The sequence below is a fragment of the Triturus cristatus genome, chromosome 7 (assembly GCF_964204655.1).
Source record: "Triturus cristatus chromosome 7, aTriCri1.1, whole genome shotgun sequence".
Classification (NCBI taxonomy): Eukaryota; Metazoa; Chordata; class Amphibia; order Caudata; family Salamandridae; genus Triturus; species Triturus cristatus.
This window is the reverse complement of record NC_140590.1, coordinates 306389701-307414522: the sequence shown is the minus strand read 5'-3', so window position 1 is coordinate 307414522 and position 1024822 is coordinate 306389701. Positions and strand designations below refer to the sequence as shown.

General features: G+C 45.1%; 1 protein-coding gene across 3 annotated transcripts; it reads right to left on the bottom strand.

Moving 5' to 3' along the window:
* Window positions 1-96263: 96263 nt before the first annotated feature.
* On the bottom strand, window positions 96264-924437 carry LOC146809527 (immunoglobulin superfamily member 1-like). Of its 3 annotated transcripts, none has more exons than XM_085616355.1 (8): window positions 924286-924437; window positions 690559-690597; window positions 447275-447556; window positions 446662-446943; window positions 405006-405287; window positions 404071-404352; window positions 238304-238594; window positions 96264-96528 (listed from the first exon to the last, which is right to left on the bottom strand). In XM_085616355.1, exons 1-8 carry the CDS (start codon window positions 924320-924322, stop codon window positions 96389-96391), a joined length of 1635 nt encoding a protein of 544 aa, XP_085472481.1. In that variant the 5' UTR covers window positions 924323-924437; the 3' UTR covers window positions 96264-96388. The 3 variants fall into 3 exon arrangements, with proteins under 3 accessions (XP_085472481.1, XP_085472483.1, XP_085472482.1); XM_085616356.1 differs by lacking the exons at window positions 96264-96528; window positions 238304-238594 and adding exons at window positions 276404-276895; window positions 294505-294571; XM_085616357.1 differs by lacking the exons at window positions 446662-446943; window positions 447275-447556.
* Window positions 924438-1024822: the final 100385 nt, after the last annotated feature.

The following is a 1024822-nucleotide window of genomic DNA, read 5'->3' as shown; positions in this document are numbered from 1 at the left end:
AATTGCACCTGTTTCGAAATCAAATCGCACTCGACACAATTCCTGTGGGTTTGGGTTTGCACCCTTATCCTCCAATTCCTCACAGAGGAATTCACACATTTTATCAAAGACATACCTCTGTTTTGGGGCATCCCATTGGTGAAAAACGTTAACAACCTGTTCCACATCATAGAGTGAAGGGAAACCAATCCACCTACGCGCCAAATGATTTAACACCTCTTTCTCTTCGGGACCAGGTAGCTGACTACGCAATTGCTTACGCTGTAAACCAGGAGTCGCACTAGATGACCCAAAGAGAGGCGACATTAGACTAGTAACTACATTAGCTAGTCGTTGTCGTGCTGAAGGAGAAGTTGAGGCGAAAATGGGGGGATAGACAGAGGGAAGAAAAACAGATTCAGATACAGGTACCGGGGTAGTGTAAGAAGGAGCGCCAGGGGAAGCCGCTGGCGTGCTAGGCAAAGTCGCAGGAAGTGCGGGGGTAACAGGTAACAAAACTGGCGGCCCTTAAGAGGGCTGCACTGCAGGGATAGGAACCAGCTGAAGAGGAGCTGGCGGCTGTGGGAAGGCTTGCGGCATATTTACTGGAGGTTGCGCATTTACAAGCTGTGGAGGTGCGGTGGCATTTTGCGCATATGGGGGTGGCGAACTTAACAAATGGGACATTAGGGAATCTTTTTCTTTCTCTTTTGTCTCATCTTGCACAAGGGGTGACAAAACAGGGTAACATTTATCAATCCCTAGTTTGCGCTGTCTGTGTAACTGTTCCTTCATTTGTTCCTCCTCATTATCTTTAAATTGCACAGCTGCTTGCATCACTGACATACCTCTTTCTCTCTTATCCCTTTTCGCTAGCTTTATTTCCTTCTGTTTGGCTTCCTTTCGCCATAGGCGGAAAGAATCAAACATCGCCGGCCGGGCTTTCTTTTTAAACAATTTAACTTCCAAATTATCTAAGATATCTGTATCGAAACTACCATTTTGGGGCCATTTTAAAACACCGTCCTTTCTGGTGTACCGGATCCATATTTCATTATATGCAATGGGGCCCACGCCATGTTTTACATAAAGCTCATAAGTAGGAGTTCCAATTGGAGGAACCGGACATGAATCCTCTAACTGGAAATCCCTTCCACAACCCAAACAAAACAATCTACAAAATACACTAGAACCAGGCATCTTCTCTCACTAGTCTAGTTTCAAAACGTCAAAGGATTATCGAATACCATAGTCTCGTGAATACACAAGTCCTCTGGCTTTGGGACTTGCAAGCACCAAATCAAAATGATCCCGAAGGATACCAAATTCAAACTGGGAGACGCTCCACTTATACTTAACTGAATATTGATGATCGATGGCGTCACCAGAAGACTCTCTCGATTGTTTCGCTCTACCAAAATCGTCAAGGGTCCAAAACAGGGCGATTAATCAGGGCAGCAGTCCTTCGTAGCCGTCGGGACGCGGAGAACCTCGCAGAAAAGACTTTCGGACCACGTCGACATGCAGGGGTCGATGAAGTGGCGGCCTTCCTCCAGAATTTCCACACGAAGCTCCTCACGAACCTCTGGCTTGGACCGGTACCGCTGAAATCGCGCCGAGTTGGGCGCCAACTGAAGTACTGGGTATTTTAAGCCCAGCGGTGCAGGGGAACACACCCTATGACTTCGGGGTTCTTCCTGTTTCAGACCTACAGAAACACAGAGTCTTCTGGGTGAAGTCAAAGATCAATTTATTGGCTGCAGACCAATTACAGGCGTCCTAGAAGTACAACAGCGTGTATGTTCTCAGGAGACTGCTGAAAATCACAGAAACGGGCTTCTCCTTAAATACAGAATTTCCTGCCTCAGGCATACATTCCTAAGTTTACGATATGGCTATTACACGTATACATTACAAAACGAAAAGGCAGAGTCATGATGACCATCCCACATTCCAGTTAAGCCAGCCCGCAATTATTTACACAGCAAAGCTCAGATCCCACATCAGATATCGATAGGCCCCAATAAACATGAGCATCTCCTGTTTTGGGAAACAAGCCATAAAGCAGGAACAGTCAGGTGTGAAAGAGATTAGCTGGAGGCTTGTGTAGGATGAAAAGACTTTATGGTGTGTCAAGCCCTGATGCTAATCACAGGTGGCCAGAGGAAGGGGAACTCGTGAGACCAGTTTGACCTGGGGCAGCGGAGCCAAGCTGCCCAGGTCACAGAAAAGTCAAGGAAAGGCACATGTGCTCTAAAAGGCCCGTTTTAGCTTCATGCTATATAGCCTATGTGAGGGCAACCATAAGATGGTCACTGCTACAAAATGGAACCCACGCAGTGATGTGAAATAGCGTATACACAGTGCATTTATAGCTAAAACGTTACAGAAAGCACTCGTACATACCGCATTAACCATTCGCGGTTCACCATTACCGAGATAGACAGGGGTAGGGCCCTGCCTCCTACGCGGTCCCAAATTCTAAAGTACGACAATTCATTTTTCAAACCAGCCTTCTTCCTTACCTCTACAAATTAGTGGCCGATTATGATCTCGCTAGGAAAGCCCTCAGTACAACTCTGTTCCGGAGGGCTTTTCAAGCAATTCGTGCTCCTGGAGTACGAAGGAGCGAGTACGATGCATCCGTATGCTTACGGACTCGGATCGCTCGGACTCCCATTGAACTCTATGGGAGCCTGTTTACTGGATGAGTACACAGGCTCCCATAGCAACAAGCATTTGCAATGCAATAGGTCTCGCATTTACGCAAGTTTAGATATTGGAATTGTAAATGACAATGCCTATTATTTTAGTTTTTTAAAAAGTAAATAAAAGGCATTGTCATTTAAAATGCCAATACCATAAACTCGCTTAAATGCGAGACCTATTGCATTGTAAATACTTGTTTAAGTTTAAAACGGAGTGAGGCGCCGCTTCAAGGACTCCGCACTCAGTGTTAAAGTTAAAAAAAAAAAAAGGAAACCGAGCACTCGGTTTCCTTTTCTTTTTTTAACTTTAACACTGAGCGCGGTGTCCTTGAAGCAGGCGCCGCACTCAGTTTTACTGTTAAAAAACCAACAAAGAGAACGCATTGTCCCTGAAGCGCAAAGCACCTACCATAAACGTTAAAAAACAACTTTTTTAAAGAGAAAATGGTGTCCCAGAACATGGTGCATCTGATCGATGGTGGGGGGACCCAAACTCCAGCGGTTCTCATTTCTGTCCTAGCATTCGTTGCTCGAAATGTTGCTAGAGGAATGGTGTGTCGCACGAGAAGTGGTTGAGCCATGTTCTGATGGTCAGTAATCTTCTCTGATGTTGGAAAACACCTTCTTTTTCTCAAACCACTTAATATCCTTCTGCAGCTTTGATAACTTCTGCTGCATAAAGTAGTCTTTGTGCTCTTTTATCAGGGTGTTGATATCCGAAAGCCGTGACTTGAACATGGTGATGCCGATCCTAGCCTTCAATGCATTTTATGCAAGATTGATTTTGATGTTATGTGCATTGGATAGGCGTTTGACCATGTTGATGATGAGAATAAACCAATCACACTTGCACTTCCACGCGATTTGGGACCACGTCTGAACACAATGTCCTCCTAAAACAAGCGTGGTGCTGTAGTTACTAGCAGCCCGAGGTATTCTCTCATATTGGCCCGTGCATGGCTACTGTGACCTGTAATTTTTTAAGTTCAGTGATGGAGCTCCAATCGTCTTGGTTACTAGGCGTTGGTGTGCTTCCATCTGTTTCTAATAAGGACAGTGTCGTCAAGATCTCTGTGACCATTTCCTCGCCAAAGCTCAGACCCTGGTTATCATCCATGATAAAGTAGAGGTGTTTCTGTATTGTACTGGTTTGATTCTTCTGTAAGATTGCTTTAAGAAATGACTCCAATGGTAGTCAAGCGCATGCTGTGATACGGTGCTTCATCAGTTGCCACAAATATGTAAAACATGGAAAATAGTGGCAGAACACATAAACACAAAACAGACAGGTGGACATGCGTGGTACACATAACATAACATCCAAATAGTTTTGGTGTCACATCCTGGGCCATAAGTGGCTGCTAATTTTAGGTGTGAATGAAAGGTCTTACCCTTATGATAGATTAAATGCATCCCATAGGTCGGAGACAAAGGCCAGCGGCAGTTGCTGACTGTAAAAAGAAGTTAATGACAGTCAAAGTGACTAGCAGAGCTAATGCAGCTGCACAGTGGAAAACAGGTTTGGATCTTGTAAATTGAACCATACTCACAAGGCTTCTGCGCAAAGTGTACAAATTACCTACCCTCCACTGCTTGCCTGGATCAAGACTGAGCAGAGGAATGACAGTTTCATCCTCCTTTCACTTGTATATACACTATCACTCCACCCCACACATCTAGGACACCCTCATACTCTCATTACTCATCATACGGTAAAATAAAAAAAGATCTCCGCCAAAGTGACCCTTCATAGGGCCCGTTGGGCATTGCAGCGTTGGCCCTATGAAGAGCACACCAGTTGATGAAGCATGACATCCCTAGGCATGTGTGAGGGCACCAATAAATAATCCGTAGGATTCCCACTTCTTGTCTAGTCCTTAGTCCTACCTTCTTTCCTTCCTGATAGGAACAGTACCCCCCTATTTGTTGTACCTCTCTGTTATATAACCTTCACTCGGTCTTTCTTTCCATTTCAAGTATTGCTCAGGTATTGTGCTAAATTGCAGTATTTAAGTTATATACATGTATGCACAGATAGACATGGCCCTCCATCCATCCTGAGAGTCTCTCTGGGAGCATTCTGTCTTTGATCGCAGCCCAGATTTGTAAGCCTTTGCTTTGTCCGTGCATCGTACAGAGTATTGCAAGGACATCACAAAGGTTTCAGTAACACTTTCAAACCCACGCGAGAGGCTATTTGCACCGCTGTGTGTGGCTTTGTAAAGAAACAAACTCAACGCTGCGGCTTGCACTGCATCGCATGAATTAATTGTAAATATGCCCCTCGGTGTTTAGCTTCTCTGCAGAGACTGTAGGGTTACCACCCAGCCATTTCTTTACCAGCATGATCATGATTTTAATGGCCGGGCAAGTACAAAAATTAGGAGAATCAGCTAAAGCACGTCATTTTCTCCCTTTTCACTACAAACTTCAAAGAGCAAATATAAAAAGAAAGCACTTTAAAACATGTTTTAGAGCTGCTTTATGATCACTTAAGTAGAGTAAACAAAAACACAAACATGTTAGAAAAGAATACAGATGATTATATATTAAGTTCTATTTAAGTGTCACTTGCGGGTCTTTGCAGACTCTTATAACATGAACAAATGACCAGTAGTTTTCTTTTGGGAAGGTGGCATCCCTGGCAGATAATGTAGACAAAGATGCAGAGAAAGGAGGACTGAGATTTTTAAACATGGGGAACTGTCACAAGGGAAAAGGCTTCAGAAAAAAAGAGTTCCTCAAACATGAAGTGTTGAAAGGCATATTGTTTTTATTAAACAAAGCAAAACCGATGATTAATCATAATCCGCTGACTCGTGACACCCCATGTCACCACTCCTTTCCTCAGAGCGGAAGTGCAAGCAGTGTTTGCGGAAAGTGAAAGTAATATGGGAGGATGAATGTTTCTGTTGGGCAACAGTCAGTCTGGGGTTAGAAAGGACATAGCTGACTTTAGGTGGGTGAGATGTGTGTGCCTTTTGTGCCAACCCTGAGGCACTATGTGGTCTTCCAGGTGGTTTGTCTGATCTGCCAGATTGTCAGTACCGACACCCAGCAGTCTCTGTCTGTAGAAGATTGGCTCATGCCCCCACGTCTTCATGAAACAGAAAAAGGTAAGCATTGGCAAAGCCATCGGGTCTGAATCATAACTGAAAGAGAAAGAGTGTGTGTGTGTGTGCATGCATGTGTATGTGTGTGTGTGTGTGTGTCTGTGTGTATGTAGTGTCCAGCATTTTGTGGAGTCAGTGTGTTTTTCTGACTATTAATTAGGGGTGGGTGAAATATTCAGTTCTGTCAGTGGTTTGCATTATTTTCAGAAGGCTGCAATTTGAGTAGATTTGTTGCTGCTCAAGCTACAGGCGCTAAATTGCTGCACCGGCTGCATATCTTCTGCCCATTGACAGACTTCCACAGACTCTCGTGGAGTTTTTTTGTAACTCCACCGAATTCCACAGAGTGAAACTCAGCGAGTTCCGTCCATCCCAACTATTAATCATTTTATTCCACTTTAAAAAGCCATTAGTTATTTGTGCATGTGACTGATTGTAGCAGTCTGTACTACACAGTTGTTGTTTTTAATTAGTTTTAATATATTTATGACTCTCATAGGGACCCCATGGGCTCTGAAGGGACACCAGGTACCTTAAGATTAATGTATTTGATTTTTGCCTGCCTCCCAGAAGGGCCCCATGGCCCCTGGCGGAATACCAGAGAATTTTCATATTAATGTATTCTATTCATGCTTAGGATCCCCATGGGCATTGAAGAGACATCAGTAATTTAATTGATTTTTATAATATTGTTATGATTTGATGATGACATGCATTGCTTTGAGAATATTTGACAAGTCTCACTCTTACTTATTTTTATTCCCTGCATGTACTGACTGAGATGGAGATAAGCCGGTTAATCTGCTGATACCTGAGTTCAGAAACCTCTCTGCTAAGTACTTTGGCTAGTGCTTCTGCTGACCAACAGTAGAAGGAGCAAAGAAAGATAGCAGGCTCCTGCTGAGAAAGCGATCAGTGAGGAGAAGAAGTCTGTTGCTACCACTGGCATCAAGTCCTCAACCTTATTTAGGCAATTTGACATACCTGCTGCACCCTTATCTATGCTGGAAGACACTGGTAGGAGGATCACCCCTGAATCAGCAACAGTACCACTATCACCAAAACCAAAGCAGATGTCTCTCAACAGTGCAGTGACTACAGTCATGGCTGAGAGCAGTGACTCTGAATTCAAATTGTCCCTGCAGCAAATCAAATGTTCGAAAAAAACACAACTGCAAATAGTGTCTGCAACACCTGATCTTCCAGAGCTAGCAGCAGAGCAGGAAGGCCAGCTTACTTCAGAAGAACTGGATGTAGCTCTTCCATTGGACACATCATCTTCATAATCTTCTCAGAGGAAAAGATGAGCCCTCCTTTATCTTCTTCACTCCCTATCCCACTCCCAGATGATCGTGACATGGGTTGGAGCTCTGACACCTGCTTTGGAAGACAAGGAAAAAGGAAGGATGCTGATTGCTGAAAGCCTTGAAAGTAAGATGAACCAGTGACTGTTCCTATGTAGAGTGACAGACAGGAACTTCAGATCACGTATATTCATCTTTCTCTGATTCATTCCAGCCAATGATCATTGGTATGAAGAGTGGCACTGAGGAGGTACAGATCACCTCTAGTCACCCTGCTCAGAGACATGTGGTTCCAGCAACACCGTCAGCTCCCACATTTGCAAGACCCCATAAACCTGCATCCCACACCACCCATACAATAGCCGCAGCACACACAACTACTAACTTTACCTTTAGTTCTTCAAGCTCTAGTACAATAAGAAAGCTCTCCTTCCCAGTATATGAATTCTTTATGCTTAACCTGCATGAAGATAATATTGCAATATGCTCCGTTTGCCACACGTTTTATCGAGGTAAGCCAGGTGAGCACTACAGTACTGTAGGCCAACTGTCCCATTTGAAAAAGCAAACACAATATTGTGAGAAGAGCACCTTAAAAGCATAGCTGGTGATGGTGGGAGAGAACCAGCAGCTGAAGTGATGGAAGAAGGCGGTCAGGAGGAGGAAAAAAAGATGCCAGCAGCAGCTGCACATATACCACTCCGCTGTATGCTACTCCACTATCTGCTATTCCACTCTACACCACTCCAATGTACACCACTCCATTCTACGCAACTCCTCTGTATGCCACTCCGCTTTACGACAGTGCAGTGTATGATATTCCACTCTAAGCCACTCCATTCTTTTAAACTTCATCGAACGCTATTCCACTGTACGGTATTTGATTGTACACAATTCCACTGCATGCTGCTCCACGGTATCGTACTCCACTGCATGCAGAGTAGAGTGGCATAGAGCGGAGTGGCATACACTTTAGTGGTGTAGAGTGGAGTAGTTTACAGTGTAGTGGCATACAATGGAATATCATATAGTGGGGTGTTGTATAGTGGAGTGGCATACAGTAAAGTATTGTACAGTGGAGTGGAATAGCATATCGTAGAGTAGCATTGAGTGCAGAGGCAAACAGTATAGTGCTGTAGCCTTGAGTGGCATATATTGTAGTGGGGCAGAGTGGAAAAGTACAGAGTGGAGTATCGTAGACTGGAGTGGTGTCCAATGGAATAGCATAGAATTGAGTGGTGTGCACTGGAGTGGTGTAGAGTAGAGTAGCATACACTGAAGTGAAATACAGTGGAGTGGAGTAGACTGCACTGGGGTACAGAGAAGTGGCATACAGTGGACTGGCACAGACTGAAGCGGCACACAGTAGAGTAGGGCAGAGTGGAATAGCATACAGTGAAGTGGCGCTGAGTGGAATGGTGTCTAATGCAATTGCGTACAATGGAGTGGCGTAGAGTGGAGTATCATACACTGCAGTGGCGTGCAGTGGAGGAGCAACCAGTGGAGTGACACGCAGTGAAATGGCACAGAGTGGACTGTACTACAGTAGAGTGGTATACAGTGGAATATTATAGATTGGATTGGCGTAAAGTGGAATCACGTAATAGCGTACAGTGGAGTGTCGTACAGTGGAGTGGTGTACAGTGGAGTGGCATGGATTGGAGTGATATATAGTGGAGTGGGGTAGAGTGGAGTACCATAGATTGAGGGTGGCACAGACTAGAGTGATGTTGCATAGAGTGGAGATGTGTAGAGTAGAGTAGTGTACACTGTATTGGTGAATAGTTGAATGCCATAGAGTGGAGTGGTGTATAGTGGATTGGCGTACACTGGAGTGGCATACACAGAAGTGGAGAAGAGTGTCATGTGATACAATGTAGTGGCATAGAGAGGAGTGACAGAGTGGTGTGGCATAGAGTGGAGTGGCATACATTATAGTGGCGTTGAGTGGAATGGCGTATATTGTAGGGGAGTAGTGTGTAGTGTCAGAGAGTGTAGTAGTATAAAATGCACTGGAGTGGCTTACAGTGGAATAGCGTAGAGCAGAGTAGCGTAGAATAGAATGGCATATGGATGTAGATGAAATTAGGAAGACATTTAGAATATAGTGGAAAAAGTAACTCAAGAAAGATTTGCACTGCCTTGTGTTCTGCACCCCAAAGAGATTCTCAACTGCAGACTTAACAACTTTTGTGAATATTCAAGAAGACATCGCCTGCCTCTACTACCTCAGGCTCCCCAGTTGACCCCCGACCTCCGAGGGTATGGAAGGAGTTGAGGAATGATCTTACTCTTCCTACAGTTATGTAAGCAATCCCTGGAGACCATAAAAGTCTCCTGTCAAGACTTCTGTCTATTGGTATTGGGCACACAGCTCTGAAATGGATGAAGTCCTACCTCTCGAACGGGTTTCAGGCTGTCTCTTTACATCCCCACCCTTCAGAATTTAAACATCTAAGACAGGGAGTACTGCAGAGCTATGCACTCAGTCCCATTCTGTTTCATATATATATGAAGCCATTCATTACCCCGATTATGGAGCACAGCATCAAGCTGAATAATTATGCCGATGATACCTAGCTAATTCTGTCCTTCTACAAAGGTCAAGAAGCGGGGGGATTTCATGCTAAAATGATTGACAAATTATTATACTATATAGCAGGATCACTGGGTCCGATTTTGGCTCATTTCCGACTCGGGTGGAATTAGGGTAACATCAATTTTTCAGGGTACCGATATTACATATACTAAATAAGCTCATGTTAATTTGCAGGCAATTGCACTCATTGAGTATTGACCATTTCTCTGTAATAACAGTCTACATCTAGAAACTTATTGGGGTTATTCTAACCCCTTCGGGGGAGTAAAGTGGACACACTGCTATGGCACTAGTCCGCAGGATATCGAATAAGACTAACTCTCTATTGTAAACTAGAATCTGAATTATGCACTTGCTTTTCAAATTTACAATATAGGTTTTACTTTAGACATGTTGCTTTAGAACACAGAGATATGTAACAGAGGTGCAATTTGACCTCTTCCAAGATGGCCGCCACCGTAACATTATGTACTGTTGTATTTTTGAATGCCTCTTCTATGTTTAATGTTTATTTATGCGCTGTCTTGCGGAACTGAATTATCGTGTGATCAAGACACATTGTGGTGTCGAATCGTGTAGCGGTTAACAAGATTAAAAACTTATGGTGAAACAACTTGACCTCCGAGAGTGCGTCCGCTACTTTGACGAAAATTTGGATTATTCAATTCCGGCTTAGGGCTTCGCCGGCAGACGCATCACCTGACTCGGGACCGGTCCCAGGAAAACCCATACTGACTGCATTTATATATATATATAAATACTCAAGAAATCGCTGATGTCGAAGGTCTTAATTTAGCGGCTCCTGGGAACAGTCCGTTCAGAGCACCTTCCACCTTTGTTCCCATCATGCCTCGTGACGCGCTAGATATCTTCCATGATCGCATCACTGACGAACTAAAAAAACTTTATGTGAAAACCAAGAAAACAAAATCGAAAGTCTATTCCAAAAAAAACCAAAGTTATTTCCAATTTATGGAAAAATTAAAATCTAATTCGTCGGTGGTTATCAACAATGCAGACAAAGGAGGCAATATCGTCCTGTGGGGCAAACAACAATATAGAGAAGAGGCATACAGACACATCAACGATTTGGAGTGCTATGAACGTTCCAATGCAGCCATTTTTAGAAAAATCATTAAAGACTATAAAGAAGATCTAAGTAGTTGGAAAAGAGAAGGTCTAATCTCAAAGGATGAAACGAACTTTCTGAATAAAGAGTTTCCGGTTTTACCTACCTTCTACCTAATACCGAAAATACACAAGCAGGTGGATCCCGTGCCAGGCCGGCCTATCATTTCAGCCAAAGACAGTATCTTTGAGAACACTTCTCGCTATGTGGATTTTTATCTTCAAGAACATGTTGCTGGTTTGCCCACATATCTCAGAGATACTAAGGACTTTTTATCCAAACTTTATTCCATTCAATGGTCGGGGAATTATTTGTTGATGACCTTAGACATCTCATCTCTCTACACTAGCATCAGGCATCATGATGGACTGTTTGCTGTAGATTATTTCTTGAAGAAACGCAATATTTCCATGTATAGACACAATGAAATCCTTCTAAAAATGATACATTGGTGTTTACATAATAACATGTTCATGTTTGATGGGCTTATATTCAGACAAAAACAAGGAGTGGCTATGGGGGCATGCTTCTCTCCCAGCTACGCATGTTTACATGTAGGCTGGTGGGAGGAGCATGTCCTCATGGGTGAACACAGGAATTTATGTGTTCAACATATCATCACAATGTGGAGATATATAGATGATATATTTATCATTTGGGATGGCACAAGACAACAAGCTGAAGAGTTTGTAAGAGTTATCAATTGCAACAAGTTAAACCTTAACTTTACCTCCCATATTGATTCTACATCTATTAATTTTTTGGATGTGTCTGTTTACATTCAAAACAACACCATTCAGACTTGCCTATACAGGAAGCCCACAGCAGGCAACACCCTACTTCACGCTAGTAGCTTTCACCCGCAGCACACTATATCCAGTCTCCCCTACGGGGAGTTTTTGAGAATACGTAGAGCCTGCAGTAATGAAGAACAACTTTGCATAGCTCAGGAAGCAGCAAAAATCAGGTTTCTACAGAGAGGGTACCAAGCCAACAAACTTAAAATAGCGCTGAACAAAGCTAACAGTAAAGACAGACAAACTCTACTAGTTACCACACCTAGACACAATACCATCATCTCGGATCCCCCTATTGACAATTGCAACTACAACAGCAATGCCAATCAAGACAAAACAGTCTGTCGTTTTATTTCTACATATAGTAGACAGGCCAATACTATTCGCTCCATCATAAAAACCCAATGGCCTATTGTCTTAACTGACATGGTGCTTTCTCAATTTCTGCCCACACAGCCTAATTTCACCTACCGCAGGGCACATTCTATGAGAAGTGATCTGGTTAAAACTAGTCCGGAACTAGATCGTAAGAGCATTTGGCTATCCCCCAAAAAGGTTTTTTTTAAATGCAGCACATGTAGGGCATGCAAGTTTGGGATTAACACCAAATCCTATTGCACTCCGTTTTCGGATGAATCCATTAACATCAGAGGACACTTTACATGCCGGACAGATCATGCGGTATACATTCTGCAATGTGTTTGCGGCCTCCGCTATGTCGGCAGCACAAAGTTACAGGTCTATGTGCGCATCTTGCAGCACTTATGGGCCATAGTTAACTCCGACCCTTCCTACCCGGTTGCCCGTCATATTAAAGCAGAACATGGTAACAATCTCAATGTCTTGCAATATTTTGTGATAGACAATGTCCCATTAAACAAACGGGGGGGCAACCGTGAAAAACAACTCAGACAATTGGAAACTAAATATATAATGGAACTAGATTCCAAGGCTCCAAGAGGGTTGAATTTATGTGAAGATCTGTTTTACTATCTTTAACTGTTTTTCCATAATTGAAATCGTTGACTGTTAATATTCCCGATTTTGGGATGTAGTTTGTCTGAGGGTAATGAACTGTATTTTTCAGCGAGTCTTATGTTTATTTGTTTTTGTGGTTAGTTTGAGAATCTGGGTCCACACAAGGTATTCGTTGTTCCTTCCTTATTGTATTTATTCCAATAACCTCAAACAACGTGATTGTATGTTTAGGGTTGTTTCTGCTATTAATTCATCAACTCACTTTGTCTCATTTAATACCTATACACGGGTCGCATTACCAAGATAGGGGATTGGCATAAATACACGCCCCACTTTCGATTTAGGATTTTTCTTTAACACTTTGCACTTTATAAGGTCAGTTATATTTAAAAACCTTTTTTTTTGTTTAGTATCCTCACGTATTTCACAGCATAGACTAGACCTGCTATTTTAAAACGTATATTTTGTTGTGGTGGGCTATCAGTGAGCTACCTATGATATACATGAATTTTTCAAAGGCGTTGGATTATTACCTGTTGCCTCCCAGTATTTGTACCTGTTATAAAACGAAATAATTGGCTCCACAATGCCTTTTTTCAGTTACGGCACTTTTTTTGTTCTTCTGACTTTAAAAATCACAAGAAACTGATTATTCATGAATTTCATTGAGGTTACATTTTGGTTAACACATTTATTTATATTGTGGTTAACATTTTGGTTCCTGCACTAAGCCTATGACTACCTCTTGATTTTTGTAACATTTATGCATATTTCTTCTATGTCTATGATTGTGTAGCGGGTAGTCAACCAATAGCAAGGAAAGCTATGTCACCTCCCCCTTCTTACTGTTAAATATAAAAATGTTACCTATTTGCAACGCAATCATGTGAGCAAGGCCACACAGTTGGCCGAAACGCGTCGTTCCGTTTCATTGCACTGATTTATGATTTGAATAAAGTCGATACTGCGGCTGCAGTTTTCTACGAAGAAGAAGGTGTCCGTCTCTCTGTTCATGGTGCCGAGAAGCGCTTTGGAGTGGTAGTTGGATATATATATATATATATATGTGTTCTCCAGGTTGGTTCAGCTTTGTCGGGTCATGACAGTGCTCCTCGTGGGTGCGTAACCCCGCGGCAGAACCACGCCGCTCCAAATCCTCTCACAATCCTTTCCCAGCAGGAATGGAAACACAGGTCGCACTCCCGTAGGTTTTTGCAATTTCAGATTTATTTTCTCCTTTACATCAAAAGACAGGAACGCAGGCAACAAGACCTATGCGTTTCGGTATTACACAATACGGACAAGGTATTGTGTAATACTGAAACGCGTAGGTCTTGTTGCCTGTGTTCCCGTCTTTTGATGTGAAGGAGAAAATAAATCGGAAATTGCAAAAACCTACGGGAGGATATATATATATATATATGTGATCAGGGCCTTTCTGAGGCCAAAACGCGTCATGGCGGTGCTTGGTGCTTTAATGGAACAATAAAGACTTTTGCACGCAGCAGTTAGGGTCCGTTTACGTCTTTCCTGGCAATTGGGATTCGTAAGACGGAGTTCTTTGTGTATATATATATATATATCTTACCAACTGGCAGTCACCATTGGGTAGTTATATTCAGGTCAGCAGTTCCATAGGAAAAGTGCTTTTTGTGTAGCTAATAACTTTGACACCATGTGGTAAATCTCCAATAAACCTTTTAAAAATGTGCTCTTTTTGACTAGTTTATGCATGTAAAGTTTCAGGGTGATCCATCAAACGGGGGGCGAGAAAAAAGGGGGTCCCAAAACACAAAGGGGCACATGCATCAACATAAGGAAATGTGATTTTCCATTCCTTAATGGTGATTCTTAAGGAATCGCTATTAAGGAATCGCAATTACTTATACATGTAGGAATCGCAAAAAAATTTGCGATTCCTACACATTTTTTAAAAGCGAATCGCAAATTGCGATTCGCTATTAAGGAATGCCTTACCCGTTCATTCTTATCGGCCTTGAGGCCCATAGGAATGAATGGGACAGCATTCACAATTTGCGATTACCAAATGGGTAATTGCAAATTGCGCATGCAATTTCAAGGGTGTAAGGGGGCCAAAAGGCCACCCTGATGCACCCCCAAAAAAGATAAGTATGCACATGTGGTGCACACACATGCCCTAATGGGCATGTGTATGCACCACAATGCAGTTCGAAAAAAGCATTTTTTTGCATTTTTCGAATCAATTGCAAATTACCATCAAATTGAAGTTGATGGTAATTGCATTTTTCGAATCAATTGCAAATTACCATCAAATTGAAGTTGATGGTAATTTGCGATTCCAAATTGTGTAAACGCAATTTGCGAATGCATAATGCATCGCATTTAAGGAATTGCAATTTCAGATTCCCTGACTGCATTCACAAAATAGGTAATCGCAAAAAATTGCGATTACCTGTTTTGCGAATGCCTTTGGGCTTGATGCATCCCAGATGGCTATTTACCGGTTGCAAAGGGGCTGATTCTATGAATTGGCCCATTTGCGACCGGTAAATAGCTTGATGCATGTGCCCCAAATCCCCATGGATTTTTCATAGACTTCTTTAGACAAGGCTACTGCAAAAACAGCTGAAAGGAATTATACCAAATTTGCCAGGAACCTACATGTGAGTACGCAGATTGTGGTTGTTGTGATTTGGTGTAAATCCATTAAGTAGTTTTTGAGATATTAAGGTCAAAAAAATATATAGATATCTGAATGTTTGGGTTTGAGGGACTTTTGCGAGAGTGGTATGAACCCAATTTTGAACAATGGGGTGTTCCGATTGGCCAGGGAGTTTTTTTCCCTCGGGCCAATTTGTTCCACCGGGAGTCAGACTCCTGTGAGAAACAGCACTCTGCTTGGCTCCCAGCAACATGAGAGAAATCCTACTGGCAGCCATACAGGACTCAGGGACTTAGTCCCCTGTCCTGAATATGTTTAAAAAAATATATAAGAGGGCACGGTATTTATATCCTGACCCCTTAGGCCACATGGGGGAACCAAGAGGGCAATATATTAGGCTGCGGAGGCTTTTTTCTATGAGGGGCGAGACTTGTGGACGGTACGGGTGGAAACAAAGGTGATCTGACCATACACAACCTGCTCACCCTAGTTTGAGGAGGCTAAGCAGCACCCACCCTCCCGTTGTCAGGAAAATGTGCTTACTACTTAATTGCACTTGACCTACCCTCTGTAACTAGTAACCTCTAATGGGGTTGGTCTACGTGTAGCAAAAACAACAATTCCTCCTTTTGAGAGCTTACCTGAGTAGAAAAAGTGATGTCTGCTACCTCTCCTATAATCAGTTCATACCTTTTGCAAACAGATTTCTTAATGCTAGTGGTGATGGACCAACGGCACTAACACGGTAGACATGACAGTGTTTGCAGGACACCGTAATGAACTTCGTGATGAGGTGAACTTTAGCTATTTATTACAGGAAACAATGGTCCCTGAAAACAAAGGGATAAGTAAAACAATGAATATAGCCAAAATTGCTTCTATATTTCAGCCAGTGTCCAGCCGGACAGAGGCACCTTTAATAAGTTGAAATGATTAACAATGAATCAGAAAATGTTAGTATGATCTCAGTGGGATACAAGCCTGTATCCTGGGACTTACATATCGTAAGGACAACATGTGAAAGACGTTCAGGCAATTTCAAGGATGTTTCAATCTGAAAAATATATAGAATAGCGAAACATCTGATACATTTACTGTCACCTTCACATTACGTTATGTACAAAGAATACAATGTGTAAGGTAGACAACTGTGTCGACGGCGTTTCGATCCATATCAGGAGGATATCGGATCATCATCAGGACTAATCAATTAAATTGCCCATGTTCAAAAGCCTCAATGTACGAGACTGGAAAGTTGGGGAGGCTTCAAGGACGGCTGAGAAGTCCAGATAAAAACCTAAAGGACGCAAGTCTGGTTTCAAGAGAAGTAGGGCGGTGCCTACGGCTTGAGGGTTCCAGGATTACAGGTCACGGTATAAATTCTGTGATCGCAATTGCGCTGCCCGAGCGAGTCGTTTTTTGGTGTGGCCACGGAATCCAATCCTCTCACCATCTTGAGACAATCACACAATTTATACCGTGACCTGTAATCCTGAAACCCTCAAGCCGTAGGCACCGCCCTACTTCTCTTGAAACCAGACTTGCGTCCTTTAGGTTTTTATCTGGACTTCTCACCCGTCCATGAAGCCTCCCCAACTTTCCAGTCTCGTACATTGAGGCTTTTGAACATGGGCAATTTAATTGATTAGTCCTGATGATGATCCGATATCCTCCTGATATGGATCGAAACACCGTCGACACAGTTGTCTACCTTACACATTGTATTCTTTGTACATAACGTAATGTGAAGGTGACAGTAAATGTATCAGATGTTTCGCTATTCTATATATTTTTCAGATTGAAACATCCTTGAAATTGCCTGAACGTCTTTCACATGTTGTCCTTACAATATGTAAGTCCCAGGATACAGGCTTGTATCCCACTGAGATCATACTTACATTTTCTGATTCATTGTTAATCAGTTCAACTTATTAAAGGTGCCTCTGTCCGGCTGGACACTGGCTGAAATATAGAACCAATTTTGGCTATATTCATTGTTTTACTTATCCCTTTGTTTTCAGGGACCATTGTTTCCTGTAATATATAACCTCCCAAGGTCCCTGTCTAAGTCCTTTGGGTGCCCTTGTGTTTTTTCATATATGAGGTGAACTTTAGCATCATAGCCCCAAATGAAAATAAAAGAAACAGGATGAGTGGAAAATTCAATACTGAGAATACCATGATAAAACAACAATTAGCAACTTTGGGCCCTATTCACAAAGGTAAACGTAGACCTGACGTCTAAGTTTAGACCAGAAGTCTAGGTTTAAACCTGAAGTCTAAGTTTAGACCTAAAGACTAACTTTAGACCTGAAGTCTAACTTTAGACCTAAAGTCTAACTTTACACCTAAAGTCTAACTTTTCAACTAAAGTCCAACTTTAGAATTGAAGTCTAAGTTTAGACCTGAAGTCTAATCTTAGACTGCAGGTATAAAGTTACACTTCATGTCTACAATTAGACTTCAGGTATAAAGTTAGACGTCAGGTCTAAAATAAGACTTTAGATCTAAACATAAATTTTACTTTTAAACTTAGACTTTAGGTCTAAACTTCGACTTTAGTCTAAACTTAGACTTCAGGTCTAAGTTTACCTTTGTGAATCGACCCCATAGTGTTGAGTTACTTACTAAAGTAAGCATAATGAACCCTCAAGTCTCAGGAGGAGTCAGGAGGACTCAGTAGAAGGTTACTTCAGTAGAACACAAATATATTGGGCATTGATTGTGGAAAAGTGCACACCACTGATCCTTGGTCATACATTGCTGAAACTAAGGGCCTTTTTATGAGTTTGGCATTGCGAGAGCAGGACTGCCCCGCTCCCACACCTCCAAACCTGTGTGAGCACCACCTGCCTGTCAGATGTTGACGTATTTCATCACTGGCCAGTGGTTCTTTAGTGGTCCCACAGCAGTGCCTATAAAAAAGGCACTGTAAAGGGAACGCCAAAGCAAGTTCCTGCAGGCCGTTTCAATTAAGTATAACACTAAGAGGTTTGACTTGACTTGGCAGTAGTGGTAGCACCTTCCTGAGACTACGCAAAAGTGAAAAACATGTGCCCAGTGTTTTTGTGACATGGTTCTCCAAAAATAGCTTTTTATCAAAGGGTATCCCCAGATTAAGGACTGATTCTGACTGCACCAACTCATCCTCAGACAGTAGGGGACAAAAGTTAGGAGGGCTCATTTCCCACTCGGGTGGAATTAGGGTAACATCAATTTTTCAGGGTACCGATATTACATATACCAAATAAGCTCATGTTAATTTGCGGGCAATTGCACTCATTGAGTATTGACCATTTCTCTGTAATAACAGTATACATCTAGAAACTTATTGGGGTTATTCTGACCCCTTCGGGGGAGTAAAGTGGACACACTGCTATGGCACTAGTCTGCAGGATATCGAATAAGACTAACTCTCTATTGTAAACTAGAATCTGAATTATGCACTTGCTTTTCAAATTTACAATATAGGTTTTACTTTAGACATGTTGCTTTAGAACACAGAGATATGTAACAGAGGTGCAATTTGACCTCTTCCAAGATGGCCGCCACCGTAACATTATGTACTGTTGTATTTTTTAATGCCTCTTCTATGTTTAATGTTTATTTATGCACTGTCTCGCTGAACTGAATTATCGTGTGATCAAGACACATTGTGGTGTCGAAACGCGTAGCGGTTAACAAGATTAAAAACTTATGGTGAAACAACTTGACCTCCGAGAGTGCGTTCGATACTTTGACGAAAATTTGGATTATTCAATTCCGGCTTAGGGCTTCGCCGGCAGACGCATCACCTGACTCGGGACCGGCCCCAGGAAAACCCACCCTGACTGCATTTATATTATGGAGGGACTATATGCCAGCCACATGGGAGCAGAGGAGAACTGATCAGCTTATTTCTTTTGTTGGAGGACGCGAGCCCAAAACACCGAGGTGAGCTTGGCCCTGGGTGTCGCTTTGGGAGAGGGGGGGACGTACGTGCACGGTGTGTTCGGGTGGGCTCCCTCTCGGAGTTGATACCGGGGGTCGGGTTTTACTTTGCGGTGCATGGGCACAAGCGGAGTGACGGATACGTAAGCAGCAAAGCTGGGAAAAACTTCAGTCTTACTTATGGGACGATAGTATCCGCATGCACTCCTCAAAGGATTATTGAACATTCAGTGGCATCAGGAAGTGCCTACATCAAGGCGGGGAGGTCAAGAGTTCACATAAGCATAGAAGAGGAAAAGCGGGAGATATTATTACCGCATTTTTATTTTCCTCGTGTTTCAATGGAAAGTGCATGCTTGTAAGCGCACATTACACAGGACTACCATAACACAGTTATATCATCATGGCGGATGAAAGTGAGAGACGGAAAGAAGCGCAGGTTCTTTTTGCTCGTGCACCAGGGAAAGGCGCAGCTGTAGTACCAACCACAGAGAAACCCAAAGACAATGTCCTGAACATCATACTTAGAAGATACGAAAAATTAAAAAAATAAGAATCATCCAAATTTTGGGGGGGCCATCTCCCTCCAGGACTACATAGATAAAGACATGGTGCCGCAAGGTCTAAGAATCTATGTAACTCCATCACATGAATCCCCCAATCCACAGATGCTTGATGAATGGGCGGCTAACTCAGCATCCAGCTCCAAAAATATGCTATGGATATTGATTAAGTATGCATGGGAGGATAGAGAGAGAATGATTAAAGAATTAGAGGGGATTGAGGATGATTTCAAAAAAAGTACGGAGCAGGACAGTATCAAGAAATTTAAAGAGGAATTGAAAGGAAGACTCAAGAAGTATGAGCATGACATAAAATTTCGCAAACAGAGAAAATTACACAGGGACTGTATAGATTATGAGACTGGTCGTATTCTTACATATAGTCCAAAATATGATCATCTGTATAATCAGCAAACTGTCCTAGGAACCAGATCAGAGGATGTTGTAAACACAAGCGAGTTGCCAGATACTATATTAGCCAGCGATTCGGACACTGACATTTCGGTTCAAACAGCCAGTACTTCCTCTGATGTAGAAATAATAACGAAACCAGCAACTTTTTTAGACTAGTTTCAGGTGCTTCGAACACGACGACAACCAGAGAAATCATCGACAGCATCAGTAACGCCTCAGAGAGGTCGCGGCCAGAGACGTGGACGAGGAAGATGAAGAGGCAGGGACGCTCCAAACAAAGGCGACTTAAATACAAGCAAAGGAGGAACAAGCAGGGAGCCTGTGGGAACCAGACAAGGTGGCTACAGAAACACAAAGTAATCATGGATAGTACAATGGTAAACAAAACTATCATTAACTTATCATTAAGATCATTAACTGAAACGGAAAAAACAACTTTATGTTAAGGACTAACATTTTGCCCCACAGAATTATTCAACTATGCCAACACAAGAGTTGACATCTTCAAGTTTGTACGTAAATTAGACTTACAGAAATGGCACACTCTGATGAGTAACAGACCCCCAGAAATTACAAATGTGGATGCAGAATGTGGAACACAACCAGCTTTTACTGTGAGAGATGCCAACCTATTACAGACTGTGTATACACTAGGGGGAGTGGCATCAATCAATCAACAGGAGCGACCCCCTGTACCTCACAGGCGGTCGCTCCCGTTCCACTGCTGCTACCTGACGCCTGCCTGCCTGCTGTCACCCCTGACGCCACTTACCTCATCCGCCGCCGCCGACCTCTGCCCTGCCACTTGCAGGTACTGCCCTCCGCTCGCTGCCTGCTCTGCTGCCCATTCTCGCGCCAGCTCACCACCGCCGCTGCCCCGGTCACTCGCCTTCCTTTCCCGCGTCCCAGTTCCGGTTTCCCGCCGCTGACCCCGCAGTCCCGCCTCCCCTTCCTTCCCATTGGCCACCTAGCCTCCCGCCTCCCAGCTGACCCTCCCTCCCGGCTCACTACTTAAGGGGTCCACTCCGCGCTGGTCACTGTGACCCCCTGTACCTCACAGGCGGTCGCTTCCGTTCCACTGCTGCTACCTGACGCCTGCCTGCCTGCCTGCTGTCACCCCTGACGCCACTTACCTCATCCGCCGCCGCCGACCTCTGCCCTGCCACTTGCAGGTACTGCCCTCCGCTCGCTGCCTGCTCTGCTGCCCATTCTCGCGCCAGCTCACCACCGCCGCTGCCCCGGTCACTCGCCTTCCTTTCCCGCGTCCCAGTTCCGGTTTCCCGCCGCTGACCCCGCAGTCCCGCCTCCCCTTCCTTCCCATTGGCCACCCAGCCTCCCGCCTCCCAGCTGACCCTCCCTCCCGGCTCACTACTTATGACGCCCCCTCAGCGACCGCGCAGCGGACGCGGCCAGCGGGAGCGCCGACTGAGCGCCGAAGGTGCGCCAAAGGTAAGCCCGTCTGTGCCCGTCCGCGCCTGGCCTGCGCCCAGCGCCAGACCCCCTGGACCCCACGTCCGCCACCCCCCCCGCAGGACCTACGATGCCGCCACACTCATCGCACTCAACACCGCCCGAACCCCCGGGTGCTACCAAGCATCCCCGCGACACACCCATGGACCCTTCGCCTGCCGATCCTGAAATTTCTCCTGCCTCCGTACCGGCACCGCACCCATCAAGACGGACAACAGCAACCACCTGAAGTGCATCCTGCTCAACACCCGCTCCGTCCACAGACACGCCGTGGAACTCTGGAACCTCCTCGACACCGCTTCTCCAGATGTCGCCTTCCTCACGGAAACCTGGATGAACGCCTCCTCAGCCCCCGACATCGCCATAGCCATCCCGGACGGCTACAAGATCATCAGGAAAGATCGCGTCAACCAGACCGGAGGAGGCATCGCCATCGTCCACAAAAGCACCATTCGCATCTCGACTGACTCAATCGACACATTCAACGCCGCCGAATACCTGCACTTCCAGATCCACACCGACCCCAAGACTACCCTCAGAGGCACCCTCGTCTACAGACCCCCGGGACCACGCGCACAGTTCTGCGAAGACATCACGGACTTCATCAGCCCTCACGCCCTCCCCTCCGCTGACTACATCCTCCTAGGGGACCTCAACTTCCACCTGGAGAACAACAACGACCGCAACACCACCACCCTGCTGGACAACCTGGCCAACCTCGGGCTGAAGCAACTGGTCAACACCCCCACCCACTACGCCGGCCACACGCTCGACCCCGTCTTCTCATCCAGCAAGCACGTCACCTTCAGCCACTCCACCGGACTTCACTGGACTGACCACAGCTGCGTCCACTTCAGCTTCAAAAAGAACACGGTCCACCACCACCCGAAACAGGTTCCCCACAGGAACTGGAGCAAGATCACCGCCGACCAGCTCGCCACCTCCCTCAGCCAGAACCCACCTGTCAGGACAACGGACCCCAACACAGCAGCCCACAACCTCGCTCAGTGGCTGACCTCCTGTGCCGACGACCTCGCCCCACTGAAGAACCCACTCACCAGGCACAGAAGCAAGAAGGCCCCCTGGTTCACCGACGAACTCAAGAACTCCAAGAAGGCCTGCCGCACCCTCGAGAAGGCCTGGCTCCTCGACAAGACCGCCGACAACATGACCGCCCTCAAACTCGCTACCCGCAGACACCACCAGCTCATCCGCACCACCAAGAAGAAATCTCTGAAGGAACGACTGGACAAGAACGCCCATGACAGCAAGGAGCTCTTCAACATCGTCAAGGAGTTCTCTAACCCCAGCACCGGCAACAACAACATCACTCCCTCACAGGACCTCTGCGACTCCCTCGCCTCGTACTTCCACAGCAAGATCACCAACATCCACAACAGCTTCGGCGTTTCACCCCCGCACCCATCGGTCGAACCTACGCACCCCGCCGCCATCCTCCAGACATGGACCAAGGTGACCCCCGAAGACACAAAACGCATGATGAACACCATCCACTCCGGATCGCCGACAGACCCGTGCCCCCACCATGTCTTCAACAAGGACACCCCTACCATCGCACCCCACCTCCGAGACATCATCAACACCTCCTTCGACACAGCCACCTTCCCGGAAAGCTGGAAGCACGCCGAGCTCAGCGCACTGCTGAAGAAACCAACAGCGGACCCGACCGACCTCAAGAACTTCCGCCCCATCTCGCTCCTTCCCTTCGCTGCCAAAGTCATCGAGAAGATCGTCAACAAGCAACTGGCCGCCTTCCTCGAGACGAACGGATCCCTCGACCCATCGCAGTCCGGATTCAGAGCCAACCACAGCACAGAGACCGCCCTCATCGCAGCCACCGACGACATCCGAGCCCTGCTCGACAACGGTGAAACAGCGGCACTCATCCTCCTAGACCCCTCCGCAGCATTTGACACTGTCTGCCACCGCACCCTAGTCCAACGCCTCAACGACACCGGCATCCAAGGGACGGCCCTGGAATGGATCATCTCATACCTCTCCGGCAGAACTCAGAGAGTACGCCTCCCCCCTTTCCTCTCTGAGGCCACCGGAGTCATCTGCGGCTTCCTGCAAGAATCATCGCTCAGCCCCACTCTCTTCAACATCTACATGAAACCCCTCGCTGCCATCACACGCCAACACAACCTCAACATCATCTCCTACGCCGATGACACCCAGCTGATTCTCTCCCTCACCAGAGACCCCGACACCGCCAAAACCAGCATACACGAAGGGATGAAAGACGTCGCCAAATGGATGGACATCAGCCACCTGAAATTGAACACGGACAAGACAGAAGTCCTCATCCTGGGACCGTCGCCCTCCGCATGGGACGACTCCTGGTGGCCCCCGGCCATAGGCACCGCACCCAAGCCTACGGACCACGCACGCAACTTGGGCGTCATCCTGGACTCCTCCCTATCTATGACCAGACAAGTCAACGCCGTATCCTCAGCCTGCTTCCACAACCTTCGCATGCTCCGTAAGATCTTCCGCTGGATCCCGACCGAGACCAGGAAGACGGTCACCCAGGCCCTCGTCACCAGCAGACTAGACTACGGAAACACCCTCTACGCCGGTACAACAGCCAAGCTTCAGAAAAGACTTCAACGTATCCAGAACGCCTCCGCCCGACTCATCCTGGACGTCCCCCGACGCAGCCACATCTCGAGCCATCTGAGAGACCTGCACTGGCTCCCCGTCAACAAGAGGATCACGTTCAGACTCCTCACCCACGCACACAAATCCCTCCACGACCTTGGCCCAAGATACCTCAACGACCGCCTGACCTTCTACACGCCCACCCGCCAGCTACGATCCGCAAACCTCGCCCTCGCCGTCGTCCCTCGCATCCAAAGAACCACCGCCGGAGGAAGATCCTTCTCCTACCTGGCGGCTAAGACATGGAACTCCCTGCCCGTCCACCTGCCACTGACCCCGGACCACCTCGCCTTCAGGAGACAGCTCAAGACCTGGCTGTTCGAGCAGTAGCAGACCCCCTCCCTCATGCGCCTTGAGACCCTTCCGGGTGAGTAGTGCGCAATACAAATTTCATGATTGATTGATTGCATCAAAGGATGAAGGTATTGTATTTAGGGCGAATCAAGTTGATATCCCCACGGATAGGGCAGCATGTACTCAATTTAAACCCAAATCTATCTTCTATCCTCTCCTTCCTCATGATTCAATAGACACTTTTCATGAATTAGTGACCAAGGAGTTGACGAAATATAAGCATAGAATATCAAGGAATAATAAAGTACAGTTTAATCTATCTAAAAAACAAAGGCAATTTATTGTGTCATTGGCCGAGGATGATAGTATTATAATGCGGCCTTCAGATAAAGGTGGTAACATCGTTTTGTGGGGTAGAGAACTGTACATTGAGGAAGCTACCAAACAATTGAGCGATGATGAGTCCTACTGTAAAAGCAATACCATAGAGTATAATCAGAGTATAACTACAACTTGGGAAGAACTATCTGTCTGGCAGGGGGCAGGGCTTATTACGTGGCAGGAATACTGTTTCCTTAAAAGAGATTATCCGAAATTGCCCATACTTTACTTGCTTCCTAAAGTACAAAAAAAACAAAGAATCCTCCGGGTAGACCCATTGTGTCATTTATAGGGAATGTAAATAAGAACCTTTCTAAATACGTTGACCACTTTCTCAGAGAATACGTAATCCGTTTACCATCTTATATTCAGGATACAAAAGATTTCCTTAATAGGATTGATAAGATCAAGTGGGATAACAGCTTTATCATGATTACATTAGACGTGAGCTCATTATATACCATCATTGACCACGAACAAGGGATTGCAGCTTGTCTGCACTTCCTTGAAGAGAGAGACATAAGTTTTTTGGAACATACACATATGCTGTTGGAGATGGTAAGGATTTGCCTTTCCAATAACATCTTTATGTTCAATGGTGACCTCTTCAAACAAGTATGAGGTGCCGCGATGGGTTCGTGCTTTGCGCCGAGCTTCGCGAACCTCTTCCTGGGCAAATGGGAGGAGGAAATTCAAAAGGATGCATTGCTACAATTAGATCTTGTGCATGTAAAAGTTTGGTACATTGACGACTTGTTTCTAGTGTGGGGTGGCACTGAAAGTGAAGCAATTGATTTTATTGGTAAACTTAACAGTAACCCGTACAATATCAGGCTGACCTACAACATGAGTAAGATTGAAACAGAATTTCTTGATACTCATTACTGTACATGAAAATACCCTGATAACGAGCCTGCATCGTAAAGAAACTGCAGGCAACAGTCTTCTTCACGCCCTCAGTGCTCATCCAGAAGCATTGAAATGGAGTATTCCATATGGGGAATTACTGAGAGCGCAAATAAATTGTTGTACAGATGAAATCTATAACCTGGAACAGGGGAAGATACTTACCAGATTCAGAGAACGGAGTTATCCTGAATGGGTGCTCACTAAAGCTCTGGATAAGATTAAAGAAATCACGAGGTCCAAGAGTCTAGAATATACTGAGAAAGAGAACAAAGATGAGGCTAGCTCAAGAATAATAACTACCTTTACACAGGATTCAAATAAGATCCACAAAGTTCTAGTGGATAATTGAAAGATTCTCAAATCAGATAACACCATAGGTCAAACTATAAGTGACAGACCCCTTATCACGTACAGGAGAGGAAGAAACTTGAGGGATATCCTTGTGAAGGGTGACATCACAGTCAATCGGAACAAAAATCTGCATAATTTAAAAGGATTTTATCCTTGTGGGCATTGCAGAGCATGTAGATCCAGCCACATGGTCAAAGAATTTGAGGTACCCGGGTGTACAAAAAGAACCATTTCACAGTTCCTCACATGCAGCTCTAACTATGTTGTATATGCCCTAGAGTGTCCGTGTAAACTCAAATACATTGGGAGTACCATTTGTATGGTAAAAAAAACGCATCCAGGAGCACTTAAGAGCAATCACAAATGTAGATCTACACTATCCCATTGCACGACACTTTCAAGAGAAACACCAATCCAACAATTTACTCTTAAGATTTTTTGCAATTGAGCAAATTAAACTAGGAAGACGTGGAGGCAATAGGGAACTAGAGCTCAGGAAAAAAGAATCCAAATGGATTATGGAACTCGAGACTAGAGTCCTGGGAGGACATAACCTGGATGAGGAACTGGCCACACATTTGCATGATGATTAACATGTTTTTCATTTATTTTTCACTTGATTTTATAACTGTGTTGATATACTGCTTGGAACTGTATCTATAATTAAGTATATCTGATATATGATTTAATTTTAATCTATTCTCTTATCTCATTTTCCTCACAGGAGAAAAGGAAGGGACCCAACACGTTTCAGGACATTGCACAGGTTCCCCACCCTTTTCTTCATAAGGATTTTGTGCACGCTTTTTGAGATAAGAGATAATTTTATTGCACTGAAGTATTGTATGCTAATATTGGGTAGTTTTTGTGGTATAACACTATGTTTGATATTGAATATGGAGGCAACATTCTTAAGGCCAATTGAGAATAATTTTTGAATCAGTTCCCTTTCTTCTGTTGAGTTACCAATGGCATAAGATTTTTTGTATAGGCACTAGTCCGCTGCACAATATGTCATGCAGGAAACGTAATGATATCTGCTCAGTTTATATAATTTTGTATAAGCGGGGGACTCCATGCTAAAATGATTGACACATTATTATACTATATAGCAGGATCACTGGGTCCGATTTTGGCTCATTTACCACTCGGGTGGAATTAGGGTAACATCAATTTTTCAGGGTACCGATATTACAAATACCAAATAAGCTCATGTTAATTTGCGGGCAATTGCACTCATTGAGTATTGACCATTTCTCTGTAATAACAGTCTACATCTAGAAACTTATTGGGGTTATTCTGACCCCTTCGGGGGAGTAAAGTGGACACACTGCTATGGCACTAGTCCGCAGGATATCGAATAAGACTAAGGGCCATATGTAGGTAATTTCTATTTACCGATTCCTAAATACCGAATTTTACCGATTCGGTATTTAAGAATCGGTAAATAGAATGTAGGTAAAAAATCTGTAAATTTTACCGAATCGGTAATATTCGTTATTACCGATTCGGTATTTACCGAATCGATAATAAGGAATACCTTCCTAGTCATTCCTATGGGCCTGGAGGCCCATAGGAATGAATGGGAAGCCATTCACTATTACCGATTTGGTAAATACCGATTCGGTAATAGGGGAAGCATATTCAAGGGTGGCAGGGTGTCACATTGACACCCTGTCGCACCCCTGAATCATGCATGTGTGCACATGTGGCGCACATACATGCCCTAAGGGCATGTATGTCTGCCACATGGCATTTCTAGAAAAGCACACAATTGCTTTTTAAAAGGTTTTCGGTATTTACCACCAACCTGTAGTTGGTGGTAAATAACGAATCCTTAAAACAAAAATGCACTCGCTTGAGTGCTCCCTACATAGGATTTAAGGATTCAGTAATTTACCGATTCGGTATTTTACCGATTCCTTAAAATAACGAATCGGTAAATTACCGAATCCTTATATCCAGCCTCCTACATCTCAATTGCCTAAATACCGGTCGGTAACGGGAAATTTACCGATTTTCGGCCGTTACCGACCGGTATTTAGGTACCTACATATGGCCCTAAATCTCTATTGTAAACTAGAATCTGAATTATGCACTTGCTTTTCAAATTTACAATATAGGTTTTACTTTAGACATGTTGCTTTAGAACACAGAGATATGTAACAGAGGTGCAATTTGACCTCTTCCAAGATGGCCGCCACCATCACATTATGTACTGTTGTATTTTTGAATGCCTCTTCTATGTTTAATGTTTATTTATGCACTGTCTTGCAGAACTGAATTATCGTGTGATCAAGACACATTGTGGTGTCGAAACGCGTAGCGGTTAACAAGATTAAAAACTTATGGTGAAACAACTTGACCTTCGAGAGTGCGTCCGATACTTTGACGAAAATTTGGAATATATATATATATATATATATATATATATATATATATATATATATATATATATATATATATATATATATATTATATATTAGGTAGATATAGTTAGGACCTATTTTCCATAGGAAATCCGCAACATTCTATTTGGAATAACTTTGGCGCCAATTGACGAATCTTCGCATAATTTTCCAAACTTTCGGCCAGCTCCGTTCCGCTCCTATTCTGAAAGTTTCACGGTGATTCGACAAGCGGGGGCTGAGAAAAAAGGGTGGTCCCAAAACACGTTTTCCCCATGCCTTTTCCCATAGGACCTTTAGACGCAGCTACAGCCCGAACTGCTGAACGGAATTACACCAAATTTGGCAAATAGGTAGTCCTCAGTTCAGACTCGCGCCTTTTGCTTAAATGGTGTAAATCCGTTCAGTAGTTCCTGAGAAAATTAGAGTTAAATGTACATATATATCTATGGCCTCGGAGGATCCGCGCACCCTCCCGATCACGAGCTGAATTTTAATTGGCTGCCAACACTCTGAATCAGGAAGTGTTGGCAGCCACGAGGCACAAAAAATCCCCCCAAAAAAGGCGCAAAATGCGAAAAGGGGGCAGGGTAGAAACACCTTAACCCCCTTGGCCTGCTCAGGGAGTCCCACAAGCACCCCCAAGGTCCCCAAATTTTTTTTGTTTTTTTTAAAAAAAACAGGAGGATGCGCGCTGGATGCATGCATCCTGCCGATACAAAAAAAAAATCAGCGCGGGCTGATGTCATCAGTGATGTCATTTGAGATGTCATCAGTGATTTCACTGACCATGTCATGAATGATGTAATATGTGACATCATCAGCAGTGGATTGCGGGCGCGCGAGATGTAGTTAGTACAACTAACTATATCGGAGGAATTTCAATGGTTTTGTTCGAGTGAAATGTCCAGCTAACTATAACACCCCTAAAACCGATTGTTTTTTCAGTGAATTTCTAAGGTTTTTTAAATGTCAATTCCTAACTATATCAGGCCTGAAACGTATGGTTTTTTCAGTGAATATATATATATATATATGTATGTATATATATATATATATACACAGAGAGAGAGAGAGAGAGAGAGAGAGAGAGAGAGAGAGAGAGTTCAGAAATAGAATTTGAATAACCTTAGTAATTCACTGAAAAAAACAAATGTTACAGGGGCGTTAAAGTTATCTTCAGATTTCACGTGTACATAACCATAGAAATTTGACTGAGCTAACTATAGCTTACGCCCCTGCAATGCACTGCTTATGACCTCACATATTACATCACTCATGACATGGTCAGTGACATCACTGCTGACATCACTGATGACGTCTCAAATTACATCACTGATGGCATCATCCACAGAACCACTCACACCCCATACAACCTCTCATACATCCACTCACACACCCACACAACCACTCACATACTCATTTACAAACCATTTTAACAACTCACACACACCCACTGACTCGCTCATACAGCCATTAATAAAGCCAAATTACGCCAATCACGTATTATGTCCCAAATGCATTTTCCATAGTCATTTTAATCACGTATAGCGACCAAACACCCAGTCGGATTTACATTAAATTTGGCAGGATTATACATATAGGTGTGCACATGATCCTTTTGGGCACTACAGGTAAGTAAAGTAAGTCATTCTTAAGTTATAAGGCATTTGAACTCATTGATATCTATTATCGCTGTATTTTTTGCAAACTTTTGAAGAACTCACAGCATTTCGCAATACTACAGTGGTACATAGCGATAACAAGGTATTATGCATTTGGCTACAGTCTACCTTTACCAATTTAAAGGCAGCCATGTTGTTTTAGGTACATTTTAGCTGTGTTCTGCATTACGCTTTTAGATGTAGGTAAGTATTGTGTTTAAAACTTTTCCCTGCCTATTAGCACTTTACTAAAGTGTTAATAAGTGGGGGAAATATTTAATAGGCTTCTATATTTAGGGAGTATCACAATACTTCTTAGGAAGCACCGCAATACTCAAAAGATTCTTTAAAAAATAATAATATTTGACAAATAATTTAGGAAAAACATGGTTATCCATCAAATGCTGTTGAACTATATAAAAATATAAATACATTTCTCTAACTATTACCTCTTTAAAAAAGTGATAATAGATAGGGGACAATAATAAAACCTACAATTTACCTGTATTTAAGGCCCTAACCCAGAACACGGTGAAAGTGTGCTGAAAACTACAAACCTGCCTTTTACATTTTGTAAAGGCAGCCATTAGCTAGTCACATACTACCTTCTCATCGGGATGTACTGTGGTATACCATGAAGTTATTGGAGTATACCACAACACAATATAATACTTAGTATTTAAACCATTATAACTTTAATGCTACTCACACTATTTACACCTACTACCAAAAGTTACACAATGTAATCTACATTCCTGCCACATAACATCTACATCCATCCACTTACTTTCACAGTACGTCTGTTTTAAGCATCACATTGCCCTCTATGCCACTCCACTCTACTTCACTTGACTATATGCCACTCCCCTCTATGCTAATCCACTGTACTCCACTCCACTGTACCCCACTCCACTCTACACCACTCCATTCTACACCACCCCACTGTATTCTATTACACTCTACACCACTCCATTCTATGACACTCGTCTACGCCACTACACTGTACCCCTCCACTCTATGCTACTCCACTCTATAGTATTTCACTGTACACAACTCCACTCTACGACACTGCAGTGTTTGCTATTACACTCTATGCCACTCCAGTGAACACCTCTACACTGTACGCTAATCCACTCCATTCTACACCACCCCACTGTATTCTATTACACTCTACACCACTCCATTCTATGACACTCCAGTCTACGCCACTCCACTGTACTCCTCCGCTCTACGCTACTCCACTCTATCCTATTTCACTCTACACAACGCCACTTTATGACACTACACTGTATGCTATCACACTCTATGCCACTCCAGTGAACACCTCTACACTGTACGCTAATACACTGTATGCCACTCCACTGAACGCCATTTCACTCTACACCACTACACTAAACATCACTCTACGATACTCCATTGTCCACCATTATACTGTACACCACCACACTCTACGCCACGTCACTCTTGTTATGAGCACCTTGTAGGCCACTGTCTGGCTACACTCTTCAATGAAACCCACCATTAATGGCCACTCATAGTGCGAGGTTATATTTCTGTACATGCTGTCTTCAGTTCGTCCTCTAATTGAAACCTCATGTCATGTGAGCCATGTACTGTGTTCAGTTTATTCCCTAATTAAAACTTCGTGTTAACTGCTATGGTTCCTAAAATTATTTGCAAGTGTGCTTGATTGTATTATTGATGTGCCATCTGCATAAGCTTGTGCTAGTGTTGTAACAGACCAAAGGATTTTGGACAATTATGATAATGACTTCAAGGGCTGAACAATTATGATAATAACAGCCTTTTGTAGTCAACATCGCTCTGACTCCTTACATCATGCAGCCATCGTTTGTCGGCCTCCTCAGAGAGAGTCAAGTCCCGGGGCTTCTCATCCAGCTCCTGCTGCACTCTCCACATGCCCTGTAATTCCGGTAATAAAAGAGCAGCACCAAAGAGAAAAAAGTGGTCTACTACTGTACGCTATTCCACAATGCTACACTACTGTACGCCACTCCACAATACTCTGTACTCTGTTCCAATGCATGCCACTCCACTCTATCACACTATGCTCTATGCCACTGCCCTCCATAACACTCCACTGTATGCTATTCCACTCTATGCCATTCCACTCTACACCATTTCACTCTATGCCACTACACCCTACGTCTCACCACTCAATGCTATTCCGCTGAACGCAACTCCATTGTAAGCTACTCGATTCTATGCCATTCCACTATACTCCACTCTACTCTATGTCAATATAATTTACCCAACTCCACTCTATACTACTCCACTCTACACCACTTTGGTCTATGCTACTCCACTCTACACTACACCACTCTAACCTATTACACTGTACACAATTCCACACATCTCTACTCTATGCCACTCCACCATATGCTATTCCACTCTATGCCACTCCACTCTACACCACTCCACTGTTAGCTATTCAACTTTATGCCACTACACTCTACCTCACTCCACTCTATGCCACTCCACTGTACCCTACTCCACTTTATGCCACTCCAATATATGGCCCAATTCACAAGGTAAACTGAGATGAAAGTCTAACTTTACGACTTTCGGTATTCATAAAGGGCATTTACAAGAAGTAAAGTTAGACTTTTGTCTCAGTTTAACTTAAGTTTTGGTCTTAAGTCTAACTGAGACCAAAACCTAAGTTAAACTGACGCAAAAGCCTAACTTTATTTCTTGTAAATGCCCGTTGTGAATACCAAAAGTCGGAAAGTTAGACTTCCGTCTCAGTTTACCTTTATGAATCAGATCCTATATTTGTGAAATATAGTGTAGTACAGTGTTTTTTCAAGTTTTTTTTAAACATATTTATTCATTTTTTATTTGTTTAAAGTGCTGTGGTACTTCCTAGGTACTACCATGTTGCTCTGTACATTTTATTTTTAAACTAAATAGAAACTCATAATTATTTTTCCCTACCAATTACCACTTTTCTAAAGTGGCACTAGGAAGAGAAATTATATAAAACCTAATATTTACCTATATCTAAATCTCCAACCGAGAACCCAGACAAAATGTGATTAAAACAACATGGCTGTCTTTAAGTTTTGTAAAGGTAGTCATTAGCCAATCACATAATGACTTGTCATCGTCATGTACTCTGCAGTAGCTTCATGAAATTTCACTAAATTACAGCTGCATAAAAAATTCTTAACCGACTTACCCATAATACCAAAATGGTTCCTTTGCACACCATAATTTACAATGCTGCCATATTTCATGGAAATCCCGCAGTGCGTGTGGCGGCCACGTGTGAGTCCAAAGTCTATGGAAAAATGGATTAGTGCCAAAATGTATTTTGGGATCCCACTTTTATCTTTGCATCCCCTTGACCAATCACTGCAAAACATTGCATCATCCCCCAATGCAGAAAAAAAGAAATTCTCTGCAAAGTTTTGTGGAATTGATCAAATGGGTGAAAAGTTATTAATGGTCAAAAAACTTAGGAATTCATATCTCTGGCACCCCTAACTATAACTAGAGTGGCTATCTTCAGTTTAATCTGTTATGTAAAGATTGCCTCTTGGCTGCGGGAGACCCCGATGTCTCAGCACATGCTGCACCAACTCTCCCCAGTGCATGGTATGATCTGCCAGGCTGTACCCCTTTCCGGGCCTGCCACCGGCCGTCTCCATGAGGGGGAGCAGGAGGTGGAGTTATGCCGAAAACACAATTTCAACCACATCCTCCTCCAATAAATTGTTGCTAGCCATGCCCTCATAGTGGCATTGGAGGTTTGTGCTGCCTCTTGTGGCCCAATGTCTTCCTCTACCCTAAATGGGGTGGCAGGGGAAGACAAGAAAGCAAAACAGATAGGTGCAAACTCTCTGAATTCTTTAGGCTGAGAGCAAGAATAATGTACCTATGACAAAGACAAACCTATACGCCCATGGGACCCTGGTAAGTATATCTATCAATCTGAAGAAAATGTCTGTGGAACTCATTCAAGCCTAAAGTGCTCATTCATAGGTATGGAGGCTCTTTAAGCTGCTTAACCTCAATTAATTCCAACTTGATTCTTTGGAAATATTTTTTTAAGAAAATACTTTGCTGAACAAAGTAAACATTTCTGTCATACATGTATTGTATTCATACATATACAAATAATGTGTGCAACATTGAATATATAGTGCACATGATGCAGTGCTCTCATGGAGATGATATTTACAACATTTAACACACAAAGACAATTTACAATCCTCAATAGCTGTGTAATCTTCTAAGTAAATATAGGGAAGTTCCAGTGAATTCACAATCACTTCTAGTTAATTGTAGATGTCAACCAATTGCTGGGTTTTATGGAACTTTCACCTAAAAGTTTTTGAGAGGTCTCCTCGGGACTCCATCATTCAACTACCACACCACCATGGTGTAGGTAGGATAGTGTCAACAATCTGTCCACCATTCATTACACCCAAGAGTCTCGAGGTACAGTAAATTACTACGTGGTCACATCTGTCTAACCGTTTTATGAGTGAATGTACAATATTTAATTGTAGTTGTATTTATATAGCGCTTACTACCCCTGACCAGGTGTCAAAGTGCTTTTTGTGAGTAGCACACTATTCCAGGACCCAAAAAGGATTAGTAGTGAATTAGTGTAGTGAAATATGAGTTCGTATGAGCGGTGGACATGTGAGTCTGCTAGTTAGATTGAAAAGGCTAATGGAGGGATAGAAGATAGAAGGGCATAGAAAGTGTTCATTTGGAGATCATAGTAGTAGGATGAAGCTTGGGATTAGTAAAGAAGAGATGGAGGGGGAAGAGTCTCCAGAAGTGGATTGGGGAAAAAAGATGTACTGGATGAGTCTAAGAAGGGATACATGCTGGAAGGGCTTAGAAAGGGTTGTTTGGGAGATCTGAATAGTAAAGTGAGGTTTGAGGTGGTGCAAGGAGGGATAAAGGAGGGAGGAATCTAGAAAGGGTTATTTTGGAGATCATAGTAGTAGAGTGACATTTGGGATGAGTCAAAGAGTGGAGGTAGAGGATATATTGAGAGAGGTATGGGGTGAGATATAGGGTAGTGCATTTAAGAGCCTCATTTATTTAATTTTTTACAGTACAGTATTAAATATAAAGATAACTAAGTATATGGAAGGTATTAGAGAGGTAATATCTCAGGATTTAAGTTGTATTTATTAAGCTCAGACTTTCAAGTGTTGTTGTTCTTGAATCTAAATGTTTTTTGCTTCTTTTTATTATCTTTCAATAGTTCACTGTTGAAGCAATTGTAGATACATGGTTATGGTAAGATTTACACATTCTGATAGATAAATAAATGCAGAACCATAAGCATCTAATCAAATAACTTATATGCAAACTATGCAGTGATCTATATACATGTTAAGTATAGAATAATATAACCATAAGCAATAAGTACATTTGTTAAACAGACCTAAAGAATATCTATGTATGTATAAACATAATTATTACACACATTTATACAACAGAATACACATATTTAGATACATATATGTAATCAAAATAAATGCTTACATACACAGGGATATGCTGTACATTTATGTTTGAGCATGGTGGTTAAGTGTGGAAGAGCCAACTCTTGAGTAGTCTTCTGAAGATAAGATAGTAACCTGTGGATCTTCTGTTTGGGGGTAATGAGTTCCATAGTTTGGCTGCCTGAACAAAGAAGGATGTGCCAGATATGGTTTTTGTTGTTGTATGGTTGGATTTTGAGGTGGGGGTGCCAATCCGGAGCAGAGGTTCCTTTATTGAATATATTTGGTGATTTTACTCCTGATGAAGTGTTGTCCTGTTCCATGTATTGTTTTTTGGTGATAAAAAGCAACTTGAATGTGGAACTTCTGGCAACCAAAGTAGGGCCCTAAAGGCAGGGAGAAGATGTGCACTTGTGGTTTACATGTAGAAGTAGTCTGGCAGTAGAGTTCTGAATCCGTTGTAGTCTTTTCATATTTGATAAAGATGATCCGTGGTAGGAGCATTGGGGTTATCAATTTTAGACAGCACAAGAGAGATAGCAGCCTAGACTTTGTACGGAAATCTCAAGTGGGGGAAGATGCGTCAAAGAGTTTTCATAGTACTGAAGCTTGATCTTGCTAATTTGTCCACTTGGGCATTTTTTTGATTGATTGGAGTCCATGGTAATTCCAAGGTTTCTTGCTCCCTTGAATACTTTCGGACGTGTTCCCACATCGTCTGGCCAGGCGGCTAGTGGGTCATAATTTTTCCAATCACCACATGTGAATATTTTTGTTTTGGAAGTATTCAATTTGAGATGGCTCCATGTCATTCACTGGTCAACGGCTATGAGGCAACTGAAAATCTACTAATGTCTTTGGATAGTTATAGCATTTGAGATGAAATTCATTCATCATTGCCAGTAATTACTTCATGGAGATGTTGAAAAGCATCGGGGAGATGATAGAGCATTGTGGTGTCCCTGCTTTAGTGGAATACAGTTTGGATGAGAAAGGGATAGAATGAATGACATTTGTTCTGTTTAAAAGTTAGAATGCGATCCAGTTGCGAACAGTTCCCCTCTGTGCCAGCTTCATTGAGTTTTTGTATTGGAGTTTCATGGTCAACTGTGTTAAAGGCAGCTGAGAGGTCCTGGAGAAGTAGTGCAGCAACCCCGTTCCGTGTACTCTGTTTTTAAGGTCATCCCAGATGGCAATCAGGGCAGATTCTGTACCTCTTCTTGGACAGAATCCTGTTTGGTAGTCTTAAAGTATGGAGTTATCTTCAATGAATTATGACATCTGGGCGAATGCAGCTCTTTCTATCAGTTTAGGAAAGGTCCATTTGTGATTGGTCTGTAGTTGTCAGGTCAGAGTGGATCCAGGGAAGTTTTCTTTGATAATGGGCGTATGTATGTCTCTTTTAGGTCATCTGGAAAGGTTCCCGTAGTTAAGGAATAATTGATGATTCTTCTACCTGGTGTGGTAGCTGAGTTAGATAAAAGAATGTTCTTGAAGGTTTGTGATGGACACAGGTCAGAAGGAGTGCTGGCAGACATGCATCGTTAGACCAGATCAATAAATTCACTTTGTGGTATTTGGAGGCCTGGGTGGTGTTCACAGAGTTCCGCTATATGGAACTCCGCAAAGTGACCAAAAAACTCTGGCACGCTATGCGGAGTTCCGCAAGCGGCAAAGTCTGATACATCACACTGTTCACACTAATTTACTACTGTACGCTATTCCACACTGCTCATCTACTGTACTCCACTCCACAATACCCTGTACTCTGTTCCAATGCATGCCACTCCACTCTATCACACTATGCTCTATGCCACTGCCCTCCATAACACTCCACTGTATGCTAGTCCACTCTATGCCATTCCACTCTACACCATTTCACTCTATGCCACTACACCCTACGTCTCACCACTCAATGCTATTCCGCTGAACCCAACTCCATTGTAAGCTACTCGATTCTATGCCATTCCACTATACTCCACTCTACTCTATGCCACTATAATTTACCCAACTCCACTCTATACTACTCCACTCTACACCACTTTGGTCTATGCTATTCCACTCTACACTACACCACTCTAACCTATTACACTGTACACAATTCCACACATCACTACTCTATGCCACTCCACCATATGCTATTCCACTCTACGCCACTCCACTCTACGCCACTCCACTGTTAGCTATTCAACTTTATGCCACTACACTCTACCTCACTCCACTCTATGCCACTCCACTGTACCCTACTCCTCTTTATGCCACTCCAATATATGGCCCAATTCACAAGGTAAACTGAGATGAAAGTCTAACTTTACGACTTTCGGTATTCATAAAGTGCATTTACAAGAAGTAAAGTTAGACTTTTGTCTCAGTTTAACTTAAGTTTTGGTCTTAAGTCTAACTGAGACCAAAACCTAAGTTAAACTGACGCAAAAGCCTAACTTTATTACTTGTAAATGCCCGTTGTGAATACCAAAAGTCGGAAAGTTAGACTTTCGTCTCAGTTCACCTTTATGAATCAGGTCCTATATTTGTGAAATATAGTGTAGTACAGTGTTTTTTCAAGTTTTTTTAAACATATTTATTCATTTTGTATTTGTTTAAAGTGCTGTGGTACTTCCTAGGTACTACCATGTTGCTCTGTACATTTTATTTTTAAACTAAATAGAAACTCATAATTATTTTTCCCAGCCCAATTACCACTTTTCTAAAGTGGCACTAGGAAGAGAAATTATATAAAACCTAATATTTACCTATATCTAAATCTCCAACCGAGAACCCAGACAAAATGTGATTAAAACAACATGGCTGTCTTTAAGTTTTGTAAAGGTAGTCATTAGCCAATCACATAATGACTTGTCATCGTCATGTACTCTGCAGTAGCTTCATGAAATTTCACTAAATTACAGCTGCATAAAAAATTCTTAACCGACTTACCCGTAATTCCAAAATGGTTCCTCTGCACACCATAATTTACAATGCTGCCATATTTCATGGAAATCCCGCAGTGCGTGTGGCGGCCACGTGTGAGTACAAAGTCTATGGAAAAATGGATTAGTGCCAAAATGTATTTTGGGATCCCACTTTTATCTTTGCATCCCCTTGACCAATCACTGCAAAACATTGCATCATCCCCCAATGCAGAAAAAAAGAAATTCTCTGCAAAGTTTTGTGGAATTGATCAAATGGGTGAAAAGTTATTAATGGTCAAAAAACTTAGGAATTCATATCTCTGGCACCCCTAACTATAACTAGAGTGGCTATCTTCAGTTTAATCTGTTATGTAAAGATTGCCTCTTGGCTGCGGGAGACCCAGATGTCTCAGCACATGCTGCACCAACTCTCCCCAGTGCATGGTATGATCTGCCAGGCTGTACCCCTTTCCGGGCCTGCCACCGGCTGTCTACATGAGGGGGAGCAGGAGGTGGAGTTATGCCGAAAACACAATTTCAACCACATCCTCCTCCAATAAATTGTTGCTAGCCATGCCCTCATAGTGGCATTGGAGGTTTGTGCTGCCTCCTGTGGCCCAATGTCTTCCTCTACCCTAAATGGGGTGGCAGGGGAAGACAAGAAAGCAAAACAGATAGGTGCAAACTCTCTGAATTCTTTAGGCTGAGAGCAAGAATTATGTACCTATGACAAAGACAACCCTATACGCCCATGGGACCCTGGTAAGTATATCTATCAATCTGAAGAAAATGTCTGTGGAACTCATTCAAGCCTAAAGTGCTCATTCATAGGTATGGAAGCTCTTTAAGCTGTTTAACCTCAATTAATTCCAACTTGATTCTTTGGAAATATTTTTTTAAGAAAATACTTTGCTGAACAAAGTAAACATTTCTGTCATACATGTATTGTATTCATACATATACAAATAATGTGTGCAACATTGAATATATAGTGCACATGATGCAGTGCTCTCATGGAGATAATATTTACAACATTTAACACACAAAGACAATGTACAATCCTCAATAGCTGTGTAATCTTCTAAGTAAAGGGAAGTTCCAGTGAATTCACAATCACTTCTAGTTAATTGTAGATGTCAACCAATTGCTGGGTTTTATGGAACTTTCACCTAAAAGTTTTTGAGAGGTCTCCTCGGGACTCCGTCATTCAACTACCACACCACCATGGTGTAGGTAGGATATTGTCAACAATCTGTCCACCATTCATTACACCCAAGAGTCTCGAGGTACAGTCAATTACTACGTGGTCACATCTGTCTAACCGTTTTATGAGTGAATGTACAATATTTAATTGTAGTTGTATTTATATAGCGCTTACTACCCCTGACCAGGTGTCAAAGTGCTTTTTGTGAGTAGCACACTATTCCAGGACCCAAAAAGGATTAGTAGTGAATTAGTGTAGTGAAATATGAGTTCGTATGAGCGGTGGACATGTGAGTCTGCTAGTTAGATTGAAAAGGCTAATGGAGGGATAGAAGATAAAAGGGCATAGAAAGTGTTCATTTGGAGATCATAGTAGTAGGATGAAGCTTGGGATTAGTAAAGAAGAGATGGAGGGGGAAGAGTCTCCAGAAGTGGATTGGGGAAAAAAGATGTACTGGATGAGTCTAAGAAGGGATACATGCTGGAAGGGCTTAGAAAGGGTTGTTTGGGAGATCTGAATAGTAAAGTGAGGTTTGAGGTGGTGCAAGGAGGGATAAAGGAGGGAGGAATCTAGAAAGGGTTATTTTGGAGATCATAGTAGTAGAGTGACATTTGGGATGAGTCAAAGAGTGGAGGTAGAGGATATATTGAGAGAGGTATGGGGTGAGATATGGGTAGTGCATTTAAGAGCCTCGTTTATTTAATTTTTTACAGTACAGTACTAAATATAAAGATACCTAAGTATATGGAAGGTATTAGAGAGGTAATATCTCAGGATTTAAGTTGTATTTATTAAGCTCAGACTTTCAAGTGTTGTTGTTCTTGAATCTAAATGTTTTTTGCTTCTTTTTATTATCTTTCAATAGTTCACTGTTGAAGCAATTGTAGATACATGGTTATGGTAAGATTTACACATTCTGATAGATAAATAAATGCAGAACCATAAGCATCTAATCAAATAACTTATATGCAAACTATGCAGTGATCTATATACATGTTAAGTATAGAATAATATAACCATAAGCAATATGTACATTTGTTAAACAGACCTAAAGAATATCTATGTATTTATAAACATAATTATTGCACACATTTATACAACAGAATACACATATTTAGATACATATATGTAATCAAAATAAATGCTTACGTACACAGGGATATGCTGTACATTTATGTTTGAGCATGGTGGTTATGTGTGGAAGAGCCAACTCTTGAGTAGTCTTCTGAAGATAAGATAGTAACCTGTGGATCTTCTGTTTGGGGGTAATGAGTTCCATAGTTTGGCTGCCTGAACAAAGAAGGATGTGCCAGATATGGTTTTTGTTGTTGTATGGTTGGATTTTGAGGTGGGGGTGCCAATCCGGAGCAGAGGTTCCTTTATTGAATATATTTGGTGATTTTACTCCTGATGAAGAGTTGTCCTGTTCCATGTATTGTTTTTTGGTGATAAAAAGCAACTTGAACTTCTGGCAACCAAAGTAGGGCCCTCAAGGCAGGGAGAAGATGTGCACTTGTGGTTTACATGTAGAAGTAGTCTGGCAGTAGAGTTCTGAATCCTTTGTAGTCTTTTCATATTTGATAAAGATGATCCGTGGTAGGAGCATTGGGTTATCAATTTTAGACAGCACAAGAGAGATAGCAGCCTAGACTTTGTGCAGAAATCCCAAGTGGGGGAAGATGTGTCAAAGAGTTTTCATAGTACTGAAGCTTGATCTTGCTAATTTGTCCGCTTGGGCATTTTTTTGATTGATTGGAGTCCATGGTAATTCCAAATTTCTTGCTCCCTTGAATACTTTCGGACGTGTTCCCACATCGTCTGGCCAGGTGTGTGGTACTCTGAAAATTCGGTACCCCGTTTTAGACATAGCCCAACCATGTCGCTTCCTTTACCAGTGAACCGCGTACTATAAATGCGGTACGCTTAAGTATTCACAACATGTAGAGGCAATATTTACACTGTAGGCATGAATTTAATGTCGAACCCCCGACTTCCATTTTGTACAATGGCTGTTTTTGTTGCCCTCACATAGGCAATACATGAAGCCCATGCATAGGCCTGAAAAGACACGTACACCTTCAAGTGACTTCTTCGTGACCCGTGCAAACTGACCCGGGCCCGAGGTCGGGCTTGTCCGGCCAGTTGCTCATTCCCGCGGCCAAATGCGATTATCATCAGGGTCTGACACATCCTAAAGTACTTCATTCCGCACGAGCCCTGCCTAAATCTCTTTCACACCTGTTTCTGCTTCCTACTTTATGGCTTGTTTACGAGGAGGAGGTGCCCGGTTTTATTAGGGTCTGCTGATATCTGATGAGGGATCTGAGCATTGCTGGGTAAATAATGATGGGTTTGACAAACTGAAATGTGGGATTGTAATCATGACTCTGCTTGTCCTTTGAAGTAAGATATGTGAATGACCAACTGCAAGAGAAGGGCGGTGTTGCCCAGAGCGTAATATTTTGTATATAAGAGAAGATGGGTTTCTGGCTAAGCAGCAGTCTCCTGAGAACAAACATAGTGGCTGTACTTCTCTGATACCTGTGATTGGTCTGCAGCCAATAAAAGCGATCTTTGACTTCACCAAGAAGACTCTGTGTTTCTGTGGGTCTGAAACAGGAAGAACCCGAAGTCTTAGGGTGTGTTCCCCTGCACCACTGGGTCATATAAAAACCCGGTACTTCAGTTGGCGCCCAACTCGGGGCGATCGTCAGTGGTATCGATCCAAGCCAGAAGTTCGTGAGGAGCGTCGTGTGGAAATTCTGGAGGGTGGCCGCCACCTCATCGACCCCTGCATGTCGACGTGGTCCAAAAGTCTTTGCTGCGAGGTTCTCCGCGTCCCAACGGCTACGAAGGACTGCTGCCCTGATGATCGCCCTGTTTTGGACCCTTTCTTAGAATTTGGTAGAGCAAAACAATCGAGAGAGTCTTCTGGTGACGCCATCGATCATCGATAACTCCCAGTTTGGTTTTTTGGTTTGGTATCTCTTTGACGGGATAGCTTTGATTTGGAACTTGCAAGTACCAAAGCCGAAGGACTCGTGTATTCACGAGACTATCGTAGTTGATAATCCTTCGACGTTTGAAACTATGCTAGTGAGCAAAGATGCCTAGTGCTGGTATATTTGGAAATTTGTTTTGTTTGGGTTGCAACAAAGATTCCCGACTGGAGGACTCGTGTCCGGTCCCTCCAGTCGGGACTCCAACTTACGAGCTCTATGTAAAGCATGGTGTGGGTCCCATTACCTATAATGAAACATGGGTCAGGTACACTAGGAAAGATGGTGTTTTGAAATGGCCCCAAAATGGTAGCTTCGACACGGATATTCTAGATAACTTAGAGGTAAAATTGTTCGCAAAGAAAGCCCGGCCGGCGATGTTTGACTCTTTCCGCTTATGGCGAAAGGAGGCCAAACAAATGGAAATCAAATTAGCAAAAAAGAATAAGAAGGGTATGTCGATGATGCAAGCAGATTTGCAATTTAAAGAAAATGAGGAAGAACGCATGAATGAGCAGTTGCATAGGCAATGTAAACTAGCAATGGATAAATGCTACCCAGTCCTATCGCCACTTCAGCAAGATGCGTCGAAGGAAAACGAAAAAGATTCCCTAATGTCACAATTGTTAAATTCGCCATCACCATATGCGCAGAGCGCTGCGGCACCCCCGCAACATCTAAACATGCAGCCTCCAGTGAATTTGGCACAAGCTCCCCCACAGCTGCCAGCGACTCCTCCGCCGGCTCCTATGCCTGCAACGCAGCCCCCTCTAGGGCCGCCGACCTTGCTATCTGCTTCTTCTACAGCTCCTGCAACTATACCTAACACATCGGCCACTTCGATTGGCCTTCCCCCTGGTAGTACCGCAGTGCCTGTATCCGCACCCGTTTTTCTTCCTTCTACTTTTCCCCCTGTTCTCGCATCAACTTCTCCTTCTACCAGACAGCGACTAGCTACTGCTATCACTAGTATTTTGTCACCACTTTTCGGGTCACCTAATGTGACCCCTGGTTTAGAGCGTAAGCAGCTACGTAGTCAGCTGCCTAATCCTCACGAAAGGGAAGTACTAGACAACATGGCACGTAATTGGATTATTCTCCCCTCACGATATGATGAGGATTCTGTTATAGACGTTTTCCGTCAGTGGGAAGCACCGAAGCAAAGATATGTGTTTGATAAAATGTGCGATTTTCTCTGCGAGGAATTAGAAGATAATGGCTTAGACCCAAATCCACAGGAGTTGCGCCATGTGCGATTCGATTTTGGGAAAGGTACGATCGTGGGCCCTGATGTTGATAAAGCTGTTAAAAAGTTGTTCATTCAGAAATAGAGAGTTTACTAAGTCATTGTTTGAACAGGATTCCCCTGTAAAGAAAAAGGTAAAAGCGCGCCAATACCCGATGAGGGAAGTCCCCCCGGTATGGAAGGAAGCAGTCGCGGCTGATGCCGCTCGCGGTATTGCTGCTGTACCAGCGCATTTTCAACGCGTTTGGGTACATGTTCCATGGAAGCGATCTGAAGTCATCGCGCTCAAGCAAACACTGCCCGACCCCTGAAAGAATCCTGCAGGGTACTATAAGGAGTTGTCACAAACCACAGAATCATGCGTCATGAATTTGGCAGACATCGATATGTTGTTCGGGAATGTCGTTCCGGAGCCTTTGTGGGGATTGATCCGTAATACGGATCATGCTGGTGAATTGGGTGATACGTGGGCTAATATCAGTGCTGCAGATGGTAGGCAAGTTGGTGGTGCAAAACCCGAGCAAGTAGTAGCAGAACTCCCGGGTAGGATAATAACTTATATGAAAACTTTGATGCCCGCAATGCGCGTAAATTGGGACAAACTATCTGCGTGCAAGCAGAAGAAAGATGAAACAGTGTCCGATTTCTTCACTAGGTTTGAAGAAACGTTTCTCGACCAAAGCGGACAAGATATGAGTACAGAAGGTGGTCAACGGTTGTTTGTCGATAAATTCGTACATAATTTGCTTCCTGAGTTATGCAAGAAGCTTAAGGACTCTGAGAGTTCTTGGGCGGTGTCTTCTTCAGCGCAAATACTGGCCACTGCGCAGTATTACGAAAATAGAGATAAGGATGAAAAAGAAAGAGCAGACAAGAAAACGAAAGAGTTAAAAACCAAGGTTCTATTGCAACAGGTTTACCAGCCATGTGGAAGTCAGAATAATTATCAGCAAGGCCAGGGTACCTATCAACAGCACCACCAGTTTCAGAATAACTCGCAAAGACTTGGGTATCCACAACGTGTTCCTGTAGGCCCGAATCAATGCTCGTATTGCAAACAAGAGGGTCATTATAAATATAGTTGCCCTATTCTGTCGCAGCGTACACATAATGCATATGGCGCGAGAGGTAGAGGTGGTCAACAAGCTCCCAGAGGAAGAGGACGTGGGAATGGCCCCCAGAGTGCGCGTCCCCTTCCACCTCAGAATACGATGAATGCCTTTGATCAGCAAGGCAATGAGACTGGCAAGACAGCACAGTACTATAATAACGACTATTACGCCGAAGATGGCAATACAGAGGAGAATGAATACTAGGGCTGCCACAGACAAAGAGAGGGAGTTGTTCCAGTACCAGTAGACCAAAGTGGACCCTATGTCAAAGTAACTACAGGGTGTGTCAGAACCCTTTCTATTGGACACTGGCGCTGCAAAGAGTTCAATTATGCATTCGAAACTCCCTGGCGCACCTTTGTCTGGCGAAATGAACGTTTCTGTAGGTTTTTTCTGGCGCCCCGGTTAGGAACCCGATTTCTGATCCTATTGCCCTATCTGTTGGACCTTGTGAGCTGAAAGCACCTCTTATCTTGACGACAGGTTGTAATGAAAATCTGTTAGGATTGGATCTATTGAAGAGATTACATGCAACATTATATTGCTCCCCCTCAGGGGTGCAACTTACACTGGGCAGAGAGGTGATTTCTCCAATGTTTTTAGCAAAGGATAAATTGCCAGCTGAATTGTCGTCTCTTCCTAAAGGCCTCTGGGCCACCGGCCCTAACGATGTGGGTCTCTTGAGAATACCGCCATATGTGGTCACCTTGAAAGCTAATGTTGCAATGCCACGCATTCCCCAGTACAAGATCTCTAATGAGGGCGAGAAAGCGTTATTAGCAATTGTCCATGATTTAATTGAAAAAGATGTAATTGAGGAGACAAGAGGAAACGTGTGTAATAGTCCTATCCTTCCTGTGTGGAAACGTACTGACCCTTCTCAACCACCTGTCTACAGATTTGTGATCGATCTTAGAGAGGTCAATAAGATCGTTGTACCACAGTTTCCAGTTGTCCCTGATATAACTGCCCTGTTAACGATGATTCCAGCTTCCGCTGCTTGGTTCTCGGTGATCGATTTTAAGAATGCCTTCTTTAGCATTCCAATCGCCGAGGAAAGCAGGGATATTTTTGGCTTTTGTTTAGGTGGCCGAAGTTTCCGTTTTAAACGCGCTCCCCAGGGCTACTGTGAGAGTCCGTCAATATACAGTCAGGCTTTGAAAGCACAACTTGACGCAATTGTTTTACCTAATGGCACAACGCTTGTGCAGTACGTTGATGATTTACTAATAACTGAAGATACTGAGGAGAATTGTAAAGAAGCAACATTGACATAGTTGTGTCATTTGTCTTCCCTTCATCATAAAGTATCTCTCTCCAAACTGCAATATTGTCGACAAGAGGTGACCTACCTAGGTCATCTCTTATCGAAGGAGGGAAGGAAACTGACCCCAGAGAGAATTCAAGCCATTGCAAAATTAAATGTGCCTAGAACGCAAAGAGAAGTGCGTGCTTTCCTGGGTATAACCTCGTACTGTAGGCACTGGATCCCGAATTTCTCCTTGCTAGCAAAACCCTTGATAGCCTTAACGTGTAAGGGCACACCGAATCCTGTCCCATGGTCGGACGAATGTCAGAATAGTTTTTTGGAATTGCGCAGGGCTTTATGTTCAGCCCCTGTGTTGGGTACCCCTGACTACAGTAAGCCTTTTACATTATACGTGCATGAAAGGGACGGTTGCGCATTGTCCGTGTTAACACAGCCTTTCGGTGACAGACCGCGTCCATGCGCATATTTTTCCTCGACTCTGGATCGGGTAGCGAGGGCATTGCCAAGTTGTTTAAGAGCAACAGCGGCAGCAGCTGCCTCTATCCGGCAGTCTGCCGGGTTAGTAATGAATAACACATTGACTGTAATGGTCCCGCACGCAGTAGAAACACTATTAAACAGGACCAAGACACAGCACTTAACTAGTGCTCGATTGTCAGGATATGAACTCACATTGCTAGCCAACCATGTACACGTAAAAAGATGCAACACATTGAATCCAGCTACGTTATTGCCGACTACGACAGAAACGGATGAGACAGAACAGCATGATTGCGTGTTCAGAACGGAAGAGGAAACGAAAGGAAGGGTGGATCTTAAAGACACCCCTCTGATTGAATGTGATGGTACCTTATGGGTGGATGGTTCGTGTTTCAAGCTTCCGAATGGTGACACAACTGCTGCGTATGCTATCACGACTTTGCACACGATTGTTGAAACTGCACGAATACCGCATGGCTCAGCCCAAGCGGCAGAATTAATTGCACTTACAAGAGCATGCGTGTTGTCAAAGGGAATGAAAGTAAACATATACACTGACAGCAAATACGTCTTTGGCGTGGCCCACAGTTTTGGGCGCTTGTGGAAAGAACGTGGGTTCTTGACTTCTCATGGAACTAAAATTCTGAATGGCCAATTGGTAAATGACCTCCTAGAGTCATTAACATTACCATTGCAAGTTGCGATTATGAAATGTAACGCACACAAGAAAGTGACGGATGATGTTGGTCGTGGTAATGCGTTTGCCGATGAAACAGCGAAAGAGACAGCGAAAGATGTGAAAAATCGAATGTATGTTGCAGGTCCTGCAAGATGGGCAGGTGATGTAGGTGTGTGCGAAGACACAATAGAAAGTGTGAAATCTATCCAAGCCGAAGCTACAGAGAGTGAGTTGAGTGTGTGGAGAGAAAGCAAGGGTAAGTTGGATGAAAATGGTTGTTGGATTGATCTGACAGAACACCGGCGATAGTTGCTACCTGATGCGTATGTACTTGCAGTGGTGACCATGGCCCATGGAATGGCGCATATAAGTGTAAAAGGAATTTGTAAATTGTTGGCTCCAGTATGGCAAAATGTGGGAATTCCCAAGTGTGCAAGAAACGTAGTCAAGAATTGCATGGTATGTCTAAAACACAATCCTGGTAGAGGAACGCCAACTCCAGCTGGTCATTTCGCGCCTCCAACGTATCCGTTTGAGGTTTTGCAGCTAGATTTCATCCATATGGAAAGGTGCAACAATCTAAAATATGTACTTGTTGTTGTTTGCGCCTTCTCTAGATGGATAGAAGCCTATCCCTTGAAAGACAATACCGCCTTATCCACAGCTAAGGTCCTTGTAATAGAGTTTTTCCCTAGGTTTGGAATGCCGAGAATGGTCTGGAGTGATAATGGGAGTGAGTTTGTTGGTCGCGTGATGAAGAATGTGTGTGAAGGATTAGGTATTAGGCAAATGTTCCACGCTGCAAATCACCCCCAATCGGCTGGACTAGTGGAGTGCTACAATGGCACCCTCAAGCTTAAGTTGGCTAAAATACAAGCAAGCTCTGGTCTTAAATGGCCAGACGCTTTGCCCCTAGCACTCCTATCCACAAGAATGACTGTCCATTCAAGAGTGGGACTTAGTCCCTATGAAATCATCTTTGGCCACCCGGCCAATATTTGGGGCGTGCCAAGACCAACTAAATTTAGCGAAATTGAACACCCGGTACTGCTGGACTATCTGTATGAATTGACGGCTAAATTGCGTGTCTTACACCAACAGGTTCACGGTACTCTGCCTCAGGTCTCTGAGACACCAGGACACCCTATCAATCCTGGCTCCTGGGTGCTGGTGAAAAATTTCCAGCGGAAAAGTAACGATGAGCCCCGCTGGACCGGTCCCCATCTCGTCCTTCTCTCGACAAGATCAGCGGTTCGAGTGAAGGGGAAAAAGAATTGGGTACACGGAGCCCACTGCAAACGGATTCCTTTGCCTTTACCTTACGACCAGTGGGTCCAGGAGGGGATCGCTGACTCAGAAACAGAGACTGTACCTCGTTTTATTCCTTTTAGCGATGCTCGCGTAAAGGGGACGACGTCTGAACAAGACAGCGATGACATTTCGCAAGAGACTGTGCCTCCGTCAATTCGACTAGACACTTCCGAACCTGAACTTTTATTTCAGGACCAGACAGTACCTGGGAAAAATAAATACAACTTGAGGTCAAGATCTATGGACAAATAAAAACCTTCCTTCCTTTGCTAATTTTGATACTGCAGCTCTCCCATTTGAAGAACTTTTTTTTTTTTTGATTTTTGTTTTCCGAACCACCATCCGGGTTCAGCTGTAGGGTCGCGGTGCCAAGACTTTGGGATACAAGCCGGAGACGCTAGGTCAACGGTTCTGGTTGGTCTAGGGCGTTCCTCTGGACCATCAGGCGTATTCCTTAGCAGAAGACACCCAACCGCCGCGAACAGCACGATTAGAGGATGGAGTTTTTCAATGCGGGGAGACTTGCTGAGGAAGTGACTTTTAAGATCAGAATGTGCAGAGTGGTAAAAAGTAAACGTTTTATAGTGTTATGTTTATTTACCTTGTTTAGTTTGATAATATGTTCCGCAGGATCCATATTACTATCTTTCCAAGTACTGCCTACACCCACTATGCAACCCATACCTCCTCCTACTGTTTCTTTACACTCTTTTCACCCCTTGCCCGAACATGAACAAGCTAGACGTTCAGAGTTTGTAAACAACTCGTTCATCCAACTCCTGCATCAACACCAATTAGTTATAAATAAGACGAATTACTGGGTGTGCGGCTTAATGCCACATAACGTTGACAAGGGCATCCCATATTTGGTGCTGCCATTTAGCTACAATGGGTCATCATGGGCGTTCCAGACTATGTTCCTCTATGCCCTCGAAACTTATTCCCCGAGAGCACCACGTTCCACTAAACCTAGCTCAAACAACAAAGCCTTGATAAGAGGGGTTGCAGATATGAGTAGGGATATTGATGCTTACACATCCATTCCTAAGGACGAATTGCGAGCATATGTGGGCTGGAATGCATCGGGATACAGGATTAGTCTGGGCGAAAAACAACATGCAAATCCATCTCCAATTTGGGTAGTACCCCACATGGGTCGGTTTTGCTTACAAGGCAATGGTCTGAATCCAAGAGCGCAACTAGGGAAGAGTGACTGTGCCGAAACATACGCTTTCCCATCACAGTCTTCCCCTGCATTTTTGGCTGCCCAAGGTACATACTTCGTCTGTCACGATCGAGCATACACATGGTTGCCCCCGGATTTCTCGGGCGTATGTTATGTTGCGAACTTGTTGCCGCCAACATTTACCGCCGCCTCGGATTACCACAAAACAAGAGTTGTAAGAGGCGTGGTAAGTCAGGAAGATACTGCTGGTCAGGAAGCAGGAGACTTCTTTTTGGGTTTCCTGCCGTTTTGGGGACCAATGGTCAATAGTAGAAACCTAAGACAACTGGTCCGCGTGGTTGAGTCCACCATTAATGTGATGGCTGGTGCCCTTGGTAATTTGACAGCTGAGCTTCAAGCGGACCGCCTTATGACGCTGCAGAACCGTATGGTTTTAGATGTCATACTTGCCGACCGTGGTGGAGTATGCAGAGTGATCCAATCAAGTTGTTGTATTTTCATACCAGATAACGCTCCGACAGTCTTCCAGGCCATTTCAAAACTACACAGGATCTCCGAGTCCATCCATGTGGATAAAGGAGATTGGTCATTGATGGGATGGCTCTGGGGACTGGTATCCGCCTGGGGTTGGAAAATTCTAGTAGTTATTGGAACGGTCTTAGCAGTTCTGTTCTTGCTCTGTCTGTGTATGCAATGCGCACCTGCGCTGTGTAGCCTCTGTGTCACATCGTGTATGAGGAGACATGTATCAAGAGACGAGCTGAGCAATAAGATGATGCTACAGCAACATCTCCATGACTTCGTGAATATAGACCTGGATTCGGATTAACAGGAGAATGGTTATTGCCCATGTAAGGGCAAAAGGAGGGTCTGTGGTACTCTGAAAATTCGGTACCCCGTTTTTGACATAGCCCAACCATGTCGCTTCCTTTACCAGTGAACCGCGTACTATAAATGCGGTACGCTTAAGTATTCACAACATGTAGAGGCAATATTTACACTGTAGGCATGACTTTAATGTCGAACCCCCGACTTCCATTTTGTACAATGGCTGTTTTTGTTGCCCTCACATAGGCAATACATGAAGCCCATGCATAGGCCTGAAAAGACACGTACACCTTCAAGTGACTTCTTCGTGACCCGTGCAAACTGACCCGGCTGCCCGAGGTCGGGCTTGTCCGGCCAGTTGCTCATTCCCGCGGCCAAATGCGATTATCATCAGGGTCTGACACATCATAAAGTACTTCATTCCGCACGAGCCCTGCCTAAATCTCTTTCACACCTGTTTCTGCTTCCTACTTTATGGCTTGTTTACGAGGAGGAGGTGCCCGGTTTTATTAGGGTCTGCTGATATCTGATGAGGGATCTGAGCATTGCTGGGTAAATAATGATGGGTTTGACAAACTGAAATGTGGGATTGTAATCATGACTCTGCTTGTCCTTTAAAGTAAGATATGTGAATGACCAACTGCAAGAGAAGGGCGGTGTTGCCCAGAGCGTAATATTTTGTATATAAGAGAAGATGGGTTTCTGGCTAAGCAGCAGTCTCCTGAGAACATACATAGTGACTGTACTTCTCGGATACCTGTGATTGGTCTGCAGCCAATAACAGCGATCTTTGACTTCACCAAGAAGACTCTGTGTTTCTGTGGGTCTGAAACAGGAAGAACCCGAAGTCTTAGGGTGTGTTCCCCTGCACCGCTGGGTCATATAAAAACCCGGTACTTCAGGTGGCTAGTGGGTCATAATTTTTCCAATCACCACATGTGAATTTTTCTGTTTTGGAAGTGTTCAATTTGAGATGGCTCCATGTCATTCACTGGTCAACGGCTATGAGGCAACTGAAAATCTACTAATGTCCAATGTCTTTGGATAGTGATAGCATTTGACATGACATTCATTCATCATTAATACAACAAGGAATCTGTCAGTCTGAAAAAATGGGCACAGTCGCCAAAAGGGTAGGAATAAGCGAAGAGTTTGAAAAAGGAACCTCAGAGTGCTGTAGGATTTATTAGGATTTCCATCAAAAACCAGTGATTGGTGAATATCATCATCTGGATATCCGCACCTTCCCACCACTGTGATTCACTCCATCTTGGAGTTTCATTCGTGGTTAGTTAATAACCGGAGCACCTTTTCGAGGCCCGTAGAGGGGGAAGGAGAGAAGACAGCCAAGCCGCTATTAAGGGCAGGATGTGTGATATATACCAAAATAATATATAAGTGGTGCAGTGCAGTAAGGTGAAATACTAAAAAAGGATAAGGAGGAAAAAGAAAGTTTATTAAGAAATAATCCTGCCAATCCTTATCTAAAAATGGTGCAGAAACAGCTTCTAACAAATAGGCTGTTTGACAATAGGGTCGACATGTTTCAGCCTGCTTGCCCGGAGGGTCAAATGGCTTTCGTCAGGACCTTCATTATATTATCGCTACTGCAGCAAAAGTGAAAAAATTATAAAGTGTGAAACAATGTTAAAAAATACAACCTTATTATGGTGTATAGCTTCTTCGTACTGTCAGTGTGTATATGAACATCTGCAGAAATACGAAAGAGAACCAAAGGCAACAAAGTGAGTGAAAACATAAAACAAACTCTCGCTCGGAACGCTGTGCCTTAATCTCAAGTGCTTACCTGATCAGCACGAGAAGTGAGCCTCACCTCACCCGGTAATGACTCAGGTTTGAAGGAGGCCCCGCCCTACAAAATTAAATAAAATGCGGGGAATGAGCAAACAATGAACCATGAGATTCGAGGTGCAAGGTTTAAAATTTGAGACATTCGTCTGAATGTCCTTTGCATGCTCTGCTTTGAACGCTGAAGTGACCTCACCCAAAGTAACAAGACAACACCCAAGTTTACAAACTCTGCAGTCGCGCAAATGTTCCGACATATGTGGAACACGCAGTGCATAATTGCGCCAGGAATGTTAAAAAGTTCCAAGATTTTTAAAGTTTTTGAAGTTTTTAAAGTTTTGACAGTCGAGAAACCGCTTACCTCTCCGTCGGTACCTCGATGTAGAATCTGAGCCGTTTGGGAGGTAACCGGCATCTCAGGTGAGTGGTGTTAAAAGCATATGCTTTGATTAAGCAGCAACCTGATTCGTCAACACGGAACCAATGGGTTTCAGTGTTTGGTATGTGATGGCCTCTGATAGGGCCCTGGAAAGCCCGAAGTCACGCGGGACTTCAAGAATGACTACAGAATGGCGTCAGCGTGTCAGGACGGTGTAGTTCCGTATATGTATACATACGTAGTGATGAAACTTTATCAGTCAGCCTGACGCGGACATACTGCCATATGATGGATAGGTTAGATTAATCTAGCGAATAGCTCAAGTCGTAGACCTAAATGAGGTTATTATTAATCACCATAACATGGGTTTCTACAGTCCACATTTATCAATTCAGCCCATGAATGTAGATCGCTAGCATGAAGTAAGCGGTTAGGCTATAAATGTACAAAGTACTTTTTCTAGAAGAGGGGAGATATTGTAAAACTTAATCGCTATCTCAGGATGAACAATGACCAGTGGAGAATTATAATGAGATCCACGGGATGTCATCGTTCAATCCTTTTTGAAAAGTACCAATTTTAAACACCCAGCGTTGTTCTTTTAAAAACAAAAAGCGAGATGTATCACTTGCATGTGATGGGATGAAGGGTTTCTCTAAGACTGTCCACCGAAAATCGTTGGCTTGGTGCTTTACCTCATAGAAGTGTCGTGTAAGTCTCGTGTTAGTCTTATTACAGCGAAAGGTGCTTTTGTGTTCTAGCATTCGCAGTCTGACTTTGCGGGTAGTCATCCCTATATACCGAAGTTTACAGGGACATTCTATCATATAGATTAGATTGTCACTGTTGCAGTTGGTAAAAGATCTTTGTTCCCATGGTGTGTTCGTGCCTATGTCTAGTGTTGTGGAATGGCTAGTCTGTGGGCATATTGAACACGTCCCGCATGGGTGGTGTCCTTGTACTGCAGGTAGGTCCCATAAGGTGCCAATGGAACGTGGTCTTTCTTCACGGGGTCGTGTATGAACCAATTTGTCTCTAAGGTTACTTCCTCGTTTGAGAGAGAACAAAGGCAGTGGTATTTTCTCTTTGCATGAGTTCAAGAGGCGCCAATGCTTTTTCACACTCTTCTGAATTCCATTAGTGAGAGTGCTAAAGGTATGGACGAAGGTGAGCCGCTCTAGTGGTGGTTTTACAATAGGTGGCTCAATTAATGCTTCTCTGTTGTTGTTAGAAGCGCGTTTAAACGCTTTCTTGATCAGAGATCTCGGGTATTGTTTAACAATAAGTTGTTCACTGAGATTCTTTGCATGCACCTGGTATTTGTCAGATGTGGAACAGTTGCGTCTTACAGGTGCGGATATCCAGATGATGATATTCACCAATCACTGGTTTTTGATGGAAATCCTAATAAATCCTACAGCACTCTGAGGTTCCTTTTTCAAACTCTTCGCTTATTCCTACCCTTTTGGCGACTGTGCCCATTTTTTCAGACTGACAGATTCCTTGTTGTATTAGTAATTGGATGGGGGATTGAGTCTGTCTTAGTCTTTAAATTTTCCCTCGGACCCTCCCCCCCTCTTTTGTTGTGATTATAGTGCAGCTGATGGCTGCGGGTCCTGTTTTAACCCATACTTGATGGTATGTTGAACTGGCCTTTGACAGTTCATTACCATACAAGTACTTGCACTGTTTGTTCTGCTGGTGACTTCCTCTTCTTAAAAAGACATATACCTTACTCTCTGCACCATGGCAGAATTCAGTGGTTTGGCCTATGATGACTCTACTCTCCAATCTATATTGGACAGTACACCCAGCATATTGGACACTACATTTACCCTACCTGGCACCAATATTGATGATTGGAGTAAGATAATTACATTAAAGAAATCACACACACGGACAACAATACACGGTGCGAGCATGGCTGAATACTTAAGGGGGAACTGTGCCCCTACAGGCCTAATAGTTACCAACGCCCCTCGCCTTTTTTTACAAGATAAAAGATTTCTAAAAGATTGGTCCCTTATAGCGTGGCGCTGCACGCGAGATTGGCTCATTTTAATCATTAGCACATCTAAACGCATTGCAGACACTATCCTCCTAGAGATACAGGCTTTAGAAGCCCAAATCAAAGTCACCGTCACTGCCACAATTTTCAAAAAGAATCAGGATGAAGCCAATAAAAGCAATAAAGAATTGAAAGACGCAATATTGGTCACCAAAATAGAAAAGTTTAAAAAAGACCTCGCTAAATTTAAACACGAGGTGATATATCCTTATACCAGCGATTCCTACGTAGCACCTGAGTTCAACAACAAAGGACGCCGGTATGGGTCCAATTACTCAGGAAGCAGTTCGGATGATGACAACAACGAAAATGACAATGGGGGTCCACAATCCAACAGACCACAATACAGGGGTCGAGGGAATAGAAGGAACTGGAGGGGTCAATATACACCTAATTTCCAACAATGGTGGCCTCCGACACCGTGGGGATATCCCCCACCACCCCAGGCTTTCCAGCCCTTCCAACCGAACCAATTTTCAGTACACCAGCAGGACCCCAGTTTCCAGCCTTTTTTAGGATTGGCCCGAGAGAGGTCCAGGGCAAAAAGAAGAGGGCAGCAACCACAGGTTCATTGGAACCTGGCTCCATCAATGCCCCAACAAATGAACACACGCAGCCAAACCAAGAGGGGACAACCACAACCAGGAACGAGTACCGAGACGATCTAGTACTGAACCTGAGTAATAAGATCTTGACACCAGATGAGACATCGATACTCAACAAAGGTCTTGGTTTTGTGACCACCAATCATGGAGATGATTTTGAAGTAAGATGTGATCTGGCGAAATTTTTCCGCAAAATAAGGCTACACTATTTCTTTAAGAACAAAGAGACGACCCAAGTTACATCGAGTGAACTTAACACCGGCCTGAAAAATAAATCCACCTTCAATCCACCTTTACATGAGGTACCACCTCAGGTGTTAACCTTTGAACAAGCGGTAACCGAAGAGATCACCACCTTATGTAAGAACAAAACAAGATCAGACCACTTTTGTAATCTACCAAAGAAAGAACGCTTGGCCTTGAAAGGCCTTATGGAAGACCGAACTATCGTAATAAAGCCAGCTGACAAAGGCGGAGCAGTGGTCATTCAAGATACTGAAATATATCGCCAAGAGTGCCTTAGACAACTGGCGGATAGAAGATTTTACAAACCTCTCCAACAAGATCCCACCAAGAGGATTCAGAAAACTATCACTGAAGCAGTAGACGAAGCTTCATCTAATGGATGGATCACTTCGCAGGAAGCATCATTTCTCAACACCCCCCATCCTGTGATGCCTTACTTTTACACTCTTCCTAAAGTTCTCAAAACCCAACGGCCCCCACCAGGGAGACCTATCATATCAGGACAAGGGTCACTACTAGAACCTCTATCCACCTTTGTTGATCACTTCTTGAGACCTCTAGTCAAGGAGATGCCAACTTACCTGCAGGACACGAAAGATATTCTACGTCTACTGCCCACAGTCGATTTCGATCCTGATAGAGACATTCTAGTATCATTTGATGTAGAATCATTATACACCTCTATCCCTCAGGACGAGAACCTTGAAACCATCTTCTCCATCCTGAACAATACACACCTGGATACCATTACTCCCGTTCATTTTATCATGACCCTTGCACATTTGGCTATGAAAGAAAAAATTTTCAAATTTGAAGACACCATATACCTGCAGGTCTCCGGGACCAGCATGGGGAGTATTTTTGCTCCAAGCTTAGCCAATCTCTATGTACATTCATTCGAACAAACACATGTGCTCAATGATGACAACCCCTTCAGTGACTCAATCCGACTATGGAAGCGCTATATTGATGACATCCTGGTAATCTGGCGTGGTGATTTGCCGTCAGTTTCACCTTTCTTAGACTGGTTGAACACTAGAAACAACTTCCTGAGGTTCACAGTGGTAGCTCATAAAGAGAGATTAGCCTTTCTAGATCTCTCCATCTTCAGCACTCCAACCGGCCTTGAGAGTGAACTGTACAAGAAACCAATGTCTCGTAACTCTCTCCTGAGATATGATAGTCAACATCCAAAATCATTGAGAGACAATCTTCCCTACGGACAGTTTTTGCGTGTAAGACGCAACTGTTCCACATCTGACAAATACCAGGTGCATGCAAAGAATCTCAGTGAACAACTTATTGTTAAACAATACCCGAGATCTCTGATCAAGAAAGCGTTTAAACGCGCTTCTAACAACAACAGAGAAGCATTAATTGAGCCACCTATTGTAAAACCACCACTAGAGCGGCTCACCTTCGTCCATACCTTTAGCACTCTCACTAATGGAATTCAGAAGAGTGTGAAAAAGCATTGGCGCCTCTTGAACTCATGCAAAGAGAAAATACCACTGCCTTTGTTCTCTCTCAAACGAGGAAGTAACCTTAGAGACAAATTGGTTCATACACGACCCCGTGAAGAAAGACCACGTTCCATTGGCACCTTATGGGACCTACCTGCAGTACAAGGACACCACCCATGCGGGACGTGTTCAATATGCCCACAGACTAGCCATTCCACAACACTAGACATAGGCACGAACACACCATGGGAACAAAGATCTTTTACCAACTGCAACAGTGACAATCTAATCTATATGATAGAATGTCCCTGTAAACTTCGGTATATAGGGATGACTACCCGCAAAGTCAGACTGCGAATGCTAGAACACAAAAGCACCTTTCGCTGTAATAAGACTAACACGAGACTTACACGACACTTCTATGAGGTAAAGCACCAAGCCAACGATTTTCGGTGGACAGTCTTAGAGAAACCCTTCATCCCATCACATGCAAGTGATACATCTCGCTTTTTGTTTTTAAAAGAACAACGCTGGGTGTTTAAAATTGGTACTTTTCAAAAAGGATTGAACGATGACATCCCGTGGATCTCATTATAATTCTCCACTGGTCATTGTTCATCCTGAGATAGCGATTAAGTTTTACAATATCTCCCCTCTTCTAGAAAAAGTACTTTGTATATTTATAGCCTAACCGCTTACTTCATGCTAGCGATCTACATTCATGGGCTGAATTGATAAATGTGGACTGTAGAAACCCATGTTATGGTGATTAATAATAACCTCATTTAGGTCTACGACTTGAGCTATTCGCTAGATTAATCTAACCTATCCATCATATGGCAGTATGTCCGCGTCAGGCTGACTGATAAAGTTTCATCACTACGTATGTATACATATACGGAACTACACCGTCCTGACACGCTGACGCCATTCTGTAGTCATTCTTGAAGTCCCGCGTGACTTCGGGCTTTCCAGGGCCCTATCAGAGGCCATCACATACCAAACACTGAAACCCATTGGTTCCGTGTTGACGAATCAGGTTGCTGCTTAATCAAAGCATATGCTTTTAACACCACTCACCTGAGATGCCGGTTACCTCCCAAACGGCTCAGACTCTACATCGAGGTACCGACGGAGAGGTAAGCGGTTTCTCGACTGTCAAAACTTTAAAAACTTCAAAAACTTTAAAAATCTTGGAACTTTTTAACATTCCTGGCGCAATTATGCACTGCGTGTTCCACATATGTCGGAACATTTGCGCGACTGCAGAGTTTGTAAACTTGGGTGTTGTCTTGTTACTTTGGGTGAGGTCACTTCAGCGTTCAAAGCAGAGCATGCAAAGGACATTCAGACGAATGTCTCAAATTTTAAACCTTGAACCTCGAATCTCATGGTTCATTGTTTGCTCATTCCCCGCATTTTATTTAATTTTGTAGGGCGGGGCCTCCTTCAAACCTGAGTCATTACCGGGTGAGGTGAGGCTCACTTCTCGTGCTGATCAGGTAAGCACTTGAGATTAAGGCACAGCGTTCCGAGCGAGAGTTTGTTTTATGTTTTCACTCACTTTGTTGCCTTTGGTTCTCTTTCGTATTTCTGCAGATGTTCATATACACACTGACAGTACGAAGAAGCTATACACCATAATAAGGTTGTATTTTTTAACATTGTTTCACACTTTATAATTTTTTCACTTTTGCTGCAGTAGCGATAATATAATGAAGGTCCTGACGAAAGCCATTTGACCCTCCGGGCAAGCAGGCTGAAACATGTCGACCCTATTGTCAAACAGCCTATTTGTTAGAAGCTGTTTCTGCACCATTTTTAGATAAGGATTGGCAGGATTATTTCTTAATAAACTTTCTTTTTCCTCCTTATCCTTTTTTAGTATTTCACCTTACTGCACTGCACCACTTATATATTATTTTGGTATATATCACACATCCTGCCCTTAATAGCGGCTTGGCTGTCTTCTCTCCTTCCCCCTCTACGGGCCTCGAAAAGGTGCTCCGGTTATTAACTAACCACGAATGAAACTCCAAGATGGAGTGAATCACAGTGGTGGGAAGGTGCGGATATCCAGATGATGATATTCACCAATCACTGGTTTTTGATGGAAATCCTAATAAATCCTACAGCACTCTGAGGTTCCTTTTTCAAACTCTTCGCTTATTCCTACCCTTTTGGCGACTGTGCCCATTTTTTCAGACTGACAGATTCCTTGTTGTATTAGTAATTGGATGGGGGATTGAGTCTGTCTTAGTCTTTAAATTTTCCCTCGGACCCTCCCCCCCTCTTTTGTTGTGATTCATTCATCATTGCCAGTAATTACTTCATGGAGATGTTGAAAAGCATCGGGGAGATGATAGAGCCTTGTGGTATCCCTGCTTTAGTGAAATACGGTTTGGATGAGAAAGGGATAGAATGAATGACATTTGTTCTGTTTAAAAGTTAGGATGCGATCCAGTTGCGAACAGTTCCCCTCTGTGCCAGCTTCATTGAGTTTTTGTATTGGAGTTTCATGGTCAACTGTGTCAAAGGCAGCTGAGAGGTCCTGGAGAAGTAGTGCAGCAAGCCCGTTCCGGTCTACTCTGTTTTTAAGGTCATCCCATATGGCAATCAGGGCAGATTCTGTACCTCTTCTTGGACAGAATCCTGTTTGGTAGTCTTAAAGTATGGAGTTATCTTCAATGAATTATGACATCTGGGCGAATCCAGCTCTTTCTAACAGTTTAGGAAAGGTCCATTTGTGATTGGTCTGTAGTTGTCAGGTCAGAGTGGGTCCAGGGTAGTTTTCTTTGATAATGGGCATATGTATGCCTCTTTTAGGTCATCTGGAAAGGTTCCCGTAGTTAAGGAGTAATTGATGATTCTTCTACCTGGTGTGGTAGCTGAGTTAGATAAAAGAATGTTCTTGAAGGTTTTTGATGGACACAGGTCAGAAGGAGTGCTGGCAGACCTGCATCGTTAGACCAGATCAATAAATTCACTTTGTGGTATTTGGAGGCCTGGGTGGTGTTCACAGAGTTCCGCTATATGGAACTCCGCAAAGTGACCAAAAAACTCTGGCACGCTATGCGGAGTTCCGCAAGCGGCAGAGTCTGATACATCACCCTGTTCACACTAATTTTTAACGCTAAGTGTTTCTCCAATGGTGTAAAATGAGTGTGAATGGCACCACCCGTAGCACAAGAGGGCACTGTTTCTTTCTGACACTCGAGTAGATGTTCTACTCGAGCGTCAGCTTCCTCAATGCGAGCAGAAGGTTTCTCAATGCGCTCTGTAATGACCAGCAGCGACAGTACGCATTGCGAAATGTCACCGTGAGGTGGTCTGGAGTAAGATTTTCCTTGCTGTCCAACTTAACATTGGTGAGTCGCGGTAAAGAAAATCTCTGCTCTGCACTGCTATGTGGAGTTTTTCAGAACTTTGCACGGAGTGGGAAAAGCTCAACAAACTCAGCAAGTGGAGCAGAATTTCATGCCCAGGCCTAGATGTTTGTTTGAAGGAGTGCAGAGGCTGGGTTAGCCTACTCTTGGAGGTGTTTTTGGAGTCATTGCTGGTGGTTTTCATTTGTTTTAAATAGGAGTCCAACGTATCTGCTTTGGCTGTGTAATGATTTGGAAGTTTGTCTGTGAATTGTTGAGTGGTGGTATGAGTTCCTTCTATGCATTTTGGTTTAAGAGATTAGGGGCCTCATGTAGGTAGCCAAATACCGGTCGGTAACGGCCGATTTTCGGTAATTATACCGTTACCGACCGGTATTTTGGCTTTTGGTATGTAGGGGGACAATTTCTGGATTCGGAATTTACCGAATCGGTAAAATTACCGAATCGGTAATTTTACCGATTCGGTAAATTCCGAATCCAGAAATGAGATGTAGGGGGAGTGTGTGGGTGTTGTTATGAGTCGGTATTTACCACCAACTAATAGTTGGTGGTAAATGAAGAATGGATGTGTAAATGCATTTCAAAGCGCCTACAAGTGTGCAATGTGGCAGACATACATGCCCTTAGAGCATGTATGTGTGACACATGTGCACACATGGCCGCTTCAGGGGTGCAACAGGGTGTCAATGTGACACCCTGCCACCCTTGCATGTGTTCCCCCCATTACCGAATCGGTATTTACCGATTCGGTAATGAGGCATACCTTCCCATCAATGGGAAGGTATGCCTCATTACCGAATCGGTAAATACCGATTCGGTAATTACCGAATTTTACCGATTCGGTAATATTTCCCGAATGATTACCTACATACGAGTTACCACTTCTTAAATACCGATTCGGTAACGTTCGGTATTTAAGAAGTGGTAACTTGTATGCTACCTACATGAGGCCCTAGGTGAGAATTTTATAAAAAATTTATTTGCACACTTAGCATTTTGAATTCTGATTAGTACCTGTTTTTAGCTTTTTTAATTGATGACTTGTCTAATCTGTTAAGTTTCTGTAGGTGAAGTTTGTCTTAATTGTTGTTTTTTTAAGCCAAGTGTGCTGCAGCTTTCTTATTTGCTATTTAATCTCTTTTAGTTCTGTATTGCTCCAAGGTGCCTGTTCTTTTGTCCTGCTTGTTTTTCTGAGTGTAATTAGGATATTAAAAGCTTCCTGTAGCCACTCTTACAGTTAGTTTTTGAACAGAATTCATTGTGTTTAGATCTGTGTTGGATGTTAGTTGTGTTTCTAAGAGTACAAAATTGAGTTTGTTCCATGGTTGATAGGTGGATGCATGTAAGGTGGTTTTTGGTGTATTGGTTTGTGGTGTTTTATGTTGGAAAGCTAGCAAATTGTGGACTGACCATGTAACTGGCATAAATGTTTGAAGGTTAACTAGTTCTGGATTTGCAAAAATTACATCTAGGATGTGTCCAGCGATGTGTATGGGTTTGTGGACAATCTGATGTAGGTTCAGTGTGCCTAAGCTAGTGATGATAGTTTTTGGATAGGGCATTTTGGGTTTGTCAAACCAAATTTCTAGGTCACCATGAATGCATAGGTTGGAGTGTAGTGTTATCGGGTTTTAAATTGCATGTAGAAATGGGCCTGCAAATGCTGCATTGCTAGGTGATGGTCTATAAAGGAGTAGGAAGTCACAGGATGAAGATGGTGTAGGGTTGCATCTGGTGAAGAATGCCTCACAACCTTGTATGGAGATGTCGTCAGCTTTAGTGATATTTATTGTTTGCTTGAATATAACAGCTAGGCCTCATCCTCTTTTGCCTATATGATTTTGTGTGATAGTTTGATAGAGGAATGGATTCATGTAACCCCGAAGCCATGTCACCTCCCAACCAAGATTTAGTTATGAAGAGTAAGTCAGGTTGTTTGTCAGTGAGTAGGTCATAGATGTGATGCTTGGTCTTAGAGAGTGCTTGAACATTTATTAGTAGGCAGTTAAGAGATTATAATTTGGTGGAGGTGTGGCTTTGTTTTGTAGAAGAGTGAGCAGTATTTGTTGAACTTGTAGCAAGTGTGTTATTGGTAGTGGTATTAGCTGTATGAGGATTGCAATAGTGTTGCTTTTCTATACAGAGTTCCTCGTCCAGCAGCCTTAGAAGGCATTTTGATGGGTCTGCGTGTTTAGGTAGAGGAGATGGTGGTAGAGAGTGTGTTAGAAGCTGTGTTGTTTTTATAGCATAGCCTTGTTGTGTAATAGTCATGGAATATCAAAGTTATGAAGAGTGACATGTTGGTTATTTTGTCTGCATCTGTTTAGGGTGGAAAGTGTATGAGTTGGGGTGGTGGTGCAGAATGTGGGTCATGTTGTAAGGCTCTGAATTGTCCAATGGATGAGAGTCGGTTGAATGAGAGTTGTTGTGTTGGTGTATTTGTGTTAGGTGTAGGGGAAGAGAGAAAGCTTGGCAGTAAAGATGGTTTAGGATGTGTATTATTTGTGTAGTCAGGAGGGTGGGAGTGAATATATATTTCTGTCTGGAATGTATTGTGAAATTGTGTGTGTGTGTGCATGTGTGTGTGAAATTTTGATGTGCTTGTGTGTGTGTGTGCTATGTTTTGTTTTTGGGGAGTAGTGAAAGGAGATGATGATGTAGTGGTTTTCTTAGAAGGATTTGTATGTAAAGTCTTGTTTGTTGGAAGCTGAATGGTAAAGGGAGTCATGGTGTGTTTCGCAAAAGAGTGTATGTGGCGTATGATAGGGGATGGGCAAGAGTTATGAGTGTGTTAGGTTTTATAGCTGGAAGAGGCAATATGTGTGGTGGAGTGGAGTGTAAGAGAAGCCTGTATTTGTTTTGTAAAAAGAGGAGGAGGGTGTTGGTGAATGAAATGATGAAGGTATGAGCATATGTTTGGTGGTGACAAAAAGGGCTCTGAGTAGCTTTGTGTTGTGTTGCTGATGTGTGGATGTGTTAGTGGTATAGGACAGGGTGGTGTTTTGTGTGGAAGTGATGTCATTGTGTGGTATTTGGAACAGAAGGGTGTAGATGTGTGGTATGTGGAGCTTGGGGGCATTGTAGGGATACTGAAATGTTTTTAGGGTTTATTTGTAGTAAATTAGTAGAGTGCATTGGCTGTGAGCGTGTTAATATGTTTGTGGATGTGGGTGGGTTAAGGTGGGTGCTGGCGAATAGAAAAATGGGCAGCATGCCTAGCCTTAGGCCCAACCAGTCCAGACCAGTGCAGAACAGACCCAAACAGGCAACTACCCATGTCCTCTCTGCCCTTAGCCTCAATGCCCTAAGCACTGAGCTTAAATAGCCCTAGTTGTCAGGTGACACCTTCAGTCAATGGGCACATTAACCCTAACACTAACTAATCAGAACACTAGCTCTAAGCCCTAGAACCAATAGGAGACCAGGCTCTTACAGACAATCACAGCCCTAGTCCTAGCAGCCAATCAGAGACCTAACCCTAAACCTTAAGTCCAATACAAACCCTAGTCCCAGGGACCAATCAGAACACCAGACCTATCAAACACAAGATGATGGACAGAGTTTTTAAAATTTTTCAAACACTCAACCCCAATCAAGAGATATAGGTTAAATCCATTGATCATGTGCTCACCGTGCCACTCCAGTTTGGACCTAGACATATGCATATCAGTCTTGACCCTGCTCCCCATGGGAACAGTGCAGCCTGAACTGCCAGGCCAGGTTCTCCCTGGACTAGAAACAAGTATTCTTGGACCGGTTTCAGGGTATCACCCGTCATTAGCCAGGCTAGCTTGAATCGAGTGGCACAGCAAGCAAGGGACTCCCATCTGGACATACCCTTTGCCAATTAGCTCAAACATGTAAAACACAACAAGATGATAGATGGAGTGTTGAAACTTTTCATACACTCAACCCCAGTTAAGAGATCTGGGTTAAATCAATAGTTCTTTTGCTCGCCATGCCACCTCAGTTTGGATCCAGCCATGTGGAAATCATCTTGACCATGCCCCCCTTGGAAACAGCCCAGCCCATACTGCCTGGCCAGGCCAGGAGCTCCCTGAACCAGAAACAAGCATTCTGAGACCCAGATCTCTTGACTGGGTGTACGTGTTAGCAAAGTTTCAGCAATCTGTCAATCAACTTGTTATTATTGCACCAGACCTAACAGTCAATCAGAAACCTAACCCAAAGCCCTAAGTGCAATAGAAACCCTAGCCCCAGGAACCCAATCAGAACACCGACCTATCAGTCAATAAGAAAGCTACTCCTAAGGTCAATAGAAACACCAGATACAGGAACCAATCAGAGAACAGATATAACATCCAATGGCTAACTTATGTAAGGAGATGTGTGACCTCAAACATAGGTTGATAGGCAGGGGGGCTGAGAGCTGCTCCTCAAGTCAGAATATCCTTGGAGACAAACAGGCTCTCTCCACACTCTGGAGTTCCTGTGCAAATCTCTGTAGGTAAGTGCCAAATCTAAGCCACTAACATTACTGCTTTTTGCATACTTAAACAACTCACTCTCCTAGCCAAAAACGAGTGCTATATACACTATTCAAACACAGTTTAAACCCTAAGAGCAGGGTTGAACAGTCTCAAAGGACACTCTGCTTAGTCTCTGAGGTGTATTATGTATTAAGGCTGGAGGCCTCTGTGCTCCTGGCTACAACTTCCTCCTCGCTCCACTGATGCAGAGAACTAGGGACTAAACAAGTCCTGGGTTGCATCTGTTACGCTTCAGGAGGGATCTGGCTTGGCAGTTAGGGCTGTACTCTTCTTATTGAAGCAGGGTCATAACTGATTTGCATATAGCTGGGTTCATACTGAGGTGGCATGTTGTGTAAAATTGCTGCAGGTGAGATTAATTCAAGCATTCAACGCATCATTGTTTTGTATGCATATTGTGCTGCCCTAAGTGAGACGGGTATGCCCAGATGTGGGCCCGTGCACACTGTATCACTGGAACCAAGCTGTACCTGGCTTAAAAGCCCATAACTAGGATGAAACCAGTCCTGGGTTGCTTGTGTTCCGGTTCATGGAGGATCTGGCTTGGCACTTCGGGCTGGACAGTTCCTATTGGAGCAGAGTCAAGACTGATTTGTGTATAGCTGGGACCAAACTGAGGTAGCAATGTGTGCAAACTAATGATCGATTTGGATGTACCCTGAGTGATTAGCAGCAGCTATGTTAATTCAAGCATTCATCGCATCACTGTTTTGTATACATATTGTGCTGCCCTAAGGGAGATAGTTATGCCTATCAAGCATTCTATTCATCACTGTTTTTTATACTTATTGTGTCTCCTTAAGTGGGACAGATATGCCCAGATGTGGGTCCCATGCACTCTTTGTCACAGGGACCAAGCTGTACATGGCTGATGAACCCATAACTTCGACGAAGCCTGTCCTGGGTTGCTTGTGTTCTGGTTCAGGGAGGACCTGGCTTAGCAGTTCGGGCTGGACTGTTCCTATGGGTGCAGGATCAAAAATTATTTGCATATAGCTGGGTTCAAACTGATGCGGTACAGCGCAAAGAAAACAGTGGATTGGGATGTGACCGCAATTGATTACCATCGGCTGAGATTAATTCAAACATTCTATCCATCTCTGTTTTGTGTTTCTATTGCGCTGCCCTAAATGGGATGAGTACGCCCAGACATGGATCCCATGCACACATTGGTACTGGAGCCAAGCTTTACATGGCTGCAAAGCCCATAACTAGAGTGAAACCGGTTCTGGGTTGCTTGTATTCCGGTTCAGAGAGGACCTGGCTTGACAGTTCAGGCTGGACTGCTTCTATTGGAGCAGGGTCTGGAATGTTTCACATTTAGCTTGGTCCAAACAGAGATGGCATGGTGTGCAAAAAATGATTGATTGGGATGCGGCCCAAGTGATTACCAGTGGCTGAGTTTAATTCAATCATTCCATCCATCACTGTTTTTTATACCTATTCTATTGTCTTTAGTGGTACAGGTGTGCCCAATTGTGGGTCCCGTGCACACTGTGTCATTGGAACCAAGCATTACCCAGCAGAGGAGCCCATAACTAAGGCAAAACTGGTCCTGGGTTGCTTGTGTTGCAGTTTAGGGAAGACCAGGCTTGGCAGTTTAGGCTGGACGGTTCCTATTGGAGCAGAGTCAACACTGATTTAAATATAGCTGAGTCCAAACTGAGGTAGCATGGTGTACAAAACTATGATGGATTGGGATGCGGCCCGAGTGATAAGCAGTGACTGAGATTAATTCAAGCGTTCCATCTATCACTGTTTTGTATACTTATTGTGTCAACCTAAGTGGGATGGATATGCCCAGACGTGGGTCCTGTGCACACTGGGTCATTGGAACCAAGCTTTACCTGGCTGATGAGCCCTTAACTATGGTGACATCGGTCGTGGGTTGCTTGTGTTCCAATTCAGAGAAGCATTGGCCGAACAGTTTGGACTGGACTCTTCCTACTGGAGCAGATTCAAGATTGATTTGCATTTTGCTGGGTACAAAGGTGGCATGGTGTGCAAAATAACGATGGATTGAGATGCAGCCCGAGAGATTATCAGTGGCTGAGATGAATTCAAGCATTCTATTCATCACTGTTTTTTATACTTATTGTGTCTCTCTAAGTGGGACAGGTATGCCCAGACGTGGGTCCATGCACACTGTGTCACGGGAACAAAGCTGTATGCGCTGATAAGCCCATAAATTTGGCGAAGCTGGTCCTGGGTTGCTTATGTTCCTTTTCAGGGAGGTCCTGGCTTGGCAGTTCAGGCTGGACTGTTCCTATGGGTGCAGGATCAAAAATGATTTGCATATAGCTGGGTCCAAACTGAGATGGCATGATGGGGAAAATAATGATGGATTGAGATGCGGCCCGAGTGATTACCATGGCTGAGATTATTTGAAGAATTCAATCCATCACCATTTTGCATACTCCTTGAGAAAGTGAAGGATGCTGTCAATCAAATGGTCTTGGCTGACACCAAACCTAAATTAAACAATCAGTTTATGGTGTTGACTGACAGCCTCTTGTGTTTGATAATGCTTTTTTGTGAATCTCTATTGCAAATAGATAGAGACAATTGCCAGACAGATAAATAGAGAGCCTTGCAAAGATAGATAGCGATGGTTGTATAGCCAGATAGATTGACAGTTGCACAGAAAGAGATGCTTGCATAGATAGATCACTAAATAAACAGGGTTGCATACATAGAGAAGTTTGCACGGATAGATAGATAGATGATAGATAGATGATAGATAGATAGATAGATAGATAGATAGATAGATAGATAGATAGATAGATAGATAGATAGATAGATAGATAGATAGATAGATAGATAGATAGATAGATAGATAGATAGATAGATAGATAGATAGATAGATAGATTTGAAAAGAGTGATAACTAGAGTTGCAAAGATAGATAGACAGACATACGTGTATATATACAGACAGCCAGGTTGATAGATAGATTGATAGAATGATAGACAGGTAGGCAGACAGATAGGTAGATGGATCAAAAGACAGGTAGGTAGATGGGCAAGTACATAAATAGACAGACTGGTAGATAAACAGATAGGTACTTAGGCAGATAAATAGAACTGCAACTGTTGATTGATAGAAAGCCAGACAGACAGACAGACAGACAGACAGACAGACAGACAGACAGACAGACAGACAGACAGACAGATAGACAGATAGACAGATAGAGAGATAGATAGATAGATAGATAGATAGATAGATAGATAGATAGACAGACAGACAGACAGACAGACAGACAGACAGACAGACAGATAGATAGATAGATAGATAGATAGATAGATAGATAGATAGATAGATAGATAGATAGATAGATAGATAGATAGATAGATAGATAGATAATTGTAATAAACAGCACAGCTTCAATTAGTAATAGAACAGTTAACTGGCTGTATAAGCAAGGCAAACAAGACCTCTGAAAGCAAACTGGAAAGGCATACAAGCAGAACATACAGACGTAATTGGTTCAAAAGTATAACTGTAGTCATCAACTTAAAAAAACTGCTTAAATTGGACGCAATCTGAAATGCTGTGAAGACGCAGCAGTCAGATACAAAAGGACCACTCCAGAAGGAATTTACAACAGCTTTAGCAGGAGGCAGCAACCGATGAAGCTGGAATGTGCCCTGTGCTCCCATAAAAAAGCATCCTGCTCTCACACCGAGGACTAATCACAAAGGAAATACTAAAGTAATAATAAAGTAAAAACAAAAACACTGTCACTGAAGGAAAATAACTTATGTGCTGATGTGCTTCTTGCAAAATAGCAAATTCATCCCTCAAAATGAAGTTTGCCAGTGGCTGAAGTAGGGTGGTCCACTGCCCCATGCTGTATGCTGTTGTGGGGGGAAGCAAAATGTAAATGACTCAACAGACCAATGGAGAAAAAGATCTGGCTGAAAGCCCCTTTAAGTAAGTATAATATACATATCATTTTAGTGAAATCTGGTGGTGCCACAGTTATGCCTGGCATGAGCATGTGGATGTAAATGACCCCTGGGTACACCCTACCCAATGGGGTAAAGGTTCCTGGTGCTAACCCTAGCCACTTTGGCCATTTTCAAGATGAATGACGTCTTTGGCTATAGTAAATGTGGGCTTTGAGGGCTTGGGGTGTGTGTAGGAGTGTGCTATGATAACACTAGTATCCTATCACATTTAACAAAAATGTCAGTTTGAAGCAATGTCTATACCCACAGCAACCTCAGAGACAGATGTCTGGTAGAACAAAACAGAGTTTTTAGCAACCAGACATGGGATACACAAAAACTGCTTTGGTATACTGCTTTCTCCCTTTAAAGTGCACCCCAAATGTTATTTATAAATACAGCATACCCGTCAAACAGGCAATGACACTGTAATGTTAGAAAGAGGCCTACTGTGATTGGGGCCTGGCTGGCTAGAGGGACTAAAAGAAGACCTTTTCCAGATGTCAGCTAATATTTGCTTTTAACAGAGGAGGTCTCATTGAAGTAGGTCCCAAGTATCATATGAAAAGCCCCAGCAGACCTATCAAGCAGGATGTGACATTCAAGCAGGACATGACACTTTAATGTAAAAAAGGATCCTCCTGCCCCCAACTGCATATTCTGTCATATTCTCTGCCCATTCAGATCAGCCTATTGTTTGCTCATGAGAGCAAGTTCATAATTCACTCACACCTATTCAAATGCTAATTATTGGCTGGTCAAAGTGGAAGAGTAAAATTAAGATGTAGCTTTCAGGTACTTTAGGCCGGATAAAGGCAATATTTTAGAAAAACAAATGTCATCGCAATTGAACTGGATTTTTAATAGCATTAGAAATAATTATGTAATTATTTCAGTAGCTAGCCCCATTAGTGAGATACAGTATTAGTATTAAATATTGCATCCCTGTGTTTTCCTACGGAACAGCCAGCCTTGTTTTTTTTTGTTTTTAAATCTCTTTATTGGAGTTTACAACACTAGAACACATTAAAACAGTTCAGGGGGATAGCACATAACCTGCACAGAGCTCTTTATAAAAATGTGCTCAGTACATTTGTGTGGTGTTGCCAGGGACTCCGAGTCTTACATCTCTGTGACCACCTACTATGCATGCTTTATGGTGCCATCCACGATAACGTGTAAAGGGGCATGCTGTCTATAGGTAAGAGATCAGGAAATGATCGGGAGAAGAGGGGAATCATCCAGCTCATCCAGCTTCCAATGGGGGACAGGCCTCAGTTGATCTAAGCCCCCAATACAAAGGTATATGAAGGAAAGAAATGCAGAGTGAGGGCGTGTACAGTACCCAGACAGGAGCCCTAGCCCACAGGTGGAACCCCAGTGTCATATCCCTATGGTGGTCTCTTATCATCCTTGGCCTCCAAAATCAGTATGTATGTGTCCCAAAACTTGAACTATGTGTCACCCCCCACCACCCCCATCGGTGGAGGTTTGATAATACCTTCACCTCTGCTTTTGCCCACTTCACTAGGTCTTGCAACCAGTGTCCCAAACCTGGTGCCACACTAGCCTTCCATGCCATTGCTATCTGTCTCATGAAGAGAACTGTTCTTTCCGTGACCTCCATGCTCAGTGATTCCGTAACCACATTCGATGCCTATTTGTAGCGTGGGGGAAACCCATACCATGTGGTGAAAGTCGAGGGGCTGTGCATGGCAGTTGAGGCATTCTGGAGAAGCCCCAGGAAACATCCTGTGTATTCTCTGTGGTTTCAATTAGGTCTGGTGTAAGTAGTTGAACTGTGGAGACCCCCTTCACATGTAAAATGGCCGGCATCCATTGTTTGTCAGTAAGATCAGTGCCCATGACCGCCGACCAATTGGCCCATGCCGGCAACACCACCCTGCACTTCTGAGTGTGTATCATGCAATAGATCACCGTGTTCATACCATGGACATCCCCATGTGTGACAAGGACTTGCAGTGAGAAAGATGTCCCCGGCTTTGTCCCCCCCCCATAGCACATCCACCGCTCGTCGAATGGCGTTCTAATCTAGTAAATGCCTCAACGGTAACCCGCATTCATCCAGGATGACTTGAAAGGACTTTAGAAGCCATTCCTGATATATATATCTTCTACCTGTAGCACCTCTGCGGCACGGATCTGGCAGTTGCTGTGGGTGGAGACTTCAGGTCTGCCCTGCTTTTCTTTGTATATCGGTCTCACATTGCGCGACTCGGTGATTGAGGGCAGTATTTATTGGAGGTTGCTGGGCACTTCCTTTGTTGTGGTGATTTCCTGTTTGGTTGCTTCTGGGTTTTCTCACTATGAGTGAAGGCGCTTCTTCACCTGTGCCTGCTAAGGCTGTTTCCAAGCAGCATAATGTTCAGGATCTGCAGGAGGACAATGTCGTGCAGATTTCTAGGGCTGGTTTGCAGGACTTAATTAATTCTGCGGTCTAGTTTGCGCTGCTGGAGCCTGCGGCAAAGCGGGCTAAGGATGATGAGGAGGACTTGGACAATTCCCCTAAGGAAAAGTATGTCCAGGGCAAGGTGTTTTCTGATATGCTGGTCCATATTCGGGAGGTGCTGGGGTTTTACCCTAAGTCCCTGGCTGATGAGGGGTTTTACGCACAGTACAGTTCCTCTGTGGTAGATGACCTTCCCTTCCATGATGTCCTGAAGGATATCCCGACTAAAGAATGGGTTAAAGTGGATAAGCAGGGTATTCTGTGGTTTCTGGGTAAGTGGTATCGCCTGGCGGACTTTGACTCTCAGTTCCCTGCAGTTCCTAAAGTTAATTCTCTTTTGTCCTCTATGGCTTCCGCCTCTTCTTCCTCTTTGTCATCAGAGGAGGCTTCCCTGACTGATCCAGTGGAGCGTGAGGTGGAGTCTGCTCTCAAGCGTTCTTACACCGCTTCTCACTTTGGGGTGCGTGCTAGTACTTATGCAGCCTTTGCCTCGCAGGTCTTGCTGAAGGATTTTGAGAGGCTGTTTGACTGTCTTCAGGATCAGGGGGACCCTACTCCGGTGATGGCTCAGATGGAGGTCTTGGCACAGTTCCTCTCGGATGTCACTTTCGAATCCTTGTGGGCCTTCTCCTCGGCTGCTGGGGCTGCGGTGGCTGGTAGGCGATCTTTGTGGACTAAGCCATGGCGTCCTGCGCAGAAGGCCTTGGTCCATAAACCGCCTTTTGAGGGCCCCCATCTCTTTGGGGATGCTTTGAATTCGATGGTGTAGCGCTTTGCGGAGGAGAAGAAGTTATTGAAGCCTTTTCAGCCTGCGCCTAAGAAGAAGTCTTTTTTCCAGAAGAAGGGGTTTCAGGGGGTTTTGTCCTGTCAGCTCTTTCGTGGCCGGGCCCGTGGTCAGGGGACGCGTTCCATTATAAGTCCCCGCCTCAGCAGCAGCAGCAGCAGCAGCAGAATGCCTCTGATGCGGGACAGAAGTGACGATGCCGTTGTGGGGGTCGCCTCCGTTTCTTCCTGGATCGTTGGGCAGCTCTGATTTCCGATCAGTGGGTCTTCTCTGTCATCTGGTGGGGTTACCAGATTTGTTCCAGGGCCCTCCCCCTCTGGATTGTTTTCTGGTTACCCTGTTGTCAAGAGACCCCATGCGGCGGTCTGCCATGTTGACCGGCATCGCCTTGTTGCAGAAAGGGGCGATTGTTCCGGTTCTGGTGGTAGAAGGGGGCCTGGGGTTCTATTCCCATCTCTTTCTGGTGCCCAAGCCCTATGGTTCCTTCCGCCCCATATTGAATCTCCGTTCCCTGAACGCGTTGGTGCAGTTAGATCATTTTCATTGCAGTCCGTCATTCCCCTCATCCAGGAGGGCAATTTTGGGGCTTCTCTGGACTTAGAAGACTCCTATTTTCACGTTTCAGTCCATTCTGCCAGTCAGCGGTTCCTGAGATTTGCGGTCCACGGGATGCATTTCCAGTTTCAAGTTCTGCCGTTTGGCCTCTACACTGCTCCCAGGACTTTTACAAAGGTATTGGCTCCTGCTGTGGGGGTTTTGCAACATCGGAGTTTCTATATTGATGATTGTTTGGTCTCTGATTCCTCCTTTCCTAAGGCTCTTCTGGCGGTGGAGGCTACGTTGGCCCTGTTCCAGGAGCTGGGGTTCATGGCGAATCTGGCCAAGTCTCATCTGGATCCTGTTCAGAGACTTCAGTTCATCAGGGATCTGTTTGACACTTCTCTGGGGGCGGTCTTTCTCCCTCCTGTTCGGATCCTTTCCTTGCAGACTCTGTTGCGGGATCTGTTGAGCCGTCCCTCTGCCCCGGCTCATTTTTGGTTGCGGGTCCAGGGCTTGATGGCTGCGACCACTGCTGTGGTTCCATGGGCTCGCCTTCATCTCAAGCCCTTGGTGACTAATCTGTCAGCTCAGTGGGACTCCTCCAGGGCAGATTACGAGACTCTCTCTACGGATCTGGTTCTGGACTTGGACTGGTGGCTTTACACTCCCAATCTAGAGAAGGGGGTGCGGTTTTGTCTTCCGCCTCCCCTACTGTTGACTACGGATGCCAGTCTTTGGGGTTGGGGGGCCACCTTGGGGTCCTTGGAGGCGAAGGGTCGGTGGTCTTGGAGGGACAGCGCCCGTTCCTTGAACTGGCGGGAGTTTGCGGCCATCTGAGAGGCGGTGCGGTTCTTTCAGGTTCAGCACCACGGGTCAAAATTGTTTGTTCGTACGGACAATCAGTTGGCTCGTTGTTACTTGAACCATCAGGGGGGGACAAGATGCGCGTCTCTGAACCTGTTGGCCTCCTCGATTTGTGCTTGGGCGGAATCTCATCTGTTGGCCTTGAGGGCGTTGTACATTCTGGGGCGGTTGAATTTTCATACGGACGCCTTGAGCCGCAACCTTCCATCCTCTGTTCTGTACCATCTCTCTCGTCCTCTGTTCCTGTCCCTTTGTCTTCGGTTCGAGACTCCCTGGATTGATCTCTTTGCCTCTCCTCACAACTCTCTTCTCCCTCGGTTTTGTTCGGACGTGTTGTGCCCTCAGGCATGGGCAGTGGATGCTCTGTCGATTCCCTGGCCTTCGGGCCTTCTGTATGAATTCCCTCCGATTCCCCTCCTCCCGAGGGTGCTGCAGAAAATTCAGGGGGAGAAGGTTCCGTCCTGCTGATTGCTCCTTTCTGGCCTCGCCACATTTGGTTTCCTCTCCTATGGAGGCTGGTGGGTTTGTCCGGCTTCCTTTGTGCCCGGCCCCTCTTCAGTTTCCGCTCCTGCCTTGCCTTCGTCATTTGCAGCTGACGGCTTGGTTCTTGAGCGGTTGACGTTGGAGTCTTTGGGCTGTTCCTCTGTGGTGGCTCGTGACATTCAGTTGTCGCGCCACCCTTCGACCCTTAAGTGCTATGGTCGGCATTGGGGTTCTTTTGTCTCTTGGTGTTCTTCCCATAGGGTGGATCCTGTGCTGGGGGATCCTGCTTCTGTGTTGGATTTTCTCAGGGATGGGTTTTTGTTGGGTCTTTTCCCTTCTACTTTGTCTGCTCAGTGGGCGGCGGTTCATGCTTCTAGGGGTCCTGAGGCCTCCTTGGAGGTTCTTGCCCCTTTGGTCAGTCAGCTTCTTCGGAGCTTTTGTCTTTGTAGGCCGGTCTCTCCTGTTCTCGTTCCTTCTTGGGATTTGCCTACTGTGTTATGGGGTCTGTAGTTGCCCCCTTTTGAGCCTTTGCTGGAGGCGGATTTGTTGGGGCAGTCCGCTAAGGTGCCTTTTTTGCTGGCCATCACCTCTGCTCGCAGGTTGGGTGAGTTGGGTGCCTTGCTCGTTTCCTTTCCTTATTTGCAGTTCCTGCAGGATTGGGTCATTTGCGACTTGATCCGGCTTTCCTGCCTAAGGTTTCTTCGAAATTTAATTTGCAACAGGAGGTGATTCTTCCTGATTTGCCTACTGAGAGGGATTCCATTGTTCCCCCTTCCTTGGATGTTCGCAGGGCTCTACAAGTTTACCTGTAATGTTCCCAGGAATTTCAGGTTTCTCCTGCCCTGTCTGTCTCCTGTGGGGGTGTGGCTAAAGGGAAGAAGGTTTCCACTTCCACACTCAGTCGATCGGTACGTTTGGCGGTCTGTCAATCTTATAAGTCTGTGGATCTGCCTCCTTCGTCTCAGGTGCAGGCCCGTTCGACGCGTTCTGTGTCTGCTTTCTGGGCTTAGGCGGCAGGGGTCTCTATCCAGGAGATTTGTAGGGCAGCCACCTGGCAGTCCCATCACACTTTTGTGCGACATTATCGGCTTGATGTTTTGCATGCCTCTGCTGACAGTTTTTCTGTTGGTGTCTTGAACGCTGCTGTTCATGGATCATTTCTCGATTAAAGTTTTGGACTTTGCATGGATCTCTGGTGGCGTTTTTATTGTTGGTTCTCTGCTTGTGAGTTCCCCACATAGTAAGGACTGGGATGGGGAGGACCTATGAGGGGGTAATGTCATGTTACTTACCGGTAATCTTCATGACCCCGATTAGGGTCCTCCCCGTCCCAGTCCTCTTCCCTCCCTCCCTCCTGCTGTGTTTGTGCCAGAGTCTTGTTGATAACAGGCATGGCGGTAGGTGGGCGGGCTTATGTAGTATGGAAATACTGGTAATGTGATTGGCTGGGTGGAGGCAGGACTGCCTCACGTAGTAAGGACTGGGATGGGGAGGACCCTAATCGGGGTAATGAAGATTATCGGTAAGTAACAAGACATTCGATGCCTTAAAGAAGTATCCCGGCACAAGCAAGGGCAGCACCGAAAACAGGTACTGTAGCCTGGGTAGAACTAACATCTTCGAGCTAGCCACACGACCCACCGAGGACATAGGGAGCACTGCCAGAAGGGGAGGAAGCCGCAAGCCAACGCCACTGCCCTCTCCAGATTCCCGCATATTAGATGTGCGTCAAAGTTGTATATATGTACCGCTAGATATATGACCATATCAAACTGCCAACCGGGACGTGGACATCAGCGTATCGCGTACTTGATCCACCATTTGTGCAAATGGAAACAAAAAGGATTTGGACCAGTGAATGTGCAGCCCTGATATTTCCCTGAATTTGTCCAGCATGGACATGAGAAGCTCCAAAGCTAGTCTGGCATCACACAAGTAAATAAGGGCAATGTCCACATATAGGGACACAATGTGCCATTCTTTGGCTTTGCACACTCCCCAGGACTCTGCTTGAGTGTGGAGCCAGGCTGCTAAAGGCTCCATAGCAGGTGCAAATATGAGTGCCAACAATATGCATCCATGCCTTGTGTTCCAACGTATATCGACGCTGTTTGATATGTGGGTGCTGGTTTTGACTAGTGCCACCTGATTACTATTCAGTGATGGTATTCATCTCAAAAAGCCCAGCCCATTCCCTGTCGCTCCAGCACCCCATGCAGGTATCTCCAGCCCAGGGTGTAAAACGCCTTCTCTATATTGAGGGGCCCTGCTACGCTCTCAGGACTAATACCCTCAGGTGACCCCATCAGATTCAGTTAGCGTGGACGAATGTGCCAATCACTGGTAGCAGTTGGTTCGCCAAGATCCTCCCCAATATTTTGTAGGCGAGATTCAGCAGGGAAAGCAGTCGGTAAGATCGCACATCCCGAGGATCTCTCCTGGTTTTGAGGAGCACTACTATTAAGGCCTCCCCAAGGGAGGGTGGGAGTGTCTCCTTGTCCGCCATTTCCTTGTACATGTTCAGTAGGTGGAGGGCAAGTGTGGCAGCAAAACTTCACATAATACTCCAACAGTAGGCAGTCTGTTCCCGGCATTTTATTATGTGCCATCTGCGAGGTTTCCTCTCTGATCTCGTCTGTTTGTGAGGGTGCATCCAGCTCCTTGCCCTGGAGGGGGTCTAGGTAGGGGAGGAGAATCCCTGCAAGAAATTTGGAATCTGCTCCAAAGTGGCCACATCATGTTCTGTAAACAGGGCACTATAGTGGGCCACAAAAGTAGCATTAATATTGGTGTGGAAGTGGCTTAATCTGTCTCCATCGGACCGAATAGTCCCAGTGGGAGGCCGAGGGGTCTCACACTGCAAAAACTATGCCAGCATCCTGCCAGCTCTGTCTCCATCGGCATGTAGGCAGGCAAAACATGACTTGTAATTGAAATTTGCCAGTCTGGCCCCAATCTCTCGGTGCTGTCGCCACCTCTTTCTAAGTGATTGCAGTTTGTGCGCATGTCTCAGGGTCTCCCATTCACGGTCCTGAAGTTCCCGTTCCATGGCTAACAGTTGTCTCTGCAGAGTCCCTTTAATCCCTCACATTGTGGCTATACATTGGCCTCTCAAGACCATTTTTTTGTGCCTCCCACTCCAAAGTACAGGTTGATGCAGTACCGTGTTCTGTTCAAAGTATTGGGCAATGCTCACTGAAATAGCGTCACGGAGCGGTGGGTCCACTAAAGCCTCCACCGTTAGGTTTCATGCGGGGATCACCGCCATTTCCTTTCCTCATCGCAACTCTAACAGCAGCGATCAGAATCAATGCGGGCTCAATAAGCAGTAATTACTGCCTGGTCACATAAGGCATCGCTGCAAAGAAAAATGTCCAGAGGTGTACATCATGTACATCGTGTACTGGGGAATAAAATGAATACTCCTCGGGCAGCAGGTGCTGCAATCGCCATATGTCATGCAGTTGCATGTGGGCCAAACACACCTGGAAGTGGTGTATAGCCTGAGGGCACACGCCTCCCTCCGCCGGCCATGCAAAAAGATCATGCTCCACATCTAGAATGCAATTGTAATCACCTGCCTAAACACAGAGTGCCCTAGGTAGCCAAGAGGGCAGGGTGCTATATAACTTAAATGTAGGACATGTACCTTTAAGTTTTACATGCCCTAATAGTGAGAAACTTCCAAATTCGTTTTTCACTACTGTGTGGCCTACCACTCCCCTAGGTTAGCATTGGGGATTCCTTGTTACAGCGAATATGTTGTAATTCCCAATTGGGAAGAGGTAGCTGTCATGTTTAGTACATATGGAATTGTAATGATAAATCCTCTTTAATGGTAAAATCGAATTTATCATTACAATTTTCTAAATGCCACATTTAGAAATCGGGCATTTTTCTGTTTTTGTTAATGTGTGCCTGCAGCCTGTCTCCAATACATGCCTCGGGGTGTGGGAGGGGGGTAACAGCTGTGCTTTGTGCATTCCCTCTCGACAGTCACACACAAAAAGTACTTTGGTGGGAGTGGGACTTGATGGTCTATTCACATCCTGATGGGACATTTTGGGCAGGATGGGAGGGAGGAGCTGGGCACAACCTCACACTTACACGTTAATAGGCTGTGCCCTGTCCCCACACAAAGGACCGCTGAACCCCCTGTAGTGAGTCAGGAGCCAGAGCAGGAAGGGAGGACTTCTTTGCACTTCAAAGTTCTTCTTTGAAGTCTCCCCCACTTTAAAGGCACCACTGGATGTAAGAACTGGACTGCTGATCTTACCACTTCAGTACATTTCTAAACCTGTGCATACTGCCAGGAAGGAGGACTACTGTGCTGCTGAAGCATCACCACTCTGCTTCACTGCTGCTGTGGAAGAAATGTTTTGTTGCTGTACTGACCTGCTGCCCTCCATGCCTGGGTGAGAAGGACTGGACCCACATCGCTGAACCTAGAACCAGAGTGACTCTAAGGGCTTGCTGTCTTGTCTCCTGATTGAAGTCTCAGGGACATCAAAGAGTTCCAACTCACCTGCCTCAGCACTCGGACTCTGCCATCCGTGAGTCTGCCCTGGAATTGGTGTGCCACGCTGTCGTTGATGCATCAGAGTCGATCCTCGCAACTCGCAATAGATGAGATGCCCTTGTTCCGGGTATTTACAGGGTGGTAGCAGGAGGCTTTTAAAACAGCACCCCACAGAGGGAAAAGGCACTGTAAAGGTGGGGGTATGCTGCCTTCAGCACACCACTGCCTGTGGCCATTGGGGAAGGGAGAGCACTTTCAGCACAGAGCCTCCTGGAGCAGATACTAGAGGGAGAGGACAGGGCGCTTTCAGCACACCATCTCTTGTGGCCGGTACAACAGGGAGGGGGTAGGCTAAGTGCATACAACACCTTCTGTAGCCAGTAAAATAGGGAAGGAGTATGGCGATTTCAGTATAGCACCGCCTGTGGCATTCACAGCAGGGGGAGACTACATGACCACACTACATCATGCCGCTGGTCAAATAGAGAGGGGAAGGAAGGATGTGTGAAAACAACATGCACAAGAAACAGTACTGCAGAAAGGCAGCAGGATGCTTTCACCACAGCACTTCATAGAGAGTATTACGCTGTACAGATGGGTAGACCGCCATTACAACAGCACCTCCTGGGGTTGACTTGATACAATAGGGAGGGGGTAGGCTGCGTCAGCACAACCCTCCTTGGAGACTGTGCAACAGGGAGGGGGAAGATCCCTTCCAACACAGTTCCCCATGTGGGCGGTAAAATATGGAGAGGGCAGAGACCTTTTATCACAGCATCCCTTGGAGGGGGTACTACAGGGTGGGGGAGAGGCAGGATCATGAGCATCGCCTGTGGCGGTAAAATAAGGTAGGGCCATTTGCAGTACCATGCAGTTTGTCATTTTCCCAGAATCACGGGATGTTGTGACGAGGCTAGCTCCTGCACCTGGGATACATCTCCTCCACTGACTTCGAGGAAACCCCTGTAATCAACACACTTGTTTTACAATGATACTTCTGGTGGGCACACAGCACAAGGACATATGGAGCAGTCTGGCAACAAGAAAGTACTGCAAAAGATAAAGCAGCCAGCACATACCCAGCAAGCACCACTCTGTAGTAAATTCTTTAGTGGCAGCCCATGTCCTCAAGACCACCTCATCTTCCATTGAATTTGTATCCAGCAGACGTGTTACTCTGGGGACCTGATCACTGAACCCCACTCACCCAGACATAGGTAGACAGCATAAACAGTGCAACCAGAAGTGATTGAACATCACTATGGCTGTCTGCTGGCAGAAGCATGTGTAGTGAAATAGGAAGTGATAGGCGATCGCCTCTCTATAACCGGAAGTTACTGAACACCACTTGTTGAGACATGCGCAGGCCATACCTCCAGCATGCACAAAAAAGTAGGGATGATGAGCACGCCGGCAAACTCTGCTCCACCTGTGGTCGCTGGTGTTGTGTGCTGGGAGAGTGGAGTTCACCGCCCAGCCCAGTGAAAACTGACCCTGTTTTAGCAATGTGGATAGCTGTTGATTGTGGGCCCTAGCTCAGCCTGCACCAAGGGAAAACCTAACAAACCTGCCCATTTTCCTAATTAGACACCTGGAGTAATCCAGGGTGGGGGTGATATGTGTGAATCTCATCAGGTTTTCTTACCCAAAGGCCCTTGCAAATGTCAAACTTTGACTAAAAAACATATTATTCTCACACTTCTATGATGAAATGTTCTGAAATCTGAGGGGAGCACATATTCCCTACCACCTAGCATTTCCCAAAGTCTCTCAATAAAAATGATACCTCACCTCTGTGGATAGGCCTAGTGTCCGCGACAGGAAAGGCCCCAAAACACAATGTGGAGACATCAACATTTCCTGTCACAAACATTACCTGATTTGGCAATTGTGTAGCTGTGGTCTTTGGTCCAGGGCTCAGCAGCCACCCAGGGAAACCTACCAAACCCAGACATTTCTTAAAACTAGACAACCAGGATGTGTTGCCCACAATGTCCTGCAAACCTCAGACTTTCTATAAAATTGTGCATTTTTCTTGCATTTATTTGACAAAAACTTCTACAATATGCAGTGATCCACATAATTCTGACCACTCAGTGTTCCCCCTTTTGTCCCAATGAAAACGTTACCCCACTTGTGTGCCTGGGCCTAGTGGCTGCGACAGAGCGATTCATTCATGAGCAAGGAGGTGGCCAAAGTCCACTCTATGTATATTAGAAACATCAGGTCTGATCAACAGACAGCTAATGGTGTCTCTAGGCTAGACCTATAAACTAGGGGTATGCATAAATTGTTTTTGCGTGAATCAATATGCAAAATGTTAACAAAATCATGGGAAATATATGCCTCTTTATGATCAATGAATTTCCTCCCTATTCATTTTCTTTGTCTCGCCCAGGAGCATTTTGGTCTCACGGTGTTTTGATTAGTTGACTCGTACCCTTCCACTGCTGACAGAACTTAGGGGCAGATTTACTATAACTGGCGCATCCCTGCACATCAGCAGGGATGCGCCAGTTATTGTGCGTCACGGCTCCGCCACCATGGATGCGCCGCATTTAAAATGCGGCGCACCATGGGGCAAAAATGGACAGATGCGTGACGCATCTGTGCCGTAAAGGCAGTGCATTGCTGGAGTTGCGTCGCAAGCGCGACACAGCTCCAGCAAGGCTCCGGGGTGCCCTATCTTTGAAATGCTGCGTCAATCCTTACGCCTGCTTCAAGCAGGCACAGGGTTTTGACGCAGCATGGGCTTAAAAGTGACTGAGTGAAATCTTGTAGATTTCACTCAGCCACTTTTAGGAGGCGTTCCTGCGCCAGAACGCCCACCCCTGCGCCGGAACGCCTACTTCTGGCACAGGGCTTTACAACGTGACGCATCTCCCAGATGCGTCACTTTGTAAATACCCCGCAGCATGGCGCTGGTTTTGCACCGCTGCTGCGTCACAAAAGTGACGCAACGGCGGCGTAAAAGAGGCGCAAGGGGCTTGTAAATCTGCCCCTTAGTTTTTAAGCACTCCAGGGGAATGTATGTCTTTTCTTGATTTCTTCTCCATGTCTTTTTCACTCTCTGCACCCTCATTATGTTGCTTTGCGTATTCCCGCAGCTGGTCCTTTGCTTCTCCCATCCATCCCCATCCTGCTCATTTTATTTATTATCACTCCCTACTTCTGCTTTTCTGGTGTATCCCCATCACCCCGACTTTGCCGCCCAAATCCATCCCCACTTAATTATTTTTTTTTGGCGCCTGCTGAACTGTTGAAAGGAGCTTATTTTAAAATGTTTTTGGACCTTTTCAAGATGGCTACCAGTGAATTTCCTTTGCCCAAATGTGTGGTGGGCCCCTCAGAATGGGTTTGCATTGTCTGAACAAACCTATTCAAAGATAGCCATTATGGATGCATGACAACACACCTAGGTAATCTTTGAACTGGATTAAATAAAACATTACAAATGCATTGAAATATGGCTGCCGTGGTTCCATGTGCAACCGTTGAAGCCATTATTGAATGCACTGTACTATTTTAATAAATCATATTCCGATGTAGCCACCGCAAATTTATGTGCATTCGCTACGAATGCCTAGCCTCAAAAAACAGTGGCAAAGTCAATAAGTTTTACTGCTGAGACATATTGACAATGTTTGTTTTAAGAAAAAAAGTAATTTTAAAAGCCTCTTTTTTAATTACGCAGGAGTTATGAGGTAGGAATTAAGCCTCTTTTCAAGACTGCACTCACGTAAAAAGAATAAAGAAAAAGGTGCGTTTGCCTCTATAGTAGACAAGGCAACGCTAAGCTCCTAAATGAAGATAGCGGGAGAGGCCTGAACTCATAATTCGCAGTTGAACGGCTGTCAGCGCTAATATTTAGATCATTTTGATATCAATAATTCACTATAAATTGATGAAACGACCCACTTAGATAATTGAAACGATGTGACATCTAATGAGTCAAGTCCTTAGTCACAGCAGATTTTAAAGCATAGGTAAAGTACTGCTCATTATCAAAGGAACAATGACAGTCTTCCATAAATGGCTCTGTTTGAATATCCAATAATGGCAGTCAGAATATCGAAGTTGGAATAGGGTTTGTTGTCTAGCTCAGTTTCCTTCTCTTGATTCAATGGCTTTCCTCCTTATTACTGTGTACCCCACCCCGTGGCATTTCAGTCTCACAGTGTTCTGAGTAGTTGATGTGTGCACTTTGATTGTTGACATTGCTTGCATTCTGTACTCTGTGAACTGCTTTTTAGGTCGAGCCTGGACAGCGCATACACTGCTGATAGGCATGCACTATTGGAGTATGGCTTTGAAGCCCCGCCCACTCTCCACCCACAATTTTAATTGGCCAATGTCACTGTCCTTCATAAACACTGGCTTCTGAGTCTTTATTAGGCTTCTTAGTCCCTCACTGGCTTCCGAGTCTTTATTAGGCTTCTTAGTCCCTCCTTGTCTGCATTTGTTACCTCGCATAACGACTGGACCTTTTACTTGTCTTGTTACACGGTCTGCTTTATCTTGGCTGTGAGCACTATTTTGTTTAATAATTTGCCCCTATTCCATCCACTACGTTGCAGCACACCGACCACTTTTATTTTATTTACTAATGGCGGTCCACTTTAACTATAGCGAGCGCATTTCTTTCTTTCTTTATTTGAGCATTGTGATCTGCTTTACGTATTGCACCAGCTCTTTTATTTTATTTACTAATGGCAGTCAGCTTTAATTATAGCGGCCACGCTTAATTATTATTTTATGTAATTTTTTGGTTTACTAGCGGGCCATGCGGCGCTTTCACATTCATAGAGGCCGCGCCCCTTTCTTCAGAAAAGCTGCGTCTAAAGAAAGGTGCGCGGCCGCTATTAAAGTGAAAACGCGGCATGGGCGCTTTTACAAAAAGAACATGTTTGTCAACATGAGAAGCAGATGCTTTTTTTGTCAAAACGCCCCATGAGGTGGGTTCACTTTAATTTCGGTCACGCCCCTTTCTTTAGACATGGCTTGTCTAAAGAAAGGGGCGCGGCCTCCATGAATGTGAACGTGCCGCATGGGTGCTATTAAACAAACAAATATTTGCAATGCAATAGGTCACACATTTGCGACAGTTTAAGCTTTTGCATTGCCAATCCTATAGCTCTTTATGTTACTTCCTTCCTCTCCAAAGCTCATCCATTGCTCCCCCATCCTTCCCCATCCTGCTCAAGTCTTTTAATACTGTTTACCTGCCTTCCCCTTTTCATTCCCTTGTCCTGCTCTCACTTCGTTTTAGCTTTTGCTCATTTTCGCACTTGCCACACTATTGCTGCACGTCCATCTTAAAGTATTTTTCTTAACGTTTCAAAATGGTCACCAGCAACTGATTATGTACACACATGTACTGTGCATAGCATCTAGCTATTGGTTTGTATTATTTGATCAAACCCATTCAATGATGCATGACACAGATACCACATGCATGTACAGCAGTTATCTTTGAATGGCATTTGTTAAAACATTAAAAATGCATTCAGAGATGGATGCTGTGAATACCCGTGTATCCACGATGGTCATCTTTTCATGTATTTGTACTATTTTAATCATGCACTTATATCATCTCCAGAATAGTCACAACCAACATATCATCAAAGTAAGTAGGATTGGAATCAGAAAAGTTAATGTACACTTGACGATGGGTGTCTACTTTGATAATATTTTGGTAGTCAATATTGTGTTGTCAACAAATTCTGCAGGTTGACATTATTGACATCAATAATGTGACTTTCACGCTCATTGATAACTCTTGGCTCTGAGGACAGCAAGGATTTATGTAGAAACATGACAAGACACACTGAGAAATCACCTGAAGTTAAACAAAGTTATCACAGGGTCATCTTCACTTTCTGGTCTCCTTACCAGCAAAGGACAAAAACTACATGACAGGTTCAACATTGGTTGCACTGTAATCAGTCAATGGTGTTACTAAATATTTGTTGTGCAGGAGAATCAGAGAGCATCCTTCCATTTTTAACCTAAGAGAAATTATTTTAAGGAATTCAATTAGACTGGCACTCCCTTGTTGCCTTTAAGATATCATGGTGCACTGGGGAATCAGGCAAGCACTTTCATTTGAGCTGGTATAGAAGGTGAAATCAACACAAACTAGCAAAGGACGAATTGTTGAGTAGATAATCTCATCCAGGGCTAACTCTAGTTAATTACTGATAAACTATCACTGTCCATTTCACCACTGAGATATATAAAACCTCTAACCAACATTGCCTTCAATATAAATATGTACTATATTCATTGTTAGTACCTGCTGTGCTACATTCAGCGGTCAGCGATTCAACTGACAACCTAATAAACTAGACAGCCAGAATGGCAACCTTTAGGAACACTTATCCCAAGAACGCAGAACCCTTCAAAGTAGAGGAATGTAAACGCTCAGGTGTCTTATAAGTGAACAGTGTCATGGAGAGTTAAAAGAGTAACCCATTCACGTTCTCTCATTTTTGTTGATAGGTCTTTTCTCTTCAAAGTTTAGATGGTTCTAGGCCTTGGGCATATCAGTAGGTCATTTAAGGATAATACCATCGTACATTGCATATCCATTTGTTGTACCTCCTATTTAACACTGCATAAGTCTGGAAATAAAAGCAGAAGTAAGATTTTTGTTGATATACCTTCTACTTCTACAACAACTACCACTAACTTTTCTTTGGAAACTCTGACCCTGAAACACAAAAGCACTGCAGGGGTACTCTTTTACACACCTTAACATGCCTGATAAATTGTTTCATTGCCGTCCAACACCTTATTTTTAAAAGTAAAAAGTCTACATAGTCCTTTCTGTTTTTTAGGTCGAGCGTAAGCGTACAGCCTCTTGTATACTTTAGTATACATCTCTGTAGGACTAAAGCCATTCCCAGGCTTCTCATTTGTTTGTTACAGTGTCCTTTAAAAATCCTTGCTTGCTAGTAGCTAGTCCTGCCTCTTTGTCCCTCCTTTTTCCTCCAAGGAGCAGGGACTTAGTACAATATCATTACACTTTGTCCTGTTGATCTTCTCGTGGGGGGACTATTTTATTATGTTTTCAACCTCGTGTTACACTGTGGGTGCTCAGACCTCTACCTGCTTAAATTTTATTGCAGCACTTGTCCCTTCCAGTTCCTGCAATGTGGCTGACATTATTTTGTTTTCTTTCCGAAGGCATCTCCCAGGCTGGCTTGTTTACAGTTTGCTGGTAAACTTTGGAGTTAATGGGGCAGCCTATTTTCTTCTGTGGATGCTCAGCGATTCCTTTTCATGTAGAAGCACATTTATTTTTTACATGTGCAGCTTATAGAGGCAGTTCTGCTTTCACAGAGGCAGTTCTGCTTTCACAGTGTTGCACGCGCTTCTTCAGAAGCACAAACTTGTTTTTAGTGCATTTTGGTGCAGGGCGATGGGAATCGCACTCCCTAAACGAGATAGTGATCAAGAAGGTTTAGTGGCTATGAATGTGGCTACGAGCACCACCTCTCCCAGAGAGAGCTTTTGTCATCAGTTCTCCTGTCTACGGTATCTGCGCCATGTCACCTCCCATCCTCCGAGGCCGAGGCAAGGTGAGCTGCGAGTGTCCAGCTGTGGTGCAGATCTGTGCTGGCATCCTCTGAAAGCTGACACCACGTGACCCCTTGTCCACGACGAAGCTATGATCCCTTGCAGCTGTCATGCTTTCTTCCACCGGCCCCTATCGCTGATGGGGATGGCTGAGAGCTGCATGCTTGGCTGGCTGCTCGCCCCTGGAAGCCGTGGCGCACTTGTCTGCAGTTAGCGCGGCGGGGGACGGGGCTCTGTTGTTTGAATGAGTGGGGCTCAACAGGTTGGAGACCTTTGGCAGCGGCAGGCCGCTCACTGCGGCCCCAGTCGTTTCTTTTACTATTGCCTATCTTATGCGCGCCCTTAGCTCACCGAGTGTGTGTTTTCTCTAAAAAATACGTGTCAAGCTTCATCTTAACTAGGATTTCTTAGCTAGGCATTAAAACTCCACTCCCATAGTTATGTTAATTGTACCCTTTGAACTAGTTTATCCCGGTGCATCACGAGGTGGCTTTACTGGTGAGCAGAGGACAGGGCTACCTGTGGTGCTATTGAGCAGGAGCATAGTGCCAATATCGGCAACAGTTGTCACAAAACACATAAGTACATAAATAAACCACACGACACTATTGTAAGTGGAGAAATATTGCTGCAGGTTTATTAGCATAAACAATATGCAAACATGGTGGGTTATCTTACGGGCGATCCCAGGGCATGCCAGCCCCTATGCCGCCTGCCCGTCTGATAAGCCTAGAGTCACCATGGCAACGCCAGATGGTGTATACCAAGTAATGGGAGGGGCCACCCCTCCCATCCATGTACCCCCAGTCCACTTGCTTCACACGCCCCCTGCCCCATGAGGGGTGGGCGGAGCATACATGGCAGCCCCCGGTTGCTCAGACCCACAACCGCCTGTCGGCTAACGGGGCGCCGTCGTTCTTCCAGGGGACAACGCTAAAACATCCCTGGGTATCCTGGCTTAGCACCCCGCGGTGCTGCTGCATGATGTACCCCTTGGTATGTGCAGACCCTGGATCGCCCTGTAACTCCTCCTGCAACACAAAGTAACATTGTTAGAAGACCTAACCCCCCCTTTGTACCTCCGGACGCTGGGTAAGCGGAGGGGCGGGCAAGGCGAACGAGAGGACAAGAGGGCGAGGAGGGGGCGGAGACAGTATAAATACCCCTGTCTCCTCCCCGCCCCCGCCGGAAGCAGCCATCTGCTGGGGTCTCCCCTGGTGCGACCCAGGGACTAGACCTCCCACCCCTGTGCCTTCCTGTGGCACTAAGGCGGCCGCCCTCTTAGGGGGGGGCCGCTGCGCAACCCCCCCCCCTCCGCCCCCGGGCAGCCTTACAGGACCCAGGGTCATATGAGTGAACTATTTCAAATCAGTCGTTTTCTGATCGAAGTCCGTTTGCACTCTTCAAATCCTAGGTGTGTTTCACGCTATACAGTATGCCGTTGTCTGGGCGTGTTTGTGGTAAGTTTGTACTACTTGCCTCATTTTATGTTTTTTCCAATTTAACGAAAGAGGATTGCGCTGCTGGGATCTGAGTGTAGTTTGCCACTGTGGAAGCCCTTGCTGTAATTGATTACTTGCGTATGCCATGTATGATGTTTGAATCTTTAGATGCATCGCCTGTGCATGGCTTCTGCTTCCTTCAAGGAATCTGCACTCGGGTCCTCTCGAGTCCAGTGCACGACTCGTGTGCAAACTTTTTTATTGCTTATAACAAATATAACAGAAGGATCTATATTTGCCCAAATTGAAAAATAAAAGTCTATTAGGAGTAAAGCAAATAATTTAAAGATAATAAATAAGGTTAGAATCCCCTTGTTGGTTACAGAAATGTCAAGAAAGTTTCTTAAGTTCTGAGAATACCCCTGCCGGCAGCATTGAGCCAGGGGTATAAAAAGCATAGAATAACTACATGGGCCTTGGAAAGTGAAGTAGTTAAAATATTATTTTACATAACTAAGCCAAAACACCTGAATGTAGCAATTTATTAAAATACAAGTAACTAAAAAAAATGATTAGCAGTTGAAGTCAAACTGCAAAGATTTTCCCTTTTAATTAATTTCTCCCTACGTGAACAGATCTCTCTTGTTTAAATTCAGTGGTTCTCCGGCTGAGGAGGCAGGAAAGGCAAAGCGATACTTACAAATCTGGTCTTTCCCATGGAGAAACACATAGGGAAAAAGAGCATGATAATCCAAGGTGAGCCCTTTGTTACAGACTCTCTTCAGAAAACAAAACATTTTCAAATGTGACGCATCAAGATTAGCTTGACAGTCGTTGAAATCATGCACCAATCACAGTGCCTAGAGGTTATTCTTCTTTACCTCCTGTGTGCCGCAGTCGCTCATTGCCTGGAGCAAAGAAACTGCTTATAGGATAGGATAGGATAGGATAAGATCATCACTTGTAAAGCGCGAACAAATGCCGAGGTGTCTTGGCGCTGGTCCATAAGAAAGAAACTACTCCATCTACCTCCGGGTAACATCAAAAAGCCGTGTTTTTATCAGTTTTCTGAAAACTTGGTGACTTTCGGTACGTTTAACAGAACTCGGGAGTTCATTCCACCGACTAGCCGCATGGAACGAAAAAGCTCTGCCGCCCCATCTGGCTTTTTTAACACGGTTCAGTTTCAGCAGGTTTTGGGTAGATGACCTTAGTGTCCGACCCGGGAGGTAAGGGCTGAAGAGCTTCTGGACTTCCTTAGCTCCCCCCCCATATACTGCCTTATGGACTAGGCATAACGCCTTGAACTCTATTCGCTGCTGAACTGGGAGCCAGTGCAATGTCCTCATTCCCTCGGCGACAGATTGTTCCAGCAGGAGTCTAGCTGCCGCATTTTGCAGAACCTGCAGTCTCTTCAGCAAGGTCTTATTCAATCCTAGCAGTACTGCATTACAATAATCCATTTTGGACAGAACTAGAGCTACCACCACATTCCTGCGGAGATCAGGGTTGATAAAGGGGAAAATCTTCCGCAGTATCCTGATTACATAAAAGCAGGAAGAGGCAAGATTGCTGACATGAGCCGAAAAATTAAGTTGGTTGTCAAAGACCACTCCCAAATTTCTGACCTTGGGCACAGGACAGGGACATTCACCCGCCGCAGCCGGCCACCAGGCGTTATTCCAAATTGGACTACCTGGGCCAAATTCCATTATCTCCGTTTTCTCGGTATTAATCTTAAGGAAGTTTTCTCGCATCCATCTCATAAATTCTGACATGCAGTTATGAAACTTCCTCGCCGTGTCATTAGCTTCTTTACCAGCCGATACTATAAGCTGGGAGTCATCAGCATAGGAGATTACAGTAAAGCCCTGAGCCCTAATAAGCTCGGCTAAAGGGGCTACGTAAATGTTAAACAACGTGGGGGATAAGGAGGAGCCCTGTGGCACTCCACATGGTAGATGGAAAGGGTCCGATTGAAGACCATCCCATAACAGGCTATGGTCTCTGTCCTCCAGAAAAGAAGCAAGTAGGGCCAATGCCCTTTCCTGTACTCCAAACTCCTGAAGCCTTCGAAGCAACACCTTGTGGTTGACGGTGTCGAAGGCAGCCGAGAGGTCTAACATCACCAATACTGCCCGACTACCACCGTCTACTATAGTCCGTATGTTTTCTGCTGCAGTCAGCAATGCTGACTCTGTAGAGTGCATTGCCCTAAAACCATGCTGGGAAGCGTCCAGCAAATCGTGGGCCGTCAGATATGCCGACAGGGCACGATTTAGTTCTTTCTCCAGAATCTTAGCCCCCATGGGCAGGGCAGCAATTGGACGATAGTTTTTTAAGACGAGGGGGTCTAGTGTAGCTTTTTTTAGTAAAGGTTTGATTATTGCCCTCTTCCAACACGGCGGATAGCGCCCCGATTGTATTGCTAAGTTAATTACCTGGGACAGCTCCTCCGCTATCACCTCTGCGGCCAAGTGAAAGACTGATGGAGGACAAGGATCTAAGGGCGATCCTGAGTTTGTCAAAATAATCAGCCTCTGAGTTTCCTCAACCGTAATTGAGGCAAATTCACTAAGTCCCATGTTGTTCCTGGGGACCAATTCCGGCCCTGCCTCTCCCCCCTCTCGGCCCGGACCCCTGCTGTTAAACTCATTGTAGATGACCTGTACCTTCTCTTGGAAGAATGCTGCCAACTTTTGGCACGTTTCTTGGTCCGGTTGGTAGTTGTTATCCTGCGGTGGTTTGGCCAGAACTGTTATAGTCCTGAACAGCTCCTTGGCCGAGTTTCCGGCCTCCCTGATTTTGGCTGAGAAATAAGCACTCTTGGCTGCCACTATCGCATTCTTGTAAGCTGCGAGGGTGCAGTTGTAGTGTGATTTACCCTCTGCACTGTAATCCTTTCTCCACAGCCGCTCTGCCCTTCTACATGTGGCCTTCAGGGTCTTAAGTTCAGTGTTGTACCAAGATGCGCTTGGTTTGGTTCTCCTGGATCCGAGCAGCTTCTGAGGGACTACCCTTTCCACCGCCGCCTCCAACCAATCCTTAAAATGCATTGACGCCACGGAGATGTCATTAGTATAAACGGGGCGTGAACTGGCCAGTATAGGGAGTAATTTCTCGGCCGTAACCTGAGACCAAGGTCTGATCAAACGTTTCTCTGCTCTGTGACCTGAGGAAGTGACTGATATCCCGGTCATAACGGTGAAATTCACTGCCCTATGATCAGACCAGGGAAGTGCCACCGTGTTAACCCCTTTCAAAACCATGTTATTGATAAATATACCATCTAGGGTATGTCCTCCACTGTGCGTGGGGCTGGTAACTATTTGGTTAAAATCCAGCGCTGCTAAACTATCAATTAACGTGGCCACCTCAGGCTGATTAGGGAGTTCTAAATGATAATTAAAGTCGCCCAGGATCATAAAAGGGTGATAATCCACTCGGGACTCTAAAAAATGCGTGAGCCCATCAGGAAAGGTGGACTTAGTACCTGGTGGGCGATAAACTAAAATTCCGCGGAAGTTATACATATTAGCCACATAAATGTTAAAAAACATTGCTTCCGCGGCAAGGTCCAAGTGTGTTTCCACACGAAGTTTCAGCTGTGATAAATGAACCACAGCTATTCCCCCCCCTTTCTTGCCATGTCTGTCCTGGAAAGAGACCACATACCCACTCGGTAAGGCAATATTCCAGTCTGGGCCAGACGCCTCGTCCGTCCAAGTTTCAGTTAAAAAAACTAAGTCGTATACCCCACTTTCTATCAGTTCGTGAATTTGGTAGCTATGCTTATGAAGCGACCGAACATTCACCAGGACACAACTAAGTGACTTAAATGGGTGGCCTTTCATGGAGGGATGGGGTGCTGCTCTACTCTCAGTCGTGGACTCTTCGGCTGTCTTCCTGTTCGATGGGGACCTGCCATCCTCCCCCCTAATGTTGTTCCAAACCTGGCCCTCACACTTGGGGCAGGATCTTGTCCATGAGACCTTCTGATTTGGATCCCAGTCATGGGGCTTGCATATAGAGATGTCCAAATCTACCAACTCCTTTCTACTATAGACATACGAGTGGCAAGTGGCAGGGGTCCTGGCGCTGGGCGCGGCTTGGGCGCGGACGGGCGCAGACGGGCTTGCCTTTGGCGCGCCGCTGGCGCGCCCGCTGCGCGCGCCCGCTGCGCAGCCGTCCCAGCGCCGTTTTTGTATGCCAAGAGTCACGCCCCCTGTCTGACACGTCGAACCCAGGTGCAGTGCGGACCCGCCTACAGCCGGGTCCGCTTGGGTCGATTGTCGATAACTTGACAGGGAGGAGTGTGCAAGAGGAGCGTTCCCGGTAAGATCGTTCTTGTGCAAAATAGGCAATGTGCAAAGCTGTTCCCAGCAATATTTAAACCTGAGTGATACTTTTTGTTGTTAAAAAGCGAGCATAGCAATTGTCGTTTAAAAGCAGCGCAGCGAATACCCCCCACTCAAATTCTGCAATGCAGTAGATATTTAGTTAAAAAATGAAAGCAGTCACAGCACAGTACGACGAAGTTGACCCAGAGGCCAAACAGAGGTCCACTCTACAGACCGCTGCGCGGCCGTCCCAGCGCCGTTTTTGTATGCCAAGAGTCACGCCCCCTGTCTGACACGTCGAATTGGTCCTCGCGCCTCAGAGCAGAAACAAGATTCCCGGGCAATGTCTCCAGCCAAAGAAAACGGAGGTCGCTTGTAGACTTCCCCTTGGGTTGGAAAAAGTACAGCTCTTCCTGGGAAAAATGATTCTTTGGGCAAACGCTCGACTGAGTAAGGGGGAGGAAGGAGGTGGAGGTTCCATTTCCATAACCCGAGTGGTATTACCAGCCAGTACACCACCCAAGGCCAAACAGCTGTGCACGGCATCGCCATGCCACTCCTCCTCTCGGCACGCCTGCAATAAGTTACCATCTCTGCTGCACTAAACCCCACCTCCTGGAGTTGAACAGGATGCTATTTTTAGGGCTGGATTTTGACCATTCAGTTGTCAAATTGACCTATTGCCTAATGCCTACAATATAGAGAGTGGGCTTTGGGTCTAGCCCCTTCTGCCATTGGCTTTCTTTGACCAGTCTCTTTTAGCCATTAAATTGAGCCTTTGTTAGTCAACTTTTGGCTCAGCCCAGTGGAATATTCATTTCTCACCTAATTCTATTTGCGGTTTCGGGGTTTTTTCTGTAGCCACTCAAGTGCGAGAACTACTTTAGAATTATAGGTCCCCAGGAAAGGATCTTGTTTGGCTCTCCTGATTGGTGACCCTCCTGCCTCAAAGATCTGTCATCTGCTGTTGAGAAAGCTAAGGCCGAGGCTTCTGGACTGACAGAACTCAAGATGGCCACTTAGATTAATTCTGTAATGGTGGCTCCTTATTGTCAAATGAAAATATTGAAGAAAATCCTTCTTTATTCATTGCATTTCAAAACTTGTGTCGTCAATCCTAACATTCTTACTAGGCTTCATAAAACTAAGGTTTGTTGCCTAATTCTTCCAGATGGTGTTATTTGTAAGCTTAAAGCAGTATAAAATATGGCAGTTTGACTTGCTTTGAAATTTAGGAAGTTTGACAGTGTCTCTCTCCAAAGCAGGCGGGAAGCTGCCTTACTCCCGGTGAGCCTTTTAGAACACTGGGGCCAAGGCGCTGCAATCCTTGCTCTCAAGATATTCTCTTAAGGGCTCCCTTCCTTCGGATTCTTCCCTTCCCTTCCCTTTTCAGTTTACCACCTTAAAAAAATCTAGGAATCTGGTTAGGGCCTCGCTTTTATGGAATACTCTTTCTCTAGTACTGTGTAAAATTTACAATCAGTAAAGGTTAAGAAGGTCCCTCAGAACACATCTGTTCTGCTGAGTCATTTCCCCCCTCTAGTCTCAGCTCCAAGGTTATTGTGCCTGAATGTTTGCACTTTTGAAGTATCAGTTCAACTCAACAAGACCCCTCTTTCCGCTCTTGCAGGTTCAATCCTGTGTGTGTGCATCTCTCTCTTTCTAATCTGCAAACACAGCATTCATCAACACATTAAACCGCGACCTTATTGGTCTGCAGAGCGTCTCTTTAGGTCGAGCCTCGCGGCAGCGCGCATGTGTTACTCGCTCTGTGAGGCATGCTGTTTTGGCGTATACACTGGAAGCCCCGCCTATATTTTTTTCATTGGCTTGTGTCATAGTCCTCCATCAATGCTGGCTTCTGATTGCTTAATAGGCCTGTTAGTCTCTCCTTGGTACCACATTGTCTTCATTTGTAACCTCCCATGGCGACTGGCTCTTTTACTTCTGTTGTGACAAGGTATGGCTTATTTAGTCGGCAAGCACTGTTTTGTTTAATGCGTTTCTCCTACTGCAGGCATGACGTACTTTTCTTACATTCAGCGTGCCATGCGCGCTTTCACTTTCAAGCAGCCCCGGACAATGGGGGTCGCTTGTTTGAAGTTTAATTGGTCTTGCATTTACAAGAGTTTGACATATTGCCATTGTAAATAACAATAGCTTAAACTCTCGTAAAATGCGAGACCTGTAGATGTGCCTATATTTTTTGAGGTAAACGCTTGCATTTCAAGAGTGCGAACACCGCACATTGACTGTACAGAGGAGTCGGAGGAAGTGCAGAGTGTTGCACAGAAAGGCAGATACTTTTACGAAGATCACGTGTCATTTCGGCCTGTTGCTGGAATGTTTTTACGGAGAAGTGGTGGCCTGGTACCTAAGTTGCTGGTTGTGGAACAGAGAGCCATGGTTGTCCGGCTTCCATTTTGGACAGATTGAGCAGTACTGCGCAGGTCACTTGGTTTACCTATGGCTGGTTCTCTCAGCATGTCTGCCACACTTTGGAGCAAAATAGGCAGAACATAGACAGTGTGCGCTTTATTAAAACACTGGACTTTTTATTTAATTAACGTGTGTGACATCCTCCGTGGGTAGCTCTAAGATCAGTCAGTGGAGCTCACTCAAGCTCTGAGCCTGAGAGAGAGATAGCACTGCTGTCTCCAGAGTGAGCCTGTGAGCCCTGGCAGCTCCTGGCAGCTGCTCATCCTCTCTGGGTATCTCTAACATCAGTCACTGGCACACACACGAGCCCTGAGCCCTTATTTTACAAAAACAAATCTGTCAACTTGACATACAGATGCTTTTTTTTGTCAAATCGCTGCATGCCGTGGTTTCACTTTAATGTCGGCCACGCCCCTTTCTTTAGCCGTGGATTTTACATCGGTGCTAGTAAACACAAAAATAATTGCAATGCACTGGGTCTCGCATTTGAAAGAGTTTAGGCTGTTGTATTGCCAATAGCTCAAACTCTCGTAAATGCGAGACCTATTGCATTGCAAATGCTTGTTCTACCTGTATATAAATAGCCTCTGAATATTCCCATTTGAAATGTTTTAGTGTTAATTCATAAAGGCATTTAAAAGTAGGTAAAAGGGTGCTACAGAAATACTACTTTCCATACTTTAACAAGCCTTTGTGAGTAAGCCTCTATATCTCTGTAGAGACAGAACTGTAGCTGATGCCCTTCTATCCCTTGCAGGAAAACTGAACACTGGGGCAACCGGGCATGCCTACAATATCCAAACAAAGGTTTCTTTTGAGTCATTCGGAGTCATTTATTGATAGTTTTAACAACATTTGCATGTTACAGGGTTTCACATATTTGGTCTAATTATTATTCTTTTTTCTCTTTCCTTTTAGTTGTGAATCACTTATTATTCATTGGGAGAAGGTAAGAACTCCAGCGTTCACCCCTGGGGTGAAAGAAAGGATTCCTGCTCCTTCCTCCATGCCACAATTGTTCCAATTTTTTATTAATATTATTATCATTCCAGGTTGCTCGCACAATTCATTTTTTTTCTGGTAAAATCCCTTTTTTAAGTCACAAAATAGGGGCTAAACACTTGCTATAATATCATTGATTATGGTGCGGTATATTCCTATAAATAATTTATAGTGGACGCGCATACTCACCGAAAGTTCTTACAAGTATCTATGAATGACTGCTGTCCCATGCAGTAATGGATGTAAAGGTTTACATTAAATGTTTGTGATAATATATTGTTATTTGCATATGTTGTACTTTTGATCTCCATCGAATCACTAATAAATACAACCTAAAAAATAAACATGCTTTAATTCTGTTTTATTTTTTCTAAAACAAGCACAGGGTTATTTAGTGAACAAAAAGACACCTATTAAGGCGTTATGGTCTGCCACATAAGCTGAGAGGTCATTTAATATTCTTTTGCCATCAGTCGTTTTGATAATGTTTAGTCCTGGATCGCTTTCCATCCCTCTTGCTGCTGTAGCAGTGCTCAGCGATGATGACCGTAAGGATGATAAGGACCACTCCAGCCAGCACAATTTGGACAATGTTTCCTTGGGTGAAATCTGTTAGACAAAATACAACAAGAATTAATGTTTCATAACTTTAAGCTTCCCATACAGAGATATGAAAGTTCTGTGGTTATCCTCATGATATAACATGTTGCCAACGGAGATAGTAGATGCCTGTGTCTCTATAATATTAATAAAGTATGGGTGTGATAACACAGGTTGTTAATGAATACACCCCAGCTATATATTCTATGGTATATATTTGTTCATCTGAGCTACTGTATGTTCTGAGCTGCACGTGCTGCATCCCTGATACGAATGAGGAGTTCTACTGTGTGGCCGTTTAAATTGTTGTGTGAATGACTGAGTATTCCTTTCCATTTAAAACATTAATCTATCCATTACTTACTTGTTATGGCCTAAGATATTACTTGTTTATCTTATGCTTGGTACACTGTGTATGTATTTAGAGCCTGTGGATTCCTGGGGGTTCTATGCTCTGGCGGGTGGACTGCGAGCTGAAGCCTGGCTTGGAGCCATTGGTGGTGTTGGAGAAGATTCATAATAAACCTTCATATTTATCTACAGCTCTTGTTGTGAGGCATCCTCTTTACACTGTTCCTTTCTGCTGGTGGTTCCGCTCTATTTTCCAATTTGGGAAATATTTAGGGGTTTCGGATTTATAAGGTTCCCCCAAATCACAGATCAATTGCTTTCTATGGACGCGCTTGGAAAGCACTGAGACTTACACAAGCCCAAAACAGTCTCCCAATTCTGCAGTGTCAGGTGATGGGCCACTCTGCATCCTTTGGTCAAGGTCCAGTCTGGGGACCGCATTATCTATGTTTTGGGGTTCTTCAGGTTCACCCAGGTGTAATATTACTAGCCTCTATATGTATATTAATCCCCATGACAATAAATGTTGATGACTCACAACATCAATGGGAATTGATTTTACAATAATGATCATGGATGTCAGAATGAGTGTGAATTGATGAATGATCATGGCTATTATTGGTGAACCTGTTGTTAGTATGGATAACCACAAACATCTTGGTGATGAGTGCAAAATGGAGGATTGCTGCTGGCCAGAAGGTAACAACAAAGCCAGCTCTTTCCGGGCTTCCTCTGTTATCTCATCTCTCTTTATCACAGGATCCTAACTGAGGGGACTACCCATGATCTTGCATCAGAACGGGTACCTGGAGATTGTACCAGTAAGGAGTAGTCTAGGCACCAATCCCAGTAGTGTATTCTGGCAGCATGGCAATGCCTGCTCTTCTCCTAAATCCCACTGAGGAGGGAATCTCTTCCCCAGTGTGGGTGGTTGGTGTTTCATATCGAATTATAAACAGGTAACAGTGAATTACGAGGATGTTTTTCACCAAGGGGTTTCTTAGTGACATCGAATGAACAACCAGAGCAAACCCGAGTTGTTTATGATGTCACTCAGAACCCCGAGGTGAAAAACATCTCTGTAATTTACTTTTGACCCATCTATAATTATCTGTTCAGTATGGCTCCCAAAGTCATCTGCCCTTGCTTTCAACTGCTGCTCAGTGGCAGTGGAGTAATGAGGGAGCCAGACATAACGTGGGTTCAGTTATGTATACCTGCTCCAAAGGTTAAAAGAAAGTGTAACTGCCATACTTCACCAACCTCCACCACCTTCCCTTACTTCCTTCCCCCTGCTACCGCTGTGCTTTCTGCCTCAAAGCAGACAAGCAGTGCTGTGCTGACAGGCTCTCAGTCAGGGCTGTCAGCTTGACCTACCTGGAAGACCTTTATGATATCACAACGGTGGGTAACCAGTTTTGTTATCAACAGTTGCTGTATCATAGCAGTGAGTTATCAGATTCAGAAAATGAAATAAATGATAAAAGCTCTCTATGAGAGCCATACATAACAAAGCGTTAGCTGTGCACTGACACTGATTCGCAGTGGATAATGTCAAACAGTGGATGTAAGCAAGAGTTCCATCCCGGCTTATTGAAGACCACAATATTCACCGCTCTGTGTAAAACCAACTGTGGTCATTCCAGAACATGGAAATGTGTGGTGCCCATTTCCTCAATAATTGAACTACACCCAAAACCCTACTTAAGCTTGGCTGACCTACCTTGCTACTGCGTGCCTTTCCTGTCTGGAATCCACCAGACAGCCTGAGGTGTCCAGAGACATGGACAAAGTGTTAAACACAAACACCTGGGTCTAAACTGTAAAGAAAAAGAGCTGTTCGATATATAGCATAGCTCGAGTGGAGTATTCCTTTTAAAGGATGATTTCCCTCACCCACCATAGGTGGCATGCTTCATCATCAAGAACCTCCTCTCACCATAATGCCTAGTCACGGTGCAGGCAACAACCCCATCACTAGAGGGAGGAGCACAGCTGATGTGTTTTAGAAGTATAGCACATAGCTCTATTTGTGTGTCTCAGGGTCAGGATTAAAATAAGCAAAACACCGCAGGATATATTGAACCTGTTGAGGTGTATCATCAAGGTAGGTCAATATGTTTCAGCCTGTCACCCTTCACAGAGGTGTCTTGGTATTCGTCAGAACCTATGGAAGTGGTGCTTCTGCTCAGAAAAAACTCAAACACTATGTACAAGGTGAAATAATACAAAACCATCCAGTTGTCCTATATAAATCCAAGGAAGGGATGCACTGGCAGTCACCCTTCTCATGGCGCGGAGCTCAGGTACACTCTATGCTAAGAGTCCTGAGATTCAGCCACTTCCATCGCCGACCTCTACAAAAACATCCGCTGTGCTCCTCCCTCTAGTGAAGGGGTTGTAGCCTGCACAGTGACTAGGCATCATGGTGCAAGGGGGTTCCGAATGAAGAAGCATGCTACCTATGGTGGGTGAGAGAAATTGTCCTTTAAAAGGACAATGGGGGCCCTGCTAGGGGCCCCCAAAGCATCTGTCTGACACGCTTTCCATGTCAGAAAGTCCAGCATGGAAAGCCTGTCGGAAACTGACATCGTTATTCTGACAGCGAACACGCCGTCATATAGGGATTGCGTGCTGGTTCCGACAGGCCCGCGTGCCCGTCGGAAGCCAGCCTGAGTGACCAGCTGGTTTAAATTCTGACTGCCTAGATTGCAATTAGCAGAAAGCCACGACCAACATCAAATCAGGCCCTAAGTGTATTCTTGATTTAAAATATTTACGAAAAAACGTAAAATGCAGCAGTGTTCGTAGAGAATATTATCATTAGGACAAGGGGGCCAATGGCTCAACAAACGCCCGCCGTCCCTTTGGAAATGATAGTGTACAGTGCTTGTAGTCAAGTGAGTTACAAAAAACCTGCCCATTAATTTGAAACCAAGCATGCATAAGACTCCATGGTTCCAGATGACTTCAATTAAACAAAATACCTAACAAAGTGCTTAGATAAATCCATAAAATCCCTCTGGGGGTGTCTCATCTCATAAAAAACATTCTTGGCCCAAAGTCTATATTTTTTAACAATCAATTCTGTTTTGGCAAATAAACCAGATAGAGGAGAGATCATGTGACCAATTAGGCAGCACGAGCAAGGGAGGGATTTGTGTGGGAAAAACCGGGTGGTTTGCATTTAGGAGGCAACATCTTTTTGAAATGAAACGCGAAGACGGAGGTTTTAAGAAATTCTTTGGCAGGTACGTGTAAATGTCGTGGTGTTAGCAGTTGGGAATGAGGAGACTGATTAAGTATGAAAGCGGTGTAAATGCGGGAATGAATGCCGGTTATGTGATTCGGTTTGGAGTGAAAGGGGATGTTTTGCAGCGCATGTTTGCAGAGTGATTGGGTGGTCACAGGACTGTGTGTGTGCCTGGGATTACGTTTATAAAGATGAGTGGTGAGTCGTGGATAGGTGAAGTGAAAGAAGAACATGGAGCACTTTTAGAGGGTGACAGGAGTGAGATAGAATGAGTGGTAAAAGAGTGAATGATTGAATTGATGACAATGAAGGTCCCGAGTGAGGACAGTGTGGACAGCTTGTTAATAGCGTGTTGCAGTTAGGCAAGTGGAGGTGATTGCGTAGTGGGATAGATGAGGAGATGATCTGTCAGAGTAAACCAAAGGAAGGATGGGGGGCGATATCGGGTTCCATTAGGATATTGAGGTGATTACGGGGGATAACACAATGATATGTGTTTTTTTGTGTGTGTCTTTTTTATATTGACATTCAAATGGATAAATACAATAACTTTCTTGATATTGTTTGATACATATAATAATTGATAGTTTTGATCTCTATATGCATATTAGTGAATAATGGTGCAGTGGTGAATGTTTTTATTGTCATTTGTAGTGACCCCTGAAGAAGGGCTTGTGAAAGCCCGAAATGCATTGGGTTTTTAAATAAACACTGCTTCTGGACGAATCATGCGTCTGTTCGTGTTCTTGACTAGAGGTCCGGATGGGCACATCTCGAGCATGAGAAACGTTGAAAAATAGCATGACACCCCAATTTGTGGAGTTACTGCGATTAAAGTTAAAATTTGGATAACATGATGGAGTACATGGATTCAAAAGGAGTTAAATAGATTACAAGCATGGAGCAATGTGGAAACCTTTGACTTAAAGCTGTGCGACTGGGCATGGGGCAGAAATGCTGCCCCTACAATATAAAATAAACAAGACTACCAAGTGCAATAAACAAGGATTTAATGTAACTTAGAACTCAAATTTAAAGAAAGGCATCCACCCTTAAACAATCTTTAATAATATCTCTAATAATTTCTCTATTAAAATGGGTAGTTGGTTTAAAGCAGGTTAAAGGCTAAATCAGGCGGGGAGTTAATTTAATAACATGTGTTAAGTAGGGCAGGCTTGGGCCCTCATTTGTATGTTGATGGAGAGGGAACTCCGTCAGGTTATCTTCCAGTCAAGCAACTCAAAGTGAGTGATAGATGCAGAGGCTTTCCACATTGCTTTTTCAAGAATATTTAGCCCAGGCGTTGCAATGCCTCACCTGTGATTTGGTCAGAAGTAGAGGCATGGAAATGGTGGGACAACTCAGAGCCATGCGAATGCGAATGAGGACTGTCAGAGAAAAGCCTCCTTGGGATGAACAGAATTGCATCACACAAAGTGCTCTCTCTCAACTGTTCGTGTCCTGCGTTTGCGCCATGGATGCATGTATAAATAAAAGACGCACTGCTAGAGGAAATCTTCATCTCCTGAGTGTTATTTACATGCTTTGGTCACTGCACTAGTGCACTCAAAGCAGCTCTCAGCCCATGAGTGGATCTCTGGCCTCCATTGCTCTTCCCTTTGTTAAGTATTGGCGTAACACATAGTTTTATGCTATGTGGCCCTTGGAAGAAGAAACACCTGAAACAAGGCAGTCATTTACTTCTAATGCGCAGCCTGCTGCGTCTCCTGCTCATGTTACAGTGGATTCGCAGTTCCTGCGCCCCCCCGCTGATCATCAACCTGTCTGAGGTCAATCATTTGAGGCCCCAAGTGGCTTCACAGGAAAGACGTATTTTACATATTTTGGGAGTGCATTTAGCATTGAAAGTAATACGTATAGGCTCAGCTTACTTATGCACTGTGTAGACCCCGACACTAGAGACATAAGCCCAGATTTACCAAGTCCTTGTGTTGCCCATGCACCATGCAAGGCCACACTGGGCAACGCAAGGGCTTAGGCAAAGCAGGAGTCACTTTTAGGAGCTTGTGTGGTACAAGTGCTGTGCCGTGTCAGCCTGTGTAACACAGGAATTAATGTACGCAAGGTAGGTTTTCCCACACAAAATCCAACAGAACGTAAAGGCAGTGGGATTGACTAACATATCACTGCATGAGACATCATCAAGCAGTGTAACACAACGATGTAAATGCGTCAGAATGCTACACATGGCCAATACAGGCACGCGCAACGATGCAAGGCCATCAGTATAAGAAGATCTCTAACCCAAAACTCTCTGGCAAGCACATCTACTCTTTGAAGGAGGTTATTTTGTGACTGGAAGTTGGTGCAAGACAACAACAGTGACAGCAAAGGAGGAAGGAGTGCATATTCAGACGAATGATCTCCCTTATTGATCTCAGGGAGGAGGGGGGGACCCAGCAATACAGACTATAGAAGAAGAGCATCCTGAAGCTGCTGGATAAGATTTCTTCAAGTCTTCAACCAGCATTAGGAATGATCAATGCCATCCCACCAAATGTGAAACTGAGGGCAGTACTGCACATTATTGTTCTCCACAATGTTGGCTGGAGTGTCACAGAGTGCCTTTCCCACATTTGTGCCATCTGTGTTGGATGCCATCATCAAGCTCACGCCACAGTACCTGCTGTTACCCAAAACCAGCCATCAACAACTAGACACCAAGGAAGGATTTTATGACATAGTAGGATTTCCTCATGTTGTTGGTGCAATTGATTGCACCCCTGTGCAGTTGGTGCCACCTGCAGCGACTACACATATTTTCTGCATTTGGCAATGTGCAGGCAATTCTGGACCATATAGTTTAAAATGAAAAATATTGAATATTTTAATATATAACATTATTATAAAGTGAATTGAATATATTTAAGTAACATGTAATGCTATATATTTAAATATATACTTATTCACTGAAAAAACCATAGGTTTCACACATGTTATAGTTAGCGGAAATTTTACTGATAAAAAACCAATGAAATTCCCCCGTTATAGTTAGTGCAGGAAACTATAACTCACGCGACCGCCCATGTTACGCTAGATGGGCCATGTACGCACGATGCGCTTCGCGCACCGTGCGCACATGGAGGACATATGATGCGCTTCGTTGTGAAAGGCTATATTTTATTTTTTTTAAACTTTGATAATCCATGCACAAATGGTGCCCTTCGGGCACCATTTGCACACGGGGTGGGGAGGGTGTGGATAATTTTTTTTTTTCAATAATTTTTTACCGTAAGCGTAATCGGCGAAATTAGCGAAAAAATTAAAATTCCGTTTTTGGCCTTGGGGGATCTTTGGGGACTCCCTCAACATGGCTAGGTGCTTTGGAGCTGGCTAAACAGCTCCTTTACATGTTTTTGTCCTTTGTTTTTTAATCCACACTCTGAGTGCGAGAGAGAAAATGGCGGCCGCCGCTTCCTGGTTTCGACCGATTCGAATGTTTACTAAGATCTAACAGCCAATCAGAATCGCGCTCGCGCACGTCACCGTACGCGTACGGTAAGCGCACCGTAAGCGCACCGTAAGCTGGCTCAGATATATATATATTGATTTAAAGGCTATTTTCTCAGAATCTACTGAACAGATTTACACCAAACCTACAAAAGGCACTTCCTTGACCTGAGGACTACCTCTCTGCCAAATTTCAAGTAATTCTGTTCAGCCGTTCGGGCTGTAGCTGTGTCTAAAGGTCCTATGGAAAAATGCATGGGAAAAACGCGTTTTGGGACCCCCCTTTTATCTCAGCCCCCGCTTGACGAATCCCCCCGAGACTTTCAGGGTAGGAGCGGAGCGTAGCGCCCCACCTATTTTGAAAAATTCGCAAGGATTCGTCGACCGGCGCAAAAGTTATTCAAAATAGAATGTTGCGGATTTCCTATGGAAACGTGGTCCTAACTATAACTACCTACTGGCGACCGCCAGTAGGTAATATAAACATACACACAGAACTATATGTAAGTGCATATTTATATAAACATATATATAATATAACACTTTTATAAAAATGTATTATAGCCTTATAGCCTGCCATAGCAGGCTATACTGGCTTTGAAAGTCCCGTTGCAGCGTTAAAGGCCCGAGCCGAAGGCAAGGGACTTTAACAAGGCAGTGGGACTTTAATAGCCGTTAGAGCCCTGCTACGAAGGGCTATAAGGCTATTAGAACATTCTGCCACTAGAGGGCAGAATGTTCTAACAAATAAAACAAAGGCCTCTCGAATCTCGAGGGGATTTAAATCCTAAATTGAGACGCCTTTGTAAAACATTGGAATGTTGCTCTGCGGGCCTTTACCTGCCCGCAGAAGCAGGGAGCACTCCATTGTCTTCAATGGAGCTCCCAACATCCCAATGTTCTAATTTACATTATATTCATTTTTTTATTTTCTACTAAAAAAGCACGTATATAAATGTATATCGATATTCATATGGATATATTTGTAAAAACAGCAAACCATTCCTTTCAAGGAACCGATTAGGGAACACAGCAGGTCTGCAGGATTTATTTTTTTCAGAACAGCATGGCGCGTTTCGGCAAAAGTGTCTTTATCAAATGCAAATGCGCCTGGGGCTCACATGTGGGTTGATATACACGTTGCTTCGCTCTCATTGAAGAAAAAACAAAAATGTTGCAAATAAATGTATATATACAAATATTATAAAATAAACTAATAATAATATTATATATATTTAAACTCTGTGCAACAGTAGGGAAAGCGCTGGATGTCAGAGGAGTAATATTTTCACTTCCCACTTCAGTCTTTACAACAGTCAGACCCCCCCAGGATATTGCGGCATAGATTTCCAAATTTAGCGGCACAAAAATGGAAATTTAGCGGCACAAAAATGAAAATTTTGTGGCATTATTGCAGCACTTTATTTTACTCGTAATCATTCATTTTCAGCCCTAAGTCAATGGAACCTGTTTTAGCAGAGAATTCCACTTTGAAATAGGCATGTTTAAACTTTCTGCAGCTCTACCGAAGCACAGCTCCAATTTACTAACCGCGTGGGAGGGGGCCATATTTCTCCCTGGGATGTTCTAGCGCCCATGTAAGCACCCCTGCCGGGGCACCACTTTCACTACTCCCTGGTTTCAGTCACACAGCTCCCTTCACTCTGTGGTTTAATTCATGCAGCCCCTTTCTCTCTCTGGTTTCAGTCACGCAGCACCCTTCACTTTCTGGTTTAAGACACGCAGCCCCTTTCTCTCTCTGGTTTCAGTCACGCAGCTCCCTTCACTCTCTGGTTTCCATCACACAGCCCCCCTTAGCTCCCTGGGTGCATAGATACAGCCCCCCTTCGCTCCCTGGGTGCATAGATACATCCTCCTCTTGTGTCGCGTGCACTGACTCCCTTATATAGGTAGTGCTGATAGGACAGACATCTTGAAATAATCATCCTTCAGAACCGGGCTCCCCAGTTCCAAATTCAGCAGCTCTGACCATGGGGTTGCATCCTCTCCCACAACAACCACCATACTGCCCCACAAAGAGAAACTTGCACTGCCTTCAACTACAACCCAATTGTGCCACGTTATAAACACCTGGATGCGGCTCAATTTAAATTACACAGTAGACAAGAGCAATATGCTGCCTACAAAAAAAAAGTACAAAGTGTAATATCTTATCTGTAGCATGTCCTTGGATATGCAGTGCCATGGTCTGTGCTACTGGTCTGCAGCCTGTCCTCATATGTGCATCGCCATGAACAGTGCTGTTTGTCTGCAGCCTGCCCGCAATTGTGCTGTGCCACGGGCTGTACTATTGGTCTGCAGCCTGTCCTCGTATGTGCAGTACCATGGAGTGAGCTATTTTCCTGCTGCCTGCCAGTGTCGGGGGCTGTGCTGTTGGTCTGCAGCCTGCCCTCGTATGCGCTGTGCCATTTTCTTTGCTACTGGTCTGCAGCCTGTATGTGCAGTGCCATAAAGTGTGCTGTTTGCCTGCTGCCTGTCCTCTTCCATGCAGTGCCTAAGGCTATGTTGTTGGTCTGCTGTCTGTACTCGTGCATGCGTGCAGTGCCATGGAGTGCGCACTGTTGTGTTAGCCATGTCCTGTCCGCCTCTTATAGCACATCGTTCCTTGATTTTCCAGCTATGTCTGAGCACAGCCACGTTCTCCTTTCGTGCTGTCAAACAATCCTAAGTATTGCGCAGGCACTCAGTAATTGGTCCCGACAAAGAACAATCCCAACTTTCACCAGTATGTTAGTATTTCAGCCTCCTGCCCTTTAGACGCTTTATGCTCACAGCCTCTGAACAATCTGATGAGCAAACAACTTCCCTTTGTGCCTTAAAAAAATGGATACTTGTATAGCGCACTACTCACCCGCAAGGGTCTCAAGGCGCTTGTACGAATACCGCTGTGGAACCCACCGTGGCTTTCCCTGTGAGGCGTCCACTCCTGGGCACCCCCCAAGGTGGAGTCCAGGCATCCTTAGCGTTGTGGGGGCCGTTGTGGAGATTAAGCAAGCTATTGCCCAGAGTTGCAGAGTGGGACTCCATGATTGGAATGGCACCGTGTCAAGAATTATCAGGTCCGTGGAATATTTTAGCCCAAGACCCGCGGAGGTGGGGAATTGAACCCTGGTCCCGGGCTAGACCTCTGCATCAGGGTCTGCCGCTCTAATCATTGAGCCACACTTCTCCAAAGCTGGACGGCTTCATCTTGTTTTTTAATGTAATATTGCTTTTGAAACTCTGATAACAGTTTTACATGAATAACACAATATACACATTGTCAAATCAGAGCTCGGATCGCTTGGTTTATTTGGGTTAATAGTCAAACTACAATAGCTCTATAGTTAAGTACATCTTTATCCAATGTGAGGACACTCTGACCTCCTCAGGAAGTTGCAGCTCAGTTGCATGTTAGAAAGGGTCACAAGAACACCTGTGTTGTCATAATCATGAATGTGCCTAGATGCTGTGTGTCTGTGGAAGGAGCGCTGCAGATATTGTGCGCACATCTATCAGTCGTAAGCGTAACATCCATCACACCTGGTTCCAGCTGCTCCTGAATTACTCTATGGAGACAAACTCTGCAGTTGAGTGTTCACGGTGAGAGTCTGGATACAAAGGAGAAGTGTGAAGCTGAATGGCGTGGTTGGTTGAGGCGCATCGCAGGGCAGATGGAGTCCAGGCCTCTGGGATCCTTGTGGCACAATCCATGATTGGGAGTTCTGTGCTTCTCACCTCGTTTGGTTTCTGCTGAACAATATTATCCCCTTTATAAGTGTGTGGTGCAGCTACAAGATGTGGGCTGTAATTGAACTGGGTTGGCAGCTGCCGGTAGGGGCGTTTAATTAATATCTCGTGTTTATGTTCAATCGCAAAGACAGACATGGCTGTATGGTATGCTTCTTTGATCAATAGGAATGGCTTGCGTAACTCACAACATGATATGGTAGTTCTTGTTTGGCGCCACCTCCTTTAAGGAAGGATTAAAAATGCTCAATGGCGCCGATGGCACAAATCAAGTCAGCTACTAATGCCCCTTTTTTGTAATTCAGATATAGGCGCTCTCCTGTTTCCAGCTATTACGGCTGTACCGCGCAGTTCACGTCGTGATGTATGCGCGTACAGCCAATTAAATGGCATCATTTTTTTATGCCTGCCGGGAGACCTGTTTTTGCGGCCGAAATAGTAAATATCGCGGCTATCGCGCTTTTCAGCCGATTTCGCGATTATTTCGTGAATCGTAAAATCGCGAAAAGCTGGAGGGTCTGAACAGTAGAGAAAGCGTTGGATGTTAGAGGTGTAACATTTACTATTCCTAATCAAGCCTTTGCAACGGTAGGGACAGCGTTGGATTCCTGAGTGCTAAAATGTAATATTCTTACTCCAGACTTTGCAACACTAAGGAAAGCATTGTATTTCAGAGGGGTAAAATTTACTATTCTCACTGCAGTCTGCAACAGTAGGGAAAACGTTGGACCCTGGAGAGGTAAAATGGACTATTCCTACTCCAGTCTGCCCAACGGCAGAGAAAATGTTGGACTTGGGAGAGGTAAAATTTACTATTCGCATTGTAGTCTGTGCAACAATGGGAAAAGTGTTGGACTATGGAGGAGTAAAATCTACTATTCCCACTCCATTCTTTGCAACAGTAGGCAAAGCGTTGGATTCTGGAGGGGTAACATTTACTATTCCAACTCCAGTCTGTTCAACAGTAGGGAAATCGTTGGGACTCCAGATGGGTAACAGTTACTACTCCCACTCGAGTCTGTTCAACAGTAGGAAAGTACTTTACGTCAAACACATAACATATATGAAACATAACCCTATTGTTTTTAAAGAAATATAAAACTCTTAATATGAACTTCATTAATAAATCAAAAACTATAAATAGGAAAAAAACACTCATCATGATTAGTAAACAAATTAATAATTAACTGTCAATTAAAAGAAAATTAATTTATCATTTAATTAAATGACCACACTATACCCCCAAAAGCCTACAAGCCCACACTTCTAATATAACTAAAATAAATAAATGTAACAGAATTAAAGATTAAATGTTTATTAAAAATTGAATCATGAACTACTAATTTATTATTTACTTCCCACCGTATGCCCCTGCAAACCCATCTGCCCACACCTGATATATCACTTGAAAATACAATTATTTCCCAATTTACATATTTCTTAATCAATTAAATCATTAATAATGAATTAATTAATAAAATCATTACTAAGAAACCCACCAAACCCAACAGCCCACACCCAATATATAACATTAAAATGTCATTATTACACAATTTACATATTTGTTAATCAATTAAATAATTAATAAAAACATTAATGATTATTGTTAAATAATTATAACTTAATTAACTTCCCACCCTACACCCCTACAAACCGAGCATCCCACACCTAATTTATAACTTAAATATTCAATTATTACACAATTTACATAATTAATAATCAATTAATGATCAAATATTTCATTAATAATAATATATAACTTAAAAAATACCATTATGACACAATATACATACTTGTAATTAATTATTTATATAATAAATACATTCTTAATTATTTATTAATTAATTATTACTTAATTAACTTCCCACCCTATAACCCCACATACCCAGCAACCGCACCTAATAAGTACCTTAAACTACAATTATTACACAACTTACACAATTAATAATCAGTTATATAAGTACAAATAAATGATTAGGAAATTATTAATTGATTACAATTAACTAAATTCCCAACCTACACCCCTACAAACCAAATAACCCACTACGACAATATAAATTACTGTTAGCAATAAAATCAAAAACTTTTAAATCACTTAAAATGACAAACTATATTTAAAATATTATTAACGATCATACAAACAATAACAACACATAACAATATATGAAGTAACACATAAAGATAATTAACAAAAAAATATTATTTACAACTACATTATTAAAAATATAAACATTATTGAAAACTATATTACTTATCTGAAAAAATCGATATTCTTGACAATGATAGTCCTGCATCTTAATATTGTTTCTCTGATATTTCTGCAACTCGATATTTCTAATCCAAAATTTTGTCCAAACACCGGTACCTGGCCAAGTACCCTTGAAGTGCCCTTGATGACTACATATTTAAACATTGCACGATAAATGAGCAGTTCCAGATTGGAAGGTATGGAAATAGCCTACTGACTGGCATGTCAAAGTTTATATCTAATTATTCCTCTGTAATTCAGAAATACATTTGACAACAACCATTTACTATCAATAAAGTGTTTCATTTACACACAGTGCATGTAAGAAAACCAAACAGTTAGCCAATTGGGTACAATTGGGGGGATCATATGTACTAATCCCTCATGCAACACAGCCCAGCAGACAACGTTGCTGTGCTGTCTTACGTTAAAGGGACAGAGGACACATCCGCCATCACTGCAAACATTTTGAGCATTCTTAGTCTATCCATGTACTGGCGCACCCCGTCCAGTCTACCAACAACCCAGGCACCCTTGCACCAAAGAGCAAGGGAGTCTGTGCTATGGGTGACAAACTGTTTATTGCCAGGAAAGTGTTAGACCTGCCAGCCTTAGGGTGGTCTTCCGCCAAATTCTATGCCTATTTACCTCCAATTTTTTGCTGAAATTCGTTTTTGTTGGCTTTAGGACTCTGTGCACTTTACCACTGCTAAGAAATGCTAAAGTGCTTGTGTCCACTCCCCTATACATGGGTTGATTGGCATACACCTAATTGGCGTCTTTAATTTGCATATAAGTCCCTTGCAACCTATAACCAGGGCCTGTAAATTGAGGGCTACCAGTGGGCCTGCAGCGCTTATTTTGTAACCTACTTAAGTAGCACTTTAAAACACGTCTCAGGCCTGTCATAGCAGCCTCAATGTAGTTTTAAACTGACAAGTCAACTTGCTATTTAAACCCCCTTGTCAAGCCTTAAACTCCCTTTTTATTACATATAAGCCATCCCTAAGGTTGGCCCTAGGTAGCCCATAGGGCAGGGCGCTGTGTTATTAAAAGGTTGGACAATTACTTATATGTTTTACTTGTCCCAGTAGGGAAGCCTCCTAATTTCTTTTTTCACTAAAGAGAGGCCTACCACTCCCATAGGATAACACTGGGGATTCCTTATTATATTTAATAAGCTATAATTCCTAATTGGGAGCAGGTAGATATGTCATGTTTGATACCTATGAAACTGTAATGATAAACCTTCTTTAAAGGTAAAGTTGGATTTTTGATTTAAATTTTGAAAATACTACTTTTAGAAAGTTGCCATTTTCCTGTCTTTAACCCTTCTGTGCCTGCAGCCTGTCTTGGGTCACATGACTGAGTGTAACTGACAGTAAAGACTTTGTGAATTCCTCCCAGACAGTCACAGAATAGAGGAATTAGGTGTGCTTCAATGGGCTATTTGCTGTCAGGACGGGGGTGGAGCTGAGCATAGCCTCACTTATACCTAAATAGCTTGTGCTCTGCCTTCACACAAAGGGCCTAACAACCCTGTACTGTCACTGCAGCCACCTTGGAACCAGGGCAGGGGAGTCAGGAAATTCCATGCACTTCAAAGAACCTTTCCAGACGCTTCATCCACTGTCCAGAAGGACCTCAAGATATAAAAATAGGACCTTCAGAGCCACTCTTCAGTTGACTACTGGACCTGCGGAAGGACTCTCAGCGGACTGCCTGCTACTGTGACCTGCTGTGTACTCTACCAGACTGCTGCTGTACCTAGGAGGACTGCTTTGCTGTCTGGAGCCTACTTTGAAACCTCAGAGGCCAGCCCTACATCTTCACCTGCACCCAGGACTACCAGAAGTGACTCCACAGCTAGGTTGCTGGCCTCCTGCTCAGAGCAACAGGGAAATAAAAGTCTCCCACCCTCTTGAACCCACATCTGGACCCAGCATGAGTGGTTCATGTACCCCTAAGATGTGGCCTACCAGTCCTGGACCCTTGGTTGTGGTGCTAAAGGTGCACAGATGACCAATTCCCAAAACTGAGGACTTTGAAAAATTTTGCCCTAGTGCTGCTGTGAGAACCAGGAGGAGACTGCAACCAACTTGCTTGCCTATTTGCCCGAGGTGCTTCACTGGTCAGATTGACTTTGCGGCTTCTCCTGCGATATTCTTCTCTGCAGCAGCAAATCCTTTTCAGTAGTCCTTCACCAAAGGAGTCTCGGACCTCATGGAATTGTCTTCGGGTACAGCCCTCTGCCTCGTCCTTCTGTAGATTTTCAACTAAGTCCGAATGTACAAATCTTCACCAAGGCTTTGACCCAAGGCCTTCTGATGACGCTCCCTCCTTGGACACCTCCTGCATCCTCGATCCCACTGAACTTTATCTTCTCTGAACATTTTTTTCAAGAACTTTTCTGAGTCCAGAGGTAAGCGCTGACCGGGCCCTCGCAACTTCTTGTATGCAAACCATGCTCTATTGCAGTCGGACGTTACCTTTGCCTTTGGTCTGGTCTCATGTGACTAGATCTTGGTGGTTGTTATTTTTGTCTTTCAGCTGCCAATTTTTTACTAAAAACTTAAAAAATTCATAACTCTGGTTCTACTGATTGTATTCTTGTTGTCGTGGTGTAAAACAATGTATCACAATTTACTCTATTTTTCTAAATCGGTTTGCAATTGTTCTTGTGATGTGTTTTCATTTTATTACCATTTGTGTGCTACATAAATACTTTGCACATTGTTCCTAAGTTAAGTCTGACTGTTTTTTGAGCCAGGCTACCCAGGGTTAAGCACAAGTTAATTCAGTGATTTTCTGTGGTTTACCCTGCAAGGGACTGTGGCTTTTGCTTGTTCAGGGTTCACAGCCCAGTCAACCAACAGCCCAATTTCTCACAGAAGGGCTAAAATCTTAACGAAAATCAAGTCTCTTTCCATGTGTGCTGCAGACTGTTGTACATGTTGAGAGAGGAAGGTAAGTAACTAGGAGTACAAACCATGTGTCACAATGCAATGTCTGGGATCCACACTATTGACATGCATTTATAGAGTTAGGAGCTGCATTTGATCTGACAATACATGAAGAACATTGAGTTCATGCATGTGAATGTCCATGATCCACCCATGGAAGACCTTATACCCTGAAATGTCATGTAAGTCCATAGACGGATACTACAGTGCATGAAAGTTATGTACAAACTTACGCGAGACCACTCAAAAGTGGTCTGGTCTGGTAAATAACACCGAACTCTTAGATTTTTCCTGCTGTCACCTTGACAGACACAAGGGCAAAGCGATAGCTTCCTTTCCAACCAGTTGTGGCATTGTAATAATAACTCACACATCCTTGTAACAATATAACATTTCCTGTGTGTAATGCCAAACCATGCTTAAACTCAATTAAGAAATGTTTACAAACATTCACATAAAAATAGTTATGGGCACATATCTGTATATGACTATACATCAACCATCAATTTTTCAAAGAACCTATGGCTTACATTGGTTTACTCATGTTCTCAATATTATATATGTAACTTCAAAAATATAGCATGCATATCAAAAGTATGCAGTTTGAACAAAGTTAGTCTAAGGAATATGCAGCATGGATAATAATGGTCGACCGTTCAAACATGGTAATAGAGTGTTTACATATATGTGTAGATGACCTACAATAACTTTAATATCTGTGAATGTATGTATTGGACTGTATTTAATCTAATGCAGTGTTGGTTTGACTCAGACTGCCTCCGTCACAGTTACCAAAAAACATAATACTATATGTCATTTATGTCACAAATACATGATACAACACCAAGTCAAATGTGTGTCAATGCCTGTATTATTATGTCATCAATTGTTTGGGATGGTCACCATATTCTAGGTGATCAAGGCTATGGGATATAGCCATTTGCAACAACTCAGACTGAGGGACAGAAGAAATGTAATGCCTCATTGAGCAAAACCTGCAATATAGTGTAGCCAACTTTCAGAGTCTTCATATCATTCAGTCTGGTGGGAGGCACCTCTACACAGTGGTGTGCAAAATCATTTTTGTATGTGCAATTCTGCACAATATATGTGTAAAAACATGCCTCCAATGAGACTCAGAATGTCCAATCACATATGAGGAGGAAGAGGATAAAGAAACTATTTTTAGAAATTGTGCACTCAATAGCAGGCTACAACAGAAGAGATAAGTTGGTTTTGAATTTCTTTTACATAATTCAATAAAATGGCAAAGATAATCTTGACCTAACAGTGTATGTGTTCAGTCAAAAAATATGTCTATCACTAGAAATGCAAAGTCATGTTGTTGTATTTGTGTCAATTAAAACTAAGAAATGTGCTAAGTATGTACTAGAGCCCTTAAAGTTAGCAGTATATCACAAAATGTAATAATTGGTGTTGTAAAAGTGTGAAGAGGGGTTCCTTTGCAATGGCAGGTATCTGAGGCATGGCATAGATTTGTGATCTGTGGATGTATGATGATAACTGAGTACTGTCATCTAAGATGAATCAACATGGGTATATATAGACTACATCACAGTACTATTGCTGATTTTGTATCATAGGCGGTCTGTGAAACTGGTCCAGACTCCATGATTTATGCAGAATTTGTAGAACACAAACAAAGGAGAAGAGGTGATGTGTGTTGGTGTATATTAGGGGTGGGCGGAATTTTTAATTCAGCAGGCGGAATTGCTCATTAATTCCACTGTTACGCCGGCGAAATTTAATCAGCACTGTAATGTTACTTAAGCAGGGCTGAGATGGAGCAGTCTTGTTTAGTAGTAAGCCTACTTATGTAAGGGCACTGAGAGGTATGCACTACACTACAGCACACTGCATACCCTTCAGTGCCCTTACATAAGTATGATGGGGCACTGAGGGGTATGCACTGGAGCAGATACCCCTTAGTGCCCTTACATGCTTATGTAAGGGCATTAAGGGGTATGCACTGAACATTGTGGTGCCCACTCTGCCCCTTGGCTGAACTCCACAGAATTTTATTTTAATTATGCAGAATGAAACTCCGTTAATTCTGCCCATCCCTAGTGTATGTATGGAGTATCGATAAAACTTCCCAACACACATCCGGAGTTTAAGAGAGTGTGATAGGCACACCAAATCTACTTACTCTGAATAACTAAATAAAACATTTAAGGTATGTAGATCAGGCATGGGCTCAGAGGGGCAGATAAACATGTCATTATTACTATAGTAGCTGAGGTGCGTAAGTGTATTAATTCTCATTTTACATAAATGTTGATATGCATTAAGCCCTGCTAACCAATTATGTGTGACTAAGTGTGTGCTGTCTCTCAAAATAAATGTGGGTCAATGCATATTAATTCAGTGGGCAATTGTGTACTGTGAAGGACCTCTTTAGAAGGGTTATGGGTGCATCTATGCATACCCAGATCTATTTGTGCAGATCTGAACTGTAAAAAACTATAGCATCCTAAAGCAGGTCTGCTGTGGTTGAGGAGCTTTTTTTTGATAAATACAATTTTTTTATTGATCTGACAAAAGATACTAGCAATTCATCATGACACCATGAAATCACAGGAGTGTAACCAGCGTTCTGAGTGACCCATTTTACCGAGACAGATGGACACCAGGCAATATATCTTTGAACTTTCCCAGCGAAACTAAACCATTCCCCCCAACCATTTCCCCAAGACCCTCCGATATTTTTTAGGACAACCGCGTGCCTCATACATAGTTTTCTCTTGCGTAGCACACCAGTCGACGCCAGTCCGCCAGCGTCCAATGCTTGGTGGGTCAGGGCACTTCCAGGAGGCCGCTATGTCTCTTTTAGCCACCACCATTGCCATAGTAAAAAATAATTTTTCATTCCTAGACCCATCCAGCCCATCAGTGATGCCCAGAATTGTGTATTTTGGATCCTGCGGGACTTCCCACCCCAGTATTTCGGTAAGTTCCTCTTCAATGTTGCCCCAGAACTGCGTCAAGTCTGGACAGGCCCATACCATATGGAAGAAGTCGGCTGGCTCGTGGCCGCACCTAGTGCATGCGGGGGTAGGGCTAAATCCTGCTCAGTGAAGGCACACAGGGGTCAGGTAGGCTGCGTGTAAATAGTAAAGCTGTACCATATACAGCTTGGCGGAAACGGTGTGAACGTCCTGGGGGTCATAAGGGAATCACGCCAGTCCTCCTCCAGAGTGCCAACCCATTCCTACCACTGATTACGCAGCCGGTCTAGGGATGTCGGGGTGTTATTGATCAGTGTACGGTAGATGCGGGAGATGCCACCTTTCCCCAGGTCCCCAAGCATAATCTGCGCCTCCGGCAGGCTATGGTCAGGAAGCCGTGTGCCGGTCGTGAGGTGTGTGTGTGAAGAGCATGTTGCAATTGCAAGTATTTATAAAACTGTGACTGGTGCAGGGAGTGTCTGGTTCGAAGATCCTCGAAGGAACGCATGTAATCACCCATCCACACGTCTCCCAATTGAGAAATACCAATAAGGTCCCAAGATCGGAAACCCTGCAGCCCATTAACTTCCCTGATTCAATTACCCTGCCACAGGGGCGTGCACTAAGTCAGTTTACGTGTCCACTTAGTGTGTCGTAGCGGGGCCCACCAAGCCAGCAGCGCAGATCGTGTCATTTCTGGTAGTCAGGATGGAATAGGGTCCCCATGCAGCATAGACTGGACCCTGGCCAGACCCAGCTCACCTTACTCCAGCCTGTATGCCGGATCGGACCAGCCTCCATTGAACCAGTCGTGTATAGATAGTAGGCCTATGTCTAGATAGTACAAGTATAAGTGGGTCATCCCCAGGCCCCCATCAAAGGAAGGAATCCTACAGACGTTAAGAGCCAGGCAGACCCTCCCTTTCCCCCAGAGGAACTTAGAGGCCATGCTATCCAACTCTCGAAACCAGGCCCTCGGGAAGAAGAGGTGAGTGTTCTGAAGAACGTAAAGGAACCTGGGGAGAATCATCATTTTAAACAGGGCGACTCTCCCCATGGTGTTCAGGGGCAGTGTTTACCACTTCTGGAGGTCCGCCTTGGCCTTCTTCACTAGGGGAGTAACATTGAGGACCCAGCTGAGCTCGGGGAGTAGAGTCACCCATATCCCCAGGTATTTGAACGATTGGCGGCGGAGAGGTATATTGGACTGCCAATCAAAGCATTCTCTAGACAAGTGGAGAGGGACCAGGACCGACTTGACGGGGTTCACCCAGCGGCCAGAGTTCTGTTCAAAGGAATGTAGGATGTGGAGACAATGTGGGCCTGATCGGGCAGGATCCGCTAAGTAAATGATCACATCGTCTGCATAAAGGGCAATCGTGTCAGTATCTGTGCTTGGCCAGTCCCAACCCTGCACGTGCTTGCTCGATCATATCAGGACCGCCAAGGGCTCCATCACCAGAGCAAAGAGCAGGGGGGAAAGGGGACATCCCTGCCTTGTTCCCCTACAGACCGAGAAGGACTCCGACAGGACCCCACTCACCAGGGCAAGTGCCCTAGGACGGGCGTACAGAACACGGACCAGACCCCGAAAGCAGGGACCAAAGCCCATCGCGTCAAGAACCGCCTCTAGGAACCCCCAGTCTCAAAGTCTATAAGGAGGATCGCTAGGTTGCGGGTATGCAAGTGAAGGTGAGCCAGGGCTAGTTGTAGTGGCCGGAGACAGTGCCGGGTACCGCGTGAGGGCATGAACCCACATTGGTCGGGGTGAACCAACACAGACATGTGGGGTTTGAGCCGCTGGGCGAGGACCCTGGCAAACAATTTTAGTTCCGTGTTGAGAAGGGAGCTGGGACGGTAATCTGTACACCGTGGCGAGGGTGGCTAGGACTTAGGGAGAACCACTATGGTGGCCAAATCCGTCTTGGGAGGGAAGGAGCCCTTTTCAGCCGCCTCCCTGAATAAATGTGCCAGGTGAGGAATGAGAGTGTCGCAATATAGAGCATAATATTCTTGATCGGGGCCCGGCGTCTTGCCAGAAGAGATAAGTGGGATCGCCTCCCCAATTTCTTCTAGGGTTATAGGGCGGTCTAGGTCCTCCTGAACAATGGAAGTCAGGCGAGGAAGGCAGTCGTTCCCAATCCCCAATAAGCCAGAGAGGGAGAGAGTTGGAGTTTTAGCTGCATAGAGTTGGTGATAGTAGGAGGCAAAGGCGCGGATCATCTCCGTTGGGGAGCGGCACACCAAACCATCCTGAGCTATGATTTCAGGGATTATGCGATTCGCCCTGGGGTAGGCGGCTCGCCAATGAACAACTGAGCCATTTTTGTCGCCCCAACCGTACACCCTGGCAACGGATGAGCGCCAGAGGAGCTTAGCCGCACTCAGTGAAAGCTGCCGAAGCTCCGTACGAATATGGGCAAAAAGCCTCACTTCGGAGGCATCCGAGGTCTGAGCGGAGGATCGTTCAAGGCGTAACGTCTGTGCCTCTCGTGAGGTAATGTGCTCTAGTTGCACCTGCCACTGGTGCTTGAGTTGGCTCTTGGTGACCCCTCTAAGTTGAGGAGCTTTTAATATGTGTAACCAGAGTGTCAACAAAGGAACTTACACAAAACAGTGTGTCATTATTGTAGGTCATGACATCTACAGTTTAGAAAACATGATTGTGCTATAGGATCTAAATTTACACAAACAGTTCACATTCTACTTCCACTTAAACAAATCCCACAACATACGTGACCAATTGTATGTGCCACATACTGTTATGTTCCGCCCACACTATGGATATCTCCATTCACGACACTCTGCTAAGGCACATAGGTCTAGATTTGAAACAAAGTAATGCAAGACAACATTGCGATTGAACTTGCTGTAATGCATAGCATAACAGCGAGAGTGCAGGTGGGCCCCAAATATTAGAACATATGAGGCATTACTTACCTCTCAGTGCACTGCAACAATTAGTGCATTCTAGTGCCAACCTAGGCACGTTTGCATCATGGTGCAGGCGTGCCTGCGTTACAGCCAGGATATATTTTGTGCAGGAAGGGATGCCTTTCTACTAAAAAAAAAGTCCTCTAGGAATTTTCCTCTTTTGATGTGTAATACAGAATGCAGCACGCATCGACTGTGGAAGTAAGTAGCAGAAATATACATCGTTGTCAGTGTTATGCCTCACTTGGAAAGGGATCTGATTTGGACCCATTCCCAGGTTTATTTGTGTAAGTAAATTTATGATTGCACCAATTAATGTGGGTCAATGTGTTGGATCAACCATGCCCCACCCACATAACACAATCCCAGTGCAGAATAAGGCAAGGCGCTGACTTGCACAGCCTTGCATGAATCCAGATTTGCCATGCGACAGAGAGCAATGCAAGGAGGCTTTGTGGGGCATATTAAATCTGACTTAAGGGACGGTGTTGCCTTGTGTCGCATTGTAAATAAATGTAGAACAAGCCACCTGCTTGTGCTGCGTCACTTTACATTACAATTTTTTTCTGTGATGGGTGTAGCGTGGATGTTGCCATACATACACAAATGTATTGTGATGTATTCCCAGCTTTGCAAATACTTGTAATTGTGGGACTCTGCACAAATACCACACCTTCACAAGTGTTGTGTAATGTGCGTAGAAATGTTATGGTCTCAGCTCTTTGTATGTTGTCTGCATAAGGCAACACACATAGAAAGAGGAAACTTATTTAATGGAAATAATGTTGGGCTGTAAGGTGTCCCTTTATGCTAACCATCAAATCTACCTCTAACACAGCTATACTAGAATTATGATGAAAGGTTCCCTGTATTGCAGCTAAGCAACACATAGTGCAACACCACTATGAGGAAGCAGATGTAGCATATCTTTGTAAATATGGTGTTTTTCTGCTGTGCCCTTGTCACGTAACTCAGTGCAGCAAGGTGCATTGCTGTGATGCGTAGCAACAGTTCTGATTTTTTGTTGGCCAAAGTGTGCGTGCTGCCGTACTTTGCATTAGAAGTAACTTGACACAGTAGTACAGAGCTCAAACTTGCCTTGTGTGGTAAATTACGAGGCTGATTAGTGCAAACATGTCTTACGTGGCACTTGTGTACTACAATAGGACCCTGCATATCTCAAACATGACTTGCCTGGATCTTGCATAGTAAAATAGGACTCTACATAGCTCAAACATGTCTTTAGTGAGCCTTGTGTAGTACAAATGGATGCTGCATAGCTCAAACATGTATTGCATAGCACTTGTGTGTTAACATAGGATGCTTCTTAGTGCAAGCATGCATTATGTGGCCTTGCGTGATAACACATGATGCTGCTTAGTTCAAAAATGTCTTGCATGGCCCTTGTGTAGTACAATAGGATGTTGCATAGCAGAAACATGTCTTGAGTGGCCCCTGGGTGCTAACATTGGTCACTGCTTAGTGCAAACATGTCTTGCCTGGCCCTTGCATGGTAAAATAGGAAGAAGAATAGCTCAAATATGTCTTGCGTGGTAAAAAACGACACAACCCTATGCAAATTTGGTGGAAACACCCAGGAAATGATGCAATGGGTATGGCTACCTACCAGGAAGAGTCTGAAAGATTAGTTCACTTTCTGTTTGTAGGTTGGTGCTTGGTGAAGGTTATGAGATTTGCTTTGTGGTTCAGAGAGTATTGTGGATTGTCTGGTGTGTTGCATTGGTGTTGTTTGGCATACGTATTGTCTGTTGGTTGTTCCTGTGAGTCACTTGTGTGTTGTAAAGTGTTTTGTCTTGTTAAACATTTGTTTGTCTGTCTGTTTGGGGAAGGTTAGGGGTATAATTGCTATGGGGCTCGAAAGGGTGTTTTTTTTCTAAATAGTAATAGTGTGTTCTGATGTCTGATAAGGGGAGAGTAACCAGTTTTGATGAGAGGGAGGTAGGAGCCTTAATCTGACTAATAGTACACTCCCTCCCTCAATTGCTTGGTTATGGGTGAGCCAGGGCTATGGACTTGCAGCTGAGATAGCAATCCAACAGGACTATCTTCAGGAAACAGGTTAAGACCTGGCTGTTTCCTAAGTTCTCTTAAATAGGCAAGTATCTGGATCAGTATGAACTCACCTCAGAGCCAAGACACCTCGGCAATCGAGCGCTCTATAAATGCATCAGTCAGTCAGTCAGAGATGTGTAAGGTGGGACTGGATACCTAGGCACCTGAACCGTCTGTCATAAGTGGAGTGGAGCATCTCCCAGCTGCAGCATAGATGGGCTGAAGATGTTGCCAGAGAGGCAGACCTGCTGGACCTCCTCGGACTGAAAATTGCTGGGCCTGTTGGTATGTATGTATTGCCTCACAATATAACAGTAATAGCACTGTAATCATGTTTTTGGTATACAAAAATGACGTGCATATACATTGCCCATTACAGTTCAAGGATTGCACTGAAATGATTTACATAATCACTCCAGTATGTCTCCTAATTAAACAAGCATTGGAAATGCAATTGGTCTCACATTTGTTTGAGTTGGAGCTATTGGCATTGTAAATGGCAATGTATTCTTCTTATGTGTTATGGAGTGTATGTATGTGGTGCATAGTGGAACTATATGGGTTGGATTGGATTAGTTAGTTGTGGAATTGTGTGGTGTGGAGTGGATTTGTGTAATGGTATTACGTGGCATGGTGTGCTGTTGAAATATATGGTTAGCAATGATGTGGCATTCAGTGTAGTGGCATTATGTGGAGTGGGGTTGTGTGTGGTGGAGTGGTGGAGTGGTAAGTAGTTCAGTTTAGTTATGTTTTGTGCTGTTGAATTTTATGGCACGATGTGGAATTGTGTGATGTGGATTGGATGTATGAGGTGTGTTGTGTAATTGTGTTGCTGAGTTGTGTTATGTGATTAGGTGTTAAATTGTGTGGTGTGAACTGGAAATGTGTGGAGCTGAATTGTGTGGCATGGAACTGAGGTGGTGCTGAGTGATGCTGAGGTTGTGCTGAGTGATGCAGAGGTGGTGCTGATTGATGCAGAGTTGGCGCTGAGTGACGCTGTGGAGCTGAGGTATGCTGAGGTGGTGGTGCTGAGCTGTGCTGAAGTGATGCTGAGTTTGTGCTTTGTTTAGGTGATGCTCTGCTGATGCTGAGGTGGTGCTGCATTGGTGGTGGTGCACTGATGCAGAAATGTTGGTGTGCTAATGTTTATGTTGTGCTGTATTGGTGCTGCACTGATGCGGAGTTGGTGGTGAACTGATGAGAAGGTGATGATGAGGTGGTGCTGAGTGATGCTGAGGCGCTGGTTCGTGCTAAGGTGGTGGTGCTGCACTGGTGCTCAGGTGGTGCTGAGTCATGCTGAGGTGGACCTGAGTCATGCTGAGCTGGTGCTGCTGCACTGGTACTCAGGTGGTGTAGCACTGATCAGTTAGTGCTGTGCTGATGCTGAGATGGGGCTGTGCTGATGCTGAGGTGGTGGTGTTCATGTGTTGCTGCACTAATGTGCAGATGGTTCTGCACTGATGCTGAGGTGGCGCTGAACTGATGCTGAGTTGGTGCTGCACTGGTGGAGGTTCACTGATGTGGTGCTGTGCTGATGCTGAGGTGGTGCTGAGTGATGCTGTGGTGATGCTGTGTGATGCTGAGGTGGTGGTGGTGCACTGGTTCTGAGGTGGTGCTGAGTTGGTGCTCAGCTGGTGCTGAGTGATGTTGAGTTGGTGCTGTGGTGGTGGTGCGCTGATGCTGAAGTGGTGCTGCGTTGGTGCTGAGTTGCTGCTGAGGTTGTTATGTTTCATATAGGTACCCTAATATAGACCAAGAAGGGCTCCAACATTCTCACACTTCAGGTAATGGGGTTCAATTAAAATCCTAGAGGAATTCTTGGTTTACACCTACTCAAAGGTACACTTATGTACATCTAGATGGGCATCGTAGGAGTATGCGCACTTTTACCATGCATTTTATATTCATTTATTTATTCATGCTTATTGCAAGATGGGAGAACTGTACTATCCTTTTATATTCATGATACTGCTAATCATATATCTCTGCTACTGTCTAATGGTTGTTGCAGCTCATATTTTACACGAAAATAACAACTGTTCAATAAACTCTTATTGAAACACCCAGACTGTTTATTCTGTGTATCTATGAGATAAACTAAAGGAGCACGAGTGACTGAGCGAAAAGTAGTACATTGTTTCCACGATCTTGAGGGATCAGGATTGTCATGTTCTAAGGTTGCCAGAAACTTATCTCTCCCCGATAAGAGGAGACACTAGTGGCACTGTGAGCTAGCTTAAATGCAAATAGCTTAACATTTCTCGGTGGGGGTGTACGGAACCAATCTGCCCCTAATCCCACACTTTGTTATCCAAACGCGCAGATCCTGCATGGGTACTATAGGAACTACATGACATGGCGCCACCAACGTTGGTATGGCACTTATTTAACAGTAGAATCTGAGGAGTTCAGTCGTGCTTATTCTCGGAGACCCCTACTCACAAAACGCCAAAGACGTCTGGAGTGGGTGAGCACAAACTCCGCCACAGCTGAGTAGGCAAAATATCCCATTTATTGGCTGCTGGTTAATCAAGCTTGAAGGACATAGTGTTCCTAAATTGTGCATAACACCTTATCTTAGTTCCCTTGAATAAACTCCTTTGTTTAAAAAATTACTGAGACTGGGGCTGAAAATAAAGAAGTAGTGGATCTGCACCTCTCAGGAGAAGAAGAGGTTGATGGAATTGTCATTCCACCTAAATTCAGACGTACTATCACCCTGAAACTACTAGAACATGGTTTACCGTCTAGGGGTGGCTTAGTAGCCTTTGTGATGGAGGCACACAAATCAAACAAAACAGAGGTATTCTATTTGTGGGTTACATTCCCAGAAGCAGATGCTAGAACACACACATTTCACTCGTACACAGAGGGAGATACACCAACGGAATATGATGCTTGCGAGGACACAGAAGTTCAACTCACATACCAGGAACAATTTCATTGGTTTAAAGGCGCCCTACCCCACTTATGAAACAGAGTAAGATTAGGCCAGCTCGGAGCAGACTGGGCAACATGGCCTGTATTAGAAGGCTACACACCACATCCTGACATTGGTACAATGCCACAACCAGACTTACTCATACAACACAAAGATTTAATTAGAATCTACAGAAACTTGATGCAGTACATCATGAGGACTTTTACAGTCCAGTCAACAACAGTTGCAACAAGTGGTACTCAATCCCTGGATACAGCAACTAAAATAACTCCACAAACATTGCACGTGGTAATGGACAAGATGCACACGAAACGCGAACAAATACCATTCTGGGTAGCTCATAACTCATATCGAGGCTGTATTCCCAAATACTACCACATTTGAAAAACACAGAATGTTAACAATCTGCTTGGCCATGGGGATAACACCACAGTTAGAGTATTGTACCACTTGGGGTACAGTCTTTACTGCCAGATATACCAGAACTCATGGTATTCCTTCATTAGTGGTGATACCGAATGTATTGAGACAAATACAAAACGTGTACGGAGCAGAGCCTGCCCTGAACTTAGGGATGAAGTTATTAAATAACTCTGACCAGGTATCAGCCATAATACTAGCTAATGTTAAAGGGGAAGCAGCGTCAGTGGCAATCCGCCACGCCTAATGGAGTTCGATCCATTGGATCACAAACACGAACTACCCAAAATAATTGAAACTGCATGTGCAGAATTAGGCAGAGACAGTTTGGGTGGGAAAGCTTTAAAACCAAAACTGATGGGCAGTCCTGAAAAGGACACTTCTAAGCAGATACCTTCTTCTTGTTCTTCTAAAAAGAAGTGAGATAATAAAAAAAAAACATAATTCTACAGAAAAAAGATCTCAATCCCGAGGTAGATCTCCTCCACAGGAGCACTCTGAAAAGAGGTATAATCTCAGGAATAAGGATAATATTAAGAAATCTGACAGGCATCAGGATACTGATACACGTTCCTCCTGTTCCTTTGAGGGCTCGACAAAAACTTCAGAGAGAGCAGGACGGTCAGAACACGAAGAAGAGTGTACAAAGTCCAGAGACTAGCAGCTCGCTCAAGACTATAATTCCAAAAAAGAAAATAAGCCAAAATCAAAACCTCAATTTAAGAAAAAGAAAGTTGCAGGCCTGATGATCAGACATGCCCAGAATTCTGAGGACGCAGCTTCTGAACGGGGAATGGGCTCTGATGATGCTAGACAGTGCAGCAAAAGTAACAATAGCTCGCCAGAACCTGAAGGAATTTGTGGAGGCAGCGGACTTGAATGATTACATCATAGTGGAAACAACAGACACAAGGGTGAGCATCCCACATAAGATACACGAGATAACACTCCAAATGGAGGGGGACTATCCCAGGAAAGTTAAGGGTCTCTTTTGGGAAAGTCTGACATCTGTGTATGACATCCAATAAGCAGAATAAGATTGTCCGCCAGCATTCATTATGGAGTGCCCTAGGGGGGAAAATGTAGGCGCATATCAACAAGGCTGCGAAAAAAAAAATTATCGCCGCTTTTGCGTCCATTTTCGGATGAAAAGTGGCAATTTTATCGCTTTGTCAGCAAGGTCACGCTAGCGCGTGAATCCTTGACTTAGCACCCTTTCCCGTAACGCCCACCTTTGCATCTCTAATAAGATGCAAAGTGGGCGTTCCGTCTCAAAATAACTGGAGAAATGTCGCTAATCGACATTTCTCCAATTTTCAATGGGCCCGCTAACAAGCACAGCGATAAGAAAAGTAGCACTAACCTTGGTTATCGCTACTTTCCTTACGCCTGCTTTTCCTTTGACTAAACAATGTTAGTCAATAGGTGGTGGATTATAGGGCTGAGACCACCCAGCCCTATCAACGAGGATATCGCCGTTTTCCATTGAACATCACTGGAAAAACCAGCGATGTTCCATGGAAAACATCGCTATCACAGGAATAATTATCGCCATTGCGCTATGCGTTGGTAATACAGTGCTAGCATGGCGATAATTATCTGCGATAGCCGGCGATAAAATTCCTCACGCTAAGGGCGGCCAGCGATAATTATCTCTGCCGCTTGTTGATATGCCCTGTAATTTTTCCAGCATTCTCCGACCTCGTTCCCATACATATTAAACAAGCGTATGCACGGGAGTGGGCAGTAGCCCTAGCTCCAGCATTGTATAAAAATCATGCAGGGTGGGATGAGGAGTCAACCCACCATGGGATCCCGTTAAAGGTTTCACCAAATGGTCAGAGGCAATACCCTATAAAGCAAGAAGCTAAAAAACAGGTCAGGGAGATATTAGATCAACTTGACTACCAAGGGGCCATTGAAACATGCACCTCACCAATGAACAATCCTTTATTTCACGTATCAAAACCAGACAATTCATATCATCTAGTTTTAGATTACAAGCATTTAAACACTTGCACAAAGACATTTGGTGTCCAAAACGCATTCAGTGCCGCATTAATGAATAACATTGTGCGGAAAAAATACAAAACTACACTAGATATAGCGCGTGAAAGCAGGTATTTGACCGCATTCTCGGTGTTAGGGTCACAGCAACAATTTTGTCATTTCCCCCAGGGGTATAAGAACAGTCCGGGGGTATTCTCAGCAAAAGTAAATGAGTTACTCCAACATTTTGATGAGGAAGCAGTGTCCTATGTGGAAGATATTTATCTGACGGATGATGACTTAATGAGGCACTTGACCAGGGTGAACACCATTATTATGGGATTTGCCATTGAGGGCCACAAATTTTACTTTAAAAAATCAAAAATAGCCCACCTCAGTGTCCTATTTCTAGGATACGAGCTTTCAAGTGAAGGGAAAAGCCTGGTAGCTAACTTTTTAGAAAAATGTGCGCTGCTCCAACCTCCAAAAACATTTAAAAAACTTACAATCAATACTGGGATTCCTAAATTTCAGCAGAACATACATTTTGGATTACGCAGAAAGACTAAAACCTTTCTACGACTTAATAAAACCTGACTTTTCAGTTAGACATTGGACACAGGAACATTTCAATATCCTACGTTTATTACAAGAAGACATGATTGCTTCCAAACACTTACAGACATGCGTAAATGTACGCAACTTGGTGATCCGTGTAATAGCAGGTCAATGTGGGTACACTTACTTAACATTTAATGAAGACGAAACAGTACCAATCGCATACAAATCACACCTGTACACAAACACAGAAATGCATTTCACTTCAACAGAAAAGATTCTGACAGCAGTTCAGACCTCTGTAGCAAGAGAAAGAGCACTGATAATTGTTGTAACCCCGGTACCGGCTTTAGAAGCTGTTACAAAGGCTAGCATTCTGAATGCAAAAGCCTTACATCCGAGATGGATACAATGGACTAATTCTCTTACTGCAACAAACGATGAATACAGATTTGATCCAAGTGTAAAAACACAAGCATTTCTGCAATACGAACAAGAATATCCTCTACCAAATGAACTCTTGCCTCTAGATCAGTGTGAATATATTATTTACAATGACAGATCTGCTCAATCGGCCATAGGGAGTAAGCAATAATACAGCGGGGCATGTGCTATCGTTTAAGGTAGCATGCAGGATGGAAAGTTCCAGCCAAGTTGCACTGAAACGCAATCTCTAGGAGATTGCACGGCTCAGTTGGCAGAACTAAAAGCACTGATACTGGCACTCATAAATACGGATCACAAAATCCCCACACTAATTGTGTGCGATTCCTTTTACTATGTACAGTTGTACAATGAGTACTTACATCATTGGGAACTAAACGGGTTTAAAGATGCCAAAGGTGGCACAATTAAGCATAAAATGCTATGGGAACAGGTAGTAGAGTTGAAAAACGAACTACCACAGGCTCACGTGATACACACATTGAGTCATCAGCGTGATGGCGTTCACGTTGAAGGGAATTCATTGGCTGAGGAAGCCACAAACGGGGCTGTATGCACGGCTTCCATAGCTGCAATCAGTCGCTCTAAAACGAGAATAGATGGTGATATTATGGTGGCTGCCTTGCTTCTCGCAAAGGCAGCTCAGCAGTACCTAAAACATTTCCACTCAAGTACTCCTACAAGGTAGATGCACACAACATTCCATATGCTCAGATTCCTGGAGTGGGGGATAGAGTAATACCAAATATGGATCGTAGGCAAGGTTTAATATTAGCAGCACATGAGGGTTTGGGCTCTGCGCACACAGGCATTACAGCGACTATTTCTTTATTGAAACAGCGCTATTGGTGGCCAGGTCTAACAAAACAAACTAAGGACTATGTCTTAAAATGTGACATCTGTCAGCAGATGAAGGGATCCACTATAACAAGCCCGGCACAGACCCTTCTATTAAAATCAAACAAACCTCTTGCATGTGTGTATTTAGATCACTGCGGCCCCTTACAATCTGACGGGGCTAAAATATATATCATGGTTGCAGTGGATTCATGCTCCAGATTACTATGGGTTTGGCCTCAGCGCGCGGCTGACGCTCGAACTGTTATAAAAGATTTGCTAGTCTTTATAGGGACATAAACAGTTGGCCCGTTACATTCTGACCGTGGCCCGGCGTTTAGCTCTCGGGCATACAAAGAGGTCATGGAAAGTATGGGCGTAGCATTGCGATACTCCACTCCGTACCATCCTGAGGGAATTCGGTTGTGGAGAGGAAAAACCGGGCCTTAAAGCAATCTTTAACAGCTAGGGAATTAGGCAAGGGCGGTAGTTGGGTCAATCACTTATATGGGGTACAGAGAGCCCCTAACAACCAGCCAAGAAATTCTCTAGGTGGTGTCACTCCATATGAGGTCCTATTTGGGAAGAGAATGTTGGTACCTGATCTTGATTGTGAAGGCACAGTGGCGGATGAGAAACCATTTGATATCCATGATTGTTTGGCTGTATTACTGGATCTAAATGAATCCAGGGAAAGACAAAGTAACGTCCTTTCAAAACAGACCGCCACTGGGGAAGTCAAGGCATAACGGCAAGACCTGTCTGGATCTCAAAAGTTGGGGATCTGGTCGGAGAAAAAATAGCGGACAAAAAAGAATTGGACCATCATACAGAACAGCTGTACCTGTCCTAGCAGTACAAGGAACAAGAATTGTACTTTTGCGGCCTCTTGCCAGGAAAAAGGAGAAAAGATTTGTCTCAATTGACTTAATCAAACCACACTATGTGGCCAATACTAAACAGTAGGCCTCATGGACTCCACAGTAGCAGACGCCCTCCTCTCGCTACAATCCAAGAAGTTCAAACAGAAAGACTTATCACGTTTGAAGAGCCTCCTGTACGGAATGATGGACTAAGCAACAATGCTATGGAACTCGTTCCCCTTGAACCCAAACTTGAAAATCAAACTCAAAGCAACATCCAAGTTGCAATTAAACCAAACACAGATGTCTACATCAACATGCCTCGACGAGAGCAAAATCCCGATGCAATTTCAACAATTGATCGGACTGTTTCTGGCTACTTCATGAACTTTGATATGTTTTCTGGAACTGGAACTGGAAACGACACCAGCCCAAAAATCACTGAAGCAACAAATCAAGAATTTTCTTCACTTTCTTGAATCCCTTTCATTTGTCTGCTGTTCATAGGTTACAATATGTGCATTTCTATAGCACATTTTCACCATTTAAATGTTACTGAATTGATGTCTGAATCTCAGCAACTTGCACAGTTTTGGGATTCTTGTTGACCAGAGAGTGAGTGAGTGAGTGAGTGTGTGTATGTGTGTATGTTTTTGTTTGACATTGATTCAATGCAAGTCATATCGGATAATGTACAACAAGCTCGAAGAATAAGAATGTGCTGTTTGTGCATGTATTATATTTGACTGTGGAAGGCTATATCCTATTATCAAGGTGTGTGGGACATTATGGGCGTGGATGTGTGCAGAAGGATAGTGCAGTTTATTATGTTTCAAGGCAACTTTGCCCATTAAGTTTTTCTGGGCCCATTCTGTGTGTATATGGTTAGCTGAGGTTAACTTCTTCAGGATGCTTGATATGTACACTGGAGTGATGACATAAATATTTCAGAATAACTTCAATGGAGTTACCGCAGAGGTTGCAAAGAGCCGTGCAAATGTCTTCTGCCCACCAGAATGGTGTATAGAGTTTTATCTCAGATCTTGCTGTAGGAAGATGAGTGAGAGAGGCTGGTCTCAATGTGCTGTTTAGGCTCAAACGCTGAGCTAATTATTGTATTGTATTGTAATTGCATTTATATAGCGCTTACTACCCCTGATGAGGCATCAAAGTGCTTTTCCGCCGAGTAGCACTCTACTCCGGAACCCTTAAAGGATTAGTGGTGAATTAGTATAGTGAAATATGAAAATAATTTGAGCGGTGGATATGTTAGTCTGTAATTTGGAGTGAGAAGAATATTGGAGGGATGAATGCGGGAAAGGTTTGCATTTATATAGTGCTTTCTACCCCTGATGAGGTGTGGAAGCGCTTTTTGGCAATGGCTTAAAGTGGTGCTGTGTGAATAACGTTGCACTTTATGACTATTTTACTGTATCCTGCTCAATAGAAGGCACATTTATTGCACCACCTTTGTGCATTGTTAGTGGACAGGCCTGAAGAGCTGAGAGGCTGCTCACAAAGGGATTATTTGGGAAATCCTGGACCCCCCACTCCAAGATAGGGCCAAGATGAACAACAAGCACATGGAGGGAGCCATTCGTACAGCATGCACAAAAGGAATATCGTGAAAAAAAGCTCAGGATTATTCAGTGATCCTGAAGTTGCGGTTCAAATGAGTAAGTGCATTTATTATTGTATTCTATTTTGTTAATGTTGATTTCTAAAACGCAAATAAAGTGCTGAAAGGGGTCTGAGAGCTGCACTTAACAGTATATAATGTTAAAGCGGAGCACAGCACACATTTTGAGCAGTGGGAGTTTTTACCAAAAGTCACAAAGTACATCATCAATATTAATATTCATCCATCTTCAGCCAACAGCAAAGAACTAACAGCAAACTTCAAAACTGTGACTTCTCAGTTTAGTAGTTCAGGTGTGTTAAGACCCACGCACTTGGTGTTCTTGCTGCTATTTCCTCCCCTTTGAAGCTCGAATCTTTATTTACTCATTTTAACACGTTATCACTAGTCTTACAAGTGCATCCTGCACTTTTCGCTGCGTTTGACTCTTGCCTGGCGTTGGCCCTTTCCTGTTTACGGTTAAATTACTGCAGAATGTTTGGAACTCAAGACCCACGTGTGCTACTGCCCGACCACAAGTATGGACAGACACTCTTCTTGGGTCTGATGGCCTCCAGCCTCTACCATGTGTCCTCTGGGGGACGTGACGGAGCATCATCAGCATCTCTTGCACTAATGCTGTCTCTTTCGTGTCGCAGCTTGTGATGACATTTTGTGAGATTTGCCCAGTGTGCAGGATTTATGATGATAATTTTCAGCATTTTTTGGTGGTGGCTGCAGTCCCTGCTCGGGAGTCTGATGTACCATTAATCATCTAAGCTCTAAAGAGCTGTGGCCTTAATGTGTTTGTGGACAAGAGATACATAACGGTGATGTTTTATCTCAAGTGTTGGATGAAGCTACCAAAGATTTGTATAGCCTAGCATTAGTATAGCCGTGCATCACTGCCACCTTCTGATACCTTCAAGCCCAGCTCTGACAGAGCTGGCTTATCAGTGGTGTGGATACGATTATTAGTTTGTGTATATTTTTGGTAGCAGTATGGTTTGATTATTGCAGCTGGAGATCTTTACTAATTCCAGTTAGACAAGTAGCAAAGCATCCAGATTTTAAATAAATAATTTGGCTTTTGGTCTCAGGGTGAGTTCCGGCTTGCCTTTAGCATAGCTGCCATGGTTTCAGATTGCTTATGTATGACATTTTCATAATTTCAGTGTAATTATGAGTGACATTCATCTGCTTTGAGTGACACTTTCTTGTGAATAGCATATTGTCACCCACACTTAGTAGTTGCACGGCACAGCCCACAGCCTAGGTCAGACACCTGTTGTGAGCAAGCGGAAGAGAAACAATATGTTAAACAGATATTCCCTGCCTTAGCCAGGCTGTGCCACCCTGGCTGGCAAGCAATACAAGTAATGGCATGATCAAATCATGATCAATTGACAGAGTCTGTCCAGGCTCTCTGCCACGTGGGACCCAAGGCCGACTACAGGATGTGAGAGGGTCCCCAGAGGCAATCTTCTCTCTGCAGGGCCGGCTGGTGCGACAATCTTTTCTGCCCACCCACCACACAATATGACCACCTCCTCAGATTTCTTCACTACCTCCCAGGCAAAAGTGCCCCTCATCTCCCCCATACTCCTCTCTCAAATACATTCTATCTGTTTTAAAGCGCTGGTAAAAGCTGACTTTACTAATCCACTCGGCTTTCCACATAAATTGCAGATCTGTTTTTCCAGCATGCATATCAACCCTCTGCTACTTTATAGCGAGATAAAACTGCTTCTAAAAAAAACTCTATCTCTCTCTCTCTAACAGGAACATTAATCACAAGACTTATCGTGACATTTTTATTGCTGCCTGAAAGATGAATGCACAAGGAACTCTTCAGCAGGTGCTTGCAGATTGTACGTTATCGCTAAACACAGCACCTCCCCTGAGGTCAGTGCCCCCTTCCAGATTAGTGTCCACCACCCTGTCTTGCCGTACAGTTCTCCAATAAGGCCCCTCATTTACTGCAGTTTAGCACTATTTTCTTTATTGAGTTTTCCCTATTCCAGGCACGACGACGTCCTTTGCTTACATTCCGCTTTCACTTTAGAAGCCATGACAATGGCGGCTGCTTGTTTGCAATGCCATAAGTCTCGCATTTAAATGTGAGACCTACGGCATTGCAAATATTTTTCAATTAATGTGGTCGGGTGCCACGCTGCGTAGCACAGCGCCTGGTTTCATGTTTATTTTTATGTATAATAATGGCGCCCGCTTCATAGGCCGCCTTACACATAAGTTAAATTGCACGGCGCCTGCTTTCATAATTCTTTTTAAATTAATTTTATGTTTTTTTCAATGTTTTGGTAACCTCGGACTCTCTCGCAGCCTTAGATCTCCCGGGAAACCACATAACACACGCTGCACTTCTGCAAGCCCCCTCTCCGGATGGCGAGCTGCAGATGAGCAGGTGGGGTCTTTTTTCCCCTCGAAGAAACTCTCTCCCCTCCTGAGTGCGGTGATTTATTTATTCATGCAAAGCGGTCGTGCTTTTGATTGCCTCGCCCTTTTCTCGAACACACAGTTCCCAAAGCACCTCTTATCTGCTTCCAGTGCTTAATTTGTAAAATATGAAGTGCAGGTGCTGAAATGTTTGTCGGAGGCCACACCCACTTTTCTCTGGCTCCACCCACTTCCTCCACAGGCTCCACCCACTTACTATATTAGCTCGCCTCTACCCACATCTTCAACTTGCACTGCTAAAAGTCAGGTGTAATATATACCTGATCTGAATTTCAGCAAGGGAGCCTTCCTGATAGTAAGGTTTTGACTCGAGGATCCCCTGCCCGGTGAACATTTTGAAAAAGATTAAAACAAAAGTGCATTTAAAGCACAATTGTGGAATGAATTAGCTAAAATTACTAATGCATTGAAAAGGGACAATTTCAGTGCTGTATGTGCTGATTTGGGGAAAGGACAATACTGGAGTAGGGTATGCCATTTTTAACAGAGTCTATAAGTTCAAAGATACAACTTTTACATAGCTTATGAGGCAAAATAAACCAAAATGTTGTGAAAACACTCTAAACAGATAAACTGAATAAAATTATGCAATACACTTGAATGAGTCAGTCACTGTCACTTCCAGTGGCCGCAGGGGTATGGGGTTATTCAGTATAGTATATTAGAGAGAGTATTCCGTTAGAGAAACAATTGAAAAAAGAGGATTACCAATTGGGCTTGTTACTATCACTTAGTCCCCTGGAGCTATGTGTGCATTTATTAGACATTCAGAATAGTAAAAAAAAAAAAACCATGGCACTATGTAGTTCTGTATCACACAGACAAGAGTTTATATGACGTCTTGCGCCGCTTGGGTCTCTTGATTTCCCCCGAACAGGCACTATGGGTCAAAGGGACAACAATGCCCACTATTTCAGAGACACAGAGTACCACCATTTGATTTCTCAGCCTTTATAGACCTCTACACAATGGCAAGCAAGATGTAAGAAGGTGGCCCGTCCTCCCCGCAGCGTGGACAACATGCCCCTTTACTCGGGTCAGTGCCATTGGTCCTGGCAGGTGTCATGTATGTACGGTGCGTGTAGATAGTTAAAATGGATTCGTTTGAACAGATTATTGAAAGACACCTGTTTTACTAGATTACATACATGATTCCAATCTGCATCTTCCAGAGGCCCTCCTAATTCTGTCTCCCATGCGGCTCTCACCTTATGATCTCAATTTGTTTGGTCCTCACAGAGTGCCTTGTAGACGAGGGAAATTAGATGTCTGCCTTCTCCCCATCCGACTAATCCCCCAAGTGTGTGTGAAGGTGGTGGGACTGCTGGGTATGTACTCCAGAGCTCCTTCACCATATTGTCCAATTTAGCAAATTGTAGGAATTGTCCCTGCCCCCTTCGCATGCCTCCTGGAACGTAATGAATGTTTACCCTGGGTATGGATCTCCCACCAAACGGCAGCCGCCCATCCCTCCATCTGTCCACAGGTATATCCCGGTCAATAGAGTTTAAGGGCTTGAAGTCCCAGTGGGTAACTCCCTATCAGAGGGGGCTCTATATAGTGTCTTTTACTGCGGTTTCTCACAGCCCTGCTGTGTGTCAGATTAAGTAGGGTGTGGGTCCTTCTGCTCGGCCCCCACATCAAAAGATGTGACAGCGTCTTCCCTTCCCGTCTTCTAGGCAGGGGATGGCAGGCCGTGGACATTCATACTGCCCTGGGGGCGTCGGTGTCATTTCAGCTGAAACCCAATTTAAATATGCTAGGTTCTCTCTTTGATAGTGGCACTTTTCTTTTACACTGACCAGAAGTGGACATTCTCCCCTTACAATTCATGTCGATCATAGACTTTACTTTGCAGCTAAAGCCTGCTTTCCAATCATTCCTGCAGAGCCTGCTGAGATTACCACATACATACAGCACCGCAGTATATAGGGCTGACCAACTTGTGGAGGCCCGACAGTGATGTGAAACAGATCTGACACACTCTTTTCAAATGCACAGCAAGAATTTCAGTTTAGGGCTGCCGTTCTGAGCTGCATGCGTCCCCAGGCTGCAGTAGGCCCTGGCAGGCAGCATCCTTTCTCCTACGGCTCGGCTTTGCTAGGCTGCTTGCTGCTCACTTAGGTTTTTTTTTTATTAAAAGAACATGAAACTCGGTCTGCATGCAAACTGTGCAAGTGAGACACCCTTTGCACATCAGTGTATAAACGTTTTTAAAAGTCTGAGGAGCGGTTGAGGGCTGAGGATTCAGGAAGGTTTGGGAGTAGGAGGAGGACACGGAGTGATGAGGCCTGCTCAGACCTGCTGGACATGAAATCACAAGTGGGCGGCGAAGTTCTATTTGTACAGGGCACAGACAGACTGCAGTAGTACAGTCAGCCACATAGCCAGGGCAACGCAGTTCGGGGGTGTCCTCCTAGAATGAAAACGCCCAGTCTGCAATGCAATCTCTACGTCCTTGTAGAATTATATAACCACAGTCAGCCATTAGGAATGACTCGAAAAACACTTTCGGAAGCTTCAGATCATAACATGCCCAAAGTTCCATCACGTCACATCCAAACACCGATTTAGTGTTATTACAGCCCCCCGAAATCGCCAGTCCGTCCCTGCAAAGAGGCCAAGAGGGGACATCATCGACACCACCAAGAAGAAACACTTTGTGTCACCGCACCTTGCTTATTTTTTTTGCCTTGCACTTCGAAGCACTATTTGGAAGATGCGCTTTCCGTGTGTTTGTGTGTTTTTCAAAGTGTTCGTGTGACGTAACGTGACTGGTAGTTCAACAACTTAGAGATTAATATCTGCTCGGCCGCCGCAGCCCGTGGTGCCTGCCCAGGCCCAGCCTCACACACTGCCTTAGGCTGCTGCGCGCAGCTTAATTATTTATTTAACTGATAATCAGGCCTACCAGGCCCTGCTCCTCACCTGGTGTTGACTGTGAATCTACTGGTGACTGGGTTAGTCGGACCGGGATGTCGGACCGAACTCGGCGGGAGTCTCCTCAAGGCTCGCTCGCCTTAACAACGTTGTCCAGCCGTGCTTGCCTGAGCCTCTCAATCAGAGCAGGTGGTGGTGAGGTCCGGCAAACGCCCTGCGGGTATGCGCTCGGGCGTGGCTGGCTCAATGCAGGGAATGCACGCGCGCGCAACTTGAAAAAATGTGAGCACGCCTGCCCAGTGCCCACGCCTGCTGCCGCGCACAGCCCCAACCCGCGCTGAAGATCAAAATCAAGCCCTGGCTGGCTGCCCTGCGCAAGTGCAACTCAGTGTCCTGCCCACTCGCCTGGCAAGCATCTTAGATTGAACTTCAAGTCTGATCAAGACGTCAGTCCATGCCATCCGTGAAATAAAGAGAACAGAAAGATCGGAGTCACGGTCAGTAAGTCAGACAGACTGACAGTTGTCACATCAACAACACAATGACATGATACGCATACGCAACAGTAACAGCAGCACTAACGTAACGGTAGAGCAGCACTGACATTGTGCGTGCCATCAATTACTATGAAATGCAATTACGTGCAGTCATTTCTTGTAGACCCGGCCCTGATAATTAAGTGCCGGTGCTAAGCACCGGAAAGCACTGGCACAAATTAAGCACTGTCTGCTTCCCTCCTTTGATGTGATCCTTGTTGGTGTTATTTAAAGGAGCAAGAAGTCGTCAACATTTGGAGCATGAGAAAGCGCTTGCAATGACAGCCCTGCCTGACGAACAGGAAAACTGCTGCTGATCGGCAAGATCAAGAGAGAAGGTCCGGGCCAGCTTGAAGTAAGTCATAACCTCTCCTGTTTTCTGTCTCTGCCTAGCTCATCGCTTGCTGAAAACCGTGACTCCCAAGAACTGTCTTTCCTCTCTTTCCTCTCCTTTGCTTCATTCATTCCCCTGTGAAATGGATCAAAAAAAGAAGTAATACTTTTGCAGGAAATTTCTTTTTCTGACATTTTTCAAAGTGCAGCCTCGGGATGGAGAGAAAAAAAAGTTCAAAATACAGAAAATAAATAACTAAATAAAGCAAGACACGGAGGTCACAAAGTGGCCAGATTGGTTGTAGTCACACTCAAACACGTTAGCGCCACTTTACAGACTTTGCCTCAACATCGTATCCTACGCCGACGACACCCAGCTCATCCACTCCCTCACCAGAGACCCCACCTCTGCCAAACTCAGCTTCCAGAAAGGAATGCAAGACGTCGCAGTCTGGATGACCAACAGCTGCCTGGAGCTCAACGCCGAGAAGACAGAAGTCCTCGACCTTAGTACCACCCCTTCTGCAAGGGACAGCACCTGATGGCCGACCACCCTCGGAAGCCCACCTACCCCCTCAGACCACCCCAAGAACCTCGTCATCGTACTCAACTCATCACTTACCATGAAACGACAGGTCAATGCCGTCACTTCCAGCTGCTTCAAAACCCTCCGCATCCTCCTCAAGACCTTCAAATGGATCCCCCCTGAGTCAAGGAAGACAGTCACCCACGCACTCATCACCAGCAGACTGGACTGTGGAAACGCACTTTACGTCGGCATCCCTACTCCACAAACTCCACGCAATACAAAACACCGCCGCCAGACTCGTCCTTGGCATCCCCCGACATGAACACATCAGCCAACACCTACAAAGTCTCCACTGGCTCCCGTGGAGAAAAGAGTCACTTTCAAAATCCTCACTCACGCCTACAAATGCCTACACAACAACGGACCCAAATACTTCAACGACAGAATCAACTTCCATGTACCCAAAAGAAACCTCCGATCTTCCAACCTCGCACTGGCCGAAACCCCGTGCATCCTCAGAGCCAGAGCAGGCGGAAGATCCTTCTCTCACATTGCAGCCAAGACCTGGAACGAGCTACCGGCAGATATCAGACACGCCTCCTCCCTGAACACTGTCAGGAAGACCCTCAAGACCTGGCTCTTCGGCTAAGCAGATTTGCGGACCCCCCCATCCCCTCAGCTCCTTTTTCTTGTCTTTGAAGAGCATTGTTTTCCTCACGGGTTGTGGGGGAAGCTCACCATTCCTGGAGGTACTGCGATATCTGTTTGAGGTGGAGTAGAAAACGTTTAATGTGGTCCTTATAAGTTGTTTTTCTTATTTTAGTTTATAGAATGTGTACTGCAGCTTTATGTTCACAAATGTGGTCTTTTTGAACCATACTGCTTATGTTTTGTAAGGATATAAGTAATGGACATTGAAACGGGTCCCTTCCAGACCCTGTAGTCATGGCCTTCAGCTTTTCAGGCAAAAACACCCATTGATTTCTGGAATAATGAGTGCACAAGCGTTAAGGTAACCATGTTGTTCCTGCTTACATTTCACATACTTTACTTAGTCTTGCATTCCATGTGAGTGTTTTCTTTTTACAGGAGGTTATTACTGTTTTTTCAGCAGAGTATTCCTCTTGTCTAGTGCATAAGTTGAATTGAGCTGCTTCCAGGCGTATATAGTAGGACACAATTGGGTTGCAGCCAAAGGCAGTGCGTGTTTCTTTCAGTGGGGGAGAGGATGTGGCACTATGACCAAAGCTGCTGAATTTGGAACTGGGGAACCAGTTTCAGCCTTCATGAGCAGTCCACCAGACCACTCTCCTGACGGAACACATTCCCATGCTACACCTTAGAAGGCCCTGATAGACCTAAGAAGCCCTGGTGTCTTAGCACCAGCAGGTGGACACTAGCTGTGTCAAGTGTGGGGTTAACCTTGAAGGCCTGTCCACCACAATCCATACTGAAGTAAGCCTCCAGTATTGGGGGCAGGCATACGAAGAAGCACACCCTAGAGCAATAGTGACTCTGTCATAGAGGTCACAGGACCCTTAGGCTAGTCTGTCTCACCCATTGGTTCCTCCATTGGCCTTGTTTCAGCAGTAGTAGTGCAACTCACCAGGGATCAGCAATGCAGGATTTGCACGCACACCAAACTAAGTTTGCAAGCTTTAGGGTCTCTCTGTTTTCACGCACAAGCACTTTTAACATGTGCTGTCTGATTTGGGGCTACTGGAATTATGCAACAATGGAGGACAAAATTACAGATATTGGCATTGTAAATGACAATGCCTTTTATTTATGTTTTAAAAACCAAGACATAAAATAAAAGGCATTGTCATTTTCAATGCCAATAGCTCATACTTGTGTAAATGCGAGACCTATTGCATTACAAATGCTTGTTACATTAATTAGGCAGGTGTGTGGTTTTGTGTTTTGGTCTTCAAATCTCTTAAATTCGTTTGGCTTACTGTGATAGCAGGATATTTCCACGTCATAATATATTGAGAAACCCATACCTCCCGTTGTACACTAGCGCCATCTTGTGGCATTTGAAAAACAGCACTTGAGCTCAGCTTTTATGCCGTCCGTCCCAGCAAAGCAAGAAACTTGAACTATCACACTTCAGGACACTATTTTTTGCGTGACAATCTCTGGCATTGCGGTAATCCAGGGAAATTACCCGAAATGCGTTATTCTAACGTGAGATGCGTGGCACTTGGCAGGGCTGCTTCAGTCACTCACCAGAAATACTATTTCTTTTCCTAACAACTACGGGGCATATTATCAAGGACGGAGTTAAAAATTATCGCCGGTTTCGTGGCAGAAAACTGCCGCTAAAGTGGGATAATGGGCTTGATAATATGCCCTTGAGAATTCTAATAGAAGCCCATGTTCTGGTGTGAACTTGGGTTTCTATTGGAATTCTCCAGGGCATATTATCAAGCCCATTATCGCCGTTTTAGCGGCAGTTTTCTGCAGCTAAACCGGCGATAATTTTAACGCCGTCCTTGATAATATGCCCCTACATTCGGTGCTACTGGTAACCAACTGGAGGAAGAGAAGGCAGTGCTCAGATCTGGGCTAGGTTGTCCATCTCCAACTCCTTCTCTTATTATTATAGCAACAGAAGTCTTATTTGTAAATAGAATACTTAACGCACAGTCAAGTAAGAGCATAGAGTGTGCCCCTGTCTCCGCCCCCTGCTCCGGCGCCACCGCAGATAAAGTTATTAGATCATAGAAGTAACACGTCAGCTGTAAATTTGACCTAAAGCATGGCAAGGGAGAGGTCCCATTTACAGTGACGGCGGAAGGCCAGGGACAAGCAATTTATCTTTCAGCCCATGTGGGAGTGCACAATGACATAACTGGCTTGCACATTAGCTCTGCCACCGTCTTACTTTCAGCAAATTACCTTTGTGGTGAAAAATGGAATACAATGGTGCTAATACTATTAAAACAGCAGGAGCATTAAAATTACATTCACAATTGTACTACTTGCCCATCTTAAACGGTATATAGACTGGGAAAAGGGCTTAGGAGCGAGCAGCAGGCAGGGGGAGTAGGAGGGCAGAAGGGATAGAATCTCAATTATGTCGGGAGTAGCGGACGGGCATAGATTAACTTTAATCAATCTGTTCTTGGTCCTTGCTCCGCAGAAATCAATGGATATGACATTTCGCCTCCAATGTCCAATTAGGGAGCCTGGAAAGATGAGTGACGCTGAAGCACACAAATAGTAAGTGTTGAAACTGGCACTTTCTGCTTGGCAGAAGGGATGCCCCCAACCAGGCAGAACATACCACTCCTGTCAAGGGCAGGTGATTACACTCCCTGAATAACCAGTGTTCACCCTTGGGAAGCTTGGCACTGAGCAGTCAGGCTTAATTCTGAAGCAATGTGCAAAGCAAAGGCACAGCACTCATTCACAATAAATACACTGAGCATCACAAAAGAGACTTCACACAGGATGTGTGTTAATAACCTTTGTACTCAACACACATTCAATCATTATAATATGAACATCAGGTCCTTTTGGGCATAAAACTCATTTGGTAATATTACTAGCAGTACTGGGCCCACTCGTATTGTTATGACATTAATCATATGCACACTGTAGGACAATGCCTAATCTAACCCTCTGCCCAGAGAGAGAGAGCACCTTTATGTGGTGCGGCACGCTGTCCACCCCAGACCCAACCTAGCAATTCTGATAATACAGTCTCACATGGTTATAGGGTACACCCTGGGATCACAAATATGTACATACATGAAATTAGAACCCTTTTTAGCAGCACCGCGGGTTGGAGCCACGCGGGTAAACCCAGGGTAAAATCAGCATATAACGCGTCGTCGCCGGCCAGTGTTGTAAATCACAGGCAGTCCGCAGGCTATCACTCCCACTCTCACGTACATTACATGGTGAGAGAGATACCAGTCCATACGGAATGCTCTTGCAAACATATGAATTCAGCACCCTAATGTCGTGCCACTGGTACCCAGCAGGCCAATGGATAACACCCTGCACATTCCGTGGCCCCAGCCTCCCTCCACCCTCTAGTTCACCCCGACTGTCCTATAACCCCCGGTTGGAAGATAACCAACCCCTCCTCCCGGATATTAGACTGCACGAGGCCGAAATCACACTTAATATGAGTCCGGTAAGTAGGTGGGGATATGTAGCGTGTTGTAATTAGGAGGTAGACATAAACAAGGGGAGTTTAGCAGCCCCTTAGGAAGTTCACCAACAGGTCTCAAAACACAATGGAGTCACGCATTCTCTTGACCTGCTTCCAAACTGTTTCAGAAGCCTTTCTTCAACCCAGTCAATCTCTCTTTGCTACTACCTGGCGCCAAGATCTCTTTGGGAATGGCCAGGTGTGGAGAGGACAGGGATGAGGGTCAAAAGGGAACAACCAATGAATGGGGATTGACATAGGGAACCCTCTCGGTAGGAAGAGTCACTCTGACCAGTACACGTTGAAAAAGGTGTGTCCAGGCAATCCGGGCACATCATCTGGTGCAAGTTGGTATGGGTCGCACCAGACACCTCAGATATCAAACACAAAGAGCTGTAAATTCTGTACCTCCCTGGAAATGAGGCACAATGACTGGTGCACATTGAATTGGGTTACATCAGGTAATACCGGTAACACACACGAAAAGACGCAAATTCCGCACCTCCCTGGAATGGAGGCACAAGGCCTGATGCAAGATGATACAGGTTTCAGCAGACCAGTCAAGTCACACACACAGGCGCAAGTTCAGTGAATCATACACCGCTCACAATGAGCATACAGATGGCGTGACGCACAAGAGAGATGTGGCACAATTGACGAAATAGACCACAAGGGGTCCCGACACTGGTGAATCCCCTCAACACCAACTATACGCTTATGAGTGTCAGGGTCCCTGCAGTACTGGAACCACACGCCGTAGATGTGGGCAAGATTTCTGCACTCTGCACTAGACAATCCTGTCTCCAGGCACAAGTCTTAGTTCCACGTTCACACCGCACTACCCGTTGGGATTCAGTAGCCAATATGGGTACTTGAGAGGGCACCACTCTCCAGATGTCCGGTAGATGGTGTAGGTCCCTCACTGGAGATCTTTGATTTTACTGAGATCTCAGGGAAAACAGGAGACCCGCTGAAGGGTTCCTGGAGAGCTCTTTTCAGGGCACTAGATCTTAGCAGTAATTCAGCCCAGGCCCGCCACTATTCATAAAGGGCATGTGGTCCCCTTCAATGGCAGTAATCCTTCATGTGCAAAGCAGAGTCTTCTCTGGCAGTGTACACTGCGCAGTCCGGGTTCTCCTGTCCCGTGTCCCTGCATCTCACCCCTTGCTGAAGGATGGCACCAGTAGGTATACTGTCATGTGTCTTTTAAGTGGGGTGGTTTAAGGGGTTTCCCTTTGAACCACAGATGTCTCCCCTAAATTGTAAGCCTGTCTGCCATGGGGCAGTGGAATGTAGATCTTGATCTTTAATGGGGCCATGACCTGGCCCCCAGTGGCCAAGTGTTAAAACCTCTCCTTCCAATCTTTCCAGCTAGGCCCACAAATTGCAGAGGTCTATTGTTCTAGTGGTATACCCATGGTTTATGACTGTCGCTGGGGAATTCACAGATGTTCTCCCCCTGACCCCTGATGTGCACTGGAGCCATGCACCACGGCACACAAGACTCTTAGAGCATAGAAATGCCCATATTCACTACGTTACATTTCTAAGCAAGTTATGCCAAGACCACCTTTACCACTGGAAAGGGTTTGGCATGGTAAATCCATTGATAGGAAAAATCATGAGGCTATTCCACTGCAATCTACTATTGCAGCCCGAAGTAGTGTCAACTACTTCCCCATGTTAAACTATGGAAAGAGCAAACCTCATAGGTAGTGAAAATACACACAGGTATTCCTCACTACCTGGGCGTATGTGGGCTAGTTTGTACACTGACCTGCAATGACAAGATGGACACATACTCATCAGCACCAGGGGTGAAAGTGCGCCCGCACAAGCCTGAAACGGCAGATGGGACACAGGTTTAACTCATACGCATGTCAGTGCTCACGTACAGGCCGGCGATGGCAGGCTGGACACGCAATCATGGGCACCATAGGTGTGTATGCGCACCGCCAGTGGCCTGCAATGTCAGGCAGCTCATGAGTGTAATCATTATAGAGGCCAGTTGGCACCCACAGGTCTGCGATGTCAGACCAGCCTGTGTTTAAGAAAATCAAGTCAGCGCCACTTCCCAACAAGAGTAGGAAGAGCGTATGTACTTTCACACTGTATTTACAGTGGAAAAGTGCCTGGCCAACATGCTTCCCTTCCAGCTGAAAGTGGGGAGGCTCTACCCAGCTTCCAGGTAGTCCTCCTCACTAAGGCGGAAAAACATGGCTAGGCCATCAGCGTAGGAGGTGTCGACCTCTGGTCGGTGCTCCACTCAAAAGTCCATACCCTGTAGGGAAATGGACCACCTCACCAGTTTTGGATTCTTGCCCCTCAACTGCATTGGCCACCTGAGGGGTCTATGGTACATTTGGACCAAGAAGTGTGTTCCAAACAAATACAGCCGTAACTTCTTCAGGGCCCAAACCACTGCGAAAGATTTTCTCTCTATTGAGCTCCACCTCTGCTCCCGGGGGAGTAGCCTCCAGGAGATGAAGGCTACTGACCTTCCTCGTTCAGCTGAGACAGTACCACCCTAATACCATGTTCGAAGCCATCCATCTGAACAATGAACTCCCGAGAGAAGTCAGGGGCCCGGAGCATAGGAGTTGTGCACATAGCCTGTTTGAGGGAGTCAAATGCCGTTTGGCAGGCCTCGTCCAGATTACATTTCTGGGCTGCTTCTTTGAAGTCAGTTCCGTCAAAGGGGTCACTATGATGCCATATCCCTTGATGAATCTCCGGTAGTATCCGGCGAGACCAAGAAAGCTCTGATGCCCGTTTGGGTTTTGGGGGCTTTCACCAAAACCTAGGGGGTTGCACCTTATCTCGGCCCACCTGGTGTCCCAAGTACACCACCCATCCTTACCCTATCTAGTACGTACTGTCCTTGATAGTCGGGCCTGCTATCTGCAGGGTCTGAATTACTTCCTGGTGGTGAAAGAGAGGATCATCCCAACGGTTACTGAAGACGGCAATGTTGTCTAGATATGCAGCTGCAAGGACTCCATCATAACAAGGACCTAGTTCACTAGCCTCTGGAAGGAGGCGGGGGCATTCTTGAGCTCAAAAGGCATGACCCTGAATTGTTAATGCCCTTCTGGAGTGGAGAAGGCAGTGTTCTCCTTGGCTCCCTCAGTAAGGTCAATCTGCCAGTCCCTGGATGTGAGGTCGAAGGTACTTAACTGCGCCCAACATATCAATCAACTCATCTGCCTGCAGGATTGGATGGGCATCTGTCCGGGTCACTGAGTTCTGCCCCTATAGTCCACACAGAATCTTAGTTCAAGGGTGGTGTCTAACCGAGCAGCCATTGGGACCAGAACCACCAGACTGGACCAAAGCTGCTAGAGGGCTCTATGACCCTCAATTCTAGCATCTTAGACACCTGTGCCATGATGCTAACTCTAACCTTATCAGACAACCTGTAAGATATACTCTTGACAGGGAGGTTTTCGCCTGTGTCCACATCATGGGTGCACAGGTGGGTCGTCCCCGGGATAAGGGAGAACAGGGAGGGGAACTGTCCCAACACTCGGTGATAGTCCCTCTGCTGGTCAGGAGTTTGAGAGGCGGATAGAATTATCCCTTCCATCAACCCATCCCTCTCCTGGGAGTTTGGGGAGAGGCTCACTTTCCTCTTCCTCCTCCCCATCCGTCACCATTAGTATGGTAACCTCAGACCTCTCAAAGTGGGGCTTGAGGCTATTGACGTGCAGTACCGGAGGGTCTGCCTTGGGGTCTTGAAATCCACCAGGTAGGTTGTTCCCCCTTTCTCTCAATCACTCATTGGTCCTGAAGGGCCGCCAGCTCTGCAGCATCCTTCACCCACACTTTCTGTCAATTCCACTGGAGTGGCGTTCTTGTCGTACCAATCCTTCATGACATCCTGGCTAGCTTCTAAGTTGTGGGAGGCTTGCTTCCACAACCGGGCCCTTTGGCACCAGAAGGCTAGCATGTAGCTGACTACATCCAAGGGAGTTCTCTTGGGAGACTGCTCCCAGCCCTCCCTGGCCAAGCTTAGAGATCCCCTGACCGGGTGCCCAAACAGGAGTTCAAAGGGGCTAAACCCCAGTCCCTTCTGAGGGACCTCCCGGTAGGCAAACAACAGGCATGGTAAGAGGACATTCCACTTTTTACTTAGAGCATCTGATAGGCCTCAGATTATTATCATTAGGAACTGCATACTCCTTCTTTGTTACTAGTATTAGGGCACGTATGCTGGACCTTTAAAAAGCCCCTTTGTCTCTCCTTGTTGTTAACAGGCCTCGGATTATGCCTTTTAGGGTCTTGTTGAATCTTTCCACAAGTCCATGAGTTTGAGGTGAAACGGGGTGGAGTACTTATATGTCGCTCCACACTCCCTCCACATAGCCTGCAGGTACGCAGACATAATGTTCGTGCCCCAGTCAGACACCACTTCCTTGGGGAAACCTATACTGTGAAAATCCCCATTTGGGTCTTCTGCACAGCCAGTGTGGTTGTGGTCCTCAGAGGGATATCCTCTGGGTACCGTGTGGCATGATCCACAAAAAAACAGGATGTACCTGTGCCTTGCGCTGTTGGTGGTTCCATATGCCCCACTATGTCGATGTCTACCCACTCAAATAGGGTGTCAACGATGGGCAAGAGATTCAGGGGTGTTTTAAGCCACTGGCCTGGCAGGTCATGCAGGTCCTGCAGAATGCACACAAAGACACCCTGAGTCTGGCCCAATAAAAGTAAGGAGCAAGCCAGGCAAAGGTCTTGTCCTGCCCCAAATTTCCTGACTTGGGATGTCATGGGCCAAATCCAATAGGAAGGGCCGCTAATACTGGGGGACTAGCAGGGCTTAGTGGGTTGCCTAGCCAGGAACCTTAGACTCAGTATACCGAAGGTCATCCTTACAGTATAGGTGATGAGTCCTCGATTCATCACCGGCTGCTTGGGCCTCAGCTTGTCGATGCAGGCCCTCAAGGGTCAGGCACTCTCTCTCTGTGACCTGCATAACTTCTCCCTGGTGGGGCTTCCTTCCACTTGCTAAATAGCAAGCTCAGGTGGGACACCAGGAAAAGTAATGCCCTCTTCTGTGGACTCCGGAGTGGCCTTGGTGAGTTCCACATTAATCTCACAGAGGTACATTCCGTGGCAGGTCTTCCCAATCCTCCTCCTCTCCCCTTCTTAGCAGTAGGGGGATGGGCCATTATTCCAGACTCCCGCCCCTTCTGGTTCCCGTCTCAGGTAGCCATGGACCGTGTGGAAGCACAGATCCAGTCGGATAACCCCAACATCTCCACATGCACTTGGAGCCCCACTTCCTTACAGATAGTGTGCTCCAGGTCATTACCCAACAGATATTTCACTGGTATGGTAGGGCTCACGGTGACCTTTAATACGCCCGTCTGAGATTTCCTACAAACTGTCCAAATATTTGGAGGTACTTTATGAACTAAACATTCAGCGGCCGATTCACAGAACTAACTTAAGACAAAATCCTAAACTTACTACTTTTGGTATTCACAGAAGTTAGGATTTTGTCTTAAGTTTGACTTAAGACAAACTTAAGACAGACTTAAGACAAACTTAAGACAGACTTAAGACAGACTTAAGTTTGTCTTAAGTCTGTCTTAAGTCTGTCTTAAGTTTGTCTTAAGTTTGTCTTAATATAAACTTAAGACAAAATCCTAACTTCTGTTAATACCAAAAGTAGTAAGTTTAGGATTTTGTCTTAAGTTAGTTCTGTGAATCGGGCCCAGCATGTGCTACGGTGTACCGTGGTGCGGAGATAATTCCCCCAGAAGGGATTTTAGACAAAATCATTAAATTAGCTCATAAAGGTCACTTGGGACGGAGCCTCACTAAAAATAAGGCGTGCTCCGAATATTGGTGGCCAGCTATGGACGCCATGGTGGAAAATATGGTGAAAGAATGTCTAGAATGCATAAAAAGTGACAAACACACCAAGTCAGGAACCTTCCTCTTTCCCCTGTTGAGGCGTGGACATAATTAGCCTTAGACATTATTGGCCCATTAAAATTTAAAACTCGAAGGCAGAGGATTATCCTGGTATTGCTTGACTATCATTTGCATTGGATCACTACAAAATGTCTACAACAAATAAAAACAGAAACCCTAATCAACTTTCTTAAAGAAGTATTTGGGGAGTAGGGTACCCCAGAAACCTTAGTAACCGACCATGGTGTACAGTTAAACTCTCACCTTATGAAAGACTTTCTAGAGGAGCTACAAATCAGTCATCACTAGACAGCCTTATATTGTCCACGGGCTACGGATTAGTGGAAAGGAGGAATAGAATGGTGAAAGAGTGTTAACAAAGGGCAGAAGCAACTTGCCTGTCAGCCAAAACTGGCCTTCAAGACACTGTGTGGGCTTGTAGTACAGTGCCTAATTGTGTCACTGGGGTTTCTCCTTTCCTGTACTTAAAGGGCAGAACCCTAGAACTAAAATGACAGCTTCATGGTTAAGGGAAAGAAGAATGGTAATGTTAATATTGAGAAAGTCGATGTCAACATGAATAATGATAAATGTATAAAAACTAAATTGTATCTTTATTAACGAATTTAACTATTATGAATTCCACGTCAACCCCAACTCAGAAATAAGTAGTTAGGCAGGCCGAGGTTACTGAATGACAGATCGCAGGTGGGGTGGCATGTAGCTTGCAGACAAATGTGCAAACAGGAAACCCCAGATCAATCCCATAGATCGGAGCAGCGACACCGCAATGGTCTAGGGAGATTGGCCTCAATAAAGCACACATGGTGCAGGGGTGTGCGCACTCCTAAAACACCATAAAATCAGATGCTACATAAAGTTAGGGACACATGGACAATCAGGACACAGCACACACAGTAAATGCAGTGATCACGCGCTCCCCATGCCAGATATCTGGCCACGTTATCCACTGGCTCCCTTTTTTATTCTGTACCCCTGCGCTTGGCTTTCTGTGCCACTTTGTTTTTTTCATTCTGTGCCCCTGTGTTTTGCTTTCTGTACCCCTGTGCTCTGTTGTCCCTCTCCCGCCGTCTTTTCCCGCCTTTTTTTTCCCTGGGTTTTCCCCCGCCACTGAGCCCCTGCGGCCCCGCCCCCTTCACTCCCATTGGCCGCCCCGCTCCCACCTCCCAGCTGCTCCTCCCTCCCTCTGCCCTCATATGGAGGCCGCGAAGCGGTGGTAGAGAGCGACCTTTGACCCTGTCACCAGGCAGGTCGCTCCCCCATCCGCCACGCAGCCCCCTGTGGGTTGAACCTCCGTTGCAGCTTTTGCCGCCTCACTGCTCGCTCCCTTTTTTATTCTGTACCCCTGAGCTTGGCCTCGCGGCCTCCATATGAGGGCAGAGGGAGGGAGGAGCAGGTGGGAGCGGGCGGCCAATGGGAATGAAGGGGGCGGGGCCGCAGGGGCTCAGCGGCGGGGGAAAACCCGGGGGAAAAAACGGCGGGAAAAGACGGCGGGAGAGGGACAACAGAGCACAGGGGTACAGAAGCAAAACACAGGGGCACAGAATGAAAAAAACAAAGTGTCACAGAAAGCCAAGGTCAGGGGTACAGAATAAAAAAGGGAGCGAGCAGTCAGGCGGCAAAAGCGGCAACGGTGGTTCAACCCACAGGGGGCTGCGTGGGGGATGGGGGGAGCGACCTGCCTGGTGACAGGGTCAAAGGTCGGTCTCTACCACCGCTTCGCGGCCTCCATATTTCGCCAGAGGGAGGGAGGAGCAGCTGGGAGGTGGGAGCGGGGCGGCCAATGGGAGTGAAGGGGGTGGGGCCGCAGGGGCTCAGCGGCGGGGGAAAACCCAGGGGAAAAAACGTCAGGAATAGACGGCAGGAGAGGGACAACAGAGCACAGGGGTACAGAAGCAAAACACAGGGGCACAGAATGAAAAAAACAAAGTGGCACAGAAAGCCAAGCTCAGGGGTACAGAATAAAAAAGGGAGCGAGCAATCAACTGTTCCTTCGAGACAGCAACCTTCCCAGAAAGCTGGAAGCACCCCGAGATCAACGCCCTTCTGAAGAAGCCCAAGGCGGACCCCAAGGACCTCAAGAACTTCCGGCCCATCTCCCTGCTCCCTTTCCCGGCAAAAGTGACTGAGAAGATTGTCAACAAACAGCTGACCCGCTACCTCGAAGTTAACAATATCCTGGACTCTTCCCAATTCGGTTTTTGCAGCAACCACAGCACTGAGACCGCCCTCGTCGCTGCCACTGACGACATCCGGACCCTGATGGACAAACGAGAAACAGCCGCCCTCATCCTCCTGGACCTATCAGCAGCCTTTAACACGGTCTGCCACCGCACCCTATCAGCACGCCTCCATGACGCCGGTATCCAAGAGAAGGCCCTGGCCTGGACCACATCCTTCCTCTCCGGCAGAACCCAGAGTGTCCGCCTCCCACCCTTCCGCTCCAAAACCACCGAGATCATCTGCGGCGTCCCACAGGGATCCTCCCTCAGCCCGACGCTGTTCAATATCTACATGGCTCCCCTCGCCCACGTCGCACGACAACACAACCTCAACATCATCTCCTACGCCGACGACACCCAGCTGGTCATATCCCTCACTGAGGATCCCCACACCGCCAAAGCTAACCTCCACAGAGGAATGAAGGCCGTAGCCGACTGGATGAAGGACAGCAGACTGAAGCTGAACTCAGACAAGACGGAGGTCCTCATTCTCGGACCCACCCCATCAGCCTGGGACGACTCTTGGTGGCCCACATCACTAGGCACAGCCCCGGAACCCACGGACCACGCACGCAACCTGGGGGTCATCCTCGACTCCACTCTCTCCATGACCAGGCAAGTCAACGCCGTCTCCGCGTCCTGCTTCAACACCCTCCGTATGCTCCGCAGGATCTTCAAATGGATCCCCCTCGACAAGAGAAAAACCGTTACCCAGGCCCTCATCACCAACAGACTCGACTACGGGAACGCCCTCTACTCAGGAACTACAAACAAGCTCCTGAGACGACTCCAACGCATCCAGAACGCCTCGGCCTGACTCATCCTCGACGTCCCCTGCCGCAGCCACATCACACTCCACCGGAGAGGCCTGCACTGGCTCCCCGTCAACAAAAGGATCACCTTCAAGCTCCTGATCCACTCACACAAAGCACTGCACAACACCGGACCCACCTACCTCAACAATCAACTCAGCTTCCACACCCCCACCCGAAGCCTCCGCTCAGCCAACCTCGCCCTCGCCACAGTCCCCCGCATCCGAAAAAACCACCGCCGGTGGCAGATCCTTCTCCTACCTCGCCGCCAAGACCTGGAACACTCTCCCCACAATCCTACGACAGACCCAGGACCTGCTGGCCTTCAGACGACTCCTCAAGACCTGGCTCTTCGACCAGTAGCACCCCCCCCTCCCCAGCGCCTTGAGACCCTCTCGGGTATGTAGCGCGCTTTACAAATGCAGTGATTGATTGATTGATTGATTGATTGAAGCTGCATTGAGGAATTAAGGAATCTTTTGCTTCTACCCAAGAGGCTGCCACACACCTCCTAGACTTACTCTGAATAGCGCCAGGGACGTTGGCTTGCATCTTAGGCTTTTGTTATGGTTTGACAAATCCATGCACCAATAGTTAATATAGATGGCTTCTTTTTTTTTTAAAGATTCTTTTTATTAATCAAAAGGAACACAAATGCTTCAGAAAATATTACAGTATACATTGTGTGAATTTGGCGTGTTTAGATACATAATATTACCACAGTTCAAATCTCCCAGTGGCTCACCCACCCAACGAATCTGACGTAGGGCACAAATATTCAACTGGATCCCTGACATGCCTGAGGCCCTTACTAGACCGGGAGCTGTCCGGTTCTGTAGCTCACCCAGGCCCCCCATATCTTTTCCCATTTGCGTAGGCATCCCCTGCTCTGGTATACTGTCTGCTCAGCCCGTTGGCACCAATCCAAATCATTTTCACCAGGATTCTACCATTGGGGCTGCACTGGCACCCCATGCTCGGGCGATATTATGCTTCGTCACCACTCCTGCCGGGGCAAGCGATGTCGTGGCCCATTTGGGCCATATTATTTCACCATCTTCTTTCTCATGGGGCCTGCTCCCCCACCACCATTGTCATCACTCGAGCCAAGCCATTCCAAAATGCCTGAATCTTGGGGCAGGACCTCAATATGTGGAAAAAAGTCCCTGTCTCGCCACAGCCCCTAGTACACTGCACTGACGCACAATAACCCATATGGTACTGTACCGTCCTCGAGGCGTATGACCTGTGTAAAATACGTAGTCGGATCAACCTAAATCTCGCTCGTACAGCTATCTCTCTGGGGCTCTGCAGAGCCTCTCTCCAGTCATCGTCTTCAAGGAGACCCACATCCGACTTCCAGGCCGCCCGCAAGCGTCCCAGACAGTCAGGTCTATTGTTTATTAGCTTTTTGTAGGTAAGGGATATCGCCCTATCTATCATTGGATCCAGTAGGAGTCTATCTTCAAGTGGTGTGTACTCCGGCATTCAGTCCCCTTCCTTCAGGTGGCAGTAAAGTGAGTGTCTCAACTGTAGGTATCTGAAGTGTTCGGTCGTATCCATTTGGAACTCTGTCTGAAGACGATCAAATGTAATCATGTTCCCCTTTTCCCAAATTTCCCCCAAAAGGTCAATGCCTATGTTACTCAACCTATGGAAACCCTTCAGACAATATAGATGGCTTCTTAACCCTCTTTGCTGTATCAAAAGTAAAAAAAAAAGAGAATTTGTTTATCTTATAGCCTTTGTTGAGTCTAGATAAACTTGTAATGCTTTCTTAACACCTAAACGCAAAAGGACAGAATCCTCACCCTCAGATTGATAAACCAGAAGAACTATTTCTTAATGTTTATGAAACTGTGATTGCATTTTGGAATGAAACTTTGGATCCAGCTTTAGGTCCACATCATGTGGAAAAAAACATATAAGGATATGAAGCTAAGAGGGCTCCCAGCTCCCCTAGACTGCATTCTGGCATTATTACCAACAACAAGACCAACTTAACTGTCAGTCAATAGGAGGAACCAATTTTAAGGCTCAAAAAGGGGGGCCTTGAATACCACTTAATTCTGCTGGTAAATCCCATGGAGGAACCACTGAATACTGAATGTACAACTTTTTTCGGAACCCTTTAATCAACCTCTTAAGTAGGCGAGAGATTTTGGACACTTCCAGAAATGAACCACAAACACCTTTAGTAGCTACTAACTGATGGGCCGACGTTGATGGTTATAAACACTTTTTTAGAAACTGCAGTATTTTAGAAGGGTCACAAGCTGTTGTTATACAGTTGTTCTTGAAATACCATTTTTGAAAACTACACCAGTGTTTTGCATATGCAGATAAAGTGGACGGTTTCCTAGATAGCTATATAGATACCACCATTTCTTGAAAAATGGAAGGCCTGCAATCCCCTCCTCTCAGTTTCCAGGCCAACAGATTTAGAGCCAAAGAGCCCTGAGGGAGAAGGGCAAAAATGATCTGCAGTTAATAGTGGAAATGGATTACCTGCTGTACTGCTGACTGAGACAGGAGCACAGCCGGACTGGGAACCAAAACCGGCTTGGCAAAGAGCTCAGCCTGCCCCAGGGCTAGTGGAAAGCTTTGTGCCACTTTTTTTGCAGGGAGGCGATATTGCAGCTATTCTGCAAAACCGGCCCTAAGTAACAAAAATGCCCCCCAGGGTGCTACTGCTGGAGCAGGGTTTTTAATATAAAACCAAATACCTGTTTCATTTTCGTATGTCATTATTAAAAATACTACTGATTAATTAGTAATTACTAAAGATTTGTCGAGGCTTGTCTAACCAACCTTATTAACAGAAGAATTACACGTGGGAATGCAATTGCATGGCTAAAATAATAAGTGAACTAAGTCGGTGAAGCGAATTGACAGTATAGATGTTGCTTATGTGATGTTATTATGTTTTGCGCTTATAATAAATATGCATTAATGGCTTTTGATGTCGCAAATGGCTAGATAAATACATACACATAAGGGTATTAGCAGGGGAATAACACTGTATAATCATTTCTATGTAGTAATTATGTTTTTGTGTTTTCTTCGCTTAAGTTGACCATTGTGGCCTGCTGTAAAATGGCCACCACCCGCAGCCTGCATTCGAGTAGATGAAAATATGAAAAGAGGCTTTGCGCTGACTGCGACCCTGTCCTCTGATTGAACTGAAGAGCCATGTACATGATGACAAATCTGGGAGTGATGCCAGATGCCCCTGAAAGTGAAGAAAATGTTGCAACTTTAAAATCTGACCTGATGAACTTATAATGGTCCCATGGATGAGATACATTTTATCCTGAGGAGACACCCGTAGAAGTAACGAATTAGCTATGGACTTCTAATTTCTATTCAGAATTTGAAACTATCAATACATGAGAAAATTTAATGGTGTAACTTAATGTACCAAGATGACATATTCTCCGCCAATCGAATGTTTTGAAAGTTATGTTTGCAACATTTGGAATGTAAAATTTGGTATAAATATTAGTAGACTAGAGAGGTCTAGCGCCACTTCTTCTTGAACCAATGATCAGAGGTCCCTACGCTGACGGAGAGGACGGTGACTCTACATGACGGCTAGAAAACTTTAACTATTTGCTGAGGACCAGTTCTAAATTAGAAAACGACTTTTAGCCAGAATAGGTAAATATGGAAAATAATGATCTTGCATTTAATTGGCTTTTCTTACAAATTGATTTAGATAAACAATATTCTGTTTGAATTACTGTGTCGGGTGGTTATTTTATTGTTAAGTTTTATTGAATATTTAGAGTGTTTAATTGTATAACCAAATCTATAGCAACTAGTTGATCTCATTGACCTCAGGGTACATGCAGATTGGTTAGGTAAAGAGAAAAGTGTTTCCCTTATACATGGCACGGATAGAGTGGTAGGATGAATGTTGGTGTTATGGGCCCCACCAGCGTGTGATGTGTATGTGTGTGTGTGGCTGTGAAATCACTCCGTCCGTGGAAGTAGAGGGGATTTGAAAGCACTGATCTGCACAAGTTTCTTGGTAGCAGAATGATGGTTAACTATTGTCTTGATCTGGTGAATTTGCGTGTATATAAGCTTATTGATTATTGATTGATATTGATATATGTACTAACACTATATGTTAAAGTCGTATTGAGTTTTATGTAGTGCGTACGGCTTCTGGGATGTAGGAAGTCGGTGACAGTTCCGTAGTAGGGCAGAGGAAAGCGCTGCTCTCGGGAAAGGCGGAATTGTTGGCCCTGTATGCATGCAGGGGAAACGTGTAACAATTGAAGTTGCGCGTCGCATTGTCTGGGTTCGATTCGGTAGCATCGCCGTGTGTTGCCATTAGAGACATATTTTCTGTGTGAAAGAAGTGTATATGATAGCGAAGGTTACCTGTGAAGTTCTGGTCTTAGGTACCAGGGATCCTTTTGGCATTCCGATAACGCTTATCACTAGGAAGGTAATAGGTATTCTCTGAGCTTGTTAGAAGGACAGGGCAGAGGTAAGCGCTGCTTTGTTAACGTGTGTTATAATTCTGTAGTAGGACAGACTGTTCGCTGTTCTCGGGAAAGACAGGATTCTGTGTGAATGTGCTACATTTTCTGGTGTGAAAGTGCGTGAATGTAAAGGCATTTTGGTTAATTGTGAAACTCTTAGGAGCATTCCGTAGAAAACAGTTAATAGATGCTTGACAGAAGGGTAGAGTAGAGGGATGTGCTACTTTATCAACGGAAGTAACGATTCCGTAGTAGGGCAGAGGTAAGCGCTGCACTTGGGAAAGGCGGAATTCTCGTGGGAAAGGTCTTTTGCTGTTCTGTGGTTAGCGAAGCAGACAATGGAGATGTTTGTAACTAACAAGACTCGTAGAAGTTGAAACAAAGTCTACCGAGTAGTTTTGTAAAGGAGGGGTGGCCGAGAGACAGGAGACGGGAGCAGAAGCTGCTGCAGCGACTGCTGACGTCAGGAAGACCGCGCTGTGATTGGACAGTGGGTTAGAACGGTGGAAGCACGGTGATTGGTGTGCTAGTGTATGCCGCGCAAGGATTAGGAGACATGCAGGGTGACGTAAACGCTCCAGGATTGGTGTGTTAGTGTGAGTCGCGCTGAGATTCGTGGACTGAGTCAGTGACGTAAATGCTCCGGATTGGTGCATTAGTGTGAGTCGCGCTGCAATTGGACAGGAGATCGTACAGTTGTAGAAAAGACTAAAGGGTTGCGGAAAACAAGAAAATGTATTACCACGCTGAGGAAAAGAAAAAGAAATCCTTGTTTAGTAAGGTTAAGACCTGGTTTGACAAGGATAAGGATATTGTGACTAGGGAAGGACAGTTACTTCCTCCGATAAGAACCCCTGCATCCTACATGGTTGCAAAACATGGGTATCATACCTGTATTTGGTTAGACAATTAGGCAAAGTACACCAAAGAAGATGGAGTTTTAGCTTTCCCGGAACATGGCTCATTTAATCTGGCCATATTGAGAAACTTACGGGAGAGGATGATGAATCTAGAGCCTCGGCCTAGGCCGACGCAGTTTGAGGCATTGACTGAATGCGAAGATGAAATGCATGAGCGAGAAAAGCAGGGGAGTGGAGGAACTTACCGGTACATGTTCGGGCGAAAGTATGATCGTGAAACTCATCATGATCGGATGAGAAGATGGCGAGATGCCAGTATGACTGAGGGATTATATCCTGTAAGAACTACAGGGGAAACAGAAGGGAAAAAGTGTACAGAGAAAGAACATAATGTAGAAACAAGGAGGTATGGGGCGAATGAGTCTGAAGATGATGTCTTAGATGACATGTTCTACAAAAGACCACCCCCGTATAGACGAGAACCAGAAGTAGGAACACCAGTTACCCCAATGAGAGACACTCTGCGGATTATAAAGGCAGAAGTTGAAAAGCAGTAGTTCTTTTGCGGAAAGAGAGAGAGAGAAAGGGAAAATGAAATTGAGGATGAAAAGACAAGAGAATTAGCAAGAACCACATTTGAATTGACAGAAAAAATCAGAGAACTGACTAAGAATCTTGAAGCAGTTACGGTACCTGTAACAATAGGTCCGGTTATGCCTATTTTTGAGAAGCAGAGGACTGGTGAAGGTGGTTTAATAGTTCCACATGTAGGTAACAGATTGGTTGTTCCTCCAGAACAGACAAAAATGAGATCGGGAGAAAATCAGTGGAGATCAGGAGAAAATCAGTGGAGACATACCATATGTGGAGGAGAGTTGAATGTGCAGACTAACTTGGATTTGAATTCCGGTTGTGTGGAAGGGAACAGAATGACTGGAGGATCGATTTTAGAACCACAAAGAGTGACAGAACCAGTGGGTGCAGGAAAATCTATGGGGATAACTGCTGAAGATTTGAATGATTGGCTGAAAGTTTTGCAGGGGAAAGAAAAGGAATCCCAGGCAATTGATGTAGCTAGACTACGTATAGAATTGGAGGAGCTAATAGCAGGAACAATTCCTACAGAAACGCTGAAAGACCATCAGGATGGGGAATTACTATTTATGTGCAAGAGCATCACATGGAGAGCAAAGAACACACATGACAGGTTGAAAGGAATAGCCAGTGAAATGGGAATTGACATGGACAAGGTAAAAGCTTTACAAAAGCCTTACCGAGTGGATTTTACAGATAAGGACATTGAGAATCTGAATAATGCAGGCCGAACAGGGCAGATTAAGGAGATGATTGCTTTGCTGCGAAAATGGGGAGACGTGGAGAAATGGAAAGATAGATGGTATAAAAAACGAGAAGATGCAGCAGATAGAACTTACTCAACATTCCCTATGAGAGAAAAAGAGAAAACAGTGGCAGCTTATCCCATGAGGGAGATTCCAGGAGGAGGGTATGTACATGTCCCATGGACCAGACAAGATATTTTGTCATTTACAAATGATTTCCCTCGACTGAGAGAGAAGCCCGTCGAGTGGTATAGACAGGTTGACAGATTTGTGAAATTGTCAAAAGTGCTGTGGATTGACCTGAATAGTCTGTTTGATATAATTGTACCAGCAGACTTGTGGGCAGAATGTAAGATAGTCATAGACTGGCCCACTAAAGAATACCCGAGGGATCCCAAGACAGGAGCTCCAGACCCGGAGGTAATGAAAAAGTATGAGCAGGTTATGGCTTTTCTGAAAAATAAGGTACCTCCCAAAGAAACAGACTGGGTTAAGATAGATCGAACACATCAAGAAGTGAAAGAATCAGTCCATGCTTACTATGAAAGACTAATACTAGCTTTCAAACAGTTCAGTGGAGATGAACATCTGGGTGACAAGGATCTGAGCCATTTTGTATATAGATTTGTGTATGGCTTGCGACCTGAAATCAGTGAAATGATAAAGCAGCATACCGTAGACTGGCAGAGCAAAAAGATTGATGAGATCCTGAGACATGCAAAATACTTCAGTGATGAGATTGAGGCAAAGCAAAGAAAACTGAAAGAAAAGGCAATGTGGGCACAGGTGAAAGTTGCAGAAAGACAGGAAGCACAGTTGGTTGAACAAGCAAATAATCCAGGAAATAAACCCAGATTTGGCCCAGGAAAAGGGAAGGGCAATATTGAGGAAGCAAAGAAAAGGTTTCCCTGCCACAACTGCGGAAAATTAGGGCACTGGAAATCCGAGTGTAAGAATCCACCGTCTGCTAACGATGACAATCCATCATTGAATTCACAGGTGCAGAGTGAGGGGTGTGGTCAGCAGCAGCAACAGCAGAAGGCTGTTAAGCAGCAGAATCAGGTGCCAAAACCGCCCTTGCCACAAAACAGAGGATCCCAGAAGTACAGCCAGGATTCGGGATTCTACAATGAAGAACAGGTAAACAAGCCAAAACGTGCAAGCGCTGTGTCACAATATTGGCTAAGGAATGAGGGAAGTGATTCTGAGGGAGACTTCTGACGGTGCCGAAGAGAGGAGGAAGAGTGCGTACTTGGCGCAACTCTAGAAATAGACCAGGCAGGACCTTTTGTAGATGGAAAAATCAATGGTGAAAGTGTTACTTTTTTAGTTGACACAGGAGCTACGAGATCGACTGTCAGGTCAGCCGATATAAAGAATCTTCCTCTCTCGGATGAAGCAATCCAAGTGGTTGGTGTGTCCAACACACAGATAAAAACTCATCTTACGGAACCAGTAAGGGTTAGAATAGAGAAATTCTCAGACATGCACCGGTTTGTGGTGTGTGACACCAGTCCTGTGAACTTGTTAGGCAGGGATTTGCTGTGCAAGATGAATTGCACTATTTTTTGTACCCCAGATGGACTAGCCTTTGAAACACCAGATGAGGATGTCCTATACAGAATGACCCTAGATAATAGGGAAAGTGAGGCTATTGGAACATATGCTGTGTTCAATCCGGACGAATTACTCCCAGAATTAAAACAGACAGTAAAAGCAGCAGTTTGGGATTTTACTGGAGAAGATGTGGGCCTGATGAGAAATGTAGATCCAGTAAAAATTACTGTAAAGGATGGAAAAGGTTACCCAAACATCCCACAATACAGACTGACACCTGAAATAATTGAAGGAATAACACCTATAATTGAGAAAATGATCCAGCAGGGGGTGTTAAGAGAGATATTGAGCAGCCCATGTAATTCACCTATAATGGGACTGAAGAAACCCAATGGGAAGTTCAGAATAGTACAGGATTTGAGAAAAATCAACAAGATTGTTGTGTCATGCTGTCCCATTGTGCCAAATCCATCAGTGATTTTGTATCAGATTCCCCATGATGCAGAATGGTACACAGTAATTGATTTGTGCCATGCTTTCTTTTCAATCCCGTTGCATCATGACAGCCAGCCGATTTTTGCATTTCAGTTTGGAGAGCGAATTTTGGCATGGTGCCGAATTCCACAGGGTTATACAGAGAGCCCTTCGATATTTAATCAATTGCTGAAGAAATCTCTGGAGAGTTTAACAATGCCTGAAAATTCAGTTTTGGTCCAGTACATTGATGACCTGCTTGTGGCAACAAAAACATGTGAAGCTTGTGAAGTAGACACCATTGCTTTACTGAATCACTTGGCAGATGGAGGATTAAAAGTAGCTCGAGACAAATTGCAATTCTGCAAGAGAGAAGTCAAGTATCTGGGACATAATATTGAGAAAGGCCTGAGGAAAGTGACCATTGACAGGATCAAAATCATCAGAGGGATGAGAGCCCCAATAACACAAAGAGAAGTAAGAATGTTTCTGGGAATGGTTGGTTATTGTCGTCAGTGGATAAGTAACTTTTCCTTAATTGCCAAGCCACTGATTAAATTGACTAAAAGTGAGGTGAAAGACCCATTGGAATGAAACCCAGAAGAAATGGCAGCATTCAAAGAATTGAAGAACAGGTTATGTGAAACTCCTGCCCTAGGAATGCCAGATTACGAAAAAGAATTTGAGCTGTACTGTAGTGAGAGGAATGGATGTGCACTCTCAGTGTTAATCCAGAAACATGGACGTCTGAGGGGGCCAATTGCGTACTTCTCATCAACACTTGACCCAGTAGCTGTGGGTTTACCAGGTTGCCTGAAAGCAGTAGCTGCTACATGCAGAAGTCTGGAACTATGGGCCCGATTCACAGAACTAACTTAAGACAAAATCCTAAACTGACTACTTTTGGTATTCACAGAAGTTAGGATTTTGTCTTAAATTTGTCCTAAGACAAACTTAAGACAAACTTAAGACAAACTTAAGACAGACTTAAGACAGACTTAAGACAGACTTAAGACAGACTTAAGACAAACTTAAGACAGACTTAAGACAGACTTAAGAAAGACTTAAGTTAGGATTTTGTCTTAAGTTTGTCTTAAGTCTGTCTTAAGTCTGTCTTAAGTGTGTCTTAAGTCTGTCTTAAGTCTGTCTTAAGTTTGTCTTAAGTTTGTCTTAAGTCTGTCTTAAGTCTGTCTTAAGTTTGTCTTAAGTCAAACTTAAGACAAAATCCTAACTTCTGTGAATACCAAAAGTAGCAAGTTTAGGATTTTGTCTTAAGTTAGTTCTGTGAATCGGGCCCAAAGTGAGGGCATTATAATGGGCTATCCTGTACGGGTATTTGTACCTCATGATGTGGCAATCCTTTTAACAAGGAGCCGGACACAGTTTATGTCTCATAGTCGGCTGACTAAATATGAGAAAGTCATTCTTGGTGCATCAAATGTGAGTTTTGAGAGATGCGTGAATGTGAATCCAGCAATGCTGTTGTCAGATGCTGAAAGTGTGGGAGTAAGAGATGAGGTTGATCATGATTGCCTGGATGTGCTTGATTACTGTACAAAACCAAGACCAGACATAAGAGATCTGCCACTGCCTGAGAGTGATCATGTGTTGTTTGTGGATGGATCTTGTCTGAGAACTGATGAAGGAATGCTGAGTGCTGCATATGCTGTGTGTACAGTTTCAGGAGTTGTGGAAGCATCACCTTTGAAAGGAGTTAAATCCGCTCAAGTGGCAGAATTGGTAGCACTAACGAAGGCTTGCAAGATTGGAAGGAATGTAAGAGTGACTGTAATGACTGACAGCCAGTATGGCTTCGGAGTTGTCCATGATTTTGGTCAGTTATGGCTACAAAGAGGTTTCCTGACCTCAAGTGGAACTCCCATAAAGAATGCTGAAGTGGTTGGAAAATTACTTGAGGCGATACAGCTGCCTAAAGAACTAGCAGTTGTAAAATGTGCTGCTCATAGTCAAGGTGATGATTTCGTCACCCTTGGGAACAAATTTGCCAATGACATAGCACAGTATTGTGCAAGGAATAATCACTCCATTAACCGGAGTAAGGAAAGGGAAATGTCTTCTTGTTCCTTAATGTTTACTAATGTGGTGGGAACATGGGAGGAAGTGAAGCAGTTGCAGGATGAGGCAGGAGATGAGGAAATGAAAGATTGGGTGAAAGCAAGTTGTGCACCAAGGGAAAAAGACCATGTGTGGGTCTATAGGGATGGAAGACCAGTCATGCCCAATAGCATGTTGTCAACAATGGCACGGATGTATCATGGCCAGGGACACCTGGGGAGGGATGCTATGATAAGGGCCTTTAAGCAAACCTGGTACAATGCAAAATTCAGGCTGATAGCAGAGAGTCTCTGTCAGAGATGCCTGATATGTCAGCAATTCAATCCTGGAAAGAAAACAGTAGTGAGCCTAGGTACAATAGGCAGAGAGGGAGGACCCTTCACCAGAATGCAGGTAGACTTCATCGAAATGCCCCAAATCAATAGATTAAGGTATGTTCTGGTGATAGTCTGTTTGTTCTCTAGGTGGGTAGAGGCATTTCCAACAAGAAGAAATGATGGGATAAAGGTGGCCAAGCTACTGTAAGAGAATTCATCCCAAGGTATGGGTTCCCAGTGACAATTGAATCATACAGAGGAGAACACTTTTATAATGAAATCATGGGTTTAATCTGTGAAGCATTAAGTATACAGCAGAAGCTACATTGTGCTTACCGACCAGAGGCTTCTGGTGTGGTTGAACAAATGAATGGTACCATCAAAAGCAGAATTGGCAAAATGTGCCTGGCCACAGGAATGAAATGGCCTGATGTCTTTCCTCTTGTCCTGATGACAATTAGGTCTACTCCAGACAGAACAACAGGTTTGAGTCCACATGAAATCATCATGGGACGTGCAATGAGACATGCGTTTGTACCAGTCAACAAGCTGATGACTATAACTGATGACATGATTTTGGATTACTGTAAAGGCCTGGCTGACGCAGTCCATTCTGTGTTTCACCAGGTTGGAGAAGACGCCACCACACATGAAAAGAAACCAGCCCATGATCTGAGCCCAGGGGACTGTGTAAGAATAAAAGTCGACAGAAGAAGAAACTGCCTGGTTCCAAGGTGGGGAAGGCCAAGACAAGTCGTTCTGACTACAACGACTGCTGTGAAGTGTGCTGGAGTGAAAAATTGGATACATGCAAGTCACACTCTGAGAGTTCCAAATCCAAGTGACGGCACTGGAAAAGAATACTTTGAGGAATCAGATTCCAGTGATGATGCAGACAGTGAAGCAGTAAAAAGAAAAAAGAATCCTGAAAGGGGGGAAAGTGAGTCAGGAAAAACTTTTGTCCCACCAGAAGGAATTTTGAAAAGAACATTGCAAACTTCAGAGACGAGTCCAGATTCTGAAGAAGTGCCTGAAGTCCCAACTAACAGTGAAGCACACAAAAAGAAAGAAAGAAAAGAAAAGAACATTCCCACAGAGGTAACAAATGAAAGATTTGGAAAAGTTCCACCTGAGATAATTCTTGAAGAGGAAGGGACAGAAAAAAAAAGAGAGGGACAGATTGCGGAAGAACCCCGAGGAGGTGTAGGGAACATCGACAACAAGCTAGGTGAAGGGACAAGTAGACAGCAAGAAGATTGCGTGTCGGAGACCCGAGGAGGGACAGAAGTAGGGAAATCTCAATCGGTGGAAAAAGAGACTGTTGGAGAAAAGAAAGTTGTTGAAAAAGGGAAAATTGTTGATGAACAAGAGGCAACTGAGACAGAATCTGATGAAAGTGAGAATGAGATACATGAAGGTCGAGTTCTGAGGAAAAGAACTTGGATTGGAGAGAGAAACAGTAAAGAGGGAAAACAAAAAAGAAATGCTAAAAGAGATCTTTGGCCCAATAAGATAAAGAGACTGACACGAGTTAACTCTTCAAAAGCTGAACAGGTGAACGAAGTGTCAAGTCAATACCAAACGAAAGGAGAGGAAACAAGGAGATCTGAAGAAACTAAAAGAATCAGAAAACCAAACCAGAAGTATAAGTCACCAGAATGGACGTATGTGGCACTGCCTGAACAAGGAGAAGAGGCAGCTAGTCAAGGAAATCCAGAGGAGACTTTGCTGAAAGTGGTTGAAGAAGAAGAAGCAGTTGGAATCCTGAGAGTTATCTTGTCCGACATTGGAGAAGAAACGGATGTTCAGGACCTAATACAGTTTGATGATGATGAGGAAAGAGTGAAGAATGATGAAAACCCAAATTGAGTAAATTCAAAGAAGTCACTTGAAGAAGAAAGTGAAGAAGTAAATTAAGAACTAATAGATTGTAATAATCTAGTGGGTACTTGCTACCCTAAAAGTTCGGTAGTGGAGTAGAAGAGGCTAAGTCAAAAGACACGGTCAAAGTAACAAGATGGCTAACACTGAGAATAATCAAAGTAGATGTACCTTCATGAAAAGATGGTGCAAGATGTGCTGCTGCTGTACAGGATTATTAATGCTACTTTGGAGCGTGCTTGCTCTACTGATCTCTTTTAGAGTTAAAATAGACACTTTAGAAGGACATACTGAGAATATGACTAACATAGGGAAGAGTTCACAGAAGGTAGTTCCAACTAGAACTAGCAATGTACATATACATAAGGATAGGACTATTAATGATTTTTCTAGCAATGCATTTTCAAAATTATTGTATGAATACGTAAAGACAATGGATGTAAGGGATTGCTATGTCTGCATGCAATTACCTGCATCTGTTTCAGAAGGAGTGACTTATCATCACCTTCCGGCTACGTATGGAATTTCATGTAGTGTGTTGATTAGTATATTTTATCAATTAGGGAAATTAGATTATAACATGTCTAATGTAGATAATATTCTTGGGCAACTGCCTATGAATAAAGAACTGAATCCTGCTAAAGAAGCTAACACTTTAGGTGAGATTTTTATTGAAAATAGAGAGTTGACATTAGAATATGTTTTTAGAAACAATTTAACCTGCAGTTTGAAGGAAGAAGAGAAAACTTTCCTAGACATGGTTGAGAGAAGAAGGTTGAACATGCACAAGAAAGCAGAAGGACATAAGATGAGTGAAACAGTGAGGGATTTTGAGAAAGAAAAGGAGTTGAAAAATGGAGCTGGTCCAACTATGGCTATAGATGCACCGCAGAAAGGCAAACTATGTATTACCAGGAAGAAATCTCAGTATGATTATTATTTCATAGGGACTAGTGAGTGCCATGATTCATACTTTATTGCAACTGGATGGGGATTTAGAGGTGGAGAAGATCCAGTTTTTCCGGGAGTGTATTATATTTGTGGGAACAAGGCTTATTACAGGTTGCCTGACCATTGGTATGGCACATGTTATGTTGGCCTGGTCTTTCCAAAGATTTTTCACATGGATAGAGTAGAAAATGTTGAACAAACTAATCCATTAACACGCTATAGAAGAGAAACATGGACAGAAATTGTAGGAGATATTTTTGGAGCTTTAATACCAGCAGTGGGAATTTCATTAAATGCATATGGCATTCGGAAGCTGTCAACAGTGGTAGATCGCTTGTCAACAAGCACCGCTGGAGGCTTTCTTTTGGTAAATACTGAAATGGTTGCTTTACGCGCTATGGCGATGCAAAATCGACTTGCCCTTGACATTCTATTGGCAAAAGAGGGTGGAGTCTGTGGAATGCTGAAAGTTCAACATTGTTGCACTTACATTCCTGACGAAAGCAAAGATCTAAAGGTCTATATCAAAAATATTACTGATTTGCATGAAGAATTAGTACCACTGGAAGCTGAAAGTATCTGGACTAAAATGGCTAATAAGATAATTGCTATTAAGAATTTTATAGCTAAAATAGGTAGTACCATATTTGGTAAGGTATTATTTCCATTAACGTGTGTAATTGTTGCATTATTAATTCTTAGATTAGGGTGTATGTGTTGTAGATACAGAAGAAATAAAAAGAAAATAACAAGAGAAAATGTTAAAAAGAGACAAAAGAAACCAGAAATAGATCCACAAGAAATAGAATTAGAAGAATTGAGGGAAAGTATGTACATAGAAACAAAAAGAGAAGATGATAAAGAAACAAGAGTTTAAAAAAATGAACAAGAAGACATTTTGAATTTCTTCTAAAAGGGGAAATTAAATTGATTTTTTGTTTTGATTTTGTGGTGATAAAATATCACCAAAGGGGGGATTGCTGGAGCAGGGTTTTTAATATAAAACCAAATACCTGTTTCATTTTCGTATGTCATTATTAAAAATACTACTGATTAATTAGTAATTACTAAAGATTTGTCGAGTCTTGTCTAACCAACCTTATTAACAGAAGAATTACACGTGGGAATGCAATTGCATGTCTAAAATAATAAGTGAACTAAGTTGGTGAAGCAAATTGACAGTATAGATGTTGCTTATGTGATGTTATTATTAGGCCTGGGCAAAAATTTCGTTCCGTTCGCGGAAATTGCGATAATTTGACATTTTTGCGTTCCGCGGAGAGCGCGAAAATGTCAAAAATTCCGGTTTCCGCAGCTTGGCGATAATTTGTTTCTTGCTCGCGCTGTAAAATGATACATTCTCGCGCGCGCGCGATCGCCTTACCTGAATCCCTGCGTTCGTCGACAAGTTTTCTTGATCCGGTCGCGTTCTCCATGAGATGTTGTATTGTTTTTAGCCATTTGCGCTGTCTCGCGACAGTTCGCGCCCGCAGTGACGTCATGCGTCGCGCGATCACGTCTTTCTTCTCGCGATCATGCACCGCGAGAACAACTCAAAACAAGATGGCCGCGCCCGCAAGCAGCCACATGGGTAAGTTGGCGACCCGCAACCATGCAGAAAATCGCGCGAACATGCCGGAAAAAAACTTCCGCATCTTCGCGATATTTCTGCTTGTTTGCGATAATTTTAAACATTCTCGCGATAATTTGCGAAGGTTAATTCCGCAAATTCCGCCCACCCCTAGTTATTATGTTTTGCGCTTATAATAAATATGCATTAATGGCTTTTGATGTCGCAAATGGCTAGATAAATACATACACATAAGGGTATTAGCAGGGGAATAACACTGTATAATCATTTCTATGTAGTAATTATGTTTTTGTGTTTTCTTCGCTTAAGTTGACCATTGTGGCCTGCTGTAAAATGGCCACCACCCGCAGCACCACCCGCAGCCTGCATTCGAGTAGATGAAAATATGAAAAGAGGCTTTGCGCTGACTGCGACCCTGTCCTCTGATTGAACTGAAAATCCATGTACATGACGACAAATCTAGGAGTGATGCCAGATGCCCCTGAAAGTGAAAAAAATGTTGCAACTTTAAAATCTGACCTGATGAACTTATAATGGTCCCATGGATGAGATACATTTTATCCTGAGGAGACATCCGTAGAAGTAACGAATTAGCTATGGACTTCTAATTTCTATTCAGAATTTGAAACTATCAATACATGAGAAAATTTAGTGGTGTAACTTAATGTACCAAGATGACATATTCTCCGCCAATCGAATGTTTTGAAAGTTATGTTTGCAACATTTGGAATGTAAAATTTGGTATAAATATTAGTAGACTAGAGAGGTCTAGCGCCACTTCTTCTTGAACCAATGATCAGAGGTCCCTACGCTGACGGAGAGGACGGTGACTCTACATGACGGCTAGAAAACTTTAACTATTTGCTGAGGACCAGTTCTGACTTAGAAAACGACTTTTAGCCAGAATAGGTAAATATGGAAAATAATGATCTTGCATTTAATTGGCTTTTCTTACAAATTGATTTAGATAAACAATATTCTGTTTGAATTACTGTGTCGGGTGGTTATTTTATTGTTAAGTTTTATTGAATATTTAGAGTGTTTAATTGTATCACCAAATCTATAGCAAATAGTTGAGATCTCATTGACCTCAGGGTACATGCAGATTGGTTAGGTAAAGAGAAAAGTGTTTCCCTTACATATGGCAAGGATAGAGTGGTAGGATGAATGTTGGTGTTATGGGCCCTAACAGCGTGTGATGTGTATGTGTCTGTGTGACTGTGAAATCACTCCGTCCGTGGAAGTAGAGGGGATTCGGAAGCACTGATCTGCACCACTACAACCGGCCCCCACCCTGGCAGCCCACCGGATAAACACCCGGGGCCCCCTACGGCCAGTCCGGCCCAAGACAGGAGTGGAAACAATATCCTTCATGGTCAAAATGTGGCTACTAAGTTACACTCTTCCCAAAACACTGACAGCACTCTGTGTTGAGAGAGAATGGGAGGAAAAGTGTGTAGTAGCCCCTTCGGCCATTAGCCCCTTGACTGTCTTTGGACTCTGTGCAGTCAGAGACGTTTTAAGGCATGGGCAAAGTGGGCTCTGGCCCAGGGCCCCAGCCTTTCAGGGGGGGCCCTGAGACAGTCTTGCCCCGATGACCTTGAATAATTCTTAAGCAGATTGTTCTAAATAGCATTTTCTATTAATTTATTTTTAATGAGGTCAATGTGTGAGTCTGTTAAGGGCATTTTCTGACAAATGTTGTAGGTATGTTTCATGCAACATCCATTAAAAAAAAGTTCCTTTTAGAACAAAACGGGACTTCACATATGAGAAATGGGAGGGTGTCACAGAGATTATTTGCCGAAATATTAGTGAGCTGCAGCTGTGTTACAATACGGAAAACAATCAATCAATCAATCAGGGAATTGTAAACACGCTACTCACCCCGAGGGTCTCAAGGAGCTGTAGATCTGTCTAGCCGAAGAGCCAGGTCTTGAGGGTCTTCCATAAGGTGTTCAGGGAGGGAGCTTGCCTGATGTCTGCTGGTAGCTCGTTCCAGGTCTTGGCATCAATTTGGGAGAAGGATCCTCTGCCTGCTCTGGCTCTGTGGATGCACGGGGTTTCAGCCAGTGCGAGGTTGGAAGATCAGAGGTTTCTTTTGGGTATGTGGAAGTTGATTCTGTTGTTGAGGTATTTGGGTCCGTCGTTGTCTAGGCGTTTGTAGGCGTGAGTGAGGATTTTGAAGGTGACTCTTTTCTCCACGGGGAGCCAGTGCTGGCTGTTGTGTTCGTGTGGGGGATGCCGAGGACGAGTCTGGCGGCGGTGTTCTGTATTGTCTGGAGTATGCGGGGTAGGGACTTGTTGATGCCGGCGTAGAGTGCGTTTCCGTAGTCCAGTCTGCTGGTGATGAGTGTGTGGGTGACCGTCTTCCTTGACTCATGATGGGATACATGTAAAGGTGTTGCGGAGGATGCTGAGGGTGTTGAAGCAGCTGGAGGTGACGGCATAGTCCTGTCAGTTCCCTGAATATTAGATGTAAATATTAGATGTAAGCACATTTAGAATTTGGACCACAGTCCCTGTGCACTGTCAGTGACCTGGCCAAAGAGGACATGAGAGATCTGAAACTGGATCATAAATTCAGAGCTGTTCTGAACAAGGGCCCCAAAAATACGTTTGGCCCAGGGCCCGCGAAATCCTTAAAACGTCCCTGTGTACAGTAATTCTGAAGATGAGCATTGCTTGGGGAGGCAAAATGGTCCAACCAAGGGTGGCCAAACATCTTCACAACCTATCTGAAGGCTTCTTCAGTTAGTCAAACTTAACTGAAGAAGGCACGTTCCTGCTTAAGGAGTTGCCTGTAAATTGTCTTTGCCTGGTATGTATATTGCTGAGAGTGGCAGAAGATTAATCTCCGCCCAAAGACAAAGCTTGTGTGCCAGACATCTGAGTGATCTTATATTAATCCCCCTTGATGAAAATATAACATTTGGTACCTTGGTTGTCTGACATGACGACATTTTTTCACGATTAGCAAAAATAGTAAGGGCCCGATTCACAGAACTAACTTAAGACAAAATCCTAAACTTACTACCATTTTCGTATTCACAGAAGGCACTTACTCATTTTGGTATTCACAGAAGACACTTACTCACTTCGGTATTCACAGAAGTTAAGAGTCCTAACTTTAGGACTTCTAAATGCCTTCTGTGAATACCGAAAGTCTTAAAATTAGGATTTTTCTCAGTTTATGAGTCCTAAAGTTAGGACTCCTAACTTTACTACTACTAAACTGATTAAAATCCTAATTTTAAGGCTTTCGGTATTCACAGAAGGCATTTAGGAGTCCTAAAGTTAGGAGTCCTAAGTTTACTACTACTAAATTGAGAAAAACCCTTATTTTAAGACTTTCGGTAGTCACAGAAGGCATTTAGGAGTCCTAAAGTTAGGAGTCCTAACTATACTACTACTAAACTGAGAAAAATCCTAATTTTAAGGCTTTCGGTATTCACAGAAGGCATTTAGGAGTCCTAAAGTTAGAACTCCTAACTTCTGTGAATACCGAAATGAGTAAGTGCCTTCTGTGAATACCAAAATGAGTAAGTGCCTTCTGTGCATACCAAAATGGTAGTAAGTTTAGGATTTTGTCTTAAGTTAGTTCTGTGAATCGGGCCCTAAATTTACACAAAAGTGTAAGTTTATCTTTGTAAATTAGGTACCGGAATTTATTGTGGCGTAGCTTAGGGGAAGATTCCATGATTTTCCAAACTTTTTTGTGGTTATACAGAACACATCATCTATCCATATTTCCATGACCTACTCCTCTCTTCCCAACACTTCTGTCCTCTGTTGTGATCTGAATTTGGGATTGATCCTTGCCCCTCATTATATAGACCACACCAGATGCTTGGCTTCCTTTCATTTAGGGGCCGATTCCGATTCCGGCCGCAAAACGAACCGCCGACACGGACCCGGACCGAATACCGAGCGACATGGACCAGCGCCGTGCGACCCGTGCAGTACGATGCAACGCGAGTGAATTACAACTGACACGTACGGAATACAAGCTGTACGACTGAGCCGTAGGGAAAATAGTGATCCGGCCGGAAAACCGACGTGATTTTCACCGACCGACACAAACCTGGGATGAACCCGACCGACCCGTACCCGCGATGTCTGACCCGCGCAGTACGATGAAATGCGTGTAAAACCATACCGACTCACACGGAGACCAAGGCGCACGACCGACACGCACAGACAACCGGGCACACAAGCAATAAAGACCGCCGCGACCGACTCGTATCAAACACAGAAGATAGGCAGCGTGAACGAGGTGGAGAAGCCCGCATGAGACAACAGCAGCGTCCGTTTCCGTCACATGAACGTCTCCATCATGCCTACAAAACCCAAAGGAAAAAAGACAAAAAAAGGACCAAACAAGCAATGACAAAGCCAATAAATACCAAATAAAAAAAAATGGGACAAAGACACACCCACAACTCCAACTATATAAAGGACTACAATCACTACCATCATCCCTTGCAAACAGGAGACACAGGCAGCAGCAAACACCATTACCCAGCAACCACAGACACACTCACAACTCACCCATCACACAACTCACACACCATCAGCACATCATACAAAAGCAAACACACATACACCCAGCAAAACCAACATCAACCCACCCTCACTTGCACCCTCACAGACACATCCCTCACCACCACCACCCATCACCATGCCCCAAAGAAGAATCCAAAGTTCACAGATAGTGAGTTAGAAGTGCTGGTAGACGAGATCATCAGAGTAGAGCCACATTTGTTTGGTACATTGGCCCAAAGGACCCCCATCTCACAGAAAACCAAGATGTGGGCGAGGATTGTGGACAAGGTGAATGCTCAAGCACCAGCAAGGCGCACAAAGAACGATATCCAGAACAGGTGGTATGACGTGCGCAGGAGGGTCAAGAAACTCATCGAAAAAGATCACGCCCTGAGTCAGTGCACTGGCGGTGGCCCTCCTGCCAAACCAGTCTACTTCAGGACCTGGGAGGAGAAGGGTCGGGACATCCTACCACCAGAGAGCTTCCATGGCCTAACAGACATACCAGAGCCTGGTGAGTACACAAACAACATACCCATGATTGTGTGGCAAGGGGACAGTGAAACCATGCACCGCAAGCAAAGCTACAGTAACCAATAGATAATCATCCCAAGATGTGTATGCCAGTCAGACAAACACAATACCTGCCAACTCAGAGTGACTGGGAACTGTGTCATGACATGCACCAAACTACAAACAAATAGAGCAAGCCAGTGGCACAAAGCTAAATAGACACTGCCAGACGGTTTCCCACCACAAACACACTACTTCACAGTGCAGCTGACTGACAGGAAGGAATTGTGGGGATGCAGGTGAAGTGAGTGTATCCAAAAGCATGATGGATCCTGTAGTCACAGATAATGCTCCCCCTCCTGATTGGCCCATCAAGACCTCTCTGAAACATGCCTACATCACAGGGAGTGGAAAATGACTGACAAGATGGCTGACACTGGGTCCTGCTGTGGGGAGCACAAGGCCCTGCTAGGGGTTGTGTGCAAATCAGAAGCAGGACACCACTGACTGACATCCTGAAAGACAACTTGCACGCCCTACAATGGAAGCACGTTTCATGATGGGAAGGAGGACTGACAGCCCTGACCATACTTACCAGCATGTGGAGACAACCCCCCCCCAACACAAACTCAACACAACTCACCGGGTAGAATGCATTGACACACACCTCAGTGAAATATCAGCAAAAGATACCCTGTACTGGGTGCTGCTGTGTGAAGCACATGGGCTCTCTTTGGACTTGTAGCCAAACAAACACCAGGATTTCACTGTCAGCCATCTTGCCATTGCTGTCACACCCCCTCACAGGGAAGCAGAGTCAAGAGGGAGGAAGTATGGGCATGCTGGGAAGGGGGGTGTAGCCAAGAGTATGATGGGAGTCGCAGTCACAGACAATCTACACCCACCCACATGGCCCAGCAAGCTCAAACTGAACCATATTCGCCTCACAGTGAGTGGGAAGGGACTGACAAGATGTTTGACACTGGGCTCTGTTGTGGGGAGCACAAGGCCATGCTGGGAAATGGCCAACAACAAACATCAGAACTTCACAGTCAGCTATCTTGCCATTGCTGTCACACCCCCTCACAGGGAAACAGAGTCAAGAGGGAGGAAGTATGTGCATGCTGGGAAGGGGGGTGTAGCCAAGAGTATGATGGGAGTCACAGTCACAGACAATCTACACCCACCCACATGGCCCAGCAAACTCAGACTGAACCATACTCGCCTCACAGGGAGTGGGAAGGGACTGACAAGATGTCTGACACTGAGCTCAGTTGTGGGGAGCACAAGGCTATGCTGGGAAATGGCCAACAACAATATTAAACTCTGTCCGGGACAAGCTGGGAAAAAGCAGTGTACAGGCAGGCATCTGTTCGAAAAGTAGAAAGTGTCATGTTTGTGAACCATCGATGCATGTAGAAACATAACTCACATTGTGTGTCTCTTCCAAACACAGGTGGTGCTGGGCACCCAGCACCAAATGATGAGGATACCCAGTCCCAGACTCTGGCGGACACTGAGCTCTGTGGTCTGACTCTCTCACTGTCCTCTTCGGATGACGACGACCAACCTGGCCCCTCCGGTGTGAGCCATCATGCAGCACCAGCAGCATCAACATCTGCACCCCCTGTACCCACAGCTCCAGCATCTGGACACCGACAGGGCACCCCCGCCAACACGGACAGACCAAGGCCAATCAACAACCACAGCACAGGGACACAGGACCCCCTGGAAGCTACAGCAAACACCACCAGCAACATCACCCAAGGGGTCACAGTGACACCTGTGCGTCCCGCAGCTTCTCCTGCCCGTGTGGATAGGGGTGCTGGAAGGGGTGGGAGGCAGAGGGCGTGCCTTGCAGAGGGATCTGGACTGCATGATGACCCCCACCTGGCATGCATCTTAGATGCGTACCAGGATAGCACCGGAGGATTTGGCCAGGTAGTGGAGATCCTCAAGGACATGCAACACGAGCAGGTCGCCCACCTTGCCCGCATGGAGGCCAAGTGGGATGCCATTACTGTGGTGCATCAGGACATACTCCAATGCCTCCGCCAGATCAACACCAACCTGTCCACACCTCCCTGTGTGGCCACAACATCTGTCACAACACCATCTGCCAGCGCCACAGGGAGGGAGGAGGACTCTGGCGGAGAGTCCCCTGCACCGCAGAGGCCTGTACCTGAGGATCCCCCCCAGAAGAAGAGGGGTCATCCGAAGAAGGACATGTGAGAGGCAGATGTCCCAGCACATCCCCCAGGGCCTCTAAACCTGTTCTGGACAATGTTCTTTGTGCGCAACCCGTTCACCTTGTCCAATCGCACACAACTCGCCCACATGACATGGAGGGTTCATGTTGGGCCAATGTAGCAGATGACTGTGGACTTTACTCTGGATATTTCATCTACCAGCACTTCCAACTCTAATGTGAACTTTGGATTCCCAAACCAATGTACAGCACCCACCATCCTGTGCATTTCCCACATACATGTTTGAAAATAAACTCACCAGTACACCATACTTGCCTCTGTTGTGATTCCAACTTGTCATGTTCAGGGAGATGTCGATCTGCTACACAAGACAGTGCATGCCAAATACTGCAACAATGTGACCAACATAAGGTGAGTCATGGTGACACATGTGAGGGAGACACACCACTGTGGCACCACAACACATACTTATGACATTGACATGCACAGACACAACACCAACCCCAGTCAGTGGTAACAAGTCCACAGGTGAGGTAAGCAGATGTCACTCGGATGTGGGAAGACAGACAACGCACATAAGAAAGCATAGCACAGGTTCATTACACATCATCAACACGTTTATTCCAAAATGGTTGCACGGTAATTCTACGTAATAGTGGACACACGCTCACAATGTGTTGGAGAATGGAAGTCCAGGGATGTGTGGTACATCAGTTGATGGGAATTGTCAACTTCCCCACTGGTGTTGGCTTCTGGGTGTTGGGGGTCAGTGTTGACCAAACAACAGGCAAAGTACCCTGGGAAGGACAGACACAAGACACAGTCAATAGCACAGAAGAACAGGAGAGAACTGCAATACACATGCACAAAACATGTTGCAAGACACCTACACAAAAACTAGTTAGCAGTACTACCCTATTGTGGAGTACACACCACCTGAATGGACACATCACTGCACGCATCCAGTCAAGTGGTACACAGACACACTCATACAGCAACAGAGCTGCCACAACACATTCCAGGCTACCTCCATACATTCACATAACAACCCTTGAAACTCACATTCAGGTGAAGAAGTTGTTGATGATCTGTGAGCGGACGTCACCCTCATCCTCATCATCACTGGCATCTTGGCCCAGGCCGGGATCCTCCACAGGTGCTGGAGGTTGGTCATTGTCATCCTGGAAGAGAGGCACCTCTTTCCGCACTGCCATGTTGTGTAGCATGCAGCATACAAGGATTATTTTGCACACCTTTGCTGGCTCATCTGGGAGGGCCCCTCCGGTCTTGTCCAGGCAGCGAAAGCGGCTTTTCAGGAGGCCAAATGTCCGCTCAATCACCCTCCTGCTCCGACCATGTGCCTCATTGTAGCATAGCTCGGCTGGTGTCACAGGGTTCCTGAGGGGTGTCAGCAACCACGGCATGTTGGGGTATCCAGAGTCACCTACACACACAAAAATGAACAAGTAGCTGAGTTTTGTAGGAGTGCGGAATACAACATTGACTAACACACAAAATGAGAAACAGTCAGTACACACCGACAAGCCAGGCATGCTGAGCTGGCATCTGTGACATCAGCGTTGCAATGCAACTACTCCTCATAATGTAGGCATTGTGCGCAGAACCAGGAAACCGTGCACACACATGTGTGATAGACATGTCAGCAAGACATAACATCCAGAGCATTGATGGAATGGTAGTGCTTCCTGTTCCGGTATGCCTGCTCATGTGCCTGTGGTGGTATCAGGGCCACATGTGTCCCATCAAGTGATCCGATGACGTTCGGCATCCTCCCCAGTGAATAGAAGGCATCCTTTATTTCAGGGAGTTCAGCTGAGCTAGGGAACTTGATATACAGGTCTAGGAAATGCAACATCCCCTCCAAGACATCGCGTAGCACCCGACTATACATCATTTGCGACATATCACCAGCAGTAGCCACAGTGTACTGGAAGGTACCAGTGGCAAAGAAGTGCAGGGCTGCCATCACCTTCACCTCTGGGGTCAGTGCTGTAGTGTATGACCGGCCAGGTAGCAGATGTGGCGCCAACTGCTCTGCCAACTCCTCAATCAGTGGCCTGATGCAGTTTTGTTCCTGCATGGTTGCAAGGTCTGGGAATGGTCGATGGACAGCTGGTGCCCTGCAGTACAGAGATGCACAAAGGAAGATTGTCAGTTCATCCACCCATGTGGCCATGACCAGGCTCAATATCACATGCTAGATCATGACATTACACAATGTACTGAGGTGTGTGCTGTTGGGCATGGACACATATGTCATCTACATGACCACCACCTTACATCTCAGTTCCACATGAGTCCCACGTAGTGCAATGGCCAATCATCTGGCTGTGTCACCCAACCTATGTACTGCTGCAATGTTCAAACCACACACCACAGTGACAAGTGAGGCCTGATGTCTCCCACGCATCACAGATCTTTGCCATGCAGAAACCCAGGGTCCCTGTATTGCCATATCGACACAGCAATGGACATAACGTAAGTGCCATAGGTAGTGGCCACTGTTGTTCCTGCCGGCCCTACATGTACGTCTCTTAGACACACACCCCATCAAGGTAGATCCATATACCACATGGATGTGGAGACTGTCACCCATTGGGCACATTTGATCAGACACATCTGAGACACAACATGCACACAGACTGTGGGTGCACATCAGTATTGTGGCTACAGGTCTCACTGTGACGTACCTGCCATCACCCCCAGGACTCAGGGTGTATGTGACATGTCCTAAACATATCCAACCTGAAACTGTGTCCGTGGCTCATGCCCATCACTGTACAATTGCACATCACAGTGGTAATGTGCACAACACACAAAGGATTCTGCCCCCATGTACATGTACACAGCCTGGGAGTGGCTGCACAAAGTGCCACCCAACAAACCATATGTGCCCCCCCCCAAACACCCAGGGAATGCAGCCTTACATGCCATGGGACACTGTGCGGCCAATGCTGTAGTGTGATAGGTGTGCACAGGTGTCCATGGCCAGTAAATGTGTGTTGCATCCGTATAATAGTCACACCAATGAGGTCTGACGCGGGTGACAATGACCTAGCTGTTCGTACGCTTTGTCATTGAATGCAATGAGGTGCGATGCGGGTGACAATGGGTATGCATTGCACGGTCCATGACCGAGCCGTTCGTACGCTTTGTCATTGAATGCAATGAGGTCCGACGCGAGTGACAATGCGTACGCATTGCACGGTCCATGACCGAGCAGTGCGTACGCTTTGTCACTGAATGCAATGAGGTCCGACGCAGGTGACTATCATGCATACGCATCGGACAGGCATGGTCTGACACAGGCGTACGCCTTGGCCATTGAATCGTATGGAGACGGGTGCATGTGTATTTTCAAAATACGCGTTGTACAGTCAGTTGAACGAGCCGGGCGCACCCATTGGCTCCGACTGTCATGGAGACAGATGCGGATTCAAAACTTGTACGAGTCATGCACTGGAAATTCAGTTGGATGCCGACAACAATGTTGCAATTTCAAGTGTTCCATGAAGGTGAAGATTTGAACAATGTGGAAGGTGTGTTCGAGTCGTACATTTAAATGGATTGGCCAGATTCATAGAAGGCAACCGTATTGGACCTATCACTTGGGACACATGGCACATATTCTGCCTCTGCAGCACAGATATGAGGCTGGCTGGCCCCCACGGAGCTCACTTGCCTGCACTACATGCTACTGGACCACATCTCTGCTACCACTGCTGCTGTCTCTGCATCCTCTGGCCCCTGCTATGGCACGTACTCTGGAGAGGGCCCCAGCCTTCACTGAGGAGGAGAACCAGGCCCTGCTGGACGGGCTCCTTCCACAGTACAGCAAGCTCTATAGGAAACCAGGGGGGCAGGTGAGTGTGCAGTCCACTGCCTTCCTAATTATGCATGTTGTCTGACTAGCAGTACTAGCAGAGTGTACACCAGTGGCAAGCATTCTCACCGACTACTTTCATCCCCCAAAGTGTGTAGGTACATGTAATGAACAGGTGTCCTGCTGCTAAAGTGCGTTAGTGCAAGCTTAAACTATCCAGGCATTGTTAACATGTCAGACATGCAGGGCATTTGTCCTTCACCATGGTTGCACTACCTGTGTAACTCATTTCCCTTTGTGATGATGACATTATCTATCCAAATGTGTGCACCACAAAAATGGGGCATGTGTGTTAATGTACTTTTCACTTTGTCATCCTCACAGGTTGATGCCCAATAGAAGCAGGAGATATGGCGGACCATCGTCCGGGCTGTTCGTTCGGTGGGGGTCTACAAGCACCGGATCATCAACTGCCAGATGAGGTGGCAGGACCTTCGGGGCTGGACCCGGAGGATAGCTAGAGTCCAGCTGAAGCTGTCACCTCCACGCAGGAGGGACGGACACCGGACCCTGACTCCCCACATGCTCCGGATACTGGCGGTGGTCTTCCCGGACCTGGATAGGCAGACAGCAGCAGGAAGGGGGTAAGTGCATGCCTAATCTGTGTACTATGTCTGACATGCTAATTGCAGTCTTTTGGCCTGGTCACACTTCCACATTACGTAGGTCTTATAGTCCAATACTCAGGTCCCTTAATTGTGTGATGCACCCTCCTCATCTGTTCCACAGGTGTGGCCCCTACAGTATGGTGCTTGTGTCACTAGGGCACTGTGTCCCTGCAGTCAGCTATGCTTCAGCTACCGGACAGCATCTGTTCCCGTAACTCTGTTGTGGGTCTCATGAGCGGGTCAATTGTTTACACAATGCCTGAGATCTGTTCCAATTGCTGGTCTGACTCGCCACATGTGGCTGGGGTATTCCAAACAAACCCTTGCAGAAGGGTACTACCATTTTGGGGCCTCAGGAGTATTTATATCAAGTATGTCACACTTGCTTAGCCACCTGCCTACTGTCCAGGGCCAAACATTGTTTCACGTAGACCTGGCCAGTCATGCCTCCTCAAGTGCATTTAGAAACACTCTGTAATCCCACTCCTGTGTATGAAATTGCAGGTTCTGCTTAGTGACATGTGCCCTCAGGTGTCTGCCTCTGTGTCATTAGGGTGTGGCTTGTTGTTACGTACAACTGGGGTGTCCATGATTCAGAGGGTCAGCATGACATCTGAGATGTGACTGTGAGAGACAAGGCCTGTGTGACATATAGGTGTGTGATCATCTGACAGCGCACAATGGTGTATGCAACTGTGTACTTCATGCAGCTGGGTTACATGCATGGCAGACTGTGATGTGTTAATGTACAGGGAGTTGTGTTTGCAGAGACTCATATGTCTGATTTGCATGATGTGGGGTCTTCTGGGTCAGGGATATGTTGTTTGCAGGGGATGGGCAAGTGCACTTGTCATCTGCAGAGTTAGCTTTACCCCTGAGCTAGGATTGTGAGTCAGTGCATATTGTTGTTGTCTGGATGTCCTGACAGTCACTGTGGCAGGAGACAGTGTTGACTGACTTTCAGGGCATCCCAGTGTCATGGCATTTAACTTGCTATGAGTGATCCTGCATTGTGTTCAAGTGTGCACCATGCACCCCATTGTGGCATTGCCCATCAGGCCATGAGAACATCATAGTGTGTGTTGCTGGCATGCATCACAAGCATGTGAAATGAGTCTCTGCCCATCCCTTCATCCGGACACCTGTACTGAGTCAGTAGCAAGAGATTGTCATGGTGCAGCGGGGACCCAGCAAAGAGTGCATACATGGATTCCGACGGCACGCGCATGCGCAGCAGAGCTGAGCGAGTCAGCGTTCTAGCTGCCCGCTCGTCCGTCCAACCCGGAAGTGCCTCACTCGCCTGGGAAGCGCTGCCGGTTGAGACCGCATTTAACCGCGGTATTCAACCAAAGCAGCTCTTCCAGTACAGAATCGGAGAGCGAGCCTTCCGCTTGCCGCCTGACCGCCGCTCCAGCCTTGAAATCCGGAGACTTGGTTTTTGCCGACGCGCCTTGCGTCACCCTTGCTTGGCCGCCTTCCTGACTCCTGCCTTTACGGCGCATGAGCGCCTCTGCCCACCTTCGCCTGGCCCCCCTTCCTGACTCCTGCCTTCCCGGCGCAGGAGCGCCTCAGCCCGCATTCCCTTGGCCCCCGTCTTGACTCCTGCCGTCCCTTGCCTCTGCATTCCCGGTGCAGGAGCACCTCTGTCCCCAGAACTCGTACAGCAACACACCGCGAGTGTGTTCACTGCTGTATCAGGGGGACGCCACGCCGGAGCGCCCAGAAGTCCCGTGACACGCACAGGGTAGCGTGTTCACGGCATCGTGTGCCCTCCGTAGACCTTAAGAAAGTCACTGCGACACACACAGGGAAGTGTGTTCGCAGTAGTGCCTTGATTTCACCGTGCCGGAGCGCTTTATGTTGAGCCATACTGCGACACGCACAGGGAAGCGTGAATCGCAGCAACTTTAATTTCACCGCGCCGGAGCGCTTTATGTTGGAGACATACTGCGACACGCACAGGGAAGCGTGAATCGCAGCACCTTTAATTTCACCGCACCGGAACGCTTTATGTTGGAGACATACTGCGACACGCACAGGGAAGCGTGAATCGCAGCAACCTTGATTTCACCGCGCCGGAGCGCTTTATGTTGTGACATATTGTGACACGCACAGGGAAGCGTGCGAGAAGCTCTACATTTCCTTTCGTCCCTCAGAAGCACCTCCTCCTTGCACGTCCGCAACGCACTCCTTGCTGGCAGAGGAAAAACCTGGACCCACTTGCCTTTCAGGTGACTATGTTCTTGAAACCTTGTGCTGGATAAATGCATGGTATGAGCAAGTAGGTTATAAGCTGGGCCCGTTTGTTAATCCATGGGTCCTTTTCTCTTATAGTTGGCGATCCTCAAACACAACCCTCAGACAACTTAGCTCCTGCCAGACGACATCATTTTCCCTGTCCTTGTCTCCTTCCCCTGGTTCCATCCTCAACTCGGTCAGTGTATCCACCTGCCGAGGTGTGGAGGGGAGCGGTGGAGGTTGTTTGTGTCGTCTCTGCGAGATAACCTCACGAGTATACCAGGTAAGCCTCGTGGGGCCTTGACAGAGATGTGCTGTGTGTATAGTGACATACACCTACATGTTCACTTGCATGTCAAACTAATGTGTGGGTGGTGCATGTTGGCACATTGGGGTGTTAGCATCCAACATGCAACAGACATATGTGGGAAAGTCAAGGTGGGATATGTGTGCCATGGTTGATGTTGAGAATGACAATTGGCTTATTCTAAACTGTGTTGGCACTTTGAGCTGTGTTCAACTGATGATGCCAGGGCTTGCCCTGTGATGTGATGTACTCACTGTGGTGTGTGCAGTCGGTGCAGGTGACTGATGTTGTTCTCTTACTTCCTATTCCTATCCAGATACATCCACGGCCACAGGAGGGGACAGCTCCACGGACCAGGAGGAGCCACAGAGCCTTACAGGGACAGAAAGAGAGAAGTCGGGGGGACCCAGTGGCACAGAGGGCGAGTGGAGCCACACCGAGGAGTCGTCGGCACCATCCCCCCCAGCTGAGGGCCACAGCAGCTCTGAGGATGACTCCCTTGTGGAGGCGGGTGTCAGCAGCCACCAAACCCCAGCTAGTGAGGCTGTCCTCGCCACCGCCGCGACCACCACCACCACCACCACCCTCCCATCGACTCCCATCCCAGAGGTCCATGTAGGCTCCCGTGTTAGCACAGCACACCCTACCCCTGTGTCCCTTGCTGCCCTGAGTGAGAGGTCTGTGGACTTACTTAGACAGATCCATGTAGGGCAGACGTCGATACTGAAGGTCCTCCATGCACACACAAGTCTGTTGACACAACTGGTGTCATTCATGGAGGGCATTTCCTCAGACATGTCTGCCCTGCAGAGGACCAATCAGTCCGTGGCCTCCTCCCTGATGGCAGCAGTGTCCCTCCTCCAACAGTCCCGCAACCCTCCTACCCCTGCACCACCCACGATTCCTAGCAGCCTACCTGTCCCGAGCACACAAACCCCCAAAACAAGGTCTAGACGTGCACACAAGCAAGCACAGGGAACTTATACCACACTCACAGGGGCAGGTTTGCAGACACACACACAGTCATCCACAACCACTCCGCAGTCCTCCGAGGCCTCTCCCTCCCAGTCCCCTTCATTTGCATCACCTGCAACCCCATCTCCCCAGAAGCTCTTCCTCTGTGACCTTGGCCTCTTCCCCACTGACCCAGCAGATCCTGATTACAAGGGGAAGAGGAAGTCCCCACACACAGGGGGAGGGCCCCTCATACCCGGGCACCCTCCCCCAGGCCCAGTCAGACTGAGACCCCCAGCCGCAAGTTGCACCGGAAGAGCAAGACTCCCCCGCCACCACGCAGCTCCAAGGCAAAGTCTCTGTCCTCCATCCCCCAGGCCACCACTCTAGAGGTTCTCCCACCACTCCCTGCCCTGGGTTCACCCACACACAGATACACCATCCCCAAAATGCTAAGGCCATCCCCCCTAGCACTTGCTTCTCCACACCTGGTCAGACGATTAGTGCCACTGATGTGGGGACCGTGCCCCCCCCATCCTGCCAACATCACCTGCCCCCCATTCCGCTCCCATGGATGTTGGCACTGCAGTGGAGTCCACGACCACCCCATCTGACTTGTGCACTGCAGTGGTGACCCAATCCACTCCATCTGACCTGCCCACTGGAGTTGTGCTGGCACCCACCCCATCTGACTTGTTCCCCACAGTTGTGACAGCACCCACCACTTCAGTCAGCTCCATGGCAGTTGCAAGTGTCTCGCCTGCATCCACCACCTCTTCACTGCCTCCTTCTGCTGCTCCCTGATCCTGTCCCTGAGGTGCTTGGCCTGCCCCCATGTATGCCCCTCCCATGGGATGACCCCGGTCCTTAGCAGTGCAGGCAAGCAAGGTGTGACAGTTGTCACTCTACTTAACTATTTGGCATTTGGACATGGACTGGCCATTGGCCTTTTGTTTGAACGGACGTTTAACTTTTAATATGCTGAATAAAGCTTTTTTCTTTATCCCTGTGAACTAGATTTAGCTGTACATTACGTTGATGATGTTTAACATGCTCTTGCATCTGTGATGCTTGCTTTCCAATGTTGAATACTGATGTGTTGCTGTGAGGTACTCCCTGTGGTCCATGAGATGTGTATCCTATTCTGGTGGGTATCCATGGCATCCTTTGCAGCTACCTGGGTGTGTCAGGATCAACTATTTGTGGACACCTCTGTGAACATTTCATTTGCATGGTCACATCTCTGGCTTGCACCCATGCACATATGATGTGCTTCCCATTGTCCGATTTGTCACTTCCACAGACTTTGTGCACATCACCACTGGACCTACAGGTGTGGGCATCATTGGTATAGGAGCAACCGGGTCCTCTGTGCAACTTGCTAGACATATGTTTTGGGTATATGCAGATGACTTGGGGGAGACTCACGTACCCAGACTGTTGTGACCAGAGCCTTCATTGTGTGGTAACTGATGGCTGACAGACCAAGTGTTCTGCAGACATGAGTGAGACGTGCGGTGAATATGTTTGGCACAGCTGGGCTTCCACAGAAGTTGTGTCCCCTCAAGTAAGTGTGTTGTCCCGTGACATAGCCTGGACCCATGGTGTGTGTTGTATGAGCATGTGTGTGTGTCTACATCCCTGTTCATACACAGTGTTCCCATGATATATTCCTGTTGTTGATGCTTGCTGAGTGGTACTGGGTTAATACCACTACTTTTCCAATGGGCTACCAGATGTGTGGGTGCATGACACACTACTGTTAATTGGTGTATCATCATTGGGATTTGTCAGTTCTGAGTGGTGATGGTGTTGTCAGACACAGATGGGACACAGTCAGGGTTCCCCAAGGCACCTGTTTATTTGCTAAATCATGAGGTTGTCCCTAGGTGGTACCTTTCAGTGATTGAGACATTTATATGTGTGTGTGACTGCTCCCACTTGTCGGGTTCATGGCTGCATTGCTGGCAGGTGTCAGCATGTGTGCCTTGTGGTTCTCCTTGGCTTCTGCATTGTCCTGGGACTGTGGCAGGGATTCTGAAGGTTACGTGAGCTTTGAGGTCATGGCCATGTACCGCATACTGTGCAGTATGTCTGTCATTCCCCAGGGTTGTTAACTGTCCTTGTATGATGTGTCTGTACACCTCCCAACATTCCTGTATTTGTCATGGGTGCATGTGCAATGTCACCTGTCCATGTGGGCTTCACAGATACACATTGTTGCAGTTCAGGGTGTGTGGTGTTGAGGGTGGACTGATGTAAATGTTTGCATGGATGGTCCCCTAACTCCCGTTTGCCCATGGATGAAGGGCCATGCTGAGTGATTTGTGTTTGTGTATGTGTGATGTACGTTTGTGGAACAGGACACATGTCTGGGTTTCCCAGTTTGTACGACTTCTGCCTTTGTCATCACAGTGGAGGTGTCATGCATGCTTGTGTCACCCCAATGTCTGGTCCCTGGGGGTAGTGCTGGTGTGTGTCAGTCTCTTGCTGTGTTAGTTGGTATTCATTCCAGCATGTGTCACATGTGTCTGTTGTGCTCCCTCTCATCTCACAATGCCTGTTTGCCCACTAAGGGTGTCCCAATGATGGTTTACTTTTGTATGGCACTGTGTCTACATTTCTGTCACCGTGGTTCAGCCCGCCTCATGTGTTGTGTAGTTGCCAGGGGATACTGTGACACACACACACACACATGGTGTGTCAGATCTGCAGTGTGGGGTTGCCTGTTTGTGTTTGTGCATCTGCACCAGTGCATTGGTATTGCTGTTGTGGGCCTTTGTCCAGATGCTGTTTCTGTGATTTGGCCTGCTGTCCCTGTGAGTCATATCACATCATTGTGCACATTCACCCTGGTTGTTAGGTGCCATTGCTGGCATGGAATGTGAGTTTGTGAGCTGACACCTACAGTCTACACATGTTGTTTTGATTAGTGTGCCTATTTGTGAGACGTGTGCATGCTTGGAGATGGTCACTTCTGCTCTTGTGTCATTGTACACTGTATGCATTGTCAGCCCCCATGTGTGGTGCTTGTCTGCATATGGCCGAGAGTGTGTTATGTTTTCACAGCACTGTTAGCCTCACCACATCTCTGTGGGAATGGGACACAACCACTGGTTTGCCACAAAAGTGTTTAATGTGTTGGGAGCAGGGATCATACATGCTGTTAGTTATTTGCAGCTTTGACCATTATGACACTTCCCTTTTGGTCACTGTGATGAGGGGTGTTTAGACCCCATCACCACAATGCTCAACATCTGCTGCAGTTTGGAACCCCACACTTAACTTCTGTTCTACACAGTGAGGGGGTGTTCTTTTTACATTGCCACAGTGCTATAGTGATGCTTGCCTTGTGTATGGCACACTCCTGTGTTGGTCACACATGTGCTGTTAGTTACATTGTATGTTCGAAGTCATAATCACTGTTGTGGGCATTTGTCACAGACTACACACTGTTGTCATGATATTAGGGGGGATGTATTTAGCTGACATACCTGATGTTGGAGTATGCTCGATGTGTGGTGCATCACCCATCCTATGGCTGGGGGTGGCAGGGGTGATGTGCAACATAGTCCCTATGGGTGGGGGTGGCAGTGTTGTAAATTGAGACAACGATGTGATTAAGCATTTACTAAAGACATTAATTCCCCTTTTATAGATTGTGTTTTCTCTGTTATGTTGACCGAAGCTTGGACTCCATTTTGTATTGTCATGCTTCCACGTGTTCCCCACGAGAAGAGTCCAACCTCTGTGTTAGTTGCTCTTGCAATCTGCCTAGTAACAGTCTATAAATAGCTCCTTTGTCCATCTGGCACATGCCCAGACTTGACCACATCTGTTATTAGTTAGCCTTGCTTGACCATGTCCTCGCGGGCTCAACGAGTGCGTTAGCTCCGCCCACATATTGATTCAGTATCGAAAATGACCATAAAAGGTAATGTTCTTCGGCCTCATGTTGTATCCACCCACTTATGAGCCCCTCTATTGTGTATAAAAGGGGACCATGTACGTAAGTTCTTTGTGCTACTCTATGCAATACTGAAGAGTGTTGTGTGGATTGTAGGACCACCCTTAAGGGTTAATAAATGCTGTCTTTGTACTTTGCAGTTTCCGTGCCAACTTCCTTATAGATTCCATTACAGGAGAGCGAACCCTTGTGTCCTGCGGGCCTAGCTGGGGCCTGTATTCATCAATTGGCGCCCGTCACGTGGGGCTCATCGGCGACTCGGATGCTCGAAGGACTGGTCGCGATGAAGGTGAGGAATTGGGCCGGGGACGTGATCACTGCCAGCGGCGTCTTAGCCCTGGCATCCCGAGGTTTTTCTTCCTTCCCTTCCGAGCTGACCGTCTGGGTGGCGCCGGTCCTCGACTGAGACCTCTTCTGTCGGTCTTGCCGTGAAAGCCGTTTGGGCGATTGTGGAGCTTGGCAGTTGGAATCTGGACTCTTGATTGGTAAGAACCGGTGTACGGTACTTGCTCCGAGTTTTTGAAGCCTGATCTGGCTATTTGAGTTTGATTTGTGATGACTAGTCATATTTTGGATTTGTCTTTGTGAATATATATGCGTTGCAACACATATAGGCAGGTAATGTGGAGAGATTTCTCCAGAGCTGTGTAACTTTGAACGGCGCAACAATTAAGTGCCATTTTTTCTATAATATTGCATATTTTGCATTATTTCTGAGCATGCCTGCTTTCAGCGCACTCCGTAAGTGGTGCTGCTGTTTCGGAAACCGGTTGAACCTCGAGGAATCTGCTCCAGCTCCCCCAGAGGGGACTCCTAATAGGGATATGTATGTGAAGCATGGTCTTTCCTCCATAATGTACAGCACAGTATGGAGGAAATATACAAAGAAGGATCCTGAGTTGCGATGGCCTTTGTATGGATCGTTTGATATACGTAAGATTGAGTATGTGGAACAGTGTATGTGTAAGCGGCGTGCTCGTCAGGATATGTTTGAGTGTGTGCGGTTGTGGGTGAAGGAGGTGCGTGAGCGAGAGAAGCGTGAGAAAGCGCTGTTTGATAAAGAACAACGGAAGAATGATCATGTGCGAGCACAGGAAGCGAAGCGTCGGGAGGACAGAGAGCAGACGGACAGGCAAGAGAAGGAGCGTAGGCTACAAGTTTCGGGTCAATACGTTGTTCGGCAGCCACTTTATCCTGTCCTTAATAATCTTGATGATGATTTTTCTTTACTAGATCGCCCTCCGCCCCCTTATGTCGGCGCATCTGCTCCGAGGCCGCAAGATTCTGTCCCGGGTACGGGTAAGGTAGATACGCGGTCCATGTTATCAGCCGACCAAATGGCTGAGCTTCGGCAAATTTCCTTCCGTGCACTTAACGGCAAGATATCTATAGAGGAATTATTTCATACTTGGGGGTCGTGGCAGGAGAGAGATAAATTGTATTTTCTGGGTCATTTCGCGGATGAAGTGATTGATGCTTTCCGGAAACGTTCTGGTGTTTTTGAGCCCGACGAAGTATCATCGGATGCTAAAGCATTGCGTAATGGTGTTTTCTCTTTTTCTAAGGCTCCAGATACGGTTCGGCGGCTGTTCGCCTTGCGGGACGAGGTGCTGGTCTATAAAGAGAAAGCGCGCCAGCGAGCAGGGAAGGAGAAGCAGTCGGATTCGTGCACATCAGAGGGCCACTCATCCACCTCCCAGTCAGATAAGGATGACATAGTGCATGTTAAACCAATGCGAGAGGCGGCGCCTTTGTATGTTCCTCCTAAAGGAGCGGGGACTAGCTCGGACATTACCTCCGCCGATGCTAAGGGATATTTCGTGTATAATTGGGTTTACACCCCATGGCATAGGGCTGATGTTATGGCTTTAAAGAATGCGCTGCCCGACCCCCGCAAGAATCCAGCGGCCTTCTATGAAGAAGTCGAGGGGGCCTTGAATTCTTGCGTTATGACTTTAGCAGATATAGATTTGTTCTTTGGGCTTATTCTACCACCAGACATGTGGCGATCTGTGCGGAAGGTAGATGATGTTGCCACTTTTAAGGCTCGATGGTCTGACTTGGAAAATGAGGATAGGGAGAGGAAGCCCGCGCAGAAACCGCCCCAGAATATTTTAGATCTCCCTGCTGCTATTGTGGCTAAGTTGAAGACAATTATCCCCCCTAAAAAGATTGACTGGAATATGTTAGCTGCATGTAAACAGAAAGTTGACGAGTCAGTTGCGGACTTCTTTACGCGCTTTGAGGAGACGTTTCATGATTTTAGTGGACAGTCGCTTACCGACGATACGGGGCGCCACCTTTTTGCGGATAAATATGTAGCTAATCTGCTGCCGGCAGTTGCGGCCCGTCTGAAAGCGAGCGAAAGTTCTTGGTCCTCCGCTACACCGACGGCCCTCCTGACTATCGCTCAGTATTATGAGCGTCAGGAGCAAGAAGCAAAGGGCCAGGAGGAAAAGAAATCGAAAGATTTGAAAACAAAGGTGATGTTGGCGCAAGTCTATGGCCCGCCTCGACGGGGTAGTAATAGAGGTAGGGGAGGATCTTATGGTCCTCCCTCGGGCCGGTCTGATTTGAATAGGAATCAATGTGCGTATTGTAAGCAATCGGGTCATTGGGCTAGGGACTGCCCGGTGTTGCATGCATCGCGCCAGGGGCATACCCACGGTGGCCCGCGAGGTAGAGGGGGTTTCTCGAACTTTCGAGGGAATTCTAACGAACAGGCTCGTTTTGAGTCTGCGGGGCAGCACCGAGATAGATCAAATGTTTTCGATCGCCAGCATCAGTGTCAAGCGTCAGGGATTGACCGGTCGGGGTACCATGACTCTCAGCATGCATAGGATTGCGTTGGATGGGGGTTAGAATCAGTTGAGGTACCGGTCGATCAGAAGGGCCCTTATGTCTCGGCTGAGGTTTTGGGCTCTACTGATCAGTTCCTAGTGGATACTGGAGCGACACGTAGTGCGCTATCTAAGCAATTGGTTCCGGGGGCTCCCCCATCCGGCTTAATGGTCACATCGGTAGGGTTTGATGGTACACTCTCCCGAAGCCCTCTTTCACAGCCCCTCATGTTTAAGGTTGATTCTTTTTCTGCACCTTGTCCGTTTCTGCTTGCCCCGTACACACCGGACAACATTATGGGTCTTGATATGTTAAAGCATTTTAGGGCTACGATCCGTTGCTCCCCTGCTGGTGTGCGGGTAATATTGAATGACAATTACCCCCGATCTGAACGGATGTGTACGATGTCAGAGGATGCGCTGTTAGCTACTCTCCCTCGTGCTTTGTGGGCAACTTCGGATACTGATGTAGGACAAATGGTGATTCCGCCTGTCCACATTAGCGTCCAGGAGGGGGCGGTGTTACCACGCCTCCCACAGTACCGTATTTCCCAGGAGGGTGAGGAGGCTCTCATACAGATAGTGCAGGATTTGATAACGGTTGGGGTAGTCGAGGAAGTCCCCTACAACATTTGTAACAGTCCGATTCTTCCCATACTGAAAAAGGATACGGATGCCAGAGTTTATCGGTTTATAATTGATTTGAGGGAAGTGAACAAGATCGTGATACCTCAATACCCAGTGGTTTCCGATATCACGACGTTGCTTACCTTGGTCCCGCCTACGGCGACCATGTTTTCAGTGATTGATTTGAAGAATGCCTTCTTTTCCATTCCCATTCACCCTGATAGCCGATATCTTTTTGGGTTTACATTGAATAATAGACCTTATCGTTTCTGTAGGATTCCCCAGGGCTATACAGAAAGCCCTAGCATTTACAGTCAGGCTTTGAAACGACAATTGGATTCCTTTGTTCTGCTCGAGGGGGTCGCCCTCATTCAATATGTAGATGACATCTTACTGGCGGCTGACACCCTGGAGTTATGTGAAAAAAGTACGTTATCCTTACTTTCCTTTCTAGCGTCCCGCAATCATAAGGTATCTAGGAAGAAATTGCAATTCTGTAGACCAAAGGTGACTTATCTGGGTCACCTTTTGTCTAAGGAGGGATGTGCACTCACACCGGATCGTATCCAAGTAATTTTGGATACACCGAGACCATCCACACAGAAGGATGTGCGTGCATTTTTGGGCCTTGTTTCTTTTTGTAGACAGTGGATATTGGGGTTTTCGCACATAGCTAAGCCATTGTTAGCCCTTTTGACAAAGGACGCGCCTATCCCAATCCCTTGGTCAGATGAGTGTGATACTGCTTTTCAGCAACTACGACAGGCCCTTTGTTCAGCACCAGTGTTAGGGACCCCTGATTATGCAAAACCCTTTTCGTTGTATGTGCATGAGAAAGATGGATGTGCATTGTCAGTTTTAGTGCAAATGCACGGTGATAAGCAGCGCCCTTGTGCATATTTTTCGGCTGTACTTGATCCTGTCGCCCGAGCATTACCAGGGTGTTTTCGCTCGGTTGCGGCGACAGCTGTGTCAATACGCCAAAGCGAGGGAATTGTGTTATCTCATAAGCTGTTGGTATTAGTCCCCCATGCTGTCGATGCCCTGCTTAATCAAACAAAGATGCAGCATTTGACCAGTGCCCGTTTAACGGGATATGAGTTGATGCTTTTGGCTCCTCATATTACGTTGAAAAGGTGCGTAACGCTAAACCCGGCAACATTGCTGCCATACCCCGAAACCCAGCCTGAGGCGCGGAAAGCGCATGATTGTATTCTCGTGACTGAGGAACAAACAAAGGGTCGTATTGATCTCCAGGATACGCCCTTTCCAGATGTAGATGGAGAACTGTGGGTGGATGGATCCTGTCTGAAGCTACCAGATGGTACGGCTTCAGCAGCATATGCAATTACCACATTACAAACGATAGTGGAGACAGCACGCATACCACAGAAATCAGCTCAAGCAGCGGAACTGATAGCATTAACACGAGCATGTGAGCTTAGTACAGGATTATGTGTGAATGTTTATACAGATAGCCGCTATGCCTTCGGAGTAGCGCATGACTTCGGCCTACTCTGGAAGGAGAGAGGGTTTTTAACGTCACATGGAGTACAGATAATGCATGGAGAGTTAGTTCATAATCTTTTAACTGCATTGACATACCCGAAGAAAATTGCCATTGTTAAGTGTAGCGCCCATAGGAAAGTGGTTGATAAAGTTGGAGAAGGGAATGCGTTAGCGGATCGAGTAGCACGGGAGACTGCGATGCAGCCCGGTACTACTGCCATGTATGTAGTGAAGTCACAGGTGGAGAGATGGCATGATGCGAAGGAGGAAGTGCGAGAAATGCAAAGGACCGCTTCTGACAAAGAGCGGGAACAATGGGCTAGCGAGGGAGAACTGGATGACGAGGGTTGCTGGAGAAATAAGCAGATGGATAGATGGAAATTACCCACGGCCTTTGTACAACCTATGGTTCAGATGGCACATGGGCTAGCACATGTTGGAGCTTCCGCAATTGTGAAATTGCTTACCCAAGTCTGGGAGCATCCAGAGATTGCTAGCACGGCAAAGAGGGTGGTGCAGACCTGTATGATCTGCCTGAGGTATAACCCAGGAAAAGGTACTCGAACTCCAGCAGGAGGATTTGTGACACCCACTGCACCCTTTGAGGTTCTGCAGATGGATTACATCCAGCTTGAGCGCTGTAATAATTTGAAGTATGTTCTAGTAGTGGTCTGCGCTTTCAGCAAATGGGTTGAAGCGTACCCTACGAAAGACAATACTGCAATGACTACTGCGAAGCTGCTGCTAAAGGAGTTTTTCCCCCGATATGGCGTTTGTAGACTTCTGTGGAGTGATAATGGCCCTCACTTTGTAGCGGATGTTATAAAGTATGTCTTGAAGGGTCTAGGCATCACTCAGAAGTTCCACGCCGTGTTTCACCCTCAGTCTGCAGGCCTAGTTGAGAAGTATAATGGTACACTGAAGCTTAAGATCGCCAAAATTCAAGCTTCGACGTCTTTGACTTGGCCAGACGCTCTGCCACTGGCGTTATTGTCAATTAGATCAGTACCGCACTCTCGAACTGGCCTTACGCCGTACGAGATTGTCTTTGGACGCCCAATGAATATTTGGGGTCCACCAAGACCTAAGGCTGTGTATGATGTACCTTGTGTAATGATGAGCGATTATCTGGCACAGTTAACGGATAACTTGGTTTCTATCCATCAACAGGTCCGAGAGGCGCTCCCTGATCGGTCTACCGGTGAAGGACATGGTCTCCGGCCTGGTGACCATGTCATGGTGAAAGTCTTCGACAGAACGAACAGCTTGGAGCCGAGATGGGTGGGTCCTGAGCAGGTCCTCCTCGCAACGAGGACGGCTGTGCGAGTCTCCAACAGAAAGAATTGGATCCACTCTCTGCACTGTAGGAAGGTGCCGCCCGGACTGGTGGAACCTGCCGTGCTGACCGATCAACGAGAAATTTTGACTGCAGAGACAGGCCGTGTTGCGGAGCCAAATGCCATTGAGGAGCTCTTTCCGGACCACGTGACTCCTGGAGGAAGGCGATATCATCTTCGACCAAGGAAGTGAGTTTTCCAGTAGCGGGACATACTGTCAGAACGGCCCTTGGGTTAGTGAAACGGAGAGCCGATGAGGCAAGGGGGGGGGATCAGCCCTGCATTAGTGTAGCGACACCCGTCTTGGCCCGCTGGTGAAGAAATCAACCGCTGCCCAAGGGGAAGAGTTCTGACAGACTTTTAGTTTCAGGAAGATATTGGGTTTTATTTTTTTTGCTTTGATATGGAGAAAAAGAAAATCCTTTGTGCATTAGGGTTCATGTTGACAGTAGCCATTGTTGGGATAACCACATGGTTTGTGGAGGATGTAACTCCCGCTCGGAAGATTCTTGTGTTGACAACTCCGGTGCCTGAGGAGCACTACTTTTATACGTTACCGTATCAAGAGTTGAAGCATCGACAATCTTACTTGAATAACACTTTCATCCAGATGCTGCATCATACCCACGTTGCTACGAATGCTACGAACTGTTGGATATGTGGGATGATGCCAGCTCATCAGAAGAAAGGAGGAACGCCATTTATACCACTTCCTTTCTCTCATAATGGCTCTTGTAGAGCATGGTATACTTTGCTTTTTGCCACTCGGAAACCGACAGTGGGACGATTGCTTTTTAGACTTAATAAAGAATGCCATCAAGACAAAAATGGGTATCCACAAGCGAATGGGACAATTTGGGAGTGGGAAGAGTACCGACCAGACAATGAATCCATTCCCTACATCTTCACGAACACAAGAGACACTGTGGGAAAAGACAAATTTGTGATCCAAGTAGCACAAGCTCAAGCGGACCTGTGTGTCCAGAGTGTGGGTTTCATCCCTGTTGGTGTTAGTGATTGCATTACTGTTTTGAATATTGATGGGTTGAACAATAGTACCTTCTTGGCCTCCCATAATACGTACTTTGTGTGTGGAAATAAAGGTTATTACCGTCTGCCGGCTGGGTGGTCTGGGGTATGCTATGTATCATTTCTATTACCTCCTGTATTCTTAGCTCCTGCATCTTATCATAAGGATTTGAAATTATTGAATAACGTGACTGTAAATAGGTATAAACGTACTTTATCAATTGATGATGTAGATCAGACTGACACCAGTCTGCAACAATATATTGATTTTAACCTAGGACTGTTTTTCTTTGTTGGAGCTGCCCTGAACAGTAGGAAGATCCGAAGATTAACAAGAGTGGTAGAAGCTGTGACAAATCAGACTGCTGCTGCTCTTGGGAATCTTACGGAGGAATTACAGATCACTAGAATTGTTGCATTGCAGAATCGTATGGTATTAGACGTTATGCTAGCTGACAGAGGAGGAGCATGTAAAATTATTGGAAGTAGCTGTTGTGTGTTTATCCCTGATCATACGCCATCAGTTTATAATGCCATCAATAAACTGCATAAAATTGCAGCTGAGATCCATACAGAAAACGGCACTTGGTCTTTTCTGGATGGTTTTGGGCGTTAATTACTGCCTGGGGATGGAAGGTTCTAACTGGTCTCTGTATTATTGTAGCGGTTCTGTTCTCATGCTGTATTTGTATTCAATGTGGTCCCTTACTCTGCTCATTATGTGTATCATTCTGTATCCCTGATAAGAAAGCTATTGCTGATGTTGCTCACCAAAAACGTTTAGCTAAAGAAGTTGAAGGAATGATGACAATTGACATATATGACGATTATCCTAACAAGCCGGATGTCTTCAGTAAATGCTGAAAGGGTCGTCTGTTGTAAATTGAGACAACGATGTGATTAAGCATTTACTAAAGACATTAATTCCTCTTTTATAGATTGTGTTTTCTCTGTTATGTTGACCGAAGCTTGGACTCCATTTTGTATTGTCATACTTCCACGTGTTCCCCACGAGAAGAGTCCAACCTCTGTGTTAGTTGCTCTTGCAATCTGCCTAGTAACAGTCTATAAATAGCTCCTTTGTCCATCTGGCACATGCCCAGACTTGACCACATCTGTTATTAGTTAGCCTTGCTTGACCATGTCCTCGCGGGCTCAACGAGTGCGTTAGCTCCGCCCACATATTGATTCAGTATCGAAAATGACCATAAAAGGTAATGTTCTTCGGCCTCATGTTGTATCCACCCACTTATGAGCCCCTCTATTGTGTATAAAAGGGGACCATGTACGTAAGTTCTTTGTGCTACTCTATGCAATACTGAAGAGTGTTGTGTGGATTGTAGGACCACCCTTAAGGGTTAATAAATGCTGTCTTTGTACTTTGCAGTTTCCGTGCCAACTTCCTTATAGATTCCATTACAGGAGAGCGAACCCTTGTGTCCTGCGGGCCTAGCTGGGGCCTGTATTCATCAGCAGTACTGATGGGCAACATAAGCCCTATGGCTGGGGGTGGCAGTAGTGCTGGGCAACATAAGCCCTATGAGTGGGGGTGGCAGTTGTGATGGGCAACAGGTCCCATATGGGTGGGGGTGGCAGTAGTGATGGGCAACAGGTCCCCTATAGGTGGGGGTGGCAGGGGTGATGGGCAACATAAGCCCTATGGCTGGGGGTGGCAGTAGTGATGGGCAACATAGTCCCTATGGCTGGGGGTGGCAGTAGTGATGGGCAACATAAGCCCTATGAGTGGGGGTGGCAGTAGTGATGGGCAACATGGTCTCTATGGGTGGGGGTGGCAGTAGTGCTGTGCAACATAAGCCCTATGAGTGGGGGTGGCAGTAGTGCTGGGCAACATAACCCTATGAGTGGGGGTGGCAGTAGTGATGGGCAACGGGTCCCATATGGGTGGGGGTGGCAGTAGTGATGGGCAACATAAGCCCTATGGCTGGGGGTGGCAGTAGTGATGGGCAACAGGTCCCATATGGGTGGGCGTGGCAGTAGTGATGGTCAACAGGTCCCCTATGGGTGGGGGTGGCAGGGGTGATGGGCAACATAAGCCCTATGGCCTGGGGTGGCAGTAGTGATGGGCAACCTAGTCCCTATGGCTGGGGGTGGCAGTAGTGATGGGCAACATAAGCCCTATGAGTGGGGGTGGCATTAGTGATGGGCAACATGGTCCCTATGGGTGGGGGTGGCAGTAGTGCTGTGCAACATAAGCCCTATAGCTGGGGGTGGCAGTAGTGCTGGGCAACATAAGCCCTATGAGTGGGCGTAGCAGTAGTGATGGGTAACAGGTCCCCTATGGGTGGGGGTGGCAGTAGTGATGGGCAACATAAGCCCTATGAGTGGGGGTGGCAGTAGTGATGGGCAACAGGTCCCCTATGGGTGGGGGTGGCAGTAGTGATGGGCAACATAGGCCCTATGGCTGGGGGTGGCAGTAGTGCTGGGCAACATAAGCCCTATGAGTTGGGATGGCAGTAGTGATGGGCAACAGGTCTCATATGGGTGGGGGTGGCAGTAGTGATGGGCAACAGGTCCCCTATGGGTGGGGGTGGCAGTAGTGATGGGCAACATAAGACCTATGGCTGGGGGTGGCAGTATTGCTGGGCAACATAGTCCCTATGGCTGGGGGTGGCAGTAGTGAGGGGCAACAGGTCCCCTATGAGTGGGGGTGGCAGTAGTGATGGGCAACAGGTCCCCTATGGGTGGGGGTGGCAGGGGTGATGGGCAACATAAGCCCTATGGCTGGGGGTGGCAGTAGTGATGGGCAACATAGTCCCTATGGCTGGGGGTGGCAGTAGTGATGGGCAACATAAACCCTATGAGTGGGGGTGACAGTAGTGATGGGCAACAGGTCCCCTATGGGTGGGGGTGTTTGTGGTGCTGGCCATGCAACCCCTATGGTGGCCTGTTGTCAGTGTCCAGGATGTGGATCCCCTGTGTGTGTGTGCCATTTTGCGGGTACGTGTCGTTTGTTTATGTGGTAGGTGTCTGACTTACCGCCTGCGCCGTCGGTTACTGAGCCGGTCATAGATGTAGAGTACTGGTATGACCTGCGCGATGGGATTTATGATGTGTTCGTGTCGTACACGCTGCTTGTTGCTCTGTCTTGTACCCGCTGCAAGCTGGTCCGTCTCGTAGCCGTGGATTGAGTTGTGGCGCAAATCGTAGCTGATATGCTTGTTTTCCGGATGCTGTGACGTCCCCTACGTGGCGACCCGTCCGGCGCGTAGGAAGTACGCATCGTACTAGTCATGCTGGAAACTGCTATGGATACTGCTTCCGGGCGACTCGGTTCGGCGTTAGGCGTTACGGCTCGGACGGAGAATGGAGCTTGAATCACAGCGTACGTGTGGGTCGTGTTTTTGGCAGTTCTGCGCTTTGTACTTCCTCTGGAGGACGGACCGGCTACGGGCACGTGTCGTTTGCACGGTAAGGCTACGGACAGCTCACGGAGAGCTGTCCGGCCCGGTATCGGAATCGGCCCCTCAATGTCTATGGGTATGAGATTCACGGATCTGTTTGCCATACGGTAATTAGAAAGCGGCGCTGAATGAAAGGGATCACAATGAAACTACAAAGCCTTTAAATGGTGATGCATGCCCTTCGTTGATATTGACTTGTACTATTACTTATTTTATTCTGCGCAACATCAATTGAGCTCTATTTTCAATGTTTTAAGGGCTTTGATACACTCAGATGGATTGAAGAGTTCAGCACCTGGGAAATACATTAGTTCCTGCCAGAGCCTTCCTCTCTTCCTCACTACCTTCTCTCCTTGCTGATGGACATGAATGGACTCAGGTGGAGTGAGATATGATCACATGGCTTACTGTTGAGAGAGCTACTGACCCCAGGGTAACTTACCTTACAAGCATATTCTGTTCTATTCTGTGAAAAAATGCAAGACCTTAAAGGTTTGTTTTTTGGCCACCTGGAGTGGCTGGCAGTGTCTTGGCATATGATTAGGTTACGGTGCCAAGAGATGAGGGAAGGTGCAGGTCTGTAAACAGTGCTTAAGCAGGCTTTGATCATAACAAGAGGCAGACAGGCAAAAAAGTGGGCAAGGAAAAGAAAGATGAGAAAACAATGGCAAGGTGAGAAAGCAGGGATGAAAACAAACCTACACAAGTGAGTTATAGGGCAAGGGAGTGTAAGATGGTGGAAACAATAAGGCTGATGTGGAATTAAAACCATACGCCAGTGGAAATCTATATGCTGCATGAAAGGGAAAGGGCAGAAATGTGAGGTATTTAAAAGAATATGGCACATTCCTGACTTTGTCCTTGTGCTGGCGCTGTTTTGACTGCCTGGCACCAAAGCAGACACCCTTGCACCATGGTACAAGCGTGCCTGTGTTGCATGCAGGATTGTTTTTGTGCAGGAAGGGGCACCTTCCTCCACAAAAACAGTCTTGAGAGGCATATTCCTCTTTCTATGTGTGCTGTAGAATGCAGCAAACATAGAAAGAGGAAATAAAAAGGAGAAATAAAGATATTTCTCCTAGTTACGCCTCCCCTGAGAAGGCTTATCTTTTTGGCACGTCCCCAGGTCTACCACTTTTGGTAAATCTGGGAATGCATCAGAAACGATGGGAGTTGCCTGGGAACACCCACGCAACACCCATGGAATGCCTTCCCAGCGCAGAGTAACGAAACGCAGTGATTTGCACTGCGCTGAGTTACTCCAGATTTATGAAGCCATTCAGAGCCATGCAAGGTGGCTTGCCTGGCTTCAAAAATCACATTTTGGGCTGGCATCACACTTGCGCCACGTTGTGTTGCATGACGAAATCCCCTTCATAAAATGCCCCTCAGTGTGTTCTATGGAGTTTTGCAGTAATAGATATATAGGTGAATCATTACTCTTATGTTTTGGTATCTCTTTTTTGATAAAGATGTGGATTGCGGTGAAGACATATCATTTGGTTAGTGTCTCATAAAGTAAATAACGGGGAGAAGAAGGGACTGAGGACATAATAATTAGATTACTTAGCTGCCACCCAGTGTCTGTCTCTCCTTCCTTTTAAGCCCATCATCTGGGAACAGAGTAAGGTTAGGTTAATGAGTGGAACTGAAGAAAGGAATGGTTAGGAAGTTGTGCTAAACTGAGAAGGTGGGACCTCTCAACTCTTGGATTAACTATTGAGATGAGGTGTAGTTGGTTTAATTTGTTAATTTTGCATAACATAATTTAATCAAAATTACAGAGATTATGCAATTATGCCACATTACGGGCCCGATTCACAGAACTAACTTAAGACAAAATCCTAAACTTACTACTTTTGGTATTCACAGAAGTTAGGATTTTGTCTTAAGTTTGTCTTAAGACAAACTTAAGACAAACTTAAGACAGACTTAAGACAGGCTTAAGACAGATTTAAGACAAACTTAAGACAGACTTAAGACAGACAAGTTAGGATTTTGTCTTAAGTTTGTCTTAAGTTTGTCTTAAGTATGTCTTAAGTCTGTCTTAAGTCTGTCTTAAGTCTGTCTTAAATTTGTCTTAAGTTTGTCTTAAGTTTGTCTTAAGTCTGTCTTAAGTTTGTCTTAAGTCAAACTTAGGACAAAATCCTAACTTCTGTGAATACCAAAAGTAGTAAGTTTAGGATTTTGTCTTAAGTTAGTTCTGTGAATCTGGCCCTACATGTCTCCAACCCCTGCAAAAGGGGGTACAGCCAAGGTTACAAATGTAAAGTTATCACTGCCAAAAGGTGGAGTATTAAGTGCAGCACTACACGTCCAACCGCTGATACTGCAATACACTTCCATGGAAAATAATGGAGGAATGGATTAAAGTAGAACGCAATAGGAAATAATGTTAAGTTAAACTATTTAACATTTAATTTAATGCTAAAAACATTGTAAAAAAATAAGATATGTTTATATTTTATATCACTATATTTTTATCACCTTTTTTAATTTTAAAATTATTGAAACATTATTTGTATCGAAATTAAGTTAAATGACTTTTAAATTATTCTATATATCACTTACAATAATTATTAACACATAAAAGAATTTCTTTATTTTTTACTTAAGATGGGAATCTTTTTCTTTAATAAAAATGTTAACAATTATTTTACTGTAATATATTTTAATGAATTAAATATTTTAACAGTGCTCTAGCATATTTTTCTTTTTTAATGCGTTTCATTTAAAATAAATACATACAATAAATTTACAGTAATATTTATCATAAAAGTATTTTTACTACTGTTTCAAGTTTAATAAACGTATCTACTTTTTCCTACACTTTAGCATATGGAGCTCTCCAACCTGACTGTGGAGTGTCCCTACGGTAAAGTACAGGGAAAATTAGGAAATAAATTTTTATTTTAAAAGTAGACCTAATTGATGAAAATGCTGTAGCATTATATACCATTGTGCAAATTCTTTTTTTTTACAGAGTTTTATATAGCGCGAATTTGACCCGAATCGGGTATCAGAGCGCTTTACATAACACCAGTTGCATTACATGAGGACACATTCATTTTAGTTAGGCAGAGGGAGATTAAGTGATTTGCCCAGAATCACAGGATGTTCTGCGTCATTGCCGAGACTCAAACCCAGTTCCCCAGATTAAAGGTCGACCGCCCTAGCCATTAGGCCAATTCCTCTCCCCAAAATGAACAATAAAGTGCCTCTGTGCTTTCATATAATCTTTAAAGCCTAGTTCCAAAAGTTGCCAGAAACAGAATCATTGAGTCAACCAGCATAAAAATTCAAAGTGACAAGTTCCTAAAACAATAACCTTCTATTATCCAATCCTATAAAATTTCCCTTTAGAAAAGGCATAAACAAATGTATTTAGACTCCAAAGGCCAGCATCTTTTTGGCAATTGTTAAAAAGTATATGATTTGACAAACAAATTGAATCAACACACCCGATAAACATAAAAAAAGTGCATGGCAAGCCGATCTTACCCTAGTTTTAAGAAATAAGGTTTTTAGGAATGCACAATGTGTTTTAAGCAATTTTGGACACACACACACGATGTGCAGTAAAGTTTCACGTGGTCACCCACACAATCTGCCTTCACTGGTTGGCCACTGTTGGATCTAAGTTGGCGTGCCCACCTTAATTTTAAAAATATATCCTTCATATGGGCCAAAAAATAGGCAGTCAAATAGGGCTGAATTCACACTGATGAGAATTAATCACTGACCAAGCATGTGTTTTTGCCACTAAAGCCTCCCTATCTACAATGATTGAATTAATTTGAATATTTTTATTTAGAATTTTTTTAAAGCTGAGCTTTGTCGTTTCGAGAAACCCTGGCTGCAGATCAAAACTCTGGAAACATGTTGAAATATGGGATCTCCAGGCGTCTGTGTAAACAAAACAAGTTATTTCACACCAGCAATTGTTTGCTAGAGAGTAGGATCCGATAAAAACAAGGAATACATACATTTAAAAAATGACACTTGCACCACCATGGACTGTCTTTGAAGACCAAACCTAAGAAGAATTTTGACTTGGCCAATTGACCTGAGGATTCCAAAGACTGATTTACAAGCCTTGATTACTAGTAGGTCCAATAGTTTGGCATATTTTGCCCTGGTGATAGGCGAGCCATATATAATTGTTGGCTATAGCTTGGCTCCCAAAACCAAAAGAAGATTTTCATATGATTGACACCTCAATTATTTACGTAAAGATTTAAAAGCATAAATTAAAGATGATGTTTTTGCCCTCAGGGTGACAAATGCAAAACAACAGTTGATGGACAGAATGCAGAACAATGTCATACATTCACCCCAGTACAGAGATCTGGGCCTAAATCCATCGTTTTTTTGCTCACCATGCCATTCCAGTTTGAACCCAGCCATATGCAAATCAGTCTTGACCCTGTGCCTCATGGGAACAGTCCAGCCCGAACTGCCAAGCCAGGTCCTCCCTGGACTGGAAACAAGCAAACTAGGACCGGTTTCGGGGTTTTACCCCTCTTCAGCCAAAATAGCTTGATTCCAGTGGCATGGAGAGCACGGGACTCACTTCTGAGCATACCCGTCCCACTCAGGGTGACAAATGCAAAACAACAGTTGATGGACAGAATGCAGAACAATGTCATACATTCACCCCAGTACAGAGATCTGGGCCTAAATCCATCGTTTATTGCTCACCATGCCATTCCAGTTTGAACTCAGCCATATGCAAATCAGTCTTGACCATGTGCCTCATGGGAACAGTCCAGCCCGAACTGCCAAGCCAGGTCCTCCCTGGACTGGAAACAAGCATCCTAAGACCGGTTTCGGGTTTTCACCCCTCTTCAGCCAGAATAGCTTGATTCCAGTGGCATGGAGAGCACGGGACTCACGTCTGAGCCCTCAGAACATTGAAATGGCTTTTAAATGTCACTTTATTGTCAAATAAAATGCCCAGGTATTTGTATGTCTTCACCAATTCAATTGGCCCACCTCTAGCTCTCCATGATCTAGTCTTAAACTTCACTGGGCCAATTTCCATGATTTTAGTTTTTTTCACATTTAACTCCAGACGATTAGCTAAAATAATACCTTCAAATGCAATAATTAATCTTTGTAACCCTATCGGATTTTGACTCATCAAAATCGTGTCATCTGCATATTGTAGATAACTAAGATGCACATCAGAAAGTTTCAGAGGATAGACATTGGCAGACTCAAAGTGCTGTGGAAGATCCAACATGAAAAGATTAAAAAGACAAGGGGCAAGTACATAGCCTTGTTTAAGGCCATTACAAGTTTTGATTTTTTAAGACAAAGTAAAACCATCACCTAACTTAATCTGCATCCAAGTATTGGTGTACAAGAGTATTATAGAGTCCAGCAACTTTTGGGGACTACCTCATCTTGCAAGTTTTTGCCATAATAATACTCATGAGAAAGACAGTGAGAAACACAATCTACCCTTGGAGGCTTGGGAATTATAAGTAGTAACAGGTAACTGTGCCTACAAGGGATTTCATTTAAAGTACTCAGTAATACTAGTTCAACTAATTACTTTATGGTTAAGCCCCAATTGGTAATTAACCTTATGAAAAATCGAAACATCAATTCACTCATTTACATCAAAGTTAATATGTAATGAACAATTTTACCACGGGTGTGTGTTTCTGAATTATTTGCAATTTTAATGTAGGTAAACAGAAAAGGGGTACAAAATGTGATAACGAAAACACAATGACAGAGGTAAACAAATCATATACAAAACAATTATGACCTTCAAATCATAGGTGTTGGCATCTGACTGACTGACTGACTGATTGTATTTATAGAGCGCACTTATGCCGAGGCGTCATGGCGCTAGGTGTGGGAGCCGGCCTCGTGGCGTGGTCCTGTTTCCCCGCGTAAGCCGCACGAGGTCCCATGCACATCGGGGCTCCTCCATCTTGGATTGCACGTCACTCCACGTGACCACCTGTATGACCCTGCTCTACCCGGCCTCGGTCCCAGCGAGGCCCGACATCGAGACGCCAACCCCTGGCCCGGGGGATACCACGTGAGCCCTTCCCACTCCCAGCGGAGGGCAGTATCGTTGGGACCCCCAACCATCATTCCACACCTAGGTGCGATCGCCCCACAGCTCTCGGGGGCCTGGCGCCTCTCCTGCTGGGCGTCTGGCCGCTCCCTCCCCGGCCTCTCCGCCCCCTCCGGGCGCACGGGTCCGGACATCAAAGGGCTCTCGTCCTATATCTGGGGCGACCCGACAACAGGGCAGTAGTTGTATCCTGGAGTCAAGAGCCCTGCTGATCGGATCGCGGCTGACCCTACGGAAGAAGACTCACCCTGAACCAACCCTTGAGCCCTGCTGACGACGTCGCGGCTCCCCCGTGCTTAAAGACCTTCACGAACCTTTGGGGCCCTGCTGACGCTGTCGCGGCCCGACCTTGTTGAACCTTACCACCAGAGCCCAGCTGACCTCGTCGCGGCTCGACCGAAGCGGAACTACCATCTGAGCCCTGCAGACGACGTCGCGGCTCTCCACGTCCGAGCCGCTCCGAGACCAGCATCCAAGGTCTGGCGCAGAGCCCTCCCGTGCCTGGCTGGCACTAAGACTGTCCCGCTACCCTATCCTCTTGAACGAACACTGAGACTCTGACCGGATCCCTCGATCCCTCTGTAAATATTGCACGTATTACTGCTGATAAAGAACCTAATCTCGCAACGGCTATTGAGTCCTGTGTGGTGGTGTTACTGGGCCTAGTACGATCATAGGAGAAAGACCTCCCCGAGGGGGCTTCTCAGCGGCGCTCGGCTATAGCTTTGCGGTAGGAAGGTGCCGGATTAGTCTCCCCGACTACCCGGTGGGCCTCCCTCCAACATTTGGTGGCCAGCGACGGGATCCGAGCAAACGCAATCGTACAAGCAAGTAACGCAACCACTACCTGACCAGACGAGAAGAGAAAAAGGGAACCATGGATGGCCAAGAAGCAACCGTGGCCGCAACCTTCCAGTTGGAGAAACTGGAGGAATACACCCACAAGGAACTCAAACAATTCTGCAAAGACAAAGGGATCCCAACCACAGGATTGGGCACCAAGGAAGAAATGCAGAAAGCCCTGAAAGCCTGGGCAGAAACCGAGACCCCTCCACCCCGAGCCGAAAGGACCTCGGCCCGGGACGGAAACCTGCCGACCACGGCCCCGACAAATGGGGAGCGAACCATCCCAGACACCGGCCTTTCCCCCGAAGAGATACGAGAACGGGAAAGGGCCCGGACACACGAAATGGACCTTGCCCGACTCCGGCTGGACGGTGAGCTCCTACTAGCGGAGAAAAAGATAGCCCTGGAGCAACTACGACTACAAGAAGAGATCGAGGAGAAGAAAAGGCATCGGGAGCTAGAGGAGAGACGGCTAACCCTCGAGCACGAGAGGAGCCTTAAAGAACTTGAACTAAAAGCTAAAACTGGGGAGACCAGCAACCCCGGAGCCCGGGACGCTCTGCCCCCGACCGAGCCAAAGGTTCACATCCCCAAGGATGTCGTCAAGGAGTACTATAAAAATGACGACATCCAGCAATGGTTCAGAGCGTACGAAGTCGCCATGACCTCTCATCGGGTACCCCGGAAGGATTGGGGCGCCGGCCTATGGGGGAGGTTCCTCAGCGAGGGACGGGATACCCTGCTGCAACTCCCCGACGCAGTGACGACCACATGAAGGAAGCCCTACTCACCCGCTACGGACTGTCGGCCGAGATGTACCGGCAACGCTTCCGGGACTGCAAGAAGATCCCCGGTACCACATGGGTCGAATACGTGGACTTCTTCAGGCGAGCATTGGAAGGATGGATCAAAGGGAGCAAGGTCACCTCCTATAACGAACTATTCGACCTCATTGTCTGGGAGCACCTCGCCAACAACTGCTTTGTGGAACTAAGGCAACACCTCCTGGACAGTAAACTGACCGAGCCCCGGAAGCTCGCCGCCGAAGCGGACCGATGGGTCCACACCCGGGTCCCCCGGAACCCCGTGGGGGACTACCAACGGAGCACCACGGGACCTCCCCGCCAGCGCGGCGGAGGAGGGGGGGTCCCACCGCAGTCGAGAATTCCCAGCTGGACCGCCCCGTAGTCCGCCACGAGGGCAAACAACCAACCCCGCTTCCCCGACCCAGGGGCGAAGAGGGACCCATATTGCCCGGTCTGGACCACGACCGACAGTAACCTGCTTCGGATGTCAGCAGACCGGCCATTATGCAAGTGACCCGGCTTGCCCCGTGAACCGACGGAACGGGACCACGGGGCCACCTCCCCGACAAATTGCCGCCGCAGCCCTAGGGGAGGAAGAGGACGAGGAGGAGAACCACGACGACGGGTCCCCCGAGTGGGAACAGGCCGCCATGTCGCTTGTATGCCTGGTCTCCCGAGAAATGGTGCCCCGCGCCACCATCCCAAGCAACACCCAGAAGTACCAACAGTGGGTCACCATCAATGGGCGACGGGCCGAGGCCCTCCGGGACACTGGGGCCAGTGTGACCGCTGTCCGCTGCCATCTGGTGACCCCCGAACAGATCCTACCACATGTCCTCTGCCCTGTCCGGACCGCCGAAAACATCGAGAGCATGTGCCGGATGGCCCGAATCCCCTTCGAGTGGGGAGGAGTGTCCGGCACCCTAAAAGTGACTGTCCGCGACGACGCCCCGGTAGACTGCCTCCTGGGGAACGACCTAGAGAGCTCCCCCTGGGCCCAGGTGGAGCGCCGAGAGCATCTGGGGATGCTAGGACTACCCGAGTGGGCCTGCGCCACCACTCGGTCCATGACCGTCCAGCCAGCTGCGGCCCCGGCCCCCGACAAGCCGGCGGGCCCCGAACAATCCACCTCCTCTGGCCCGGAGGAACCTGACGAGGAGGCCGGGCCGTCCGAACTTTCTCCCAACGAGGCCGCTCCCCTCAGCGAGATCCCCGAGCTGGCCCAGTGGCGCCACGACGGGGGCCCCACCCGCGAACAATTCCAGCAAGAACAGAAGGGCTGCCCGTCCCTCGAGGGGGGCCGACAGCAGGCGGCCGCCCAGGCTGCGGGGGACCCCTCGGGAACCCACTGGGTCTATTGGGACAATGACTTGTTGTATAGCGAGCAGAAAGTCGCCGAACTAGGGGCCAGCCGGGTGCTGGTGGTGCCCCTCCGATTTCGAGAATTCCTCTTGAACCTGGCACATGACGTACCCCTCGCCGGAAATCTCAGGCGGGACAAGACGTACAGCCGCCTCGTGACCCATTTCTATTGGCCCCGAATGAGACGAGACGTGGACCAGCACTGCCGGTCCTGCCCGACCTGCCAAGCTAGCGGGAAGACTGGGGGACGAGTGAAAGCCCCCCTACAACCATTTCCAGCCGTCCGCACCCCGTTCGAACGAGTGGGGATCGACATCGTGGGGCCCCTCGACCCCCGAACCGCCCTGGGCCACCGCTTCATCCTGGTACTGGTCGACCACGCCACTCGGTACCCCGAAGCTGTTCCCCTCCGAACTGTGACCGCTCCAGTGGTGGGCCGGGCCCTGATGGGCATCTTCTCCAGGGTGGGGTTCCCCCGAGAAGTGGTGAGCGACAGGGGGACGAACTTTATCTCGAAGTACATGAGATCCCTCTGGCAACAATGTGGGGTCACCTATAAATTCACCACCCCTTACCACCCCCAGGGGAACGGACAGGTCGAACGGTTTAACCGAACCCTGAAGGGGATGATCAAGGGCCTGGAAGAGCCCCTCAGGAGGAGATGGGATGTCCTGTTGCCCTGCCTCCTGTTCGCCAACCGGGAGGTACCACAGAAGTCCCTGGGCTTCAGCCCCTTCGAACTGTTGTATGGGCACCCCGTCCGAGGGCCCCTCAGCCTGGTCAAGGAGGGTTCGGAGGCGAACGTCCAAAGTGCCCCGCCCGACGTCTACCGGTACCTCCTGACCTTGCGGAACCAGACTCGAAAGTTCCATGCCCTGGCAGAAGCCAACCTTGAAGCCAGCCAAGAAGATATGAAACGCTGGTATGACGAGAATGCCTCAGCCGTCGAGAGTGAGCCGGGCCAGCAAGTCTGGGTCATGTCACCCGTGGACCCCTGCGCCCTGCAGGACAAGTGGACCGGGCCCTTCAAGATAGTTGAAAGGAAGAGCCCCGTCACGTACCTGGTCGACATGGAGTCCCCGAGGAACCCCCTCCGGGTCCTGCACGCCAACCGGCTCAAACCCCATTTTGCCCGAACTGAACTAAGCTTACTACTGGCTACCGACGATGGGGATGAAAGTGACTCCGAGCCCCTACCAGACCTCCTGGGGTCCTCGAGCCAAGACGGTTCCTTGGAGGGCATCCACCTCTCCGCCACCCTGACACCAGAGCAGCGCCATGATTGCCAGAAGCTACTGCAACCCTTCGCTGCCCTCTTCTCGCTCACGCCCGGGGTGACCCCCTGGTGCGTCCACGACGTGGACACGGGGGATAGCCCCCCTGTACGACACCGCGCTTATAGAGTGCCTGACCGAGTCCGGGCCTGCATAAAGACCGAGGTCGCCAAGATGCTCGCCCTCGGAGTCATCGAGCCTTCCGACAGCCCGTGGGCCAGCCCGGTAGTCTTGGTGCCAAAGGCCGCCGCCCCCGGCACGGCCCCCGAACTCAGATTCTGTGTCGACTACCGGGGCCTGAACGCAGTTACCAAGACCGATGCCTCGGAGTACGGGGTCAGGGCAGTCCTCTCCCAGCTGGACGCCAAGGGCCTCGACCGACCGGTGGCCTTTATCAGCCGCCGACTGCTGCCACGAGAACAGAGGCGGAGCACCATCGAGCGGGAGGCCTTCGCTGTGGTATGGGCTCTCAAAAAGCTCCGGCCCTACCTTTTCGGTACCCTCTTCAGGGTCCAGACTGACCACCGGCCCTTGCGGTGGCTCATGCAAATGAGGGGCGAAAACCCCAAGCTGTTACGCTGGTCCATCTCGCTGCAAGGGATGGACTTCACTGTTGAACACCGGCCCGGCAACGACCACGCCAATGCTGACGGCCTGTCCCGATTCTTCCGCCTCGGCGAGGAGAACCCCCAAGAAGATGGGGGACTCTCCCTGCCTTCAGCTGGGGGGGACGCGTGTGGGAGCCGGCCTCGTGGCGTGGTCCTGTTTCCCCGCGCTAAGCCGCGCGAGGTCCCATGCACATCGGGGCTCCTCCATCTTGGATTGCACGTCACTCCACGTGACCACCTGTATGACCCTGCTCTACCCGGCCTCGGTCCCAGCGAGGCCCGACATCGAGACGCCAACCCCTGGCCCGGGGGTACCACGTGAGCCCTTCCCACTCCCAGCGGAGGGCAGTATCGATGGGACCCCCAACCGTCCTTCCACACCTAGGTGCGATCGCCCCACAGCTCTCGGGGGCCTGGCGCCTCTCCTGCTGGGCGTCTGGCCACTCCCTCCCCGGCCTCTCCGCCCCCTCCGGGCGCACGGGTCCGGACATCAAAGGGCTCTCGTCCTATATCTGGGGCGACCCGACAACAGGGCAGTAGTTGTATCCTGGAGTCAAGAGCCCTGCTGATCGGATCGCGGCTGACCCTACGGAAGAAGACTCACCCTGAACCAACCCTTGAGCCCTGCTGACGACGTCGCGGCTCCCCCGTGCTTAAAGACCTTCACGAACCTTTGGGGCCCTGCTGACGCTGTCGCGGCCCGACCTTGTTGAACCTTACCACCAGAGCCCAGCTGACCTCGTCGCGGCTCGACCGAAGCGGAACTACCATCTGAGCCCTGCAGACGACGTCGCGGCTCTCCACGTCCGAGCCGCTCCGAGACCAGCATCCAAGGTCTGGCGCAGAGCCCTCCCGTGCCTGGCTGGCACTAAGACTGTCCCGCTACCCTATCCTCTTGAATGAACACTGAGACTCTGACCGGATCCCTCGATCCCTCTGTAAATATTGCACGTATTATTGCTGATAAAGAACCTAATCTCGCAACGGCTATTGAGTCCTGTGTGGTGGTGTTACTGGGCCTAGTACGATCATAGGAGAAAGACCTCCCCGAGGGGGCTTCTCAGTGGCGCTCGGCTATAGCTCTGCGGTAGGAAGGTGCCGGATTAGTCTCCCCGACTACACGGTGGGCCTCCCTCCAACACTAGGTAGCCGCATCTGGGAAAGCACCGACGTTAGCTTTGTAAGAAAAGCCTAGTTTTTATGGCCTTTCTAAAGATGGAGCGAGAGGGCTGAAGGTGAAGGGAGACAGGGAGGGAGTTCCATAGTTTGGCTACCAGGAATGAAAAGTGTTTACCACCCCATCTTGCCCTCTTGATTTTGGGAGGAAGGACCAGCCCGACGTCAGAAGACCGTAGACAACGTGCTGGAGTGTAGCGAGGAAATAGAGATTGAACATCTTCGGCCCATCCTCCATAGAGGGCTTTGTGTACAAGGCAGAGGGCCTTGAAGTCAATCCGGCGTCTTACCGGAAGCCAGTGAAGAGCTTTGATGCTCGCGGAGGTGGGATGGTGTTTCGGGAGGCCACATAGAACTCGGGCAGCAGCGTTTTGAAGAGATTGGAGTTTGGTCAGCTGTTTTACCCCCGAGCCCAAATAGAGTGCGTTACAATAATCTATCCTAGATAGAATGAGAGCACCCACTACAGTTTTCCTGAAGGAAGGCGGGATAAATGGGAGAATTTTGTAAAGGATTTTAAGTGTGAAGAAACAGGCGGAAACCACTTGGTTGATTTGGGGGGCACAGGTGAGCCCACCGTCGAGGGGATAACCAAGATTTCTAGCCTTGGTCACTGACGAAGGGCATATACCAGCCTCCGGGGGCCACCAATGCTGGTTCCATATGGAGGGTTTATTTCCAAACTCGAGTACCTCGGTTTTTTGGGTATTTAGCTTTAGGAAGTTAACCCTCATCCAGGACATTACGGAGGAGAGACAATCGCGAAATCGCTCAGCTGGCATAATGTCATTTTGGGTAATTGACACCAGTATTTGTATGTCGTCAGCGTAGGAAACGAGCACTAGGCCATGACTCTTGATCAGTTTGGCCAGTGGGGTTACATATATGTTAAAAAGAGTGGGCGAAAGTGCCGAGCCCTGTGGGACTCCGCCTGGGAGAGTGAACTGTTCTGATTGCATACCTTCCCAGTGGATTAGCTGTTCCCTAGTGTCGAGGAAGGAAGTGAGAAGGGATAGGGCCTTGCCACTGACCCCCACAGATTGCAGCCTAGTTAGTAATACTGTATGATTTACAGTATCAAAGGCTACCGTGAGGTCTAGTAGTATTAGGGCAGCTCTACCTCCATCATCCAACACCCTTCGAATTCCTTCGGTTGCCATGATCAAGGCAGATTCAGTAGAGTGTTGGGATCTAAACCCATGCTGAGTAGGATCTAGCAGGTTGTTACCCTCCAGGTAGGATGTCAGATCCTGACTAATGGCCTTTTCCAATAGTTTGAGGTTATAGGCAGACATGTGATGGGACGGTAGTTTTTCGCCTCCAAAGGATCAAGAGAGGTTTTTTCAATATAGGCCTAATACAGGCCAGTTTCCATCCTACTGGAAAAATCCCTGTTTCAATCACTAGATTGAGCAGCGGGGTCAATGCTCTGCCGACCTCTTCCGCAGCTAGATGTAGAATATACGGGGGCCAAGGGTCAAGCGGGGATCCTGATTTAGTTAGAGAGAGTGAATCAACCACTTGCTTCACCTCCAGATTTGAAAAGTTAATTAAGCTGCCATGGTTGGACTGTCTGTCCCACGCCTCCAGGGGTGTAGTGGTATTGACCTGGGGTAAATTCAAACTTCAAACTAATAAACATAGAAAAAGGATCTGAAATAACATAAAACAATTCCTGGCAGAGTGAAACACTGGAGAAAATAGATGAGCTTGTCGACGTAGAACAGTGAGCAAGTAACTGTTATCAAAGAGCTGCATGAAAACCGCAAGTGAAAGGCTGGCTGGACGGTTATGATTTCCCCCAGTTTTTCATTATCTTAATGTTGCAAAATAGGTTAATTTGGATAGAAATCAATTCTTATCATTAAAGAGAACCCTCCCCCCCAACCATGGCGTTAGGTTTTAAATTATATGTTTCTGCTTCTCCTGACCAAGCACGCTTAAACTATCCTGCCTACCAGTATGGATGATCTGTGATTCCTATACCTTCTTGTCCTCTGTCTTATGTAACATTTCCTATACACTGATTGATTGTCTCTGTGTAATCTGTGTGAGTGATGTAAAGGGGTCTGACACCTTACACTGGTAGGAGTGGCGCTGTTAAACTAATTAAATGCATCTGAGAGAGAGTGGTTATGGAGACTTGAGGGTCACTGTCAAAGAATTGTTATGAATGAATCTGTAGCGGAAGTGTTCACTGGGGGCGTCAACAAGCATTGTCGCACTGGGTGCCACCTGTGCTAAAGCCGACCTTGGCTTTAATAATAAAGCACTGTGGCAGCCAACACAAAAATCCAAGGTGCTTGCCTGCACTGAACTGCTTTCACAGTCATGCAAAGGCAAATATATAGCACAGTGTAGTAATCAGTGAAAGCCTTTCACTGATTACCACACCTCGCTATATATTTGCCTTTGTGTAGTAGAGTGAAAGCAGTTCAGAGTATGTGAGGATCTAGAATTATAACGTCGGCTGCCACCGCGCTTTACATCCTCATTCAATAGCACAGTGGCAGCTGAGGTTGAAAGCAGAGGGCCTCACATGCACTGAGCCGCATTTTTGTAATTAAAATGAGGTGCACTTTGAAAATGAAGGTCAGACTGAGGCCAACTAGAACAGTATTTGCACTTTCAGCATTACTGAAAGTACGTTTTTGAAAAATGAAGGTCTGTGCCTCTTTCTTTGCAAATTTCCCTTCTGCTAAACATGTGTCAACAGGCAGAACAGGGCATTGTTACCATTCAAAGAAGTCCCTTTGATGGGTTTTGTCTTGTTCTTCTCTGCGTTTTAAATCCCAGACTGCAAAATTGCTAAATTCATGCCACAGAAAGGGAGAATGTCAAAAGGGAAAATGCATTTTTACTTCCCAATCTCCTCTTTTGCAGTAAGGCACCAGCTCTCTGGAATGAGTTTATGTGGGTAGGAGACCCATCAGACATTTTATTAGAGGTGGGCGAGCCAAAAAACATAACAGGTAGAACAGATTGGTTTTTGAGATGAAGAAGACAAGTAAAATACATTCAAATATGCACTGGCGGCCCTTGACATTTTGAGCAGGTGCAGCACCATGGCTAGAATTGTACACAGAGTCACAGACAGATTGATGCACGCACAGTCCCCAAAAGCTTTTTTGAAGAGGTTGACACCTGTGTGCATTAGGGGTATGTAGCAATTGCGCACAGTGGGTAGCTGTACCGTTAGTGAATGGCTTTTGAGAAAATGAGAATGTGCTTAGTGTGGGACAGGACGATGCAGAGAGAATGCTGGCATCTGAAATCTGTGCAGTGCAGCACGAAGTGTGAGAACATAATTGAGTTAAATGAAACCTAGACTGCAAAGTAAACCCTTGTAAAGTAGACTACATTTGGATGAAATAAAAAGCAGCCAAAAGAGTGGAGTTGGATTGCTGGAAGTAGGAGGCTGGGCCGAGAGTGCAAGGCTTAGCAGACAGTGTGTTGCTGAACAGAGTGACGAACTATGCATTTTCTGAAAATGGACTTTGCAGAGTTGAAACGTGTTATAACTGAGTGAAGTGAATTATAGAAAAACTAGGGTTGTCACCTTTCCAAATCCCAGCCATTTGTTGCTGTTTTAATAGTCTGCAAAGGCCAGAGCGCGAAAGAAAATCATATTTTTTTATTTGTAACATATCTTTTCTCCCTTTGTTTATTTTATTTGATAATAAAGAAAGAGGAGGGCTTCTGTTGCAGCATTTTATCTATTCTAGTGCCTACTAATCCAATGTGTGGCACTGAAGCACTTACCTGCATGGTCAGCAAGCTATGGTATGTGTAGGGTGGGTGGTTGGAAGTGTGTAATTTGGTTTGTAATCCTATGTGGGAAGTGTTTCATGGTCTTCCCTGATGAACACCAAGGTGCGGTTATATCAGGCCCGGGTTATATCATGTTATGGGACGCAGAGACTAGCAGTGTGGTGGATGAGGTGGGAGACAGATATTCAGTTTATTTTATTATGTTATGATTTTCATTCTGCTGACAGCTTTGAACAGCTCTATAAGTCCCATTGGTATTTCAGGTGATTGTAGTAGTCTGCATAGCAGCCTTAGCTGGGTACCAAAAGGTCAGGATCACAGTTTGTTGAAGAGGGGAACCGGGATTGATCTCAGGTTTTCTGGTTTCGTGTTGTACAGTTCAGCCAATAGGTACATCCTTCTCCCTAGCAATGGCTTGGCCACCTTCAGTGCTTCACAGGGTGTGTTGTGGCCTGTAGCAGATTGATGTAGAAATCAAGAAACTACTAGAGCATGGGACTGTTCAGGACAGCAGTGCTCAGTGACCTGGCTCTTGGCAAAAGGGCCAGTCAAAGAACAAATTGGTCATCCTGATACTGAGACATTTTTAGTCCTAAGTATATATTAGGACAGGCTGTAATAAGATATATAATCAGTTTTTCCTTGCTTCAGTCAGCTGTGTGCAACATGGAGTTTGCATATGGCAGCCATAGGTCACACGTCGCCCAATGAAGAAATATTGGGTTTAAAACTCAGTTAGGTTTTGGGACAGGTCAATTACATATTTTCTTGTAACTGTGCTTTCATATGAAGTAGCAAAAAAAGAGCATGGTTGCTTGTCTTGGGTACGTTTTGACTTGTTAACTCAAAAATGCAGGTGAAGGCATGCATTTAAGAGGGTAATCCCAAGGAAATGGAGATTGAATATTCTAGTCTAGGAGTTTCGTAGGTTTGAAATGTGGATGATCCCAGTTGCCGTAGACAACAGGTCACAGGCTTTTGTCATCAAATCTGCAGCTGTCATGGAATATCATAAAACAGAGTTGTTGGACAGGCCACATGAAGGGCTTGCTCCCTCCCCGCATGACAGGGCCCACGCCCCGGCCCTCCAGGTGTTACCCACAGAAACAACCCGCACCCCGTCTCCAGACGGAACTCCTGCCCCCGGACATCTATGTATCATGGGGCCGAACCACTACCGGCTCCCCCGGCCGGACCAGCCGCCATCTTGGACACTGCACCACGAGGCCGCGTGGCCTCAGCTCGACCCTAACCATGGGCCTGGCCAGGCCCCGACATCCCGGCACCACCATCCACCCAGGAGGTGAACGGACCACTTGGCAGGTCGATGGGAGAAAGAAGTGTCGATGGCTCTCCCCCGCCAGGTGCCGATCGCCCTCCAGCTCCCCCGGGCGCTGGCTCCACCCCCCTGCTGGGTGTCTGGACTCCCTCATCCCGGACCTCCCGACCTCCAAGTGCGAGGGTCCGGACATCAAAGGGCGCCAGACCTATAACTAGGGCAGCTCCAGAGCAGGAAGGCAGTTGTATCCTGGAGTCGAGAGACACCGAGAAGAACTCATCCTTGAAGGACTACCGGCGCTGCCATAGCCCTGCCTTGTGAACTATCGTCCTGCCTGCTGGCGCTGCCGCGGCCTTCTGCATCCTCCATCCTCGTCGGGACCTGCTGGCGCTGCCGCGGACCGTTGTAACTACTACCTTTGTCGGGACCTGCTGGCGCTGCCGCGGACCGTTGTAACCACCACCTTCATCGGGACCTGCTGGCGCTGCCGCGGATCGTGTAACGACCACCTTCATCGGGACCTGCTGGTGCTGCCGCGGACCGTGTAACGACCACCTTCACTGGGACCTGCTGGCGCTGCCGCGGCCCGTCCAAGCTAGAACACCGAGCTCGAGGATTGTGAGCTATCCATCATCGCATCTACCAGATTGGTAACCAGACTGTCCCGCTACCCCCTTTCCCAAACCAAGAGACTAGAATCGAGGGGACCCCTGAGTCCAGACCTCCTTGTACCATTCCATCGTACCTTAAGAAATCGCTTATAAAGAACGTTAAACCCTATCCTTGTGTGGTGTACATCTGTGGGGGGGAAGTTACTCGTCTGTACGATCGCTGGAGACGGCTCTCCCCGGAGACCTCTCCCCTTGTCCTCGGCCGACCCTCCCGGTCCGTCTAACATTGGTGGCCAGCGGCGCGATCCGAATCAACGCGTAATCGTACAGAGAGTAGCTCACCCCACGACAAAACCACAATGTCAACCAAAGAGAGCGGATCCACCGAGAAATTCCAGATGGAGAAATTGGAAGAGTACAGCCATCGTGAATTGAAACAATTCTGCATGGAACTAGGCATTGCTACCACCGGCCTGAGTACCAAAGACGATTTCAAGCACGCCATTGAGTCGTGGGCAGAAACCGGGGTCGCCAGATCCCCAGACCGAAACATTGCAGCATCAGAGAGGAACGCCACGGCTCCCGAGGAGCGAGGAACGGGCCTCTCGCAGGAAGAGATCCAAGAAAGAGAAAAAAACAGACTACATGAGTTAGAAATGTCACGGCTCAAAATGGACGGTGAACTAAAATTAGCCGAGCAAAAACTGAACCTAGAACATCTGCGGCTCCGAGAAGAACGGGAAGAAAAACAGAGGCAGAGAGAGCTCGAAGAAAAGAGATTAGCATACGAACACGAGCGCAAACTGGCAGAAATAGACCTACGGAAGCAGAACAAAGAACCGGAGGTGCCCGAGCGACCGCGCACCCCGGGAGCGACAGAAAAGAAAGTCCACATCCCCAAGGATGTCGTTCGAGAGTATGTCCGAGAGGACGACATACAACAGTGGTTCAAGGCCTACGAGATCGCCATGACCTCCCACCGGATCGATCGAAGTGACTGGGGAGCCGGCCTATGGGGGAGGTTCGTCAACGAAGGCCGCGATGCCCTGCTACAGCTCCCAGACCATCAGATGTCATCCTATGACCACATGAAGGCTGCCCTCCTCACCCGATATGGGCTCACACCCGAAATGTACCACCAGAGGTTTCGAGACTGCACCCGGATCCCGGGTACAACTTGGGTGGAATATGTCAACTATTTCAGCCGAGCCTTCGAGGGTTGGATCAAGGGAAGCCACGTAACGACCTACGAGCAACTTTTTAATCTCATGGTGTGGGAGCACCTCTCTAACAACTGCTTCGTCGAGCTCAGGCAGCACCTCCTCGACAGTAAATTGACTGACCCACGGCAACTCGCCGCCGAAGCTGACCGGTGGGAAAGCACCCGAGTGGGCCGGAGAGGGCCACACGAACAGAACCGGAACAACCAAGGTCAGCACCGTCCCCGAGGAGGAGGAGGAGGCCAGGGGCGAGGAAGAGACACCGTCCCGGCCGCTCCCGCTGCCAGCACCCCGCCCCCGGCCAGCCGGGGCAACCCCCCGATGCGCCCGGGGTTCCGAGCCAACATCACGTGTCACCGATGCCAGCGAGTCGGCCACTACGCCAATGACCCGAACTGTCCACAGAACCAAACTCCAAAACCCCGCCAGGTAGCTGCCGCCGCCCTGGGGGAAGAACAAATCTCCGAAGAACAAGAAGAATACGAGCAGGCACAACAAGAGTGGGAACCGGCCGCCATGGTTCTAGCGTGCCTAGGGGGAAAAGACATGGTCCCGCGGGCTCCCCTACCCGCCAACACCAGAAAATATAGCCAGTGGGTGAACATTAATGGGCGCCGGGCCGAAGCACTACGTGACACGGGGGCCAGTGTGACGGCCGTCCGCTGTCACCTGGTAAAACCAGAGCAGATCCTGCCGAACATTCTCTGCCCCGTCCGTTCAGCTGACAATTCAGAGAGTCTATGTCGGATGGCCTGCGTCCCCTTCGAATGGGGAGGAGTCTCCGGCATGTTGAAGGTGACGGTCCGGGATGATGCCCCCGTGGACTGTCTCCTGGGGAATGATCTTGAGAGTTCCCCGTGAGCCGCCGTCGAAAGAAGAGAGCACCTGGGGATGTTGGGCCTCCCGGACTGGGCGTGCGTAACCACCCGGTCCATGGCCGCCCGTGCCATCCCCCGACCAGAATAACCAGAATGGCCTGCACCTCCTCCCCCGATCGCTCCAGTAGAGGACACCGACTATACCGACCCCCCAGAGCAAACCCCCGAAGGGGTCGCCCAGCCCCAGGACCTTCCCGACCTGGCTCAGTGGCGTCAAGAAGGGGGGCCCACCCAGGAACAGTTCCGTCAAGAGCAGAAGACCTGTCCCTCCCTCGAGGGACTCCGCCAGCAAGCCCTCGCCCAAAGCGCAGGGGACACCACCGGAGCCCATTGGATCTATTGGGACAACGACCTATTGTACAGTGAACAGAGAATCGCGGAGTTAGGGGCCAGTCGAGTGCTGGTGGTGCCCCTCCGTTTTAGAGACTTCCTGTTAAATTTGGCCCACGATGTCCCTCTGGCTGGACACCTGGGCCAGGACAAAACCTACAGTCGCCTGGTGACCCACTTTTTCTGGCCGAAGATGAGAAACGACGTCCTCAACCACTGCCGGTCCTGCCCCACGTGCCAGGCCAGCGGGAAGAGCGGCCGCAAACTCAAAGCACCTCTGCAACCCTTCCCAGTTGTCACCACCCCGTTCGAGAGGGTGGGAATAGACATTGTGGGGCCCCTGGACCCCCATACAGCACAAGGACATCGGTTCATCCTGGTACTGGTGGACCACGCCACCCGCTACCCCGAGGCTGTGCCCCTGCGAACTGTAACAGCCCCGGTGGTCGGCCGGGCCTTAATGGGGATCTTCTCCCGGGTGGGCTTCCCCCGAGAAGTCGTCAGCGACAGAGGCACAAACTTTATTTCGAAATATATGAAGTCCCTCTGGCAACAGTGCGGGGTCACCTACCGATTCACGACCCCCTATCACCCTCAAGGAAACGGACTAGTTGAGCGATTCAACCGCACGCTCAAGGGAATGATTGGGGGATTGGAAGAGCCCCTCCGTCGCCAGTGGGATGTACTACTTCCGTGCCTCCTCTTCGCCTATCGAGAAGTTCCCCAGAAGTCCCTCGGCTTAGCCCTTTTGAACTCTTGTACGGGCACCCTGTGCGAGGGCCCCTCAGCCTAGTCAAAGAAGGTTGGGAGATGGCCCCCCTAAAGACCCCTCCAGACGTCTTCAAGTACCTCCTGACACTACGCAATCAGACCCGGCGATTCAGGGAAATGGCAAAAGCGAATCTTGAGGCCAGTCAGGAGGACATGAAAAAATGGTACGATCAAAATGCCTCCTCCGTCGAATTCGAACCTGGTCAACAAGTGTGGGTGATGTCCCCCACCGAACCATGTGCCTTGCAGGACAAGTGGACGGGGCCCTTCAAAGTGGTCGAACGCAAGAGCCCCGTCACCTATCTCATCGATATGGAATCTCCCCGGAACCCCCTCCGGGTCCTCCACACTAACAGACTCAAGCCCCACTTTGTGCGCTCGGAGCTCAGCCTCCTGATGGCTACAGACAGTGGAGCGGAAGAAGACTCCGAGCCTCTCCCTGATCTCCTGAAGACTCGGGAGAAAGATGGTTCCGTGGACGGGGTCCGGCTCTCCGATGCCCTCACCCCAGAGCAGCGCCAAGGCTGCCGGGACCTCCTGCTGCAGTTTGCTTCCTTGTTTTCCCTCACCGCAGGGGTCACCCCCTGGTGCTTGCACGACGTGGACACTGGGGACAGTCCCCCTATCAGACACCGGGCATACCGCGTACCAGATCGGGTGCGGGCCTGCATCCAAGAAGAAGTATCCAAGATGCTCACGCTCGGGGTCATCGAGCCCTCGGATAGCCCCTGGGCCAGCCCGGTCGTGCTGGTCCCCAAAGCTGCTGCCCCCGGCACCACTCCTGAACTCCGATTCTGCGTCGACTATCGGGGCTTGAATGCTGTCACCAGGACCGACGCTCATCCCATCCCCCGAGCGGATGAATTGATCGACCGCATGGGGGCTGCCCGCTACCTCAGCATCTTCGACCTGACAGCGGGCTACTGGCAGATCGGTCTCACACCCCGGGCCCAAGAACGGTCCGCCTTTTCTACCCCCGATGGCCACTACCACTTCAAAGTCATGCCCTTCGGCATGAAGAATGCCCCAGCTACTTTTCAGCGACTAGTGAACCAGGTCTTGGCGGGGCTCGAGGAGTTCAGCGCCGCCTACCTGGACGATATCGCTGTGTACAGCCGCCACTGGTCCGACCACCTCCACCACCTCTGAGAGGTCCTGCAGGCCCTCCAGCGGGCCGGCCTCACAATCAAGGCCGGCAAGTGCCAAATTGGTCAGGGATCCGTGACCTACCTCGGACACCAGGTGGGAAGCGGTCTGGTGGCCCCTCTGCAACTCAAAATCGCTGCCATCCAGTCCTGGCAGCCCCCAGTCACGCAGACCGAGGTCCGAGCCTTCTTGGGGCTCACCGGCTACTACCGGCGGTTCGTGAGGGACTATGGCAGCATTGTGGGGCCCCTCACGGGACTCACATCCAAAAACCACCCGAAGAAGATTAACTGGACCCCAGACTGTCAAGCGGCCTTCGAGAAGCTGAAAGCCGCCCTGTGCACTGCCCCTGTGCTCCAGGCCCCCGATTACAGTCGGGAATTCATTGTGCAAACGGATGCCTCCGACCATGGCATCGGGGCGGTCCTCTCCCAGCTGAACTCCGAGGGACTTGACCAACCGGTGGCCTTCATCAGCAGACGCCTCCTGGCCCGAGAACAGCGCTGGAGCACAATCGAGAGGGAGGCCTTCGCAGTGGTGTGGGCCCTCAAAAAGCTCCGGCCCTATCTCTTCGGTACCCACTTCCGGGTGCAAACAGATCATCGACCCCTGCAGTGGCTAATGCAGATGCGGGGGGAAAACCCCAAACTATTGCGCTGGTCCATCTCCCTGCAGGGGATGGACTTCACTGTGGAACATCGACCGGGCCAAGACCACGCCAACGCAGATGGCCTGTCACGCTTTTTCCGCCTCGACGAGGAGAGTCCCCAAGAGGATGGGTGACTCTCCCCGCCTTCAGCTGGGGGGGACGCATGTTGGACAGGCCACATGAAGGGCTTGCTCCCTCCCCGCATGACAGGGCCCAAGCCCCGGCCCTCCAGGTGTTACCCACAGAAACAACCCGCACCCCGTCTCCAGACGGAACTCCTGCCCCCGGACATCTATGTATCATGGGGCCGAACCACTACCGGCTCCCCCGGCCGGACCAGCCGCCATCTTGGACACTGCACCACGAGGCCGCGTGGCCTCAGCTCGACCCTAACCCTGGGCCTGGCCAGGCCCCGACATCCCGGCACCACCATCCACCCAGGAGGTGAACGGACCACTTGGCAGGTCGATGGGAGAAAGAAGTGTCGATGGCTCTCCCCCGCCAGGTGCCGATCGCCCTCCAGCTCCCCCGGGCGCTGGCTCCACCCCCCTGCTGGGTGTCTGGACTCCCTCATCCCGGACCTCCCGACCTCCAAGTGCGAGGGTCCGGACATCAAAGGGCGCCAGACCTATAACTAGGGCAGCTCCAGAGCAGGAAGGCAGTTGTATCCTGGAGTCGAGAGACACCGAGAAGAACTCATCCTTGACGGACTACCGGCGCTGCCGTAGCCCTGCCTTGTAAACTATCGTCCTGCCTGCTGGCGCTGCCGCGGCCTTCTGCATCCTCCATCCTCGTCGGGACCTGCTGGCGCTGCCGCGGACCGTTGTAACTACTACCTTTGTCGGGACCTGCTGGCGCTGCCGCGGACCGTTGTAACCACCACCTTCATCGGGACCTGCTGGCGCTGCCGCGGACCGTGTAACGACCACCTTCATCGGGACCTGCTGGCGCTGCCGCGGACCGTGTAACGACCACCTTCACCGGGACCTGCTGGCGCTGCCGCGGCCCGTCCAAGCTAGAACACCGAGCTCGAGGATTGTGAGCTATCCATCATCGCATCTACCAGATTGGTAACCAGACTGTCCCGCTACCCCCTTTCCCAAACCAAGAGACTAGAATCGAGGGGACCCCTGAGTCCAGACCTCCTTGTACCATTCCATCGTACCTTAAGAAATCGCTTATAAAGAACGTTAAACCCTATCCTTGTGTGGTGTACATCTGTGGGGGGGAAGTTACTCGTCTGTACGATCGCTGGAGACGGCTCTCCCCGGAGACCTCTCCCCTTGTCCTCGGCCGACCCTCCCGGTCCGTCTAACAAGAGTCGTGTTTAAAACTTGTCCTAATTCAAAAGAAATCCATTGTTTGCTCAAATGTAGGAGTACATGATAAAAAATATTTGCAAAACGTTCATGGCTGCTAATCACAAATGGCCTGAAATACAACATAATTATTGTTGAGAGGCATTTTTCAACAATGCACATGCATTTTGAGAGGAAGTTCCCTAAAGGAAGTAGTCTGAGGTCACAAAAAGTAAATGAACTGAATTCTGCATTGTAGACACAGCCATCTTTTTTTTACAAAGCCATCAAAGAAAGCCACTGCGGCAACTGAAGTATCTTTCAAAGGTACTCATTACTTGATCAAGCACAAAGCAACATTTTCGGATGGAGCCATTGTGAAGGAAGCAATGCTTCTGATGGCAGAGTTCTTATTCAAAGACTTCAAAAATAGCCCTGAAACTATGTCAGCCATTTCAGATGTGCAGTTAGAGCCAAACGCTATGGCAAGAAGGGTATCTGCATTATTGGCCAACATGATAGAGCATCTAGAGGGGGTTTTAAAGACAAGTACATATTTTTCAATTCAGTTTGATGAATCCGTTGATGCAAGCAATATTGCCCAGCTTGTAATGTTCGTTAGAATGTTTTTTGAAGATTTCACTGATAAAGAGGAGTTTTTAACTTTATTTCCTCTGAAAACGGCAAACAGAGGAGCTGACATCCACAATGAGGTGAACAATTATTTTGTGAAACAAAATGTCCCATTGAAAAAGTTAGTGGCAAAAACAACTGATGGCGCACCCTCAATGATAGGGTGTCATTCTGGCTTCATTGCCAATTGCAAAGCAGATCCAGATTTCCCTCCATTATTGAACTACCATTGCATTATACATCAACAGGCAATATGTGCCGAGGTAATGGGGTTTGATCATGTGATTAAAATTATTAATCAAGAGTTCTGTGACAGATTTAGTGATTTTGAGCTATTGGAGCCCTGTGTGATGTTTACTTCAAACCCCTTCATGGAAGTGGATGTTACTGACATTTCTGAGATAATGAGTGTGCTTCTCCACCTTGACTCTGCCACCATGGAAATGGAGATTGTCGTACTTCAAAATGACATTGAATTGAACGCAAGGCAATCTGACATTATTTCTGGAGTCTTGTGGATGCTGAAAAGTATAAGAGCATCCACAGAGCTGCTATGAAACTTTTTTCCCTGTTTGGCTCTACTTATCTTTGTGAATCAGTGTTCTTTGATATGAACTTTGTCAAATCTAAGTTTCGAACACGTCTGACTGATGAACATTTGAATGACTCCATTAGAGTTGCCCTCTTAGGCTAGACCCCAGATTACAGGGGATTGGTGGACACCAGGCAGTGTCAAGTCTCTCGCTAAAATGGTTTGTATGTAGTTTCCATGAATACACATTCAATGACAGTTATTGGTGAAATCCACACCAAGAAAAACATTGCTGCAGAAAAGGATCTTCGGCATCTTAGAAACCTTTTTTTGTTGAAAAGAAACAAAGAAATGTGAACTGCAGCCCTTCTTTACTAACACCAAGAACAAGTAGCTGGATAGAAGAATCTTCAGCACCTTTCCAGATTTTTATTTTCTGCACAAGATAAGAACAAAGCAGTGCTTACTGGAGACCTGGTTTATTGAGATCAAGAAAAAAAGATAGCTATAGAGAAGAATCTTCAGCATCTTTCCAACAAAGTGTTTTATTAGTTGAACAAAAACAAAGCAATGTGTACTGCAGGCCTGGGTTTCAGACACTTTGAGCTGGAGAGAAGAATCTTCAGCATATTTACAATTTCTTTATTAGCTACAGAAGATAAGAACAAAGCAGTGTTTGCTGGAGGCCTGGTTTATTGACATCAAGTAAAAAAAGATAGCTATAGAGAAGAATCTTCAGCATCTTTCAAAAGTTCTTTTATTAGTTGAACAAAGCAATGTGTACTGCAGGCCTGATTTACTGATACCAAAAAACAGTAAAGGGAGCAATAAGAATATAATAGCCCACATGGTACCAGACAAAATCTTAAAGTCAAAACTTAAGCTTTCAAAGAATGCAGAGTAGAGGACAAATTCAGTACTTTCATTCATACTCTAGTCCTGTCCAAATAGCTGCTTAAACAAATCTGAAGTTCAGCTAATATGGACATTAAAAAACACAGCCATCTTGTCACAGCTGCAATCGATGAGTAATACCTCTTTGAATCCATCTGTATTGGTGATTCATGAGAGCTTTGCACTGGCTAACTGCCACTCACTAAGACTACTACACTACTATAATGACTTCTTCAGAAGTGGCTTCCATATTACACAGTAGTAGAGGACATCGCACAGCTCCACATTGAAGGTATGACTGAGTTTCTTGTATATTTGTTGATTGAGCTGCATTACAATGATTATTTCAGGGACAGCTATTGATTGAAAGGTCTTGGAGCGTGGTGACAATACAAATCCAAAGTCATTCCTATCAGTGTTTTGAGAGAACTCTAAGTATTTTGGTCAAACCACTGTATGGTGTCTGAAGAAATTAGGCTTAAGGTCAATGAAGCTGGGTGCGAGGGGTGTCTCGGAAAAATGCGTGAGTTGCTTGGCCTTTAGTAGCTCACAAAGGTTTTCACTGATCAGAAGTAGCTCTCATCACAGAAAAGGTTGGAGACCCCTGCCTTATCTTCTACATCAGTTAAGGTAATTATTCGATAGTTTGGGTTTGGCTGAACTTACTCCAGATCTGAACTTGTGTACATTTTCTACTGTTTTCGATCATTTATGTCAGTAGTAACCATGGGGCTGATTAAAAAGGTCCGCCATCGTAACGGGATTGGGACCACCTGCCTACAAGGCGGCAGTCCCACAGGGCTAATTATAAAGTGACCATCACCTTGGCAGTCGCATTGACCATGTTTTGTATTGCAGCGGGTGGTGTGCTATGCAGCACCCACCGCAATACAAAACAGAGACCCCACACAAATGCCTGCAGTATGTGACAGGCACCAAAGCCTTAAGCATATCCCAGACTACTGTGACAGAAGCGGAGCCTATATTATATTTCAAGAACTCATCTACCTCATATTTCAAGTGGTTCATTGCATCTGTGTCAGAGAGTATGGTGCGATCTAACGTCCATTTCTTTCCTAAGGACCTACTTTTTAGGTCCATACTCAATGTGACCACAGAGTGATCCAAGAGGTGGGCAGTCAAATAGGTAATATCTTGAATGTATTCCCTCAGGTCTAGACTAACCAGAAAATAATCAATTCTGGATCTATGTCCAAACTTTTTATTGTGATAGGAGGAACCTAGCAGACCGCCCGACCTTTCTCTCCATAAATCAATCAGTGCACTTTGCTTTATCATTGTCCTTAAGTATGTAAGTGATATAGGGTTGGCTAGTGCCTTGCTATTTTTAGATTTATCTACTTTTAAATCGATTACTTTAAAATCACCTGCCATAATCACTGGATCTGGAAAGTCTAACATGTTATAGAAGACTGCCTTTAATGGCTTCATATCATCCACATTTGAGTAGTATCCTACCAAAGTTATTAATTTCTCCTGTAATTTAGTTTTTTCAATGATCCATCTGCCGCTCTTATCCGTTACTGTATATAATATAAGAGCCTCTCCTGTTTCTTTATTAGTATTGCGACTCTTCCTATATTTGCACTCTGCTCTGTGTGTACTGCTTGCTGAACCCATGGTTGTCTGTTGAAGATCTCTATACACTCACTCTTTACCAGGTGCGTCTCTTGTAGTATTATTATCTTTGCCAGGGAGCCCCTTAAATATTGCAAAATCTTTTCCCTTCTCGATTTCATACACAAACCATTGATGTTCGTTGTTAACATCTGGATGGCCATCTCCCTTGTCCTATCACTAGACTTACTGACTGTACCCTTGTATCAATTACCGCTATGAGCTGCCATACTAAGTTGCATGAGGATATTTCTGTTTTTCTCCCCTATGCTCCCTACCCAGTGCACCCCTCTTTACCCCAATCTCCCCCCCTCCCTGTATAACCCATCCCCTCTTTCCTCTGGATTTGATGTTAGTCCGTTTCTTATATGCCTCAGTGCGTCCACCACCTCTTGCTAAAACAAAAATTGATGGACCAATGCCGCCTGGCTAATAACTCAGTGTCCCCCCACAAAACTTTTCCAAGGTGCTAGCTAGGAAGCCTCTCATACTACTGTTTTTTCCTTTTTCTAATTATAGGAGTGAGCTACCTACCCCTCCCCACTTTTTTAAGGCCTCCAATAGGTCATCCGTCTCCTGCTGACTCCTGAAGTCATACATTTTGTTGTTAAACATAACCCTTAGAGTTGCAAGAACTTTAAGCTGAGCTGAGGCGTCTAGCTTTTTTAACTCTTCTGGGCATTTACCCAGCTCCCATTGCCTGTCCAAAGTAGCTCTGGAGAGATCTAACCTGATCGCGAACGAAAAGTCCTTCACTTTTAATGAGTTCATTTTTAAAGTCTTAGTCAGGATTTTTTCCTTTAGTGCGTAGGTATGAAAGTTTAGGAGGATCACACATGGCTTAACCTTATTTGGGTTTCTTCAGAAAGGGTCTCTGTGCACCCTTTGGATATTCCTGATTAACTCCTCCTCACTTTCCTCAATCTGAACTCCTTCCTTTATTAAGGCAACCACGAAAGCCTTTATGTCTTACCCCTGCTTTCCTTCCAGGACATTCAAGCTCCTCATGTTATTGTTCATAGAATTATTTTCCAAGTGTTCCAGTTTCTCCCAAATTTCTTGGTCTTCCCGCCTTAGAGCCTGAATATCAGCTTTAGCACTGCTCAACTCTTCCTTCAGCCCCCCAACAGAATTCTCCAAATTCTGTGTTCTTTTATGGATGAGGTCTATTTTTTCTCCAGGGCTTCGCAGAAAATCCTTGTTTGTCTCCTGGTTAGCTTCTGAGACTGCAAAACCTTTTCTAATGCCCCCCGACAATGATGAAAACATACCTTTCAAAGACCTTATTGAGATCTCTGGGTTAACCTCAATTTCCTTCAGGGGTATTGGGTCTGCGGGGGGCAAGGTCGTGCCTTGGAATGAGTTCAGAGTTATGTTACCACTAGAATCTCTAGCTTCTTCCTCTACAATGAATTGTTTGGCACTTAAACTTGTCTGGACTACCTCCTGGCTAATGATAGCCCCCAGTTTTGATGTACTCCCCTCGGCAGCCATCAATACCGGACCTGCCTGACCTGTTGACTCTCTAGCCGGCTCCATAACTTGTTTTTTATTACCTACCACAGCGGGTAACTCTTAAAAAAAAGACCTGAATGAGGGTGTAATTTTTAATCTGCGAACCATACCCTCTGACTTCCTTTTACCTTCACCTTTACTTTCCCTAGCCCTTAAAGGGCGTTCCTTAGGTCTACACACTAGTGTCTAAGGCGGCTCACAAATGTCAGCATTACTGAGAGTGCGGGGGGGGGGACTTGCAATTTTAGAGGCACAACTATTACTTTGTTCTGTGTTAAGGAGCTGATACCCCCCTGTCTCGGCAGGTTTTTCAAATCCTGCTTTCCTTTCTTAGCCCCCCTACCTTTATTTGAGCCTGGGGGCTACAGGGGCTCCAAGTTCTTATCCCTTGCTCCCTGCTCTTGCTGCATCAAATGGTCCTGCAGATTCCGAGGCTCCACTGCCAAAGATTCTGTGCGGAGCACTCCAAAAACCGCCTGGGCAGAGCTTGTGCTGCCACTGCCTCCCGCGCCCCAGAGGAGACTGAGCGCTGCTGCCCTGCGGCTCCTCCTGAGCCCCAGGGCGGTCAAGTTCCAGCAGGTGTTCGTGGTTCGGGCTACCTCATATCCAGAAATGCCCTCTGTGCGATAAGGGAAGCACATCCCTAGGAGCGGATGGTAATCAAGGAGGGGTGAATGTTATACGGCTACCACGCTACTACATCGGTAGCTTCGGCGGTGGGCGCCAACAGCACACAAGCGACCTGCTTGTGCTGCTACCACCATGTTCTCCCTTAACAAAACATGTTTTTCCACTGGCAAACTTTGAATACGAAGAAGGTGCTAGGAAGTTACTGACTTGGAAGGCGAAAGCGGATAAAGATAGGAATTTTATAAAGGAAATAAAGGGTATGCAGAAAGGGGCCAAATTAACAAACGAATCAGAAATAGAGGCAGTTTTTAATGAGTACTTTAGGAAACTCTTTGCGGAAGAATGGGTTGTGTTGGACCACGAGGTTAACCATTGGCTGGGGTCAAATATAATCAAACCTTTAGACTCTAACCAGCAAATTCTTCTTAACTGGGAAATCACTCATGGCGAGTTCAGGAAAGTTATGAAGACAAGTAAAAGCGGGAAAGCTGGCGGCCCGGATGGGTGACCAATAGAGTTATATCCCATTCATGACACTGATGCTCAATGATATTTTGGGAAAGGGCCTAGAGTTGCCCAAATCCTGGGGTGAGGCAATAATCACACTGATATTGAAAACAGGAAAAATACCCGCTAGGGCGATATCTCTGCTCAACGAATACTAAAAAATCTTTCAAAGATTTTAGCGAACAGATTGAGTTAAGTCATAGGTGGGATGATACATAGTGACCAGAAGGGTTTCACCAAGGGTAGATATCGACATGAACCAACATATAGCCTGATAGGTGTGATAGACCTAGCCTCTGCTCTTTCGATTCCTCTGGCAGTAGTGAAACTAGACGCTGCCAAAGACTTCAACAGAGTAAGCTGCTCATACTTAGCGACCATCTTGAAGAGGTACAATCTGGGTGATCATTTTTGTAAGGCTATCCGGTTAATATATCAGATCCCATTGGCTAAAATACTTGTAAATGGTACTCTGACAGAACCATTTAAAATATCCAGAGGCACTACACAAGGCTGCCCCTTATCACCCCTCCTGTTAAATCTATATATAAAGCCCTTAGAACAAAAAGTAGAGCCGCAGCTAATATCCCATGTTTTGGTTATGAGGGTTTTTATTTATTTTTATTTTTGTTTATTGACATTTTCAAACAAAAATGTACAATAACATTATAACAAGCCAGCGCGAGGAGGACCAATATCAGAGCAGGAATATGCACAATCATGTCAGTACACAATGGTTAACCGCAGCATACACCTCGTGTACCCTCCACGTATATAAGAATGTACATGTAGCCAACACGTAGTCGTTCATACTAATCAGCTAATCTTAACAACAGGGCAATCTTGCATTACAAAGTCCCACGGGGAAGGCATAAATCACAGAAATACATCATACTTCACTTATATTACTGTAAGACCATCATAGGAGATTAGTGTCAAGAGGTAGATGTAGATAATGAGTGGTGTAGTCGGAGTGTCTTCTATGTTTGTCACTTCAGTCTGTGCCTGCTGCACCTGGGCCCAGGTCAAAAACGGTTCCCATATGTTACGAGGTCTGGAATAGGGGTGGGCGGAATTTGCAAAATCCACTTTCGCAAATTATCGTGAAAATGTTTAAAATTATCGCAAACACGCGGAAATATCGCGAAGATGCGGAAGTTTTTTTCCGCATGTTCGCGAGATTTTCTGCATGGTTGCGGCTCGCCAACTTACCCATGTGGTTGCTCGCGGGTGCGGCCATCTTGTTTTCAGTTGTCTCGCGGTGCATGATCGCGAGAAGAAAGACGTGATCGCGCGACGCATGACGTCACTGCGGGCACGAACTGTCGCGAGACAGCGCAAATGGCTAAAAACAATACAACATCTCATGGAGAACACGACCGGATCAAGAAAACTTGTCGGCGAACGCAGGGATCAGGTAAGGCGATCGCGCGCGCGCGAGAATGTATTATTTTACAGCGCGAGCAAGAAACAAATTATCGCCAAGCTGCGGAATGCGGAAATTTTGACATTTTCGCGCTCTCCGCGGAACGCGAAAATGTCAAATTATCGCAATTTCCGCGAACGGAACGAAATTTTCACCCAGGCCTAGTCTGGAAGAGGGTGGCATGAGTTTCCAAAATATGCTCAATTGCGTGTGTCCGTACATGACGTCTCTAACCCACTCTTTAATGGAGGGCCCCCGTCTTTTATCCCAGTGCATTGCAACCTGCCTTTTCGCAAATAATAAGAGGAGGGCATGTAATTTACGCAATTTGGGCGGTGTATCTTTGACATAGCCTCGTAGGCCAAGAACAGGTGATGGGGCCAGTGTTGCACCCAGGATGCTGTTCACAGAATGTAACACTCAAAGCCAGAATTCAGCTACTTTGGGACAGTCCCATGCAACGTGTAAAAATGTGGCTGGTGTGTGGCCACATCGCCAGCATTCATCATTGTCCCATATACCTATGCGATGGAGGCTCACTGGAGTTCTATAATATCTATGTAAATATTTAAAATGTATCAGCCTCAGTTTATAATTCGGGGAGAGTTCCGTGAGCTGCCCACAGCAATAGTTCCATTGGGCCTCAGTCAGTGGAGTATCCAGGTCATCGTTCCAGTGTCTAAAGGAGCTTGGTTTCACCAACAGGGCGGTGTTCTGCATATGAGTGAAGAGGCATGCAATGAGTTTACGGGGTGATGGGGATTTCAACAGGCTATCTAGTGCAGGAAGGGGCGGCGGTGCTTTCGGGAATTCCTCCCATAGGGCTAGGCAGGCTGCGCCTATCTTATGATAGAGAAAGAGCTCAGTGAACGGTACTGCTTGCCCCTCAGGTGCCACGGGGGGGGCCGGAACTCGTCTTCAGGGTACAGGTCAGCAAACGTCTGAAGGTTCAACTTCTTTGCCAGGAATTTACTCATATTGTCTTGTATGCAAGGCAGCATTGGGTTGTGCGATAAAGAGATGGAAGGAGTGTAGAGTAACGGGAGTCCCGCTCTTTTGCGCAATTCATCCCATGCCCAGCATAGTGTTCTGGCAGAGTATGTCGCCACGAGGGCAACGTGCTTTTTGATATAGGGCTACCTTAAGTGGAACAGGGGCCATCACGTCTGTCTCGACCGCTATATGGGGCTGGAAGGGGTCGGGTGCGTCCAATAATGCAAAAACTGTTCCTGGGCGCACAGTGCATATAATTGCATGTCTGGAGCCCCCAGTCCGCCCTGTCGCAATGGGAGAGTGAGGAGGCCCCAGGAGGCTCTGACCTGTCCGCCCGCTCATGCCAAGGTCACCAGCTGTGACTTAAGGGAGTTGAAGAAGTGCCGGGTGAGTGGGATCGGTATGTTGACAAATAAGTTGAGGAACTTTGGTAAAATAACCATTTTAGCCAGTGCCACCTTGCCGGCCAGCGACAATGGCAACTGGGACCACACCTTCACTTTGTCCTCCAGCCACATAATCGCTCGGCCATAGTTTAATCTCCACACCTCCTGTATGTCCCGACTGATCCAGACCCCCAAGTATTTGACCTCATCGGCCTCCCATCGTAAAGGGAATTCCGACAACACCTGGGGAGTGCAGTCAGTCAGTGGGAAGATCACCAATTTAGCCCAATTAATAAATATACCAGAGAGCCCACCAAAATGGATAAACTCCCTCCATAATGGGTCTAGATTTTCTTCCGGGGTGATAACATAGAGCATGACATCGTCTGCATATAAAGAAATAGGCAGACTGCGGGAGCTGAATCCAATACCCCGCGCGATGTGGTGCTGTCTGATTCGAGCAGCCAGGGGCTCCATTGCAATCACAAACAGCAAAGGGGACAATGGACAACCGTCTAGTACCACGCGAGATTGGAAAGGGATCAGAAAGTAGGCCATTCATCAGTACGCGCACTCTAGGTGGGGTATATAACAGCCGGATACGATTAATCAGGAGAGGACTAAAGCCCATGCGCTCTAGAATGGAGAAGAGATACGGCCATTCGAGCGTATCAAACGCCTTAGTGGCGTCCAAAAACACCACCGCGGCCCGCACGTCTGGATATAGATAGTGTAGCACCGAGAATATTGTTCGCAGGTTATGTGACGTTGAGCTCCCGGGAATGAATCCCAATTGATCCGGAAGAGCTATGATAGGCAGCATTGGCTGCAGTCTATTAGCAAGCATCTTCGCCAGGATCTTTACATCCACATTGATCATAGAAAGTGGCCGGTAGGAGTCCAGCTCCTCCTCCGACTTCCTGTGTTTTAGAATCGTAAGAATCGTCGCCTCCCTCATGGACTGAGGGAGCACTCCTTTCTCCAAGGCTTCCTCGTACACTGCTAAGAGCCAAAGTGCCAGTTCTTCAGCATATGTTTTATAAAATGACGTGGTCAGGCCATCCGGTCCAGGGGCTTTACTTAATGGCAGGCCCTTAATAACCTGAGCCACATCTTCCACCGTCAATGGGAGGTCCATGTATTCTCTATGATTGTTGTTGAACCAGACCAGTGCTAGTGAGTCGAGGAAGGACCGCAACTCCTTCGTGCATGTCCCTTGAGAAGTGGTATATAAACGGGAATAGAACGTGGAGAATTCATTGGAGACCTTCGCTTGGACTCTGACCATGTCACCCTGCGGGTTTCGTATCTCATGAACGAATGTGGCCAACCTGGATGGTTTAATCATTCCAGCAAAACTGTGGCCTGGCCGGTCCCCTTCGCCATACCTACGTGCCTCAGCATATTTCCCCAAGAACTTTGTTTCGCGGTGAGCCTCTTCGGCATATTCTAACAGCGTCACCTTCAATTTTTGTGCAGCTTGGGGTTCATTTGTAGAGTAGAATGTTTCTTCAATTTTTTTTATCTGGGTCTCTAGAGAGGAGAGCGTGTCCCGAATTGCCTTTAGCACTCCCGCTTGCCTAGCGATACACTGGCCCCTAATTACCACTTTAAAGGCCTCCCAAAGTGAGGCCTCAGAGGACACAGACCCCGTATTGTTGGCAAAATAGTCAGTAATGTCTTCTCTAATTTCTTCTTTAAATGCTTCTTCGAGCAGGGCATGTGGCAGGAGGATCACGCCCGGGGGAGTGATCCTGGGAGCGCCAACCTTAGTAAACATGGGGCGTGACCTGACAGCGAGCGCGGTAGGTGCAGGATCTCAGTGGTACAAACATCCACATCCCTGGACACTAACCAGAAGTCCAATCGGGACCATGCACTATGATGAACAGATATACATGTACCCTCCCGCACTAGGGGATGTCTGCTACGCCATATATCCACTAGATTCCCATCCGTGATACTAGACTGAAGGCGGGCACTTGCACCTGGGTGTAAGGAGCGGGAAGCACCCTTCCTGTTCGAGTCATCGTCTAGTATTGCATTGAAACCCCCACCCCACAGCATGGTATCAGAACCAGTCCTCCAGATTTTAGACCAAATGTCGAGGAAGAAATCCGGGGAATCGACATTTGGGCCATATACTGCTACCACCACCAGGGAAACACCTCCCAACACCCCACAGATAAGGACATACCTCCCCTCGGGATCTTTGTGTATCTCCCCCTTACGCCAATCCACCCCTCGTCTGACCAGCACTGCCACCCCTCGGGCATAGTTGGAGTAAATAGAGGAGTACACATGACTCCACCTATGATGCTTCAACCTCTGAGACGGTGTAGTGTTTAAATGTGTCTCCTGTAAAAGACAGATACCAATGTTATGCCTGGATAGGTACGTATGTACAAGCCTAGATAGTGTTGCAGCGTGGACGTATCTACATCTTGCCATACAATGTGGAGGAGGCAGCAAAGGTGCAGTAAACTCAAAGCATATGTTGTGTACCTGGACTGACAGCTCGCAATCACACTGGCCGCAAACAAATAAGCAATCCCCACCTCAAATAGACTGGCTGTAAACAATAGAACACCCACCACCCACTCCAACCCCCCAATCAGGTTGCAGATTACCCACCCCAAACTTTAAATTCAAAAAAACACAAATCAAAAAAGGGAAACTCCCCATGAGGGCGATGTGACACCGGCGTGCGTCCCTGTTTGCACAAGGTGGCTGGGAGTATTACAGAGAGACAGGCAGTTAAGAAGTTAAAACATAAGTCATATAATTACTCTCAGGCGGCGGGCCCCAAGACACCCCATATCCATGGAGGGGCTAATACAGAGGAAATATGCTTAGTTAGATAATTGTATTCAATTACAGCTCACCCCAGTGCAGCATAGCGGTACAGTGAGCAAAGGTGAGGCAATAGGTTAGTCATTGTCACTAAGGTGACCTTCTCGGGTACCCTCAGCAGCGCCATTGACTTTGACTTTTTTCCCACCGACATGTTTAACGAACTTCAAGGTGGATTTCGCATCAGTGAAGTAATAAGCAGTACCATTGTGTGAAACCTTCAACTTGGCAGGATAAAGCAGGGAGTATGGGATCTGTGCCTGCAGAAGAATACACTTGGCTGGGAGGAATCCCCGACGTGCAACCTGCACTGCTGTGGTGAAGTCGGGATAAAATGAGATGGCGTTGCCTTTATGGGAGATTTGGCCTCTGTCTCTAGCCAAACGCAAAATAAGATCTCTGTCCTGATAATTTAGCAGTTTTGCCAGGATTGGTTGAGGTGTTGCACCAACCGGGGGTTTCGGCCCTAGTGACATGTGCGCTCTCTCCACCACAAACACTGACTATAGATGAGGATCGAAGAGTTCATGGGGTAGGTCTGTCACAAAGGTCTCCATTTTGGAAATGGCGGTGGTTTCTGGAATACCCGTAATACGGAGGTTGTTCCTTCTAGACCGGGCCTCCAAATCGTCATTCTTGGCCCTGATGATGCCCAGCAGCTTATCCATGTGTAACAATTGCTCTTTAGTGTCCACCTGGAATCCATGAAACTCCATTTGCCGATTCTCAAGGACATCCAGACTTGTCTCATGTGTCGCCACTTGTGTCTTGACAGAGTCTAATTGTGCAGTTAGTGTGTCTAACTTGGTGTCTATGTTACGCAAGCTGGAACTCATTTCCAGCACGAGGTCTACAACTCTTCCCCGCGGTCTTCCATCTGTTGCTCATGCGAACCCTCCCCTTGAGCATCCGAGTCAGGCTGTTTATGCCTCGTGGAGCGTTTAGTTTCAAAGTTCAGTTTGGGCTGCTTGGCGTCTTGCTTGCCCATTTTAACAGCAGCTAAGTGCTGTTCCACGACAAAGCGCCGTATACACACGAATGGAACTTGCACAACGGCCCACAGCTGGACACGAGTTGACTAGATAGACTCCGGACACCAGGCCTCACCGGCCATCAATCCGGCACCACACTCCACAACGTCTGTCCGGATCCACCAAGAGGAGGGCAAAAGAAGCACCACCGCCGGAACCGGCTCGGGCCCAGCACCTCCGTAACCAGCAGATGTACAATGCAATAGAGGCAGCGTTGAGGGCAAGGATATAATCATCTTGGAGGCACAATTCACCTAAGGCGTCATCTCACGCCAGCGTGTCAGGACCTTCTTACCTCGCTTGCTATGCGCACTCCCACTCTGTGATATGGCAACGCTGCAGTCACCGTGGAATGAACGATAATGTTGTGTGTGCCTCGCAGGCTTAAGCAGTTTCAGGTGCTCCCAAGTCTCAGCCTCTAGTGTCGATACGCATAAAAACGGCGGGCGAGTCCAATTGTGGGGGTAGGGAGCCCACAGGTCCTCTGTACCAGCGGCGAGCACACCACGAGAGATTCACTCCCCTCCGATACACACCCTGCAGCGCTGCACTCAGCAGCCGGTCCCCAACGTCTCCTCAAATAGTGGTAGATGTAGCATGATTCAATCTCTCCGAACGTCCAGCCTCCTCACAGCTCCAGCCACTGATATCTAACCCACAAGATGGCGGATGCGGCCCAGGGGATAAGGCACCCTGGATTGCTATGAGCGCAGCCTCGCCGCCCCGAGGCGTTTCTTAGCTCACCGCCACAGTGCAGGCTCTGCCTCAGCTGCCCATCCGCTGAAAAATGGCAGAGAAGGAAACCTCCGCCACGCAGCCAGCTACGGGTCCCGGGCCTGCCCGCAGCCACAGGCTCGATTTTCAGGGTGACCCGGCTGCGGCGAGAGGGAAGGACCAGCAAGTCGTCCGCGGTGGAAGGGATTGTCACGCGACTCAGCCGGAAAGCACGACCGGTTCGCGGGAACACCAGCAACAGGGTCCAGTGCCGATCCGCCGTCTGATTAGTGGTGATAGACACCGCAGCAGCTCTCTGTTTGCAGGATTTTTCAAGGATTTTGTCCCGGCTGGCGGAGCTCACTCACAGAGTGGCCATTTCGCAGCACGGCAAGCCACGCCCCTTGGTTATGAGGGTTGGGAGAAAAATACATTGCTCTACACAGATGACCTAATGGTGTACAACTCGGACCTTTCGGCTGCCCTCACAGTTATTTCTTAGATTACTTCAGGGTTTGGCAAAGTGTCAGCATATGAAGTTAATGCGGGGAAAAACAGAGGTAATGGGTTGGAATCTTGAAGAGCATAGCCCGTTAATTAAAAAGAAAATGATATCTTTGATTGAATTTTGAAATCACAGGAGTTAACCTGGACACCATTGTAAGGGAATGTACTTGGATAATGCAGGGATAGGCACACCTCCCTTTAACAATCTTTGGGAAGGTGAATCTGGTAAAATTGGCAATTTTTCCAAAAATCACCTATTTGTTTAATACAGTTCTCTGGCACTTTGAAAAATCTCGGATTGATAGATTCCAGCAGGCTAATAACGCATTCATTTAGGCATTTAAGGGCGTAAGAATCTCATGGAACAAACTACGGTGAAAAAGGGAGAAGCAGGACTTATCCCTCCGAGACAGTCAATACTATGAATGGGCCTTTCAGCTGACATACTCTGGAATGCTGCTAAACTCCCCAGACTGTTCAGATTTGGGTGTCCTGTTTAATGTTATGCTGAAGAGAGCTGAAGTAGGTATAGACCATTTTTTATTTAAGTTTGGAGATTCGAAGTACTTCAGGAAGGTTAAACTGAAAGTAAACAAGCCTTGGCAAACATTTGGTCTAGAATTAGACGGTTGACAAGCTTAGGCTATTATTCGAACTTGCCTCCTATTTGGGACTCTCCAGAGACACTGGAATGTCTAAAAGACAAGCTAGCTACCCCTATAATAGAGGCAGGTGTCAGCCGCGGTCGGTAGTAGGAGTAGCTGCAGGGCGGTGACGTGGGGAGGGGGAGGGGTAGGGTGGGGGGTAGTAAACTATGGATTACGGAGGTTTACAGGTAAATTAACATATAAATTAATAAAACAAATTTTGTTGCGTGCACTGCATCCCCAAATGCAATGCAGTGCACGCAACGAAATTCGTTTTATTAATTTATATGTTAACTTACCTGTAAACCTCTGTAATCCATAGTTTACTACCCCCCACCCTTCCCCTCCCCCTCCCCACGTCACCGCCCTGCAGCTACTCCTACTGCCGACCGCGGCTGGCAGGTGTTTGCTGTTGGGGTGAACTAGCTCAGATTGGCGTACTCCTACCCTGGGTTGAGATGAACCAAAAGATGGGGGGGGGGTAACTGTAAAAATTTAAATACTTTCAACTGAAAAGTTGGGAGCAAAGCAAAGTCTCAGATCCCCTTTGGGCAGCGGAAATTATCTGGAGGATTTGCTGGTGGTAAAATCCCCTTGAAGCAAGGAAGTAGAATGTGGTACTGGGCACTTCAACAGGCTGCCGATGGAGAGTTCACTCTGGCTGAGGATCTCTGGGACGAGTAATTGCCCAGGGAGCAGTTGCAACACATGTGGCAAGTATAATGCACACACTATACTCAACTGTTGAGCCTGCCTGGTTAAGGAGAAACCACATTTTCTCACTCCATAGGGCCTACATAACTCCGGAAAAGCTATCTAAGATGGTGAGGGACGGTTCAGTCAAATGCATGAAATGTGAATTAGAAAAGGCATCGGACAGTCATATGTTTCAACAGTGACCAGCCATTCTCGGAGGAAATGAGTAAGACCATCTCATGCATGCTTGGTGTCCAGGTCAAGGTAAGCCTCTCATTGATTCTTTTTGGAGTGGAGGAGGCTATTACAGGCCCTGCTACACATCTTCTGTTTTATTCAATGATACTTGCGAGAAGGGAGATTTGCCGTAAGTGGGTAGGAGACATCCCTCCTCAGTATGTAAAGTGGCTGGACTCTTTGCACAATGTGTCTAAAATGGATTTAATGGAGAACACTGAAAGCAAAAAAAAGACGCTTTAGAGTTTTCTATTGAGATGGTTGAGGGACGAGTTGGGGATATAAGCTATGGTATGTCTGCTTGCCCAATGATTACACCTATGAAAATCTCTCTAAGCTGCGATGGTCTAACCTCTTCATTTCCTTTATTTGCAGCTGTCGGTTATCCGGACAAAGCTGAGAAGGGCTTATGGAGTCCTCAGACAGGCTTATCAGCCTGCTTAAGGATACCTTAGCTGATGAAGTGCAGAGACAGAAACAGTGGCTGTGAAGATTAGTTTAGCTAAACAAGGACATGGATGGGTTGAGGAACAAATCCAGAGGAACCCAGACTTATTATTCTAAAGTTAGAGTATTTCCTATTGTTTTGGTTACTTTTATAAGAACCACTATACATATTGTGTGCACTAGGATATGTTTATGATTTTTTTTAAATCATCATAGTATATTCCTAGTGTAAATTCTTCAGTTTATCTAGTCATGGTGAAAGTAGGTTTGGAGTCAACTAAAGACAACACTTCTGTGAGTCTCACAGGACCAGTTATTGCCTACTATGCACCTTCCTCATGTAATGCTCAGTGGGTTATATGGGCCACATTATACTTGGTCCTCTGTCTCCTGTTGGTACATTGACCAAATTCTTTGTTGGTAGAGGGTCTACAAAGCCCTTTATCAGGATGTATTCTGGAAACAAAATCCAGTAAACCTATCAGTATGTTGTTTATAAATGTGCTTCTATGTTCACAAACTTTACCCTGTACAGCAGTTTGCTGTATTTCAACTAGCTTTGAGCTGCAATAATACTACATACATTCTATTCAAACTACTTGGCACATTGCAAAGTCTGTTCTTTAATATGCATGCTTGTTCACTTATCCTGTGTTGTTAGTGAACATGCAAACGTGTTTACTGGAAATGCAAATGCTAACCTGAAGATTAATTATAAAAAAAGTTACTCACATCAACAACATGCCTACGTCACCCGACCAACTAATTCTTCAGCCAAACTCACATGCAAACAGAAGAAAAATATAAAGACCATAGAAACAGCTTCTTGTTGCCCAACAGATCTTAGGCTTTGTCATTTTTTTTTAGAAACCCTACTGCTCAGCTTGCTATATGCACATTTGCACACTCAGCAACCAACAAATTACAGAGTATATCTGACTGTCACCTTTGGCACAACCATCTTAGACTGACACATTGAGCACTGGCATCCATATGCCTGATCGGTGACATGATAAGCAGCAGATATGTTGAAGATTTTGTTTTGTTTGCTTAACTTTGTATTTCTAATCTTTTATTTGATTATGACAAAAGCAAATCGAGGTTTAGCATTTTAGATGCAAGAATGCATTTTACGTTAAAATATATACCACAAAAACCCAAGTGCTGCAAGCAATAGCTGCTTGCATTCTCACTATTTACATTTTGACCCAAGCACTCACAGTAAAATTTAGCTGCGAATGGTACGTAATTGTGCAACTGTGGGTGCTCCAATAATTTCAGTAATTTTGCATAACAAGAGTAATGTGAAAGTATGTGAGATTAGAACTGCTTAGGGGAAACTTTGCCTTGGTCTAGCATAGATACATATATCTACATGTTCACTCAAAAATACTTATAGTTCTTTACTCAAAAGGTAAAATATTGTCTTTTATGAAAGGCCCTAGATATGACCTTAAACATTTAGGGCCAGATTTACATCTTGGCAGAGGGAACTACTCAGTCACAAACGTGACGGATATTCATTCCACCGTAATACGATCCCATTATATCCTATGTGATTTTTTAATACAGGGACGGACGATCTGTCACATCTGTGATGGACTATTCACTGCACTGAGATCTAAATCAGCCCTTAATTTGAAAGACTCCATGATTACGATGCAAAGCCTAAAGCCTAATAAGCCTGAAAATATCCACATACGATGACGATCACAAACCATAAGCCTGCTGTCAGTGCACTGCTCACAATCTTACATGAGATGTTGCAAACAATGTCTCATGAAATTCCATTAAACATTGCAGAAAAAATGTAAATCGCTTTTGTTCTCCGGTTGATAGTTCATATGTTTTTCTGTAGTATTAAGAGTAATATTTTTGTATACATGGCAATAGTCTGCCAATGTTCACAAACTAACATATTTTTTAAACGTCATTTACTCACCTTTTTAACACTGTTACGTATGGAACATTTATCAAGCCTATCAAATTGTATCCTTGCGGTCATTGGCATAGTTACTGAAAATTGTTGGAGATTTATGACTAGAAATAAATGATTCATAAAACGTACCTGAAGTGTGCAAGTGGTTCTTGGAGAGGGAAACTTCACAGACTTCGCATAAGCCTCTTTATATGAAAAGAGTCAGACACAAATCAAGGGCCTACTAATGTAATGGCGTTTGCTTTTTTCCCCCTGTGAGTTTTCTCCGTCTTTAAACATAAAATGTTACACAGCTCACCTTTCCCGATCTGTATGGGGTCACTGAGCGGCGACTCCTCGGATTCTCCGGACTCCTGGATCTCATAGGAGCACCTGTACTCAGTGCCATCTCCAGCATTCACGCCACTGATGGGAAAAGTCACGCTCTGGCTCCCAGGAGAAGGAGAGCGATCAGTTAGACGTGCTGTCTTTCCATCTTTATACAGGAAAAATCTTCTCACTGTCTTGTCTTGGGGTGCTGAGCAAGTGATTGCGTAATCTCCTTCTACGCTCCCCGCCGGCTCATAGGAGATGGACGGCTTGGACAGATCTGAAAGAGGCAATGAGGAATATTTTGTTGAATGGCATTGTGAGACATCAGAGTTTACATTTATCAACATTTGTTACAAGCGCTGATCGCACAGGTTGCTGAATACCTAATTTTGTTTTTCAACTCGTGCCTATTTCTTTCAGCACTCTACACGTCCTTTCTCCTTATCTCACACATGCAGATTCTTGTCATTCCCTGGTCACTGTTTTCCTATGTTTCTTTTAGTCATTCTTTCTCCCGTTTCTTCCTTTCTCTCTCTTGCTTTGGCCAAAGTCCGATGAAGGCAAGTAAATCTTGTTGTCCAAAACTGAATGCCAGTGCCCACCACCGGCACACACCAGAACAAATTAAGCACGTCTTATTGCAATTGGAGATGACTTCTTTAGCACAAAGCAGGCTACGTGTAGCCACTGGAGACAGCCCTCATATGCAGGCTGCTCTCTGTGTGTTTTAAACCTAAGTGTATTAGCAGCCTCAGTAGGTCAGGTCTTATACAGATGGGCTACTGTTTATGAACAGCAAGTTCCTCACTCTAAAACTGCTTGAGTGGAATAAGAGACATTAATGTTTTGGACACATGCCCTTACCTTAGGGTGAGAAATGGCATGGCGACAAACTAGCCCTCTTTACTGGGTGAAACTGAGGAATGACTCTCACTGACTCCTATGATTTGGACCTCTGAGCAGAGGGGTTGGTATTATCCAGATTGCACGGAGTATACAAAGATTTAACAGTGTCACCTGGTAATAATGCCCTTAGTTAAAGGGGAACTGGATTTGCGGTACTGGTGCAGTATGAGATCTGAAAGTTTTGTTGAGCTTAAATTAAAACTATGGGCCCGGTTATGATGATGGCGGAAGGGGGACCACCATTGCTTTTCGGAGGTCCTCCTGCCCACTTCCTTGGTGGTCCGACTGCCTCTCCAGGATGTGATCGGGAACACGGATTCTAGACTGGCACCACCGCTGACATTTCTGCTACCGGGGCAGAGGCGGCCCATGGAGGATGCCCTGTGCAGCTCACCCCTAGCCCAATTTACGCCCTGTCTTTCCGCCGACCTGTTCCTGGCAAAGACACCACCATGCGAGAGTCGGTGAAAAAAGGCAAGTAATGAGCTGAAGTAATGACTCGAGGGCGCATGTGCCCATGTGGAATGCAGCAGGTGCTCATGTAGTACCTTTGGGTTGGGTGTGCGCAATGTTTCACTTGCACAACAGAAGGCAAAGAAACAGTGCGCACGACTGGCTGAAAGCACCGCAGTATGGCCAGCAATGGCTTCCGGCTCAATTCCAGACCTTAAGTAGGCTGCCGCCATGGCTCCACCACCCACACACTTCCAGCCCCATGGGAGACTCGTAATATGGCAGTCGGGATGCCGCCTGCTTGGTGGCGTTCTTTGGGCCTCCGCCGCGGTAAGACCACCTAAGTTGTAATCAGGCCCCATATCTGTAAACTATAGACTCCAGCTTCTCCACTTTAAAATTATGAATAGATTGTACTCCTTTCCGACATTCCTACATAAAATTGAGCCCCCTATTTGAATGGCAGTGGTGCAGGTCACTGGTGAATCACAGAGACTCAAGTGGATTCCACTCCGCAAACTTTGCTGCTGGGATATGTCAAGCCCCTCCCTACATCAGTGCATTGACTGATGACTGTGCTGACATTGCTTGGCAAGTACAGAGTCCTTCTAGCATTGATCAGAGGTCTTCCTCCCTGAGCGAAAGCCTGACTGAGAGATGATGCATATAGTGCAGAGACAGCCAAGGCGCAAGCTGGGTTGCAGGCACCCCAGACATGGCCAAATGTTATTTCGGAGTCACTTAGAAATGACCTGGATGGGATTGCTGACAGTAATGGTACAGCATGAGAGGGGTGTGAGAATGAACGCAACATTAACAAGGGTTGAATCGGATTGCTTCCTACCAGGAGCATGTTGGACATCAATAGATTTATGTAGGGGCAGGGTCTTGCAAAAACGAGCACATAATGTATATAGAATGACTAAACCTGTATCTTTTTGTTTGCTAGTGTATACATATCTGTTGTGCAATGACATGATATGCTCCTTGTATTGCACACCAACTACACATACTAACTTACCCCTGCCTGTATTTAAGTCTTTTGTTCTGTGTCAACGAAAAATAATAGAAGGATTTAAAAACAAAAACTATAAAATAACATTAAGTAGATGGATATTTGTTGCAAAAAGATATCAGAATCATTTTAATACAAGTCGAATTTAAAAGAACGCGGCAGCTCAGGATGTATAGAAACATGCAGGGAAATTGCATCTTTTCTATAAATACCCAAATCATGCAATAAGTAAACACGTTGCATAAATATCTCCTTTATGCTCATCACTGTTCACGAAGAAAAACAAAGCAGAAGAAGAAAAAATTGGTTTCTTTGCATTATTCAAGTGCAGTTTAATTGTGGTTGGTGGCCTGCCTTTCACACTGGATGCTGGCTTGAGCAGCAGACATTGTGACGTAAGAACTTAAATCTAATAAGTTATTACGTCCCGGTTGTAGGTATATATATATATATATATATATATATATATATATATATATAGATATATATATGTATATATATATATGTATATATATATATATATATATAAATCACCTACTGGCAGTCGCCAGTAGGTAGTTATAGTTAGGACCCATTATCCATAGGAAATCTGCAACATTCTATTTGGAATAACTTTGGCGCCGGTTGACGAATCTTCGCGAAATTTTCAAAACTGGTGGGGCGCTCCGGTCCGCTCCTATCCTGAAAGTCTCGGGGTAATTCGTCAAGCGGGGGCCGAGAAAAAAGAGGGGTCCCAAAACGTGTTTTCCCCATGCAATTTTCCATAGGAACCTTTAATTGCAGCGGCAGCCCGAACTGCTGAACGGAATTACTCCAAATTTGGCAAAGAGGTAGCCCTTGGGTCACACTCGTGCCTTTTGGTTAAATGGTGTAAATCCATTCAGTAGTTGCTGAGAAAATCAAAAGTAAAATCATAGATATATATATATGGATTCGGAAGATCCGCGCACCCTATGCGCACCCAGCGCGCACCCTCCCGATCACGAGCTGCATGCTAATTGGCTGTCAACTTGCTGTAAACACTCCAAACCAGGAAGTCTTGGCAGCCATTTTGTGCCTCGGCAGAAGCAAGGCTCAAGAAATCAGTGGATCAAGTGTGCAAAACGTATAAAGGGTGCATGGTAGAAATACCTTGACCCTCTAGACCTGCTTAGGGGGTCCCACAAGAACCCCCAGGGCCCAAAAAATTATTATTATTATTTTTTTTTAAACGCCAAAATGCGCACTGTGTGCGCGGATTCTGTCGTAAAAACAAAAACAAAGTGCGGACTCCCGTGCTTCTTTAATAATTAGCCCCTGGAGGGCCAAATCCCGGGGGCAAAAATATTAAATTTGATGGGGGACCCAGAGGGGCCCTCCAGCCCCGGAGACCGCCACCCCCCAGGGCTACAAAATAAATGGGTGGGGGGCTCAAAGGCCTCCCCCAGCCCCAGGGACCGCTACCCCCCCGGGGCTTTAAAAACAAATGGGTGGGGGGCTCAAAGGCCCCCCCAAGCCCCGGGGACCACCACCCTGGGGCTTTTTATATTGTGGGAGGGGGGCCACGTGGCCCCCCTCCTGGAGCAGTCCATGCCCCTGGGGACCGCCACCCCCCAAGGCCGACTCCTGCAGTGTCTCAGGGTGCCCACCCCCGAGACACTGCTGTTTGCTATGGAAGGGCGTGAGCCAAGGCTCCTGCCTGTTCATAGCAAACTTGGTTTGGATTTTGAAAGAGAGAGCAGGAAACCTGCTCTCCCTTTAAAAATGCAAACCATATTACTTTTCCACACGGGGAGCTGCATGTTAGCAGCTCCCCGTGTGGAAAAGCAATGCTGGCTCCTGAAGGACGTGGGGCGCCGTCTGGGACCATGGGGGCATTGGGGCTCCCCCCACGGTCCCCAATGTTGTATATAGGCCCCGGGGGATGGGGTCCCCGGGGAGAATAGAAATTAGTGATAGGTGCTATTTTTTTTATGGGCAAATTAGGAGTCGCACACCCAGCACGGCGCTCAGCGTGGCCCCCTGGTGTGCATGCACTGGGTGCGCGATTCATACGCGTTGCCTGCACGACTTCTAATGCGTTGGGTGCACGACTCCTCTCGCATTGGGTGCGCGACTCCAAAAATAAAATGGAAAAAAAATATATATATTATAAATATATTTAAAAAAATATGTAAATAAAAGAAACCAATATTAGAGTTTCAATATTTTTAAAAACATTTTTTTCAATTTGTATTAAAAATATGTAATGTAATTTAAAAAATAAAATATGTAAAAATAAATAGTGTAAAAAATGTAGAAAAACTATCAAAAAACTAAATATAACAATTAATATATTTAAAAATTATCATTTAAAACACCTTTGAAATTCACTGAAAAAACCATAGATTCAGGGGCGTTATAGTTAGGAATTAGCATTTAAAAAAACTTTGAAATTCACTGAAAAAACCATAGGTTTGAGGCATGTTATAGTTAGAAATTAGCATTTAAAAAACCTTAGAAATTCAATGAAAAAACCATAGGTTTTAGGGAAAGTTATAGCTAGTTAGACATTTCACTCGTACAAAACTAGTGAAATTCCCCCGTTATAGTTAGTTCAGCTAACTATAACTCGCACCCCCGCAAAGCACTGCTGATGACGTCACATATTACATCACTCATGACATGGTCAGTGGCATCACTCATGACATCACTGATGACATCTCAAATGACATCACTGATGACATCATCCATGTGATAAATTGATGCATCTTCTCACACCCTAATATAACTTTTGATACACCCACTCTAAATTACAGACAGCCATTCTCAAAACCAATGACACTCCAACACCAATAACTACATACCCACTCACTGATTCTTAGGTCCACACACACATCCACTCACTCACCCGTACAATCACTCATACTTACGGTCACTCAGTACAGGACTATCATATGCACTCATACATCTATATAGACACTCACACACCGCCACTCATCCATAGATGTACTCACACACCTAGTCCATCATGCAAATAATTAATCACACTCCCATTTACTCACCTATATAGTTATACACACACCAGATCACTTACTCATACAAATACTAGCACATTCTTACGCTCTTATACAATCACTGATACAAGCACACACTTATCCATACAGCTACTCTCATAATCGCACACTCTCACTTATAGCGATTTATATACTCAAACACACATATAAACTGCCTTTCACATATGTAGTTACTCACACATGTATTACTGAGATATGCATTCACTCACTAAGACACCCATATACACACTCACCCACCCCTACCGTCCATCACAGATGCACTCTTGAAACCATGCACCCAGTGAATCACCCACTCACACATCTATGTACAGAGTCACACACACCCCACCCACACAAACACTCAGGCACCGATACAGATAGTCAGACAACCAATCAATAACTCATATAGACACTCATGTAGCTATTCACAAACCCATGCAGCCGCTTACACACCAACAGACAGACGGATACAGACATTCACACAGTTTAGTGAGTAACCCATGCATTCAGCAAGAAACGTTTAATCACTCACTTATAGAGTCAGTCACGCACATACTAAATCAACCATTCAGACACTTAAACACCCACTCATTCTTCAATACGCCTTTCCCTATATATATTAAACATATTTCAACTTTACAGAAACACACACTCACTGGATGATGTCATCAGTGATGTCATTTGAGATGTCATTAGGCCTGGGCCAAAATTCCGTTCCGTTCGCGGAAATTGCGATATTTTGACATTTTCGCGTTCCGCGGAAAGCGCGAAAATGTCAAAATTTCCGCATTCCGCAGCTTAGCGATAATTTTTTTCTTACTCGCGCTGTAAAACAATACATTCTCGCGCGCGCGCGATCGCCTTACCTGAATCCCTGCGTTCTCCGACAAGTTTTCTTGACCCGGTCGCGAGATGTTGGATTTTGGTAGCCATTTTGCGCTGTCTCGCGAGAGTTCGCGGCCGCATTCAAGTCATTTTTCACGCGATCACGTCATTTGTCGCGCGATCACGTCTTTCTTCTCGCGATCATGCACCGCGCGAGTATGAGAAGATTGAGATCTCGAACATGTCATTCTACATCGCGAGCCAGAGAATGAGGACGCGGGCACATGAAATCGAACGCGAACAGGAGAAAGAGACCGCGAACACGTCATATCCAACGCGACAGGGACAAAGAAGAGAACGCGATCATATCGTTTTCGACACGCCGGCGGAAGTAATGGGAAGCTCGAGAACTCAACAACGTAAAATTTACAATTTGGAGAGGAATATCGGCTCTAGCAGCATGAAACCATCTGCAAATACTGATTTTGGATGAAAAGAACTCCTTACATTCACATTTGGCTTTCCTTTTTTGTGCAAGGAGTCATTTTTTTACAAGGTGGAGAGAGGGAGGAAGTGACACAGATTCTCCAACTTCCTGTTCCTGTCCAGCAGGCTCTCCCAGTGCTTTGTCCATCTCCTGCTCATTCTGCCTTTGGATTTGGAGCTGGAAAGATCACTCTTTTTGTCTGCTGCATCATTGCAATTGGATTTCAGGATTTTTGGAATAGGATATTTTACAAGTAAGTGGTTGTTGTGTTTGATTGTGGGCATTGCAGTTGTTGTGTAACTACAATTTATTTTTGATAATTAATTATCATCATTCCTTTTTTTTTTTTAATTTTGTGGGTTGTAGTAGTAGGCCCGAGCTAGCCATGGGCATGGCCTCATGGGTGTGTGTGTGCATGATGAAGCAACTGTTCCTTTTGTTTTTTGAATATATTTCATTTTCAATCACATTTAGGGCATGGATGGCATTGGATTGAGTTGGGGAAGTGTGTTTTTTGGGGTGGCCTTGCTGATGTTGTTGGGCCTGGCCATGTGGCTGGTGGCCATTTTGAGGCCTAGGCCTGCAAGCTTGCCTGGCCTTGTCTGCCAACAGGCCTGCTTTCATCCACTGCTACCAGAGCAGGTAGCCACAGCTTTAGTAATCTACTGTTTTCTGTGTGCTCTGTTGAATTTAGACATCATTTAGGGCATGGATGGCATTGGATTGAGTTGGGGAAGTGTGTTTTTTGGGGTGGCCTTGCTGATGTTGTTGGGCCTGGACATGTGGCTTGTGGAAATATGGATTTTTCTGGTCAGTTATGTCCCCTATCTTGGACCCCAACGGTTCTATGTGCATGTTACAAGTACATGTATATTCCCTCCAGTTCCAGTTATGAAGACGCAAATACATGTGCGTCCACCGTTAACATGTCCTCTGTCAGATCCGCCATGAATAGGCCGGATATTCCATTCCTAAGTACGAAAGGCCACCGGCTTTATATGGTTCACTTATGCCATTTTTACAGTCCAGGCAAGTAGGCCCTGATTCTGTCATCAAAACTCTTCTTGCCTTCTGCCTCTGAAAGCTCCAGTCTGAGCCTGCATCTGTGACCATGAACTTTGTCTCATTCTCTGCGCGGCTCACGAAGCCTGACATCAGCCTATTCTCTGCCAAGAACTGTATTTCACCTTCGAGTTATCTGCTTCCCCCTCAGCCAATGCATTCCTGCCTAGTAGTTTAAGTAAACATTCTTCCAGCTACCGAGCAAAGGGCCCGGCTTCTCTGTCTTTATGCAAGTAATTCATAGTCCTGTTACTATGGAAGATTCCTGCCCTCGCATTTAGTGTAGACACTTAGACGCTTGTACACGCACGCACAGTCAGTATAGAATAGATTCTGTCCGAGAGTCCTTCTTTTGTGGATAACATAGTTCTTTAAACATAGGATGTTAGATATGATTTGGGATTAGGTTGACTTGACCCCCCAGACTTTTCGTCTCCACATGTAGAGCTAAATGTCAAGTCCCCTTCACCCCCTAGTTGCACGTCAAATCACACGTCATGCTGCTGCGCGCGCATCTATGCCAAGTATTATCTTATAGATCCACCTATATATGACATCATAACCAATTATGTTCCTTTTTACTCCTTATTACACCCATTTTCGGTTACGCATATGAATCGTCATTTTCCTTATCAATTGTTACGCCTACTGCATTCGCTTCATTGTAATGTATGTACTATAAAAGTCATTTCTTGTCAATAAAGTATGTACTTCACTTCCTGAACCTCCGTGGTGATGGAACTTGGAGCAACCGATTATAATCGATCATTGGAATAAAGCCCATTCCGAACCTCTAATACCACGGATTCTGCCTCTCATTTTACTGAGCTATTTTATTATGTTTCTGTATCAAATTAAGTCCCGGTAAAGGAAATTATTTACCATATGAATGGCGCCCGAACAGGGACACTTTCTCATCTCACGCGCCGGCGGTGAGTTGCAGGCCCGGTCTCCTGCCACAGCTGGACGGACAATAACGCGTACCAGCAGGATTTCCTGTATCTCCCTCCGGTCAAGCGGGGGCGACTGAGGCTGCGATCAACACCCAGACGAGGCGGTGAGAAGTGCGAAGTATCCCGACCAGAGCCTAGCTGAGAGAGCAAGATCCGAGGTATACAGAGGCCCACCAGTTTCCGAAGTCCCAAGTCGAGTCCAGTTTCCGACGAGTCGAGTCGAGTCGAGTCCAGTCCGGTCCAAGTTCAGTCTCCGAGGCCTTCCGTTTCCGAAGCTACCCGGTGAGTACCATTACTGGGGAGGCATTTCTGACGTGCACATAGGTTGTGCCGGTCAAGACGGGTTTGGGTACACAAATCCGGTCTGCACTGTTTTAGCAGTGTATATGTACTGTTTAGCAGTATATCAAGTATTCCGAAGTATCTAGTTATTGTCAAAGAATTATGCTTGGTGATTAGTTATGCAGACGATCATCATTGTTGGTTATTTTAAAGGTTAAAAATGTTTAATGTTTAATGTTTAATGTGTTAAACGTATTGCATATTGTGGTATGAATGGTTGTTCATTATTGTGCTTTTGTACTAAGTGTGTTCAAGATTAAGTATCCGATCAGTTCTCAATATGCCGCTCTTTTCGAAACTAAGACAGATCACTACAAGAAAAGGGGTACTCGAAGAAGCCGTTCCTATTCCTCCTAGGGACACTCCAGGGTACTTCATGTATCATAAACATGGCTTAGACGCTATATTATTTCTTGATTTATGGGTAGACTACACCAAGGAATTACCAGAAAGTCAGAGGTGGCCCACAGCGGGAACCTGGGATGCAGAGTGCATCATGAAAGTAGAAGAAGAGTTATGGAAAAGGAAAGTCAGACAGTCACAGAAAGATGCCGTTGAGTTATGGCGTAAAGAATCTCATAGACGTACAGAAAAAGCACGTAGACAGGAAGAGAAGAGTAAAGAGAATTCCAATAAAGTTCAAGAAAATCTATTAATTGAGGAAGGGATCCGAGTGAAATCAGAACAAGTAGACAGACAAAGAAATGCCCTTATGAATGGTATGTATCCCCTTCTGGCCGAAGGATTACCTAAAGCTACTCCAGAAATACCGAAAGACTTGCCGCCCCCATTATTCCCAATAAAGGTACATCCTAAGGGGCATCCTAGAACCGCAGAAGATGTTTTTCTTTCTTCATATTTAGATGACGCAGCTCCCGAGTATGCTAATTCTGCCCCACATAGACCGCCTATCAGGGAGGTTCAACGCCAAGATCCAGTGCCCGTATCCCTACAGCAACAGATCGTGTCACAAGTTCCGGCAAGCACATCTGTTTCTACATCTGTTCCTACAGCTGCTTCTATAGCTGTGTCCACACCTATAGTTGCTGTGTCACGTTCAACGAATCCTTTCACACCCGACACCCCAGATGGGGCTACGGGAGGTGCTAGTAACATTTTTTCTACGCCACCCAGAATAAATAAACTTGCTTTTCAAGAGTCAGCACATTCACGTACCCCCAAACTCATAAATGCCCGTACGCTTAAGGAACTTCTTATAGATTGCAGACATGACCCTGTGCCCGGCAAAGAGGACGAAATGATCCTGGCATCCTTGCGTATCAGACGAGCCGCAGTGTACTTAGGGAAGTTACCAGGAATGACTGCGCATCTAGATAAAATATACCATTTTGTCCAAACAGGGCGAGATCCAGAATGTATTAACAGAGCTATGGAATACCAGAAAGTGGAGATACAGGGGGAACTGTTACGTTTCCTCATAAATTGTGTGATCAGAAATGAAGACCGACCGGGGGTAGACCCGGAAGCAATGCAAATTCTTACCAGATGGAGCCAGAATATATCAGAAGGTAGACATGATAAACAAAATTGTATAATAGCCATGTGCCGAAAGATCCGTAAAGAAATAGAACGCCTACACGAAGAAAGATTAGCGGTAGACGAGTTCGAACAAAACGAGGAGGAAGGGTCTGGACTGCCCGCAGGACAGTCAGACACCATAGCCTATGTAGGTAGAGGAAGATCTTGTAATAGTAATAAATGTCCTATTGACCCGATACGTCCGATATGTCCAGATAATAACAGGAATTTCCAAATACCTATAATTAACATCAGGTCAAACGAGCATTCGTTCCAAGCCGCCGACAAACTACTCCGAGAACGAAGGGGTTATCATTTCCTCGATTCTATGGATGAACAAGATTTAGCTAGGGCAGCTGTCCATTGGGTGGACAGTCCCGGAAAATATAGTGATGATACAGTAGCACGCACATTTTTGAATCTCACCCCAGATGAACAGCGGTTAGCTGGGATTTATATGATTCAACAACTCATTATACTATATCAGAGTCAGCATTCGGACCCTGGTCCCTTGCCTGACATATTGACTGAATTGCTCATGAATAGATGGAGAGGTTCAGGTACTAAATTAATTAAAGAAATTCTAGAATCAAGAAAGCAGTACATTCTTTTTGTATGTTCAGACCGTGTTTCATTACCCATTAAGGAAAGAACCATGTATTACATGAATAGACAGAATCCCTTACGAGAAGTGCACCCAATAAAGGGCGAGGACAATGAGTTTAAGCGCGTATTTGTATATACGCCCATATCAAAAATAGAATTGTTAGAAATGAAGAAAGTGGTACCCAGTCATGACAAAGACCCAGCGGGTTTTCACCGAGAAATTAAAGACATGTTACTCATGGGAGAGTATACCTATCCCGACATTATGACAATATTAAAGGTATTGATGCCTGCTGGCATTTATGAGAAACTCAGGGAAAAAGAGTGGGAGGTAGGAGACCAAAAGATAGAATGGTCAGTATTAGAAGCAGAAGAAAAGGCCCGAACTGCAGGAGCAGGACTCGGGGATAAAACTAAAGCACTACCAGGTTTACTAGTACAGGTACTGCCACGTTTATTAACTACGAAAAAGGAAGATTGGGGTACAATTTCAGCCTGTAAACAGAAGCAAGATGAAGACACTAGTGATTACTATGCCCGATTTGAAAAATGTTTTGGTATAAATAGTGGCATAAAAGCAAGTAGCGAATCATACCCGCATCTGTTCGTAACAAAATTAGTAGAAAATGCCCTACCCCAAGTAAAGAATAGAGTGTTAAAATTCGAGAGTACGTGGCAAGGTAACACTCCATCACAAATGTTACAAATGTTACAGTACCATCACAATAGAATTAGAGAGGAACAAGAACATGAACACAGACGCATGAAAGACACGAAAATGAAAATGCTAGTTTCTCAGACAGTTCCGGCTGAAGGACATAAGAAGGGTATGACACATTCCGGTGATTCAGCAGGACCTTTAAAAGGGACATGCAATTATTGTAAAAAGCCAGGTCATTACGTACACGATTGTCCAGTTTTGAAACATAATATCAGCATAGGTAAAACACAAGAAAGACCACGGCCACCTAGACAGGATCAGAATGAACAAGGAGCTCCGCAGCATGCACAGGCCATGCCAGCTCCACCACAGTCTATACAGTTTGTGCCGGCTGCACCAGCGCTGCCTGTGGCTGCCACACAAACCACGACACGACAACTGTACCAGACCACACAGTATGACTATCCTGATTATCAACGATACGCATGAACAAGCCTAGAGAGGGAAGTTGACTTACCCCTTATCGAGATCCCTGTAGATCAAGAAGGACCTTATGTACATAGTGAATTATTAGGCCAAGACAGAAAATTTTTACTCGATACAGGGGCAAGTCGAACAACAATAAAACGTAGTGAAGTTCCAGGGGCACCCCTCTCAGGCTCTCAGAATATTTCCCTTGGTTTTTCAGGAAAACCTATTGTTAATGAAGTGTCACAGCCTCTTCCACTTACGATAGGACCTCTGACCCGAACTACAGATTTATTGCTTACTAAATCATGTCCAGAAAATTTGTTAGGAATAAAAACACTGAAAGCTCTAGGAGCTATAATATGTTGTTCTCCGGAAGGAGTAAGATTGTTTTTACGAGATTTTAAAGGTCATTATGTGTCTAGAGACATGGATCCCCGACTACAGACTTTACCAACACGTCTATGGGCACAAGGCCCTACTGATGTTGGATGCATGAATATTACACCGTATCGAGTCACATTAAAGGCAGGAGTGGTACTACCACGAATGCGACAATACAAGTTACCGCCAGATGCTGTAGTGGCTTTACTGCAAATCATTGACGAGCTCATTGCCCAAGGAGTAGTTGTAGAAACAGACTCCAATGTATGTAATTCACCAATAATTCCGATTCTTAAACGAACAGATCCAAAGGCCCCGCCAGTATATCGATTGGTTATTGATCTGCGCGAGTTAAACAAATGCATTGTGCCACAATTTCCTGTGGTCCCAGATATCTCGTCATTATTGACAGCTATTGATTCCGAAGCAACATTCTTTACTGTAATCGATCTCAAGAATGCCTTTTTCAGCGTCCCAATAGATCCGGAAAGCCAATATTTGTTCGGATTTAGTTTAAATGGACGTAGCTTTAAATTCTCACGCGCACCTCAAGGATTTACAGAAAGCCCCAGCATCTATAGCCAAGCACTGAAACGAGAACTCGACAGTATCCACATGCCAGTTAACACTGCCTTGCTTCAATACGTCGATGATCTGCTGATCACCGCGAGAAGCGAACCGGAATGTGAAAAAGCATCACTGACAGTTTTACAATTTCTAGCCGACAAGGGGCACAAGGTGTCCCCTTCTAAGCTGCAATTCTGTGTCCAGCGAGTTGTTTATCTTGGACACTCGCTGTCCAAGGAGGGAAGGCAGCTTACACCCGACCGCATTCAGTTAATAGCTAACATGCCAATACCCAAGACACAAAAGGAGGTGCGGGCTTTCATAGGCCTCACTTCATATTGCAGGCAGTGGATCCCTCAGTACGCATTTCTAGCAAAACCACTCATTCAGTTGACAACACAGGAAGCAGCCACATCGACTGTTCTCCCTTGGACTCAGGAACATACGCAAGCTTTTGAAAGCCTAAAGAAAACTTTATGTCAAGCACCTGTTTTAGCTACGCCATGTTACAGAAAACAGTTTACACTCTTTGTTACAGAACGCGAAGGTACGGCCTTGTCAGTACTCACACAGGAACAAGCAGGAGCACACAAACCATGTGCTTATTTTTCTAGTACATTAGATCCCGTAGCTCAGGCTTTGCCTGCATGCCTAAAATCAGTGGCAGCGACAGCTTTAGCAATCAGACAAAGCGATGCCATAGTGTTAGGACATCCATTGACAGTTCAAGTACCACATGCAGTAGAGGTTCTTGTAAATAGAACGCAAACACAACACTTGACTATAGCGCGACTTACAGGATACGAGCTTACATTGTTTCAGCCACACATAGAAATCAGACGCTGTAATACATTGAATCCTGCCACACTTTTGCCAGTAACTGGAACAGACCCACTAGCCCATGACTGTATTGAAGTTATTACAATAACGACGAAACCTAGACAAGACTTAACCGATGTCCCATTGTCAGACCCAGACCTGACATTGTATGTAGATGGTTCATGTATGAGAACAAATACAGGAGAGTTGGTGGCTGCTTACGCAGTCACAACAGATACTGAAGTCATTGAAACAAATCGCATAAATACTTTGTCAGCTCAAGCCGCAGAGCTTATTGCTCTGACACAAGCCTGTATTCAAGCCACAAACAAAAAAGTCAACATATACACTGATTCACGTTATGCATTCGGAGTTGTACATGACTTCGGCGTGCTGTGGCGGGAGAGAGGTTATTTAACTTCCCACGGTGCCCACATTCAGCACGGACCCCTCATTCATGCCTTATTAGATGCAATACATCTACCCACTGCAATATCAATTATGAAATGTAAGGCTCACACGAAGGTTACTGATATCATTTCTCAAGGCAATGATCTAGCCGACAGAACAGCTAAACAGACTGCTCAAACTCAAACCTCCGACATGACAAAGACAATAGTCCCGATGCCGACACATTGTATGACAGTTAAAGATCCTACTCTTGACGTAATTGACATCCAGACACATGCTACACCAGACGAAATAAAGAAATGGACTGAATTAGGAGGGATCCAAACGGACCAAGGATGGATGATGAAGGAAAAATCTGTGTGGTTCCTTCCTGATTCAATGGTCCAAGTTATAATTAACACTATACATAGTCCAGCGCATCTAGGAGAAAAAGCTATGCTCGATAGCATTCAACACATTTGGTTTAATAAACATTTACGAGCAGCAGCCAAACAAAAGGTCCGTACCTGTATGATCTGTTGCCAGTTCAACCCAGGAAAAAGTGTTCCCGTAGAACAAGGTGGATTTCATCCTCCTAATCACCCTTTTGAAGTCCTCCAGATGGATTATATCCAGATGGAACGATGTCGAGGATTCAAATATGTTCTCGTAGTTGTCTGCGCTCTGTCCCGCTGGACGGAGGCATACCCGGTTTCAGATTACACTGCCCCGACTACTGCCAAACAGTTAGTTCGAGAATTCTTCCCACGATACGGTTTACCACGTGTTGTTCACTCAGATAACGGCCAGCCGTTCTCATCCGAATTAATGAAACATGTTTCACTTCTGTTAGGTTATCAGTGGAAATTCCACTGTGTCCGACACCCCGAAGCAGCAGGTCTCGTAGAAAGACATAATCAGATACTGAAAATCAGATTGTCCAAAATATGCAGAGAGAAAGGTGTCGACTGGGTAGTAGCGTTACCAGTTGCACTCTTCTACATGAGAATGGTAGCACACTCTCGAACAGGGCTATCCCCGTATGAGGTGATCTTCGGCAGACCACCAAATATGTGGGGGACGCCTATACCACGCAAAATAACTGATATTGACTGTAATATGCTGACAGATTACTTGGCTTCCTTGATGTCTGCACTACAATCTTGTCGTTCACAGGTAGCTGCAGCCTTTCCCGACAATACTGAGGTGAAACCCCATGACGTAATTCCGGGGGACCTCGTCCTTGTGAGGAATTTCGACCGAAAGACTCAGCTGGAGCCCAGGTGGAAGACACCCAAGTTGGTCTTGCTGACCACAAGGACAGCCGTGAAGATCGAGGGCAAGAAAGGATGGGTGCATTCAAGTCATATCAAGAAATTTCATGGACTTCCTTCAGATGTAAACAGCCCACCTCGTGTGTCCTCACCAATTGACTCAAAACTACCTTTGGCTGAAATCACCAGTAAAGAACTTTATAGACTAAAATTAAGGCCTAGGCCGTCGGACGATTTGATTGTTTAAGTCCTCTCCTAGGTGAAGCGGTTGAATCTGTCTCCGACATGTATCGCCTAGACCTGAATCATGGACAGTCGCGAAAAATGATGAAACGACAGGTGTATTGTAAATCACTGCGTAGCCATTGCATAGTGACATTATTAATCTTGTTTTTCTTGAGTCTTTTAATAATTACTGCAAGTATATTGTTGCACATATATTACCCTATTGCCAGAAACGTTTACAATGTTACTGCTGAACATTCTTTTAGTGACTTACCCCCGCATGAATTGTCTTATAGACTTGCGCTGCGCAATAACACTTTCATTAGTATGTTACATCATTCCCATCAGACTAGTAATGCAACTAATTGTTGGGTGTGTGGCCGGCTCCCTCCCTATCAGAATTATGAAGGAGTCTTGCCTTTCTTTCCACATCCGTTTACACATAATGGCTCCTGTGGAGCATGGTTTAGTTTAATGAATTCCATAGACTCAGACATAGCAGTTTATCAAGACCATTGGGTATGGGGAAATCTGAACCTAGTTTTATTCAAAGTCTGTTACCCTGACAAGGAGGGTCGCCCCAAAGGAACAGGAACTGATCTAGAAAATGAAGTATATGGATTAGGTAACTTTACACCTAATCTCATGATCCTAAATGTCGAATCCGAAGTTGAACTAGTTTTACCCACCATGTCAGTATTCCCAGCGAAAGGTGAATTGTGTGTAAGAAAAGTTGGTTCCATACATATGGGCCATAGTAAATGCACTACTACAGTAGAGTTCAGTGATCAAGGCAAATCTTCATTTAGAGCTTATCGCCACTCCTACTTTATATGTGGTCAGACTGCATATATGCGTCTACCTCTAGATTGGGATGGTACCTGCTACATTGCATTTCTTTTGCCACCTGTTTTCCTAGCTCCTCCTGATTATTATAGAAATATTCATTTAGTACAGAACAGAAAGCGGAGAGATCTCCCAATTGTCGATTATACTGAGACGGCATGGGACAAGTATGTAGATTTCAATAAAGGCATCTTTCCCTATATATGTACTGTTACTAATAGTAAGCTGATACGTAGATTAACTAGAACCCTTGAAGCGGTAGTGAATGAAACTATTTCCGCCTTAGGCAATTTAACAGAAGAGCAGTCTGCTATGCGGATTGTTGTGCTTCAAAATCGTCTTGTCCTTGACGTCATCCTGGCTGATAGGGGCGGAGCTTGTAGGGTCATCGGATCAAGCTGCTGCGTATTCATACCAGAAAATTCGCCATCTGTATATAAAGCTATAACTCGCCTTCATAAGATTGTAAGCCAGATACACCAGAACCCAGGCACCTGGACTTGGTCCGGTTGGTTTTGGAGTGTATTATCTACCTTTGGATGGAAGGTCCTATCTTTCCTAGGTATTGGCCTTCTCATACTATTCAGTTGCTGTCTATGTTTACAATGTGGACCAGCGATCTGTGGCCTGTGTGCCACATCGTGTATTCCACCACCAAGATCTCATTCGTCACGGAAGAAGAAAGAAGAACAAATGATGCTATACGAACAGATCAATGGATTAATGAAGATTGATATCTCTTGACGGGCAAGTAGGGGACAAGGAGGGAATGTGGAAATATGGATTTTTCTGGTCAGTTATGTCCCCTATCTTGGACCCCAACGGTTCTATGTGCATGTTACAAGTACATGTATATTCCCTCCAGTTCCAGTTATGAAGACGCAAATACATGTGCGTCCACCGTTAACATGTCCTCTGTCAGATCCGCCATGAATAGGCCGGATATTCCATTCCTAAGTACGAAAGGCCACCGGCTTTATATGGTTCACTTATGCCATTTTTACAGTCCAGGCAAGTAGGCCCTGATTCTGTCATCAAAACTCTTCTTGCCTTCTGCCTCTGAAAGCTCCAGTCTGAGCCTGCATCTGTGACCATGAACTTTGTCTCATTCTCTGCGCGGCTCACGAAGCCTGACATCAGCCTATTCCCTGCCAAGAACTGTATTTCACCTTCGAGTTATCTGCTTCCCCCTCAGCCAATGTATTCCTGCCTAGTAGTTTAAGTAAACATTCTTCCAGCTACCGAGCAAAGGGCCCGGCTTCTCTGTCTTTATGCAAGTAATTCATAGTCCTGTTACTATGGAAGATTCCTGCCCTCGCATTTAGTGTAGACACTTAGACGCTTGTACACGCACGCACAGTCAGTATAGAATAGATTCTGTCCGAGAGTCCTTCTTTTGTGGATAACATAGTTCTTTAAACATAGGATGTTAGATATGATTTGGGATTAGGTTGACTTGACCCCCCAGACTTTTCGTCTCCACATGTAGAGCTAAATGTCAAGTCCCCTTCACCCCCTAGTTGCACGTCAAATCACACGTCATGCTGCTGCGCGCGCATCTATGCCAAGTATTATCTTATAGATCCACCTATATATGACATCATAACCAATTATGTTCCTTTTTACTCCTTATTACACCCATTTTCGGTTACGCATATGAATCGTCATTTTCCTTATCAATTGTTACGCCTACTGCATTCGCTTCATTGTAATGTATGTACTATAAAAGTCATTTCTTGTCAATAAAGTATGTACTTCACTTCCTGAACCTCCGTGGTGATGGAACTTGGAGCAACCGATTATAATCGATCATTGGAATAAAGCCCATTCCGAACCTCTAATACCACGGATTCTGCCTCTCATTTTACTGAGCTATTTTATTATGTTTCTGTATCAAATTAAGTCCCGGTAAAGGAAATTATTTACCACAGGCTGGTGGCCATTTTGAGGCCTAGGCCTGCAAGCTTGCCTGGCCTTGTCTGCCAACAGGCCTGCTTTCATCCACTGCTACCAGAGCAGGTAGCCACAGCTATAGTAATCTACTGTTTTCTGTGTGCTCTGTTGAATTTAGACATCATTTAGGGCATGGATGGCATTGGATTGAGTTGGGGAAGTGTGTTTTTTGGGGTCGCCTTGCTGATGTTGTTGGGCCTGGACATGTGGCTGGTGGCCATTTTGAGGCCTAGGCCTGCAAGCTTGCCTGGCCTTGTCTGCCAACAGGCCTGCTTTCATCCACTGCTACCAGAGCAGGTAGCCACAGCTTTAGTAATCTACTGTTTTCTGTTTGCTCTGTTGAATTTAGACATCATTTTGGGCATGGATGGCATTGGATTGAGTTGGGGAAGTGTGTTTTTTGGGGTGGCCTTGCTGATGTAGTTGGGCCTGGCCATGTGGCTGGTGGCCATTTTGAGGCCTAGGCCTGCAAGCTTGCCTGGCCTTGTCTGCCAACAGGCCTGCTTTCAGCTACCAGAGCAGGTAGCCACAGCTTTAGTAATCTACTGTTTTCTGTGTGCTCTGTTGAATTTAGACATCATTTAGGGCATGGATGGCATTGGATTGAGTTGGGGAAGTGTGTTTTTTGGGGTGGCCTTGCTGATGTTGTTGGGCCTGGACATGTGGCTGGTGGCCATTTTGAGGCCTAGGCCTGCAAGCTTGCCTGGCCTTGTCTGCCAACAGGCCTGCTTTCATCCACTGCTACCAGAGCAGGTAGCCACAGCTTTAGTAATCTACTGTTTTCTGTTTGCTCTGTTGAATTTAGACATCATTTTGGGCATGGATGGCATTGGATTGAGTTGGGGAAGTGTGTTTTTTGGGGTGGCCTTGCTGATGTAGTTGGGCCTGGCCATGTGGCTGGTGGCTATTTTGAGGCCTAGGCCTGCAAGCTTGCCTGGCCTTGTCTGCCAACAGGCCTGCTTTCATCCACTGCTACCAGAGCAGGTAGCCACAGCTTTAGTAATCTACTGTTTTCTGTGTGCTTTGTTGAATTTAGACATCATCTAGGGCATGGATGGCATTGGATTGAGTTGGGGAAGTGTGTTTTTTGGGGTGGCCTTGCTGATGTTGTTGGGCCTGGACATGTGGCTGGTGGCCATTTTGAGACCTAGGCCTGCAAGCTTGCCTGGCCTTGTCTGCCAACAGGCCTGCTTTCATCCACTGCTACCAGAGCAGGTAGCCACAGCTTTAGTAATCTACTGTTTTCTGTTTGCTCTGTTGAATTTAGACATCATTTTGGGCATGGATGGCATTGGATTGAGTTGGGGAAGTGTGTTTTTTGGGGTGGCCTTGCTGATGTAGTTGGGCCTGGCCATGTGGCTGGTGGCCATTTTGAGGCCTAGGCCTGCAAGCTTGCCTGGCCTTGTCTGCCAACAGGCCTGCTTTCATCCACTGCTACCAGAGCAGGTAGCCACAGATTTAGTAATCTACTGTTTTCTGTGTGCTCTGTTGAATTTAGACATCATTTAGGGCATGGATGGCATTGGATTGAGTTGGGGAAGTGTGTTTTTTGGGGTGGCCTTGCTGATGTTGTTGGGCCTGGACATGTGGCTGGTGGCCATTTTGAGGCCTAGGCCTGCAAGCTTGCCTGGCCTTGTCTGCCAACAGGCCTGCTTTCATCCACTGCTACCAGAGCAGGTATCCACAGCTTTAGTAATCTACTGTTTTCTGTTTGCTCTGTTGAATTTAGACATCATTTTGGGCATGGATGGCATTGGATTGAGTTGGGGAAGTGTGTTTTTTGGGGTGGCCTTGCTGATGTAGTTGGGCCTGGCCATGTGGCTGGTGGCCATTTTGAGGCCTAGGCCTGCAAGCTTGCCTGGCCTTGTCTGCCAACAGGCCTGCTTTCATCCACTGCTACCAGAGCAGGTAGCCACAGCTTTAGTAATCTACTGTTTTCTGTGTGCTCTGTTGAATTTAGACATCATTTAGGGCATGGATGGCATTGGATTGAGTTGGGGAAGTGTGTTTTTTGGGGTGGCCTTGCTGATGTTGTTGGGCCTGGACATGTGGCTGGTGGCCATTTTGAGGCCTAGGCCTGCAAGCTTGCCTGGCCTTGTCTGCCAACAGGCCTGCTTTTTCATCCACTAGGATCAGAGCAGGTAGCCACAGCTTTATTGATCAAGTGTTTTCTATGTGATCTGTTGAATTTTTAGACATCACCTTCCTGAGAGTGTAGTGTGTGGCTGTACACAGTACTAGTAGTATAACATAGCTCTAGTTAAAAAAAAGTCATAAATGGCTAGACTATCTTTTGTTTGCACTAGTACAGTACTAAGTAACTGAACCACAAAAACAAATGCAACATTTCACTGATGTTCTTCTCCTGTCTTCTTTGCTTTTAGGTGCACAAAAGACAGAGTAGGAGGTGTCATCGGCATCACCTGGCTACCCGTTGTACTGCCAGCCAGACAGAAGTCCTGCTGCGCATCACGCCCACGTGTGACCAGAACTTGTTGTGCATCTGCCTCCTGCCTGACATCGGAAGAAGATGGCCCCAAAGAAAGGTACCAGGTCCAGTACCAAGAAAGTTGCTGGTGAGAAGAAGGAACAGAAAAAGGAAGTGCCATTAACCACGACTGGTGGTGTGCCGGCCAAGGTTTTTTTTGGCACCAAAGCGTTGTCCGGGAACCAAGCTGGGACCAGCACAGCGGTCCAGCAACCCCACCAACCTAGGCCCAAGGGCTTTACAGTCACAGAGGTAGCCAGTCTACTAACGGGCAGCGATGTTGAAGAAATGTCATTACCGCAAAGTAGTACACAATCAAGTTCAACGCAGGCGCAAACTCAGCAGATCAGTGTCAAGCCGCCGCAACAAGAACAGCAGCAGCCGCCGCAACAAGAACAGCAGCAGCAGCCGCCGCAACAAGAGCAGCAGCAGCCGCCGCAACAAGAGCAGCAGCCGCCGCAACAAGAGCAGCAGCCGCCGCAACAAGAGCAGCAGCCGCCGCAACAAGAGCAGCAGCAGCAGCCGCCGCAACAAGAGCAGCAGCAGCAGCCGCCGCAACCAGAACAGCAGCAGCCGCCGCAACCAGAACAGCAGCAGCCGCCGCAACCAGAACAGCAGCAGCCGCCGCAACCAGAACAGCAGCAGCCGCCGCAACAGCCCACCATAGTAGTTGTTGCTCCTGACGTAGGGGCATTTCAGGAAATTGAGCTTCCTGCAGACAAAGCGGAGCGAAGGCAAACCACTGTTTCAGATCATCTATTGTCTTCCAGACCACCAGCAAGGAAAAGGAGGCTTAGTCCATCATCTTCTTCTTCAAGCCCCGCTTCTGATGATCGTGATGACACTTGGGTCCCACCAGCTCGGTCTGAGAGTGAAGTACGCCACAAGACATTGCTTCTGAAAAGGAAGGTCCCAGAAAAACTTAGAGTTATGGAGGTAGATGTAGAAGAGGGGGGTGATGATGTTGATGAAGACGAGCCAGTCATCACGCACATTACTCCCGCCCCAAAGGGATTGGAGACCGACATTCTCACCCTATCCAGAAAGGCTGCTACTGAGCGGGATGTAGCACGGATCTCACCAACACAGGTTACACCACCACTACCTCCAGCTGCCATATTTTCCAAGGCCCGGCAGGGACCTACATCCAGCTCAACCATCTCAGTAGGAAGTGGTAGTAAAAGTCACAGTGTAGGTGGACAGGGTCACATATTTTCAAGCACCCCCTCAAGTTCATCTGGTGTTGAAAGTGGCACATCCAGCAGTGCCAGAAAGTTCTCCTCCCCAGTTTGGGACTTCTTTTCTGTTAGCGCCAAGGAGGAGAACGTTGCTATATGCGCAATTTGTCGGCAAGGTGTTCGGCGTGGTAAGCTTGGTACAAACTATGGTACCGGAGGACAAGCAAGTCATCTCAAAATACACCACACTATTGTGTGGGAGGATCACCTACTTAAGTTAAAAGAAAGTAGGAAAAGTAAACCCTTTGAAGTTGGTCAGGAATCAGGGAGTGATATTATTGTGGTGGCAGGTGAAGAACAGGGAGGCATTTCTAGCCCTGTCTCCAGTAATGCAGTCACTGCAGTGGTAACGCCAACATCCTCCTCGGTAACATCAGAGTGGCACCGCAGTAAGAGCCATACTCAGAGTGTGGGTGAGACACCAAGGCGACCGGCGAGTACCTCAATGAGACAATCTGTGTCGTTGAGCCTTAGTGGGTTAATGGCACCACTAAGGAAAGTAAGCCAGCCTACCATTGACAGCATGTTTAGGTTGGAGGGGCAGTTCCAACGCAACCACCCAACGGCACGATTGTACAATGCGAAGCTGGCTAAAATGTTAGCGCTGGACCTTCTTCCTTTTTCATTTGTGGAAGGGGTGGGTTTCCTTGAATTTGTGTCTGCCATCTGCCCGAAATGGAAAGTTCCCAGCCGGTCCTATTTCGCAAGAATTGCTGTTACGGCACTACATCATGATGTGCTGGAATTGGTTGGTCACGGTTTGCAGCAGAGTGCTGTGCACAATATCCACCTGACAACAGACATGTGGACCAGTTGCCAAGCCACAGATTACATGTGCATCACTGCACACTGGATCTCTTTTGTGGGGGTTAAAGATCAACTATCTGGACGAGGTGTTGTTGACACAGCTGCGATTTTTGAAGGTACTCGGAAACATGCAACTGTAGCCATGTTCGCCATGGAGAAATCTCATACGGCTGAAAACATTTTAGAAGAGTTTCGCACCAAGGTTTTGGAATGGCTGCGGCCCAGAGGGCTTGGTATTGGTTTTGTTGCCACAGACAATGGCAGTAATGTACTTAAGGCCATGGAACTTGGTTCCTATTTCAGGGTTCCGTGTTTGGCACACTGCATAAACATTATAGTGCAAGACTTTCTGAAAAAAGAACCCATAGTAAGCAATTTACTGTCCATCTGCCGAAGAATATGCACTCATTTCAGCCATTCTTTTAAAGCTCGGAAGCAGCTGAGGATCCTCCAACGTGAGCGTAGGATGCCAGTCAAGGCACTCATCCAGGAGGTGGCAACACGTTGGAACTCAACGTATTACATGCTTGATCGTCTGTGCGAACAGCAGAGGTCACTCAATGATTATGTCTGGTACAGAAGCAGTGATGCTAGTGTTAAAGGCATGACCCTTCAGAGGGAGCAATGGACCCCAATTCAATGCCTGACTGAGATGCTGTCTCCTTTTGAGGTCTTCACACGTGAAGTCAGCAAGGAGGACTGTACAATGGGCCAAGCTATACCATTGTTGCAAATGCTAGAGCATGAGCTGAATAATGTGTCTGAATCCTACAAAGGTGTAGAGGACAGAAGGCAAGCCCATGACTTGGTGGAGAGCTTATCCAGGCGCTTATCAGAAAATGTAAGGATACAAAATAAAATTTTGTCACAAGAACATTACATTTGTGCCACAATTCTGGATCCACGTGCAAAATTAGGACTATTCCTTTCTTTTTCCGACACTGATGTTGCCCGCTACAAAAGTTGTATAGCTGAAGCAGCCATCAAGTTTGAAAACGAAGGGCTGCTAATGAAAAGCCCGCCACATCAACCCACAACAAGTACTGATACTGAAGCAGGCCATGCAGAATCAAGTGCAACTTCGTCGGCTGAGGGCAGTGCGGTTGGCTCACAATCGCAACACTCACCATCACCATCGACTACAAAAACAATAACTGGATCATTCAGCCGAGTACAATCATTATCAGATTGGTATGTAAAGATGGGCCGTAAGCACAGTGCTGATGCACAGAAAAAACAGCACAAAAGCTTACCAGCAGCAACCCTGAACATTGAGCGGATGGTCCAGGCCTATCTGGACGACCCAACAGAGGTGTACGTTGATCAAAACCCAGTGCAGTATTGGTATAGGAAAAGGTCTGAATGGCCACAGCTCAGCAGGCTGGCGATAAGCTATCTGGCTTGCCCTGTCGCAAGTGTCTCTTCCGAACGTGTTTTCAGTGCTGCTGGTTCCATTGTAACCTTGAGAAGGACCAGTCTATCTCCCAAAAACGTGGAGAGGTTAACAATGATCAAAATGAATCAGCACTTCATACCACCGAATTACACAATGCATGAATCAACAGAGGAAGATGAGGACAGCGGCTCAGGTGACGGAAGTATTGTGTCAGATGATTACCTACTACTGGAAGATCCCCCAGAGTTTGAGGACGAGCTATACTTCCCTGACAATTAGGCTCGCACTTACTGTCTTCCTCCCTTTTTTCCCCCTTTGTTTGTGTCTGTTGTTCCGGTTATAAACTTGTGAATCGCAACCAATGCATTATCACCGTCTTCTAATCTTCTAATTTAAGATACAAGTTTCAGGTGTCTGCCATTTGACACTACAGTCCTCAGAATCCAGCTCCTCCGCTCGATCATACTGCATCTCCTGGTCAATTCCATTTCCCTCATGAATGATGATTGGATGATGGTAACAACAAATTCAAACTTTCCTCGTCCTTCCAAAACAAGTGGACCATGAATCTGATGACTTCTATAGCTATCCTCCTTCAGAGCCGAGAGAGACTGGCCATTAACTGAAAATAGGATGCAACAGGTAATGATTGATGCCATGCATTGGCCGCAGAATAGCAGACTGAATGATGTAGATTTTGTTGTGTGTGTTGCGCATGAATGAATTGATGTAATTGTGCACTGCCACTAATCAACATTCTACAGAACACACTAATTTTCCCCTTCTGGCAAACAAGAAATGTGTACTTCTCCTGCATCTTGGTGATACATTGCTTTTAATTCAATACAGGAAGGGGACTCACTCAATCTGCGCAATGCAAATGACTGTGACTTAACAGCACCGACCATCATGATGATGGCGAAAGAGACGGCCTGCAGCGTTAACGAGATGAGATGCAACAGGTAATAAATGATGCCATGCATTGGCCGCAGAATGGCAGACTGAATGATGTAGATTTTGTGGTGTGTGTTGCGCATGAATTGATGTAATTGTGCACTGCCACTAATCAACTTTCTACAGAACACACTAGTAATTACTAATTTTCCCCTTCTGGCAAACAAGAAATGTGTACTTCTCCTGCATCTTGGTGATACATTGCTTTTAATTCAATACAGGAAGGGGACTCACTCAATCTGCGCAATGCAAATGACTGTGACTTAACAGCACCGTCCGTCATGATGATGGCGAAAGAGACGGCCCGTTAACTTAAGATGAGAAGGAACAGGTAATAAATGATGATAATTAATGGCATGCATTGGACACCTGACTCTGAGCTATTGGTCTTTGTGTTTGCGTTGTTTGTTGTGCACAAAGTGATGTCAAAGTGTACTAGTGGTAATCTATCTTTCTGTACACAATAAAGAATGACTCAAGTCAGTAATATTTATATTTCTACTCTTGTTGTGTTATAAAAATTACACTTGTACTGCAGGCCGATCTTCAGTCAGTAGAAGTATCAGAGCTGATGATGAAGTCAGGAGGATGTTTCATGAGTGGCATAAAACGGAAAAGCCTAAAGGTAAACACGTGAACAACAACCACAGCACACCCAAATGTCTGTGTAGAAGTTGAATAGAGTGTAGCGGTGGGATGACTGCAGTGCATTGATTTTACTAACTTTAACTGTAAAATGCTATGTCTGGAATGGATAATGTGCTTTGCGTTTGTCCAACTCTTTGAGAGAAAAAAAAAGGACTCTAAAGTGTTAACGTAGGATGTGCTAATGGTAAGCACTGTGGGCCTGATCTCTCCTGTGACTGTTGAAGGTCTATGCTGGAAACAGACTACAGTAGAGATGATGCATACATGCCACCTCGGAAAGTGTTCTTGTTGCACTACACCATCACTTGTGCATTTGTTTTCACTTTCTTTCTGAATATCCCCTTTGGTTTTCAATCTAAAATTACAGGCCGGGCCTTGTCCAAAACTTTGTAAAACATTACAATGCATATTAATTACCTTACCAATCAATCACCTTTTTATTCCAGCCGGGCAGTGGCGAGTGGTGAGGCGACACACCCAAGATTGATGGACGAGAGGAGCAAGAGGAGTGCCGAGATGCAAAAAACCAGTCCACATTTTTGACCAGGATAAGACAGTAACAGTATCCACTTTTCACTTCTTTTAAATAATTTGATTAATATCTTGTATACATTCTTTACAACAGTGTGTTCTTGGAGTTGTTATTATCAATCATCATTACGTTTGCTCTGTGTTTACGATTCTTCACTACCAATATTTAAAATTTCTATTTGCTATCTGTTAAAGTATTAAGGCCGGAACAGAACAAGAAATAGAAGTGTATGTAATCCGGGTCTCATCATGCATGCATTTCCTTTTTATACCTTAACATATGGAATGGATATGGTATGGTAGTCTTCAATGATTGTCGTTTGTTTGTCTATGTATGCATACTGTTTTTCTATGTCAAACCTTTCCCAAAATCCCCCTTCCCATCCAATCAACGGACCCTAACCCTCTTCCCCCGGGCTGTGTGACTTATTGTCGAGGTGTAACTAAATTAAATGTACACCAATACTTAATCACACACTTGCTGGGGCGGATGTGGTGAAAGCAACACTACTTCAATTTCAATGCAGAGCGATGATCTTCTTCTGCTTGCCCACCCATGAGTAGGATATTTCAGAGGTTATTTTATTTAACAAAGGAACATATACCTCAGCATGAATTGCCGGCATTGATTGGATTTGTTTGTTGTCATTCCTCATATACAGCACTAACTGTTAGACTGTAGGCATAGTCAAGTCGACAAAACTATAGTTTGTAACTCTGTCTAGTAGGCTATCCTCATAATAACCAGCATTCAGTTTTTTTGTCAAATATTTGAGCATATAATTGTTGCTCTGTAAATTCTGTGATGTACTTCATTCAACTACTCCTCTAACAGTCTCTCAAAGGCGATTGACTATCTCCTTTTCTTTTTTTGGAAATGCTGCCACCCTGCCAGTGTATACTACTACTACTATACTACCACCACCACCCCAATCATGGCATGTATGAAAAAGGAAACCATCTTCACCATGCAGCCAGTGCTGTGCCACACTTGGACATAAACATCAAGCACCGGTAAGAGAGAAGTTTGGGGGAGGCAGAATCAATAATGGACATGTTGTCAATGATGTCAGTTTCAAACACCACTCCAAAGAATGCATAGTACGACCAGTCAATGAGTAAGGTGTGTCGCATCTATCTGTTTGTGTCTTATACAGTCAGCAAATTATTGAAATCAAACACACGCTATGGGCGGCCATGCACCAGCAAAGAAACAGTGTGATGTAAAACAGTTACCCCACCTACAAAACATTAACAACATTGCATGTAACATAGAAAAATATATTTAATTGACCCTAACAAATAAACTAAACCCACAAAAGCTGACCCACCCACCTCCCTAACCCCAACAACTGTCCATAGAAGTAGAGAACGCCCAAACGAGTGAAGAACGAACAGGAATTAAAAAAGGGGCAGTGACAGGGACTAACTGGTGGGGCGGGACTGGAGGAGGACACGAATCTGGTCCTCTAAATGGGCGACGCGGCGTCTAAGGCCGCGGCAGTTGCAGCCACAGTGGGGGGGGGCACCGGAGATGACACGGTGGAGGCGGGCAGCCGCCCGGCGGTGGTGCCGTACCGCTGGAGGGCGGTGGCTGGGGCCCGGGGCAATGGAGGAGCCTTCAGTAGCTGCAGCAGCCTCCTCCTCCTCCTCGGCTAGGACCACCAGCCGCCGGTATTCCTGCTGGATTGCCTCCAGCTTCCGGCGCCGTGCCTTGGCGGCCAACTCCTTACGGTTGACTTTCGGAGTTGCTGTGTATCAAAAAGAAAAAAACAAGACAATTGTAAAATATAGTCTTAATAAAACAGTAGGACAAGGTAATTATTTATACACATAGTGGCATGGTAGAGTAGCACTATAAAATAAAGCACAGTAGTACATAACATTTTAAATGTCGCCCGTCCTTCTTCCTTCCACCTGTCTTACACTTTTTAGTTGAACAGTGCACCAGGTGCTCTTCTCCATAAAACTTTCAAAGCGGAGTTGAAATCAGATAGATGAGGACATTGGTTACTCAATACTCCGGCTCCTAGTCCTATACCAATTAAAGGGAATTCTAGTCTTCTAGTTCACTCTTCAAACGTCCCCAAGAACTCATACTTACTTACGACATCGGATAGCGGGCGGACTTTGTCCGCCCGCCATCCGACTGCTAAAAAGGGTGGGGGTCCCGTGGGGACAATTAATTAGGATGATGCGCCCGGCACAGTGGCGGGCGCACCCTGTTATTTTAAATTTAAATTCTGGTTGGCTTTGCTGAAAGCAATGCTAAAATGTTGTGCTGCTTTTCCAAGCACAACATGACGGGCCTCGCACGGAGCCTGTCACGTTTTGCTTTGAAAGTCGGGGGGATACCATAGCATCGGTAGGTACCCTCCATGGGGGCCCCCAAGCATACTCTGCAATGTGTGCATGCCTTTCCGTGGCGGACGGCAATGCCGCCACGCAAAGACATTCCAAAATGCAGATTATATGGCTGCCGGTGTGGTGAGAGAGACACCACCGCCATATTGAACCCTTTTCCGCCTGGACATGTCTGAATATTTTCTACAGGGATGGCGGGAGGTTTGCCCCTGCTGTGACGGCAGTGAATTCCAGCCAGCCCGGCGGGGGCAATACGCCCACCAACCTAATGGGGCCCTAATTCACAACTGTACAGTATACATATACATACAGTACACCTTTGCAGTGAGTGTGCTGTCAAGTTCAACAATAGTTAAAGATTATGAATCTAACTTACCACCGCCTGCCACTGGTGCTGCCACTCCCCCTCCGTTGCTATCTGCAACTGCCGCATCCTCGCCCTCGGCGTCGCCTTCGCTGGCCCCAGCAATGGTGGTCGGTAGTGCGCCTAGAAAACATTACACATTTATTAGGCGACATATACACCTCCCCCCTATTGATCAGTAGCAAGGTTGAAAAATGAGTTAATACTAACATACATCACTAGTACAAATCAGGTAGTAGTAGAGTAGACACTAAGTTATATGATCATTGTAGCATTTGCTTGATTAGCCCTAGCCATGCACATGTGACGTTACCTTTACCTTGCAGCTTCTTAAGACACCTTTGAGCCCACATGACCTGCCTCACACTGCTACTGTCTAGTCTACGCGCTGCGTACAAGCGGTCAACAAACATTAACAAGCCACTTTTTTAGGAAGAACTGGTGTACTACTGTTACTGTTAGTCCATATTACTTATCCATAGATGCTACACTTTTTGGCACGGCTGAGAAATGCTTGCAAGTTGCAATATACTAACGCACACCATTTCTTTTTTCGCATTACAGACGCAAGATTCCCTTCTACGAACCAGAGCTTCTGAACGATGCACCAACTACCAGTACTAGGTTCTTCTGAGGTGAGGGGTCCCTTCACTCACATCTTCATTTATAAATGTATATAAACTAAATTGCTATGGGATGGTGGTGCTGCCTTCCACCACTTCAGTTATCATGATTTAATTCCCAACTGTATAAGTGTAACAATGTATATTGTTTTAATGTTATTGATTTGCCGGTTGGTGCTGCTAAGAAAACAGTGTACAGACCTTCTCAAATTGAAATAAAAATTTTAAACTTACATAGACTTTGTGGTATTTGGTGTGGAGTGGACTAACTTACACGAGTGAGCAAATTAAAGTAAGGGTGTGCATGTGAATTGCTTCCACGACAGAGGTTGGGTGTGTTATGTTCTGGGTTGTCTACTTGTTGGTTATCTTGGGGGGAGGGTTCCGAGACCTAATAGGTATGACAAGACAGTACTATAGTCAAGCAGTGGAATTGTGGTGGGTGCGGAATTTCTGATTGAGGTGTGCAAGGAAGGTCCAACCTACCATCACCAACATCCTATTTTCTGGTGCAAATGTATGTGCAAGATCCCTACAACAGTGGTATGTCCTATAGGGTATCATATCAAAATATTAAGAAATCTGGTAGGGCTGTTGTTGCTGTGAATTTTCAAAGCCTAAACATCAACAAGAGTAAAAAGTAGTACAAGACAACGACCCAACGGATTGTACGAGCTACTGGTGAATATGAGTTTTATATTACAACCTTTCACAAAGAGTGGCACTGGCCAACTGGGCAAGACTAGCTACTACAGTACAGACAGACAGACTGATAGTATGTAGTAGTACTCAGTCATCATAGCGGAGGCAGGGATAAGCTTTTTGAAACCGTACAGATCGAAGGATAATTGGTGGTAAAAAAATAGCATTTGGAAACACACTATAGTTCGGGAGAAATGGGGCAGTAAAAGTTATGGAATAAGAAATATTATTAAAAACAAGAAGACTTACTGGGGCCAGCAGAGGAGCCCTCAGCGGTGTCCTCCTGGTGGTGTTCCTGTCCCGCCGACTTCCCAGTCCCTGCCCGTCTGCCCCTGGATGCTGATGAACAGGAAAGATATAAGAAAGAGACAAACATTGATGGATGGTGTCAACTTAAGCAAATACAATATTTTTCAACAACGGTCAAAAAACACTTATGTAAACAATTGCAATAACTACATTGACCGATCTCATCTGGTCAACATGTAATATCGGGGGATTCGCAGTTCGACTACTTAAGTTACTATTTATCAACAGTAATCCATTCTTCCATTCTGATTCCAGAAAACTAAGTTACAAGTAAGCCTAAGTATTAGTACAACGTACCACCCAACCTAGCCCACCTATTCCAGGCATGCCAATTGTACATTAAGTATGCATTTCCACTGTATTCCTCAACAATGTGTATGATCCAATCATGGAGGACACATGAACATGACTACATTTTTTGTATACACCAAATTTTGGTTTGATTGATGCTGATCTGCTACTGCTAAGTAACTGCAAAGCCTACCTCCACTCATTGAACAAACTAGAAAGGTTCTAAAGACTGCCGTACTAGCAGCACGTCACGTAACTGAGTGAGGGGGGCATCACGCATACCACTAACCAATTAGAAGCTCATACAAAGTACCTAAACCTATGTATCAATCCGCCCCTATCTATTAGTGACAGGACAAAGTAAGGAGTGGACGTGAGTCACTGTAGCATTACGTAACTTAATTTCTCTAAAATAAACTCGTAAAGAATCACGCTAAGCAAGCGCAAACGCAAAGCTGCAAACAAGTAAGATTAGTAGTAGCGCAGAAGAGCACCTGTGTCATAATCACAGAAGACTTTTAAACGTTATTAACCTGGAATGTATTGCAAGCAGCAACATTCTAGCTGGTTGGAAGGAAAAAAAGATATTCGCAATATATAACATAGAGCAGAAGAACAGACACAAAGTTGTAATAATTAAATAGGTACTCACCAAGCCCCGGGACCTCCACTCCTAGCAGGTCCAGCAGGTCCTGCTCACGGTCCAGGATGTCGGACCACCGGTGCGTCAGCTGTGCCTGGGTGCGCCGGACCCCAGAGATGCGCGACACTGCCCGGCGCACCTTCCCCCACCGCTGCCGACGCTCCCGGAGGCCGTACCCGGACCCAGGCCTGCCACCTGCTGCCAGGGTTGAGGGGAGGTGGCGCTGCACAAAGAAAATTAGTGCAGCCAACTCCGCCTCCCCAAATAAGGCCCGTGCATGCACCCCTTGTGGGCGCCGCCTTCCGCAAGGAAGGCGGTCGCGGCTCTGGCTGCGCCGGCGAACAGCCCTGCCTTTGGACATGGTTCTGGGGACGGGGCGGGAAAGAAAAGGTAAAATAAATAAAGGAGTAAAGGAAATAAATAGCGGGCAATACAAAGAGAAAAAGTAGCTAAAAAACAAAAAAAAAATAGACAAAAACCAAAAATATAGAGGCAGGAAAATAGTTAGAGAAATAATAAGTAATAAAGATCCAAAAAAAGTGGCTATAAACAAAGGATTGAAAAGATTTAGGGAGGATTGAAAATCAGGCCCCAGAACCATGCAATAGAGTGGAAAACAAGATGGCCGCGCCCATTGCGACCACGTGCGCAAGTTCGCGCGATATTTTCTCCCTGGGCAAGCAAAAAGCAACGCGATCAAGTAAAAGCGATCGCGAACAGGAAATATCGACCGCGAACATGCATTGCGCGACCCGGAACAGGAAGTAAACAACGCCAGAGGGCGGGACAAGTGAAAACAAGATGGCCGCGCCCGTGAGCAACCGCATGGGTAAGTTGGCGACCCGCGAACACGCAAAAAATACCGCGAACAGGCGGCAAAAAAACTTCCGCGTCTTCGCGATATTTCCGGCGTGTTTGCGGAGATTTTCTACATTCTCGCGATAATTTGCGGAAGTTAATTCCGCAAATTCCGCCCACCCCTAGATGTCATCAGTGATGTCACTGACCATGTCATGAGTGATGTAATATGTGACGTCATCAGCAGTGCATTGCGGGGGCGCGAGTTATAGTTAGCTGATCTAACTATAACAGGGGAATTTCACTGTTTTTGTAACAGTGAAATGTCCAACTAACTATAACTTTCCAAAAAACCTATGTTTTTTTCAGTGAAAAAAAAAAAAAAAAATATATATATATATATATATATATATATATATATATATACTCACTGAAAAAAAACATAGGTTTCAGAGACGTTATAGTTAGAAATTAGCATTTAAAAAACCTTAGAAATTCACAGAAAAAAACATAAGTTTCAGGGGTGTTATAGTTAGCTGGCCATTTCACTCGTACAAAACCGTAGAAATTCCTCCATTATAGTTAGTTCTGCTAACTATAACTCGCGCGTCCGCAATGCACTGCTGATGATGTCACATATTGCATCATTCATGACATGGTCAGTGACATCACTGATGACATCTCAAATGACATCACTGATGACATCATCCAGTGAATGTAGTTTAGTTTGAAATTTAAATATGTATTATATATATACCAATATGTATTGAAGATTGAGTGGATACATAACTGTCTGGATGGAGGATTTAGTATCTGTCTGACTGTCTGTTTAAGTGAGTAATTAAAAGTGTCTCACTTAATACATGGATTAGTAACTAAACTATGTGAATGTGTGCATCACTGTCTCTGTTGTTGTGTAACATGCGGCATCAGTTGGTCACTAACTACATGAGTGTGTATATTAGTTATTGATTAGTTGGGTGAGTATTTGTATGGGACACTGAGTTTGTGTGTGTTTGGATGGGGTGTGTGTATCTCTATGCATAGATGTGTGAATGGTTGATTGACTAGGTGAATAGGTTTAAGAGTGCATGTGGAAACAGTTGTTTGGGTGACTGAGTGTATTTATTTGTGTGTTGGTGAGCGAATATATGTTTTAGTTGTACATCTTCAACAAAGTAAAAAAATAAAACGCATTGTATGTGAGAGTTGGTGTATAAAAATACGTATGTGTAAGAGTCAGTGATTGTGAGAGTAACTATATGAATGAGTGTATAATTGTAATGGTGATTTTTTAACATATTAACTATGAGTTACTATGTGTTTGAATAAATGAGGTGTTGTTGGATAATTGTGTAAGTGAGTAAATGTAAGTGTGATTAATTATTTTCATGAGTGAGTAGGATGACCGCCTAAACGACTAAGATGACTGCTGATGTGTCAATGTCTATAGATGTGTATAAGTGCATTTGATAGTGTTCTATTAATTAATGACTGCATGTATAAATGATTCTGTTGTTGAATGGGTAGTTGTGTGTGTAGACTTAGGAATCAGTGAGTGGGTATTTAGTAACTGGCATTGGTGTGTCAATGGTTTCAAATATGGTACTCTGTATTTTACAGTGAGTGATGAAAGGTTATACTAGTGTATGATGAGGTGTATCAGATTGTCACGTGGATGATGTCATTTGAGATGTCATCAGTGATGTCATCCGTGATGTCACTGACCATGTCATGAATGATGCAATATGTGACATCATCAGCAGTGCATTGCGGGTGCGTGAGTTATAGTTAGCAGAACTAACTATAACGGAGGAATTTCTATGGTTTTGTACGAGTGAAATGGCCAGCTAACTATAACACCCCTGAAACCTATGTTTTTTTCAGTGAATTTCTAAGGTTTTTTAAATGCTAATTTCTAACTATAACATCTCTGAAACCTATGGTTTTTTCAGTGAATTTCAAAGTTTTTTTAAATGCTAATTTCTAACTATAACGTCTCTGAAACCTTTGGGTTTTTTTCAGTGAATTTCAAAGGTTTTTTAAATGCAAATTTTTAGGTGTGATAGCAGTTATACCTATTTTTTTTACAGATTTTCTGCAGTTTTTTTAACTGTTCATTTATAAATATTTTATTCATTAAATAACATTATATATTTTTCAGAAAATTGCAACAACAAAAATTCAAACTGAAATATTGATTAATTTTTTGGTTTTCATTTTTTATTTTAATATATTCATAATATTTTCTTTAAAAAAATGTTTTTCCAATTTTTTTTCGGAGTCGTGCACTCAAAGCGTACACATCACGGTGGGTGCGCGGATTCTAGCCGCTATTTTAGAAAAGTCGTAAAGGATCCGTGTACGGTGTGCGACGGCTGCGTGTTTTTCAGTTACATCATATACATTTAATATTACGTGATGTGCGCGATTGGTATGCGACCAGTCCGAGACTCCTGCTCCCGTGCATTTGCGACACATGCGCATTACGGTACGAGATGCTTGCGCGGTGGCGGGTCTTGCGTGACGTCATATACATGCTGGGGCGCGCTCCAAAATGATATGTATGTGTCTTTAATATACATATTAGGGCAAGAGATTATCTAAGACAGTCATAAAAATAACATATTTGTACTTATAATTTTTAAATATATTTTCGCGAAGTCGGTGCGTGCATCGTGAGTGCAGAGAACCAGGTCAGCAGAGGTCCTGTAGAGTCAGAGAAACCAGGTCAGCAGAGCCGTTGTAGAGCCAGAGAATCAGGTCAGCAGAGCTGCTCTAGAGCCTAAGAAGCAGGTCAGCAGAGCTGCTCTAGAACCAGAGACCCAGGTCAGCAGAGCTGCTGTAGAGCCAGAGAAACCAGGTCAGTAGAGCTGGTTTAGAGCGAGAGAACCAGGTCAGCAGAGCTGCTTTAGAAGGAGAGAACCAGGTCAGCAGAGCGGCTTTAGAGCCAATGGACCAGGTCAGCAGAGCTGCTCTAGAGCCAGAGAACCAGGTCAGCAGAGCTGCTGCAGAGCCTAAGAACTAGGTTAGCTGAGCTGCTCTTGAGCCAGACAACCAGGTCAGCAGAGATGCTGTAGAGCCAGAGAAACCAGGTCAGCAGAGCTGCTTTAGAGGGAGAGAACCAGGTAAGCAGAGCTGCTTTAGAGCAGAGAGCCAGGCCAGCAGAGCGGCTTTAGAGCCAGAGAACCAGGCCAGCAGAGCTGCTTTAGAGCCAGAGAACCAGGCCAGCAGAGCTGCTTTAGAGCCAGAGAACCAGGTCAGCAAAGCTGCTTTAGAGCCATAGAACCAGGTCAGCAGAGCTGCTTTAGAGCCAAAGAACCAGGTCAGCAGAGCTGCTCTAGAGTCAGAGAACCAGGTCAGCAGAGCTGCTTTAGAGGGAGAGAACCAGGTCAGCAGAGCTGCTCTAGAGCCAGAGAACAATGTCAGCAGAACTGCTTTAGAGCCATAGAACCGGGTCAGCAGAGCTGCTTTAGAGCCAGAGAACCAGGTCAGCAGAGCTGTTGTAGAGCCAGAGAACCAGATCAGCAGAGCTGCTCTGTAGCCTAAGAACTAGGTCAGCAGAGCTGCTCTAGAGCCAGAGAACCAGGTCAACAGACCTGCTGTAGAGCCAGAGAAACCAGGTCAGCAGAGCTGCTTTAGAGGGAGAGAACCAGGTCAGCAGAGTTGCTTTAGAGCCAGAGAACCAGGTCAGCAGAGCTGCTCTAGCTGACACTGACTGACTGACACTGACTGACTGACACTGACAGATTGACACTGACTGACACTGATTGACTGGCACTGACACTGACTGACACTGACTGACACTGATTGACTGACACTGATTGACTGACACTGACTGACTGACACTGACTGACACTGATTGACACACTGATTGACTGACACTGACTGACACTGACACTGACTGACACTGATTGACACTGACACTAACCGACACTGATTGACTGACACTGACTGACACTGACACTGACTGACACTGACACTGATTGACACACTGATTGACTGACACTGATTGACTGACTGACACTGACTGACTGACACTGACTGACTGACACTGACTGACACTGACTGACACTGACTGACCCCCTCATTTTGTTCCTTTTTAAAGTAAGTGTTTTAAGAGTTACCACTTTATTCCAATCAAGATGTTTTCAGGTGTGCCATACGTTTGTCATAAGAAGGACTGTTAGCGCTCTAGTTGTTCTTTAGAACACTCTGGGAAGCTGCAGTAGAACACAAAGGAATCAACCGACAGTCTCTGCCCTTGTTGGATGTATGTTTTACTGAGAATGTCAGACTTCATTCTCACATGACTGAGAAAGATAATGTGAATTCACAGAAAATATGCTCTCAGTTTAGCTTATAGATCACCTTCCAAATCTCTGTGGGAAAAGCATGAGAAAATATTTTTCTCTCAAACATGATTCATGATATCCCAGCAGAAGGCTTTTTCACATGGTAAAATCACTTTAGAACACACCACAATTCCTAAAATGAGTATGGTACCATCAACAAATGATTTATAATGTAACTAAAGTCTTAAAACCTTCTATTAACTGCAATGCTTTTTAATGAGGTACTATCATGTATATTGGTCCCAAGATGGCTGCCAACACTTCTTGGATGAAGTGCTGACAGCCAATCAGATCTCACGATGAGATGTGTGGTTAGGCTCCGCCCAGATATATATGTGATTTTTGATTTTGATTTTCTCAGGAACTACTGAACAGATTTACACCATTTAAGCAAAAGGCATGACTCTGAACCAAGGTCTACCTTTCTGCCAAATTTGGTGTAATTCCGTTCAGCAGTTCGGGCTGTAGCTGCAACTAAAGGTCCTTATGGCAAATTGCATGGAGAAAACACGTTTTGGGACCCCCTTTTTTCTCAGCCCCCGCTTGACAAATCATCCTGAAACTTTCAGGATAGGGACCGGAGCGGGCCACGAGTTTTGAAAATGTTGCGAAGATTCGTCAACCGGCGCCAAAGTTATTCCAAATAGAATGTTGCGGATTTCCTATGGATAATAGGTCCTACCTATAACTACCTACTAGCGACCGCCAGTAGGATATATATATATATATATATATATTTCACAGAGGTTGATTCAAAAGCGGAAAAGAATCCACGCGAGCCCACTCGATCATCAAAAGCAGCTTTATTCTTCACAGGGCAGAAGAGGACGACGCGTTTCGACCACGTCCGTGGTCTTGGTCACATGACCATAGTCTCCATTTGCACCAGTTAAATAGGGTAAGTGCACTTTTTTAAATGTATAGACATAAAAGAAATACATAACAAATTTGAATAATTACAGATTGAACGTAATTACAATTTCAGAGAAGTGAGGAACATAATTAAATAATACAATTTCATTCATTGTATGATTGTAACAGTGACCAGGTGTATGTCATAAAGGACTAGTGCCGGTTGTTACAACTAAGTGCCCACGTGTGGTGTAGTTTCAATATCATGTGATGGGGACAAGTTCTCACAACAATATGGCGAAAAGGTGATGGAGGGTCTAGTGCCCTTTGAACATCTTATCCAAATGGTGACTTGGAGTCGGAAGAACTCCGGTGCTCGTAATTCTATCACTGGTGTGAGATACAGGTGAATTCAGAACGATGTTCCTGTATAGAATCAAAGAGACAATTTGAATTAATGCCATAGTTCAACAAAACCGTAAATTTAGGACAAAACTAAATTTCACATTCACTGGTCACAAGTAATTGCATAAATGCTGTACATTCAAAAATTGTAATCAGAAAAAACAAAAAATGCACATGTTAATAGGGAGGGGGGGGGTTTTTAAGGGGGGAGAGAGATATGGGCAGGGCATGAGTAGCCCACCAAGGTCGAACTATTTCAGTATCACATGGTGTTTCATTGTAGGTGGGAATAAAGTTCCTCGTCCTGATTCAGGCCATCCGGGAATTTGGTGCCTGCCAGGAGGATGAAACGTGATTCGAGTTTGCGTAGAGATGCAATGCGGTTCCCACCCCGAGCATTGGGTTTGACTGTATCCAATCCAAAAAATTTGGCTTTGGTCCAGTCCGCCCCATGTTCCTTCAAGAAGTGTCTAGCCGTACTGTAAGTTTGGTCGCAATTTGTGATTGCCCGCCAGTGTTCTAGGATACGTTTTTTAATCGGAAAGGTGGTTGATCCGATATACCATAGCTGGCAGGGGCATACTATTGCATATACCACGAAGTCAGTATTACATGTAATGAGTTTTGGTATTTTCCAGAGAGTTTTCGTTCTTTTTAGTGTGACTTCTGATACATTGTTGCTGTTTCTACAGGCCTTACAATTCCCACATTTCCGGAAACCTTTCATTTGCTGAAGCCAGCTAGTTTCCTTTGTTTGTAGATGGCTATGTACCAGCATGTCTCTGAGAGATGGACTTCTCATGTATGTGATGGACGGGCTAGCCCCTATTTCATTTCTCAGAATAGGGTCCTGTCTAAGGATGTCCCATCTGTTTTTGAGGATACTCCGCATCTGATTGGATTGACTGCAAAATTTCGTTATGAATCTCACTGTTTTTTTGGGAGTGTTCAGAGTGATGTCAGTCTGCTTGGTTTTGTTGAGAATTTCTTCCCTTGATTGACTGTCCACTCTTTTTTCTGCCTGTAGTATCGCTTTTCTGGGGTATCCTCTCTCCTTAAATCTCATTTTCATTTCATGCTTCGTTTTTTCATATGTCAGGTTGGTACTGCAATTGCGCTTAGCTCTAAGAAGCTCACTATAGGGAATTCCCCACCTGAAACTCGGTGGATGCGCACTGGCAGCATGCAGGATTGAGTTTCCTGCTGTTTTTTTCCTGAAAAGATTAGTGCTGATTCTGCCATTGTCATTACTGAGTTTCAGATCGAGGAAATCGACACATTCTTGGCTGTAGTGTTTGGTAAATCTAAGGTTGACATCGTTCTGGTTGAGACAATTAATAAACAGATTGAGTTCTGCCTCTGTTCCTTCCCACACAAAAAAGATGTCGTCTATGTATCTGAGCCATTTTGATAAACAGAGGGTCCAGTGTTCAGTTTGTTCGTTCCAGAGCACCTGCTTCTCCCACCAGCCTACCATCAGATTGGCATAGCTGGGAGCGAAGCAGGTGCCCATAGAAGTGCCTTGCAATTGTTTGTAGAATTCTTTTTCAAACATGAAAACGTTCTCCTTTAGACAGATGTTAATCATGTCCAAAAGCATGAGGGTGTGTTCTAGCAGTTCTATTCTGCGTTTTTTAAGAAAGAATTTACAGGCTTTTACACCATCGTCATGTCTGATGCTGGTGTATAATGCCTCTACGTCTAGACAAACCATCCAATGATTTGTTCCTAGTTTGACATCCTTGATTTTGAGTAGAAAGTCGGTGGTATCTCTAAGATAGGATGAGAGATCTTTGACAAAGGGAAAAAGGAAGTGATCTACATATGTGCTCGTGTTCTCAAGCAGACTGTTTTTTGATGAGACGATAGGTCTCCCTGGAGGTTCAATCATGTCTTTGTGTACCTTCGGAAGAAGGTAAAGTGTCGGAGTTGTGGGGGTATTATTTGTGAGGAAATTTCTCTCGTCCCATGAAAGTAGGCCTTTATCATGCCAAGTTTGTATTCTGTCATGATAGGTTCTTTTAAGGTCACTGATATATTTTCTGTCTACTTTGCAATAGCATGTGGGGTTATTCAACTGGCGCATTGCCTCTTTGGTATACATTGTTCTTGTCATATATATATATATTCCAGATGTGAAAAGCGCCTCCCAGGAGATCCGCCCGTTGATTGGTGGCACGAGTCGGTGGAGCTCAAAACCAGCAAAAATGTTCCACAGATCAGCCAATTACTGCGCGCTCTCCGATAATGCTGGAAAGCAGTGTTCTTTATTTTCTCAGAATGTATTCCATTCTATGCCCCTTGCCGCGAACGTCATCTGCGGCCAACATGAGACTGAGGTGGCATTTTTTTTTTTTTTTTAGTTTAGAAAGCTTTATTGAAGTAATACACAAAGTAAAACATCAATACAGATTATATGATGAGGAGTGACAATGCTAGAATACGATTAACAATAAGGCAAAAAATGAATCACACCTTAGTTGAAAGATCTATACAAAGTCAAATGCTTATTTAAGATTATAGGAAGGAGGAGAAAAGAAGAGAAGAGAAGAAAAAGAGAGGGGGAGGGGGAAAAGAGGAGAAAGGAGAAGAAAAGAGTCTAATTCAAGAAGAAAAACAAGATGTGTAACAGTAAATAAATACAGAAACAAAAACACAATAAAGAATGCATGTACAAGCTTAATTGTTCAACCTGGAAAAAAAGAAGTTAAAGGCAACCATAACAAATCTTTTTTGATCATCAAAGCAGTAGAGTTAGCGAAAGCACGGTCAAGTCTATGATGATGACATAGTAAATTCCACCAAGCTTGGAATTACATTTTTGAAGTGTCCTTCCAGTTGTAGTAATAATTTGGAGAGTGATAGCAAAAAATAAATCAATTAATTTACCCACAATACCATGAACATTCAGGAGAGCAACTGCCCAAAAAAACATGTGAAATCTCAAAAGGAACATTAGTCGATAAAATATCATTCAATTTTAACCAAACTTGAGACCAAAAAGATTTAACTAGAGGGCAAAGGAAAAACATATGAAGGAAATCACTATTATTGTTAGGACAAGACCAACACTTCGGGGAGTCTATTAACTTAAATTTGCACATGTCACAAGGGGTGAGAAAAAGTCTGTTATAAAAATAATATAAGGTCTGTGTAGTGCTAGCGGAACGTGAGGAAGTGCAAATTTTTTTCCACAGAGAATCCCATGTGCGTAAAGGGATTACTAGGGCTAGACCTTTTTCCCATACAAGCTATAATTTGGACTTGGTCCTGATTTTGAAAGAGTGGGATAGTATTTTATATATAGTAGAAGCTTTAAATTGAGTAGAGAAATCAATGGAGGCAGGGACAGTTTGATCAGGAATAATCATGGGAGAACCCTGAAGAGAGAGACGAGTGAGAGATTCCTTGAGTAGAGGATAGTGAAGGGCATGAGAAGAGGAAACATTGTAAGAGGTTTGGAGATCTGAAAAATCCATAAAAGATCCATCTTTCATTAAGTGTGGAGGTGTAATAATACCCTTGTCAATCCATTCTTTCCAAAATAAAGTACGTTTGTTAATCTTAATGGATTTGTGATACCAAATTGGGGTGCGTAAAAAACGGTAAGCAGAAGGTAAGTGGGAGTGAAGCAGAGAGGTAGTTATTGCTTTGGAGTGAATAAAAATAGGAGAAACGTTTCGGGGCTTAGGACAAGCAGGCAGCAGAGATAAAAGAAAAAGGCAAATACTGAGCTTGATCCGAGTTCCATGCTGTTAGAGGCGGATTTGAGGTCTCAGATAAAGAAGTCCAGATTTGCTTGAGAGTGAAAGCAGTATGGTAGCAACGAATATTAGGGAAATTGACAACACCCAATTCCTTGGACGACTGAAGGCGAGCCAATGAAATCCTGGGTTTGCGATTGTTCCAGAGAAACATGGAGAGAGAACTATTGATAACACGAAAAAAGGAACTGGGAAGAGAAATAGGAAGCATGGATGAATAAAAATTTATAATAGGAAGAAGCATCATTTTGATGGTAGCTAATCTACCGCACCATGAAAGAAATAGCGGAGACCAACCATCAATCAGAGCGGACATTTTCTTAAGGATATCCGCAAGATTAATTTTGATAGTTTCCTTGATGGTGTTAGCATAAAGGATACCAAGACATTTGATATGTTTAGAGGTCCACTCAAAACCTGTATTTGTAAACATGGAAGGAAGACAAAATGTATTAAGAGGTAGGATTTCAGACTTATCTACATTTAATTTATAGACAGAGACTGTTGAGTATTCCTGTAAAAGTGAAAAAAAAGCTGGCAAAGAAGAGGATGGGTTAAAAATGTATAAAAGAATATCGTCTGCATATGTAGTAAACTTAATATCAAGCGATTGGAATTGAAAACCCGTATAGTGAGGAGAGCGTCTGATTGTTTCTGGAAAGGGTTCCAACACAAGGATAAAAAGAAGGGGAGAAAGGGGGCATCCCTGTCTAGTCCCTCTAAGAAGAGGGAAATAACAAGACTGACAACCATTTACCCAAACAGAAGTGGTCAGGGCTGAATAAAGTAGTTGAATGTATTGAAGGATAGGAGGGCCGAAACCATGCCATTTAAGAGCACCGAAAATGAACTCCCAGTAAACCCTGTCAAACGCTTTTTCAGCATCTAATGTTATGGCGGCAAAAGGAGAATCTAATTTAGAGACCAAATGGATGATATTAAGAAAGGTGCGTGAGTTATCTGTAATGGAATGACCTTTGACAAACCCGGATTGATATATATTAACAAGGTCAGGGATAACTTTATTAATACGTATGGCAAGTAATTTTGCAAAGATTTTACAATCTGTGTTAATCAAAGCGATGGGCCTATAATTTTTACATAGGGATGGGTCTTTATCTTTTATAGGTATCAGGCAGAGCATAGCCATGCGCTGCGCCGGTAGTAAGGAAGTGATTAATTAAAGAGAGGAGGTGAGGAATCAAAAGTGATTTAAATTGGAGGAAGAATCGAACTGTAAAACCATCAGGGCTCGGCGTCTTATCTTTAGGCAAAAGGGAGATAGCATCAATGATTTCTTGTTCGGAGATGGGGATATTCAAAGAAGAAAGGTCAACCTAGTTCTCAGGAGATTTCGGAATACCATGAAAACAGGAATCAATAAGATCAATAGAGGGGGAAGATTCTGGGGTGTACAGAGAGGTTTAGTAATCAGTAAAGCAGTCGAGAATTTTGGTGTCTGAGAGATGTAAAGCTCCCGAAGGATCCTTAATAACAGCAATTTTTGATTTTTGATTTTTAATTTTAAGATAATTGGCTAGAGATCTGCCGGCTTTATTCCGTCCACCACACATGTTTGCATTGAATTTAAGAAGGTTGTTACAGGCCGAGTCCCAAGACTGTTTGTTGTATTGCATTTTTGCTTTAATAAGATTGGATAGTGTGTCAGGGCAATTAGCGGAAAAATATTGATGTCCCAACATTTTAATTTGTTTAAGGAGAGATGCAGACTTTGAGAGAGTCTTCTTCTTTTTCCAGAATACAAAGTCAATTATAAAACCTCTGACAGAGGCCTTAAAGGTGTCCCAGATTAAAGGAAATTGAGAGACAGAAGCGATATTATGGAGAAAGAATTCTTGAGCAAAGGCGAAAACTGTTCCACAAATAGAGATACCAAGAGAAGAGAGTTGTTAAAGCGCCAGCGCCGAGATGAGTGTGTAGGAGAAGGATACTCTATATCTAAAATGATGGCGGCATGGTCGGAGATAAGAATGGAGCCAATCTCAATATTATTCATGAATTGTAGGGTATGTTCAGTGAGGAAAATATAATCTATACCGGAGTGGAATCTGTGGGCAGGAGCAAAAAAGGAAAATTCTAGAACATCCGGGTGTGAGGTTCTCCATGCATCAACTAATCCTCTTGCAGTAATTGGCTTTTGGAAGGTTTTTTTGCATCTTGTTGGGTATATATATGGTTTGAGATTTTCGGTCAAGAAAGGGATCCATGAGTTGGTTGCAGTCTCCACCCACAATCAAATTGTCAGCAGCATGTGAGGAGATAAGAGTGGAACAATCAGACCAAAAGGATCAGTCAGTACCATTTGGGCCATATACATTGCAAAAAGAGTGTGGTAAATAAAATTCCTTTACCGGGACTTAATTTGATATATAAACATAATAAAATAGCTCAGTAAAATGAGAGGCAGAATCCGTGGTATTAGAGGTTCGGAATGGGCTTTATTCCAGTGATCGATTATAATCGGTTGCTCCAAGTTCCATCACCACGGAGGTTCAGGAAGTGAAGTACATACATTATTGACATGAAATGACTTTTATAGATCATACATTACAATGAAGCGAGTGCAATAGGCGTAACAATTGATAAGGAAAATGACGATTTATCTGCGTAACCGAAAATGGGTGTAATAAAGAGTAAAAAGGAACATAATTGGTTATGATGTCACATATAGGTGGATCTATAAGATAATACTTGGCATAGATGCGCGCGCAGCAGCATGACGTATGATTGACGTGCAACTAGGGGGTGAAGGGGACTTGACATTTAGCTCTACATGTGGAGACAAGAAGTCTGGGGGGTCAAGTCAACCTAATCCCAAATCATATCTAACATCCTATGTTTAAAGAACTATGTTATCCACAAAAGAAGGACTCTCGAACAGAATCTATTCTATACTGACTGTGCGTGCGTGTACAAGCGTCTAAGTGTCTACACTAAATGCGAGGGGATAGGAATCTTCCATAGTAACAGGGCTATGAATTACTTGTATAAAGACAGAGAAGCCGGGCCTTTTGCTTGGTAACTGGAAGAATGTTTACTTAAACTACTAGGCAGGAATGCATCGGCTGAGGGGGAAGCAGATAATTCGAAGGTGAAATACAGTTCTTGGCAGAGAATAGGCTGATGTCAGGCTTCGTGAGCCGCGCAGAGAATGAGACAAAGTTCATGGTCACAGATGCAGGCTCAGGCTGGAGCTTTCAGAGGCAGAAGGCAAGAAGAGTTTGATGACAGAATCAGGGCCTACTTGCCTGGACTGTAAAATGGCATAAGTGAACCATATAAAGCCGGTGGCCTTTCATATTTAGGAATGGAATATCCGGCCTATTCATGGCGGATCTGACAGAGGACATGTTGACGGTGGACGCACATGTATTTGCGTCTTCATAACTGGAACTGGAGGGAAACATACATGTACTTGTAACATGCACATAGAACCGTTGGGGTCCAAGATAGGGGACATAACTGACCAGAAAAATCCCTATTTCCACATTCCCTCCTTGTCCCCTACTTGCCCGTCAAGAGATATCAATCTTCATTAATCCATTGATCTGTTCATATAACATCATTTGTTCTTCTTTCTTCTTCCGTGACGAATGAGATCTTGGTGGTGGAATACACGATGTGGCACACAGACCACAGATCGCTGGTCCACATTGTAGACATAGACAGCAACTGAATAGTATGAGAAGGCCAATACCTAGGAAAGATAGGACTCTCCATCCCCAGGCTGATATCACACTCCAAAACCAACCGGACCACGTCCAAGTGCCTGGGTTCTGGTGTATCTGGCTTACAATCTTATGAAGGCGAGTTATGGCTTTATATACTGATGGCGAATTTTCTGGTATGAATACGCAGCAGCTTGATCCGATGACCCTACAAGCTCCGCCCCTATCAGCCAGGATGACGTCAAGGACAAGACGATTTTGAAGCACAACAATCCGCATAGCAGACTGCTCTTCTGTTAAATTGCCTAGGGCGGAAATAGTTTCATTCACTACTGCTTCAAGGGTTCTAGTTAATCTACGTATCAGTTTACTATTAGTAACAGTACCTATATAAGGAAAGATGCCTTTATTGAAATCTACATACTTGTCCCATGCCGTCTCAGTATAATCGACAATTGGGAGATCTCTCCGCTCTCTGTTGTGTACTAAATGAATATTTCTGTAATAATCAGGAGGAGCTAGGAAAACAGGTGGCAAAAGGAATGCAATGTAGCAGGTACCATCCCAATCTAGAGGTAGACGCATATATGCAGTCTGACCACATATAAAGTAGGAGTGGCGATAAGCTCTAAATGAAGATTTGCCTTGATCACTGAATTCTACTGTAGTAGTGCATTTACTATGGCCCATATGTATGGAACCGACTTTTCTTACACATAATTCACCTTTCGCTGGGAATACTGACATGGTGGGTAAGACTAGTTCAACTTCGGATACGACATTTAGAATCATGAGATTAGGTGTAAAATTACCTAATCCATATACTTCATTTTCTAGGTCAGTTCCTGTTCTTTTGGGGCGACCCTCCTTGTCAGGGTAGCAGACCTTGAGTAAAACTAGGTTCAGATTTCCCCATACCCACTGATCTTGGTAAACAGCTGTGTCTGAGTCTATGGAATTGATTAAACTAAACCATGCTCCACAGGAGCCATTATGCGTAAATGGGTGTGGAAAGAATGGCAGGACTCCTTCATAATTCTGATAGGGAGGGAGCCGACCACACACCCAACAATTGGTGGCATTACTAGTCTGATGGGAATGATGTAACATACTAATGAAAGTGTTATTGCGCAGCGCAAGTCTATAAGACAAATCATGCGGGGGTAAGTCACTAAAAGAATGTTCTGCGGTAACATTGTAAACATTTCTGGCAATAGGGTAATATATGTGCAACAATATACTTGCAGTAATTATTAAAAGACTTAAGGAAAACAAGATTATTAATGTCACTATGCAATGGCTACGCAGTGATTTACAATACGCCTGTCGTTTCAACATTTTTCGCGACTGTCCATGATTCAGGTCTAGAGGATACATGTCAGAGACAAATTCAACCGCTTCACCTTGGAGAGGACTTAAACAATCAAATTGTCTGACGTTCTAGGCCTCAATTTTACTTTATAGAGTTCGGTTTTAGTCTTTTCAACCAAAGGAAGTTTTGAATCAGTCTGTGAGGGAGTGCAGGGCACAATGTCTATATCCGAGGATAGTCCATGAAATTTCTTGATATGACTTGAATGAATCCAGCCCTTGCGGCCCTCGATCTTCACGGCTGTCCTTGTAGTGAGCAGAACCAACTTGGGTGTCTTCCACCTGGGCTCCAGCTGAGTCTTTCGGTCGAAATTTCTCACAAATACGAGATCACCCGGAACTACGTCATGGGGTTTCACCTCAGTGTTGTCGGGAAAGGCTGCAGCTACCTGTGAACGACAAGATTGTAGTGCAGACATCAAGGAAGCCAAGTAATCTGTCAGCATATTACAGTCAACATCAGTTATTTTGCGTGGTATAGGCGTCCCCCACATATTTGGTGGTCTGCCGAAGATCACCTCATACGGGGATAGCCCTGTTCGAGAGTGTGCTACCATTCTCATGTAAAAGAGTGCAACTGGTAACGCTACTATCCAGTCGACACCTTTCTCTCTGCATATTTTGGACAATCTGATTTTCAGTATCTGATTATGTCTTTCTACGAGACCTGCTGCCTCGGGGTGTCGGACACAGTGGAATTTCCACTGATATCCTAACAGAAGTGAAACATGTTTCATTAATTCGGATGAGAACGGCTGGCCGTTATCTGAGTAGACAACACGTGGTAAACCGTATCGTGGGAAGAATTCTCGAACTAACTGTTTGGCAGTAGTCGGGGCAGTGTAATCTGAAACCGGGTATGCCTCCGTCCAACGGGACAGAGCGCAGACAACTACGAGAACATATTTGAATCCTCGACATCGTTCCATCTGGATATAATCCATCTGGAGTACTTCAAAAGGGTGATTAGGAGGATGAAATCCACCTTGTTCTACGGGAACACTTTTTCCTGGGTTGAACTGACAACAGATCATACAGGTACGGACCTTTTGTTTGGCTGCTGCTCGTAAATGTTTATTGAACCAAATGTGTTGAATGCTGTCTAGCATAGCTTTTTCTCCTAGATGTGCTGGACTATGTATAGTGTTAATAATGACTTGGACCATTGAATCAGGAAGGAACCACACAGATTTTTCCTTCGTCATCCATCCTTGGTCCGTTTGGATCCCTCCTAATTCAGTCCATTTCTTTATTTCATCTGGTGTAGCATGTGTCTGTATGTCAATTACGTCAAGAGTAGGATCTTTAACTGTCATACAATGTGTCGGCGTCGGGACCATTGTCTTTGTCATGTCGGATGTTTGGGTTTGAGCAGTCTGTTTAGCTGTTCTGTCGGCTAGATCATTGCCTTGAGAAATGATATCAGTCACTTTCGTATGAGCCTTACATTTCATAATTGATATTGCAGTCGGTAGATGTATTGCATCTAATAAGGCATGAATGAGGGGTCCGTGCTGAATGTGGGCACCGTGGGAAGTTAAATAACCTCTCTCTCGCCACAGCACGCCGAAGTCATGTACAACTCCGAATGCATAACGTGAATCAGTGTATATGTTGACTTTTTTATTCGTGGCTTGAATACAGGCTTGTGTCAGAGCGATGAGCTCTGCGGCTTGAGCTGACAAAGTATTTATACGATTAGTTTCAATGACTTCAGTATCTGTTGTGACTGCGTAAGCGGCCACTAACTCTCCTGTACTTGTTCTCATACATGAACCATCTACATACAATGTCAGGTCTGGATCTGTCAATGGGACATCGGTTAAGTCTTGTCTGGGTTTTGTCGTTTATAGTAATAACTTCAATACAGTCATGAGCTAGTGGGTCTGTTCCGGTTACTGGCAAAAGTGTGGCAGGATTCAATGTGTTACAGCGTCTGATTTCTATATGTGGCTGAAACAATGTAAGTTCGTACCCTGTAAGTCGCGCTATAGTCAAGTGTTGTGTTTGCGTTCTGTTTACAAGAACCTCTACTGTGTGTGGTACTTGAACTGTCAATGGATGTCCTAACACTATGGCATCGCTTTGTCTGATTGCTAAAGCTGTCGCTGCCACTGATTTCAGGCATGCAGGCAAAGCCTGAGCTACGGGATCTAATGTACTAGAAAAATAAGCACATGGTTTGTGTGCTCCTGCTTGTTCCTGTGTGAGTACTGACAAAGCAGTACCTTCGCGTTCTGTAACAAAGAGTGTAAACTGTTTTCTGTAACATGGTGTTGCTAAAACAGGTGCTTGACATAAAGCTTTCTTTAGGCTTTCAAAAGCTTGTGTATGTTCCTGAGTCCAAGGGAGAACAGTCGATGTGGCTGCCTCCTGTGTTGTCAACTGAATGAGTGGTTTTGCTAGAAATGCGTACTGAGGGATCCACTGCCTGCAATATGAAGTGAGACCTATGAAAGCCCGCACCTCCTTTTGCGTCTTGGGTATTGGCATGTTAGCTATTAACTGAATGCGGTCGGGTGTAAGCTGCCTTCCCTCCTTGGACAGCGAGTGTCCAAGATAAATAACTCGCTGGACACAGAATTTCAGCTTAGAAGGGGACACCTTGTGCCCCTTTTCGGCTAGAAATTGTAAAACTGTCAGTGATGCTTTTTCACATTCCGGTTCACTTCTCGCGGTGATCAACAGATCATCGACGTATTGAAGCAGAGCAGTGTTAACTGGCATGTGGATACTGTCAAGTTCTCGTTTCAGTGCTTGGCTATAGATGCTGGGGCTTTCTGTAAATCCTTGAGGTGCGCGTGAGAATTTAAAGCTACGTCCATTTAAACTAAATCCGAACAAATATTGGCTTTCCGGATCTATTGGGACGCTGAAAAAGGCATTTTTGAGATCAATTACAGTAAAGAATGTTGCTTCGGAATCAATAGCTGTCAGTAATGACGAGATATCTGGGACCACAGGGAATTGTGGCACAATGCATTTGTTTAACTCGCGCAGATCAATAACCAATCGATAGACTGGCGGGGCCTTTGGATCTGTTCGTTTAAGAATCGGAATTATCGGTGAATTACATACATTGGAGTCTGTTTCTACAACTACTCCTTGGGTAATGAGCTCGTCAATGATTTGTAGTAAAGCCACTACAGCATCTGGTGGTAACTTGTATTGTCGCATTCGTGGTAGCACCACTCCTGCCTTTAATGTGACTCGATATGGTGTAATATTCATGCAACCAACATCAGTAGGGCCTTGTGCCCATAGATGCGTAGGTAAAGTCTGCAGTCGGGGATCCATGTCTCTAGACACATAGTGACCTTTAAAATCACGTAAAAACAACCTTACTCCTTCCGGAGAACAACATATTATGGCTCCTAGAGCTTTCAATGTTTTTATTCCTAGCAAGTTTTCTGGACATGATTTAGTAAGCAATAAATCTGTAGTTCGGGTCAGAGGTCCTATCGTAAGTGGGAGAGGCTGTGACACTTCATTAACAATAGGCTTTCCTGAAAAACCAAGGGAAATATTCTGTGAGCCTGAGAGGGGTGCCCCTGGAACTTCACTACGTTTTATAGTTGTTCGACTTGCCCCTGTATCGAGTAAGAATTTTCTGTCTTGGCCTAATAATTCACTATGTATATAAGGTCCTTCTTGATCTACCGGGATCTCGATAAGGGGTAAGTCAACTTCCCTCTCTAGGCTTGTTCATGCGTAACGCTGGTACTCAGGATATTCATACTGTGCGGTCTGATACATTTGTCGTGTTGTTGTCTGTGTGGCAGCAACAGGCAACGGTTGTGCAGCTGGCACAAACTGTACAGACTGTGGTGGAGCTGGCATGGACTGTGCATGCTGCGGAGCTCCTTGTTCATTCTGGTCCTGTCTAGGTGGCCGTGGTCTCTCTTGTGTTTTACCTATGCTGATATTATGTTTCAAAACTGGACAATCGTGTACGTAATGACCTGGCTTTTTACAATAATTGCATGTCCCTTTTACAGGTCCTGCTGAATCGGAATGTGTCATACCCTTTTTATGTCCTTCAGCTGGAACTGTCTGGGAAACTAGCATTTTCATTTTCGTGTCTTTCATGCGTCTGTGTTCATGTTCTTGTTCCTCTCTAATTCTATTGTGATGGTACTGTAACATTTGTAACATTTGTGATGGAGTGTTACCTTGCCAGGTACTCTCGAATTTTAATACTCTATTCTTTACTGGGGGCAGGGCATTTTCTACTAATTTTGTTACGAACAGATGTGGGTATGATTCGCTACTTGCTTTTATGCCACTATTTATACCAAAACATTTTTCAAATCGGGCATAATAATCACTAGTGTCTTCATCTTGCTTCTGTTTACAGGCTGAAATTGTACCCCAATCTTCCTTTTTCGTAGTTAATAAACGTGGCAGTACCTGTACTAGTAAACCTGGTAATGCCTTAGTTTTATCCCCAAGTCCTGCTCCTGCAGTTCGGGCCTTTTCTTCTGCTTCTAACACTGACCATTCTATCTTTTGGTCTCCTACCTCCCACTCTTTTTCCTTGAGTTTCTCATAAATACCAGCAGGCATCAATACCTTTAATATTGTCATAATGTCGGGATAGGTATACTCTCCCATGAGTAACATGTCTTTAATTTCTCGGTGAAAACCCGCTGGGTCTTTGTCATGACTGGGTACCACTTTCTTCATTTGTAACAATTCTATTTTTGATATGGGCGTATATACAAATACGCGCTTAAACTCGTTGTCCTCGCCCTTTATTGGGTGCACTTCTCGTAAGGGATTCTGTCTATCCATGTGATACGTGGTTCTTTCCTTGACGGGCAATGAGACATGGTCTGAACATACAAAAAGAATATACTGCTTTCTTGATTCTAGAATTTCTTTAATTAATTTAGTACCTGAACCTCTCCATCTATTCATAAGTAATTCAGTCAATATGTCAGGTAAGGGACCAGGATCTGAATGTTGACTCCGATATAGTATAATGAGTTGTTGAATCATATAAATCCCAGCTAACCTCTGTTCATCTGGGGTGAGATTCAAAAACGTGCGTGCTACTGTATCATCACTATATTTTCCGGGACTGTCCACCCAATGGACAGCTGCCCTGGCTAAATCTTGTTCATCCATAGAATCGAGAAAATGATAACCCCTTCGTTCTCGGAGTAGTTTGTCGGCGGTTTGGAACGAATGCTCGTTAGACCTGATGTTAATTATAGGTATTTGGAAATTTCTGTTATTATCTGGACATATCGGGCGTATCGGGTTAATAGGACATTTATTACTATTACAAGATCTTCCTCTACCTACATAGGCTATGGTGTCTGACTGTCCTGTGGGCAGTCCTGACCCTTCTTCCTCGCTTTGTTCGAACTCGTCTACCTCTAATCTCTCTTCGTGTAGGCGTTCTATTTCTTTACGGATCTTTCGGCACATGGCTATTATACAATTTTGCTTATCATGTCTACCTTCTGATATATTCTGGCTCCATCTGGTAAGAATTTGCATTGCTTCCGGGTCTACCCCCGGTCGGTCTTCATTTCTGATCACACAATTTATGAGGAAACGTAACAGTTCCCCCTGTATCTCCACTTTCTGGTATTCCATAGCTCTGTTAATACATTCTGAATCTCGCCCTGTTTGGACAAAATGGTATATTTTATCCAGATGTGCAGTCATTCCTGGTAACTTCCCTAAGTACACTGCGGCTCGTCTGATACGCAAGGATGCCAGGGTCATTTCGTCCTCTTTGCCGGGCACAGGGTCATATCTGCAATCTATAAGAAGTTCCTTCAGCGTACGGGCACTTATGAGTTTGGGTGTACGTGAATGAGCTGACTCTTGAAAAGTAAGTTTATTTATTCTGGGTGGCGTAAAAAAAAATATTGGTAGCACCTCCCGTGGCCCCATCTGGGGTGTCGGGTGTGAAAGGATTCGTCGAACGTGATACAGCAACTATAGGTGTGGACACAGCTATAGAAGCAGCTGTAGGAACGGATGTAGAGACAGATGTGCTTGCCGGAACTTGTTGCTGTAGAGATACGGGTACCGGATCTTGGCGTTGAACATCCCTGATAGGCGGTCTATGTGGGGCAGAATTAGCATACTCGGGAGCTGCGTCATCTAAATATGAGGAAAGAAAAACATCTTCTGCGGTTCTAGGATGTCCCTTAGGATGTACCTTTATTGGGAATAATGGGGGTGGCAAGTCTTTCGGTTTTTCTGGAGTAGCTTTAGGTAATCCTTCGGCCAGAAGGGGATACATACCATTCATAAGGGCATTCCTTTGTCTATCTACTTGTTCTGATTTCACTCGGATACCCTCCTCAATTAATAGATTTTCTCGGACTTTATTAGAATTCTCTTTACTCTTCTCTTCCTGTCTACGTGCTTTTTCTGTTCGTCTATGTGATTCCTTACGCCATAATTCAATGGCATCTTTCTGTGACTGTCTGACTTTCCTTTTCCATAACTCTTCTTCTACTTTCATGATGCACTCTGCATCCCAGGTTCCCGCTGTGGGCCACCTCTGACTTTCTGGTAATTCCTTGGTGTAGTCTACCCATAAATCAAGAAATAATATAGCATCTAAGCCATGTTTATGATACATGAAGTACCCTGGAGTGTCCCTAGGAGGAATAGGGACGGCTTCTTCGAGTACCCCTTTTCTTGTAGTGATCTGTCTTAGTTTCGAAAAGAGCGGCATATTGAGAACTGATCTGATACTTAATCTTGAACACACTTAGTACAAAAGCACAATAATGAACAACCATTCATACCACAATATGCAGGACGTTTAACACATTAAACATTAAACATTCTTAACCTTTAAAATAACCAACAATGATGATCGTCTGCATAACTAATCACCAAGCATAATTCTTGACACTAACTAGATACTTCGGAATACTTGATATACTGCTAAACAGTACATATACACTGCTAAAACAGTGCAGACCGGATTTGTGTACCCAAACCCGTCTTGACCGGCACAACCTATGTGCACGTCAGAAATGCCTCCCCAGTAATGGTACTTACCGGGTAGCTTCGGAAACGGAAGGCCTCGGTAACTTGAACTTGAACCGGACTGGACTCGACTCGACTCGTCGGACACTGGGCTTGACTTCGAACTGGTGGGTCTCTGTATACCTCGGATCTTGCTCTCTCAGCTAGGCTCTGGTCGGGATACTTCGCACTTCTCACCGCCTCGTCTGGGTGTTGATCGCAGCCTCAGTCGCCCCCGCTTGACCGGAGGGAGATACAGGAAATCCTGCTGGTACGCGTTATTGTCCGTCCAGCTGTGGCAGGAGACCGGGCCTGCAACTCACCGCCGGCGCGTGAGATGAGAAAGTGTCCCTATTCGGGCGCCATTCATGTGGTAAATAAAATTCCTTTACCGGGACTTAATTTGATATATAAACATAATAAAATAGCTCAGTAAAATGAGAGGCAGAATCCGTGGTATTAGAGGTTCGGAATGGGCTTTATTCCAGTGATCGATTATAATCGGTTGCTCCAAGTTCCATCACCACGGAGGTTCAGGAAGTGAAGTACATACATTATTGACATGAAATGACTTTTATAGATCATACATTACAATGAAGCGAGTGCAATAGGCGTAACAATTGATAAGGAAAATGACGATTTATCTGCGTAACCGAAAATGGGTGTAATAAAGAGTAAAAAGGAACATAATTGGTTATGATGTCACATATAGGTGGATCTATAAGATAATACTTGGCATAGATGCGCGCGCAGCAGCATGACGTATGATTGACGTGCAACTAGGGGGTGAAGGGGACTTGACATTTAGCTCTACATGTGGAGACAAGAAGTCTGGGGGGTCAAGTCAACCTAATCCCAAATCATATCTAACATCCTATGTTTAAAGAACTATGTTATCCACAAAAGAAGGACTCTCGAACAGAATCTATTCTATACTGACTGTGCGTGCGTGTACAAGCGTCTAAGTGTCTACACTAAATGCGAGGGGATAGGAATCTTCCATAGTAACAGGGCTATGAATTACTTGTATAAAGACAGAGAAGCCGGGCCTTTTGCTTGGTAACTGGAAGAATGTTTACTTAAACTACTAGGCAGGAATGCATCGGCTGAGGGGGAAGCAGATAATTCGAAGGTGAAATACAGTTCTTGGCAGAGAATAGGCTGATGTCAGGCTTCGTGAGCCGCGCAGAGAATGAGACAAAGTTCATGGTCACAGATGCAGGCTCAGACTGGAGCTTTCAGAGGCAGAAGGCAAGAAGAGTTTGATGACAGAATCAGGGCCTACTTGCCTGGACTGTAAAATGGCATAAGTGAACCATATAAAGCCGGTGGCCTTTCATATTTAGGAATGGAATATCCGGCCTATTCATGGCGGATCTGACAGAGGACATGTTGACGGTGGACGCACATGTATTTGCGTCTTCATAACTGGAACTGGAGGGAAACATACATGTACTTGTAACATGCACATAGAACCGTTGGGGTCCAAGATAGGGGACATAACTGACCAGAAAAATCCATATTTCCACAGTGTTATTAACTGTAACATCTAAGAAAAGCCATCTACCGTTAGTGTCTTTAGATTCATTTTGTAAATGAACAGTCAATGATTAATGGAACAGAATAACAACACCATTCTTATTACTGTCAGCTGGGCAGCGAACAATTTCGCCCACCCAGTGTTTACATAATGAAGGCAAATCTTGTAACCTGTGGTGTGATTCTTGTAACAAAGCAATATGACATTTCAATTTAGCAAGGTGGGACAACACTTTCTGCTTCTTAACAGGGTTATGCATACCTTTTACATTCCATGAAATGATGCGGAGACTTTTCATAGGTAAGGTTCGTAGAAAGGTAAACAACCCCTAGATATAACAGGTGCAGGAAAGATATTAATTAAACTATGAAGATTCGCTAAAAAAGAGTGTAAGAAACAAAAGAGGATACAAATATGAAAAAAGGAAGGGAATGAGAAAAAGAGAATAGCAAAAAGGAGGACGAGTATATAACATCGCTTGGAATGACAAAAGAAGTGAGCGAAAAGGTGAATATAAAAACACCGTTATGAAAGAAGGAAAAAAGAACAAAAAACTCAGTGCAGAAAAGGACCCAGGAGGAAAGAGAAGAAAAAGTAAAGAAAGATAAAGGAAAAAAAGTTGGGAGAGAAAGCATATTCGCCAATTAAGAGATAGAAAGAAAAGGATGACTAGCGAAGAGGGAAAAGAGGGAAAGAAAGAAATCAAGGGTGGGGAACATAGTCTCCCAAGAAGAGATAGGAGAAAGAAGATGACAAAAAGCCCGAAGGCTTTAGTCATAAAGAACAATGGGCCATATGTATGACAATACATTTTGCGATTCTCAAATAGCGATTTTTTGCGAATCGCTATTTGAGAATCGCAAAACGCTATGTATGTAGGATGTGCAAATAATTTTGCGAATACTACATATTCCTTAATTGCGAATTGCAAATTGCGATTCGCAATTAAGGAATACCTTCCCATTCATTCCTATGGGCCTAAAGGCCCATAGGAATGAATGGGAAGACATTCTCAATTTGCGATTCTCAATTAGAGAATCACAAATTGATAATGCAAGGGTGCTAGGGTGTCAAAAGGACGCCCTGTTGCACCCCTGAAATGTGCATGTGTGCACATGTGGCACACATACATGCCCTAAGGGCATGTATGTACGCCACATGGCACTTTCAAAAATGCAAACAAGGGAATTTTTCAGAGAAATCGCAAATTACCATCAACTTGAAGTTGGTGGTAATTTGGGATTCCTTAAGGTCAAATGGCACTTTTTCTGTGCCTCTTACATTGCATTTAAGGAATAGCAAATTCCGATACCTTAAATGCAATCGCAAAATAAGGAATCGCAAATTTAGTGATTCCTTATTTTGAAAGGCAGTATTTCTTTAATACATACCACTGAGCCAAATAGCGATCGCAAACGCTGAAATTCAGCAAATTTTGGCATTTGCGATCGGAATTTGGAATGATACATATGGCCCAATATGAAGAAGAACATTGACATGTGAGGGGGGGCGACGAGGAACAAGACAACCACGCAAATAAAGAGACACCGAGAAAAGAACAAGATTACCTTCTAAAAATAGATATAGAAAAGGGAGAAATTCCAAAGGCAAGTGGTAAACTAATGGAACAGAAGGAAGGGAACTGATGGAGCAGGAAAAACACAATTTTGTATACCTCCTTTATTTTGCATGAAATTAATTACGTAATCATTCTAAGTATTAACTCGTACTAATTAGTTTGGAGTGGAACGAGTAATCAACTTTTACACCTTGATAAACACGAGATGCATGAGGGACTAAAATGCGAACTGCATGGCAAACAATTAAATAATTAACTGTGGTACGCAAACTAACCTTAGAACGTGGTGAAATAGAGAAATGCACGATTCATGTCGCTTTTGTGATGGTTTGTGCTTCCAGTGCTGCGGAATGGTGAGTATTATTGCTTTAAATGTTGCTACAAGCTAGGGAAATACTAATATCTACAGGGATTAGCATGGGATTAAACATTAGCATCTTCATTTCTATATTCTAATTACTGTTATGTCTGTTTTTGCTTAAATTGGCATTCTGGCCTGCTAGGCCGCAGTACTTAAAATGGAGCTCCAAAGGTGCCGCCGTCATGTGAGCGCGATAGCTAGTGCGCAGAATCGGATGACTCTGGAGATCTCCAAGTGACCTCAGCCCGAACCAGTGTGTTCCTTGTCAAGGATAGGAACATGGAGGGTTGCCAAGTGATGAATGGTGTGAACTACCAAGGGGACAATAAAGGGCCTGTACGAGGAGACTTGCTTGTTGTTACTTCGGAACTTTTGCCTGTGAACCACAGAAAAAGATATACAGTTGTTCTCTGCCATGTCAGGTCTCATGCGAAAACAGGCGAACACGAGAAAACTCTGAGAACTTACAAATTGAATTGGATTAGCCAATCAGAACACTTCATAACCCTAAATTGTTGCACATTGACCTGAAGTAAGAGGGAAAAGGGTATAAAAGACCCTGATCTGCCAAAGGGGGGTGGTTCGTTGGGCTGATCGTCTATGGCGTTGGGTCTGTGTTGAACTGACCAAGATTTCACTGGTGTACCTTGGGTTTCTTTATAATTTGGGAAAGCCGCTTCATCTGATGATTGATTATTGCTGCGGGTTGGACAGTTTATGTTGGAGATTGAAGCCATGACTTTGAATATTGCATCCCTGTGATTGGAGGGTCAACAACTTTGAGATTTTTGGTAAATATAATGCAATGCAAAATCTATACTTATTCTCTTAAAATTTGATGTCACATGTTTATTCCATAGTGCCTGAATGCTAAATTAATATTAGATAAACAAAATTTGGATTAATAAAAAATGAGTTTGTGGATCTTTAATTAGGTACTGATGATTAATCAAATGTTTCCGAGGCTTTAATTGTGTTTCAGCTGGTTCTAAATCACCATCAACAGTCCAAATAATTGGTCCGTAGACCAAGTGGTGGAGTGCCTTGATGTTAAAGTCAGGAGTCTATAGGTGCAAATGTATATAATGCATATAATGTAAAGAAATGTAATCCTGATAGGTAATAAGGTACCCACATGTCCAGCGCTTTTTCTCCTGTGTACAGATTCGAGTGAGAGAAATGTGTGTTGGTGTTATGGGCCCCACCATTGAATGAATGTATGGATGAGTTAGTGTGATGACGAGTCTGTGACATAGGGAGAATATGTAAATTTGCCCTTTCGGCTGGAGCAGTTTTCTTGGTAGCAGAGTAATGGTTTTATTGTATTGGTTTGGTGATTATTGATTTATGTTAAACACTTTGGGCCCAATTCACAGAACTAACTTAAGACAAAATCCTAAACTTACTACCATTTTGGTATTCACAGAAGGCACTTACTCATTTTGGTATTCACAGAAGGCACTTACTCATTTCGGTATTCACAGAAGTTAAGAGTCCTAACTTTAGGACTCCCAAATGCCTTCTGTGAATACCGAAAGCCTTAAAATTAGGAGTTTTCTCAGTTTAGTAGTAGTATAGTTAGGACTCCTAAATGCCTTCTGTGAATACCTAAAGTCTTAAAATAAGGATTTTTCTCAATTTAGTAGTAGTACAGTTAGGACTCCTAACTCTAGGACTCCTAAATGCCTTCTGTGAATACCGAAAGCCTTAAAATTAGGATTTTTCTCAGTTTAGTAGTAAAGTTAGGAGTCCTAACTTTAGGACTCCTAAACTGAGAAAAATCCTAATTTTAAGACTTTCGGTATTCACAGAAGGCATTTAGGAGTCCTAAAGTTAGGACTCCTAACTTCTGTGAATACCGAAGTGAGTAAGTGTCTTCTGTGAATACCAAAATGAGTAAGTGCCGTCTGTGAATACGAAAATGGTAGTAAGTTTAGGATTTTGTCTTAAGTTAGTTCTGTGAATCGGGCCCTTTATGTTGAGTTGAGTTGCGTTTTATGTTGTGAAAAGTTTGAAGACTTCAGGGAAGTAGGAAGTTGGTTGACCTGTATGTAGACAGGGTAAATGCGTGGCAAGTGAAGTCGCACAGCGCATTGCCCGGTTTCAAGGTTGTAACATCGTTGTGTGTTATCGGTAGGGACATTTACTGTATGAATGTGTGTAAGTGAAATAGCAATAGGTTCTCTAGTGAAACTCTGGCCTTAATTCTCAGGAGCATTGTAGCCTCCACATGTGTTTTATCCCCAGAGAAACGGTTAGCCTTTTTGCTTGTTAGAAGGGTAAGGTAGAGGGAAGTGCTACTTTATCGGCGAAACTGAATAATTCTGTGGTAGGGTAGAGGTAAGCGCTGCCTACTGGAAATACAGAATTCTTGTGCAAATGGACAAAACTATCCCTTTGGTTTAGCGAAACAGGCAATGGAGATGTTTTATGTTGTTACTAACAGAGATTGAGTAAAGAAAACATACAAAAACATTTGCCGATAAAATTTGTAAAGGAGGGGTCAGCAGAAGCAGGAGTAGCGAGATAGGCTGGCGTCAGAAAAACCGCGCTGGGATTGGAGAATTACCGGTGCGACGTAGACGCCCATGATTGGTCCCTTAGTGTGAGTCGCGCTAGGATTGGAGAGCTTCAGGAGTGACGTAGACGCCCAGGATTGGTGCGTTAGTGTGAGTGGTGCTGGAATTGGACAGAATAAGGAGAATCCGTGAAAGAAAATCATGGTTTGGGAAACTCAAAAATATATTTAAGAAGGATAAGCCGATTGTAACTAGGGAAGGTCAGATACTTCCTCCACCGAAATCGCCTGCATCTTTTATTGTAGCGAAATATGTATACCATACATGTATCTGGTTGGAAAATTGGGCAAAGTATACCAAAGAAGATGGGGTACTAGCGTTTCCAGAAAGTGGTTCATTTAGTTTGCCTGTATTGCGCAATTTAAGAGAAAGGATGATGAGGTTAGAACCGAAACCCAGAACTACCCAATTCGAGGCTTTGACTGAATGGGAAGAAGAGATGTATGAAAGGGAAAGGCATCGGAGTGGAAGAAGGTACAATTACATGTTTGGTAGACATTGTGGTCAAGAAAGTCATGATGACAGAATGAGAAGATGGCGGAATGCGAATGACTGATGGTATGTTTCCTCTGAGGAATACTGAAGAGACAAGTGGCAGAAAATGTACAGAAAAGAGAAATAATACAGGGTCAGAAGGTTATAGATATGGTGTGAGTGAATCGGAGGATGAAGTGCTGGAGGACATGTTTTATAAAAATCCTACCCCGTGTCAACCGAATTCTACGTTACTGACGCCGAGTGCGCCGGTAAAAGTAAATAAAAGTTTTGAGCAAACGCCACCTAATTTGGGAAAGATTCATCCATTTAAAGATTACGAAATGCCACAACCCGTTAGAACTAGAAATGAAAATTCAGTCGAGTTAGCTAGAACTACACTGGAATTAACTGAGAAAATTAGAGAGTTAACTAAGAATATGGAAGCAGTGACCGTACCTGTAACTATAGGGCCGGTGATGCCTGTCTTTGATAAACAGAAAGATAGTGAGCATTGTTTAACAGTTCCCTACAATTGTGGTAGACAAATAGAGACAGAAAGAAGTGGTTCGGTAGGAAATGCATGGAACAATGTGGCAGGAACATCTGGTTTGAGTACTACTAAAAATTTGACTGTAAATCAAAGCCCAGCAAGTAAAACACTTATGACAACAGAATCAGCAACAGAAACCCCGGAGAGAAATACGGATAAAATAAGAAGCGAGACGTGCCCTGTAAGTCCCACTTCTGAAGAATTAAGTGATTGGTTAAGAAGTTTACAGAGAAAGGATACAGAACCACAACTTTTAGATGTAGCGAAATTAAAGGTAACATTAGAGGAATTAATCGTAGGAACTATTCCAACAGTCAATGATTAATGGAACAGAATAACAACACCATTCTTATTACTGTCAGCTGGGAAGCGAACAATTTTGCCCACCCAATGTTTACATAATGAAGGCAAATCTTGTAACCTGTGGTGTGATTCTTGTAACAAAGCAATATGACATTTCAATTTAGCAAGGTGGGACAACACTTTCTGCTTCTTAACAGGGTTATGCATACCTTTTACATTCCATGAAATGATGCGGAGACTTTTCATAGGTAAGGTTTGTAGAAAGGTAAACAACCCCAAAATATAACAGGTGCAGGAAAGATATTAATTAAACTATGAAGATTCGCTAAAAAAGAGTGTAAGAAACAAAAGAGGATACAAATATGAAAAAAGGAAGGGAATGAGAAAAAGAGAATAGCAAAAAGGAGGACGAGTATATAACATCGCTTGGAATGACAAAAGAAGTGAGCGAAAAGGTGAATATAAAAACACCGTTATGAAAGAAGGAAAAAAGAACAAAAAACTCAGTGCAGAAAAGGACCCAGGAGGAAAGAGAAGAAAAAGTAAAGAAAGATAAAGGAAAAAAAGTTGGGAGAGAAAGCATATTCGCCAATTAAGAGATAGAAAGAAAAGGATGACTAGCGAAGAGGGAAAAGAGGGAAAGAAAGAAATCAAGGGTGGGGAACATAGTCTCCCAAGAAGAGATAGGAGAAAGAAGATGACAAAAAGCCCGAAGGCTTTAGTCATAAAGAACAATGGGCCATATGTATGACAATACATTTTTGCGATTCTCAAATAGCGATTTTTTGCGAATCGCTATTTGAGAATCGCAAAACGCTATGTATGTAGGATGTGCAAATAATTTTGCGAATCCTACATATTCCTTAATTGCGAATTGCAAATTGCGATTCGCAATTAAGGAATACCTTCCCATTCATTCCTATGGGCCTAAAGGCCCATAGGAATGAATGGGAAGACATTCTCAATTTGCGATTCTCAATTAGAGAATCACAAATTGATAATGCAAGGGTGCTAGGGTGTCAAAAGGACGCCCTGTTGCACCCCTGAAATGTGCATGTGTGCACATGTGGCAAACATACATGCCCTAAGGGCATGTATGTGCGCCACATGGCACTTTCAAAAATGCAAACAAGGGAATTTTTCAGAGAAATCGCAAATTACCATCAACTTGAAGTTGGTAGTAATTTGGGATTCCTTAAGGCCAAATGGCACTTTTTCTGTGCTTCTTACATTGCATTTAAGGAATAGCAAATTCCGATACCTTAAATGCAATCGCAAAATAAGGAATCGCAAATTTAGTGATTCCTTATTTTGAAAGGCAGTATTTCTTTAATACATACCACTGAGCCAAATAGCGATCGCAAACGCTGAAATTCAGCAAATTTTGGCGTTTGCGATCGCAATTTGGAATGATACATATGGCCCAATATGAAGAAGAACATTGACATGTGAGGGGGGCGACGAGGAACAAGACAACCACGCAAATAAAGAGACACCGAGAAAAGAACAAGATTACCTTCTAAAAATAGATATAGAAAAGGGAGAAATTCCAAAGGCAAGTGGGAAACTAATGGAACAGAAGGAAGGGAACTGAAGAAGCAGGAAATACACAATTTTGTATACCTCCTTTATTTTGCATGAAATTAATTACGTAATCATTCTAAGTATTAACTCGTACTAATTAGTTTGGAGTGGAACGAGTAATCAACTTTTACACCTTGATAAACACGAGATGCATGAGGGACTAAAATGCGAACTGCATGGCAAACAATTAAATAATTAACTGTGGTACGCAAACTAACCTTAGAACGTGGTGAAATAGAGAAATGCACGATTCATGTCGCTTTTGTGATGGTTTGTGCTTCCAGTGCTGCAGAATGGTGAGTATTATTGCTTTAAATGTTGCTACAAGCTAGGGAAATACTAATATCTACAGGGATTAGCATGGGATTAAACATTAGAATCTTCATTTCTATATTCTAATTACTGTTATGTCTGTTTTTGCTTAAATTGGCATTCCGGCCTGCTAGGCCGCAGTACTTAAGATGGAGCTCCAAAGGTGCCGCCGTCATGTGAGCGCGATAGCTAGTGCGCAGAATCGGATGACTCTGGAGATCTCCAAGTGACCTCAGCCCCGAACCAGTGTGTTCCTTGTCAAGGATAGGAACATGGAGGGTTGCCAAGTGATGAATGGTGTGAACTACCAAGGGGACAATAAGGGGCCTGTACGAGGAGACTTGCTTGTTGTTACTTCGGAACTTTTGCCTGTGAACCACAGAAAAAGATATACAGTTGTTCTCTGCCATGTCAGGTCTCATGCGAAAACAGGCGAACACGAGAAAACTCTGAGAACTTACAAATTGAATTGGATTAGCCAATCAGAACACTTCATAACCCTAAATTGTTGCACATTGACCTGAAGTAAGAGGGAAAAGGGTATAAAAGACCCTGATCTGCCAAAGGGGGGTGGTTCGTTGGGCTGATCGTCTATGGCGTTGGGTCTGTGTTGAACTGACCAAGATTTCCCTGGTGTACCTTGGGTTTCTTTATAATTTGAGAAAGCCGTTTCATCTGATGATTGATTATTGCTGCGGGTTGGACAGTTTATGTTGGAGATTGAAGCCATGACTTTGAATATTGCATCCCTGTGATTGGAGGGTCAACAACTTTGAGATTTTTGGTAAATATAATGCAATGCAAAATCTATACTTATTCTCTTAAAATTTGATGTCACATGTTTATTCCATAGTGCCTGAATGCTAAATTAATATTAGATAAACAAAATTTGGATTAATAAAAAATGAGTTTGTGGATCTTTAATTAGGTGCTGATGATTAATCAAATGTTTCCGAGGCTTTAATTGTGTTTCAGCTGGTTCTAAATCACCATCAACAGTCCAAATAATTGGTCCGTCGACCAAGTGGTGGAGTGCCTTGATGTTAAAGTCAGGAGTCTATAGGTGCAAATGTATATAATGCATATAATGTAAAGAAATGTAATCCTGATAGGTAATAAGGTACCCACATGTCCAGCGCTTTTTCTCCTGTGTACAGATTCGAGTGAGAGAAATGTGTGTTGGTGTTATGGGCCCCACCATTGAATGAATGTATGGATGAGTTAGTGTGATGACGAGTCTGTGACATAGGGAGAATATGTAAATTTGCCCTTTCGGCTGGAGCAGTTTTCTTGGTAGCAGAGTAATGGTTTTATTGTATTGGTTTGGTGATTATTGATTTATGTTAAACACTTTGGGCCCAATTCACAGAACTAACTTAAGACAAAATCCTAAACTTACTACCATTTTGGTATTCACAGAAGGCACTTACTCATTTTGGTATTCACAGAAGGCACTTACTCATTTCGGTATTCACAGAAGTTAAGAGTCCTAACTTTAGGACTCCCAAATGCCTTCTGTGAATACCGAAAGCCTTAAAATTAGGAGTTTTCTCAGTTTAGTAGTAGTATAGTTAGGACTCCTAAATGCCTTCTGTGAATACCTAAAGTCTTAAAATAAGGATTTTTCTCAATTTAGTAGTAGTACAGTTAGGACTCCTAACTCTAGGACTCCTAAATGCCTTCTGTGAATACCGAAAGCCTTAAAATTAGGATTTTTCTCAGTTTAGTAGTAAAGTTAGGAGTCCTAACTTTAGGACTCCTAAACTGAGAAAAATCCTAATTTTAAGACTTTCGGTATTCACAGAAGGCATTTAGGAGTCCTAAAGTTAGGACTCCTAACTTCTGTGAATACCGAAGTGAGTAAGTGTCTTCTGTGAATACCAAAATGAGTAAGTGCCGTCTGTGAATACGAAAATGGTAGTAAGTTTAGGATTTTGTCTTAAGTTAGTTCTGTGAATCGGGCCCTTTATGTTGAGTTGAGTTGCGTTTTATGTTGTGAAAAGTTTGAAGACTTCCGGGAAGTAGGAATTTGGTTGACCTGTATGTAGACAGGGTAAATGCGTGGCAAGTGAAGTCGCACAGCGCATTGCCCGGTTTCAAGGTGGTAACATCGTTGTGTGTTATCGGTAGGGACATTTACTGTATGAATGTGTGTAAGTGAAATAGCAATAGGTTCTCTTGTGAAACTCTGGCCTTAATTCTCAGGAGCATTGTAGCCTCCACATGTGTTTTATCCCCAGAGAAACGGTTAGCCTTTTTGCTTGTTAGAAGGGTAAGGTAGAGGGAAGTGCTACTTTATCGGCGAAACTGAATAATTCTGTGGTAGGGTAGAGGTAAGCGCTGCCTACTGGAAATACAGAATTCTTGTGCAAATGGACAAAACTATCCCTTTGGTTTAGCGAAACAGGCAATGGAGATGTTTTATGTTGTTACTAACAGAGATTGAGTAAAGAAAACATACGAAAACATTTGCCGATAAAATTTGTAAAGGAGGGGTCAGCAGAAGCAGGAGTAGCGAGATAGGCTGGCGTCAGAAAAACCGCGCTGGGATTGGAGAATTACCGGTGCGACGTAGACGCCCATGATTGGTCCCTTAGTGTGAGTCGCGCTAGGATTGGAGAGCTTCAGGAGTGACGGAGACGGCCAGGATTGGTGCGTTAGTGTGAGTGGTGCTGGAATTGGACAGAATAAGGAGAATCCGTGAAAGAAGTGATTCGAAGAGCTTAGTTGATTTAAGAACTTAGAAAAATAAAAATGATGTACTACGATCCACCTGAGAAAGAGAAAAAATTATGGTTTGGGAAAATCAAAAATATATTTAAGAATGATAAGCCAATTGTAACTAGGGAAGGTCAGATACTTCCTCCACCGAAATCGCCTGCATCTTTTATTGTAGCGAAATATGTATACCATACATGTATCTGGTTGGAGAATTGGGCAAAGTATACCAAAGAAGATGGGGTACTAGCGTTTCCAGAAAGTGGTTCATTTAGTTTGCCTGTATTGCGAAATTTAAGAGAAAGGATGATGAGGTTAGAACCGAAACCCAGACCTACCCAATTCGAGGCTTTGACTGAATGGGAAGAAGAGATGTATGAAAGGGAAAGGCATCGGAGTGGAAGAAGGTACAATTACATGTTTGGTAGACATTGTGGTCAAGAAAGTCATGATGACAGACTGAGAAGATGGCGGAATGCGAATGACTGATGGTATGTTTCCTCTGAGGAATACTGAAGAGACAAGTGGCAGAAAATGTACAGAAAAGAGAAATAATACAGGGTCAGAAGGTTATAGATATGGTGTGAGTGAATCGGAGGATGAAGTGCTGGAGGACATGTTTTATAAAAATCCTCCCCCGTGTCAACCGAATTCTACGTTACTGACGCCGAGTGCGCCGGTAAAAGAAACCATGATAAATAAAAGTTTTGAGCAAACGCCACCTAATTTGGGAAAGATTAATCCATTTAAAGATTACGAAATGCCACAACCCGTTAGAACTAGAAATGAAAATTCAGTCGAGTTAGCTAGAACTACACTGGAATTAACTGAGAAAATTAGAGAGTTAACTAAGAATATGGAAGCAGTGACCGTACCTGTAACTATAGGGCCGGTGATGCCTGTCTTTGATAAACAGAAAGATAGTGAGCATTGTTTAACAGTTCCCTACAATTGTGGTAGACAAATAGAGACAGAAAGAAGTGGTTCGGGAGGAAATGCATGGAACAATGTGGCAGGAACATCTGGTTTGAGTACTACTAAAAATTTGACTGTAAATCAAAGCCCAGCAAGTAAGACACTTATGACAACAGAATCAGCAACAGAAACCCCGGAGAGAAATACGGATAAAATAAGAAGCGAGACGTGCCCTGTAAGTCCCACTTCTGAAGAATTAAGTGATTGGTTAAGAAGTTTACAGAGAAAGGATACAGAACCACAACTTTTAGATGTAGCGAAATTAAAGGTAACATTAGAGGAATTAATCGTAGGAACTATTCCAACTGAAAAATTAAAAGCATATTAGGATGAGGAGCTAATGTTCCTCTGCAAAAGTATAACTTGGAGAGTGAGAACTTTGCATGGAAAATTAGAAGAGACAGCAAGTGAAATGGGAATTGATTTTGAGAAAATAAGATCATTACAGAAACTGTATAGGGTAGATTTTTCTGAAAGGGATATTGAAAACTTGAATACTACAGGGAGATTGACTCAAATTAAAGAACTGCTTGCCTTGCTAAGGAAATGGGGTGATGTAGATAGGTGGAAGAGTAGATGGTTCCGAAAGAGAGAGGAAACTACGGATAAGGCTTTTTCAGCATTTCCGGTGCCAGTGGTAACCGAATGTCCCATGAGGGAAATCCCAGTAGGGGGTTATGTACATGTTCCTTGGACTAGACAAGATATTTTGTCATTTACCAATGATTTTCCGAGGTTAAGAGAAAAAACAGTTGAATGGTATAGACAGGTGGAAAGATTTGTTAAACTGTCGAAAGTGTTGTGGATAGATCTGAACGGTCTTTTTGATATAATTGTACCTGCAGATTTATGGGCAGAATGTAAGATTACAATAGATTGGCCAACGCAAGAGTATCCGAGGGATCCTAAGACGGGAGCCCCTGATCCAAAAGTAATGAAATAATATGATCAGGTAATTACTTTTTTAAAGAATATAGTACCTCCAAAGGAAACTGACTGGGTAAAAATTGACAGAACTCCCCAAGAGGCTAAAGAATCTGTTCATGCATACTATGAAAGGTTGTTGCTAGCTTTTAAACAATATAGCGGAGATGAGAAATTAAGCGAAAAGGATCTGAGTCATTTTGTGTATGGGTTTGTTTATGGTTTAAAGCCTGAGGTTAGTGAAATGATCAAACAACATACAGTAGATTGGCAGAATAAAAAGATATATGAGGTGTTACGACATGCAAAATATTTTAGTGATGAAATTGAAGCTAAACAACGTAAACTGAAAGAAAAGGCAATGTGGGCACAAGTTAAGGTAGCGGAGCGACAAGAAGCCCAGCTGATTGCGCAAGCTAATGGCATGGGCCAAGCTAAACAAAAGCCTAAGATTGGAAAAGGAAAAGGACAGGTCAACCTAGAGGAAGCTAAAAAGAAGTGGCCATGTCATAATTGCGGAAAATTAGGGCATTGGAAATCCGAGTGTAAATTGCCACAGAGAGCTAATGGTGATAATGCATCATTGAATCCACAGTTGCAGAATGAGGTGACTGTCAACTGCCGCGACAGCAGCAGGTTGTTACCAAACAGTGTCAGGTGCCAAAGCCACCTTTTCCACAGCATGTAAATCCTTAGAGATACAGTAATGAGACAGGATTCTACACCGAAGAACAGGTAACAAAGCTACCGCGCGCTAGTGTGTTTCGCAGTATTGGCTGCAACTTGATGAGAGTGAGTCAGAAGAGAGTTATTGACGGTGCCTAGGAGAGGAAGAGGAATGCGTACTTGGCACAACTCTAGAGGTAGACCAGACAGGACCCTTTGTGGATGGAAAGGTGAATGAAGAAAACACTACTTTCCTAGTCGATACTGGTGCTACTCGTTCAACTGTTGTGTCAGCTGACGTTAAAAATCTTCCTCTGTCTGGTGAAACAATCCAAGTAGTTGGAGTCTCAAACAGACAGATAAAAACTTATCCTGTAATTGACAGAATGATTGAACAAGGAATTCTGAGAAAAATAATGAGTAGTCCATGTAATTCTCCGATCATGGGTTAGAAGAAACCGAATGGGACTTTTAGCATAGTACAGGATTTGAGAAAAGTGAATAAAATCATTGTTCCATGCTGAACCATTGTACTGAACCCTTCGGAAATCCTATATCAGATTACCTATGATGCGGAATGGTACACAGTCATTGACTTGTGTCATGCTTTCTTTTCTATCCCATTGCACCCTGAGAGCCAACAAATTTTTGTGCTCCGGTTCGGTGAGCGTATTTTGGCATGGTGCCCTATCCCTCAGGGGTATACAGAAAGTCCATCGATATTTAATCAGATTCTAAAGAAGTCCCTGGAAGATTTAAAATTGCCCGAAAGTTCACTGCTCGTACAATACATCGATGACCTATTGGTGGCATCAAAGACACGAGAGGCATGTGTGGTGGACACAGTTGCACTGTTAAATCATTTGGCAGATGGAGGACTCAAAGTATCCCCATCAAAGTTACAGTTTTGTCAGAAGGAAGTACAATACTTAGGTCATAAGATTGAAAAGTGTCTGAGAAAGGTGACAATGGACAGGATTAGAATAATAAAAGGAATGAGAGCACCAATGACACAGAGAGAAGTTAGAATGTTTCTTGGGATGGTAGGATATTCTTGCCAGTGGATTAGCAACTTTTCGCTGATTAAGAAACCATTGGTACGCTTGACAACAAGTGATGTGAAAGATCCCCTTGGGTTGAATAAAGAAGAGATGAAGGCTTTTAGACAACTGACAGACAGCTTGTGGGAAGCACCAGCTCTTGGAATGCCTGATTACAAAAAGGAATTCGGGCTCTATTGCAGTGAAAGAGATGAATGTGCGCTTTCTGTGTTGGTACAAAGGCATGGAAGACTAAGATGGCCGATTGCATATTTATCGGCTGTACTGGATCCCATAGCCATAGCTTTGCCTGGTTGTTTGAAAGCTGTGGCTGCCACATGTAAAAGTTTGGAACAGAGTGTAGTAATCGTGATGGGATATCCTGTGAGAGTGTTTGTGCCCCATGATGTTGCGATCCTTTTGACAAGGAGCAGAACACAATTTATGATGCATAGTCGTCTAACAAAATATGAAAAGGTCATTCTGGGTGCCACAAATGTGTGCCTTGTAAGGTGCCTTAATGTGAACCCATCGACATTACTACCTGATGCTGTGAATGTGGAAGTGAGGGACGATGTTGATCATGAGTGTTTGGAAGTGCTTGATTTCTGCACCAAACCACGTCCGGACATAAATAGATGTGCCCCTGAAAGAGAGTGACTATGTGATGTTTGTGGATGGGTCATGTCTGTGAACTGGAGAAGGGATTTTGAGTGCTGCGTATGCTGTGTGTACTGTAGCGGCTGTGTTAGAAGCATCTTGTTTGAAAGGAGTAAGATCCACCCAAGTTGCTGAACTGTTTGCACTGATTAGGGCATGTAAGTTGGGAAAAAATCTGTGAGTCACTGTTGTGACTGACAGTCAGTATGGGTTTGGAGTGGTGCATGATTTTGGGCAAATTTGGTCCCAAAGAGGTTTCTTGACGTCGAGCGAACTCCGATCAGAAATGCTGAAATGGTTGGAAAATTACTTGAGGCGACACAGCTGCCTAAGCAAATCGCAGTTATAAAATGTGCAGCGCATTCAAAGGGAACTGACTATGTGTCAGCTGGCAATGAGTTTGCCAATGACATAGCACAATATTGTGCGTGAATCCAAAACTCATTAAATCGTAATCGGGAGAAAGAAATGGAGTCATGTCCCTTGCTTTTTACTACTGTGAGTACATGGGTGAGGTGAGGCAGTTACAGGACGAGACAGGAGAAGAGGAAAAGAAACAGTGGATAAAATCAGGATGTGCACCACGAGAGGTAGACAGAGTTTGGGTTTACCGAGATGGAAGACCAGTAATGCCTGATAGCATGATCTCTACTATGGCACGGATTTACCATGGGCAGGCTCACATGGGTAGGGAGGCCATGATTAGACTTTTCAAACAGACCTGGTATAATGCAAAGTTTCAGCTTATAGCTGAGAGCCTTTGTCAGAGATGCCTTATATGCCAACAGTATAATCCAGGAAGGAAAACAGTGGTGAGCTTGGGAACAATAGGACGGGAAGGAGGTCCTTTTACTAGAATGCAGATTGATTTAATTGAAATGCCCCCGTGTAACCGGCTAAGATATGTACTAGTGATTGTCTGCCTGTTTTCACGTTGGGTGGAAGCTTACCCGACCAGAAGGAGTGATGGAGTTACTGTAGCGAAACGTCTATTGAGAGAGTTCATTCCTAGGTTTGGTTTCCCAGTAACGATTGAATCAGATAGATGAAAGCATTTCCGAAATGAGATTATAAAATTGATTTGCGAAGCATTGAATGTACAACAAAAACTGCATTGTGCCTATCGACCAGAGGCTTCTGGAGTGGTGGAACAAATGAATGGCACCATAAAGAACAGATTGGGGAAAATGTGTTTGGCCGCAGGTCTAAAATGGCCAGATGTCTTGCCTCTTGCGCTTATGACTATTAGGTCAATTCCTGATAGGAGCACTGGTCTGAGTCCCCACAAAATTATTATGGGTAGAGCAATGAGACATGTTTTCATTCCTGTCAACAAACTGCTGCCTATATCTGATGACTTCGTCTTGGATTATTGCAAGGGGTTGGCTGATACAGTTCATTCTGTGTTTCATCAGGTTGGACCAGATGCGACCACTCTCGAAAAGAAGCCAGCTAATGACTTGAGTCCTGGAGATTGGGTACGCATCAAAGTACACATTGTCTGGTTCCACGCTGGGGGAAACCATATCAAGTGATTCTGACCACGACGACTGCTGTGAAGTGTGCCAAGGTAAAGAATTGGATTCATGCTAGTCGCACACTTCTTGTCCCTGGTCCTGCAAATCGATCTGAAGACGAGCACCGGAAAGAGTCAGATACCAGCTCTGAATCAGAATCCGAAGAAACAAGGACAAGACGAACCTCAAAAGCAGGAGAAGCGGATTTGAGCCCAGTAGTGGGGCAGGAGAATATACCGTTAAGGAGACGACTGGAAATTTCTGATACCAGCTCCGAATCAGAGACAGAACAAGTGGGAATACAAGAAAGGATAAATGAGAATACTGGAGAAACTGAACAAGAAATCTTTGATAGAGAAGCACCAAGTACAAGCACAAGAGAAATTCTGCCTGAAATCATAGAAATAGAAGTTGAGGAATTAGATACAGAGAGTGAGGGTAAGATCATTGCGGAAGAACCCCGAGGAGGTGGAGGGACGACACCCACCCAGATAGAAAAAGGGACAGTTAGTCAGCAGGAAGATTGAGTGGAAGAAACAAAAGGAGGGATACATGTAGATAGTGAACCTGAGGTCCTGAGAACAAAATCCAAAGAAAGTAAAAGCCAGACTGATACTGAATCTGAAGAGAGTGAAGAAGAAAGCAAAGGGGGAAGAACTTTAAGGAAAAGAGCTTGGAAAACGGAGCGAGAAGAGAAAGGAACGAAGTTAAAGAGGCCGTCAAAAGAAGAAATTTGGCCTAACAAACTCAAAAGATTGAGATACCGATTAATGAAAATAAAATCTTCCACTGCTGAACAAGTGAATGAAGTGTCTAGTCAAGAAAAATCAGAAGACACTGATCAGAAACACTTGCAAGGAGCAAAAAGGGTAAAGAAATCGAACCAGAAGTACAAGTCACTAGAATGGACATATGTGGCACTTCCTGATATACAAGACAAAACAGATAGCCAAGAAAGTCTAGGAGTGATTGTACAAGAAGTGGTTGAGGAAGAAGAAGATTCGGAAATCCTGAGAGTTATCTTATCTGACATCAGAGAAGAAACGGATGATCAGGAAGTTCTGAACCAAGATTGTAAACACTAAGACAAAGGCGATACATGCACGGATTGAAATAGAAATTGAAATGACACAGGAAGACTCAATGAATTAAAGCTCTGGACAAGCCACTTGACCAGAAAGAACTGAGTAGGCAATCAAAAGCCTTAGGTTTAGGCAAAGGTAAATTGTGGATGAAAAGAGGCTAAGTCAAAAGACACTGATCATTTCCGAAATGGAAAACACAGAAGGTAGACGACCCACATGTGGGTTTCTCCGAAGATGGTGTAAAATGTGTTTTTGTTGTACAGGATTACTAATGCTGGTCTGGATCATATTAGCAATAACAATTTCATTTAGAGTAACATTTGAATATATAGAAAAACACACCGAGAACAGAACTAATAAGGGAAAGATTGATGATACTCATGTTACTAAACTGGTAGATAGAACCGAATTTCACAAGGATAAGTCCATAAATGATTTTTCTAATAATGTTTTTTCAAAGTTACTGTACGAATATGTAAAGACTATGGAAGTTAGATACTGTTACGTTTGCATGCAGTTATCTGCATTCGTGTCAGAAGGTGTCACTTATCATCATCTTCCAGTGACATATGGGATAACTTGTAGTGTGTTAGCTAGTTTGTTTTATAAAACAGGGAAATTAGAATACTATTATACTGATGTAGATCATGTTTTCTCACAGATACCTGTAGTTGCTGAACTAAACAAGGTGATTACTGGAAGAACATTAGGTGAATTCTTTCTGCAAACGCGAGAATTAACTTTAGAAGAAGTGTTTAAGAATAATCTTACTTGTAGTTTGAGAAAAGAAGAAAAAACATTCCTGAATATGGTAGAGGAGAGGAGAGTTAACCCCTTCAGTGCCCGCCCCTTTCCCCGCCCTGTGCCGGCCGTTGTATTAGCGGGCGGGGTTTATGACGAGCTGGTCTCGTCATGGGCACAGCGCGACCGCGGCCCATGACGAGACCAGCTCGTCACGGGCATTGAGGAGGTTAAGATGCAAAGAAAAGTGTCTTGGGAAAAGATGGAAACAACATTTTGGGATGCTGGAAAGGAAAACCATTTTAAAGGGGAAACAAATCCTGCAATGGCTTTAGATTGGCCCCAGAGAGGGAAATTGTGCATCAGTAGAGATAACACTGTTTATGATAATTACTTTGTAGGTGCACGTGAATGCCATGACTTATATAAAATCATGGGAGGATGGGGATTTAAAGGAGGAAATGAGCCGTTATTCCCTGGAATCTATTACATCTGTGGGAACAGGGCTTATTATAGGTTACCGGACCACTGGTATGGCACATGCTACCTACACCTGGTCTTCCCAAAAATATTTCATGTAGGAAGGGAAGAGGACGGTTTGCACGAAATAGGTAGACAACTAACCCGTAGAAGGAGGGCGAGTTGGTCAGAGATTATAGGGGATATTTTTGGAGCACTGATACCAGCAGTTGGAATATCTCTGAATGTACATAAGATTAGAAAATTGTCCACAGTTGTAGATTGTTTATCAACGAGTACAGCTGGAGGGTTCTTAATGGTGAATACCGAAATGGTTGCCATGAGAGCTATGATTATGCAAAATCGACTTGCCCTTGATATTATATTGGCCAAAGAGGGAGGAGTCTGTGGAATACTGAAGGTACAACATTGCTGTACCTACATTCCTGACGAAAGTCAAAACTTAAAGAAGTACATTAAGAATATAACTGATTTGCATCAAGAAATTGTTCCACTGGAGGTTGAAAGTGTTTGGGAGAAACTTGGTAAAAGTTTTTCTACTATTAAGAATGTATTAACAAAATTAGGTAGCTCTTTTGTGGGTAAAATACTGATACCAGTGACTTGTGTGATAATATAAGTACTGATATTGAGACTAGGGTGTATGTGTATAAAAAGACGAAAATTACAAAATAAGATAAAAAGAGAAGTTAAGAAAAGAGAAGGAAATAAGAGAAAGAGAAATGGAAGATAAAGAATTAGAAGAATTGAAAGAAAATATGTACAAGAAAACAAGAGAAGATGATATAGGAAATACTAGGATGTAATCTAACAAATGCAAGGTAACTGAGTAACCATTTCTGTAGAAAAGTTTTGAATTTTAGTGATTAGTGGTGATGTTAAAAATCACCAAAGGGGGGATTGATGGAGCAGGAAAAACAAAAGTTTGTATAGCTCCTCTAATTTGCATGAAATTAATTACGCAATCATTCTAAGTATTAACTCGTACTAATTAGTTTAGAGTGGAACGACTAATCAACTTTTACACCTTGATAAACACGAGATACATGTGGGACTAAAATGCGAACTGCATGGCAAACAATTGAATAATTAACTGTGGTACGCAAACTAACCGTAGAACGTGGTGAAATAGAGAAATGCACGATTCATGTCGCTTTTGTGATGGTTTGTACTTCTAGTGCTGCAGAATGGTGAGTAATATTGCTTTAAATGTTGCTACAAGCTAGGGAAATACTAATATATACTGTGATTAGAGTGGAACTAAACATTAGAATCTTCATTTCTATATTCTAATTACTGCTATGTCTGTTTTTGCTTAAGTTGGCATTCGGGCCTGCTAGGCCGCAGTTCTTAAGATGGAGCTCCAAAGGTGCCGCCATCATGTGAGCGCGATAGCTACTGCGCATCATCGGATGGCTCTGGAGATCTCCAAGTGACCTCAACCCCGAACCAGTATGTTCCTCGTCGTCAAGGATAGGAACATGGAGGGTTGCCAAGTGATGAACGGTGTGAACTACCAAGGGGACAATAAGGGACCTGTACGAGGAGACTTGCTTGTTGTCACTTCGGAACTTTTGCCTGTGAACCACAGAAAAAGATATACAGTTGTTCTCTGCCATGCCAGGTCTCATGGGAAAACAGGCAAACACGAGAAAACTCTGAGAACGTACAAATTGAATTGGTTTAGCCAATCAGAACACTTTCTACTTCTAAATTGTTGTACATTGACCTAAAGTAAGAGGGGAAAGGGTATAAAAGACCCTGATCTGCCAAAGGGGGATGGTGTGTTGGGCTGATCGTCTATGGCGTTGGGTCTGTGTTGAACTGACCAAGATTTCCCTGGTTTACCTTGGGTTTCTTTATACTTTGGGAAAGCCGTTTCATCTGATGATTGATTATTGATGAGGGTTGGACAGTTTATGTTGGAGATTGAAGCCGTGACTTTGAATATTGCATCCCTGTGATTGGAGAGACACCAACTTTGAGATTCTGGTAAATATAATGCAATGCGAAATCTATACTTATGCTCTAAAGATTTGATGTCACATGTTTATTCTGTAGTGCCTGAATGCTAAATTAATATTAGATAAACAAAATTTGGAATAATAAGAAATTAGTTTGTGGTTCTTTAATTAGGTACTGATGATTAATCAAATGTTTCCGAGGCTTTAATTGTGTTTTAGCTGTTTCTAAATTACTATCAACCAGTCCAACTAATTGGTCCGTCGAGCAAGTGGTGGAGTGGCTTGATGTTAAAGTCAGGAGTCTATAGGTGCAAATGTATATAATGTAAAGAAATGTAATCCTGATAGGTAATAAGGTACCCACATGTCCAGCGCTTTTTCTCCTGTGTACAGATTCGAGTGAGACGAATGTGTGTTGGTGTTATGGGCCCCACCAATGAATGAATGTATGGATGAGTTAGCGTGAGGACGAGTCTGTGACATAGGGAAAATATGTAAATTTGCCCTTTTCCCTGGAGCAGAACTTACCAAACACAGGAAAAGATTGCAGCAGAAAGAGTTGCACATTACAGACAAGGGGGCAACAGAGGTGAAGAACATCAACATCAATTCCACGGAGGGGAGGCCTGAGAAATGAGGGAGATAACAAACAAAGACATAGTTAAACAATTAAGGCTTGCTCAGTTCCATAAGTTCTCCTTTATGTGTGTGAATGAACTTCCGGAGGTCAGCAGGATCTTCAAAACTCAAAGTTCTTTCTTTATAGGTTACTTTGAAGAAGCAAGGATGTATTAAACCATAGCGGACATTCATGGATCTCAAGGCAGGTTTAAGGTCAAGGAATTCCTTCCGCCGGTTAGCAGTTGGCTTGGAGACATATTCACTGAAGAAAACTATATGGCCAGACCAAAGCAGCTGCTTGTGTTGCTTAGCTGCGTTAAGAATCGCCATGAGATCTGAGTAGAGAAGAAAGTAAGCAATTATACCTCTTGGTTTAGATGAGGAGGATGCACTCTGTGGTCCCAACCGATGAGCTCTTTGGATGTTAAAGTCCATGGATTTTGGGAGACCAGCTATCTGAAGGACTTGAGTTTTCAAAAATGTAATCATATCTGATTCTTTGGATCCTTCCAGAATACCATAAATGCGTAGACTGTTACGCCTATTTAGATTTTGTAAGTCCTCTGTAGATTTTTTGAGCAAACTGACTTCTTTGGTGAGGCATTCAACTCTGGCGATAACATCTTGAGCATCACTGACTTCTTGTTCCACATCTGAAAGTCTCAAATCAAGGCCAGACCACTTCTGATCTAACCTTTGAAGAGTAGCAGCTGTGTCAGTCATGAAAGGATGAATGAGGCGTAATTCCTCCATTATGTCCTCTAATGTGAGAGGGAGCGGTGATTTAGAAGGAGAGGGGGAGGTCCTTCTTTGTGCGTTTAGCAGGACAAGTAGCTGCATGTTTTCATCCACTAGAAGAAGCCCCCTGAGGTTTATGTGGATGATGAGAATCCATAATGGTAAAAGAGAGGAAGCAGCCGTAAATTATGCAAAAAACAGCCAAAGAGACAGCGTTGTTGGTATGATGAGGAAGAGCCAAAAAGAAAATGACCAGCGAAATATCACCAAATGAGAGCGGTAAATAGCAAGCAGAGTGCAACAATAATGTAAAGTCCAAAGTTACTCAGAGAAAGGTGTGCACTCAAAACTTGTTATTAAAAAAAACAACAAAAAAAAACAGGGTGGGGCACAGCTTCACTAGATAGGTGATAGTAGTTACTGCCAAATTTATACACAATAGCTGGTCATGACTGCTATATTAAGGAAAGAGCATTCATTTTACTAATTGCCAGCTGCTCCTCACAACATCATGAGGGTCACTACATCAGACTGGTCTGTCTCTTTTTAATATTGGGCACAACATAGAAAGCCTTGAAGAAGAGATGAAGTGCTGCAGTAATTAGAGGGAGAACATTATCGTCACGGTCGGGTGGAGTGCTGCTTAAGGAGAGAGCACAAAATGGCAGCTGCTGTGAGGCGGAAATGAACGGAGCTGGTAAAAAGACAAATAGACCTTCCCAAGGTCTAGAGAATTGCCGTTATGCTCCCAGTTATCTCCTGCACAAGAAACGGCGGTTGCAGTGAAGAGGCGCTGCGTGAGAGAGGTCCCTTCGTCGGCGAGCGGAGCTCGAAGTAGCAGAGCTCTTCAAGTAGCGGCCATCTTATATCGCTGCTGCCGCACGCCTCCTGAGGTGGCATTATAAGAAAAACATTTCAGCCTCCTCCCCCTCTGGAAAAATGTTGCGTGGAGCCACACCCTCATGCCACCGTTAGGTGTTCCGATGGCCTCCTGTGGCCCAATGTCTACCTCTTCCATAATTTGGGGGCTGTGGAGGACAGAGGGGGAAACAGACAAACATGGAAAAAATGAAAAATAAAAGTAAAGGGGCAGACTAAAAGTGAAAATAAAGTTTGAAAAATTGGAGAGGTGGACAGGAAATGATAGTATGGAGATGGATGGCGTAGGGAAAATGAGAGAACACAGCGTCCAGGAGCAGACTGAAGTCTGAGTGCCACATCTTAATCAAAATGGCCACACATGCACTGCTGATCATTACATTTCACTCTTTTTTATGTAAATAATTCTTTGCGCTATTTTCTTTCTTAGAAGCAGGGAGCTTCATTTAACATAATTGCCATTTTGCAGTATATTAAGTAAATTTTTCATAATTACGCTAGAAGTAATTGAGGGAATTTCGCACCTGCCTACATATAACCCTGGGATAGAACCCAGAACAATAATCGCTTCTTCAAATGCAATTTAAAGTCTACAGCCTACAGATTTGAAACAACCCAACCAGTACACAACTTGATGGGCTGGCCTGTCTGCAACATGGGTGTTATATTGTGTTGGGTATACCTTGTGTCTTTTCATGCCAGTTTAAGCAGGGTCAAGACAGCATTGTACGTGGCTGGATCCAAACTGGGGTGGTGTGCTGAGCAAAAAAACAATGGATTAAACCCAATTCTTTGACTGGGGTGAATGTTTGATTTGTTCAGTATTCCATCCATCATTCGTCCTTTTTAGGTCTTGCTTAGCATTGCAGCGCGAATGCGCTGCCATCGCTTTGCGAGGCATGCAGTATACACTACAGTGTGGAAGCTTCGTGGTTGCTCCGCCCACTCTCCGGTCCATCTTCTTCATTGGGTTAGGTTATAAATGCTGCCTTCCGAATCGCTTTAAGCTTGTTAGTCCCTCCCCATGTCAGTCATTTGTATCCTCCCATGGCTATTGGCCCCTTTACAGCACAGACTACTTTCTTCCTGTGCCCCCCCTCCCGCAGTCCAATGCCTTCTCGACTCCACCCCCTCATGCCTCGTCGCCCGCATGCATTGCCATTTGCAATGCAATAGGTCTCGCGTAAATGCGAGTCCTATACGCATGCCCACGGAACTACACTTCCCCTTGTCCTCTGAGCCACTCCCCGCTAGGCGCGCTCACCGCATCATTTCGAGTGCGCCACTCTTGATCTGCAGCGTCCCGGCAGTGCTTTCCCTTTCGCCTGGACCTCCACATCCTGCGGAACACAGGCTGCCTCTCAGGTAAGCTGGACAGCACTCGTTGCGTTCCGCTTGCATGGCCATATGACTGGTAGATCACTTGTTTCCCGGTTTGCTATGTTTAATATCTAGTTAACGACCGGCCCCTTGATGAATACAACAATTTGCACGTTAGCTGGCCTTGTCGCCTTCATTTTTCTTCGTTTTTAACATGTGCCAAGCTCCCGGTTCAAAACTATTTCAAGAGATTGCATCACTGCAATTCTGATGACAGGAGGCCTCGGTTTCCCCTCACTGTGCAACTTGTAAACGCCTTAGAGTGCCTGCAGAGTCCAGCTCTCTTAGAGGTTCTGCGCCACTCGTGGTAGTAGGGTCTGGCAAAGTGGTGGAATGAGGCATTAGGTAGGAACAAGGCTAGGTATCCTTCCTTTTCCGCAACCGGGCATCTGGCAGCACCACTAGAGGGTTCCTAACAAAGATGCTGGCCCCCTATACTTCCTTATTTACTTTAATATTAGGAACTGGTTCAGGCACTAAGATTGCTCAGGCTCCTGGTTTGTCCCTTAACTTCCGCATGAAGCACAAAAATTGCTGTTTCACCACGACAAGGATGAGTCTGTGTCTGGAGGGAGAGCGGAAACAGCCAAAGTCTGATCAGGTAGCCTATGAGCTCATGTGAAAAGAGACACTATAGTCTGACTGTTCCTGGGCACGCGAGTGAGAGCACATTACAGACACTTGCTAAAAAAGGACAGAGATTACAGTGAAGTGAGCACTTACTCTGCATGCTTTGTCGGTTTACACTTCCTATCAAGAACGCTCTGTTAGAAAATGCAGGACTTCCTGTAAATCATGATCTAATTTTTGGCTCCAAGTAGCAAAGTATCTAGAGTACTATCCTTCATGTGTGACTCACTACCTTTATTAAACAATGTGACTGATGGAGATCCCTGAGACAACATTTCTACTGCTCTTTATACAACTCAAATGAACCAGCCATCAAAGAGAAATGCAAGATTTGCGGATGGTGGAGAGAATCTTGATGAATCATGTGACAAGCTCCCGGTTCAAAACTATTTCAAGAGATTGTATCACTGTGTTTAATACCCAGTTACCCACCGGCCCCCTAATGAATAGGACATGCTGCACGAAAGCTGGCCTTGTCGCATTCATTTCTCTTAATTTTCACCTTGTGCTAAGCTCCCGCTTCAAAAGCATTCCAAGAGATTGTATCACTGCTATACCGATGTTAGGGACACGTGCCCCTGTAGATAAGCTCTATACCATGGATGACACACTTTGCTTTCCAGCTGTATGAGCAAGCTCCCCAGGTTTATTATCTTTCTTGTTTCCTATTCTATGCTTAATCATCTTACATCACACTCCTTTCCCGTTACTTCTCTTTTGTCTCGTGCCTGCTCCATTCTCTCCTCTTGCTAGTACTGCTTCTTCAGGTTCTCTCCCATTGGGTCCCTCTTCCCAGTGTTGGAAACTTATGCATGAGACGCTTCCAGCACTTACCCATCTTTGACTCTCAGTCACAAATGGAGTTTGTAGTAGTTTTTCTTTGCGTAAATGCGGTAGTGGTGATACAGAGAAGCAGCCACTGTGTAGTGCTCGGATCTGGGTTTCTTCAGTGTGTTTGCTGTTGAATGGAATGTAAAACAAAAAAACAAACAAGCAAAACGTGTTCGTACTTGTTGCTTTCATTAGCTCAGGTACATATTTTTAATAGAGATATCTCAGGCATTGCTCTATTTGTATTTAAGACTACAGTTCTTGAAAAAAAAACATAAAATGTACTTCCGTGATTATCTCCCCTGTTTATTAAGGTGGTGAAGTTTGTTTGACTATGAAATCAGAAAGGGAATAAGGAATGCCTTGTAATGATGTTTGAATGAGATCGGTTTTCTCAGAATGTTTTTTGAAAACTTATTTTTAGAACACATTCTTAGTTGGGATGTTCCATGTGAAATATGGTGGCCTGGGAGGTGAAGTCCGTTTCCCAGAACTTAAGCATCCAGACAAGAAGCGGGGCTGGGAGTGGTGCCAAAGAACTCTTAACCCGTGGTGCTGTCTGAAGATGTTGTTGTACTGGTAGTGTACACTGGATGTTGAAGCCGGTAACAACTAAGAGCGCATCACTTCGGGGGTGAGGGGGCTACAAACCGATAGCCCACCACTACCCATATGGCATTTTAATGAATCTACTTTGATAATAATACAAAAATAGCACAAAATGCCCATAGTTTTGAATTTCAGGCAGAAATACTAATTGGACTATTGGATTAATCAGAAAATTAATTTCTTAATAAAGTCAATGTGGTTTTTCAGGTGATGACCCTAGCTATACGCCACATTAACGGTGTCAATGAATTCGGTGGTGTATTCAGGGGAGGTGCTGTTCACTGTCAAACCGGTTGACCCGAGTTCTAACCCCATCTGTCCCAGTTGGTGAAATTGTGTGATCCTGGGCAATTCTGCCTCTGTTCCCACAAGAGATGAAACCTGGGATGCTGAGATCTATATACTGTTTCCATTATAGCTTTTTATATCAAATAAAGGACATGCATGTACATGTTTGTGAGGACTTTGTTCTGGGGATTTTTCAAGTGCCTCAACAGTTTATGTGATGCTGTCAGTGGGAAAATAAAGAGAGTAATTTTAAACAACCGACCAAAGACTCTTTGGGTTATTCTCTTATTAGGAATGGAGACATAAAGCAGGTGAACATGCAATTGGATAATTGTGATGTAGGGTTGTTAGAATTGGGGGTCTCTAGTTGGCACAGGTAGGTACTTGCGACAAATAGGGGCCCTCTCCTCTAGTCAGGGTACACTCGTAAAATAACCCCTGCTCACCCCCTTGGTAGATTGGCACGAGCAGACAGGCTTATCTCAGAGGCAGTGTGTAAAGCATTTGTGAACATGTACAGTAATCAAGTGACAACACTACAAATGGACACCGCAAAGGTTGTATATTTATAAAAATAAGTATCTTTTATATAGAGTTACCACAAGACCATAAACGACAAAAAATAATCCACAATACTATTAGAGATCAGAAGTTCTTGTTAAAAAGGCTTAAATCAAAGTTCTGTGTGAGTCGGTAACCCTGTCCGGCTTTAGCGTTGCTGAAATAACACAGAGTCTAACAAATCCAGCGGACTGCATCGGTCCGGGCCCACTCAGATGTCGACAGACTCAGTCACAGCACCTCTACTTGAGGCATTTGTCGCGGTGTAGAAAAGAAAGCGTTGCAGGACACGTTATCCCTCGATGAGGTGCAGTCAAAAGCCCATTGACGGAGTCGGTGGGTCAAAGGCGTACGTTGCAGGGCGAGACGGTGCTCCGTTGCAGTGCTTCCAGCTTGCGGTGCGGCGACAGAGTCGGGTTGCGGGACCCGGTCGTCGATCAGTTCGGACAGCGGTACGAGCCGGGCGGTGCGTCGAGAAGTGCGCGAGCGGTTCCCAACTCCGATGCGTTCACAGGACTCGAAGTCAGCAACAGTGATCGTGTCGGTCAGACCAGTTCAATTTGGTGTAGCGAGGCGTTGCACGTCGTGGTGTCCACAAGTCGCGGTGCAGGCAACGACACGGTGGCGGCGTCAGGATGGAGTCGGTGAGCTCAGTGCTTGCGTTGTTCAATGCGGACGTTGTTCGATGCGGTGCCTACAGGACACCGGGTTGGTCATGAGAATCGGTCACAGCTCCCTGCCTCTGTAGCCACTGAAACAGCGTTTCCAGCAGCAATACACAAAGGCTGGTGAAGTCTAGTGGTCCTGAGACTTCGGTCAGGGGGCAAGCTCTCTTCCAAGCCCTTGGAGATCTTTGCACAAGTTGATAAGGATACACACACAGTTCTCCTCCCTCTCTTAGGCAGTAAGGCAACCACTGCAGGGCAATTCCCCAAAACAGCAACCAGGTGGGGATAGCCTCTCTTTCAGTCTTCGCGGGTTCCTTCCTCAGCAGAGGTTTCTTCTTGTCTTCCCAAAGTGATCTAAAGTTCTTGGTTTTGGGTCCCAATATTTATACCCCAAACTCCTTTGTCCTCTGAGGGCAGAGGGGCCTTTGCTCAGTCCAAACCAGTTTTGGAGCACTCTGTTACATGACTCCTTCTTTCCTTTCACAGTGCAGGGCAGAAACATCAGATGCCCCACAGGAGGTGGAGCCAGCATTGTGGAGGGAAAGCACAGCCCTGGAGCACTTTGTTGACATGATTCCTTCTCTCCTTTCATAGTGCAGGGCAGAGACATCAGATGCACCACAGGGGGTGGAGCCAGCACTGTGGGGGGCAGGCACTGTCCTATTCAGGTCCCAGGTGCAACTCCTCCCTCCCATCTAGATGCAGATCTCTCTATTCACCACTGGGCTGACTCATTCTGTCTCCTGGAATTCCCCAGCCCTGTCACTTAAACTCCAGACAAGGAATACACAACCTACCAGAGGCAGGCCTGGATAGTTAGACAAGAAAATACCTACTTTCTAAAAGTGGTATTTTCAAACCCAGAATGTTAAAACCAACTTCACTAAAAGATGTATTTTATCATTCTGAGTTCAGGCATACTAAACTCGAATTTCTACCATGTTCCCTGAGTCAGTTAGGATTATAAGATGTATTAATCAAACGTCCCATTCTGGCCTATGGAGAACAGGTAGCCTTGCAATAGTGAAAAACGAATTAGAACATGCCACACACACCAGGGCATGTCCTACATTGTAATTACAATGCACCCTGCCTTTGGGCCTACCATAGGGGTGTCTGATATGAAGAAAAGGGAAGGTTTAGGGACTGGCAAGTGGGTGCACTTGCCCTGTCAACATGTCAGTGCCAGACTGCACACAGGCTCTGCAATGGCAGGCCTTAGACACATTTTACAAGGCTGCTTCTGTGGGTGGCACAACCGGTGCTGCAAGTCCACCAGCAGCATTTGGATTTACAAGCCCTGGGCACTCCTGGTACACTGTACTAGGGTCTGACAGGTAAACCAAACCAGCCAATCATGGAATCACTAATTCGTACAATAATTTACAATAGGGAGAGCATATGCACTTTAGCACTGATCAGCAGTGGTAAAGTGCCCAGAGTCATAAAACAGTCAACAATAGGTCAGAAAAAATATAGGAGGAAGGCAAAAATTTCAGGGATGACCCTGCAAAAAGGGCGAAGTCCAACACAACCCCCTTCCAGCCAAAAAGCAGGGTAGACCAATCACTACCTTGATGGGCTTCCCTGCTTTGGGCGATAGAACCTGGACCGGGCCGGCAAATTCAGGGGCAGACTCCAGTTCTACGCCAATCTGAACCTATTGGAATCCCTCTGTCCATACTCTCAGGGCCCACCAAGCTAACCCATGGGGAACCCTTCTCCTCACCTGTGGACACCACCTGTGCAGCATCCAACCTTAACTTGCTCACATGTGTGTCACAACAGACAGACAGAAAAATGCCACATTGGCTAATGACAGTGTTCAATGATGAGACCCAGGCCTTATGCCTTTCAGGGCTCTCAAACCTCTGTGGCGTCAGAGAGCTGGGGGCAGTAGCCCCAGGTGCTTGGCACCCTCTGTCCATTCTCACTCCTGTCAGGTCAGGTATGACATCCTGGCACTGACCCACCAGCCCCAGGCCTGTACCCGGGGGCTGGATCAGAGACAAGGGTGACCTCTCCCACACCCAGTCCTCCTCCTTGGGGCTCTGTACCCTCCCACCTGGAGCGGTACACCCTTCCAGAATTGTCAGGATGTCTGTAGCAGGTGTCCTGCAAAATTGACCCATCAGTTCAGGGGTTCTATCCTGCAACTGGGCTTCCAGGTCAGGGGGGACACCCTGAACCTGGCCCTCCAACCTAGGGTCTAAACCCTCAGGCTGCATTGTGGTCAGAGGTGAGGACTCCCTCCCTCTGTACCCCTTCCAGAGCACTGCACCCTCCCAACTGGAGTGGTACCCCTAGAAGCTACCTCGGTCAAGACACTGATTACAGTTGCCCCTTCCTCCAGGTCAGACAACACCTGAACCTGGCTTCCCAACCCAAGGACCAAACCCTGTGGTTGAACACTTGCCTGGCAACCCAGGACTTCCTTGGGAGCACATATGCCCCCCCGAGTGTGACACATAACTCATGTGTAGTGTTCATGTGTAGTGTGACAGTCTGCCTGGTGCAGATCTCCCGACCCCTGTCCATCTGACAGTGCACGAAGATCCCCCAGGACAGAAGTGGTGTCACCATGGTCATTCACTGGGGACGCAGCCCTTCTGGCTGGCCCCTGACCCACTGGTTCCTCCACTGGGGACTCTTACCCCCTCTTACCCCTCAGTCTGGACTTCTGCACCCTCCACTTGGGAGCGGCACTGCCAGACACCAGAACTGATGGAGACCTGCTTACAGACACTCCCAGTTCACCAGACACTAGGGGATCCCCCTCAATGGGCGGCCCATCAGGACAGCCTAGACTCCCTACCTGGTGTTCCCTTAAAGAACCATCCAGGCCCTGAGACTGTGTTTCGGGCACCTGGGGCCATGCAGCCCCACACTCACTCCTTCTCCACTGAGACAGGACGTGAGCCCCTACACCCCTCCCACTACAACGGGACCTAGCTGGGCTACTCTGAACCACTTCCACCACTCTGGGTTGGAAGATACCTGAGCCACTCCTCTTAGGATCACCCCCAAATGCCTCTCCAGACCCTCTGGAATCCACCAAAAGGTCTGCCTCTAATGTGAGCTCCCTGTGGTCAGAGAACTCACTCTCCAACAGGTGTTGGCATAGCTCTGGAAAACAGGGACTTACAATGTGCTCACCCACAATTGGATCACACAGCCCCCCACAGGGGTTAACCAAACTATCCTTCACCTCACCACCCAGTGCCTCGCACGTGTACTCCACACCACTCTCCTGAGATTGACAAGACAGTATCTGACTGTCTCTGTCATTCAACCCACATTCTTCTGGGCGGTCTTCACACTCACATAACAGGACTTCAACCTTGGGGGAACCCCTCTCCCTGCACCTCTCATCTAGAGTCAGTAGAGTGTCCCACCCACCACTAGGACCATGAACCCCTGCGCCAGTTACCCCATTCTCCTCAGGGACATTGCGCACTACTGGACCTACCTCATGTCCTTGAACCTCCTGGTGTTTGTTAACCCCCTCCAAGTCAGGTGCCACATCTCTGGGTGTATGTACTACTCCCTCAGCACTAGAAAATTCAATTTTGCTGCCACCATCTGAGCTGGACTCCACCTCCAACTCAGCAAAGCTCACTTCCTGAGCTACCCAAATTTCTTGTTGCTGGGCTGACATACTCATGGCCTCAAGCCACTCGAGCTCCAAATCAAGCTTCCTCATTATCAAGTCATGCTCAAACTGCATTTTCTTTTCTTCCAGGGCTAATTTCCTAGTTTCTAACTCCAGTTGTCCACTCAACTCGAGCTTGGCCATCTCCATTTCATGCATCCTGTTTTCTTTCCTGTCTGCCAACTCTTCTGGGGACAGGCCTCGGGCAGAAACACTGCTACCCAATGGCCCTCAGCGCCTTTTGGAACTGCTCATTTCTGGAGAGTCCGGTCGTGGAAATTTTAAACTTTTTGCAGAAGCTCTTGAGCTGCTTGTTAGTGTAGCTTTCTATTTTTTCTTCCTCCCAATCATAGTCAACAGATGCAATGGATGCTGCCTTTTCCATGGTGGTTGAAACAGACATTACTTTGCAAAAATGGAGATTCCTGGCAAAAACAAGTATCAGAAGTACGTGGTTGCGTTGTGGTCTGCACTCACTAAGTAGTGTCCACCAATCACTGTATATGAGTCACAAATGCAAGTCCAGAATCCTCACCACTGACCACCAATGTTAGAATTGGGAGTCTCTAGTTGGCACAGGTAGGTACTTGTGACAAATGGGGGCCCACTCCTCTAGTCAGGGTAAGGGGGTACACTCCTAAAATAACCCCTGCTCACCCCCTTGGTAGCAGACAGGCTTTTCTTAGAGGCAGTGTGTAAAGCATTTGTGAACACATACAGTAATCAAGTGACAACACTACAAATGGACACCGCACACGGTCATAAGGAACACTTTGTTTGAGAAACCTGTGTAATCTGTAGGCCATTTTATGTGATTTAGCTGATAATGTAACCTGTCTCTAAGGGTGAGGACGGGAACTACTTAGAGGGGTTTCACCCTGCTGTGGCATGGTAAATGTTGATGAATTTTGAGACTAAGGCTTTTTTCTGCTCTCTCCTGGATTGTGGGGTGCAGCTAGACCCTCTGTGATGGAGCCCACAGCAAGTAAGGCCCCATATTACCTACTCAGACTTAGCTAATGCACCCGCTTTAATGTTGCTGGATTTTCTGCCTTCTAGAAGTACATATATTTTTTATTGGCTGGTGTCATTGTCCTTGGTAAATGCTGGCTTCCGATTCATTATGAGGCTTGTTAGTCCCTCCTTGTTACCGCCTTGTTGCCATTTGTTACCGCCCATAACGACTGGACCTTTTATTTGGCCATTTACACGGTCAGCTTTATCCAGGGGGTCAGCACTATTTTGTTTCTGGGCTCTTATGGGGACAATGGCGGGTGCTATTTTTTTGTATTTGTATACTGAGTGCGGCGCACGTTTCAAGGACACCACGCTCTGTTTTTGTTTTGTATTTTTACTTTAAAACTGAGTTTGGTGCACGCTTCAAGGACACTGCGCTCAGTGTTAAAGTAAAAAAAAAAACAAGAAGAAATAGAGCACCGTGTCTTTGAAGCGGCACCACAGCTCAGTTTTAAACTTAAAGAAGCATTTGCAATGCAATAGGTCTCCCATTTACGTGAGTTTAAGCTATTGGCATTGTAAATGACATTACCTTTTATTTATGTTTTAAAAAACAAAAACAAAATAGGCATTGTCATTTACAATGTAAGGAACAATATGGCGGGCTCCGCAAGCATCCAATAGCTATGCTGTGGGACACCTTGCTGGAACAATTTAAGGCACAACTGGAGAACACTTAGTGAGACCCGACATGCCGTTACTGATCTTCCTGACCTTAAATTTTAGCAGTGGTCATTCCTCTTTGTGCTGGTCGGTTGCGTTAGGCAGGTACTTCACAAACATTTGTTACGGCACAACACTTGACAGTATTGCCTTACTCTTTTTTTTTTAGGTCGGATTATCTTGGTGATAAGTTTGGTTGGGTTGTAGGGTGGGGAGAAATGTTCATCGACTTATTGTCATTCATATCAATGTACTTTATTCTGCTTATAATGTTGGATAGCGCCTGTTGTAGTGGCATCATCATTGCAATGTCACATATACTTTTTTCCTTTTTAGGTCGATGCTCCTAATACCTCACTTTCGTTTTTCGTCCATGAGCACCGCCCAACTGGTGCGCTTCTAACTTACGTGTGTGAAGTTTTAGGTCAGTGGTCACTGCATGCATCGGTGCCATCCTTGTACCAACCACACACGGCTCCCGATCAAATTTCTGCGTTTTGCCCCAGGTTTGAGCCAGGGAGCCGTTTCAGGTTTTGGACAGCTCCCAGGCGGAGCCTGTGGCTGCCCAGGGACATTTCCTGTGGGAAAGCGATATTTCCGCCACCATGCCACGGTTTAAAGACCACTTATGTCAGAAGAGTGACGGTGTGACCAAATGAGGAAGGAGATCGTGTGATGTCGACTTTATTTGCATTTTATCCCACTGCGCAAAAGAGGTAGCTACCGTAAGCAGGTTCGCGGCATCGCTTTTACTCTCACCCATGTAATGCTGAGTTACTATCTCCAGGGTAAACCTTTAAAAAAGGCACCGCAAAGGGAATGCATCACAAGGTTCATGCTAAGCATGGACTCGAAAGTTCATGCCGTGCAGGAACTGTTGTGTAAGCACACAGGGGGCACATGTTATGCCCTCCTGTGTGCATCCACACGTGTTGGAGGCACAGGGGGCCCTGTTAGGCCCCCTTTGTTTCCTCTCCTCCAGGGTTTACATGGAAGAGGAACCTCTATGTAAACCCTGGAGGAGAGGAAACTCGTAATATGCTTGGGGGGACTGCGGCAGTCCCGCCAAGCATATTGCAGCCTCCTGTCTGCCTCACCACCTCCAGGGAACAGCAGTTTCCTGTTGGCGGTACCAGGGCGGTCCAACCACCCAACTCATAATCAGGCCCTAAGAGCGGACTGCCCCCTTGGGATTTTCACTCAATATTTGCCTTGTGTGAACAGAGTCTAATTTTGTGGATGACTTGGCTTTTTGGATTATGTTAACCCAAGTTTGCTCCCTTGGTTTCCATCGCACCTCCTTGGGACGAACGTTCTCTCTGCACAATATTGTGTCAGTGATCTGTGTGAAACTGCTCATATACCAAAAACCATAAACTGCTTGCCTAACCCTTAAGCCCATAATTAGATAACTGCACCTTGGTGGTCAGTGGTCATCACGCATGACACGAAAAAACTTCGCACACAGAATCAGAACAAAGACAACACGCTTCCAAACACACATTTTTACATGGTGTAGCCCACTTCCAGTGTAGGCAAGCACCTCAGCATATCACATAGGGGTGATGAGCGCTATTCAAATCTGAAAATGCAGCACAATACCCTCCCGTCACTGCCTGACACCAATCATGTGCCGTTCGCACTTCAAGAGAGAACAGTAGTCGGTTCCTACATCAGAGTGGCATGTATAGGGGTGCAACATCCCTTGGATTGAGAGGGCTTTAGCCTCCCCCCTTTAGCCCACCTTTCAGGCTCCGTGGACTGGGTTAAACCTAGTAGCCAGGACGCCAAATACAATCACACCTACAGTGTTAATATGACCTATCCGCTAGTTGTCATTTACAGTTCATCCACCCTTCATTATCTCTTTGAATGGACCCCCATTCCCGATGCAACCTCTGGTCTTTTTGTCTAAACAAGATATCTGTATTTAAAAGAAAAACACTAAAGCAAGCTAATTGTTGTGTTTGAAATCAGCAGTTCACACCACAACAAAGAATGCACGTTTACAGCAGTATGTAGGAGTTTTACCTTCTAAATAAAATTTAACAAAACGTGTATGACATTATAATGTAATTCTGTCATTCTTAGTCATTTGTTTTATTTTATCAGTGCCAAGGGTCTGGCTTGGATATTAGAGGCTGTACATGAACCGAGCTTTGAAACTATGTGTGATGTAAATCACACAACAAACTACAAACAATAATATAAAGTTGAAAAAAAATGTATTTCCTTATGTGGATACTTTGACATTATTAGGGCGCATTGCAGCACTGGACTGAGAAGTATTTATTAAAAGTGATAGTTTTGCACCACTGGTAGTCTGAACTCATAAATCCAAAAGTGATTTCATAAACAATAATAAAAAAAAGGAGTTTTGGTGAAATAAATATTTGCCTATGATCACAGAATTTATGTAGGAAAGCCATGATTTATCCAGGTTTTCTGGTTTCACTCTGAATAAATCAGCCAGTAAATGGTATCTATTTGTCTTTCCTTACGTTAAGGCTTTGCTTTTACCTCTTAGTGCGTTCTTCTGCAGTTTGTAAAATATAGCGCTAACTCAACCCAAGGGCTTTAGAGTGCTTTTCATGACTACCAGTTACAGTACACAAGGTCACATGCATTGTTTATAGGCATGGGGAGATTAGGTGATTTGCCCAGAATCAAAATAATGTTGAGCTGATGGAGAGATTTGAATCTGGTTCCTGAGTGTCATAGTCAGCAGCTCTGGCCATATCACCACATCCCTGGTAAAAGGAGAGAGGAAGCTAAATGAAAGCTCAGCTCGTTTTGAGCTTGAGGTTACAACAGGACGTGGAGCTGAGCCAGAGCCAGGCTTCAGGTTCGAGCCTGGCTCAAGCTTTCAGTGGCTCGCCCACCTATAATGCAGAAGTGCATGTTTGTGTACATGGTGTGGGTATAATGACCAGTATTGTGCTTCTGAATCCATTCATGGACATTCCAGTCTTTCTTCCTTCTAAGATTAATTAAATGTGTTTCACTGATCTGATGGCAGTTGACTTGAAAATTACAGTGCTGTAAAACAACAAACTTTAATGTAGCAAGTGCTACCTCTCTGCTAACGGGTTATACCACTTTCCATAGATCACAAAACCATCTCTCTTAAACCCAAGAATACCTAGTCACTTCTAGCCAGTCTGTGCATCTCTTTGATCACTTTCATGATGTTACAAAGCCCTTATGAACATTATGATCTTATTTGATTATAACTAAGAAACACAAGTAAATGCATGGAACTGTTTCTCTGAATGAAGAAGCCTAAACCTTATAACCGTTATTCCACTCGACTAACCGTTAACCTTTGTTTCCAGGAATAGTGATCTATTCACTGTAAAGCACTTTAACACCTCATCAATGATGGCTAGAACTATATAAATGCACTTACAATACAAAACTGTCGGCCATATGTACAAATATTTTTTGAGGTCATAAATGACTTGATTCTGAGAATCGGGCAGTTGAGACCGCAAAAAAGCATTTTCTAATGTACAAATGCCAAATTGTGATATGGTAACTTGCTACCGAATTGCAATTTGGCTATGCAGTTTAGTATCTGAAAGGGGCGTGTTTAGGGTGTGCCTTTTAACTATCGAATCGCAGTGATATGTATTAATGTTTTATGACTGAATTCCAGTCGCGAAACGTTAATATTTTACCACCTCTTTGAAGGAGGTGGTAACTCATTCACAAATGTGCTAGGGTCCCCAAGAGACCGCTTTCCCTTTGAGAATGTAAATTAAAATATTTTTAAGAGCAGGCAGGGGTCCAATGGACCACTGCCTGCTCTTAAAAAATGAACCGTAAAAGTTAGTATTCTTTTCTCTTAAAAGCATCCTGTTTTCCTTTAAGGAAAGTGGGCTGCATTAAAAAAAAAAGATTGCATTATTTAAAAGCAATCACAGACATGGTGGTCTGCTGACCCCAGCAGGCCACCATCTCTGTGATGGCTATCATTCCTGATTAGTCACAATCTGCAACAATCCTCATTTATATTCATAAGGTAGATTGATTTGCAACCCACTAGGAATCACTATTTAATAGTCCAAAGTAAGAATTTGTGATTCTCTAATTGTGATTTGTTAAGCATCCTAATTTGCATACATCTGGCCCCTAATACTTCTTTTATCAAAAACAATGGGCCTTATTATGATGCGGCCAGAAAGGCTTCGACCGTTGGTCGGAGCCTTTCTGGGCTGCATCTCGGTTTAATTTCTGACCGCTGCATTACAATGCTGGCAGACAGAAATTAAACCAACCGGTCATTACGGCTGACTTCCGAAGGGCTCAGGGAGCCCATCGGCCAGTCGGAGGCCGGCCCATAATCCCAAATCGCGGTCTTTTCGCCCTTGGGATTGCGATACTCGGTCTCCATCAGGCTTTCCATGTCGGGGTTTCTGATATGGAAAGCCTGTTGGAGAGCAAGTATGGGGGCCCCTAGCAGGGCCCCCTTGCCTCTGCAGCCTCCGGTTGGGAGCGGAGGGGACACCTAGGGTGCCCCTCTGTTTATCCCTGCACCGTGTGGCAGGCACCCCGAGGTGCCTGCCACACGGTGCAGGGATCAACACAGATTCCCATTCCTCTATAAAGCTTGTGCTACGGCTGGTTTACCACCGTAAAACAAACTCCCCTAGAGGAATGGGAGTATGCGACCGAACAGTGTTCAGTCGCATCGCGATTAGGCAGTCGGGACCGCAGACCTGTGGTCGGTTGGTCCCGTTTTCATGTCGGTGTCAGGCGGATGTAAGTCCACCCAATATCGGAATCCCCCCCAATGTGTCAATGAAAGTTAGCATTTCATTGGGTCCAGCTACAATATAAAAAGACAAAAAAGTTTAAAACTTCTGAAACAAATCAGCTGGAGTGCTTTTCTAATACACAAAATAGCACCATGCAAATCATATCTTTTCCCAAATAATGCATGAAATCATGTCATGAGTTGTGAGTATTGGTGATTTACTTAAGAGTTTTCTGTGGACCTACAATGAGTGTTTTCACAAGCATCATTGTGATGTACTACTACCTTATTACATCTCCAGGAAGCAGGCATCAAAGAGTGCCATATCACCGTGGTGAGCTGCAAACAAGGTCCTATTGAGGCGAGGGCTGCCAAAAAATGCCCTATTCCTGTTTCATATCAGAAACCTATGCTGAAGCTGGGAGATGAAGGAGTTCAATAGTTATCCTCAGTCAAAACTTTTTTTAGCTCTGATAATTGTATTAGCTTATAAAAATTCAAACAAACAAAAGTAAAATAAAGCTTTACCGCAAGAAAGCCGTGCACTCCAGGAGATTAGGACCATGAAGAATAAGGTAGCAGATACCATATGACAATATAATTGACAGTATTATGTATATAATCATACATGGATAGGAGAAAGCATGGGAGTGTCATTTTAAAGTAGACAAATCATTATGTAAATAATACGTGAATCCACACGTTCATAATAGAAAGATCCAGGATGGAGTGTACCACAAACTAGGGGCCCGATTCACAGAACTAACTTAAGACAAAATCCTAAACTTACTACCATTTTGGTATTCACAGAAGGCACTTATTCATTTTAGTATTCACAGAAGGCACTTACCCATTTCGGTATTCACAGAAGTTAGGAGTCCTAACTTTAGGACTCCTAAATGCCTTCTGTGAATACCGAAAGTCTTAAAATTAGGATTTTTCTCAATTTAGTAGGTGTAAAGTTAGGACTTCTAACTTTAGGACTCCTAAATGCCTTCTATGAATACCCAAAGTCTTAAAATTAGGATTTTTCTCAGTTTAGTAGTAGTAAAGTTAGACTTTAGGACTCCTAAACTGAGAAAAATCCTAATTTTAAGACTTTCGGTATTCACAGAAGGCATTTAGGAGTCCTAAAGTTAGGAGTCCTAACTTTACTACTACTAAACTGAGAAAAATCCTAATTTTAAGACTTTCGGTATTCACAGAAGGCATTTAGTAGTCCTAAAGTTAGGACTCCTAACTTTACTACTCCTAAACTGAGAAAAATCCTAACTTTAAGACTTTTGGTATTCACAGAAGGCATTTAGGAGTCCTAAAGTAGTCCTAACTTTACTACTACTAAATTGAGAAAAATCCTAATTTTAAGCCTTTCGGTATTCACAGAAGGCATTTAGGAGTCCTAAAGTTAGGAGACCTAACTTTACTACTCCTGAACTGAGAAAAATCCTAACTTTAAGACTTTCGGTATTCACAGAAGACATTTAGGAGTCCTAAAGTTAGAACTCCTAACTTCTGTGAATACCGAAATGAGTAAGTGCCTTCTGTAAAAACCAAAATGGTAGTAAGTTTAGGATTTTGTCTTAAGTTAGTTCTGTGAATCGGGCCCTAGGTCCTCTAGCCCGGGAAGAAAAGAGTACTATAGAGAGAAAAGGATTGAAGAAAGGTGGGGAAAAGGGAGGAGAGATGAGAGACAGATAGATATGGCTACATGGCTACTATGGCTGAGTGGTTAGGGATGAGTCTAGGCTAAAAACATAGTATAGGATGCTTTCAAATTGAGAACATGGGGGGTGTTATGGCAGTTGACCTTCTGCAGGTACTCATCGAAAGCATCACATAGTCGTCAAGAACTCAAGTGGCCATTAACCCCTTCCCTGCGGGGGTAATTCCCCCACGGTGCGGGGGGTGGCTGGGGGGCCGCGGTGCCGCTGTGCTCGTGACGAGCTCAGCTTGTCATGACTCACAGTGGAGCTGTGCTCATGATGAGCTGAGCTCGTCACGATCCCGCCCACTGATTAATTCTCCCGCACAGGCGGGGAATTAATCGCGCATGGGGGGCCGCGGCCGTTATGACGAGCTCAGCTCGTCATGAGCACAGCTCCACTGTGACATGAGCACGCAAGGGGTTAAATTTAGAATTTTGGGTGTTATCAGCTCCTCTGACTAAGCAAAGTAGGATCCACTGTCGTGTAGTTCCTATAGTACCCTGGCAGGACCTGCGCATTTGGATAACATAAACTGTCGGATTGGTGGCAGGTTAACTCTGAGCACCCCCACGGTGTATGTTAGCCTTTTTCCATTAGCTAACTCATAGTGCCACTAGAATCTCCTCTTATCGGGGAGAGAATAGTTTCTGGGAACCTTAGAACATGACAACCCTGATCCCCAGGATCGTGGAAACAATGTACTACCTTTCGCTCAGTCACTCATGCTCACTTAGTCTCTCTCAGAGAGTTGCACAGAAGAAACAGTTGGGCGTGTTTACAATAAGTATTTATTGCACAGTTGTTCTTCTAGTGTATAATATATGTGCTGCGACAACCGTTAGACAGTAGCAGAGATATATGATCAGCAGTACAATGAATATAAAAGGATAGTACAGTTTTACCATTTTGCAATAGTCATGAACACATACATGGATATAAAATGCATGATAGAAGAAAGCGTGCCTACTCCTACGATGCCTATCTAGATGTACTTATGTGTACCTAGCATGTAAGTAGGTGTGAAGCCAAGAATCCCTCTAGGTTTAGTCTAACCCCATTGCCTGAAGCAAAAGAGTGTGGGACCCCGTCCTGGTCTCAAATTGGACATCCCGCAAGGGATGTTAAGACCACTGTCAGATGGAGCGTCTGCATGCAGGAGCCTCAGCCTCTCTGGTCAGTGTTTTTCGCCTGGAAGTCTCAGTTCCCTCTAACTAATACTAGCAAGAGGTGCTGTATTTATACAGAAAAGTATCTAGGGTTTCTTTGTCCCTTGTATTGGCCATTGTTGGGTTTAAGGATGACGTATGGAATGAACCTTGTATGCAGGGGCGGCTGGTGACATTTGAAAGTGGTGTGTGTAAAATGATTGTCATACTGCACTGCAGCGAGCGAGCGTAGCGAGTGAGCCTGAACAACCTAAGGAGGGTTTGGGTGGTTTTTCCCAAGAGAATGTTGAAAAAAGAGTGGACAAATGGTGCATTTTCAAGCAAATTTGAGGAAGCAAGAAGTTTAATAAAGCAATTGTGAAAGTGCAGTTATTACATTAATAAAGAGATGTCATATAACATAGGTAGCTGCTTATTCAGTATAACCACAGAGCTTCATAACAGACTTCAAGATACAATGCATTGCTGAGTAATATCAAAGGAAGCATTTTTTTATTAGCCACAGTGCTGTACCAAGACTCCAAGAGGCAATTTGGAAACATGAAAAACATGAAAAAGGATCAAGGTGCTGAAAAATGGCCTTGAAAATAAGCTTCCCAGCCCAGGACATGAGCTCAGCAGCACCGTCATGTTTAAAGTGCATACCTGCCTTGCCCAGGAAACTGGAAACCAAACACAGGGGAGTATTACATGTTTACCACGCCAGAAACCAGCTCCCCACCTTCAGGCTTCAGGTCACCAGTTTCAGACACTTTTGCCAAGACTCTCATCATTTACAATATTGACTCGGGTGATTTCAGTGGAGAACCTATTCATTTTGTGTGCACCCAAAGACCATAATTGGAGCCTCTTTCGTTCCCCAGCACACTGGCCTGAAAAATTGCATTGCCCTTTATTATCCACCTCATAGTAATCCAGAGTGATCAATACAGACAGACCCCATCATCCATTACAACTACGCTTAATTCATCGACATTCAACATACCTCCTTTTTCCAATGCATCATTTGAACTGGTTTTTTTTTTAGTTTTCTATATCACGAACTAGACCAGAAAGAATCAGAGGCTTTATATGAGCACCAGTTGCGTTACAGACAGATACATTCATTTTTTGTGAGGCATGGGGAGTAAGTTATTTGCCCAGAATCACAAATTAACAGCAGAAAAGGACCTAGAGTCACAAATTCCCTCAATAACTATTCAGCTCCACGGGGATACGCAAGGTCCAATTTATAATCACAACAGGCCCGGGCCGTAGCTCTGAAAGGCTGGCAGGGCCGGGACAGAATCAGTCACGTGTGTGTCACAGCCAGAAAATCTGAATTCTCGTGCAGAGTCAGATTTTATCCACTGCTAAACGTGAGCGCTGTAAAACTTTCCTCACACATAATCAAAGTGGCGTAACTTCTATCTTCTGTGGCATCAGTGTTATGTTTCAAAAGAAAACGTGCCTCCTACAAAGAAAAGCCAGCGGGCAACGTGCCCCATTCAGAAATTGCAGTCTCAGGTGCCCTGTACTGGAAATCCCTCTATTCTGGAGCCTGTTGTTCACCTTAAATTGTGTAAAATTGCAGGGCAGTCATTTTATTGAGGCAATTCACACTTTTTCTCCTCCCCTCTGCCACTACGTTTCTCTCTCTCCCTCCACACGCTCTATTCTCTCCCTTATGTTTCTCTTGTCGCTCTCTCAGCCATCCTGCATACTTCTCCCACCCCTTAATCAGTACTCAGTCGGCAACTTATCTTCTTGGACACAATACACAGCACTCTTACTCCATAAACTGAGGACCCAGCACTCTCTCAGCCTTAGGACGGACCAAAGAGACTGCCACACCGGAGCCAACAAAGTATTCACTGATACCGGCATCATTAATCAACACATTCTGCATCATCACTTCCAACGGCAGAGCTGCAGTAATGCTCCTTGGAGCATGCTGCTGGCTTTATTAAGCTCCTTCATCTATAATTTATAAAAATCCATTTAAAGTGCATAAGCTTGACCCAGCAACAGAGCCATAACCTAATGATAAATTAAGAGCTTTGTAGGCGATGTTCCTCGCCGGATAGATATACATCCTGACTCATACGGGATATAAGGTCAGATAGGTATCCAAATAAACAAAAAGCTATAAATAGATCGTTATATACAAAAAACGTTTTTAAAAAGCAGACGGATATACAGACGCTGGGCACAGAGGGACAGACCGGGCGAAGTGCAGCCAGACATCTTGCAGTCTATATGACCCGAGCGACATACTTCGGCTTCACCATAAATTACTTCACAGTTTTGTTCTGAGCCACATTCAGCTGTGTTTGATCTCTGTGAACATGCTGTAGGCGCACAGTAGTGTAATTCTTACTGATCTAAGTATTACAGAACGCACTACAAAAGTACAGCCACATGCACTCATCTGCTTCAGGTTATGGAAATCCCGCTTGGTGGAAGAGCTCACTTAACTCTAAAATGTGGTAAATGTTGGCAAACATTTAAAGGCAACCACAAACTCTTGTGCAGTTTCAAAGAGTGAGCCTGGAACATCTCATGTCCTCGTAGTGCTGTTTCATTTGGCCTTTGCAGGACTCGTATCGATCTTCCACGCATTTCTTGCCCCTTAATTTATTCCTCATAGTGAGGGTGAGGATTTTGGTCTGCTGAAAGGTGGTTTGAGGATTGTAAATATAAGGTTATTTTATAATAGCGTGGGGGAATTCTTTGTAATTGGCTTGGGGCATGGTTACTACTCGCCCGCCTGCCCATTAGGAGACCGAGGTTTAAGCCTTTGCTCAACCCTCGCTCTCCTAATGGGCATGCGCCAACCAGAGCAGACACTAGTGCGCATGACTGGGCATGGCACGAAAATTTGCTCACCTTCCCCACTCATGCGCACTTGTGCTGCTGCCTGTTGCCCCTGGTCCGTCTGACAATCATGTCAGTCAACATGACGCTGGACTGCCCACCCCCCTCAGACTCTGAAGGGGGTGGGCGGTCCGACATCATGCTGACTGACATGAATGTCAGTTCTCCCTCGGCGTCTTTGAACTTAAGTAACTGATTCAGTTTAGTTAACTTCAAAGACGCCGAGGGAGCTGCGGGCGGAGGGGCTATGCCCCAACGCCCCAATGGACTAACCGCACCTGCTTGTACGTAGATATTATGCAGATTGATGAAGCCCCAGTCTGGTTTCCAAGAACCCTTATGAATATTCATTCATACTGTGCCAGTCTAAAGATGAAGTCATAGAATGCTATTGTTCAGGAAACCCTCCTTCAGCTCCCAGGACTAGAACTAGGTAAAGGTTCAATCCTATAAGGCTCGTTGATGTGTAGGGGAGGTGATGTAGGTGAAAGGGTATGATGTTACTCAGGCCTATATTAGGGTACCTATGTGAAACATAACACCCACTCCTCTTCCGAATAGTCAACAATAATAAAATGCTAGCAAACTACTAGTTTTAATAGGTAGCAGCGCATACAATTATCAGTGAGCCACGTAAAAACATTTTTAAAACATTAAAATCTTTTAAAAAATAGTGAAAAAGGGTAAAAGAGTTTTCTGAAAATTCGTTTTTGGAATTGTTCCTTAAGTCAAAGTCCTAAACGAGTTCGGTCATACAATTCGAACCCTTACAAGCATTTAGAAGGCCATGCTTTTCTAGCGAAAGTGTCAATTTTAGGAAATGTTCCAATTTCAGTCGAGTTTGAAACGAAAAGGAAAATCCGAATTCTTTCCCAGCATAGGATGAGCCAATTATAGATTAAGTGTCCTGGCTGGAAGACACAACATCGTCGTTGCTTGCTGCCGCAGGGGACGGACCTTGTAACACCTTGCAGAGTACGTCAATGGAGCACAGATGATATTCAGCATTGCCAATAGCTGGTGTAGAGGCAGCTGGGACTGTAGTCGATACCTGTGTGCTAGTGGTGCTAGTGGTAGTGCTAGTGGAAGAGCTGATGCTCAACCCAGTTGTAGCAAAAGACACCTACGGGTTCTCGAGTAATGCAGCCATCAGTATAGGAATACACTGGGGACATTGCCGAGCATGAGACCTCAAGGGATCCAGCCTGTTATTCAAGTCCGCAGGCGTGTCCGATGCAAGTGTCAGACAGAGATCCAACACGCATTCTTTACCACAAAACAGGCATCGAAGAACTGGTAGGATGCACTCCATCAAGACTGGTCTAAACGATAGGAACCAAGAGTTGCTCAGTTCCCTTAGGCGAGGCGTGCCCAGATGTTGTACCATGCGTTCACAGTATTTCCGCTCCAGGAGAGCTTTTGCCATCTTGTTGGTGATTCGGCCGTTCACTACGTAACAGATAAATCAGAATCAGGATTCCAGCTATTGAGAGCAGGATCAGAGGTTGACCTCCAAAGATGCTTCCAAATAAGGAGTGTATAAAATTAAGAATAATTCCGAGGATTGACTGAAAGGTGCTTAGAAATCCTAATTCTATGGTCTTAAATAGGTGTACAATACCACTCGTATCAGACATGTTAAAGATACGACACACCATTTCTGCGAAATGATAGGGGCAGTTTGTACATATAAGTGTCTGTAATTCAGTCGAGGTCCTTGCGACTTGAAGATCAAAGGTCTCTCGAGCTGAGGTTAAGGGTACGGTTTGCTGTAAAAGCATGGCTTTCAGTCTGCTCAAAGTATCCAATTGTATAAAAGAAACATTCAACAAAGGCCATAACGGCACCTCCCTGACTGTACTCGTTGGGGCAAACAATACTTGCATACAGCAAGTAACCCTGGAGTTCACAGTGACCAGATAGGCAATGCCCCGAAGCATACCACAGCAACCTTGATCGTTCAGCATCAAGTAACTCCCATTCGAGAGCAACTCAAATACCGGTGTAATCACGGCAGCTGGAGTCCCTTTCATGTGGCAGGACAAATTCGCTACCGAACCATTACATGCTCCTTGCAGTGAAATGTCCTGGCACATGAGAGAACCGCTTAAAGCCTTCTTGCAGTTTGTACCACTTAGAAACACTTCTCAATCCCCACTCGGGCATCAAAATCTATATGGTAATTCCCAGGATTCCTTAATGTATTCCATACCCATTTTTTCATATTTGCCTGCCTGCCTTTGATCAAGGCGATACTGAAACTGAAAAGTAGTGACCGGTAGAGTTATGTGGCCATGGATTAGACTTTCTGTTGATGGTGACTCCGCCACTGTAAATGGTAATCTAACCAGTTTTTCAATACACAGCTTTGTATATTTAGCTCCCTTTTGTGCCATTTCTACCTGTTTATCTGCTAGATTATATTCAGAAAACAGAGATGTACTGTTGTTGAAACGTTAAGGCACATAGCCTGCCCGCAAAGATTGCAGCGTCCAGCTCAATAACATAATAGAACGTAACTGAGATTGCCCGAGTTGTAATATGGCCAAATCTTGTTCCAGTATGTCAATCGCAGAAGATACAAGGTTGCCTAAAGAATATATCCTGGAGGTCAAAGTTGTTAACCCATTATCCACTACAGCTTGAGATTTCTCTAAATTAATACGGTCTATTCCCCGTATTCTTTCTGCGGCCTCTTGTTGGGATATTTTCCAGATTTCATTGTAGGCTGCGTAAATGCCAGCATATATGAAACATTTCTGATGGTGTTTCCTGGGACCTTGTAAAAAATCCCTAAGATCCATGTTTTGTGAGAAGGATAAGTATTGTTCCACTTTGGTGAGTGTTGAGGTTTCTAGCCAATCAAGGCACAACTTCCCAACACTGTAGGATGTCACTACCCCTGGGTGTTCTCTTTGTACATAGCATAGGTCTGGCCTGTTGATACTGAACCCTTCGGTAATACCCAAGAATCGTTTATGACATCTGTTTCTGTCTAAGGGTCAAACCAACCACTCTTTCCAATTAAGGTCTGACCTATTGTACTGTAAAATGTCTTCTACTGTTGCCCCTTCCTGTGACGTTGAATTTTGCCACCCCTCCATCTGTGATGGTGTTGGAAACTGAGGTGTATTCATGTACTTATTCTTGGCTAGTCCAAGACAAGATGTCTGTTGCACAGTGTCATTTAGAAATATCATCTGCTGTGGAATGATGCATGTTCTAAATAGTGCTTCTGTTCCCTGGACTTGCCAGTCCCTAGAACCCCAGACTGATTTAAAGTCTATTGTGTACTTTCATAGGTCAAAACCCTGTTCAGACAATTGGGCAATAAAGGAAGCCGAGTAAATCTGTTTGGTGTTAGTCAGCATGACCTTCTGTGCCAATGTCGGTGTAACCTTATAATAATATGAGTTCGGGTCAGAAATGTTAAACCCTGAAAAATATGAAAATTTCTGTGCAAATGTTTGCAAACTACTTTTTGGCAGTGTAGGGCAATGTTCCCACTGATGGTATTCAAAAACATTTCTAGGTGTTATAGATTTATGAAGGAAATGATGACCATAATGTTGGTAACAGTACAATGTGTCATAGTCTAAAGTACCTTCTAACATTTTAGTGTTCGGAAATGCAGCAGTTTTCACTAAATCAGTCAACATGTTATTAGCAGTTTCAGAGTCCCAATCATCAGAAAATGTACTGGTGATAACACTTAATGAAATTTTAAATACATTAGAAATTTTTTAATGTTCGGTCAGGCCGAATATGTCAAAATCAAAATTGTCCCACACTATACCATCCGTTATAGAACATCACCAGAAAACAATCAGCCAAACCAGCAATAAGGAATCTGCACTGGCTCCCCATCTCAGAACGAATATTTTTAAAGCACTCTGTATCACACACAAGACCCTCTGGAAAACAGGCCCTAAAATCTATTCCACCCTCTTCTCCTTTCACCGCCCTCTGCGAATTCTAAGATCGGCCAGTCTGTTCCTAGCCAAGGTGCCAAAGATTCGAAGGGCACGATCGGGGGGACGCAGGTTCGCTTACAATGCCTCTATCCTGTGGAACTCACTCCCTCTACAACTTAGATCCACAACCAACCACCTCTCGTTCTGGAAACAACTTAAGACGTGGCTCTTTCTAAAATTGGAGTAAAGGAAAAAGGAAATGTGACTGACCGCAACCCGCCTAAGGGTAGCCATGCTCTATATCAAGAATGAATTAATAATAATATAGGAACTGCTGTAATATTCACTGATGACAAGTCTCTTTGTTCACGATGTGAGGATTGATGTGGCTTCAGGATTAGGATAACCTTCTGGGCTGTAGAGCTTTGTTGAAGGTATCGTCCATTAATAAGCATGCTAAAAGTTATAACTAAGCCTAGCCAGAAAAGAAAAAAACATTATGCGAGTAATTACCCAGAGTTCTACCAAGGCGTCACTAGGTAAGTTTTTTGAAGAAACTGCAGAAAGTTCTTGATTTGTTGCTTGAGTGTTTGTTGGGCTGGCGTTGTTAACGGTTCACTTGGATCCAAGGAAAACGTATCAAAGTTCATAAAATAGCCAAAAGCAGTTCGATCAATTGTTGGAATTGCATCGGGATTTGTTGAAATCGCATTTTGCTCTCGTCGAGGCATGTTGATGTAGACAACTGTATTAGGTCTAATTGCAACCTGGTTGTTGTTTTGTGTTTGGTTTTGAAGTTGAACTTCGGGTTCAAGAGGAACAAGTTCCATAGTATTGTTGCATAGTCCTTTATTCCATACTGGAGGCTCTTCAAACGTGATGAGTCTTTCTGTTTGAACTTCTTGGATTGTAGCGAGAGGAGGGCATCTGCTACTGTGGAGTCCATGAGGCCTACTGCTTAGTATTGGCCACATAGTGTGGTTACATTAAGTCAATTGAGACAAATCTTTTCTCCTTTTTCCTGGCAAGAGGCGGCAAATGTACAGCTCTTGTTCCTTGAATTGCTAGGACAGGTACAGGTTTTCTATAGGATGGTCCAAATTCTTTTTTGTCCGCTATTTTCTCTCTGACCAGATCCCCAACTTTTGGGATCCAGACAAGTCTTGCCGTGACTGCCTTGACCTCCCCAGTGGCGGTCTGTTTCAAGTTGAGGTTACTTTGTTGTGTCCTTGATTCATTTAGATCCTGTAAAACAGCCAAACGAACATGGAAATCAAATGGTTTCTCATCTGCCACTGCAACTTCACAATCAAGAACAGGTACCCACATTCGCGTCCCAAATAGGACTTCGTAAGGAGTGACACCCCCTAGAGAACTTATTGGCTGATTGTTGAGGGCTCTCTGTACCCCATATAAGTGATTGACCCAACTACCGCCCTTGCCTATTAACCTTGCTGTTAAAGATTGCTTTAAGTCCCTGTTTTTCCATTCCACGACCGAATTTCCCTCTGGATGGTATGGAGAGGAGTACGGCAATGCTACACCCATACTTTCCATGACCTCTTTGTAAGCCTGAGAGCTAAACGCCAGGCCATGGTCATAATGTAACGTACCAACTGCGTATGTCCCTGTAAAGACTCGCAAATCTTTGATAACAGTTCGAGTATCAGCCGAGCGCTGAGGCCAAACCCATAGGAATCTTGAGCATGAATCCACTGCCACCAAGATATACTTGTAAGCCCCATCAGATTGTAAGGGGCGGCAGTGGCAAGAGGTTTGTCTGAGTTTAATAATGGTGTCAGATGTCACATTTCAAGACATAGTCCTTAGTTTGTGTTGTTAGACCGGGCCACCAATAGCGCTGTTTCAATAATGAAATAGTCTCTGTAATGCCTGTGTGCGCAGAGCCCAAATCCTCGTATGCTGTAACAATTAAACCTTGTCTACGATCCATATTTGGTATTACTCTATCCCCCACTCCAGGAATCTGAGCGTATGGAATGTTGCTTGCATCTACTTTGTAGGAGTACTTGAGTGGAAATGTCTTTGGTACTGCTGAGCTGCCTTTGCACGAAGCAATGACAGCAACCATAATCTCACCGTCTATCCTCCTTTTTTAACCAGTGATTGCAGCTACGGAAGCCGTGCGTACAGCCCCCTTTGCAGCTTCATCAGCCAATGAATTCCCTGCAACGTGAATGCCAACACTTTGATAACCCAGTGTATCACGTGAGCCCTTGGTTGTTCGTTTTTCAACTCAACTACCTGTTCCCATAGCATTTTATGCTTAATTGTGCCACCTTTTGCGTCTTTGAACCCGTTTTGTTCCCAATGGTATAAGTACTCATTATACGATTGCACACAGTAAAAGGAATCACACACGATTAGAGTGGGAATTTGTGATCTGTATTTACAAGTGCCAGTTTTAGTGCTTTTAACGCTGCCAACTGAGCCGTGCAGTCTCCTAGAGATAGTGTTTTGGTGTAACTTGAATGGAACTTTCCATCCCGCATGTGACCTTTAACGATAGCACATGCTGCGCTGTATTGTTGCTTACTCCCTATGGCCGGTTGAGTATATCCGTCAGTGTAAATGATATATTCATACTGATCGAGAGGCAAGATTTCATTTGGTAGAGGATATTTTTTCCGTATTGCAGGAATGCCTGTTTTTAAACTTGGATCAAATCTGTATTCAACGTCTGTTGCAGGAAGAAAATTAGCCCATTGTATCCATCTCGGATGTAAGGCTTTTGTATTTGGAATGCTAGCCTTTGTAGCAGCTTCTAAAGCCGGTACTGGGGTTACGACAATTATGCGTTTCCCCTGAGCCAGTGCTCCTTCTCTTGCTACAGCGGTCTGAACTGCTGTCAGGATTTTCTCTGTTGAAGTGAACCACATTTCTGCGTTTGTGTACAGGTGTGATTTGTATGCGATTGGTACTGTTTCGCCTTCATTAAAGGTTAAGTAGGTGTACCCTTATTGACCCGCTATTACACGGATCACCAAGTGGTGTACATTTTCACGTGTTTGTAAGTGTTTTGAAGCTATCATGTCTTCTTGTAGAGAACGTAGGATGTTTGCGTGCTCCTGTGTCCAATGTCTAACTGAAAAGTCAGGTTTTATTAAATCGTAGAAAGGTTTTACTCTTTCTGTGTAATACAAAATGTATGTTCTTCCAAAATTTAGGAATCCCAGTATTGATTGTAAATTTCTTTTATGATTTTGGAGGTTGGAGCATCGCACACTTTTCTAAAACGTTAGTTGCCAGACTTTTCCCTTCACTTGACAGCTCATATCCCAAAACCCGGACATTGAGGTGGGCGATTTTTGAGTTTTTGAAGTTAAGTTTGTAGCCCTCAGAGGGCGGGCTTGCAGGGTTTGGATGAGACCACCGTGCTCTCTGGGCGTTGGAGCTGGGATCCACTGACCAAAAACAAACGCTACGTGAGGGAGGTCCGGATCCACGACGTTCTTTCGGCAAGCGGTGAGTGCCTCCCTCCTTCCCCCCCTGGATCTGGTGCGGGTGTGTGGGGCGGTGCTCCCACTGCGTTGATTCCCTGGAGTTGGGGATGGTGAAGACACTGAAAGGAGTGCCCTGAGTGCGCAGAGGCTGGCGTGATCTGCTGGGGGTTCCCTAGTTTGTAGCTGGATGACTATGGAGACCTGACCGCATACCAGAAGCATACTTTGGGGTGCCAGTGAGCCCTACTTCTTTGCTCCTCTTCACCCAAGAAGGCCCAAATACAGAATATCTGCAGAGAAGGGAGAGATCCTTACCGGGCCGGCTATTTTGGCTGCTTTGAAGGTTATTATCGCCTGCCTGTGACGATTAGCAGCAGAGTGCATTATCTGGGCATGCAATTAGGGGTGGCATAAATACTGTTGGGGTGTCAGCAAGGGACTGTGTAGTGAGGGTGGTTTTGGAACTTGCCTCTCCCCCCGCACCTCAAGCTGGCAGTGTTTCCCTGAGGGCCAGCTATTGAAAAGACCGGACGAGGTCTTGCAAGTCATTGGCCTCATTAAACCACAGAAGCCTGCGTCGGACTGGGCAGCTGTGCAGGATGTGGTTTTCCATTACTAAGTCCGTGTGAGGGGCCCAAATGTTGAGTCTGAACTGTGGCCGGGACCAGCCATTTTGCTGTGCGCGGCCACCAACATCATCGGGCACAGATGGGGTCTGATCAATGGTGATCTATGGATCTCTTACTGAGTAGAAGCGAACACCACCCAGTCACCCAATTCTGTGGTAATCATGGGCAGAGGAAAGCTGAGGTCGACCTACAGATCCGGGAGGGCGGGATCTCTTTCGCCGACCTCGGAGCACTCACCCAGACATTCACAGCAAGTACAGGACAGAGCGGTCTTTGACCCCCCAGTCGATAAATTAGATATGATATTGAAGGAGATAAGAGACTCGAGAATGCATTAGAAAATCAGCTGGGCATGATCTCCGTGGACCTCAACTTACTCAAGGATGACCACAGAAAGTTAGATGATAAGGTTAAAACTACAGAACAAACATTGGAAACAATAGTGCCACAAGTGAACACCCATGAGGGGGAACAACCTTTACAACGCAACTTTTACAACGCACTACCATTACAACGCATTTTTTACAACGCATAATCCATTACAACGCATGATATTACAACGCAGGACACTACAACGCATTTTTAAAAACTACCTTTACAACGCATTCCATTACAACGCATACTACCATTACAACGCATACCATTACAACGCATAATATTACATTATACTATCCAACACTTACCCTACTGATGCACCCCCTGGAGTTAGAATAGTAATTTTTACCCCTATACTATCCAACACTTACACTACTGATGCACCCCCTGGAGTTAGAATAGTAATTTTTACCCCTATACTATCCAACACTTACACTACTGATGCACCCCCTGGAGTTAGAATAGTAATTTTTACCCCTATACTATCCAACACTTACACTACTGATGCACCCCCTGGAGTTAGAATAGTAATTTTTACCCCTATACTATCCAACACTTACCCTACTGATGCACCCCCTGGAGTTAGAATAGTAATTTTTACCCCTATACTATCCAACACTTACCCTACTGATGCACCCCCTGGAGTTAGAATAGTAATTTTTACCCCTATACTATCCAACACTTACCCTACTGATGCACCCCCTGGAGTTAGAATAGTAATTTTTACCCCTATACTATCCAACACTTTCCCTACTGTTGCACCCCCTGGAGTTAGAATAGTAATTTTTACCCCTACACTATCCAACACTTACCCTACTGTTGCACCCCCTGGAGTTAGAATAGTAATTTTTACCCCTACACTATCCAACACTTACCCTACTGTTGCACCCCCTGGAGTTAGAATAGTAATTTTTACCCCTACACTCTCCAACACTTACCCTACTGTTGCACCCCCTGGAGTTAGAATAGTAATTTTTACCCCTACACTATCCAACACTTACCCTACTGTTGCACCCCCTGGAGTTAGAATAGTAATTTTTACCCCTATACTATCTAATACTTACCTTAAATGTAATTTAATATTATGCGTTGTAATGGTATGCGTTGTAAAGGTAGTATGCGTTGTAATGGTAGTGCGTTGTAAAGGTATTTTTTAAAAATGCGTTGTAGTGTCATGCGTTGTAATGTCATGCGTTGTAATGGATTATGCGTTGTAAAAAATGCGTTGTAAGTGCATGCGTTGTAATAGTGTGCGTTGTAACGTCATACATCCACCCATGAGGAACAACTAAGTCAAATGCGCCAGCAAATCGAATCCCTGCGGGCCCGTGCAGACGATGCAGGAGGTCGGGCCCGGTGAAACAACATTAGAATAGTTGGATTCCCTGGAGGGATCGGAGGGCCCCAACCCGACGACCTTCATGTAAAACTGGTTGCAAACCAGTGTGGCCCCTACGGGTTTGTCCTCGCATTTTACTGTCGAAAGTGCTTATCGAGTCCCCACACGACGGCCCGTACCTGGTGCAAATCCCTGCCCAATATTGACTAGTATTCTGAACTATAGAGGCCGTGACCATTTATTGCAGGCGGTGAGGGACCCAGCAGCGGGCCTCACATTTGCAATACTGTTTCTAGCGAAACTGAAAATCCTATATAACCAGCGTTCTGTTTTTTTCGACACACCAGACAGTGCCTGGGATTGGCTGGACAGAAATTTCCCAGACAAACTACCGGCCAGACGGTTGGACTCCGCACAGCCGAAATCACACAACGCGCTCCCCGGAGACGCAGAAGGGGTCTCCTCATGCAGAGTACAGGATTCAGACCTCTGCCCCATCAACAAGTGATGGAGGGTAGACAGGAGGCCCTCCGAACTGCCACGGCTCTCCATGTCCTTCGTCCACCTATCAGCACAAGTCTTTCCGGGGAGGATAATTCTGACTCGGACTTGGGCGGCAGTATCGCACTGTTCCCATCGGAGGTTACGCAGCTCAGCAATGATCCCTTGGGCTGACCTGGTTGTGTATCAGTTGGAATATGGTACCCAAATAGTTAAAATGTAAAATGAACATACCCCGTATAATTTGTAATGATGATTCCTAAACTTGTATTAGGCAGTATGTATGGTTCTATGTAGTATAATTATAATGTTTTCAACCATGTAAAATGGAATGATTGGTAAGCTCCCTGGCCTGGTCTGTTCTGGGCGTTCTCATTCCTAGGTCACTGTTTTTGATGGGAATGCTCTATGCAACCTCCCCCAAAAGCGACTGCAACTGTTTAAAGTGTCTTCTGTTGATGTTTCATACACAGTTTGGTCGAGCGAAGTTGGATCGTTGGACCCAGTATTGGGATGAAGTTGTATTGTTTGTATTATTGCCGCACAATCCGATGTTGGGATGGGGGGTGGTATCCGTGGCGGCGGGAGGTGGTATGGGGGGGGATCTAATTAAAATGCCCTGATGATGTGGACTGACAAATCTTATACTATTGTATACTGGAATGATCGGGGAATGGGCATGTTGCACAAGCAGCATAGAACAGCTGCGCAATTACATCGCCATAAAGCCCAAATAGTCTATCTCCAGGAGACACACCTAGTGCCCTCAGAAACTGTGAAATTGCAGAGACGGCGGAGGGGGCAACTTTACGCAACAGCCTACTCCGCCTTTTCTACAGGGACTGCAATATGGATATGGGCAGGAATCCCCTTCTCCCTTAGTGAGAGTAAGATAGATGACCAAGGAAGATATGTTTTTATACAGGGAACATTGGATGGTAGGCAGGTGGTGTTGGTTTGTATGTATGCTGCAAATGTAGACCAAGAGTCCTTTTTATCACGAGTCTCCTGGGCACTCTCGGACTGGTCGCAGTATCCATGGATATTAGGAGGGGACCTTAATGTAATGTTTGGAGTAAGACTGGATTGCATTCATCCCCCTTACTGAACACGGCGGCTCACTCACAGGCACCGCTTTAACGTGATGGGCGCAGGGATGGGAGTTACTGGATATCTGGAGTTCCCTGCATGTCAACATGTGAGAATATTCCTTTTATTCCTACCCGCACAAGTTACATACCCGACTAGACCGCTTCTTATGTACACCTGACTTGTCCCCGACCATTAAGCAATGTAATTATTTGGACAAGACCATATCGGATCATAATACCATAGAATTAGTGCTAACTTGGGGTCATTCCCCCGTACCTATCCCCACATGGTGATTGCAACCACTACATTTGGAGGATCAGGTGGTCCGAACCAAATTGGCTAAAGCCATTACCACATTTTTTGCAGAGCATGAGGGCACAGCCATGACCAGATCCTTAGAATGTGAGGCCTTTAATGTCACGATTCGGGGTGTCACCATAGGGTCTCTGGTGGGAATTAGAAGTGAGACCATTAGAGATATATCGGAACTAGAAGGTGCTCTGCAAGTGAAACAGATTGCAGCCCAAATAAGTGAGGAGGGGGCAGAGGACTTACAAGAGGCCAGGATACAGTATGCAGAATTGTTGGAACGGTTAAGGACAATTGACACACTTCGCACGCACGCAGAAGCTGATCGAGCTAGCACATCGTTGGTGCGATTGATTAAACCTCAAATAACCTTCACCCACATTCTGGCGATAACAAACGCCCAATGAACATTGGTCACCTCCCAAGCTGACATTAATCACACATTCCGAGAATACTACACTAACCTGTACACTGCTCCCCCTGTTTTTATTTGTTCTGCATTCCGTCCATCTATTGTGTGTCCTTTGCTCACTGCTCCCCCTCTAGTCATGTCAGAAGCAATCACTTGTTTTCTGGCAGAGGTCGAACTTACTACTATTTCAGACTCACAGGCTGAGGAGCTGGAGGCTCCGATCACTGCAGCAGAGATCTGAGTGGCCATAAAGACATTGGCCTGTAATAAAACTCCGGGCTCAGATGGGCTTCCCGTTGAATTCTATTCAACATTCACAGAAACATTAGTTCCCAAGTTGCTACAGCTCTATACGACCTCACTCACGGAAGGTTCCTTGCCTCCCACCACTGGGGAAGCACTGGTCACATCCTTGTTAAAGCCTGACAAAGTCCCGACCTATAAGCCCCTATCAATCCTTAACACTGAATACTAAATATTGAGTAAACTTTTGGCATCTAGACTACTCCCCCTACTTCCCAAATTAGTGTTCATAGATCAATGTGGGTTTATACCCAACCGTAGCACCTCACGAAATATTTGCCGTCTACATGCTGTGATGCATGCGGCTTCATCATCAGCACCATTCACTGGGTGTCTGTCATTAGATGTACGCCAAGCATTCGATACTTTGAGCTGGCCATATATGTTAGCCATGTTGGCTAAATTTGGCCATCCCCTGTCATACTGCAATTGGGTAAAATTGCTTTACACTAACCCTACAGCCCGAGCCAAGACAGGGCACAAAATCTCACCAATGTATTATGTTTATCGTGGTACGCGCCAAAGATGCCCCTTATCGCCCTTATTGTTTGTGCTAGCACTGGAGCCTCTAGCTCAACGTCTACGTCAAATTATGGTCCCATATGGTATACCGCTGGCTGGAACAGTCCATTCTGTGCCACTCTATGCAGATGACATGTTGTTATATTATTAAAGATTTGAACTAAAATATGCATGAAACAGCAGCAGAGTTTTCACGGTTCAGGGAAATATACCGATTATGCCTAAACGCCTTTAAATGGGTGGCATACTCCTTTTCTGATACATATAATAGACCTCACTTACAGTTTGGTCAGTTACAATTTAAGGTGGAACCCACAACTTGTAAATACCTAGGGATACACGTTTACAGGACCAGTGCGGACACCATAGACGGGAATGTGATTAGAACTATTAACTCACTCCGTTCCCAGATCTCTTTTTAGAATACCTTACTGTTAACAGTGGTGGGTCGTTTGGCCATGTCTAAAATGGTCATGTTACCTAGACTCCTATATCACTTTGTGAACCTCCCGGTGATTCTCCCGGAATAGATATTTAAAACATTGGATACCCTGTTAGTGTCCTTGCTGTGGGGAATGGGTAGACATAGGCTAGCATTGGCCAAAATGCAGTTGCCGAGTGCCGTAGGCAGTATGGGGGCTCCCGATTTTAAGGCCTACTGGATAGTGGGGCACCTACAATGGCTAGGATACTGTTTAGCGGGCCATAACTTTTTTGAGATAGGATATACCCAGGACTGTTTACAACGCAGTATCCTACAGGCGCAACTATGTCCTAGAGTCGACAAACTGAGAGATCTCCCCTTTCTCTTGCATGTTGCAATGCATTATTGGAAACAGGCACAAAAATATGCTAAAATATCTTTCCCATACGCCCCAAATATCCCGCTTTGTGACTTACCCACTAGACGTGGAATTTTGCCTAGTGCTCGATTACAGAGTTGGACTCAGAACGGTACAGGGACGGTAGGAGATTTATTCTTTGATGGCAGCCTGATGACTCATGATGAACTTGTACATACTAATGCAGTACCACACAACCCTCTTTCTCACACATGCAGCAATCACACAATTCACCCGAAAATACTGGTTGGTGGATCAGCTTTTCAATTGTTGAAGTCTATTCATATAATGGGGCATGGCCGCCACCTTGTTAGATGGCTATACCGCAGGCTCCGGGAACATTTGGGCACCCCACTACAAAAATGGGAAACGGCCCTAGTAAGAGAATTGGATGATGGAGAATGGGCCTTAATGTTAGAACACCCTCGACAGGTCTCCTGTAATTGCTGCCTTAAAACAATACAATTATTCATATTACATAGGGCTTATCCCACCCCGAGGGCAATCCAGAAAATGTTTCCTACTGCCTCTTCTGGCTGTCCAAGATGTCCTGATCCGAGTGCTGATTTTATTCACCTGTTGTGGTCCTGGGCTGTTTTGGGAGGGTTTTGATCGGAAGTTGCGCAGAGCCTTTCAATATTAATGGAGCATTCCCCTTGGAATACTGTAGACGACTGCATTCTGGGCCTAATCCCTCTCCCCAAGAAGGCAAAGCTACTGCAACACTTTGTGGAATTAGCCTTGATGCTTGCCAAAAAAATGATTACTCAGCACTGGAAATCCTGCACGGCAATGCACAAGGGTAAATGGAGGGAGGAATTTCTTAGCTGGGCCGTGGCGGCGAGAGAGGCGCTTCATCGCGAGGAATATAGAGGCCTGAGAAAATGACCAATCTCCCTGGAATGGGCGCAGCTAGTAGAACATTTCAAAGCAAACACAGGGGAGGTTTCGGAGGGTTCCCAGGACATTCTGGAGGACCTGACAGATGATCACTAATTATTAATGTTATGGCTGTTCTGGTTTTCAGGGTTGCCTCCATGCCCTCCCCTCCACCCTCTCCCCACCCCTTCTCTTCCCCTTCTCTTCCTCTTCCCTCTCTCCCTCCCTTCACCTCCCTTGCGCCTCCCTTCTCCCCGTCCTTTCCATCGATATCGGATAAGTCTCCCTCGTAGTATTATATACTAGTGTTGCGGTATATACAGCACAGCTGCAGAGTTTATTTGTTCCTAGTTAAGAAGGTTATTAGTTAGAGGGAGCTTGGGTATTATAAAATGATAAGCAACACACTGATACTGAATGTCTGTTACGTGAGTGCATTATTAACACTGCTAAATGTCAACGCAAAGTATAGAAATGTAATTATGTATTTAGCACAATTGAACGACATGTAAACTAAATCATAGGATGGTAAGAAAAATCAAAAGAGAACTCCGATACATGTAATGTACTGAATGATTTGCAAAACCTAATATAATCTGTGTTTAAAAAAAAAGCGTTGTTTTGTAGTTTTTTCCGCACAATGTTATTCATTAATGCGACACTGTGTGCATTTTGGACAGCGAATGTCTTTGTGCAAGTGTTTAAATGTCTGTAATCTAAAACTAGAAGATATGTATTGTCCAATTTTGGTGAGGTGAGGTGCATGTTTCAATGACCCCTGATATTCAAGTTGATCTAAGATCTCCCTGACCTGTTTTTTAGCTTCTTGCTTTATAGGATATTGCCTCTGAGCATTTGGTGAAACATTTAACAGGATCATTTGGTGGGTTGAATTCTCATCCCATCCGGCATGATTTCTGTATAATGCTTGAGCTAGGGCTACTGCCCACTCCCGTGCAAATGTGTATTTAAGGTGAATGGGAACGAGGTCGAAGAGAGATTGAAAATGTATATCTTCTCCCCTTGTGCACTCCATAACGAATGCTGGCGGCCAATCTTGTTCAGCTAACAGGATGTCATAACCAGATGATAGGTTCTTCGAAAAGGGACTTTTTATTTTTCTTGGCTTGTCCCCCTCCATCAATAGTGTTATTTCATGTAACCTATGAGGGACGCTCACCCTTTTACCTGGTGTTTCCACAGTTATGTAATCATTCAAGTCTGTTGTCACCAGAAATTCCTTCAGGTTCTGGCGAGCTATTGTTACTTCTGCCGCACTGTCTAGCATCGTCTGAGCCCATTTCCCATTCAGAAGTTGTGTCCTCAGAATTGTGGGCACGTCTGATTTTCAGACCTGCAACCTTCGTCTTTTTAAACTGAGGTTTTGATTTTGGCTGTTCTTCTTTTCTGGAAGTGTAGTCTTGAGTGTGCTGCTTGTCTCTGAACTTTGTAAGCTCTTCTTTGTGTTCTGACCATCCTTCTCTCACAGAGTTTTTCGTCGAGCCCTGAAAGGAATGAGAGGAACGTGTATCAGTATCCTGATCCCTCTCAGGTTTCCTAATGTTATCCCTATTCCTAAGGTTGTACCTCTTTTCAAAGTGCTCCTGTGGAGGAGATCTACCTCAGGATTGAGATCTTTTTTTCTGTAAAGTTCTGTTATTTTTTATTATCCCACTTCTTTTTAGAAGAAGCAGGCGTCTGCTTAGAAGTGTCCTTTTCAGGACTGCCCATCAGTTGAGGTTTTAAAGCTTTCCCACCCAAATTGTCTCTGCCTAATTCTGCATACGCTGTTTCAGTTATTTTGGGTAGTTCGTGTGGTTGCTCTAATGGACTGAACTCCCTTAGGCGTTGGCAGATTGCCACTGACGCTGCTTCCCCTATAATATTAGCTAATATTAAGGCTGATACCTGGTAATAGTCATTTAGTAACTTTGGGGCATATTATCAAGAACGGCGTTAAAATTATCACCGCTTTAGCGGCAGGAAACTGCTGCTAACGCGACGATAATGGGCTTGATAATATGCCACAGAGAATTCCAATAGAAGCCCATGTTCACACTCGAACATGGGCTTCTATTGGAATTCTCTGCAGCATATTATCAAGCCCGTTATCGCCGCTTTAAGTGGCAGTTTCCTGTCGCTAAAGCGGCGATAATTTTAACGCCGTCCTTGATAATATGCCCTTCATTCCTAAGTTCAGAGCAGGCTCTGCTCGGTAGTCATTCTGTATTTGTCTTAAAACATCGGGTATCACAGTTAATGAAGGAATACCAAGAGTTCTGGTATATATGGCAGCAAAGACTGCACCCCAAGTGGTACAATCCTCTAATTGTGGTGTTATCCCCATGGGCAAGCAGCTTGTTAGCATTCTGTGTTTTTCATATGGGGTAGTATTTGGGTATACTGTCTCTAGCTGTGTTATTTTCTGAGCTAACCAGAACGGCATTTGTTCGCGTTTTGTGGGCATTTTGCCCATTACTGCGTGTAACGTTTGTGGAGTGATTTTAGTTGCTGTACTCTGCGATTGAGTTCCATTTGTTGCAACTGTTGCTGGTTGGACTGTGAAAGTCCTCATGACGAATTGTGGCAAGTTTCTGTAGATTTTAATTAAATCTTTGTGATGAGTGAGTAAGTCTCCGTGTGGCATTGTTTCAATGTCAGGATGAGGTGTGTAGCCTGCTAATATCGGCCATGTTGCTCCTGGTATTCCTAACCGACCAAGTCTTATTCCTCCACTTAAGTGGAGTAGGATGCCTTTAAACCAGTATTGGTGTTCCTGGTATGTGAGTGGAATCTCTATGTCCTCGAACAGACCGTATTCCAATGGTGCATCTCCATCTGTATAGTAGTGAAATGTCTGCGTTCTTGCGTCAGCTGCTGGGAATGTAACCCACGAGTAGAATACCTCTGTTTTGTTTGATTTGTGTGCCTCAATCACGAAAGCTGCTAAACCACTTCTAGCTTGTAAACCATTGTCTAATAGTTTCATGGCGATAGTATGTCCGAATTTAGGTGCAATTTGAATTGCGCCCACATCTTCTCTTGTTCAGAGTCGTCGATCCACGACTGCATTATATTCACCCTCAGTCATTTTGAAACAAAGACGTTTGTTCAAGGGAACTAAGATAAGGTTTTAGTGCACAATTTTAGAACACAGTGTCCTGTCAAGCTTGATTAACCAGCAGCCAATAAATAGGATATTTCGCCTACTCAGCTGCGGTGGAGTTTGTGCCCACCCATTCCAGACGTATCGGTCGTTTTGTGAGAAGGGGTCTCTGAGAATAAGCACAACCTAACTACTCAGATTCTATTGTTAAATAAGTACCCAACCAACGTTGGTGGCGCCACGTCATGTAGTTCCTATAGTACCCTTGCAGGACCTGCGCATTTGGATAACATAACCCGTAGGATTGGTAGCAGACTATCTCTGAGCACCCCCACCGCGTATGTTAGCCTTTTTGCATTAGCTAGCTCACAGTGCCACTAGAATCTCCTCTTATCGGGGAGAGACTAGTTTCTGGCAACCTTGGACCAGGACAACCCTGATCCTCCAGGATTGTGGAAACAATGTACTACCTTTCGCTCAGTCACTCGTGCTCACTTAGTTTCTCTCAGAGAGTTACACAGAAGAAACAGTCGGGCATGTTTACAATAAATATTTATTGCACAGTTGTTCTTCTAGTGTATAATATATGTGCTGCGAAAACCACCAGACAGTAGCAGAGATGTATGATCAGCAGTACAGTGAATATAAAAGAATAGTACACTTCTACCCTTTTGCAATAGTCATGAACACATACATGGATATAAAATGCATGATAAAAGAAAGCCCGCGTACTCCTACGATGCCTATCTAGATGTACCTAAGTGTACCTAGCATGTGAGAAGGTGTGAAGCCAAGAATCCCTCTAGGTTTAGTTTAACCCCATTACCTGAAGCAAAAGTGTGAGACCCCGTCCTAGTTTCGAGTTGGACACCCTGCAAGGGATGTTTAGACTACTGTCAGCTGGAGCGTCTGCATGGGGAAGCCTGAGCGTCTCTGGTCAGTGTGTCGGCCTGGAAGTCTCGGTTCCCTCTAACTAATACTAGCAAGAGGTGCTGTATTTATACAGAAAAGTATCTAGGGTTCCTGTGTCCCTTGTATTAGCCATTGCTGGGTTTGAGGATGACGTATGGGGTGAACCTTGTACGTAGATATTATGAGGGTGGATGTAGCCCCTGCCTGGTTTCCAAGAGCCCTTATGAATATTCATTCATACTGTGTCAGTCTAAAGATGAAGTCATAGGACGCTATTGTTCAGGGAAACCCTCCTTCTGCACCCATGACTAGAACTAGGTAAAGGTTCAATCCTAAAATGCTTGTTGCTGTGTAGTGTAGGGGAGGAGAGGTAGGTGAAAGGGTATGATGTTACCCAGGGCTATATTAGGGTACCTATATGAAACAAAAAACCACTATTTGTCAAAGGTGGTGGGAGTGGTGGATTTCCAATCCAAGAGAACAGTCTTGGTATGCAAGGAGAGGAGATAGTCAACAAGTGAGGTGGTGTGGGGGTCAAAGTCACCCGCCAGAGGATTTGCTTGTAGACCTAGAGTTTTTTTGTTTTTATAGGTATTTTTGTGATTTGGCGCAGCAGGTCTTGGATTTTCATCCATAGGAGGAGAGTCATCTTGCAGTGGTAGAACATTTATTGGAGGTCACCGGGTTCTTTCTCAAAGTGCCAGCAAAACGCTGAGTCCCTCAGCCCCAACTTGTGAAGTCTAGATAGGGTCCAGTATGTTTTATGGATGGACTAGAATCTGGATTGTGCCAGAGCGGGGGACATTTTTACTTTGAAAGGAGAGCTCCAATGTTTTCACCAGGCTGATTCGTTAATACGGGGAATAGTCATTGAGGGGGAGTGTGATTCCCATTTCTTGTTAAATAGTTTCAGAACTTGTCCATTGTGCGTATCAAGGAGCTTCTATAAGTGAGTAGCAGCATGGCCCTTTCTTTTAAGATGACCTAATAAGGTGGGGAGGTCTGGATTGGGTGGGGGGTTTCAGTTTACTGAGCACACTCTTGAGGAATAGGAATTTGAAGAAGTGAATATTAGGTAGATTAAAGTATTCTGGTAGGGTGGAGAAGGGGATTGCATTGTCCCACGAAGCAAGACAGAATATAATGTTTATACCCCTTTGAGCCCATGTATCCCAAAATAGTGTTTTACCATCCAATTTGATAGTGATACCATGAGGAGACTAGGGTTAAGTCACATGTTTATTGTTGTAGTCTTTTGTCTAAGAGGAGTGATTTTACTGTGTTCAATATACTTTGACTGGAGTGTGCGAGAGGGAGTTTTGAGAAGTTATGGATTGTAAGAGTAGAGCTGAGGGGGAGCGGTGAGAGGATGTGGGTCATCATCAGTGAAAACATAATTGAGCCTGCTATGTTAGTAAGTGGCATGGCCAAAAGAACCAGCAATGTAAAAACTACAGGGAATGATCTTTAGTCTAGGATGCCATACCACACTAGTGTCATGCTAAGATCTGAGGAAAAGCTTTTAAAAAAAATTATTTGGGTGGAAATGTTGGAAAGGATTTCAGTTTATCAAGGCTCAAGCTATAATGCCAATTATGCTAGAGAGATGAAAGTGAGAATAGTGTTGGTGTGGCAAATTCATCACCTGTAGTTAGCAGAATGCAGGCTTGTTTTTGAACCCCTGAAATGATGAAGATGCAGTTTTTTTTTTTAGTTTTATATAGCGCAAACTAGATCCGAGGATATCAGGTATCAGAGCCCTTTACATGAGCACCAGTTTCGTTACAGATGGACACAATCATTTTTGTTAGGCACAGGGAGATTAAGTGATTTGCCCAGAATCACAGGATGTTGAGCGTCGTTGCCGAGACTCAAACCCGGTTCCCCAGTTTCGAGGTCGACCGCTCTAGCCATAAGGCTTCATCCTTCAGACATATTAGGTGATGAGAGTGGAACTGCACTACACTTACACAACAGAACAATGTAGCCGCAAGTTTGCTGATTAGGTCCACTCAAAAATTACTTTATTCGTTCAGCACTCACCACCACTAGGCGGTAAGTCCTGAATACTATTGTTGTAATATACCATGAACTATGAAGAGTAAATCATTCATTTTATGACATCATTCCCATGTATTTTTGAAATTCTTCATGATCAAAAACTTTAACAGTCATTATCACCAGTTAAGATTAACTATAATATCACAGCACCCTTAAATTCACTGTTCATGCACTGAAGGCTAAGCCTGTAACCAATGGCCCCACCGGTGATAACTGCTGGGCCTGGCTTTGCTGGATTTGACAATCCAGGCTAGGGTAATAGCCTTGAGTGGCAAGACCAGGTGTCTTGAATTTGCAGCTTTCTGTACTTGATAACACTTGAAGTTCACTCTCCACTGGTTCCCTAACAAAATATTGAAGACCTAAATATCATGATACAGAAATATTGTGACAAAAAGATATATAGTTTTACACTGAAATAAAAATATATATACAAATATTTAGGGCCAGATGTATCAACATTGAATTTTGCGAGTCCATAATAGCGAATTTTACCGATTCGCTATTATGGATTCGCAAAATGCAATGTATGTAGGTTTCGCAAACAAAATTGCGATTCATACATATTTCTTGATAGCGAATCGCAAATTGCGGTTCGCTATTAAGGAATGCCTTCCCATTCATTCCTCTAGCCTAGAGGCCCATAGGAATGAATGGGAAGACATTCGCAATTTACGATTACCAAATTGGTAATCGCAAATTGCGAATGCAATTACAAGGGTGATAGGGGGCCAAAAGGCCACCCTGATGCACCCCCAAAAAAGGTAAGTGTGCACATGTGGTGCACATACATGCCCTAAGGGCATGTGTGTGCGCCACATTGCACTTAGAAAAATGCAAAAATGTGAATTTTTCTAGGAATTTGAAAATAACCACCAACTGGAAGGTTTTTTTATAGCCAATTTTATTGATTTTATTGAATTTGAAATGTCCACAGCAGGTGCATTCATCCAGATATGCCACACATATTGTGCACAAAGTATCAGTGAAGGTACTAACTTTGTCCGAGTTGGCAGCATCAATCATATTACATTAAAAAATCATAAAAGAAACACCACTTTTCTCAAACCTTGTCATGATTGTAGGGACACCCATGGGCTGCGACTACAGGTTTCTCAAGCTGCGCGCACCAATCAAGTCAACTACGCCAACTAAAATTGAAGAGGGCGTTTGTTGCTTCCGTGCACGTGCCACATCCCTTTTAGAAACAAGGCAGGACACCCCAATAAATGTTTGCTTGACTCTAGGGGCCCCAAGCTCCTCCACCAACCGTAAAAGGGCAGAGCAAGGAGTCAAGACCTCTCAGTGCCCAGGGACTGTCAAAAGCTCTTCCGTCACCTGTCTCCAGTAGGGACGGAGTGCCGTGCAGTCCCAGACGATGTGGAAGAAGTACGCGGCACGAAATGAGCACTGTGGACATGCAGCGGTAATACTGGGCGACATGTGATGCCGACGTCGAGAAGAAAGATAGGTCGCGTTGATCCAGTGGTGTACCAGCATCAGATACTCCAATACCATATACTCACCTGGGCAAATAAACACTCATACACACTGTCTAGTAAAACCACTGGAGTCAAAGTTTAATGTTTCTGATTCAAGATTAGTTTCCTTCCATTCCTAACTAATCTTTTCACTGATCAAAAAGTTCTTTCTTCTGGTCGATGGATGAGTAGTTGAACTAGCTGATGGTGAAATGACATTAATTACTCCTCTTCGTGCAATGAAATAACCAGAATCTAGAAAATGTTTAAATCTTTATCTAAATTATTTGTATATGAACCACTTCAAAGTACATTACAGTCTCCGTCACTCATAGGAGAGAAGATTCAATTAATCAATCATCAGACACATACTTTAAACTTTTGCAATTACTTTTGCTGAGAAAGGAGAGGATAGTGAGAGAAGATCAACACATTCACAGGAAATAATAGTTACCTAGGATGGTGTGAAAACCAACCCCCTGGCCAAAGGGCTGGTAAGGGTCCCCCGGGATAGATCAGGCGACAAAGGCTTCAGGACAAGATTCAGGACAGGATAGATGACCTCTCTAACTATGACGCTTATGTAACACCCCACTCTGACACTCTCTTCCTCCTCGAGATTCTTCCATGATCTTCTTCTAAATTAAATATTGAGATAGCTGGTTCTGCATTCGATTCTTCATCAGCATCTCTCGTTACTCCGTCAGCATCCCGAGCTTTGCAGCATTCAGCAAATCTCCGTCTGACTAACTAACTAAAACTACCTCAATTATACCCTCCGATATTCATGTGCCATCCGTTAATGTTTCAATATCGTGAAAATACTAATTCTGATTGGACAGGCAAGGGGGGGGAAGATCATCACACCATGCTCATATGTCATTTTAGTCTATCTACCCATTGTTCATAGATCCAACCCCTTTATTTCTATTCCAAAACTTTATTCCCACCCGTATTCACACCTTATTAGAAACATTTGTTTTATTTTGTCGTGAACATCCATTCATCCAGAGGTCTTCAGTGCTTGTTCCCAGGGTATGTAACTTTAGTGTCCTTGGATCGCATTTAAGAGTATTATCTCTCTTCCTGCTCACTTTCAACAGGCATGCGCGGAGGTCACATGACTAACAAACTCTGGACATATACGAGAGGCCCAAATGCGCACTAATAAGAAAGTCAGAAAGACAAATAATAATTTCAAGAATAAATGGTTTCACTGTATACCACCCATCTATACTTAAATCCCATTTATTTATTAATGCTTTCCCCGCATTAGCATTAGTGAAATAGCTTGGTTTAATTTCAGCAAAGCAGATGCCATGCATGTGAGCTTTCAAACCGCCATTTTAGCACTTTCTGCTCATGCGCAAGAATTTCCCTCCAAGCGACAGCTCGTCATACTGCGTAGATGCAGTTGACGCATGCGCAATACAGATTTCCGGTTAGCAGCCATTTTAGAACTTCACTCGAGTTATTTACATTAGTAAACACATAGGCAAGCTTCTCTGACCCTTATTTGTATGCGGTGAGTATTAGTTTTCACACAATATGTAATTAATTCCATGTTAGAAAGTTAAACGAGAAGATTGCTTCTGAGCAAGTCTCTCTTCTATGAGTCCTTGCTCCATCAGCGTGGTAATAATTACATTGTATCATGCTCATATGGGAGGAGATTGCCAATTCTCAAGGGGTCAGATAGGCCTCTCTCCACTCATCCTCATCAAGGTCTCCCTCCCAAGCCAACCATTTCTGTCTGAGTAGGTCAAAGCGTGAATAACCAAAGAGTGATAAATTGCGGAGATGGCCCCCTTCCTCAGGTGGCCTAAGAATCAGAGTATCCAATGGAATGTGTGATCACAGGGTGTGCCACAGCTGAAGAAAATGAAAAAACTGAGAGTTTGCTAGAGCATAGGAGTTTTTCAGGTCCTGGAAGGACATTACGTTTTCCCCCTTATAGACGACTCCCAAGAATGAAATGCTAATTCAATCCCATTGACCGAAACCCTTGAGGGCAGATATTTGCTGAAGCCAGATTCCCCACCAAAGAGGGGTCATCCCAGTCAAACGGCATTCTCAACGGATAAGGCATAGAACTGCCCTCCAACAGAGAATGGGCACCTGTGTACAAGACAACAATAACGAAGGTAAACACGCCCCGTGGAGGAGCCCGAGAAGGCCATCAAGAACCAAGGAGTGCAGTTCCAGACGATACGTGGGACTGTCCGAACCTCCAGTGAACCCTTCCGGTGAACCACCTATTTAATTTATCCATATCAGTTGCGCTGCCAGATAATATATTTATACGTCAGATAACCCTAGACCACCGTCGATTGAAGATTTATGTGCCAAGGAAAAGGCCACCTTGTGGCGCCCACATGAACTATGCAAGTTTGGAGGACAAGGAGGTGAACCATCTATGTGGGATGAGGTGGGGAAAATTCCTCAAGACACACAGATAATGGGGGAGGGATATTATTTTGACGAGTGCAATTGAAAAACGTCCCCACTGTTTTTTCTGTGTATCTCTCCAAGACAAAGTGAGCATGAGTGACTGAGCGAAAAGTACTGTTCTGTTTCCGCGATTCCTGATGGGACAGAGTTGTCATGTGCGATAGTTGCCAGGAACTATTCTCTCCTTGGTAAGAGGAGTTTGCAGTGGTACTCTGAGCTAGCTGGTATACAGGAGAACATATCCCGTGGGGGTGTCTGGAATCAGTCTGGACACTAATCCTACAGTTTATATTGTCTAAATGCGCTGATCCTATATAGATTTATATGAATTACACGACATGGCACCCAACGTTTGTTCTTATTTAATAGCCAGATCTGGGTTGTTCAGTCGTGCTTTTCTCAGAGACCTATACTCACATTTACCCAGAGACATCTGGGGTGGGTAGGGAAGATCCACTGCAGATGAGTAGGCATATCCTATGTATTGGCTGTCGGTTTTAATCAAGCTTTCAAGGATAAATAGTTCCTATTGTGCATAAAACCTTATCTCAGTTTTCTTGAAAATATTTCAACAATGACTGAAGAAGATGACGCTGCAGCAGTATTACGTGCGAATGCAGCGAGGGAAGAACAGGAAGATGAGATTTCAGAAAATGTTAGACCTGCCCTTTCTCTAAAACTAGCAGACTACGGAGTCACATCTAGAGGTGGGACAGTAACTTTCGTAATTGAGGCACAAAAATCATACAGGACAGAGGTATTCTATTCATGGATCAAATTCTCACCAGCAGTTGCACGCACAAACACATTTCATTTTTACTCTGAAGTTATAATACCAGAGGAATATCGTCCATATAAGGACATTGAAGTTCCGCTCACCTACCAGGAGCACATAAACAGGTTTAAAGGTGCCCTCACATACACAACAGATAAAGTGAGACTCAGTCCATTCAGCAGAGACGGCACCACTTGTCTGGTTCTAGCAGCATACGCAGCAAACTTACGTCCACTACACAAAGAAATAATACAACTTTACAGAAATATGACACAGTTTGTTATGAGTACACTCACACTTCAGCCAACAAGAGCTACACCAGCAGGGCAAATTCAGGGGTCTGCAATGGAAATAACTCCCCAAACACTAAATGCAGTTATGGGTAAAATGCCCACTAAGCGTGAGCAAATGCCATTCTGGAGGTCTCAGAAAATAACAGTTAGAGACAGTGTTTCCACACATTAGCCGTAAAGAAAAACATAGAATGCTAACAATCTGCTTGCCAATTTAAAGTTTAAATGCCATTTATACCAGACCTCATGGTATCCCTTCAATAGCAGTGATACCCGACCTATTAAGACAGATACGGAATGAGTATGGAGCAGAACCTGCTCTGAACTTAGGGATGAAATTGTTAGGAAATTTTGCCCAGGTATCGACAATTATGTTAGCAAATATATAAAAGGAGAGGCAGCAGCAGTGCCAATACGCCAACGCCTGAGGAATTTCACTCCTATACAACAGGATTATAAATTACCTAAAATTATCGAAGATACTTATGCCAAATTAGGTACAGAAAATTTGGAAGCTAGAGAAGCAAAACCTAAACTCATGCGTGGTCCGGAAAAGGATAACACTAAGCAAGCCCCTGATTCTTCTAAGAAGAAATGGGATAGTAAAAAACGAAAGAATACAGAGTATGGATAACAGTCAAGGGCTGGGTCTCCTCAACAGGAGCCCTTCGAAAGGAGATGCAATCTCAGGAATGGTAATACATTAAAAAACCTGACTGGTATCAGGATCTTGATACACGGTCCTCTCGTTCCTTTCAGGGTTCATTGAAACGCTTCGAGAGGGAAGGACAGTCAGAACACAGACAAGAAGAACAAACAAAGTCAAGAGATACACATTGTACTTCAGACTATAATATCAAGAAAGAAGATAAACAAAAATCAGAACCTCAATTTAAAATGAAGGAGGTAGCTGCCTTTAAAGTTAGAAATGCCAAGGATACTGAGGACTCAACTTCTGAATAGGGGGGTGGGCTCTGACAATGCTAGACAGCACAGCATTAAAAATAGCTCACAGAACCTGATGGAATTTCTGGTGACAGCGGCATTGAATGAACATATCACGGTGGAGACACCTGATACTAGGGTAAGTGTCCCACACCTGTTATATGAAATAACACTCCAAATGGAGGGGGATAAACCTAGAACAATTAAAGGTATCTTTTGGGAGAACCTGACTAATTACAAGGAAGTCCTTTTGGCTGAAAAAGATTGGCCACCTGAGATTGCTATGGAGTGCCCAAAGGGAGAAACAGTAATTTTACTGGCCTTTTCCGACCTCGCTCCAGTATCACTAGAACATTTATACGTGCAGGAGTGGGCGGTAGCGCTTGCTCCAGCATTATATCGCAACCATGGATACTGAGTTACCACACCATGTAATCCCAGTAAAAAATACCCCGACTCCACAGGGACAGTACCCAATAAAACAAGAAGCGAAAAAACAAGTTAGGGAGATCTGAGATCAACTTGAATACCATGGTGTAATAGAGAATTGCACCTCTTCAATGAATAATCCTTTATTTCCCGTAATGAAGCCTGACAATTCATAACGTCTTGTTTTGGACTACAGGAATCCGAACACCTGCACAAAGACATTTGCAGTACAGAATGCACACAGTTCCGCATTAATGAATAACATTGTGCGGAAAAAATACAAAACAACACAAGATATCTCAAATTGATTTTTCTGCCAGAATATAGCGCCTGAAAGCAGATATTTGACAGCATTCTCAGCCCTAAGCTCCCAGCATCAATTCTGTCGACTGCTCCAAGGGTATGAGAATAGCCCCGGGTTGTTCTCAGCTAGGATTACAGAGTCACTTCAAAATTTTAATGAGGAGGCATTGTCCTATGTAGATGATATTTATCTGACGGATGATGATTTATTGGATAATTTGACCAGGGTGAGCAGCATCATTTTGGGGTTCGCCTCTGAGGGCTACAAATTCAACTTTAAAAATTCGAAAATAACCCACCTCAAAGTCCTATTTTTGGAATACGAGTTATCAAGTGAAGGAAAAAGCCTAGCAGCTAACTTTTTAGAAAAGTGTGCACTGCTCCAACCTCCAAAAATTCTGAAAAATGTACAATCTATTTTAGGATTCCTAAATTTTAGCAGAACATACATTTTGGATTACGCAGAAAAAGTTCAATCTTCTGCTCAGCCTGCCATAGGTAGTAAACAACAATACAGCGCAGCTTGTGCGATTGTAAAAGGATTTATGCAGGAAGGCAAGTTCCATCCTAGCAGTACGAAGACGCAGTCTCTTGGACACTTCACAGAACAGCTGGCAGAATTAAAAGCCCTATTACTGGCCCTAATACAAAACAGATCAGGAATTCCCCACACTTATAGTGTGTGATTCGATTTACTGTGTCCAGTCTTACAATGAATACCTCCACTACTGGGGTCAGAATGGGTTTAAAGACTCAAAAAGTTGCACAATAAAGCACAAATTGCTTTGGAAACAAGTGAAAGAGCTGAAAAAAGACATGCCAAAAGCTCACGTGATACACACACTGAGTAATCAACGTGATGGTGTACACGTTGATGGGAATTCATTGGCTGATGAAGCCGCCAAGGCGACAGTGCGAACTGCTGCCGCAGCTGCAATCACTCGTTCTAGTACGAGAATAGAAGGAAGCACCATGGTAGCTGTCATCTGTTCATGCAGAAAAAAAGCATGGCATATGCTCAAAATCCAGGAGTGGGAGATAGAGTAATATCAAACATTGAACGCAGATTAGGTTTAATTCTAGCTGCACACAAGGGTCTGTGCTCTACACTAGGGGTGGGCGGAATTTGCGAAAGCGACTTTCGCAAATTATCGCGAAAATGTTAAAAATCTCCGCAAACAAGCGGGAATATCGCGAAGATGCGGAAGTTTTTTTCCCGCCCGTCCGCGATATTTTTTGCATGGTTGCGGGTCGCTAACTTACCCCTGCGGTTGCTCGCGGGCGCGGCCATCTTGTTTTCAGTTGTCTCGCGGTGCATGATCGCGAGAAAAAGACGTGATCGCGCGACGCATGACGTCACTGCTGACGCGAACTGTCGCGAGACAGCACAAATGGCTAAAACAATACAACATCTCATGGAGAACGCGACCGGATCGGGAAAACTTGTCGGCGAACGCGGGGATTCAGGTAAGGCGATCGCGCGCGCGCGAGAATGTATTATTTTACAGCGCGAGCAAGAACCAAATTATCGCAAAGCTGCGGAATGCGGAAATTTTGACATTTCCGCGCTCTCCGCGGAACGCGGAAATGCCAAATTATCGCAAATTCCGCGAACGGAACGAAAATTTTGCCCAGGCCTACTCTACACACGCAGGGATTACCGCAACAGTTTCTCTACTGAAACAACGCTATTGGTGGCCAGGTTTAACAAAACAGACAAAAGCATTTGTCCTTAAGTGCAACATCTGTCAGCAGATGAAGGGTTCCACCGTAGCACGTCCAGCGCAAACACCCCTACTAATATCAGACAGACCTCTTGCTTGTGTCTATTTGGACCACTGTGGCACCTTACAATCTGATAGGGCTTACAAATACATCTTGGTGGCAGTGGATTCATGCTCTAGATGCCTGTGGGTTTGGCCACCGCGCATGGCTGACGCTCTAACGGTATAAAAGATTTGCGAGTCTTCATAGGGACCTACGCAGTTGGCACATTACATTCTGACCGTGGCCCCACGTTTAGCTCCAGGGCTTACAAGGAAACCATAGGAAGTTTGGGTGTTGCATTGCAGTACTTCTCTCCGTACCATCCCGAGGGAAATTGGGTAGTGGAGAGGAAAAACCGGGACTTAAAGCAATCTTTAACATCAAGGGTATTAGGTTCGGGTGGTAGTTGGATCAATCACCTATATGGGGTCCAGAGGGCACTTAATAACATGCCAAGAAGTTCCCTAGGAGGTATCACCCCTTATAAAGTCCTATTTAGGATGAGAATTTGGGTAACTAACCTTGATTGTCGCAGCACAGTGGTGGATGAAAAACCATTTGGCATCAATAAACGTTTGACTGTTTTACAGGAACTCAATGAATTACAGGCACTACAAAGCAACGTCAAAGTAAAATGCACTGCCACTGGGGAAGTAAAATCAGTCACGGCAAGACCTGCTTGGATCCCAAAAGTCGGGGATCTGGTCAGAGAAAAGATTGTGGACAACAATGAATTTGGGCCATCATGCAGAACGCCTGTACCTGTCCTGGCTGTCAAAGGAACTTCTTCCATCCCTTGCTGGCAAGAAAGAAAAGAGATTCATCTCCATTGATCTGATCAAACCGCACTCTGTGGCTGATCCTGAATAGCCGGCCACGTGGACTCCGGGGTACCAGCAACTCTCCTCTTGTTACCATGCAGGAGATTCACACATAAAGACGAATAACTTTTGAAGAGTCTCCAATACTTAGTAATGGAGTCACCAACAATTAAATGGAACTTGTTCCTATTGAAATTGAACATCAAAACACAAATGAGAAACACAAATATCAATTCGACCTAACATCCACATCTACATCAATACACCTCTACAGGAGACATCTGCAAGTTCAACAAAACCTGCTGAGCTACCAAAGATAGATTGAACTGCATCTGGCTACTTCATCAATTTCGACTCTTTTTCTCTGAATCCAAGTGAACCTGAGTCAATGCCAGCTCCAGTTTCCCACAAAAAACAACTTCAAGATTTTTATATTTTTATATTTTTCTGAAAAAGACATACCTGGTATCACTCTTCCCCTGAGCACTCCCCCACATGACTTCCCACCCTACAGGACTGTGTTCACTAGCGCCGGGATGCCTAAGGGTAGCTGTGCGCTCTACAAAACCCAAAATCAAATCAAATCAAATCAAATCACCATGGCCACAGCTCTGGATAATAACTGGAATATTGTTCCTACTATTCTGGATAGGTTTAGTAACTGTCGTTTTCTTGCTCGTGAATGGACACTATCTCCCAGAATGCTCTGCAGTATCACAGGTGAACTTGGTACTGAAACCTCATAAGTCATCTCATCGTGAACCAAGAGACCTGTCCTATGTGAACATTACAGCAGTTCCAGTTCCTGACGGAATAGTTTGGGAATGAGTTTCATAGGATGTATTTGGTCCCACTGAACTTTTAAAAATACATGTATTCAAAATTTCTTTAAATGATATCATCACCTCCAATACATACTCTGACGATTGAGATTCTGAAACTGTTAATAATATGTTGTCTGATTTAGAACTGCCTGCAGCATTTATGAACTATGAAATGTTTGATGACTCTTCTGATTTTGATACTATGTACTGTTACCAACATTATGGTCATCACTTTCTGCATAGAACTAGTGCACCATGTAATGTTTTCATTTACCACCAATGGGAACATTGCCCAACACCACTGAAAGGTAGTTCACATACGTTTTGCACAAAAGTTTGCCTATTTTTCTGGGTTTAATAAATCAGATCCGCGGTCATATTATTATAAGCTTGCACCTACATCTGCAAAGAAAAGTATGCTCACTAACAAAAAACAGATTTACTCTGCATCCTTTATCTCCCAACTATCTGAACATAGTATTGACTTCTGGAAAGACACTATATACATAAAAACAGTCTGGGGTACTAAGGAATGACAGGTTTTAGGGAACTGAGGCACTATTTAGAGCATGCCTCATACCACAACAGATGATTTTCCTGAACGACACTGTGCAGCAGGCTTCCTGTCTTGGGTAAGCCAAGATTAAGGACTTAAACCCACTGTGTATTCCTTCACTATCACACTTGGAGGGATGGCAGAACTATACAGAAAATGGTAAAGGCACACACGATGACAGCGTGCATGATGTTTCATACAATTCAACAGACCCCAATTGGAAGAGATGGTTAGTTTGGCCTATCGACACAAATATTGTTCAGTCAAGTTTCAGGGGTACCACCAAAGGGTTTAGTATCCATAGGACTGACTTAAGCTATGTACAACGAGAACATCTGAGTGTGGTGACATCATACCGTGTTGTGAAGTTATGTCTAGTTTGGCTAAGAACCTCAACACTGTCACAGGTGAAACAACACTTGTCTTTACTCTCAGAAGACATAGATCTTAGGGATTTTTTACTAGGTCCATGAAAGCCAAATCAGAAATGCTTCTTATACGCTGTTTATAATGAAATTTGGAAAATCTCTCAACAAGAAGCTGCGGAGAGATTGCATCAAATTGACAGAATTAACTTAGAAAAGGCTCTTCGAGCAGTAGCAGCAACCCCCCACCCCCCCCCCCCAGCGCCTTGAGACCCTCACGGGTAAGTAGCGCGCTTTACAAGTTCATTGATTGATTGATTGGCTGTGGTTGACAATGGCATGACTCCACTAACATCAAGAATGTATTCACTGGGCAACATTGTATCTTCTGCTATAGTTATAATGGGAACAGAATCTGTCCATCTTACAACACAGATAATCACAGTTACGTTCTATTGTGTCATTAAGCTGGACGCTACAATCTTTGCGCTCTGGTTATGGGCCCTGGTGATATATCAACAGTACATCTCTGTTTTCTGCATATAATTTGACAGAAAAGCAGACAACAATGGCACAAAGGGATGCAAAATATACAATGCTGCAGATCAAAAAATTAGACCAATTACCTTTCACTGTGGCAGAGGCACCATCCACAGAATGATTAATTCATGGCCATATAACATTGTCAGTGACAACTTTCCAGTTTCAATATTGCCTGGAACACCACAAGGTAGGCAGGTATGAAGCAATGGGTAGGGAATTCATCCATGAATCTTGGGAATTACCGTATAGATTTAGATGCAGAAATAGGGACACTGAAGTGTTTCTCAGTGGTACAGACTGCGAGAATTCTTTGAGTGGATGTCTAATTTGCAAGAATATTATGCTTCACGGGGCCTGTAATGGTTCAGTAGCTAAATTATTCTGTCATTTGAAAGGTTCCCCAGCTGCTGTGATTATTCCGGTGTTCAGGCTGCTCTCAAATGGGAGTTACGTAATGCTGAATGATCAAGGTTGTTGTGGTATGCTTCCAGGCATCGCATATCTTGTCACTGTAAGTTCCAGGGTTACTTGTTGTATGCAAGTATTGTTTCCACCAATCCAAACAGTCAGGGAGGCGCCGTTATGGCATTTTTAAAAAATGTTTCCTTTATACGATTTGATACTCTGAGCCTAATGAAAGCCATGCTCTTACTGAAGGATGTACCCTTAACCTCAGCCTGAGACACTTTTGATCTCCAGGTTGCAAGGTCCTCAGCTGAAATACAGGCACTGATACGAACAAATTGCTCTTTTCATTTTGGAGAAATAGTACAACGTATCTTTAACATGTCTGATACGAAGGGTACAGTACACCTATTTAATGCCATAGGCTCTGGACTGTTAAGCACCTTTCAGACTGTCTTTCGGAGGGATTCCAGCTTTTATACACTATGTATTTGTAAGCATTTTTGGAGGGCTTCCGCTGATCCTGCTACTGATAGTGGGTATCTTGATTTTTATTTTTCTGCTACGCAAAGGACATCCCAATCACCAAGGAAATGGAAAAAGCGCTCTTGGAGCGACGTTGCCGTGATCGCATGGTACTCCATCTTGGCACACCTCAACTTCAGGAGCTAATCGACTCTTGGTTCCTATCATTTCGACCAGTCTGGATTCACTATGTTTTGCCTGTTCTCCGCTGCTTGTTCTGCAGACAAGAATGCGTGTTAGACCTCGGTCTAACACTTCCATTGGTTGCGCCACCGGATGTGGATGCATTGCTGGACCCATTAGTGGCCCACATACTGCAGTGTCCCCAGCATATTCCATTGTTGATGTTGGCCTTCTTAGAGCCACCAAGGGAGGTTTCAGCTACTCTTGACTTGGATAATGGCTCCACTACAGGCACACAGGCTTTGGATGTTTCGAATGCTTCCCCAGCATCGGCTGTGGGAACTGAGGAAGATCATCTTTGCTCGATTAACCTGATCTGCAACGTGTTACAGGGACCGTCGTCTGTAAAAGCAAGCAGCAGTGATTTTGCATCTCCCTAACAGGACACAAACATTTGGCTCACTGTGTGCTGGGAAGAATTCGGCCTTTTTTCCAAAACAACCGAAATTGAAATTTTAAACACATTTTTTTTTCTCTTATTTACTCTTGCTGAGTACTCCGCTTTCAGACATACTGCTCAGACTATATATGTGAACATTTTTAAGGGACTTTTAGAGTTAATTTTTTTAAAGATTTTATAAACCTTTAGAAAAATTTTAAATGTCTTTTTAACAATGTTTAATGTTTGATTAAAAGGACATCTCCTTTTTTTTTAGTATATAGTCCGGTCAGATGAGAGCTGGGTGTTATGTTTCATAGGGTACCTCAATATAGACTTAAGTAGTCACCTGAACCTTCACCTACATTTACCGTACCATTGTACTACATAACAGGTTTTGGTATTGACCTTTTACCTAGTTAAGCCCTGCATAAATGTTGTGTGGTTTTCCCCAAAAACTAGCGTCATTAACTCTGCATAAGGATTCTCAGAATCACAGCAGGATTACCATCTTCTGCATAATAATTGTGTATTAGGGTCATCCCTTCCGTCATCCTCGACCAACATGACATAGAAAGGTAGAATCCCCTAATGGTACCTTTTAGGTATATATAAACACCACGTCTTTGCCGGGGTAGACAGAGGAAAAAGACTTCCATGCTGACACACTGACACGAAACGCTGAGGTTCCTGCATGCAGACACTCCAGCATGCAGTGGTGTGAAATCCCTCGTGGGGTGTCCATCTCAAGAACAGGACGGGGTCCTTCATTCTCTCACACCAGGCAATGGGGTTGGCTCTCTCCGAGGGGGATTATTGGCTGTACACTTACATACATGCTAGGGTTACTTAGGTACATCTAGTTAGGGTTGCATCGTAGGAGTACGCATTATCACTGTCATGTATTTATATGTTTGCATATATACATTGGTTTAGCACTATTGTAGAAATCTACCATCCATTTACTCTGTTGGTGCTTACAATCATTTGTATCTGCTTCTGTCATATGGTTGTTTCATCACACCTATTTTACACTGGAATGACACTGGCTCAATAAATACTTATTGAAAAACGTCCCCACCGTTTATTCTGTGTCTCTCCGAGAAAAGTGAGCACGAGTGACTGAGCAAAAAGTACGATATTGTTTCCACGATCCCTGATGGGACAGAGTTGTCGTGTTCGATAGTTGCCAGGAACTATTATCTCCTTGGTAAGAGGAGTTTACAGTGGCACTGTGAGCTAGCTGGTATACAGGCGAACATATCTGGGGGGGGGTCTGGAATTAGTCTGGACACCAGTCCCACGATTTATGTTGTCTAAACATGCAGATCATATATAAATTATAGGAACTACATGACAGTATGGTATCACTGCAGAGCAGAAGGAATCTTGGCAAACAAAGGTGGAACAGTGCACCCGTACACAAACGATACAATGAGTCTTTGGGCCCATTACAAAATTTCTCACTTTATTCACATCCAATTTTGAGATTTGTAAAATCCAAAAGGTTACAAACATTCAGCCAACGCATTTCGTTCAAACTTTCTTGAACTTCCTCACGGCTGAGAGGTCACTGCACTGGAGGTGTGTTGAGGGGGCAGGTTAGGGAAGGAAGTGGTATGTGACCTGTTTGCTCTGTGAGAAATTTCCTAATGGACCCAAAGACTCACTGTATTGTTTGTATACGGGTGCACAGTTCGACATTTGTGTTTAACAATAGTGGCACCATCTTGCTCCAGCGAGAAGGATCTCTGTTGCATCACAGCGGTGTAAAAAGAAATCAAGTGAGGAGTCAGGATGTCTCTGAAGTGCTTATAGTATTCAATAGGGTAACCATTGAGGCCTGAAGTCTTTCCAGACTGACATGCCGTAATGGCTGAGTCTATGTCTTCTACCCTTAACAGGAGATCCAACTCCACAGATAAGGAATCGGGAATAGTTAGTAGCGGAATATCATTCAAAATACGTTTTTCTCCCCTTCCAACAAAGGTGATGGACGTTGAGTGTAGAGGCTTTGGTAAAAGGTGGGGAAGGTCGGATTGATTGCAAATTATTCTTCCTGAAGGCAACCGGAAGAGTCCTGAATGGCGGAAACTAATCTGTCTGAAATGCAGCAGATTGCCAGCTAATAGAGCAATTTGCTAGACTTATTGCCTGACTCGTACACCCTCTGAGTGGAGGCCCTCCATCATTGTTTAACATCCTTAAGGGAGAGCTGTTGTAAGTACGTGCATGCGATTGCCTGGAGATGACGAGACTCCTCCGAGTCACAGCGGTGCAGGCTGATTTCCAATTGGTTTATCTTGCACTCAAGGTTGGCCACATGAGCCTGCTGGGGGTCTCACAGAGTCGCACATATCCCTTAAGATGGCCGCTCAGGGAGGGCTTACTGGATGTCCACAGCATGATAATACCGAGCCCGCGTTAAGGAAGGTCTGCAGCTCCTCTATGATGAACGTAACTCATTCAGGGACCTGCAAGTACCAGGCACTAAACCTCCAAGCAGGACAGAGGCTATATGTTTGAGTAATCCATTCCAACAGTAGGGGTGGGTAATCGGAGATGCCATGTGGGAGAATATGTACGGATTGGAGAAATAAAAGGCCCACCGCTGGCAGCCACGGTGAGTAAATCTATGATTCCATATTGTGGGCTGTGGATTGATGTGTATAAGCCCGCTCCACAGGATGCCATTAGTGCCAAGCATCGCATATGCTGATGGAGTCTGCCCAGGAGGAGAAAAAGGCCGGTTGGCCACTACGGTTGGGATAGGTAGCAGTGGAGTCATCAAGAATGGGGTCAGGACAGCCGCCTTACCTAAGGATGCCCCTCTACCTGAGGCCTCTCCGCTGGAGGACAGATTGATACTTGACCCTATGCCTAAAAAAGGCATAGACATTACATATAAAAGGCTGTTAAATAATCGCCCGGACCCCGGGCTGCACCTGCGGCAACACTGGGAGGCAGACCTAGGGGATTTAGATGAGGAGGATTGGCGCAATGCTTTGGCTTCTCCCAGAGAAGTGGCTATCCCAATGAGATTGCGCCTGGTCCAATTGAAGATCCTCCATCGTGTATACTTAGACGCAGGGATATTGGTCAACATGGGTAGGAGGACTGACCCCATGTGCCTCCGGCAATGCCACCAACCGGGAACATTTTTTCATATCCTATGGAACTGCTGAATAATGCAACAATACTGGAGTAGGGTTACAAGGAAGATGGAGAGAGAGGGTGGTAAGACTCTGAAAGCCTCCCATGAACTATGTCTCCTAAATATATGGGATGCCACTGATTTAACGCAAACAGAGAAAACGAGGGATTCACTGGGGTGGGCCATCGCAAAATGCAATATTGTGCAAAAATTGGGTGTGGGGGTGGCCCCGACCCTACGCGACTGGGCGGTTGACATGGACAGGGCAATGATCGCCGAGAAGGATGTATTCAAACACAGGGGTTTCCCCAAGAAATGGGACCACAAATGGGGGAAGTGGAATAGATACAGAGGCAATATCTGCTTATCTCATACAGGTGAATCACAACGTGAACGACATACACTATTGGACATTTCTGATATTGATACTGTGCTCTTACCCGGAACTGAATAAGGTGATCGCTCATTTAATAAGTACCACCTTGCGTACTGTTCTACTTTGCAAATCTGATCTCTTATGTGTTGGTTATTTCGTGGACATACCGGACTATGATTAAGCTAGAGGGCGTGTAGCGTGTTTTTCGAATGCCATCTGCACTGAAGTGTTTAAATATGTACTGTGGACCCAACTATTGCTTCATTATTGTTTTATGTTTTGCTTCTTTTTTCACCAATAAAAACAGTTTAAGAAAAAAAAAAGAAGGGGGTCAGGGACCGCGTTAAAGTCCCTGCCCATCACAGTAACACTGAATTGAAGAGTTAGGAGAAAAGACGTCAGCATATGAAGGGAAGCTGCAGTAATGGTGGTGGGACTTAGCATGAAATGAAATTATAGTGCCTCGCAGCCAGGCGACCCTTGACCCCCACATATTGTCTCTGGTGGTTCACATGGACCTAGGAGACCATCAGAGAGAGGGATTTGTGTGACAGGATGGCTTCCTCACAGGACTCCGTCATAAAACCACAGTGAAAGACCATGTCATAGCTAAAATGGCCAAGAAAAGGGCAGCAATTTCCCAGCAAGTGGGTGTCTTGTAAAAAGACGACTATTGGCCTGTACCTCTTGATATAGAGCAGCACCACAGACCATTTAATCCGGTCGAGCAGGCCATTGGTGTTCCAGGAGAATACTGTCAAATTAGGAGGTGACACAGTGGGGTAAGAAGGCATGCATATGGTCTGCCACGAGCTCGAGAAATCTATGTAGGATGGAAATGGCACATTCACTAGTACGTTGAAGGAGTCCTAGAAACACCTGTTGTGTAAAATCTTGAAAGATTCAAATATATGGCATGGGGGCACTTCCAGCAGATAAAATGTGGGTTGTGCATCCACCCCAGCAGGCCACAGAAGTCTGGGGCGGAGCCATCCCAGACCCCAAACCATCCACAAAGGAACATTTCCTGGTCAGTTCATGGGGCAAGGAGAGTGCAGTGCCCCTAATCAGGGAGGTGAAGGAGGGCGTGACCCAGAGCTCGATACATCGTCAAAGGGTCCAAAGATCAGGAGGGTGCCTGTTAAGGTGTCATACAGAATCAGCAAAATCCTGTGCTCCATCCCCACCGGCACCTCGCCTGGCAAGGTGGCCACTTCGCAACGCTCAACTCTTGACTTCCTGGAGCTGCCCCATCTGTTTCTATGTAGAGGAAGCACATTGGAACAGCTGACCAAGTACCCAGAGCACCGCACCCTGGGCAAGGGTTGTTGTAACAGTCATTGCTCCATAGCCCATTCCCAAGATTGTTCAGGAGTGTCAAAAAAGAGGGTTCGTGGATTGGAAAATGGCCTTTGGGCAAGTCAGAAACAGGAGCATATAACGGATGTTAAGGCCCAGAGTTTCTGCTTCACCTCCTCAAAGCAGCGGCAATGCTGCTGCACCATCCTCTTATAATGTGGGAAGAAAAGGACCTTGAAGTTGGAGTGTTGGATCTCTGGGTGGGGACGGGATTTGTGCAGGATGACATCTCAGTCCTGTTAGTTGAGCAGGCGCAACATCACAGGTGGATGTTGGGCCCCAGCGGGAGGCGGCGGGCCGAGAGACTGATGTGCCCTCTCAATGACAAACATTTTAGACAATTTGCCTATCGGGATCCAAAAGCTAAACCACTCCTCCAAGTCCTCTGCAAGGCCTGGGGCCGCCAGGTACTCATGCAGGCTCACGAGCGAAGACGGTTGCATCTTGAGTGGTTTTCAGCATCTTCTGCCCAGTCAGAGAGGGCCGCAACTGAGGTCAAAAGCTTGGAAACTTGATGTTTAAGTGTAGTAACCTCATCTTCGTTCATGGAGATCGGTGTCTCCGGCTCGGTCACTCTGTCTGCAACCTTTCGGAGGTCTTGGTGGGGAAGGGAAATTTCCGCTTGGAGACCATCAACCTTGGCTTCCACAGCCTTCATGGAGTCTTGAATGGCCTTGAGGATTGTGCCCAGATCTGCAGTTGGCTGAGGAGAGGTGGAGGCAAAGAGAGAATTCCCTGTGCCCCGACCTCGGATGGGGGGACCGTATATTGATCCATACATGTCTTATCCTGCGTGGGTGGAGGAGGTCTTCTGCGGCCCATAGCCAGTCACTGTGCCACAGTAGCAGTCGATGGAAGGCCCAGAATAGGCAGGCCTGCTCACCAACTAGTGATGCAAATAGTCATCCCCCAGCAGGTACAAGTGTTCTTCAGGCACAGTCCCCCCAAGCAAGAGCCACAGACCACTACATCTGATGGCCAGTACCTTCCAAGCAACCAGCCCCGAAGGCCTCCAGGTTGGGCTACAGCAGCGTAGGTCAATACAGAGGAGGAAGCAGGGAGGAGGCAGCAAGTTGGTTCAAGGGGCTCAGAGAAGTGCAGTGCGTCAATGTTCCAGTCCAGGAAGAAACCTGAGGAGGGCAAGGCCGTCCAACAGCAGGTGGGCCCCAGGAATCACCCGGGCACACTGGTACAATCAAGTGTCACAGGTAAGCTTGGTTTCATCCCAGCGAAAAGAAAGGCCCCAGCCTTCAGCGAAAGAGGCCCCCACACTGCAGGCAGAGGAAATGGCAATGTTGGTTCCGCCCCTGATCAGCCCCGCCTGGGGCAGTAGCAGGGAGCCCAACATGTATGCACCCAGGAGAGCATCCACTGGAGCAGGTCGGGGAACCCTGGTCCCACCCACCAACTCTGACATGTGGAGGGCAAAAGGCACAGGGACCCTACCGGTGGCCGGCCTCACCCACTGCCAGGACACATGGGCCAACACCGCCACACACCTTCAGCCCCAGTGCAAGGGGACCACGGTGTAGCCGTCATACAGAAGGCAATGCAGGGGCGTCGGGCAGTAAATCAGTTCACAGGCCACAGGCCACAGGCCCAAGGGCCGGGCCTAACTCACCAGTAGATCCAGAGTCAGGCAGGGATTGTGTCCTCGGGTAGGAAGGCGAGCTGAAGGATCACCATATGGGCACCGCCACACCAGCACAGCCTCTGCCACAGTCCAGTCTCCGGGGGCCTCCAATGGGTCCACGTCCAGTTGCCCCATCACCATGGGGGGCATATCCCTCCAACAGTGACCCACCAAAATTCAGGCAAGCAGCACCAATGCGGGCCCTAGTAGCAGCAGCGGGCCTAAATGCAGGGGGAGGGAGCAGCAAGTCCCTGGCCAGGTGATCACTGCTCCATCAGCTGGATGAGGCCTGGCCGGGGCATATCTGCTATTAGAGTTCAAGGGCACCCCGGTGGCACCAAATTGACGATTGGAAGCGACAGATGAAAGCTGTCTGCAGTCGGGAGCACTGGGGTGTGGCAGTAGGAGGTTGTCAGGAAGTATGGAGCAGGATACTTGTCAGATGACAGAAGCATTACAGAAGCTCGACCGCCATCTTGGCAGTCTTGGCCATGCCCCCGTAATATAATTTTAAACAATATTAATAAAACTATTAATATACTATTCCCACTCCAGTCTGTGCTACAGTAGGGAAAGCATTGGACTCTGAAGGGGTACAATTTACTATCCTCACTCCAGTTGGTGCAATAGTAGGGAGAGAGATGGACTCAGGAGAGGTAAAATTTACTATTTCCACTCCAGTCTGTGCAACAGTAGGGAAAGTGTTGGATTTAGGAGGCGTACAATTTACTATTCCCACTCCAGTCTGTGCAACAGTAGGGAAAGCATTGGACTCTGAAGGGGAAGAATGTACTATTCCCTCTCCAGTCGGTGCAGCAGTAGGCAAAGCATTGGCTTCAGGAAGGGTAAAATGTACTAGTCCCATTCCAGTTGGTGCAACAGTAGGGAAAGGGTTGGACTCAGGAGGGGTAACATTTACTATTCCCACTCCAGCCTGTGTAACAGTAGGGAAAGCGTTGGACTCAGTAGGGGTAACATTTACTGTTCTCACTCTAGTCGGTACAACAGTAGGGAAAGCGTTGGACTCAGGAGGGGCAACATTTACTATTTCCACTCCAGTCTGTGCAACAGTAGGGAAAATACTTTACTTCAATAACATGCCATATTTTAATGCAAGCATTAATTTAATAAAAACATAAACCTATTAACATACAATGGAATATATACATGAAAAGAAAATTTAATAATTCAAACAGTTATAGATTTTTAAAATAATTAATATACAAAAGCATAATTATTTCATTACATTATACGCAGCAGCCCAATATATCTAAAATAAAAAATTATAACCCAATTAACAAATTAAGTAATAAAAAAATAATGACTAATAAATGAATATATTCTTAGTTAGATAACTTCCCACCCTACCCTCCTAAAACACCATCCCATTTCTAAAATACTGCTTTTAGAACTATATTAACTACACAATTTACACAATTATCAATTGAGTAATTACTAATAAATCATTAAATAATTATAAATAAATGATTACTTAATTAACTTCCCACACTATACCCCTACAAACACAACAACACATCTTTAAAATATGACAAACATTATAATATTTACACAATTTATTAATAATTATTTAATTTATAATACATCAATAATTATTAATCCCTCAATTCATATTTAATTAACTTCCCACCCTGTACCCCTACAAACCTAACAACATACACCTAAAATATAACTTTAAAGAGTATTAATTATACAATTTATATAATTATCAAATAAATAATTGATATTATTTAAAAAATAAACGTTAATTAAGTATACTTATTTACCTTCCCACCCTGTACCCCCTACAAACCCCAATACCCCAAATTAAATTAAATATAAATAATTTAAAATGCAAGCTATATTTAAAGACAATAAAAACAACTATACCAACAATATAAAACATATACAATATAAATATTATTTAAACACAAATAAATTTCAAAAAACTATGTCTTACCCTAAAAAAATGATATTTTTGTCACCGATATTTTTGCGCATGATATTTCTGTGTTACGATATTAAAAACTCGATATTTCAGCAACTCAATATTTTTAACACAATATTTTGTACAAATACCCTCTGCACTATATCTGCTGAAGGCGTTTTGCACATCAAGCAGGTTTTCTGAGCACATCAAAGCCTCTGAATAGTTGAAATTAAAAGAAAGGGTATAGACAAAGCCGGGAGGAGAAATCATTTCATGATCCTTTCCAGATATGGAGCTCAGGGATAGAAAAAGGTGGAAAATACAAATTGACAAGAGCTACACAGAATGAGGAAAAGCGAATGAGAAGATTGATGACAGGGATGTTAAGGGAGGATAAACAGAGAAAGACATAAAAGAAGGGAGACTGATAAGAGCAGAAGAGAGAATGAACAGGAGGGGAAAACAAGAAAAAGGAGGCAAGAAAAAGAAGTAGAAGTCCGCAGGAGACAGGAAAGAGCAATGGAAAAAAATGACCAGGGTTGGAGATGACCCTGGATTGAGTCTTAAAGAAGGGCATTTCATGAAATTGCAAATGCCAAAAGGAGGTATCTATTGAATTGTAGTACTTGGTTCTTACTCAGAGGAGCCAGTGCTCTACCTGTGAAATTCAAATGAGGTTGGGATTAGACGTGCTGGGCCTATCTATTGTGCCTACTTTTTTGCCTGATGCAACACAATAGAACAAAATATGTCTACAACTCACTCCATTCCTTACTCTAATCACTTCTGATTGTCTAGAACCTTTTTCAATTGCATTTCTGATTAAGCCCCATCGCTCTTGTTACATACGCGCATTATATAATCTGTAAAAAAGTCTACAGACTTAAGCTGAAGACGAGTTGAAGCAATGCTACCAAATAGATTCATATAGTACATTACTAGTAAATATTCTACAGCTACCAGTGCTTCTGAGTATGTTGCTAGTTTAGATATTGATTCTATATTGTGCTGGCACTTTGGATAATCACACTTTATGCTCGGTTTTGGTCTTTCATTGGTGTCTTTCAAATGTGATATCCATATTTCATCATTCTGTTTTTTATTGAGGCTGGACATGAGGCATTCCCCCCACTGACTACAACAGAGTTAATTCATGTGCTAACTCTGTCCAGCACATTATGGGGTCTATTAGGATGGCGGTCGGAAAATCACTCCGAATGCCATGGTAGTGGGAAATCACCGCCCGCTAGGACCGCGGCATAACCACTGGTCCAATTAGTATGCTCTGCAGTCGAAATCCGACCGTGGCAGTACGATCGCGGCTTTTAACATTTCGGCGATTGCTGCTGCCAGCAGCACCGCCGCGATGTCTAAAAAAGCATGTCCAGCATATCCCTGCACTGTGTGGCAGGCACTGCACAGTGCCTGCCACCTGGTACAGGGACATGTAGGGGGTACCATGGGTACCCCTCAGTGCACCCACATCCCCCAATATATTGGGGGCGTGCAATGGGCCCCCGGAGACATTCTCCGCATGCCTTTCCATGGCGGTTACGCCGCCACGGAAAGGCTGGCTACGGCCGGCATCATAATCATGCCGGCGGAGCCTGGCCCTAAACCGGCCCCATTTTAACGGTCCAGCTCCGCCCACCAGGCAAGCGTACGGACTGCTACCGGCGGAAAACTGGCGGGTGGAAAATCTCACCACCGCAGTCATCACCGTCATGCTAATAGGACCGGCGGTTTTCTGGGATGCGATCGCGGGTGGCTGTCCACTATCCTAATAGACCCGTATGTGTTTGTATTATATACTGGTAAATACAGTATGAACAGAATAATAACTACATCATTGTGCATAACCAGTACCATTTTGCAAAGCTTAATTTAGTGGTGGGAAACCAAATATTTTGTTAGCACTGTTCTAAGACTGATTAGGTTGGGATTAATAGAAATGGAAGAGTGTGTTACAGAATGCACCTTTAGATGCTGTTTTTCCTAAAAACTGGAACCAAAAATTCTGCATCTTACCAGGTCTAATGGCTTAATATGAACTAAAACAGGGAGCATGGCTAGCCAAGCCAAGATGGTGGACGCACTCTAAGAGTGCTCCGGGACCCCTCCACCATCCGCCCGTAATCCTAGCCCACCACGAACCATCAGAACCCGTATCTCCCTCCTTACCTGGCATGCTGATCTGGCGGAGTGTCTGGGAGTGTAAATCTCCGCAACGAGACCTCTGAAGCTGTCGACCGGCCTGTCGAATATCACGGACAAAATGGCGGCTCCCGGTCCGTGACCTTTGTTCTCCTCCACTGGAAGCAGTGCCAGGCCCCAGGAGCTGAGGGGCTACTTGACAGTGACCCCCCCCCCCGGGTCCGCTGTGGCCGACGACCCGGCCTGTTGCGGGGTTTTGAATCTCGTCTCCCTCGCTGGCTCACACACGGCCGCTGGCGCCCGGCCCTCCGGCGGCACGGCTGCTTCAATACATGCGGTCCCGGGCGCCCCCGGGAGAAGGAGTCGGACACTGTTGCCTTCCAGGGTGCACCAATGCGAGCCTTGGGGGCCCAAAGCTGCGCTGTGACAGGTGGCACCAGGAGTGACCCCCGAGGCTGTTGAGCCTGCCCACGCATTGGCCCCACTTGCGGAGTATTCATAGGAGCGGCCGCGATATCGGGAGGCGGGAGCCGCGGGGGGTGGCTATGAGCCTGCTGCTGGACTTTGCGTATTGTCTCCCTCACTGGCTCACACACGGCTGCTGGCGCCCGGCCCTCCGGCGGCATGGCCGCTTCCCTACATGCGGTGCCCGGTGGCCCTGGGAGAAGGAGACGGACACTGTCGCCTTCATGATCCTTGGGGGCCCGGACCTACGCTGTGATGGGCGGCGCCGGGAGTGACGCCTGAGGCCATCGAAGCTGCCCGCGCCTTGCCCCCACTTGCGGACTGATCAGAGGAGCGGCCGCCATATCGGGTGGTGGGAGCTGCGGGGAGCGGCTGCGAGCCTTAGGGTGAGGTGAGGGGTCACTGGCTCCTGAAGATCTGGGGTGAGACGCGCGCTGAAGCGGGTGAGTCCTGGTGGCAGTGAGGTCCAGGGACAGTTGATTGGGGGCCCCCACGTGCACAGACAGCCACTGTTGGGGGGGCAGGCCCTGAGTGGTCCCCCTCGTTGCCCGGCTCGACTGACTCTCCCTCTCAGAGGGTACGCTGCTTGAATTCGAGCGGACAGGGCCCTGACATATCACCCCTGGGTGCAGGCTGGCCCAGGACTCCATATCGGCCGCAGAACTGAGCGGCAGAGAGCATGAGGCGGATCCTCTACCGCCTTGGTGGACACGGATGGACTGTTCTCGCCCTCGAGACTGTGTTGTGATGGAGGGCCCTCCCTGCCCTACTGCTACACCCTGATTTCTTTCCCCTCCCCCCACCCACCAGGCCGCATCAACAATTGAGGACCTCCTGTTGGGGCTTTCGGCCACACGCCCCGGTTGTCACCTGTTCGGCTGTTTAAGAGGGCTCGCATTTGTGGGACTGGGCAGTGGCCCTGGGTGGTGGGGGGCCCCCCCCACACCGTCCCACCCAGGATTATTGGCTCTGGAAGCGGGACGACTTGTTGCCTGAGTTGTAAGATCTTTGGCCCTGGGGCCTGGCCTCTAGTCATCTCACTGTCCCCCTCCCCCCCCCCCCAAGTCCCACTCTGTCCGGGACAGCGGAGTCGGCCACATACATTGGGCGGCGGCGATCCGGTCCTGACTATGCATCGGCGTTGATTGTTCCACCTGCTTGACTTTGGCCCACCCACAGAGGCGCGCAAGTTGCCCATTGTGGGACCCACCTGCAGGGGGCCCGGGCGCTATGGCTCTTTGAGGTGCTACCATGGGCAGGACGGACAGGTCGTCGAAGGCTCCTGCCACCCAAACCAAAATGGACCTTTCACTACCTTGGAGGCGGGTGCACCTGGGGGGGCCACGGAACAGGAGCCGCCGCCCTCAGCAGAGTTATCTACTATCCTGCAAGTCATCCATGCCTCGCAAACCTCGGTGGAGGGCAAGATCGCAGAGGTGCGCATGGACATGATCTCCGAAACGCCAACGCTCGGATCAAGGAAACCGAATCCCGTATCTCCACCGTGGAAGACGACGTCCAGCAACTCAAGGGGCAGGTGGCCCGCCTTCAATCTCGCACTCAGGAGCTGCATCGCCGGACAGAAGAAGCAGAGAATGGGTCCCGGTGCAATAATCTTCGCCTTGTGGGTTTCCTGGAGGGGCTGGAGCAAGGTCACATGGCGGAATTTCTGGAGAAATGGCTCAGATCATGGGTCCCTGAGGGCTCGCTCTCTCCCTGGTTCGCGATTGAGCGGGCCCATCGTCCCTGGCTCCTAAGCCTCTTCCGGGTGGGGCCCCCGACCTATCATAATGTGGGTCCTTAACTTCAAAGACCGGGACGCCATCCTGTCGGAAGCCTGCAAACAGCAACGGGTCTTGCACAAAAATCGCACTATCATGATTTTCCTGGACTATAACAGCGAGGTCCAAAGCCAGCGCCGCTCCTTCAACGATGTGAAACAAAAGCTGAGGACGTTCAATATCCAATACCGTCTTCTTTTCCCGGCAAGCCTGCGAGTGGTATTCGCCAACAAGACCTTGTTCTTCGACAGTCCAACTGAGGCCTGGACCTGGGCGAAGAAGGAACGACCGTTGCACACGGATGTTCCAGCCCCGCAACAGGGGGGGGGCAAGGGAGGTCCAGCTCGTCTCTTACCTCCCGCTCTCCAGCCCCAACGTAACCGCTCCCGCAGGCGCCGTGGACGGAGACGGACACGCTTGGACTCTCCACCCGGCCACCCCTTTCAACCGATACTGCTCTCTGATGAACCATCAACTGGGAGACGCTCCGGGTCATCTGACCATTTGGCTCATGGGGCGCTTTGCCCCAACCATCCTTGCAGGTTCTACCGGACACAGACCTCTCATGTAGCTCAATGCTTCTGAAAGACCATGCTTGAACTCACCTCTGCCTGCCGGGCCTGGCTCCGCAGCCGGAGGGTATGCCTAGAGCTATCATATTCCTTTCTTACCTGATGGTCTCATTTAAGCGCATCCTGAAATGAGGAGGGGTCCTCCACACTTTCCCATTCCCAAGTGTTTTAGTTTGGCTGTTCACTCTGGTTTGTTGTTAGGGCGACAGATGCTTCCGTTCCTGAAGTGTAGGGCGGGGGGTGGGACTGTTGTCCCGAGTTTTTTCCTCAGGTCTGTGTTTCTCTATGTTTCTTAGTTCGACCACACCAGCATTCATGAAGCACCTTGACGTACACCTGACAAGACAGACAGACCGGATCTCCACCTTCAGACTTATAGTCCCACTGTCAACCCAAGCACCATGTTCGACACGCCATTAATAAATGCCCCCCTGCGTATCAAGTCCTGGATCGTTAATGGCCTCCTGGACCGCTTTAAACGCATGGCTGTCCTCAAGTACGCACAGCACTCGGGCGGACATCTTACTCTCACAAGAAACCCACCTGCTGGGTAATCACTGCCCCTTCCTAACGCGATACGGCTATGACAGAGTGTGGCACTCTGGTTTACCAGGGGTTCCCGTGGGGTGGCAATCCTGGTAAGATGCTCCCTTCCTCTGGTGACTGTCCAAACGACTCTTGACGCCCAGGGCACTTTCGTGGCCATCAGTGGCACAATAAATGGCAACCCGCTTAACCTGGTGCCCCTTTATTCTCCCCCCTCGATGCTGACAACGACTTTAGCTATGTCTGTTGATCTCTTGGCGTCACTGCCCCCCGGTTGAACATTCCTTGGGGGCAACTTTAACGCGGTCTCGTCACTGGACCTCGACACAACAGGCCCGCCATCCCCAGGTAGAATTGCACAAGCCAGGCAGCTGCGGTCTTGGTCAGCCTCACTAGGTTTGTGCGATGCCTGGTGACTGTGGCATCCCCACTCTAAACACTTTACACACACCTCGGCGGCACACCATACACAGGCATGCATTGATGCCATTTTCGTTCCATCAACGGACTGTCTTCTGATTCAGGACGTCTTGCTTCTTCCGAGAGGTATCTCTGACCACTCGCCAGTGCTGATCCATGCGGGTCCCCCCGCCTCTGTCCGACAAACATGGAGGTTAAATGCCTGGACGCGGCTAAACTTCTTTGGCGCTCCTCCATGGCCAGGGTATATGGCTTGGGCGACAAGAATGGTGCACTCCTTCATCGCCTGGCTACGTACCCAAGGGCGAACCGTATAATCCCTGAAATAGCGGCACCAGACGGGTCACAGTGCTGTGCCCCAATGGAAATGGCGCAGGCCTTTGCCGCCTACTACCGCAGGCTATACGGAGCCCGGGCCTCGACCCTATCCCTTATGGACCTGCTGGACATGGAGGGTGGCTGCCTTCCGCGTGTAGATGCCGCCGTTCAAGCCGATCTGGACCGTCCCATTTCCCGTGAGGAAATTGGAGACGCAACCGCCCTTGTTTCATCTTGCAAGACACCGGGCCCAGACGGCCTTCCTCAGGAATACTACGCCCACTACCGGGATGTTCTCATCCCCCATCTAGATGCACTGTTTCGCAAAGCTGTGGAGAAGGGCTCCTTTCCTCAAGAAACGGACATAGCCACCATTGTGGTCCTTCCGAAATCCCAGCCCCCCTCGCCGCATTGTGCAGACTACCACCTCATCTCCCTCATCAACACTGAGGTCAAACTGTTCGCCACCCTCCTTGCCCAGCGACTCAAACCCCATCTGTCTACGTTGGTCCACCCCGACAAATGTGGGTTTATCCCCTCCCGCGGCACCCAACACTGTCTTTGCAGACTGCACTCCGCCTTGTCCCATCGCCACCTTCTCACCCCTTACCTTGTGCTTCTCCTGGTAGACTTTGAGAAGTCATTCGACTCAGTGGACTGGGGCTTCCTTCAAGATGTTCTTGACATGATGGGACTTGGTCCCCGCTTTCGGGCCATGGTCAAGGTTCTGTAAGCCCTCCCGAGGGCTCGTGTTCCAGTTAACGGGGTCCTGTCGGAGCCCTTCCTGGTCTGTAGGGGAACGAGGCAGGGTTGTCCCCTTTCCCCCCTGCTTTTTGCTTTAGTGATGGAGCCCTTGGCGTCCTTGATGTGGTCTTGCGATCTGATGCGGGGATGGGAATGGCCCAGCGCTGAACCGGATAAAATCGCCCTCTACGCGGACGACGGTCTCATGTACTTGGCAGATGCTGCCCGGTCTGGCCCCCATTGTCTTCGTATCTTGCAGTCCTTCGAGCAGGCCTCAGGCCTACGTTTGAATCCCAACAAATCTGTCCTGGTTCTCCTGCACCTCTCTCAGGAATGCTTTGACTGGCAGTCCGAAATACCTCTACGCCGTCAATCATTTAAATATCTGGGGATCTCGGTGACCCTGCTGCCCGAGCTCAGCTGGGCCCTCAATGTCACTCCACTGGTAAAGCGAGCCAAGGCGGATCTCCAGCGGTGGCAGTCGTTGCTCCTCAACCCACGGGGAGGGTAGCCTTCTTAAAATGATGGTGCTCTCCCGCTTCCTTTATATGCTTCAGAGTACCCCCATGTGCTTTCCCAGGGCCTGGTTCCGTGAACTTGACGGCTTAACCAGCAAGTTCTTATGGGGGAAGGGTAGGTGCAGATTAGCGCTCAGTACTTGCAGGATCCCCTCGTTCGACGGGGGTTTGGGGATGACTCACCTTTACCTATACTATTTGGCCACGCGACTCCTCTCCATACATGACTGGTTCAATGGGGGTGGTCCGATCAGACCTACAGGCTCGAGCTAGGGGAGCTGGGCCTCAACAGAATACAATCCTTTCTCTATGGGACCCCGATTCCACCCCGTCTTCCGGAGGTGATGCGCTCTGTATTACCGGCCTGGCGGGCTGCACTGCGGCACACCAACTGGACACACACACTGACTCATTGTACACCCCTGTGGCGCGGGACCTGGCTCAGGGAGGTGACCAGGCTTCGGGACTTCGAGGCTTGGGACCTTATAGGCATCACACAGCTTGGGGATGTTTGGGTGGGGGATCATATGCGCTCCTTTGAAGATCTCCAAACCAGGTACTCGCTGCATCACTCGCAATTCTTTCGCTACCTCCAGCTGCGGCATGCCCTCCACTCGGACCTTGCAACAGGCACGCGACTGCCAGATCATAGCCCACCTGAAGCACAGATTATGTTTGGGGACCTGGGGAAGGGTGGCATTTACCGCACACTGATTAACAACACCCCGACTTCCTTGGACCGACTGCGTGCGCAATGGGAGGACTGGGTGGGCCCCCTGGAAGAAGAGGACTGGCGAGATGCCCTTATGGCCCCTAGAACAGTCACCACCTCCGCTAGGCTGCGCTCAGTGCAGCTCTACTATCTACACGCCGCGTATCTTACCCCTGTACGCCTTCATCGCGCTGGGCTTAGTCCGTCCTCAGCCTGTACCAGGTGTGGCCAAGACCCCGCTGACTTCCTCCACATGGTTTGGGCCCGTCCCCTCCTGGCGGGATTCTGGAAGGGCATTGAGGAAGAACTCTGAGGTTCTGGGGTGGGGGGTTCCACACAACCCTAAGCACACGGTTCTGGGCATCACTGATGGGTTAGACGGGTCGCGCAATGAAAAACTGTTCATCACTACAGCCATGGTGGTAGCCAAAAGAGACATTGCAGCCTCCTGGAAGTGTCCTGATACCCCAACCGTGGTGCGTTGGCGGAATGGGGTGGACTGGTGCGCCACACAGGTGAAAGTTAAGTACACGGCATGTGGTTGCCCCAAGAAATATTGCAGAATTTGGGGGAAGTGTTTGGGGGGAGGGGTCTAATCATGAGGGGTTTGATTGTTTCCACCGAATTTTTGCTTTATTAATGTCAGTACACTGGGTAGCGGGATTCTGTGACTGTACTTCTCGATTATTGAAATATCGTGCGATTTGGCTGGTGCATTCCTTCCGTAAACTGAATAAAATTTGTTTATCCAAAAAAATATGTACTAAAACAAAGCAACATTTGTTTGTAATCTTTCTAAACTTTCTTGAGGGAGAGCCCTAAACCCATAGTAAGACTTATTAAATCGTGCTATGCTAAGACCAACAATACTGCTCAGTGCACTGAAAAATGTCTTAGTGGCCATGTATCATTTAGACTAGCCACCCTACATCATGAATTGTACAAGCAGAGTAAATGGAGCTCTCACAAGTAATTTTGATTCAGCATTGAACTTGGCTCCACTGCCACTGGTCTAAATGTTAGCCCCTCTCAAAGTTTGGATCTAGTTGTGCCCCTGCACATACAGTTGTGCCGCGTCCTTCTGTCTGATAATCCAAGTTCTTAATACTCAGGGCCTCATTTACCAAAACATTGGCGTAGGGTAGTGCCGCAAGGCTTCTTGATGTGCTGCCCTATGCCAAATAAAAAGGGCTGGAATGACATGATAAGGTGCATTCCTGTCCTTTCAGCCAGCATTGGCGCACAATTTTCAGCCAAGCACCAATGCATGCACCTTTGCACTATGGTGCAAGGGTGCCTGCATTGTGGGATGATAGGTTTTGTGCAGGAAGGGAAAACTTGCTGCACAAAAACAATCAATAGAGGTATTTTCCTCCTTCTAAGTGTGCTGTAGAATGCAGTGCACATAGAAAGAGGAACAAACAAAAAAAGAAAAAAAGTAATTTCTTCTCGTTACGCCTCCCCTGGGAATGTGTCAAAACCCATGAATGTTGCATGGGAAAACCCACCGCAAGGACAATGGAGTGCCTTCTTGATGTTGATTAAGGCGTGCTGCCTTGCCTTACTCCATATCTGAGGTCATTCAAAGCCACATAGGGTGGCTTTGCGTCGTCTCATACCTATGATTGAGAGACCTGCACAACCTGAGCATCAAAAAATGTGACATTCTGGTGGCGCAGACCTCTTGTAAATAACCCCATTAGTGTTTTCAGGAAACAAATTAAAACGTTTTAGAGGCCATACTTTTATTGGCGATTCATGCATATTAAGACTGAGAAGCCAGGCCTAGCAAGGGAAGAAATTAAATAACAGGGTTTCTCTGAGATTATGCTGGGCTGCAATCATCCCAATATGATCTCAGAGCCTCAATGTTAATTTCATTTAATTTTATATTGAAGAAGTTAAGTTCCAGCCAGCATATGTTAGGTATTTTTGTTAATAGCACTTGTCGCAGCATAGTTTCCACAATTCAAAGTCTAAATATCCAGCTGGTCAGAAATCTATCGAGAGTAAGATGCCCTATGTGTGTCTCATTGAGATTTGAGAGATCCGTCTCAGCTTCTACTTTGCTTTTTGAGTTTTCAAAGGCAAGTGGACATTTGGAGATAAGGGGGCAGATTTATGAGCCCCTTGCGCCACTTTTGCGTCACTTTTCCCATGTTAAAAGTGACGCAAAAGTGGCGCAATGGGCTCATAAATCTGCCCCAAGGTTTATAAGACGAAATACCTCTCTGATCTCCGAAAGGCTTGTTGACGACCCTACCAGGAACTGTGGAGCGAGAATGGTGAGAAGAGAATGCAGTAATGGAGAAACCAGTAGGAAAATCGAAGATGTACCAGGTAAAAAAGGGTGAACAGTCAAGGGGTATATGTACAACAACTGCCGCTAACTAACGCTAGTTAGCTGCAGTTTTCTTAATGCGGCCTATCACCAAAAACTATGGCCCTATTAGCGATGTATTTACAATACGTCGCTACATGGTGATGATTTCAGGTAGCCGTGAAGGCAATACAAATTTTGACGATAGCGGGTAAAAAACTGACGAAAGGCCCATTAGTGGCAAAATAACTCTAGAGCCAAAAATAACCTGTAAGTCCACCTCCAATGAAAAATAGGAAACAAAACAGATGCAATGCAGAATGGAGCAGCCAGGGCTAAGTGTAGGGGTGGGCGTAATTTGCGAAAGCGACTTTCGCAAACTATCGCGAAAATGTTTAAAATCTCCGCAAACACGCGGAAATATCGCGAAGATGCGGAAGTTTTTTTCCCGCCCGTTCGCGGTATTTTCTGCGTGTTCGCGGCTCGCCAACTTACCCATGCGGTTGCTTGCGGGCGCGGCCATCTTGTTTTCACTCTTCTCGCGGTGCATGATCGCGAGAAGAAAGACGTGATCGCGCGACGCATGATGTCACTGCGGGCGCGAACTGTCGGGAGACAACGCAAATGGCTAAAACAATACAACATCTCATGGAGAACGCGACCGGATCGGGAAAACTTGTCGGCGAACGCGGGGATTCAGGTAAGGCGATCGCGCGGGCGCGAGAATGTATTATTTTACAGCGCGAGCAAGAACCAAATTATCGCAAAGCTGCGGAATGCGGAAATTTTGACATTTCCGCGCTCTCCGCGGAACGTGGAAATGCCAAATTATCGCAAATTCCGCGAACGGAACGGAAATTTTGCCCAGGCCTAGCTAAGTGCAGAACAGATCAACAAACCCACCCCCCAAGCTCCCCAACAGCCAGGATGACCTGACAGAGTCCCAGGGAAAGAGGAAATTCAGGGCTACAATCATGAAAACAGGTGCATCGTTGGGCAAAACCAGTGATGCATCACTTATCATTGCACACTCATTGCAACACCATGGCATCCAAAACCTTGAAAGCGCGGACAGCCCCCTGGGCCCGGAGGCCTTGCTGGGCCTGCATCTGGGACCCGGACTGGGATGCAGAGGTGCTGTGAAGTTGCTGGGCCTTGGCGGTAGAAATGTTGGCATCAGTGATAGCCCTTACCTGGTGGTGAAGTCTGCCATGTCGCATGGAGACACTTTTCTGACCTGTTTGAGAAGACCACTTGGTGCCCCTTGGAGCTGTGAATGGTAGAGGCGCTCCTGCACACCAACGTAGGGAGGTCTGTATCGCATACCATGCGCCACCACTACACCGGGGTGCACAGAGGAGATTACCAATGGTGGGCCAAGCCTCTCTGCATCACAGGCCAAAGGATGTTGCACTGGCCGGACATTGTGGAGGGTGAGGCCCCCGAGCTGCGCCGAACTTGTGTGGTGGGAGCACTGCAACTTCACGCCTAAGGGGGCCCTGTTGCATCACCTGCATTGGGAAGTTCCCCAGTGAACTTGGCGGCAACTGCGGTACCCAGGCTTGTAAAATCACGCCTGGCTGAGGCTCCTGCTGGCTGAGTCACAGATTTGGAGAGAATGCAGCGGATTGTGCCAGGGTGTCAATGTCCAGGTGAGGAGAAGGTAGGACACATAGCAGAGGAGGTCTGGGGGTCGAGTCGGGCCCAGGTCTATTGCCCGGGGGTTACACACCCCCAGTGGTGGCTCATCTGCTATGGCGGAAGAGCATCGCCCTACTGCCTTCAAGCAGTGCAAGAAGAGGAAACATAACATGATGATAACTTTCTGATGTACTCATGCTATGTTTCCTTTGCCAGAGGGAGGATGGGTGGGGCTGCTCTACTGACAGAGCATGGGAGGGGAGGAGTAGTATGCCCACTCAAGTGCCCAATTACTGTTTGGTCGGCCCTCTCACGCCGCCCAAAGCAGTCATGTGCACTTCCCTGTTTGCAATGCAGGCTGCATTACAGCCTTCATGGAGTACATGCCCACCCCTCCAGCCCCTGGCTGAACGCCTTGTCACGGCGCTCAAGAACAATCATAACACCGCATTGCAGCGTTGTGATAGGCTTTGGGGAGGGAGTCTGGCTGCCTGCTTATTGTTCCTGGAAGCACACACAGGAGAGCAGGAGCACAGAAGAAGCGAAACCCGGCCTCGAGGTAACAATTATTTAAAAATATATTTACAATCCATACTCCCTCCAGTGTCCTTTCCCGTGTTTCCCACCTCCCAGCTGTCCAGACCCCCTTGCAGCACTACTAAATGGTGGCCGGCCATGCGCAGTGAGTGTATCACTGGTGCACCAAAGGCAAGCCCGTCTGCGTCCGTCCGACCCTGGAACGCACCAAGGAACTTCCTCTTGGACACTCCACTGATTTGGCATCAACACCCTTCTCGCCATCGACCCTGGACGCCACGCCGCCTGCCATCTAGTAAAACTGTAGAATTCTCTTGCACCCTGCGCCTGTTGAAACTGCAAACGCACCTTCTGCCACATAAGCACACCAGAGCATCCTGCTGCCCAGCCAAACCAACATTGCAGGCGACCGGCTCAACTCCATCCTCCTCAATGTGCAGTCCCTCCTCAAACACACAACAGAAATCTGGGACCTCCTTAATGCCACCTCTTCAAACATTGCCATCTTCACAGAAACCTGGACCAACCTCTGCTCTGGACTGGACATCGCCATCACCATCCTCGACGGCTACAAATTAACCGGCACGGACCACCCCAAGTACCCAGGAGGAGGCATTGTCATTGTCTACAAAAGCACACTCCGACTGACCACGCACTCTAATGACCCGACGGTGACCATGGAACTCCTCCACTTCCAGATCCGGACCAACCCCAACACCACCCTCCATAGCACCGTCATCTACAGACCCCCCCCGGGGCATGAACCCCCATTCACTGATGCCATTGTAAACTTCATCGCACCCCAGGCTCTCCCATCCACCAAAATGCATCCTACTCGGAGGCCTCAAGTTTCACCTGGACAACCCCAGTGACCAGAACACCACCCCCCTCCAGGGGAACCCCGCCAACATCGGACTCAAGCAGCTAGTCACAGCCTCAACCCACATATCCTGATACATGCTCAAGCCCATCTTCTACACCAGCGGGAACTTCGACACCACAGGACTCTCCTGTACCGAACATCATTGTTTACATCATGCCTTCACCACACCCACCGTACACCATTTGCCATAAAGGTCCATCCTCGCAGCTGGATCAAGGCCACAGAAAAAATTCCCGTCAATTCCCTCAGCACCACCACTCAGCCAATGCTTACAGACACCAACACCACAGCCCGCAACCTCCACCGATGGATCTCCAACAGTGCCGACACCCTGGCACCCCTCAAGAAAAGACCAGGCAAACAACACTCCAAGAAGTCCAACAGGTTCACTCCCGCCCTCCACTAGTCCAGCCCCACCTGCAGACATCTCGAGAAGAGATGGAGCCACAACATCAACCAACTCAGTAACACAGTCATCCTTGCACCATGGCGCAATGGGGCCTGCATTGGCGCAAAGCAGGCATTGTGACAGTTTCACTCCGCCGGTGTGTCATTTTCTTGCCGTACTTGCAGCATGATTCTTGCACCACGTTGCACCGTATGTGCAAAGTGACGCATCTAGGCATATGCATGACCTTGTGAAGCCCTGTGCCACATTATACCTGCATCAGGTATGATGAATGCAAGGTGGGCGTTCCCACGCAACAAAGCTTCATAGGAGTGGCACAGTGAAATCAAACAGATTTCACTGCAACAATTGTAGGAACCAGTACCAGAATAAGAGATAGGCAGAATAGAGGAAAACACAGAGCATGAAAGGTTAGAGACCCACGGTGGGATCTTATGGCAAAAGATGAAAATTGGAGCGATTACAAAGATGATCAATCACTTTTTTTGTTGAAACAAGCACTTATTTGTTGAAACACAGTTGTCACGATTTGAAGGAAATATAAGGAATGAAAAAGCTAAGCGGTCGTGGCAAACAAGAGTCGGTGTTTTCCTCTATTCTACCTATCTCTTTGAGATAGATTCCTGCTGGTCCCCCCGGGGCTCCCATTAGCTCCAAGCAGTCCCCGTTCTAGTTCTTTACCCCACGTGACCTCTGTCACATGACCGGCGCATCAGGTTCTTAATGCCGGTCGACTCGCGTCTCCGTACCCTTGGACGCTTAATTCGTATCCAGTCCACAGCGCGGAGGTTTTGCATCCTCGTGCAGCTCCTAACCCAACGCTCGCTACTTAGTGATACAGCTCCCAGATCGACTACGTCCCTCGAATACACCTTCAAGTATGTTACGGCCCCTTCTGGGTTCCTTACTTAATTTTACAATTTGTTTTCCCACGCCTAAATAGTCCTTCCTGTCACGCAGATTATCGCTCCATGGCAGGGACGTAAATACAAAACGGAGCTTTCCTGTCCTCCCCCACCCCGATTCATTCATATTAGGTCATTTTGCTCAAATTATCGTTTTTCCACACTTTCTGCCTCTGATCTACACTTGAGGCAGACATGTGCTTACATGTACATGTACATGTACTTACATGTGCATTTTCCCATGCAGTTTCACCATGCTTGCTTGACGTTGCCCCCCTCATGGCAACCCATGTTTCACCAGACCAGGATGCTTGAGTCACTCCAAGTCCATCTGAGGTATTTGCCAACCACCAGGACCCTCCCCTGTTCTCTTTGCTTTACTCTTGGGCTACTTAGTTACTTACCCTTCTCTCTCTCTCTCTCTCTCTCTCTCTCTCTCCTTCCCTCTATACAGCACTACTTTAAAATTATTGACCATTGTCCTGATGATGACCTGAAATCAATCAGGTTGAAACACCGTTGTCTACCCAGCTAAAAACATTGGTGCTGTTTTTGTCATTTTTACGCTGTTATCCTCACCCTTGTGCCACTGCACCGCTCACTATCACTAGCATGTCCAGTGCTCTCTTCATGTGTTAATGGTCACTGTATACCAATCTGTACTGTAGTGCTGTTATAACTATGTACAAGTAATAACTCCTTTTCTTTACCATCCCCGTTGTGGTCTCCCTTCCTTTATCCCCTTCCCGCTGTGATCTACAAAACGTTTTTTGTCTTTTTCCTAATTAAATGACTTCCAGTTGAGAAATTGTCGAATGTTACAAACTTTACCCGGTCTCACCTGGGTTAACGGGTTATACTCCAGTAAACTGTTTCTTTCCAACATTCCTTGCAGCACTGTCCAGCATCAAAACCTTCTGAAATGAGACCCCAAGTGTTTGCACCAGTTTTAAGACCAGCTATTTTAAGGTCTCAAAAAACTGTCTAAAACTGGAGTTAGAGGCAGTTTTTTTGGTTTGCACCATGCAAAGAATTCCTTGTAAATTTTGCAAAGTGGAGTTAGCGGCATTTTTTGCACGGGAAGTGGCGATCCTAAAAATTCACGTATACATCGGAAAACTGCAGCTAACTGCGGTTAGCAACAACTTGTAAATACGGCAATTAAAAAGAAGCAAGTGAAGAAAGAGAGGGGTGAGGTAGGACATACAGACATTGAAAGAGGGAGCGTGGCAAGCGACAAAAGAGATATAGACAGGTGAAGAAACACAGTCAAAGATAGACAAGCCACATTTAAGACAGGGAAATGAGAAGACTGTTCTATAGGAAGAGACAGGCGGGAAGAGGGAAAAAACTGAAAAATTAAGGTTATACAAGAAAATACAAAATCAGCAAAGAAAGGGGAAGTGAGACAAACAGAGCTGACAAGATAGGTAAAGGAAGACGGAATTACAGGCAGAGATAAAGTGGTGAGAACATGGGAAAAATAAAGAGAAGCCCAGAAAGAGTGGGAGAGACTGGAAGAGAGAAGGAAAGAATGAAAGAGGAAGAAGCAAAGAAAATTAGGATGAATCAAGAAATGTAAGATAGAAACAGGCGAAGAAGAGGGAAAGGACAACAGAGCGAGGAAGAGTCAATTAGAAAGAAGGAAAGCCGAGATGCGCGAGCGCGCGTAACAAGATGGCCGCCGCGTAGAGAGCTCCGGTGCTTTTTTGCCCGTTTTTCGATCTACAACAACGATTCTTGTCAGTTTTGCGGCGCAAATGAGGTCGCTTAACTTGTAGGGTCCATACCTGTGCAGTGCTGTGGTTTTCTTGGGGATTTGGATGGTGTTGGAGGCGTTTCTTGGTATCCAGCCTCTGCTTCCAGCTCTGCCTTCAGGTATTCCCAGCTTTGTCTGTCAGGGGGCGGAGCAATCCTTCAGGAAAGGGCCTGGCTTGGGCCTAGCCACTCCCATAGCCCATTATAGCTGCTGCACCAGCTCTACTAAGGATTTTCTCACTGCTGCAGTATTTTTCTTTCTTTTTCTTGCTCTTTTGCTGTTATTTTTGCAATTCCTTTATTTATTTATTTTTTATTTTATTTTTATTATTATTATTCTGCTTTTGATATCATTACAACATGGACAATAAAAAGATGCATCCTAAAAGGAGGCAGCAGGTTTCACTTAAATCAAAGGCGGTAGGGTCAGCAGAACCTTCATTATCCTTCATTTTAGAGGAAATTCAGGCGCTCCGTGTCAACACTTAGGTGCCGATCACGATCCGGTAAAAACCGGGTTCGAACCGTCGGACGGAGGCTTTTTTCCGTCCGACTCGTACCCGGTCGTAAAACATTACAAACATGCAAGTACGATTCGCACGGAAACACCATTTCCGTACGAGTCGTACAAAACACCGACCGACGAAAAGATACATACAAATGTGATCCGGGGAAAGCGCCGACGTGACATCGGGATGCTCTCAGGCAGCGTTTCACGAACCAGGAAGTACGATTCGAACCGACAGCGGTCCGGACGGCAATATTTTTACGGCACCCAAAAAGTGCCGGAAAAGCGAAGTACGCCGCGATGCGAGTGGAATTGGGGGCCCGGTACGTGCCGAACACCCCCCCCAGCCCCCGTGAGTACGCGCCGAACCCCCCCCAGCTCCCGTGAGTACGCACCGAACCCCCCCCAGCCCCCGTGAGTACGCGCCGAACCCCCGTGTATGTACGAGTCGTACCCCCGTGAATGTACGGTGCGTACCCCCATGTATGTATGGAGCGTACCCCCCATGTATGTACGAGTCGTACCCCCGTGAATGTACGGTGCATACCCCCCCGTGTATGTATGGAGCATACCCCCGTGTATGTACGAGTCGTACCCCCGTGAATGTACGGTGCGTACCCCCCCGTGTATGTATGTAGCGTACCCCCCGTGTATGTACGAGTCGTACCCCCGTGAATGTACGGTGCATACCCCCCCATGTATGTATGGAGCATACCCCCCGTGTACGTACGAGTCATACCCCCGTGAATGTACGGTGCGTACCCCCCGTGTATGTATGGAGCGTACCCCCGTGTACGTACGAGTCGTACCCCCGTGAATGTACGGTGCGTACCCCGCCGTGTATGTATGGAGCGTACCCCCGTGTACGTATGAGTCATACCCCCGTGAATGTACGGTGCGTACCCCCGTGTATGTATGGAGCGTACCCCCGTGTACGTACGAGTCGTACCCCCGTACTGGGGGTACGCACCGTACATACACGGGGGTACGACTGGTACGTACACGGGGGTACGCTCCATACATACACGGGGGGGTCGGCACGTACATACACGGGGGGGTCGGCGCGTACATACACGGGGGGGTCGGCGTGTACTCATGGGGGCTGGGGGGGTACGGCGCGTACTCACGGGGGCTGGGGGGGTACGGCGCGTACTCACGGGGGCTGGGGGGGTCGGCGCGTACTCATGGGGGCTGGAGGGGGTTGGCGCGTATGCGGGCACATGTCTCCATGGTTGCTATGGGTGTTCGGTGCGGACGGTGTTTTCTCCATACGGTTGTGGCATCGGACGCACGGGATGGATCGTACTTGCGCGGTCGGACTTCACTTTTCACGTTTGTACGGTGAATCGTCTGAGGATGTGTCGGACACATTTTCCGACCCGAGGACGTGTGGGGAATAATTCCCAATGCGATTCGTACGGACTTTTTACCATGCGAATCGTGATTGCCCGTTTGTACGGCACTTGTACGATTCGTATGGTATAAAGACCGGATACGAGTCGTACGGGCAATTTTTTTTACCGGATCGTGATCGGCACCAGATTCTATTGCCTCAGAGATTAAAAATGTTCGAAAGGAAATGGCGAGTCTGTCAATCAAAATCTCTGATAATCCTCAGGCATCATCATTTGGTTTTGATTCGAAAGGCAGCACGAGAGATTCCTTCCTTGATGGTCAATGGGAATAACATTTTTATTCATCAAGACTTTGCTAAGGAAACAGTTTCCATTCGCAAGGAATTTACTGCTCTTCGCCCTCAACTGCGAAGTCTTGGGTTCAAATATGGTCTTTTTGACCCTTCAACAATGCGTATCTGGAAGGACAATCTTTCTAAATCTTTTCAGCGTCCTGATGACTTGCGTCAGTTTTTGGATCAGCGTTCACAGCATTCCATGGATACTCATGACTCTAATACTTGATTATAGCTAATTTACGTATTTTCTGACAGGTTAATGGTTTATTACTACATTGGGCTCCAACGGCTCGGTCATGCTTGTAAAGCGTATGTGCGTTTCAACCTTGATTTTTTTGTATCGTTTGTCGTTCTCTCCTTCTTTTAATTTTTTCCTGTCCTTTTACTAGTTCTGGAGCTACTATTTTCTCTTATTATTGTTCTTTTTCTTTTCTTTATTTCCTCTTCTTGATTTTTTTATTCTTTCACTCTTCATTATGGCTAATATCCACAATATTAAAGTTGTTTCGCTAAATGTTAAAGGTTTACGTCATCCAGTTAAGCGTACAAAAATTTTAGATTATTTAGGTAGTTGTAAGGCAGATATTTGTTTTGTTCAAGAGACTCATGTAGATGATAAAATCTTAAAATATATGAAGAAGAAATGGGTAGATACTATTGTTTCATCACCTGCTATTGGAAAAAAAATGGTGTGGCTATTTTCGTTGCAAAAAAATTACATTGCCAAGTCTTAAGTAAAATTTCGGATGCGGAAGGCAGATATATTATTGCTAAAATTAAAATTCATGATTCAGTCATATTTTTACTCAATGTTTATGGTCCTACTGCAGTAGACCCTCTTTTTTGGTCTAATATTACCACTGAGGTTCTAAAGTTGGGCAAAGTTCCTTTAATTGTTGGAGGTGACTTTAATGTTATTGCTGATCCATTATTGGATAGAATATCTAGTACTAAATTTCGCCCTCCTAAGGTTTTTCATGCTTTTAAATCATTTATTCATACCACCAAGTTAGTTGACATTTGGCGTTTGCATTTTCCTACAGAAAAATGTTTTACATTTTTCTCTAATCCACATAATTCGCATTCTAGAATTGATTACTTCTTAATCTCCACACAACTAGTCCAATCTGCAAAGACTCCTAAGATTGGTAATATTGACGTCTCAGATAATGCCTTGATTTCTTTTGTTCTGAATTTAACTTCAACTTTTACAAACCAAACTAGATGGCGTATGAATACTGGAATTGTTCTTAATGAACATAATAAGCCCAAACTCTTAAATGCCATTCAAGATTATTTTTTACTCAACCCTGAAGGATCCACTTCTATGGTCAATAGATGGGACGCCTTTAAAGCTTACATTAGGGGTGTAACTATTTCTATTATGGCCTACGAAAATAAAACATTCAATGCACATATTAGAAGTTTGGAAAAGCAAATTGCAAAATTTTAAAGGCTTTTTATTTCGTCAAATGATCCCCAGTTCAAAGTCAAACTACAAAAACTTGAATATGAATTTAACTCAATCCTTAGTACAAGAGCTGTCATCCAAATTTCTAATTCTAAGGCCAAATTACGTTTTAATGCCAACAGATCTAGGAAACTTTTAGCTAATTATTTACGTATAAAAAAAGATAGAACGCAAATTACCTCAATTCATGGCCCTAATGGTAAAATTGCAATATCTCATAATGATATTGTTAAGGAATTTTTGGATTTTTACTCTACTTTATATAATAAGCCTGATATTCATGATCCTCCTTACTGGACTCTTTTTTAAATACATGTGATTTGCCCAAAATTTCACAATCGGATAGGCTTGGGCTAGATTTACCCATTACTGCAGATGAAATTTTAACTGCCATTAAATCCATTAAATCCCCTGGCCCAGATGGTATCCCAGCTGAGTTTTATAAAGAGTTCCAGTTCCAACTTTTGCCTTATTTATTTCAACTTTTTACTTTTTTTGGTTCTTCAGGAACAATCTCAGGTTCTTTTACTGATGCTTTAATTATTGTACTTCCCAAACCAGATAAAGACCCCATTCTTGTTTCAAATTATCGCCCTATTTCTTTAATTAAGCAAGACTGTAAATTGTATGCTAAAATACTTGCCTCTAGATTGTACCCTGTATTAGATTCTATTATACATCTTGATCAATCCGGTTTTATGAAGAATAGATATCCTACAAATAACACAAGAACCTTATTACACGTTATTGAACAGAGTTCCACTTTAATTTCCCCCGTAGGAATTTTGGCTTTGGATGCAGAGAAAGCTTTCGATAAAATCCATTGGCAATTTTTATTTCAAACCTTATTATCATTCAATTTTGGTACTTCGTTTATTCACATGATTTCTGCTCTGTATTATGTCCCTACTGCTCATTTATTTATCAATGGCCAAGTGTCTAGTCAGTTTTCTCTTTTTAGAGGTACAAGACAAGGATGTCCCCTCTCTCCACTTTTATATTTAATTGGAATTGAACCTTTCCTTACTCATATAAGAAAATGTGTTAATATTAAAGGCATTAAGATTAAGGATGTTTACATCAAAACCTTAGCTTATGCTGATGATGTGCTGTTATTTATTAGCGATTCTATACCCTCAATGCCTTCCTTATTAGAAATTATTGCAAAATACTCCATGGTTTCTGGTTATAAACTTAACATTAATAAAACTGAATTTTTCCCCTTAAACATCTTCTGTACTCCTGATATGCTACACATGACCGATAATATTTGGCAAAAAGATAAATTAAAATATCTTGGGATTTTATTTTCGTCCTCCATAAAAGCAACATTAAATAGTAACTTTATTCTGAATTATATCAAAGATAAAACGTCTAAATGGTCTTCACTTCACCTCTCTTGGTGGGACTCCATTAAAATGACGATTGCTCCTAAAAAACTTGCTATGATTCCTATTCAATTTCCATTACAATTCTATAAAGATATTGATAGACTTCTCTCCAAATTTCTCTGGAACAATAAATCAATTTGTATTGGTTATAAAAAATTAAAAATACCCAAGTGCAATGCTGGATTTGGATTGCCTGACTTTTTTCTCTATCACAAAGCATTTATACTGAAACAAAGTTCTATATGGTTTACTCCTTCCTCTTTAAATAACCATCCTACTTGGCTTCAAAAAGAGCAGTCTCTTGTGGATCCTTTTCCATTGACCACCTTGCTAACAATGTCTTACAGGTCACAATATTTGCAAAAATTGGTTATTATCAAATCCACTAAACTCATTTTTAATGACCTGGATTCAAATTTTGTATCCCCTATGGTCCTTACTGAAGATTTGTCATTATGGCATAGTAATGTTATTAAACTGAATAGAAATGTTAAGTTCTGGAATTCTTGGATTAAAGCTGGTATCTTTTATCCTAAAGATATTTATTTCGACAATGTTTTTAATTCTTTTGAAGCTTTGCAAATGAAATTTAGTTTACCTCAATCTGATTTTATTAAATTTGAGTCTTTATGTAATTCAATTTTAGCTTCCTTCCATCATGGTATTCCGTTTAATGTTAAAGCAGATTTAGCAATATATATTCGAACTATCTCTACGTCATCCCATACTGTTTCTATTTTATATAAAAAATTATCTAATTCTATAGAAAACAATTTAAATATAATTTCAACATTTTGGAATGCTGAGCTTTCACTTTCTTTGTCCAACGATACTTGGAAGATTATTTGGCTTAATAGTATTTCAGGCTGGCTGCCTGTTTCGCTTTACCAAACCAATTCTTATATTTTATTCAATTGTTTATGGACTCCAGTACGCTTATTTCGTGCTAAACTGCTGCAAGATGACATTTGTTGGCATTGTAAATTACTTCCTGGATCCTTACAACAAATGCTTTTGATTGTCCATTAATTTTTAAATTTTGGTCTGATGTTTGGGATATTGTACAACAAATATTTCATATCCATGATGTTATTTCTTACAAAATGTTAATATGTAAATCTGTTGCTCTTTTGCATAACTTAACTGAATTAAAAGGTAAACTGTTTAATTTCCTAATATCAGCTGCTTTAAAGTCCATTACATTTTGCTGGAAGGATATTTCGACGTTATCAGTTCATGCTTGGTGGTCATGGGTCATTTTTACAAGAAGAGGTGCTCAATTATCCCTGAACGGGATTAATCATAACTCTAATTTGTTTCGCTCTTTTTGGTTACCTATAGATGTATATTTATCTCTATAATTGTATATTTATACTTGATATACCGTTTTATTGTAATTATACTTAATTTTTATATGATGAATGCAGCTCTACTTCCTCACAGTTGACATTGTAATTATTCATGGCTCCCTCCCTTCCTTCCCTTTTCGTTTATCCTCCCCCTTTAATTGATTCTTTACACATCCTTACCTATTGTAATTTATGGTTGCTTTTGAAAATCTCTTATTTTATATAGGTATTTTTGCTTATGGCCAATGTTTTTTGTATTGTCTGTATATGTTTATTATTATGAAAATTCAATAAAACATTTTGAACTTAAAAAAAAAAAGAAAGAAGGGAAGCCATAAATATAGGAGGCGAGGCAATAAACACGAGAAAGGCAGGTACATGTAGAGAGTGTCAAAGTCATAAAGAAAGAGAAACATAAAAAGAGATAATGAGACAAGAAACACAAAATAGAGCGAGAAAACGAAAACGAGAGTGTCAGACACTACTGAATTGCCCTTTTCGCATGGTACCGGCAACCCGTCTCCCCCGCCCCATGTGTTGTGTGGGATAGAGCTCAAAATAACCCTCTGTAGGATAGCGTCTCAAGAAATTAATTTTCTGTGGATAACGCGTGGCATCCTCAATGCTTAAATGTGAATAATGTCTCCTTCCTACAAATGGTGCAGGCGTGTTTCCTGCTATTCACCTGGACTTATATAGATCATCTGCCATCACTACCCCTAGTTGGAGTGAAAAGACCGCCCGGCTATTGGCAGGTCTGTAAATGAGGGAGGAGATAAGTAGAAAAGATGTGGGATATATTCCTTCCCATTACAAACCCTCCCTCCGCTCTTTACATGTTCCAGCCTGGCACGTGCTGCCCTCCGACGCTCGCGTGAATCTGGCAAGGTGAAGGAAAAAACCTGTGTGTTCGGTGTGAGCCGTGAAGAGGCCAAGGGCGCTAGACTGGAGCAGGCCATATGAGGTTATTGTCAAAAACATACAGTTGTTTTACAGGAAAGGAGACAGATGAAGTAAAGTCACAGTATCACAGTGTTACCTTCGACTCGTATCTGGAAGGGTTCACTGTCATCAGACCACACGAGCTCTCCGGATCGGGGGTGATAACGGCAATGATAGGACCCTGCATCTGTATGTCGGACTCCGCTGAAGACAAACACGGCCTCGCTCCCTGGGGGGTCCTCTTGACGGTAAATGTCACGTCCTTTGTGTAGAAAAAATCTCATATTCGGATACTGCGATGTACACTTTATGGTCAGACTTCCTCCTCTGGCGACCAGGCTCCCGGGGCTCAACACAACCGATGGTTTCGGATAGGCTTCTGTGGTGAGAGGGAAACATAAAACATAAAGGCAAGAAACGAACCCTCTTCTTCTCCACAGTTCACCCCGCCCCAGCTTGGCCCAGCAATCGTCTCACGCGCAAGCTTTTCTCTGAAACCTCGGCTGGGTCCGCCTCTTATGGCCCCACCCAAGCAGGATCAATCGCCTTCTGAGTAGGGGTGGGCGGAATTTGCGTAATTGCGTTACGCAAATCTCCGCGAAACGGTAAAAAATCTCCGCGAACACGCAAAAATTCCGCGAACACGCGGAATTGCTTGTTCGCGATGCTTTTTTCCTGTTCGCAATTGCTGTTTGCGTGCTCGAGGAGAAATATCTCGCGAACATGCATTTTGAGAACGCGAACAAGCAAAAATTTCGCGAAATCGCGGAAAGCAGACTTTTGAGCAATTTCGCGTTCTCCGCGGAACGCGAAATTACGCAAATTCCGCAAATTCCGCGAGCGGAACGGAATTTGCCGCCCAGGCCTACTTCTGAGCCCCTAGCATTAAGATACCTGTGTGAAAATCTAACGAGCTTGAGTGTCCTTAATTACCGAGGACAAAAGCTTCACAAAAAAATAACCCTCTAAATCCAGAGACGCGCACAACACGACAGCAACGGAAGACCCAAGAGAACACCTCACAGCTCTCACCTCGGAGCGTTACCTCGACGGTGTCACTGGGGTCAGAAGTAATGCGGTTGGCTCCTTTTGAATAGTACAGGCAGTGATATCTCCCCTCGTGCCCCGAGTTTACATCAGTGAAATGGAAGACGGCCTTGGTCCCCGGAGGGTCTTCTGGAGGGACAGAGTAGCTACCTCCGTACAGAGCAAATGTCACATCTGGTACCGCGGCCGCACAGCTCAAGGTCAGGTTTCCTCTTCTCACGGTCTCGCTCCCGGAGGTAATCCGAAGGGTCGGTTTCGGGAAGGGTCCTGCAGCCACAATAAAAGGAGACAAGTTCACCACAATGTATACAAAACAAGGACAACGTGTGACTCACTCCCATTTGCCTCCTCTTCCCCTCCCGTCCCCGCTGGCATCTTTACCTCTCACCACCTGGGGATTATTACCGATCAAATGTTCAAAAGTCTCGCACTTACCTCCGGTCTCCATTCTGTGATTCTACTCACGCGGAACATGTCCTAATATTGGCCCAACGCCAGTAACTATTTAATCGTTGTGCACCCGAGAAACACTAGCTTAATGTTAGAATACTTGTACTTGTGAAATGACCGATCCTGCTACTTTCGTGTAACATAATAACAAACATTTGGACTAGATACGTGGTTTAAAAATTACACAATTGCTTACATTTTATGCATTTCGGGGTCACGATGAAGCATATATCATGTTCCCCTTCAGGAGTATCTGTGGGCTGCCTCTCTGATTCCCAATCACTTGTCTTTGGCTCTTAGCTTTGCTCTACCTCCACACTTTTTCGGGCTGTTAATCGAGTTTCCGCATCTTTAGGCTGTCTGTCAGGTTTGCACTCAATTGTGACTTTGGTCTGTCCCCCAGGCTCATATTCACACATGGCTATTGATTCTATGTCAGGACTGGACGAGGGCATCAAGTATCATTTTTCTTCATTTTATGTCTCAGCTGCTGCTGCCAATTGCACCTTTTTAACAGTAACAAGCATTAGCAGTGCCAATATGCCTGGAGTATGGATGAAAGTGCCTTTTGTGTCATTGATGGGTTTAGGTACTCAAAAACGTATCATTCATGCAGTTTGTCACTCATCTTTACTTTCATGAATCTATTCACACATCCACTGATTTATTCATGCATTTACCCTCTGTTACAAATGGGATTTTTGGTTGGCTAAGGCTTGCGCCAAAGCCAGGCAGAAACCACCACTCTAGTCAGGGTCAGGGAGTTACACACTGAAGATAACCCCTGCTCACCCCCTCGGTAGCTTGGCACGAGCCGTCAGGCTTATCCCAGAGGCAATGTGTAAAGCTTTTTCAACACACACAGCAGCAACACATAGGCACACCACAAAAGAAACTCCGCACAAGGTTATATAAACAAGCATTGGCATTGCCAATAGATCTCGCCTTTGGGACCTTATAAGTGTTTAGCCATGAAACAGTTGATGTTGTTGCACCAAGGATATTGTGCATTGCTTCCTTTTCTTTTTCACACTTTGTCTGCAGTTTAATGGTGCCCTGGGTGTGAAGAGGCCAAAATCCACCACGGACATCTCGCTCTGCAGACAGTTTGCCTTAAGGGTCAGACTATCGTTACATACATGTCTGTTTAAAGACCTTTGATAAAGCTACCTAACGAGTAAGAGAATATAATCACTATTTATATTGTTAAAAAGCTGAACCATAAAATAAAAGAACTGTAGTGCCATCCATTAAAGCCTGTGATCTGGCGCCGAATGTCAGCTCCAATTATGTGTTAATTGGGGGGAGACACAGACCAAATAAATAAATGCAGAGGCGCGGTCCCTCCAATGACAACTGTTATTCGCGGCTTTCTTTGTTTGGAGTCACGATTGAGAGATGTTCACGTCAAGTCAGTCACATCTCTGGGGTGAGATCCTTCAGTTCAAACGGTAAACTGTTGTGCTCTGATGCACACTTTAGTACTGCTGCAGACGAACTTTCTAAATATTAAAAAAAGTAAAGAAACTGCTGGCAGGGTGCGCCGAGAAAACAGAGCGCGGACTAATGCAGGACTAATCAAAGAATTTACTCTCTGAGTGGACTGCCAGACGCCAGGGATTTCACACTTTGAGGGGAAACGTATGTTCTGAATGACTGTCTGCGAGATAAGACGTCGTTATTGCTGTAGTATAACCACTGTTTAAGCATTTTATTCTTCTGGGAGATTTTAATGTTCACTTTGACAATACGGAGGCGTCAGATACTATTAAAATTTTAGATATCACTAGCCCACTGGGCCTTTCACCCTACGTCACGCTGCCCACTCATAATACAGGGCACACATTGGATCAGATTTTTTCCACCACCTCTGTGACAGTTGTGCCCCCTCTCCCGGTGTTATGGTCTGACCACCTTCTAGTGGCTTTTAATATCCAGGCACAAGCCACCAAGACTAGCAGAGGTGTGGGATGTCCAGCCCTGCGGTCGCGTCCTTTCCATCTAGTAACCGTGGAAATGATTGATCAGTATCGGCTAACCCACCCTTGCTCTCTCACGGGTGATTTGGAATCAGACCTTGCTCGTTTTCAAGAGTGGCTTGTACAGTGCCTAGTGGTTTTAGTCCCACCAAGGCAGCTGTATAAAAAATCCCCGCGTGCATCAGCCCCATGGTTCACGCCTTCGCTTAACTCTAGTAGAAGGCTCTGCAAAAAAGCAGAAAGAGCTTGGCGAGCAAATTATCCGGACCCTCTGAAGGAGGCCTACAGAAGTTGCTCCAGGGCCTATCATAAGGACATTTACCTGGCCAAAAAAGCTTACTTCGCTCAACGGATTGAGGAGGCTGCTAATACCAGCAAAGAAAACTTCGCAATTGTGAAAGAATTTACATCACCAGTGGCTATTACGCCTAGGTGCTCTTTTACGGAACCTTGGGTTCGGCAATTAGCCAGTTTTTTTGCCAATAAAATTAAAAGCATTCAGGCTACTTTTCCTGCTCTCACAAGGGGGGGAGCGCCTTGTCCTGAAACTAAGGCCGCTGTCTCGGACTCGGTAAATCCCAGTCTGTTGAGTTTTCCACCGATTGCGCCCCAATCTTCACTGGAACTTCTCGTTAAAATAAGATCCAGTTCTCCTCTGGACCCATGTCCCGCAAAGTTTCTAGCTAAAATAGCTTGTGCTATTAACCCCCTGGTTAATCCAATTCTAAACTGCTCATTGCTAACAGGGATTGTGCCATCTGCCTGGAAACAGGCAATGGTCATTCCGCTCCTGAAGAAACCGTTGTTGGATCGGGATGTCCATGCTAATTATCGACCTATCTCTCTGCTCCCTGCCTTGGCTAAAGTGGCAGAAAAGCATGTCCAGTCTGTCCTTTCACATTTTGTGGAGGCCCACGGCCTCTTGCACCACACCCAATCCGGCTTCCGTACGAATATGAGCACAGAGACTGCTTTGTTAGAGGTGGTGGAGGCCATCAAGGAAGTTCAGGATTCTGGGGGAAAGGCACTGCTGGTGTTACTAGATCTTTCTGCGGCGTTTGACACCGTTCCTCATGACCGCCTATTGACCCGCCTTGTGGAGATTGGGGTTGGAGGAACGGTGTTCAAATGGTTCAAGTCCTTTCTGACCAACCGCCAACAGACAGTCTGGGCCCCTCCGTACTCGGCGATAGTGCCGCCTTTGGAAGTGGGAGTTCCTCAAGGATCTATATTAAGTCCGATCCTTTTCAATATTTATATGTCCCCTCTGGCTGCGCTGGTCGAATCTTTTGGAGCCCAGATTGTTTCTTACGCCGATGACACCCAGCTTCTTTTCACATGCAGTAAAAATGTGGATTTCAATGGAGACCGTATTAAGAGCTGTTTGACCGCGGTCTTTACATGGTTCCAATGCAATCAGCTAAAATGCAACTCAGATAAATCGGAGGTTCTTTTCTTTGGTTGCCCTCCTGATCCTTGCTGCAGGTCTTGGTGGCCTGCTGATATGTTTCCCCCTGCTGATGTGGCCTCGGTGGCTAAAAATCTTGGCGTTAAGATGGATAACTGTCTCACCCTGAAACCTCAGATTATGAGCCTAGTTGGTCAATGCTTTGGCATTTTAAAAATGCTAAGAAAATTTCTTCCTGTTCTGTCCATCGCCCACAGGAAGATCACGGTGCAGGCCATGATAGGCTCTAGGCTTGACTATGCCAATGTCCTGTACCTGGGTCTTCCCAAGTTCCTTCTCTCACGCCTACAGGTTGTGCAAAACTTGGCGCGCGGGCTATCTTTGGCCTTAGCCACCGCTCCCATGCCACTGGATTACTGCAATCCTTGCACTGGCTCCCCATTCAGAAGCGCATTGAATTCAAGGCACTTACCATGGCTTTTAAAACTCTTCATGGTATTGGCCCTCTCCTTATGAGAAAGAGGATTGGTTTTCATCGACCTACCAGAACCTTGCGCTCTGCGTCACTGTCCCTCACCGTGGGCCCGGCAATTAGGCGCGCCCGGATCGGAGGGCGTTCCTTTAAATACCTAGCGCCACTCGCCTGGAATGCCCTCCCTCTGGCGCTAAGAAAGTGCTACAACTTGACGACCTTTAGAAAGAAGCTCAAAACTCGGCTGTTCAGCCTGTAAGTCCTCCTCCCTGCAGAAGCTTTATGGTCTTGGGTCTGTCAGCGCCGGGACACTCTGCCTGAGTAGCTGAGCGCTTAACAAAACTCTAGATAACATAACATAACATAACTGTTCAGACCAGGCGGGCAACTAGAGCCAAATTTCGGGGGGGGGGCTGAAAAAGATTTCTGGGGTGGGCTAAGTCTTCCAGCCAGTGCTTAATTTGTAAAATATTAAGTGCAGGTGCTAAAATTTTTGAAGGAGACCACACCCACTTCCACCTGCTCCACCCACTTCCTCCAGTGGCTCCACCCTCTTACTTTATTGGTTTCACCCGCATCCTTAACTGGCACTGAAAGCCACATGTAATACCCAATCTGAATTTCAGCAAAACACGTTAATAAAATCAAGGCAAACCCACGAAAGAGGCTGGGTGTCATAACTTTTGGAACCAAAGATAATGAACTTTTTCTGACCATGAAACGCCTGACTCTAAAGTAATGCGGGAATTACTATCTACCTCTGTTGTTTTTTGTGTCTCCCCAGGCTTGATTTTCAACTAACACCCTAAACTGCCCCCAACCAGGCTAATAGTAGAAGAGAGTACCACACTTTACACACTTCTAATTATTTTGCTCTGAGAATTTAGGGAATTCGCATTCCACTGATATATATGTACATCTTGTTACCAAAGAATATATGATATTATAGAGCTGAGAGGAACAAGCCCACTATGAAGGCATCTATCACATGAAGAACATATTGGACTCAGCTAGATGCACATTATGCATCTCTCTGGCATATGCATTGCCTGTTACTGATTTATACACATCATTCAGTGGTGTAATATGCCCAATATGGACATGTAAAACCTCTGATTATATGCATATATCAAAAAATGTGTGTATATCATAGGCTCATGTCAAATGTAATGTCACAGGTATGCCTATAGTATGCAATTCAGACCCATTGTATATGCACAGTATGTAATGCTGTAGTAAAGTATCTGAAAATTACACTTTTCAGATATGCAGATGACTTAAGCATTACAGTGCATATAATGGAGGTCTGAAAACCTCACATACCCAAGTCAGAAATGTCCACATGTGCAGGCTTCTGTTTGGTTGGCCTATTTTATATAGCAAATTGTGAAAGCCTATGCATATGTACATCATATGGGTAGCTGATATTTTCCCCTTTCTGCAAGCCTCTGGCATATTCATATTATATGGCCAGCTGATATTAGCCCAGTGCTTCAGACCTTTGGCAAAAGCATATTTTGTGGACAATGAGTGCCCAGTAGTGCATGCTGAAGGCATATGCACTATGTGATCAAGGAACACTCGTCAACATTTTAAATGGGTTTACATCTAATATTCAGGGATAATGACTTGCGTTTTAAATATTTAACACAGCAGCAGCGCACTGATATTGCTGCAGAAAATCTCAATGATGCCCTCCCATTTCTCATTTGAGAGGTGATGTTTTGGTCTAAAAGAAACTTTTTTATGGAAGTTACATTAACAATAATTACAGCATGTCTCTGAAAAATGTCCATAATAGACTCTCGCATATCACCCATATTAAAAGGTGAAATGGTATTTAAAACAACTTGTTTAAGAGTTAGTCAAAGTTATCAGGTCAAGACTCTCTGCAGAACAGAGCTGGCTTTATAAGGAGGCCCCCTGAAAGAACAAGAGAGAGCGAAGAAGACAGAGTCTGAAAGAGAGAGACAAACACGAAGAAAAGAAAGTAATCTTGGTAATGAAGACAGAGCGAGTGCTATGAAGGGTGGAAGCAAAAGAGAGAGATAGAGACATAAGGGAGAAAGAGGAAGAGGATCTAAAAAGAGGGAAATAGAGTACATCTGTTGAAAAAAATGGAACTTGAGGAGAGATGAGCTGGCAAAGAAAGACATATAGACAAGAGTGGATGGACAGGCAAAGTAAAGAAGGAGCGGACACACAAGAATGGAGGCGTAAAGTTATTTATTGTTTTTCCAATAACTTTTTTGGTCGTGGCAAACTAGAGTCTGTGTTTTCCTCTATTCTACCTATCTCTTTGAGATAGATTCCTGCTGGTCCCCCCGGGGCTCCCATTAGCTCCAAGCAGTCCCCGTTCTAGTTCTTTACCCCACGTGACCCCTGTCACATGACCGGCGCACCAGGTTCTTAATGCCGGTCGACTCCCGTCTCCGTACCCTTGGACGCTTAATTCGTCTCCAGTCCACAGCGCGGAGGTTTTGTATCCTCGTGTAGCCCCTAACCCAACGCTCGCTACTTAGTGATACAGCTCCCAGATCGACTACGTCCCTCGAATACACCTTCAAGTATGTTACGGCCCCTTCTGGGTTCCTTACTTAATTTTACAATTTGTTTTCCCACGCCTAAATAGTCCTTCCTGTCACGCAGATTATCGCTCCGCGGCAGGGAGGTAAATACACCACGGAGCTGTCCTGTCCTCCCCCACCCCGATTCATTCATATTAGGTTATTTTGCTCAAATTATCGTTTTTCCACACTTTCTGCCTCTGATCTACACTTCAGGCTCTGTACTTACATGTGCATTTTCCCATGCAGTTTCACCATGCTTGCTTGACGTTGCCCCCCTCATGGCAACCCTTGTTTCCCCAGACCAGGATGCTTGAGTCACTCCAAGTCCATCTGAGGTATTTGCCAACCACCAGGACCCTCCCCTGTTCTCTTTGCTTTACTCTTGGGCTACTTAGTTACTTACCCTTCTCTCTCTCTCTCTCTCTCTCTCTCTCCTTCCCTCTATACAGCACTACTTTAAAATTATTGACCATTGTCCTGATGATGACCTGAAATCAATCAGGTTGAAACACCGTTGTCTACCCAGCTAAAAACATTGGTGCTGTTTTTGTCATTTTTAGTTGTTGTGAATGCTAAATATCTACCTTGTATATAAACCCTTAGTTGCATTATTTTGACCACTGTACTATTGTCACTCTGTTCGCCGTTTACGCTGTTATCCTCACCCTTGTGTCACTGCACCGCTCACTATCACTAGCATGTCCAGTGCTCTCTTCATATGTTAATGGTCACTGTATACCAATCTGTACTGTAGTGCTGTTATAACTATGTACAAGTAATAACTCCTTTTCTTTACCATCCCCGTTGTGGTCTCCCTTCCTTTATCCCCTTCCCGCTGTGATCTACAAAACGTTTTTTGTCTTTTTCCTAATTAAATGACTTCCAGTTGAGAAATTGTCTAATGTTACAAACTTTACCCGGTCTCACCTGGGTTAACGGGTTATACTCCAGTAAACTGTTTCTTTCCAACATTCCTTGCAGAACTGTCCAGCACCAAAACCTTATGAAATGAGGCCCCAAGTGTTTGCACCAGTTTTAAGACCAGCTATTTTAAGGTCTGAAAAAACTGCCTAAAACTGGAGTTAGAGGCAGTTTTTTTGGTTTGCACCATGCAAAGAATTCCTTGTAAATTTTGCAAAGTGGAGTCAGCGGCTTTTTTTGCACGGGAAGTGGCGATCCTAACAATTCACGTATACGCCGGAAAACTGCCGCTAACTGCGGTTAGCAACAACTTGTAAATACTGCAATTAAAAAAAAAGCAAGTGAAGAAAGAGAGGGGTGAGGTAGGACATACAGACATTGAAAGAGGGAGCGTGGCAAGCGACAAAAGAGATATAGACAGGTGAAGAAACACAGTCAAAGATAGACAACCCATATTTAAGACAGGGAAATGAGAAGACTGTTCTATAGGAAGAGACAGGCGGGAAGAGGGAAAAAAACTGAAAAATTAAGGTTATACAAGAAAATACAAAATCAGCTAAGAAAGGGGAAGTGAGACAAACAGAGCTGACACGATAGGTAAAAGAAGACGGAATTACAGGCAGAGATAAAGTGGTGAGAACATGGGAAAAATAAAGAGAAGCCCAGAAAGAGTGGGAGAGACTGGAAGAGAGAAGGAAAGAATGAAAGAGGAAGAAGCAAAGAAAATTAGGATGAATCAAGAAATGTAAGATAGAAACAGGCGAAGAAGAGGGAAAGGACGACAGAGCGAGGAAGAGTCAATTAGAAAGAAGAAAAGCCGAGACGCGCGAGCGCGTGAAACAAGATGGCCGCCGCGTAGAGAGCTCCGGCGCTTTTTTGCCCGTTTTTCAATCTATAACGACGATTCCTGTCAGTTTTGCGGCGCAAATGAAGTCGCTTAACTTGTAGGGCCCATACCTGTGCAGTGCTGTGGTTTTCTTGGGGATTTGGATGGTGTTGGAGGCGTTTCTTGGTATCCAGCCTCTGCTTCCAGCTCTGCCTTCAGGTATTCCCAGCTTTGTCTGTCAGGGGCGGAGCAATCCTTCAGGAAAGGGCCTGGCTTGGGCCTAGCCACTCCCATAGCCCATTATAGCTGCTGCACCAGCTCTACTAAGGATTTTCTCACTGCTGCAGTATTTTTCTTTCTTTTTCCTGCTCTTTTGCTGTTATTTTTGCAATTCCTTTATTTATTTATTTTTTTATTATTATTATTCTGCTTTTGATATTATTACAACATGGATAATAAAAATATGCATCCTAAAAGGAAGCAGCAGGTTTCACCTCCGCCAATTAAATCAAAGGCGGTAGAGTCAGCAGAACCTTCATTATCCTTAATTTTAGAGGAAATTCAGGCGCTCCGTGTCAACACAGATTCTATTGCCTCAGAGATTAAAAATGTTCGAAAGGAAATGGCGAGTCTGTCAATGAAAATCTCTGATAATGCAATTAAAATACAAGATAATAAGGCTAAGCTTGAGACTTTCACTCCTCTTGTAGCGAAAATATCACCTTTGGCTACCCGACTTCTCGAGATGGAAAATCGTAATAGACAATACAACTTACGCATTTTTTATTTACCAGAGGATGTGGAAGGTGGTAACTGTAGATTGTATTTGGAAAATCTGATTCCTGGCCTTCTACAAATTAAATTTCCAGAAACATTTGAGATTAACAAGGCCCATAGAATTCCTTCACATCGCAATCCTCAACATACCAAACCTCGTTAAATGATTTTTAAAGTCCTCAGGCATCATCATTTGGTTTTGATTCGAAAGGCAGCACGAGAGATTCCTTCCTTGATGGTCAATGGGAATAACATTTTTATTCATCAAGACTTTGCTAAGGAAACAGTTTCCATTCGCAAGGAATTTACTGCTCTTCGCCCTCAACTGCGAAGTCTTGGGTTCAAATATGGTCTTTTTGACCCTTCAACAATGCGTATCTGGAAGGACAATCTTTCTAAATCTTTTCAGCGTCCTGATGACTTGCGTCAGTTTTTGGATCCGCGTTCACAGCATTCCATGGATACTCATGACTCTAATACTTGATTATAGCTAATTTAAGTATTTTCTGACAGGTTAATGGTTTATTACTACATTGGGCTCCAACGGCTCGGTCATGCTTGTAAAGCGTATGTGCGTTTCAACCTTGATATTTTTGTACCCTGTTTGTGGTTCTCTCCTTCTTTTAATTTTTTCCTGTCCTTTTACTAGTTCTGGAGCTACTATTTTCTCTTATTATTGTTCTTTTTCTTTTCTTTATTTCCTCTTCTTGATTTTTTTATTCTTTCAATCTTCATTATGGCTAATATCCACAATATTAAAGTTGTTTCGCTAAATGTTAAAGGTTTACGTCATCCAGTTAAGCGTACAAAAATTTTAGATTATTTAAGTAGTTGTAAGGCAGATATTTGTTTTGTTCAAGAGACTCATGTAGATGATAAAATCCTAAATTATATGAAGAAGAAATGGGTAGATACTATTGTTTCATCACCTGCTATTGGAAAAAAAAATGGTGTGGCTATTTTCGTTGCAAAAAAATTACATTGCCAAGTCTTAAGTAAAATTTCGGATGCGGAAGGCAGATATATTATTGCTAAAATTAAAATTCATGATTCAGTCATATTTTTACTCAATGTTCATGGTCCTTCTGCAGTAGACCCTCTTTTTTGGTCTAATATTACCACTGAGGTTCTAAAGTTGGGCAAAGTTCCTTTAATTGTTGGAGGTGACTTTAATGTTATTGCTGACCCATTATTGGATAGAATATCTAGTACTAAATTTCGCCCTCCTAAGGTTTTTCATGCTTTTAAATCATTTATTCATACCACCAAGTTAGTTGACATTTGGCGTTTGCATTTTCCTACAGAAAAATGTTTTACATTTTTCTCTAATCCACATAATTCGCATTCTAGAATTGATTACTTCTTAATCTCCACACAACTAGTCCAATCTGCAAAGACTCCTAAGATTGGTAATATTGACGTCTCAGATAATGCCTTGATTTCTTTTGTTCTGAATTTAACTTCAACTTTTACAAACCAAACTAGATGGCGTATGAATACTGGAATTGTTCTTAATGAACATAATAAGCCCAAAATCTTAAATGCCATTCAAGATTATTTTTTACTCAACCCTGAAGGATCCACTTCTATGGTCAATAGATGGGACGCCTTTAAAGCTTACATTAGGGGTGTAACTATTTCTATTATGGCCTACGAAAATAAAACATTCAATGCACATATTAGAAGTTTGGACAAGCAAATTGCGAAATTTTAAAGGCTTTTTATTTCGTCAAATGATCCCCAATTCAAAGTCAAACTACAAAAACTTCAATATGAATTTAACTCAATCCTTAGTACAAGAGCTGGCATCCAAATTTCTAATTCTAAGGCCAAATTACGTTTTAATGCCAACAGATCTAGGAAACTTTTAGCTAATTATTTACGTATAAAAAAAGATAGAACGCAAATTACCTCAATTCATGGCCCTAATGGTAAAATTGCAATATCTCATAATGATATTGTTAAGGAATTTTTGGATTTTTACTCTACTTTATATAATAAGCCTGATATTCATGATCCCTCCTTACTGGACCCTTTTTTAAATACATGTGATTTGCCCAAAATTTCACAATCGGATAGGCTTGGGCTAGATTTACCCATTACTGCAGATGAAATTTTAACTGCCATTAAATCCATTAAAAAAAAAAATCCCCTGGCCCAGATGGTATCCCAGCTGAGTTTTATAAAGAGTTCCTGTCCCAACTTTTGCCTTATTTATTTCAACCTTTTACTTTTTTTGGTTCTTCAGGAACGATCTCAGGTACTTTTACTGATGCTTTATTATTGTACTTCCCAAACCAGATAAAGACCTCACTCTTGTTTCAAATTATCGCCCTATTTCTTTAATTAATCAAGACTGTAAATTGTATGCTAAAATACTTGCCTCTAGATTGTCCCCTCTATTAGATTCTATTATACATATTGATCAATCCGGTTTTATGAAGAATAGATATCCTACAAATAACACAAGAACCTTATTACACGTTATTGAACAGAGTTCCACTTTAATTTCCCCCGCAGGAATTTTGGCTTTGGATGCAGAGAAAGCTTTCGATAAAATCCATTGGCAATTTTTATTTCAAACATTATTATCATTCAATTTTGGTACTTCGTTTATTCACATGATTTCTGCTCTGTATTATGCCCCTACTGCTCGTTTATTTATCAATGGCCAAGTGTCTAGTCAGTTTTCTCTTTTTAGAGGTACAAGACAAGGATGTCCCCTCTCTCCACTTTTATATTTAATTGGAATTGAACCTTTCCTTACTCCTATAAGAAAATGTGTTAATAATAAAGGTATTAAGATTAAGGATGTTTATATCAAAACCTTAGCTTATGCTGATGATGTGCTGTTATTTATTAGCGATCCTATATCCTCAATGCCTTCCTTATTAGAAATTATTGCAAAATACTACATGGTTTCTGGTTATAAACTTAACATTAATAAAACTGAATTTTTCCCCTTAAACATCTGCTGTACTCCTGATATGCTACCCATGACCGATATTATTTGGCAAAAAGATAAATTAAAATATCTTGGGATTTTATTTTCGTCCTCCATAAAAGCAACATTAACATTAAGGTGCCGATCACGATCCGGTAAAAACCGGGTACGAACCGTCGGACGGAGCATATTCTCCGTCCGACAAGTACCCGGTCGAAAAAATATACAAACATGGAATTACGATTTGCACGGAAATACCATTTCCGTACGAATCGTACAAAAGCTCCACCGACGAAAACAAACATACAAATGTGATCCGGGAAAGCGCCGACGTGACGTCGGGACGCACGCAGCCTGCCATTCACGAACCAGGAATTACGATTCGCACCGACGTCATCCCGCACGGACAATATTTTCCAGCAGCCAAAAACTGCCGGGAAATCAGGACGACGCGAACAAGGAGGACCTGTACGCGACGGACAGACATGGACCCAAACCTACGTGTCATCCCGGCCCTCATAGCAGTCGACCTCCTCTACAGGTTACGACGCAGACGCCGCAGAAGGTCAGAACAACAAAGGGAGCGGGGAAAGGGGGGGGGCAGGACCAGGGGCAGGCCACAAAACCCCCACCAAAGTCACACAGCACACATGCCCTGGACATACCTGACCCCCAGGCCCTGGTCACTATGAGGGGGTGGGGGCGTGTCCAGCAAAGCCAGCGTCCGCCACAACGCAAGTGCTTGACGACGCGAACCGGCAACACAACAATACAGGTACATCCCGTACCCACGCCTCAAGAGCGATGTGACGTAGGTGTGGGTTCCCCGCCCACACCTACGTCACACCAACAATGGCGGGACGGCTGTACCCACGTGGCAAAGGCCTGGGTACGGCCCGCACAAGCATTCCATAGCGTGGGTACGGATATGTATGGACCGTACCCTCACCCGCATACGTATGGAGCGTACCCCCCACCCCAACAGTGTAAGTATGACCCGTACCCTCACCCGCGTACGTATGGAGCGTACCCCACCCCAACAGTGTAAGTACGACCCATACCCTCACCCGCGTACGTATGGAGCGTACCCCCCACCCCAACAGTGTAAGTACGACCCGTACTCTCACCCGAGTACGTATGGAGCATACCCCCACCCCAACAGTGTAAGTACGACCCCTACCCTCACCCGCGTACGTATGGAGTGTACCCCCCACCCCAACAGTGTAAGTACGACCCGTACCCTCACCCGCGTATGTATGGAGCGTACCCCCACCCCAACAGTGTATGTACGACCCGTACCCTCACCCGCGTACGTATGGAGCGTACCCCCCACCCCAACAGTGTAAGTACGACCCGTACCCTCACCCGCGTATGCATGGAGCGTACCCCCACCCCAACCGTGTTTGTACGACCCGTACCCTCACCCGTTTACGTATGGAGCGTACCCCCCACCCCAACAGTGTATGTACGACCCGTACCCTCACCCACGTACGTATGGAGCATACCCCCCACCCCAACAGTGTAAGTACGACCCGTACCCTCACCCGCATATGTATGGAGCGTACCCCCACCCCAACAGTGTATGTACGACCGTACCCTCACCCGCGTACGTATGGAGCGTACCCCCCACCCCAACAGTGTAAGTACGACCCGTACCCTCACCCGCATACGTATGGAGCGTACCCCCCACCCCAACAGTGTAAGTACGACCCCTACCCTCACCCGCGTACGTATGGAGTGTACCCCCACCCCAACCGTGTATGTACGGACCCTACCCCCACCTCGTATGCATGGAGCGAACCCACACCTGTGTATGTTCTAAGCGTACATATCCTGAAATAGAAGGGGTGGGTGTAGAGTCCTCCCAGCAGTGCCCAGTCACAAGAGTGGTGTGTGCAGAGTCCTCCCAGCAGTGCCCAGACACAGGAGGGGTGTGTGCAGAGTCCTCCCAGCAGTGCCCAGACACAGGAGGGGTGGGTGCAGAGTCCTCCCAGCAGTGCCCAGACGCAGGAGGGGTGTGTGCAGAGTCCTCCCAGCAGTGCCCAGACACAGGAGGGGTGGGTGCAGAGTCCTCCCAGCAATGCCCAGACACAAGAGGGGTGGGTGTAGAGTCCTCCCAGCAGTGCCCAGTCACAAGAGTGGTGTGTGCAGAGTCCTCCCAGCAGTGCCCAGACGCAGGAGGGGTGTGTGCAGAGTCCTCCCAGCAGTGCCCAGACGCAGGAGGGGTGTGTGCAGAGTCCTCCCAGCTGTGCCCAGTCACAAGAGTGGTGTGTGCAGAGTCCTCCCAGCAGTGCCCAGACGCAGGAGGGGTGTGTGCAGAGTCCTCCCAGCAGTGCCCAGACACAGACAGGAGGGGTGGGTGCAGAGTCCTCCCAGCAGTGCCCAGACGCAGGAGGGGTGTGTGCAGAGTCCTCCCAGCAGTGCCCAGACACAGGAGGGGTGGGTGCAGAGTCCTCCCAGCAGTGCCCAGACGCAGGAGGGGTGTGTGCAGAGTCCTCCCAGCAGTGCCCAAACACAGGAGGGGTGGGTGCAGAGTCCTCCCAGCAGTGCCCAGACACAGGAGGGGTGAGTGCCTAACACTCACAGCAGTGCCCAGTCACAAGAGTGGTGTGTGCAGAGTCCTCCCAGCAGTGCCCAGACGCAGGAGGGGTGTGTGCAGAGTCCTCCCAGCAGTGCCCAGACGCAGGAGGGGTGTGTGCAGAGTCCTCTCAGCTGTGCCCAGTCACAAGAGTGGTGTGTGCAGAGTCCTCCCAGCAGTGCCCAGACGCAGGAGGGGTGTGTGCAGAGTCCTCCCAGCAGTGCCCAGACACAGGAGGGGTGGGTGCAGAGTCCTCCCAGCAGTGCCCAGACGCAGGAGGGGTGTGTGCAGAGTCCTCCCAGCAGTGCCCAGACACAGGAGGGGTGGGTGCAGAGCCCTCCCAGCAGTGCCCAGACGCAGGAGGGGTGTGTGCAGAGTCCTCCCAGCAGTGCCCAGACACAGGAGGGGTGGGTGCAGAGTCCTCCCAGCAGTGCCCAGACACAGGAGGGGTGGGTGCCTAACACTCACAGCAGTGCCCCTGCAAAGAAAAGGGTGGAGTACCCACAGATCCAACGCCCACAAATGTCAGTCAGGTGCACAAAGATACTGCAGTACATGTACCACATGTGTGCGAGGCTGGAAGCATACATATGCATGGCGCCCAAAAGAATACATGTACACATGAAGTCATGGCAACAGTCTACATACACAAGTACAGTGACCACCAAGGACGCCACGAATGATGCAGGTGGAGACATCGCTCAGCATGCATGGGCCAAGTCTAACGAGTCCATCACACACCCAGCCAATGTAGACACAGCTCAGCACCACATATTGGAAATACCCTGCAGGGAAGAAGTCAGGTTACACAGAGGAAGGAACACACCTTGGGACGATGTCACCATGCAGTAACTGCTTACATGAACAAAGTTATGTAGCCAACAGCTTGTGATGGCACACAGATACCAGGATCCACCCTATGACCAGCACAAGACGACAATTCCCACACACCCAACACATAATCACCACCCAAAATAATGTGGTAGGTCGACCAACAGCAATACCAGACAGACAGTAGTGTACTAAGGAAAATTAAATTGCTTTAATCAGCATCCAAAAATATGTTTGTCCCTTGACAGTTCAAAAAGTACAATGCCCATAGGGCAATCCAAAGTTCCAATCCAGGTGGGGGACACAGTGGGACGCGTGTCCCCTAGCTTGCCTGCACAGTCAGACTCCTTCGTCTTCCACAGCGGGGAGGGCATCATGTGGGGGGGAAGGACCAGGCACCGCAGGGACATGAGGGCGAAGGGTAGGCGTCGTGGGTGCAGGGATGGAGGACTCCACCACAGGGGGTGGGGCAGGGCCAAAGGCGGAGGCCAGGATTTTGCTGCACACCTTAGCAAGGTCCTCCAGAGACTCCCCTGCACCCGAAGGAACCACAGGCCCCAAGGAGGGGGGGGGCGGAGGGATGGGTCGCAGCGCCACTGGGGGAGGGTGTGGACAGGGGGGGGGACTCAACCATCCTGACCGGGGACTCCCTTGACCGCTTGCGGGGTGGTGTCACAGTGGGGCTCAGGGACAGAGCGGACATGAAGGAGTCTTTGCCGGATATGTGGCCAGGAGAGCTGAGGGGAGGGGATTTGGAGAAAGTGGATTGGGTGGAATGCGGACTTCCACTCTGGCTGCGTGACTTACGTGTGCCCCCGACCCAGTGGGTGTGCCTACTTCACCCTGTGTGTGCGTGCCAGGAGGTGTGCGTATGACCTTCCCTGCTGGTGTGGTGCCTGTGTCTGTTGTGGTGGGTGCATGCTGACGTCTGGGTGTACGTGGGACAGGCATGGGAGTGGGAAGTAGGGATGGGTCAGGGGTAGGGGGTTGGACGTAGCGCTGCAGGAGACCCACTGCTGCAGTCAGTGTCGAGTCAATGGACCTCAGCAAGTTGCGTTGGTAAGCCTGCGATGAAAAAATGCCCTCCAAGTATGCCTACATGTTGTTCAGCACTTGGCTGTGGCCATGGAGGACATTAAGCATCGCAGCCTGACCAACCTGCAACTGCCGCTGGATGTCCACAGACTCGGCATTGGCGGCAGCAGTGGAGACAGGGGCAGGGGGTGCGGTGCCTGGCAGGAAGGAGACATGTGGTGACCGGGCACGCTGGGAAGGGAGACGAGCAAGTGGGAGGCGGCTGATGGCAATGGAGGGGGCGGGGTGAGATGTTGTGCCGCTGTCGGCTGCTGGTGCAGCCTCCGCCCACTTGGAGAGATCATCCTCGGACCCGTCAGCTTCATATTCTGTCGTGCCAGTGGACAGGTCCTTGGCCTCACTCTCCTCCGCCTCAGTTCCACTCAATGTGCCAGCCACGATGTCAACGCTGGCACTGGTGCTCGGTCCCTCCGTCTGTGCTCATGTCTCCGTCGTGTCCCCCGACGATGCTGTGGGCAAGGTGAAGAGACAGCAATTAATCACACACGTGTATACATATGTCACATGAGTCCAATCTACATAGGTTACAGTGCATAGCCTGAAAAGAAAGATCAGTAACATCTACAAAACAAGGTACAGATGTAGGGCATGCAACACACAGTTGGTTGACCCACCATGCCACTGAAAATCCATGGAGAGCATGACACAATTGCAAATGACATGAAATGGAGTTTGACATAGGAGCCAGGCCCTGGGGACAATCCAGCACTGCATCTGCACCACACAGCGTTGCCGAAAATAGGGATGAGCAGGGACCATATCCATGAACTTGAGGCACATGCTGCTTAGGTAATACTGAAAACATGCCCACCATGACTGGCTCACTGCACCTTGAGTGTATGTCCAGACAAACATCACACACTGGCCAGACCTAGCAAGGAGATTTCAGGTTTTGACATGTAGGCTTTGCCCGCACCAACCACCCCCTACATGAGACAATTTGTTGAGACACAGGAAGCACTTACATCTCTTAGTCTGGGTGAAATACACAGGGGCTGCATAAATGCAAGATTGGACGCCAAATATCCAAGGTGCGCCTGTCCAAGTAATCATGTACAAATGGTCATCATCAGATGATTGTAACAAGACACACAGGCACTGGCCACCATGAGTATGAACACCCATAGTGAAAGTGAGCGTACAGGCGTGTGTACGGTCCGTACCACTATGAGTACGCATACGCGAGAACACCCATAGTGAAAGTGAGCGTACGCACGCGTGTACGGTCCGTATCACTATGGGTGTTCTCGCGTATGCGTACTCATAGTGGTACGGACCGTACACACGCCTGTACGCTCACTATCACTATGGGTGTTCTCGCGTATGGGTACTCATAGTGGTACGGACCGTACACACACCTGTACGCTCACTTTCACTATGGGTGTTCTCGCGTATGCGTACTCATAGTGGTACGGACCGTACACACGCCTGTACGCTCACTTTCACTATGGGTTTTCTCGCGTATGCGTACTCATAGTGGTACGGACCGTACACACGCCTGTACGCTCACTTTCACTATGGGTGTTCTCGCGTATGCATACTCATAGTGATACGGACCGTACACGCGTGCATACGCTCACTATCACTATGGGTACACATACGGCAGCACTTCCATAGTGATAGGGAACGTACACAGGCTCTCTGAGCGAAAGTACGGTGCCTTTCACACATCACAGTGGTGACAGGCAGCACACAGGAAGGAATAGGGCTGACATACTTGTACATGGATGGACATCAAGGCATTGTCTGGGCAGTACTACATGTGTGGGGCACAGGTGTGAAAGGCTGTGATGTGGCACATTACTCCTGAGTCGAGAAGGCACCAGATGTATGATGAGATGTGTACAGATGTTATGTGTGACGGTGCAATGTGTGCCAGGCATGCCCTTAACTCCTTTGACATGTGTGCATGTCGTACTGCACACTTGGGATGAGCGTCACTGGCATGGCACAGTCAACAACACACGCAAGTGTCCCCTGATGCCCGCTACAGGGGTTACCACACCAGATATGTCACTACCCACGGTGCACGATGTGACTATGTCATGTATGTGTGGGGGGTTCCCATTAGCTTGATGTTGGAGCTCCCTCAAAAGCATCAGCTGTTGCAGCAACCAACATGTGTCTGTGTGTAGATGGACATGGCACACTGTTCCGCACATCAGGCCACATGTGGTATCGGATGTGAGGTGCGTATGTATGCATGGGACACAGAGTAGCGTAACAAGGACATGTCTGCATCCTCTCTATGAATGTGTGGTGAGTCATTACATGTACACCTTCATGGCAAGGTGTGTGGGCTGTCCTAGTGTAATGTCATGTGACCTGTGGCTCTAGTGTTCCGCTACCAGTCTCTGCAATCGACATCCTACTTCTGCTGATGTGTTGATGTATGTCACTCCTGTGTTGCGTCTGGCTGTTCACTTACACTGGGACACAGCTAATCCCATGCAATGGCATGTGGAGGTTCACAATCTCCGTGTGTAGCTGGGTCTTGGTAGGAGTGTCACCTGGCAGCCATACGTGTCCAGGGCATGTGGCACATACCTGACTCCGTATGTCGCATATGTGTATTGACAGATTAACATGTGCTCAGCACCAAAAAATTGTTGTTGTAGTGCACTCACTCTTCCTTGTCACTTCCAAATTCCTGCAGAGCGCCGCCTCTTCCCCGACCAATTCCGGACTTGGCTGACATGAGGGAGAATGACTGTATCCGGTGCTACCGCTTCCCCCAACCGTTGATTGTGGAGTTGACGGCGAGGCTGGCACCGCAACCGCTGCACAGGTATCCTACGGCACTGACACCCAAGCTGAAGGTAATGGCAGCCCTACATTTTCTTGCCACGGATACCTTTCAAAATACCATAGCTCATGTTGGTGGCATGTCCCAGAGCATGTTCTGCCGTGTGCTGCATGATTTCTTAGAGGCCATGTTGCTTCACCTGGATGAGTTCATCCATTTCCCAACCCCTGAAATGTTGACCGGGGTCAAGCGTGGATTCTATGCCCTGGGAGGGATGCCCCATGTCATTGGGTCCATAGATGCGACACATGTGGCTTTGGTACCACCACAGGCACAGGAGGTAGCGTACAGGAATCGCAAGCACTACCACTCCATCAATGCCCTTGTGGTGTGTCTGTCCAACATGGTGATTTCACATGTCTGTGCTCGTTTTCCAGGATCAGCACACAATGCCTACATCATGAGGCGTAGCAGTGTGCCTGAAATGATGACGCAGCTGCGCAACGAACGAGCATGTGTTGTTGGTGGGTACACTCTGTCTGTCCTGCATTTTGCGTAGACTTCCAGCACGACCGCTTCTCCTGTCCTACTTATGTCCATGTGCTTTCCATGTAAGGGACGCTGGCTATCCCAACATGCCATGGCTGATCACACCTCTCCACAACCCCATCACGCCGGCCCAGCTCCGCTACAACACAGCCCAGAGGACAAGGCGAGTGATAGAGAGGACATTTGGCCTCCTGAAGAGCCGATTCAGATGCCTCCACAAGACCGGCGGCGCCCTCCCATATGCCCCGGCGAAGGTCTGCAAAATCTTCATGGTCTGCTGCATGCTGCACAACATGGCAGTTGAGAAAGCTGTGCCACTCATCCTGGATCAAGATGATCAGGACCATCCACCCGTGGAGGACCAAGGTCTTGGCAATGGGGCTAGTGATGTGGAGGATGTGGTTCCGCAAGAGGACATCCGGACTCAGCTCATACGCGACTTCTTTGCTTAGTGGTGAGTACCAGTGTCTGTGTGTGCACGCATTGGTCCCCGTGTGGCATGTGTTGCGATGTGTGTGTCCATGTTGTGGCCGGAATCCTCAGGATCGTACGTTGCTCTAAAGGGGTCCCTCTCTCGACACCACCACGGTCTGATTTAGCATTACAGACTCCATGGAGTGGTCCAGCGGGGAAAGGGAAGGATGGGGACGGCAGGGAGGGAGACCTGTGAAGACAGGAGACAGCGATCAGTAACTCCCTGCCTAACTTCCTTTCCTCCCTACCCGACTCCACCCCCTCTCTAAGAATGAGAAAGGTACCTGTAAAGAAAGAAAACTCTCAATATATTTCCGCAGGTTTGGATTATTCCACAATCAAATGACAGGCCCTGGTTAGTTGGACACACATCTGCATTACTTCATGCAACATCAATTAGGTTCCATCACAGTGCCTTCTGCCTTGTCAGAAACGGCAGATTCGAAACCCCCACGACTTCCGGGAGTTCGTGAGTGCCCTCAGGGAATATGCAAGACAAAACCACCACAGAGCCCTGCTACACAAAGTCACGAATAGTGCCTTTCTTCCCCGCACGAACTTCGTACTACGAGTTCACCAACGAGGGAAGAAAGCACCCAAGGATAAAGTTAATCTGAGGATTCCCGATACCAGCCTTGCGCTGTTCTTCGGGTGTTCACGGTGGGAGGAACCAGAGACGAATCTACGGACCCGTCACAAAGAGACTCTCGTTCCGAGTCCCCGTCAGGAATGGCCACCAGGAATCAAGCTGAGCAACAACAGCAGCGAACTTAGCGTGGTGCACCAGGCACCCTTACCAGCCTTCGCGACGTCCAGCGCAGCTCTCTGCAAAGAGTAAGCGGCGCTCTCTCGGTGCCCCGGAACCTCTTTGAGCTCGCCGTACGCGAGCGTCCTGACGTCATCGCCGTCAGGGTTTGCGCCAAGGCTCATGGGATTAGTAGTTCTTCCCCGTCCCGCGCACTCGAGCGCGATTTGGCAGGGTTCCTTGTTTTCCCGGCAAGTGGGCTTTGACAGTCCATCTGCATGTATGGCACGTGAGTCAGAGGTGTGTGTGGATGTGTCACTGGAGTGATGGTGCCAGTGATGAGTGTATTTCCCCAGTCATAATTGTGACCTAGCATGTTGTCATCCTTAAATGTGTCGAGTACATGCACATGCAAGTGGCTGTGCTTTTTGTGGCTGACTTCTTGTGTGTCTCTCATCCCCAGGTACTTGCGCATGCCGTCTGCTGGTTGCATTGTTGTGGCACTGCTATTCCTCATGGACACGTCATCGTGTGCTGACTCAGCGTTACACGCACGGACACGTTTGGAAGTCTCCTTAGGGTAAGGGATGCATCAGGGGTGTATTGGGTGTGGCAGTTGTTGACGATGTATGCACACTGCCCCTGTCGATGTTTGGTTCCTCTGCAGACATGTCTCATCACCATGGGACACATGACATGCAGCTGTGTACACCTGAATAGATGGTCAGACTTGTTGACAGTCATCAGTGATGGGATTGTGGATTGTGATGATGGCATCAATGTGTGTTACACTGCCCTCGGACACATACGGTTTGCATTGGCTTGACATGGTGTGGGACTTCCACATCAGCGGATCAATGGTGTATGGCAGTCTCTCCGTGAGCAGCAGGGGTTGATTAGCTGTTAGCCGACACTTGTGTGCCAGTTCCATGGCTATCACGCATTTGTGCTGCAGAATGGGGGTTCCAGTGTTGGACCCACATGTTACTCAACATGACCCGTTCATGTGTACTCCGAGTTGCCTCTGCAATCCCGAATACATGACTAATAAAGGTGTCCCTATGCCTCCAAGGTGCCTCTTCACAGTCAATGCTGGTGTGTTGCCACGGTGCATCCGGCATGTCTGGCATGGTTTTCCGTGATAGTGGCTATGTGTCTATGTGTAGAGTAGCAAGATGCAAGCTGTTTGTGTGGGATTAGACTGTGTATTGTGCATGATGTCCATGACTGTGTGGGTATTGTGACATGTGCCATCCCCATGCATCCAACGTTGGCCAGGCCACCATTCTCTGCATCCACCTGACTCAAGCTTGCAGGACATGGTTCTGCCACCTGTCCACACATACCTGGGTCCCCCACAGGACACTCCACATAATCCCTGACCTCTGCGCATGGCTGTCGCTGTACTCAAAATGTCTGTCGGCACGGTTGTGCGGCCACCCCCTCAGTTGGTTGGGCCCATCACGGGTGTGTATAGTGCTCCATGTCTGTCTTGCCTAATACAATGTGACCCATGTGTGTCCTGTGCCAGACTCAGGCCCCAGGGTGTGGATGGTTGAAGTCAAATGTGAACTCAGGCATGGTTAGACTTTACAAGACACATGTAAGGTAATAATGCAAAATGTAGGCATCTTTGCTTTATGGTGTAACTTTTTATTTTGGTTGGGGTACGGGGGGGGGGGTATGACATGAGGGGCTTTCCGGGTGTGTGGAATCCAAAGTTCACTAGGGGAGTTGGTGTCCTTGCCAATTGAAATCCTCAGAGTCCATGCCACAGTCTTTGTCAACATTGGTCAGACAGTGACCAGCAAGTCCATGTGGCAGAGAATGTCTTTTGCTGCTGTGCTGCTGTTGCTCCAGTGGGCCAGGTGCCAGGCCAGGTGTCCTGAGAGATGGTGCTGTTGCGCCGACCCTCACGGTCTTTTCCGTGGACGACCCGCCCTCCTGCGGGGACCCTCAGAAGCAGGCCGTGACGATGTTTGGGATGCTCCGTCGGATGTCTCCTCCTCCTCCTCCTGATCCCTCCCTGTGGGTGGTGATGTTCTACGCCTGATGGCACAGGGAGGGTTGCCCATGTTTTCGGCTATCCGACGGAGTGTACTGTGAATTCCCGTGAACACCGTCACGAGCTCAGCCTGTCTGTCCTCCATCCGCCCTTGGTGTCGCAGTAGACAGGCATGTTGCTCCGCATGTTGCTGGGCCTGCTGGGTCTTGATCTCATCGAGGGTCCCCTTCATCTCGTTGAGGGTGGACACAACCTGGGCCATGCCCGTGGTGTCCTGCCGGTATGTGTCCAGGATGTTTCAGACATGGGAATATACCGGTTCCCCAGCCAACTGGTCAGGCTCGCGCCTCCACCGTCCTCCACTCCCACCACCCCTGCCCACTTGCACCTGGCCTGCCCTTGTGGGCACATCGGGTCTCCGGGACCCCTGAGGGGTGGCATTGGTGTTGTCGCTTGCCTCCTCCTGGGTGCCCGGTACACCGTGCCCCTCCTGGCCAGCCTGGCTGCATTGTGGTGGTGGGGCAGGGATCCTGGGTGTCTCCTGGGATGTGGCAGGAGTGGGGGTGGTGGTTGGCCCAGTTGTAACTGACGCAGGTGCTGCAGGTCGTTGGACACCAGAGGGGCCAGGTTGGTCGGGGTCGGGTTCGTCCACAGAGTTGTGAGAGTCATCGCTGCCGGTGGCTCCGTCATCCCGCCGAGCCGGGTCCTGTGAGTCTTTCCCTCCACGACGTTGACCTGTGTGTGAGAGAGACAATGTTAAATTTGTTCCATGCAACATCCATGTTTCAATCGTTTCTAAGTTGGCACATTTCCTCTGGGAATTTGGATATGTCTTGCATTCCACTCACAGTGCACTTGTGCATGTGTATGTCCCTTGGCCACAGCTTTTGCGACTTTACCTATGTGTGGCACAGTCTTACTGGCTGCGTCAATTGTGACTGCAGTCAGCAGTGGAGTGGGCAGGTGTGGCGAGCCATGCATTGGCGCCTTCCGTGTTGCACTGTACGTGGGCACATGGAGTGGTTCCACACACTTAGATAATGCAGGTAGCTGTCGTTGTCCTCGTGCACAGGTTGTGACATGGCCCTGTGTTTTGCCATGGAGAAGAGGGGGGGTTCTGGCACTGGCCACCCTTGTCTACATGCACGCAGTCCACCTGCTGACGAGCAGACATTCCCACACCCCACAAGGCTGATTTGCTCTCCCTGTGTGTCCCTTTCTCGCTCCCTCTCTGTCCCCCTCTGCCTCCCTCTGTGTGTCAGCCTCCTCCCTCTGTCCGTCTCCCTGTGTCTCCCTCCCTCTCTGTCCCCCTCTCCCTCCCTCTGTGTGTCACCCTCTGTCACCTCAGCCCAGCTTCCTGGGCACACACTGTTAGCAGATCTTTGAATGGCCCTTGGATTGTTGATGTGAGTTTGTTTCTGATCTCCAGGCACCCATTGGGTGTAGTGTCTGTGTCTGCACTGCTGCTGTGGTGGTGTGTGCTGCCACTCTTTCACAGTGTTGGCTGTTCATTAGCTGCTGTCATGTGCAAGAACGTGCCGTCACCCCCATGTGTTCATGCAAGGCGTCCGCCATTTGCTGGCAAGTCTTTCCTGTGTGGGGACACACTGTTTGTCTGGCTGTGACCTAGGCCATATGGGCAGGGGGCATTGTTGTCTGCTTCTGAGTTGCACTATGTGATTTTTGGGGCCCACACTCCCGCCATCCGGCTTACCGTGTCTTGTGTTGGTGTTTTCTGTGGCCTGTGACTTGGCATTGTCCAGCTGGGTGCATGGGGCATGGTGGCGCCAGTGGCATGTGCGTGTTCATGGAGTGTGGTTGAGTCATGCGATAGCTTGGGGTGGTTGCGTGCCTGTTTGTGAGTTTGGTTGTGGATGACGTTTCCCCCATGTGAGGTGAATTGTTTGTGTACTCACCCGGGTCTTGGAGTCCTTCTAATCCATCCACTGCCACCACCGGCAGTATGGCCATCACCCTCTCCTCCCAGGGATGGTATTCTACGCGTCTGCGGGGCGGCCCTCCTCCAGTGACGTTGGCCTGGTTGTGTTAGTCGGTCATTTTGGCTCGGACCCTCCTCCGCAGATCGTACCACCTGGCTTGGCATTCATGCCTGGTCCTTCTGGTGTCCGCAACAGCATTCACAGCATCGACAATCGTCTGCCACATGGCTGTTTTTTCTGAAATGCTGGTCTGTCTGACCAATGTTCCAAAGAGGTGTGGCTCGACTCTGAGGATTTCATCGACAAGGACCTCCAACTCTCGGCTAGTGAACTTTGGATTCTTGTTAGTGGGCATGGTGAGGGGTGTGGGTGTGGATGGTGGGGGGGCGGTGTGTGTGGATGGTTGTGGGTGTGTGGGTGTGCTTGTGCAGGTGTGTGTGTGAATGTGATGAGGGGGTGTTTGTGAAGGTGGGTGTGTGAAGGTGTGCAAGTGTAAGGTGTAGTAAAGGTTCTAGTATGGTGCTGTAGGTTGTCTGTGGGGTCTGGCAGCAGTGAGTCTGTTGCAAAGGCTCATGGTTTGTGTGTGTGGGCCCTTTTTATTGGTCCATTGGGGGGTGTGGCTGTGTTTGAAGTTTGGGTGGGTGTGTTATAAGGAGTGGTTGTGTTTTGGGCCTCTGTTTGGGATTTTGGCAGTTGCAGGTCAGTGAATGTGTTGTTTTTTTGCTTGTTGGACATGTTTTGTGGCTTTGTGCCATTCGAATGGTGTATTCTTGTGTTGTTTTGATTTGTCCTGGTTGTGTACGTGCGTTTTTAGCGTGTACGGTGTGTACTTCGGCAATTTTGTTGCACAGTGCTATCCTTGTGTCTGGCTTGGTACGACTCGTACATGCGCGATGTTGTGTGAAGGTGCTGGTGTTGGGGCCTGGGGTGCGCTCCGTACTTAGAATGTTGGGGTGGGGGTACGCTCCATGCATACGCGGGTGGGGGTATGCGTCATACATACACGGTTGGGGTGGGGGGTATGCTCCATGCATAGGCGGGTGGGGGTACGCGTCGTACATACACGGTTGGGGTGGGGGGTACGCTCCATGCATACGCGGGTGAGGATATGGGTCGTACATACACGGTTGGGGTGGGGGTACGCTCCATACGTACGCGGGTGAGGGTACGGGTCGTACATGCATGGTTGGGGTGGGGGTACGGGTCGTACATACACTGTTGGGGTGGGGGGTACGCTCCATACATACGCGGGTGAGGGTACGGGTCGTACTTACACTGTTGGGGTGGGGGGTACGCTCCATACGTACGCGGGTGAGGGTACGGTCCGTACATACACGGTTGGGGTGGGGGTACGCTCCATGCATACGCGGGTGAGGGTACGGGTCGTACATACACGGTTGGGGTGGGGGTACGCTCCATATGTACGCGGGTGAGGGTACGGGTCATACATGCACGGTTGGGGTGGGGGTGCGGGTCATACATACACTGTTGGGGTGGGGGTACGCTCCATACCTACGCGGGTGAGGGTACGGTCCGTACATACACGGTTGGGGTGGGGGGTACGCTCCATACATACGCGGGTGAGGGTACGGGTCGTACTTACACTGTTGGGGTGGGGGTACGCTCCATACGTACGCGGGTGTGGGTAGGGGTCGTACTTACACTGTTGGGGTTGGGGGTATGCTCCATACGTACTCGGGTGAGGGTACGGGTCGTACATACACGGTTGGGGTGGGGGGTACACTCCATACATTCACAGGTGGGGGTACGTCTCGTACATACACGGGTGTACATACATGGGTGGGGATTTGACTCGTACATAGGAGGGCTGGGGGGGTGTTGGGCGCGTATGCGGGCACATGTCTCCATGGTTGCTATGGGAGTTCGGTGCGGACGGTGTTTTTTCCATACGGTTGTAACATCGGACGCACGGGATGGATCGTGATTCCGCGGTCGGACTTCACTTTTCACATTTGTACGGTAAATCAACCGGGGACGTGTCGGACACATTTTCCGACCCGAGGACGTGTGGGGAATATTTACCAATGCGATTCGTATGGACTTTTTACCATGCGAATCGTGATTGGCAGTTTGTATGGCACTTGTACGATTCGTACGGGAAAAAGACCGGATACGAGTCGTACGGGGAATTTTTTTACCGGATCGTAATTGGCACCTCTATAGTAACTTTATTCTGAATTATATCAAAGAGAAAACGTCTAAATGGTCTTCACTTCATCTCTCTTGGTGGGGTAGAAATAACGATTGCTCCTAAAAAAATGTATACACTTGCTATGATTCCTATTCAATTTCCATTACAATTCTATAAAGATATTGATAGACTTCTCTCCAAATTTCTCTGGAACAATAAATCAATTCGTATTGGTTATAAAAAACTTAAAAATACCCAAGTGCAATCCTGGATTTGGATTGCCTGACTTTTTTCTCTATCACAAAGCATTTATACTGAAACAAAGTTCCATATGGTTTACTCCTTCCTCTTTAAATAACCATCCTACTTGGCTTCAAAAAGAACAGTCTCTTGTGGATCCTTTTCCATTGACCACCTTGCTAACAATGTCTTACAGGTCACAATATTTGCAAAAATCGGTTATTATCAAATCCACTAAACTCATTTTTAATGACCTGGATTCAAATTTTGTATCCCCTATGGTCCTTACTGAAGACTTGTCATTATGGCATAGTAATGTTATTAAACTGAATAGAAATGTTAAGTTCTGGAATTCTTGGATTAAAGCTGGTATCTTTTATCCTAAAGATATTTATTTCGACAATGTTTTTATTTCTTTTGAAGCTTTGCAAATGAAATTTAGTTTACCTCAATCTGATTTTATTAAATTTGAGTCTTTATGTAATTCAATTTTAGATTCCTTCCCTCATGGTATTCCGTTTAATGTTAAAGCAGATTTAGCAATATATATTCGAACTATCTCTACGTCATCCCATACTGTTTCTATTTTATATAAAAAATTATCTAATTCTATAGGAAACAATTTAAATATAATTTCAACATTTTGGAATGCTGAGCTTTCACTTTCTTTGTCCAACGATACTTGGAAGATTATTTGGCTTAATAGTATTTCAGGCTGGCTGCCTGTTTCGCTTTACCAAAGCAATTCTTATATTTTATTCAATTGTTTATGGACTCCAGTACGCCTATTTCGTGCTAAACTGCTGCAAGATGACATTTGTTGGCATTGTAAATTACTTCCTGGATCATAACAACATATGCTTTTGATTGTCCATTAATTTTTAAATTTTGGTCTGATGTTTGGGATATTGTACAACAAATATTTCATATCCATGATGTTATTTCTTACAAAATGTTAATATGTAAATCTGTTGCTCTTTTGCATAACTTAACTGAATTAGAAGGTAAACTGTTTAATTTCCTAATATCAGCTGCTTTAAAGTCCATTACATTTTGCTGGAAGGATATTTCGACGTTATCAGTTCATGCTTGGTGGTCATGGGTCATTTTTACAAGAAGAGGTGCTCAATTATCCCTGAACAGGATTAATCATAACTCTAATTTGTTTCGCTCTTTTTGTTAACCTATAGATGTATATTTATCTCTATAATTGTATATTTATACTTGATATACCGTTTTATTTTCATTATACTTCATTTTTATATGATGAATGCAGCTCTACTTCCTCACAGTTGACATTGTAATTATTCATGGCTCCCTCCCTTCCTTCCTTCCCTTTTCGTTTATCCTCCCCCCTTTAATTGATTCTTTACACATCCTTACCTATTGTAATTTATGGTTGCTTTTGAAAATCTCTTATTTTATATAGGTATTTTCGCTTATGGCCAATGTTTTTTTGTCTGTATATGTTTATTATTATGAAAATTCAATAAAACATTTTGAACTTAAAAAAAAAAAGAAAGAAGGGAAGCCATAAATATAGGAGGCGAGGCAATAAACACGAGAAAGGCAGGTACATGTAGAGAGTGTCAAAGTCGTAAAGAAAGAGAAACATAAAAAGAGATAATGAGACAAGAAACACAAAATAGAGCGAGAAAACGAAAACGAGAGTGTCAGACACAACTGAATTGCCCTTTTCGCATGGTACCAGCAACCCGTCTCCCCCGCCCCATGTGTTGTGTGGGATAGAGCTCAAAATAACCCTCTGTAGGATAGCGTCTCAAGAGATTAATTTTCTGTGGATAACGCGTGGCATCCTCAATGCTTAAATGTGAATAATGTCTCCTTCCTACAAATGGTGCAGGCGTGTTTCCTGCTATTCACCTGGACTTATATAGATCATCTGCCATCACTACCCCTAGTTGGAGTGAAAAGACCGCCCGGCTATTGGCAGGTCTGTAAATGAGGGAGAAGATAAGTCGAAAAGATGTGGGATATATTCCTTCCCATTACAAACCCTCCCTCCGCTCTTTACATGTTCCAGCCTGGCACGTGCTGCCCCTCCGACGCTCGTGCAAATCTGGCTAAGTGAAGGAAAAAACCTGTGTGTTCGGTGTGAGCCGTGAAGAGGCCAAGGGCGTTAGACTGGAGCAGGCCATATGAGGTTATTGTCAAAAACACGATGAAGCATATATCATGTTCCCCTTCAGGAGTATCTGTGGGCTGCCTCTCTGATTCCCAATCACTTGTCTTTGGCTCTTAGCTTTGCTCTGCCTCCACACTTTTTCGGGCTGTTAATGGAGTTTCCGCATCTTTACGCTGTCTGTCAGGTTTGTACTCAATTGTGACTTTGGTCTGTCCCCCAGGCTCATATTCACACATGGCTATTGATTCTATGTCAGGACTGGACGAGGGCATCAAGTATAATTTTTCTTCATTTTATGTCTCAGCTGCTGCTGCCAAGTGCACCTTTTTAACAGTAACAAGCATTAGCAGTGCCAATATGCCTGGAGTATGGATGAAAGTGCCTTTTGTGTCATTGATGGGTTTAGGTACTCAAAAACGTATCATTCATGCAGTTTGTCACTCATCTTTACTTTCATGAATCTATTCACACATCCACTGATTCATTCATGCATTCACCCTCTGTTACAAATGGGATTTTTGGTTGGCTAAGGCTTGCGCCAAAGCCAGGCAGAAACCACCACTCTAGTCAGGGTCAGGGAGTTACACACTGAAGATAACCCCTGCTCACCCCCTTGGTAGCTTGGCACGAGCCGTCAGGCTTATCCCAGAGGCAATGTGTAAAGGTTTTGCAACACACACAGCAGCAACACATAGGCACACCACAAAAGAAACTCCGCACAAGGTTATATAAACAAGCATTGGCATTGCCAATAGATCTCGCCTTTGGGACCTTATAAGTGTTTAGCCATGAAACAGTTGATGTTGTTGCACCAAGGATATTGTGCATTGCTTCCTTTTCTTTTTCACACTTTGTCTGCAGTTTAATGGTGCCCTGGGTGTGAAGAGGCCAAAATCCACCACGGACATCTCGCTCTGCAGACAGTTTGCCTTAAGGGTCAGACTATCGTTACATACATGTCTGTTTAAAGACCTTTGCTAAAGCTACCTAACTAGTAAGAGAATATACTCACTATTTATATTGTTAAAAAGCTGAACCATAAAATAAAAGAACTGTAGTGCCATCCATTAAAGCCTGTGATCTGGCGCCGAATGTCAGCTCCAATTATATGTTAGTTGGGGGGAGACACAGACCAAATAAATAATTGCAGAGGCGCGGTCCCTCCAATGACAACTGTTATTCGCGGCTTTCATTGTTTGGAGTCAAGATTGAGAGATGTTCACGTCAAGTCAGTCACATCTCTGGGGTGAGACCCTTCAGTTCAAACGGTAAACTGTTGTGCTCTGATGCACACTTTAGTACTGCTGCAGACGAACTTTCTAAATATTAATAAAAGTAAAGAAACTGCTGGCAGGGTGCGCCGAGAAAACAGAGCGCGGACTAATGCAGGACTAATCAAAGAATTTACTCTCTGAGTGGACTGCCAGACGCCAGGGATTTCACACTTTGAGGGGAAACGTATGTTCTGAATGACTGTCTGCGAGATAAGACGTCGTTATTGCTGTAGTCTAACCACTGTTCAGACCAGGCGGGCAACTAGAGCCAAATTTCGGGGGGGCGGGGCTGAAAAAGATTTCGGGGGTGGGCTAAGTCTTCCAGCCAGTGCTTAATTTGTAAAATATTAAGTGCAGGTGCTAAAATTTTTGTAGGAGGCCACACCCACTTCCACCTGCTCCACCCACTTCCTCCAGTGGCTCCACCCTCTTACTTTATTGGTTCCACCCCTATCCTTAACTGGCACTGAAAGCCACATGTAATACCCAATCTGAATTTCAGCAAAACACGTTAATAAAATCAAGGCAAACCCACGGAAGAGGCTGGGTGTCATAACTTTTGGAACCAAAGATAATGAACTTTTTCTGACCATGAAACACCTGACTCTAAAGTAATGCTGGAATTACTATCTACCTCTGTTGTTTTTTGTGTCTCCCCAGGCTTGATTTTCAACTAACACCCTAAACTGCCCCCAACTAGGCTAATAGTAGAAGAGAGTACCACACTTTACACACTTCTAATTATTTTGCTCTGAGAATTCAGGGAATTCGCATTCCACTGATATATATGTACATCTTATTACCAAAGAATATATGATATTATAGAGCTGAGAGGAACAAGCCCACTATGAAGGCATCTATCACATGAAGATCATATTGGACTCAGCTAGATGCACATTATGCATCTCTCTGCCATATGCATTGCCTGTTACTGATTTATACACATCATTCAGTGGTGTAATATGCCCAATATGGACACGTAAAACCTCTGATTATATGCATATATCAAAAAATGTGTGTATATCATAGGCTCATGTCAAATGTAATGTCACAGGTATGCCTATAGTATGCAATTCAGACCCATTGTATATGCACAGTATGTAATGCTGTAGTAAAGTATCTGAAAATTAAACTTTTCAGATATGCAGATGACTTAAGCATTACAGTGCATATAATGGAGGTCTGCAAACCTCACATACCCAAGTCAGAAATGTCCACATGTGCAGGCTTCTGTTTGGTTGGCCTATTTTATATAGCAAGTTGTGAAAGCCTATGCATATGTACATCATATGGGTAGCTGATATTTTCCCACTTCTGCAACCCTCTGGCATATTCATATTATATGGCCAGCTGATATTAGCCCAGTGCTTCAGACCTTTGGCAAAAGCATATTTTGTGGACAATGAGTGCCCAGTAGTGCATGCTGAAGGCATATGCACTATGTGATCGAGGAACACTCGTCAACATTTTAAATGGGTTTACATCTAATATTCAGGGATAATGACTTGCGTTTTCAATATTTAACACAGCAGCAGCGCACTGATATTGTTGCAGATAATCTCAATGATGCCCTCCCATTTCTCATTTGAGAGGTGATGTTTTGGTCTAAAAGAAACTTTTTTATGGAAGTTACATTAACAATAATTACAGCATGTCTCTGAAAAATTTCCATAATAGACTCTCGCATATCACCCATATTAAAAGGTGAAATGGTATTTAAAACAACTTGTTTAAGAGTTAGTCAAAGTAATCCGGTCAAGACTCTCTGCAGAACAGAGCTGGCTTTATAAGGAGGCCCCCTGAAAGAACAAAAGAGAGCGAAGAAGTCAGAGTCTGAAAGAGAGAGACAAACACGAAGAAAAGAAAGTAATCTTGGTAATGAAGACCGAGCGAGTGCTATGAAGGGTGGAAGCAAAAGAGAGAGATAGAGACATAAGGGAGAAAGAGGAAGAGGATCTAACAAAGGGGGAAATAGAGTACATCTGTTGAAAAAATGGAACTTGGGGAGAGATGAGCTGGCAAAGAAAGACATATAGACAAGAGTGGATGGACAGGCAAAGTAAAGAAGGAGCGGACACACAAGAATGGAGGCGTAAAGTTATTTATTGTTTTTCCAATAACTTTTTTGGTCGTGGCAAACAAGAGTCTGTGTTTTCCTCTATTCTACCTATCTCTTTGAGATAGATTCCTGCTGGTCCCCCCGGGGCTCCCATTAGCTCCAAGCAGTCCCCGTTCTAGTTCTTTACCCCACGTGACCCCTGTCACATGACCGGCGCACCAGGTTCTTAATGCCGGTCGACTCACGTCTCCGTACCCTTGGACGCTTAATTCGTCTCCAGTCCACAGCGCGTAGGTTTTGTATCCTCGTGCAGCTCCTAACCCAACGCTCGCTACTTAGTGATACAGCTCCCAGATCGACTACGTCCCTCGAACACACCTTCAAGTATGTTACGGCCCCTTCTGGGTTCCGTACTTAATTTTACAATTTGTTTTCCCACGCCTAAATAGTCCTTCCTGTCACGCAGATTATCGCTCCACGGCAGGGACGTAAATACACCACGGAGCTTTCCTGTCCTCCCCCACCCCGATTCATTCATATTAGGTCATTTTGCTCAAACTATCGTTTTTCCACACTTTCTGCCTCTGATCTACACTTGAGGCTCTGTAATTACATGTGCATTTTCCCATGCAGTTTCACCATGCTTGCTTGACGTTACCCCCCTCATGGCAACCCTTGTTTCACCAGACCAGGATGCTTGAGAAACTCCAAGTCCATCTGAGGTATTTGCCAACCACCAGGACCCTCCCCTGTTCTCTTTGCTTTACTCTTGGGCTACTTAGTTACTTACCCTTCTCTCTCTCTCTCTCTCTCTCTCTCTCTCTCTCTCTATCTCTCTCCTTCCCTCTATACAGCACTACTTTAAAATTATTGACCATTGTCCTGATGATGACCTGAAATCAATCAGGTTGAAACACCGTTGTCTACCCAGCTAAAAACATTGGTGCTGTTTTTGTCATTTTTACTTGTTGTGAATGCTAAATATCTACCTTGTATAGAAACCCTTAGTTGCATTATTTTGACCACTGTACTATTGTCACTCTGTTCGCCATTTACGCTGTTATCCTCACCCTTGTGTCACTGCACCGCTCACTATCACTAGCATGTCCAGTGCGCTCTTCATGTGTTAATGGTCACTGTATACCAATCTGTACTGTAGTGCTGTTATAACTATGTACAAGTAATAACTCCTTTTCTTTACCATCCCCATTGTGGTCTCCCTTCCTTTATCCCCTTCCCGGTGTGATCTACAAAAGTTTTTTGTCTTTTTCCTAATTAAATGACTTCCAGTTGAGAAATTGTCGAATGTTACAAACTTTACCCGGTCTCACCTGGGTTAACGGGTTATACTCCAGTAAACTGTTTCTTTCCAACATTCCTTGCAGCACTGTCCAGCACCAAAACCTTCTGAAATGATGCCCCAAGTGTTTGCACCAGTTTTAAGACCAGCTATTTTAAGGTCTCAAAAAACTGTCTAAAACTGGAGTTAGAGGCAGTTTTTTTGGTTTGCACCATGCAAAGAATTCCTTGTAAATTTTGCAAAGTGGAATTAGCGGCATTTTTTCCACGGGAAGTGGCGATTCTAAAAATTCACGTATACGCCGGAAAACTGCCGCTAACTGCGGTTAGCAACAACTTGTAAATACGGCAATTAAAAAAAAGCAAGTGAAGAAAGAGAGGGGTGAGGTAGGACATACAGACATTGAAAGAGGGAGCGTGGCAAGCGACAAAAGAGATATAGACAGGTGAAGAAACACAGTCAAAGATAGACAAGCCACATTTAAGACAGGGAAATGAGAAGACTGTTCTATAGGAAGAGACAGGCGGGAAGAGGGAAAAAACAGAAAAATTAAGGTTATACAAGAAAATACAAAATCAGCAAAGAAAGGGGAAGTGAGACAAACAGAGCTGACAAGATAGGTAAAGGAAGACGGAATTACAGGCAGAGATAAAGTGGTGAGAACATGGGAAAAATAAAGAGAAGCCCAGAAAGAGTGGGAGAGACTGGAAGAGAGAAGGAAAGAATGAAAGAGGAAGAAGCAAAGAAAATTAGGATGAATCAAGAAATGTAAGATAGAAACAGGCGAAGAAGAGGGAAAGGACGACAGAGCGAGGAAGAGTCAATTAGAAAGAGGGAAAGCCGAGACGCGCGAGCGCGTGAAACAAGATGGCCGCCGCGTAGAGAGCTCCGGCGCTTTTTTGCCCGTTTTTCGATCTACAACGACGATTCCTGTCAGTTTTGCGGCGCAAATGAGGTCGCTTAACTCGTAGGGTCCATACCTGATCAGTGCTGTAGGTTTCTTGGGGATTTGGACGGTGTTGGAGGCGTTTCTTGGTATCCAGCCTCTGCTTCCAGCTCTGCCTTCAGGTATTCCCAGCTTTGTCTGTCAGGGTACGGAGCAATCCTTCAGGAAAGGGCCTGGCTTGGGCCTAGCCACTCCCATAGCCCATTATAGCTGCTACACCAGCTCTACTAAGGATTTTCTCACTGCTGCAGTATTTTTCTTTCTTTTTCTTGCTCTTTTGCTGTTATTTTTGCAATTCCTTTATTTATTTATTTATTTATTTTTTTATTATTATTATTCTGCTTTTGATATTATTACAACATGGATAATAAAAATATGCATCCTAAAAGGAAGCAGCAGGTTTCACCTCCGCCAATTAAATCAAAGGCGGTAGAGTCAGCAGAACCTTCATTATCCTTAATTTTAGAGGAAATTCAGGCGCTCCGCGTCAACACAGATTCTATTGCCTCAGAGATTAAAAATGTTCTAAAGGAAATGGAGAGTCTGTCAATGAAAATCTCTGATAATGCAATTAAAATACAAGATAATAAGGCTAAGCTTGAGACTTTCACTCCTCTTGTAGCGAAAATATCACCTTTGGCTACCCGACTTCTCGAGATGGAAAATCGTAATAGACAATACAACTTACGCATTTTTAATTTACCAGAGAATGTGGAAGGTGGTAACTGTAGATTCTATTTGGAAAATCTGATTCCTGGCCTTCTACAAATTAAATTTCCAGAAAAATTTGAGATTAACAAGGCCCATAGAATTCCTTCACATCGCAATCCTCAACATACCAAACCTCGTCAAAGGATTTTCAAAGTCCTCAGGCATCATCATTTGGTTTTGATTCGAAAGGCAGTACGAGAGATTCCTTCCTTGATGGTCAATGGGAATACAAGTTTTATTCATCAAGACTTTGCTAAGGAAACAGTTTCCATTCGCAAGGAATTTACTGCTCTTCGCCCTCAACTGCGAAGTCTTGGGTTCAAATATGGTCTTTTTGACCATTCAACAATGCGTATCTGGAAGGACAATCTTTCTAAATCTTTTTAGCGTCCTGACGACCTGCGTCAGTTTTTGGATCAGCGTTCACAGCATTCCATGGATACTCATGACTCTAATACTTGATTATAGCTAATTTACGTATTTTCTGACAGGTTAATGGTTTATTACTACATTGGGCTCCAACGGCTCGGTCATGCTTGTAAAGCGTATGTGCGTTTCAACCTTGATATTTTTGTACCCTGTTTGTCGTTCTTTCATTCTTTAAATTTTTTCCTGTCCTTTTACTAGTTCTGGAGCTACTATTTTCTCTTATTATTGTTCTTTTTCTTTTCTTTATTTCCTCTTCTTGATTTTTGTATTCTTTCACTCTTCATTATGGCCAATATCTACAATATTAAAGTTGTTTGGCTAAATGTTAAAGGTTTATGTCATCCAGTTAAGCATACAAAAATTTTAGATTATTTAGGTAGTTGTAAGGCAGATATTTGTTTTGTTCAAGAGACTCATGTAGATGATAAAATCTTAAATTATATGAAGAAGAAATGGGTAGACACTATTGTTTCATCACCTGCTATTGGAAAAAAAAATGGTGTGGCTATTTTCGTTGCAAAAAAATTACATTGCCAAGTCTTAAGTAAAATTTCGGATGCGGAAGGCAGATATATAATTGCTAAAATTAAAATTCATGATTCAGTCATATTTTTACTCAATGTTTATGGTCCTACTGCAGTAGACCCTCTTTTTTGATCTAATATTACCACTGAGGTTCTAAAGTTGGGCAAAGTTCCTTTAATTATAGAGGTGACTTTAATGTTATTGCTGACCCATTATTGGATAGAATATCTAGTACTAAATTTCGCCCTCCTAAGGTTTTTCATGCTTTTAAATCATTTATTCATACCACCAAGTTAGTTGACATTTGGCGTTTGTGTTTTACATTTTTCTCTAATCCACATAATTCGCATTCTAGAATTGATTTCTTCTTAATCTCCACGCAACTAGTCCAATCTGCAAAGACTCCTAAGATTGGTAATATTGACGTCTCAGATAATGCCTTTATTTCTTTTGTTCTGAATTTAACTTAAACTTTTACAAACCAAACTAGATGGCGTATGAATACTGGAATTGTTCTTAATGAACATAATAAGCCCAAACTCTTAAATGCCATTCAAGATTATTTGTTACTCAACCCTGAAGGATCCACTTCTATGGTCAATAGATGGGACGCCTTTAAAGCTTACATTAGGGGTGTAACTATTTCTATTATGGCCTACGAAAATAAAACATTCAATGCACATATTAGAAGTTTGGAAAAGCAAATTGCGAAATTTTAAAGGCTTTTTATTTCGTCAAATGATCCCCAATTCAAAGTCAAACTACAAAAACTTCAATATGAATTTAACTCAATCCTTAGTACAAGAGCTGGCATCCAAATTTCTAAATCTAAGGCCAAATTACGTTTTAATGCCAACAGATCTAGGAAAATTTTAGCTAATTATTTACGTATAAAAAAAGATAGAACGCAAATTACCTCAATTCATGGCCCTAATGGTAAAATTGCAATATCTCATAATGATATTGTTAAGGAATTTGGGGATTTTTACTCTACTTTATATAATAAACCTGATATTCATGATCCCTCCTTACTGGACTATTTTTTAAATACATGTGATTTGCCCAAAATTTCACAATCGGATAGGCTTGGGCTAGATTTACCCATTACTGCAGATGAAATTTTAACTGCTATTAAATCCATTAAAAAAAATAAATCCCCTGGCCCAGATGGTATCCCAGCTGAGTTTTATAAAGAGTTCCAGTCCCAACTTTTGCCTTATTCATTTCAACTTTTTACTTTTTTGGTTCTTCAGGAACGATCACAGGTTCTTTTACTGATGCTTTAATTATTGTACTTCCCAAACCAGATAAAGACCCCACTCTTGTTTCAAATTATCGCCCTATTTCTTTAATTAATCAAGACTGTAAATTGTATGCTAAAATACTTGCCACTAGATTGTCCCCTGTATTAGATTCTATTATACATCTTGATCAATCCGGTTTTATGAAGAATAGATATCCTACAAATAACACAAGAACCTTATTACACGTTATTGAACAGAGTTCCACTTTAATTTCCCCCGCAGGAATTTTGGCTTTGGATGCAGAGAAAGCTTTCGATAAAATCGATTGGCAATTTTTATTTCAAACCTTATTATCATTCAATTTTGGTACTTCGTTTATTCACATGATTTCTGTTCTGTATTATGCCCCTACTGCTTGTTTATTTATCAATGGCCAAGTGTCTAGTCAGTTTTCTCTTTTTAGAGGTACAAGACAAGGATGTCCCCTCTCTCCACTTTTATATTTAATTGGAATTGAACCTTTCCTTACTCATATAAGAAAATGTGTTAATATTAAAGGTATTAAGATTAAGTATGTTTATATCAAAACCTTAGCTTATGCTGATGATGTGCTGTTATTTATTAGCGATGCTATATCCTCAATGCCTTCCTTATTAGAAATTATTGCAAAATACTCCATGGTTTCTGGTTATAAACTTAACATTAATAAAACTGAATTTTTCCCCTTAAACATCTTCTGTACTCCTGATATGCTACCCATGACCGATATGATTTGGCAAAAAGATAAATTAAAATATCTTGGGATTTTATTTTCGTCCTCCATAAAAGCAACATTAACATTAAATAGTAACTTTATTCTGAATTATATCAAAGATAAAACGTATAAATGGTCTTCACTTCATCTCTCTTGGTGGGGTAGAATGGACTCCATTAAAATGACGATTGCTCCTAAAAAAATGTATACACTTGCTATGATTCCTATTCAATTTCCATTACAATTCTATAAAGATATTGATAGACTTCTCTCCAAATTCCTCTGGAACAATAAATCAATTCGTATTGGTTATAAAAAATTAAAAATACCCAAGTGCAATGCTGGATTTGGATTGCCTGACTTTTTTCTCTATCACATAGCATTTATACTGAAACAAAGTTCCATATGGTGTACTCCTTCCTCTGTAAATAACCATCCTACTTGGCTTCAAAAAGAACAGTCTCTTGTGGATCCTTTTCCATTGACCACCTTGCTAACAATGTCTTACAGGTCACAATATTTGCAAAAATTGGTTATTATCAAATCCACTAAACTCATTTTTAATGACCTGGATTCAAATTTTGTATCCCCCATGGTCCTTACTGAAGATTTGTCATTATGGCATAGTAATGTTATTAAACTGAATAGAAATGTTAAGTTCTGGAATTCTTGGATTAAAGCTGGTATCTTTTATCCTAAAGATATTTATTTCGACAATGTTTTCATTTCTTTTGAAGCTTTGCAAATGAAATTTAGTTTACCTCAATCTGATTTTATTAAATTTTAGTCTTTATGTAATTCAATTTTAGATTCCTTCCCTCATGGTATTCCGTTTAATGTTAAAGCAGATTTAGCAATATATATTCGAACTATCTCTACGTCATCCCATACTGTTTCTATTTTATATAAAAAATTATCTAATTCTATAGGAAACAATTTAAATATAATTTCAACATTTTGGAATGCTGAGCTTTCACTTTCTTTGTCCAACAATACTTGGAAGATTATTTGGCTTAATAGTATTTCAGGCTGGCTGCCTGTTTCGCTTTACCAAACCAATTCTTATATTTTATTCAATTGTTTATGGACTCCAGTACGCTTATTTCGTGCTAAACTGCTGCAAGATGACATTTGTTGGCATTGTAAATTACTTCCTGGATCATTACAACATATGCTTTTGATTGTCCATTAATTTTTACATTTTGGTCTGATGTTTGGGATATTGTACAACAAATATTTCATATCCATGATGTTATTTCTTACAAAATGTTAATATGTAACTCTGTTGCTCTTTTGCATAACTTAACTGAATTAGAAGGTAAACTGTTTAATTTCCTAATATCAGCTGCTTTAAAGTCCATTACATTTTGCTGGAAGGATATTTCGACGTTATCAGTTCATGCTTGGTGGTCATGGGTCATTTTTACAAGAAGAGGTGCTCAATTATCCCTGAACGGAATTAATCATAACTCTAATTTGTTTCGCTCTTTTTGGTTACCTATAGATGTATATTTATCTCTATAATTGTATATTTATACTTGATATACCGTTTTATTGTCATTATACTTAATTTTTATATGATGAATGCAGCTCTACTTCCTCACAGTTGACATTGTAATTATTCATGGCTCCCTCCCTTCCTTCCCTTTTCGTTTATCCTCCCCCCTTTAATTGATTCTTTACACATCCTTACCTATTGTAATTTATGGTTGCTTTTGAAAATCTCTTATTTTATATAGGTATTTTCGCTTATGGCCAATGTTTTTTGTATTGTCTGTATACGTTTATTATTATGAAAATTCAATAAAACATTTTGAACTTAAAAAAAAAAGAAAGAAGGGAAGCCATAAATATAGGAGGCGAGGCAATAAACACGAGAAAGGCAGGTACATGTAGAGAGTGTCAAAGTCATAAAGAAAGAGAAACATAAAAAGAGATAATGAGACAAGAAACACAAAATAGAGCGAGAAAACGAAAACGAGAGTGTCAGACACAACTGAATTGCCCTTTTCGCATGATACCGGCAACCCGTCTCCCCCGCCCCATGTGTTGTGTGGGATAGAGCTCAAAATAATCCTCTGTAGGATAGCGTCTCAAGAGATTAATTTTCTGTGGATAACGCGTGGCATCCTCAATGCTTAAATGTGAATAATTTCTCCTTCCTACAAATGGTGCGGGCGTGTTTCCTGCTGTTCACCTGGACTTATATAGATCATCTGCCATCACTACCCCTAGTTGGAGTGAAAAGACCGCCCGGCTATTGGCAGGTCTGTAAATGAGGGAGGAGATAAGTAGAAAAGATGTGGGATATATTCCTTCCCATTACAAACCCTCCCTCCGCTCTTTACATGTTCCAGCCTGGCACGTGCTGCCCTCCGACGCTCGTGCGAATCTGGCAAAGTGAAGGAAAAAACCTGTGTGTTCGGTGTGAGCCGTGAAGAGGCCAAGGGCGCTAGACTGGAGCAGGCCATATGAGGTTATTGTCAAAAACATACAGTTGTTTTACAGGAAAGGAGACAGATGAAGTAAAGTCACAGTATCACAGTCTTACCTGTGATTCGTATCTGGAAGGGTTCACTGTCATCAGACCACACGAGCTTTCCGGATCGGGGTTGATAACGGCAATGATAGGACCCTGCATCCGTATGTCGGACTCCGCTGAAGACAAACACGGCCTCGCTCCCTGGGGGGTCCTTTTGACGGTAAATGTCACGTCCTTTGTATAGAAAAAATCTCATATTCGGATACTCCGATGTACACTTTATGGTCAGACTTCCTCCGCTGGCGACCAGGCTCCCGGGGCTCAACACAACCGATGGTTTCGGATAGGCTTCTGTGGTGAGAGGGAAACATAAAACATAAAGGCAAGAAACTAACCCTCTTCTTCTCCACAGTACACCCCGCCCCATCTTGCCCCAGCAATCGTCTCACGCGCAAGCTTTTCTCTGAAACCTCGGCTGGGTCCGCCTCTTATGGCCCCACCCAAGCAGGATCAATCGCCTTCTGAGCCCCTAGCATTAAGATACCTGTGTGAAAATCTAACGAGCTTGAGTGTCCTTAATTACCGAGGACAAAAGCTTCACAAAAAAATAACCCTCTAAATCCAGAGACGCGCACAACACGAAAGCAACGGAAGACCCAAGAGAACACCTCACAGCTCTCACCTCGGAGCGTTACCTCGACGGTGTCACTGGGGTCAGAAGTAATGCGGTTGGCTCCTTTTGAATAGTACAGGCAGTGATATCTCCCCTCGTGCCCCGAGTTTACATCAGTGAAATGAAAGACGGCCTTGGTCCCAGGAGGGTCTTCTGGAGAGACAGAGTAGCTACCTCCGTACAGAGCAAATGTCACATCTGGTACCGCGGCCGCACAGCTCAAGGTCAGGTTTCCTCCTCTCACGGTCACGCTCCCGGAGGTGATCCGAAGGGTCGGTTTCGGGAAGGGTCCTACAGCCACAATAAAAGGAGACAAGTTCACCACAATGTATACAAAACAAGGACAACGTGTGACTCACTCCCATTTGCCTCCTCTTCCCCTCCCGTCCCCGCTGGCATCTTTACCTCTCACCACCTGGGGATTATTACCGATCAAATGTTCAAACGTCTCGCACTTACCTCAGGTCTCCATTCTGTGATTCTACTCACGCGGAACATGTCCTAATATTGGCCCAACGCCAGTAACTATTTAATCGCTGTGCACCCGAGAAACACCAGCTTAATGAATCAGAATAAGCTTTATTCGGACAGTTAATTTCTATCCATAAAAGCATATACAGTTTAACAAGTCATTTTAAACATTTTAAAACAGATAGTTTATAAAAATATATCTACAAGAGATAAAAATGAGCAATTAAAATGGTGAAACATTAGTCCCATATTTAGCATTCACTATGCTAGGGCAATGAGATTAAGTTACGGCTTTAGGACAAAAAGAAGAAACAAACGCCCCCTACTGCATTGTTATGATGCTTTGGGGGATAATCCAAAACAACGTTTGGTATCATTTGTGTAACGTTCTACTATTTGTTCTAATCACGATGAACCTAAGTCAATATTATTTCGAGATTTAATCAGGCTTTTTGAAAAGGCAGTAATATTGTAATTTACGCAATCGTTATCAAGACATTGAAGGGCCAAAAATGCTGGGCGACATTGGCGAATACCCCATATTTTGAGTATTGGTTTTATCCATTTCCTTCTCAATTCTTCATAAAATTTACAAAATAAAATGGCATGGATGGTTGATTGCACAGAAACAGAATCACATGGGCAATATGGTAATTCATTTGACCAATTATTAACAGTTGGAAATGTCACCAGCCTATGAAAAATGTTCAGTCGAAAGCGAGTGAAAAGAAATCGATCGTAACTTTTATCGGATTTTTGTAGGTACGATTGCATGCCACATGGAGTTGATATCATAAGATTGTGGGAAACGGACAGTTTTGTGGCTTCACTCGCGAATCTCAGGCTCTCCATGTGAATCAAACAATGTTTCTTAAAATCTTTCCTTGCAATAGCTAACATGGAAGAAGGATTATTAAAATATTCAGGGTTGCCAATGTCTGTCATAAAATCCTTCACGTATTTGATCCATTTTATGTCAAGGCAGTGGTCCAATTTAAGAGCATCCTGAAGGACTGCCTGGTTAAGGCAGTTTGACTCTGACTTCCAAATACGATGCCAGAGAATTGGGGGTTGTATTTTTATAACATCCGTGATGTAAGAAACTCCCAACTCAGCATGGCAGACGTAAGTGGAAGTGGAAGCAGGAACCGCCAATAGATATCTAAGAAAAGTATTTTCCACTTTTTGCAGTTCAGAGACATTCCGATGGCCCCATAACCCTGCCCCATATGTTGCTACACTCATACATTTTGCCTTCTATATTTTTATCAATTCCAGGGGTGGTCTTCTTCCTAGTTTTTGGGCAAAATTAACAAGGGCTGTTGTAGCTCTAACAAAAAGTAGTTTTCTTGATGTGATTGCTTGGGCCCATAGGCCCTTGTCATCTATGAGGATACCAAAATATGAGTAAGTGGATGTGGTAGCCAATTTGCTCCCATTCAAATAGATATCTTTGCTCTTTTTGCTACCTTTCCCACATTTCATCACAAAGGTTTTTGAGGCATTGATATTTAGGTCAATATCTTGCATGTATTTGTTGTACAATTCCAATGCCTGCTGTAGGGCTAGGGGGGTCCTGGCTAAAATAACAGCGTTGTCCGCGTATAGTAGTGCTGGTATGCGTCTAGGGGCCTGATCTTGTTGGACCTGGGGGACGTCCTGGCTTCCTTTCAATAAGGCCTTCTCGAGGCCATTAGTGTATAGTGTGAAAAGGAATGGAGCCAAGACGCAGCCCTGTCTTACCCCTATAAGAACTTTAAATGAAGAGGTGCATTCACCAGCTCTACCAAACCGGACTCGGGCTGTGGCATTACTATATAGAGCCTTCAAGAAGTCTATTAGAGAATCTTCTACTTGCATTTCTTTTAAGGTGTGCCATAGTTTCCCATGAGAAACGCAATCGAAGGCCGAAGAGAGATCGACAAACGCTAAATAAACTTTCCCTCTTTTCGCCCTCGTATATTTACCCAACAAAATAGCCAGGTTAAGCCCCTGGTCTATTGTCCCCAGTCCTTCCCTAAAGCCGAACTGTAAATCGGACAGAACGTTCTTTTCTGTGGCCCAAGTTTGTAACCTTGTGAGGAGAATCCTTCCTGCTACTTTGCCTAGTGAGTCTAGGAGTGAAATTGGTCTGTAGCAGGAAGGATCCTGTCTGCTGCCCTTTTTAAAAATAGGGACCATAATGGATTCTGACCAACTGTTAATAAGGCCCTGTGAGGAGGTTGCGTTAAGGACACGGGTCAGAATTGGGGCCCAAAGATCTATATTGTGTTTATATATGTCTACAGGGACCCCGTCAGGACCTGGTGCCTTGGAACCTTTACTTTCTTTTAATGCGTTTAAAACTTCGTCAAGTGAGAAGGATATCTCTATAGGGAAAGACATGTTATGTACATATGCAGATGGCGGTAACGAGGCAGTAATATCTATCGACTCCTGTAGTCCGAAAATTTTTGTATAATGGCTCACCCATTGTGCCTCATCTATCGCAATCTCTATAGAAGGAGAGTTATCGGCAAGAAGGAATGGAGACCTAATTACTCTCCAGAATGCCTTACTATCATTCTGGTTGCTAGCCCTATGGAGATCTTCCCACAACGAATTTTTCATTGACTTTTTCCTAGTCGCGAGGGCTTGGTTATATAATTTCCTTGCCTGTTGCACTGCTGAACCAACTCTGTCCCTATTATGTAACACTTTTTTTATTGTACGGTGGGCGTTCGTGCAATTAGTGTCAAACCATCTTGGTTTTTGAGGGACACCCTTTTTCCTCTTTACGGACAGGGAACTTTTTATTGTTTCAGTGATTTGGTTAAAGCTTTCAAGAATGAGCGAGGGAGATGAGTTCTCATTCAGAGAGGACAGGATATGCGGTAGGGCTTTAGCCACTACAGAATGTGTGACAGTATCTGGATCGACTAATTCCCATTTCAAAGAGTAGCCGTTCATCCTATCCATAGTAAGATTTGGATAGGAGTGGAGTACTTTGTTCTTTCTACACTTTTTATGAGAGATAGAATTATTCTTCGTAATTGTTAAAGTTTGTGGGAAATAATCGCTGATAGCAATCTTATGGGTGATGAAGTGCTTTACCCTGTTCCGAAGGTTATTTGATACCAGAATATAGTCTATCACTGAACCTGTCCCTTTCCCATTATAAGTCGGTGAGAAGGCAATTTGGGGAGATACTAGTTCATTTGTGAAGCTCAGGTTCAGCATAAGTATGGTCTCATTCAGGGCACTCCCAAGGATGTTGTGAGGAAAGTGAGTTAGGTTGCGATTTTCCTCATCGTTCATACCACATGTATAGTTATTATTGTCGGGGCACAGGTTAACATTGAAGTCCCCTCCCCAGATAATTTGAGTATTTCCTGGGTTAGCCAACTGAATTTTATATACCACCTGTCTAAGTTGATCGATGACTTCAAATTCATTCTCTTTAGGGATATTATTATAAAGATTCATGAGTATTAGGGTGTCATTCCTCTCCATTATAAGGGTGAGGATTTGATAATAAGGGTTTGATGCCTCAAATGTGAATTTTTTCACTGTTATCAGATTAGAGACATAAATACTTAGGCCTCCCTTAGATCTTCCATGGGTAGAAGGAGAGGCTGGTGTATGAAATGTTTGGAAGCCATTAATATTAATGACTTTTTGCGACCAGGTCTCTTGGAGACAAAGTATATCCGTATTCCTAACAAAATCAAGAAACAAATCATTTTGCATTTTGGAATGAAGGCCCCATATATTCCAATATGTAATATTTATGTCTCCTTCCCCTTCTCGTGGTATTATATATGGCTGGGAGGCTAACGCTGGAGCATCAAATTTGGATATGATGGAATTCATGTTATCCTCCCTGGTATAGAGAGGGGCAGGAGTATTCAGCTGCATTACTCCATTCTGTGTTTGACCCTGAGCACAGTTAACTCTAACTGCTGATTCGATCTCAGATCCGGGTGAGCCCCTATGAGGAGAAATGGACAAGCTGGAGTCAGAATTCCCCGCCTGTGTCCCTGTTCTTATTATTGTTATTGGGGGTAGTCAATCTGGGTCCTCTAGCGAGGTAAGTGCACTGAAGCGATTATGTGTGGGGATATTATAAATTTGGTTGGGTGTGAGCTGGTGGTGGGCTGATTTCAACAGTTCAAGAGGAGGGCGATAAAAGAAGCCCAGGGGAAGTATCTTGATTCCTGGTTCAAGGGTGTTTTTGGCCGCTAACCCCAAAATTATTTTGACTAGCCAGGGAGAGCGAAAGGTCAGTACCAAACAGTCGCCAGTAAATGCTTTCCTGGATCTTCCCATCCATCCTATTCTACGTATCATCTTGAATTCTTCAAATAATATGCGAGTATCGCCCATTCTATCCCCCAGCCAGTGTAATGCCTTGTTCTTTAATGATTCACAGGTCTCCTGGTCATTATGTCGTAAATGAGGGACATCACCCAGGATCACTGTGTAAGGAGTACAGGCTGGAGGAAGATCAAGATGTGTAGAGGATGGTACCTTTAAGGGTGTTGAGTTGATGGCAGGTCTGGAATGATTGTCAGTGGCGGAATGGGGCTCAGGGGCTGGGTTTTGTTGGATCTCTTTAATCCTAATCTGATTACTAGTTACAGTAGTAGGGGTTTCGACTGTGAGATCGGTATGGGGTTGGGATTGTAGTAGTTTCCTGTTTTTATTCAGGGTATCTCTAATAGGCTTAGGGCTAGAGGATGTAATACTCTTATCTTCGTTACAAGAAAGAAGTTTTGCCACATGTGTTTCGATCCTATCTAATCTGGATCCGATTGCCTCAACAGCTCCTCTCACAAAAGAGTCTAATCTATTTAAAGATGAGAGGATGCCGACCAAGTCGTGCCCCTTGATATGTTCTTTAGTGGTGTTTACTACTGTTAGAGGTGTAGAAGGAGTTTGTAAAGTACTGGTAACTGGGTCTTGATGTTTTTTCTTTATAGTAGTTTCCTTTCCTTTATGTGTCCTTAATTTACCTAACTCCCTTATGCTCCTTCCGGACTTCTCCAGCTGTTTCTCATCCTTTTTTGGTCCCTTTGTCCCCTTATCTGGTTGCGAAATGGTTATATCGCCCTGGTCGTGTACTATAGTGTCACTAATGTTATGTTGAACACAACCATTATTTGCTGTTCCGGACTCAGCCGTCACAGCAGGGATGGTGGTTTGAATGAGAGTAGATAGATCGCCCTCCTCTCTGTCTTCTCTAATTGTCAATGAGCCTGCTGCTAACGTTTGTTCTACTGTGGTAATTTGTTTTTCTATTGCCCCCATGGCCCCAGTCAAATATGTTAGGAGAGATTGTTTCTTGGGTTTCTTAATATCCATACCCTCCGATGGTTCACAGCTCGGTGCTTTCCTTTTGCCCATGCTCGAGAATACCTTATTGGAGCTTAACTGTCGGCGGACAATGCAGTAACTACTTCGCTTGAGATCAGTCAAAATAATTTAAATGAAAGTCAAACAGTATGCACCAAGTCCAGTGTTATCTAGTATAAGATGGATAATACCTGCAGGAATGCTATAGTCCGTTCGTTGTGATCAAAGTAGGCAAGGTGTAAGGTGGGGCCACGATGGCAGGCCCGGTCCAGTCTCACACGGGCACAGACGGGCAAGGACGGGCCCGCCCTTGGCCCGGGCTTCGCCCGGGCGCCACCCGCACGCGTCCCGCGCTGCGGTGACACCTGGCGGCCTTTGTAGTGCTCCGGCGCTGCCAGGTGTCGTCACTGCAGCGCCGCTCTCCAAGGATGCCGGGAGATAGGGTTCCATTGGGCCGTTCCCCTCACGGCGGTGGCGGTGGCGGAAACGTCCGCAAACAAAGCGAGGGAAAAACCAAATGTCCCCGCTGGAATCGCTAAAGAAGCCGTTCCCCTCACGGCAGGTAAGTGGTCAGGGCAGCAAGCAGATCGTAGGCAAACGGAGTGTTGGAATACTTGTACTTGTGAAACGACCGATCCTGCTACTTTCGTGTAACATAATAACAAACATTTGGACTAGATACGTGGTTTAAAAATTACACAATTGCATACATTTTATGCATTTCGGGGTCAGGATGAAGCATATATCATGTTCCCCTTCAGGAGTATCTGTGGGCTGCCTCTCTGATTCCTAATCACTTGTCTTTGGCTCTTAGCTTTGCTCTGCCTCCACACTTCTTTGCCAGCTCATCTCTCCCCAAGTTCCATTTTTTTCAACAGATGTACTCTATTTCCCTCTTTTTAGATCCTCTTCCTCTTTCTCCCTTATGTCTCTATCTCTCTCTTTTGCTTCCACCCTTCATAGCACTCGCTCTGTCTTCATTACCAAGATTACTTTCTTTTCTTCGTGTTTATCTCTCTCTTTCAGACTCTGTCTTCTTCGCTCGCTCTTGTTCTTTCAGGGGGCCTCCTTATAACGCCAGCTCTGTTCTGCAGAGAGTCTTGACCGGATTACTTTGACTAATTCTTAAACAAGTTGTTTTAAATACCATTTCACCTTTTAATATGGGTGATATGCGAGAGACTATTATGGACATTTTTCAGAGACATGCTGTAATTATTGTTAATGTAACTTCCATAAAAAAGTTTCTTTTAGACCAAAACATCACCTCTCAAATGAGAAATGGGAGGGCATCATTGAGATTATCTGCAGCAATATCAGTGCGCTGCTGCTGTGTTAAATATTGAAAACGCAAGTCATTATCCCTGAATATTAGATGTAAACCCATTTAAAATGTTGACGAGTGTTCCTTGATCACATAACGTGCATATGCCTTCAGCATGCACTACTGGGCACTCATTGTCCACAAAATATGCTTTTGCCAAAGGTCTGAAGCACTGGGCTAATATCAGCTGGCCATATAATATGAATATGCCAGAGGCTTGCACAAGTGGGTAAATATCAGCTACCCATATGATGTACATATGCATAGGCTTTCACAACTTGCTATATAAAAAAGGCCAACCAAACAGAAGCCTGCACATGTGGACATTTCTGACTTGGGTATGTGAGGTTTGCAGACCTCCATTATATGCACTGTAATGCTTAAGTCATCTGCATATCTGAATAGTGTAATTTTCAGATACTTTACTACAGCATTACATACTGTGCATATACAATGGGTCTGAATTGCATACTATAGGCATACCTGTGACATTACATTTGACATGAGCCTATGATATACACACATTTTTTGATATATGCATATAATTAGAGGTTTTACGTGTCCATATTGGGCATATTACACCACTGAATGATGTGTATAAATCAGTAACAGGCAATGCATATACCAGAGAGATGCATAATGTGCATCTAGCGGAGTCCAATATGTTCTTCATGTGATAGATGCCTTCATAGTGGGCTTGTTACTCTCAGCTCTATAATATCATATATTCTTTGGTAACAAGATGTACATATATATCAGTGGAATGCGAATTCCCTAAATTCTCAGAGCAAAATAATTAGAAGTGTGTAAAGTGTGGTACTCTCTTCTACTATTAGCCTGGTTGGGGGCAGTTTAGGGTGTTAGTTGAAAATCAAGCCTGGGGAGACACAAAAAACAACAGAGGTAGATAGTAATTCCAGCATTACTTTAGAGTCAGGCGTTTCATGGTCAGAAAAAGTTCATTATCTGAAGAACCAGAACATTTTGGGCCTGGCGGCGCAGGGTACGCCCAAGTCTCCGGAGTTCACCTGCTTAGCTACACAGAGACACGGGACACTCTGTTGGCGTTAGAAGATCAGATTTATTTAGCTGCAGCTAGTACAGTTATCCTAGAAGTACACAAAGTACGTTCTCAGGAGACTGCCACTTCACTCTGTGGCGCACAGGGTTATATACTATATAATGTTCATATACATTAACTAAAAGCACTCCCAGAACACACAAGAAAGAGCCAATAAGGAAAGCTGGAAAACAGGACAGAACCAATAGGAGAAATTGGAAAACAAAAGTGTCAGATGACTCGAAGAAACCTCTCCTCCAACTGTGTTTGTCACCCCTCCCTCAATCTAATTTATTAACAGACTCATAACTAACTTGCAGGTGGCGAGATACGTTTGTGTGTGTTGGAGGACAGTTGTGAAACGAGAGAATGCTAGCAGGAGACAGTGAAGGCCAGACGATAAGATAAGGTCAGGAAAGAATAGTGTGAACCAACAGATAGTTGAGACGGGAATTAAGAAAGCCAGACAGGGATTAGTGTACTCGGATAGTTCTAACACCAGCTTTGCAAATAGAGGCAGAAAGCGTATTTCGACACCAGGCTACAGAAAAAGCAGAATAGACTTTGTTCGCCGTGCTGCCTGAGTGATGGCAACACAAAATGGCGGCGGGCCACAAAATGGCGGGTCGATCCGATCTTGATCGGAAATCGAAGTTCCTCAGACCCTCCTTTTGCCAGAACTCAGGCAAGATAGACTCATGCTAATCTGAGTCAATGTCGATAGTCATGAGGTCATCGAGTTGTTGCTGTAACATCATTCTTATGTTTTCTGTTACTTGCGGTTTGGGTTTTGGGATGCACATAGTAGCACAAAGGTCACAGATAGCGGGACCACAATGCATACAAAGGCAACAGGAGAAAATAATGGTCAGAATTATACCAAGAAATGTCAATGCTTTCCAACCCCATTTAGACAGTATTCCCCAAAACCACTCCGCAAAAGACCAATCTCCTTTGTCCTGATAAATAGACTCAGAGATTATGTGCAACTTGGAGATAGCCTGGTATACTGTCGGAGCGTCATTAGGTATGAAAATACAGCAACTTGACCCGATCAATTTGCATACTCCACCACGATCCGCGAGAACAAAGTCTAAGGCAACTCGATTTTGTAATGTCATAAGACGGTCCGCCTGTAGTTCTGCCGTGATGGTACTTAAGGCACCTACAGTGATGTCTATTGTAGTCTCTACGACACGGACTAGTTGCCTTATATTTCTGCTGTTAGCCATTGGACCCCAGAAGGGAAGAAATCCTTTAAAGAAATCTCCTCCCTCTTGACCTGCTGTGTCCTTCAAGTCAATAATCCCTCTGCCATATCTGGTTCGATGATGATTTGCGGAAGCGGTGTAAGTAGGGGGAAGAAGAAAAGCTATATAACAAGTACCAGAGAAACCCGTTGGTAGCCAAGTATAAGCTCTATTATAGCAAATGAAATAGGTGCCTTGAGACGGCACTAGAGGAGGCGAGTTCTGAGAGGAAAAAACGTACGTGTAGGAGCACTTTGTATAGTGTCAAAAGAGCGATCGTTTATCTGTAAGCAGAAGTTGCCCTGATGTGGTATAGTCCAAATCGGCGAGGACTTTCCTTTTCTAACTTTACCACTAAGACTAGACATATATTGGGTAACGTTCCAGTTAGTGTACGCTTTTCTTTCGTCAATAGAGATTTTACTATTTTCCATGATTTTAGCCATAGCTACCATTCCCTTAATCAAAGAACTATGACTAAAATCCGGATCACTGACATGTGAACTAACGGATCGTCTGAATTTGCATTGATAAGCATTGGAGAAAATGACGAAGTAAGCCCAAGCAGAACCCTCATAAGAGAACGGGAGAACTAAATATGGCATTCCTTTCTCTGTGGTATGTGGCATAAGACCACACACCCAACAGTCAGTTGTATTGACCACTAACTGGTGCTGATGTAATAGTTGGACAAAGGAATTGTTATAATATTCAGTTCTTCTAATGAGCTCATGTGGAGGAAGAGTATGAAAGAGATGTGGAGAGACAGTAGAAGAGAACGAAGAGGAAGAAGGGGAGGCAACTTTTGACTGCAGAGCATAAATAATCCAACCGACAAACGCCAAAGCAATACACAATGATATAATGATACATAAAGTTATACTGAAACGACTGTACATTATTTTACAGGATGCTTTCTTCATTTAATCTTTTCTCTCTCTATTACCTAGTGTAGTTTCCATCTTTCTAATGGATGCTCACGGCAATCTTCCTCGATCGCTCAATCACGATTGTCTGCCGTCCTATGACACTTCAAGTCCTGCAGGCCTATTGCCACTACTCAGTTTGTGATCCAGACTCCTACCGTGACCCTGCAACCAGGACAGAATACTACACAAGAGAGAAATCTTTTAAGTGTTCTTTGGTCTAGGTCTCAAATCGTATCGTTCCTTCCCCGGAACACTCTGGTCTTGGAACAATGTTCGTGGATTAGTCGTATCCAAGCGACGATGTGATGGAATTGCTTCCTGCAAAACGTAGTCGTCCTCTTTCTCAGACAGTGCCCCATTCAGGTGTGCATCGCTAAAAGGCACGAATCATGGAACTTTTTCACTTTCACAGTCACCAATACCCCTGCGTACCCATTGATCGTAGGGCAAAGGCAAAGGCACTTTCTTACAATGCACACCGTGAATCCAACTTTTCTTTCCTTCGACTTTAACTGCTGTTCTCGTAGTGAGCAGAACCATTCGGGGCTCTCGCCATCTGGGTTCCAAATTCCTTGTCCTCTGGAAATTTTTAATACAGACCCAGTCCCCTGGTCGGATGGAATGACCTGGGTCTGTGGAGGCCTTCGGCAGAGCACTCTGAACCTGTTGATGGAGAACACGCAATTTAGTCGTAAGATCATGCAGATAGTCAATCAACATTGGATATGGCAAGTCTGAGTGTTTCTTAGGGCGAGGGACTCCCCATACATTAGCCGGACGTCCAAAAACCACTTTGTAAGGGCTAAGTCCCAAACAAGAGCGTACTGCAGTTCTGGTGGATAGCAAGGCTAACGGCAAAGCATCGGGCCAATTGAGTCCTGTACTCGCTTGAACCTTTGCTAATTTTAACTTCAAGGTTCCGTTGTAACATTCTACTAAACCCGCTGACTGTGGATGATTTGCCGCATGGAACTTTTGCTTGATACCAAGACCTGCACAAACTTTCTGCATGACTTGGCCAACAAATTCGCTCCCATTGTTACTCCAGACAATGCGCGGCAAACCAAACCTGGGGAAGAATTCTTTTAGAAGGATTTTAGCTGTGGATAAGGCTGTGTTATCTTTTAGGGGGTATGCTTCTATCCATCTTGAAAAGGCGCATACTACCACCAGAACATATTTGAGGTTGTTGCATCGCTCCATATGAATATAATCGATTTGCAACACCTCAAATGGATATGTCGGAGGAGCAAAGTGACCCGCTGGAGTTGGGGATCCCTTTCCCGGGTTATACATTAAACAAACAATACAGTGCTTCACTACATTGTCTGCACATTTTGGGATGCCTTCATTCTGCCACACTGGAGCCAGAAGTTTACAAATACCTTTTGCACTTAAGTGGGCTGGACCATGTGCCATAGTAACCACTGGGAGAACATAGGCATCTGGTAACAGCCAACGTTGATGTTCAGATAATTCCACCCAACAACCCATCTCATCTAACATTCCTGTACTTTCTTTCCACTTGCTTATCTCCCTCTCTGAAGCCTCTTTCTGAATCGCTTTTACACTTTCCACTGTATTCTCATACATTCCTCTCTCTCTGACCCAATTCGCAGGACCTGCCACATACATTCAACTTGTTGAATCTCTCGCTGTCTTCTTCGCTATTTCGTGTGCAAACGCATTTCCTCAACCAACATCATCTGTAAACCTTTTGTGTGCACTACACTTCACAATTGCTATTTGGGTGGGTAAGGCAAGTGATTCGAGGAGATTGGTCACTAACTGACCATGTTGTATTTTGGTGCCATGTGAAGTGAGAAAACCCCTTTCCTTCCAGAGACGCCCAAAGTTGAACGCTACACCAAAAGCATATTGGCTGTCAGTGTATACGTTCACTCTTTTCTCTTTTGACAATACACAAGCTCTCGTTAATGCTATCAATTCCGCTGCTTGCGCTGAATTATGTCGAATGCGTGCAGTTTCCACAACTGTATGTAAAGTAGTTACAGCATAGGCTGAAACTGTATCTCCATTAGGCATTTTAAAACAAGAACCGTCTACCCATAGAGTTCCATCCGAAATCTCTAGCGGTGTGTCTTTCAAGTCAATTCTTCCTTTTGTCTCTTCCTCAGTACGGAAGAAACAATCATGTTGTTCCTCAACACTTTCCTCATCTGGAAGGGGCAACAGAGTAGCAGGATTCAGGGTATTACATCGTTTGATGTGTATGTGACTAGACAAAAGCGTCAGCTCGTATCCAGTTAGACGAGCACTCGTAAGATGCTGTGTTTTTGTTCTGTGTGACAACAACACCACAGCCTTACTGGACAACCTCGCCAACCTAGGACTGAACAGCTAGTCAACACCCCCACCCACCATGCCGGACACACGCTCGACCCCATCTTCTCCTCCAGCAAACACATTTCCTTCAGCCACACCACCGAACTCACCTGGTTGGACCACAGCTGTGTCCACTTCAGTTTCAAGAAGACCACCATGCACCACCACACCCAGCAACCACCCAGAAGACACTGGAATCGAGTCACCACAGAACAGCTCGCATCGACCCTCTCCCAGAACCAACTCACCAGCACCACTAACCCCAACGAAGCCTCCAACAACCTCACGAGCTGGATCTCAGACTGCGCCAACCTCCTGGCCCCCCTGAAGACCCAAGCTAACACCAACAACCACAAGAAAAACTCCTGGTTCACCACCGACCTCAAGGACTCCAAAAAAGAATGCCGCACCCTCGAGAAGACTTGGCGCCTCAACCAGACCGAGGAGAACATGTCAGCCCTCAAGAACGCCACCCGCCAACACCACCAACGCCTCCGCGCCGCACGAAAATCAGCCTACCAGAACAGACTAGACAACAATGCCCACAACAGCAAGGAACTCTTTGGCATCGTCATAGAGCTCTCTAACCCCGACGCAGAAAACAACTCCATCCCTCCCTCACAGGACCTCTGCGACTCCCTCGCAGCCTTCTTCCACCACAAAATCACCGACATATACAACAGCTTCACCACTACCAACACGAACCCACCCCCGGAACCCGCCACCGACATCACCACCATCCTCACTTGGAACCCGACCACCACTGAGGAAACCACCCGCGTCATGAACTCGCTCCACTCTGGATCTCCAGCCGACCCCTGCCCACACCACATCTTCTACAAAGCCGACAACATCATCGCACCCCACCTCCGAGACGTCATCAACGCATCTCTGACCTCCGCCACCTTCCCAGAGAGCTGGAAACACGCAGAGCTCAACGCCCTCTTAAAGAAACCTACAGCAGACCCCACCGAACTCAAAAACTTCCAGCCCATCTCTCTCCTACCGTTCCCCGCCAAAGTGATTGAGAAAATCGTCAACGCTCAACTCACCACCGCCTTGGAAACCAACGACTCACTCGACCCCACACAGTTCGGCTTCAGAGCTAACCACAGCACCGAAACCGCCCTCATCGCAGCCACGGACGACATCAGATCCCTGACCGACAAGGGAGAAACCGTGGCCGTCATACTCCTGGACCTCTCTGCAGCCTTCGACACGGTCTGCCACCGTACCCTGATACACCGCCTCAGCAACGCCGGCATCAGAGACAAGGCCCTGGAATGGATCATCTCCTTCCTCTCCGGAAGAACTCAGAGAGTCCGTCTCCCCCCCTTCAGATCTACAGCCACGGAGATCATCTGCGGCGTCCCCCAAGGATCCTCCCTCAGCCCCACCCTCTTCAACATTTACATGACCCCCCTGGCGAACATCGCACGAAAACACGGACTCGACCTCATATCCTCCGCCGACGACACCCAGCTCATCTTATCCCTCACCAACAACCCCACCTCAGCAAGGACCAGACTACACGAAGGCATGAAGGAAGTAGCGAACTGGATGACAGACAGCAGGCTGAAACTGAACACAGAGAAGACGGAGGTTCTCATCCTCTGCCCTACACCCTCCGCCTGGGACGACTCCTGGTGGCCTCCCGCCCTAGGCAGCACTCCCCAACCCACCGACCACGCACGCAACCTCGGCTTCATCCTGGACTCATCCCTCTCCATGTCCAGACAGGTCAACTCGGTGACCTCGGCATGCTTCAACACCCTCCGCATGCTCCGCAAGATCTTCCGCTGGATCCCCACCGATACCAGAAAGACCGTCACCCACGCCCTCGTCACCAGTCGCTTGGACTACGGGAACACTCTGTATGCCGGCATCACCATCAAGCTGCAGAGGAAACTTCAACGGATCCAGAACGCTGCCGCACGACTCATCCTGAATGTACCCCGCCACCACCACATCTCCGGACACTTGAATAAACTTCACTGGCTCCCAATCAACAAGAGGATCACCTTCAGACTCCTCACCCACGCACACAAAGCCCTTCACAACCTCGGACCAAAACTCATCAACCACCGCGTCTCCTTCTACACTCCCCCGCGCACCCTACGCTCGACGGACATGCCATGGCAGCCGTACCTCGCATCCGCAAAGCCACCGCCGGAGGAAGATCCTTCTCTTTCCTGGCAGCAAAGACCTGGAACTCTCTGCCCAGCAACCTTCGCGCCATACCTGACCACCTCTCCTTCAGGAGGCAGCTCAAGACCTGGCTCTTTGAGCACTGACCCCCCCCCCCCAGCGCCTTGAGACCCTCACGGGTGAGTAGCGCGCTTTATAAATGTGATTGATTGATTGATTGATTGTTTAGCAAATTATCCACTGCATGTGGCACCATGACAATGAGAGTGTTATCCAACACCACTTCAGCAGACTGTCGAATAGAAATTGCTGCTGCTGTTGCTTTGAGACAACTGGGCAATGCTTTAGCTACGGGATCTAACGTAGCCGAAAAATAGGCACATGGCCGCTGTTTGTCTCCAAATTGCTGTGTTAAAACTGATAACGCACAACCTTCTCTCTCATGAACATAGAGCGTAAAAGGCTTAGTGTAATCTTGGGTGCCTAGTACAGGAGCAGAACACAGAGCGGTACGTAAGTCAGTGAAACTCTTTTGGCACTCATCAGTCCAAGGAAGGGGCTGAGGCGTATCTTTTAATGTGAGTACCAACAAAGGTTTGGCTATTAGAGAGAAATTAGGGATCCACTGTCTACAATAAGAAGTGATTCCCAGAAAGGCACGTACTTCCCTTTGTGTGGATGGTACAGATATTCGCGTAATCGCCTGTATTCGTTCTGGTGTCAATCGTCGTCCCTCCTTTGATAGGAGATGACCCAAGTAGGTAACTTCTCAACAAACATATTGTAGTTTGGAAGGCGAAACCTTATGATTCAGATTAAACAAATGGCGTAATAATGCAACAGTGACATCTTTGCAGATATCTTTTGAATCAGCGGCGACTAACAAGTCATCCATATACTGGATAAGAGCAGCACCAGACGGCAAATAAAAAGTATCGAGATGACATTTTAAAGCTTGGCTGTAAATGGAGGGACTTTCACAATAGCTTTGAGGTGCGTGTTTAAATCGGAAGCTTCGGCCTCCAAGAGAGAAGCCAAAAATGTCCCTACTCTCTTCTGCAATGGGAATACTAAAGAAGGCATTCTTTAGATCGATAACAGAGAACCAAGTCGCTGTGGAAGGTATCATTGTCAACAAAGCAGTGATATCTGGAACAACAGGAAATTGTGGGACAACGATTTTGTTTACCTCCCGCAAATCAATTACGAAACGATATACAGGAGGCTGAGAAGGATCAGTGCGTTTAAGAACAGGAAGAATAGGACTATTGCATGTGTTACCTCTTGTTTCTTCAACCACACCCTTCTGAATCAAGTCATGAATGATTCCCAAAAGCGCTTTCTTACCTTCAGCAGAAATTTTATACTGTGGGATGCGCGGTAATTCAACATTAGGCTTGAGGGTGACAACATAAGGTGGAATCTCAAGACAACCCACATCGTTCGGACCCGTGGCCCAAAGCGCTGCTGGAAGAGAAAGTAATTCAGGTGGAAACTGATCTTTGGACAAATACATTGGGGAGGCCAATTTCTGTCCTAAGGTAAGATGTACACCAGAAGGAGAACAATATATCGTAGCATGCATTCTTTTCAATAGGTCTAGACCCAACAGATTCTCACCGCAACCATTTGTCAACAGAAGTGGAGCTTCCAAATCATAAGGACCAACTGAAATAGGCAAAGGGCAAGAAACTGGGTTGCGAACAGGGGCGCCAGAAAATCCTACAGAGACATTCGTTAAGCCAGACAAAGGTGCCCCAGGGAGTTTAGAATGAATGATAGAACTTCTCATTGCCCCAGTATCCAGAAGAAATGGCTCTGAAACACCCATTGTAGTGACGTTAACATAAGGTCCATTTTGATCTACTGGGATTGGCACAACTCCCTTACTTTGTCCATGGCTGTCCTAGTTAGCATGAAGACTTTCAATCTCGCCTTCAATATAATGGTCTTCATTGTAATACTGAGTAGACCTCACATTTTGCTGATCAAAGTAGTTCATGGTATTGGGAGAAGGAAGGGAACGCTGTTCTTGAATCAACACACCTCGACCTCTACCTCTGTTTGCTGACTGGAGGCCAGCACGACCTCGTGGAGCAGATAATGCTCCATTGCGCTGCAATAAAACCGGACAACTATTCTTAAAATGACCTTCCTCTCTACAATAGGCACATTGATTAGGACCTTACAAAGGTCGCGGAATGTATGGCTCAGGTTTTGATACAACCTCTGAAACTGTGGAGGCTGTTGAAATTGAGGCTGAGCATAACGTGGCGGATAGGCTTGTTGCAAGAGAACCTTCGTTTTTAATTCTTTCGTCTTTTTCTCTTGCTTTTCTTTTTCTTCCTTTCCCCTATTCTCATAATATTGCGCAGTAGCCAATATCTGGGCAGAAGAAGAAACAGCCCATGAACTTTCTGAATCTTTTAATTTGGGTGACAGCTCGGGAAGCAAATTGAATACAAATTTGTCCACAAACAATCGCTGTCCACCCTCTGTAGCCATGTCTTGACCACTGTGGTCGATAAATGTCTCCTCGAAACGAGTAAAGAAATCAGAGACACTTTCATCTTTCTTTTGTTTGCATGCTGCTAGTTTATCCCAATTAACTCTCAATGCAGGCATCATAGTTTTCATTAAGGTAATAATCCTACCAGGGAGTTCCGAGATCAAAGCGTCAGGCTTTGCGCCACCCACTTGGTCTCTATCTGTAGTAGTTATAACATCCCAAGTAGCACCTAGTTCCTGCGCGTGATCCTCTCTACGAATCTTAGCCCATATTGTCTGTGGGACTACATTTCCCATTAGCATATCAATATCTGCTAAGTTCATAATGCAAGCATCAACTGTCTGTGATAATTCTTTATAATAACCTGCAGGGTTTTTACGAGGATCCGGTAGAGTCTGCTTAAGGGCCAAAACTACAGATCTTTTCCAAGGGACATGTACCCAGATACGTTGGAAATGAGTAGGAATAGGTGCATTAGCACGTACTCCCGCTACTGCCTCCTTCCATACTGGAGGAACCTCTCTCATAGGATAATTTTTCAATGTCAGTTTAACCGACGGATCAGAATCAAGGAAAACCTGAGAAAACAATAAGGATCTATAAGAAATAAGCGTCCTTACAGCTTCCTCAACCTTAGAACCCACAATAAGTCCTTTATCAAAATCAGTCTGAACATTTAACAGATCTTGTGGGATCGGACTCGAACTCACATCTTCCCATTCTTTAATGAGAGTGTCGCACATTGTATTAAAAACATATCTTTGCGTAGGCGCATTCCATTGCGAAAAGGTAGGCATAATATCAAGCACACTGTATTGTGGACCCTTCTTGATCCATCTTCATGCAAGAGAGTCCAACCTCTCTCGTTCTTCAAAATCTGGGAACTGACTACGAGATTGTCTTCGAGCAAAAGCCGGAGACACATTTAAAGCTTCAAAGAAAGGAGATAGAATACCAGTAACAGTGTCTGTGAGACGCTTACGCACAGACGGAGAATTAGACATGAGAATTGGAGACAGAGTATTAGGAGAACTGACAGGAGAAGAACTGGTAATTGCAGGAGGAGCAGAAGGCAAAGGAGATCTAAGATCAGGAGATGAGGGAAAAGAAGTCGAAGTTAACGGTAAAACCGGCAAGGGCGGTAATACTGGAGGAGGCAAATGCGGAAGAGCCGGAACAAGCGGAGGTACCACTGGCGGCTGAACAGGCTGTAACGGCTGAGGAGCATTAGCATTTTGGGCATAGGGCGGAGGCAACCTTAATAAGTGGGACATTAGGGGATCTTCTTCTATATCTTTCTTATTATCAGAAGGAGAAACAGGCAACATCAGATAGCATTTATCTATCGCCATACGATGCTGTCTTTCTGAAATTTCAGTCGCATTGTCAATTTCATTGTCTTTAAACTGTTGGGCAGCCTGTATAATTGTCATACCCTGTGCTTTTCTATCTCGTTTTGCTTGTTTAATTTCTTTCTGTTTGGCTTCCTTACGCCAAAGGCGGAAAGATTCAAACATTGCCGGCCGGGCTTTTCTTTTGAATAAAACTGCTTCCAAATTGTCTAACACATCAGGATCAAAACTACCATTTTCTGGCCATTTTAGAACACCATCTTTCTTCGTGTATCGGGTCCATGTCTCGTTAAAGGCAATGGGGCTGATACCATGTTTTGAATAGAGCTCATATGTGGGAGTTCCAACCGAAGGAATTGGACAAGAGTCCTCAAGTCGGGAATCCCTATTACAACCAAGACAACAGATTCTTCCAAACTTAGTCAGACCAGGCATCTCGAGATGTCACCAGACTGTTCACAAACTTCAAGGGAGTAAAACTCAGTTTACACAGCACAAATGCACTTACCCTCGGCTTTGTTTATTGCAATAGACAAATCTAAGTACCCAAAGTAATCAATCAAAGAACCGAAATTGTGGGCGCGACCCACGAAAATACTTAACTAAGGACGTCTTCTCCACCAACAGAGGCCCGTTTATCGTCTCGCCTTACCATACATCATCAAAGGAAGGGCCAAAGCAGGGCGGCAGTCAGGGCAGCAGTCGTCAGTAGCCGTCAGGAAGGAGTAACCGCGCTGCAAAAGACCTTCGGACCACTTTCGACATACAGGGGTCGCTTAATGTGGCTCGCGAACCCTCTGGAATTTTCTTGCGGGGTTCCTCACGACCTTCGGGCAGAACCGGTACCACTGAAGCCACCCCACGTTGGGCGCCAGTTGAAGAACCAGAACCTTTTAGGCCTGGCGGCGCAGGGTACGCCCAAGTCTCCGGAGTTCACCTGCTTAGCTACACAGAGACACGGGACACTCTGTCGGCGTTAGAAGATCAGATTTATTTAGCTGCAGCTAGTACAGTTATCCTAGAAGTACACAAAGTAGGTTCTCAGGAGACTGCCACTTCACTCTGTGGCGCACAACGTTATATACTATATAATGTTCATATACATTAACCAAAAGCACTGCCAGAACACACAAGAAAGAGCCAATAAGGAAAGCTGGAAAACAGGACAGAACCAATAGGAGAAATTGGAAAACAAAAGTGTCAGATGACTCGAAGAAACCTCTCCTCCAATTGTGTTTGTCACCCCTCCCTCAATCTAATTTATTAACAGACTCATAACTAACTTGCAGGTGGCGAGATACGTTTGTGTGTGTTGGAGGACAGTTGTGAAACGAGAGAATGCTAGCAGGAGACAGTGAAGGCCAGACGATAAGATAAGGTCAGGAAAGAATAGTGTGAACCAACAGATAGTTGAGATGGGAATTAAGAAAGCCAGACAGGGATTAGTGTACTCTGCTAGTTCTAACACCAGCTTTGCAAATAGAGGCAGAAAGCGTATTTTTCGACACCAGGCTACAGAACAAGCAGAATAGACTTTGTTCGCCGTGCTGCCTGAGTGATGGCAACACAAAATGGCGGCGGGCCACAAAATGGCGGGTCGATCCAATCGTGATCGGAAATCGAAGGTCCTCAAGCTTTGGTTCCAAAAGTTATGACATCCAGCCTCTTTCGTGCGTTTGCCTTGATTTTATTAACGTGTTTTGCTGAAATTTAGATTGGGTATTACATCTGGCTTTCAGTGCCAGTTAAGGATGCGGGTGGAACCAATAAAGTAAGAGGGTGGAGTCACTGGAGGAAGTGGGTGGAGCAGGTGGAAGTGGGTGTGGCCTCCTACAAAAATTTTAGCACCTTCACTTAATATTTTACAAATTAAGCACTGGGCCGGGCTAATAATCCATTTCAAGCAGGCATTGGTAGCGCAATAGCGCTATGATTGCTGTTGGTAGACTGAGGCAGAGACCTCGCCCAGGCAGTTTCTGGAGGTTTGTGTGCCCTCCGTGTGCCTCCGTATAAGGCGGGTGGTAACGGCATTCAAATTTACATATTTTACGCACAAATCCAGGTCACACTGAAAGCCAGGTATGGATTTACTGTGCGCTGTCAGCTCTTCACCGAGTGTGCACGTAGTGAGCTGATGGCGTGCGTAGACCCGGCCCTAAAATAAAAGTGCCGGTGCTAAGCACCGGAAAGCACTGGCACAAATTAAGCACTGCTTCCAGCCATAGGCAGAGTGGCTGTAAAAAGGGGTGAAAACACAACAAAAGCCTCATTAACGAGTAAATGGTCTTTTAAAGACCTGTGAAGTACTCGGGTCCGGCTGCAATTAAACGGACGCCAGCCCGCGAGGCTGTCTCAGCCGGGCTGACACACATGAGGGGCGGGGGTCTGAAGCCCGGTGAGCCCAATGGGTGTTGGGCACCTGGTTCAGACACTTCATTCCAGGCGTGCTGGAGCAGTGCTCATCACTAATGTTGCGCTTCTTTACTTTTATTAATATTATCTGTGACTCGCTTCCCGCAATGGCCGTGCCATCTCTGGGGAGGGTCCCCGGCCAAGGTAGCCGACCCAGCTCTGCTTCTGCAGTTCAGATACCGGCCGGCCCCAGACAGATGATGGGTTCTTTTAAGTGTTTTATAGTACCTTTCACTGAAGGCTCCTGACGAGCACAGACTTGTAAAATGTACGAACTCACGAAACACCTCTGTATAATAGGTACAAAGTGTAACATAGATGTCAAGCACTGCTGAGGAGAAGGCTGTGACATTAGTGAGATATTAACACATGCTGTCTTCCTACTGGTCTGAAATGTAAGAACTCCTGTATATCCTGAGGGACTTTGCCGAGTTAAACTTAACTGACAAAAGTGGGCCGCTGGGGGTGGCTGCCCATGGGGTGTACCCAACCCGCCCCTCCCTCCCCCGGGTTACTTCAGGTAAGTCCCACAGTCCAGGCGCTAGGGCTTTCACTGATTGGTCAGTCAGGAGCAGGGGTAAGGTCACAGTGGAAGTTAAGGGACAGCTTGTGACAAGAGCTCTAGTTTTAGGAGCCGTGGTCCTGCAGGCAAGGAATGTTTTTTCCCCCTTTCTCTCCAGCTCACACTCTTTTCTGGGATAGTTGGTGTGGTTTCCGCTGATTGGTTCGCTTTACTGGTTATGCAGGATGGAGGTGAGGCTTTAGTTGTAGCTTATGACAGGTGGAAGTGGCACACAAGCGCAGGACTCACACATGAGGCTGGAAGGGGTGTGGGCTCGCCGGGTGACGTTGGCAGCTGAAATATGGTCTGTGATGCTTGGGTGATGTGTGAAATAACACTGAATGAAATGAAAGAGGAACGGTGGTGAATGGTGAAATGCTTTGTTGGGGGTGTGCGCACATTTTTTGGGGTGTGAGAGGTTGAAGAGTGGGAGGTGAGGCTGTTTTATTATTATGTAGGATCAATTTAAAGTTGCAGATACATACTTCTCCTAATAAAGCAGCATGTTGCTCTTAACCTAGCCTGATTATTCTGTGCTTTTTCATCCAAAGGGTATATGAAGATATCATAACCATGGCCAATCGCACTGACTCATATCTCCCTTCCAATCTCTGGAAATGTAAATTTGTTACTATGAATTTGTTACATGATAAGGAACTACTAAATTTAAATTCTAAATTCCTTAATACCGTAAACATAGTCTGTAATGTAAAAGTATTTCTTATTTTAATTTATAAGTATTTAAGTATTACTTTTATTTTTTAAGTATTACTGTTAGTATTTACATATTGCTTCACTGGCCGAATGTCAAGCTACAATAAAATAAGCATGACTTGGTTCATGTAACACTTTATAAAGCACTGCGGCCGTTTCTAGGGACTGTAAGTAATGGAATGGTAATACTATCCAATGTAATCATACTATTATCCAGTTTCATGGAACAGAGCAAACCGACCTCAGAAGGATGGATGGCTGAGTTGACCTTGCCGGGATTCTAACTAATGAAATGCAGTGGGTCTGTTCCTTGTCCGCTCCATACCCAAGAATGATATTGCATCCAACATGGTCAACTGGTTTCAAAAGTCCGTAGGAATACATCGCATCTGCACAGCAACAAGAGAGTTTGAGAGTCGCCCCTACAACTATTTCAGATGAAATCACAACAACTTCCTTTCTTAGCACAATATGAAACAGTTTATAACCAGTAGAGCAATTTCTGTGTATCGATCATACAAATCGTGTACAGAGAACACACTACTTGAAGCCGTAATACATCCAGTGCGCGAATTAAAACACAATTCGAAAACCTCTGCTGTAAACAATAAAATAACATTGCACTGGAAATTGGACTAGCGCAGAAGCACAGCCAGCCAAGCCTGCAAGAAGTCTCGTGCTGAGCTGCAGGGACAGCGCACGCGCCTCCTCCGGGGCCCATGCGCCCGCGGAGCCAGCTCTGGGGAACGGAACAGAAGGTACGGCTGCTGGGGTAAAGGGAGCCATAGCTCAATGTCAGTCCCAAAGGGAAGCCTCATAATTAAAGTTCAAATAATCACTTCATTTACAATAAATCAATACAGCAAAGGACCGATCCATGAAACTTATCATTCAGTAGCAAAGAAACTAATAAATGAAATGAATCACACTCCTAAGCCTGAGCGGTCGCAGCCTAGCATGTGGGGTAGGGGGTGGGCAGATGAGAATGGGAGCAGGGGGCAAACCACAGGATTGTAATGTGCAGAGAGAACGACGTGGCGCAAAATGAAAACAGAGCGCAAACTACAGGGGCATAGTCTTAGCTATTATGATGTTAGAAATCCATCATTTCGAAAGCCTGTTTAAATGTATCTTTTTTAAGCAGGCAACAGATTCAATTCAGAATCCTCCCGCGCGATGCGTGTCATGACGTAACTTGTGCCATGCCCTCAACAGTAGAAAGTTAACCGATAATAGCAAAAAGATGGCCTTATTTGACTTACCCTTCCAATTCAGACTTCCACATCAAAAGGAAGGTAATGACCGCAGGAAAACGCGGCAAAAGTGAAAGCGTTTCCCTTGCGGCAGCGAGCAGCGCCAGGAGCGATAATTGCTAACACATGGCGCCAAAGCTCACTCCCGCAAGGGAATCACCAAACGTGCACGCATTGCCATTGAAAGCAATGCAACGTGTGCACGTTTTTAGGGACAAAAGCGGATCGATTGCAAGAGGTCACCACTAAACAGCGCATGCGCGCTGCATAGGCGAGACCTAAAAATAGCCTTTGAATTATCCAAAGCACATTAGAATCATAATCACACAATATACACTGTGCCAACTGGCACTAGCAATATTCACAGGGGATTATATACAAGACATGGCCAATCGGGCCACTGTCAGAACCTTTAGAAAGCACTAGTAGTAAAAATATCCCAACCAGTAACTACTGGTACAATATTGACCTCAGCATTATATCACTTTAGCATTAGGCATAGAACACATTATGCCCAAATCACAAGCACAAACACATTATGCAATATCTGTAGGCATGAACACCTTATGCATAAACATCCTAACATAAACACATTATGTCATAGGCATCACAGTAGGCATAGACACATTAGGAATAAACCAAATTAGGAATAAAGTATAAACACATTATTCCTAAAACATACCAGTACCACAGATAAAGTGCACACAGCACCTTAGCAGACACACTGAAATGACCCCAGGCCAACTGGCCTTCTCTGGGGCCCAAATGACCTCTGTTCCCAAATGTCAGGGCTCATAGCTTTCAATGCAGCGAAATCACTGTGCGCAATGCGCTGGGGCAGAGGCGTGTATCTCACTCCCTCATCATCAGAAAGGAAAAAAATTGCCCCCAGGTTGCTGCTGCCCGCTCTCTCTCGCGGTGCAGCTTGAAATTAGTCCTTGGCACCACTGTGGCTCCTGAGTCCCCACTGGGACTCTACAACAATTTGTGCCTAACGTGGCAGCTACCTGCTCTCTCTCACGGTGCAGCGGTGATCATGAGGCCTGGCACCACTGAGCCCTTTTGAGCCCCATTCCGGGACTCCTCAATAAAAACTGGCCTTGGTACTCCTAAATACAAACTGGCCCCCAACAAGGAATTCAGCCTCGGCACTTCAGTGCTCCGCGAGTCTCTCGCGTCTGGACTCTAGCAATCACAGTGCCCCCTTCATAGGGGCACCTCGGTTGTAGCTCATGCACCAGAAACAAAAGGCTCCCGTACAGCCCCACTCACCGGGGCTGCTTCTTCTGGTTGAATCCGCCACATACCGTCCTGTGTGGGACACCAGTCTCGCTCCTGCAGCTACTGGAGCCCGTGAGGCTCCAACTCCGTGACTCCTCACTCGTCAGGTTTCCACAATGCCTGACATCTGGGGCTCTCGTGTGGTCACCGGAGGGGTCTGGCTCTGTCTCGACTTGGCCAATTCCGCGAGGGTCTCTCCAGATCACAGGAGCCCTGCCCAGGACCAGGCTACAACGGCCTGACTCAAGCAGCACCACGTGGGGCTCTGGCGTCATCTCTCCTGCCAGCCCCGCCCACAACCAGGCAAGTTCCGCCTGACTCCCGGTTTTGCCATTCTCGGCGGCGGCTTCATTCCGGGAGACACCATGACGCAGGGTAGGCTTCCGTTTTGGTTTTGAGGCACACGAAATGCGGGGTGGGCACCCACTCCACAAATAAAAGCACCATCATGAGGGGTGGGCTCCCACTGAACAAATAAAGGCACCAGGATGCAGGGTGGGCTTCCGCTTCTCGTAACATAAAGGTGGGGTGGGCTCCTGCCTCTAAACACACACCAATGCAGGGTAGGCTCCTGCTCTTCTAAGCAGCGGCAATGCGGGTTGGGCTCCCGCTCCTTCCAGCAACATGGTGGAATCCCTACGCTCGGGATTCCCTCTGCAGCCACTTCGCAGCACAGTGCAGCACGGCCCAACATTCCGCCTTTCCTGGAATCAGGATACAGCGCTTCACAAGGTGCTAGGGGCCACAGCTCCAAAGAGTAAAGTTTCAGGGGCACAAGGCTGGGCCCAGGCAGGCCAGCTCACAGGGCCCTCCAGCAGGGAGGCAGTCCCTCATGGTGGTACCTCCTTGAGCCCAGCAGCTGCAAGTCCCCAGAAGCACAAGGCAGCACACTTTTCATGGGGTCACACCCCGATATTTATACACCACATTTGCTTTGTCTTCCTTGGCACAGGGTTTGGGGAAATCCAGACTCAACTGGTTCTGGGGGGTGTGGACCACTTTGTTTACAGGGCTCCCACCCTCCTTTATCAGGTTGGGGCTCTGTCATCAGACACACCACAGGGGGGTGGAGCAAGCATTCACCTAGGCAGGCACAGACCTATTCAGGGTCAGAGGACTACTCCTCTCGATACTCCAAAGGCTCATCTCCCATTCAGCCTAGCGCTGACTCACCCTGCCCTTCCTGGAACCACACACACCTCACCAGCCCCTGTCACTCAAAAGCCAGACATGCAATCCACATCAGGCAGGCAGACACATAGCACCCAGAAATGCCAACTTCTAGAAGTGGCATTTCTAAAATAGTGATAATAAATCTGCACACACCAAACTTGACCACGCTGCTCCTCTCATATCAGGAATAACCACTGAACACTTATCAGGGAATCCCCAATTCATTCCTAAGGGAGGGCAGCCTCACAGCAGTGAGAAACCAAAATGGCTGTTTGTCACAGCGGCAGTAAAACTGCACATACAGGCCCTGCAATGGCAGAGGCCTGAGACAGGCCTGAGACAGGTTTGAAAGGCTACTTTGGTGGGTGGCGCAATCACCGCTGCTAGCCCACCAGTAGCATTTAATTTACCGGCCCTGGGTATCTGAGATACCACTTTACAAGGGACTGACAGGTAAATTAAATGAGCCAAACAGGTGTAGACTAATCTTACCATGTTTACCACAGAGAGAACACACACTTTACACTGAACAGCAGTGTTAAAGTGCCCAGTCTTAAAACCACCAACACCATGTCAGAAAAAAGGGTAGGAGCAAAAAAGTTCAGGGATGACCCCACAAAAAGGGCCAAGTCCAACACAACCCCCTTCCTGCCAAAACGCAGGGCAGACCAATCACCACCTTGATGGGCTTCCCTGCTTTGGGCGATAGAACACGGACGCGGGCCCACAACTGCAGGGACACCTTCCGGTTCTACGCCACTCTGAACCCATGTGGTTCCCTCTATCAAAGCTCTCAGGACCAACTAAGCTACCCCACTTGTACTCCCTAGTTGTCTGCAGCCAGGACCAGGCCTTAGGCCATCCAGATATCTCCGTTCCTCGCCATTCCACGGAGTGGGGGGCAGTAACCCCTGGCACATAGTAGCCAATCTCCACTCTTCCCCTCATCAGTGCAGTTCTAAACTGCCACTGATCCTCCAACCTAGGGTCCGCACCCTCAGGCTGACCAGAAGTCATGGGTGAGGTTCTCCTCCCCCTACCTCTCCTTCCCGGGTTCCGCACTTTCCTCCTTGGAGAAGCACCCTCAGAACACAAATCTCCCAGCAGTTCAGGACCTCTCTCCACTAACTGGTCTCCCAACCTAGGGTCTAAACCCTCAGGTTGCACCGGGTTCAGAGGCAAGGACTCCCTCCCTCTGCACCCCTTCCCAGAGTTCTGCACCCTCCCACCTGGAGTGGTACCCCTAGAAGCCAAAACAGTAGGGACACTGATTACAGATGTCCTTCCGTCCAGGTCAGGCAGAACCTGAACCTGGCCTCCCAACCTATGGGCTAAACCCCACGGCGTAGCACTTGCCTGGCACGCCAGGACTTCTGGGGCCTCACACAGTATACCCCCGGTCAGGACACTGCTTACAGATGTCCGACCCTTCAGGTCAGGCAGAACCTGAACCTGGCCTCCCAACCTATGGGCTGAACCCCGTGGCTGAGCACTTGCCTGGCACACCAGGACTTCTGGGGACTCACACAGTATCCCCCGAGGGTAACACATGACTCATGTGTCATGTGACAGTCTGCCTGACGCAGATCTCCTGACCCCTGTCCATCTGACAGTGCGCGAAGATCCCCCAGGACAGAAGTGGTGTCACCATGGTCACTCCTAGGAGACTCAGCCCTTCTGGCTGGTCCCCGACCCACTAGTTTTCCCACTGGGGAACACATCCCTCTCTCACCCCTCAATCTGGACTTCTGTACCCTCTACTTAGGAGCAGCACTGCCAGATGCCAGAACCGCTGGAGCTCTGTTTACAGATGCTCCACGTTCTCCTGACACTATGAGATCCCCCTCAAATGGCCTACTAGTACAGCCTAGGCCCCCAACCTGGTGTTCCCTTAGGAACCCTCCAGGCCCTGGGACTGGGTTTCAGGCACCTTGGGACACAGCCCACACTCACTCCTTCTCCACTGAGACAGGACGTGAGCCCCTACACCACCCCCACTACACCGGGACCTAGCTGGGCTACTCTGAACCTCTCCCACCACACAGGTCTGGAAGATACCTGAGCCGCTTCTTTTAGGATCACTCCCCAATGCCTCTTCAGACCCTCCGTCACACAGCCAGAGGTCTGCCTCCCATGAAAGCTCCCTGAGATCAGAGAACTCACACTCCAACAGGTGTTGGGGTAACACTGGAAAACAATTACTGAATATGTGCTCTCTGACAACCAGATTGAACAGCCCTTTAAAATCATTTGCCATGCTACCCATCACCCAACCTTTCAGTGCATCACAACATTCATCCACAAACTCCCCCCAAGACTGGTGAGACAGTTTCCTACTGCCCCTGAACCTCAACCTATACCCTACAGGTGTGACACCCTCTTCCTGGGAACTAGGTACCGTCTTCTGGGCTCTGGGAGTGGGACTTCCTGCGCCGGACTCCATATTGATGCCACCACTGGACCCCACCCTCACTGGTGAATCCAGACAACTAAAACTGCACTCAGGAGATAATCTACCCTCCAGAGCTAGTTTCTCTCTGGCGAAGGCCCTCTCTGCCTCTGCCATCCTCTCCTGCGCTAAGACCCTCACAATGTCTAGCTTTTTCTCTTCAAGGACCAACGCCTTGACACTCAACTCCTGGGTCAACAAGGCCTTCTTCTCCTCCAAACCCAGCCACGCTATCTCCTTGGCATACTCCGACTGGAGCGTAGGGACTCAAGCAATCACAGTGCCCCCTTCACCGGGGCACCTCTGGTGTAGCTCATGCACCAGACACAAAAGGCTCACGTACAGCCCCACTCACCGGGGCTGCTTCTTCCGGCTGAATCCGCAACACACCATTCTGTGTGGGACACCAGTCTCGCTCCTGCAGCTACTGGAGCCCGCGAGGCTCCAACTCTGCAACTTTTCCCTCGATCAGGCTTCCACAATGCCTGACTTCCGGGGCTCTCATGCAGTCACCAGAGCCTGCGAGGCTCCGGTCTTCTCCCTCGGGGTCTGTCTCTGTCTCGACTTGGCCAATTCCGCGGGGCTCTCTCCAACTCATGGGAGCCCTGCCCAGGACCAGGCTACAATGGCTTGACTCAAGAAGCACCACGCGGGGTTCCAGTGTCATCTCTCGTGCCTGCCCCGCCTACAACCAGGTGAGTTCTGCCTGACTTCCAATGTTGCCATTCTCGGTGGTGGCTTCAATCCGGGAGACACCACGGCGCGGGGTAGGCTCCTGCTTTGGTTTTGGGGCGCAAGAAATGCGGGGTGGGCACCCGCTCCACAAATAACGGCACCAGCATGCGAGGTGAGCTCCCGCTAGACAAATAAAGGCATCAGCTTGCAGGGTGGGCTCCCGATTCTCTGAACATAAAGGCAGGGTGGGCTCTCGCCTCTAAACGCACACCAATGTGGGGTAGGATCCTGCTCTTCTAAGCAGCGGCAATGTGGGGTGGGCTCCCGCTCCTTCCAGCAACTCGGGGGAATCCCTACGCTCAGGATTCCCTCTGCAGGCACTTCGCAGCACAGTGCTGCACGGCTCCACGTTCCTCCTTTCCTGGAATCAGGATACAGCTCTTCACAAGGCGCTAGGGGACACAGCTCCAAAGAGCAAAGTTTCAGGGGCACAAGGCTGGACCCAGGCAGCCCAGCTCACAGGGCCCTCCAGCAGGGAGGCAGTCCCTCGTGGCGGTACTTCCTGGAGCCCAGCAGCAGCAAGTTCCCAGAAGCACAAGGAAGCACACTTTTCATGGGGTCACAGCCCCAATATTTATACACTGCTTTTGCTTTGTCTGCCCTGGCACAGGGCTTGGGCAAATCCAGCCTCAACTGGTTCTGGGGGGTGTGGAGCACTTTGTTTACAGGGCTCCCACCCTTCTTTGTCAGGTTGGGTCTCTGTCATCAGACACACCACAGGGCCGCGGGGCCAGCATTCACCTAGGCAGGCACAGACCTATTCAGTGGTCTACTCCTTCCACTACTCCAAATGCAGATCTCCCATTCAGCCTAGCGGTGACTCACCCTGCCCTCCCTGGAGCCACACACACCTCACCAGTCCCTGTCACTCCAAAGCCAGACATGCAATCTACATCAGGCATGCAGACACATAGCACCCAGAAATGCCAACTTCCTAGAAGTGGCATTTCTAAAATAGTGATAATAAATCTGTGCACACCATTGCGCAGAATTTATTCTTACTATTCCAACCATACCAAACTTGACCCCGCTGCTCCTCTCACATCAGGAATAACCACTGAAACACTTATCAGGGAATCCCCAATACATTCCTATGGGAGGGCAGCCTCACAGCAGTGAGAAACCAAAATGGCTGTTTGTCACTACTAGGACATGTCACACACTTAAGGTACATGTCCTGCAATGCGCCCTGCCCATAGAGGTAGCTGGGGCCAACTTTAGGGGTGACTGATATGCAGTGAAAGGGGGGTCACAGACATGGCACACACTTTAGGTGCCACATCACAGCTGCAGTAACACTGCGCACACATTCCCTGCAGTGGCAGAGGCCTGAGACAGGTTTGAAAGGCAACTATGGTGGGTGGCTCAATCAGCGCTGCAAGCCTACCAGCAGAGTAGTAAATGACAACAGGAGTATAGCCCATAGACCAGGTTGAGATCTGGGTAAGTAAGCAAAAATAAGCAACAATGTCTCAACCAGATTCAATGAGGAAGGCAAATACACATGTATGTACACGACATTACAGAAAGGAAAGAGGGAGACTCCTGGTAGTTTGTTCAAAGGTGCTCATGGCATGATATATTTGAAATCGCAGTTTATACAGAAAAGTTGTATTGGCACTGTGAGCATAAATTGCAAAGGCAACCCAAAAGGACTTGGTGCACGTTGTGCTCGTGACATAAAAAGTGACAGCGCAAGTGACAAGTGAAACAAACAGCGAAAGGCGCAAGGTGACAAAGTGATGAAGAATATATACAAGGATCAATGGTTCAGCAAAAATTGTTATTTACAGTGATTGAGCATGGTTTAAACTTTTTATGAACCAAAGTTGAATGTGCACAGTGAGTTGCGTTGATAAATCGGTCACTGGCGTTTCGATCCTATTGATTTAGGAACATCTTCAGGACCGGCTTGCCACTTTTTGAGGTGCTGTAGGTCAAGGGGCGCAAGTAGCAGGGGGCAGGCAGGTTTGCCCCGTGATGAGTCAAGGTACAGGCGCGAGTGATAGGAATCACTGGTATGGCGCAGCATGAGGAAGCGTCTGCGTGAATTCAGAATATAGTAGGACTTGCCTAAGGGGACAAGGTTCCGGGGTGAGTAAAGGAACCACGGGTGAGGTGCAGCGTGAATAGGCGTCTGCATGGAGACAGGTATGTTGGGATTGTCCAATTAGCCACCAGTAGAATACTGGATTGGGTGAGTAACAGGGTTGGATCCCCGATCCACTGTGTAGGTCTGGAAATAGATGCCGTAATTTTGAGAAATTCATAGAGAGTAATAAATCCGCTCACAGGAGACGTGCTGAGATCAGCGCCAGGCCGCCACGTTAGTGTGCGGTGTCCACCGATGTCTAGCCCACCAGTAGCATTTAATTTACCGGCCCTGTGTATCTGAGATACCACTTTACAAGGGACTGACAGGTAAATTAAATAAGCCAAGCAGGTGTAGACCAATCTTACCATGTTTACCACAGAGAGCACACGCACTTTACACTGAACAGCAGTGTTAAAGTGCCCAGAGTCCTAAAACCACCAACACCATGCCAGAAAAGAGGCTAGACGAAGGCAAAAAAGTTCAGGGATGACCCTGCCAAAAAAAAGGCCAAGTCCAACACCATCTGACACAAAAGTTTATGCAGAATACACTAAAAGAATACAAGTAGAAAAAAGATGCTGCTGTTTAAACACAACAGGCATACACTTACAATAAGAAAACTAAACATAGCAGTCTGTATCCGTCTTGCAAAAATTTTGTAAATAGCTGTTTTAAAGTTCAAGCATCACCATCACATTTTGAACCAATGTGTTGACCATCTTGAAATGACGAAACAATGAAACAATGCGGACAACAGCATTCCATAATAGTCTCTTTGGTTAAAGGAAGTGCCAGGTGCCAGGCAAACACAAGGATATGATGGACGGAGCACTGAAACTTTTCAAACACTCACCCCCAGATCTGGGTTAAATCCATCATCGTTCTTTAGCTCACTTCGCCACCCCAGTTCAGACCCAGCCATATGCAAATCAGTCTTGACCCTGTTCCTCATGTGAACAGCCCAGCCCTAACTGCCAAGCCATGTCTTCCCTGGATTGGAAACAAGCACCCTGAGACCGGTTTCGGGGTACCACCCCTCATCAGCCAGGCTTGCTTGAATCCAGTGGCAAAGGGAGCAAGGGACCAACGTCTGAGCATACCTTGCTCACTTAAGGGCGGACAAAGCAACCACAAAGAGATGGTTGACGGAGCGCTGAAACTTTTCAGACACTTACCCCTGTCACAGATCTTGGTTAAATCCATCATCGTTCTTTAGCTCACTTTTCCACCCCAGTTCAGAGCCAGCCATATGAAAACCAGTCTTGACCCTGCCTCACAGTACCAGTCAGGCCCAAACTGCCAAGCAAAGTCTTCCCTAGACCGGAAAAAAGCATGTATACACAAATCCCGAGGCACAAAAAAGCAGTCCATTCTGCTATAGGGCAGTGACCATATTAGTAACGCAACAAGTCCATTTCAATTTTCCTATTCTCTTAATTTTTCTGCTTTCCTTCTTCTATAAGTGGTACAAAAACACTGGCAGCCAACACGTGTTTCATCCCATGGACTTTTTCAAGGCCAATCAAAATTTGTTGATGAGAGACCAACAGTTTTGGACAAAGTTGGCCGGTGGTTACAGCAAATGGCAGACTGCTTATGCGATGAGCATTTGGGAGCTCTGTATAGCTCCCATGTGAGGCAAGGTGATACTTCGTAATCCTACTGGCGCAATCATATAGCTGACTCAAAAGACGGCACAAAGATATCATGCTCACAGGCCAACGCGCATGTGGTTAGATACTTTTCGAAACCTGATGCTTTTCAAGACCTCTACCGCACATTTGCCGTGATACTGCACGGATAGACAGCAACTACTTGCCGCTTCCCCTAGGGCCATTCTACATTTTCTATATGACTGGGAAATAAGCCTACTGTATTTATTTCCATTATTCTTGGAAGGATCTCCAGGGCACTGTTAACACACGTACAGGCCAAGGTCACACATTTTGTATATCAGGCGGAACAGGTCCACATCAGTGTTTATTTGCTGCACCGAGGGACCTCCTGGGTTTGGGTGAATGTATACAGGCATATTGGGGACAGCCTTTTTGACTGCACCTATACACCAATCTCGAGTGCATGATATCTTTATGCGGTCATTTGAGTCAGCTATATGATTGCTCCAGTATGATTACAAATTGGCCTTGACAAAAGTCCATGGGACGAAGCACGTGTCGGCTGTCAGTGTTTTTGTACTACTTATAGAAGAAGCAAAGCAGAAAATAAAGAGAAAAGGAACATTGAAATGGACTTGTTGCTTTACTAATATGGTTACTGCCCTATAAACAGTATGGACTACTTTTTGTGTGCCTCTGCATTTGTGTGTACATGTTTATCTCTATAGAGAAGTTTCTCTTCAGAGCTTGTTTCCTCCAAGGTGGCAGGAGGATCTTTGCCTGGAGAGCACCAGACTATATGATAGATTCTTTGTTATACTATTATCTGGAGTGTGGTAAATAATTTAATTACCGGGACTTAATTTGATACAGAAACATAATAAAATAGCTCAGTAAATAAGAGGCAGAATCCGTGGTATTAGAGGTTCGGAATGGGCTTTATTCCAATGGTCGATTCGAATCGGTTGCTCCAAGTTCCATCACCACGAAGGTTCAGGAAGTGAAGTACATACATTATTGATAATTAAACACTTTTATGCAATAGGCATTACAGTGAAGCAAATACAAGAGGCGTAACAATTGATAGTGTGGATAATATATTCATGCGTAGCAAAAAGTAGGCGTAACTGGGAGTGACTAGGGAACGTCATCAGGTGTGACGTCATAATAGGGTGGTTCCATGAAAGAATTTCGCAATGTCAGCAGAAATACTTGGCAGAAATGCGCGCGCAGCAGCATGACGTGTGATTGACGTGCAACTAGGGGGTGAAGGGGACTTGACATTTAGCTCTACATGTGGCGACAGAAGTCTGGAGGGTCAAGTCAACCTAATCCCAAATCATATCTAACATCCTATGTTTAAAGAACTATGTTATCCAAAAGAGAGGTCTCTTAGAGTAGAATCTTATTCTATACTGACTATACTGACTGTTAGTGCGTGTACAAGCGTCTAAGTGTCTACACTAGATGCGAGGGCGGAAATCTTCCATAGTAATAGGGCTATGAATTACTTGCATAAAGACAGAGGAGCCGGGCCTTGGCTCGGTAGCTGGAAGAATGTTTACTTAAACTACTAGACAGGAATGCATTGGGCAGGGAACGGAGCAGATAATTTCGAAGGTGAAATACAGTTTTTGGCAGGCAACAGGCTGATGTCAGGCTTCGTGAGCCGCGCAGGGAATGAGACAAGGTTCATGGTCACAGATGCAGGCTCAGACTGGAGCTTTCAGAAGCAGAAGGCAAAAAGAGTTTGATGACAGAATCAGGGCCTACTTGCCTGGACTGTAAAATGGCATAAGTGAACCATATAAAGCCGGTGGCCTTTCATACTTAGGAATGGAATATCCGGCCTATTCATGGCGGATCTGAAAGAGGACATGTTGACGGTGGACGCACATGTGTTTGCGTCTTCATAACTGGAACTGGAGGGAACATACATGTACTTGTGATTCATACATGAAACCGTTGGGGTCCAAGATAGGGGACATAACTGATCAGAAAAATCCATATTTCCACATTCCCTCCTTGTCCCCTACTTGCCCGTTAAGAGATATCAATCTTCATCAATCCATTGATCTGTTCATATAGCATCATTTGTTCTTCTTTCTTCTTCCGTGATGAATGAAATCTTGGTGGTGGAATACACGATGTGGCACACAGACCACAGATCGCTGGTCCACATTGTAGACATAGACAGCAACTGAATAGTATGAGAAGGCCAATACCTAGGAAGGATAGGACCTTCCATCCAAAGGTAGATAATACACTCCAAAACCAACCGGACCAAGTCCAGGTGCCTGGATTCTGGTGTATCTGGCTTACAATCTTATGAAGGCGAGTTATGGCTTTATATACAGATGGCAAATTTTCTGGTATGAAAATGCAACAGCTTGATCCGATGACCCTACAAGCTCCGCCCCTATCGGCCAGGATGACGTCAAGGACAAGACGATTTTGAAGCACAACAATCCGCATAGCAGACTGCTCTTCTGTTAAATTGCCTAAGGCGGAAATAGTTTCGTTCACTACTGCTTCAAGGGTTCTAGTTAATCTACGTATCAGCTTACTATTAGTAACTGTACCTATATAGGGAAAGAGACCTTTATTGAAATCTATGTATTTTTCCCATGCTGTTTCAGTGTAATCGACAATTGGGAGATCTCTCCTTTCTCTATTGTGTACTAAATGAGTATTTCTGTGATAATCAGGAGGAGCTAGGAAAACAGGTGGCAAAAGGAATCCAATGTAGCAAGTACCATCCCAATCTAGAGGCAAACGTACATAGGCCGTCTGACCACATATGAAATAGGAATGGCGGGAAGCTCTAAATGTAGACTTGCCTTGATCACTAAATTCTACTATAGTGGTGCATCTACTATGGCCCATATGTATGGAACCATTCTTTCTTACACATAATTCACCTTTTACTGGAAATATTGACATAGCGGGCAAAATTGGAGTAGCTTCGGATTCGACATTTAGGATCATAAGATTAAGCGTAAAATTACCTAATCCATACACTTCATTTTCTAGATCAGTTCCTGTTCTCTGGGGAAGTCCCTCCTTGTTACGGTAGCAGACTTTAAGTAAAACTAAGTTCAAATTTCCCCATACCCAGTTATCTTGATAAACTGCAGAATTCGAATCTAGGGAATTAATTAAACTAAACCATGCTCCACAGGAGCCGTTGTGTGTGAACGGGTATGGAAAGAGAGGTAGAATTCCTTTATAATTCTGATAGGGAGGAAGTCGGCCACATATCCAACAATTTGTAGCATTGCTAACCTGATGGGAATGATGTAACATACTAATAAACGTGTTATTGCGCAGCGCAAATCTATAAGACAACTCAAGCGGAGGTAATTCACTAAAAGAATGTTCAGCAGTAATATTATAAACATGTCTAGAAATAGGATAATATATGTGCAACAATATACTTGCAGTAATTATTAAGAGACTTAAGAAAAACAAAATTAATAACGTCACTGTGCAATGACTACGCAGTGATTTACAGTACGCATGTCGTTTCAACATTTTTCGGGTGTGTTCTCTATTCAGGTCTAAGGGATACATGTCAGAGACAATTCAACCGCTTCACCTTGGAGAGGACTTAAACAATCAAATTGCTTGACTGATTAGACCTGAGTTTTAGTTTATAAAGTTCGGAATTACTCTTTTCAACAAAAGGAAGTTTTGAGTCAATGGGTGAAGACACACGAGGTGTGGTATTCACATCCGATTGTAGTCCATGAAATTTCTTGATATGACTTGAATGTATCCAGCCTTTCCTGCCCTCGATCTTCACGGCTGTCCTTGTGGTGAGCAAGACCAGCTGCGGTGACTTCCACCTAGGTTCCAGCTGAGTCTTTCGATCAAAGTTCCTCACCAGGACCAGGTCTCCCGGAACTACGTCATGGGGTTTCACCTCAGTGTTGTCAGGAAAAGCTGCAGCTACCTGTGAACGACAAGATTGTAGTGCAGACATCAAGGAAGCCAAGTAATCTGTCAGCATATTACAGTCAATATCAGTTATTTTGCGTGGTATGGGCGTCCCCCACATATTTGGTGGTCTGCCAAAGATCACCTCATACGGGGATAGCCCTGTTCGAGAGTGTGCTACCATTCTTGTGTAAAAGAGTGCAACTGGTAACGCTACTACCCAGTCGACACCTTTCTCTCTGCATATTTTGGACAATCTAATTTTCAGGGTCTGATTATGTCTTTCTACGAGACCTGCTGCCTCGGGGTGTCGGACACAGTGGAATTTCCACTGATAGCCTAACAAAAGTGAAACGTGTTTCATTAATTCTGATGAGAACGGCTGGCCGTTATCTGAGTAGACAACACGTGGTAAACCGTATCGTGGGAAGAATTCTCGAACCAACTGTTTGGCAGTAGTCGGGGCAGTGTAATCTGAAACCGGGTATGCCTCCGTCCAACGGGAAAGAGCACAGACAACTACGAGAACATATTTGAATCCTCGACATCGTTCCATCTGGATATAATCCATCTGGAGGACTTCAAAAGGGTGATCAGGAGGCTGAAATCCACCCTGTTCTATGGGAACGCTTTTTCCTGGGTTGAACTGACAACAGATCATACAGGTACAAACTTTTTGTTTAGCTGCTGCTCGTAAATGTTTATTGAACCAAATGTGTTGAATGCTGTCTAGCATAGCTTTTTCTCCTAGATGCGCTGGACTATGTACAGTGTTAATTATAACCTGGACCATTGAATCAGGAAGGAACCACACAGACTTTTCCTTCATCATCCATCCTTGATCCGTTTGGATCCCTCCTAATTCAGTCCATTTCTTTATTTCGTCTGGTGTAGCATGTGTCTGTATATCAATTACGTCAAGAGTAGGATCTTTAATCGTCATACAATGTGTTGGCGTCGGGACTATTGTCTTTGTCATGTCGGATGTTTGAGTTTGAGCAGTCTGTTTAGCTGTTCTGTCAGCTAGATCATTGCCTTGAGAAATGATATCAGTAACTTTCGTATGAGCTTTACATTTCATAATTGATATTGCAGTGGGTAGATGTATTGCATCTAATAAAGCATGAATGAGGGGTCCGTGCTGAATGTGGGCACCGTGAGAAGTTAAATAACCTCTCTCTCGCCACAACACGCCGAAGTCATGTACAACTCCGAATGCATAACGTGAATCAGTATATATGTTGACTTTTTTATTTGTGGCTTGAATACAGGCTTGTGTCAGAGCGATGAGCTCTGCGGCTTGAGCTGACAAGGTATTTATGCAATTTGTTTCAATGATTTCAGTATCTGTTGTGACTGCGTAAGCGGCCACTAACTCTCCTGTACTTGTTCTCATACATGAACCATCTACATACAACGTCAGGTCTGGGTCTGACAATGGGACATCCGTCAAGTCTTGTCTGGGTTTCGTCGTGATTGTAATAACTTCAATACAGTCATGAGCTAGTGGGTCTGTTCCGATTACAGGTAAAAGTGTGGCAGGATTCAATGTGTTACAACGTCTGATTTTTATATGTGGCTGAAACAATGTTAATTCATACCCTGTAAGTCGCGCTATAGTCAAGTGTTGTGTTTGCGTTCGATTCACGAGAACCTCTACTGCATGTGGTACTTGAACTGTCAATGGATGTCCTAACACTATGGCATCGCTTTGTCTGATTGCTAAAGCTGTTGCTGCCACTGATTTCAGGCACGCAGGCAAAGCCTGAGCTACGGGATCTAATGTACTAGAAAAATAAGCACATGATTTATGTGATCCTGCTTGTTCCTGTGTGAGTACTGACAAGGCAGTACCTTCGCGCTCTGTAACAAAGAGTGTAAACTGTTTATTGTAACATGGCGTTGCTAAGACAGGTGCTTGACATAAAGCTTTCTTTAGGCTTTCAAAAGCTTGTGTATGTTCCTGAGTCCAAGGGAGAACAGTCGATGTGGCTGCCTCCTGTGTTGTCAATTGAATGAGTGGTTTTGCTAGAAATGCATACTGAGGGATCCACTGCCTACAATATGAAGTGAGGCCTATGAAAGCCCGCACCTCCTTTTGTGTCTTGGGTATTGGCATGTTAGCTATTAACTGAATGCGGTCGGGTGTAAGCTGCCTTCCCTCCTTGGACAGCGAGTGTCCAAGATAAACAACTCGCTGGACACAGAATTGCAGCTTAGAAGGGGACACCTTGTGCCCCTTTTCGGCTAGAAATTGTAAAACTGTCAGTGATGCTTTCTCACATTCGGGTTCGCTTCTAGCGGTGATCAGCAGATCATCGACATATTGAAGCAAGGCAGTGTTAACTGGCATGTGGATACTGTCGAGTTCTCGTTTCAGTGCTTGGCTATAGATGCTGGGGCTTTCTGTAAATCCTTGAGGTGCGCGTGAGAATTTAAAGCTGCGTCCATTTAAACTAAATCCGAACAAGTATTGGCTTTCCGGATCTATTGGGACGCTGAAAAAGGCATTCTTGAGATCAATTACAGTAAAGAATGTCGCTTCGGAATCAATAGCTGTCAGTAATGATGAGATATCTGGGACCACAGGAAATTGTGGCACAATGCATTTGTTTAATTCGCGCAGATCAATAACCAATCGATATACTGGCGGGGCCTTAGGATCTGTTCGTTTAAGAATCGGAATTATCGGGGAATTACATACATTGGAGTCTGTTTCCACAACCACTCCTTGGGCAATGAGCTCGTCAATGATTTGCAGTAAAGCCATGACAGCATCTGGTGGTAACTTGTATTGTCGCATTCGTGGTAGCACCACTCCTGCCTTTAGTGTAACTCGATATGGTGTAATATTCATGCAACCAACATCAGTAGGGCCTTGTGCCCATAGATGTGTAGGTAAAGTCTGCAGTCGAGGATCCATGTCTCTAGACACATAGTGACCTTTAAAATCACGTAAAAACAATCTTACTTCTTCCGGAGAACAACATATTATAGCTCCTAGAGCTTTCAGTGTTTTTATACCTAACAAGTTTTCTGGACATGATTTAGTAAGCAATAAATTTGTAGTTCGGGTCAAAGGTCCTATCGTAAGTGGAAGAGGCTGTGACACTTCATTAACAATAGGTTTTCCTGAAAAACCAAGGGAAATATTCTGTGAGCCTGAGAGGGGTGCCCCTGGAACTTCGCTACGTTTTATGGTTGTTCGACTTGCCCCTGTATCAAGTAAAAATTTTCTATCTTGGCCTAATAATTCACTGTGTACATAAGGTCCTTCTTGGTCTACAGGGACCTCAATAAGGGGTAAGTCAACTTCCCTCTCTAGGCTGCTTCATGCGTATCGTTGATAATCAGGATAGTCGTACTGTGCGGTCTGGTACAGTTGTCGTGTCGTAGTTTGTGTGGCGGCAACAGGCAGCGCTGGTGCAGCTGGCACAAACTGTATAGACTGTGGTGGAGCTGGCATAGACTGTGCATGCTGCGGGGCTCCTTGTTCATTCTGATCCTGTCTAGGTGGCCGTGGTCTTTCTTGTGTTTTACCTGTGGCGATATTACGCTTCAGGACTGGGCAATCGTGTATGTAATGACCTGGCTGTTTACAATAGTTGCATGTCCCTTTTACAGGACCTGCTGAATCACCGGAATGTGTTGTACCCTTTTTATGTCCTTCAGCTGGAACTGTCTGGGAGACTAGCATTTTCATTTTTGTGTCTTTCATGCGTCTTTGTTCATGTTCTTGTTCCTCTCTAATTCTATTGTGATGGTACTGCAACATTTGCAACATTTGTGATGGGGTGTTACCTTGCCAGGTACTCTCGAATTTTAATACTCTATTCTTCACTTGAGGCAAGGAATTTTCAACCAATTTTGTCACAAACAGATGTGGGTATGATTCGCTACTTGCTTTTATGCCACTATTTATACCAAAACATTTTTCAAATCGGGCATAGAAATCACTAGTGTCTTCATCTTGCTTTTGTTTACAGGCTGAAATTGTACCCCAATCTTCCTTTTTCGTAGTTAATAAACGTGGCAGTACCTGTACTAGTAAACCTGGTAGTGCTTTAGTTTTATCCCCAAGTCCTGCTCCTGCAGTTCGGGCCTTTTCTTCTGCTTCTAGTACTGACCATTCTATCTTTTGGTCTCCCACCTCCCACTCTTTTTCCTTGAGTTTTTCATAAATGCCAGCAGGCATCAATACCTTTAATATTGTCATAATGTCGGGATAGGTATACTCTCCCATGAGTAACATGTCTTTAATTTCTCGGTGGAAACCCGCTGGGTCTTTGTCATGACTGGGTACCACTTTCTTCATTTGTAACAATTCTATTTTCGATATGGGCGTATATACAAATACGCGTTTAAACTCATTGTCCTCGCCTTTTATTGGGTGTACTTCTCGTAAGGGATTCTGTCTGTCCATGTAATACGTGGTTCTTTCCTTGATGGGCAATGAGACATGTTCTGGGCATACAAAAAGAATGTACTGCTTTCTTGATTCTAGTATTTCTTTAATTAATTTAGTACCTGAACCTCTCCATCTATTTGTGAGTAATTCAGTCAATATATCAGGTAAAGGACCAGGATCTGAATGCTGACTCTGATATAGTATAAGGAGTTGTTGAATCATATAAATCCCAGCTAAACGCTGTTCATCTGGGGTGAGATTCAAAAATGTGTGTGCTACTGTATCATCACCATACTTTCCGGGACTGTCAACCCAATGAACGGCTGACCTGGCTAATTCTTGTTCATCCATAGAATCGAGAAAATGATAACCCCTTCGTTCTCGGAGTAATTTGTCAGCGGCTTGGAACGAATGCTCGGGGGACCTTATATTTATTATAGGTGTTTGGAAATTCCTGTTATTATCTGGACATATCGGACGCATCGGGTCAATAAGACATCTGGTACTATTACAAGATCTTCCTCTACCTACATAGGCTATGGTGTCTGACTGTCCTGTGGGCAGTCCTGATCCTTCCTCCTCGCTTTGTTCGAACTGGTCTACCGCTAATCTTTCTTCGTGTAGGCGTTCTATTTCTTTACGGATCTTTCGGCACATGGCTATTATACAATTTTGCTTATCATGTCTCCCTTCAGATATATTCTGGCTCCATCTGGTAAGAATTTGCATTGCTTCCGGGTCTACCCCCGGTCGGTCTTGATTTCTGATCACACAGTTTATGAGGAAACGTAACAGTTCCCCCTGTATCTCCACTTTCTGGTATTCCATAGCTCTGTTAATACATTCTGAATCTCGCCCTGTTTGGACAAAATGATATATATTATCTAGATGCGCAGTCATTCCTGGTATCTTCCCTAAATACACCGCGGCTCGTCTGATACGTAATGATGCCATGATCATTTCGTCCTCTTTGCCGGGCACAGGGTCATATCTACAATCTACAAGAAGTTCCTTAAGCGTGCGGGCATTTATGAGTTTGGGGGTACGTGAATGTGCTGATTCTTGAAAGGTAAGTTTATTTATTCTGAGTGGCGTAGAAAAAATGTTGGTAGCACCTCCCGTAGCCCCGTCTGGGGTATCGGGCGTGAAAGGATTCGTTGAACGCGATACAGCAACTATAGGTGTGGACACAGCTATAGAAGTAGCTGTAGGAACAGATGTAGAAACAGATGTGCTTGCCGGAACTTGTGTCAGGATTTGTTGCTGTAGAGATACGGATACTGGATCTTGGCGTTGAACCTCCCTGGCAGGCGGTCTATGTGGGGCGGAATTAGCATACTCTGGAGCTGCGTCATCTAAATATGAGGAAAGAAAAACATCTTCTGCGGTTCTAGGATGCCCCTTAGGATGTATTTTTATTGGAAACAATGGGGGTGGCAAGTCTTTTGGTATTTCCGGAGTAGCCTTAGGTAATCCCTCGGCCAGGAGGGGATACATACCATTCATAAGGGCATTTCTTTGTCTGTCTACTTGTTCTGATTTCACTCGTGTACCTTCTTCAATTAATAGATTTTCTCTGACTTTATTTGAATTCCCTCTATTTTTCTCTTCCTGTCGGAGTGCTTTTTCTGTACGTCTATGAGATTCTTTACGCCATAACTCAATGGCGTCTTTCTGTGACTGTCTGACTTTCCTTTTCCATAACTCTTCCTCTACTTTCATGATGCACTCTGCATCCCAGGTCCCAGCTGCGGGCCACCTCTGACTTTCTGGTAATTCCTTAGTGTAGTCTACCCATAAATCAAGAAATAATATAGCGTCTAAGCCATGTTTATGATACATGAAGTACCCTGGAGTGTCCCTAGGAGGAATAGGAACGGCTTCTTCGAGTACCCCTTTTCTTGTTGTGATCTGTCTTAATTTCTAAAAGAGCGGCATATTGAGAACTGATCTGATACTTGATCTTGAACAAACTTAATACAAATAAACACAATAATGAACAGTCATTCGTACCACAATATGCAGAACGTATTTAAAACATTTAACATTTAACATTTAATTGAACAACGATGATGATGACGATCTAAGGAAAATTTAATCGCTAAACATAATACTCGACGTTAACTGAATTAATCTGAATTTCTATACTTGATATACTAGATATACTGCTAAACAGTACAGATACACTGCTGAAACAGTGCAGACCGGATTTGTGTACCCAAACCCGTCTTGACCGGCACAACCTATGTGCACGTCAGAACGCCTCCCCAGTAATGGTACTCACCGGGTAGCTCGGAAACGGAAGGCCTCGGAAACTGAACTGAACTTAAACCGGACTGGACTCGACTCGAACACTTCGGAAACTGGACTCGACTCGGGACTTCGGAAACTGGTGGGCCTCTGTATACCTCGGATCTTGCTCTCTCAGCTAGGCTCTGGTCGGGATACTTCGCACTTCTCACCGCCTCGTCTGGGTGTTGATCGCAGCCTCAGTCGCCCCCGCTTGACCGGAGGGAGATACAGGAAATCCTGCTGGTACGCGTTGTTGTCCGTCCAGCTGTGGCAGGAGACCGGGCCTGCAACTCACCGCCGGCGCGTGAGATGAGAAAGTGTCCCTGTTCGGGCGCCATTCATGTGGTAAATAATTTAATTACCGGGACTTAATTTGATACAGAAACATAATAAAATAGCTCAGTAAATAAGAGGCAGAATCCGTGGTATTAGAGGTTCGGAATGGGCTTTATTCCAATGGTCGATTCGAATCGGTTGCTCCAAGTTCCATCACCACGAAGGTTCAGGAAGTGAAGTACATACATTATTGATAATTAAACACTTTTATACAATAGGCATTACAGTGAAGCAAATACAAGAGGCGTAACAATTGATAGTGTGGATAATATATTCATGCGTAGCAAAAAGTAGGCGTAACTGGGAGTGACTAGGGAACGTCATCAGGTGTGACGTCATAATAGGGTGGTTCCATGAAAGAATTTCGCAATGTCAGCAGAAATACTTGGCAGAAATGCGCGCGCAGCAGCATGACGTGTGATTGACGTGCAACTAGGGGGTGAAGGGGACTTGACATTTAGCTCTACATGTGGCGACAGAAGTCTGGAGGGTCAAGTCAACCTAATCCCAAATCATATCTAACATCCTATGTTTAAAGAACTATGTTATCCAAAAGAGAGGTCTCTTAGAGTAGAATCTTATTCTATACTGACTATACTGACTGTTAGTGCGTGTACAAGCGTCTAAGTGTCTACACTAGATGCGAGGGCGGAAATCTTCCATAGTAATAGGGCTATGAATTACTTGCATAAAGACAGAGGAGCCGGGCCTTGGCTCGGTAGCTGGAAGAATGTTTACTTAAACTACTAGACAGGAATGCATTGGGCAGGGAACGGAGCAGATAATTTCGAAGGTGAAATACAGTTTTTGGCAGGCAACAGGCTGATGTCAGGCTTCGTGAGCCGCGCAGGGAATGAGACAAGGTTCATGGTCACAGATGCAGGCTCAGACTGGAGCTTTCAGAAGCAGAAGGCAAAAAGAGTTTGATGACAGAATCAGGGCCTACTTGCCTGGACTGTAAAATGGCATAAGTGAACCATATAAAGCCGGTGGCCTTTCATACTTAGGAATGGAATATCCGGCCTATTCATGGCGGATCTGAAAGAGGACATGTTGACGGTGGACGCACATGTGTTTGCGTCTTCATAACTGGAACTGGAGGGAACATACATGTACTTGTGATTCATACATGAAACCGTTGGGGTCCAAGATAGGGGACATAACTGATCAGAAAAATCCATATTTCCACAGGAGGACCTTATAGATCGATGTGCATTCGCAACTAGGCATTGCCACTGTATGTGCGTATACTAATCACTGGAAAAAATAACACTGGGACCGGTTTCGGGGTAACACCCCTCATCAGCCAGGATTGCTTAAATCCAGTGGCAAAGTGAGCAAGGGAATCACATCTGAGCATACCCTGCCAACTTAGGGCAAACACAAGGAGATGATGGATGGAGCCCTGAAACATTTCAAACACTCACCCCAGTCCCAGATTTGGGTTGAATCCATCATCGTTCTTTAGCTAAATTCGCCACCCCAGTTCAGACCCAGCCATGTGCATATCAGTCTTGACCAGGTTCCTCATGGGAACAGTCCAACCCGAAATGCCAAGCCAGGTCTTCCCTAGACCGGAAACAAGCATCCTGGGACTGGTTTCTGGGTAACACCCTTCATCAGCCAGGCTAGCTTGAATCCACTGGCAAAGTGAACAAGGGGCTTTCGTCTAGGCATACCCTGTCAACTGAAGGAGAACAAAGCAAACACAAGGAGATGATGGACAGGGTGCTGAAACTTTTCAGACACTCACCCCCAGTCACAGATCTGGGTTGAATCATTCATTGTTCTTTAGCTCACTTTGCCACCCCAGTTCAGACACAGCCAACAGCAAATCGGTCTTGACCCTGTTCCTCAGGGGAACAGTCCAGCCCAAACTGCCAAACCAGGGCTTCCCTGGACCAGAAACAAGCACCCTGGGACCGTTTTTGGGGTAACACTAGCCCCGGGCGTAGCACTACGCTTCGCCCACGTAGTGTACGTAGCGCTGCCTGCTTCGCACTTTCCGAAGTAGGCGAAGCAGGGCAGCACTACGCACACGCCGAGGGCGAAGTGTAGCTGCTTGCCACCCGCCACCCACCTCCCGCCTGCCCTCCTTTTAATAATATAAGCAATGAAAAATAAATTAAAGTAAGTCGACTTACCGTAAGCGCGGCGTCTCCGGGGCTCCCTCTTTCTGTTTCTAATTTCTTCTGGCAAATGCGCATGCGCGGACACCCGCGCATGCGCATTTCTCGCGAGAAATGCGCATGCGCGGGCGTCCGCGCATGCGCATTTGTCAGAAGAAATTAGAAGCGAAGAAGAGGGAGCCCCGGAGACGCCGCGCTTACGGTAAGTCGCTTTACTTTAATTTATTTTATATTGCTGATATTATTTAAAAGAAGGGCGGGCGGGAGGTGGGTGGCACGTAGTGGGGCTACGCGAAGCGCGTAGTGTGCGTAGATTTGGGCACACTACGTGCTGCTTTACGTAGCCCCACTACGCCCACTACGCCCACCCTTAGGTAACACCCCTTATCAGCCAGGCTATCTTGAATCCAGTGGAAAAGTGAGCAAGGGACCAACATCTGGACGTACCCTGCCAACTTAGGGCGACCAAAGCAAACACAAGGAGATGATGCATAGAGCGCTAAAACATTTGAGACACACGCCCCCAGTCACAGATCTGGGTTGAATCCATCGTCGTTCTTTAGCTCACTTCGCCACCCCAGTTCAGTCCTAGCCATATGCAAATCAGTCTTGACCAGGTTCCAGAACATCCAAGCCGAGGCTTCCCTCGGACGGAAACAAGCATCCTGGGACCGGTTTCGGGGTATGGGCGTATAATAGTCACGGGAAAAAATAACACTGGGACTGGTTTTGGAGTAACACCTCTCATCAGCCAGGCTAGTTTGAATCCACTGGCAAAGTGAGCATGGGGCCCACGTCTCGGCATACCCAGCCAATTTAGGACGGACAAAGCACACACAAGGAGATGACGGACGGAGCGCCCAAACTTTTCAGACACTCACCTCCAGTGACAGATCTGGGTTGAATCATTTATCAGTCTTTAGCTCACTTCGCCACCCCAGTTCAGATGCAGCCAACTGCAAATCAGTCTCGACCCTGTTCCTCATGGGAACAGTCTATCTCGAACTGCCAAGCCAGGTCTTCCTTGCACCGGAAACAAGCATCTTGGAACCGGTTTAGAAGTAACACCCCTCATCAGCCAGGCTAGCTTGAATCCAGTGCCAAAGTGAGCAAGGGACCAATGTCTGGATGTACCCTGTGAACTTAGGGCAAACAAAGCATGCACAAGGAGATGATGGATGGAGTGCTGAAACTTTTGAGACACTAAACCCCGTCACAGACCTGGGTTGAATCCATCATCGTTCTTTAGCTCACTTCGCCACCCCAGTTCAGTCCCAGCCATATGCAAATCTGTCTTGATCCTTTTCCTCATGGGAACAGTCCATCCCTAACTGAGAAGCCAGGTCTTCCTTGGACTGGAAACAAGCATCCTGGGACGGGTTTCGGAGTAACACCCCTCATCAGCCAGGCAATCTTGAATCCAGTGGCAAAGTGATCAAGGGACCCACTTTTGGGAATACACTGCAACTTATGGTGAACAAAGTAAACACAAGTAGATGATGGACAGAGCCTTGAAACTTTTCAGACTCTCACCCCTAGTCACAGATCTGGGTTGAATCCATCATCATTCTTTAGCTCACTTCGCCACCCCTGTTCAGACCCAGCCATATGCAAATCAATCTTGATACGGTTCCTGATGGGAACAGTCCAGCCCAAACTGCCAAGCCAGGTCTTCCCTGGACTGGAAACAAGCATTCTGAGACCGGTTTCAGGGTTACAACCCTCATCAGCCAGGCTAGCTTGAATCCAGTGAGCAAGGGACCCACGTCTGGGCATTCCATGCCAACTTAGGGCGAACAAAGACAACACCAGGAGATGATGAACGGAGCACTGAAACCTTTCAGACACTCATCCCCAGTCACAGATCTGGGTTGAATCCATCATCGTTCTTAAGCTCACTTCGCCACCCCTGTTCAGACGCAGCTATATGCAAATCAGTCTTTACCCTGTTCCTCATGGGAACAGTCCAGCCCGAACTGCCAAGCCAGGTCTTCAATGGACTTGAAACAAGCATCCTGGAACCGGTATCGGGGTATCTCCCCTCATCAGTCAGCCAGGCTAACTTGAATCCAATGGCCGCTCACTGCAGATGAAATGAGCGGCAAGCAATACATTAGCGCTGACTGGAGAGCTGTACTACCATTTTAAGAAACATTAAAATAAAAAAGAGGAAAAGGAAAAAAATGAAAGAGGAACTATAAAAGGAGAAAATAAAAAGTAAAGTATTAGCCAATCATTGCTGCCACTGAAGCACTCTCATTTTCAAGTGGATGTACACACTTGATAGAAAATGCCAAGTAGTCTCAAATTTACTGCACAGAAACGTGGTTCTCCCACAGATTGCCCACTCTAGGCTACTGAGGCATCACGAACCACCGTATGGTTTTCTTAGTGTGGCAGTAGGCTTCGGACTTGCTCACGAATTTTAAAAACGGTGCTGCAACACAACTCTCCAAATAAGCCCTGGTCTCAGACGTTAAAAATAGAAATAGAATCGCGTATGCACAAAGGCAATCTGTGGTAGAACCACGTTTCTGCGCAGTAAATTTGAGACTACTTGGCTAGTGAATCAGTGGATGCACTATTATTATTACGGTTCAACTATACATGCAAGCAAAAATTTGAAGAGTGCCCTTTTGATATAATAACATATCTTTTATCCGACTACTGCTTGTGCAGATAGAGATTTTATTTTATTTTAATGGCAAGGACTCATCGATCCTCTTTTACATGTGAAATCAGAACGTGATGACATAAGGAGTGAATAACTACGGCAACCAACCAGTGCCTACAACAAGAGGGACAATATTATTGTCTTGATAAAGATGGACTATAAATAGAAACCATCGAAACGCGTCGACGCAATTACTGGACACAATCCGTACCAACGGCTTCGTCTTTGAGATAGAGTACAGTTTGATTGTTCCAAAGAGTAGCATTTCGAAATATTTAAACGGATGTGTCAAAATAATGACAAAAATCAACTGTCTGTCTTTGTCTCTCTGTGTAGTATATTAGATCACAATAGCAACAAGAATAACTTGTCAGGTTGGGTATGTAATTGTGCCACACATATAGAATTGTATGGTGTGGGGTGTAATTGTTCTCCCCGATTAGTTATTGTATACTTCATTACGAAAGTATTTTTACAGTGTTTTAAAAAATATAAGAATAAAAAATCTTTTTTAATGATTCCAGTTTAGTTGTTTGCTCAATTTGAAGGTGTACATGTTCTAACATATGGGCTTCAATTCACATGTGCTTATAGCACATGGTGTTTGTCTTAAGTTGTCTGCCTGGGAATCTTTCTTTATACTTAGTACAAGTACCCTATTTCCCCTGGCTTTGGTAAGGGGTCCCTCTCATTCTCATTTTTCAAAAATTATATTAACCAGACCCAGGACATGTGGTCTGATTAAATGTCCATGGTAATTAGGTATAATCACAGGTGATACTGACAACCTACCTGTAAATCCCCAGTATATGGTAGGGCATGTAGGGCATGTAGGTCTAGAGGCCCAGTAGATTTCATGCACTTAAGTGTGCACTACCGTGGTACATATAAGTAACCCCTAAGTTCCTCCCTAGGTGCCTCAGGGGTAGGGCGCTTTTTAAATATAAGCAGGGACATTATTACATATGTTTTATATGTGCTGTTGATGAAAAAGCTCACAATTTAATGTTTCCCAATTGTAGCACAATTGCTCTATAGGCTAACATGGGACTACTTTGTTAAAGTATAACTATTGATAGGAGTGGGCTAAAATATAGTTCAAGAACTTTAAAAAAAAGTTATTATAAATCCAACAACGTGCCACTGTTTAATTTGTTATAACTATTACAGAAAATACATTATAGAACTTTGTTTTGTGTGAGCCAAAACCAAGCATTCCAGCAGCCCTCTTCTGATTGTCCATCCTCTGCCAGGCTGAGCCAAGCTGTCTTAATGAAGTGTGAAGTTGCCTGACTAGAGACAAAGGATTTCCTGTGGGAAGAGAACTGCAAGCTGCAGAGCAAAAGGCAGAGTGGGTGTGGAGTAGCCAAACTGGCCTTCAAAGGGAGAATGACAGTTTAAGGAAGCACAAGCTCACCCCCACATCCTGCACCTCCAATCAGACTGAAGCCCCAGTAATAAGATTAGCAGAGGGGCTGGAATTGGAGTGTTAGGGATACTTAGTCACACCAGTGGGATGGCTTAGCCAGATCTTAACCTCCAGGAGAACGTTTCTACATTTTGGAAGATTAGAGCTTTCTGGGACAAGAATATGCCACACTTCGGAGGAAGTTGGTCAGGGGTGCCTCCCTGCTTGTCACTCAGGAACAATATATAAATATGGGAGAGCTGCCCAGCAACCCAACTCCCTGCCTGGAATAATCAAGAGAAGCCAGACTACCCTGCTTGAATCCCTGGTCTGCACCCCAAGAGGACTGCACTCATAAAGACTACACCTGCTGCACACTTTGGAACTGCAGCTCTCAGGACTTTGCCTTGCTTAAAAAGGATTAAAGAGGGGTTCCCCAAAAGCAACAGGTACAAATGAGCAACAAGAGTTCACTGCCTAACACTATAGAAGAAGAAGGACAGCCCTGCTGGAACCCTGGTCTGCACCCCAAAGGATTGCTCTTTGAATAACTGTACCTGCTGCACACTTGAAACTACAGCCCTAAAGGCTTTGCCTGGCTTCAAGAATTGAAGGAGTTGACTCCCTGAAAACACCAAGTTAAAAGAGCTTGTTAATATTGGTGCAGGATAGGTTACCAGAGATCATATGCATTACGCCGGTAGAGAGTGGAAAGCAGAGAGGGCGTGGCTGCGGTCGCCCTTGCTGCCATACTTGCCTACTGGGGAGCTGCAGAGAAACGTCAGTCTGGGCTCTTTCAGCAGCAACAGCTTATTGCCTGCAACCCGCTCTCCGCACTCCACATTCGGAGTTCCTCCACCCCAAGGCCCCATCAAGGATTGTTGCAGGGATTCTGCCCAAAAACAGAACTATGCGCAGGATTATAGGACCTTAGTGTATAGGGACTGAGTCGTCCTTCCACCTTAGTACCCATGAGCCCAGTACAGACTAGCTATAGTGTCTCACTTGCTCTCCTACTCACTCACAGAGAAACAAATGATTAGACAGCTCAGAACACAACACTCCCAGATCTCTCAGGAATTGCTGTAACAAGACACACCCTTTCGCTCACACTCTTGTACTTGTCCACAGTAAGATCTGACAGTGACAAAAACAGTTTAAAATACTTATTTTAAATAACGTGCCCTAACATGCAGTATACGTGCCACCACAAGCAGGAAAATGCATAGTACAAATACCAGTCAGCATAGCAGCTAGTCCATAAATCATGAAGGGGAATATCATTATGAAAAGACAATTGAGCCTAACCTCCCTCCCCTTGCTAAGAAGCAGTATTATAATATATTAGAAGATCTCTTGGCTTTGTCAGCAGACCTCATACCTTAGCATATGGATGATAGATCTACATCATAGGTGCTGTCTTGCTTTTCTTCCTGGAAAGGTCCATCTCAAAGTGTGCCCTACCTATTCGTGTATTCCAATAAAACCTAAGTACGTTGTCCAAACAACAGCTGCATCGGTATGTTTTGTCTAAGGCCTAAGAGCAAAATAACAAGGGTCATTGTTGTTAGACCTTGCTCACAATCTTCAGTCAAAATCCCACGAACGTGCAGAGAGTGAACACAGCGATGAGTTCTCATATGAAAACAACCATAGAAATTATTGCAAAAATAAAGTCGTGCAGTAACGTGCACAAAGCAGCGGGAAAGCTGCAGTGTGCTCATGCTAACTTAGAGAAGACGACAATGTCCCCATGGGCCATGTGACAGGATGGAGAGCAACGGGTGCCTCCAGTGAGCAGCAGCACCAGGAGGCCACACTCTGGACAGAAGCGACCAGCGCTAGGCTGGTGTTGCTTGTTTGACTGCGGTGCAGCCTTACCTTCTCATCGCACCAAAGTTCCACTGCTCTTGGTCCAAAGCACTGGTGAATAGTATAAGCTCACACTGGAAACATAATCCTGGACGCCAGGTCTAGTAAGTGCATAGCTTGCACTGCAAAGTTCAGAGAGAGGGTGGAGGAGTGGATTGCAACTGTATCTGTGACTTCAAACACCCGTTTTTCTGAGGCCAAAAGTAGCCAGCAAAGGAGCGACTGTGGTAACCAAAGGACCGAAAAACACACCAGCCCCCACACAACTGCAAGCAAGAGATCTGGGGCATACAATTGTGAGTGAGAGCATGAGCGCACATAGGGAAATCCGCAGAGCTGTAGAACTTCAGTAAGAGCTGAGGGGGGATGGGTCGAGGCCAGCAGCAGTCAGTTTTTCCCTGGTGTGTAGGTTGACCCCCGAGCCTGCTGAGGTGGCCTGAATTAGGCACAGGTGCAGCTTGCAAACTGGGTGAGCTCCCCCGCTCCCCCACCCCCACTGGCTCAGCCTTCCCTGTTGGAAGTCACACAGCTCCCAGCCTGCTTCCCTCCTATTGCCCCAGGGTGCCCATGCAACCTTTAAGTCTCCACCTGCCCTCCCACATACCAAGTGGGTAGGACCCTATCAATCAGATGTGTAATACCCTTTTAGGAAGCCACAACTACAAAATAAGGAGCACTGTGGAGGTCAGGCCGACTCTTCCAATCGCAGTATGATCAAAAGGAAGTCCACCATGAGATCAAAATCAGCCTCTGAGGGAAAAGCCTTTCTGATCCCTGAGGCCCCTGGAACACCCAAAGCATTTGGAATGATGCCCAGGCGATCCCAGACACAAAAAAACACCAAAAGGTTCCCAATACAGGCCGCATCACGCACTTCCTTTAAAAACAATCTTCAAACAGCAGCATTCCTCCTTCACCGACTTACCAACAGTCAGCCATATAACCTGTGTGCTTCAACATGGAAACGCAGGTCTCAATACTGAGGTTCTGGACTTTTAAGAGTCCAGAGGTGTCAGGGAAACAACACCCGAAGACCCCTGAGTTCCTCCTGTCTCGGTGCACAAAATAAACAGAGACGCGGGTTTCTCGATGGTGGCGTCAAAGACCAAGGTTTATTTACTGCAGGGACACAGAAGTCATAGGAACCACACAGAGGCAGAATCTACGAGACTGTTCAAAATGCATTAAGTGGGTTGCGTCTTAAATACACGAAATATGTCTTTAGGCAACATTGCACAAATATTTCTCATGCCCAACCCGGTATCCCAAAACAGACAATAAATATACATCAAACAATAATTAGTCGTAGGTTTTCGGTATTCGATCAGGTCTCCTTGTCAGTTCCCCATTCTTTGCTCGATCCTCCCCATCATAAAAATCGTAACCTCCCCATTGTAAAAGCCCAGAAGGAGAGGAGCAGCACCAGGTGCAAAGGATTGAAAAGTAGGATAAGAGGTGTTTATGGATCGTAAACGGGCATGGCTACCGTCTTCGGCCTCTTAATCGTGATCAGGACAATGGACACGAGAACCAGTACAGCAGGACTGGCCTCAGGCAAGGGAGGCAGCTCGATTCTGCCTAGTCATGCAGCGTAAGCCTTTCTCGGGGCTCGAGCTTACGTGTCCTTAACAAGGTGATTCTGCCGGGGTCATCGTCCGTTCATTGACTATGTGAGGGCAAGAAACAAAATGGATGCCATATCTAAAATGGATGCCATGACTTGACAACAGAATGCCCTATTTCTCAGTGTGGGCATGCTCGTTGCGTAGCGAAAATACTGTCATGTATATAATGGATCATTTGCGGTTCATTGGTACCAAAATCGTGTCAGTACTACGATACCGAATACACGGGTTCGGATCGCTACGGAACCTCAATACTGCCCAAAGAAGGTAGCGCCCTAGGAAATGACCTAACATATTTGTAGCACTCTTAAGATTCAACAAATTCCCAGGCTCCAGAAAGATGACAGCAAGTAGTCTCAGCCCAAAACCATCATCATCAGCAACTTACCCCACAGTCTTCTAACCAGCTTAGAACCCCCAAGTTACCAACCGTTAGTTCTATAAGGATGGGGCACCGAAAGTTCCTAACAAACCCTGGCAACCAAGCTGAATGTTCTCGTGATAACTTTTCATCTTGCCAACTCGGGCAAAGTATCAGCACCAGAACTCCGGACCAACAATTCAACAGCTACTGTGGCTAAGGAACAAGAGAATAAAACCTCTCCCAATGAAGAAACCTTAACAGGAGAACAGGACAAGAGAAAAAGCTCGGCTCCCGAGAATAAAATGGCTCCAGGAGAAGACAGACGCAAGCACTCAGGCCACCCCTACTGGGGTGACTGGCACAAACACTGGGGCGCAATCCACCTGGGTCCCATAAAACTGCTTGCTCCAGCTTTCTGCCTGCCCAACGTCCCACTATTCTCAGGTCTTGCCCCAAATGCTTAAACCCCAGAGGAGGGAGCAGGCCTCATCTCAACTAGCGCCCAACCGGCAGACTGAGCCCTGTCCCTGGAGCAAAGTCCCCCAAATGTGACCCACTATGTGGTGCTAACCCCTAGAGATCACATAAAGGGACATTATGACATCTTAAATAGGGGAAAAATACTCTGGCTATTTAAGCGCATACCCTCTCTGGCCCACATATGATCAGATGATTTTGTTTGGGTCAGGTTCTTGAATCTCCTCGGGGACACTCTTGGTGATTCAACTTTGGTAGGACTGCGTAACTATCATATCAGGTGGCTATGATCAACTCTCCTCGCTGAATTGGGGATAGACATCAATGGCCCTGAACTAGAGAAATATCCATCACATGCTCAATACCATCTCGCCAAAGAAGGAAGTCCACTCCATCCCAAGAGGAACAGATGGCAACCCACAGGGCAATAATTAATTAGCAACGGCCAAGACCCCCAACGCATACAGAATAATCTGCATACTTGACCAAAGGACCAGCCCTTGATAAACACAGAATCGCAGGGTTCCGTTGGACAGCTGTCTCTCACGACAGCATCATAAAAATCAACAACCAAGCGAATCTTATTAGAGGGACCGGACCCAGCTCGTATTTATCAATCATATCCTTGAACGTGGCAGGCATAAAAAACACTCACAGAGATCAACTCTGCCACTGATTATCTTTATAACAGCGACATCCTCTGTCTTCAGGAGACCTGAGCCACTAAAACAAAAACTCTCACATGTTATTATCAATTTCACATCCCTGCCATAAAACGCAATATCTTCGGGCGGCCATCCAGCGGTCTTTCCATCTTTACTAAACACGCCCGAAAGGTAGAGGCCATGGCAATACTCATCAACACACCAGAGCTGCAAGCACTACTCATCAAAGGGCTAAAGATTAATTATCAGTCCATCTGATTACTGTTAATCAACTGCTATATTAATTACTCTTTCCATCAGAAAAAACAGGTCTTAAATTTTCCTGCAGTTAAACATGAAGAACCTTTAACCAAATATGCCTCTCATCTCCCAATAATTGTTGAGGACTTTAATAACATGATGCTGGGCAAGTCCCTTAAATACCCCAGGCCTTCAACAGAGGTAGCTTCTCTGAATAGTCTTTTTGACAGCTACAGTTTAGTCTCCGTGCACTCCATCAAAGAGGTCTTTGAACCACAATGTTATGTTATGTTATGCGTTCTTGTATAGCGCAACAGCTGCCCCAGCAAAGGGGCGTCCCGGTGCTCTGACAGGCAGGAAGAGGCATACAAGGAACAGGGAGGCTAACAGAGGGAAAGAGAAGCAGGGAAGACAAATGACCTAAGCAATAACCTTAGAACCAGAGGGAAAAAGATAAGTTTTAATGGCCCTCCTAAACAAAAGCAGGTCCTCAAGGGCACGAATATGAGCAGGTAATGTGTTCCAAAGCCTAGCCGCCAAAACGCGGAAGGAACGCCCTCCCGCTCTGCAGCGTTTGAAACGTGGAACTACTGCAAGATTTTGGCCTAGTGATCTCAGACAGCGAGGAGGGACATAAGGAGTGAGAAGGTGCTCCAGAATCGGGGGGTTGTATAGCTTAAGGATCTTAAAGGAGAGACAAAGAGTCTTAAACTGAATCCTTTGAGCCATGGGCAGCCAGTGAAGTTTCAAGATAGTTTCCCTCACGGAGCAGAATCTAGGCAGACCCACCAAGGCTCTGGCCGCCGCATTCTGAACTCGCTGCAGCCGGATAACTTCCGCCTGATTGGCTCCCACCAAAAGCGAGCTCGCGTAGTCGAGCCGAGAGAGTATGGTAGCCTGGATGATCAACTGCCTAGTGGGGGAATCAAAGAACTTCAGGGTTGGCCTCATTCCCCGCAGGACCCCGAAGCAAGCAGCCGCCACTTTTTTGGTGTGACCGCAGAAGCTAAAGGCAGAGTCAAGCCAGACACCCAGGTTTTTAACCTCAGGGACCGGAATGGGGGCTGGGCCCAACTCAGGGGGCCACCACTGATCACCCCAAAGACTGCATTGTTTCCCAATGATAAGAATTTTCGTCTTTTTAGCATTAAGTTGTAGACAATTGGCCGTCAACCAGCCTGCCACTGCAGTTAAGCCCTCCCTGAATCTAGAGGCCTCAGAGTCGGAATCCCCATTTAGTGCGACCGCCAACTGCGTGTCGTCCGCATAGGAAACCATAGTCAGGCCCCACTGCTTGGCGACCGCAGCCAACGGCCGCACATACAGATTAAACAACGTGGGGCTGAGAGCCGACCCCTGAGGAACTCCCTGCTCAATGAAATAGAGTTTGGATTCAAAAGGGGGAGTGGCAACCCTAAACGACCGACCAGCTAGAAAGGAGCGAAACCAGTCAAGTGCCGGACCAGAGATACCTGCCTCACCCAGACGCTGCAGAAGTATCCCATTTGAAACCGTGTCAAACGCGGCACTGAGGTCAAGTAACACCAGTGCCGCAGTTTGACCGGAATCCAGCACGGTGCGAAGATGTTCCGTCATCGCAAGAAGAGCAGTCTCAGTACTGTGACCAGCTCGAAAGCCGTTCTGTGATGGATCTAAGATGTTAGTGGACTGGAGATGTTGAGTTAGAATTCCATTAACATGCGCCTCCGCAACCTTGGCAACCCAAGGGAGGAGAGAGATTGGACGATAGTTCTCCAATTTAAGGGGGTCCAAGGCGGGTTTTTTCAGAATAGGAGTAACATACGCTTGTTTCCACTTAGAAGGTACCATCCCTGAGCACAGTGAAAGGTTAATGAGTTGGCGCACAGGGGGGAAACAAAGGGCAGCCGACTCTCTGAACTGCACGGCTCTGAGCGGGTCTGCAGGGGACCCAGATTTAACTTTGACTGCCAACCTATTAAACTCACCCTCAGAGATTTCCGAGAGAGTGGGTAGGGCCCCATTGGGGATGGCAGGAGGTTTCAATCCTTCACCCAAAGGGGAAGTATTAGGAAAGGAGCAGTAGATGGTATGCACCTTATCCAGGAAAAAGTTGGCTAGCTTCTCACAGTGAGATGCAGAGCATACCTCAACTGCTGAAGCTCTTTTAGCCGTCAGATCTTTAAGGACTTTAAAAATCAGCTTTACAGGATTGGGGCTAAGTTTAAACTCCTGGGAGTAATAGGCCGCACGAGCTCTGCTAATGGCTCTATGGTATGATTTAATCTTTACGAGATACGCTAATTTTTTCTCGGCGTCATAAGTTTTGCGCCAATCTCTTTCTGCTTGTTTACAAGATTTTTTTAGAAGCAGTAAAGCTTCATCATACCATGGGCTGGGTTCAAGAGAGCGACATTTACTCCACGTAGCAGGGATCAGCAAGTCAAGTGCACGAGAGACCCAGTCACAAAAGAGATTATAACCCGACTCTACATCGGAAAAGGGATCAAGAGGGTGTTCCCTGAGTACCCGATGAAAGTCCTCGAGCGTCAGTTTCTTCCAAGGACGTTTGAATACGGACCTGTCTAATTTTGTGAAGAGAGGCTTTCTAATCACAAGATTCAGTTCCACCAAAAAATGGTCTGTCCAGGCTATCGGAACAGGGGGCAGAACACTAAACGCGGACAGATTCGTGAAAATGGGGTCCAAGATATGACCACCAATATGCGTAGGGAGGGTGACCATCTGACACAACTGCAACGCCTCCAGATCTGCAAGAGTATTACTAATCGCAGGGATGTGGCCAAGGTCAAAGTGGAGATTAAGATCGCCGAGGACTGTGAAATTAGCCGAGCCTATTGCGAGGGAGCTCACTACTTCTGGAAGAGCCTTTCTGAAGGCTACATCATTACCAGGAGGTCTGTAGATCAGGAGTCCAGAAAAGGTAAAATGATGATTGATCGTAACACAGAAGTGCGCACTCTCGCAACTGTCTATGGCTAGTTTCTTCCACGTACAGGGGTAGCAGGATTTGGCAACCATTGAAATGCCCCCACCCCTGGAATTGCGATTGTGAGTAAAGATAGAATATTGTTGCGGGATAGCCAGGTTCAATTCCGCCATGGCCTCGTCCTGCAGCCAAGTCACTGTCATGAAAAAGATATCGGGGCCCTCAGCTAAAATAAGGTCATGGATGTCAGAATGGTGTTTGATTAATGACCTAAGGTTGAGGTTCCAAATCTTAAGGGTCCAGGGAGTGGAAGACTCAATGGACCGGGATGACAAGAGATGGAGCTCACACAGTGCTCTAATGGGGGAAGGGGAACCGAGATCAAAATTGCCACAGGGGCAACGATAGGGACCACACAGCGGGTTATGGGGGGTGAACTCACAGAAAGTTTGGATCGGCCGGAAACTAAGTAGATCCTCTCTTGATTATGGTCTCGCAGCGAAACGATACACCACGGTGGACCTTGAGCCTTGCGCCTCCTTAGCGCTGACGGGCGCAGACGGGCAGGACTCTGGCACGACTCCGGCGCAGATACGGCGCATCCACTGATCGCGTCCGCTGCGCGGAGCCATGACCTTCCCTTTTTATGCGCTGCTAGAACACGACCCACCACTAGCCCAGCCCAATATGGCCGCCGTCTACCACTCGTCCCACGAGGCCGGTCTCTCAGCGTCAATACTCGGCTGAGAGTGACCCGGCGACGAGGGGAGGGAGAGGCCTCTGCAGGAGCCAAGGCAAGTGTCCCCCAAGTGCAGTATCACACTCGTGCACTCACACACAACACGAGTCTCAATGGCACAAGCAATGATATTTGTTTTAAAAAAGCACAGCGCTCAGAAAAGTAAAAGTAAGGTCTCCCGGCTTCCGCCTCAGGAGAGGAAAGAAACAGACTGTCTACAAACAAACAAATGTTTACCATTTCCTACATTCAGGAACACATCTACTATTGACTATATGGTTCGCTGACCCCAAACGTTTGCAATTTTGAAGTCGAGTACAGGTATGAGAGTGATCTCAGACCCCAGCTGGCTGTTTTGCAATTAGCCAGTAAATCCACGCCACAACTACAGACATGTGGGGATCCCACTGGGGAAGTCCTTCGCAGAATTTAATGGTATGTAAATCTTGCCACAAAACGTACAGACTGGATAGCAACAAAAGAGACTACCCACACATTACCAGGAACAGCCCCTCCCCTGGTGCACTTGGAGGACCTTTTCGCAGAACTTCAGTGGGCACTAGAGGTAGGACTCAGGATTCCCACGAGGCAGGAACTTCACGCTCGAACATCCCCCTCAATTATTAAATCCAGGGAGCTGCTCACAGGTTAGCAGAGACTTCGAAAGGCGCTGAAGGCAAGAGGAAGAGGAGACATAATGTCGCAAGTTCGAACAATCCCAGCACTTAGAGCAGTCCACAGAAAGAGAGTCTGGCTGCAAAGAACAAAGACGATTTAGACAGAATGGCTGAAAATTTTCACCCTTATTAAAAAGAAGAGCTACACTCAGCCCTGGAAGTACATCAGCCACCTTAGCAATTATAGCCAGAAAAAGGAGACTGGAGTGGCGGACCATGTGTGGGTCAACTATATTAAGCAGCTGTATTCTAATAACCCGGGCACAACAAACACATCCCCCATCTACTTCACCCTGTTTGGCCTTGCAAGCCACCTGTATCTCAGAAGCCTCAGTATTTGACACTATTAAAAAAATTAGGAACAATGGAGCTCTGGGACCTAGCGGGAGCCCAGCCACTGTCTTCAAATGAGCATTACTCTTCTGGGCTGGGTTGCTAACACCACTTTTTAACAATGCCTTTGCTACTGCAATGATTCCATCTTCATGGAGAAGTTAAATACTTTTTCCAATCCAAAAAAGAGGATCGTTCAAATCCAGCTAATTACTGGCTTATTGTTCTATTAGATCTTGAAGAAAAAGCTGACACCTAAACTTTATTGGGAGAGCTGGGAGCCTGGGCATCAGATAACAGCCATTCTCACATTTTTCCAATCTGGATTTAGGTGTGAAAGCTCCACCATGGACAACATCTCAGCACTGGCATACTTGTCACACCGAGCAACACAGCCAAGGCATCAATTCTTTATTTTTTTGCTTTGTAGATCACAACACAGTATTGGACCGGGTGACTGGGGAAAACTGTGGGAGAAATTTGTCACCCGGGGGGATCCCCCAACAGCTTCTCAAGGCCATAAAAGCTCTACAGCAGGGGACCTGGGTTCAGATTAAAACCAATCCCACGACAGCACAAATGCCAACAAACAACTATCTCAAGAAAGGATGCGCACTGGCTCTCCTTCTTTTTAACCTTTACACAGCCGATCTGGGCAAATCAGTGGAAGGCGCCAGCTTAATATCACCGAGGCTGGTGAAAGTGCGCCTTCAAATTTTGCAGTATGCCGAACTTATCACAATTATGGACCACTCCCAAATTGGCTAACAGAGAGCCCTCAATGCTCTACACAGGTATAACCAAGAAAATAAAGTCTTGGTGAACCAGGTAAAGACCAACATAGTCATCTTTGGGAAATACCCAGGCAAGAAATTAGCCTAATGGTAACTTGGAGATCTGCAAATAAACTCATGCACTAGTTGCAACTACTCAGTCCTGAGAGCTAAACTAATCCCACCTCTAAACTATGGTCACATATCCTTCCCCGAAGCACTGGAAAGTTACTTTATGAACTCTCAAATGACTGCTGTTAAAAAAATCTTTATTTCTCCCCAGCAGGCTGGGAGAGCAAGGCTGAGGCTGGAACTGGCTCTCATAAGCCCGGACCTTACATGATTAGGGGACCTACCAAAATTTTACATAACGACCCTGCGAGCCCAAGCGCTTTCACCCAAAGAGCACCTAAAAAAACATCTTTGAAGAGGAAGGCTCCCCATGGCATTCAAAGCTGATTGTGGCCACATGTCGTTTGGAAATTGAGACCTCGAATCTGCACAATCAGGACATTCAGTTTATAGCCTGGAAAAAAAAGGGACGTGCAGATCATGAAAGTTTCATTCAAACAAGACTCCGATAGGCTTCACCATAGAACCGCCTTCACTGCATTGGACACCTCCTATATCTGAACCAACCCGCTATGTGAACGCGGATCCAGCCAGCCTCGCTCTACATTGAGAGAAAAAGCTCCGAAAAGGTTTCTAAGTGGGAAAGTAAAACTTTTCCGAGGCCTCCCGCTTAGTGTATCCGACATGCACTCCATCGTGGTGGCCTCAAAGTTTGACTTTGTCCTGGTCAAATGCGACTAGATGTCACAAGTTGGAGCTTTGGGGTTATAAGCACTAGAAAGTGTTTATTCTTTCAAAATTCATATCTCCAGTTTCCTACTTTGGATATTTGTTGTTTTGGTGTCATTTTAAAGAAAACAATATTTCCGATTTTTATAAATTGGTGTTGGATTTTTATTGTGTGTTGTGCCCCAATTGTTAATGTATTAGTGTTTTTAAATGTTTTAAAGACCTCTTGCCTAAGTTAACCCTGCCTGCTCATTGCCAGCTACCAAATGTTGAGCAAGGGAATAATTTATTGAGACCTTGACTTAACTTTTTATTGTGGCCTTCTTACTAGTGGTAAGTTCCTACTCATCCATACTAATAATCCACTTTCCAACACTGCTGACATTAATCAGGGGTTAATGGGCCCATTAGGCCTCTTGGCCCTGGTGCCACTGCACCTGCTGTAGTGGCACAGTGCTGCAGTCCGGAGTTCTAAACAAAACATGAAAAAAAGATACAAGGGTGCTGGGTAGGGAATCCCTGGCCCTTAGGCATGGTGGTAGGGTTAAAAACATTTGCTTAGGTCAAGCCAAGACAGCGCTTGCGCTGTCTGCAAGACATGTTGTATTGTATTCAATGTGTATTAAATAATTAACTGCTTTCTATTGGCCGGTGGCTGTGCCATCAAAAATGTAGCCTTTGTTTAGGTGTTGGGTTGCAAAAGTCCCTCCCTTCTCTCCTTCTGGCGATTTCACCTAGTGAGTATTTAGTTTGGCCATTACACTGTGTAGCGTGTGATGGTCTCTGTTTACAGAGACGTGCATCTGTTAGCAATTATCCTTATCGTAACTGAAGTCTGACTTCCATTCTGACCTAAAGAAGCTCTGTGTCTTTGTTTCTGTTTCAGCGTGCATCTATTACCAATTATCTTTATCTTAACTGCAGTTTCACTTCAATTCCGATCTGTAAAAGCCCTGTGCCTTTCTTTATGTTTTAACATGCATCTGTTATAAATTATCCTGATGGTAACTGCAGTATGACTTTTATTCCAACAGTCAAACCTAAAAATGATATTAAAAAACACAGAGAATTTTATTTTACTAATATTAAACATTGCTTGTCATTAATTAAATGATAGGGTAGAGCGTTTTTAGTTTCCTTTTCTATTGAAGTTGTTGGGGTTTGTTTTCTGTTTTGCCAGCTGACATGGGCAGAGATGCTTGACCATTTTATTTTACTTATATTAAACATTGTTTGTTATTAATTAAATAATATGGTAGAGCGTTTTTAGTTTCCTTTTAAATTGAAGTTGTTGGGGTTTGTTTTGCGTTTTGCCAGTGGACATGGGCAGAGATGCTGGAGTCATGTAAGGTGTGGCTGGAAGTAAATCGCAGTGCATATGCACTTGTTTGGGCACCAGCTTTTTAGAGCTAACGATAGTGAGCATCGGCAGGACCCGGGTCAATTTAAGCTGGTGCTATTAAAAAATACTTTAGAGCCTTTTTAGTTTCTTTTTCTGTTCACGTTATCGGGGTTTGTTTTCCGTTTTGCCAGCGGACATGGGCAGAGATGCTGGAGTCATGTAAAGTGTGGCTGGAAGTAAATCGCAGTGCATATGCAATTTTTAGAGCTAACTATGGTGAGCACAAGCAGGACCCGGGCCAATTAAAGCTGGTGTTATTAAAAAAATACGTTAGAGCATTTTCAGTTTCCTTTTCTGTTCACGTTGTCGGGTTTGTTTTTCGTTTTGCCAGCGGACATGGGCAGAGATGCTGGAGTCATGTAAGGTGTGGCTGGAAGTAAATCGCAGTGCATATGCACTTTTTAGAGCTAACGATGATGAGCACCTGCAGGACCCAGGCCAATTGAAGCTGGTGGTAATAAAAAATATGGTAGAGCATTTTTAGTTTCCTTTTGTGTTGATGTTGTCGGGGTCTGTTTTCGTTTTGCCAGTGGACATGGTCAGAGATGCTAGAGTCATGTAAGGTGTGGCTGGGAGTAAATCGCAGTGCATATGGACTTGTTTCGGCACCAGCTTTTTAGAACTAACGATGGTGAGCACCGGCAGGACCTGGGCCAATTAAAGCTGGTGTTATTAAAAAATACGGTAGAGCATTTTTAGTTTCCTTTTCTGTTGACGTTGTCGGGGTCTATTTTCCGTTTTGCCGGCAGACATAGGCAGAGATGCTGGAGTCATGTAAGGTGTGGCTGGAAGTAAATCGCAGTGCATATGCACTTGTTTCAGCACCAGCTTTTTAGAGCTAACGATGGTGAGCCACCGGCAGGACCCGGGCCAATTAAAGCTGGTTCTATTTGGCTCATTAATACAACTATATCAAATAGTCAAACTTAAAAATGATGTTAAAAAACCACGAAGCATTTTATTTTAGTAATATTAAGCATTGCGTGTTATTAAAAAATACTGTAGATGTTTTTTTTCCTTTTCTGTTCAAGTTGTTGGGGTTTGTTTTCTGCTTTGCCAGCGGACATGGGCAGAGATGCCGGAGTCATGTAAGGTGTGACTGGATGTGAATCGCAGTGCATATGCAGTTGTTTCAGCACCAACTTTTTAGAGCTAACAATGGTGAGCACCTGCAGGACCCGGCCCAATTAAAGCTGTGTCTGTTGGTGTGATTAATACAACTATACCAAACAGTTAAACTTGAAAATAATATAAAAAAAACACGGATCACTTTATTTTACTAATGTTAAGCATTGCGTGTTATTAAAAAATATGGTAGATCATTTATTTTGTCCTTTTCTGTTGACTTTGTCGTGGTTTGTTTTCCGTTTTGCTACCACTGCTTTTTAATACTTTCACTGCTCGTTAACACTTTTTATGTACTAAACTCCAATATACGGTGAGACCTATTGGCACTGCCAATGCTTGTTTTAAAATTGTTCCAAATTTGCTAAGGATGTGCAAATCAGCTGCAAAATGTAAAAAGAAAAAGTGTGGTTTTCTGTGCAACAAAACAATTCCACCCCGGGTGGGCCAGAGTATGGGGCGGCAGCTCATATATAACAAGGGGAAGGGACACATACCTCCCAAACCCTCTAAGGGGCCTGGGGACCCCATGCACTGGGGCTGGCATTTAAATTAAAGGTAGGAGGGTCACACTTCCCTCCCTGGGCCTCCAACGACCGATAGACCACATCCTCTAGGGTTGGTAACTTAATGAAGGGGAGGGCACCGCGTGGCCCTCTCCCTCAGCCTCTAAGAAGCCATGGGGACCTAATCCCCAATTAACATAAACCATGAACTGGGCAGAGGTGTATGCAGCCACTATCTGAGCCATACAATGGCCCTGGGGAGACCCCATTACCTAGGGCCGGCTGAAGGACAGTGTCCCCGGGTCACCAACCCCAGAGACAATGTTTTTTCCCTGCCCAAGAATGCGGGCAAGGGAAGAGTAATGTTCTCCCACCAGGCGGGAGCAGAGAGCTCTTTTCCCTGTCTATGCTCTTGTGCAGGGAGAAAAGACTGAACTTTTCCCACCCCGCAGGAGTAAGAGAGAACTGCTCTAACAGGGTGGGTGAAATGCGGGCTTCTGAAGCAGCTTCAATGGGTGCACACGGGGAGCTGGCATGGCTGTGGGGCCTCTGAGCCTCCACCGCAGCAAGAAAGCAGCTGTGTCATGCCCCAGGTGGGCACACTGTCATGCCACTGCAAAAAATAAATGACAACCGCTCCTGCGGGTCAGGGAGCCGGTAGGGAAATGGTGGCCTTGGGGCATCCTCGCTGCCCTCATCAAAAGTAGTTGTCTGGGGTACCCTGGATGGGCACCCCTTAAATCAAATAAATGCCCGCTCCTACACAGCTTAATAGGCAGGTTGGGGCTCCCCCGTAGCCCACAAGCCAAAAAAAACCTGGGTGTCCCGTGTGGGACCGGAACACCCAGAAAAATAGAAAAAAATGGACAAATGTGAATAATAAATGAGCGGCCACAACCACACATGAATTATTTACTGCTACTTCAAGGAGTGCCCCATAATGCCCTGCAAGGGCTATTAATTTTTTTGAGGGGAATGTCCCATGAAGGGAAGGGGCACCACCTTTTCTTTTTTAATGTGGTGTGGAGGTGCAGGGTTTTCTGCAGCCCCAGGAACATTAGAGAAACAACGAAGTCTCCTGGGTCATTGAAACCATGACCCCAGGAGAATGTACCATATTTTATAAAACTTTCCTCAAGTTTGAGCTTTTGCTTTACAGCTCGGACGGCAACGTCCTCCAGGGGTTGGTACTATGGCTGTGTTTTATGTAGTCTGAAGCTGTATACAAATAAATACAATTCCTTTCTGTATTTGATTTCATGATTACTTTTTTTAGGCTGAAATATGTTAAAAGAAAGATTCAAAGATATATATATTTTAGGAAAACAAAGTGGCCCCAGCCAATGTATTTCCACATTTTCACCTACAAAAAGTAATAATAAACCTATGTAAAAAACATATTCATACAGAAATATTGTGCAACATAGTGTGTCCTGAATTTAGCTTACAAAATATCACCCTATTGGGTGTAGATTTCGTCTATTAACTCCAATGAGGCAATATTTTTGTTAATGATATTTAAGGTATATTTGTATCAGCCAATATTTTGGCTATGATATTCTAGTACCATGCTGATAATTCAGGGATTTTTTTAGGCTTGGCTCTGCCGTTTTGCAGCTGTAAGGGAAAAAGTGAGTGCCCTGTGAACATTTAAAAGTATGAATTATGCAGACAGTTCACAGACTCCCATATTTGGCAAATGTGAACCTACTGACCGTAGAGCCCTTGTGCAACGACTGGGAGCAAAACAATACCAATTAAAAGAAAATAGGAACAATACAAAAGCAGCACTGTTGGGGGAGAGGCAATGTTACATTACTCATGAATGAGGGCATAAGGGGGTAAACCTCATACCCCCTGGCCTGGACCATGGGGGGCTAAACACTCTTCTCACACCTTGCTCAATAGCCGGCAGTCCTCCCAGGTGTTTACTAAGGATGGAAAATTGGAATGGCTGCCATGCTCCCACATCTTGACCCAGGAATGTTCACCAACGCGGCTAAGGAAAGGTGTGGTTTCCATAAAAACTCCCCCTCACCTTCCATATGGGGAAGAGGTGGTAGCTTGACCCTTTCCCCCAAACTGCTAAGGGATGAGAGGGAATACAACACCTTTACCCCTCCCCTTGCTACAAAGTGAGGGGGAACTACCCTTCACTCCCAAAACAGCCTTAGTGCAGGGGATACGTTCTATATCCCCCCTCACCTTGCCCATGAGAGAGAAGGGCTTCAAAAAATAATGATGTACGAGAAGGGAGTTTCAGCACCCCTGTACCTGTTCCAAATTAAGAACAGGGCGCAGGAGCAGGATATGGCCACCTGTCCTCGGCCCCTGAACCCGGTTCCCACAGTGGGTCATGGAGGAGCGCATTGCCTCTCACCTGCTCTTTCACCTGGTTTCCAATTTGGAGTTTGAGTGCAGGGTCAGGTGAGCAGTGACCCACTCCTGCACGGTACCCTGCATTCAGGGGGCCATCGAGGAGCGGGTCACCGTACACCCACTTCTGCACTCTGTCCTAAATGTAGAACAGGGGCCAGTAACAGGTGTTAGCTGCTCCTCCAGGGCCTACAGCATTGTGCAGGTCACAGAGAAGTGCGCCCATCTGACCAACTTGTCCGTGACCTGCACAATGCTGCGGGCCACGGAGGAGCAAGTCACTCGCTCCTGTGCCCTGTTCTCAATCTGGATCAAGGCACAGGAGCAGGTGCCAGCTGACCAGCTTATTCATGGCCTACAGTATAGTGCGAGCCCCAAAAGAGGGGCCCATTGACACATGTTGTTGCTTTGCTGTGTTCCTAATTAAGAACATGGTTCACAAGCGGGTATCAGCTTGGCACCTATCGACATTTTGACTTTTAGAGGCGAGCCCTCGTCTTTGAACAAGGAAAGAGGAGCTTGGGGCACACACTACACCCTACTATTGGGTAACGCATGGGTAGTTAAGTAAAGAACATCCTGTCTGTCACTTGGGAAAGGGAGAGGGCGGTGTTTAGAGCACTAACGTCCCTCTCCTTGTGTGGTTTTAGGTAACCCCTCCCTCCACCACCATTTATTTCATCTTTGCCTCGAAAAGTTTGTGAACTTGGGAAACAGTTTTGAAAACAATGAAGCCTGAGGGCTGAGAGGTGTAACCCAAGTGCCTCACTAACGCTCATCACTCACGAAGCTCATCAACTTCGGGGGAGGGATTAAAAAAATATAAAGCTAAAAGATCTTTAAAATACAAGCACAACCCATGGGTCTTGATCGACAGTGTTACAGACTTTGGGACGCAGTGGAGCGGCAGGATGCAGGGTCAAAAAACAAAGGCAGCATCAGGGTGAAGGGAGGCACAGAGGGCCGGCAGGGGTTCGGCAGGGCAGCATAAAGACTGTAGCAGGATGGGGCCAACAAGAGAAAAGATAAAGAACATTACGAAGGATTGAAGGGTGGATGGGCATGCCTGGAGGGTTAGGGCAGGGTGGCACACAAAGTCTGTGGTGTCCTAAAACAAGCAGAGGCAATGCTGGGGTCAATGACACATAGAGGTGCACTGGGTGCCAAACAGAGGGACTGTAGGAATGGGAAGAGGTACAAAGAAGGAATGTGGAGCCATAGAGGTGTTGCTGGGGTGACGGGACACACAAAGGGGCTGCAGACAGGGGGCACGGCAATTCACAGGGTTTGCAGTGGGGCAGGGACACAGAGAGAAAGGAATGAATCCTCTCATATAGGCACATATTTCCCATCATATGTCAATACACTCACCATAATACTCCAACACATTTACTGTCACATGCCAGCAAAACCATTGTCATCCATCACCCAACATACTGCCATATGCTAACAAACCCGCCATCATACTCCAAAAGGCACATTGTCATGCGCTAACAAGGCCATTGTCATGTCATCACACATTCTGACATGCATCAACACACCCACCAACATAGCCTCATACAATCAACATCATACATGCACTCACTGACCTTATATACCCACACAACTACCATCATAGGCCATTTCATCTACCATCATAAATCTACACAACTAACATCATAAGCCAACCCACTAACTATTATAAATCCATCTATCCCAAACATACCTAATCGAATGTTAAACGAGAATATCAACCCCAGATGGAACAGAGTTATTTCCTGTGATGTGAAATTCTGTGAATACCAAATACAAATATACATTTCCAAGTGTTGGATGTCTCACAATATGTGTTCCCTTCTTCTTTGTCACACTCTTCACCCTTTACTACTATTTTTGCTACCGACATTTGCACCTACCAGTTTGATCTTTTTCTCTTACGGATTTCAATGCTTGGATCCTAGTTTGGTTCTTTTCTCCTTCCTGATGTCAGGAGAAGTTTGGTGTCTTAATGATTTCTCCAGAATGCTATCTTCTATCAAGAGGTACAAGATTTCCATAAAGGTGTTTTTGTACCCTTTGTGTGTTTTCCCACCTAAATGGGACCATCTTCAGGAGACCCTTGACAACTTTTACTTATATTTTTATATGCAAGGTGGTACCTAGGCTATTTGGAGGAGTAACACTTTCCTTGCACAATCACAGTGGCAAATCAACAAACCATCTCAGTATTCACGTCTTGACACCAACTGACCCCCCATACATGCACACTACCAACACATTCACAATCATATGTCCACATAATCAATATAATCCGCAAACATAGCCACCATCCTATGCCACTGCACACACCATCATATTACAACACTCCCACATCATACCTTAAAACACCCTACATTTTAAATATACTGCCAACATTATATCGACTCATTCACAATGGCACATCCACACATACATGATACGTCAATCCACCTATCCTGATACGTCAACACAATAGTCCTTATACACCTTTATATGTCCACACAAGCAACCCTATGGGCCTGATTTATATGTTGGCGAGGACAGAGTTCCCTCCACTCCAACATAATGGTTAACCCACCTGATTTAGAGTTAGACAGACAGTTGATGACGGTGAGGCTACTCCGTCTCTGCCTTGGTCAAACCCCTCCAAAGGCCCAGCGGAGTAAGGGCCTTCGGAGGTTTGGCTGTATGTCCACCCACCTAATTTAGGGGGGCATTATCAATGTCCATCACCACCAGCAAAAACCTGATGGTAAGGGGAATTGAAAAGTGCTCAATGCCCCCCTCATCATGGGAGGAAACTCTCTAATGAGGGGGGAGTTGTTGTTTTTTCAAAAAGAAAATCCCACTTTTGGATTTTCTTTTTGAAAATAAAAGAAAACTGTCAGTTGGATAAACGGCACTGTCATGTTGATGGAGCTTTACTGCAAACTTACAATGTAATTGCTGGAGCAGAGTTTTCTGTTGAAAATTTATTGAGTTTTAAGCTCCGGTTTTATCTATATGTTATGATTAAAATTACTGATTTATAATTACTAATTATTAGTTTTGTTTAAGGTCTTGACTAATCAACATTACTAATGAAAGAAATTACACGTGGGAATGCATTTATGTTTCTTTATTAATACGTGAACTAAGTTGGTGGGCAATTTAATTCAATAAGTGTAGCAAAAGTGCTATTTGTTTCGTGTTTACGTTTTTAAAATAACGTGCTATAATGCTTTCTTGTGTTGCAGATGGCTAGGTAAATACATACACATAAGGGTATTAGTGGGGATTAACACTGTATAATCATTATGATGTGCTGACGTTGTTTTGTGTTTCTTTTAATTAAGATGGTCCGTTTTAATTAAGATGGTCCGTTAGCGCAGGCTGCTATTTACAGCCTGCGCTCGAGTGATTGAGATGTGACGAGAGGCCTTGCTGAACATGGTTGGAAGTCACCTGACCACAGCCTCTGTCTGATTTAAAAGTTTCCGTGAGGACAGCAGCTCCGGGCATGCTCCCAATTGCCCTTGGGAAAGAATAAAGCCACAATGAACTATGATAAACCTGTGGTGGCTTCGCTATGGTACCAAGGAAGAGCATTCATAAATGTATCGCTTGCAAACTCGAGTTTCCTTCTTCCGTGTTTTTATTTTTGTGATTTTTCTGAGCGGAGGTTTTTTTAAAATGTTGCCAGACAACATCCTTTCCTGCTCGCTCAGCTCAGCGGCTCAACGGACGTTCAGAGTTTGTTTGTTACTTTTATTTCGCTAGTTTTATTATAAATAATGTTAGACTAGGGAGGGTCTAAGGCCACTTCTCCCTGAACCTATGCTCGTGAGGATCGATGCTGATCGAGAGGACGGCGACTCTGGAGACTTTACTGAGAGACCTGTCCTGACCCATTTAGCTAGAATAGGTAATTATGAGAATAATGATCTTGCTATTGATTGACTTTCATTGAACTAATTTAGATAAGAAAAATTATCTTTGTTTGAATATCAGTGTCGGGTGGTTATTTCTTTGTCATTTATTGAGTTTCAAATGTTTTTCTCCTATGTTTAAAATCATGACTCAGGACAATTTCTTTATGGTCGCATTGACCTCGTTTTAGATGCAAATTGGTTTAGGTTTCTCTCCTATATTCAGTGTGGATAGAGTTATAGTATGAATTTCAGTGTGATGGGCCCTAGCGTATGATGAGTGTATGTGCGTGCGACTGTGGATTTACCCTGTCCGTGGAAGTAGGGAGAATTTATATGCGCCGATCTGCAGCACATTGACACGATGAGCCATGACGGCAGTTCCTGCCAATGTTTGAAATGTCTGCTGGCCCAGGAGACATTTCTAAATTTGGCCAGAGGAACCTCCATCAGGGTGATGGAGTAATTTACTCCATCATCCTGGCGGAGGACCAGCCACCCACCAAATATTAAATTACGCCCTATATGTCAACACATCCAGCATCATATACCAACACTATAGGTCCACCACAACTCATTATACATCATCATACTAACTGTCATACGTCAGCATAGCCATGATTGTGCATCAACAAAAATAGCTCCATATGCCACCACAACAATTATGACATATCCACAGAACCAACATCATAAGTCCACATGCAGACATACACACATCCATACAACCAACATCATAATGTAACAGACCCACTAACTTATGGAAACACACTCACCATCATATATAACAGCTCATCCAACATTGCATATACAAACATCCACATAGCATAGCCATATTGTGCATTTTTGCTTCCAAAAGATGGGGTTGTGGACTCGAGCTTCCTGATTGGCTGCCCACAAGATAAAATGTTCTCTTGCAGCTGGCATTACATGATGTGTGGCATGATCCTGGTGCCCTAAAAAAACCCATATGAAAGCCCACAAAAGTGAGCATGGGGAGCACACATCGTGTCTCCCTGGCCATAGTGAATGAGCTGTCTAATGGCACCATAACAAATTTGTGTGCTTTTACGCAGAATTGGTAAACACTAAAAGGTGCAGACTCCTGCATAAACCATCAATAGTCCACGGTTTCATAATCTATGGAAGTGGTCTCAACACCTGTCAACGAGTTTCAAAGTCTGCAGTTCTGTCAAAGAGGCTTCATACTATGGTTGTCATTTTTAATATGTTTAATCCCTGGCCTTCATGATGAGCCTGGGAACTATGAAACTTATGAACTCTTATTTGGACCCTTTTTATTTAGAGCGTTTTATATAGCACTGGCAGAACCCGAAGGTATCAGAGCACTTTACAACATGTACACAGGTAATAAGAAAGAACAGACAGACAGAACAAAGTGGACAGCCATTTGGAAAGCAGGTAAAAAGTCAAGAGTTACTAGATAGTAACTACGGTGTATAGATTCGAAGGTTAAGGGTGTTGAGCGAGGCGGAGATCCTTTAGTGTTTTTTTAAGGGCACAAAGGAGGTGTTAATGCTGAGATCTGTTAGTAGGGAGTTCCAGATTTTGAGGGCATTGCTTGATAAGGATCAGGCCAGGGCTTTTTGTTTATGCCTCTTTGGGAAAATGAGAAGTACGTTGTTGGTGCTCCTCAGGTAGACTGGTTTATCTGTGTGAAGGACTTTGTGGGTGAGACAGGCAGTTTTTAACTGGCAGCGAGCTTCAATAGGGAGTCATTTGAGATCTTTCAAGGAGGTGGAGATATGATTGTGCCTTTTAGCTCCAGTAACCATCCTTGCTGCTGCGTTTAGAGTTGTTCTAATGATGGCTAAGTGGGATTTTGTTGTGCCTGTGAGGGTAGCGTTACCGTAGTCTAGTCTGGATAGAACAAGGGCTTGCGTTACAGTCTTGAGATCATTAGGCGGGAGGAAGGGCTTGATTTTGTGGAGTAGTTTTAATTTGTAGTGGGCACTCCTTGCGGAAGCCTTAATGTGTGTTCAGGTTGGCATCTAGTATGATTCCCAGCGACTTGGCGGAGCCGGCCGGGGTTCGGTCGAAGTTTAGGGAGTCCATAAGCTTTATCCATTCTTGAACCTGGTAGGATTGTCCGTCATTTGAGAGGAGAAGGATTTCCGCCTTGTCTTGGCTAAGTTTTAAGTGGTTGTGTGATAGCCAGTTTCTGATTTGATTTAGAGTATCGTAAGACGGCGTATGTCTTCTGGGGAGGAAACTTCCGGGTAGAGCTGGATGTCATCTGCATAGAGGTGGTAGGTGATGTTGGCTTGATTGATTATGGGAGTGCGGGGCTCCATGTAGATATTGAATAGAGCAGGTGAGAGGACTGAGCCATGTGGGACACCTCTGGTTATAGTGGAGATATCAGAAGTTGCATTGTTTATTTTGATTTGTTGAGAACGGTTGTGAAAGAAAGATATGAACCATTTCAGCACCATGCCGTCTGCTGCGATCGGTTGTTTAAGGGTGTTGAGAAGAAGTTTATAGTCCACCGTGTCAAAGGCCGCAGATAGGTCTAGGAGGAAGAGCAGGCAGCAGCAACTGGCATCCATACATTTGTGGATGTCATCTGCTATAGTTAGTAAGGCTGTTTATGTGCTGCAGCCCTTTCTGAAGCCTGATTGGTGAGAATCCAAGAGATTGTTTGTGTCGATGTGCTGGTTGAGTTGGAGTATTACACATTTCTCAAGGATTTTGGCCAGGTAGGGCAGGTTTGAGATTGGCCTGAAGTTGTTAAGGTCCTCTGGGTCTAAGCCCGTTTTTTTAGTAGTGGAGAGACTTGGCCAAGTTTTGGCAGTCTGGCGTAGGGGGTCTGCGAAGTGAGAGGAGAGTTTTGAATTCACAATTAGTTTGGAGATGTCCATTTCTGAGAGTGGGTTAAATGCTTTCCAGCAATTAAGGGTAGAGGGGATCCTGGGATTTGGTTGCCCTCATTAGTCTTGTGATGGGGAATCCCTACTCCGGAGTCAAGGGAGGGATTTTTTGTGTCCGTGGGGTGGGGGGAAATTACAGTAGGCACTTGTGTGTGGCGTTCAAGGGAGGACTCGATCATCGTGATTTTCTCATTAAAGAATGTGGCAAATTTATCAGAGCGTTCTTTGGGGCCCTGAGGGGCTTTAGAGGGTGGTTTAGAAGTCTGGGTTTTTTTTATGTTGAAAAAGCTTTTCGGACGATTTATTACATTGTCAAGGATGCTGTGGAAAAAGGCTGCTTTTTCTTTGATGATGTGATTTTTATATGTTCCTCTCTATGCTCCGAGTTGGTGGAGGTGAGTTGAGGAAGGGTTTACTCGCCAGAGTCTTTCTGCAGCTTTGAGTTGTCTTCTTTCTGTGTTGAGGTCCTTTTTAAACCGGGATCGCAAAGGGGTGTCTCTAATCCTTTTTAGTTTCAGAGGGGGCTACTTGGTAAAGGATGGCTGACATCATAGAGTTAAAGTGGGTTGTGAGTTTGATCGTTAAGAGGTTGTTAGTTTTTGGGGGAAGGCTAGAGATAATTATTTCTTCCAGATCAGCTAGGGGAACCTGTCTTATGTTTCTGGACCACTGGAGGGTTTTCTTAGTATAGATAGGATATGGCTCTTTCAGGTTTAAGTGGAACAGGATGATGCGGTGGTCCGACCAGTCGACTGGGAGGATGCTGTTGCTAGTTATCGTCTTCTCCTGGGCTATAATGGCATCAAGGGTTAGGCCTTTTTTGTGGGTTTGTTCTTTGCAGTTTTGGAAAAGGTTGTGCTCAAGTAAGAGTTCTTTTAAGGATTGGATTAGAGTGTTTTTTCATCATTCCAATGGAGATTGAAGTCGCCTAGGATTATGTTGTTGGCATCTGAGAGTGAGCAGTGTGTTACCAGGTCGGATAGGTTTTCATGGAAGGGACGAGTGTTGCCCGGGGGGTGGTAGAGGAGGTGGCAATTCGTTGTTTTATTATTTTTCATCCGTATAGTAGTGTTAAGATATTCAAAAGTGCTATAAGTGGCGGCGACAGATTCCACCATCGTGATTGTATTCTTGTGAATAATGGCTAAGCCACGGCCTTGTTGGTCCATGCTGTCTTTTTTGATGATTGAGAACCAAGAGGAACTAGTAGGTCGAGGATAAGGTAAGATGATTTATTAAGCCAAGTTTCTGTGATGAATGCAATATCGATGTCATAGTTAAGGATGGCTCTCGCCAGTTCAGTAGCATGCTTGGAGTCAGATCTACAGTTTATAAGTAGACAGTTGGTATTACTAGAGTTGCTGTTGTGTTTCCGAGAGGTGGGTGCCCTGGGGATATCCGAGAGGTGTGCTGGTGGTCTGGCCATTTTCCTGGGTGACATAGGGTTTTTCCCGATACCAGTGATCACCTGTATCTTGAAGGTGGCTTTTTTTTCTGGTTGGCGTCAAGTGATATGTTTTGGCCAGCTCTATCGCTTCACTGTGTGACATCTTAGGATTAGATTGAATCGTCCTGTGAGCTTGGTTATTTAAAGGAGTAGAGAAGTGATCCAGCTATTTGGCTGAGTTTTTGAAGGTTGAAGTGGAGGTCTGGTGTTGCCAGAGGGGGAGAGGAGTGAGCAGTGGGCATAGTCGGGGGAGGTTTTGAGGGTCATTAGGACTTTATTGATACCTAGTATCACTTTATCGAGCTGACTTTTCATAAGACTTAGTGTTTCCTTTAGATCTGGTGAGGGAATTTGGTTAGAAGAGGAGGGAACTGAGGTGTGTGGCTGCGATTTGTTGGGTTTCAAGTGTTGAAGGTATATGGGGAGCGGGTCAGAGAGTGGATGAGCAGGGGCGTGCAGGTACTTTCTCTGGTAGGGGCTGTTTCGGAGGGCGCTTTAAGTGGGCATGGCACGGAGTCAGTCCGTGGCTTGGAAGGGGGGAGAACATACATTGTGCCTGTTCTGAGTGGGGGCTGTTTCTCTAGTGATGTGGGTGGATGGAAGTATGGGGGTGTTTGGTTTAGCAGCGGGGTGTTAGGAGAGGAGCTGGGTTGAGTGGGAGGACTGACGTTGGTGTTCGGATCTGGGCTTACAGTTCTAATTGTGCGGTCAGTGTTCTGGGAGTGAGGGTTTCCGATCTGGGTGGCTGGGAAGTTTGTTTACAGCTTAGAGTGGGGAGGGGTGTTTTCAGAAACTGTGGTCATGATGAAGGTAGGGTTGGAAACTTGGGGGAGACTTGTGTGGATGTCCTCTTTCTGGATGGCTTCTCTGTGGGGAGTTGTGTTTAGGGAGGGGTTGCATATGAGGGAGAGAGCCTTGCAGAGTGTGGGGAATTTGGAGTCAAAGGAGCGTAGGTTGGCATCTGTGGCTTACTGCAGATAGTAAGGGTGGCCTTGCCTTTGAACATGGGGAGTGAGATATCATCAGTATATGGCCGTGAGGAATGTTAGAGGTTTTGCGGATGCGTAGGTAGTTTGTGAGGGTGGTATTCCATTTCATAGGTCGGGTTGTGTAGAAGATTAGATTGGTTTTCTCCTGAGCTTTGGAGGGGTTGTAATAAACTACTGTTATGAGTGTTTCATGATGTTGTTTGATCAGAAATTGTTTGAGTTTTTTTGAAGCAGTAAGTGAAAGGTTCAGGGTGTGGGAGATGTAGAAGGAGTTCGGGTCAAGTGGTTTCAAGTGGTGTGACATATGAAAGTGGGGTACTGTGGAGGCTGGCAAGTTGATTAGGACTGGTGGGATAAATAGAAGTGGGATGGATGCTGTTTTGTTCCTTTTTTTAGTCCCCCAAAACGAGGGCCCATGGTGAATTAGAGTGAAGGGAAATGACAGTAGTAAGGGGACCTTATGGTTACTTTGGATTAAAGGACATGAGTCTGAATAGACGTGCGAAAGTTGAATTGTAGATATATATATATATATATAAATATATATATATATATTACCTACTGGCGGTCGCCAGTAGGTAGTTATAGTTAGGACCCCTTTTCCATAGGAAATCTGCAACATTCTATTTTGAATAACTTTGGCGCCGGTCGACGAATCCTCGCGAATTTCTCAAAATAGGTGGGGCGCTACGCTCCGCTCCTACCCTGAAAGTCTCGGGGGGATTCGTCAAGCGGGGGCTGAGATAAAAGGGGGGTCCCAAAACGCATTTTTCCCATGCATTTTTCCATAGGACCTTTAGACAGGGCTACAGCCCGAACGGCTGAACAGAATTACTAGAAATTTGGCAGAGAGGTAGTCCTCAGGTCAAGGAAGTGCCTTTTGTAGGTTTGGTGTAAATCTGTTCAGTAGATTCTGAGAAAATAGCCTTTAAATCAATATATATATCTGAGCCAGCTTACGGTACGCTTACCGTAAGCTTACCGTACGCGTACGGTGGCGTGCGCGAGCGCGATTCTGATTGGCTGTTACATCTAAGTAAACATTCGAATCGGTCGAAACCAGGAAGCGGCGGCCGCCATTTTCTCTCTCGCACTCTGAGGGGGGGGCTGTAAATAAAGGCAAAAAACATATAAAGGGGCTGTTTAGACAGCGCCCATGCACATAGCCATGTTAGTTGAGTCCTCAAAGGCCAAAAACGGTAAATTTTTATTTTTTGAAAATTTCGCCGATTACGCTTACCGTACGCGTACGGTGCGCTTACGCTAAAAATTTTAATAAAAAAAAAAAACTCTCTGTGCATGGCATATTATTGTCATCACTTACAAATTAAATTTAACAGATTACCTATCACAAGGAAGCGCATAATATGTCCTCCATGTGCGCACGGTGCGTAACGTGGGCACGCGGTGCGCGTAGCGCACTGCGTGCCCACCTTGCGTGTACGGCACTAACTGCGTAAAGTGGGCGCGCGGTGCACAAAGCGCACCGCGTGCTCACCGTGCGCGCACGGAACGAACTGCGTCAAGTGGGCGTGCACGCCACGAATGGCGTAAAGTAACTTAGCATTTAAAAAACCGTACAAATTCACTGAAAAAACCATAGGTTTCACACACGTTATAGTTAGGAATTAGCATTTAAAAAACCTTGCAAATTCACTGAAAAAACCATAGGTTTCAGACATGTTATAGTTAGCGGAAATTTTACTGATAAAAAACCAATGAAATTCCCCCGTTATAGTTAGTGCAGGCAACTATAACTCACGCGACCGCAATCTTCTGCTGACGACATATGTGTCTTTATGAAAAAAAAATATTTCTAATATATGTATAGCTAAAAATTTATGGAAGAAGACATGGGCAAATAAGTGTCTAAATACAGTATTAGCATCAGCAGAGGATTGCGGTCGCGTGAGTTATAGTTGCCTGCACTAACTATAACGGGGGAATTTCATTGGTTTTTTATCAGTAAAATTTCCGCTAACTATAACATGTCTGAAACCTATGATTTTTTCAGTGAATTTGCAAGGTTTTTTAAATGCTAATTCCTAACTATAACGTGTGTGAAACCTATGGTTTTTTTCAGTGAATATATATATATATATATGTATTACCTACTGGCAGTCGCCAGTAGGTAGTTATAGTTAGGACCTATTTTCCATAGGAAATCCGCAACATTCTATTTGGAATAACGTTGGCGTCGATTGATGAATCTTCGCAAAATTTTCCAAACATTTGGCCAGCTCTGGTCCGCTCCTATCCTGAAAATTTCACGGTGATTCGTCAAGCGGGGGCCGAGAAAAAAGGGGGGGTCCCAAAATGCGTTTTCCCCATGCATTTTCCCATAGGACCTGTTAACGCAGCTACAGCCCGAAGTGCTGAACGGAATTACACCAAGTTTGGCAAAGAGGTAGTCCTCAGTTCAGACTCGTGCCTTTTGCTTAAATGATGTAAATCTGTTCAGTAGTTCCTGAGAAAATCAAAAGTAAAATCACATATATATCTGGGCGGAGCCTAACCACACATCTCATCGTGAGATCTGATTGGCTGTCAGCACTTCATCCAAGAAGTGTTGGCAGCCATCTTGGGACCAATATACATGATAGTGCTGGAGCGGGTTATACAAAATTTTGTATACCCACCCCATTTTGCATGTCGTTTTATTAATTAGATTAATTAATTAATTATAATCGTACTAGTGGTTTGGAGTGATATGGAAAAGACTAATCAACCTTATTAATGACCAAAATACACGTGGGATTTGCATCTGCATGGCCTAATTAATTACGTGAACTAAATTCCGTACGCATACTAATGATATATAAATAGAATGTTGCATGATATATGTAGCTTTAGTGATATAATTGTGTTTCGTGCTTTATTTTGTAAGTATAACCCGCAATGAGTGTTGCTTTTGCTAGATAATTACACACACATATGGGTATTAGCGAGGGAATAACATTTAATTAGTCATTTCTATGTATTAATTACGTTTTTGTGTCTCTTTGCTTAAGTTGTCCATTACGGCCTGGCTTGGGTGAAGTGTGCATGCGTCGCCGCTAGCAACAGTGGCCTCTACGCGACCCTAACTCAACTGTGCCCTCAAGGACGCTCTGGGCTGCCAGCCAGATGCCCGAAAGAAACAATAAAAGATACTTTTTTGACCAGGAAATTATGAACTACATCTAAAGAGACATTTAGCGCATGGGAACCCTGTTGAACAAATTTAACGGACCAATCAGAGACATTCTAAAATACTATTTTATACTTTTGGAATGTGATTTTTACTATAAATTATGGTAGAATAGAGAGGTAGAGAGATTCGAGAGAGCGTGCTTTTCGATTTCCTGAGGATATGCTGACGGAGAGGACGGTGACACTGCAGGACAGCTGTTTGCCCAACTCTCTGATGGACTGAATTAATGCCCAAATTCCTGATGAACTTAACCTGCTAAATTGATGGGCATAGATTTGCGAGACTGCCAGATTTGACATAGAGGACGGCTTTAGCCAGAATAGGTAAATATGAATGGCAACTTGATCAAAAGAATGATTTAATCTGCAATTTTAATATAAATTTGGATTTGAACATCTACAGAAATGAGTCGGGTTGTTTATTCATTGAAATGTGTTAATGAAAAGGTTAATTAGAGTATTAGTATTTCACTTAAACCGCAACTAGCAGATCCGTCCCGGTTCTGAGGGGAATTCCAAATGTGGAATTTAGGGCCTAATGAGTATAAGAAGGGTTTGTAGGTGTGTTGCTCATTAGGGTAAAGTGGTATCTTCCTCCCTCATTATTCAGCGCTTAGGAGGATAATCGCCTCTCGCACGGACTAATGGTAAGTGTATGTTGGTGTTATGTGCCCCACCAGCGAATGTATGGATAGTGTGTGTGTGTGAGATCATTTGGTCCGTGGCAGGTAGGGAGGATTTTGCACTCCGCGCTGCAACAGTTTTTCTGGTAGCAGTATGATGGTTTGTTATTGTTTGTTTTAGTGAATATTGCTTGTACATTGCTTATTGATTTTGGTTATTGATTGGTATTGATTTATGTACTAACACTCTATGTTGAGCTACGTTGAGTTTAGTGTTGTTTGCACGGCTTCTGGGATGTAGGAAGTCGGAAGTTTGTAACGGTTCCGTAGTAGAGCAGAGGTAAGCGCTGCTCTTGGGAAAGACGGAATTGTGGTTGCCCTGTAGGTACACAGGGGAAACGTGTGACAATTGAAGTTGCACGGCGCATTGTCTGGGTTCGATTCGGTGACATCGTCGTGTGTTGCCATTAGAGACAATTTTTGTGTGAGAGAAGTGTGTATGATAGCGAAGGTTACCTGTGAAGTTCTGGTCTTAGGTACCAGGGATCCAATTGGCATTCCGATAACGCTTATCACTGGAAAGGTAATAGGTACTCTCTGAGCTTGTTAGAAGGACAAAGGAGAGGTAAGCGCTGCTTTGTTAACGTATGTCATAATTCTGTAGTAGGACAGATTGTTCGCTGTTCTCAGGAAAGACAGGATTCTGTGTGAATGTACTACATTTTCTGGTGTGAACGAGTGTGAATGCAAAGGCATTTGGGTTGATTGCGAAACTCTAGGTTTATTTCTCAGGAGCATTGGGTCTCCAACTATGTGTCTTAAATGCTAGAGAAACAATTAGCTAATGCTTGTTAGAAGAGTGAAGTAGAGGGATGTGCTACTTTATCAACGGAAGTAATGATTCCGTAGTAGGGCAGAGGTAAGCGCTGCTCTCGGGAAAAACGGAATTCTCGTGAGAAAGGTCTTTTTGCTGTTCTTTGGTTAGCGAAGCGGACAATGGAGATGTTTCTATGTTGTTACTAACAGAAGTGTAGAAATTGAAACAAAAACTTACTGAGCGGATTTGTAAAGGAGGGGTAGACAGAAACAGGAGCAGGAGCTGCCGCAGCGGCTGCTGACGTCAGAACGACCGCGCTGGGATTGGACAGTCGGTCAGAACTGTGAAACGCCCCGGATTGGTGCGTCAGTGTACGCCGCGCTAGGATTGGAGAAGAAACAGGGTAATGTATACGCTCCTTATTGGTGCGTTAGTGTGAGTCGTGATAGGATTCGAGGACTGTGACGGTGACGTGGACGCTTTGAATAGGTGCGTTAGTGTGAAGTCGCGCTGTGATTGGATAGATTAGCGGTACAGTTGTAAAGAGGGAATAGCGTTGCGCGAAAGACAAGAAATGTATTACGACCCACCAGAAAAGGAGAAAAAGACCTGGTTAGGGAGAATTAAGAAGTGGTTTAAGAAAGACAAACCAGTTAAGACTAGGGAAGGACAGTTACTTTCTCCACCGAAAACCCCTGCATCTTTTATGATTGCGAAATATGGGTATCATACTTGTATTTGGTTGGATAACTGGGTGAGATACACCAAGGACGACGGAGTACTAGCTTTTCCAGAGCATGGTTCATTTAATTTGGCTGTTTTAAGAAACTTGAGGGAAAGATTGACGAATTTAGAGCCAAGACCTAGACCGACACAGTTTGAGGCTTTGACCGAATGGGAAGACGAAATGCATGAACGAGAAAGAAACAGAAGTGGTAGAGGATATAGGTACTGGTTTGGAAGACCATACGGACATGAAACGCATAGTGATCGAATGAAAAGATGGCGAGATGCGAGCATGACTGAGTGTGTGTTCCCTGTAAGAACTGTAGGAGAGAATGAAGGTCGAAAGTGTACGGAAAAGAGGCATAATTTGGAGTCGAGAGGGTATGGAGGGAATGAGTCTGAGGATGATGTTCTTGATGATATGTTTTATAAAAATCCACCACCGTATAGATCAGAACCAGAAATGTTAACTCCAAGTGCCCCAATGAGGGAAACAATGCGAATTATAAAATCGGAACCAGAATCCCTAAGCTTGAGTAAAAACAATGATACCGGGGAAGTAGAAAGGAGATCAGAAGGAAGAACAGATGGAGAAAATTCAGTAGAATTAGCAAAAACAACCTTGGAATTAACTGAAAAAATAAGAGGATTGACCAAGAATCTAGAAGCAGTAACTGTTCCAGTAACAATAGGTCCAGTAATGCCCATTTTTGAGAAACAGAAGGACAGTGAGCATTGTTTGACAGTCCCTTATAGAAATAGCAACCCTGTAGGACAATCAAGAATGAGACAGAATGAGAATCCATGGAGACAGACTATGAGTGTAATGGAACCGAATTTTACAAATAATCCATTTGTAGATCAGAATTGTGCAGAGAGACGTATGACAATGATTGAGACAGTGTCAGAAACACAAAATGACTTTGGATACGGGAGTGTAGAAAAACCAGTAGGACCATCGACAGACGAGTTAAGTGAATGGTTAAGAAGCTTGCAGAAGAAAGACAAAGAATCCCAATCAATTGATGTAGCCAAGTTACGAATGGTATTGGAAGAGTTAGTCGTAGGGACTATCCCGACAGAAAAATTTAAAACCTATCAGGATGAGGAATTGTTATTCCTATGTAAAAGTGCAACCTGGAAAGCAAAAAATTTGCATGAAAGGTTAGAAGAAGTAGCAAATGAAATGGGTATTGATATTGAAAAGGTAAAAGCCTTACAGAAACCATATCGAGTAGAATTTACTGAAAAAGATATTGAAAATATGAACACCACAGGACGAATAGGTCAAATCAAGGACATAATCATTTTGCTGAGAAAATGGGGAGATGTGGATAAATGGAAAAGCAGGTGGAATAGAAAACGCGATGATGCTTCAGATAAGACATTTAAAGCCTTTCCTGTAAGAGAAAAGGAGAAGGTAGTGACAGAGTGCCCTATGAGAGAGATTCCAGGAGGAGGATATGTACATGTTCCATGGACGAGACAGGATATTTTGTCATTTACGAATGACTTCCCTCGACTACGCGAAAAGCCCGTCGAGTGGTACAGACAGGTGGACAGATTTGTAAAATTGTCTAAAGTACTATGGATTGATTTGAATAGTCTATTTGATATAATAGTGCCAGCAGACCTATGGTCAGAGTGTAAGTTAATGATAAACTGGCCATCCAAAGAATATCCAAGGGATCCTAAAACAGGAGCACCAGACCCCGAGGTGATGAAGAAGTATGAGCAGGTCATGGTATTTCTGAAAAATAAAGTGCCCCCCAAAGAAACAGACTGGGTAAAAATTGATCGAACACACCAGGAAAGTAAAGAGTCAGTACATGCATACTATGAGAGGCTAATACAAGCTTTTAAGCAGTTTAGCGGAGACGAGAATCTGAGTGAAAAGGATTTGAGCCATTTTGTATACAGATTTGTATATGGTTTACGACCAGAAATTGGTGATATGATTAAACAGCATACGGTAGATTGGCAAAACAAAAAAATAGATGAAGTATTGAGACATGCTAAATACTTCAGTGATGAAATTGAAGCAAAACAGCGAAAGTTAAAGGAGAAGGAAATGTGGGCACAGGTAAAAGTAGCGGAGAGACAGGAAGCACAATTGGTGCAACAAGCAGGGACCAAGCCAAAATTTAATAATGGGAAGTACGAAGGGAACATTGAAGAGGCTAAAAAGAAATTTACGTGTCATAATTGGGCAGGATAGGGCATTGGAAATCCGAGTGTAAGTTTCCTCCGAGTACTAACAATGAAAATCCATCATTGAACCCACAGGTGCAGCATGAGGTGAGTGGTCAACTGCAGCAACAGCAGCAAGTTGTTCCCCCACAGAATCAGGTGCCAAAGCCGCCTTTTCCACAGAGCAGAAACTCACAGAAGTATAGTAGTGAATTGGGATTCTACAATGAAGAACAGGTAAATAAACTGCCGCGCGCTAGCGCTGTCTCACAGTATTGGCTGCAACGCGATGAGAGTGACGCAGAAGAAAGCTATTGACGGTGCTGAAGGGAGGAAGAAGAGTGTGTACTTGGCACAACTCTAGAAGTAGACCAGACAGGACCTTTTGTAGATGGGAGGGATAATGATGAAAATATTACTTTCCTAGTAGATACTGGTGCTACTCGATCAACTGTTAAATCAGCTGATGTTAAGAATCTTCCTCTCTCGGATGAAACGATCCAAGTAGTTGGTGTGTCCAACAGGCAAATTAAGACCTATCTTACAGAACCAGTGAAAGTCAGTATAGGGAAATTTTCAGAAATGCTTCGCTTTGTGGTGTGCGACACCAGTCCTGTCAATTTATTAGGAATGGACCTGTTGTGCAAAATGAATTGCACTATATTTTGTACTCTGGATGGAATAGCTTTTGAAACACCAGATGATGATGTATTGTATAAGATGACCCTAGCTAACAGAGAAAGTGAAGTTACTGAAACATATGCTGTATTCAACCCTGATGAATTCTAAAAAGAACTAAGAAACTATGTAAAAGCAGAGGTTTGGGATTTTACTGGAGAAGACGTAGGATTAATGAGGAATGTAGATCCAGTTAAAATAACTGTAAAAGAAGGAGTAACGTATCCAAATGTTCTACAGTACAGATTGACACCTGAAATAATTGAAGGTGTAACTCCTATAATAGAGAAAATGATCAGACAAGGAATCTTGAGAGAAATAATGAGTAGTCCATGTAATTCACCGATAATGGGACTGAAAAAGCCTAATGGGAAACTCAGGATAGTGCAAGATTTGAGAAAGGTGAATAAAATTGTGGTATCATGTTGTCCCATTGTACCAAATCCATCAGTGATTTTGTATCAGATTCCCCATGATGCAGAATGCTACACAGTAATTGATTTGTGTCATGTTTTCTTTTCCATCCCATTGCACCATGACAGTCAGCAAATTTTTGCATTTCGGTTTGGTGAGCGTATTTTGGCATGGTGCCGAATCCCACAGGCGTATACAGAGAGCCCCTCAATATTCAATCAGTTGTTAAAGAGATCTTTGGAGAGTCTAGAAATGCCAGAAAATTCTGTACTGGTGCAATATATTGACGACCTTTTGGTGGCGTCAAAAACACGCGAAGCTTGTGAGGTAGATACGATAGCCTTACTGAATCATTTGGCAGATGGAGGACTTAAAGTGTCACCTGCAAAACTACAGTTTTGTAAAAAGGAAGTACAGTATCTGGGACACAACATTGAGAAAGGACTAAGGAAAATAACCATAGACAGAATCAGAATAATAAAAGGAATGAGAGCTCCCATGACCCAAAGAGAAGTAAGAATGTTTTTGGGAATGGTAGGGTATTGTCGTCAGTGGATAGGGAACTTTTCCTTGATCGCAAAGCCTTTGGTGCGATTAACGAGAAGTGATGTAAAAGATCCCCTTGAATTAAGCAGAGAAGAATTGGACGCATTTAGGCAATTGAGAGATGGTTTGTGTGAAGCACCTGCATTAGGTATGCCTGACTATGAGAAAGAATTTAAGTTGTATTGCAGTGAGAGAAATGGATGTGCACTTTCTGTGTTGACCCAGAAACATGGAAAATTGAGAAGGCCAATTGCATATTTTTCATCAATGCTAGATCCAGTAGCTGTAGGTTTACCTGGATGTCTGAAAGCAGTGGCTGCAACATGTCGAAGTTTGGAGCAGAGTGAAGGAATTGTGATGGGATATCCATTGAAAGTGTTTGTACCACATGATGTAGCAATTCTGTTGACAAGGAGTCGTACTCAGTATATGACACACAGTCAGCTGACTAAGTATGAAAAGGTCATATTGGGTGCAACTAATGTGAGTCTTGCAAGATGTGTGAATGTGAATCAAGCAACATTGTTGCCTGATTATGAGATTGTGGAAGTAAGAGATGAAGTTGATCATGATTGTCTGGATGTACTTGATTTTTGTACCAAACCACGACCAGACATAAAAGATGTACCTTTGCCAGAAAGTGATTTTGTGATGTTCGTTGATGGGTCATGTCTGAGAACAAATGAAGGAATGCTAAGTGCAGCGTATGCAGTATGCACTGTTGCAGCAGTAATTGAAGCCTCATATTTGAAAGGAGTGAAATCAGCCCAGGTAGCTGAACTTGTGGCTTTGACTAGAGCATGCAAGATTGGGAAGAGTGTGAGAGTGACTGTGATATCTGACAGCCAGTATGGCTTCGGAGTCGTACACGACTTCGGCCAGCTATGGCTACAAAGAGGTTTTCTGACCTTGAGTGGAACTCCCATTAAGAATGCAGAAGTGGTTGGAAAGTTGCTTGAGGCGATACAGCTGCCTAAACAATTGGCTGTTGTAAAATGTGCTGCACATAGTCAAGGTGGTGATTATATTGCCACTGGGAACAGGTACGCCAATGACATGGCACAGTATTGTGCACGAAATCAGAATTCGGTCAATCGGGCTAAGGAAAGAGAAATGTCTTCTTGCTCATTGATGTTCACTAACATTGTGGGAACTTGGGAAGAGGTAAAACAATTGCAGGATGAGGCAGGAGATGAGGAAATGAGACAGTGGGTAAAAGCAGGATGTGCCCCAAGGGAAAAGGATCATGTGTGGGTCTATAGAGATGGAAGACCAGTTATTCCTGATAGCATGATGTCTACCATGGCACGGATGTATCATGGCCAGGGACATATTGGACGGGATGCTATGATCAGGTCATTTACACAGACCTGGTACAATGCAAAATTCAGACTTGTGGCAGAAAGTCTTTGTCAGAGATGCTTAATATGTCAGCAGTACAATCCTGGCAGGAAGACAGTAGTGAGTCTGGGAACAATAGGTCGAGAAGGAGGGCCTTTCTCCAGAATGCAGGTAGATTTCATTGAAATACCTCCCTGTAACAGATTGAGGTATGTTTTGGTAGTGGCCTGCCTATTCTCCAGGTGGGTGGATGCATTTCCAACAAGAAGAAATGATGGGTTGACAGTAGCCAAGCTACTGTTGAGAGAATTCATCCCCAGGTTCGGGTTCCCAGTGACAATTGAGTCAGACCGTGGAGGACATTTCCAGAATGAGATTGTAGGATTAATTTGTGAAGCATTGAATGTACAACAAAAACTACATTGTGCCTACCGACCAGAGGCTTCTGGTGTGGTTGAACAGATGAATGGTACTATCAAAAACAGAATAGGGAAAATGTGTTTGGCCACAGGTATGAAATGGCCTGATGTCTTGCCTCTAGTACTCATGACAATTAGGGCCATTCCAGACAGGACCACAGGATTGAGTCCTCATGAAATAATCATGGGACGAGCAATGAGACATGTGTTGATACCAGTCAACAAGCTGATGACAATTTCTGATGACATGGTTTTGGAATACTGTAAAGGCCTGGCTGATGCAGTTCATTCTGTGTTTCATCAGGTTAGAACAGATGCCACCACACTTGAAAAGAAGCAAGCCCATGATCTGAGCCCAGGTGATTGGGTAAGGATAAAAGTCCACAGAAGAAGAAACAGTCTGTTTCCAAGGTGGGGAAAGGCAAGGCATGTCATTTTGAACACGACCACAGCTGTGAAGTGTGCTGGACTGAAAAACTAGATCCATGCCAGTCATACATTGAGAATTCCAAATCCAGTGGACAGCACAGGAAAAGAATACTTTGATGAATGAGAATCAAGCACTGAATCAGATGACGAAGGGTCAAAGACACGAGGAAACTCTGAAAGGGGGGAAACAGAACAAAGATCAGCTTTAGTCCCCAGAAGTGTTGCTCTGAGAAGAAGATTGCGGATTTCCGAATCTAGTGATTCCGGAAACGAGCAAGAAGCGCAAGGTTCCAAGAAGGAACACAGGAAGAAAAAGGGAAAGAGTCCTGAAGATGCAACAAAAGAAATACATGAAAAGGAAGTACCAGATGAGAGACTGAGAGAAATTCCACCTGAAGTAACAAATCTAAGTGAACAAGGGACAGGTACAGTGAGAGAGAGACAGATTGCGGAAGACCCCCGAGGAGGCGTAGGGAACTGCAACATCCAGTTAGGTGAATGGACAAGTAGTCAGCAAGAAGATTGCGTGCCGGAGACCCGAGGAGGGACAGAAGTAGGGAAAACAAAGCAAGTGGTGGAAGAAGAAGTCGCTGAAAAGACAAAGCAAGTTGAGACAGAGTCTGAAGAGAGTGAAAATGAAATACCTGAAGGTCGAGTTCTAAGAAAGAGAGCTTGGAGGAATGAAAAGAATAACAAAGGAAGTAAAGTAAAAAGAGTTACAAGATATGATGTTTGGCCCAATAAAATAAGGAAACTGAGATACAGACTGACACGAGTAAATTCACCGAGAGCTGAACAGGTGAATGAAGTGACAAGTCAAGAGAAATCAAAAGAAGACGAATTTACTGAAGACAATGAGAGTAGAAGAACAAGGAAACCTAACCAGAAGTATAAGTTACCAGAATGGACGTACGTGGCCCTGCCTGAACAGGGAAAAGAGGCAGATAGTCAAGGAAATCCAGAGGAGACTGTACTGAAAGTGGTTGAGGATGAAATTGAATCGGAAATCCTGAGAGTTCTCTTGTCCGACATTGGAGAAGAAGAAACAGAAGTTCAGGAAAATCCATATTTGGAAAACGAGAGGAGAGTGAAGAACGATGAGATGCCAAACTGAATAAGTTAAGAAAACTATTGATGAAGAAAACAAGATATTGAATTAAAAATAGGGACTGGTAGAACCAAATAGGTGTTAGAACCTTAGGTTACAAAAACTAGTTGTGAAGTAGAAGAGGCTAAGTCAAAAGACACGGTCCATTTTAACAAGATGGCTAACATAGAAAGTAGTAAAGGTAGATGTACATTCATGAAAAGATGGTGTAAAATGTGTTGTTGTACAGGATTATTAATGCTTTTATGGAGCATCCTTGCTCTTGTCATTTCTTTTAAGGCTACTATAGACACTTTAGAAGGACATAGTGAGAATACAACTAATATAGGGAAGATTCCAAAAGTAGTTCCAACTAGAATAGATAAAAATTATTTGCATAAAGACAGGTCAATAACAGATTTTTCTAATAATGTGTTTTCAAAATTATTGTATGAATATGTGAAGCCAATGGACGTATGGGACTGCTACGTATGTATGCAGTTACCTGCATCTGTTTCTTAGGGAGTGACATATCATCACCTTCCAGCAACGTATGGAATAACATGTAGTGTAATAGCTAGTTTGTTTTATGAGACAGGGAAATTAGAATATTATTTTTCAGATGTAGATAACATTTTTGCGCAAGTGCCTTCTTATAATAAATTGAACAAAGTAAAGCCTGCTAAGGTATTAGGTGAATTCTTTTTAGAAACAAATGAACTAACATTAGAGTATATTTTTAGAAACAATCTAACATGCAGTTTGAAAAAGGAGGAAAAGACATTCCTAGACATGGTTGAGGAAAGGAGATTGAAAATGCAAAAGATGGCAGCAGATGGGAAAGTGGAGAAAACAATCTGGGATATAGAGAAAGAAAAACATTTGAAGGGAGAAGATAGTCAAACCATAGCTTTATATTGGCCTCAGAAAGGGAAATTTTGCATTCGAAGGAATCAAACGGCGTATGATAACTATTTTCTAGGTAATAGTGAGTGCCATGATACGTATTGAATCATGGGTGGATGGGGATTCAAAGGTGGAAGAGATCCAGTCTATCCTGGACTATATTTTATTTGTGGGAACAGGGCATATTATCGTTTGCCAGACCATTGGTATGGCACATGTTACGTAGGCCTGGTCTTTCCAAAAATCTTTCATATGGATAGAGGAGAAGACGGTGTACATAGCTTAAGTAATCATTTAGCTAGGACCAAGAGAGAATCTTGGGCAGAAATCGTAGGTGATATTTTTCAGGCATTGATACCAGCAGTGGGAATAACTCTGAATGCAAACAAAATTATAAAATTGTCAACAGTAGTGGATCGCTTGTCAACAAGCACCGCTGGAGGCTTTTTTTGGTTAACACTGAAATGGTTGCCATGTGTGCTATGGAAATGCAAAATCGACTTGCCCTTGATATTTTATTGGCAAAAGAGGGTGGAGTCTGTGGAATGCTGAAAGTTCAACATTGCTGTACTTACATTCCTGACGAAAGCAAAGATCTGAAAACTTATATTAAGAATATTACTGAATTGCGTGATGAACTTGCACCACTGGAGGTTGAAGGTGTTTGGGATAGAATTGGTAAGAAAATAGCTGCTATTAAGAATTTCTTAGTGAAAATATGTAGTACTCTTATAGGTAAAATATTGTTTCCATTAACATGTGTAATCTGCATAGTTTTAATGATAAGATTATGTTGTATCTGCTGTAGAAATAAGAAAAATAAGAAAAGAATAAAAAGTGAAAATACAAAAAGAAAAGATAAGAAACAAGATAGAGATTTGGAAGAGATAACATTAGAAGAATGGAAGGAGAGTATGTATAAAACAGCAAAAAGAGAAGAAATGGGTGAAACTGAATTATGATTAAGAGCAAGAAAACATTTTGAAGATTCTGTAAAGACAGAACAAAATTTTGGGTGGTGTGGTGATAAAATCACCAAAGGGGGGATTGCTGGAGCGGGTTATACAAAATTTTGTATACCCACCCCATTTTGCATGTCGTTTTATTAATTAGATTAATTAATTAATTATAATCGTACTAATGGTGTGGAGTGATACGGAAAAGACTAATCAACCTTATTAATGACCTAAATACACGTGGGAGCTGCATCTGCATGGCCTAATTAATTACGTGAACTAAATTCCGTACGCATACTAATGATATATAAATAGAATGTTGCATGATATATGTAGCTTTAGTGATGTAATTGTGTTTCGTGCTTTATTTTGTAAGTATAACCCGCAATGAGTGTTGCTTTTGCTAGATAATTACACACACATATGGGTATTAGCGAGGGAATAACATTTAATTAGTCATTTCTATGTATTAATTACGTTTTTGTGTCTCTTTGCTTAAGTTGCCCATTACGGCCTGCCTAAAGATGGCTGACTTTGGTGTCTAACCCGACTGCCAACGCTGAACAAGGCTTGGGTGAAGTGCGCATGCGTCGCCGCTAGCAACAGTGGCCTCTACGCCACCCTAACTCAACTGTGCCCCTCAAGGACGCTCTGGGCTGCCATCCAGATGCCCAAAAGAAACAATAAAAGATACTTTTTTGACCAGGAAATTATGAACTACATCTAAAGAGACATTTAGCGCATGGGAACCCTGTTGAACAAATTTAACGGACCAATCAGAGACATTCTAAAATACTATTTGATACTTTTGGAATGTGATTTTTACTATAAATTATGGTAGAATAGAGAGGTAGAGAGATTCGAGAGAGCGTGCTTTTCGATTTCCTGATGATATGCTGACGGAGAGGACGGTGACACTGCAGGACAGCTGTTTGCCCAACTCTCTGATGGACTGAATTAATGCCCAAATTCCTGATGAACTTAACCTGCTAAATTGATGGGAATAGATTTGCGAGACTGCCAGATTTGACATAGAGGACGACTTTAGCCAGAATAGGTAAATATGAATGGCAACTTGATCAAAAGAATGATTTAATCTGCAATTTTAATATAAATTTGGATTTGAACATCTACAGAAATGAGTAGGGTTGTTTATTCATTGAAATGTGTTAATGAAAAGGTTAATTAGAGTATTAGTATTTCACTTAAACCGCAACTAGCAGATCCGTCCCGGTTATGAGGGGAATACCAAACGTGGTATTTAGGGCCTAATGAGTATAAGAAGGGTTTGTAGGTGTGTTGCTCATTAGGGTAAAGTGGTATCTTCCTCCCTCATTATTCAGCGCTTAGGAGGATAATCGCCTCTCGCACGGACTAATGGTAAGTGTATGTTGGTGTTATGGGCCCCACCAGCGAATGTATGGATAGTGTGTGTGTGTGAGATCATTTGGTCCGGGGCAGGTAGTGAGGATTTCGCACTCCGCGCTGCATCAATAGCACCTCATTAAAATGCATTGTAGTTAATAGAAGGTTTTAAGACTTTAGTTACATTATAAATCATTTGTTGATGGTACCATACTCATTGTCGGAATTGTGGTGTGTTCTAAGGTGATTTTACCATGTGAAAAAGCCTTCTACTGTGATATCATGAATCATGTTTGAGAGAAAACTATTTTCTCATGCTTTTCCCCCAGAGGTTTGGAAGGTGATCTATAAGCTAAACTGAGAGCATATTTTCTGTAAATTCACATTATCTTTCTCAGTCATGTGAGAATGAAGTCTGACATTCTCAGTAAAACATGTACATCCAACAAGGGCAGAGACTGTCAGTTGATTCCTTTGTGTTCTACTGCAGCTTCCCAGAGTGTTCTAAAGAACAACTAGAGCGCTAACAATCCTACTTATGACAAACGTATGGCACACCTGAAGCCATCTTGGTTGGAATAAAGTGGTAACTCTTAAAACATTTAATTTAAAAAGGAACAAAATGAGGGGGTTCATTTTGCCATAGAAAGTATGATTAGTGCTGCAGATAGAAAAATTAGGGCACATTTTGAGTGACTTCTCAAATCCTCTTCTATTTCATTAACCTCTTCAGTGCCTCGCCCTTTCCACGCCCTGTGCCGGGCGTTTCATTAGCGGGCGAGGTTCATGACGAGATAGTCTCGTCATGGGCACAGCGCAACCGCCCTCCATGATGAGACTATCTCGTCATGGGCACTGAAGGGGTTAAACAATTCTGACATGCAGACTGAAACATGCACTTTCAGTACCAGCAGCAGACTTCCCTGGTGAGCAGTAGCTTTACTACAGTGATCTAATAAGCAACTAGAGGGCTAACATTCTGAATTTATTGCAAATGTGTGGCACATCTGAATGCCTTCTTGATGGAATCAAAGTAAAAAACTGAAAGTATTTCCTACTGAGGAGACTGTAGTAAATGAGGAAATTAGGAAACATCATAACAAGTAAGTCTCCCAAAATGGCCACCAGAGACAAAAGAGCCCAAATGTAGCCCAAATATCACCCAGATGTAGCCCAAGTATAGCCCAATGACAGAATGTCCCAGAGTGTTCTAACGAACAACTAGAGCGCTAACAGTCTTACTTATGACAAAAGTATGGCACACCTGAAGCCATCTTGATTGGAATAAAGTGGTAACACTTAAAACATTTAATTTACAAAGGAACAAAATGAGGGGGCTCATTTTGCCATAGAAATTATGATTAGTGCTGCAGAAAGAAAAACTAGGGCACATTTTGACTTCTCAAATCCTCTTCTATTTCATAAAATAATTCTGACATGCAGACTGAAACATGCACTTTGAATACCAGCAGCAGACTTCCCTGGTGAGCAGTAGCTTTACAACAGTGATCTAATGAGCAACTAGAGTGCTAACATTCAGAATTTATGGCAAATGTGTGACACATCTGAATGCCTTCTTGATGGAACCAAAGTAAAAAACGGAAAGTATTTTCTACTGAGGAGACTGCAGGAAATTAGGAAACTTCATAAAAAATAAATCTCCCAAGATGGCCACCAGAGACAAAAGAGCCAAAATGTAGCCCAAATATCACCCAGATGTAGCCCAAGTATAGCCCAATGACAGAATGTCCCAGAGTGTTCTAACGAACAACTAGAGCGCTAACAGTCTTACTTATGACAAAAGTATGGCACACCTGAATCCATCTTGGTTGGAATAAACTGGTAACACTTAAAACATTTAATTGAAAAAGGAACACAATGAGGGGGTTCATTTTGCCATAGAAAGTATGATTAGTGCTGAAGAAAGAAAAATTAGGGCACATTTTGAGTGACTTCTCAAATCCTCTTCTATTTCATTAAAAAATTCTGATATGCAAACTGAAACATGCACTTTTAATACCAGCAGCAGACTTCCGTGGTGAGCAGTAGCTTTACTACAGTGATCTAATGAGCAACTAGAGTGCTAACATTAAGAATTTATGGCAAATGTGTGACATATCTGAATACCTTCTTGATGGAATCAAAGTAAAAAACTGAAAGCATTTCCTACTGAGGAAACTGCAGTAAATGAGGAAATTAGGAAACTTCATAACAAATAAATCTCCCAATATGGCCACCAGAGACAAAAGAGCCCAAATGCAGCAAAAATATCACCCAGATGTAGCCCACATGTAGCCCAATGACAGAAGTGTGCAAAACACTTATTTTTTGTGTATTTGCAGTTTTATATAGTGCAGACTTGTCAGGTACTGGAGTGCTTTACATGAGCATTGGTTACATCACACAAGATCAAACTCCAACCTGGTTCCCCAGTTGCAAAGTCTGCAGCTCTGGAAGTAACACCACATCCTCTCCCCTAGGTGCAACATTTAATCAAGTGGTCAACTGGATAAAAACACATAAAGATTACAAATAATTTAAAAGTTCTTTGTCGCTATTTGAAAACTCAGAAAATATGTTCTCATTTTAGTTTTTTAGAGCACTAACCATACTTTTGATGCAAATAAGACCCTCTCATATATGTAATTTCTAAAGGAAATACTCTAGGTATTACAGTTTTGATTACATCAAGATGACGTCAGGCGTTCCACACTTTTGTAATAAATATAGAATGTTAGCAACCTAGTTGTTCATTGGGATACTGTTGAGAGGCAGAGGCCAGGGGCACGGACTCTGAAAATTGAAGGCAGGTAGGAGGAAACAGTGGCTGGACCAAGGCTGCGGCGGTGGGTTCTGCAGAGCTGCGGGATTGTGCCTGGCTAGCACGAGCTGCAGGAGCCTTCTCTGGAAATAAACGGTTTCTGCTGTCAGCTACGGCCCTTCTCGGAAATACCTCTGCCCAACGTTTAATGAAGAACGGGTTTCAGGTGCTGTAGTTGAACCGACCTGCAATTTGATACTCTTCAAATGGAGGTGTACCAAGAGTAGCACTATGACTGATGGGGATTATGACTATCTGATCAAACTCCTGGCCCTTGGAGATTCTGGAGTTGGAAAGACCACGTTCCTTTACAGATACACAGACAACAAATTCAACACGAAATTCATCACAACTGTTGGAATTGACTTCAGGGAAAAAAGAGTGTTGACCACTTGATTAAATGTTGCACCTTGGTGAGAGGATGTGGTGTTACTTCCATAGCTGCAAAAGCACTTACCTGACGCCGCGGACACCGGTCACCTCCTGCTGCACTCTTCCTGGGCTGGTCACGCTGTTGGTCTCTCCCGCCGCCACCGTTACCGCTGGCCGCTGTGGGGGGAGACTACAGCTCCCAGAGTTCCCGGTGCCACTTCCTGGTTACAACGAGCTGCGCGCCCGGAGGCGCATAAATTGCTGAGGCTCCCTCGGTGGAGCGGGGGTCTGGAAAAGCACTTACCTGACGCCGTGGACACCGGTCACCTCCTGCTGCACTCTTCCTGGGCTGGTCACGCTGTTGGTCTCTCCCGCCGCCACCGTTACCGCTGGCCGCTGTGGTGGGAGACTACAGCTCCCAGAGTTCCCGGTGCCACTTCCTGGTTACAACGAGCTGCGCGCCCGGAGGCGCATAAATTGCGGAGGCTCCCTCCGCGTCGCGGGACACGCGCGGGCGACGCCGGGCTGAGCCCGGGCAGAGGGCGGGCTGTCCGGGGCCGACGGAGGCCGGGCTGGGCCACGTCCCATACAACTCGAAGCTAGTACCAGGGGCTGAGCCTGCAACAGAGGTATTTTGCATCGCCCGTGTATTGTGACATTTGTAGTTTGTAAGCTGACAGTGGACACTGGTACTGGGGAGAAACTCAGGCATATATTGAACTTGTGGCTTGTTGGTCATTGAGCAACCGGCCGGACTACACGCTGACTACACGCTGACACCAAGGTAGAAGGTTTCGGTGTGCTACAGCCACAATATTTGCCTGCTTTATAGTTTAACCCTACGAATAGGGGGACTGAAGAAGATATATAAGATCGGGTTATCATGGTTAAAAATAAGATTGCTAAAACGAGGGTAGGGGGAGGAGTTAAAGGGACATTGGATGCCTTCATTACTAGAGCTGAATCAGTATTAATACATGAAATCCAATTGGCTGAGCGCAGACTGTCCCTGGACCCCCAATTAGCAACAAAAAGATCCTCGTTGGGCAATATAGCATCTTGTGTAACGCCTGGTGCTCCGGCAGATTCAAATGAGTCCACCTCGGAGCAGTATACCCAAGCTGATATTACCAATTTACCATTAATTACAGTCCATAACCCGCAGGGTGATATAATCAGTCCAGGCAGGATAGGGCCATCAAATGACAACCAAGGCGCTGCACTCAGCCCACAGGATAGAGAAAGCTTACAGTTAATTATATCACAGGGAGCGAGGAAGGGGGGAGCCCTAAGGGAGGAGCCCACCAATCACCAAGTAGAAGTTGAGACTGATCTGGAACTGAGCTTGGGGGAAGACGTAACCACACGCACTAAAACCCAAAAAATAGGAACGGGGTCCTCAGCGGGGGGTGGCTCAAAATGTTGTACGCGCTCCAACACAGCTAGCCGGAAGGGAGCTGCCAAACCATTTAAAGGCAGTATCAAAAATTTGGAGAAAATAGGGTGCCTTAGATGTTGTCATGAAAACGGACCATGTGGGACCCAACAAATTATAATAGAGCTAGAAAATAAAATGGAACTGCTCATACAGCGTTTGCTAGAGCCAGTAATGGCAAAAATAACAAATATGGAAGGGACCATAAACAAACTTGTGTCCCGAATTCAGCCACAACAGGCTAGAGACCCCGGGCAGGAGAGGGAGGAGGGTAGTACAGTGTTGAACTGTAAAAACAAGGAGCCAGCTAAAAGGGGAGGCGAACAAGCAGGGTGTAGTAAAGCAGCACAGGGAGCTAATATTGGTAACATGGGGAATAAGAACTGGAATGGGGAAACCCGGGATGACTCAGATACTCAACCTGAGACTAGAGTTATTGGCCCGAAACATAGGGAACACACGAAGCATAGCGGGATAGACCGCATAGATTGCATGCAGGCCACCCCAGGGCTTCCTATATTAGACCTACCCCCAGCCTCCAGTCCATATGCAGTGGTGCTAGTAGGAGCCCCGGGACTAAGTAAGGGAGTTGAGGAATCGACTAGCACCTTGATAAATAAAGCAGCACACTGGATTAAAAATAACATACCAGTTATTCGTTTCCAACATGACCACATCCTCATGGCCAGGAGGATAGCCTGGATTGGCCGAGGAGAGAAAAAGTTCCCCGGTGACTGTATAATTGTAAACTTAAGATCACCGGGATTAGTAAGAGAACTCCTAGATAATCGGCACGGGGAAAGTGAGAGAGGGTCGTGTGTAAGGATGCTCCCTTTGCATTACTTCTATAGGGACAGTGCCCGTGATCCTGGCCAGACCCGGCAAGGGCCAAGACCACCTATGAAAAATAGATGGGACAATATATACCTAGCCCCAAATAGATTCGCCGCCCTCACTGATTATTCCGCCCTGGATGAACAGGATTGACTGGGGAGTGTTGGAAATCCAGTAGGGGAGAGAGTATATGATGTAGTAAGAAATGAAGGGAAAAAAAAAAGTAAAATAGGACATAATAACCAGGATGCTAACATTGATATACTTTCCAGGCAGGCAAGGGTGGTGGGAGATATAGACCCGCAAGAAATAAGCCTGGAGATGAATATAACACAAAGGATGACCAGAGACGACACAGATGGTAGGGCAAGCACAACCTCTGAGTTAAGGTTGCTGTCCTGGAACACTGCGGGGCTTGCATCCAAAGTGGCAAACCAGGAATGGCAAAGTTTTATTAAGGGATATAATATTATTTTCCTACAGGAAACTTGGGAAACGGATTGCAGTGGCCTGTTCTTGGAGGGCTATAAATTGTTTTACACCCCGGCACGCAAATCACCCATGGGTCGAGCCAAGGGAGGTCTAATTCTGTATGCGGCATTGACGCTGCAAGGGAGTTGGCAAGACCTAGGATGGGATTCTGAATGCCTCCAGGGCATAAGATACACTGCAAAGGGCCTTAAGGTTATTTTTATAAACTTTTATAATGCAGGACAATCAATGTCCAACTTGGCGGAATTAGAGCAGAGAACTTCTGGACTGAATGATGCGGGAGATCCCAGCGTCAGGATAATTTTAGTGGGGGATTTTAATACTCACCCATGCCCACATTTGAAATGGGAAGGAGGTTCATGGGACGCCTGTCCTTCTATAAAAGGCTGGCATGTTGAGCACTCTAGAGAAGGCATGGCACTAAGCATGATTTTAGGTAAATTTGCATTAACGCACACAATGGACTTAGTCATGAATGGTGCATCAGTCTCAATGACGCCATCATTTAAGGGGCGGGGTTGCGATTCCATCATTGACTATATCTTTGTTTCCCATGCTTTAGCTGGCAGGGTCAGTCACTTTGGGATAGTCTCTAGCATCTTTAGCGACCATAATCCCCTTGAATTAACAATAGAGACCCTAGATCAGTGTGCCAAAATAGATAAAAGGCTTCCGGGGGGACAATATAAGGCAATGGACCAGGGCAGGAGGATTAAATGGTGTAAGATTGACGGACTGGCATTACATAGAGCGCTCCTGGTAGAGAATGACAGTTATATGTGGAAATGCCTAGATAGTAACATTGAGGGGAGCGATCTGATTACAGCATTTGAGGGCACTGCCCAACAGATTGATAGCCTCTTAAGGCGTAAGATGAATAAGCAGACAGACCCTTGCCCAAGATGGTTTGATAAAGAATGCTCGAAGGCACATAGGAATCTGAAGCAGGCGCTCAAGACAGCCCCAAGGGATAGAGGCGCAATCATGGAATGCAGGAACCAATATAAAAAGGCAATTAGTAGAAGGAAGCATTGCCTTCAATCTCAAGCTTGGGAGTCACTAAAAGAAGCAGCGGAGCATCGTGATATGACAAGCTTTTGGAAAACAATAAATGGCCCTTGTTTCCAAGATTCAAATAAGCCCCAGGAAGTATCCCATATCCTACCGGAAGAATGGGTAGCACACTTCTCTAAACTATACAATCGGGGTAATCCAGAGACGTTGCAATCTCAAACTCTGGAATTACCCGAGGGTGAGTGTATACCATTTACGGTGGAAGAAGTGAAACTTGGTATAGAAGGCCTGACGTTAAGAAAAGCGCCTGGACCTGATGGGATCCCACCAGACCTGTTCAAAAGCCAGGTGGAATTGTGGGCACCAATACTGGTTAGGGTACTAAATGCTGCCTGTCAGGAGGGCATGCCGAGATCATGGTCCACGGCAGTCATTGTCCCAATTTTTAAAAAGGGGAATAGAAATGACCCCCAATGTTATCGTCCAATATCCCTTATAGATGTCACGGCGAAAATCATGGGGAGAGTCATTCTTAATCGTATTTTGGATTGGGCCAAAGAATATAACATCATTACAGATCTCCAGTATGGGTTCAGGAGTGGGCGTTCAACATCAGACCAGTGCCTTAACCTCTACCATCTAGTGGCCAAATACACTCTGGCCAGGGAAGGCACTGTGTACTTAGCGTTTATGGACCTCTCAGCAGCCTTTGACTGCGTTAGCAGAAGGAAGCTGTGGGAGATGCTGGCTGAGATGGGCATAGATCAGGGTTTGCTACGAATACTCCAATCACTCCATTTTGAAACTACGGCACAGGTGAGATTTACAGATGAGGGCGACCTGACGGAGGAGTTCCACTGCCGGGGAGGGGTGCGGCAAGGCTGCATCCTGGCCCCTTTTTTATTCACATTATATGTAAATGGGCTAGACAAAGCACTGGGGGGGCTGGATGCAGACTGCCCTTGTATAGGAAGGAGAAGCATACCAGTCCTCCTTTATGCAGATGATGCGGTACTTTTGGCCCGCACAGGAAGGAGCCTGCAGTTGCTTATAAATGGATTTGTCAGGTTTATGGCGGACCTAGATTTAGTGCCCAATTTATCCAAGTCGTATGTTATGGAAGTAGGCAAAAAACCGGTTAAGAACTATAGCTTCTCAATAGACACCCATACATTGGAAAAAGTAAAAACTTTTAATTACTTAGGGATTGTCTTTGACCAAGAACTTAGCTTCAAACCCCTAGTAAGCCTGAAATGTAGTCAGTTTCCGAGTGCTGTAGGATCCATTATGAATTTCGCAACAAGACTTGGTCGATGGTCCCCGCACGAAATCACCCAGTTATATAGCTCTGTTTGCTGCTCAAAGATCCTCTATCGAAGCGAGGTTTGGGGCTTTCGTGATATGGGGAACATTCAAAAAGAAGAAGATAAATTCCTAAAAAGGCTTCTGCAGGTCCCTATAAGCGTCTCCTCGTATGTTGCCCATGAGGAACTGGGTATGGATCACCTCACGGATCATGCTGCCTCTAACCCTATTTCCTGTTGGGTAAAAATATGGACTAATCCAGAGGCCACCCTGAGTAGATCAATTATACAGGAATGCATGAAAGGGGATAAGTGGATTAAAATACCATGGCTAAGATATGTAAGGGATGTTCTGACCAGGCTGGGTTATGAAAAGTTCTTTAACGAGCCAAGCACACTGGCCAAAAATGATAAGGGCAGCATAAAGAAAGCCTGCAGGCAGTACCTGGCTAGGACTAGAGAAGTAAAAGAGGGGTCTAAAAGTACAGTAAGATCACACCAGCTCATTAAAACTCAGCCGGGCATGGAATTTTATTTAGCAAACATGTACAATAGACATGATAGATACTTAACCCCTTCGACGCTTATGACGGAACGGTTCCGTCATGCACGTCGGTTGGGCTGTGCTTATGACGGAACCGTTCCGTCATGGCCCCGCCCGCGCTCAGCACTGCGCGGAAATCCGCGCAGCGCTGAAGGGGTTAATGTCTAGATTTAGATTAGACTTGCTACACCATATTTTGGCTGTCCCGGCAGGTTTTGTACATGAAATAAGCACAAAAGGGTGTTGCGGCTGCGATCTTAGATCTCCGCAAGACACCCTGCATTTTGTTTTATTGTGCCCCTACTATTCTTATCCACGTTCATTGTTTTTAAAAACATTACTTAAACGTGCAAATATTGAACAGGCCAAAGTGGCCCTCCTATTTCTTAAGCTCGCTGCTGATCCTTTCACATTGTTTAGCATGGTACATTTCTTGCGCCTGGCAGTCAAGCTGAGGAAAACTAGGGGAGAGGAGTAATGGGGTCGACGGCACTATAAATGAGCAGTAATAAAGGAGCGAAAATTAAGAAAGGAGTAGAGATTAAGTGTATAGCTCTCCCGCTTAAGGATGACAGGGAATGCCTGCTTTTTAAATTGCTTGTTTTAATATGAATTATTTATTAATGTATGGAATATTGTGTTTTATAAGGCCCGATTGTATAATATGTATCTTTTATGGCTATTTTTAATAACCGAATACAGATTATTTGATTGATTGATGGTAATAAATATAGAATGTTAGCAACCTAGTTGTTCATTGGGATACTGTTGAGAGGCAGAGGCCAGGGGCACGGACTCTGAAAATTGAAGGCAGGTAGGAGAGTGCAGATGCAACAATTTGACCACACTGGGCAGGCAGGAAGGGCAGTGGCAGCACAACAGACTATGGAGGGCAGTGGAAAGGGGGTCAGAGGCAACAAACCAACAATACAGGACTGGCAAGAGAGGCTGTGGCAATATAATAGACCATTGTGGGCAGAAGGAAGAGGCAGTGGTAGTACAACCGTACATGCCAACAGACCCGTTTCAGCCAGGAAACGTCCAATGTTTTTAAGCTCAAATGGGCTTTATTTGATCTGTCGCCTGTCTACAATCTCCTCTTTTGCAATGTAACTCAAAGGGGAAAATCAATACCCCAGTTTTTTTTCAAAATCTCCCTCTTACCAAGTTCAAAATGTTCGCAAGTATGGTACATTGGATCATGGTAGGCAGGAGGAATTGGGGTAGGGACATGGACTCGGATAACAGAGGACATGAGGGACATGGAGAGGTGCACCAAACTGACCCTACAGGGCAGGCATCAGGGTTTGCAGCAGCACAATACACCACACAGCGCATGCGGGACGGGAGTGCAGCACAACAATCCATAGAAAGCAATAGGGAGGGGACAGGACCATGCACATGGACAACAGAGAACAGAGGGGAAATTGCCAAGGGTAGCTAGCTGACCATAATGGACAGACAGGAGAGAAAGCTGCAGCATAACAGACCATAAAGGGCAGGAGGGACGGATCATGGGGCATTACAATGGAACAGACAAGCCAGGAGGGAGGGAATAGGGGTCTGCACATGGAAACAGAGGGCTGGGGGCAAGGGAGTAGGGCAGGAGCAGCAAGATGACCATGGAGGTCAGGCAGGATGGGCACTAGAAACAAGACACACCATGGAGAGCAACAATGAGACTATGATGGCATACACACAGACCATGGAGGGAAGGTGGAAGGGGGTCAGGGGCAGCTAGCTGACCACACAGGGAAGGTGGGAGGGGCCGGCCATGGTTGCACAGAAGACCATGCATGGCAAGCGGGATGGTTAGTGGCAGCACAATGGCTATGATGGGCAAGAAGGAGGGTGCAGGGGCATGCACAAAGGACCATGGGGGATAGAAGGGAGGGTCAGGACCTGGGCACAGACAAGAGAGTTCAGGGGAAGGGGCCTCACAACAGACCGCGCGGGGCAGGCAGGAGGAGCAGTTGCAGCACAACAGACCAGGGAGAGCAGAAGGCTGTGGCAGTAAAATGGACCATGGGGGACAGGAGGAAGGGGATAGGGGCATGGCATGTGGACAGGCAGGGTGGTGGTGGCAGGGACAGGTTACAGTCATCTGACAATGCTAGGCAGGTGGGAGGGGAGTGGCAGCTCAACAGAACACTCAGAGTAGATAGGAGTGGCAGGTCCATGGAACATGGTGGGCAAAAAGGATGGAGCAGGGGCATGCACAAAGACATCGGAGGGCAGGGGGAAGGAGAATAGGGGCAACAAGCTAAGCACAGAGGCTAAGCAGGAGGTCAATGATGGGCCATAGAATTGGGCAATGGAGGGCAGGAGGAGTGGACTGGTACATCATGCTAAATGGAGGGCAGTGGCAGCATATCAGACCATGCATGGCAGGAGGAAGGAGGCTAGTGCATGGATTCAGACAACAGAGGAGGAGGTGGATGGGCAGCAAGCTAACTGTTCAGAGAAGGTGGGTATTAGGAACTTTATTGTTTTTAAAATGTGTGTCCGTGCGAACTACTTAAAATATGAACAAGTATGCAGCATAATCTCACTTTTATTCAGGAAGAAGAGGACGTTTGTGACTGTGTTTCCGGGCTCACTTGGCAGAAACACCCCCTGACCCTCCACCCCCCATTGCAATATGTAATGCCTGTGAAAAGGATAGGTGGACGCAGTGTTATATAGAACATAGTCCTGAGAGCACGATTGAAAATGAAAACTAGACATAGTTTATGGTATAAACTATGCACCAAAAAGTGTGATATAAGATAAACCGGGGCGTGAAATATAACATGCAATACATTGTGCGCAATGACAGATTCATTGGAGAGCGCGAGATAGCACAAGCACTAGCGCGTGCTATGCGATATGCGCCTTGGAGTGTAATATGCACAGGGCAGTGTTGTGTAACCTAACTAGTCTCTAAAGTTGTAATATAAAATATGTGCTGGGGAGTGTAACGTTGCATATGCACTGTGACAAAGATATGGATCCCAGATTGTAATATGTATGGCATAGCGCTGTGCGTTATAACATAGGCATCGAGGAAGGCACGTTAGATGGGGCAATATAACCTGTGGTTGTGTTACAGTGCACATGGGCTAGAGAGTGTCATAGCATACACACTAGCTGGTGGAATACAACACAGAGGTGTGAGGCACTCGGCGGGCACTGGTGGGTGTAACACAGCATTGGGCTCAGCCAGGAGCACGCTGTGACTCTCAAGTGAGGTTCGTCTCCTTTCCAGAGAGTAAAATAAAAAGTATTAAGCATCCGGCGGTGGATGTGTGTTTTATTAACCGGGAGGGGGGTTTCTTGTATAGTTTGGTCGAATTTTTGTCGAATCCCCTTTGAATGGCTTGGTGTGCGTGTATATTAAATGTGCCCGTCAATAGCTACCCATGTTTGTATAAATAAACGACAAGGGTGTCTACTTGGAGAGTACCCACCGGCGGGGGCGCCGGGATTAGGCACGGTAGGGCGTCAGACATGTCAGAGATTCACTAGTGGTGTAAATACATTCCATGTGGATTCATTCTATGCATAGTCGCCTTTTAATGAATATCACGCAAATCGTCATGGTGATAGGTACATACGGTTTGTCCAGCATGTCCTAGGTGTTTCTATAAATATATATATTTTTAAGATAATAAAAAACAAAGGCCGGCCCCGGGGGATGGGTTCCCCGGGGCCATAAGTGGCCTGAGGAGGGGGGCAACGCAGCCCCCTCCTAAAGCATTAAAACAAAAAAAAGGCCATGATCCGGGGGTTGGGGTCCCCGGGGCCGATTAAGGCCTTGGGAGGGCCAAATGTATTTTTTCAACAAAAAAAATTAGGGTGCAGGCCCTGGGGAATGGGGTCCCCAGGGCCAGTAAATTAGAAAAAGAAGGGGGGCCACACAGCCCTCCTTCTTAAAAAAATAAAATAAATAAAAGACCGGCATCGCGCCGGAGGCCACGCCCCCTCCTTGCAGCACTCTGCAAACGCGCCCCCTGGCCAATTGGAAGTTGGGGAATTAATTCCCCTTCAATACTGAGGGTCCCTGAGGGCCAACTAGCCCAACAGGTATCTCCAGTATGCGCCAGGGAGCTGCGTTTCAGACAGGTGTTCTGAGGCCACGCCCCTTTTTTACACCTCTATGCAACGCAGCTCTGTGGCGCTTACTGGAGGTACCTAGTGGGCTAGTTTGACCCTAGGGACCCTTGGGATTCAAGGGGACTTAATCTCTCAACTAACGGCCACAGAGCGCGTTTACACAGTGGTGAAGGGAGGGGATGGGGCCTGAGGTGACGTGTGCAATCACGCTCTGTGGCGCGTTTTAAGTTGGGAAAATAATTCCCTTTCAATCCTGAGGGACCCTGGGGGCCAACTAGCCCACCAGGTGCTTCCAGTAAGCGCCACTGCTCTGCGTTGCAGAGAGGTGGTGCAGGTCGTGCCCCTTTTTACACCTCTCTGCAATGGCGCTTACTGGACATACCTAGTGGGCTATTTTGCCCCTAGGGATCCTCAGGATTCAAGGGGACTTAATCTCCCAACTTAAAAAACGGCCACAGGGCGTGTTTACACAGTGGGGAAGGGAGGGGACGGGGCCTGAGGTGACGTGTGCAAACACGCCCTATGGCGCATTTTAAGTTGGGGAAATAATTCCCCTTCAATCCTGAGGGCCCCTGGGGGCTAACTAGCCCACCAGGTGCTTCCAGTAAGCGCCACTGAGCTGCGTTGCAGAGAGGTGGTCCAGGCTGTGCTACTTTTTACACCTCTCTGCAACGCAGCTCTGTGGCGCTTACTGGAGGTACCTAGTGAGCTAGTTGGACCCTAGAGACCCTCAGGATTCAAATGAACTTAATCTCCCAACTAAAAACGGCCACAGGGCGTGTTTACACAGTGGTGAAGGGAGGGGACGGGGCCTGAGTTAACCTGTGCAAACAAGCCCTGTGGTGCATTTTAAGTTGGGGAAATAATTCCCTTTCAATCCTGAGGGACCCTGGGGGCCAACTAGCCCACCAGGTGCTTCCAGTAAGCGCCACTGCTCTGCGTTACAGAGAGGTGGTGCAGGCCGGGCCCCTTTTTACACCTCTCTGCAATGGCGCTTACTGGACATACCTACTGGGCTATTTTGCCCCTAGGGATCCTCAGGATTCAAGGGGACTTAATCTCCCAACTTAAAAAACGGCCACAGGGCGTGTTTACACAGTGGGGAAGGGAGGGGACGGGGCCTGAGGTGACGTGTGCGAACACGCCCTATGGCGCGTTTTAAGTTGGGGAAATAATTCCCCTTCAATCCTGAGGGCCCCTGGGGGCTAACTAGCCCACCAGGTGCTTCGAGTAAGCGCCACCGAGCTGCGTTGCAGGGAGGTGGTCCAGGCTGTGCTACTTTTTACACCTCTCTGCAACGCAGCTCTGTGGCGCTTACTGGAGGTACCTAGTGAGCTAGTTGGACCCTAGAGACCCTCAGGATTCAAATGAACTTAATCTCCCAACTAAAAACGGCCACAGGGCGTGTTTACACAGTGGTGAAGGGAGGGGACGGGGCCTGAGTTAACCTGTGCAAACAAGCGCTGTGGTGCGTTTTAAGTTGGGGAAATAATTCCCCTTCAATCCTGAGGGCCCCTGGGGGCTAACTAGCCCACCAGGTGCTTCCAGTAAGCGCCACTGAGCTGCGTTGCAGAGAGGTGGTCTAGGCCGTGCCCCTTTTTACATCTCTCTGCAACGCAGCTCTGTGGCGCTTACTGGAGGTACCTAGTGGTCTAGTTGGACCCTAGGGACCCTCAGGATTCAAGGGGACTTAATTTCCCAACTTAAAACGGCCACAGGGCGGGTTTACACAGTGGGGAAGTGAGGGGACGGGGCCTGAGGTGACGTGTGCAAACACGCCCTGTGGCGCATTTTAAGAGGTAGTTTTAATCCCCTGCCCTATTATATACTAGGGGCTTACAGAGGAGGTCATGCTGATCACAGGGGGACCCCAACGCATTGTGTTCCCTAGTGTATGTAGGTGTTTTCACTGTATTCTGAGCGTCTTTTAACATAGCACTGGCTCTAGGACTTGTTAGTCAGACTCAGTTACCACCAGTATCCGTCTGAAAAAGTTGAGGTTACAGGATGATTTTGCAACAAGGCTTCTTTCTGTTCTTCTGTTTGTTCTTTCAGCACGTTATCCTTCTTCCTGCACTTTTCTTCGTCTCTGAGGACTTCTGTTGCTTCTTTCTGCATTACTTTTTTTTCTTTCTGTGCGTTTTTTCTTCTTTCTTCACATGTCCTATCTCTGTAGGCATAGTTAGAAATTAGCATTTAAAAAACCTTTGAAATTCACTGAAAAAACCATAGGTTTCAGGCACGTTATAGTTAGGAATTAGCATTTAAAAAACCTTAGAAATTCACTGAAAAAACCATAGGTTTCAGGGGCGTTATAGTTAGCTGGACTTTTCACTCGTACAAAACCTTTGAAATTCCCCCGTTATAGTTAGTTCAGCTAACTATAACTCACGCGCCCGCAATGCACTGCTGATGACGTCACATATTACATCACTCATGACATGGTCAGTGACATCACTCATGACATCAGTGAATTTCTAAGGTTTTTTAAATGCTAATTCCTAACTATAACGTGCCTGAAACCTATGGTTTTTTCAGTGAATATATATATATATATATATATACATGTACACACGCATATATATAGATATATATTCACTGAAAAAACCATAGGTTATAGTTAGTTGGACATTTCTCTTGCACAAAACCATAGAAATTCCCCTGTTATAGTTAGTTCAGCTAACTATAACTCGCGCGCCCGCAATGCACTGCTGAAGCCGTCACATATTACATTATTCATGACATGGTCAGTGACATCACTGATGGCATCACTGATGACATCTCAAATGACATCACTGATGACATTACTGATGACATCATCCAGTGACTGTGTTTTTCTTTAAAGTTTAAATATGTATTATATATATGCCAAGGTGTATTGAAGAATGAGTGGGTGTATAAGTGTCTGGATGGAGGATTTAGTAGGTGCGTGACTGACTGTTTAAGTGAGTGATTACATGTGTCTTACTGAATGCATGTGTTAGTGACTAAACTGTGTGAATGTCTGTATCAGTCTGTCTGTTGTTGTATAAGCTGTTGCATGGGTTGGTCAGTAGCTACATGAGTGTCTATATGGGTTATCGATTGGTTGCCTGAGTATTTGTATGGGTGCCTGAGTGTGTGTGTGGGTGGGTGGGAGGTGTGTGACTCTGTGCATAGATGTTTGAGTGGTTGATTCACTGTGTGTATGGGTTCAAGAGTGCATGTGAAAACAGCTGTATGGGTGGGTGAGTCTGTGTATGGGTGTGTTGGTGAGTGAATGGATGTCTCAATGGAACATGTCCAAGTAACTACATATGTAAAAGGCAGTGTATGTGAGAGTTGAAGTATATAAATGACTATACGTGAGAGTCAGTGATTGTGAGAGTGGCTGTATGGTTTGTGTACTTGTATTAGTGATTGTATAAGTGAGTAAGTATGCATTTGCTTCTGCATGAATAAGTGATGTGGTGTGTGTATAACTGTATAGGTCAGTAAATGGAAGTGTGATTGATTCTTCGCATGACTGACTATGTGTTTGAGTAACTCTGGATGAGTGGTGGTGTGTGAGTGTCTGTATAGGTGTATGAGTGCTTATGATAGTGTTGTATTGATGTGTGACTGCATGTATAAGTGATTGTATGGGTGAATGAGTGGATGTGTGTGTAGACCTAGAAATCAGTGAGTGCATATGTAGTAACTGGTATTGGTGTGTCGATGGTTTCGAAAATGGTAGTGTATATTTTACAGTGGGTGTATCAAATGTTATAGTAGAGTGTGAGGAGATGCATCAGATTTTCATGTGGATGATATAATCAGTGATGTCATCAGTGATGTCATTTGAGATGTCATCAGTGATGTCATCAGTGATGTCACTGACCATGTCATGAATGATATAATATGTGATGTTATCAGCAGTGCATTGCCGGTGCGCAAGTTATAGTTAGCTGAACTAACTATAACGGGGGAATTTCTATGGTTTTGTACGAAAGAAATGTCCAACTAACTATAACGTCCCTAAAACCTATGGTTTTTTCAGTGAATTTCTAAGGTTTTTCGAATGCTCATTTCTAACTATAACGTGCCTGAAACCTACGTTTTTTTCACTGAATTCCAATGTGTTTTTTAAATGTGAATTTCTAACTATAACATCCCTGAAACCTATGTTTTTTTCAGAGAATATATATATATATATATATAGGTCATGCTGTTTTATTTGCATTAAGAAAATTCAGCTCTGGTGGTCCGTACCTGATTTATTGCCGAGGATTTAGTAATTCGGGACTGTGGTTTTTCATATATATATATATATATATATATATATATATATATATATATATATATATATATATATATATATATATATATATATATATATATATGTATACATATATATATCTGTATAGATATATATATCTGTATAGATATATATATACATATATATATATATATACATATTCACTGAAAAAACCATAGGTTTCACACATGTTATAGTTAGCGGAAATTTTACTGATAAAAAACCAATGAAATTCCCCCGTTATAGTTACTGTAGGCAACTATAACTCACGCGACCGCAATCCTCTGCTGATGCTAATACTGTATTTAGACACTTATTTGCCCATGTCTTCTTCCATACATTTTTAGCTATACATATATTACAAATATTTTTTTTTCATAAAGACACATATGTCATCAGCAGAAGATTGCGGTCGCGTGAGTTATAGTTGCCTACAGTAACTATAACGGGGGAATTTCATTGGTTTTTTATCAGTAAAATTTCCGCTAACTATAACATGTGTGAAACCTATGGTTTTTTCAGTGAATTTGCAAGGTTTTTTAAATGCTAATTCCTAACTATAACGTGTGTGAAACCTATGGTTTTTTCAGTGAATTTGTACGGTTTTTTAAATGCTAAGTTACTTTACGCCATTCGTGGCGTGCGCGCCCACTTAACGCAGTTCGTTCCGTGCGCGCACGGTGCGCTCCGCGCACTGTGCGCGCACAGTAAGCACGCGGTGCGCTTTGCGCACCGCGCAGCCACTTTACGCAGTTAGTGCCGTGCACGCACGGTGGGCACGCGGTGCGCTACGCGCACCGCGTGCCCACGTTACGCTAGATGGGCCATGTACGCACGATGCGCTTCGCGCACCGTGCGCACATGGAGGACATATGATGCACTTCGTTTTGAAAGGTAATATTTTAATTTTTCGTAATTTTTATAAGCCATGCACAAATGGTGCCCTTCGGGCACCATTTGCACACGGGGTGGAGAGAGTGTGGATAATTTTTTTTTTATTATTTTTTTTTTAAATATTATATTTTAGCTCATCAGACATAAGCCATGCACAATTGGTGGCCTTCGGCCACCAATTGCTCACGGGGTGGGGAGAGTGTGGATAATTTTTTTTTTTAAAGAATTTTTTACCGTACACGTACGGTAAGCATAATCGGCGAAATTACCGAAAAAATAAAAATTCCGTTTTTGCCCTTGAGGGATCTTTGGGGAGTCCCTCAACATGGCTATGTGTGTGGGAGCTGTCTAAACAGCCCCTTTACATGTTTTTGTCCTTTATATTTTTAACATCACTCTCAGTGCCAGAGAGAAAATGGCGGCCGCCGCTTCCTGGTTTCGGTCGATTCGAATGTTTACTAAGATCTAAGAGCCAATCAGAATCGCGCTCGCGCACGCCACCGTACACGTACGGTAAGCGTACCGTAAGCGCACCGTAAGCTGGCTCAGATATATATATTGATTTAAAGGCTATTTTCTCAGAATCTACTGAACAGATTTACACCAAACCTACAAAAGGCACTTCCTTGACCTGAGGACTACCTCTCTGCCAAATTTCTAGTAATTCTGTTCAGCCGTTCGGGCTGTAGCCCTGTCTAAAGGTCCTATGGAAAAATGCATGGGAAAAACGCGTTTTGGGACCCCCCATTTATCTCAGCCCCCGCTTGACGAATCCCCCCGAGACTTTCAGGGTAGGAGCGGAGCGTAGCGCCCCACCTATTTTGAAAAATTCGCGAGGATTCGTCGACCGGCGCCAAAGTTATTCAAAATAGAATGTTGCAGATTTCCTATGGAAACGTGGTCCTAACTATAACTACCTACTGGCGACTGCCAGTAGGTAATATATGTATATATACATATATAGTATATATGTATAATAGTATAATATCACTAATAATACATATCAATATATATATGCATATATATGTATTCACTGTATTCACTGAAAAAACCATAGGTTTCAGGCACGTTATAGTTAGAAATTAGCATTTAAAAAACCTTTGAAGTTCACTGGAAAAACCAAAGGTTTCAGGGATGTTATAGTTAGTTGGACATTTCACTCATAGAAAACCATAGAAATTCCCCTGTTATAGTTAATTGAGCTAACTATAACTCGCGCCCCCGCAATGCACTGCTGATGACATCACATATTACATCATTCATGACATGGTCAGTGACATCACTGATGACATCACTGATAAAAACTCAAATGACATCACTGATGACTTCATCCAGTGAATGTGTGTTTCTATAAAATGTAAATATGTTTTATATATATATGCCAAGGTGTATTGCAGAATGAATGGGTCTATAAGAGTCAGGGTGGATAACTAAGTATCTGTGCCTGAAACCTATGGTTTTTTTCAGTGAATTTCAAAGGTTTTTTAAATGCTAATTTCCAATTATAATGTTCTTTAAACCTATCTTTTTTTCTTTGTTTTTTTAATTATCATCCCATTCTCAACTTGGTGAAAACTGCAAATCTCACCACTCTTCCATCGAAACCTTACGCCAACAAAATCACCACAAACGAGAGCCACAACTATCGCTAATGAAATGCGAAGTAGTCGTTCCTGTGCAAAAAAAACACGAAAACACCATTTCCCCATATTTTCAACGATCAGCCAAATCTGCAATGCGATCCAAAAAGTAGGCGATAAGCTGAGTTAGCAGTGACAAATTAACATCAACCTTTAACTGGTGTAAGGAGGTCGACTATCTACTCAGTGAATTGGACCCAACTCACAGCCACATCTAAAGATCAACACGTGATAGACCTACTGATCATGCAGCTCCGACACCCAACAAGGCCACAACACCCAGCGCCACCACCACCAGAACCTCCCCCCGCACCACCCCCCCTACTACCACAGAGGCAGCGCACAACAGGACAACGAACCTTCCCAAAATGCCATGCCCCTCAGCCACACTATAGCTGAATGTTGGGAGATGTGGCAACCAACTATATATGAAGGAGGCAAGTCACCCATCAACAATAAAGCACACAATGCCAAGTGTAACGCAGATGTGCTGCACAGACCTCACTATGCAAAGCACAAACCTCTCCATACAGAGATATACTATTGATACTTGTAGTGTAGTGCACAGTGGACGCAACCATGTTACCTCAGGGAGTGGGGAAGATCTTGGTCATGTAGCTGTGTTGTCCCCCCCGGAAGTGGAAGCGGAGTGGGCTGCTCCAACATACGCCACTCCAGCGTAGGAGTATGAATAAATAGGCAAGGCCCTAGGCGTGGTTCACTTGTGGGAAGACCAACGAGTCTGTCACAGCGGCAGCCCTCACACTGGCACGTGGCTGCCGCCATAACCACGGGCCTCCTCGACACAGGCCCCCTGCAAACCCAGCAGCACAGCCCCGCAGACTTATGTCTGTACCGACTACTGCCTTCGATCTACACTGCGGACAGCAGCTCTCACAATTCAGATGTAGTGGCGATTGCAGATGTCGCAGTCCAGTTCACAAGACACGTTGGGCCTGATTCACAGAACTAACTTAAGACAAAATCCTAAACTTACTACTATTTTGGTATTTACAGAAGGCACTTACTCATTTTGGTATTCACAGAAGGCATTTACTCATTTCGGTATTCACAGAAGTTAGGAGTCCTAACTTTAGGACTCCTATATGCCTTCTGTGAATACCGAAAGTCTTAAAGTTAGGATTTTCTCAGTTTAGGAGTAGTAAAGTTAGGACTCCTAACTTTAGGACCTCTAAATGCCTTCTGTGAATACCGAAAGTCTTAAAGTTAGGATTTTTCTAGGTTTAGGAGTAGTAATGTTAGGACTTCTAACTTTAGGACTCCTAAGTGCCTTCTGTGAATACCGAAAGTCTTAAAGTTAGGATTTTTCTCAGTTTAGGAGTAGTAAAGTTAGGAGTCCTAACTTTTCTACTCCTAAACTGAGAAAAATCGTAACTTTAAGACTTTCAGTATTCAAAGAAGGCATTTAGGAGTCCTAAAGTTAGGACTCCTAACTTCTGTGAATTACGAAATGCGTAAGTGCCTTCTGTGAATACCAAAATGAGTAAGTGCCTTCTGTGAATACCAAAATGATAGTAAGTTTAGGATTTTGTCTTAAGTTAGTTGTGTGAATCGGGCCCGTTGCTCCCAGTGCGGCCCGCACTGACCACGCATGATCGCAGGCTGTGCACACGCTGTGTGCTTCAGGTGCTACTAACTCACTGCACCATAAGTCATCGCCACGTGGCCTCATCAAGCCAGAATTCATTAGACAAAACACATTGCTCCCAGTGTGGCCCACCGTTACCACGTATCATCGCAGGGTGCGCACACGCTGAGTACTCCAGGTCCCACTAACTTTGCAGCTCAACTCAACGTCACGTGGCTGTCCGCCCATCCGGACCGCTGCCTCCGCCCTACACTGGGGTTACACGGTTCACAATTCAAGATTAGTAGCAACGCAGATTGTGTAAGACACTATAATGGGTTAAGAAGACCAAATGCTCCCAATCTGTGCAGCTCTACTCAACATCACCTGCCTGTGGGCCTTTGCTGACCGCTGCCTCCGGACTACACTGTGGAAGACCGGCGACACATGGTGCCAACTAACCCTGTTGAACACAAGCCAATCCCACATGTGTAACTGTGTCCTGAGTCCTGAATGGCAGCGACCACAGCACCAGACTCCCTTCGATCAGTGAGGGGTATTTCCATATGGAAGGCCGGCGACACGTGGTGTCACTGAACCTGCAATACGCAGGCCGGTGGGACCACCAACGTATTCACGTGGTTGTGAGGCCTTGCTCACCGCTACCTCTGGGCTACACTGTGGAAGACTGGCGACAAATGGTGCCACTGACCGTCTTCAACACAAGCCGATCCCACATGTGGAACTGTGTCCTGAGTCCTGAATGGCAGTGATCCCAACTCCGTGAGACACTCACAGCACCAAACTCCCTTCGATCAGTGACGCATATTTCCATATGCAACGGTGGCGACACATGGTGCCACTAACCCTGTTCAACACAAGCTGAACAATTCCACATGTGGAACTGTGTCCCGAGTCCTGAATGGCAGTGACCCCAACTCCGTGAGACAACCACAGCACCAGACTCCCTCTGATCAGTGAGGCATATTTCCATATGCAATGGCGGCGACACGTGTCACCAATAACTCTGTTCAACACAAGCCGAACAATCCCACATATGTAAATGTGTCCTGAGTCCTGAATAGCAATCACCCCAAGTCCATGGCAGTGAGCACAGCACCATACTCCCTCTGATTAGTAAGGCATATTTCCATATGCAAGGCCGGCGACACATGGTGCCACTAACCCTGTTCAACACAAGCCAATCCCACATGTGTAACTGTGTCCTGAGTCCTGAATAGCAGTCACCCCAAGTCCGTGCCAGTGACCACAGCACCAGACTCCCTCTGATCAGTGAGGCATATTTCCATATGCAAGGCCGGTGACACATGGTGCCACTAACCCTCTTTAACACAAGCCGATCCCACATGTGTAACTGTGTCCTGAGTCCTGAATGGCAGTCACCCCAAGTCCGTGGCAGCGACCACAGCACCATACTCCCTTTGATCAGTGAGGGCTATTTCCATATGCAAGGCCAATAGCACGTGGCACCACTAACCCTGTTCAACACAAGCTGATGCCACATGTGTAACTGTGTCCTGAGTCCTGAACGTCAGTGGCCCGAACTTCGTGACTCCGACCCCAGCACCACACTACCTTCAATTAGTGAGGGGTATTTGCATATGGAAGGCCGGCGACACCTGGTGCCACTGAACCTGCACTACGCAGGCCGGTGGGGCCACCAACGTATGCACATGACTGTGGGCCATTGCTCACTGCTACCTCTGGCTCACACTACGGTCAGCAGGGCTCACAATTCAGATAGAGTCCTGATTCCACATGACGCAGTCCAGTAGCCAAGACACATTGCTCCCAGTGCGGCCCGTCCACACCAAGCATCATCACAGGCTCATACAGTCTCAATGCTTCTGGTGCCACTAACCCTCTTTAACACAATCCGATCTCACATGTGTAACTGTGTCCTGAGTCCTGAATGGCAGTGACCCCAGGTCCGTGGCACTGACCACAGCACCACACTCCCATAGATCAGTAAGGCATATTTCGATATGTAAGGCCGGAGACACTTAGTCCAACTAACCCTCTTTGACACCATCCGATCCCACATGTGTAACTGTGTCCTGAGTCCTGAATGGCAGTGTCCCCAACTTTGTGGCAGCGACCACAGCACCAGACTCCCTTCAGTCTTATTTGTTGTTCTTTTCTTTAAATACTTTTTTATATGTAAATCTATACATGACTAAGATTCTTCTTTTTCCAACCGCAAAGGGACACTTCCAGGCCCAAGAGGGTTGTTGGGGGTATGATGGTAATGTGGGAAGAGGGTGCGTTACCTGCTGATGTGGGGAGAGGCCGCGTCAAAGGGGTATCTATCACAGAAAGATCTCCGATATGTTTTCACAAATACCTCAGACAAATGCCAGATGACGGACTGAATCACAAAATGGTTTTTCAATGCTTATGTAGTGTGAGTTATGAACAGTTCGCACCCAGACTCGCAGAGGAACAGCTGCGGCTCGTACGCTCGACTCACATATGAAGTACTACGAGCCATCTGCGTCTTTATAGCTATCCCTGCCCTGTTCTGTCGTACGCCACGCCACTCCGATTACGTTCCGACGTTGGCCCCACATAGCTACCTGACGCAGGCGTACTTGCTAATTGGTGTGCAGGTCAGTGGTCTAGTTCTCAACATCTCACGGCCACTCCCTGAGGGCAGGTTTGCACACACATCACACCCATCCGGCATATGCGTCACACGCCATGTGACCACGCAAATTTAATAGATCGACAACGTCACATCCTTTATTGTCGGTGCTGACTAGATGGCGGACGCTCCACGTGTCTCAACCATAAAGAGTCTTTGAAAAGTTGCGCAGAAGGTTAGTCGCACCCTGATCTGTATAGCCGTCAGGGGCCTACCACCCACGTGACACGGACTTGAGTTCCACAGGCTTAGAGGCCCCAAAAGCTGATGTGGTCTCTGCCATTGATGACTCAGGACTCACCGACATGTGTGAGATCTGCCGGGCCATGGAGAAGCTGATGTGGTCTCCACCATTGATGACTCAGGACTCAGCGACATGTGTGAGATCTGCCGGGCCGTGGAGAAGATGATGTGGTCTCCGCCATTCATGACTCAGGACTCAGCGACATCTGTGAGTTCCGTGGAGAAGCTGATGTGGTCTCCATCATTCATGACTCAGGACTCAGCGACATATCTGGGATGCGCGGAGTTTTGACGGGCACGTGGAGTGCCCACTGCTGCACACACCAGTGGCACCAGGTAATTATTTGCTCATGGATGCGCAGGGGCAGCAGTGTCTGTCTGTCGTCTATCTCTCTCTCTCTCTCTCTCTCTCTCTCTCTCTCTCTTCCTTTCCTTCTATCTCTCTAACTCTCTCTCTTCCTTCTCCCTTACTCACTCCCTTTCTTTCCTTCTTCTCGCTGGCTTTTTTTTCCTTCTCTGTTTCTCCGTGTCTCTCTCCTTTGATATGCCCATTTCACACGTCCTTATTTTGTGCTTTATTTTCCAGGCTCTGTCGTTGACATCCATGGTCCCCACAGGAGTGTTCCGCCTTGTTGTTTTCTATTATTTTTGTTAAATTTTGTTTATTAGTTTATCATTCATATATATATGTTAATAAAAAACGAAAGTTTGTAAATAGTTTTTCGTTTATCGTTCACATATGTATTTATAAAAAATAAAGTTTGAAAAAAAATAATAATAATGTTTTTGGTTGTTCTCTTCACTGATGTGTGACTCTTTCTTGTTCTTATTACTGTTATTTGATGGAGTCCACCATGGTGTTAAATTTTGGGGCACTTATCGCGGGAATACTGGTGATGTCTGCAGTTTGCACCAACTTCTGAATAGTGTATTAGATTTATCTCAACTTTACTTCCATTAAAGTGCTGATAATGAAATGCAGATTAGCCGTTCCCATACAAAAAGACACGAGGTGCACCTTTGCGATTTATTCTAAATACTAAAATCCTGGATTGAATTGCACTGAGGTAGTGGCAGCACTTACAGTGTACACACAAAACCGATGAAGAAATATCATTGTATTTATATTGATTGGGAATAGTGCGTCAGGTGTTGGATCTTGACGAGATACACTGCTCAGTTCGTATACTGTTCTGCACACGAAAAAAATCATATCACAACTTTCACACCAACTGCAATGCGAAACAAATTCCGGCGATAAGCCACGTTAGCACCAGGGATTTTACACCTGCTTTCAGCTGGTGTTAAGCAGGACAACTACCTGCACTATGAAACGGAACACAGCCAAGAGCCAAACCAGAACACCCACAGGTGCCATAGAGTCAATAAGCATGATACAGGGATACCCATGAGGGCCACAACACTGCAGTGACAGCATACTGTGATGTTGCAGGGCTCGAGCCTATCATGCTAAGACAATTACCACAGGGACACACTTGCTCAGATGCGGGTTTGGGGGGCGTTGGCGGTCCTGGAGTTGTTGTGACATCGCAAGGCACTGTTTTAAGTTCAAACAGTGCCTTCCAAATGCAAGTAGCAGCTGTGGTTCAGTTGAGCAAATTTTATCCTATGATATGCACTTCACGTTGAAACTGCTTTTCTTAACCAATCACAAAGATGCTTTTCCACAAAATGAATGTGCACCTAACTTTAAAAAAAGAATGCTTTTCATCTCCCAATCATGTATCGTTTTGTATGGCAAAAAAAGTACTTCCCCATCTTTAAACATATCTCTTATTCTATCAAGGAACTGCATGAGCAACAGACATCTTTCCATACCTTCAAGCCATACCTTCAAAATGCTAGTGTGGATCGTAGGACATAGCTAAATTTTCAGGTGCAAGCGGTTAAAACCACTTTGCATCTTCCATACCCTGACCTCATGATTGTGCATTGTGGTGGAAATGACCTAGGCACATTGACTGGGATAGGTTTGGAAATGCTTATGAAGGACACCTTTCGACACCTCAGCTCAGCACCATGTGACTCTGGGCAATAGCTCACTTAATAGCTCACATAATTTCTACGCTGGCATTGAGGGCCTTCAGACCCATAGGGGTGAGTAGTTTGCGCTTTACAAATACCGTATTGATTTGATACGTGCAAATTTACCTCTGCACTCCCTTTATAATACCCCCTAAGCACCATACACAAGTTACAATGTTAGAAACAAAAGTTCCTCCGAGTAGGTATAACTACATGCTGACACTACTTGACAGATGTGGCACAGCGGCCAGAGCACATGACTTCACAGCATATGACACACAGTTTGGACTCAAGCTTTCATCCCCGACTCCTGCAGCACCTCAGCTTAACACCATGAGACTCTAGACAATACCTCACATATTTTCCGTACCCCAGGACTTTCAAACCTGTAGGAGTCAGTAGCTCGTCCTAGTAGGTATAAACACATGCTGACACTACTTCCACAGGTGTGCTGCAGTGGCCAGGGCACATGACTTCACACCATAAGACACACAATTTAGGCTCACGCTTTCATCCCCGACTCCCGCAGCAGCTCATCTTAGCAGCACCAGACTACGCAATTCAATATCCGTACCCAGCTCTTTTACACCGGTAGGTATGAGTAGTTCGCTTCGCACCCCCTCTATAGCATACCCTAAACACCCCACAGAGGTTACAGTGTTCCTACCCTCCTCTTTTCTACTTTTTTCACCCTTTTTTCCCCTTACTCGCTTCGACAGAATCACAAAATGGCGGCCAACACCTCCTCGTTGCAACCGCTTGCACTGCTCGCAGCCAATAAGCAGCAAGCTCGTGCTCGTAACGCCTCAGCCAATCGGATGGCAGAATTCCCAAATATCGATATCTGTAGATTTCGATATTTCTCAAAAACTACTGAACGGATTTACACCAAATAAACAAAAGCATGCTTTCTAGACCAAGACCCTTCTCCTGCCAAATTTGGGGTAAGTCCGTTCACCCGTTCGATCTGTAGCCTTGTCTTAAGTTTCCTATGGAAATGAACATGGAGAAAACACTTCTGGGACCCCCCTTTTTCTCAACCCCCCCTTAACGAATCACCCCCAAACTTTCAACAGAGAGAGTTGATATGAACAAAGAATTAGTTCGGAAAATTTCATGAAGATTCATCAAACGACGCCAAAGTTATAAGCAAAATAAAAAATGCTCATCCTATGGAAACTTGGTCCTAACTATAACTACCTACTGGCGACCGCCAATAGGTAATATATATATGTATATACATATATATATATATATATATATATATATATATATATATATATATATATATATATATATATATATGTAAAGAAGCCTTACGCTGCTCGAGCATAAGAAAAGAGTCGCACTCAGGATTCAAATGGGCGAAAAACAAATTTTATTGACTCTGACGCGTTTCAACGACACCCGTCTTTGTCAAAGAGTCATTCAGTAACCCGGAAGTGGTCAAGGGCTTAAAAACACTTCCTCACAATTCAGTAGACATAGAAAACAGGGTGAGTTGCAAAATGAAACTGCAATCGATTCAATGAAAACAGACTACCACAGTAAATACATGTGAAATCCATACATAGAATCACGCAAATTCAAATACATATACATAATTCATCAACCTGAAGTACAGAGAGTCAACATATATGTATGAATAAAATATAATAAAAAAAATATAATAAAAATAAGGATTTATATATATAAATAATAAATGCCAAGTTCACTGAAAATACCATAGGTTTCACACATGTTATAGTTAGCTGGACATTTCACTCGTAAAAAACCATTGAAATTCCCCCGTTATAGTTAGTTCAGCTAACTATAACTCGCGCGACCGCAATCCACTGCTGATGACGTCACATATTACATCACTCATTCATGACATGGTCAGTGACATCACTCATGACATCACTGATGACATCTCAAATGACAACACTGATGACATCACTGATGACATCATCCAGTGAATATGTGTCTTTCTGAAAAATAAATATTTTTTATATATGTATATCTAAAGGTTAATGGAAGAATAAATGGGTAAATAAGTGTCTAAATGGATGGTTTTTTTTGTAAAATTAATTGTATAACTGACTTATTAACAGTATCTTAGTGAATACAGTGATGTAATATGTGACGTCATCAGCAGTGGATTGCGGTCGCGCGAGTTATAGTTAGCTGAACTACCTATAACGGGGGAAATTCAATGGTTTTTTACGAGTGAAATGTCCAGCTAACTATAACATGTGTGAAACCTATGTTTTTTTCAGTCAATTTGCAAGGTTTTTTAAATGCTAATTCCTAACTATAACGTGTGTGAAACCTATGGTTTTTTCAGTGAATTTGCAAGGTTTTTTAAATGCTAATTCCTAACTATAACGTGTGTGAAACCTATGATTTTTTCAGTGAATTTGCAAGGTTTTTTAAATGCTAATTCCTAACTATATCGTGAGTGAAACCTATGGTTTTTTAAGTGCATTTGCAAGGTTTTTTAAATGCTAATTTCTAACTATAACGTGTGTGAAACCTATGGTTTTTTTAGTGAATTTGTAAGGTTTTTTAAATGCTAATTTATGTATGTATTATTATATTTTTTATATATTTATTTTACAATAAACTACCTATGTATATAGTTATAGATTGACTGTATCCTGTAATGTGGAATGGCTCAGCTCTTTTTTTTTGAATTTGGATAAAGTTGAACAGCATAGTTAATATCTTCTATAAACTTATAAACAGTTTAAAATGTATTTTTTTTTTAAGGGTTTTTCACGGTGCGCGCACCGTGCGCGCACTGTGCGCGCACCCCGCGATTTTTTGAAAAAAAATAAAATGTTTTTTTCACCCTTCGGGGTCCTTCAGGGCCCCCCTGACAAAGGCTAAGGGGTCAGGAACTCTCTACCCTGCCCCCTTTTCACGTTCTCGACCTTTCTTTTTCACTGTCACACACAAAATGGCGTCCGACACTTCCTGATTTCGACCGATTGGAATGTTGACTGACATCTAACCACCAATCAGAATTACGCTCGCGGACATTTGGTGCGCGCACCGTGAGCGCACGGTGCGCGCATATAGATATTTATGTACATTTAACTGCAATGTTCTCAGGAACTACTGAACAGATTGACACCATATATGCAAAAGGAACATGCCTGACCTGAGGACTACCTCTTTGCCAAATTTCAAGTAATTCTGTTCAGCCGTTCGGGCTGTACCTTCGACTAAAGGTCCTATGGGAAAAGGCATAGGGAAAACGCGTTTTGGGACCCCCAATTTTTTTAAGCCCCCGCTTGATGAATCACTCCGAGACTATCAGGGTAGGAGCTGAGCGGAGCGCCCCATTAGTTTTGAAAATTTCACGAAGATAAGTCAACCGGCGCCAAAGTTATTCAAAATAGAATTTTCAGATTTCCTATGGGAACTCGGTCCTAACTATAACTATCTACTGGCGACCGCCAGTAGATAATATATATATATATATATTCACTTAAAAAACCATAGGTTTCACACATGTTATAGTTAGGTGGACATTTCACTCGTAAAAAACCAATGAAATTCCCCCGTTATAGTTAGTTCAGATAACTATAACTTCCCATGTGGTCACTGCAGATCTTGCAAATATAGTCCTTCTGTTAAAGAATTCAGTATTCCAGGTAGAACACGCAAATGGAAAATACAACAGTTCCTCACATGTAGTAGCTCCTACATAATATACATTTTGGAATGTCCCTGCAAGCTGAGGTACGTAGGGAGCACCACATGTATGATTAAAAAGAGAGTTATGGAACATCTAAGAGCAATTACCAACACTGACGCTCATTATCCAATTGCCAGACACTTCAAAAGATTTCATAATTCAAACAGTGACCTATTGCGCTTCTATGCTATTGAACAGATTGTCCTTAGCAATAGGGGGGGCAATAGAGAATTGGCTCTCCGTAAAAAAGAATCCAAATGGATACTTGAATTGGAGACTAAATTCCCTGGGGGCCACAATATTGATGATGAACTGGCAACCCATTTGTATGAAGAATAAATGCTAGTCAGTGTAACTCTATTTGATTAGATCGTAAAATGATGGATAAACTGTAATAATTTTTCGATGTTTTGCCTGTTGTTGGACAATTTGTTACGATAAAGTTCAGACTTTTTTGTATTTTAAGTTGTTGTTTTCTTTCTTGTTTTCACATTTACAGGAAGAAAGGAAGGGACCCACCGTATTAGATGGTCACTGCATGGGCACCCTACCCTTTTCTTCCACCGGGCTCGGAACTACATGTGAAACAAGATAAGAGAGCAATTGTAATCTTATTCTAAGTTTGAATATGCGTAAAAAAGTCTGATCATTTACTTGCACTTTTGTCACTTTTTTAGGGATTGGGTTATTAATTCATGATAACCTTTATTACTTTTGGACTTATATTTAGTAGGGTGTGCACTTGTCTCTTAGTCCTGCTATTGTCTAATGGATACAAATTAGGCCTTCTCTTGAAAAACAATATATGTATAGAGAGTTTAATGAAATATAGTACAGGGAATTATTCTGTCATTGAATGTATTTTATGGAGTAATTACAGTTGAAATATTAAGTTGAAGCAAAACGCCACTAGTGCGATTTGATGTATTCCTTACTAGTACAATGAATTTCCAAAGGGAATATACCCCACATAATGAAAATATAAAAATATCTTTTTTATATTTTTTCAATTTCACTTTCTCTTGTGCCACTAGAGCGAGATTGAAATATAAAATCAAATTTGTTCCTCTGTAAACACTGCATTTAGCACGATATTTATCGGATTACAAATGCCACATATGTTTATGTTTACTATTATAAGATGGCCGACACTTGTCAATGATAGGACATAGCATGAATGAATTGAAGTCCTTCCTTAGTTTTGCATATGTATTTAAACACGTCTTTATTTTGCTTTTATTTTGTGTGAACAAGACATCCATTTGTCGAAACGCGTAGCAAATAATAAATTGGCTTCCTGCTAAGCATTAAACTTCGAGAGTGCGTGTTACTTTTTGAAAAAGGATAAAGATTATTTACCAGTGAGGGCATACCGGCAAACGCACCACCTGACCTCGGGCTCAATCCCGGAATGACCCACTCGGAAGTAAAATATATATATTGACAATTCATCTTTCGCACGTCTATTCAGACATATATATATATATATATTTTAAGAAATCAAATTATTAGCGGCAGCTAATTGGGGATGGCTAATATTTACGGTTCACAGTATTGGGAGCAGTGGATGGGTGGCTGAGTAAGGTAAACACAGTGGAGAGGAGGTTTCCTGTTCCAAGATAGCCATTCTGTGGGCTTGGGTAGTCCTCTTTCTCTTTCTGTGTCAGCTGGTGTCTGAAGGAGGCGACTGAGGTTCGGAAGGGCAAGGGGTGTATTTCTTTTCAAGGCTCAATAGAGGGGCTAAGGTAGTCCTCTTTCTATGTTTATAATCCTTCCTTGCGGTGCACTGAAGAATGGTTTTCTTTCTGTTTTTAATTACAGCTGGGGAGGATGAGAGGATGGAGTCTTCAAAATGGAGGCTCAAAAAATCTCAAAATGGGTGCCTTTATTCGCCCCGGGGACCGAGCTTTCTTGTGCTGTTAAATCCTCATCCTAGGGCACCAGAACCGGTGAAAATAGGGAGCAGAACAGAGAGAAGAGATGGAAAAACAATCACAGGCGGGGGCTTAGAGGCCGCTGGGCACAGTCCATTGGCAGGCTCTGGGTAATGCAAGGGAGTAGAGGCAAATGAGGAGAACAGACACGGGCAGGGGCTCGTGGGGTCCACTCGCAATGGAGCCTGTTCGGTCTGAGGTGTCAAATGCCTGTTGACAGGATACACCAGTCTGCAGCCGAGAGTGGACTCAGAGCAGAAGAACCGCAACCGCCTCAGTCACAGGCCCCGCCTACCCCAAATCGGTAACCACCAGGGCAGCGGAGCCGCATTCAACCTGTGGGCAGCGTAGCTCTGGTCTCACCCTCATCGGAGTTGAAACAAGGAGGATTAGCAGCCTTGCCTCAGTTTTCGGACAGGAAATTGTGGGCACCTTAGCGGTCACTTCGGGGCAGAGGACAATCCCCCTGGATTCTTCTGGAGCTGCGTTGGGAGGAAGCACTCCGGGGCGATCGCAAGCCAGTAAGTCAGACTCCTTATTGGCAGCAGTGCTCGTGGTCTTGCGGATCGGTGGTCCGAGCAAAAAGTGCCGGATTTCCACAAGTGGTTATCCAGGCTCTCTGGAGCTCACATAGTCCGCTGATGCTGAGACTGTAAACTATGGATCATGAGCAAAGACAGGTCTGCGTCTGTAGAGGTTCACAATCATCTTCAAGGATGCCATTTTGAGTGTGCCCTGAAAAAATACGAAATAGTCTTTGTACTGTGACACTGTGCGGACCATTTAAAATTAAAATACTAAAGCTAACTTTATAAAATGCCTGCTTAGATGTGGACGGCTATCAAACTCAATATAACAGGCAGGGAGTTCCTAGCGAACTTAACATTTTTTTAAAAGGGCTTTTGATATCTTTCACAAGACTGTTGATTTGACATACCTAACAATCAGGACAAGACTTCCTCTATAGCCCTCAGTCATTTTAAAGCAGCCTAGTTTCAATAATTCTAAAACAGTCCAAGCAAGTTCATTTTTATCACACACCAACTGGAGAGCATTGACTGCAATCCTTAGTAATCTGAACCACAAGGTCAATAGTTTAGTTCTATTTCATTAGCTATACATGTCTGGGATACGTCTATGCAATCCACTCATCTATACAAACAGGCCTCAATGGGCAACTAGTCTGAGTAAAAGAATCCAGAATTAAATGACATGTCCTGGCTGCAGCAACATTGTAACATGATTGCCTAGCAAGGACAGTGATAAAATGTGGGTCCTTATCATTGATAGACATGCAACTTTGAGGTCCTCATCTTGGTTGCCTGATAAAAATGCAGCTGACAGTGGTAGGATTTAGTGTTTCCTGCCCTGCTACTAGGTTTTTAATACTTTTTAAATTGTATATGTGTGGCTTAATTACTCTGTGATTTTTAACAATTTCTCCAACCTAAGTGCACTTGCACTTTACTTGATTCTGCTTGCCTACACCTCCTTAGCTGCTTCGATTCGCATCTCGCTTTTCCTTCAGTCCTGGTCCGCCGCAGCAGATACGCCGATTGTGGGGAGGGCTGGGGCAACTATCGGGCTCCTCACTTCTGCCCATGCAGTTTCCACTTCCTCAGCTGCGTTAGCGATCCAGTTTGCATCATAGGCATTAGCCTATATTTTCCCGGTGCAAACGGACGATGAGTTTCTTCCACTATATCACAATAGGGAAAAACTGCTTAGCCTTAGGAGGCTACCATTATGTCAGTGTACAGTGGCTGATCCAAGCTTGGAGGTAGACTTTCAATGCAATAAGTGCAACTGGTCTCTACTCCAGCCCAGGAATCTCGCACCAAAGATCCTCCCACTCAACACTAAGTGTGAAAACAATAAGAAAACAGAGGACTTAAAGGCCACCCTTTTAAATTATTGCTCTATGCAAAAGCATGAACCACACATTTATGGCCTACTTTTAGATGAACAGCCTGATCTTTTATTTCTCACTGAGACCTGGCTGTCAGAAGCCTCCAACCCTGCTATCACCTTGGCCATTCCTACCGGTTATAAAATCCTTAGGAGGGACCGACCGAAGGGGGGCGGTGTCGCCATAATTTACAATAAAAAACTAGACTGCTCTCCCATCCCGATGGAAAACATCAAGGACACAGAGTCCTTAGGCTTCCGCTGTACCTTATCCCCCCATCATAGCATAGCTGGTTTTCTGATTTACAGACCTCCCAGTGCAATTGGAAATGTTATTACTACGCTTAATACAGCCACCACCTCCCTAGCCTTAAAATACAACAACTGCCTTATTCTGGGAGATTTCAATATACATATGGACAATTGAAAAGACCCTCAAACAATTTCCATGTTGCAGACGCTGCAGGCCTGCAACATGTTTTCATCTATTTCTTCGGCTACCCATGAGAAGGGCCATACCCTAGACCAAATCTTTCACAACTTTGACATATCAGTAAGCCTACCTCTTCCCATTAGCTGGTCTGACCACCTCCTACTAAAAGTTGTCATTCTCAACTCTGCCATAGCCCCTCAGGCTAATGCAGGGCACAGGGTCACTAATTACAGGACGTTCCATAAAATATCCATCCCGATGTTAGCAGACGCCCTCGGTCATTCCTCACCGGAGCTGTCTGGCTGCCCCAACTCGGACGCCCTCTCAAAAGATTAATGGCTCCAAACCAACATTGATGCAGCGGTACTGGTTGTTTCCTGCTCCTCAAAGAGTTCGGCCCCACCAGCTCCATGGTTTAGCGGTTCCCTCAGATTTAGCAGAAGAAGTTGTAGAAAAATGGAACGGAAATGGCGTAAATCCTATCTACCTGAGGACAGGAAGGTGTATAAAGACAACTTAAAAGCTCATTACATTCTCGTGAAGGCAGCCAAGAAAAAACTTCTTTCAAACCAAGATAGAAAATGTCCAAAATAAGAGTAAGGAAATCTTTAGCATAGTTAAATTCTTTACCGCCCTGAAAGCCGTCACAAAGGAAGGGCCATGCATGGAAGAATGGTCTAAGCAAATAGCTCAATTCTTCCACAAAAAGATCTCCGTGATCCAACAAGCCTTCACTAACTTCTCAGAGGAAGAACTGACCTTCTATCTTGGTTCAAATATCATATTTCACCTCTTGAATCCTCCATCTTTACTAGCTTTCCCTGAGTTTCAGCTTGAAGAGTCACTGACCCTTCTCCAAAGCATTAAGTCTGGATCTCCTACCGACCCATGTCCAGCGAATATCCTGAACCTATTAGCTCCCACCATAAACCCCACGGTAAACCAGCTCTTTAATGCTTCCCTCTCCTCAGGCAACATGCCGAAATTATGAAAGAATGCTAAGATTCTTCTCCTAATAAAAAGGCTAACGCCAAACCGACTGACCCTGTCAACTACAGGCCTATCTCCATTCTTCAGGCCCTCTCCAAAGTATTAGAGAAGCGTGAGAACAAGGCCCTACAAAAACACATTCATGAGTCCCAATCCGGTTTTAGGGCTAACTACAGTACGGAGTCCGCTCTGCTGAAAGTGACTGAATTTCTCAAGGGTAAGCTGGACCAGGGAGGCAAGGCTGTTTTGATATTGCTCGATCTGTTGGCGGCCATTGTTATGGTCCCACATGAGAGGCTCCTGGAGAGACTTGCTAAAATCGGCCTGGGGGGGCTGCCTTAACATAGATGTCATCCTTCTTGGCAAATAGATCTCAGGACATCTGGCTCCCCCCTTTCTCATCCCTAGTTCCGGCCATGAATGTAGGTGTCCCTCAGGGCTCCATTCTCAGTCCTACCCTTTTTATTATATATCTATCCCCTCTTGGATTTTTGGTAGAGGAAGAGGGCGCCAAAATTGTTTCCTATGCTGATTTTTATGTGTGAAAAAGGAACCGACTTTGATGGGGCAATGATTAGGTCTTGCCTCACAAAGGTTTTCAACTGGCTTAAGATCAATCAGCTGAAGTGCAATCCTGACAAAACTGAAGTTGTTTTCTTTGGTTATCCAGAAACACCTGACTGGAGCTCTTGGTGGCCAAAAGATCTGCCGCCCCCGACCGCAGAAAAGGAGAAAGTCAAAAACGTAGTATTTGTTCTAGACAAGACACTCTCTATGTGCTTTCAAATCCAAAATCTAACTGCTGCTTGCTTTGGTATGCTCCGGATGCTAAAAAAAATCCTGCCACTGTTACCGCTTGAGAGCAGAAAGACCGTGGTGCAGGCTCTGGCCACATCAAAGCTTGACTATGTCAACAGCTTGTATCTCGGTCTTCCCAAATCCCTTATCCAGCGCCTACAAGTGGTACAAAACACAGCGGACAGAGAAATCCTGAGACTTAAACCCAGATCTAGTATGACCCCAATTCTTAAGTCTCTACACTGACTCCGCATAAAAGAACGGATCGACTTCAAAGCGATGACCATCTTTTTAAAGCTTTCCCCGGCTTAGGAGCCGGCTACCTAAATAAGCGTGGTAATCGCTACACAACATCTAGACCGCTAAGATCTTCCAATGCCAGCCTGGAACATCGTGCCTAAAATATGCCGTGCCCGCACTGGAGGCAGATTCTTAGACTTTCTAGGCGCAAAATTGTGGAATAGCCTCCCTGAGTCTCTGAGACTAACCACAGACCTACTCTCTTTCAGGAAAAATGTAAAAACCTGGCTTTTTAATAACTGATGGGTCTTTTACGCACGATTTCCTCCCGCTGTAATGCGCCAGGACACTCTTGTCTGAGTAGCTGCGCGCTTTCATAAATACACTATTTCATTTTATTAGGTCCCTGACAGTGCAAAGGAACACTCATTCAAATTCTAAGGGGCTAATTTATGAGGCCTTGCTTCACTTTTACGCTGCCGGTACGTCACTTTTTGTGACGCACCAGCAGCGTAAAAAATGTGCCATGTTGCGCCCTATTTACTAATGCAAAAACAACAGTTGATGGACAGAATGCAGAACAATGTCATACATTCACCCCAGTACAGAGCTCTGGGCCTAAATCCATCGTTATTTTGCTCACCACGCCACCCCAGTTCAGACATGGCCATATGCAAATCAGTCTTGACCCTGTGCCTCATGGGAACAGTCCAACCCGAACTGCCAAGCCATGTCTTCCCTGGACCGGAATCAAGCATCCTAGGACCGGTTTCAGGGTTTCACCACTCTTCAGCCAGGATAGCTGGATTCCAGTGACATGGAGAGCACGGGACTCACGTCTGAGCATACCCGTCCCACTCGGGGTGGCAAATGCAAAAACAACAGTTGATGGACAGAATGCAGAACAATGTCATACATTCACCCCAGTACAGAGATCTGGGCCTAAATCCATCGTTATTTTGCTCACCACGCCACCCCAGTTAAGACATGGCCATATGCAAATCAGTCTTGACCCTGTGCCTCATGGGAACAGTCCAACCCGAACTGCCAAGCCATGTCTTCCCTGGACCGGAATCAAGCATCCTAGGACCGGTTTCAGGGTTTCACCCCTCTTCAGCCAGGATAGCTTGATTCCAGTGGCATGGAGAGCACGGGCCTCACGTCTGAGCATACCCGTCCCACTCGGGGTGACAAATGAAAAAACACAACAGTTGATGGACAGAATGCAGAACAAGACGTGGGTTCCGTGCTCTCCATGCCACTGGAATCAAGCTATCCTGGCTGAAAAGGGGTGAAACCCCGAAACCGGTCCTAGAATGCTTGTTTCCAGTCCAGGGAGGACCTGGCTTGGCAGTTCGGGTTGGACTGTTCCCATGAGGCACAGGGTCAAGACTGATTTGCATATGGCCATGTCTGAACTGTGGTGGCGTGGTGGACTGTTTCCATGAGGCACAGGGTCAAGACTGATTTGCATATGACTGGGTTCAAACTGGAATGGCATAGTGAGCAAAAAAACGATGGATTTAGGCCCAGATCTCTGTACTGGGGTGAATGTATGACATTGTTCTGCATTCTGTTCATCAATTGTTGTTTTTGCATTTGTCACCCCGAGTGGAAAGGGTATGCCCAGACGTGGGTCCCGTGCTCTCCATGCCACTGGAATCAAGCTATCCTGGCTGAAGAGGGGTGAAACCTCGAAACCGGTCCTAGGATGCTTGTGGAGAAGTGTGGCTCAATGGTTAGAGCGGCAGACCCTCATGCAGAGGTCTGGCCCGGGACCGGGGTTCAATTCCCTGCCTCAGCGGGTCTTGGGCTCAAAATTCCACGGACCTGACAAGTCTCGCCTCGGTGCCTATTCCAATCATGGAGTCCCACTCTCCAACTTTGGGCAATAGCTTGCTTAATCTCCACAACAGCCCCCACAACGCTAAGGATGCCTGGCCTCCACCTTGGGGGTGCCCAGGAGTGGACACCTCACAGGGAAAGCCAGGATGGGTTCCACAGCGGTATTTGTACAAGCGCCTTGAGACCCTTGCGGGTGAGTAGTGCGCTATACAAGTATCAATATACATTACATTACATTTACATTACATTACGTTTCCAGTCCAGGGAGGACCTGGCTTGGCAGTTCGGGTTGGACTGTTCCCATGAGGCACAGGGTCAAGACTGATTTGCATATGGCTGGGTTCAAACTGGAATGGCATGGTGAGCAAAAAACGTTGGATTTAGGCCCAGATCTCTGTACTGGGGTGAATGTATGACATTGTTCTGCATTCTGTCCATCAATTGTTGTTTTTGCAACTATTTACAAATGCGTCACTTTGTAAACTGCTACAACCTGTGCCAGGCATAATGTATGCAGGGGGGTGTTGCCCGTAAAAAGCCTCGTAGAAGTGGCGCATTGAAATCTATCAGAACTCAGTGCGCCACTTCTAGCACGCCATTGCGTCAATATCTTACACTTGCCTCACAGCAGGTGTAAGACTGATGCAGGCAAGCCCCATGTGAAAGGACACATTGATGGAGTTGCATCTATTTTCAGACACCCCCCAGCAATGCATCACTTTTGCGCCTACAAATACGTCAGAAATACTGACGTATCTGTAACTCCTTTCAACATGATGCGTCATACAGTAAATATGAAGCATCCATCATGTCGCAAGGAGGGAGCACTAAGTGACGCATCCCTGTTTTCACGCACCGATGCATGACTTCTCATAAATAAGGCCCTAAATGTGTTTACATCTAATATTCAGGGATAGATATGTGTGTTTTCAATATTGTAACACAGCAGCAGCTCACCAATATTACTGCAAATAATCTCTATGACGCCCTCCCATTTCCTATACGTTAGGCCTTCTTTTGATCTAAAAGAAACTTTTTTTTGTATATTGCATGAAATATAAACACAACATTTCTCTGCAAAGTGGCTGACTAGACTCTCACACATCAGGTACATAAAAAATAAATTAAAGGAAAACAGTATTTAAAACAATCTGTTTAAGCAATATTCAGGGTCATTAGGGCAAAACTCTGAAGAATAGAGCTGACTCTGTCAGGGGGCCCCCTCAAAGGCTGGGGCCCTGGGCCAGAGCCCCCTAAGCTCATGCATTAAAACGTCTCTGTATGATCCAGAATCTGTTTTCTGAACTGAAGGAGCACACCAAGTGTGTCCTCGTAGTGGACAGTTTACTACTTTCTATGCTCTGGCTGCACCACATAAAGTCGTAATGGCAGTGTGCTGCGTTTTGTGAACTAGGGCTGTGACCAGACCTTGTTCTATGTGTCCAGGAAAAGTAAGCATACTGTTGTCTCTCCTGTAAAAGTCTACCGGTTTCTGAATCCCCAGAATTCCAATCTGACATTCCATGTGCATTTTGAGTGTTTGCATTTGTAGTGAGTGTGTAGCACATATAAGGTGGTAGGACTCTGCATGTGGTTTGAGTCTGAGTACAGAGGCCAGTGGGATACATTCTGGAAGAATCTTGATTAGCATGGCCAAAGAGGGAAAGTGGACATAGCTTCCCCACAAAGTGGAAGTGTATTGCATTGATTTCTGTGGATGTAGATGCAGAGATTAAAGTGAGAAGGATGGAAATATCTACTTGAAAATTCAATGACAGCCTTGCTGGAGAAATACGATGATCATGGGGCAGGACTTCAGTTTTTGTTGTTCAAGGTGAGGAAGCTAGGCAGGGCCTACCTTTCTGTCTATCTCTGATTACTGCTTCAGAGTTTCAGGAAGAATAATGACAGGCATGTGCAGATTTCTCATATTCTGTTGTACTCTTGTTTTGGATGCTCCTGATTTGAACCAGCTACATTGCTGCCTGCTGTTATGTTATGTTATGTTAATTGCACTTATAGAGCGCACGATTACCCGTAGGTGTCCTGACGCTATGTACTGGTTGCCTGGGAATTCGAGAGTAGAAAAAAGCTACTGCGTGAAGAGCCATGTCTTGAAGCCTCTACGAAAGGACAGAAGATCCGGGGCAGACTTAAGAGAGAAGGGAAGCTCGTTCCAAGCTCGAGAAGCACAGAGAATAAAGCTCCTGCCTCCCCAGTTTGCTTTGTTTGTCTTGGGGACTAGCACTAGCTTAGCACTGGCTGAGCGTAATGCTCTACCCGGTACATACCAGTGAGGCTTTTGTTTGAGAAATTGAGGACCAATACCATTAATAGCCTTAAAAACAATACAGAGTGCCTTAAAGCGAACTCTTTGTTTTATCGGGAGCCAGTGCAATTTCCTAAGCTCTTCTTTCACAGGAGCAAATTTGGGTATTCCAGAGAGTAGTCTGGCTGCAGCGTTTTGGACTAATTGAAGCCTGCACATATGTTGTTTTTGTATGTTCAGATACAGGCTGTTACAGTAGTCCAACCGTGATGTTATCAAAGCCATGACTACTGTCTTAAGATTGCTCTCCGTCAGAAGAGTTTTAATTTTTCTAATGATTCTAAGAGTCATAAAGCAGGCGGACGTTACCAGGCTTACTTGATCACCCATAGTGAGTGTGTTATCCACTGATACCCAAAGGTTTTTTGCTTTCCTGGTGGGTACCGGGCAAGTTCCCAGGTCTTCCGGCCACCAGTCCGGTGTCCATACCAGTGGATTATTCCCAAACTTCACAACCTCAGTCTTGTTGGAATTAAGCTTTAGGCAATTGGAGGACATCCATCGAGATATCGCACTCATACATTCGTGGAAATGATTCCCAATTTCTTTCACATCTCCCTTGGTCAATGACAACACTATTTGTGTGTCGTCAGCGTACGAGGTGAGCTAGAAGCCAAATGATCTAATGACTCCCGCCAGTGGAGCCACATATATATTAAATAAGGTTGGGAAAAGAGACGAGCCCTGTGGCACCCCACAGGGGAGTACAAATGGTCTGGAAGAAAAGCCATCCATTTCCACTGTTTGAGATCTATCAGCTAGGAAAGATTGTAAGAGTTTCCACGCTGAGCCTTTGACCCCAATCTCAGACAACCGGTCCACCAATAGTTTATGATGGACCGTATCAAAGGCCGCGGACAAGTCTAACAAAATTAGTACTGCACTCCCTCCTCCATCAATGGCCTCTCTAATTTCCTCAGTGGACTTCAACAGAGCCAACTCAGTGCTGTGATCTGCCCTGAACACATATTGCGATGGGTCCAGCAAGTTATTACATTGAAGAAATGCACTGAGTTGGATGTTCATCTCCTTTTCCAAGATTTTAGCAGGAAAGGGGAGCCGCGAGATGGGCCTGTAGTTGTTAGGGTCCTCTGGATCCAGATTCTGCTTCTTCAAAAGTGGAAGAACAGAGACTTGCTTCCAGACAGAAGGAAATGTACCAGAGGAAAAGACATTGTATATCAAAGGAGTCAGGGCCATTCCGATTGCTTCAGGCACTTGTTTTATGATCCACGCAGGACAAGGATCACTGGGGGCTCCTGAACGAATCGAGGTGAGAACCTTAATGGTCTCTGATACCTCCAGAGGTAAAAATTGTACAAATTCCACAGGAAGACCACTGCTACAAACTTGATTGACATTCAACTGCGCTAAGAGGAGAATATGATATCTACTTTGTGTTTAAAAAAGTCAGCAATTTTGTCACAAAATGATAAGTTGCTATGAGTCCTGGGGGCAGATGGAATAGAAAGTTTCTTAATGATACTAAAAAGTTCCTTAGAGTTGGATTTAGCCGAATCTGATTAGAGAAATGCTTTCTTTTAGCTTCCAGTAACAATTGTTTATAAGAAGTGATGCAGTATTTATATTCCTTCTTATCTGCTTCACTGTAATTTTTTCGCCACACCCTTTCTAACAGTTTGCAGTCCAGTTTTTTTGCTCTGAGATCTTCAGAGTACCAGGGGGCCGACGGTATGGCTCGTTTAGGAGTCCACAGTTTCCTGGCAGCTAATAAGTTACAGGATGTAGAGAGCCATCGATTGTAGACTGCCGCAGCATTATCCACTCCCAAGGGAGGGGGTCGCATCGAGCTCCTAAGGGACTCACTGAACGTATTAATGCCTAATTTTCCCCAGGCTCTAGTCACGATTTCCTTGGCTGGTTTAGTATTGACTAAGTGACTTTCATAACCATTCAGTTCAAACTGAATGGCACAGTGGTCTGACCACGAGATGGGAAGGACAGAAGTACAAACTTGATCAGGGTTGTTTGAATAAATACCATCAAGGGTATGTCCTTTTTCGTGCGTGGGGGCCTTCACCAATTGATGAAGTCCTCCAGCTCCCATAATTTGCTCCAACCGGTTAATGTCAGTGTCCAAATGATTTTCTAGATAAAAATTAAAGTCACCCATGACTGTGTAGGATTCTAAACAAAGTCCCTCTTCAAGCATGGTACCTATTGACTCCAAAAATCCATTTTTAGGCTCTGGTGGACCATATAATAATAGGCCTTTAAATGTTCTGTGGTTTACCAAGTGAACATTAAAGGCTAATGCTTCGCAATCTGTATTAGTGACCGGGAGAAAATTAGGCCCCAGGAAGTCGTGGTAGATGACAGCAAGCCCCCTCCCCCCCTTTTATGTGGCCTATTCAGGGTATAACAATGAAACCCAGGGGGAGTTGCCATCACAAGGTCTGGGCCTGAAGCAGTATCAGTCCATGATTCCGTAATGAAGGCCAGCTTCACATTTAGATCTTCTAGCAATAAAGCACATTCCGTGCTATGTTTGAATAAAGATCTTGCATTGAATAAAATACAATTGAAGGTGCCTCCATTCATTACGTCCTTCTTATAACCTATCCCAACACTGGGACCGTGAGCTGGTAAATTGAGAGTGCGGGGTAGTTGTTGCCGTTACCTAAAGCAGGAGAGACTCTCCATGCCTTTATCAATATCAATTAGCAGGTTTGAGGGACAATGAGGATTACCTCTGGCTGGATTAAGTCCATGTAGCTCTTCCTTAGTGAACTTTATAACATTTGGGGCGGAATGGCCAGAAAAACTGTCTCTAAGCCCGGCCGGCGCGCAGACGGGCGCAGACGGGCTTGCCTTTGGTGAGCTGTGAGATGCATCGCCTTGTACAAAGACTGTGTCTGAGGAGCAACCTGAAAGGGATATTAAAAAAATAATCACCCCAAACTGACTGTGAAACCTTAGCCAGAGGATGAAATCCCCTGCTTGGGGAAAGTATATAAAAGTGGGATCCAAATTCCAAACCACAGCACTTTTTTCAGTACCTAACTCTTCAAGACCAAGTAAGGGAGTTCTCCACAGAGTACTTGAACTATGTGACCAGAGCTGATATCAGCATGACATGAGATAGCCTCCCACATGGGAGGTGACATCACCTCAAGTCTAAAACCTACTGGAGAGGTGAGGATCTGCTTAACATCTAGCCTGCCTGTTTGTTCAGAGAGGGAAGGCGGGAACGAGAGTGCCTGACCCCTGCAGGAAGAGAGACTGTCCAGGAGAAAAAGTCCAGTGTCTTTTCGTAGTGCAGGGCATGAGGAGGTAACTGACTCCTGCAGGGAGCAAAGCCGGTCCAGACCTGATGACGATAGGTATTCTCGATCTCCCGTTGCAGTTTCTCCCAAGAGCTGCATAAACAAGTTGTTTTCCAAATCATCATCCTACTACTCAGTGTTACCATTGCTGACCCTGAGAGCCTATTGGTGCTGCTGCCGCCACACGAGATGTCCTAAAACCAGAACCAACCTGCATTTACCTGGAGGCCGCAACTTCTGAAGGGGAGCGCCTATCTGCATCAACCCAGGAGCTGTAACTGCTGAAGATTAGCATCCACCTTCATTGCCCTCAGGGGCTTCATCTGCTGAAAATAAGCCCCTGCCATTGTGAGCCGAGAGGCACTGATCACAGACAAGCCAGTTTTGCTGCTCAATGCCTATGATTCTGCAGGGGTGAGACCATTATCCAGGACCTCCTGAACTGGGCACTGAAGACCAAGGGCCCGATTCACAGAACTAACTTAAGACAAAATCCTAAACTTACTACCATTTGGTATTCACAGAAGGCACTTACTCATTTTGGTATTCACAGAAGGCACTTACTCATTTCGGTATTCACAGAAGTTAGGAGTCCTAACTTTAGGACTCCTAAATGCCTTCTGTGAATACCGAAAGTCTTAAAGTTAGGATTTTTCTCAGTTTAGGAGTAGAAAAGTTAGGACTCCTAACTTTACTACTCCGAAACTGAGAAAAATCCTAACTTTAAGACTTTCGGTATTCACAGAAGTCATTTAGAGGTCCTAAAGTTAGGAGTCCTAACTTCTGTGAATACCGAAATGAGTAAGTGCCTTCTGTGAATACCAAAATGAGTAAGTGCCTTCTGTGAATACCAAAATAGTAGTAAGTTTAGGATTTTGTCTTAAGTTAGTTCTGTGAATCAGGCCCCCTCTGTGTGAAGTCACTGATCACATCTGCCTATGCCTTAGGCCCCAGAAGCGTTCTGATGCAGGTAATGAAGTACTATGTCTGCACAAATTGAGAACTTTGCTCAACACAAGCAGGGCCCCTCCAGGGGGCCGCCTCCGGCACTGTGCACGGGCAGCAGCCCCTTTGCCTGAGAGCTCCTGACAGGGTCCGTAGTGTGGAGGGGATCCCTCAGTGTACTTTGCAGCAGGGCCCCCATCAAATTTTGTTATGCCAATGAAGCAGGGGAGGTGACTGTTTGCTGCTAAAATGCTCATCTTTGCTTGTATGTAATTGTTGGGCCTAAAGACAATTTTGTATAGTGTAGTCCTGTACCCATATTGCTAGACCTATCAGCCTTAGGGTGGTCTTACCACAAACCTTTTGCCTTCCTCCTCCACGTTTCACTGATCTAGTTTTGGATGGCTTTAGGACTCTGCACTCTTTACCATTGATGACCAGTACTAAAGTGCATGTGCCCCCTACTAAAAACATGGAAACAATGGCTTTTAACCAACTGACATATTTAATTTACTTGTTAGCCCCTAGTAGAGTGGTACACTATGTACCCAGGGCCCTGGAATTAAATGTTACAAGTTGACCCGCGGCTTCATTACAACAGCGACTGCTGTGTACTCCCCCAACCGCACACGATCGTGGCGGTTATACGCTGATCGGAGCGTCTTCCCCCTCGCTGCATTCATTCCTCATCAAAGTGTCTCCCCATCTGCACCCAACTCATGGGTCAAAGAGGAGTCCTAGACTATAATTAACCGTATGCCACTGATGTAGATCCTCGCACACAGCATTCGTACACAGAGGCTACCAGCCCTTATCCTGCGTGTTACGGACAAGGACTTCCGACTTCCGAAGGAGCCTTGAAGATTTTAGTCACTCCACACCTCCCTCCCTACCGGATTGATTCTCTCTGCAAAGATTGAGGACACTGGACCGTGTCCTACTCAGCACCGCCAAGCTTGCAACCCGGTCCTGAAGATGATCCTGATTAAATTGGATCGAAACGTCGTCGACTCCTTAGCGCAACTGATGGCGCATTTCCTTTTGTGGTTCAATTAAATTGTTGTCATTACCCACTGAAACATTGTAAATTGTCGTTTTGAACCACTATATTCATTGTACATATATTTTTTCACATTTTCACTTTGCGCCGTTTCGCTGATTGCATATTGTCACTTGCGTCGCCGCTTTCATTTGTCACAAACACAATTTAGCACCAAGTCCAATTCAGGTTGCTTATGCATTTTATGCCTACAGTGCTGCTACAACTGTACCTTCCTAATTGTGGCCTTAATTATATGATGGGAAGAGCACATTTCAAAAATCTACTCAGAGTCTCCCGTCTTCTTTTCGTGTAATGTATTGTACATACGTGTTTACCCGACTTCCTTAAGGATACCAGTTGAGCTACTGTTGCTTCTTCTCACGTACCTGCCCAAATCTCAAAGTAGTTTATGGGATATACACCTGTTGCTATTGCAAAACAAGTTGACCTGCAGCACTGATTGTTCCACCCACTTAAGTAGCCCTTTAAACATGTCTCAGGCCTGCCATTGCAGCCTGTGTGTGTAGTTTTAAACTGCCATTTCGACCTGACAAAGCAAACAATTTGCCAGGTCAAAATCTTTCTTTCTAATACATATAAATCACCCCAAAGGTAAGCCTTGGACAGTCCAGAGCACAGGGTGCAGTGTATTTAAAAGGACAGACATGTACTATTAAGTTTTACATTTTCCAGGTAGTTAAATTCATGTTTCCCTACTGCAAGGTCTACCTCTCCCATAGGATAACACTGGATTTACCTTATTACATTCAATAAGATGCAATTTACAAATGATAGCATGTAAACAGTTAATGTTTGGTGTCTTTGGAAGAAATTCTTTTTCATGGTAAGGTCTGATTTTAAAAATTACAATTTGGAAAATGCCACTTTTAGAAAGTTGGCATTTTCCTACCTTGCTCATTTAGTGCCTATAGATTGTTCCTGGGTCACATGACTGTGTGTAGCTGACATCTGGGCTTTATATATTCCTCCTATGCAATAGATACCTTAGAGTTGCATGGATGGGACATCAATGGCAGGATGGGAGGATGGAGCTGGGCCCCGCCTCACTTACACTTGAATAGGCTGTGTCCTTTCTCCAAATAAAGGGCTGCTTACACCCTGAAATTAGTCTGGGGCCAGGACAGAGAAGGCATGATGCCAAGGGACTTCAAAGAGAAACACTGGAAGCTTCTCCCACCTCCTAGGGAAAGGGTAACAAGCATAAATATTTGACTTCAGACACCACCTCCTTAGTACACTTCTGGACCTGTGGATACTCTGCTTGGAAGTAGGACTATTGTGTGGCTAAAAGGACTGCCACTCTGCTGGACTGCCGCTCTGAAGAAACTGCTGTTCTAGTGACCAGCTGCCCTGTTGCTTGGATGAGAAGTACTGCATCTCAGAACCCAAGAGTGACTCCCATTATGTATTGTTGGCCGACGTTCTGATCTGGATCCTCATGAACACAACAGGCTTCAAACAAACTTGCAACTGGACTCTGCAATCTTTATGTGTAACCTGCCAAACAGTGACACCCCAGTCCTGGACCTTTGGAAGTAGGCCTAAGTTGCTTTGACTGTCTCTGTGGACCCAGTAGAACCAACGCATCTACTCGGCTGCTCGGTGCAACCCCAAGCAGAACTAACGAATTGATGCTGCAGCATAGATTGGACCTTTCACCAAGAGTCGTCTCAGCTTCACAGTCCGCAGCCACTTTAGAACTGCCGCTGTGTGGCACATCCTCGGTGCAAGTCCTCAAATCCCTCAACAACAGTAGTCTCGAATACGACGCAGGACTCCGCATCGCAGACTTGCAGCCCCATGGAATCGCCACATTACCCCAACTACACAATGCATCCTTGACTCAGGACTTTGCATTGCAAGTCCCCATCAACGGGATCCTTGATGATGACAACAGACCTCTCATCGCTGCCTCGTTGCATCTCGTAACCGGCTCATCTCTTCGGCTATGCAACGCGTCTTCATCATGGATCCTTGCAACACCACACAAACCACAATTGAAGGAACTCTTTACAGCAGGCCCAACTAGGCCCCTGTAGCCAGCCTGAGCTCCATCATGGTCAGCCTGAACTTGGGACTTTTTCCTAGTTTGGCGCAACTAGATATACACAGCTGGCGCTTTTTGATTTTGGCACTATTTTTACTGAAATCTTAACACCTGCCTATCTCTGGTCCTACTGATTGGATTTCTGTCTTTCTGGTCTTGTATTATTTTTTACAAAGTACTCTACTTTTCTAACTTTTTTGTGATTTGTTTTCAGTGTGTTACTGTTTGAAGTGTTGCACAAATACTTTATATTTTGCCACTGAGTTAAGATCTCACTGCTCTGTGCCAAACTCCCTGAGGGTTGAGCACATATTAATACAGGATTGGCTTGCGCCTTGCCCTTTCTTTTTCACAAAGAGAGAGCAATAGAGTAGGATTCGTATCTGCATTCTCCTTGACACAATCAAATACACATGTGGGCAACTAGGATGGATTTACAAAGGGAGTCCTGTGGGGAACCCAAAGATTTTGGAGTACACGCCTCACCAACTAAATAGTGGCATGCTTCATCATCTGTGCTAATCCAAAGCTGAGCATGGCCAAAGGCCTCAGTGGGTTGAGCACAGGTAAGTCTTGGATGTGGTACAAGATGAAAAACAACAATGGACAAAAAAGGTTATAGTTATAGTAAGGCAATTTTTAGCTTTGGTAAAAACCACCTTAATGTATGTTTAAAATGCCTCAGAAATGTTCCTATAATGCCACAGTTAAAGTGAAGTTTGTGTTAAGAAATACAACCATAAATCCAATGAACTTTGCAGGGTATGGTTCTAGGCACAATCCATAAGTACTGCAACATCCATGCAAACTATAACTTGCACACCAAATAAAATGCTTATGATCTCACAATTTTTATATCAATAAATAACAACATCTAAAAATCTAATTTAATCAAAAAAGAAAACATACTTAAACCAGTGTATGATATTACACTCATAGTCATCTCTGAATGGTATAGATATGATATATGCTCTGATCTGTGAGATGATTGGCAACATTTGCAATGGCATCTGTTTAATTAAGGGTGAGGTCATGAGAAGTGCATTTGTTGTGCAAGTTATCATTTGTATAGATGCTGCAAGATTATTTGGTCAGTGATTACTCAGTTTACACAGCAGGACTTAAAAAAATATTCAGAGTGAAGAATCCATTTGGAATGTGGAATCAATGCCTTTGTGAAATCACATGATATATGCAGTAAACTGGCTACACTCTCAGTGATATACAGTCTATCTAGATGCAATGATTTTAAATAGTACATCAACAAGTATTTTTTCTGGAGTCTAGTAGTTCTGTTTTAAAGATATTTTCCAAAGAGAATATCTTCAAATCTTATTTTATCGTATGTATTTATAGAATGCTATCTGCTACCCTCTGAATAGGGGATCTTGACGCTAGAGGCAGATATCGGTAATACAGCTGATACAAAGCAAGAGGATACATGCGGAACAGCAATGTTTTGGGAAAGAACAAGACTTTAGAGGTAAGCTGTAGGTCTGAGAGAAGGGTGTTCCAATATTTTGCTCACGGAAAAAATAATATTCACCTGTTTGTGTGTTCTAGACCTTTGATATGTGAAGGAGGAGGCCGAACACAGCAGTCTCTGAGGAGAGCAGTGTGAGAAAAGCTGCTAAAGATAGAGAGGACCCAATCCAAAAATGCTCTGTGGCATAGCCTAGGAGCCTTAAAGATGAAATGTGCAGCCTGAGGCACCAATGCACAGATTTAAGATGCAAAGAAATGGAGTTGTGATGAGCAACATCCATAACTGAGGCAGACAGCAGATTTTTAAATCACATCTGCAAGAAGGCCAAAGTAAAGGAAGTAACAGTAATCTCTAATTGGGAGAGTATTAATGATTACATCAGAGGTTTGCAGCCATCCTCAGAAAGATGCAGTAAACATTTTCGGAGAATCTGCAGATATTAAATGCAAGAGGTGACAAATTTGTTTAATAAAAAGAAAAAGTATGAATCATCAACAATAGTCCCTAATATCATGCCCCCCCCCCTTTCTAGGAAGGAGGGCAACAGACCAGAAAGTGGCTACCGGGGCCCATTTATAGTTGTTGAGGTCATTTGCCACTGGTGTCCCTGGGACCATGCTACTTTGGCCCTCAACACTGGCCCAGGTAACCATTTGTGAGCACTTAACTCTCAGAGTTGCGAGTGAGAGCAATCAAAGGCTTCTCAGCGAAGTAGTGTGGAGGGAAACAGCTTAGAACTCAACTGTCAACCAACAAGCACAATAATGTATAGTCTAGTCCAGTGCATATCTTTTGTTTAAAAAGTATGCACTTTAACCATATAGCAAAATGAAAAACTACACACAGCAGAGATAATTCAGGTACTGGTTTGCACTCTCCCCACCGCATATAATAAAATGTAGATATAATCTATAGTGTCCACTTACTTTCTCCTTTTCTCTCTATGCAACTCAAGCAAAGATATGTGTAGCATAGTGGGTTGTTGGTTGACTGAAGTGTGATCCCTGGTCAAGAAGCAACCACAATCCTTGTCAGGGTACGGCACAATCACATTCACATATGAGCAGCTAGGATGGATTTACAAAGGAGGTCCTGAGGGGAATCCAACAATTTTGTAGTACAGGCCTCACCCACTAAACAGTGGTATGCTACATCATCGGCGCCTATCCACATCCTGGTAGTATGGTATCACCAGAGCGGACTCAACAAAAATTGGGAGTTCTTATATAAATTGTTCTTGGATATAAAGCAGGGATCCAGACGAAAAGTGGTAAAAATGTTTCAAGGTATATCCAAGGAGATTTCTTTTATTATTTGGGTACCCTAGACATGAATAAAAATAAGTCATGTAGTCTGTTTGAGTATGAATGACTCAGTTACTCCTGTAAAAGCCAGCATATTTTGGCCCGCATTTGAAGCCCATTCGGGTCTGAGGCCTTTGTCAGGACTTTTAGCATCCCTACCTATCTACTCATTCATACCATGCTAGATATGACGCCTACAGCCTTCACCTTCAATAGGGATTCTAACTGTAGAAAACCTAGGAACAGTAATAGATACACCAAAAGGTTCATTTAGTGTAGAACCATTAGAATCAATTGAAACATGATCCGCTTTGTTAACAGCTAGAGCCGGTGGGTGCACCCTGTGTTAGCAGCCATTGACCAGCATCAGCCACCTAGCTCTATAAGATTCGTACACGGTTAAAAAACTTTCCCATAGGCTGTGATATTCAATAATGCTAAAAATTGAAGCACGGCAAATCACTGCAAGGTACACTGCATGTGAGCATGCACATAACTTCATTCAGAAAACCAAGATGATAGAGTCACACTTCTTACCCTAAAAACGGGAGGTTCAGGAACCATGAGCATCTGGCAGGAGGCACCCTCCTATAGACAAACATTAGTGGAAGAAGCCTAATGAAGTTAGTTGAACTGCCCTACTCTTTGGGCTACAGACTTTTTGCATTAAAGTGCTAATCAAGAGACTTGTATTTGTTAACTACCCCTGACATATTGGTTGAGATAATGACATAAAGGTTTTTTTGCATTTACATTTAACTCGCAGTGAAAACCTGTGGCATTGATTACATAGTAATCTGGTTGAGAAGGTGCTACCTCAAGATTTGAGGCAAGGCGTCACTGGAAAACTTTTCTGTCATTTGTTTGCACTTAGACGGTGTGACTGTTGATTGGAATATTGTGGTGGGTGTGGCCCGTGCTCCGGGAATGATTAGCAATCATTTGTCTTTGTCTATGGAAAGCCTACATGCCAACTGCTTGTTGGTTAAATCATTTTCTCAGGGTTATCCGCATATTAGTTGGTGGTTAAGTGAGCCATTCCCAGTGCAAGATCCCTTAATGGAATGCCTCTGGCAATACTTGGTGCTGGGAACAAAGCCCCCGTGATATGGAGCAACAATCTCCGGCCGATGTGGGACGTGTGTGCCTTTTTTCATTTTATTCACTTTGTGAAGGTAAAGTGCCTGTTTTCAATACCTGCAGCTCCCAGCTCAGACCGCTGCTGAACAGCTTGTGTTCAAGCTTGCAAGAGTTAAGAAGGGTAAGTGAGCCGGTAATTGGATGCTAGGCGTGCGATGCAATGACACATCGGTTGGAGTGACTCCAGATGCCACAATCGACTCATGGAAATTTAAGGGCCCGATTCACAGAACTAGCTTAAGACAAAATCCTAAACTTACTACCATTTTGGTATTCACAGAAGGCACTTACTAATTTTGGTATTCACAGAAGGCACTTACTCATTTCGGTATTCACAGAAGTTAGGAGTCCTAAGTTTAGGACTCCTAAATGCCTTCTGTGAATACCGAAAGTCTTAAAATTAGGATTTTTCTCAGTTTAGTAGTAGTATAGTTAGGACTCCTAACTTTAGGACTCCTAAATGCTTTCTGTGAATACCGAAAGTCTTAAAATTAGGATTTTTCTCAATTTAGTAGTAGTAAAGTTAAGACTCCTAACTTTAGGACTCCTAAATGCCTTCTGTGAATACCGAAAACCTTAAAATTAGGATTTTTCTCAATTTAGTAGTAGTAAAGTTAGGAGTCCTAACTTTAGGACTCCTAAACTGAGAAAAATCCTAATTTTAAGACTTTCGGTATTCACAGAAGGCATTTAGGAGTCCTAAAGTTAGGACTCCTAACTTCTGTGAATTCCGAAATGAGTAAGTGTCTTCTGTGAATACCAAATTGAGTGAATGCCTTCTGTGAATACGAAAATGGTAGTAAGTTTAGGATTTTGTCTTAAGTTAGTTCTGTGAATCGGGCCCTAAGTCTTTATGCATGTCAGGATGCGGCTGAGTGGATTAACTCAACTGAACAAATTGGAATTAAGAAATGCTAAGTGAAAAAGACAGGTCTGTGAGAATGCAGTGTGCTGTCAGAGTTTATTTGAATGGTACTTGGTATTTCTCTAAATGACCTTCGATTTTGCGCCCATTTGACCCAAGATAACGTATAGAAACTGTAATTGTAATTGCATTTATAGTGGGCCAGATGTGGTTAGACAAATAGTGATCGCAAATGCAGAATATCCACGTTTGCGATCGCAAAAAACCCATGTGAAATGTAGAGCCGGAAAAAACGAATCGCTAAATAAAGAATCGCTAAAAATAAAGGAGAACAGTTAGCGATTATTTATTTAGTGATTATGCCACACCGACTCACTATTTTGCGAGTCGCTAAATAATGAATCGCAAAATCAAGTCACAAAGCAATGTACCTAAAATCACAAATACCGTTTTTTTGAAAAATCGTTAATTTGGAGTTGCAAATTAAAAGGTGCACTGCATAAAAACAGCCCCAGAATGCATCTGCGTGAACACAATGGCGGCCCTCTATGTCATTGCAAGGCGGATGCGGATGCAAGCTGCAGCACTGTGGATCTGGAGACGACAGGGACGCATATACAGACTGCACATCACACTATTCCAATTCACAGAGGCAGAAATTCATGAGAGGTACAGGCTTCACCCCACCACCATCCTAGACCTGATAAGTGACCTGCACCCAATCCTGGAGCACCAGACACCAAGAGTGCACGCAATTCCACCACATGTACAGGTACTTTGTTGCCTGCACCTACTTGCATCAGGGGGTCATAGCTGTGGCTGGTGGTGTCTCACAGAGTTGCCTGTCACACTTCTTCAACACATTCCTGGATGCCATGATGCAAAAAATGCACCACTACATCCGGTTCCCCAGCACACAGACGGAACTGCATAAGACAAAGACAGATTTTTATCAGAAGGCCCAGTTCCCACATGTCATAGGGTGTATTGACGGGACACATATACCAATCTGTCCCCCCCCCCCCTCTGCTACTGAATACATATATCGGAACCGCAAATCAACACATTCAATCAACGTACAGGTCATATGTGATGCGTCTCACATCATCACCGATATTGTTGTAAAATTCCCAGGGAACACGCATGACTCCTACATCTTCAGGAACAGTGGGATCTATACACATCTTGCTGGGGGTGAATTTGGAGGATATCTGCTAGGTAAATCAATGTGACACACCCTGATGTATACCTTCAATGTATCTGTTGCTGACTGTGAATGATGTTTCTTCCTTTACCGCTTAGGTGACATCGCATATGCGGTGCGGTCCTTTATCCTGACTCCATACTTCAACCCATCTACCCCAAGTGAGAGGAGATTCAATGTGGTGCATAAATCAACGCGGAATGTGGTGAGCGTACATTTGGACGCCTGAAAAGCAGGTCCCGCTGCCTTCACAAAAGTGGAGGTGCACGGCAGTACCGCCCTCTGATCTGCTGCAAGATAATAGCAACATGTGCCATGCTACATAACCTGGCCACACAGAAGGGGACACCCATGGAACTCACTGAATCAGAGGATGATGATGAGGAATGTCCACAGCCACAGCACCTCACCCATCTCCCAAAGTCAGCTGAAGCATGGCTTAATTTCTTGCGCCCACACACCACACTGCTCCGCTCACCCTGCACACTGCCCTCGCCAGAGGACTGTGCTGCTGATGGACCATGCCTTGCACTGCGCCTCCTTGACTCTGGTATTGGTGGAGTGATGCTGCTGCGGCTTGTTACCTCCTCACTTTCACCACCATCCCCAGACCCTGTGGCACCAATGTGTGTTGTCTTGTGCTCTTCCAAAGCAGTGGTGACAGTAATCAAACCCCTAGCCACATCACGGCTTCAGTGGGCCATCTCCAACTGCACGGACACTGAGCGCCTGCTGAGGACAGAGGTGGCATTGCATAGCCTGTTCACCGCCTTTGTATACCCTTCCAGGCGCTGTTTCTCCCTGCGCCTTGCCCCACGATCCTGGTCCATTTTGCCGCACAACAACCTTACAGCATCGGCCATGTTCCGCATGCCCTCTGCAACGGTGGTATTTAGAGCATGTATGCCCTCCTTCATGTCCCTCATATGTCTGTTCATGTACACCATCTGGCGTTGCATTGGCCGGATTATTTTACCTTGCAGCCGCTGCATCTTCAACATACTTCCCTCCAGGCCTGTAAATACACTGGTACCTTCTCCCTGTGCATCGGGACTGTGTGCCCCTGGTCTGCGTCGTCGTGAACTTGTGTAGCTACGCTCCATGGGTGATTGTGTCCCTGGAGTCTGTCCTGCCTCTTCCTGCATGTCCTGTGGGGCTCACGTGGTCTCCTCCTCTGACCCCTCCATCATCCTGACGGCTACCCACTGTATGCCTCCTGCGTACCGGTGGTGCAGGTGTCAGAGCCTCATCATCCTGAGTGTTGTGTTCCCTGGGTTCCTCTTCTCTCTCCCTCTCAGCAGTCTGGGGTGCAGGTTCGCCTGTGGATACAGAATGTCAATTTACTGACTTGCCTGGCGGCACTTGTGTTCCCTTAAATTACATGTTTGCCATTGAAACTGACAGTCCCCAACTTGCTTATTTACTGATGTGGGTCAAATGCACTTGGGTTCAGTGGACTAACTGGTATGCTATGTGTTAATAAGGACTACATCTCCCAAGATGCATTGCTGGTTGTTAGCAAATCATGGACTGGAGTGGGATTCATATTTGCATATTGGGGATTTGGGAGGGGGGGCACAGCATGCTGTGCATGCCTCTTACCTTGTCTGGTGTTTCCTCTGGCTGAGCTGTCCGTGTCTCCGATGCCAACGATGCTCTCCGGCTGGAGGGTGGACTCCACCATTTCCTCTAGGGGTGTTGGTACTGGCGCGTTGGATGTTCCGCCTCCTGTCTGTTTGGCTTGCTTGAGCCTGTCAGCCACCCTCTCCTTGGCACGTTTGCGGAGGTCATACCAGCACTTCTTGAGTTCGTCAATTCAGTGGTGAGTGACCCCAATGGCATTGATTTTTGCCTGGATTACGAGCCATATCTTCTGTTTCTGTGGTTCCCGAACATGCAATAAGTTCTTGCCAAACAATTGGTTGTGGTCCTTTACCATCTCCTCAATTAGGACCTCCAACTCCTTCTCAGAGAATTTATGTTTCCTCTTATTCTCTGGCTGCTCCTTTCCCTGCTCGCGTGTCTCCATGCTTGTTTTTGGTGTCTGCTTGGGTATTACTGTGCAGCTACTGGGTCTGTGCTTCTGCTCCCTGCATCTCCCGCAGCTTCAGACTCAGTGAAATAGCATGTGTCAGGCCACTTCCCACTTGTAAGGTCATCAGGCTGCTCCCGATTAGCAGATTCGATAATTTGCGATTTTTTTAAATTGTGAATTAGCAAATACCAATTCGGTAATGGGGATTCGGTATTTTGTTTGCGATTATTACCGAATCGCTAACTTTTAGCGATTTTTTATCTACATCTGCTTTTGCAAGTTCTTAATAGCGATTCGGTAAAAATCGCTATTAAGAACTCGCAATTTGGTTTTTACCTACATATGGCCCATAGAGTTTGCTACCCCTGATGAGGCATTGAAGCACTTTTCGGCAAGTAGCACTCTACTCTGGAACCTAAAAAAGGATTGTAGGTGAATTAGTATAGGTAAATATGAGATAAATTTGAGCGGTGGACATGTGAGTCTCCTAGTTGGATTGAAAATGGCTAATTTTTGGCACTTAAAAAACTTTGTCTAGATATGCTCCTTGTGAAAGTGCAGAATGCAGTCACTCACAGTAAAGTTAGCTAATAGATTAAGTGGGGTGACCCACTGCCCCATGTTGAATGCAGCAGTGGACAAGAGAATATGTAAAAGACACAATAACAGACAAATGGATGAAGAGTTCTAGCTGAAAGCTGTACATATAATTGTAGTAAAATCAAAAGATCTAGACCTAAATAGTAGTTATTATCACACAGGACTGATCAATAGAAACCATTTTTTTTTTACCATTTCCAAGCTTTATTTCGGTCATTATAGACCATAAAAGCAGAAAATATAATACATACATCACTGGATTTGGGCGATAAAAACAATAAACATTATAAAATATAACCAGAATGCAAATGAATTAATCAAGTTCCATAACAGTTAAAAAGATGTTAAAATTTAAAAAGAAGTTAAAACACTGATTTTATGAATTAATTGTGTTAAAACAGCAGAAAATACAAAGAGGAGGTTTAACATATGCGGGGGGATTAAAAAACTTGCGGCGCCTATTCCACATAGAATTGAGGAAATGGGACACAGCAAAAACAATCGGAGGATGGGTGTCAGTTCTCAAAACTCTACATACCTCCAGACACTGCCTATAACCCAAGGTCCTGCAAAGTGGTAAGAGCCAATGCCTCCTGGCTGCATTATAGCCAGGACAGAAGAAAACATGAATGGCATTTGGAATTGTTTCTTGATTTTCATTTTACTAACAAATTTGTACAAATCTATTTTCACTTCACAAACATCACCAATACTGTTTGGGCAAAAACTCAGACCCTTTGTCAACACAGAAAGAGTATCTTCAGAAAGGCATTTGTCTGTAAGATTAACCAAATTAACATTGTTTACTTCTTCTGGTTCCAGGACCTGGTTCTCATCCCTGGACGTTCCTCTCCCTGCGCTCCCTCTCTTTCCCCTCTTTGTCTTACAGCTGGTGCGGGCTGTCTCTTCTCTCTGTTTCCCTTTTTTTATTCTCTGAACTTCCTCTAAAAAACAGTAATAGCTGTTAGGAATGCTTGACGTACACTCTCCTTTGTCTGACTCACTGCAACTGGTCTGAGCAGTGTCCAGAGAGGTCGAGCTGGAACTTATCAATTTTGGGCCGTTCTGGTTATCCTTAGGAACTAGATGATCGTATTTTTTGGCGAACGTGAAAATTCTGCCACTAGAATAGTCACTTTCATCCCTTTTCAACTTCCAAGTTTTCCGCTGTGTGATGTCTGCCACATGATGTTGTACCATGTCATTTAAAATGGCATATTTTTTTTGCCTCGGGTAAGTTTAATGTCTTGATTTCTACTTCTAATAGAACAATTTCTGTCTGGAGTTGTGATACTTTCTTTTCACATTTCTCAATAAGAATCCCCATTAGCCTATTGGAATTATCTGTGAGTTCCCTTTCCCAGGCGACTAGTAGGTCAGGTTCCAGGTCATCATACGTAGGTATGATCTGTGACCTGAGTCCTCTGGGAATTCTTTTGAGTCTGATATAATGTTTCAAGGTGGCGGCGTCCCACAATTTGGACATTTCATTTTTCCTTAATCTTTCGAGTCTAATAAATTTCTCTCTCAAGCCCTAATTTCTGGAGGTTTGTCCACCTTGTGCTTGTGAGGTCATAGCTATATTACCTGATACATTATTGAAAAGTTCTCTGCCTCTCTGTCCCTATTCATCCTTTCGGTGGATGTGGTCATTGTGCCTCCTGGGCTGCATCCTAATCACACTATGAAAGGTATAATGGTCTGTGGTATACTCTTAGGCTTGATGGCGCCACACAGGAGAGTAGCACAAGTATTTGTATAGCCTACTGATCTTTAGTGACGGTGCTGCAAGGTAAGGAGAACCACAGACCTCCCCAAAAACTAGCGGCAAAAGCCAAATAAATGCATATACATAGAAATCCTCCGCACATGTCGAGGGTGTCTCAAATGTTATTAAATTAATGCAGTGTAAGCACAAATAATATACAAGTTGGTGAATCTTTTTCTCATTTCTTTTAATCTCAGTGTCTTCAGACAGCCGACACGTGTTTCGTCGCATACATGGGAATTCGTCCAGCGACTTTATCAAGGATGCACAAAGCAAACAAGACAAGAGAATGTACCACCTTACAAAATATCAGGTGTACATATACTCAAAAATCCAAAATCAAAACAAATGTGAGCGGTAAAATGCCTTATTTTAAGACACAATACACAAACATGCACCAGGTGGAGCGAATCAGCGATAGAAATCAAGATCCCATATAAAAAGCGGATAAATTTATCCTGACTACCGAAAGTGATAATTTGTGTAATACGTGTGAGAGCTAAAACTGGGTAACAAAACTTATTTTGTTTCTAAATGGCCATGAATTTCAAATGAGAACTGTGATCGAGATAATCTCTATTGGTGTCCGTGAATATCTGAAAATAAAACTACAAATCATGAACTGATAAACTATTATTGGTCCCTATATAGCCCAAGTGGTGAGTCAAAAGAGCACGCGATAAATACCTGTATCTTCTGAGGTGTAATCTCTATAAAGTAAGTGGGGACAGACAAAGAATTTAGCATGTTTGTCAAAGTAACGATATCACCTCTATTGTTCAGCTGTGCCTATAATGATTAAAACCTACTTTATTTGTGGTGATAATTCTGACCCACAAAGGGGTTCTGTATCTTACGACGTCTAAACGCTGCTGTGTATCTATCGGGGGGATTCCAATATGTCACCACAGTCTCCAACTATAATGAAACAGAATTCAGAATGGGGATTTCTCAGTAACTAAGTTAACACAGTCATAAAAACTGCTCACAAATATACATATCTCAATCATCCTATAGTGCGTTACACACTACACATGCAATACTGAATCACTTAGCCTCATATCTTAAAACATCCTAAAATGATATACTCTAGTGGTAAACACATCTAAGTGCTACGTCAATAACATGGCACACACACTGTATACACCTATCTTAAACGCAAAATACTACTCTAACAGTAACGAGTCAATCGGTGTATTCATATTGTGAAATTATCAATGGGCATTATGGCAAGCCCTTGGGTGCACAGAAACCAGTAAATTATTGCATTATAGCTCAAGTCCATATGCAGAAAGTGGAATTGTATTAGCGTATCTCTTGTGATCACCGTAATATTAAGAATGTATCAGTATCGGTAACTATAGTTTATTTTGCCGTCAACATAGAGTTTCAATTCTAGTATCCAGTTTGTCATTAAGTGTTCCCCAGGGTAAACTCACAGGTTCATGCCAGAACGCAAACAAGACTACTCACTGGAGTAACAGGTTGTGACCGGCTCACCATCTAAATATTACTGTGATTGCAAATCCAGAAAAAGTCTCACCATCCGACCGTACTCAGCCATCGACTCGCTTGTCTCTCAATCACAATGCACTTCCTACCAAATACGGTTGACCAACTAACTCTTACCATGATTCTTAGTGCAGAATATCTCAGCGTCGTTCTCCAGTGCGCTCCGAGTGTGGGACATGATCGTACTGGTCGTAAGCGCCGCATATACGGAGGATCTACCCCACGATGCATTGACATCGAAAGAGGACCAAATACACCACTGCAAGCCGTCTGAAATCATGAGGTGGCCATTTTGAAATGTCTAAATAAGTGCCAAAATATATTCTGCACATTATTTATACGTCTCCCAGATCATACGGGGTGGGGTACAAGCATATTTCATGAGGTGAATAAAACCATCTAAAATGTTACTCAATTGGGCCTCCTTAGATTAATCCTAATAAGCACTACCACAAATCGTATTCCCATAACAATTAATGTGCACCATCTTGTAAAGAGTAGTGGACACATACGTTCTGTGAATATTAAGCCAGAAAGTAATAAAGTGAGGCACCAGAAGTTATACGTGTTCGGGCGTGGTTCACATGAATATTGTTACTCCATCTCCTTGAGGTAAAATACTAGCATAGGGAAATGCTATCATCATAGGACAATATTGTAGTGCATCGCGGAAAGTATGTATACATGAAGTCAACATAAATAACAGGAAATAAACAGTAAATGAACATAGTGGCAACCTGTATTGTGTGAGTAAGACATAAAAGCATCACAGCGGTCATTTGATACATGTGGTTTATAAATACGTTGCTCCTCATCCAGTACTATAAGGAATGCATCTAAACAGTCGGTATGCATAAATTGTGGCTGATTTTATGCATTTATCGTCCCAGAAAGTAATGTAGTTCCTGGTCTATGTTAAGCCCTGTCTCACTGCTCTGTAATCTCAATATCCAAAGTGCCTCCCGTCTCCGTAGGGCTAATTCTCTGTTTCCACCCCTAGGGTGTCGCTGAGTCTGTTCGATGCCATAGACCTCAAACTGTTTGTGACTGATCTGGGCAGGGCACTGAGCTATATGTGCTGCAATTGGATATCTTATGTCCCCTTGCTTCACTGCTCTTATGTGTTCACCCATTCTCTCACGTAACATCCATATCGTACTCACGACATATTTCCTCATGCAATTACATTCAATAATGTAGACATCAAATTTTGTCAGGTAATTGATGTTAGTCATCATACTGTAGTTTTTGTCACCAGGGCCCCTGAATTGTGTTTTCTTGTCACATGCCCATCTGCAGGCACTGCAGTGACCGCATCTGTAGAAGCCTTTCGTTTATTGTGTCAGCCAGCTCTCTACCCTATCTACCCTGGGATAGCTAGGGCTCAGTAGATTCCTCAGGAACATCCTACGTCTATAAGTTATGTTAGACCTGTCCGTGATGTGATCGCTAAGAGACTTGTCTGCCCTGAGGAGGTGCCAGTGTATATTCATGCTGCACATTAAAACAGCTGACCAGGTGTTATATCCTCTTATTAATCGTATTTTCTCGTTTTTATGGGTAGCCTTAAGTGTATCCTGTCTTGTGGTTCTGCTAATTTTCTGTTCTGCTTTCAAAAGTGTATTACTATCGTAGCCCCTGTTCTTAAAGTGGGTCAACACATTCTTTTTACATTCCTCAAACTGAGGTTCTGAGCTACAATTGCGTCTCACCCTAACCAATTTGCCATACGGAATGGACCTAATCTGATGGGCTGGGTGGGCACTGGAAGCATGCAGTAATGCGTTGCATGATGTTTTTTTGTGAAACAGTCTGCTCTCAATCTTGTTGACTCTAATATACAGTTCAACATCCAAGAATGAGATTCTACTTCTGCTGTGCTGAGAAGTGAATCTGATGCTGTATTCATTATTGTTCAGGTAGGTAAAAAACTCAGTCAGTTTGTTTAACGAGCCCGTCCATATCATTAAGCAGTCTTCAATGTACCTACCCCAATATAAAATGGAATAATTTCATTCTGATCCCATTCGACCCTAGATTCTCATCTCCTCGAACCAGCCCATGAACAGGTTCGAGTACGAAGGTGCGAATCTGGAGCCCAAGGCCACCCCTTGTTTCCGTCTATATTATTTTTCTTTGAATAAAAACACATTGTTGTCCAATAATCGCTCGATCATTTCGATCAACATCTCAGTGTGACTCATTGCGCTGGCTGACCTGCTATTAAAAGGTTTTCTGATCGCAATCAGGACAATGTCTCTCCTGATGCTGGTGTAAAGTGCAGTCACGTCAAGGGTCATCAAGATCATATTGTCATCCCAGTTTAGATCTGCCAAGATCCCTAGGACATGTTTGGTGTCACGAATATATGACACTAAGTCATTTACCATAGGTTGCAAGAAAATGTCCACATATTCTGAAATCCTTTATGTTGGGTCATCATTGCCCGAAATTATAGGTCTCCCAGGAGGGAAGGGGAGGTCTTTGTGTATCTTTGGTAGTGTATAGATACAGGGGTACCTAGGTATGTCAACTCTCAAATATGCCAGCTCATTGTCATCAAGTAACCTCTGTCCATGCCATTGTTTCAAGTGGCTATTAATATGGTCTGTCAGTTTCCAAAAGGGTTGTTCGAGAGAGGCTCATAACATTCCTGATCACTCAGTTCGGACTGGATGTCATTCTCATAGTCAGTACTGCGCATGATCACAATGTTCCCCCCATTGTCTGCTTCCCTGTTTGTAATTTCCTTATCACTCATCAGGTTCTTAAGGGCCTCACGTTCTTTATGTGTCAAGTATTCCCTCTTTGCCTTATAATGTATTTTCTTATCCATATGCCTATCTAAATCTGAGATCACTTGTTTGTGGAAAATATCTATGTTGTTACCCGTAAACAGTGTGGGAGCCCATTTAGATTTTGCTTTTAGGTTACTTGCAATACTGAAGTCATCAGTTCTGTTGAGATCACGCATAACCATGTCAGTAGTTATTACCTCGTCCTCAGAATCAGTTATTGATAACAGTAATCTTGTATCCAGTACATCTTGAATTGAGTGGTTGCTAGACATAAACACTCCATGACTTGGTTGCAAATCTTTGTTACCATAATGCATTATTTGGAAATGTTTCTTGATTTTCATTTTCTAACAAATTTGTACAAATATATTTTCACTTCACAAACATCACCAATACTGTTTGGGCAATAACTCATACCCTTTGTCAACACAGAAAGTGTATCTTCAGAGAGGCATATGTCTGTAAGATTGACGACATTAACATTGCTTACTTCTTCTGGTTGCAGGACCTGGTTCTCACCCCTGGACGTTCCTCTCCCTGCGCTCCCTCTCTTTCCCGTCCTTGTCTTACAGCTGGTACGGGGAGTCTGTTCTCTCTGTTTCCCTTTTTTATTCTCTGAGCTTCCTCTAAAAAACGGCTCTCGCTGTTGGGAATGCTTGTCGTACCCTCTCCTTTGTCTGACTCACTTCCACTGGTCTGAGCAGTGTCCAGAGAGGTCGAGCTAGAACTTATCGATTTTGGGCCTGGCTGGTTATCATTAGGAACTAGATGATCGTATTTTTGGGCAAACATGAAAATTCTGCCACTAGAATAGTCACGTTCATCCCTTTTCAACTTCCTAGTTTTCCGCTGTTTGATGTCTGCCACATGACGTTGTACTATGTCATTTAAAATGGTATAGTTCTTCTTAGTTGCCTAGGGTAAGTTTAATGTCTTGATCTCTACTTCTAATAGATCAATTTCTGTCTGGAGTTGTGATACTTTCCTTTCACAATTCTCAATGAGTATCCCCATTAGCCTTTTGGAATTATCTATGGAAGAGGTGTGGCGCCCGGGAAACCACTTCGGAGGTAGCTGTGCGCTTTACAAATTCAAGGTTATTTATTATTATTATTTATTATTATCTGTGAGTTCCCTTTCCCAGGCGACCAGTAGGTTCAGTTCCAGGTCATCATACGTAGGTATGATCTGTGATCTGAGTCCCCTGGGAATTATTTTGACTCTGATATATTGTTTCAAGGTGGCGGCGTCCCACCATTTGGACATTTCATTTTTCCTTAATCTCTCGAGTCTAATAAATTTCTCTATCAAGCCCTCATTTTTGGAGGTTTGTCCACCTTGTGCTTGTGAGGTCATAGCTATATTACCTGATACATTATTGAAAAGGTCCTCTGCCTCTCTGTCCCTATTCATCCTTTCGGTGGATGTGGTCATTGTGCCTCCTGGGCTGCCTCCTAATCACACTATGAAAGGTGGTATGGTCTGTGGTATACTTTTAGGTTTGATGGCACTACACAAGAGTAGCACAAATATTTGTATAGCCTACTTATTTTTAGTGATGGTGCTGCAAGTTAAGGAGAACCACTGACCTCCCCAAAAACTAGTGGCAAAAGCCAACTAAATGCATATACATAGAAATCCTCAGCACACGTCGAGGGTGTCTCAAATGTTATTAAGTTAATGCAGTGTAAGCACAAATAATATAAAAGCGGATACATTTATCCCAGCTACCGAAAAAAAATGGAGTGAAAGTGATCATTTGTGTAATACGTGTGAGAGCTAAAACTGTGTAACAAAACGTATTTTATTTCTAAATGCCCGTGAATTTCAAAAGCGAACTGTGATCGTGATAATCTCTATTGGTGTCCGTGAATATCTGAAAATAAAACTACAAATCATGAGCCGATAAACTATTCGTTGTCCCTATATAGCCCAAGTGGTGAGTCAAAAGAGCATGTAATAAATACCTATATCTTCTGAGATGTGATCTCTATGAAGTAAGTGGGGACAGACAAAGAATTTAGCATGTTTGTCCAAATAACGATGTCATCTCTATTGTTCAGCTGTGCGTATAATGAATAAAACCTACTTTATTTGTGGTGATAATTCTGACCCACAAAGGGGTTCTGAATCTTACGACGTCTAAACGCTGCCGTGTATCTATCGGGGGATTCCAATCTGTCCCCACAGTCTCCAACTATAATGAAACAGAATTCAGAACGGGGATTTCTCAGTAACTCAGTTGACACATAGTCATAAAAATTGTTCGCAATTTTACATATCTCAATCATCCCATAGTGCGTTACACACTACACATGCAATACTGAATCACTTAACCTCATATCTTAAAAAATCCTAAAATTATATACTCTAGTGGTAAACACCTCTAAGGGCCACGTCAATAACATGGCACACACACTGTATACACCTATCTTAAACGCAAAATCTTACTCTAACAGTAACGAGTCAATCGGTGAATTCATAATGTGAAATTATCAATGGGCATTGTGGCAAGCCCTTCGGTGCACAGAAAACAGTAAATTATTGCATTATAGCTCAAGTCCATATGCAGAAAGTGGCATTTTATTAGCGTATCTCTTGTGATCAACTTAATATTAAGAATGTGTCAGTATCGGTAACTATAGTGTATTTTGCCGTCAACATAAAGTTTCAATTCTAGTATCCAGTTTGTCATTAAGTGATCCCCAGGGTAAACTCACGGGTTCCTGCCAGAACGCAAACAAGAATATTCACTGGAGTAACAGTTCGTGACCGGCTAACCATCTAACCATTACTGCGATTGTAAATGCAGAAAAAGTCTCACCCTCCGACCGTACTCAGCCTTCGACCCACTTGTCTTTCAATCACAATGCACTTCCTTCCAAACCATCTAAAATGTTACTCAATTGGGCCTCCATAGATTAATCCTAATAAGCAGTACCACAACTCGTATTCCCAAAACAATAAATGGGTACCATCTTGTAAAGAGTAGTGGACACATACGTACTGTGTATATTAAACCAGAAAGTAATAAAGTGATGCACCAGAAGTGATACGTGTTCGGGCGTGGTTCGCATGAATATTGTTACTCCATTTCCTTGAGGTAAAATACTAGCATAGGGAAATGCTATCATCATAGGACAATATTGTAGTGCATAGCGAAAAGTATGTATACATGCAGTCAACATAAATAAAAGGAAATAAACAGTAAATGAACATAGTGGCAACCTGTATTGTGAGAGTAAGACATAAAAGCATCACAGCGGTCATTAGATACATGTGGTTCATAAATACGTTGCTCTTTATCCAGTACTATATGGAATGCATCTTAACAGTCGGTATGCATAAATTGTGGCTGATTGTATGCGTTTATCGTCCAAGAAAGTAATGTAGTTCCTTGTCTATGTTAAGCCCTGTCTCAGTGCTCCGTAACTCAATATCCAAAGTGCCTCACGTCTCCATAGGGCTAATTCTCTATTTCCACCCCTAGGGTGTCGCTGAGTCTGTTCGATGCCATAGAACTCAAACTGTTTGTGACTGGTCTGGGCAAGGCACTGAGCTAATTGTGCCGCAATTGGATATCTTATGTCCCCTTGCTTCACTGCTCTTATGTGTTCACCCATTCTCTCACGTAACGTCCTTATCATACTCCCGATAAATCACAGAGCCACTCTACCCCACATTTGCATAGAATTACAACTACAACGGTCATATTTAACCATTCAGGCCAAGGATTGGATGGTCACTTATTTTGAACATCTTTGTTCCGAATTTATACAACGAGAGAAACTCAAACTGCCTTCAGCCACAACTCAATTGTGCCCAGTTATAAACACCTGAGTGCAACTCAAATTAAGTTATGCACTAGGCAAGAGTAATTTGCTGCCTGAAAAAAACAGGGGAACTTCCTGGAAAAAACAAATGCTCATAGGCGATGAAAGATAGAGTAAAGCATGTGAAATATAAGCAGGAATTACATGGCTGCCTTAACATTTTTTACACTCATTGATCAGAATCCGTGTTTTTTTGCCTGGAAAGTTAAGGATATGAATACAGGGTCTGAAAGGGACTTGTTTCAGTGTATGTTTGTAATTACTACTGAGTCTGAGACCCAGAGCGACCAGGCACACTTAAAGCCCTGTTCGAACGGCTAGTCCTTACCAACTGCGATCATGAGCCCCCTCCAAAGGTTGGGAAAGATATGTAGCTCAGCACAGAGAGTGAAAGACGGAAACACCGAAATTGCTACACTGGCCTAGCTCCCCCATTCTAGACAAGGCACCCATAGATACCACAACAGTACCTGTTCGTTAAGCTCCTTTCTGGCTCGCCTCTGCTCCTGTGGCTACATCTACACCATGACAGATGATTAGTTCTGTGGGGACATGATCAGATCAAGCTACCTTATTTCTGTTGGGTCGCAACTGTTTTGGAATTTGTTCACACAACTGCACAGATCCTAAATGTGAGGAAGATAAAGGTCATTGGCTGTGTTTATTGCCCACTATTTAATGTGCAGCATCCTACACAGCCAAAAGACGTTGGTACACACAAAAATCCGTGACACTGCCTTGAACGAACAACTATTGGCAACATGGTTTAAGAAGAAACTAGATGAAAATAACAAAACCATCTATGAATTCAAGGAATTCCTAACTCAAAGATAACCAAGTTTCAGGAAGACCTAAAGCAGTTCTCCATTGATGGAAACATTCCCTACTTGAACCCTGACATCCAACCAAGTTTGATAGATACATCTGATAGCTCTGATTCAGACAATGAAGGGTCTGATAGGTCCTTCAACACTTCCATGAACAATGGCAACAATTACAAACAAACAGGGAGATGCCCGTGCAGAGGTATAGGGAATTTTCGACCACCCCACAGACCCAATACCCACAATCATTCTTTGGGTGAAATCCCCATTTCCAACCACCCTTCCCACCTTCACAATTTGGTTTCCCTTGGCAACAAACAACTGCCCATTTGTTAGGCAGAGGCCAAGGTAAAAGGATAGAACAGAAGGTCCAAAGGCAAACCCAACCGCTGAAGGAAAGAGATGCCAACTTCCAACCAGGAATGAGCAAAGCTCAAAGGGAATAGTCTCCAACCAACAAATCCAGGTACACAATAAAGGCTTCGGATTTGTTTGCACCCCTAAACCCTACTTTTTACAGTTGAGGAAAGAACTGGCTGATGTTTTCTACTGTATCCGCCTATCTGTCTTTTTCTCTGACCAAACCACATTAACATCAGACACTGAGAAATGAATCCCACTTCTACCCACCCACGAATGCAAGCCTCCTGAGGTTTTGGCCTTTGAAAAGGCAGTAACCAATGGCATTGATAGTCTAAGAGACAGCAATACCAATGCCCACCAGAACCTCAACAGATGAGTACAGACAGCAGTGGGTGAAATTGATAACCTAGATAACATCATTATAAAGCCAGCCGATGATCCCGAAAATGACAAATGCCTAGACAGAGAGCCTCACAAAAGATGGCATGAAGGATATACAATTCTTGGTTAACCAAGCAAAAAAACAAGCCAGGTGGCGGATTTTCTTTATGTAAAAACTCCAAAGTACTATATCTTAATGTTTTACCCAAAATACACAAAGGTACACACTTCAATCCAGGCAGGCCTATAGTATACGGCATCAGATTACTCCTTGAGCCAACTCTCCAAATTCACAGACCATTTTCTGAGAACACTAGTCACCCAGATGCCTTCATACATCAAAGACACTAAGGACATGCTTAACGTAATGCAACACATTGATTTTGATTCCAACACCAATCTATTCATAAATCATGATGTTGAGCCCTTGTACACAAGTATTCTTCAAGAAGCCTCCCTCATAGTTCTAGAAACCTTACTCAAAAAAGAACCATGTGATTCTATCACACCCATTAATTTTATAATAAAACTGCACACACATTGCCGTACCATTGACGATCGATTCTTCTTGCAGACACACTGGACATCTATGAGCAGCACTTTTGCCCCCAGCATACATAGCATGTCTCTATGTTTACGAATAAACACATTTACAAGAACACAAATCAATGCATTGCCAATATAAAAACATGGAAACGTTATATTGGCAATGTTTTGATCATCTGTAGAGGCAACGAATCAGAGACTCTGAAATTCGCTGAATGATTAAACTCTAGAGATTAATTTTGGAGATTTACAATCAAAACTTACATGGCAAATTCAGTTAATTGAATCTGAACCCAGTGGGCCACATGCGGTTTCTCTTACTCCCTATAATATACTGCACGTTAAATAGAGGGCAACAAACACAACCAATAACCTTTATCTTCCTCACTTTTAAGACCTCTGAAGGTGTGTGAACAAATTCAAAAACAGTTGTGACCCAACAGAAATAAGGTATTTTGGTCTGATGTCCCCACTGAACTAATCATTCAGCATCATGTGCCATCATTTAGACACTATACCCTATCTAGAGTCAAATGGTTGCAAAATCGAAGGCCATTTACAGAAATACCAAGTACCATTCAAATTAACTGTGACAGCACCGTGTGTTCTCACAGGCCAGTCTATTTCACTTTGCAGTTCTTAATTCCTATTTATTCATTTGAGTTAATCCACTCAGCAACATCCCGACACGCATAAGAACTCCAATTCCCAATAGCCCATTGTGGAATCTGGAGTAGCGCAAACCAACGTGTCGCTGCATCTCATGGCCTAGCATCCAATCACCAACTCGCTTCCCCTTCTTAAGACCTGCCTGTATGAGCACGAGCTGTTCAGCGGTGGTCTGAGCAGAGAGCTGCAGATATTAAAGGCAGGCACTATAGCTTGAAAGTAAATGAAAACAAAAGGTGCAAAGGCTCCGCACTGGCAAGAGACTGTTGCCCCATATCAACGTGGCTTTGTTCTCAGCACCAAGCTTCCCAATTCATTCCATTCAGAGTGCTCACTCGGTGGGGCTTACTCACTTCACAACCAACTAATATGCAGTTATCTCTGTGACAAGGATTTAACCAACAAGCAGTATAACACAGGGTGCCTACCACATGTAGGCTTTTTGCAGACAAAGGCCATTGATTCCCAGTGCATATTCCCGGAGCACAGGGCCACACCCTCCACGCTATTCTAATCAACAAACAGGCACACCATCTAAGTGCAAACAAACACCAGGAAATGTTTCCAATGACTCTTTCCCTCAAATCTAGTAGTAGCACCTTCTCAACCAGATTACTATGTTTCACTGAAAGTTAAACGTACCCACAAAAACCTTTATGGCATTACCTCAACCAATATGTCAGGTGTGTTTAACAAATACAAATCTCTTGATTAGTACTTTTATGTAAAGGGCATGTAGGCCAAAGGGTATAACAGTACAACTGTTATACCCTTTGGCCTACTTGTGGTAGAAGCATAATGTAGTTACATTATGCTTCTACCACAAGTTTTTGACTATTGGAGGGTGTCATACTTTTTTTAATGAAGTTTTGTACCTTTGCAGTGGTTTGCCGTGCTTCACTTTTATAGCATTGTTGTGTATCACAAGCTATAATAACAAAACAAACGAACTCGAAAGTCATCTAAATTTCTCCTTGTATCCAAGAGTTAAGTATTCTATTTATTTTCTTATCTTCGTTAAATGCCTTCCAATAAGGCATGCTCCTTCCCTGTGCCCAATCTGGCATCTGTCAAGTGGTAAAACGCTCCCAAATTCCGCAAGAACTCTTGGACACGAGGAGAAATTTAGATGTCTTTCGGGTTGGAATTATAACCGAATAAAAGGACCCCCTGAACTATTTGGGAGGCATTTGACAAAGATAGAGAAACCAATATGATATTTAATTCCTGCATACAAGGGGTTATTTGGATGACTTTCGGGTCAGAAGTAAAACCGAATTAGAGAATTCCCTGAGTTATTGTTTTAGCCCTGAAGAAGTTGCGGGATAATTTCCCAATAACTCGAGGAAACACATGTTGGCTAAGGAAGTAGAAGACCTATTGGAATGTAAAGAAGCCTCATTCACGGAAGAAAGAAAATATTAAAATCAGAAGATTAAAGAAGATGATTGTTGTTTTATCTTTCTGTCACTTGACTATACACTATAAGCGTGTGCAGGGGAATATTATGTACATTGTATGCAGGCTCAGACCTAAGGGGAAAGGGTGGTTTTCCCTACCTCTATGCACCGCACACAGATCTCATTGCACGTAATACCTATGCGGATCGCCTGAGAGCGCCACTTACCTACAACACACCACCAAACCTTTTATAGTGCTTGCACAGGGCGCCTCACGCCTCCGCGGCTTTAGCTATTATCAAAGCTGATGATTTTTACATTGATTCTTGCAGTCCTACACAAAGTAACTTTTTGGTGCATCCATTACTGTTCCTAGGTTTTCTCCAGTAAGAATCCCTATTGAAGGTGAGAGCTGTAGGCCTCATATCTACGCTTGGTATGAATGAGTAGATACGCAGGAATGCTAACAGCCCGGATGAAGGCCTCAGACCCGTATGGGCTTGCTATGCAGGCCAAAACAAGTTGTTTTTTATAGGGATACTGGAGTCATTGATACTCAAACAGACCCTATGACCTGGTTTTATTCATGTCTAAGGTACCCAACCATTAAAGGAAATCTCCTTTGGTATACCTAGAGAAATCTTTATCAATTTTCTTCTGGAACTCTGCTTTCTATCCAGTAACAACTTATTTAAGAACTTCCGATTTTGGTTGAGTCCGCTCTGGTGATACCATCCGACCAGGATGTGGATTGGCGCCGATGATGGAGCATGCCACTGTTTACTGGGTGAGGCATGTACTCCAAAATTGTTGGATTCCCCTCAGGACCCCCTTTGAAAATCCATCCTAGCTGCTCATATGTGAATGTGATTGTGCCTTACCCTTACAAGGATTGAGGTTGCTTCTTGACCAGAGAACACACTCCAGTCAACCAAAAACCCACTGTCTTACACATATCTTTGCTTGAGTTGCATGGAGAGAAAAGGAGAAAGTAAGTGGGCACTATAGATGATATCTACATTTCATTATATGCTGTAGGGAGAATGAAAAACGGTTCCTGAATTATCTTTGTTGTGTGTAGTATTTTTAACCAAAAATATGCACTGGACTACACTTTACGCTATTGCATTTGTTTGTTGACTTTTGAGTTCTAAGCTGTTATCCTTCACTGAAAAGACTTTGATTACTCTTGCTCTCAACTTTGATAGCTAAGTGCTCAAAAATGTGTACTTGGGACAGTTTTCCAGACCATAGTAGCATGTTGCCAGGGACAATGGTGGCAAATGACCTCGACCTCTATAAATGGGCCCCAGTAGCCACTTCTTGGCCTGTTTCCCTCCTTCCATGAAGTGGGTTACTAGGGACAATTTGTGATGACTCATACTTTTTCATTTTTATTAAAATATTTGTCACCTCTTGCATTTAATATCTGCAGGTTCTCTGAAAAATGTGCCTGCATCTTTCAGAGGATGCCTGCAAAACTCAGGCGTAATTCTTAATCCTATCCCAATTGGAGATTACTGTTACTCCCTTCACTTTGACCTTCTTGCATATGTGATTTAAAAATCTGCTGACTGCCTCAGTTATTGGTGTTGCTAATTACAGCTCCATTTCTTTGCATCTTAAATCTCTGCATTGGTGCCTCAGGCTACACATTCCTCCTTTAAGGCTCTTTGCCTATGCCACAGACCATTTTTTGAGACCGGGTCCTCTCTAGCTTTTCTCACACTGCTCTCCTCAGAGACTGCTATGTTCTTCCTCCTCCTTCACATATCAAAGGTCTAGAACACTCAAACAGGTGAATCTTCTTTTTTCCGGCTGCATAACACTGGAACTCCCTTCTCTCAGAGATACCTCAAACCACTTGTTCTTTCCCAAAACATTGCTGTTCCCCATGTATCCTGTGGCTTTGTATCAGCTGTATTTCCAATATCTGCCTCATGGGTCATGATTTGAAGATATTCTCTTTGGAAAATGTATTTAAAACAGAACTACTAGAATCCTGGAAAAGAACTTGTGGATGTACGATTTTAAATCATTCCATCTAGATAGACTGAATATCACTGAAAGTGCGGCCTGTTTACTGCAAATATCATGAGATTTCAAAAGGGCATTGATTCCACATTACAAATGGATTCTTCACTCTTGATGCTTTTTTAAGTCCTGCTGTGTAAACCGAGTAATCACTGACCAAAAATCTTGCAGCATCCATACAAATGATAACTTTCACAACAAGTGCACTTCTCATGATCTCACCCTTGATGAAACATATGCAATTACAAATGTTGTCAAACATCTTACAGATCAAAACACATATCATATCTGTACCATTCAGAGATGACTATAGTATAATATAATATATTGGTTTAAGTATGTTTTCTTTTTTAATTACATTTTGATTTTTCGGTATTGTTATTTATTGACATAAATATTGTGAGGTCATAAGCATTGCATTTGGTGTGCAAGTTATTGTTTGCTTGGCTGTTGCACTACTCATGGATTGTGCCTAAAACCATACCCTGAAAAGTTCATAGGATTTACTGTTTTCTTAACAAAAACTGCACTTTAACTGTGGTTTTATATTTGAATTTCTGAGGCATTTTAAACATACATTACGGCGTTATTACCAAAGCTAAACATTTCCTTAATATATCCTTTTTTCGCCATTCCATTTTTATTTTTCATCATGTACCACATCCAAGAATTAACTGTGCACAACCCACTGTGGCATTTGGCCATGCTCACTTGGGATTAAATAAGGGCCATGCCTCTGGGCAAGCCAGCACCCAACCCTCCGTGGGCAGTCAATCCCAAATGCACACAGCCATCAGATGTTGCCAGCAGACCACAGAGAAGGCCCTGCAATCAACCTCCTGCAGGTATCCAGGGGTTTGCAACAGTAATCAATCATCTCCAGGTGGCCAACTTACACTCTGGCTAGGATCTGTAGCCGAACATCTGTGGACAGCTATGGACAGCCACCCTAGTTCCACACAGCTGTGACTGCGCATAGATAGGTTGTTCAAAGAGACCAGCCTCAAACCTGTGCTCCAAACCCTTTGCAGGCAGCTAAATCCCACTGCTTATGGCCTTTCACTATCTGCAGTGGAGGGTAGGGGGGTTGTTTGTAAGGCCTGGCCAAAATTCATCAGAAAAATCTAATCTGCACAGCTTCACAGCATAGTTCTATCCAAAAATAAGGGCAAGGTCCGCTGTCTCATGCCTGTAAAACCTGTCAGGGCTACGGATTCTAGAATGGGTTGCTAGTGCTAGAAGGTAGGGGAAAGGGTAGGAGTGTGTTCTTGTGCTGGTATCCACAGAGGATACACAAACCATGTGAAGTATTAAGTTTTTGCCTTTTAGGGGCCATTGCAGGGCCCTAAATGTGCTAAGCGCATGGTCAAGGTGTTTCAGGTTATTCAGGACACATTATGTAATGGTGGGCCAAAAATTGTTTCCCAATGTTTTCGCTAGCCAATCAGATTGTTTCATATATGCTGGAGCGACTCCCGATCTACAAACCCAATATAGCTGACAGGAGGAAAAACTCCACTGGCAATAATATTCAAACTTTTTTGTGATTTGCAAAGGGTTGTGGATCTAGATCCACAGATCTCCATGAATTAACCGTCCAGAAATCTCTAAAATGTAACCTCTTCATGGCCAACTGAAGCACCTTTAAAAAAAAATTATGTATCCAAACTAATTGAACGGATTTACACCAAACTATGCAGACAGTTGAGTAAAGTTCTACACCCATGCCAAATTTCCTGTAACTCCGTTCAGCCATTTTGTTCTATAATGTGGAGCAAAGAATCCTATGGGAACTAAAATGGGAAAGAGCACTTTTAGACTCCCCTCTTTTCTTGCTGCGCCTCCATTTGCATGCATATCTGCAAACTCTTGTCATGAAGAACCCAAAAGTGGATGTTCTTTTTTATGTCGGTTTTGTGGAAGATCCACCAAATGCGCCAAAGTTTTTAAGAAAACAAAAAAAAGCCTTTTGGTATAGAAACAGTGACCTAACCATAACTCAGTGCTTAATTTTGGTCGGCGGCTGTCTGACTAATTTAGAGATGATCACAACAACAGTAAATGTTTGTATTCAATATGCAATAAAATGACTATTACCTGCTGCCCAAGCCATTCTTATAGCATTGTGGGCCTGAAATAGTCCGAATTGTCACACTTGTAGGAGTGTGATGGTTAGTAGTTGTGTTGTTACTCTCATTGGCAGCATAACTGGGGAAATCTGTGAGGCAAGCTGCAGTAGCTTCCTGATGAGAGCCTTGGCACTTACTTTTTGTGCAAATTAAGCACTGCCATAACTACGCTGGCATTATCACGAAAGTGCAGGTATGGTCATGAAGTAAAACAGAAAACTGCCTAAAATGCCCCAGTTATGGTTAGCGTTTATGTGTGTAAACCATAGCTCGCTTCCTTGCAATGAAAATCATAAATCAAACACCTAATGCAACGGCAATGACCTTACCCAAATGTAAAAGATGATTTCACAAATGACATAAATGTCTTCACTAGTGACGTCATAAATCCCTTAGCATTAACTTTATGAATGACAATTCCATTCATAAAGTAGGCGTGGTGGTAAATGATAATGACTGCAAACCAAAGCTCCACATGCAGTTTGTAAGTTAAAACCAATTCTGGTACATCAACTTTCACACAAAACTGTTAAATCATGTCAAAGTTCTTAACATATAAAAGCTTTTGTGAGCCTCGCTAATTTAATTGCCCCTGTCAGACGTACATGAATCCTTGGACCCCACCACTGTGTTTAATTATCCTGATATGTCCATCAGAAAACTAAACATGTACATTTATTAGGAACTTTATGAGGATTTGTCAAAAGGTGCCAATGTTATTAGCAAATTAAAATTTTTGCCCAACCCCTTTAACCATTAACTCCTTGACACATCTTCATAAAATTCAGTATATTAAAAGTCATTTAAACTTACCAAATGCATGTCAAATATCATGAAATCTACAAATGTCACTAAAGTTATTTGCAAATCAAAGATTTTTGAGACCCTGTACCAATGACACCATTCATTACAACCTGAAATACCTACACTGCACTTAACTTCATAACGGCCTACAAAACTCCTACCACATTCATTAAACTACACCAAAGTTATCAGCAAACAAAAACTTTCTTGACCCCCCCCCCCACACACACACTTTAACTGAGTCTCCACTTGAAACTCAAATATCAAGGGTAAGCTAAACATGCCAGGTGTCTATCCGGTATCATGCAGGTCCCTGAAACTACACCACAGTGATGAGCAAAGTGACGATTGTTTGATCACAGCTTGAATTTTGCCCACACCCCCTTGCTGGATATGCATGAAACTTGAGATTCCTAAACAAGGGCTTACCTTCTAAGCTGCCTCCCAAATGTCATGCCCCTTATATTGAGATAGCCCCATGTGTATATTTTTTTTAACCCATCCATCCTGCCGGCAGTTCAATAAGGGACACTCCACCCAAAGTTCCTCCTGGTTGTTCTTCTCTCTTCCAGTGCAGCCTTCCGTATTAGTTGTTATAGAAAGTTGGTTATCACATTTCACTGCGTTTCCTCATGGCAGTAGCTGTCGGGGTAAGGCACACTGGTTACACACCCTCCCCCTACGCCCCCTCCCCCCCCCCAGTCCTCCTCCATGTCCATGCTGTGCTCGGAAGGGATTATTTTTGACGGGTACCATCGGTAGAATAGAAGCCTTTGCTGGGAAAGGTGTTGTGGAGGTACCTGAGGTTATGAGATTCATGAGAGGAGTTTACGCTTCATTTAAGGGCTTGTTACTCCCACACAAATCACAGAGCTGTTGTGTGGGTTTGTCCGATTTGTTCATTTGGATGACTTTTCATTCCTGTTAGTCTTGAAGGGTCTTTAATCTCTTGATGTATGTAAAACTGTTTGTATTTATCTAAATCAAGCAGCTTTTTTTCATCACCGTGATCATCGTTTTGCGACTTTTGGAGCAACATGTTCAGGAATTTTGAGTCATCGTGTTAAATCTACGATCTCTTTGGCATATGAGGCTGCAGATAGGAATCTGACTAGGTGGTGCACAGACATTTAACAAGGAAAATGGCGGCCTATTGGATGGAGGCTCAGGGGCTCTCTGTTACTGACATTTGTTTGATAGCAACAGAAGCACTACTTACTGGACATGGGTCTCAGGGACAATTAGACTGTTGCACGGGTGTTTTGTCTGCTGTCTCGAGATCTGTGACGGAGTTGCTATTATTGAAAGTGCACTGGGCGCTGCCTTCTACTTTGGTGTTTGTGTATTTCGTTACAATTCTGAAACTTCTGAAAAAACCTTGAATATGTCCTCATGTGTAAAGGACGGGGAAAAGAAAGAAAGATTCGGAGGTAATATCTAGATTACTTCCTAGTAATCTCATAAATCCAATGCTTTCTTCCTCGTCACAACACCGTATTTTCCACCCACCTCCTGCTGGCTCTGCAGCTCCAGTGAGGATTGAGTATTAGAAACAGGTGCAACTATGGAGGGGGGGTCTCACACATTTTATCTAATACATCGTTTAGGACCCTGCCTATATTTTGTCTTTACGTATGCATCAAGTCATATAATATTTATTGTATTGTAAATGTTGATTCATTTATTTTCATTACAGTGCCACAATATATATAGGGGCTTATTTACAAGCCCCTTGCGCCACTTTTGCGTCACTTTTCCCATGTTAAAAGTTATGCAAAAGTGGCGCAAGGGGCTTGTAAATAAGCCCCATAATGTTTATTTTATAGTCTGATGGTGTGCTTCTAGTACATATATTCATATACCCATTTATACCTCAGAAAAATGTTAATGAAATTTTAAACACTACAGTAATACAAAGAAATAAATGCAAGGCAATAAAAATTTAAACATAACATAAAAGAAGGGGAGCCGCATGCTCATCTCATACATATAGTAGCATATCCTGTGAATGCAAAATTGGTCTGACAATGTGGACAGTACATGTATATAATATGGTATAGCATACTTCCCACAGGGAAAAAAAATATATATAAGCGAAGTTCCAATAATGTCCGTCCACAACGCCTTGTCAGATCTCCACACTACAGAATTGACCATCCAGGATGCTAGGCCTGCTCTTTGTGCTACGGCGACCACCTTCTACAGTGCGCTCCCTGCTCCACGCAGCCTCCTCCACTGTGAACGGGACTCTTCGCACCAGAATTTGAGAAGGTACGTTTGTCTGTAGGACTGACCAGTCTCTGTATCTGTCCCACACTCCATCATGGTCAGACTGAATTTGTGACTGGTCTAGAAGGACCAGATGACCATGAATGGCGCTTTATGCTTTAAGGCACTATACTTACCTATACTTTGAAATTTAATACCTCCGGTTCTACTCATTTTATTTGTGTCATTTTGGTCTCATTTTATGTATTGAAATTTACTCTTTTTTTCTGAAGTGGTTTGACATTTTCCTTATGTTGTGTTTTCCCTTTATTATTGTTTGTGTTCTGCGTAAATACTTTACATATTACCTCAAATTTCAACCTGACTGCTTTTGGGCCAAACTACCAGAGGGTTAAGCACAGGATAATTTAGTGACTTTTGTGGTTCATCCTGACAAGGATTGTGGCTATTGTTTGAGAAGTATTTTTACCCACCTCAATCAAAAACCAAATTTCTTTCACCCAGATAAACCGCCTCTATCAAAAACCCAATTTCTTTCACCAAGATAAACTGTGAGCAAAACTTGTGAAATGGGAAATACCACCCTTGTTGTTAACAACTTTAATTAGCCTTTATTCCAAAACATGGCTCAAGATTAAACTGACTTCCAAATGGATTGCCTCTGGTATAATTGCTACAAATAAAATCTTGAAACAGGGATGCATGTTAGCCCCTTCATTATTCAATATTTACCTGCCAGATATGACAGCGGCATTTTTTCCTGCAAGAGCCTGTCCCTTAAGATAGCTGGCTGGAGGATACATTTATTTCAATATGCAGTGGATCCCACATTACTTGATGAAACTGCAGTAGGATTACAAAGATCACTGGGTGATTCAGCTGGTTACTGTTACAGTAATTGGATCAAGACCAAGGAGATAACCAAAATGTTTACTTCTGGGCTGTAAATCGGGCTGTTAGTTGCACAAGATGGGAGATTAGCGAATTGAAAATCAAAAAAGTTTCTTCCTATGAGTACCCTGGACTGTGGTTCGCTAAAGATGCCACTCCATACCTCGGAAAAAGGCAATAGAAACTACCACCTTGTCTTTGAAATCACTTGTATGAGATGTTTCAAACAGCTAATCGGGGTAGGTTTAAGCAAATTATGCAAAGTCACTGAAAGCACATTAACACTGATATTGTTCTATGAAATGGTGGTCTTTGGACCCAATATATATATATTTCATGCTACATCACAAACTCAACTCCCTTTAGCGTTCAGTTTAACACAATGTCATCTGATGCTCCAGGCCAGACACCTTTCTTGCTGCTCTAAGCTTAAGGAAGTGCAGCCAGACACTCTAAAAAAGTATTCTTTGGACTCCATGATGAAAGGATCTCCTCCGTGGAAAACGTATCTGGCGATATCAATACGAGATTTAGGGCCACATGTATTAAGCATTTTTATCGACGGAAATGGCCGACCGCAAAAAAGCTTTTACATATGTATCAAACACAATTTGTGATTCAGTAACAACTTCCCGAATCGTAATTTGTGTTTGGGATTCGGTACTTCGAAGGGCGTGTTTAGGGCGTCCCTTTCAAATAATGGGATGTATGAATGTTTTGAGACCGAATTGCGGTTGCAAAACATTCATATTTTACACACTTCTTGCAGGAGGTGGTCGCCCATTCGCAACTGGAAAAGAGTCCCCAGTGGGCCCCTTCCCCTTTGATAATGGAAAAAAATATTCTTAAGAGCAGGCAGCGGCTCCACGGACCACTGTCTACTCTTAAAAAATTAAACTGCAAAGTTTCATTGTTTCTTTTCAAATGCAGCCTGAGTGCTTTTAAAAACAAGCATTGGAAATGCAATAGGTCTCGCATTTGTTGGAGTTGGAACTACTGCCATTGTAAATGGTAATATTTTTCACTATTGCAATAGGTTTTGTATTTGTTGGAGCTATTAGCATTGTAAATAGCAATGTTTTTTACTTATGTGTTATGAATTGTATGTATGTGGTATGCTGTGGAATTATGTAGGTTGGATTGGATTAGTTAGTTGTGTAATTGTGTGGTGTGGAATTGTGAGGTGTGGAATGGATTTGTGTACTGGAATTATGTGGATAGTAATTATGTAGTATTGAGTGTACTGGAATTATGTGGAGTGGGATTGTGTGTTTTGGAGTGTAATTATGTGGAATTGTATTTTGTATGGTGGAGTGGTATGTAGTGAAGTTTAATGATGTGCTGTTGAGGGCTGCCTTCCAAGGCACACAAACACTTATAAATAATGCTTTTAAAATTACTTAATACATGATGTAAACAGCCAAATATTAATGCACTTAGTGAGGATATGCCCTCCCCATCTCAATAAAATAAAGAACTCAGTTGTGTCCTTTTCTGTAGAACTTTGTACAGCATACACATTACTTAGCGAGTCACATAGCGCCGCTTGAAAGGAAGCTCACTGTATCAGCTCAGCACCTAAAGAATCATCAAGCCACTGAACTAAGCCATCTCGTGAGCCACTGTCACAATTACAGTACGCGTGGAGTGACAGGCTGCTGATTGTAGGTGCTTATGTTAATTGCATAGTGGCTGAATGTCGCAAAGATGTGCACTGGTATAGCACTGTGGTGTGATCCCATCACTTGGCGGAAGGTGGAGCTGCAGGCAGGGATAGAGGTGCTCTGGCAGATACTTGTGGACCTATTAGGGGGGTTTGGTCATAATAGAGGTGTATTGGTAGAGACGGTGGTCCAAGCAGGTGGCAGCAGGGAGTGTTCCGGCTAGTGTCTTGCATGGTTAAAGATCACTCAATATCTCAGGGTAAATCATTACTTACATGCTGCTCACTGCACCCAACTTTGACCACCTCCTTGCTTCTCACCTATTGACCAGATATTACAACAGACCACTCTGCTTTTATCGGCAGTGCACTTCAAAATGTGAGCGACACAGAGGTTTTAAATGGCACCATAAAGCATATAATGGAAGAAATGTGGATATTATTTCAATTTCTTGTGCAGGATATTTAATGGGCTTGCCGCTGGCAAAGAAAGGCGATGGTTGGAATAACAGACATTTCTTTGGGATGGAAAGTTTTTAATGATGTCACCAATATTTCCCAAATGACAGATATTTATGTCTGCTCAGTTGTTCAACTAGGCACACATTTTTATTACCAGCACAGGTGATGATGAAAACTGCTCATGAGTGGATTTTCAGGCGCTAAAGCATAGAGCTAACTCATGAATTTCACTTTGCCACAGATTCCAAATATGCTGTGGAAGCCAATACAATTGGGAACAAGCATTTGCAATGCAATAGGTCTCGCATTGACATGAATTTGAGCGATTGACATTGTATATGTGTTGGAAACGGCCCTTTTTGCAGGGTTATCCCCAAACTTTTTGCTTCTTCCTCCTTTATTTTTCCTGACCCGTGGTTGTTGGCAATAGGACCCTGGGCACTTTACCACTGCTAATCAGTGCTAAAGTGCATATGCTCTCTGTATAAATTGTTATATTGATTGGTTATCCATGATTGGTATATTTGTTTCACCTGTTAGCCCCTAGTAAAGTGCACTGCGTGTGCCAGGGCTGGTGATTCAAATGCTACTAGTGGGCTGCAGCACTGATTGTGCCACCCACAGGAGTAGCGCTAAAATAATGTCTTAGGCCTGCTTGCAGTGCCTATGTGCAGTCCAGGACTGCCATGTCGACCTGGCCAGTGCACCCACTGACCAGGCCTTATCCTTCCCTTTCTGTACATGTCAGGCATCCCTATGGTGGCCCTAGGTACCCCCCTGGGCTGGGTGCAGTGTACCTGAAAGGTAGGGCATGTACTGAGGTGTGTAACATGCCCTGGTAGTGAATTACAGCCATTTTCGTTTTTCACTGCTGAGAGGCTATCTTGCCCATAGGATAGAATGGGGAAGGCTGTTTACATGCCTATCTTCCCATAAGGGCAAGATAGAAAATCCAAGTTTGGTATCTCTGTGGTCAGAATTTAATTATACATCTTTTTAGCAAGATGGTTTTTAAATTCACTGTGTGAGAATAGCACTTTTTAGAAAGTAGCTATTCTCCTGTTTAACCTTCCTGTGTGCCTGTGTGCTGGTTGGCTGAAGGGTGTCATGTGATGGGCTAGGTGGCTCCAGGAGCCTGGATGAGTCAGCAGCAGGGTGAATAGGGAGATCTGCCTTAGATGGGTGGGAGGAGTAGTCCCTGGGTTTGAATAGGGCTGCCCCTGCCAACACAAAGCTGGCTCCACCCCCTGCTGGCCAGGCTGAGGACTCTGCCTCTGCTGGCACAAAGAAGGCTCCACCTCCTGCTGAGCGTCTAACGACCCTGCCCCTCACTCTGAAAGGAACCAGGTGCTCCAGAGCAGAGCACACCCAGGAACCGGTTTGAGCAGGGGAATCCCCCCACTGGAACAAAGAGAGACAAAGACTTGGAGGGGTATAAGAAGAGGACCCCAGACACCTAAACTTTAGATCACTTTGGAACTAAGAAGAAACCTCTGCCAAGGAGAAAGCTGAAAAGGACTGAAGAGGAGAAGACTGCCTGCTTGCTGTTTTGCTTTGCTGCCAAGGAGAGGGGAAGGACTTTGCTGTGTCCCCTTCTTTTGATTCTGATCTCCAAGGGCCTGAGAAGAGCTGGCTCCCTGTTAAGAAGTCCCAGGAACAAAAGGACTTCACCACCAGCTCCCCTGGAACTCTGCTGAGAGAGTTCTGACCTGCCTTGGAGTGCTTGCCCAGTCTTGGGGCCTCAGGAGGTCGTTTTGCTGTGTTTGGGAGCTGGGAAGCAGAAGCGTGAACAAGAGTGACTGGTACCCAACGCATCATCCGATTGCGTGTCGCAAGACGAGAGTGCGAGGAAAATTTCATCGCGGCACCATCGCAACACGCAGGGTCCCCGCATCGCCGAGTGCGTCGAGCATCGTCCCGGTGCGAGAAGATTCCTGACGCTGCGAGGGGCGCCGCAGAACCAGTTTGCGGGCCGCACCACTGCCGGTGCGTGAAAAGTCTCCAGCCGCTGCGTGCGTCGACGCAGAGTCCCGTTCCATGGCGCATCGAGAGTTGCGGCGCGGGAAGGCAACGCTGCGCCACGCATCGCACCACATCGAAGAGTGTCGCATCGAACCTGTGCGTGAAGCTTCCCCCCAAGAAACCTACGCAACGAAAGCCAAAGGTATCGCATCCTCCCCCTACAGATCGGAGCCGGCGCATCCACCTCTGCTGCGTGAAGCAGGGCTGCTGCAAAGCCTCCCCAGGATCTCAGGAGTATCGCGTCGCCTTTGCCATCTTCCTTGTTATAGCTTTTGGGAACCTTATCGCAACTACAGGTACTGTTGGGCACGAGAGTGTCGCATTTTGTGCATTGAGAGTCGCATTGTGCAGGACACTGATTTTGACATCCTGGAGTACTTTCTGCAAACTCTTGAACTATTTTTAAAGTAACCTTTTTAATTGTATGTTGGTTTGTCTGTAGTATTTGGTCTTGTGAAGTTTTTAGTAAAGATACCTTATTTTTCTAAAACTGGTGTGGAGTAAATCTATGGTGTTTTCACTGTGTTACTGTGAGTGTTGGTACAAATGCTTTACACATTGCCTTTGATAGCCTAGACTGCTCAGGCCAAGCTACCTAGAGGGTGAGCAGGGGTTATCTTAACAGTGTATCCCCCTTTCCCTGACTAGAAGCAAGGGTCCCTACTTGGACAGTGGTACCTACCCTGCCAACTAGAGACCCTCAGATCTAACATTGGTGGTCAGCGGTGGGATTGAACTTGTATTTGCACTTGACCCACAGTAATTGGTGTACATCACTAGGAGAGCAGACCATTACACAGCCACATACTGCTGATTGTTGATTTTTTGGTTCTATTTTTGAGGTAACTCTTGAATTATCATGGCTCCAAGTGAGAAAGCAGCCAGTCTAGAAGGAGAGCGAGAGTTCACCATTGAGGATTTGTGTTCATACAAGGTGGAGGAGCTCAAGTAGTTCTGCAAGGATTTTGGTTGTCCCATAAAAAGCAACGCCAGAAAGGAAGAGCTACAGAAGATTCTGAAAACATGGTGGGAGGCTAAAGAGGCTGAGGAAGTAGATGATGATAGTGAAGGGAATGGGTTTGGGGCAGATGATTTGCCATTGGGCAACCCCACCAGCGGGGCGGGGAGCCACCATTCCAGCAGGGGTCTTTCCCCAGCAGAGGAGTTACAAGAGAATCAAAGAATCAGAGAACATGAGCTGGAAGTAATGAAAATGAAAATGGAAATGGAAATGGCAAAGGAGGAGAAGAAGAATGCCCTTGCCTTGGAAGAATTGAAATTAACCTTGGCTCATGAGTTGAGGATGAGGGAGCTTGATTTGGAGCTCGAGAGGCTTGAGGCCATGAGTGTCTCAGCGGAGGAAGAAAAATGGGTAGCTCAAGAAGTGAGCTTTGCTGAGTTGGAGGTGGAGTCCAGCTCAGATGGTGGCAGCAAGATTGTAGTTTCTAGTGCTGAGAGAAAGGTACAAACACCCAGAGATGTGGCACCTAACTTGAAGGAGGGGGTTGACATACACCAGGGGGTTCAGGTTTATGATGTAGTTCCAGTAGAGTGCAGTGTCCCTGAAGTAGATTGGGGAACTGGCACAGGGGACCATATTCCTAGTGGTGGGAGGGACACTCTACTGACCCTAGATGAGAGGTACAGGGAGAGGGGTTCCCCCATGGTAGAAACCTTGGTCTGTGAGTGGAAGACCACCCAGAAGAGTGTGAGTTGTGTGACAGAGACAGTCAGGTACTGTCTTGCCAATCTCAGGAGAGTGGTGTGAGGTACTTGTGTGAGGCATTGGAGGGTGAGGCAAACGGTAGCTTGGTTAACAACTGTGGGGGGCTGTGTGATTCATTTGTTGGAGAGCATATTTTAAGTCCCTGTTTTCCAGAGCTATGCCAACACCCGGTGGAGTGTGAGTTCTCTGGTTCCAGAGAGCTTGCGTGGGAGGCAGACCTTTGGTTGGATGCCAAAAGGGCTGGAGAGGCATTGGGGAGTGATCCCAAAAGGAGTGGCCCAGATATCTTCCAGACCTGTGAGGTGGAAGAGGTTCAGTGTAGCTCGGTTAGGTCACAGTGTAGTGGGAGGGGTGTAGGGGCTCACGTCCTGTCTCAGTTGAGAAGGGGTGAGTGTGGGACTGTGGGTCCCAAGGTGCCCGAAACCCCGTCTCAGGGCCTGGCGGGTTCCTTAAGGGAACACCAGGTTGGGGGCCTAGACAGTGTTAGTAGGCCATTTGAGGAGGATCTCCTAGTGTCAGGAGAACCTGGAGCCTCTGTAAACAGAGCTCCAGTGGTTCTGGTGTCTGGCGGTACCGCTCCAGTTGGGAGGGTACAGAAGTCCAGATTGAGGGGTGAGAGATGGATGTGTTCCCCAGTGGGAGAACCAGTGGGTCAGGGACCGGCCAGAAGGGCTGAGTCCCCTAGGAGTGACCATGGTGACACCACTTCTGTCCTGGGGGATCTTCGCGCCCTGTCAGGTGGACAGGGGCCGGGAAATCTGCACCAGGCAGACTGTCACGAGACACATGAGTCATGTGTCACCCTCGGGGAGATACTGTGTGAGTCTCCAGAAGTCCTGGCATGCCAGGCAAGTGGGCAACCGCAGGGTTTAGTCCCTGGGTTGGGAGGCCAGGTTCAGGATCTGCCTGACCTGGGGGGAAGGACATCTGTAAGGTGTGTCCTGACCGGTTTGGCTTCCAGGGGTACCACTCCAGTGGGGAGGGTGCAGCACTCTGGAAGGGGGTGCAGAGGGAGAGAGTCCTCGCCTCTGACCCCGGTGCAACCTGAGGGTTTAGACCCTAGGTTGGGAGACCAGTTGCTGGAGAGAGGTCCTGAACTGGAGGGAGGGACATCTGTAAGCAGTGTCTCTACCAGTTTGTCTTTGAGGTGTACCGCTCTGAGTAGGAGGGTGCAGAACTCTGGAAGGGGGTGCAGAGGGAGGGAGTCCTCGCCTCTGACCCCGGTTCACCTGAAGGGTGTAGACCCTAGGTTGGAGGGCCAGGTCCGGGGTGTCCCCCCTGACCTGGGATCCCAGTTGCAGGATAGAACCCCTGAACTGATGGGTGAATGGTGCAGGACACCTGCCACAGGTGCCCTGACTATTCTAGAAGGGGGTACCGCTCCAGGTGGGAGGGTACAGAGCCCCAAGGAAGAGGAGGACTGGGTATGGAAAAGCCTACCCCAGCCTCCTGTCCAGCCACCGGATACAGGCCCGGGGCTGGTCGGTCAGTGCCAGGTCGTCAGACCCGACCTGACAGGGAAGGGAGTGGACAAAGGGTGCCAAGCACCTGGGGCTACTGCCCCCCACCCTCTGACGCCACAGGGGTTTGAGAGCCCTGAGAGGCATAAGGCCTGGGTCTCATCCCTGACCACCGTCACTGGTCACTGCGGCTTGCTGTCTGTCTGTTGGGACACACCTGTGAGCAAGTTAAGGCTAGTTGCTGCACAGGTGGTGTCCACAGGTGAAGAGAAGGGTTCCACATGGGTTGGCTTGGTGGACCCTGAGAGTATGGATGGAGAGATCCAACCGGGTTCAGGAAGGCGTAGAACAGGAATAGTGCTCTGCTGTTTGGGCCAGTTTCCGTGTTCTATCGCCCTAAGCAGGGAATCCCATCGAGGTATCGCTTGGTCTACGCTGGCTTTAGGCTGGAAGGGGGTTGTGTTGGAAACGGCCCTTTTTGCAGGGTTATCCCCAAACTTTTTGCTTCTTCCTCCTTTATTTTTTCTGACCCGTGGTTGTTGGCAATAGGACCCTGGGCACTTTACCACTGCTAATCAGTGCTAACGTGCATATGCTCTCTGTATAAATTGTTATATTGATTGGTTATCCATGATTGGTATATTTGTTTCACCTGTTAGCCCCTAGTAAAGTGCACTGCGTGTGCCAGGGCTGGTGATTCAAATGCTACTAGTGGGCTGCAGCACTGATTGTGCCACCCACAGGAGTAGCGCTAAAATAATGTCTTAGGCCTGCTTGCAGTGCCTATGTGCAGTCCAGGACTGCCATGTCGACCTGGCCAGTGCACCCACTGACCAGGCCTTATCCTTCCCTTTCTGTACATGTCAGGCATCCCTATGGTGGCCCTAGGTACCCCCCTGGGCTGGGTGCAGTGTACCTGAAAGGTAGGGCATGTACTGAGGTGTGTAACATGCCCTGGTAGTGAATTACAGCCATTTTCGTTTTTCACTGCTGAGAGGCTATCTTGCCCATAGGATAGAATGGGGAAGGCTGTTTACATGCCTATCTTCCCATAAGGGCAAGATAGAAAATCCAAGTTTGGTATCTCTGTGTTCAGAATTTAATTATACATCTTTTTAGCAAGATGGTTTTTAAATTCACTGTGTGAGAATAGCACTTTTTAGAAAGTAGCTATTCTCCTGTTTAACCTTCCTGTGTGCCTGTGTGCTGGTTGGCTGAAGGGTGTCATGTGATGGGCTAGGTGGCTCCAGGAGCCTGGATGAGTCAGTAGCAGGGTGAATAGGGAGATCTGCCTTAGCTGGGTGGGAGGAGTAGTCCCTGGGTTTGAATAGGGCTGCCCCTGCCAACACAAAGCTGGCTCCATTCCCTGCTGGCCAGGCTGAGGACTCTGCCTCTGCTGGCACAAAGAAGGCTCCACCTCCTGCTGAGCGTCTAACGACCCTGCCCCTCACTCTGAAAGGAACCAGGTGCTCCAGAGCAGAGCACACCCAGGAACCGGTTTGAGCAGGGGAATCCCCCCACTGGAACAAAGAGAGACAAAGACTTGGAGGGGTATAAGAAGAGGACCCCAGACACCTAAACTTTAGATCACTTTGGAACTAAGAAGAAACCTCTGCCAAGGAGAAAGCTGAAAAGGACTGAAGAGGAGAAGACTGCCTGCTTGCTGTTTTGCTTTGCTGCCAAGGAGAGGGGAAGGACTTTGCTGTGTCCCCTTCTTTTGATTCTGATCTCCAAGGGGCTGAGAAGAGCTGGCTCCCTGTTAAGAAGTCCCAGGAACAAAAGGACTTCACCACCAGCTCCCCTGGAACTCTGCTGAGAGAGTTCTGACCTGCCTTGGAGTGCTTGCCCAGTCTTGGGGCCTCAGGAGGTCGTTTTGCTGTGTTTGGGAGCTGGGAAGCAGAAGCGTGAACAAGAGTGACTGGTACCCAACGCATCATCCGATCGCGTGTCGCAAGACGAGAGTGCGAGGAAAATTTAATCGCGGCACCATCGCAACACGCAGGGTCCCCGCATCGCCGAGTGCGTCGAGCATCGTCCCGGTGCGAGAAGATTCCTGATGCTGCGAGGGGCATCGCAGAACCAGTTTGCGGGCCGCACCACTGCCGGTGCGTGAAAAGTCTCCAGCCGCTGCGTGCGTCGACGCAGAGTCCCGTTCCGTGGCGCATCGAGAGTTGCGGCGCCGGAAGGCAACGCTGCGCCACGCATCGCACCACATCGAAGAGTGTCGCATCGAACCTGTGCGTGAAGCTTCCCCCCAAGAAACCTACGCAACGAAAGCCAAAGGTATCGCATCCTCCCCCTACAGATCGGAGCCGGCGCATCCACCTCTGCTGCGTGAAGCAGGGCTGCTGCAAAGCCTCCCCAGGATCTCAGGAGTATCGCGTCGCCTTTGCCATCTTCCTTGTTATAGCTTTTGGGAACCTTATCGCAACTACAGGTACTGTTGGGCACGAGAGTGTCGCATTTTGTGCATTGAGAGTCGCATTGTGCAGGACACTGATTTTGACATCCTGGAGTACTTTCTGCAAACTCTTGAACTATTTTTAAAGTAACCTTTTTAATTGTATGTTGGTTTGTCTGTAGTATTTGGTCTTGTGAAGTTTTTAGTAAAGATACCTTATTTTTCTAAAACTGGTGTGGAGTAAATCTGTGGTGTTTTCACTGTGTTACTGTGAGTGTTGGTACAAATGCTTTACACATTGCCTTTGATAGCCTAGACTGCTCAGGCCAAGCTACCTAGAGGGTGAGCAGGGGTTATCTTAACAGTGTATCCCCCTTTCCCTGACTAGAAGCAAGGGTCCCTACTTGGACAGTGGTACCTACCCTGCCAACTAGAGACCCCCAGATCTAACAATATGACAATTCCTTTTATTTATGGTCTAGGTTTTAAAACATTGGTGGTATTAGTGATGGTGGTGGTGGTATTGGTGGTGGTGGTATTGGTGTTGGTATTGGTAGTGGTTATGGTATTGGTATTGGTGGAGGTATTGGTGGTGGTATTGGTATTGGTGGTGTTGGTAGTGGTATTGGTGGTGGTATTGGTATTAGTTGTGTTATTGGTGGTGGTATTAGTAGCGGTATTGTTATTGGTGGTGGTGGTATTGTTATTGGTGATCTTATTGGTATTGGTGGTAGTGATACTGGTATTGGTACTGGTGGTGGTGGTATTGGTGGTGGTGGTATTGATGGTAGTGGTGATATTGGTGGTGGGGTTGGATTTTTTGCGAGCCCCATTCCTGTTCCACACCCCGCCCGAGCCGGGGGCCCTCCGCCGAGCTTGCCGACAGTGGTGTTTAGCCTACAGTAAACAGGAAGCTACACAGCCTCGCAGATAGTCTGTGGCATGAAGGCGCTTCGTCTAACCAGCCCGTGATCTAATAATACAAGACCACCATGCGGTGCAAAAAGAAATAAAAGAAGTCTCACAGCAACCACAAGCTGGGACCACGGGTGAGGCGGGAGTGGGTTTCCATTCTGGCTCCTGGGTAGTATTGGTGCTTTATGAACTGCACCGATGTTCTGCGTAGTTTGTGTCAGTGCTTTACCATACTGAGGCATTACAAATACCAGCCTGAGGATGGCACTTTAGATAAAGAGCCTTTGCCAGACATGTTGGCTTAGCTCCTAGTCCGTGAGGGATGTGACGGTGTTTCTGGTAGTGTCTGACTGCCAGCATGTGAGGGAAGTGAAAGGATGTCACTGGTGTGAGAGTGCTTCCCACTATTAGATTGGGAGGCATGTAAGAGTGATGTCGGTGAAGGTTGTGTGAGAGTGCTTGAGTGAGTGTGAGACTGTTAGTCTATGAAGGGTGTGCAAGTATTGTAGGTAGTGTGAAGGTGTGAGAGTGTTGTTGCTACTTACAGCAGAAGGTGGGAGGAATAAGGAGGAGGGAGAAGTGCACAAGGGAGATAGATGAAAAGCAGGCATTCTCGTAAAGTGCTTTAATACAGTGAAAAAAGTAGCACCTAGAAATGATCAGCGGAAGGACACAAGTACTGCATACATACTCTAGGGGTGCAACAAACAAATAAAGGGGAATGAATCCTATGGCATGGTAGCTGACCAAAAGCAAGCAAATGAGAGTGATAACAAAGTCTAGGAGAGATGGCATTGCACATGGTGTGAGTCAGTTATGTAGCACACTTTGTGAATGCAACTGCTACAAAACTCTCAGGCTTGGTATCCTCTCTCTTCTACTGCCCATGCCAGGGCCCTACAGATGCATCTCTCACATCCTGGCTGAAGCACCTGACACTCTCCTCCTCCCATTTCTAGTCTCATGCTCTGGTGCCTACTGGAACCTTCATGACAATCTAAGATCTTTCAACATGTAAGGCAATACACCTACCGGAACTAAGAAAGTCTGCTAGCAAAATAGCTCAGTGAGTTAATGCACTTGCTGCCTCCAAGTATTTAGGTACTTAGCATACCCTGCCTCTAAAATTGTCAATGTATGACACAACTATCTCAAAGTACATGGAACCATACCTACCGGTACAGACTATGAGTTAGCAGCTCCTGAAGCTATCATTTACTTTAAGTGTGACTCCACAATGCACCAACAACAGCTGTAGAAATCTGGGAGTTGACACTGAAATAAGGAAATATTTCCTTTTCTGCCCAACATCAGTGCAAGGAATATGTCCTGGGCGTCGTGCGATTGGAATTCCACACACCTGTACAAGTAGAAGCTTTGAACACTCCTACGCCTGTTATATGGAGGGTAGGTTCATTGTCGACATTGCTAGGTTAGCATGAGCTTCGCTGCCATTAGACTGCTATTGCGCACGATACTACATGCCTTTATTTTGCAAGACTTTGTTTGTACCTTTCACATGAGAACTGCTTGCTTTTCGCGTTCTTTGCTGTTCTCTGGGGTTTAGTCTGCACACGATGTACAAGGTCGATAAACAATGCCCCTTGTTTTTCTGTTCTGGTCAGTCCCTCGCACATAGACATAACATGATACACAGCTGCACTACTGAAAGTTGTGTGCTTTAATATTGCAGCGAATCATGTTGTTCACACACTTGGATGGAGAGATTTCCAGAGAGAAGAGCTGTGCTGGTCCTGAGATGTAAACCTTTCATCTAGGCCTTGAGGTATGGGGTCTGCTGACAAAGCCCAGAGGTCTTCTTTTTTTTATAATAAACTATATCTTAACACAGTAAGGGTGGTTAGGCACTGTAGTCCTTTTCCACTGTCTTTATAAAATTATATCCCCGTTTGTATTCTATGGAATTGTAACAATGCTGACGGTATTCTGTTTATGCATTTTGCTGCTAGTAATGGCATGTGTACTGCACTGTAGAGCACGTTAGTTAAAATAAACATTTTTAACTATACCATGATTCTGATTACTCTTATTGTGGACCAGTATGAGTGAGTGAGCGAAAGAGTTGTCTTGCTCCCACGATTCTTGAGAGAGTCGGGAGTGTTGTGTTCTGGGTTGTCTAATCATTGGTAGCTTCGCTGTTAGTCCGAGAATGAGTGAGACACTATAGCTAGTCGGTTTTGGGGATTTTGGGCACTGAGGTGATAGGTTGGTACATCACTATCCACCGAGGGCCTGGTTTCCTGCACATGGTTCTGTATATGTGCAGAATCCTGCAACATGGCGCCGCCAACGTTTGGTCTTGTTCTTATCTGCGAGACGCTTGAGTAGTGCTTGTGCTTGTCCACAATCCCCTCACTTCTGTTTCCGGAGACAGTTGTGACGGTGTAACCTCCTATATTGATGTTTTATAGGTTCTTTCAAGATTGAGGTTTTAAAAGCTTTTTTCTCTTTATTCTTGACCCATTATTGCGCCGCAGCCCACTAGGTTGTTAAGCTTTGTTCCCCCGTGATGGCGGTGGATGTTCCACTTCATAGCTGCGCCGCGCTCAAGTCTTATCTGACTCCATATGGAGTGCCTGATGAGGGTGCGGAGCTTAAATTCGTGGTGCGAATCCAGCTTACCACTTTGAAGTGTTTTATTCTTGGGTCACCTTTCCGGCGATGGATGGAACAGATGGTCTGTTTCATGCATACACTGCCAAAGCCCTTCCTCACAATTATCAGCCATATAGGGCTCTTGAGGTTCTGCTTACAGCTTGGTAACACCACATTTGGTTTAATGGCGCCCTTCTTCACCCAGTATCTCCGGTCCGTTATAGGTCCTTTATTGATTGATGGGGCTACTTGGCCCATTTTAGCTGGCGACACCCCACACCCATGTTATTTAACTCTTGCAATTGGGGACCTTCGTGTCTTACATATGTCTTTAATATGCGTGCATTGAGCTGTTATACAGTACGTGATGAGCAACGTCCAAATGGGACCACCTGGCACTGCTGCTCATCCTGCGGGACCTGGTGGTGTGACTTTCAGTCCCGTTAATTTAGTTATGGGCAAGCGACCACAGAATAAGGATAAATTACCTTATTGGCTTGCTGAAAAATTTGAACAACTGGAGGCTGTTTTTCCAAATACATCTCCTGTGGAGAAATACAGGATATTGACTATTAGTTTGCCTAAAGACTTACTTCCTGAGTTAGCTGATTGTAACACCTGGGGCAAGGTATTTGCAGCGGTATATTCGAAGTGCTTCGGAACTCCCTCCATGACCGTACTCCCCTCCGTGATTAAACGTGTTCCAGATGAACACAGAGCCGAAGAGGCTGTTGAGCTGGGGATGAGACTGGTGGGGGTGTTCAACGTGGTTACTGATATTATCCTTGCAAATGTCAAGGGCGATGCAGTAAGCTTTCAAGTGGCAAACCGCTTGGAGGCTGTCCCTGATGTGGACAAGCCACACGAATTACCCAAAAATATTGCAAAAGCTTATAAGACCATTGGCCGCATTAGTTTGGGGGTAAAGACTTTTACTCAAACACAAACTGCATCACAAACTCAAAAAAAATCTCAGTCTAACAAAGACGAGCGTCCAGTTTTTCCTAAAAAGAACTGGAAGAATACGAAACAGGGACAGCAACAACAGAAGCAGGTTCACCGACACCTGAGTCTTCTGAACGTACTTATAATTTGCGTGACCGCGCAAAACTTAAGTCACCCGATTTCAAGTCCCTGAATAATGCTCTCCTCGTTCTTTACAGGACACATCAGGCTCACAACTCGGTGCTGGAGACCGACAAGGTCGTGGCAAAGGACCATCAACGCAACAGGGACGGGATCAGCCTCGGCAGTTTGACGTCAAGGCCAAGTCAGAGGAGCTGCCTCGGTTTCGTCCAACGTTTCCAAAGAAGAAAGTTGCTGCTTTGACAGCAAGATATGCCTCAGACGGTGAGAACATGCCTACTGGATTGGACTTGGGCGGTCAGTCTGCTCGACAGTGCAGCGGAAGTTACCATAGTGCGGTAGGCACTGCGTCCTTGTCTGGAAGCGATAGCAACTGAAACTTTCATTACTGTTGAGACAGCAGACACCCGAGTTGCCCCCCCGATAGACTGTATAACATAGTTTTTCAAATTGAAGGTGTCATAGAACGTGTGATCACAGGGATTTTTTGGGAGAATTTAACCTCTTCTTACAATATTTTGTTGGCGGAGGCGGATTGGCCTTCACCTTTTGTTCTGACCGCATCAAGAGGGGAGCACGTGATACTTCTGAGTTTTTCGCGTTACCTTCCCAAGTAGTATGCAGAAGCTTTTGCATCTGAGTGGGCTTTGGCCCTTGCACCGGCGGTGTACCATAATCAGGTGGGCTGGCAGAAAGATTCTCGCCACATGAGATTCCATTGCGGTCTATGCTACAGCCCCAACCCCAACCCCAACCCCAATATCCCATCCAGCAGGAAGCTAAAGGTCCGGTTTCTGATGTTCTAACTGAGTTGGAGTATCAAGGTGTGATTGAGACGTGTGTCACCGATGAATAATCCTCTTTTTACTGTCTCTAAACCTGATGGGTCTTATGGCATAGTGTTAGATTACCGGCATTTGAACTCTCATTGTCGTACCTTTGCGGTACAGAATACCCATAACTCTGCACTTGTAGACAGTCTTGTTAGTAAGAAATATAAAACAACACTTGACATTTCCAATGGCTTCTATAGTCATAACCTGTCTCCTGAATGCAGTCAATGGACAGCATTTACGGCCGGTGGAAAACAGAAAAAATGTCAGCGTTTACCTAATGGGGTATAAGAATAGCCCCAGGGTTTTCGCTGCGCGTGTTGTCTCTTTGTTGGACAGCATTGACGAAGATGCTTATTCGTACGTTGATGAAATTTATCTCACGGACAATCAACTATGGCCACATCTATGCCGTGTAGACCGCATCATACTAATGTTTGCGAAGTACAGTTACAAATTTAACTTTGCTAAATGACACATCGCTTGTTATGCGGTGCTCTTTTTGGGCTATGAGCTCAATAATGAAGGTAGGGGCTTGGCTCCCCACTCTTTGGAGAAATGTGCACGTTTGCAGTCTCTGTCTACTCTGAAGAAGCTTCAGTCTTTGCTGGGATTTTTACATTTCTGGCGGTCTTATATTCCCGATTATCCCCAGCGTAGCAAGCCTCTTTACGCCTTGATACAACCTACATTTTCAAAAGCCAGCTGGCTTCCGGAAAATTCAGCTATACGGCAATCTTTGCAGTCTGATCTACTTGAATCTAAGTACTTGTTGACACGTGATAGCCTTACAAACCTGGTGATACAAATCGTGCCAGGCACAGTGGGTTTCACTTACTTGACGCACAATGAAGGTGACACAGTACCTATTGCATACAAATTGCATTTGTACACTTTGGACGAAATGCGGTTTTCCACTGTTGAAAACGTTTTGACTGCTGTGCAGATGGCGGTCCTGAAGGAATGGTCACTGGCGCAGGGGAAACGCATTTTGGTGGTTACATCTTTCCCTGATTTAGAAGCAGTAACTAAGGCAAGTGTGCTAAACTCTACAGCATTACATCCATGTTGGATACAATGGGCTACTTCTTTGATGTCTCCTGATGTCACGTTTATCTTTGACCCCTCTCTTCAGACACAGGAGTTCTTGCAGTACGAACATGTTCATCCACCTCCTCTGTCTTTGCTTCCTTTAGAGGAGTACAAATGTATTATTTACACCGATGGTTCGGCGCAGCCAGCCACCGGCTCTAAACATGCTTACTCAGCTGCTTGTGCTATCGTGGCAGGTACAATAGTGAATGGAGACTTCCAGTCTAATATAGTGCATACACAGGCACTAGGTGACTGTACTGCCCAATTGGCTGAGCTGCACGCTCTGGTTCTTGCTCTGGAGTTTGCAGATCCAAATGTGTCTACTCTCATTGTGTGTGATTCTCATTACTGTGTTCAGTCTTTCAACAACAACGTATTCTTTTGGTCTCAAAATGATTATCGAGAGCAGTATGATTAAGCATAAACAGCTTTGGGTTCGAGTGGCAGAACTTAAAACACGTCTCCCACTCACACAGGTTATCCATACACTCTGCCATCCGCGTGTTGGAGCACATGCCGTTGGTAATTCTTTGGCTGATGAAGCAGCCAAATCTGCAGTAGCCACGTGTTCTGTAGCAGCCGTTACAAGGTCCATGACTAAGATTGATAACAGGATTTTGGGAGCAATAGCTGCTACTGCGGAGGGCACCAATTACCCACAGGGCTTCCCTTCAAAGTATTCTTATCAGTTAACTCCCGAACAAGTTCCTTTTGCAAGAATACCAGACGTTGGTGATCGGCTGATTCCCAACGCGGACCGCAGATATTCTTTGCTCGAAGCTGCACACGAAGGCATGGCTTCGGCCCATCCTGGTGTGTCTGAGACAGTTTCTATCTTGCTTCAACATTATTGGTGGCGGGGTTTATATAAACAGACCCGTAATTATGTACTTTCTTGTGACATCTGTCAACAAATCAAGCCTTCTACAGTAACACGTCCACCACAAACACAGCTATGCATTTCTAATCGGTCTTATGGTTGTGTTTTTCTTGATCACTGCTGTCCATCTTCTTCAGATACTGCATATAAATACATTTTGGTTGCAGTTGATTCATGCACTAGATTCCTTGGGTTTGGCCACAAGGCAGTGCTGACGCTTGAAATGTCATCAGGGATTTGCATGTCTTTGTAGGAATATTTGCCTGTGGCACCTTTCATTCGGACCAAGGTCCAGTGTTCGCCTCTAAGGTGTACAAGGACGCAATGAAGTCTTTGGGGGTGCTGGTGCAGTTTTCATCTCCATATAGGCCTGAGGGTAATTGAATTGTGGAGCGGATGAACTGAGACTTGAAGCAATCTTTGACAGCTAGAGTCTTAGGTCCTGGCAGGAACTGGCTGGCCCATTTGTATGGAGTTCAACGTGCACTTAACCCCTTCAGCGCGGCGCGGATTTCCGCGCGGTGCTGAAGGTTCTGAGCGCGGGCGGGGCCATGACGGAGCGGTTCCGTCATGCGCACAGCGCAACCGACGCTCATGACGGAACCGCTCCGTCATGAGCGTCGAAGGGGTTAATAATCTCCCTAGAAGACCTCTTGGGGGGGCGGACCCCATACAAGATTCTTTTTGGCACTACACGGCACCAGGAGAGGCGGAATACGTTGGAGGCGCACCACTCTTGATGAATGTGTGACTACAGAGGGTCGCTCTCTACTCCAGTGCCTGTTCGAGCAATTTACTTGATAAACTCTGTTCCTATTGTGGAAGAGTAAGTGACATCTAAGACTCCAAACTTACAGGTGGAGTATAAACCCACGATCGTGGGTAGTATGAGGGGTTGTAAAAAGGCATAGGGATCTGACTTGTCCTGAGGAATGCCGGAAATTTGATCTTGAACCGGCAGAAACATGTTGACCGCTATGCAGAATGGAGGGGTGGTGAGCACCTAAATTAACTCATTCCACCACTATCCATTTGGTGTATATATATCTCTTTATATATACCTTTTTAATCTGACTAGGGAATCCAGGAATAAAATTGTTATAGAGATATCCCTGGACCAGTTTTAACATTCATTATTTGTGCACTAAAGGATCCTGCCTTTTTTGTTTGTCTGTATCACTGTTGTATTGTTTACCCCTCCCTATTGCTCCGCCTCTAGCGTTGGTCTGCGCAGAGGCGTTAGTAGCAGCCCAATGATGAAGCATGCCACAACTTGTTGTGGGTGAGGGCAGTTTTCACAGAGTGTGTGTGCTCCCGTTGATCAACTTAGCACTTGCTGAATAAAAAGTTGGCCGTCCCCCTACCTCCTTGTTTGTGGGTTATTGAATTTTTGAGGAGGATGAGGTAGGGGTTTTACCTTCTCCCCCTTCTTCTTATTGTGAGTATTATCAAAATGTTTGTGCCAGACCTTGATGGTCTAGACGTTGCAGCGGCTGCCGCAACCTTTCATGTAGATAATCATTCTACTATGTTACAGGACCTACAGGAGACCCGTGACAGTCTTGCAACTGAACATTTGCCCTTTGCCACTGACGCTGCACTGCTGATTCCAGTGGCTGGCTGGCTTCTGAAAGTTGGTGATCTGGTCCGATAGAAGTTGGAGAACAAAAAGGATTTTTTTTCCCTCTTATTGTGCATCGGTTCCAGTCCTTTGCTTGAAGGGTACTTGTACAGTCATTTTACCACTGCTTCCTTGTCAAAAAGACAACAGATACATTTCAGTGGACAATGTCATGTTACAAAGCCTCGCCGATTCTGAATAGTGTGCGGCCTGCTGTTTCGTGCCCCACAATTTCTAGAAATCGTAGGGCTGGCGCATCTTTCAACTCAGCACACAACACTGTCATCGAGATGGACCCTATTGTCGACCATTTGCCTATCCCCCCTGCTTCCTCCTGCAACGAGCATGTCGAATATACTTATCCCACAAGAGAGTCTTTGCATGGATTGCCCAAAAGTCCAATACACAATGGCAGCTTTTCTTAGGACCCGTCCTCCACCTCCTCGATTAACCCTACTAAATTGAATATTTTTGTCTCCTGGTTTAAACAGACTTACTTAGTCCCTCCTTGAACGTACATTTAGTTGATACTCATCCTGATTTTTCTCTTCATGTCAATTGGTTTTGTGACTGTGTTTTTTCCTATTCATCAATGGTCACTACTTACCCGCACGCTCTGCTGTGAGCTTGGTTGATGGTATTTTGGCCCCCCATTCATCTTCCCACATCATGAAACGTGATCAGACTCTTGTTAACGTTTCAGCATTCCCAGTAGCAGATGCCATCATTTGGGATAAAGTGGATTTTCCGGTCCATGGACCAACGGAAATCCTCAACGTGCCATACGTGTTTCGTGTCTCCATGGGTGATGTGGTAACACAGGACATACATTCAGATGACTGGGATGTGCATGCGATAAAATCATTGTTTTCAGATTTTAAGTATTATGCTGCTTCTAATGCTGAAGATTTGTATTTAAATTCTGCCAATTATGCCGATTTGTTCTGTTATCAACATTAGGGGCATCATTTCCTGCATAAAACAAATACATTATGACCTGTTTTTTATTACACGCAGTGGGAACATTGCCCTTCACCGTTAATAGGGAGTTCGAAAACACTTAGAAATAAATCTACATACATCACAGATTTTGATAGGTCAGCACCTGGGTCCTATTATTTTAATTTAAATATTTCTTCAACTCCCAAAGTCATGTTGACCCATACAAAATTAATCTATTCCAATTCATTCCGAGATGATCTGTCCGTAAGTGGCTATGGTCACTGGAAGGCCACCATTGGTTTGAAATCTATCTGGGTTTCTAAGAACTGGCAGGTGCTAGGCACTGAAGCTTTTCATCGTGCCTGCCTCATCCCAGTGCAAATTTTGTTTTTAAAAGATACAGTGTACCAAACAACTTGCTTTGGATTGGCAACTGCAAATAAGTTGAACGCCCCTGCATTCCCTCTTTAGCTGAATATAATAATTGCCGCTCATACATACATTTTACCATTGAGGAATTACAAGTTTTATTTCAGAATAACACCATTAATGTCTCTGAAGCGGATCCTTTAGGTTGACTGGTATGGCAGACAAATTCAAATGCCTGCCAACTCCATTTTTATAACACTACTTCAAGTTATACAGGAGATAGACCCGATCCAAGATTTTCAGATACACATTCAGTAGCCACTTATTCGGTGGGCAAATTATGTCAACAGTGGTTGCAGCACTCTACACTATCGTCCGTTAAACAACACCTTTCGTTGTTATCCAGTAACATCAATTTGGCCGACTTTGTCTTGGGATCCAGGGTTCCTAGAACAAAGAGATTCATTTACGCAGCTTACAATGAAATATGGAAACTTTCACAGATTGAAGCTGCGTGATTGCGGGAAATTGACGGAGCACACTTAGAAAAAGTTCTTGCTGTTGTTGACAATAGTATTAATACACTGGGCCCGATTCACAGAACTAACTTAAGACAAAATCCTAAACTTACTACCATTTTGGTATTCACAGAAGGCACTTACTCATTTTGGTATTCACAGAAGACACTTACTCACTTCGGTATTCACAGAAGTTAGGAGTCCTAACTTTAGGACTCCTAAATGCCTTCTGTGAATACCGAAAGCCTTAAAATTAGGATTTTTCTCAGTTTAGTAGTAGTAAAGTTAGGAGTCCTAACTTTAGGACTCCTAAACTGAGAAAAATCCTAATTTTAAGACTTTCGGTATTCACAGAAGGCATTTAGGAGTCCTAAAGTTAGGACTCCTAACTTCTGTGAATACCGAAGTGAGTAAGTGTCTTCTGTGAATACCAAAATGAGTAAGTGCATTCTGTGAATACAAGAATGGTAGTAAGTTTAGGATTTTGTCTTAAGTTAGTTCTGTGAATCGGGCCCACTGTCTTCCCGCATTTATACATTGGATAATATTGTTTCTTTTGTTATTGATATTGTGCAAGAAGATGTGTCTTTGTTATACCATGGTCAAAATCAATTGCGGTCAGTGATGCAATTCGCATGGACTTTACAAACTCTGAAAATGGGAAAAGTACAATGGTATTATTTAAATGCATCTGCCTTGTTTTTGCCATTTAATTTGACTGACAAACAGCAGTTTATGTCCATGAAAGATGCTACCTACACTCTTCTACACATGGAAAAAATAGACCCTTTGCCTTTCTCTGTGGCGGAGACTGACTCTGCTGTTTGGCTTATTCATGGAGTTATACTTTTACCTTCCTCATTGTTTCAATTCATGAAACATTACCCACTAGGCCGCTTTGAACCCCTGAGTAGCACTTTTCTCCATGAATTATGGTCTTTCCCTTTCACCTACAGATGTTTACGGGATGAGAAGGAGGTATACCTTATGTGGGAGGACTGTGATTCTACAGTAGGTAATTCCCTTGTTTGTAAAAACATAAAGTTGCACGGGCTTGTAATGTGTGAGCTCCAAAACTTGCTTGTGTTTTGAAAGGTAATCCAGTTCCCACAATAACTCCCACATTCACTCTGCTTACTAACAGTAGTTATCTTATTTTAAATAACCAAGCATGCTGCAGTTTGCTAGCTGGAATCCCATACATTGTAACGGTTTCACAGCATGTGATTCGTAGTAAAAATTAGCTTTTTCCTCCCCCGTGTAGTTCCATTTAGCCTTCCATACCAACTTTGAAAACATATTTCAACAAGTTGAACAGAATAAAAGCACTTTTATTCCAACAAGAAGTACTCCTCATGCGAGAGACCTTCAACCTGCAGGTGGCTAGAACATCTAGTGAGATTCAGTCCCTTCTGAACACTAACCTCCCACAACATTTTGGGGAGCTTATACACCGCATTTTAATGCATCTGATACACACGGCCTTGCACATTTTTTTAAAGCTCTGGCAATGTGACTTCTTTTCAGACAATATTTGGTGTATTACCTGCATTCATTCATTCTATCTTTTCCAGAGTCTTTGGAGGATTCCCTTTATTACTGACATTAGCTACTGGAATCCTGCTTCTGCTGTGCCTGCTGTGCAATGGCTGCTCCTCTTGTAGTACTGCACAGACCGGGCCGGCTGCAATTGCTCCGTGACCGTATGCATGGATGCTTCGGTACATTACCACCGGCAACACTCAGTGTGACTTATGGGTTGTCCTGCTGCTTTGCGTACATCACTTGCTTGCAACCAGTCTTTTTGTGTTTACGATATCCGTTTACATGGGCGTTGGATTTATGCCTCTCCAATACGTCATGTTCAGACCCAGATTTTGACCAGTTGATGGGTCCCTTAATGGCCCATGAGCAGTACTGTTCTGGGGTTGGTCTTATGGCGCGTGCGGCTGCACTTGGAGTCTTGGCTCAATGGGATATCTGTGAAGCTGCACAGAATCTCCTACTTTAAAGTTACATCAAATATCATGCAAGTTATCCAGCGATGCTTATGGAGGCACCCAACTGTGAGTAGTACGCTTGTTCATTCAGCTTGCTGAATTGGATGGTATCCCTTTTTTCTACCAACGACAATGATGTCCTTTTGGAGTGTGTTGCATTCTTTTGCTCAAACAATCTGATGGATTAACCACAGGCATCTCGCAGGTTCTTAAGTTTCGGATGTATCCCTTCAAGTTTTTTCTTTGTCCCTACATGTCCCCCCTCTTCATTTTAGTTTTAACAATATAGTGGCACTTTTGAACTCTGCTCGCACCATTTGGCTGTGTCTTTGTCCTCTGTAAATGCTGTCTTCTGAATTACTTTGAGGCTTGTTAGTCCCTCCTTATGACAACGTCACCTCCCATAGCTATTTGCCCCTTTACTGCGAGTGTCACACAGTACGTGGACTGTGAGCACCTCTTTGTGCCCCCTACTCCCCCGCCGGCACTCCCATTAAATTAAATATATTTATAAAGCACAACATTACCTGAGGGTTTCTAGGCACTAGCATTACAGAGAACATCACAACAGTGCCAGGAACACATAGAGAAGAGAAGAACGCTTGGGACTAGGTTGAAAAAAAGTTTAAAGATGCCTATGAAAGATGAGGATGTTTTCAGCACCTGAGATGTAGGAGGGTAAGGAGTTCCAAAGTTTAGCAACAGAATGGATGAAGGAGCGGCCACCCCACCTAGCCCTGTCGATTCTCTGAACAACCACCTGTCTCCCAGATGCAGAGTGCAGCAGTCTAACAGGCTATAACATTTAAGGGTGGATTTGAAGAACCTAGGGCCATTTTTGTGTAACACCTGGTGGGCCAGTATTGTGTAACACCTTGTGGGCAATAGAAAAGACTTTGCAAACCACACTTTTCCTAATCGGGAGCCAGTGGAGGTTGGTAAGCCTTTGGAGACTGAAAGATATTTTTGAATGTCCAGCATAAGTCATGCCGCATCATTCTGAATAGGCTGAAGTTTGATAAAGTATGGCTCTTTAATATTCAGGTAAACAGTAATCTATGCGAGATGAGATCAATGCTACGAACAACGATTTGTTCAATTCTTCCAGAATGAGCGGTAATTGTTTTTTCAGAGTTCCGATAATCTGACACATTGTAAGTGAAATTGCTCTCCCCCCTTGCAGCTCCACCATCAAGTGAGGCCTTCCCCTGAACCCCTACACTCTTGAGTGCTGGTGTTCAAGGCCCTCCTCCACCGACACGTTTTACCTGCGCCTCATCTCTGGTGGTCCAGTGGACCTCTGTCTCTTTTCTCTTGCTCCGCTCTTTCTCTCCGTTTTCACTTGTTTTTCACTGATTTCAATCTCCCCCTTTTACTCTCCTTCTGTGTCTTTCCTCTGTTTTCTCTCGTTTTTTTAATAATTTCAATCTCCCCCTTTTATTCCCCCTCTGTGTCTCTCCTCTGTTTTCACTCGTTTTTTTACTGATTTCAATCTCCCCCTTTCACCCCCTCTGTGTCTTTCCTCCGTTTTCACTCGTTTTTTACTGATTTCAATCTCCCCCATTCACTCCCCCTCTGTGTCTTTCCTCCGTTTTCACTCATTTTTCACTGATTTAATCTTCCCCTCTCATTCTCCTTCTGTGTCTGTCACCCACTTTTCTTGCACCTTTCACTGCCTCATTTCCACTCTTTCCTCTCTTTTTTCCTTTTCTGCCCATTTTCCCTGCCGCTGCTGCCCCCGCGGCCCCTCCCCCCAGCACGACCAACGCGACCGGCCCAATCCAGCTCCCTTCCCCGCTCCCGCCTCCTAGCTGTCCAGCCCTCCCCGAACCCTACTTAATGGTGGCCGCTGCGGAGACAAGCGAGCAAGACCACTGACTCATTGTCAGTCAAATTGCTCTCCCCCCCTTGCAGCTCCACCATCAAGTAAGGACTTCCCCCGAGCCCCTGCACTCTTGAGTGCTGGTATTCGAGGCCCTCCTCCACCCGCAGGTTTTACCTGCGCCTCATCCCCGCTGGTCCAGTGAACCTATGTCTCCTTTCTCTTGCTCCGCTCTTTCTCTCCGTTTTAACTTGTTTTTCACTGATTTCAATCTCCCCTTTTACTCCCCTTCTGTGTCTTTCCACCATTTTCTCTCCTTTTTTTACTGATTTAAATCCCCCCCTTTCACTCCCCCTCTGTGTCTTTCCTCCGTTTTCACTCATTTTTCACTGATTTAATCTTCCCTTCTCACTCTCCTTCTGTGTCTTTCCCCCACTTTTCTTGCACCTTTCACTGCATTATTTCCACTCTTACCTCTCTTTTTGCCTTTTCTGCCTGTATTTCCCTGGCGCTGCTGCACCCGCAGCCCCTCCCCCCCAGCCCGACCAATGCAACCGGCCCAATCCAGCTCCCCTCCCCGCTCCCGACTCCCAGCTGTCCAGGCCTCGCTGGCCCCTACTTAATGGCGGCCGATGCGGAGACAGGTTGAGCAAGACCACTGACTCATTGTCAGTCAAATTGCTCTCCCCACCTCGCAGCTCCACCATCAAGTGAGGCCTTCCCCCGAGCCCCTGCACTCTCGAGTGCTGGTGTTCGAGGCCCTCCTCCACCCGCAGGTTTTACCTGCACCTCATCCCAGGTGGTCCAGTGGACCTATGTCTCCTTTCTCTCGCTCCGCTCTTTCTCTCCATTTTCACTTGCTTTTCACTGATTTCAATCTCCTCTTTTACTCTCCTTCTATGTCTTTCCTCCATTTTCTCTCGTTTTTTTACTGATTTCAATCTCCCCCTTTCACTCCCCCTCTGTGTCTCGCCTCCATTTTCACTCGTTTTTTACTGATTTCAAACTTCCCCTTTTTACTCCCCCTTCTGTATCTTTCCTACGTTTTCACTGATTTAATCTTCCCCTCTCACTCTCCTTCTGCGTCTTTCCCCCACTTTTCTTGCACCTTTCACTGCCACATTTTCACTCTTTCCTCTCTTTTTGCCTTTTCTGCCCGTTTTTTCCTGCTGCTGCTGCACCCGCGGCCCCTACTCCCCAGCACGGCCAACGCGACCGGCCCAATCCAGCTCCCCTCCCCGCTCCTGCCTCCCAGCTGTCCAGCCCTCCCCGACCCCTACTTAATGGCGGCCGCTGCGGATACATGCTAGCAAGACCACTAGCTCATTGTCAGTCAAATTGCCCCCCCCCTCGCAGCTCCACCATCAAGTGAGGCCTTCCCCGAGCCCTTGCCCTGTCCTCGAGTGCTGGTGTTCGAGGCCCTCCTCCACCCGCAGGTTTTACCTGCGTCTCATCCCCGGTGGTCCAGGGGACCTATGTCTCCTTTCTCTCGCTCCGCTCTTTCTCTCCGTTTTCACTTGTTTTTCACTGATTTCAATCTGCCCCTTTTACTCTCCTTCTGTGTCTTTCCTCCATTTTCTCTCGTTTTTTTACTGATTTCAATCTCCCCCTTTCATTCCCCCTCTGTGTCTCTCCTCCATTTTCACTCGTTTGTTTACTGATTTAAATCTCCCCCTTTCACTCCCCCTCTGTGTCTTTCCTCCGTTTTCACTCATTTTTCACTGATTTAATCTTCCCTTCTCACTCTCCTTCTGTGTCTTTCCCCCACTTTTCTTGCACCTTTCACTGCATTATTTCCACTCTTACCTCTCTTTTTGCCTTTTCTGCCTGTATTTCCCTGGCGCTGCTGCACCCGCAGCCCCTCCCCCCCAGCCCGACCAATGCAACCGGCCCAATCCAGCTCCCCTCCCCGCTCCCGACTCCCAGCTGTCCAGGCCTCGCTGGCCCCTACTTAATGGCGGCCGATGCGGAGACAGGTTGAGCAAGACCACTGACTCATTGTCAGTCAAATTGCTCTCCCCACCTCGCAGCTCCACCATCAAGTGAGGCCTTCCCCCGAGCCCCTGCACTCTCGAGTGCTGGTGTTCGAGGCCCTCCTCCACCCGCAGGTTTTACCTGCACCTCATCCCAGCTGGTCCAGTGGACCTATGTCTGCTTTCTCTCGCTCCGCTCTTTCTCTCCATTTTCACTTGCTTTTCACTGATTTCAATCTCCTCTTTTACTCTCCTTCTATGTCTTTCCTCCATTTTCTCTCGTTTTTTTACTGATTTCAATCTCCCCCTTTCACTCCCCCTCTGTGTCTCGCCTCCATTTTCACTCGTTTTTTACTGATTTCAAACTTCCCCTTTTTACTCCCCCTTCTGTATCTTTCCTACGTTTTCACTGATTTAATCTTCCCCTCTCACTCTCCTTCTGCGTCTTTCCCCCACTTTTCTTGCACCTTTCACTGCCACATTTTCACTCTTTCCTCTCTTTTTGCCTTTTCTGCCCGTTTTTTCCTGCTGCTGCTGCACCCGCGGCCCCTACTCCCCAGCACGGCCAACACGACCGGCCCAATCCAGCTCCCCTCCCCGCTCCTGCCTCCCAGCTGTCCAGCCCTCCCCGACCCCTACTTACTGGCGGCCGCTGCGGATACATGCGAGCAAGACCACTAGCTCATTGTCAGTCAAATTGCCCCCCCCCCCTCGCAGCTCCACCATCAAGTGAGGCCTTCCCCGAGCCCTTGCACTGTCCTCGAGTGCTGGTGTTCGAGGCCCTCCTCCACCCGCAGGTTTTACCTGCGTCTCATCCCCGGTGGTCCAGGGGACCTATGTCTCCTTTCTCTCGCTCCGCTCTTTCTCTCCGTTTTCACTTGTTTTTCACTGATTTCAATCTGCCCCTTTTACTCTCCTTCTGTGTCTTTCCTCCGTTTTCTCTCGTTTTTTTACTGATTTCAATCTCCCCCTTTCATTCCCCCTCTGTGTCTCTCCTCCATTTTCACTCGTTTGTTTACTGATTTAAATCTCCCCCTTTCACTCCCCCTCTGTGTCTTTCGTCCGTTTTCACTCATTTTTTACGGATTTCAATCTCCCCCTTTCACTCACTCTCTGTGTTTTTCCTCTGTTTTCACTAGTTTTTCACTGATTTAATCTTCCCCTCTCACTCTCCTTCTGTGTCTTTACCCCCCTTTTCTTGCACATTCACTGCCTCATTTCCACTCTTTCCTCTCTTTTTGCCTTTCTGCCCGTTTTTCCCTGCCATTGCTGCAACCGCGGACCCTCCCCCCCAGCACGATCAACGCGACCGGCCCAATCCAGTTCCCCTACCCGCTCCCACCTCCCAGCCCTCCCCTACCCCTACTTAATGGCAGCTGCTGTGCGGCTGCGCCGCTGGTGTGCCATAGGCGCACCAAAGGCAAGCCCATCTGCTCCCATCCAAAACCTGACCAGCGCAAGGAACCCTGGACCTCCTCAACGCCAACGCTACGACCCAACAGAACTCCACACTCTCAACCCAGGACGCAACAACAACTGCAAGCTAGCATCACCAGCCGACACCCACGGACCCTTCAGCTGTCACTGCTGTCGGCAGACCTCCAGCACCGCCAAGACCACGGACCCAGCGCAACCCGCTCACAAGACCACAACCCAACCGAAGACCCTGCAATGCATCCTCCTTAACGTCCGATCCCTCCACAAACACGCCGCCGAAATCTGGGACCTCCTTAACAGCACCACCCCGGACGTAGCGTTCTTCACCGAAACATGGACCAACACCACCTCAGGACCGGACATCACCATCGCCATTCCCCAAGGATACAAGATCTCCAGGAAGGACCGCCCGGGAGGAGGAATCACCATCGTCCACAAAGCCAACCTCTGCCTGGGACACTCCCTGACGAGCCCACAGACCTGATGGAACACCTTCTCTTCAAGATACTGGCCAGCCCTACCACCACCCTCTGAGGAACCCTCATCTACCGACCCCCTGGACCCCGTGGACTTTTTGCCAACTCCATCACGGACATCATTTCCCCGCATGCCATCGTGTCCACCAACTACACCCTACTGGGAGACCTCAACTTTCACCTCGACAACCAACTGGACCCCAGCACCACATCCCTCCTGGACAACCTCCACAACATTTGACTCTGCCAGATCATGACTGAACCCACGCACTCAGCAGGACACACCCTCGACCCCCTCTTCACAACAGGTAACTCCATCACCTTCAGCCACACCACCGAACTCCCATGGACTGACCATCAATGAGTCCACTTCACCCTCAGAACACCCACCATCCACAGACACCTGCACCTGCCCACACGAAGAAACTGGACCAGAATCACCAACGACCAGCTAACCTCATCACTCAGCAACTCCACCCCAACCATCGCGGAAAACGACGACCCCAACACCGCAGCTCAAACCCTGCACAGATGGATCTCTGACAGCGCCAACACTATAGTCCCCCTCAAGAAAAACAATAACACCCACGTCAAGAAAGCCAGATGGTTTACCACCAAACTTTGAGAGTCCAGACGCACTTGCCGCTGCCTCGAAAAGGCCTGGAGGAACACCAAATCCACAGAAGCCTACAACAACTTCAGAGCTGCCACCAACGCGCACCACCAACTCATCAGAAAAACGAGGAAAAAAGCGATTGAAGACAGAATCTCCACTCACGCGCACAACAGCAAAGAACTCTTCAACTTCATCAAGGAGTTTGCCCAACCCACCAGCGAGTTCACCGACATCCCTCCCTCACAAGACCTCTGCGACAAACTCAGTACCTTTTTCCACCACAAAATCAAGAGTATCTATGACAATTTCGACGAAGACAACCAACACACTGAACCCTCACCAACCACCCCGGACACCCTGAAGTCAGCGATTGACAACTGGACAGCCCTCACCACCGAAGACGCACTGAAGACGATGCAGTCAATCCACTCCGGGGGCCCCCACGAACCCCTGCCCCCACCACATTTTCAAAAGAGCCGCCAACACCATCGCACCAATACTCTGTCACACCATAAACCACTCCCTGGCAACCGCCACGTTCCCCGATGACTGGAAACACGCTGAGGTCAACCACCTCCTGAAGAAACCCTCGGCGGACCCCACCGACCTCAAAAACTACAGACCCATCTCCCTGCTCCCGTTCCCAGCTAAAGTCATCGAGAAAGCCATCAACAGCCAACTTGCCACATTCATCGAAGAGCACAACAGCCTCGACTCCTCCCAATCCGGCTTCAGAAAAAACCACAGTACGGAAACCGCCCTCCTCGCTGCAACAGATGACATCCGCACCCTACTGGACAAAGGAGAAACAGCAGCCATCATCCTCCTCGACCTCTCAGCGGCGTTCGACACAGTCTCTCACCGCACCCTAATAAGCAGACTCCACAACGCAGGATCCAAGCCAAGGCCCACAACTGGATCTGCTCCTTCCTCTCCGGCAGAACGCAGCGGGTCAGACTCCCCCCTTTCCTCTCTGACCCTTCACCTACCACCTGCGGAGTCCCCCAGGGGTCGTCCCTCAGCCCTATACTCTTGAACGTCTACATAGCTCCGCTCGTCCCCTTTGTCAGAACCTACGGACTCAACATTGTGTCATACGCAGATGACACCCAACTCATCCTCTCCCTATCCAACGAACCCAATACCGCCAGATACAATTTTCGAGAAGGCATGGAAGCCGTCGTCAAATGGATGGAAAACAGCTGCCTACAACTAAACACCAATAAAACAGAAGTACTCATCAAGGGCCCAAACCCCGACGCATGCACCGACACCTGGTGGCCCCCCCTCTCGGAAGCCCGTCTACCCCCACGGACCACGCACGTAACCTGGGAATCATCCTGAACTCCGAGCTCAAAATGGACCGCCAGATCAACTCCGTCTCGTCTTCCTGCTTCCACAACCTCTGCCTCCTATGTAAGACCTTCAAATGGATCCCCCTCGAACACAAAAAGATCATCACTTACGCCCTGGTCACCAGCAGACTCGACTACGGCAACGCTCTCTTCATAGGAATAAACATAGGGGTTTCCCCAGGTGCTTTAATGTTATGGTTTTACTAGCCTCACTAGTTTTTGCACCTATTCAGTCTCACTGGTTTTTACCGTTTAAGTTTATTCTTTATTGGTACTGGTTAGGGAATATCTCTCCATCATCATAGACTCTCTGAGTCTAAATGCCTTTGTGGTTGGTGTTTGGGGAGGGTGGGGTAGGGGGGAGGGGCGGGTTGAAAAAGCATAAAAATGAGCAATCTCGCACAAATAAGTTAATGTCGATCTTTTTTTATATGGAGTACATAATGTATTGTAGTAACAAGAGAGATTTAGATTATGAATCCTGTTTTGTTTTCTGTTTTCATATATTATTTTACTGTTCTCTGACGGTTAGGACTAGGATTCTTTTTTCTAGATGGGGAGACTAAAACTTCGTAGCTGGAATATCGCAGGCCTTAATGACAAACATAAAAGGGCACAATTATATCAATCATTGCGTCTAGACCCTGTTGATATACTTTGCTTACAGGAAACGCATATCGCAGATTGCGAAAAAGATTTGCTAAATATTCCGGGATTCAACGTTATCATAGCCACATCACAAACCTCAAAAACACGAGGAGTTGCTATTCTTGCAAAGCCTTTAATAGGTAACCCTACTCGTACATTGGCCGATAAACACGGAAGATGGGCTATAGCTCAACTCAATTCCGGTCTTATAATTTGCGTAATTTATGGCTCAAATATTGATGACCCCCAATTGTTTGTAGATCTTGAGTTAGAACTGGCCTCTTGGCTTGGCCCGCTAATTATATGCGGAGACTTTAATATTTCCGTAGGGAGGTGTTTTGATACTCAATCACCCTCAAACTATAAAGGACGCAAGCCAAGGGTATATACTGCCCTCTGTCATTTGATGGATAGTTACAATCTATTTGATGTTTGGACGTTGAGGAAGAGAAATGACGAGGGATTCACTTATTTTTCATACCCCCGTAATAAGTATGTTCGAATTGATTATGTTATGTCATCATTAGAGGAACAGTCTCTGCTCGATATAATTAAGTCTCCTAAAACTATCTCGGACCATAACGCACTTACCCTTACCTTTGACTTACCAAGCTATGAGAAGCCAAGAGCGCAATGGTCCTTTGATAGAAAACTTCTTGTTAACCCCCAATATATAGCCCATATAACATCATGGGCTCAGGAGTTTTTCGATTACAATCAGTTTAGCGCTCCTAGACTGATTGTATGGGACTGTTTTAAAGCAGCACTAAGGGGGGAAACTATTTCGTTTGTGGCTAGGCACAAAAAGGCGGAGGACAATATTAATGGGAATCTAATGTTTGCATTGTCTAAACTTGAGACTCATCATGCTGCACAAATTCAACTGGGACTTCCAACTCTTGACACTCTCCAAAAAATATTAGTGTTAAAAGCCGAAATTAATTGCACTTTAACCCGAAAAGCCGCTGAACTATATGAAGTTAATAAAAACAAACTATACGAATCAGGGGAGAATGTTGGTAGATATTTAGCCCTTCGTACACGCCAAAGACTAGCTCAGAATAAGATCAAGCGAATTGAATATGAGGGCCAAGAATTTTCCTCCTTACTCCACATCTTGGAGGTATTCCGATAATATTACCAGAAGACATATCATAACGATAACTTATATACTGATGACGCCATAAAAACACTTTTTAATAGCTGGCTATCGGATCAAGATTTCATTCCATCGATTGATGAGACTATCAAAGAAGATCTCGAAAGGGAAATCTCAATTATCAAGGTGGAGATTGCACTCTCTGATCTTGCAAACGGTAAAGCAGCAGGCCCTGACAAAATCCCGCTCGATTTGTATAAGGTATTAGGCAAACAAATACTCCCCTACTTATTGGATCTGTTTCTGGGGGTTCAGTATCACTCAATCCCACCTGAATCCTGGAAACATACAAATATAGCAATTTTTGCGAAAAAAGACAAACCCCTGCATCTTCCATCCTTTTATAGACCTATAAGTTTAATAAACTCCGACTCAAAACTTTATGCTAAGATCCTAGCCAATCGGCTGAGCGGGATCGTCGAACATCTTGTCTCCCCGTGGCAGCACGGGTTTATCCCCGGTAGGGGTACCACGGACCACACCCGAAGGGTTATTACCCTATTTGACATCATGGGATCCACGGGGGGGCAGATGTCGATGATCCTCCTCGATGCCGAGAAGGCATTTGATCATGTCTCTTGGAGTTTTCTCTGGAGTATTTTGGAATCTAATAACTTTGGGAATAAGTTTATAGGTGCTATAAAGGCTCTATATGTAGATCCTAAGGCAAAGATTTCCATTTGTGGTGTTGAGTCGGACTCTATTAAGATACAGAGGGTGACCCTGTTCTCCGTCATTATTTGCCCTTTATATTAATCCTTTAATTGTAAAATTGCTTTCTTCTCCCCGCATCCGATCAGTGGATATTGGAGTGTATTCAACCAAAGTTTTGGCGTATGCCGATGACTTGGCTGTTTTAACAACAAATCCTGCTGATGCAGTCCAGGAAATTGAATTAATTACCCAGTCCTTTGGCTCCTTTTCAGGCTATTCCCTTAACAGGGATAAAACTATGATTCTTTGTACAAGTAACACTGCTTGGGATAGTCCTCTTAAAGTGAAGCAAGCTACTTATCTAGGTGTCTGCCTCTCTGCTGATATAGGGCAAATTGACCATATTAATTACTCGCCCTTGATTAATAAAATAAAGACTGATCTTAGGAGAGTAGATAATTTACATCTCTCTATAATTAGTAGGGCTAACTACCTAAAAATGAATATCTTTCCAAGGATACTCTATCTGTTTCGAGCAATTCCGATCTTGCCAGGAGGTAGTTTCCTCACGATCATTGATTCCTCCATGTCTAAGTTTATGTGGAGTTTTGGAAAAATTAGAAGAGCCCTACCATTACTGGCTCTACCTCAGGAGAGGGGTGGGCTAGCTATCCCCAGTTTAACATTTTATTTATGGGCAACTCTACTACATCAGATGGGCCCTTTACTGAGCTGTAAAACAACTACTCTACTCACTACGGAATCTTATATTCCATCTATCTATGAGCTGAGCCTTGGGACTAAATGTCAAGGCCTATTTTTAAGGCAGGTCGAACCTTCATATTACAAAAAAATCAAGTTAAAGATAATTACAGATGCCTGGAAGGTTTGGAAATCAGTATCTAAACATTTAGATATTCCAAAATTCACAAAATGTACTCCCTTATGGCGCAGTGCCATTATCTCTATTTTTCTTAACGACTCCACCTCTCGGAGGTGGGAATCTTTGGGCATTAATACAGTGGATGACTTTCTTGGTCAGGAAACCACTTCGTCATTCGGATGGCTGCAGCAGAAATACTCTATTCCCAACACGGACTTTTTCAAATACTTCCAGGTTCTTACAAGTATTCGCAATTGTACCCCCAGAATTAAACTGGATAATATCAATCTTTTTTCTATTATTGGAAAACGCTCTTCTAGAATCGTTACTTTCTACCAACTGCTTATCCAAAACGCTGCCGACGATATAGAGCGGGTTGAGCAGGCCTGGGCTATAAGGTTATCTAACCCAAACATTGATATCGACCTCTGCCTGGCCCTTTCCTCTAAACTTTTTATTGCCTCGAACCTCAAAGCTCAATATTATAAAGTTCTCTATAATCTTTATTTTACCCCTGCAAAGTTATTTTTTTGGGGTTTCCGGGCTAATGACTTCTGCCCTAGATGCAGCCAACCTCAAGCGAATTTAACACACATGTTCGCGGATTGTTCTAAACTAGCTGTATTAAAGACTGCAATTATGGGATTTTGGGCTCAGGTTTTTGGACGTGACATCCAAGAATCAGTAACTCTGTACTTAATGGGTCATGATGATTCTCTTGGCCATAGTATCGAAGAACAACGGGTACTCTTCTTGGGCACTGCTATCTTCCGAATTACTCTTGCGGCTCGATGGAAGGATCCTGAACCACCTACCTTTCAGATGTGGCTTAGCCGCTTTTTAGCAATATATAAACAGGAGCTTTCAATTTATAGTTTTAGAGGTAATAAATCTAGACTTCTTGGGACCCAGATAGTGGCTCCTATCTCTCAATGGTACTTAAATCAGAGACTTAATGATTTTTCCCCCCCCTGACTTGGTTGATGTTTTTTTTTTTTCTTTCTCTTCTTTTTTTCTCTTTTCTTTTGCTGGCTGTATTGTGTACTTGATTGTATAACAAGACTTTCTTGATTGAACATGTATTCATGTATTTTCTGTGCTGAATCTTGCTCAATAAAAATTATTAAAAAAAAAAAAAAAAAAAAAAAAAGAATAAACAAAAACCTCACCCTCAAGCTACAGAACATCCAGAAAGTCGCTGCAAGACTGGTCCTCGACCTGCCAAGACACTGCCACATCTCCCAGCACCTGGGCACACTCCACTGGCTCCCCATCAAAGCTAGAGTCACCTTCAAGTTGCTCACCCACGCCCACAAGGCCCTCCATGACAGTGGACCAGCATACCTGAACAGCCGACTCAAATTTCACGCACCCCAGAGGACCCTATGATCTGCCCAGATCTCCTACGCTGTGGTCCCCCACACCAGAAAGACCAGATTGGGAGGCCGCTCCTTCTCATTCCTCGCGACGGGAGGAGGGCCCCCTGCAAAGTACAAGGGGGGCCCCCCATGCTTTGGACCCAGTTAGGAGCTCTCAGGGAGAGGCCTGCTGCCCTTGCACCGTACTGGAGGAGGCCCCCTGGAGCCTGGGGCCTCCCTGCACCCTCAGGGATGCCGACAGGGGCTATTTCTATGCCACAGCTGGCCACCAGATCGTAGACCAGATAGACTGCTTTGTTCTAAATACTAGCATCTCTTTTGTTTCTGCATTAAGTTTGAGAGAGTTGTCTCTCATCCAAGTTTTAATTCTAGACATACAATCCTTGAACCTAACTGCCACAGCAGGAACATCATCGATGAGCGATACAATAATTTGGGTATGGACTGCACAAGACAGCACTTGGAAACCAAAGAATCTAATCAGTGATGCCAAGGAAGAAATATACAGGTTGAAGAAAGTAGGGCTAAGTGAGGAGCCCCACAGCACTCCACGTGGATGACTGGAGGCTTCAGCCTGGAACTGCCGACAGCTAACCTCTTCAGCCAGAAAGTAATGCAGCAGCTTACATGTCTTGCCTGTTCTTCCCAGTTTAGAGAGGAGTCGTGTTAAAAGCACACGGGAGACAGAATCAAAGGTCAAGGATAGATCACGCAGCATGATCAAGACCATGGCTCCTCCACAATCAACCTGACCTCTGATACTGTCAGCCGCCACCACCTGTGCAAAGTCTGTGCTATGTCCACTCCCAAAACCAGCCTGGGAATGCTCAAAGAGAGCATAAGTAGCGATGAACTCCATCAGTTGCTGGTTCAGATGTTTTTCCAATATTTTGCACTTTGTACATTAAATTATATCTTTGCTTGAAGGGCATTTATTAAAATTAACAGATTTTAATCATGAACTTAGAGACATTCATGCCCCCAACCCCACTCTGACCACAATAACATCAGTGAACCAAGAGGCAAGTCATTTGTCATGTGTACCCTATGTGTGGGCTATATTCTTATTCTACACCGAACCACAGTGAAGTTCATGAAGATTTTTGTACAGGACACATCCTCATAGATTTCAAGCTTTTCTCATACGCAATGATGAAATAAAGAAGAGGCAGAATAATCTAAAATAATTGCCTAGGATCACAAACTTTCGTTAAAAGACCAAGCAGAGATTGATGACAGGTTTTCTCGTCTCACATTGTGTAATTAAGTCACTAGATTGGTACACCTTTCTGACTCCTGTCTAACTTCAAATTTTAAGGCTTTGTCTTTCATTCTTGGTGAATGAGATTACAGCGTGGGTAGTGTAATGGTTGACGGTCTAGTGATTACGTTGCTCTGACCGCACGTCATCCGCAGGCCAGGCGTGGCCGGCGCGATCCAATAAATGGAGCCGGCCCGCTATGGGGGCGAGGTCTCCGACCACAGCACTGGTGTGAGGTGTCTCTCTGTCTGCGGCTCTGCGCTGGCTGCGCGCCTAGTGCCCCGTAACCCAGGCCCTGCTCCCCCACACAACACTGGCGACAAGGGTGGGGGACAAACAGCCTCGCTTGCTCCCCCCAGCGGACCCCTGCAGCCCGAAGTCCCGGCATCGGGAACACCTCGCACGCGCACGGGCGCATCGGTGGGGCTGCGGCCTGGAACCACGTGGTTGAGACTACTACAGGCCCGTCTGTCTCTGCCTGTAGCCTGCGGAGCAGGGTGTCTCTGGTCCCCGCGGAGAGGTCGGGGAGATGAACTACGCTGTCCTTCCATCAAGCAGTTGGCAATCCAAGTAAGCGAGCACACTTCCATCAAGCATTGGTCGGTCCAAGTGGGGGGAACGCTGCTGTCACATTGGCTGCTGTCACGAGGTGCGGCTCGTTTGCGCACAGGGCGCACGGGGATCCTGCTCACTGACCCTTGAAAGCGCCCAGGGGAGAGACGCCCAACTGCCAAGTCCCTCATGCGCTCCGGCCTAGCAGGGAAGAAAAGGAGGGAAAGCAAAAGGGGACACAAGGGAGAGACGTACCACCTGCCGCACAGTTTCAATTCATTTCGTGCGAGCAGGCACAATGAGCAACGGTGGTCAGGCGGCCGCACAAGGCCCCGGAGCAGCACCCGGCCAAGCGGCTGCGCCAGCCCACGTCCGTTTTCAGCATGCGGTATCAGGGGTCCTACCCCCTTTCAGCGAGCTAGAAGACCCGGCCACCGTGGCGCCTCGGTGGAAGATATGGATAGAGCGCCTCAACAACTACTTCATTGTCACAACAGAGACAGACAATACCATAAAAAAGGTCTTTGCTGTTACACTATGCGGGGATGAGATATTCAAGTTGTTCAAGCACCTACCCAACACGGGTACTGCCGCGGACTATGACGCAGCGGTGGCCGCCCTCGATGCCCATTTCGACCCACAGCTCAACCCAGACTTCGAGCGCTTCAAGTTGCGCCAGGCCCGACAACGGGAGGGGGAGTCGATGGACGTCTTTTATGCCCGGCTGCGCGAGCTGGCGAGCACCTGCACGGAAGACGACCAGCCGAAAGAAATACACGCCCAGCTCATCCAAGGGTGCAGAGACAAGACACTCAGGGGCCTTATCCTTCGCCAGCCAAAGATCGCGCTGGAGGACATGCTGGTGCTGGCAAGATCGCACGACTTGTCGGCAGCCCGGGCCAATGAGATGGAGCAAGCCCTGGTCAAGGCCCCAGTGAAGACAGAGCCTATCAAGATGGAGCGAGCGGACGCCATTCGCGCCAGACAGCGAGGAGACTCACAAAAGACTGCACACCAAGAAGGATCGAAACAGAAGTGTGGATACTGCGGGTATGAGCCGCACGCGGCAAAGGACTGTCCCGCACAGGGAAGAACGTGCACTAACTGCGGTATCCCCAACCATTTCGCGTCAGTGTGCCGGAGACGCACCAGAGGCCGGGAGTCTCGAAGCCGGAAACCGCCGACAAAGGCTGTACGACAACTGTCCATGACCGAAAGAAGGCCGCCAATCGAGCAGACGAGAGGGAAGAGGTATCAGGACGTGAGTGAAGAGTCGTCGGGCGATGACGAGGAAGAGGTACACCTGATCTCGTTTGCGAGGGAACTCAAGCTACGCCGCCGGCCTCAACCGACGTGCGTGGTGCACGTGGCAGGGACGGAAGTGCAAGCCGTGATCGACACAGGAGCCACGGTGAATGTGATGGGCCTTCAACAGTACCGACGCCTAAAACCCCGCCCGCCGGTACAGCCATCCAAGACAAAGATCTACGCATACGGAGCTGACACTCCCCTACCTCTGAAAGGGAAAATAACAGTCCCTGTTAAGGCCGACGAATATGAAGTGATGACAACGATCCATGTCATCGACAGGGAGGCGGACACCCTCATAAGCAGTCACACGGCAGAAGACCTGGGGTTAATATCCTTCGCCAGGAGGGTGCAGACACACCAAGTGGAGGAGCTGCTTAACCAGTTCCCTGAGTTGTTTCGAGGCCTCGGGCGCATCAAGTGCGACCCGGTGAAGCTGCATATCGATAAGACAGTCGTCCCCGTCGCATTGAGGTATAGAAGGGTCCCATTCCATTTGCGACCGTTAGTGGAGAAAGAACTGGACAACCTGGAAGAACTTGGCGTTATCGAGAAAGTATCAGGCCCGACGCCGTGGGTGTCCCCAATGGTCATAACGGAGAAACCGAAGCAACCAGAAGCGATACGACTATGTATCGACATGAGACTCCCCAATAAAGCTATAAAAAGGGAGCGGCACATCACGCCGACAATGGACGACATCATAGTAGATGTAAATGGGTCTAAATGGTTCTCAAAGATGGACCTTAACGCGGGGTACCACCATCTCCCGCTGGCCAAAGAGAGCCGCTACATCACAACCTTCAGCCCTCATCTGGGGCTCCAGAGGTATAAGAGGCTTAACTTTGGGATATCCTCGGCGGCAGAAGTGTTCCAGAACACCATACAGGAGATGCTGTCGGGGCTCCCAGGGGTGTTGAACGTGAGCGACGACATTCTCATCCATTCGGCAACAGCGGCCGACCACTATAGGCACCTCTGCAACACCCTGGCCCGCCTACGGGAACATGGGGCCACACTCCATAAAGACAAGTGCCAATTCTTCCAACCGTCCCTGGAGTTCTTCGGATACATTTTCAATCAGGAAGGCATCCAGGTAGACCCTCGGAAGTCCCAGTCAATCAAAGACGCCCCCGCACCCACCTCGCCAACGGAGGTGCGCAGTTTTCTGGGCATGGCGACATACTGCGGGAGGTTTATCCCTGGACTGGCTACGCGGGCAGAACCCCTCCGAGCCCTCACCAAGTCGGACGCCCCGTGGCAGTGGGGACCGAAAGAGGAAGAGGCGTTCCAAGGCATCAACGACACCCTCCTGGGAGAAGCCACGCTGGCATACTTCGACCCCTCGAAGCGGAAGGAAGTGTTGGTCGACGCCAGCCCTGTAGGACAGGGTGCCGTGCTGGCCCAGGAACGAGAACCGGGCCAGTGGGCCTCCCTGTCTTTTGCCAGCAAGTCCCTCACACCCACTGAAACACGGTATGCTCAGATAGAGCGAGAAGCGCTCGCCATCAAGTGGGCCTGTCACCACTTCCACTTATACCTCAAAGGACAACCATTCACGATGGTAACTGATCACCAGCCACTCGTGCCGCTCTTTAAATGAACATCATCGAACCCCCCCACCTCGCATCGAGAGATGGGCAGTCCAGTTGCAACCATATGAAATGGAGGTGGTGAACCGACCCGGAGCCAAGAACCCGGCCGATTTTCTATCACGACACCCGGACAAGGCAGCCACGTCTGAGGACAAGGACGATACTGAACAATATGTGCATCTGGTGTCGGAGGCAGCCTGCCCACAGAACATGACCCTGGAGGACATAAAAGAAGCGGCCCTGACTGACGGAGTGTACACTTGAACGCTGAAGGCGGTACAAGAGGGATCATGGGCACACTACCTGAGGCAAGCCAACTCATGGAGCCCGGAGGAACAGGAGAACACGGCAAAGATGTGGCAGATCAGGCACGAACTCAGTGCCACTCCTGATGGGATCCTGCTACATGGGCCTTGGCTGGTGATACCTCAAGCGTTACGACAGAAGGCAACGCAGCTAGACCATGGAGGGCATCAAGGAGTCACGAGAATGAAATCCAGGATGAGGGAGAAGGTCTGGTTCCCAGAGCTGGAGAAGATGGTAGAGGAATATGTGAGACGGTGCCCGCTGTGCCAACTGACTGGGGGCATGGTGCGGCCCGCGCCAGTAATCACAGAAGACGCTTGCACGGTCCCGTGGTCTCGGGTCAGCATAGACTTTGGGAGTTTCCCGGGGGGAAGACACACCCTTGTCCTAGTGGATGGGTTCTCGAAATACCCCATAGTGGAGGTAGTAGCGTCCACAGCCTTCGCCCACGTGGCACCAATTCTTGAGAAGACGTTTGCCATGTTTGGATTCCCGGAAGAGATCCGCAGCGATAACGGACTGCCGTTTCAGGGAGCTGAATTCGCCACATTCCTTGCACAGAGAGGGATACGTCATCGACGCATAACACCCCAATGGCCGCAGGCCAATGGAGATGTAGAGCGTTTCATGCGCACATTGAACAAGGTGTTCCGGATTGCGGGGGTTGAACAGGCCGACCCCGAGAGGCGTCTCCACGAGTTCCTGCGGGAGTATAGAAGTTCTCCCCACTGCACCACCCAGAGGAGTCCAAGGGCACTGATGCTCCATGGCCCACGAAGAGATCTCCTCCCCACGTGTCCCGGCTGGGCGCCGCCCCTGCTGAGGGAGGAGGAGACACAAGACCGAAGGAGCCGCCGCAATGACCGCGCTAGTCACCGGCGGCGCGCCACAGAAAGGACAATCCACACAGGGGCCACCGTACTCATACGGGATCGCCGCCCCGGAGGAAAGTTCAGGACTAACTACGAACCAGGGAGCTGGACAGTCACCGCCAATCATGGGACCATGGTCACCGCCCACAGGGGAGGTGAAGAAGTGTCCCGCAACGTCTCGTGGTTCAAAGAGATACCCCAGGACCACCCTGTGACCGCCACAGAAGGACTGGCAGACACCCCACCCCCGCCACACCAGGGGGGGGCGAGAACATCACGGTCTCCACGGCCAGCCCTACCCCGGCCGGCGGACCCGTCACCAGTCCGTGCCTGTGAAGTTCATCCAGGAGATACCACCTGAGGCCCAACCCGGGGCCCAGCCAGAGACTGAGAGATTTTGCCTGCTGAGAGGTATCCAGAAGCGGCGGACGAGGGGCACGCAAGTAACTCCACCTGTATAACTGTGCAAGTTGGTTGTCACGGTGTTGTCCTGTAAAAAGGGGGGGAAATGTTTTGGTTTCAGATAAAGTTGGATAGGGATGTAATGTTTGACGGTCTAGTGATTACGTTGCTCTGACCGCACGTCATCCGCAGGCCAGGCGTGGCCTGCGCGATCCAATAAATGGAGCCGGCCCGCTCGGGGGCGAGGTCTCCGATCACAGCACTGGTGTGGGGTGTCTCTCTGTCTACAACTCCGCGCTGGCTGCGTGCCTAGTGCCCCGTAACCCAGGCCCTGCTCCCCCACACAACAGGTAGCAGGCAGATGCCACAGGAAGGCTCAGCTCATTTTGAACTCAAAAGGACCTCAAGATGAACCAGAGGCTAGCATCTGGCTCAGACCTTCAGTGGCTCATCCACCTATTTAGTTTACTCTTGGTAGTCTGGGCCTGATATAAGCTTACATGCTGTTGCCAGTGTGACACCTGTTTTGTATGTGAGGATATCTTAGATTAAACTGCTGATGGCCACCTTGTACCTGTGATGAATGTGAGAGGAACTTACACTGCTGCAAATGCTGCATATTGTGTGTGAGTGTGTGTCTGTGTGTGTGTGTGTGTGTATGTGTGTTTACATACACACACTTGGACTCCTGCTGCAGATGCTGTCTATGTTCTGTCTATATGAGGGAAGCTTTCATTATTTTTGAATAGATCGATATAGCTTCTATGGGTGTGAGGGAAGCGTGTACTCCTTGTGAGAAGTTGGCCTGGTATATGCTGTCCACTAGTTATAGTGGGCACCTTGCACCAGTCCAAACAACCCCTTATTGATGATAGGTTAAAGACAACCTTATTTTAAAGCTATCCTAGTGGTAGCTATGGAGAGCAGCCTTCAGGCTAAGTCTTAAAGGAATGTAAAGCAGCTTGTTTTACCAGTCTATAATCTCCTGAGTGGCTAAATGAAAGGAGACCACACCAGGTATAGATATAAAATATATGTATTTATTACTAAACACACCCCTCTAGTCTCTTTATGAGGCTAGAAGCAAAAGCACATAAGTTACACTTCAAATATTACAGTAAATTAGCACAATACACGTTAGGCCCTAGGGGCGGACCAAACCATATACTAAGAAAGTGGTATAATAACCACAACTTGACTAGACACAAGGCCTAGAGCCTGTAGAATAGCTGGGACCCCTAGGAACCACCCAAGGTAGTGACACAGGGGACCCACGGGGGCCGTGTGCAGTGTGAGAACACAGCTGCGAGCTCCCGTTAGCTTCTTTGGGGAAAGTCGCGGTTAGAATTTTAAAGTTTAAGGACACTTAGAGGTGGACTAGGAACGAACACTTTTGGACTTAGATGGTTCTAGGGCCAACACCCATGGGAGCACCGGAGTACTTGTGTTACCTCACCCAGGGTAGCCGGGTGCATAGGTGTCAAATGGTGTTGGGTCGTGTCGTCGTTTTCAATGGCAGCTTGCAGAAAAGTGCCGATGCCGGGAAGGGGAGAAGTTTCTGAAGAGATCCAAGCCTGGATTGAAGTTGTGAAGAACCTGAAAGCAGAGGGGACAGAGTCTGGGTCACTTGCCAGTGACCAGGGGCACGATAGACGAATACCCACCGAAGTTGGGTGCTTCAGGTGAGAAGAAGGGAAGCTTGACTCTTCAGCCACGAGGACCTGGATGCGTTGAGGACGTCCAGGAGCTGGATTCGAGCTGTCCCACGAAGGATGTCGAGTGCTGCAGCATCGGTGGCCAGATTGGACACAACAAGCCTTGGCAACAGCAACCCATGCAGGAAGAGAAGAAATGATTTGGTGCGGACCAGCAAGGTCCTGGGGACTCCTCAAGCGATGGAGAGTAGGGGCACATCTGGATCAACCAGGGAAGCCCAATTAAAGTAAGAGTTGCCTTTGTAGGGACCCACCAGTCAACGGACCAGAGATCGCAAAGGAGCCTTGAGCGAAACCACAAGGAGAGGGCTCACGGAGCAGTCATGGAGTGTAGGCCAGCAATCTTCGGTGGAAAAGGTGCCTGGGTCTGGGCTATAAGTAATCCAATGCACAGCCACAGGGGACATGGAGAAGCTGCTGCATTTGCAAATGTGCACGGTGTCCAGGGGTTCCGGTTCCACGGCACCCACAAGGGCTACGGGTCTCAGCTTTGCTGGGGACTCGGGTCAGCCTCTGGGAAGTCTGGAAACCCACCTCCTGGCCTGAAAGGTCTTCAGCGTCCGGCGGGAGCTTCAGAGATGCAGACCGGTCAGATGCATCTTTGGTGGCTGCCAAGCAAGGGAGTATCTCCTTTACTTCAAGGGAGATTCTTCAGTCATCTAGTCGTGTAGATCGTCGAAGTTCCGGGATTTCTGTAGCAGAGTTTTGTCCAGGTGTAATCTAAAGTCCTAAGGACAGGGGTTTCTTCTTTATACCCAAGGAAGGGGTTGGACTTACTCTGGGGACCCACCTATGGGAGGGTTTGGAAAGATGGAGGCTACACTCATTTCCTTGGTCCAGTTTCATGCCAGAGCAGGGGCTGGTAGCCCCTGCAACCGGTTTGAGCTGGACTATGCACAGGGACACCAAATGTGCCCCCAGTGCAGACTTCAAAGCACTCCTGGAGTGCTTCCATCCAGCCCTAATCCACTAAGGCCAGTCTGGGAGGTGGTAACACCGAATTGTGACAGGAAAACTATTGTCCAGGCCTCCCCTGCCGGAGTTTCGGTCAGCAGCAGGGGGCCAGTCCGTGTCTGTGGCTGGCAGCATCCATTTTGTGATGCCAGGGCTCTGTTAGCTGGTACCGGGTATACCGGTGCTGTCATGTCTCTCCCTCTAGAAGGGTGAGATCATACTCCCACACCAGTTACTGGTGTGGGGGTATGATTCCAAGGTGTTTGACACCAAACACGACGTGTTTCCGTGCAGCCAGTCAAATGTTAGCATTTACCGTTGGGTTATAATGCACTTAAGAGTATATGGTCAGGCTGCATCACAGACAACCCCGGAGAAGAGATTCCAAAGGCTGCAGAGGGGCTCTGCTCATGCATAGGAACCCTCTCACACAAAACCAAGTACCCTGCCTTCAGGATTGATAAAAGCAAAAACAACAGTTGATGGACAGAATGCAGAACAATGTCATACATTCACCCCAGTACAGAGATCTGGGCCTAAATCCATCTTTTTTTGCTCACCATGCCATTCCAGTTTGAACCCAGCCATATGAAAATCAGTCTTGACCCTGTGCCTCATGGGAACAGTCCAGCCCGAAATGCCAAGCCAGGTCCTCTCTGGACTGGAACCAAGCATCCTAGGACCGGTTTCGGGGTTTCTACCCTCTTCAGCCAGGATAGCTTGATTCCAGTGGCATGGAGAGCACGGCACTCACGTCTGAGCATACCCGTCCCACTCGGGGTAACAAATGCAAAAACAACAGTTGATGGACAGAATACAGAACAATGTCATACATTCACCCCAGTACAGAGATCTGGGCCTAAATCCATCGTTTTTTTGCTCACCATGCCATTCCAGTTTGAACCCAGCCATATGCAAATCAGTCTTGACCCTGTGCCTCATGGGAACAGTACAGCCTGAACTGCCAAGCCAGGTCCTCCCTGGACTGGAACCAAGCATACTAGGACCGGTTTCGAGGTGTCACCCCTCTTCAGCCAGGATAGCTTGATTCCAGTGGCATGGAGAGCATGGGACTCACGTCTAAGCATACCCGTCCCACTCGGGGTGACAAATGCAAAAACAACAGTTGATGGACAGACTGTAGAACAATACCATACATTCACCCCAGTACAGAGATCTGGGCCTAAATCCATCATTTTTTTGCTCACCATGCCATTCCAGTTTGAACCCAGCCATATGCAAATCAGTCTTGACCTTGTGCCTCATGGGAACAGTCCAGCCTGAACTGCCAAGCCAGGTCCTCCCTGGACCGGAACCAAGCCTCCTAGGACCGGTTTCGGGGTTTCACCCCTCTTCAGCCACGATAGCTTGATTCCAGTGGCATGGAGAGCACGGGACTCACGTCTGAGCATACCCGTCCCACTCGGGGTGACAAATGCAAAAACAACAGTTGATGGACAGAATGCAGAACAATGTCATACATTCACCTCAGTACAGAGATCTGGGCCTAAATCCATCGTTTTTTTGCTCACCACGCCATTCCAGTTTGAACCCAGCCACATGCAAATCAGTCTTGACCCCCTGCCTCATGGGAACAGTCCAACCCGAACTTCCAAGCCAGGTCCTCCCTGGACTGGAGCCAAGCATCCTAGGACCGGTTTCTTGGTTTCACCCCTCTTCAGCCAGAATAGCTTGATTCCAGTGGCATGGAGAGCACGGGACTCACGTCTGAGCATACCCGTCCCACTCGGGGTGACAAATGCAAAAACAACAGTTGATGGACAGAATGCAGAACAATGTCATACATTCACCCCAGTACAGAGATCTGGGCCTAAATCCATCGTTTTGTTTGCTCACCATGCCATTCCAGTTTGAACCCAGCCATATGCAAATCAGTCTTGACCCTGTGCCTCATGGGAACAGTCCAGCCTGAATTGCCAAGCCAGGTCCTCCCTGGACTGGAACCAAGCATGGTTCATGGGTGGATCAGTTCCAACCAATCTGCAGACAGCACAAGTGGATGTTACAAAGGAATTTATTGAACATTTACATATAAGAAGCAGTTGGTTTGCCAGACGAGAGACTAGTGTTCCATCTTGCAGTGTAGCATCTGTGAAGCAAGCTTGCTCTGGCCCTAAGTACCACATTTGTTTCATGTCTTTAAAGAAAGCATGCACTGACTAGCCATGCAGTAGCATACTTGTTAAATGTCTTTGAAGCAGCTTGCAAAGGCTGGCAATGCCGAACCAAACTTCTTCTATGTCTCTAAATGAAACTTGCAGGAATCCTGCAGTATTATCCTTCTTTCATGTCTTTCAGGGAAGATTGTGATGCTCTTGACCAGTGCTGTATGTCTTATGTGTAAGACCCCCTGAACTCCTGCTCCCTGTTCTCCATATATTTCTGTGTGTTTTTGATCTGACTAAAAACAGTTTTAAGCTTTCTCACCAGCCTCATGTTTTCTCGTTTCTTTTGAATGGGCTGTCACTCAACTTTCACACAATCAATAATATTCCAATCCAAGCCCAGGCCATCAATTCTTTCTGTTAGCTGTAGTTCATATTGATCAGGAAAGAATATATGCAGTGTTATGCCCACTTGAATGATACGTCTGTGTGCTAAACTATTGATTTGAATTCATTTGATGCCTATTGAAATTTGAAACATTATGTTGTGCGTTGGAACATTTTGTATGAAAGAAATGTGTTGGCTGAAGCGAGCACGTGTGGCAGATATTCTTTCCTGATCATCATGGACTATAGCCAAACGAAATAATTGATGGACTGGACTTGGATTGAAATATTATTGATTGATTGACATTTGAGTGCTATCCCATTCATAAGAAGTGCAGATTTTGTTTTTTTCTTTTTAAAAAAATGAGTGATTTTTTTTGACAGTTGAACTCCTTGGACGTAGCACCTTTTGACTCAAAATTTCAGACACTAGCTGGAGTGGTACGGTGAACATATGTGATAATTGATTTTGGATTGTAAAGATTGTATCATGTTTCCTCATAAATAGTACATAATTTTGCTTAGAGAAAATTGGCTTTGGGTAAGCCCACTTTAGTTATTTATCAGCCCTTCAGAACAGCATAGGGACAATTGGGCATTGCATCAGCCCTCTTCAACCATTGACTTTGTTGCCAATGTTTGGCTCAGCCTAGTAGACAACCAATGGGCTTTAGGCTGTCTGGTAGTCTGAGTAATAGTATTTTGCCTGCTTGCTCTATGTTAATCTGCCTCCAGAGAAGTTCAAACTCAGGAGATATTTCCTTTAGTTTATCCCTCAGCAGACTAGTGCTAATTGAGTAATGAGACTACCAGCAGTCCGCTGCCGGTGTTCCTAACCACAACTTTTATGTGCAGAATGCCAGGCATCACTGCTGCAAATTTCAGACCCCGTGCCACCATCGTGAAGCACTATTTCGCATATGGCTGGGTCAAAACTGAGATGGCATGGTGATGATGATGAATCGGATTTGTAAAGCGCACAGCTGCTCCGACGAGTGTCTCAGCACTAGTCTTATCAGGTACCATTTACAGCTGGGCAACCAGCCAAGCTTTCAGCCTCTTCTTAAAGATGTGTTCCGATCCTGAAAGGTGGAGATCCAGGGGAAGTTTATTCCATGCAGAAGGACTCAGAGAGGAAAATGAGTGACCACCTGTCCTAGAACGACTGATCCTTGAAACTAAAGACAAGGCCATCTTAGAAGACTGGAGGCTCCTATCACGATGGTAAAAATAAATTCTAGTGGCCAGACATCTAGGGCCTATCTGATGTAAGGCTCTATAAGTAAGGACTAGAGTCTTAAGCATAATACATATCCTCACAGGAAGTCAAAACTAAGCACGGAGGTGTGGGAAAACCTTGGCTCCGGGCTCTGAGAGGAAGATTGAGAGGCAGTTGTGCTGTTGCATTCTGGACTACCAGAAGCCTTTGGATTTCAAAGTCCAGCAGACCAATGTACAGGACATTAGTGTACTCCAGCCTTGATGTGATGAGGGCCTGAATTACAATTTTCCTGGCAAGTGCAAACAGAAGAAACAGAAACCTTTTTCAGCATACAGAGGAGACCAAAACAGGTCCCTACCACAGACCTAACTTGAGGCTGAAACAAGAGCTGGGTGTGAAAGTTAACCCCTAATTTCTTGAACACATCAGTTGGAGAGAGGAGTGGGGGGGCTCCCTCCGGCCAATAAGCCACCCAGTCAGGGGGCACATCCAAGCCAAATAAGAGTATTTCTGTCTTATCCACATTGCACAACAGCTGATTCTGGTGCATCTAGCAGAATAATGCAGTCAGATATGGTCTAATTAAATCTGGAGCAATATCTTCACTCTTATTAAAGGAGAAAAGCAACTGAGTTTTGCATATGAGATTATCTTGGCTCCAAAAGATTCAACCAAGTAGATAATATCAGGTGACACTATGGACCGTGTCTTTCAGGAAATTTCAACCATTAGTAGCCGCCTAACAGAAATGGACATTAAAATTTCTTCCCTTGCATTGGAAACCAAATCAAGAAGAGCAGATATTGTGCAATTTCATACTAAAACAGAAGGCTTGGATCAACGCTTGACTGCTGTTGAAAATAAATTCGACACATTACAAAGCAGAGATCAAGAATTATTATTTCTCCGTAGCAAGCTGGTGGATTTGGAAGATCGCAGCAGGAGAGATAACATGTAAAATTATTCCAAAATTGGTTGGTATTCGATTTGAACCCATGCTTGAAATTCAACGTGCACATCGTCTTGGCCCTCCGCATAAGGATCTAAATTCCCGCCCAAGACCCCTCATTGCTTGCTTTTTGCGGCATGATCAGGTTCGACAACTACTGACTGTGGCACGTACACAGAGTTCTTATAGTTATGAGGGTCATGAAATTCGTATGGCTGCTGATTTTTCCCGAGAAGCTAATGAACATGATCATGATGACATGATGCTGCTAGATATGGATATTCAACATACGTCTACACCTCAGACTTTTCAAAGTTCTCAATCTACTCATCACCTTCCAGATGATAGACGTCGTATCACAGGTGAAGCTCTCGAGAGCTTGAGAGATTGAACCGCACCCAAGAAGATAAAAACTCAGCTTTGCAGACAGTATCTAACTTTACTCAAGATCATCACAGAGACAAATCTCGCTCTCCTTTAAAGTCCGCTTCAGATGGAGAGTAGTCCTTGACAATATATCTCTTATCTTGCTGATTACAAGATTTAGTTTAAATCTCTCAGGTTTATGCTATACAGGGAGACAAGCATCCTCAACATTCCAGATGAGTATTTTCCGCCCTCTTTCTCTATTTATTTACTCATTATTGTTAATGGTTTCCAATACCTATTTGTGTATGCCTTCGATTTGAAACTTATTTAAGCTGTTTCCAATTTTTATAAAAAATTACTTTATATATATTACTCATTATTGTACCTCATAGGACATTTAGTTATATTTGTATTTATTCTAATGACAAATCTGTTTATAATCTACTTTTCTACGTACCTATTACTAATTTTAAGATGGAGTATGGTTCTTAGTAGCGTTTTTTTTTTTAGAATTAATAACTATTCTAGTTCATGACTCCCATGTTCATATTTCACAGAAAGATCCTACCTTTATATTCAGCAGATGGACATTATCTACACTATTTCTCTCTCTATTGTCCCGCTTCGTGAGCGCTTTTACCTGGTCATTCCCTGCAGGCTGCTGAGTTGTTGCCCCAGGAGGGGTTCTGCCTGTGGTGTGTTGTTGCTGCGAGTGGCATCGTTGCTCTGGGGACAAGGCACCGCACGGGACTCCGGATCCCAGGAGCCCGTGCGTCCTACCACCTGTGCTCCTCCCCGCCCACCAGCCACAGAAGCCTTGATAAACCTCGCGGAACCCGCTGGCGCGGGTCCCGCTTCGTGAGCGCTTTTACCTGGTCATTCCCTGCAGGCTGTTGAGTTGTTGCCCCAGGAGGGGTTCTGCCTGTGGTGTGTTGTTTCTGCGAGTGGCATCGTTGCTCTGGGGACAAGGCACCGCACGGGACTCCGGATCCCAGGAGCCCGTGCGTCCTACCACCTGTGCTTCTCCCCGCCCACCAGCCACAGATTTCTGACGCACTATAAAGTCGTGTCGGCATCCGCTACGCGGGACGCGAGCGGGACGCGCCGGACGAAGCCCGGGCAAAGGGCGGGCCATCAGAGGCCGAAGGAGGCCGGGCTGGACCACGTCCCTTTTCTCTCCAGCATCTGTGAGTACATACGCCCGGTGTGTGTCCCCGCTCTGTTTCCGGAAAATTATGTCTACTCGTTCTGGAAAGCTGTTAAGGAACGAAGGCGAAAAGGGGCCAAATGTGGCGAGCCCTATCATAGGAACTATGGACCGCTTCATCACCAGGGTGGCGGCGGTGATTGAAAAGGAGATTGCTATGTCTGAGCGGCGTTTATCTGAGGTTTACCTCCCCTCAAGACGCTCATCCTTGGGGGTCGACGCTCAATCGTTTATACCGGCCAGTGCCCAGGTTCAACCTGTTTCTCCATCTAGTGTGCCTGGTGTTTATACAGACCCCCCCCAGTTGGCTGGTATAGAGCAAAATATAGGTAGGCTGGAAAATTTCCCTATAGTTACAGCGGAAGACGATGGCCTTGGTAAGCTGTCCACATCATTATTAACTAATCTCCCAAGCGAAGCTATCAGTGAGCTGGAGCCCTCAATACCGCTCACTGCGCCCTTAGCTTTATCAGAAGGGGAGCTAGTTAGGTCTTCCCCGAACTCCCAAACTCCAATCACTAGACAGGAGAATAGGCCCCTAAGCAAAAAGCTACGAAAACGTAAAAAGGGTTGCCTAGTGAGACAGGCCGCTCTTTACCAAAGATTAAGAAAGCCTTCTGGATCTGGTACGAAACCCACAAGGGGTAAGCCCATATCGAATGAAATTGACATAGATGGTGATGTTCTGATCTCTTCCAAGGGGCTACACCCAGACGCAAACACTGTCAAGTTTTCAAAGCTCCCTGACTCAGCAACGGTTGAAAATATTTTTGAGAAGGTATACAGCCTCTTGAAACCGTTACTAACACAAGTCAAGGGTCTAGGGGAAAGGATAGACAAACTTGAGCAATCAACCCTTGACGGGTTTCATTCACTTAAAACAACATTTAAACAAATAATTAGAGTGACTGAAAACAAGGACTTGGGTGCAAAGGGGAACGAGCCTTTACCTCAGAGAGACCCTAAGCACCCAATATGTCTTAACAAGGTTGTTCCCAATAGTCCATTAATTCCAGCTCTCATATCTCCCCCCCGTCCCAAAACAGGGCCAAAACATAAGGGTTCAACAACTCACATAGAGCCTGACAAAAATAAGCCTAAGCCTCTTCAACAAAAGCAGCCACAGACTGTTAGTGGCAAAATGGAAGTCTCCAAAAAACCAGGGGCACGTAGCAATTTTAATGGGTTAGCGCTAGAGAAAGCCCCTAGGTCTGCATCCCAACCTACCGCCACATCTACCCTCTCACCGGCCCCCAGTAAGTCAGCTCGACGGATCCCCCCAGTAAACCTCCCACCAGACTGTCAACCTTTTGTTGCAGTCATGGTCAATGTGCCCCCTCTAAAGGAAGGCCAGTTGGAAAACCATCAATCACTCAAGAACAAGTGTATCCACTGGCTGAAGGCAAACAAACCAATCCCGCTGGGTGTGGATGGTATTATCTTAAGTGTCCGCAGAGTGGATTGGGTAGGGCAGGGGAAAAAAACGCAGGAGGGGGATTGTATAATCATAAATTTCCAAGACCCAAGAGTAGTACCATCGATCTGCACTCCTATTAAAAGTATGGGGGCTCCGGGGGTTAAAGTGGTAGATCTTTTACCCCAGGCAAATTGTTGGCTCAACTGGTGGAAGTTTAAGTCCCCCTGTTTTTGGTCAGAACTGGGCTGGGGTCTCAGGGGATATCAGGGAGAACCAATTGTGGGCACCAGGGCCTTACTGACTGGAAACTGGGAGTAGAGCAGACCCAGCTGGAGTATTACCTACCAAAATAAATCTTACAAGTGGGATAGGCGACTTTATACCCACCCCACATGATCCCTGTTCCCCTCATATTTCTCCGAGGAGGTCCATAGACAGGGGCATTCTGGCGCCCAGCGACACTTCAGCTGTGACGGACCTAGTCTTTAAGGTTTTCAGCTGGAATGTCGCAGGGATTGCAAGAAAACTGGCACTACCGGATTTTACTGCTTCGGTTGATGAGCACTCCCTGTGCCTTTTCCAAGAGACATGGAGCTGTGTACCGGTCCATAGGGTGGGCTTTTCTTCCTATTCCTCCCCTGCGCAGGTTTCGGAAACAGGGAGAGGGCGACCAGCGGGTGGCCTTCTCATCTGGGTCGCGGCTTCTCTAGACTGCAGAGTCGTGGAGTTTCCCACAGGTTCCCCTGACATACAAAACATCACCCTAATAGATCAAAGGGGAAGAATTGTCCTAAATGTTTATAATGTTTATGCCCGGGGAACCGTGGGCGGGAGAAAGTCTCCTGTAATATCTCTCCTCGAGACCTTGCTAAATAATACCCCATATAAGTCTCGTACATTGGTTGCTGGTGATATGAATTGTACGTTCGAGCCCTTGGGCTCGGACGTCTCCCTCGACCAAGACGAGGAGGATACCAGGTTGGGGATTCCGGTACTGGAAATCCCACCGATTAGAAGGTGGTCAGAAGTGGCGCTCCAGTTATACTCCCTGAGCCTTGAATTCAACTTAAGGGCAGCAAATGGGAGGACATCCTCGGATAGGTTGGGTGCCCACACGTACAATAGGCCAGGACATACCTCTAGGTTAGATTATTTTCTAATAGACGTATACCTATGGCCTTATGTAAGGGACATGCAGGTGGTCCCCTCGACTGAAAGTGACCACAACTTGCTCTCTTTAAGTATGGTCCAGTGGTGGCGCCCCTCAAGTAAGGATAACATTAACCGGGTAGCCGCACCCCCGGATGAGTCTGAAGTCTCCCCTTGTGGTAGACGAATAAAATGGGCCAAACTGGTTTTATCAGAGGCAAAGGTAGGGGAAATTCAATTCCACTTAAACCACGCGGTAACAACCCTTGGAACCTCCTTGGAAGGGGTGGGTAGTGTGAGTGGGCTTTTCGTCTCCCTGGTAGAAGCCTTAACTAACGTCTTTACATTATACCATAACAAGTCGGGTAACAAAGACTTTAAAAAACCAGTCGATGGTTGGTATACCCAAACATGCAGGGTTCATAAGGCTAAGTTAGTTGAGGCGCTCAAAGTTAAGTCCCGTAGTGTGATACAGGAAGCAAGGAAGGCCTACAATAAGTCCCTTAAACTTGCCAAGAGGGAGTGGGAAGATAAATACTGGGAAGACCTGCTCCAGGCTAGTAAAATTAGGGACTCTAGGGCCTTTTGGCATCTCATAAGCACGCGGAAAAACCCCGATGCATTTGTGAGACCCTGCAACATCCCGCCTCAAAGCTGGGTAAAACATTTTGGGACCCTATACCTCCCCCTAGATGGGGAACGCAACGTGGGGATGGACTTCACACGAGTAATCGAACCTCACGCCTATGATCTCTTCACTCCCTTAGAGATTGAGGGGGTTATAGGGTGGGTAGCCCCTCGCAAGGCAGCGGGCCCAGACGGCCTTCCGGGGGACCTTATGAGGGCATATCCAGCGGAATGGGCACGGGTCATAGCAGCTCTTCTAAATGATATCATGATGGGAGGGGCAGTGCCAGAATCCTGGAAAGGGGCGGTGGTGGTCCCGATTTATAAAAAAGGGTGCAGGGAAACACCGGGGAACTACCGCCCTATAAGTCTGATTGACTCCACCCAAAAGATAGCTGGTAAAGCTATCCTTGGAAGGATTCTCGATTGGGTGGAGGAGAAAAAAATCCTATCAGACTTTCAGGCAGGTTTTCGGGCTGGTATGGGGACAATAGAACAGGTGTTCAGGCTGGCACTACTGGGGTGGAAGGTGGTGGAACTGGGCAAGGGTAGTCTTTATTTGGCCTTTTTAGACCTGAAGACTGCCTTTGACCTAGTCCCCCGGGAAGATCTTTGGAGGGTACTTTATGAGTTGGGATTACCCCCTTACATCTTGTCCCTTCTCATTAGCCTTCATGCCCATACCTTTGCTCAGGTCCGCTGGGGTAAAAACGGAGAACTCACTGAGAAGATTCCAGTGTGCAGGGGCGTAAGACAGGGCTGTGTCTTGGCACCCACCCTATTTTCACTATATGTGAACGGGGTGGTTAAACATCTACAACAAGAACCAGCCGACGCCCCCTGTCTCGGAGGAGTCCGTATCCCCACCCTGCTTTTTGCGGATGATACGCTCCTGATCTCGAAGACCCCTCAAGGCCTCCAGAAATTACTAACGCGTTTTCAGGAGTTCTGTGCTGCAAAAGGACTAATAATAAATGTGGACAAAACAAAATATCTAGTCCTAAATCCTCCTAAGAAATTGGGCCGTCCACCCACACTTAACTCGATCCCCTTAGAGAAAGTAGCCGAATTCGATTACCTCGGTATTCGGATTACGGATAGGTTGTCTTGGGCTAATCATATTGATAAAATGGTCCTCAACCATAGGAGAGTAGGAGGTGCTCTCATGAGGGAGTTCAGGGCCTCTCCTAGGAGATCACTTACCCCAGTAATTGATATCTACAAGGCCAAAGTAGTGTCATCAGCCTTGTATGGGGCAGAACTGTGGGGCCACTGCCGATTGGACGCCCTAGAGACAGCGGAGAGCAAGCTTCTGAAATCCTTTATCTCCGTTCCACTGAGCACACCATCTGTACCAGTGCGGTTGGACACGGGCTGTAAAAACATTAAAGACCAGGCCCAGCTTCGCCCGCTCCTGCTATGGACACGAATCTGGAGGGGTGAAGAACTAAAATCCTATGCTGATGCCCTGGGGGAAATAATGAGTCTGGGGGGCTGGGCGAAGATAAAGTGGTTAAGAGAAACTAAAAAGCTTCTGGAGAAGATCGGACTAGGAGGCTGTTGGTCATCACGTTCAGCCCCTCCAAAAGAAGTTGTTAAGGCGCTTTACTGGAAATGGACTGTGGAGCGTCTAATTACAAACTCTAACCACTGCAAGTCCACTGTCGCCTTTTTACAAATTAAAGACATTGTGGCTTTTGAACCCTACCTGGACTTGATCACTCTCCCCTTTGACCGAGCCCTTTATTTTAAATATAGAGTTGGATCCCTCCCCCTGGGTGCAGTGGTATCGAGTTGGTCATCAGCGGCCCGTACTTCTCCCAACTGTGCATGTTGCCCGAGTAGGGTTGAGTCCATTGCGCATGTCTTATTTGAATGCCCGGATTATGCAAGGCCTAGGAGTTCCTGGTTGAAACCCCTCTGTCGTAATATGGGCATACGTAGCCACCTAGTAGCCTTGCGTATCCTAACCACGGACACTTCCCCCCCTATAGTATGTGGAATAGCTAAATTTTTAAAGTTGTTTTGGCTTATTCGCTGTAAGAGATTGTCAGTAGCTGTTTAATTCTTTTTTAGCTAATTTAATAACGGGCATTTTATGTCCTTTTATCTTTTTATGAATTTTTACTGGCTTCTTGTAGCATTGTTTTTTTTCTTGTACATTGTAATGATTGTATTTTTATTGTGCTTACAAGATATCTTGCATATCGAATAAAAGCTTATGACTGACTGACTGACTGACTATTATTGTTGCCAATGTTCAACATAAGATGTTTATCTTTTTCTTCTATACACTTTAAGGTCTGAATTTATATATTTTAATAATTATTATATACATATATTAATTGTTCCGCTTGGGATGAATGTTTATTACATTGGCCATTTCATTATTTATTAATGCTGGTATTTATTGAATAATACTCTCTTTACTGTTTCTTTTCTCATATTTATTCAATTGCTAGTCTAACTGTCATTTCAATTGTATTTATTTTACTGGTAATCTTTTTACAACTATGCCTGCTAAATAATATTTATAATTATGAATACAATCTATTATTTATTTGATCCTTTATGATATATCTAGAATGAAATATTCTTGTTTATATTATTGACACGTAAGTCCCTTTAGAATATTTTCTAGATCTCTTTATTATATTTCCCAGACACGCCCAGATACATGCTTTATAATGCTAGGTCCTTCCCTTCACAGATCACCATCAAGTATAATTGGGTTCTATAGATCCTAATATTTTCAATAATAATCGGTCCTGGTTTCTGCTTAGTACTCCTGGTGGGGGCCTTGCCTGGACCGGTGTTCTTGGGAACCCAGACCCGCGGTTAAAGATTTTGATCCTGTAGTACTCTGTACAACATGTTATTGTAACTTGAACGTATTTCCTATTCTTTCTACACAATACATTCTTTCTTCTTATTGACATGCAGATTTTAAAACAATTTTTATACTTGTTACTGGAAAACCTTTCCTCCATAACTCATTTTATTCTGTCTACAAAAGTTAAACAAAACTTTCAATACTCCTGCAAATATGGTTGTTTACCATGCCTTGTGTGCGACATCATGGAATGTTCATGGTTTGACGCATTATATTAAGAGGAAAAAAGTTCTCTCATATCTCCAAACCAAAAAAGTAGATGTGGCTCTTCTTCAAGAGACACATCTTGACAAACTTGAATCCAAAAAATTGTGTAGAGACTGGGTAGGAATGGTTTTCCACAGCAGTATCCATAGCGACAGTTTCTCAGACTCAGGTCCTACTCGAAAATGTGGTGTGGCAATTCTCATTCGAAAAACCCTTCCAGTTATGGTATCCAAAACATGGGTAGATCCAGACGGCCATTATGTCTTTGCTAAACTGCGTATTGGTGATACTCATATCTGTGTGGGATCAGTCTATGCCCCGACAGGTTCCAAAAAATCCTTTCTCCTACGTTTGTTGTCAGAGATTGGTGCTTCACAATACCTTATAGGGGGTGATTGGAATTTGGTGAGAGATCCGATTCTTGACAGGACAGGCCCTCTTGATAAACATAATGCTGCAGACAGGGCCCTCATGAATGATATAATTGATGATAATGGCCTTGTTGATGACTGGTGTCTTGCACACCCGAATGACACTGAGTACATCTTCAGGTCCCCCACTCATGGAACTGGAACTCTTTCTCGGTTGGACTACTTTTTAATCTCCCAAGGTATAGTCCAATCCGTTCAGGAATCCCATATTTTGGAAGCCTCAATATCTGATCACTCTCCAGTCTTATTACAGTTACAAACAGGGATGACAAGACCAGGTCGCAAATCTTAGAGGATGACTATTCAACGTCACAAAACGCCTAAGGGTAACACACAATTACAGGATCATCTTCATAATTATCTTTCCTTAAATCAAGGTTCTGTGACTTCTGGTAGGACTATGTGGGCTGCTGCTAAAGCTACCATCCGGGGGCAAGTTATGCGGGATGCAGCTCAGGCCAAAAGGAAAAATGCTACTCGACAGAAAGAATTAGAACAAGACATTGAGCACTTCACCCGTTTATATACCAAAAAACCCAATTTACCAAATCGTAAATCATTAGAACAAGCCTGTATGGCACTGAACAGTCTCTTCACTTCCAAGGCAGAATATGCTCTACAAAAAATGAAAGGGAGGCATTATGAACAGGGAGAAAAGGCGGGTAGACTCTTAGCAGCACAATTGCAACAAAGAGAAGTTGCTATGGCTATCCCAGCCTTAAAATCGCTTACAGGTAATATGCTGACTCGCCCTCAGGATATAGTTAATGAATTTGCTTCTTACTATAAATCCCTTTATACTCCGGGTACCCAAATAGACCAAGATAAATAGACGTCCTTTCTTGCAGAAATTGATTTACCTCTCCTTTCTGCAGAGGACAGAGCACTTTTAAATACAGAAATCAGTAAAGAGGAAATATCACAAGCTATAGCCAAACTTCCATATCATAAAGCCTGAGGGAGGATGGATTCCCTGCGGAATTTTATCGTTGGTCAGGCGACAATGTAGTGGATTGTTTACATGCTGCATTCCAAGAAGCTGAACACACATCTTCCCTAGGAAGTCTTTCTAATAAAGTAATAATTGCCGTCCTACCTAAACCGGGGAAAGATCCATTACTCTGTAGCAGTTATCGTCCTATATCACTTCTCAATTGTGACGTAAAAATCCTATACAACAAAAATGTATATCCCCTTGACCACACAGTATATTTAACATAAATAGAAATTACCCTATGCTTAGTGTATATATAAATGCCCCAAAGAAAATCACAAAATATTAGTTATAAAATACCAAATACAATTCTTACACGTAGATTGTAATTTATATTTTAAAAACACACCTAATTTAAAAATCACAAGCAGAGTCACAAATCTGACTCAAGACAGTTAAAATATAATTCATATAGTACAGAGGAAAATTATTCAATTTCAATTACAACACACCGTTATGACCAGCATAACAGAGACAACAACACATATTAGACAAAACACCTTGTCATTTCCTATTGCATATCATATGGAATTGTAATTACTAAAACATAGCTAGTGATACATTAATTTCATTTGTATCTACGATTCTATGTTGGTCCTTAGATTATGATTGCAGAAGCGTTGACGCGTTTCAATGGTTAAACTTATACTCCCATCTTTATCAAGACAATAATGTATGTGTTCTCTCAGAATGTCAATTTTGGTATCACTCCCCTGTATGAAATAAATATATAAAATCACTTTTTCAATCTGTAAAGTTTCTACATTTTTGTTGTTACTTGAACAATTACATAGCATTTTCTGCACATGTTTATCAACATGTTCTTGATACACTGTTAACTCCAATTATTTGAAAAAGGGCCCTGTCGGATTCCCAATTCTCTTTAATTTGAGTATAATTCCGCCATCCCTCTTTTTGGATGTAATAAGGACTTCCCCGGATCCCGCAATAAGTTCCCTGTCTCACCTTAGATTCTTTTGCACATAAACAAACTGGATTATAATCGTCCTCTTGCCTTTCCTTTGTTCTTTATTTAAAAAAACGATTTCTAATATGGTCCAAGGCTCCAATATGTATTGTACAACCAATGAGCTCTCCTCGAATCTGAAAACAAATAGTATAGCACGCTGTCACCTATAAAGATATTAAACTAATAAATCTGCTCTAAGGTACTGCTCACTGAATTGGATTATCTCTGTCCCGTGGTATTGCTATCCCACGTATTCTACTTCAATGGTTATTTAAACTCCGGTGGCCCCCTTGTTCTCTTTCGATGCTTATTAAAACTTTGGCGGGCTATCGAGGTATTAAATCCTGCTCTCTTATATAGCCTCTAATGCAAAAATGGAAAAAGCGTGCGATAAGAAACGGAAGGGATCAAACTCTACCCTTTCAATTATTCTATGCAAAATCTCTCTCCGCTATGTTCTGTGAGGTGTATGCGAAGTTCTCTGCTCGTCTCTCCCACATATCCTAGTCGGCATGGGCAGACTAGAAGATAAACCACATTTTTACTGCGGCAGTTGTTTAAAGTGGTTGCTGTAATTAGTTTCCCCGCAAATGTGATGTATTTGCCTTCTAGACATTGTGGGCACATAGAGCACGTACCACATTTGTGATTCCCTCTGGCTTTTTCGCCGCTTAAAGTCATTTGATTTTCGCAAATAGATTTGTAAGTTCTCACAAGTGAATTCCTGATCGTTTTGTTACGTCTAAAGGAGAACAGTGGTTTTTGCAACTGATTGCTTGTGCCATAATTTAAAATCTTCCAATTTCTATTCACTATGTTTTTAATTTGATTGCTCATATTAGAAAATTGTGTGACGAAAACCACTCTCCCTGTGGCTGTATTTCTTTTTTCTTTGTTAATATCTAACAAGAACTCTCGAACATAAAATCTTGCTCTTTTTAGAGTGTTTTTAATTAATTTACTAGGATAGCCTCTTGCCTTCAATTTTTTCTTTAATGACTCAACATGACAATAAAAATCTGAAATAGTCGTACAATTTCGTCGTAATCTTAAAAATCCCCAAAGGGTATATTATCTTTTTGGTAGCGAGGGTGGTTACTCCCATATTGCAGTAGGGTATTTTTATCAGTGGGTTTTGTATAAAGTTCCACATTTAATTCTTCACTAATACTTTTAATTTTTATATCTAAAAATTCTACATAGGAGTCACTGTAATGTACTGTGAATTTTAAATTGGGATCCCCCAAATTAATCCAATCTAAAAAAGACTTAGGTTCATTACTGGCACCGTTCCATATGAAAATAATATCATCTATGAAACGGTGCCAGTAAGAAATGTTCTCATAATAGGGAGCGATTTCATTTAATATGTGTCTCTGCTCAAACTCACCCACATATAGGCATGCCAGACTGGGGGCACAAGTGGCCCCCATACTGGTCCCTTTAATTTGTAAATATAATTCGTCCTGAAATAAAAACATATTATTTTCGAAAACCATCCTAATGCAAGCCATTAAAACCACTTTATTTGCCTCGTTTAGTTCTTCCTGATCTAATATTTTAGAGATTACTTCTATTGTGTCATCCTGTGGAATATTGGTATATAGAGCTTCAATATCCAGGGTGACCAAAATTTGGGTCACCTGATTGAAGGTCAGAACCTCAAAAATAGATATTGCATGTGCTGTGTCTTTTAAATACGACCTTTGTTTCTGCACTATCGGTTTAAGAAAAAAATCAACATATCTACTGATTGGCTCCAACAATGAGCCTACACTGCTAACAATAGGCTGCATGGGCGGATTCGATATATTTTTGTGGATTTTAGGTAATCCATAAATAGCAGGAAGGACTAAATGTGATTTCAATAGGAATTTATACTCATTCTCACAAATCCAGCCTTCTTCTTTGCCTGACTTTAAGAGAGACGCTACTTCCTTTTTTAATTCCCCTATAGCTGTAAACCTAATTGAATTATAATGTTCTTTTACATTGAGGAGTTCTCTCATTCTCTTTTCATAATCCAGTGAATTGAACACCACCACACCCCCGCCCTTATCGGCGGGTTTGATGGTAATAAGATCACCCTCCCGTAAAGTTGTAAGTGCTTTTCTCTGATCCATAGAGAGGTTGTATGTTGATGGTTGGAGGCTGTCTTTCTCATATTTTTAATCTCCATCTCTACCACTTTCTCAAAAATGTCAACATTGTTGTCAATTTGTCCCAGATTAGGTGTAAAATTTGATACAGGTTTAAAACCTGATACATTGGGTGGGGGTACATAAGAACTGTCTTCAAAGAATTTATGTAGTCTTATTTTTCTAAAAAAGTTCCGTAAATCACTCTCTAGTTCAAACATATTGTGTGGGGCTGTGGGTGCAAAACTAAAGCCTCTTTGTAAAACCTCATGTTCTTCCCTAGTTAACATTCTTTGGGAAAGATTTATTATAGGCAGTTCCTCTACCTCCAATATTGTTTGTTTCTGGTTGTAAGATATTCCTGTCCTACATTTTGAGGTTGATGGTTCCTCTTGGGTTCCTGCCGATTGACACTCCTGTAGCCCCTCTGCCCCCGGTTCTGGCGCCTTCCTAAAAAAGGCTCACACTCAAAAGTGGACATACTTCTATTAGATTGTTCACCCCCCTTTTCTTCCTCACTACTGGACCCTGAAGTCTCTGAAAAAGTTATACGTTTGTTACCTCCTCTTGTGTATACAGGTCTCTGAAACTGTGGTTTGTCCCACCTCTGATCCTTCCTATTTTCAAAGTAATCTTTGTTTAAATAAGGGTAAATTCTCTCCATACTATATCTCTCCACATCTTTTTTAAACTTCTTCATTTTCTTATTAGATAGATAATCCCTATAGATCTGTGTTTCTAATTCGAGCTCTTCTATCTTCTTTTTAGCTTCTTCCAATGCTGAACTTTGTCTTAATCAGCTCTTGGGCTGTCTCAATAATTAGAATGAGCCAGTCTCGGCTACACCTATTGGCTATATGCATCCACGTTTCAATGAATTTAGGATTTTCTACAAGTAGTCCCGGTTTGTTTCTCTCCTGCAACCCTATTGGAATAACTCCCGCTTTAAGATATTCTATTAAAATTTCAGCGTGTAACTCTGTCCGAATTAGTTTCTTTTTAAGATTTAATATTTTGACCAATTGTTCGTGGCTAGTGTTGTTTAACGCCTTGGTGTTGCCACTTCGTGAAGTCTGATTAATCAATCTGTTAAACTGGTCTTCAGTGAATCCGAATGTTTTTAATTTGTCCATGGTATTCACCAACCCGTTACGCCTTTATACAATTAAATGGTGGGTATATTCCCAAAAATTGTTTTATAGACAGCACGCCTCTCCAACGAACAGGTTGTAATAATAACATTTATAGAAAAGAGAGGGAACCCTTAAAAGTCAAGGGAAATGAGGTACTTTCAATACAACAAAAATGTAAATCCCCTTGACCAAATAGTATATTTAACATAAATAGAAATTACCCTATGCTTAGTGTATATATAAATGCCCCATAGAAAATCACAAATTATTAGTTATAAAATACCAAATACAATTCTTACGCGTAGATGGTTAAACTTATACTCCCATCTTCATCAAGACAATAATGGATGTGTTCTCTCAGAATGTCAATTCTGGTATCACTCCCCTGTATCAAATAAATATATAAAATCCCTTTTTCAATCTGTAAAGTTTCTACATAAGTGATTTTATATTTATTTCATACAGGGAAGTGATACCAGAATTGACATTCCGAGAGAACATATCCATTATTGTCTTGATAAAGATGGAAGTATAAGTTTAACCATCGAAACGCGTCGACGCTTCTGCAAGCATAATCTAAGGACCAACATAGAATCGTAGATACAAATGAAATTAATGTATAACTAGCTATGTTTTAGTAATTACAATTCCATACGATATGCAATAGGAAATGACAAGGTGTTTTGTCTAATATGTGTTGTTGTCTCTGTTATGCTGGTCATAACGGTGTATTGTAATTGAAGTTGAATAATTTTCCTCTGTACTGTATGAATTATATTTTAACTGTCTTGAGTCAGATTTTTGACTCTGTTTGTGATTTTTAAATTAGGCGTGTTTTTTAAAAATAAATTACAATCTACGTGTAAGAATTGTATTTAGTATTTTATAACTAATAACTTGTGATTTTCTTTGGGGCATTTATATATACACTAAGCATAGGGTAATTTCTATTTATGTTAAATATACTGTTTGATCAAGGGGATTTACATTTTTGTTGTATTGAAAGTACCTCATTTCCCTTGACTTTTAAGGGGTCCCTCTCTTTTCTATAAACATAAAAATCCTAGCCAGTATTCTTGCCTCTCGCCTTCTTAAAGGTATTCCCTCCTTAATTCATCATACCCAAGTGGGATTTATACCTGGACACTCCTCTCGAAATCATTTACGTTCTTAAACACACACCCTTCACGCTGCTAAAGTTCTTCAAGAAGATGCCACAGCATTATCGCTTGATGCCGCAAAGGCATTCAATCGAGTAGAATGGACATACCTATTTAAAATTTTAAAACAATTTGCATTAGGAGACCAGTCTATAAATAAGGTACAATTGCTATATGAACAACCCACTGCATCAGTTAACTCTGGAGGTTTCGTTTCTGATCCATTCCCAATCCGTAGAGGAACTTGCCAGGGTTGCCCCTTGTTACCTTTTTTGTTCTTATTGGCTATTGAACCTATGGCAGCTGCAATATGACAATCACCCTGGATTGTTGGTATTCCTCTTCCGTTGGGAGAATCTAAACTTTATCTCTATGCAGATGACATTCTACCTACCATTACTGACTTAACAAGATCATTACCATCACTACTTCAAATCATAGATAATTTTTCTTCTTTTTCTGGGTATAAAATTAACTGGGATAAGTGTGAAGCACTTCCTATATCTGATGGCACCTCAAAACATGTGATACAAGGTTACCCCTTCCATTGGCAGTCTACTCGTTTAAAATATTTAGGTATTCTTGTGAATAAGGGAACAGAAGCCATGGTTCCGGATGATATAAATCCCTTACTTACCCAACTGCAACGTGATTTCGATAAGTGTAAAATCTTGGGTTTATCTTTGTGGGGTAGAGTACAAGCTGTGAAAATGGTCACTCTTCCATGTTTTCTTTACACACTAGGAATGCTTCCTCTCCATATTCCGTTATCCACACTACATCTCATAGATTCTAAGATTAAATCCTTTATATGGGGCCCCATCAAACCCTGTTTAGCCATCCATAAACGTATTGCCCATCATTCCAATGTTGGTCTGAGTCTCACCTCGATTGAACACTATTCAATTGCATTACAATTACCCCAACTTACATACATGTTTCACGATAACTCTAACACGCCACAATGGGTACATACTGAAAGATTTCTCTTATCCTCTGAATCAGGTCTTTCTGCCTTATATGGGTCAGGCACCAGCCGTCTTGATCCCCGTAATCCTATGTTATCTGCAATGCGTAAAATTTGGCAAAGGTCACACCGTATTTTAGGCTTTAATCCACGTCTGCATGTAAAGGCCCCAATATGGAATAACTCTGGAATACGTATTAAAGGGAAAACTCTCTTCTGGCCTACATGGAAATCGGCGGGTATCCTGACTTTAGATCAGATTCTTTATAATGGAGACCTCAAATCCTTTTCACAATTGGTTGAGGAGTTTAATCTTCCCCTATCACAAAAGGATAACTATTTACAGCTATATAACTCTCTTCTTAAGGCTTTAGGCTCGAAACCCTGGACACTGCAAATTTCACCAATAAAATGTTATCTTCATACTTGGGGGAGGCACAAAGGGGTCATCTCTGGTCTGTACAAAACACTCACAATGCAATTATTTTCTCATCCTTTATCTCATGACCTTCGTTCCAGATGGCAATCACGCCTAGGGCTTTCCTATGAAAATCAATAATGGACAACCTTACTGGAAAACTTAGTTAAAGGTGCCCGAGAGGCTCGCTTAAAACTTTGTATATTTAAAATAATTCATGACTGGCACTGGTCTCTGGTAAAAATACATAAAGCAGGCCTATTACCGCATACTAATTATTGGAGATGTAACGCCTCTGGTTGTGACATTGTGCATATCATATGTATTGTAAATGTCCCATGGTGAAACTTTACTGGTTATATATAGGTCAATTTCTGCGTAACACAGTCCCCTCACATTTACCACTCTCGCCAGCAACAATTTTACTATATGATTTACAGGATTCCCCTACCCTTTCCAAACCACAATGTTGTCTAGTTCACACTGCTTTAGCTACTACTAAAATTTGTATACTAAGACAAAGGAAATCCTCCTCTCCGCCATCACAAGAGTCTTGGCTTACATCAATAATCCAAATTGCCTCACATGAGAGAGTCATTTATAACATTCAAGATCAAACTGAATTGTTTTTACAGGTATGGGATCCTTTCCTGCAGGTAAAAGATATATCTTTTGCTAAACTTACTTCTTAGATTATTTTGTTCATTATATTGTATTGATCTTTGGGTACTGTTGGTTCACTGACTTATGACTATGCTGCATTGTCTTCAATTAGTCATCCTTTTACTATTATATTTATACTTACTACTGGTGTGATTCTGTATTCTCTATATATTGCATTCCCTTATAATATTCCAAATGAATTCTTTTAATGAAATATGTAACTTATGTTTTACTAGCTTGACAGTCTATCATTTTCAGCTTTTATTGATTTGTTGTCAAATTAATGGTTTAATGCTTTAATATTTTATATTCACTATTTAATATTTAATTATGTTTTATTTCCTTTATTTGATATAATATGCTTTGCCCTTAATTTCCTTCTTTTTTCTGCTATTCTATGGATTTTGATACATTTGCTTTTATATTTACAATTATATTCATACTTTTTTCTCTACTATAACGTATTTTAAGATATGCAATGTTTTCATACATTTATTGTACCGTATTTATGACATGCTAATAAAAAATTATAACACAAAAAAAATTATATTGTTGTTGTTTGATATACTTTTTAAACAATAAATTCTATTTATATATTTTTAAAAAGTCAAAATAAATTAATTTATTTAAACATTATTTCCTATGGGGTGTCATTTTAAGTCCCTGCCGCCATTGTTTTCTATGGGAGCTTGTTGCATTACCAGTGACCATGTGTGGTGCTAGACATTCTCAAGTCCAAAGTTGGAGTACATTTACAACTGTGTTAGGGCCTTTTTGTCTGTAGTAGTTCCATAAAGTCAGTTTATGAATAGCTTACTCTTTTGCCGGTGGGCACATGCTGCTCCCTAAACCCCTCCCTTTTTGTAGTGGGTATTCCCTTTTTTCAAGCCACTCCCCGATCCTCCCACATTTACTGTTAAATCAGACTTAAGCGCGTCAAAATCTAAGCAATCACGGCAAACATCTCCTGACAGAAAAAATAAGACATTCCTTACATTGTTGACAGTCCTCACAACTAACACCATGTCATTGATTTAAAACATTCATTCTCAACTACTCAAGTCTGACTCACTTGAGTGACTCTACCCATGGGAACGTTTTGCTTTCTTTGCATTTGTTTGTAAAATGCCCTTTTTTGCCACAAATCAAATGTTTCATTCCTTTCTCACAGCTAGGCACCCTCCATATAAAGCCACATGAAAATAACTACCACAACAATAGCACAGCAATTTATCCTCGCTTCTTTTAATTTCATTTTGATTTTGAAATGAAAACGGCATGTATTTCACTTGGTCTTGTTTCAGGCTTATTTCCCTGACCCCCTTCATTCAAAATACTGATTTCTGTATTGCTTCAGGTGTAGGTATTATTTTCATCTAATTTGGCAACGCCCATAATCTGCAATGTTTCTTCCATTGTATTAGAGTTGGTATTAATTACGACCCGGTCACCCAACATTTCAGCAGCAGATGCCCCAACATTGCAGGTATTGGCTAATTGTCTTAAAGCCAGCCATGAGGATGTCATTAAATGTCTCACTGTGGTTTTGGACAAGTGTATAGAAATTATAGGTTTCCTATGTCACGGGTGTGGGGGGAGGGCTTAAAACCATCAAGGCAATCCATGGTAATGGTCCCAGCTATCTAGCAGATAGACTTATGCGCTATCTACCTCCCAGAACTCTACGCTCTAGCTCTACGTCACTCCTTTGGTGCCTCTTGTTAAGAAATCCCGCATTGGGAGGAATCATTTTACCATCTGGTCCCCTCCCTGTGGAATTCTCCTCCCAGCCACCTCAGGAATTGTACCGACTATCTTCGATTCTGTAAGCTCTTGAAAACCACACTCCGCTAATTTCCTTCCCCACCACTCTTAGCTCTCCCGCAGCACGCAGATACCCTTTAGGGGGTGATTCAGGCCCTATACAAGACTCTAAATAATAATAATAATAATAATAATAATAATAATAATAATAATAATAATAATAATAATAATAATAATAATAATAAAAAAGTTTTCTAACCTGCGAATGGCCTCATTAAAATCACTCAAATCATCTTCACCCTTTTGGTAATGTCTTGAATATTTCCTGGCCTTCTGAGCCTAGACAATGTAGCAATATGAAGTTTTTCTTTCAACTGGCATTTCATCTCTGCTTCTATTGCTACTAAACAACAAGGACATGCCTCTTTCGATCTTTTTCACAGGATAGGTGGAGCAGCTTAGCGCTGGGCAAATCTTTTGTAGTGGTTCACATTTCATTGTTCATAAATGCAGCATATTTTGTACCAAAACACAACAAAATAATGCCCAGCAGTAGAGGAAAATATAGAGCAATACAACACACCTAAATATTAAAGATAGCCCAAGACAATATGAGTTCACCAGGAAAGACTGATAAACACACATACATATAGCCAGGGCTGGCTTTAGCACTGGTGGCACCCTGTGCAACAATGTTTGCTGGCACCCCCACAATGAACACCTCCGCCATGGATTCCCTCACTACCACCATTTGACAGTACTCCTCAAGTCTCCATAAACACTATATCGTAGATTAATTTAGTTTTTTAGCGCTATTCCTAGCAGTTTAGGATGTTAGAACACTTTACATCACACATGCATTGCACAGTCATACGTGTGTAAATCAGTATATAGGAAATGTTACATAAGACAGCGGCCTCCAAGGAGTAGAAGTCACATTTCATCCATACTGGTAGGCAGTATAGTTTAGGAGTCCTTGGACTGGAAAAGCACAAATTCTGAATTTATAATATAACACCATTGTTAGGGGTTTTCTTTAATAATAAGAATTGATTTCTACCCAAAGGAACCCCTTTTGCAATATTAGGACAACGAAAGACTAGGCAGAAAATATAGAGCTCTAATATGTTCCTTGCAGTTTGCATGCAGCTCTATGATGGCAGATAATAGCTCACTGCTCTATATAACTTATAAACCGCAAGTAACAAAGGGATCTCTGACAACAGCAGTAACCCATTGACCTATTTATATTATATGCACTTTGTGATGTGAATGGGACACGTTCTTTGCAGCAGGCATTTTAACCCTCTGCGCTATGAGGAGTCGAAACGTTCACTAGACAAAGCTCCGGTCTCTCCAGGAAGAACATTAATCACCGGAGTTGTCATTTTTATTGATGCCTGAAAATTGCAGGGACAATGTACGCTGCATTAGGTGCTTTTAAAACGATGAACACGGTGCCCCCACCCCAAGTCAGCGCCCAGTGTGGTTGCACCGATCGCACCGCCCTAGTGCCGGCCCTGCATATAGCATTATAAAATATATATAGTAATTATGCAATAATGTATACAACATCTGATGGAAGTGTTGGAAGATGTGCAGGGTGGATTAATATCTTAATTGAGAATGAGAATCATAATGGTATTATCTATGATAAAATAGTGGGGTTCATAAACCCAGTTGTGGAAACCATTCTCAAAGAGAAAGTGTCCAGCCTGACATGCATGAGTATCCTCAACTCTTCTTGATGCTACTAGGGACAGTTGGAAAGGATGTGAATGCCTGTGGATGATATGCTATTATTATAATTTAAATTCAAGGTGTTTAATCAGATCGACGAGTCAATCTTCTGCTTCAATACGTTTATGTCAAAAAAGTCTCTCTATAAATCATCTTACAAACATATATTCACCAAAAATAGTCAATTAAATAAACACATTACTGTTAACTACCAAGGCCACGATTGCAAGTTTGGCAGTGCGGCAGAGGGATGACCGCCACACTGCCAAACCCTGGTGAGAACCGCCTGCCATATAATTACTTTTTTAGCCGGTGCTTCTTTTGGCGTTCCCACGGCAGTGCCTATAAAATAGGCACAATATGGGAATGTCAAAGAAAGATCCAGCACGGCATGGACTGAAAAATCCTTGCCATGCTGGAATGTCTGTACATGCACACAGGAGGGCACATGTTGTGCTCCCTTGGTGCATCCACAGGGAGTGAGGCACAAGGGGGCCCCATTGTTTCCTCTCCTCCGGTGTTTTCATCATGGTGGAACTGCCATGAAAACTCTGGCATAGAGAAAACTTGTAACATGCTTAGCGGGACCATGGCAGTGTCAGTGCCAGCGAAAGGTGGCTCCCTGGCTGTTTTGGCGCTGGGTGGCACGACCACTAGGGTTATAATGTGGTGGTCGTAAGACCATCACTACCACCCCACCAAAAGTCTGGCTGTCCAAGGACCGCCAGACTCGTAATTAGGACCCTAGTAGGCAAAGGACAGAATGCTAACAGATTTTACTGAATTCAATTCCACTTCCGGTCCATCCCGAGCCTGTGTTAAGGGTGCAACTTAGCTCCCTTATTTTACTCTTAAATGGGTTCCTGATCGCAGTAAATGTAAGAAATTATACAATTAGGGGAATGCATACCCTTATCAAAATACAACCACAATCCTTGTCTGGGTGAACAAGAAAAGTCACAAAATTAAGCTATGATTAGTCCTCTGGTAGCTCAGCACAAAAATAGTCAGGCTTTCCTCCGAGCCTCTGTGTTAAGTATATATGCAGCACACAAACAGTAATAAAGTACAAACCCAACAGAAGAAAAATCCCACATACATTTAGGAAAATAGAATAAAATGTAATAAATAAAATGACACAACACAAATTAAACCCAAATAGTAGAAACAGAGTTGCAAATTGTTAAAGTTTACAGTGAAAAATAGCAGCTTAAAGAACTAAGCGCACACCGCAGTAATCTGGTAGGGGGAGACCAGGAAAAATCAAACGTTAATGCGCCGTTCACTGTAGAACCACCAAAGCTGTGGTGCTGTCACCCACCAGATTAGGACTTCAATCCTGTCATGGCGGGTGGACCTGCGGCGGTCTGACAGCAGCGGTCTGTTAGGCTCATAGAAGAGCTGAACTTGCAGACCGCCGCTGTCAGAGCACCGACTGCACCTTTCTGCACAATGCGGCATACATGCCACACTGTGCAGGAAACTGGGGTGCAAATCTAGGGAGGTAGAACATGTGCCCCCCAATATGCACCACCAGGCCCAGGAGCAGCAGAGGGCCCTATTAGGGACTCCCTTAGTTGCCTCACTGCCACCCTTTTCATGGCGGGCTTACCGCCATGAAAAGGGTGGTGGTTTGGCAACTCCAAATATGCTCGGCAGTAACGCAGCAGCACCAGCAGCATATTAATATGCCTGACCGCTATGCCGCAGTATCCTAGATCCCCGTGGAGGTCCTGTGGTGGTCCAATCGCCACATTCCTATTGCGGCATTTGGTACGGCAGTGTGGCGGTGGTCAGATTGCAACCTTGAGTATGACGGTCCTGTGTCCCGTAGTACTCGTAATAAGGCCCTTAGCCAAATCTTCAAGGAAACATTCATGAGAAGGTAAAGTTCAGTGGGGCATGGAAGCAGGTGGTGTCCATGGAAGAGGTATCATTGTAGGGAAGCCGCTGAATGAAGTTGCGGCAAAGGTTTCTGAGTTGGGACTTTGTCGCTTTATTAGAAGTCAAAAATCTCCAGTGGGACAAAGCTGCTGAGTGTATCCATTGAGTACACAAGGCTTGATCCCTACTCTGGGAGGGCCTGTTGAGAAGGATTTGTTGTTGTGGAGGAGAATGTAGCTGGAGCTACTGCAAAGCCAATGAACCATGCACCTTGGGTGGATGGACTGGCAGGTAGGTATGTCTCCTATTATGTCTCCTGTCAGTTCTTAGACCACTTTTTTAGTGAAAACTTTTTAAGTACCAGGTTTTAAGGCTAGGATGGAAATGCACGTGCAGCTCCACTGCCAAGGGTCCAGAACTGGTTGTGCCCCACTTTGGTAGGGGGTGGTCAGGATTCACTCCAGGCAGAGTCCAGGTACTAGGTTCAAGGGTTCTGGAGCATATTATGTCCCTGTACCTCAAAACAGCAGGTCTGGTAACTTGCCATTGGAGTCACTCTGGTAGTTCTGGGGTAAGCAACAGGGCAGGTCTTAAGCAGAAGGGCAGTCATGTGAGGGTACATTGCAGGCTTCAAGCAGTAGGGTAGCTCTCTGGTAGCAGCAGGGTGGTACTCTGAAATACAAAGCAGTCCTTTTGAGTGTCCTCCACAGTTCAGGACGGAACTGAAGAAGTGTTCTGAGAGTCCAATATGTATACCTGTGCCGGACTTTGACATGGGGAAACAAACTTCTAGGCTTCCCCCACACTGGTTCTAGAAAGCTACTTCTCATCCCCTGCCAGGCTCCAAGAAGTCTAGGGTGACAAAAGAATGGTGTCAAGTCCATTTGTGAGTGTGCTGGAAACATCTCTTTGAAATGTAAGTGGGGCAGATATCAGCTCTGCCCCACCCATCCTGGCAGGATTGCCCATCCTGCTATCCACTAAGCCCCATTATACACAAAGGCCACCTGCCAAGCTATTCACATGTGACCCAGATGCAGGACAAGAAAATGCCTACTCTCTAGAAGGGCCATTTTTAGAATTTGGAAAATTCGACTTTACCATTAAAGAGGATTTTAAAGCATAATTATTTTGAGACGAAACATGACTTATCTACCTGTTTCGAAACAAAGATTAGCACACATTACATGCAAAAAGGTAACCCAATGTTATCCAATAGGAGAGGTAGGCCAGACGGTAGTGAAGAACAGATTTAGGAGGTTTTTTTACCACCAGGGCATGTAAAACTTGGAAGTGCATGTGCACTTTTCAAAAACACAGTTTAGGTCCTAACTCAGGGGGGACTTATATGTATTAAAAAGGAAGGTTCAGGCTTGGCAAAAGGTTTATTTTGTCAAGTAGAATTGTCATTTAAAAACTGAACACAAGCTGTACAGGCTAACCTGAGAAATGTTTTAAAGGGCTCCGTAGTGGTTAGTACAATAAGTGCTGAAGGCCTACTTGTAGCATTTAATGTACAGGTCCTTGGTACATGTAGTACCACTTTAGTAGGGACCTATAAGTAAAGTAAATGTGCAGATTGGGTGTAAGCCAATTTCACCATGTTTAGGTACAGAGTACAAGCACTTTAATACTGGTTAGCAGTTGGAAAGTGCACAGAGTCCTAAATCCCAACACAAACTGGTTCAGAAAACAGGAGAAGAGAAAGAAAAAAGTTTGGGGATGACCCAGTAGAGACAGCCAAGTCCAACAATGATGTTGTAAGTAATACTGACTGTAGAGATAAGTAAAGCATACTTCATCCCTTAGTTATGACCATTACCCTCTTTTCGTTTGCCATATTTATGTGGGTCAGATTATTTATTAATCATTAGTTAAACACTAAAATTAGATACTCACCCTGCAATGACACCAAGTTCCATCTGTCCAGAAAGAAACCTAAAAATAAAGTAGTATATCATTAATGCAATGTTTTCCATGTAGACTGTTATTGCTAAATTCTGTATTTCACGTACTTAAAGCTTAACTTTGCCATGTCGTTTTACTATTCCTCTCTCTGAACCAGAAGCCAGAAAGAATAATTTTTGCTCTATTAGAAATAGTTTTTGATAGGCTTTCCCCAGTTACCTCTATCATAACCCACCCTTCATGTATTAGAAATCCTGGTAAGAGACAGACTCATTCTTCAGCCATTATTGAGATTTAGAGTTCACATCTTCCATCAAGGTCCTTAAATCCTCTCAGAATGTTTTTGGCCTATTTGCAGAGGAAAAAAATGAATTCTATGATCCTGTGATGGGGTTTCACTGTTGAGAGGACACACTAGTAATTTGAGGCATGTACTTTGTTTCAGTAGTCAACCTTCATCCCTTCCACACAACAGTACCAAATTAATACATTAGGCAAACAAAATGTACCAATCAACTATTAGTAAAAATATCAAAGGTACTCAACATTACATCCACACAGTTGTCAAAGGGTGTCAGACTTCTCATACTTTGCTCTACCTAGTGTTTTTCAAAAATCCTATGAAGCAAGAGTTTGATATTGTTGCCTCTCATTTATTTGTTTATGCTTTACTCACATATTTAAAATAATCATCTGTCTCACAATTAATTTATCATCATTATCAATTGCCAGAAGCATACAGATTGACCAGTCATGCCTTGTTTCAACATTTGCTGTATGCCAGCTAAAATGTTTTAATAGGTTGACTGTTGGCACAAAAACAGAAAGCAGAGTTGAAAAAAAGATTACCATATCTCTCATTCAATTTAGTTATAGGCATGCTAATGATTCTATACTTATTAAACTTATTTTGCCCTCTATTGTCCTTAAGGCACTCACAGAAATATGTTGTGGATTGTATCCTTTTTTCCAGGATTACTTGGTAGCATAAGCCAAGGGCACTGTTTAGAGTCTTGGACACTGTACCTCCTGCGGGTGAGGCAGCAGTTAAGAAGACAGTCTGCTGCAAGTTGAATCAGTGACAGACCCAGTTTATATCAGCTTTTCAAGAGTCACATGCCACAAAGGTACATGAAGGTCATCCCCAAGCAACTAATAATTAATACGAGTGACCAAATTATACAGAATTGGAAAATACTGGAACTGACACAAAAGGAGTAACTTTGCTAAACACCAGTGTAGAGTCTCAGTGTGGTGTCAATCTGAAATCTTGCTGATCATTTTATCACTTTTGTCCAGCCTCAGCCAATGACTACTAGCTGTTGGAAATTTGACCTTTTTGCAGGGTCAACCAAAATGTTTTAGGGTCTTTTTGCTGAAGTCTATTTTTGCGAGCTGTGCAACTCTGTGCAATTTTCCCTTCTTAATTAGGGGTAAAGTGTTTGTTCTGCTCTTTCTTTTCAAAATTGTGAAATTGACATACCCTAATTGGCACCCAAGGTAGCTTCACTGCCCATTAAGGCATAGTGCATGATATTTAAAAGTAGGACATGTAATGTTTCATGTTAAACATGTCCTTACAGCGATTAACAACTCAAAGCAATTTTCACTGTAGAAGGGTTGGCTGTTCCTTAGAAAATAACTGGGTTACAACATTGAGTACTGAGATACTGTATCTCTGGTATGGTACTAGGTAGAAAAATTAATGAAACACCTATATCAATAGATATTAAAAATGCAATTCAATGGTAAAATCTGATTTTTCTAGATAATATGCAAAAGTAACTTTTTAAATATCACCTTTGTTTGCCTGAAGTCCCTGGACACTAAATCTGCATTTTGATATCCAGCTTCTGCCAGGCAGTAATTAGCATTTTGAGTCAATACAGTATGAACTTGCTCACAAGACAGGGACAAAAGGCTGTGGGTGTGTGGAGGTTTTCTTGTGCCCTTGACAGAATAGCCTGTGGACTCTTGATTAACTTCAAAGACGTCTACCCTGTCAGAAGCAGATGTAGCTAACACACAGCCCTGTGCCCTTCTATTGTCCCCCCGCCAGACCGGCTTTCATCACAGGGAGCCACTTGTTGACATCACAATGTCAGATTCTGCTGGATTGTCAAGAACGGCTTGACAGGTCTGCTGGGGTATTCTTAGGAAATTTGGAGGCACACTTTAAAGGATAGAAACAGAATGCCAAAACAATTTGTGTGTCTGGTTGCTGAAAGCTTGCCTTTGTAACAATGTGTGTCGGGTAGCTGAAAGCTGATCGTTGTCCTACCACAATTCTGTCCCTGAGTTTGTTGGGGGTACAGGGACTGACTATAACTGGATTTTAGTGTTAGATATAGGAGGACACTAGTATTATAATGGAACACTCCCCCATAGCCCAAGCCCTTAGAGCCCAAGTTTAGTGTGTCTGAACAGTTTGACTATCTTGAAATTGCCCAAAATGAGTATGGTTAGCCCCTGGAAACTTTAATGCATTGATTGGGGCATCCTCATGTATCATTCTAGCCCACTAGCTTGTGTCAGCCATAAATTTGGCATCTCCAGGTATCCAATTCAGAACACTCCTGGACCTGTGGAAAATCAGAAGAGGACTGAATCACAAGCTCTCATAGACTGGAGAAGGTCATAGAACATTGGACCTACTCTCCCTCTTGTACCTAGGACAAAGAAGTGGACTTCAAGGATCATAAGACTGATCTACTGTTAAAGCTACAGGGACACAGCAGGCTACAAGAGGGCTTTTCTTGCAACTGCTCAGATGACCAGTGGCAACTGGACCCCAACTGGACCCTGCTGTTTGGCCTCTGCCTGCCACTTGGTGAGTCTCTAAATACCTTCCATGGGGTTCTATGGAGGGTAGGGGTGCTTAAAAGTGTACTCCTGTGGTGGACATAGACTTAAAGGACTAAAGTCAGAAAGTAAAAGGATGAACTTGGTTAGTGTGACTGGCCCGCTCTCCATGGCAGTCAGCGTCAAATGGCGCCTAGGTACTGTTCTACCACGATCACTGACTATCATTAGCACTTTGCACTTATTGGCACTATTTCTACTCAGGACTTTAAAAAATCCTATCTCCGGTTCCCCTAATTGGATTTATGTCATTTTGGTGTAATTTTGTTTATTCAATTTCACTATACCTTTCTGATTTGTTTTTAGATTTTTATTGTTTTGCATTTCAACTTTATTACCATTTTAATACTGAATAAATAATTTACACATTGCTTCTAGTTAAGTCTGTCCACTTTGTGCCATAGCTACCAGGGGGTGATCTCAGGTTTATTTAGATATTTTAGTGGTTCACCCAACAAGGATTGTGGTTATTATTAGAGATGGGTACTCACCCCCTCACCTGGCATCTTCGTTTTTGACACTTGCCTTCTTCGCAATGCACTTACAACTTCAAGAAGATGAACCTCACTCTGTCCTTTCATTTGACCACAGTAACCGTTAAAATGATGGTACCTATTCAGTGCCTGTCAACTTTTGCAGTTGTTTTTGTTGTTGAGCAACAACTCCTAGCATAATGTGAGCAATGGACTCAGTTCTATTTCCTCCACACTAGCAGTCGGCTCAAAACAAACACTAACCCATATTTTCAAAAGTTCTCTTCTATTATTTCAGTGTCTGAAGTTTCCCTGAACTTAAAACGATCTATTTTTTTTCTGTGATGACACAGATTAAGAAGAAAACATTTTTTTTTTTGCTTTTCTCTCTCCTCAAGCATCGTTGTACAAACAGCCAAGTTGTTCTCTTGGCATCCCTGAGCAGTGCCACACCTTGAGCAGTGATTTCTTGGCATCCCTGAGCAGTACCACACTAAGGGCCTGATTTAGATCTTGGTAGACGTGTTACCCCAGCACAACAGACTGATAGCCCATCTGCCGAAGTATAAATCCCATAGGATATAATGGGATTTATATTTCGGTAGACAGGATATCCATCACCGTTGTGATGAAATAACCAATCCGCCGAGATCTAAATCATAGTCGCTGCAATCTGTGTTGCCCAGGTGATGCACTCAGAGGGAATACAGCTGATCCACATGGCACCTAGCCTGAGGTGCCGCTCTCATCTGGAGTCTCCGCTTACAGGGTGCAGACGTGAGTGGCATGGAGCATCAGCCTCCCAAGGGCAAGCACTTGTCTTTACAGAAGTGAAGCTCGGAGTCTGAGGAGGGTTCAGCTGCCGGACTCAGAGTCCCACAGCGGCGCCGGTATGGCAAAAGTCTTTGGTGACCCTGAGACTTTTAGGAAAAGGGGGCTAGCCAACAAGCTCTTGGAGAACTTGCTGCACAACAAAAAGGTAGCAGGCAGCAAGCCAGCACACAAAAGCAGGTCGCAGAGTGGCAGTTCCTCCTGCAGCTCAGCACTCAGAAAGCAGCAGGCTAACACAGCAAAACAGTTAGCAAAGTGGCAGTCCCTTCTGGCAGCACAGCAGTCCTTCTGGCAGTGTGCAGATATAGTGCCAGTCGCATCTGGTTACAAGTCCCATGTAGTGTCTGATTTTAGGGGGTCAGAACCCCAGTACTTATATCCAAAAGTGCCTTTGATGTAGGGGGTGACTTCAAAGGAGTTCTCCAAAGTGCACAAGGATCCCTTTCAACCCAGTACTGTCCTGTCAGTACCTTGTGCGTGTGCAGGGCACTACCTATTCAAGTGGGGTGTGAGCAGCACCCATCTCGCCCAGCCCAAGAAGCCCCATCAGAATGCAGATGAATGCAGATGCAGTTGAGTGACCTGTGTTGTGGCTGTCTAGAGGGAATGCACACATGTAGCTGTCACCCAGCTCAACCCAGATGTGTATTGGAGACAGGCTGTCAGGCATACAGAGAAATAAGTGCAGAGAAATGTCCACTTTTAAAAAGTGGAATTCCTAAAAGATTATGGTTAAATGAAACTGCACTATCAGGAAGGATGTATCATTACCAATCCAAAAATATAAAACATGAAGAAGCTACTCATCTCTGTGAAAAAGTCCTCATTTTTGCCCTGATCACCCATTGATTTCTGACTGATCTTGGTGGCAACTGACTCTGACTGCGTCCTGGACTCTGCTACCTAGGCCAAGGACCAGTGCTCTGATGAAATAGGTATATGGTAATTAGGTATAATTACAATTGGCAATGACAGACCATTGTAAGTCCCTAGTATATAATAAGGCAAGGGGGATTCAAATGACCTATAAGTCCCTAGTATATAATAGGGCAGAGCAGTTTAAAGCCCAGCAAATTTCCTGCATTGGAATGTGCACTACTGTGTTGCCTGCTGTCATTTTTAAAGGCAGCCCTGCTTTGCAGACTGTGTTCAAAAAGGAAATTATGTACAAATTGGACTATGGAATTAAAGGAACTTCCCAAGTGGTAATCTACTGTAAATTTACATATAAGTCACCCTAACGTCTCCCGTAGGCACCCCAGAAGTGGGGTACCATGTAATTATAAGCAGGGACATTTTAGAAGATGTTTTATGTGCCCTGGTAAGGGAAACTGCCATTTTCAATTTTCCCCATTGTAGATCTTTAGCTCCATAAGCTAACATTTGAATGTTTTATTTAGCTAACAGTATTGCTAGGAAGGAGCTACAAACATCATTCAAAGACTTAAAAGACTGATAATGATAAATCCTACAACTTGCCACTGTTGAAGTTATCATCATAACCAGTACAAAAAAGAAGTTGTAGCACTTTCTTTTCTTTGAGCCAAAATACAGCCTTCTTATAGACTCTCCTGATTGGTCTTCCTTTACAGGCTTAGCCAAGCTGCTTTGATGAGGTGATAAGCGGCCACATAGAGAAGAGGATATCTGATGGGGGACAAGAATCATGCTTTTGGGTGGCACCCTGCACCTCATTGGACAGGGGTACTACCCTGCATGCCATGCTATGTGAGGGCTGCATAGCAACTTGAAATTAATGCCTGAAACTACAAGAAGAAGGACTGCCCTGCAGGAACCCTTGTCTGCACCTCAATGGACTGCAATCTGAAGGACTGCTCCTGTTGCACACTTGGAACTACAGCCCTAAGGACTTTACCTTTGTGCAAAACGGATTAAGGAGTGGACCCCCTGAAAGCAACAGGTTGACAGAGCTTCCATGCACCATCTCCCTCAAGAAGTCTGCAGCCTTGAGTGCGTCCAGTGAACTTTCAAGGATTTGGCCAGGTGCATTGTGGAAATTGTGGTCCAAACTTGCAGGGACCCTCTTAGAGCTTCTAGACCCTTGGATTTGTGTTTTGGACATTTTGAACCCTCAAGAGAAACTCCAGGAAGAAGTTCCAGAAGTTCGAACAACCTTTGCAAAAAGGGAACTTTTGAGGGTCCCGATCGAGGCTTCTGCCTGGCTGTTAAGGGCTCCTCCAGCCGAGTTGGCAAGAATGCAGAGTGCAATCGGTGATGCACATTCAAGTCTCCAGTGGTAGTAATCATCTGATGTATTAAGTGTATATATCTTTCTGATTATTTGGATTTTTGCAGTGTTTATTTCTTGCAGTGGACGTCCAGTAAAATTATCTGCTTATATTTTATTTCATGTCTTTAACAGTTGCATTTGCTTACTTATAAGTGTGTTATTGCTACATATACATACATACATATATATATATATTATCTACTGGCGGTCGCCAGTAGATAGTTACAGTTAGGACCGTGTTTCCATAGGAAATCTCAAAATTCTATTTTGAATAACTTTGGCGCCGGTTGACGAATCTTCGCGAAATTTTCAAAACTAATGGGGCGCTCCGCTCAGCTCCTACCCTGAAAGTCTCGGGGGGATTCGTCAAGCAGGGGCCGAGAAAAAAGGGGGGTCCCAAAACACGTTTTCCCCATGCATTTTCCCATAGGACCTTTAGTCGAAGGTACAGCCCGAACGGCTGAACAGAATTACTTGAAATTTGGCAGAGAGGTAGTCCTCAGGTCAGGGATGTGCCTTTTGTATATATGGAGTCAATCTGTTCAGTAGTTCCTGAGAAATTTGCATTTAAAAGCACATACATATCTATAGCCGCGCACAGTGCGCGCAACGTGCGCGCACCGTGCGCGCACCCTAACGTGCGCGAGCGTAATTCTGATTGGTTGTTACATGTCAGTCAACGTTCGAATCGGCCAAAATCAGGAAGTGTCGGCCGCCATTTTGTTTGTTTTCAGTGCGAGAGTGGAAAAGGAAGGTGGCGAACATGAAAAGGGGGCAGGATAGAGAGTTCCTGACCCCCTAGCCTTTGTCAGGGGGTCCCTGAAGGACCCCAAAGGCAGAAAAAAACATTTAAAACATTTTTTTTAAAATTGCGGGGGTGCGCGCACCGTGCGCGCACGGTGAATAACCATAAAAAAAAATTAATACGTAGTTTATTGAAAAATAAGTATATAAACAAAATAATAATACATACATAACTTAGCATTTAAAAAACCGTACAAATTCACTGAAAAAACCATAGGTTTCACACACGTTATAGCTAGGAATTAGCATTTAAAAAAACTTGCAAATTCACTTAAAAAACCATAGGTTTCACACATGTTATAGTTAGGTGGATATTTCACTCGTAAAAATCCAATGAAATTCCACCGTTATAGTTAGTTCAGATAACTATAACTCGCGCAACTGCCACTCTATCACAAGGATGATGTCATCAGTGATGTCAAGAGTGATGCCACTGACCATGTCATGAGTGATGTAATATGTGACGTCATGAGCAGAGGATTGCGGGCGCGCGAGTTATAGTTATCTGAACTAACTATAACGGTGGAATTTCATTGGTTTTTTATGAGTTAAATATCCACCTAACTATAACATGTGTGAAACCTATGGCTTTTTAAGTGAATATATATCTATATATATATATATATATATATATATATATATATAAATATATATATATATATATATATAATATATATATATATATATATATATATATATATTATATATATATATATATATATACGAAAGCGTGTCGGACAAAGGGTACATGAAACAAACTCCGTTTATTCCAAATGTCAACCGCTCCAGCTCGCCATTACGTGCTTCGGGCACTGACGTGACCTTGATCAAATGAGGGAGCACTGCCAATGCAGAGCTTAAATTCGCAGTGTCATCATATCACATGACATGAGTCAACAATACACATGGAAAACAGACTAAGCATATAATGAATATTTTTGGTGTTGTGCTGGACGTGCAACTATTACCAACTATAATAACTCGATGCTTTTCTATATATATGTAAAGTTGTTCTAATATATTCCATAACTGCCTTCATTATGTGTAAATAGAAGTTAGCGTGTACCACAATGTGTATTACAAGTCTTTCGGTAAATAATTATATGAATAAATATACTATAAATATGCACTTCAATATAAATAAAGATCTTTGACCAACAGATATAAGGCAAATTTTGTGATGCATTACTTATATACACATATAAATAAATACATGAATCTTTAAATACATATTTCATAAAAAGCTCTTTCACATTATTTATAAATGAACTCTTTACCCTGCCTCCATGGGGACTCCTGTATTATATCTGCATAGTGCATGTTTTCAGATTCAAACCCATATGGCTTATACATCATCACTTAAATTAATTAATGTTATGGTGGCATTGTAATACATATGTGCCCTGTAATTATTCTTATGTCAGCATAAATGCTTGGCAAATACTCCTATTCATATATCTAATAATCCTTACTGTGTAAGATAAATACATATATTAAAACACATCATTATCACCCACTAATAAAGTGCTTTAGTGCTAAATGTAACTTAATGTGCTAAGTGCTTTATAATATAAAGTGCTTGTCTTAGTCTAAAACAGAACTAAAAAAACTTGTGTATCTGCAAGTTGAACAACAAATTCAAGAACTCAAAAAATACTACAGCCCTTATATTTTATGCAGAGCTACATTACTCTAATTCAAAATATTTACAACTAATGTTACTAGATTTGTGCTAACCATCATGAGACATCATAGCTCTTATGTAAAACCTTCAGGGAGGAAAACGGTATAAGCCTATACCTACTTAGATATGTGCAGATGTACATAAATACAAGAATGAAGAATTCTTAAGATCATTTATAGGAAAATTATACAACAGATTCTACATATATAGTAAATAAATATGTTACATAATAATCATAAATATCCTATAAAAAGCCTATAAATTCCTATAAAATCCTACATAAATCATGACAAGTCTCATAGTTCATATTCCGGCAGCTTTTTTCTCTCTCATATATATAGATCAATGCATAGTGATTACAGGAAACTATACATCTCATCACTGTTGTTCAAACCCTGTGAATATTTGGAGTCTAATTCTAAATTCATTCTAGACTCCAATCTCCTCAACACCCTCTCTCTATTCCCCCCTCGCCTAAGGGGGATACAGAGCCAATTACATAGTATGTGAGAGAGTCGAGGTTATTGTGATGTGTGCTTTTGAAATGCCTCGCCATTTGATTCGTCTGGTCTGAGTTGACTATCGCTTGCAGATGCTGAACGATTCGTACATGCACCTGTATCTTCCGACTACCAACGTAGCGTAAGCCACTGGTGCATGTCAGCACATAAACTGTATAGTCCGTGCGGCAGTTGTAATTCTCTTTCTGCAGGATAGGCTCTGTACTGAAAGAAGTCATGTATTCTGAGGTATTAATGCCAAATTAACAAGCTCTACACAATTTACATTTAAAAAAACCGTTCTTAGGTTTTAACCATGTAGTGACTGTTGCAATTTCCAGACTGTTTTTCATCAAGGTAGATCTCATTGAGGGTGCCCTCCTAAATGTAAGTGTGGGTTTATTAGGAAGTTCTTGTGCCATTATTGTGTCTGTTAATATGATTGGCCAGTTCCTATTTTTAATGTTCCTGACTTTATTTTCTGGCCTACTCTATGTAGTTATTAATCTGACAGTGTTCTCGTCATTGTTACTTTATGAGTTGATGGGAGGTACCAACACTGAGTTTTTACTATCTGGCACCTTATTGGTGACAACTCTTTCTACTGCTTGAGCAAGTATGTTTTGACTATAGCCTTGTTGTCTAAATCTGGCTATCATTTCATTTCGACATTTAGTTAGTTCTTCCTCAGTACTGCATATTCTTTTCAATCTTAATAATTCCCCGTAAGGTATGCTTTGTATGAGATGCCGTGGGTGGAAACTTTTTGGATAAACCGTTGAGTTCCCTGCAGTTATTTTACGGTGAAGCGTGGTTTCTAGTTTCTGTTCAGCCTCATATACAGTAACATCTAGGAAGTCCACATAAATTGCATTTATATTGGCTGTAAATTCAAGATTAAATTAATTTTTATTGATGGTTCCCACAAATTCCTTTGCACTCTCCACATGACCATGCCAAATTACAAAAATATCATCTTTGAACCTCATCCTTATATATATACATATAACATACTTAGCTCAGCTAACTATAACAGCCGATTTTCTCTGGTTTTGTACGAGTGAAATGTCTGACTAACTGTAACGTCTCTGAAACCTGTGGTTTTTTCAGAGAATTTCAAAGGTTTTTTAAATGCTAATTCCTAACTATAATGTTCCTGAAACCTGTGATTTTTTCAGTGAATTTCTAAGGTTTTTTAAATGCTAATCCCTAACTATAACATCCCTGAAGCCTCGGGATTTTTGAGTGAATTTCTAAGGTTTTTTAATGTTAATTTCTAACTATGCCTACATAGGTAGGACATGTGCAAAAAGAGGAAGAAAGTCGCAGAAAGAAGCAAGAGAAGTGCTGAAAGAGGCAGGAGTGGTGCAGAAAGAGGAAGAAAGGTGCCAAAAGAAGAAAGAGAAATGCAGAAAGAGGCAACAGAAGTCCAGAAAGAGGAAGAAAGGCAAAGAAAGAAGCAAGAGAGGTGCAGAAAAATCCAACAGAGGTGCAGAAAGAGGCCTACTTCGACTGTAACTTACAGTAGACTCATGCAAAGTAGCCTAATCATTCTCCCAAAATGTCTTAACCCTCACTTTTCTCTTGAAGGTTCACTATTCGACTGCTTAGAATGTTAGGTGTACCAAATATAAAACAGCCATCCTAAGCAGATCACTGTTGTAAGTCTGTGAAGGTATACATGCGTGTGTCTCTGCTTTTACCTAGTGACAAGTTACTTAAAAATAAACATAGAAATACTTGAATACCTGTGTTTCAAACAGCATACTCTGTAAATGTGTGTACAAAAAGGTAGAAGCAATAGAAGAGCAGGAAAAAGCAACAGAGTCGCAGAAACAGGCAAGAGAGATACAGAAAAAAGCAGGAGGAGTGCACAAAGAACCAACGGAGGTGCAGAAAGAGGCAAGAGGGATGCAGAAAGAGGCAAGGGAAGTGCAGAAGAAGCAACAGAGGTGCATAAAGAGGCAAAAGAACTTCAGAAAGAGGTAAGAGAGTAGCAGAAACAGGTAAAAGAGGTGCAGAAAGAAAGAACAGGGTGGAGACAGAGGCAAGAGTGGTAGCGAAAGAGGGAAGAGGGGTGTAGAAAGAGGCAACAGGGGTGCAGACATTTGCAAGAGAGGTGCAGAAAGAAGCACAAGCACTGCAGAAAGAGCCAACAGAGGTGGAAAGAGATGCAAGAGGGGTGCAACAAAAGTACAGAAAGAAACAAAAGAGTTAGAGAAAGAGGGAAGGGGGAGCAGAAAGAGGTAAGAGAAGTGCAGAAAGAGACAAGAGAGGTACAGAAAGAGGCAAGAGGGGTGCAGAAAGAAGCAAGAGAGGTGCAGAAAGAAGCAAGAGAGGTACAGAAAGAAGCAAGAGAAGTGCAGAATGAAGGAACAGGGATGAAGAAAGAGGCAAGAGGGTACAGAAAAAGGCAAGAGGGGTACAGAAAGAAACAACAGAGGTGCAGAAGGAGGCAAGAGATCTACAGAAAGAGGCAAGAGAGTTGCAGAAACAGGTAAAATAGGTATAGAAAGAGAGAACAGGGGTGCAGAAAGAGGCAAGAGAGGAGCAGAAAGAGGGAAGAGGGGTTTAGAAAGAGGCAAGACAGGTAGAGAGAGAAGCAAGAGCAGTGCAGAAAGAGCCAACAGAGGTGCAGAAAGAGGTAAGAAAAGTGCAGAAAGAGGCAAGAGAGGCGCAGAAAGAGGCAAGAAGGGTGCAGAAAGAGGCAATAGAGGTGCAAAAAGACACAAAAGAAGTACAGAATGAAGCAACAGGCGTGAAGAAAGAGGTAAGCGGGTGCACAAAAAGGCAAGAGTTGCAGAAAGAGGGAAGAGAGGTGTAGAAAGAGGCAAGAGAAGTGCAGAAAGAAGCAAAAGAGGTGCAGAAAGAGGCACGTGGTATGCAGAAATAGGCAACAGAGGTACAGAAGGAGGAAAGAGAACTGCAGAAAGAGGTAAGAGGGTTGTAGAAACAGGCAAAAGACCTGCAGAAAGAGGAAACAGGTACAGACAGAGGCAAGAGAAGTACAGAAAGAGGGAAGAGAGATAAAGAAATTTACCAGAGAAGTTCAGAAAGAAGCAAGAGAAGTGCACAAAGAAGCAAAAGAGGTACAGAAAGAGGGAAGCGGGTGCAGAAAGAGGCAAGAGAATTACAGAAAGAGGCAACAGAGTTGCAGAAAGAGGCAAGACAGGTGCAGGAAAAGGGAAGAATGGTACAGAAAGTAGCAAGAGTGGTACGGAAAGAGGCAAGAGAGGTGCAGAAAGAGGCAAGAGAGACGCACAAAGAGGGAAGAAGGATGCAGAAAGAGGCAAGAGAGGTACAGAAAGAAGCAAGAGAAGTGCATAATGAAGCAACAGGGGTGCAGAAAGAGGCAAGGGTGTGCAGAAAAAGTAAAGAGGGGTGAAGACAGAGGAAACAGAGGAACAGAAGGAGGCAAGATACCTGCAGAAAGAGGCAAGAGTATTGCAGAAACAGGCAAAAGAGGTGCAGAAAGAGGAACCAGGTGCAGACAGAGGCAAGAGAAGTTCAGAAAGAGGGAAGAGGGGTGCAGAAAGAGGCAAAGGGACACAGAAAGAGGCAAGAGAAGTGCAGAAAGAAGCAAAATAGGTACAGAAAGAGGGAAGAGGGTGCAGAAAGAGGCAAGAGAACTGCAGAAAGAGGGAACAGAGGTACAAAAAGAGGCAGGACAGGTGCAGGAAAAGGGAAGAAGGGTGCAGAAAGAAGCAAGAGAGGTATAGAAAGCAGCAAGAGGGGTACAGAAAGAGGCAAGAGATATACAGAAAAAAGCAAGACAAGTGCATAATGAAGGAACAGAGGTGCGGAAAGAGGCAAGAGGGGTGCGGAAAGAAGCAAGAGGAGGCAGAAAGAGGCAACAGAGGTGCAGAAGGAGACCAGAGAACTGCAAAAAGAGGTAAGGGAGTTGCAGAAACAGGCACACGACGTGCAGAAAGAGGGAACAGGTGTAGAATGAGGCAAGAGAGGAGCAGAATGAGGGAAGAGGGGTGTTGAAAGAGGCAAGAGAGGTGCAGAAAGAGGCCAGAGAAGCACAGAAAGAAGCAAAAGAGGTACAGAAAGAGGGAAGAAGGTACAGAAAGTGGCAAGAGAACTGCATAAAGAGGCAACAGAGGTGCAGAAAGAGGAAAGACAGGTGCAGGAAAAGGGAAGAAGAGTGCAGAAGCAGAAAGAAGCAAGCGAGGTGCAGAAAGAAGCAAGAGAAATGCATAAACAGGCAAAAGAGGTGCAGAAAGAGGGAAGAGGGGTGCAGACAGAGCCAAGAGAAGTGCAGAAAGAGGAAAGAGGAGTTCAGAAAGATGCAAGAGTGGCATAGGCAGAAGCAAGTGAGGTGCAGAAAGAGGCAACAGAGGTACAGAAAGAGGAAAGAGAGGTGCAGAAACAGGCAAGAGAAGTGCAGAAAGAGGGAAGAAAATTGCTGAAAGAAACAACAGAGGTGTAGATAGAAGCAAGAGAAGTGCAGAAAGGGGCAAATTAGGTGCAGAAAGAGACAAGAGAGGTACAGAAAATGGCAAGAGAACTGCAAAAAAGGGTAGAAGGGCACCGAAAGAAGCAAGAAAGGTGCAGAAAGAGACAAGAGAGGGGCAGAAAGAGGGATGACGAGTGCAGAAAGAGACAACAGGGGTGCAGAAAGAAGCAAGACAGGTGCAGAAAGAAGCAAGCGAAGTTCAGAATAAAGCAATAGAGGTGCAGAAAGAGGCAAATGAAGTGCAGAAAGAAGACACAGAGGTACAGAAGAAGGCAAAAGAACTTCAGAAAGAGGAAAGAGAGGTGCAGAAAGAGGCAAGAGAAGTGCAGAAAGAAGCAAAAGAGGTGCAGAAAGAGGCATGTGGTATGCAGAAAGAGGCAACAGAGGTACAGAAGGAGGAAAGAGAACTGCAGAAAGAGGGAAGAGAGTTGCAGAAACAGGCAAAAGACCTGCAGAAAGAGGAAACAGGTACAGACAGAGGCAAGAGAAGTACAGAAAGAGGGAAGAGAGATAAAGAAATTTACCAGAGAAGTTCAGAAAGAAGCAAGAGAAGTGCACAAAGAAGCAAAAGAGGTACAGAAAGAGGGAAGAGGATGCAGAAAGAGTGCAAGAGAATTACAGAAAGAGGCAACAGAGTTGCAGAAAGAGGCAAGACAGGTGCATGAAAAGGGAAAAATGGTGCAGAAAGTAGCAAGAGTGGTACGGAAAGAGGCAAGAGAGGTGCAGAAAGAGGCAAGAGAGATGCACAAAGAGGGAAGAAGGATGCAGAAAGAGGCAAGAGAGATACAGAAAGAAGCAAGAGAAGTGCATAATGAAGCAACAGGGGTGCAGAAAGAGGCAAGGGTGTGCAGAAAAAGTAAAGAGGGGTGAAGACAGAGGAAACAGAGGAACAGAAGGAGGCAAGATACCTGCAGAAAGAGGCAAGAGTATTGCAGAAACAGGCAAAAGAGGTGCAGAAAGAGGAACCAGGTGCAGACAGAGGCTAGAGAAGTTCAGAAAGAGGGAAGAGGGGTGCAGAAAGAGGCAAAGGGGTACAGAAAGAGGCAAGAGAAGTGCAGAAAGAAGCAAAATAGGTACAGAAAGAGGGGAAGAGGGTGCAGAAAGAGGCAAGAGAACTGCAGAAAGAGGTAACAGAGGTACAAAAAGAGGCAGGACAGGTGCAGGAAAAGGGAAGAAGGGTGCAGAAAGATGCAAGAGAGGTATAGAAAGCAGCAAGAGGGGTACAGAAAGAGGCAAGAGATATACAGAAAAAAGCAAGACAAGTGCATAATGAAGGAACAGAGGTGCGGAAAGAGGCAAGAGGGGTGCGGAAAGAAGCAAGAGAAGGCAGAAAGAGGCAACAGAGGTGCAGAAGGAGACCAGAGAACTGCAAAAAGAGGTAAGGGAATTGCAGAAACAGGCACACAGCGTGCAGAAAGAGGGAACAGGTGTAGAATGAGGCAAGAGAGGAGCAGAATGAGGGAAGAGGGGTGTTGAAAGAGGCAAGAGAGGTGCAGAAAGAGGCCAGAGAAGCACAGAAAGAAGCAAAAGAGGTACAGAAAGAGGGAAGAAGGTACAGAAAGAGGCAAGAGAACTGCATAAAGAGGCAACAGAGGTGCAGAAAGAGGAAAGACAGGTGCAGGAAAAGGGAAGAAGAGTGCAGAAGCAGAAAGAAGCAAGCGAGGTGCAGAAAGAAGCAAGAGAAGTGCATAAAGAAGCAACAGGGGTGCAGAAATAATCAAGAGGGTTGCAAAAAAGGTAAGAGGGTTGCATAAACAGGCAAAAGAGGTGCAGAAAGAGGGAAGAGGGGTGCAGACAGAGCCAAGAGAAGTGCAAAAAGAGGAAAGAGGAGTTCGGAAAGATGCAAGAGTGGCATAGGCAGAAGCAAGTGAGGTGCAGAAAGAGGCAACAGAGGTACAGAAAGAGGAAAGAGAAGTGCAGAAACAGGCAAGAGAAGTGCAGAGAGAGGGAAGAAAATTGCTGAAAGAAACAACAGAGGTGTAGATATAATCAAGAGAAGGTCAGAAAGGGGCAAATTAGGTGCAGAAAGAGACAAGAGAGGTACAGAAAATGGCAAGAGAACTGCAAAAAAGGGTTGAAGGGCACCGAAAGAAGCAAGAAAGGTGCAGAAAGAGACAAGAGAGGGGCAGAAAGAGGGATGACGAGTGCAGAAAGAGACAACAGGGGTGCAGAAAGAAGCAAGACAGGTGCAGAAAGAAGCAAGCGAAGTTCAGAATGAAGCAATAGAGGTGCAGAAAGAGGCAAATGAAGTGCAGAAAGAAGCCACAGAGGTACAGAAGAAGGCAAAAGAACTTCAGAAAGAGGGAAGAGAGTTGCAGACATAGGCAAAAGAGGTACAGAAAGAGGGAACAGGGGCGCAGACAGCTAAGAGAGGTGCAGAAATTGGAAGAGGGGTGGAGAAAGAGGCAAGAGGGGTGCAGAAATGTGCAAGAGAGGTACAGAAAGAAGCAAGAGCAGTGTAAAAGAACCAACAGAAGTGCAGAAAGTAAGCCCCACACAGTGAGATTGCTGAGAGGTGGACACAGGCCACGCCCCCTTAGTCCACCACTCTGCAAATGCACCACCTGGCGCGCTCTTGGTTGGAGGATGAAGTCCCCTTGCCTCCTGAGGGTCCCTGGGGGCAACTAGCCCGCCTGTTACCTCCAGTAAGCCCCATCCAGCTAGATTGCTGAGAGTGGTCTGAGGCTATGCCCCCTTTTTACACCACTCTGCAAACGCACCGCCTGGCACACTGCTGTTCGGGGGATGAAGTCCACTTCAGCCCTGAGATCCTCAGGACACAAGAGCACCTCATTGCACCACCAGCAGTGCGCCAATAGGCACGTTTGCAGAGTAGTGTAAAAAGGGGTGTGGCCTGGACCACCTCTCAGCAATACCACTGTGTGGGGCTTAAAGAAGGTACCTGGTGGGCTAGTTGGCCCCTTAGGACCCTTACAATTCAAGGGGACAAAATCCCCCAACCCAGAATGCGGCAGGAGCATGTTTGCATAGTGTTGCAGGGAGGGAGCGGAACTTCGGACGAGATGCCAGCTTCTCTTTCTTCTCTTCTTTGTGGAAGGGGGGCTGTGTGATTCCCGTTCCCTTAATATGTTTTGGGGCCTGGGGATCCTGTCCCCCAGGGCCTGAGCCATTTTTTTTATTACAAAAAAAACAAAAACAGGAAGGGGGCCACGCGGTCCCCCTCCCGAGGCCTTTTTGCCTCTTTTTTTTAAGTTTACAGGAGGGATGCCGCGCGGCCCCCCTTCTCTGTGCCAGTTTTGGCCCCGGACCCCATCCCCCGGGGACTGGCCAGCCTTTCTTTTTTTTAGAAAAATTTGTGGAGGGGGGCTGCGAGGCTCCCCTCCTAAGGCCAATTATGGTCCCAGGGACCCCATCCCCCAGGGTCTAGCCAGCCTTTCTTTTTTTTCTTTTTTCTTTTGGAGGGGGGCACATAGCCCCCCTCCTGAGGCCAATTATAGCCAATTATGGCCCCAGGAACCTCATCCATGGGGCGTGGCCAGCCTTTCTTTTTTTCTTTTCTATTTTTTGGAGGGGGCCGCCTCCTGAGGCCAATTATGGCTCCAGGGACCCCCCCATAGCCTGGCCTCAAGCAGGTCCCCCACCTCCTGCAGAGCCGCCATTGCATTTGGGCGCAGGTCCCCCACCTCCTGCAGGGCCGCCATTGCTTTTGGGCAAAGGAAGCTGCTACCATACAGCTCCCTTTGTCCAAGAGCAATTCTGCTTCACTTCATGGAAGTGAGAGCAGGTTTCCTGCTCTCGCTTCCATGAAGTGAAGCAGAGTTTGCAATGACAGGGCGGGAGCTGTGCTCCCACCCTGCCATTGCAAACTGCAATGTCCCGTGGGTAGGCACCCCGGGGCATTGCTAAAACCGGCCCTGGTGGATGGCAGTCGCCAGGGCCATCTTGGACCCCCCTCCAACAGGTTTAAAGCACCAGGGAGGTGGTGGTCCCCAGGGCAGTGTGGGGGGGGCTCGAGCTCCACCACACACAGTTTTAAGTAAAGTAGCACAGGGGAGGTGGCGGTCCCCAGGGCTTAGAGGGCTGCGAGGCCCCTATTTAATTTGAAGCCCTGGAGAAGTGGCGTCCCTGGGGCAGCGTGGGAGAGGAGCCCCCCACGCATTTCAATAACAAAGCCCTGGGGCGGTGGCGGTCCCCAGAACTTTGGGGGGCCCATGAGGCCCCCCTATTTAATTGGAAGCTCTGGGGAAGTGGCAGTCCTGGGGCTGTGTGGAGGGGGAAGAAGCCACCCCCACACATTTCAATAACAAAGCCCCGGGGAGATGTCACGTCTCCGGGGCTGTGGGGGGCCACATGCCCACCGCCTACTATCAGAAAAGCCACGGAGAGGTGGTAGTCCCTGGGGGTTGGGGGCCCGTGAGACCCCACATATAATGAGACAGATGCCCCAGGGAGGTGGTGGTCCCCGGGGCAGTGTGGGGGGGTAGGGGCACCCCAAGCATATGTTTTACAAGCCCTGGGGACGTGGAAGTCCCCAGGGCTGTGGGAACCCCACGGGCCCCATTTATAAATCTGCATTACCCCCGGGACTTGGCCCACCCGGGGGCTTCTAGAAAACAAAGCACAGGAGACAGCACTTCATAGTTTTTTTTATTTTCAGCTGGATCAACGAACCCACCATGAATCCCGCCAATTTGTTGGTTTTTTTAAGCTTTTGTGGGCCCTGGGAGTCCCTGGGGGACCCCCTGAGAAGGTCTAGGGGGTCAGGGTGTTTATACCCTATCCCCTTTTCTTCATCTTTAACCTTTTGTCTTGTGACTCGGTTCTAGGATGGGATATTGAGGGAGTAGGGAGGTAGAGGTACCTATTCTAGTAAAAGAGATTGCACGAGCACTCAATGTCAAATGTATAGAAGATAATGATATTGTTAATGGGGAAGCGCACATTTCTGAGCAATCTGACCTCAACTGTAATGGGACTTTGTTGGTTTCAATGACTAAATGCTTAATAATTTTTTTTTTTTAAAAATCAGACCCAAAACAGAAAAAGTAGAGTTTTCTGAAAAATATTTTTGGGAAGAAGAGTTATGCTTGTTTCTTTTTTAGATCATACTGCGATGTGTTGGTGAACCTGATGTCCCTGCCCTGTGTGTGGGTGCTTGTGTCCGAGTGGGGCCATGAGGGTGTGGGAGCCCCCAACCCCGAAGTGACCACCTGACAGCGCAGACTGACACCGTTGCTGACGTCCTTTGGCTGAATCAACCAGTTGGGTTTACCTAGCAGAGACGGTTTTGTGAATGTGTTCAAATGACAATGAAAGTGAACTGATCCTGAAAGTGTACTTTTGAATGAAGAAAATTTTTAGAAGATAATATTTTAAATATAGCAGGAGGGCTGTGTACGTTTACACAGAACTGATGGAGGATATTATTCATTGAGTCTAGCATTGCGTTTCCAGAGTGTTACAAGAGGAACTGTTCAGTTTGATTAATATTTTGAGATTCCTTTATTGTTTTACGCAAAGTATATAAGTTTGGCTGCTTCAATAGTAGAAGTTGCAGGATTAGCCATTTATAACATCTGGAGCTTCAATGAGTAAACATGTTTAATTCTATTTGTGATTCATCACACATTTATTTCTGTAGCTGGGTTATTATCAGACATATATGAGCTATTTTAGATGAAGTAATATGTTATATGCTTTTATAATACCACTATTTTGATGTGTGCTTCATTTTATATTGGAGCTTTCACTTAAAAAGTTGATTTTATCAATCAATCAATCAGGAAATTGTGAAGCACGGTACTCACCCGCAAGGGTCTCAAGGCGCTGTGGGTGCAGGCGTGCGGCTCTGAGTCAGCTGAAGAGGCAGATCTTGAGGCTCCTCCTGAAGGGGTGCAGCTTGGGGGAGCATCTAATGTTGATCAGTAGCTCATGCCAGGCCTTTGCCGCGATTTAGGACAAGGCTCTGCTACCTGCTCTGGTTCTGCAGATGAGCGGGGTTTCTGCTAGGGTCAGGTGGGCAGAACGGTGGTTTCTCTTGGGTACGTGGAAGCAGACCCTTTCGTTGAGGTATGTGGGTCCCGTGTTGTGGAGGGATTTGTAGGTGTGGGTGAGTAGCTTGAAGGATACTGTCTTCTTGACGGGGAGCCAGTGGATGTCTCTTAGGTGTTGGGTGATGTCTTCATGTCGTGGGACGCTGAGGACGAGTCTGGCCTCGGTGTTCTGCATGGTCTGGAGTTTGTGCAGCAGTGTTTTGTTGATTCCAGCGTAGAAGTCATTTCCATAGTTCAGTCTGCTTGTTAAAAGTGCGTGGGTGATGGTCTTTCTGGATTTGGGGGGTGATCCATTTGAAGGTCTTGCAAAGGATGCAGAGGTTGTTGAAGCAGGTGAAGGTGATGGCGCTGATCTAGCGCATCATGGTGAGGGAGGAGTCAAGTATGATGCAGAGGTTCCGGTGTGGTGCTTTGGGGTGGGGGTTTGCGGTGGGCCACCAGGTGTTGTTCGAAGCTGAGGGGGTGTGCCCGAGGATGAGGGCGTCAGTCTTCTCTGAGTTCAGCTTCAGACAGCTGCTGCTCATCCAGGATGCAATGCCTTTCATCCCTTCCTGGAAGCTGAGTCTGGTTGTGTCGGGTTACTTCGTGAGGGGGAGGTTGTGCTGGGTGTCCTCGGCGTAGGATACTATGCTGAGTCTGTGCTGTCTAACGATGGCGGGAAGGGGGCCTTGTAAATGTTGAACAGCGTGAAGCTGAGCGATGATCCCTGGGGTACTCCGCAGTTGATCTCAGTGGGCTCGTAGAGGAAGGGTGGGAGTCTGATCCTTTGGGTTCTGACAGCTAGGAAGGAGCTGAGCCAGTTGAGGGTGTTTCCCTGCATGCCGGCGTCGTGGAGTCCGGCTGCAAGAGTGCAGTGGGAGACGGTGTCAAAGGCTGCGGAGAGCTGTAGTAGGATGAGGGCCATGGTGTGGCCTTGGTCGAGGAGCATGTAGATGTCACCTGTGGCAGCGAGGAGGGCGGTTTTGGTGCTGTGGTTGCTGTGGAACCCAGATTGGCAGTGGTCGAGAATGGTGTTCTCTCCGATGTAGTTTGTCAGCTGGGTGATGACGATCCTCTCGGTGACTTTGGCTGTGAAGGGGAGAAGAGAGATGGGTCATAGTTTTTCGGGTCCATCGAGTCTGCCGAGGGTTTCTTGAGGAGGGGCTTGACTTCTGTGCATTTCCAGTCATCGGGGAAAGTGCCATATCCAAAGGTGGCGTTGATGGTGCATCATAGCTCGGGTACAATGGCGGCAGCATCTCTGTGGAAGATGTGTGGCGGGCAGGGGTTTGTGGGGGCTCCTGAGTGTGTGCTCTCCATGGTCGTGGTGGTATCTTCAGTGGAGACCGGGGTCCAGATGGTGATGGTTGGCAGGCTGTTGCCACTGGAAGGAGGAGTGGTTTCAGGAGTCTGCTCGCTGAAGTTGTCGTAGAGGGCCTTGATCTTCAAATGGAAGCAGGAGCCTAGCTTGTTGCAGAGGTCCTGGGAGGGAGTGACATCTGTGGCTTCGCTGGGGGGTTTAGTGAAATGCTGGATGACGCTGAATAGTTCCTTAGAGTTGCTGGTGTTAGCAAAGATTTTGTTCCGGAGGAAGGTCCTTTTGGTGGATCTGATGATTTGGTGGTATTCTGTCATGACATTCTTGTAGGTAGTCTGGTCTTCAATGTTTTGCTGTTCCTCCATAATTTTTCAAGACGTCTACAGGTGTGTCTAAATTTTTGGAGGTTTGTGGTGAACCAGGTGGCCTTTGTGGGGCGCTGTCTGTAGGGGTTTCGGAGGGGGGCAGGCTTGTCTGCGCAGTTGGTGATCCACCGGTGTAGTTCTTTGAATGCAGAGTTGGCATCAGCCGAGGGGGAGGTGGATCGTGGTTGAGGGTGGAGTTGAGGTGTTCCTCCGTGACCTTGCTCCAGTTCCTTTGCGATGGGCGAGGAGTGGGTTTGTGTGCGGTGGCCTTGTTGCAGGAGAAGTGTACACAGTGCTGGTCCATCCAGAGGAGCTGTGTAGTGTGGCTGAAGCAGATGTTGCCCCCTCCTGCGATGATGGGGTCGAGGGTGTGTCCTGCCTTGTGTGTTGGGGCAGTGATGAGCTGCATCAGTGAGATGTTGGACTGTTTTAGATATGTATGTTATGATAGTCAATGGTCATGGGGTGGAATGTAGTGCCAGAGGCACTCTCATGTATTGGGAACATGTGATGACCTTTGACTACCATTGTTTTAATTGATTTTAGGTGTTTTGATTTATTCTAGCTTGAAGTTATGAATGACATAATTTTCCCTGCATGTCCATTTTTCCTTGAAGATTTAATTTGTGTCTCCTTGGAGCTTCAAAGTGGGAGTGTTTGCTTTTTACAGCCTTGCCAGGAACAGAATGTGTGTGATGTGCATTTTAAAGCGTGAAAGAGAGAAAGGTGTGAAATGTACTTCTCTGTCTCTGAGGTAGTTTTATATGCAGTGGTGCTCAAATGTGCATTATGTTTTACATTGGGAGATGAAGTGTGTGTTTTTATAGGCAGTGGTGCACAAATGTGCGTTGTGTTGTACATTGGGAAGAATTATGACGTTCTTACTATTGGCTTTGACATGCCCTCATGCCATCTTGAATTTTGAATCTGTCTAGCTTGAGCTTTGGGCACACAAGCAGGCCCCCAGATCACTCAAGTTGTTTAGGCAATCCACGTTCAAGATTGTTTTCTGTACTTTGGAGACTTTCGTAAGCGTCACTAAGATAATGTGTGGGATGCATGCTTGGTACCTTTTAGGGTAGAGATTGTTGATGCCAGAGAAATGTGCAGAATGTACAGCTCTGTCTCGGAGTTAAAATACAATGGCCTGGCAAGCTTGTGTCTCGACCCTCACACAGACCAGTATGGTCAGCTCGGTTTTCGTAACAAAAGAAAGGTGGCGAGGTTCCCAGAAACTTCTTCTCAGGTTGAGTAAAAAGTATTAAAGGTGGGAAATATTGGTGCTCAGACGGGTTCTCGCTGTGGAGCACACGTGTTGCCACAGGGAACTTTGAGGGTCCTGATTGAGGCTTCTGCCTGGCCTTAATGGGCTCCTCCAGCCGAGTTGGCAAGAATGCAGAGAGATTGGTGACATAATCGTTGTAATTATTGGCATTGTGATGTGTGAGTGTGTCTGTGTGCACATTCAAGTCTTCAGTAGTTATAAACATCTGATGTATTTAGTTTTTCTTTCTGATTATTTGCATTTAGCAGTGTTTATTTCTCGCAGTGAACGTCCAGTATTATCTGCTTGTATTTTATTCCATGTATTTAACAGTTGCATTTGTTTACTTAAAAGTTTGTTATTATTACTTACATATATATATATATATAGATATATATATATAATTTTTTTCACTGAAAAAACTACGGGTTACAGGAACGCTATAGTTAGGCTGATATTTCACTTGTACAAAACCTGTGAAATTCAGAGTGGTGGAAAGAGAGGCCTGGCCTCCAAGCACCTCTCAGAAATCCCACTGTGTGGGGCTTACTGGAGGTCACAGGTGGTCTAGTTGGCCCCTAAGGACTCTCAAGAGCGAAGGGAACTTCATCCCTAACCTAGAGCATGCCAGGATGCGTGTTTGCAGAGAAGTGGAAAAAGGGGGCAGGCCTCCAGCGAGTTGGCTGCTTTCAATATTTTTTTGTATTTTAGAGGCTGTGTGGCCCCCTTACCTTGATGGTTTTGGGCCCTGGGGACCCATTTTTTATTTTCAAATAAAAATGAAGAGGGGCCACGTTGGCCGTGGCCCCACTTTTGAGGCCAGTTTCAGCCCCGGGGACCCCATCTTCTGGGGCATGGCCATCTTTTAAAAAAAATTCAAGGCAGAGAGGCTGTGCGACCCCCCTCCTGGGGCATTTTCGTCCCTTGGGCCAGCCCCATTTATTTGCTTTTAAAAAAAATATTTTGTTTAAGGATGGGGCCATTTTTGGCCCAGGGACCCCAACCCCCGGGCATGGCCAGCTGGTTGGGGACCACAGGGAGAGCCTGAAGGCCCCCGCGGTCCCGGACAGCTCTTGCCCTCTGCGGCATTGGTTTTTACCCCCTAGGAGCTGCTAAGATGCAGCTACCTGGAGGTAAAAAGCAAAGGGCTCACTTTTAACAAGCAAGAGGAAATTGGTCTCGCTTGTTCAAAGTGAGCACACTGTTTGCTATGGGATGGCGGGAGTAGTGCTCCCGCCACTACATAGCACACTGCAAAGTCCCGGGGGTGGGCTGCCTGGGACATTGCAGGAGCAGGCACTGGGGGGGGGGGGGTCCCTAGGCCATTTGTGGCTCCCGGCGGGGTGCTGTGCAAACCCCCCATTTGTAAATAGCCCTGGGGAGGTGGTAGTCCCCAGGGTTGTGTGGGGGTGCTTGACCCCCTCCCTAAACATTATTTTGACAAAGCCCCAGGGAGGTGGTGGTCCCCGGGGCTGCGTGTGGAGGCATGAGTCCTAATTATGTACTTATCCCCAGTGAGGTGGTAGTTGCCAGGGCTAGAGGGGGGCGCTTGGCCCCCCTCATGTTACAAACATAGCCCCGGGGAGGTGGAGGTCCCCGGGGCTGCGTGGAGGGGCAAAAGCCCCCTACGTATTGATTTTGTTAAATATAGCCCCAGGGAGGTGGTGGTTCCCTGGGGCTGGGGGGGTCTCTAAGCCCCCCACATTGGATGTATAAGTCCCAGGGAGGTGGCGATCCGCTGGGCTGCAGAGGACAACGTGGACCCCGCATCTCTGTTTTTTCATTGGCCCGGGACCAGGCCCAACCAGGGGTTTACAGAAAATGGAGTGCTGGAGCTCGTGCTTTGTTTGTAAAAACATGTCTGTCCAGATTCGCGGATGCACCGTGAGTCTCGCCAATTATTTTTTTGTGTGATTGTTTTTACCCTGGCAGGCCTAGATTGTCAGGATGTTCCTACCCTACCTCCTATTCCTGTTTTTTTATGTTTTTATACCTTTTTTCTTGAGACTAAGTTCAACAACTGAACGGATTTACACCATTCAACAAAAAGAGTGCTTTCTGAAACAAGAGCTACCCTTTGGCGAATTTTGTGTAATTCAGTTCAGCAGTTCCGGCTACAGCCGTGTCTAAAGGTTTCAATGGAAATCAACAGGGAGAAAACGTGTTTTGGGGCACCCCTTTTTCTAGGACCCCCGCTTGACGAATCACCCCAAAACTTTTGACACAGCAGCTGACCTGACCGCCCCATCAGTTTTGAAATTTTCACAAAGATTCGTCAAACGACGCCAAAGATATTGGCAAATCAAAAAATGCTTTTCCTATGGAAAGTAGGTCCTAACTATAACTTTCCGACAGTAGGTAATGTGTATATATATATATATATATATATATATATATATATATATATATATATATATATATATATATATATATATATATATATATATATATACTCTGCCCCCATGCACCGATGTAGCACATCACTCTTAGGGCGGGTGCTCTTTCGCGGCAGTGCTTCGCAAATTATTCTCGCTCCAAAGTTCCTCCCTTGTCGCGAAAGGATACCAGCACTCACGGGGATGAGTTACAGCAGTTATCGATTTATTTCTTAGCGCAGCAAGACAGACGTGTTTCTGAATCAATCCTTCGTCAGTGTTTTACGTATTGCACTGAGAGGAGGTATGTTTTTAAACATCAAAAAATTGGGCATTAAAACAAAAGAGGGATGGCGGCCAACTTGTCACGCACGCCATTTTGTAATGGTTTACATTCTTAATCATTTAATGCTGTTGTACACAAATATCATGTATTTAAATCATTAATTAAATTCTCATTTCATTATCAGTATATAACTGAATCAATCATGACTTTGTTTTAACACCAATGTCATCTAATCTCGCCGTGGATCGGCAATTAGCAACCTCCTATACGAGGTTGCTAGTATTCGGTCTAGAATTTACTTCATCCTGCCGTATATCGGCACCCAATTATCGAACCATAGTTAAAAAGAAAAAATAAATAGATAAACTTTAACATTATTATTTCTTGTTCTCACTTCATATAAAGCCCAGAGTACTGATTACATACATCCATGTACATTCTAGTTCCCCAGATGAACTGTCAACTCCTCCCCACTGTTTAGCCCATTTGGAGTTTTTGTCTGGAGGTTGATTATATATCGTGGCTCGAGTCTTCTTAATTTCAATACTCTGTCCCCCTCTATGAAATTCACTGGGACACAATCAATACAAAAAAACTCTAACAAGTCCCTGTCCCTTTTATGTTTAATAGCAAAATGCCGTGCCACTGGATAATTTAGATCCTTTTTTGCTTAACCACGCATATGTTCAAGTATTCTTATTTTTACACAATGTAATGTGCTGCCTATATATCTGAGTCCACATGGGCCACGTGTACAGTCTGGCAAGTCATGAATTTATTATTTCTTCTTCCTGATTTCAAACCTTTAACATCATAACATAACATCATAACTTAGTACCCTTTTGCTGAAAGCGCAAGCCTTGCACTTACCGCAAGGGTAAAAACCTTTCATCTCATTTAAAGTTCCCTTTCTAGATGGAACCCTGTCTGTGAACCAGGCTATCCTTCAAAGAGCGTGCTTTCTTGAAAGTAATCAATGGAGATGTTGGAATATCAGCTCAGATGATTGTGTCAGTTTTTAGCACATGCCAATTTCACTTTATAATTTTTTTCAGGGCATCAGCGCCCTCAGAAAAAGTTGTTATCATTCGGAATTTCCCTTCGTTTTGGTTTTTATGTTCTTTTTGCTTCAACAACCCTTCTCTAGGCAAATGCTCTACTTTTTTCAAGGTGCTTTCTAGAAGATCATTACTGTATCCTCTGACTTGAAATCGATTAAAACTTTCTTTTACTGCTATATCAAAGTCACATTTCCTAGAACAGTTGCGTTTTATCCTAAGGAACTCCCCGTAGGGTATGCTGTTTTTCAATCACCACCTCCCTGGGGCTATATTTAACAAAATCAATACGTAGGGGGCTTTTGCCCCCCCACGCAGCCCCGGGGACCGCCACCTCCCCGGGGCTATGTTTGTAAAATGCGGGGGGCCAAGCGTCCCCCTGTAGTCCCGGCAACTACCACCTCACTGGGGATAAGTATATAATTAGGCGTGAGGGGCTCATGCCTCCAGAAGCAGCCCTTGGGACCACCACCTCCCTGGGGCTTTGTTTAAAATAATGTTTAGGGAGGGGGTTAAGCACCCCCACTCAACCCTGGGGACTACCACCTCGCCAGGGCTATTTACAAATGGGGGGTTGCACGGCCCCCCGCCTGGAGTCACAAATGGCCTAGGGACCACTCCCCCAGTGCCAGCTCCTTCAATGTCCCGGGGCTGCCCACCCCAGGACTTTGCAGTGTGCTATGTAGTGGCGGGAGCACTACTCCCACCATCCCATAGCAAACAGGGTGCTCGCTTTGAACAAGCGAGAGCAATTTCCTCTTGCTTGTTAAAAGCGAACCCTTTGCTTTTTAACTCCAGGTAGCTGCAGCTTAGCAGCTCCCTGGGGGTAAAAACCAATGCGTCTGTTTTGCTGCGCTAAGAAATAAATTGATAACTGCTGCAACTTATCCCCGTGAGTGCTGGTATCCTTTTGTGACAATAGAGGAACTTATATATATATATATTTATATATATATATATATATATATATATATATATATTTATTTATTTATATATATACACACATTTGCATATTGTTTTCATTTGAGATCTGGGAAAACCTTTCAGTTAGAGAGTGTTGCTCAAATAAAGCTCCATACTTTATTTTGAAAACTATCTTTTGATGTGGCTCATTTTATGAGAGTGAAATCCCTTTCCAGGTGTTTTTTATTGCCTTGCTGTGTGCATGTTGGAGTGCAGCATTTTCTATTATTTGGGAGGGTGAAGCAATACAATCCCTAGGGGCAGTGTCTTCACCCACCCCACACCTATTCATCCATCACAGGCATCACCAGCCAGATACCCTGCCAATAAAAGGGGCTGGCCGAAGGTGCACTGGTCCAGTAGCACCCACCAGAACAACACATCTGTGTCGTTCATTACTTTAGTATGTGGGTCTATGGCCCCTGATTTTACATTGGCAAAGGACAGGGCTAAACTGAAACTGACACTGTCTCGCCATCTGCCCTACCCACCTGGAGAGGTGTGCCTTATGCATTACAGGTCAGCTAAGGAGGCTGTTGGGCGCTTCAGTCCTGCCCTGAGAAGGAAGTTCTGAGGCTGTATGGCAAAGCGCATCCTGTCTGGAAAGAGCTGTAGGAGAGCAAGAGAGGTCAGAAATAGCACCTCAGGCAGAACATGAGCCCCGTTTAGGTGAAGAAGAACAACTGTAATGGAACTGAGAGCAAAGCGTGTGCCCCTTCCTGACTGTTTGCACAGATTGGAGGAGACCTTGTGCCTCCTGCAGCAACCCTGCTGTATTGGCCAGCACTTCAGTTCAGAAGTGAGGTCACCACCTGCGAAGCAACCCTCACCAAATATAGGCCTGGGCGGAGATCGCGAAGTTCCACTACGCAGAACTCTGTGAAGTGGCCAAAAAACTCTGCCATGCTATGAGGAGTTTCGAGATGGGGTGCGTTAGGTCTGGCTGTTTGCGCTGATTTTTAGTGCCAGATGTTTTGTCCCATGCTGGAAAATCAGCACAAATAGCACCATGCTCAGTGCAAGACGGTGCTGCCTCTTCACTAGAGTAGATTTTCTAATTGAGCAGCAGCTTCCTCAACGCGAGTGGATGGTATCTCGATGTGAGCGGTCGCGACCATCCACGACCACCCGTGTTGAGGAATCTCGCTTAGAGATGATCTAGCGCTGGATTTTCCTTGCTCATGCTGAGGAAACAACTCTGCTCTGCAAGTATTTCAGAACTCCATGTGGTCCGTGGAGTGCAGAAAACTCCGCAAATGGAGTAGAGTTAACCGCCAAGGCCTAACCAAAAGCCGCCGAGGCTGGAAAATCATCGCCCTAGCATTCCTCTGCAAACCCTTCCTGTCTGAGAAGAAAGCGTTGGATTAGAGCTGCTGCCAACATGAACACGAAGAGCACCAGCACTGTACAAAGCTCTGCAGCATAATTAAGTCTAGCTGCAAAGGAGTGAAGCTCACTTGTGGGGGTACCAGCGTAGCTTTGGTGAGCCTCAGATACAACAAAGGAAGGGGCATTGCCATGCAGCTACAGGTGTATCAATACAAAAAGAGGGGGGTTACCACGAACCAGTTGTGGTCCAGTGCCCGTGCTCCTAACATGAAACGTATAATCAAAAAAATGGGGCCACTGTTCCAGTAGCGGGGTACAGAATGTTACCCACTCGCTACAAGGGGGAGAGAGAAGATGAGAAAGAGAAGAGAAGAGAAGAAGAATGTTGGGCCTCCTAGGTCTAGGTACCTACTGAAGAGAGGGGAGAGCTAGTCTTGCCCGTGTTGCCGTCACACACCCCGAAGGATGTCATGCTTCATCATTGGGCATTTGCTCCCCGTCGGGCCGGTGTTGCAATGCCCTACGGGTCCCACGAAGGGTCACTTTGGCGGAGATCTTTTAAGAAAACAGTGGTTTGATGCATGCGGGTGTATGGGGTGGGTCTTATTAGAGAGTGGTGTAGTGCGTGCAACGTGTATTAAAACTGCCTAAGGGTTACCAAGAAAATTATTTAATGTGGCGGTACACTAGACAGAATAAAAAACCCATAGGTTGTGTGTTACCCCAATGGGCTTAATGTGCCCTGGTAACTAGAAAAAGGTCCATGGCGCTTCTTCAGGACCGGAATAAAACAAGGTGAAGTGATGTGCACGTGAAAGGTGAAGGGGTAAATGTCAGGGCGGGCCGTAGAACTGTGTTCCCTACAGTGTGGCTACCGACTAAATAGTTTTATAAAGCCCCATGCTGATAGTTACATTACCCTCACCCCTGGGACATATAAGGCAGACTTTAGTGGTCCTAAATATGCAAAACTAGTGTAGATCCTCACTCCACCGTGCTCCTAGCATCAAAGTCGATTTTGGGAGGTATTTACTACAATGGGGAAAGTGAAATGTGCAATTTCTCTATCCCTAGGGCATATGCATTTTTTTTATAAGGGCCTTCCTCATAATCACGTGACCCCACCAACCCTGGGACTACTAGGGGAGACCCAGTGGGTACAGAAAATGCCACAATTTTGTAGTTTATCACTTTTTAAGTGCACCTCCCACCAAAGTCGAGTTTTGGAACACTTTACATTTAAAAGCATTGCTGCAACACAGGGCTGCTTTTAAAATGATCTCAGGCTCTCAGCAGTGCACATTTTCAAGTGCAGCAATGGCTGCTGGCCTCTTAACTGCCATGCCCTATTATATACTAGGCACTTCTAGGTAGTTTCAATCCCCCTGTCCTATTATCTACTAGGGGATTCTAGGATAGGTGATCACAATTATAGGTGTACCCTACTATATAGTGTACCCTAATGTATGTGTATGTTTTCACTGGGTTTTCACCATAGCAGTGGCCCTGGGCCTTGTTAGACAGAGTCCAGGCACAGTCAGAGTCAGTTACCACCTCTACCAGTCAGAACAAAATGGCACACAGGATGACTTTGCAACAACTACTGAGACAATCAACCACTGCGAGGCCTTGTTGGCCGTTCCCAATGAAGATGCATGACGCTGCACCTGGACAAAGGAGAGACTCTAGCAATGAGAAGTCTCAACTGCATCATTGGAAAGAATGGGCATGCCAAAGCACTAAGGAGAAAGAGGAGGAAAAAGTGTGAGTGTGACCTGCCAGTCCACACTGGGAAACCTTATGACCAACCAAGCCCAGGAGGAAAGATACACTCAAGAAGGCTCAACCTGCTGATGAAGTGCATCTAGACACACAAGCAACAAGCCACTAAGGTGAAACAAGGATGGGCTGGTGACAGCACAGTGGGAGAACCAGAGTATGCTGTAAGCATGAGCAAACAGAGTCTATGCCCCAAGCGTAGCGGGAGAACTGTGAGTAAGCCACAAGCCTGCGAAAAAGGAGTCACTGTCCCAAGCCCAGCGTGAGAACTGAGAGTAAGCCGCAAGCATGTGCGAACAGAGTCTCTGCCCCATGCTTCCAAGAGTAACCATCCAGACACAATAACCGGCTGCTCAGAAACTCAGTGAATCCATGCTGAAAGATACAGATGCCTCTACAACGAAAGGATTTAAGCACCTGCCCACCATCACTCCAACATTTCGACAAAGCAAGAAAGAATGCCTGTGACGATCACGGCAACTGTAAGTCAGCACCATACTGGTTCACCACACGGCCGGCAACCTCATCATGCCAGCCTCTGTCTAGTACATAATTACTACCAACCATGGAGCATCAAACAACCAGACTGGAGTCTGACCATTACTATACTTACAGACAAGAAGCACCAGTGACACTCTGAGGTATCAGTCAACCAGCGACTACCTGCTCACCCTGTCTGCATTCTGATCCCGGTGGCGAGAGCGAGTCTTGACCAGGACCCATATACGTCTGCACAAGCGACTAGGCAGTGGCTCCTTGGTGCTCTTGCAGCAGCACAGATGTGGCACACAAACAGCACCCAGCATAGCCCACAAGCGACCCTTTGGCAACCCAACTAAGTGGCCTTCGAAAGCGCAACTAATGGACTTGACAATGCCCCACTGATGGATTCCAGGAGCTAGCAAGGCCATGCAGCCGGGGTTCAAACAGGTTTCAGCATGGCAAGACTATTCATTGAGCTAAGTAACATGACCAAATTATGCTTCATGATGAAACCTTGGTGATGGACTCAGTCAATGCTCTGGACGCACCCTGTTTTGGATTGTTGACACCAACCACAAACCAACTGGAGAATCAGCAGCGTGGATCACCTCCCCACCATGGACAAGACACCAACTGGCATGCTGCCAGAAGTTTTTGAACTTATTTGAACAAGCATTTGTGTCCTGTCTCACCCAGGTAAATTATGAAGGTGAGCAAAAATTTACTATTGCAGTCGGCGTCATCAGTCCATATCTCCAATGCTGTACTGCGGAATGATTCTAGAGATGAATGGACTATTATTATGAGCCCCAATGTGCCCCAATGTACCCCAAAATAGCCTAGATAGCTGCATGACCTTTTACCTACATTTGTCCTACCTTGCTCTACATAACGGGTCTGGTGCTGAATTTTTTGCCTAGTTAGATGCCGAATAAATGTTGTGTCGTTTTCTACGAAAACTACCCTCATTTATTATGCATGAGGATTCTTAGTATCACATCAGGATTACCATCTTCTGCATAATAACTCTGTACAAAAGTCACCAATATCGTCATCCTTGGCCAACAAGCCCTTAGTACCATGACAAATCGAGGTAGAAACCCCTGTGGGTACCTTTCGGGTATGTAAGTCCCACATATTCACTGGGCAAACCAGAGGAGAACAAGCTTCCATGCTGACACGTTGACGCAAAATGCTGAAGTCCCTACCTACAGACACTCCAGCAGACAGTGGTCTGACATCCCTAGCTAGGTGTCCATTTCAAGAGCAAGACGGGGTCCTTCATTCTCTCCCATCAGGTAATGGGGTTGGCTCTTTCCTAAGGAGATTCTTGGCTATATACCTTCACACATGCTTGGTACATTTAGTTATATCTAATTAGGTTTTGCATTTTAGGAGTACTCATGATTATTGTCATGTATCTATATACCTGCATATCTTCATTGTGTTAGCACCATGGCAGAATGCTACCTTTTCTTTACTCTGTTGGTGCTTATAACTGTATACATCTGCTTTTGTCTAATGGTTGTTGCAGCACACGTATTTTATACTAGAATGACGCTGGTTCAATAAATACTTATTGAAAACGTCCCCACAGTTTATTCTGTGTATCTCTCCGAGTGAGCATGAGTGACTGAGCGAAAAGTACTGTACTGTTTCCACGATCCCTGAGGGGTCAGGGTTGTCATGTTCAATAGTTGCCAGAAACTATTCGCTCCTTGGTAAGGTTGTGAGGCTTATGGTGGCACTGTGAGCTAGCTGCTCTACAGATTAGCATATCCTTTGTGGGTGTCTAGAATCAGTCTGGACACCAATCCCTTAGTTTATGTTGTTTAAATGCCCAGATCCTATATAGATTTGTAGGAATTACATGACACTATGTGGTATCCAGTTTATTTGTTTTGTTTCTACAGGTTTGATTCATTGTCTTTTTCATTTAGATTTTGAGAGGAAAGTAGTGTCCCACTGGACATGCCATATTGCAGCCCCTACCTAGGGGCAGTGTCTACACCCACCCCACACCCATTCATCACAGGCATCACAGTGAGGTAACCTTGCCAATAAAAGGGGCCGGGTGCACGTTCCCTGGGCCAGTTGAACCCACCAGAATTATGTGTCTGTGTCATTCATTACTTTAGTATGTGGGCCTAGGGACCACAATGGATGTATGACGTTACAACGCATACTATTACAACGCAAGCCATGACAACGCATTTTTTACAACGCAAACACTGTTACAACGCATTATTTTACAACAAATACTGTTACAACGCAAAAGTGAGTAAATTACTTAAAAGTGCAAATACAACGAAAACAATTACAACGCATACCATTACAACGCCAAAATATATATATTTTTTTTAAAGTACAATCAAATCTGGCACGGGATGCAGGGAAATTTGGGGTTTTTGGGTGGGGAAGTGTATTAAAATGTGGAGCAATACTGAACGTAAATTAACTGAAATGCATTACAAAATTAATACGTGAGTATTAAAATCAATACTCGAGTATTAAAATCAATACTCGCGTATTAAAATTAATACCCGAGTATTAAAATTACTGCGCGCGTATACAAATTAATACTCTTATTACCAAAAAAAATCCGATGTAACAAATTTAAAAGTTTAACACAAATAACGAATAATTAAACAACAGTTCATATACATGCAAATCATGATTATATCACAAAATAAGTAAACGGATTAAAACACAAAACACATACACTAAGGTGCCAATTACGATCCTGTAAAAAATTCCCCCGTACGACTCGTATCCGGTCTTTTTACCGTACGAATCGTACAAGTGCCGTACAAACTGGCAATCACGATTCGCATGGTAAAAAGTCCATACGAACCGCATTGGGAATCATTGCCCACACGTCCTCGGGTCGGAAAATGTGTCCGACACGTCCTCGGACGATTTACCGTACAAATGTTAAAAGTGAAGTCCGACCGAGGAATCACGATCCAACCTGTGCGTCCGAGGTCACAACTGTATGGTAAAAACACCGTCCGCACCGAACTCCCATTGCAACCATGGAGACATGTGCCCGCATACGCGCCCAACACTCCCCCCAGCACCCATACGTTCGAGTCGTACTCCCCGTGAATGTACACCCCTGTACGTGTCGAACCCCCCGTGTATGTACACCCCTGTACGTTCGAGTCGTACCCCCACCCGTGTATGTACACCCCTGTACGTTCGAGTCGTACTCCCCGTGAATGTACACCCCTGTACGTGTTGAACCCCCGTGTATGTACACCCCTTTACGTTCGAGTCGTACCCCCACCCGTGTATGTACACCCCTGTACGTGTCGAACCCCCCGTGTATGTACAGGGGTGTACATACACGGGTGGGGGTACGACTCGAACGTACAGGGGTGTACATACACGGGGGGTTCGACACGTACAGGGGTGTACATACACGGGTGGGGGTACGACTCGAACGTACAGGGGTGTACATACACGGGGGGTTCGACACGTACAGGGGTGTACATACACGGGTGGGGGTACGACTCGAACGTACAGGGGTGTACATACACGGGGGGTTCGACACGTACAGGGGTGTACATACACGGGTGGGGGTACGACTCGAACGTACAGGGGTGTACATACACGGGTGGGGGTACGACTCGAACGTGCAGGGGTGTACATACACGGGGGGTTCGACACGTACAGGGGTGTACATACACAGGGGGTTCGACACGTACAGGGGTGTACATACACGGGGGTTCGGCGCGTACTCACGGGGGCTGGGGGGGGTACGGCGCATACTCACGGGGGCTGGGGGGGGTACGGCGCGTACTCACGGGGGCTGGGGGGGTACGGCACGTACCGGGCCCCCTATTCTGGTCGTTTTGCGGTGTACTTCGCTTTTCCGGCACTTTTTGGGTGCCGTAAAAATATTGCCGTCCGGACCGCTGTCGGTTCGAATCGTACTTCCTGGTTCGTGAAACGCTGCCTGAGAGCGTCCCGACGTCACGTCGGCGCTTTCCCCGGATCACATTTGTATGTATCTTTTCGTCGGTCGGTGTTTTGTACGACTCGTACGGAAATGGTGTTTCCGTGCGAATCGTACTTGCATGTTTGTAAAGTTTTACAACCGGGTACGAGTCGGACGGAAAAAAGCCTCCGTCTGACGGTTCGTACCCGGTTTTTACAGGATCGTAATTGGCACCATAGTCGCCATTTTAACCATCCCACTTCTAAAACTTGTCCTACAACACTTTCTATGAAAACAATAGCAAAATGCATGTTCCAAAATGGATGCCAAAACGGAGCGAATAAGTGAAAACAACACATCTTTTAATGCTTTTTTAAATTTTCATTTTCCACAGCAAATAAAAGTATACTAAAAAACACAACGAACGCTGTTTTAAAAAAAATTAATAATGACACTGACTAAAACTTATAAATACCAGCAAGACACCATTTTACAATCAGTTGATTATCAACTCCCAGAGAGACCAGACGCAAAAACCTGACCCTCTGACTCCTACACTGAGAGAACACTGCAATCCATTGGAGAAGCATTCTTTCTTTCCTACTACAAGTAAGTTACTATTATATTTAAACACCATGTTTTCTCATAATTCATGTTTCATTTCCATCCAAACAGTGCAGCAAATATATTTTAAATATTTTTTAAAATGTACTCTAAACAATATTTTTTTGTTAAGTAATTTTTATTTATACGAACTTATAAAATCTTTTTTTTTTACCTAAAACAGGAATTTGTTTTTCTATGACAACCAACATATCGTTTTCAAAAAATGTTTTTGTACACAAGCTACACGACTCACCTTTATTAATGTGAAGGTAAATTACTTAATACTTCTAATAATTTTAATTTTGTAAATAAAAACATTAACTTTACCAGTAGGAAAAGTGTTGGATGGTGTAGGGGTAATAATTACTTTTTTTACTCCAGGAAGGTGCTTCAGTAGGGAAAGTGTGGGATGGTGCAGGGGTAACAATTACTAATGTAACTCCAGGAAGGTGCAGCAGTATAGAAAGTGTGGGATGGTGTATGTGTAACAATTAGTATTCTTACTCCAGGTAGGTGCAGCAGTAGGGAAATTGTAGGATGGTGTAGGGGTAACAATTACTATTCTAACTCCAGGTAGGTGCAGCATTAGGGAAAGTGTGGGATGGTGTAGGGGTAACAATTACTATTCTAACTGCAGGAAGGTGCAGCTGTAGGGAAAGTGAGGAAGGTGTAGGGGTATCCATTACTATTCTAACTCCAGGAAGGTGCAGCAGTATGGAAAGTTTGGGATGGTTTAGGGTTAGAAATTATTAATCTAACTCAAGATAGGTGCAGCAGCAGGGAATGTGTGATATGTGATGTAGTTAGACTTAAATAAAATGTCACATTTACACAGAAGTTTTCACATTTTGCAATTTTCTCCAATGTTGTCAAAGTTGTTCATTTCTTAATTGTTTTTTCTTTCTTTTTCTCAGATAAATCTTTGCAACTTTGTCGAAAAAGTCAAAACACAGAAGACCAGACACCCAAAAACTCCAGCCAGCAGGCAAAAACCATAGCAGAAGCAAAACCAAGAAAGAAACACAAAAAACAAAAGGTATTTTAAATAAACACTCTTATAAATCCAACAATATAATAGTCAAACCTTATATTTAATAATTAAAATAAGCTGCCACAATACAGAAACTATGGGTTGTAATAGGAATAACAATTACTATTCTAACTCAAGGAAAGTGCAGCAGTAGGGAAAGTGAGGGATGGTGTAGGGGTAAAAATTACTAATTCTAACTCCTGGAAGGTGCAGCAGTAGGGAAAGTGTGGGATGGTGTAGGGGTAACAATTACTATTCTCACTCCTTGTAGGTGCAGCATTAGGGAAAGTGTGGGATGGTGTAGGGGTAACAATTACTATTCTAACTCCAGGAAGGTGCAGCAGTAGGGAAAGTGTGGGATGGTGTAGGGGCACCAATTACTATTCTAACTCCAGTTAGGTGCAGCAGCACAGAAAGTGTGTGAATGTGCTGGGGTTAACAAATATTAATGTAACTCAAGATAGGTGCAGCATCAGGGAATGTGTGATATGTGATGTAGTTAGACTTAAATAAAATGTCAAATATACACAGATGTTTTCACATTTTGCAATTTTTGCAAACATTGACAAAGTTTTCCATTTGTGAATTGTTTTTTCTTTCTGTTTCTCAGATAAATCTTTGCTACTTTATATAAAAAGTGGAAAAAAGAAGACCAGACACCCAAAAACTCCAGCCAGCAGGCAAAAACCATACCAGAAGCAAAACCAAGAAAAAAACTCAAAAAGCAAAAGGTATTTTAAATAAACACTCTTATTAATCCAACAATATTATAGACAAACCTTTTTTTTAATAATTAAAATAAGCTGCCACAATACATAAACTATGGGTTGTAGTAGGAATATCAATTACTATTCTAACTCCAAGTAGGTTCAGCAGTAAGGAAACTGTGGAATGGTGTAGGGGTAAAAATTACTATTCTAACTCCAGGAAGGTGCAACAGTTGAGAACGTGTGGGATGGTGTAGAGGTTTCAATTACTATTCTAACTCCAGGAAGGTGCAGCAGTAGGGAAAGTGTGGGATGGTGTAGGGGTAACAATTACTATTCTAACTCCAGGAAGGTGCAGCAGTAGGGAAAGTGTGGGATGGTGTAGGGGCACCAATTACTATTCTAACTCCAGGAAGGTGCAGCAGCACAGAAAGTGTGTGAATGTGCTGGAGTTAACAAATATTAATGTAACTCAAGATAGGTGCAGCATCAGGGAATGTGTGATATGTGATGTAGTTAGACTTAAATAAAATGTCAAATATACACAGATGTTTTCACATTTTGCAATTTTTGCAAACATTGACAAAGTTTTCCATTTGTGAATTGTTTTTTCTTTCTGTTTCTCAGATAAATCTTTGCTACTTTATATAAAAAGTGGAAAAAAGAAGACCAGACACCCAAAAACTCCAGCCAGCAGGCAAAAACCATACCAGAAGCAAAACCAAGAAAAAAACTCAAAAAGCAAAAGGTATTTTAAATAAACACTCTTATTAATCCAACAATATTATAGACAAACCTTTTTTTTAATAATTAAAATAAGCTGCCACAATACATAAACTATGGGTTGTAGTAGGAATATCAATTACTATTCTAACTCCAAGTAGGTTCAGCAGTAAGGAAACTGTGGAATGGTGTAGGGGTAAAAATTACTATTCTAACTCCAGGAAGGTGCAACAGTTGAGAACGTGTGGGATGGTGTAGAGGTTTCAATTACTATTCTAACTCCAGGAAGGTGCAACAGTTGAGAACGTGTGGGATGGTGTAGAGGTTTCAATTACTATTCTAACTCCAGGAAGGTGCAGCAGTAGGGAAAGTGTGGGATGGTGTAGGGGTAACAATTACTATTCTAACTCCAGGAAGGTGCAGCAGTAGGGAAAGTGTGGGATGGTGTAGGGGCACCAATTACTATTCTAACTCCAGGAAGGTGCAGCAGCACAGAAAGTGTGTGAATGTGCTGGAGTTAACAAATATTAATGTAACTCAAGATAGGTGCAGCATCAGGGAATGTGTGATATGTGATGTAGTTAGACTTAAATAAAATGTCAAATATACACAGATGTTTTCACATTTTGCAATTTTTGCAAACATTGACAAAGTTTTCCATTTGTGAATTGTTTTTTCTTTCTGTTTCTCAGATAAATCTTTGCTACTTTATATAAAAAGTCGAAAAAAAGAAGACCAGACACCAAAAAACTCCAGCCAGCAGGCAAAAACCATACCAGAAGCAAAACCAAGAAAAAAACTCAAAAAGCAAAAGGTATTTTAAATAAACACTCTTATTAATCCAACAATATTATAGACTAACCTTTTTTTTAATAATTAAAATTAGCTGCCACAATACATAAACTATGGGTTGTAGTAGGAATATCAATTACTATTCTAACTCCAAGTAGGTTCAGCAGTAGGGAAACTGTGGAATGGTGTAGGGGTAAAAATTACTATTCTAACTCCAGGAAGGTGCAACAGTTTTGAAAGTGTGGGATGGTGTAGAGGTTTCAATTACTATTCTAACTCCAGGAAGGTGCAACAGTAGGGAAAGTGTGGGATGGTGTAGGGGTAACAATTACTATTCTAACTCCAGGAAGGTGCAACAGTTGAGAAAGTGTGGGATAGTGTAGGGGTAACAATTACTATTCTAACTCCAGGAAGGTGCAGAAGTAGGGAAAGTGTGGGTTGTAGTAGGAATAACAATTACTATTCTAACTCCAGGAAGGTGCAGCAGTAGGGAAAGTGTGGGATGTTGTCGGGGTAACAATTACTATTCTAACTCCAGTGAGGTGCAGCACTAGGGAAAGTGTGGGATGGTGTAGGGTTAACAATTACTATTCTAACTCCAGGTAGGTGGAGCACTAGGGAAAGTGTGGGATGGTGTAGGGGTAACAATTACTATTCTAACTCCAGTAAGGTGCAGCAGTAGGGAAAGTGTGGGATGGTGTAGGGGTAACAATTACTATTCTAACTCCAGGAAGGTGCAACAGTAGGGAAAGTGTGGGATGGTGTAGGGGTAACAATTACTATTCTAACTCCAGGAAGGTGCAGCAGTAGGGAAAGTGTGGGATGGTGTAAGGAGTAACAATTACTATTCTAAGTCTAGGAAGGTGCAGCATTAGAGATAGTGTATTTACTTTTATAGACTAATTTATTTTTCTTCTCTTCTCTTCACAGATAATGTCTACTCTTGAAGCTGCAAAATATATTAAATCTAGGAAAGGGAAAAATTTACTGAACCATGCAGGATACATATATAGTAAAGAAAGAATAAGTTTTCCTAGAAATCATTGGAGGTGTGTGCAATACTACTCTTCCCATTGCAGTGGCAGAGCGGTTACACTTGATAATTTAGTTGTAAAAACAACAGAACATAACCACTCTGCCTCTGCAATGGAGGTAGAAATAAGAGAAACTTTAAATGAAATGAAAGCCATTGCAAGCACCTCCAATGATTCTACAGGATCCATTTTAAGAGAGGTTGCACAGCATGTCCCCAGTCATGTTTTCTGATATTAGAATTCCACATGATCTTTCTATTTCTTTTGCTGATGAACCTTTCCTTCTGCATGATAACGAAAACCCTCAAAAACGAATTCTTATTTTTAGTACCCCACGTAACCTTGCTAAGTTAGAAAATAGTGAAATTTGGATGATGGATGGGACGTTTAAAAGTACACCCCATCCTTTCACTCAAATTTACACTATACATGCAAAAATTAACACTAATGTAATACCCTTAGTATATAGTTTGCTACCTGATAAGACTTCTGCAACATACTCTGAACTTTTATAAGTTATTAAAAATAAAACTTCCAAAAGTCCTAGGAATATAAGAGTAGATTTTGAATTGAGCATGATCAATGTGATCACTAAAACGTACACGGATACCCAAATTCAGGGATGTTTTTTCCATTTTTCCCAGGCATTCTGGCGTAAGTTACAAAAAGCATCCCTAGTTGCAGAATACTGTCGAGATAGCAAACTACAGTTTGAATTAAAAAAATTAACAGCACTTTGTTTTGTTCCTCCCCATAGTGTGGACGAGTACTACACTGCTATTACAGAATCTGATTTTTTTACAAGTAATGAAGAAAAATTGGCACCCATTTTTAATTATTTCGAAGACACATGGATTGGGCACCTAAGCAGATCGGGTCGCAGGAGGAAGCCACGATTCCATGTGGAGTGGTGGAACTGTTACACGAGCTGTTTAGAGGGAGAAGCGAAAACAAATAATGCCATTGAGGGATGGCATAACTCCTTCAACCATACAATTGGCAAACCACATCCTAATTTCTACTCTTTCTTGGAAACTTTGAAGAAGGAGCAAAGTTTTCAAGAAATGAGACTTTCCCAAACACTAGCTGGTAGTCTAAACCCACGAGTAACTCTAAAAACAAAGGAAATGTCTGAGAGACTATTGGGTATTTTACAACAATTTACGTTGTGTGTGGCTCTAGACTACCTCGAAAATCTTGCTAACATTCTTTCTTTTTAAATATAGATATCTACTTACTTTCCTGCTTTGCATAAAATTTAAATAACCATTAATTACAATTGGCATACAAATTTTTCACAAACAATTTTTCCAAATTACTAGTCGGGTCTAATTATTTTTTACTTTTTCTTTTTTAATCTCCTTTTTTCCAAACAACCAAAGTATCAAAAACTAATTCCCTAGAATATGTTTCCCATTTTCCAATTATCAAATTCAAGATATTAATTACTGGTAAATATCCTTAATTACTACCACCAAAAAAGCCAAAATGTCTCTACCTCTTCAAATATCCCTATGTCAAACCATGAAACGAAATGCTCAATGAAGCATATTCAACAGTAAAAATACATTCATTTTTTCACAAATGCCGAAAAGGCAAAACGTTTTTTTTTCTAAACAAAGTTTAAAATCTTTTCAATTTCAACCGAAGTGATTTAATGAACATTTTTTTACAAACTTTAATTAATGTAACACTGAAACAAGACTTTTTTTTTTACAATTAACTTTCATCGACCCGACATAGGCATACACTAATGACATGAACGTGGACATGCTTATTTACATTTAATACATCAATTAGTTATTACGCAACCTCTCCTTATTCTTTATTTACTATATATGTATCCATTTTTAACTTTATATCTATAAATAAATGTAAAAAAGTTTCCTACCTGGACGCAGATCAGCTTCCTGCTGCTTCCTCCTCCGATGCTCTCCAAAATGGCGCATTACGTTTACGTTCACGTCATGACGTCATCGCGTGCTGCAATGATAAAAAGGGACTATTTAATTTATTTTTTCATTAAATATATGTTTTAAATTATTAATAAATAATGTGATATTTTTTAAAAATATGTACATTATGTTATAAAAAAGAATAAAACCTTAATGTTATTCCTATGTTTTTTTCAATAAAGAATTATTTTTTACACCTTCTTTGTTTATGTGTATTTATTATTAATTTGTTATTTAAACATGTGTTATATATATTATAATTTCTAAATTTACTAAATTTCATCCTTACCTCGACTCTACTTCCTTTTTTCTTCCAAACTTTACTTTTCGTCTTTTTTCACTCCTTCCTTTCTTGTTCCGTGGGTTGTATCTTCTTAAGCTGCCAAAATAAATGAAGGACAATTATTCCCATAGACTTCAATACAAAAGCGTGGGAATTTTTTGCAAGTATGTTCTATTTTCCCTATTTTTTTATTATTAAAAGTAATCTTTTTTTTTTATTACTCAAATAATAATATTTAAATTATTTCTTATTTTAAATCATTATTATTTTTTTTTTTTATATTTCAATATATTTATTTTTTAACATAATCTTTTTAATATTAATATCTTGTATCAATACTACTTTATTTTTTTTATTTTTTTATTTATTTAACCTACTTATATATATTTTGTTTATATTTTTTATTAGTACAGTAAAACTAAAAAATGTTTTGTTATATTTGATATACACCTAACATAATACATATAATAAATATGTATTTAATAAATACTGTTTTAATATTAAATTTATTGTAATTATTTTTTTGTTGCTAATACTTAAGTATTTAACATAATCTTTATTATTTTTTAATACTCAAAAATTAGTCAATCATATTTTTAAATTATTAATATTATTACTTACATTTTAAATAAATACTTTATAAATACTCAATTATTAATCATTATTTATTTTAAAAATTCTTTAATTATTTTTTTTTTAATTAATATACTTGCGTTGTAAAGGTCTATGCGTTGTAAAAGTACTTACCATATAAAAGCATGCGTTGTAAATGCATGCGTTGTAAAAGCTTTTGCATTGTAAAAAATGCGTTGTAATAGCATTGCGTTGTAAAAGTTGCGTTGTAAAGGTTGTTTACTGACCACAACTTTACAGTACACTCAGATTACAGGAACCGACACATGTGGAAGGAAGATAGGTTACACCAAAGATACAAGACCATTGTCTCAGACAGCAGTACTCCTATTGCCATACAAATGTTCTTCAGTATAGATGAGCAAATGACTCTACAGAAGTCATGAGGTGAGAGCCATAGTGAAAAGTGGCCTCTTGCACCTAAGATACATTAGCAATGAATGTCTGGAGCGCAGGATGAATTATCATTCAAAACTAGCTTCAAATATACCTATATCTTAATGAAACCGCTAAATATCAACCCTGGTTGCAAGCACCTTACAACAAGAGCCTTCCCTTCCATCCTACTACATTCATCCTTATTTCCTTTAACACGCTCACGGTGAATGACAAACCTCCGACCGTACCTAGCATCCTATGCAGCCACGTGAAGCACAACACTTACCTTCTCGCTCACACAGAGTCTAGTGCAACTTTCCTCACTGACTCTATTCTCCCAACCAGAAACTAGACGTATTGCCACCCCTATGTAAATGTCCAACTCGTCTCTCGTTCTTGAACTCTAATGTATTAAAATGCATGTACTCACCTCCCTTGCTTTGTAGTTGGATGCATGCTATAGTTAGGTTCACACTCTACAAGTCTCATGCATTCTTAACATTTGGGTGCCGATCACGATCCTGCAAAAACCGGGTACGAACCGTCGGACGGTGCACATTCTCCATCCGACGCGTACCCGGTCGACAAAATATACAAACATGGAATTACGAATCGCACGGAAACGCAATTTCAGTACGAATCGTATCACCCCCGACCGACGAAAAGAAACATACAAATGCGATCCGGGAAAGCGCCGACGTGACGTCGGGACGCACGCAGCCTGCCATTCACGAACCAGGAATTACGATTCGCACCGACGTCATCCCGCACGGACAATATTTTCCGGCTGCCAAAAACTGTCGGGAAATCAGGACGACGTGAACAAGGAGGACCTGTACACGACGGACAGACATGGACCCGAACCTACGTGTCATCCCGGCCCTCATAGCAGTCGACCTCCTCTACAGGTTCCGACACAGACGCTGCAGAAGGTCAGAACAACTAAGGGAGGGAGGGGAAAGGGAGGGGGGGAAAGGGTGGGGGGGGCAAGACCAGGGGCAGGCCACAAAACCACCACCAAAGTCACACAGCACACATGCCCTGGACATACCTGACCCCCATGCCCTGGTCACCACGAGGGGGTGGGGGCGTGTCCAGCAAAGCCAGCGTCCGCCACAACGGAAGTGCCTGACGACGCGAACCGGCAACACAACTATACAGGTACGTCCCGTACCCACGCCTTAAGAGCGTGGCTACGAGTCGTACCACGCCCACACCTATGTCACCCCAACAATGGCGGGACGGCTCGTACCCACGTGGCAAAGGCCTGGGTACGGCCCGCACAAGCATTCCACAGCATGGGTATGGATATGTACGGACCGTACCCCCACCCGCGTATGCATGGAGCGTACCCCCCATGCCAACAGTGTACGTACGGACCGTAACCCCACCCGCGTATGCATGGAGCGTACCCCCCATGCCAACAGTGTACGTACGGACCGTACCCTCACCCCCGTACGTATGGAGCGTACCCCCCACCCCAACCGTGTATGTACGGACCGTACCCCCACCCCAACAGTGTAAGTACGACCCGTACCCTCACCCGGGGAATGCATGGAGCGTACCCCCCATGCCAACAGTGTACGTACGGACCGTAATCCCACCCGCGTATGCATGGAGCGTACCCCCACCCCAACAGTGTAAGTACGACCCGTACCCTCACCCGCGTACGTATACGTCCCACCCCAACAGTGTAAGTACGACCCGTACCCTCACCCGCGTATGCATGGAGCGTACCCCAACAGTGTAAGTACGACCCGTACCCCCATCTTGTATGCATGGAGCGTACCCCAACCCCAACAGTGTATGTACGTACCGTACCCCCACCCCAACAGTGTAAGTACGACCCGTACCCCACCCGCGTACGTATGGAGCCTACTCCCACCCCAACAGTGTAAGTACAAACCGTACCCCCATGGAGCGAACCCACACACGTGCATGTGCTAAGCGTACATATTGTTAAATAGGAGGGGTGTGTGCCTATCACTCCCAGCAGTGCCCAGACATAAGAGGGGTGGGTGCCTAGCACACCCAGCAGTGCCCAGTCACAGGAGGGGTGGGTGCAGAGTCCTCCCAGCAGTGCCCAGACACAGGAGGGGTGGGTGCAGAGTCCTCCCAGTAGTGCCCAGACGCAGGAGGGGTGGGTGCCTATCACTCCCAGCAGTGCCCAGAGTCAGGAGGGGTGGGTGCAGAGTCCTCCCAGCAGTGCCCAGACACAGGAGGGGTGGGTGCAGAGTCCTCCCAGCAGTGCCCAGACACAGGAGGGGTGGGTGCCTAACACTCCCAGCAGTGCCCAGAGTCAGGAGGGGTGGGTGCAGAGTCCTCCCAGCAGTGGCCAGAGTCAGGAGGGGTGGGTGCAGGGTCCTCCCAGCAGTGCCCAGACGCAGGAGGGGTGGGTGCAGAGTCCTCCCAGCAGTGCCCAGACGCAGGAGGGGTGGGTGCCTATCACTCCCAGCAGTGCCCAGAGTCAGGAGGGGTGGGTGCAGAGTCCTCCCAGCAGTGCCCAGACACAGGAGGGGTGGGTGAAGAGTCCTCCCAGCAGTGCCCAGACACAGGAGGGGTGGGTGCCTAACACTCCCAGCAGTGCCCAGAGTCAGGAGGGGTGGGCGCAGAGTCCTCCCAGCAGTGGCCAGAGTCAGGAGGGGTGGGTGCAGAGTCCTCCCAGCAGTGCCCAGACGCAGGAGGGGTGGGTGCCTATCACTCCCAGCAGTGCCCAGAGTCAGGAGGGGTGGGTGCAGAGTCCTCCCAGCAGTGCCCAGACACAGGAGGGGTGGGTGCAGAGTCCTCCCAGCAGTGCCCAGACACAGGAGGGGTGGGTGCCTAACACACCCAGCAGTGCCCAGAGTCAGGAGGGGTGGGTGCAGAGTCCTCCCAGCAGTGGCCAGAGTCAGGAGGGGTGGGTGCAGAGTCCTCCCAGCAGTGCCCAGACGCAGGAGGGGTGGGTGCCTATCACTCCCAGCAGTGCCCAGACGCAGGAGGGGTGGGTGCCTATCACTCCCAGCAGTGCCCAGAGTCAGGAGGGGTGGGTGCAGAGTCCTCCCAGCAGTGCCCAGACACAAGAGGGGTGGGTGCAGAGTCCTCCCAGCAGTGCCCAGACACAGGAGGTGTGGGTGCCTAACACTCCCAGCAGTGCCCAAAGTCAGGAGGGGTGGGTGCAGAGTCCTCCCAGCAGTGGCCAGAGTCAGGAGGGGTGGGTGCAGAGTCCTCCCAGCAGTGCCCAGAGTCAGGAGGGGTGGGTGCAGAGTCCTCCCAGCAGTGCCCAGACACAGGAGGGGTGTGTGCAGAGTCCTCCCAGCAGTGACCAGTCACAGGAGGGGTGGGTGCAGAGTCCTCCCAGCAGTGCCCAGAGTCAGGAGGGGTGGGTGCAGAGTCCTCCCAGCAGTGCCCAGAGTCAGGAGGGGTGGGTGCAGAGTCCTCCCAGCAGTGGCCAGAGTCAGGAGGGGTGGGTGCAGAGTCCTCCCAGCAGTGCCCAGAGTCAGGAGGGGTGGGTGCAGAGTCCTCCCAGCAGTGCCCAGACACAGGAGGGGTGGGTGCCTAACACTCCCAGCAGTGCCCAGAGTCAGGAGGGGTGGGTGCAGAGTCCTCCCAGCAGTGGCCAGAGTCAGGAGGGGTGGGTGCAGAGTCCTCCCAGCAGTGCCCAGAGTCAGGAGGGGTGGGTGCAGAGTCCTCCCAGCAGTGCCCAGTCACAGGAGGGGTGGGTGCAGAGTCCTCCCAGCAGTGCCCAGTCACAAGAGGGGTGTGTGCCTAACACTCACAGCAGTGCCCATGGAATGCAAAGGGTGGAGTAGCCACAGATACCATGCCCACAAATTTCAGTCAGGTGCACAAAGACCCTGCAGTACATGTACCACATGTGTGCGAGGCTGGGACTATACGCATGCATAGCGCAGAAAAGAAAACATGTCCACATGAAGTCATGTCAATAGTCCACATACACAAGTACAATGACTACCAAGAATGCCACGAATGATGCAGGTGGAGACATCGCTCAGCATGCATGTGCAAAGTAGAAGGAGTCCGTCACACACCCAGCTAATGTACACACAGCTCAGCGCTAAATATTGGGAACACCCTGCAGGGAAGATGTCAGGGTACACAGATGAAGGAATACACCTTTGGACAATTTCACCATGCAGCAACTGCTTACATGAACACAGAAACCTAGCTAACACCGTGTGATGGCACACAGATCCCAGGGTCCCCCCTATGACCAGCACACTACTACATTTCCCACACACCCAACACATGAACACCACCCAAAACCATGTAGCAGCCCCACCAACAGCAATACCAGCAAAGCAGAATTGTTCCAAGGGGAAAAAAATAAATTGCTTTATTCAGCATGAACCAAAAAATCTTGTTTGTAGGAAGTTCAATATTTACAAAGCCCATAGGGCAGTCCAGAAGTCACAGCTGGATGGGGGACACAGTGGGATGCGTGTCCCCTAGCTTGCCTGCACAGTTACATTCCGTCGTCTTCCACAGGGGTGAGGGCATCATGTGGGGGGGAAGAACCAGGCACCACAGGGACAGGAGGGTGAAGGGTAGGCGTCGTGGGTGCAGGGATGGAGGACTCCACCACAGGGGATGGGGCAGGGCCAAAGGCGGAGGCCAGGATCTCGCTGCACACCTTAGCAAGGTCCTCCAGGGAATCCTCTGCACCCGAAGGAACCACAGGCCCCAAGGAGGGGGGGGTCAGAGGGATGGGTCGCAGCGCCACTGGGGGAGGGTGTAGACAGGGGGGGGAATCAACCACCCTGACCGGGGACTTCCTTGACCGCTTGCGTTGTGGTGTCACTGTGGGGCTCAGGGACAGAGCGGCCATGAAGGAGTCTTTGGGGGAAATGTGGCCAGGAGAGCTGAGGGGAGGGGATTTGGAGGGAGTGGATTGGGTGGAATGCGGACTCCCACTCTGGCTGCGTGTCACACGTTTGCCCCCCGACCCAGTGGGTGTGCCTACTTCACCCTGTGTGTGCGAGTCAGGAGGTGTGCGGTGGACCTTCCCTGCTGGTGTGGTGCCTGTGTGTGTTGTGATGGGTGCATGCTGACGTCTGGGTGTACGTGGGACAGGCATGGGAGTGGGAAGTGTGGATGGGGTAGGGGGTGGGACGTAGCGCTGCAGGAGACCCACTGCTGCAGTCAGTGTCGAGTCTATCGACCTCAGCAAGCTGCGTTGGTCAGCCTGCGATGAATGAATGCCCTCCAAGTATGCCTCCATGTTGTTTAGGACCTGGCTGTGGCCATGGAGGACATTAAGGATCGCAGCCTGACCAATCTGCAACTGCCGCTGGATGTCCACAGACTCGGCATTGGCGGCAGCAGTGGAGACAGGGGTAAGGGGTAAGGGGTGCGGTGCCTGGCAGGAAGGAGACATGTGGTGACCGGGCACGTTGGGAAGGGACACGAGCAAGTGGGAGGCGGCTGATGGCAATGGAGGGGGCGGGGCGAGATGTAGTGCCGCTGTCAGCTGCTGGTGCAGCCGCCGCCCACTCGGAGAGATCATCCTCGGACCCGTCAGCTTCATACTCTGTTGTGCCAGTCGACAGGTCCCCGGCTTCACTCTCCTCCGCCTCAGTCCCACTTGATGTGCCAGCCCCGATGTCACCGCTGGCACTGGTGCTCGGTCCCTCTGCCCCGTCTGTGCCCATGTGTCCCTCCGTGTCCCCCGACGATGCTGTGGGCAGGGTGAAGAGACAGAAATTAATCATACACCTGTATACATATGTCACATGAGTCCAATCTACATAGGTCACAGTGCATAGCCTGAAACAAAGGAAGAGTTACATCTACAAAACAAGGTACATATGTAGGGCAGGCAAGACACAGTTGTTTGACCCACCATGCCACTGAAAAACTATGGAGAGCATTACACAATAGCAAATGAGATGGAATGGAATTTTGACTGAGGAGCAAGGCCCTGGGGACAATCCAGCACTGCATCTGCACCACACAGCGTAGCAGGAAATAGGGATGAGCAGGGACCATATCCAGGAACAAGAGGCACATGCAGCATAGATTATACTGAAAACATGCCCACCATGACTAGCCCACTGCACCTTGAGTGCATGTCCAGACATACATCACACACTGGCCAGTCCTAGCAAGGAGATATCAGGTTGTGACATGAAGGCCATGCCCGCACCACCCACCCCCTACATGAGACAATTATTTGGAGACACAGGAAGCACTTACATCCCTTAGTCTGGGTGAAATACACATGGGATGCAACAATTCAAGATTGCACACAAAATACCCAAGGTGCGCCTGTCCAAATAATCATGTACAAATGGGAATCATCAGATGATTGTAACAAGACACACAGGCAATATCCACCGTGAGTATGAATAAGGAAAATCAGGTCAGGCTGTACAGTGGACACTTGTACTACATTTCACGTCAATATACATTTGGCCAGGGGACAATTGCACAGAGCACAACCTATGCTGTAGACACAGAGATTGTCGACATATTCGGATTACACACATGATACCTAGGAAAATATGCCCCTGGGGACAGTAGTGGCCACACAACTCCATGCTCCTGAATGGGAATGACTGCAACACACGCTACCATCCCCGCACTATGCGTACCGCACACTCATGCACATCATGTCACAGGCCACCACATAGGACATGTGTGCTGTAAGGCCTCACACTTGAGAGACTAACTCCCATGTCTGGACTCAGCATTAGTGCCAACTGACATGGAACCCACAAGACCAGAACTGGACAGGGCACAAGCAAGGTCCCAAAACCTGTTACACACCACCCCCACACATGATGCTGCAGGCATTGTACATGTGGAGAAGGTGCCAGGCTACATAACCTTGTGACGGAGTGACTTCACACAGACCGGGGAACACATTGCAAGGAGGGGAAGGGAGGCAGGAGAGCACTGCAATACTGTGGGTAACAGGATCTGCACAGCACCATTAAACCCTGGCAGTGTATCCATGGAACAGTGCACTTACAAATGCTGGTGAAACACAACAAACACACATGTACCTACCCCCTTCCTGCTGCTGCATCTCCTGTAAGCGCCTGTCCAAGTCTGGAAATACCACCGCCAGCACACGCTTGTGGATGTGGGAGAGACGGCGGCACCCGCGGTTCTTATGGCTCTCAGGTGAGTCCCCCAGCAGGACCCGTGCGATCCTCCGCGTCCAGCACCGGATATCCTGCCAGCGTTTCCTCAGCTGGGACAGGCGCCGCTTGCAACCATCCGCACTCCTCACGGCACTGACGGCGGTCAGCAAGATCTGCTCCTTGGCAGAGGCGCCTACCTGTGAGGATGAACAAGTGACACTACATCAATACACCTGCAACATGTCACAGAGACACATATGAGAACAAATTAGCTGCTTACAACAAGGCATGTCATGCAGCCAACGCATTGCACCTTTGCCATAGGGACATACTCATCTGGGGAAGGGCAAAAGCAGTACGTGCCAGTGAAAGTGCACAGGTGGAATGAGGGCAAAGACACAACCAATTATCAAGGCTCACACTGTGCATCACACCCACCCCTCCTGCGTCTGGGCACTGCTGGGAGGACTCTGCACCCACCCCTCCTGTCTCTGGGCACTGCTGGGAGGACTCTGCACCCACCCCTCCTGCATCTGGGCACTGCTGGGAGGACTCTGCACCCACCCCTCCTGACTCTGGGCACTGCTGGGGGGACTCTGCACCCACCCCTCCTGTGTCTGGGCACTGCTGGGAGGACTCTGCACCCACCCCTCCTGTCTCTGGGCACTGCTGGGAGGACTCTGCACCCACCCCTCCTGCGTCTGGGCACTGCTGGGAGGACTCTGCACCCACCCCTCCTGACTCTGGGCACTGCTGGGGGGACTCTGCACCCACCCCTCCTGCGTCTGTGCACTGCTGGGAGGACTCTGCACCCACCCCTCCTGACTCTGGGCACTGCTGGGGGGACTCTGCACCCACCCCTCCTGTCTCTGGGCACTGCTGGGAGGACTCTGCACCCACCCCTCCTGTCTCTGGGCACTGCTGGGAGGACTTTGCACCCACCCCTCCTGTCTCTGGGCACTGCTGGGAGGACTCTGCACCCACCCCTCCTGTCTCTGGGCACTGCTGGGAGGACTCTGCACCCACCCCTCCTGTCTCTGGGCACTGGCTGGGAGACATCAGGCATTCCCCCCCCTGGAACCCCTCCTACAGTACATAGCATGTGTGTCACACCTGGACACAATGGCAGAAGTCACAGTCACAAAAAAGGGACACAGTCTGTGCTAGTAGCCTCTGCACTCACCTGATACCCTGGTCGCCCATACAGCAGGGGGTACTGTGGAAGGATCACATCCAGCAATGCCAGGTTCTCCTCCAGGGTGAATGGCTGTGACCTCTACACAGACCTTGACATGGTTCCAGGGAATCAGGAGCAGCAGCAGTGTGGTGGAATCGAAATATGTGCAGGCAAGTGATCCCTCATGGGACCTGGCTGCCTTATATCTGCCTTGCTGTCCTGTTTCATGCACAGGAGTACAGAGTGATTGGTCACTCACATTTGCATCCTATGTTTCCTCCAATCCCTTCAAACCTAGCACAGTCAGTGGGTTCTTATTGTGTTTTTTTCTTCAGCATGATGTCAACCCCACAAACACATTGCAACAAAGTAGATTCATTCCAACTGACTTCTGCTGTGCACCTTCCAGAACAAATTCAAACTTAAAACTTGGTCTCCATGACAACCAGGATGCATGTAGGCCTTAATACTTGTCCCTCATGTGTCCCCTATGTGAATTTGAGCTTCACACACACGTACGATGCGTTCCGGGGCCCTAGGGCACCCCAAATGCATAGCAACGGCCCGTACAGGCGTGTGTACGGGCCTTACCACTATGAGTATGCATACGCAAGAACACCCATAGTGGTATGGCCCGTACACGCGTGCGTACGTTCACTATCACTATGGGTGTCCTCGCGTATGCGTACTGGCAGTGGTACGGCCCGTACACACGCCTGTACGTTCACCATCACCATGGGTGTCCTCGCGTATGCGTACTCGCAGTGGTACGGACCGTACACACGCCTGTACGTTCACTATCACCATGGGTGTCCTCGCGTATGCGTACTCGCAGTGGTACGGCCCGTACACACGCCTATAGTGATAGTGAACGTACAGGCATGTGTACGGTCAGTAAGTACGCATACGCGAGGACACCCATAGTGATAGTGAACGTACGCACACGTGTACGGGCCGTACCACTATGGGTGTTCTTGCGTATGCGTACTTACTGACCGTACACATGCCTGTACGCTCACCATCACTATGGGTACACATACGGCAGTACTCCCATAGTGATATGGGAACGTACACAGGCCCTCTTAGCAGCAGTACGGTGGTTTTCACACATCACAGTGGTGACAGGCAGCACACAGGAAGGAATAGGGCTGACATACTTGTCCATGGATGGACATCAAGGCATTGTCTGGGCAGTACTACATGTGTGGGGCACAGGTGTGAAAGGCTGTGATGTGGCACATGACTCCTGAGTCGAGAAGGCACCAGATGTATGATGAGATGTGTACACATGTAATGTGTGACGGTGCGATGTGTGCCAGGCATGCCCTTGACTCCTTTGACATGTGTGCATGTCGTACTGCACACTTGTGATGAGCGTCACTGGCATGGCATGGACACCAACATACGGAAGTGTCCCCTGAGGCCCGGTACAGGGGTTACCACACCTGACATGTCACTACCCACGGTGCACGATGTGACTATGTCATGTATGTGTGGGGGTTCAAATTAGGTTGATGTTGGAGCTCCCTCAAAAGCTGCAGCTGTTGCAGCAACCAACATGTGTCTGTGTGTAGATTGACATTGCACACTGTTCCGCACACCATGCCACATGTGGTATCGGATGTGAGGTGCGTATGTATGCATGGGACACGGAGTAGCGTAACAAGGACATGTCTGCATCCTCTCTATGAATGTGTGGTGAGTCATCACATGTACACCTTCATGGCAAGGTGTGTGGGCTGTCCTAGTGTAATGTCATGTGACCTGTGGCTCTAGTGTTCCGCTACCAGTCTCTGCAATCTACATCCTACTTCTGCTGATGTGTGGATGTATGTCACTCCTGTCTTGCGTCTGGCTGTTCACTTGCACTGGGACACAGCTAATCCCATGCCATGGCATGTGGAGGTTCACAATCTCCGTGTGTAGCTGGGTCTTGGTAGGAGTATCACCTGGCAGCCATACGTGTCCAGGGCATGTGGCACATACCTGACTCCGTATGTAGCATATGTGTATAGACAGATTAACATGTGCTCAGTACTAATTAATTGTTGTTGTGGTGCACTCACTCTTCCTTGTCACTTCCAAATTACTGCACAGCTCCGCCTCTTCCCCGACCAATTCCGGACTTGGCTGCCATGCGGGAGAATGACTGTATCCGGTGCTACCGCTTCCCCCAACGGTTGATTCTGGATTTGACGGCGAGACTGGCACCATACCTGCAACCGCTGCACAGGTATCCTACGGCACTGACACCCAAGCTGAAGGTAATGGCAGCCCTACATTTTCTAGCCACGGGTACCTTTCAAAATACCATAGCTCATGTTGGTGGCATGTCCCAGAGCATGTTCAGCCGTGTGCTGCATGATTTCTTAGAGGCCATGTTGATTCACCTGGATGACTTCATCCATTTACCTACCCTTGAAATGTTGACTGGGGTCAAGCGTGGGTTCTATGCCCTGGGAGGGATGCCCCATGTCATTGGGTCCATAGATGGGACACATGTGGCTTTGGTACCACCACAGGCACAGGAGGTAGCATACCGGAATCGCAAGCACTACCACTCCATCAATGCCCTTGTGGTGTGTCTGTCCAACATGGTGATTTCACATGTCTGTGCTCGTTTTCCAGGATCAGCACACGATGCCTACATCATGAGGCGTTGCAGGGTGCCTGAAATGATGACGCAGCTGCGCAACGAACGAGCATGTGTTGTTCGTGGGTACAGTCTGTCTGTCCTGTATTTTGCGTAGACTTCCAGCACGACCGCTTCTCCTATCCTGCTTATGTCCATGTGCTTTCCATGTAGGGGACGCTGGCTATCCCAACATGCCATGGCTGATCACACCTCTCCGCAACCCCATCACGCCGGCCCAGCTCCGCTACAACACCGCCCATGGCCGGACAAGGCGAGTGATAGAGAGGACGTTTGGCCTCCTGAAGAGCCGATTCCGATGCCTCCACAAGACCGGTGGCGCTCTCCCATATGCCCCGGCGAAGGTCTGCAAAATCTTCATGGTCTGCTGCATGCTGCACAACATGGCAGTTGAGAAAGCTGTGCCACTCATCCTGGATCAAGATGACCAGGACCATCCACCCGTGGAGGACAAAGGGCTTGGCAATGGGGCTAGTGATGTGGAGGATGTGGAGCCGCAAGAGGACATCCGGACTCGGCTCATACGCGACTTCTTTGCTTAGTGGTGAGTACCAGTGTCTGAGTGTGCACGCATTGGTCCCCGTGTGGCATGTGTTGCGATATGTGTCTCCACCTGCATGTATGGCACGTGAGTCAGAGGTGTGTGTGGGTGTGTCACTGGAGTGATGGTGCCAGTGATGGTTGTATTTCCCCAGTCATAATTGTGACCTAGCATGTTGTCATCCATACATGTGTCGAGTACATGCACATGCAAGTGGCTGTGCTTTTTGTGGCTGACTTCTTGTGTGTCTCTCTTCCCCAGGTACTTGCGCATGCCGTCTGCTGGTTGCATTGTTGTGGCACTGCTATTCCTCATGGACACGTCATCGTGTGCTGACTCAGCGTTACAGGCACAGACACGTTTGGAAGTCACCTTAGGGTAAGGGATGCATCACGGGTGTATTGGGTGTGACAGTTGTTCACGATGTATGCACACTTCCCCTGTCGATGTTTGGTTCCTCTGCAGACATGTAGCATCACCATGGTACACATTACATGCAGCTGGGTACACCTGAATAGATGGTCAGACTTGTTGATAGTCATCAGTGATGGGATTGTGGAATGTGATGATGGCATCAATGTGTGTAACACTGCCCTCGGACACATACGGTTTGCATTGGCTTGACAGGCTGTGGGACTTCCACATCAGTGGATCAATGGTGTATGGCAGGCTCTCCGTGAGCAGCTGGGGGTGTTTAGCTGTTAGCCGACACTTGTGTGCCAGTTCCATGGCTATCACGCATTTGTGGTGCAGAAGGGGGGTGCCAGTGTTGGAGCCACATGTTACTCCACATGAACTGTTCATGTGTACTTCGAGTTGCCTCTGCAATCCCGAATACATGACTAATAAAGGTGTCCCTATGCCTCCAAGGTGCCTCTTCTCAGTCAATGCTGGTGTGTTGCCACGGTGCATCCGGCATGTCTGGCATGGTTTTCCGTGATAGTGGCTATGTGTCTATGTGTAGAGTAGCAAGATGCAAGCTGTTTGTGTGGGATTAGACTGTGTATTGTGCATGATGTCCATGACTGTGTGGGTATTGTGACATGTGCCATCCCCATGCATCCAACGTTGGCCAGTCCACCATTCTCTCCATCCACCGGACTCAAGCTTGCAGGACATGGTTCTGCCACCAGTCTACACATACCTGGGTGCCCCCCAGGACACTCCACATGATCCCTGACCTCTGCGCATGACTGTTGCTGTACTCAATATGTCTGTCGGCACGGTTGTGCGGCCACCCCCTCAGCTGGTTGGCCACATCACGGGTGTGTATGGTGCTCCATGTCTGTCTTGCCTAATACACTGTGACCCATGTGTGTCCTGTGCCAGACTCAGGCCCCAGGGTGTGGATGGTTGAAGTCAAAAGAGAACTCAGGTATGGTTAGACTTTACAAGACACATGTAAGGTAATAATGCAACCAGCAGGCATCTTCTCTTCATGGTGTGACTTTTTATTTTAGTGGGGGGGCCGGGGGGGTTTGACATGAGGGGCTCTCCGGGTGTGTGGAATCCAAAGTTCACTAGGGGAGTTGGTGTCCTTGCCATTTGAAATCCTCAGAGTCCATGCCACAGTCTTTGTCAACATTGGTCAGACAGTGACCAGCAAGGCCATGTGGCAGAGAATGTCTTTTGATGCTGTGATGCTGTTGCTCCAGTGGGCCAGGTGCCAGGCCAGGTGTCCTGGGAGATGGTGCTGTAGCGCCGACCCTCACGGTTGTTTCCGTGGACGACCCGGCCTCCTGCGGGGACCCTCAGAAGCAGGCCGTGACGATGTTTGGGATGCTCCATCGGATGTTTCCTCCTCCTCCTCCTGATCCCTCCCTGTGGGTGGTGATGTTCTACGCCTTCTGGCACAGGGAGGGTTGGCCATGTTGTCGGCCATCCGACGGAGTGTAGTGTGAATTCCAGTGAACACCGTCACGAGCTCAGCCTGTCTGTCCTCCATCCTCCGTTGGTGTTGCAGTAGACAGGCATGTAGCTCCGCATGTTTCTGGGCCTGCTGGGTCTTGATCCCCTTGAGGACGGTCACAACCTGGGCCATGCCCGTGGTGTCCTGCCGGTATGTGTCCAGGATGTTTCGGACATGGGCATATACCGGCTCCCCAGCCAACTGGTCAGGCTGGCGCCTCCGCAGTCCTCCACTCCCACCACCACTGCCCACTTGCGCCTGGCCTGCCGTTGTGGGCACATCGGGTCTCCGGGACCCCTGAGGGATGGCATTTGCGGTGTTGCCTGCCTCCTCCTGGGTGCCCGGAGAACCTTGTCCCTCCTGGACAGACTGGTTGCTTTGTGGTGGTGGGGCAGGGATCCTGGGTGTCTCCTAGGATGTGGCAGGAGTGGGGGTGGTGGTTGGCCCCGTTGTACCTGACGCAGGTGCTGCAGGTCGTTGGACACCAGAGGGGCCAGGTTGGTCGGGGTCGTCCACAGAGTGGTGAGAGTCGTCGCTGCCGGTGGGATCGGCCTCCCGCAGAGCCGGGTCCTGTGAGTCTTCCCCCCCAGTGTTGGGGGGTGAACCACGACGTTGACCTGTGTGTGAGACAGACAATGTTAATTTTGTTCCATGCAACATCCATATTTCATTAGTTTCAAAGTTGGAACATTTCCTCTGGGAATTTGGATCTGTCTAGCATTCCACTCACAGTGCACTTGTGCATGGGTATGTCCCTTGGGCACAGCTTTGGAGACTTTAACTATGTGTGGCACAGTCTTACTTGCTGCGTCAAGTGTGACTGCAGTCAGCAGTGGAGTGGGCAGGTGTGGCGAGCCGTGCATTGGCGCCTTCCATGTTGCACTGTACGTGGGCACATAAAGTTGTTCCACACACTTCAGTGATGCAGGTAGCTGTTGTTGTGCTCGTGCACAGGTTGTGACATGGCCCTGTGTTTTTCCATGGAGGATAGGGGGGGTGCTGGCACTGGCCACCCTTGTCTACATGCACGCAGTCCACCTGCTGACGAGCAGACATTCCCACACACCACAAGGCTGATTTGCTCTCCCTGTGTCTCCCTCCCTCTCTGTCCCCCTCTCCCTCCCTCTGTGTGTCGGCCTCCTCCCTCTGTCCGTCTCCCTGTGTCTCCCTCCATCTCTGTCCCCCTCTCCCTCCCTCTGTGTGTCGGCCTCCTCCCTCTGTCTGTCTCCCTCTGTCTCACTCCCTCTCTGTCCCCCTCTCCCTCCCTCTGTGTGTCGGCCTCCTCCCTCTGTCCGTCTCCCTGTGTCTCCCTCCCTCTCTGTCCCCCTCTCCCTCCCTCTGTGTGTCAGCCTCCTCCCTCTGTCCGTCTCCCTGTGTCTCCCTCCCTCTCTGTCCCCCTCTCCCTCCCTCTGTGTGTCGGCCTCCTCCCTCTGTCCGTCTCCCTGTTTCTCCCTCCCTCTCTGTCCCCCTCTCCCTCCCTCTGTGTGTCGGCCTCCTCCCTCTGTCCGTCTCCCTGTGTCTCCCTCCCTCTCTGTCCCCCTCTCCCTCCCTCTGTGTGTCGGCCTCCTCCCTCTGTCCGTCTCCCTGTGTCTCACTCCCTCTCTGTCCCCCTCTCCCTCCCTCTGTGTGTCACCCTCTGTCACCTCAGCCCAGCTTCCTGGGCACACACTGTTAGCAGTTCTTTGAATGGCCCTTGGATTGTTGCTGTGAGTTTGTTTCTGATCTCCAGGCACCCATTGGGTGTAGTGTCTGTGTCTGCGCTGCTGCTGTGGTGGTGTGTGCTACCACTCTTTCACAGTGTTGGCTGTTCATTAGCTGCTGTCATGTGCAAAAAAGTGCCTTCACCCCCATGTGTTAATGCAAGGCGTCCGCCATTTGCTGGCAAGTCTTTCCTGTGTGGGGACACACTGTTTGTCTGGCTGTGACCTAGGCCATATGGGCAGAGGGCATTGTTTTCTGCTTCTGAGTTGCACTATGTGATTTTCGGGGCCCACCCTCCCGCCATCCGGGTTACCGTGTCATGTGTTGGTGTCTTCTGTGGCCTGTGACTTTGCATTGTCCAGCTGGGTGCATGGGGCATGGTGGCGCCAGTGGCATGTGCGTGTTCATGGAGTGTGGTTGAGTCATGCGATAGCTTGGGGTGGTTGCGTGCCTGTTTGTGAGTTTGGTTGTGGATGACGTTCCCCCCATGTGAGGTGCGTTGTTTGTGTACTCACGCGGGTCTCGGAGTCCTCCTAATCCCTCCACTGTCTCCACCGGCAGTATGGCCATCACCCTCTCCTCCCAGGGATGGTAGTGTACGGGTCTGCGGGACGGCCCTCCTCCAGTGACGTTGGCCTGGTTGTGTTCATCCGTCATCTTGGCTCGGACCCTCCTCCGCAGATCGTACCACCTGGCTTGGCATTCCTGCTTGTTCCTTCTGGTGTCCGCAACAGCATTCACAGCATCGACGATGGTCTGCCACATGGCTGTTTTTGCTGATATGCTGGTCTGTCTGACCAATGTTCCAAAGAGGTGTGGCTCGACTCTGAGGATTTCATCGACAAGGACCTCCAACTCTCGGCTAGTGAACTTTGGATTCTTGTTAGTGGGCATGGTGAGGGGTGTGGGTGTGGATGGTGGGGGGGTGTGGATGGTTGTGGGTGTGTGGGTGTGGTTGTGCAGGTGTGTGTGTGAATGTGATGAGGGGGTGTTTGTGAAGGTGTGTGTGTGAAGGTGTGCAAGTGTAAGGTGTGGCGAAGCTTCTAATATGGTGCTGTAGGTTGTCTGTGGGGTCTGGCAGCAGTGAGTCTGTTGCAAAGGCTCATGGTTTGTGTGTGTTGGCCCTTTTCATTGGTCCATTGGTGGGTGTGGCTGTGTTTGAACTTTGGGTGGGTGTGTTATAAGGAGTGGTGGTGTTTTGGGCCTCTGTTTGTTTTTGGCAGTTGCAGGTCAGTGAATGTGTTGTTTTAGTGGTTGTTGGACATGTTTAGTGGCTTTGTGCCATTCGAATGGTGTATTCTTGTGTCGTTTTGGTTTGTCCTGGTTGTGTACGTGCGATTTTAGCGTGTGTACGGTGTGTACATGGGCCATTTTGTTGTACAGTGCTGTCCTTGTGTATGGCTTGGTACGACTCGTACATGCGGTTGTGATGTTGAGGCCTGGGGTGCGCTCCGTACTTAGAATGTTGTGGTGGGGGTACACTCCATGCATACGCGGGTGGGGGTACGACTCTAACGTACACGGGTGTAGATACACGGGGGTATGACACAAACGTAGAGGGGGGGTAGGACACGTACAGGGGTGTACATACACGGGGGGTACGACACGTACACGGGTGTACATACACGGGGGTACGACACGTACAGGGGTGTACATACACGGGGGTACGACACGTACACGGGTGAACATACATGGGGTACGACACATACAGGGGTGTACATACACGGGGGGGTACGACACGTAAACGGGTGTACATACATGGGGGTACGACATGTACAGGGGTGTACATACAGGGGGGGTACGACACGTACAGGGGTGTACATACACGGGGGTACGACACGTACACGGGTGAACATACACGGGGGTACGACACGTACAGGGGTGTACATACACGGGGGGTACGACACGTACACGGGTGTACATACACGGGGGGTACGACACGTACAGGGGTGTACATACACGGGGGGTACGACATGTACACGGCTGTCCATACCTGGGGGGACGACACGAACGTACACGGGTGTAAATACGGGGGAGGTATGACACGAACATACACGGGGGGGACGACACGTACACGGGTGTACATACACGGGTGGGGGTGTACATACACGGGGGTACGACTCTAACGTACGGGGGCTGGGGGGAGTGTTGGGCGCGTATGCGGGCACATGTCTCCATGGTTGCTATGGGAGTTCGGTGCAGACGGTGTTTTTTCCATACGGTTGTAACATCGGACGCAAGGGATGGATCGTGATTCCGCGGTCGGACTTCACTTTTCACATTTGTACGGCAAATCGTCCGAGGACGTGTCGGACACATTTTCCGACCCGAGGACGTGTGGGGAATAATTCCCAATGCGATTCGTATGGTCTTTTTCCCATGCGAATCGTAATTGGCAGTTTGTACAGCACTTGTACGATTCGTACGGTAAAAAGACCGGATACGAGTCGTACGGGCTATTTTTTTACCGGATCGTGATCGGCACCTTGGTCTTTAAAATTGTGAATGTCGCTTTTATCAAACACGCACATGTCCTACTGCCATTTACCTGGGAATGCATGTAAAAACTCGATCTTACAGCCTTGTGTATTACCATAAAGTGCCAGGTATGCACATCCCATGTCAACAATTATTACCATCAAACCAGGGCCAGCATTACACTACGACTAGGCACAATGATACCAGGTTTAGTGTTGTCACAGGACTGAACCTCATTGTACCATAGAAACCCAATACATACAAAGAGTTAACAGCATTATGCCAACGGTAGCATTACACCATGGTCCATAGATGACAATAATTTTGCCCATTATTCTTGGGCGATCAATGTCCTGGGATAACTTGCATGCCTAACAGTGTGACCAGGAGATCGGCCAGCCCCCTAATATTAGAGGATATCCCAACTATTGCATGGCTGATGGTTAGCACAGATATTTGCAGCCTACCTGATGGAAGGTACCTCCTTGTGGCAGTTCACAATGACACCTAATACTTTGAGGCTGTTGGAGATATTAGTAAGCTAGAAAACTATGTATCCACACATGGATCTTTAGTGGGTTACAATATCACAATGATCCTTTGTTAGACCTGTCAGCCGAAGGGTCCCCCAAATCTTTTGCCTTCTTTCCCCATTTTTTGCTGATCTCGTTTTTGGTAGCCATAGGACTGTACTGCTGCTAATTAGTGCTAAAGTGCGTGCGCATGTGTTCACTCCTTAAAACATGGTAACATTGGCATATCCCCAATTGACATATTTCATTTACTTATAAGTCCCTAGTAAAGTGGTACTACATGTACCCAGGGCCTGCAATTAAATTCTACAAGTGGGCTTTCAGCACTTATTGTGCCACTCACTTACGTAGCCCTTTAAACATGTGTCAGGAATGCCATTGAATGCAAAAACAACAGTTGATGGACAGAATGCAGAACAATGTCATACATTCACCCCAGTACAGAGATCTGGGCCTAAATCCATTGTTTTTTTGCTCACCATGCCATTCCAGTTTGAACCCAGCCATATGCAAATCGGTCTTGACCCTGTGCCTCATGGGAACAGTCCAGCCCAAACTGCCAAGCCAGGTCCTCCCTGGACTGGAAACTAGCATCCTAGGACCGGTTTCGAGGTTTCACCCCTCTTCAGCCAGGATAGCTTGCTTCCAGTGGCATGGAGAGCACGGAACCCATATCTGGGCATACCCGTCCCACTCGGGGTGACAAATGCAAAAACAACAGTTGATGGACAGAATGCAGAACAATGTCATATTTTCACCTCAGTACAGAGATCTGGGCCTAAATATATCGTTTTTTTGCTCACCACGCCATTCCAGTTTGAACCCAGCTATATGCAAATCAGTCTTGACCCTGTGCCTCATGGGAACAGTCCAGCCTGAACTGCGAAGCCAGGTCCTCCCTGGACTGGAAACAAGCATCCTAGAACCGGTTTCAGGGTTTCACCCCTCTTCAGCCAGGATAACTTACTTCCAGTGGCATGGAGAGCACAGGACCCACGTCTGGGCATACCCGTTGCCATTGAAGCCTGTGTGTGCAGTTTTTAATTTTGATCTTCCAAAATCAACCTTTTGCCAGGCCCAAACCACTCCTTGTTATACAGATAAGTCACCCCTAGGGTAGACGTGGACAGCTCAGAGGGCAGGGTGCAATGCATTTGAAAAGTTGGACATGTACTTTCAAGTTTTACTTGTCCTGGTACTGCAAGGCCTACCTCTCCCATGGACTCACATAGGAGTTTCCTTATTACATTTGATAGACTGTAATTTCCAAATAGGAACAGGTAACCAGTTAATGTTTGATGTCTTTGGAATTGTAATGAAAATCCTAATTTATAGTGAAGTAAATTTTAAATTACAATTTTGAAAATGCCACTGTTAAAGACCATAAGACGCTGACTCTGCGAGCAAGCGTATACTTTAACGCGATCTTCAACTATTGTTTTCAAACAGACACCGACTGCAAGCGAGCGTGCCCTTAGGTGCAATTTGTTTAGAAGGATTTCAGGAGCCATAAGTATCATCGTTTAAAGCATTTACAAAATTCGTTAAAACTCGAAATTTGGATCCAATCTGCTTTGGATATCTGCTAATCTCACTCTATATCTGAAGGTTATAGTTACATCGATATTCACACTGACTTTCGAGGGTCAACCATTTTAACTTGTACAGTCCTGAAGGTGGTCTAATAGACGAAAGCCCAAAGACCAAAACGTCGACAATTGCACTTATTTTCTGTATAATGCTATTATATGCAATACTCTTCTTTGATTAACACATTGATTTGCCTTATTTTGATCAGAAAAAAGTGTACACAATTGTATCTGTGAAGTACACAAAAAACCAACTGTATCAACATACATCTTCCTGTTTCATTGTGTGTTTTATGATTTAGTACCCTTTTTCAAAACTCTCTATTAAGATAAAATTCTCTGTTATATACACCCGTATTGTTTGGATATTTTCTGATAAATGTTGATAAAATCCAATGTTTTCATATTTCATTAGAAAATGAAAACTGTATATAAGCTATTTGTACATGAACAATTTAAAAAGAAATTACTTTGTAAGCAATATATATAAGCTTAAGCTAAATAAAAAGTAAAGAATCAGTTTAAATATATCATATAAACAACTCCCTTGTTGGCACATCTACCTGTTCATACTATATTGCCCAAGCCGCCAAGGGTTTATTGGGTTCGCCATTGTACTTAATATATATACTGTTAAAAAGATGGCATTTTCCTGACTTAGCCCTTTAGTGCCTGTAGCCTGTCTCTGGCTCACATGACTGGGAGTAGCTGACATTTGGGCTTTGTGTTTTCCTCCTAGACAGCCATACACAATAGACAGCTTGGGTGTGCCTATATGGGCCATTACCGACAGGATGGGAGGGTGGAGCTGAGTACAGCCCTACTTACACTTGATTAGGCTGTGTCCAGCCTTCACCCAAAGGGCTGTGTACCTCCTATAGTTTGGCTTGTGCCAGGAAAGGCAGGATGCCGGAGACTTCACAGGAAAACCTCTAGAATCTTCTCCCCCACTTCAAAGGCACAACTGGGTATAGATACTGAACCTCAGACACCAACTCTTCAGTACACTTCTGTACCTTTGGATACTCTGCCGGGAAGAAGGACTGCTGTACTGTTGAAGAACTGGCACTCTGCTGGACTGCTGCCCTGCTGGACAGCTGTTTTGCTCTACTGACCTGCAGCACTCTGCCCTCTTGCCTGGGTGAGAACCTGCATCTGTTCAACCCAGAACCCTGGAGTGACTCCTAGGTCTAGGTGGCTGGCCTCCTGACTAGAGCCTGAGGGGCAGAAGGCTCCATAAACCTTGAACCCAGCACCTGGTCTGCCATCAGTGAATCTACCTTGCCAGGTGGTGCCACCCCAGTGCTGAACCCTTGGAAGTGGGCCTAAGGTACTCTGCCAGCCTCTGTGGATCCAGCAGAACCGATGCATCTCCTCTGCAGCACAGCACAACCTCCAGCAGTACTGACGCATCGCCGTTGCTGTGTACATCGGAATTGTTGCAAAGACCCCCATTGCATTGCAGCCCATTGCCTCATCAGAACCGCCACTGCACAATGCATCTTCAGCACACGCCCTCACATCTCATGTTGATGGCATCCTCAACGAGGACTGCAGACCCTGCAACACAGCTTCGCAGTTTCTCGGAACTGATACACTGTCCTGATTGCACGACGCATTATCGATGTGGGACTTTGCTATGCAACCCCTCGTAGAGGGCATTCTTGACAAAGACACAAGACTTCGCACCACAGCCACGTCACATCTCGGAACTGACTCATCGCTTCGGCTGCGTGACACATCTTAAATGTGGACACTTGCAACGTTTTGCTAACCTGAATTTAAGGTACTTTGTTTAGCGGGCCTAAGTAGGTCACTGTAGCCAGCTCCTGCTCCCTCGCGGTTGGCCTGAACTTTTGAGTGTGTCTCGGTCTGGCGCGACCAGATATCCACAGTTGGCACTTTGTGCTTTTAGGCACTGTTTTTGCTAAAATCTCTAAACCTGCATATCTTCTGGTTCTACTGACTGAATTTTTGTCATTTTGGTCTTGTTTTATTCTTTCGAAATTATTCTGCTTTTCGAAACTGGTGTAGGATTCTTTTGTAGTGTGTTTTCACTGTGTTATTTTTTAAAGTGTTGAACAAATACTTTATATGTCGCCTCTGAGTGAAGCCTGTCTGCTATGTGCCAAGCTACTTGAGGGTTGAGCACAGGTCAATTTAGGGTTTGCCAGTGACTTCACCCTGAGAAGAATAGTGGTTGCTGAATAAGAAGGATTTCAATGGACCATGTAGCCACCAAAAGAGTATGCTGCCTCAGAAGGAACAATCACTGAGGTTTACGCAATACTCAAGGGGACAGGGGCCTTCAGACCCCCACAAAAAAATAAACAAGTCAGTATTGCATCTGTGTTCATGGAATGTACGAGGCTTAAGCTTCCTTCTAAAAGACACCTTAGCTCTTAAGGAAATATGCTTCAAAGATATAATTTGCCTACAAGAGACCTGGCAATTAGCACACAAGTCATGGCCTGAACACAACGAATACTGCCATTGGCCTCCCCCTCTACATCAGGGGGGCGTGCCTCAGGAGATGTCTCAGTCCTGCTCCACAAAGCACTTGAGATGGAGGGGTCAATCATAGCATGTATTGCAGAAGCTTGCATTTTTCTCAAACTTGCAGCTTCATCATCCATTGACCAAAAAAGGAGTCCATTGGTAATCTTTGGAAACATATATATAAATCCAAAGCAACGTAAAAAAAAATTGATTATGCTAAAGATTTTAAATTTGAATAAGGCCCTATGCACACAAAATCCAAACAAATTATGGATCTTGGAAGGATATTTTAATATGTTTCTATTTGGGATATCCAACATGTCCCCGAAGCAGCAAGAAGAGGACAACCAATGGAATATTCCAGAGATTGTGCCAGGCCTCAAGAAGCGAGATAAACCCAGCCAGAAATTTGCCTCTGTCTTAAACGCCTTGTATCTACGAACCTTAAACGGAAGGGGAAGCAAGGATCAACCAGCCTTTCATACTCCCACAACTAGTTTTTTGACCTTGCAAATTGATTATATTTTGGTTTCTTCCCAGTATTTCATCCGGATTAGCAACTTCTAAGTCTGCCACTTTCCAATTAGCTACCACGCTTCCCTTCTATGTTCCATTCACAGAGAGACTTTGAAATTACAACAACTACATGTAGTTGGCACAGAAGAGGGCACTTGCGGGATAAAAAGAATAAAATGATCTGAAAATCCGGCCCCAGAAGTTTTGGCAGAACTTGGGAAAGAACTGCAAAGTAAAACATCGATAAGATTAACTTCCTTGCTGAGGGGGCAAACTCTACTGATTAAACTACTAGCAAAACTGGCACACAAGCCACAAACAGCAGGTAGAGCTCACTACGAAAATGAAATGAACAATCCTGTATTGAGGCCTTTACAAGGTGATCTAAAAAAACTCTGGAGGCGGGTCCATAGAGGTTTTGTGACAGGGAGCGTGATAATGGAGGTCCGGAAGGCCTGAAGATGTACAGACAAAAAGTCTGGTAAATTGCTATAACCAGAGAAGATCAAGCGTGGGTAAAATTGTATGAGGCCAATAACATTTTGGTCTCTCCTTAAGAGAAAAGTAAATCAAAACAATTGGAAGAAGTTCCCAGCTGTATCCATCGAGCAGTGGAACCATTACATCCATAATCTATTCAACCCTGATAAATTACTGCGCAGCCTGGAGACTGCTTTTGAAGAATTCCTGGAGGACATCGACACACTTCAAAGTACATCACAGTGGTCCCGTGCTACATTCACTACGGATCACGTGCACCTTAGTTTCTTTCAGCCCCTGGCCCAAACAGCATCCCCACAAAGATCTTCAAAGATGCTTCAGCATCTTGGACTGATCTTCTCGAGCCACTCTTTAAAAACTGTAATGGAAAACAAATTCTAGGACTTGCGGGACACTCTATGTAAGTGTTCCAGATCATGCATCATTTTTAAAGGACACTGCTGTATATCTTGCCAGCAGTCTAGTGGCCATCTTCTCTGACAATATAAAGCCATTCCAATAGCCTGTCCCCTGTTTGTTCTGTGATTCTTGTGGGTATCTGGAAAGGTCCTGAGGAAGGTGGCCGTACTACTCCCTTCATGCCACCGAAACGCGCGTCGACCTAATATTCAGATCTTGTTGAACATACGCGTCACACTTGGTCGTGGAGACTTTGCAATCTATAGTCTCCCCTTTTTCCAGATGTATATTTTTTAGTGAATGTTGTATGAGTTCGTATGAGTCTGGATGATTTTGTGTATTTTTTGTTTCTGGTATGTCTAAATGTCTTTTTTCCGGGGGTCATTTGTTCAACAGTATATTGTATGTGTTTCTGAATTCCATGTGTATATACTGTTGACTTTTATGTACAAAAAGTTTAAAAAAAGGAAAAAAAGAAAGAAAATTAATTACTTGTGATTCAGATATCTTAAATATAAAAAGAAGTTAAATAAACAACGATGATAAAATACATTTTATTAGTCCTGTTGATATGACCACATTGTTGTTGAGCCCATGTTGAATTCAATTTTATTGTGACAAAAGAAATATAGGTCTTGAGGGAGCCCTTTATTGTATATTTGGTCTTTCCCCTCTTCTCCCTGACCTTAAATTATATTCCTTTAGAGGGGGGTCCCCACTTTTGCATTAACACCAGAGATCCTGACCTCGACTCCATCAGTGGCTGACCTCTCCCGGACCCCACAAAGACGCCTGCAGCATCAACACGAAGGGTCCCCCTGACTGCAACCAGCTCCAGTAAAGAAAATCTAACACCTAAAGGCACCCCTGCATCCTCACCTCCATTGGGCGCCCGACGCTGATTTGCACCTTGCAACCGGCCGCCCCTGTGCCGCTGGTGGTGTATGGTTGGTGCTGTCTTGTGGCCCCAATTGTGCTTGTTTTAACCCCCAAATCCTGTGCCCTGAAACCATGGGCACTTACCTGCAACTAGCACCTCTTGTTGTGGCCTCAGTCTCCATTGACTAACATTGGACCCAGTGACCTCTGACCTGACCGTCCCAGTGCCGCTGGTGGTATAATACCTACCTTGATATGACCCTTGCCCAGTATTGGTCTAAACCCCCAAAGACCAGATGTGTAGCCAGACTTCGGACATTTGTCTTGCCTTTTTCTCCGCCAATGTCTCCTTCCAATGGACTCCCAGTTCCCCCTGTTCTTTTTGAATCTTGAAACTCATCCGGCAGAACCCGAACCGCATGGCCGATTCCCAGTGGAGCTGCACCGACAGCTATAGGGGAGATTGGCCCTGGCACACCGCTTTGGCCGTCACCTACCCAGCCGGTATTCGGACATATGTCTCACCTTTCTCTCCGCCGCTGTCTCCTTCCAATGGACTCCCAGCTCCCCCTGTTCTTTTTTGAATCCTGAAATTCGTCCTGCCAATAACTCCTGTATTGAATTTGTAATTTTTCTGTAATTAATGTGAATTTTTCCGTAACTGGTAACACGCTGTTTGCTTTTGTAAAGCGCTCTGATACCTCCGGGTCTAGCTAGCGCTATATAAAACTCTCTAAATAAAAAATGTGTAAGTTGATACTTACCTGTAAAGGCACATAACTGTTTTTCTTCCATAGGAGTGCATTGCATTTCTAACTGCTGCACTAAATGTCTATCTGTTACAGTTGCTAAGTTCTACTACTGTTGATTGACATCACAAAGTATTTTCACTGCTATTGCAAACACAATTTACTGTACCAAAAAGTATTGTTAATTGAAAACTGTACTTACCTGCAACTGAGTTTCTCTTAGTCCTAGAAATAAAAGTAGCAAAGTAATATTTTTATACAAAACAATTGGTCTTGGATTCAGTCTTTGAGTGTGTGTAACCATTTCTTGCCTGAGTGTGTACAACAAATTCTTAACTCAGCCCTCTGCAAAAGCCTGACTACTCAACCACACTACCACAAAAGAGAGTAGGGTATTATGTACTTTGGCCTCTATAAAGACTTTGGGGATCCACTGGAACCTGTGCATACTATACCTTACTGTGGTATTGTTGCAGGGATTCTCCACATACACAAAACTATGCGCAGGAAACCAGGACCTCGGTGTGTAGTGGTGTATCGGAAAACCCACCTTGGTGCCCGGACCCCAATCCAACGAGCTATAGTGTCTCATTCTTTCTCCGTACTACAGCGAAGCTACCAATGATTAGACATCCTAGAACATGTCACTCCGACCCTCTCAGGAATCGCAGGAAGAAGAACACTCAGTAAACAGAGACACGGTATAGTTTAAAATGTTTATTTTAACTGACGTGCTCTATAAGGCAGTACACAAGCCAATACTAGCAGCAATATGCATAAGAACAATATAGTCAGCATTGTTACAATTCCATATAGCACAAAAGGAGAAACTATATTATAATGACAGTGGAAACAGGACTACAGCGTCTTACCATCCTCCCGTGCTCTGAACTAGTTTATTATAATTATAGAAGACCTCTGGGCTTTGTCAGGGGGACCCCGTACCTCCAAGTGTAGATGCAAGGATTTACAGTGCAGGACAAGCACAGCTCTTCTTCGTTGGAATGATTTTCTCAAAGTGCCTTTTCATGCATGTAATGCCATATCAAAAGCACCCGAGTTTCAGTAGTGCAGCTGTGTTCTATGTTATGTCTATGGGCGTGGCACTGACCAAAGTGAATCAACAGCATACATTGTTTTTCGACCTTGAACAAGCTGTGCAGACGAGGAGCACAGTGTACAGCTAGATGTGTGAAGGGTAGACAGTTGTCATGTGAAAAAGCGCAAGCAGAATATTTACGAGAACATAGCCATGTAGGAACGCGTGCCACAAGCGGCAAAATGGCAGCCAAACACATACTAACTTACGCTAACTTAGCAATGTCCGCAGTTAATTCCATATCCTCACTACAGTATAGTATATACAGAGCCAGCCTCCTATGATGAACATGAGTGGCATTGTGACTGATTCTACTTCTCATTCCCCATCCTGGACATACAAATCTGTGCATTCAGAGAAGATATATTGCTTGAGGTACAAGAACAAAGAGCAGACATTTTGTAATTGGAACTTCCTTCAGGCACATCTTGCAGCTGGGGACTTTGCCCTAGTGCGTGATCATCACCATGGAAACTCCAAATGCCATTCAAATGAATGCCCTTGGTTATCATGGTAAGACAGAGGACACTGGCTACCGTCCAGAGAAAAAGGGAAGAGATATTGCACAATGTCACAGTCTTTAAAATAATACAAATCTAACCTTGAAAGTCCCCAAAACCATCGATATGTTCCACCCATCTGACAGACGACGGTAAAACTAATAGCATTTTAGAATGTACCCATGGAGGCAGGCCACCAATCAGGGTTCCAAAAATTAAGATCGCTCCCAAACAGCATTATTTCAGTTTTACCTCAATTAAGTTTTAGGCAGTTGTCTGTAATGCCATTATAATGAAGGCTTTACAATCAAACAGTCTTTACAGTTTTTTTAATGAAATTTTTTCCCATGAGAATGCCTATACTTCTACAACAAATTTTGTTGTAAGGGCATTAATGGTAAAGATATAAGCGTGGTAAAATATGTGCATGTAAATGTAAGTATTTTGCAGGTAGGCATTAAGTGTTTTGCATTTTCAAGCAAGTGCTCAGCTCAGCCTGACGCGTTTCGACTGCCCACGGCAGTCTTGATCATAAAGCTATATATATATATATATATTTTATTACCCACTGGCGGTCGCCAGTAGGTAGTTATAGTTAGGACCTTGTTTCTATTCAAAAACAGTTTTTTCCTTTTGCCAATACCTTTGGCGCAGTTTGACGAATCTTCGCGAAATTTTTCAAAACGAATAGTTCGCTCAGGTCAGCTCCTGTCCTTAAAGCTTTGGGTCGATTTGTCAGCAGGGGCTGGGAAAAAAGGGGGGTCCCAACTAGCGTTTTCTCCATGTTAATTTCCATAGGAATTTTGGAGCAGGCTACAGCTTGAACTTCTGAACGGAATTACACCAAATTTGGCAAAAAGGCAGCTCTTGGTTCAGAAAGCGACCTTTTTATTAAGTGGTGTAAATCAGTTCAGTAGTTCCTGAGAAATTAAAAAAATAAAATATCAATATCTGAGCACCGAGGAGGAGTCAGGACTCCTCCTGAGCTTGAGCTGACTTCTGATTGGCTGCCAACACTCCAAACCAGAATGTGTTGACAGCAATCTTGTGACTCGGTAACCGAGTCACAAGAAAACAGTACAAAAAGGTGAAAAAACAAGAAAAGGGGGCACGGTAGAAACACCCTTACCCCTAGGCCTGCTGAGGGGGTCCCACATGGACCCCCAGGGCCAAAAAAAGCATCCCAAAAAAAAAAAAAAAGATCGGATGAATTCATGCTAGTTGCACTAATACGGCTGAGAAAATAAAAAAAACCCGAAGAGCGGGCTCCCGCGCTTCATTTTCTATAAGCCCCTGGGTGGGCCAGGTCCTGGGGGCAATGAGTAAATATATAGCGGTGACCCGTGGGGCACCTGCAGTCCCAGGTACTGCCACCTCCCTTTAGTGAATTTCAAAGGTTTTTAAAATGCTAATTTCTAACTTCCCGGAAACCTGTGGTTTTTTTCAGTGAATTTCTAAGGTTTTTTAAATGCTAATTTCTCACTATAACGTCCCTGAAACTAGTGAATTTCAAAGGTTTTTTAAATGTTAATTTCGAACTATAACGTCTCTAAAACATATGTTTTTTCCAGTGAATTTCTATGTTTTTTTAAATGCTAATTTCTTAACTATGCCTACAGAGGTAGGACATGTGCAGAAAGAGGAAGAAAGGCGCAGAAAGAAGCAAGAGAAATGCAGAAAGAACCAACAGAGGGGCAGAAAGAGGCGTTTTTGCAAAATCATCCTGTGCCCCGAACTTTTTGCTGACGGGTACTGGTGGTAAGTGACTAACTAACTAGGCCTAGAGCCAGTGCTCTGCTAAACGACACTTAGAATACTGTGAAAACTCCTACATATACTAGGGTACACTATGGGTTGGGGTACCCCCGTGATTGGCATGACCTCCCCTGTAAGGCCCTAGTATATAACAGGGCAGGGGGATTAAAACTACCTCTAAGTCAGAGGTGCAGAAACATGCATCTTTAACTAGTAGTCACGCTTGCAGAGTGGTAGAGAAAGGGTGCTGGGCCTCCGACCAGCGCTCAGGAATTCTGCTGCGTAGGACTTACAAGAAGTACCAGGAGGGCTTCTTGGCCCCTAAAGTCCCTCAGGAGTAAAGTGGACTTCATCCCCCATCCCATAGTCTGCCAGGATGCGCGTTTGCAGAGTGGTGGAGAAAGGGGGCGTAGCCTCCAAAGATGACTTAGCAATCCTACTGTGTGGGACTCACTGGAGGTAACAAGAGGGGTACTTGGCCCCCTAGGACATCATTGGGGGCCTACTACCCCTCCTATTACCTCCAGCAAATACCACACAGCAGGATGGCTAAGTTCATATAACAGGCCACGCCCCCATTGCCCACCACTCTGCAAACACGCTCCCTGGCACGCTCTTCGATGAAGATTGAAGTGCCCTTCACTGCTGGGGGTCCTTAGGGGCCAACTAGCCTACCTCTTACCTCCAGTAAGCCCCACAGAGTGGAATTACTGAGAGGTGGTCACAGACCATGCCCCCTTTCTCCACCACTCTGCAAACGCACCTCCTGGTGCGCTCTTGGTTGGGGATGAAGTCCCCTCGCCTCATGAGGATCCCTGGGATCAGGTCCTTTTGTGCCCTGGGGTCCTCAGAACACAAGAGGACCTCATTGCCCCACCAGCAGTGCACCAAGAGGCGTGTTTGCAGTGGTATAAAAAGGGTGTGTGGCCTCAGGCCACCTCTCAGCAATCCAGCTGTGTGGTGCTTACTCGAGATACCTGGTGGGCTAGTTGGCCCCCAGGGACCTTCAGTATTCAAGGAGACTTAATTCCCCAACTTAGAACACGCCAGGGGGAATGTTTGCAGAGTGGTGCAAGGAGGGGGTGGGACCTCTGGCGAGATACCGGCTTTTAAAAAAACAATTGTTAGAAAGGGGGCTGTGTGGCCCCCCTTCTTTCAATCATTTTTTGGGCCCTGGGGACCCCATCCCCCAGGGCCTGCCACATTTCTTTATTTAAAAAAAACAAAAACAGGATGGGGGCTGCAAGGCCCCCCTCCCGAGGCCGATTCTGGCCCCGGGGACCCCATCCCCCAGGACCATGGCCTTCTTTTAAAAAATGTTAGTTATAGGGGATGGGGGCTGCATGGCACCCCTTTCCTGGCCACTTTTGGCCCTGGGGACCCCATCCCCTGGGGCCTGGCCTTCCGTTTATTTTTTAATTAAAAAGGAGGGGGGTGAGTGGCTCCCTCCTGCTCCACTTCTGGCCCTGGGGACCCCATCAAATTGGAGACTGTGGGGGGAGCCCCAATGCTCCCACGGTCCCTGCCGGTTCCTTGCCTCCTGCAGTAGTCGGCATTGGTTTTGGGCAAGGGGAGCTGCTTACATCCTGCGCCCCTTGCCCAAAACGAATCTGCTTTGCCTTTTGGAAGCAGGTTTCCTGCTCTTGCGTCCAAAAAGCGAAGCACAGTTTGCTATGACGGGGGGGGGAGCCACACAGCTCCTGCCCTGTCATAGCAAACAGCAATGTCCCTGGGGGTGGGAACCCCGGGACATTGCAGGAGACGGCCCTGGGGGGTGTCGGTCCCCAGGGCCATCCAGTGCTACAAAGCCCCGGGGAGGTGGTGGTCCCCAGGGCTTGGGTGGGCTGCGAGCCCCCCTCATTATTTAAAGAAGCCCCGGGGAGGTGGTGGTCCCTGGGGCTCGGGGGGGCCCTTGAGGCCACCCTCATTATTTAAAGCCGCCCCGGGGAGGTGGTGGTCCCCAGTGCTTGGCAGGATGTGAGGTAAAGAAACCCTTGGGAGGTGGGTGGTCCCTGGGGCTGTGGGGGGGCTGTGTGCCCCGCATATAAATAAGTAAGCCCCGGGGAAGTGGCGGTCCCCGGGGCTACGGGGGCCCCCGTGGGCCCCTGCATACATTATAAATATTGCCCCCAGGACTTGGCCCACCTGTGGGCTTGAGTGAAGCGCAGGAGCCCGCAATAATACTTTTTTTTTTCACGGCCGGATTCATGCTCCCAGCACGAATAAGGCCAATATTTTTTGGAAAAAATGCAAAAATGCTTTTTTGGGCACTTGGGGTCCTTGTGGGACACCCCGAGCAGGCCTGGGGGGTCAGGGTGTTTCTACCCTGCCCCCTTTTCTTGTTGTTCATCTTTTTTTTTGCTTTCTTGTGACTCGGTTACTGAGTCACAGGATAGCTGCCAACACTTCCTGGTTTGGAGTGTTGACAGTCAATCAGAGTGAAGCTCGTGCCCAGTAGGAGTCGCGAGTCCTCGGGCTCAGATATCGATATTTTTATTTCTTGAATTTCTCTGTAACTACAGAACGGATTAACATCATTTTAAAAAAAGGTCACTTTCTGAAAAAAGAGGTACCTTTTTGCCAAATTTGGTGTAATTCCATATAGCAGTTCGGGCTGCAGCCTGTTCCAAAATTCCCCATAGAAATTGACATGGAAAAAACGTGTTTTGGGACCCCACTTTTTTTTGGCCCCTGCTTAACAAATCACCCCCAAACATTCAAGACAGGAGCTCCCCTGAGCAGGCCCTTAGTTTTGAAAATTGTGCGAAGATTCATCAAATGGCACCAAAGACATTGGCAAATCAAAAAATGCTTTTCCTATGGAAACTAGGTCCTAACTATAACTACCTACTGGTGACTGCCAGTAGGTAAATCATATATATATATATATATATATATATATATATATATATATATATATATATATATATATATATATATATATATATTACCTACTGGCGGTCGCCAGTAGGTAGTTATAGTTAGGACCACGTTTCCATAGGAAATCCGCAACATTCTATTTTGAATAACTTTGGTGCCGGTCAACGAATCCTCGCGAATTTTTTAAAACAGGTGGGGCGCTACGCTCCGCTCCTACCCTGAAAGTCTCGGGGGGATTCGTCAAGCGGGGGCTGAGATAAAAGGGGGGTCCCAAAACGCGTTTTTCCCATGCATTTTTCCATAGGACCTTTAGACAGGGCTACAGCCCGAACGGCTGAACAGAATTACTAGAAATTTGGCAGAGAGTTAGTCCTCATAATAAATTATAAGATAAACTAAAATATTTAAAAAAAAATATTACAAAAAAAAATTATCCACACTCTCTCCACCCCGTGTGCAAATGGTGCCCGAAGGCCACCATTTGTGCATGGCTTATAACTTATAAGAAAAATTTAAATATTACCTTTCAAAACGAAGTGCATCATATGTCCTCCATGTGCGCACGGTGCGCGAAGCGCATTGTGCGTATATGGCCCATCTAGCGTAACGTGGGCACGCGGTGCGCGTAGCGCACCGCGTGCCCACCGTGCGTGCACGGCACTAACTGCGTAAAGTGGGCGCGCGGTGCGCGAAGCGCACCGTGCGCGCACGGAACGAACTGCGTTAAGTGGGCGCGCACGCCACGAATGGCGTAAAGTAACTTAGCATTTAAAAAACCGTACAAATTCACTGAAAAAACCATAGGTTTCACACACGTTATAGTTAAGAATTAGCAATTAAAAAAACCTTGCAAATTCACTGAAAAAACCATAGGTTTCACACATGTTATAGTTAGCGGAAATTTTACTGATAAAAAACCAATGAAATTCCCCGTTATAGTTAGTGCAGGCAACTATAACTCACGCGACCGCAATCTTCTGCTGATGACATATGTGTCTTTATGAAAAAAAAATATTTGTAATATATGTATAGCTAAAAATGTATGGAAGAAGACATGGGCAAATAAGTGTCTAAATACAGTATTAGCATCAGCAGAGGATTGCGGTCGCGTGAGTTATAGTTGCCTGCACTAACTATAACGGGGAATTTCATTGGTTTTTTTATCAGTAAAATTTCCGCTAACTATAACATGTGTGAAACCTATGGTTTTTTCAGTGAATATATATATATATATATATATATATATATATATATATATATATATATATAGATATAGATATAGATATAGATATAGATATAGATATATATAGATATGTATAAATATATATAGATATATATATATCTATATATATATTATCTACTGGCGGTCGCCAGTAGATAGTTATAGTTAGGACCGTGTTTCCATAGGATATCTGAAAATTCTATTTTGAATAACTTTGGCGCCGGTTGACGAATCCTCGCGAAATTTTCAAAACTAATGGGGTGCTCCGCTCAGCTCCTACTCTGAAAGTCTCGGGGCGATTCGTCAAGTGGGGGCCGAGAAAAAAGGGGGGTCCCAAAACGCGTTTTCCCCATGCATTTTCCCATAGGACCTTTAGTTGAAGGTACAGCCCGAACGGCTGAACAGAATTACTTGAAATTTGGCAGAGAGGTAGTCCTCAGGTCAGGGAAGTGCCTTTTGCAGGTCTGGTGTCAATCTGTTCAGTAGTTCCTGAGAAAATAGCATTTAAAAGCATATAAATATCTATAAGCGCGTACCGTGCGCGCACCGTGTGCGCACCGTGCGAGCACCTTGCGAGCACCCTAACGTGCGCAAGCGTAATTCTGATTGGTGGTTACATGTTAGTCAACGTTCGAATCGGTCGAAATCAGGAAGTGTCTGCCGCCATTTTGTTTGTTTTCAGTGCGAGAGTGAAAAAGGAAGATGGCGAACGTGAAAAGGGGGCAGGGTAGAGAGTTGACACCCTAGCCTTTGTCAGGGGGTCGCTGAAGGACCCCTAAGGCAGAATTTTTTTTTTTTTTTTTTTGTAAAAAAAATTCGCGGGGGTGCGCGCACCGTGCTTGCACGGTGAAAAACCCCAAAAAATAAAATACATTTTAATACGTAGTTTATTGTAAAATAAATATATAAAAAAAATAATATTACATACATAACTTAGCATTTAAAAAACCGTACAAATTCACTGAAAAAAACATAGGTTTCATACACGTTATAGTTAGGAATTAGCATTTAAAAAACCTTGCAAATTCACTTAAAAAACCATAGGTTTCACACATGTTATAGTTAGGTGGATATTTCACTCGTAAAAAACCAATGAAATTCCCCCGTTATAGTTAGTTCAGATAACTATAACTCGCGCGACCGCCACTCTATCAGAAGGATGATGTCATCAGTGATGTCATGAGTGATGTCACTGACCATGTCATGAGTGATGTAATATGTGACGTCATCAGCAGTGCATTGCGGGCGCGCGAGTTATAGTTATCTGAACTAACTATAACGGGGGAATTTCATTGGTTTTTTACGAGTGAAATATCCACCTAACTATAACATGTGTGAAACCTATGATTTTTTAAGTGAATATATATATCGCCAAGAACTCCTCCAAAAGAAGGAGCAGAGGCCACGCATGGAAACCATGAAAGCATCTTTTATTCACTTGTTCAGCGAATGCATTTCAGCCTTTTCCGGCCTTTATCAGCGCCAAGATGTTTCAGGAGGCTTTGCGCTCTGTGTTTAAATGTATCTTGCCTCACTGCGATTGGTGAAAGTCCGCTCCACCCCTCCAATGATATGCTCACCATTCACAGTTCACAAACTTCCAATGGACTGTAATTCCCAGGATGCATCATTTTACTCCCAGGTAAGTGGTGCATGGAGTTCACTCGATAATGTCAGAGTGCTTGAGCGGAAGGCAGGGTACACCGCATTGCGTTAAAAACCAATCTCCTGTTAATTAAAAATCAAAGTGCCTTCTCAGGTTCCCAAAACCGCTTCAACCCGAGGTTAATAACCTCGTTGTACCGCCACATCTTCTCCCAAACTCGAAGTTGGGCCCGGACCCTTCAATACCTTGAAGAACGAAATTGATGCCGAAGCAAGGCCAGTGACATCTGTAACTACTGAATGTATTTACACCATTTTAAAAAAAAAGGTCACTTTCTGAACAAAGAGGTACCTTTTTGCCAAATTTGGTGTAAATCCATTCAGCAGTTCGGGCTGTAGCCTGTTCCAAAATTTCCTATAGAAATTAACATGGAAAAAACGTGTTTTGGGACCCCCTTTTTTCTCGGCCCCCGCTTGACAAATCACCCCCAAACTTTCAAGACAGGAGCTCCCCTGAGCAGGCCCTTAGTTATGAACATTTTGCAAAGATTCATAAAACGGCAGCAAAGATTTTGGCAAACCAAAAAACGCTTTACCCATGGAAACCAGGTCCTAACTATAACTACCTACTGGCGATTGTAGGTAATACATATATATATTTATCAAAAAAACAATCCTGGTCCCGTTTGCTTGTACAGAACAGGTACGGACTCATAAATTGCGGCTGCCAAAAACTTGAGTTTATTTCATCACAGAGTTCTGTCCATCAGGACGCATTTCAGGCACGACTGTGGCCTTGCTCACATGCTCATGCTACGATTTGTACAGATATTCATAGGTAACTTGTCTACCTTGTGATAAACTACCTCATTGTAGCCACGGAAAACAGACTAAAACAAATATGCAGAAAGGCATTATAAGGTTCGTAAATTGCATTTACCAAGAACATATTGGGTAAATATATATATATAAGTACATTTAAAAACTACATAAATGCTGGTGTATAAATAGGCATGATATTTTAAAACCATGTATATATACTATATATATATGTGGCTCTATACAATATGGTATAGGCAAAAGCTAAAACCAATATAAAATGCAAAATTTATAAATATATATTTATCAATATAATTATTTTATATACAAATACATTTATACAAAATAAGTGCAAATCAAATTGGTCATCTTTATCTTGTTGTATAAATTATTAGATTCGCTTGATATTACAGTACTATAATATTGATACGACCATAGGTATGTTTGAGTAACTGAAGTGCATTGTGTTGGAAACACTATATTAAGCACTTGTGCTAAACTGTTCTACAGGCTAAAAAGCTATGTGCAATCGAATAGAACGTAATCGATTTTCAATCTAAATAACATGCTAAAATGATAATTATTAAATATAAAGAGCATTTTTTCATCCACAATCAATAGGTGCGCAATACTGATTTTACAATGGTTACAGATAGCGTCTTGAATTAAAAACCACTGATGCGTGATGTATCGTTGCCCATGTGGGCACAACTCAGCAATGCTCTATATGTGTGGTGGTTCAACAATCAAGTATGCAATTCTGCACTGGGGCAGAATTGCATTTTTGATGGTATCATGCTGATACTGACCCACAGTTAATTATATTCCAACAGATTAGCGCAGAAGCTTATGGCAAATGTGATATTGTATACGGAGCTCATGCTTGGATTAATGTTCGGTATGGCATTAATACTTGATTGTTGAAACACCACACGGCGTTGCTGAGTGGATGAAAAAAGGCCCTTGTCTATTAGGACTGCACATTGAGTCCAAGCCCACTGAGGCAAGATTGCGCGCTTTTGAACGCAACAGTGCTTCCATTGTAATTCTCAAAGTGCATTTATTTGTAATGACAACGTCGTGATCGTTGGACACTGTTAAATCACACAGCAAGGTGGTGTTGTCTTTTGAGCAGAATTTGCGAAAGGCAATCATTAACTGTTATATTTTATTATTGTTTAGCAAAATTGTACAGTGAATCAATTTATAATTCATGTGACTTGTAAAACACACTGTTATTGAATGTGGGTCGATTTAGAGTGAGTTAAACTCAGAATTGTGAAGTCTGTTTTCACTGTTTATTGAAGTTTAGCTACTGCCAGGAGGAAAATGGAGGGGATTTCTAGGGTGAGAACGTTGGTAACAACCAAGAGGTCAAGTTCAAAGGAAAAACTGGTATTCATATCAACCTTTAGCAATGAAAAGAGTCAGATTTACAAGATTTTGAATAAGAATTGGGATTTGCTTAAAGAAGTGCCAGGTTTAGTAGGGGTGATCTCGGAGAAACCGATGATTTCATATAGAAACTGCCAGAACATAGGTAGCATGATTACCAGGAAATAAGCTCGGGATTGAATAGTGATCATGAGCTACATTATTTTTTAATTTGAGGGAGTAAAAACCTGTTTTTATGAGTAAAAGTTGAACTGCTGGAATTTTGGTTGGAAGAAGGTGGCATGGTTGAATTGTGCATGGGATAATACATGAGATGCTTATATTAGTGGATTGATCTAGGAAAGTTGATAGCTCAATAGGAACAGTGAGAATAGAAACAAGATCAAGGGTGAAGGTAGTGAGTTCGAGTCTTGAGGACGCCGAATAGAATTTTTAATCTGGAATCATCCAGGAAAACTGGTTTAATAATTAAGAACCACAAAAACCCCCTCCGTTTTTCAGAGATTAAATATTTTTCGAAAGGTTGTAGAATTGTTTTTTGTATAGGCAAGGATTTTGGTTGAGGATTCTTTGGCACGTTTGCTTGGGTTTTAAGAGAGGATGGTTTATAGCGTAATATAAAGGATGATGACATAATGAATTGGCAGGGTGGTGAGTTCGATCCTTGAGGAGGGCTAAACCGAACTGGATTGGAAAAAGGGTAATAGTTCTGATTAGAACAATCAGCAAAGAATAAACATTAGAGTTATAATTTTTCTAATTGGATTGGAGCGATCTCGCATATTAGCTTTTTATTCAGGGATATGCAATGTTATGCAGTATTCGGTTGACGGACCAGAGAGGGAACTGATTTATGCTAATTAGGGTTTAGAATGGAGTGATTCCATTGGTTAAAAATCGCTTTTCAACACTAGCGTTGTTTGTTCAATGGTGGTGAATGGACCAGAGAGGGAACTGATTTATGATTACCAGGGTATAGAATGGAGTAATTGCATTGGTTAAAAATCGTTTTCCAACACCAGCGTTGATTGGTTAATGGAGGCTTTTTAAGACAGTACTTCGGGCATGAACTGCACCGACGGGATTTATTGAGCCCCGGGCAGAAGAGAAGGTCTTTGAGATATAACGCTCTTGGAGAGTTGCGTGAAAGGACGTTATTGTTGTCATAAGGGATATTGGGCAGACGTTAGAGGATATTATATGGCATTATATGAAAGCCTAATATGTGGCGTTTATTTATTATTTTAGCTACGATTATATTCGGAAGTTGTTGGCATTTTGGATGAATTGTGCCTTTTATTAGAGGCATTTAACTTACGCTGAGAAAGGTACGTTGTTCTTAATTCATGATGACTGTCTTGTGTTTTTAAAAAAAAAAGAAATTGAAGAAAGTTAAAAATAGGTGGAGAATGATTGATATTTTTGTTTTCTATAGATTGGTTATAATTTCTGAGACAAGGACTTTTTTTCACATATAGTATCGATATCCATGATAGTTTTGGTGAGTATAGATCACCTAAGGCTATGGTTGCATGGGGAAGTCATGGAGAGAGAGAAGTTCAACATACAAATTTTGCTGTCTAACTTGTATATAGATAACACTGGTGGGAAGATGGATCCAATAGTTGAAGAAACGTGGATGCAACAAGAAAAAGCTGGGGGTAATAATTTCAGGACTCATATGGTCCAAGAATTGTCTGTAAAATTGGCATATATGCGTCCTCTTGTACTCTGAATCAGTAAATCTGAGGTTTGATATTAAAAATTGTTTGAGGTTGAAAAGCTTCAAGTGAATTAGGAAGTAGAAGATGTATAGTCGATAGGTGTTGCCTAGTGCAATATAAATTATGGGTTCAACAAACGTTGTTGTGATATAGTAAAATCAAGTGAGAATAGAGTGAATTCATGTATTTGAAAAAGAAAAATTGTTTTTGTATTGTTCAGATTATTTTGTAAAAACTTGTTTTTCTGTTTCTTTTGTACTCTTTACAGCCCTGAGGAAGTCCTAAGGGTAGGACGAAACACGTTGGCTTAACAAGGGCTAAGAGGTTGATAAAGCTTTGTGAAATGTATTTGGAAGACCAATATTTTGTGAATTATTGAATCATCATCAATTGAAGATACCACGTTTGTGATAAATAAAGAAATTTAGAAGACAGAAGACTAGAGTTTATGGACTTTTTTTATGGTGTTCCTTCCTCACAATATTTGATGTTAAGAAATCACCATTATAATTATACACGCATTCATATAGTTACTCTCACGAATACCGACTCTTACACATACTTATTTATATACACCAACTGTCACATACAATGCCTTTTATTTTTTTACTTTGTTTAAGATGTACAACTAAAACATATATTCGCTCACCAACACACTAATAAATACACTCAGTCACCCAAACAACTGTTTCCACATGCAAACTCAGTGGCCCATACAAATACTCACCCAACTAATCAATAACTAATATACACACTCATGTAGTTAGTGACCAACTGATGCAGCATGTTATACAACAACAGAGACAGTGATGCACATATTCACATAGTTTAGTTCCTAATCCATGTGTTAAGTGAGACACTTTTAATTACTCACTTAAACAGACAGTCAGACCGCTACTAAATCCTTTATCCAGACAGTTATATATCCACTCAATCTTCAATACAGATTGGTATATATATAATACATATTTAAATTTCAAACTAAACCACATTCACTGGAGGATGTCATCAGTGATGTCATCAGTAATGTCATTTGAGATGTCACTGACCATGTCATGAATGATGCAATATGTGACATCATCAGCAGTGCATTGCGGGCGCGCGAGTTATAGTGAGCAGAACTAACTATAACAGAGGAATTTCTATGGTTTTGTACGAGTGAAATGGCCAGCTAACTATAACACCCCGGAAACCTATGTTTTTTTCTGTGAATTCTAAGGTTTTTTAATTGCTAACTTCTAACTATAACGTCTCTGAAACCTATGGTTTTTTCAGTGAATATATATATATATAGATATATGTATATATATCTATATATATATATATATTCACTGAAAAAACCATATATATATTCACTGAAAAAACCATAGGTTTCAGGTATGTTATAGTTAGGAATTAGCATTTAAAAAACTTTTGAAGTTCACTGAAAAAACCATAGGTTTCAAGCACGTTATAATTAGGAATTAGCATTTAAAAAACTTTAGAAATTCACTGAAAAAACCGTAGGTTTCAGGGGCGTTATAGTTAGCTGGACATTTCCCTCGTACAAAACCATTGAAATTCCCCCGTTATAGTTATTTCAGCTAACTATAGCTCACGCCCCTTCAATGCACTGCTGATGACGTCACATATTACTTCACTCATGACATGGTCAGTGACATCACTGATGACATCACTGATGACATCTCAAATGACATCACTGATTACATCACTGATGACGTCATCCATGTGATAATTTGATGCATCTTCTCACAACCTAAAATAACCTTAAATACATCCACTCTAAATTAAATACTGCCATTCTCAAAACCATAGACACTCCAACACCAATAAGTACATACACCATGGTCCCAGCCGGCTCCCCGTGTCCTTCGGGACCCGGCATTGCTTTTCCACATGGGGAGCTGCTGACATGTGGAAAAGCAATATGGTTTGGATTTTGAAAGAGAGAGCAGGTTTCCCTGCTCTCTCTTGCAAAATCCAAACGAAGTTTGCAATGGGAGGGCGGGAGACTCCCGCCCTCTCATAGCAAACAACAGTGTCCTGGGGCGGGCACCCCAGGACACTGCAGGAGCAGGCCCTGGGGGGTGGCGGTCCCCAGGGCCCTAGAGGGCTCTAGGAGGGGGGCCACGCTAATTATTAAGGAAGGCCGGAAACACGCGCTTCTTTTTTTTTTTTTTATGGTCAGATCCGCACACCCAGCGCGCATTTTACCATTAAAAAAAAGGGGGTCCTGGGAGTCCTTCTAGGACCCCCTAAGCAGGTCTAGAGGGTCAGAGTATTTCTACCCTGCCCCCTTTATATGTTTTACACACTTATTCCCCTTAGTTCGTCAGCCTCGCTTCTACCGAGGCACAAAATGGCTGAACACAGTTCCTGGTTTTGAATGTTGACAACCACTTGACAGCCAATTAGCATTCAGGGCGTGATCGGGAGGGTGCGCGCATGGTTCGCAGAAGGTGCGTTCAGGGTGCACATAGGGTGCGCGGATCCTCCGAGGCCATAGATATATATGTACATTTAACTGTAATTTTCTCAGGAACTACTCAACAGATTAACACCATTGAAGCAAAAGGCACAAGTTTGAACTGAGGACTACCTCTTTGCCAAATTTGGTGTTATTCCGTTCAGCAGTTCGGACTGTAGCTGCGGCTAAACGTCCTATGGGAAAATGCATGGGGAAAATGTGTTTTGGGACCCCCCTTTTTTCTCGGGCCCCGCTTGATGAATCACCCCGTGACTTTCAGGATAGGAGCGGACCAGAGCTGGCCAAAAGTTTGGAAAATTTCGCAAAGATTCGTCAACCGGCGCTAGACTTATTTAGAATAGAATGTTGCGGATTTCCTATGGAAAATAGGTCCTAACTATTACTACCTACTGGCGACAGCCAGTAGGTTATATATATAAATATATATATGTATATATATATATATATATATATATATATATATTGCAAATGAAACATATATATGTATATATGGCCTAGCAGCAATGTGATATTGACATGTGAAGCTCATTGATAATTATAGAGATCTTCACTAAGGTTCAAACCAGCCGGGGCCTTAGTATCTAGGATACATTTGGACTCAATTTTCCTAAGCAGTTTCTCTCTGTTAACTCCTCTTTTGTTAATGTATACGGCATCAATAACAAAATATCTGAGCCAATTCAAATTGTTGTTGTGATGGTTTTTGAAGTGCCTAGCTACGGGGTTTGCTGGGTCAGAATTAACAATGACCCGGAGATGCTGTAAGATTCTGACGTGGACTTGCAACTATATAGCGTAGGCCACAGCTGCATTGCAGTACGTAAACCCAAGGTAAGTTCTACATGTATAATGACCCTGTAGCTCAATGTTGGCAGTAGAAAAAGCAGTGTGGTAGGAGGTAGTGTTGGTTCCAAATTTGTATGCACAACATGTGCTGAATTTGAAGACATCCCGCTGCGGTACCAACCAACTAATTTTGTTGTCATCTCAGGACTGGTTTTCACTAAATTGTTTCACAATTAATAAGCTTGGCGAAATGTGAGTATAGGTTTGGTAGGTAGTATTTGTTTCATAGTATCATCAGTTAATATAATTGTCCATTGTTTATTTATTATGGTCCTAATGCTATTTGACTTCGTACTGTATGTAGTGATAAGTCTAGTATGTGCTATTTCAGAGGTGTCAACTATGGAGGTATCAAATGTATTGACTTCTGGCATCATATTTCTTAATGGATTGAGCAACCAGTTCCTGTCCTTACTGTTGGCTTTTTTCATAGCAGTGTCTAGCTTTTTAGGATCAAATCCTCTCTCTATGACTCTTGCGTTGGCCTCTTGCTGATATTTCATCTGGTTCCTTTCTTAGCTACATACCCTATGTATATAATTAAATTCTCCGTAAGGTATACTGGCAATAGTATGTTTGGGATGAAAGCTTTTTGCATGCAAAATTGCATTGCCAGCAGTAGATTTCCTAAATAGGCATGTTTCCATTTTACCATCCTCAATGCTGACCTTAATGTCAAGAAAATCAGTTGTATATGCATCTATATATGCAGTAAATTGCAAATTCAAGTCATTAACATTGATGTTATTGACAAAATCTCATGCCTGTTGTGGTGTACCCCTCCATATCACAAATACATTGTCAATGTACCGCCACGATTGCACTATATGATTAGCCCAATCCTCATGATGTTTTGTTTTGAGGACATGCTCCTCCCACCAGCCTACATGTAAACATGCATAGCTGGGGGAGAAGCATGCCCCCATTGCTACTCCACGTAATTGTTGAAAGATGATGTTGTCAAACATAAATACATTATTGTTCAAACACCAATGTATCATCTTAAGTAGTATCTGGTTATGGCTGTACATGTCTATGGCCGTTGGCCCAAGTAATACTCTACAGCTTTAAATCCGTTGCTGTGCACAATACTTGTATAAAGGGCAGAAATGTCCATAGTTGAAAAGATAAAATCACTGGACCAATGTTGTTCTCTTAGTTTGTGCAAAAAAACTGTGGTGTCACGTTTGTAAGTGGGGAGGGTAATCACAAAATCTTGTAAATAATAGTCCACATATCTAGATGTGCTTTCAGATAGGCTTTTCTTATCAGAGATAATCGGTCTTACAGGCACTGGTGTCTCTTTTTTGTGCACTTTAGGTACAAAATATATGGTAGGCATAATGGGAAATTCATTATTAAGTAAGCGTGGGCAGAGAGTTCTGCTCCGCCCAAGGAGTGAGCGGAGTGTTGCCTACTCCGTGCTTCGCGAATAGGTGGAGTAGGCGACACCCCACACACTCCACAGTGGAGCGGAGTTGACACCAGCCTCTGCCTCCGACCCGCCCTATTAACAATAGTTATAGAAGCTTAAAAAAACAATATAATCTATTAAAAACGCCTTACCTGAGCTGCAGCGTCCTCAGGTTGCCCTCTTCCTCCATTGCGACTTCTTGATGACAACTGCACATGTGCGGGTGCTCGCACATGCGCATTTCTCGTGAGAAGAGGGCAGCCCTGGGATTGTTTTTTTAAGCTTCTATAACTATTGTTAATAGGGCAGGTGGGAGGCGGGTGGCGCGTAGCGGAGCTACGCGGAGTGTGCGGAGATTGTTTTAACCTCCGTGGCACTCCACATAGCCCCGCTACAGCCACTACGCCCAGGGTTATTATTAAGAAATGCAAACCTTCTCTAGTTATGAGCCCATCTCTTTTCCACATGGTCAGTTCATCCTTATAGTTTTTGCCAATATTTTTAACTTGTGCCATGTTAGTTGTTTTTTAGCATTCTGTTGCGTTAAGATGCCTGTATGATTCTCTTTTGTAGTCGCTCCTGTTCCATATGACCACATTTCCCCCTTTTTCCGACTTGTTGATGACTCTTGCTGAATTGTTTTAAAATGTTTTCATAAGTTTGAAATACTCGCTGGTATGTAGTAGTAGTATATTTATTGTGCAGTTAATTAAAACCATTACAAAAAATGTTGGCCTCTTATAAACAATAAAACATCAATTTAAAAGGCTGGTAGCCACTTTTCCAAACACACATTAAAATTGCGGAAAAGATCCCCACCCCCGGCCTTAATGGCCCATAGTCCTGTTTCCTTATTTTTGTTTGCAGAGATTAGCAGCAGTTCGTGAGATAAAAATTACCCCCCTTGTCAGAGTCTTAACTACAAAGTGAGGGCAGGCAAATAGGTGCAAGTTTAAAGTGCATAGTGCCGCATCAACATCCGTTAATTTGTGCAAAGACATCCTATGGTTAGCCGATTGATGCTTTTCCTTGAGGCTTGCATATGCAAAAACGCTTGAAATTATGTGCTTGAAGCGCTGTTCCAGTTATTATGCAAAGGGATAAAAGGACGTCTCCAGCTCAGTTCTAATCAACTTCTTTGATGATTCGGCGGTAACTGTTTTAAGCGGAGATCAGCTGCAGTTAAAATTCTTACCAGGCAGCAGCTTAGTTGAATGTCTTTACCAGAGAAGCTTGCAAGCACCACTTGTCTGCACGACCGTATTTGGTTCTTGTTAAAAATAGGTCTGAGTAGTACCCGGCGCTCCCGCATCTGTTCACTGCAAATGGTTATGATATGAACTATGTCCTCCTCTCCTTCCCCGCAGAGGCGGCACATTGCAGGCTTCAGAGGGCGCAGCCACGGAGGCAGATGGTATGCAGATGGTAATAAGCCAAACCTGAATTTCAAAAACTTCTCTTTGGTGGTTCTGGAGAAGTTAGAGAGGAGGTAAGCTTGAGGAGTCACTTTACTGTAAGATTGTATAGTGAGCCAGCCATGTGAGCGTTCTGTCAAGGCCACTTTGTCTTGTAAGATAGATTCTTTTTTGATAATATTATTTACAATTTTTTTGAAGCTTGCCATGGTCCCCGACATTGCCCAGAGTTGCTGTAACCCCAACTGGTCCAGTGCAGTGTCCAAAAAGTGTCTAGCTGGGCAGGTTTCCGAAGTTTCTACTTCTCTCCACAAATAGAAGTTTAACGTTTCTGGCTGCCCTTTTTTGATCTTAAACCAGGTTTTGACAAAGGCTCCTTTTCAGGCCAGGTCTTGTCTTTGTATCCCGAATTCAAGCCTCATTTGTGCCGGAGATGTGTATCCAGGCAGCCCGTATATTATTCTCAGTGCTCTTGCGATGGTGCCATTCAATGTTTCCGCGTCCCTCCCTCTCATGGCTTCACTTCCATAGGTGATTGATGGAATCAGTTTAGCCTGTATCACCTTGGTCAGAGGGAGAAAGCTTGGTCCAGCTGTCATATTTTTCACGTTTCTTAATGCTACAGCTGTTGTTAAACCCCTCTTTTTTATTGCTTCACATTGTGCTTTGTAATTGCCTTTATTGTCAATCGTGGCCCCCAGATATTTGTAGTCTTGTACGACTTCAAGCTTGACTTTTGCCAAGTACCAGTTGTATTTTATTTTTATTTTCCGGTGATTTACACACATAACTTTTGTTTTATCTTGATTAATGCTTAGTTTGTTGGTCTCTGAGTATTGAGATGTAATGTCCATCAGGCGTTGTATTCCAATGGGTGTCCGACTGATGAGTACTAAGTCGTCTGCATACAGGAGGTTAGATAGCTGACAGCCTCCTAGCTTCGGGGAATGAGAATTGCTTCCATTAAGTTGAACTGAAAGCTCGGCCATAAATAGATTAAAAAGTGTTGGGGCAAGTACACACCCTTGTTTAAATCCTGAAGTTGTGTTCATCTTTTTCGTTAAATGGTCTCCTGCCCCCAGTTTTACTTGTACCCAGGTGTTACTATGCAGAAGGATTAGTTGTTTTAGGAGCAGCGATGGTATGCCTAGCGTTTTTAGTTTTTGCCACAGGATACTTCTGTATATATGATCAAACGCTGAACTGTAATCAATGAAGCAGATGTACAGGGGCTGTTTGATTACAAGAGCAGCGTCCATCATTAATGAGAGGGCGGAGATGTTAGTGGCAGTGCCCATATCTCTACAGAAACTGGTTTGATTGTAGGGTATTGCTTTAATTTCTGTAGCCCATGTTGTTAGTTCTTGGAGGAGTACCCCGGCATAATATTTGGCTTTGTTGTCCAAAAGTGCCACCAACCGATAGCTCTTTGGATCACTCCTGTTGTTTTTTTTATAGATGGGAGAGATTATTGAGGTACTGTTGATGTCTGCAGGATTCTGTCAAAGATCGGTTTTAAGACAGTAGCCCAAAATTCTGGATCTTGTTTGAATAGTATGGGCGGAATCCCGTTTGGACCTGGAGCTCCTTCGCGTCTGCCTTTCAAGATTCTTTTGCGGACTTGGGTATTTGTTATTGTGAAATTCTGTCCATGTTCTACATTACAGTTTGGCTGGAATGGTTGAATTTCCATTCTTGATGAAAGATTATTTAAGCCAATTTGGGGAGTCTGTTCTTTATTGAAGTGTGGTTTGAGGTAAGTTATCCATGCTTCTTCTGTGACATTGGAGCTGATGCACTGACTTTGCGAGTTAGATAGGGCATTAATCTTCTTCCAAAATTGTGCACTATTATGGTTTTTGATGTCGTACAGAAGTCTAACCCAAAGAAATTCTTCTGCTTCCTTTTTATTTTGCCAAATACGTTTTTTACGGGTGGCTTTTAACTGCCTCAGTTCTTGTAATGCCGAGGGGTCTTTCTTCAACCTCCGTGCTTTTAGCTGTTTTAATTTGGCATTATTCCATAGGTTGGAGCCTGGCCGTGGGCTTTGATGGCACGTTATTCTCCTGTTTCGAGAATGTCCCTTTATATCTCCGTGGCTGTTTCGTAGGGCTATTGTAAATGCCTCCCAGTCTCCAATTATATCGGGGTTAGCTGCTTCCCCTTCTTCCCAGAGTTGTTTCGCAAAGGAGAGGAGGCCTTTGGTGCTGCATTTTACTCTTCTCTCATTGTTGGTATATTGTGTACAGAGTGTTTTTGCTGGGGCAGTTTGTATGTTGATGGCTCTTCTACTGTGATTTCCTGGGGTAAATGATTGCTAAAATCTATGCTCCCTATGCGATAGTTTACTTTTATAAACATGCAGCGAGAGCAGAATGTATAATCAATTGTGGACCTTGTTACTGCGTTGTTAAATGTTGCTGTTTGTGGGTGGTCTCCAGGAAATCTGCCATTTAATGCACGTGAGCCCAGTTGCTCTAAGAACGATAATTCTTCCGTCTGTGTTGATATCTTGGGACATTTCCTCCCAAGCAAATGGATCCTCCTCTGAATGGATGTCATCAGCTCTTTTCCTGAGCATGTTTAGGTTGAAGTCCCCTGTGATTATCCAGTTATTTGTTTTCTCTTCTGTTATTATTTTCACCCGTTCCTCCTTTAGTTGTTGGCTCCCTTTGTTTTTTTCGCGTGGGTGCAGATAGAGGTTTACAAGTATAATATGTTCTTTACTTTTCTTCCCCTGTAAGGTAATTCGAGTTACTTGCATTTCATTTGGTAGCGTTAAGTTGTATGGTAAATGTTCTACTGCATAAATGCTACTTATAGAGCTGTATGTAGCTAGACCTCCCTTATTATGGCCGAATTTAGCGCTTCTTGTTGCCAGTAGATAGAGCATATTAAAGCCGTGCAATGCCGTTGGTACTTCACTCTATGTTTCTTGGAGCGAAATTATATCAAATTTCTGCAGATAGGATAGCAGTTCCAGATACGTGGTCTTGTCTCCCAGCCCATTGATGTTCCAGGAACAGATTTTCAGAGAGTTTTTATATGAGGGTGCATTATGCATGGAGTGTCACGGTCTTTCAATTTTGTTGTTTATTGTCCTGGAAACCCTGCTCCACTCCAATGTGAGTTTGCTTCTGTCCGAATATGCCCTTGGTGCGTTATGTTCTCTGTTTCTCCTGTACTCTATGTTGTTACTGCGTGCCCCTCGCAGTACTGAGAATGATCGTGGGCTTGGTTGTCCAGAACTAGGGTATTCTTCTTGGTACTTTGATTCGGCCAGTAAGGGATCAGGATACCTTGGTTTTGCAAGTGGCCGAAGTTTGATGCCCCATTCATTAAATCTAGTTTGTTCCTTTAGAACTCTCTTGGCTGGCTCTGATGTAACCCAGACTGTTTTCGTTAGCTCTATTCCTGGACAGTCAGGTGATTCTTTAAACTCGACTGACTCCAGGTCGGTGGTTTTTATGTTCTTTAAGGTGTTAATGGACCTAAGTAAACGCAGGATGTTGCCACTGTTTAGTGTGTCAACCCGTCCCTTTGATATAAACTCTGGCTAAAACATGACTGTTGTTGTTGCGCCTGAGTGCCCTGTTTGTTGGTCCGGGATATTCTCTGCCACTGTTAAGACCTCTGTTAACGGTAATGGCCCCCGTGATGGTATGGTCGGGCCGAGTAGCTCGCTGTTGCTTGCTGAAGCTATCTCTGTGCTTGAAGCTGGCATTGTAATTATCTCCCCCTCCTTGCAGATGCTGCTCTGCTATGAAAATTGGGGGGTTTTGTATAAGCATTAGTCTTGCGGTAAAGTTTTTGGAGTTCTTCTATTATGCGAACATGGAAAATGTTGATCGCATTTCAAGGCATGGTTGGTACAAATGTAGATGATGCCTTAAACAGACTATGACCTGGTTTGGTAAGATTGATACACTCTGCATTTGCAAGTGCTTGTGTGTTAGAGGTATCTGAGTTGCTAGTTTGATTTGCATCCGTAGTGGGACATCCCATGATTGCAACCCAGTGGGCCTACTTTCATGGTTGGATTGTATTTCATTGGCCGTGTCCGTGCTATGTTTTTTAAATGTGTAGTACTTGTTCAGCTTCAATTTTCTAATGTATTTATAAATGTCCACTCTGGTATGGTGATAAATGAAATTACTTCCTGGGCAATATGAAAGGCCTAAGGCCAATAGTTGTAATTCTGCTTGACTGAGCTGAGTGTCAGAAAGGTTGATGACGGTTTTGTCTAAATGGGCTAGCGGTCGGAGGGACTGTTTTCTCTGCCTTCTTAAAACATCCAATTCCTCTGCCAGAGTCAAACGGCCTAGGTCTATTTGTTGCGATCCAATTGAGTCCCCTTCACCCGATTCTGTTTCACTGGGGAAAGAGCTGGCTTCAGATGTGGATGGGTGTGCTTCACTGTCAGTTACATTAGTATCTTTAAATCCTCCTGATACCTCATTAGCTCACTTTTGTGTGCGTAGATTGTTGTACTTGCGCGCAAATGTAAATATTTGGCCCTGTTCGTAATCGTCTTATCACGAACATACTTGAATGCTTTTGAATTTTATATATATATATATATATATATATATATATATATATATATATATATATATATATATATATATATATATATATATATGAACGAATGAGCCCGACATATGCTAGGGCAATACCAGGATTTATTCCACAATTCACGGAGGCACAAAACATGCAAAAATCCAAAGGGTTCAGGAAACGCCAGGCAGACGCGTTTCAGCATTACTGCTTTCCTCAGTGCCGGTTTCAGTTTCCACACAGAGTCTCTTACTTGGGGGTTGTTATTAGTCCTGTGACGCTCTCATTGGCTCTGTATTTCACTCCGCCCCCTTCTTTCAGCTGTAGTGCATCCTGCATTCCAGATTGGGGCCAGAGGCCTGCTGGTCAATGGAGTCCAAGCGGCAACCCGTAAAGTGAAGGGCTGTCGAACACCAAGTGGTGTGTCTCGTAGACCTTTAATTCTCCGGTCCCAACTGCGCCGATGTAATAACAGGAACCCAGTGTTGCCCCTGCAGTAAAATATTGCATCCTCTCTCCCCTATGCGGCACGTTGAAGCGAATGCTTTTGAGGCCACTTGGGGGGGTGACACGCTGTATTTTCGTACAACGTCCAAAAGTGCTGGCTTGCGTGTCACACCAGACCGAGAGGGCATGCCGGTAGCCGGTGCCAAACGGCAAATTATAAAGTCCACTGCCCACTCAAAAGAACGAATGAGCCCGACATATGCTAGGGCAATACCAGGATTTATTCCACAATTCACGGAGGCACAAAACATACAAAAATCCAAAGGGTTCAGGAAACGCCAGGCAGACGCGTTTCAGCATTACTGCTTTCTGTATTTGTACGAAAATACAGCGTGTCACCCCCCCAAGTGGCCTCAAAAGCATTCGCTTCAACGTGCCGCATAGGGGAGAGAGGATGCAGTATTTTACTGCAGGGGCAACACTGGGTTCCTGTTATTACATCGGCGCAGTTGGGACCGGAGAATTAAAGGTCTACGAGACACACCACTTGGTGTTCGACAGCCCTTCACTTTACGGGTTGCCGCTTGGACTCCATTGACCAGCAGGCCTCTGGCCCCAATCTGGAATGCAGGATGCACTACAGCTGAAAGAAGGGGGCGGAGTGAAATACAGAGCCAATGAGAGCGTCACAGGACTAATAACAACCCCCAAGTAAGAGACTCTGTGTGGAAACTGAAACCGGCACTGAGGAAAGCAGTAATGCTGAAACGCGTCTGCCTGGCGTTTCCTGAACCCTTTGGATTTTTGCATGTTTTGTGCCTCCGTGAATTGTGGAATAAATCCTGGTATTGCCCTAGCATATGTCGGGCTCATTCGTTCTTTTGAGTGGGCAGTGGACTTTATAATTTGCCGTTTGGCACCGGCTACCGGCATGCCCTCTCGGTCTGGTGTGACACGCAAGCCAGCACTTTTGGATGTTGTACGAAAATACAGCGTGTCACCCCCCCAAGTGGCCTCAAAAGCATTCGCTTCAACGTGCCGCATAGGGGAGAGAGGATGCAGTATTTTACTGCAGGGGCAACACTGGGTTCCTGTTATTACATCGGCGCAGTTGGGACCGGAGAATTAAAGGTCTACGAGACACACCACTTGGTGTTCGACAGCCCTTCACTTTACGGGTTGCCGCTTGGACTCCATTGACCAGCAGGCCTCTGGCCCCAATCTGGAATGCAGGATGCACTACAGCTGAAAGAAGGGGGCGGAGTGAAATACAGAGCCAATGAGAGCGTCACAGGACTAATAACAACCCCCAAGTAAGAGACTCTGTGTGGAAACTGAAACCGGCACTGAGGAAAGCAGTAATGCTGAAACGCGTCTGCCTGGCGTTTCCTGAACCCTTTGGATTTTTGCATGTTTTGTGCCTCCGTGAATTGTGGAATAAATCCTGGTATTGCCCTAGCATATGTCGGGCTCATTCGTTCTTTTGAGTGGGCAGTGGACTTTATAATTTGCCGTTTGGCACCGGCTACCGGCATGCCCTCTCGGTCTGGTGTGACACGCAAGCCAGCACTTTTGGACGTTGTACGAAAATACAGCGTGTCACCCCCCCAAGTGGCCTCAAAAGCATTCGCTTCAACGTGCCGCATAGGGGAGAGAGGATGCAGTATTTTACTGCAGGGCAACACTGGGTTCCTGTTATTACATCGGCGCAGTTGGGACCGGAGAATTAAAGGTCTACGAGACACACCACTTGGTGTTCAACAGCCCTTCACTTTACGGGTTGCCGCTTGGACTCCATTGACCAGCAGGCCTCTGGCCCCAATCTGGAATGCAGGATGCACTACAGCTGAAAGAAGGGGGCGAAGTGAAATACAGAGCCAATGAGAGCGTCACAGGACTAATAACAACCCCCAAGTAAGAGACTCTGTGTGGAAACTGAAACCGGCACTGAGGAAAGCAGTAATGCTGAAACGCGTCTGCCTGGCGTTTCCTGAACCCTTTGGATTTTTGCATGTTTTGTGCCTCCGTGAATTGTGGAATAAATCCTGGTATTGCCCTAGCATATGTCGGGCTCATTCGTTCTTTTGAGTGGGCAGTGGACTTTATAATTTGCCGTTTGGCACCGGCTACCGGCATGCCCTCTCGGTCTGGTGTGACACGCAAGCCAGCACTTTTGGACGTTGTACGAAAATACAGCGTGTCACCCCCCCAAGTGGCCTCAAAAGCATTCGCTTCAACGTGCCGCATAGGGGAGAGAGGATGCAGTATTTTACTGCAGGGGCAACACTGGGTTCCTGTTATTACATCGGCGCAGTTGGGACCGGAGAATTAAAGGTCTACGAGACACACCACTTGGTGTTCGACAGCCCTTCACTTTACGGGTTGCCGCTTGGACTCCATTGACCAGCAGGCCTCTGGCCCCAATCTGGAATGCAGGATGCACTACAGCTGAAAGAAGGGGGCGGAGTGAAATACAGAGCCAATGAGAGCGTCACAGGACTAATAACAACCCCCAAGTAAGAGACTCTGTGTGGAAACTGAAACCGGCACTGAGGAAAGCAGTAATGCTGAAACGCGTCTGCCTGGCGTTTCCTGAACCCTTTGGATTTTTGCATGGTTTGTGCCTCCGTGAATTGTGGAATAAATCCTGGTATTGCCCTAGCATATGTCGGGCTCATTCGTTCTTTTGAGTGGGCAGTGGACTTTATAATTTGCCGTTTGGCACCGGCTACCGGCATGCCCTCTCGGTCTGGTGTGACACGCAAGCCAGCACTTTTGGACGTTGTACGAAAATACAGCGTGTCACCCCCCCAAGTGGCCTCAAAAGCATTCGCTTCAACGTGCCGCATAGGGGAGAGAGGATGCAGTATTTTACTGCAGGGGCAACACTGGGTTCCTGTTATTACATCGGCGCAGTTGGGACCGGAGAATTAAAGGTCTACGAGACACACCACTTGGTGTTCGACAGCCCTTCACTTTACGGGTTGCCGCTTGGACTCCATTGACCAGCAGGCCTCTGGCCCCAATCTGGAATGCAGGATGCACTACAGCTGAAAGAAGGGGGCGGAGTGAAATACAGAGCCAATGAGAGCGTCACAGGACTAATAACAACCCCCAAGTAAGAGACTCTGTGTGGAAACTGAAACCGGCACTGAGGAAAGCAGTAATGCTGAAACGCGTCTGCCTGGCGTTTCCTGAACCCTTTGGATTTTTGCATGTTTTGTGCCTCCGTGAATTGTGGAATAAATCCTGGTATTGCCCTAGCATATGTCGGGCTCATTCGTTCTTTTGAGTGGGCAGTGGACTTTATAATTTGCCGTTTGGCACCGGCTACCGGCATGCCCTCTCGGTCTGGTGTGACACGCAAGCCAGCACTTTTGGACGTTGTACGAAAATACAGCGTGTCACCCCCCCAAGTGGCCTCAAAAGCATTCGCTTCAACGTGCCGCATAGGGGAGAGAGGATGCAGTATTTTACTGCAGGGGCAACACTGGGTTCCTGTTATTACATCGGCGCAGTTGGGACCGGAGAATTAAAGGTCTACGAGACACACCACTTGGTGTTCGACAGCCCTTCACTTTACGGGTTGCCGCTTGGACTCCATTGACCAGCAGGCCTCTGGCCCCAATCTGGAATGCAGGATGCACTACAGCTGAAAGAAGGGGGCGGAGTGAAATACAGAGCCAATGAGAGCGTCACAGGACTAATAACAACCCCCAAGTAAGAGACTCTGTGTGGAAACTGAAACCGGCACTGAGGAAAGCAGTAATGCTGAAACGCGTCTGCCTGGCGTTTCCTGAACCCTTTGGATTTTTGCATGTTTTGTGCCTCCGTGAATTGTGGAATAAATCCTGGTATTGCCCTAGCATATGTCGGGCTCATTCGTTCTTTTGAGTGGGCAGTGGACTTTATATATATATATATATATATATATATATATATATATATATATATATATATTACCTACTGGCGGTCGCCAGTAGGTAGTTATAGTTAGGACCACGTTTCCATAGGAAAACCTCAACATTCTATTTTGAATAACTTTGGCGCCGGTCGACGAATCCTCGCGAATTTCTCAAAATTAGTGGGGCGCTACGCTCCGCTCCTACCCTGAAAGTCTCGGGGGGATTCGTCAAGCGGGGGCTGAGATAAAAGGGGGGTCCCAAAACGCGTTTTTCCCATGCATTTTTCCATAGGACCTTTAGAACGAGCTACAGCCCGAACGGCTGAACAGAATTACTAGAAATTTGGCAGAGAGGTAGTCCCTAGGTCAAGGAAGTGCCTTTTGTAGGTTTGGTGTAAATCTGTTCAGTAGATTCTGAGAAAATAGCCTTTAAATCAATATATATATCTGAGCCCGCTTACGGTACGCTTACCGTACGCTTACCGTACGCTTACCGTAAGCTTACGGTGGCGTGCGCGAGCGCGATTCTGATTGGCTCTTAGATCTTAGTAAACATTCGAATCGGCCGAAACCAGGAAGCGGCGTCCGCCATTTTGTCTCTCGCACTGAGTGTTGTTTATCAAACATGATGGGCAAAAACATGTTACGGGGCTGTTTTGACAACTCCCTCCCACATAGTCATGTTGAGGGAGTCCCCAAACATCCCCCAAGAGCAAAAACGGTTTTATTTTTTTTTCGGCAATTTCGCGGGGTACGCTTACCGTACGCTTACCGTACGCTTACCGTAAGCTTACCGTACGCTTACGGTAAAAAAATAAAAATTAAAAAAACACTATCCACACTTACCCTACCCCCTGTGCTTTTGGTGGCCGCAGGCCACCAAATGTGCAGGGCTTATTAATAGAGAAAAAAAACGTAATTTTGGCAACATGAAATTATAAAATCGAAATAAAAAAAACACTATCCACATTGACCTCACCCCCTGTGCTTTTGGTGGCCGAAGGCCACCAAATGTACAGGGCTTATTAAAGTTGATAAAAACCGTGCACGGAACGAACTGCGTTAAGTGGGCGCGCACGCCACAAATGGCGTAAAGTAACTTAGCATTTAAAAAACCGTACAAATTCACTGAAAAAACCATAGGTTTCACACACGTTATAGTTAGGAAATAGCATTTAAAAAACCTTGCTAATTCACTGAAAAAACCATAGGTTTCACACATGTTATAGTTAGCTGGACATTTTACTGATAAAAAACCAATGAAATTCCCCCGTTATAGTTACTGTAGGCAACTATAACTCACGCGACCGTAATCCTCTGCTGATGACATATGTGTCTTTATGAAAAAAAAATATTTGTAATATATGTATAGCTAAAATTTAATGGAAGAAGATATGGGCAAATAAGTGTCTAAATACAGTATTAGCATCAGCAGAGGATTACGGTCGCGTGAGTTATAGTTGCCTACAGTAACTATAACGGGGGAATTTCATTGGTTTTTTATCAGTAAAATGTCCAGCTAACTATAACATGTGTGAAACCTATGGTTTTTTCAGTGAATATATATATATTCACTTAAAAAACCATAGGTTTCACACATGTTATAGTTAGCTGGACATTTCACTCGTAAAAAACCAATGAAATTCCCCCGTTATAGTTAGTGCAGGCAACTATAACTCACGCGACCGCAATCCTCTGCTGATGACGTCAGATATTACATCACTGTATTCAGACACTTATTTACCCATGTCTTCTTCCATTAATCTTTAGCTATACATATATTACAAATATTTATTTTTCATAAAGACACATATGTCATCAGTGATGTAATATCTGACGTCATCAGCAGAGGATTGCGGTCGCGTGAGTTATAGTTGCCTGCACTAACTATAACGGGGGTATTTCATTGTTTTTTTACGAGTGAAATGTCCAGCTAACTATAACATGTGTGAAACCTATGGTTTTTTAAGTGAATATATATATATACATATATATATTAGCAATAATAACACTTGGCAAATGCAACTGTTAAATGCATGGATAATAATAAACACAAGAATAGGCAAGTTATACTAGATGTCCTGCAAGAAATCAGAAAGATATATACACTAAATACATCAGATGATTACTTTGGATGTGCACTCTGACTCACTCACACATCACAAAGTCAATACCCAAAAACAAATCACCTCACTGGTCACAGCTGGGGTTAAGAGTCGCAGTAAACTGGGTTCTGTTGTACCCATCCCATCCCCATTCGGATTCCAAATCCCGGTCTCTAAGTCAACAAACCTTAGCTTTATAGTTTCAAAACACACTAGAAGGTTCAAGAGACCTTCCCTCTGCGCCAAAGAAATGTACTGGAATTGGCCACCATCCTTGCAAGCATTCCAAAGGCAAAAGGAGTTCCCTCATTCCCTCTGCATTCTCACATATTCCAGCCTTTATAGTAACGAAGCTTACAAAAGTCTCAGAGGGTACATTCAACAATCTGCTCTCCAAAAACAAAGCAACCTTGAACGTGAATAACCCAAACAACTTGAGCACTCTGGGGGCCTGCCTGTGCACGCAGAAAACTCTAGCAAGACAGAGTCAGAATTCAAGATGCCATGAGGGCATGCAAAACCAATAGTAAGAAATTCATAATACTTCCCAATGTATGACGCAATGCACATTTGTGCACCACTGCCTATAGCATCACATTTGTCATCACTCAATGTACAACACAATGCACATTTGAGCACCACTGCTCATAACACTGCACTTCGGGACCAAAAAGTAAATTTCACACCTCTCTCTCTAATGCTTTCAAATGCACATCCCATACATTCTGTTCTTGACAAGCTGTTCTACTCTGTGGCAGCTTCCACTTTAAAACTACGAGATTAGACAAGAGAAATCTTCAAGAGAAACAAGGCATATGCAGGACGTACCTTCATGCTAGGGTAAAATGAAACACCTCAGTCAATTAAAATGATGGTAGTCAAAGGTCCTCATGTGGTGTCAAACCAAAGGAGTGCCTCTAGCACTACACTTACCTCCTCTATTTATTAAATGCCCCCAGGACCTGGCCCACCTGGGGGTTACTTAAAAGGAAGCGTAGGAGCCTGCGATCGCTTTTTTTATAAAAGAATTGCTGAAAATTTGTGAATCCCGGGGGACCCCACGACCATGGTTTGGGGGTCAGGGTATTCCTACCTTGCCCTCCATTCTTTATTTTCACCTGGTTGAAGTGTTGGCAGCCAATCAGAGCAGTTCATTTCCCTGCACAAGCTCGTCTTTGTTCGTGAAGGCTTCTTGACCAGAGATCTCACTATAATGTTCAGATTACATTTCTCAAAAACTACTAAACATATTTACACCAAATAGGTAAAAGGCACTTCCTTTAAACAACATCTACCTCCCTGCCAAATTTGGTGTTAGTCCGTTCAGCAGTTCGGGCTATAGCTGTGGCTAAAGATTCCTATGAGAATTAACATTACAAATGCACCCTTTTTTTGCACCTCAGATTCTCAGTCCTCACTGCACAGATCATCCCCAAACTTTCAATGACAACCAGGACCTACCTTGAAACTTCTTTTGAGAAAATTTGATGAAAATTGGTCAAGTGATGCCAAAGTTATAGGCAAGTCAAAAAATACTTTTCTATGGAAACTGGGTCCTAACTATGAGTACCTACTGGCGACTGCCTGTAGGTAATACACACACACATACACACACACACATATATATATATTCACTGAAAAAAACAAAGGTCACAGGGATATTATAGTTACAGTGATATTTCATTTGTACAAAACCAGAGAACTTCAGCAGATAGCTAACTATAACTCGTGCCCCCACAATGCACTGCTTATTACCTCACATATTACATCACTCATGACATGGTCAGTGACATAACTGATAACATCACTGATAGCTCTATAAAAACATTTATCAATAGCTCTATAACAATGCATACTAATGATTCATTGATAGATTTTTTACATATTTTCACCAATATTCGTGATAACGTTAATAGCCATGATGTCCCTGTGATGGTACACGGAGGCCGTGCTGGAGGCCACGGCATCAGTGTGAATATCGCACGAGATTTTTAAAAAACAATTTTGGACATATAACTTCTGTCACTAACACCTCCATTTCTCAAATTTGGGGTCAGAGTATCTCCACCCTGACCCCTTATGTGGGCTTTCACACAATATTTCAGCCCCGGGAATCATTCCCGATAGATGAAATGGCGGCCGCAACTTTCTATCCAAGTTGTATCCAGCTAATCAGAGCATTTCCTATGGAAACTAGGTCCTAACGAGAACTACCTACTGACAACCACCAGTAGGTAACATACAGATATATTTAGATATATTTGTATATATATGTATATATATATATATTCACTGAAAAAACCATAGGTTTCACACATGTTATAGTTAGCGGAAATTTTACTGATAAAAAACCAATGAAATTCCCCCGTTATAGTTAGTGCAGGCAACTATAACTCACGCGACCGCAATCCTCTGCTGATGCTAATACTGTATTTAGACACTTATTTGCCCATGTCTTCTTCCATACATTTTTAGCTATACATATATTACAAATATTTTTTTTTCATAAAGACACATATGTCATCAGCAGAAGATTGCGGTCGCGTGAGTTATAGTTGCCTGCACTAACTATAACGGGGGAATTTCATTGGTTTTTTATCAGTAAAATTTCCGCTAACTATAACATGTGTGAAACCTATGGTTTTTTCAGTGAATTTGCAAGGTTTTTTAAATGCTAATTCCTAACTATAACGTGTGTGAAACCTATGGTTTTTTCAGTGAATTTGTACGGTTTTTTAAATGCTAAGTTACTTTACGCCATTCGTGGCGTGCGCGCCCACTTAACGCAGTTCGTTCCGTGCGCGCACGGTGCACTTCGCGCACCGTGCGCGCCACTTTACGCAGTTAGTGCCGTGCACGCACGGTGGGCACGCGGTGCGATGACAAAGCAAGAAAGCACGTCAACAAATCTGTTTCTGCTTTCCTCCGTGACTATGGTATGGGTGCCATTTACCACAACAACTTGCGTTATGACATGCAAGACATTTATAGAGGAGATGGTGTGCACTTCAATGATGAAGGGAACAGAGTCTTCCTCTTGAACCTTAGACTCTGCATCGGTACTTACTTGTAGGTACCACTAAAAAATCATTTCATAAACACAACGGCTCTTTTTAGAGCCCCCTAATATCTAAACACTTAAATCTGATTTTCATTTTTTTTTTTTTTTTTTTCCTACCGTACGCTTACCGTAAGCTTACCGTATGCGTACCCCGTGATTTTTTTTAAAATCAATAAATGTTTTCTTTGTACTTTTCGGTCCTTCTTTGACCCCCTTACAAATGTTAGGGGGTCTGTAACTCTCCTCATTGCCCCCTTTCCTTGTTTTCACTCTTTTTTTTCAGAGTGAAATACACAAAATGGCGGCCGCCGCTTCCTGGTTTCGGCCAATTCGAATGTTTACTAAGATCTAAGAGCCAATCAGAATCGCGCTCGCGCACGCCACCGTACGCTTACCGTAAGCGTACGGTAAGCGTACCGTAAGCGGGCTCAGATATATATATTGATTTAAAGGCTATTTTCTCAGAATCTACTGAACAGATTTACACCAAACCTACAAAAGGCACTTCCTTGACCTAGGGACTACCTCTCTGCCAAATTTTGAGTAATTCTGTTCAGCCGTTCGGGCTGTAGCTCGTTCTAAAGGTCCTATGGAAAAATGCATGGGAAAAACGCGTTTTGGGACCCCCCTTTTATCTCAGCCCCCGCTTGACGGATCCCCCCGAGACTTTCAGGGTAGGAGCGGAGCGTAGCGCCCCACCTATTTTGAGAAATTCGCGAGGATTCGTCGACCGGCGCCAAAGTTATTCAAAATAGAATGTTGAGGTTTTCCTATGGAAACGTGGTCCTAACTATAACTACCTACTGGCGACCGCCAGTAGGTAATATATCTATATATATACATATATATTTTGGCGGCCCCAAGAGTACACCCAGGGAAGAGGAATATGGTGGCGTGATTCGTGGAGGAAGAGGTGATATCGGCGCAGGGAAATCCTTGGATTTTCAGTGTGGAATACGCATCCTGTCAAAACAGACCGACGACCCCACTCAGAAGTCCTGGGGTAATCTGGTGACTGGGCACTGTAGGAGTATACACTCCAAACGGTGAGGTGGGTGGACAGCCATCCATATTTTTGGAGCGGATGGGCCTCTTTGAACTTTGCATAATACAGCTAATAATCATACTGTCAGTGTAGCTCCTGACCCTGAATTAACTCGCCAGATTCATGCTGGTAATTGTAGTTTGGACCAGCAAAGATCAACTGGCTATATGCCTAACATTTCCATCACAGGATTTTCCGGTATGGTGGTTGAATTCAGATACCAGCGAAGTTACTGGGTAGCATTATGAGCCACTGAAAATGATACAGATAGCATGTATGAGCTGTTGTTGCTTGCTATGTTTTTAATGAGAAATCATGTGTACACAGACATTCAAATGAGCAAATGGTTCATAACAATTAGGCCCAGGTTGCTACAATTAATCAGATCGGACCTAGACTGAATAAGTACTTTCAATGCCAAAGATAGAAGCTTTGCTGTATGGTTTATTGAGGTCATGTGACATTTATGAACTGCATTGAACTTGTGTGCTTTAATTTTGCAGATTGTGACTAATTTTGTATGCTTTTTTAGAACGTTTGAATACACTCTACTAAGTGAGGAATCTTTTGTATTTTAAATGGGGCGATTTCACTGCTCTTTGAAATGTAGTATTTTATTCTGTGTTTAGTTTCATTTAGTATTTAAGTGCATTCTAACATGGCGTCCCTTAGATTGACAAAGGCAGCTTCCTGCCGAAACGCGTCTCTCGTCTGTGTAGAGTCAAGAAGACCTATGGCAATAAAGATATGCTGCAGGTTTTTACCTACGTGCCCTTCTTCTTGTTCTGGCATCAAGTTGGATGTGTGTAATATGTATATGTATGTATGTATGTATGTATGTATATATATATATATTCACTGAAAAAACCATAGGTTTCACACATGTTATAGTTAGCTGGACATTTTATTGATGAAAAACCAATGAAATTCCCCCGTTATAGCTAGTGCAGGCAACTATAACTCACGCGACCGCAATCCTCTGCTGATGCTAATACTGTATTTAGACACTTATTTGCCCATGTCTTCTTCCATTAAATTTTAGCTATACATATATTACAAATATTTTTTTTTCATAAAGACACATATGTCATCAGCAGAAGATTGCAGTCGCGTGAGTTATAGTTGCCTGCACTAACTATAACGGGGGAATTTCATTGGTTTTTTATCAATAAAATGTCCAGCTAACTATAACATGTGTGAAACCTATGGTTTTTTCAGTGAATTTGCAAGGTTTTTTAAATGCTTATTCCTAACTATAACGTGTGTGAAACCTATGGTTTTTTCAGTGAATTTGTACGGTTTTTTAAATGCTAAGTTACTTTACGCCATTCGTGGCGTGCGCGCCCAGTTAACGCAGTTCGTTCCGTGCGCGCACGGTGCGCTTCGCGCGCCGTGCGCGCACAGTGAGCACGCGGTGCGCTTCGCGCACCGCGCGCCCACTTTACGCAGTTAGTGCCGTGCACGCACGGTGGTCACGCAGTGCGCTGCGCGCACCGCGTGCCCACGTTATGCGGGATGGGCCATGTACGCACGATGCGCTTCGCGCACCGTGTGCACATGGGGGACATATTATGCGCATCTTTGTGAAATTTATTCTTTGTTTATTTCTTACCTCTAATAAGCCATGCACAAATGGTGCCCTTCGGGCACCATTTGCACACGGGGTGGGGAGGGTGTGGATAATTTTTTTTTTTAATTTTTTTTACCGTACGGTAAGCGTAATCGGCGATTTTCCGGAAAAAAAAAATTTTTTTTTTTGGGCTTGGGGGTTGTTTGGGGACCCCTATATCAATGCTGGGTGGTTAGGATCTCAAGAAACTGCATCTTTATACATTTTTTGTCATCGTTTTTGCTGCCCAACTCAGAGAGCGAGAGAGAAAATGGCGGCCGCCGCTTCCTGGTTTCGACCGATTGGAATGTTTACTAAGATCTAACAGCCAATCAAAATCGCGCTCGCGCACGCCACCGTACGCGTACGGTAAGCGCACCGTAAGCGCACCGTAATCTGGCTCAGATATATATATTGATTTAAAGGCTATTTTCTCTGAATCTACTGAACAGATTTACACCAAACCTACAAAAGGCACTTCCTTGACCTGAGGACTACCTCTCTGCCAAATTTCAAGTAATTCTGTTCAGCCGTTCGGGCTGTAGCTGTGTCTAAAGGTCCTATGGAAAAATGCATGGGAAAAATGCGTTTTGGGACCCCCCTTTTATCTCAGCCCCCGCTTGACGAATCCCCCCGAGACTTTCAGGGTAGGAGCGGAGCGTAGCGCCCCACCTATTTTGAAAAATTCGCGAGGATTCGTCGACCGGCGCCAAAGTTATTCAAAATAGAATGTTGCGGATTTCCTATGGAAACGTGGTCCTAACTATAACTACCTACTGGCGACCGCCAGTAGGTAATATATATATATATATATATATATATATATATATATATATATATGGGTTTTTGGGTGGTAATTTTAGTATTTACGGGGTGTATGGGTTTTGGGGTGGCAATGGTATTTTTAGGGTTTTGGGGTTGCAAGTGTAACTTTAGGAGTTGGAGTGGGAATGGGTTTTAGGATGGGAAGGGTATTTTTAGTTTTTTTAATTTATTTTATTTATTTTGAGAGTTTTATATAGCGTTGGTTAGACCCGGAGGTATCAGAGCGCTTTACATAAGGTTCCACAGAAATTACAAAATTACATCAGTTACACCAGTTCTACGTTACATCAGTTACTAGAAGTTACTAGAAGCGCTGGCTAGACCCGTGAGCATCACAGCGCTTTACATTAGGAATCACATTATTACACAGTTAAAAACAGTTACAGGTTACATCGGTTATACGAAACACATTTAAATAGAATGGAGGAAGGATAAATAGGGCAGATAGGGGGAAGGGTGTAGGTGGAAGGAGGGAGATAACAGCAGGAGAGACGAAGGAAGGTCTGCCCAATGTCCGGCTCGGTAGGCGACGGCCGAGGAGGGAATTCAGAGCCCATCACCCCTATAGCTATCAGGTAGCTCCACCGAGCATCGGTCAGGTAGCAAGGTCTCAGCGGTCGAGGGAAAGTTCACAGGGTAAATGTCCTGAAGGGTGTGCAGGATCCAGGTAGGATAGGGGTAAGAGGGAAGGGTGTAGGGGGAAGGGGGAAGATAACGGCAGTAGAGACAAAGGAAGGTCTGCCCAATGTCCGGCTGGGTAGGTGACGGCCAAGGAGGGAATCCACAGTCCATATCCCCTATAGCTTCACCGGGCATCGGTCAGGTAGCAAGGTCTCAGCGGTCAAGGGAAAGTTCACAGGGTAAATGTCCTAAAAGGGTGTGCGGGATACAGGTCGGTTGAGGGCTAAGATCAAGGTCTGGTCGATGACCAGTTGTTTGATTGTCCAGGAGTCTAATTAAATCGTGGTGAGGTCAACAGTGGCGGCCATCTTGTGGTCAGGTAAGGAGGATAGGTCTTTGCTGTTTCAATACTATTAGGTTATAACTTAGACCCCCAGTGATGATCGGCGGGAGGTGCCAATTTGAAGTCAGGCACTGCCCCCGCTCACCTTTGCGTTTGTCCAGGTGAGTCACCGCCATGTCACGTGGTCATCACCGTCGCCGGCCCCCATGGGGGCGAGAGGGGCAAAAACTGCGAGTCTTTGCGATGAGGGCAGGGTCGAGGGCACCCCCCCACTCTCTTACCGCAGGTTGGCTGATGTTCTCCAGACCGAGCGTGGTGGGCCCGTCGATGGCCGACCGGAACCCCGCAGGTAGAGGCCCAGCTTGTCTCCATGAAGGTCTTCCGTTATGCCGGGATCAACGCGCTAGTGTTGCTGGTGCCGGTCCCGTCGCGCGGAGGTCAGCGACCACAGGCTGCGGTCTCGCAGCTCTTCAGGCGCCATCTTGGCATAGTGACTGGCCGGGTCTTCGGGGCTCAGATTTCCAGGATGCATGGTCGGAGGCCGGCGATTTCAGGCTTCATGTGATCGGCCTGCATTCCGGTCTCGAAAACACTGTTCTGGATGGGGCAACAGCGCATCGGATCACCGCTCCGGAAGCTGGGAAGAGGGTTCATCTCAGAGCATCAGCTCCGAGCGACCATCTTGGGTGGCAAGGTTATTTTAAGAGTTTAGAGTGGGTATTGGTTTATGGTTGGTGTCATGATACCTGATAGCGATTTCCTCAGGAGAGGATGATTAGTCCTCAGTCCCCACCACTACTACACATGACAAATTATAAATATCTGCCTCAGGCACCAGTTGGGGGGAAACGGGAAGGGGATAACAGAGAGACTTCTAAATGTCAGGTGCTTCTACTTTGCAACAGTACAACCACTTCTCATTTGGTTGTTTTTTGAAGAGATACCTACGGTAAATTATAGTATTTGTTACTAGGGACACACAGGGCCCGATTCACAGAACTAACTTAAGACAAAATCTTAAACTTACTACCATTTTGGAATTCACAGAAGACACTTACTCATTTTGGTATTCACAGAAGGCACTTACTCATTTTGGTATTCACAGAAGTTAGGAGTCCTAACTGTAGGACTCCTAAATGCCATCTGTGAATTCCGAAAGTGTTAAAGTTAGGATTTTTCTCAGTTTAGGAGTAGTAAAGTTAGGACTCCTAACCTTAGGACTCCTAAATGCCTTCTGTGAATACCAAAAGTCTTAAAGTTAGGAGTTTTCTCAGTTTAGGAGTAGTAAATTTAGGACTCCTAACTTTACTACTGCTAAACTGAGAAAAATCCTAACTTTAAGACTTTCGGTATTCACAGAAGGCATTTAGGAGTCCTAAAGTTAGGACTCCTAACTTCTGTAAATACCAAAATGAGTAAGTGCCTTCTGTGAATACCAAAATGAGTAAGTTCCTTCTGTGAATATCAAAATGGTAAAAAGTTTAGGATTTTGTCTTAAGTTAGTTCTGTAAATCGGGCCCACACTGTCTATTCAGCCTCTAAGTACACATTATGGCAGTTACAATTATAGGGATTTAATACAATTCCCCTTGCTCGTTCCCTGAACTCTTTTGAGGGTTTGCTTCTCTCTTTATTATTCAATATATTCCTTCATGGTAGATATGATGCTGAGTTTTTCTGATCTAATTCCTGTTAATCAATTTTTACAGCAGAGGAACAGTTGATTATCACTTGTTTGAGGAAGTGGAATATGGAATGAATATTTTAGTCTCTTAATATTGATATATATTAGGATAGTCCTTCTGAAGCTTTTGTTCTCCTGGTACTCAGTCTTAAATATTTTCTTTTGCTATTATAGAATAGTTTGTATTTTATCTTGAAGAAGTAAATTATTTTTTTTATTAATTTCTTTATTTATTGAGAGGTTTTATATAGCACTCAGCTACCCCATTGGAGTTTCCCGGTGCTGAAATATCAAGTCAGCTCTGTACCCATCACATCACTTCAAAACAGCCATGTCTTCAGTTGTCTTTGAAAGATCGTCAGTGAAGAACAATTTCTCAAGGATTCTGGGGGAGAGTTGGTCAGCTTAGGGCCCTGAAACCATATGAGTGTGTTTATCTAAAACAACTATGCACAAGGAAAGCTCACTGGAGCGAAGTGTGTTGTGGACCTACCCCTGCTCTTGCTTTGTGCATGTAGCACAACATTTTACAGTGGATTCTTTTCTCCACTTCGAGCCAATGGAGTTTCCGTAAAAGCCAAGATGCCGAGGTACTTTTTGGGACTCTATAGATCATCCTAGTAGCTGAGTTCTGGACCACCTGCAACTTTTTAATAGCTGCTCTATCTGCTCTTATATAAAGCACATTCTGTAATCCAGTCTTGCTATTATTAGTGCCTGAACCACCATCCTTTGATCTGCAAATGGTCAAATGATTTTCCACTGCCATTTCAAGCCGGCGAAGCACGTGGCTTCCACCTATGTTACCTAGTGTTTCATCGATAACTTGTCTGTCCATCACAATGGTTCTTCACTTTGGGCACAGGCAGATGAAGCGAACCAAAGCTTTCTGGCAAGTGTCAGTGACCCCAGTGGAATGGATTCTGACTCAGCACCAGTACCTCGGTCTTATCTCTGTTGAGCTTGAGTGACTGAATATTCATCCACTCTGCATTCAAGCCTAAGCAGGAGTTCAAGGACTCCGAGTTGTGTGTCTGCGCGAATGACAACAAAAAAATGATTTGTGTGTCATTTGCATATGAAAATAAGATGAGCCCACAACTTTCCACCAAGTCCACCAATGGGGCACATGGTTGTTAAATGGTGCTAGACTTTACAACGATCCATGAGGAACTCCTGACGTCAGGGCATGCCGCTCGGAGGTGGCAGTGGCTGACAACAGTTGAAAAGACCAGTCCCCTAGGAAGAATGTCATTCAAGTAAGGGCCGTATCCTGTAGTCCCAACTCGGCCAACGTCTCTAAAAGAGTCCCATCTGACACAGTGTCAAAGGCTGTGCTGAGATCAAGTAAGATCAGTGCCGCCGTCTTGCTCCATCCAAGAGTCATCTGAGATGTTGTGTGACTCCTAGCAGGGCAGACTCAGTACTGTGTCCCCTCCTAAACCCCGATTGAGGAGGGTGCAGGCAATCTCGGAGTGTTGTCCAGTGGCAGCAGCTACCTAGAAGGAGCAGTGGGGCGGGGGGATCGGGTTGAAAAAAAATCACTTACCTCACTGCCGCCTCTCCTGCGTCCTTTACTTGGCTTCTTGGGGGAAACAGAAAGCAGGAACCACCAGGGCTACCATGCTCCTCGCAGCCAATCACAACGCTGCAAAGCAGTGTTGTGATTGGTCTGAATGCTGTGCCACAGTGCTCATCCTGGGGCTGGAGGGGTGGGAATGTTCTACATGCAGGCTGTAATGCAGCCTGCATGAAGAACATGCTATGTGCGCATGACTGTTTGGCCAGCCTGAGAGGGCCAGCCAATCACTCAAGCTCACATAGGGAGTGAAAAACACTCCTCCCCCTGCTCTGAGAGCATCCCTGCCCCACATTGACACCACAATGTGAAAACATAAAATGATAATAACCTCAAGTTATTATAATTTAATTTTTCATTTTTTACACTGCATTGAGAAGTGGGGTGATGCCCCCACTGGTGTTGTCTGTTGACATGTTACTGGTCTATAGTTAGTACAATATTGGGGTCTAGATTACGGTTCTCCAAAAGGGGCCAAACCATGGCATGTTTCCGTGCCTGTGGGAACTGTCTCTGCTTTAAAGATAAATTGAGGACCTTCACCAGGGGCTGCAGATTGTCCCGGTCTAGGACACTAATCTTGGCTGCTGTAGTGACAGAAACCCATTACGATCCTGTGTGTCTCATACAGTCAATTTCTTTCCCCCTCCTATAGAGGCTGGTTCAATCAGGTCCTTCGTAGCCAACTTCCCTGATGAACTACTTGGCAAGGGCCCTCCTTCCCTCCTATTTTTAGAACAAGCTGAATATCTACCATCTTTTTAACAACAAAAAATGCCAGTTCCTCACAGTGAAGTTGCGGCAGTACTGCCACTGGTAGCATCCTATTAGGATCAGAGCGTTCCTTCACCACCTTGAACAGAATTCTTGCACAATTGCTAGCTGCAGTAATTTGGTCCACGTAATATGCAGCACAGGCTGCTCTACATAGCGAGTGATAGTTTTTCAAAGCTGCTTTGTATCTAAGCTTGCTGTTTTCATCATATCCATTCCTAAAGGATCTCTGTAGGCCCTTACATCTTGACTTCTCTATCTGTAATGTTTCTGTGAACCAGGGGGCTGGTGGATGAGATCTGGATGGGAGACTATTTTCTCTGGTAGTACTATATCTAGAGCTTCCTGCAACCAGTCATCAATCCTAGGTTGTTCCAGCTCAACCTCTTGAGTTAGTCTAGGCAGAGTGTTCCTTAATTGAATATTAAGACCTGAGGAGTCTATTTGCGACCAAGGTCTCTATTTTGTCTGCATTTCATCGCCCACTCTAACCAGTTCATTACCTATTCGGACTGTGAAAGGTACTGCGTAATGATCTGACCACACTAATAGCATAGTTTGACTCTCCTCTAACGATTTCATGTTTGCAAAAATCGGGTCTAGAAAGTGTCCTGCTTTATGCGTAGGTGCAGCATTCTTGAGCTACAGGCTCAAGACTCTGAGCTCCTCCACAATTGTCTGATCAATGCTGCATGTGCTATCCTGCAGATGAATGTTCAGATCTCCCAATAAAATTAAATTTGCTGATCTGAGTATCTGTGGTGCCAGTAGATCTGGGAGTAGTGTGCACCGATTTACGGCATGCCCGATTATACTGTAAAATTTTGAGTATGTTCCAGTGAGAAAGACATTGCTTCACATGCTGTAATTGGTGAGTCATAGGTAATGCATTTGTAACTGATGTTAAAAACAATGGCTACCCCACCTCCTGGTTTGCCACTTCCATCCCTCCTCACTATGAAATAATTTGGGGGCAGAGCCATGATTGATGTTTATATAATGGGTTTATACTTACCAGTAAAATACTTACATTTTCGTGGTAAAGGCATTCATGGTAAAAGCACACTTGTGGTATTAAAAAGTAGCTGTAGAGACTTTTGTTGTAAAGATGCTGTTATGTATCCAGCGTTGTTGTAAAGGCAGTCGTGATAAATGTCCTTGTTGTTCCGTCATACATCCTACCTATGGCCGCTCACCATTTTGTTCCACAGACCTCTAACAGAGAAGCTACTGTTCAATTCATGTCTATTTAGGAAGTGAGATGATATTCTTGACCTATTTGGCTACCATGCTGTCACTATCTTCTGTTGTACTGTACCCCCTACCTCTTTACGTTCAGGACCAAATGGTGGCCCACTGATGACATCAGCAGTTTAATAATTTGTCCTAAAGTCTTTTTTAGGTCCACCCTAGCAGCGCACAAGCGTAGCTCTGTGAGGCATGCTGTATCTGCGCGAGGTGCTTAGAGCACACCCACTGCTTTCAATTTTTTGGTATTATTGGTAAAACTCTGCTCTTTGGTGTGTTTTTCGCTTTGTGGTGGTTGCCCCTGTTACATGTTCCCTTACTCCTTGATGTATTTATCCATTGTTTGGCTAAGTCTTTCATTCACTGAATTGGTCCCATGCCGTCAACACAGCTTCAACATGGCCATGCTTTGGTGGACTTGAAGATAAGCATGATTTGGAGAAAAAGGATAACGACTATTAAAAAGAGGCGTATAGAAGTGATGACTGCATCTTTCATTCACCCCTACCCCCCACCAACCACTAAAGGAGCTTCAATCAGTCCTAGAAGGAAAGATGGTGCTCTTAGATGCTGCAGAAGGTCCAATTCCAATCTGATGTATGAACCCTCCACCATACAATTATCCAGAATAACGCTATGTCTTCCGCTACAGCCCCACCATAGAGTCAACCACTTTAAACCGTTTGAAGTGAGCTTTGATGCCCTAAGAAAATATCAGTCAATCTGCCAAGGAATCTGTCAATCAGTTTAACACTGACTCTGCACCAATCATTTAATTGTGATGTCCTCATCATTTTGCAATAGAATAAATGTACATTATTGTTGTCACCGTATACATGCCCAAAATATCCTGATACCTAGGACTGACACCTTTCTCAAAGATACATATGCGGTATTTGCTCATGTTTTGCTACTAATAAACATACTGTGAGATTATCTCTAATGTTATGTTATTGAGATTCTATAGAGTGCATTATCACTTTGTGCTTCTCTTGGCTCTATGACCTACAGAAGGAAACTTGAAAAGTAGAGAACAGCTATTCGAAGTGATACTGCCTAAAATGTAAGGATTTCTATTCCTTTCTGAGGCAGAAATGGGATGGGATGAATCTAAGATGCAGCTGCAGGAGGTTCCAAAGAGTGGGGTTGAAAACAGAGAAGGGATGGCCAACCAAAAAGACTATTATAAAATCAGGAGGAGGAAAAGGAAACAATCATTGCATTTGAACTTTAGAGATATTAAACAATGATGTTGTGGTTCATGAAAGCTTAAGTAATTTTCTTTCAGAATGGGTATCTATATTTTTTCTTCTTCAGTACTTCCGCTTTGGTCCTGTTCACACTATTTACAAAATTGCATAATTCAGGAGGAAAGCCATGTTTTTCAGGTTTCGTCTCTTTCATGGAAGTTGCATTGTTCAGGATGACAGACAACATCTGTTTCACTCTGGCTAGCATGGCCGTGACTTTTTCAAGGCTTGATATTGTCGCATAAATCTTCTCGTCTTGGATGCACCAAGAGACACAGTATCGTGTAGTCAGAGTTGGGTGCGGTCTGTAGGGGCGGTCTTTAGTGGGGGAGTGTTTTTTAAAGACACTCGCCCGCCGCAGCTGTCTGGGGTGGTTAGCATTTCCTGCCTGCTCGCTGAGCCGTCGTCTGACTTCCTACTGTGAGAAGTTGGCCTGGCATATGCTGTCTCCTAGTTATAGGGGACACCTTGCACCAGTCCAATTCGACTCTTATTTATGATAGGTTTAAGACAACCTTTAAAGACAGCTATCCTAGTGGTAGCTGTGGAGAGCAGCCTTCAGGCTAAGTCTTGAAGGAGTGTTCAGCTTATTGTTTTACCATAGATAACCTCTTGAATGACCAAATGAAAGAGTAGCCCACACAGGTATATATAGAAAATATATGTATTTATTCTAAAAAGAATCCCACAAGTCTCTTTATGAGGCTGAGGCAAAGTTACAATTCAAACAAGCATTGATAGATACAATAAATAGCACTGGAATCATAGGGCCCCAGGGGGGGACCAAACGATATATTAAAAAAGTTGTATAAGAACCACGACAATTCTACAGACAATGCCTAGGGCATTTAGGATCGCTGGCCCCTTAAGAATCCACCCCAGGTTATGAGGAAGGGGACCCACGGGAGGCGTGTGCAGTGGAAATAGCTGCTATCGGGATCTCCATTAAAGCCTATGGAGAATGTCGCGGTTTGATTTAAACAGGTTAAAGTCACTTCTAGCAGGAGTACAAAGTTAAAACTTGAGAGTTAAGCTTTTGAGGAGCCCACTACCACGAGAGTACCGAGGTACTACTGTTACCTGCCCCAGGGAAGCCGGGTGCATAGGTCGTTTTCGATGTCGGGTCGCGGGCTGATTTTCAATGGGAAAATGTTCAAAACTGCTGCTGGCCAAAAGCGTCGATGATGCCGTTAAGATTGAAGTTGTAGATCTTGTAGAGAAGAACCTGAAAGCAGAGGGGACAGAGTCTGGGTCACGGCACAGTGACCAGGTGATGAATACAGGCCCCAGCTAGGCCCGCAAGACACAAGGGTTCGCTCTCCTGTAACGGAATCTATAAGGAAGTTGGCACGGAAACTGCAAAGTACAAAAACAACGTTTATTAACCCTTAAGGGTGGTCCTACAATCCACACAACACTCTTCAGTATTGCATGGAGTAGCACAAAGAACATTCGTACACAGTCCCCTTTTATACACAACAGAGGGGCTCATAAGTGGGTGGATACAACATGAGGCCGAAGAACATTACCATTTATGGTCATTCTCGATACTGAATCAATACATGGGCGGAGCTAACACACTCCTTGAGCCCGCGAAAGGACATGGTCAAACAAAGCTAATTATAACAGATGTGGTCAAGTCTGGGCATGCGCCAGACGGACAAGAGGGAGCTATTTATACACTGTTGCTAGGCAGATTACAAGAGCAACTAACACAGAGGTCGGACTCTCCTCGTGGTGAACACATGGCAGCATGTCAATACAAAATGGAGTCCGGACTTCGGTCAACATAACGAAGAAAACATGATCTAAAGGGAAAGCATTAATGTTTTCAGTAAATGCTTAATCACATTCTGCCTTAATTTACAACAGACGACCCTTTCAGCATTTACTGAAGACATCCGGCTTCCAAGAATAATCATCATATATGTCAATTATCATCATTCCTTTAACCTCTTTAGCTAGACCCTTTTGGTGAGCAACATCAGCAACAGCTTTCTTATCTGGAATGCAGAATGAAATGCATACAGAACAGCATAATGGTCCACATTGAACACACATACAGAAAAGGAACAGAACTGCTATAATAATGCAAAGACCAGTTAAGACCTTCCATCCCCAGGCAGTAACCAACGCCCAAAACCATCCGGAAAAGGACCAAGTGCCGTTTTCTGTGTGGATTTCAGCTGCTATTTTATGCAGCTTGTTAATGGCGTTATAGACGGATGGCGTATGATCAGGGATGAACACACAGCAGCTACTTCCAATAATTTTACAGGCTCCACCTCGATCAGCTAGCATTACATCTAATACCATACGATTCTGCAATGCAACAATCCTAGTTATTTGTAACTCTTCCGTAAGATTCCCAAGAGCAGCAGCAGTCTGATTTGTCACAGCTTCTACCACTCTTGTCAATCTTCGGATCTTCCTACTATTCAAAGCAGCTCCAACAAAGAAAAACAGTCCTAAGTTAAAATCAATATACTGTTGCAAGCTAGTATCGGTCTGATCCACATCATCAATTGATAGAGTACGTTTATATCTATTTACAGTCACATTATTCAACAGTTTCAAATCCTTATGATATGATGCGGGTGCTAGGAACACAGGAGGTAATAGGAATGATACATAGCATACCCCAGACCACCCAGCGGGCAAACGGTAATAACCTTTATTTCCACATACAAAATAGGTATTATGGGACGCTAGGAAGGTACTGTTGTTCAGCCCGTCGATGTTCAGTACAGTTATACAATCACTGACACCAACAGGGATAAAACCCACACTCTGGACACACAGGTCCGCTTGAGCTTGTGCTACATGGATTACGAACTTGTCCTTCCCCACAGTGTCTCTTGTGTTCGTGAAGATATAGGGAATGGATTCATTGTCCGGTCGGTACTCTTCCCATTCCCAAATTGTCCCATTTGCTTGTGGATATCCATTTTTATCTTGATGACATTCTTTATTGAGTCTGAAAAGCAATCGTCCCACTGTTGGTTTCCGAGTGGCAAACAGCAAAGTGTACCATGCTCTACAAGAGCCATTATGAGAGAAAGGAAGAGGTATGAATGGCGTTCCTCCTTTCTTCTGATGGGCTGGCATCATCCCACATATCCAACAGTTTGTAGCGTTCGTAGCAACGTGGGTGTGATGCAGCATCTGAATGAAAGTGTTATTCAAATAGGACTGTCGATGCTTCAACTCTTGATATGGCAGTGTATAAAAGTAGTGCTCCGCAGGCACTGGAGTCGTCAACACAAGTGTCTTTCGAGCAGGAGTTACCTCCTCCACGAACCATGTGGTTATCCCAACAATAGCTACTGTTAGCATGAACCCCAACGCACAAAGGATTTTCTTCTTCTCCATGTCAAAAGAAACAATACCCTGATATCTTCCTGAAACTAAAAGTCTGTCAGAACTCTTCCCCTTGGGCAGCGGTTGATTTCTTCACCAGCGGGCCAAGACGGGTGTCGCTACACTAATGCAGGGCTGATCCCCCCCCCTTGCCTCATCGGCTCTCCGTTTCACTAACCCAAGGGCCGTTCTGACAGTATGTCCCGGCACTGGAAACCTTACTTCCTTGGTCGAAGATGATATCGCCTTCCTCCAGACGTCGTGTGGTCCGGAAAGAGCTCCTCAGTGTCATTCGGCTTCGCAGCACGGTCTGTCTCTGCTGCTAGGATTTCTCGTTGATCGGTCAGCACGGCAGACTCCACCAATCCGGGCGGTACCTTTCGACAGTGCAAGGAATGGATCCAATTCTTCCTGTTCGAGACTCGCACTGCCGTCCTCGTTGCAAGGAGGACTTGTTCAGGTCCTACCCATCTCGGCTCCAAACTGTTCGTTCTGTCGAAAACCTTCACCATAACATGATCCCCAGGCCGGAGACCATGTCCTTCACCGGTAGACCGATCAGGGAGCGCCTCTCGGACCTGTTGATGAATAGAAACCAAATTATCCGTTAACTGTGCCAGATAATCGCTCATCATTACACAAGGTACATCATACACAGCCTTAGGCCTTGGTGGACCCCAAATATTCATTGGGCGTCCAAATACAACTTCATATGGCGTAAGGCCAGTTCGAGAGTGTGGCACCGACCTAATTGACAATAACGCCAGTGGCAGGGCGTCTGGCCAAGTCAAAGATGTTGAAGCTTGGATTTTGGCGATCTTAAGCTTCAGTGTACCATTATACTTCTCGACTAGTCCTGCAGACTGGGGGTGGAATACGGCGTGGAACTTCTGGGTGATGCCTAGGCCCTTCAAGACATATTTTATAACATCCGCTACAAAGTGAGGCCCATTATCACTCCACAGAAGTCTACAGACGCCGTATCGAGGGAAAAACTCTTTCAGCAATAGTTTCGCTGTAGTCATTGCAGTATTGTCTTTCGTAGGGTACGCCTCAACCCATTTACTGAAGGCGCAGACCACTACTAGAACATACTTCAAATTGTTACAGCGCTCAAGCTGGATGTAGTCCATCTGCAGAACCTCAAAGGGTGCAGTGGGCGTCGCAAATCCTCCTGCTGGAGTTCGAGTGCCTTTCCCTGGGTTATACTTCAGGCAGATCATACAGGTCTGCACCACCCTCTTTGCTGTGCTAGCAATCTCTGGATGCTCCCAGACTTGGGTAAGCAATTTCACAATTGCGGAAGCTCCAACATGTGCTAGCCCATGTGCCATCTGAACCATAGGTTGTACAAAGGCCGTGGGTAATTTCCATCTATCCATCTGCTTATTTCTCCAGCAACCCTCGTCATCCAGCTCTCCTTCGCTAGCCTATTGTTCCCGCTCTTTGTCAGAAGCGGTCCTTTGCATTTCTCGCACTTCCTCCTTCGCATCACGCCATCTTTCCACCTGTGACTTTACTACATACATGGCAGTAGCGCCGGGCTGCATCGCAGTCTCCCGTGCTACTCGGTCTGCTAACGCATTCCCTTCTCCAACTTTATCAACTACTTTCCTATGGGCACAACACTTAACAATGGCAATTTTCTTCGGGTATGTCAATGCGGTTAAGAGATTGTGGACTAACTCCCCATGCATTATCTGTACCCCATGTGACGTTAAGAACCCTCTCTCCTTCCAGAGTAGGCCGAAATCGTGCGCTACTCCGAAGGCATAGCGGCTATCTGTGTAAACATTCACGCACAATCCTGTACTGAGCTCACATGCTCGTGTTAATGCTATCAGTTCCGCTGCTTGAGCTGATTTCGGTGGTATGCGTGCTGTCTCCACTATCATGTGTAATGTGGTAATTGCATACGCTGCTGAAGTCGTACCATCTGGTAGCTTCAGGCATGATCCGTCTACCCACAACTCTCCATCTACATCTGAAAAGGGCGTATCCTGGAGATCAATACGACCCTTTGTTTGTTCCTCAGTCACAAGAATACAATCATGCGCTTTCTGCGCCTCAGGCTGGGTCTCGGGGTATGGCAACAATGTGGCCGGGTTTAATGTCACGCACCTTTTCAACGTAATATGAGGAGCCAAAAGCGTCAGCTCATATCCCGTTAAACGGGCACTGGTCAAATGCTGCGTCTTTGTTTGATTAAGCAGGGCATCCACAGCATGGGGAACTAACACCAACAATTTATGGGACAACACAATTCCTTCACTTTGGCGTATTGACACAGCTGTCGCCGCTACCGAGCGAAAACACCCTGGTAATGCTCGGGCGACAGGATCAAGCACAGCCGAAAAGTATGCACAAGGGCGCTGCTTGTCGCCGTGCATCTGTACTAAGACTGACAATGCACACCCATCTTTCTCATGCACATACAACGAAAAGGGTTTTGTATAATCAGGGGTCCCTAACACTGGTGCTGAACAAAGGGCCTGTCGTAGTTGCTGAAAAGCAACATCACACTCATCTGACCAAGGGATTGGGATAGGCGTGTCTTTTGTCAAAAGAGCTAGTAATGGCTTAGCTATGTGTGAAAACCCCAATATCCACTGTCTACAAAAAGAAACAAGACCCAAAAATGCACGCACATCCTTCTGCGTGGATGGTCTCGGTGTGTCCAAAATTACTTGGATACGATCTGGTGTGAGTGCACGTCCCTCCTTAGACAAAAGGTGACCCAAATAAGTCACCTTTGGTCTACAGAATTGCAATTTCTTCCTAGACACTTTATGATTGTGCGACGCTAAAAAGGAAAGGAGGGATAACGTGCTCTTTTCACACAACTCCAGGGTGTCAGCCGCCAACAAGATGTCGTCGACATATTGAATGAGGGCGACCCCCTCGAGTAAAACAAAGGAATCCAACTGTCGTTTCAAAGCCTGACTGTAAATACTAGGGCTTTCTGTATAGCCTTGGGGAATTCTACAAAAACGATAAGATCTATTGTTTAATGTGAACCCAAAAAGAAATCGGCTATCAGGGTGAATGGGAATGGAAAAGAAGGCATTTTTCAAATCAATCACTGAGAACATGGTCGCCGTAGGCGGGACCAAGGTAAGCAACGTCGTGATATCAGAAACCACCGGGTACTGAGGTATCACGATCTTGTTTACCTCCCTCAAATCAATTATGAACCGATAGACCTTTGCATCCGTGTCCTTTTTCAAAATTGGGAGAATCGGACTGTTACAGACATTATAGGGAACTTCTTCCACTACCCCTACTGCTATCAAGTCTTGCACAATCTGTATGAGAGCCTCCTCGCCCTCCTGGGAAATACGATACTGCGGGAGGCGTGGTAGCACCGCCCCCTCCTGGACACTAATGTGGACCGGAGGAATCACCATTCGTCCCACATCTGTGTCCGAAGTCGCCCATAAAGCTCGGGGGAGGGTAGCCAACAACGCATCCTCTGATATCGTGCACATCCGCCCAGACCTGGGATAGTTGTCATTTAAGATCACCCTCACACCTTCAGGGGAGCAGCGGATTGTAGCCCTAAAGTACTTTAACATATCAAGGCCCATAATGTTATCCGGTGTATACGGAGCAAGCAGAAACGGACAGGGCGCAGAAAAACAATCAACTTTAAATGCAAGGGGCTGTGAAAGAGGGCTTCGGGAGAGTGTACCGTCAAACCCTACCGATGTAACTATTGAGCCGGATGGGGGAGCCCCCGGAACCAAGTACCTAGACAATGCACTACGTGTCGCTCCTGTATCCACTAGGAACTGATCAGTAGAACCTAAAACCTCAGCCGATACATAAGGACCCGTCTGATCGACCGGTACCTCAACTGATTCGGACCCCCATCCAACGCATTCCTATGCATGCTGAGAATCATGATATCCCGATTGATCGATGTCCGATACATGATACTGGTGCTGGCGATCAAAAACATTTGAGCCATCTCGGTGCCGTCCGGCAGTATCGAAACGGACATTATCGTTAGTATTCCCTCTAAAGTTCGAGAAGCCCCCTCTACCTCTCGGGCCACCCGGAGTGTGCCCCTGACGCGAAGCACGCAACGCTGGGCAATCCCTAGCCCAATGGCCCAACTGCTTGCAATACGCACACTGGTTCCTATTCAAATCAGATCGGCCCGGAGGGGGACCATAAGATCCGCCCCTTCCTCTATTATTATTACCCCGTCGGGGCGGGCCATATACTTGTGCTAACATCACCTTGGTTTTGAGATCTTTCGATTTCTTCTCCTCCTGGCCCTTCGCCTCGTGCTCCTGACGCTCATAATACTGAGCGATAGTCAGAAGGGCCGTCGGTGTCGCGGAGGACCAAGAACTTTCACTCGCTTTTAACCGGGCCGCAACTGCCGGTAGCAGATTAGCCACATATTTGTCCGCGAAAAGGTGGCGGCCCGTGTCGTCAGTAAGCGACTGGCCACTAAAATCGTGAAACGTCTCCTCAAAGCGCGTAAAGAAGTCCGCCACTGACTCATCAGCTTTCTGTTTACATGCAGCTAACATATTCCAGTCAATCTTTTTAGGGGGGATAATCGTCTTCAACTTAGTCACAATAGCAGCAGGGAGATCTAAAATATTCTGGGGCGGTTTCTGTGCGGGCTTCCGTTCCCTATCCTCATCCTCAAGGTCAGACCACCGGGCCTTAAAGGCAACCGCATCATCTACCTTTCGGACAGAGCGCCACGTATCCGGCGGTAGGATAAGGCCAAAGAACAGATCTATATCCGCTAAAGTCATAATACAAGAATTCAAGGCCCCCTCGACTTCTTCATAAAAGGCCGCTGGATTCTTGCGGGGGTCAGGCAACGCATTCTTTAGTGCCATAACATCGGCCCTATGCCATGGAGTATAAACCCAGTTATATACAAAATATCCCCTTGCATCGGCGGAGTTAATATCCGAGCTAGTCCCTGCTCCCTTAGGAGGAACATACAAAGGCGCCGCCTCTCGCATTGGTTTAGCATGCACTATGTCATCCTTATCTGACTGGGAGGCGGATGGGTGGCCCCCTGCTGCAGACGAATCCGACTGCTTCTCCTCCTCCGTTTGTTGACGTGCTCTCTCTCTAAGGGCCAGCACCTCGTCCCGCAAAGCGAACAGCCGCCGAGCCGCCTCAGGAGCCTTAGGGGGAGAAAAAACACCATTACGTAATGCTCCGGCATCCGAAGACACTTCGTCAGGCTCAAGGACACTAGAATATTTTCGGAAAGCAGCAATTACTTCATCCGCGAAATGAGACAGAAAATACACCCTCTCTCTATCTTGCCACGACCCCCAAGTATGGAACAAGTCCTCCTTAGATATCTTGCCCTTAAGGGCACGGAGGGAAAGTTTCCGAAGCTCAGCCATATGCTCGGCCGATAACATGGACCGTGTGTCTACCTTACCCGGAGCTGGGCCAGAATCTTGCGGCCGCGGAGCAGATGCGCCAACATAAGGGGGCGGAGAACGATCTAGTAAATAAAAATCATCGTCAGGATTATTAAGGACAGGATAAAGTGGCTGACGAACAACATATTGACCCGAGACCTGTAGCCTACGCTCTTTCTCTTGTCTGTCCGTTTGCTCTTTGTCCTCCCGACGCTTCGCTTCCTGCGCTCGCACATGGTCATTCTTCCGTTGCTCTTTATCAAACAGCGCTTTCTCACGTTTCTCTCGCTCACGCACTTCCTTCACCCATAATCGCACACACTCAAACATATCCTGACGAGCACGTCGCTTACACATACACTGTTCCACATACTCAATCTTACGTATATCAAACGATCCATACAAAGGCCATCGCAACTCAGGATCCTTCCTCGTGTATTTCCTCCATAGCGTGCTGTACATTATGGAAGAAAGACCATGCTTCACATACATATCCCTATTAGGAGTCCCCTCTGGGGGAGCTGGAGCAGATTCCTCGAGGTTCAACCGGTTTCCAAAACAGCAGCACCACTTACGGAGTGCGCTAAAAGCAGGCATGCTAGGAATAATGCAAAATATGCAATATTATAAAGAAAATGGCACTTAATCGTTGCGCCGTTCAGAGTTTACACAGCTCCTGGAGAAATTTCTCCACATTACCTGCCTATATGTGTTGCAACGCATATATTTTCACAAAGACAAATTCAAAATATGACTAGTCATCATCAATCAAACTCAAATAGCCAACCCAGGCTTCAAAAACTCGGAGCAAGTACCGTACAACGGTTCTTACCAATCAAGAGTCCAGGTTCCAACTGCCAAGCTCCACAATCGCCCAAACGGCTCTCACGGCAGGACCGACAGAAGAGGTCTCAGTCGATGACCGGCGCCACCCAGACGGTCAGCTCGGAAGGGAAGGAAGAGAAACCTCGGGATGCCAGGGCTAAGACGCCGCTGGCAGTGATCACGTCCCCGGCCAAACTCCTCACCTTCGTCGCGACCAGTCCTTCGAGCATCCGAGTCGCCGATGAGCCCCACGTGACGGGCGCCAATTGATGAATACAGGCCCCAGCTAGGCCCGCAAGACACAAGGGTTCGCTCTCCTGTAACGGAATCTATAAGGAAGTTGGCACGGAAACTGCAAAGTACAAAAACAACGTTTATTAACCCTTAAGGGTGGTCCTACAATCCACACAACACTCTTCAGTATTGCATGGAGTAGCACAAAGAACATTCGTACACAGTCCCCTTTTATACACAACAGAGGGGCTCATAAGTGGGTGGATACAACATGAGGCCGAAGAACATTACCATTTATGGTCATTCTCGATACTGAATCAATACATGGGCGGAGCTAACACACTCCTTGAGCCCGCGAAAGGACATGGTCAAACAAAGCTAATTATAACAGATGTGGTCAAGTCTGGGCATGCGCCAGACGGACAAGAGGGAGCTATTTATAAACTGTTGCTAGGCAGATTACAAGAGCAACTAACACAGAGGTCGGACTCTCCTCGTGGTGAACACATGGCAGCATGTCAATACAAAATGGAGTCCGGACTTCGGTCAACATAACGAAGAAAACATGATCTAAAGGGAAAGCATTAATGTTTTCAGTAAATGCTTAATCACATTCTGCCTTAATTTACAACACAGGGAACTCACAGGAAAGAGCCCTTCAATGTCGGGTGCTTCAAGTGGAAAGAGGTGTAGCTTGGATCTGCAGCCACGGGCTCCGGGAGGCTTCAAGGAAGGCCAGCTTTGGGAGAGCAACTGTCCCACGTTGGATGAGGGTCACTGCAGTGTTAGTGTCCAGATTGGATCTACTAAGCCTTGGCAACCGCAACCCATGCAAGATGAACAAATCAGCTACTGGTGCAGACCCACGAGGTCTGTGAGAGGTCTCATTTGGAGAGACTGTAGAGCAGGCCTGGAGTAACCAGTCGAATCTCTTAAATGTCGAGATTGTCTTCCGCTCGGGCTCACAAGTCGAGAGACAAGGGACTGCAGAAGGCAGCAAAATGAAGTGCGTAAAAGGGAGCCCACGGGCCACCGGAGGGGGCTAAGGCGCTGATCTTTGGCACAATTGCTGCTTGGTGATTGGCTCACAAATGAGCCAAAGCACAACTTCCACACTGGTCAGGGTCGTGTGCAATGCAAGAGGTGGCTGGTGTCCTGGGGTATTGGGAATCTCGGCACCCACGCGGTCCACAGTGCTCAGGTTTGCTGTGCACGCTCACTGGCCTCTGGGATGCTTAGGAAACCCACCTCGAGGTTGCTGGAAGTCGACGAAGTTCGTAAGAGCAGCGAAGTTCCAACCGGGTCACTTGCAGTGTTTCAGGTGCCTGCCAAGCAGGGGGGTAACTCCTTTACCCCAAGGGAGATTTCTTCAGTCAGCTGGGCAGCAGCTCGTCGAAGGTCAAGTCTGTGAAGTCCAAGATTAGTCTGAGGCTCTGGGGCCACGTTATTCACCTTTATCCCCAAGATTAGGGGAGTGTCCAGAGTAGTGTCCACCAATGAGAGGTGAGGCGGGAAAGGGTGGCTACACCCTCTCCCCTTTGTGTGTTTCCCGGCGATGGGCAGGATGCCCCTGAACTGGTTCCAGGCGGTGTATGCAGAATGTAGGCGCTGTAGCTGCCTACGTGCAACTCTGAAAGGCAACATATGGTGCACCCACCCTGTTCCAATCCACATATCCTGTCTGGGGAGATGCTAGCACCTCCCTGCCACAGGAGCCCTATTGTCCAGCTGGCGAGGCTGGGATTTTCCACAGCAACAGCCAGCCAGAGTTGTGTGGGTGGCGGGTAGTAGCCATTTTGTACTACGTGTGCAGTTTTAAGTTGGTGTCTGAATTCTGCCGCTTTTCCCATATCGCCCCTCTAGCAGGGGGGAATCATGCCCTCATGCCCATGGCTGGACTGGGGGTAGGATTCCTATATGTTTCACACCAAGAACGATATGGTTCTGTGTAGCCATTCTCAAGTTATCACGCTATCGCAATAGACTTATAATGCGGTTAAGAGAATATGGTATGGCTACACTACAAACAACCCAGCAATGATTTTACGAAGGTTGCAGAGAGGCCCTACTCAGGTAGGGGTCCCCCCTCACACACACCTCACCACCCTGCCTTGTAGGATTAGCAAGGCCTGCTATAGGGGTGACCTATGAGAGTATATGTGTTGTAATGGGGTGGGATATAGGGTACCTATATCCCTGTAACGGGTGCTAGCACCACCTTACCCAGACTACAGTAGTGGTCTGGTGGTGTCAGTTTGTATGGCTGTCCCAAGGTGGCGCAATAAGTGCTGCAGCCCTGGTAGGCCTACTGAGGGACCCATGCCCTGGGTATCTAGGGTACCATCTACAAGGGACTGTCAGGGCATCCTCAGCATCCAATTGGTTTGTACCTAGGGTACTCACATCAGTTTTAAGGAGAAAGCAGATAGGCTGGGGTCCTGGATAGCAGGATCCCAGCCAGACTAGTCAAAAACCACTTAAATACCAGGCAAAAAGTTGGGGACAACCATTAGTCAGATTCCACCTTCCTACATAACCCCCCCCGCCCCCAAACGAAAGGAGATAAGGCTAACCTTGTCCAGATAAGCCTTTATTTCCTGAGTGGCCATATAAGGAAGAACCTGCACTAGCATGGTTGCTCCCTGTCTCATGGTCCACTTGGGAAATCCTACCCCAAGGGGTTCTAGAGTTTCTCCAAAGTCTAGGGGGATTACATGTATTGGTTTTTGGTACAGAGGTGGGCTGGTAGGGTGTCTGAGTCTGGAAGTGAGGCCCTATTTGGGGTGGTCTCAACCTCCTCAGGTCACTGGTCACCATGGAAGCCTTTCTGCCCATGACTGTGTCATATCTGGCCCTAAGGGTCAACCTCTGGCTGCCTACAGCTGGGGGTTGGGTCCTTCTGGTTGGAATAGTTGAGGGCACTGGAATGTTTGGGGCAACTATGCCCCAGGTTTCCCTGTGCCCACCAAAGTCCATCTGTGGGGTGCCTGTACCTAGGGGTAAGGGGGATCCCTCAGTTTGTAGAGGAAAATTCACCTGGCTAGAACTACTCTGCTGGGTGTCCCTAATCTGCTGATGAGGGGGTTCCTCTGGACAGGGGCCCATTAAGGGTCCACTGACCTCCCTGACCTCTGCAGCCCTGGGCTGACTGAGACAGGGTAGAGAGGGGCAGGATACCTGCTCCAGACTGGGTGCCATCTTGGAAGAAGCCCCTGCCATCAGAGCTGTGGTCAGGCCAGGCCTGTCCACTTCTGGGGCAGTTACTTCACAAGGGGCAGGCTCAGTTCCCTTAGAATCTTGACCCTCACCTTTGGTCTGGTGGGGGAAGGACTGTTCCTCTCCCCCTATGCTCTCTGTTTGGGTGGAGTGATCCATAGTTTCAGGCTTCACTCCTTTTACTTTCTCCAGGGGTGGAGGTAAGGCCTTTAAGGTCTCATCCACTCTCTCAGGGATGCCTACCATTTTCAAATGGGCCTTGTGGTCTACCTCAGCCCAGGCTGCGATTTCCAGATCATTCCCCAGTAGACAATCTACAGGCAAGGTTAAGGACACTGCCACTCTCTTTGGGCCAGTGACCCCTCCCCAGCTGAGATTTACCACTGCCATGGGATGGTCTGTCCTAATTCCATCTATATTGGTCACCTGGTAGCTAAACCCAGGTAAAAGCTGTTCTAGGGGCACTAGTCTCTGGGTCACCATGGTGACACTAGCCCCTGTGTCCTTATAGGCCACAGCCTTCTGACCATTGATCATGGGCTCTTGTCTGTACCTGCCCAAGATATTGGGACTCATGGTAAAGTTGGCAAACCCCATGCCACCATCACAGACTAGAGTTGCTTGTGTAGGGGACCTGGTTAGGCCAGAGTCCACCTGAGTTCCCCAAGAAAGCCCAACTAAATTTTTGGGTGCACTCCCACCACCTGGGGGATTACTACTAGTAGTAACAGGAGGTGTTGGAGCTGCAATGGGAGGAACATTTTCTTTATTGCCATTCTTTGGACAGCTGGAGTCAGTTTTCCAGTGGCCAGGTTGCTTACACACATGGCAATATGGTTTCTTGTTAGAAGAGGAAGGATTTTGGGACCCACCCCCAGCACTGGGTTTTTGGGGCCCTTCAGAGTACTTTTCTGTTTTATTATCCCCACCTTTCTCTTTGGGCTTGGTAGAATCTTTCTTCTGGTCACCACCTTGGTTCTTGGGCCTGATCCTGGTTCTGACCCATTTGTCTGCCTTCTTTCCCAATTCTTGGGGAGAGGTCAGATCAGAGTCCACCAGGTGCTCGTGGAAGAGTTGGTTCTGACAATTATTAAGAATCTGCTCCCTCATAATGAGATTGTACAATCCTTGATAATCTTTTACTTTACTGCCATTTAACCAACCTTCCAATGCCTTGGTAGCACAATCCACAAAGTCTACCCAAACTTGATCCTGTGCTTTTTGGGTGTCTCTGAACTTAAGTCTGTACTGATCAGTGGTTAAGCCAAACCCATCAATTAAAGCATCTCTCGAGATATAGTAATCATCTGCATCCTCTTCTCTTACAGTGAGGAGCTTGTCTCTTCCTTTGTCTGAAAAGGAGAGCCACAGGATTGCTGCCAACTGCTCTACTGGGACCCTTTGTACTTTACAGGCCCTCTCAAGAGCAGAGATCCATTTGTGGATGTCATCCCCTGTATGATAGGGGGCACAATCTTGTGGAGGTTCCTATTGTCAGGGACTTTCTCTCTAACTCTAGGGGTTTCATTACTGCCACCAGGGGTCTCTAGACCCCACTTTCTTGAAGCTTTCTGAAGCTCCAGGGATTCCCTGTCCAATGCTAACTGTTCTCTCCTGAGCTGTAGTTTAGCCTGCTCAAACTGGATCAGTCTGCATTTCCTCGCTTGGGAGGATTCGCTTCTCTGAGAAGAGGCAGAGGTCCCCTTGGATCTCTCAGAATGGTTGGACCCCTCTGAGGGGGATCTGTTCCTTCTGTTTGGATCCACCATTCTCCCTTTAGGGATGGAAAGAGTGCCTTTTGAGCCATCACCTCCATGTTGTGAATGGTCTTGTTCATCCAGGTTAAGTTCATCTTCCTCTTCCTGGTCCTCATCAGAGTCCACCCCAGGGGTGTCCTCTTCTGGGGGATGCCCACCCAACCTGTCTACCCCATCAGACATTAAAGTCAGCTTAAAGTCTGCTATGAGCAGGATTTCCCTGAGACGTTGGGTATTGGCACATTTGTTTGTCTTAAGTTGCCTAGTGGTACACATCTCCCTCAGCTCAGCAAAGGAGAGATGATCATATCTGTCGACTGGGACCCTCTGGGGTCCTTCCAGAGCCTTATGGGCACCTGTACTTAAAGACATTTCTAGTGTAGTGGTACTGGTGTATCTACCTACACTAGGTGTGGCCTACTGAACCCTTTCTTGAGTTGTAGTCAAGGTGTGCTAAACCCTCGACACACAACTCCTAAGTTCAGTAGAACTTATTGTATTCTAAGCTTGAATTTATATGTACCTTTGGTACCAAGTGGCTTTCACTTTAGAAATTCAATTTGTTATCTGGTAAAACAATGGCAAGCTTCAATCCAACCGCTGCACACCAATGTGAGAAGTTGGCCTGGCATATGCTGTCTCCTAGTTATAGGGGACACCTTGCACCAGTCCAATTCGACTCTTATTGATGATAGGTTTAAGGCAACCTTTAAAGAAAGCTATCCTAGTGGTAGCTGTGGAGAGCAGCCTTCAGGCTAAGTCTTGAAGGAGTGTTAAGCTTATTGTTTTACCATAGATAACCTCTTGAATGACCAAATGAAAAAGTAGCCCACACAGGTATATATAGAAAATATATGTATTTATTCTAAACAGAATCCCACAAGTCTCTTTATGAGGCTGAGGCAAAGTTACAATTCAAACAAGCATTGATAGATACAATAAATAGCACTGGAATCATAGGGCCCCAGGGGGGGACCAAACCATATATTAAAAAAGTGGTATAAGAACCACGACAATTCTACAGACAATGCCTAGGGCATTTAGGATCGCTGGCCCCTTAAGAATCCACCCCAGGTTATGAGGAAGGGGACCCACGGGAGGCGCGTGCAGTGGAAATAGCTGCTATCGGGATCTCCATTAAAGCCTATGGAGAATGTCGCGGTTTGATTTAAACAGATTAAAGTCACTTCTAGCAGGAGTACAAAGTTAAAACTTGAGAGTTAAGCTTTTGAGGAGCCCACTACCACGAGAATACTGAGGTACCACTATTACCTGCCCCAGGGAAGCCGGGTGCCTAGGTCGTTTTCGATGTCGGGTCGCGGGCTGATTTTCAATGGGAAAATGTTCAAAACTGCTGCTAGCCAAAAGCGTTGATGATGCCGTGAAGATTGAAGTTGTAGATCTTGTAGAGAACAACCTGAAAGCAGAGGGGACATAGTCTGGGTCACGGCACAGTGACCAGGGAGCTCAAAGGAAAGAGCCCTTCAATGTCGGGTGCTTCAAGTGGAAAGAGGTGTAGCTAGGATCTGCAGCCACGGGCTCCGGGAGGCTTCAAGGAAGGCCAGCTTTGGCAGGGCAACTGTCCCACGTTGGATGAGGGTTGCTGCGGTGTTAGTGTCCGGTTTGGATCCACTAAACCTTGGCAACTGCAACCCATGCAAGATGACCAAATCGGCTACTGGTGCAGACCCACGAGGTCTGTGAGAGGTCTCCTTTGGAGAGACTGTAGAGCAGGCCTGGAGCAACCAGAGGAATTCTTAAATGTTGAGATTGTCTTCCGCTCGGGCCCACAAGTCGAGAGACAAGGGACTGCGGAAGGCAGCAAAATGGAGTGCGTTAAAGGGAGCCCACGGGCCACTGAAGGGGGCTAGGGCACTGATCTTTGGCACAATTGCTGCTTGGTGGTTGGCTCACAAATGGGCCAAAGCACAACTTCCCCACTGGTCAGGGTCATGTGCTATACAAGAGGTGTCCGGTGTCCTGGGGTATTGGGAATCTCGGTACCCACGCGGTCCACGGTGCTCAGGTTTCTGTGCACGCTCACTGGCCTCTGGGATGCTTAGGACACCCACTTTGAGGTTGCTGGAAGTCGACGTAGTTCGTAAGAGCAGCGAAGTTCCAACCGGGTCACTTGTAGTGTTTCAGGTGCCTGCCAAGCAGGGGGGTAACTCCTTTACCCCAAGGGAGATTTCTTCAGTCAGCTGGGCAGCAGCTCGTCAAAGGTCAAGTTGGTGAAGTCCAAGATTAGTCTGAGGCTCTGGGGCCACGTTATTCACCTTTTTCCCCAAGATTAGGGGAGTGTCCAGAGTAGTGTCCACCAATGAGAGGTGAGGCGGGAAAGGGTGGCTACACCATCTCCCCTTTGTGTGTTTCCCGCCTGGGCGATGGGCAGGATGCCCCTGAACCGGTTCCAGGCGGTGTATGCAGAATGTAGGCGCTGTAGCTGCCTACGTGCAACTCTGAAAGGCAACATATGGTGCACCCACCCTGTTCCAATCCACATATCCTGTCTGGGGAGATGCTAGCACCTCCCTGCCACAGGAGCCCTATTGTCCAGCTGGCGAGGCTGGGATTTTCCCCAGCAACAGCCAGCCAGAGTCGTGTGGGTGGCGGGTAGTAGCCATTTTGTACTACGTGTGCACTTTTAAATTGGTGTCTGAATTCTGCCGCTTTTCCCATATCGCCCCTCTAGCAGGGGGAAATCGTGCCCTCATGCCCATGGCTGAACTGGGGGTAGGATTCCTACATGTTTGACACCAAACACGATATGGTTCTGTGTAGCCATTCTCAAGTTATCACGCTATCGCGACAGACTTATAATGCGGTTAAGAGTATATGGAATGGCTACACTACAAACAACCCAGCAATGATTTTACGAAGGTTGCAGAGAGGCCCTACTCAGGTAGGGGTCCCCCCTCACACACACCTCAGCACCCTGCTTGTAGGATTAGCAAGGCCAGCTATAGGGGTGACCTATGAGAGTATATGTGTTGTAATGGGGTGGGATATAGGGTACCTATATCCCTGTAAGGGGTGCTAGCACCACCTTACCCAGACTACAGTAGTGGTCTGGTGGTGTCAGTTTGTATGGCTGTCCCAGGGTGGCGCAATAAGTGCTGCAGCCCTGGTAGGCCTGCTGAGGGACTCATGCCCTGGGTACCTAGGGTACCATCTACAAGGGACTGTCAGGGCATCCTCAGAATCCAATTGGTTTGTACCTAGGGCACTCACATCAGTTTTAAGGAGAAAGCAGATAGGCCGGGGTCCTGGATAGCAGGATCCCAGCCAGACTAGTCAAAAACCACTCAAATACCAGGCAAAGATTTGGGGGCAACCATTAGTCAGTTTCCACCTTCCTACACCAACCCAGTGCAACAAGTTGTCCCCTAGCTGAGTAGTAAAAAAACAACTGCAATTTAGGTGCAATAGACCCATCACACTATGTGATCCACTGACACTTGGATCTCCATCTGATGCACTTGTATTTGATACACCCCGTGGAGTGGACATCAAAAAGCTTTACCATATGTCAGCACTGCAAAGATATGGGGCACCACATTCTGTACAGTGAAAGGTGCATCTGTGAATCCCGGGACTTGGGTTACTATAGGTTACGACACAAGAGTCCAATTCTTTACAACAGCCGTATCCCACTCAATGGCTCAGTTCCACTTTATCCCACTTCTGGCAGCAGTCAGGATGAAAGGTCACCAGCATAATATGTATCCCAATGGCGTGAGGCCAAGCAGGGTGGGAGGTGCAGAGCTTAACAGTAGGCAAGCTGCAAGGGGAAGGAGAAAATAGGCTGCAGAGGCAGCAGAATGCGTTCTGTAAGAGCTAAAGGGAACTGGCTGCATGAACTAGCAGGGCAGGATGCACGGGAAAGCAGGAAACAGACTGCAGATGCAGAAGGATGCATGCTGCCAGCCCAAGAGTAAACTGGCTGCAGGAACTAGAGAGGCTGGCTGCAAAGGAAAGGAGGAAACATACTGCAGAGGCAGAAGGATGCATGCTGCCAGCCCTAGAGTGAACTGGCTGAAGGAACTAGAGAGGCAGGCTGCAAAAGAAAGAAGGAAACAGAATGCAGGGGCAAAATGATGCATGCTGCAAGAGCTAGAGTGAACAGGCTGCAGGAACTAGAGAGGAACTAGTGAGGCAGGCTGCATGGGAAAGGAGGAAACAGACTGCAAGGGCAGAAGGATGAATGTTGCAAGAGCTACAGGGAATAGGCTGCAGGAACTAGAGAGGAAGACTGCAAGGGCAAGAAGGAAACAGACTGCAGAGGCAGAATAATGCATGCTGCTAGAGCTAGCGTGGGCAGGCTGCAAGCACTAGAGAGGCAAGCTTATGGGAAAGGAGGAAACAGACTGCAGAGGCAGAAGTATGCATGGTGCAAGAGCTAAAGTGAACAGGTTGCAGGATCTAGAAAGACGGGCTGTAAAGGAAAGGAGGAAATGGAGTGTAGAGGCAGAAGGATACATGCTGCAAGTGCTAGAGTGCATACGCTGCAGGAACTAGAGAGGCAGGCTGCAGGAAACACTGCTGAGGCAGAAGGATGCAATGCTGCAAGAGCTAGAGTGAACAGGCTGCAGGAACTAGAGAGACAGGATGCAAGGGGAAGGAGGAAACAGACTGCGGAGGTGGAAGTATGCATGCTGCAGGAGCTAGAGTGAACAGGCTGAAGGAACTAGAGATGCAGGCTTCATGGGAAAGGAGGAAACAGACTGCAGAGGTGGAAGGATGCATGCTGCAAGAGCTAGAGTGAACAGGCTGAAGGAACTAGAGATGCAGGCTTCATGGGAAAGGAGGAAACAGACAGCAGAGGTGGAAGGATGCATGTTGCAAGAGCTACAGGGAACAGGCTGCAGGAACTAGAGAGGAAGACTGCAAGGGCAAGGAGGGAACAGACTACAGAGGCAGAATAATTCATGCTGCTAGAGCTAGAGTGGGCAGGCTGCAGGCACTAGAGAGGCAAGCTGCATGGGAAATTTGATACAATCCACACCACCCTCAGAATGGTCACGGGACTTCGAGACCTCTACACATGGGAAGCTAGCGCCCTTTGTATCTGTAAGCACCACAAACATATGAAAGTAGAAATGTGCTTTGCCTCCTTAGTGCTCCTCCTGGCCAAACGATGCATCTGTATGCACTGGAAGGCACCGGAAGGCCCTCCCCTGGCAGCTGTCAAAAAATGGGGCGCAGCGGAAGAGGGAATACTTCGAGTAGAGGAAGTCCAGGGAACCCGCAAACATCCAATCTCCATGCCCTGGGCCATGTTACTCCACTCCTTTACACAAGAAACACTAACACTGACAGGAACACGGATGGTCGGTTCTCCCAGAGCTCCTATAGCCCCTGCGGCTGCCTGGGTGGGCGTACAAAGAGCCCAGACACCCGACAGGCCACAACTAATGGCCACCAACAAACAATCACCACACCCTCATACAGACAGCTTCCAGCAATCCCCCTCCCCGCACCTGCGCAACCCCAACACAACACCCCGCAATAGTGCAACACTCAGGCGATCAACTACACACGATCACAACATAAGACACAGTGCATCCCAGTTCTATACCCCAAGTTTGTTCAAGGATAGAATATGGCTGACACCCCGTGTTAGACCCGGCCCTCGTAACATAGCCAGACCCGACCCCTGCACCTCACACCAGCCCCCGAGCCCACGGCCTAGCCGATCCTTCCCACCCGAACACACACACCCGACCCGGCCTTCCCCGTCCGTGGCCTTCCTCCTTTCGGCCACACCGGGCCGCGTGCCCACTTCATGCACCAAAATGGCCGCCCGGCCCCAGCGCAACCCTGGCCAAGAGGCGCCACTCCGGCTGGAGGACATCGCGCTCCCCTTGGGATAAGAAAGGGAGGAGCAGTTTCCATCACACCTCTGCGCTTCCCTGGGAAGGTGGGTTTCGATCGACCCGCCGGCCTCCCCGAGGGCTGGCTCCACGCCTGCTGGGTGTCTGGGACTCCTCCCGACCCGGCCCTGAAAGGATCAAAGGACAATGGCAGGAAACCCCAACAAGCGACCCCCAGGTGACAAGACCCCTGCCTGCACAGACTCCAGACATCAAAGAGGAGTCGCCCTATAACAAGGGGTGCTCTGGGACTGTCCGGCAGATTCGCCTTGGAAACACCTGAGCCCTGCTGAGTGACTCGCGGCTCCCTGAAGATCGTAAGACCTCCGAACTTGTGCTTGAGCCCTGCTGAGTGACTCGCGGCTCCCTGAAGATCGTAAGACCTCCGAACTTGTACCTGAGCCCTGCTGAGTGACTTGCGGCTCCCACAGACTCTCTTGGTCCCGCCGGACCCCACGACGACAAACGTATCCCCCAGCTTGAGGATTGTGAGCTGTGCGCCGGGTACGCTCCTGCATCTGATCCATATCCCCAAAGACTGTCCCGCTACCTCCTACCCCCCTCCAAGACTTTGTGAGCCCGCGCTCCACTTGTATATATTTGCCTTGCTGATCATAACGATCCTACAACTCCGATCTGATAAAGATTTATTCTTAAGAACTCTCGGTGTGGTGTCTCTTTGTCGTGTGGTGCCGAGTGTACGATCCTAGATACGAGGTTTCTCCCCTGAGGAGCCTCCCGCCAGTGCCCGGCTACGATACCTCGAGGGTGGGTCTCAGGACAGTCAGGGCCCCCTCCGGGCCCCTCTGAGGTCGCCTTCTAACATTGGTGGCAAGCGACGGGATTCGGGCCCATAATCTAGAGATCGTACCGTGAACGGCTGACGCACTACCGACAAAGATGGCAGAAGGAAACGCCGTGGTTCTCACAGAAAACGACACCAGTACCGTGTTCCAGGTGGAACAGCTGGAAGCGTACACACACAAAGAACTGAAGCAATTCTGTAAGGAACTCAAAATCGCTACCACTGGTCTCAACACCAAAGAAGATATGCAAAAGGCACTGAAAGCTTGGGTGGATTCTGGAGCCTCCCGCCCAGAAGGAGCGGGGGAGCCCCACGACGAAGCAGGACCCTCCCAAGGAGAACGCAGCAGCAACCAGGTGCGAGGCTTCGTACCAGACGGGGGCCTATCCCCGAAGGAACTCGCAGACAGAGAAAGAAGTCGCCATCACAAACTCGAATTAGCCAAACTCAAAATTGAGGGCGAGTTGAAATTAGCTGAGAAAAAGCTAGCGGTGGAACAGCTGCGAGTGCAGGGAGAACTAGAAGAGAAGAAACTCCAACGGGAACACGAAGGAAGGAGACTTCAACTGGAACATGAATGCAGCTTGAAGGAAATGGAGCTGAAAGCAAAAAGCGAAGAAGCGCGGCCCCCGGGGAACCGAGAGGCGGCCTCCCCGGCGGAGCAGAAAGTCCACATCCCCAAGGATGTGGTCAAAGAATATTACAAAAACGATGACATTCAACAGTGGTTCCGGGCCTACGAGGTCGCCATGACCTCCCATCGGGTCCCGCAGAAGGATTGGGGGGCCGGGTTGTGGGGACGATTCCTGAGCGAAGGGAGAGACACCCTGCTCGACCTACCAACCTCCATGCAGACCTCCTATGACCACATGAAAGCGGCCCTCCTCACAAGGTACGGCCTCACCCCGGAGATGTACCGACAGCGGTTCCGGGACTGCAGGAAGATCCCGGGTACCACCTGGGTGGAGTATGTGAATTTCTTCAGCTGCGCCTTCGATGGGTGGATCAAGGGCAGCAAGGTAACCACCCTGGAAGAACTAACAGACCTTATGTTGTGGGAACACCTGGCTGCGAACTGCTTTGTGGAACTGCGCCAGCATCTGCTCGACAGCAAGCTCACGGATCCGAGAAAGCTGGCCGTCGAGGCGGATCGCTGGACCAACACCCGGGTCTCCCGGGGTCCTGTAGGAGAGTACCCCCGAGCCAGTCAGGGACCACCCCGCCAGAGAGGGGGGGGAAACCAGGGAGGGCAGAGAGAGTCCCAGTCTAGTCCCCCGAAGTCCCAACCTCTGCCTTTCCCGGCACCCCCACCAGCTGTATCCGGCCCCCCCCTGAGACGGGGGCACCGGGTGACCATCACTTGTTTCCGTTGCCAGAAGCCCGGGCATTACGCCAACGACCCTGAATGCCCCATGGCCCCACACACCACCCAGGCAGCACCCCCCGCTAGACAGATAGCTAATGTAGCACTGGGGTAGGAGGTTGAGGAGACCGAAGAGTGGGAACCCGCAGCCATGGCCTTAGTATCCTTAGGAGATAGAGAAATGGTCCCTGGAAGCCTCCTGCCCTCCAACACGAAGAAATATGGGCAGCTCGTAATGATCAATGGCCACCAAGTAGAAGCCCTCCGTGACACCGGGGCCAGCATCACCGGTGTCCTCAGTCATTTAGTCCACGAAGACCAGGTCCTCCCCAACGTCTTTTGCCCGGTCATTTCCGCCGACAACACGGAAAGCCTATGTAAGGTAGCCCTGGTGCCTTTTGAGTGGGGAGGGGTGGTCGGTAAACTGAAAGTCGCAGTGAGAACCTCCCAGCCAGTCGACTGTCTCCTGGGGAACGACCTGGAAAGTTCCCCCTGGAAACAAGTCGAGCGCAAGACCCACCTAGGGATGATGGGCCTCCCTGAGTGGGTGTGCGCCACCACTCGATCCATGGCGGCCCGACTGACCCCCCTGAGGGAAGTCGACGACGCCCCGACCCCTGAAGATAGGATGGTCCCCGCCGAGGGTCCCTACATCCCCCCACCAGAAGGGTCGGTCGCCAGTGACGAACCCCCGCCTTCCGATTCCGCCCAGGTCACCGAGTTTGGCGATCTGCCCGAATTGGCCCAGTGGCGCCACGAGGGTGGCCCCTCCCGAGAGGAGTTCTGCCGAGAGCAGGCTACCTGTCCTTCCCTGGTCGGGCCCCGGCAACAGGCAGAGGCCCAGGCCGCAGGCGACCAGACTGGGACGCACCGGGTGTATTGGGAGAATGACCTGTTGTACAGCGAGCAGAAGTCGGTGGAGCTAAGGTCTGGCCGGGTGCTGGTGGTACCCCTACGCTTCCGAAACCTCCTCCTGGGCTTGGCCCACGACGTTCCCCTCACAGGCCACTTGGGCCAGGACAAAACCTACAGTCGCCTCGTGACTCACTTCTACTGGCCCAGAATGAAAGCAGATGTAGAAGCCCACTGCAAGTCCTGTCCCACGTGCCAGGCCAGTGGGAAGAGCGGAGGAAAGCGCAAGGCTCCCCTCCAACCCTTCCCTGTCATCAGTACTCCTTTTGAGCGGGTCGGGATCGACATCGTGGGGCCTCTGGACCCCCCAACCTCCCAAGGGCACCGTTTTATCCTCGTCCTGGTGGACCATGCCACCCAGTACCCTGAAGCCATCCCCCTGCGCACCGTCACAGCCCCCGTGGTGGGCCGGGCGTTGATGGGAATCTTCTCCCGCATGGGTTTTCCCCGCGAGGTCGTGAGCGATCGCGGTACCAACTTTATCTCCCGATACATGAAGTCCTTATGGCAACAATGCGGGGTGTCCTATAAATTCACCACCCCGTACCACCCCCAAGGAAACGGCCTGGTAGAGCGGTTTAACCGGACTCTGAAGGGTATGATCGCGGGCTTGGAAGAGCCCCTCCGGCGTAAGTGGGACGTCCTGCTCCCCTGCCTCCTATTCGCCTACCGAGAAGTTCCCCAGAAATCCTTGGGGTTCAGCCCCTTTGAGTTACTCTATGGGCACCCCGTCAGGGGGCCCCTCAGCCTGGTCAAGGAAGGGTGGGAGGCGGCTCCCCGAGGCCCCCCCCCCCCGAGATGTGTTCCGTTACGTCCTGACCCTCCGAAACCAGACTAGGAGGTTCCGAGAGATGGCCGAGGCCAACCTGGAGGCGAGCCAGGAGGAGATGAAGCGCTGGTACGACCAGAACGCCACTCTGGTCGAGTTTCAGCCGGGCCAGCAGGTATGGGTCATGGCCCCCGTGAAACCCTGTGCCCTCCAGGATAAATGGACCGGGCCCTTCAAAGTGGTTGAGCGGAAGAGCCAGGTCACGTACTTGGTGGACGTCCAGACACCCCGGGACCCCCTCCGGGTCCTCCACGTGAACCGCCTCAAGCCCCACTTTGTGCGGACGGAGCTGAGCCTCCTACTGGCCACTGATGACGGGTCCGAGGAGGAGTCGGATCCTCTCCCTGATCTCCTGTGCACCAAAGAGAAGGACGGCTCCGTAGAGGGAGTGAACCTCTCCCCATCCCTCACTCCCCAGCAACGTGAGGATTGCCGCCAGCTCCTAGGGCAGTTTTCTGACCTCTTCTCCCTGGTCCCCAAAGTCACCGACTGGTGTGTCCATGACGTGGATACCGGGGACAGCCCCCCGGTGAGACACCGAGCCTACCGAGTCCCCGATCGGGTCCGGTCCTGTATTCAAGCCGAGGTCTCGAAAATGTTGACCCTAGGAGTGATCGAACCCTCAGACAGCCCCTGGGCCAGCCCTGTGGTCCTAGTCCCAAAAGCAGCTGCCCCCGGTGTCGCCCCAGAACTCCGCTTCTGCGTGGACTACCGGGGACTCAATGAAGTTACCCGAGCCGATGCCCACCCCATTCCCCGAGCCGACGAGCTCATTGACCGGCTCGGGCTGCTCGGTTCCTCAGCACCTTCGATCTCACCTGCGGCTACTGGCAAATTGCGCTCACAGAAGGAGCCAAGGAGCGGTCCGCCTTCTCCACCCCGGATGGGCACTATCGCTTTCGCGTGATGCCCTTCGGGATGAAAAATGCCCCGGCCACCTTCCAGCGACTGGTAAATAGAGTCCTGGCCGGGCTGGAAGAATTCAGTGCTGCATATCTCGACGATATCGCAGTTTTTAGCTCTGAATGGAGTGGGCACCTCCAGCACCTCCGGAGGGTGCTGACCGCCCTGCACCAGGCAGGCCTCACCGTGAAAGCCAGCAAGTGCCAGATTGGGCAAGGTTCGGTAACCTACCTGGGGCACCAGGTCGGAAGCGGGCAGGTCGCCCCTCTACAGCCCAAAATCGACGCCATCCTAGCCTGGGAGCCCCCCACTACCCAAACGGAGGTCCGAGCCTTTCTGGGCCTCACGGGCTACTACCGGAGATTCGTCCGGAATTACGGCAGCCTGGTCGGTCCCCTCACGGGACTCACGTCCAAGAAACAGCCCAAGAAAGTGCAGTGGTCCCCTGCCTGCCAAGAGGCGTTCGATGCCCTGAAAGCGGCCATGTGCACTGCCCCCGTCCTCCAGGCCCCCGACTACTCCAAGGAGTTTGTGGTACAAACTGATGCCTCCGAGCATGGCATCGGGGCAGTCCTCTCCCAGGTGAATGACCAAGGCCTAGACCAGCCCGTAGCCTTCCTCAGCCGAAGGCTGTTGCCCAGGGAACAGAGATGGAGCACCATCGAGCGCGAGGCGTTCGCCGTAGTCTGGGCCCTCAAGAAGTTACGCCCTTACCTGTTCGGCACCCATTTCAAGGTCCAAATCGACCATCGCCCCTTGCGATGGCTCATGCAGATGCGAGGAGAAAACCCCAAGCTACTGCGGTGGTCAATCTCCCTCCAGGGGATGGATTTCACCGTGGAACATTGCCCTGGTACGGACCACGCCAACGCCGATGGCCTCTCCCGGTTCTTCCGCCTCAGCGAAGAGACCCCCCAAGAGGATGGGTAGTTCTCTCCGGCTTTCAGCTGGGAGGGACGCGTGTTAGACCCGGCCCTCGTAACATAGCCAGACCCGACCCCTGTACCTCACACCAGCCCCCGAGCCCACGGCCTAGCCGATCCTTCCCACCCGAACACACACACCCGACCCGGCCTTCCCCGTCCGTGGCCTTCCTCCTTTCAGCCACACCGGGCCCGCGTGCCCACTTCATGCACCAAAATGGCCGCCCGGCCCCAGCGCAACCCTGGCCTAGAGGCGCCACTCCGGCTGGAGGACATCTTGCTCCCCTTGGGATAAGAAAGGGAGGAGCAGTTTCCATCACACCTCTGCGCTTCCCTGGGAAGGTGGGTTTCGATCGACCCGCCGGCCTCCCCGAGGGCTGGCTCCACGCCTGCTGGGTGTCTGGGACTCCTCCCGACCCGGCCCTGAAAGGATCAAAGGACAATGGCAGGAAACCCCAACAAGCGACCCCCAGGTGACAAGACCCCTGCCTGCACAGACTCCGGACATCAAAGAGGAGTCGCCCTATAACAAGGGGTGCTCTGGGACTGTCCGGCAGATTCGCCTTGGAAACACCTGAGCCCTGCTGAGTGACTCGCGGCTCCCTGAAGATCATAAGACCTCCGAACTTGTGCTTGAGCCCTGCTGAGTGACTCGCGGCTCCCTGAAGATCGTAAGACCTCCGAACTTGTGCTTGAGCCCTGCTGAGTGACTCGCGGCTCCCTGAAGATCGTAAGACCTCCGAACTTTTACCTGAGCCCTGCTGAGTGACTCGCGGCTCCCACAGACTCTCTTGGTCCCGCCGGACCCCACGACGACAACCGTATCCCCCAGCTCGAGGATTGTGAGCTGTGCGCCGGGTACGCTCCTGCATCTGATCCATATGCCCAAAGACTGTCCCGCTACCTCCTACCCCCCCTCCAAGACTTTGTGAGCCCGCGCTCCACTTGTATATATTTGCCTTGCTGATCATAAAGATCCTACAACTCCGATCTGATAAAGATTTATTCTTAAGAACTCTCGGTGTGGTGTCTCTTTGTCGTGTGGTGCCGAGTGTACGATCCTAGATACGAGGTTTCTCCCCTGAGGAGCCTCCCGCCAGTGCCCGGCTACGATACCTCGAGGGTGGGTCTCAGGACAGTCAGGGCCCCCGCCGGGCCCCTCTGAGGTCACCTTCTAACACCCCATAACCCCTACGATAAAACGTGAAAGGAGGAAACTACACCTCACATTCCCAGCATGACACAGCGATCACCTTGCATGAACGTTAAATGTATCTTGACACAGGCCTCTAAGGGTCATTACCAATCAAAAGAACGAGCGGGGGATCTAAAACCTTGAAATTATATACTCTTATGTCAATATATGGTACACCTGTGCGATATCACTTGTACGCCAATACCATTGGCAATGATAGATGTGATATATGTAATCATTTCAAATGCCGATAAAAAAAAATTACAAAAAAAAAAGCTGCATGGGAAATATGGAAACAGACTGCAAAGGCAGACGTATGCATGGTGCAAGAGCTAAAGTGAACAGGTTGCAGGAACTAGAAAGGCGGGCTGCAAGGGAAAGGAGGAAATGGATTGCAGAGGCAGAAGGATACATGCTGCAAGCGCTAGAGTTCATAGGCTGCAGGAACTAGAGAGGCAGGCTGTAGGAAACACTGCTGAGGCAGAAGGATGCAATGCTGAAAGAGCTAGAGTGAACAGGCTGCAGGAACTAGAGAGACAGGATGCAAAGGGAAAGAGGAAACAGACTGCAGAGGTGGAAGGATACATGCTGCAAGAGCTAGAGTGAACAGGCTGAAGGAACTAGAGAGACAGGATGCAAAGGGAAAGAGGAAACAGACTGCAGAGGTGGAAAGATGCATGCTGCAAGAGCTACAGTGGACAGGCTGAAGGAACTAGAGATGCAGGCTTCATGGGAAAGGAGGAAACAGACTGAAGAGCCAGAAAAATGCATGCTGCAAGACCTAGAGTGAACAAACTGCAGGAACTAGAGAGACTGGCTGCATGAGAAAGGAGGAAACGGATTGCAGGGGCAGAAGGATGCATGCTGCAAGAGCTAGAGTGAACAGGCTGCAGGAACTAGAGAGGCAGGCAACAAGGTAAAGGAGGAAACGGACTGTAGAGGCAGAAGGATGCATGCTGCACGAGCAAGAGCGAACAGTCTTCAGGAACTAGAGAGGCGGGCTGCAAGAGGAAGGAGGAAACACACTGAAGAGGCAAAAGGATGTGATGCTGCAAGAGCTAGCAGAACCAGTATGGAGGAACTAGAGAAACAAACTGTATGGGATTTAAGGAAGTAGACACCAGTGGCATTATGTACAAACTGCAGGTGATAGACTGCAGGAGGTGTGGCTAGAGATGGCATACGCTGCAATCTGCAGGGGCAGGCTGGAGGAACCGAATAGACTGCAAGAGGTGGTGGAGGCAGCCTGCAGGAGTCTGAGCTGAGGAGTCAAATAAATGAAACTGTGGGCACAGGTTGTAGGATCTGGAGGCAAGCTGAAGGCGCTGGAGGCAGACTGTGGGAGCCGAAGCAATAGTTACAGGGCTTGACGAGGCAAGTCATAGGTGATTGTGAAAGCAGGCTGCAAGACCCAAGATGCATGGTCTGGGTGCTGAGATGCAGAAAGCAGGCCATAAAAGATGGCATCCTAGGATGGAGTTTGGTTGTCGAAGTTCAAGGAGACATTCTATAGGGCATCGAGAAAGTAGGCTGCTGAAAGAGTAGGCGGCACAGCAGGCTGAAGGAGATCAAAGAAGCAGGCTGCTGGAACCCGATAAACAAGATGGCGGGGGTAGAACCTGAGGTTGAAGAACCTGGAGGAGGCAGCCTGAGGAGTTGCTCTTTGACAAAGGAAGGGCAAGAGTCGGGATTGGGATCAGGTTTAGGACTGTTGTTTGTGTGTGGCTGGGGTAAGGATTATGGTTAGGGCTCGGTTAGGGTCATGACAGTGGCTGGAGTTTTATCAGAGTTCAGGATGGTGTTAGTGTTAGGGGAAATACATATTAAAGTAGTGGTTTAGTTGCGGATTACTGCTGGGCTTTTGTCAGAGTTTCTGGGGTCACTTGGCTTTGAAGTTGATTGGACAGGTCCATATCCACGGCGGTTCAGAAGCCAAATCACGTAATATTCACCGCAGAAATGGAAACTCCGAACACAGCGCAGTCCCTTCAGTCCCTTCTCCGTGCATACCCAATGGGACTATTGAATATACCCCGTTGATATGTGCCCCTTTTGAGTACTCGGCCACCCTGAAATATGCACATATTCAAGACAACTGGTGAAATCGTGGGTTATAAAGTACATCATCACATGCAACTCACAGATCACAGCTTCTGAACTCCAGATGGCCAACTGAGACTTTCACCCTCCCCAGGTTAATAACATCACTAGCAGGTGATGTCATTTCTGTCAGGAACTTTGTAAGAATCACAGCCTCCCCGCAAGAAGCACAGTGCACTGCATTGATGCATCTTTCAACAATGACTTGTCTCATTAACAATCCTTTGAATGCAGAGCTGCGGCTATTGGCAGTCACCTGTGCGCAGGCAGCTTCTTAGTGCGTCCCATTGCATGCTACGTCACAGCTGTCCATCCTAGTCTGCGCTGTGAGATCGGTGCACCCACAGCTGGCACTGAGCTGGGAGGCGAGGGGGGCTGTGTTTAGGAATAACTTATGTATTTACAAGCACCTGCTGCAGACTTCCTTATGTGTCCAGCAGTTTTCAGGAAAGCATAACAATGTCAAGTTACCTTTGGTGATGAATGCTCCAGCTGGAGAGAGATTGACTAAACTAGCACATAGGGTTAATATGCCTGCTGCAAAGAAAGTGCACCACGCAAATTAAAGAACTGTATTTTATATGGATTGCTCAGCGGGTTAGTGCTTTTGTCACAGATATCTTTTTGTTACTTTCCTTTCCTAAGTTACAATCCTGATATAGCACAGTGACCTAAGAACAGTAATTGAAAAACTGATGCAAACGGTATGGTACGGATTAGAACGCTGTGTTTTTACCCACTCTTTCAATATCTTAATGTTGCTAAAATGGGTTGGTTTGGGTAGAAATACATTCTTAATTGTAAAGCCAGCCCTGAACTACTGTAGTACGTTTTAAATTCTGAGTTTGTGCTTCTTCAGAACAAACACTCTAAAATATACCTTGGATGACATTGATGGAGCAAGGACTCGTATAAAAGAGACTTGCTTGGATGCAATCCTCTCATATAACCCATAACACTGTATTAATAAAGTCTTATGTAAATTAATATACACTTCATTACACATTTTAGCAAGATGAAGCTTGCTTACGTGTTTTACTAACAAGTAACTCGAGTGAAATTTAAGATGGATGCTAACGCGGGAAACTGTACTGAGCATGCGTCAGCTGCATCTACGCAGAATGACGTTCTTTCGCTTGGAGGGAAATTTCTGCACCTGCGCATTTGCTCTAAAAATCGCTGCTTGAAAGCGCACACGCTAAGCATCTGCTTTGCTGAAACTAAAACAAGCTGTTTACTAAATGCTAATGTGGGGAGAGCTTTTATAACTAAATGGGATTAGAGTAGTTTATAGGTGGTATACAGTGAAATCATTTTATTCTGAAATTAATATGTTTCTTTTTAACCTCTCTATTAGTTCGAATTTGGGGCTCCGAGTGAAACAGAAGTCCATGTCACAAGTGACTTTCGCACAGGCGCAGTAATAACCAGCCGGGAAGCCATGATGTAGTACTTGAAACCCGTCCAAGGCCATCATTGCTACATGGCCTGGGAACCTGATGAACATCCTGAAAGCTGAATGGAAATGACATCAAATGTATACATTTGTCTGATAAAGATGTAAATACGGGTGGGAAATAAAGCTTGGGAGTAGGAATTAAGGGGCGGGAACATTAAACAAATAACCAAAGAAAATTATTCAACTTAGCATGGTGTGAAGATCTTCCCCCCTTGCCTGTACAATCAGAATAAGGAATTTCATAAAGTTGAAACATTAATGGGTGGTACATGAGCAATGAAAGGTATAATTGAGGTAGTTTAGTTAGTTTAGTTAGTTAGAACACACGAAGCAATGCTGAGAGACCGGGATGCTGTCTGAGAGCTGAATGAAACGAATGTTGGAGAAGAATCAATTTGCAGACAGAATTTAAGCCAATTAATTAGAAGAAGATCTCGGAAGAATCAAGGAGGAAGATAGTGTCGGAGAGGGGTGCGATGCAGGCGTCGGATCTAGAAGAGGTCACCTATCCTGTGCTGAATCCTGTCCTGAAGTCTTTGTCACCTGATATTTCCCAGGGTACCCTTCCAGCTTCTTCTCCAAGGGGTTGGTTTCCACACCATTCTAGGTAAATATATTTCTGTCTAGTATGTCATTGTACTGCTCTCTCTATCCTCTACTTTTTGAAATACTGACATTGTGAAACGTCATTTAATGTAGGTGACTGATTAATGAAATAATTGACTTTTCCTCCTTGGAGAAACTGAGTTAGTACTGTATTCTTGTTTGGCTCACATGAATTAACTAGATAAACATTTAAAACTTCTCCCGAGTATGTGGTTATTTCAAATACGGTAAGGAATATAAAATCTAAATGTCATTTCACCATCAACTAGTTCCAACTAATAGGTCCATTGACCAAAGGAAAGAACTTTTTGATCAGTGAAAGATTAGTTAAAATCTGACAGGTAACTAATCTCATTAAAAGGCACTTATAAAAATTGACCCCAGGCGGTATTTACTAGCCTATGTGAATGTGTGTTTATGGGCTCAGGTGAGTATATGGTGTTTGGGTACCTGAGGTTGGTAACCCGCTGGATCAGTTTTCTGGTAGCAGAGCTATGGTTATTATTGACTAGTTTGGTGATTATCGATCATTGATTTATATTTTAACAAACCCGTTTGCGTTATGTTTTATGTTGTCTGGAAATTCCCGGGAAGTGAAAAGCGGGTGGTAAATGGAAGCCACACTGCAGTGAGGTTACTCGTCTGTTGGAATAGCACTAAGAAGCTATTAAGGGCTGGCAGTGTTAAATTAAGGACTATTTTCGTGTAAAAGTGAGAATGATTGATAGCCAAAGAGTTCGCTGGTGAAACTTTGGTCTCATATCACCTAGAAAGGGTAACACCGAAGGAGTAACAGGTTCGTCAGAGCTTGAGTGAAGAGTAAGCGAAAGGTTTTACTCGCAGTGTATGAAGAGTAAGCGGAAGGTCTCGTAGCAAAAGAAATCAAATGTCCTTTGCTTTTAGTGGAACAGACAGAGTAGCGAATGTTTTATGTTGTTATTAATGGAAATGTGATGCAAAGTTGTAAGAAAATACATTTTCGTGTTACCTTGTGAAGGGAGGGTCAGTTGACGGAGTTGCATTGACGTCACAAAGGGCCACGCTGAGATTGGTTGAAACAGCGCGTGTGTGACTGACGCGATTTTGTAAAGGAGGGGTCAGTAGTAAGGAGTGATACTGACGTCACAATAAGGCCGCGCTAGTATTGGCTAAACGAATTGCGTAAGCCTGAGCTTGATTGGATGAAAGAATAGAAGCTGCGCTGGGATTGGTAAAATCCCAAGTGTAAGCAAGAATCTAATTGGCGGTCAAAAATAGAAGTCGTAATAGTATTGGAGAGTGGAGTTTGTATGTGGAAATACGATCCGACATTAATAGGGAATCGCCCAGACCGAAGATATTTAGGATTTGCAAGAGACGAATATATAAAAAGGTCATCACCCAAAATGTAAATGTAGAAAAATTTCGTTTATGCAGAAAATTAAAAATTACTTCAAGAAAGATAAACCCATTAAGACTAGAGAGGGAATTGTTATCCCACCAAAGACACCTGCCTCACTTATGATGATGGAGAGAGGCTATCATACCTGTGTGTGGTTAGAAAATTGGATTGAATACACTAAAAATGATAGCTTTTCCAGAAAATGGTATGTTCAATGGGAGAATCCCTCATAATTTGAGAATGCGGATGATTGAATTAGAGTCTAGACCTAGACTAACACAGTGTGAGACATTAGAAGAATGGGAAACTGAGTCATTTGAGCGTGACAGAACAAGAAGTAGTAGAAGTTATAGAGGATTTTTCCCTAAACAGATGAGTGATTCACGAGAAAGTCAGATGAAACAATGTAGACAAGCAATGATTACGGAAGGACTGTATCCTGTATTAATGTCTGAGGAACAGCCAGAGAGCAGGTTTACAGAGAAAACTAAGCATTTAACAAGGACAGGTTGTGGGGAATCAGAAGATGAATTTATTGAGGACATCCTAACGAAAAATCCACCACCATATCAGGAAGGACCGAGTAGAACTACCCCAAGTGCCCCTGTTTTGGGAACACCTTTGGTTCCACAAGTTATACATGATTCAATGAATGGAAGGGTACTTCAAGAAAAGGAAAGAGAAGAGATAAATAAAAATAGAGAAGAATTAATACAGAAGATATCCCAATTGAATACACACCCTGAAGCATTGACTATACCAGTGACTATAGGTCCCATTGTCCCATTGTACGGGGATAAAGTGAATTGTCCTAAACCATCAGTTATGACAACTCCCATAATCGAACCTAGAAAAGAAAATATAATAATTGATGATGAAGCCAGTGACTGCGATTCGGTAATTCCATTAATGGATTTGCCAATTAGAGGACAAATAAATAACACCCCGAGAAGAGTTACACCTAGTTGTTCAAAAGAAATACGATTAGAAGCATCTACAGGATCCAAAAGTGCCACAATAGTGTGCCCGGAAGAATTAGAGAGATGGGCACAGAGAATAGACAAACCAACAACCAAAGATTTTAGATATTTACAATTTGAAAGTGGAATTGGAAGAAATGATAGCTGGAAACGTGTGATTAGATAGGCTAAACACTTACAGTGAAGAAGAGTTATTGTTCGTTTGTAGAAGCATCAATGGAAATACAAAGTTATTTCATGAGAAATTGACAGATCTTGCCCCTGAAATGAGAATTGAAATAGGGAGATCTAAAGTATTACAGCATCTATATAGAGCAGAGTTTACTGATAAGGATTTGTAAAATATGAATGTGTCCGGAAGAAAATTACAGATTAAGGAGTTAATGACCATTTTACAAAAGTGGGGAGACTAAGACAAATGCAAAGCTAGATGGATGAGGAAAAAGGAAGAAGCACATGCAAGTCAAACAACATCTGAATTTCTGTTAAAAGAATCAGAAAAGGCAGAAAGACTGTGCCTAATGAGAGAAGTTCAAGGAGGGGGATATGTACATGTCCCATGAACTCGGCAAGATATTTTGTAATTTACTAATGATTTTCCAAAATGAAGAGAAAAAACAGTTGAATGGTCCAGGCAGGTTGAAAGGTTTGTGAAGGTTTCTAAGGTTTTGTTGAAAGATTTGGATGGTCTATTTGACATAGTGGTGCCTGCTGATCTATGGACAGAATGTAAAATCACAGTTGATTGGCCTAGTGATGAGAACCCAAGAGTTGAAAAAACGGGAGCCCCCTCAGAGGAGGTAATGAAGAAATATCACCAGGTGATCACTTTTTTGAAAGGGAGAATTCCACCAAAAGAAACAGATTGGGTAAAGATAGATAGAACAACCCAAGACATAAATGAGTCAGTACATGCTTATTAGGAATGCCTGTTACAGCTATCAAGCAGTATAGCGGATTTGAGAACATTGGAGATAAGAGTATGGGTAATTTTGTGTATAGGTTTGTGTCTGGTTTAAGACCAGAGATCTCTCAAATGATTCAACAACACATGTTGTGCTGGCAGAGAAAGCCTGTCGATGAGATTTTAAAATATGCCAAGTATTGTGGAGACGATATTGAGAATAGACGTAAAAAGTTGGAAGAAAAAGTAATGTGGGCACAGGTGAAATTGGCAGAGCATCAAGAGCAAAAATTAAATAGTCAGAATGATGATCAAGTGAAAGGACAGGGTCTGAATGATAACAATGGGGGAAAACCAAAAGGACGAATGAGTAGAGAGGAAGCAAAGAAGAAATTTTCTTGTCATGGGTGCGGAAAATTGGGGCATTGGAAGAACGAGTGTAAAAATATTCAGAATAATAATGGCCCATATCAAACTTTAAATCCACAGACGCAGAATGAGGTGATAATGAGTCAACTGCAGCAGCAGGTTGTTAATCAACAGAGTCAGTTGCCACCTGCCCCTATGCCAAATTTTGTGAACAGAGCAAAGTACAGTGTGGATACCGGATTTCCAGGAGAAAGTGGTAAGAAAATGTTTGTAACTTCACAATTTCTTTTGCAGAACAGTCACCTTCATGGAGATGATCAATGACGGTGCCTGAGGGGGGAGGAAGAGGAGTGTGTACTTGGCGTATCCTTACCGGTAGATCAGTCAGGTCCATATATTGATGGGAAGGTAGAAGGAAGAGATATTACCTTTTTGTTGGACGCTGGTGCTACCCGTTCTATTGTGAGAACAGCAGACATCTCAAACCTACCCCTCTCGGGAGAAGCCATCCAAGTAGTAGGCGTGTAAAACAAACAGATTAGAACCTCAATAACAGAACCCATGGAGGTGCGCATTGGCAATTTCAGAGAAATGCACAAATTTGTAGTGTGCGACTCTAGTCCAGTGAAACTTTTTATAACTTCACAATTTCTTTTGCAGAACAGTCACCTTCATGGAGATGATCAATGACGGTGCCTGAGGGGGGAGGAAGAGGAGTGCGTACTTGGCGTATCCTTACCAGTAGATCAGTCAGGTCCATATATTGATGGGAAGGTAGAAGGAAAAGATTTTACCTTTTTGTTGGACGCTGGTGCTACCCATTCTACTGTGAGAACAGCAGACATCCCAAACCTACCCCTCTCGGGAGAAGCCATCCAAGTAGTAGGCGTGTCAAACAAACAGATTAGAACCTCAATAACAGAACCCATGGAGGTGCGCATTGGCAATTTCAGAGAAATCTACAAATTTGTAGTGTGCGACTCTAGTCCAGTGAACTTACTAGGGAGATATTTGTTGTAAAAAAAAATTAGATGCACAATATTTTGCACACCGGATGGTGTTGCGATTCAGACCCCTGATGAAGACGGTGTCTATAAAATAATGCTGGCAAAACAAAGCAAAGAAGTAGACAAGATGTATACAATAATGACAAAAGATGATTTACCAGATGAATTAAAAACGACTGTGAATCCAGACGTGTGGGATTTCACTGGAAAAGAAGTAGAGTTAATGGCAAATGTAGACCCAGTAAAGGTGACTGTAAAGGAAGGTGCAGTTTACCCAAATACTAGGCAATCCAAAATGAGCCCCGAAGTTAAAGCAGGTTTTGCCACAGAAATGGATCGAATGATTAAGGAAGGCATTTTAAAAGAAATAATGAGTAGTCCTTGTAATTCACCTATAATTGGCATTAAAAAGCATAGCAGAAAATACCGGATAGTGCAAGATTTACGAATAATTAATAAGATTGTTGCGCCTTGTTGCCCAATAGTACCAAATCCAGCAGTGATTCTTTATCAAATACCATGGAATGCAGGGTGGTTTACTGTAATTGATGTATGCCAAGCATTCTTTTCTATTCCTTTACACCCTGACAGCCAGTATCTCTTTTCATTTAAGTTTGAGGACCGTGTTTTAGTATGGAATCGAGTTCCTCAAGGGTATACAGAAAGTCCTTCAATCTTCAATCACATTCTGAAAAAGTTTCTAGAAACACTAGTGATGCCCAGAAGTTCAGTTCTGGTCCAATATATCGACGACTTGCTAATAGCTTCAAAGTCGCAAGATGATTGTGTTACTGATTCAATTGCCTTGTTAAATCATTTGGCTGATGGAGGACATAGAGTGTCTCTAGAGAAATTACACTTTTGTCGAACTGGAGTCAGATATTTGGGACACCAAATAGAAAGAGGAGTTAAAAAAGTGACCCCTGAAAGAATAAAAAGAATAAAGCAAATGCAGTTACCACAAACCCATAGAGAAATCATAATGTTTCTTGGTGTAGTGGGGTATTGTAGGCAGTGGATTGTAGGTTTTTCTTTGTTAGCTAAACCCCTAATACAGATGACACGTAAACGGGCAAAGGAACCAGTAGTTTGGGATGATGAAAGCTAGGGATGGGCGGAATTTGCAAAATTGCCTTTCGCAAAATTTCTGATTGATTAATGCGTTACTGAATTTGAGCTTCAACTCGGGCACCTGCTTTATTTATATCTGTAAGTGCTTCCTGTTGAGGTTTAATTTTTGTGACAGGAGCATCGTGCTAGAATGAATCCTTCCCTGCATGTTTATCCAAGAAAATGCCACAGTTTTCTGCAATACCTCTACTCAACTGGAGTACTTTCTACTGGCTAATCAGTAAGTGCTACCTCATTGGGTAAATGCATAGTCCTTTTCCTACACTACAGCTGCGTAAAGGGCCAGAAGAGATGTCTCCAGTGGCCAGGTGTGCCTGTAAATTTGCCACCACACCGATGGGTGCCGGCGTTCCTTGAGTGAGCTGTCCATCATAGTGGGGAAAGGGTGGGAAGACGTTGCACATCGCTAGTGTGTGTGGGGCCAAACTGGCAGGGCTTCTAGGCCAGTTCACATGCCTCTTGTTTATAAAGGATCAGAGCAGGGTCTCTGAGGAAGACAAGGAGAAGGAACCGCCTTGTCACAGAAAGTACACGAGGATTGCGCTCTAATAAATCAAGGATGGAAAGACCACCGGCAAGGATTACAGCTAAAATTTCAGGGTGGAAATGGGGAGAACTGACATCTGCTTAACCACGCTCACGAATTCTACACGAGGATTGCGCTCGAGAAAATGAAGGATGCAAACACCACCGTCAAGGATTACAGCTAATATTTCAGAGTGGAAATGAGGAACTGACATCTGCTTAGCCACCACCACACTCACACATTTTTTGGCAGATTAATGCGTTCCAGAATTTGAGCTTCAACTCAGGCCCCTGCTTTATTTATATCTGTAAGTGCTTCCTTTTGAGGTTTAATTTTTGTGACAGGATCATCGTGCCAGAATGAATCCTTCCCTGCATATTTATCCAAGAAGATGCCACCGTTTTGTGCAATACCTCTACTCAACTGGAGTACTTTGTACTGGCTAATCAGTAAGTGCTACCTCTTTGGGTAAATGTATAGTGCTTTTCCTACACTACAGCTGCGTAAAGGGCCAGAAGAGTTGTCTAGCGACCATATGTGTCTGTAACGTTGCCACCGCACCGACGGGCACCGGGGTCCCTCAAGTCAGCTGTCCATTATAGTGGGGAAAGGGCAGGAAGACGTTGCACACCACAGGTGTGTGGGCCGGGGCCAAACGGGCGGGGCTTCCATGCAGTTCACATGCCTCTTGTTTATAAAGAGCCAGAGACCGAAAAGAGCAGCAGATGAGGAGACAGAACCTCCTGGTGTAAGGAACTACACGGGGATTGCGCTCGAGAAACTCATGGGTGCACAGAGCCCCATCAAGGATTACAGCAAATTGTTGACGGTAGATATGGGGAGAAAGCACACCTGCCTAGCCTCGACCATGCTTTGTGCTGATTAATGCGTTACTGAATTTGAGCTTCAACTCGGGCACCTGCTTTATTTATGTCTGTAAGTGCTTCCTGTTGAGGTTTAGTGACAGGAGCAGTGTGCCAGAATGAATCCTGCCCTGCATATTTCCGTTCCGCCGCGGATCGCAGAAGTTTCGACATTCTCGAGTTCTGCACGGAGCGTGAAAATGCCGAAATTTTCAAGTTCCGCGAGCGGAACGGAATTTGTCGCCCACCCTTTGTGAAATTACGAAATTGTCTGTGTGAAGCTCTAGCTCTAGGAATGCCAGATTATACAAAATAATTTGCACTCTTTTGTTGTAAAAGAGAAAATTGTGCCCTTTCAGTGTTAACCCAACGACATGGTTTGATGAGACGTCCAGTAGTATACTTTTCTGCTACTTTGGACCCTGTAGCGTCAGCATAACCTGGCTGTTTAAAAGCAGTAGCTGCAACGTGCATGAGTCTTGAACAAAGTGAGTCTATTGTGATGGGACATCCTGTAAAGGTATTCGTTCCACATTCAGTGGAGATTCTTTTGACTAGAACTAGAACACAGTACCTTACCCCTAGTCGAATGACTAAGTACGAAAGAATCATTTTAGGAGCAGAAAACATCACAGTGGTCAGGTGTACTATACTAAACCCTGCTATCTTATTACCTAATGTACGTGGGGAAGAAGTAAGAGATGAAGTTGAACACGATTGTCTGGATGTCACTGAGTTATGCACCAAGCCCCGTCCAGACATACAGAAAGAGTCCCTGAAAGAAACTGAGCATGAGCTATTTGTAGATGGCTCGTGCTGGAGACATGAGGAAGGAGGATTAAGTGATGCTTATGCTGTATGCACATTGGCTGGAATAGTCGAAGCATCTTATTTACCAGGAGTCAAATCTGCACAAGAAGCCAAATTGATAACTTTAATTAAAGCATGTAAAATTGGGAAAAATTGGAAAGTAACCATTTACACTGATAGCCAGTATGGTCACGGGGTTGTGCATGACTTTGGCGAGCTCTGGATGCAGAAGGATTTAATGACTTCTTCAGGATCCCCTATTAAAAATGGAAAATTTGTAAAGGAACTGTTGGAAGCAATACAATTGCCAAAAGAAGTGGCAGTGGTCAGTGTGTGCTGCACATCAGTGAGGAAATGACTATGTGGTAGCTGGTAATCGATACGTTGACCAAGTTGCTCAGTATTGTGCCAAAAATAAAATGGCACTAAACAGGAAAATTGAAACAAGTGGAATCAAATGCCAATTTATGCTACTCTCAGCACTAGAAACATGGGATGAGGTGAGACAATTACAGGATGAGGTGGAAGTGAGTGATAAGGAGGAATGGATAAAAACAGGGTGCTAAAGGATAACAGAGGATGATGTGTAGATTTAACAAGATGGCAGACCAGTAATGCCAAACTGTTTTGAGGAAATATGAATTTTTATGGTTAATTGTGTCCCCTATCTTAGACCCCAACGGCTCCATGTACATGCTACAAGTACATGTATGTTCCCTCCAGTTCCAGCTATGAAGACGCAAATACATGTGCGTCCAGCGTCAACATGTCCTCTTTCAGATCCGCCATGAATGGGTCGAATATTCCATTCCTAAATATGATTGGCCACCGACTTTATATGGTTCACTTTTCACATTTTACAGTTCAGGCGAGTAGGCCCTGAATTCTGCCATCAAGCCTTTTTCTGCTTCTGCCTCTGAAATGCTCCAGCTTGGACCTGCATCTGTATCTATGAACTTTGTCCTACTCCCTGCGCGGCTAACGGTGCCTGACGCGGCCTGTTGCCTGCCAAAAAACTGTATTCAGCCTTCAAGTTATCTGCTCCGCTCCTCATCCAATGCATTCCTGTCTAGTAGTTTAGGTAAACATCCTTCCAGCTACCGAGCAAAGAGCTTGGCCTCGCTGTCTTTATGCAAGTAATTCATAGCCCCTGTTACCATGGAAGATTCCTGCCCCCTCGCATCTCATGTAGACACATAGACGCTTGTACATGCACTAACAGTCAGTATAGAATAGATTCTGTCCGAGAGACCTTTCCTTTTGGATAAAACAGTTCCTTAAACAAAGATATTAGATACGATTTGGGATTAGGTTGACCTGACCCCCCAGACTTTTGTCTCCACATGTAGAGCTAAATGTCAATTCCCCTTCACCCTCCAGTTGCACGTCAATCACACGTCATGCGGCTGCGCGCGCATCTCTGCCAAATATTTCTGCTGACACTGCAGGATTCTCTTATGGATCCACCCACTTGTGACATCATTTTAAATGACGTTTCTAGTATACGCCTGTATTTACGCCTATTTTCATTACGTATGTGTATCCTTATCTGTATTATCAGCTGTTACGCCTCCTGCATCTGTCTTAATGCAATGCTTTTTATATATATATTGTTACTTGTCAATAATGTATTGCCTATCCCTTCCTGAACCTTCCTGGTGATGGAATAAGATTGCCTAGTTCGAACTATGATTCCTTTGTAAGGAATAAAGCCCTTTTCAGAACCTCTAATACCACGGATTCTGCCTCTTATTTTGACTGAGTTATTCTTACTAGACTTTACCGCATAAAAAATAGTACAGGTAATTTAAATATTTACCACATAATTGGCGCCCGAACAGGGACACTTTCTCATCTCACGCGCCGGAGGTGCGTTGCAGGCCCGATCCTCTGCCACAGCTGGACGGACAAAAACGCGTACCCGCAGGATTTCCTGTATCTCCCTCCGGCCAAGCGGGGGTGACTGAGGCTGCGATCAACACCCAGACGAGGCGGTGAGAAGTGCGAAGTATCCCGACCAGAGCCTAGCTGAGAGAGCAAGATCCGAGGTATACAGAGGCCCACCAGGTTCCGAAGTTTCCGAGTCGAGTCGAGTCGAGTCCGGTCCAGTTCAGTTCAGTTCCGAGGCCTTCCGTTCCGTGCTACCCGGTGAGTACCATTGCTGGGGAGGCAGTTAGATGTGCACATTGGTTTGTGCCGGTCCTGACGGGTTTGGGTACACAGATCCGGTCTGCACTGTTTTAGCAGTGTATCTGTACTGTTCAGCAGTATATCCAGTATGTTCATGTTTATAATCTAGTATTATCTAGTATTAGTATTATGTCAGTAGTTAGTTTTCTCTTAATTATCATTGTTCGTTAAATGTTAAATGTTAAATGTTTTACTGTGTTCAAAAATTGTGGTATGAATGAATGTTCATTATTGTGTTTTTCGTATTAATTGTGTTCAAGTTCAGTTCAAGTAAGAATCAAGTAGCAAGGTTAAAAAATGCCGTTCTTTTCAAAATTAAGACAGATCAAAACTAGAAAAGGAGTACTCGAAGAAGCTGTTCCCATTCCACCTAGGGATACTCCAGGGTATTTTATGTACCATAAGCATGGCCTAGATGCCGTGTTATATCTTGACTTATGGGTGGACTACACCAAGGATTTAGCAGAGAGTCAGAGATGGCCCGTTGCTGGGACATGGGATGCCGATTGCATCATGAGAGTAGAAGAAGAATTATGGAAAAAGAAAGCCAGACAGTCGCAGAAAGATGCCATTGAACTATGGCGTAAAGAATCGCATCGGCGCACAGAGAAAGCGCTCAGACTGGAAGAGAAAAGTAGGGAGAACTTAAATAAAGCCCGAGAAGATATGTTAATTGAGGAAGGTACCCGAGTAAAAACAGAACAAGTAGACAGACAACGAAACACTCTTATGAATGGTATGTATCCTCTCTTGGCCGAAGGTTTACCTAAGGCCACCCCGGAAATACCGAAAGATTTGCCACCCCCATTACTCCCGATTAAAGCACATCCCAAGACCGCAAAAGATATTTTCCTTTCCTCCTATTTAGACGATGTAGCTCCCGAATATGTTAATGTTCCGCCACACACACCACCTGTCGAGGGTGCTCAACGCCGAGATCATCCGCCCCCAACTCCGCAACCACAAACTCCTCCGCACAATCCAACTTTTCCTGCATCCGCAGTTTCTACATTACATCCCACAAACCCTTTTATGCCTAGCACCTCAGAAGGTGCGACAGGAGGTGCGGCAGCAATTTTCGCCACGCCACCATTACGAAGCAAATCGTCTCTTAGAGATTTAGCAAACCAACGTACACCACAAATAGCAACGTCCGACATGTTTAAGGAACATCTTATAGATTGTAGATATGATCCAGTGCCCGGTAAAAATGACAGAATGCTGTTATCATCACTACGTATACGACGAGCTTCAACGTATTTAACGACATTACCAGGAATGATTAAACATTTAGACAATATATATCGCTTTGTCCAAACAGGGCAAGGCCCTGAAAGTATTGACGAAGCCATGGAATACCAGAAAGTGGATGTACAGAGACTACTGTTATGTTTCTTCATAAACTGCTTGATCAGAGACAGAGATAGGTCCGAGGTAGATCAGGATGAAATGCAAGTCCTTACCAGATGGGGTCAGAATATATCAGAGGGAAAGCACGATAAACAGACATGTATAGTAGCTATGTGCCGAAAGATCCGCAAGGAAGTAGAACGAACACATAAAGCTAGATCGGAGGCAGACAAAACTGAATCAGAGGGAGAGGAGGAGGAGGAATCAGAAATGCCCACAGGACAATTAGAAACGATTGCTTATGTAGGTAGGGGAAGACCCTGTAACAATACCAGATACTTTAATGACCCGATACGTCCGATACGTCCAGAATGTAACAGACATTCTCAAGCCCCTATGCTAAATGCGAAGTCCCCTGAACACTTATTCCAGGCTGCTGATAAATTACTCCGAGACCGAAGGGGGTATCATATGCTCGACTCTATGGATGAACAAGAATTAGCCAGGTCAGCAGTACAATGGGCTGACAGTTCTGAAAAATACAGTGATGATGCGTTAGCACACACGTTTTTGAATCTTACCCCAGACGAACAGCGTTTAGCTGGTATATACATGATACAGCACCTCGTTATATTGTATAGAAACCAACGTTCCGATCCTGGTCCCCTACCTGATATATTGATAGAATTACTCACGAATAAATGGAGAGGTTCGGGTACTGATTTAATTAAAGAAATTCTAGAATATCGACACCAGTACATTGTCTTCGTATGCCCAGAACATGTTTCAGTTCCTCCCAAGTTGGAAAGAAAAAGTATCACATAGACAGACAGAATCCCTTACGCGAAGTGCACCCAATCAGAGGCGAAGACAATACTTTTAAACGCGTGTTTGTGTACACGCCCATAACTAAAATTGAGTTATTAGAAATGAAGAAAGTAGTACCTAGCCATGACAAAGACCCAGCAGGTTTCCACCGTGAGATAAAAGACATGTTACTCATGGGAGAGTATACTTATCCTGACATTATGAAAATATTAAAGGTTTTATTGCCTGCCGGTATTTACGAGAAACTCAAAGAAAAGGAATGGGAGGTGGGAGACCAAAAGATAGAGTGGACAGCATTAGAAAACGAAGAAAAAGCCCGAGCTGCAGGTTCAGGGCTTGGGGAAAAGACCACAGCATTACCAGGATTATTAGTGCAGGTACTACCACGTTTATTAACTACGAAAAAGGAAGACTGGGGTGCAATTTCAGCCTGTAAACAAAAACAAGATGAAGACACTAGTGATTTCTATTCCCGATTTGAAAAATGTTTTGGTATTAATAGTGGCATAAAAGCAAGTAGTGAGTCGTATCCACATCTGTTTGTGACAAAACTAGTTGAGAATTCCCTGCCGCAAGTTAAAGGTAGAGTATTAAAATTCGAGAGTACCTGGCAAGGTAACACACCGTCACAGATGTTACAAATGTTACAATATCATCACAATAGAATTAGAGAAGAACAAGAAAATGAACAAAGACGTATGAAAGACACGAAAATGAAAATGCTTGTTGCGCAGTCAGTTCCAGCTGATGGTCATAAAAAGGGTACAACACAGTCCAATGATTCAGTAGGTCCTGTTAGAGGGACATGCAACTATTGTAAACAGCCAGGTCATTATATACACGATTGCGCAGTTCTAAAACATAATATCTCTACGGGTATAACGAAAGAGAGACCACGTCCGCCTAGACAGGATCAGATCCAACAACAAGTACCTCAGAATATACAGCCTATGCCAGTTCCACAACAGACCGCACCACAACAACAACAACAACAACAACAGCCACAGCCTATTGCTGCAACACAAAACACGACACAACAGATGTACCAGTATGCACAAAATGACTATCCAGAGTATCAGCGCTACACATGAAATAGCCTAGAGAGGGAAGTTGGCCCACCCCTTATTGAGGTTCCCGTAGATCAAGAAGGTCCTTACGTACAGAGTCAAGTATTAGGGAAAGACAGAAAGTTTCTACTCGATACAGGGGCAAGCAGAACTACTATCCGTCGCAGCGAAGTCCCAGGGGTACCCCTCTCAGGCTCACAAAATATTTCCCTTGGTTTTTCAGGAAAGCCAACTATTAATGAAGTATCGCAACCGCTTGCATTAACGGTCGGTCCATTAACACGGACTACAGATCTATTGCTCACAAAATCATGCCCAGAAAACTTGTTAGGTATAAAAACATTGAAAGCTCTAGGAGCTGTAATATGTTGTTCTCCGGAAGGAGTACGACTATTTTTGCGTGACTTTAAAGGTCACTATGTGTCTAGAGACATGGATCACCGGTTACAGAATCTACCTGCACATTTATGGGCACAAGGCCCCACTGATGTAGGTTGTATGCACATTACACCATATCGAGTTACACTCAAAACAGGAGTAGTATTACCACGAATACGACAATACAAGTTACCGCCAGATGCTGTTGTGGCTTTACTGCAAATCATTGACGAGCTCATTGCACAAGGAGTGGTTGTAGAAACGGACTCCAATATATGTAATTCCCCGATAATTCCGATTCTTAAACGAACTGATCCAAAAGCACCACCAGTATACCGATTAGTTATTGATCTGCGAGAATTAAATAAATGCATTGTACCACAATACCCTGTGGTCCCAGATATCTCTTCATTGCTAACAGCAATAGATTCAGAAGCAACGTTCTTTACTGTAATTGATCTCAAGAACGCTTTCTTTAGCGTCCCAATTGATCCGGAAAGCCAAGATTTGTTCGGATTCAGTTTAAATGGACGAAGTTTTAAATTCGCACGCGCACCTCAAGGATTCACAGAAAGCCCCAGCATCTATAGCCAAGCACTGAAAAGAGAACTTGACAGTATCCACATGCCTGTTAACACTGCACTGCTTCAGTATGTCGATGATCTGCTGATCACCGCCCGAAGCGAACCTGAATGTGAAAAAGCATCACTGACGGTTTTACATTTCCTAGCCGACAAGGGGCACAAGGTGTCCCCTTCAAAGCTGCAATTCTGTGTCCAGCAAGTTGTGTACCTTGGGCACTTGCTGTCCAAGGGGGGAAGACAGCTTACACCCGACCGTATCCAGTTAATTGTTAACATGCCGACACCCAAGACACAAAAGGAGGTACGGGCATTCATAGGCCTCACTTCGTACTGTAGGCAGTGGATCCCTCAATATGCATTTCTAGCAAAACCACTCATTCAGTTGACAACACAGGAGGCAGCGACATCAACTGTCCTCCCTTGGACTCAGGAACATACGCAAGCTTTTGAAAGCTTAAAGAAAGCTTTATGTCAAGCACCTGTTTTAGCAACACCATGTTACAACAAACGTTTTACACTTTTTGTTACAGAACGTGAAGGTACTGCTTTGTCAGTACTCGCGCAGGAACAAGCAGGATCACACAAGCCATGTGCTTATTTTTCCAGTACATTAGATCCCGTAGCTCAGGCTCTTCCTGCGTGCCTGAAATCAGTCGCAGCAACAGCTTTAGCAATCAGACAAAGCGATGCCATAGTGTTAGGACATCAATTGACAGTACAAGTACCACACGCAGTAGAGGTTCTCTTGAACCGGACCCAAACACAACACTTGACCATAGCAAGACTGACGGGTTATGAATTAACATTGTTCCAGCCACACATAGAAATCAGACGTTGTAGTACATTAAATCCTGCCACACTTTTGCCAGTAAGTGGAACAGACCCATTGGCACATGATTGTATTGAAGTCATTACTATTACGACGAAACCCAGACAAGACTTGACAGATATTCCATTATCAGATCCAGACCTGACATTGTATGTAGATGGTTCATGCATGAGAACAAGTACAGGAGAGTTAGTGGCGGCTTATGCAGTCACCACAGACACTGAAGTTATTGAAACAAATTGTATAGATACCTTGTCAGCTCAAGCAGCAGAGCTCATCGCTCTGACACAAGCCTGTATTCAAGCCAAAAATAAGAAAGTCAACATATACACAGATTCACGTTATGCCTTCGGAGTCGTCCATGACTTCGGCGTGCTTTGGCGAGAGAGAGGTTATTTAACTTCTCACGGTGCCCACATCCAGCACGGTCCCCTTATTCAAGCTCTGTTAGATGCAATACATCTGCCGACTGCAATATCGATTATGAAGTGTAAAGCCCATACAAAAGTGACGGACATTATTTCTCAGGGTAACGACCTAGCTGACAGAACAGCTAAACAGACTGCTCAGAATCAGACTCATACAACTGACACGACAAAGACAATAGTTTCGACACCAACACGCTGCATGACAGTTAAGGATCCCGCCCTTGATGTAATTGACATACAGACACATGCTACACCAGAAGAAATAAAGAGATGGACTGAATTAGGAGGGATCCAAACGGATCAAGGATGGATGACAAAGGGAAAATCTATATGGTTCCTCCCCGACTCAATGGTTCAAGTCATCATTAACACAATACATAGTCCAGCGCACCTAGGAGAGAAAGCTATGCTAGACAGTATTCAACACATTTGGTTCAATAAACACTTGCGAGCAGCAGCTAAACAGAAAGTACGTACCTGCATGATTTGTTGTCAGTTCAATCCAGGAAAAAGCGTACCTGTAGACCAGGGTGGATTTCAACCCCCCGATCACCCTTTTGAAGTCCTCCAGATGGATTATATCCAGATGGAACGATGTCGAGGATTCAAATATGTCCTCGTAGTTGTATGCGCTCTTTCCCGGTGGACAGAGGCGTATCCCGTCTCAGATTACACTGCCCCGACTACTGCCAAACAGTTAGTTCGAGAATTCTTCCCACGGTATGGTTTGCCCCGTGTCGTGTACTCAGATAATGGCCAACCGTTCTCATCCGAGCTAATGAAACATGTTTCACTTTTGTTAGGCTATCAATGGAAATTCCACTGTGTCCGACATCCCGAGGCAGCAGGTCTCGTGGAGCGGCATAATCAAACTTTGAAAATTAGACTGTCCAAAGTATGTAGAGAAAAAGGTGTCGACTGGATAGTAGCTTTACCAGTTGCGCTCTTTTACATGAGAATGGTAGCACACTCTCGAACAGGGCTATCCCCGTATGAGGTGATCTTCGGTAGACCACCAAATATGTGGGGGACGCCTATACCCCGTAAAATAACTGATGTTGATTGTAATATGCTACAACAAACAAATGATGGACGGAATGCTGACAATGCAGCCATTCTCCCCCAGTCAAGAGATCTGGGTTAAATCCATCGTTCTTTTGCCCACTACGCCACCCCAGTTTAGACATGGCCATATGCAAATCAGTCTTGACCCTGTGCCTCATGGGAACAGTCCAGCCCGAACTGCCAAGCCATGTCTTCCCTGGACCGGAATCAAGCATCCTAGGACCGGTTTCTGGCTATCAGCTGTCATCAGCCAGGATAGCTTGACTCCAGTGGCGTAGTGAGCACGGGTCCCACGTCTGGGAATACCCATCCCACTTAGGGCGAAAAGCGTTACAACAAACAAATGATGGACGGAATGCTGACAATGCAGCCATTCTCCCCCAGTCAAGAGATCTGGGTTAAATCCATCGTTCTTTTGCCCACTACGCCACCCCAGTTTAGACATGGCCATATGCAAATCAGTCTTGACCCTGTGCCTCATGGGAACAGTCCAGCCCGAACTGCCAAGCCATGTCTTCCCTGGACCGGAATCAAGCATCCTAGGACCGGTTTCTGGCTATCAGCCGTCATCAGCCAGGATAGCTTGACTCCAGTGGCGTAGTGAGCACGGGTCCCACGTCTGGGAATACCCATCCCACTTAGGGCGAAAAGCGTTACAACAAACAAATGATGGACGGAATGCTGACAATGCAGCCATTCTCCCCCAGTCAAGAGATCTGGGTTAAATCCATCGTTGGCATGGTGAGCAAAAAAACGATGGATTTAGGCCCAGATCTCTGTACTGGGGTGAATGTATGACATTGTTCTGCATTCTGTCCATCAATTGTTGTTTTTGCATTTGTCACCCCGAGTGGGAAGGGTATGCTCAGACGTGAGTCCCTTGCTCTCCATGCCACTGGAATCAAGCTATCCTGGCTGACGAGGGCTGAAAGCCCGAAACCGGTCCTAGGATGCTTGTTTCCAGTCCAGGGAGGACCTGGCTTGGCAGTTCGGGCTGGACTGTTCCCATGGGGCACAGGGTAAAGACTGATTTGCATATGGCTGGGTTCAAACTGGAATGGCATGGTGAGCAAAAAAACGATGGATTTAGGCCCAGATCTCTGTACTGGGGTGAATGTATGACATTGTTCTGCATTCTGTCCATCAATTGTTGTTTTTGCATTTGTCACCCCGAGTGGGAAGGGTATGCTCAGACGTGAGTCCCTTGCTCTCCATGCCACTGGAATCAAGCTATCCTGGCTGACGAGGGCTGAAAGCCCGAAACCGGTCCTAGGATGCTTGTTTCCAGTCCAGGGAGGACCTGGCTTGGCAGTTCGGGCTGGACTGTTCCCATGGGGCACAGGGTCAAGACTGATTTGCATATGGCTGGGTTCAAACTGGAATGGCATGGTGAGCAAAAAAACGATGGATTTAGGCCCAGATCTCTGTACTGGGGTGAATGTATGACATTGTTCTGCATTCTGTCCATCAATTGTTGTTTTTGCATTTGTCACCCCGAGTGGGAAGGGTATGCTCAGACGTGAGTCCCTTGCTCTCCATGCCACTGGAATCAAGCTATCCTGGCTGACGAGGGCTGAAAGCCCGAAACCGGTCCTAGGATGCTTGTTTCCAGTCCAGGGAGGACCTGGCTTGGCAGTTCGGGCTGGACTGTTCCCATGGGGCACAGGGTCAAGACTGATTTGCATATGGCTGGGTTCAAACTGGAATGGCATGGTGAGCAAAAAAACGATGGATTTAGGCCCAGATCTCTGTACTGGGGTGAATGTATGACATTGTTCTGCATTCTGTCCATCAATTGTTGTTTTTGCATTTGTCACCCCGAGTGGGAAGGGTATGCTCAGACGTGAGTCCCTTGCTCTCCATGCCACTGGAATCAAGCTATCCTGGCTGACGAGGGCTGAAAGCCCGAAACCGGTCCTAGGATGCTTGTTTCCAGTCCAGGGAGGACCTGGCTTGGCAGTTCGGGCTGGACTGTTCCCATGGGGCACAGGGTCAAGACTGATTTGCATATGGCTGGGTTCAAACTGGAATGGCATGGTGAGCAAAAAAACGATGGATTTAGGCCCAGATCTCTGTACTGGGGTGAATGTATGACATTGTTCTGCATTCTGTCCATCAATTGTTGTTTTTGCATTTGTCATCCCGAGTGGGAAGGGTATGCTCAGACGTGAGTCCCTTGCTCTCCATGCCACTGGAATCAAGCTATCCTGGCTGACGAGGGCTGAAAGCCCGAAACCGGTCCTAGGATGCTTGTTTCCAGTCCAGGGAGGACCTGGCTTGGCAGTTCGGGCTGGACTGTTCCCATGGGGCACAGGGTCAAGACTGATTTGCATATGGCTGGGTTCAAACTGGAATGGCATGGTGAGCAAAAAAACGATGGATTTAGGCCCAGATCTCTGTACTGGGGTGAATGTATGACATTGTTCTGCATTCTGTCCATCAATTGTTGTTTTTGCATTTGTCACCCCGAGTGGGAAGGGTATGCTCAGACGTGAGTCCCTTGCTCTCCATGCCACTGGAATCAAGCTATCCTGGCTGACGAGGGCTGAAAGCCCGAAACCGGTCCTAGGATGCTTGTTTCCAGTCCAGGGAGGACCTGGCTTGGCAGTTCGGGCTGGACTGTTCCCATGGGGCACAGGGTCAAGACTGATTTGCATATGGCTGGGTTCAAACTGGAATGGCATGGTGAGCAAAAAAACGATGGATTTAGGCCCAGATCTCTGTACTGGGGTGAATGTATGACATTGTTCTGCATTCTGTCCATCAATTGTTGTTTTTGCGATTGTAATATGCTGACAGATTACCTGGCTTCCTTGATGTCTGCACTACAATCTTGTCGTTCACAGGTAGCTGCAGCTTTTCCCGATAACACTGAGGTGAAGCCCCATGACGTGGTTCCGGGAGATCTGGTACTGATAAGGAACTTCGACAGAAGGAACCCGCTGGAGCCTCGCTGGCAGTCGCCTAAACTCGTCTTATTGACCACAAGGACAGCTGTGAAGATTGAGGGACGTAAAGGGTGGTTGCACTCGAGCCATATCAAAAAATTTCATGGACTATCATCCGACTTGAATTATCAGCCCTGCATTCCCTCACAGACTGACTCAAAACTCCCCCTGGTTGACAAAACTGAAAAAGAAAACTATAAACTGAAACTAAGGTCTAGCAAGTCAGACAATTTGATTGTTTAAGTCCTCTTCAAGGTGAATCGGTTGAATTTATCTCTGACATGTATCCTCTAGACCGAAATAGAGAGAGAAATAGACAGAAACAGCTAAAAAAATATGCGTACTGTAAATCACTTCGTAGTCACTGCATAGTGACATTGTTAATTATGTTTTTTCTAAGTCTTCTGATTATCATTACCAGTATGTTATTACACATGTATTACCCTATTTCCAAGCGTGCTTTCAATGTTACTGCCGAACATTCTTTTAGCGAACTACCCCCGCATGAGTTGTCCTATAGATTTGCGCTGCGCAACAACACATTCATTAGTATGTTACATCATTCTCATCAGACCAGCAATGCTACAAATTGTTGGATATGTGGCCGACTCCCTCCCTATCAGAAATACAAGGGAGTTCTGCCTCTCTTTCCGTATCCATTCACCCACAATGGCTCCTGTGGAGCATGGTTTAGTTTGATTAATTCCCTAGATTCAAATTCAGTAGTTTATCAAGACAACTGGGTTTGGGGAAACCTGAACCTAGTTTTACTTAAAGTCTGCTACCCTAACAAGGAGGGACTTCCCAAAAGAACAGGAACTGATCTAGAAAATGAAGTATATGGATTAGGTAACTTTACACTTAATCTCATGATCCTGAATGTTGAATCTGAAGCTACACCAATCTTGCCCGCTATGTCAGTATTTCCAGTTAGAGGCGAATTATGTGTAAGAAAGAATGGTTCAATTCACATGGGCCATAGTAAATGTACCACTGTAATAGAATTCAGTGATAAAGGCAAATCTACGTTTAGAGCTTCTCGTCACTCCTACTTCATCTGTGGTCACACCGCATACATACGCCTACCTCTAGATTGGGATGGTACCTGTTACATTGCATTCCTTCTGCCACCTGTTTTCCTAGCCCCGCCTGATTACCATAGGAATACCCATTTAGTACACAATAGACAGAGATCTCCCGATTGTCGACTACACCGAAACAGCATGGGAGCAATACACAGATTTCAATAAAGGTTTCTTTCCCTACATAGGTACAGTCACCAATAGTAAGCTGATACGTAGATTAACTAGAACCCTTGAAGCAGTAGTGAATGAAACTACTTCCGCCTTAGGTAACTTAACAGAGGAGCAGTCTGCGATGCGGATTGTTGTTCTTCAAAATCGTCTTGTCCTTGACGTCATCCTGGCCGATAGGGGTGGAGCTTGTAGGGTCATCGGATCAAGTTGCTGTGTTTTCATACCAGAAAACGCGCCGTCAGTATATAAAGCCATAACTCGACTTCATAAGATCGTAAGCCAGATACACCAGAATCCAGGCACCTGGACTTGGTCCGGTTGGTTCTGGAGCGTGTTGTCAGCCTGGGGATGGAGGATCCTATCCTTCCTAGGTATTGGCTTACTCATTCTATTCAGTTGCTGCTTGTGTCTACAATGTGGGCCAGCGATTTGTGGTCTGTGTGCCACATCGTGTATCCCGCCTTCGAATTTTCACTCAAGATCCCGGAAGAAGAAAGAAGAACAAATGATGCTATATGAACAGATTGATGGATTGATGAAGATGGATATTTCATAAGGGTCCGTAGGGGACAAGGAGGGAATGAGGAAATATGAATTTTTATGGTTAATTGTGTCCCCTATCTTAGACCCCAACGGCTCCATGTACATGCTACAAGTACATGTATGTTCCCTCCAGTTCCAGCTATGAAGACGCAAATACATGTGCGTCCAGCGTCAACATGTCCTCTTTCAGATCCGCCATGAATGGGTCGAATATTCCATTCCTAAATATGATTGGCCACCGACTTTATATGGTTCACTTTTCACATTTTACAGTTCAGGCGAGTAGGCCCTGAATTCTGCCATCAAGCCTTTTTCTGCTTCTGCCTCTGAAATGCTCCAGCTTGGACCTGCATCTGTATCTATGAACTTTGTCCTACTCCCTGCGCGGCTAACGGTGCCTGACGCGGCCTGTTGCCTGCCAAAAAACTGTATTCAGCCTTCAAGTTATCTGCTCCGCTCCTCATCCAATGCATTCCTGTCTAGTAGTTTAGGTAAACATCCTTCCAGCTACCGAGCAAAGAGCTTGGCCTCGCTGTCTTTATGCAAGTAATTCATAGCCCCTGTTACCATGGAAGATTCCTGCCCCCTCGCATCTCATGTAGACACATAGACGCTTGTACATGCACTAACAGTCAGTATAGAATAGATTCTGTCCGAGAGACCTTTCCTTTTGGATAAAACAGTTCCTTAAACAAAGATATTAGATACGATTTGGGATTAGGTTGACCTGACCCCCCAGACTTTTGTCTCCACATGTAGAGCTAAATGTCAATTCCCCTTCACCCTCCAGTTGCACGTCAATCACACGTCATGCGGCTGCGCGCGCATCTCTGCCAAATATTTCTGCTGACACTGCAGGATTCTCTTATGGATCCACCGACTTGTGACATCATTTTAAATGACGTTTCTAGTATACGCCTGTATTTACGCCTATTTTCATTACGTATGTGTATCCTTATCTGTATTATCAGCTGTTACGCCTCCTGCATCTGTCTTAATGCAATGCTTTTTATATATATATTGTTACTTGTCAATAATGTATTGCCTATCCCTTCCTGAACCTTCGTGGTGATGGAATAAGATTGCCTAGTTTGAACTATGATTCCTTTGTAAGGAATAAAGCCCTTTTCAGAACCTCTAATACCACGGATTCTGCCTCTTATTTTGACTGAGTTATTCTTACTAGACTTTACCGCATAAAAAATAGTACAGGTAATTTAAATATTTACCACAGTTTACTCTCTCAAATGGTCCGAATGTATCATGGAGACACACATGTAGGCAGGGATGCTATGATCATACTCTTTAGACAGCATTGGTGTTATTCCGAGATTTAGGGCTGTCGCAGAAAGTCTTTGCCAGATATGCTTAACTTGTCAACAACTGACGCAGGCAGAAAGGCAGTGGTCAGTTGGGGAAGAACAGGGAAGGCAGAATGACCATTTGTGAGGTTGCAGGTATATTTTATCCAACTAACACCATGCAGGGGATTGAAATATGTCCTAATCATAGTCTGCTTGTTCTCACAGTGGGTGGAGGCATACCCTACTGCAAGAAATGACAGCATAACAGTTGCCAGGCTGCTGTTGAGGGAGCTAATTCCGAGCTTTGGTTTTCCAGTAACTGTGGAATCAAATAGAGGATCTCACTTTAATAATGAAATAATTTGGTTAATCTGTGAAGCATTTACAATTGAACAAAAACTGCACTGTGCCTATCACCCAGAGGCTTCTGGAGTGGTAAAACAAATGAGTGGCACAATCAAATCGAGACTGGCAAAGGCGTGTGCATCTACATCCCTGTGTTGGCCAGATGCCTTACCTCGTGTTCTGATGGGACTCAGAAACATTCCTGATAGAAACACAGGCTTGAGTCCCCATGAAATTCTCATGGGAAGAGCAATGAGACTAGCATTTATACCAGGACACAAACTGTTGAGTATAACTGATGATCAGGTACTAGATTATTGTAAAGTATTGGCTGACATAGTACGTTCTGTCTCTCACCAGGTTGGAGAAGACGCCTTTGCCAGGCAGCCGGATCAAGCTCATTGTCAGGAATCAGGTCACTGCGACATGCAGAAGACTTTATAAGAGACCTAGAATCTCTGTAAAACCTTCTTTGTGCAACCTGTGGTTGAATGTCTAGAAGAGTTGCACGTTTTAAAATGGCCGCTTGGTTTTCCATTTACGCGGCATTGAGTCTATGGGAGTCTAAGTTATCGCGAGACTTTAGGTGCCGAGTCGCGAGTCGGCGCGCGAATCTGCGCACTTCAATTTGTATGAGGAGACGAGTGGTTGTTCTGAGTGAATCTCGTAAGTTCGCTGCCGTGGGAAGTAATTCTCCCATGTCAGGCTTCTAGAGTTATCCTGCAGTGTTACGTCCAGTCAGTCGGACGTTTTGGCTTCCATAGTTACCACTTCAGGAAGGGTGTCGGAGTTACCTTCTTCGTGGTAAGATACGGCTGTATCCAGTTGGTGGACTTCAGCTCTTCATCCTCGACTTGGCAGGCAGGCGGAGGAAGTCCAGGAGTAGTCGGAGTGTCTCTTCTCTGTCCAATTCCCCTTTCCCCCTTCCTGGAACAGCTGCCTGAGTTGCAGTGGGTTCTGGGGAGTGGGCGTTGGGAACATTCATCGTTCTGTCTCTGTGAAGAAGTTGGGAACTTGACAGATTGAAGTGCCCACGAAGTATTTTCACCCAGACAGAATGACGGAGGGATTTAAATTAAAGGCTGTAGGAGAAATGTTGATAGGGATTCAACGAGAGTTAGGAACCCTCAGTGAGGAAAATAAAAATTTGAGGCAAGAAATTCAGGCTTCTCGTCAGGAGACCTTGATATTATCCCAAAGAGTTAGTGAGATTACAGGGGGAGCATCTAGTTCTTCTCAAACAGTTCCCACGAGTTCCGTCCCTGAACATAATACACGCACTGTTACGCAGGTTCTCCATTCTGTTTCACCCATTATTCCATTGGCCCCTCCAGAGAAGTTTAGTGGGGATCCCCAGAAAGCCCAAATCTTTTTCACACAATGCTCCCTACACTTCATGTGTCGCTCTACCCTATTTCCAGATGCACAGTCTAGAGTGGCATTCGTTCTCTCTTATCTAAGTGGAGATGCAGCTAATTGGGAGTTACTCAAGATGATCCGCTGCTGTATGACTTTGATCAATTCAAGGCTGAATTCCTTCGGATTTTTGACAGACGCAAGATCTCTCAAGCAACTGATAACGAACTGCTAGAGCTGCGACAAGGCAATAAAGATTTAATTGCATATTTGACGCAATTTAATAAATTGTTAGTAGAGACTAATTGGCCGGAGGAGAAGAGAGCAGCCTTGTTTTATCGTGGTTTGAAAGATGAGATTAAAGATACTTTGGCCCAGATTCCGAACCGACCAACTGAATTTTCAGAGTTAGTGGATCTGGTTTTGGAAATTGATTTTCGCAGCTCCGAAAGAAAAGGCGAAAAGAAATTTAGAGACTTTCGATGGAACTACCCTCGATTTGATAAAGTTCGTTCTGAGGGTGGCAAGAACTCAGAAAAGACTGCTGAGAGTGAACCAATGCAGATTGGCTCGGTGCGTGGTCCGCTGAGCAAGGAAGAGAAGGAACAAAGGAGAGCGAAGAAATTATGTATGTATTGTGGTGGTTCGGGGCACTTTGTGAAGGAATGCCCGAAGAGACCTAAGACTCCAGTTTCGGGAAACCATCTGTAGAAGGAGTCATTCAGATGGCGAAAGGGGAACACGAGACTCCAACCTTCCATCAAGTTATGAATACCCTTCAAACGCAAGCTCCCCATTTAATATTGCAAATGACCCTGAAGTTTGGGGAACAAGAAATTACTGGAGTGGCGATAATGATTGACTCAGGTGCCACAGGCAATTTTTGTGACATTAAGTACGCAAAGAGGATCGGAATACAAGCAGTATTAAAAGACAAAAAAGAATCTGTTCGGGCAGTGGATGGGACTAATCTCTCTTCCGGCCCCATCACTCATCATACTGAAGTTGTGGAACTCATTCAAGCCAATGGACATCGAGAACTAATCCAATTCAATCTCATTGATGCCCCTCAATTCCAAATCATCTTGGGGCTCCCCTGGTTAACCATACATAATCCTACCATTGATTGGGAGAATCGGACTGTGGAGATGGATTCCTTATTCTGCTTGGAGCATTGTTTCTCTGCGACCCCTGAGAATATTGAAGAGAATATTGAACCCTCTCAAGCCGCCTTGTTGTCATTCAGTCCTGGAGTTATTGGAGTGGTTGAAGCAACAGAGATTCCGAGGGAGTACCGAGAATTTCAAGAAGTCTTTAATGAGCGAGAAGCTGAAAGACTGCCACCGCATCGATCGTATGACTGCGCAATTGATTTGGAACCAGGTGCTGTGCTGCCTTGCAGTAGAATATATGCCTTGACTGAAGCGGAAAATGCCTATCTTAAAGAATATTTAGATCGCTATCTAGCCAACGGATTTATTCGACCATCTCAGTCCCCGGTCTCATCTCCATTATTTTTCATCCCTAAGAAAGAAGGATCCTTGAGAACGTGCATTGACTACCGAGCCATAAACAGAGTAACAATCAAAAATCGCTATCCTCTCCCCTTGATTTCAGTTCTTTTGGATCAGATTAAGGAGGCTCAGATTTTTACCAAACTTGATCTTCGAGGTGCCTATCACCTTATCCGAATGAAAGAAGGACATGAGTGGAAGACGGCATTTCGAACGAAATATGGGCTGTTCGAATACCAGGTGATGCCATTTGGCCTGTGTAATGCCCCAGCCGCCTTTCAGCATTTCATCAACGACATCATGGGAGATTTGATTGACAAAATAGCTGTGGTTTATTTAGACGACATCTTAATCTATTCCAAAGATCCGCAAGAGCACACTGAACATGTCAAATCAGTCCTTGAAAGACTTCGTCAGCATCAGCTCTTTGTTAAATTGGAGAAATGTGCTTTCAGTGTGCAGTCTGTGGAATTTTTGGGATTCATCCTGTCTCCGGAGGGAATCACTATGGATATGAAGAAAGTTCAGTCAGTCATTGATTGGCCTTCTCCAAGAGATGTTAAAGAGGTTCAGCGGTTCCTTGGGTTTGCCAACTTCTACAGGCGATTTATCTTGGGATTTTCACAGAAAATCATCCCCATTACGAGACTCCTCAAAAAGGGAGTAAAATTTCAGTGGGGAGAAGAAGCGGAGCAAGCCTTTGCTTTTTTAAAGAAGAGCTTCACTTCGGCTCCGATCCTGCTTCACGCGGACCCAGCTGAACCCTTCTTTGTGGAAGCTGATGCATCTGATCAAGCAATTGGAGGTGTTTTATCTCAGCAACACAAATCTACGGGGCAATTACATCCAGTGGCCTTCCGGTCTAGGAAGTTAAATTCTGCAGAAGTCAATTATACGATTGCTGAGAAGGAGTTACTGGCGGTGAAGGATGCCTTTGAAGAATGGAGACACTATCTGCTTGGAGCCAGGCATACGATAACGGTGTTCACAGACCACAAGAATCTTCAATTTTTGAGATCTGCAAAGACTTTAACACCTCGCCAGTTACGTTGGTCCCTATATTTTGCAGACTTCGATTTTGTGATCACGTACCGCCCAGGGAGCAAGAATGGAAAAGCGGATGCTCTGTCACGGATACAAACCGAGACCACAGAACATTCGGTGGACCCCCAACCTATTATTCCAACTTCTAAGTTTGTATGTTCCTTGACTGTGCTCAATTATCAAGAAGAAGTCAGAAAATTGATGTCTGAGGAGGAGATGAAGGAATGGGCACAATTGGAAAGTGGCAGGGACATTATCAACTCCTTGCCTTATCATAACGGAGTTCTATATTTACCCACCAAAGAAATTCAAGAACGAGCATTGAGAGACTGCCATGATCTACCCCTAGCAGGACATAAAGGCATATTTAAGACCCAAGACCTGATTCAACGCTATTTCTGGTGGCCCAGTATGAATTCCCAAATTAAACGCTATGTAGAATCTTGTGAGCTTTGTGCACGGGGGAAATCCAGTAGACAGGGTCCCCGGGGACTGTTACAACCCTTGCCCACTCCTACACATCAATGGCACACAGTCACATTGGATTTAATTGTTGACCTGCCCCTGAGCCGAGGGTTTGATACTATACTGGTGGTAGTAGATGCCTTCACCAAGATGAGCCATTTTGTCCCGGTAAAAGGGGTTCCCTCAGCCCAGGAAGTAGCTAGACTCTTTAGTGAGAATATAGTAAAGATTCATGGGATTCCTAAGATTTTGATCTCGGACCGAGGACCCCAATTTGTGTCCCGCTTTTGGAATGCATTTCTGCAGGGATTGGGAGTAGAAATTCGACTCTCGACCAGTTACCACCCTGAAACAGATGGACAGACTGAAAGAGTAAACCAAGAATTAGAGCAATATATTCGTTTGTTTCTTCTGGATCGGGGTGGTGAATGGGCGGATGTTTTGTGGATGGCAGAATTCACACACAACAATGCTACCAATGTCTCTACAGGGTACTCCCCCTTCTTTTTGAATTTTGGGTTGCATCCAAATCCTTTTAGCTTTCAGGGGGATTTAGGGGTACCCGCTGTAGGGGATCTTTTAGAGAACCTATCCTCAGTCCGTAAATCAGCAGAAGCTAACTTGATAAAAGCAAAAGACAATTACAAGAAACAAGCAGACAAACATCGAAAAGAGGCACCAATATTTCACATAGGGGATTTAGCTTGGCTATCATCCCGGAACCTTCGTCTAAAGGGAAATAGGAAATTTCAACCCCGTTTTGTAGGTCCCTATCCTGTTGAGAAAGTACTAGGACCAGTAACAGTAAAACTTAAACTTCCCTCTAGTTTAGGTATTCATCCAGTTTTCCATGTATCCCTATTGAAGAAGACGGTCCCTCACATTCGATTGGGTGATCCACCACCTCCTTTAGACATTGAGGGACACTCAGAGTATGAGGTAAAAGAAATTTTGGATTCAAAAAGAGTACACCAGAAATTATTCTATTTGGTTGACTGGAAGGGCTATGGCCCTGAAGACAGATCTTGGGAGCCAGTACAGAATGTTCATGCTCCCTTGTTAATTAAACGATTTCATTTACAGCACCCTTTCAAGCCAAGACCGATGAATCGGTCATTGAGAGGGGGTATGTTATGATTAGCTCTAATGGAGCTGGTGATGTAATGTAGAACCTTTCCTGTGTCATGGAATGGTGTGATGCATGGTATGATGCATCTCTCATTCCATGGTTGGAAGGAACGATAGAGGCGGTTGGTGCTGTCTTATGGATCCTGCTGTGTCACTAATTAAATCATCACTTCATCCTTAAAGCGGATCCCGACTATCATTTCACTGGCGACGAGAAGACTATGCCTGATTGGGGACAGGCAGCACGGCGAAGCACCAATTCCCCTGACTGAATTTAACGTCTCTTCGAGTTCTCTTGCAGCCCGAGTGGCAGAGACTCGTGATCGACAGGAGCACGAAGAAGCAACCGACAGGAAGAAGGTTCCTCTCTCCGTGAGTTCGTTGCTAATTTGGACAATTTTGGACAATATTAAGTCATTTTCGTAAAAAGACTAAAAGTACCGTTATCTCCACGCGCTGGTCTTCGCGTGCTGGTTTGTGTTCTGTCGGCTGGAACGCAACGCACGTCTCGGCACGTTTCAAGACGCTCGTCACCTTGTAACCTAGCAACGCCTCAACGCTCCTGATTGGCCTTTCTGCAGCATCGTGTGTTACCCGGCAACAAACGCGATAAACAGAGACACGAACAAAGCGTTTTTGTCAATAAAACTTTAAGCATGAGCACACGCTTTGCTTGAGAACAATACCAACGTATTCTTGGATATTTTTATATTGAGTTGACATTTGAACAAGAACTTTTCCAGATGTGACGGATTTTGGTGGAATTTTATAGAGGATTGGTGGATTTAAAATCATTAACAAGTTCCTATTTTTTTTTTAAATAAAAATGGCGTTAGCCTCATCCTCTAGTATGTCACAACCACCTCCCTTTTTGTCCGAAGAGGGTGATCCCATTTTGCCCTGGAAGAGGTGGAAAAACCTTTTTGACTCCTACATTGTAGCCATTGGTGGGGAGAAGTTTTCGGCTGTCAGGAAACAGGCTATACTACTTCATAACTTGGGCGTAGAAGGAAGAAACACTTACGACAGCATGGATCTCATTCCAGTGGGGGAAGGTGATGCTGCTCCTAGCGATGTGTTTGAGATGTCCCTAGTTATGTTGGAAAAGTATTTTGGTCCACGTATCAACGTGGTTCTGGAGAGACACAAATTTTTTACTAGGATCCAGGGTCCAGTTGAACGTGTGGGCAGCTATGTAGCAGCTCTGAAAACTCTCGCACGAACGTGTGAGTTTGGTGATCTTGCGGATTCGCTAGTAAGAGATCAGTTGGTAAGATGCACCAACAGTGTTCGAGTTCAGGAAAAGCTCTTATCTAAAAATCCCTCTTTGACTGAGGCTGTAGCCATTGTTGAGGGAATGGAGAACACTTCAAAATGGGTTAAGGAAATTAGGAAAAACAAGGAAGAGAAAAGTCAGAAACCTAATGAAGTACATGCCATAGAAGAAGAAGAAGAAGACAATTTGGAGACTTGCAACAGTTTAGCGAAGATTTCTGCGTCTTCCGGTGGGAAGACTGTTGAGAAGGATGTACGCGTGCGCGTTCCCTTGAAGAGCACTCAAAGTAAAGTGGAACGTGACAATCATAGTGGTTCTTTTCCTGATAAGCCCACTTCTTCAGTCTCTAAACCTAAATGTATGAGATGTGGAAGCTTCTCACATTTCTCTAATTATCCGCATTGTTTTGCCAGGGAGGCAGTGTGTAACAAATGTGGTGTCAAGGGGCATTATGCGAGAGTCTGCAAAGCTTCTGACAAAGCTCGCAACCTTCAGAAGAATGTGGAGATTGTGCGTACCATTCTTTTGAGTGTTAGGGCTGATGATGGGAAAATAGATGCAGATAGTATAACCATGCCAGAGTGTAAAATAATGGTTGATGGGTTTGACTTTTCTGTGTTGGCTGACTCGGGATCGCCTTTTACCATGATTGGTAACAAACAGTGGGATGAGTGTGTAGGTCTTGACAACGTAGCATTGTTGAGGCCAGATATCAATCCTGTCAGCTACGGGGGATCCAAGATCAATGTCCTAGGTTATGTTCAAGCATCTATTCAATTTAAAGATAGGTGTACTATGGGGAAAGTTTATGTAGCTGAAAGGGGTGACAACCTGCTTGGGTGGAGGCATCAGCGTGATCTTGGTATCATGCTTAACCCTTGTGCTAAAGATCCTAATAATCAGGTCATGTTGGTAGATTCTTGGGACTCAAGTTCTGAATGTTTTGAGAAATTTCCCGAAGTATTTTCGGATAGCCTAGGCTGTCTGAAGGGGTTTGAGCATCGCATTGTCCTCAAAGAGAAAGCTATTCCTTGTGTGCACAAGGTGAGGAGGGTGCCAAACATGATGATCGAACCACTGAAGGCCGAGTTACAGAGATTACTCAAATTAGGAGTTATTGAGGAAATTGAAGCCTCAGAGTGGCTTGCTCCCATTGTTCTTGCCCCTAAGGATGGTGGAGCAAGTGTCCGCATGTGTGTGGACTTGAGAGGACTGAACGAATGGATTTGGGTGGATCGGCAACCTTTGCCCAATATTGCTGAGTCCCTTAGTGTTCTTTCTGAGGCCAAAGTATTTAGTGTGTTGGATTTATCCTCGGCCTACCATCAAGTTGTACTGCACAAGGACTCAAGACATCTCACATCTTTTGTAACACCCATGGGGGCGTACCGGTTTTACCTTTGGGGAATTCCTTTTGTGGTCCGGACAGATCATCGTCCTCTGGTACAAGTTTTTTCATGCAGGCATAATGAGAACATCACACCCAGGCTTAAACGCTGGAGTGAAGGCCTACAGGAATTCAATTTTGTTGTTCGATATATACCTGGTATGAATAACAAATCTGCGGATTGTCTTTCTCGTTTGCCTGTTGGAGAGTCCACGGATTGCAGTGAAGTGGAGTGTGTGTCATGGGTTGCTGAGCCTGCGTTCTCATCTGAAGAGTGGGCGGAGGGAGTTAATAGTGACAAAGAATTTGCTTGCCTGAAAAGATGGGTGAGTCATGGATGGCCTGATTATAAAGTCCTGGATCAGGAAATGAGACCTTACTGGACTGTGAGGGAAGAGTTGTCGTTTTGTTGTGATAATCTCATGAGAGGTGGAAGGGTGATTCCTCCTTGTGTGTTCAGGGACAAAATAATTAACCTTGCCCATGAGGGACATTTGGGCAGGAGTCTGACGAAAGCCCGCGTGAGAGAAAAATACTGGTGGCCTGGTATGGATCGGATGATTGAACTAGTGGTTAAAGATTGTGTGTCCTGTGCTTCTAATGACAAGTCTCATATTCCCAGCAATGTTCCTCTGTCTCCTGTGGTGGTTCCTGAAAAGGCATGGTCAAAGCTGGGTCTGGACATTGTGGGGCCATTTGAGCTTTTACCTTCTTTTGAGAGATTTGTTTTGGTTCTTGTGGACTATACCTCTAAATGGGTGGTTACTAAGTGCGTGTCGGTGGCTAATACTAAAACGGTGATAGATTTCCTGAAAGATGTCTTTGTGTCTGAGGGGGTTCCTAGGTTCTTAATTACTGACAATGGAGTGCAGTTTGTTTCCCATGAAATGCACAACTTCCTTAAAGACTTTGACATTGTCCATCAAAAGACAGCTTTATATTCACCTCAAGCTAATGGGTTGGCTGAGAGAATGAACAGAGTGGTCAAAGGATGTGCTCAACGGGCTCTTGAGTCTAAGATGCCTTTTAGTACTGTTTTGAGGGATACTTGGTGGGCTCACCGTACTACGCCTAATGCTGTTACTTTAAAGTCTCCTTTTGAAGTTTTGAGGGGGAGGAAAGCTTCTTCCAAATTGAATCCTAGTTGGTTACCTTCTAGTTTGGAAGAAGAGTTGTCTGTTGAGACTAGGAAAGCTAGGATTTCTGAGTATCAAAACAAATACAAGTCTAGTTATGATTCCAGGATGAATGTTAAGTACAAGAAATGGTGTGTGGGAGACCAGGTCTTGGTGAAGAATCCTAGGCATACCTTCAAAGGTAAAACACGTTATTTGGGTCCCTTTACCATTGTAGCCATCAAGAAAAATGTGGTAAAGGTTAACACGGGTTGCTGGTGGAGTATGTCCAGGTTGGTCAGGCACACTGGTGTTTCCCAGAGTGCAGAGTGTTCTGATCTTTCTGAGATGGGTGATAATCATTCAGGAAGTGAAGAGGTTGGAGGGGAATCCGAACAGCATCCGTCCAGGTCTAGGAAGGTACCTGTTAGGATGAAGGACTATGTACTGTACTAATGTCATCTTGGTTGAGTCTTCTCTTAATGTATGTTAAGATGATGGACCATGTACTGTACTAATGTTGCCTTGTTTGAGTCTGTTCTTATATTGTATTTTCATTTTTTTTGGGATTTTGTTCTTAAGTTTTATTTTATTCTTTCATTTGGGTGGGAAGGGGATGTGTTATGATTAGCTCTAATGGAGCTGGTGATGTAATGTAGAACCTTTCCTGTGTCATGGAATGGTGTGATGCATGGTATGATGCATCTCTCATTCCATGGTTGGAAGGAACGATAGAGGCGGTTGGTGCTGTCTTATGGATCCTGCTGTGTCACTTATTAAATCATCACTTCATCCTTAAAGCGGATCCCGACTATCATTTCAGGGTACTGTCAGGAATCAGGTCACTGCGACATGCAGAAGACTTTATAAGAGACCTAGAATCTCTGTAAAACCTTCTTTGTGCAACCTGTGGTTGAATGTCTAGAAGAGTTGCACGTTTTAAGATGGCCGCTTGGTTTTCCATTTACGCGGCATTGAGTCTATGGGAGTCTAAGTTATCGCGAGACTTTAGGTGCCGAGTCGCGAGTCGGCGCGCGAATCTGCGCACTTCAATTTGTATGAGGAGACGAGTGGTTGTTCTGAGTGAATCTCGTAAGTTCGCTGCCGTGGGAAGTAATTCTCCCATGTCAGGCTTCTAGAGTTATCCTGCAGTGTTACGTCCAGTCAGTCGGACGTTTTGGCTTCCATAGTTACCACTTCAGGAAGGGTGTCGGAGTTACCTTCTTCGTGGTAAGATACGGCTGTATCCAGTTGGTGGACTTCAGCTCTTCATCCTCGACCCTTTCGGAGTTCCTTCAGCTCAGAAGTATACTGAGAGGGTATCGCAAGTCTTCGGTGAGGACGCCATTTCCAGCATCACAAGTAAGACTGTTCCGGTATCAGGATTGCCGTTCATCATTTGACTGTGACTACAATGAAAAGTAAAACCCCAGAGTCCTAGCGCTTTTCCTGTTCTCTCCTACCTATTTTTCCTTCCTTGTTCCCTTTTGCGCGCATCAAAAGAACCTGTAGCAGTGAACATCTCCTTCTTTACTCTTTATGAGGAACTGAGCTGTCTGCAGGGATAAAGTCAATTTGCCTTCAACTGACTAACTGCTCACCAAATCATATTCTACAATAGCCTACAGGCATATAGCAGGTGGGAATTGTGAGGTAAAATTAGTCATTGATGTGGGGAGGGAAAGGCAATGTGTTAACCCCAGATATCTTCCCTTGTGTGTATTAGGAGTCTTCAGTCCCAATACAAACTGAGGCTACTGAGTGAAAGAAGAGAAGCAAGACTCCATCAGAACCTGGTAGGGTAAAGAAAAGGTTTAGAACAAGTCCTACAGTGAACGGAAATATATATTTATGTTTAAGTGTTTCCAAGGTGTTATCTCCTGTGTGCATTAGGTGAACTCCAATTCCAGCCAATAGAATAACCAAACGAAGACTTGGCAGGCAGGCGGAGGAAGTCCAGGAGTAGTCGGAGTGTCTCTTCTCTGTCCAATTCCCCTTTCCCCCTTCCTGGAACAGCTGCCTGAGTTGCAGTGGGTTCTGGGGAGTGGGCGTTGGGAACATTCATCGTTCTGTCTCTGTGAAGAAGTTGGGAACTTGACACTCATGATCTAAATCATGGAGACTGGGTGGTAGTGAAGAATCACACCCGAGAGTCATGCCTTGCACCCAGGTGGGGTAAGCTGCAACAGGTCATACTGGTTTCAACAACAGCAGTGAAATGTGCAAGTTTGCCTAATTGGATCCATGCCAGTCATACCAAAAGAGTACCAGCTCCTGAGAAAAGTGAACCACAACTGACACAAGCAGGTGAGGGTGCTGAAGGTTGTACAGCTGAAGAATCTAGAATAACAGATTCTGAAGCAGCTGTTCAAGAACAACCGAGCACAAGTCAGGAAGTCTGGATACCAGTGTTTGACATACCCAAAGTGATTATTACAATGAGAAGCAGAACCAGACTAGAAAGGCAGAAAACTAGTGAGAATCAGACAGGTGTAGAAGAACAAGCTCAGGAAAGGGTGAATAAAACTGTTGGAGACCCTGAGCAGGACCAGACAAGGAGAGAAAAATATACTCAGACAGAGGTGGATCAAAACATTCACAAATCTGAGGAGGGACAGACAGGACTAGAAGAACATGTTCAGGCTGCAGAAAAGTGACGTGCAGTAAGACCTGAGCATAACCAGTTAGGATCAGAAGAACAAGTTCAGGAAGAAGAACAAGTCGAAATTAGACCTGAAAAAGACCAGATAGAGGAAGAAGAACACGTTCAGGCAGAGGATGTCACAAAAATAAGCCCTGAACAAGGACAGATAGAGAGGGACTCTGAAGATGAAGATAATCAAATTGTGCCACAACATAACGAAAATAAAAGAATACTTGAAAGAGACGAGGAAAGTGAAAGTGCAGTACAAGCCAAAAAGGTCAGAAGAGGTGATAATTAGCCAGGTGGTGTTAAAAGATTAAAATATCACTGAAAGACAATAAGTGAAGAACCTGAACAAGTAAATGAAATCTCTAGTCACTCTGGGGAATTGATTGTAAAACCCCGGTGAAGGAGTCAAAGAATGCAAATTTTGAACAATAAGTTCAAAGGTCCTGAATGGACCTATGTGATTCTTGAAGACTTTGAGAATCTAGATTTGAATGAAGAAAGTGACAAATAATTAATTGTTGAACAGATTGACGAAGGAGAAGTGAGACCTCTCTGAAGACCAAATAAATAAAAAGTCATAAAATAGAGCAAAGAAAAGTAGAGGAATCTTCCTAAATTAAAATGGCTGATGATAGAGTTGCTGGAAGACCAAAACAAAATTGTATAAAGAAATGTTGTAGAATATGTATTTGTAGTATATTTTTGGTACTTATATTCTGGTTAATATTAACTTTAGCAATCCCTTATTTAGTGGTGACAGAAAAGAAAAATAACACAGATACTAAAGAAAAAGTGGCTAACATAAAAAGAAATAGAGTAGAATCTGAAGCACCATATGAGGTAAATTTACATCACACTGTGACAAATAATGACACTGCTTTAAATGTATTCACAAAGCTATTAGTTCAGTATGTAGACACCATGGAGATTAGTGATTGTTATGTATGTATGAAATCACCAGCATCAGTAGCAGAAGGTGTCACCTATCACCATTTACCATTAACATATGGTATTTCATGTAGCATATTAGATAGTTTATTTTATAGAACAGGAAAATTACAGTATTATTATTACTCAAATGTAGATGTGATATTTTCAGAGGTTCCTATTTGCAAGAGTATGAATCCAGTTCTTAGTACTAAAGACGCACAGTTTATGGGTGAATATTTCTTAACTATGAAAACAGTAGATATAGCAGGAGCACACAAAACAATCTAACATGTTAATTAAATGAAGAAGAAAAGATATTTTTGAATTTAGTAGAGGAAAGGAGACAGGACCTCCAAAGAAAGGCTTCTGAAAAGAAACCTCAGATTCCTCAATGGTCTGAGAAAGAGGGAATATATACAGATGGCAAGACTCATGCTGCGATGTCCCTAGATTTTGAAAAGAAGGGGAAGATCTACCTCCATATAATAAAGATTGACTATAACAATGTATTTATTGGTTCCAGTGAATGTGAACATAACTTTTTGGTAATTGGAAGATGGGGATTAAATTGGGAAACAGAGCCAGTATTTCCTGGAGTCTATTATGTTTTTGGGAATAAAGCCTATTTTAGGCTGCCTGCACATTGGTATGGGTGTTGCTATTTTGGAAGAGTATTCCCTAAAGTCTATCATGTAAAAAGAATCACTGGAAGCAATGAAAACACATACAAACTAATGCGAAGGAAAAGAGCTAGTTTTTCGGGATTAGTAGACGATATATTTAGTTCATTGATACCTTCAGTGTGAGTCATTCTGAATTCACGAAAGATTTGTCAATTGTCTACAGTAGTTGATTGTCTATCGACTGATACTGCTGGAGGGTTCTTAATGATCAATACCGAAATGGTTGCCATAAGATCAATGGATTTGCAAAATCGACTTGCTCTTGATATATTATTGGCAAAATATGGCGGAGTCTGTAAAATGCTAATAGCGCAACATTGCTGCACTTATAGCACTGATATAAGTGTAGAAATTGGAGGATGCATTAAAAATATTTCGAAATTGGAAGAAGATCTGAATCCACTGGAAGTTGATAGTGTATGGAAGAAATTAACAAATAGCAAAGGTCTTATAGGCCAAATAATACTACCTATACTTGGAATAATAAAATTATTCTTAGCAATAATGACATAGTGCAAATGTTGTAGAAAGAGATATGAAGTAAATGAAAAGGGAAAGAAAAGAAAGTATGAAGAAATTCAGTTAGAAGAAGTGAACGGCAAGCTATACAAAAAGATGAAAAACTTAAAAGATAAAAATGAAGAAGGAACTGAAAAGACTGGAAAAGGAATTGAGATGTGCTAAAGTTGACATCTGGTTTGGTGATGGGTAATTTTGTGATGGCACAAATGCCGTCAGAGAGGGGATTGATGGAGTAAGGACTCGTATAAAGAGACTTGCTTGGATGCAATCCTCTCATATAACCCGTAACACTGTATTAATAAAGTCTTATGTAAATTAATATGCACCTCATTACACATTTTAGCAAGATGAAGCTTGCTTACGTGTTTTACTAACAAGTAACTCGACCGAAACTTAAGATGGCTGCTAACGCGGGAAACTACTGACCATGCATCAGCTGCATCTACGCAGAATGACGTTCTTTCGCTTGGAGGGAAATTACTGCACCTGCGCAGTTGCTTTCAAAAGGGCTGCTTGAAAGCTCACATGATAAAAATCTGCTTTGCTGAAACTAAAACAAGCTGTTTACTAAATGCTAATGCGGGGAGAGCTTTTATAAGTAAATGGGATTAGAGTAGAGATAGGTGGTATACAGTGAAATCATTTTATTCTGAAAGTAATATGTTTCTTTTGACCTCTCTATAAGTTTGTATTTGGGCCTCAGAGTGAAACAGAAGTCCATGTCACACGTGACTTTCGCACAGGCGCAGTAATAGCCAGCCGGGAAGCCATGATGTAGTACTTGAAACCCGTCCAAGGCCATCATTGCTACATGGCCTGGGAACCTGATGGACATCCTGAAAGCTGAATAAAAATGAACATCAAATGTATACATTTGTCTGATAAAGATGTGAATACAGGTGGGAAATGAAGCTTGGGAATAAGAATTGAGGGGCGGAAACATTGAACAAATAACCAAAGAAAATTATTAAACTTAGCATGGTGTGAAGATCTTCCCCCCTTGCCTGTCCAATCAGAATTAGGAATTTCATAAAGTTGACACATTAATGGGTGGTGCATGAGCAATGAAAGGTATAATTGAGGTAGTTTAGTTAGATAGAACACACAAAGTGATGCTGAGATACTGAGAGACTGGGATGCTGTCTGAGAGCTGAACGAATGCTGAAGAAGAATCGATTTGCAGACTTAGAATTTAAGCCAATTAATTAGAAGAAGATCTCGAAAGAATCGAGGAGGAAGATAGTGTCAGAGAGGAGTGCTATGCAGGCATCGGATCTAGAAGAGGTCACCTATCCTGTGCTGAAACCTGTCCTGAAGTCTTTGTCACCTGATCTTTCCCAGGAGATCCTTCCAGCTTCTTGGCCAAGGGGTTGATTTCCACACCTTTCTAGGTAATATATTTCTGTGTAGTATGTCATTGTACTGCTCTCTCTATTCTCTCCTTTCTGAAGTACTGTCATTGTGAAACGTCATCCTAATATAGGTGACTGATCAATGAAATAATTGACTTTTCCTCCTTGGAGAAACGGAGTTCGTACTGTATTCTTGTTTGGCTCACATGCTGTGGTAAATATTTCGTTACCGGTACTATTTTTTATGCGGTAAAGTCTATCAAGAATAACTCAGTAAATATAAGAGGCAGAATCCGTGGTATTAGAGGTTTTAAAAGGCTTTATTCCTATACAAAGGAAGACAATTCGAATTGTGGGCCTTCTGTTCCATCACCACGAAAGTTCAGGAAGGAAGGGAGCATATATTATTGACAGTTAAGCAGTTTTATAGAAAATACATTACAGTGAAACAGATGCAAGAGGCGTGACAGCTGATAAGACAAAATAAAATATGCATGCGTAACTAATAGAGGCGTAACATGGGTGTAACTAAAATACGTCATTAAACATGATGTCACAAGTGGGTGGATCCATAGAAGAATCCTGCAATGTCAGCAGAAATATTTAGCAGAGATGCGCGCGCAGCCGCATGACGTGTGATTGACGTGCAACTAGAGAGTGAAGGAGACTTGACATTTAGCTCTACATGTGGAGACAGAAGTCTGGGGTTATGTCAACCTAATCCCAAATCATATCTAATATCCTATGTTTAAAGAACTGTGTTATCCAAAAGGAGAGGTCTCTTAGGATAGAATCTTATTCTATACTGACTATACTGACTGTTAGTGCGTGTACAAGCGTCTAAGTGTCTACACTAGATGCGAGGGGGTAGGAATATTCCATGGTAACGGGGCTATGAATTACTTGCATGAGGACAGCGAGGCCTGGCCCCTTTGCACGGTAGCTGGAGGAATGTTTACCTAAACTACTAGACAGGAATGCATCGGATGAGGAATGAAGGAGATAATCTCGAAGGTGAAATACAGTTTTTGGCAGGCGACAGGCTGGATCAGGCACCGTTAGCCGCGCAGGGAGTAAGACAAAGTTCATGGTCACAGATGCAGGCTCAGACTGGAGCTTTCAGAGGCAGAAGGCAGGAAAAGGCTTGATGACAGAATTCGGGCCTACTCGCCTGAATCTGTGAAATGTGGAAAGTGAACCATATAAAGTCGGTGGCCTTTCATACTTAGGAATGGAATATCTGACCCATTCATGGCGGATTTGAAAGAGGACATGCTGACGGTGGACGCACATATATTTGCGTCTTCAGAACTAGAGCAGGAGGGAACATACATGTACTTATAGCATGTACATGGAGCCGTTGGGGTCTACGATAGGGGACATAACTGATTACAAAATTCATATTTCCTCATTCCCTCCTTGTCCCCTTCGGACCCTCAGGAGATATCGATCTTCATCAATCCATCGATCTGTTCATATAGCATCATTTGTTCTTCTTTCTTCTTCCGGGATCTCGAACGAAAACTTGGATGTGGGATACACGAGGTGGCACACAGACCACAAATCGCGGGCCCACATTGTAGACATAAGCAGCAACTGAATAGTATGAGGAGGCCAATACCTAGGAAGGATAATATTCTCCATCCCCAGGCTGACAACACGCCCCAGAACCAACCGGACCAAGTCCAGGTGCCTGGACTCTGGTGTATCTGGCTTACAATCTTATGAAGGCGAGTTATGGCCTTATATACTGACGGCGAATTTTCTGGTATGAAAATGCAACAACTTGATCCGATGACCCTACAAGCTCCGCCCCTATCGGCCAGGATGACGTCAAGAACAAGACGATTTTGAAGCACAACAATCCGCATAGCAGACTGCTCTTCTGTTAAATTGCCTAAGGCGGAAATAGTTTTGTTCACTACTGCTTCAAGGGTTCTGGTTAATCTACGTATCAGCTTACTATTAGTGACTGTACCTATATAGGGAAAGAATCCTTTATTGAAATCTGTGTATTTTTCCCATGCTGTTTCAGTGTAATCGACAATTGGGAGATCTCTCTGTTGTCTATTGTGTACTAAATGGGTATTTCTATGATAATCAGGAGGAGCTAGGAAAACAGGTGGCAGAAGGAATGCTATGTAACAAGTACCATCCCAATCTAAAGGTAGACATATATATGCGGTCTGGCCACATATGAAGTAGGAATGATGGGAAGCTCTAAATGTAGACTTGCCTTGATCGCTGAATTTTATTACAGTGGTGCATTTACTGTGGCCCATGTGTATGGAACCATTCTTTTTTATACATAATTCCCCTTTTACTGGGAATACTGACATGGCGGGCAAGATTGGTGTAGCTTCAGATTCAACGTTCAGGATCATGAGGTTAAGTGTAAAATTACCTAATCCATATACTTCATTTTCTAGATCAGTTCCTGTTCTTTTGGGAAGTCCCTCCTTGTTAGGGTAGCAGACTTTAAGTAAAACTAGGTTCAGGTTTCCCCATACCCAGTTGTCTTGATAAACTGCGGAATTTGAATCTAGGGAATTAATCAAACTAAACCATGCTCCACAGGAGCCATTGTGTGTGAACGGATATGGAAAGAGGGGCAAAACTCCCTTATAGTTCTGATAGGGAGGGAGTCAGCCACATATCCAACAATTTGTGGCATTGCTGGTTTGATGGGAATGATGTAACATACTAATGAATGTGTTGTTGCGCAGCGCAAATCTATAGGACAACTCATGCGGAGGAAATTCGCTAAAAGAATGTTCTGCAGTTATATTGTAAGCATGTTTAAGAATAGGGTAATACATGTGCAATAGTATGCTAAAAATAATGATCAGAAGACTTAGAAAAAACAAAATTAATAATGTTACTGTACAGTGACTACGAAGTGATTTACAATACGCATGCTTTTTCAGCTGCATTTGCTTATTTCTTTCTCTATTCCGGTCTAGAAGATACATGTCAGAGACAAATTCAACCGATTCACCTTGGAGAGGACTTAAACAATCAAATTGTCTGACTTACTAGACCTCAATTTTAGTTTATAAATTTCTGAGTTCGATTGCTCAACCAAGGGGAGCTTTGAGTCTGTCTTTGAGGGAATACAGGGTTGAGTATCTACATTGGATGGTAGTCCATAAAATTTCTTGATATGACTCGAGTGCAACCACCCTTTCCTTCCCTCGATTTTCACGGCTGTCCTTGTTGTGAGTAGAACCAACTTCGGTGACTTCCACCTAGGATCCAGTTGGGTCTTCCGGTCAAAGTTCCTGACCAGCACCAGGTCACCAGGAACCACGTCATGGGGCTTCACCTCAGTATTATCGGGAAAAGCTGCGGATACCTGTGAACGACAAGATTGTAGTGCAGACATCAAGGAAGCCAGGTAATCTGTCAGCATATTACAGTCAACGTCAGTGATTTTACGAGGTATAGGCGTCCCCCACATATTTGGTGGTCTACCGAAGATCACCTCATACGGGGATAGCCCTGTTCGAGAATGTGCTACCATTCTCATGTAAAAGAGCGCAACTGGTAAGGCTACTATCCAATCGACTCCTTTTTCTCTACATATTTTGGACAATCTAATTTTCAGAGTTTGATTATGGCGTTCCACAAGACCTGCTGCCTCGGGATGTCGGACACAGTGAAATTTCCATTGATAGCCTAATAGAAGGGAAACGTGTTTCATTAGTTCGGATGAGAACGGCTGGCCGTTATCTGAGTAGACAACACGTGGTAAACCGTACCGTGGGAAGAATTCTCGAACTAACTGTTTGGCAGTAGTCGGGGCAGTGTAATCTGAAACCGGGTATGCTTCTGTCCAACGGGAAAGAGCACAAACAACTACGAGAACATATTTGAATCCTCGACATCGTTCCATCTGGATATAATCCATCTGGAGGACTTCAAAAGCGTGATCGGGAGTTTGAAATCCACCCTGTTCTACGGGGATGCTTTTACCTGGATTAAACTGACAACATATCATACAGGTACGAACCTTTTGTTTAGCGGCTGCTCGCAAGTGCTTGTTGAACCAAATGTGTTGAATGCTGTCTAGCATAGCTTTTTCTCCTAGGTGCGCTGGACTATGTATTGTGTTAATGATGACTTGGACCATAGAGTCGGGAAGAAACCATATAGATTTTTCCTTCGTCATCCATCCCTGATCTGTTTGGATCCCTCCTAATTCAGTCCATTTCTTTATTTCTTCTGGTGTAGCATGTGTCTGTATGTCAATTACATCAAGGGCGGGATCCTTAACTGTCATGCAATGTGTTGGTGTCGGAACTATTGTCTTTGTCATGTCAGTTGTGTGAGTCTGATTCTGAGCAGTCTGTTTAGCTGTTCTGTCAGCTAGGTCATTACCCTGAGAAATAATATCGGTAACTTTTGTATGGGCTTTGCATTTCATAATCGATATTGCAATAGGTAGATGAATCGCATCTAATAGGGCTTGAATGAGGGGTCCGTGTTGGATGTGGGCACCGTGAGAAGTTAAATAACCTCTCTCTCGCCACAGTACGCCGAAGTCATGGACGACTCCGAATGCATAACGTGAATCTGTGTATATGTTGACTTTCTTATTTTTGGCTTGAATACAGGCTTGTGTCAGAGCGATGAGCTCTGCTGCTTGAGCTGACAAAGTATCAATACAATTTGTTTCAATAACTTCAGTGTCTGTTGTGACTGCGTAAGCGGCCACTAACTCTCCTGTACTTGTTCTCATACATGACCCATCTACATACAATGTCAAGTCCGGATCTGATAAAGGGATATCTGTCAAGTCTTGTCTGGGTTTCGTCGTGATAGTAATAATTTCGACACAATCATGTGCCAATGGATCTGTTCCGCCCACTGGTAACAGTGTGGCAGGATTTAACGTATTGCAGCGTCTGATTTCTATGTGTGGCTGAAACAATGTCAGTTCGTAACCGGTGAGTCTCGCTATAGTCAAGTGTTGTGTCTGTGTGCGGTTCAAAAGAACCTCTACTGCGTGTGGTACTTGTACTGTCAATTGATGTCCTAACACTATGGCATCGCTTTGTCTGATTGCTAAAGCTGTTGCTGCCACCGATTTCAGGCACGCAGGAAGAGCCTGAGCTACTGGATCTAATGTACTAGAGAAATAAGCACATGGTTTGTGTGATCCTGCTTGTTCCTGAGTGAGTACTGACAAAGCAGTACCTTCGCGTTCTGTAACAAAGAGTGTAAACTGTTTACTGTAACATGGTGTTGCTAAAACAGGTGCTTGGCATAAAGCTTTCTTTAAGCTTTCAAAGGCGTGTGTATGTTCTTGAGTCCAAGGGAGGACAGTCGATGTGGCTGCCTCCTGTTTTGTCAACTGGATGAGTGGTTTTGCTAGAAATGCATATTGAGGGATCCACTGCCTACAGTATGAAGTGAGGCCTATAAAAGCCCGTACCTCCTTTTGTGTCTTGGGTGGTGGCATGTTAGCAATTAACTGGATGCGGTCGGGTGTAAGCTGCCTTCCCTCCTTGGACAGCGAGTGCCCAAGGTAAACAACTCGCTGGACACAGAATTGCAGCTTAGAAGGGGACACCTTGTGCCCCTTGTCAGCCAAAAATTTCAAAACCGTCAGTGACGCTTTTTCACATTCAGGTTCGCTTCGGGCGGTGATCAGCAGATCATCGACATATTGAAGCAAGGCAGTGTTAACTGGCATGTGGATACTGTCGAGTTCTCGTTTCAGTGCTTGGCTATAGATGCTGGGGCTTTCTGTAAATCCTTGAGGTGCGCGTGTGAATTTAAAACTTCGTACATTTAAACTGAATCCGAACAAATATTGACTTTCCGGATCGATTGGGACACTAAAGAAAGCATTCTTGAGATCAATTACAGTGAAGAACGTTGCTTCTGAGTCAATAGCAGTTAGTAATGAAGAGATATCTGGGACCACAGGGTATTGTGGTACAATACATTTATTTAATTCGCGCAGATCAATAACTAATCGATATACTGGTGGAGCTTTTGGATCCGTTCTTTTAAGAATCGGAATTATCGGAGAATTACATACATTGGAGTCAGTTTCGACAACCACTCCTTGTGCAATGAGCTCGTCAATTATTTGCAGTAAAGCCACAACAGCATCGGGTGGTAACTTGTATTGTCGCATTCGTGGTAGTACTATTCCTGATTTCAGTGTAACTCGATATGGTGTAATGTTCATGCAACCGACATCAGTGGGGCCTTGTGCCCATAAATGTGTAGGTAAATTCTGCAGCCGGTGATCCATGTCTCTGGACACGTAGTGACCTTTAAAATCACGTAAAAATAGTCGTACTCCTTCCGGAGAACAACATATTATAGCTCCTAGAGCTTTCAATGTTTTTATGCCTAACAAGTTTTCTGGACATGATTTAGTAAGCAATAAATCTGTAGTACGTGTCAATGGACCAACTGTAAGTGGAAGAGGTTGTGTTACGTCATTAATTATAGGTTTTCCTGAGAATCCAAGGGAAATATTCTGCGAGCCTGAGAGGGGTGCCCCTGGAACTTCACTACGTCTTATAGTTGTTCTGCTTGCCCCTGTATCAAGTAAAAACTTTCTGTCTTCCCCTAATAGTTCACTATGTACATAAGGTCCCTCTTGGTCTACAGGAACCTCAATAAGGGGTAAGCCAACTTCCCTCTCTAGGCTATCTCATGAGTATCGCTGATAATCGGGATAATCTGCTTGTGCATACTGATACATCTGTTGTGTCGTTGCTTGTGTTGCAGCAATAGGCTGCGCTTGTGGTGGTGCTACGATCTGTTGTGGAGCTGCCTGTTGCGGAGCTAGTTGTTGCGGAGCTGACCTAGGTTGTGCATGCTGAGGGATTTGTTGTTGGTTCTGATCCTGTCTAGGTGGACGTGGTCTCTCATGTGTTCTACCTGTAGCAATATTATGTTTCAGGACTGGACAATCGTGTATATAATGACCTGGTTGTTTACAATAGTTGCATGTCCCTTTCGTAAGACCTGCGGAATCACCCTTTTGATGACTATCGGCTGGAACTGACTGTGCAACAAGCATTTTCATTTTTGTATCTTTCATACGTCTTTGTTCGTGTTCTTGTTCTTCTCTAATTCTATTGTGATGATATTGTAACATCTGTAGCATCTGTGATGGGGTATTACCTTGCCAGGTACTTTCGAATTTCAATACTCTATTCTTAACTTGTAGCAGAGAATTTTCAACTAATTTTGTCACAAACAGATGTGGATATGACTCACTACTGGCTTTTATACCACTATTTATACCAAAACATTTTTCAAATCGGGAATAGAAATCACTAGTGTCTTCATCTAGTTTTTGTTTACAGGCTGAGATTGCACCCCAGTCTTCCTTTTTCGTAGTTAATAAACGTGGCAGTACCTGTATTAGTAATCCTGCAAGTGCTGTAGTCTTTTCCCCAAGCCCTGCTCCTGCAGCTCGGGCCTTTTCTTCGTTTTCTGATGCTGTCCAATCTATCTTTTGGTCTCCCACCTCCCATTCTTTTTCTTTGAGTTTTTCATAAACACCGGCGGGTAATAGAACTTTTAATATTTTCATAATATCGGGGTAGGTATACTCTCCCATGAGTAACATGTCTTTTATCTCACGGTGGAAACCTGCTGGGTCCTTGTCATGGCTGGGTACTACTTTCTTCATTTCTAATAATTCTAGTTTAGTTATAGGCGTGTACACAAACACGCGTGTAAAATTTTCACCGGCACCTCTTATTGGGTGCACTTCGCGTAACGGGTACATTTTTCTTCCCATGATGGGAACTGGAACGTGTTCTGGGCATACGAAATTTAAATATTGGTTTCGGGATTCTAGAATTTCCTTAATCAAATCAGTACCTGACCTTCTCCATATATTTGTGAGTAGTTCTGTCAATATGTCAGGTAAGGGTCCTGGATCGGAGTGTTGGCTTTTATATAATATAAGGAGGTGTTGAATCATGTATATACTAGCTAAACGCTGTTCATATGGGTCTAGATTCAGAAACGTGTGTGTAAGTACATCATCATTGTATTCGCCGGGACTGTCAGCCCATTGTACTGCTGACCTGGCTAATTCTTGTTCGTCCATGGAATCGAGCATGTGGTACCCCCTTCGATCTCGGAGTAATTTATCAGCGGCCTGGAATAAGTGTTCAGGGGATTTTGTATTTAACATAGGGTTTGGAAAATGTCTATTATATTCTGGACGTATTGGACGTACCGGATCATTAAAACCTCTGGTATTATTATGGGGTCTTCCTCTACCTACATAAGCTATCGTTTCTACTTGCTCTGACTCTTGCTCCTCCTCTTCTCTGTTTAGGTCAGCGGCGTCTACCTCTAATCTTTCTTCGTGTATTCGCTCTATTTCTTTGCGGATCTTTCGGTACATGGCGACTATACATAACTGTTTATCATGTCTCCCTTCTGATATATTCTGGCCCCAAGTGACAAGTTTTTGCATTTCTTCCGGATTTACCCCAGGCCGGTCTTGATTTCTGATTACACAGTTTATGAGGAAACGTAACAGTTGTCCTTGTACCTCCGCTTTCTGGTACTCCATGGCTCTGCTAATACTTTCAGGACCTCGCCCTGACTGGACAAAGTGATATATATTTTCTAAATGTGTAGCCATTACTGGTAGCTTCGTTAAATATATTGCAGCTCGTCGAATACGTAATGATGACAGCAGCATTTCGTCCTGTTTACCGGGCACAGGATCATATCTACAATCTACTAGAAGTTCCTTAAGCATGTCGGGAGTTGCTAGTTTGGGCGTACGTTGGAGTGCTAATTCTCTAAGGGTCAGTTTATTTCTCGGCGGTGTAGCAAACATATCTGTTGTACCTCCGGTAGCACCATCTGAGGTGCTAGGCACGAAAGGATTCGTTGGGCGTAGGATAGAGATTGTAGATGCGGGAAAAACTGTAGAGACGGACGGGCCTGTGGAACTTGTGTAGGAGTTTGTAGTTGCGGGGGTACAGACGTATGCTCTTGGTGTTGAACACCATCGGCAAGCGATGTGGGTGGTATAGCATTAGCATACTCGGGAGCTGCGTCGTCTAAATAGGAGGAAAGAAAAACATCCTTCGCTGTTTTGGGATGTGATTTGGGATGTGCTTTTATCGGAAACAATGGAGGTGGCAAGTCTTTTGGTATTTCCGGAGTAGCCTTAGGTAACCCTTCGGCCAGAAGTGGATACATACCATTCATAAGGGCGTTTCTTTGTCTATCTACTTGTTCTGATTTTACTCGGGTACCTTCCTCAAGTAATAGATTTTCTCGGGTTTTATTTGAATTCTCTCTACCTTTCTCTTCCTGTCTGTGTGCTTTTTCTGTACGTCTATACGATTCTTTACGCCATAGTTCAATGGCATCTTTCTGTGACTGTCTGGCTTTCTTTTTCCATAATTCTTCTTCTACTCTCATGATGCAATCTGCATCCCAGGTCCCCGTTGCGGGCCATCTCTGACTCTCTGGTAATTCTTTTGTGTAGTCCACCCATAAATCAAGAAATAATACGGCATCTAGACCGTGCTTATGATACCTAAAGTATCCTGGAGTATCCCTAGGTGGAATGGGAACGGCTTCTTCGAGTACCCCTTTTCTGGTTTTGATCTGTCTTAGTTTCGAAAAGAGCGGCATTTTTAGACCTTATTACTAGAACACACTTTATACAAGAAAACACAATAATGAACAGTCATTCACACCACAATATATAGAACGTATTTAAAACATTTAACGCTTAACAGTTTTACGAGCAATGATAACTAATAGAAAACTAGTTACTGACATTATACTGACAATAGATAATACTTATTTATATGCAACACATACTATATATACTGCTAAACAGTACAGATACACTGCTAAAACAGTGCAGACCGGATTTGTGTACCCAAACCCGTCTTGACCGGCACAGACTATGTGCACGTAAAGTGCCTCCCCGGTAATGGTACTCACCGGGTAGCTCGGAACGGAAGGCCTCGGAACGGAACTGAAACTGGACCGGACTGGACTCGACTCGACTCGACTGGACTCGGAACTTCGGAACCTGGCGGGACTCTGTATACCTCGGATCTTGCTCTCTCAGCTAGGCTCTGGTCGGGATACTTCGCACTTCTCACCGCCTCGTCTGGGTGTTGATCGCAGCCTCAGTCGCTCCCGCTTGGCCGGAGGGAGATACAGGAAATCCTGCAGGTACGCGTTTTTGTCCGTTCAGCTGTGGCAGGAGACCGGGCCTGCAACGCACCGCCGGCGCGTGAGATGAGAAAGTGTCCCTATTCGGGCGCCAATTTATGTGGTAAATATTTCGTTACCGGTACTATTTTTTATGCGGTAAAGTCTATCAAGAATAACTCAGTAAATATAAGAGGCAGAATCCGTGGTATTAGAGGTTTTAAAAGGCTTTATTCCTATACAAAGGAAGACAATTCGAATTGTGGGCCTTCTGTTCCATCACCACGAAAGTTCAGGAAGGAAGGGAGCATATATTATTGACAGTTAAGCAGTTTTATAGAAAATACATTACAGTGAAACAGATGCAAGAGGCGTGACAGCTGATAAGACAAAATAAAATATGCATGCGTAACTAATAGAGGCGTAACATGGGTGTAACTAAAATACGTCATTAAACATGATGTCACAAGTGGGTGGATCCATAGAAGAATCCTGCAATGTCAGCAGAAATATTTAGCAGAGATGCGCGCGCAGCCGCATGACGTGTGATTGACGTGCAACTAGAGAGTGAAGGAGACTTGACATTTAGCTCTACATGTGGAGACAGAAGTCTGGGGTTATATCAACCTAATCCCAAATCATATCTAATATCCTATGTTTAAAGAACTGTGTTATCCAAAAGGAGAGGTCTCTTAGGATAGAATCTTATTCTATACTGACTATACTGACTGTTAGTGCGTGTACAAGCGTCTAAGTGTCTACACTAGATGCGAGGGGGTAGGAATATTCCATGGTAACGGGGCTATGAATTACTTGCATGAGGACAGCGAGGCCTGGCCCCTTTGCACGGTAGCTGGAGGAATGTTTACCTAAACTACTAGACAGGAATGCATCGGATGAGGAATGAAGGAGATAATCTCGAAGGTGAAATACAGTTTTTGGCAGGCGACAGGCTGGATCAGGCACCGTTAGCCGCGCAGGGAGTAAGACAAAGTTCATGGTCACAGATGCAGGCTCAGACTGGAGCTTTCAGAGGCAGAAGGCAGGAAAAGGCTTGATGACAGAATTCGGGCCTACTCGCCTGAATCTGTGAAATGTGGAAAGTGAACCATATAAAGTCGGTGGCCTTTCATACTTAGGAATGGAATATCTGACCCATTCATGGCGGATCTGAAAGAGGACATGCTGACGGTGGACGCACATATATTTGCGTCTTCAGAACTAGAGCAGGAGGGAACATACATGTACTTATAGCATGTACATGGAGCCGTTGGGGTCTACGATAGGGGACATAACTGATTACAAAATTCATATTTCCTCAATGCATTAACTAGATAAACATTTAAAACTTCTCCCAAGTATGTGGTTATTTCAAATACGGTAAGGAATATAAAATCTAAATGTCATTTCACCATCAACTAGTTCCGACTAATAGGTCCATTGACCAAAGGAATGAACGTTTTGATCAGTGAAAGATTAGTTAAAATCTGACAGGTATGTAACCTCATAAAAAGGCATTTATAAAAATTGACCCCCAGCGGTATTTATTAGCCTATGTGAATGTGTGTTTATGGGCTCAGGTGAATATATGGTGTTTGAGTAACTGAGGTTGATAACCCGCTGGATCAACATGTTATTCCTACACCTTGTAATCCTCATTGTTTTACGTATTATTTACTATAGACTGATTTACAAACATATGATTAATTGTCTCTTAATAATGTGTATGTGGTCTGACACCTTACATTGATATGCATAGCACATCAAATGAAATTCATTTGAAAGGGGTGCTATGGAGAGATGAGGGCAGTGCTTAACTTGAGCTGGAGGTTGTCAGCGGGGGCCACCGGCCTTATTTTTGGGGACCGGCACTTATTTTCTCGCAGTAGAATTTTTCGAGCAAAGAGAGGAAAAACTACACAGTTCAGAAAGACGGAGGAAGAAAAAGACAGCAAACCCGTCACAAACGGAGAAAGTGGGAACCTGTAGGAGGCAGATGAGGTGACATGGAGTAACTGGTATTTCTAAATTGTGCCGGCCTTGGCTTCCGAGCAGAGATTCGGGTACCGGCATTTTCTTTTTTTTTTTTAAACAAAGCACTAGATGAGAGTCACTGTTTGAGTGTAGTTTTGAGGAAAATCATTGGGGAAGGAGGTCAATGGGGGAATGGGTGCCTAAAAATATTGCACAGAATCGACTACTCACTCAGTTGTCCCTATAAATGCACCCTACCCATATGAGTGAATATAGTCATCTCACCAGGCATTGCCCAGCCCAAGCATTACCCATGGCTCACATTAGAACTAAGATTCTGTGTGGCTAAAACCTTCTTCGGATAAAATCCCCATCATCAGGGTCCTAGGATTTTTGCAGCCCTGGACAGAAAGGGAATGTGAGAGGCCCCTCTAAGTTGTGTACATAGCACATTCAGAGCTCTAGAAACTGTTTTGGGCAGACCCCTCCTTTGCTGCAGCTCCCTCTCTCTGCCACCTAAATGAACCTCTTTTACAGCTCATATAGGGCCAAAGGTGTGATAATTGGGTGGAGGTATATGGTTAAAACAGTAGTTGAGCTAAACTTGTGGACAAGGGCGTCCCACGGGGCTTCTGAATGGCAAGCCAGACAGGAGGCCTAACTGCAGGACAAACTTCCAAAATGTGTCTTCTTGCATGCGAGACAAGAGGAGGGATCCCACACCATAGCTGCAAGGCCCAGGGGAGGGGGCGCCCTCCTGTGGGCCCTCTTGCAAAGAGACACCTTTCCCACAATCCGATTGGTGGAACCAGTGTGTGACATGCCCTGGCTGTGGGGCCACCTGCGGGTTAGCTGAGTGTAAGGTCCTGGACAGCTGCCCACTCTGTCAATGCCTGGTGTAGACCCTGTCTATCATATGTTATGTTAATGCGACTTATAGAATGCACGGCTCCTCCACAAAGTGTTCCGGGGCTGTGCTTTGCAGTCACCTACAGAGTGTAGTCAGATCATCTACTCTTGTCGGAAAAGCCAGGTTTTCAGACTTTTCTTGAACAGTGAGGTGTCCTCCACTGAGCATAGCTATAGAGAGAGTTTGCTCCATGCCATTGGTCCTAGACAAGAGAAGGTCCGTCTTCCAGTTCTCATAGGGCAAATCGTGGGAATCTCTGCAAGAGGGCTATTGGTTGATCTCTAGTTTCTAGAGGGGGCATAGAAACTGATTCTAGTCTTAAAATAACCTGCACTAGTACGGTGCACTGCTTTGTGGACCAAAACAAGTGTTTTGAAGAGAATTCTCTTCTTTATCGAAAGCCCGTGAAGGTGTGGGACACGTGTTCCTGAAGGCATACTAAAGAGAATGCGAGCTGCTGTATTCTGGGCCACCTGAAGCTTGTTGAGCATATAGTCTGGAGTCCCTGATACATGGAATTTCGATGATCCAGCCTGGAAGTTATGGTCACAGACCAAATCTCCCACTAGTATTGCTAACATCACCGCTCTCCAGTGCTTAATTTGAGCCAGTGGTTTCCAGTGCTCGCCTTCTGCATTTAATTGCCAACATGGCACCTATGGCAGTCTGCCACACGGTAGTGCTGTTTGCCTTATTTGGAGATGGGCATAAGAGCAGTTGTTTATTAATTCAATATACATTAAAAAATACTAAGACATGCCACCCACGTCATTCCTATTGCTTTAGGGGCCTGGAATAGTCACACTTGTAGGAGCATGAGATTGTTAGTTGTGTTGGTGCTGCCGTTGGCAGCGCTGGCAGAGGCAATGAGTGGTGCAAGTTGCAGTGGCCTCCTGACGAGGACTATGGCACATATTTTATTAGAGATTAAGCACTGCTGCTCTCCATGACATAAATGTTACGTCTGTCTCGAGCTACCTTTTTCAGCGCTAGATACATGGACGCTCTGTGGAATGGAATGACCCCTACTGAGGGAATGTCCGGCCAGCAACCTCAACGTGGTCATGTGCAGAATCAAGAGGCAGTTCTCCCACACAATGCCACTCCACTCAAACCAGCAATAGACCAGATCCTCTTTAACTGGATGACTGATGCTCCAGTTGTCTAAATATAAAGCAGCAAAGCTCTTGACAAGCTGCAACCCCTGCCCTAAATGTACAGGCAACCTGGGAATGTGTGCCCACACCACTTTGTAACCAGGCCTATCATTGCTCTTTCAGTGATGGCAACCCTCTCCTCCACAGCTCACAGCCACGTTCAAGGACCTCGGGAGACCCAACAAATTAAAGCAGACATTGTGATAAAAAATGGCAATTGGTGCAGACCAGGCTGGGCCTCTTTCCCCACTGTGCCCTGGTGCCACTGCACCAGCTGTATCAGTTATAGCTACGTCCCTTGGCAGCTACCTTCCACATTTGAGGGCTTATTTACAAGCCTAGTGCGCTGCCTGAACATCACTTTTATTTACGTTTCGGTGGCACACTGGGCTTACGTATACCTACAAGGCCACATAAAGCCACCCTGCGTGGCTATTCATAGCCTTATAGATACGGTGATAGGCAACGCAGCGCAAGTCGCTGCGTTGCTTCACACTGTGATAGGGAGGCATGCCAATAGCATTACAGTGGGTGTTCCCATGTAACTGCCATGGCATTTGATACATTGCCAGATTTAAAACATGCTGTGAACCTGGGAGTGCATCAAAGCATACGTCTCCTCCGGTGTGGCATAAGGGTTGTTTTTGTGAAGGAAGGTGTACCTTCCTCCACAAAAACAACCCTATTTCAACCCTATATCAACTGATACCCTTGTACCATGGTGCAACGGTGCCTGCTTTGGTGCATGGCAGCCTTTTCTGTGCCATTGGTGTGAGAGAGGACAGGAATGCACTGTATGTAATTGATATGGCGCATTCGTGCCCTTTTCTTTTGACGTAGGGCAGCACAGCAAAAAGGCTTGCGGCGCAGCCCTATGCCAAAAATAAGCAAATGAGGCCCTTGGCTTTTTTTGCTCGCGACATTCACATTTTGACCATCCTAAAAAACAACCATTCACTGTCTGAGGAGACAGTGAGAATGATGGCATTTTGCTAATTTACTTCAAATTACGTTTTTGAAAGTGGCATATGCAGAGAAACAAAGGTGTTTATTTTATAGGCGCTCTAATAACTTAGGTTGCTGTGGTATCTACTTCACAAGCTTCACGTGTCTTCGATGCCACAAGTAAGTCATCAATATACTGCACTAGCACTGAGCTTTCAGGCATGATCAAACTCTCCAATGACTTTTTCAACAACTGATTGAATATCGAAGGACTCTCTGCATACCCCTGTGGGATACGACACCATGCTAAAATACGCTGGCCAAACCGGAATGCAAAAATCGGCTGGCTGTCATGATGCAATGGAATTGAAAAGAAAGCATGACACAAATCAATCACTGTGTACCACTCAGCATCATGTGGAATCTGATACAAAATCACTGAAGGATTTGGCACAATGGGACAACATGCCACCACAATGTTGTTAACTTTTCTCAACTCTTGCACAATCCTGAACTTTCCATTAGGTTTCTTCAGCCCCATTATCGGTGAATTACACGGGCTACTCAGTAACTCTCTCAAAACACCCTGTTGAATCATCTTGTCAATTATAGGGGTTATTCCCTCAATTATCTCTGGTGTCAGTCTGTACTGTGGGATATTAGGGTAAGTGATTCCCTCTTTCACTGAAATTTTCACTGGATCTACATTATTCATCAATCCCACATCTTCTCCAGTAAAATCCCAAACAGCTGTTTTCACTGTGTGTCTCAACTCCTGAGGCAAATAATCTGGATTAAACACAGCATATGTACCAACAATCTCACTCTCTCTATTATCTAGAGTCATCCGGTACAAAACATCCTCATCTGGTGCCTCAAAAGCTATTCCATCCGGAGTACAAAAAATTGTACAATTCATCTTGCACAATAGGTCCCTACCTAACAAGTTCACTGGACTGGTGTCACAGACTACAAATCTGTGCATTTCTGAAACATGTCTGAAAATTTCCCTATTCTTACCCTTACTGGTTCGGTAAGACGAGTCTTAATCTGTGTATTGGCTACACCAACTACTTGGATTGCTTCGTCCGAGAGAGGAAGATTTCTAATATCTGCTGACCTGACAGTTGATCTCGTCGCTCCTGTGTCTACCAAAAAAGTAACACTCTCCCCATTTATTTTCCCATCTACAAATGGTCCTGCCTGGTCTATTTCTAGAGTTGCACCAAGTATGCACTCTTCCTCCTCTCTTCGGCACCGTCAATAGTCCCCTTCAGACTCACTCCCCTCATTCTTTAACCAGTACTGCTGTACCAGGTTAGAACGTCTCGGTTTGTTTACCTGCTCATCATTGTAGAATCCTGAGTCCTGGTTATACTTTTAGGACCCTCTATTCTGCGGCAAGGGCGGTTTTGGCTCTTGACTCTGCTGTCTGACAACCTTCTGCTGTTGCTGCTATTGATTACACCCCTCGTTCTGCACCTGTTGATTTAAGGGTTTACTTTCATTACTCACTAATGGTGGATTGGTACACTCGGATCTCCAATGCCCCAATTGTCCACAGTTGTGACAAGGGAATTTCTTTTTAGCCTCCTCTAAATTTCCCTTTCCTTTTCCCGCATATCTGGGTCTAATTCCTGGATTATTTGCCTGTTCCATCAACTGTGCTTCTTGTCTTTCAGCAACTTTCACCTGTGCCCACATTGCTTTCTCTTTCAGCTTTCTCTGTTTTGCCTCAATCTCATCACTGAAGTACTTTGCATGTCTCAAGATTTCATCAATCTTTTTACTCTGCCAGTCAACTGTATGCTCACGTATTCTTTCACTGATTTCAGGTCTCAGGCCATATACAAATCTGTAAACAAAATGACTCAAATCCTTATCACCCAGGTGTTCATCTCCACTGAACTGTTTAAAAGCCAGTATCAGCCTTTCGTAAAAAGCATGAACTGATTCTTTTGCTTCCTGATGCGTTCGATCTATTTTAACCCAGTCTTTCTCTTTCGGGGGTACCTTATTTTTCAGGAACACAATTACCTGCTCATACTTCTTCATAACCTCTGGATCTGGTGCTCCTGTTTTCGGATCTCTTGGATACTCTTTAGCAGGCCAATCTACAACTATTTTACACTCAGCCCACAAATCTGCTGGAACAATTATATCAAACAGACTATTCAGGTCAATCCACAGCACTTTTGACAATTTCACAAACCTGTCTACCTGCCTATACCACTCGACGGGCTTTTCTCTCAGTCGAGGGAAATCATTCGTAAATGATAAAATATCCTGTCTAGTCCATGGGACATGTACATATCCTCCTCCAGGAATCTCTCTCATAGGATAAGCATCCACTGTTTTCTCCTTTTCTCTCACAGGAAAAGCTGAGTAAGTCCTGTCCACTGAATCTTCCCTTTTCTTGTACCACCTATCCTTCCACTTTTCTACATCACCCCATTTTCGCAATAAGGCAATCATTTCCTTAATCTGTCCTGTTCTGCCAGCACCATTTAGATTTTCAATATCTTTGTCTGTAAAATCCACTCTGTAAGGTTTCTGCAAAGCTTTCACCTTATCCATGTCAACTCCCTGTTCATTCGCTATTACCTTTAACCTGTCATGTGTACTCTTAGCCCTCCAGGTGATGCTCTTACACATAAATAACAACTCTCCATCATGATGGTTTTTGAGTATATCTGTAGGAATTGTCCCTGCAATAAGCTCCTCCAATTCTATGCGCAACCTGGCTACATCAATTGCCTGTGAATCTTTATCCTTCTTTTGAAGAACTTTCAACCAATCATTCAAATCTTCAGCTGTTATTTCAGTAGACTTTTTCACTGCACCCACTTGTTCTGTCATCCTCTGTGGTTCCAAAATCGTTCCTCCCAAACAACCAGTATTCAATCCTGAATTAGGCTGTACATCTAATCCTCCATTACATGTGTCATGTCTCGACTGCCTTGAATCATTTCCTCCTGTTCTCACTCTTGATTCCTCCAAAGTACAAGTACCAACCAAACCATTCCCAACATAAGGAACTGTCTGATTATTTTCACCCATTCTTTGTTTATCAAAAATAGGCACAACCGGACCAATAGTTACAGGCACTGTAACTGCTTCAAGATTTTTCGTCAGCTCGCGGATTTTCTCAGTCAGCTCAGATGTGGTTCTGGCTAATTCTCTTGTTTTCTCTTCACTGACTCGATTCTCTCTCTCTCTCTCCCTTTCCATGAAAGAGCTACCACTTTTCAGATCAGGTGTCACAACCTCAGTTTTAATAATTCGCAAAGTATCTCTTACAGGAGTAGAAACTGGCGTACTCTCTTCTGGTTCTGGTCTATACGGAGGTGGTCTCTTGTAAATCATGTCATCCAAGACCTCATCCTCATAATCAGTAACTCCGTACCTTCTCACTTCTGTTTCAGGCACCTTTTCTGCACCTTTCCTCCCTTCCGCTTCTTCAACTGTCCTCATAGGATATAATCCCTCTGACATACTAGCATCTCGCCATCTCCTCATTCGATCATGATGAGTTTCACGATCATATTTCCTCCCAAAAAAGGACCTATAATTGCCTCCACTCCTCTGCTTTTCTCGCTCATGCACCTCATCTTCCCATTCCACCAACGCCTCAAACTGTGTCGGCCTTGGTCTAGGCTCTAGACACATCATCTTCTCTCGTAAATTTTTCAACACGGCCAGATTAAATAAACCATGTTCCGGGAATGCTAAGACACCATCATCCTTAGTATACTTAGCCCAATTATCCAACCATATACAGGTATGATACCCATATTTCGCAACCATAAAGGATGCAGGAGTTCTCGTCGGAGGTAGCAATTCACCTTCTCTAGTTATTACATTTTTATCTTTGTCGAACCACCTCTTTATTTTACCGAACAAAGATTTTTTCTTCTTTTCCTCCGGTTGGTAATACATTTTAACGTTTACCAATATTCTCTAGTCCCTTCCGCAATAGTGCAAAATTTTGTCCAATAACAGCGCGACTCACACCAACGCACCAATCCTGGAGCGTCTACGTCACTCTGTACTCCTTCCAATCCCTGCGCGACTCACACCAACGCACCAATCCTAGCGCGAGCACTGTTCTGAGCCACTATCCAATCACAGCGCGGTCTGAATGACGTCAGCAGTCGCTGCAGTCGCTTCTGCTCCTGTCTCCTGTCACTCGTCTACCCCTCCTTTACAAACCCTTTTTAGTAGACTTCATTTCAGATTCTACAAAATCTATTAGTTACAACATATAAACATCTCCATTGTCTGCTTCGCTAACCACAAAATAGTATAGAAAATCTTTCTCACAAGAATCCCGCTTCTCTCTAGAACAGCGCTTACCTCTGCTCCACCACGGAATAATCACTTTCGTTGACACAGTAGTACATCCCTCTACTCTGCCCTTCTAACATGCATCCATTAACTGTTTCCTCTAGGACTGCTCCAAAGAGTCTTACAATCAATTAAATGCTCATACATTCACGCACTTTCACACCAGAAAATGTAGCACATGCACACAGAATCCTGCTCTTCCCGAGAACAGCGAACAATCTGTCCCGCTACAGAATTATAACACACCTTAACCAAGCAACTTACCTCTGCCCAGTCCTTCAAACAAGCTTAGAGAATACCTATTACTACTCCAGCGATAAGCTTTAACGGCGAACCTTACGGATCCCTGGGACTTAAGACCAGAGTTTCACAGATAACCTTCGCTACCATACACACTCCTTTTACACCGAAAATATGTCCCTAATAGTAACACACGACGATGTCACTGATTCCGAACCCAGACAATGTGACGCGCGACTTCAATTGTCACACGTTTTTCCCCGCATACGTACAGGGCCAACAATCCCGTTTTTCCCGAGAGCAGCACTTACTTCCCTCTGCCCTACTACGGAACCGTCACCAGCTCCCAAGTTCCAGAAGCCGCACACACTACATAGAACTCAACACGACGACCTCAACATATAGTATTAGTACATATACCAACATCAATCAATAATCCATAAATCAAAAAAGCCTATGTACAAGCAATCTAATCAGATCAAGACAACGATCAAACCATCATACTGCTACCAGGAAACTGCTGCAGATCGGCGCATATAAATTCTCCCTGCTTCCACGGACAGAGTAAATCTACAGTCACACGCGCAATCACACATCATACGCTAGGGCCCATAACACTAAATTCACACTATTACTCTATCCACACTGAATATAGGAGAGAAAACCTAAACCAATCTGCATCTACAATGAGGTCAATGCGACCTTAATGATATTGCCTTGAGTCATGATTTTGAACATAAGAAATACATCTGAAACTCAATAAATGACAAGGAATAAACACCCGACACTGTAATTCAAACAAATGCTTGTTTATCTAAAATTAATTCAAATGAAAAGTCAATCATTAGCAAAATCGTTATTCTCATAGTTACCTATTCTAGCTAAATGGGTCAGGACAGGTCTCTCGGTAAAGTCTCTCGAGCCGCCGTCCTCAGCATAGGAAACGTCCAAACGCAATGAAAGAATGATCCAGCGAACGAACATGGACCCTCTCTAGTCTAACATACTTATAGAGTATGTTGCAAATAAAGGTTACAAACAAATGTTAGATATCCGTTGAGCCACTGAGCAGAGCGAGCAAGAAAGGAAGTCTCTTGGTTACATTTAGAAAACCTCTGCTTAGGAAAAATCACAAAAATAAAAAGCCGGAAGAAGGAAACTCGAGTTTGCAAATGTTTCTTTCGTAAATGCTCTTCCTTGATATCTTAGCAGAGCCACCGCAGCATTGTCATTGTTCATTGTGGCTTTATCCTTGTCCAAGGACAATTGGACTCGTTCCCGGAGCTGTTGTTCTCACAGAAAACGTTTTAACCAGGCAAAGGCTGTGGTCAGGTGACTCTCGACCATGTTCAGCAAGGCCTCTCATCAAAATTCGATCACTCGAGCGCAGGCTGTAAATAGCAGCCATCTTTATTTAGGCCAAAACGGACCATCTTAATTAAAAGAGACAAAAACAACGTTACCACATCATAATGATTGTACAGTGTTAAACCCCTCTAATACCCTTATGTGTATGTACTTATCTAGCCTTCTGCAACACAATAAAGCATTAGTACGCGTTATTTTAAACGCACAAACACAAAACAAATAGCATTTGTGAATAAAACCGCACACTATTATTAAGCAACATATATGCATCCCACGTGTAGTTTCTCTCATTAGTAATGTTGGTTAGTCCGGACAAAACAAACTATTAATTAGTCGTTACAAATTAATCATTTAAATCATAACATATAGACGAAACTGGAGCTTAAAACTCGATAAATTTTCAACAGAAAACTCTGCTCCAGCACCTGTGCTGCAGGGGCGATTGTTTATGTGAAGGAAGGAACAACTTCCTGCACATAAACAATCAATAATAGTGATTTCCTCTTTCTATGGCACACATGGAAAGACAAAAGGTGAGAAGAAATTGATAATTTCTCCTTCTATCACCTTAACTAAGACCAGGCATCAACTGGCCTTAGTTGTTGGTGCTGCGCAGGCCTTGTAAATCTGGGGTAGCGTCAAAAAGCAATGGGTGTTGCGGTGGAACGCCCGCAGCAAGACCCACTGCCTACCCTATGTCGAAGCAGACTACAGTAGTAAGGGGCATATTTACAAGGTGCTGTTAAGCCTCTTTAAGAAGCTTAGTGCCACCTTGTAAATATTGGGACTGGTGCAACACCACTAGAGCATCAAAAAAGTGACACTCCTGTGGCATTCAGGTCTTGTAAATATGCCCCCTACTGTCACCTTCATCACACCTTGAGGCTTAGAAAACTTGCTCATTCTTTTTCTCACTCTACAACAGCAATTTATTCTCCCCCAATGCTGCACACATGCATAGTGGGAAAAGCAAGAAGAAATGAATTAATGTCGCCTCATTTCGCCTAACTTTAGGACTCCTAAACTGAGAAAAATCCTAATTTTAAGACTTTCGGTATTCACAGAAGGCATTTAGGAGTCCTAAAGTTAGGACTCCTAACTTCTGTGAATACCGAAGTGAGTAAGTGTCTTCTGTGAATATCAAAATGAGTAAGTGCATTCTGTGAATACGAAAATGGTAGTAAGTTTAGGATTTTGTCTTAAGTTAGTTCTGTGAATCGGGCCCATAGGGTTTACCTGTTTCCTCATAGTGAGCTTGCTGTTGAGTATGATGCCGATGTTTCTCGCGTGTTCTGTGGATGTGGTGCCCAGTTCTTCTGGCCACTAAGAGTGGTCCCATGTGTTGTTTCTGAAAATGAGTATTTCAGATTTGTCAGTGTTAAGTTTGAGGCAGTTGTTCTACATTTACTTGGCTAGCCTTGTCATGCACCTGTGAAAATTGGCTTCGGTGTTGGTGGCGTCCACTGAAACAGACAGGATGAGCTGAGTGTCACCTGCGTAGGATGTGATGTTCATATTGTGTGTTCTGACCAGGGTGGCCAGAGGGGCCATGTAAGTGTTCAACAGGGTAGGCTGAGTGAGGATCCCTGAGTGCGCTGCATATGATGTTTTTAGGGTCCGATGTGTAGGGTGGGAGGCAGATGCTCTGGGTTCTTCTGGTGAAGATGGATGCAATCCATTTGAGTGTGTTCTCTTGGAACCCCATCTGGCCTAGTCATTGTAAGAGGGTGGGATGCGACACATTGTCGAAGGCTGCGGAGAGATTGAGGAGGATCAGTGCTGCTAATTCTTTCTTGTCTAAAAAGGCCCTGATGTCATCGGTGGCAGTGATTAGGGCGGTCTCTGTTCTGTTGTTTGAGTGGAATCCAGATTGGGATGTGTCCAGGAGGTTGTTGCTTTCAAGGTGGGTGGAGAGTTGGAGATTGATTAGTACAGGGAGCAAGTTCTATCCCTCACAGGCACATTATAAAATGATGCTCCCCCAGCAACATGCCATGGCCTCATTCTCTCTTGTTATATAAGTAGATTCTGCCCCCCCCCCCCGTTAGATCTCCAGAAGCAAATTTCTCAAGTCCTTTTTTTTTCTTTCACTGGCATCTGTCATTACTGTTCATGTTGCCAAAATGTTTCAGTGGTTTGGCTTTCACAATACCCTCCTTCACCATCTTGGACACTCACCCAACGTTGCACTCCATCTGAATGTTTCTATTAAGTAATTGCTGTTGGCATCCCAGAATAACTTAAGCTAGAACCAATAAAGATCAGATTTTGTCTTTAAATCCTGGACTGTGATCCTCATTAATTCCTTTAAGCAAACATTATTTTGTTCAAACCAAAAAACAGAAAATTTGTGACCCAAATAAGCCACCACAGCCACCTCAAGTCTACATTTTTCTCTCTTCAAGTTCACATAATTATTCTTCAGAGTAAATACATCTTCTCCATAACGTTATTGTGTGCCTCTACATTCACTCCAAATATCAGTCAGTCATCCTTGAAGTAGGCCTCTCCTTCAACGTTATAGAATTTGACACGTATTGCTCTTTGAAAAGCAGCTAAAGGCCAAATGGCGTTCTTTTAAAATTATAAACATTCTCCGGAGCCACAGAATATTTGAAATGACATGACTCCACATGCAATTTAACCTGGTAGTAGGCAGATGCCATATCCAATGTGGAAAAAATGGATGCCTCTCTGAGTAGAATTAACATCTCCATGCAGTTGGGGAGCTGTTGATAATCTACTCGTTTACATTTGTTGAAGTCATGCAAGTTGAAACACAGTCTGCTAAGACCGCAGGGGCTAACTATTCAGAACTATCTCTTTCCTCAATAATGTCCTGATCCATCAGTCTTCTCAGTTCCTTGCAAATTCTCATACACACCTACAGGCACCCATCTCACTTTGTGTACTCATGTAATGGACTCTTTCTTCAACCTTATTTTATGGGTAAAACTCTTGACTTTTACAATTTCTCCATGACTACCTTAGGAAACTTCCACCACCACTTATCATCTGACACATATCTGATTTCATGAGAGCAAACAACTTGATCGAGCTGGTTGGGGTTGAGGTGTAGGTTTCCATCCTTCTTTTCCTGCCACCTCAACAAGCACAGAACATCGTTAGTTCTATCAATTGTAACTCTTTTCACACACTTTCCGTTAAACTCAATCTTTCAACAAATTTCCATCCACTTCAGTCATCTTTGCCCCTTCTGCGAACATTCACATTTTGATTTAGACAGGGGTAATATTTTTCACCATATACAGTGACCCTGAATCAGCCATAATTCCATCATTCATACGTCTCCATCTTCAGTTTTCACTACACAACATGGAGAATTACCCTTCCATTTTATGATTGTCAATGCATAATCGGCATTGTCTTAATTCTCTATTGCTGAAAACTGCATTTTCTGTCAGACTCTAGCAGTACCACCTTTTTTACTCTCTGCTCCTCCTCTGTTACATACTTAAGCAAAGAGCCCCTTTTTACAGCATTTGATATAATCTATAGTCCATAGTCTGAAATGTTTTGGTCACATGGCTTCTATCTATCTTGCCGGAGGTGGAGGGAGAGGTCATTCCAGGCCTTGGTTGCGAGGTAGGAGAAGGACTTTCCTCCCATTCTAGTCTTGTAGATGCGTGGGATGGTGGCCAGAGAGAGGTCAGCTGATCGGAGGTGTCTCTTAGGTGCATGGAAGGAGAGGCGGCTGTTTAGGACTGCCAGTCCGATGTTGTGGAGGGCTTTGTATGCGTGAGTGAGGAGCATATCCAGTCAAGGGCCTTTCCGTGGATGCCAGCGTTGTGGAGTCTGGTGGCTAGTGTGCAGTGGGAGATTGTGTTGAATACAGCTGAGAGGTCCAGGAGGATGAGGCTGCAATTTGGCCCCGGTCGAGGAGGGAGCAGATGTCCTCGGTGGCGGTGAATAGGGTGGTCTTGGTGCTGTGGTTGCTGCGGATTCTGGTTTGGGAAATGTCCAGGACGTTGCTGGCTTCGATGAAGTTTGCTAGTTTGGTGTTGACTGCCTTTTCGATGACCTTGGTTGGGAATGGAAGCAGGGAGATGGACCTGAAGTTCTTGAGGTCCGTCGGGTCTGCGGATGGTTTCTTCAGGAGGGGGTTGACTTTGGCGTGTTTCCAGTCATCGGGGAATGTGGAGGTTTTGAGGGAGCAGTTGATCGTCCGGAGTAGTTTGGGTGTGATGGCTGTGGCGGCTCAGTGGAAGATGTGGGATGGGCAGGAGTTTGAGGGTGCTCCAGAGCAGATGCTTTTCATGGTCTTTAAGGGTCTTCTGTCGTGAGCGGGGTCCAAGTGAGGTGGCGTCGCTGGGGGTGGGAGCTGGAGCGGTGCCGAGGTCTTGGTTGTCAAAGTTGTCATAGATCATCTTAATCTTGAGGTGATGAAAGGTGCTGAGTCTGTTGCAAAGGTCTTGGGAGGGTGGGACGTCTGTTGTTTTGCTGCATGGTTTGATAAATTCATGATGATGGAGAAGAGTTCTTTGGTGTTGTGGGCGTTGGTTAGGATTCTGTCTTGGAGAAATGTCTTCTTTGTGGATTTCATGAGTTGGTGGTGTGCTGTGGTGACTGCTCTGTAGGCAGTGCATATTTCTGGGGTTTTGCTGTTCCTCCATGTCCTTTCGAGTCGTTGGCAGGAGCGATGGGATTCTTGGAGCGCTGGGGTAAACCAGCTTGCTTTCTTGATGTGTTGTCCTGTGGCTTTCTTGAGGGGGGTGAGTGTGTCGGCACAGTTCGTGATCCAGCGGTGGAGGTTGCGTGCCGTGGTGATAGCATCTGGCATTGTCAGTGGTGCTGTGCTGATGAGGGCAGAGGTGAGTTGGTCGTCAGTGACTTTTTTCTAGCTTCTGCGGGGGAGGCGGTAGGCGTGCTTGTGTACGGTGGGTTTTCTGAAGGAGAAGTGGATGCAGTGGTGGTCTGTCCAGAGGAGATCCGTGGTTTGGCTGTAGGAGACGTTCTTTCCTGCTGCAACGATGGGGTTGAGTGTGTGTCTCGCTGTGTGCATGGGGTAAGTGACAAGTTGCTTCAGTCCTATGTTGGCTAAGTTCTCTAGGAGAATGGTGGTGTTGGGGTTGTTGTGGATGTCCAGGTGGAAGTTTAGGTCTCTGAGTAGGATGTGGTCTGTGGAGGCGAGGGCATGGGGTGCGATGAGGTGGGCGATGGTGTCGGTGAAGAGAGAGCGGGGGCCGGGCAGCCTGTAGATGAGGGCTCTGCAGAGAGTCGTTTTAGGGTTGGTCTTGATCTGGAAATGGAGATGCTCCATGAGGGTCGTAGTGTCGTCCGGGCCAGTGGTTGTCATGCATAGGATGCTTTAGTGGAAATGGCGATGCCTTCTCTTGGCAGGTGGGGCGGTCTTTCTGCAGGATCTTTTATCCATCGGGAATGGCGGTGGCGATGGCGGGCACAGAGTTGGCATTGGTCCAGGTTTCTGTGAGGAAGGCGTCGTCTGGTGCGTGGGTGTTGAGGAGGTCCCAGATTTCGATGGCGTGCTTGTTTAGGGAGCGCATGTTGAGAAGGATGCAGTTGAGTGGTTTGCGAGTGGTGATGTACAGTAGGCTGAGGGCTGCTGCTTGGGTCCAGAGGTGGGTGAAGGTGTGGCGGCAGTGTCGACAGGGGATCGGGCCTTGGGTGTTGCTCGGCATTGAAAGTTTGCAATTGCTGATGCGTCTGGGGTTGAGAGTGTGGAGGGTGCTGGAGTCATAGCAGAGGCGGATTCGGAGGACCAGGGTCCGAGGACCAGGTTCCATGGTGCTGGTCGCGGTCAGGTTATGGATGGGCACGGACGGGCTTGTCTTTGGCGCGCCGAGCGGCGTAGCCACCATTAAGGATGGGTTGGGGGAGGGCAGTCAGCTGGGAGGCGGAAAGGATACTCTGGATGGGGAGGGGCCTCGGGGCATCAGCAGCATGGACAACGTGGGGAGCGCGGGAACGAGAGAACAGAGAGAGAAAAGAGAAAATAGAGAGAAAAGAGAGCAGAGTGAGAAAAGAGAGAAAAGAGAGCACAGAAAAAAGCGAAGAAAGGCAGAACAGCAGAAGAGCAGAATGCTCTCCCACTGGACCACCAGTTATGAGGTGCAGGCAGGAGACTGTAGGTGGAGGAGGGCCTCGAACACCCTGTAACACAGCTCAGGGCGCAGCACACAGTGGGGGAGCTGTGAGGGGGGAAAGCAGACACTGACCAGGTCAGCTGTCTAGCTCCTGCTTCCACCTCTATAACACACACTCATTGCCTATGCTTGATAATTTCTTCATAACTTCTTTGTTTACCAGCTGTACCATTTGTCACCACCTCTTCCTTCCTTGATATTAGTGAAATTTCTCTAATATATGTTGCAGTGTTTTCAGTACGTCTAGCTGTCTTTCGGCCTCCTCCAAGGGTGGATGTTGAGTTGATAAAAAAGGCTTTTGCACATTCTTGCGTTTTGTCCTTTTCTATTAAATGGCCCCTTATGATCTCCTCCATGAAACCATGAAGGTGCCATAATTGCATGTACCGTCTAGCGACGTAGTCCTTCGCTTATTTCCCTGAGAGTTGAGCCCTCTGAAACAATTTATGTCTCTACATTACTATTGTGACTACATTGCTGTTTTGGGCTGAATCTTTGACTAACATACCAATTACGGTAGCATGCTCATCTACTCTGCATTTCCTTTTTCCCTTGTCCATTTGTTTTACCTTTTTCAACACCACACCTCCTCTCATTCTTTTCCTCACATGAATCCTCCTCAGAAATGTCCTCTCTGTTCCTTTTCCCCAAAGCAACTTTTCAAAATGTACAGATTAACACCTTCTATAGTTTGTTTAACAATAGCTGTTTGGTACTCAGCCATTCTTATTTACCTTTTCTCTTCTCTTTATTTCTGTCCTTTTCTTCAATGTATTTTTTCCTTTTTTTTTCTTTTTTCTTTAAAGATGATCATCCCAAAAAGCAGACTAATCTAACTTGCACATATAATCAAAATCCTCCTCTGTGAAACACACCTTCACATATGATAGAAAAACCTCTGCAATTACCATGAAATCCGACATCACCTTGCTTCAGCACACTGAGATTGAAAAACAAATGACAACTTCCCCTAACTAAAGTGGACGCCTGTACTCATGAGAGGTGCATGTCCACACGTCAGCTCCATTCATCCTTCACATGCTTGGGGGTTGGCACTTGATTGGGCCAGTCTCCCTGAATGTTCTGCAGCTTTTTCACATGCACCAGTGGCGATTTACAAGATACCAATTCTCAGCATGAACAGTGAGTACACAAAACTCTAAATGGCAACTAAAACAGTAATGTAAATGTCCTATATCACAGTCACATTTCACAAGATGACCTTCACTCTATGAGAAAATCTTTCCTGACACAATAACAAATTTGCACATTAATGTGCAAACTAAAATGTAAAATAAAAACATGACCTATAAAATAAGGCTTCCATGAATTATAAGCTACGAGCAACATTCATACAACTCAACTGAAACACTTATCAAGGTGCTTAAAACAGAGATCCTTGTCTGCCATGAGAAGGTTTTTTTGGTATAAGGTTGTTGGAAATGACCATCTTTTGTGTGATAATCACCTAGAGTTTTATCTTGTCTGTTTTTTTGGCCTTAAATCTAGGGGTGGGTGATTTATTCTGCTCTGCCGGTAGAGTTCCCTGAGTTTTGGCCACTCTGTGATACACTTTTAACACAGAGTTCTGGCCAAACTCCACCAACTGCTGTGTGGTGGAGTTTCTCCTACAAGCATATTGCCAATGGTAAATTGGCAAATACAAGCATAAATTGGCATCCTCTAGCGTGCTTTTCGGTCGCTACGAGGAGACCCGGTGAGGTTTTTTTTAAATGTGAGCAGTTGCAACCGTCTGTGGTGAGAAAGCTTCAGCTTGCGTAGAAAAGCTACTTGAGTGGCAGCAAAATAGCAGCGCCCTCTGGTGCACTGTGTGGTGCCCTTTGCACTGATTTTGCAGCATGGAACAAGCTCCTGGTGCCACAAAATCAGCACGAGCACAAAGATGTGCTGATTTTCTCCCATTCTTGGAACTCCGTGGAATCTTGCAGAGTTTTCACGCAACTCAGTGGAATTCCGCAGAGTGAATCTCCGCGAGTTCCACCCAACCCTACTTAATACTTTGTACACGTACACTACACGATTGCTAAACTTGTTTTTGTAAAGTGGTAAATTGCTTATGCCCCTCTTTAAACATGATGACATTGGCATGCACCTGATAAGCACATTTAACTTATCTATAAGTCTCTAATATATGCTACAAACTTTACCTAGGGCCTGTAAGTTGCATGTCACCAGTCAGCTGCAGTACACATTGTGCCATGCACTGAAGTGACACAACAAACCCGACCCCAGGCCTACTATTATAGCCTGGCAGATCAGTTAATAAACTGCCAATTTGACCTGTAAAAGTAAACCCTATTGAGAGGCTTAAAGCCTTCCTTATAAGTACTAATAAGGGGCACCCCTAAGGTGAGCCTCAGTGCCCATAAAGGCAGGGTGCATGGTATTTAAATGTAGGATATGTAAAGGTTTACTGTATCACATGTCCTTACAGTGACTAGTCCTTCATTCTATTTTCATTGTAGTAGAGTTGACTGTTCCGTAGGAAAGCACTGGGATGCAATATTAAAAACTAATATGTATCCCAGAAATGGGACTTACTAAAAAAATTATTCTACTACAATTATTTATATTAGTTATTAAAATCCATTTCAATGGACGTATATTCCTGAGTTTGTTGGGGGTACAGGGTAGGCCTAAAACTGGATTTTAGTGTTATATGTGAGAGAACATCAGGATTACCATTGTACTCTCCGCACACACTCCCCCGGACCTCAGAACCCAAGTTTAGTGTGGCCAAAGACTTCTTGAAAATTACAAAAGTAGGTAGAGTTAGCCCTCGAAACCTTACCCCATTAATTAAGGCATCCCCAGGAGTAATTCCTACCTACAAGTTTGTATTAGACATAAATGTGGGCTCTCTAGCACCACTTCAGAACACTCCTGAACCTGTGCAATATGAGAAGAGGACTAAAACCTGCTGTCTTAAACATGAGAAGAGCCCTAAATGACTGGGCCTGCATGCTGTGTTGTACCCAGGACAAAGAATCAGACTCCAAGGTTCACAAGGCTAACTTCCTCTCCAATCTATATATGGACACAGCAAGCTACAAGAGGCCTTTATTGCCACTGCCCAGCTGATCAGTGGCTATTGGACCCGGACTGTACTCTGCCTAACACCCTGTGAGTGTTTAGGTGCCTCCCCTTAGATCCTGGGGGGATTTAGATGCATATTCCTTTAGTGAATTTGGACCTAAAGGACTAAAGTCAGAAGGCAAAATCTTTTTGTTTTTACCAGGACAAACCTCGGTGGTTTACTTAACCCATGCTCCACTGTGGTCAGCATCCCAGGCCACAATTACCATTGACCATCATTGACACTTTGGGCCTTATTTTGATGTTGGGCAGATGCACCGTTGTGGATACGAGTCCGGCTGACCTCCAGTTGGCAGTCCTGACCGCTGAATTTTGATGCGACCGCACATGGTGCGGTTGCAAGCTCTTTTTCTGTATTGGAGTTTGTGCTGCAGTCGGAAACCGTCTGCAGCACAAGCTTCTATACAGAAATGGGAGTTTGTGTTCATTCCTGCACTGCGTGGCAGGCACCTCGCGGTGCCTGCCACGCGGTGCCTGCCACGCAGTGCAAGGATCATCGGGGGCACCATAGGTGTCCCGTCAGACCCCAACTGGAGGTCGCTGGCTGAAGGGGGCCCTTCTAGGGGCCCTCAAAGTCACTTTCCGACAGGGTTTCCATGTCAGAAAACCCGGCATAGAAACCCTGCCGGAAACCGACATCGTAATCCGGACGGCATACCCCAAATGGAGGTCGCTGGCTGAAGGGGGCCCTTCTAGGGGCCCTCAAAGTCACTTTCCGACAGGGTTTCCATGTCAGAAAACCCAGCATAGAAACCCTGCCGGAAACCGACATCGTAATCCGGACGGCATATGGATTAAGTGCCGGTTCCGACTGGCAGACAGGCTCACTAGGCCCATCGGAATCCAGCAGGAATGTCCGGCCAGTTTCAAAACTTACAGCCTACATTGTAGTGAGGCTGTCCGTTTTGAAACCGCGATGAGGTTCGGAAAGCCTCCGAACGGCCTTCCGAACCTCATCGTAATGAGACCCTATGTGTTTCTAGGCTTGAATTTTACTTAAAATGTTTTAACATTCATATTTTAGGTTCCCCTTATTGGATATTTCTCATTGTGGTGTTATTTTGTTTATTATTTTTTACTCTATGTTTGTGAATTCGTTTTGTGACTTTTATCGTTTTGCATTTCAACTTGATTATAGTTTTAGTACTGCATAAATGCTTCAAGACTGTCTGATCTGTGCCATAGTTACCACTGGTTAAGCTCAAGTTTATTTAGTGACATTTGTGGTTATTAAGGTGAGTACTTACTCCTCCTCATGTAATAACTCAATTTCTTACAAGGGTTTATATAGATCAATGGGCATTTTAATCATTATATTTTTGATGTGTGTTATTGTTCTTTAAAGGGGCTGCAATAAATGGTAATTAAAGAATTGAATGCATCATGCTAGCTTTTGTAATAAAATCTGTTTTAGCAATGTCCTTCTTGATAATTTGCTGCAGTTGAAATATTTGAACTGCAGTGAATAGAGCATGCAGCACATTGTTCGCATTTCTCTTAAGACGGGTCTGACAGCACAGAGTCAGATCTGCCCTGGCTTCGTTCCAGACAGGTGAGTCCTCTAATCACCTCTCTGAACCCACATCACGTTCCATCTCTCCCTGTATACGCACCCACTGGTGTATTAAGAGTACCCTAGGCCCCAATACAAGAAAGGAATTTGGGGTTCCCTTCTCTGATTTGGTAGTGAAAAATAGCCAGTAATTGAGGTGCACTGGGGCTCTCACTCCCCTGGGTCCCGGAGCCACTACACCTGCTGCACTGTTGATGGCTACTTCCCTGTATGTATGTCACCTTCTCTTTACTACAGCTACAAAACTATCCATCTCATCATGGCTGTCTATTCCAGCAAGAAGGAGCGAATGTGTCTCATACTTAGCCCTTGTTCTAATCTACCTGTGTCATTTCTGTGCTGTGTGTCGGTCTGCCTGTCTAACTCTGTATCTCCAGAGGGCCATCAATCAACCCATCTGTATCCGTGCTGTCCATCACGCTGCCTTTGTAAATAATACTGCACATTCATCCTCACCTTTGTTGCAAACCCATTCACATCTTCCAGAATGAAGGCACCTTTTATTGGGAGGGATGAAAGGCAGTCAGGGTGGCGGAGAACTTTACATCTGCCAGCTGGCTTTATTCTGCCTGCCAAATTTAGAGTTCACCGCCGGCCCTGCAGTGAACTCTATGGGTTTGTACGAAAGGCCGTCAAAGGGGTTCATGAAGAGCCATTTCAAAGTATGGTGGTCATCTGTCATCAGTAATGGATGGTTCATCAAACTTTTTAGAAAAAACTCTTTTCCGAAAACAAGCTAACAAAACAGGAGTTCTCCCCTCGAACAGAAAAAAAGAATGGTGCTGACACCATAGGAATTTTCTCCCATGGTGTGGGGAACATGTTTTAATCTGTACTGGCCTTAATTGCCTCTATATTCTTGGCAGTGATGGACAGTAAACAAAAAAAATGTAAAGAGTGCAGGCGGTCGGATGGCTTACCTTCGATGGCCCATCCTCCCTTGGCCTGGCACAGAAAGGTTTATGTCGAGGGGTCACCGTAAACCTGGCCGCCCGCCCAACTCCACATAGGATGGGGAACCCAAATGTTTGTCGAACGGGGTACTGCATCACTGTTGCGATGGAGTACCCTGTCTGCCAAACTCCAAATTGGGTTGTCTTCTTTTGCATGGTTCGACCATTCAGGTTATTGCCGTGTGCACGGGGCCTCTGCGGTGCTTAATAATAACAGCTACATTAGTTGTAAAACATAATCGAAGCGTAGACTGTACATAGTACACCATGGGAAGTCTTTATAAAAGTTGTATCTGAACTTCTGTGGACACCAATTTCGGAACTGACTCTGAACAGCCAAAAGAACGTCACAACAATGTCAGCATCACTCACTGACCCCCTATATCTGCACACGTCATGTCTCGTGTTATGGCTATAGATGCACCAGCTCTCTCTAGCACCAACTCTCAACTTCAAGCTGATGTTATTTAATTGAAAATCAATTCATTGTACATGTGACCTTCCTCATCTCATATCTATCTAGTGTGTGTGTGTGTGCGCGCGTGCGCGCGTGTGTGCGTGTGTATCCGTCCCCTACTGGCAGTATTTAAATCCCAAGAGTTGGTACAGAAGTGTACGCCAATAACAATTGTTTTATATCAAATACATTTTTGCTTAAGACGGTATTAAACATTTGTATGTGCGAACTGAAATGTGTTACAGATATTTAAAATTCTAAACTGTAGTCCACTCCTTCGGATGTGTCGTTTTCAAAAGATGCTAACATATTCATATGTTTTTGGAAAGTTCCAGCAATTGAAAAGTGAACAAACATCGTTTAAAATACATTATTGTATCACACTAGTTAGAGATGTCGATATTTAATAAGTCTTAGAAATATTACAACAACGACACCGTTTGTAAGGCTCGGCACTTGACATTTGAAAGGTGGCCAGACCTAAACATTCCAGCAAAGGGCATTTCCTTAAATTTATATTTGAAATAATCACAGCAGATAAGAGCATAACATAGGCCAGTCTGGGCGAGTACCACCTTTAAACAAGCATTGGCCAAATGCAAGAGAAGTTGTGAATGGTCTGATCAGGAAGGGAATTCCCAATAAGTCACTAAACGCTGTGTACTACTCTCCATAATTTGTTCTTCTGTCTTCAATTGTACTTATGCAACATAAAGAAATTAAACAAAATCCTCATCATGTTATGTAGGAAACTGTTTTATGTTAAGCACTCTTCCACCTTTTTGGGGTCTTGTTTGCCTTATGTAGAACCACAAAAATAAATAAACCAATAAGATGGCCCCTTTGACCTGTAATGACATCACGTGGTTGAACCTTTGTCCCACTTCCAGCCCCACAACAGGCTCCGGTTTGCCACTAAGAGCATATGGGAACGGCAACGAGTAGAAATGGGAGAAAGTAGCCTTGGAGCTCAAAGCTCTGTTAATTATTTTTTCCTGGTGTGTGCTTCATGACCCCTGAGGCCAGGGGTAGCAGGGGCATTCCTAGGGGTACCAAAGGTCCTGCCAGAGGTAGCAACTGCTATCCTCTGCAAGCCCAAATTAATGTCCTCACATTCTACCACCATACCCAAGGACAAACCCAAGCATGCAAGCCCGACCAGACTTCCACCAAATCTTAAAAGATCATCTTGTACGCAAGCTCCATCTTGCACCAAATCAGACAACACAACCAAGTTACAGCTTGTTTGAACTTACAAATGGCTAGCACAGTGCCACATTGTACAGAACCAGTGCAGGTCTGGAGTCTACCTAAAAAGCATGCTAATCTCTCCACTTCACTTATCATTACACAAGCATGTATATATCCAGCATGTTGCAGTGAGAAGTTCAAAGCACATGACCTAATGTTTAACTGCAACACTTCAATCACAGGCCACACTATAACCCAGCCCTAAAAACAGACATTTGGGGTTTCCATGTATCACAGCCTTGACCCTTGGCATGCCTCTTGCGACCCCTGGCACTGCCTTTTGAAACCCCTTGCCTCAGAAGTGGCAAAGGCTTTTGCCAAAATCAGCCTGAAAACAGTGTTCTGATGAGCACTGTGTACTTTATGCAGCATCTGTTGGGAGCCAGTAGTGCAATTCACACTGTTATGATTGAATAAAAAGGAAACATATAAAAAGACTTTTTTTTAAACAACTTGTTTTATTGCCAAGGTTTATTATTGTGACTACATGCACAATGGTCTGTTTGAACACACGCTTCCTCTATGTGCTTTTCACTAATAAGTTACAGGTGATCAGTGTTAGACCTGTCAGTCTCAGGGTGGTCTTCCCCAAAACATTTTGCCTTCCCACTGCATTTTTTCTAACTTCATTTTTGCTGACATTAGGACTCTGAGAACTTTACCACTGCTAACCATTGCTAAAGTGTATGTGCTCTCTCTTCTATACATTGTAACATTGGCTCAAACTCAAATGGCATATTTAATTTACTTATAGGTTCCTAGTAAACTGAACTACATGTGCTCAGGGCCTTTAACTTAAATTAAATGTTACAAGTGGGTCTGCAGCACTGATTGTGCCACCCACTTAAGTATACCTTTAAACATGTCTCCGGCCTGCCATTGCAGAGCCTGTGTGTGTAGTTTTATACTGTTATTTTGATCTGGCAAAATAAACAATTTTCCAGGCCCAAACCTTCCTTTTTAATATATATGTCACTCCTAGGGTAGGCATGGACTGCCTAGAGGGCAGGGTGGAAAGTGTTTATAAAGCAGGATATGTACTTTTAAGTTTACATGTCCTGGTAGGGAAAAACTCTTACATTCGTTTTACACTACGGCAAGGCCTCTATCTCCCATTGGATAACATTGGCATTCCCTTATTATATTTTAAAAGTGTAATTTTCAAAGGGGAAGATATTTTTGGTTTAATGTTGGTGTCTCTGGAATCCTAATTTGAGAACCTAACTAATGGGGAAGTTGGATTTTAAATTACAATTATGAAAATGGCACTTTTAGAAAGTTGGCACTTTCTTTCCTTAGCCAGTTGGTGCCTGCAGCCTGTCTCTAGTCACATGACTGGGTGTAGTTGCCAGTTGGGCTTTGTGTATTGCTCCTAGACAGCCTCACACTATGCAGCTTAGGTGTGACTGAGGGGGCAACACTGGTAGGATAGGAGGGATGTGCTGGACCTAGCCTCACGTACACTTAAATAAGCTGTACCCTGTCCCCACACAAAGGGCTGCATACTTCCGTAGTTAGTCTGGAGCCAGGAAAGATGAGGCAGGACATCTGTGCACTTCAAAGGCATCTCTAGAAGTTTCTCCCCACTTCGAAGGCCCAACTGTGTATAAAAGAAGGACCTTAGACACCACCACTTCAGTACACTTCTGGATCTGTGGATACTCTGCCAGAAAGAAGGACTTCTGTGCTGCTGAGGGACTGCCACTCTGCTGGACTGCACTCTGCTGGACACTTGCTTTGCTGTGCTGACCTGCTGACCTCTTGCTTGGGTGCAATTTATACTGATAGGCAGTGAGGTATCCTCTGCGCACGGTTCTGTGATTAAATATTTGAAGAAAAAAGTACAAAAACTGCATCAAAGGGAACCCAAACAACGACCACCCCACGTTGTTAATTAATAATTGCAACTTGCAAATGTTAGATCATCAAAGAAAAGAGAGTAGTTCCCTTGAGAAAAGCAAAATATTTTGGTTATATGATCAGATTTCAGATCGGTGGTCCATATACAATAATAACATCAAATGTTAGTCCTTGATCTTTATTTTTATATCTTGTACTCTCAAGAAGACTTGTTTGTATACATTTCAATTCTTTGATGACACAGCCACCAGCCAACACGTGTTTCGTCTATAGGATAATACCCAAAGACTTCCTCAGGGCCTGTACTGCTGTTTGAATATTGGAAATCACGAGCAATCTTCTCTCGACAAATGTAGCCACAAAATGTCCAACATCCAATTGTTATATAAGCGTTGTTCACATAATCATCAATCAATAGTAAAGATTCCTCAAAATTGGAGATTCACGAAAAGTCTTTCCCTGACAGTTGTAGCCACAATATATCCAAAATCCAATTGTTATAATATCTAATGTTGAAGTAATCATCGATCAGTACTAAAATTCCTCATTAGAACATATCTGTAATGTAGAATCCAGTGATAACAGCGAGTAATACTGGCATGGACTTTGGCGCACTTGCACCTGCACCTGTCTTCTATGAATTGGTCCTGCCTAGTGGTGCCACCCCAGTCCTGGAGCAGAACAAATGCATATCCTTGGCTGAGCAGCGCATTGCTGAGCAGAATCACCACTGCCGTGTGGATTGGGCCCGTCACAAAGACCTGCATCACCCACTGCAGTACTGGAAACCAACGCATTGCCCCATCAGTGCGGCTCATCCCCAGCTCAGGTTCTCACATCTCTCATCGATGGCAGCCTCGACAACAGCGCCGGACTCTACATCGCAGTCTCGCAGCTACTCTGAACCAACGCATCCACAAGCTCAGATTCTCGCATCGCTCATCGATAGCAGCCTCAACGATGACCCTGAACTGTGCATCGCAAGACCCATCAACGGGATCCTCAATGACAATGCAACAGGACCCTACACCTCAGCCTCGCTGCCTCCCGGAACTGACACATTGCTTGAGCTACATTGCCCATCTTCGACCCAGATACACACAACGGTATGCAACTATGATTTAAGGTACTCTGTTCAGCGGGCCTAACTGGATTCCTGTAACCGGCTAACGCTCCATCGCGGTCGAGCTGTACTTTGTCCCGTTCCAGCAGCGACCAGATATCCCCATTAGAACTTTGTGCTTTTTGGTGTTTATGTTTCACTATAAACTTTAAAATGCAATATCTCCAGTTCTAGTAATTGGATTTTTGTTTGTTTTGGTCTCGTTTTATTGGGCTCCTTTTGTGGTGTGTTTTCACTGTTTTACTGTTTGAAGTGTTGCACAAGTACTTTACCCACTGTCTCTAAATTAAGCTTGACTGCTCTGCGCCAAGCTACCAAGGGGGTGAGCACAGGTTAATTTGGGGGTTAGCTTGTGACTTACCCTGACAAGGATTGTGGTTTCTGCTTGATCAGGGCTTATATCCCAGTCAACCAACAACCCAATTTCTAACAATCATTGGTAGATCTGGCATCTTTTGGCATGTTTCCCCTGTCTTTTTGCTTTCTGATCTCTTGGTTTTCCTAGGGTAAATTGTGTTTATGGATTTGTGTTTCCATGTTTGGCTTATTTGATTAACTGGTAAGTCCCTAGTAAAGTGCACACGGTATGCCAAAGCCTATTAATCAAATTCTACTAGTGGCCTTGCAGCACTCGTTGTGACACACACATGCATAGCCCTATAAAGGTATCACAGACCTGCCACTACAGTGTCTGCACCCAGTTGTGATTGCCGTGTCAACCTGGCAAGTGCACCCACTTGCAAGACCCCAAACGTTCCCTTTTCTCACATGTAAGGCACCCGTCAGGTAAGCCCAAGGTACCCCCATGGGCATGGTGCAGTGTATGTGAAATGTAGGGCATGAGTGTGAGGGTGAGTGTGACATGTCCTGATAGTGAAATACAGTGTATATCATTTTTCACAATTGAAAGGCTATCTGTCCCTTAGGATCGAATGGGAGATACTATATAACATCTTACAAGTATAACTTTCCATTGGGACAAGATAGGAGAATGGAGTTTAGTATGCCTGAACTCAGAATTTAAAAATATATCTTTTTGTAAAGATGGTTTTTAAATTATGTGTTTGAAAATGCCACTTTTAGAAAGTAGCCGTTTTTCTTACTTAACCATTTTGTGTGCCTCTGCTGGGTTGTGAGTTGACTGTCTGGCTTTAGAGTGACAAGGGCTGAGGATGTGCACTCACTGTAGACAGCCACTAGGGGGGGTTGAGGTGTGTCCTGCCTTTACCGGATGTGTCAGGGCTGGGCTGAATAGACCTGGTCTGTATTTAGGGTAGTGGGAGGAGATTTTTTGCACCTGAATAGGCCTGGTCTGCCTTACACAATGCTGTCTCCACCTCCCACCAGGAATCTGAGCCAGAGAGGACAGAACTGGTTTGGACTAAGCACATAGACTCTCTGCCAAAAGAGAACAAAGGGAACTGTGGTATAAATATTGGGGCCCAGACCCCAGGACTTTAGAACTCTTTTGGATCAAGGAACCTGCCAAAAAGAAGAGCTGGAGAAGTTATGAGGAGGAACTACAACTTTAATGTGTGCTTTGCTGTGTTGGCCTGCAGTGGCTGCTTCTGTCTTGGGCAGAGAAAGGACTGGACTGAATTTTCTGCAACTTCTATGTTTGATTTTCTCCAAGGGCTTGAGGTAGAGCTTGCCCCCTGTTCAAGAAGTCTAAGGAACAGCAAAGACTTCAAGTTCATCTGCCATCAGCACTAGGAACTCTGTGTTTTGTGCTGCAACAGAAGAAAAAGCAACCTGATGCCGTCAACGACGCTGCTGCCAGCTCTGTGTCCTGAAGGCACTGCAGAGGGCACCGCCGCACTTCTCACTGCAACCCTGGTCTCACGAACAACAACGCCTAATGCCCCCACCAAGCCACTGCTTGCACCGTGACCTGTGGGCACCGCACTTCACTCCGACTTGCTTCACACCGCCGCCCTTATATCCCCAATGACGGCGCTTCACACTGACATGGACACTGCTGCTTGCACTGTGGTTTGAGGGCACCACTCGTAAGTTACACAAAGCACCACCCTCATCCCACACCACAGCCTTGGCCTACCGCCGCCAGCACCATCAACTCCAGTTCGTCAACCGACAACAGTGCGTCAGCAATGACAACGACACTGCTTGCACCATAACCTGCCAGCACCGTGACGAGGAGTTCGATCTGCAATGTGTGTGACTTCAAAGGCCCGACGAGAGTTTACCGACGCCCTGCATTTCTAAAAGGTACTGTTTTGCGGATCTTCCCGACACCGAAGCCGGCCTGCGATGCTGCGGTCAGCCAGAACTTGTTTGAATGTGTTGTTCATGATGCAGTGAATGCCCACAAGGCATTAACAAACTATCAAGGCAAACCACACCCTGAAACCCCACGGAATTCTCTCAATCCCACACCGAGTGGGATTTATTAGGTGGAGAACAACAAACGTATGGTGGAGATTCCCTGCGCTCGTAAAAGGAATTAAGTCTGCCAGAAATCCCTTTGTGAATTCCTTGCAGGTGTAAGTAACTTATGTTTACAACTAAATGGAACTTTCTGACTAGGCCCAATGGTCTTTATGAATTAATATAGGTGTACATAACAACTATTGTTTTTACAAATCTTTTTTTTTGCTTTTCCACATAATTTATTATTATTTTTCTCATTGAGGCATAAACTAGGGGAATTAAATTGTCAGTTTGTGGAATGGATATTTTGGGTTGTGCTCTGTTTTGTGGCACTGTAGCCTCCTCTTGAAACAAGCACAAAATGTTTCATGAAAGAGAAATGAGTGAAATTTCATTGGGATTTAATGTGAGCACCTCAATTAATATATAGGCAGTTTCAAAAATTTTGATTTATCTTTGATGTTAACTCATGCAATTTTTATGACATTTTTGCAATTACAAGTATTTTGATGTCATCATGGTTTAATTCATGTAACATCAGTTCCTGGGAAGATTCAGGATTAAATGCCATCACATCACTTCCTGTGATGTTATTGAGGTCAAAGGGTGTATGATGTTACTTTCACTACCCCTACCAGTCTGATAAATCGACGCCCATGCACGTGCTCCACCAACCCCTTACATAAGATCTGGCTTGCACAAAATGTCGACAAGGGGATCATCCAAGGAAGCACAGGATTGCACTATATTGGCCAAGGCAACTCATCATGCAAGCTTAGGCTTTCTCAAAATCGGATAAAGCCCAATCACAGTCACTGTCACTATGGAGTGGTGGGGCAGCAGGAGCATCAGATGGGGAGCAGGGGTTTGAATTAAGAAAATGAAGAAAAAAATTTACCAGATCCTGCGGCCGCCTCCCGTTTTGGTGCTACACAGTTCTGCTGCTCCCGGCATCGTGGGGATTGGCCTGAGTGGGCTGGTTTTACGCTCCACTCAGGTACAGGGAGTCTGTGCCTTTCTCTAACTGTGCTGTAGAATACAGTTGAGTTAGAGAAACCTAAGTGTGCATATCTGTTTGGCCGGCCTAGGCCGGACGGCCAAACAGACATGAGCACTTAGAAGTGCACAACATACCTCCTCCCCCTCCCATGGTCTGGCCCAGCCCCTCCCTACATGCGCTGACTCAGAGCCAGCTGCTGAATACTAAAACAATAGTAAAATATCTTTATATTTTTCAGATGCTAGCTTTTAGCCAGTGGTGCGACACTCCTCCGCCATTGTGGAGGAGCCGCCGCTGTAAAGCCTACACAACATTAATAAGTGGCAATAGCAAGCTATAGAAATAATAATATAATACCACCTTCCACTTTGTCCCCTGCAATCTAAAATGTTCAGAAAGTTGGAGTAGGACAGGAAAAAAGTGATGGTGACTATTTCTCAAAGAACACTTAAAAGTGAAAGGCTGCAATTGAGATGCATGTACACGGCGGCAATCCAGAACCATTCCAAACTACCAACACACAAAACATTCTCTTATAAAAAATGCAAACACCACATATCATTTCATCAATGACGTGAAAGGTAAATGTTTTACATGTGCTTATCACCTTAACCTTCTGTTTGTTTTCGCTACTAGATAGAGTGTTCTAAAATAATTTCTTCCTATAAATGTGAAAGATGTGCCTGTGACCAAGAGTAGGTGAAAATTAAATCTAAGGTTGAATTATGAGATTTACAGTAATTTGACCATAAAAGTATAAAAGTATATGGCCGAATCGAGGTTCCAAGTTGTTTGGGATTAGCACGCTCCCGATGTATTTCACATTGCTAGTTTCACAAGTAATGGGGAAAATTGACATTTATAAAACCTGTAAGAATAGGAGAATTCCTCAGCCAACATCTGTAATCCTGTGGTAATCTTGCAACTCGGAATTAGTGCACCTGCGGTATCAGTATTTCCTGGGTTCAGTCCAGATTGATCACACGGAATTACCTGAGAATTCCGTTAGATTACGTTTAAGAGCAGGGCCGGCTTTAGCACTGGTGGCGCCCTGTGCGACAATGTTTATTGGCATCCCCCAATGACCACCTCCGCCACAGATTCCCTCATTGATAGTGCCCCTCAAGTCTCCATAGCCACTGTCTCTTTGATTATAGCGCCACTCATAAAAGTTTTAGGTGGGAGAACACTTTACATCACACAAACATTGCACAGAGACAATCATACGTGTGTAAATGAGTGTATAGGATACATAAGACAGAGGACTACAAGGTGCAGGAGTCACATGTCATCCATTGTGGTACGCAGTATAGTTCAAGAGTCCATGGTCTGGAAAAACACAAATTCAGAATTTAAAATGTTGCACCAAAGTTAGGGGCTTTCTTTAATAATAAGATCTGATTCCTACCTAAATGAACCCTTTCTGCAATATTAAGATAACGAAAGACTGGGCAAATAAACACATAGCTCTAATACATTCCTTGCAGTTTGTATGCAGCTCTTTGATGACAATATATTAGGATTTTAACTTATAAACTGCAAGCAACAAGAGGATGCCTCCGACAAAAGCAGTAAGCAATTGACCAATTTATATTATGTGCACTTTGTGATCTGAATGGGACAAGTTCTTTGCAACAGGCATATTAACCCTCTGCACTACAGAGTCAACATTTCTTGGACATAGCTCCTGGTCTGTCTCCAGGAAGAACATTGATCAAATGAGTTATCTTGACATTTTTATTGCTGGAACTAGGAACGCAGCATCAAGTGCTTTTAAAACAATAAACATGGTGCCCCCACCTCAAGTCAGCGCCCGGTGCGATGGCACCGCCCTAGAGCCGGCCCTGCTTAAGAGCAATTGTGCGTTTGGTGCTATTTTAGCACAAAACTGCCGCCTCGTGTCCAAAACGGGCTCGAGAATGCACTTTGCGCTAAGAAATAGCACGATATGCAGCAAAACACAAAGAGGGCATGTGAGCAGCCGCTCATGCTTGCTAAATATGCTCTTCAGGGAGGATTTTTCCCCAACTTACTCCCAGTTTTTAGAGCTATTAGCTTAGTCCAAAATGCACCCTGTGTCCAAAATGGACGTGAGGATGCATTTTGCGCTAAGAAATAGCACTAAATGTAGTAGAACACAAGTAAGTAGAGTTAGCACTCATTAAATGTGCTTAATATTACATGCGTAGGTGTAATTACGTAATAATCAGTTATTCTGAGTCAGTGAGTAACACAGAATTACCAAAATCACTCCAATTACTCCGGCGCAATGGAAATTACGCCATCGTCTACCATTTTCGTCAAGGGCGGCAACGCTCTAGGGCCTGCCATGCGTGCAGTACATTGGGCCCCTTCTTCAACAAATTCTTTACTCATGATAGTTGCCAGAAGCAAAAATAAATACAAATTCCTAATGAAATTCTTTTAAATGTGTGGCCACCTCTATGGTACGAAGCATGGCGCTTTTGCTCACAATTGGTTAAAATAGCAGTTCTTAACCTTTTGAGTAATCTGGACCACCACCCTGGCCAAAGGTCTGAACCACGAAACAATCCACAAAGATACATAAACAAGTATACACAAAAGGGATGCACATAATATGAGATACGTTATTTAATTTGCAAAGAAGAAAGTACACAAAAATCGAAGTTTTAATTTTAATGACAGTCTGGTGCTTTTCAAACTTTGATTTTGTTTCAAAAAGATGAAGCAATATGCTAGACTCTAGCATGCCACTGTGTCTTTTTTGCCTCTAATGCATGTTCTCTTTTTGTCCGTACACCATTAATTAAATTTAGCGAGGCCACCAATCCTCCATACTAGATTGTGTTTACTGCACATTTGCAGCCCTGGCAATCCAGCTAATGGTGCCAATTTAATTTATAACCTCCAATTTTAAAATCATTCATTCGTAAACTTTATTTCGGCCACAAAGGGCCATAAAAGCAACAATACATAACAACAGTTTTTTATCCAAAGCAGAACACATTTCAGCCACCAAAGCAAAATACAGAAACCAATTAAATTGAAATATCCAAGTGATTAACAATTGGTGGCAAATTTCCTACGCTGCAACCATACAGCATTTAAGAAACGTGAGACAGCAAAGACAATTGGGGGATGGGTGTTGTATTTTAAAACTCGCAGGGCGTTAGCACAATCTCTAAAACCAAGATTCTTGCAAATTAATTTTACCCAGCGATTTCTGTGTGCACGGTACGTTGGGCAAAAGAAAAACACATGGTTTTCATCCTCCTGTTTATAACCACATGCAGGGCATAAAATGCTTTTGTTGGTGTCCCATCTAGAAGTAAAAGACCTGAATGGTAGGGTGCCTATTCTAAATTGGACATATAACTTCCTGGCAACAGGGGGAAAAATCACATCCAAAAATGACTCCCTTTCATAATTTGGTTTAACCAAAAGAAACTGCTCAGTCAGCCTACCTACATTTGAGTTCATATGCAAGCGGAGTAGATTAAAATGCCTGATTTCCTCAGCAAGATTGGTTTTAGAAACAACTGGGCAAGAGATTCCTGGAGTATCCCAGAGTTCCTGGCGACCAATCTTGCGGCAAATATCCCTAACATAGATTAGCCAAGGGATATTCATATGTTTTATTACGGGCCAAAGCTCCAGAAAGTCATCTCTATAAATTTCCAGGTCCGGATTGGACCAAAGTCTCTTCCAGTATTGCACGGGCCGGGCCGCCACCACTTCTTCGATTGGAAGCAGTCCCAAATCAAATCTAATGGGGACTAACAGTGTGCTAGAGGGTAAGCTTAACAATTTCCTTATAAAGGAGTTTTCAACCCTCGATAGACTACCTATTTTGGAATGACCCCATAGTTCCGCTCCATAAGTTGAAGCCGGTCTGGCCTGTGTTTTAAAAATTTCTACTACTGGTAAAGCCGGTTTGAAGACCGAACCTTTGAATAATCTGGCCATACCTCCTGTAGTTTGAGTCAGCTTGAGGGTAGAGTTAATAACCTGACCTCCCCAGCCCAGGTCTTCTTGCAGTGTAATCCCTAGATAGGTAAACGTTTTCACCCGTTCCAGGGGGATGGCGTTCAGGACTGGGTTGGGGCGAGTACGTTTAGGAGGGTTAAGGATCATAAATTTGGTTTTGGCAAGGTTGATCTCGAGGCCCCGGTCACTGCAGAAGTCTACAAAGCCATCTAAAATACGCTGAATTCCCATGGGGGTGCGTGACAACAACAAAGTGTCGTCAGCAAACATTAGTGCTGGTACCTTGCCCGAGGCAAGCCTGGGAACATCAGTGTCTTTTAGAGCTAGAAGATGTTTTATGAGCCCGTTGATGTAAAGGCAGAACAGTGTGGGCGCTAACACACATCCTTGTCGTACTCCTCGGCTAACAGGAAAGCGTTCGGAAAGTTCGCCATACTTTCCGCATCTAACCTGGGCAAAGTTGGCCATATGTAGATTTTTCAAGACCTCTAAAAGGTATGAGGGAACATTGAGCATCTGAAGCACAGCCCAAAGCTTTTCTCTCGGGACCAGATCGAATGCAGATCTTAAATCAACAAAGATGAGGTAGAGGCTGCCGCCCTCTACACTCACAGACTTCCAGAATAAGACCTGGAGACGAAAGATCTGGTCCAGAGTTGAGGTGCCCTTCCTGAAACCAGCCTGCAAGGTGCTTAGGATGTTATTTTCTTCTTCCCAAGCCTGTAATCTATTCAGAATTATACGCCCGAATAATTTTTGGGTCGTATCAATTAGACTTATCGGGCGATAATTCGAAGGCTGTAAAGGGCAACCTTTTTTGTGGATAGGCACTATCTCGGCCCCTCGCCATGTTAACGGTGGTTCTGCCCCATATAAAATGGAGTTAAAAAGAACACATAGGTAAGGCGCCCATATCGCGGGTTCAGACCTAAAAAGGTCACCTGGAATTTTATCCAGACCCGGCGCTTTATTGGGAATGAGCATGAAAATGGCATTTTCGACCTCCTGGATCGTAATTCGTGGAGTAAGTTCAGCACAAAAAGTTGTGTTGGAAGAAGAATCACTTAAGGAGGATGAATTAGAATTTGCTATAGAATATAGACCCCCGAAGTGCCCTTCCCATACTGCAGGAGCTATATTGGAGCCAGTAATGGTATCAAAATCTTTCTTTCCATTACTAACAATGGCCCAAAAAGTCCTAAAATCCTTGTGCTGCAGTGATAATCTCAGCTCCTCCCACTTATCATCTTCCCAGGACTTCCTAGCCCTATCAATCTGTTGTTTATATTGTGCACGGGCTAATTTAGTCCTGGATTTATCTTTTGCTTTTATAGCCAAGATCAACTCAGCTTTTAGCTTCCTGCACTCAGAGGTATACCAAGAATGTTTGTTAGCCACATGGGCCTTAGGGGCCTCGGATCGAGAGAAAACATCCAAAAGTCTCGTAGATAACTTGGTATGGATGGTAACTGAGCTGGATAAACTTTCAGCAGAGGAGCAATTCTGCACAACTGCAGCCATTTCAGTGAGACATGGACGTGCCAATCTATACATTTCTGCCAATTTCGCGGGACACGTGAGAATACTTGGCCATCTAACTCTCCGGTTATTATTGTGGAGAATTAAGGGTTGCGGGAGAGAAAGCATCCCATTATCATAGGTTGCAAGTCCCCACTGGTCTGGTTTTAGTTTCAGAGAAAGAGCGTTGTGATCGCTATCATCACGAGCGATCACCCTAAAATCCAAAACCTTATCCCAGGATTTTATATCAATCAGGATATAATCCAAAATCGATAAATGCCCAGCTCTGTTGAAGGTAGTTTGACCAGGCTGGTCAGATTTAAATCTGCCATTACAGGCCCTCAACGATAGGGAGAGGGTAAGAGAAAGGATCTGCAACACTAGTGGGGTCCAAGCTCTAACCGGAGTAATCATGGGTTCAGCAATATTTAAATGTGTATCTTCCGCCGCAGGGTCGTTTTGAACAAGGAGGCTAAGTGGCTCATATTGGCAATTAAAATCGCCACCTACTATAACAGAGTATCCTGGATTTAAAGTCAAAATAAAATCATTCAAGGCTGTAATGACCTTCGATTCACCACCTCCTGGAGAGGGTCTTGAGTAGACGTTTAAAAGAACTAGGTGTTTATTCCCAGGTAAATCTAATAAAACACATAAAATGTCATCAGATCCCGTTTGTAGTTGCCTGGCCATAACGCCGAGGTGTATTGCAACCCAGGTACTAAGACCTCCAGAAGGCCTCCCCCTGCCACTAGAGGAAGCACAAATACCAAAGGAGGCAAACCCATCTCGTTGGTAGTTTTCCGTGGCCCATGTCTCTTGTAGCATACAGATGTCAAATGTATCCATGAAACTGCCCCACTCTATACAAATCTGTTTGTTCTTTAAACCCGCTACATTCCAAGAAATAAGATTGACATCAGCCTTAAGCTCCTGATTAGCAAAAAAAAAACTGGAGGAGCTACAATCTTTGCCCACGTTTCCCCTTCCGTTTTCCTGTACTAACCCCCCCCGGCAGAGGCAATGCGGGAGGGTCTTCCAAGTAAACAACGGAGCTTTCCGTATGACAAGCTACCGTAGGGGTAGGTATGTGGGCAAGGGGAGGGGGCTCAGGCGAAAAGCAGTTAACCCCCCTGACAAGCTTGGTGTTATTTAGCTCTTTCTGGGCCCCAGTCGAGATAGTAGAAACACCGGGGACCAGACGTCAATCCACCTGATCTAACACACTATAGTTAATGAAATGGAAGAGGGATTCAAGAGCTGGTGGGCAAAATTGCGTGTCAGCTTGTGTTGTGTTAGGCCAACGAGAAGTAGAGCCCACCTGTTCCCAACCTGGTCCCATCACCATATGTCTCCTAAAAGCTTCACAACCTAATGTAGATGGACCCGTGTAGAAATAGGTTAGCGGGAGGGCTTTAATGGATGTTTCAGCACTGCCTAAGGTACGTGGCTGTGAGTTACAAATGTAACTAACTGTTCTAGAATTCCTAAAATTGATTACAACACAGTCACCCTGTAGATCTTTAGTTCTGTGGCCCACCCAGTCCAGCCGTCTTGCAAAAAGAATTTCACTCTTACACCCAGTTGGAAGGGGTTTATGGCAGTTCAGCCAATGGATACACTTATTCTTAAGCATACTAAAATCCTCCTTTATGCCCTTATCTAGAGTCGGTACACCTGTGAGTACCACCACAAACGGGACTGATGCAGGGGGAAGGTCCAAGCAAGTCGACTTGGGTTTCATTTGAGTGGCATAATTTGAACAACTAAGTGTGTCTGATGGCAGATTTTTAGTGCTCACTTCAACTGATGTATTTGTAATAGCAGAATTACCCCTGCTCGCAGCATTTACAGTAACAATTGATAGCACAGGGCTGTCAGAGGTTGTTTGAGTAGTGGTACCAGACCTGTCGCGCTGCAGGTTAGAATGAACTGTAACTCCTGGTCTCTGGATAGGGGATTTTGGTACAAGAACAGTTGGTTCAGCAGAGTTTGTTACAGTAAGGGAAGGGTTAATATTAGTATGGATGCCCTCCCGGGAATTGGACTCAATTTCCCCCTGAACATCAGCAGACCGCAATTCGAAAGCAGAGAGTTTTTTTCTATTTCATCAAGTCTATTATGCAATGGAAGACATGTAGCAGTAAGTAACTGCTCTAGTTTTGTCCAAAATTCTCCTCCAGCTTCCATGGCTAGATTACACTCTGTGCTTTTGGATGCCAAGTTGACCGGTTCGGTGTTGACTGCACAGTTCGTTACTCCAAGTTTGGACCGCTTGGAATATATCGATCTTTTATTCGACAAAACTGTGGCACTCCGCTTTCGTCTGACAATCTGTTTTGTCGAAGTGACATTTGTATCTACCGAACAAATCGGTTGGCCAGATCTAGTAAACCCCACAGTATTTAGAGGGGGACTTAGGACCTGATCAACAAACTCTTCACACTCAGTAGAGCTATTGGTATTATGGATCAGAGCTGGGGTTGTCAATAATCTTCCTTGGGTATTAACCGGATTACTGAGAATGCGATTGTTGGTTGGTGACAGCACTGTTGCTATCTTTCCCAAAGACGACCTTTTAGTAAAGACTTGATCTAGAGAGAGCCTTTTTTCAGTTAACTCGATTTCTCTTTGTAAAACAGAGGAGACCCTCGCAATGAAATTATCAAGCGTACCAACAACTCCAGACCCAGTAAGGGACTTCCTCCCCTTTCCCACACCTCCAGTTGCCATTCCCAAAACGCCAACAGCAGTATCAGAAAAAGAGAACAATGATCGTGTGGGGCCGACAGTGCAGTGGGTCAAATGCAGCACTGGCAGTCACAGGCAACAGGGGACGAATATGTGTCCACGTACCCCAACAGCCAAGAGCAGTGGCCCGTCCCGTCCTCAGCCGATCTCTGACAAGCTCAGACGAGCCCGCCCTTTGCCCGGGCTTCGCCCCGGACTGCGCCCCGCACGCGTCCCGCTCACGCGTGGAATGGAGTCAATTTAATAGCGGTAGGAGGTGTGTCCGGGAAGAGGATCAGGTGCGTACACTAATTGTAGCCCAAGGCACCCTGGTCCTCGCAGTCCCTGCACAGCAGCCTCCCGCGATGGCCGCGCCAGTCGCTCTCCCCACGCAGTTCCCAGCAACTCCTCGGTGATGGTGACAGGTAAAATGAACGTTTAAAACAAAGTCCGCGCCTGCGAGCGGCTCCCGCGAAGCGGGGGCCGCGAGGCGTTTTGTAGCGAGGGAGGCAGAGGGAGGTGTGTCCGGGAAGAGGATCAGGTGCGTTCACTAATTGTAGCCCAAGGCACCCTGGTCCTCGCAGTCCCTGCACAGTAGCAGCCTCCCGTGATGGCCGCGCCAGTCGCTCTCCCCACGCAGTTTCCAGCAACTCCTCGGTGATGGTGACAGGTAAAATGAACGTTTAAAACAAAGTCCGCGCATTAAAATCGCATTTCCAAAGCGTTTAGCTTTTTTCAATTTTCAATTTTGCTTTTATCGTATATATAATTTACTAATCTGGAATAATTTTCTATCAGTCGTCAAACCCCTAAGTAGGCATTGTGCACACTTTGCACAGGGCCTGCTTTAGCGCTAGTGATGCACAGTGCGACCATTTTTATTTACGCCCCCGTTTACCTCCTTCACAACAGATTCCATCACTACCACCCTCCACCACTGCCCCTCATTTCTCCATAGCCCTTTCCCACATATGTTTTATTCATTTTAAAGTGCTGGTTGGGATATTGGCTTTACTAATAAGAATGTATTTCTCCCTAAACTAAATCTTTTCAGCACCATTATGAATAGACAATGAAAGGGGGGATGGGGGGGGGAGGAGGCGGAAATAATGTTCTAACCTATTCTGTGCAGCTTGCGCACAGCTCCTTGACGACAGTTCAACATTCACTGTTCTATATTAGGGTTTTAATTTATGAGCTGCAAGTAACAAAAGGATCTCTGTGGCAAAAGCAGTAACACACTGAGCAATCTACATACAATACATTTCTTTGATCAGCATAGTATACTTTCTTTATACATTACTTTATGATGAGTCAAACTGCCACTTGACAAAATTCTGATGCTCACCAGCAGGATCATTAATCACCAGTTATCTTGACATTTATATTGTTGCCTGAAATCTATTTGACATATAGCACACTCTGCAGCAGGTGCTTGTAAACCCATACGTTATTTGTAAGCACAGTGCACCCCAAAGTCAGCATCAGGTGCAGCTGCACCAGTCGCACCACCCCAAAGCCGGCCCTGAGCCCCAGGAAACCGCAAATGCCAGCTTAAGAACTGAGCAGGCTGGTTGGGATGAATATCCTTATCTGCGGATATGATAATTAGGGTCTGGGTAATGCAATAAAAGGGATGAGCCGGATGAGACTTACAGCTGAAGACGAGGCAGGAGGTGAACGCAGGCGACATCTTGAGCAGCCTCACAGGCAGACCTCGGCGTCCGCTGAAGCTCCTCTCAGACACTAATGAGGAACTGAATAGAATCTGTCCATTTCTCAACTCTAACAAATCTAAAACTGGCGTCCTTCCCCTCTTGGAAACTTTCACAACACCCTTGTGTGTACTTTGTACAGTGACAAGGCCGAACATTTTTCAGCTACTCATAAAGGGGAAGGAAATTACGTTAAGTGTGAGTCACTTCCACTCCGAGAATTTGCTCTTCAGTGAATACCTAAGAAATATTCCACAAAACTAATAGTTATACAAAGAAACATATGTTCCCATGCAGGTGACACTGTCATGGATAAAACAGATATATGGGCTAATTTAGAGTTTGGCCTCTAGGTCACCTGTGGCATCGGCCTCTGCTCCCCTGGTGGAGACCACCGACATATTTAGAGATCCCCTCCCGGCAGGCTTGACGCCTCGAGGGGATATTTATGACCCCCTGGCACCACGGTAGCCTCACTTTTTCTTATGCTCCGGCGGGGCATACCTTGAAATCATATCTATGAGGCCACGCAAAGATACTTTGCGTGGCTTTGAATGGCCTCATAGGGATGGAGTAAGGCCAGGCAGTACAAATTGCTGAGTTGCCTTACTCTGCATCAGGGTGGTGATCCATGGGCCTTCCCACACAACACCCATAGATTTTGAAGCTTACCTAGTTTTACAAAATAATGTAAGCCTGAGAATGCCCCAAAACCTTACGCCTCCCCAGGTGAAGAGTAACGAGGAGAAAAAACTTTATTTCTTCTCATTTTGCATTGTTCCATGTCTGCTGCATTCTCCTCACACGTAGAACAAGCATTTGCAATGCAATAGGTCTCGCATTTAAGCGGGTTTAAGCAATTGGCATTGTAAATGACAATGCCTTTTATTTATGCTTTGAAAACCAAAACATAAATAAAGGGCATTGTCATTTACAATGCCAATAGCTCAAACTGCATAAATACGAGACCTATTGCATTGCAAATGCTTGTTCAAACCTTGGGGTCGATCGTCGTAGCCGTTGAGCCTGTGAGCTGGAGAAGCCCCATGACCAATTAACGCCAGCAATCACACCGCACGCAGTTTAGAGTTTCATGAAATCACCCCCACCCACCCTCTGACAAACCGAGTGTGACGAGCGAGCACCCGAGAGCATCGGGAGGTACAGCGCCCAGGTCTTACAAGAAACGCACATGGGCAGACACCACCAGGGTGCAGCGCGGGACCTCATGCTGGAGACGGAAGACTTGGGGGGCCTTAAAACCCTGATGAGGCGGCACCCTGCGGAACACAGCAGAGAGGGACTCCGCCCCACGGGACTTCTGTAGCACTGCGAAACAGCACAAAAACTGCTAACATATACACACGCCCGCATGACTTTTTATGAAATCACTGCACCGATTTCCTGCCGATTGTCATGAAATCAGTAGTAAGATCGCTGCTCCGGGTTGTTCAGATGTTATGCTGTTCACCACCAAGTGATAAATCACTGCCCCGCCCCCACACGCACACACCCCTCAGTCACAACAGCGGGCGGTAAACAGCTCCTCTTCAATCCTATCAGGCACCTTACTGCTTCAGTCCGGCAGTATGTTCAGTGTGGAATATGCAATTGTATTTATAAAGCGCTTACTACCCCGTTGAAGCGCTTTTCGGCGAGTTTTAAAGGATTAGAGGTGCATTCTCTGTTAAAGCGCGCACATTGAATTCCAGCCTGTGAGCTGGAGAAGCCCCATGACCAATTAACGCCAGCAATCACACCGCACGCAGTTTAGAGTTTCATGAAATCACCCCTCCCACCCTCTGACAAACCGAGTGTGACGAGCGAGCACCCGAGAGCATCGGGAGGTACAGCGCCCAGGTCTTACAAGAAACGCACATGGGCAGACACCACCAGGGTGCAGCGCGGGACCTCATGCTGGAGACGGAAGACTTGGGGGGCCTTAAAACCCTGATGAGGCGGCACCCTGCGGAACACAGCAGAGAGGGACTCCGCCCCACGGGACTTCTGTAGCACTGCGAAACAGCACAAAAACTGCTAACATATACACACGCCCGCATGACTTTTTATGAAATCACTGCACCGATTTCCTGCCGATTGTCATGAAATCAGTAGTAAGATCGCTGCTCCGGGTTGTTCAGATGTTATGCTGTTCACCCCCAAGTGATAAATCACTGCCCCGCCCCCACACGCACACACCCCTCAGTCACAACAGCGGGCGGTAAACAGCTCTTCTTCAATCCTATCAGGCACTTTACTGCTTCAGTCCGGCAGTATGTTCAGTGTGGAATATGCAATTGTATTTATAAAGCGCTTACTACCCCGTTGAAGCGCATTTCGGCGAGTTTTAAAGGATTAGAGGTGCATTCTCTGTTAAAGCGCGCACATTGAATTCCAGCCAACGCTGCAATTGTGTCTAACTGGCCTCTAAAGTCATTAATAACCCCAAATGCACTTGTAAGTTATGTCTTTCAAACTACAAAATACCCGAAACCCTTGCGGCTCCAAACACAGAAACCAGCCCCAGAAGGACTTACCGTGTGTGTCATATTTCATTTTAGTCCGGGTCACTGAATAATGGACCGGAACGCTGACGTTTTGGCAGAAAACCTGACACCCATGTACCTTGGGAAAAGGAGCACGGGTTCATCCATGTACCAACTCAGGACAGCGAAAACAGGAGCGCCTAATCTATAAACCGAGATAATAATCTTTCGTCATGACCACGAAGAAGTTAGCCAGAATGTGTGCATAAGCAACATTAGCATTGTTTGTTACAAGACTCTGGGATTTAGTTATTGCTGAGCCGCTCGACAAGTATTCCGAATATTTACTCTGGTATTGTATGCAGGGGCAGGGAAGAGGATTAAATAAACTCAAGTAACTTGTGGCCCAAATGTGTACGAGTTTATGATAAAAGAAGTGGACTGCCTGCTATTGAAAAACAAGAACGATAGAAGAGGAGAGGCTAGAAAGTAAAGACGTAAGGCACAGTACATAGAACAAAATATAAACAAGAAGGGCTGGGCGAGACAAGAACGATAGAAGAGGAGAGGCTAGAAAGTAAAGACGTAAGGCACAGTACATAGAACAAAATATAAACAAGAAGGGCTGGGCGAGAAGGGAGGGGGGAATGCCAGCAACAGAGGAGCCCGCGAAAGTGAAAGTGATCGGATTACGATCGCTACAGAGTTAAGACACACGGCGCTGCGCGCGTGCACGTTCACGTGCACTGTAGCTTTAGGCCACGGCAGCACTTTGAAATGCCCAGATATAAAATGTCTCTTCGAGCCTTTGGCTCGCGAGACCTAAAAAGGAAAACACCTCCAAGGAGGCGCTTTTTACTGCACAAACATAATTCTGCCAACAACACAGGCACCCTTGCACCGTGGTGCAAGGGTGCCTGCGTTGGCGCTAGCCTGCACCAGTGTTGGTGGAAGCACAGGAATGCACCATATTAGATAAATACAGTTCATTCCTGCCCTTTCACTTTGATGAAGAGCAGTGCAGCAAGGGGACTTGCTGCATTGCCCTATCCCATAACCCAATAAATGAGGCCCTCGTCAGTGCCTTAGTGGCTCAGCTGAGGACACTGACGCTTTGCCCACCAGGCTCCATATTTAATGCAGTCACCCAGCAAAGGTTTGTGTTTTTCAATATGAAAATCCCAAAGCAAGAGTACTGGGAGTCTCCTCCTAGCCCATAGGGATTGTTTCTTTTGTTTCCTGTTCCCAGGCAGGGCCAAAGTGGAAAAATGTATGTTGGAGCACCCACCCTAATAGGGCAGGCATTCTGTTGTACATTGAGCGATGGCCATTGGGCGGACTGGCCATCGGTCAAAGATGTCCACTAGCAGAGCTAGTTGATGCTTTGCCATCAGAAACCTGACACTTCACTTGACTCTCAGTGGAGCAGGTGAACCATGAGTTTGGAGAAAGGGACATCTACCATTTTTGGTTGACGCCCCACATCCATCAAATCCTAAATCAGCCCTATTGTCTTTGACCATAATTCAAGCCCATCTCCCTGATCCTTCTCTCAGCTCATTAGGAAGCTTCTTGCTTACTTGGAGACAGCTTGTGTTGCTTACTGGTAATGTCATTACTTCTAATCTCCCTGGCTTGTTCCAGTCCTCCTTTCACTGAGCAGTGCACTCCTCACGAAGGAGGAGCCACCCTTACCATGGTCACCTTTACTGCCCTGGTCAGGACCTGGTAGGGTAACAGCAGGCATCGGGCTTTGAGACTGGATTCAGCTACTATATCATCAGTCTACAGCTAGATTGATAGTTAGCGTCCTCTTCTCCAGTCCAAATAAAATAGCTTGAGGTGCATGGCAAGGTTGGCCTTTATCTTCTCTGTTATTTATCATCACCACGGACCCATTAATAAGTATTCTGATAGAGCAACACCACAACCAAAGCACCTGCATAGCAAGGGGAAGTTTTCTCGTATCTCTTATGTCAATGATAATATCCTTATATAAAGACACTGGTACTAATGTTGACCAGTCCTAAGAGAAATCAAATGTGTACTTTTTTCTGGGCTGCGCATAAACTGGGATAAATCCCTGAGGACTGCTCTACCTCCTGCAGTTCAAATATCTGGCTCTGATTTTTCCCTTACATAGAGAGACAATCTTACATGCTAGACAGGGATACAAGCCCACCACAAACCAACAGCTGTCATTCAAGCTGAATATGATCTGGTGGTACAGAAAATTAAACAGTAAGCACACTGCACAAATACTGCCATCCTAAATAATTTTTCGTTCCCATCTTGCTATACCGTTCTGTCAATATTCCACTGTGTAGGACTTGGCCCTGTTTGGCTAAAGTCCCTAAACTTTTTGCTTTCCCCCTAGACCTTTTTTCTGAGGTGGTGTTGCCAACGTAAATGCTTTGGACACTTTGCCACTGCTGATCAGTGTCTGATCAGTGTCAAAGTGCAAGTGCTCCCTGTATAACGTGTAATGTTAATTGGTTGTCCAGGATTGGTATGTTTGCCTTAATAGTAAAGTCCCCAGTAAAGTGCACTATGTGTGCCACGGACGGTAATGCAAATGCTACTAGTAGGCCTGCAGCACTATTTGTGCCACCCACACAAGTAGCCTTAAAGAGGGAACTCAGGCCTGCCATTGCAGGGCCTGCGCGTAGTTGTTAAACTGCCTTGCTGTTCTGTCAAGTGCACTCACTTGCCAGACCTTACCCTTCCATTTCTATGCACATCAGATACCCCTATGGTAGGTCTAGGGTACCCCCTGGACAGGGTGTAGTGCCTATGAAAGGTAGGACATGTACGAAGGTGTGTGTCATGTCCTGATAGTGAAATAATCTCCATTTCGTTTTTCACTGTTGAAAGGCCATCTTGCCCATAGGACAGAATTGGAAGGCTGTGTAATATGTTTTTCCAGTCTACCTTCCCAAAGGCTTAAGATGGAAAGGTGAAGTTTAGTATGCCTGAACTCACAGTGTAATTACACATCTTTTGATGCAGGTGGTTTTTGCATTGTGTGTTCATAAGCCACTCTTTTAGAAGTGGCTGCGTTTTTGTGCTCTGACATTCCTGTGTGTCTCTGCCTGGCTGTGGATTGACTGTCTGGATTTGAAAGCGATAGGATCTGGGGAATGTCTTGACCCAAGCGAAGAGGTGAGACAGCAACAGGCTGACCTGCATCTGAAGTGTAGGGGGAGGAGAAGCCCCTAGAGGAGAAGAGGCCTGGGTTGCTGCTATAAAACAATTGGCTCATCTCCTGCTGAGTGATTGAGAATCCAGACCCCCACTAAACAAAGGAAGAAAGGTGTCACTGGCAGGGAGGCATCCAGAACTGATTTGAACAGGGGTCAGTGTCCCCTGAAACACAAAAACTTCAAAGCCATTGAGGGGTATAACTATAAGAGCTGAATCCCCTGAACTTTGGAAAATAGCTTGATCAAGTGTGAACAAGACTGGAGCTACTTCGTGGTCAAGAGGACCTTTGCCAGGGAAGAAATAACTGAAGAGACTGAAGGATAGGACTGACCCTTGCTGTATGTTCTGGGGCTGGCCTGCAGTTTGCTGTTTTAACCAAGGAAAGGCTAAAGGGACTTTGCTGAGTGCTGTGTCCTGAAGTAACTTATCCCCAAGGCCCTGAGATGAGCTGGCTCCCAATTCGGAAACCCAGGAACATAAAAGTTTCCATGAGAGTCCCAGCGGTCCTGTGTGTGCGTGCTTGTTGCAGCCTTAGACCCTCGTAAAAACTGCCCTGTGATCGTGGCCGCCTGGAGTCCAAGTGAGTCTCAGTGACGTTGTGTATGTGTGCTTTGTGCAGCCTGAGACCTTCATGAGGATTGGCCTGTGATCGCGGGCACCTGGAGTCCAAGCAAGGATCAGTGATGCGGTGTGCGTGTGCTTTGTGCAGCCTCAACCCCTTTGTGAGGATTGTCCAGTGATTGTGTGCACCGGAATCCAAGTGAGTCTCATCGACGCTGTGTGCGTTGTACACCGTGAGACCTTCGTGAGGATTTGCCTTGTTATTGTGTGCTCCGGAATCCAAGTGAGTCTTATCGACGCTGTATGCGGGTGCGTTGTGCACCATGAGACCTTCATGAGGATTTGCCTCGTCATCGTGTGCAGCGGAGTAAAGTGAGTCTCAGAGAAGCTGTGTGTGTGATCTACGTGAAGCCCGAGACCCGTGTGTGAAGTGCCCAGTGTTCGTGCACTCGAAGCGTTAGGAAGACTCAGTGACACTGTGTGCCTGTGCTTTGTGGCAGCCTGATATCTTTGTGACTGAAGCAGCCCTGCCCGGCAGTCCCGGAGGACCTGAATTGCCGGCCCGAGCCGCCGTTGCCAATTCACAAAGCTGCATTGGAGGCCCAGCCACTGGACGAGGAGAAGAGAGTGAGTTCGCGCCCCCAGGTAACGTGTGTCGACTCCTGGGGCGGGGGCTCAGAGGGAGACGCGCTCGGCCTCTCTCGTGTTGGCAGAGCGAGTCTTTGCTTTGGCTCGCATCATGGACCGTATTGCCAAGGGAGTGGCGGTACAAGGGCCGGAGTGCGAAGTTGAACTTTTTGATTACATCGTACCGTGTTGTGGGCAACTGTGAGAGGCTTACTGCAAGTCAATAGGAGAGGCAGAGAGACCGCCTAAGGCCCGGCGATCGGGGTCTGAGTATATTACGCATTATTCCATTTCTGCAGAACAGAGTACCTGACTGTCGTATTACACATTGCATCATTTCTGCATAACGGAGTACCTGATTTGAGCATTACGCATTGCATTATTCCTGCATGAAGATCTACCTGATTATTGTATGACGCATGGTGTTTTATCTGCATAACGAACTACCAGATAGTCGTACGACGCATTGCCTTGTTTCTGCATAACAAACTATCTGATTAGCGTATTGCGCATAGCATTATTCCTGCATAACGAATTACCTGATTAGTGTATTTCCCATTGTCTTATTTTTGCATAACGACATATCTGGTGATTGTATTATGCATTGCATTATTTTACCTTGCAAAGTGCCTGATTGTTGCATTACACATTGGATTATTGTGAGCATGGTTGCAAATACTTTACACGTTTGCCTTGAAGAGAAGCCTGGCTGCTTGTGCCAAGCTACCGAGAGGGTGAGCAGGGCTATCTAAGAAGGTGACCTTCCTTTCCCTGACGTTGGAACACAAGTCTCTACTGGGCATAAGGTACCTACCTCAGCCAACCAGGGATTCCAGGTCTAACTACTAGAGAAACATATAAATAAACATCTGACCAACTTCATTAAAACCTCCAACAGCCTTAATCCATCACAATCAGGATTCCATCCAAGACATAGCACGGAAACGGCACTGGTGACAGTTACAGATAACATCCGAATGCTGGCAGACAGGGGCCAGCTGTATCTCTCATACTGCTTGTCCTGTCTGCAGCATTCAATACCATCTCCAACCAGATTTTGCTAGGACGGCTCAGAGACATAGGTATCGAGGGGATCGCACTAATATGGATGGCAAACTTTCTAGCAGAGAGAACGCAGACCATCAACCTCAGCCCTTTAAGATCACAGACCACCAAGGTTACTAAGGGGGTACCCCAGGGCTCATGTTTGAGCCCTACCCTATTTAACATTTATGTTACACCACTTGCAAACCTAAAAAGAAACTCAGGATTCATACCAATCTCCTATGCTGACGACACACAGCTGCTTCTCTCTTTTGACAAGAATAACACCAGCATTCAAGCCGCCTTTTTTGAGGGAATGAAAACTATCAATGACTGGATGAGTAACTACTTCCTTCAGTTGAATTCTAGGAAAACAGAAATCATACTATTCAGAGAATCAATATCAAGGTGGTCTCCCAACTGGTGGCCAGGAGAACTGGGTCCAGCCCCGTCCCCTAAACTAGTGTTAGAGAACCGAGGGGTCAAAATTGATCAGAAACTAAACTTAAAGGAGTATGCCACCTCTACCGCCAAGGACTGTTTCCATATACTAAGTCTACTTTGTAGAGTGTTCCCTTTACTTCCATTGTACACCCGGAAAACTTTGATTCAAGCACTGGTCACAAGTCATCTGGACTCTGGACTACTGCAATGCTCTGTTGATTTCTGCCAAGGAATCTTCCCTAAACAGACTGCAAGTAGTCCAGAACACTGCAGCTCGATTGTTGACCAATGCCCCTCCCAGAACAGCTTCACTTCCCCTACTCCGTATATTGCACTGGCTCCCCATTCAGAAAAGGATTAAATTCAAGATCTGCTTTATGGTCTATAAATCCCTTAAGAACTTGGGACCTAAACACATTGCAGATATATTGATCCGATACAACCCTACCAGGCCCCTTCGCTCTGGGTCCAAAGAGCTACTTCTTATGCCTCGCATAAAATAAACCCGGCTGCGGGGGAACTTCCTTCTCTCATGTAGCCCCATCTCTTTGGAACCAGCTGCCCATCCACTTCCGTCTCTCCACCAACCACACATCATTAAGAACGAAGTTAAAAACCTCACTTTTCTGATCACCTGGTACCGTTGTCTAAGGCCATCATAGAGCGGAGATACCCCGGTTGAGTTGATTCATGCACTCTATAAATGACATAAATAAATAAAATTAAATAACACACTCCCTCTTACGAAGGTTTTTTTTATCATCATGCATTCCATTTTTATGTGATCCAATAAACAATCAAGCATAAATTGGAACATATTGACCGTACCCTACTCCAAGGGAGGTTTTACTCCTCCCAATCCGAAGTACTATTATCTTGCTGCTCTATCCTCTTTAACTGGATCCACCCTGGGTCCACCCCAGGTTCCACCATCATTCTTAATTTATTGAACGAGACATGGCGGGTGACATGCCACTGGCCACTTAAGTGGCAAGAAAGGTTTCCAACCCAGACTCTACTCCAATACCATAACCAGTTCAGTCCATGCTTGGCACTCCCTTGCACACCATGGAGGCATCACTGTGTTCTGTTCTCCATGGCTTTCAATTACCAACAACCCCATCTTGCCCTTGTCTTATGAACCACAGTCTCAGCCACAATGGGCTTCTTTGGGAATCCACATCTTGGGCAAAAAATTCTCAGAGGATAGATATATTACACTCGTGGCTTTTAAATTAAGAGGAGAGACCTCTTTCCTTGCAATTTTCTTATCCTGGTGTGTAAAAAAAACACTTCAGGCATACTTTCCACAATTCACTGGCTGACACCCCACCCACATTGGCCATGACATTTGCCTCTATCTCACCTTGATGTCTCATCACAAAACTATAAAATGCCGCTGTAGAGAATGCCTACAATAATACATTTAATCTAGAGAGAAATGGGAGTTGTAATTTCTTAATCATTATTTCTATATACTAAACATTTGGAAATGACTATTCCTTAAAACGCCCAAATAGCACTTACAAATTGCCACCAAGTGAAAGCAAGAGGTAACCAGTTGGCAGGTGTAAAAGCAGGGGGGGCTCCTCCATTGGGGCGGAGGACCGTCACCCCACATAATTGCCCCCCCAAAGCCCCTGGGATGAAAAATAAAATGGTAATTAATTACCATTTTATTTTTCATATGCCCATCCCAAACAGAGCATTAGGACGGGGAAGCCTTGCAGAGTGACAGCGAGGAGAAGTGGTCATCAGAGGGCTGCAAATGCACTGTTTGAAGTGTGCATGTGTTTTGGCAGGCCGTCTTACAACTGTGGAAATGTACCTTTTCAGGGGCACACCAGTGCAGGGTTCACCCTTAAATTTGTCCATGGGTCCTTAGACTAACAAAGATGAGATTGGCACTGAAGTTGGAATTCAAAATAACAAGTTTATTAATCACTCATGAGTGGGACTACATCAACACAACACCCTCAGGTGCTGTAGGAGGTAGTACATGGAATACAGAAACCATGGGCCTTTCATACACAGTTGGTTGAAGAGTAAGCATTTAGTTACAAATAGAAGGTACAGGCCTACACAGGAAAAGCTATCGACTAACATGGGCAGATGAATATCACTTAGTCAGCAAAGTGGAAGGGGAACAGAACTGCTTACATCAGTAGGATATAATAGACAGTTACATTCTCAAACAGGTGCATTCTAGCAGCTACAGGCCTTTCTGAGCTCATACATTGCTCTGGCTCAGTACAGAAGGAGTTAACTAAGGCTGATGACTCAAGCAGAATAGAAAAGCAGGTGACAGTGAAGATGGCAGAATCACAAGGCTAACAAAATGGGTGCTGCAAACAAGATGGCTTCAGCTCATGCTAACAGCAATTATTTTCGATTTCCACAGATGGCCCTTTTAGCATTAGCATAAAGCCATCTCTATGATTTAGAAGGAGCATGGATGATATCATGGACATCAATCATCATTAACTCACTTATTTCTTGGTCTGTTACTAGTCGGGCATTTACATTCTTGACATTTTGTTTAGCTGGTGTACATGAGGTACAGGTAGAAGCACAAAGGGAACAGAGCATCGGGCCACATTGGATACATAGGCAACAGATAAAAAGGATCGCAACAAATATACATAGGGCTGACAATATCTTCCAGCCCCATACAGTAAACATAGTCCATAGCCATCCAGTCAAAGTCCATGTTCCTGAATCCTGATGGATTTCAGTGGCTATCTTGTGCAGCTTAGAAATTGCTTCAAAAACTGAAGGGGCATGGTCAAGGGATGTAGACACTGCAGCTGCTCCCAATAATGTGGCATGCTCCACCACAGTCTGCCAGGATCACATCCCAAACCATCCTGTTTTGGAGCGCCACAATTCTCGCAATTTGTAGTTCTTCCGTGATGTTTCCAAGTGCCATGGCTGTCTGATTGGTTGCAGCCTCTACAACACGTGTTAAGCACCTTATTTGTCTGCTATTTAAGGTCGCACCAACAAAGAAGAATAGTCCCAAATTAAAGTCAATGTACTGCTGCAATGCAGTATCAGTTTGATTCACCTCATTGTGATTTATTGTTCTCTTAAATTGGCTCTTAGAAATGTAATTATACAGTTTATACTCTTTGTGATAGGATGCAAGTGCCAAAAACACAGGTGGTAGCAAAAAGGACACAAACAGCTACCTGACCACCCAATAGGTAGGTGGTACTAGCCTTTACTTCTACAAATGAAATAGGTGTTATGTGAGGACAGAAAACTACTATTGTTCATTCCAGTAATGTTCAGCACTGTAGTACAGTCACATTTTCTCACAGGGATACTGCCAATACTGCTCACATAAAGGTCTGCTCGAGTTCTAGTAACATCTATTATAAGAGGTCCATTACCATTGATAGTTCGAGTGTTGGGGAAAACATAGTGTGTGGAGGAATTTCCTCGATGATACTCCTCCATTTCCCATACAGTTCCTTTAGCTTGTGGATCTCCTTCATCATCAGGGTAACAGACTCTATTTAACTGAGCGTTAAGTCTTTCTACATCAAAGTTGGTAATATTACCAATATGAGAAGCCCACAATAGTGCTAACCAGGCTCTGCAGGAGCCATTGTGTGAAAACGGCAAAGGAATGAAAGGCGTTCCTCCCTTTTTCTGATGAGCTGGCATAATTCCACACACCCAACAGTTGGTAGTGTTCGTAGCATTATGGGTGTGAAGCAACATTTGAATGAACGTATTGTTGAGATAGGACATTCTATGCTTCTGCTCATGATAAAGGAGAGTAAAATATCGGTGCTCAATGGGGACAGGAGTAGTAGCAGTCAGTAGTTTTTGAGCAGGAGCTACAACCCATGTTATTGTGGCAATGATGACAAAAATCAAAGTGAGTACAATAATGAACATACTCTTTCGATCACAAACTTTTGCAGCAGTTGATTTCTTCTCTGCAGGCATGTTCATCTTGCCGTTGAACAATGGAACAGATGGTGCCCTAAGGTCCTGGGAAGACTTTGGTTTCTTCGTTGAGGTCGAGACGAGTAGCCACTAAAAGAGTACCCCCCTTTGTAATGTAGTCTTCCACTACCCAGGACAGTGGCTCAAACTGTCTTTTTCAGCAACAAAGTGTCTCTCTTCCAGGGATCGTATGGTCCAGGAAGACTTCCTCAGGTCCTTCAGGTGACGTGGCTTGTCCTTTCTCTGTGTCCAGGATGTCGCGATGATCTGCCAACACAGCTGTGCTCACTAGGTCCTGCAACACCTTCCGACAATGGGTTGCGTAGACCCAGTTCTTCCGGTTGGTCACTTGAACCGCATTCCTGGTAGCCAAGAGCACCTGCTCAGGGCTGCGCCAATGAGGCTCCAAGGAGCTGGCTCACGGAAAGGACTTCGTTAGGACAAAGTCCCCAGGTCATAGATTATGGCCCTCACCCAGTGACCTGTCTGGAAGAGTCTCCCGAACCTGTTGATAAATAGAAGAGAAACTGTCAGTCAACTGAGACAAATAGCCGTTCATCAATACATAGGGTACATCATGTATAGGGCGTGGCTTAGGAATCCCCCAAATATTCATTGGCCTTCCAAAACCCACCTCATACGGTGTGAACCAGATCGTGTATGTGGTATCGATCTAATAGATAGCAACGCTAATGGCAGTGCATCAGGCCATTTCAAAGATGTGGAAGCCTGTATTTTGGCCAATTTTAGCTTGAGGGTAGAATTGTAACGTTCCACTAGCCCTGCTGATTGTGGGTGAAAAGCAGTATGGAACTTCTGTTTAATTCCTAACCCTTTCATGAGGTAATCAACAACTTGCCCAATGAAATGGGGTCCGTTGTCACTCCACAAAACTCGACAAATGCCGAATCTGGGCAAAAACTCTTTTAGGAGCACCTTTGCTGTAGTAAGAGCTGTATTATCTTTCATAGCGTATGCCTCCACCCATTTACTTAAGGCGCAAACCACTACCAAGACATACTTTAGGTTGTTACATCGCTCAAACTGTATGTTATCCATTTGCAGGACCTCAAAAGGTGCAGTAGGTATGACAAGCTCTCCTTCCAGGATTATATTGGAGACAGATCAGACAAGACTGGACTATCTTTTTAGCTGTGCCAGCAATATCTGGATGATCCCAAACTTGCATAAGTTGCTTTGCCATTCAGGACGCTCCAACATGTGCCGGCCCATGTGCCATGTGAATCATAGGATGTAAATAGGCTGTGGGTAACTTCCATTTTGTCATTTCTTTATTCCTCCAACAGCCCTCATCATCCAATGTTCCCTCTTTAGACTATTGGTCTAATTCCTCAACAGAAGCAGATTGTTGCATATCCAGTACCTCTTGCCTGACATCATGCCAACGCTCAGCCTGTGACTTAACTACATACATGGGTGTAGTACTTCACTGCCTTGCAGTCTCACGAGCTGTGTGATCCGCAAAGGCATTGCCTTTTCCTATTTTATGAGTCACTTTCTTGTGTGTGCTACACTTAACAATTGCCACTTTCTTAGGATATCTCAAGGCAGTAAGGAGATTGTGTACTAATTCCCCATTTGCATCCCATGTGAAGTAAGAAAGCATCTTTCCTTCCAGAGTTGCCCAAAATCATGAGCCACTCCAAAAGCATATTGGCTATCGGTGTAGATGTTAACAAGTAGATTTGTACTAAGCTCACATGCTCTTGTCAGTGCTATTGCTGGAGCGGGTAATGCAAAATTTTGTATACCCTCCCCAATTTGCATGTGCATACTAATTAGAATAAACAATTAATTATAACCGTATTAAGTGTTTGAAGTGAAATACTAAATAATCCTATTAATGTATAAATTACATGTGGGATTAGCATTTGCATGGCCAAAATAATTTATAAATTAAAATATGTACGTATACTAATATTAGAAAATTTGAATATTGCATGTTATATGTTGCTTTGTGATGTAATTGCAAGTTGCATCAAATGGTGAGTATAAATGCTTTGAATGTTGCTATCATGCTAGATAATTGCATACACATAGGGGAATTAGTGAGGGTTTAACATTTTATTAGCCATTTCCATGTATTGATTACGTCTTGTGTTTGTTTTACTTAAGTTGACCATTCGGGCCTTCATAAAGATGGCTGCCCCTTTGACTTGACGCGACTGACAACACTCCACGAGGTTCTGGGTGAAGTGCGCCTGCGCTAACATGAGCAACAGTGGCCTCGTCCTGACCCCAGGCAAGCTGTACCCACCAAGGACGCACTGGGAAAGATGCCAACCTTACGGACAAATGACTTTCTTTAAAAACCGGAACCAGCAAGTGCGATGATCTATCCTAATGAACTATGTGAGAACTTCACCGACCGACCCCAAATCCACCAATAAGGACAGTCTAAATTGATATTTGTTACATTTATATGTTGATTTTCCTATAAAAATCCCGTAGAATAGTGAGTAGTAGTCGTTCACGCTCATTTGGAGTGGAGAGGTGTGGCTCACTGGTTAGAGGCAGCAGACCCGTAAGCAGAGAATTGGCCAGGGACCAGGGTTCAATTCCCGATGCGGCAGGGTCATGGACCAGGGTCAAAAACGGACTTGATAATTCTTGCCTCAGTACCTACTCTAACCAGGAACACACTTGGCAACTATGGGCATTAAGCTTGCCTCATCTCTACAACAGCCCCCCACAGACACCGGGGATGCCTTGTTTCACCTTGGAGATACCCAGAAAGGGACCATCTCACAGGGAAAACCAGGAAGGGTTCCCCAGCGGTCTTCAGCGCCAGGATACTCCATGGAGTCGCAGTGCGCTTTACAAGTACACCTACATTTACATTTTCGTTTCCTGACGTTATGCTGACAGAGAGGGCGGTGACGCTGCAGGACAGCTGTTTCCCTGAATCTTTGATTGCCCAATTTCCTGATGAACTGAAATCTTCAATTTAATGGGCATAGATTGACTGGTACGCGCTTATGGTCTCAACCTAATCTATGGGACTGTAGCGTGCTGCAGGACAACTTGATTGACTTAGAGGACGACAATTAGCCAGAATAGGTAAATATGGTGATCTGCAGTTTGAATAACAGTTCATTTTAATTTGCATTAATTGAGATAAAGCTTGTTATTGATTACTGACAAATGAGTTGGGTTTTTTATTTATAGAGAATGTTTAAATTTATAAATGTAAATTAGGAGAATAGAAGATCAATCTTACCAAACTAACTTAGATCCTTCGAATTACGTGGAAGGGATATCTAGAAAATTAGTTATAAGATGTGTTGGATTATAAATATTTTATGCATAGTTATGTAAATATATTGTTCTATAGTTTATAAGGTATTCCTTTCATGTCAGCGTTTGGAAAAATCATCTCTCGGAAAGACAGACCAATGAAAAGTGTGAATGTTGGTGTTATGGGCCCCATCAGTGAATGTATTGACTGAATGTGTTAGTGAGATGTTCGGTCTGTGACGGTAGAGAGGATTTTGGATTCCACCCTGCATCAGTTTTTCTGGTAGCAGTATGATGGTTGTTATTGTTTGGTTTGGTGATTATTGCTTGTACATTGCTTATTGATTATTGATTGATATCGGTTTATGTACTAACAGTCACTCTATGTTGGGTTACGTCGAGTTTTATGTAGTTTGCACGGCTTCTGGGATGTAGGAAGTCGGAAGTTTGTAATAGTTCCATAGTAGAGCAGAGGTAAGCGCTGCTCTCGGGAAAGACAGAATTGTTGTTGCCCTGTAGGTACACAGGGGAAACGTGTAACGATTGAAGTTGCACGACGCATTGTCTGGGTTCGATTCAGTAGCATCGTCGTGTGTTGCCATTAGAGACATTTTCTGTATGAGAGAAGTGTGTATGATAGCAAAGGTTACCTGTGAAAATTTGGTCTTAGGTACCAGGAGGCCAGAAGGTACTCAGATAACGCTTATCACTGAAAAGGTAGCAGGTGTTCTCTGAGCTTGCTAGAAGGACAGAGTAGAGGGAAGTGCTACCTTGTTAACGAGTGTTATAATTCTGTAGTAGGACAGACTATTCGCTGTTCTCTGGAAAGACAGAATTCTGTGTGAATGTACTGCAATTTTACTGTGTGAAAGTGCGTGAATGAAAAAGGCATTCCGGTTAATTGCGAAACTCTGGTTTTATTTCAGGAGCATTGGGTCTCCAACTAGGTGTCTTAATTCTAGAGAAGCGGTTAGCTAATGCTTGCTAGAAGAGTAAGGTAGAGGGATGTGCTACTTTATCAACGGAAGTAACGATTCCGTAGTAGGGCAGAGGTAAGCGCTGCTCTCGGGAAAGACGTAATTCTTGTGATAAAGGTCTTTTACTATTCTTTGGTTAGCGAAGCGGACAATGGTGGTGTTTTTATGTAGTTACTAACAGAATTTGTAAATTAAAAAGGTTTTGAAAACTTACCGAGAAATATTGTAAAGGAGGGGTCAGTAGAAGCAGGAGTAGGAGCAGCGGCTGTTGACGTCAGAAAGACCGCGCTGGGATTGGCCAGTTGGCTGGAGGCGTAGATACTCCTGATTGGTGCATTAGTGTACGCCGCGCTAGGACTGGAGAATTACAGGGTGACGTAGACGCTCCTGATTGGTGCGTTAGTGAGAGTCGCGCTGGGATTGGAGAATCACAGAGGTGACGTAGACGCTCCGGATTGGTGCGTTAGTGTGAGTCACGCTACGATTGGACAAAATAACAGAACAGTTGTAAGGAGAGACTAGCGATACACGGAAGACAGGAAAATTTATTACGATCCACCGGAAAAGAAGAAAAAGTCTTGGTTTGGGAAAATTAAAAAATGGTTTAAAAAGGACAAACCGATTGGGACAAGGGAAGGACAGTTACTTCCTCTGCCGAAAACCCCTGCATCCTTTATGGTTGCAAAATATGGATATCATACTTGTATTTGGTTAGACAATTGGGTGAAATATACGAAGGACGATGGAGTCCTGGCTTTCCCAGAACATGGTTCATTTAATTTGGCAGTTCTGAGAAACTTGAGAGAGAAAATGATGAATTTAGAACCAAGACCTAGACCGACCCAATTTGAGGCATTGACAGAATGGGAGGATGAGATGCATGAACGAGAGAGACAGAGGAATGGTGGAAGATATAGGTACATGTTTGGTAGACAATACGGACATGAAAGTCATGATGATCGGATGAGAAGGTGGCGGAATGCTAGTATGACTGAGGGATTGTAAGAACTGCGGAAGATAATGGAGGACGAAAATGTACAGAGAAAAGAAATAATGTAGAATTGAGAGGGTATGGAGTGAATGAATCAGAGGATGATGTTCTTGATGACATGTTTTATAAAAATCCACCACCGTATCGACTGGAACCAGAAATATTAACACCAAGTGCCCCAATGAAAGAAACATTACGAACTATTAAGACAGAACCAATGTCACAAGATTTAGAGAAGAGTAACTCCATTAGAGAGGTAGAAAAGAAGTCAGAGAATACAATAAATGGTGAAAATTCAGCGGAATTGGCAAAAACAACTTTAGAATTAACAGAGAAAATAATAGAATTGACTAAAAATTGGGAAGCTGTAACAGTTCCAGTAACGATAGGTCCAGTAATGCCTATTTTCGATAAACAAAAAGGTAGCAAACATTGTTTAACAGTGCCTTATAAAAGCCATAAACAGGTTGAACAACCAAAACCGAGCCAAAAAGAGAACCCATGGAGACAGACAATAAGTATAATCGAACCAAATGTTTCAAGCAATCCATTCATAAGTCAGAATTTTCCTGAAAAGGGTAGAACGACAGTAGAATCAATATTAGAGACACAAAAGAATTCGGAACAAGATAGCATAGAGAAACCAGTAGGACCATCTACAGAAGAATTAAGTGAATGGTTAAGAAGTTTACAGAGAAAAGACAAAGAATCCCAATCATTAGATGTGGCCAAATTACGAATGGTATTAGAAGAGTTAATAGTAGGAACTATCCCCACAGAGAAATAAAAAACTTACCAAGATGAGGAATTACTATTTTTGTGCAAAAGTGTGACATGGAGAGCGAAAAACCTACATGAGAGGTTAGAAGAAGTAGCAAATGAAATGGGAATAGCCATTGAAAGGGTAAAAGCTTTGCAAAAACCGTATCAAATTGATTTCACTGAAAAAGATATTGAAAATTTGAATACCACAGGACGGATAAGTCAGATTAAGGAAATAATTGTCTTGTTGAGAAAATGGGGAGATGTGGAAAAATGGAAAAGCAGGTGTTATAGGAAACGTGATGATGCCGCAGATAAAACATTTGCAGCATTTCCTGTCAGAGAAAAGGAAAGGGTAGTAACAGAATACCCTATGAGAGTGATTCCAGGAGGAGGATATGTACATGTCCCATGGACAAGACAGGACATTTTGTCTTTTACGAATGATTTCCCTCGACTGCGTGAAAAGCCTGTCGTGTGGTACAGGCAAGTGGATAGATATGTAAAATTGTCTAAAGTATTATGGATTGATCTTAATAGTCTATTTGACATAATAGTACCAGCAGATATATGGCAGAGTACAAACTTATGATAAATTGGCCAACTCAGGAATACCCTAGGGATCCAAAAACAGGAGCTCCAGACCCCGAGGTAATGAAGAAATATGAACGGGTTATTGCATTTCTGAAAAACAAGGTACCTCCTAAAGAGACAGATTGGGTAAAGATTGACCGGACACATCAAGAAAGTAAAGAGTCAGTACATGCATATTATGAAAGGCTAATACTAGCTTTTAAACATTTAGAGGAGATGAAAATCTGAGTGAAAAGGATTTGAGTCATTTTGTATACAGATTTGTATATGGCCTACGTCCAGGAATTAGTGAAATGATAAAAAAACATACTGTTGATTGGCAAAATAAGAAAATAGATGAAGTTTTAAGACATGCTAAATACTTTAGTGATGAGATTGAGGCAAAACAGCGAAAACTGAAAGAAAAGGCTATGTGGGCACAGGTAAAGGTAGCAGAAAGGCAGGAAGCTCAATTAGCAGAACAAGCGAATAATACAGGAACAAGACAAAAATTTGGTCCTGGGAAAGGAAAGGGAAATATAGAAGAAGCTAAAAAGAAGTTCCCATGCCATAATTACGGTAGAATAGGGCATTGGAAATCCGAGTGTAAATTTCCCCTAAGTACTAACAATGGAAATCCATCATTGAATCCACAGGTTCAGAATGAGGTGAGTGGTCAACTGCAGCAACCGCAGCAGGTTGTTACACCACAGAATCAGGTGCCAAAACCGCCTTTTCCACAGAGCAGAAACTCTCAGAAGTATAGTAGCGAAACGGGATTCTACGATGAAGAACAGGTAAATAAGCTGCCACGCGCTAGCGCTGTCTCGCAGTATTGGCTACAACGCGATGAGAGTGACTCAGAAGAAAGCTATTGACGGTGCCGAAGGGAGGAAGAAGAGTGCGTACTTGGCGCATCTCTAGAAGTAGACCAGACAGGCCCATTTGTAGATGGGAAGGTTAATGATGAAAATATTACTTTCTTAATTGACACTGGTGCTACTCGATCAACTGTTAGATCAGCTGATGTTAAGAATCTTCCTCTCTCGGATGAAACAATCCAAGTAGTTGGTGTATCCAACAGACAGATTAAAACTTACCTTACAGAACCAGTGAAAGTTAGCATAGGGAAATTTTCGGAAATGCACCGCTTTGTCGTGTGCGATACCAGTCCTGTGAATTTATTAGGTAGTGATTTATTGTGCAAAATAAACTGCACTATATTTTGTACTCCGGATGGAATAGCATTTGAAACACCAGATGATGATGTACTGTATAAGATGACAATAGCTAATAGAGAAAATGAGGTTGTTGAAACCTATGCTGTATTCAACTCTGATGAATTACCTAAAGAATTGAAACAGTCTGTAAAAGCAGAAGTATGGGACTTCACTGGAGAAGATGTAGGACTAATGAGGAATGTAGATCCAGTAAAAATAACAGTAAAAGAAGGAGTAAGCTATCCAAATGTCCCTCAATTTAAATTGACACCTGAAATAATTGAAGGAGTAACTCCTGTAATAGAGAAAATGATCAGACAAGGAATTTTGAGAGAAATAATGAGTAGTCCATGTAATTCACCAATAATGGGACTGAAAAAGCCTAATGGGAAGTACAGAATAGTACAAGATTTGAGAAAGATAAACAAAATTGTTGTGTCATGTTGTCTCATTGCACCAAATCCATCAGTGATTCTATATCAGATTCCCCATGATGCGGAATGGTATACAGTGATTGATCTATGCCACGCTTTCTTTTCTATCCCATTGCACCATGACAGTCAGCAAATTTTTGCATTTCGTTTCGGCGAGCGTATTTTGGCTTGGTGCCGAATCCCACAGGGGTATACAGAAAGCCTCTCAATATTTAATCAGCTATTGAAAAAGTCTTTGGAAAGCCTAGAAATACCCGAAATTCAGTATTGGTTCAATACATCGCGATCTCCTTGTGGCGTCGAAAACACGTGAAGCATGTGAAATGGACACTATAGCATTACTGAATCATTTTGCAGATGTCACCATCAAAATTACAGTTTTGTAAGAAGGAAGTACAGTACTTAGGACATAATATTGAGAAAGGACTGAGAAAAATAACGATAGATAGAATCAGAATCATAAAAGGAATGAGAGCTCCCATGACCCAAAGAGAGGTGAGAATGTTTCTGGGAATGGTTGGATATTGTCGTCAGTGGATTAGTAATTTTTCTTTGATCGCAAAACCTTTGGTATGACTGACAAGAAGTGATGTGAAAGATCCCATTGATTTGAACAAAGAAGAATTGGCAGCATTTAAATGATTGAGAGATGGACTGTGTGAAGCACCTGCATTAGGCATGCCTGATTATGAGAAAGAGTTTGAATTATATTGCAGTCAGAGGACTGGATGTGCACTTTCTGTGTTGATACAGAAGAATGGAAAAATGAGGAGGCCAATTGCATATTTTTCATCAATGCTTGACCCAGTAGCTGTAGCCTTACCTGGGTGTTTGAAAGCAGTAGCTGCTACGTGTCGAAGTTTGGAGCAGAGTGTAGGAATTGTGATGGGATATCCATTGAAAGTGTTTGTACCTCATGATGTGGCGATCCTTTTAACAAGGAGTCATACTCAATATATGACAAATAGTCAGCTGACTAAGTATGAAAAGGTCATATTAGGTGCAACCAATGTGAGTCTTGTGAGATGTTTGAATGTTAATCCTGCAACGTTGTTGTCTGATGCTGAGAATGTGGAAGTCAGAGATGAAGCCGATCATGACTGTCTGGATGTACTTGATTATTGTACAAAACCACGACCAGATAGAAAAGATGTACCTTTACCAGAAAGTGATTTTGTGATGTTTGTTGATGGGTCTTGTTTGAGAACAGATGAAAGAGTGCAGCATATGCAGTATGCACAGTCGCAGCAGTACTGGAAGCATCCTATCTGAAAGGAGTAAAATCAGCCCAAGTAGCAGAGTCAGTGGCCCTAACTAGAGCATGTAAGATTGGTAAAAGTGTGAGAGTGACTGTGATAACTGACAGCCAATACGGCTTTGGAGTTGTCCATGATTTTGGCCAACTATGGCTACAGAGAGGTTTCCTAAACTCGAGTGAAACTCCTATTCAGAATGCTGATGTGGTTGGAAAGCTGCTTGAGGCAATACAGCTGCCTAGGCAATTGGCTGTTGTGAAGTGTGCTGCCCATAGTCACAGTGGTGATTATATTGCCACAGGATATAAGTATGCAAACGATATGGCACAATATTGTGCATGCAATCAGAATTCTATCAATCGGGCTAAGGAAAGGGAAATGAGTTCTTGCTCCTTGATGTTTACTAACATTGTGGGAACCTGGGAAGAAGTAAGACAATTGCAGGAAGAGGCAGGAGATGAGGAAATGAAACGGTGTATAAAAGCAGGATGTGCACCAAGAGAGAAGGATCATGTGTGGGTTTATCGAGATGGAAGACCAGTTATGCCTGATAGCATGATGTCTACCATGGCACGGATGTGTCATGGCCAGGGACACATAGGGAGAGACGATATGATCAGGTCATTTAAACAGACCTGGTACAATGCAAAATTCAGAATTGCAGCAGAAAGTTTGTGTCAAAGATGCCTAATATGTCAGCAATACAATCCTGGGAGAAAGACAGTAGTGAGTCTAGTAACAATAGGCCGGGAAGGAGGGCCTTTTACCAGAATGCAAGTGGATTTCATTGAGATGCCTCACTGTAACCGATTAAGGTATGTTTTGGTTATGGTCTGCCTATTCTCCAGATGGGTGGAAGCATTTCCAACAAGACAAAATGATGGGATGTCAGTGGCAAAGCTACTTTTGAGAGAATTTATCCCTAGATTTGGGTTCCCAGTGACAATTGAATCAGACCGAGGAGGTCATTTCCATAATGAGATCATAAAATTGATTTGTGAAGCCTTGAATGTACAACAGAAACTACATTGTGCCTACCGACCAGAGGCTTCTGGTGTGGTTGAACAAATGAATGGTACTATCAAAAATAGGATAGGGAAAATGTGTTTGGCCACTGATATGAAATGGCCTGATGTCTTGCCTCTGGTACTCATGACTATTAGATCAATTCCAGACAGAACTACAGGGTTAAGCCCCCATTAAATTATCATGGGACGCGCCATGCGACACGTGTTTATACCAGTCAACAAGCTGATGACTATAATTTATGACATGGTGTTGGAAAACTGTAAAAGCCTGGCTGACGCAGTACATTCTGTGTTTCATCAGGTTGGAGCGCCACCACCCTTGAAAAGAGGCCAGCCTATGATCTGAGCCCAGGGGACTGGGTAAGGATAAAAGTCCACAGAAGAAGAAATTGTTTGGTTCCAAGGTGGGGAAAACCAAGACAAGTCATTCTGACCATGACAACAGCTGTGAAGTGCACTGGACTGAAAAACTGGATCCATGCAAGTCATACATTGAAAATTCCAAATCCAGTGGACAGCACAGAAAAGGAATATTTTGATGAATCAGAATCCAGTACTCAGTCAGATGATGGAGAGTCAAAAACAAGAGAAAACTCTGAAAGGGGGGAAACAGAGCCAAGTCTAACATTAGTCCCCAGAAGTAGCTCTCTGAGAAGAAGATTGCAGATTTCTGATACCAGTTCAGACTCCGAAAACGAACTAGGAATGCAATGTTCCAGAAAAGAATATGGAAAGAACAGAGAAAAAGACAGTGAAGAAACAATAAAAGAGATTAGTGAAAATAAAATACCAGATGAAAGATTGAGAGAAATTCCACCTGAAATAATTAATTTAAGTGAACAAGGGACAGGTAAAGAGAGAGAGGGACAGATTTCTGCGGAAGACCGCCGAGGTGGCGTAGGGAACAGCAACATCCAGTTAGGTGAAGGGATAAATAGTTAGCAGGAAGATTGCGCGTCGGAGACTCGAGGAGGGACAGAAGTAGGGAAAACAAGACAAGTGGTGGAAAAAGAAAGCGTTGAAAGTAAAAAGCAAGTTGAGACAGAGTCTGAAGAAAGCGAAGATGAAAAACCTGAAGGTCGAGTTTTGAGGAAAAGAGCTTGGAGAAATGAAAAGAACGACAAAGGAAGCAAATTAAAAAGAGCTGCAAAAGACGACGTTTGGCCGAATAAAATAAAGAAATTAAGATATCGGCTGAAACGAGTAAACTCACCAAGGGCTGAACAGGTGAATGAAGTGACAAGTCAGGAGAAATCAAAAGAAGAAGAGACAAGTGTGATTAAAGAAAGCAAAAGAACAAGGAAACCTAACCAGAAGTATAAGTCGCGGAATGGACGTACGTGGCTCTGCCTGAAAGAGGAGAAGAGGCAGATAGTCAAGAAAATCCAGAGGAGACTGTACTTAAAGTGGTTGAAGAAGAGGAAGAATCAGAAATCCTGAGAGTTCTCTTGTCCGACATTGGAGAAGAAGAAACGGAAGTTCAGGAAATTCTGTATTTGGATCACAAAAAAAAACCAAAAGACGATGAGATGCCGATCTGAATAGACCAAGAGAGTTGCTGATGAAGAAACAATAAAATAAGACAAAAAGATAAAAACTGGTAGAACCAAGTAGGTGCTTAGAGCCTTGGGTTAGAAAGCTGGTTGTGAAGTAGAAGAGGCTAAGTCAAAAGACAAGGTCCATTTTAGCAAAAATGGCAAACATAGATAGTAGCAAACGTAGATGTACATTCATGAGGAGATGGTGTAAAATGTGTTGTTTTAGTACAGGATTAATAATGCTTCTGTGGAGCATACTTGCTCTTCTGATTTCTTTTAAGGTTACTTTAGATACACTAGAAGGACATAGTGAAAACAAAACTAATATAGGGAAAATTCCAAAAGTAGTACCAACTGTAATAGATAAAAATTCTTTACATAAAGATAGGTCTAGGTAACTGATTTTTCTAACAATGTGTTTTCAAAATTATTGTATGAATATGTAAAGACAATGGACGTAAGGAACTGCTACGTTTGCACGCAGTTACCTGCTTCTGTTTCAGAAGGAGTGACTTATCATCACCTTCCAGTAACATATAGAATAACATGTAGTGTAATAGCTAGTTTATTTTATCAAACGGGAAAATTAGAATATTATTTTTCAGATATAGATAACATTTTCGAACAAGTACCTGCAATTAATAAAATAAACAAGGTAAAACCTGCTAAGGTATTAGGTGACTTTTTCTTAGAAACCAAAGAACTAACATTAGAATATATATTTAAAAACAATTTGACTTGCAGTTTAAAGAAAGAAGAAAAGATATTTTTAGATATGGTTGAGGAAAGGAGACTGAAAAATGCAAAGAAAGGCATCTGAAGGAAAGGTGGAGAAGAAAGTATGGGATGTAGAAATGGAAAAACACTTAAAAGGTGAAGCTAGTTCAACTATGGGTTTAGATTGGCCTCAGAAATGGAAATTGTGTATTAGAAGGAATCAAACTGTATATCACAATTACTTTTTAGGTAACAGTGAGTGCCATGATACATACCGAATCATGGGTGGATGTGGATTTAAAGGTAGAAAAGACCCAGTTTTCCCTGGATTATATTTTATTTGTGGGAACAGGGCATATTATCGTTTGCCAGACCATTGGTATGGCACATGTTATGTAGGCCTGGTTTTCCCGAAGATCTTTCATATGGATAGAAGAGAAGATGGTTTACATAGTTTAGGTAATCATTTAGTACATAGTAAGAGAGAATCTTGGACAGAAATTGTGGGTGACATTTTTGGAGCATTGATACCAGCAGTGGGAATATCTCTGAATGCCAACAGGATTAGAAAATTATTAACAGTAGTGGATCACTTGTCAACAAGCACCGCTGGTGAATTCTTATTAGTGAACACTGAAATGGTTGCCATGCGTGCTATGGTAATGCCAAATCGACTTGCCCTTGATATATTATTGGCAAAAGAGGGTGGAGTCTGTGGAATGCTGAAAGTTCTACATTGTTGTACTTACATTCCTGATGAAAGTAAAGATTTAAAAATGTATATTAAAAATATTACAGAATTGCATGACGAAATTGCACCAATTGAGGTTGAAGGTGTTTGGGAAAAGATTGGAAAGAAGATAACAGCTATTAAAAATTTCTTAGTAAAATTAGGTAGTACATTTATAGGTAAAATATTATTCCCATTAACATGCTTAATCTCCATAATATTAGTGATAAGATTAGGTTGTATTTGTTGTAAAAATAATAAAAATCAGAAAAGATTAAAAAGAGAAAAACTAAGGAGAAAAGACAAGAAACAAGAAAGAGAATTGGATGAAATAGAATTAGAAGAGTTTAAAGAGAGCATGTATAAATCGGCAAAAAGAGAAGAAATAATGGAAACTGAATTATGAAAAAGAGCAAGAAATCATTTCAAGATTTCCGTAAAGAAAAATACAAAATTTTGATGGTGCGGTGATAAAATCACCAAAGGGGGGATTGCTGGAGCGGGTAAGGCAAATTTTTTTATACCCTCCCCAATTTACATGTGCATACTAATTAGAATAATCAATTAATTATAACCGTATTAAGTGTTTGAAGTGAAATACTAAATAATCCTATTCATGTATAAATTACACGTGGGATTTGCATTTGCATGGCCAAAATAATTTATACTAAAATATGTACGCATACTAATATTAGAAAATTAGAATATTGCATGTTATATGTTGCTTTGTGATGTAATTGTAAGTTGCATTAAATGGTGAGTATAAATGCTGTGAATGTTGCTATCATGCTAGATAATTGCATGCACATAGTGGGAATTAGTGAGGGTTTAACATTCTATTAGCCATTTCCATGTATTAATTACGTCTTGTGTTTGTTTTACTTAAGTTGACCATTCGGGCCTTCATAAAGATGGCTGCCCCTTTGACTTGACGCGACTGACAACACTCAATGAGGTTCTGGGTGAAGTGCGCCTGCGCTAACGTGAGCAACAGTGGCCTCGTCCTGACCCTAGGCAAGCTGTACCCACCAAGGACGCACTGGGAAAGATGCCAACCTTACGGACAAAAGACTTTCTTTAAAAACCGGAACCAGCAAGTACGATGATCTAACCTAATGAACTATATGAGAACTTCACCGACCGACCCCAAATCTACCAATAAGGACAGTCTAAAATTGATATTTGTTACATTTATATGTTGATTTTCCTATAAAAATCCTGTAGAATAGTGAGTAGTAGTCGTTTGCGCTCTTTTCGTTTCCTGACGTTATGCTGACAGAGAGGACGGTGACGCTGCAGGACAGCTGTTTCCCTGAATCTTTGACGGACTGAATTGCTGCCCAGTTTCCTGATGAACTGAAATCTTCAATTTAATGGGCATAGATTGACTGGTACGCGCTTATGGTCTCAACCTAATCTATGGGACTGTAGCGTGCTGCAGGACAACTTGATTGACTTAGAGGATGACAATTAGCCAGAATAGGTAAATATGGTGATCTGCAGTTTGAATAACATTTCATTTTAATTTGCATTCATTGAGATAAAGCTTGTTATTGATTACTGACAAATGAGTTGGGTTGTTTATTTATAGAGAATGTTTAAATTTATAAATGTAAATTAGGAGAATAGAAGAAATAGAGCCTTAGATCCTTCGAATTACTTGGAAGGGATATCTAGAAAATTAGTTATAAGATGTGTTGGATTATACATATTTTATGCATAGTTATGTAAATATATTGTTCTATAGTTTATAAGGTATTCCTTTCATGTCAGCGTTTGGAACAATCATCTCTCGGAAAGACAGACCAATGAAAAGCGTGAATGTTGGTGTTATGGGCCCCACCAGTGAATGTATTGACTGAATGTGTTAGTGAGATGTTCGGTCTGTGACGGTAGAGATGATTTTGGATTCCACGCTGCATCACTATCAACTCGGCTGCTTGAGCTGACTTCTGTGGAATGCGAGCTGCCTCAACTACTGTCTGAAGTGTTGTGATTGCATAGGCAGCGGATGTCGTACCATCAGGCAACTTCAAGCAGGACCCATCAACCCACAGTTCACCATCAACACTAGAAAGGGGCGTACCTTGTAGGTCAAAACAACCCTTTATTTGTTCTTCAGTAAGGGATATACAATCATGTAACTCTTGTGACTGAGATTGAGGGGCCGGAAATGGCAATAATGTAGCAGGATTCAGAGTCGAGCATCTTTTCAGTGTAATGGGAGGAGCCAAAAGTATCAATTCATATCCTGTCAAGCAGGCACTAGTGAAATGTTGTGTTTTCATTTGATTTAAAAGAGCATCAACTGAATGGGGTACTAGCACAAGCAATTTGTGTGACAAGACTATTCCCTCACTTTGACGTATGGACACAGCGGTCGCTGCCACCACTCGAAAACACCCAGGCAGCACACGGGTGACTGGATCAAAGACATCTGAGAAATATGCACAAGGACGCTGCTTATCACCGTGTGTCTGTGTTAAAATTGAGAGAGCACAACCGTCCCTCTCGTGTACATAGAGTGTGAAAGCCTTAGTGTAGTCTGGAGTTCCTAATACTGGTGCAGAACAAAGAGCTTGACGCAACTGTTGGAAAGCATGCTGGCATTCAGTAGTCCATGGGAGGGGCCTCAGAGTGTCTTTAGTCAAAAGGGCCAACAAGGGTTTAACAATGTGAGAAAAGGTAGGGATCCACTGCCTACAGAAAGTAGTAAGGCCAATCAGTGCATGAATATTCTTCTGAGTACGGGGCACCGGCGTTTCTAAAATAGCTTGAATGCGATCTGATGTAAGTGCACGTCCCTCCTTAGACAGGAGGTGACCTAAATAGGTAATCTGCTGTCTACAATATTGCAATTTCTTCCGAGAGACTTTGTGATGATGATAGGCAAGGAATTACAGCAATAACAGTGTTCCTTCTTCACACTGTTCAGGGGTTTCGGCAGCAAACAACATGTCATCGACATATTGAATAAGAGCCACCCCTTTTGGCACAGGGAAAGAATCAAGCTGCCTTTTCAATGCCTGGCTATAAATGCTAGAACTCTCTGTATACCCTTGTGGAGCTCTACAAAATCTGAACGATTGATTATTCATAGTGAAGCCAAACAAATAACGGCTGTCAGGATGAATAGGTATCAAGAAGTATGCATTCTTTAAATCGATCACACTGAGGTGCCAATTACGATCCGTCAAAAATTTTCCCCGTACGACTCGTTTCGGGGCTTTTTACCGTACGAATCGTACAAGTGCCGTACAAACTGCCAATTACGATTCGCATGGGAAAAAGACCATACGAATTGCATTGGGAATCATTCCCCACACGTCCTCGGGTCGGAAAAAGTGTCCGACACGTCCTCGGACGAATCACCGTACAAATGTGAAAAGTGAAGTCCGACCGCGGAATCACGATCCATCCCATGCGTCAGAAGTTACAACCGTATGGAAAAAACACCGTCCGCACCGAACACCCATAGCAACCATGGAGACATGTGCCCACATACGCGCCGACCCCCCCCAGCCCCCGTACGTACGTGTCGAACCCCCCGTGTATGTACACCCGTGTACGTGTCGTACCACCCATGTATGTACACCCGTGTACGTGTCGTACCCCCCGTGTATGTACACCCGTGTACGTGCCGTACCCCCCGTGTATGTACACCCGTGTACGTGTCGTACCCCCCGTGTATGTACACCCCTGTACGTGTCGTACCCCCCAGTGTATGTACACCTGTGTACATTAGAGTCGTACCCCATCCGTGTATGTACACCAGTGTACGTGTCGTACCCCCGTGTATGTCCACCCCTTTACGTGTCGTACCCCCGTGTATGTACACCCCTGTACATGTCGTACCCCCGTGTATGTACACCCGTGTACATTAGAGTCGTACCCCCACCCGTGTATGTACACCCGTGTACGTGTCGTACCCCCGTGTATGTACACCCCTGTACGTGTCGTACCCCCCGTGTATGTACACCCCTGTACGTGTCGTACCCCCCGTGTATGTACACCCCTGTACGTGTCGTACCCCCCGTGTATGTACACCCGTGTACGTGTCGCACCCCCGTGTATGTACACCCGTGTACATTAGAGTCGTACCCCCACCCGTGTATGTACACCCGTGTACGTGTCGTACCCCCGTGTATGTACACCCGTGTACATGTCGCGCCCCCCGTGTATGTACACCCGTGTACATTAGAGTCGTACCCCCACCCGTGTATGTACACCCGTGTACGTGTCGTACCCCCGTGTATGTACACCCGTGTACCTGTCGTACCCCCGTGTATGTACACCCGTGTACATTAGAGTCGTACCCCCACCCGTGTATGTACACCCGTGTACGTTAGAGTCATACCCCCACCACAACATCCTAAGTACGGAGCGCTCCCCAGGCCCCAACATCACAACCGCATGTACGAGTCGTACCAAGCCACACACAAGGACAGCACTGTACAACAAAATGGCCCATGTACACGCCGTACACACGCTAAAAACGCACGTACACAACCAGGACAAACCAAAACAACACAAGAATACACCATTCGAATGGCACAAAGCCACTAAACATGTCCAACAACCACTAAAACAACACATTCACTGACCTGCAACTGCCAAAAACAAACAGAGGCCCAAAACACCACCACTCCTTATAACACACCCACCCAAAGTTCAAACACAGCCACACCCACAAATGGACCAATAAAAAGGGCCCACACACACAAACCATGAGCCTTTGCAACAGACTCACTGCTGCCAGACCCCACAGACAACCTACAGCACCATAGTAGAAGCTTTACCACACCTTACACTTGCACACCTTTACACAACCACCTTAACAAACACCTCCTCATCACATTCACACACACACCTGCACAACCACACCCACACACCCACAACCATCCACACACCCCCCCCCACCATCCACACCCACACCCCTCACCATGCCCACTAACAAGAATCCAAAGTTCAGTAACCGAGAGTTGGAGGTCCTTGTCGATGAAATCCTCAGAGTCGAGCCACACCTCTTTGGAACATTGGTCAGACAGACCAGCATTTCAGCAAAAACAGCCATGTGGCAGACCATCGTCGATGCTGTGAATGCTGTTGCGGACACCAGAAGGAACAAGCAGGAATGCCAAGCCAGGTGGTACGATCTGCGGAGGAGGGTCCGAGCCAAGATGACGGATGAACACAACCAGGCCAACGTCACTGGAGGAGGGCCATCCCGCAGACCCGTACACTACCATCCCTGGGAGGAGAGGGTGATGGCCATACTGCCGGTGGAGGCAGTCGAAGGATTAGGAGGACTCCGAGACCCGGGTGAGTACACAAACAACGCACCTCACATGGGGGGAACGTCATCCACAACCAAACTCACAAACAGGCACGCTACCACCCCAAGCTATCGCATAACTCAACCATACTCCATGAACACGCACATGCCACTGGCGCCACCATGCCCCATGCACCCAGCTGGACAATGTCAAGTCACAGGCCACAGAAGGCACCAACAAAAATCACATAGTGCAACTCAGAAGCAGACAACAATGCCCTCTGCCCATATGGCCTAGGTCACAGCCAGACAAACAGTGTGTCCCCACACAGGAAAGACTCGCCAGCAAATGGCAGACGCCTTGCATTAACACATGGTGGTGAAGGCACTGTTTTGCACATGACAGCAGCTAATGAACAGCCAACACTGTGAAAGAGTGGCAGCACACACCACCACAGCAGCAGCGCAGACACAGACACTACACCCAATGGGTGCCTGGAGATCAGAAACAAACTCACATCAACAAGCCAAGGGCCATTCAAAGATCTGCTAACAGTGTGTGCCCAGGAAGCTGGGCTGAGGTGACAGAGGGTGACACACAGAGGGAGGGAGAGGGGGACAGAGAGGGAGGGGGGACAGAGAGGGAGGGAGACACAGGAAGACGGACAGAGGGAGGAGGCTGACACACAGAGGGAGGGAGAGGGGGACAGAGAGGGAGGGAGAGGGGGACAGAGAGGGAGGGAGACACAGGAAGACGGACAGAGGGAGGAGGCTGACACACAGAGGGAGGGAGAGGGGGACAGAGAGGGAGGGAGAGGGGGACAGAGAGGGAGGGAGACACAGGAAGACGGACAGAGGGAGGAGGCTGACACACAGAGGGAGGGAGAGGGGGACAGAGAGGGAGGGATAGGGGGACAGAGAGGGAGGGAGACACAGGAAGACGGAGAGAGGGAGGAGGCTGACACACAGAGGGAGGGAGAGGGGGACAGAGAGGGAGGGAGAGGGGACAGAGAGGGAGGGAGACACAGGAAGACGGACAGAGGGAGGAGGCCGACACACAGAGGGAGGGAGAGGGGGACAGAGAGGGAGGGAGACACAGGAAGATGGACAGAGGGAGGAGGCTGACACACAGAGGGAGGGAGAGGGGGACAGAGAGGGAGGGAGAGGGGGACAGAGAGGGAGGGAGACACAGGAAGACGGACAGAGGGAGGAGGCCGACACACAGAGGGAGGGAGAGGGGGACAGAGAGGGAGGGAAACACAGGAAGACGGACAGAGGGAGGAGGCTGACACATAGAGGGAGGGAGAGGGGGACAGAGAGGGAGGGAGAGGGGGAAAGAGAGGGAGGGAGACACAGGAAGACGGACAGAGGGAGGAGGCTGACACACAGAGGGAGGGAGAGGGGGACAGAGAGGGAGGGAGACACAGGAAGACGGACAGAGGGAGGAGCCTGACACACAGAGGGAGGGAGAGGGGGACAGAGAGGGAGGGAGAGGGGGACAGAGAGGGAGGGAGACACAGGAAGACGGACAGAGGGAGGAGGCCGACACACAGAGGGCGGGAGAGGGGGACAGAGAGGGAGGGAGACACAGGAAGACGGACAGAGGGAGGAGGCCGACACACAGAGGGAGGGAGAGGGGGACAGAGAGGGAGGGAGACACAGGAAGACGGACAGAGGGAGGAGGCTGACACACAGAGGGAGGGAGGGGGGACAGAGAGGGAGGGAGAGGGGGACAGAGAGGGAGGGAGACACAGGAAGACGGACAGAGGGAGGAGGCCGACACACAGAGGGCGGGAGAGGGGGACAGAGAGGGAGGGAGACACAGGGAGACGGACAGAGGGAGGAGGCTGACACACAGAGGGAGGGAGAGGGGGACAGAGAGGGAGGGAGACACAGGGAGACGGACAGAGGGAGGAGGTTGACACACAGAGGGAGGGAGAGGGGGACAGAGAGGGAGGGAGACACAGGGAGAGCAAATCAGCCTTGTGGTGTGTGGGAATGTCTGCTCGTCAGCAGGTGGACTGCGTGCATGTAGACAAGGGTGGCCAGTGCCAGCACCCCCCTCTCCTCTATGGCAAAACACAGGGCCATGTCACAACCTGTGCACGAGCACAACAACAGCTACCTGCATCATATAAGTGTGTGGAACAACTTCATGTGCCCACGTACAGAGCAACACGGAAGGCGCCAATGCACCGCTCGCCACACCTGCCCACTCCACTGCTGACTGCAGTCACACTTGACGCAGCAAGTAAGACTGTGCCACACATAGTTAAAGTCGCCAAAGCTGTGCCCAAGGGACACACCCATGCACAAGTGCACTGTGAGTGGAATGCAAGACAGATCCAAATTCCCAGAGGAAATGTTCCAACTTTGAAACTGATGAAACATGGATGTTGCATGGACCAAAATTAACATTGTCTCTCTCACACACAGGTCAACCTCGTGGTTCACCCCCCCACTTCGTGGGAAGACTCACAAGACTCACAGGACCCGGCTCTGTGGGAGGCCGATCCCACCGGCAGCGACGACTCTCACCACTCTGTGGACGACCCCGACCAACCTGGCCCCTCTGGTGTCCAACGACCTGCAGCACCTGCGTCAGGTACAACGGGGCCAACCACCACCCTCACTCCTGCCACATCCCAGGAGATACCCAGGATAACTGCCCCACCACCACAAAGCAGCCAGGCTGGCCAGGAGGGACACGGTGTCCCGGGCACCCAGGAGGAGGCAGGCGACAATGCCAATGCCACCCCTCAGGGGTCCCGGAGACCCGATGTGCCCACAAGGGCAGGCCAGGTGCAAGTGGGCAGGGGTGGTGGGAGTGGAGGACGGCGGAGGCGCCAGCCTGAACAGTTGGCTGGGGATCCGGTATATTCCCATGTCCGAAACATCCTGGACACATACCGGCAGGACACCACGGGCATGGCCCAGGTTGTGTCCGTCCTCGAGGGGATCAAGACCCAGCAGGCCCAGCAACATGCGGAGCTACATGCCGGTCTACTGCAACACCAACGGAGGATGGAGGACAGACAGGCTGAGCTCTTGACGGTGTACACGGGAATTCACAGTACACTCCGTCGGATGGCCGACAACATGGGCAACCCTCCCTGTGCCAGAAGGCGTAGAACATCACCACCCACAGGGAGGGATCAGGAGGAGGAGGAGGAAACATCCGATGGAGCATCCCAAACATCGTCACAGCCTGCTTCTGAGGGTCCCCGCAGGAGGGCGGGTCGTCCACAGAAAACACCGTGAGGGTCGGCGCTACAGCACCATCTCCCAGGACACCTGGCCTGGCACCTGGCCCACTGGAGCAACAGCAGCACAGCATCAAAAGACATTCTCTGCCACATGGCCTTGCTGGTCACTGTCTGACCAATGTTGACAAAGACTGTGGCATGGACTCTGAGGATTTCCAATGGCAAGGACACCAACTCCCCTACTGAACTTTGGATTCCAAACACCCGGAAAGCCCCTCATGTCATACCCCCCCCCCCCCCCCCACTAAAATAAAAAGTCACACCATGAAGAGAAGATGCCTGCTGGTTGCATTATTACCTTACATGTGTCTTGTAAAGTCTAAACATGCCTGAGTTCTCTTTTGACTTCAACCATCCACACCCTGGGGCCTGAGTCTGGCACAGGACACACGGGTCACAGTGTATTAGGCAAGACAGACATGGAGCACCATACACACCCGTGATGGGCCCAACCAGCTGAGGGGGTGGCCGCACAACCGTGCCGACAGACATATTGAGTACAGCAACAGTCATGCGCAGAGGTCAGGGATCATGTCCAGTGTCCTGGGGGGCACCCAGGTATGTGTAGACAGATGGCAGAACCATGTCCTGCAAGCTTGAGTCCGGTGGATGCAGATAATGGGGGCCTGGCCAACGTTGGATGCATGGGGATGGCACATGTCACAATACCCACACAGTCATGGACATCATGCACAATACACAGTCTCATCCCACACACACAGCTTGCATCTTGCTACTCGACACATAGACACATAGCCACTATCACGGAAAACCATGCCAGACATGCCGGATGCACCGTGGCAACACACCAGCATTGACTGAGAAGAGGCACCTTGGAGGCATAGGGACACCTTTATTAGTCATGCATTCGGGATTGCAGAGGCAACTTGAAGTACACATGAACAGTTCATGTGGAGTAACATGTGGGTCCAACACTGACACCCCCCTTCTGCAGCACAAATGCGTGATAGCCATGGAACTGGCACACAAGTGTCGGCTAACAGCTAAACACCTCCAGCTGCTCACGGAGAGCCTGCCATACACCATTGATCCGCTGATGTGGAAGTCCCACAGCATGTCAAGCCAATGCAAACCGTATGTGTCCAAGGGCAGTGTTACACACATTGATGCCATCATCACAATCCACTATCCCATCACAGATGACTGTCAACAAGTCTGACCATCTATTCAGGTGTACCCAGCTGCATGTCATGTGTACCATGGTGATGCAACATGTCTGCAGAGGAACCAAACATCGACAGGGGCAGTGTGCATACATCGTGAACAACTGCCACACCCAATACACTCCTGATGCATCCCTTACCCTAAGGAGACTTCCAAACGTGTCCGTGCCTGTAATGCTGAGTCAGCACACGATGACGTGTCCATGAGGAATAGCAGTGCCACAACAATGCAAGCAGCAGACGGCATGCGCAAGTACCTGGGGAAGAGAGACACACAAGAAGTCAGCCACAAAAAGCACAGCCACTTGCATGTGCATGTACTCGACACATGTATGGATGACAACATGCTAGGTCACAATTATGACTGGGGAAATACAACCATCACTGGCACCATCACTCCAGTGACACACCCACACACACCTCTGACTCACGTGCCATACATGCAGGTGGAGACACACATCACAACACATGCCACACGGGGACCAATGCGTGCACACTCAGACACTGGTACTCACCACTAAGCAAAGAAGTCGCGTATGAGCCGAGTCCGGATGTCCTCTTGCGGCTCCACATCCTCCACATCACTAGCCCCATTGCCAAGCCCTTCGTCCTCCACGGGTGGATGGTCCTCGTCATCTTGATCCAGGATGAGTGGCACAGCTTTCTCAACTGCCATGTTGTGCAGCATGCAGCAGACCATGAAGATTTTGCAGACCTTCGCCGGGGCATATGGGAGTGCGCCGCCGGTCTTGTGTAGGCACCTGAATCGGCTCTTCAGGAGGCCAAACGTCCTCTCTATCACTCGCCTTGTCCGGCCATGGGCGTTGTTGTAGCGGAGCTGGGCCGGCGTGATGGGGTTGCGGAGAGGTGTGATCAGCCATGGCATGTTGGGATAGCCAGCATCCCCTACATGGAAAGCACATGGACATAAGCAGGACAGGAGAAGCTGTCGTGCTGGAAGTCTACGCAAAATACAGGACAGACAGACTGTACCCACCAACAACACATGCTCGTTCGTTGCGCAGCTGCGTCATCATTTCAGGCACCCTGCTACGCCTCATGATGTAGGCATCGTGTGCTGATCCTGGAAAACGAGCACAGACATGTGAAATCACCATGTTGGAGAGACACACCACAAGGGCATTGATGGAGTGGTAGTGCTTGCGATTCCGGTACGCTACCTCCTGTGCCTGTGGTGGTACCAAAGCAACATGTGTCCCATCTATGGACCCAATTACATGGGGCATCCCTCCCAGGGCATAGAATCCACTCTTGACCCCAGTCAACATTTCAGGGGTAGGAAAATGGATGAAGTCATCCAGGTGAATCAACATGGCCTCTAAGAAATCATGCAGCACACGGCAGAACATGCTCTGGGACATGCCACCAACATGAGCTATGGTATTTTGAAAGGTACACGTGGCTAGAAAATGTAGGGCTGCCATTACCTTCAGCTTGGGTGTCAGTGCCGTAGGATACCTGTGCAGCGGTTGCAGTTGTGGTGCCAGTCTCGCCGTCAAATCCAGAACCAACCGTTGGGGGAAGCGGTAGCACCGGATACAGTCATTCTCCCGCATGGCAGCCAAGTCCGGAATTGGTCAGGGAAGAGGCGGCGCTCTGCAGTAATTTGGAAGTGACAAGGAAGAGTGAGTGCACCACAACAACAATTAATTTGTACTGAGCACATGTTAATCTGTCTATACACATATGCTACATACGGAGTCAGGTGTGTGCCACATGCCCTGGACACGTATGGCTGGCAGGTGACACTCCTACCAAGACCCAGCTACACACGGAGATTGAGAACCTCCACATGCCATGGCATGGGATTAGCTGTGTCCCAGTGCAAGTGAACAGCCAGACGCAAGACAGGAGTGACATACACCCACACATCAGCAGAAGTAGGATGTCGATTGCAGAGACTGGTAGCGGAACACTAGAGCCACACGTCACATGACATTACACTAGGACAGCCCACACACCTTGCCATGAAGGTGTACATGTCATGACTCACCACACATTCATAGAGAGGATGCAGACATGTCCTTCTTATGCTACTCCATGTCCCATGCATACATACGCACCTCACATCCGATACCACATGTGGCATGGTGTGCGGAACAGTGTGCAATGTCAATTTACACACAGACACATGTTGGTTGCTGCAACAGCTGCAGCTTTTGAGGGAGCTCCAACATCAACCTAATGGGAACCCCCCACACATACATGACATAGTCACATCGTGAACCATGGGTAGTGACATGTCAGGTGTGGTAACCCCTGTACCGGGCATCAGGGGACACTTCCGTGTGTTGGTGTCCGTGCCATGCCAGTGTCGCTCATCCCAAGTGTGCAGTACGACATGCACACATGTCAAAGGAGTCAAGGGCATGCCTGGCACACATTGCACCGTCACACATTACATCTGTACACATCTCATCATACATCTGGTGCCTTCTCGACTCAGGAGTAATGTGCCACATCACAGCCTGTCACACCTGTGCCCCACACATGTAGTACTGCCCAGACAATGCCTTGATGTCCATCCATGGACAAGTATGTCAGCCCTATTCCTTCCTGTGTGCTGCCTGTCACCACTGTGATGTGTGAAAACCACCGTACTGCTGCTAAGAGGGCCTGTGTACGTTCCCATATCACTATGGGAGTGCTGCCGTATGTGTACCCATAGTGATGGTGAGCGTACAGGCATGTGTACGGTCAGTAAGTACGCATACGCAAGAACACCCATAGTGGTACGGCCCGTACAGGCGTGCGTACGTTCACTATCACCATGGGTGTCCTCGCGTATGCGTACTCGTAGTGGTATGGCCCGTACAGGCGTGCGTACGTTCACTATCACCATGGGTGTTCTCGCGTATGCGTACTCGTAGTGGTACGGCCCGTACACGCGTGCGTACGTTCACTATCACCATGGGTGTCCTCGCGTATGCGTACTCATAGTGGTATGGCCCGTACACGCGTGCGTACGTTCACTATCACCATGGGTGTCCTCGCGTATGCGTACTCGTAGTGGTACGGCCCATACACGCGTGCGTACGTTCACTATCACCATGGGTGTCCTCGCGTATGCGTACTCGCAGTGGTACGGCCCGTACACGCGTGCGTACGTTCACGATCACCATGGGTGTCCTCGCGTATGCGTACTCGTAGTGGTACGGCCCGTATACGCGTGCGTACTTTCACTATCACCATGGGTGTCCTCGCGTATGCGTACTCGTAGTGGTACGGCCCGTACAGGCGTGCGTATGTTCACTATCACCATGGGTGTCCTCGCGTATGCTTACTCGTAGTGGTACGGCCCGTACACACGCCTGTACGCTCACTAGCACTACGAGTACGCATACGCGAGGACACCCATAGTGATAGTGAACGTACAGGCGTGTGTACGGGCCGTACCACTATGGGTGTTCTCGCGTATGCGTACTCGTAGTGATAGTGAACGTACAGGCGTGTGTACGGGCCGTACCACTACGAGTACGCATACGCGAGGACACCTATGGTGATAGTGAACGTACACACGCGTGTACGGGCCGTACCACTACGAGTAAGCATACGCGAGGACACCCATGGTGATAGTGAACGTACGCACGCGTGTACGGGCCGTACCACTACGAGTACGCATACGCGAGGACACCCATGGTGAAGGTGAACGTACGCACGCCTGTACGGGCCGTTGCTATGCATTTGGGGTGCCCTAGGGCCCCGGAACGCACCGTACCTGTGGGTGAAGTTCAATTTTACATAGGGGACACATGAGGGACAAGTATTAAGGCCTACATGCATGCTGGTTGTCATGGAGACCAAGTTTTAAGTTTGAATTTGTTCTGGAAGGTGCACAGCAGAAGTCAGTTGGAATGAATCTACTTTGTTGCAATGTGTTTGTGGGGTTGACATCATGCTGAAGAAAAAAACACAATAAGAACCCACTGACTGTGCTAGGTTTGAAGGGATTGGAGGAAACATAGGATGCAAATGTGAGTGACCAATCACTCTGTACTCCTGTGCATGAAACAGGCCAGCAAGGCAGATATAAGGCTGCCAGGTCCCATGAGGGATCACTTGCCTGCACATATTTCGATTCTACCACACTGCTGCTGCTCCTGATTCCCTGGAACCATGTCAAGGTCTGTGGAGAGGTCACAGCCATTCACCCTGGAGGAGAACCTGGCATTGCTGGATGTGATCCTCCCACAGTACCCCCTGCTGTATGGGCGACCAGGGTATCAGGTGAGTGCAGAGGCTACTAGCACAGACTGTGTCCCTTTTTTGTGACTGTGACTTCTGCCATTGTGTCCAGGTGTGACACACATGCTATGTACTGTAGGGGGGGTCCCAGGGGGGGGAATGCCTGATGTCTCCCAGCCAGTGCCCAGAGTCAGGAGGGGTGGGTGCAGAGTCCTCCCAGCAGTGCCCAGAGACAGGAGGGGTGGGTGCCTATCACTCCCAGCAGTGCCCAGAGACAGGAGGGGTGGGTGCCTATCACTCCCAGCAGTGCCCAGAGACCTATCACTCCCAGCAGTGCCCAGAGACAGGAGGGGTGGGTGCAGAGTCCTCCCAGCACAGACAGGAGGGGTGGGTGCCTATCACTCCCAGCAGTGGCCAGAGACAGGAGGGGTGTGTGCAGAGTCCTCCCAGCAGTGCCCAGAGACAGGAGGGGTGGGTGCAGAGTCCTCCCAGCAGTGCCCAGAGACAGGAGGGGTGTGTGCAGAGTCCTCCCAGCAGTGCCCAGAGTCAGGAGGGGTGGGTGCAGAGTCCTCCCAGCAGTGCCCAGAGACAGGAGGGGTGGGTGCAGAGTCCTCCCAGCAGTGCCCAGACACAGGAGAGGTGGGTGTGATGCACAGTGTGAGCCTTTATCATTGATTGTGTCTTTGCCCTCATTCCACCTGTGTACTTTCACTGGCACGTACTGCTTTTGCCCTTCCCCAGAGGAGTATGTCCCTATGGCAAAGGTGCAATGCATTGGCTGCATGACATGCCTTGTTGTAACCAGCTAATTTGTTCTCATATGTGTCTCTGTGACATGTTGCAGGTGTATTGATGTAGTGTCACTTGTTCATCCTCACAGGTAGGCGCCTCTGCCAAGGAGCAGATCTGGCTGACCGCCGTCAGTGCTGTGACGAGTGCGGATGGTCGGAAGCGGCGCCTGTCCCAGGTGAGGAAACGCTGGCAGGATATCCGGTGCTGGACGCGGAGGATCGCACGGGTCCTGCTGGGGGACTCACCTGAGAGCCATAAGAACCGCGGGCGCCGCCGTCTCTCCCACATCCACAAGCGTGTGCTGGCGGTGGTATTTCCAGACTTGGACAGGCGCTTACAGGAGATGCAGCAGCAGGAAGGGGGTAGGTACATGTGTGTTTGTTGTGTTTCACCAGCATTTGTAAGTGCACTGTTCCATGGATGCACTGCCAGGGTTTAATGGTGCACTGCAGATCCTGTTACCCACAGTATTGCAGTGCTCTCCTGCCTCCCTTCCCCTCCTTGCAATGTGTTCCCTGGTCTGTGTGAAGTCACTCCGTCACAAGGTTATGTAGCCTGGCACCTTCTCCACGTGTACAATGCCTGCAGCATCATGTGTGGGGGTGGTGTGTAACAGGTTTTGGGACCTTGCCTGTGCCCTGTCCAGTTCTGGTCTTGTGGGTTCCATGTCAGTTGGCACTAATGCTGAGTCCAGACATGGGAGTTAGTCTCTCAAGTGTGAGGCCTTACAGCACGCATGTCCTATGTGGTGGCCTGTGACATGATGTGCATGAGTGAGCGGTACGCTTGTGCGCGGATGGTAGCGTGTGTTGCAGTCATTCCCAGTCAGGAGCATGGAGTTGTGTGGCCACTACTGTCCCCAGGGGCATATTTTCCTAGGTATCATGTGTGTAATCCGAATATGTTGACAATCTCTGTGTCTACAGCATAGGTTGTGCTCTGTGCCATTGTCCCCTGGCCAAATGTATATTGACGTGAAATGTAGTACAAGTGTCCACTGTACAGCCTGACCTGATTTTCCTTGTTCATACTCAAGGTGGACATTGCCTGTGTGTCTTGTTACAATCATCTGATGATGCCCATTTGTACATGATTATTTGGACAGGCGCACCTTGGGTATTTTGTGTGCAAACTTGATTTGTTGCATCCCATGTGTATTTCACCCAGACTACGGGATGTAAGTGCTTCCTGTGTCTCCCAATAATAGTCTCATGTAGGGGGTGGGAGGTGCGGGCATGGCCTTCATGTCACAACCTGATATCTCCTTGCTAGGACTGGCCAGTGTGTGATGTTTGTCTGGACATGCACTCAAGGTGCAGTGGGCCAGTCATGGTGGCCATGTTTTCAGTATAACCTATGCTGCATGTGCCTCTTGTTCATGGATATGGTCCCTGCTCATCCCTATTTCCTGCCACGCTGTGTGGTGCAGATGCAGTGCTGGATTGTCCCCAGGGCCTTGCTCCACAGTCAAAATTCCATTCCATCTCATTTGCTATTGTGACATGCTCTCCATAGTTTTTCGGTGGCATGGTGGGTCAAACAACTGTGTCTTGCATGCCCTACATATGTACCTTGTTTTGTAGATGTAACTCTTCTTTTGTTTCAGGCTATGCACTGTAACCTATGTAGATTGGACTCATGTGACATATGTATACAGGTGTATGATTAATTTCTGTCTCTTCACCCTGCCCACAGCATCGTCGGGGGACACGGAGGGAGACATGGGCACAAACGGAGCAGAGGGACCGAGCACCAGTACCAGCGGTGACATCGGGGCTGGCACATCAAGTGGGACTGAGGCGGAGGAGAGTGAAGCCAGGGACCTGTCGACTGGCACAACAGAGTATGAAGCTGACGGGTCCGAGGATGATCTCTCCGAGTGGGCGGCAGCTGCACCAGCAGCTGATAGCGGCACTACATCTCGCCCCGCCCCCTCCATTGCCATCAGCCGCCTCCCACTTGCTCGTGTCCCTTCCCAACGTGCCCGGTCACCACATGTCTCCTTCCTGCCAGGCACCGCACCCCCTGCCCCTGTCTCCACTGCTGCCGCCAATGCCGAGTCTGTGGACATCCAGCGGCAGTTGCAGGTTGGTCAGGCTGCGATCCTTAATGTCCTCCATGGCCACAGCCAAGTGCTGCACAACATGGAGGCATACATGGAGGGCATTCATTCATCGCAGGCTGACCAACGCAGCTTGCTGAGGTCGATAGACTCGACACTGACTGCAGCAGTGGGTCTCCTGCAGCGCTACGTCCCACCCCCTACCCCTGCCCCATCCACACTTCCCACTCCCATGCCTGTCCCACGTACACCCAGACGTCAGCATGCACCCACCACAACACACACAGGCACCACACCAGCAGGGAAGGTCCACCGCACACCTGACACGCACACACAGGGTGAAGTAGGCACACCCATTGGGTCGGGGGGCAAACGTGTGACACGCAGTCAGAGTGGGAGTCCACATTCCACCCAATCCCCTCCCTCCAAATCCCCTCCCCTCAGCTCTCCTGGCCACATCTCCCCCAAAGACTCCTTCATGGCCGCTCTGTCCCTGAGCCCCACAGTGACCCCACTACGCAAGCGGGGCAAGGAAGTCCTCGGTCAGGGTGGTTGATTCCCCCCCTGTCTACACTCTCCCCGAGTGGCACTGCCACCCATCCCTCTGACCCCCCCCCCCCCTCCTTGGGGCCTGTGGTTCCTTCGGGTGCAGGGGATTCCCTGGAGGACCTTGCTAAGGTGTACAGTGAGATCCTGGTCTCCGCCTTTGGCCCTGCCCCACCCCCTGTGGTGGAGTCCTCCATCCCTGCACCCACGATGCCTACCCTTCACCCTCCTGTCCCTGCGGTGCCTGTTTCTTCCCCCCCACATGATGCCCTCACCCCTGTGGAAGACGACGGAATGTAACTGTGCAGGCAAGCTAGGGGACACGCATCCCACTGTGTCCCCCATCCAGCTGTGACTTCTGGACTGCCCTATGGGCTTTGTAAATATTGAACTTTCTACGAACTAACAATTTTTGATCATGCTGATTAAAGCCATTTTTGTTTCCTTTGAACACTACTGCTTTACTGATATTGCTGTTGGTGGGGCTGCTACATGATTTTGGGTGGTGATCATGTGTTGGGTGTGTGGGAAATGTAGTAGTGTGCTGGTCATAGGGGGGACCCTGGGATCTGTGTGCCATCACACGGTGTTAGCTAGGTTTCTGTGTTCATGTAAGCAGTTGCTGCATAGTGAAATTGTCCAAAGGTGTATTCCTTCCTCTGTGTACCCTGACATCTTCCATGCAGGGTGTTCCCAATATTTAGCGCTGAGCTGTGTGTACATTAGCTGGTTGTGTGACGGACTCCTTCAACTTTGCACATGCATGCTGAGCGATGTCTCCACCTGCATCATTCGTGGCATTCTTGGTAGTCATTGTACTTGTGTATGTGGACTATTGACATGACTTCATGTGTACATGTTTTCTTTTCTGCGCTATGCATGCGTATACTCCCAGCCTCGCACACATGTGGTACATGTACTGCAGGGTCTATGTGCACCTGACTGAAATTTGTGGGCATGGTATCTGTGGCTACTCCACCCTTTGCGTTCCATGGGCACTGCTGTGAGTGTTAGGCACACACCCCTCTTGTGACTGGGCACTGCTGGGAGGACTCTGCACACACCCCTCCTGTGTCTGGGCACTGCTGGGAGTGATAGGCACCCACCCCTCCTGTGTCTGGGCACTGCTGGGAGGACTCTGCACCCACCCCTCCTGTCTCTGGGCACTGCTGGGAGGACTCTGCACCCACCCCTCCTTTCTCTGGGCACTGCTGGGGGGACTCCACACCCACCCCTCCTGTGTCTGGGCACTGCTGGGAGGACTCTGCACACACCCCTCCTGTGTCTGGGCACTGCTGGGGGGACTCTACACCCACCCCTCCTGCCTCTGGGCACTGCTGGGAGGACTCTGCACACACCCCTCCTGTGTCTGGGCACTGCTGGGAGGACTCTGCACCCACCCCTCCTGACTCTGGGCACTGCTGGGAGGACTCTGCACACACCCCTCCTGACTCTGGGAACTGCTGGGAGTGATAGGCACCCACCCCTCCTGACTCTGGGCACTGCTGGGAGGACTCTGCACACACCCCTCCTGCCTCTGGGCACTGCTGGGAGGACTCTGCACACACCCCTCCTGTGTCTGGGCACTGCTGGGTGGACTCTACAACCACCCCTCCTGTGTCTGGGCACTGCTGGGAGGACTCTGCACACACCCCTCCTGTGTCTGGGCACTGCTGGGGGGACTCTACACCCACCCCTCCTGTGTCTGGGCACTGCTGGGAGGACTCTGCACCCACCCCTCCTGACTCTGGGCACTGCTGGGAGGACTCTGCACACACCCCTCCTGACTCTGGGCACTGCTGGGAGTGATAGGCACACACCCCTCCTATTTAACAATATGTACGCTTAGTCCATACACGTGTGTGGGTTCGCTCCATGGGGGTACGGGTCGTACTTTCTCTGTTGGGGTAAGAGTATGCTCCATACGTACGCGGGTGGGGTACGGGTCGTACTTACACTGTTGGGGTGGTGGTACGGTAAGTACATGCACTGTTGGGGTTGGGGTACGCTCCATGCATTCTCACTTTGTTGTTCTGACCTTCTGCGGCGTCTGCGTCGGAACCTGTAGAGGAGGTCAACTGCTATGAGGGCCGGGATGACACGTAGGTTCGGGTCCATGTCTGTCAGTCGCGTACAGGTACTCCTTGTTCGCGTCGTCCTGATTTCCCGGCAGTTTTCGGCAGCCGGAAAATATTCACCGTGCGGGATGACGTCGGGGCGAATCGTAATTCCTGGTTCGTGAATGGCAGGCTGCGTGCGTCCCGACGTCACGTCGGCGTTTTCCCGGATCGCATTTGTATGTTTATTTTCGTCGGTCGGGGTTTTGTACGATTCGTACGGAAATGGTGTTTCCGTGCGAATCGTAATTCCATGTTTGTACATTTTGACGACCGGGTACGCGTCGGACGGAGAATTTGCTCCGTCCGACGGTTCGTACCCGGTTTTTACAGGATCGTGATCGGCACCTGAATGTAGTTGCAGTAGGAGGAACCACAGTAAGAAGTGTCGTGATGTCAGAGACTACCGAATATTGGGGCACTACGATCTTGTTAACCTCTCGCAAGTCAATGATGAATCCATCAATTTTAGAATCAGTGTCTTTTTTCAAAATAGGAAGAATAGGGCTATTACAGGTATTGTAATGGACCTCTTCCACACCCCCCACCTTAATCAAATCTTGAACAATGTGTATAAATGCTTCTTCACCTTCCCGAGATATTTTATATTGTGGCAGTCGAGGCAAAGAAGCACCTTTTTTCACTTGAATATGTACTGGTGGGATAACCATTTGTCCCACATCGGTATCTGATGTAGCCCACAAGGTACTAGGTAACAATGCCAAAGCAATAGCCTCTTTAATAAGACAAGACCTCTCAATCATTGGATAGCTATCATTTAAAATAATACGCACACCCTCTGGGAAACAACGTATTGTAGCACGAACATTTTCTTTTTTTTTTTTTAATTTTTTTTTTTTTAAAACCTTTATTTACGTCACCATGGTACACAGCTAATCAGCCGACATCCCGGAGGTTCGGCAGCACGATGAGAACAATACGTTGGAAGGTCCATAGCTATACATCAGGAGTAACAAAGGTTTAATTTTAATGGAAACCAAAAAATAAAAACACAAGCAGGGCAGAGCATACAATAAGCGTGCGCTAGTTCTCAGCCGGGGCGAGGTCCCACTCCCATCAGCGGAGCAGTACACCACGCCAAAGAAGTGAGGGGAAAGTAGAGGTACAGGACTCCAGGTTATAAACAGTTTTACATCAAAGTTGGGAGTAGAGCTAGGGGGAAAGTTGCACATCGAGCATCTCAGTAACCGGGGGCACACAAATATCTCCCCTATAATGGTTCCATTGCCCCCATATCTTACGCCATTTCTTAGGGCGACCTCGAGCAGCACGAACATTTTTAAGCATATCGATACCCACAATGTTATCCGGCGTGTTAGGGGAAAGCAGAAATGGACATGTTGCAGTGAATTTATCAAGACTAAAGGCAAGTGGCTGTGACAGTGGGCTAAGTGTAGGTGTCCGATCGAACCCTATCGATGTTATCATTGTGCCAGACAGGGGAGCCCTAGGAACCAATTGTTTAGACAGAGCACTACGAGTAGGTCCTGTATCAACCAGAAACTAATCAGTAGAACCCTAGACGTTTGTATCGACATAGGGACCCCTCTGATCTACTGGGACCTCAACCAGTTCCTTACCCCATCCTAGGCATTCCTTTGCATAATCAGAATCCTCAGGACCATCATCCGAATAATCAGACATTTGGTATTGGTTTCGTCTATCAAAGGTATTAAAAGATTTTGGATTGTGTTCAACTGCCTCAATTCTGGTACAATTATCCATGCCTCCCCTATTTCCTGTGTTCCCTGGGCGGCTTCTCATACTTCCTTTACCCCGCTGATACTGATGACCTTGCAAAAGGGGGAATGCAGCACGCCAATGTCCAATTTCTTTACAATAAGCACACTGATCAGAAGACAAAGTTGCTCGAGAGAAAAGGGGTACACCAAGGCAATACAATGAGGGGCCATAGACTTGAGCCAACATAACTTTCGTTTTTAAATCCTTAACCTTTTTAGCCTCCTTGCCTTTTGCTCCCAATTCCTGTCGCTCATAATACCGAGCCATAGTCAAAAGGGAGACTGGGGAAGACGTAGTCCATGAACTCTCGCTGGCCTTTAGGTGACTAGGTATTTCTGGCAACATGTTAGCGACAAACTTGTCGACGAACAGATGCTTACCCGTGTCATCTGTCAGTGACTGCCCACTAAAATCATGGAATGTCTCTTCAAATCATGTAAAGAAATCAGAAACTGACTTATCCGCTTTCTGTTTACAAGACGCTAATGAAGTCCAATCTATTTTCTTAAGGGGTATAAGAGTTTTCAATTTAATCACAACAGCTTTGGGAAGATCTAATATATCCTGTCGTGGTTTCTGCGCAGGCTCTCTAGCCGCATCTGTTTGCTCTAACTTCACTCAAGGCATTATCCTCTACCTTCCGAATTGATCTCCACATTTCAGGTGGCAAAATAAGTCCAAAAAACATAAAAAGCGGCCGGGTTTTTCGGTGGGTCGGGCAAAGCAGCTTTAAGAGCCATAATGTCTGCTCTACTCCAAGGAGTGTAGACCCAATTATAAACAAAATATCCCTTTGCATCATCTGAATCTTTATCATCATTCGCTCACGCTCCCTTTGGGGGAACATACAGAGGTGCTGCTTCACGCATGGGTTTCATAGTAACTTCAATATCACTAGTATCTTTATCTGTCCCCGTAGCTCCCTCTTGTCGCTCCGGGGTCTGAACTATTTGTTCAGTTGTAGCTTTACCAGCTCCTTTTTTCTCCTCCCGCAGACGGAATGTCTCAGTGCGCAATTTAACCACCTGCCTAATTAGATCAGGCACCTGTGAAGGAAGAAAGGTGCCATCACTTAATTGTTTAAAATTAGAATTTATATCAGAGGGCTCTAAATCATCAGAATGTTTTCTAAAACTGAGTATTACTTCCCAAGTAAACATCTCTACAAAAATATAACTGCTCTAATCTATCCACTGTGGAACCATTGCTATGAGTTCTGGGGCAGAGGCACTCCCACAAGCTGCTTTACGAGCAGCGGATCTAAGAGTGACCTTGCATTCAGTAGTCAAAGTAGAGCGAGTTTTCCGCCCGTCCTGCTTATCTTCATCTTTTGCTTCTGAAGACAAATACTCTTCATCAGAACCTTCATTCTCAGGGGCACTAGGGAATTTATACGGGGGGTGGAGGTTGAGCTAACAAAATAGAATCATCTTGAGGTCTATTAAGCACTGGATAAATGGGGCACCTAATAGGGTACATGGCATGTTACCTCTAAACAACGCTCCCTATCTTTTTCTTTTATTTCCTTCATCTCCTTATTTTTCAATTCCAATGCTTTTTTATATATTGTTTTTCGCTGTTCTTTTTCTGCTATAGCTTCTTCTTTCCTCACTCTCTCATGGACTTCTTTCTCCCATATTCATACACAATCAAACATATCTTGTCGACTCTTTCGTTTAAACAGACACTGCTCAACATACTGAATCTTTTTTAAATCAAATGATCCATTTACTGGCCATCATAGATCAGGATCCTTTTTCGTATATTTGTTTCACAGTGTACTATACATTATGGAAGAAATACCGTATTTAATATACATGTACCTATTAGGTGTCCCCTCTAGGGAGCCGGCTGACTTCTTTCTAAATCCATTTTGGTACCACCGAGACAGCAACACAACCTACGAAGTGTGCTAGGAGCAGGCATGCTACCAAATTGTAGTAAAATATTACTTATCCCAGATATATCAAAGTAGAGAAAAATCTCCACATTACCTGCCTTTCTTTATTGCAATAAACAAACAAACAAAACCAGAATCTTGGCAAAGCATATGCAAAATCAAGAGTGTCACTTTAGCGACCATACCAAACAAAAGTCTCCAACCTCCAACTGCCAACTCTTGGTCGACCTAATGGTCACTGCAAAACTTGCGCCAAAGGAGTTCTCTGTCGGGACCGGCCACCACCTGGAGGGTCAAATTGGGAAAACCGTAAAAGCACTTCGGTCTGCAAGGACAAAAGGTCTCCTCGTGCAGGACATCTCCTCAGTAAGATTCCATTTCTCCATCAAGACCACTCCTTCAGATGGCCGCGTCTCCGATGAGCCCCACGAGTCAGACGCCAAACTTTGGAAATGTGCCTTTTCAGGGGCACACCTGTGCAGGGTTCACCCTTAAGTTTGTCCACGGGTCCTTAAACTAACAAGGAAGAGATTGGCACTGAAGCTGGAATTCAAAATAACAAGTTTATTAATCACTCATGAGTGGCACTATATCAATACAACACCCTCAGGTGCTGTAGGAGGTAGTACATGGAATACAGAAACCATGGGCCTTTTATACACAGTTTGGTGCAGAGTAAGCATGTAGTTACAAATAGAAGATACAGGCCTACACAGGAATAGCTATCGACTAACATGGGCAGATGGATATCACTTAGTCAGCAGAGTGGGAGGGGAAACAGAACTGCTTACATCAGTAGGATATGATAGACAGTTACATTCTCAAACAGGTGCATTCCAATAGCTACAGGCATTTCTGAGCTCATACATTGCTCTAGCTCAGTACAGAAGGAGTTAACTAAGGTTGGTGACTCAAGCAGAATAGAAAATTAGGCAACAGTGTAGACAGCAGAATCACAAGGCGAACAAAATGGATGCTGCAAACAAGATGGCTTCAGCTCATGCTAACAGCAATTATTTTCCATTGCCACACAACAGCCAGCCACACATGTGCACCTCAAACTTCTCAACCCAACTGTCTTAAGACAGCTGGTTTGAGAATTGGTGCAGGCCTCCATAGCAATGTGATGCACAGAGAAAGGCCGCTTCGTCCAATCAAGGCACAGCTCTCCTGCTGGGAAAGCAGCTCTCTGATTGGTCAACGAGTTTCCTGGTGGCCAGTTGCCTTGTAATGTTGGAGTCTGAGCCCCCGGTTATCGGGAACCAGAATGTGCCAGTTTCTCTCTGTGTGGGAAGGCCATAAGTGGTGGAAGTCCAGATCCTCTACATGGGCTCCTTGATGTATTAGATGCTGCAGCGCAGAGTCTGAAAGAAAGCAGGGCAATGGAGGAATTTGGTAAATTTGTAATTATTGAATTTTGTTTTATCCATGCCCCCCCACTTCCCCCCCCCATGGATGTTAGCCGCCACTGTGTAAAAGGCCAGCTGAATTAGAGGGATAACATCCGCAATGGCTATACTCTATTTAATGGTGGTCAGGAGGTGTGCACTAGGAGCTCTACATACTTGGTGAAGGAGAGCATTTACAGGCAGCGGATAACTTTATTTGATCAGACTGCTTTCAAGGCCCCCTGGATGCCCCCAACCCTCCTCACCACACGTTCAGGTTTTATGCTCCCTACATCTGCTTGGGTCAGGAAGTTAACAAAATACTGTGGCTTTTGCTGGTGGTATTTCCCAGAGTACGTTGTCCCCGTCATTGTAATCAGTCCCATTGTGTTTGGTCAATGTCATTTAAAAATGACAACTAAGCAAATCAACAAAATTATAATGATATTCAATCCATATATATCTAAATTCATTGGCAATTTACTCAATCATGATAATATATGCACAGCACATATTACCAATGTCCTTTAAACATTTGATCACTGAGGTTAAAAATGTATGTGACTGAACATGAAATAAATCCCAAAGTGTAAGACAAATTAATAATGAAGGTTAAAAAAAACACTCATTAGTATCTCAAACTTCACATGAATACATTTAAGGCACCCCTGTGACTTCCCCATGCACAGGTAAATGAATGTAAAGGGCAAGTGGCCAAATGATTCCCCAGGATCTCAGTAGAATTTCTACCAGGTCAGACATATGGAATCATTGAGTGGGTGTGTAAGTACTGGTATGGTTGTGTCAATGGTTTTGAGAATGGTAGTGAGGACGTTGGAATGGGTGTATGAAAGGTTATACTGGGGTGTTGAGTGGATGCGTCCGAAATTCTGTGGATGATGTCATCAGTGATGTCATTTGTGATGTCATCAGTGATTTCATCACTGATGTCACTGACTATGTCATGAGTGATGTAATTTGTGAGGTCATAAGCAGTGCATTGCGGGGGAGTGAGTCATTGTTAGCTCAGCTAACTATAACGGCTGAATTTCAATGGTTTTGTATGGGTGGAATGTCACCTTACCTATTATGTCCCTGTAACCTTTGTTTTTTCAGTGAATTTCAAAGGTTTTTTAAATGCTCATTCCTACTATAACTTCCCTGTAACCTTTGGCTTTTTCTGTGAATTTCTATGGTTTTTAAAGTAGTAGTCACGTTTGCAGAGGGGTGGAGAAAGGGGGCAGGACCTCCGACAGCTTTCAGAAATTCCACTGTGTAGGACTTACAGGATGTAACAGGAGGGCTTCTTGGCCCCCAAGGTCCCTTAGGAGTAAAGTGGATTTCATCCCCCAACCAGAAGTGTGCCAGCAGCCACATTTTCAGAGTAGTGAAGAAAGGGTGTGTGGCCTCCAATACTTCTTAACAATCAACCTGTGTGTGACTTACTGGATGTAACAGGAGGGGTAGTTGGCCCCCAAGGATGTTCTTGGGGGCCACTACCCCTTTTGTTACCTCCAGTAAGTCCTACACAGCAGGATTGCTAAGACCTGGTAGGAGGCCACACCCCGTTTCTCCACCACTCTTTAAACGCGCCTCCTGGTGCACTACTAGTAGGGGGGATAAAGTCTACTTTGCTATTGAGGGTCCTTGGGGGGTAACTCCTCCTCCTGTTACCTCCAGCAAGTCCCACACAGTGGGTTTGCTGAGAGGTTTTTGGTGGCCAGGTCTCCTTTCACCACAACCCTGCAAACCTGTCTCCTGGTGCACTACTAGTTGGGGAATGAAGTCTCCTTGGCTTTTGAAAGTCCTTGGGGGCCATCTATCCCTTTCCCTTACCTCCAGTATGACCCACACAACTTGATTACTGAGAGATCATCAGAAGCCACTCCCCCTTTCTCCACCTCTCAGCAAATGCGCCTCCTAGCTGCTTGAAGGATGAAGTCCACTTTAGTCCTGAGGGATGAAGTCCACTTTGGTCCTGAGGGATGAAGTCCACTTTAGTCCTGAGGCCCTCTGGAGGCAAGAGGACCTCACCCCCCCCCACCAGCAGGGTACAGAGAGACTTATTTGCAGAGTGGTGGAGAAAGGGGGGTGTGGCCTCTGATGACCACTCAGCATTCCCACTGTGTGGGGTTAACTGGAGGTAACAGGAGGTCTTGTTGACCCATTAGGACCCTCAGCAGCCAAGGGAACTTCACCCCCAACCAGCCGCATGCCAGGAGGTGAATTTGCAGAATGGTGAAGAAAGGAGGTGGGGCCTCTGGCGAGTTGCCAGCTTTTCTTTTCTCTGTTTTTGTAGGAAGGGCAGTCGCTTGTCCCCCCCCCCCCCCTTCCCTGGATGTTTTTTTGGCCCCTAGGACCAAATCCCTTGGGCCTTGCCCTTTTAATAAAAAAAGAAAAAAAATAATTTAAAAAAAGGAAGGGGGATGCTCGGCCCCCCTCCCGGGCCATTTTCAGCCCCAGGAACCCAATTCCCTTGCGCCTTCCCCTTTTTAATTTTTTTTTGTGTTTTTTTCAAAAAGGAAGGGGCATGTGGCCCCCCTACCCAAGCTGATTTTGGCCCCAGGGACCCCATCCCCCAGGGCCTGGTCTCTAGTCTGGGCACCCTGGTCCCAACCAAGGGCACCCACTGCCAATGTTGGGGACCTGTGTCCCAAAGCAATGTCTGTTTTCCTGTTCGCCTCACAGTGACCAGTGAAGCAGACTAGGCTCTGCTTTCAGCAAATAAGAGCATTTTTGCTCTCGCTTGCTGAAAACAGAGCAGGTGTATGCTATGACTTGGCGGGAGCAAGCCATAGCAAACTGCAATGTCCTGGGGGTGGGCACCCTGGGACATTGCTGGAACCGGCCCTGGGGGGTGACAGTCCCCAGGACCATGTAGAGCTCCACAAGGGGGGCAGCATAGCCCCCCTCCTTTCTGAAGTAAGCCCTGGGGAGGTGCTGGTCCCCAGTGCCGGGGGTCCGCAATGGGCCCTCTTCATTACTGTACCTGTACCCTGGGGAGGTGGTGGTACCTGGGCTGTGTGGGCAGGCCGGAGCCCCCCAGGCATTATTATTTATTTTGAGCCCTTGGTAGGTGGCGGTCCCCGGGGCAGCCGTGAGGTTCCCCAGCATATAATTAATTTATTGCCCCGGGGAGGTGGCGGTCCCCGGGGTTGCGGGGGAGGCCATACGGCCTTCCCCACATTATTTTATATTAAACTTTTGCCCCGAGAAGGTTGGGGTCCCCGGGGCTCTGATACACCCTAGGAGGGGGCACTGTGCACCCCCTCCTATATTTATTATGTGCCCCGGGATCTGGCCCACACAGGGGTTATTTACAAGCAACAGCTGGAGCCTGCACATCATTTTAAAAAATGATGGACAGAAATTCACGAATATTGCAATTTCGTCACACATGTAAAAAAAATAAATGCTTTTATGCCATGACGGGACTTGGGGTTCAGGGTATTCCTACCCTGCCTTCTTTTCTTTATTTTCACCGTTTTGGGGGGTGGCTCGGTATCAAGCCGAGTTACAATATGGCTACCAACACTTCCTGGTTGAAGTGTCTGCAGCCAATCAGAGAGGTGCATTTCCCTGCACAAGCTCATCTTTCTTCGCAAAAGCTTTGCGACCAGAGATATCACTCTAATTTTCAACTTAAATTTCTGAAAAACTACTGAACAGATTTACACCAAATAACAAAAAGCACAATCTGCGTAACAACATCAACCTTTCTCCCAAATTTGGTGTAATTCGGTCCAGCATTTCGGGCAGTATTGTCATAGATTTTAAAAAACATTGTTCTTGTCACTTCCAGTGACTCCTGTGGAAGAAGTATCAATTCTAGATACTCCATTTATTGCTTCAGGGTGAAAAGTTATTGCAATTGGTTCTTCCATCATGGTAGTTAGACTTTCTGTACTCAGACCACCTTCAGTCACATTTGCGTCCCTTCACCGTGATGCCAACCTGTCCTTAGTTCAAAATCTGAGGTCATTCCACCTCTTACTTACTTCTTGTGAGGTACGGTTTGTGACTCCAACCGCATTTATATGGTCCCTGATTTGAGCCAAAATGCATTTTTAGTAGACTCTGGGACATTGAACGGGTCTTTCCAAATAGTTTCTCCTTTTGAGCCACACACTCCTAAACTAGTATTTCAAGTTCAACATCACTAAACTTTCGTTTCTGTTTTGTGCTGGAATTCTGCAAACCGTCCTAGCATGCAATTTTCTTATAAAAGTTAGAAGTGGTACACCTACTACCCAAAACTCCTTGCTCCTCTGCTGCATATACAAGCACTCCGCCTTTTTACTTCCTGTATTGCTGATGTCATCATCAATAGACTGGGTCAACATTCACAATTTGTGAATACTATTCACAGTTTACAAATCGGTATTAAGGATTTCTTATTTGGCAATAACGAGCCTTAAAGATTTGGTATCACTGGAGGGTATGTTTTCAAACATTGCAAATAAGAAATTGCAAATTACGAATGGTTATCATTTACATTTTGCAATTTCTTATTTGTGACTTTGATGCAAGGCCTACAGACCCCAACAAGACTACACACTATTATCTTTGCCACTGACTTAAGTTGCTCCAGATGCCGCTATCTGGCAGCCAATTACTTACACCTTGAATGGGCCTGTAAGCTTATCTTCTTGTTTAGGGAATCAATTTTTATATTCTTATCGGCTATGCTCATAATTACCCTATCTTCCTACGCCCTTCAACTACTGATGGGCTATGTGAAGAATATCCCAAAACATTATAGGGATATGTAGATCTGGTGATGTTTGCAAGTAAAACAGAGAGTTGTGATATATCGGGACAGAGGTCCCACCTCCCCTGATAGAAATTTAATTAGGGTCCTAATCTATTGCAATAATATAGATATATATGCCTAAAAGCTGCCTCGTGTGTAGCATCCAAAAGACATCTTACCTATTACCAGAGACGCCCCTTCAAACCTCACAACTACTTCATAATTTACAACTACTTTAATAATTTGTAGATTCATCAAGATGGATGCAATGGTAGTGTAGATGTGGAGAGAGTTTGAATCCCAACAAATTAACATGTGTATTTATTCATTATACTCCTTTACTGGTTAACTAATATGTGGTATGTGATTATTTATTTTAGATATGTATGGAACCTTGTTTTTTAACTTCTTAAAAATTCTAAATAAATGTTTTTAAAAACCATAAAAGGGTCAATACTGTTGCACAATACTGCTTGACACTTCCCAATCCGGCTTCCAGGGTCGGGACATCTCTGCTTGAGGTAGCTGTTTCACTCTACAAATTCTATTATTAATATCATCAGAACCCTCCTTGACAGGAGAACAGCAGCCCTGATCCTCCTCGACCTCTCAGCAGGGTTCAACACCGTATACCACCAAAAATTCATCAAGAGACTCCACCACATTGGGATCCAAGGATACGCCATCAAATGGATTGCATCCTTCCTTACAGGATGATCCCAGAGAATCCGCCTGACACCTTTCCCCTCGGAATCCAAGAGCACCATCTGCGGGACCCGTCAAGGGTCATCACTCTGCCCCATCCTGTTCAACACTTACATGAAGACCCTAGTTAACATCTTCAGAACCCATGGTTTCAACGTCATGTCCTATGCACACAACACCCAGCTCATCCCCTTGCTCCCAGAACCACTTGGACCAACTTCCACAACTCTATGACGAGTGTCGCCGACTGGATGAGGACCAACTGCCTGAAACACAGAAATACTAATCTTTGGGAACACCTCTCAGTGGACCAACACCTGGTGGCCCTCTGAACTCAGACCCACATCAACAGACCATGCCTGCAACTTCGGCATCATCCTTGACAGCAAACTCAGATGCCAGATCATTGCAGTTTCCTCCACCCACCTCCACACCCTATGCGTGCTCCGAACAATCTTCAGATGGTGCCCCGTCAAGACCAAGGACACTGTTACTTACTCTGTCACTGTCACTCAAGCCCTCGTTACCATCCAGCTGACGACAGCATCATGCTCTTACCAGGAATCATCACCCAACTGCTGAAAAGACTCCAGATCATTTAGAGCTCAGCTTCTAGACTCAACCACAACCTCCCCAAATGGACCCACAATCCCCCACCTCAGGAACATCCACAGGTTCCCAATCCAGAAAATATGCAACTTCAAGATGCTGACACACCTGCAAGGCTCTCCAAGACCTAGGACCAGAATACATTAACCTCAGCCTGAACTTCCACCAACACTCCAGATACCTGCGCTCTACCTCCCTCACCATCGCACGCACTCCACGCATCCGCCAAAGCTACAGTGGAGGACAATCCTTCTCCTATCTCGCTGCCAAGTCCTGGAATGACCTCCACCTCCAAACAGCTTCCTTCCTGTAGGAATTCAGAAAGGGACTCAAGATATGGCTTTTCGACTGAGCCCAGGAAGAACCAGGTGCCCAAATAACATCTCAGGTGATTAGCCGTGCACTAGAATCCAAGATGAGAGTTGCTAAGGAATAAATAGGCAGCATTTGGGTCTATAAACATAATATTCTCATGGTCACCAGATGACAATGGATGTTGTATCTTGTATTGATTTGAGTAAGTATTGTTGTTTATTTACATTTTGCTATTAGGTGCTGTTATTTATTGGTATAAAGGTTGTAAAAATTGCATTTGGTGCTTTTTTAAGAGTTTGTGTGTTATAGCAGAGGTATACAATTCAGCTTAACCTTTGTGGACCCGATTCACAAAGGTAAATTGAGACAAAAATCTAACTTTATGACTTTTGGTATTCACAAAGGGCATTTAGGAGCAGTAAAGTTAGATTTTTTTCTCAGTTTAACTTAAGTTTTGGTCTTACGTCTGAGACCAAAACTCAGGTCTCAGTTTACCTTTGTGAATCGGGCCCTGTGTTTTTAGTGAATCTTTGTTTTGTTTTTTTATCATATACCATATGTAACAGTTCCCAGCACCATGAGCAGTCAACTCCCACGGTGCGTGGCCCTCAGTTGTGCACATTGATTGTCGGCAGTCACTACAACTATGAACGGCCTTTGATCTTGCATATCAGTGTTGGCCTGCAATGCTTGGTCTTTGGCCAGACCGAGTGTACAACCATGTGCAGGAGGTCCAATTCCCTCTTCTTGTGGACCTTAGCCATGTGCAATTAGGGGTTAGTCTCAGGCATTCAGGCCCTGCTCCCAACTTAGTGTTCTGCTAACCCCTACTATGCAAGTTCTTAGTGCAAAGGAGGCATGGCCCCATAACACCATGGCCGGCCAAGCCCTGTTATGCACAGCCTTTGGCCATACACAATGGCGGTTGGCCACAGAGACTGCAGTGCAGCCATGTCCTGACCTCAATCCAAGGAGTGTGACCAATGCCCACAGGTGGCCTTTGATCAAACGCAGCCGTAGTGCACGGATTCCTCTTTTCCAGGTTCGCAAATCCAAGCAGAATTCATAAATCCTGCCCTCTCCCAGTCTAGGCTTCACAAATCCAACATTGTATTCGGGAATTCAACGGTAAAAATGTAATATTTTCATATATATTTTGTTGTGAGATACCTTTGGGCCCTTCCCACATGGGCCTGCAGGCCAGGGTATATTGACATTGACCTCTTATGCTGTTTTTCCTCATAATGTGCCTAATATGGTGCTGGGTGATGGCAGCCAAAATTGAATTTTTTCTTGAACACGCAGCTAATCAGACCATGGCAGATTCACAAATCCTCCTATGATATGCAAATCAGTGGAACAATCAGTTATTAATAGTCCCAGTGTCTATAAACCTTAACCTCTTCATTTCCACAGTGGGAAACTTTTTAAGATACATTTCTGCTGAGCATGTTTACACCAAACCAAGCAAAGCAAAGCACTTCCTTGAGTTAAGTTCTATTTACACGCCAAATTTAGAGTATTCCTGTTCAGCCACTCCTTCTGTACTGAGCAGCAAATTACCCTATTGAAGTTAAGATGGTAACCGCCATTTTTGGAATCCCCTTGGCTGATCTTCACAAAACTTGTCATAAAGTCCTTAAAGTGAAAGCACTTTTACTTTGGAGTATTTTGTGCCGGTCAGTCAAATGGCAGCAAAGTTACTATGGAAAATAAATGCCTCAGAGCAGCCAACCCTACACCATGAATGGCCTTCTGCAACACCAAAAAATAAAAAATGTGCCTATTGGATTTATCAAGAGGTGAGCATATCAATATATATAAAACAGATCTATCATCTTTCTCCAAACATCACCAATAAATGTAATCAAATGTATATGTCAATAATTCATATCATGCAATGTTTATGAATTTTGTTGCTAAAAAGATTTTTGATAAAGTTTTATTAATAAAAACACGTATATGACTCTTTCTTTTGACATATTATTACATTTTGTGAGGGAAAATGTGTAAATAAATTGTCAGAAACAAACGGTTTTATTTGGGAAAAACAAATTGCACGGCTCCGAGTCGTTCTTTAAAGATTTTAGACCTAAATATGTAATAACAAGAACAACAATAAGAGGCCCTTGTTTTATATATTTTCAGGCTACATACAATGCAGCCATAGAGCCAGCCCCTAGAGAGCACTGCACTCCCCAAAGTAAGACGAAGGCTCCAGATTGGAGCGTGCTTTAAAAAACATAATCTAAGTTCTCCTGGAGTCATGGATTCAATTACCCAGGAGAGTTTCTGTTTTTATTTCTAGTGTTGCGGGGGCTGCAGAACTCCTTGCAGCTGCCCTCAACATTAAAAAATTGTGTTTAGTGGTGCCCCTTACCCCTTCTAGAGTGATCACCAAAAACAAACAAAAAATCTGTAAAAAGCCCTCGCAGGGCATTATGGGAAGGAGCAATAAATTATAAATGAGCGGCTTTGGCCCCTCACTATTATTCACATTTGGCATTTATTTTATGTTTGTGGGGTCTCGGCCCCACCCGGGACACCCATTATATTTTTAATAGGAAACTGCAGAGGGAGCCTGGAAACATGTCACCATCATGCCCCTGCTCAAGAAGCCAGTGCTGAACCAACCTTGCTTTCAACTACAAACTCATCTCCTTCCTACCATACCCAACAAAGGACTTAAAGTAACTAATTAACCAACTCCTCACAAGCCACATCAGCAACCACCAGCTCCTAGAAGCCATGCAGTACGGATTCTGGCTCAACCACATTACTGAAACAGCATTCATAGCTGGCACAGACAACATCCACATGATCCATGAGAGAGGAGACATGGCTGCCCCCATTCCCCTGGCCTCATACCCCATCCTCATCAGGCACCTGCATGAGACTGGCATCCAAGGACCCAATCTCCACTGGATCTGCTCCTTCTTAACAAATAGAACACAAGCTGTCAGCCTGGTACCTTACTCCTCGGAATCCTGCAAACTCATCTGAGGAGTACCACAAGTTTCATCGCTCAGCCCCACCCTCTTCAAAGCATACATGATCCCCCTGGCCAGCGTCATTCATGCACACAACTTCAACATTCTCTGTTACACCGATGACATTCAATTCATACTCACCCACTCGGACAAGAACCCCCTCAAACTGAAAAAAGTTCACCACTTGCATGACTGAAGTTGCTAACTGGATGAAAGCCAACTGTTTCAAGCTCAACACCGACAAGACAGAAGTGGTGATATTCGTAAAGGACACCTCACCATTGGATTACAACTGGTGATCAGATGAGCTCGGACGCACACCCACATCCAGGACCCATGCCAGGAAACTCTGAATATTCATCAACAGCAAGCAGGATATGACATCACAACTCAACGCTGTCACTTCATCCTGGTTCCAGACCTGAAGATGCTGAGGAAGATCTTCAAATGGCTCCCAAGGAATGCTAGACAAATTGCCATGCATGCCTGAGGCACCAGCACATTGGACTATGAGAACACCCTCTACACTGGGAACACCACGCAATTCATTTCAAACCCTTTTTACTCATACTCAAGGCACTACACAATTTAGGCCCTACGTATCAAAATTGTCACATATCTTCCCACCAAACACCCAGACACCTCTGCTCCACAGAACTCCAACTTGCACACAACCTATGCATACATAGAACTTCATCAGGAGGACAGGCATTCTCTTACATTTACCCTAAAACGTGAAATGACCTGTCACTCAACTTCATAGCCTTCTCCTCTCTTCTTGAATTCCGTAAGAAGCTGAAGACCTGGGGTTTCAATTAACCAACCTACCATAGTCAGGATTAAGTACACACACCTGTTCAGTGACAGCATTCCCTCATGAGTGATAGTCCACTTTACAAATAACACATAACAGAAACTAACCAGAAGTCATCCTCATCATAATTACTTTACTTTGCCAATGAAAAACAATGGCTTAAAAAGCATACCACATACATACAGATTAAAATGTCTATCATAAAATTACATACAAATATAATTGTATAAAAACAGTGCCACCTAAAATATCCTGATGATATGCACATAAGTTCAAAATCAGATAAGTCATATAAGAAATTATTTTTAAAATCTTACTCATATTGACACACAATACAGGTTCCTTTTCCCCCTTTTTAGGGCACACTGAAGGAAAGAGACCAGGAAATAACAAGTGAAGGGATCAGATAAATGTTTCAAGAAATGTAAGGCTGGACGACATTGTCTAAATTTAAGGCTGCGCATTAACGGAGAAATATACATCTTCCTTTCCTCCCTGTACAAACTGCAAAATAATAAAAGTTGTAGATCACATTGAGAGTAACGAAAATCACATGGATAACAGTACGGGCCTCAATAGAATATGTATTAGATGGATAACCCAACATAAGGGGAATATAATTCAGCCAAAACCCTTCTAGTAAGTAACTGTGTTTAAGTTTTGTCACAAAAGTCAGATATGTGTGGTCAATTGAGTTTGAACAATTTGACTCCCATCTTACTCTCCTCTCCTTTGCCAGCAATAATTATTTCAATTCAGCTCTAGAAACGGAACTACATGTGGACGGATCATCATATAGATCAGCTTGACCGATGGTATAAAAATTATTCATGACAAATTGGAGCCACTTCACTTAAGGTGCACCATCGAGGTTTAAGGAAACTCTCAAAATTTCTTGTGTAAGCTTTAGATCTTCTCTTCTCCACACAGAGTGCCTCAAAAGTGGTGGAGCACGAAATAAAAGAAACATCCAATTCAAGGTGACAATTATAGGATGAACAGGGTTTAGGGAGGCCTCACAAGGGCTTCCAAAAGCAATCCTCAATTTGTTGTAAGACGGGTGTACTGGCGGTTCCCCAAATAACTGCCCCAGAGGTCAAGTTTTACCCCAGTGGATCACCATTACTCTTCATGTTTCTGGGAGTCCTGCAGTTGAGCAGTTTCTCATTTAAGAAAATAGTACACACATTTTTCAGTAACATGCTGGACTGGCAATATATTGCATCGTGTGTAGAAGTATTTGTTTCATAAGGGATGTCACAGTGGCCATTTTATATAGTTCACTTCTTGTGGGAGGTGACTGTAGCAACGAAGGTCTAATCAGGGATATAACACAGGCCCCTGTACCCCCTGCAGTACATGGTGGCCCCCCCACCCTCCCAAAGAGTTGTTTATGACAATACATATAGAAGAGAAATATGTGATACTGCATTACTGAGCCGGCTGCACTCATTTGATCCGTGACGCACTCACTGTAGAACTCTGCAAGGATTTACTTATTTGGTTCCAACTTGAACAGGCAATTCTTCTCTCAGGCATATATTCTAAGTCCTGATGATGATCCACATATTGCAAAGAGGGATCGAAACGTGGTTGGCCAAAAAGCACCATGACTATTTCAAATGTTTTATTGAGAGAGTAATAGCATGGTCATTATATGAAATTATGTGGTGTTAATTCAATATTTATGGCACGTTGTTGTAAATGTCTGAGTTTGTGTTTATATAAATTGTTTGGTTTTCCTGTTTTTTTTCCTCTTAAGCCATCTTTTGGCTTTGTGTTTCTTTCAGAATTTTTATTAAAATCACTAAGTATATGATCCTATTCTAGGCTGCTACAGAAATTATTTGTTTTCTATATGTATTGTTATAAACGACTCTTTGGAAGGGACCTTTTGTTTCTTTATAACTAACTTCACCCTCAGTCCCTGCTACATCCTTGGGTTCCCTTCTTTATGATGACATACTAGTGGACTGGCAGCATTGATTGTGCCACACACAACTAAGTAGCCCTTTAAACTGGTCTCAGCCTGCATTTCAGGCTGTGTGTGCAGCTTTAAACTGCCATTTCAACCTGGAAAAATAAACTTTTACAAGTCACAAATGGTAGCATACACACCAAATTACAATAGTCTTCAGTAAAGTTCAGTGTTGCTCAAAAGGCAGTGTTTAAGGCGTGCAACCCTAGATAACGGTCCTTCTGTGCGTATTAAATTCAGAATAGAAGCTGGAGCCTCACCAGATTCCCCAAGCCCATGATGCGCAGCTGGCAAATTAAAATTGACAGTCCAATAAAGTTTAAACAGTTTCTTCCATTTTTAATCCAGTTTATTCCATGAGTAAACCTTTTTAAACTATACGTTTTCATGTTCCCATATTTCCACTACAATATATATTTTTTTTGTTGAAATGTATGTGTTATTTTTGAGTGAACACTGTTTAGTCACAGCCTATTTTTAACACGATATGGGGTGCATGGTGATTAGAGTATTTCGTCTAGTTTTACTGGTCATGGTGTCATATGCCACGGATGTATAACAGGACATAATTTACAAATACTTGACACACTTGTGTGCGTTTTATTAGAATATTCACCCACGGTTCAGATAGATTTGGCTTACCTTATTGGTGCATGTAATATTTAGTTTTTCAGCTTCTTGTGTTTTTAAGTTATGTTTTGTTTGTAACAGGTTTCTTTTGTGGTTACAGCACTGTTTTTTTGCACATTTTGGTATGAAATTAGTCAGGTTTACTTAATTTTACATATGCTTGTGCTAGTATAGTTGTTATTTTAATATATTGGATTATTTAGTGGGGATTAGATCATATATTTTTAGGCCTTTATTTCATCAACAGCATGATTGATTCTGAGATGGTAATAAGTGGTTCTCATATGACTTTTTTATCATACTTACCCCTGAAGAAGGGCATTTTGCCCTAAATGCCCTGGGTTTATATCATCTATGTTGCATTATAAGGAATAGTGAATCCCCATGTGTTCTGGAGAAAAGCCTGGACAGGCACTCGTTGAACTTGTAGTGGAAATATGGGAACATGAAAATTTATGGTTTTAAAATGTTTATTCATGGAATAACCTGGATTAAAAATGGAAGAAACTGTTTAAACTTTATTGGACTGTCGGTTTTCATTTACCGGCTGTGCATCCTGGGCTTGGGGGACCTGACATGGCTCCAGCTTCCATAAAAAAATAACCTTTTTCTAGGCCCAAACCTTCCTTGTTAATACATATAAGTCACCCTTAAGGTAGGCCCTAAACAGCCCTGTGCAGTGTATTTAAAAATGTGGACATGACATTTTTAGTTTTACATGTCTTGGTAGTGAAAAGTCCTTACATTTGTATTTACTACTGCAAGTCCTGCCTCTTTCACAGGATAACATTGAGTGTCCTTATTACATGTAAAAAGTGCTAACTTTTAATTGGAAGCAGGTAGGAAACTTCAGTTTTGTTTCTATGGAATTGTAATTAAAAGGACTTTAAATGTAAGGTTGGAATTAATATCAAAATTTGAAAATTGACACTCTTAGAAAGTTGGCTCTTTATGTCCTAGGAATTTAGTGCCTGCAGCCTGATCCTGGGTCACATGGCTAGAGGTAGCTGGCAGTTGGCCTTTGTGTATTGCTCCCAGACAGGGAGACAAAGGGGAGATGGGTGTTGGCAGGATGGGCCACTCTGAGTTAGTTAACGAGAGGGAGGCGCTGTCACCTACCATATTTGTACATCACAAAGGTACTGCTTGAGCTCTCTCACAAAGAGTTTGACAGTGGTCTTTTGTGATCCCATCCAAGATGAGACCAGGACAGGGAGGAAAGAGATGCCTGACACACCAGGGGGTAGAGACCTCTAGAGCCTTCCTCTGCTTCAAAGTAAGTACCAGGTATAAATATTGGACTTCAAACCCCAACTCTTCTGATCACTTCAGGACATGCAACTCTGCCAGGAAGAATAAATGCCCAGCTGTGGAGTCTGTCCTGCTGAACTGCTTTACTGTTCATGGACTGCTGTTGCTACACCAGGATTCTTCTGCTGTGAGCAGCCCTGCTGAAACCAGCCTGCCTGTGTCTAAGGTCTCCAAGGTCTCCAAGATCTCCAAGGGTCAGTTGGCTGACCTTCTGTTCTTAAGCCATATGGACACAACGGGCTTCCCTGCACCACGCAGGACTGAGCATCACCTCAACAACTCTGCAAGCTTGAGCCAGAGCCACACGTCTCGAGGGCACCAACTGGCCCACAATCCTGCAGCTCCAACGCAGGACAGTACAGTGCAACGGCGACACAGGACTTCGTATCGCAAGCTCCTGTTGAGGGTCACTGACTTTGCTGTGTGACGCATCTTGGTACCGGACCACGCATCGCAAGCTCCATTCCAATGGTTTCTGGACAACAGCCAGCGCATATCAACACAAAGAATTCACATCACTTCGCAACCGGGATTTAAGGCACACTTGTTCAGTGGGTCACATGGTCCCCTGTATACGCAGCTCGCTCAAGCGCATTCACCCTGAATTTGTGACTTTGCCTTGGTCCGGCGTGACCAGATAACCAATGTCATTTGGCATGTAAAGAGGGTCGTAAGGTGGGGGGAACAAAAATCAAAGTAAAACATAAGTTACAAAAAATTTATTCCACTTACCTTCCTAGTGAGCTAGTGAGATATCCTCTTCACTCTGGTCATCCCCAGGCAGGCAGGCTCCAGCAGCACCCAGGAAACTGCAGTAACCAATCCTGGCACTGCTCTCATACAGAATAAAAGAAGCACCAGGATTGGCGGGAGCACCCTCCTTCGGCGCTCCGGAGGACACTGGATCCCTGTGCTTTCTATAACCCAGCTGTCTAAGCGCCCTGTCCATCACTGCTTTCTGCTGCTGCCTGACTAGCAGCAGCAGCAGAAATCTGAAAGCCCTGCCTCCCCCTCCCATCCTGACACTCGGCTCAGGACGGGGTTCTGAAAAATAAGACGGTAATAAATTAACTTTATTACCATTTTATTTTTCCATCTCTGGAGGCATTTTTTTGGGGGAGCAATGCTCCTCTGCCTTAACGGGGCGCTGCCCCTGTAGATAACCACAGTTGGCGCTTAATGCTTTTTGGCAGATTGTGGTTGCTACTTGAGTAGTGTTTCACCCCCTAATCCAGTAACACAACTTCCAACATTAGTGCTCAGCTGTGCTATTAGGACATGTGTTTGTGCAGTGCCATGCAGTGATTTTGTGTTACATGATTCCTGTTGGCCCACGGATCCACCACGGCATGGTAAAAACAAAGCCTTTGAGCATTAATTACTCAAAAACTACTGAACGGACTTTCGCCAAATCACAAAAAAGCACTCTTTCTGGACTGAGATCTAGCTTTCTGCCAAATTTGGTTTATTCTGTTCAGCCATTTGTGCAGTAGCAGTGTCTAAAGTTCCCATTGAAAAATAAGTGGGGGAAACTTGTCTTGGAACCCTTCCTTTTTTCATCCCTTGCTTGATGGATCAGCCTGAAACTTTTCATGCCCAAAGTAGATAAAAAGTAGCCCTTTTTTGGAAAGGTTTGTGAAGATTCTTCAAATGATGTCAACGTTATTAGCAACACAATAAAAGCATTTGCTATGGAAACACAATTCTAACTATAACTACCCAGTGAGGTCCCCAGTTGTAGTTTAGTGCCCTAACTATAACATGCACCCCCATCATGCACTTCTTTTGATCTCACACATTATTTCACTCATGAACCTGACCCCAACGGAAAATATAGCAGTTAAAATGAAGTTATAGTTAAGTGTTGGAATGAGGCACAAGCCGACAATCAAAAATAGAAAAATACTGAAGTACACCAGTTATAGTATAGAGCAACCAACTATAACTTGCACCGTCATCATACACTGTTCATGATATCACATAATACATGACTCATGAACCCGACCATGTCTTTAAATGCTAATTTATCAGAAATGGCTGAACAAATGTACACCAAAGAACAAAAAGCCAAGTTTGTCTTGGCCTCTGCTTTATGGATTAGGCAGAACTTTCCATGAAGGAGCCAAGGTTAATGAACTTTTTTTGTAACGTTTCATGCAGGTTTGTCAGACAGTGGCAACGTTATTAGGAAAACAAAAAATGTTCTCCCTATAGAAACGCTGCCCTAACTATAACCTAACCTGAACTCCCTGGCGTCCTTTAGTAGAAATAAACAAGATTTTAACACAAACACAAGAGAGGATTAAGGGAATGGGGCAAGAGAAACAGAATTCATAAACACAGCTCAGGAAAGGCAGGGCTGGATTCTCACAAAAATGGAATGTGTAAAATAAGGCACAATACAGAAAAGCAGACTGACCAAACTAGCTAACTGGAAAGGCAGATACAGAAATCTATGAAACTCACATACAAGGAAATGCCTCTTTTTGTATAGTCACCCCCACATTTTCTGACTGATGCTGCAGGTTTTTCGACTCTGGGAGTGCACTGAGGCTTTCTAACCAGACCCCAGTGCCAGTGCCCGGACCACAAAACCTGTATGATACATTGGCCATAGCCAAGTGACACAGACTAACTTAACTGTAAGTCCCTACTGTATGATACTCAGGATGTCCAGGGTATGTAAGTTAGAGAGTCACTTCAGGGATTGCAACACTGGTTGTGCCACCCTGGTGGCAAAACAGCCAACGCAAGTCAACCATTGCAGACTGGAAGAGCAGTTTTAATGACACTTTTAGCCTAACTTTGCCATTCAAAGTAATGGCAAAGCAAAGCCTCTCTCTACAATACGTGTAAGTCACCACTGTGGCAGGCCTACCGAGCCCTAAGGCAGAGTGCAGCATATTTCATGAGCAGAAAATGTATTTCTTGTTCTGACAATAGAAAAGTGAAACTGTAATTTTTACTGTGGAATGACTTGGCTGACACATTAGTGAGTACAGGGATAGACTCTGACTCCTCAGCTGTGCACATTCCTGAATAGTTTGGCCAAAGTTGATACTCCAAGGTATCAAATAACTCGTTGCATTAAGCCTGACTTGATTTTTTAGTCAAAATTAGTGTAACAGTGTTCAACTTTTACAAAGTGGCCACTTTGTTGCCTTCAATCTCCTGTGCCCTTAATGGTTATACAAGGAGCTTGAACCTGAGACAGCTTGCTACCTTCCTGGGAGATGTGCTAATAAATCTCAGGAAAGGAGAAAATGGGGCCTGTACTGAAGAGAGGTGTTACCTCCCTACTGCAGGAAGCTACCCAGGCATTGGCCCAAAAACCGAAGCCGCCTTTGACAAGCACATGGGAAGCATTTGGGAAATGGGCAGCCCCATTGTTTAGGCAGACTAACTGGCACACGGGAAGGAGAGGGGAAACCTGTTGCCAAACCGCTATTTCAGGGGTGTGTAGCCCCATTGGTAGCCACACCTCTGAGCTGGGTTAGGGAGCTCTGGACACCAAGAGAGGGGTTCTGACATGTTAGGAGTAGGCAGAATGGTGCACTTTGGGATAGCAAGATGCCGCACTTCCCAGAAAGTAGTCATCAGGTGGAGGGAGCAAAAATAGGGTGCCACTGGCGCCCAGAAGGCAGATCACAACTGGGCTGGAAGAAGGACAGAAGAAGGACTACCCTGTGAGATATGATTGGCTGCCGTCACATCAACAAGGGTGTGGTGGCATCCATCTCATGGTTTAGGACTCAGTCCTAGTAAAAGAGTTTACAAAAAACAACATAAGGGGACTGAGTAGGGATACCCTGACTCCGTAGGCTTGGTTGCCTGGGGCCAAACACACTTTTTAAAAAAAAACAATTGCCACACATTTGCAGAGGATACTTGAATCAGTAGTAACATTAAACAAGCATTGGCATAGCCAATAGGTCTCGCCTTTGGGAACTTATAAGTGTTTAGTTATCCAGCACAATATCCTTGGTAAAACAACATCAAATGTTGCATGGCTAAACACTTATAAGGTCCTAAAGGCGAGATCTATTGTCTATGCCAATGCACTGTCAATAGGTCTCGCCTTTAATATGCTGGCATTTACAAATTGGTTTTGCTGATGCTTGTTAGCTTTAGTTAAAAGGGTAATTATACTGTGTTTTAACTAGCAAAGTATCATCCTTGCCACCCGCTTATTCCGTACCCTACTCTCCTCCACCAATCTATATACGCCACGTTAGTAGTGTCATTTTAGATGGAAGCCGATGGCAAGGCAGAAGTAAGCCAAGTATACGCTGAGCAACGCAGGTCGATGAAATGTCCACCATTGACTTGTAAAGTATTAGAATGTTATATTGCATTTCTGACTCAATTTCCTGTTTTTTCTTTTCTTCATTAGTTGATCACACTGATACTACTCTTGGTTTCTGATCATTTTACTCTGGCCGTTTTACTCGGTGACCTCCTCTATTCATTGTTTTGACAGTCTTTCGTTCCGTACCATAAGGAGGTTTATTCATCTTTACACGTTTGTCAGTAGCTTACTTTCCATCAGCTAGGCTGCCTGGCATTTACAGGTGCTTCAGCATGGGTTAGTGATGCTTATTGTTATGCTAATGCCACTGAATTAAAGTCGGCATGGGGAAGAAAACGTTTTCTTTGAAGTGGATCCCAGTAACAGTCGCACCCAAAATGAACAATTGAAATGTGTTTGCTTCTTTTAATGGACGAGCAAGCACCCTTATTTCAAAAGAAGCCCACAGCAAAGTCACTAATCATTTACAAAGCCATAAGCAAGCACAGAAAGCATTGAAAGAAAGAAATCGGAAACAATCAGGGGCCTGTGGGGCTTCTATCTCCCACTCTGCTGCATCATCAAACCACAAAGGGCAGCACCGAGAGAGTATCCACGGCTATCTCGCTGGACGTTCACATAGAACATCAAGAACTAAGGGTCTGCGAAATTCAAATCATTTGCCTATGGGCATTTATGGAATTAGGTGTATTACGCGAAATGAAAAAACCGGCATTAGGCGCTATATTTTAAAAAGAATTGTGTACTTGCATCCAAAAAATAGTGCAAAAAATACAAGCAACGCAAAAAGCAGCCACTCGCTGTTCATGTTTTTTGCTGCAAATGGCATATAAATACACAACATGGCATAATAGCGTAACTTGGGCATTTCACATAACGAGAGTAAGCTATCTATGGTTTTGAGCTTTGGAAAGCAGTAGTTTGCGGGCATCCTTCCAAACTCGACAGTGTAGGTCTACACTGCTCTCTAGTGACGTGGATGAAGAAAAATGTAACACTCTATTGACCAGGTGTGCGCTCAACGTTCCGGTAGACTGGGGCAGGTTGTCTATGGAAGCCATGAAAAGGTTCGCTTCTCTCTCCTGGCATCTTGTTCCAGTGGCTTCGGAGCGGACAGGAGGGATGTGGGGGCCACAGGCTCGCCATCACTAATTCTACAATTCACGAAAAGGCACAATAAAAAGTGTTACTATATTTTAGTTTAGCTATTCATTATCCTAATTTTTATATTGGTCTACGTGGTGGGAGGGAGTTGTCTTAGTTTCTATACTTGAAATAATGAATTATTGCCTGATTGTTGTGTCGTTCACGTTAGAACTACTTGACTTACAAAACCAACACTCAAACAAGCATTGGCCGCGCGCGAGCGGCTGGAGACGCAATATGTGGTGGGAAAGGGGGAGAGAGAGAAGCGGGAGTTGTGTGTGCGCGTGCGTCATCGTGATCGCGATTGCTCTGAAAGCGAAAGTGATCGCGATGACGCACGAGTTTTCAAAGTGCTGCTGGCGGCCCGCTACGCGCGTGCATGATCGCGTGAACGCAAGCGTTAGGCCAGCCAGCAGCACTTTGAAATTCCCACATACAAAATGTCTCTTCGAGCCAGCGCATGCGCTGGGCTCAGCGAGACCTAAAAACAAAAGTGTGATTTAAAAAAAAGGGTCTGGTGGGCCATGCATATGTTATTTAGGGGGTGAGAGTGTGTGGCCCCTTCCCATAGTCTCTAAGAGGCTTTGGGGACCCTATCCCCAAGGGACAATATTTTATTAAAGGGAAGGGGGGCATGTAGCCTGTTCTGTTTGGTACATAGGTATGGTTTTAAAAGTGGAATGCGGATCTAAAGAAACTGCTAAATAGCTTCTTGGCAAAGTTACATGATGCTTACTTTACACACAGCCCTAGATTTTGCAGACACAATGAACCATTAATCTGTCTGCATTGTTGTGCTATTGTGTGTGGCAAGAGGGTAACTGAAACACCAACATGTTTAAAGTAGTACAGTACATGGCAGCCATGATTGATTCAGAATATATTTACTTGGAATGCTATCAGCTCCATGTATGAAGAATGCCCATTCATTTTAGGCACCGGAGATGATTTGCCCAGAATCACTGGATGTTGTGCGTCCCTGCCGAGACTCAGCCCTATTCTCCAGCTTCGAAGTTGAGCGCTCTAGCCGTTAGGCCACATCGTCTTGGACGAGATAAGAAAGGAGGAAGGAGATCTCAGCAGTGTGTGGGCGGTGCCACATGGATCCCGGTGGGGGGAGGTCCGGGCAGCGTACTATCCCGTCACCCCTCTGCTGAGTGCCGTGATTGGTAGTGGCGCTTCACCAGCACACTGGCACAAATCACCCTCTAACCGCAAAGCCATTAAGTGCTAGTTTGCTTTGAATGAAAATCTGCTCAAATTATATGCTTTCAGTGTATGTGTTTTGCTGTTTTTAATTAACACTTCAGTTCATCTTGCAACGTACTTACTGCAGTCCTCCTTCCACGGCTCTTCCAATGACAGGCTGCCAGATATACTGGCGCATCGTCATTGTTAAAGCATAATTAATTAATGCGAAAATTGCCGCAGAGTAAGTCCGTTTCCTGCTGGGGGATGACAGCTCCGCTGATGTCGAAGCTGCTCTGGCAGAGTGTGGCGGAAATCCAAAGTGCCTGGTTATGTCGATCGCTGAAAAAACACCCGACACAAACAGACTGCAGTGAAATGACAAGTGCCTGCGTTATCATTAACACCGAAAGACACGACAAACAGGCTGCAGCGGGATACCGAGAGCTTGTGAATCACTGCAGCTGGAAAACACATCCCAAAGGTGATGCAATGACATGGGTACAATGTAAGGCCCTGCTCAATATGAACACGGGACGCTCATCACGGGCAGACTGCAGTCCAGTATTCCTCAAAATAATTTACACCGGAAAACAGGTCACAAAACACTGCGGGATACAGAGGTACAATCTCAAACTTACCCCGGAAAACAGGTCACAAAACACTGCGGGATACAGAGGTACAATCTCAGTCCCCACGGTGTCTCTAACACTGGAAAACAAACAAGCTTTCGGCTTTGGCAAAGGAAGCCGCCTGTTTATATTTGCATCGAGCTTTCACTTTAAGTGAAAGCGCAATGCAATTATAAACACGTGGCTGCCTTTGCCAAAGGGGAATGATAAAAATAAAAGTACGTAGCGGCTAATTATAAGACACTGTCTCCTGTTATGTACTGGGCCCTAGGCCCACATAGTGTATGGATGAAGACACAGACACTGGAATGCTGTACTAGGAACTAGCCCCAAGCACGTGCACTCGGGCGCTTTTATTAGCGGGGTCACCTGACTGGTGACGTCCGTGTTGGATGGGTGAGGGGGTGTGTGTGTGGGCCAGCCCTCGGGGGAGTGGCTGGCAGAAAGACTAGACTGTGTCCAGCAGGACACAACATTCCTCCCAAATTTTAATAAAACGAAAAACAACAAACAAAAGTCCAACCTATGGGAAGGAATGAGAAAAACAACTAAAATAATGGAAGTCCCACAGTTCAGAGATGTAGTTCGCAGGACAGTGGTGGACAGGTGCAGCTGGGAGCACCTGGACGTCTTTGCACATGTTCATACTTTAACCAGGTATATCTGGGGATGAACACGATGCTGCTGAAATCCGGACCTTTCAGCTTCGCTTCAGTTGAGGGATGGTCCACCTACGTGATGTTCATCGGTCCAGCGTACTCTTGCTGTGAGGCAATCAGTGTCTTATTGTTCAACATGGGTGCATCAGGAGCGTATAGATGAGTCCACTGTAACACACCAGACAATTGTGTCGCTTGATCCTTTGACGACAGTCTTGGCCTTCTGTGACCTGTTGAAATTCTCAGTGGAATGGCCTGGGTACTTCCTGGAATCCATTGGTGGGGCACAATACAAACCATCTCTCACGCTCTGGGAGGCCCCTTGGATGAGTTGCCCCGGGACTGCATATGGGCTCTGACTCTGGAGCCACTGCCTCATCACTCGTGCAAACTTCAGGGGTGGATGTGTCTTGGCCAGAAACATGCTCTCGCTACCAGGATCAGGACATGCGCTGGTTCAACAGATGGTCACTGTATTTTCGGATCGTCGCTGGTTCTGGCAAATGGTGTGGCACTCCAGTTATTGTTCTTGATGCTCCAAGGATGGCAGTGATGCACATGACAGATGATGGAGTGGATGCCATGAGACGACTCGCACCACATCTGGTGATAGCTGGCAGTGAGTAGGGATGACTGGCGAATCTTTGCAGTCATGATACTCGTCGGACACTTGGTGCAGCTCTTCTGATTTGGCATTTGTGTAAGTAGAACAGGGATGCCTTTTTCTTTACGCAGCCGGCGACAGGTGGCTGACGGTCACTGAGAAAAATGACGTCCCCGCACCCCAGTGGCTGGCGTGTGTTAGAAGGTGCACTCTGGTGAACGGCGTCCCTTTGTTGACTTCCACTGCGCACCAGTTGTCGTCTGCTTTCTTGTCCTAGGACTGTTACCGTCCTATATTTCTCCACTCCGTATCTTTTCTGAAAAATGTGGCGAGAAGGCCAGGCAAACTTGTACAGATCTCCTGCTCACTCTGTCGTGTTCTATGAGCTTTGCATTTGCTCCCGCCACCAACCTCTCACCGATCCAGTCCTGTCAGAGAGGACGGAGCGTCTTCTCAGGCGCGTCCGCCAATTTCAGGGACGGTAGTGAAAGTAGGCGTGCTTTGAGGGATCCGTATATTATGGCTGTAATTTAGGGTTGCTATGGGAGGTAAGTATCTCCCTTTTCTTGCGTCAGTAGTGGTGATGCGCCACTCGGAGTGCTGGACTCTCCTCCTGCCTGCACCGGACTGTTGCACACCACAGTCTTAAGGCAGTATTGGGGGCACTCCCTGAATAATCTCTGGCCCACTGCTGGGCGACGGTGGTGCAGGTGGGATGATTACGAACTCTCTTCCTCCTGATTTCGGGCCACACAGGGCCCCTCTCCCTTCTGGGAATTTCCTTGGTGCTTTGCAGATGGCGGGTAATCGCCTTCCGACTCCTCTTTTCCTTGCCTCTGCTCTGGCAGCAGTGGCGCTGTATACTTGCTTTTCTTGCTGTGGTGGTCACTTGCCACAAATAGTGTATATACTTGTCTATCACTTTTTCTGAGAAATATCAGCCAGGTTCTCTTTACTGCGATGGGACCATTCACCGCAAGTTGGCGTGAAACGCTCGCATTTCTCATTAGAGCTTGCCACTGTTGCGTGGCTTCTTCTCTCGGGTCACTACACTTTCAGCTTTCCAGGGTAGGTAATTCTCTGACTGAAGACATTGGTAGTGGCATCAGGGTGGCTCTGTGTGCATGGCAGCAGGGTGTCTCTCTCTCTCTCTTGGTCGGGGGTCACTCTCTCTCCACCGGCCTGGGGGCTCTTCTCTCTCCACCGGCCTGGGGGTCTCTTCATCTCTCTCCACCGGCCTGGGGGGTCTCCTCTTCTCTCCACCAGCCTGGGGGGGTCTCTTCTTCTCTCTCCACCAGCCTGGGGGGTCTCTCACTCACTCCACTGGCCTGGGGTGTCTCTCACTCTCTCCACCGGCCTGGGGGTCTCTTCTTCTCCCTCCACCAGCCTGGGGGGTCTCTCACTCACTCCACCGGCCTGGGGGGTCTCTCACTCTCTCCACCGGCCTGGGGGGTCTCTTCTTCTCCCTCCACCAGCCTGGGGGGTCTCTCATTCTCTCCACCCGCCTGGGGGTCTCTTCTTCTCTCCACCGGCCTGGGAGGGTCTCCCTCTCTCTCCACCGGCCTGGGGGTCTCTTCTTCTCTCCAGCGGCCTGGGGGTCTTTTCCTGTGTGCCGTGTCTTCATGGGCTTTATTGTTTCTCAGCTCAAACAGTAATGGGGCTGGTAGCTAGTCCTCATGGGTGCTGTCTGCTTGTGCCCTGTGTGTTTGCACTGTCTTGTAGTGATGACGTCCTGCTACCAGGAGCGCGAATGCTCTCTTTTCCTCTTTTAGGAGAAATTCCATACGTTTTCTCTTCACTGCCAGGATAGAGTTCTTGGCTGGTGCAGCTTTAGCCTCAGGAGTCCTTCGTGAGAGTTAGCAGTCTCTGTGGGCACTATAAGTGAGCTCATTTGCACTGCCTCTTATCACAGTCTGGGCTCCCTCACTCTCTTTGTCAAAAACAGGCTCTTCCCCTCTAGGGGGCAAACTGCAATCTTTATCTTCCTCCTACATGGTGCCTTTGCTCTTGGCAGGGTTGCAGTGCAGCGCTTGGTGCAATGACCATAGACAGTATCTTCTGGCAAGCTTGTGACTCAGGCAGTCCTCTCTTTATCTCTCCTTGCATGGCAGCAGAAGCGTCGCTACAGGCACCTATGCAGCGCTGGTGTACCACAGGCCTGGTGCCATGTTTGGCTTTCAATGTCCTAATCAAGTACTGTGATTTGGTTTTCTACTCCTTTCGCGGGTGCGATACCGCTAAATGGCCACTAGGTGGCGCTGTATTCACTCACCAGTGCCGAGGCAGCTTTTCGAACGCTGGTGGCCGTGTTGTAAAGATGGGTGCAGATTAGGGTGCAGCCACGACCTTCTCTCCTGCCAGCGGGTGATCAGGACGCCGCTTGTCAGTTTCCAGCATATCACGTCCGGTGAGCAGCTCCTGTTTGCGATGCCTCTGTTCTTTTCTTTACTGAGCGTGGTTTGCTCAGAGCAGTCTGTCTATGTACAGCGGGTCGGCCATTCATGCTCTGATTCCTAAGGCAGTCCTTTCAGGGACAGGACCATCATGTTATGCCTTCAACCTGATACGCTGTGTAGGGTCAAAATCGCAGGGGCAGTGGCAGCCAGTTTTCTTTCAATCCAATACGCTTGGCTCCGTCCAGCAATTTCGCACCAGTTACCAGGGGGCGTTTCACTAAGGTCGTGGAAGGTTTATTTTATGCTGCGGAGCCTTCACCTTATGCCCGCGCTGATTAGGCATCAATAGAGAGGTGTGAGGGACGCTTAATTCTGGCTTCAAAAATGCCTGGCCGCCCTCCTTTACAGTCACATTCAGGGCCGTAGATCGGTGCATTAATTTATAACCATGCGGGTCCTCTCCTCACAGGCCACGGCAAAGGCTTTAAGTGTGGACCTTCTACGCTCACAGGGGACGCCGGCACAGGGCTTCCGTATATACTGATGCAGGGCTGTAGGCTAACTCGCACACTCCGTGTGGGGCATCCGGGCACTCTCTGCTTGCGATAGAGACCGCCTGGGCCTAACGGCGGCACACGCTTGTTACAGGCATAACGGGGGCTCTCGATCTCACCGGTGTTAGTTAGGCAGCTGCTGCAACGTGCCTCGGGGATGCCATTCGGGGTGTTTATCCTCTCCTCCTTTTTCTGCTCACTGAGGCACTGCGGGGGCAGGTGAGGCTTTATGCAGAAAAAAGTCGGCAGCAATGAGGCGCCTTGAGGCTGAGCGTGGCGCTACCTACAACGCTTCCCATTTTTGTCACCGCTCTTTGCGGGTGCCCTTGCCATGGGCTACACTTCTCCAGTTTAACTCTGGGGGATAATGTCCGGTCTGCAGCTGCGTTCTCGCCACTGGTGGGGGGTGCCCTCTCCATGGGCTAGCCTCCTCCCCTCCACCACCTTCAACAAGGCGGCAGCACACGCAGGCAAAATCCCGCTCGTCGCCAGTGTTATGTACTGGGCCCTAGGCCCACATAGTGTATGGATGAAGACACAGACACTGGAATGCTGTACTAGGAACTAGCCCCAAGCACGTGCACTCGGGCGCTTTGATTAGCGGGGTCACCTGACTGGTGACGTCCGTGTTGGATGGGTGAGGGGGTGTGTGTGTGGGCCAGCCCTCGGGGGAGTGGCTGGCAGAAAGACTAGACTGTGTCCAGCAGGACACAACATCTCCCACCGCCAGTAGGAGATCAAATCCCGCTGCGCGTGGATGAAAGGAGACAGGATGGCAACAAGCAGTGAGTGACATGACTTCTGTGGAATCGTTGCCCTGCCTTTGGAATAATTTGTGACTCAAAACGACCCACAAGAATCACAACTGAAGGTGGAGCTGGGACGAGGCTTCTGGAATCGTATCTATCCATTCCAAGAAGGCTCGTAAGACGAGAGAAGCGCATGCCCTGCTTATGCCACGAGACCTAACAATTGGGACTACAACTCCACAAACCCCAGAGCATGCAACCCATCACGTTAGAGCTCTACAATAAACGTGACAAACCCTAAAAAAAAACCTCCTTTTTGCTGCTGCAGCAGCCTAATTAAGGATTGCCTTTTTCCTGCTATATTAATTGTCTTCCTTGTCTTTATATTATTATTTGTTCTTGCATGGTGTTTTACTGGTTTTGGACGCCATGTGACACCGATATGCTTTTCTGCTTGTCCCCAGCTCTGCTCTTGATGGGCATGTTTCGCGCCCTTTTCCCCCCATTTCCTTCAATCATGGATCTTGTATTCAGCTCACCTTTCTCTCTGCTGGCCACTGCCCTCGGCTCGACGTTCCTGAGGCATTAGATCAGCCTTTTATCCGAGTGATACTCCGACACGAAGAGCTCTTCCCTTTATCCCACCCACCACCACAGCAGTTACGTTGTCAGATTTGGTTATGTGTGACATTTGTATGCTTTCGGTGTACTTACTTGTGAATGACAGTCTACTACCAAACATGACACTTTCTCACGAGTAAAACCAAGCAATGATGTTCATGTAAATAGGTAAAGTGTTGTACTTTTGTGAACATCCACAAACATCACATGCATTACTTAGTAACACTGACGTGTGACTGGGGATAAATGCACGAGCATGCTGATTTTATGAAGTTTGAAGTGACATCACTCAATTGACAAATACTGCTGTTTCTATTCAAGGTTGGATTTTGTAGGTTCACTTTACACTTTCTCGGCACGTAAATCGCACCTGTTTTAAGGGTTTTTGAAGTTTTTAGGCACATGCCATTCTTTTTTACTGTTGCCATCCTTTGTTAATGTTGCCATCCTTTGTTAATGTTTAAAATGGACACAATTGCGTGCCTTCAGAAGTCATTGTAAATCATTACAACTTTAGTAGCAGTTGCAGCAAGAACTACTCTCATCAGACATGAAATGCTAAAGTCAATGAGCTGGGATTGGATTTTGTTGAACGGTGAGAATAAATGAACACAAGGCTACCGAGACCTTCCATTTCAGTCAAAAATGGGCAGGTCAATTTTATGTCGTAACCCTTTAAAGCAAGCACCAAGATCAAATGAATTCAGCAGAAAGGCCAGATTTTGATCAATATTCTTCTCTGTTTGCAACTTTTACAGATCTGGAGTTTTTTAAAAGCAAGATATTGATAAACAAAAAATCTCAATTGGTGAGCTCAGCACTATTGCAGTCACAGGGACGGAAAAGTCCATGTGGAAGACTTTAGGGAGGCATCGATCCTAAAGCATTTTCCAGGGTTCAGTTCTCCGAGGGAAAAGATCAGAGGTAAAGGTGGATGCATTAGAAAGACTCTGTCAAGCTTACATTACCTCCCTAATGCCCCTCCACTGCAGGACATGGAGTTTATTGCTGAGGAAGGCGCCTGCGTCCTCTGTGAATTTGGTGAGGATGGGGGCACTGATGTGTCTGATCAAGACACGAATGGCTAAGCTCTGGTAACAGGAAGACCTGGACCCTGAAGAGGGTCCTTCTTTGTATCAAGCCTTTGTCCTCCTTCTTAAGTGATACCTTTACTCCAGAAGAAATTGTCCACCCCAGATCAGCTGATTGGATCCCTTCATCCACACCAGCTGCCTATTTTTAAGCTAAGCTTAGAAAGTTCTTCCCAGAGAAAGTGCGTAATCGCCTTTGTGCGGAATACCCCCAACCTATCCTTACGAGGATAAGTTACTCATACCAGATATTGATCCTATTTTATTACTTTCCTAGGAAATTATATTAAGGACCCTAAGAAAGGTATTGATTTGTCTTTGAGAGCATGTCAGATAAGTTGTTAGACATTTTTAGATCACTTTTCGAACTTCTAGACCTAGCACTATTGACTAAAGAACAAGTGACCCCAGTACACCCAGAACCAGACTTCTTGGCAGTCTGGACCCAGAGGGCAGATCACCTTCCGGGAAATGCAAATTGTGGCATTTCTTCAGAAAGGTGATGGTCGATCTTATTGCAGATTGACCGCAAGATCAGTAAGCTTGCGACAAACAAGACTGGAAAAATGGGAGGGGCAACTATTTGGTTATCCTTTTGTAAAAGAGGTAGGGAATTTTGTTAATACTTGTACCTCTCTAGACAAAACATAAGCTGTGCTTAAGAAGGCATTACAGCCTAACATTTTCACTCAGACTGGCAGAGGACAGGGCACTCTGACAGACATTTATCTTTCAATCTAAGCTCCCTTCAGAGGAAACTTTCGGGGGAGGAACTATTGAAATGATTCCCAAAAAGGAGATCCCTCAAGGGCAAGATGTTCCAGGTAGCCGAATCACTGAGGGACCTCCCACTGCAGATCCTAAAACAACTCCTTCTCAGGTGAGCTACTAGATTTTTCCCCCCTAAATGTGTTAAGCACAATACGACTTTTCACAATTACGCTTTGCTCACTCAAGATTCTTGGGTATTACAGACAGTCTAGGGTTTTGATTTAGAGTTTTACACAACCCCTCATCAGCCTGTCCCCAGGCAGATTCAGTTGCCCCAGCAAGCGCAAGCCTTATCGACCTAGAAATTGCTTGTATCCTTCATAAGGGAGCTGTCAGCGGATGTGTTCTTCCCTCTCTAAAGGCTACATCAGCAACATGTTTCTTGTAGATAAAAGTTGCAGAGGCTTCCATATGGTGATTGAGCCTAAAGGATTTACAGGCACATGCATCAACCATTTTTGCGAGCACAAATGGTGCAATTCGCCAAAATCGTCCGTTTGCGCCCGCAAAAGGGTGTCTGCGATGCATCAACCTTTCAGCCTCTCGCAATTAAAAAAATCGCAAATGATTGAGATTTCTTAAATTGGGATTGCATTTAAGGAATTGCAAATTGCGATTCCTTAAATACAATGCATGATGGAATCTCAATTTGCGATTTTGCTAATAGGGGGTGTAAATTACCATCAATTTGTACTTGATGGTAATTTGCAAAAACTTTGAAAAATGCACTCAAGTGCATTTTTCAAAGTAGTAATTTACACACACAGATGCACTTGGGGCATATGTGTGCGCACAACATGTGTGCACAGATCAATTTCAGGGCTGCAACAGGGTGTCCTTTTGACACCCTTGCACCCTTGAAATTGCATGCGCAATTTGCGAGTACCTATTGGTACTCGCAAATTGCGCTTGCAATCTCCCATTCATCCCTATGGGCCTGCAGGCCCATAGGAATGAATGGGAAGGCATTCCTTAATTGCGACTCGCAATTTGCGACTCACAACTAAGGAATGTTTGGGAATCGCTAATTTTATACTGATTTCTACATGCATAGGCTTTTGCAATTCCTTAATTGCGATTCCTTAATAATTGCAATTAAGGAATCGCAAAAGCCTACATTGATGCATGTGCCTGATAAACTTTTAGATATTATGTAGACATTTCAAAATGGAGGAAATCCATCTCCTCAGGGACCTTCTGAGAAAGTGACTATATGGTTTGACTTCATAGACCAACTAATGTCAACAATTCCCATGCTTCAAAAACCTCGGCTTCATGATAAATCAATCCAAGTCGGTTTGGATTCCTTCCAACCAGATGATGTATCTGGTTTGTGTTGTAAGCTCAATTTCACCCTAGCTTCCCCTCCAGTTCAGAAGATCAAGAACGTCAAGAAGGAGATCTCCAATCCATTTTGAAGACAATGTGACTCTGTAATTGATGGCCAGATTAGTGCACTTATTAGCGGCTTCCATACAAGCATTACAGAGTCCTCTAACACTTAAATATTTACCACTTTCAAAAGAATCTTTCATTATGCAGATCAAGTTCTACTCTTGGTGAAAGTACAGCAAGATTTGCAGTGATGGTTAGCTCACACAGAGGCGCGGAACAGGAGAGCCATATGTCTGGGGAGCAAGATGCACAGAGATAGCCACCAGAGGTAGTTGGTCCCAAGAAAAACTGGACTGCCTATCAATTGTCTTGAGCTTGTAGCCAGATCTTTTGTAAGTGTTCCTTCTCTCCCCATCATGCTCGCTGTTGTGTTCTCCTCAAATGGACAACAGATCAGTGGTTAATTATTTAAATCACCCGGGGGGTGGAGGGTCAGGATGTCAGATGATTTCTCAGATGATGGAAGAATTTGCTAAAGACTTTTAGCAGTATTGCCTTTCGCACAACATATTTGTTGTAGTGATTCACCTTCTGGCCAAGGAGAACAAGGAAGCAGATTGGAATTTATATCACTTTCTTAATTCTAGCAAGTGGAACCTTCACTCACCATTGTATACCAGGATAGTGGAGATGAAGGGTCAGTGCAAAGTGGACCTTTTTGCATCTCTACTGACTTTTCAACTGCCATTGCTTTACAGTTGGAGGCCAGACCTGCTAGTCTTGGCAACGCATCCTTCTCTCCAGGAATGGGCAGGTTTTAATTATTCATTTGCCACCTTTGCTACGATACAGAGCATGACCTTCCAAATCAGAAATCAGAGAGCAGATACAGCTGGGTTGGTTTTCAGTCCACTTTCTTTTTAGACTGTGATAATTATTCCATGTTTTCCATCCATCCAATCTTCTGAACCCTAAAGGTCATCAACTTCCCATGGTTCATCATCACAACCTGCGGTTTGTGGGATCTAAACTTTCCAGAGATGCTGGCAAGTGCCAGGACTCCCAGAACAAGCTCTTGACTTCATCAACAGAGCATGGTCTAACTCATCGAAGATACTGTTCTACTTCAGGCAGATGGTCATTTCAGTGGACCACCTTTAGATGGGTATCTTCCAGAAGCATATCACCCTGTAGGTGAACATCCTCTAGTATTAAAATTATTTTGATGTTTTAGATTTTTTAAGTCACTCCAGTCAAGATATTCCTCTCCATCAGACGTAGTAATAGTTCTGCGGTCCTTGCTCACAAAGTTCCTGCTCAACAAACAGCATTCAGGAAAATTGACTGTATTTATTTGATTGACTTCATGCTGCAGAGAATCAGATCAATTTGCACTGAATTAACCAGGTAGGTATTTTGCTCCAGATGGAGTGACTTTTGTCATTTCTAAAATAACAAATTCTGCTTTCAGACAGGTTTCCTATCTGGCATTTCAAGTGAAGCAAAACTTATAGCTGAATGCTTGCACACTTAAGAATGTCAATATCAAAATAGGTGATAAAATGCACTCCTATTTATCTTTATGTTCACAATTACTTTAGATGCAAATGTTATTGCTTGCGCGTGCAGACTTGGCTAGTGCCTTGCCCCGATGGCATGCTTGTGTAAAATCCATCAGATGTGGAGCGCAGTTTCGCTCCAATCCCAGTCGCACAGCGAATCCATTGATACACATAATGCTCCAACTCAATAAGGTAATTCAAATTTAACCATTTTATTCCAATTCTTCCAGTATCTTTTCAATTCTTTTACCATCCACATGTAAGGTTGCATGCTTTTCCATTGCTAGAGATATGCCGATCCGGGCCTTTTTCAAAAGCATGTGTAAACAATGTATAGTTCATCTAAGGCAGTCACATCAACCCAATGCATTTCGGTCTTGGAAGCCCTTCTTCAGAGGTAACTACAAATTTAAAAACCACCATTACTTATTTTTTTGCATTTAGCATGTAACACAATTTCTACATCTCTTGTTGCATTGTGAAAGAACTCTAATTCATGCATTAAAGGAACGTGACTTTTTGTCTGACAGCACTTTTCTGTAATGTTTATTTAGACCCACAGCAACTTAACTATTCTCAAACATTTCCCCAAACAGAACACTCTCCCTCCTCTAACCCTTCTGATTCCAACTGTAAAACCACCCCTTTCGTGCTTCTACACAACAATTCCAGACCGTGCCCAAATCACAAAACCAACCGAAACTTCCAACAAATTCAGGCCAAACTTCCAAATAATACTTGCAAGAACTTCGCCCCGCCCTCGAAAAGAAAACAGCCTCAACCGCTTTTAAAAACTCCACCGAGATAATGCTCAGCTGCCATCTCCCACGTGACTCCCCCATTTGAACCTCAGAAAACTTAACCAAACCTCCTGTATGTGTGCCAATCAACAGTGATGCTCAAAAACTCCCCGTCTCAAAAGCCCATGTGCTACTCACACTACGAATCCCATAAGCCTCTATGGGCCAGATGTAGATAATCCATAAATACCGAATTCTTAATACCGAATTTTACCGATTCGGTATTAAGAAATCGGTATTTCTTATGTAGCTAATGAATTGGTAAAAAATACCGATTCCTTAATAATCCTTATTACCAAATAAGTGAGAAACCCATTCTGCAGATTTAACATGTTGAAATATGGCACCCTTAACCAGGTTTCTCAATTCCAGCGACGCTTTTTTCTGATGGAGGTTGGAATGGGTATAACTCTATGCACACATGGTTTGGCTGTGGTTTGCATTTCATTTTCATTAAGTAAACTAACTTTGCATGAAATAACTTGGAAAATGTTACTAACAATTCCTTCAAATATCATCATGATGACATCATCAGCAGTGGATTGCGTGAGTTATAGTTGCCTGAACTAACTATAACGGGGGAATTTCATTGGTTTTTTTCGAGTGAAATGTCCAGCTAACTATAACATTTGTGAAACCTATGGTTTTTTAAGTGAATTTGCAAGGTTTTTTAAATGCTAATTCCTAACTATAACGTGTGTGAAACCTTTGGTTTTTTTCAGTGAATTTCAAAGGTTTTTTAAATGCTAATTTATGTATGTATTTTTTTTTTTTTTTTTTTTTTATGGCATTTTCACCGTGCGCGCACCCCGCGATTTTTTGAAAATCAAATAAAATGTTTTTTTCACCCTTGGGGGTCCTTCTGTGACCCCCTGACAAAGGCTAGGGGGTCAGGAACTCTCTTCCCTGCCCCCTTTTCACGTTTTCCACCTATTTTCCACCTTTCCTTTTCAGTGCGACAGACACAATGGCGGCCGACACTTCCTGATTTCGACAGATTCGAATGTTTACTGACATCTAACAACCAATCAGAATTTTGCTCGCGCACGGAACCGTGCGCGCACGGTGCGTGCACGGTGCGTGCGTATAGATATTTATATGTTTTTAAATGCTATTTTCTCAGGAAATACTGAAAAGATTTACACCAGACCTGCAAAAGGCGCTTCCCTGACCTGAGGACTACCTCTCTGCCAAATTTCAAGTATTTCTGTTCAGCCGTTCGGGCTGTACCTTCGACTAAAGGTCCTATGGGAAATTGCATGGGGAAAACGCGTTTTGGGACCCCCCTTTTTTCTCGGCCCCTGCTTGACGAATCACCCGAGACTTTCAGGGTAGGAGCTGAACGTATCGCCCCATTAGTTTTGAAAATTTCGCGAGAATTCGTCAACCGGCGCCAAAGTTATTCAAAATAGAATTTTGAGATTTCCTATGGAAACACGATCCTAACTATAACTATCTACTGGCGACCGCCAGTAGATAATATATATATATATATCTATATATATTACCTACTGGCGGTCGCCAGTAGGTAGTTATAGTTAGGACCCCTTTTCCATAGGAAATCCGCAACATTCTATTTTGAATAACTTTGGCGCCGGTCGACGAATCCTCGCGAATTTCTCAAAATAGGTGGGGCGCTACGCTCCGCTCATACCCTGAAAGTCTCGAGGGGATTCGTCAAGCGGGGGCTGAGATAAAAGGGGGTCCCAAAACGCGTTTTTCCCATGCATTTTTCCATAGGACCTTTAGACAGGGCTACAGCCCGAACGGCTGAACAGAATTACTAGAAATTTGGCAGAGAGGTAGTCCCTAGGTCAAGGAAGTGCCTTTTGTAGGTTTGGTGTAAATCTGTTCAGTAGATTCTGAGAAAATAGCCTTTAAATCAATAAATATATCTGAGCCAGCTTACGGTACGCTTACGGTACGCTTACCGTACGCGTACGGTGAAGTGCGCGAGCGCAATTCTGATTGGCTCTTAGATCTTAGTAAACATTGGAATCGGCCGAAACCAGGATGCGGCGGCCGCCATTTCGTGTGTTTCACTCTGAAAAAAAAGAGTGAAAACAAGAAAAGGGGGTAAGGAGGAGAGTTACAGACCCCCTTACATTTGTGAGGGGGTCAAAGAAGGACAGAAAAGTACAAAGAAAACATTTATTGATTTTTAAAAAAATCACGGGGTACGCGTACGGTAAGCGTACGGTAACAAAAAAAAAAATAAAAGAAATGAAATTCAGATTTAAGTGTTTAGATATTAGGGGGCTCTAAAAAGAGCCGTTGTGTTAATGAAGTGATTTTTTATTGGTACCTACAAGTAAGTACCGATGCAGAGTCTAAGGTTCAAGAGGAAGACTCTGTTCCCTTCATCATTGAAGTGCACACCATCTCCTCTATAAATGTCTTGCATGTCATAACGCAAGTTGTTGTGGTAAATGGCACCCATACCATAGTCACGGAGGAAAGCAGAAACAGATTTGTTGACGTGCTTTCTTGCTTTGTCAATTTGCGGACAGAAATGATTGGACCAGTTCCATTTTTGCCTTTGGCATATGTTGGAAAACACAAAGGCAGTTTTAGGGAAAAGAGAAAACAGTTGTGCAAAGGTGTCCTTCATAAGCATTTCCAGACCTACCCCAGTCAAAGTGCCTAGGTCATTGCCACCACAGTGCACTATTATGAGGTCAGGGTGTTGGTTTTGCATGAAGGATTTCACCAATGGCATCAATTGGTGCCACTTTAACCCTCTCTGACCAATCCATTTAATGTCTACATTTGGCAAAGCAAGGTCTCTCACCATATCTGTTTTATCTGCAAACTTTTCACTCCAGAAGACATAGCTGTGCCCTACAATCCACACTTTGAACATCTTCAAAGGAGATCTGGATGCACTCAGGAGGTGTAATTCAGTAGAATGGGAAAAAGAAATGAAAGACAGGTTGGAAATGGAGGCATACATATTTTTAAATAAAAAAAAAGAACTGATTGGCTGTTTCATACCATTCTAGAATAAAAACTAGGCTGTATGTGTAAATTTATAGAAGCATGTTTTGTATTGGTACAGAAAAATGTGTTACCAAAGAACAGTACTATGGATTTGCTGTAAGGTTTGAAAAGTCAAGCACTCTTGCTCTGTGGAATTGAAACATTGTTTGGCGAACTTCTGACCTAACTCCACACAGCAGTGTTCCATGAGCTGTTGCTATGGTAGCAGGCAGAAGTCAAGTTGGGGGAAGGGTACTTTAAGAAAAGGGTTGGTTTTCAACCAATAGAAATGTGTGATTACATTTGAAAAAAGGGGGAAGCACTGAGATTTGAAACTTACATGTATATGTGTGGAAAAATAGAGGGAAACTTTGCCATTTTCTGGTTCTGCTGAGAGGAGAGAGGTGTAGAGAACAGAGATCCTGGCTCTGATAATCTGCTGCTTGAGTGCCACATTTCTTTCACAGCTAACTAATTTTAAAGGTGAGTTATGAGTTTGAGAGGGGATGTATATGGTAAATTAAGAAATGAATAATAGAATTGGAATTCCTTTTGGAGAAGTTGTGTTTATTATTTTGTGTTTTGGGAGAAATTTAAATGTGAGGAACATGTAAAATAATATGGACTATTTTTTCATGATAAATTAAGGTGTACTGGTAAAAATAAGGAATACTTTAAGGGTTTGAGGTTGCAGTCAGTAATGCAAATACATTCAGCATCACTAAGGCTGGTTGCCCTTGCTGGAGTGTAGGCAATCACCGAGGATACACATGGTGGTGGTCTGAAAAAGCAGTCTGGACATGTGCATTTAAAAAAATCTAAAAAGTGGATTCATAATGTGTCAGTCTGTAAAAGTGATTTTCACTTGCCAAAAAAAAAAGAGCAGTAAGTGTGCATTCAAATTGGCAAAGAAATTTCGTTTTGGGACTAATGTGAAATTATAACTCTGTGTGCAAATAGGATTTACAGGCAGAGATTTATTGCGTTTTGCTCTGGTGATTTCACAGTTGCATTAGTAGGAAAAAGGGGGAGCGATTTTTTTGGTGCAGAAGCAGACTCTTAGCACACACCCAGCTCCTTTCCATGTATAATCATGCACAGTATTTACAAGCGAGTGGGGTTTTGAGGTTTCAGTCTGTAATGCAAATACATTCAGCATCACTAAGGCTGGTTGCCCTTGTTGGAGTGTAGGCAGTCACAGAGGATACACATGGTGGTGGTCTGAAAAAGCAGTCTGGACATGGGCTTTTTTAAAAAAATCTGAAAAGTGGTTTCATAATGTGTCAGTCTGTAAAAGTGATTTTCACTTGCCAAAAAAAAAGAGCAGTAAGTGTGCATTCAAATTGGCAAAAATATCAGACGGTATTTTAAAGAAATAAGTATTGTTTTTTGATGATATTTTTTAAGAATATTATGCATTTCTGTAATGTTAAGTTTAAGTGAGAAGAGATTCTGGTCTTTTTTAATACAATCTTTGAGATTGTTATTTTTTTTTTGCCCGCTGTTAAATGATGAATGCAATTGCTTTCACAATTTAAAGTGAAATGCAATATATTCTGAAAACAGCAAAAATAAGGCAAAAATATTTTTTGGTAAATATGTAAATACGTGTACTGTATTTTAAAATGTTTAAAAAATATTAATACTTTTTTCTTTTTTTCAGATTGATATGGAAAATTTACGAAAACTAGAACCATTTTTAAAGCAATTTTTTTTATAAAAAACAAATGAATAAATATTTTTTGGAGTGGGTATGGTAAGTCAATAATAATAATTGTAGTGTTTCAAAGTCCTTGTAATGTGATTATTGATTTTTAGTGTTTTTAAAAAAAAAAAAAAAAAAAATACGCGCACCGTACGCGTACGGTAAAAAAAAAAAAAAAAAGTTTTTAAAAACATCTATAAAAAAAAGATGAAAGATAAGGTTGGCTCTTAAAAGAGCCGTTGTGTTCATGCAGGGAGAGAGGAAAGAAAGAATGGGAAAATTAGTCTCTGTGACAAGTGTGCTGATCTATTTTCTTGTTCACTAGGGAAACACTGGTCTCCCTATGACAAATTAGATCATGAGAAGAGGCACATCGAATATCAACCCTCCGAAATCGAGGGTTAATTTCCAGAGGGCCAGCAAAAGGAGATGCTCCCCCCACAGATGAAGGGCTCACCTGACCTGCAGAAGAAGGAGTCAGCCCTGCAGATGATGGTCCAGGCTGAGCTGCTGTGGATGTGCTTGGTTGACTTTCTGAAGAGTTACCTCCATAAAGTTGAGCATGTGTCCTTTTGTGTACATCCTTGAGGTGCCTCATCATGGTATGATTCCCAAAGGAATACTTCCTGTCAGGATTACCTCTTGAAAGTACACGCTGACACAGCTTGCAAGTCACTAAGGGTGCATTTACCTTTAGCTGGCCTTCAGGAAAAGTAAAATAATCCCATACATAAGAGGTCTTTTGTTTCCTCGCTCTCTGCCTCAAGGTAGTGCTGCTAGTGCTAGCCTCACTCTCAGAAGGGCTCTGCTGTTCTGCCATCGTATCACAAAGACAACCCAGCTCCTTCTCCTAAGGGATCACAAGCAGAAATGAGGGGAATGGGTGTGGTGTAGGAGAGTTCTAGAACTGAAAGTTGTTTCAACCAATCAAAAGTTGTGTTTTATGATCACATGACCTACCGTACGCTTACGGTACGCTTACGGTACGCTTACGGCAAAAGTGCGCATGCGCGTAAAAAAGACACGCGCTTGCGCGCATGCGCATAACAGTCACTACCCGACACTTCCGCGTAACGTGCGCGTGTAGCGTACACGCGTACGCGTCCCACGCGGAGTACGCGCGGCTACGCAAATTGCGTAACTATCCGCAAACAGCGTAGATAAATTACGGGCGTTGCGTAAACCGTACGCTTACCGTAAGCTTACGGTACGCGTACTAAAAAAAAGGAAAAAATGTACTGCAAAAAATTATAATATGTTTATTTTATGAAATATATTTAAAAAAACAAAAAAAAGAATTTTAAAAATGTAACCATAGTCTTTATAAAAGGTTAGAACATTAAATTACAAAAAAAATATGTTTAAAAAAAAAAAATAAAAAAAAAAAATAGCATTTAAAAAACCTTGCAAATTCACTGAAAAAACCATGGGTTTCACACACGTTATAGTTAGGAATTAGCATTTAAAAAACCTTGCTAATTCAATGAAAAAACCATAAGTTTCACACACGTTATAGTTAGGAATTAGCATTTAAAAAACCTTAGAAATTCAAAGAAAAAACCAAAGGTTTCACACATGTTATAGTTAGCTGGACATTTTACTCGTAAAAAACCATTGAAATTCCCCCGTTATAGTTAGTTAAGCTAACTATAACTCGCGCGCCCGCAATGCACTGCTGATGACGTCACATATTACATCACTCATGACATGGTCAGTGACATCACTCATGACATCACTGATGACATCTCAAATGACATCACTGATGACATCACTGATGACATCATCCTTGTGATAGAGTGACAGACCTCCTCTCACCCTAATATAACCTTTGATACACACATTCATAAATAGAGACTAAACTATTCAAAACAATGGACATACCAATACCAGTTACAACAACCTCTTCAGTAATTCTAAGATCCACATACACATCCACTCATTCACCAACAGTCCTATACAGTCACTCATACATGTACTCACTCATCATATGTACTCATACACCTATACATCCTGTTACACAATGCCACTCATCCGTAGAGTTACTCACACACATAGTCACCCATGCTAATAAAGAATCAAACATCCGTTTACTTGCATATAGTTATACACACACCACCACACTTACTTCTACAAAAACGTACACATACTTAGTCTTTTAAACAATCACTTATAGAAACACATACTTATTCATACAGGAACTCTTTCAATCTCTCACTCTCACATATACTCACTTATATACACCAATAGTCACATATACTAGTTAAAAACATATGTAGTTACTCATAAAGACACTGTAGAGACAGTGAGTCACTCATTCATGCACCTATGCACTACGTAATACCCCCCACCGAACCATGCAGACACTCAGACTGATAATCAAAAAACCAACTAATAACCTATATAGACACCCATGTAGCTACTCACCAACCCATGCAGCCACTTATACACAAAGTGAGAGACTGATACAGATATTTACATATTTAAACATTACTCACTAAGCCATGTATTCACTATGATACACCTAATCAGTCAGTTACACAATCAATTTTTCATAAACAAATCATCCATTTAGACACTTATATACCCATTTATTCTTCCATCGACCTTGAGATATACATATATAAAACATATTTAATTTTCAGAAAAACACACATTCACGGGATGTAATATGTGACGTCATCAGCAGTGCATTGCGGGCGCGCGAGTTATAGTTAGCTTAACTAACTATAACGGGGGAATTTCAATGGTTTTTTACGAGTAAAATGTCCAGCTAACTATAACATGTGTGAAACCTTTGGTTTTTTCTTTGAATTTCTAAGGTTTTTTAAATGCTAATTCCTAACTATAACGTGTGTGAAACTTATGGTTTTTTCATTGAATATAGATATGAGTAGAACTCCATACGCCATTTCATCTCCCAGCGTTATACACCAATGGAGGACAGACCACAGATGAGTGCAATGATTTTTTATTGTTCCGCTCCCTTACACACTCTCACTCGTGTGACGCGTTTCGATCCTCTAGGGATCTTGATCATATAGATATATACATATATAGATATATATAGGTAGTTTCTCTTGAGCGATCTCAAAACAAACACAGCAGCACACCAAAGGACAACACAATTTATTTATTGTGTCCACGAACGACGCGTTTCGGCGTAGCCTTTTTAAAGTTAATTGACCTGTGCCCAATTCCCCTTAGAAATACAGGTCACGGTTGATAAACAGTGAAAACATACTGCCATATTCTGTACAGAATGCGAGCAAGATTGAAATTCATCTGGCCCCATGGAACATGTGTCAAAACCATGTAAACAATAATAATAATATATCAATATTGTGCAATTTGAACCATTAATTAACAATGTGCATATTCGGTCCTGCCGACAGTTACAATTTGTACCTCAGAGACCAAGATGCAATGGGAACGCGCTTTTGGTGTCTGTAATATATCCTTCAGTATTGTACCGTATTTTGACACCTTCATGACTGTGACTAAAACTAAGATCGATCCAATCATAAGTTATTTTCAAAGCAAATGCGCGCACAGTTTAGTCCATCATTCCACTTCCTCTGATTTCTTGTCTTGTCTTGTCATTAGAAGGAAACACGCATGATTTTTCCTACAGTTTCCCAGCCCAAGAGAATTAATACAGTTGTTTTTTATCACTTTCACTTTTAATTATGAGGAAACAGGAGCGCCTGTGGGGTAAATGGTAGCCGGTGCATAATAGACAACTGAGAGGTGTGGATATGATGTGTAACACACCTTGAAATAGAACTTAGTATTCTATCTGTTCTGGTGTTACATAGAATCAATGTATACTCACCCTTGTAGGGTAGCAATAGTTATTATTTTTTAACCTCTATGGTTTCCTGTTCTCACTTTATTATCACTTTTCTTTCTTTATAAATAATTCACGTTAGGTTCTTTAAGTTTGTAAGTTCTTGTAGTGTACCACTTTACACTGGTAGCTCTATCCCCCTATTTGAGATCTATTCATACTGCATAACTGCATTTGGAATTATGTGCCACTTTTTATCGACCATTAATGGCATGAAAAGATTAATTGATTGTCTTCCGTTGGGCAAATGTTGGAAAAGTATAGATTGTGTTATCTAGCAACTTGCACTTGTTCGTAGACTGTACCAAGGATTATTATTGATTAATTTAATGGGGTACATTACCAAAATCATCTTGTATTAATTGTTTTATATTTGCAAAGGATTATTGCTAATGAATTCAACTGGGTACATTACCGAAATCACTGTGCACTAACTGATTGTCAGTCAAAAGAAATCAGAGGAAGTGGAATAATGGACTAAACTGTGCACATATTTGCATTGAAAATAACTTATGATCAGATCCATTTTAGGGGCATATCAGCAAGCTGGCGATGAAAAATTATCGCCGCTTTAGCGTCCGTTTTCCAACGAAAAGCGGTGATAATTTTATCACTTAGTCATCAAGTTCACGCTAACGCGTGATTCCTTGCTTTAGCTCCCTTTCCCATAACGCCCACCTTTGCATCTCTAATGAGTGGGCGTTCCATCCCAAAATAACTGGAGAAATGTTGCTAAGCGACATTTCTCCAATTATCAAGGGAATCGCTAACAGGCATAGCGATAAGAAAAGTAGCGCTAACCACAGTTAACGCTACTTTCCTTACACCTGCTTTCACCCTGACTTAGCCATTATATCCAATGTAAGGTGGATATAATGGCTAAGTATGCCCTGCCTTATCAGCAAGCTAACGCCAAAATGTGTGAGATTATCGCTGGATTTCCAGCGATAATCTCACTTTTGGCTGTTAGCGCGAGGAATTTTATCGCTTTTGAGATAAGCGTTGCTGATAGCACGCTACCTCAGTGATAAAATTCCACGATAGTCAGCGATAATTATCCTAGCGCTTAGTGCGCTTAGCGATAATTATCGCCGGCCCTTGCGTATATGCCCCTTTCTTTTAATCACAGTAATTGTTCAACGAAGGTGTCAAAATACGGTACAATATATATATATACCGCAAATGTATTTAGGAAGAATTTTATACATGTAAACTAACAAGATTCAAATCCAATGTGTCGTAGATATTCATCCCAAATGGTTATTACTAAAGGGTCGTAATGACTGTCCAGTGATTTAGGGGCTGATTATGAGTTTGGCGTCTGGAGGACTACCATGCTGGCTCTGACGGTTCGACGTTGGTCCTCCTTCCTCCATATTACCAGTTGCGTTATGAGCATACATGTGCATCGACGCAGTTCTGTCGACACTGCCAGCTCGGTGTTACACACCAATGAGGCCCTGGGAAGCAAACTCCGCTGCTCAAGACCGCCAAGTGAGTTACGAGTTGCCTTTCAGCCTGGCGCAAGTGTTGCAGTCCATCCGCACAGGAGGTAGAAAGGGAGGGATATAAAGCAGAAGCTCACCTTCACTCATCGCCACATGAGTCCAGCAGTCATGGAGGCCATCCTATCTGTTGTCACCATGATTTATCTGCTGAACCATCTACGAAGCAGACAACAACGTGGGCGCCATCTCCGGCAAGTCACACCACAACACAAATACTGCACCTTGCCAACAATATGTTGCCAAGTAAAACACAAGGGAGGTGTGTTCTCCAAGTGTATAAATCTCACAAAGGCCTGTGTGTTGCGACTTGGGGATGGGGATGTTACCCGTTTACTGACACCATCCACCCATAGAGAGCAGTAAATGGGCACATGTGTTATTACTCATGGAAAGTGGAGGCATACGTCCGCACGCAGGTCAGTGGCATGAAACATAGACCTAAACGCCAACAATCTGACATATTCCATTCACCAAATCATACACAATTGGCAATCAATCCACATTTAACCAATTTTTGCCTCTTGATACCATGTCAAATGAACTTACATACACCTCACCTTTAGCACTGTCCAACATCCCATTCTCAGGAACCCTATCAATTTTTTAGTATTGCACAAGCCATATCCCAGGACCCTTGTAGAACAAACCCACGGTACCACCACATTGCACTGACAAGACTACGTTCTGGTACACATGGGCAATACATGTCATAGTACCACAATTACAGTGCCCCATAGAAGTCGAAGTGTACCCTCCCAGTACTTAAATAGCAACCACACACTAAAAGACCTGGGTCACCCAACAATTAAAGTTGTCAGTGATGTCTGAAGTAAGAGGAAATCAACACCACTTACCCCACCAGTCAAGTTCCAGACCCATGAACACACATACAAAACTCAATACAGCCTGGTACACACAGAACAGCAAGAGATCTGCTCCTCAACATCACCCCATGCATCCACAAGTCTGCATGAACAACACACACCTACCTTGACGCATTTTCCGCAGAATCACAAACAATAAGACCCAGTTACCATCTCTTCATCATGTATACCACTGTGTAGGCCCTGCCCTTAACCCAGAATTATTTGGTAAGTCTTGCCAAATCAGATAAATCGCACAAAGCTACAAAGCCACAACATGGTCACAGACGCATTCATCTGCAAAATCCAAGGTCACCTAAAGGCACAATGTCTAACCTTCGACAAATATATCTAAGGACACAATTGAAACACCACAGGCCGAATAGCAATCTCACCATCTAACAAACAAAGCACACAACTGAGGACAGGGAGAAACCACACAAGTGTGCAATTGTACACAAACAACATTAGCACACAGACTTTGCCCATGAACCATCACAAGGACAAACAATAGCTACTCAATGTCCCACATGTGTTCAGAATGTGTCCTGACACTTTCTGCCAGCAAACACATCTTTCAAAACCGCTGGAAGTAGCTGATCCATACTGACAATCAAGTGGACAGAAAATAAGCAAAAGAAAAACGTGTGGCAGGCACACATATTGCATGTGGACAAACTCTAACCTCTAATACTAAAACACAGCACACATGTCACAACAACATCCCCGGGAGAATGACAACCACATTTGGCAGACAACAGAGCAAGTATAACACTTAACAAAGGACAACATACACATTGCAACAAACCTGGCAGTATGTGTGGATGATAAACATCCAGTACATGTATATGGCCCCTCTAACACAAATACTTTTCGCAATGCTTCAAAGCTCACATCACTATCAACATTGAGTGAGGGACACCTGTTCCCAGCTCCAGAGTACAACAATGTAGTAGTATCAACAGAATGTGGCACAGGGAGGACCTCTTTTACCAGTTTTCCGAGTTCTTCAGGATAGAATGCAGGGGGCCTCAAATCTTCGGTGCATGCCATCACATCCAGCAGAGAAGGTAAACAGCAGCTACTTTTGAGGAGGTCGAACTCGCAGCAGTGTCATTTGGGAAGTAAAGTGGCCATGTCATTGCGACCTACATATACGCCACACACTCAAAGAACATCAAGCACACACAAAGGCAATGGCCTGCGATTTTCAAATACATCCAATCACGTTCAAAGGAAGTTCAATCGACGGTCAACACCACCTAGCGCACATTGAGCATCTGAATGCAACATTTAAAAGAAAAAAGTAACGATATGCGGGGCAACACATGCACCATCTTAACGGTCGTTACCAGAGTGTTCAACAGGAGAATCATACCAACTGACTGGCCACTGGCATTGCTCAAAAGTAACGCAGATGCTCACGAAGATTCCATATTCAAATGTTCAGCTACAGACTGATCTCCCCTCCATTGCCTCCTATGTCCTCATCAACTCCACAGCAATTGGTATCACCTTTTTTATGGTAGGTATTTTCCAGCAAAACTACTCGTTTGTTGAAGGTTTTTCACGCTAAGAATCTGCAGCTCAACAACAGATAAAACGCTGAGGTGTGCATAAGAGGAGTTCAAATAGGCAATACATCCACTGGAATGGTGACATTCCTGACCAATTTGGTTGTACTTGAGCATCTTGAGTCTTCTGTGTGTTATTGTAGAAAATGGGCAGATTGTTTGTGTGACAATGATGTCACCACATGGTCATGCTGCCATCACATGACGTATGAACTGCTTCATCGTCAATGCACACACTAGTGTCAAAGCTTTATCAGACCTCTCCTGTCAGCTCAAGTACAGACATTGATGAATCTGTATGAGAATGGCATGTTGATGTTTGCCATTAGCAATTGTTGACCAACGCTAACCAGAGATGATCGGGCATAGTGACAGATCATAGAGTTCATATGTAAGGTCACACTGTGACGTGTGCATGACATATGACATATGTTGCTTACTGCACTACATCTTGGCTAACGAATTATGGACATCACACACATTGCAGAGTGTGGATTTGTAATTTCTCACATTTGCCTAGATGAATGTGTGAATATTGTACATATGCTTACATGCAATCCCTTGTTCTGGAAGAGTTGACTTATTCTAAGTCCAACCGTGTGCAGGTATATTTGGTTATCTCAGTCTACAAGTGACTTTTTGGAGGTGGACCTCATCCTCACGGGTAGTAGATTTTTACCAATATTGGGATGTACAAAGCAAAATGGAATGTGGTCACTTGCCTGGCATATGTTTTGACACATATCATGCAGATGGAGATTGGCATATGCTGTACAAGCCTGTCAGATGTTCTTTGCATCCTTTGCATCCTATTGACTATCAATGCTTGTCATTGCCATGTATCTGATTAGGTGGCATTCGATCATTTTATTGCAAACCCTGCTGAGAAGTCTCTGACTCAATGTCATACATCTTTGGCTCAAAGTGAAATCTACAGTAGTGGTATTTCTAATTACATATATCATCCCGTTTTGTGCCACGTTAGATGACACATTTCCCATGCTCCGCATTGTGACATACAGGGCACTTTGATGTGCATGAAGCAGACGGTCTTTTGTAAGACCAAATCAAGTTTTCTTTTTTCTTGTGTGCAAGTGTGTCTAAATCCTTGTGTTGATCCTAGGTTGTCTAACACAGCATTTTCCCTTCAACCTACCTATTACATAAGTAATGAACGAAGGCATGTTTTGGACACTGTTGTATTTGTAGACTGATTGTTCAACTGTCATCTGTTTGTTGATATAACCAGAGTCACCAGGCTTGCAATTGTTGTGGGCCTTGTTTCTCATTTTATGCTCATATGTTGCTGTACTATGCTACTTTATCATTTGTATTATGCTCTTCTAATGGCTGATGTCGGACTGCTTTGTATTTCAGGTAATATGGTATGGGATTGTGAATGGCCTCGTTCTTGATACTGACCCTGCTCGTCTGATGTTCAACCAGTGTCTTATTGCCCCCTCCACACTGGAGGGTAGGGAGATTCTCATGTTGTTCCATTCCTACTTGCCAAATTCTTTCCGTTAAGCTAGTGGGCCTGAGTGCATGATTGTTTAAACATGATGTAGCTCTCATATCTGGTCGCAAGACCTTCATTATGCAGGTGTTATGCATGTGCATTGAAACACAGTAATTCTTGTACACAGTCGTCCTTTATGAAGTCTGTTGATATGAAACATCAGTGTTCTGACTTCTTAGACCTAATGATTGTGCTTTTTTCTACATATGTTATCTGTTCAGGCTATGACTGGTACTTATATACTGTAATTGTGTTGGTTCAGTGTTTCATTCCTTCGAGAGTTGACAGTATGTTTAATCTCTCCACGTTGTGGCTGTTCTTAAATAAGCCTCTCTGGGACAAATTTCTAATGTCTAACTATGGATGCACCGTCTATGAACCACCTTGAGGAACGTGGTTTAATTGTGTTGTGACAGGATGCTGCAGATATTCTGCATCATGATTTTAAGAGAACTGGACCATCATTAGTCAGCTGGAGATTAGGATCATGTCTGTAATCTCTTATAGCATCTGAATCTGATTCAGGATTGCAGTCTCTGGCACCTCTAGTTGCAAATGGAACCATGGATTTTTCATGAAGTCTGGGATTACGACATATATTTGGCATTTATTTACTTTCCATGTTAAAATGGTTACAGAAATATGTTGTTTACGTAAAATAATATAACTGTAGGGAAAACCCAATATACCCTTGAGGGCTTGGGCAGACAAATTAGAAGGTAAAGGTGCCAACAAGGGATAAGATTTACCCTTTTTTTCATGATTTATTGCTGAATCATTTGTTTACTTGTACTCCTTTTTAATTTGATTTATATATAAAACTAAAGATTTCCCGTGTGTGTGCTCTTTATATTCAACGATTGATTCAGTTAATTGACATTTTTTGATTGGGGTTTATTTTGAAATTCACCTGCTAAATAAGTCCCTTGGAACTAAACAACTAGATAGTTTGAAACAAAATCCCTTGTTGGCACCTTTACCTTCTAGTTTACGTAAAATGGCAGACGCTTTGACAAACAGTTCTGATTTACTGGACAATTACTCTGCTCAATCTATGTTCCTTTATCACTGTCCCGATACCTGATTTGGATACCTGTCTGTCTTCAGTTCATTTTTGTGCTGCTTACATTGAGCAACATTCTATCGTGACGCTTGTATTTGTTGATTTGTTACAAGATTGAACAGGCAATTGGTGTGCACATGTTCTGTGATGTCAGACAACATTTTTCCATGTTCGACATATTGCTAATGAACTACCACCTTTGATTTTGTCTGTGATTCCAGAGTGTTTTGGAAATGCACAGATATTTGATGGTACAATTGCCAATATTGTATGTAGCTCTCACTCCGTGGTGCAAAAAGTGTAGATGACAGACATTCTGGAAAGTGTGGGATGTTTGAGTTGTATGTATGTGTTAGACTCGGGATCCCTGGTTGGCTGAGGAAGGTACCTTAGGCCAAATAGGGACCCGCGGTTCCACGTCAGGGAAAGGAAGGTCACCTCTTGAGATAGCCCTGCTCCCCCCCTTGGTAGCTTGGCACGAGCAGCCAGGCTTATCTTCAAGGCAAATGTGTAAAGTATTTTCAACCACGCTCACAGCAACCCACTGATAGCACCACAAATAGACTCCACACAAGTTTTATAAAAACGAGTATAAACTTTATATAAAAAGATATACGATAAGACCACACAATATAAATCCAACATATGAGTATGTGTACTATTTCTCCTGGCCGGTTGTTAGGCCAGCCAACCCTTGTCAGTTCTGGCGATATTAATGAGCGCTTCTAAACATTCCACTGTAATCCTGATACCATGTTATGCAGTTAGTAATGCTAGAATCAGACACTTCTGCAATGTAACAATAGTGCAAGGCGTAACGCAGCAATCAAGTACTTAGCAATGTAAGAATAATGCAATGCGTAACGCAGCAATCAATGGTCCTGGACCAATTATTCAAGGAAGAGTTAGATTAACAGTATTATCAACTTATTAGAGCTTACATTAATCAGCTCCCAAACGTCTGTAAATCGTGAAAATAAATTTGCAGAAAAACCACTAAGTATTATTGCAATATATTTATTTAGTCATTTAAAGGAACAATCATTAGAGGGTCAAGAAGGTAGGAGAATGTTCTAGGGAACGTGTAAGAAGGAGTGCTCAAGTGTATATATAGGAGTCAAGAGAGCTCAAAGTGTGTAGAAAAGTAATGGGCATATATTTACAAGACTGTACAAAACTGATAAGCAGTAAACAGTTAGATGCAACCTGGCCACATGCAAATTATTCATTTGAATTTTTAAGGAGAGTTTCCTTAAGGCTGTAAACCGGGGTAATGGGGAAGGGGAAATTGGTCCAGGTGCGGTAGGGGGTAGCGTTGACGTTTCGATCCGGTTTATTGACAAAAGAGGGACTATAATACCTCAGCTATGCCGAACTTCCTCAGGGCAAGGGGACGGGTGAAGCGACCCTCATCACTCTTGCAATGCTCAATTGGAGTCCAAAACCTGTTTCTTCCTTGGCAAAGGTTCCTCTTGACCACAAAGTAGCTCCAGTCTTTTTCAATCTTGTACAAGCCATTCTCCAAAGTTCAGGGGCTTCAGTTCTCATAGTTATATCCCTCAATGGCTTTGAAGTCTTTGTGTTCAGGGGGCACTGACCCCTGTTCAAACCAGTTCTGAGTGCCTCCCTGCCAGTGACACCTTCTTCCTTTGAATAGAGGGGGTCTGGATTCTCAATCACTCAGCAGGAGATGGGACAATTGTTTTATAGCAGCAACCCAGGCCTCTTTGCCTCTAGGGGCTACTCCTCCCTTTACACTCCAGATGCAGGTCAGCCTGTTGCTGTCTCCCCTCCTCCCCTCGGTCAAGACATTCCTCAGATCTTATCGGTTTCAAATCCAGACAGTCAATCCACAACCAGGCAGAGACACATAGAAATGTTAGAGCACAAAAACCCAGCCACTTCTGAAAGAGTGGTTTACAAACACAAAATGCAAAAACCACCTTCATAAAAAGATGTGTTATTACATTGTGAGTTCAGGCATACTAAACTTCACCTTTCCATCTTAATTTCAAAGAAGAACAGATGGTCCAGGGATTCTGGGTGTTGATATGGATTCCTAAAGTACTGAAGGAACTTTGCTCGAAGCTCTGGACCATTCCAGCTTCGTAATGTCAAGTAGGGTTAAGAGTGTGAGCATATGTTCCTTCCTTCCAATACAAATTTTTGATAAATTGGGTGAATCCTTATTATTACATAACACAGTAGTCCAGATGTGTTTTTAAGTGAAAGTGGTTGTTTTATTTTTATTTATTCACCGCTTTGTTGATCCATTTCACTTTGTTTAATTATAGATTTTTTTTAGAGGTTTTTAGAAAAAGGAGACATCTGACACATGTTTCGCCCTGTGTGGCAGGGGGGGCAGGGCTTTCTCAAGACTGTGAAAAAATAGAGATGCAATAAATACTGTGTGTAACAACATAAAATGACCCCAAAGAAAGACACAAGTACAGGTGTGCAAGTGCAACAGAAGAAGTGAAAAATCTAAGGATATTAAAATCGAATTTTATTGAAATGAGTTAAAAAATTGTTTTATAAAAAGTGAAGGGAGTAGAAGAAAGTGAAACCAGGACGATATATCACCACAT

Bases quoted from the DNA above. Each gene is read 5' to 3' on its own strand.
- LOC146809527 (XM_085616355.1), bottom strand. From the start codon at position 924,322: ATGTCGCCTGCGTTCACCTCCTGCCTCGTCTTCAGCT. The intron at 447,557-690,558 runs GTGAGTATCTAA...TTGTGGCTGTAG, and splicing joins GAACTTGGTGTCATTGCAGG to GACCCTTCCCGAAACCGACC. The intron at 238,595-404,070 runs GTAACACTGTGA...TGCCTCTTTCAG, and splicing joins CTTCCAGATACGAGTCGAAG to ATCTGTCCAAGCCGTCCATC.